Source organism: Stegodyphus dumicola, chromosome 1 (assembly GCF_044657685.1).
Source record: "Stegodyphus dumicola isolate Sdum_Otavi_A_Nest chromosome 1, ASM4465768v1".
Lineage (NCBI taxonomy): Eukaryota > Metazoa > Arthropoda > Arachnida > Araneae > Eresidae > Stegodyphus > Stegodyphus dumicola.
The window spans coordinates 263,258,246-264,411,678 of record NC_140768.1 but is presented as its reverse complement, the minus strand read 5'-3'; the positions used below and the strand labels follow the sequence as shown (position 1 = coordinate 264,411,678).

General features: G+C 33.5%; 6 protein-coding genes and 3 long non-coding RNA genes across 23 annotated transcripts; 5 read left to right on the top strand and 4 right to left on the bottom strand.

Annotated features, from left to right (window-relative positions):
- Positions 1-216,515: 216,515 nt before the first annotated feature.
- Positions 216,516-398,859, bottom strand: LOC118190273 (uncharacterized). Of its 7 annotated transcripts, none has more exons than XM_085827602.1 (47): positions 398,736-398,859; positions 392,525-394,948; positions 378,156-378,464; positions 375,225-375,527; positions 362,509-362,960; positions 357,876-357,990; positions 357,358-357,495; positions 352,774-352,839; positions 351,088-351,170; positions 350,844-350,961; positions 348,965-349,624; positions 347,405-347,532; positions 347,129-347,317; positions 346,335-346,389; positions 344,715-344,891; positions 344,409-344,570; positions 341,046-341,126; positions 340,707-340,863; positions 337,541-337,748; positions 329,694-329,770; positions 316,848-316,966; positions 316,545-316,709; positions 313,460-313,750; positions 309,108-309,373; positions 304,789-304,876; positions 293,371-293,482; positions 292,895-292,954; positions 291,712-291,883; positions 291,523-291,612; positions 280,628-280,728; positions 279,737-279,836; positions 274,840-274,976; positions 274,371-274,495; positions 270,139-270,212; positions 269,848-270,059; positions 261,923-262,130; positions 259,560-259,684; positions 249,584-250,533; positions 245,166-245,309; positions 238,927-239,259; positions 238,754-238,823; positions 233,846-234,594; positions 223,018-223,141; positions 220,119-220,303; positions 219,841-219,972; positions 219,267-219,371; positions 216,516-218,929 (listed from the first exon to the last, which is right to left on the bottom strand). In XM_085827602.1, the coding sequence occupies exons 2-47, from the start codon at positions 394,835-394,837 to the stop codon at positions 217,769-217,771; spliced, it is 12,189 nt and encodes a 4,062-aa protein (XP_085683728.1). In that variant the 5' UTR covers positions 394,838-394,948; positions 398,736-398,859; the 3' UTR covers positions 216,516-217,768. The 7 variants fall into 7 exon arrangements, with proteins under 7 accessions (XP_085683728.1, XP_085683744.1, XP_085683740.1 ...); XM_085827618.1 differs by having other exon boundaries at positions 245,166-245,291; XM_085827614.1 differs by having other exon boundaries at positions 269,848-270,044.
- An 82,572-nt stretch (positions 398,860-481,431) lies between these two features.
- Positions 481,432-560,013, top strand: LOC118203319 (retinoblastoma-like protein 1). Its single transcript, XM_085827590.1, has 24 exons — positions 481,432-481,831; positions 483,499-483,635; positions 497,244-497,444; positions 501,042-501,106; positions 501,403-501,528; positions 502,253-502,413; positions 503,233-503,297; positions 503,760-503,955; positions 508,528-508,697; positions 508,816-508,897; positions 509,066-509,203; positions 511,532-511,614; positions 512,113-512,233; positions 518,465-518,563; positions 526,958-527,063; positions 527,782-528,006; positions 532,137-532,357; positions 539,034-539,213; positions 539,415-539,486; positions 544,501-544,651; positions 545,750-545,907; positions 546,248-546,304; positions 547,541-547,711; positions 550,897-560,013. The coding sequence occupies exons 1-24, from the start codon at positions 481,694-481,696 to the stop codon at positions 551,077-551,079; spliced, it is 3,306 nt and encodes a 1,101-aa protein (XP_085683716.1). The 5' UTR covers positions 481,432-481,693; the 3' UTR covers positions 551,080-560,013.
- A 2,483-nt stretch (positions 560,014-562,496) lies between these two features.
- On the bottom strand, positions 562,497-719,606 carry p130CAS (Serine_rich_CAS and FAT-like_CAS_C domain-containing protein p130CAS). 2 transcript variants are annotated; one of them, XM_035355588.2, is made up of 5 exons: positions 719,479-719,606; positions 718,553-718,630; positions 586,299-586,577; positions 577,495-577,627; positions 562,497-572,301 (listed from the first exon to the last, which is right to left on the bottom strand). In XM_035355588.2, exons 2-5 carry the CDS (start codon positions 718,574-718,576, stop codon positions 570,269-570,271), a joined length of 2,469 nt encoding a protein of 822 aa, XP_035211479.1. In that variant the 5' UTR covers positions 718,577-718,630; positions 719,479-719,606; the 3' UTR covers positions 562,497-570,268. The 2 variants fall into 2 exon arrangements, with proteins under 2 accessions (XP_035211479.1, XP_035211478.1); XM_035355587.2 differs by lacking the exons at positions 718,553-718,630; positions 719,479-719,606 and adding an exon at positions 716,000-716,628.
- A 396-nt stretch (positions 719,607-720,002) lies between these two features.
- LOC118202617 (putative ATP-dependent RNA helicase DHX35) lies at positions 720,003-829,300 on the top strand. 6 transcript variants are annotated; one of them, XM_085827546.1, is made up of 19 exons: positions 720,003-720,238; positions 734,848-734,972; positions 740,941-741,033; positions 741,139-741,216; positions 751,541-751,645; positions 767,636-767,868; positions 771,354-771,554; positions 771,686-771,773; positions 783,523-783,619; positions 783,713-783,865; positions 787,937-788,061; positions 788,914-788,968; positions 789,109-789,204; positions 789,332-789,426; positions 791,609-791,686; positions 800,091-800,217; positions 821,617-821,770; positions 821,859-821,970; positions 829,244-829,300. In XM_085827546.1, exons 1-19 carry the CDS (start codon positions 720,208-720,210, stop codon positions 829,277-829,279), a joined length of 2,082 nt encoding a protein of 693 aa, XP_085683672.1. In that variant the 5' UTR covers positions 720,003-720,207; the 3' UTR covers positions 829,280-829,300. The 6 variants fall into 6 exon arrangements, with proteins under 6 accessions (XP_085683672.1, XP_085683678.1, XP_085683689.1 ...); XM_085827552.1 differs by lacking the exon at positions 740,941-741,033; XM_085827563.1 differs by lacking the exon at positions 751,541-751,645.
- Positions 829,301-829,310: 10 nt separating this feature from the next.
- LOC118202616 (uncharacterized) lies at positions 829,311-860,429 on the bottom strand. The gene is made up of 11 exons (XM_035374790.2): positions 860,183-860,429; positions 849,293-851,515; positions 849,126-849,216; positions 848,985-849,031; positions 848,728-848,892; positions 838,396-838,510; positions 837,666-837,830; positions 836,042-836,237; positions 834,102-834,208; positions 832,163-832,417; positions 829,311-829,512 (listed from the first exon to the last, which is right to left on the bottom strand). The coding sequence occupies exons 1-10, from the start codon at positions 860,250-860,252 to the stop codon at positions 832,171-832,173; spliced, it is 3,426 nt and encodes a 1,141-aa protein (XP_035230681.2). The 5' UTR covers positions 860,253-860,429; the 3' UTR covers positions 829,311-829,512; positions 832,163-832,170.
- Positions 860,430-879,289: 18,860 nt separating this feature from the next.
- On the top strand, positions 879,290-987,122 carry Wwox (WW domain-containing oxidoreductase). 3 transcript variants are annotated; one of them, XM_085827512.1, is made up of 10 exons: positions 879,291-879,583; positions 915,182-915,303; positions 924,808-924,872; positions 947,075-947,132; positions 951,525-951,703; positions 962,004-962,110; positions 963,419-963,507; positions 975,068-975,253; positions 976,505-976,769; positions 986,835-987,122. In XM_085827512.1, the coding sequence occupies exons 2-10, from the start codon at positions 915,254-915,256 to the stop codon at positions 987,039-987,041; spliced, it is 1,206 nt and encodes a 401-aa protein (XP_085683638.1). In that variant the 5' UTR covers positions 879,291-879,583; positions 915,182-915,253; the 3' UTR covers positions 987,042-987,122. The 3 variants fall into 3 exon arrangements, with proteins under 3 accessions (XP_085683646.1, XP_085683638.1, XP_085683634.1); XM_085827508.1 differs by lacking the exon at positions 915,182-915,303 and having other exon boundaries at positions 879,292-879,583; XM_085827520.1 differs by lacking the exons at positions 915,182-915,303; positions 975,068-975,253 and having other exon boundaries at positions 879,290-879,583.
- On the top strand, positions 924,879-934,645 carry LOC146999543 (uncharacterized). The gene is made up of 2 exons (XR_015044378.1): positions 924,879-929,016; positions 933,044-934,645. It is a non-coding gene; the product is annotated as an uncharacterized LOC146999543 (long non-coding RNA).
- LOC118204124 (uncharacterized) lies at positions 936,700-943,057 on the bottom strand. The gene is made up of 2 exons (XR_015044377.1): positions 942,332-943,057; positions 936,700-938,301 (listed from the first exon to the last, which is right to left on the bottom strand). It is a non-coding gene; the product is annotated as an uncharacterized LOC118204124 (long non-coding RNA).
- A 9,699-nt stretch (positions 987,123-996,821) lies between the features above and the next one.
- Positions 996,822-1,139,459, top strand: LOC146999542 (uncharacterized). The gene is made up of 3 exons (XR_015039805.1): positions 996,822-996,989; positions 1,031,530-1,031,646; positions 1,139,093-1,139,459. It is a non-coding gene; the product is annotated as an uncharacterized LOC146999542 (long non-coding RNA).
- The last annotated feature ends 13,974 nt before the right edge of the window (positions 1,139,460-1,153,433 follow it).

Here is a 1,153,433-nt window from a genome sequence, read left to right as displayed (position 1 = left end):
AGACCTTGCTTGCCTTCTGGGAATTTAAGGACTGGGGCATTGATTAGGGCATTCTTTAATTGTTCAAACGCAGTGTTCGCTTCGGCTGTCCAAGAAAATCTCTTTTTCTTTCTTTTTAGCACTATAAGAGGCTCAACTATTTTCGCGAAGTCTTTTATAAACATTCTATAATAGGAACATAAGCCTAAAAATGAAGACAATTTCTTATTTCTTAGCCGTATTTGGGGGAGGATAACTTTTAATTGACTTAATTTTTGAATCATCAGTCTCTATTCCCTTATTCGAGATTTTGTACCCGAGGTATCGTAATTCCTTCGCCGCAAACTTGCATTTTCTTGCATTTATTTTAAAACCGGCCTCGTTAAGTAAAGAAAAAACTTCTTCCAGATGTTTCAAATGTTCCTCTAATGTTTCGCTGGTAACTATGATATCGTCAAGATAAATTACTGTACTTTTACCTAAAACTGGCTTTAAAACTATGTCCATAGCTTTTTGGAACGTAGCTGGCGCTCCGCTCAAACCAAAGGGCATTCTTAAAAAGGCATAGACGCCTGACTTTGTTATAAACGCGGTCTTCTGGACATCCTCCGGCTTCACGGCTATTTGAAAGTAACCCGACGTGAGGTCTAGGGTTGTCATAAATTTAGTCGAGCGAATGTTTCTGATGATTTCATCAATTATTGGTAGGGGATATGTAGGATATTTTGTTATACTGTTTAACTTACGATAGTCAACTGCACACCTATACGCGTCCGGGTGTTCAGACGGTAGCCCGTTCTTTTTTCTACAAAGGACCACCGGACTTGCGTAAGGGCTCGTGCTTGGTACAATTATTTTATTCTTTAACATATTTTTTATATGGGTTTCCAAAATTTCTTCTTTTACTTTATCGTAACGGTAAGGTGTTGGCCGGACTGGAGGGGCATTCCCAGTGTCTATGGAATGACTAACTACCTGACAAAACCCAGGTTTTTCGTTAAACAAAGAATTAAATTTTCTTACCAATTCTTCAACCTTCTTTTTCTCTTCTAACTTCAAATGGTCCAGATTCAATTCCGGCATGGAACCTTCACCTTCTTGTACCGGGTCCATGTGCACCTGAAACGTAGAATTCTGAAAATTAAGATTTGCGCCGGATGCGCGCAAAAAATCGATCCCCAATATCACTGATGTGAGTAAATTTTTCACGACTAAAAAATTAATTTTTAGGACCTCGTTTTTAATCTGAACATGCAGTGCGGTTAAGGCAATTACTTTCTGTCCCGTGGCCTTTAAACAGTCTGTAACGACGAAAATGTTTTTTGAAAAAATTTTCCGATAGGAATGAACATTGTGCCCCTGTGTCCAGAAGTGCAGTGGTTGGTACATTATTTACCAAAATCTGTATCTCCGGCATAGCAAGATTTTGTACTACGACTGTATTTAGGCAAATTTCTGAGGGGTCTTCTGTCCTACTCGGTGACCGTTGCCCCTTCTCGATCACCGGTTTGCGTTTAAAGTCTGATTTCCTGCCGCCTCTTTTCGCTGATTTTTATATCCACCGCCCTTAGATTTATCTGTGCTCTTGCTATTAAACTTTTCACTTTTTCCCGTCTGCCGATATGCCTTGTATTGAACTTGTGGTTTCTTTTGGGGAGTAAATCTTGAGTACTGGACAAACGGACTTGCACGCGCTTTCTCTGCGTTTCTTCTACTTTGAAATTTCATTGCAAGCTGGAACAGAATTTCCAACGTTTGCGGATTACGCACTTCGAGAAAATCTTGCGCTGACGGTAGAGGACGCGGTAGAATTAGTTCGATAATTTCTTTATCGGGCCTTTTCCCGTATAATAAATTAAAAATATGTACTTTTCTTAAAATGAACTCTGTCAAATCCTCGAAACCGCCTTGGTATTTACTATACAGTTCTGATTCAAGCTTCGCACAATCTTTAACCATGCTTTTATTAATGCAGATTTGAAATTTTCCCAGTTATATGATTCAGATCCTGGGTCCCCCAACAAGAACTTTCCTATACTCTTCTGCCAGCTAAGGGCTTGACCTTTTAAGGCTGTCGTAGCGATGATCACTTTTTGTAGCTGATTCACAGGGTGTAAAGCAAAATGTAGGTCTAGTTGCTCCAAAAATGTCAGGACTGAGCCCTTGCCATCGAAAGTGGCTGTCGGTTTCATGGCTGTGTGCAGCGTTTCCACGAGGAATCCAAACCCTTCTACTGGATTCGTGGATGTTGTAGGGACCTGAAAGGTCGGAGGGGTCAATGTAAACTTCCCGGACTCTAACGACATGGTCCGTTTAGAATTCTTTTCGGGCGCCAATTGTAAGGTCCCTCACTTGAAATTCTAAGTTAATGTTGGAAGTGAGGAACCTAGGAACTGATAAGCGAATAATCGCTAGAGTTCGAAGACAGGAAACAACAAGAGAGAAGGGTAAATAACCCTTTATTATTTCTATAAGATTTCACAAAACTCCGCCTGGGAGTGAACAAATAAAGTCCGCACTTTGGACTTGAACTTAAAAGACTAAGAATTAAACTAAAACTAAGATTAACTAACTATGTATAGCCAAAGCTATCAAGGTACAATGAGAGTTGGCCCCTTAACCTATTTTACTACGAAGCTTAGCAAGGGCCTGAGTACGGCCGAGCGTATAACAGCTTTGAGAGAGAGAGCGGCCAAAAAGGTAGACGCGCGTAGTTCAGAAACTCTGTTTCTCTCTCTGTCTCGGTAAGTAACTTCGTGCTTTAAATACCGCTCTTTCTCATTAAATATTCAGCAAATTCCAAAACTACGTTCTGGCCGGAAGTAGTAAGTTGAAGTTAAGAATTTGACAGGAAAGGAACTTTAACTTAAAATTTAACTGTTAATAAAATTAACATGATCCTTACAGCGAAACTTTAAAAAGAAAAAAAAAAAAAAAAAAAGGAGCATTTGACAAAACGTCCAAATCATATTTTTACGGACACATTTTTTATATACACGATGCATTACTAGAACAGGAAGAAAAATTCAGGTGGACTAGTGATGATATTTCACGTTACACTGACATACGAGCTCTGTCATCTAAAAGCTACAATTTTTGGAAAGGAAATGTGGGGATTACTTTACTTAATACTAATACTTGAAAGTAATGGTATGCTATATTGCAATATAATATAGGAATTCAGACTGATATTCGTATTCTAATGAAGGAAACTTTTAAACATTTGTATTCCGAGGAAAAAATATGTGTTCTCACTTTTGACGGAATGCATATAGATTCAAAGCCATGCTATGATTCTCGACTGGACCAAATTCTCAGTTCTTTCCGAAAAGTGCAGTTTGTCCTAGTCAGAAACTTCATTTGTCAGTGGAAGAAAGCATTCGTTTTATTTTTTATTTATTTATTCTTATTTTAACACTTCATTGGTGATAAAACTTCTTTTTTCACTCATGAAACATATTCAAAAGCCACAGTATCACAGGATAAAAGGAAAGCCACAGTATCTGATTTAGTAAGATCAGGTATTTTGTGGATAGAGTTACAGATTTTAATTAATAGTTTCAAGTTTCCAAACTCTATCCTGAAAACGTAAAATATATGGTTTCCTGCAGATTTAGAGCGTTGTCTCAAATTACTGAGAAATCATTTTTTAGATAAAGGATTTGTTCCAGAAGATGAAATTTTTTAAATGTTAATATTATTAAAGATGTTCAGAATAGAGATACAGGCGAAATTAAGTTGTGCCACAAATTAAAACCGAAATTCTAAGGAAAATGAGAGACAAACTCCACCTTAGAAGGAATCAAAAAGCATCTGACTTCGAGTTAATTGACAACTTTTTCGATATTATAAACAGCAACAAGCTATACTCTCCCACAGGTAAAATACTTAAAGTAACATTTGAATTAAATGAGAATCATCAGAAACAAATTCAATTTTGACTTTGAAAAAAGTTAGTTGTCAGTTGCGAAAAATTTAACGTATTGCCTTTCCAAAAAGGTATAATAATTTAAATAAAATCCAATCTCTTTTTGGCTTATAAGATTATTTGAAATCATCATCTGATATCAAATATATTTTAACCTCCTAATTAACTCAGGATGCATTTTAAAGACATTTTAGTCAGATTCGATGGCTTGATAGGTTTAATGACAATCCATCATCAACTATTATACGCCGCTTAAAACAATTATAATAAGTTATCAAAATTATCGTCAAACGTGTGCATAAATAAACAAAGCCTAGATTCATATTTGACATCAGAATTACTTAAAAGGGCTTTGAAAACTGACGAAGAAGATGCTTTCCCATTAAATACTGCCGATGAGATGCATTTGGATTTCATGAAATAGCCTTCTCCAGTGGCATGGGAATTAGAATTTTCTCGGATAATTTTCGATCGCACGAAAAGAATTAACATATGTTGCGGGGTACATTGCCAACAGTGTGAGTGACAAAGACGCACCGTTTGGAAACAATATCTATAAACAGTGGGGATGAAAGAGTATCCCATTTAGAATGGATTAAATTATTGTCATCAGGATCATCAGGAGGCTTGACTGTACCTATTCATTCATGGATGAGCACAGTTCACGAGTTAAAAAAAAAAAAATTCTGCAATTCATGGTACAACCTATTATAAAGGGGAGGCTCTCTAATTATTAAACGAGAGAAAGAGGCAATTATTTTATTTTTCAAAATGCGAACATGAACATGAGGATATTTTTCTTAAACAGAAAGGCCGACCTTTTTCTCAAAGCAAAGCGATTCAAAAGGCAAAAAAAGTGGATTGCTTCGAATGCGATGGCTAACAAATGAATTTTCAGTAGCCTATAGTTGCAGTCCGACTATGCAGGTAAATATTTATATCATTCGCATTTAAATATAATATGTTTTTATTTGAAATATTTCTACATAATGTTTTAAAAGTTAATAGCGTAAAGCATGTTTCAAATGAAAATTAATTTTGTTAAGCATTTGTTAAAGTTATTCTGATTGTATTGTCTCTAGCTAATATATAATTCGATTGTGATAGTTGATGATTTTATATAATTTATTAATCGTGTAAAACCTCATGATGATTCGCTTGAAAAAAAGGAAAGCCACAGTATCTGTTCCTCCTTCGCCCAAACCTTAGATTAGCAGACATTTTGAATAAAGCTGCTATCAATTTCAAGGACAATCAAACGTAGTTTCTTCTTTAGCAGCAAGAAAAAAAGAATACATGTGCCATGCATGTTCAAAACTTCGCCAGTCTTTAAGGCTGCTTTTTGTATTTAAAAACAGTAGTTGAATTTTTTCATCAGTATGCAGATAAGGAAAATACTATAAATAAATTCGCAGGGTGGTAGAAAAACGAAAGAAAAGAAAATATCTGCAACTTTTAAGAAAATGAAACTTTATGTTTAAAAAGTAGCATATTTTATCTATTATTTTAAATTAACGAATAAGTATTATTAACCTTTTAAACACTTAATGTAAAATGCATACAACAACAGCAACGTCTCTTCCGAATTATAGCTATCTTTTACACACAGTCAATTTTAAATGGTGATTTTTCGAATTACGCCCACTAGCGGCCGAGTGGTAAAATCGCTGAACACTACTAGTTCGGTTCGAGGTTCGGCTCCCGGCGAACGGGCTGGCTGCATGGGTGTTTTCAAGCTTTTCTTCATGTGTAAGTGTATATGAGCCGGTTTCTTTTAGAAATTTCTCCACGAAGGATTCCTTCACCTTAGGCAGATAGCCCTAGAGGGCTTCGCTATAATCAAACAAACTAAAACAAACCACCTTCAAATTAAAAAATGCTAATTTCTATACTGCGAATTGCTTCTCCACGGCCAGCGTCAGTAATACTACGTCACAATCCTCACTTCCTGTTTCAGGGCGAAAATCGCTATGAATTAGGCCTTATGTCCTGCGTGCCACACATGGGTCCAATATCGTCGTTCGTTGCACCACTGCCTGTAGGCGCGCAGCTCAAGCAAAGTAGCGATAATGGTCATCATGCTGTCATCCTGAACACGAACCAAATTCCTGACTAAAGGTGCGTGACGTGGCTGTATGATCCCGCAAGGCCGAAATACCCACATGTCTGTACTCTCGGGCGTTAGTAGCCCGGGGTCTGTATAAGATCTTATATAATATTATATAAGATATTCGAAAATTAAGATCTTTTTTTTATTTCTATGTATCTGTGATTGCATGTAAAGTTAGCAGTGGCATTACGCAGTGTCACAACTGTCAAGATTTTAATCGTTTGTCGGAAACGTGTAGACTAAAGTATAGGAATGTCAAGTTAGCCGCACAAAACTGAAAGCCGCACAAAGCTGAAAGTTCTACAGGAAATCTATTAGATACAGTTAAATGTTGCAATTGCCTCCAATTAAGACATAACCGTCGAAATCAAAATCATGCGGCAAAATACCGAAATCAAAATCATGCGGCATCATCCGTAAATACTTTCTGAACTGTACTGTGTTCCGAACTGTACTTCAATATGCAACTCCCGGAGCAGGGTTTTACGCTCAGCATGAATTTCTCGTCGTTTGACCCAATTTCTGGTCCAAACGCATTTTCTTTTCTTTTCTTTTCTTTTTTTTTTTTTTTTTTTTTTTTTTGCCTCCTGTAGCAGTAGCGAAGTTCAAAATTGTAGCTGTAGCTGTAGCTATAGTAGCAATTTAAAGTAAAATAGTCATCTATTATTTTGACTATTTGACAACACCGTAAGCTTTGTTTACAAATCGTAGACAGTATGACGCTGTAGAGGGCGGGAACACTTCCTTTCACAGTGATTGACTGAGTGAATTTCTGTACTAACCAGAAAATCGTTTCGTATGGACAAACAAGCTATCTCAGATATTGTCGGCCAGCTAAGTCGGCCGAGGAAATCACTACGTGTAGACGGGCCTTTAGGCTTGGAAGACGACGCAGACTCATTTTCCTGGTGGCTATTATCTTTGGATAGTTCTGGGACTCCACTTTTATCAGGCTCTTTGAAAATCACGACCGCTGGAGGTGGACGTATGAACCCCTCATCTGTTATCTTCCATCACTCATCTGATCGATATGTCATCGCCACAGCTGATCATCTACATTTATAGCGTAATCAAGCTGTGGATCCTTGGATTGGACAGTTCCAAATCTCCATCGTCTGTCACCTTGGCGATAATTTCTTACTGGCAATTTAGCGCCAACTCTAAATCCTTGGTCTGCAAACTCGTAGTTTTCTTTTCGAACTCTATCTTCCACCCTCCTTTTGAGATCTGGTCTCAATAAATCTATTCTTGTTCGAATTTCCCTCTTCAGCATTAGCATTGCAGGGCTCTGTAGAGTCTTTAAATTTGGAGCTTTCCTATATTGCATCAAAAATATACTGAGTTTTTGTCTCAAAGTTCCCGGATAACTTTGCATGGTTCTTAAACATTGTTTTACTGTAAACACATATCGTTTAGTCTGTCCATTATTAGATGGTTTAAATGGTGTTGTAGTTTTGTGTTTTATTCCGTTACTCTGTAGAAATGTCTTAAACTAATGTGAAACGAATTGTGGCCAGCTATCACTCACTAACAATATTAGTAATCCGAATCGTGCAAAAAGGTCCCGTAAACATTCTATTGTTTTGAAAGTCGAGCTTCATTTCATTGGATAAACTTCTAGCCGTTTTGAGTGAGCATCGACGATTGTCAAAAACATATGCTCAAAAGTAGGTCCTGCATAATCGATGTGAATACGTTCCATTGGAGCTATGGCTTTCGTCTATGGATGTCATTTTTGGGTTGCTGCAGATAAAACGATGATAGCTTAGAAAATGATTTTTAACATTTTTATTTAACACTAGAAAAAGGTATGTATTTTAACACACGTTCACTGATACACAGTCACATTGATTACAGTTCGTTTAATGATAAGCATTTTTATAGTTAGCAAGTCCACGTAGGTGAAAAATCATGAAAGTGAAGCGGAAGAGAGGTGACCGCGTGCTTCACCGACGGCAGACAGGAACAGAGTAATCAGTACGAATTTTCCCCTAGTTGGAGAAGAGGGAGAAAGCTGGTAGCACCCTCTCTTGGGCCAGTGGACAAATAATAATAATAATAAAACGTTTTTCCACAGTATCCCCTCCCCTGCCGAGTACCAAAAGTACGATGAAAAAATCAGTTCACAAATATCTCGTGTTGAAGCGCACAAGTTTCCCGATCGTGTGATAACTGGAGGAGCACAGGAAGCGTAAAGTCGATCGAAGGAGCAACATCTAGAGAAACAGTTGGGTCCGGGGAAGCAGGAGGATCGCTGGTCACAGGAACCTGATTGTTTGAAGCTTCGAAGAAGGCAGGCTTCAGTCTGCCTATTCCCAGAACGGTTTCCTTGTCGCACACGAGAACGGTGAAATGTTTATTGTTATGTGCACAGACCTTGAAGGGTCCATCGTATGGAGGAGTGAGTGGTGGATTTACCGCGTCGTTTCGCCCAAACACTCACAATGAGAAAGTGCTCAGTGCATGGTGTACGAATTGGGTGGATTCGTTGTGGCATGATATAGGAGTCGGAGACAGCTTCTTCATCGCCTCTCGGAAAGTGTGAGAAAGGATGCTGGATCGACTGGAGCATAGGATGGTTGAAAGAACTCAGATGGTAATCGAAGGGTTGTGCCGTAGACAAGTTCAGCGGATGTACCTGCGAGGTCTTGCTTCAAGGAAGAACGTAAACCAAGAAGCACAAGAGGGAGTGATGTAGTCCAACGGGTGTCATTATGGAACTTTAGAGCTGCTTTTAGGTCGCTGTGGAAACGTTCCACTAAGCCGTTGGCGGAAGGATGGTATGGCGAAGTGCGAATTCGGCGTATTCCAAGCATAGATGTCAGAGAAGCGAAAAGGTGGGACAGGAATTGTCTACCTTGATCAGTAGTCACAATGGATGGTACACCAAATCGTGCAATCCAACCGGATGTGAATTGTCGAGCCACAGAGTCAGCAGAGATGTCCTGAATGGGAAAAGCTTCAGGCCAACGTGTAAATCTGTTAACGCAGGTGAGTAGATATTGATAACCGTCAGATGGTGGCAAAGGACCGACGATGTCTATGTTAACATGATCGATTCGTTCGGAGAGCATCACGATTTTTTCCAAAGGGCTATGTGTGTGCCGGGTAACTTTTGAACGTTGGCTCATGATGCAGGAACGAGTCCAATTGGCAATGTCCTTTAGCATGGATGGCCAAACGAATCTTTCTTGTATGAGCTTTTTGGAAGCTCGGATACCTGGGTGCGATAGGTTGTGGAAACAGTCAAAAACTTTTTTTCTGAAGTCAAGTGGTACATAAGTTCGAAGTCTGTTGTTAGAAGTACCGCACAATAGTTGGAGATCCCGAGTAAGTTGTAATGACTGGAATTTCAATGAGCAGTTCGAGTCTTCATTGCTCATTGACACTCTTCACTCAGACGTTTTAACTCTTCATCGGTGGCTTGCGAGTGGGCAATAAGTGTGAAATCCAGCGGTTCATTGGCATCGATGCCTTGAAGAGAGTATCTGCGACGACATTGCTGAAACATGATATATGCTAAATATCTGTGCTGAACTGAGCTATGTAATTTAAATGTCGAATTTGTCTCGGGGAAGCAGAATTTGATTTTGATGTGAATGTATAAGTTAGAGGTCGGTGATCAGTAAATATAGTGAAGTGTTGACCTTCGAAATTATGCCTGAAATATTTTATAGTTGCATAAATAGCTAATAACTCTCTGTCATATGTGCTGTGTTTTTGTTCGGTGGGGGATAGCTTACGTGAGAAAAATCCCACGGGCTGGTAGTTATTAGAGTGCTGAACGTATAAGACAGCTTCGATGGATATGTCAGAAGCGTCAACTATAATACTCAGCTTTTGGTTAGGAGAGTGGTAGGAGAGAGTTGCAGCATAAATAAAGTCGTGTTTACATCTTTCAAATACCTGATTCAGTTCATCGTTTCAAGGAACGGGGCGTTTATCATTTTTACGTGAATCTTTTAAGAGTTCATTCAGTGAAGCTTGGGTCTCAGCTGCCTTTGGTAAGTAGCGGCGATAGAAGTTTATCATGGCTAAGAAACGTCTGAGCTCGACAATAGTGGTAAGTTTTGTGAAGTCGGCAATTGCTTTTGTTTTTTCAGGCAAAGGTTTTACATCTGAAGCAGTAATGAGGCAACCTAAAAAGCAAACAGATGGTTTTCTGAGTACGCATTTGTTAGGGTTTAAGGTCAAACCGTGTTTTTCAAACGATCAAACACTTGACGAAGATGACGGATGTGCTCTTCTTCACTAGTCGATAAAATAATGATGTCGTCAAAATAATGGATGAAAAAATCCAATTCAAATAAAACTCCATGTATAAACGTTGGAAAGTTTGGCCTGAATTACGTAACCCAAACGGCATAGCCAAAAATTCAAAATGACCCAAAAGGGGTAGTGACGGCCGTTTTCGGAATATCTGCAGAGTTAACAGGGATGTGGTGTAGTGGCCGAAACCGCTATGCAAACCCTGGGTTGTGACATCAGGTTGAAAACAAAACACAGCATAAAAAAAGATTTATTGAATGCTAAATAAATGGCTACATACAATCCGACAAGAGAGAAAACTATCTTTTTTAAAAAATAAAATTCTATACGTCAATCGTGCGAGAGCCATACGTGGCTCTCGAGCCTGCGTTTTTAACATTGCCAGCAATTTAATATTATTTTAATAACAACTTTTTTACAACTTAATATTATTTTAATAACAATTAAATAATTATATCTAGTCCCGTGATTTCATAACGTATATTGCACTCTGAATTTGCAATTTGAAATCATTCGTCGTAGATTTATGCGACCTTATCACAACTCCTCCCCTCATAAAGAAATTTTTCTTGACAATGGAAGGAAAAATTCTAAATACTTTTCACTGCTTTCAAAACACAAGTGGTAACCATTTAAGTGATAATAGAGAAGCCAGCTACATTACCCTGCACTTATTTCTAGATAACATAGATGCAAAAATACAACAAAAAGATTTAAATTTTGAATCTACACAAAGTATCTTTTCAGTTTACAAAATGCTAATACTTAAACATAAAACATTTGATTCTAACCATTTTGAAAATGAAACACACGATGCAAAGAATTTTAAATCTGCAAAAATATAATTCCAAAACACTACAAAAATCATTTTTCAAATAAGAGTTTACAGAAGAAAAAGAAATGGCTCCTCCACATATTTCATATGCTAAAGTGCCTGCTGTCCATAGATCTGATCTCGAATAATCAATCACGGAGATAGGACACGCTTCAGCATTTACAACTTCTGGTGCCACCTTTCTCAGAATCATATGAATTGTAGACCACATAGAGGCCTGAATGACAGCACCCTAATTCAATTATAGCAAACCTAGGAGAGACTAAAACATTCAAAAGCTGAGTAAACAGTAGCAATGCTGTGTGACCAGAAACATCTATCATTTTCAAATATTCTTTTAAATTGCAATTGTATCTCTTCATAAGAAGAAATACAGTCATACTTCTACCACATCCATCACCCAGAAGACGGGCTTGTCGATAGTTAATGAAAGCACCAGGAAGCAGAGGTGTTTGATCAGCAAAATCAAAATATATTTCAACTATATTTGGATGAGGTCCCAATTTCTTTTTCTTGACTTTATGTTTTGTCAGTTCATCCAAAGAAAACTCGCCAATGGCTGGTAATGTCTCCTTATACGTAGCACGCCATATAGCATATGCATTTGATTCAGCATTATAATTGAACATCATTTTTACAGCAAGGTTATTTGGAAGCAATTTCTCAGAAGAAAATGCCTTGATAGAAGTGGGATTTTCGAATATCGAATTCTGCAGATCTTGTGTTCCTTCAGTATGCGATATAATAAATTTTGTTTGGTGTTGAACATTATCATGATTTTCTGTTGCTTGTGCTTCACAGCATTCAAGAGAACCGGTCGTTCACTAATTTCCTCAATCAACTGTGCAGTTTTATTCCCTAACAAATAGTACTCTTTATCTAACTCTACCGGAGTAACCGCTGCCTTTGTGGTGACCATACCAAAATCACCTTCAATGGTGACTTTCGCCAAAGGTAAACATTTACATTTTGTGTCCAAAGGCTGTTTCACCCATACAGTTTCCCTTAATAAATCACTAGTATTAATCCAAGTACTATTACACAGATCTATACCAGCTCCTGTATCTCTCAGATATTCTCTCTCTATCCCATTAATTACTGCTTTCTTGAAATATGGCTCAAAACATTTTCCTAAACTCTCCGTTCCTGGATTATTCACCAGATTAGTTTTATTCTTTTCCAGCGATGGACAGTTAGGTCGGATATGTCCGTCCTTTCCACATAGGTAACACCTTATTTTCCGCTGTTTCTCGAAACCTGCTTCATTAAAAACTTGCTTTTTTTTAGGAGCCTCCACTTTTCTATACTCCTCTGATTTAATTCTTTCATGACCACTACTTTTCTGATTATAACTACAGTTAGAATTTATATACCGTTCTCTACCTTTCTCAAATGGTTTCTTTAACCCCGCTCTCTGTTCTAACTTCCTCGTACCTCTTCGCAAAGCCGCATACTTGTCGCATTTCTCTGCTAAAATGGAAGCTGTTTTAAATTCTTCCCAATTGTCTAAGTAGTGCTCTCTTATTTGTAGAGGGACTCGCCGTTTAATTTGCTCAGTGAACACAAGTTCCTTAAGACTTTCAAAATCTTGAACTTCTATTGAATCCAACCAATTCTCTACATACACTCTCAATTCATACACTAAATCCACCCATAACATTCCGTTTTTTCTAGAATGTTCTTCAAATTTTGTTTTTAGTGTCCAAGAACTAAGCTTGAGCTTCTTTCTCAAATAGAATAAAGAATAATGAAATATCTATATTACTCAGTTCAAAACGCGCTACTAGATCTTTCAAATTAACCTTTTTTTCTCTAGATTGTTCAACTTTCGAAACCTGCTCCATTGAATGGAAACCTGCTTCATTGAATGGCTATTAGTCTGGGTGCTACTTTGATAGACGGTTGCACGGATTTTTGGCGATTTACGTTGGCGCAATTGTTGGCGCGATTTTTACAAACGTCAGCCATCTTGAAAAACGCTGTTTTCACTCATAGTAAAGTATTCGAAACTTAAAAAAAAATAAATATCGTTAGAAGTAATGGATTAATTTTTTGTTGAAAATGCCGTTTTTTAAGATAGCAGGCAAGTGTAAATAAATACATTTACTATGAGTATAAAATACTAAAGTAAGGTTATTATTACTTTCGGTTTTGGTTTGGTTATTACTTTCATATAGCAAAGAAGAGAATAAAAACACCGCTATAAAAACATTGTGCCAACGTTTAATTAGATTAAAATATTACTGAAATTGAATATCGAATTAAAAACCATCATCCAACATTTAAAAGAATTAGAATATTATTAAATTCAAATACTTTAAAATACGTTATCTAGAATATAATTAACATTAAAACATATGTGACAATAATTATCTCAGCAATTTTTAAAAATAGTGTATTATTTTTTTAACAAAAATTGAAGTATACAATTATAAAATAAAAGAAAAATATGTACTTACATTTTTTTTGAATCATTTAATCTGTTGTTTATTGATAAGTACCACAAAAAAAAATCGGAATCATAATTTAGATATCAATGAAAAAAATTTGAAAAATGTAATATCAAGGGCAAGAATAAAAAAATTTAAAAAAAAATATATATATAAATAGATAAAGCAATTTAGAGCCAAATTAATGGATCATGAAGATTAAAAATAACAAAAAAATTGAAAAAATATCCAATAATAGGTATTGTTTTTAAGATTTCGAAGATCCTTTAACCGCCTCTCCCTGAAGTACATGCCAATCATCCCAGTCTATGTCTCTAATAATTTCGAGAAATTTAACATATGGATGCTCATTCAATGCAGAGCAAATTTTCCTAAACAAATACCAGGCTATGTATCCTTCAAAATCTCCTCGACGATTGTAAACCGGCAAGGAATTTTTGAAGTCACGCCATTGTCTTTCAACTGTGTTAGTATGAGCTCCGGTTTCGGGATCTACGAAATGCAGCGAGTGGTTAACTTGCAAGTGATTAACACCTTCTTCGCTCAAACGGTCATAAGCTTTCCTGCAGTCCGAAATAATCTGGGTTCCCGGTTCGATCCAATCCTTAATTAAAGCGAGAAGAGTATCCGCTGTTCTGTCTGGCACAGCAACTAAAAAACAGCGACTTCAATCGCGCTCTATTACCCCAGAAACCCACTGCCCTTCAACGAATCGACCCTTGTTAAACTTTCGTTTCCCGATTTTGGACTCATCAATCTCCACGATTTTCCCTGTCCCTCCGATCTTCTCCGTTTTAGTTTCTACAAAATTAATTAAAACGTCGGTTACATACCTGCGCCAGTCGGCTACAGCTTCTGAAAAAATACCGAGCTCACATTGAATTCTATCGTACGAAGAACCCCTGAATATTTCGTACACTAGAGCTAAATTGACAGCAATTGGAAGTTTACTGCCGGTAATAAAGGAGGAATGTCTAATACTTTTTTTACCGTTACAGCGATTATTTCTTCCACCGTGACCACAATACCATATACGGCCATCCTCGGAATCGGCTCTTTTAATCATCTTCATCTGTGATCCACATTTCTCGCACTTCATTGAAGAAGCAATTAGCGAGGTTTCTTCCAAAAATTTACGATAAATTTCCTGTGACCCTTGTAACAATTTGTAAACAAATCTTTGATTAGGAAAGCCAGGCTGGCCAAAATAAGGTCTCAAAGGACAAATTTTTGATTCCGATACCAATAATTCTTGGTACTTACCAATAACAACATTCATCTTAGAGAGAGACATCTTTGAAGGAATTCCAAGATATGAATTAAATTTTAAAATGGCGCGGAAATGCACAATTTTTCAGTAACCAATCAGGGAGCTGATTACAGCTCGTGGTAAAATCCTAGTATACGGTGCAGCCTTGGCGCGACTTTGAAAATTATCGCCAACACCAAAAATGATCCAAAAAACGTCTATATATATACTATACACACATAGTACATGTATATACACACATAGTGTGTATTATATATATATATATATATATATATATATGTAATAATAAAATCACAAGAAAAAGCCGGGGCAGTGTCGATGCGTGATTAGACCCATATTGAAGAAGATTTTGATTGCGTAGTATGCTAGAATGCTAACTTGGTAATATCTAAAGAACTTGGCAGTCGAAGCAGTTTTAATTCCATTTTTATTTCCAATTGATATTTGTGGCCACAATCACTTGGCACTCTAGTCGTGCCTTTCCACAGAAGATTTACATTTTTGATATTTTTTTGATAGAAAGCAAGCCAGCGAAATTACATCTTAGCACAGTAGAGAGCAAAAGCTGAAGTGCGTAGTTATGAAGGATGGAAGCACGCGAAGAGGAAAGTTTTTGTTTGTTATTTGGTGATTGGTCAAGAGGCATCTGCATTAGCATGATTAATTTGAATGACGCAATGCAGAGAAGTTATTACGATTTTAGAATAAAGAGGAAGAAATTATGTTTATAATTTAATCTATAATTTTGATTCATATATTTTTATCTTACATATATACTATGTTTAACTGTATATTTTCTTTGAATGACCCGTTAACTACTCATCGTATATGTCCCGTTTTTACTGCTCATCATAAAGTCGCCAAATTCCGTGTGCACCGGATACTAGGATTAAACCCAGCTCGTTAATGCACAAATATTCTATAACCAATCCGAGAGCTTCTTACATCACGCCTAGAATTAAATTTGTTTAAAAATTCATACATAATAAAATCATTTTTAAAAAATGCAAAATTAAATTGTATTTTAATATTTAACAGCCATAAATAATGTTTAAAACATTAGATTAAATTTATACATATTAAAACCAATTACTTTTAAAGTAAGGTGACGTCATTGATTACATCATCCACAACATAAAATTTCATAGAATATGATAAACAAAAAAAATTTATTTCAAATAAAAATGCAAAATTAAATTGATTTTTAATATTTAGAAGCCATAAATAATATTTAAAACACGGAATTTATGCACAATAAAACACATTATTTTTTAAATAAAATGACAACAAAGTGTCGGTTACCATAAACAACTTATCCAGCAATGGGTTTACCATAAGTTGTATTAATTGCCAAAAGAAAAATCGCCAAAAAATCGCCAAAATCCGTGCAACCGTCTACCAAAGTAGCACCTTAGTCTGAACCACATTCATCAGTTTTAACCTTTCCAATTCAAAAATTCGCTCTCGCTCCCGTTCCGCTCTCTCTTGTTCCCGTTCTGCTCTCTCTTGTTCGGCTATTTCTTCTGCTTTTCTCTGCTCAGCCACAGTCCAAATTCTTGCCTCGTATTCTTTCGCAGCTTCTTCTTCATAGTCCTCGGCATTTAGAATAGCCTGCCTAATTTCTCTTACTCTATTTGCCTGAGACACATTTGTTTCAAACTCCTCCGCTAACTCCAATAGCAGAGCTTTAGTAAATTTGCTACTTTGGTAGACGGTTGCACGGATTTTGGCGATTTTTTTGACGATTTTCCTTTGGCGAGTAATACAACTTATGGTAAACCCATTGCTGGATAAGTTATTTATGGTAACCGATATTTTGTTGTCATTTTATTTTTAAAAAAATGCGTTTTATTGTGCATAAATTCCGTGTTTAAAATATTATTTATGGCTTTTAAATATTAAAAATCAATTTAATTTTGCATTTTTATTTGAAATAAAAATTTTATTGTTTATCATATTTTATGAAATTTTATGTTGTGGATGATGTAATCAATGACGTCACCTTACTTTAAAAGTAATTCGTTTTAATATATATCAATTTAATCTAATGTTTTAAACATTATTTATGGATCTTAAATATTAAAATACAATTTAATTTTGCATTTTTTTTAAAAATGATTTTATTATGTATGAATTTTTAAATAATTTTAATTCTAGGCGTGATGTAATAAGCTCTCTGATTGGTTATAGAATATTTGTGCATTAACGAGCTGTAATCAGCTCCCTGATTGGTTGGTGACAATTTGTGCATTTCCGCGTCGTTTTAAAATTTAATTCATATCTTCGAATTCCTTCAAAGATGTCTTCAAAGATGTTATCTAAATTATAATTTTGATTTTTTTGTGGTACTTATCAATAAACAACAGGTTAAATACTCAAAGAAATGTAAGTACATATTTTTCTTTTATTTTATAAATGTATACTTCAATTTTTGTTAAAAAAATAATACACTATTTTCAGAAATTGCTGAGATTGTTTATTATTGTCCATATGTTTTATTGTTAATTATATTCTATATAACGTATTTTAAAGTATTTGAATTTAATAATATTCTAATTCTTGTAAATGTTGGTATGTTGGTTTTTAATTCGATATTCAATTTCAGTAATATTTTAATCTAATTAAACGTTGGCACAATGTTTTTATAGCGGTGTTTTTATTCTCTTCTTTGCTATATGAAAGTAATAATAACCTTACTTTAGTATTTTATACTCATAGTAAATGTATTTATTTACACTTGCCTGCCATCTTAAAAAACGACATTTTCAACAAAAAATTAATCCATTACTTTTAACGATATTTATTTTTTTTTTAAGTTTCGAATACTTTGCTATGCGTAAAAACAGCGTTTTTTAAGATGGCTGATGTTTGTAAAAATCGTGCCAACAATTGCCCCAACGTAAATCGCCAAACATCCGTGCAACCGTCTACCAAAGTAGCACCAAATTTCCTCATAAACTCACCCATTATGGAAAATTAAAGAAAAATAACATACCCCGAAATACAATAACACAAAAACAACAACAGGTCTATCTCTCCAAAACTGAATAATTCCCTAACAGTTCTGAACACAAATTGCATTACAACACTTAATGATAATACCTATGCCTACAAACAAAGCATATATAAAAAAATGCTAATTAAGAGGCAACCTTTTCCTGCTCTATATCCAAAATAAGCCTAGTCTCGAATAACTGGCATAACTTCTCCAAAATCACAAAAATGGTACTCACCAATTTTGAAGACGCCTTCGATTGACTCTCCTGGCACTACTTCGATATTTTTCCGGGAAATTTCACTATTTTGCGGCACTAGATCACGCTTCCTCCGGCGTTCCCTTCTGACACACTGTCACTTGTCACTGAAGAGGCTTCACAAGGCGAACTGTCCTTGCACACAAAATTAGATCGTTCTTGAAGAGAAGAAAGTCTTGACTGTTCACATAAAACTCAAGTTCACAGGCGAGTTCAAGTCCGTTCCTAAATTTACTCTCAGGAACAATCCCTAAAAGCTTCCACCAACTTTTAATATTTACTGCTGTGGTGTAGTGGCCGAAACCGCTATGCAAACCCTGGGTTGTGACATCAGGTTGAAAGCAAAACACAGCATAAAAAAAGATTTATTGAATGCTAAATAAATGGCTACATACAATCCGACAAGAGAGAAAACTATCTTTTTTAAAAAATAAAATTCTATACGTCAATCGTGCGAGAGCCATACGTGGCTCTCGAGCCTGCGTTTTTAACATTGCCAGCAATTTAATATTATTTTAATAACAACTTTTTTACAACTTAATATTATTTTAATAACAATTAAATAATTATATTTAGTCCCGTGATTTCATCACGTATATTGCACTCTGAACTTGCAATTTGAAATCATTCGTCGTAGATTTATGAGACCTTATCACAGGGATTTGATGATAACACGGGCTAAATCAAGAGTTGAGAATATATTCTTTCCTGGAAACATTTGAGTGCAATCCTGAACATGGGGTACGGGATAACGATCCGGGTTGGTAACCGAGTTTAAGCGACGATAATGCCCGCATGGTCGCCATTTGCCTTACAAACCATATGCAGGGGGCTTGCCCAAGGACTTTTTGAAGGCTGAATGATGCCTTTTGATAGGAAAAATTGAAACTCTTGACGAGCAGCTTGAAGTAATTCTGAAGATAATCTTCTAGTTTTTGAGAAAATAGGGGTCCTTTAGTTTCAGTGTGATGGAAAATTGTTGACATTGGTGCCCTCTTAAAAGTTTGCGAAGGATTTGTCAAGCTGGGGTAATCGGCAAGAATTTTGTCAAATTTTGATTTACCCATCAAAATATGAATGCTAGTACTGAGTGGATTCATATTTTGAAGTCTACCACAATAATATAATTTTGTTGGTCCATCAATTAAACGGTTGTTTTGAACATCTATAAGTAAGTTGAACTTCGTGAGAATGTCAATACCTATGATGGGTTGATTGACGTCTGCCAGGACAAAGGCCAAGTAAATGAGCGACGTAAGTTTAAATTGATGGTCAAGAGTTTGGTGCCATACGTTGCTATTTTGGTGACGTTAGCAGCAAAGAGTACTCAGTCAGCTGGGTTTGTGACGTGCTGACTGTAACTCTTGGGAATGATAGATAAATCGGCTCCGGTGTCAATTAAAAAGGTGAGTTTTGACGATGAATCAGCCAAAAGAATTCGATTAATGTGGCGTCGCAATGTTGGCCGACAAGTGATCGCCGACCTAGTTTTCCGACTGCCGGAAATTGCATGGAGAAACACACTTCCGTGCATTGGAACCAAAATTAGTATGGTAGAAACAAATGTTGTTGCACGGTTCTTTATACTGGCGATAGCGTCCATTGGATCTATTACGCCTTCTGTTGCGTTGGGAATGATTGTCTCTTCGTTCACAGGAACGCTCACGGCTGTTTTTGGTTGCTAGCGAAAGTTCACTTACTTGTTTCGTCAGCTCTGCAACTTGCTATTCAATGGGAGAAGTAGATGCCGTAGCAGCACTATTTATGTTAGGGAGAGTTGTGAGATCTGTAATTTTATCAGCTACAACTGCAAATTTTGGGAGTTCATCACTTAAGCTCTGTGTATTTTGCGAGAGACGGGATATCCATAGAGATTTCAACAAGGGTTCTCCAACAGTCTCTCCAACGAGGTTTTGAATACGGCAAAGTAATTGGGAAGGGCGTTGATCGCCAAGTTCTAGCCCCTGAAGAAATGTACGGATCTTTGACTCCTCACTTTCAGAATGCAATTCAATTAAGCGTGTTTTTAGTGCATCGTATTTGCCAGTCACTGGTGAGTGCAAAACGATATCACAAACGCTATTGAGAATATCGGATTCGATTGCAGATATCACATGATTGAATTTCGTGGAGTCAACAGTGATTCCGGCGGTATCAAACTGGGCTTCCAGTTGTGCAAACTATAAAGTGGGATTGGCCTTCAAAAATGCGAGAGTCTTGACGGAAACACGTGAGCTATTAAGATCGTCTGCGACGGTTTGTGGTGGAGCCATGATTCACAAAAACATATATATATTGCCAAATGTGAGATAAATAAATACACAAAAATCAGTCATTAATAAGTTCACATACGATACTAGTGCAAAATAAATAAAGTTAATGCAAGCATTGAAGTGAGAAAAACACTTTTTGTAGGTGTGTTATCCGAATATAAGCATAAGTTTTAAAGTACAACTAATTAAGAATTTGCGTGGCTTTCCTCCGAAATACACGAGAAATTGTGTTATGCTGAATCTGCTCAGTCAGCGGCAGATTCAGCATAACACAATTCACTTATAGAAAAATATTCCAAAAAACTTATTTTGTGATATGTAACCACGTTGTAGAATATATATGTAAATCACTTCTAAGCACTTGACGTTTTGCATAAGTCACATTCACAAGCACATTGTTAAGGAGACACAACTGTTTTTCACACTATTTTGACGATAACACAAAAATAATGATGGCTTACGATATTCGTTTGCGTTAACAGATGACATTTTCACTTCACAGCACTTTATGAGCACAAAAATTGACGATACAAGCAGGTTCCAGGAGGCACGTGTTCACTAACTTGACGGGTCATCATTTATGGCTTTCGTCTATGGATGCCATTTTTGGGTTGCTGCAGATAAAACGATGATAGCATAGCTCGATGATTTTTAACATTTTTATTTAACACTAGAAAAAGGTATGTAGTTTAACACACGTTCACTAAATACAGTCACATTATTTTTTTTTCTTTGCTTATTACGTGCTCCGCCCTTAGGCACTACACGGAAATGGAGGGATGCCCCGTGGAGGTCTTTTTAAGGGAAATTGGCTCGTATCCACGTTACACATAAAAACCACGAAAACGCCCATGCAGCCAGCCCGTTCGCCGAGACTCGGACTCCGGATCGAACTACCAGTGTTCAACGGCTTTAACCGCTCGGCCACTGGTGAACAGTCACATTGATTACAGTTCGCACGATAAGCATTTTTATAGTTAGCAAGTCCACGTATGTGAAAAATCATGAAAGTGAAGCAGAAGAGAGGTGAGCGCGTGCTTCACCCGCGGCAGCCAGGAACAGAGTAACCAGTCCGAATTTCGCCCTAGTGGAGAAGAGGGAGAAAGCTGGCAGCGTCCTCTCTTCGGCCAGTGGACACGTAATAATAATAATAAAGAGTTCTCCACAGAGCGCTCGGATATTCCCAATGATGGACCGTTTTGGAATACAAACGCGTTGGCCATACATTATACAGCCATCTTGGAGACTATACTCCATCTCCCTTCCTTTTAATTCACCGCCACTTTGAAGTATTTGTAGCAAAGGACCAAACTCTGCATCAGTTTCAGTTTCTTTAGCCAAATCACTGGCAGTGATTAGAAAAGTTTCAATCTGTTGTAATTGAAAAACAGTTACATCATCCTGAACAGACAGTTGCTCTGAGTTCGTCGGTAATCGTGATAAAAAATCAGCATTACATGCTCGTTTGTTTTACGATAAATAATGTCGCATTGAAATGATTGTAAACCCAAAGCGTAATGAAGGAGTTTTGTTGCTGCCAAAACTAGCATGCCTTTCTTTGAGCCGAAAATTGCAACAAGAGGTTTATGATCTGTAATTAACGTAAATTTTCTACCTTTTAAGTACAGAAAAAAAAATTTTAGTTCCCGAAGTGATTGACAAAGCTTCTTTATCGGTTTGAGAATATTTTTTCTCCGTTTCAATCAGTGTTCTAGAAGCATATGCAATTGGCTTTTCTGTTCCATCAGGAAGTTTGTGAGAAAGTATCGCACCTAACCCCACTGGTGATGCATCGGTTGGCAATGTTAAGGGTAATTTTGGATCATAATGCATCAAAACTTTTTGTGAACACATTTTTTTTTTTAATTTTTAGAAAAGGCTCTTGACAATCTTTCGTCCAAACCCCTTTTCAGTTTTTCTTAGTTAGATGGTATAAGGGATTTGCAATTGTTGCTAATTTAGGGTAAAATTTTCCATAAAAATGATGATGGTTTTTTGGGAATATCCAATTCTAAAAAATTTTAAACTTCCTGGGCATTTCTGGGTCTTGGGGCCTTTGCAATCGCTGATATTTTTTCATCAGTTTTATGTAAGCCATCAGCATCAATTTTATGACCTAAAATTGTATTTCATCCTGAAAAAGTTTACTTCTCTCTAAATTTAATTTTAGCCCATGAGTTTTACATTTCTCTAAGAAATTTTTAGAGTATTTAAATGTGCCTCATCATCAGACCCTGTTATTCGCACATCATCCATGAAGACCTTACACCCTTCCATTCCTTGGAATAGTCCGTCAACATAACGTTGCCAGATTGCCGGCGCTGCATTTAGCCCGAACATTAACCTCTTATACTTGTATAATCCCTTCTGTGTGTTTATTGTTAGCTATTTTTTAGTCTCAGGGTGTACTTTCATTTGTAAATAAGCATGTTTAAAACCAATTTTTGAAAAATGCATGAAAATATTTCCTTAATGGTCGGAAAAGTGTGTTGATGAGTAACAATATTTGAGTTTACTGTCACCGAGTAGTCGGCACATAGTCGTATAGAGCCGTCTGGATTAACTACTGGTGCTACCGGAGTAGTCCATTCCGATGTTTCAACCTTTTCAATAATACCTTATTTTTCGAAGCGATATTTTTCTTCATCTATCCGGCAACGCAAACGGTGCTTGCCTAGCTCTACAAAATTTTGGTAAAACATTTGGTTTTAATTCAAGTTGAACCTCGTAATTTTTTATCTCTCCAAATTTTCCGTTAAAAATGTCTTTATATTGTTGGATTAATTTATTTAAACTCTTTTGAGAAACAGAAATTGAATTAATTGAGGTGCAATCTAAATTTATCTCTAAAAGCCATTTTCGACCAAATATTGTATCAAGGTTTTCTTTAACAATGTAAAGGTTTAAGTTTTTCCTTTGACCTTTATATTCTACCTTAACTGTTGTAAATCCTAAAGGTATCATACCAAACTTGTATTCTGAATTTTCATTTTTGAAATTTGTCGGAATTTTTTTTTACTCATTACCGATACTGCACCCCTTGTATCCACTTCCATAGCTACCGATTTTTCTTCTATGTTCACTTGGGCGGTTTCTTATTTTTCACCTCACTGGATTGTATGCTGTTTATAGGAACTATGCTTTCATTTCTTACATCTAATTGTTTTTGTTCGGCTTTCATTCTTTCAGCGTTTTTATCGTTGTAGCATGCTCTTTCAATGTGCCCGATTTTCTTACAAAATCTGCAGATACTTGTCTTAAATTTACAAGAATCTCTATCATGCTCAGTCCCTGTACATCGTGAACACATTTTGCCTTTAGCACTCTTAGCTGCGAAGTTTTGTTTTTCAAACTTTTGTTTTGGAGCGACTGACTTAGATTTACCTTTATTCCTGGCACTAAATTCCTTAATTTTCACTGGTTCCGCAATTATTTCGTTTGTACCTCTTAACGCTTTTTCCATTGCCAAAGCTATTTTTAAAGTGTCATCTAAATTGATATTATCCTGCTCAAAAATTCTTTCCAGTATAGCTTTATCTCTTAGCCCACTAACAAATACATCCTGCAACATCGTATTTAACATAGTCTGATCGTAAGCACACGATATGGCAAATGACCTTAACTCTGCCATATACGCACTGCTTGTTTACCCCTCGTGCTGCTTCCGATTTAAAAACACATGCCTGCTAGGAATTATAAGTGGCTTAGGATTTAAATGTTGTTTTTAACACATCATAATCTTTATCGGAAGGATTATCAGGAGCCAGCAAGTTTTTTTAAGAGACTGGAATTGGAAATTGGAAATCAGTACTTTTCCACGCTTGTCCTGTGAAACATTTTGTGTATCTAAATAACTTTCGAATCTCTCTAGAAACGAATCAAACTGTTCTTCGTGTGCATTATATTTTTCAAACTGAACCGAAAGTTTCGAATTGTCCATTTGTGGAGTAATAACTGAAGTAAGTCTCTCCATTAGAGCTCTATTCTGCTCTATTAACTCAGTTACAAGCTGCTCCATGTTGAATCCTACAAAAGAAAAATGATTATAAAAGCTTTACCTTGAGCAGTATTTGGGGAATCCCCTAATCCGAATTTATTCCGATAGCATAACCCATTTTTATTATTTCCAAAAATCCGACATCCATCGTCATCAGGTGTTGTGTACCTTTAGTGCGTAATTATTTCACAAGACACTGTATTAAATTACATGCTACTTAATCATACACAAAGCACATCATTCTCGCTTACACATGTACCCTACAACTACTCGCATTCCAGTCTTAGTTCTGGTTTACAATTACTTCCCGGGCTTGCGATACTTGCCACAGTGTCAGTTTTAAGTCCGATTATGATTATGTTCTCGATATACCACATTAACGCTGAACATATTCAGGTTATGAATTCCATATCCGGATGTGGTTTTCTTCAGTTCGAGGAGGAATATGGGTAGCTTTTCGAAATTATTTATCTTGCTTCTCTGGAACTGTTTCACTTTCAGAATTGAAAACTTCCGTCTTTCGAGATCTCCGAATATTTCATCTTCAGGTACGGTATCAGGAAAATTCTTCAACACCACTTATAACGGCTTTTCACTAGATATCTGGAACGTGTGGAACGGTATGCTTCTTTTTTGTAGGATTTTTGTAGCTTTTCTGTAATCCATTATATTTTTCACATTAACAAAGATAGATTTCGACTTCATTTGATTGGCACAGGCTTAATGTGGAAGTTTCTCGATTTTCAGGCAATCAAAGCGTTCTGCTGAAATATGGTTGGGGGCGTTTCCTCCCGAATAGCTCCTCCTTCTGTTAACTCCTGGTTCAAGTTTTCTAATGATTGAAATATATTTCCTTGCGCGATTTCCATTGGTTCAGAATTTGTAGATGATTTTGCTGCATTCTTGGGAGTAATCCAATTTCCATCATCGTTTTCTTCTACTATCTTCTTTGGCACCATTTTGATTTTCTTTTTGGCTTGTTTGTCTGTCGTTGGCTTTGCTGCTGCTTGCTTCGGCGGTGCTGCTAGGCCTCGTTTGCTAAAATTTGGCGATAACGTTATCCAATCCCATATCTTGGATTATACTTTTTAGGTAGTCATGTCTTTCCTTTTCATCTAGTTCCTGGCTTCTTGGCATCCGGGGAGTTGGTTTGTCTCGTCTCAGTATCAGAAGCTGCTTTCGAATTTTTTTTCTTTCCTTTCTTTGCAGGTAAAGTTCGTAAGAACACATTTCTTTTCGTAGGATTTGGTTGCGACGTCACACATCAGGCAGATCTTTCCGAATCTGCATATTTACTAAGTTCAACATCAGATCTAACGATAGGCGGCCTGAAGGACATTTTAGTGTAACTTGAAGGTATACACACCGGTTATTCAAGTACAGTCAGAACAATAAAGCACTCAGAGCTACGTACGACATGTGCATCCTCGGACCGATTCTTTACCTGTTTTATATCTCAGACTTTCCTCATCATGGACTTGACAACTACTCTCTTCTTGCATGCTACGCCGATGATACGGCGATAGCCATCAAGTCTATCAACGCTAATCATGCAATTGCTAAAATGCAAGATTTTCTTTCACTGTAGAGGACTGGTGCATCAATTGGAGAGTTAAAATTAACTCCAGTAAGTCTCAGCTTTTAATCCTTCGAAAAAAAAAAAAAAAAAAAAACGCATTAAGTTTAAAGAACTTTTCCTTTATCAAGAGCCTGTTTCCTTGGTTACAAAAGCCAAATACCTAGAAGTGATTCTTAACCATAATCTCATATGGACCAACCATATTAAGAATGTTAAAAATAAAGCAATTGGAATTATGTGCAGATTTCTTCCAGTAATTCGAAAATTTTCTAACCTTAGCCTAAGAACCAGAGACATATTTATATTACTTGTAGCCGACCTATTCTTTGTTATGCATCTCCAGCTTGGAATACTGCCTCTCCTAATCAATTGCATCAACTTCAAATAGTGCAGAAGAAATTTCTTCGTGATATCACTGATGCTGACTTTCTCATCCGAAATGAACTTCTTCATAGTGATCTTAAGCTTGAAACCATCACAGAATTTATTAAAGGAACAAATGGGAAATTCTTCTCTAAAGCTGTCCAATGCAACTATGTGAACTATTCCCAAGTCTTCAACTACGAAATACTCAATGAAGACCGCAACATAAGACCACTTGCTGCTCACACCTTTATGGGATGAGACTTCTGCTTCTTCTCTTGCTCCTAAATTGGAGGTGGTAATTTCTTTCCTTTTATCTGATAAAGATAGTGCTGTACTCTAAGTTGTTTGGATTGCTAGTGTGATGTTGTAATAGTCGTTGTGCCAATGCCAATGATTATAAGTTACGGAGTGCCTATGGTTCAAAACCATGTACCTCTACATCAGAAAAATATCTAAGTAGTGAGCAGAAATAGGAAAATTGCATAATCGGTTATCATGACGCACACTAGAGGGAGTTACATTAGATCGAGAAAGTTTAGGGATAGGAAAAATCAAGTTTTGATTTTTTTGGAAGTTTTATGATTTTAAACTTTTTTTGTATTTTTAAATTTTATGTATTTTTTTGGTATTTTTTTTATAATTTTATTACACATAAATACGTCACTAAAGCAAAAAGCGGAAAGGAAAGATTTTACAGATTAATAGGTTCATTGGCATATGGCACTAATCATAGCGAAGTAAAGATTACATTTTCGCGACGAAATATCCAGGGCAGCGGGCATGATGTGATTAAATAGTGAACAGATTGATAAGAATGCGGAGGTGGCCACTTAGTAATACTGGAGTAGGAGAATGGTAGAGCAATTACCTGGCTAAGTACGTCTTTCATGGGTTGGGCCCTGGAACTAAGAACAGAGGGGCATGACTACGGCCTTTTAGCTGGAGGATAGATGCCGTATTCGCATCCCATGATGGAGCGAGGTCTTTTCTGCGAGCTATTGATTTTCTGTTGTATGGATTGAATTTGTGTAGTTTTATAGTAGTATTGAACTTTTTTTGTTGTTGTATAGCATTTTGAACCCTGTTTTGCATTTGTCGTTCCTCTGAATTGTGAAGGATCCGTTTGGATTTTCTTCATCTTGTCAAGTTCCGTTCACTTGATTTGGCCTTTGTCCTTTTGGTACCCCTCTCACTTTTTCTTTCTCCGTTTTCTCATCCGAGATGTTTTCCATTTCCTGAATTCATTATGTCATGTGCCCTTGGGCTTAATTTAAGCAGCCGGCAACGTTGCACCTGCAATAGCTCGGTAATATAGAAATGTCTAAGTCTAAACGACATGTGCTATTGCTCAAATGTGAGTAATCAATTTGTAGCAAGTTTGAATTTAGTTATGCATAGAAAATCTTGCAGAAAGGAAGGGCCTACCTTCATATTTATTTTTTTCTTGCTATATACGAGACTGGACGTAATGCGAATAAATCTCTATGATACGGTCAATCGATGATACGGTCAATCGTTTCCATTATTCGAATTAATTAATCGTGAAACCTTTATAAAAGTTTTAATAAACAGAAACTGGCTCATATTACTGATATAATGATCAAAAGTATTGACATGCTTAGTTTAGTTATCTTGTTAATAAAAAACTACAATTATGCATGTAATGAGTCTCAAAAATAATGAAAATGAATATATGTCTGTAGTATGCATGATTACAAAACAGATATTAGAATTTAGTGATTGTATATGTACGATTTAAAATAAATTGCATATGGTAGAGCACACCAGGAAAAGAATAATTGAATTTATGTATTTGAAAATTTCGTAATCGATAAACAACGCCCACTTTCTTTTCAATGATACAAGTCTGTCTATCAATGGTAAGGGACAGTCTGTGACATCCGACAAAAAGGCGAACTAGTAGAGGGTAGTACAGGTGACAGGTGACGGAGGACGGGGACGCCTGGTGTTTAACGGAGGTAAACAGACATATGTCCCATGCCCTTCCCTATATAGATACAAGAACTCCCTGGGGTCCCACAAGGGCGCACCGGGAGTTACTGAGCCTTCATGAAAAAGTTTACATGGCCAAACAGGGGCTATTCCAGTTTGACATTGGTTCTGTACAGATTCTTATGTTAATGGTTGACCTGGGTGTTCATAGGCCATAATGCATACATGAAACAAAACATTACATACATGATATATGACATGACATTAAACTTATACATAGTACTTGCATGAATTAGTACATACATACTTTACACTTCACATGACATTAGACTACACATACATAATGCATGACATTAATCTACACTTATTAGAGTTATAACCTGACTGTATACTACGTTAAGCTAATTGTATTGCGAACTTGCTAAGTTACTTTATAACTGGATTACTTATAGTTTACATTATTGCTATTACTTCTTAAATGACATTATGCTATATAACAAGATAGGCACACATACTTTGCCTTATAATCATATATGCGTTACTTAAAATAATACACATGGGGCACGCGTTACACGCGCTAATGACTACATTACCGATTACGTTATGTTAAAAGTACACATAGTACGACGTATTACACTCATTGATTAAATTACTTACACTACACTATTACTTACATTACACAGTTACTTATACACTTACATATTTACAATTTTAGACATAACACCTGCTAAGTTACAATAGAGACATAGAATTATTGCGCTGTGTATGCTATTATTCCTATGTTGGTTGACAGACATCCTGCCCTAGGGCGCTCAGCTGCTGTATAATTTTACCTATATTTCTTATCGCAGGTGCGTGTTTGATGATGAACCTCTTGTAAGGTACTATATCCGTAGTGGGATATGGTAGGTGATGGCTCGTCGTGAGGCTACAGTTGAACACGTAGTGGTCGGGGGAGCCAATTTCCCCACACACACACGCTTCTGTCATGGAGATAGCACGCTTATAAAAGAAGGTGGGAAAAGAGCCATGCCCCGTGATATAGTTTACTAAAGGGGGTATGGCCTGTAAGCGTTCTTTATCTACTACAGGGTAGAATTCGAAAGTCCTTCTGCCGGTATCTCCATTCTCCCATTCGTGTTGCCATTGTTTATTCCCTATGTCTCTTAGTTGTCTTTTTAAAAATGACGGCGGGATTAGTGCTGAGACAGCCTGTGCATTATTGTTGATTGCTGCCTCATTGGCCAGTTGATCTGCCATCTCATTGCCTGCGATCCCAGAGTGGCCTCTTACCCATTTTAGCTTGATGTTAGATTGCTGGTTGCTATGCAATGTCTGTTGGATTTGCAGGATTATGGGAGATGTGTGATGATGATTCTTTAATGCCTGCAGCACTGACATGCTGTCTGTGCAGATTTCTGTTCGTGCAAGTTGTATGTCATGTGCGTACTGTATTGCCGCTTCAATTGCTATGGCCTCCGCTTGGAAGATACTACTGTCAGCTGCAAGATGACCTTTCCATTGACTGTGAAGTGTACCATGCTCATAATAAGCATAATTATGAGCATGGTACACTTAAAGCTATCAAGGTTCAATTAGAGTTGGTCCCTTAACTTATTTTACTACGAAGCTTAGCAAGGGCCTGAGTACGGCCGAGCGTAAAAACAGCTTTGAGAGGGAGAGCGGTCAAAAAGGCAGACGCGCGTAATTCAGAAACTCTGATTCTCTCCCACACAGTAAGTAACTTCGTGGTTTAAATACCGCTCCTCCTCATTAAATATTCAGCAAATTCCAAAACTTCGTTCTGGCTGGAAGTAGTAAGTTGAAGTTAAGAATTTGACAGGAAAGGAACTTTAACTTAAAATTTAACTGTTAATAAAATTAACATAATTCTTAAAACTGATTCTCAAAATACTTTCATCTGGAGAAAAATTAGGTCCCAGTGCCATTCCTCCAACAGGGAAAGCAACCACTGTGGGCATAAGTTTGGAAGGCGCACGCCTCTTGTGCTTCACACAGCTGCTCAATGTTATAGAGACATCATAGAGCCGTACTGCGATATTTCAAGAGCGCACTTGATTCTCAGCGTCCTTTTAGAGGAGACAACGCTTGTTTGCTTAGTGCTGAACTGGTTTACGAATATTTTCAGAGTGAATACACTCGCAGGTGGATTAGCTCTCCAGATTTGAATGTGACTGAGAGCTCCAGTTCTTAAACGATTAAAGACTGTTGAATACTGGTGCGTTTACTGGTCTGTCTTACGTTGAACCCAGGCGAATGAGCTGCTTGTATACTTGGTTTCGTCATCTGTAACGTGAATATGAGACAGTTTCCCTAAGAAAATTCTCTTAAAGGTATCTTTTTTCCTTAAAGTTATTTAAACGTGACAGAGCCCTCATGCTTTGTCATATTCAACTAACCAACCTGAACATGATTGAGCCTGGCCTTCCACATGGGAGAGAAACTGCAATTCACGAAGCGCTTCCGAGAATTATCCAGTAGCTAAAAATTGTTTTGCTGCAAGAATGAGTTACCTGTCATAGAGATTCAGCAACTGTCTCATTAACTGAATAATGAGCTGTGCTTTTACCTATTATAAGTATCATATCCTTTAAGAAGCAGAAGCTATTTTAACACAGACCGATGCAAAGCTTGAAAACGAGGAAAAAAGTTAAAGTAGATTATTAAACGGTGAATGTAAAAGCTTTAAATTCCATGTTTACATGCTGCTGATGTGATCAAAATAACCATATTCTAAACTGTTTTTCTTACAGGTGTCTGGAAGCAAGTGGCAGCCACGATAAACACTTCGGATGCAGAAACTTAATGATATCAGCAGTTTCAATTTATTGTACAAATAATGGCTTAAATTTATTTTAAAGCATCACCTTTAGGTTTAGAATGTGAAATTCTGTTAATTAAATCTCTTTTCAAAACTTAAAAGGTCATTAAGTCCTTTAAAAGCAATTGTGAGGTTTAGATTGATTAAGCTATTATTCTATTATTTGCATTATACTATCACTTCTACTTTTCGTCAGCTCCCACCAGGATGTAAATAAAATACGTATATGTAAAAACAGAGTCCAAAATTAGAAAGAAAGCTTATGTGTTTCTAACGGAATGTCGTACTACCCTCTAGGATACTTAACGAGAGTGGGGCTTGTTTTCCAGAGTGCTGTCCCCGGATCTAATTGAGTCAGCTAATTAATTCCAGCAGCATTGTCCCTGTCATTAAGAGGGGATTATGAGTATCTAAATTTGGAACTGATCGGACTGGTAGTTAAAGAGTTCTAAATTTCTAGCATATTTATTTTCCATTTCCAACTTAGTGCAAGTGTCAACATCGATCCCAGTGCTACGGTTCATGCTAATGACTAATTAGCGTAGTGTCTTAATTGTGCAATTGTGAAGTGCGTGTGCAGTGTTCAAGCTCTTGTGTTTCCGTAATCTCTGTGCAAATGTTTTACCAATGCTGAGTACAGAATAGCAGAGCCGAGCAAGAAGGTAGGCTCTCTAATTAACTTTCATAATTCAGCTTAATTATCAGGTTAGAAGTCACTAGATTATTTGAATTTGTATGCAGCACATTCTAAGTTGATTCATGTATTCGTTATGTATGTCCTGTCACGTTGCTTAGTAATTTGGTTGTTACATGGGAAGGTTTTAAATGTAATTAATTATAAGACAATTCATTGGTCCAACTGACCACTGTATACTGCTCATGAATAACGTGTGTTTCAGCATAAGATTATCTTATTTATCCTAACTGGCACGAGTAGTAAAGCAGCAATAACTGTCAATAACTGTTGGCTAATTACAGACAATGAATTGATGAATGCAGCTACTGATTAATTGATTTCTGAGATATTGATTACATAATGTGCCTTCATATGTGTTTTTCATCTGATTTTTCTCCCTAATTTGTCTAGCTGATCTTATAAGTTGCAACTACTTGTGTTTTGGTATTTTTAATTAGGTTAATTGCATATACTGACATTTAAAAATACCTTGTGTGTTTTCATATAAGTGTCTTGCAGCATTTGATAACTTTCATTCATACCAATCGGTATGAGCATCTCAATTGCAGTAACTGAATTTGTAAATTAATTAGATTAATTACAGATGCGATTCTTATTGAACACAGGTTCTGTTGTTATTGAATGCTTATATTTTATTGAATGTATAGTATGCTTACATTATGTTTTAATTTTTGTGGATTCCCTTGTATACTTACTCTGTATTTGCAATAATTTTTCATAGTGATACTTCTCAGTGTTAATGTGCTCTTGTTTGGTTCAACTACTCAGTGTATATCCATTATTCACGGTTCAGCACAATTATTTGTATTTTAAGTCTGTATTGTGTTATTGTGAGGTGCTAATAAGAGAAGTGCAATAAGTGTACGAGCAAATAATTCACAAATGAAGTGCAGTCAGTGAAGTGCAACAAGTGCTTACGTGATATAGTGAAGTGAAAGTTAATCGCGAAGTGTGCAATCTGCCTTTGTGAATTGCGCATAGTGAATAAGCCTTTAAGTGAATTGTACAAATTATGTTAAATGCAAATAGTGCATAAGTGATATAGTGAGTGCTACCAGTGCAAGTGATAAGTGCAACAAGCGCATAAGCGTTGTTGTGAAAGTTAAAATTAGTCGCGAAATGTGCAAATTTGCCTTTGTGAAGTGCACATAGTGATTGAGTTTTGAAGTGAATTATGCAATTATGTTAAAGGCCTTTTAAGCGATAGTGAAGTGAATTTCTAACATCTAAAGTGCTACTGTGCATAGTGGTTTCCGTGAACCACCATTTTTGTGTTTTGTGCATAGTGCCTTAATATTTCTACAGGTGCGTGCTACCGTGCATTGTGCTTCATATGTAAAACAGCATATTCTGTGTGTTCCCATGTATAGTGCATATTAATGCTAAGCGTATTAGTGCTGTGCATCAGTAACATAATCCAGTGCATCAGTGATAAGTGCAATTGAATGAACCAGTGTTTTTGTGTGTTCCGTGTATAGTGTATTTCAGTACTAAGTACTATATTATCACGTACTCAGTGTCTCTAAGTGGCAACAGAGATTACCTGAGAGACAACGCCAGTGAATACAGGCCAATTAAATGTATCATGCCACGTCAAGCTGTACTACCAATTGACGGGGACGTAACTCCCAGCTGCACAAATTTAACAGTGTTACTGACCTCTGACCTTACCTACGAGAGTAAAGTGGATACAGTTCACGAACATATCAAAAGCGGAGTGAGTGAGTGAGCGCCACCAAGGAAGACCACTGACCTGGCCTTAGCCTCACAGTGTGTTATCTTCCTGGCAGAAACCATCTACTCTCTACTCCATCCTGCTTCGGGAACGCAGCCGAATAGACGGCTAAGAGCCTCATATAGTCTACATATAAGCTTGGATGTTGTTGTACGGGGAAAGAGTATCCTGTTAGGAACTACTTAAAATTAAGCAAAGAAGCAATCAAAAGACTGTTAAGAATCGCTGTTAGAATAGACAGAAACTTGTGTTAGATAAAGTAAAGATAGAAGGACTTTGCCTGAAAAATTAACTGCTGTGGATTTTCTGGACTTGCTAAATGTCTACATGCGGGTGCTTATCGTGGCACAACCGTCATATCTTTATGGGGCTTCTGTGAAATCGTTGGTCCTGCATGGAGGAAAGTTGTAACCTATTAAATTATTGCACATAGTAAACTTTAAAAAAAATAAATAAAAAATAAAAAAATAATAAAGAGAGAGATTAAAAGATGATTAAAAAAATCCTAGCGCCCAAACATAATTTAACGCAGTTTACTTTCCATGTGCCTGACTCTTATGTAAGAACATTTAAAAGATTGTGTACCTGTTATCACTAAGATAACAAATTCCTGCATAATTTAGTTCTTTGCGCATACTTAAACTGTAGTTGTTTTACAAATTGAACCATTCACCTACATTTTCTTTCGTAGTACTTGCAGACAGGATAATACGTACATAAGTACAAAACTGAATATTAAAGTGAAAAACTAACATGATACTGAGTACAGAAATACAGAAAGCTGATCCCTAATGCCTGCATACATAACACTTAAAAATGCATACATAATACATGAAAACTAAAAATAAAACTGATAAGCATAATACATAAAACTAATCATTAAGTACTGATCAAAAGCGGAGTACTTACGTATAGAGGTGGTAAGTACTGTCTGCCCACCAATCTTAGAGAGGACTTACTACAGGCGTTAGAAGCTCTGCGAAAGTTAGCCCTTGAGGGTCCAACCCCTATAGTCAAGCCACCAACAACCGAAGCAAGTAAAAACACTTCAACAGTGCTGTGTTGTGATCTCGCCCACGGCAGCAGTCCGAGCACAGTGCAACAGGACAACAGCATACACGAGGAGTCGCAGCAACGGCACGTACAGCAGCAGAAAACCTACGAGGCAGTTACAGCGAAGATAAAAAGTCAACACCAAGTGGCAGCGCCAAGTCACACGCTACTAATATATCCGAAGGAGGCCACCTGCTCTACGAGCCACGAACTCAAAACTAAACTCAGCGAGGTGTTCCCACTGCCAAAGCTAGGAGTAAAGATCGCGGCTATAAGAAACATACAAAAAGGAGGACTGGCAGTTGACTGCCACTCAGAGAACGATCTTAATAAGCTGCAAAGCTCACTGACAAGTGATAAAGGCCAAGAGTTAGTGGACACAAAAGTTCCGGCCACACGCCTACCAAGAATTGCCATACACGGAGTCTCAGTTGATATACAGGAGACAGAATTGGAACGTACTTTAGCATCAGAATTCAATGCCACCAAAGCGACAGCCAGAATCCTCTACAAACTCCGGGACAGATGGAACACTGTCAAGTGGGTCATTGAGTGTCAACCATCTATCTTCAAACGCCTCCTGCAGACCCCAAGACTTTACATTGGCTGGCGAGTCTATAGAATCTCGGAGTTTTTTAACACCAAGTGGTGTTATAAGTGTCAGGAATTTGGCCACATCCAGAAAAACTGCAAAAATAGAAACTACTGCGCGTTCTGTACAGACGACCACGAAGTGCGAAACTGCCGTGCACAACGACCTGCTTGCATTAACTGCGCGGACTACAACTACAGGACCGGCAGAAGCATCTCTTGTAACCACCCTGCCTACGATGTCAACTGCCCGTCGTACGGCAGGTACGTCGCTACAATCAGAAGAGGCACAAAATATGACTGAGCCGCAACCGCCTGATCAACAACTGACAGCATCGCGTACCCCAGGAGACTCTATAAAATGTATTTAAATAAACCTGCAGAAGGCAGAAGCCGCAACGGCGCATCTTGCACAGCACGCAGTAACCCATAAGCCAGATATACTCTTAATACAGGAGCCGTACTGCAGAACTGGAGAGGTGGCATGCCTACCAATTGCCTGGGAGATTTACCAGTGCAAAGCCGCAGCAAATGAACCTGCACCAAGAACTGCAATAGTTTGCTGCAACACAGCCTGGTCGCCTCTTATTATAAAGCAACAGCGAGACCACGTAGCAATACTATTAAGTTTTGCAAGGATGCAGTTAATTATCTCTTCAATTTACAGCCCCCCTCCAGATGACATTCAAGAGACTATTTCAAGCATTGAGGACATTAGCTTTAAGTACCCATCGATCCCGCACTTACTCGGTGGTGATTTCAATGCCCATAGTACCATATGGGGGTATCCCACCACCACCCCTAAAGGGCAACTGCTAGAAGATTTCCTGAATTCTAACGGCCTTCAAATTATCAATGCACCTCATGCACAGCCAACGTTTGATAATACCTACCATCAGGGCTGACCGGATATCACTATCACTACCCAGGACATCGCCAACAATGTCCATGACTGGCAGGTGGCCGAAGACGAAAGTTGTTCGGACCACCGATATGTTTACTTCAATATAGAAGGTGATACGAGCATTAGCATACTCAGGAGATTTAAGTTACCAAAGAATAGAATACAGGCACTCACAAGGGCCTTTTCGCAGGCGCTTCAACAAAAGAAGCAAGCGTTGGATTTATGCAATAATCAGAATGACCTTAATGACCATACAGAACAACTTCTAGACACCATCCGATGCATATGTGATCAATACCTGCCCACCAGGACTGCAAAACGACTACAGGGTATTGCGTGGTGGACGAAAGAACTACGCCAACAACGGCAGAAGTGCAGGGCGTTAAGACGCCGTCTACGCTCTACGACAGACGAGGAAGCAAAGATTACAATCCTCGCAGCATTCAGAAAGGAAAGAACAGCGTACAAGATTAACCTCCTAAAGGCGAAGATCGCCAGCTGGCGAAAGTTCTGTACGGAGAACTCAAATCCATATGGAATACTGCCACAAACTAGCAACCTCCAAAGTCTTCAAGCCGGATCATCTGTACGCCGAGACCACAAATCCACCCTTCACCGGCAACATAGCAGAAGATACTGCTACCACATATCTGAATGCAGCCTTCAGGGAAGATAACCCAGAGGATGACACGCCACAACAAAGACTAACAAGAGACTGTCAAGACGTCCCAGATACCCCGGATGATATCTCTTTCGAAACGGAGGAGATTAAGCAAGTCTTCAAATATCTTCCGCTCAAGAAAGCGCCAGGCCCTGACGGACTGCACTATGCAATCATCAGGGTCGCATACACTGCCTGCCCAACATACTTCAAGGCCTTCTTTAATAAATTGCTAAGACAGCAGATATTTCCATCGGCCTTCAAAAAGGGCCAAGTCGTATTCTTTTTTAAAAAGAATAAATCACCAGAAGACCCCAGCTCCTACAGATCGATATGTTTATTGTCTGCGCTGGGGAAGGTTACGAGAAACTTCTGCTGAATAGGCTAAAGTACCACCTTCATCGTACCAAATTCCTTAGCAATAACCAATATGGGTTCAGAACTGGCCTCTCTACAGTACACGCTCTAGATAAGATCAGAAGCCACATTAACGATAATAGAGCCAATAACCGGCACACGGCATTTATATCACTAGATCTTCAGAGTGCCTTTCACTCCCTCTTGTGGCCTGCAATCAAGCAGGCCCTCAGGGAGGCAAAGTGCCCCAGGAATCTATATAACATCTTCAACGATTATCTGGACTCAAGAAGTCTCATAATCGCAAACAATAGTGGTGTCTATACAAAGAAGCAGGAGAAGGGCTGCCCACAAGGCTCTTGCGCGGGGCCCCTGCTTTGGATAATTACGTTCAATGCGCTACTGCAACTCAATTGGCCAGACCACACCAAAGTAGTGGCGTATGCCGATGATGCGGCACTGCTAGTTACTGGCCGTACGCGAGACGAACTGGAGAGGAACTGCTCCGCCACTTGCTCCAAATTCTATGACACGTGCCAAAAGCTGAAACTCGTTATCTCAGCCCAGAAATCTACGGCCATGGTCATACCGCGTCCAGGTACAAACCGCACGAGACGACCTTGGATTAAGCTAATGGGCAGAAACCTGAAAATCACCAAAACGTTGAAATACCTTGGAGTCACGTGGGACCAAGGCTTGACCTGGCTACCACATCTACAAGAAGTCAAAGTCAGAACAGTCAACATTGCAAAGAAAGCCAGGCAGTTTCGGGGACAAAACTGGGAGCAGAAACCTTACATTCAAAAACGGCTCTACTTGACGGTTGCAGAAAGGATTGTACTCTATGCCTCAGCTATTTGGGCACTACCAATGGTCAGCCGTAAAATAAAAGCCCTGTCAGCAATACAAAGACCTTTTGCTCTCAACATTAGCAAGGCATATAGAACAACCGCGACAAATGCAGCACTTGTGCTTACCGGGCTCACACCCCTTCACATCAGGGCCAAGTTAGAAGCAATATATGAGCGGGTAATAAGATTAAAGGAGAATGCTGCACTCGACAACACAGTCTTCAGCACGCTGCAGTACGAAACACCCAGCACATAAAAACTCGGGCATACACGTCAAAATAGCAAAGAGATCTACGCCGCGAATAGAGTATGTACCAGTCGCCTCGCAATTCTACACAGATGGCTCCAAACATGATAACGGAGTGGGTTGTGCTTATGCTTATTATGAGCATGGTACACTTCACAGTCAATGGAAAGGTCATCTTGCAGCTGACAATAGTATCTTCCAGGCGGAGACCATAGCAATTGAAGCGGCAATACAGTACGCACATGACATACAACTTGCACGAACAGAAATCTGCACAGACAGCATGTCAGTGCTGCAGGCATTAAAGAATCATCATCACACATCTCCCATAATCCTGCAAATCCAACAGACATTGCATAGCAACCAGCAATCTAACATCAAGCTAAAATGGGTAAGAGGCCACTCTGGGATCGCAGGCAATGAGATGGCAGATCAACTGGCCAATGAGGCAGCAATCAACAATAATGCACAGGCTGTCTCAGCACTAATCCCGCCGTCATTTTTAAAAAGACAACTAAGAGACATAGGGAATAAACAATGGCAACACGAATGGGAGAATGGAGATACCGGCAGAAGGACTTTCGAATTCTACCCTGTAGTAGATAAAGAACGCTTACAGGCCATACCCCCTTTAGTAAACTATATCACGGGGCATGGCTCTTTTCCCACCTTCTTTTATAAGCGTGCTATCTCCATGACAGAAGCTTGTGTGTGTGGGGAAATTGGCTCCCCCGACCACTACGTGTTCAACTGTAGCCTCACGACGAGCCATCACCTACCATATCCCACTACGGATATAGTACCTTACAAGAGGTTCATCATCAAACACGCACCTGCGATAAGAAATATAGGTAAAATTATACAGCAGCTGAGCGCCCTAGGGCAGGATGTCTGCCAACCAACATAGGAATAATAGCATACACAGCGCAATAATTCTATGTCTCTATTGTAACTTAGCAGGTGTTATGTCTAAAATTGTAAATATGTAAGTGTATAAGTAACTGTGTAATGTAAGTAATAGTGTAGTGTAAGTAATTTAATCAATGAGTGTAATACGTCGTACTATGTGTACTTTTAACATAACGTAATCGGTAATGTAGTCATTAGCGCGTGTAACGCGTGCCCCATGTGTATTATTTTAAGTAACGCATATATGATTATAAGGCAAAGTATGTGTGCCTATCTTGTTATATAGCATAATGTCATTTAAGAAGTAATAGCAATAATGTAAACTATAAGTAATCCAGTTATAAAGTAACTTAGCAAGTTCGCAATGCAATTAGCTTAACGTAGTATACAGTCAGGTTATAACTCTAATAAGTGTAGATTAATGTCATGCATTATGTATGTGTAGTCTAATGTCATGTGAAGTGTAAAGTATGTATGTACTAATTCATGCAAGTATTATGTATAAGTTTAATGTCATGTCATATATCATGTATGTAATGTTTTGTTTCATGTATGCATTATGGCCTATGAATACCCAGGTCAACCATTAACATAAGAATCTGTACAGAACCAATGTCAAACTGGAATAGCCCCTGTATGGCCATGTAAACTTTTTCATGAAGGCTCAGTAACTCCCAGTGCGCCCTTGTGGGACCACAGGGAGTTCTTGTATCTATATAGGGAAGGGCGTGGGACATATGTCTGTTTACCTCCGTTAAACACCAGGCGTCCCCGTCCTCCGTCACCTGTCACCTGTTCCCATTTTAGTTAATCTTAGTGTTAGTTTAATTCTTAGTCTTTTAAGTTCAAGTCCAAGTGCAGGTTTCGCTTGTACACTACCAGGCGGAGTTTTGTTAAATTCTATTAGAAAGTAAAGGGTTAGTTACCCTTCTATCTTGTTGTTTCTTGTCACCGAACTCATGCGATTATTCGCTTATCAGTTCTTAAATTCCTCACTTCCAACATTAACTTAGAATTCCAAAGTGAGGTACTCTACACAGTGTCTAGATCACCGCAGCGAACTTGAATCCAAGGCTGAAGTTCTCTATACCATGTCAAAAACGCTTTCTTGTGTGAGAGAATGAGCAGGACTCAAACAAAGGGTTTTCTGGCAAGGAAAAAAAAGTATACCTTTCTCATAACAGCCTACACTGGGTATTGTGAGTTTTAGCTTCGCATGCCTTCTATGGACACGGTTCCCTTGAATTTATTTCCACAAATTGCAAGTGACACTAAGAGTTACATCAAACTGCCTTACAGCTTGACCTTAGCATTGCTCTGCTTTCAGTCTATCAGCGATTCTCATTTTATATATCTTTATCGTATAAACATTATTGGTTATTCATTCGAGGCACTTATTTATGGAATATAACAAAACTTTGCAGCAAATGCTATGGTTAGTGCCAAGTGTATGGATGAAATAAGAATGAAACAACAAAAGATCACTTTTTGGATGCATTGCTATTGCAGGGCCATCTGCATGCTTGAGTACAGCTGTATTGGATACCAGCATTTTTGCATTATTATTTGTCAGTATACTTTCGAGTTTGTGTTCAGGGAATTCAGAAAAGCATGTTTGCTCTCTGAACCCGCGTACAAAACTTTCTGGAACACTTTTTTGAATCTATTTTATTTGTATATGTAACCATTTAATTGAATTTAATTATTTTAATTTTTATATCATTTATTTACTTTTTGCTTCAATGTATGAGGTTCAAGCTACTTAAATATTTTTCTCGTAGAACATCAGTATATCAAGCTCACGTAAGTGCGGCTACTCTTAAACACAGTCTCTCGGTCCTCAGCTTAAAAACGCAGAGCTGTTTTACAATAAAGTACAACAATATACTACACTGCTTCTAAAAAAATACGCAACAAAGGCAAAACACGTAACACAAAAACTATTTAATGGATATGCCTGAAATTTATCCAAGAAGCCAAGATGTTGATGTGGCATTACTAGACCATACAGCAAACAATAAAGAAAAGACATACAAAGACACATGTATTACGACCATCACATCGCGAAAGACCAAATGGGTCGGAAACATGTGCAATGCAAACATCCAGCAAATAACGGTTGAACCCTCTACTGAAATGCACGCTTAATAACGACGAAGCAAGCTGGCAATAGTGTCATTGATCGCTAGTTATGGCAGTAGCGCCCATTCCTGTAGTAATGCATGGCGGAACTCGTGAAGGGTACCTGGCGGCACATTGCGACATGTTATCCGAACATGCCCCAAACATGCTCTATCGGATTCAGGTCTAGCAGGCCACGGCAGATGTGAAGTGGTTTCACTCTCTAGATAACTTGGCACCACTCCAGCTATAGAGTTATCGTCCATAACTATAGCGTCGGTACCCACTGCATCGACAAAAGGATGCGCAAGAAGTGTGTTAAATTTCGTCACTATATCTGTGTTGTATTTTATATGTGTTGGGTACGTGCTCAGTGATGATTACAAGATGTACACAAACATCGTTTATTCTACATTACTCATTTACTATACAGTTATGGTTAAAGATAATAATAGATACAGTTACAGTTACATATATAACATCTCCCTTTTTTATAAAAAATAATAATAGTAGTAAAATTAAACATATTCTTTTAAATAATAAGGTTTCTTAACAGAGTGACGTAGTTATGTCAATTTGAAAAATTTGATGATACTGTACCTCTTTCACTATTTGGTGACACAACACTTCTGTTAGATTTTGAAGGACTTACAGGCACATCTAAATTTGTAGTGCTCCTACTATTTTCATGTATCTCGGGTTCATCTATAACTTCATTCTCATAGTTGTTTTGTATTGCAAACTCTTCCTGATTAGTTCCTTTAAGAAGGTCTCTTCTGTTCCTTTCTACAATTCTTCCATCTCTTCTTATAATCCTATATGAACGTGGTCTTTCTGCTTCTTCTATAATTTTCCCTCTTTCATTTAGTTTTTTCCTTTCTCTTTTATGTAAACATGATCTCCTGTTTTCAGTGGTTTTGGTCTTGCATTCCTATCATAATAACTTTTTTGTAGGGTTTGTCTCTTCAGTAAATGTTGTTTATGGTCTTCATATCGTTTAGCTTGGACAAAATTCTCTTTTATAGGCATCAATCCATTTACTTTTCTTCCAAACATCAATTCAGAAGGTGACTTAATTTCATCTGAAATAGGAGAGTTACGATATTCCAGTAAAACTAAATATGGATCTTTGTTGTCAACTACAGCTTTTTCTAACATTCGCTTGACAGTTTGAATATGTCTTTCAACCATTCCATTAGACTGTGGGTATTTAGGACTTGAAGTTCTGGTTTCAAAATTCCATCTTCTTGCAAAATCTTTATATTTCCTGCAATTATATTGTGGACCATTATCCGAATATACTATTTTCGGAATACCATGTCTTGCAAAAATTGATTTCAATTGCTTTATCACTGATACACTTGACAAATCTTCCAAATGTCCAATTTCAACATATTTGCTAAAATAATCTATAACTATTAGATAATCCCTTCCTTGAAAGTAAAAGAGGTCTGTTCCCAATACTTCCCATGGACCATTAGGTATTTCTTTAGATATCATTGGTTCTTTAGTATTAGCTTTTTGTAAACTTAAACATGTTTGACAATTCAGTACCAAATCTTCAATTTCTTTGGACATTCCTGTCCAATATAATATTTCTCTTGCTTTAATCTTGCATTTTACTACTCCTAAATGACCATAATGAATTCTGCTTAACATATCTTTTCGTAAACTTCTTGGTACAACAACACAGGAATTTTTAAATATTAATCCATTTGCTTCTGATAGTTCTTCTCTGAAGTTAAGATATGGTTTTGCCAGTTCTGGAACCATACATTTTTCATCTGGCCATCCAGTTTTAATTAATTTTCTTAAAACTTGTAGTTCTTCATCTTTTTCTGTTTCCAGTTGAAAAACTTCCATTTTACCATTAGACATTGGTATACATTCTAGAACCAGTGCCACATGAGCTTCTATATCTCCTTCAAAGAAATCAGATCCTTCATCAGTGAATGATCTTGATAATGCATCCGCTATAAAAAGTTCTTTTCCTGGTTTATATTTTATCTCAAACTGATATGGCTGTAATCTTATACGCATTCTTTGTAGTCTTACAGGACATTTATTTAATGGTTTTTTGAAAATTGATTCCAGTGGTTTATGATCACTTTCCACAGTAATATTTTTTCCAAATATATACTGGTGAAATTTCTCACACGCAAATACAATAGCTAAAGTTTCCTTTTCAATTTGAGCATAATTCTTCTGTGTATCTGTTAATGCCTTAGATGCATATGCCACTGGTAAATTATTCTGCAGTAAGACTGCTCCTAGTCCTTCTTGAGATGCATCTACGGATAAAACTACTGGCATGTTTATATCATAATACTGTAAAACTGGTTTATTTACCAAGACATCTTTTAGTCTTCTAAATGCTTTTCCATGTGTTGCATTCCAGTTCCAGATAACTTGTTTTTTCAACAAATCTCTTAAACATGATGTCAATTCTGATACATTAGGTATAAATCTAGAAACATATGTAATCATTCCTAGGAAAGTTTCTAATTCTTTCACATTTTTTGATGGTTTTATATCTAGAATAGCCTTAATTTTGTCTTCATCTGGTTTTAAACCATCTTTAGAAAATATATGTCCCATATATTTCACTTCATTCAGCCCAAATTTACATTTATTTAAATTAAATTTAACATTCTTTTCTCTGGCTCTGTCCAACAACTTCTTTAATCTTAAATCATGTTCTTTTTATCTTTACCCCAAACTAATAAGTCATCTATATATATTTGAACTCCTTCTAAATCACTAAAAATTTCAGAAAAACTTCTGTGGAAAACTTCTGGTGATGAACTCAGTCCATATGGCAACCTCAAAAAACAATATCTACCAAACGGAGTGTTAAATGTAGTAAATTCACAACTTGAATCTGACAGTTTAATTTGCCAAAATGCTTTGTTTGCATCTAAAATACTAAAGACCTTTGCATTTGTCATTTGAGATGAAATTTCTTCAAAGGTTGGTATGTGATAATGTTCTCTCAGTATATTTTGGTTAAGGTGCTGAGGATCTAAACACACTCTTAAATTTCCATCCTTTTTCCTTACTACCACTAATGAATTCACGAATTCTGTTGGTTGGTTAACTTTCTTTATAATACCATCTTTTTCCATTCTTGCTAATTCCTTTTTAATGGATTTAATAAGCTAAGTGGAATTTTCCTACAGGGTTCTATTTTACCAACAGCTCCTGGTTTTAATTTAATATGATATGTATATCCAATTAAATTCCCAGTTCCTTTAAACAAATCTTGATATCCTTTTAAAAGTTCTGGTAACTTTTCATTAGAATCAGGATTTACTGTACAAATCCTTTGTAAAAAAATTCTAATGAAAAGTTACCAGAACTTTTAAAAGGATATCAAGATTTGTTTAAAGGAACTGGGAATTTAACTGGATATACATATCATATTAAATTAAAACCAGGAGCTGTTGGTAAAATAGAACCCTGTAGGAAAATTCCACTTAGCTTATTAAATCCATTAAAAAAGGAATTAGCAAGGATGGAAAAAGATGGTATTATAAAGAAAGTTAACCAACCAACAGAATTCGTGAATTCATTAGTGGTAGTAAGGAAAAAGGATGGAAATTTAAGAGTGTGTTTAGATCCTCAGCACCTTAACCAAAATATACTGAGAGAACATTATCACATACCAGATAGGTTTAATTTTTGCAATGTAGGTAAACCTAAAATAGCTGGAACAGTTTTATCATATGCTTCGACTTGAAATTCTACTTCATCCTTGTCCCCTTTTGATGTTTCACATAATAATTTACATTTTCCAACTACATCAATTGCAGTACCATTGTAATTATTTAAAGTAACTTTTGATTTAGTCAAACATTTCTCTCTTAAATTTAATTGTTTAAATTTAGGCAATGGTAGCACATTACACTGAGCTCCAGTATCCAACTTAACAAATAAATATTTAGATATGTTTACTTTTAGTTTTTCAAACCATTCGGTTTTATTTTTAGAAAATGGATTTATATCTTCTACTGACCCTAAAATATATTCATTACCATTATTATGTAACTCATGCTCTAAATTATTCTGTACAACATTAACATTTTTATAAGTGCACATTTTAGAAAAGTGATTTATCTTTTTACAGTACAAACAAATCTTATTATAAGCAGGACAATCGTATAACTTATGAAAAGTTCCACATTTTCTAAATGGTTTCAGCTTATTGTACTTATTTCCTTGATAGTTTGAAGAAGATTTAGTACTTTGTTGCTTTTGTTTTACATGAAAGTCTTTCTTACAAGGCTGACTTTTTTCCTCTGAAGGTCGAAATTTATTACGTTTGATAGCTTCTATTTTATTTTCTTCAGTTAAAGTTTTCAGCTGAAGTTCTGCTAATTCAGAAGCTTTACACATTTTAATACATTTCTCCAATGTTAACTGATCTTCCCTTAATAATCTATCTTTGAGATTTTTATTTAGAATTCCACTTACTATTCTATCCCTTATTAAACTATCTTTTAATTCTGCAAATCCACAGTTGCTACTTAATTTCTTTAAATCGGTTAAGAAATCATCAAACGATTCACCTACATGTTGTGTTCGACAGAAAAATATATATCTATCAACACTTTCGTTTGCTTTCGGTATGCAAAAATTTTCGAAAGCTTCAATTACTTTGTCAACATCCTTCTTATCTTCTTCACTTAAATTAAAAGTATTAAATTTTTCAAGTGCTTCTTCACCAATTATATGCAATAAAATAACTACTTTAATTTCAGGTGATTTAGTAATACCACCAGACGCTAACATATAAATTTGGAATTTTTGTTTCCATTTCTTCCAATTTTCGCTTAAATTTCCTTCGAAACTTATTACTTGGTGGCTTTAATCCATCCATATTTAATTTAGGACTTTAAATATGTAGGGTTTATATTTATTTTAACTAACATTTATTTTAAGTTTAAACTATCTTTCCTGTCAAGCCTTACTTTCCCCTGGAACTGCCAATGCCAGAATATGTAAATTTGAGTAGAACGCGCAAGGATTCAAATTATCAGCGGAAGTATTCTGATTTAAGTAGAAGGAAACGAGTTCGGTGTGATATTCTTACTTAGCGAGCGCGGAGGTAGTTAGCGAGAATTGAAGAACCCCGCGTTGCGGCCTATGTGCTTGGCGGGAAGTAGTGTTAATCGTTCCAGTGAGCTTCAAGTCTGCTGAATTAGCAGCGGTATTGTAAAACGCGGTGAGTTAGTTATTTTAGAGAACTTCGTAGTTAGAATCTTGTCTTTAGTTTCTTTTCAGGTTATTATTTTTATTTGACTGCCGAGTTGGCACCGTCTGTAAGCGTCAAGAGAACGCAATTGTAATTTATTACGTTGAATAAAAAGGGACTTAAACCCTTCACAAGGCTCTATCTTTTATACAAGTTTTCACAGTCACCTCTTGGTTGCGTGCAAGTTGGAGGCGCGCAACGTTATATTGGCGCCCGAACAATTATCGAACTGAAATGGCCGAAAATTGGATGGAAGCCGCTGGACAACACCAAGAAATGACAACTCAGTTAGAAGGATTTGGATACCTGGTCCAGACTTTGAGAACATCAATCAAGCCAAACGTCCATTTCGACGGAAAAAATTCGGTGGCGGTATTTTTAGAAGGTCTAGAAAACCACTTTCAGCTCTACCCTGTGCCTGAAAGACAAAAAGTTGCCATCGCCACATCAGCACTAAGAGGACAGGCCGCGCTATGGTGGCAAAATATAGGCAAATTTCTTCTAGGTGAATTTGGAAGCCCGACGTATACATTTGAAAATTTCAAAAAATCGTTAGTAAAGGCCTTCCCCATAGTGAAAATCGCGCACGGCTGGAAGCCGAACTATATAGTTTCTATCAACGGGATACAGCACAATTGACGGACTTTATTTTACGAAAAATCAAGCTAACGGATATGCTGTATGGAAAAAAAACCCGATGCAGAGATAATTGAAATAATATTACCAAGATTGTTACCCGCTGTCCAAGACTACTCTGAAATTAGAAACCCAAGCACATTGCAGGAACTTTTCGAATTGGCGGTGAAGTTTCAAAATCGCAGAATAGCGGAAAGAGCGAGAGGGGAAACATATTCTCAAAGTATCCGAAGGAAGGAGGAAACCAGAAATGGAAATCGCTCGTATGGGGAAAAGAACTATCAAGCTAACGCATGGAAACTCGAAGGTCAAGGCCCAAAAAGAAAATTTGAAAATAAACATCCGCGTACCCAGAAGACACAGATTGAAAGGAAAGCTTTAAACGACTAGAGGGGCCTGTGAAAGGGAGGGTCCAGACCCCGGAAGCTTTAAAAAAACCCTCAAATAGACATTTAAACACGGTCATCGTAAAAAACTCACAGCTACCAATTATACAAGTCCTGGTTGGCGATGTACCAGTAGAAGCCCTCATCGATACAGGAGCAGAAGGAAATTTTAGGAGTGAAAAGTTCTTCAAAAAGAATTTTTATAGGATACGACTATTTAAAACCAGAAATACGGAAATTATAGCGGCGCAAGGAAAAACATGTCACTGCATCGGGAAATTATCATTAAACTTACAGGTAAAAGAGGAAAATCTCAAAGTATTAATTTTTGTGGTGAAAGACCTTCAACACTCTCTTATTTTAGGTATGGACTTTTTAAGGGCCGCGAGGGCCAAATTAAATTTTCAAGATAGTTCCGTGGTGTTGGAGATGGACCAGAGGGTGGTGGAACCTGTGGAGACACCTGAAGTGGACCTTAGCCATCTGAATGACCATGAAAGTAAAGCAATACAGCAAGTGGTGAGTAATTTTTCTCATTTGTTTTCAGAAAAACCAGGAAACTGCCAGATAGTAACTCACAAGATTCAATTAAATGCCGAAAAACCTTGTAGGACTAAACCGTATCGTTATGATAAACAAAAAGACCTAATCATCGAAGAACATATTCAGGAGATGTTAAAGAATAAAATAATAACGCCCATAAATAGTGAGTACGCGAGTCCAGTCGTACTATGTAGGAAAAAGAACGAGTTTCCTCCTTCGGATAAAAGGGCTTGGAGGTTTGCTATTGATTACAGAAAACTAAATAGTATTACTAAATTTCCAGTTTACCCTTTGCCGGTTATAGACGAGATCAAATCGACAAGATATATGTCTACTTTGGACTTAACGTCTAGCTACTATCAAATAGCTGTGAGACCCGAAGATATACACAAAACCGTGTTTATAACAAAATCGGGCACTTATGCATTTTTACGCATGCCCTTTGGGTTGTGTGGGGCCCCATCAACATTCCAGAGAGCTATGGACATTGTTCTAAAGCCTGTCCTAGGAAAATCAACTTTAATTTATCTAGATGATATAATTATAACGAGTAGTACGTTGGAACAACACATTAATGACCTCGAACAAGTTTTTAAATTATTAAAAGAGGCCGGTCTTACAATTAACGCCTCAAAATGCAAGTTCGCAACTAAAGAACTTAAATATCTCGGTTATAAAATTTCGCAAAAGGGTATAGAAACGCAAGATTCAAAAATAAAAGCTATTAAGAATTTCCCACCGCCCAACACCGCCAAGAAACTTTCATCTTTCCTTGGGTTATGTTCTTACTATCGATCTTTCATAAAAGATTTCGCTAATATTGTTGAACCACTCTTAGTAATCAAAAGAAAAAAGAGTAAATTTACGTGGACAGCGGAAGCTAACACAGCTTTTGAAAGATTAAAAGAAGCACTTATTAATGCCCCTGTTTTAAAATTCCCTGAGGGGGACGAAAACCTGGAAATTGCGGCAGATGCGTCAGACTATGCGGTGGGTGCGGTTCTTATGCAAAATAACCATCCGCTGGCATTTTTTAGTAAAACGTTGAATCAGACACAAAGGAATTATACAGCTACAGAAAGAGAAACATTAGCCGTATTAATGGCTGTACACAAATTTCGAGTTTATTTCGGCAAATCGCCAGTAACAGTCTTTTCGGATCATGCGGCTGTTCGTAGACTTTACTCGGGAAAAAACCTAACGCCCAGGTTAATAAGATGGGCTTTAAAACTCCAAGAATATAATATCACAATAAAATATAAACCGGGTAAGGAAAACAATGTAGCTGACGCACTTTCTCGTATAAAACTGGACGATGAAGGAAATGAACTTAAATGCGCTGTGTTGACTTCAAAAATTTTAGATTCTAGAGATACGGTTATTACTGAACTGAAAGCTGATCCTGAATTTGGAAATATCTATGCTTATTTGAAAGACCCCGAAAGCTTTGAGCATACAGATATCGATGCGATAAGAAATAGAGCAAAAAACTATGAAATAATAGATAATTTATTATTCTATACGAAAACAACAAACGAAAATCTTGAGTATAAACCAGTCATCCCAGCCTCGCTTCGATTAAGCATTTTGAAGGAGTTGCACGAAGAAAAAACAGCGGGCCACCTCGGGGTCAGAAAGACTATAAAAAGGGTACGCGAGGCGGTATATTTCCCGCAATTATACAAAATAGTAACGGCGTATGTCAGGTCCTGCAATCAATGTCAGTTAATAAATGATATTAATTACAGCCCGGCCGGGTACTTAAATAGCATTCGCGCTACATTTCCGAATGAAATTTTAGGCATAGATCTCCTTGGTCCCTTCCCCCAGAGCGAGTTAAATAAAAATCGTTTTCTTTTAGTAATAGTAGATCATTTTTCAAAATGGATAGAAATTGTTCCACTTAAACGCGCGTCAGCCAAAACAGTCGCAGATGCATTCTTACACAGATACATTTTAAAATACGGTGCACCGATAAAAGTCATTAGCGATAACGGAAAACAATTCATTAGTCAAATATTTGAAAACATATGCAATGGACTTGGCATACGCCATATCAAAATGGTTCCGTATAGACCACAGGCTAACATAGCAGAAAGAGTTAATAAAAACATAGTAAAAATAATTCGCAGTTACGTGAGCACACATCACAAGCGCTGGGATGGCTACATAAATGAATTAGCTTATGCTTTAAGAACGGCACATCATGATACTACGGGAAAAACTCCAGCAGAATTATTTTTAGGCAGAAAGTTAATTATGCCTTTAGATAAATTATTCTTTGTGCAACAAAGAGAGCAGGAGTTTAAACAAAAAGATGTGCAAAAGTTGATTGATCAGGCGCTTAAAACCTAGGATATGGCAAGAAATAGGCAGAAACTATATTACGATAGAAAACGCCGGGAAGCAGATTTTAAAGTTGGGGATAAAGTATTGAAGCGGAAATTTTCTTTATCAAGTGCCCCAGACAATTTTATGGCAAAGCTAGCTCCAAAGTTTGAAGGCCCCTATGTAATTCAGGAAATCAAAGGAGTAGTCTTATATCTTAAGAACGAGAGAGGGGAAATCTGTAAAGCAAGTCCCGACCAGGTGAAAAAATACTATAATCCAAATGATTTTGAAATCCTTAAAAGTTTCTTGCAGGACTCAAGTCTAAACGAAATAGAAGGGCCAGAGACTACAACAACTATTCCACCACCCAAGAAACAGAGAACTGAAGAGAGACCTAGCACTTCTACAACCCGGACGTCGGTATCAAAAAGAAAAAATAATTTTCAAACTCCAGCGTTTAAGAAAAACAAAAATACAGATGCACCGGGTAAAGAAACCGTGGTAAAGAGAAAAACACCACCTACAAAGGATAGCAGGAGAAATTACACATCAAGGAGAACGCGCACACGGTCACAGAGTTAGGTGCCAGCAAGGCCGCCGTTCCGGAAACTGAAACGCCAGCAGGAGGCACAAAAATACGAGGAACAGAAGAAATTCAAGAAGGACTCCAGACCGGAGGACGTCAAGACCAGCCGTCCCAGGCAGAAACGGAAAGGCCAACAACCAGACGATTACTCCGTCAAGAGGCCAGCATGTAGAGGACGCAAAAGAAAAAGCAACGTGGACGACACTCGGAGATCAATAAGGAGAAGATTGACATCCATGAAACCTCTAACTTGGGATCAATTTTGCCAAAAACGGATGACGGAGTTTCAAGCATCGAAAACTCAAAGATAAGTTAAAACCTTCTATAATTTTTTTTTCTCTTTTGTTCCGAAATGTTATGCATAAGTACGAAGTTCTATGTTTTGACGAAAGTCAATATGTCTCGGTTGAGACTTAGTTTTGTTTTACTTTATTTAGCTAAGGCAAAAGTATTATTTTCTTTAAGTGTAAAAGCTAAAAACAAGCATTTTCTGTTGGTCGAAAGACTAATTCTGTTATGTTAAAGCCAAAATTTGGCCGGAGATAAAAATAACTTTGTATTCTTGTATTAATAAGAATTTTACTTTCAGTGCCGCCAGCTTGGCGAAGAATGAGTAAAGTAAAAATTTATTTTCTCTTATTCATTTTATGGTAAATTGTAAAAAGCATATGTATTAAAAATTTGTAAATGTATGTAAATACTTGAAGGTTATGTAAAAGTAGAATTTAGTCTAGAAGCATAAAATTGTAGATGCTAAAAGTGAATGCTTAAAAGCAATGAAGTCAAAATTTAAGTATTAAACTGTAAAGTCATGCTTTAGAGCGAAAGCCTGCATGTTTAAAGATGAATGAGGGGGAAGTTAGAATGAATGTGTTTTGTAGGGTTCTCCACCTACATTTGAATTTTTAAGAATATTAAAGTAGCTCATTGAGTTGTAGAATGTCGAGTAAGGTGTGTCTATTTGGTTGTTGAATTCTAACAAATCATGGTGGTTAGGGGAAGTGTTGTAAGACTAAAACACGAATATTCCCGTTTGACACCACACACGGTGGAGAGCCAGGGTAAAGTTAAATTAATGCTTGAAAAATTGAATGAATGTGAAGTAAGCAATAACTAAGAAAAACGAATCGTTTAAAAACAAAAATTTATTGTGTCAAGAAAGTGTAAATTATAATGTATGTAGAAAGATACTGATACTTATTCCTTCCAGATGCTGGAAGGAAAGACCAAGATTGATTGATGAAGTCCAGGAAAAGTTGCTGTAAGAAGAAAGCTTTGTAACGATCAACAGAATTTTAGTATACAAATGGTTACATAAGATATTTTTTTGTGTAAACGAGGTTCTCGCCAATTAGTTCAGAATTAGAGAAACTTACAACAGGTCGTTTGTAAGACCTGCTTCTAAGTTTTCCAAATTCTGGCAGCGGCAAATGTAGGGTTTATATTTATTTTAACTAACATTTATTTTAAGTTTAAACTATCTTTCCTGTCAAGCCTTACTTTCCCCTGGAACTGCCAATGCCAGAATATGTAAATTTGAGTAGAACGCGCAAGGATTCAAATTATCAGCGGAAGTATTCTGATTTAAGTAGAAGGAAACGAGTTCGGTGTGATATTCTTACTTAGCGAGCGCGGAGGTAGTTAGCGAGAATTGAAGAACCCTGCGTTGCGGCCTATGTGCTTGGCGGGAAGTAGTGTTAATCGTTCCAGTGAGCTTCAAGTCTGCTGAATTAGCAGCGGTATTGTAAAACGCGGTGAGTTAGTTATTTTAGAGAACTTCGTAGTTAGAATCTTGTCTTTAGTTTCTTTTCAGGTTATTATTTTTATTTGACTGCCGAGTTGGCACCGTCTGTAAGCGTCAAGAGAACGCAATTGTAATTTATTACGTTGAATAAAAAGGGACTTAAACCCTTCACAAGGCTCTATCTTTTATACAAGTTTTCACAGTCACCTCTTGGTTGCGTGCAAGATGGAGGCGCGCAACGTTATAAATAGTTTATATATACGTATTTTTAGCCACTTCCAATAAAAATAAACAACGCACTTACCAGCGATATCAGTTTCGATTTCACTGTAAACAACTTCCCATGATGTTTTTGTTTAGAATATCTTTACCGAGGCTGCATGGTTCTTCAAAAAAGATTTTCTTTTTTAATCAATAACGGGCTGCGCCATGTGTTGTATTTTATATGTGTTGGGTACGTGCTCAGTGATGATTACAAGATGTACACAAACATCGTTTATTCTACATTACTCATTTACTATACAGTTATGGTTAAAGATAATAATAGATACAGTTACAGTTACATATATAACAATATCGAACGGCTGTGACGCAACCACCAGGAGTCATGTTGATGTCGATATGGCCGTTCTTTGGTGTCCCAGCCCAGATAAGTAAATCTCTTCCCCTGCAATAGTCTCTTTCGAGGATGCTTGGCGCTCAATAGCATGTTTCTGGGCTCTCGCAATAATCATTCTCGATGTTAAATTAAGACTCATCCGTAAAGAACTGCTGCTGGCCCTTCTGCTCTAGTGTCCAACTACGATTTCCACTGGACGAATTCAACCGCGCTCTGATATGAGATGGGGACAAAGAAACGCACACTGCGTCGTCGGGCGTACGACCCACTTTCATGCAGTTGACGCGACACAGTGTGGCGGAATATGGGCCGTTATTGCGTTCAATGTACCTGAATATTATTTCATTCAGTCGTTCTCGCCTTTAAATTAAATCTGACCCCATTCCATAACTCTTGAAAAGAAATATTTTAAATAAACAAGTACATTTTCTTGCTTTAGAAAGCCAAAACTTTATTTCTTACACAGCGCCTGCAAAATAGCTAAAGTCCCGTACCTCTCTTTTTTTAATTTTTGTATAGGAAAAGGAAGTTTTGAAGAAAGCATTTGTTAATTTTTTTTAACAGATTATCGAGAGTAGTTTATTTTCTTGCATTTCATATTTACAAATTTTTGTATAATTTTTTTTGCATCTATCTCTTGACTGATTTATATATTTCCTGCGATATATTTGACTGTAAATATGTCTTGACCAATTTTAATTTGGAGAATGATCTTTCGTTACTAAAATTATCGCAGTGAGTTTTCATTGCATCAAATATTTCATTTAATGATGTCCAAGCAATATCCAAAATTCTAAAAAAGGCATTTGCCGTAAACTTCTCTTTTGGAGATTGAGGGGATTCGTCAGCACGCTCGTAATCGAAAGGACATTTCTTTTTCCTTCGTCGAGCTTCATCAACAGTTTTCAACTGTGGCTAGCCATCCACTTCTTCACTAAGTTCTTTTACTTTCTCAAGAATACTTTTGTAATTGATGTCAAGTCTATATTCTTCAATGAATGTTTTTAAGTTACTTATTGCCTTTAAAGCTAGTGTAACACTCAAACCCTTTTCTTGCAGTTCTTTGCTGAAGGATTAATTCTGTTAAGCAAATCATGCCAAAGTATCAAGGAACAAGTAAATTTATAATCCTTCATTTTGGCACACAGACTTCGTGCTTCATATTACACTTCTTTCACCTTCGGATTTTTCAAAAAGAGTGTCATTGATTTCTCCTAGTTGATATCTTAAAGGTCAAATGGCTTTAATTTTGCTTTCCCACCGAGTGTTTGAGAGGGGCTTTAAGGTTAAACATAAAATGTTTTCTTAAAAGAACTGCCCATTGCTTAGGAGAAGAAAAAAAATAAACTGTATAACTTTTAAATTGTCGAAAAAAAAAAACTAACTGTATCTGCATTCAACTTTGCTGCATCGTTAATCATTATATTTAAACTATGAGCGGCACAAGGAACACAAATGCGCGAGTATTTATTTTTAAGATATTATGTTGAAGATCACTTTTCTTCCCCTTCATATTAGCGCCGTTGTCATATACCTGGTCTCTCATATCATCAAGGAGAATGTTCCACATTTTCAACATTTCTGTTACTATTTAGGTCGTTACCTGTAGAATCATCAACTTTAAAAAAGCCTAAGAATGCTCCTTGATTTCTGCCACTCCATCATTGCAGAGGACAAAACGTATGACAACATTCATTTGTTCAGTTTTGCTAATATCGGGAGCACAGTCTAAAATTATAGAATAATACTTGGCTTTTCGAAGAGATGAAAGATTTTCTCTCTTATACTACTGTCAATAATTTTCAGCATTTCATTTTAACTATCTTTGTTTAAATAATGACTTTGCTGCTTCTACCTTTAAGTCGTAATACTCTTTCTATGTGAAATTCCATAATTGGGTCGAACGTTACAAACAATTCCATTATTTAAGAAGTTTCCATTTTTTTTTTTTTTTTTTTTTAGTGCAGCCTTATCAGACGAGCCTCGAAAGGTTAAATTCTGGCTGCCAAGAAATTCTGTGATCTCAATCAGTCTTCCTAATACATTTGGCCAATGTTTTTGTTTCTTTTTTAAATATTTCTTGTATTTAGGAATCAATTTTTTTTTCAAAATTTTTCTCAAGCTCCTTCCATTTTAAGAAATATTTCATATGTGCTCTACTAGTCTTATGCCTATGCAACGCTTTAGATACATTTATCCAATCATTATAGTTTTTTACGAGGTTACTACTGTCAATCGGTGAAAATATCTTGCAACAGAAGTAAAAAACAGAATTTTTACTTATGGAATATAATAGCCGTGTACGAGAATATAATAGCCTTGAACTAATTCTCCGTTTTCCATTTTTCTGTTGTAATATGTATCACTAAATTTAAGTCCCTTATTACTTTTCGGATACATTAAACCTTTCTTTTAAATAGGCCACCATTTCAGACAAACTCGTTCTCACTTTGTCGCTAAGAGTTGGCCACTTTGCAGGATCAACAAAATCAATATGAAGAAAGGAATTTTCATTTATGCCAGTCTCATCTATCGAATTATCTGGATAATCTTTAACTTCCGATTAATTTAATTCCATGCTTGGATCATCATTCCCTTCCTTTGGAGTTCCATCACTCCTTTCAATAACTTCATCCAATGTAGCTGATGTTCTTTGGCCGGATGATGTCTGTTCTTTTGTAATCGATTCTGATGGTGATTCAATGTGAACATCATTTACGTCCGAAGTAGTCTTCATCTTCTTTATGAAATGAGACATTGCGTCTGCTTGCTTCTGAAGGGCAGTATCTTTCTCAGCTTTGCGTTCACGATTCTGCGCACGGGATGATTTATTCTTTGTTTCCATATTATCAAAATTTCACTCCGAAATTTAAATTTAAAAATTCAATTCTAAGTATCAAATATTTAATCTTTCTTTTAAAATAAACTATGACATCTGCTAAATATAGACATTAAGATGAAAAGTTTTTTAAAAAAATGAAGCTAATGAAAAGCTAAAAAAAATAACCTTTATCATAACTTTTTTGAGCAGCTGGTGAAGAACCATCATCTTTCTATCAAACGATACGGAAAAGTTTGACCGTGTAAAAAACTTAAATGCTTGTCAAAGGCTCCGTGTACAATGACCCCGAAACCTCTCTCCCCCCAAACACCAGCTAAGCCTTACCTCAATCCATTTGTACACACCACAGCAGCACCGAAAACAAAACAAACACATATGTAGTTGCGTGCAAATTTCTTTTTATAATAATTTAAAAAAGCAAAAGCAAGAATCAATTTTTTTATATATTCTTTGCAGCGCTCACTAACTCCTTACTGATTCAGGTATGACAACCTTAGAAACTAAACTTAAACTAAAGGGGAAGTGAAAGTAGTAGTTATTATCTCGTAGAAGTAGTTGTAGTTATTATGACCAATAATAATTGTTGCCTACATCACTCCCCTACCAGTAACAACGTTACTCTGAAAACATGGTGGGAGAGAAGATACAAATATCTATACAAATAGCACTGATACAAACATATAAATTGAAATTATATACACAAAGAAAAACATAATTATGTTTTAAATTAATATGAAAGAGTTAGAAGTTCAAGAAGAGTCAATAACGTCATTGAAACGAACTGGAAGTTTTACTTGTCTTCCACAGCGTGTTAATTTTTTAGGTTGTTCTAGTTGCTGACTTGGCACTGACGTTTGCTTACTTGGCACAGATGTATGATCACTTTTTGAAGTTGGAGACAAAAGTTCATTAGGTTGTAACACATAAGCTGGTTTTAACCTATCCACAGAGATACTAACTTGTTTATTTTTAATTGATAGAAGAAAATATTTCGGGGTTCTTTGCAGTACCAAAAAGGGTCCTTCATGTGGGGGCTCCAAAGGTTTTTTTACTCTGTCAACCCGCAGAAACACATGCGAGCATGTGTACAAATCTTTTGGGATGAAAATCTTTTGTTTACATTTGGATTTGGATTGATAGGGCTTTAAGAGGGCCATCTGACTTCGAAGATTACTTACAAAATTATCATTAGACATGGGCATGTTTGATTCTCCAAAAAATTCGCCAGGTAATCTAATAGTTTTGCCATAAACCATTTCAGCTATTGTATACTTACAGTCCTCATGTAGAGCAGCTCGCAAACCCATAAGAACTGTTGGTAATGTTTCTGTCCAATGAAGAGAATTATGATATCTAATAGCTGTTTTTAAAGTACAGTGTAGACGATCAATTTTTCCATTACTCTGAGAATGGTAAGAAGTTGTATGGTTTACTTTTACTCCACACAGCGAAGCCAAATTTCGAAACAGTTCTGAAATGAATGGAGTTCCTCTGTCAGTAAAAACACAAGAAGGTACACTAAATCGTGTTATCCAATGTTCATAAAAGACTTTTGCTATTTATGCTGTGATATTTGATAACTGTACCACTTCCATCCAAGAGATAAACCGATCAATACACGTCAAACAATAACTGTATCCATTTGAAGGTGAATAAGGCCCAATTAAATCGATGTGCACGACACTAAATCTTTCGTCTGATGCTTGATATTAAGAATATTCTGATTTTGTATGTTTAGTTACTTTATTTTTCTGACAATAGATACAAGTTTGGGCCCACTGTTTAACATCTTTTTTTATATCCGTCCAAACGAATCTTTTAGTAATCTCTTTTACAGTACAGCCGGTCACAAAAGTATTCGAACACCGGTACCCTATCAGAAAATGACAAGATGGCTTTTTTTTTTCTCTTTCTCTCTGTGTGTCGTGTTATTCCATCGTAGGTTTTCTTCTACCCCCCATCTTGGAAAAAACTGGAAAAAATTGGTCACGATCTCTTTTTGAATGGGGAGATGCCATTTTGAGAAAAGGCTGACGACCCTATCTTGGAGAATGAACATGACCGCTCTACACACCCTTTCTCTCTCTCTCTCTCTTTGAATTGGGAAGCCATTTTGGGAAAAATGCAGACGACCCTATCTTGGAGAATGGAAATGAATGTCTCTCCCTCTTTCTTTGAAATGGAAAGCCATTTTGGGACCCTCTATTCTTGGGGAGGGAGAAAAACTGAAGTCTGCACTTCGCTGTCTCTGAAAAGCGGACCCTCTTCTTCTGATCTTGAAGAACTGAAAATGAACGCTCTACACGATCTCTCTTTGAATTCAGAAGGTATTTTGGGACCTTCTAATGTTGAAAAACTGAAATGGACGCTCTACGCTTTCTCTCTCTCTCTCTCTCTCTCTCTCTTTGAGATGAGTAGCCATTTTGGAGGATTCTCCACCACCATCCTAACCTTCGAAAACTGAAATGAACGCTCTACACCTTCTCTCTCTCTCTTTCTCTGAAATGGGTAGTCGTTTGAAAACTCCCTAACTTTGGAAAAAAACAGAAATGAACGCTCTACACCATCTCTCTTTGAAAATGGGGGGGGGGTGTCATTTTGAGACCTCCCTCCCCTAAACTGGAAAAAAAACTGAAATGAACGCTCTACACTTTCTCTCTTTGGACATGGGTAACCCTTTGGGGACCCTCTCCTCTTGGTAGGAAAAAAAAAGAACTGAAGTGAAGGCTCTACACAATCTCTCTTGGAATGGGATCCATATTTCGGGAAACGTGGATCACCTCATGCTGGAAAACTGAAGTGAACCACCAAGATTGGACTCTATATAATATTTTTTTTTAATTGACATCATGACCCTCCTCCAATTTGTTATTAAAAAAGTTTTTTTTTTTGTTTTGGTTTTTATCCCATTTCCGATGTGATTTCAGAAATGCAATTCCATAACAGTTCAATTTCATTCGAGGTTAAATGATCTAAACAGTCTTTGACCCACCCATACGTATGATTATTTTCTTCTCCTTCCTGTTGCACCAAATTTTGTAAGTCCATATAATCATTCCATACAGGAAGGGCTGGATCCTCACAAGGCTGTCTTGAAACACTTCGAGTCTCTTTGGGATGAGTGGAGGGATCTAGGATGTCTGGACCCGGCTGCGATTCTTCCTCCATGATTTCTGGACCCGTTGAAACTTGTTTACCCGGCTGAAATTCTGCCTCTACGATTTCTGAACCCGTTGCAACTTGTGAACCCGGCTGTGATTCTGCCTCCATGATTTCTGGACCCGTTGGAACTTGTTTACCCGGCTGACATTCTACCTCTACGATGTCGGGACTTTTTGAAGCTTGTGGACCCGTCTGACAATTTACCTCTACCATGTCGGGACAGGTTGGAGGAGAAGAAGAAGAAGAAGAAGAGGATACTGGAAGAGGTTCTGTCTGTGAGGAGTCCGAAAGAGGTTGCCTGTTTGAACAAGTCGGGGAAGAAGAAGAAGAAGAAGAAGCTTCTGGGTTCTGAAGCGGATCTTGCACGCCAGGTAGGTTCCGGTAAGTCGACCGTTTTTAAGAGGTAATTTTTTTTCCTCCTCATCTTCAATTGTGATGACTTCAATTTCATTCCGTTGCCGGGTCGATTTTGTTTCGGGCCATGACGGTTTGGTCCAGCTCCTCTTATCATCTAAGGAAGGGATGGGTAAAGGTGGCGGGGGGTTTTCTTCTTCTTTTTCTTGAAACATCATCGGCGATTGGAAAGAAATCTCCTCTTTCAATTGTTTCCAAAGCGAGTACGAGCACCGATCGACGAAAAAGAGACTCTTCTGGGTTGTGACGATGAGATATTGCGTTTTCGGGGGAACGACATAGTTTTGAAAAGGTCTTAGAATATATTTCTTATATTTCATCCTGTCGCTGACTTTAAAACTTCTTTCCTTCAGATTGGGGGACGATGATTCGTAATAGGCGAGAGGAGCGGCTGTGGTTTGAACAATATGAACTTCGTCCTCAGCCGTCGTTCTCACTCCAAACGTAAAATATCGTTTCGTGAGAAAAATATTCTTCCACCGAAAACTCGTGCGCGGATCCGTATATCGCCGGTCTGTTTGAATGGGCCGTCTTAAAGCTCGATCCATCCGATTCCAAGAGAAGGGAGATTCCTCTTTCGTTTGTTGCGATTCAAATAAATTTCTGTATATATTCTGAACGAGCAGGTTGGAGGATTCGACATCTTGGTTGAAAGAAACGATCGCTTGATGAGGTGGTAAATGCGGAATAAATGTCGCACAATGACACGCCAAAAAATTTTCAAGTTGGAGATTTGCTTTAGCGTCTTCAAATCCTCCCCGTTCGAAATCCGTTGAGTTGGAAAAACGTCTAATAGCGACATGGCTCCCAATGGAAAAGAAATGATCTCGCCCAGTACTCTCGCCTTTTTGTATATATATAGACACACACAGACACACATAGAGGCTCTATGACGTCCGTTTTATTTGTTTCTTTGTTTCTCTCTCTCTTCTTTCCAGGAAATCTTATTTCCATGACGTCTTTTTCTTTTCTTAAAAAGATGAATGTGTGTGGGAATGAGGAAGTGAAAGTAATAATTTAATAAACAAAAAATTATCCAACCATGACCTTCTTTTTTTTTTTCACCCTTTCCAATCCAAGGACGTCCAGAGATAGAGGAAGCAGGGAGAGAGGAGGAGGAGGGAAGGCAAGGTCACACTCTCTTTCTCTCTATAAATAAAAGGGGAGATCCCCAAAGTCATATTTTTGTCCAAGTGGATCATGAGGAGGCATCCCCGGCTCACTACGTGTATTCCTTTCAAATATAAATATGTTGATCTTTCCTTTTATATCATCCAAGGAGTCGTTTACTTGAAAGCCTCCGATTTTTCAAAATGTGCGGGTTATCATACCGTGGGGAATTATCAAAAGATGCGGGACGAATTTTTATCCGACGAAAACGTGTTGATGGCTCGTGACATTCCACCTTTGGATGCACAAATTTTGTTAATGAAACGAGCCAAATATTTTTACACGTCCCACTTTCTAACCGTCTCGCAAATGAATAGGATTATGGATCGTCTTGAGAAGACAAAAGGGATTCTCGTTCATTTTAGTGAATGGTTGCACAAATGTCTGCACGAACCTCTCTCGATCGAGAAGACTGGGAAGAATACCTATTATATTCTTCTCGAGGACTCTCCTCCTTCGTCTCATCTTAAGGAGGCCACGACTTTTGAAAAAATCCTCGAGCAAGAAAAAATAGAATGGTGGAACAACTACCCCATCCCTCTCCCCGAGCATCAAGAGGAGCCTGTTCAGAAGAAAAAGAAAAAACCTTTCCAAAATCCTATCCTCATCCTCCTCGATAATGATGGGGATGAGGAGAAACCTGTTCAGATTCCTCTCCGTTTGTCAAAACCCGTCGAGGATGAAAAACCTCCCCCTTCCTCAAAACCCCTTGAGGAAGAGAGACCCCTCGAGAAGGAGAAATCTCTCCCATTGTCAAACCTCCTCGAAGATGAAAAACCTCTCCCTTTCTCAAGACCCCTCGAGAAGGAGGGACCTCTTCCTTTATCAAACCCCCTCGAAGATGAAAAACCTCTCCATTTATCAAGACCCCTCGAAAATGAGGGACCTCTCGATTTGTCAAAACCCCTCGAGGATAAGGGAACCAAAACTTCTCTCTCTTTCGAAGAGGAGGGACCTCTCAATTTGTCAAGACCCCACGAGAATAAGGGAACCAAAACTTCTCTCTCTTTCGAAGAGGAGGGACCTCTCAATTTGTCAAGACCCCTCAAGAATAAGGGAACCGAAAATACTCTCCCTTTCTCAAGACTTCTCGAGGAGGAGGAGGAGGAGGAGGAGAGACCGCTCCATGTCTCAAGACAGGACCCCCCTCCTATCTCTTGAGGATCCGAGGGAAACGATTCCTATTGAAAAACCATCTATCGACAATCCCCAGAAAAGGTCTTCGGAGGAGATTAGATTTCCATGTAGAAAACGAATCTGCCACAATCATCATCATCATCATAATAATAATATACCCCCTTCTCAACAACAGAATCCTATAACATTTGCAGATAAATGCATTCAAACCAATCCCTTTATAGTAACCCTTTTGATTGGAGAACCCGTGCATTAGCCTCGAAAAATAAAATGAGATTCTAGACTGTTTCTATGACCAGAATGTTAAGCCAATAGATAGGTCTAGCTCAGAATTTTTCTTTTTAAAAGAAAATAAATAAATAATCCAAAGACTATTCGTAAATATAAATGGTAAAGTCTCGAGTCGGCTGGAAAAAAATTTTCAGAGCTGAGAAAAATTCTCCAACTCAAAAAAAAAAAAAAAAAAAAAAAAAAAAACTTTTTGTTAATTTTTATCATGTCTTAGACATGATAAAAATTAACGACCCTCTTCCCTTTTCGTCTGGGAATGTTGTCTCACTCTTTTGAAAAACAAATCGTGATTCATTCATGGAATGATTGCCATTAGAGAAAGGATGAGTCATGGTCTATTTTTAGAAAGGGTGAGACATCCTTCCCAGACAAAAAGGGAGGGTCATTAATTTTTATCATGTCTAAAGACATGATAAAAATTAACCAAAAGTTTTTTTTTTTTTCATTAGAAAATTTTTATCTCACCTCTGAGAAATTTTTCTTCTCCCAGCCGATTCGAGACTTTACCATTTGTTTTTAAGAATGATTTCTCCCTGATCTATTATTTCAAAATTCCAAGTTTCGCTTCAGAACCATCTGTGCTGTTGAAGAAGTAACGTGATATATGTATTTTTTTAATGAGTTCTGTCAAGATTGAATTGTGCAGGATCGACCTTGCGAATTTCTTCTCTGTGTCTTTAAATAATAATGATACCGAACCGCTTTTTGTAGAGCGCAATGGAAAAAACCTTTTGTATGGTTAGGACAATTCATGTGTTCGATCCCATTGTATTTGAGAATCTCTTGCGTCGATCCCGAAATGCAATAAATGGATCTTTGCAACCATTTCTCTAAAAACTGCCGTTTCATTTCTCCTCGCACCCAAATCATGGAAAAGGGTTCCGTCAACATCGTTAACACCCATGGAAAATAACTGTACGGAATTTCTCCTTCGTACCACGACAAGCCGTGATAATAATCACTCGCCCACACAGCGGTTCGTTTTTGTTTCTCGCTGAGCATTAGCCATGGAAACGGGGGTTTAAAAACAAATACCCCTCGAGAAGTACCGTCCAATGTGACGTAAGCCAATTCTTTCACAATAAAGGCTCCTTGAGAATCGTAGAAACCTTCAAAGTCGAGCACGAGTTCCATGTTTTTTATTTCTTTTTCTTTCCAAGGTGACCTTTATTATTATGATGATGGATGTGTATTGAGATACGCACGATATTATTCAAAAAACAAATATATATACGAATGTGATCTTTCCCAGAATTCATACGACCTGTCACGTGCAACCTTCTCTCTCTCTCTCTCTATAAAAGAGGAGACGGCGAGAGAACGCTATCCATTTTTTCCTTCAGGACACACAGCGAGAGAGAGAGAGAGAATTTTGTTTTCTTTTTTTCCTCAATTGAAGAAGATGGACATTTTGAGTGCCAAACCTCTCAAAGATTCCTACATTGTTCTGGACATGGAATACTTTCACTGTTATGATCCAAAGACGGGAGATATATGTTTCATCTTGAAAGAACTGGGCTACATCACTTGCGATTTAACCTTATGCGGATCCATGATTTTTCTCCCTCCTGTCCATTACGATGACTTATCGTCCCGCAATCAAGCTGTGGTCAACCAGACTACAAATAATCGACACGGCCTGCAATGGACCGAGGGTCGTCTTTCCTACGAGCATCTTCCTACGATCCTGAAAATACTGACCGAAAATGTGGAGGTGATCTACGTCAATGGATACGATAAAGCCGAATTTTTCAGCAAGCTTTGCCACCGATCCGTTTACGAGTTTTACATCCCAGGGAAAACCGAGTGGCGGAACAAGTCGAAATGCACGCGACACCAATATTTCCAAAAGATGATTCATTGTGCCGAGAACAAGGTGAGAAATTTTCGATACCATTTGATGGAGGGTAGTTACGTTTTCCGGAAATTACATTGTTAACCCTCCGAAAGCAAAGCTGCGAAGACGAAGAGGAGGCGGAAGAATCTCCCCAGGAGAACTCGTGCGACGATGAGGAGGAGGAGGAGGAGGAGGATGAACTTTCTAATAATAATAATAATAAATGTCTAAGTTGGGATGCTTTAGAGACCCAAGAATATTGGTCTCAACCCTTATCTCACCTAGACCTGAAAGAGGATCCTCAAGTGTACTCTTTGTGGTCCTCTTCTAAAATTTGGTCTTGGAGAGAACCCTTGAATGTTCATGAATGAAATGGTATGTAAATTCCTAGAGAAAAAAAATAGAAAAAAAAAGTTCCTTTTTTTGTAATATGTTGATTTCTTTCCAATCCCATTTCTTTTCCATAACTCCACCCCAATCGACAAGAAGAAAAAGAATTTTCCAAGTTACACAAGACGAATCTTCCAAGTTACACAAGACGTAGAAAGATTTCACAAGGATTTATAAATCACACGCTCCCACAAGATATATGTATAGAGAGAAAAAGACCCTCTGTTCTCTAGCCAATACGTCAAGACTTCCCTAAACTAAGAGAGACCATGAGTACCGAGGAAACCTTAGCAGAGCAAGTGGAAAGACTTTCAAAGAGATTAGAAGAGTTAAGACGGGATAGATTTACAGTTCCGCCGACTAAAGAGGAAATTATCATCGATTTCAACAAACCGCTGTACTTTCATCCTCCACCCCAAAGAATGAGACGAGTGGAGTCGCCGTTGAACAGTTCCAATGAGAAACAAAATGTCACTTATTTGAATAGTCAATTTCAACACATGAATATTTCATAAGTATTTTTTTTGTTTTTTTTCCTAAAGCGTAGGGAGATCGGATCAGTAGTTTTTCCCTTTTCATCGTCGAAAAAGATTGGGAGGAAAAATCTTTCTCAGCTCTCTCAGAAAAATTTTTCAGCCTTACAAAAAAAAAAAAAAAAAAAAAAAACTTTTTGTTAATTTTTATCATGTCTTAGACATGATAAAAATTAACTCTACCCCCCTTTTGTCTGGGAATGTTGTCTCACACTTTCTAAAAATAGACCATCACTCCTCCTTTCCTAAAGAATAGAATTCCAAGAATGGGATCTGGTCTATTTTTAGAAACGGTGAGACCCTATTCCCAGACGAAAGGCGGGTAGAGTTAATTTTTATCATGTCTAAAGTTCAGGGTCCATCCATCTTCTTATGTGAAACGGTGACCCTGACGAGATCGAGATAAACAAGTCCTGTGAATTGTTTTGTAATCTTGACGCGATCCAAGAAAGAAATAGGCGGGGGGAGAGAGAAAATGTTCTCACGACCCTCAGATATCTTTTCATAAATATATTTTTTATCAAAGTGTTTCTTTCATTCCGATCCTTTTAAGAGGTTGGAATGACCCTGACACTTAGATGGGGTCGCGATCCCGACAGATGTCGCGCGAGTATAAAAATGTGTGTCCTCCGCGAGATTTCTTCAGAGAACAGAAGAAGACGTGAACTGAGCTGGTAAGTCCCTTTGGTCCTATGAATATGGTTATCTATAAACTCGATTTGATTCTTTGTTTTTTTTAATAATCATAATAATCATAACTTCATTTAAAAAGACTTTTGAAACTTCTTAACTCCTTGAAAAGAAAAATCTCTCTTTCAAGACGACGACTCTAAAACGTTTTATTGTTTTTCCCCCCCTTGTAGATCTTCCCTGTTATACATATATACCTTTTCGACTCTTTTTTTTTGCTCCTGTTTGTGGGAGACATCACCGTATTCATCGCCATGGCGTGTTCAGAAAACTTTATCGTGCTCGATCTAGAGGGTTTCCAGTCCTACAACCACAAGAAGGGTGAATTTACCTACGTTTTAAAAGAATTGGGCTATGCGACAAAAGATTTTTTGACCGTGGGATCGTTGACGTTTGCTCCTCCTCACCCCTTCCACCAACTGAATGAAAAAAACCAAAAGACGAATGCCTGGCTGACGAGGAACCGGCACGGACTTCGTTGGAACGAGGGTCATATTCCGTACAACCATTTAGGACGCATTCTCCAATCGCTCACTCACAGCTTCTCCACGATTTATGTGGTGGGATGTCAGAAAGCTAAATTCTTTGCTAAAGCCTTGGATTAACAAAAACCCGTGACGGAAATTTATGTGCCAGATGGAATCATTTGGAAGTATCGGGAAAAATGTGCCCGACATCATCAAAGGAGGAAATATTTCCATTGTGCCGAAAACAAAGTGCGCAACTATCGATGGCATATTACGGAAGGAGATTTTCATATCAATCACGTCTATCCAGACGGAACGGAGAAAGAGGAGAGGATTCAGGAGGAAGCAGACAATCCTCTGCAAGCTTTTGATAAGGCCTACGATTAGTTAGAGAAGGATCCGTCCCCAAAAGCGTACGATAACCTCATCCAGAAATGGGATAATCTGTCCTGTTTCCAAGTGATGGAACATCCGGATGAGCATACGCCTTTAAACTTGATGGGCTCTTCTTTGTCGTCAACTTCCTCCAATAACTCGAGGAAGACGGAGGGTTGGGGAGACATACCTGAAAATATTCCCCATTACGATCCAGCAGCCTGTTGGGACGAACCTTCCAAAGAATCTCATGAGACCCCCAAAATATCTTCAGAGGATCCAAAGACAAAATCCACTGAGTGTTGGGACGATGAACGGACAACTCATGCTCCAAAATCCACTAAGACTATGTCCACTGAGTGTTGGGACAATGAAAAGACGACTCATGCTCCAAAACCTACTGAGACTATGTCCACTGAATGTTGGCACACGAAACCGAAAAGACGACAGAGAATTGGGATGACCGTTCTCAAAAGTATTTGAATTGATATATACATAAACTCAGGAGAAAAAAAATAAAGAAAAGATTTTTAGAAATAAGTAGGGAAAGGTTCTCCGCTTTCCCTATATTTATGGAAATGGACTGAGAAGAGAGAGAGAGAGACGAATCAGGAGACCAAAAAAAATGGGTCTTGGAAGGAATGAGTGCAAATGCATTCGATTCCTTCCGAGACCCATTTTTTTTGGGTCCCTCTCTCATCCAATCTTGGAAAAGAACTTTGTCCTATTTTTCTAGGTCCATTCAAAAAGAAATGAATCTATCCATAAATTTTCTTAAAAGAAAAAAAAAAAAACAAAAAGATCCATTACCTCTTGACGGTCCAAAGTCGAGAATCTTGGAAAAAGTTATCCACTCTCCATCCAGTCAAGCTTCTCTGTAGAAAATCTAGTAGGTGCATCTGCATTCTTGAACACCCGGCAGTTATTATTGGACGCGAAACGTCGAATGCTGAAATAGTTAACAGTGATCCCATTCTTAAAGAAACAGGGATGTTTTATTCATCCAGTCGAGTGCGGAAAAATTTCTGAGAGCCGGAGAAAAATTTCTCTAGCTGAAAAAAAAAAAAAAAAAAAAAAAAAAAAAAAAAAAAAAACCCTTTTAGTCTGAAAATTGATGTCTTCAATTTTTCAAAAATTGAAGACATCAATTTTCAAATTTTCAGACTAAAAAGAGGGGTAATTTATTTTTCAGAAACTTTTCCCAGCCGACTCTATGTGAATAAAACTTTACTTTTTTTTTAAGAATGTTATTTAATGGATCGATTTCAACCTATCGAGTTTCGCTTGAGTTCCGGCCGTGCTGTGGGCCCACCTGGATACAAGTTTTCCCCTTTTGGAATAGAATAAAACTTTACTGTTTTTTAAGAATGTTATTTAATGGATCGATTTCATCCTATCGAGTTTCGCTTGAGTTCCGGCCGTGCTGTGGGCCCACCTGGATACAATATACTAAAAACGGGCGTTCGAACTGATTTCTAGGCTATTTCTATACAAATGGAGCTCGATCCAAGAAAGAAATGATGTTTTTTTTTTTATTTTGTGGACTGCCAATTTGTATTGGAATATACTGAAAACGGGTGTTTGAGTCGGTTTTCAGTATATTTCAATACAAATAGAGCTCGATCCAAGAAAGAAATGATGTCTTTTTTTTTATTTTGTGGACTGCCAATTTGTATTGGAATATACTGAAAACGGGTGTTTGAGTCGGTTTTCAGTATATTTCAATACAAATGGAGCTCGATCCAAGAAAGAAATGATGTCTTTTTTTTATTTTGTGGACTGCCAATTTGTATTGGAATATACTGAAAACGGGCGTTCACATCGGTTTTCAGTATATTCCAATACAAATGGAGCTCGATCCAAGAAAAAAATGAGGTCTTTTTTTTATTTTGTGGACAACCAATTTTGTATTGGAATATACTGAAAACGGGCGTTCGAGTCGGTTTTCAGTATATTTCAATACAAATGGAGCTCCATCCAAGAAAAAAATGATGTCTTTTTTTATGTTCTGGACAGTCAATTTTGTATTGGAGTATACTGAAAACGGGCGTTCGAGTCGGTTTTCAGTATATTCTAATACAAATGGAGCTCCATCCAAGAAAAAAATGATGTCTTTTTTTTATGTTGTGGACTGCCCTATTTTGTATTGGAATATACTGAAAACGGGCGTAAGAGTCGGTTTTCAGTATATTCTAATACAAATGGAGCTCCATCCAAGAAAAAAATGATGTCTTTTTTTTATGTTGTGGACTGCCCTATTTTGTATTGGAATGTACTGAAAACGGGCGTTCGAGGCGGTTTTCAGTATATTCCAATACAAATGGAGCTTTATCCAAGAAAAAAATGATGTCCTTTTTTATGTTGTGGACAATCAATTTTGTATTGGAATATACTGAAAACGGGTGTTTGAGTCGGTTTTCAGTATATTTCAATACAAATGGAAATTTTTCCTAGCCGATCCTATTTCGTTTTTCGACTTTCACTTTCAACTCTTCACTTTTCCTCTCCACTGTCGTTGGAATTGTGTTCACTGGAGGCTATTTCTTTTTTTGCAATCTCGCTTTTAGTTTTCTCTGAGATTCTTTAGAAATGGCTATACAAATTTCACCATCTATATAGAAATGATGTCCAAACAAAGTCGTCCGCGGACCATCTTGATGACCGAATATGTATAGAAATAGTCTGAAAATGGGCTTGAGGGCCGGTTTCTGGACGATTCCTCTATAAATTCGGCCGCATCCAGAAAAACAAAAATACATAGTTTCTTTTTGGGTAGACAGGAGATGATAAATTTCTTTTCTCTCTCTCTCTCCCAATATTGGAGGAGAGAGTGGCCCAAAAAAATGGGTCTCGGAAGGAATCGAATGCATTTTGAATTGCACTCATTCCTTCCAAGACCCATTTTTTTGGTCTCCTGATTCAACTCTCCAGTCTATGGAATAGGGAAAGCGGAGAACGTTTCCCCTTCTTTAAGCGACTGGAGACCATATCGCATCATCATCATCATCATCACCATCATCCTCTTTCTGATACTTTTCAACGAAGGCTTGATGTCTCTGGATGATTTTGGGGAGATGATGGATCCCGAATTGAGTGATGAAAAAGAGAGGACTCTTTTTCCTTTCTTGTTCGTCTTGCACAGTCTCTCGGAGGGTGATATACGTTTCCCCGTCCTCCTCAATTTTCGTCAGAGGTCTAATGAATATTTTACACATCCAAGGGAAGAGCGACTTGTTATGCAGGGATTTCGAAGCGACGAAGGCCGCTTCATTCGAAGTGAGGACAATCTGGTTCGGTTGACCCCATTCTTTGGAGTAGTTGTCCAAATCGCCTAGTCGAAGAAAATGGTGTCGATTAGGGAACAAGACTTGGAGAACACTCGTCGTATGCGAGACGTTCGTAGGCAAGAGAGTCAAGATATCTTTGGCATTCCAGTACAGGAATCCTAGATCCACATACGCGTGCACGTAATAGTCATCGTTATATTCCAGTTTGAGCAGCATGGCTTTTGTATTTTTTTTCCGTTCTCAAGGCGAAACACTCGTCTGATATGAACAAGAGCTCGCTGGCGATCCGTTTATATAGACTCCTCAGAGAGAGAGAGAGAGAGAGGGAGAGGGGAGGAGGAACAAGGTTGATGAATTCTAAAATAAAAAAAAATGATAACGAAATGAGTGTTTGTGAAGGTCATAGAGAGATGATTATAAAGTTGTTTTATTTTTTATTTTCTCAAAAGAAAAAACCAAAAGGTCCCATTCCATACGACATGGCCTTTGAGAAGGTGACGGGGTCATGTGTCTACAAAGTTGATAAACTCTAGAATAAAAAAAAAAGCTTTCATCACGTAGCTTTCGAGAAGAAAATGACAGGGGTCTAGGAGAAGGTCATAGGTAGTATACAAAGGATGGTTGTTTTTTTTTCTTTCGTTCCTCTCAATCCCATGACCTTTGAGAAGGTGACGGGGTGTCCTTTAGGAAAAAAATAGAAGGTCATAGAGAGAGAGAGATAGACAAAGTTGATTTTTTTTCTAGAAGTCAACCGTCACGTCGCCCATCACGTGGTCTTCTCGTATATATAGAGAGGCGAGTGGAAGACAGACTCTATTTCCCAGAGAGAGAGACTGCTGTGCGTATCCATATTTCTACTCAAGATGATGATCCGCGTCTTATATAATGAGTTTGTGAGCATTCGCTGTTATGTGGATGACGGAAGATTGTTTTGGAACGCTACGGACATTTTGCCTCTGATTCATACTTCCAGTAAAAGAACCTGGGACATTCTCTCCGTGTTTTTCGACGAACACCACGTCTTCAGGAAAATAAAAGATCTTGAGAGTCTCGGCAGTTCTCAAGAGGGATATGTCCTCTCCAGCGAAGAAATGTTACATCTGGCCGAAAATAATCCTAAAAATAATCAGCTTCTGGCCTGGGTGTATAGCATTCTAACTCAGCCGCTGGTTCGAGTTGTACCCAATCAACCCGTTTACCGACTGCTCTATCCGGGGGAGAAATTTCCCTTCATCACCCTCTTTAATCTGGAAGTGCGCTACATACCACCTCATCCAGGCATGACGGATTCTTCTACTTACCCTAAACAATATGCCAGCGCTTATTGCCAGACAGACCCCCGTCAAGAAAAGGTCGTCGAGACTCAAACGGATCCTCTGGTGGTCTCTTTAAATGTCACTAAAGTCATCACCTTCTAAAAAAAAACAACCACCACCACCCAAAAAAAATTTGCTCCTCCTCCAAATTTTTTTTATCTTCTCGAAAGAAAAAAAAAAGAAACTTTTCCATCTAGCCTCTTTCTTTCAATCCCTCTTAAGAGAGAGAGGGAGGAGAAAAGAAAGAGAGTTCTGAGGAGGCAAAAGAAATGGGTGTGGAAGGAAACGGGTGCACTGCGAGAAAAAGAGGGTCCTCTTTTCTTTTCTCGAAATGCACTCTTTTCCTTCCAGACCCATTTTTTTTTATCACTTCTTCAAGCCAATCTTGGAAAGGGGGGGCACAATAAATTGTGCGTAAAGTCCATTTCGATCAAGACTGGATTTTGTTTTTGAAAAGAAAACATAATGTTATATATAGATAGCTAAATCTTTATCGTGATATTCTTTAAGAATTTCTTACCCATTTGTCAAAGAAGGGGACTGTAATTGAAGAATTTATGAATTTGGGAACATGTCACCCATGGCAAATCTAAAATGTTGGAAGTGGATACTGGAAAGCCCCGCTCTGATTATAATTCTGAGTTCTAGCATGGGACATTTTTTAGATCAATAAGCTAAACTATTTTTCTAGTCTCTTATTCTCTCGTGACTAGGGTTTCAGATTTGGGTAGAGAGAGACACTGTTCTGAACAGAAACGTGGAATGCTTTTAGCTTTTATAGAAAAGTGAAGAGTTGAAAGTGAAAGTCGAAAAACGAAATGGTATCGACTAGGAAAAATTTCTCAGAGCTCAGAAAAAAATTCCGAAATGTAAAAAAAAAAAAAAAAAAAAAAAAAAAAAAAAAAAAAAAAAAACTTTTTGGTAATTTTTATCATGTCTTCTAGACATGATAAAAATTAACTCACCCCCTCTTTTGTCTGGGAATGTTGTCTCCCACTTTCTAAAAATAGACCATGACTCATCCTTTTAAAGAATAGAATTCCAAGAAAAGACTGGGTTCTGGTCTATTTTTAGAAACGGTGAGACAACATACCCAGACAAAAGGGGAATGAGTTAATTTTTATCATGTCTAGAAGACATGATAAAAATTAACAAAAAGTATTTTTTTTTTTTTTTACATCTCAGAATTTTTTTTAGCTCTGAAAATATTTTGCCAGCCGATCTCATTTCGTTATCATTTTTTTTATTTTAGAATTCATCAACCTTGTTCCTCCTCCCCTCTCCCTCTCTCTCTCTCTCTCTCTGAGGAGTCTATATAAACGGATCGCCAGCGAGCTCTTGTTCATATCAGACGAGTGTTTCGCCTTGAGAACGGAAAAAAAAATACAAAAGCCATGCTGCTCAAACTGGAATATAACGATGACTATTACGTGTACGCGTATGTGGATCTAGGATTCCTGTACTGGAATGCCAAAGATATCTTGACTCTCTTGCCTACGAACGTCTCGCATACGACGAGTGTTCTCCAAGTCTTTTTCCCTAATCGACACCATTTTCTTCGACTAGGCGATTTGGACAACTACTCCAAAGAATGGGGTCAACCGAACCAGATTGTCCTCACTTCGAATGAAGCGGCCTTCGTCGCTTCGAAATCCCTGCATAACAAGTCGCTCTTCCCTTGGATGTGTAAAATATTCATGAGACCTCTGACGAAAATTGAGGAGGACGGGGAAACGTATATCACCCTCCGAGAGACTGTGTAAGACGAACAAGAAAGGAAAAAGAGTCCTCTCTTTTTCATCACTCAATTCGGGATCCATCATCTCCCCAAAATCATCCAGAGACATCAAGCCTTCGTTGAAAAGTATCAGAAAGAGGATGATGGTGATGATGATGATGATGATGCGATATGGTCTCCAGTCGCTTAAAGAAGGGGAAACGTTCTCCGCTTTCCCTATTCCATAGACTGGAGAGTTGAATCAGGAGACCAAAAAAATGGGTCTTGGAAGGAATGAGTGCATTTCAAAATGCATTCGATTCCTTCCGAGACCCATTTTTTGGGCCACTCTCTCCTCCAATATTGGGAGAGAGAGAGAGAAAAGAAATTTATCATTTCCTGTCCACCCAAAAAGAAACTATGTATTTTTGTTTTTCTGGATGCGGCCGAATTTGTAGAGGAATCGTCCAGAAACCGGCCCTCAAGCCCATTTTCAGACTATTTCTATACATATTCGGTCATCAAGATGGTCCGGGGACGACTTTGTTTGGACATCATTTCTATATAGATGGTGAAATTTGTATAGCCATTTCTAAAGAATCTCAGAGAAAACTAAAAGCGAGATTGCAAAAAAAGAAATAGCCTCCAGTGAACACAATTCCAACGACAGTGGATAGGAAAAGTGAAGAGTTGAAAGTGAAAGTCGAAAAACGAAATAGGATCGGCTAGGAAAAATTTCTCAGAGCTCAGAAAAAAATTCTGAGATGTAAAAAAAAAAAAAAAAAAAAAAAAAAAAAAAAAAAAAAAAACTTTTTGTTAATTTTTATCATGTCTTCTAGACATGATAAAAATTAACTCACCCCCCCCTTTTGTCTGGGAATGTTGTCTCACACTTTCTAAAAATAGACCATCACTCCTCCTTTTAAAGAATAGAATTCAAAGAAAAGAGGGGACGACTTTGTCTGGAGACGACTCTGTCCGGGGACGACTCTGTTTGGACTCAACCATAACGTCATTTTAATATAGTGGAATGTGTGTAGAAATAGTCGGAAAATGACTCGAACGCCCGTTTTCAGTATATTCCAATACAAAATTGATTCTCCACAACATAAAAAAAGACATCATTTTTTTCTTGGATAGAGCTCCATTTGTATTGGAATATACTGAAAACCGACTCGAACGCCCGTTTTCATTATATTCCAATACAAAATAGGGCAGTCCACAACATAAAAAAAAGACATAATTTTTTTCTTGGATGGAGCTCCATTTGTATTAGAATATACTGAAAACCGACTCGAACGCCCGTTTTCAGTATATTCCAATACAAAATAGGGCAGTCCACAACATAAAAAAAAGACATCATTTTTTTCTTGGATGGAGCTCCATTTGTATTGAAATATACTGAAAACCGACTCGAACGACCGTTTTCAGTATATTCCAATACAAAATTGGTTGCCCACAAAATAAAAAAAAGACATCATTTTTTTCTTGGATCGAGCTCCATTTGTATTGGAATATATTGAAAACCGATGTGAACGCCCGTTTTCAGTATATTCCAATACAAAATTGGCAATCCACAAAATAAAAAAAAGACATCATTTTTTTCTTGGATCGAGCTCCATTTGTATTGGAATATACTGAAAACCGATGTGAACGCCCGTTTTCAGTATATTCCAATACATATAGGCCAATCCACAAAATAAAAAAAAGACATCATTTCTTTCTTGGATCGAGCTCCACTTGTATTGAAATATACTGAAAACCGACGTGAACACCCGTTTTCAGTATATTCCAATACAAAATTGGCTGTCCACAAAATAAAAAAAAGACATCATTTCTTTCTTGGATGGAGCTCCATTTGTATTGAAATATACTGAAAACCGACGTGAACGCCCGTTGTCAGTATATTCCAATACAAAATTGGCTGTCCACAACATAAAAAAAAGACATCATTTATTTCTTAGATCGAGCTCCACTTGTATTGGAATATACTGAAAACCGACTCAAACGCCCGTTTTCAGTATATTCCAATACAAATTGGCAGTCCAAAAAATAAAAAAAAAGACATCATTTCTTCCTTTGATCGAGCTCTATTTGTATTGAAATATACTGAAAAACGACTCAAACACCCGTTTTCAGTATATTCCAATACAAATTGGCAGTCCACAAAATAAAAAAAAAAGACATCATTTCTTTCTTGGATCGAGCTCTATTTGTATTGAAATAGCCTAGAAATCAGTTCGAACGCCCGTTTTCAGTATATTCCAATACAAATTGGCAGTCCACAAAATAAAAAAAAGACATCATTTCTTTCTTGGATCGAGCTCCATTTGTATTGAAATATACTGAAAACCGACACAAACACCCTTTTTCAGTATATTCCAATACAAATTGGCAGTCCACAAAATAAAAAAAAGACATCATTTCTTTCTTGGATCGAGCTCTATTTGTATTGAAATATACTGAAAACCGACTCAAACACCCGTTTTCAGTATATTCCAATACAAATTGGCAGTCCACAAAATAAAAAAAGACATCATTTCTTTCTTGGATCGAGCTCCATTTGTATAGAAATAGCCTAGAAATCAGTTCGAACGCCCGTTTTTAGTATATTGTAATACAAATGAAATGACATGAAAAATGCAAAAAGAGGAAAAGTAGCCTACCTTGACGGAAATTCTATTCCAAAAGGGGAAAACTTGTATCCAGGCGGGCCCACAGCACGGCCGGAACTCAAGCGAAACTCGATAGGTTGAAATCGATCCATTAAATAACATTCTTAAAAAACAGTAAAGTTTTATTCTATTCCAAAAGGGGAAAACTTGTATCCAGGTGGGCCCACAGCACGGCCGGAACTCAAGCGAAACTCGATAGGTTGAAATCGATCCATTAAATAACATTCTTAAAAAAAAAGTAAAGTTTTATTCACATCGAGTCGGCTGGGAAAAGTTTCTGAAAAATAAATTACCCCCCTTTTTAGTCTGAAAATTTGAAAATTGATGTCTTCAATTTTTGAAAAATTGAAGACATCAATTTTCAGACTAAAAGGTTTTTTTTTTTTTTTTTTTTTTTTTTTTTTTTTTTTTTCAGCTAGAGAAATTTTTCTCCGGCTCTCAGAAATTTTTCCGCACTCGACTGGATGAATAAAACATCCCCGTTTCTTTAAGAATGGGATCACTGTTAACTATTTCAGCATTCGACGTTTCGCGTCCAATAATAACTGCCGGGTGTTCAAGAATGCAGATGCACCTACTAGATTTTCTACAGAGAAGCTTGACTGGATGGAGAGTGGATAACTTTTTCCAAGATTCTCGACTTTGGACCGTCAAGAGGTAATGGATCTTTTTGTTTTTTTTTCTTTTAAGAAAATTTATGGATAGATTCATTTCTTTTTGAATGGACCTAGAAAAATAGGACAAAGTTCTTTTCCAAGATTGGATGAGAGAGGGACCCCAAAAAAATGGGTCTCGGAAGGAATCGAATGCATTTGCACTCATTCCTTCCAAGACCCATTTTTTTTGGTCTCCTGATTCGTCTCTCTCTCTCTCTTCTCAGTCCATTTCCATAAATATAGGGAAAGCGGAGAACCTTTCCCTACTTATTTCTAAAAATCTTTTCTTTATTTTTTTTCTCCTGAGTTTATGTATATATCAATTCAAATACTTTTGAGAACGGTCATCCCAATTCTCTGTCGTCTTTTCGGTTTCATCGTCCCAACACTCAGTAGACATAGTCTCAGCCGATTTTGGAGCATGGGTCGTCCGTTCATTGTCCCAACATTCAGTGGACATAGTCTCAGTAGATTTTGGAGCATGAGTCGTCTGTTCATTGTCTCAACACTCAGTGGACATAGTCTTAGTGGATTTTGGAGCATGAGTTGTCCGTTCATCGTCCCAACACTCAGTGGATTTTGTCTTTGGATCCTCTGAAGATATTTTGGGGGTCTCATGAGATTCTTTGGAAGGTTCGTCCCAACAGGCTGCTGGATCGTAATGGGGAATATTTTCAGGTATGTCTCCCCAACCCTCCGTCTTCCTCGAGTTATTGGAGGAAGTTGACGACAAAGAAGAGCCCATCAAGTTTAAAGGCGTATGCTCATCCGGATGTTCCATCACTTGGAAACAGGACAGATTATCCCATTTCTGGATGAGGTTATCGTACGCTTTTGGGGACGGATCGTTCTCTAACTGATCGTAGGCCTTATCAAAAGCTTGCAGAGGATTGTCTGCTTCCTCCTGAATCCTCTCCTCTTTCTCCGTTCCGTCTGGATAGACGTGATTGATATGAAAATCTCCTTCCGTAATATGCCATCGATAGTTGCGCACTTTGTTTTCGGCACAATGGAAATATTTCCTCCTTTGATGATGTCGGGCACATTTTTCCCGATACTTCCAAATGATTCCATCTGGCACATAAATTTCCGTCACGGGTTTTTGATAATCCAAGACTTTAGCAAAGAATTTAGCTTTCTGACATCCCACCACATAAATCGTGGAGAAGCTGTGAGTGAGCGATTGGAGAATGCGTCCTAAATGGTTGTAGGGAATATGACCCTCGTTCCAACGAAGTCCGTGCCGGTTTCTCGTCAGCCAGGCATTCGTCTTTTGGTTTTTTTCATTCAGTTGGTGGAAGGGGTGAGGAGGAGCAAACGTCAACGATCCCACGGTCAAAAAATCTTTTGTCGCATAGCCCAATTCTTTTAAAACGTAGGTAAATTCACCCTTCTTGTGGTTGTAGGACTGGAAACCCTCTAGATCGAGCACGATAAAGTTTTCTGAACACGCCATGGCGATGAATACGGTGATGTCTCCCACAAACAGGAGCAAAAAAAAGAGTCGAAAAGGTATATATGTATAACAGGGAAGATCTAGAAGGGGGGGGGAAAACAATAAAACGTTTTAGAGTCGTCGTCTTGAAAGAGACATTTTCTTTTCAAAGAGTTAAGAAGTTTCAAAAGTCTTTTTAAATGAAGTTATGATTATTATGATTATTAAAAAAAGCAAAGAATCAAATCGAGTTTATAGATAACCATATTCATAGGACCAAAGGGACTTACCAGCTCAGTTCACGTCTTCTTCTGTTCTCTGAAGAAATCTCGCGGAGGACACACCTTTTTATACTCGCGCGACATCTGTCGGGATCGCGACCCCATCTAAATGTCAGGGTCATTCCAACCTCTTAAAAGGATCGGAATGAAAGAAACACTTTGATAAAAAATATATTTATGAAAAGATATCTGAGGGTCGTGAGAACATTTTCTCTCTCCCCCCGCCTATTTCTTTCTTGGATCGCGTCAAGATTACAAAACAATTCACAGGACTTGTTTATCTCGATCTCGTCAGGGTCACCGTTTCACATAAGAAGATGGATGGACCCTGAACTTTAGACATGATAAAAATTAACTCTACCCGCCTTTCGTCTGGGAATAGGGTCTCACCGTTTCTAAAAATAGACCAGATCCCATTCTTGGAATTCTATTCTTTAGGAAAGGAGGAGTGATGGTCTATTTTTAGGAAGTGTGAGACAACATTCCCAGACAAAAGGGGGGTAGAGTTAATTTTTATCATGTCTAAGACATGATAAAAATTAACAAGAAGTTTTTTTTTTTTTTTTTGTAAGGCTGAAAAATTTTTCTGAGAGAGCTGAGAAAGATTTTTCCTCCCAATCTTTTTCGACGATGAAAAGGGAAAAACTACTGATCCGATCTCCCTACGCTTTAGGGAAAAAAACAAAAAAAATACTTATGAAATATTCATGTGTTGAAATTGACTATTCAAATAAGTGACATTTTGTTTCTCATTGGAACTGTTCAACGGCGACTCCACTCGTCTCATTCTTTGGGGTGGAGGATGAAAGTACAGCGGTTTGTTGAAATCGATGATAATTTCCTCTTTAGTCGGCGGAACTGTAAATCTATCCCGTCTTAACTCTTCTAATCTCTTTGAAAGTCTTTCCACTTGCTCTGCTAAGGTTTCCTCGGTACTCATGGTCTCTCTTAGTTTAGGGAAGTCTTGACGTATTGGCTAGAGAACAGAGGGTCTTTTTCTCTCTATACATATATCATGTGGGAGCGTGTGATTTATAAATCCTTGTGAAATCTTTCTACGTCTTGTGTAACTTGGAAGATTCGTCTTGTGTAACTTGGAAAATTCTTCTTCTTCTCGTCGATTGGAGTGGAGTAATGGAAAAGAAATGGGATTGGAAAGAAATCAACATATTACAAAAAAAAGGAACTTTTTTTTCTATTTTTTTTCTCTAGGAATTTACATACCATTTCATTCATGAACATTCAAGGGTTCTCTCCAAGACCAAATTTTAGAAGAGGACCACAAAGAGTACACTTGAGGATCCTCTTTCAGGTCTAGGTGAGATAAGGATTGAGACCAATATTCTTGGGTCTCTAAAGCATCCCAACTTAGACATTTATTATTATTATTAGAAAGTTCATCCTCCTCCTCCTCCTCCTCCTCATCGTCGCACGAGTTCTCCTGGGGAGATTCTTCCGCCTCCTCTTCGTCTTCGACAGCTTTGCTTTCGGAGGGGTAACAATGTAATTTCCGGAAAACGTAACTACCCTCCATCAAATGGTATCGAAAATTTCTCACCTTGTTCTCGGCACAATGAATCATCTTTTGGAAATATTGGTGTCGCGTGCATTTCGACTTGTTCCGCCACTCGGTTTTCCCTGGGATGTAAAACTCGTAAACGGATCGCTGGCAGAGCTTGCTGAAAAATTCGGCTTTATCGTATCCATTGACGTAGATCACCTCCACATTTTCGGTCAGTATTTTCAGGATCGTAGGAAGATGCTCGTAGGAAAGACGACCCTCGGTCCATTGCAGGCCGTGTCGATTATTTGTAGTCTGGTTGACAACAGCTTGATTGCGGGACGATAAGTCATCGTAATGGACAGGAGGGAGAAAAATCATGGATCCGCATAAGGTTAAATCGCAAGTGATGTAGCCCAGTTCTTTCAAGATGAAACGTATATCTCCCGTCTTTGGATCATAACAGTGAAAGTATTCCATGTCCAGAACAATGTAGGAATCTTTGAGAGGTTTGGCACTCAAAATGTCCATCTTCTTCAATTGAGGAAAAAAAGAAAACAAAATTCTCTCTCTCTCTCTCGCTGTGTGTCCTGAAGGAAAAAATGGATAGCGTTCTCTCGCCGTCTCCTCTTTTATAGAGAGAGAGAGAGAGAAGGTTGCACGTGACAGGTCGTATGAATTCTGGGAAAGGTCACATTCGTATATATATTTGTTTTTTGAATAATATCGTGCGTATCTCAATACACATCCATCATCATAATAATAAAGGTCACCTTGGAAAGAAAAAGAAATAAAAAACATGGAACTCGTGCTCGACTTTGAAGGTTTCTACGATTCTCAAGGAGCCTTTATTGTGAAAGAATTGGCTTACGTCACATTGGACGGTACTTCTCGAGGGGTATTTGTTTTTAAACCCCCGTTTCCATGGCAAATGCTCAGCGAGAAACAAAAACGAACCGCTGTGTGGGCGAGTGATTATTATCACGGCTTGTCGTGGTACGAAGGAGAAATTCCGTACAGTTATTTTCCATGGGTGTTAACGATGTTGACGGAACCCTTTTCCATGATTTGGGTGCGAGGAGAAATGAAACGGCAGTTTTTAGAGAAAGGGTTGCAAAGATCATTTTATTGCATTTCGGGATCGACGCAAGAGATTCTCAAATACAATGGGATCGAACACATGAATTGTCCTAACCATACAAAAGGTTTTTTCCATTGCGCTCTACAAAAAGCGGTTCGGTATCATTATTATTTAAAGACACAGAGAAGAAATTCGCAAGGTCGATGCTGCACAATTCAATCTTGACATAACTCATTAAAAAAAATACATATATCACGTTACTTCTTCAACAGCACAGATGGTTCTGAAGCGAAACTTGGAATTTTGAAATAATAGATCAGGGAGAAATCATTCTTAAAAACAAATGGTAAAGTCTCGAATCGGCTGGGAGAAAAAAAAATTTTCAGAGGTGAGATAAAAATTCTCTAAAACTTTTGGTAAAAAAGTTTTGGTTAAAAAAAAAAAAACTTTTGGTTAATTTTTATCATGTCTTTAGACATGATAAAAATTAATGACCCTCCCTTTTTGTCTGGGAAGGATGTCTCACCCTTTCTAAAAATAGACCATGACTCTATCAGGTTCAATGTTTCTTCTTACCTTCTTCGGAAACATACAATGACCTGACTAGAACAGAGAGCTTACTAAAGCTATGTTCACTAATTGTAGTAAGTAGACAGGATACAGACGAAGGGTATACAAAACCCTTTATTTTTTTCTTTATATACAATGACTTCCGTACTTCGGAATACAATGACCCTCCACTCGGGGTCTAACTTAAAAGATATCAAAATAAAACTAAACTCTAATTTAACTTTAGAATAAGATTGGCCTTATAATAACAGAAAGCGTATGTAGCACAGAGACTGTGAACACTACAATACGTTTAATTTATCAAGAGGATTAAAACCTCTGGCCTGGAAGGCAAAGTAGCAACTGCGTAACTTCTAAGGTAAGCGGCCTGCTTCGAACTCACGGCTTCCTCTCTCCTGCTTGGCAAAAAGGCCACACTTAAATACTTGGCGTTCGCCAGACAACTTTGCATAAACTCCTTCACGCTTATAATTCTGGCCGGAAGTAGAAAATAAGAAGTGATAGTAAAGATTTAAAATAAAATAAACGTTAGTAAAACTTAAGATCCTTACATACTTCCCGCCAGAGTTAATTAGTTTGAAACTGAGGTCTAAAACGACCTTGTTGAAAACTTTTAGCTCTAGAAACTAACGCGAGGCCAAACTTTTACAAACATAACTTAGCTAGAAACTAGAAAATTTTAAAAGAAAGAAATTTGTTACAATAGCAGCTCCCGGAATATACAACAATCTTTTTTCTTTTTCATCTGTACTGCATCAAAACAGGAGCTTTATTCAATTCTGGTTCCTTCCAGAGATCTGGAAGGAAAACTAGTTTAATGAAATGTTACAGAATGACATTGCAAATAACATATAGAATATACTTTTCTTAACATTCTTATTTCATTCATGACTATTTTAATTATCTCTCCCCGTGCTCTCTGACATGTGTTGTAAAAACACCAAACACGAATGTGTTTCTGTCTATGTGTTCAACACTTCCTCCTACAATCAAAACACTAACGTGTTAAAATTCAACATACGAGACCTCTTAACACACCCTAATTTCAACTCTAGACCCTGAGGTACTATTCTGAAAGTGGCTAACTCTAAAGTGTAGCGTCAGAGAGCCTAACTACATCATTCAACCTTTAACACATATTCACCATGATTTAATCTTTACAGTCACACGAATAACAAATTTTTTAACATTATTTTCACTTTTACCATATCACGGTATTTCTAAACATTCAAAATAACAGTTCACATGTATACAAGAACATATCAAGATGCCGTTAATTTTACACATTTGAAAACATACATTAGTAGTACATTGTTAACTTCTATTCTTTTCAAAGCAAGTGCCAATTCTTTCTACATTGAAATAATACTACATTTCAAAAAGTCTTTCAGACTAAAACTTCTTTCTTGTTAGAATGTTTTAAATAAAATTTATACAATAACTTTTTACAATATTTAAGTCTTTATACAACGCTATTATACATCAACTTTAGTTTTACGCGCGAGTAATTGAAAAACATAATAAGAAAATCGGTCACAACTCATTTCTCGCCCTTTTGGCGATAAAGGTAGACCTCGCATGAGGTAAAACTTCTTCAAATCTGCCACTTGCAGTAAGAATGAAAGATTAACTTAAGTTTGTAAAGTAACACAAAATTTTACTTATCTTTGTAATATTCAGACATCCTTTTCTGGGCCCAGTCTTTAAAGGTGCTGCAAACCGTAGCTTGGTTGATCCTCCTTCTTGTACGGGCTCGCCCTTCAGTGCTTTCCTCTGGAAGCTTCCGTTTTTCACCACTACGGCCACCCTTGAACATCTTCCTTCTGTCCTCTGCTTGTGGTCTTGGCCGTTTGAAGGCAGCTGGTCTTGGTGGAACCGGGAAACTTCTGTCGTGATCCTGCTTGGACCTCGTTGTTGGCCGTTCAAATTTTTCTTGTACTTTTTCCTCCGCCGCTGATGGCCCTTCCGCAGTTCGGCGACTTTTGCTGCGGAGAGTTCTGTCGGATGAGTCAATCTTCCGTTTCACAGCCGGGTTATAGTTGCCGTCCTTTCTCCCGGTCTTTTCCACATACGTCGTCCTTCTCCCTTCTTCATTCTGGGGGTGTTCGTGAACTCTGTTTTTTGGACGGTGGAACGGCTTCTTTTTCTTTGTACCTTCAATTTTTCCGCGGGGCAATTTTCTTTTCACTTGCTTCTGTCTCTCATTGGCTTGCCCTTGTACTTGTCGTTTTCCCACCTCTGGAACTTGTACCTGCGGTGTCTGCCGTACCGGATCCTGCAAAAGATCTGAAAAGATTTGCATTTTATTACGGTCATAGAATGGTTTTATCTGGTCAATGTTTGCGGAACAGGTTTCGCCATTTCTTGCCTTTAATACTACAACAGCGTGAGTTATTTTTTCTATAACATATGGTCCTTCAAAGCGTGGGAAAAATTTGGCAGTTTTATCTTCTGGTGCTGAAGAAAGTGAATGCTTAATTTTTAGTACTTCATCCCCTACTTTATAAGTTACTCCCCGTCGTTTCAAATCATAATAGAGCTTCTGTTTTCTTTGTGCTACTTCCGTATTCTTCTTTGCTTCCTTAATTAGTTTTTCTATATCACCCATTTTAAATTCTGGGGCTCTTTGTTGCACATAAAATAATTTATCTAACGGTGTTATAATCTTTCTGCCTAGAAATAACTCAGCAGGAGTTTTTCCCGTTGTATCATGTTTTGCGGTCCTAAGGGCGAAAGCAAATTCATTGACATAGTTATCCCAGCTTTTATGAAAATTTTTAACATAACTACGGATAATTTTCACTATATTTCTGTTGACCCGTTCCGCTATATTTGATTGCGGCCGATACGGGACCATTTTTAAATGACGTATGCCCAGTTTTTGGCACATGTCTTCAAATATATTACTTACAAATTGAGGACCATTATCCGATATAACTTTTAGGGGCGCCCCGTATTTTAAAATATATTTATTTAAAATAGAATCGGTAACTAATTTCGCGGAGGCTCGTTTTAAGGGAACAATTTCGGTCCATTTACTAAAATGATCAACTATAACAAGGAGATAGCGACTTTTGTTTAACTGACTTTTTGGGAAAGGGCCCAATAAATCGATACCGATTATTTCATTTGGAAATTCGGATTTAATACTATTTAGAAACCCGGCCGGGCGGAAATTAATATAATTAACGGCTTGACATGTTGGGCAGGACTGGACATACGCCCTTGTTAACTTTTGCAGTTCAGGAAAGTAGACTGCCTCGCGTACGCGTTGAGTAGTTTTTCGAATACCAGCATGAGAAGCTAAAGGGCTGTCATGGAGCTCTTGCAGGATATTTAATCTAAGACTAGCTGGGATAACAGGTCGAAATTCGTTGTTGGAATTCGTAGTTTTTGTATAAAATAATAGACCATCTATTAGTTCGTAATGGGCCGCCCTATTTCTTATCGCCACAATATCTTGGTGGCTAAAATTTTCAGGATCCTTCAAATACTCATAAATACTTCCAAACTCAGGATCCTTACCCAGTTCGGTTATTACAGTTTCTCGGGAATTTATTGTACACGCTGTCAGCATTGCAACTTTTACGGTATTACCCTGTTCGTCTAATTTAATTCGTGACAGGGCATCTGCTACGATATTTTCCTTTCCGGGGGTATGCTTGATTACCAGATTATATTCTTGCAGCTTGAGTGCCCATCTTATTAACCTTGGGGATAAATTTTTTCCAGAGTACAATCTAGTTACCGCCGCATGATCAGAATATACTGTTATCGGCGCCTTTCCAAAATAGACTCGGAACTTTTGCACTGCTAACAGAACTGCAAGTGCCTCTCTCTCGGTCGCGGAATAGTTTCTTTGTGTTTGATTTAAAGTTCGGCTAAAAAATGCTACTGGCTGCTGATTTTGCGAAAGTACCGCTCCTACCGCATAATCCGAAGCATCCGCTGAAATTTCTAAATTTTCATCCTTTTCAGGAAATTTCAACACAGGGGCTTGCGTTAATGCTTGTTTTAATTTTTCGAAAGCACTATTGGCTTCGGCCGTCCACGAGAATCTTGCCTTTTTCCTTTTTAATTTTAACAATGGCTCAGCGATAGCCGCAAAATCTTTTATAAAGGACCTATAATATGAACAAAGTCCTAGAAAAGAAGAGAGCTTCTTTGCCGTGTTTGGAGTCGGATACTTTTGTACCGCGATTATTTTTGATTCATCTGTCTCGATCCCTTTTTGCGATATTTTGTAACCTAAATATTTTAATTCAGGGGCTGCAAATTTGCATTTTTCGACATTAACTTTTAGACCGGCCTCATTTAATAAAGAAAACACCTGTCTTAAATCCTGTACATGTTGGTCTAGATTATCACTAGTAATAATGATATCGTCTAAATAGATAAATGTGGACTTTCCGAGAACAGGTCTTAACACAATGTCCATGCATCGCTGAAATGTTGCTGGGGCGCCTGAAAGGCCAAACGGCATTCGCAAAAATGCATAAGTGCCAGACTTGGTTATAAAAGCAGTCTTAGGCACGTCCTCAGGCCTGATCCCTATTTGAAAATAACCATTCGTTAAGTCTAAAGTTGTCATAAATTTGGTTGATTTTATGTTCCTTAAAATTTCTTCTATAATCGGTAACGGATATACCGGATATTTCGTTATGGAATTTAATTTACGGTAATCAATAGCGAATCTCCACCTTTTTGGATGCTCCAAAGGATAATCATTATTTTTCTTACATAAAACCACCGGACTAGCATAACTACTTGAGATAGGCGTTACGATCTTTTTACGTAGCATATCGGTAATATGCCATTCTATAATTTTTTCCTTATTCTTATCATACCGGTATGGTTTTTGACGAACCGGCAATGCATCTCCGGTGTCAATACTATGGTTAGTAACCTGGGTAAATCCTGGAATATCACTAAATAAGGAAGCAAATTCACTTACCACTTGTCGGATTCTATCTTGCTCGTCATTAGGCAGGTGGTCGAGATTTACCCTTGGCGGTTCAACCTTTTCTACACACACTGGTTGCATCGTCAGCTTAAGAGACGCTTCATTAAAATCCAGTGTAGCTTGTGCGTCTGAAAGAAAGTCTATTCCTAGTATTAAGTGTGCTTGCAAATTCTTTACTATAAAAAACATCACCTTTACTTGTTCGTCCTTGATACGGATGTACAAAGGTACTTTACCTACGCACTTACATTGTTCTCCTTGCGCCGCTAATACTGTTGTATTATCCGCATTATATATGCGGTATTTGCGAAAATACTTTCTAAAAAAGACTTCTGCCACACAGGAACACTGCGCGCCGGTATCCAGGAGTGCGGTGGCCGGGATATTATTTACCAAGACTTCAATCTTCGGAAGAGTTAAATTTTTCACCATTACTGTATTTAACTTGTAGGAAGAGGGGTTTTCGTGGCCTTCGGATTTCCGCACCCTCTCGTCAGCAGAAATCCGTTTTAGTTTAAATTATTTTTTCTTTCGGTGCTTTCCTTCTTTCTCCACTGGCCTTGAGACTTTTTTCCTGGGTTGCTATTGAACTGTCGACGTTCGCCGGCTGTTTTTGAATGCTCGGGTTTCCTTGCCCACTGATTCGCTTTTTCTCCGTAGCCATGTGCTTGAGTTTGCTGTAGTCTTGGCGTACCAAATTGGTTTCGCTGTTGATATTGGCGTCTTCTTTCGACGTCCGCCGTTCTTCTACTTTCAAACTGGATTGCTAGCTCAAATAATTTTTCCAGTGTAGTCGGATTTCTCAATTCAATAAAGTCTTGCACTTGGGGTAGTAACCTCGGCAAAATCACTTGAATTATTTCAGGATCCGGACGGTTTCCATACAAGAGCTTGAAAACGTGAATTTTTCTTAAAATAAACCTGGAGAGGTTTTCCATTCTTTGTTGATATATACTGAAAAGTTCTGTTTCTAATTTCGCACGATCCCTTACAACAGGGAAGGCTTTTAGTAGGGCAGTCTTGAAATTTTCGTAGGTATAGGTGGGACTTCCTGCTTGACCCAAGAGACTTCTGCCGATACATTTGAACCAGTTAAGCGCTTGGCCCCTCAAAGCGCTGGTAGCTAAGGTAACTTTTTGAAACTCGTGCACGGGGTAGAGCATGAAGTGGTCATCCAATTTTTCCAAAAAACTGGTTACCTGTGAGTTTCCATTAAACGTTGCTTCTGGTTTTATCGAAGCGCGCATGGTCTGGACAATATACCCAAATCCTTCCAGGGCGGCAGCTGGCATTTCTGGATTCTGAGCTGTTTCTGCAGGCAGCACAGGTTCTTCTTGAAACTCGGCCATGGTTATTCTTCGTCGGGCGCCACTATCAGGTTCAATGTTTCTTCTTACCTTCTTCGGAAACATACAATGACCTGACTAGAACAGAGAGCTTACTAAAGCTATGTTCACTAATTGTAGTAAGTAGACAGGATACAGACGAAGGGTATACAAAACCCTTTATTTTTTTCTTTATATACAATGACTTCCGTACTTCGGAATACAATGACCCTCCACTCGGGGTCTAACTTAAAAGATATCAAAATAAAACTAAACTCTAATTTAACTTTAGAATAAGATTGGCCTTATAATAACAGAAAGCGTATGTAGCACAGAGACTGTGAACACTACAATACGTTTAATTTATCAAGAGGATTAAAACCTCTGGCCTGGAAGGCAAAGTAGCAACTGCGTAACTTCTAAGGTAAGCGGCCTGCTTCGAACTCACGGCTTCCTCTCTCCTGCTTGGCAAAAAGGCCACACTTAAATACTTGGCGTTCGCCAGACAACTTTGCATAAACTCCTTCACGCTTATAATTCTGGCCGGAAGTAGAAAATAAGAAGTGATAGTAAAGATTTAAAATAAAATAAACGTTAGTAAAACTTAAGATCCTTACAACTCATCCTTTCTCTAATGGCAATCATTCCATGAATGAATCACGATTTGTTTTTCAAAAGAGTGAGACAACATTCCCAGACGAAAAGGGAAGAGGGTCGTTAATTTTTATCATGTCTAAGACATGATAAAAATTAACAAAAAGTTTTTTTTTTTTTTTTTTTTTTTTTGAGTTGGAGAATTTTTCTCAGCTCTGAAAATTTTTTTCCAGCCGACTCGAGACTTTACCATTTATATTTACGAATAGTCTTTGGATTATTTATTTATTTTCTTTTAAAAAGAAAAATTCTGAGCTAGACCTATCTATTGGCTTAACATTCTGGTCATAGAAACAGTCTAGAATCTCATTTTATTTTTCGAGGCTAATGCACGGGTTCTCCAATCAAAAGGGTTACTATAAAGGGATTGGTTTGAATGCATTTATCTGCAAATGTTATAGGATTCTGTTGTTGAGAAGGGGGTATATTATTATTATTATGATGATGATGATTGTGGCAGATTCGTTTTCTACATGGAAGTCTAATCTCCTCCGAAGACCTTTTCTGGGGATTGTCGATAGATGGTTTTTTTAATAGGAATCGTTTCCCTCGGATCCTCAAGAGATAGAGGGGGGTCCTGTCTTGAGACATGGAGCGGTCTCTCCTCCTCCTCCTCCTCCTCCTCGAGAAGTCTTGAGAAAGGGAGAGTATTTTCGGTTCCCTTATTCTTGAGGGGTCTTGACAAATTGAGAGGTCCCTCCTCTTCGAAAGAGAGAGAAGTTTTGGTTCCCTTATTCTCGTGGGGTCTTGACAAATTGAGAGGTCCCTCCTCTTCGAAAGAGAGAGAAGTTTTGGTTCCCTTATCCTCGAGGGGTTTTGACAAATCGAGAGGTCCCTCATTTTCGAGGGGTCTTGATAAATGGAGAGGTTTTTCATCTTCGAGGGGGTTTGATAAAGGAAGAGGTCCCTCCTTCTCGAGGGGTCTTGAGAAAGGGAGAGGTTTTTCATCTTCGAGGAGGTTTGATAATGGGAGAGATTTCTCCTTCTCGAGGGGTCTCTCTTCCTCAAGGGGTTTTGAGGAAGGGAGAGGTTTTTCATCCTCGACGGGTTTTGACAAACGGAGAGGAATCTGAACAGGTTTCTCCTCATCCCCATCATTATCGAGGAGGATGAGGATAGGCTTTTGGAAAGGTTTTTTCTTTTTCTTCTGAACAGGCTCCTCTTGATGCTCGGGGAGAGGGATGGGGTAGTTGTTCCACCATTCTATTTTTTCTTGCTCGAGGATTTTTTCAAAAGTCGTGGCCTCCTTAAGATGAGACGAAGGAGGAGAGTCCTCGAGAAGAATATAATAGGTATTCTTCCCAGTCTTCTCGATCGAGAGGGGTTCGTGCAGACATTTGTGCAACCATTCACTAAAATGAACGAGAATCCCTTTTGTCTTCTCAAGACGATCCATAATCCTATTCATTTGCGAGACGGTTAGAAAGTGGGACGTGTAAAAATATTTGGCTCGTTTCATTAACAAAATTTGTGCATCCAAAGGTGGAATGTCACGAGCCATCAACACGTTTTCGTCGGATAAAAATTCGTCCCGCATCTTTTGATAACTCCCCACGGTATGATAACTCGCACATTTTGAAAAATCGGAGGCTTTCAAGTAAACGACTCCTTGGATGATATAAAAGGAAAGATCAACATATTTATATTTGAAAGGAATACACGTAGTGAGCCGGGGATGCCTCCTCATGATCCACTTGGACAAAAATATGACTTTGGGGATCTCCCCTTTTATTTATAGAGAGAAAGAGAGTGTGACCTTGCCTTCCCTCCTCCTCCTCTCTCCCTGCTTCCTCTATCTCTGGACGTCCTTGGATTGGAAAGGGTGACTTTTAAAAAAAAGAAGGTCATGGTTGGATAATTTTTTGTTTATTAAATTATTACTTTCACTTCCTCATTCCCACACACATTCATCTTTTTAAGAAAAGAAAAAGAGGTCATGGAGATAAGATTTCTTGGAAAGAAGAGAGAGAGAAACAAAAAAAACAAATAAAACGGACGTCATAGAGCCTCTATGTGTGTCTGTGTGTGTCTATATATATACAAAAAGGCGAGAGTACTGGGCGAGATCATTTCTTTTCCATTGGGAGCCATGTCGCTATTAGACGTTTTTCCAACTCAACGGATTTTGAACGGGGAGGATTTGAAGACGCTAAAGCAAATCTCCAACTTGAAAATTTTTTGGCGTGTCATTGTGCGACATTTATTCCGCATTTACCACCTCATCAAGCGATCGTTTCTTTCAACCAAGATGTCGAATCCTCCAACCTGCTCGTTCAGAATATATACAGAAATTTATTTGAATCGCAACAAACGAAAGAGGAATCTCCCTTCTCTTGGAATCGGATGGATCGAGCTTTAAGACGGCCCATTCAAACAGACCGGCGATATACGGATCCGCGCACGAGTTTTCGGTGGAAGAATATTTTTCTCACGAAACGATATTTTACGTTTGGAGTGAGAACGACGGCTGAGGACGAAGTTAATATTGTTCAAACCACAGCCGCTCCTCTCGCCTATTACGAATCATCGTCCCCCAATCTGAAGGAAAGAAGTTTTAAAGTCAGCGACAGGATGAAATATAAGAAATATATTCTAAGACCTTTTCAAAACTATGTCGTTCCCCCGAAAACGCAATATCTCATCGTCACAACCCAGAAGAGTCTCTTTCACGTCGATCGGTGCTCGTACTCGCTTTGGAAACAATTGAAAGAGGAGATTTCTTTCCAATCGCCGATGATGTTTCAAGAAAAAGAAGAAGAAAACCCCCCGCCACCTTTACCCATCCTTTTCTTAGATGATAAGAGGAGCTGGACCAAACCGTCATGGCCCGAAACAAAATCGACCCGGCAACGGAATGAAATTGAAGTCATCACAATTGAAGATGAGGAGGAAGAAAAAAAATTACCTCTTAAAAAACGGTCGACTTACCGAAACCTACCTGGCGTGCAAGATCCGCTTCAGAACCCAGAAGCTTCTTCTTCTTCTTCTTCTTCCCCGACTTGTTCAAACAGGCAACCTCTTTCGGACTCCTCACAGACAGAACCTCTTCCAGTATCCTCTTCTTCTTCTTCTCTTCCAACCTGTACCGACATCGTAGAGGTAAATTGTCAGACGGGTCCACAAGCTTCAAAAAGTCCCGACATCGTAGAGGTAGAATGTCAGCCGGGTAAACAAGTTCCAACGGGTCCAGAAATTATGGAGGCAGAATCACAGCCGGGTTCACAAGTTCCAACGGGTTCAGAAATCGTAGAGGCAGAATTTCAGCCGGGTAAACAAGTTCCAACGGGTCCAGAAATCATGGAGGTAGAATCGCAGCCGGGTCCAGACATCCTAGATCCCTCCACTCATCCCAAAGAGACTCGAAGTGTTTCAAGACAGCCTTGTGAGGATCCAGCCCTTCCCGTATGGAATGATTATATGGACTTACAAAATTTGGTGCAACAGGAAGGAGAAGAAAATAATCATACGTATGGGTGGGTCAAAGACTGTTTAGATCATTTAACCTCGAATGAAATTGAACTGTTATGAAATTGCATTTCTGAAATCACATCGGAAATGGGATAAAAACCAAAACAAAAAAAAACTTTTTTAATAACAAATTGGAGGAGGGTCATGATGTCAATTAAAAAAAAATATTATATAGAGTCCAATCTTGGTGGTTCACTTCAGTTTTCCAGCATGAGGTGATCCACGTTTCCCGAAATATGGATCCCATTCCAAGAGAGATTGTGTAGAGCCTTCACTTCAGTTCTTTTTTTTTCCTACCAAGAGGAGAGGGTCCCCAAAGGGTTACCCATGTCCAAAGAGAGAAAGTGTAGAGCGTTCATTTCAGTTTTTTTTTCCAGTTTAGGGGAGGGAGGTCTCAAAATGACACCCCGCCATTTTCAAAGAGAGATGGTGTAGAGCGTTCATTTCTGTTTTTTTCCAAAGTTAGGGAGTTTTCAAATGACTACCCATTTCAGAGAAAGAGAGAGAGAGAAGGTGTAGAGCGTTCATTTCAGTTTTCGAAGGTTAGGATGGTGGTGGAGAATCCTCCAAAATGGCTACTCATCTCAAAGAGAGAGAGAGAGAGAGAGAGAAAGCGTAGAGCGTCCATTTCAGTTTTCCAACATTAGAAGGTCCCAAAATACCTTCTGAATTCAAAGAGAGATCGTGTAGAGCGTTCATTTTCAGTTCTTCAAGATCAGAAGAAGAGGGTCCGCTTTTCAGAGACAGCGAAGTGCAGACTTCAGTTTTTCTCCCTCCCGAAGAATAGAGGGTCCCAAAATGGCTTTCCATTTCAAAGAAAAAGGGAGAGGCGTTCATTTCCATTCTCCAAGATAGGGTCGTCTGCATTTTTCCCAAAATGGCTTCCCAATTCAAAGAGAGAGAGAGAGAGAAAGGGTGTGTAGAGCGGTCATGTTCATTCTCCAAGATAGGGTCGTCAGCCTTTTCTCAAAATGGCATCTCCCCATTCAAAAAGAGATCGTGACCAATTTTTTCCAGTTTTTTCCAAGATGGGGGGGGAGAAGAAAACCTAGGATGGAATAACACGACACACAGAGAGAAAGAGAAAAAAAAGCCATCTTGTCATTTTCTGATAGGGTACCGGTGTTCGAATACTTTTGTGACCGACTGTCTGATTAAACTGGGAGAACCATAAAATCGGAAAAGCGATGGGTTTCACAGTTAACGAGGCAATCGAAGACAGACTGGGAAAGAGAGATCCTTTTTTTTAGCTGAGAAGCAGATTACCCTGGAAATCCGTCATTATGACCATATAATTTCTCCATAGACTCTTTGAACGGTATTCAGGAGACATCCTCCATGAGGGAAAAAAAATCTCCCCTTCCCCTTCTAAATCGACTGGAAAGAGAATGAGGTGGAAGAGATCCATCCACGAGAGATCATACTCTTGAACGTCAGACAAATATGAAGTCGAATAGCTTAAACAAAAAATGCTTGAAAAGTCATCGAGTCTCGAAAATCTAGGCCTCTCTCTCTCTCTGAAGGAAATGAGAAAATGGGAATCTGCGTTTTTCTTCCTCAACAGCTGACATTCATCTGAAGTGACACTCAAAATGTTTAAATAGATAAACGAGAGTCCATTCTTAAAAAAATGACGCTATGTCGTCAATTGGAGAATCGAGTCGGCTGGGAAAATATTTTGAGAGCCAGGAAAAAAATTTTTCTAACTCAAAAAAAAAAAAAAAAAAAAAAAAAAAACTTTTTGTTAATTTTTATCATGTCTTTAGACATGATAAAAATTAACTACCTTCCCCTTTTGTCTGGCAATCTTGTCTCACCGTTTCTAAAAATAGACCATCACTCATCCTTTCTAAAAAGAATAAAATTCCAAGAATGGGTTCTGGTCTATTTTTAGAAACAGAGAGACAACATTCCCAGACAAAAGGAGGGTAGAGTTAATTTTTATCATGTCTATAAGACATGATAAAAATTAACCAAAAGTTTTTTTTTTTTTGAGTTAGAGAATTTTTTTTTCCCGGCTCTCAAAATTTTTTCCCAGCCGACTCGATTCTCCATTGACAAGACAGCGCCATTTTTTTTTAAGAATAAACTCTCGCTTATGTATTTAAGCATTCCCAGTTTGGCTTTAGATGAGTGTCAGCCGTTGAAGAAAAAGCATCCTGTCACTTGGGAGAGACATATTTTGAGGAGTCAACATGTTGTGTGGACCGTTGAGATCGATTTTTCTCTTCCCATTGTGTGGACATTGTTGAGCGTTTTGTGAAGCTTTGAAAGAATGGAGGGGTTTTGATGGAGAATATTTCTTTTTATTGAATTTTTAAAAAAAAGATTTAAGAGTCACATTTTATAACAGGTTTTAAATGGAAAGAAGGTTTTTCTTCTAGTTTGACGACTTCTTTTTCTTGGGAGATGTTTCTATTGGAAAGATGGAAGGAAAGACGATTCCCACATTGAAGAAGGTTCATGAGAAACTCGTACGGATCTTGGTTCTCTTCTCGAGCCGATATATCATACAGAATCCGGGACATGTTTTGCAATCGCTCCAGTTCTTCCTCGTATTTTTGCTTGCTCGCCAATTTCATGCGGGGACGAAACTGGTCCAGAATATACAATCCCTGGGGTTGAGTCACTCGAGAAAAAGCGACATATTGCTGAAATCGATTAAAAGGTCCGTGCATCTAAATTGCGATCGACGGAAAGGTGGCTCCTTGGGCTTTATGAGCCGTAATCGCTTCGGCTAACATCAAAGGAAACTGTTCGCGATAAAATGCGAGTGTTTTTGTCGAACAGGTGTCAATACGAATGGAGACGCGATCGATAGGAGCTAGACTATTCGAAAATTGCAGCCAGACACGCGTCACAACTCCGTCTTCGTCCTGGTCTATTTGGTGTAGTGTTCCAATCGCTCCATTCATCCATCCTTTGGATCTGTCGAGCGTTTTAGTCAATTGATATCGAGCTCCTCTTTGTAAATGGAGGACGGATTCGAGATTCGCCATCTGAGATCGATGTAAATGTCGACTCCGTTTCATCATCCTCTTCCGCAATTTTTCGCTCTCGGAATAAATCACGTCTCGAGCCAGACACGAACAGTACGTCCCTCGGGATTGGAGACGTTTCATATTATATTTCTCTGCATCCTTGCTCGAAAAACAGAGAATAATAGCTTCGCGAGGAATTTCGTCGAAACTGCGAACGCGGGACTGAAAAAATGCCACATCGTCCGGTTCTAAAATGTGATTTCTCGTTAAACGTTCGAGTCTCTCCTCGTAATCCAGAGAGAATCGCATACATTCGACTAGTTCATAGTAGAGCGTGGATTGAGGCGTCCACCACCCTTCAGAATAAAAAATGGGCGGGTCGCGAATCGGTTGGAGCTGCTGCAAATCTCCGAATTTAATCATATGCACATTCCCAAACGGCTTATCCGGCACATGACACAATTGTCGAAGTTGCTGGTCGAGGCGCGAAAATAAATTGGATCCGATCGTGGAAACGTCATCCAGAATCACCATCCGTAAAGGAGCATACAGGGGTCTGTAATAGTCTAAAGTCTCTTGGGTCAGAGGTCGAACAAAAGTCCCGTTCATTTGAAGACGCAGGGCATGATGCAAAGTATCTCCCGTAATGTAGACCGCTCCTTGAGTACTGAGTGCGAGTTTGAGAACCGAGCACGCTTCGCTAAAAAGAGGCGTTCGAATCAGAGTTTGGTATAAAGCTTGGATCAGGAAAGATTTACCCGTTCCGGCAGATCCTTGCACAATAATATCCAGAGGAGGGGGACGTTTCGATTCAGGTAACGCGTAATAGGTGTACAAACGGACGAGAACGTAGATCAGGAAATTGTATTGCTCTTTATTACATTGTCGAATACATTTTTGATAGGCTTCTTCGGACCACATATCCTTATACTGCAAATTCGTATAGCTTTCCCACTGCTTGGGAGGAAGATGTTTCTTTCGCGGTCGGGAGTTCTTTTTAAAAACAGCATAACGTTCCCTTTGAAGTATTCGTTCTCGCTCTCGATTAGCTGAATTGCTTCGCCAGCGTCGTTTCTGTTCACGCATTCTTTCCCTAAGACGTTCTCTACTGGATAGGCTCATCGTGACACCACTCAAAAAAGGTGAAGTGTGTGTATGAAAATCACTTCCTTTAATTTATATATATATACTTTTTGAGGAGGAGGGGGTGTGTGTGTGAAATGACCTCGTGTCGAAATGAACCAATAGCACTTCAAGAAGACTTGGAACGAGATAGGTTTCTTAGAGAGAGAGAGAGAGAGGGGGGGACACAAAAAATATATAAAAAGTCAGAATGATTTATCCGTCGACCTCTGGGCTAAAAGTAAACAAACAAAATTTGAAAAATTCAAGGTGAACTCACTGAATTCATCTTAGAAATCAGATAGGAAAAAAAAATGAGGGTACCCATGTTTCCTCTTCAACAACATAGACTCATCTAAAACGAAACTCGGAATGCTTACACAAATAAACAAGAATCCATTCTTAAATAAAAATGGGGACGTCTTGTCGATCGAGTCAACTGAAAAAAAAAAAAAAAAAAAAAAAAAAAAAAAAAACTTTTGGTTAATTTTTATCATGTCTTCTAGACATGATAAAAATTAATGAACCCCCTTTTTGTCTGGGAAGGATGTCTCACTCTTTCTAAAATTAGACCATCACTCACCCTTTCTAATAGCAACAATTCCAAGAATGAGTCATGGTTTGTTTTTTTTGAATGGGTGAGACATCCTTCCCAGACAAAAGGAGGGTAGAGTTAATTTTTATCATGTCTATAAGACATGATAAAAATTAACCAAAAGTTTTTTTTTTTTTAACTCAGAAATTTTTTTTCTAGTCGACTTGGCTGGACAAGACATCTCCGGATTCTTTCTGGAATTGACTCTATGATCTATTTAAACATTTCGAGTTCCGAGTTTCGCTTCAGTTGAGTGTGAGCCGTTCAAGAAGAAGAAACCATCCTGTGACTGGAGAGAGATAACTATTCCTTTTTCCATTCACCCGTTGTGTTGAACCGTTCAGATATTTGCTTTTATTAATATTTTTTTTTCTAACCCACCCGTCTTTAAACAATGGAATAGTTTGAAAGGGTCAACCCATTTTATAGATATCAACCTCATATCCTCATCTCAACGGGTCTCGAGTGGGAGGAAGGAAGGAGCAGGCGACGAGAACTAAGCATGTCTGTTTATCGAGTAGACGCATCGGGGAAAGAACGATACCCGACCGACCCCCAACATCCTCATTACGAATTATACGTTACGGATCCTGAAGGAAATCCTATCTTGGCTCGAGACAAAAACGGTCATGAGTATTACGCAGTAGATTTAAACGGAAACCAATACATATTAGCTCCTCGACGGTATGCCCGAACGGCTTTTGGACGAGAATACTACCCGAAATTTCAAAATGGGGACGAGTATTCGCTTTATACGTCTGTTTTATTCCCTTATGCCAAAGACGAATCGGGGCATGAAATGTATCCTAAAAAGGCGGATGGAGTCGAATATTGTTTAACGGCCGGCGATCGAATTCGTTATGCTCGCGATGCTTGGGGAAACGAATTTTATCCTCGAAGAGCGGATCAGCAAATGGAATACCTCTGTGAAGAAGTGGGGTATGCGAAAAGAGCCGACGGATCCGAAACGTATCCTAAATTTTATATCTACACTTCTGGTTAAGATCTCTCTCTCTCTCTCTCTATCGAAAGAGAAGAAAATAATAAAGAGTGTGTTACTGCAATGGAGTGAAACGGAACCTGTTTCATATTCCATTTGGTGTGTGAAATGCCGAGCCAAGACCGATACGGTCGACGTCCACTATCGCATGTCGAAAAATCGACGGCCGATGGTCACGGGAAAATGTCAGGCGTGTGGAACCAAGAAACAACAGTTTATTACAAATGCTTCCGTTCCACCTGCAATTCAGTTCCTGGATGAGGAGGAAGAAAAAGGAAAATGTTCCGAGTAAGAAGAAACAAGTATATTCAAATCAAAAATTGGAAAAAGATGGATCTTACTATTATCTCCTCTCCTAAAGCGGGTGGTTCACCTTTACAGTTTGGCATACAGACGGATTCGCATAATCCGGTTCCAAGACTCGTGAATTTTCCTCAACCGGCAACTCCACCCTTAGATACTTCTTCTTTGAATGAGTTTTCTAGCATTCTGAAAGAATATCTGAACGTCGTGAGAGAATTGATTCTTCCCCTGCATCGAAATGTTGAAGAAAAGAGCTCTGAATGTGGAAGCAAGGACACGGATCCAAAGCCAAATTCGGAGGGTTGAAAGGGATAGGTGAAAATCCATTATTAAAAAAAAAAAACAATGGTCATGTCATGTCTTGTCGATCGAGTCAGCTAGAAAAAATTCTCTAGATGAGATTGAAAAAAAAAAAAACTTTTGGTTAATTTTTATCATGTCTTACAGACATGATAAAAATTAACTCTCTCTTCTTTTTGTCTGGGAAGGATGTCTCACCCTTTCTAAAAATAGACCATCCCTCACCCTTTCTCAAGGCAATTATTCCAAGAATGAGTCATGATCTATTTTTAGAAATGGTGAGACAACCTTCCTAGACAAAAAGGACGGACAGTTAATTTTTATCATGTCTAGAAGACATGATAAAAATTAACCAAAATTTTTTTTTTCATCACTCAGAAAATATTTTCCAGAGCTCTGAGAATTTTTTTTACCAGTCGACTCGATGATCCAAACAACAAGACATCCAAAATTGTTTCTAGAAGAAACTCTCGCTTCTCTATTTAAACCCCTCGCGTTTCCGTGTGTGCTGTGCACTCAACCTAGAATTGCGCTTCTCCTCCCTCCTGGAAAGAGCCTTTTTTTCTGAGCTCTTAGCATTTTTTCTCAGCTTCATTTCCATTCTCCAGGTTTCTGTCTCCTCCTTTCCGTTAACACTGCAAAATTTCTAAATTTCTCATCACTCGGAGCTTGGAAATCTGTCATCAAAAAAACATGACATAGCTCTGCTTTCAAGGAGTCGGTTTAGATTCGTCAGGATCATGGCTGATTTTCCATGACGGCTCTCCAACCGCAATATTAGAGTTTGAAAGGAATAAGGTAAAAAAGTTCGTCCTAGATATCCAACGAAACGTAAAAAGAGCGAAAAAAAGCTACGAACCTTTCCAGAAGGGGGAGGGAGCAATGGATATTCAGGTGAGTCCACAGCATGAACTGCACGAAAATGAAACGGCTTCCGCAGATAACAGAATGTTCGAGATGTCTGTCGTCGATCAAGTCAGCTGGTAAAATTTTCTAAGAGCTCAGAAAAATGTTCGCATACCTTCACAGAATTTCTTTCCAGGAGGGAGAAGTGTGTATCCAGGTCGAATTCACAGCACAGACTGAACTAAAGTTGGAAACACGAGTGGTTTAAATAGAGAAGGGAGAGTTCCTTCTAGAAACAATATGGATCTGTCTTGTTTGGATCATCGAGTCGGCTGGGAAAAAATTCTCAGAGCTTTGGAAAAAATTTCTGAGTGATAAAAAAAAAAAAAAACTTTTGGTTAATTTTTATCATGTCTTCTAGACATGATAAAAATTAACTCTCTTTTCTTTTTGTCTGGGAAGGATGTCTCACCGTTTCGAAAAACAAACCGTGACTCATTCTTGGAATAATTGCCATGAGAAGGATGAGTTTTGGTTTCGTTTTCGAAACGGTGAGACATCCTTCCTTGACAAAAAGAGGGGACAGTTAATTTTTATCATGTCTATAAGACATGATAAAAATTAACAAAAAGTTTTTTTTTTATTTTTTTTTTATTACTCAGAAAATTTTTCCAGAGCTCTGAGAATTTTTTCTCCCCCCCTCCACCAACTCAATGGACTAGACGATGAGTTTTTAAGAATGGTCGTTTTGTTATTTATGCAGATATTCCGAGTTTCGCGTCAGGTAAATGCGCATTCACCTTAGATTGGATTCCCTTCAGACAGGTCTAGAGATTGGATAACCCATCAAGAATTCTTCGACAGGTTTTTGGAAAAAGAAATCGTCAAGAAGTGAGTATTGATTTTGATATTTTTCTTTTCAACCTTGGGTCAGTTTCTAGTACATTCCTATACTAATTCCATTGTATTTAAAAAAAATAATGTCAGCACGGACTGATCTGACCCGAAACGCTTGCCCATCCAGTTGGCTGCTGGAGGGAGGGAAAAAAAGAAATTTGTTGTGAAGGATATGTCAGTTTTTTTCTAAAAATAGATTTCTAAGAAAAGAATGAACCTTTGTTGGAAATCTACTTTTAGAAACATGTCCAGACAACATGTTGACAAGAAAAAAAATTCTTTTTTTTTTCCTGAGAGCGAAATGATTTTTTTCTTTCCACCCACTTTTCTTATTCTTTGGGAGGAAGGAAGAACTTTCCTTCACCCCGCCTTTTTTCCTCTAGTATTTATATAGATCCGAGTTTTTCTGCCTACAGGGTTCATTCTCGTTCTTCCTTCTCAACCGAGCAAAACTAAAATGTCGACCGATGCCGTTGCAGTTCTACCTACCCTGGTGGAAATCACGCCCGTCTGTCATCTCGAAGTAGCTGATCAATGGGAACCTCTCTCCCGTTTCGAAGAATGGTTTCGGGACCCGGAGCGTATGGAACAAATAGTCCAAGAAACCATGTGCTATTTATCCTGTTACGATGGAAAAATCCTGCATTATTTTTCGTCCATCGAAGTTTTCAAGCATTTTGCTTTCCAATCGATGATGGAGGCAGGAACCTTTCGCTTACACGCTTATCTGCGATGGGAAAATGTGATCGCCGTCGATGCTGGAACCTTTTTAAAACTGTTTTACGTTTCACCCGAGTGGGTTCATATTCTTCAAACCGGAGAAGCTTCTATCCGTCTTTATGGATGGGAAATGGAATCAGAAGCCGACGGGTATCGTATGATTCCCTATCGACTGCGAGCTCGCTCCGTGTACATTATTCACGGACCTCTTTACTACCAACTCCAATTTCATGACAAGACGGTGTTTGCCGTAGACGCCCTCTCCAGGAAGAAAATGGCGTCTTTACGAGCGTTGCATCCTGAACAGCATTTCCAATTCCCTGCTCGCGAGGAAGAGAGGAGAAGGAAAAGATCCAGAAGGAGGAGACACCTAAAGAGGTACTAAAAAGAAGTCGGAAGGTAGAAGCATATTTTTTTTTTCATTAACGGAAAAAAAAACTGTGGATCATTCTTTGTATATTTCTTGGAAAAAAAAGAAGAAAAGACTAATAGTCATAATAGAGGGAGTTAGGAGGGACCCTATCTATATATAACTCTCTATATAAATCGGAAGCGTCAACAGGACGGTCCACCGAAAACAATCTACCTTATCTTTCTCAGAGCAGAGTGGAAGAAAGGCCGAGATGCGTGGACTCATTGGAAGCAAAAATTCGAGTGGTTTAAATAGATAAGTGAGAAAAGATTTTGAGAGGTGTTGTTTTATGGATGGAGCTGGCTGGGGAAAAAATTGGCAAAGCTCAGAGAAAAATTTACTGAATTGAAAAAAAAAAAAAAAAAACTTTTTGTTAATTTTTATCATGTTTTATAGACATGATAAAAATTAACTCTCTCTTCTTTTTGTCTGGGAATGATGTCTCACCGTTTCGAAAAATAGACCATCACTCATCATCCTTTCTAAAATAATAGAATTTCAAGAATGGGATATGTTCTATTTTTCGAAACGGTGAGACATCATTCCCAGACAAAAAGAAGAGAGAGTTAATTTTTATCATGTCTATAAGACATGATAAAAATTAACCAAAAGTTCTTTTTTTTTTTTTTTTTTTTTTTTAACTCAAAATTTTTTTCCAGAGCGCTGAGAAATTTTTCCCAGTCGACTCACTCATCCAAACAAGACATCTAAAATTGTTTCTAGAAGGAGCTCTTATTTTTTTCTATTTAAGGAACTTGAGTTTCGGCTTCCCATCAGTCTGTACTGTGCATTCAACCTGGATACCCATTTTTTGGAGATAGGGGGAAACTTTCGCAGTTTTTTTTTTCTGAAACTCTCTATGGATCAGAGAATCTCACACATATCCTCCTCCGTGGATCGAAATGGACTGACCGCCACATCTGTTTTAGATAATAGTTTTGAATTTTCCACCTCCTCCCCAAGATTAGACTATCTCAATATTTTTTTTAAAGAAAAACAAAATTATTTTTTATGATTATTCTACAATTTTTAGTTTCTTCTCCCCCCCCACTTTTTAAGAAGAATAAAAACATAAAGCACATTGAAACAGTTCCGATAAATTTTGAAACTGAAAATCCATCACCTTGTTCTCCACGGGACTAAAATAAGTTTCCCCGGTCTGAGGATCTTCTTGGATTTGAAGAGGTTCTCTCATCACACTCTGAAACCAGGTCGAAAAGAGGAGAGCGTCTGGATCCAAATCGTTGAGCAGTCTTTCCAGGGAATCGAAGGTGATAAAAGGGGTATAGCGGAGAATCCGGCTGGGGCGGTCCGACGTATCGATCCAGAGATCCGTCGTTAAGGATCGGTAAGGGCGAAAAGGGGCTCGAGAGATCCATTGCTGAATAGTCCGTTGACTTTTCGGACTCATCCAAGTCCCTTGCTGGGAAAGGCAAGTCACGAGTTCCGATCCTCGAAAATAGAGCGTGCCCGACCCCAAGTAAAACGTGAGGGGAATCGTCTTGGCGAAACGGAAACGAATCGCGAGGGAAAAAGACTCTCGCCGTAACCACTCCATGGCATTTGGTTTTCTCTCTCTTGAGGACGAGATGGAAAAAAAAGAAAAGACAACTTTTCTCTCGGTTTCTTTTATATATAGGAAGAGAGAGGAGGAGGAGGGTTCTCGAAAAGACTCATGGGAAATTTCCTCTTCTTCTTCTTCTTCTTTTTGGGGTAGGTGGGAGGAACTCGTTTTTTTTTTGGTGGAGAGAATGCGTCGGATGACATCCCGAGACATTTAAAAAAAAGAATAGATAGGATGGATTCTTCAAGTGGGAAATGCGGGGTGGCTAAGGGATCTTATTCCATTTTTTTTACTTTTCTAAATAACAAATAGAATCGGGTGGATTCCATTTATCTCCTTCTAAAAATATAGCAACACTTGATCCTTCCCGTCCTTTTTCATTTCCTGTTGACGTGTTAGATACTTTAGAGCCTCTTCGATTTTAATTAAGTAACCCCGATAGACCATCCGATCATCAATACTCCCGATATTGCGTTCGAGAGCCATTCTATAAGCAGCTTGAGATTGGAAAGGAGAATAATTATCAAAGTAGGTATTACGGCGTAAATGTTTAGGATGTTCGACTATAAAAAAATATTGTGTATAAATGTATTGATCTAATCCCGTAAATTCTAGTTTGATTAAGGGATACTGAGCCACGTCCGAGGGTTGGTAGGCGAATCGGTAGCCGGACTCTTCTTCAAATTCCTGATACGCGACTCTGAACCATTTGAATCGAGGGTCGTCGTCTTTCTTGAAGCGTCTTTTATCCATTTGTCCATGCGGGAAATCCCATTCATCTTCATAAGCTAATTTAGCCTTGTACCGATCATAATCGTCTTGTAAATTGGGATGGAGAGTCGGATAAATATGGTTTTCAAATTCATCTTGAAGCACCGATATTTTTTCCAAATCGAAGGGTGGTTCGATACGTTTATTTTTTAAAAGCTGAATTAAATAATTTTGAAAACAGTATGGCATTTTTCGATGAATCATCACCACCTGTCCTGATGAGGTCTTTACCACTAAACCATATGAAGTAGAGTATTTGTTTCTCTGGATCATCTGAAAAAAGGAAAAAGAGAGAAAAATTCCTTGATTACCTATCCACTCAATGAATACATTTATGAACAGCAAATTTCACTAATTGTTGGAGCGCTAGCATGGCCATAAATCGATGACAAGATTTCGATCGACAAGATGGACATTGCTGTGGCTGACGATGTTGAGGTTTGTAAATAACAGTCCATAAAAACTTGAGATGTACCTTTTGATGAATTTTTTCTCGAGTGGGTTCATTCGCCACGTAGAGTTTTTCAATATGAAGTCGTTCCAGATCCGCATTCAATTGCTGAATAAATTCCTTCGTATGTGTTTTCAGGTCTCTGGCTATAAACCGGACGCAGTTCGTAAGAGTATATCCATCAGAGGTGACAGCCAACACACCAACAATTTTTTGGTGGAGCTTGGTCTGTGAGGACTTCTTCTTCTTTCTAGAGCACTGATGAGTGAATAACGAGGGAGGAGAAGACAGTATTTCCAAAGAATGCGTTGGAGAAGGAGAAGACTTTTTCGGTACTCTAAAAACGGGTGAAAATGGTCCATAAAAAGTGGGTTCCGTATCTGGAATATCCTCAAAGGGATCTTCTTCACATGAAATGACTAAGTTATCCGTTGCCATGTGTTCGCTATCTTTTTACGAAACAGAATGAACTCCGATTTCTTTTTCAACCATTTATATACTAAGAGAGGGAGAGGGAGGAAATAAAAGTAGGTAGAGGTATCGAGACATCGTAAATATTTTTGATTGAGAGCTGGGAAAAAAAATTCTTTAACCTTAAAAAAAAAAAAAAAAAAAAATTTTGTTAATTTTTATCATGTTTTTCAGACATGATAAAAATTAACTGTACCCTCCTTTTCGTTTTGAATGATGTCAATATGTTGTCTAGACATGTTTGTAAACAATAGACTTCAAGGAAAGTATGATTCATTCTTAGAAATCTATTTTTAGGAAAGGTGAGACATCATTCAAAACAAAAAGGAGGGTAGAGTTAATTTTTATCATGTCTAAAGACATGATAAAAATTAACAAAAAGTTTTTTTTTTTTTTTTTTTTTTTTTTTTTTTTTTTTTTTTTTAAGCTTTTACAATTTTTTTCACCTGATTCGATTGACAAGAAATCCCAGTTTCTTTTTAAGAATGGAATTTCTCTTCTATATATTTCAGCATTTCAATTTTTGATTCAGATCCCTCTGTGCTGTTGAAAAAGCCTGCACTTCAACTCTCCTGTAAACAGTTTAAGCCATGTCTTCTCTCAAGATTCTCTTTAGATCCAGCAAAGATGTGGATTGAGTCTCGTGAAAACAGTTCATTGTTCAAGAAATTCATAGAAGGATGGGGAGGTCTTTTTAAATGTACTATTTCTTTTTATTAACTCTTTTCTTATGTTTACGACCTTGACAACTTGTTGCTTTCTCAACTTCAGGTTCTTTGGTCGGCTGTCTAAAATCAGCTCTTACCTCAGTGGACGATGCATCAAATTCCATTGTACTGAATTCTCCATTTCCCGAAAAGACTTCTTTCAACATGTGGATGGCTTCTTTGGTCAATTCTAATGTTTTATCTATCGTTTTATTCTTTTCATTTTCTCTACGTTGGAGGATAGCGGGAGTTAAAAAAGGATTTTGACAACAGGGTTCAAATTCTTTCGTTTTGTCTTTGCGATCATGACGATGTATTTCTATAATCTTGTCATCCGTATCATCGGGGTTTATCCATATTTCCAAATCTAACTCTTTACCTTCAGAATTTTTGGGAGATAGATGAATAAGTACAGGATCCATCGCCATGGTTAAATTATTGCTTCTTCCTTTTTTATTCCTCTTCTCCCTCTTCATTTTTTTTCAAAGTTTTTTTTATATAATCCACTCTTCAAGTCCCATATTCAACGAATATATTTCTGACTTTCTTTAAAAGCTTGCAATAGCCACTGAAATCGGTATCGTATCAAGTAGGCCAGAGCTCCAAAGTAAAATAATAGAATTAAACAGACCACATAATAATGAATCTTCAATACGTTGCCCAGTAAAGCGAAAAGAATCGTAGGACCCGCCGTTACCAGTAGTAAATGAATGGCAAACGTTTGTCTCTTCGACCATCGTTCCTCTTTGGGGCTTTCGTCTTCCTTTTCAAACCGACTCAATTCTTGGTCCGTTTGAAAGTTTTTCTCGATTCGTTTGAAATGAGATGTCATTCTTGACCTCTCGAAATTTTAGGAACACTTGTTCCATGTACAATGACATAATCGTACGCTGTGTTGCCTCGCAAGACCCGTTTTGTGAACCGTAAAACCGACTGATTCTCTGGACAATAAATCGGTCGGAATTCAACAGATTGGTTGGTCATACATTCTCGTTTTCCCGTTAACCTATGCTTTTCGTCTATGTGTGTATATTCCAAAACACAGGGGGAAGATAGATCGCCCAGAACTCGATGCACGTAGGGTCCACATTCACAGACGTGTCGTTCGGCGTCCCATCCTAGTCCGGGCACGTTCCACAAATCTCGAACGCAGTAATCGACAGAACAGACCCACGGAGATGTTTGAATCATTCGATTACCTCGTCGATCTAAAGAATGGCATTGACATTGGTATCGGAACGATCCATCTTCTAACGTTTCGTAATAATCGGCTACTTCTTGAGCGGGTTGTTGGGTTTGACGATCTATTAAAACATTGAGAGAAGGATCACGGGCATCTGGATGTTGACAGGGATGGGTGAAAGAGGAATGAGGAGCACAGAGCCATCCCGAGGCCGAAAAAATTGGAATTTCCGAGGAAGAAAGACAAGCGGTCCGGATTCCTTGGGGAATACAATAAGTACCCGGTTCGAGATGATTCCATGTTTTATCAGAAAGAGTGAGTTTTTCGTAAAACGTGGGATTTGTTTCACAGAGCTGAGAACAATCGCAATGGCTATCGGGACACTGAAAGATTTGGAAAGGGCAATACGTCTCGGTTGAAATTTCTGGTAAGGCTAATGATGATGAGGGAGGAATAGAAGGCATCCGGAGATCGGGTTTATAAAAAAGATTCAAGAGAGTCACTAGAAATACAATGCATAGAATGATCGCGCTCGGGTGTATCATTTTTCTTTCTTTCCTCCTTTATAAATTAGAACCGGTTCCGATCCCTACAAGTTCTCATTATACTGTGATTCGACACTTTTCCAAGGACAAGTCGCTTCTGCAACTGTTTCCTCAAGACGTTTACGTGTTCGTCGATCAAGGTATTTGTACGAGAAAACCATCCGGAGATCGGGTTTATAAAAAAGATTCAAGAGAGTCACTAGAAATACAATGCATAGAATGATCGCGCTCGGGTGTATCATTTTTCTTTCTTTCCTCCTTTATAAATTAGAACCGGTTCCGATCCCTACAAGTTCTCATTATACTGTGATTCGACACTTTTCCAAGGACAAGTCGCTTCTGCAACTGTTTCCTCAAGACGTTTACGTGTTCGTCGATCAAGGTATTTGTTATTTGTACGAGAAAACCAACGAAGAAAAAACCTATATTTCAGCTATCCGGCTCGATACGCTGAGACGGCACGATCTTTTACATTATAAATACATGCTAAAATGGCCTCATACGATTGAAATCGTGTCGTATCCGAATCATCTCACCCATCCGATGGATATTTTAAATTACAGAGCTTAAGGTTCGGTTTTGATGAAAGGAGCCGTATTCTTCACGGCAATATCGTTTTTATTCTCCGTAGTATACCAATGAGCATCGACCTCCCAAATATTTTGAATAGCCTTGCGTTGTGTTTCATAGACGGGATCGTCGAGCGATTTGAGAGGTAATAACGCGTTCGGTTGTAACCGTTGTTCGGCATTCAAACCTTGGTGAACGATCCGTTTCAACATGAACGTAAGAAACAAGCGACGTTTTCCAAAGAAAACCAGCGACTCTTCTGTATGGGTATCCATAGCCGGATGAAAAAGTGTGAAATGGCGTCCTTTTTGGGGATCCATCACGTATTGGATGACGATATGATGATACCAATCGCGTTGCCGCATTTGCGAGAGGAAGTGAAGCCGTTGCAATTGACGAAAATAACGTCGGGTTAGACGATACGAATCCATTCTGACTTACTTTTTTATCGCGCCAAGATCTTTCTTTTTTGTTGACAGGATAAACATTCACGATACAGAGCCGGCATTTCATCCAACGCGCGATCTTGTTTTAAAAAATGTCGATAATTCGGTTTGGAACAACACGCTGCTGCGTCCTTTTTCGGAATTTTTTCCTCTTTCCATAATTGGCACATCTCGTTTATGAATAAAGGCTGGATGCTCGCCATACTTTTATTCGTTTTGTGTTTATACTCCTGCTACTTGTATTTCTATAATTTTTCGGTCCGTTTCCAATATCAGATCGAGACCTCAAACGACAACGAGGTTTCGTTTCACACCTCCACGGGAAAAACATGGACGTTTCCTCTCCCACTCGAATATTATTTCGCGGAAGGACGGATTTGGGAAAAAGATGAATGTTTTGGACAGCCCGATGATACTCAGCTCCCCGCAACGGGGAAAAACCTCTACCTGTTTTTATTACGATCGCAGAGTTTTGTACCCCGCGAAAAGTCCATGATGTATTATTATTATCGATGTCGGCACGGTCGTGTTCTAGACGTGCTCATGTGTCAAGAAGAACATTCTCCTTCTACCTGCATTTCCGTCAATCCCTGCATCGATCAGCATGACGGATCGGTTTTACCTGATCCAACCAATCGACGTTTTTATTACGAATGCCAGAACGAACAACCGATTCGAATCGCCTGTCCGCCCAAGACATTTTTCTACTACGACGCTTGCACTTCGCGAAAACATTTCGTATCTTACTGTGAAGACGGTCAACATTTTCTGATTGACGAGGTGACGTATATCGAGTGTCGTGGCCATCGACCGAAAATGATTCGATGTCCGCCCGGAGAAAAATATTCGACACATTATCGGCGATGTGTGTCTGATCTCTGCGACGGATTTCCGGATAATACGCAACGACCTCTCCCCATCGTCCAAAAAGGATCTTTTCTGTACTCTCCGGGTTACGCGATTTGTGAAAACGGAATGGTTCGAGACACTATATCCTGTCCTCTTTCCTGGGATACATGGACCGGCGATGCCTTATTCCATTTACCTATGGTGTACGACGAAACGTCCCAAACATGTCAACCGCCTCTTTTCTGTGAAAATGTTCAACCGAGCTCAAAAGAAATTGTCGTTCCCGCTCACGAGTATACGAAACATCTCCCGTCCTATCAATTTTCAACATCCTTGGATCGAGCTGTAGCTTACACGTGTGATCCAACCCGAAAACGTACGGTTCTAGAACCAGGCTATCGAGTGTCGGATCAATATACGGTTGAATGGGCTTGTGAGGATAAGTCGTCGTCGTCGAAACTCGTGATAGGCGATACGAGCGATCAATATTTTGATTGCGCTCGGAGGGAAATTCAAACGTGTCCTCCTCAAACATTTTTTGACGGAAATGAATGTCGACCGCGCATCCCCGGCGCGTTTCAGTATCGGCATCTCGATGTGTTTAAATTCGATCATTTATCGATCGTTGCGAATTGGATTCGGCCCTGGACGACTCTTGATCATGAACCTCGTACCTCTTGTGACGAAACCAACGAAGAAGTTTATATTCCCGGCTATAATATTTGTTCTCATCCCGACTGCACGCCGTACCCATTCCTCAAACAATTGAAAACAGCTATTTATTTACCCACTTCTCCTCACATGTGTCTTTTCGAAAAGGGAAAAATTCGAAAGAAACGCGTTCGACGGCAAGGTTTGAAATTTTGGTCGCAGCGATTCGTGAAACAGGCTTCGACTTATAGTGTTCCCGAAACGTGTCGTGAAGGCCATCGCATACGATCGGGACGATTTATTCCCGATTCCGTATTATACGCCACTTGTAATTGGCGTCAACCTTTTGTCTTTTGTCCTTCTTCCTCCACAGAAGGAATTCGAGCCACTCCGTACGGGTATCACGTATGCGTACCCAAAGAAGAAGCCTATGAAGGGATTTTACCGGCTGGATTAACCCTTCGACTTGAAGTTCAAGAGCTGAGTCGTATTATACCGGAACATGGAGCGCGATATAAAATAGATGGACGAGAAGCTGTTTTTGATGCGACGCAGCATCCCGAAGGTATCCCCCTCCTTACCTCAGTCTATGAAATTTGGACCGAGCGCGACATGAAATTGTTTTTTAGAATTCTCGTCACGCATCCTCGTTCAGCTTACTGGGAAGACCGAAAATTAAAAGCCCTCCCCAATCCTGACATGACGTTGTTGTACACAGGTGAAATGACCGAAAAGCCCGTCACGACCGATGACTATCCGGTCTCGGCCGACTCGTTGATTCAAATGGAATAAAGTAGAAAAAAAATGGATCGTTATTTAGGTCAAGGCATATTGTTTTACTCTACGGTTTATATCAGCATCATCCTAGTCGCAGTCACCCTCTTAACGAACCGGCTCATCTTTTTATTTTTATTAGTCCTCACGTTTGGTCTAGCCGCTTACATGGCTTATTTGACCGTTCATAATTCCGAACATCTCAAAACGACGGGCCAATCGATTGAAGACTGGATTCGAAAGATGTATCAAAAGATAACTGGATAATCGGAGGTGACTCATGTAAATATCAAGATCGGTAAAGGAAAAAAACATGGTTTCGGTTTACACCATAGATGAATTTGGAAAAGAACGATATCCAAAAGATCCTAAAAAACCTAAACAGGAGCTGTATTATTTCGATAATGACAATCGACCTATTTTTGCCAAAGACGAGCATGGAAATGAATATTACGCTGTGGAATATCGGGGTCATGAATATATAGCGCTTCCTCGTCGGTACGCCAAATCCAATTCCGGAGACGAATTTTATCCTAAATTAAACAATGGAGGAGAATACCCGTTAAATTCATTGGATGTAAATGTGAAAACGTATGCTGTCAATGCGAGGGGAGGAGAGATTTATCCTAAATCCACCATTGGAAAAGAATATTATATACAGGATAGAATTCGGGAAAAGCCAGAGACGAATTACATCCGATATGCACGAGACGAAAATGGAAATGAGTATTACCCGAAAGATCATAAAAACGAGGAATTTCTCTATATCTATCTAAGTTATGCTAAAAAAGCGAATGGTGATGAATTTTATCCGAGAAAGTGGTATTATTGAAAGATCTTCAGGAGAACAGTATCCGCAGCATGGACTCATCTGAAACGAAACTTGGAAAGCTTAAATAGATAAACGAGTCCATTATTAAAAAATGGCATCTTGTCCATCGAGTCGGCTGGAAAAAAATTTTTCACAGCTGAAAAAAAAAAAAAAAAAAAAAAAAAAAAAAAAACACTTTTGGTTAATTTTTATCATGTCTTATAGACATGATAAAAATTAACTGTCCCCTCTTTTTGTCTGGGAAGGATGCCTCACCCATTCGAAAAAACAAACCATGACTCATTCTTGGAATTCTATTCTTTAGAAAGGAGTGATGGTCTATTTTTAGAAAGTGTGAGACAACATTCCCAGACAAAAGGGGGAGGTAGTTAATTTTTATCATGTCTAAAGATATGATAAAAATTAACCAAAAGTTTTTTTTTTTTTTTTTTCATCTAGAAATTTTTTTCAGCTCTTACAGTTTTTTCCCAGCCGAGTTGATCCAGAAAACCAGACATGTTAAAATTGTTTCTGGAAGGAATTCTTGCTTATCTATTTAAACTCCAAATTTCACTTCAGATCACTCTGTGCTGTGAAAGAAGAAACATCTTATAATTTGTAAGTACTAACTGATTTTTTAGTTTATTCACTGGTTAGTTACTCCCCCTCCAAGTCATTCGTTTTTTTTTCTCTCCAAAAATCTTCAGCTTTCATTTAGAATGACAATAAAAATAAAACACAAATAGGGAAAAGATGGTCACGCATAAGTAATGCATGTAGGGTTGAAATAGGAAGGTGAATCCTGTTAACAAATAAACAATTATCGTGAAATAAATCCAATTTTTCGGGGTTCTTTCGTCTGTTCGTGATTTTTGGAGAAATGACATTCGCGTTTGGGGTCGATCGGTCATGGGTACTTTATGGATAGCATCTAAATATTCTTGCACTTTCTCGGCAAAGAAGAGGTATCGATCGCTCGCATCTTCTTCTAACACGTCCCATAGAAGATCGGGTGTGATTTCTAGAACATGGTCCGTTTCCGATTGATAAAACTGAACGTCTAATCGCCAGTCGATATCGTAAAGAGTTCGAGCGGTCAGCACTTTATTGAAATGAAACGGATCCAATATATCGAGTACGGCGGACAGAATACTTATACCCGTCAGCACATTGGAAGTAACCGAGAATCCTGTCGCGGCGATTCTGGAAAGTGTTGCGAGCGTACTTAATTGGGTCCGAACGACGGCTTGAAGGATGGCCGATTGAATGGGAAGAGACTGCATACTCAATTTGGTTAAGAGTTTAGGCATCCGTTTTTCAAGGATTTTTTGCGCGGCTTCTAATCCGATATCGATCCCTACATCAATCGCCAATTCATGAACCAAGGACCGTTTCACATGTTTCTTGGGCCAGTTTTGTACAAAGTCGGGAAGATGAGGAGGATATGGTGGTAACGTATAATTTTTTTGCAGAGTGGAAATAGATCGATAGATACTGCTTCCCAAGAACAATTCGCCAATATCTTGCCCCGTCGTCGTCACACAATCAGACCCGTTGAAAACAAGACCGTACGCTTCACAATAAGGCTGGTTGAGTCGTAAATGACCCTCGACGAGATTGAGGCCGGCATGATGACGAGGAAGAGAAGGATGATTCGATTGAAAGAAAACTTGTTCGGGCAAGAGAGCTAATAATTTCTTGGCGAGATTTACGGCTACACATTTTCCATTTCGATATTCCGTATCCATACTCTGCTGCGTGTTGGAATATAAACGATCGCAGGCGGGTTGGCAAGCTAAACTGAAACCCGTTCCGAGTCGAATCCATCGCGGTTCATCTTCCGGGAAACACGATTCTAAATTTTCTTGAAAAGGGAAGCAGGCAATCATGTCACATCCCGTTTGCGTAAAAACAAATTTTTCGACGACGTGACATTGTTCCGGATCGAGGGTTTTAGGTATGTAGTAATCCCGTTTGGAGTCGGCTTTTCTTATTTGGAAGGTGGTATGTTTAAAAATAAAAGCGTACCGACTTTGAAGAGCTTGTTCGTAAATATAGAGTTGAGTCGCTTCTTGAGCATACCGAATAGCGTGATCGAGATCGTAAGAAGTGACAGTATATTCATTTCTATTTTGAAACGAATCCCATTTCATCTTGAAGGAGGGCTTTGTTCCTATATATCGAAAAAAAGTTCGATGTTGTTGCTTTTTTAACAACAAAAATAAAAGGATTCTTTTTTTTATATAGTAACAAGTATAAAATGAGATTTAATTCAGTATTTACAGTTGCGTATGGAACATATACAAAAACCAGTTCCAAAAAAAAATTTTTTTAATTAAAAAATAAATTGTCTCAACTATAAAATCCTATAAATTTTAGTTTTTACAGTTGCGTATGGAATAGCGATAAAAACCAGTTCTCAAAAATTTTTTTAATGAACTATCTTATCTATAAAATCTTGTCAAAATCAGTTTTTACAGTTGAGGATGGAACCTGATGAAAAAATATTTTGGAAAGGATGCTATTCGAAAAACATTTTATCATGGTTAGTAGTTCTTCTTGTAAAGGACAAAAACAAGTTCATTTCGTCTAATATTTGTGCATCTAAAGTATTCAAATCTATTCCAAAACAAATATATATATATAGTCTCCCACATACCTTCAATGTATTATTGGACTGTCCACTCTTTATATTCCATTAAAGAGCCATGCAAAAAATGTTCCGAGTCTCTAGGGGTTCATTTTGCCTTGTTCACTACTTGTAGTTTCTACATTTTCGTCTTCACACTCTAGTCTTTCGAAGGAAGCTTCTACAGGATCTTCTCCTCCTCTTTCCGATGGAGGTGGACTCTCGGGAGAAATAGGATCTTCTTCCCCCTTTTCCGATGGAGGTGGACTCTTGGGAGAAGGATAACGAACAGGTTGTAAATCGACAATCGAAGGGTCGAAATAATCACTCGAAGCTAAAGTAAGGTCCGACATATTATTTCTGTTTTTCTTCTTGATTCTAGGATCCTCTCTCACATTCTTTCTCTTTTGAGAATTATTTTCTTGTTGATTCTTTTTCGCCTGGTATTGTTCCAATTCTTTCGTCTTCCAGACTTTAATTTCGTAAAATATATTTGAAAATAGATCCTCTCCAAGATACTTTAAATACAATGCACCCCATTCGCTTACTTCATCACTGGTAGAAGGTGTAGTGTTTATTATTTCTTCTATAGTACGTCGAATCACATCCACGTAGAGGAGAGATTCCGATCGTTTGGAAACTTCGTGATATAAACAACGGACGATTCGAGCATGAACTGCTTTAAAATCTAGAGCTTCTTGTTCGTTTAAAGGTGTTTTTTCATCTCCTCCGTACTGTAGATTAAAAACATACTTTTGCAGATCCTCGCCCAGCAATCCGTCTACGGCAAATAATTTATACACTTCTATCTTAGGTATTTCCTGTCGTTTGAATAAGATGTTGGAAAGTCTTATTAGATCGGTCGATCTAGAATAGTCTTTAGATAAAACTTTCTCGATCATATTCCATTCATCTGGCGTGGAGATGGTTTTATTTTGTACCAACTGCTGTTGCACATCCATCCATAAACGCCAAATGGTATTTAAACAGTATCGATGGACGGGTACAAGAGGTTTCAAATCTTGAATCAAGGTCCACGGAAACATCATCATATTAGCTATTCTTTTTAAAACTCTCAACTGAACGGTGGTTTTAGTCGTAAACAAATTAGATTGATTAAATTCTTCCAGCACGACTTCATCCAACACGTACTTGAGACGATCCTTCAAGGGTAATGTCAAAGGTTCCAGGGTTACAGTGTTTTCCTGATCCATCTTGTCCTCAGTATGAAATGAGAAAATTGTCTCAGCTCCAGCTGTTTATATACTGTGAAACGAAAGGGGGGGAGGTAGAAAGGAGAAGCAAAAGTTGGGTAGTAGGAAAAAATTTAGCTTAAAAAAAAAAAAAAAAAAAAAAAAAAAAAAAAAAAAAAAAACATTCTGTTAATTTTTATTATGTCTTTAGACATGATAAAAATTAACTCTCTCTTCTTTTTGTCTGGGAATGATGTCTCATCTTTTCGAACATATTTCTAAAAATAAATTTCCAAGAAAGAAATGAGTCATGTTCTATTTTTAGAAACATATCGAGACAAAAGATTAACATCATTTGAACAAAAGGGGGGATAGTTAATTTTAATCATGTCTGAAGACATGATTAAAATTAACAAAAAGTTTTTTTTTTTTTTTAATACAGCTCTGGAAATTTTTCCCAGTTGGTTCGATCGATAAAACCAGAAAAAGGATTTCCACTTAACTATTTAAATTACTCGAGTTTCGGTTTCAGATCAGTTTGTGCTTTGGATACCAGCCTCGAAAGATCTTCAGTTAAAGTCTATTATATACACATTTTGGTAAGTGAACTTTATTATTTTGTTGAATTGTTTTTTGGCTTTTGTGAATTGCTTGGATATTGTTTCTTTTTCAACTCGTTGTGTTTAAGCTCTTTTCTTTCTCAAAACAATACGAGCTTGTCGTGGCAATCGATCTCGAGCTGTTGGATGCCGTCGTGAGCAATGACTTAATAGATATCGACAAGCTTTATTGGGAATTTTCTTATTTCGTATGTGGGCCCCACCTTCGGTCACAAACGTAATGGAATGGTTACCATATTTATGAAGCAATCGATTAGGACCCACACGAACGGTTCGAGATCCAAGAACGTATCCTCGACGTTTTCTCATAGGTCTTCTACGAATGGGTCTTTGTGTTCCTCTACGATTGATATTGGAAGGAGAAGAAGAAGATGCAGACGATGAAAAGGAAGCCGAACGACTTCTTCTTACAGGACTTCTTCTTCTAGAATGACGTATTTCTAAACTACGACTACGATTTCTCTGACTTTTTCTTCTTCTTGGACTTGGACTTCTGCTCCTGCTTAGACTTGGACTTCTGCTCCTTCTTGGACTCGGACTGCGTTTTCTTGGACTTCTTCTTGAACTTGGACTCGAACTTCGAGAAGAAGGAGAAACGGACGGTCGAATAATGTAAGGGCTAGTGGTTACATCGGATTTGGCATACGTGTGGAGAGGAAATTGAAGTTCGAAATCGTCAGGAAGGTCGACTTGGTTTTGAATTTGTGAAGGTAGAATATCGTCATAATAAATAACTTCGGGTGTTCCAAGAGGTGGAATTTCCTTCGAAACATCATCCTCGTTAGGATCATTCATTCTGACTTTATTTCAATCGAAACACGGATCCGACGACAGGATCTAAGTTATATCGCATAGAAGCTCGATACGCATCTTGAACCGATGTGCAAAGAATATATTCCAAAGGTCCGAATCGTTTCTTTTCTAAAATAATGGGAAGATCGACCGTCCCTGCTCGATAAAAAGGCGTGAGGGAGAGAATTTCATTCAATTGTAACACGTTCCCGTGCTGGAATTCCCTACAACAGAGATAATCGATCCATTTCTGAACGAGTTTCTTATAAGCACGAGCTTCCGCGGACGTTTTAAAACACAATTGCCAGCCTTCAATGCGATCGATATGATTCAGCATGTAATCAAAAGCTGTCCAAAAATGAAATAACAGTGACGACGTATTCCGGAAGGACGTGAGATCGATTAAAATCCATGACATGTTTTCTAAGGGAGTCGGATCGGGATTCTCGGGACTGATCCATCGATCCAGGGTAGGACTAGGACCGATCGAAAGAGCTTTCTTGGACTCTTTAACTTCGGGTAGATCCGTTTTGTAAAGGAACGTCTGTTCCAAATCCATCAGCTGTTTGGTTTTTTCCATATACCTTTCTAAACTTCCCGGGAAATGAAAATAGGATAAATAGGAACACGTATGGTATCGATCGATAAAAATCATGTGGCTCGTTAAAATGACGAGGTGTTGAGCCGTTTTAATGTCGTGGTGTAAAACGGCATGCGGAAAAGGTTCAATGTAGAATAATAAATCGCACGTGTTTGTGCTCAATTCTTCCGGTTTAATCACACGCACATGAGGGGAAGACGGGTATGTATAAAAGGGACAAATGACAAAAATGGTGAGGTGGGATAAATGTTTGGAAATGTAATCGTTGATCACATAGGGTAATCGACTCAGGTTCCCAAACACAATCGTTTTCTTGTGTTGGAGAAGGTACTGAAACAATTCGTCTAAATGATTCATTCTTTGCTCTTCTTTTTCTTTTTCTGAAATAAATGAAAAAAAATATTTAAAAATAAGGAACCATGAATTCAGAAACGATTATGAAACAAACTGTAGCTTGCATTTCTTGGTTTTTGAATGAAACGTTCGGTCCCTCAATTGCCGATCGGTTCAACCAAGAAATTCAATGTTGGCCCGAGACGTGGAACCGGTTACGCGAATGCTTAGTTCACACGCCGATGCAGAATCCCAAAGACTGTATTTTATCGTTTGCTCAAACTCTGCCTCAGTACGAAACGTTCCAGGCCTCTTTAGAAAATTCGCTCGCTATTCACGAAGAATTTTGGAATAAAGTATTTACTAACTTGAGAGTTGCCCAGTCTCTTTTAGGATCCCCATGAATATTTTGAAGCTAGAACCGTTCGGTATCTTTGCTTTAGCGGGCGGATTACTCTATTCCATTTGCGTGTTGATTGTGCATGAGGAAGAAACTCACTTTAAATTTCATTTCACGGTCTTAACGCTCGTCATTTTTCTATCGCTCATGGCCATCACATCTTTCAAATATTTAAAATACCGCTATCAATGTGAGAGAATGGAAGATATAATGTCCGCTTTGAAAATTCAATAATAATAATAAGAAGAAAAAAGCACTTCCATCATGAATTTTGTCGAACAGTTATACGAAATGACGTTGGCCACTTATTTAAGTGAGAAAGATCCTATTTTCCGGAAATTGTTCACTGAATATGTGGAGTATGCCAATTTATTACCCGAAGAACAAACTCAAGCCGAAACGCTTTACCGACAATATTTTCCAGAATCGGAGGATACTCTCGACGCGTTTATTGACAATTGGCGACGGTTTAAATTACAGTATCGTCCCGACAATGGCCGACAGGTCGAAGAAGATGTCGAACCGGACGAGGTGGAAGTTCGTTCTCAAAAAGGTGGATCTTGTCCGGGTTTCGTCTTTGATCCGAAGGGGAAACGACTTTACAGTCCGAGAGTCCTGAAACCGTTCAAATCCGATCGCCGACCAAATGAATTTGATGTGTTCAAGTTTCTCATGGACAAAGAACGCAATCATGAAGTGTATCACCTAAATATTGAACCGAACGCCAATGAGCTGTATTTAGATATGTCTTATGAAGATAGACGCAACATGGACACACGAGCAGATCAAGCGCTACGGAAAATGGCGAAAATGGTGACCATCTTAAATCAAAATTGCCATTATAAAATATTGGATCTCTATATCGAAAGACGAATCACATAAACTAAACGCGAAAAGCCAAAGAAACAAAAAATATATTATTAACATACCTGAACAGAAGCTTGTATTCAAGCACAAACTGATTTGAAGTGAAACTGGGATGGTTTAAATAAATAAGTGAAAGTTCATTATTGTAAGAAAATGGTGATGTCTGGTCAATCGAGTTGGCTGGGGAAATTTCTGAGAGCTGAGAAAAATATTTTCTAGTAGTGAAAAAAAAAAAAAAAAAAACTTTTTGTTAATTTTTATCATGTCTTCTAGACATGATAAAAATTAACTCTACCCTCCTTTTCGTTTTGAATGATGTCAACATGTGTCTAAAAATAGATTTCCAAGAAAAGTATGATTCATTCTTAGAGATCTATTTTTAGAAACATGTTGACATCATTCAAAACGAAAAGGAGGGTAGAGTGAATTTTTATCATGTCTAGAAGACATGATAAAAATTAACAAAAAGTTTTTTTTTTTTTTTTTTTTTTTTTTTTTTCAGCTCTTAGGAAATTTTTCTAGCTGACTCTGATCATTCTTGTTCTTCCTTCTTGAGTGGGCAAGATGTCAATAAAAGCAGTTTTTGGTATATTTCTTCTTGGATTGAAGTTACGCCCGTCCATCACCTTGAACGTGTTTATGAATACGAGTGACTCATCGTTATCTATGAAAGTATTTCTCTGAAAGATTTTGGATTCATCTTGGGTAGGTCTTGTCATATTTTTTTAAATTAAATCATTACTTTTTCATAAAAATGCCTCCACCTAGCATCAGAGCAATAATATGTAGCATTATATTTCCGTAAAACATCCAGTTGCGTTGATTAAAATGTTCGGCTCCTGTTTTGGGTGTCGCATCACTGTAAATAGCTGTTGCCAGGTAGCCGAAATTGAGTAACGAGACAAATACAATTCCTAATAAGATAATTACCATGATAGCCTTTGTATCCATCGTGATGTATTTTTGAATCTAGTCTTTATTCTCTTTTCGGTTACACGTAAAGTAATAAACCGACCATTAGTATATTGATCACATTGACAACCGTTGGAGCAATGAGCAACATTTTATTGTTGGTCCAGAAATCGCTCGCTGTCGTTCCTTTGGTCGTGACTTTATTCGGATCAGCAGCTTCGTAAACGAAAGCCACACTGCCGTAGGAGAGACGATATACGATGAGGGCCATGATGACCAGTGTTGTCACCAGACATATTAAAATGGTTATGGCGAGAGTCGAACGAAGATTAAAACCAAACATTGTTTTATCCGCTAATGATTCCTTTATTATGTGATTTCTTGATGGACTTGTTGATACCATTGAAGAAGATTGAAATGAAAAGGGATCGATTGTCCCGAATAATAGACGAGTAAATTTCGGTACATGAAACATTGGAATAGGTAAAGAAGAAAAAAACAGAGTAGATGAAATAATATCATGATGGAAACGATTCTTGATCGTTCATCAGCTTGGATTCCTTATCAGGAAGAATTTCTAAGAAGTCAATTGTTATTGACGTATCCCAAAATTATTATTTTTACAGCTCAACTCTTAGACGCGCATTTACGATATGTAACGGAACATGTTTATCCCAATTACCCCTCGGCAGAAAAATTCAACGTGGATTCTTTAAATGAGGTGGATTGGGCTCATTCCGTGATTCTGGTGAATCAAGACAGACAATTATTAATCGCTACTGAACCGGTTAAACAGCTCGTCAACCTTGATCGGCGTTTACGATACCATGAAGCGGCCGAAACTATATTCCATGGTTTTCATTTCTTTCCTAAACTCTTCTATATATTTCAGTTTCGATGGATCGTGTTTCTGGTGTTGGTTGCGTGGTTTATCGAATGGAGAATAGACATTCAAAAAAGAAATTCTTTTAAGAATATGGACCCAAATAAGGTTTTTTCCTATGATGGAGTCATAGGAAAAAATCTGGAGTCAGTGCTTGGATCCAGGCCACAGCACTGACTGACGATTTAAATAGTTAAGTGAAAGTTTATTCTGGTTAAAAAAGGGTAACTTCTTGTCCACATCAAACTGGCCCAAAAAAAAAAAAAAAAAAAAAAAAAAAAAAAAAAAAAAAAACTTTTTGTTAATTTTTATCATGTCTTTAGACATGATAAAAATTAACTTTACTACCCCTCACCCCTTATTTTGGTTTGAATCAGGTGTCAACATGTTTCTAAAATAAATTTCCAAGAACGATATGACTTATTCTTTTGCTTAGAAATCTAGTTTTAGAAAGTGTGAGACATCATTCACAACAAAAAAGAAAAAGGGGGTAGAGTTAATTTTTATCGTGTCTAAAGACATGATAAAAATTAACAAAAAGTTTTTTTTTTTTTTTTTTTTTTTTTTTTTTAACTCTTAGAAAATTTTCCAACTGACATTGTCATGTTTTGTTACTAATGGACTTTCGTATTCCTAAGCTTTTTTTTTTCATTGGTTATTTTTCTCCTTTTCTAGGTGTTCCGATCATTTCCAAGTCAGGCGTAGATGCAGTTGCATGATTCGCTGCGATCGCCATTAATATACTTGTCACGTATTTACTGACGGCATACATTTGCTGCGTGAAACGATTATACAAAGGATTGGGGACTTTGAGAGGTTCCTTCTTTGACAATTCGTCTTGAATCAAAAACGAAACGCAATGGAGTTCCGTGGATACGTTCGTATCGTCTGCTTGCAGAGTTTCTTGGAATACGGCAAAAGCCCGATTCAAATCGTGATCGGTAACAAGTTTCGTTAAATATGGAGCGATATATTTATCGTGAATGACTTTCCCGATCACGCCATTCAACATGTCAAAGATGGAATTAAACGCCATCAATTTTTTTAACTGAATTTCTGAATGGACGCATGTTTTAGCGATACTGTACATTTTTAAAAATCCTTCGTAGCCTTCTGGAATTTCGGTCGTTGAGTCTAGAACATGTTTACTCATGGGCAGTTTTTCAATGACTTTCCGTAGATAAGAAACGAGATATTTTTCGCGAGCCGTTTCCAATTCTCGATTCATTTGCTGACCGGGATCTGTGTGTTTATTTTGAAGCTCTAATAATAGAGACACGTCCGACTGTTTAATTCGTTTATGGGTAGGTTCATCTTCCTCCTTCTCCCCCTCTTCATGGTCCATTTCCTTTTCGGATTCTTCATGAGCGCGTTTCATTTTTATTTTGATTATATGTCTCCCTTTCTTTTATTTTGATTTTCTCTCTCTTTCTCTTTAAAAGAAATGACCTTTTTCCAACGCTTTCGTGGGTTCTCCTTTAATATCGGGAAAGACGGCTGGATCTAACGTCGCCGCATATGTTTCTACATAAGGAGCTCGAGCAAACGTGACGTGCCACATGCCTTCCTCATTCGGTTTCATCTGAATACCGTTCGATCGAAGAAGATTTGGGAGGGCTTTCAACAGTAAATGGAAAGGATTGAGAACGACATGGCCTTGATAAATTTCGGGAACGCGTCGATCCTCCTCTGAAAAAAGACATACGGGATATCGATACAGGAGCGTGTAGGCGTTCGCGTGTTGACTTAATTTTCCATCCAGTTCTTGCTCGATCAACTGGCAACGCGTGAGCTGGTTTTGTCGAATAATGGTTTCGTAGCACGTTTGAACATGAAAAATAGGATCTTCGTGGCAGTGACGCGTATGCACCGTAAAGGGAAGGTACTTAAAAACATATTGCATGTAGTCAAAAGGCCACGTTTCTTCGATTTGTAGATGGTGTTTCTTGGATTGGACCACGTAATAATTGAAAGGATAGGATAATTGAGTCTGGTCTAAATTTTCAAATTCGATGAACGCGACCGGCGAATAATCAAACATGTAGAAATAGGCAAACAGTTTCACATGATGGATCGGGGAATCGGGTTCGCTTTTAAAAATATTCGCACAAGCATTATAGCCCTTATCGTTATTTTTCAAATAATAGGGATGATCGAGTCGTACCCCAATATTTCCATACCTCGGATCACACACACAACTTCCAAATTCTGCATGATAAAAAGTATGTTTTAAAGGCTGACCTGTAAAAGCATCGAAGGAACAGGGCTGCTGGAAGTAACCGGGTTTTTGGAAAGACGCGAGATACTTTTCGGAAAATACGGTCAAATCCCATACGTTGTTTTTTTCATCTTATTTCGAAAACGCTAATCGTTCGTGAGCGGTCATTTCTTCACACCCGAAACCTTGCAAAAGCGGTTTGTATCCAAAATCGCAAACACATTTACCTTCTTTCAAAGGATCTTTGTCTAAACTTTCTAATCGGCCGTGAGGTCCGCAAGCAATGTCTACGTCACAATTCCCCCCGCGTTCTTTTTGCGTGACGAGATGAGGGTATTTACAAAAACAGGTCGCGAATTTCAATCCTTTTTGATTCACCAGAACCCACTCTCCCGTAGCTGAAGAACAAGTAGCATGGGGAAGGAGTTTGGGAAGACATTCACCCCGAAAACATATTTGATCGTCGTCACAATCGGTTGCGTGAATGCAAGTCGAATAAAGCGTCGTCCGCTGAGGAGGGTGGTAAGAAATGGATTGCCAAGGAGGGGTTGTAGTCGTTTGGGACTCGTTTCGAAACAGGTAGATCATGATCAGGTAAAGATAAAAGACGAGAAAAAATATCCAAAGCGTCATCTTCTTTTTTTCAATAGAGGTTCACAACTTTTATTTTATCGCCTCGATCTTCATGCACCAGACCGGCATTATCTCGTTGAGCCCCTATTTGTTCAAAATATTGCAAAAATTTATATTTGGTTTGTAGATTCTGGATCGATAATAAATACTTTCGAACACTGTAGACCATATCGTTTCGTTGAACCTTCACCATTTTGACAGGGTCGTCCATTATTTTTTAAATTACTTGTTTACGCCAAACATTTGATTCAGTGCATCCTCCGGGGAGGTTCCTGGACCCCCCTTAATAACACTTACTTTCCTAGCGTTTGGATCCTCTATTGGGTCTTTAGGAAGTGCTCTTGTGTCCATCGGTAATTCTTTCTGTTCCGTTTTCACCTTTTCCGCGATCGAGGTGGCTATTAACTGAAGGAGGAGAGGTTGATTAAAATTGCGGCAAGGAACGATTTTGTTCAAATATTGACTGTACTGAGGATCAATATTATCTTTTCGGTGTATAATGCTGGAAAGCATATGATCGGTAATCACAAAACTGTTACTCAACAGCGATTCCGATAAACCTCGAGGAATAAACATATTATGAGGGGTGAGATAGGGAAGTTGATCCATTTCTTTTTGAGCCATCTTGGCAAAAAATCGGTAACGTCGTTTGGATAATAAATGTCGACGATGGATTTTCCATAATTCCATTTCTAAATGCTTTCTTCTTATTTAAAAATGAGTAACGGGTTTGAAGTAATTGGGAATGCCGATAATTTCGGGACACTTCTCTTCCCCTTCTTCCATCTCTTCGACTACAGGGAGGGAAAGAGGAGTTTCGATATCCAGATCGGTCGAGAACAGAACAGATTCTTTAAATAAGATAAATTCGCGAACTAAACCTCCTACCTTGTACGAATTTTCTCCGAACGTGTACCGGTTAGAAATTTGAAGGTTTAGAATACCTAGAAAAGAAGTCGTCGTACCAAACATATGTTCAATCGAACACTGAAAAGTATTTTTTAAACCCTCTCCATTAAGGATCCGACTCTTTCGTATACACCACATATTTCTATGAATTTGAAATTTATCTTGGGCTCCTTTACAAGCAGAGCAGAACGCGGGATCGCACCGGTCCATGAAAAAACGACAATTCTCCGCAAATTTGTGTTGCGGATTCTCTTTCATGCTTTCGCCAATTTTAGTTAAAGGAGCACACAGTCGAGTCATGAACGGAGTTCCTGTTTTATTATTCTCCCCCGGTTTCAAATACCAATAACCAGCCACGAGAACATTATAGCAATTTTGTAAACCAATAATGTTTCGGATGTGAACAGTATCTTTTCGAGTTCCTTTGGAAAATTGAACTTTTTGTTGACAATGTGTCTCGTACAGCGGATCGTGATTTAAAACATCTTCCCAGTCGGGACATATTAAGTTGAGAGCACCTTGACGTTCTTTTAATTCGTCGATAGCTTTCTCAAGGATGGGAGAAGAAAGAATATTCTTGATAATCAACGAATAATCCATTCTTACTCAATAGATTTCTTTTTTTCGAACAAAGTAGAATGTAGTATCTTGGTTATTAGACTACTGGCCTTAGGAGATGTTACCTCTTCAGCAGCAAAAACTGATTTGAAGCGAAAATGGGATGACTTAAATAGATAAGCGAGAATTCATTCTAGAAAGAATTTTGCAATGTCTTGTTTGGTTGATGAAGTCGAGTGGAAAATAAAATTTTGTGAGAGCTGGAAGAAAAATATCTGGAGAGTAAAAAAAAAAAAAAAAAAAAAAAAAAAAAAAAAAAAAAAAAAAAAAAAAAAACTTTTTGTTAATTTTTATCATGTCTTTAGACATGATAAAAATTAACACTACCACCCTTTTGTCTCTGAATGATGTCTTACCATTTCTAAAAATAAACTATGACTCATTCTTTTCTTGGAATTTTATTTTTAGAAATGGTGAGTCATGGTGTATTTTAGAAACATGGTGCTGAGACATCATTGAAAACAAAAAGGGGGGTCATTAATTTTTATCATGTCTAGAAGACATGATAAAAATTAACAAATTTTTTTTTTTTTTCCCAATAGTTGTAAATTTTCCTGACATATTTTTTTCCAGCCAGATTTTCAACCGACCTTTTCCCAATCATCATTTTTTAAAACTGGCTTACTATTGGTTTGTTTAAAATGACGTCATTGCTTCAAGAACTATATACACATAACTTTCTCGTACTCACTTCTCTATACGGAATGGGGTTCCCAGCTGACATAGCAAAAACCCTATCTCGCTTCATCTACAACTCTCGTTGATGATCTATACAAAATTGGGTAATTTTTTCCACGACTTTATACAGTTCTTGATCACGGGGATCTATCTGCTTGTACGGCTTCACGTGAATTCTTAAATCATAGCGCTCGTCCATATTTTCATTGACGTTATCATCGACCCCAATTAAAAGAATGTCGTAATCGTACAAGACTCTGATATGTTCCGAACATTTTGAAATATTGTACTTTCGGCACGACTTTTCACATTGCGTGCGGCCAAATATCCGATACGCATATCGTGCAATATCGTGCAATGAACTGTTGATCACTCGCTCGACATAATCATCCGAACCTTTACTCCACAAAATGATATCGATATTGCAAAGACGTAAAAACTGGATCAGGAAATTGGTTTTGGGTCGAATTTGAAATGTTTCTCCTTCAAAGTATCCAAGCGTCTCATCCATATCTAAGACACAGACCACCACCATCTTTCTTTTTTAAAGAAAGAAGAAGATGAGTCGATCATACTATTATTGAACTCATACTCATACTATTATTGAACACGTGAAAGAAATTATTTATTATGCTCCTTCCAAATGTCCTTGGCATTTTGATTATGCCTGTTTTCTCATTTTAAATAATTTCAATCAAAGACGATTCCACTGCCTGTTTACTTCCCACTCGATGCAGTGGAGATCTTACAGTGCCAGCAGCTCTTGTGACTTGCCCGAACATTTTTTCGATTTGATCCTTCTTCATCGACAATTGAGTTCGGAGTATGTGTTGCCTTTTGCAACGCATTTCCGAGAACGTTCGGGATATACAATAGGTCTCTTTGAAATGAATCCTGCACTTTATAGTGCTCGCATTCTTCAACCGAAATATTTAGCAGAAACGTTTTACACGTTCATTGTTTTCTTGTGTAGTATTTGTTATCGACTCGGAGGAACGGCTCCCGTTTTAAAATTATGTTCTTTTGTGTACACGGACCATCATCCCGTGCTCGTGGATATTGGAGCTCTGAATGTGGAAAAGAGAGAACGCATCGGTCATCGAGAATTTTTAAACGAGAAGAAATGGCATCGGTTCTTGAAACGACGAACGACTCGAGACATTATTCGGTACGTGAAACTCATGCATCCGGATTATTTTAAGAAGAAATGTCGTGGTCAATGCATTCTCTCCGAGAAAGTCGTCTTCAACGATGTAACGCATCAACTGATTTGTAAAAGTCGACAACGCAGTCTGGCCGAGGTTTTAGATACTTTTCAAGAACTCATGCCCCATGAGCCTATTCGTCAACTCATTCGAACGTGGCTTTCTACGAGATAAACAAGAAGATGGATTATAAACAACTCGTCCTCGATTTATTGAAACAGAAAAAATATCCCATTTTATTGGGTTATGTGGTCATGGATATTTATTACAAAGAGGTTTATAAATCAGACGGGAAAGTAAAACGATTTGACTCCCCATGTTTCGAGTTGAATCAAAGATATTTAGAAGAACCCAATCCATATAAACTGGAATTTATCACTTCGGACGAGAGTAGTAAATTGGTTATTCGACGACAAATCGATCCTAAAGATTTTAATATAAATCAATATCCGGAAAAATGTTTTCGTGTTAAACTGTCCAGTCACCATCTTGCTGAATTTGATATGTTTAAATACAAGATGTTCGAAGAACAAATTTATAATTTCATAATGTATCTGAATAGTAACATTCCTGCCATTCGAGAATTTTTGAACTTAACTCACGACGAAAGTACTCGATATTTACCCCAGTCCATACGACTATGGGTGTATAACTATAAAACGGCCAAGATCACTCATCAAATTATGGATCCCGAATATTTTGGACCTCGTTCATCTCTTTTACTGGAAACACGCATGATTCAAGGTTTATTGTCACCGTGCACTTCTAAATCAGTATTATTGTCCCTTCGAGATGATTATGCTTGGAAGAATCATACCGATAAAGCCATTTTACCGTCTTATGTATATGATTACGATCCTTATAATTTATATTATTCGGATCACTGGAAGGCTCTTGTCCCGCTGGCTTTTAATCCGTTAGAAAATCCCATCATTTGTTAATATTCCAGTTGCAGCACGTACTCATCGTCTTCACTCCCGTCACGAACAAAATTGATGTAACGTTTCGTTTGAGGATCCTTGTAGCGACAGACTTGGCGAATACCCCGACAAATAGATCCCGGCAAATTTAAATCTCGATCCATTCCTCGAGTCGGTTTTAGAATCAGACCCGATTCGTTTGTCTCGAGGGCTTTTATAAACTTTTGATCGTAGCCAACACGAGCTTTGAGTTTGGACTTTCTCTTTCTCCCTCTTTTTTTGGGTAGAGGAGCCAAGTAATGCCGAATGGGTATATCTATACTCGAAGAGCGACTTCGGGATCGATTTCGGACTCTTGTTGGACTTTGAGATCGTGTTCGGACTCTCGTTGGACTTTGAGATCGACTTCTCGATCGACTTCTAGAACGTTGACGTTGAGATCGACGCCGCATATTTGGATTTATTTCTACTTTATTACGGTTTAAGAAACGTTTTACATAGTCTTGGACACGAGGTTCTTCACTCATAGCGTCATACCAGTAATTTCCCGGAATGATTATAAATTTATCGTCTCGAAACTTTATAAACTCTTCTGGACTATAGCGGGGAAAAATTTTTTGTAAATGAGACAAGTCGAATAAAACGTGCCCCAACGAACATGTCCCTGTCAATTCAGAACGACGCACGTTTCGATTTAATTTCTCTTCTAACACTTTTTGAACATACTCAATAGGAACTTTGGAAGGATAAGACTTTTTTTTTTTGCTTTGTATTCCCCAAATGACTTGTCCATAGAAATATAATCGGAAGAAAACTGAATCTCGAACGTGCTGGTGTGTATCATAGTAAGCGTGATCGTATAAATCAAACACATCTAAATGAGCCAAGGCATGTAAAGTAAAAATGAATAATAATTGCCATGTCGTTTCATTACGATAAAATCGAGTTTGATCTACATTGACCTGATTAGCATAATAGGTGTTCATATTGATCGTGCCCCTGTTTTGATCTACTAGCATCTTGTTCGAAGTGGAATAGTTTAAGCAGTAATTGCGATGAATTTTAATAAACTCGAAAAGATTAAAAATAACGTAGACGGGAATTTTTCCTTCCTCGGTTTCGGTTTCATTAATATATAACTGAATAACCTCTTTGGGTCCTCCTGGCTCTTCACAATAATACATGGACATTTCGTAACGGTCCAATCGACGAATTGGATTTTCCAAGATACGATTGAGAATCGAGACCCATCGTTCAAATATGAAATGGAATTTTTTAAAATCGATCGTGGCCCAATCATCCATGATTTTAAAGCATGCCGTACAAGCATCTCGCCAAGTATTAATTTTAGACTGAAGAGCCGTTTGACGACAAGATCGACGTTCTTCGTGTTGATCAACTCGTCTTTCCATATCCTTATCCTTTGTTTTTTGTCCAAAGAAAAAAAAAAGATGGCTGAAATGTATATATTCTTGATGATGTTTGGTCTCTTTCTATTTTTCTTTCCTACTTCTGTCATAGAATCGGATTCCATCCCCATGAACGAATCTATACCGCTTAAAGATTGTCGACGAGAAAAAGTCTGGTGTGTGGATACATGTGATTTTCTTTGCACAAACGGGGAAGAAATGCAATGTGTTCGAGGACTCTGTATGCCCAAACTGAATCCTTACCCGTGTCAAACTGAAAAAGGGGGTATGATTATTCTTACCGAAAAAAATGGATTCTATCAGTGGTCGTGTTACTGTACGGATCCAGCTTTTTACAATGGACCGGATTGTGGAGAATTGGCGAAAGACGTTTGTCAAAATGGTACATTTATCTATAGGGGGTTCAATCAGCATGAATGCATGTGTCAATTTCCACAAGTAAAGGCTATGATTCAAGGAAAACCTCAGTGTGTACATAGGAATATAGCTCGGTTTTATCGGGATCCGTAATGAACTGGATCATTAAAAAATGTAAGGACCAAATCAATTGAGTAAGTTGAAGAAAAAAAAAAAAATGTCTCAAATTTTTTGAAAAAACAAACCGTGACTCTATCTTACATTGGGTGTAATTAGAAATTACCCCCCCCCCTTTTTGTCTGAAATTGATGTCTTCAATTTCGAAAAATTGAAGACATCAATTTCAGACGAAAAGGGGGATTTTTTTTAAGTTTACAGAAAATTTTTCCTACCAATTCGATCGACTTGATCCTTGTGGTTTTTTAATTATCCAGACTCTCACTTATCTATTTAAACAATCCGACATTCCCTACAGATCAGTCTGTACTGCTGAAGAGGTAACATCTTTCAACGCAGCTTCTACGTTACGACAAATGCTTCAATAAAGGTAAGAGATTTTTCCTTCTATATTATTTTTTGTTTTACTAGAAAGAAATTATTATCCTATTTTTTTGAACCTATCTAAGTGTTTTGAGTTCTACCATTTGGATCTTTTCGCCTTTCTCGAGATCTCAATCGATTTGCTTCTTTTACTTTTTCCTGTGACCAATACCATTTCATATACGCTTTTCTTTTCCTTTCAGACAAAATTGTAGATGCCTCAATATTCATCTTGATTCCCATTAGTTACACTGATTTCATCTCTTTTTTAGCTTCTTCTCGTATATATTTACGATATTTTGCAATTTTCATGGAACGTTTAATGATGGTATAGGAAGGATTAAAGGGTCGATACGGAAAATACTTTCGAAAGAATCGTTTTAATTTTCTTAAGCAACCATCTAATGATCGAGGGAAAAGTGGGCCGGCAATAACCCAAGCCAAAAATTCATATAAAAACCGATTACGTTGATCCCATATATTGGACGATGCCAATTTCTTTTCTGCATAATGTCGTCGAAGATCTGTTTCGTTCAGAAGTTTTAAAATTTCGTTTACTTTTAAGTCAGTTTCAAGAATGACAAGAATAAATAAAGCCATCTCTTCATATTCATAGCGATCTATAACTATTTTTCTAAGTTTTTTGAGATCATTTAATGTAAGAAGAGGACCTTGACATCTTTTAATATGAATTTGTTTCGAGCGCTCCCTTTTTTCACCGAGCAAACGGTATAAAAACACGATTTTATTTTTTATTTTATTATACGATTTCCTCTTTTCCTCAGTCAGATACTTTTCATATATCTCTAGTGCTCTTTTATAATGATATTTTATACCGTCACCATGTTTTTGATACCAATCATAGAATTCATTAAAATAAAATTCATACTTAGCTCGTGTTCCTTCCGAAATATTCATACGTTTAATAATATTTTGACATTCCTCCATCGACGGACATTGTTTGAATACTGTATTGTCAGGCTTATGTCTATGTTTAGGAAGAGCGTTATCCCAACATTTCCATCGTCTCATTCGTTGGTATTCTTTTTCTTTGAATCGAACGTTTGGATCTTTTCGCCTTTCTCGTTTTCTCCATCGATTTGCTTCTTTTACTCGTTCCAGTGACCAATAATGTTTCAAATATGCTTTTCTTTCTCTTTTCCTTTCAGATAAAGTTGTAGGTTCCTCAGTATCCATCTTGATTCCTACCCTTCATTATTAATTATTATCTATTATTTTTCACTTCGTCTTATATTTTTTAATCTAATCCTTTTTTGGTACCTAAAAAGTAAATTGATTAAAAAAAATATAAGGATTCCATAAAACTTTTAAATTTTCCTTGACCGTAAAATAACAAAGATCCTAAAATCCTTACATTTTAAATGTAGTGTGTCCCATAGGACAAACCGGTTTGTCCTATGGGACACACTAGATTTAAAAGGTAAGGATTTTAGGATCTTTTTTATTTTACTAAAAATTTGATAAAAAGGTTTATACTAGAAGGTTTCAAAATTTTATTAATGATATTAAATTATTATTAATGATTTTTTGAATGGGTGCCAGGATCTGACGCTATTGATAAAGAAATAACTTAATCCATAATATATATGTCTGAAAAACAAATACCATGAAGGGGGAACATAGTTTTCCTAATATTTATCTTGCTGTGTTTCATAAATCATGTAGATGGTCAGACAAATTACTAATGTAATGACAAATAAACAGTAAAGCTGAATAGTATGAATAAAAGGCATAAATGTCTTATAATTAGATCCAAAAACGGATCGGAGAAATGATTCATTACTCATTTTATCTTGTTCATTCCTTTCTCTCTATTTACATACAAGTTCTATCAATATCCTTAATGGATCCAAGATTCTACTTCAACTATAAAATTGACTCATCGTAAGATTTTTTACTTGCAGATACTCAAGGCAGTTTGGTCTGTTTATTAGAATTCCAAATACATTTCCCGCATCTGTTCTAACCAATGGATTCTGGATTTATAACGAGCGGTTTTTATCAGAAGCATAAAAGATTTTCCCCATCTATTCTCTAGCCATGGATTTTAGATTTTATTAGACCCCCTAGCGAATGTCAGTTCGGATACTACGCCAACTATAAAATCGGCTCATCGTAAGCTTTTCCACTTGCGGATACATTCTCAGATGTCTATTTTCTTCTTTTTTTAATCCGACCCTCTCAAAAACAAAGGATAATGAATATTCATAAATACGCTACACTTTACAGCCAATTTCATGGCTTGCATTTAGGAGGATTCAATGTGATTCAAGATACGATTTTTTTCCCTTAGCCCATATGCGGCTTCAACCTTCTGTGATTCGAAAACTCGCTCATTTCGATAAAGTCGTCCCGAGTCAGAAACCACTCGTTCTCGCCCTAGCCGCCTATTGTAAAATGTCGGACTTGTCGTGTACCGTTATTCTTCAACGCAATGCATCATGGATCCTTCTTTTAGAAAACGAACGGGTCATTTTCCCCACGATCCCGAATTCATCCGAATCCTCCCACAATCTTTTCAAACTTTTCGCCACACCATTTTTTGTGAAAGATCCTAAAACGATCGAACGGTATTTACAAAATCCCGTGCTCGAAAACGTGTACCGCTCCCAAAATAATCATACAATTCTATATTTAGACGAATGGGATATACCGTATCCAGGAGGACATTACTTTGATGATGATAACGGGCCCAGATTACATTTACCAGAAGATGACGGAGGGAAAAGGTATCGTCTTTGTTTTTTGTCCAACCAGGTCCATCACGAGAATGACCTCGTCCATAATTTCATCAACGAATGGAAAGATCGACCGGACGTTTATTACGATCCTCTGAAAACGCGAACGGCTTTTCCGTCTTCCTTTATTGAATTTTTACCGTCCGTGAATCCTGAGAAACCCATCCCGTTTCCCATTGAGTACAATAAGAGTACGGCGCTCATTCAAAAACAATGGACGTATCAGCACCATCCTCAATATATTGTCCAAGATATTTTGAATACGTACGATCAGAGAAATTCGCTTGAGAAGGTCGGACTCTTGATCGAATACCCGTTTCAAATCGGGTTCGAAAATGCTACTCGATCGAATCCTAACGGGAAATGCATTGGACTCGTCGTCAACGGTTCTGAACCGGAAACGATTTTATATGTTCGATCACCGTATCAGCGGTACATGGAATATCAAGCCATCCCCACGACCGTGCACTGGATTCCTATTCTTTACGAACCAGAAACCACGTATCCACTTCAACCGGTCGTACTCTGTTCGACGATCATCGAGTTTGAATACAAAAAGGCTTTCTTATGTTTAAGTTATGTCATGCTCGAATCTCATCCGAAACAACCTGCTAATAGAAACACAGCGTGTCTGTTCCATCCCGTCACAGATGTGAGCGAATTGACGTTTCTCGAGAGTTACGAATACGATTGTCAGCATGCGCTTCACCGAGTTCGATATGCTTCCATTCCTCATGATTTATGGTGTCTGACCAAAATCGAAGAAGAAAAACCAGTTCCACTTGCTAAACCCTATGCTCATCTACCTTACCTGGTTCAATCATGGCTGGAATTTTATCATCAGAATCGTTCTACGGATCCAGAAATCAGGTACGGCAATCTGAAACTCTTTCAATTGGCTCTAACTTTGGCTCGACATAAAATATGCTTTTCGGCCGAAACGGTCGAAACCGAAGAAGAAGAAGGTATCATTGTACCAAGAAATTCATCGTCCCCGATCGTCATTCGCCTAAGTCGGGAAGCTCGAAAATTTCTCGATATTGTCCGGTTAAGAATTGAATTTATGGAACGACCAGTTTCCTCTCCATGTGTTCTGTTGTAAAGAGAAAAAAAAACGAAACAAATATCTGTAGATTGAGAAATGGTGATTCCCTTAGCTCAGCTAGGAACTCAACTCACAAGAAGTGCGAAAGTTATCCACTGATATACACAATTCTTGAAACGATGACGTCATCTTGAAATGTCTTGTGAATCGAGTCGGCTGGAAAAAATTTCTGAGAGCTTTAAAAAAAAAAACTTTTTGTTAATTTTTATCATGTCTTTAAGACATGATAAAAATTAACTCTCTCTTCTTTTTGGCTGGGAAGGATGTCTCACCGTTTCGAAAAACAAACCGTGACTCATTCTTGCAATGATTGCCATGAGAAAGGATGAGTTATGGTTTGTTTTTCGAAACGGTGAGACATCCTTCCCAGCCAAAAAGAAGAGAGAGTTAATTTTTATCATGTCTTAAAGACATGATAAAAATTAACAAAAAGTTTTTTTTTTTTTTTTTTTTTTTTTTTTTTTCTACAGAAATTTTTCTGGGCTCTCAGAGATTTTTCCTAGCCGACTCGATTGGCAAGACATCTCAAAATTCTTTCTAGAATGGACTCTCGCTTATCTATTTAAACATTTCAAGTTTTACTTCAGATCGCTCAGGAGGGTTGAAGAAGAAGCATTTCGTAACTTGGAGATCATATTGTATTCTTTTCCATTTCGGAATTGGTCAACATTCGATTAGGAGCAGCAATCAAGTAATCATACATCTGATTACATCGTAGCAAATAATCGACCGTGATCCAATTGAGTTGAATATTCACAATCAACACTAAAAAATAGAGTATTTCAACGCGAGTTATTTCGTACGTCGTATCTCCCCGTTGAGCGAACTGGTCGGCTATCTGATCTATTTCCGTAATGATAGTAAAAAAGTTCAGTGGATCCACGACCAATTCTGTATTCCATTGAATTATAAATGGAAGTACGAGGTTTTGTTCACTCAAAAAATACAAATAGCCGTATTTCTCTTTTTCTCGAAACAGCGTTTGAATATAGTCTCGCACCGCTTCCCGTACTTCTGGATCGCGCACCAGTTCGAGCGTGACGAGGCTCGTGAAGGGCGGAAATTTATGAAATTTGATATATTGAGGTACCACGGTATTCAGTCGAGGACGATATTTATCATGAAGAAGGTGATCGATAGGAGTCTTTAAGGATTGAAGTGTAACGATATCCATCTTTTCTTATACGAATTTCCAAATAATAAGGCCGATGATGACAAGAACGATTCCCAACAAGATTGGTTTTAGGTACGGTATATTACCCAAAACATCTAAAATACCACTCGCGATGGAACCTGTCACGTCTTGACTGAAATGCGTTAAAGCTTCTCCGATCGTGGGTCGACGGCATTTCAATTCTTGCGTCGGTGTACAATCGTGATATTGACAATCACATAATCGACAACACGTATCCTCTTTCTCGTTGTTGTACCCTTCACACGCATTCCATTGCTGAATAGGAAATCCCGTGCACGATTCGATCCCGTGAACAGGTTCGGGTTGACAACAACTCAATTCTTTAAGTTTACAAACCATGTCCCCTCCGTTGTAGAGAAAACAGCCCGAATTGTCCCGAATGTATTGGTTTACATATTGAGAATCGAGCGCGACGGCCGTCACCCCTCCTGCGGTCAGAAGAGCTTTCTTACTAAACACTTTATCAAAAGCTTTTTGAAAGGGTTTATTCTTCGCGACGACTTTAGCGACCTCCCCTGCTCGTTTGACAGGAATGTCGAATTGTTTAAATTGTTTAGCGACTTTGCCTCCAGACTTGTTAAAAAATCGCATGTCTCTTGACCCTTGCCGGATTTTCAGAAACCAAGACAATGAACGAATTCAATTGTATTTTTAGTAATCGAAAAATTCCTTGTGGGTCGGACAATATTTCGGCGTTTCGGAATATTCTCTGCCTGAACCATCTTCGAAATCCTTATGGATTGCAAATTTATTATCATCGAATGGAATCGGAATCGCATACCAAGGTCGTTGGACCTTTCCTGATTGTGAAGGAAAATTTGTCGTTTCCGAAAAATACTGTCATTTTACCGACGCGCGAGTTCCTGGATAAACATTTCCGACCCGATTTACACGACGTCCAGTTGGACGATCTCACATTTAAACTCAACCCGTGCATCGAGCACTATATCAACCACCTGTATTCTCAAGACCCGACCGACTTGAAACGCAATAACGCCATGGATGTGTTTGATCGGCGTTTCCATTACGAACTGCTACGGAATTTAAGTGTTGGCAACACGAACGAAATTGGTTTAGGCGTGAACAATACCACGAAGATGCAAGAAGAAATGATGGTTCATTTCAAGAGCACGCTTCAGCAACGTCTTTGCGGTTTATACCACTATATTAATAATTCAAATGTAGCGACGCTCTTCGACAAGATAAAGATATGCGACATGGCGAATGGAGGTCTCTTTGTCGACCCTAAAACGGAATTCTCTCCTTTTTACAATTTCCCGCTGGCGCATTGTTTATTCGATTTTCATAAACTACCCAATTTAGACCTCGTTCCCGAAACCGTCATTTCGAATGTCGCGTACAAGAAAGGGTTTTATACGTTAGAAGATATTTGTCACCCTGAACCGATTGTTGTGATGGGAGAAGAAACAGGATCTTCGTATCTCTATCAATCCAAATGCATCACGTATCCCAAAGAAACGGCTTTAAATAAACAATTGACGAGAAAGGATTTGCCCGATAATCTCATTATGAAAAATGCCATGCAGTTTTCTGATACGCGGTTCCTAAATTGCTAAATGCGAAAAGGTTTGGAGAAAAAAATTGATTTGGTTGGGGGGGTTAAAAAGTCAGTACAGAAAAATTTGTATTATGTAAAAAGGAAAAAAAAAACAAAATGGTAATATACCTTGACACAGAATCTGTTTTAATTATGTAGAAACTTGTACACAGACCACAGCATTAAACGATCTGAAATGAAACTTGAATGGCTTAAATAGATAAGTGAGAACACATTCTTGAAAAAAAATGATGGTCTTGTTGATCGAGTCGGCTGGAAAAAATTTTTAAGATCTAAAAAAAAAAAAAAAAAAAAAAAAAAAAAAAAAAAAAAAAAAACTTTTTGTTAATTTTTATCATGTTTTTAGACATGATAAAAATTAACTACCCTTCCCTTTTTGTCTGGGAATGTTGTCTCACACTTTCTAAAAATAGACCATAACTCATCCTTTCTAATGGCAATCATTCCAAGAATGAGTCACGGTTTATTTTTCGAAAGAGTGAGACAACATTCCCAGACAAAAAGGGGAGGGTAGTTAATTTTTATCATGTCTAAAAACATGATAAAAATTAACAAAAAGTTTTTTTTTTTTTTTTTTTTAATTTCTAATCCAGATCATCCAGATCACGACGAGACCTGAGAGCGTACGGTGTATACGCAAATTTACTAAACTTGTTCTTCATAGAACTGGCAGAAACCTCACCTAAATAGACTGGATCCTCATTGCCTTTTACATCCTCAGCCTCCTTCTTAGGCTTCTCTTTCTTGAATGGTTTGCACAGATCTGGATTGATCTTGCTTTTGATGGGAACCTGGTCTGGATCCACCTTTTCAGTTTTGATTTTCTCTTTATCGAAGGTAGTGGAAATGGTTTCGTTAATAATATTTCTCGAAGAAGGTTCTAAAATATTTAACTGAAACACGGGTTTTTCAATCATATTCAGAGCATCTTCTTGAAAGAGAATCATATCTCTACAAATGCCTCCTACTCTACAATACAAAGCGTCCGTTTCGTAAAAGTACCGCGAATTAATTTTAATATTTAAAATACCAATAAACATATCGTTATTCACAAATTCTTGGTCCAGGGTTTCTTGAAACACGTTTAAAAGGGTCGTTCCATCAAGCACTTTGGTTTTGCGTAAACACCATTGATTTTGAGACATCTGAGAATTCAGATCATTTCGTTGACTCATTTGCCGACACGCTTTACAGAGAGAAGGTCTACATTTTTCAATGAAGAACCGACATTGTTCTGAAATCAGCATTTGGGAATGATCGGCGGCCACGGCTTTGGTAATGTCCACCAGAGGAGGACAGAGTTTACATATGAAAGAATGGGCATTCAGATTCCTCTTATAATTAGTAGCGCAGAGAACCCAATACCCCGCTACGAGAATATTATAATGATGATTGAAATCTTTAATATTTTCAATCTGAATATAACCTTTTTCTACGGGATGCTGGAACGGGATCGCTTTAGCTTGAAAATCTTGAAACTGAGGATTGTTGGCTAATATATTTTTCCATTCCCGGCTCACGAGGTTTAACGTTCTCGGGTTATTTTCAACGATTTCGTCAATCCCCGCTTTTAAAATCGGGTGCGCAAGAATACGATCGATTAACTCTGAATATTCCATAGTTCCCCTTTATTATTATTTTATGGACTTCTAAACATCTCGGTCTGTTTCCTCAATTCTTTCGCGTACCGGTCAATGATTTCAATCGTTTGATTCATGCAATAGGTTAAGAATTCATCTTTAATGTAGGCTGTATGCGACCCCTGCCAATCTAATCCTCCTGTCAGAGTTTGTACGTCCCATTTGATATATTGCAATAAAACATCGGTCCATTCTTTCACAGTCATATTGGATCGAATGCTTCGATCCACGAAATCCAATTTATTCAGCACGGATCTAATATATTCCTCCGACGAAAAAACGGTTTTTCCGTACACGACATCAAATCGTAATCGAAAATAGGACACGTATAATTGATAAAACAGGTCGCTGAGCATTTTGAAATCGGACGATACGGAGGGAGAAGGGGTTGGTTCGGTTTTAATGTGTTCCAATTCCTATTGCAAGTGGGCTTTTTCGTCCAGACATCGATCTAAAGCGTGTTTGGCCTCTTGTAAATCCAATGACAGACCTCTTACATAGTCTTCGTCGACCGTCGATACGTGCTTTCGTTTATATTTCGAAGTATCGGACATTTCTACATCCTGCGGAGCTACGAGAGCTTTAGCCAGTTGGTTTTCTAAAGTTTGGTTTCGAGACCGAGACACTTCCAGTTGGTTTTGTAAATCTTTCACTTCCCGCTGTAATTCCTCCACTTGATCCGTAGGATACGTAATGGCCGGTACAGTAGTGGGTTCTTTCACTTCGGTGATGTGAGGACGTTCCTCCAACTGCCGTCGGTATAGGTCTCGTTCCTGCTCGAAATATAAAATCACCGAATTCGCCAATTCTTCAATGGGATCCGGTATGTTCGGAAAGTGGGCTCGAAGCGTGACAATTTGTTTATAAACGAGATCTTGAAATTGTCGATGCTCGTGAATCACGTTTTGGAGTTGATGGACAACGGCTTGCGGCCAATCTTCCCTCTGATCACTAGGGTCATTCTGAAGGATCGTTTTTAGGAACGTGGTCAATTTCGTTTTGGCGTAGAGGAGGTACTCATTACATTTCGTATAGTTACTTTCGACTTGATCGAGTTTCTGTTTCAATTCGAAAAGTTGTTCTTTGGTTTTACGGAGCTCGACTTCACAATCGTTGTGATTCTCGACCTGTCGAGCCCATTCGATCATGCTCGACGCCAAATTATCGAATTGAACGACCGGTATTTCGGGAAAATGACCTTTCAGTTGCGCCAATTGCGTTTCGAGGGTCCTCTCTAGATTTTCTTTGAAATGGAATACTTTTTCGAGTTCCGCGAGAATCTGATCGTAATCCGTGGCCCCAAAATACGCATTCCATTTAGTCCGTATCAGAGTTACCAAATTCGTTTTCAGGACCTCCAGTTTCTTTTCCAAAGCGACGCGTTGCCGTTTTTCATGTTCTAGACTCTGCTGTTATTTTTTTTGTTCTTGCCTACGATCCCGATGGAGTTGAGCTTGGATTTGTTGTAGGACCTCCTTCGCTTCGTTCTGGTTCTCAATCGATTGTTGAAGATCGTGCAATCGTTGCAAGAGGGTCGTGTCTTCCATCATGCTTTTAGAGGAAGAAGGGAGACTGTGAAGAATGGTATGAGCTAAATTGTCGGGCGTTAGCGATTGATTTAAAGCATTCCCGAGAAGTGTTAATTGGTTCAAAAGCTGGGTTTGCCAATTTTGTAAATACTGGATATACGTTTGAATTTGCTGGAAGAAAAATGTTTTCCAATCTTGGTTCGCACCTAAAGGTTTCCAAAATGAGGGGGGAAGGATCGTCTGTAAAAACGTCATAAACTGCGTTTCGTGGAACTCCTTCATTTGTTTAGCCATTTCGTCTCGAAGAATCGTCTCGATATGAGGATTTTTCTTTTGCTGCGTGTCAAGAACGCGTTGAATACCTTCCTGGAAATGTGTTTCGGACTCGATTTTCCATTTTTGCAGGAGGTCGGTTCGTTCTTTCTGACCCTGCTCCAACTGCTTTTCCAATATCCGTTTTTCGTTTTGACAAAGGGTCAATTGTCCTTTCAGTTCCTCGTTCAATTGCTGGACGTGCTGTTTTTGTTCCGATTGATACGATGTTAAAAACTGGTCCAGGGTTTCTTGTAATTGCTCTAATTTAGATCGCAACGACTCGATCATGAGCTGCTGAGAAGCAGGCGATTCGAGCGGTAAAGTTTCAATGACCGTAGTTGTAGAAGAAGGAGGAAGTTTCAGTTGCTCGATCGTTTCTTGTAAAGCCATTTGCAAAGGGCGGATTAAACTTTCCGTTCGTTGCATCCATTCTTCAAGTCCTGTTTCGTAGCGTTGGTGGAGCATTTGCCATTCGTTCATCAAACGGTTTGGAAACTCGATATTATTATTATTATTCAATTGTTGTTGTTGTTGTTGTTCTACTATTTGCCTCTGCCATTGTATTTTTTCAGACTCGTGCGTTCGAATTTGTGTCTGTAAGGTTTCGTGATCTCGTTTCAATTGCTCCCACTGAGTTTGTAAGGTTTCGTGATTCCGTTTCAGCTGCTCCAACTCAGTCTGCAGGGTTTCTTTCTCCCATATAAGGCGTTCCAATTGTCGTTGCAAATCCACGACTGAATGCTCTTTTCCGAATCGAGCGGTATTCACATATTGTTCTTTTTCCGCTAGAAAATAACGCATTTCGTTCCTGTGCTCTTGTTGGAGCGTCTCGATTTGTTTCTCGAAAGCTTTCCGATCTGCCTCCAATTGAGTTTCCAAAGAAGCGATTTTGTTTTCCAGGTCCTGCGATTCCATCGGAACAATCTCTTCCAAATGCAAGCCCGAAATGCGAAACAAGAAATCGATGATGCTCGAACTCTTTTTATACAGTTGAGGATAGAGATGGAGTAAAGGTCGACTCAGGAGAAAAGCATCGATCACGTCGTCTCGAAGATTTTGTTTGAGACCATCGACAACATTTAAAGATATAAAAGTGGGGTCGGACTGGTATTGAATAAGACATCGAACCAGTTCTCGTAACATTCTTTTCTTTTTGCTTTTTTTAAATCATTAAAAGGTAGGCTACTTTGTTCAAATCGAGCAACATATATTGATATTTTTCTTCGGAGCGGGACGATAACCAAATCATGACTTCTTTCAAGTAGCGACGATTCTTTCTAAAGTGGGAAACGTATATTTTAAATCCTTCTCGGGTCCATAATTCATTATTTCGGTAAAACGGTAGCCAATAATTACATTGTTCACGATTCACGTCGAGGAACGTTTCATGATGGAATGACGCAATCATGGGCGAAACATACATCACTAAAGACATATTCAAAACGACAAACCAAACACCGGTTAATTTCGTGTCATCAAAAGTAATTTCACAAGTATAAAAGTCCGATGGAATAGAATCCGTATGCAGGTAAGGTGGAAGGGAGCGTTTCCACAATTTATGCAGTTTGGCAGCCAATTGAGCACTCGCAGCTTGTCCCGTTAAATGTATGAAGTGAAGGATGAGCATGGGATGTAAATAGTGATACCAGTTGGACCACGATTCCCAGACGTGCGTATTTCGTTTGAAAAATCGGAGGCGCATGCAATGCTCTAACTGGAAAGGTTCTCTTTTTATGTAGGTCATCGTCAGATCGCTTAAGGCGCGAAAAGCCATATTGCGAGGAAGTACTTTCCAGAACAAGGAAAACGGATTGATGGTCGAACAAACAAATAAGGTATTATTTTCATAGGAGACCTTGATAAAATCTCGAGAGGGAAATAAACTTTGTAAAAACTGATCGGTCGTATCTCTAGAGACGTTAATCCAACGAGGATCCTCTTTTGTTCCATGCACGCAAAAGACTAAAGACCCACGAGGAAACGGATAGCCTTTGTCTAAATTTTCTCCTTGGAAAATGAGTCGATTTTCACTGACCACGAGAATGCAAGGTGCTCGAACGAGACCCGGGCTAAAATGTTTCAAAGTATCGACATGGAAGATGGGTAGTTTGAAACGAACAGCTATAAAATAATATTGTCTATAGACATTTCCATACGCTTCCACATAATCCGAAACATTGTAATACTTTTCATTATCCATGACAGAGCTTACTTTATCTCGCCTTCTTCCTCGAAAGGAATAAGTCTACAGAGCCAACTTACACGCTTTATGTATACAGGAGAGATGACGTCATTCAAGGACATAAACAAGGACGTTTATGTCTAGAAAAGTAAAAGCTGGCTGGGAAAAATTTCTCAGATAATCTGAAATGTATATTAAAAAAAAAAAAAAAAAAAAAAAAAAAAACTTTTTGTTAATTTTTATCATGTCTTTTAGACATGATAAAAATTAACTGTCCCCTCTTTTTGTCAGGGAAGGATGTCTCATTCTCTAAAAAATATACCTTGACCCATTCTTTTATTGGAGTTCTATTTTTAGAAAGGATGAGTCATGTTCTATTTTCCGAAAGTGTGAGACAACATTCCCAGACAAAAGGGGAAGGTAGTTAATTTTTATCATGTCTAAAGACATGATAAAAATTAACAAAAGTTTTTTTTTTTTTTTTTTTTTTTTTTTTTTTTTTTTTTTTTTTTTTTTAATATCTACTTTAGAATTTTTTTCTGAGTTCTGGCTAGAAAGAACTCTGGTTTATCTATTTAAGACGTGCGAAACGAATTTCACTTTAAATCATTCTCTGAATTCAACAGTATATAGGAACAGACTTTATGAAGGTAAAAGTGCTCAGTTTATTTATTCTTTAGAGGAGCACGTGGAGATTTTATAGGATATTTACTTACAAAGCATTGCTTGTATTTTTTTAAGAAATATTAATCAAGTTAAAGATATATAATCATGTCGCAGAGCCTCCATTATTTAACAAGGATTAATTCGGTTGGAGATGCGCCCAACGATGCTTACATTTTCTACCAGATGTCGGGAGGAATCTTTTACTGTAACCGAAAAGACTACGCACAATTTTCTCGATTTTATACTCGAACGTCTGCCGAAAATCTTTTTTTAACGATGGATCTTTGCTCGACGACCCATCATTCCCTTATCCTAGATATTGATATTAAAACCGAATGCGATGCATCCCTTCCTTCATCTATGCTCTACGATTATGTAGATTCTGTTATTCTCTCAACCTTAAAATTTTACTTTTTATCCCTTAAGCATTTTACTTTTATTGTGGCTGTTCATGTCCATTTGCCGGAAATCTCGATCGCTCATGATGATTATATTCAATTCTGCAGTCAACTTCAACCCCGGTTCTATCACGAAACATCTGAATTTGTTTTCCAGTTGGACATTTTAGCGAATGCGACGCTTGTGAATTCGTCCAAGCCCTATACGAATAAATACGAACCCATGCTGATTATTTATGTAGACGAACAAACCACCTGACGTTTAGATTTGACCAATCCTAATGCTTTCAGCATGCGATTGTTAGGCATTCAATCAAAATTTAAACGTCGCAAGGATAATACCAATTCCTTTTTTCGTAAACTGCTCCACCTCCAGCCAATGGATATTCAAAAACAACTTTATGAATATATGATGCCTGTGGTGACACTGTACGATCCTTTGTATCGAGTATCGCATCCCACGCTTATTAGCAAAGATGAGGAAGCTGGACCCGACGATGAAAAAGTGGCTACATTTGTGTATAAACTAAAAACCCCGATGTATATTTACAAAGGGAAGGATTTTGGAACCGAAGGTCATCATTGGTTAAAAACGTTTTACTTTATCAAGTTTAACGGGTTTGTTATTTCAGACTTTGAATCGAATAACCGGGCTCTAAAACGATGGTACCGGGAAAGTCAAAATTCTATCGTCATCGAAAACGATGTATTCCAGACGGTGAATCAAGCTCTCAAGTTAGACAATCCTAGTTTGCATTCCGATCCCAATCCCCTTCGTACGATTATGCAGTACAATCAAGGTTACTATTTTTTACCTGTCTTTTGTGCCTTGTGTCAACATTTACGAATGTCCTCCCATACACTCGCATCCCATTTGCGTACGATATTAGAATCTCACGAACTCATAGATTCTGTGGAAAAAATCAACAGTAAAATTATAGATATCATTTCCCAAGATTTTACTCTCGACACGATCCTCTTTTGTGGTTCGAATCTCAATCCTAAAATTTACAAATTTAAAGATAAACTGGAAGCTATTATCAAAACCATGAAAGGCGTTATTTTATATTCGGTGTCTGGAGATCAGCTCGTGGAACAAATTCATCGAATTCAAGAGCGATATTTTCCGATTCTCGTCATTACCATGCACAATTCCTGTAAGAAACCTCAACGCTATATGTGGAATAATATCCACGAGTACTGGCAAGAAGTGCCCCACCAGATAGAAATTCTAAACCTGATGAATGCCATCTGGTCCTCCATTCAGGCCTATGCTCGGAATCAGTTTGCCGATAAAACTAAAAACATGTGTCCTTTCACAGACATTATGAAACAGGTCAACATTAATTATGTGGTCTCGTCCATTCTGAGTCGAACCAACATTGATCGTAAAATCATTCAAATGGATCGACATAAATGGCATATTCGAACCCACGATGGGGTTCTGAATCTCTTGACGGGTCATGTAGGAGGGACGGTTCCGGAATTTTACCTATCGGATCGACGTCTGGGCATCAATTTTAGTCGACACGAGTTGATACAATTTCGTCACGATCCGGATTTGATAGCCATCTATCGTTTATTAACCGACCGGAAATTTTTTCTACAATACCTGAAAAGCTGTTTTCTCGACCTCACGGACGATTTACTGGATACGCTGCGGGAAAAAGTGCGCGAGTTTCATGACAAACTAGAAACCAACCCGCTCATTCAAAGCATGCTTCATTTTTATGTGCACATGTGTAAATATACGTGTTTCGAATACGATTTGTTCATGTACCTTTTAGATGTCCTGGCCAGTCTTCTCATTGCGACCAATTACGGTCGCAAATTTTTTATTTTGAAAGGCAACACGCGCAATGGAAAAAGTAAATTCTTTCAAATGATCTCGAAGGTCTTTGGAGGCTATAGTCATGGTATTCGAGCCGTCAATTTACAAACGACGAGTGGTCAAGGACTATCAGCCCAACCCGAACTGGCCTCTTCGTTATTTTGTTGTCGGGTAGTGACTGTTGAAGAAATGTCGGGAAAATTAAACGAAAACCTCGTGAAAGAAATCACGGGTAATTCGACCACCAGTTTTCGGAATTTGTACGAGCAAAATGTAGGAGCGATTCCCAGTGCCAAACTCATGGCTTCTACCAATACGTTCCCAGTGTGTACGGCCACAGAGGCGTTTAATGATCGCGTGGTAGCAATTCCTTTTGACGCCGTGTTTACGAAAAATGCTCCATCCCTCACCTCAGAACAAGTGATGCAGGATCAATATTTACTCGAAACCAAAGATTCTATCGTCGAAGATTCCTATAAAGGTTTCTTTTTAATGATTTATCTGCATCTGGCCCACAATATTAACATGGAGGACGGCATGATCCGTTACCGTTCCGAACCTGAAATAGTAGTAGAATTCAAAAAAGAATTTTTATCTTCGACCGATATTTTTACACAATTCAAACAGTATGCCGATGTACAAATCATTCCCGGTTCTGTTACGACCTTTAACGAACTGAAATCGGCCATTCGACAATTTTTGAAAACGATGCGCGACACCTCCATCCACGAAACGGAACTCATTATGCGTTTCAATGATGAATTTGGACATTTGAAACGGACCGAAATGGATTTCAGTTCCTTTTCAGCCGAAAATAATATTTCCTCGTCTTTGGATATAGTAGAACCCCTTCAGTTTGAAAATGCCGAATTGAATTCGTCTCTCAAACGAAAGCATGACGACGAAGAGGGAGAACACTCAACCACGAAACATTTAAAAGTGGACGATGAACCCATTGATCTGCCTCAGCATAAAAGACAAGTTATTTATTACGATAATGTTATCATCAAAAATCTGAAAAAAGACAAGAATTACTAACCTTTTTACATATGCATGAGGTAGGTTCCCAACATTTCATTGTGTAATGACTTGGAAAAAACAAAAGTTGACTGAAGAAAGCCAGATTTCAAGATGTTTCTTCTTCAAAAACACAAAATCATGTGAAGTGAAACTCGCAATGCTGAAATATATAAGTGAGAGTCCATTCTTAAAAAAGGGTGATGTCCGGTGGATCGAGTCGGGTTGGAAAAATTTCTAACAGCTGAGAAAAAATTCTAAAGATTAAAAAAAAAAAAAAAAAAAAAAACCTCCTTTTAGTCTGAAAATTGATGTCTTCAATTTTTCGAAAATTGAAGACATCAATTTCGGAAGAAAAAGGGGATTTTTTTTTTTTTTTTTTTTTTTTAGAATTTTTTCTCAGCCAGCTTCGAGTCATTCTTTCTCTTCTCACTGACTATATATAAGAACGTTGTTCTTACAGTCCTGGTATTGACATTAACGTAGCTGCTAGAATAAAAGCCATTGTAGGTATTTCAGCTAAGCACAAACAGAGGCATGGAAACAACTTTTTAAGAATTTCTTCAACGGGTACCGTGGATTGATAAGCGCAGTTTCCTGCAGCATCGCATGTGCGTTTATAATGTTCTGAGAGAAGACACTTGTACTGTTCAAAATAATTCCAGGGAATGAGGACTTTTCCACTACATGTTTTAGCAAAGTAGATTTCACCTTGGGCATCTTTCAGGACGTAAGGTTCTTCATTTTTCACTAAATAATATTCGTTCCCTCTAAAATCCACCGGGTATCGTTCTTTTCCGTCCGCGTATTTGGCCAGAATGAATTCGTTTTGAATTTGAATAACGAGGGATTTTTTACGTTGTAGAGGATATTTTTCATTTCCTTTCCGATCTTTGGCATAATATGGAAGGCCGTCTCGGGTTTTAGCGAAAGGATCACCTTTGTCGGGATAGATTTCCCCCTTTTGGGAGTGAATGGCATACCTTTCATGACCATATTCACTTTTCACAAAGACTAGATCTTTTTTTCGATATTTGTAATATTCGTTACCATATCGATTCGGATAAAATTCCATTATATTGCTTTATCTTTTCAAAAATAAATTTCTCGTCTAATGATTTTATTTTTACTTTTCTTCGTGAGCATGTTTAGCTAATAAATATTGATGATATTTATTGCCGTGCATTAAATAATCCATTGTGATCCAAGTATATTTCGGATTCGCGAGTAGTGCGTAAAAATATAAGAGATAGATGCAAGTGATATGGTAATGAGCAGAATCTTTAGGAAAAAACTGACTGGCCATTTTGCGAATAGGGTCTAAGACTTCTTCATTCGATAAAATAAATTCTTCATCATTCCATTCCAGGGCATTAAACAGGGGCTGCTGATCGATTAAAAGATATAGGTGTCCATATTGCGACATATTATCTAACACGTGACGGATATGAGCAACGGCCTGTGATTGAAAATCTCGAACGAGTCGAGGCGTAATCTCAAAAAATAAATTCAGAAACCGGTACATCGCTTGATAGTTTTCAAGTTGAGGATTTTGCCCAATCACGAATCGGATGAGTCGATCAATCGGTAATTGAATAGTTTTCAAAACAGAAATATCGTAATACTCTGCCATGCTTGTTTAATCCTTCGAACCGAAGAAGAAAAAAAAATTAAATTAAATTGAAAAAAAAAATGAATCATTCAACCTTTCTTCCATGGCGAATCACCGAACGGTTCAATCGACAAATAGGTCCCTCCTTTCGATATATTGTTCTTATTTCCCATACTGCCACGTTTAATTTGGAAAGAGATTTAAAATCGACCTTGGGTCTTCAATCTTGGTCCTTAATACAATTTCTACAAAAGTTTCGTCAACATCGAGTGGGTATAGAATATATAACTCTGTTCACTCGCAAGGATAAGATACGTCTAGGACCTATTGCAGTACAAGTATCAGAGCGGATTTGTTTCCAACAATTAAAGAAAAAATATGGAACTGAATCCATCCACTTAGTTGGAGCCACCTATCTAAAAGGCAAATTGAGAGATTTTCATGTGATAACCGTAGAGGATTTTAGATTCAATGTTCTCCTGAAACAAGATGACCGATAAAATTAAACATGGAATCCTATATCGTTCTCAATTTCGAAGGTTTCGAATTGAATGGTGATCCTCTCGCCAAAGAACTCAATCTTTCTTATAATGATGACTTTTCCGACTATATTATTAAAGAAGTGGCTTATATCACCCATGATCGTTCCCAAGGCATTATCTACGTGGAACCACCCATACCGTGGTCTGAATTATCCTATTCCGCCAAACAAAGTATATCGAGTGTTCATTTACCGTTAGCGGATATAACGCATGGCTTTTCATGGAATGAGGGTCATTTGCCGTACGATCAATTAAAACCGTTTCTCGTAGCTCTAACGGCAGGATATAAAAACATTTACTGCCCTCATTATTGGAAAATTAATGTTTTGTACCAGATACTGGCCCGTCCTATTTATTTCAATTTCGTCTCCAAGAACAAGGAGGCGTTTCATACCGCGCCCATACCAATGAACTATGAATATTCATCGTTTTGTCCGAAACATATAGGTCGGACCAAATATTGTGCTTTCCAAGAAGCTTTGTTTTATTTTCATCGCCTTCAAGAGTACAAGAAAGAAACCTTTCCGTTTGTCATTCATAAATCTTTAGAAAAAAATGAAAAAGAAAGAGACTTACCTCCAACATAATCCAACACGTTATAGAATACTTTTTTTTTTCCTTCCCCATGAATGAGTCAACTAGGATCTAGGTGGGTCCCTCTTCAACAGCACGTACACATTTGAAGCGAAACTCGAAATGCTTAAATAGATAAGGAAGAGTTCATTCCTAAAAAAAATGGTGATGACTTGTGAATCCAGTCGGCTGGAAAAAATTTCTCAGAGCTATTAAAAAAAAAAAAAAAAAAAAAAAACACTTTTTGTTAATTTTTATCATGTCTTCTAGACATGATAAAAATTAACTAACCCCTTTTGTTTTCAATGATGTCTCACCATGTTTCTAAAAATACACCATGACTCATTTATTTCTTGGAATTTTATTTTTAGAAAGGGTGAGTCATGGTCTAATTTTCGAAAGGGTGAAACATCATTCCTAGACAAAAAGAGTAGATAGTTAATTTTTATCATGTCTAGAAGACATGATAAAAATTAACAAAAAGTTTTTTTTTTTTTTTTTTTTTTTTTTTTTTCCAGCTCTGAAAAATTTTTTCCAACCGACTGGATTGACAAGACATCCCAATCTTTTTAAGAATGGATTGTTTCAGATATTTTTCTTTCTCTCACGACTTTTTAAACAGTATATTAATGCAGATTAGGAACGCAAGTATGGCCAAGATACCTATCATAGAAAGAATGATTTTAGTCCAGTTGGTGGTGGATTGATGATTACTTTCGTCAGACTGTATCGGGTTGGCATATATTTTCTTCTTTCTTTTCTTCTTTTTCTCTTCCTCTTCCACTGGATCTTCTTGTCCTGGAAGACCGCTTTCCACTTTCTCGACTACTTTACCCTCCGAGTTATTATATATAACTTTATAGGGTTGGAACCCGTGTCGAGAAGCGCGTTTAGATCTCAAATTGGTCAAATAATCCATCGTTTCGAATGCGATCGGTACAAGTAGCCTATCAAATTTTCGGGTTCAATTCTAGGGTCTCGTATAAACGCAGGTGTCCAGGGCTTGTCATTTAAATTGGGAACAATGATGATTTGATCACACGTGATGGGGTATCCACTCGCAAAGATTTGTTCTTCACTCACTTTCTTGAACTGGACAATGTACTCGTTATTGTATCGATCGACCGGGTAGTAATATTCACCCAATTTATTTTGAGCGTACCGGTTTCCTAAAGGTTTTTGGGTAATGCGCTTATCGGCATGAATAATTTCCGGATAGATTTCATTATTCTCCGCATCTTTGGCGTATCGTTTCACGGCCGGATCTTTCATCAATTGATCGTACGATCCTTTGTCCGTCACTAAATATCGTTCGTTGCCGTGTTGATCGACCGGGTAAATAATGACCCCGTTCTTATCATGAGCATAAAAGAATTCTTTCAACCTCGTCATGGCGAATTGACCGCTATCCGGGTAAATTTCGCCTCCATCCGCTTTCCGCGCATACACTTGGTTCTGATCGGTATCTCTTCCAAAGATGACTTGCTGAGTGAAAGGGTGAAGGATTTGATAAAATTCATCGCCTATAGCATTTTTAGGATAGATGGGTTTACCCTGAGAATTCATAGGATAGAACGGAATACCGTTTTTATCGAGAGCGTAAGACATGTATTCGGGCTTGTGTTCCGTATCGTCGGCGAACAAGGGATATTTTTCATTTCCTGACTCATCTTTAGCATAATAATACCGCCCGTCGGCATCTCGAGCAATCATGTCGTTCCCAAACAAATCTTTGGGATACATCTCGGCCCCGGAATGCTCTTTGGCATAAATTTCTCGACCCTGGTACTTTAGAAAGACGGGCAAGTTATTGATTTTTCCATAATACTCCTCAAATTTTTTTTTTCTCCACCGATATATACGGGTTTTGTAGCATAATGGGGAACTTTATATTTGTCTAGGGCATACAGTAGACTGGGATCGTCAGTGGTAATATATGTTTCAAATTCCCTTCGATCCTTTCTATATCGCTGATTTCCAAGATTGTCGACTGCATAATACTCATCTTTTGCCATCGAAGATCCTTTGGTAATCGTTTTGCTTTATTCGTCATTGTCGTTGTGGTAAATTCTCGGATAATATTCGTCCAAGTTTTCATCTTTCGCATAAATGCCTCCTCCTAAAGCATCTAAGGCCGGTTCGTCCCTATTTCCAATTCGAATATACGTTTCGAGACCGTTGAGTTGCTTGGGATAGTATTCGTCCCCACTCGCTCTCTTAGCGTAATAAGGGGTTCCATCGATGTTCCTAGCCGGCATTTCATTGTGCAAACGATCTCGAGCGTAAATTTCATCGTTGAATTCGTTGACGGGATAATATTCGCCTAGCGTATTGTTTCGGAAATACATTTCGTCCTGATCCGGAGAGAGTTCAAACAGCGGTCGTTTTGTGACGAGATTAAACGGGTATTGGAATTTATTGTTCTCTAAGGGAATATAGATCCGTTGACCGTTGGAATCGAGAGGGGCATATTCGATATGGAATTGATTGACATCGAGTTTTCGAGCATAGTAAGGCTTTTGATGCTCGTCTTTGGCAAAATAGGGTCGATGGTGCTCGTCTAAAGCATAGATTTGTTCTTTGGTCTGAGGATTTTCCGGATACCATTCTTTTCCTCCGTAGAACAGATACACCATTTTTCCGTTTTCTATGGGAAACATGGGTTCCCCATCACTATCAAATCCATACACGGGGACGGTTTTGAGCGTCGACGGGTAAAATAGAACGGTTCAAATGATCGACGGCATAGACAGGGGTTATTTTACCGGTGATGGGAGAGATTTGTTTTGCAAACACAATATTTCCTTCGGGATCCAGCATATAAAATTCATCTCCTTGTCGATTCTTAGCATAAATCTCATTTCCGTCAGCCAATTTGGCATAGCGCTTATCTGATTTCATTCGATCGGGGTAGTATTCTTCGTAATTCAGGAGATCTCGCCTATGCCGACGAATTATTTCCTCATCCACGTCCATGGGAATATTGCCTACATTATCATTATTAGGAGGATTGTCATGGATTGGAGGAGGATGGTTAGATGGATTGCTTGGAGGGTGATTGTTAAGAGGGTTGTCAACGACTGGGTCTCCTACATGATTAGGAGGAGCTGCTTCCATTCGAAGCAATTTTCGTTCCGCTTTATCAGATTTGGATTTATCCCTTCGAACCATTTTTTTTAATTAATATGAGTTACTTTATTATTATCTCTTCTCTTCTGACTCAGAACAAAGAAAACAAAAATATGGTATCGATCCTCTTATGGATTTTATTATTTCTCTTTATCCACCATCCCGTTTATAATGCTTACCAGAATATTACGTATCGGATCCTTTATTACGAGACATTAGGTCAAGAATAGAGAAGAAGAAGAAAAAAAACAAATGGATTCCTTAACATTAGGAACGCTTTTAGTCGCTGGAGCGTATACGTCCTTCGTGATCCTGTTTTGTCTCATTTTAACACAAAGCTGGTTCTTTCTCCTTTTCCTCCTCATCAACGGACTCATTTTTCTCTTTCTGGCTTTTGGATACATTCGCAAGCTGACGATTTTTACAACTTTCGGCGAATTGCTCGGCAGTTTGGTGCAAAATAAAGACGTGGGAGATTGGTATTGCCGTTTTCGTCAATGGTGGTTTAAGTAAAGAGAATGGATGCTCAAACCTTTAAACGTTTAAAACGAACTTATTTAGAAGATGAACCGATCGTTTCGAACGAACTCCAAGAAAGCCAGGCTCGTGTTTCACCGTTCGTGGCTCATAAAATTCATGAACGTTTACACTTCAAAACCCCTTCTTCTCCACCTCCTCCTCCGGGTATTGACGTCACCCACTTTACGACCACTTTCCGAGAAGAAGAGCCCCAACAACGATTAGATGAAGTCGTCGTCACCTATTTATTATTCATGGCCAATTTAATGAACCAAGATAAATGGGGACGGACGTTTCTACGACCTGGAGCTTGGGTAGGCGAATACAGTTGGATTCAACTCTTTAAATTGACCACGTACTGCGTCTTAACGCTCCTGTACCGTATTCGATGGAAGAGCGAATACTTTTTCTTTTTAGACGAAGCGGTGATTGAATTACTCCAGGGGAAAAGTCAGGCGATTCGAGACTTGATGACCCGGATCGGCATTTCCGTATCCCCACAACCTTTTTCAGCCGAAGATTATTTTCATCACATCAATTACCACAACACGTTGGTCTTTGGTCCTTATTACTGGCGGCTTTTACATTGGATGGCCGAAGCGTTTTCAGTTCAGGACGAGGATATTCGTCTCGCGAAAACTCTTTGGAGAGACTTTGTGACAGAATCTTTATATCGAACTCTCCGATGCGGGATTTGTGTGTATCATTACTTATCCAAACTCAAAACGTATAAAGAATGGTTTTTAGGCGAACACTTTGCCCACGTCTGGTTTCAATTTCATAATGAAGTGAATGCCAGTCTTCAAAAGCCACCTTATCCTGAATCGGAATTCCAGAAAGATCAAGAATATATGCGAGCTGCGTTAAAAAAATAAAGAAGCATGGGATCTTTTCTGACTCGTCTCGGGAATCAAGTATGCGGAACAACCAGCATGGGTTCCATTCAAGATCTTTTCAAGAAATGTCAAGATGCACCCGTGACCGTTGTATTAGGTAATTTAGGAAGGCATCCTTCCCTCTTATCCTATCATTTGGAAACCCTTTTTGTTCGACATCATAAAACGGTTCATATTCTTCTCGACGATTCCAACGATTGGTTCGTCAGCGGGTTAGATCCGTCTTACGAATGCGACGGCACGCATTGCGATCTTCTCATCTGGATCGAACCGAATTTTGGAGACTCGGTGGTCAAACCAGCCTATGCCGATCGTCTCATTGTTTTCACGAGCCATCTTCATCTCAATTTATCTAATTGTCAGTTACTGAATTATCATTTAGGCGATCCCTACGACCTTCCTTCCAGTACCATGAAACCGTGGATCGAAGATGAGGCTGAAATATATCCACACAATGAAGTGCTGTACCCAAGGAAATATCAAACTGGGAGATGGTGGAAGCAAGTCGAGAATGAAATGGATGTTGTCTTTCATTTGAAACTGTGTCGGACAGCTCAAGAATGCTATCTCAGCATGTTAAACGCTCTCGAGATTGTTGGAAAGTGTCGTCCCAAAACCTGGCGATTCCTTCTTTCCGAATATATGAAAAAGTCATTGGCTTTAAATCTTCGGATGGGATTAAAGAAATGGGATGAATATCAGTCCCAATCCATTCCATCGGTTCGAGTCCAATCCCTACATCCGTCATCGGCTAATTTACTCAAACCCATCTATGGTCTCGATTCCTTTTTCCAGTCTCAATTAGTTTCCTCACTCTGGTTTTCTTCCTCAGGTTCGATTGATTCTGTTTCCTCCTCCTCTTCCTCCTCAGAAGTTTCCCAAGGTCCCAATAATTCATACATGAGTAAATCATCTAAATCAGCCTCATCGTCTGAAAACCTGATGCGGTTTTCATAATCGTAAATTACATCATATAAAAAAGAACGTCGCAAAGGGAGAAACATAGAAATTAATTTCTGCAGGGCATCTTCAAACGGTTCTCGGCAGACAGGACACGTCAATGCTTTTTCTCTCCAAATGTCAATACATTTCGTGTGGAACTGATGTTGGCACGTTAAAGTAGAAATGGTTTCTACATCTTCGGCAATGAGTTCGTCTAAGCAAATTGGACAACATTCGGCCATTTTGTTTCTACTGTTTCTTCTTCTTATTATAAATATTTTTTTTTGATTCAAAAACCTATTAAAAAAATTATAAATAAGTAAGAGTTCTTCATTATACCAAAAATAAAAGAAGCATCATGTCTCCCTCAAAAACTAGTAAATTAGTCTACTCTATCTATGAAAATCAATATGAAACTTGGTGTTTACAAATGCATAAAGATCTAAATCATACCGAAACACTTCAAGAATATCACCAATATCTTATCGATCAAAAACAACGTTCCGCGAAATATATTTCAAATGCTTTAAATGCTATTCGACGAAAATGGTTCTTACCTTCTGCAGATGAGGTGGTGGTCAAGAAACCTCGTCGTCGAAAACACCAACTTTTTACAGCAGAGCAGATGAATCAAATCCGTAATCACTGTCTCTCCAATTATGAAACAGATGAACTGTCGCTGATAGTCTTATTACTGTTAGAAACGGAATTGAGGATGATTCACATCTTGGGCTATCTAAACGATGATCCAGAGAAACGAAAAGCGTTTGCGTCTAAATCTTTAGAAGTCTATAAAGATCCAAATCAGATAAAGTTATTCCAGTTTCTTTTCAATGCTCCTCCATCCAAACTATTTGGAAAAAATCATTACCAGTATTTATTTAATCTAAAGCGACGATTGAAGAAACAGTATAACATCAAAGGGGCTTCCTTCGAAATGCTGAAGCGGTCTCGATATCTCGTGAAAGCAAAGGCGAAAACGAATGAATCAGAACCCAGTGAGTGAAACTTATATATCGACTTATATATCGTTATCAACATCTCCAAAAAAAGAAAGTAAAACCGACCGACTGGTGGAAAATATTTCTCAAAAAAAATCTAATGTGGTATTAAAAAAAAAAAAAAAAAAAAAAAAAAATTGTTAATTTTTATTATGTCTTAGACATGATAAAAATTAACTCTACCCTCCTTTTTGTTTGGAATGATGTCAACATGTTGTCTAGACATGTTTCTAAGTATAAATTTCCAAGAAAAGCATGATTCATTCTTAGAAATCTATTTTTAGAAAAGGTGACATCATTTAAAATAAAAAAGAAGGTACAGTTAATTTTTATCATGTCTAAAAGACATGATAAAAATTAACAAAAAGGTTTTTTTTTTTTTTTTGTTTTTTTTTTTTTTGTTTTTTTTTTTTTTTTACTATCAAATTTTTTTGAGAAATATTTTTCAACAGTCGGTCGGTTTTACTTTTCCATTTGGAAATAGATCTGTTGATATAACGATGTATAGGAGATGGATCTGTTGATAACGAAATATTATACACCAGTCGTGAGTCTTACTTTTCCATTTTTGCGTACTGTATTTATTTTTATTTTAAGAATCATCTAATTCCTTCTACTTCGTCTTTGTCGTCTCATTTCTCTCCAAAATGCATTCGGTCGACCAAAATATGGATTGACTTCCCGTTCTTCATCATCTGAGGTAGGTGAACTTTGTCTAGGTGTATCCATATAAGTATAATCTCCCACTAAATCTTCTCTTCTCTGTCTTCTGGGTCTCGTCTGACTGGTACTAGGCCCTGAAAAAATGAGACCATGGCCTCCCAGATCGACTAATTCTTTTTCGGGTCTTCGTCTTCGTCGTTGCCTTGGCGGTCCTTCCACCTCTAGTTCTTCCTCCTCCTCGTCTTCATCCGAATCTATTCTTAAATGTTCCATTTGCAATGTTCCGCTGGTAAAATAGAGCATATCATCCTGGCTGATACGAGTCCGACAGGTCGGGCATTTCTTTTTACCATACTCTCGAATCCATTTCTTTATACATTTAATATGAAAGGAATGCTCACAATCGAGATTGTAGACTTTATGGCGTTTCGTTTCTTTGAAGGCCTTCAGGCAAATTCCACAGATTTCTTCCTCTGCGTCTGCCATTTTCCCAATGATTTACTTGATTATGACATATCCATCTCTTCGCCATCTTCGTTTCTTCTTCCTCCTCCTCCTTGACATATTTCTTGACGAGAGGGAACTTGAGATTCCTTCGTCGCTACATTGAGTAACATTCTCAATTCTTTTTCCATATACCCGTCGGAACATAAGAACAGTTTCACCATTTCCATCGTCCAGAAAATTTCTTCGTCGGATTTTTCAAATTCGCGTATTTTCAAGGCCACTTTCTGTACAAGACGGTAAAATTTCTTACCCGTCGCGATCGAACCTTTCACTAATCCTTTACCTTTGAGCTTGGAAATAATAAACCCGGTCCCGAAAAGATATCCGAGGTACTCATCAATTTGGGTGGCTTTTTTCGTCATCTCTTCGTCTTCTTTCGGAACAAACAGGACGTAGGGGAAATTTTGTTTGAACGCAAACTGCTTTATTCGATCATCCGCTTTTCCTAGGAACACTTTCGCTAAAAGGGTTTCGATTCGACTCATTTTTTCAATAAATTCTAGTGATAAGGCATCGCACGTGCCGCCTTGTTGAATCTCTCGAAGGAGGTAGTAGAATTCTGTATTCCGATGGTACGTAATTTGAGAAGTGACCAGTTTTCGCAATTGCTGGGTCAAGAACGATTCTTTGAAGAAGAAGGGGCGACGACAAATGCGAACTCCAAACTCAAACACGAAATTCGCCACCACGTTGAGTTCGTTCCGGCAAAAATTGCAATAAATCATGACGTGCACAAGATCAAATAGGGTCGTGTAAGGAGAATAACGAGCCCGAATTTGATTCGAGGCTTTCATTTCCAAACATAATTGATAAGCGGGATCCTTTTCAACATCCTTGGAAGTAGGAGGTAGAAGGAACGAAGCATCGTCGCCGTCACATATTTTTACGTAGGGAGCTAGGACTTTGTGATAATAACTTAAGAAGTTGAAAGGTTGGTCCTCGTCTTGATGGACATTTTCCATGAGCGATTTCATGTTGGTGAAAAGAGCGTGCAGAGCCGCTTTATCGACTTGGGAGTGATTCTCTTCGTTGGCGATTTTTTCAATATGCTGGGCGTATTCGTCCATGTATTCGATCATGAACCGTTCGAGCGATTCATACGATTCAAAAGGTTCGGCCTGGGATCGAAAAGGGGCATTCACGCATTGTAATAATCGAATCCCGTTTAATAAAATACGTAACGTGACGGAAACATTACGGATCGGTAAAATACCAGGAATCCCTATGAGAGGAAATGTGCAGGGTACGTTCAAATCTCCCGTCCAATTCGCATATTCTCGAGCTAGACGAGCTGATAAGAACGGATCACTGTCATCAGGAAAGGACGCTTGTAAAATAAAAGCATACGCATCTTGAATTTGATCACATTCCGTGCACTGCAATTGACCATTGACACCTGCTACGATTTTATCGGGACCGTGACACGTTGAAATGAAATCAAGGAACATAGTAACCAAGATCCTACTTGTATTATTCTTATTCTTATCATGCCGTATACACCTATTGAAATAAGACGGGAAAGTCGTCGTTCGTATTATGAACGAGAGCAAACGGTTCGTCAAATTGCTCGACACTTGAATGTCGCTCCTTCCACAGTTCAATATTGGATCTCCCGCTCCTCGGAAAATGAGGAGAACTATCAAACCAAACACAAATCCGGCCGACCTCGAGCCACGACCCAAGAAATGGATCAACGTATTTTTGAAATGTCGACGGGTGATCCCTTTTTACCCGCGACGGATATTGGTCGTCGATTACAAGTGCCTTGCACCGCTCAAACGGTTCGTCGACGATTAAAAGAAAAAGGATTAGTGTCGCGCATCCCCGTCCGAAAAGATTATTTGCGGGAGATTCATCGTCAACGACGCTACGACTTTGCTTCTCAGCGTGCGGAATGGACGGTCGATGATTGGTCCCGGATTATATTTTCCGATGAGAAAGTGTTCAGTTCGATCGGGTACGGTCCTATTCGCGTATGGCGGCCTCGACAGGTCCTGCGTTATCAAGACGAACGTTATTTTTCTTCTGCGTTAGAAGGCCGTCAACGTTCCGGTCGTTTTAATCTCAGTGTCTGGATGTGCATGAGCGGAAAATTTCCCAACCAAATCCGTCGAATCGGGATCCAGCATTTAAATGCCGACTATTACCTCTCTAATATTTTAGAGCCGGTGCTTCTCGATCATAGTCAACCTCCCGATGTTTCTTTAAACCCTTTGATCACCGAACACCGTCTCTTGTTCATGCACGGTCTCTCTCCGATCCATACGAGTTTACGCGTCACACAATGGATTCGAGAACATGAAATTCCTATGGTCGAAGACTGGCCTCCTAAAGGAGCTGATTTGAATCCCGTCGAAAATGTTTGGGCGGAATTAGAACGTCGATTAGCGAATCGGGTAGCTCGAAACCGATTGGAATTATGGGACTTGGTCCGCGATGCTTTTTATAGTTTGGAAGAAACTTATTTTGAAACATTAATAGCGTCCATGCCTCGACGAATTGCATCTGTCATAGAACACAGAGGAGGTTGGACAAAATACTAATCATCATCTATAAAAAAAGACACTTCATTTGGTTCTTCAATGAATATATTTATTGACACCATATTTCACTATTTGTTGCAGGGCGATCATAGCCATAAATCGATGACAATATTTCGTTCCACAATACCCACATTGCTGTGGACGACGAGAAGGTTTATAGCTTACTGTCCATACAGATTCAACACGGAGCAATTGATAATTTTTTTTTCGACAATGTTCATTCGCGACATACAGTCTTTGAATATGAAGTTTTCGCAGATCCTCATTCAATTGCTGAATCCATTTGGTATGCGGTCGATACGTTTTCATGTCTCTAGAGGCAAACCGGACACTATTTGTCAGAGTGTATCCATCAGACGTGATGGCCAGCACACCTATGACACTCGGATGAATTTCAGTTCGATATTTCTTTTTTTTAGTAGAAGAAGTAGAATGAGATGAGGAGGGAAGATCTTCTTCGATTGTAGAACGCATGTGTGGTGGAGAGGATTGGTCCATTATTTCTGAATAATGAGAGGAAGGAGACGAAATGGGCGATAACGGCGGATTGAAATTCAGAGAAGGAGTATCACGAATTGGATTAGGTTTCTTCTTTTTGATCCTACGGCGGACAGGTGGAGGAGAAGGAGTTGGCGATATATCAGACCACGACGTGATATACTCATTCTCCGAAGAAACACATTCATATAAAGGCGAAGAAGGTTGCAAGTCCAAACAGGGTTCATTATCGTCTTCACACGTCATGATTAAGTCTCCCGTAGCCATCTGTTTTCGACCTATCTGCTCAAGAAAATGAGCCGCGATTCCTTCTGCAATCGTTTATATAGAGAAAGAGTGAGAGGGGGGAATGAAAGTAGGTAGGAGTAAAAAAGATAAGTCGTTGGGAAAAATATTTCTCTCAGAAAAATTTTTAACCTTAAAAAAAAAAAAAAAAAAAAAAAAAAACTTTTTGTTAATTTTTATCATGTCTTTAGACATGATAAAAATTAACTATACCCTCTTTTTCAAATGATGTTAACCTGTTGTCTCAATATGCTTCTAAAAATAGAACATGACTCATTTCTTTCTTGGAAATTTATTTTTAGAAACATATTCGAAAGGATGAGACATCATTCTCAGACAAAAAGAAGAGACAGTTAATTTTTATCATGTCTTAAGACATGATAAAAATTAACCAAAAGTTTTTTTTATTTTTTTTTTTATTTTTTTTTTATTTTTCAAGTTTAGAAATTTTTTTCTTGGCTTTCAGAAATTTTTCCCAGCGAACTCGATGGACAAAACTATCCAATTTTTTAAGAACGGACTATCGCTCATCTATTTAAGCATTCCCAGTTTCGCTTTAGTTCAATCCGTGTTTCCTTTTAGAATGAGTGTGTGCTCTCCAACATGGTTCTACCCTCTCTTCTCAAGAACCCCGTCCAGTGAAGAATTTAAGGATATCTCCTACCTATCTATCAAAGAAGCTACGCGTAAATTTAATAGAGTTGAATTCAATATGAGTTTTTCTAACAGTTTTCATCAATGGATATTCACAAAATTAATAATAAACGCGGAACCACCCGTTTTTTATGAACACAGATTAACGAAAAGAAATGCTTTACATTTCGCTATTTTGTTCTCAATGGATGATATCGTTCGGCAACTGATTCTTCTTGGATGCGACATGAACAAACATGATATTTTTGGTTTTACCCCTTTACACTATGCCTGTCAATTACGATGCAAACTCATCGTGGATATGTTGTTGCTTGCTGGTGCAAATGTCCGGTGTTGCGATCCCAAAACAGTTTTAGAACGCTGGCGAAAAAATGGAAAATTGGAAGAGGAAAATATGCGGTTACTCAATTATGCTGTTGAACCACGTATTCTTAGCCTGGAAAATTTATGTTACATAACTATTAGAAAACATATGAGGCATGTCAAAAGGAATGCTCATCATCTCGGATTACCTGACTTAATGGTAAGACGTCTCACCCTCGAAGAATGGTAATAATATTCTTTAAAATAAGATCCCTTAATTACCCCGCATTTCCCACTTGAAGAACCCATCCTATCTATTCTTTTTTTTAATGTCTCGGGATGTCATCCGACGCATTCTCTCCGTCAAAAAAAACGAGTTCCTCCCACCTACCCCAAAAAGAAGAAGAAGAGGAAATTTCCCATGAGTCTTTTCAAGAACCCTCCTCCCCCTCTCTCTTCCTATATATAAAAGAAGCCGAGAGAAAAGTTTTCTTTTCTTTTTTTCCATCTCGTCCTCAATAGAGAGAAAACCAAATGCCATGGAGTGGTTACGGCGAGAGTCTTTTTCCCTCGCGATTCGTTTCCGGTTCGCCAAGACAATTCCCCTCACGTTTTACTTGGGGTCGGGCACGCTCTATTTTCGAGGATCGGAACTCGTGACTTGCCTTTCCCAGCAAGGGACTTGGATGAGTCCGAAAGGTCAACGGACTATTCAGCAATGGATCTCTCGAGCCCCTTTTCGCCCTTACCGATCCTTAACGACGGATCTCTGGATCGATACGTCGGACCGCCCCAGCCGGATTCTCCGCTATACCCCTTTTATCACCTTCGATTCCCTGGAAAGACTGCTCAACGATTTGGGTCCAGACGCTCTCCTCTTTTCGACCTGGCTTCAGAGTGTGATGAGAGAACCTCTTCAAATCCAAGAAGATTCTCAGACCGGGGAAACTTATTTTAGTCCCGTGGAGAACAAGGTGATGGATTTTCAGTTTCAAAATTTATCGGAACTGTTTCAATGTGCTTTATGTTTTTATTCTTCTTAAAAAGTGGGGGGGAGAAGAAACTAAAAATTGTAGAATAATCATAAAAAATAATTTTGTTTTTCTTTAAAAAAAATATTGAGATACTCTAATCTTGGGGAGGAGGTGGAAAATTCAAAACTATTATCTAAAACAGATGTGGCAGTCAGTCCATTTCGATCCACGGAGGAGGATATGTGTGAGATTCTCTGATCCATAGAGGGTTTCAGGAAAAAAAACTATGAAAGTTTCCCCCCTATCTCCAAAAAATGGGTATCCAGGTTGAATGCACAGTACAGACTGATGGGAAGCCGAAACTCGAGTTCCTTAAATAGAAAAAAATAAGAGCTCCTTCTAGAAACAATTTTAGATGTCTTGTTTGGATGAGTGAGTCGACTGGGAAAAATTTCTCAGCGCTCTGGAAAAAAATTTGTGTTATGAAAAAAAAAAAAAAAAAAAAAAAAACTTTTGGTTAATTTTTATCATGTCTTATAGACATGATAAAAATTAACTCTCTCTTCTTTTTATCTGGGAATGATGTCTCACCGTTTCGAAAAATAGAACATATCCCATTCTTGAAATTGTATTATTTTAGAAAGGATGATGAGTGATGGTCTATTTTTCGAAACGGTGAGACATCATTCCCAGACAAAAAAAAGAGAGAGTTAATTTTTATCATGTCTACAAGACATGATAAAAATTAACAAAAAGATTTTTTTTTTTTTTTTTCAATTCAGAAATTTTTCTGTGAGCTTTGCCAATTTTTTTTCCCAGCCATCTCCATCCATAAAACAACACCTCTGAAAATCTTTTCTCACTTATCTATTTAAACCACTCGAATTTTTTTGCTTCCAATGAGTCCACGCATCTTGGCCTTTCTTCCACTCTGCTCTGAGAAAGATAGGATAGATTGTTTTCGGTGGACCGTCCTGTTGACGCTTCCGATTTATATAGAGAGCTATATATAGATAGGGTCCCTCCTAACTCCCTCTATTATGACTATTAGTCTTTTTCTTTTTTTCCCAAGAAATATACAAAGAATGATCCACAGTTTTTTTTCCGTTAATGAAAAAAAAAATATGCTTCTACCTTCCGACTTCTTTTTTAGTACCTCTTTAGGTGTCTCCTCCTTCTGGATCTTTTCCTTCTCCTCTCTTCCTCGCGAGCAGGGAATTGAAAATGCTGTTCAGGATGCAACGCTCGTAAAGACTCCACTTTCTTCCTGGAGAGGGCGTCTACGGCAAACACCGTCTTGTCATGAAATTGGAGTTGGTAGTAAAGAGGTCCGTGAATAATGTACACGGAGCGAGCTCGCAGTCGATAGGGAATCATACGATACCCGTCGGCTTCTGATTCCATTTCCCATCCATAAAGACGGATAGAAGCTTCTCCGGTTTGAAGAATATGAACCCACTCGGGTGAAACGTAAAACAGTTTTAAAAAGGTTCCAGCATCGACGGCGATCACATTTTCCCATCGCAGATAAGCGTGTAAGCGAAAGGTTCCTGCCTCCATCATCGATTGGAAAGCAAAATGCTTGAAAACTTCGATGGACGAAAAATAATGCAAGATTTTTCCATCGTAACAGGATAAATAGCACATGGTTTCTTGGACTATTTGTTCCATACGCTCCGGGTCCCGAAACCATTCTTCGAAACGGAAGAGAGGTTCCCATTGATCAGCTACTTCGAGATGACAGACGGGCGTGATTTCCACCAGGGTAGGTAGAACTGCAACGGCATCGGTCGACATTTTAGTTTTGCTCGGTTGAGAAGGAAGAACGAGAATGAACCCTGTAGGCAGAAAAACTCGGATCTATATAAATACTAGAGGAAAAAAGGCGGGGTGAAGGGAAGTTCTTCCTTCCTCCCAAAGAATAAGAAAAGTGGGTGGAAAGAAAAAAATCATTTCGCTCCCAGGAAAAAAAAAAGAATTTTTTTTCTTGTCAACATGCTGTCTAGACATGTTTCTAAAAGTAGATTTCCAACAAAGGTTCATTCTTTTCTTAGAAATCTATTTTTAGAAAAAAACTGACATATCCTTCACAACAAATTTCTTTTTTTTCCCTCCCTCCAGCAGCCAACTGGATGGCAAGCGTTTCGGGTCAGATCAGTCCGTGCTGACATTATTTTTTTTAAATACAATGGAATTAGTATAGGAATGTACTAGAAACTGACCCAAGGTTGAAAAGAAAAATATCAAAATCAATACTCACTTCTTGACGATTTCTTTTTCCAAAAACCTGTCGAAGAATTCTTGATGGGTTATCCAATCTCTAGACCTGTCTGAAGGGAATCCAATCTAAGGTGAATGCGCATTTACCTGACGCGAAACTCGGAATATCTGCATAAATAACAAAACGACCATTCCTAAAAACTCATCGTCTAGTCCATTGAGTTGGTTGGGGGGAGAAAAAATTCTCAGAGCTCTGGAAAAATTTTCTGAGTAATAAAAAAAAAAAAAAAAACTTTTTGTTAATTTTTATCATGTCTTATAGACATGATAAAAATTAACTGTCCCCTCTTTTTGTCAAGGAAGGATGTCTCACCGTTTCGAAAACGAAACCAAAACTCATCCTTCTCATGGCAATTATTCCAAGAATGAGTCACGGTTTGTTTTTCGAAACGGTGAGACATCCTTCCCAGACAAAAAGAAGAGAGAGTTAATTTTTATCATGTCTAGAAGACATGCTAAAAATAGAAGACATGATAAAAATTAACCAAAAGTTTTTTTTTTTTTTTTTTTTTTATCACTCAGAAATTTTTTCCAAAGCTCTGAGAATTTTTTCCCAGCCGACTCGATGATCCAAACAAGACAGATCCAAATTGTTTCTAGAAGGAACTCTCCCTTCTCTATTTAAACCACTCGTGTTTCCAACTTTAGTTCAGTCTGTGCTGTGAATTCGACCTGGATACACACTTCTCCCTCCTGGAAAGAATTTCTGCGAAGGTATGCGAACATTTTTCTCAGCTCTTAGAAAATTTTACCAGCTGACTTGATCGACGACAGACATCTCGAACATTCTGTTATCTGCGGAAGCCGTTTCATTTTCGTGCAGTTCATGCTGTGGACTCACCTGAATATCCATTGCTCCCTCCCCCTTCTGGAAAGGGTCGTAGCTTTTTTAGATCCTCGTCGCTCTTTTTACGTTTCGTTGGATATCTAGGACGAACTTTTTTACCTTATTCCTTTCAAACTCTAATATTGCGGTTGGAGAGCCGTCATGGAAAATCAGCCATGATCCTGACGAATCTAAACCGACTCCTTGAAAGCAGAGCTATGTCATGTTTTTTTGATGACAGATTTCCAAGCTCCGAGTGATGAGAAATTTAGAAATTTTGCAGTGTTAACGGAAAGGAGGAGACAGAAACCTGGAGAATGGAAATGAAGCTGAGAAAAAATGCTAAGAGCTCAGAAAAAAAAGGCTCTTTCCAGGAGGGAGGAGAAGCGCAATTCTAGGTTGAGTGCACAGCACACACGGATCTGAAGTTGGAAACGCGAGGGGTTTAAATAGAGAAGCGAGAGTTTCTTCTAGAAACAATTTTGGATGTCTTGTTGTTTGGATCATCGAGTCGACTCGGAAAAAAAAATTCTCAGAGCTCTGGAAAATATTTTCTGAGTGATGAAAAAAAAAAAACTTTTGGTTAATTTTTATCATGTCTTCTAGACATGATAAAAATTAACTGTCCCTCCTTTTTGTCTAGGAAGGTTGTCTCACCATTTCTAAAAATAGATCATGACTCATTCTTGGAATAATTGCCTTGAGAAAGGGTGAGGGATGGTCTATTTTTAGAAAGGGTGAGACATCCTTCCCAGACAAAAAGAAGAGAGAGTTAATTTTTATCATGTCTGTAAGACATGATAAAAATTAACCAAAAGTTTTTTTTTTTTTCAATCTCATCTAGAGAATTTTTTCTAGCTGACTCGATCGACAAGACATGACATCACCATTGTTTTTTTTAATAATGGATTTTCACCTATCCCTTTCAACCCCCCGAATTTGGCTTTGGATCCGTGTCCTTGCTTCCACATTCAGAGCTCTTTTCTTCAACATTTCGATGCAGGGGAAGAATCAATTCTCTCACGACGTTTAGATATTCTTTCAGAATGCTAGAAAACCCATTCAAAGAAGAAGTATCTAAGGGTGGAGTTGCCGGTTGAGGAAAATTCACGAGTCTTGGAACCGGATTATGCGAATCCGTCTGTATGCCAAACTGTAAAGGTGAACCACCCGCTTTAGGAGAGCAGATAATAGTAAGATCCATCTTTTTCCAATTTTTGATTTGAATATACTTGTTTCTTCTTACTCGGAACATTTTCCTTTTTCTTCCTCCTCATCCAGGAACTGAATTCCAGGTGGAACGGAAGCATTTGTAATAAACTGTTGTTTCTTGGTTCCACACGCCTGACATTTTCCCGTGACCATCGGCCGTCGATTTTTCGACATGCGATAGTGGACGTCGACCGTATCGCTCTTGGCTCGGCATTTCACACACCAAATGGAATATGAAACAGGTTCCGTTTCACTCCATTGCAGTAACACACTCTTTATTATTTTCTTCTCTTTCGATAGAGAGAGAGAGAGAGAGATCTTAACCAGAAGTGTAGATATAAAATTTAGGATACGTTTCGGATCCGTCGGCTCTTTTCGCATACCCCACTTCTTCACAGAGGTATTCCATTTGCTGATCCGCTCTTCGAGGATAAAACTCGTTTCCCCAAGCATCGCGAGCATAACGAATTCGATCGCCGGCCGTTAAACAATATTCGACTCCATCCGCCTTTTTAGGATACATTTCATGCCCCGATTCGTCTTTGGCATAAGGGAATAAAACAGACGTATAAAGCGAATACTCGTCCCCATTTTGAAATTTCGGGTAGTATTCTCGTCCAAAAGCCGTTCGGGCATACCGTCGAGGAGCTAAAATGTATTGGTTTCCGTTTAAATCTACTGCGTAATACTCATGACCGTTTTTGTCTCGAGCCAAGATAGGATTTCCTTCAGGATCCGTAACGTATAATTCGTAATGAGGATGTTGGGGGTCGGTCGGGTATCGTTCTTTCCCCGATGCGTCTACTCGATAAACAGACATGCTTAGTTCTCGTCGCCTGCTCCTTCCTTCCTCCCACTCGAGACCCGTTGAGATGAGGATATGAGGTTGATATCTATAAAATGGGTTGACCCTTTCAAACTATTCCATTGTTTAAAGACGGGTGGGTTAGAAAAAAAATATTAATAAAAGCAAATATCTGAACGGTTCAACACAACGGGTGAATGGGAAAAGGAATAGTTCTCTCTCTCTAGTCACAGGATGGTTTCTTCTTCTTGAACGGCTCACACTCAACTGAAGCGAAACTCGGAACTCGAAATGTTTAAATAGATCATAGAGTCCATTCCAGAAAGAATCCGGAGATGTCTTGTCCAGCCAAGTCGCCTAGAAAAAAAATTTCTGAGTTAAAAAAAAAAAAAACTTTTGGTTAATTTTTATCATGTCTTATAGACATGATAAAAATTAACTGTCCCCTCTTTTTGTCTGGGAAGGATGTCTCACCCATTCGAAAAAAACAAACCATGACTCATTCTTGGAATTGTTGCTATTAGAAAGGGTGAGTGTTGGTCTATTTTTAGAAAGAGTCAGACATCCTTCCCAGACAAAAAGGGGGTTCATTAATTTTTATCATGTCTAGAAGACATGATAAAAATTAACCAAAAGTTTTTTTTTTTTTCAGTTGACTCGATCGACAAGACGTCCCCATTTTTATTTAAGAATGGATTCTTGTTTATTTGTGTAAGCATTCCGAGTTTCGTTTTAGATGAGTCTATGTTGTTGAAGAGGAAACATGGGTACCCTCATTTTTTTTTCCTATCTGATTTCTAAGATGAATTCAGTGAGTTCACCTTGAATTTTTCAAATTTTGTTTGTTTACTTTTAGCCCAGAGGTCGACGGATAAATCATTCTGATTTTTTATATATTTTTTGTGTCCCTCTCTCTCTCTCTCTCTCTCTCTAAGAAACCTATCTCGTTCCAAGTCTTCTTGAAGTGCTATTGGTTCATTTCGAGACGAGGTCATTTCACACACACCCCCCTCCTCCTCAAAAAGTATATATATATAAATTAAAGGAAGTGATTTTCATACACACACTTCACCTTTTTTGAGTGGTGTCACGATGAGCCTATCCAGTAGAGAACGTCTTAAGGAAAGAATGCGTGAACAGAAACGACGCTGGCGAAGCAATTCAGCTAATCGAGAGCGAGAACGAATACTTGAAAGGGAACGTTATGCTGTTTTTAAAAAGAACTCCCGACCGCGAAAGAAACATCTTCCTCCCAAGCAGTGGGAAAGCTATACGAATTTGCAGTATAAGGATATGTGGTCCGAAGAAGCCTATCAAAAATGTATTCGACAATGTAATAAAGAGCAATACAATTTCCTGATCTACGTTCTCGTCCGTTTGTACACCTATTACGCGTTACCTGAATCGAAACGTCCCCCTCCTCTGGATATTATTGTGCAAGGATCTGCCGGAACGGGTAAATCTTTCCTGATCCAAGCTTTATACCAAACTCTGATTCGAACGCCTCTTTTTAGCGAAGCGTGCTCGGTTCTCAAACTCGCACTCAGTGCTCAAGGAGCGGTCTACATTACGGGAGATACTTTGCATCATGCCCTGCGTCTTCAAATGAACGGGACTTTTGTTCGACCTCTGACCCAAGAGACTTTAGACTATTACAGACCCCTGTATGCTCCTTTACGGATGGTGATTCTGGATGACGTTTCCACGATCGGATCCAATTTATTTTCGCGCCTCGACCAGCAACTTCGACAATTGTGTCATGTGCCAAATAAGCCGTTTGGGAATGTGCATATGATTAAATTCGGAGATTTGCAGCAGCTCCAACCGATTCGCGACACGCCCATTTTTTATTCTGAAGGGTGGTGGACGCCTCAATCCACGCTCTACTATGAACTAGTCGAATGTATGCGATTCTCTCTGGATTACGAGGAGAGACTCGAACGTTTAACGAGAAATCACATTTTAGAACCGGACGATGTGGCATTTTTTCAGTCCCGCGTTCGCAGTTTCGACGAAATTCCTCGCGAAGCTATTATTCTCTGTTTTTCGAGCAAGGATGCAGAGAAATATAATATGAAACGTCTCCAATCCCGAGGGACGTACTGTTCGTGTCTGGCTCGAGACGTGATTTATTCCGAGAGCGAAAAATTGCGGAAGAGGATGATGAAACGGAGTCGACATTTACATCGATCTCAGATGGCGAATCTCGAATCCGTCCTCCATTTACAAAGAGGAGCGTGATATCAATTGACTAAAACGCTCGACAGATCCAAAGGATGGATGAATGGAGCGATTGGAACACTACACCAAATAGACCAGGACGAAGACGGAGTTGTGACGCGTGTCTGGCTGCAATTTTCGAATAGTCTAGCTCCTATCGATCGCGTCTCCATTCGTATTGACACCTGTTCGACAAAAACACTCGCATTTTATCGCGAACAGTTTCCTTTGATGTTAGCCGAAGCGATTACGGCTCATAAAGCCCAAGGAGCCACCTTTCCGTCGATCGCAATTTACATGCACGGACCTTTTAATCGATTTCAGCAATATGTCGCTTTTTCTCGAGTGACTCAACCCCAGGGATTGTATATTCTGGACCAGTTTCGTCCCCGCATGAAATTGGCGAGCAAGCAAAAATACGAGGAAGAACTGGAGCGATTGCAAAACATGTCCCGGATTCTGTATGATATATCGGCTCGAGAAGAGAACCAAGATCCGTACGAGTTTCTCATGAACCTTCTTCAATGTGGGAATCGTCTTTCCTTCCATCTTTCCAATAGAAACATCTCCCAAGAAAAAGAAGTCGTCAAACTAGAAGAAAAACCTTCTTTCCATGTAAAACCTGTTATAAAATGTCACTCTTAAATCTTTTTTTTAAAAATTCAATAAAAAGAAATATTCTCCATCAAAACCCCTCCATTCTTTCAAAGCTTCACAAAACGCTCAACAATGTCCACACAATGGGAAGAGAAAAATCGATCTCAACGGTCCACACAACATGTTGACTCCTCAAAATATGTCTCTCCCAAGTGACAGGATGCTTTTTCTTCAACGGCTGACACTCATCTAAAGCCAAGCTGGGAATGCTTAAATACATAAGCGAGAGTTTATTCTTAAAAAAAATGGCGCTGTCTTGTCAATGGAGAATCGAGTCGGCTGGGAAAAAATTTTGAGAGCCGGGAAAAAAAAATTCTCTAACTCAAAAAAAAAAAAACTTTTGGTTAATTTTTATCATGTCTTATAGACATGATAAAAATTAACTCTACCCTCCTTTTGTCTGGGAATGTTGTCTCTCCGTTTCTAAAAATAGACCAGAACCCATTCTTGGAATTTTATTCTTTTTAGTAAGGATGAGTGATGGTCTATTTTTAGAAACGGTGAGACAACATTCCCAGACAAAAAGGGAAGGTAGTTAATTTTTATCATGTCTAAAGACATGATAAAAATTAACAAAAAGTTTTTTTTTTTTTTTTTTTTTGAGTTAGAAAAATTTTTTTCCTGGCTCTCAAAATATTTTCCCAGCCGACTCGATTCTCCAATTGACGACATAGCGTCATTTCTTTAAGAATGGACTCTCGTTTATCTATTTAAACATTTCGAGTGTCACTTCAGATGAATGTCAGCTGTTGAGGAAGAAAAACGCAGATTCTCATTTTCTCATTTCCTTCAGAGAGAGAGAGAGGCCTAGATTTTCGAGACTCGATGACTTTTCAAGCATTTTTTGTTTAAGCTATTCGACTTCATATTTGTCTGACGTTCAAGAGTATGATCTCTCGTGGATGGATCTCTTCCACCTCATTCTCTTTCCAGTCGATTTAGAAGGGGAAGGGGAGATTTTTTTTCCCTCATGGAGGATGTCTCCTGAATACCGTTCAAAGAGTCTATGGAGAAATTATATGGTCATAATCACGGATTTCCAGGGTAATCTGCTTCTCAGCTAAAAAAAAGGATCTCTCTTTCCCAGTCTGTCTTCGATTGCCTCGTTAACTGTGAAACCCATCGCTTTTCCGATTTTATGGTTCTCCCAGTTTAATCAGACAGTCGGTCACAAAAGTATTCGAACACCGGTACCCTATCAGAAAATGACAAGATGGCTTTTTTTTCTCTTTCTCTCTGTGTGTCGTGTTATTCCATCCTAGGTTTTCTTCTCCCCCCATCTTGGAAAAAACTGGAAAAAATTGGTCACGATCTCTTTTTGAATGGGGAGATGCCATTTTGAGAAAAGGCTGACGACCCTATCTTGGAGAATGAACATGACCGCTCTACACACCCTTTCTCTCTCTCTCTCTCTCTCTTTGAATTGGGAAGCCATTTTGGGAAAAATGCAGACGACCCTATCTTGGAGAATGGAAATGAACGCCTCTCCCTCTTTCTTTGAAATGGAAAGCCATTTTGGGACCCTCTATTCTTGGGGAGGGATAAAAACTGAAGTCTGCACTTCGCTGTCTCTGAAAAGCGGACCCTCTTCTTCTGATCTTGAAGAACTGAAAATGAACGCTCTACACGATCTCTCTTTGAATTCAGAAGGTATTTTGGGACCTTCTAATGTTGGAAAACTGAAATGGACGCTCTACGCTTTCTCTCTCTCTCTCTCTTTGAGATGAGTAGCCATTTTGGAGGATTCTCCACCACCATCCTAACCTTGGAAAACTGAAATGAACGCTCTACACCTTCTCTCTCTCTCTCTCTCTCTTTCTCTGAAATGGGTAGTCATTTGAAAACTCCCTAACTTTGGAAAAAACAGAAATGAACGCTCTACACCATCTCTCTTTGAAAATGGGGGTGTGTCATTTTGAGACCTCCCTCCCCTAAATTGGAAAAAAAACTGAAATGAACGCTCTACACTTTCTCTCTTTGGACATGGGTAACCCTTTGGGGACCCTCTCCTCTTGGTAGGAAAAAAAAAGAACTGAAGTGAAGGCTCTACACAATCTCTCTTGGAATGGGATCCATATTTCGGGAAACGTGGATCACCTCATGCTGGAAAACTGTAGTGAACCACCAAGATTGGACTCTATATAATATTTTTTTTTAATTGACATCATGACCCTCCTCCAATTTGTTATTTAAAAAGTTTGTTTTTTTTTGTTTTGGTTTTTATCCCATTTCCGATGTGATTTCAGAAATGCAATTCCATAACAGTTCAATTTCATTCGAGGTTAAATGATCTAAACAGTCTTTGACCCACCCATCCGTATGATTATTTTCTTCTCCTTCCTTTTGCACCAAATTTTGTAAGTCCATATAATCATTCCATACGTGAAGGGCTGGATCCTCACAAGGCTGTCTTGAAACACTTGGAGTCTCTTTGGGATGAGTGGAGGGATCTAGGATGTCTGGACCCGGCTGCGATTCTACCTCCATGATTTCTGGACCCGTTGGAACTCATTTACCCGGCTGACATTCTGCCTCTACGATTTCTGGACCCGTTGGAACTTGTGAACCCGGCTGTGATTCTGCCTCCATGATTTCTGGACCCGTTGGAACTTGTTTACCCGGCTGACATTCTACCTCTACGATGTCGGGACAGGTTGGAGGAGAAGAAGAAGAAGAAGAGGATACTGGAAGAGGTTCTGTCTGTGAGGAGTCCGAAAGAGGTTGCCTGTTTGAACAAGTCGGGGAAGAAGAAGAAGAAGAAGCTTCTGGGTTCTGAAGCGGATCTTGCACGCCAGGTAGGTTCCGTTAAGTCGACCGTTTTTTAAGAGGTAATTTTTTTTCTTCCTCCTCATCTTCAATTGTAATGACTTCAATTTCATTCCGTTGCCGGGTCGATTTTGTTTCGGGCCATGACGGTTTGGTCCAGCTCCTCTTATCATCTAAGGAAGGGATGGGTAAAGGTGGCGGGGGGTTTTCTTCTTCTTTTTCTTGAAACATCATCGGCGATTGGAAAGAAATCTCCTCTTTCAATTGTTTCCAAAGCGAGTACGAGCACCGATCGACGAGAAAGAGACTCTTCTGGGTTGTGACGATGAGATATTGCGTTTTCGGGGGAACGACATAGTTTTGAAAAGGTCTTAGAATATATTTCTTATATTTCATCCTGTCGCTGACTTTAAAACTTCTTTCCTTCAGATTGGGGGACGATGATTCGTAATAGGCGAGAGGAGCGGCTGTGGTTTGAACAATATGAACTTCGTCCTCAGCCGTCGTTCTCACTCCAAACGTAAAATATCGTTTCGTGAGAAAAATATTCTTCCACCGAAAACTCGTGCGCGGATCCGTATATCGCCGGTCTGTTTGAATGGGCCGTCTTAAAGCTCGATCCATCCGATTCCAAGAGAAGGGAGATTCCTCTTTCGTTTGTTGCGATTCAAATAAATTTCTGTATATATTCTGAACGAGCAGGTTGGAGGATTCGACATCTTGGTTGAAAGAAACGATCGCTTGATGAGGTGGTAAATGCGGAATAAATGTCGCACAATGACACGCCAAAAAAATTTTCAAGTTGGAGATTTGCTTTAGCGTCTTCAAATCCTCCCCGTTCAAAATCCGTTGAGTTGGAAAAACGTCTAATAGCGACATGGCTCCCAATGGAAAAGAAATGATCTCGCCCAGTACTCTCGCCTTTTTGTATATATATAGACACACACAGACACACATAGAGGCTCTATGACGTCCGTTTTATTTCTTTTTTTTTTGTTTCTCTCTCTCTTCTTTCCAAGAAATCTTATCTCCATGACCTCTTTTTCTTTTCTTAAAAAGATGAATGTGTGTGGGAATGAGGAAGTGAAAGTAATAATTTAATAAACAAAAAATTATCCAACCATGACCTTCTTTTTTTTTCAAAGTCACCCTTTCCAATCCAAGGACGTCCAGAGATAGAGGAAGCAGGGAGAGAGGAGGAGGAGGGAAGGCAAGGTCACACTCTCTTTCTCTCTATAAATAAAAGGGGAGAGCCCCAAGTCATATTTTTGTCCAAGTGGATCATGAGGAGGCATCCCCGGCTCACTACGTGTATTCCTTTCAAATATAAATATGTTGATCTTTCCTTTTATATCATCCAAGGAGTCGTTTACTTAAAAGCCTCCGATTTTTTCAAAATGTGCGGGTTATCGTACCGTCGGGAGTTATCAAAAGATGCGGGACGAATTTTTATCCGACGAAGACGTGTTGATTGCTCGTGACATTCCACCTTTGGATGCACAAATTTTGTTAATGAAACGAGCCAAATATTTTTACACGTCCCACTTTCTAACCGTCTCGCAAATGAATAGGATTATGGATCGTCTTGAGAAGACAAAAGGGATTCTCGTTCATTTTAGTGAATGGTTGCACAAATGTCTGCACGAACCTCTCTCGATCGAGAAGACTGGGAAGAATACCTATTATATTCTTCTCGAGGACTCTCCTCCTTCGTCTCATCTTAAGGAGGCCACGACTTTTGAAAAAATCCTCGAGCAAGAAAAAATAGAATGGTGGAACAACTACCCCATCCCTCTCCCCGAGCATCAAGAGGAGCCTGTTCAGAAGAAAAAGAAAAAACCTTTCCAAAGGCCTATCCTCATCCTCCTCGATAATGATGGGGATGAGGAGAAACCTGTTCAGATTCCTCTCCGTTTGTCAAAACCCGTCGAGGATGAAAAACCTCTCCCTTCCTCAAAACCCCTTGAGGAAGAGAGACCCCTCGAGAAGGAGAAATCTCTCCCATTGTCAAACCTCCTCGAAGATGAAAAACCCGTCCCTTTCTCAAGACCCCTCGAGAAGGAGGGACCTCTTCCTTTATCAAACCCCCTCGAAGATGAAAAACCTCTCCATTTATCAAGACCCCTCGAAAATGAGGGACCTCTCGATTTGTCAAAACCCCTCGAGGATAAGGGAACCAAAACTTCTCTCTCTTTCGAAGAGGAGGGACCTCTCAATTTGTCAAGACCCCTCGAGAATAAGGGAACCAAAACTTCTCTCTCTTTCGAAGAGAAGGGACCTCTCAATTTGTCAAGACCCCTCAAGAATAAGGGAACCGAAAATCCTCTCCCTTTCTCAAGACTTCTCGAGGAGGAGGAGGAGGAGGAGAGACCGCTCCATGTCTCAAGACAGGACCCCCTCTATCTCTTGAGGATCCGAGGGAAACGATTCCTATTGAAAAACCATCTATCGACAATCCCCAGAAAAGGTCTTCGGAGGAGATTAGACTTCCATGTAGAAAACGAATCTGCCACAATCATCATCATCATAATAATAATAATATACCCCCTTCTCAACAACAGAATCCTACAACATTTGCAGATAAATGCATTCAAACCAATCCCTTTATAGTAACCCTTTTGATTGGAGACCCCTGCATTAGCCTCGAAAAATAAAATGAGATTCTAGACTGTTTCTATGACCAGAATGTTAAGCCAATAGATAGGTCTAGCTCAGAATTTTTCTTTTTAAAAGAAAATAAATAAATAATCCAAAGACTATTCGTAAATATAAATGGTAAAGTCTCGAGTCGGCTGGAAAAAAATTTTCAGAGCTGAGAAAAATTCTCCAACTCAAAAAAAAAAAAAAATAAAAATAAAAAATAAAAAAAAAAAACTTTTTGTTAATTTTTATCATGTCTTAGACATGATAAAAATTAACGACCCTCTTCCCTTTTCGTCTGGGAATGTTGTCTCACTCTTTTGAAAAACAAATCGTGATTCATTCATGGAATGATTGCCATTAGAGAAAGGATGAGTCATGGTCTATTTTTAGAAAGGGTGAGACATCCTTCCCAGACAAAAAGGGAGGGTCATTAATTTTTATCATGTCTAAAGACATGATAAAAATTAACCAAAAGTTTTTTTTTTTTTTTTTCATTAGAGAATTTTTATCTCACCTCTGAGAAATTTTTTTTTCTCCCAGCCGATTCGAGACTTTACCATTTGTTTCTAAGAATGATTTCTCCCTGATCTATTATTTCAAAATTCCAAGTTTCGCTTCAGAACCATCTGTGCTGTTGAAGAAGTAACGTGATATATGTATTTTTTTAATGAGTTCTGTCAAGATTGAATTGTGCAGGATCGACCTTGCGAATTTCTTCTCTGTGTCTTTAAATAATAATGATACCGAACCGCTTTTTGTAAAGCGCAATGGAAAAAACCTTTTGTATGGTTAGGACAATTCATGTGTTCGATCCCATTGTATTTGAGAATCTCTTGCGTCGATCCCGAAATGCAATAAATGGATCTTTGCAACCATTTCTCTAAAAACTGCCGTTTCATTTCTCCTCGCACCCAAATCATGGAAAAGGGTTCTGTCAACATCGTTAACACCCATAGAAAATAACTGTACGGAATTTCTCCTTCGTACCACGACAAGCCGTGATAATAATCACTCGCCCACACAGCGGTTCGTTTTTCTTTCTCGGTGAGCATTTGCCATGGAAACGGGGGTTTAAAAACAAATACCCCTCGAGAAGTACCGTCCAATGTGACGTAAGCCAATTCTTTTACAATAAAGGCTCCTTGAGAATCGTAGAAACCTTCAAAGTCGAGCACGAGTTCCATGTTTTTTATTTCTTTTTCTTTCCAAGGTGACCTTTATTATTATGATGATGGATGTGTATTGAGATACGCACGATATTATTCAAAAAACAAATATATATACGAATGTGACCTTTCCCAGAATTCATACGACCTGTCACGTGCAACCTTCTCTCTCTCTCTCTCTATAAAAGAGGAGACGGCGAGAGAACGCTATCCATTTTTTCCTTCAGGACACACAGCGAGAGAGAGAGAGAGAATTTTGTTTTCTTTTTTTCCTCAATTGAAGAAGATGGACATTTTGAATGCCAAACCTCTCAAAGATTCCTACATTGTTCTGGACATGGAATACTTTCACTGTTATGATCCAAAGACGGGAGATATATGTTTCATCTTGAAAGAACTGGGCTACATCACTTGCGATTTAACCTTATGCGGATCCATGATTTTTCTCCCTCCTGTCCATTACGATGACTTATCGTCCCGCAATCAAGCTGTGGTCAACCAGACTACAAATAATCGACACGGCCTGCAATGGACCGAGGGTCGTCTTTCCTACGAGCATCTTCCTACGATCCTGAAAATACTGACCGAAAATGTGGAGGTGATCTACGTCAATGGATACGATAAAGCCGAATTTTTCAGCAAGCTCTGCCAGCAATCCGTTTACGAGTTTTACATCCCAGGGAAAACCGAGTGGCGGAACAAGTCGAAATGCACGCGACACCAATATTTCCAAAAGATGATTCATTGTGCCGAGAACAAGGTGAGAAATTTTCGATACCATTTGATGGAGGGTAGTTACGTTTTCCGGAAATTACATTGTTACCCCTCCGAAAGCAAAGCTGTCGAAGACGAAGAGGAGGCGGAAGAATCTCCCCGGGAGAACTCGTGCGACGATGAGGAGGAGGAGGATGAACTTTCTAATAATAATAATAAATTTCTAAGTTGGGATGCTTTAGAGACCCAAGAATATTGGTCTCAATCCTTATCTCACCTAGACCTGAAAGAGGATCCTCAAGTGTACTCTTTGTGGTCCTCTTCTAAAATTTGGTCTTGGAGAGAACCCTTGAATGTTCATGAATGAAATGGTATGTAAATTCCTAGAGAAAAAAAATAGAAAAAAAAGTTCCTTTTTTTTTGTAATATGTTGATTTCTTTCCAATCCCATTTCTTTTCCATAACTCCACCCCAATCGACGAGAAGAAGAAGAATTTTCCAAGTTACACAAGACGAATCTTCCAAGTTACACAAGACGTAGAAAGATTTCACAAGGATTTATAAATCACATACTCCCACATGATATATGTATAGAGAGAAAAAGACCCTGTGTTCTCTAGCCAATACGTCAAGACTTCCCTAAACTAAGAGAGACCATGAGTACAGAGGAAACCTTAGCAGAGCAAGTGGAAAGACTTTCAAAGAGATTAGAAGAGTTAAGACGGGATAGATTTACAGTTCCGCCGACTAAAGAGGAAATTATCATCGATTTCAACAAACCGCTGTACTTTCATCCTCTACCCCAAAAAAGAGACGAGTGGACTCGCCGTTGAACAGTTCCAATGAGAAACAAAATGTCACTTATTTGAATAGTCAATTTCAACACATGAATATTTCATAAGTATTTTTTTTTGTTTTTTTCCCTAAAGCGTAGGGAGATCGGATCAGTAGTTTTTCCCTTTTCATCGTCGAAAAAGATTGGGAGGAAAAATCTTTCTCAGCTCTCTCAGAAAAATTTTTCAGCCTTACAAAAAAAAAAAAAAAAAAACTTCTTGTTAATTTTTATCATGTCTTAGACATGATAAAAATTAACTCTACGCCCCTTTTGTCTGTGAATGTTGTCTCACACTTTCTAAAAATAGACCATCACTCCTCCTTTCCTAAAGAAGAGAATTCCAAGAATGGGATCTGGTCTATTTTTAGAAACGGTGAGACCCTATTCCCAGACGAAAGGCGGGTAGAGTTAATTTTTATCATGTCTAAAGTTCAGGGTCCATCCATCTTCTTATGTGAAACGGTGACCCTGACGAGATCGAGATAAACAAGTCCTGTGAATTGTTTTGTAATCTTGACGCGATCCAAGAAAGACTTTTTATTTTTTTTTTTTTTGAAATAGGCGGGGGGAGAGAGAGAAAGTGTTCTCACGACCCTCAGATATCTTTTCATAAATATATTTTTTATCAAAGTGTTTCTTTCATTCCGATCCTTTTAAGAGGTTGGAATGTCCCTGACATTTAGATGGGGTCGCGATCCCGACAGATGTCGCGCGAGTGTAAAAGTGTGTATCCTCCGCGAGATTTCTTCAGAGAACAGAAGAAGACGTGAACTGAGCTGGTAAGTCCCTTTGGTCCTATGAATATGGTTTAATCATAACTTCATTTAAAAAGACCTTTGAAACTTTGAAACTTCTTAACCCTTTGAAAAGAAAAATGTCTCTTTCAAGACGACGACTCTAAAACGTTTTATTGTTTTTTTTTTCCTTTCTAGATCTTCCCTGTTATACATATATACCTTTTCGATTCTTTTTTTGCTCCTGTTTGTGGAAGACATCACCGTATTCATCGCCATGGCGTGTTCAGAAAACTTTATCGTGCTCGATCTAGAGGGTTTCCAGTCCTACAACCACAAGAAGGGTGAATTTACCTACGTTTTAAAAGAATTGGGCTATGCGACAAAAGATTTTTTGACCGTGGGATCGTTGACGTTTGCTCCTCCTCACCCCTTCCACCAACTGAGTGAAAAAAACCAAAAGACGAATGCCTGGCTGACGAGAAACCGGCACGGACTTCGTTGGAACGAGGGTCATATTCCCTACAACCATTTAGGACGCATTCTCCAATCGCTCACTCACAGCTTCTCCACGATTTATGTGGTGGGATGCCAGAAAGCTAAATTCTTTGCTAAAGAATTGGATTATCAAAAACCCGTGACGGAAATTTATGTGCCAGATGGAATCATTTGGAAGTATCGGGGAAAATGTGCCCGAAATCATCAGAAGAGGAAATATTTTCATTGTGCCGAAAACAAAGTGCGCAACTATCGATGGCATATTACGGAAGGAGATTTTCATATCAATCACGTCTATCCAGACGGAACGGAGAAAGAGGAGAGGATTCAGGAGGAAGCAGACAATCCTCTGCAAGCTTTTGATAAGGCCTACGATCAGCTAGAGAACGATCCGTCCCCAAAAGCGTACGATAACCTCATCCAGAAATGGGATAATCTGTCCTGTTTCCAAGTGATGGAACATCCGGATGAGCATACGCCTTTAAACTTGATGGGCTCTTCTTTGTCGTCAACTTCCTCCAATAACTCGAGGAAGACGGAGGGTTGGGGAGACATACCTGAAAATATTCCCCATTACGATCCAGCAGCCTGTTGGGACGAACCTTCCAAAGAATCTCATGAGACCCCCAAAATATCTTCAGAGGATCCAAAGACAAAATCCACTGAGTGTTGGGACGATGAACGGACAACTCATGCTCCAAAATCCACTAAGACTATGTCCACTGAGTGTTGGGACAATGAACAGACGACCCATGCTCCAAAATCTACTGAGACTATGTCCACTGAATGTTGGGACAATAAACGGACGACCCATGCTCCAAAATCGACTGAGACTATGTCCACTGAGTGTTGGGACGATGAAACCGAAAAGACGACAGAGAATTGGGATGACCGTTCTCAAAAGTATTTGAATTGATATATACATAAACTCAGGAGAAAGAAAATAAACAAAAGATTTTTAGAAATAAGTAGGAAAAGCTTCTCCGCTTTCCCTATATTTATGGAAATGGACTGAGAAGAGAGAGAGAGAGACGAATCAGGAGACCAAAAAAAATGGGTCTTGGAAGGAATGAGTGCAAATGCATTCGATTCCTTCCGAGACCCATTTTTTTGGGTCCCTCTCTCATCCAATCTTGGAAAAGAACTTTGTCCTATTTTTCTAGGTCCATTCAAAAAGAAATGAATCTATCCATAAATTTTCTTAAAAGAAAAAAAAAAAAAGATCCATTACCTCTTGACGGTCCAAAGTCGAGAATCTTGGAAAACGTTATCCACTCTCCATCCAGTCAAGCTTCTCTGTAGAAAATCTAGTAGGTGCATCTGCATTCTTGAACACCCGGCAGTTATTATTGGACGCGAAACGGCGAATGCTGAAATAGTTAACAGTGATCCCATTCTTAAAGAAACGGGGATGTTTTATTCATCCAGTCGAGTGCGGAAAAATTTCTGAGAGCAGGAGAAAAATTTCTCTAGCTGAAAAAAAAAAAAAAAAAAAAAAAAAAAAAAACCCTCTTTTAGTCTGAAAATTGATGTCTTCAATTTTTCAAAAATTGAAGACATCAATTTTCAAATTTTCAGACTAAAAAGGGGGGTAATTTATTTTTCAGAAACTTTTCCCAGCCGACTCGATGTGAATAAAACTTTACTTTTTTTTTAAGAATGTTATTTAATGGATCGATTTCAACCTATCGAGTTTCGCTTGAGTTCCGGCCGTGCTGTGGGCCCACCTGGATACAAGTTTTCCCCTTTTGGAATAGAATAAAACTTTACTGTTTTTTAAGAATGTTATTTAATGGATCGATTTCAACCTATCGAGTTTCGCTTGAGTTCCGGCCGTGCTGTGGGCCCACCTGGATACAAGTTTTCCCCTTTTGGAATAGAATTTCCGTCAAGGTAGGCTACTTTTCCTCTTTCTGCATTTTTCATGTCATTTCATTTGTATTACAATATACTAAAAACGGGCGTTCGAACTGATTTCTAGGCTATTTCTATACAAATGGAGCTCGATCCAAGAAAGAAATGATGTCTTTTTTTATTTTGTGGACTGCCAATTTGTATTGGAATATACTGAAAACGGGTGTTTGAGTCGGTTTTCAGTATATTTCAATACAAATAGAGCTCGATCCAACAAAGAAATGATGTCTTTTTTTTATTTTGTGGACTGCCAATTTGTATTGGAATATACTGAAAACGGGTGTTTGAGTCGGTTTTCAGTATATTTCAATACAAATGGAGCTCGATCCAAGAAAGAAATGATGTCTTTTTTTTATTTTGTGGACTGCCAATTTGTATTGGAATATACTGAAAACGGGCGTTCGAACTAATTTCTAGGCTATTTCAATACAAATAGAGCTCGATCCAAGAAAGAAATGATGTTTTTTTTTTTTATTTTGTGGACTGCCAATTTGTATTGGAATATACTGAAAACGGGTGTTTGAGTCGGTTTTCAGTATATTTCAATACAAATAGAGCTCGATCCAAGAAAGAAATGATGTCTTTTTTTTTATTTTGTGGACTGCCAATTTGTATTGGAATATACTGAAAACGGGTGTTTGAGTCAGTTTTCAGTATATTTCAATACAAATGGAGCTCGATGCAAGAAAGAAATGATGTCTTTTTTTTATTTTGTGGACTGCCATTTTGTATTGGAATATACTGAAAACGGGCGTTCGAACTAATTTCTAGGCTATTTCAATACAAATAGACCTCGATCCAAGAAAGAAATGATTTTTTTTTTTTATTTTGTGGACTGCCAATTTGTATTGGAATATACTGAAAACGGGTGTTTGAGTCGGTTTTCAGTATATTTCAATACAAATAGAGCTCGATCCAAGAAAGAAATGATGTCTTTTTTTTTTTATTTTGTGGACTGCCAATTTGTATTGGAATATACTGAAAACGGGTGTTTGAGTCGCTTTTCAGTATATTCCAATACAAGTGGAGCTCGATCTAAGAAAAAAATGATGTCTTTTTTTTTATTTTGTGGATTGCCAATTTTGTATTGGAATATACTGAAAACGGGTGTTCCCGTTGGTTTTCAGTATATTACAATACAAGTGGAGCTCGATCCAAGAAAAAAATAATGTCTTTTTTTTATGTTGTGGACAGCCAATTTTGTATTGGAATATACTGAAAACGGGCGTTCACGTCGGTTTTCAGTATATTTCAATACAAATGGAGCTCGATCCAAGAAAGAAATGATGTCTTTTTTTTATTTTGTGGACAGCCAAATTTGTATTGGAATATACTGAAAACGGGCGTTCACGTTGGTTTTCAGTATATTTCAATACAAATGGAGCTCGATCCAAGAAAGAAATGATGTCTTTTTTTTATTTTGTGGACTGCCCTATTTGTATTGGAATATACTGAAAACGGGTGTTCACGTCGGTTTTCAGTATATTTCAATACAAGTGGAGCTCGATCCAAGAAAGAAATGATGTCTTTTTTTTATTTTGTGGATTGCCCTATTTGTATTGGAATATACTGGAAACGGGCGTTCACATCGGTTTTCAGCATATTCCAATACAAATGGAGCTCGATCCAAGAAAAAAATGATGTCTTTTTTTTATTTTGTGGATTGCCAATTTTGTATTGGAATATACTGAAAACGGGTGTTCACGTCGGTTTTCAGTATATTTCAATACAAGTGGAGCTCGATCCAAGAAAGAAATGATGTCTTTTTTTATTTTGTGGATTGCCCTATTTGTATTGGAATATACTGAAAACGGGCGTTCACATCGGTTTTCAGTATATTCCAATACAAATGGAGCTCGATCCAAGAAAAAAATGATGTCTTTTTTTTATTTTGTGGACAACCAATTTTGTATTGGAATATACTGAAAACGGGTGTTCGAGTCGATTTTCAGTATATTTCAATACAAATGGAGCTCCATCCAAGAAAAAAATGATGTCTTTTTTTTATGTTGTGGACAGCCAATTTTGTATTGGAGTATACTGAAAACGGGCGTTCGAGTCGGTTTTCAGTATATTCTAATACAAATGGAGCTCCATCCAAGAAAAAAATGATGTCTTTTTTTTATGTTGTGGACTGCCCTATTTTGTATTGGAATATACTGAAAACGGGCGTTCGAGTCGGTTTTCAGTATATTCTAATACAAATGGAGCTCCATCCAAGAAAAAAATGATGTCTTTTTTTTATGTCGTGGACTGCCCTATTTTGTATTGGAATATACTGAAAACGGGCGTTCGAGTCGGTTTTCAGTATATTCCAATACAAATGGAGCTCTATCCAAGAAAAATATGATGTCTTTTTTTATGTTTTGGACAATCAATTTTGTATTGGAATATACTGAAAACGGGCGTTCGAGTCCTTTTTCCGACTATTTCTACACACATTCCACTATATTAAAATGACGTTATGGTTGAGTCCAAACAGAGTCGTCCCCGGACAGAGTCGTCTCTGGACAAAATCGTCCCCTCTTTTCTTTGAATTCTATTCTTTAAAAGGATGAGTCATGGTCTATTTTTAGAAAGTAGGAGACAACATTCCCAGACAAAAGGGGGGGTGAGTTAATTTTTATCATGTCTAGAAGACATGATAAAAATTAACAAAAAGTTTTTTTTTTTTTTTTTACATCTCAGAATTTTTTTCTGAGCTCTGAGAAATTTTTCCTAGCCGATCCTATTTCGTTTTTCGACTTTCACTTTCAACTCTTCACTTTTCCTATCCACTGTCGTTGGAATTGTGTTCACTGGAGGCTATTTCTTTTTTTGCAATCTCGCTTTTAGTTTTCTCTGAGATTCTTTAGAAATGGCTATACAAATTTCACCATCTATATAGAAATGATGTCCAAATAAAGTCGTCCCCGGACCATCTTGATGACCGAATATGTATAGAAATAGTCTGAAAATGGGCTTGTGGGCCGGTTTCTGGACGATTCCTCTACAAATTCGGCCGCATCCAGAAAAACAAAAATACATAGTTTCTTTTTGGGTGGACAGGAGATGATAAATTTCTTTTCTCTCTCCCAATATTGGAGGAGAGAGTGGCCCAAAAAATGGGTCTCGGAAGGAATCGAATGCATTTTGAAATGCACTCATTCCTTCCAAGACCCATTTTTTTGGTCTCCTGATTCAACTCTCCAGTCTATGGAATAGGGAAAGCGGAGAACGTTTCCCCTTCTTTAAGCGACTGGAGACCATATCGCATCATCATCATCATCATCACCATCATCCTCTTTCTGATACTTTTCAACGAAGGCTTGATGTCTCTGGATGATTTTGGGGAGATGATGGATCCCGAATTGAGTGATGAAAAAGAGAGGACACTTTTTCCTTTCTTGTTCGTCTTGCACAGTCTCTCGGAGGGTGATATACGTTTCCCCGTCCTCCTCAATTTTCGTCAGAGGTCTCATGAATATTTTACACATCCAAGGGAAGAGCGACTTGTTATGCAGGGATTTCGAAGCGACGAAGGCCGCTTCATTCGAAGTGAGGACAATCTGGTTCGGTTGACCCCATTCTTTGGAGTAGTTGTCCAAATCGCCTAGTCGAAGAAAATGGTGTCGATTAGGGAAAAGACTTGGAGAACACTCGTCGTATGCGAGACGTTCGTAGGCAAGAGAGTCAAGATATCTTTGGCATTCCAGTACAGGAATCCTAGATCCACATACGCGTGCACGTAATAGTCATCGTTATATTCCAGTTTGAGCAGCATGGCTTTTGTATTTTTTTTCCGTTCTCAAGGCGAAACACTCGTCTGATATGAACAAGAGCTCGCTGGCGATCCGTTTATATAGACTCCTCAGAGAGAGAGAGAGAGGGAGAGGGGAGGAGGAACAAGGTTGATGAATTCTAAAATAAAAAAAAATGATAACGAAATGAGTGTTTGTGAAGGTCATAGAGAGATGATTATAAAGTTGTTTTATTTTTTATTTTCTCAAAAGAAAAAACCAAAAGGTCTCATTCCATACGACATGGCCTTTGAGAAGGTGACGGGGTCATGTGTCTACAAAGTTGATAAACTCTAGAATAAAAAAAAAGCTTTCATCACGTAGCTTTCGAGAAGAAAATGACAGGGGTCTCTAGGAGAAGGTCATAGGTAGTATACAAAGGATGGTTGTTTTTTTTTTCTTTCGTTCCTCTCAATCCCATGACCTTTGAGAAGGTGACGGGGTGTCCTTTAGGAAAAAAATAGAAGGTCATAGAGAGAGAGATAGACAAAGTTGATTTTTTTTCTAGAAGTCAACCGTCACGTCGCCCATCACGTGGTCTTCTCGTATATATAGAGAGGCGAGTGGAAGACAGACTCTATTTCCCAGAGAGAGAGACTGCTGTGCGTATCCATATTTCTACTCAAGATGATGATCCGCGTCTTATATAATGAGTTTGTGAGCATTCGCTGTTATGTGGATGACGGAAGTTTGTTTTGGAACGCTACGGACATTTTGCCTCTGATTCATACTTCCAGTAAAAGAACCTGGGACATTCTCTCCGTGTTTTTCGACGAACACCACGTCTTCAGGAAAATAAAAGATCTTGAGAGTCTTGGCAGTTCTCAAGAGGGATATGTCCTCTCCAGCGAAGAAATGTTACATCTGGCCGAAAATAATCCTAAAAATAATCAGCTTCTGGCCTGGGTGTATAGCATTTTAACTCAGCCGCTGGTTCGAGTTGTACCCAATCAACCCGTTTACCGACTGCTCTATCCGGGGGAGAAATTTCCCTTCATCACCCTCTTTAATCTGGGAGTGCGCTACATACCGCCTCATCCAGGCATGACGGATTCTTCTACTTACCCTAAACAATATGCCAGCGCTTATTGCCAGACAGACCCCCGTCAAGAAAAGGTCGTCGAGACTCAAACGGATCCTCTGGTGGTCTCTTTAAATGTCACTAAAGTCATCACCTTCTAAAAAAAAACAACCACCACCACCCAAAAAAAATTTGCTCCTCCTCCAAATTTTTTTTATCTTCTCGAAAGAAAAAAAAAGAAACTTTTCCATCTAGCCTCTTTCTTTCAATCCCTCTTAAGAGAGAGAGGGAGGAGAAAAGAAAGAGAGTTCTGAGGAAGCAAAAGAAATGGGTCTGGAAGGAAACGGGTGCATTGCGAGAAAAAGAGGGTCCTCTTTTCTTTTCTCGAAATGCACTCTTTTCCTTCCAGACCCATTTTTTTTATCACTTCTTCAAGCCAATCTTGGAAAGGGGGGGCACAATAAATTGTGCGTAAAGTCCATTTCGATCAAGACTGGATTTTGTTTTTGAAAAGAAAACATAATGTTATATATAGATAGCTAAATCTTTATCATGATATTCTTTAAGAATTTTTTAGCCATTTGTCAAAGAAGGGGACTGTAATTGAAGAATTTATGAATTTGGGAACATGTCACCCATGGCAAATCTAAAATCTTGGAAGTGGATACTGGAAAGCCCCGCTCTGATTATAATTCTGAGTTCTAGCATGGGACATTTTTATATCAATAAGCTAAACTATTTTTCTAGTCTCATATTCTCTCGTGACTAGGGTTTCAGATTTGGGTAGAGAGAGACACTTTTCTGAACAAAAACGTGGAATGCTTTTAGCTTTTATAGAAAAGTGAAGAGTTGAAAGTGAAAGTCGAAAAACGAAATGGGATCGACTAAAAAAAATTTCTCAGAGCTCAGAAAAAAATTCCGAGATGTAAAAAAAAAAAAAAGAAAAAAAAAGAAAAAAAAAACCTTTTTGTTAATTTTTATCATGTCTTCTAGACATGATAAAAATTAACTCACCCCCTCTTTTGTCTGGGAATGTTGTCTCCCACTTTCTAAAAATAGACCATGACTCATCCTTTTAAAGAATAGAATTCCAAGAAAAGACTGGGTTCTGGTCTATTTTTAGAAACGGTGAGACAACATACCCAGACAAAAGGGGGATGAGTTAATTTTTATCATGTCTAGAAGACATGATAAAAATTAACAAAAAGTTTTTTTTTTTTTTTTTACATCTCAGAATTTTTTTCTCAGCTCTGAAAATATTTTGCCAGCCGATCTCATTTCGATATCATTTTTTTTATTTTAGAATTCATCAACCTTGTTCCTCCTCCCCTCTCCCTCTCTCTCTCTCTCTCTCTCTCTGAGGAGTCTATATAAACGGATCGCCAGCGAGCTCTTGTTCATATCAGACGAGTGTTTCGCCTTGAGAACGGAAAAAAAAATACAAAAGCCATGCTGCTCAAACTGGAATATAACGATGACTATTACGTGTACGCGTATGTGGATCTAGGATTCCTGTACTGGAATGCCAAAGATATCTTGACTCTTGCCTACGAACGTCTCGCATACGACGAGTGTTCTCCAAGTCTTTTTCCCTAATCGACACCATTTTCTTCGACTAGGCGATTTGGACAACTACTCCAAAGAATGGGGTCAACCGAACCAGATTGTCCTCACTTCGAATGAAGCGGCCTTCGTCGCTTCGAAATCCCTGCATAACAAGTCGCTCTTCCCTTGGATGTGTAAAATATTCATGAGACCTCTGACGAAAATTGAGGAGGACGGGGAAACGTATATCACCCTCCGAGAGACTGTGCAAGACGAACAAGAAAGGAAAAAGAGTCCTCTCTTTTTCATCACTCAATTCGGGATCCATCATCTCCCCAAAATCATCCAGAGACATCAAGCCTTCGTTGAAAAGTATCAGAAAGAGGATGATGGTGATGATGATGATGATGATGCGATATGGTCTCCAGTCGCTTAAAGAAGGGGAAACGTTCTCCGCTTTCCCTATTCCATAGACTGGAGAGTTGAATCAGGAGACCAAAAAAATGGGTCTTGGAAGGAATGAGTGCATTTCAAAATGCATTCGATTCCTTCCGAGACCCATTTTTTTGGGCCACTCTCTCCTCCAATATTGGGAGAGAGAGAGAGAAAAGAAATTTATCATCTCCTGTCCACCCAAAAAGAAACTATGTATTTTTGTTTTTCTGGATGCGGCCGAATTTGTAGAGGAATCGTCCAGAAACCGGCCCTCAAGCCCATTTTCAGACTATTTCTATACATATTCGGTCATCAAGATGGTCCGGGGACGACTTTGTTTGGACATCATTTCTATATAGATGGTGAAATTTGTATAGCCATTTCTAAAGAATCTCAGAGAAAACTAAAAGCGAGATTGCAAAAAAAGAAATAGCCTCCAGTGAACACAATTCCAACGACAGTGGATAGGAAAAGTGAAGAGTTGAAAGTGAAAGTCGAAAAACGAAATAGGATCGGCTAGGAAAAATTTCTCAGAGCTCAGAAAAAAATTCTGAGATTAAAAAAAAAATAAAAAAAAAAAAAAAAAAAAAAAAACTTTTTGTTAATTTTTATCATGTCTTCTAGACATGATAAAAATTAACTCACCCCCCTTTTGTCTGGGAATGTTGGCTCCCACTTTCTAAAAATAGACCATGACTCATCCTTTTAAAGAATAGAATTCAAAGAAAAGAGGGGACGACTTTGTCCGGAGACGACTCTGTCCGGGGACGACTCTGTTTGGACTCAACCATAACGTCATTTTAATATAGTGGAATGTCTGTAGAAATAGTCGGAAAAAGGACTCGAACGCCCGTTTTCAGTATATTCCAATACAAAATTGATTGTCCACAACATAAAAAAAGACATCATTTTTTTCTTGGATAGAGCTCCATTTGTATTGGAATACACTGAAAATCGACTCGAACGCCCGTTTTCAGTATATTCCAATACAAAATAGGGCAGTCCACAACATAAAAAAAAGACATCATTTTTTTCTTGGATGGAGCTCCATTTGTATTAGAATATATTGAAAACCGACTCGAACGCCCGTTTTCAGTATACTCCAATACAAAATTGGTTGTCCACAAAATAAAAAAAAGACATCATTTTTTTCTTGGATCGAGCTCCATTTGTATTGGAATATACTGAAAACCGATGTGAACGCCCGTTTTCAGTATATTCCAATACAAAATTGGCAATCCACAAAATAAAAAAAAGACATCATTTTTTTCTTGGATCGAGCTCCATTTGTATTGGAATATGCTGAAAACCGATGTGAACGCCCGTTTTCAGTATATTCCAATACAAATAGGGCAATCCACAAAATAAAAAAAAGACATCATTTCTTTCTTGGATCGAGCTCCACTTGTATTGAAATATACTGAAAACCGACGTGAACACCCGTTTTCAGTATATTCCAATACAAATAGGGCAGTCCACAAAATAAAAAAAAGACATCATTTCTTTCTTGGATCGAGCTCCATTTGTATTGAAATATACTGAAAACCGACGTGAACGCCCGTTTTCAGTATATTCTAATACAAAATTGGCTGTCCACAACATAAAAAAAAGACATCATTTTTTTCTTGGATCGAGCTCCACTTGTATTGTAATATACTGAAAACCAACGTGAACACCCGTTTTCAGTATATTCCAATACAAAATTGGCAATCCACAAAATAAAAAAAAGACATCATTTTTTTCTTAGATCGAGCTCCACTTGTATTGGAATATACTGAAAACCGACTCAAACACCCGTTTTCAGTATATTCCAATACAAATTGGCTGTCCACAAAATAAAAAAAAAGACATCATTTCTTTCTTGGATCGAGCTCTATTTCTATTGAAATATACTGAAAACCGACTCAAACACCCGTTTTCAGTATATTCCAATACAAATTGGCAGTCCACAAAATAAAAAAAAAAGACATCATTTCTTTCTTGGATCGAGCTCTATTTGTATTGAAATAGCCTAGAAATCAGTTCGAACGCCCGTTTTCAGTATATTCCAATACAAATTGGCAGTCCACAAAATAAAAAAAAGACATCATTTCTTTCTTGGATCGAGCTCCATTTGTATTGAAATATACTGAAAACCGACTCAAACACCCGTTTTCAGGATATTCCAATACAAATTGGCAGTCCACAAAATAAAAAAAAGACATCATTTCTTTCTTGGATCGAGCTCTATTTGTATTGAAATATACTGAAAACCGACTCAAACACCCGTTTTCAGTATATTCCAATACAAATTGGCAGTCCACAAAATAAAAAAAAGACATCATTTCTTTCTTGGATCGAGCTCCATTTGTATAGAAATACCCTAGAAATCAGTTCGAACGCCCGTTTTTAGTATATTGTAATACAAATGAAATGACATGAAAAATGCAAAAAGAGGAAAAGTAGCCTACCTTGACGGAAATTCTATTCCAAAAGGGGAAAACTTGAATCCAGGTGGGCCCACAGCACGGCCGGAACTCAAGCGAAACTCGATAGGTTGAAATCGATCCATTAAATAACATTCTTAAAAAACAGTAAAGTTTTATTCTATTCCAAAAGGGGAAAACTTGTATCCAGGTGGGCCCACAGCACGGCCGGAACTCAAGCGAAACTCGATAGGTTGAAATCGATCCATTAAATAACATTCTTAAAAAAAAAGTAAAGTTTTATTCACATCGAGTCGGCTGGGAAAAGTTTCTGAAAAATAAATTACCCCCCTTTTTAGTCTGAAAATTTGAAAATTGATGTCTTCAATTTTTGAAAAATTGAAGACATCAATTTTCAGACTAAAAGGGGGGTATTTTTTTTTTGCAGCTAGAGAAATTTTTCTCCGGCTCTCAGAAATTTTTCCGCACTCGACTGGATGAATAAAACATCCCCGTTTCTTTAAGAATGGGATCACTGTTAACTATTTCAGCATTCGACGTTTCGCGTCCAATAATAACTGCCGGGTGTTCAAGAATGCAGATGCACCTACTAGATTTTCTACAGAGAAGCTTGACTGGATGGAGAGTGGATAACTTTTTCCAAGATTCTCGACTTTGGACCGTCAAGAGGTAATGGATCTTTTTTTTTTTTTTTTTTAAGAAAATTTATGGATAGATTCATTTCTTTTTGAGTGGACCTAGAAAAATAGGACAAAGTTCTTTTCCAAGATTGGATGAGAGAGGGACCCAAAAAAAAAATGGGTCTCGGAAGGAATCGAATGCATTTGCACTCATTCCTTCCAAGACCCATTTTTTTTTAGTCTCCTGATTCGTCTCTCTCTCTCTCTCTTCTCAGTCCATTTCCATAAATATAGGGAAAGCGGAGAACCTTTCCCTACTTATTTCTAAAAATCTTTTCTTTATTTTTTTTCTCCTGAGTTTATGTATATATCAATTCAAATACTTTTGAGAACGGTCATCCCAATTCTCTGTCGTCTTTTCGGTTTCATCGTCCCAACACTCAGTGGACATAGTCTCAGTCGATTTTGGAGCATGGGTCGTCCGTTTTTTGTCCCAACATTCAGTGGACATAGTCTCAGTAGATTTTGGAGCATGAGTCGTCTGTTCATTGTCCCAACACTCAGTGGACATAGTCTTAGTGGATTTTGGAGCATGAGTTGTCCGTTCATCGTCCCAACACTCAGTGGATTTTGTCTTTGGATCCTCTGAAGATATTTTGGGGGTCTCATGAGATTCTTTGGAAGGTTCGTCCCAACAGGCTGCTGGATCGTAATGGGGAATATTTTCAGGTATGTCTCCCCAACCCTCCGTCTTCCTCGAGTTATTGGAGGAAGTTGACGACAAAGAAGAGCCCATCAAGTTTAAAGGCGTATGCTCATCCGGATGTTCCATCACTTGGAAACAGGACAGATTATCCCATTTCTGGATGAGGTTATCGTACGCTTTTGGGGACGGATCCTTCTCTAACTAATCGTAGGCCTTATCAAAAGCTTGCAGAGGATTGTCTGCTTCCTCCTGAATCCTCTCCTCTTTCTCCGTTCCGTCTGGATAGACGTGATTGATATGAAAATCTCCTTCCGTAATATGCCATCGATAGTTGCGCACTTTGTTTTCGGCACAATGGAAATATTTCCTCCTTTGATGATGTCGGGCACATTTTTCCCGATACTTCCAAATGATTCCATCTGGCACATAAATTTCCGTCACGGGTTTTTCATAATCCAAGACTTTAGCAAAGAATTTAGCTTTCTGACATCCCACCACATAAATCGTGGAGAAGCTGTGAGTGAGCGATTGGAGAATGCGTCCTAAATGGTTGTAGGGAATATGACCCTCGTTCCAACGAAGTCCGTGCCGGTTTCTCGTCAGCCAGGCATTCGTCTTTTGGTTTTTTTCATTCAGTTGGTGGAAGGGGTGAGGAGGAGCAAACGTCAACGATCCCACGGTCAAAAAATCTTTTGTCGCATAGCCCAATTCTTTTAAAACGTAGGTAAATTCACCCTTCTTGTGGTTGTAGGACTGGAAACCCTCTAGATCGAGCACGATAAAGTTTTCTGAACACGCCATGGCGATGAATACGGTGATGTCTCCCACAAACAGGAGCAAAAAAAAGAGTCGAAAAGGTATATATGTATAACAAGGAAGATCTAGAAGGGGGGGAAAACAATAAAACGTTTTAGAGTCGTCGTCTTGAAAGAGACATTTTTCTTTTCAAAGAGGTAAGAAGTTTCAAATGTCTTTTTAAATGAAGTTATAATTATTATGATTATTAAAAAAAACAAAGAATCAAATCGAGTTTATAGATAACCATATTCATAGGACCAAAAGGACTTACCAGCTCAGTTCACGTCTTCTTCTGTTCTCTGAAGAAATCTCGCGGAGGACACACATTTTTATACTCGCGCGACATCTGTCGGGATCGCGACCCCATCTAAATGTCAGGGTCATTCCAACCTCTTAAAAGGATCGGAATGAAAGAAACACTTTGATAAAAAATATATTTATGAAAAGATATCTGAGGGTCGTGAGAACATTTTCTCTCTCCCCCCGCCTATTTCAAAAAAAAATAAAAAGTCTTTCTTGGATCGCGTCAAGATTACAAAACAATTCACAGGACTTGTTTATCTCGATCTCGTCAGGGTCACCGTTTCACATAAGAAGATGGATGGACCCTGAACTTTAGACATGATAAAAATTAACTCTACCCGCCTTTCGTCTGGGAATAGGGTCTCACCGTTTCTAAAAATAGACCAGATCCCATTCTTGGAATTCTCTTCTTTAGGAAAGGAGGAGTGATGGTCTATTTTTAGAAAGTGTGAGACAACATTCCCAGACAAAAGGGGGGTAGAGTTAATTTTTATCATGTCTAAGACATGATAAAAATTAACAAATTTTTTTTTTTTTTTTAAGGCTGAAAAATTTTTCTGAGAGAGCTGAGAAAGATTTTTCCTCCCAATCTTTTTCGACGATGAAAAGGGAAAAACTACTGATCCGATCTCCCTACGCTTTAGGGAAAAAAACAAAAAAAATACTTATGAAATATTCATGTGTTGAAATTGACTATTCAAATAAGTGACATTTTGTTTCTCATTGGAACTGTTCAACGGCGAGTCCACTCGTCTCTTTTTTGGGGTAGAGGATGAAAGTACAGCGGTTTGTTGAAATCGATGATAATTTCCTCTTTAGTCGGCGGAACTGTAAATCTATCCCGTCTTAACTCTTCTAATCTCTTTGAAAGTCTTTCCACTTGCTCTGCTAAGGTTTCCTCTGTACTCATGGTCTCTCTTAGTTTAGGGAAGTCTTGACGTATTGGCTAGAGAACACAGGGTCTTTTTCTCTCTATACATATATCATGTGGGAGTATGTGATTTATAAATCCTTGTGAAATCTTTCTACGTCTTGTGTAACTTGGAAGATTCGTCTTGTGTAACTTGGAAAATTCTTCTTCTTCTCGTCGATTGGGGTGGAGTTATGGAAAAGAAATGGGATTGGAAAGAAATCAACATATTACAAAAAAAAGGAACTTTTTTTTCTATTTTTTTTCTCTAGGAATTTACATACCATTTCATTCATGAGCATTCAAGGGTTCTCTCTAAGACCAAATTTTAGAAGAGGACCACAAAGAGTACACTTGAGGATCCTCTTTCAGGTCTAGGTGAGATAAGGGTTGAGACCAATATTCTTGGGTCTCTAAAGCATCCCAACTTAGAAATTTATTATTATTATTAGAAAGTTCATCCTCCTCCTCCTCATCGTCGCACGAGTTCTCCTGGGGAGATTCTTCCGCCTCCTCTTCGTCTTCGACAGCTTTGCTTTCGGAGGGGTAACAATGTAATTTCCGGAAAACTTAACTACCCTCCATCAAATGGTATCGAAAATTTCTCACCTTGTTCTCGGCACAATGAATCATCTTTTGGAAATATTGGTGTCGCGTGCATTTCGACTTGTTCCGCCACTCGGTTTTCCCTAGGATGTAAAACTCGTAAACGGATCGGTGGCAGAGCTTGCTGAAAAATTCGGCTTTATCGTATCCATTGACGTAGATCACCTCCACATTTTCGGGCAGTATTTTCAGGATCGTAGGAAGATGCTCGTAGGAAAGACGACCCTCGGTCCATTGCAGGCCGTGTCGATTATTTGTAGTCTGGTTGACCACAGCTTGATTGCGGGACGATAAGTCATCGTAATGGACAGGAGGGAGAAAAATCATGGATCCGCATAAGGTTAAATCGCAAGTGATGTAGCCCAGTTCTTTCAAGATGAAACATATATCTCCCGTCTTTGGATCATAACAGTGAAAGTATTCCATGTCCAGAACAATGTAGGAATCTTTGAGAGGTTTGGCACTCAAAATGTCCATCTTCTTCAATTGAGGAAAAAAAGAAAACAAAATTCTCTCTCTCTCTCTTGCTGTGTGTCCTGAAGGAAAAAATGGATAGCGTTCTCTCGCCGTCTCCTCTTTTATAGAGAGAGAGAGAGAGAAGGTTGCACGTGACAGGTCGTATGAATTCTGGGAAAGGTCACATTCGTATATATATTTGTTTTTTGAATAATATCGTGCGTATCTCAATACACATCCATCATCATAATAATAAAGGTCACCTTGGAAAGAAAAAGAAATAAAAAACATGGAACTCATGCTCGACTTTGAAGGTTTCTACGATTCTCAAGGAGCCTTTATTGTGAAAGAATTGGCTTACGTCACACTGGACGGTACTTCTCGAGGGGTATTTGTTTTTAAACCCCCGTTTCCATGGCAAATGCTCACCGAGAAAGAAAAACGAACCGCTGTGTGGGCGAGTGATTATTATCACGGCTTGTCGTGGTACGAAAGAGAAATTCCGTACAGTTATTTTCCATGGGTGTTAACGATGTTGACGGAACCCTTTTCCATGATTTGGGTGCGAGGAGAAATGAAACGGCAGTTTTTAGAGATGGTTGCAAAGATCCATTTATTGCATTTCGGGATCGACGCAAGAGATTCTCAAATACAATGGGATCGAACACATGAATTGTCCTAACCATACAAAAGGTTTTTTCCATTGCGCTCTACAAAAAGCGGTTCGGTATCATTATTATTTAAAGACACAGAGAAGAAATTCGCAAGGTCGATCCTGCACAATTCAATCTTGACAGAACTCATTAAAAAAAATACATATATCACGTTACTTCTTCAACAGCACAGATGGTTCTGAAGCGAAACTTGGAATTTTGAAATAATAGATCAGGGAGAAATCATTCTTAAAAACAAATGGTAAAGTCTCGAATCGGCTGGGAGAAAAAAAATTTCTCAGAGGTGAGATAAAAATTCTCTAATGAAAAAAAAAAAACTTTTGGTTAATTTTTGTCATGTCTTTATACATGATAAAAATTAATGACCCTCCCTTTTTGTCTGGGAAGGATGTCTCACCCTTTCTAAAAATAGACCATGACTCATCCTTTCTCTAATGGCAATCATTCCATGAATGAATCACGATTTGTTTTTCAAAAGAGTGAGACAACATTCCCAGACGAAAAGGGAAGAGGGTCGTTAATAAAAATTAACAAAAAGTTTTTTTTTTTTTTTTTTTTTTTTTTGAGTTGGAGAATTTTTCTCAGCTCTGAAAATTTTTTTCCAGCCGACTCGAGACTTTACCATTTATATTTACGAATAGTCTTTGGATTATTTATTTATTTTCTTTTAAAAAGAAAAATTCTGAGCTAGACCTATCTATTGGCTTAACATTCTGATCATAGAAACAGTCTAGAATCTCATTTTATTTTTCGACGCTAATGCACGGGTTCTCCAATCAAAAGGGTTACTATAAAGGGATTGGTTTGAATGCATTTATCTGCAAATGTTGTAGGATTCTGTTGTTGAGAAGGGGGTATATTATTATTATTATGATGATGATGATTGTGGCAGATTCGTTTTCTACATGGAAGTCTAATCTCCTCCGAAGACCTTTTCTGGGGATTGTCGATAGATGGTTTTTCAATAGGAATCGTTTCCCTCGGATCCTCAAGAGATAGAGGGGGGTCCTGTCTTGAGACATGGAGCGGTCTCTCCTCCTCCTCCTCCTCCTCGAGAAGTCTTGAGAAAGGGAGAGTATTTTCGGTTCCCTTATTCTTGAGGGGTCTTGACAAATTGAGAGGTCCCTCCTCTTCGAAAGAGAGAGAAGTTTTGGTTCCCTTATTCTCGTGGGGTCTTGACAAATTGAGAGGTCCCTCCTCTTCGAAAGAGAGAGAAGTTTTGGTTCCCTTATCCTCGAGGGGTTTTGACAAATCGAGAGGTCCCTCATTTTCGAGGGGCCTTGATAAATGGAGAGGTTTTTCATCTTCGAGGGGGTTTGATAAAGGAAGAGGTCCCTCCTTCTCGAGGGGTCTTGAGAAAGGGACAGGTTTTTTATCTTCGAGGAGGTTTGACAATGGGAGAGATTTCTCCTTCTCGAGGGGTCTCTCTTCCTCAAGGGGTTTTGAGGAAGGGAGAGGTTTTTCATCCTCGACGGGTTTTGACAAACGGAGAGGAATCTGAACAGGTTTCTCTTCATCCCCATCATTATCGAGGAGGATGAGGATAGGCTTTTGGAAAGGTTTTTTCTTTTTCTTCTGAACAGGCTCCTCTTGATGCTCGGGGAGAGGGATGGGGTAGTTGTTCCACCATTCTATTTTTTCTTGCTCGAGGATTTTTTCAAAAGTCGTGGCCTCCTTAAGATGAGACGAAGGAGGAGAGTCCTCGAGAAGAATATAATAGGTATTCTTCCCAGTCTTCTCGATCAAGAGAGGTTCGTGCAGACACATGTGCAACCATTCACTAAAATGAACGAGAATCCCTTTTGTCTTCTCAAGACGATCCATAATCCTATTCATTTGCGAGACGGTTAGAAAGTGGGACGTGTAAAAATATTTGGCTCGTTTCATTAACAAAATTTGTGCATCCAAAGGTGGAATGTCACGAGCCATCAACACGTTTTCGTCGGATAAAAATTCGTCCCGCATCTTTTGATAACTCCCCACGGTATGATAACCCGCACATTTTGAAAAATCGGAGGCTTTCAAGTAAACGACTCCTTGGATGATATAAAAGGAAAGATCAACATATTTATATTTGAAAGGAATACACGTAGTGAGCCGGGGATGCCTCCTCATGATCCACTTGGACAAAAATATGACTTTGGGGCTCTCCCCTTTTATTTATAGAGAGAAAGAGAGTGTGACCTTGCCTTCCCTCCTCCTCCTCTCTCCCTGCTTCCTCTATCTCTGGACGTCCTTGGATTGGAAAGGGTGACTTTGAAAAAAAAAGAAGGTCATGGTTGGATAATTTTTTGTTTATTAAATTATTACTTTCACTTCCTCATTCCCACACACATTCATCTTTTTAAGAAAAGAAAAAGAGGTCATGGAGATAAGATTTCTTGGAAAGAAGAGAGAGAGAAACAAAAAAAACAAATAAAACGGACGTCATAGAGCCTCTATGTGTGTCTGTGTGTGTCTATATATATACAAAAAGGCGAGAGTACTGGGCGAGATCATTTCTTTTCCATTGGGAGCCATGTCGCTATTAGACGTTTTTCCAACTCAACGGATTTTGAACGGGGAGGATTTGAAGACGCTAAAGCAAATCTCCAACTTGAAAATGTTTTGGCGTGTCATTGTGCGACATTTATTCCGCATTTACCACCTCATCAAGCGATCGTTTCTTTCAACCAAGATGTCGAATCCTCCAACCTGCTCGTTCAGAATATATACAGAAATTTATTTGAATCGCAACAAACGAAAGAGGAATCTCCCTTCTCTTGGAATCGGATGGATCGAGCTTTAAGACGGCCCATTCAAACAGACCGGCGATATACGGATCCGCGCACGAGTTTTCGGTGGAAGAATATTTTTCTCACGAAACGATATTTTACGTTTGGAGTGAGAACGACGGCTGAGGACGAAGTTCATATTGTTCAAACCACAGCCGCTCCTCTCGCCTATTACGAATCATCGTCCCCCAATCTGAAGGAAAGAAGTTTTAAAGTCAGCGACAGGATGAAATATAAGAAATATATTCTAAGACCTTTTCAAAACTATGTCGTTCCCCCGAAAACGCAATATCTCATCGTCACAACCCAGAAGAGTCTCTTTCTCGTCGATCGGTGCTCGTACTCGCTTTGGAAACAATTGAAAGAGGAGATTTCTTTCCAATCGCCGATGATGTTTCAAGAAAAAGAAGAACAAAACCCCCCGCCACCTTTACCCATCCCTTCCTTAGATGATAAGAGGAGCTGGACCAAACCGTCATGGCCCGAAACAAAATCGACCCGGCAACGGAATGAAATTGAAGTCATCACAATTGAAGATGAGGAGGAAGAAAAAAAATAACCTCTTAAAAAACGGTCGACTTACCGGAACCTACCTGGCGTGCAAGATCCGCTTCAGAACCCAGAAGCTTCTTCTTCTTCTTCTTCTTCCCCGACTTGTTCAAACAGGCAACCTCTTTCGGACTCCTCACAGACAGAACCTCTTCCAGTATCCTCTTCTTCTTCTTCTTCTTCTCCTCCAACCTGTCCCGACATCGTAGAGGTAGAATGTCAGCCGGGTAAACAAGTTCCAACGGGTCCAGAAATCATGGAGGCAGAATCACAGCCGGGTTCACAAGTTCCAACGGGTCCAGAAATCGTAGAGGCAGAATTTCAGCCGGGTAAACAAGTTCCAACGGGTCCAGAAATCATGGAGGTAGAATCGCAGCCGGGTCCAGACATCCTAGATCCCTCCACTCATCCCAAAGAGACTCCAAGTGTTTCAAGACAGCCTTGTGAGGATCCAGCCCTTCACGTATGGAATGATTATATGGACTTACAAAATTTGGTGCAACAGGAAGGAGAAGAAAATAATCATACGGATGGGTGGGTCAAAGACTGTTTAGATCATTTAACCTCGAATGAAATTGAACTGTTATGGAATTGCATTTCTGAAATCACATCGGAAATGGGATAAAAACCAAAACAAAAAAAAACTTTTTTAATAACAAATTGGAGGAGGGTCATGATGTCAATTAAAAAAAAATATTATATAGAGTCCAATCTTGGTGGTTCACTTCAGTTTTCCAGCATGAGGTGATCCACGTTTCCCGAAATATGGATCCCATTCCAAGAGAGATTGTGTAGAGCCTTCACTTCAGTTCTTTTTTTTCCTACCAAGAGGAGAGGTTCCCCAAAGGGTTACTCATGTCCAAAGAGAGAAAGTGTAGAGCGTTCATTTCAGTTTTTTTTTCCAGTTTAGGGGAGGGAGGTCTCAAAATGACACCCCCCCCCATTTTCAAAGAGAGATGGTGTAGAGCGTTCATTTCTGTTTTTTTTCAAAGTTAGGGAGTTTTCAAATGACTACCCATTTCAGAGAAAGAGAGAGAGAGAGAGAGAAGGTGTAGAGCGTTCATTTCAGTTTTCCAAGGTTAGGATGGTGGTGGAGAATCCTCCAAAATGGCTACTCATCTCAAAGAGAGAGAGAGAGAGAAAGCGTAGAGCGTCCATTTCAGTTTTCCAACATTAGAAGGTCCCAAAATACCTTCTGAATTCAAAGAGAGATCGTGTAGAGCGTTCATTTTCAGTTCTTCAAGATCAGAAGAAGAGGGTCCGCTTTTCAGAGACAGCGAAGTGCAGACTTCAGTTTTTCTCCCTCCCCAAGAATAGAGGGTCCCAAAATGGCTTTCCATTTCAAAGAAAGAGGGAGAGGCGTTCATTTCCATTCTCCAAGATAGGGTCGTCTGCATTTTCCCCAAAATGGCTTCCCAATTCAGAGAGAGAGAGAGAAAGGGTGTGTAGAGCGGTCATGTTCATTCTCCAAGATAGGGTCGTCAGCCTTTTCTCAAAATGGCATCTCCCCATTCAAAAAGAGATCGTGACCAATTTTTTCCAGTTTTTTCCAAGATGGGGGGGAGAAGAAAACCTAGGATGGAATAACACGACACAGAGAGAGAAAGAGAAAAAAAAGCCATCTTGTCATTTTCTGATAGGGTACCGGTGTTCGAATACTTTTGTGACCGACTATACTTCGGATTCCAGGGTGAGCTAAACCATGAATTGCATTAAATATTTTCATCCGAAAAGTTTTAGGTATGAATGGTCTGATATTAGAAGTAGAGGTATCGCAATATAAGAGTTTTCCCGATGGTAATTGGTGGTGTTTAATATGCAATGATTTGGAATGTAATTACAACTGTTTCAGTTCATCATCATTAATTTGTGCATCTGCTATCAAGTCAAAATCAACAACAGGTGAATCGATGTCATCAATTCTAGATAAGCTGTCTGCAACCACATTGTTTTGACCACTTATTTGGCGTAGGTTAGTAGAGAATTGTGAAATATATTGTAGCTGTCTGAGTTATCTGAGAGAGGCTTTGTTATTAATTTGCTTAAAAGCAAACGTTAAGGGCTTATGATCCGTATAAATAGTAAAATCGCGGCCTTCAAGTAAATGTTTAACGGATAAATATGTACCCAAAAGTTCGCGATCGTAAGCGCTATAATTTTTCTGGGCATCATTAAGCGTTTTTGAAAAAAATGCAATAGGCTTCCATCAACTTGGTTCTTTTTGTTGAATAACTGATCTAATAGCCAAATAGAATGCATCTGTGAGAAGTGCCAGAGGGTAATCCGAATTGGGGTAGGCCATCAACGCTACTTGAGCAATATCTTGTTTACATTTTTCAAAACTTTTCTTGGTTTCATTGGTTCATAGTATTTTACGTCGATCTTTTTTTGTAGATCCTTTCAAAAGTTCATGAAGAGGAGCTTGAGTTTCTGCGGCATTTTTTATGTAATTACGATAGAAATTGATCATTCCTAAGAAGGAACGAAGTTGGTGTATAGTTTCCGGCAATGGATATTCTATGATTGCTTTAATTTTTTGAGGTAGAGGTTTTGAACCTTCAGCAGATATTTGATAGCCCAAAAAGTCTATTACAGGTACTCCCAAAACTGATTTGCTAATATTAATTCGGAGACCATATTTATCTAAACGCTGGAAAACTGTTTTAAGATGTAAACGATGTTCTTCCTCGCAAGAAGAGGCAACCAACACATCATCCAAATATGGAAACACGAAGTCTAGGCCATAAAAAACTTCATTGATGAACCTTTGAAAGGTTGCGGGGGCATTTTTGAGACCAAAACTCATGACATTGAATTGGTAAAGACCAAAAGGCCAAAATAGCAGTTTTTTCTTTATCTTCGTCTGCTACTGGAATGTGAAGATACGCCTTAAAGAGATCAATTTTAGAAAATATAGTTTTATGAGTTAAAATATGTTGAAAATCTTGAATTCGAGGAATGGGATAACGATCAGGTACAGTTAAATCATTCATTCTTCTGTAATCCGCACATGGGCGGAAAGAACCGTCTTTCTTTGTCACTATGTGTAAGGGACTTGCCCATTCTAAACTGGACGGACTAATGATGTTATTGTCTAGCATATATTTGAATTCTCTTTTATCTATTTCCAACCGTTTAGAGTCTAATGGTCTTGCTTTAAAACTTACAGGTTGTCCTTTAGTTATAATATGATGTTTCACATTATGCTTTACAGTAGAAATAAGAAAACTTGGTTTTGTGATACTAGGATACATAGCAAATAAATCAGAATATTTATATAAGCTGCCCATTGTATGTGTTAGAACGCAGCCTCAGTTGTTATTTTTCTTTTCATAGTTTATCACTGTAAGAGTGGCAACCATCTGATCTTTGTTGTAGTTTCTTGTAGTTCCATGGATTTTGAAAATAAATAAGACGCTGTAGAATTATATATGTAATTTTATTTTAAGTTTATTAGGAGAAAGGAGAACGGTTAGTTCTTGCAAATCTCGAACAATTTTGGTGACGACGGAAGTGATCGGTAAAACAAGTCAAGGTAATTTTGTTGGTTTTATCGAATTTAATTCTATTTGACTTTATTGGATTTATTTTTATAGAAATGGAATCGTTAATTGAGAAACGAAAACCTGTCAGAGCGCCTTTTACAAGAACAATTAATGCAATTTTGCAAGAATTAGAAAAGGAAATTCCTGATGCAAAATCTGTAAAAACGAAACTTGTTACTTTAGAACGTTTATCTGTTGAACTTAATGCATTTGATACTCAAATATTAAATTCGGAATTTTCTGCAAATGATAAGTTTGAAAGTGAATGGGCGAAAATTCAAGAATACAAAGAAAAACTAGATTTAATACGAGTAGAAACGGAATTATTCTTCAATCGCCAAACGACACTATCCATAGGCAGTGTTCCGCCGAATTCGAACAAACGGAAACTGAAATTTCCTAAAATAGAGTTAAAACAATTCGGTAGCGAAATTAAAGATTGGTTACCGTTTTGGGGGCAATTTCGGCGAATACATGAAGATAAAGAAATTCAAAACAAGGATATGCATTATCTCGTTCAAGCGACCGTACCCGGTACGAGAACGGGATATTGTAAACAGCTTCCCTGCAACTGCCGAAAATTATATAGTATAGAAAGTATAGAAAGCTTAAAAAATAGGTTCGGCAGGGGAGAATTGTTGGTAGAATTATATATTCGGGAATTATTAGGTTTGATTATTAAAAATGTCACTGAACAAAAGGGAAAATGCAGTATATCAGAATTGTATGACATGTTAGAGTCGTATTTACGTTCGTTGGAGTCAATAGAAATGACAAGCGATAAATACGCTGCAATGCTGTTTCCGCTCGTGGAATCTTGCATTCCCGAGGAAATTTTACGAGTTTGGCTTAGAAATTATGCATCAATAATTACAGCAGAAAATTCTCACTCTGATAAATTGAAACAATTATTATTGTTTTGAAAGAATGAAGTGGAAGGAGAGCAGAGAATTTCTTTGGCAAAAGCTCGATTTAAATTAATTGATTCGGGTGCCAAGAGAGAAAGTAGAAGAGATAAAAGGTACTAGAGTGAACATTTCGTGCCTACAGCAAATGATTTATTCTCAGGCCATAATAAAGCAACTAATTATAGTGAGAAGAATTCTTGCATATTTTGTGAAAAATTTCATGAAAGTCGAGATTGCTTTGTTACTCAGAAGATGCCTCTGAGTCAAAAGAATGATGAAATTAAGAAAAAGAAGGGTTGCTTCTTCTGCCTCAAAATTGGACACAGGGCCAAGCAATGTAAGACTGTAAGACAAATGTACGATGTATGATATGCTCGAAAAGACATTGGGGTATCATGTGTCCGGATTTGCCCACCAATCAAAAGAGCAATGATGTTGAAAAGAATAAAGAAGAGGAAACACAAAACGTATCACTAATTTCCTAGATGAAGTGTTTCTTTAAACACTATTAATTAATATAGACGCAAACAAAAAACAGAAGACAGTAAGAGCACTTATCGATGCAGGATCGCAACGTTCATACATATTAAAGGAGACTGCTGTAGACATAGGTTGCCACGTATTTGGATCTGAATCTTTAATCCATGCACTTTTTGGAGGAGTAACAACAAAGAGAGAAATTCACAAACGCTATGAAGTGAACGTTAGAAGCCTAAGAGGTGATTTTTCTAGACGACTAATCTTATTAGAACAGTCGAAGATTTGGTGACCAGTAGTCAGTTTACAGCTTGGACCATGGATAGGAGAAGTAAGACAGAAGAATATCCATGCATCTGATGTAGGAAAAAAGGATTTGAAAATAGAAGTTCTTATTGGAGCTGACGTCGCAGGTGTTCTGTTAACCGGAAGAATTCAGAAATTAGAAAATGGGCTGACTGCTGTGGAATCACTACTTGGATGGACAATCATGGGAAAGATAAAAGATAACGTTGCAGAAAGAAACTCCTTGTCCATGTCTTCAACCATAACGTCGATGTTGACTCACAGCAGTGACATAGAAAACTTGTGGAAGCTAGAAGCACTGGGAATTACAGATGCCAAAGAAAGTAAAACTGACTCAGAGAAGAAGCAGCGTGGGATCACTTTCACAAGACTCTGAAGAGGGTGGATGATCGCTATGAAGTCAGTTTACCTTGGATCAACGATAAAGAAGCTTTACCAAGTAACAGAGAAGTTGCTGAAAAGCGATTGATTTCCACGACAAAGAAGCTCATGTTGAAAGATAAATTTGAAACATACAATGCAGTGTTCGAAGAAGATCTCGAATCTGGAGTAATAGAAGAAGTAACAGAAGAAGAGGAACGAGTTAACAATCATTATCTTCCCCAGAGACGGGTCTTCAAAGATAACTGTACAACAGCAGTAAGGCCTGTATTTGACGCTTCGTGCAAGCAAAAAGATTTCCTGTCACTTAATGACTGTTTAGCAAAAGGTCAAAATTTAATTGAATTAATACCTAGATTGCTTCTTGAATTTAGGCAAGGAAAAATAGGAATTATCTCAGATATTAAAAGAGCTTTTCTTCAAATATCTGTTCAAAGATCTGATCGTGATTTCCTAAGATTCTATGGTGGAAAAACTCGGAACAAAAGGAAATAAGAAAATTTCGCCATTGCAGAGACTAAAATGAAGTCCTTTTCTTTTAGGAGCAGTGATCAACTCTCATTTGGACCAATGTGAACCTTCTTTGAAGGAAGTGGCTACAAAATTGAAAAATTCCTTCTATGTTGACAACTGTGTCACTTCAGTGAATTCGAATGAAGAAACAGAATACTTTATTGCAAAATCAACTCAGTTAATGGCAAGTGCTAACTTTGACTTAAGAGGGTGGGAGCAAACAGAACTGAACAGTGAAAAATCTACAATGACCGAACCATTGAAAGTACTTGGTCTTCTGTGGGATAAATATGAAGATTCTTTGTTTTGTGACATCCCTAATATCAACTTAATTGATCTCTCAGTGACAAGACGAAACGTTCTATCGATTGTACCGAGAGTTTTTGACCCAATAGGTTTCACATGCCCTTTTACACTCCTTCCAAAGTTATACTTGCAAAAGAGCTGGGAAACTAAATTGAGCTGGGATGCAGAGCTACCTGAAGATATTAAAAGAAAATTCTTGAAGTGGGTCAAAGAATTGCCCTTGTTATCCTCTGTGAAGATTCCCAGACTACTTTCATTGACAGAAAGACAATCTTTTAGTTTGCATACGTTTGCCGATGCTTCACAGGGATCTTATGCAAGTGCAGTATATTTGAGAAGTCAAAATAAAGAAGTCAAAGTGACCCTAGTGCAAGCCAAAGCACGAGTGGCTCCCTTGAAAAAAAATAAGTATACCACGACTTGAATTGCTTGCTTGTCTTATTGGGGTGCGATTAGCATCATTTGTCAAGAACCTTAAGGTCGAAATTTCAAAGGAATATTACTGGACCGATTCGTCAACAGCACTGTTCTGGATAAAGAACGTAGAAGTTTGGAGCACTTTTGTGAATAACAGTTTCAGAAATTAGAATCCTATCGGATCGTGAAAATTGGCATCATGTACCAGGCGCGGAAAACCCAGCCGATATGCCATCAAGAGGATACTCTGTGAAGAAACTCATTGAATCAAGATGGTGGGAGGGCCCACCTTGGTTGGCACTGCCGGAAGAAGAATGGCCTCGTTCTATCCCAATCGATAATAAAGAAGAGGTTAATACTGAAAAACGTAAAGCAGTTATAGTTTCTTTGAGCAATGTTAGCGATATGTCTTCACAATTCTTTGGCTATTTTTCAAAGTATAAGAAAATACTTAGAATGATTGGGTGGATACACAGATTCATAGGAAATACCCGAAAGAGGAAAGAAGAAAGAGAATCAGGAGAGTTAAAAGTTTATGAATTGATAAGGGCTGAGAAATCTATCGTGAAGATTATTCAACATGATTCTTTTTCATCTGATGATATTAAGAAGCTGAAGTCAATAAATGTGTTCAAAGATGACGAAGGCATTTTACGTGTCAGGTCTAAGTTGACTGAAAAGAAAGACCATGAAAATTTTATTTATCCGATGTTACTTCCGAAGAATCATAAGATTGTGGAGAAATTGATAATTGATAAACATCTCTCTATGTCTCATGCAGGAATGAGACGTTTTGGATCCTGAAAAGTAGAGCTACGATTCGAAAGGCTTTATATGCATGTGTCAGGTGCAGGAGACATGGAGGTAAACGACTACAGACTGTGCCTGCTACTCTACCAAAAAACAGAGTTAGAGAGGCTCGTGGTTTCGAGATTGTCGGCGTTGATTTAGCTGGCCCATTAATTTTGAAGGATAAAAGAAAAGCTTGGATTTTACTTTTCACATGTGGTGTTTTCAGGGCAGTACATTTGGAACTGATTTTGTCCCTTTCAACTCAAGGATTTTTACTTGGTCTTAGAACATTTATTGCTCGTAGAGGGAGGCCATCGATAATTTATAGCGATAAGGGAAGAAATTTTGTCGGATCCAATAATCTCTTGAGATCGATTAATTGGAATACCATTGAGATAGAAGCCGCCACAAACAAGATCGATTGGAAGTTCAATCCACCCGCAGCACCATGTTGAGGTGGCTTTTGGGAACGACTTGTTCAAATGATTAAGAAGCTTTTGCGTTGAGTCATAGGCCAGTCATGTCTGAAATATGAAGAACTGATGAGTGTGCTGTGCGACTGCGAAGCAACTGTGAATGCCAAACCACTCGCTTATGTGTCAGAGGACTCAGATGATCTCATCCCTTTGACACCATCCTTGTTTTTAGGTGAAATTCCAGTCTTTGGAGTTCCTGACTTGGATCATCTTGATAAAATTGATTTCAACAAGAGACTGAGACATTTACAGAATTTACGAGAGCTCTTGAAAAAGAGATTTAGAAATGAATATCTCGGCCTGTTAGTGCAACGTCCATCTACAGTGCCGATTTCTCAACAGATAAAAATCGGGGATATAGTTCTTATTGAATGTGACGGCAAACGCAAGGTGTTATGGCCTCTAGCAAAAGTAATTGAACTATATCCCGGAAAAGACGGCAACATTCAAGTAGTTCGTGTCAAAACCATGTCTGGAGAATTAGTTAGACCAATCCAGAGAATATTCCCTCTCGAAATACCTTCATCTTTGGAGTCAGATGAGGCAAATGAAACTGAGACGCAGGGTGAAGACAGTTTAGTCTCAAAATTACCAAAGAATAATTCAGCTGCAGATTTATCAAAGGACATTAGAACTGTCGTGACTAGAAGTGGACGACACATTAAAATTCCATCTAGATTTCTAACCTGAAAACTACTTGAGTTATTTTAGAGTAGAAATTTAAAAAATTAATTTTTTTCTTTTGTTTACTATTTAGCCTTAATATTTGTATGGACAGTATTTTTTTTTATATTTTGTTTTGATTGATTAAGTATATGTCATCAATCAAAAGGTGGGAGTATTGTTAGAACCCAGCCTCAGTTGTTATTTTTCTTTTCATAGTTTATTACTGTAAGAGTGGCAAGCATCTGATCTTTGTTGTAGTTCCATGGATTTTGAAAATAAATATGACGCTGTAGAATTTTATATGTAAAGTTATTTTATTTTAAGTTTATTAGGAGAAAGGAGAACGGTTAGTTCTTGCAAATCTCGAACAGTATGTACAGTTTCATTAATAGAGATGGGTACGATGTCACCATAAACTGCAACGTTCGTCACACCATCAATTAGCCTTTTATGCTTTATATCAATCAATAAATTGAACTTATTTAAAAAAATCTGCACCTAATATGGGTTTACTAATTTTTGCTACGATAAATGGGAATTGAAATTCTCAGCGTAAACCAATATCAAGAATTAAAACTTCTGTACCAAAAGTATCGATTTCTGTATTATTTGCAGCATATAATTTATAGTCACTAATAAGTTTGTGTTTAGAAGTACGAGGAATAAGGCTTACCTCTGCTCCACTGTCAACCAGAAAATGTAAACCTGTTTTTTTCTCCGTTATAAATAAGCGGAATTTACAGCAGCAGAGTCTGCCGCTAATTCTACTACTGATTTTCGTTTTCCGGGGAGTTGTTTTTCCATGCACAGGGGGTTTTACATCTATCAGGAAAACACTTTTCTCGAAAACGAAAGTGGAAATAACAGTACTTCCGAGACTTACTTTGATCATTAGATGATCGACTGCTATTTCTTGAGCGAGGAAGAGAATTCCTTGTGACAGTTAGTTTTTCGAATTTATTATCCAAAGCTGCAATTTGTTGCCGTAATTCAGCAATAGCATCTGCTCCTGGAGAAACAATACTGCTAGCACAGTATAGTTCTTGTTTCGGTTGCATTTCGATGATACGATCGGCCATTAGAGCTAGTTTTTCGATATCTTCATCACTAACGATTAAAATAAAACGCACAGAATCTGGCATTTTCTACAGAAATAGAGTTTTAAGAACTTACCCGAAATGCCATCGGTAGCAAGATTTCGCATTTTTTGTAAAAGTTGACTAGGTTTACTGTCTCCCAAGTCTATGGCTGTTAGCAGTCTCTGTAAACGTTTATTTTCACTTTCTTTAAAAGTGTTTAAGAGACGTTCTTTAGCAGCAGTATATTTGGTTTTGCTATTGTTACTTATAATATCCCATAAACTTTCAACAAATTTTGCTTCCAATTGCGAAACTAAGTAGTTGAATTTAGTTTCCTCGGCAGTTATTCCACAAATAGAAAACTGTGCTTCCACTTCATAAAACCATATCTCTGGCTTTTCAAACCAAAAGGGAGGTATTTTAACACTTACCCGTGCTATTTCTTCTTTAATCGCCGATTCTTCACTTTCTGACATCTTTATCAAAAATTCCGAGGTCACCAAGAATGTAGTTGCTTGCAAAGTTCTTTTTATAATAATTTTAAAAGGCAAAAGCAAGAATCAATTTTTTTATACATAACATCTTTATTATTTTTTGCAGCGCTCACTAACTCCCTACTGATTCATGCATGACAACCTTAGAAACTAAAGGTGAAGTGAAAGTAGTAGTTATTATCTCGTAGTAGTTGTAGTTATTATGACCAATAATAATTGTTGCCTACAGATACCAGCTCACGGAGAACGTTAATAATGCCTCTGTAAATATCCTTCACCACATTCAAGAGCTTTACATGAAGTTGTCCTTCCCCTGCACATATCTTTCTTTTTGATGCCACACTGTACCTTTTATAATTGAACTACTGTGAAATTCTAATGGGATTTTTTTTATTACTATCCTCAATCTTGTAAGTGCTTCCAATGTTTTATTGTATTGTTGTTATTTGTTTTAATATATCACCTGTCAACAAAAGACAGATTTGTAAAAAGCATCCCAGACAAAACCGCTGATGTTTGGACATGTAATTCATAGACAATATCTAAAAATGGACTATCCACAATAAAGCTTCACTTCTCCAAAATTCTCATCAAGATGGAATCAACAGATGTTGTCGCTGAAGAGCGGCAACAAACGGTTCAATTTCTCCGATGGAGGAATACAACCTCTTAAATCTTAGCAACACACAGAACCACCCTCGTGTGTTATTTTTAAATTCTATGTAAATACTATTCGTACATTTTGAAAAAATAAACATTAAAAATACCCTAAAATTAAATTCAACATCTGAAATGCCTTCTAGTTGAGTGGATTCAGATTTTCTCCAGAGCACGAGAGGGGGGAACAATGCGTACCAAGCACGTAATTGGAAAATTTCAGAGGAGGAAAGTGCAAAATGTTTCGCTAATATACAAAAAATTTATTTTTACAACTCGAACTTCTTTACACTGTACTTAACGACTGACGGATGGGTAGCAAGATATTTGTGTGGGCTGGAGGAAAAAGGTGAGGGGTGCAAACACCCATGGCCCCTGTCCTCTGTAACATTCAAGGTACATTTATTTTTCTTCCCCGGTAAGTACGCATTCTTTTGCAATAAAAAAAGAGGAAAGGTTTCAGAATTTAAATTACGTCCAAATGGGCGGTTTTTTTAACGTTTTGTATGTTACCTTTATTTATTAAATATCATGTTCTTTGCACTTAAAATTAAGTTCAATAGCAATGTTGTAAAATAATTTTAAAATGAGCCTATCTTTAGAATTTCCGATATACAGCTCTGTGTGCTGGAGATAAAAAGGTCCCCTGCCCCGTAGTGTTGCCATTGCTCACTTTGGAATCAAAACATTATTCTAATCTTTCTTACTGTTGCCAAACTACAAAAACATAACTCCATCTAAAATAAAAGGAAAACAACGCAGCAGCAGAGAGATGCGACGCCAGAAGTCGTGCTGTTAGTGATGCACGGCGTCTTGCACATAGCAACAGGAAACGATCGCCTGTCGCTCTGTTAATTGTCCAGTATCAAGACCCACGTCTTCTACCAGGGATTTTAATCCTTATGGTATTGATGATACATTCAACTCTCTCCCAACAGCGGATTGTCTTGCACAGCTTTTAACATTCTGAGAGCCTTCCAATGCACTTCATTGTGCAAATGGCTCATGTTTTCTACTTTAGCTACCTCGAATTACACATAATTATCGCAGCATAGGTCCAGCATGCCTTTTTTAAGGTGTGGTGGTGTGACTGAGGGTTGTGTTTTATGTTAATTTTGTTTGTATATTCGTATTCGGCGATGCAACCTCCACCTTACATGTAAATTGTATGCTTTAGTTCCCCTTTTTACATTCGTACCTTTTGTTTATTTTTTTAACACGGGTGTTGAATACAGAATTCTAAAAAAATATCAGTTAATTAAAGTCTGATTATAAGCTGTTATATACTACACAACTTCATAAATATAAACATAGAATATGCACTGCTGACAGGAAAGGGGTTTCTTCATAACAGACAGTACTTCAATTTATTACTAAATAGTTACCTTTCACATCTAACATAAGCCAGAACAGCTTTCTAAATAATAAACGTGATTTTTAAATAATTAATATTTTGTTAAGGAAACACAGGAAGTTAAGGAAATTATTCTTTCCATGTTAAAATCAGCAATACTTGATTCATCTTTCGTAAACTTTTAATTAGCATAGTTAGTACTTTTTTAAATCATCACAAATTGTTTAGATAAGTAATTAACTAACCAACCCTTACTCCTCTCCCTGCTGATGTGAAAGAAAATATTTAAATACTCTGCAACATTTTCAAAGTTTGCCTTCTTTTCACTCACATATTCTTTGCTTACACCACATCCTTACAACCAATTTAAAATGGGCAAAATCTACAAATGAATGTGTTATCTTTTATCAATTAGACAACTTCAGAAGAGCTGTGGAAATAGGAGTATACTAAATAATTATACGCTAACCATACCTACATATCCCTTGGTAAAAGGTGCTAAAACTTATCCAACATTAATACACAGTTAAAATGGATCCTTTGGCATTTCTTGTCAATAATGGGTCATTTAACGGCTTTCCTATTTTGCATTATCATAAACATGTAGTTTACGAGTATCAAAAACGAAATCAACACTGACACTTAACAGTTCACACGATTTAGAGGATAAAAGGATGATGTTTCTGACTGTATAAATGTAGAAAACAGAGAACCAAACTTTCAAATTTTGAATGATGAAGAAATCATTTGCAGAATACCAGCAGTGACACTGCGGATTACAAAGAAACAAAAAATGTGAAAATTAGTCATGCTCAAGTGTTGCTATATATCAGAGCATGGCAAAGCATATGAAAGCTCTTTGTCTAAAGGAAAGGATGCCAATAAGCATAAAATTAATTATACACTGAAAGATAACCTGAACAATGAACTGAAGAAAACTTCAAAGCAAAATTTTTGTTGAAAAATTAATCTTAAAATTGCCAAACATGGCAACGTTCAACTATAGGCAAAGGGAGGAGCCATGCCTATATCCATGCATGCAAAAGAATTCACATTGTTAAAAAGAGCAAAATATGTTCTTAGTGCAATAAAGAGTACGAATTTATGGGTACTTTAAATGTCTACCAACAGTTCACGTTTTAAATACAAATCAGGACCATAGTCAAATTTTTAGTGCTTTTAAAAACAATTAATCGGACCACTAGTGCTGATCAATAATGTCCCTAAACAATGGCATACACTCAAAAATCAGGAGATTTTTCACAATGTTAAAAAGACTTTTTAAATGATGAAAATATAAGTTTTAATAATGAATTAACTTTAAATAGTAACTAATTCTTAAATGCAAGCAACACAAAAATACCTTACACATAAAAAACATTTTTATTACTTGCATCGATTAAGAAAAAAGAAAACCACTTTAATTAGTTTTCGTACAAATGTTATAAACAGTGGCAGATTTTGCTTTCTTTAAGAAACTTCATAATTTTGTTCGTAGTAATTGCCACGTAGGCCTGCTTTCGATAATAAAAGCTTTTCTACTGTGTCATCACTAATATTAGATCTAAATTTAGTCCTCGTTTTCGCAACAATACTGAAAATTTTCTCACACTCTGCATTATTATGGGGAACTGTCAAGATGGCCAACATAATTCTAGACAGCTCACTATATTTTAAAATTCCATCAGCAGACATTCTGCATTAGCAACTTTTTGGTCCTCTGTTTCTGAAGAAAAATGTTATTTTTCATTTTTTTCAACACAACTCATGTTGTCCTTGTGCTTTTGTGTACGCACATGTTTGAGAACATCCGCCCTTCCACCATGCGAAATCGAAAAATCGCAACGACAGGCAGTACACATCACAATTTTATTACATTTCCTTGAGGAAATAATGCAAAGAAAGTCAACTGTGTATGATTTTTGAAACGTACACGAGTAATTCACCTTTCTGGCAGACATAACAAAAGATGATAATTTCTAAAACTATTTCCCTAAGGCACGTATACTCAAACAACTCAGGACAAAATGACCAAAATAACTAAAGAACATCCAAATAACAGCTTGCTTTGTTCTGATTGGCTAATTAATATATGCCAGATGACACGTAGTGGAGCACGATGACCCCATTGGAGAACTGGAGAACGACGTTTCTGGATACGTATATGCTCTGCTCTCACTTACAAAGCAGAAGTTATCTAATTCGCAAGGTTATGTTTTAGATATAACCTAGAGAAAATTCAATTGCTTCCAGACTGCCAAAATCACTGTTTTTTTTTTTTTTTTTTTTTGTTTATATAACAAAGTATTAAGCCAAGTTCCATAAAAATCGTGAGAAATTTTAAGAATAAGAAAAAGTCGGGAGAAATATATTGTAAATCGGGTTGGCGGGAGAGTGGTCGAAAATCGGGAGTCTCCCGCCTAAATCAGGAGAGTTGGCAACTCTGCAATGGTAATTTGAATTCTGACAACCAGGCGTTTAACCATGTATAACGTGGATATACGGGCCACCTTCCTTTACAGTGCACTCCTTCCCTTAGACAGAGATATTTTGCGTGGCACAATCAAATGAACCAAATGAAGAAATTAATTTTACATGCAAAACCTTCAAACAAAGACATTTTTTAAAGTTGGCAGATATACATTTATAATGGGTCTATAAAACCTGCTACAATCAAATGATAAAAATTGGCTCAGTAGCCAATTACTGTTTTTACTTTATTGTGTACTTATCGGTTTTATCAGTTAACATATTCTTGGCGAATTTCTTACAGCCAGAAGTTTTTTGGCAACAAAACAACTACAGTAGAATTAACCTTTACCTACTGTTACATCGAATACTTTTTCCGACATTCTGTAAATATTATCGACTTGTCTGTCGTGTTATCTGTAATTACCTAAGTTCAAGTTTTTGCAATTCAAATTTCAGTCATTTTCAAATTAGTTGCTTGTACCCGGCAAATGCCACTGACAGTCTGGTTTTTCTGTTTTGTTCAACTACAGTGCAACTAGTTTTATGAGCTTATTCTGCTTTTCTGAATTATTTCCTTAGGTACTTCAGATGTTTAGTTATTTAGCACCAAAAATTTATCGCAAAGAGCATGTGACCCAGTGTAACCAATAAGTACACTTCATAGATCAAGTATTAGTTATTTAGCACCAAAAAATTATCGCAAAGAGCATGTGACCCAGTGTAACCAATAAGTACACTTCATAGATCAAGTATTCTCTAATCCCTGTTTCTTAATCTTATTTAAATCAACACCACTTCTGTGAACGTTTACAGCCTAATGAGAAGATAATCTAACCCTTCCCATAAAAGGCTTCTTTAATACGATAAGACAGACAAAAAATTACAATAAATAAAATGATCAAGATGACATATGCCACTCAGCTGAATGTCATCAAAAGAAATTACATGAAAGTACTTTGGTTTAATGAGAAATTTACAGATGTTCATCATCACATTCTGACAATAGAGTATATTTTTTTTCCTAAAAATGATGTCTTTCTATAAAATGAAATAAGAGATCGTTCATTTATGATTCAATAGTATCCACTCTGAAAAATGATAATTTTATTTATATGTAGGTAGATGATCCTAAATACTATCATGTGAATACATTCACTATAATTAACTCCAAGTTCCATTAACTAATAATTTTACTTAAGGCATCAGGTTTCAGTTTGCATGCAAATGTTCAAACAAAACAGAAAATGAGAAAAGCTGGGTACTTATGGCAAAAACCTGGATTTGGAAATCAACGATGACAGTAAACAACATTGTTGGAAAGGAATAAGAATTAAATTTTTCTGAAAATATCAAAATAATAATCAACAATGCTGCTGCCAATTAAGAGAAATTCCCTTTCAGAAAGCTGCAAATTTGCAGCTGCACTGAGAATCATACAGGGTCAAGCATGTACGGGAAGGTAATAAACAATTTCCAAGACGGGGTTATTTATATAGGTTAAAGTATTTCTAAAAGCACTAGCTACCAAAAAGTATCATTTTAAAGATTGAAAAATAACCTTTTCTTTAAATCTCTCAAAACCCTCCCTTTAATTCTTATTCTGCAGGCTGCCTTATATTTCAACAGATTTGAATAAATATTTTATTAATATGGCAATAAATTTCTATAAATGAAATTTTGATTTAACAAATATGCTTTTTGCACTTTTAACTTAAATATGCTTTTTGCAGATTTAAAACATCTGAAAGAAGAAAATAATTTTTTGATATATATCACAGTGTAATTACAATATAGCTTTGACAAACAGAAATTGATTATTCAAATGAATGGTTATTCAAACAATTTAAAAATTGGTGTTGAAGTATGTTTAATGAATATTGCAGGAAACACCTCAATATGAAATATAACTAGGTTCTGTGAAATTTTCTAAAAACATCTTATTGTTCTTCTCAGTATCCTAGAACACTTATTTCTTGAATATCTGATTTTGTTATTCTTTGCATTTACTTATATTCTACTATGCCTTCACCCTAGTCTCTTTTAGACTTTTCTTTTACTGTATTTTGAGACTCGGTAAAAATTACACTTAGTGAGTGTATTATTTCTAATAATGCCATCTAAATACAAAGATTATGCTTTCAATTAAAGATAAATTTATTCATCAGTTTTTTTTAAGAAAAAGGTAAATAATCATTAATTTTATAATGCGTGAAAGTTAGCAGCTAGAGATGCTATATTAAAACTTCTTTTCTGTAATGATGAAAACATTAAGTTCACCAAAATAATTTCGAGCTTGAAATAAATATAACAACTAATTACTTAACTCAGTCCCATTTACTTCGGATAATAAGAGTTTCCAGAGTTTAACTTTTTGAGAAAATATTTTCAACATATGCTAATAAAATATTAAAATAATTAATTTAAATTTATTGTACATTTTTTATATTTCTTTAAGTCTTGGGACAACATTTAATGCTCACTGAAAATCCCAATATTATTCATTCATTAATTAGATCTTATTCATAAAATATATATTATAGCCATAGTTATAAATAATAATAATAATAATAAAGGTTTAATTCACTGCTTTAGCAGATAATTTCAGTAACCACTTCTCAACTTTAAGAACATCTATCAATTCAGATACCTAGGTCCCATTTGGAAAAGATTTTGATTAATACTCAATAACAATGTCAAATCCTTTATGTTATATTTAAAAATTGACTTATATACAAAAATTATTTGGGAAACTAAACAAAAATTATTTAGGAAATTAATCATTTATGATGTTATTAATAAATTATTATAATGATAATTCTTACAACAAATTTTATCACAAAATAATAGAAAAGTGAATGATTCATGTATTTAAGGGGAAAACGAAAAGAATTTAAGTTCATATTAAAAGAAACACAACACATTTTTTGAAATTAAGTATTTAATACACTCGTACAAACATTGTGTAGTCAAGCAATGCAATGACACAGGCTGATTCCCTTAATAAATGGTTCTTTTATAACAAGTAGATATTGCTACAGGAGCGTTTTTATATGATGCTAGGAATATGACCAGCAATCTTGCAGCACAATCAGCAGAAGGCAGGTAAAGCATTTATTAGCCTTATCCCTCAAAGATACCCAACTACCTTCTGTGACAGCCACAAGTTTCTCATTTGTCTGCCATATGAAATTTTGCAAGTTTAACATCTTGGTTTGAAAAACTACCAAAATGATTCCTGACAGATTTGTCCCACTCAATGGTTTATATAACTCCCTTACATAAAAACAATGGAACATCTCTGCCATTAGAAATGTGTTCAAGGCACTGCTGAGGAGGAAGATCCTACTTTTTTTAAACCTTATTTTCAGATTTGAAAGAATGGAAGAACATTTAATTTCAGAACTAGAGTGTTTGTGGATTGGATTGCCAGAATAAGTTTATACATTACACCATCATCAACCCCTCCTGCAATGGAGAAATTAATCAATACTGTCTCCCCAGTTAAATTTAACATACTTTATTACTTAACTAATTTGATTTTAGATCTTTTTTATCACACTGAGTAATAAAATGCAAATTATGAATAGCAAATTAACTTAACTACTGAACATCAATTGAAACATATGGAAAATATTTGCAATATATTGTATTAAACTAAAATCAGTCCAATTAGCAAAGTTTTTTTTTTTTTTTTTTTTTAATTTTTGCATTTGTCAAAATTTTCATTAAACAATATCTTCTCTCTTTTTACAAACTTATTTTACACAATACAGCAGATTTGTTGTCTAGTAATGAGGCAACTAGGAAATTACTTAGTTCATGATATAAGAAATAATTTTCAAGCCATCAGATTTTTTTTTTTTTTTTTTTTTTTTTTACAAACCAAAAGACACAAAACATTAGGATGACACAAAACAACACATTACAAAAACTGCATTTGTTTAGGTGACAGCACATTCTAGATACAGACATGACAAATATGCATTTGGCTAGAAGCAGAAATGTCTCGTTAATATGACAGCTAAAACAAGTTTTGTATTTTTTTCTTTTTACATATATAAATTTCCATGTATTTTCTCAGAGAATAACTGCACTACATAAGAGTAACATTTTCTGTACTGTTGGTGTTTTATTTATTTATTTATTTTATGAAAACTACAGTAAACAGATGTTAATTTCAATCTAAGCATCTACAGACTTTGACTGTCACGGCCGGAGACAAATTGCCTGAGTTCATTTAATCTTTCCGAAAGTATGGAGATGATAATGATGTAATTCTTGGTCTACATCCTCCCTGTAATAAAATAAATAAGCTGCCTGTCTGAAAATAGTTGGTATGTACACAAGGATTGCATTACTAAAACTGCAAAACAGTAACATTACTGCTTTTAAGTTTCCTAAATTACCAGCCATAAATATTACACACTAATGACCTCTATAGTTTTAAGTACGGATGAATACCACATCATGTAGGAATGTTGAATCTACTGAAAGCAGCAATATAAGAAGTTTATAAACAGAAATAATCTGCTACAAAATATAATCAGATAACAGAAGTATGATTTGTAATGATAAAAATAGTATGTAATCCCCCCATTAAAAATCGTATGTAATAGATGTGAAAGCCACTGGTGTTAAAACATGAAATGAGGTGACAAAACATGACACAAATTAACAAACATAAAATTAAGAAAATGATTTAAGATTCATTTCGTCTTTCAAGAAAAGAGAAATGTTTTTAAATAAATAAAATTATATTTTTACAAGCTGCATTGCATGATACTTATCTCTGATTCACAATCTCATGTTTTTCATTCATTCCTACCACAATCATAATCACAATGGAAGGAAATGTTAAAAAAAAATTAAATAATATACAGCTGCATCACAGTGCCCACAGACAGTTTTAAGTTCTTCATACACTAAGAATGTTTACTTTCAGTGTCAGTACTATCTGAGGTAGGATCATCGTGCATTCCTCTAGATTTAGTTGGTAATTCTAAACTAGGATTTTCATTATTAGTTTTTGCTAAACACACACTTTCAGAGTCACTATTTGAATTTTTACTAGATATCTGTGCAGTAGCACTACTGGATGCAGGACTTCGCCCAGTAACGTCCCTGAATGTTTCTTTATCACTGTCGTCTTTGTCTGGATTGTCATAAATCTCCATTTTTCCATCATCTAAGTCGTCGTCGTCATCATCATGGTTTCCCATTAATGATTTTAGGCTTTCATCATCAGTTTCCTGGCCATCAGCAAAGTGGCTTTGGGTTGAAAGCAACTTGCTAGAAGAGGTATGAGCTTTAGAAACTGGAACTGATGATAAAATATTATGAGCAGCTGGTGATGTAACAGTTGCTGCAGTCATTGAAGAGCTTAGTGTTGTACTAAGAGAACTTGTGGTAAATAATGGATTATTCAAACCAAGTCCATTGACCAGACCACTTTGAGTAAACGAACCAAAAGAGGCTGGAAGATTTGGTGGCAGTGTAAAACCTCCTAAGCCTAATGGATTATACAGAAGTCCAGGAGGATATAAGAAAGGTAATGAGGATGAAGGCAAAGTTGTCGTCGAACTCATGCTACTTGAGGTAGCACAAGAAGATGCAGGTATATTTTTTCGAGATGAACTGCTAGAGTCTTTTTCATTTCTACTCTTATCAGAATCCTTATGATCCTTTGCAGGTAAATTGGTTCCTAATGGTGATGAACCTTGAAGTCCAGGAAAATTGAACCCAGGGAATCCAAATAATGGGTTAGTTAAACCCATACTTGCCAAACCACCAAAAGGCAAAAATATAGGAGGATTTGTTGAAGTGGTTGATGTAGCTGATGTTGTTGTTGTAGATGCTGTACTAGATTTAGGCGGATCCATGAAGAATTTCATATTTGGAAAACCACTGAGCATTCCAGTGTTAGCAAAACTTAAAGGATTTAAGCCAGCTGAGGGGAAAGACATGGTTGTGGCAGGGGGAGCTAAATTCTGATGAGCACTAGCCAACAATGAAGCTGCAGTTCGGCGTCCTCTCTTTTCTGAAGGAGTGACTATTCTTTTTGCCATATTATTAGGTAAGTTACCCTGCAATGAGAACAAAGGCTCATAAAATGCTCTTGCACTAGGTAATAATGTTTTAAATACATACACACAAACACACACATATATATATACTTTCTTTTTAAATATAAACTCCACAAAATGTTTTTAGAATTAAATACTTTTTTGGAATATTATTCATACATTGTTGTCCCATATAAGAGTTTTTGTAAATTAGTTTAAGGGAACACATACATAGCACGTTTAATTCCACACACATCTGTATTTTACAAGCATTATATATAATTAGTGAAGCAGTGACCGCAAACAAAGTACTCTAAATTAAAAGGGAAAAAAAGTTGCATGCAAAGCAAAAAAGCACCTTTTCGCGGACTAATGGTCCCCATTTCGGATCAACGTCGAACATAGGATTTTTGTCCAACCATTCTGCAAGGTACTTCAAGGGAGGAGCTTTGCTTCCAGTTATCTGCATCAGACGTTGGGGAAAAAATTAGCAAAAGGTGAAATCTGTCAGCATGATTTTTTTATAGCAAAAGGGAAAACAAAAGTCTTAAATCCATCTGAATATCTATGTGCAAGAAAAGAATCAATGCACCTTATCCATAAAAAGCGTGCTGCTAAGAATAAAAGGCAGGGATAAAAACAAATTTAGCAATGTTAAGATGTTAATAAAGCATTAATCATGGGGAAAAAAGAAAAACCATTTACCATTATTAAGAAAAATGGGAATAGTGCAGATCATTCCTTGCTAACTAAATCAGAGATTTTAATAATAAAAAATTATGCCATATTTAAATTTAAAAAAAAATTAAAAACTAAATAAACAAATAAATAAATTCTTCTAATTTATTATTACATTTTTATCATCTTAGATAATAATCAATTCCCTAAGAAATCATTATAATTTATAGACAGCAAAGATACTGATATCAAACCTTCTTATTAGTGACCCTATTTATTACTGAAACATTTTCCTCTCCGGTGATTTTGTCATAATCAAGTTTAGTTGGATCTAATCGAGGCCTACGGCCTCTTCTTCTACCTTCTGGTAATTCTAGCAGTTCAGTCTATGCAAAACAAAACAACAAAAAAATCAACTATGCTATCAGAAATATATTAAATAAAACAATCTTATTGCAAAATTTCTAAGTAACTTCATTTTTTTTAAGCAAGTAAAACATTAAAACATAAAAATACTAACATTTTCACTTACATGAGATGGAAATGATGACACAGGGCTGAAAGCCATGGCTGCAGCAGCAGCAGCGACTAAATTAGGATTAGCTGCTACTAATTCAGGATGATCATCTATCCACTTTTTAAAATCATGATGCATTAAGGCAGAATGGTCTAACATAGGGTTATTTCCAGCAGAATGTTCATCAGATTTATTAGAACCTGTTTTTAAAACAACATAAATGTGATTTAAATTTTTAAAAAATTGACAACTACTGAAAATACACTTCTCCTGCAACAGCAAGTATAGCATTACATATTCTAATATTTTTTCATAAAACCAAAAGTTTAATTCAGCATATACAAGCAGTGTAGCCAAATTGTGCGATTTTGCGCAAATTTGTGACTTTTGACAAACTTATGCTACTGAAATTTTAATATTTGCGATTTGCGAAATCCATCATTTTCTTCTGCTACTTTTTGTGACTTCAAAGATTTTTTTAATATATCATAAAATGCTTTTATTTTTAAATAATTTGTCAATTAAATATAATTTATATTAAAAAACAATTTGTTTAGGCTTAGATACAAGTTGACATCTGGCAATCTCATTTAGATGTGGGCTTTTCTTTTCAAGGCTGCACAGCCTGATGCCAGTATAATGAGAAAGAGGTAAGGGAAGTGAAAAAAAGGAAAAAGAAAGAGGGAAAAAATGCTTCGGGACCTCTCACACCCTCCCTCGTCCCCCGTGCATTTTGTTTTTAAGTCAGTCCCCCCCAGTTCCATGGTGATAATTAATCGAAACAAAGAACTTGCAGCTTGGGTGCCATATATTGGCTACCCTAACAGAGAAATAAATTAAATTCATACTCCTGATTATAATATTGCTAAGAACTAAGCAATGGACTAAGCAATTTGACTTGAAAATCAAAGCAATGCCATTTTTCTGAAACAGATCCACCACACAGAACGGAAAAGTTACTGAAAAGCATCCCACAATTAAGCAAAAAAACAATGAATTAAAAAAATTAATTGCCAACTAAAAAACTTTAATACAAAGCTTAATATAACAGTCTAAACGTGAGGGATCTCTTAAGAATGAATATCAGCAAATTCATTTAAAGATTGAAAGTAAATTAAATGAAAATTTATTAAAAAAGAAATGGGTTTTTAAACAATTGAAAATAAGCAATATCGTTTTAAAATTTTTTCATTAAAGCTAAGGTATGTAATCAAAAAGACTAAGAATTGAACACAGTCTGTAACTTACAGAACCAATACACGGTAAATTTGCGATGATGTCAGAGGTCATATGAGCCTGCGTAACTATGACATCACAAAAATTCACGTGATCTCTGATGTCATTTGCAATTTTTTGTGTCTTTTTGAATCTGCTTTTGCTATTTTAGTTGAAAATTTTCTGGCAAAATGGTAAACAAGAAGAATATTTTTACACGATATGCACATACAAACAGAAAATGTCTGAACTCTCTCGAGTATATAAATGATATAGAAAAGGAGAGAAAGAAAACTCAGAGAGAAAAAAAAAAAAAAAAGTGGGGGTTACATAGAGGAAGGGGGAGTGCTAATATAAGCAGCAAACATACTTCACAGAAATATGATGTCTATTCTTTGTAGCATGTTGAAATAGACAATAATTATAATACAGAAATTATTTTCATAATTATCCTTATTACATTACCATCATGAAATCATTTTTCATCAAAGAAAAATTTTTGACGACATAATAAAAATATCTAAAATGTTCCAAAACTATTTGCCAGTAACTAATCATTTAGAACCTTGATTATTGTCTAACATAGTAAATACAGTATTTTTTAAAGAGTACATGCTGAAAAGGTTTAGATCTAGAGCCATGTGTTTTCTGTTTCTAAAAAGAATTATTCTGTATTTAAAAACATCATAGGTATCACAGAATTCAGACTTCTAAATGCAAAATAAGAAATATTACTCATAATTAATGTAAAAACTATCAAGCATTCATTAAAAAAATAATAATTAAAAAAAAACACTCTTTGAATATCTCTGTTTTAATAGCACACATAATAAAGATTTGACATTAAAAAAGATAAAAAGGATAATGTTACCATTTGCTTAATAATGTGGCTACTGAAGAACCAAAAAACCATTTTATGGAGGATAAACTACTTAGTGACTTTTTAAGCACAGATTTATACAAATGACTACAAATAAAAAAGGTCAATGTAATACGATAACAGTGAAGAAAAGACCCATATGCTTTAATTTAAAGAATTGAAAGGAAATTTCACTATCCCCCCCCCCATAACTGATTTCTCATGCAACAGAGAATTAAAGTTCAGAAAGTTGAAAAATATGCTATAATTAACTCTCTGCATTAACAAAACACAATTTAAGGCCCTATACACAAAGAAAAAAAATCATACCCTTTACTTTCAGAGCAGTAAAAGTTTAGAGCTTCATCAATATAAAGACATAAAGCTACAAAGCATACATCCAAATCGATCGATACACTTCTTTAAAAAATTATAAGATACATATTAAAAATCTGTATCTTTTGTTAATATTCCTCTAAAGGAGTAGTAATTTCAAATTGCATGCAGCTAAATGCACTAACCAAAATCAGCTGAACGGACAATATTTTTTTATATATAAAACAGAAAGAGAATTTTTCAACAAAATAAAATGTTTCAACTAAATTTTAACATATTAAATATTTGACATACACAGCAATAATGATGAAAAGAAAAAATTCTAATTTATAGTACTTATTTTTTACCTGAAAATGTAATTCTTCTGAATAAAAATGTTATATTAAGCTCTATTCTATCAATTAATATATCCATCAGGAACTACTACACTTTCCTTTTAGATTATTATAACAATACATAATAAATGAAAAGAGCACAGAAATCAAAACATAACATGATTATTACCCAAATTCAATCTGCTTGAGCCTGAGGACATAGTAGGATTCAAGAATGAAGAATGAGCCGGTGCAGGTGTCATATCAAAACCTCTATTTAAAGCTTTTCTAACAGATTCCTCACTGTATTGCAACTAAAATAAATAAATAAATACACATGTATATAAAATGCAAGTTATACATCATTGCAAATGCCTAATACAGGATCATCTATGAGTAAACTTTTATTGTTATTTGGCAAAACAATAAGCAAAACAGTTTCAAAAAAAATCTTTTAGGAAATATGGAACATAATGTTTATACAGTTATTTCGAAGTAATAATATCATAAATATGAATCCATCCAATGTTAAATAACACAAATTAAACACAACTGTTTGGACAGCACTAATGCTATTACATAATGATCTATGAAATAACTTTTGATAATCAGAATGATTAAAATAGTAAATATTAAAATACAACAACTTAAATTCAACAATAAAACTATCCTTTTTAAAGAAAATATAGGGGAAAAAATAAATCAGTTAAACTGCCAGAGGTGGTTTAAGTACTGTAAATTCTTCCATAATAATTGTACTGCAAGTTTAAAATACATAACCCATGTAATTCTAAAATGATTCTAACTACTGATTATCATAATACAGTTTACATACATAATACAAAATGCAAAATAATATGCCAATATACTTCATTCTATAACATCTTTTCTTAATTAAACATACATATTTTTTTCTTCAGCACAGTTCACTAACAGAGGAAAAATAACTGAAAAATAAATTTTCTGAATTTATTTCCAGATGCAAAGAAAATGTTGGTACCCCTAAGACCCTTTAAATTTTTTAAAGGTCTGAGGGAGGATTTTTGACAACTTAACAACAAGATCTATGTAGGATTCTTAACAGCTACTAAATTTCAAACATTTAATCAAAATTTAGTTATAGTAATACTAGGCATCACTTAATGTGGTAATAATGTCCGTGGCTATTCTGACAACATTAAATGATTACAAAAATATCCCTCAAAATAGCAGAAACTAATTTAATATAATTAGAAACATATAAATAAGTACTTTTACAGCATTTTAATTATGAATTTGCATTAACTTGCTTTAGGAAAATGCAAGTTTATTTATGAACTGTTTGTAACATTTCGAAAAATTATTTGGCCAATGCTCTACCCTAATCTTAATACTTAAATGCCATTCCATTCCTTATATCAGTATTTACAGCAAATTCACTGATTTTATCTTGCCATTCTTCAGGAAGTTTATTACAAGACGTGCAGGGGTTTGTTTCAAAAAGCTTCTGCAATATATATATTCTTGCATCATTTGTCTAAACGAGAGAGACCTATCTGATTGTTCTTGAAATTAACAGCTACTAAAAATCTGTGCCAAAACTAAGAAAAGTTTGCTTATTTTGCCTAATTTTAAATAATTGTCTAAAATAAAAGTTAAGCACTTTGGTGACTTAATCTCATACTTGCTGACATTTGTCAATATTTAAACAATATGTGAATGATAACGTTAACCACTATCACATTAAGCAGTGTCTACTGTATTTGAATATCTAAATCATTTGGCTGATAGGGATATGAAAATTTATTCCTAAACCTGAAAATGCAGTATATGTTGGATGACTATCAGTTAAAGGGTTTGTAAATAGTGTAATTACTGCAGTAATTGTATACAATGTAAAAATCGTTGTTTCTGGCATTCTCTTTATTGCTGTCACTAAAAAAATGAACCTATTTCCATATTTCTAAGACTGCTTAGTATCTCGTACGCAGTGAAGATTACTAGCACTTTTTTCTTCTTTCCACTACGACAATAACCAGAAGTGAATTAATTTCTTTTGTGTGGTCAGCATAAAGTAAAAATTTCAATAGATGCCTTTTGCACTTGAAAGAGATTTCCACAACTGCTTCCCTCCAACATTCCAAAAATAGATTCTCAAAATCATCCACTGACATCACTATCTCTCCATCTCAATTCAAATTCCAAAATTCATTCTGGGTACGAAGACAGTTGTAGAAAAAAGAGATAGAGGTCACTGCGCCACCCGTATGTTTAGCTAATTACGAGTTTTCAGCAGAGAGGGTTGAGAGGTTGATGAGAGTGGTTGAGAGAGGTATAAACCAGTTATCCTGTAATCTGTATATAATATTTGTACATAGTCTTCTCTTCATTAAACAGATTTAGTTAAAGGAAAGATTTGGCCAATAGAACACAAGAACTACCGATAATAGAAGATTAAGTTAGTTATTACAACAGTAACAGATATGCCTTCATCCTAACAGTTACATGCACGTAAGTTATTTAATTCATCTTCTGGCTATTTATGTATATTATGTAAATTCCATTTAGTATATTTTAATGTACTTTGTTATCTGTAAATATTTTTCAACTTTTATATTTAATAATTTTTTGCAAAGATTGCATTCTCTTTATTATATTTATAAAGATTACTTTGAATTAATATTGAAAGTGAGGGTGTCGTTGGACACTTTACTCACGTGAGGAAATATTACTACTACTCACCCTAACAATAATATCTCAAGTTTTAAAAAATTTATAAACAAAAGAGAACTGCCAAATTCATAATGAATTCTATATACTACATTAACCTAAATTCATCTCACCTTAAATCTACCTACTTTTCTTAAATTCAGTTTACTAGTTTGGCATCATAATTCTAACTTGAGAAAAGATGAAACACCTTCACATTTATTAATTATTAATTGATTACAGGTTGGTTTGTTCCTCTTGAAAAATCAACCAATTTTTTATCAATGACGATAGTAACTCAGTTTATTGATTACTTTTTCATTTTTGAATGTTTCCATTTTTAATTTTTCACGATTCATATTTGATGTTTCTTTTAAAAAATTTTTCAAGATTCATTTTTAAATGCTTATAAATTACTTCATTCAACTAAAATTGCACTAACTTTCTCAAAGGAGATAATATACTCAACAATGCATTAGTAAATGAATTATTATTTTATTGCTTTGAATCTTTTGCACAAATATTAGGCAATTTATTAATATATTTACTTTAATCCAATCTTTGATATACAGGGTGCGGCAGGAAAACTTCTTTATTTGAAACACGAGCCATCTAGCGACATTTATTCCAAGAAGGGTGGGGTGGCGCTCATTGAAAGGAGCGGTATCTGAAGTTTTATATCATGTAGGTTTAGTACCGATCATGCAGTGGACGAGAGAGAAGCGTGCGTTCTCTGTGGAGTCGTACTTTTCAAGTACTGCATTTTCATCCATATAAATTGGCAGTGGTGCAAGAACTTAATACGCGAGATTTTCTTTCAAGAAAAAGTGCATGCAAAGCTGTTCTTACAATACGCCTCATGATGCCTTTGTGTTCTTTAGCAATGAGGCTCACTTTCATCTTTCTAGCTGCAGCATGCATTAAGCAAAACATGCGATAATGGAGTGGCACGAATCCCCGAGAATTTCATGAGCAGCTCCTCCATACAGAACATGTGACTGTTTGGTGTGTATTGTCCAGAATAGGCATCATTGGACCATGATTTTTTGGGGAATATTTCCTTGGACGCCTTGTCTCCTTACGAAGCGACTGTCAATGGAAAGCGTGCTCGCCTGATTTAGCCCCGTGTGATTTCTTTTTGTGGGGCTATGTGAAATCTCTAACGTCCAAAGACCCTGGCTCATCTGAAGAACAATATTCAAGCTGCTATCGACAACATACCTATTGATATCCTGATAAAAATGGAAAGAAACTTCAAAACTCGACAATCTCAATGCATTGACAAGAACGGAGGCCACCTTAGCGATATTATTTTTAAACCGTAATAATAATAAAAAACTTTGTCGCTCTTTAACTGATATTGCTTATACTATTTGTATTATTCATTTAAAAAATAAAGTGGTTTCTCTGCCGCACCCTATATATATATACATACATACATATACATAAGGTTAAGAAAAGCGAGGAAATAATTCAATCTTGCAACTCAGCTGCAAAGGATTGAATTTTTTAAAAATTATTATAAATAGTTTTAAGATTTTTTATTAAAAAGATTATCCATCCTAGGAAAAATTATTTAGGGCATTAATATTGCCTCAATTAATTGGTAGCATTGAAATATGAAATTATGAAATAAAATATTAAAGCTAGAAATTTTTTTTCTTAAAACAGCAAATGGGAATAGGTTATAAAAGTTTGTAAAAATATAAATGCGAGTAACAAACAAAGCTATTAATCACCAACTGAGGATATAGTAATACCCTAAAAATTTTTCATATGATGGAATAATTTTTTAATAAAATTAAACAATTTTTTATAGATATATATGTGTAATAAAAACTTGGAGAGATTGCTGCCATAATTTGAAAGATGACACTCGAAGGAGAGGGACTTGTAGACAGATGTAGCAGAACTGAACGTAATCTTTATTGCTGCACATGAACTAATTATCAAAAACGTATCTTTCATCACACATGATCATGGTTGCAATACACACACCACAGTTTTCACTTTTTAAATAATGGCGTAGTTAGCAGCACACCAATGCACAATAAAATGAAACAGCGTCCAAACAGCAACAAAGCTGCAAGCTAACTGTGCATTTATCCAATCTGGCACTCTGTTAAGAGAAAGGTTTTGGTTTAAGGTTTCAGTTCTTAGAGTTTAGGTTCCGAATAACTATGACATAGGCGTTAGGCAAACTTTGTGGCATAGATTAATCTAAACATGACATTAAACATCTAAACATGACATTAATCTAAACATCCAGGGGAGTTATTACAATTTTTAGAATAAAGAGGGAAAATTAGGGGTTGCTGTTAATTTAAATTATAATTTTGATTTACATATTTTTATCTTACATATATATATTTATATGTAATTTCAGAATACATTTTCGTGTGCGCGTTTAATGTATAACGGACGGTATAAGGTAAAATTATTTAATTATCTATTTCAGTTAATGTTGATGATTCCGTTGTTCCTTAATCTTCGAATTGGATCCGGCTTATTATTTTTTGCAGACTGTAAAAGCAATTTTATAACAGTAAGCTTGAACTTTCGATTATGTCAAATAGAATTTCCAATGCTGGAGCTCCCAAAGGATCTAGAAAACGAAAGTATGTTTCGATGTCCATCAAACAAAAAACGAATTGCTACAAAAAATGGATAAAGGCATATCCTTTGTTTATCTAACCGTTTCGAAATCTGTTTATCAATTTCCCACTGCCCTGTGTGTGTGGGGGAGGGATGTCGCGGCGGGCAATGAACTGGAAGTTGATCTGTCAGCACTATCGTTATCTTCAGGGCAGATGTTTTTATTTTATTCGGCTTATAATTCCTTACTAAATGTAGTATTTAATCTCAATGTACTCCGTCTTTGATATGATTTAAATCAAATTCCTCCTCATTATAAATATCACGAATACAAATCAAATAGTTTTCTGGTTGCAATTTTCTAATTTCGGCTATGCGTAAGGTATGCTTTACACATGTGCACGTTGAAAGAAATGTTTAATAAAGTAAACAAATAAATATTAAGCTTCTTTTTTGTAAATTTTGATACCCTTTAGATCATAATTGCTCATTATTTTATAAATTATGGTTTCATATTTTTAATTTTATAATTTCTGCATGCTATCTTACCAGATTTAACCCCTTCGAGCCGGGTAGCGAAAACGCGCGCTTATCGTGGAGGCCGGCAGTGTCTTCCACGAGCGTCTCTCCAGGGCCAGGGGCTTTTTTGCTACTAAGCCTAAATCCATGAAATTTCCGAAGTATCAACGCATTGTTTAATAATGCTCTATAGAGTATTTAAACAGCTTATGCTTTATAGATATTTTTATATATATACTTTAATTACCTTATTTCTTGTTTAAATGCATATTTTACACATTTTATTTTAATTACTCACCATTTTATGACTTTTAACATTATCCATCTGAAAACTAAATATATTACTTAAAATTCTCTTTTCGTATGAAAAATTTTAAAACAGGGATCTACACACAGTCCTACGTTACATTCCTTGAACTCGTAATAACTCATTTGCCGTTTTTGAGGATTTTCCCAGGAATGTGAACAAACAAAGCATCGTCGTCTCATTTTCTTATCAGTCTCTTCTGAACAAAGTTTTGGAAAATGTCTTTCAGTTAATCTTTCAGAATCAATATCAGAATATCAGAATTTCAGAATCAATATCTGAAATATTTTGCATCATTTCTGCTATTTCATGCTCTGTTAAACATTTTCGATGCTTCGACATTGAAACGGTAAAAACAGAAAGAATTCACGTCTAACAAGATCTAATTATTTTCTAAAAACTGAACTGTAAACGGAAATACTCAACGCTTTAGCGCATATAAAACTTCTACTTACAATAAACAACTACCACGTGCGAATAAAGTGGGATTTAAAGAGACGTCATAAATCACGCCATTCGGAAACATTTAGTTCGTTTGTTTATATAATCAAAAACACGTGTATGTGAGTCATGCTTCTCTCATTTCGAGTAGAAGGTCTAATGTACATGTATCTGAAACCATATGGACATACAGTGCCATCTTGTGGCAGAAATTATAGTTTGAAAAACATTCCAAAGTACTGGCACAAATACGTGACAGTCGGTAGAAAACACAACAATGCTCTGGCACGCCTGCGTGTCAGCCGGTAGATAAGTGTGTTCGTTGCTGGCCGTATACGTGACAGTCGGCGCGAAGGGGTTAAACTGATGATCTTATAATCTGGAATCGCCGAAGTCCCGATGAGTCCGGATTAAAGACTTTTGACTGTAATAAATTGCTCTAAACTGATTTCAAAATTAATTCATGCCATATTCTTGTATAATGGTAATAATACATATAATGGAATTTACATAATGATTCAGCCAATAATAATTTGAAATTAGTAACTTAAACAACAAGCATAAAGCTAAACTTAAATAAAATCTTTCTGCAGCAAACTTTCATTTCCACATGTTGCAGACTCTTTTTCACTTTTCTACTGCTACATGCTGCTGCCTGTTGCTCTTTCTTCAGACGCATTTGGGAAATCTAAAATATAACACTGAGTTCTTCAGGAACAAGAGTGTCAACTGTGCTAATTTATCTGTGTTTGTTTGAAAAATGTCTGCCAGCAAAAGTAAAGTAACAAAAAAAAAAAAAAAAAAAAAAAAAAAACATTATATTGGTCATGACTTGTAATTACTTCTTTATGCATCTAACATGCCTTAAACATCCAAATCATTTCGATACAGGATTTATGTGTGTGAGGAACCCTCAACACAATACCTACTACTGGTTCAGAATCAGAATTTATATTGCCTACTGGTTTAGGATCAGGAGTATTTTATAACCTTTCAAAACTTGTTCCTTTTACCCTTTTCTTATACAAAGAAAAGTTGAAAACTATAATTTTTAAGAATAACTGTAGTTCATTATTATTATTATTATTATTATTATTATGGGATACTGCAGAATAATGCTGCGTACTGCTCCATTTCCCGTCACATACCTAAAAATACTGATGTAGTTTTTTAAGAACAAGGGTGTTTACTGTGCCAGTTTATCTGTGTTTGCTAATAATATCTGACAATGGAAATAAAGGAATATTGAATCGGCCATCAACTGCTGCAATATTTAATAAATTGTAAATGGTAACATTTAGTATTTAGTAACTCGTGAATGACAACACTTTTAGACATACATAAAAACAGAACTTTGCTGGTATTACAGTTCTCTGTAATATATAATATTACATGATTATAAATAAATAGTTTAAAACCCTCTTTATTTTATATGGTGTCAGGAGTCGTCTGCTTTAAAAATGGAAAGTTTCAAACCTCAAAATTTTAGAACTTCAAAATGGAAAGTTTAGAGAATTGGTTGTAAAAATGCATGTATTAAAACTGTATGATGTTAATAGGGATATAACTTTTTCAGTAGATGCAAGTTTTGAATGAATAGATGCTGTTTTATTACAAGAAAGTCAACCAACTACTTATGCTTCCAGAGCTCTAATGAAAATTCAGAAAAATTATGCTCAGATAGAAAAAGAACTTTTAGGTATTACTTTTGGATGTTCTAAATTTCATCAGTATATATATGGCAAACATTACAGTTGAAACTGACTATCGACCTTTAAAAAGCATAACTAAGAAATCTCTTTTTAGAGCACCTGAGCTACTGCAAACAATGCTGTTAAATTTACAAAAACATGATCTAGAAATACAATACAAAAAGGGGAAAGACTTGCTAATATCAGACACTTTCAGTAGAGCATATCTGAATACAACAGAAGAAGATGACAATCAAGATACAGAAATTGGTATGTTCATTCCAGCAACTGAAAGTGAATGTGATGCTACACTACAGTGTTTAAAGGAATATATTCTGAGAGGCTGACCAGTCAAAGTATTTTGGGACTACAGAGATGAGTTGACAATGGAAAATGACTTATTTTTCAAAAGAGGAAGGGTAATTATTTTTTTATCTATGCAAAAAGAGATGCTAAATTTAACAAGTTGACTGCCATGCGCATTTTACGCGGTTTGCCCATGACGCCAACTTGAAATTTTTATTATGCGATGTATATTATGTAAAAATATTACCTACAGAAGATAATGCGATTTATATAATCGTGCTTAATGCATCTTTCGTGGTGGGGGGGGTCATCGGTGACCCAACAAGGCACTGCAGACCATTTTTGCGATTTATAATTTAAATTTTTACGATTTATTATTCTTCAAACCATTATAGTAACACTGGTACTATTTAAAAATTTATCAGTATCAATATTTACTCTAATTATGTATTTTATTACTGGTCGCGTTAGCAGTCAACGGTGGCACCCGCGGCGCTGTACCCAGGTCGAATGCCGGTCACCGGTGACCCCCACAGCACTCAACATGTTAATTCATGAGAGTCATTTTGGGATAAAAATACGTAAAAAAGAGCTAGAGATGTTTTGTGGCCACTTATGAACAAGAGCAGGTAGAAGATGAAATTTCAAATTGCCCAGTATGCAATGAATACCAGAACATAAAGGAGCCTATGATACCTCATGAAGTTCTCAATTTACCTTGGTATAAAATTGGAACAGATTTATTGGAGATTAACAAAGATGCATACTTATTAGTTGTAGATTACTATTCCAACTTTTTTTAAATCTTCAAATTACTGGATACTTGAAATCAGACAGTGATCAGTTATATGAAATCTCATTTTGCAAGATATGGCATACCACTCATAGTGATATCTGATAGTAGGCCTCAATTTGCAAGTAAATATTTTCCAGGATTTGCCAAGAAATACCAATTTACATATATAACGAACAGTCCATACCACCAGCAGTCAAATGGATTAGCAGAGCATTCAGTAAAAACAGCAAAGAAATTAAGACACAATAACACGCTGAATAAATACTAATTCAGAAGTCAAACAACAAAAATCAGTGTTATATTTTCAAAATTTTCACAGGTTTAGTTTCGATGGTTTTACCAAACCACCATCCTCAGCTGCAAAACCGCAAAATGCGCAAAATTTTGCATTTTGCAGCTGAGGATGGTGGTTTGGTAAAACCATCGAAACTAAACCTGTGAAAATTTTGAAAATATAACGCTGATTTTTGTTGTTTGACTTTTGAATTAGCAAAGAAATTGTTAAAAAAAGCTCAAGCAGATCATGCTTATTTAGAATTGTTAGCTCATAGGAACAGTCATACTAATCAGATGTTAGGATCACCAGTTCAACGACTAGAAGATCAAAAACAATTCTTCCTACATCCAAAGAATTATTAAAGCTTCCATGCTGTGAAAAACATAAAAGAAAAAATCAACCAAGAAAGAACTCAGCAGAAGTCATATTATGATCATCATTACCATCATTAAGCAAATGAGATTGTTTTAGGGTATATCAAGATAATCACCAGTTGTAGAAGAAGTATATAAGCTGCCTGGATCATATATACTGAGATCAGGAGAAGCCATATTTAGATGAAATAGAAAAGACATTAGAGACACTAAAGAAAATAATTCAGCTGCTGAAGAGAATATTAGAGGAATAGAACAAGGAGTTTATGTACAGAAAAACAGATGTAAAATAATATCATCCCAGATATTCTCAAAGTTTAGAAGACAAACTACCGAACTTTGTTAATTCAAAAAACAAAGGACGATGAGCAAAGAATTACAACTCGGACAGCAATTAGAAAGGCGGCTAGGTATTTGGACTGAATAGAAGAGAAACTAGTTTAAAAATAAATTTTCACTCACTCACTCCAACCCCTTCCCAAAGACTTTTTTCTTCAACAAATACTAAACATCTTTTTTTTACATTTATTTACTTCATGTAATCAAAATAAAATACTGCAAACAGTAAATATTAGCCTCATTGTCAATTTTCTAATCTTAATGTTTTCTCATAGGTAAAAGAATGCACTTAAATGTAATTTTCTTCAGATTGAAATATTCTACTGTTAAAATTATTATTCCTTACAAGAACCAAGTTGATATAATACAAAAATAATGAAACGACTCTTCAATATTTATAATTATTGAAATTTTTAGCCAATTAATTTACCATTTCATTACTTGTTATAAGTCAGTTTTTATCATGACCAAATTAATATTATTTTGGTTGTTTTTATACATGCAATATCAAGAAAATATTTAAGCTAATCCATTATTTCATCAAATAAAATTAAACATTTATGATATAATTAATAATACCCACAGAACAAGTTTTTAAAATGTTCAAGAATTATATAAACTTACTATACTCTTCACTTATAGGAGGCATGAGTATTAAAACAAAAGTAAGGGGGGGAATACTAACCCTTTTCTTCCTTAATTTTGCTTCTTCATCTTCAATATTCCGCCTATCTAAATGATGGTGATGAGAATGGTGACGAGAATGAGAAGGTGGTTCTTCAGTTTCACTATGCTCTTTACTTTTTTCAGTTGTTCTTTCAAGCAATGATCCAATATCAGCTAGAGGATGATGTTGCTCTTGCATCAACTGCTGCTGCTTTCTAGCCTGCAAATTCAAGGCTAAGGCATCAATACGACTACCACCACGAGCTCCTCTTTTTTCTTTGGTCTTTGGTTGACCTGAAGGTTTGGATGTATTTGTTTGATTAGAATTATTATGAGAAATATTTGTTTGATTAGAGGTGTTTGTGCCTGATGAAGATGCACTCAAGTCAATTGGTGATGTTGGAGATCCAGCAGTGCTTGCTGGAGATTCGACAGGAGTACTTTTATTTTTCTGAGGTAATGGTAGAGGAGTAAAAGGTGTTGGAGGAGTAATACTGGGTTTGACTCTAAGATCTAAAGAGCCTAAGGTAGTTGACAGTCGAGGAGAAGAATTCTGATGTGCAGGAGGTGGTATGTTAGAAGATGCAGCAGGTACAGATGGAGCAGGAGAAGGCACACTTGGAAGTTGAACTTTTTCTTCAACATGTTCATCCCATATTTTATTCCTAAGAGAGGAAGAAGCTAAAAACTGTTGCACATGTTGCAGCTGCTGCTGATGGTGATGCTGCTGTTGTTGCATATTATGAGATAAAAGTTGCCGCAATTTAGCTGGAAAAAAAAAAGGAACACATATAAGCCCTGCATTTCACAATTAAATTTTAAAAATTTAATTTAATGTATCATTTGATTTGTAAAGGTACATTTATTTACATGACAAAATTGATTCAAAATTACTAATTTAATACACAATCACATAATTTGTATTTACTAATTTAATACAAAAATCAAAAACCTATGTTACACAGCCCTTTTAAGAATACTATACACCAAATTTTACAAAAATATCAAAAAATAAAATTATACATATCTTGTTCTAATTTAACATCCTTTTCTACACAATTTTTTTTAATGAACTGTATGAAGTAACTTGTGGTATGAAACTTATTATTTAGATTCATGTCACATTATTATAGATAAGTAAGATAAATAATGAAGATACAGAGCCATTTTCTAAAATAAATTACTAATTTCAACTATAAGAAACTAAGAATATTTTAAGGATACTCTGAAACTAAGTGCTAATGTGCTGCCAGGAAAAACAAGAATACCCTTGCCCCCCCAAAAAAACACTCTTGCTAATTAAAGTAGACACTATACACTATTTCTCCATATAATTTCTACTACTGTTCAGGCATTAATCATAATGTAGCACTAGAATTTATCAAAACAGTACAATGATTTGCATACCTTCCAAATCTTCACTGTAGTACTGAAGCCAGCATCCAACAAACATAAAAGCTACCTGCGGAAAATCTAAATTGTACGGGAATGATCCAATTGTTCTCAGCTGAAGGTGGTGAAAAATTATGCAGTGGCAGACACTAAGAGTGAGCATTATTATGAATCAAAATAATGTCCTGATAAGCATATCACATTGTTTGTTCTGGATCAAACGATTCAACTTCTTAATGCCTGCATAATGCAGTTTCTTAATATATATCTCCATTGATGAGACCAGCAAAACTCTATTCCTGTTCACCAAAACTGTGTATATGATTTTTTAAGCCGAAACGACTCAGTTTTTTTTTCTTTTTCTTTCTTTTTTTTTAACTGATAAAATGCACCTCCATCCCAGGGATCGCTGTTTGAATTCAGGAGTTGTATAGGCAGGGATGGTCGTAAAGAAATTCCCCCAATATATGAATCTCTAACTGCTTATCTGCTCAACCTATCCAAACAAAATTTCAGATATTCTTATTTGAAGGTACGGGTTTGAAATTATGATGATTTAAAACAAGAGCTCTTATAGTTACAGTGAAAAACATTTCCAAAATTTTTGACTGAAAACACCCACTTTTTTCTTACACAAATTGATCAGCACATTGAAAAACCATAAATGGGTTGAAATGAACACATATATGACAAAAATTGCTGACATAAAACATTTCTTGTTGAAAACCTTTAATATGCAGTGTGGGAATACTGTTTCAGGCATTCAAACATGCTAACAAGAAGACAATTACAGGGAAATAATGAAGTGAATTGATAAACCACTTTCATCTGAATAGGGAAAATGCTGCCTAGATAGCAACAGAAATTGGTGAAATCACAAGATGGGGGCCCATGTTCCATACATTCCTGCTGAAGTTGTAGAGGAAGTGCATAGTACAAGAAATATTGCCTGCAGTTTTGTATGTACCAAAAACTAAAGTCCTCAGCTTCTATATTCTGCTCTGTGGATGTTTCCTCACTGATTTCAGCACATTCAGATGATGGAACCTAAAGATGAGCAACACCATGTCGACTTTGTGAATCTTTTTTTCCTCCTCAGATATGATGAGAGCTGGTGGCAAGGATATTATGGACGGACAAACTAGGAATGTAAACTCCAAGAACTGCGCTTATTGGGCTAATGAAGATCGTCACAATATGACACTAGCACCTTTACACGAAGCTGAAGTGACTGCGTGGAGCAGCATCACAAGCGCATTCATTCTTGGTCCATACTTCTTCAAAGAGGTCACTTTCACAGTATGAAAATGCACTCAATTGCAAGTGCTCAGTATATAACATTGTTGCAGAATTACATAATTCCAGAATTGCAGAAGTGAAATGCTGTTTATGACATTGCATAGATGCAAGATGGTGCTCTCCAACAAGTCGCCACATGTGTTTGGCATATACTGTAACAGTGCTTTGGAGATCCACGATCCCCAACTTTATGTCCAGGGTTATTTGAAATCTAAAGTGTACACATCAAATCCATGAGGTTGTCAGAATTGAAAGTTGTCACTAAACATGGAGTTTACAGATTTCTCCTGCAATGTTACGTATATCATTGCTGTCAACAATCTCCTGCATACATTGCATTATCATCTGTGAAGGTAAACTCACTGAAACTGTAATTTGAATAAAAAATTTTTCCTTCTCCTGTGTTGCTACAGGTCCTTCACAGTGCTCTTCTTCACATACAGTGGATGGACAAAAATATGGAAACACCATGTGAAATACATGTTTGAAAAGAAAGATTGATTTTAATGAAATATGTAGGTGGCGCTGGCGTTTTTGACTACTGACGCCACCTATACAACTTCGTAAATGTGCTAAACAGTTCATTTGTTGTCGGAGTACTGTTATGTGAGGTTGTCATTGAATTATGTCAGAGTTAACAGACTTCGAACGTCGGCAAATTGTTGGAGCACGTACGGTAGGTGCTTCCGTAAGCAAGGTAGCCGAGGTGTTTATTGTTTCAAGAGGTACTGTATCGAAGATTTATTCCGCATATTTGAAAAGCGGAAAAACATCATCTGCTAAATCACAGCGCGGACGAAAGTGTGTCCTGGGTGATCGTGACAGACGATCATTAAGGGCAATTGTGACGAAAAATAAGAAGACCACAGCTGCAAAAGTTACTGCTGAAATGAATGTTGTGTTACCGAACCCTGTGAGTACCAAAACAATTAGAAGGGAGCTTCATAAACAGGGAATTGCTGGCTGTGCTGCAATTGAGAAGCCACTCATCAGTGATGCTAATGCCCGTAACAGGAAAAGGTGGTGTTTAAGTCATAAAGCCTGGACTATAGAGCAGTGGTAGCGAGTAATATGGTCTGACGAGTCTTCTTTCACATTGTTTCCCACTTCTGGCCGCGTTTACGTCTGGAGAACGCCATCTCAAGCCTATAATACAGACTGCTTGTTGCCAAGAGTGAAACATGGCGGGGGTTCTGTTATGGTTTGGGCAGCCATATCGTCGTTCTCTGCTAGCCCCATGATAACTGTGTCAGGGCACATGACTACCAAGACTTATGCGAACATTTTGGCCGATCGAGTTCATCCCATGGTACAAACTTTGTTCCCCGATGGTGATGGTGTCTTCCAAGACGACAAAGCCCCTGTTCACACATTGTCCAGGACTGGTTTTCTGAGCACGAGGATGAGTTGTCCCATCTCCCCTGGCCACCACAGTCACCAGACCTGAATATTATCAAACCTTTGTGGTCTACATTGGAACGGAAAGTGCGTTCTCGTTATCCACCGCCAACATCGTTATCTGAACTTGCCACCGTTTTGCAGGAAGAATGGTATAATATTCCCTTGGCAAACATACAGGAACTGTATTTATCCATTCCGAGAAGACTGCAAGCTGTTTTGGATGCCAACGGGTTTCCTACACCATATTAAGCAAAGAAATATGTTTTTTTAAAGGTGTTTCCATATTTTTGTCCAACCCCTGTATGTTTTACGGCAGCAATTTTTGTCATGTGTATCATTCCAATACCATTTATGGTTTTTCAATGTACTTATGAGTTCACAGGAAATCAATCATAGGATTCAATCAATGAAAAAACACAGCTTTATTTTAAAATCAGAAGATACATCTTTAATTTTTTTATGATAATGCAATAGCAATTTAAATTTCAGGTATAATATTTATTCCCTCATCAGAACACACGGAGATGAGAGAAGCACAAAAATCAAAGCAATGCAAGAAAACTCAATTTTACAATTTCATCATATTTTTTAACATAAAATACCACAATTGTTTTATTGAAAAAATAATGACCTGTTTAAATTCTGATAAAAAATATCATTATTATTCTGTATACTGCTATTCTATATGGATAGCTTTTTTTATTTCAAAATATGATCTTCCATCATAATAAAGAAAACATTACAGGCAAATCAAATAATTATACAAAATATAGCGATTGAACATAATCATCTCATTTTTTGAACTAAAAAAAATGTGTAGTTAGAATACACATACCTCGCTCAGCTTCTATTTCAAATCTTCTGCGTCTTCTCCTTCTGCGATGTTTAGAGGATTCTGTGATCGGCTAAAAAAGAAATTATATATTTTTTAAAACTTGAAAAAAGAATTAGTGTAAATCAATGTGAAACACAATGAGAGGGAGATGTCTTAAAAATATTTGCACTTACAGGAGTAGGAATATGTTGAAGAGGACTTTTGCGAAGAATATTAAAATCTGTGGGATTTGGAGTAGATATTTCAGGCAACATAGGTTCTCTTTGGGGAGTGTGTTCAGGGGTTGCCTGAGGTGTAACTTCTCCACTGTGACCTTGACTTGAAACACTGGGAACAGGAGAAGCACGATGAGAAACAGGGCTTGCAATTACTGGAGGGTGTGGAATAGGAGTTGTTGATGAAGGCACATTAGGGAATGTGGGCAAGAAAGTGTGCCTTATAATTGGCCATTCATTTTTCTCTACAGCATGGACAATATGCTCTAAACGAATCTGAAGTACTTTATCCTAGAGAAAAGATAGAGAAAAAACTTTAAATATATGGAAAACACCTTTGATTTTATTGCACAATGCATTTAACATAATGAATATAGAAAACTATTTTTTTTTTAAGTCAGAAATACACATACTGATAAAAAATACAGCAGAATTAAGTAGAGCAATCCACAAATGCTTGTAATCTACACTCATTTTTAAATATAAGTACACTAAATTTGAGTTCTCAGAAAATTTAGCATGGCTGCAAATTAATTAATTTTATTTAATAATTTTTTAATTGTTGTCAAGTTCTCTATATTTTAAAATAAACGTGAATTATGAATATCAGTAAATTTATAAATTTAAGTGAGTCTCTAGTTTTGACAGTATATTTAATTTTGAATTTATGTGGCAAATATGAATTAAAGAATTTACTTTACTTAACACTTTGAAAAGAGGGGCCTACACAGTGGAAAACCTTTTTTTTAGTGAAACTAAACTTCCAAATACTGCTAGTAATAAAACAGCACATGCTCGTGTACAGAATATTCTGTTAGTAAGGTCTGCACCAAAAATAATACTATACTGCCATTAAGTTTTCTTTACAGCATAGGGATTCATTTTAGTGAAAAACATTACTGTCAGTGTATTTGTAAGCAGTAGAATTTACTCATTATTTTTGTTTTAATTTCAGAGAACAAAAATTACTTTGAAAACAATTTTGCTAATAGTTATAAAAGAATTTTATATATAAAATACTTTAATGCATTTTTATTAGAAGTGGGATAAATCCTAAATTTTCTTGAATCTGAATCCCAATTGGATCCTCTTTATGATGCGGGCAATGTTTTCATGAAGCACATTAGGACCCATAATCCCTATAGAACAATCCTTGACATCTGCACGCATGTGAACATCATTGCAGACCAGATTCACCCATTCATGGCAACAGTATTTCTGGCAGGGGATGGTATTTACCAACAGGATAATGCAAACGTCAGGGAGTGGTTCGAGGAATATTCCAGTGACTTTCAAATCATATCTTGGCCTCCAAATGCACCTGATATTAATCCAATAGAGCATTTGTGGTCGCACCTGAAAAACCAAATTTGTGCTGTCATGTTACTCCTTCACAATGTGCAGGAACTGCAGGACCAGTTGGTAAGCACTTGGGCGAGATACCTCAGACTATGTATCAGCACCTTGTGGAGTCAATACCACGTAAATTGCTGGTAGTCTTGAGGGCCAAAGGTGGTCCTACATGTTATTAACAGGGTGGTTATAAAGTAATAGCTCTTGGGTGTATAACAATATACTAAAAGATATTCTAAAGATATACTAAAAGATATGGATTCCTTTTCGTGGCGAAATAGACATTTTTACAGATGGTTCTGGAATTGATGGGGGAGTAGGTAGTGCTGTGGCAATTTATTTTCATGGAACAGAGATAGACAACATGAGAACAAAACTTAAAGCACTGAATTCATTTTATAAAGTTAAACAAGAAGATGAATATTATAAATAATGTTGATATAAATCAGGTAATGACTATTCATGGGCATTTCCCAGCTTATTTTAATCGGTTCCGCCTACAGAATAATGATAAATGCTTTGCTTGTGATAAGTTTGGGAACGCCAGGCACTTCAACAATGAATGCACGCTTACCCGGAGTTACACTTATCCGGAATTTTAAGGAAGATTTTGAAAGATTTTGAAGAGACAATAATGAAGATTATAAATACGAACAAAGATAGAATTGGAATTCGGCACTGAGACTCAGATTTTGGACTTTATATGCTTTTTCTTATACTTGTTTTTTTTCTGGCCAGTCCCATTTTTGATCATACGGCCAGCTTGTACCGGCTAAAGGGGTCGGGGCTGTGCCCTTATAATAATAAAAATAATATACTAAAAGATAAACAATTTATTGTAAAAGGTTTTTTTTAAATGGAACACAACATGCCCTTCTATATTCTAATTTACTGACAATATTTTTCCTTAAAAAAGTACTTATTTGTATAAAATTTTAGCATGCCCAAAGAGTAAAAACTTTTAATTGTTAACTCTGAAATTTTATTTTTAACAATTCCTTTCACACATAAATTTTATGTTTACTAGTATTTTGTATTTTTTAATAATAATACATTAAAACATTACTAGGAAATCTAATTCTTTCACACACAAATTTTATGTTCACTAGTATTTTGTATTTTTTTATAATACAGTCAAAAGTCGTTAATCCGGACTCGCCGGGACTTCGGCGATTCCGGATTATAGATCATCAGTTTAAATCTGGTAAGATGGCATGCAGAAGTTATAAAATTAAAAATATGAAATCGTAATTTATGAAATAAAGAACAATTATGATCTTCGTTTTATGTGATAATACTTTCTCTTTAATTCTATAAACAGACAAAATTTCTTCTTCAGTTACAAAGTTCCGCTGTTGAAGTCCTATAATTGCTGTGTCGAGAATATCGACTAATTTGTCAATCGAAATTTTTTCGTTTTCGATAACCTCTGTGTTACTTTCTTCACTATCAGAAGCGAATTTGATTTAAATCATATCAAAGTCGGAGTACATCGAGATGAAATACTACATTTAGTAAGGAATTATAAGCCAAATAAAATAAAAACATCTGCCCTGAAGATAAGGATAGTGCCGACAGATCAACTTCCAATTCATTGCGCGCCGCGGCGTCCCCCCCCCCGCTCACCGCAGAGGAGCATGAAATTGATAAACAGATTTCGGAATGGTTAAACAGAGGATTATGCCTTTATCCATTTTTTGCAGCAATTCCACTTTTTGTTTAATGGACTTATTATATCAGAATATATATATCAATCAATCAGTTATATATATCAGAAATTCTATTTGACATAATCGAAAGTTCAAGTTTACTTTTATAAAATTGCTGTAACAGTCTCCAAAAAATAATAAGCTGGATCCAATTCGACGATTAAGGAACAACGCAATCTGCAACATTAACTGAATTAGGTAATTTTAGCTTAGCTTATACCGTTCATTATACATTAAACACGCATGCGTAGACATATTTTGCGCATGCGCACACGCATATTCGCAGCCATAAAGCAGCCCTTCTGCGTATGCGTCAACGCGACGCATGCGCAGAAAGTTTGTAGCTTTGAGGCCCGGATTATAGATCATTCCAGATAATGGGTGTCCGATTTAACGACTTTTTACTGTAATACATTAAAACATTACTAGGAAATCTAACTATGGAATATACACTCACTTTCAAAAGTTAAGCACGAAGATGTAAAATGTAAAAAAATCAACAAATACAGCTTTGACTGACACAAAATTCGGCAGGAAATTAGCATATATATTTATGCATAAAACAAAATCAATAATTATATACAAAAATGAAAACAATATTAAATTTGTTTAAGTTATCAGATAATGGCATACTAGAGACTCAAACAGAATTATGTATAAAGTTAAAATAAATAGCATAAAATGAAAAAAAAAAAAAAAAAAAAAAAGAGGACATTAATAGGATATGTGATCCCACCTCATCTGTATACAAAGTTTACACCTTGTGACCATGCTTTCAATTAGGTGGTCAACCACCGCAGAATTAAGCAATCGCCACTCTTCTTGTAGAGCGGTTTCCAGCTTAATAAGAGTGGTTGGAGGTGGGAAACATGAAGATACAGCACGGCCGAGAGCATACCAAAGATTTTCAATGGGATTAAGGTCGGGCGAATATGCTGGCCACACCATACGCGCTATCCCTTCACTCTCCAGGTAGTCATCGACGATGTCAGCTCTATGGGAACGTGAGTTATTGTCCATTAGAACAAAAGTAGGGCCAACTGCTACAGCGTACAATCTCATGATGGGTTCTAGGACTTCATCTCGATACTGGACAGCTGTCAAAGAACCACGTTTAAAGATGTGCAGGTCGGTGCAGTATCCTAATAAAATCCCAGCCCACGCCATAATGCTTCTGCCTCAGAATGTGTGATGTTTGGTGATGTCTTGGGACTGATTTCGTGTTCGTTGTTCACACCATATCCTTATACGCTTGGGGTTCTGAAATATATTTACTAATATGCAAAGGATCTACAAAGCGAAAATATGTTTCGAAGTCTATTAAACAAAAAGTGGAATTGCTGCAAAAAATGGATAAAGGCATATCCTTTGTTTATCTAAACTTTGTGTATCTTTAACGCCCTGGTGCGCAATGAATTGGAAGTTGATCTGTCAGCACTATCCTTATCTTCAGGCCAGATGTTTTTATTTTATTTGGCTTATAATTCCTTACTAAATGTAGAATTTCATCTCGATGTACTCCGTCTTTGATATGATTTAAATCAAATTCCTCGTCATTATAATTCGCTTCTGATAGCAAATAAAGTGACAGAGGTTATTGAAAACGAAAAAATTTCGATTGACAAATTAGTCGGTATTCTCGACACAGCAATTATAGGACTTGAACAGTGGAACTTTGTAACTGAACAAGAAATTATGTCTGTTTATAGAATTAAAGAGAATGCATTATCAGATAAAAAATGAAACAACTTACATTGAAAGAAATGTTTAATAAAGTAAACAAATAAATATTAAGCTTTTTTTGTTTTTTTGTAAATTTTGATACTCTTTAGATCATAACTGTTCTTTATTTCATAAATTACGGTTTCATATTTTTAATTTTATAATTTCTGCATGCCATCTTACCAGATTTAAATTCATGATCTATAATCCAGAAAAATCGATAATCCGGAATCGCCGAAGTCTCGACGAGTCCGGATTAATGACTTTTGACTGTACAAATTAATATAATATTTGAATTTGAATCTGTGATTTTCAATTATATGCACGCATACCCTCATTTACATATGTATGCATATTACCATACACACAGGCATATTAGTATGGTTAGGTTATGTGAACATCGGAAAGCACACAGGAGGGAATGCCTTCATGGATTACATTCTAAGGCAAGCTGGTTCATAGGTTACAAGAGAGGAAACAAGAGAGGAAATTGAACAATTGTGCACCAGTGCTTGTGATTATTGATGATTCTAAATTATACCATGTTTAGTTTTAGTATTAATGTATTTATATGTATTTATTCATAATATATTCGATTTAAATAACTAAGTAATAATATGTAAGTTTTTTTTTTTTTTTTGTGTGTGTATGTGTGTGTGCTGTGTAATATGGGCACAGCTCCTTTGTGTCATAAGATGAGCTTCACTCGTCAGGCGGGCCGGACTGCGTCTTAAATAAATAAATACCTTAGAAGCTGCTTAACCTTTATAAGAACAGAATTACAACTTTTATTTATGATCAATTTTACAAAATCCTTCCCCCTTAAGAAAATTTGACTTATACCGTTTCCTTGCTATAAAAACTTTAAAATAATATCATTTGTTTTATGCAATGCTTGAAGGAAAAAATGATTTTAATGGTAAAACAACAAAGAATTTAAAGCAGTTTACATAAATCAGCACTTTTAACATCAGGCACTGCAGATGACAAACTCTGATTTTCAGCATTGAGGCAATTAGACAAACTACAGATATGATGACAAATGGGCCCAAATAATGAACACCTCTCCCCTACATTCTAATCTCCTGCTTATTTTATGATTAAAAATTCTGAGGACTTAAAGCATTATCTTCATTGCCATGACCTCTAGCTCTTTCAGAGAACTTCTCTTCTGAATTTCAGTCGGTAAACTTTATCATGTATGTTATACTTATTTGGGTTACCTATTTATTACATTGTTCTTATTTCTGGTTTTATTTAGCACAGAAATTGCTTTACAATATTTTCTGCGTAAATTAATAGCAAATGCTTTCAAGTCACACTTTTTCAGTTTATAAAATGTTCCAGAAGAATGTCCTATGAAAAACCTATATAACATTTAATTAAAAACATATGGAAGGAAAAAAAAATTACCTTCGGCCATCTTACAGCATTGCCATTAGTAAATGCCAGTAATTGAGCAACAGTTGGTTCACCCATTTCAGTGTCTAAATTAAAACTAGCCTGACTCATAACATCATCATTTTGTGATATGCATCCCTGTAAAATTGCAATCATCTTAAAAGGAAGAGAATAAATAAAATTAAAAAAATAGTTTTACAATACTATTTTATTACTAAAAAAATATTACAAATATATACACGTTACTTAAAAGATATACAGTTGATTTCCATTAACCTTTTCACATGGGGTATAGACACTAATTTTTCACATACTGAAGCCATTTAGTCCAACTGTTCAATCAGCAAGGCATAATCAGAAAAATAAATCATCAGGATCTGCCATTTTCTGCTCCACATTAAGCAGCAAATTTTAGATCTCAATAGTACACTATATTTTTTTCCCAGCTTTATTTAACATAGTGAATGTGTTGAACATATATGTCCAAAATCCCAAGAAAAGGTTAACAGATACTCCAAGGGCCTACAGATAGTTTCTGTATCCCACAAACCCTGAATCAGAAGGGTGATATATTTCAGTTTAGTGGATAAGCTCTGACAGCCAAAAAAAGACTTCATTTTAATGAACATCTGGTTCAACTTAATATTACGAATAGTTATATATTATGAATAGTCATATTTAAATATAAAAACCCATTTCTTAATAACTACTAGAATGAATTCTAGTGAGTTCATCACTTTGTCTTTCATACATTAAAATATACCAATATTAAAATTTAGCATAAAAAATCCATTTCATAATATCTACTACAACGAATTCTAGTGAGTTCATTACTTTGTTTTTCATACCTTAAAATACTATATCCTACTCATATAAGAATTAAGCAACCACATGAGAATATGAAAGTTATGAGGTGAAAATATAAGTTTTTACACAGATAAAGCTAATTTCATGGTGAATTCTGTTTACACAGAAAGATTTTAAAAAATGTTTAATATTACAAAAGCACAATTAAAAAAAAATTTCTACTACCTTCAACAATCTAAAAAATCCCACTTTAACAACACAAGCATATTTGAAATGACTTTTAAGAAAACAATTTTCAAAAAAATTTCATCTGAAATCAGTTTTCTCATAGTAATATAAACCATAAAATAGAGTTTAAAACAGCAGTTTAAAAAATAATGAGATTCAGAATTTATTTAAAGTTACTGATTTTATAAATGAAATATCTAAAATACATTATAAAAACTATGCAATAGAGCAAATATATTTATGTAAATGTAGCTAAAGCTCAATTCATCCAATTTAAACAGAATATAGTATTAAGAAATATTGCTGTTCGTTATCTTGGTTAAATTTCTCTTGATTTTAATTATCCCCCTTTCACCTTCACGTGAAATTTAAGATCAAGTATTGACATTTTAATGCTATAAAATATATTAGACACCCTGAATAAACAATGATGCTAAGCTAGAAGAATGGGACTTCCAGAAAGCATTTGAATTATACAAAAATGCTAGCACTGATTTACTGCAGCATGAAGATTAACAACAAAAAAAAGGGGGGTAGGGAGAGCTATTTCTTTCTTACGAATTTTATTCTTGGAAATTTGTCAGTAAAGTATATTGCCTATCATACTTGCTCAAAGAACAAAAAAATATCTGCTGTTGTTTCAAAAGACTCTGGCTGAGTCTGTACTTCATGTCTGATGATATTCCAAATATTTTCAATTCACAAATATAGGGATTTAGTAGAGCATGTTAACATGCTGGTACAGAAGTATTATTTCATATACCATTCTAATGGAATACAGTGTACATCAATCATGAAGGGAAGTCACAGTTTCTAAAATCCATGAAAGTTGGTCTCAAACATACCATCAAGTAAGCACTAAATAAGACTGGCTAGCATAGCTCATTTCATCACATCCTGTGTTCAAGCTTTGTGTCTTTTGATGTGTTTGAATGGATTATCTGTTCTTTTCATTTCTACTATTTATATATGTACCTATGCATACTCAAAGCTTAAGCAAAAGCATGAATGGTTACAATTCATCCCTTGATGCCATACTGCATTTAAATTTATTAAAAACTGGCACACATCCAAGCATGAGTGACAATGAAGTAGACAAGGTGCAATGCCATAGTAACATTTTAAATTACTCAAGCATGGCACCAATTCAAGTACAAGGAGCTACAGTAACTAGTGAAAAAGGCGACACATGGAACACTGCTTTTTAAAGAAAATGAAAATCATCTGCTGAGTGAAGACCAAGATATCAAACAACAGAAGAATGGCTATCAACGTAATTGTGATATGCAATTAAATGAGCAGCATACAATGAAATAATTAGATAATAAGTTTCTATTCTGCTGGACATGAACTGGTTGTATTGATATTTGTCTGTTTACATGGCCTTCTGTTTTAAGTGTTAGTGTTAATGTTGTTAGTTTAAGTTTTAGAGAGTGTTAGAAGGATATTTTGAATTTCCATTTTCAAATGGGAAGTTGATTTTAGGAAAAAGTTGGGTAGCAAACAGGCATTTTTCATTTATGTCAAGACCAACAGTTACGCCAGATGGTTTTATGCTGGTTTGTACAAAAATTAAGGCAGAGAAGGAATGTAGAACTCAAAAATCAATTTGGCATGGGCCATGATTTTCAAGGCAGAAGTTATGGAGTCTCTGAAATATTGTTCTTAACACATTGACGTGGTCAGAGGGACAAAAACTGGGGATACTCAGGAGGAGTATTTTTTTCCTTCAAATACAATTACAGATTTGAGGCAGTTTATAAAAGTAACTATTTTTGGATTATTACACGGCTGTCATTAGAAATAATACCTGATAGTGGAAACACATACAAGTAAATTTGAATAGGCGAAATATAATAAGGAACAAACAGTTGAAGAGGAATGGGCTTTTGGAGGGACTGAGAAGGAATCTGACAAGATGTTTTTTAAAGGTGTTCACAATAGAACAAGAGCACATTATTGGGCATTATTAAGGAATGGATTAAATTGGGAACTACAATTTTTTTGGATAGTTGGAAAAGCTATGACTGCCCAAACAGGGAGAGTATGGAACATTTAAAGATAAACTACAGCTTGAATTTTGCTGATACAGATACTATAAGGCATATAATCATAATAGCGAGTACTTAGATGCATCTAAAAAGCTCCTTGCTAACACAATCTGCAAACAGACTTTAAATTTTATCTCACTTTTTGTATTTTGATTAAATCTTGATGGCTTTAACATGCTTCTAAAAACTATGATGTAAACTGGGCTAAATTCGAAATTTCTTTGTAAATTTATCAAGGTTTAAAAAAATGTTTCTTAATTGCCAGCATTTTCCCTCTTAAATTTTTTTCTTTTTTAATAATTCATGATATAAAACTTGTATCTTCAATTTTACAGCTTAAAACGTGTACTCTAAACATGCATTTTCAATATTCCTCCTTACAACATGTATGTTAAATATGCATTCTTCAATTTTGCTGTAGAAAATATATTTTAACATTCTAACACCATTTGTACTTAACACAAGTATTAAAACATTCATTTAAACTGCTAGTTATTATTTTACATGTTACTAGTTAAATCTGCATTCTAACTTATATTTTCAACTTTACTACTTAAAGCGTTTCTTAATTTTGATGTTTTTCCACAACTTGGCAACATTTTTTTTATCACCAAGCCAGAAAAATTGCCAATGGTCAGATGAGAGAGCTGCTCAGAGGCAATTATGATTCGTGTATATCAGTTACACACAATTTGATACATTCAGTAAGTTGCATATAATGCTTGCAGCCAGTTAAGTTGTTAATAATCAACAGTTGTTAATAATCATTCAGTAAGTTGTTAACAGTTGTTAATAATCATTCAGTAATCATCAGTTGTTAATAATCATTCAGTAAGTTGTTAATAATGTTGTGTAGAATGCCTAGAATCAATCAATATTCTAGGCATTCTACACAACATTATTAACCTTTCAAAAAAAAAAAAAAAAAAAAAAAAAAAAAACTACAATTTAAGTTATAAAAGTGTTTTCTTTGATTGATATGCAAATATAATGATATACTTAACAGATTTTCCTTCATTTTAAATTACAATATGAGACTTTGATTATTTGCATACTTTAATCAAACATTTGTTTATGCAAATTTTCTACAATTATTTGTATATGCTGCAATTTCGAATTCACTCAGTATGCATAAACAGTCATCAACTGTTTAGATCTCTGTCTGAAGATCATAATTTTTGGTAACATTTTTTAAAGAACTTATTATCCTCGTATGTAAAATGAATATGGTTGCAATATGAAATTGTAACCAACAAAATAATCACGGAAAAATATAACATGCATGTAAGATTTACAACACATTACAGAAAAGCATAAAACTTTGAAATAAATTTTAAAACATACCTGTGAGTCATCCACATGTGAATGCAGAGTATCATCTTTAGATAACATTTTTGGGATATTATACTTATCTCTCAAATTATCATCCAGCAAAACTTCTTGTTTCACTTGTAATACTGATTTTACAGAGATGTCATCTTCTGATTTTTCTATTTTAAATGTCCTTTCCCTTTTAATAACAGAAGAATCTTCATCAGCAACTTGCATAGTTTCATAATTACATTTAGATTCAGTATCAGTATCACAATCATATTTTTGATCATCTTTTTCCTGCTCATCATGTGCTGGAGATAACACTTGTAGATTTTTTACCTTTGTAACAGGCAAATCAGCATTTCGCTCAAGTACTGGCATTTCATTTTGAACATCTTCCTCATCCTTACGCAGATCTGTTTCGATATCAGTTTCCTCATCTTCTAATTTAATCTCATCTTCCTGTTTCAAATCTCTCACTGAAACTCTCCGTTCTTCTACACTCAAATCTTCTTTTCCCTGTTTGCCATCAGTAGCACTTAAAAGCATAGCTTCATTTTCATTTTCATTTTCAAGTTTGATTTCAATTTTAGTAGAATTATTTTGAGGTTTTAAATCAGAATCTTTTGATTCTTCTACAGCAGCTTCATCAATGATAATTTCTTCATTTTTAGAAAACTCATTTATTTGCTTACTATTTTTTATCTGAAGATCATTTGCCAAAATACCAACAACTGAGTCATTCACTGAATATTTTGATTCTTTACAATTGGAAGCATCTTTAACTTTATCAGAATTTTCAAAATTTGCTTTCTCTGGTTCATATCCAGCATCACCATGAACTTGCTTTAAAATAGTTTCATCTCTTACAGAAAATTCATCAGAAGAAATAGGTAGCTCCTCTTTTAATTTACGAATACTTTCTTCTTTAAGCAACATATGATCATCTGTGTGATATATATTTAGTGGACTCGAACAACCTAAAAATGAAATATAAGAATTTCAGGTCGATTTTAGACTAAATGAAAATATATAAATAAATAAAAAAGCAGTTAATCATTTTCTTCCCTTCCATTTTTATATAAATGACTTTTAATCTTTAAAGTAAGACATTAACTTTCTTTCTTTAGCTTCTTTTTAAAATAAAAGACATGGATGTTACATTACTTAAGATAAAAAAACCGCTTAAAACTCTACAAGTAATTATGTAAGTAATTATAAAGCCATGAACTGATGAATTACATCCAAATAATGCATGGTAAATATGCAGAGTGTTTTAATCTTGATTTAAGATTGAAAGTGACATTTGATTCCTTACATATAAAACTCATAAAATAATAAAGAAAACATCTTACAACAAGATTTTTTTTTATTAGACAACTAGCAAATACCTGTATTTTCGGAAGGAAGTGTGTGTGTGTATTGAGAATACGGCAAAGCACACTAGGGCTATCTGCCTAAGGGGAGGGATGCCTTTCGTGGAGGACTTTCTAAGGGAAACCGGCTCGTATACACGTTACACATGGGGAAAACCACGAAAACGCCCATGCAGCCAGCCTGTTCACGGGATTCGAACCTCGGACCGAACTACCAGTGTTCAGCAATTTTACCGCTCGGCCGCTGGTGGGCCCTTTTCGAAAGGAAGAAAACTACTTTTACAAAGAAGGTACAGGATTCAGAAAAGGGTTTTAAAAATCTTCACACAAAAAAATATTGTTAATGAAAAAATAAAACATAAAAGTAGGAAAAGTCACTTTATACAGCACAGCAAAGTATGTGTCATGCCATCTTCACACTGAAGATGCAGGATGGGAAGGAGAGAAAGTCCCCCCCCCTCAGTCACTAGGTTATGCGAAATCATAATATGACATACTAAAGAGAAAAAACATATACAAATCAATAGACCTTTTATTTTTGTTTTATAAAAGGAAGAACACGTGTTTCATATTCATTGAGAAATGCAAGATGTTACATGCCACAGATTTTCTGAGTTTGGACTTAAAATATGATGAAAATATAAAGAGTAAAACCTGCAATCTATTTTTAAACAATTGCCAAAAAACAGTAATCATTCAAAATACATTTTGTTTGGAAAATCATTTACCGATCTATCCAGTGGTCCAAAAGACTGAAATTCTGCAATGACTACTTTGACTACGAATAATGACTGTGAAGAAACATGCAAAATATTGCTTCAAACATTGAATAAAAAAATTTGATGTGTACATCACATGACTTCCTTGTACAGAATATTAAATTATATGTATTTTTTCTTGCATTTCATTTAAACTTATTGGATTGAATTAAATCTACTTCGTCGATAACGCATAAACCACTATAGAATAAATGCACTCTTTAAAATTCACTATATTTGTTTACTATAGTAACACTCTGGTACTAGGTTCGCTTAACAACGTTACATTTCATTCATTTTAAAACTCAGAATGCACAAAATTTATATCATCTGAATTATCTAATCACTGTCACATGTTCTATTCAAATACTATAATAAATCTAAAATGATGTATAAAAGAAGTTAAACAAGCAAACAATCAATCAAACACACAAACAAACAAACAAACAAACAAAAACAAAAAAAAAAGTTCTCACTTCGCAACACGGCAAAAATACAGAAAAACTCAAAATATATAAACTAAAAATTACGAAGTAAATCTTAAACACTTATTTCCTCCAATAAATTCCAGAATGGATTAAGCATGATTTAATTCGCAGTAATAAAAGAAGGCATTACCTTTGTTATCGCCAAGCTTAATTTCTCTAGATTGGGCACAAATCCACTATTCTGTTAAGTTTCAAATGTAATCAAACATGGCCGCCATGTTAAAAATACTTACACTCAGCGGCACTTAAACAAGTTTTAAATTGTTGATAATTCTACAAATATTGCATGCAGATTTACTAAAGGCATTATACCTTAACCGGAAGACAAGAGCAACATAATTCAATCATTTTTAAACCAAAAAATGCACAATTTACAAACATATACGAATATAGAAACTAAGATCACTGAATCGAGTAACAAAGTAGATATATATAATATATACATATATTTATATACTTTTGGTGCGGCCGATTGCAACCAAAATATTAGGTGCATGTCTACATGTTATAGCAGTCCTACACACAAAATTTCAATGCTCTGAGGCTACTTGTTTTTGAATTATGCGAGATACGTGGGTACATATGTATGTACTCACGAATACCAAGAAAAATTCTCTTCAGAATATATTTTAAATCAGTTTTATAATTTTTTGGGGGGGAGAGAAAGAGTCCTTTATTCTATCTTATATGCAAATGTCACACAAAAACATCGTTAAATTGCATTCGATAGCCACCAAAATGGATATTTTCGTTGAAATATGATACCCAAAATTTTTCGCCATTACAATACTTCCTTTTTACTTCGTACAAGGAATTAAATGAAATTTTCCTTCATAATTTTATTAAAAAATATGAATTTAATATTCTTTTAAAAATTTTTATCTAATGAACATATGAACAAACTTAGAAATACATTCAAAATGCTATTATATGCACCTAATTTGTATTCAATGAGTGTAATAGGGGAAGGGGGAAAAGGCACTTACCAAAGAAAAAAGTGGGATGAATAATAATTGATTATGCTTTGTGAACATAATCACAATTTTCTTCTAACTGTATTCCTTCAATGAATATTTTTAATTGCTTAAGAAAAATACACACACAAAATCATATAAGCATGTAAATAATTTGATGGAATTATTTCTCTATCAGTAAACTGCAAATGAGAGTGGTACAGTACAAAGTCCGAGATCCAGACTTAGGCGATTCCGAATTTACAATTTTTCGGAATATTAGTTCATCAGTTTAATGCTTGCAAGAAGGCATGTAGAAATTATAAAATTAAAAATATGAAATCTTGATTTAAGAAATAATGAAGCATTTATGATCTAAAGGTTATCAAAATTTAAAAAAAGATTAATATTTATTTGTTTACTTTATTAAACATTTCTTTCAAAGCAAGTTGTTTAAGTTACTTTTGTGTATTAATATTTTCTCTTCCGTAGACAGACATAATAATATTTCTTATTCAGTTACAAAATTCCACTGTTATAATTGCTGTGTCAAGAATTCCAACTAACTTGTCAATCGAAATTTTTTCATTTTCAATAACTTCTGTGTCACTTTCTTCACTATCAGTAGTCGTATTTTTTAGATCTACACTAATTGATTTATAATTAAGGCAATGTCACTGCAATGAAAAACTTTCATTACATTACATTTATTAGATTCATTACATTTCATTTCATTCATATCATTTTCATTTATTACCGCTTCTCCGCATTTCTTTAAAAATTTCATTAATTGGAAAATTTAATCTTTGTTTCACAATATCCCAAAACTTTCACATTCGCGGCTATCATATTCATCAACCTCACCCTGAAATATGCTAGCTAGCCATACATTATGCCAAGCATTTTTTAAAATACCTGGAGATATATCCTTCCATGATCTTGCGATGCTCCACAAAGCAGATTTTATGCTAAAATATTTCAAACAGTGTTGCCATTATTCAAGAAATTTAACATGGATTTTAAAAATTCTACTTTATATTTGCATTTCAGCGCAAGCACTATTCCGATATCCATAAGCTGAATGATGCACTGACAATTTGAAGGAAAGAATAATGCATATACATTATCTTTCAATAAGTGAAGTATGAGCCAAATAGTTATCTACAACCAGGACAATTTTTGCATCATCAGGTAAACCAGCCAAATTCTGCCGAGCCTTGGGTATAAATTGCATACTTGCCAACCTATGACACTCAAAAATCAGGAGATTTTTTTTAAGAAATCGGGAGATTTTTCACAATGTTAAAAAGACTTTTTAAATAAGGAAAATATAGTTTTTAATAATGAATTAACTTTAAATAGTAACTAATTCTTAAATGCAAGCAACACAAAAATACCTTACACATAAAAAACATTTTTATTACTTGCATCGTTTAAGAAAACAAAAAAAAAAAAAAAACCCTTTAATCAGTTTTTGTACAAATGGTATAAACAGTGGCAGATTTTGCTTTCTTTAAGACAGAAACTTCATAATTTTGTTCATAGCAATTGCCACGTAGGCCTGCTTTCACTAATAAAAGTTTTCTAATGTGTCATCACTAATATTAGATCTAAATTTAGTCCTCATTTTCGCAACAACACTGAAAATCCTCTCACACTCTGCATTACTATGGGGAACTGTCAAGATGGCCAACATAATTCTAGACAGTTCTCTATATTTTAAAATTCCATCAGCATCTTTCAGTTTTCCAATTAAACTCCACTGGGTGCCAATCCTAGCTGATTTTATAACTTCATCCAAGTTTTCTAATTGTACACTGCTATTATGCAGCTGTTGGACCTGTTTTAATTTTTCCTCCTTTTTAGAACTCCTTTCAAGATTATAATAAATAAACAATGTGTTCACCCACATTTATTGGTAAAGAAGCTACTCCTTTTTCAGCTGCTAAATTTAAGAGGTGTGCACCTCATAATCTGCAAATCTGAATTTTTCTTTCTGAAGATGCCTGCAACACCAGTCTTCAAGCCTACCAATACTGGTGCATTATCGGCACCTAGTGCTAAGCAATTATCCAGAGGGACTGCATTTTCTTTTAAAGTTTTTATAATTAGCTGTGCTATATTAAAGCCTGTCAAATGTCCTTCCAAAGTGGGGACAGAAAGTAAACTGCACTAAATTTCTGAAGACTCTGGATTAAAAAAAGAAACAACAATTGGATACAGTTTTGAATCGGTATTATTGCTTCCATCCGTAGAGAGGCAGAACGGAGCTGTTTTAATGCGATCAATAACTGAAGATTTATTTTTCAAATCCATTTCTTTAACAATTGCACTTAAGTATTTCTTAGCGATTTCACTATCAGGAAACAATTTTCTAAATAAAGCTGCAGTGTGATCCGATGCATTCAGTGGCAGGTTGTGCTCCATTAAAAAGGCAGAGAACAGACATTCTGCATTAATAACTTTTTGGTTTTTTGTTTCTGAAGAAAAATTTAATTTTTCGTTTTTTTTTTTTTTTTTTCCAAAACAGCTCATGTTGCCCTTGTGTTTTTGTGGTGTACGCACATGTTTGAGACCACCCGCCCTTCCACCATGCGAAATCGAAAAATCGCAACGACAGGCGGTACACATCGCAAATTTATTACATTTCCTTGAGGAAATAATGGAAGGAAAGTCAACTGTGTACGATTTTTGAAACGTAAATGAGTATTTCACCTTTCTCGCAGACATAACAAAAGATGATAATTTCTAAAACTATTCCCCAAAGGCACGTGTACTCACACAACTCAGGACAAAATGACCAAAATAACTAAAGAACATCCAAATAACAGCTTGTTTTGTCCTCATTGGCTAATATATGCCAGATGACACGCAGTTGAGCACGATACCCATTGGAGAACTGGAGAAGGACGTTTCTGGATACGTATATGCTCTTACTCACAAAGAAGAAGTTATCTAATTCGCAAGGTTTTGTTTTAGATATAATCTAGAGAAAATTCATTTGCTTTGGACGTCCAAAATCACTTTTTTTGTTCATATAACAAAGTATTAAGCCAAGTTCCATAAAAATCGTGAGAAATTTTAAGAATAAGAAAAAGTCGGAAGAAATATATTGTAAATCGGGTTGGCGGGAGAGCGGTCGAAAATCGGGAGAGTTGGCAAGTCTGAAATTGATTTTCAAACCAAACATTCATTAACACTTGTGTCATCTGTGTTTTTTTTATTTGCAGGATATATAATGGGAAACTTTTTACTTCTTTACATACTCGAAGTCGTGCATTTTTTCCAATTAAGGAAAGGTTACATTTGTACCTTTCCTGCCGCATCTGCACATGCTAAAATTGCGAATCTCGCTTTGGAATCTTTGACTCGAGTTGGAACCTTTTCTGTAGAGGTTGCCAAGGTATTTTGCCGTATATATTGCCAGAAAAGACCAGTTTCATCAGCGTTGTAAATTGGTTCTGGAAAAAACGTTTTTAACTATTAATGAATTCAATAAATTCATCTGCAAAATAGTTCAGCACCTTGAGTATCAGCTGAAGCTTTTTTACCTGAAATTCTTAATTCACTTATACCATGGCGATTTTTAAACTTGGTTGACCAACCTGTCGGATATCTGCACTCAATATTTTCAAGTTCATTTCTTAGCAAAATATTTTAGCTTGTGCCATTAGCATTTGACCCATTAATGGGACATTTTCTTTGTGACGCTGTCTGACCCATTCAATTATTACTTTGTCATGATCTTCACTTTTAGCATAACGAATAATTTTTCTGTTATTCGTTGTAAGCAAGGTGCCAGAATCCACAAAAAATTCCGAAAGTTCCTTTTTCTGTTATCTTATGTCACATGCAGTTGACTTTCCAATGTCATACTCCTTGCATCATTTTGAGACGGATATATACATATCTTCATCCATTTTTTTGCAGCAATTCCACATTTTGCATAATGGACATTGAAATATGCTTTTTCTTTGTAGATCCTGTTGGAACTTCAGAATTAGAAACTCTTTTCGACATAATCGAAAGTTCAAGCTTTAGCTTTCATAAAATTGCTGTAAAAACAGCCTGCAAAAAATAATTAAGCTAGATCAAATCAGAAATTTAAGGAACAGTGCAATATTAGCAGAAATTCCTTGGAATCGGTAAAGTATAATTTTAGCCTAGCACACTATACATTAATGGCTATGTATCAAGAGATTGGGGACGAAAGGCAATTTATTCCATTAAATTTTGTCTTGCTTCTATTGCGCAATGATACAAGCCTGATTATATTAGTTTAGTTATTTATTATACTTAAGTCTATTTCTTAAGACTTTTTGAGGGCTGGTGCTAGATATCTTAACGCCTGATGCAAACTCTGCGGGTCCTAAATTCTGCTACCAAGTGCCTAAGTTCTAAATTTTGTATCACAGTACCTTTCCTGATTTCTAAAAATATTTTCATCCTTTAACTTTGTTGCTCGGTGCTTCTCTAAATTCAAAAAATCTTGTCTTCGGTGAATTCTGCAGCTCGGTGCGGCCATACGAGTCTGGCACTGGTTCTGGGTTTACGTGAAAAACAAATCAGTTCTTAATTCAAACAGCACTAAACATAATTTTTGGTCTATGAATATCATCGATAAAATCTATTTTTAGCATATGGAAAGAAACTGCTGCTAAATTTTTTTTATCAATATTTCTTAGCGCATTTAACTTAAATCTCTAATCATTGCCAAGCATAAGAATGTCAACATAAAAGGTTACCATACTCTTTGTACTAATATAAAAATTTACTAATATATATAAATATATATTATATATAAATGTTTGGGTATTGCTGCATGAGTGATTGTTCAAATTGTCATGTGTTGATAAACATGCATTTATGAAAGCAAACTATAATAACTAATGATTCGCCAGGAATATAAAATATAAATACATATACTATATTTATATAAATATGAAATACTAGTACTAGGAATATAAAATACTAGTAGGAGTAAAATTAACCATGTTTCTATATTAAATGTTTCTGTTTGAGATGGAAGCTACGGAACCAAATTATTGCTCACACAAATTTATGCTAATTAATTGTTTCTTCACATAATGAGATGTTTATTTAGTGCCGAAGGGAAATTAAGAATAAGGACTCTCTACATGTTTTATCTACCAGGTGTGTGTGTTAAATGTGCATGTGTAAAGCATTTATATATATATATGTTGTATGATCTTAAATTCATTTAGTGCGAAAACATGTTACTACTACTTGTGCAATTGCTGCAAAGTAAGTTAATAATAATTTATTTACTAAATAATATTGATTAATTGATTATATTATCTCCTAAGTTTAATTATAGTAGGATTATCTTAAAAGAGTGAATCCATACTAGTAAGTTATATTTTGAAAGATGTTTTGAAGTAACTTGAAAGTAAAATGTTAAAAATGTTTTAACGGGGACTGGAATTAAATCATGAATAACAAAATTTCAATTGTAAAAGGAATAAATTAAAGGCAAGAATTAAATTAAATGCATGTAATCATTGTCATTGATCGGAAATTAGTTGATTTTTCAAGGGGAACAAACCAACTCCCGTTCAATGAACAATAATTAATAAATAAATACGAAGGTGTTTCGTCTTTACTCGAGCAATAAGGCTAAGCCAAACCGGCATTTCAAGTCAGGCCAAATATTTCCTTGAATAGAAGGGATTATGAACCAATGCTGATATTCAAAGAACTTATTCCCATTAAGCATTTTAGGCAATTCAATTTTGAGTGAAAAACAATTTCTGCAGTAAATTTCGATAATGCTCGAGTAACCGTCCCCCGACACCCTCGTGTTTATGCATTTGAGTTCAATATTATTTGTAAAAATTAAACATTGGAAATTGTCCTTATGAAATAGAATTCAACGCAGTTGAAAAAAACATTAGGAAATTACAAAATATAAGATAAATAATGCAAACTTTGTAAAAATAAATCAAAAATAATATAAAAATAAAAAATATAATAAGAAAAGTGAATGTACATGAAGATATAAAGGCCAGAAAAAGTATTAATTAACTTACTTTCTTTCTAGTGGGGAGTGGGCAAAGTGTTCCTCTTCGCGTCTGACTCAGAAGTGTAGTGTTTCCGAAAATTCTTAGCGGCAGCGGGGGCTTTGAATTGGCGGTTAAATTTTAAAAAAATAATAATAATAATAATTATTGGCGGTTCTGAGGTTCGTATTTTAGATCATTCTGGATATTGGACGTCCAGATCTCAGACTTTGTACTGTATTTATTTTTGTAAGGTGGAGAATAAAGTTTAAACACAGTTTACTAATTGAAAGCAATAAAAATTACTGTGTGATAATGAATGAGTTAATAAAATATAATAATTCCATTCTGTATACTGAAGATTTTTAATAAAATTTAAAATACAGACTTCTTACAACAAAAACAACTTACCAAGTGGATTAGATAACATACTGCCTATCTGTATAGTTTTTGCATTTGGATAATTTTTTAATACATCCTTAAAGGAAAGATTAGGATCATGCAGTAAATGATAGTCCATTCTGCTTAACCCATGCCTAAAATGAATAAAATATGTACGTTTCAGTAAAAGCAGTATTTTTAACGCAGATAAAATCATGTAACAGCATATGAAACATGCTGGTTAATCTATTTTAAACACGGATGAGTATTTATTCAGCAGCAAATACATGAATATTTTGAAAACAATCTTTATTAACAACTACATTATCGTCACATTCTGAACTTGATCTATGAATTATAAATCACAAGAAAAACAACTCCCCCCTTGGGAAAAAAAGTTATGTAAGGTATATTAATTAGTGACCGAGTGAAATCTTATTTCCTGTTCTATACAAATAATTAACCTCCTGAGTTGCATGACCACCTTTATTTGGTCATGAGATTTTTTTTTTTTTTTTGGTGTGTGTGTGTGGGGGGGCTTATTTCGCATACTTTAGATCATAAATTAAACTTTCTATTACTTTCTTTAATAATGTAAATATCATCTTCATGAATGGAAGTTTATGAAATCTAAACTAAGCAATTATAAAAATTTAACTAAGAGAAGCTGTTTAAATGCAGAGCTTCATGAGCAGATCCAAAAAGCTGTTCCAGTAAACGGATCATTATGCACATACGGTTTCTTACTGAAATTTTTATGCTAATATGCAGGAATAAATCTTTCAATAAAGTTAAACAGGCTTCAAAAATACAGCTAATGCATTGCAAAGCACTGTGGAGACACTGACATTCATAATTTGTAATTTTAATATTTTTAATAGTGCTGAAGTTTTGTTTCAGGTATTAATATATTTTAATTTTAGATGCAGATTTATATTAATGTCATATTCTTCAATGTATAGTAAAAATCTTCTCTTTTTCATAAATTTCAATAAAAATGAACGAGAACATTTTAAAAGAAAGGTAGATATCTTCTCATAAAAAGAAAAAAATCATCCCCACACCTTCAAACTTGAAATTAAACTAATTATAATGTAGCAACTAACTAAATTAAATGTAGCAACAACTAACTAACTTAAAGCAGTTAAGCAACCCTTTCAAAACTTGAAATTAAACCAGATACTAAGAACCTAACAATAAAAGAACTTGAGCTAGAGCTTAATCACACTGAACATAAAAAAGGAAATTTTGTTACCGTAATCATACAAAATAAAGCTTTAAAACCTTAATTACCTGACTGCTAACAAAAAAATTTAATGAAGATATGAAAAAAATTTAATTTACATGAATTTACTCGCATGAAAACAGTTTTTCGTGACAGAGTTAAAAAATTTTGCCATATTTTTAGATACTAAATAAAAAATTTAAGAAACTGATTTTTAGGACTGCAGTAATAGTTTTATCTTTTACTACTGAGGTGCACATGTCTTTTCCCTTACATTTAACTTTAATCTTTTCTATTATTTATGATACTCGTGTAATGCAACTTCATTTAACATAAACTAATTATAATGTAGCAACTAATTATATTAAGGGAGATTTTTCTAGTATTCCCTTAAGAAAGTTAAATTTTTCAAGACCATGAATACAAATATTATAATATGAGCACAACGCTACAACTTCTATGATATATTTTTTAATGCAAAGAAGATATTACATCTAAAACTTTTATAATAAAAAAGGGGGTGGGAAAAGAAAAGCATTTACACCATTCGCAAAAATGAAATGGAAGAGAATTAATTCAAACGCATTTTTTATACCAAAACTTTAAATTGAATAAAAATAAAATAACACATTTGTCTATTAAAAATAAATCTAAAAGGTATAATTTAAAAGAGAGGGAAAAAAATAATAAAAATTTTATTAATATCAAGCTTACACTGAAATACTTACAGTTATTTATTACTTTTTACAAGGGAAATTAATACATTCTACATTCTCAATGCATTGCAATATGCAAAGATTGACTCTTAAAGCAGTTAAGCAATATAAATTTTAAAATAGTGTTTAATAAAAGTCTATTAAATAATAACAGCACAATGGTCTTCTTGAAGAACTCTTTGTTATTTTCAATTTACACTCACCCCAATCTTCCACAATTTTAACAATAATAATATAACCACTCATACTGGACAGGTAAATTACAATATAGGAGCATTTCTATTCATTAAACTGACCATTACTTGCTGCTTCCAATAGAACATAAACATACATTTGTATAAGTATGAGTGTGCATCCCTCCAAGCATTATGACGTACAACAAACATACTTAATATTAAAAAAATATTTAATCCATTAATGTGCCAGCAGTGATTTATAAACAACACACTTACTTGGCAGCACCAATTAAAAGATCCTTATCATGCTTCCCACAAATCCACCAATCAGGAAGATCCATCGATGGTTGGCATAATTTTAATCTTTCATCTAAGTCTGGATGACATAAAATTTCTTCCCGAATTTTATTGAGTAATTCAACCCTTTGTAAACATCTGCTGGCTCGTTCTTCAGATATAGGCTCTACATTCATTGAAAGTTGCTCTGTAAAAGGAAAAGAACTGCATAAATTTTTTACAAGGACAAAACAAAAATATACAATAAAATCTTAAATAAATAACACTTTTTATGTTGTTATAAACAACTTCAGATTTATGACCAGTTTATAAAACTTTTATTTGAGTCCTGCATATTTGCAAATTTCACATAAAAAAGCAAGCGTGTAAATACAAGGGTTGGAACTTTAATAGTGGCAACACAGCTGAAAACACGCTACGCAACAAAACCAAAGCATATCGCATATACCACACGTAAACTACATACCTACCTTACCTCTCAGCAAAAAGACTCGTCCTGCCTACGTCACACGCATGCGGAGTGACGCGAAGAATGGATCCTTGTATTAGCTCGCGGTCTAAAGTAAGTGTTGTCAGGATGTTTTCAAAACAAGAACAACGATGTTGGATAAAAATTGAATGTGCCAGAAGTCGTACAGCACGACAGTGTCATCAAGGGGCTTGCGGGGAATCTGCATTGCATTACAGAACCGTAGCAAGATGGGTGAAAGCATTCAATGAAGGACGCCAAAATGTGGCAGACATGCTGCGGTCAGGTCGTCCGAGTGTCAGCGATGCAGACGTGCAAGCTGTTGCCGCACTAATGGACAGTCATCGCGGCCAAACGATCCGTCAGCTGGCTGGACAAACAGGATTAGCGCATACGACTGTATACATTCTGAATGTACATTCTGAAGGAACGCCTGTCCATGAGAAAAATTGCTTCACGATGGGTTCCACATCAATTGACAGAAATGCAGAAATGGCTACGATACGATGCTGCCCTAATCCACCTGGAGCACGAAGGAGATGCTTTTTTACGCCATATCATTACGCCAATCAAACGAACGGCGTCATCACGGGTCACCACGACGTTCGAAATTTCGTCAGAACGCCAGCAATGTGAAAGTTATGGTGATTCTCATGTACGACTGTGATGGTGTCATCCTAACGCATACCGTTCGACCACAGCAAACAGCAAACCGTCACTGCGCAGTATTACTGCTCATTTTTGGAGCACAATCTCCGACCAGCTTTGAGAAAAAAACGGCGACACTTTCAGCAGAACGCTCCTCTCATTTTGCATGACAATACTCGGCCGCATGCAATGCAAGCTGTGACTGATTTGTTCAAGCGATGGGGCTGGGAAGTGCTTTACCATCCACCATACTCCCCAGATCTAAGCCCTTGTGACTATGACTTAATTCCTAAAATGAAGGAACAACTTCATGGCACTCGCTTCCAAACTGTTCCTGAGATTCTTGCGGCAGTAGACCAGTCCATTCAAACTATCAACAAAACAGGCGCTGCTACAGGTATTCTGTGACTTCCACATCGTTGGAAACGGGTTGTACACAATGCTGCCGACTATAGTGAAGGACTGTAAAACATGGTGACATGAATCACTTTTGTATTCCTTGTAAATAAATAGTTGCCACTATTAAAGTTCCAACCCTTGTACTATAGGATTAAATAAGTAAATGATTCAGAACACATGACCTAAGATGAAATAATGCTACATGAAGCATATGGAAATCCCACATCAAAATATCAATACAAAGACAATTATGACAACAATTAGAAGTTATGTGAGCCCCTACGGATTGTTAAGGAGCCTCAGCATGGGATCTGAGCATATACTAGTAACATAATAAGGTTCAATAGGAAAAGGTGGGAATATATGATAGATATTTAGACTACAATTTTGCAAGCTTATTGGTTTCAAAGACTGGATCGTATAACAGCTATGCTATAAATAAGCAAGAAATTGAAAACAGAAGCTTAGAACTAATGACTATCTCTCTCTTTATCATACACATACACAAAAGAGCAGGAATCCAATTTACTAAAACTGCACAACCTCAGAATTCACATTACCTGAAAAAATATTCACCTGGAATTCCTAGCTATAAACACTGTTATTTCTGATGGAAGTATCAGTTAAAGGCAGTGAAAAAAATTCAAAATGTGCAGCAGAAAATGAAGGAAATTATTAGCTTTACTTTAAAAAAAATAGACACATCATTTTCCACAAAAGAAAATAAATTGAAAATTTTAAATCAAGTAAAAGTCTGCTGCAGACAATTGTCAAGAAATGAGCAACAGAATAATTTAGAATTGTTCCCTTCCATGCAGTTCCCAGTACTGCCATTAAAAATGACCCAAACAACTGGAAGTGGAATTTAATGCCAATTTAAAATTGCAGTAAGGAATTGGAAGATAATGATTGCAAAAACACTGGAGACATAGTATTAAACTGAAAAGATAAGAGATCAATAAACGAGGGGGAAAAGTCTTGATGTCACTTTAAGATAGCGTAATATACTAGGTAATTTGAAAGCGCTTGAGGGCTTTCAAATTACCTATAAATAATAAATTTCAAATATTGAAGAACTGTGTAATGACTTATTGCAGAATTCTGTAAGAAAATGACAAGTACAAGGAAGGTTAAGTTATCCTTTATTTCAACTCAAAATAAATTAACAGATAGCCCCTTCTCAGGCTTACAATAAGCCACAACCTGGGCTTTAACTCAAGATAGAAAATAAGAACTAATCTAATACTAACTAAAATAAAACTAGCCAAAGCTGCATAGAATTAAATAACAGAGTTAGCCCTTATTTAAGATTACCCGCGAGTACTAGCAGGCACGTAACAATACGGCCTTAGACTGGCAGCATCAATGTAGCCAGAAGGCAGACATGCACTTCTAAGCTCTTCTAGTGAAGTGATTCAAACTTCAACACAAATACTTGTTTCTACCTCATTTACATAAAACATAATCTTAAAAACTCATTCCGGCAGGGAATCGTAGGGGGTAAAGAAGAAAGTAAAGGAAAGGAAAGACTTGTTAAAAAATAAAAATAACAATTAGAAAATTAAAATAAACTCCTAAAATACGAATGAATGATTCTGAAAAATGCTTGATTCTGTACATCACTAGGTATGATTATGTCCATTCATATTAAATACAATTTTTAACAATAACTCCTATGAAAAATGATAAAATAATCTTGACAGGTATGTGAATATATTTACATTAATTATGTGCTTAAAATGTAAAATAGTAGCCCTTTTTTAGTGTTAAAACTGAATTTTAGTATTACCAATATACAGGGAGTTTTTATGCATTTTTTTAACGATTTTGATTTTTTCCATGAATTTAAATATAAATTTTAAAACATAAGTGTGACCGTCATCAAATAGGAATAAGGTATAATTATCATTAAAAATTCATTATTCAGCATTAAAAATATTCCTTTCTTTAAAATGTTATTTAAAAATAAACAATAGATCGAAGACTATATTTTTGCACTGTCTGAAGAGAAATACTCTTATTCAATTATTTAAACAAAAAGATGTGAAAAGCATGGTTTTAATATTTCTACATGTAAAATACATGACATAATTTATATGAAAAGAAAGAAATGCCAAAGTTTACATCTGACGAGGAAAAAGGCAAAAAAGCAGCTCTTATTAAATCTTTTAGTCGCATCTCATGTTTTAAAGGAAAATTCAACCCCCCCCCCCAAAAAAAAGAGCTACTGCACAATCTTTTAAATATTTCTGTAAACTGTGAACAAAATTATTTACTCTCATTTAAAGCTAATAATAAAAAATAAATAAATAAATAAAAACACAACATTCATCGCCTGAAGGCGAAACATGTTTCTCAGCTTAAGACTATGCACAGATTGCTGTATGAAAATTATTTGGCAGGTGAAAAATGGAAATACATAGTAACAATTGATAAGGCTTGGATATATTTATTTGATTGTAATAGAAAAAGATCAATTTACTAACGAAAAAGAGGAGAAAAAGACTTAAAATGTTGGTTCAAAGAAAACAAAGAATGTTCTAAAGATTTTATAGTTATTACTGGATTCTCTCGTAACGGAAAACTTAAAATAAGGAAAGCAGAAAAAAATTTCAAAATTAAATCAGATTACTATAAGAAATATGTTTTAACACCTGTTTTTAAAGAAAAAATTCCACCTCTTTATCCAAACAATCTTCACTGCGATACGTTCTATCAAGATAAGGCTCCAAGCCATACTTCTATACACTATGGTGAGTTCGCTTTTTCCACTTTGTCTGTTCTAATAGAGCACCTAACTTGTAACTTTGTACATTACGTAAATAATTAAATATTTGTGTGGCCTAACTTAGCCAGTTTGATTTTGGAACCAGCGCCATTATCTCTCGTAATTCATCGCTCGTAGTTATTACCAAATATAAAATTGGTCAGCTTGCGGAGATTGTTTTGTTTTTGTTAATTAAGTTTGTATTAGTATAGAATGGCCACTATAGTTGCTTTTAATTGAAAGAAGGGTTCACTCAAAGCCTAGTTAACCAGAATAGAGACTGTCATAGTGGATAGTTCCAGCACATGCACTAAAATCAAAATAGATGCCAAGCTCAAGGTCTTGGAAATGATGTCTGTTGCATTGGATACACTTTGATCAGAATATTATATAGCTGTGCCTGAAAAGGATGATACTTTTGAAATTGAAGAGGAATTATTAGATCTAGAAGCAAGAATCGACGATCTAGAGGTAAGTTTCAATCAAATGTTAATTGATAATGTTGCTAGTATTAATAAAGTTCATATCATAAAGAGTAGTTGTAAAATAAAGTTACCTGAAATTCCACTTCCGCAATCTAGCTGAAAGTATGAAGAACGGAACATGTTTAAAATTGAATTTAATAATATTGTTACCTCAAATATTCAATTAACAGATGCAAGCTACATTATCTGCATGCTGCTCTTAAGGGAGAAGCAAAATTGTTGAAAACTCAGGAAGATACTTTTGAATCATTATTTAGAGCTTTAGAAAATCGCTTCGAAAACAAGAATTCTTGTTAATATTCACATTAAAGCTATATTAGAATTTGAAAACAATTATTCATAAATCATCCAAAGAATTAAGCCGTCTATTAAATGCTGTGAATAAAAACATTAGAGCTTTAAATAATTTGGGTTTCGAATGAAACAAATTCTCTGATACTTTAATGACTACTGTCATTTTAGAAAAAACAGACAAGGAAACTCGAAAGCAATTTGAATTATCTATAAACACTTCAGATAGTCCTAATTTTGAAAACTTGATGACGTTTTTTAAAAAACAACAATTATTCATAAATCATCCAAAGAATTAAGCCATCTAGTAAATGCTGTGAATAAAAACATTAGAACTTTAAATAATTTGGGTTTCGAATGAAACAAATTCTCTGATACTTTAATGACTACTGTCATTTTAGAAAAAACAGACAAGGAAACTCGAAAGCAATTTGAATTATCTATAAACACTTCAGATAGTCCTAATTTTGAAAACTTGATGACGTTTTTTAAAAAACGAAGTCAGGCTTTGAAAAATATCCCTCCCCCCAAAACAAACGAATGAAATAAAAACAAAAACAAAAAAAAAAAACTTCTTGTTCATGCAAATAATTCGGAAAGAAATTGCATTATATGTAATTCGCCACATTCTCTTTTTAAATGTAGTAAATTCTTTGATATGAATTTTGGTGAAAGATTTACACTAGTAAAGAGAAATAACTTGTGTTTGAACTGTTTGGGAAAAAAGCAGATTGTCTTGCAATGTAGACTGAATTATGTTTGCAATGCAGTCAAATACCGAAAACCAGCGAAATAATTTTGGAAATACCGAAAAAATTTTGGAACCAGCGTCATTATCTCTCATAATTCCTCGCTCGTAGTTATTACCAAACATAAAATTGTGGCATAGGCAGCAGGATTCAAAACTGTGCCGGGAACCCCAATGGATTTCGAATCCGGCCGACTACGCCACAATTTTATATTTGGTAATAACTACGAGCGAGGAATTATGAGAGATAATGGCACTGGTTCCAAAATAAAACTGACTAATATTTACACAAATATTTAATTATTTACATAATGTACAAAGTTTCAAGTTAGGTGCTTTATTAGCACAGACAAAGTGGAAAGAGCGAATGCACCATAGGTCCGCTGCATACATTCTACAACTACTAACTAACTAAATTTTTGTGTGGCCTAACTTAGTCAATTTTATGTTTGGTAACAACTACGAGCGATGAATTACAAGTAAAATAAAAATAAAAAATGTCCAGGTGTTAACGCATTAAAATCCATTGCATCTAGGTTGAAGAATGTACACAGTGGACCTAAGGTGCATTCGCTCGTTCCAATTTGTCTGTGCTAATACAGCACCTAGCTTGTAACTTTGTAAATTTGTGTCAATTTTATGTTTGGTAATAATTATGAGAGATAATGGCGCTGGTTCCAAAATAAAATTAAGTTAGGCCACACAAATATTTAATTATTTACATAATGTACAAAGTTACAAGTTAGGTGCTCTATTAGCACAGACAAAGTGGAAAGAGCGAATGCATCATAGGTCCGCTGCGTACATTTTACAGCTACTAACTAACTAAATTTGGCTCCTCTTGCAAGAGGGCGCTGATCTTGGAGGGTGCTATATTAAATCGAATAACATCTAAATCTACTGAATTTTAAAAAATGAGAAATGAAACTGGAATTGAAGCTATTCCCTTTAAATGCATCCAACCCAAGTGTCTCCTATGGATTACTGTGCATTTGGAGTTTTAAAGCAAACTCTTGATAAGAGACATCCTAAAACATTGGATAGAATCTGGAAGATTGTGAAAGAGGAGTGGAATAAAATCAGCATTGATGTTTTAAGAAAAGGACTTTTATCTTGGAAATCAATATGTATTGCACCATAACTCCTTTGGCAACTCTGCATCCCACTCCAAACCTCTCTCCCATATTTCCTGCATCAGTCTCTTAACTCGCACCACAAATGGAGAAATAAATCTGACTGGGTCAAACACCTTAACTGCTGTGCTTAACACCGATCTTTTACTATTTCTCAACGATTCTAAACTACTCAACAATGATGTAACGTCTACTCTCAAACCATCCTCTTCTAAGTTCCACACCAAGCCTAACACTTTCAACCAACTATCTCTCTTCTAAGTTCCACAGCATGTTATAGAATAATTATTTAAAGAAATGAAAATTTTAGGTTTATTCAAATATTACACATTTTTAGAGTGATATTTGTTCCTGTTAGTTCAACAAAAGGGCTATTAGGTTGAACATATTAAAATTCTAAGATTTGTTTATACATAAATCTTTGCAAAATTGTTACAAAAACACATGAACACTCTCTGTATATACACATCATTTCCACTGCAGCTGAAGAGAAAAGAAAATGGAAACAATTGAAAATGTTTTACCATTAAAAGAACACTTTATTCAAATTTGTTGCATATTTCATTGGTACACATAATTTGCCACTTTTAAAAAGTTATATTCTTTAAATCTTAAAAATCAAGCTTTGGATAATTGAGAAAATGCTTAATTCGAACAAAAATGTGAATAATTATTGCATGCACCAAGTAATCCAAATAGATCGATAGTTGGTCCGATAGACAATAGTATAGTTGATTTAATTTCTTGGAGCAACTTTTAGAAAACTCATTTTTATACAGTATTATATTCATTTTGATTTGAATTCCCCTTTTGCAAAGAAGCAAGTTTGGTTAAGAAATCAATATTTTAAAATGAACATAACACAAGAAATGTGATGTTTGTTTTATTGCTTCATGACAAATGTACTTGAAGACATTTTCTCAAAATACAATTTTTAAATTATTAAAAATTACACAATACATACCTTCTTCCTCAGTAAGTTCTCTCCCACAGACCCTTTTACACATAGCATAAAAGCATCTGTAATATTCAGCAAGTGTTTCATCAAATTTTCGTTCCAGTCGTGCAATGCCACGAAATCTAGCCCAATTATACTCTTTTTTCTCTTCATTGTATTCAACACCAAAAGATGAAATGGTGCGATAGAAATCAGCTTCTTCTCTACGAGACCATTTCCTAGACACCAATAAAAACAGTCACAATGATATATAATAAAAATCACATTTACAAAAACTAATACAAAATAATTTCATACCGCTGCTGCAATTCCCTTTTTTTCAATTCTCTTTCTCTTATTGCTGCTTCAAATTTCTCCCGTCTCTCAATTTTCTGCAAACATTAAAAAGGAAAACTGTTAAAAAAATAACCAGTCTTTCAAACTATGAGCTAAAGCAGAAATTCAAGCCTTGTACTTCAATAAAGATTCACACTTAACTCCGTATCATACTCCAGCAGCCCTTCAAAGCTGTAACAATTACTGTTAAGATGATTTTCATTTAAAGATCCTATGGTTAAATGCTATGGTGTGTTCAAGATAATAGCATAACAGAACAAATATTACGGTTTACTTGCTTTTGGCCTTTATGATTCCTTCATGCATTTTTGTAATATTTTCCAAAGAATGCAAGTAAAATTCTCCGTTAAAACTTTTCATCAGCTGATAATTCTCAAACATTTGTAAACTAATATGATGAGTTATGCTACAACATCATTGTCAGAAATTTGCTTACAATTCTCAAGGTTTTTATAAACTTAAATCAGAATTTGAAGTAAATTTTTAGCTTTTATGCAAGCAGTTTTAATACAAAACATACGCATAGTAGTATAAACTCTGATGTTGATAATCATAAAAAAAGCAATCACATTTATTCAATTACTTGATAGAAAAAAAAAAAAAAAAACCTATTGGCTAATTTGAGATTTCAAAATTTAGCTTTCATTATTTTGTAATATAACTTTAACTGACATGGAAATGAAATAATGAATGACACATAAAATAAAAAATCAAAATCACTTTGATGGTTCTCATACAAACTAATTAAACAGCATCAATTACTTTAAGTCAACTTCCTTTTAATTTGCTATATAAATAGCATTTTGAGTTATTAAATGCAAATTAACTTTAATTTAAGTGCTTAAAGTAACAGAAGTAAATCAAAAATTGTGAACAAAGACCTTAACAGATAAGCATGCCATGGACACATACTGCAGAAAACTACAACATTAATGCCTGATTTTTTCAGTTAGAAGATGACTACATGTCGAGAAACCTAAAATATTTATACATTTAACAGATTCTTTAGTGTAATAAATTCTGCATTCTTTTACTTAGCCTCAGCCTTTTTAACTGGTAACAGTACCAATCCTAGACCACTGGCCGCCCATGTGCAAATAAAACTGGCCGCCCTCTTTCACAGAAATACAATATGTCCGATAATCATTTTACTGACCTTAAATTTAAGTGCTTAGAGTAACAGAAGTAAATTAAAAATTGTGAACAAAGACCTTAACAGATAAGCATGCCATGGACACATACTGCAGAAAACTACAACATTAATGCCTGATTTTTTCAGTTAGAAGATGACTACATGTCGGGAAACCTAAAATATTTATACATTTAACCTTTTAACTGTCATGCCCGAGATAATCTTGGGCATAGCACTGATGTTCGAAAATGTCACGCCCGAGTATTACTCGGGGTAATTTGTTTTGAGTGTATCGTATTGTTATACCCGAATATAAATTGGGAGACATTTATTTCGGCTTCATCTCTCTGTCAAACCCGACTGTATCACAGAAAAAGTTAATGTGCGCTAAATTCAATAGATGACAGCACTTTACTGAAGATTTTAAAGGTTAGAGGTTATAAGTTCTTTGGTTCAAAGTGCACGGGATCTTTTTGTTGTAAAATGGCGTCCAGTTCTTTGAAAAGTTATATAGATGATTTATATTCTTCAATCGAAGATGAAGGATGTGTGTTTGATGAGCAGTATTCATGATACTTCCATGGTCAGCCTCTAAAATAAAAGAATGGAGGTATACTCAAGCCTAAGATTGTTTCTGACTACAGTCTAACTACGGTTGGTATAGATGGCTGTGATGAGGAAATATCCTTTCATCCAACAATCCGAAAACGTCAGAAAAAATATTATAAAAAGATATTTTTACATTTACTAGACAAGGTACTATGGAACTCATATTTGCTCTATAAAAATGTAGTTGGGAAACGTATTACATTTTTAGAATTTCGAATCCAAATTGTAGAAGAGCTTTTACATAAATATGATGATGCAGCTTCTGGAGAAAAGAATGTTGGCAGACCACCTGCAATAGGTAACCCTACCCGTCTTACATAACGACATTTTATATCCCATATTCCTCCTACTCCTGCGAAACGTGAGCCTACAAGACAGTGCAAAGTGTGTTGTTCGAAAAAGGATAAAAATGGAAAAAAGATAAGGAAGGAAACACGACTGGTGTAGTGATTGTGGAGTTGGTTTATGCTTGGAAAAGTTTTTCCAGTTGTACCACACAAGACTGAATTACTGAACTACTAATAGGTATTCACTTTTATTTATTTATTTTTTAGAAAATAATTAATTTTTTTCATTTTTAGAAAATAATGCTCCACTAGAAGCGAACTTTACAACTGCCATGTTGAGTGGCAGCCGCCTCAAGCAAATATGCAGTGGCTACCAAACTTTAAAAATTTTACCCATGTACTTCAAAATATCAATTTTTAACTACTTAAGTATATTTTATTTTGTACTAAACATTTGATTTTTGCAATAAAAAAATGTGACAATTTGTGTACCCAAATCATCAAAATAATTTGACAGTTAAAGGGTTAACAGATTTAGTGTAATAAATTCTGCATTCTTTTATTTAGCCTCAGCCTTTTTAACTGGTAACAGTACCAATCCTAGACCATTGGCCGCCCATGTGCAAAATAAAACTGGCCGCCCTCTTTCACAGAAACACAATATGTCTGATAATCATTTTACTGCCCTTAAATTGCACTATCCACATGCTGTGCACCCTCTTAACCCCCCTACAGGATCAGCTTTGATTGTAATATATATTTGAAAGAAAATTAACCAATAAAAATTCAAATTGTAGAAAAATAACCAATACGTATGAGCAAGATAAAAAACAAGAGCAATTTATAACTACGTAAAATTTCAGTATGTATCCCTACACACATATATAGGATTAAGAAACTTTCAATAAAAGAAACAAAATTGTCAAAATTTGCAATCCAGAAAACTGCAGTTTTAGAGCTCTATTTTTCAATTATCAAATGAGGAATATTAAAAAGTATAACATTTACCACTTTTATTTCTAAATGAATGTTACATAAATGCTCATTATGTTTATTAAATCAAGCAATAGCATAATCATTAAATAATGTGCACAAAAGCAAATTTTTTACTCACAGATAAAACTCGTGACAAAAATTATTAAAAACAACATAATATACAGGAATATGCCAAAAATTTTAAATGATATAAAAAAACTAAAAAATAATATAAAATACAACAGAATGACCAACATCCACACTATTCAGACTTTTTGGATCCAAGTTCTTATTCAGACCAGCACAATGTAATTTTAAGGGCCATTTGGAATATTTGGGGGGGGGGGGGTAAAAATACTTAATATTTTAATTGGCAAAGAAAATATATGAAACCCTGTTCCCCAAGAGAAGATTTTCTTTGTATGCAATTCTGCAAAATGTTTTTGGGCATAGAAAGCTTAACAGGATCTTCTGCTTCTTCTTCCTTTTTTTTTTTTTTTTTTTAAGCCCCAAGTATGTCACGGCTGTTCCTACATATTCAAACATGTCGGTTTTCAATAGGCCTTTATGTGTAACATAATACTAGACACATTTTCCCTGATTTTTTGTTCTTCCAAAACAGATGATATACCATCAGCACTTAAAATTTAACATACTCGATCATCAACTGAACTTTCAATCATCCATTCATTTTATTTTCATCATAATTTACATTTCTTCTAATGTCTCATAATTTAGATTTCTTCTAATGTCTTTCATATCAACTACTTTGTATGGCTCACTTTTATTATTTTCATTTCACCCTGTTTAATTAGTTGCTTTTCTTCCCTTAGTGTGTGAAAGCCATGTTTTGTGCAATAAAATGCAGCTTTCTCTGAAAAGAATACAATTTTCTAAATAGTTTAAATTCCTAGTTTGATCTTAAAACTGCAGTTTTCAGATAACAGAAATAATTTTATTGTACCAATATGATAACTTTAATGTACTAATAAAGTGTAAATTGAAACATAAAATTATAATTTTTTTCTACTTTGTTAAAATGGAAATGCAATTACTGCTAGTTAAAATACAAAATTACTCAAAATAACAAAACAAGATAGCAATAATTTCAATACATAAAAAACTAAATGGTATGTTTATAAACATTTTAACTTAAATATACTGCAGCTAAAAATTTATTTTAAAAATACCCGAGCCTTTTGCGCATTTCTAATTTCTAACTTCTTGTTGTTCCGCTGAAAGGCTGTAACTAGCCTTCGCACTCTGGTATTCACATCAGTTACTGAAGGAAACTGAATCACTCCCATTTCATATCCTACACATTTAAAAAAAAAAAAAAAAAAAAAAAAAAATTAAAATATTAATTACAAAGCAAACCTGGAATATCATTTCATTTACAAGAATCATCTATCTAAAAACTATTTGAAAATAAACAAAACTGCAGCATTAGAATATGTATTCTTTAATAGACAAATTTTATTTTAACGAGGGAAAAATACACTCTTATGAACGCATTAAATATTTAAAAATATACGAGAGACGAGAAAAACATTCAGGGATAGAATGATCACCCTATTCTATTACATTACAAAAATTAATATTTTAAACTATATAAGCAAGATTAGCTACTTAATATCATTTATATAACACATCACGTACCATGAGTTAAATAACTATTTGAATTGTTTGGAACAGTTTTTGGTGGATCATTTTCACTGCTAGGAGACAAAGGCTCCATATCTTCATCTTTGTCTTTTTGAGCAGTCTGATCTTCCATATCATCTTCATTACTTATCCTAAAACAAAATAATAATAATAAATTGTATTTATTGAAAAGTATCATGCTAAAAATAAACCTAGAAACAATGAAACATCAGTTGACAGCACTTAAAACTGTTAATTAAGAATTAAGTACAAATAAGAGTTTCATTATAGAGAGTACAGGATACAGACACTCAAAATTATTTTGATAAAATCAGGAAGTTAACTACAAGCTGTTTCAATACACAAAAGTGTGAAAAATGTTTTACTTCTGTAACAAGATAAACTTCATAAAAAGTATAAAATATGATACTTCAAAGTCACTATCTTAGCAATTTAAAATTATTCCATCACTCTTTCATTTGATTTTGTATTTCTTTTTAGCATTTAGAACGGTGCTGTCAAACTAGCAGCCCCTGAAGCAATTTTTCAAGCCCCATGTATACATTTCAGTTATGTATTTGTTAATATAGTCCTTATACACTATCCAACATAGAAAATGCAATGCCGAGAAGGAGTGGCCCCCAAAAAAGTTATGCAAATTTCAGGGCAGACGCATGCCACTGAGTTATGCGAATGATGTAAAATGTGCAGCTCTCCAGCACACGTTGAAGAAGATAAGGGAAGAAAGCTACAGAGTGTTAAATTTTTGTGCTGTTATTTCTGCTTCATCATAGAAAATTTGTTCTTGTCTCAGAGGATACGTGTAATAGCAGAGAATGCCAAGCCTTCATTAATAAGGCAGTTCCAACAGACAGACGATTTTATGAAGGGCATGGTGATCAGACTGAGAAGAGCAGGTCCATATGGCACACCTCAGCTCACAATGGAGAGCCATTCCTCAGGACACCATCTGTAATCTCATTAACTCTGTATCTAGACGTGTTGCTTTGTGTATCACCATCCAAGGTGATCTTACAACCTACTGAGTTGATGCAGTTTTCGCTCTGTATTGCACATATCATTTAGAAATAGAGATCGCTTATTGTCTCTCTCTTCTCACAGAATTTTTCTTCTGTTACAACCAGTAAATTTTGTCAATCAGCAATTAGTCGTGATTCAGTTGTCTGGTATTTCTGTTTTTTCCTGATGAGCTAGCACTTCTGATACATACTATATGCAGTTCACTATATACAGATGGAGACAAAGTAACATTTCTGGCACTGCTGAAACTTTTGAGACAGGATACTGTTCAAAGCCATTATCGTAGTTTTTATTATTATTATTATTATTATTATTATTATTTATTGACTTCATCTATATCACTGAATCGCTTTCCTTTCAGACTTCTCTTCAACCATGGGGGGGGGGAAGACGGAGCCAGATAGGGTGAGAAGGGTGGATGAGGGCCACACACCATGTTTTTGTTTGCGAAAAACTATCGGGCCATCAACGCTGTGTGGACTGGAGCTTTGTCATGGTAAAGCAACCAGTTCCCATTTCTCCATATTTCGGGCCATTTTCTTTGCACACTCTCTCATAATCTTCGTAACACATCCAGGTAAAAATGTTGGTTCACTGTTTGTCCTGGCAAACAAACCTGGACAATGCCATCACATCACATAAAAAATAAAGTTTAAAAAAAAAAAAACATTATTTTCACATTGAATCGCACTTGATGTGCTTCCTTTTCTTGTGAATTTGAACTTTTCCACAGGTTTGATACTTGCTTTGATTCTAGATTGTATCCGTAGCATCAAGACTGATCCCTAGTCACAATTCTTTTAAGCATTCCCTGAAGCAATTTTTCAAGCCCCATGTATACATTTCAGTTATGTATTTGTTAATCGTTCTGAACTTCACTCTTCAAGTCACGGCAAACATTCACGTGGCTTTCTCTTTGGTCGTCACTGAGCAAGCTAGGGCCAAATTTGGAGACACTCTCTCATGTGCAAACCTTCTGTTAAAATTCACTGAACCATTCTCCATGGCATGTTTGTTAAATCAGAAAGTTGGCCAGTGATCTTTTGTTAATCTTCATCAATTGATTTTTGCAAATGTTTTTGTCATTTCCTGATGAAGGACACTCAGGGTGTGGCATGTCTTTAGTTGATATGTTGCCAGATTTAAAATGGGAAAACCACTCATAAACCTGTGATAATCCCAAAGCATCATCATTAAAGCATCCCAACAGTCTCTGCTGCAGTTTTTCCAAACAGAAAAAAAAAAAAAATTTACATACACACTTTGTTCCTTGTAGTCGGCTATCTCGCTAATCACCAAAGGATTGAAACAGGGACATGAACAACAGAGCACCACAAACAGGCCAATGAATTCAGACTGATGCCAGCTCACTAACAATCGCGGGACACTGTCAACTAACACCACTTAACAGCACAACTCATAACTGCAACATGTGCGCGCGCAACAGGTCAAGTTCAGCTATTTTTGGGTCCCCCTCACACACACACACACACACACAATTATATATGTATGTATGTATATATATATATATATATATATATATATATATATATTTCAAAGCAAATTTTAATATATACAAGAAAGAGAATAAGTTGTTCTTATTTATTCTCAAGCTCTGTCAACCTTGGAAAGCTCTCACTGTACGTCGAAAATGGCCACCAAAGAAAAAGGAAAGGAGAGAAAAACCAGACAGTTCTGTTTTCAACAAATGTCACGTAGAGCAATTTTTTAAATTTTTTTTTATTGTTTTTTGGTTGTTGTTGTTGTTATGCTGAAATTATACATGATTTGAAACTGGGAACAAGAGTTTAGATTCTAAAAAAAGGGGGGGATGTTGGCTGCAATTCCTTTTCAATCGTCTTTATTGTGTAGGTATATTTTGTAACTGTGTTTTCCAAGCTCAACATGTAAGATTTATTTGGAATAAAAATGTCTCCTTGGAATATAAATTTTAAGCATAAATCGATGAAACTTTGACTAGGCAAAGCTTGGCTCACATTTAGAACCTCTGGAAGGAAAAATGAACCTTTTTTCTTAATTTAAAGTTTTGATGGAAAGACAAGCAAGAAATTTGCTGTTAGTTTCTTTCAGTTTTCAAAACTGAAAACTTGAAAAGCTTTCATGAGTTATTTTTAGTTTAAGCAAGTCATTCACTAGTTCATTCGGAATATTCAAATTATTTAAAATATAAGTCAGTCTGAATATTTAATGATTAGTTGCTGATACATTTAATTACAAAGTTTAATTAATCGATATCTCCTGTTAGTGTCAATCTTTAGATTTCAGATTAAAAAACTGAATTTTTTTCAATGCATAATTTTTATTGCTGTTCATGTGTGCTTTGATAAGTATTCAATGAGTGAAATTTAAAATTTTGTTAAAAAATTAAATATTGCTAAAAAAATCAAATCTGTCAGCTGTTTTCCGATCATGCATTCATATGCTACTTGAATTTAAGAATATTACAAATAATTTTGTAAATATACAAATGAATGTTATTTCAATTAGCATTAAACAATTAAACAAGTAATCAATTAAATTTTACTTTCCTTTTAATTTCTTCCACTCATCATTTTAATATTTGAAACTTACCACAACAATGTTGTTTTTCAGAGAAATTTTTAACTGCTACATAAGATTTTTCTTGCATGATCCAATTGTGAAAAATAAAAATTAATTTTTAATAATAATAATGGCTTTATAAGGTTTGATAAAACTAGTGTATTTGCAACCATTTTCCCTGAATATGTATGCATCTAATAATGATATCTTTTCAGCCAAGAAAAGCACATTCTGCCATATGAGAATGAAGCTGTGACCTGCATCAGAGAATTGTATTTTGATGAAAAGTTTTAAAAGCAATTTTTGTTCCAGTAACTGTTGTTAATTCTGCCCTATGACAATACCTTATGAGAATACTGTGATAATTATTTACTTAAAAGATGCAATATACCCCATTATAACTTTCATGGATGCAGAAATATTACAATATTGAAATAAGTATTCTAAATTCCTTGTCTCCAGCTCCTGTCTGTTTTCAGACTGAACCATTCATAAGGTTTGGTTACCTGATTAATGCAAAGCATGCTAGGGCTATCTATCTGTCTAATGGACAGGATGACTTTGCTGAGAACTTTCTAAAGAAAACTGGCTCATGCCCATATTACACATGGGGAAAATTCAAACAACCAATGATCAGTGACAATATTATTTAGATGGAAGCAACATATAAGCATAATCAGAAAGCAATTTATTTTAAATAACTTGGCAATAAATACCAGGTGAAACTGATTTCATGACTATATAAAAGTGGTTATGCTACTCAAAGTTCATTTAGAATATGTACATCATTTAAATATAATGATATAATTTAGGAAACGTCCCTCAATTCAAATGAGAATTATAGTAGAATTCTCTGCTTCCAAATTCTTTACTAAATTCCTACCAATTTATGACTAAAATTTAGAAAATTTTCGTTGACAGATGTTTTCTAGGCAACGAAATCCCCACTATTTTCTCCCCCAAATTCAGAAAAAAAAAGGTCTTAAAAACCTCAATAAATAAAATCTCATAATATAACAATCACATAAAGAAATCAACACAAATAAAATCACAGTGGAAAAATACTTTTCATTGTTATAATACGAATCACCCTGTGCACGAAATGAGTACAAAGAATACCTGGTTTCAGCATAAAATTTCAAGTTATTTTTAACAGAGCTTCTACTTTTTTTTTGTAGTTTAAAAAAAAGCAAAGAGAGATGATATGAAAGCGCAAGATAATAATTACATAAACCATTAGTAGAAACATCCCCAAAAAGATTCAATATGAAATTTAATAGACTGAGTCTTTGTGTAAACTAATACTTACACATTAAGTTCTGCTAATAAGGCTGCGCCATCAGGAGGACCACAACGTGACAAGAAACACAAAGTTGGATCTTGCCTCATGATATTGTATCTTTCAAAACCTGTAGACCGTGAAGAAAATTGGAAAACATTAACACAATGAGATCGTATTATTTCTAGCAAATTATATTACATTTAAAATTACAATCAAATATGAAACATGTTACAAGACAATTACAATAATATGTGCACAAGTACTTTCAAAGCATTCATTCTGCTTTTTACCCTGAAACCAAGTGACGAATATATGATTATTTAGACTTTCTATCAGAATTTTAAATGTATCTAAAATAAAAAATATGCTGTGTACATGATGAAAGAGCATACATTAAAAAAAAGGGGGGAAGAGATTTCAGAAGACTAAATAAAAATATTATACTTGAGTTTCCTAATGGATTCAATAACACACACCTTTTATGGCAATCTCTAGCTTAGGAAAGCATTCGAGAAATACAATTAAATCTAGACATAAAAAATCTTCCAGAACAATGATACAATTTATTAAATTATTATTAATTAATTTGGGAAATTTAAACAACATACAAGTTCATAACGATACAAAAATTACATACTCACATGAGCTCTCAAGTAAAAAGCATAAATGAAAGGTATTTTATACACAAAGTATAATGACAGAAATTAATAATTTATTTATTTTGCAAGATACATTATTGTTTAAAAACTTGGAAATATTTAACTGCTAATTTTTATTAGACAGTTTTAAAAATTAATCAGTTTGTATTATATTAAACTACAGAATTGGATCTTAAGTAATCAACATAAAATATGCAAACTAATCACATCATATTTAAGACAAATTTTATTAGGAAAATGCTGAAATTTTAAAACATACCATGCTTGTATATACCCAACAACAGACTCTTATCTAGTTCTTGATCCCACCATGGAGTTGGTGGCTCCCCATCAGCAGGAGGGACAAATAGAGGAATCTCACTATGGAAAATAGAAAAAGGTGTTTTCAACCATGATTCTAAAATTAATGAATCCGTATGAATAAAAATTTCTTTTCATGCTTCAGCTGACATAAAAAAAAATTTAAAAAAAAAAAGAAAGAAAGAAAGAAAGAAAAGGGGGTGTAGTTTATAACTCTTGAGAACTAATAGCTTTACCCTATTGATTGAACTAACAGAAATATTTTCTGCAAAATCTTGATATGCAGTTTAATACTAGTTAATAATGCTTAGAATACTTGGATGAAATTCTGCGCATCAAAAACTGTTTATATATTTGTTACTTTTTAAATATGCTACATATTATGCATCAACCTAAAATAAGTCTGAATAAATTTTAAAACAGTGATAATTACAAAAAGGAGGGGGAGAGGGACAGAGATTAATTCCTTGACTGTTCTTTCAAAAATTTTATAACATTATTTCCTACTTAAAATATCAACTTTTTCTTACTGCTGTACTGAATAATATCACAACTTCATTTCTCACATTCATCAAAGCAAAAACGTTTTAGATTTACTAAAATTTCTACTGTGTCTTATTCTCTCCAAAATTATCAAATGAAAATTCTTCTCAAGATATCCTCCTAAATTTACAGTTTCTAAAATTCAATAATTTAAAATTAAATGACTTATAGCAGTAAATAACAAGCATATATAATTTGAACATATATGTGTGATAAAATGCTAACAAAACATTTTGAAAACATTTTTTTATAACTATATGATAAACTGAATATTTAAAAAGATATATGTTAACCTAATTAGATTTTCCATTAAATTTCTTTTTCAATATTAACACATTGCAAACTCATCACCCTCCCTAACGAGACAGAGATGTCGGGAGTTGCTACGTGGAAATACAAGTTAAAAAGAATGGGCAATTCGTAAATTTATTCTCTAAACCATTTGAAAATCATTTAAATTTTAAATAAAAAATCTTCTATGACCCTATCACTGAATAGCACTGTTTCGACATTAATAAAAAATTTTGTTATACTTAAAAGATGTTAAGATAAAAGACACACAATTAATTAATAATCTATATAAAAAAATGCACATAAAAATGCATATAGAAAAGTGTCAAACTCAACCTTAAAAATTCAGACTAAATTATATATAAGTCTCATTTTTGCTCCAACAGAATCAATTTTCATATATTTTTAAGAATCGTTTCTGATATTTTCTTGCTATTTTTGCCCCCCTATCATCAGTAAAATCTGTCAGTTTAGCAAAGTTATTACATTTAATTACAATATTCAGTTTTGAAATAATTTCTAAAACAACAATGCAAGGGGAAAAAATTGTTTAAAAAAAATCATTCTTTCATCAAACACTTAAAAACTCTTATCAGTTCCTGACTACTGCAGATATACCCAACAGTAAACTAAAATTATTATGTTCTTTGATAAATACAATATCTTTCAATAATATCTTCCCCCCCCCAACATCAAAAATATAATGAAGCACTGTACAAAAAATTCAATTATTGCATGAATTAAGATATATTTATGCAAAAGAAAATGAAAATTAATAAAAAAGAATGCATAAATTTGATACTGTGTGTGTGAACAGGATGCATAAAATACATATTTTAAAGCAAAAAAATTTCATTCCTTTACTAAATACTATAAATTCTATGGCAAGAAAAGCAAACCATTTAAAAATGGAGCAAAATTTCATTTTACAGACAAAATTCTTTTATTAAAAAATGTAAGACAAAAAGTAAGTCAACAAACACGTTTGTAAGTTAATAATCCAAAATCTTATAATTACATAAAAAAAATAGAAATTCCTTTTCATTTGCTCTAATCACATATATTTGTAGCAATTATTGTCTCTAAATCAGCGGTTCTCAACCTTTTGACTTACGTGTACCAACTAAAACAAAAACTGTAAAAACTTCAATATCGCTATGATATTTTACAATCATTATTCTTCAATTTCTCAATAGAAATATTAAAAAATATATTGTAACCAATCCTTTAACATAAACTGTTGGAATAACTGTGACGACAAGTCTGCCCTCTGGTGAGTAGCCAGAGAAGTACTTCAGTAAAAGGCAAGGCTCCCACTTGATAGGTTGTCCCAGACTTTTGCTCTGTAATTTTTTCTTAAAGTTAAATGTAATGTCCGTGTGTAACTTAAACCTGTTAATAAATACTTGTTACACTATACAGGATTCTTCTATGACCCTATCTAAAACGACCCCTTTACAATATACATTTTGCATTTAAATAACCTATTAGCTATTTGTATTAAATATGTACACATAAAAAAATATTAGATTAAAAATCGGTTACCATTTCAGTTATCAAAATTTAAGTTACAATACTTTAATTATAAAATTTAATGCAAAATTTGGGCCTGTTTACAAGAGATCAACTTATTTGTCTGTTCTTATTTCACTTAGTTTTAACCTAAATTAGGATCCGCTCTTAATTTTGTTCTATATTTATTTTTCATACATAACATCTTGTTGACACAATGAGGTTGCAAAAAAAGGCAATAAAAACTTAATAGCTTTGTTTGAAATGCCTTTACATTCTTTTTTCGTTTAGCCAAAAGTTAAAAAGTGTGTTATTTTTGAAATCTTCAGTTAGAGTTCGATCACAGGAAATTTCTATCAGTTTATCCTCATGAGACAAAATTTCAGGTACATTAGAACAAGATTTCTAATCCAATTTTCTTTTTCATAATTTTCAGGAAAATACATGTTGATGCTAGTTATCAACGAAAAACAATGATTTTTAATGTTGGATGTTATTCTTCTGTTATTTTCAAATTATTTTTGGTTAGAAAACTTTCTAAAAGTAGTAAAAAGCTTAAAATATTATTATCCAATTCTTTGATTATTAGCTCGAGGGTTTTTTTTTTTTTTTTTCTTTCTTTTCTTTTTATCATTGCATTTATCTCCAATGTTAAACAAATTAAAACTTTGCCCTCGTAAACCTAAATTTAATTCATTGAACTTTTCAAAATTGGCTACTAAGGCTTCACAATGAACGGAAATGAGTAAATTTAGTTTCAGGTGTGACTTTCTTTATTTCAGAAATAACACCGGAATGTTTTCCTGTTAAAATGCAAGCTCAGTCATTGCATATGGCAATGCACTTATCCGAGGAATATCATTCTTAGACATAAAATTCTCAATTATTTGCAGTTGCTCTACCATGAACAGATTCACAAAATACTCTTTGCCAATTTGCTTATCTTCTTTAAAATGTACGTAAATAATAATGGAGCAAAGTGCATTATACCAGTACGTTCATCCAACTGCAATGTGATAATAATTGTATATCACATTGTGGTTGGATGATTTTTAATAAGTGTTTCTTTTATGGAATTTGCCATTTTATGAATTTCTCGACTTACTGTATCATTTGATAATGGACTATTATGATTTTCATTAGACATTTCTTCATTGAATAATGTTAAAATGATATCTTTAGCTGCTGGTAATATAAGGTTTTCTCCAATAGTGTCAGCATGTCCAGTCTTGGCAATTCTTACTAGGTTTCTGCTTAGTCAATTCTAGCCAATTTTCCATTTTTAAAATATAGGTTTATTTTATTATTTTTCAAAATATAGGCTTATTTTATTATTTTTCATAAATATTTAAATGCACAATATATTACACTGGTGTGCAAAACTTAAACAACAGCAGGGTTTTTTGCCATAACTCCACGAGAAATCAACTGAGAGACATGACATGCAGAAATTAAGGAGGGTATTATGTATGTAAAGGATGACGAAAGCATCGGAGCTGAAAAAGGAATGCAATGCATACTGTATGGAATCAAACAAAAACAAGCTTAATTGAACGCATAGTATCGTGACTCATGATTGTCTATCCAAGACGAAGAACAACAAGCAGATGTTCCTTAATATGGGATATGCCCTCCTCTCACTGCAATGGTTGCTTTGCACCGTCTCTGCATACTCAGAACCAGATGATGCAACATTTCTTGCGGTAGGAGTGCCCATTCCTCAATCAGCATCTGTTTGAGTTGTTGGGTGTTCTCCGGAGGATGTAAGTGCGCTGCAATGCGTCTCCCCAAAGCATCCCACAAATGTTCGATGGGATTTAAATCTGGGGAGCACACTGGCCAATCCATTTTCGAGTGATATCTTCACTTTCCAGTAGCTCCTCAACGGCAAGAGTCCGATGTGGCCGTGCATTGTCATCCATAAAAATGAAGTCTGGGCCAATGGCACCTCAGAACAGATGCACATGGGGAAGGAGTACCTCATCACAATAGCGATCCCCGTTACAGACCCTCTGTAAAAAACATGGAGCTCAGTTCGCCCGTTCAGCATAATGCCTCCTCACACAAGAACTCCAGGACCACCCTTACGGTGTCTTTCCTTGATGTTACTGGGATAAAACCGGGTCCCGACCTCTTTCCGTATCAAAACGCGTTGAGAATCATTTCTGGTACTGAACCGACTCTCATCTGTAAAGGGGACATGACTCTATTGATGAGTTGTCCAGTTTTTATGCTCTCTGCACCACTGTAAACGGTGGCGTCGGTGGCCAACTTTCAACGGGAGGCAGTGTTCAGGACAGCGGGCGAATAGGCCCCCTTTGTGAAAGTGTCTGGCCACAGTAAACCGCAACACTTGTCGCCCCGTTGCTGTACACAGTTGCCGAGCAATAGCGCTTTCTGACTGCTGTTGGCCTCTTTTCGCCTGCAGGACGATATATCGGTCATCCCCTGAAGTTGTCGTCCTCAGGTGGCCACCACCAACCTTTCTAACAGCTGTACCCATGGTTTGGAATGCTTTCCAAGTGCGCGAAACAACACTTTAATTTATTCCGAAATCTGCAGCTACACTGGTGACAGTACGCCCCTCCTCCAGCTGCTAAATTTTTACATTGTTGCTTAAGTTTTGCACACCAGTTTACGAGTTCTTCAAACACAAGCGAGGATATTCTTAAATTGCGGAGAAAAGTAAAGAATACAAAGAAACAAGACAAAACAGCTGCTGTCAGAGACATCAAATCGAGGTAAAAGAAATATTCTAAATGAAAATGAGCCCGGAATTGGTAGCAACATAATGCGCAGACATGCTAATAAATCGATCAATTCTAAAAGAATTAATATGATACTACTACCTTCTTATAGGAACTTATTTTTATTTCTTATTAAATACAAAATTCATTTCCATTACTCCTTTTAAATGTTGGGGTATTAATTTTTGAATTTAATAGTTTAAAAAAATTGTTACAAAGTTCAGATAAAACTTAACAGGAGTTGGGGTTTAATTTTTGAATTAAATAAATAAATAAATTGAAAAAAAAAGGGGGATTTTATATTATGCTCAAAAGTCCCCCCCCCCCATTTTGTGTGTTTCCTCTATTTATTAAATATTATGTACTTCGTTCTTTAAACATGAAATTCAATTCAACAGCAATATTGCAAAATAATTTAAAATGAGCATATCTTTAGAATTTCCGATACACAATCTCGCAAACTGGAGATAATTTTTTTTTTTTTTTTTTCTTTTTCTGTACAGCGTTGACCCTGCTCGCTTTGAATTCACAGAGTTTCTTAATAAAAAAAACTCATAAATGCTTTACAAAATATGAAACAGATAATAAAAGAAATTCCAAATTTAGGCTTTCAAATGACCATACTCGAGTGGAGACATATGTAATTCAAAATTTGATGGCTCTAGGTACCATTGTTTTATCATAATACAAGAAACATGCATACATTTATGCAGTTTCTTCATCATTTAATTTTTTTAATATAATACAGGGCGATAGTATTTGGTGGTAACAACATAAAAAGTGATTCAGACTTTAAAAATTTTCAAGGCAAAATGCCAAAGTGAAATTAATAGCCCTTCTGGGCTAAAAATACTTTGTTTCTTTGCATACCACCTATTTTACTCTAGCAAACCAGCAGTGGTTGAGACCACCGGTTGAGAATCGCTGCTCCAAATGAATAACCTCATTAATAAAACAAATTATATCACATTTAACTAATTAAAATTACTATGCTTAAATTACCACAATAACTTCATAAAAAAGAGGAAACACTATTCTTCATTTTATCAAGCTATTTATTAGTCTGAAATAACTAAACTGCTACACTGAAATATCAATATATATGCTACCCTGAAAGATTGAAATTGGAGAATGTCTGTGAATATACCAAATATTTGGTTATATTCTTATACATTCCCATCATTATCATGTATGTTGACAAACACAGATATACTCTGCAGAGGCCAACAGACAGGCATTGTAAATGCAAGGCATTGTGCAATTCAGAGTGTCATAATAATAACCTTTTCCCGTGGGCTATAGCGGTTGATTTCGAACGTATTATGGCCATTTAGTCACTTATTTTAAATGAAAGGAACAAAACAAATCTACAGGGTCTTGCACTTCCTTATCCATATTAAGGAGTAAATTTTAAATCTCCATAGTTTACTTAAATTTCTTGAGACACATTTAAAGTCGTGAAAGTGCGGGACATACATGTCCCGAGCCCCCTGGAAAAGTTGTTGTAATAAATTATGTTGTATAACATCAATCACATAATTAAGTTTATTATAGGTGCCCCCCCCATTTAGAATGTACTGTTCATTTTATGTGTAACAGCTTATTTACATGTGCTGTTACTTAAGCTTTCTCCTCTTTTGACGTATATTAAGCACAATTTAAAAACACAACAAAAAAATTTTTATTTAACATTTAACATCAGTGCATGGTGAATGTTGATATTTGCTGGTGTAAGTAAGAAATGAGGATATTTAGCAAATATTTCAGGCATATACATGAGATTATGTGAATGTTGACCATTCTCCAAATTTCTTTCTTTTATGATATTATAATATTGAAGACAGATGCTGAACAGTACCATAACTAAAGACCTGAGGGCCTCTGGACAACAAATAATAATAGGCTCCCCCATCTTTATTGTTTCTTCCAGACTTAACCATTTTTTTCCTAGTTATAATTGATCATTTTCTTAATAACTGAAGTAGCTTCATACACTTTAATCGAATAAAAGATTCTTTGATAAATGTCTCATTGATATGTGCAATTATATATGTTATTTGTCATCCCTTTTACTCCTCAATATTATACCCAAAGTTAAAGGAGTTCAAAAAGAATATTATACTCAAAGTTATTTGACGACATATATGGTGTAATACGAAACATATGCAAATTATTTAACAAAAAATGTTTACAATCAAATTATTCAATATATTTTATTTTTATTCTTGGATTAAAAAAAATCTCTATTTTCTAACTGTTACAGAAGCAAACCCATTAATTATTTTATCAAGTTTCATTTCTGAGCTTAGTCTCAATTGAGGATACAGCTAAATTTTAATCCATAAATTTTAATATCTATAATTTTAATATCCCCATGATTCAAAAATTATTATTTTAGCTTCAGTTCTGAGAATGATCTTTTGGTACAAACTACAATCATAGGAACTATTAGAATACACCAGAAGACTTGAAGAAAGTGAACTATGACTTGTTATCAGCAGTTCTGCTAATCCTACAATGACATTAAATTTTTAAATTACCAATTTAAACTAAAGATAACTGGGATGGAATTGATGATGATATATCTTCTGGAAACTGCTGCACAAAATCAACTGCTTTGTCATAAACTTCTTTTTCATTTGCTTTCATAAGAAATTCTGGTTAAATAATTTGGTAAGTATCAAGAACATTCTTTATACCTTAAAAATGATGGGCATACACTATTCATAATTGGGGAAAACACCATTACTCTAAAAATAAGATTTTGAATTGTTTAAGCACTCAACTTTGCATTATTTATCATCATATTTTTTGACTTTCCTAAACCCACTCTGTTGAAACTCTTCAACTATTCTCAAAGCTATCTAAAGGCATCTAACTCTAGACCAAATTTTCTTTGGGTTTCAGTCATTAAAAACAAGGCATTTTCCAGTAATCCATAAGCAGATAACAGATCTACGCTTACAGATTGCAAAGACCTTGAAACAGTACTTATGAATTCTAAAACTTTGCACTGTATAATTAAAAGTAGGAAGTTAAACATGAACTAATTTCTCAGCTTTAAAAGTGAAAATATAATATTGTTAGTGAAGTTTATTTTCCTTTTAAAATAAAATTTCCAGTATTAAAATGACAATCTCCCGGCCCCTTCTTATTTAGAGGCTCCTTATGCTAGTCAAGAGGAACTGCCTCTGTGGCCTTATGCTGAAACTTACTTGCAGTCATGTCTGAATTTTAATATTGCTTTTGTTTTTGGTTGATTCAACATAAATAAATTGGTGCAGTAAAAGCACATTTCAAGAGTTTTTATAATTTTGAAAAAAAGGGCCTTGGCAGGTCTAGTCAGCAACAGAAGCAAAACAGAAAAGGAAATAGGATGCGTTTAAGACAAAATCTTAGAAATGACTAATTTAGGGAAGTGTACCATAAACATTACTACTCTTAGAACAGAAGAGGGGAATACACAAATTAAAATAGAGTTAAGAGGCTAATGCAAATTAAAAGCTATAATTTTCCTTTATACATACATACGCACATATAATTAATATATATATATATATATATATATATGTTTATATGTAAGGGAAAAAATCACTAAAATAAAATCCTAACTTAAATTTGCAGCACATTATTAAGACTTATATTCAATTTGACTGTTTTCCTTTTTTATCCTCCCAAAAAAAAGGTATGCTTATAATAAATTTCTTCAAACAGTGTTTTTTTAATTAATCTTGGTATAAATTAATTGGCAAAATTAATTCTTATGTAATGCTAATGATGCAGGCATTTAACCAATACTTCAGCCAATAATATTATTAAAATTTTCAAACTAAAACTTCAATTAATTAACCAAAATCGAAATACCAAAAATAAAAAGGGGTTAAAAAAAACTGAATTATTCTATTCTTAATCTTTGACATACAACCCACTCATTTCCTTTTTGCTTGTCACCCATGAACAGCCGTTGCCCATCCTTCTTTAAATATAATACAAAAATGTAAAAATAACCAAAGTAACTAATCAAGAGCAGGTCATTTTTTGTATCAGTTAAGCTGTGTCTGTTTCAACAATGTTTTTATCAAGAATAAAAGAAGTGTTAATTGCAACTATCTCTTTATGAATCAGATTACACTGTTAAAATATCATCATTATTAAAACTAATTTCATTACATTTAATATAAATTTGTTTCTTTTTTTCAGTTTCTGATCTCAAATTTACCATGAGAAACATCTTTTCGAAGCATATTAATCAACTTTTATGAAGCTTTAATTCATTTTCACCTGATGAGTTCTGAAATGGAGTTTCAAAAAGGGAGATTAATTTTCATATTTTTTTCCCTTTTTGAATTTTTAGTTTACGAGTTTGTACTACTGTGATCATTTTTATTTTGAATTGTTTAGATTTTGTGTTTAACCCCTTTACAAGGATGCTATTATTAATACTGTTGAAGAATTGCCTTGCTTCTCCACATTTCTTTTAACTTTAGATGCTTTAAGTTTATATACTGCATTTATATTAAGATACTATGAATGAAACTTATGCAAAATATATCCATATACTGAATAATGGCACTGGCTGGATAATAAATAAAGGAATACTTCTTTACAGTACTTTGAAAACATTCAAGTTCACTTTTGGTTTTATGAATGATAAGCAAGTTATAAACAATGAAAGCTCTTCAAAAGCAATTTCGTGCAATATTAACCCTTTGCGGCTGTATGCCTACTCTCAGCCACCAAAGCCTTTTTACCGTTCCGGTCGTTTGTCTGCTCTCAGTCACCACAGCCTTTTTACCGTTACGATCATATGGCTGCTCTCAGCCACCACAGCAAGGAACTATACGAATCATATAGTGTATGCATTCATGTATCAGTTTACACTTTTCCTATACAAACCTCAATGCCTAAAAAACCTATTCACGAACCAATATGGTGCTCCATCAGTTGGAGATAATGTAATCTAATCTAAACAAAAGTTGTGACCCGGCGCTCGCCATGCAAGACTCAGTGGCGAGTCAGTCGTCTTTTGAACGTAATGTAATCGACAACGTTCGACGATACCTTGTAGAATTCCAAAGAATATTTAATAAATTGTATTTAACAGTAATTAGACATTCTCTTTTCTTAAAATATTACAAAATAATTCCCCAAAATGGCAAAAAGAAAGTTACCGCAAGAAGTGTTTGGTGAAACTGACAATAGCGATGAAGAGTTTTATTTTGGCCTCTTGAATACTGGCTCTGATAGACAAAGTGGTAACGATTGCAGTGACTCTGATAGTGATATAGTTCCCATGAAGCGACGAATAAGGCAATTAACAATATCCAGCGACAGTGAAACAGAAGAAAATGATGTAAATGAGAATAGTAATATAAATGAATTTACTACTTGGAGAGACGTACACGGATCGGCCATAATCAGAAACTAATTTTTCGATGGGATCGAAGAAAAATATCACATGAAGAAGAATTATAAAACATAATTTTTATACACGAGTGTATTGAATAAAGATATATTTAAAGTTCACAAAAGAATTACTAAATCTTGTTTATCCATCGTAAACTTGTGTGTTATGTATCCCTGCTCTATCGACGGAAATTAATTCCCACCGAATTTAAGTATGATACCCATCTCCAAATTTAATCCAACCGCAAAGGGTTAAACAAATGAATACCAAATACACACTAAAAAATGAAATCACTAATAATAATAAGCTAGTAATAATAATAAGCTAATACAAACATTAATTTACATTACATACCTAGCATTTATTCCAGAAAATACTTGATCATGAAGATCTCCAATAATTTCATGTCTTAAATAATACAGCAAACGTACTCGAAGCAAAACCCTTGAAAATAAAATAAAACATTTAACTGTAGTTCACAAGTTATGTCCCAAAGTATAACATAAATTCAAAAACTTAAAACTGCAAAATCAACTTCCGTACTTATTAGAATGCCTATTAAGGTGCCTCTTATAAATTTCATCATTCAGAAGAGAATCTGGATTATTAATTTCTTCTTTAGTCCACTCACATTCTTCAATAATTTGATCAACTGTTTTGGTTTCTTTTTTTATTTTTTTACCTTTACGCCCACGAGGAACTGGTGCTGATAGTCCTAAAAAGAGAAAGCCTTTTTCACATACATATAATATATTTTAATTATTATGTGCATGGATTATTGTACACACATAAATCAATTAAAGAATTTATATGTATATATATATATATATATACACACGCACACATACACAAAATAAATTCTGTAATTTATACATATATTAATTAAATTAATGAATTTATATATAATGCTTTAACTTATATAGATACCTAGAGAGAGAAAGACTAAAGAATTTATATATTCTGGCAAGATTTTCATGTTTTTTTATCTATGCAAAATTGAAATAGAATTTAAGCAAAAATACTTTTAAAAATGAAAGAATTAATAAAAAATTACACAATAATAAAACAGCTTCAGATTTCATAATAAACACACTTAATTTGATCAAAAAAAGAACATTTTTAAAACAATGCATGAATATAAAGAGAGCTTATTTACTTAAAACATTAATTTAAAATTACAATTGTACAATGCAAGCAAATAGCCAAATAAGCACAAAATTGTGTTATGATATAAACTTAACATTTAGTTAGGCTCCTATATCTCCTATCAGTATATTACGCAATTGATAACAAAATGCAGCTTAGTACCAGACGCAGTTATCGCATGACACTTTACAGCAAAAGACCACAGAGAAGAAAGATTAAAACTCTCTGAAAATTCAACACTCTAGCAAATCAAATCATTCCAATAAGGTACTGCAGCAAATTGCACACACACAGAAAAACATAACACCTGATTTAATAAAATAGATCTTAAAAAAAAAACACCACAGAACAAGACGTATTCAAACTGGGAAACATGCATTTAAGAGAAAGACAAACAATGAGCCAAAAATATTATAAAAGAATGTGAATGGTTGAGCAGCAAGCACAAGAAAATGCTAACACATTTCTAGCAAAAGCAAGTAGATGCATTAAGCTATAACATATTCTAGGAAGGGCTATTGCCAATGTCTGTATGGAAGAAATGATTTTGCTTTCACTTTTGTGTTTCTTTAATTCTTACCCTTATCATCAGCTGACAATCCATCAAACATTGCATCTTGTTCAAGAGTTGTTTCAGACTCTGGTTGCATGAAAAGATTGCAATTTTAAAATTTAAAATAATATTGCTTTTCAAACACTTATGCTTTTAAAATGAAATCTACACAAGTATTTTAATCCTAATTCCTAAATATTAAAGGAGGAGTACATAACAATACGTAGTTTAATTTTTTTTTAAATTTTTTCTCTTGAATGCAAAAATGCCCATCAACACCCCTTTATAAATTTAATATAAACTATAACTATTAAAAATATTAAAAAGGATTAAAAATTTTTCAACTTAATCTAAGTCTCAAATTGCATTCAGTCAATAGTAAACATTGGACAATTCAAATCTAGAAGATATTCAAGACCTAAATAACATGAATACAATGAATAAGAATCCATTAAAAATGTATATTAACAAAAGCTTAAAAATAAATTTAAATAAGTTCTTACCTGAATGATTTTTATGTATCCTTTGTTCCCCATCATAATTTGGACAAATAAGATCCCAAATAAAACTTTTAATTTTTTCATCACCTTTGTAGTGCAATAAACAATATAGTAACTAAAAAAATAATAATCATTTTAGTATTATTTTATTCAATACTAACAACCAACACTGATTATTAAGGACTAAGAATTAACTACGTAAAATCCTAAAAACTACCTTAGTTCACACACTCCTCACAATTCAACAAGCACTGTTCAGGTGTGACTCACAAATAGAAAAACATTGCTTCTCACAATTTTTCAATAATCATGAAATGGGTCACTTCAGAAAGGTACACTTAAAAATAACTTAATAACAGCAAAGATACAAAATAAATAAAGGTACTTCTCTGTTTCGCCAGCGCAAATCTCGCCAAGCAGACTTTATTGGCGACAACACACTGTATACACGTAAAAAATGTTAACAAATGTTAGTTCTAAGAATTTTTTATTTTGAAGGTATGAACATTTTAATGTTGTTTCAAATTTTGTATAAAAGCCAATAAATAAAGATAATAAATTTGTAAAAGACATTAATTTAAAAATTTACTATTCTTTCATGGTACAACATCCTGATTTGCCGGTTCATATGACGTGACCCCAAGTAATTTCATCTCCCGTAAACTACGCTACAAATATCTAATTCTCAGTAATTATCTACATTAATTTCAAGTTAAATCTTAATTTAGAATGCAAGTTTAAATGCAAGAATTATTTCAATTCATACGAATAGCTTACTCAGAAATTATGTAAAACCACAGTGCTATGCTTTGCTAGTGCATTCTTGTCTATTTTCATTCATTACATCTTTCTTCAGCGACTGATGGCGGCTAAGTGAAATATCCCATTCTACCATCTCGATTCTTCTTCTAATCCTTTTGTTGTTCCAGGCATTCTTTTATCTGATGCAGAGTAAAAGTACACTTTCGCGCACTACCACTCTCTTTCCATTCGACACAAGTCCTTGACTTTGCCTTTTTTATTTTGGACATCGGGTGAGCGGTGCAATTGCATCCTAATTGACGTAATTACCTTCCACGATTGGCCTTGGGGCATAAAATTGAACTATCTGGTAAAAATTCTATCTATCTGGTATGCCAGTGTTGAAAGAAACAATCAATCTGATAAGAAAGGGCTGCAGCTTGTTTTGAAAATGAGGAGTAAAAGGTTACCAGTGAGGATATTCCGTTTGGCATCGGCTGTACCATTATTGGCGACTTTATCATCTGTGCCGGCAAAACGGAAAAGTACCTAAGTAAATAATAATAAATAAAAAAATTCAATAAAAGTAAAGATTTCAGCAAATGACAAATCTTCTGAGTATTTATTTATTTTTTAAATGGCTGGGTGCTTCATTTACTAGCCATTAGCCTTGCACCACTACAAGGGCTGGAAGGACAGTTACAACCATGCCTTGTCCGGGATTCCTTGCCTTTGGTCCATTGCTACAGCAGTCAAGGTCACTAACCACTATACTGGCTGGGCCGCTCTGTGCATTTATTTGTCACATGGTTTATGTATTTGAAATCCAATGAACAGATAAATAGTAAAGACTATGACATACAATCTGCCTTTAATGCATATGAGTAATAAAAGTGTTTACTTTGCATTTTCAGATTAATTTTAAAAAATGAAATAATAAAAAGATGATTCCAAAATTATTTTTTATATGCTGTAAAGTCATGGCTCACATATTAGCAGGACCTTTTACAAAAAACTTTAATCAAACTATGATACTGTCTATCATGAGAAGTACCCTCGCCAGTATATCTAACTGTAGTAACAAACCCTATACATTTCAAGCAGGCATATCTTAATAATTAGTCAAGAGTTTTATTATTACAGTCAAAAGTCGTTAATTCGGACACCCATAATCCGGCCCTCAAAGCTAAAAACTTTCTGCGCATGCGCCGCGTTGGCACATGCGCACAGGCGTTTTACGCGTGCGTGTAAGACCTTGACTACTGCGCATATACGTGTGCGCAAGTGCAGAATACGTTTTCGCCTGCGCGTTTAATGTATAACGGACGGTGTAAGCTAAAATTAACTAATTATCTATTTCAGTTAATGTTAATGATTGCGTTGTTCCTTAATCTTCGAACTGGATCCCGCTTATTATATTTTGCAGACTGTAAGAGCAATTTAATAAAAGTAAAATTGAACTTTCGATTATGTCAAATAGAATTTCCGATGCTGGAACTTCCAAAGGATCTACAGAACGAAAGTATGTTTCGATGTCCAACAAACAAAAAGTGGAATTGCTGCAAAAAATGGATAAAGACATGAAGAATGTGACAGAGAGGTTAGTGAAAACGAAAAAATTTCGATTGACAAGTTAGTCGGTATTCTCGGCACAGCAATTAACGGGACTTGAACAGCGGAACTTTGTAACTGAACAAGAAATTATGTCTTTTTATAGAATTAAAGAGAAAGTATTATCACATAAAAGGAAGCAACTTAAACAACTTACATTGAGAGAAATGTTTAATAAAGTAAACAAATAATTATTAAGCTTTTTTTTTTTTTTTTTTTTGTAAATTTTGATACCCTTTAGATCATAATTGTTCTTTATTTCATAAATTACAGTTTCATATTTTTAATTTTAGAATTTCTGCATGCCATCTTACGAGATTTAAACTGATGATCTATAATCCGGAAAAATCGATAATCCGGAATCGCCGAAGTCCCGACGAGTCCGGATTAACGACTTTTGACTGTATTGTGTTTTCAGCAAATGTTGGCCATAGATATGGCAAAACTGTGTTATAACGAAAATTGTAATTACAGTGAAAATAAAAAAAGTCTGAATCTTCAGTTCATCATTAACAGTGCTAAGATGATGAATTTATATATACAGTTAAAAGTCTTTAATCTGGACTCGTCGGGACTTCGGCTATTCCGGATTATCGGTTTTTCCGGATTATAGATCATCAGTTTAAATCTGGTAAGATGGCATGCAGAAATTATAAAATTAAAAATATAAAACCGTAATTTATGAAATAAAGAGCAATTATGATCTAAAGAGTATCAAAATTTACAAAAAAAAAGCTGAATATTTGTTTACTTTATTAAACATTTCTTTCAACGCGCGCATGCGTAAAGCATACATTACGCATAGTCGAAATTAAAAAATTGCAACGAGAAAACTAGTTAATGTGTATTCGTGATATTTATAATGATGAGGAATTTGATTTAAATCATATCAAAGACGGAGTACATCGAGATGAAATACTACATTTAGTAAGGAATTATAAGCCGAATAAAATATAAACATCTGCCCTGAAGATAAGGATAGTGCTGACAGATGAACTTCCAGTTCATTGTGTGCCGTGATGCATTTGTGGATTTTCACACTGCATACTGACATGATTTTAAATTTTACATTCTTTAGCTAAGTACATTTCATAATTTTCTTACATTTTCATATTAAAGTAAAAACTCTAAATAGGGAAAAACTGTTTTAATTTATTACTTTATTATCACTTTTAATACGAAGAAAATAAAATTAATAATTAATTCACAAACTAGCATGAGTATAAACTGAGTTTATAACATTTGTTAAAGCAAAACAAAATAAAATTCAAACATTAACTGATTAAACATTGGTAGAATCTTAAAAAAAAAAAATAATTACTTAATCTTAAAAAGAAAATAATTCTACAAATTAGAAGTAGACAAAACTGCTTTTTTATGAGATCAGACCAGAATGTTCCCTCCCTGAATAGAATCTTTTTTTTTTTTTTTTTAAGACTTGCCACTTATAAAAATAACCTTGAAGAATGAGATAGGCAATGCAGTAAATCAAGAGCAGTATGTGTGAGGAGTGAAAATAACTGAACAAGGAACGTTCAAGAGAATATTTCTTCATTCGTTAGTTTGTTTTAAAAAAAGGAGAATTTATAAAACTCACTTTTAACACAAGAGAAGAAGCAGTCCTTCTACCATAAAAATGTTATTTGTTTTCAAAGGCAGTTCAACAGTTCTCAAAGGAACTACTGCTCAATTTTTGCAAATCACGATTTGCTCACTCAGTAAAATGAATTGGCTCTTTAAACTAGTTCACGAACGGCTAGAATCCTCACTACAAATGTCTGCACCATAGACAGTTCATAACAAATCAAATTCAATAGGAAAATATGTTGAAAAACACTTGGAACGGAGAAATGCAAGTTGCCCAAGTTAAATTTCATTAATTTAGTAAATTTTATTCATTGGTAGGAAAGATTTTCCTTAGTAAAGGCTGAAAATTAAAAACTGGAAGATTCAGTGACCTACTGAGGGCAGTGTCTCAAGGCAGACTACGTGTCTCCATGTAAAAACGGGAGAGTTGTCAGCTATGCATTCCCTTTTTACTTTCTTGTATGAAGTAAAGAAAGTATTGTAATCACGATAAATTCCAGGCATCATAGTTCAACAAAAATATATATTTTGACTGCTATTGAATGCAATTTAACAATGTTTTTGCATGACATCTGTACGTACGGAGAGAACAAAGGACTCTTTTTCCCAAACAGATTATAATGTAACGTCTGAACACCCGTGTTGGGTGCAAGAAAAGACAGGTTGTCTTTTAAAATATTTATTTTGAAAACTTAATAAGAAATTCTTGAATAAATATTAAATTAATTGAATCATTTTAACCATAATTCATATAAAAGGCCGCTGACGCGGCAACGACACTATAATGCGTCTGCTTTCACTTGTTTACAGCATTAAAAGCTTTTTACACAAAGCTCTCTCTTCATTTTGTTAAAAACCTGGAAAGATAATAATTAGTCTCTTATGACCGGAAACCACACTAGGGGGTTTCCGCTGCACCTTTCTTCAAAGTTCTGCCGTCCATTTTGTCTCAGAACAAAACAGGAAGTTCTCATTAAGCACCTGGAAGTCCGAGGGGTGCATATGTCTGAACGTCACAACTTTTACCCTCCTGGAAGGGGTTCAGAACTCCAATTCCTAGTACCTTACCACAGCAAATCTTAATAATAAAAATAACTAATAATTATTAGTACTAATACTTTTTTCCCCACAACGCTGGGCTAAGTACCAAGGATAAACATAACAAGAACTATATTGAGGCCAGTAAAAAAACATATCATCAACATAATACTGAGAAATAAACTTAATTATACATATACAAATAAAGAATGTATAATTTTCTGTGAAACGTAATATACAATATACATTCCTAAGTTTAATATTAATTATATTTCTAGCCAGGCTGAAAAGGGAAACCTTGAAGATTTTTAATTTTCCATTTGTGATAATCCCTCAATGGTAACCCAACACCTGAATAAGAATACTACATTTGACCTCAAAATATTCAGTATCAGGCACTAGTATAGATAAATGATGAAGTGGGGATTCTTCTACTTTCCTTGGTAAATTTACACTACTCGGTGACTTTGGTAATTCTCCTACGGAATTTTTAGGCATTTGCAAACCTTCCAAGTCTAGTTAGTATGAAAAATCATTTGTCATATCTACAGTTTCTTGTTCATGCCGAACCGAAAAGGAAATTCTTAACTTGTACACATTTCCCAAAGAGTTACGGTGATTGTCTAACGTGACTAAGTCAAAAGATGGTTTTACAATGTCACTTTTCTTTTGTAGGTCCATTACAAAAGAATATTTTATTGTAGGCACTGACAGTTCATTCACCTTCGTTTCAGACAGAGAGAAATTGGTTTTCTCCATCCTTTTTGTTTGAGACAAGACTTCACCCCTTTCTATAATGAGGGGAGAAAACTTCGCTTGAGGGTTCGAGTTCGCCACGTTCAGACTCCAGTGGACAAATTTTCCTGATTTCATTCTTTGATTGACTCGGAGCTTAAGTACCTGTTTTCACTTGAAAGAAAAGTTTATCGTGTTGATCTACTGCTAATTTTTCAGCAGTTCTGTTCCCTAACAAATAATTACAGGAATCCAATTCATTTCGAATGACCGCTGCTTTTGTTGTTACTTGGCCAAAAGTTCCTTCTATTTGCTAAGGGTAAACAAATTGGGGCCTTTTCAAACGGGTGTTTTACCCAAACAGTCTCGCCTGTCAGCATCGAAGGAGTGAGATATTTCTTGCATATTACATCAATGCATGATCCGGTATCTCTCAAAACTGGAAGATCAAAACCATTCACTTTAGCCATCGTTAGATACAGGGCTAAACAATCTTCTTCAATCTCCTGCTCTCTATTTACAATAAACGGAGTTTTGAGATCCCTTTTAACTTCTGGACATTGAGGCCTTAAGTGTTCGGTTGAACCACAAAAATAACACTTAAGTAGTCTTCTTATATCAAACTGACGCTCGTTCTGATTCCGGAGATGTTCCTTTCTGTCAGAGGCATATCTATCTTTCCCTCTAGACTGGTGATACTTTTGTGTGGATCTCTTGAATTTAAATGATTTTTATTTCCCCGTTGTGACTCAGAACTATGCACAGGAGATATATTCTTCCGGGTTTCACGTATGTTTTCATACTCTTCTAGCATTTCTGCTATTTTATTTGGAGTCGTTATCTTCAACCATTCGTCAATAAAATGCTGCCGCACTTCGACATTTACACGGCGCTTCATTTGCTCCATTATAATGAGATCCTTTAAAAGTTAAAAAACGGTAACTTCCAAACCTGCAATCCATTCTTCAAAATAATTCCTTAATTCAAAGGCAAAACCTCTCCAAGTGGTTTGAGTGTTTTTCTGGTATTCCAGAAAAACTGGGATTTCTGGGATTAAATTTGATGCGAAATTTTTCTGGACTAAGCTTAAACCTTTTAAGCAATATCCTCTTTACGTAATGGTAGTCATAAGCCTGCTGTTCTGGTTCTCACATAATCAGCTGAACTGTCCGTTGGCAAAATGGTCAATAAAACAGAAACCCATTTTGACTGGTGAAGATTCACACGCTTTGCTTGGCACTCAAACATAACTAGATACAAACTAATATCACTCTCTTCAGGATCAAATTATGGAATCATTTTTTTCAGATCCTAATGGCTTTTTTTAAGCCCATTTTCTTCATTCCCACTATTTCCAGAGTCATTTCCATTAGCGGCTGGTAATCTCAATTTCGATAATTCAAATTCCGTTTCTTTTCTCCTAATTCTATCTTGCCTTTCTTCTCACCTAATTCTATCCTGCCTCTCTTCTTCTCTCCTAATTCTTTCTTGCCACACTTTTTCTTCTCTCCTAATTCTTTCATGCCTCTCTGAAGTGATATTTTCTAACATGCCTTTCACTAGTTCCTCCTCATAGGATTCATTTCCCATAATCAGTTGTCTTAAATCCACTATCCCAAATTCAGGGCTAACCTTTCCCCCTAACTCTTCAGCCAAGGATTTAAGATCCTTTTTCTTAATTTTTGCCATGATATAAAACAAAATTATGATAACAACCTAACAATTTTAGCTCCCTCACGCTACATATATATAAAACTGATTTTAAGAAATATCATTTCACAAATAGAGAGTAAAATTGAACCCTTAAATTTTTTCACATTTTTTACAGATCAACAAAAACAAGACAGTTGACACTATAATATGCACATTATGCGTTCAAATAAAAATTTGTCTACTCGAGGACTTAGGATACTACACATAATACTACCTCTTAAAAGTTTTAAATTCAGTTGCGTTAAACTCAATTGCTTATGATAATACAATATACTTTCATCAAAATTCGAGGTATATTAAAATATGCGTTCAAAGGTTAATTATAAAAATCATATATCTACATGCTCATAACTAAACATTAATATGACAACCGTAAAAATGAAAAATACTGGAGATTTCTAGCATTCCCCTTTTATTCATTCAATAGAAAAACAAAAATTTTTTCCTCAGTTCTTACACAACTAATGTTTTACACACCTTAACTGAAAATTCTAATATTTATAATATTCAAGACGTCTTAGAAGTGAATGTCAGAATACCACCTATACTTAGAACCTTCAAAGATACAATAATTCCTTCTCCCTTACACATTCAATTATACACTACAAAGTCTGTAATCTGGACGTCCATAATCCAGAATGATTTATAATCCGGACCTCAAAGTTACAAACTTTATGTGCATGCGTGTTTAATGTATAACGGACGGTATAAGCTAGGCTAAAATTATCTAAGGCATTTCAGTTAATGTTGCAGATTGTGCTGTTCCTTAATCTTCTAATTGGATTCGGCTTATTATTTTTTGCAGGCTGTTAGAACATTTTTATAAAAATTAAGCTTGAACTTCAATTATGTCAAAAAGAGTTTCTAATTCTGGAGCTGCCAAAGGATCTACAAAGTGAAAGCATGTTTCGGTGTCCATTAAACAAAAAGTGGAATTGCTGCAAAAAAAAATGGATAAAGGCCTATCCGTCTCAAAATTACGCGAGAAGTAAGGCATTGGATGGTCCACTATATATGACACAAGAAAAAGGAACTTTTTGAATTTGAAAGAGGAAGCATCTTAAACAACTTACATTATAAGAAATTTTTAATAAAGTAAAACAAATAAATATTAAGTTTTCTTTTTTTTTTCTTTTCTTTTCTTTTCTTTTCTTTTTTTTTTTTTTTTTTTTTTTTTTTTTTTTTTTTTTTTGTAAATTTTGTTACCCTTTAGATCATAATTGTTCTTTATTTCATAAATTACGATTTTATATTTTTAATTGTATAATTTCTCCATGCCATCTTACCAGATTTAAATTGATGATCTATAAGCCGGAAAAATCCTTAATCTGGAATCGCCGAAGTCCCGATGAGTCCGGATTACGGACTTTGTACTGTATAAGCTTAGTTTCAGCACAACACATTAACCTTTCAAATATTAAAAAATCTATTAATACAGATTTAAATTCTAAAATTTATACTTCTTATTGTAACATAAAACCCAAACAGCATATTTTTTAAAGCTTTACAGAAAACAAAGTTAACTTAAAACAGTTATATGAACTTATATACTAAATTACAGAAATAAATTAAATTACTTTACTGCCTCAATATAAAAAATCCAAGGTACTTACCCATTTGGATTGTAGACACTTATATCAGGGACCTGAATTTGTAGACATATCATATTTGTAGACACTTATATAATATTGCAGACTATCACTACACTACATATTCACAATAATCTGATGATCTTCGGGCAAAGAACACACTGCATTGAACACCATACACTGCACTGCACTAATTTTCTCAGGTACAAAGATGATCGCACAACTACCCCTTTTTTTTTTCCTCACTACACTGCATCTTCCCAATGATCTTCGGACAGGGCTTGTCTGCACACTTCTGCCCTAATTTTTCTCGAACACACGATGATCGCACAATTTATGCTGCTGAAGATGAGCTGTATTCAGGAGACTGTCGTTGCTTTTTGTCTGGACAAGCGTCCATAAACTTTCTCGTGGATTCTATCTCACTGCTTCGAAGAGCTGTAAATCACTTTTCCGAACTGATTTTCGTAACTTTCCGTGCTGCACTTCAGAACGTGATGGTCTGTAATATCTGCAAAACACTGATGATGATCGGACAATGGCTGTCCTACAATCACGAGATGAATTTCAGAGCCTGGCGGTCTGCAATCTCTGCATGGATTTTCTTATTTCACAGCTTCGGAGAGCTGTAATCACTTTTCTGAACTGTTGTTCGTAACTTTTTGTGCTGCACTTCAGAACCTGACGGTCTGTAATATCTGCAAAACACTGATGATATCCAGACAATGACTGTCCCGCAATCTTGAGGTGAATTTTCAGAGCCTGACAGTCTGTAATTTCTGCATGGATTTTCTCATCTGAAATGCAGCTACCATTTTAATAAAGCTGTAATGTCAGAACACCCGTGTTGGGTGCAAGAAAAGACAAGTTGTCTTTTAAAATATTTATTTTTAAAACGTAATACGAAATTCTTGAATAAATATTAAATTAACTGAATCATTTTAACCATAATTTATGCTAAAGTGCGTCTGCTTTCACTCGTTTTCTTAAAAACCTGGAAAGAGAATAATTAGTCCCTTATGACCGGAAACCACACTAGGGGTTGAGTTTCCGCTGAACTTTTCTTCAAAGTTCTGCTGTCCATTTTGTCTCTGAACAAAACAGGAAGTTCTCATTAAGCACCTGGAAGTCCAAGGGGTGCATATGTCTGAACGTCACAATAAACTTGATTTAAAATGGATTCAGAAGAGTTTTTTTGATTTAAAATGGATTCAGAAGAGTATGCATCTCTCATAACTCAAAAATAAATAACCTCAGAACATTGAAATTTTGTACATAGGACTGCTAAAACAAGTAGTTGTTCACCTCCTGTTTTGGTTGCAATCGGCCACACCAAAAGTATAGCAATGGCGCGATGAATTAATTAAATTTGTATTTAAATTAAATTTATTTAAATTCAATTTATTCTTATGAAATATATATATATATATATATATCCACTCTGTTATTTGGCTCCATGAGCTCAATTTTTTAATTCTTATATATTGCTAAATTGTTCATTTTTTGCTTTAAAAATGATTGAATTCTGTTCTTCTTATCTTCTGGTTGATATTTTTATGCCTTTAGTTAATCTGCATGCAATAGTTGTATAATTATCAACAATTTAAAAGTAGTTTATGTGCGGCTAAGTAATTTTTCCTACCACAGCAGCCATATTTGTTTACATTTGAAACTTAGCAGAAAAGTGAACTCAGTTTCTGCACCTTCATTGCCTTTTTTCCCGTTCCAAAAAATCTGCCTTCTTGCCTGTTGGTGGAACTGCTTGCTTTTACGTAGAAATTCTAATTTTAATTGTAAAAATTTTTTTAATTGGTTTAACTGTATTTGGTGTTTTATGTTTTCTATATTTTTCAGTTTTTAATGAAGATATTTTAAGGTTTTAATGTATTTTTGCCTTGCCACGAAGTGAAAACAGATTTAATGGAATGAAAAATATATCTAGAATGAATTTTGAGGAAATAAGTTTAAATGAAACACAGCAAAAAATGCATACAATTTAATATTCCATACAAGTAAGTCACGTGGTGTCCGCATCATATTTTTTATAATGTAACAATGTTTTAAATTTTTACATAACATTTTAAAGTTAGAACGAAAAAAAAAAGTTTAAACATTCATGACGCTTTAACTCCCCCCCCCAAAAAAAAAAATTATAGAATTTTACACCAAAACTAAGAGATTAAAACCATTATACACAATTATTCTGAAACAAAAACTAAACTAGATTACTTTATAAAAGGACATGTGATGCACAGAAAAACTTTGGTAGCCTTTATGACAACCTCGACCCTCACATGCACATTGCAATCTTGATAATATAAAAGTTTTCCATAAATAGCAGCCAAACAAAAATTTACATAAAAAAGAAGCAGCAGCATTTGAGAGGATAATATAAAAGCCTGCTTACAATTGTACGAGAAATTTCTTCACAGTCTTTATGAGATAAACGTCTACGAAACTGTCCCAAAGCCATGCACTCATCCCAACGACCCCATCTGTAAAGGGAAAAAGATAAAATATAATTAGACATAGATTTTCCTCGCAAATGTACAAAAACTTCCTTTTAGACTCCCAGATACAGAAATAAATAATATTACAATTTTAAATACTAAATATATGCGCACAAGTATTAACATTTTTAACTGATTCTAGATAAAATTTACATCCTTCAATAAAACAAATTCATGCAAGATTTTATACTGTAACAAAAATATACATTAAAAAAAATGGAATAAGCAAATGCCATCAAAATTTACTCAATTTGAGAAATTTTGTCAAATTTCTTACATGTATTTTTATGAAACATTTTTTGTAAATGGTCTGCTATTCTTCCCCCCCCCCAAACAAAATGTCATTAACATTAAAAAGCTTTATTCAAACTTTCAGCACCTACCAGGGACCAAGTAGAAAAACCACTAGGTAATAACAGCTCAACCCAGGTTTTTAAAACTCAACAAATGGGCAGAGTGTAATGGAGATTTTGTGCTTTTTTCCCTGTGGAACATGATGACAGATAGTTTCCCTTAAAATGTCATTCATGAAAGCATTCCTCCCTTAATGCAAATAACTTTTGAATGCTCTACTGTCATCAAAATAAAATTAAAGTTTCAGCAGGGCTAACTTTTGCATTGTTTTCCATATCTATGCTGCAAATGATTTCTTTTTCACTCAAAACTTGAAAATATTGTTAGCTTTTTTTTTATGCATATCCATTCTAAAATGGCATCTTCATCCATTTAGCTTTTGAAATTTGTCTATCAATTCATTGTCAATCACTGTTACTTTTATTTTTAGTCTACGAACACCACATCTTTTAAAGCACTGCAATGGAAACATTTTTCTGACTATCCAGATAGGAAACACCAAAAAATTTATCACTGTTAAAAAAAGTTGCAAATGTTACCGATTTTTGTTCACCCTTTTTAACATTACTACAGTTTCTCAATGATCCTTTAAATCAGTTATCAGTTTGGTTAATACAGGGTTGCCACTCAAACAGGAGAATGAAATTCCCTGACTTTTCCAGGTTTTACAGGTGCGTTTCAAGAAAATTCCAGTCTATCCGCGTAATGTACGTTGGCTATGCTAAGAGGTAAATTATGGTATTACTTGTATTGTGTAGCAAATTCACTTAATTATTCAATAAATCCCAGAGGATATTTATTCTTAATTATTCTTGGTATACTTTGTTTGATAATTTTGTTTACTTTTACACTTAAGAAACTTAATAAAATTTAAGATATATATATTGGATAACAAATGTATGTTTTATTTAATTATTACTCATGATCATCACCAGTTCAACACGAGGCTAATCCGGTCCTTATAAATCACAACGCAATGCTAAATAGTTAGGTTAGATTTTAGGTAAATTTAATTTGTGTGAGGTATGTTCTTAAAAAGCACCTAACACTTGAAAACACAAATATAATTATAATAGTTCTTGTTTTCTCCATTGAAGATTGAGATTAGAATCTTCCCAATCTGGAATGAAATAAGGCTTTTTTTGCAGATATTCTGCAGCTAAACGAAACAAAGAAATCTATTTTAATAAATTGAGGTATTTTATATTTAGTTCGCAGCATACATAAGAAAAAAATATGTGCATTAAATTTCATGATGGTATGTCATCATACTACTAGAATTAATTTCAAGATTATGCCAGAGAAAATTTCCTGAAATTTAGAAATATTATTTACTAATAATTAATAAATTTAGAGGGAAGAAGCGTCATTAAATTATACGAATAACATAAAAATAAAGATAATTACTTAAAAATTGAATTAGAATAATCAACGATATTTTAGCGAATATAGTTATATTACATGGTTAGCCTAGATGACAGATTACTATTTTTTATTTTACTGCAAAATGGCAAGGTATTTATTAAAAAGAAAAGTTTAAAAAGATTTTGCGGTAAAATTCTAGTATACGGTAAGGCTTTGGCACGATTTTGAAAATTGTCGCCAAGACCAAAATGACCCGTTTACTGCGCATCATCATGTCGCCAAATCCATACATGGAGATTATTTTAACCAAAAAACGTCTATGCAAAGAATCTCTAATTCTTTGGTCTATGTAAAGAAGAAAATTTTCCATACAAGTAAAATGCTATTACGCCGCTAGAATGCGGAGGGAAAATTTGCCAAGGGATTTGGCGACGGAACCTGGCGGCCAGAATTTCCCTCTCTGCGATGTGTACCGGAAATTGAGAAACGTGTTAAGAAGAAACGTTCTTTGAGAAAAAGAAAGCTACGAAAATCCGTTTTTAAATTATTGCGAAAAATCCAAGAAGAAACGTTTTATCAAAGGACGATTCTTCTTGGATTTTTCGCAATAATTTTAAAAACGGATTTTCGTAGTTTCCCCCCCCCTGAAAATTACTAACCTATGAATTAATTTACTTGCGCCAAAAAATATTTTCTTTTAATTTAGAGTTTAACCACTTGCGCTAAGACTAAACTTCACGGTTGCGGTGCCGTGACAATATAGCAAGTGGTAAAGTGTCTCATTTACGCCGCTCCGCATCTGCGAGTGCAATCCAGAGCTGTAACTCGAGAAATAAATAATCTCGTTGTTAGGCGACGTGTGCACCATGTTATTTTCATTTTTGCGATAAATGCTTATCGACGTGGTGTTCACGTCGCTCGCAGTTTGAGACAAAAACATCTCGACGTGCGTGGCACGTCTTTTTAGCGCAAGTGGTTAAAGAAATTTTAAAGGATATTCATTTAATGAACTCTTGATAACGTGACCTTCGAACTTCGACACCGGTTTCCAGCTTTGGCGGCAGATATATCACGCATGCAGTTTCCCTCTATGATGGAACGGAGCCACGTCTGTTGCAGAGAGGTTTTCCTTCTTTACAATACATATTCTTTGATTCTAACCTCCATAGTACCGTATACTAAGATTAAACCCATTTTGTTTTATACGAGAACAGGTACTTTCTTTAGTTCATGCACTGCACATGCGATTCTCGAGAATACTGGAAACCAAAAGTTGCGGGAAACTTGCTTTGCCTTTCTAAAAGGCAATCAAATTGGAGCTGCGAAAATTGGCTCTATGCCAGCAGACACTCACGTGATAGGCAATTCGCCAAAAAAGTTATCTCTTCCGACGTCGGCGCAAAAATCGCTTTTTTTGGCGGGATCATTATATGAACTTCCCTGACTTTTCCAGATTTTGACAAAAATACTTAAATTCCCTGACTTTTCCCTGAATTTTTTGGTCAATTTTCGAATTCCCTGACTTTTCCCGGTTCTCCCGGTTTTCCAGGTAGCGTGGCAACCCTGTTAATAGACAAATTGGTTGACAGATTCTCAGATAATAAAGGTTCTACTGTATATATACATTTGGGGCAAAATAATTTTACTGTTACAGTAAAAGCTCAACTATCTCGAAAGCTCGGGAAATGCCGAATTCAGATTATATGAAAATTCCAAACACTTGTGCACATTAAAATTGGAATTCACGTTAGAAAAGCCAAAGAAGAGCGAAAAATTTATGCCCCAAAATTATAAAAACAATCACCTTATTTATTATCAACTTGAATATCAAAAGCCTACAGAAGATTTTGGAAGGGGCAGAAAAAGAACACATTTCAGTCTTATAAAAGATGATGTACTTTGTAGATCTCATCCGATCATGAAATTCCACCAAATATGAAAATGGCAAAGATGTCGCCAATTATTCCAGCACGAATTTTTATAAACATATCATTTTTCCTTAGAGATGATGAAGAGATACAAATTACAGATACATGATATAAAAAAACTTAAATTGTTTATTACAGTTTTTCACACCATTGTTTATGCACTTTTAAAGTCACATATCATGGCATTTTTTTATGTCCAGATAATAATTCGTGCAGTTCCAGATATTAATAATTTTTTTCAAGTGGAAGGAAAAATCGAATTTATATTCTTCTTCGCAAAAATTAAACTAGCTCATCAAGAATTAATCGAATTTACATTAAACCAAAACAAAGATCTTACGTTAAGTCACGCTTATCCATTACTGGTGTTAAAGCACGCTGTTCGGTAACAATGTATAAGTGTTAACAGTATTATGAGTTCTATAATGGCATTAAAAATCTCTCATTAATTAAATTTGGGGGGGGGGGAATTTTTTAAAAAATATTCTGGTTGTTTGAATATCGGGATCGTTAAGCTTTTACTGTATAAAATTTTAAACTCAAATTAATAAAAAAAATTTTCCAAGTACCCAAATGTAAGTAATCCTTTTTCCATCTTGTAGCATTCAGCACGTGTCCAATTCCCTGGAGGAACATCATCCATGAAATCATCATCTCTTTCTCTGCCTCTGTTTTTAGAACGATTTTTTGAACCTTTTCTTGATGCTCTAGTTCGTGCAGAAATAGATTCATCATCTTCATCACTGCTATCTAAATCTGATAAGTCTATTAAATCATCAGTACCAAATCTTCTTGTTTGTGTTCTTCGACGTGGTTCCTGGATTATTAGTTCATTCTACATAAATAGAAAAGTAAATGGTATTGCCAAAGGAAAAAAATTAAGCTATATAAAGCTCCATATACAGAGTGATCAAAATGTAACATAAAAAGTAAAAGTCCAATAATTAAAAAATTATATACAATAGCATGATACAGTTTTAACAGGAAATGCACTGAACATAGATTTTTTTTAATAGTAATAATTTTTTAATAATAGATAGTAGATTTTATTGCCAGAATAGTTATATTTTTCATTGACAGGTGGTGCTTGAATTGTGTTATTGACACAACACAATTTGCAACACTGTTAAGGTTACAAATATTCAATATGACTGTCATCATTCCAAAAAATGGCCATCAGATGTAGTACAACAATAACTGAAAAGTTTAGCTTCAATTCTTGTCACATGAAGGTATTTTTTTTTTTTTTTTTCCTCGATACTGCCAATACCACTGGCTGACCTCTGTAAACCTGTGACTTCAAGTAGCGTATTATCAAAAGTCACAAGTTTCAAATCTGGCAATCTTGATGGTCATTCATGTCCAAAACAGTAACTGCATACAATATCATTTTCAAATGATAATCACACTGCGGACTGAACAAGACCTGTGTAGATGTGCTTCATCCTGCATGAATGTTAGACTATAGAGTATCTGCCTTTCCTGCAAAGAAAGAATGATGCTGCCTTTTAAAAGCACTGCATAATACTTGACTGTGATTAAAAACTGTCTAAAATGCACATCTGTAAGTTTCCTTAACTAAAAAGGCATCTATAATGATTGAAATAGTGAACCCTGTCAAGCTTATGCAAGAGGTTTCCACAATCAAGTGTGGGTTCTTTCTCGTCTAGATAAGAGAGTTGTGTATATCTACAGCACCGTTAAGTGCACTTTATCAGTCCATAAAACGACTGAGAGTCAAACTTTGCAAATTCACAATGTCTCTGGAAAACAGTTGATTTTAGTTTCTGTGTGTGTTGGATGTTGTAAGCATATCACTCAGGATTATCTCGAGTGATCAACGAAGCCCTGTATGAAATGCCAGTTTCCCATGACCGCTACAGCACAACCTGTCAACAAAAGAATATAAATAGTCCGGTAATGAATTTTTTCATTATTAAAAATAAATTCATGCTGTATTTTTGTGAAAACCGCATCATGCTACTTTTTATACTTGTACTTTTAGCTTTACTTCTGGATCATTTGGTACTTCAATTATCCACCTAAAGGCTTATTTACTAATTAAAAAATAATAATAATAATTTTTTTCATTTTAGAATATTTTGAAAATGAAAACCTTCCTATTTACATATTAGTAAGACACTGCTATTTTAAACTGTTTAAAAAAAATAATTTAATCAGAACATATTCTAGCTTCTAGATCAGTATATGCTAAATCATCAGTTCACACATTTTTTCTCTCAATACAGATACGTATTTCTAATTTTACTCTCCAGTTCTTCCCCCCCCCCTTTTTTTTCTTTTTTTTTTTACAATTAATACTGTTATACACTAAAAAAAATTATAAATTCAATATGGCATAAGCATGATACTATCATACACATGTAAGCAATAAATGTTGATTACTTTTGTAAAAAAAAAAAAAAAAAAAAAAACATTTTTATTTGACTCTTACGTTTACTTGATTTAAGATTTATTGCATACAATAAATTTTATAAAAAGGGTTCCCATTCATGCACTGTTAAAAAAATTTAATTAAAACATAATTCACATATAGTAATTATAAAATTTGGATACATTTATTATAATTAAAATACTACACATTATAAACAAGTGAGTAACACACATAATACATTATAAACAAATTATTCTACAAAACGTATTGCAGTATGAATCAATGTTTCCTGTTAAGAATAACTGCTTGGATATGCAGATTTATCAACAACTGCAGAAGACCAGATTCGAAACAATCAGGAGAACTCATGGTCCCTGAAATAGAAACTGTAGAAAAGAAAATATGCAAGATAATACAAATAGAAGCATTTGGCAAAGAACTTAAAGTTAGCAACCTTTGTACCTTTTTTGACTCAGATGGCCTTATTCGGTTAAAAACCAAGATTACTAGAAGAGAGGAAGAAGAAAATTTTCTCTGTCCAATTGTATTGCCCTCAAATCATTACTTAGTTCATAGGTTAATTTTAGATTACCATTTGCGACTATCCCACGCTGGTGTGCAATCCGTACTAGCCAATATTCGACAGAAATTCTGGGTCCTGAGACGAAAAAAAAAAACAGTACATAAAGTTCTTATGAAGTGTGTTCGTTGTAGAAGATATAGCGCAAAGAATATAGAGACTGTTCCAGCACCTCTTCCTGAAGATCGAGTTCGAGATGCTCTGGTGTTTGAAGAGACCGGAGTCGATGTAGCCGGTCCTCTTTATTTAAGAAAAGGAAAAAAGGCATGGATCTTGCTTTTTACTTGCGCGGTCTATCGCGCGATACATCTTGAGCTGATAGAAAGTTTATCAACAAATGCGTCCATTTTGGGATTAAGGAGATTTATTGCCAGAAGAGGTTGTCCAAGTATTATTTACAGCGACAATGGCACTAATTTCGTTGAACTGAAAATCTGTTAAGATCGATAGATTGGAAAGAAATAAAATGTCATTCAACTAGTATGAAAATACAGTGGAAGTTTAATCCCCCAACTGCTTCATGGTGGGGCGGTTGGTGGGAGAGGTTGGTACAAACAATGAAGAAGATGTTGAGAAATGTTCTCGGAAAGTCCTGTGTCTCTTACGAGGAAATCTTGACTATACTTTGTGATATCGAATCAGTAATCAACTCAAGACCCCTTACGTACCTTTCAGAAGATCCAAATGATCTTACGGCACTAACTCCTTCAATGTTTCTACAAGATGTGCACGACGTCGGAGTGCCTGACTTAGACTACCTGGATACCATTAATCTGACAAAAAGATACAAGTTCTTGCAGAACTTAAGAGAACATTTTCGCAAAAGATTTCGTGATGAATATTTAGCTATCCTAGTGCAAAAACCATCTAAACGATCTACTCAGACTATCAACAAAAATGACTTGGTGTTTGTCGGCAGCGACAACAAGAAGAGAATAGATTTGCCAAAAGGTCGTGTTGTAGAACTATATCCTGGGAAAGACAACGAAGTACGTGTTGTCAAAGTGAAAACTGCAACGGGTGAACTCCTAAGACCTGTGAAACGTATTTATCCTCTCGAACTTGATAGACCTAACTTGTTTAGTGACTTCACCATGAACAGAAAAAACTCTGCCGATAAGTGTGACAGTGATATGAACTATCAAACTAGATATGGACGTAAAACTGTAAAACCTGTTACTTATTTTTAAATTGCTATACTAATTTTTGTTTCTTTTCAGTATTTTAGAAATTTAATTGTCCTAACAGTAGTCAATTGGAACATGTTATCTGGATATGGTATGAATGTAATGCAGAAAATGTTTAGATGTGTAATCCTTCTTTGTAAGTATTAATTTTAGAGCATTAGTTACTTTTCTTATTTGTGAAAGTTGTACTTGAATTTTTGTTTGATTATTGATAAATTTTGTTTTCGCATCTTATCGAGGTAAAATCAAAAGGTGGGAGGATGTCACATTCTTGCCACTAGGTGGCGGGCATCTCTTCCTTTACTTTTGCTGTAATTAAGTTCCGAGAACCAGAGGAGATTGGAACCGCTCTGAGGAGCGTAAAGACTCAGAATTAAAATGTACTGTCTTAAAATAATTATTACCTACTTTGTAAATAGTGTATATTAGTGTCTTATTTCAATAAATAATTAAAAGACAAGATGACCTGTTAATTATAATAGAAAGTCTTACTGGAAAATGTGATTATTAGAAGCCTGGCGTCGTGAACACTGAAAATGCAGCAGGTAAGGAATTTTACATTAATTTTATTGTAAATAGAAGAACCTGACGCAACATTTCCTTTTTTAATTTATTTCATTTTTTGAGGAGAAGAAATATAAATTTCAATGGTATCAGCTTCCATTCAATGGTATATAAATTTCAATTGCAATCAACTTGAAATATAGCAGATATAATTTCCCTTTATGAAATAAAAAAATTAACTAAACAATTAATTACCCTGTTTTTCAATTCATCAACATCTAAATTTGCTTTCTTAGCCCACTTTTCCCAAAAATTAGGATCATCAATTTCAATGTCTGATCTTGTGCTAGCTGATGTAAAAGTTGCTTTGGAGAAAGTAGAGCCTTTAGTTCCACTTTCAAGAGTAATAACTTGAGTTCTTCGTTGAAGAATCTGATCTATGTCCTCCTCACAGAATTTATCACCAGCATTGTCATCTTCCATGAGAGCACCATAAGCACCTTTACGTAGCAAATCCTCAATTTCTTTCTTTGACATCTGCTGATTCTGTAAAGATGTAACGAATAATACAAACATACCCAACTTCCTATTCTTTACATATCAATTTCAAACAGACAGTAGATCAATTTATTAATAATTGAATAGCTATAACATTTAAAACAAAATTACAAAATAACTCTTACTCAAAAAAAAAAAATTCATGTTATATTCATATTTAAAAAAATAACACTATATGACATTACAGCATATTTTATATAACCACATGATACTTTTAAGCACTGCTTAACAAATTTTAGCTGAGCTACAAATAAATTTTAAAATTTATTCTTACACATTAATGATTTTTTATATATATACTATATAGGTAAATTATTAACAACTTTTATTAAGCAGCTCAAGTAACTAAAATGATGATTCGTAATGAATGGTAGGACCAATATGATTGTTTTAACTATATGAAATTTTACAAATACAGTCAAAAGTCGTTAATTCGGACACCCATAATCTGGACCTCAAAGCTAATAACTTTCTGCGCATGCGCCGCGTTGACACTTGCGCACACTTGCATCTAATTATCTATTTCATTTAATGTTGATGTTTGCATTGTTCCTTAATCTTCGAGTTGGTCTGGCTCATTATTTTTTGAAGACTGTAAGAGCAATTTTATAAAAGTAAACTTGAACTTTTGATTATGTTAAATAGAATTTCCGATGCTGGAGCTCCCAAAGGATCTACAAAACGACAGTATGTTTCGATGTCCATCAAACAAAAAGCGGAATTGCTGCAAAAAATGGATAAAGACATGAAGAAGGTGACAGAGAGGTTAGTGAAAACGAAAAAATTTTGATTGACAAGTTAGTCGGTATTCTCGACACAGCAATTAACAGGACTTGAACAACTGAACTTTGTAACTCAACAAAAAATGATGTCTGTTTATAGAATTAAAGAGAAAGTATTATCACATAAAACGAAGCAACTTAAACAACTTACATTGAAAGAAATGTTTAATAAAGTAAACAAATAAATATTAAGCTTTTTTTTGTAAATTTTGATACCCTTTAGATCATAATTGTTCTTTATTTCATAAATTACGGTTTCATATTTTTAATTTTAGAATTTCTGCATGCCATCTTACGCGATTTAAACTGATGATCTATAATCCGGAAAAATCGATAATCCAGAATCACCGAAGTCCCGACGAGTCCGGATTAACGACTTTTGACTGTAGTCTAGAAATCAGTTAGATGCTGGTGGCACATAATTTTAGATCACTGAACAATTCAGACAAATTAAGTTTAATTTGAAATAAATTAAAAAATAATCTAGACTAACAAGTTACTCAATTATTTAACTAATAAAAAATTTAATTTACTGTAGTATAACAGAGTATGCCTTTAAAAAAAAATGAGTTAAAGCAAGGGTTTGCAGATTATAAAACATATATGAATTGTTGTATTTTCATAACTATATTATACACAGGGTCATCAAAAAAGAAGGATCTGATTTTAAATCATTATAAATTAATCTTGAATTTTATGCCAAATTAATTAGAAAATATCCAAGTTGTGCCAATAATGGGAAGAAGGCTGTGATGCTGAAACACAAAATTTTCCATCTAATTTTACTATCAGAAAATGCATTTGGAATTGGATTAACTCCTTAAAACTGTCATAAGAAAGAGCTGTCTTTTAGATTACAACATCTAAATGTGTTAGGCATTTTTTCTTTTACTACATTCTTTTAACTTGTTGGATATAATTTAGGATGCATAGACATAGTTACTTAAAAAAAAATATTCCAGAAAATATATACAACCTGGCCAGCTAGAGGGATACATGTTCATCTGAAAAAATAACTTTCCTATATTTACTATTAATAAAAATAAGTTTGCAGAAAAAGGCTTTACAAATTTCCCTTTAACAAGCCACAAGTTGCCAAATGTGCACCAAAATGTCTAATATGTCTAATACAGTACAAAGTCCAAAATCCAGACTTCCATTATCCGGAATTATCTAAAATCCGGACCTCAAAAACACCAGCAATGTTTTCTCATAGGCTTTACGCATGCACATTTGATTTTCCCTTCTGCACATAATAAAACATCTGGAGAGTCCTGACTCTTAATTTCGCTCCGACACAATAAAATACCTTGTTATTGAAGAAACAACCATTTTAGCATAAATTTGTACAATCAGTAATTTGGCTCCGTTGCCAAGTATCTGCTTGGCATGCATCTCAAACCGAAACATTCCACATAGATACATCATTGATCTGACGCCAACCTGGAGAGAATCATTATTTATTATACTTTCCTTTCATCATCACCTGTTTATCAAAACATGACAAATTGAGTAATGACTTATGTAGTGATGTCTAAACAATTGTTTTATGTTTAAAATTGAACAATAAAGGAGTGTGGTAACCTTTTCTATTGACATTACGCTTGGCGATGTTTGATTATGATGTATTTAATTATGGCAAAGCACACAAGGGATATCTGCATAAGGGGAGGGTTCCCTACGTGGAGGACTTTCTAAGGGAAACTGGCTCATATACACATTACAGATAGGCTTGGCGATGATTACAGACTTAAGTTAAATGCTCTAAAAAATGTTGACGAGGAAGAATTTACCAAAAATCGGATTATCGCCAAACAAAGGTAAAATTTTCCAATTAACAGAAATGTGGAGAAGCGGTAATACTAAATAAAGATGATATAAAAGAAGTTTTTCATTGTGATGACAATGCGGCTCAATCATCAATCAAGTAATAAATGGCAAAAACAATCAAAATATGTACATTTTCATTAATAAATTATATCTATTAATTGACTACTTACCATGCCTACATTCTCTTTCATTGTCATAGACTGTAAGACTGCTTTATCTAAACCCAGTTTCAGACTTGCTTTATCAAACATTTCTCTCTCATATGTATTTCGACAAATAAGTCGGTACACTTTCACCGCTTTTGACTGACCAATTCTGTGGCAACGGGCCTGAGCCTATATTGAATTAATAAATGGGGTTAATGAATAAATTTTAGCAATCATCAAAAATACTTAAGCGCGGTGGTTTAAAAAAAGTTTCATATGCTGGCTAAAGAATCATAAGTTAAAACTTTATACAGTAATATAACAAACCTGTAGATCATTTTGGGGATTCCAGTCAGAATCAAATATTATAACGGTATCAGCTGCTGTTAAATTGATACCTAACCCACCAGCACGTGTGCACAGCAGGAATACAAAACGATCAGAATCTAAAAGGTAAAAAGATTTCATTAGTATTAAAAACTCAATAGGAATGCTAGATATGTTTACGTATCTTTTCAGACCATGTCAACCCATTAACCACCAAAACTACAAGGAATGTTTCTTTTCTCATGAAAATAATAACAAATATTAAATTAAGCATTTATAACATGAATTTACATTGAAAATTTAAAAAAAAATGCTCTTACCTGTGGAAAACGCGAGTGTTGCGTTCACGCAACGTCAGCGGAATAAGACTACGGATGTTTAGTGAGTAGGATTGTACTCGTGTGATGTTTCTTTTGAGTAGAGCGCAGGATTACTTTTTAGCTGTATAACGTTTTATAAATCTACAAATCACTTTACTTGTAATTAATTTAATATTAAAATACACATTGTATTTCTTTTACAAATACAAATTATTTCAATTGAAAGATTCAAGCATGAAAAGCTTTATTACAATCATGATGTAAAGCTACATTACATACTTTGCATCTATAAACAGTCTGGCTATGGTACTCTTTACAACAAAGTCTTTTGTTATCAACGGACTTTACAATAAAATGTCTACCATCTCCATGCAATGGTTTTTGAATGCTGAATTTACTAGGTCTTCCTGTTGCTGATCTATTTCTGGCTGATTCTACACTCTCAATAGGAGTTTGCAAAAGGAATAATGCATTCTCACGTCTGAAATCTAAAAGAGACTTTATATTTCCAGTAGTAAAAAGTGGTGATATTTAGTAAGTTTAGATATGGTCTCACCTCATATAATTTATCAGTACCATCAATTTGACTATTGTCAAATGCAAATTCTGCTTCATATTCCTGTACTGCAAACGTGATATCGATTCTCGTACAACAGGAACAGAAATGTCCTTATCAAAAGACCAATAAAATTTTTCTTGAGGTAAAGAATGATATCCTGTAAGCAATAATATTCCAATAAATCTTCTCATATAGGCTTCAGATGCAATAAATTCTGGGCGCACTTCCCCCCCCCCTTTTCCCCATTGAGCGTATATATTTGTCTGTTCAACGAGAAGAAAGTAAATGTCTAAACCAAAACGAAAATCGAAAATCTGTGCACTAGTTTTACCTTGTATTTTGTCTTTTATAATTTCTTTTCTATCTCTTTCTTCATGTTCTTCCTGAGACATAACTAACAGATCCTTTTTTATCCACTTCAAGAATTCAGTCTTTTGCTTTTTAAACTTTTTAGTATGACTATAACTGCCTTTAGAAGGCTGAAACTTACTTCTTATGTGAATTTCAACTTCCCCGGCAGTATCGTTTGGTAAAATATCATTATCGTTATTTAAAACATTGCCATCCCTTTCTTCTTCGTCACTAGATTCTGCAATTTCTGGGGGAACAACAACAATATCAGTTTCATTCTGGTCATTATTAACATTATCATCATCTGTTTCTTCATCAAAAAATCTTTGAAGGGCTTCTTCTAATGTAAGATACCTCGTTCTAGGCATTTTTAAACAACCAGAACATGAACCAGAACATTGAAAGGAATGAGTGGAAAAGGAGATTGACTACCCGTTTCCTGCTGATGTTGCATCAGTGCAACACCTGTTTTCCCTTCCTTTCCAACACAAATATAAGCATCTGACTGATGTAATGTTCTGATAAACGGTGACCTTGACTAAACATAGATCACTCATAAAGACGGCGATTCTTTCGTTAAATATTTTCAGCAAAAATACCTGGTCGAAAATTTTGCTCAAAGTATGAGATTAATTATTATAAACAAAATGATTGTTGAAGGCAAATATTTTTTATAGAAATAATCTTCATAATATTCCCTGCACAAAATCATCTGCTGGTATAAAATATCTTAGGTAGTATATTTATATATGCATTTATTTTGACCGTTGCGTCAACGCAACACCAGCGGCTAATGGGTTAAAACTAAGATATAAATAAATAACAATTTTTATGATAATTATAAGCATACTGCTTTGACATAAATGAAATAATGTTTTACAACTATTTATGTTGCCAAGTAGAACATTTATATAATCATAATAGTTAATTATGCATAGATACTTAAGCACTGCCAAACAAGCAACAAAAGTTATTCTGTTTCATAGAGATTTTGGCTTCAAATTTTATTTCTAAATGTTGTGGACTCCTTGACAGAAAATGCTGATAAAATAGGGGTTAAGTGGTAAGTAGCAAGAATAGAAAATAATAAAACTGTAGAAAATATCTGCAATGCCTACAAATGAGGCACTGTTGCATCAGAATATGTAGTTCAATTAATAATTAAGTCTGGAGTTAACTAAAGAGGATTTTGTTGAAAGATGGGCTTTTGGTGGGAGGTCAGCTTTGGACTTGCTTCCAGGTGGATGAGAAGTTTAGCAAAAATGAGAAGGAAAAGAAAAGAAAAAAAAAAAAGAGAGAGAGAGAGAGAAATTACTGGAGATTGGTAGTAGAAGCGTTTGTCATTTTCAAGATAGTAATAGAATTTATGGCAGATGACTTGGATTTGTCTGATCAATAAGAACCCCTATCTGTGGTAATGAGATGAACTGTCTCTTATGTTTAAGATGGGATTTTTCTGGGTTACAGACCTAGAAGTGAAGATGAAAAGCAATGAAAACAAGTTCCAACAGATGTTTATGAGCAATAAAAGTTCTTGCAATAGACTGATGAAGTGCTCCAGTTTTTTCAACAATTAAGAAAAAACTGAGCGATAAAGATTCCTGCTATATATACTGATAAAGTGTTCCAGTATTCTGACGTTTACGAAAAGACTGGCAATAAAGGTGCCTGCCATATTCTGATGAAGTGTTCCAATTTATAGACATTTATGAAATTGACTCAGCATTACATTAATTGATTTGCAGCTGGATTCTCCATAGGTTATCCTTTAGTAATCTTCACCTCCTCTCAGTGGTAGAAATGATTATGTAAACTTGTATGTTTGAAATGTTAATATATTGTTACGAAATGTACAGGCGCGGTAAGATAGTATCCCCGCAGAGCAGTTTTAGAGTTGCCCTAAAATGGCAAGGGAAGGCAGGGTTGCTACATTTGGTGACAAAATTGGCGATATACCATGGAGAACCTTCTGGAACGAATTCTTACCGGTTTAGCCCAGAATGTTCCCGAACACAAGCCAAAAGCTATTGTGTCTCATCTAGCGAGTCAATTCCTGCGGAAGCGATCGCGTTGACAGCTGGCCCAGGGAGTGCCGAGTGGGTCGTCGAGTGCACCAAAAGAGTCTCATAGAGCATCGCGGTTAGTGCGTCGAGAGAAAACGACTGAACCGATAGTCAGGAGCTGTGCTCTGTGTGTCGTCGAGTGCATCGCGTGTTGTAGCGTGGAGAGTCTCGAGGGTACGTGGAGTTCCGAGAACGACCAAGCAGAGTCGGGAGCTGTACTCCGGAAAGCAGGGTCGGGTGCTCTGCAGGAAGCTGTCTCCACGATGATAGCCTGATAACCTGAAGGGTGTGTCGCTGATCATGTCAGCGTGTTTATAGTAGTTCATCGACGACCGTAAAACATGTTTTGGAGCTGTCCTGACAATATTGTCTAAATAAAGTGTGTTTCTATATTTCATAAAGTGTCGTTGTTATTCACTCCAAATCTACACAAACCCTGTACGAACGTGAAGGAAGAAAATAATGCAACAACTAGTGGCAGAAGAATGAAAAAAAAAAAAAAAAACGCAACAATATATTAGAGTTTTGTCTCTAGATTAGGTTAAAATAATGATGATGTAAACTAATGTGAATATTTATTTCAGAGATTAGTTCTCAGATCAGGATAATATTTTTATTTGTAAGTTATTTGTTAACGTAATATGTTAATGTGGTACTTAAGAACTTGTATTAAAAAATGAATATTTTTGCAGCTAGGATATGTGTTTATTTAGAATTATGTTTTGTCTACAACAGAGTACAGTTAAGGAATTGTATTATGTAAATTGAGCCTTGGGTTTATTTTTTGCAGTTGCACTTGAACTGATTGAAAAATGTTGTTTGGAGAAAGAAGAAAGGTTAAATATTGTGATTTTATTAATTTTTGGTGTTTAATTATTGCATCACCTTTATAAAAAATCTTCAACCCTTCAATTGTACATTGCATGTTAAATTTAACATCAAGTACAAATTTAAAGGAAGAGCAGGCAAGATTTTTTTTCTTTTTGTCTTTCTGCTAACAAATTTGAAAATATGTGAAAATGCACAACATAAAAACCATTATACACACAGATCATCATTTACAAGGGCAAAAATGATATGTTTCTCACAATTTCTCAAAATACTTTAAGGTAACACATTAAATATGGAATACTTTAGATACCTGAATACTTTAAATTAATTTCATTTATACATATTTTGTCTTGTTATGAAAAAAATTCATTTTTGCATTGTTATGGTGAACCAATCATTTTGCTCACAGGAAACTACTGAATGCTTCTTTAATTTTACCTTGAAATAAGTTTCAATAAGGCTGTTTGGATAAAACTTTCACAGACTGCCATTCCTCTCATGCAATTCATCTTTATGACCTTTGCATAATAAAATTTAAATCTACCAAAGAAATACTTCAAACAAAACTAAACCTCCAATATGAAGGTGTGCATGATGTTTACACACTAATATGAATATGTCCCTTATCCTCTAGAAACAAATTATTTCTGAATATACTTTTATCCTGCTAAAAAATGATGAAAAATGACAAAATCAGGTATATTTTTCACGGAATTAAATCATTTGAAATTAAATCATAAGAATCAACCTCAGAATAATTCAATTGATTCTGGAAACAGAACTGAAGTTTCCAAAACAAAGTATCAGATTGTAATATATACCTAACTGTATTTATTAAATGAACCTGTTTCAGATTAACATTCAGATTTCATATGTATTTAGTAACCCATTACATAAATAGTTGAATTCTCATTTTCAATTTGGATCTACCCACATTTTTCACTGATAGTCTAAATAAAAATATATAGTATAATCTCGATTAATCAAGGTAACTAAGACTATAACAATCTCTGATAACTTGAAAACTGTGTTAACAGAGAGTAAAATCCTGCCATTTTTTTCTTGTGACAAGGTTTCGGAAAGTTGTTTATTTGAAATTAAAAAAAAATGAGTACACAAATATCGCTACTGACGTTTTAAAAAAACTCTTTTAATAGTAAACGAAATCTGTTTTCTTCAGTTAAAAAATTAATCATACAAAATTTTATTTCATGATAAAAATATTCATTAAAAAATTGGAATTAACAAACTCCATCAAAATTTATGCAAATCATGAAATTTTGTCAAATTCCTTCATGTATTTTTATGAGAAGTCCCCTCCCAAAAAAAAATGTTATCAATTTTCATGATAGTCCTACAACTATCAGCCACTGTACAATCATGTTTACACTTTCCTAAGGATTTCTTCAAAGTGATTGCTGGTTCGGTTGATAGAGGTTCTATTTATAAAATCCATGACTAAATTATACATAAATGTTAAAAATACAACAGATTTCTAATTTATGGCTGATTTATTTGCAATTTCAAAATAAATTTCTTACTTAAAACAAAGTTTAAACATATTATTTAAAGTTTTCTTTACGATGTCCATCAAGTAGATTGCATGTGTTAAAATTGCATGTTCCAGATACATATAGGTATCCAAGTGTAATAGATAGTGATTTAAATAAGGAGTGTTCTACAGTAGCCACTAATATTAAACTCGTATATGTGTCACATACAATCCAGTTAAATAGATAGCAAATTAAGTATGATGTATATTACAATGTCCACCAACATTAAAATCACATATATTCCACATATAACTGAGCTTAGTAAATGGTAATTTAAATATGGCAGCCGTTTAAGCATGGATTACGATCTCAGCACCTAGTAAAATAATAACTGAGAATTAACCTATTAATAATAATCTAAGAGAATAATGAATCTTTGATGCTAATAAATAGGTAAATTAATTTTTAATTTTATATAATAAAACAGAATATAGTTATATAATAAATTATTATGCAATATAGATATAAATAAGTGTTTGAAGAAATTTTAAATGTTTTACAACCTTTATTAATCTGTATTTGTTTCATACTACCAACAATTTTTCAGTGATGTTTTATAATTTCATTAACCAGCTGGTAGCTTTCCTTTCAATTTTAAAGTTTCCTTAGAATGTGCAGTCTCTCTAGATTCAACTGAAACTGACATTTCAAAATCATTTTCCTAGTCACTTTTTAGCCTCTACACTTCCTATAACTTTCTCCAATGATCTCTTACGCCTTTCCAGACGGGTGTTTAATACATGCCACGATAACATTTGGTTCATCTATGGTGGGTGTGACATATGCATCTCAGAGGATTAGCGCCTTTAATGTAGTATATGTAATTCTAAATTGTAGTAATGTATGTGACAGTCACATGGAATGAAATGTAATATTTTTATTCTAACAGATGACACCCTGTGTCCACGGTACCAATATAAATGGGAATTATGATGCCTAAACTTTAACCCTGGATTGTTTCATTCGATTCTGAAGGGTACATATTAGGATTTAGTAATGTAAACATGTTTACTGAGCTTTTATGCACCTGCATTTTTGTTTATGTTACACTTGAGTGGCTTTCTGAAAGAAGAGTATTTTGCTTTAGTGTCGTTTCTACACTGGTGAAATAAATTAAGACAATTTGCATATTTTATTGAATTGCAGAAAAGAACTGAACTGAAGGGAAAAAACCACTGCATCTAGATCTTGTTCCAAATCTTGTACGACAAATACGTAAGCGTTTACATGTGCGTAGGCACAGCCAGCAGAAAAACAGGCATTATGAGCGTGTGGAGGGTAAAACGAATAGCGTTCGCTAGCACACCTTGATGAATTTCTTGATGTTATCTTGCAGCAATCTAAATTCACATCGGAACAGCAAAAATGAGTAACCACCAACGTTTAGATGATGGAATGAGGTGGCAAATTGTGCGGAGGCTAGAGGCAGGCCAAATGCAAGTCCAGATATGCAGAGAGTTTAATTTAACGCCCAGCGTCGTGTAACCTATGGAAACAGTTCCTGGATACTGAATCCATCATGAGAAAGCCTAGGCAAGGTTGTCCAAAAGCCACGATGGACAAAGATAGCTATTTGTCCATTTTAGCGAGGTAAATCAGAGGGACTACAACTTCTCAGCTCTCTTGGGACCTGTATGCAGTCACAGGAACCCGTGTAACAAGGGTGACTATTTCCAAAAGACTGAATGAGAAGGGGCTGTTTGCCAGAAGACCGGCTGTTTGCGTCCCGCTCACGTCTATGGACAGGAGAATCCAATTAGCATCAGGCAGCATAGTGATTGTAGTACGGAGCAATGGGAAACCATTCTGTTCACCGACGAGTCCCGTTTTAGCCTAACACTGATTTTCGCCGTACTTTCAAATGGAGAAAGCCAGGGACCCACTACCTACCCTCCAATGTCCGCGAAATCGACAATTATAGCAGTGGCGGTGTAATGGTCTGGGCAAGCATCATGATGGATGGCCGCACACCTCTCCACGTCTTTGACAGAGGCTCTGTGACTAGTTTGAGGTACAGGGATGAGGTCTTGGAGCCCTATGTTCGTATATTCCGGGGTGCAGTGGGCCCCGAGTTCATATTACAGGACAATAACACGAGGCCACATACAGCTCTTCTGGTTAAAGAATTTCTTGAGAGTGAGGATACTCATCGGAGGGAGTGGCCAGCTAGGTCTCCAGACCTTAACCCTATCTGGGGAGGGCAACTGCAACTCTCCACGTCTTTGACAGAAGTTCTGTAATTGGTGTGAGGTATAGGGATGAGGTCTTGGAGCCCTATGTTCGCCTTTTCCGGGTTGCAGTGGACCCCGAGTTCATCCTACAAAACGATAACCCAAGGCCACATAGAGCTCTTCTGGTCAACTATTTTTCACAAGAGTGAGGATATTCACCGGATGGATTGGCCAGCCAGGTCTCCAGACTTTAACCCCATAGAGCATGTCTGGAACGCTTTGGGGAGGGCAACTGCAACTCACAACCCCCCTCCAAGAACCATCCAGGAACTGAAAACAGTGCTGCTGAATGAGTGTGACCAATTGCCACAGGCACTAATAAACTGCCTTATTTCCAGTATGACATCATGCTGTAAGGCCATACTCCCTATTAGCCCATTTCTTTTGTGTCTTCGGCAACCGCTGTTTCAGACCTTCAGACTCTCATGAGTGTTACACATGAACATGTGTGTCTGTTATAGCTGTTGATTGTTTATTTTATTTTATTTTTTTTACATCAACCTATGTTCACACTTAATTTTATTAAAATCTGTCAAGTGGTTCTGGAGATCGTAGATCAAATATGAATATTCTCTTAATTTCTTTGTGAAGTATATTTAGTTTCTTCTTTTTATATGTAGAGTAGGTGGTCCTTTTTTTTTTTTTTTTTTTCGCTTCGTGTTTGGAAGCTGAGTATACAGCTTTATTACTAAAACATCTGAGTAGCAGCGATACCAGTAGCAGCGAATTATCAGATTCACATATTTCCATTTCAATTCTTTGTCACATAAAGAAATGAACTTTTCTTAAAGATTAGCTATGCTAATGGGTATAATAATTATATATATATATATAAACCCGTAAACCTAAAAACGTACTTAATCAGATAAGTGTCACTCCATTTTTTTAATAAAATGATGTCAAGAGATAAGATTTTTGAAGATACTACAATAGCTTCACTTTACACCAGTAGTGCTAAAAAAATTAGACAAACTGAAACCATTTACTGAGACAGTTGTATAAAAAATTAAAATTAAACCAAAACATGTCTGTTGATGAATCTTTCTTGGTGTGGAGTGCCAAGCTAAGTTTCTATAATACATTTTGTCGAAATAATCTGGATATGGTATAAAAATACATAAAATAAGCGAATCTGATACACGTTATGTTTGGAACATTTTAATATATACAGGCAAAGATACCAATCTTACAGCGAGAGGCAGCCTATATGGGAAAAACATAGTGAAAACTCTCATAAATGACCTTTGGGGAAAAGGATACAACTTACACCTGGATAGGGTTTTCACTTCATCATCAATTGCATTAGATTTATATGACATAAAAATGAATTAATATGACACAAATGTGAAAACGAGGAATGGTCTGCCAAAAACATTCCAATCACAATCAAGCAGACAAAATGATATAGATATGATGTATAGAAAAAATATGTATCTGGTTGCATTTAAAGATAAAAAGAAAGAAGTATTCCTTTTAACTATGATGCAAGGACACCAGCAAACTCCTATTTCATTTTGAAATATATGTGTTTTCTCTCAAAGCTTAGTAAAACACGGTTTTACTTGCATTATAAATTTGATGTAACTTATATTCCTTTAGTCACCTATGAAATCAGTCATGTATCCAATTATCAGCAAAATGATAACTTCATTTCTCAACTGGTAATATTTATCCAAAGAACAATTTATTTATGTATGTTACAAACATTCCTCAGTTAGGAAAAAATATCTTTCCTTAGTTGGGAAAAAATATCTTCTCTCCCAGGAATTTCACAGCCTCAGAGAAACAAGGCAATTTTTTAGTCTAACATATTGAAAGCATTTTAGAACAGCTTCAGATTCTCTCAATTCTCAATTTTGAACTTCCTACAGACATTTCCATTATTTATTAACTGTTGATCAGCTTTAGTCCATAGACTCCAACTACTACGGATTCTCCGTAGTTTCTACGGAAATTCATGAAAAACTACGAGCTACGAAAAGTATGGAAAAAACTTTGGCTGAATACTCGTGTTATCATATATCACGTGTTGAGTGCATTCCTAGTTTTGAAGAATTAGCCAATCGTAGATCAGTAACTCCAACCGTTAACGACTTATCAATAGTTCCACCCAATTGTCTGTCTCCCAGGTTCCTCGCTGATGCGTGTTTAGGCTGCATTCGGCTGCATTGTGTCGTTTACGGCAAGAGCTTAGCGTGTGTCTTGTGAACTGTGAATCAGGTGAAAGATTTTTAATCATAATGCTGCCTCGAACGAAGAAGGCAAAATTATCAATGCAGAAATTTAAACATTCATATTCTTCAGAATTTCCATGCATTAAAGCGTCCGAAATTTCTGTGAATCACGCACACTGCAGTGTATGCAACAAAGACTTCTCAGTTGCTCATGGCGGAAAAGATGACTGTAAACGGCATGTGTTTTCTCAAAAGCATATAGAACTTGGCACCGTAAAATCTAAAGAAATAACAAATTTCTTAATAAAAGATGATGAAACAGATCCTATAAAAGCCAAATGCTATTTTGTTTGTTTTTTAATTGAACATAATCTACCGCTTTCTGTTTCGGATCATTCCAAAGAGCTTTTCAAAGCAATGTTTCCGGATTCTGCCATAGCAAAAAAATTTAGCTGCGGTCATACCAAAACTGCTGCTATTGTGAAAACGCTTGCAGAAAATACTGTTGCTGATATTATAAAATCAGTGTGCAGTACATCATTTTCTCTAAGTACTGATGGAAGTAATGATAACAATGATAACAAACTGTACCCATTGGTTATAACATACCACAGTAAAGAAAAGGGAGTGATAATTACTTCATTGATTTCTATTTTAGAATGCACGAATAATACAGGAGAAGGTATTTTTAATTGTATAAATGAAAACTTTAAAAACAAAGGTTTAGAATGGAAAAATTGCTTATCATTTTCTTCAGATAATGCTAGTAATATGATTGGAAAGTTTAAAGGTGTAGCATCATTTATCAAAATGCATCAACCAAGTATAATCACCCGAGGTTGTCCGTGCCACCTCTTGCATATAGCTGCAAAAAAAGCTACTGAAAAATTAACTGGCTCAGAAATTGAAATGTTGATAATAGATATATATTTTTACTTGGAGAAAAGTTCGAAACGGAAGCATAGCTTCAAAGTTGCTCAACAAATTTTGGGACAGAATGCAAAATCTCATAAAATTTTGAAATATTGCAGTACGAGATGGTTATCTCTTTTAGAATCTATAACAAGGATTTTGGAACAGTGGGATGTGATAAATTTTTTTGGAGATAAACCAGATAACAGTGAGAATGAAGGAAAGAGATTGCAAAACATTAAAAAAATTTTACAGTCACCGACCACCAAATTGTACTTGTTATTTTTGAAAAATACTTTGCCTTTGTTTATAACAGTAAATATTAATTTGCAACAACAAGCTCCTTATATACATAAATTGAGAAGAGAACTTTTTGAACTTTTAATGAATTTTATTTGTTAGATTCGTAAAACCATCACTAATTTCTAAAGAAAATGAAGATGTTACTCTAACGTCTATTCCATTTCAGAAGTATAGTAAACAAAAAGAAAATGAAAATTTAGTGATTGGTGCGGAAACAAGACTATATTTAAAAAATGCCAAGTTGAATGAAAGTGAAGTGAAATCATTTTTCAATTCTGTGCGAGCTTTTTTTGTAACTGCATGTTCATATATAATTCATAAATTTCCACTGAGTGATCCATTTCTAAAACATGCTGAAGTTGCTGACATCAACTTGAGAACTGAAGTCTCATTTTCATCTGTTCTTTACTTGATGAATAGTTTTCCATCCATTATTGATGAAAAATGTCTTAATCAAGTAGAAATTGAATTTTCCATGTATCAAGTAGATGATTTGAAAGAAATTGTAGATTAGTGTATTGATATAGCATGGGGAGAAACTGCCAAATTAAAAAATATGAATGGGTGTATTAAATACAAAGTATTGCCTTCTGTAATGCTTGCTGTCTTAATAATACCTCATTCAAATGCAGCTTGCGAAAGAATTTTTTCTATTGTTAAAAAAAAATCAAACGGAATTTCGACCAAATTTAGGTCTTAAAACTCTTGAAGCAGTTTTGATTGAAAAAATAAATATGCAGGCAAATGAAGAACTGTGTTATAAAAAAAACATTCTCAAAATCAGAACTTAAGCTTGCTAAGCATGCTACATATAAATCTTTGCATTCATAAATTATGTGTATTTTGTTTAATACTTATATGTATCATTCTTGGTTATTTAAATTTTATTTCCCTGTAGAAATCATATCCAGAATAAAGATATGATTTATAGCTTCTGATTTTTTCTATGATTAGTAGTGATTTGAAGTACTTTTTATTAGTGAATGCTTGAGGAGTTAAAAGAAAATTTCTAATTAAATGTGCATATAATTTACAAGGTATATTTTTAATTATTCAGTTTTATATGTATATGGATTTTAAATGTAATAAAATTGATTACAATTAATTATTAATTTAAAATTAATGAATGGTTAATTACAACATACGCTACGCGCACATTTTCAAAGTTGTAAAAATGTCGTTCGCACGTTGACTACTGACAAGGTTTGCTGAAGGTTGGAGTCTATGTTAGTCCTTTAATATACTGCACAACGCAATCTGGAAAATTCAGAGTTTAAATATAAATCTATTAACCAATGTATACTTGTTTTGACTCCTAGAAATGTGAACATAATAAATAGCTGATTTTACTAACCAGAGAATTTAATAAGCAGTGTGTACTGTAAAACAAAATACTATATATGAATAATGATTTTTTACATAAAAATAAAAAAATTCATTTACTGAGCATTTATTCATAAATATTTACATGTACTGCAAAGAACTCACCACATGAAATAGGTAATTATTTAACATGATGCATAGACTTAAATACACAAAAGAAACTTACCAGGTTTACAAAAGCGATCAATAGCAGCTTGCCTGAGATTACCCCTCACACGTCCATCTATTCTTTCATATGGATACCTATTAAATTTTAAATGTGAATTTCATATACCTTTTATTTTAAATAATTCAAACATATATATGCATAATAATTTTTGTTTTTAAAACTCCTTGCGTTTTCTTATAATGGATGATTATTTTCTGTCCTGGAAATAACTACATGTTCATACTGCTGATTGTATGTCACTTTTATAATTGATTAGTTTTATATAAGTTACATGTATATTATTCCTGATGCATATAGAGTAGTTCCGTAAATTCAACACACAGTATAACAACGAGCGTCTTTTTTTTTAATGGTATCCTTCAAATAATGTGGTGGTTTATTAAAACTAGATTGCAGTAATTACTAACATTGCCAATATGTTGCAAATACCATACCTGTATTTAAATTACTATGCATTAATGTATAATTACAGTGCATATATACATTCAGTTATGTCTGTATATTTCTTATTCTGTCATAATATTATAATTTTACAATTTTCATCTCTTTCAATTTGTGATGCAATTTCTTGGAACCTGTAAAATGGATTTTGTGACAAGTTCTATTCTTTTTATGGAAATTCCTTCCTTCTCTCCATAACAAAATAGTGGCAATCAACAACAGATGATTACCATTCATATTCCTTCTTTCTTTTGCTAGCTGCTAGCAGGTTTGGTTGTACCCCATTATAAGGTAACCTTCAGTTTATTTCGGATAGAATGATATCCAGGTTTATAAGTGTTGTATTTTGTTGTCTATGCAAGTAAAAATGTCTTCAACAAGCAAAATAAATTAAACATGACAATGGAAATTAAGCTGGATGCCTTAACCCTTTCAACCCGACTTTTGCATAATTAAACTTCAACTACGAAAAGTACTTTAATTTAATGTTGATATACTAAAAGAAGGTAATACGAGTTTAAAATTTGTAACTTTTCCCGTTTCCTGGAAATATTCTAGGATTGATAATATGTCCCAATCATATTATCAACAGGGACTATTTGTTCCAATCATCTAGGATATTATCCTTTCTCAGAAAACAAAACTAAAATTTATGGTAATACAATCAAAAGTCTTTAATCCGGACTCGTCGAGACTTCGGCGATTCTGGATTATTGGTTTTTCCGGATTATAGATCATCAGTTTAAATCTGGTAAAATGGCATGCAAAAATTATAAAATTAAAAATATGAAACCGTAATTTTTGAAATAAAGAGCAATTATGATCTAAAGGGCACCAAAATTTACAAAGAGCTTCATATTTATTTGTTTACTTTATTAAACATTTCTTTTAACACGCGCATGCGTAAAGCATACATTACACATAGTCGAAATTAGAAAATTGCAACCAGAAAACTATTTGATGTGTATTCATGATATTTATAATGATGAGGAATTTGATTTAAATCACATCAAAGATGGAGTACATCGAGATGAAATACTACATTTAGTAAGGAATTATAAGCTGAATAAAATAAAAACATCTGCCCTGAAGATAAGGATAGTGCTGACAGATCAACTTCCAGTTCATGGCGCGCCGCTACGTCCCCACCCCCACCCCCTGCAGAGCAGCGTGAAACTGATAAAACATATTTCAGAATGATTAGAGAAACAAAGGAAAAGCCTTTATCCAATTTTTGCAGCAATTCCACTTTTTTTTTTTTTTTATGGACATCGGAACATGCTTTCGCTTTGTAGATCCTTTGGTAGCTCCAGAATCGGAAATTCTTTTTGACATAATCGAAAATTCAAGCTTACTTTTATTAAAATTGCTCTACCAGTCTGCAAAAAATAATAAGCCGGATCCAATTAGAAGATTAAGGAACAACGCAATCAGCAACATTAACTAAAATAGATAATTAGATAATTTTAGCTTAGCTTATACCATCCGTTATCCATTAAATGTGCATGTGTAAATGAATTATGTGCATGCGTAACTTTATTATGCGCATGTGAATGCGTTTACGAATGCGCAGAAAATTTGTAGTTTCGAGGTTCGGATTATGGACGTCATGATTAAAGACTTTTGACTGTATATATTGTGAATATTGCAAAACAAACTCTGTCACATGCAGTAATTCATACAGAACATAAATTTTCATATATGTTTCATAAATGCGAACATAATATATCAACATGTAGTAATTTGATCACTGGTGGGACATATTAACCCACTGTTAAATATGATTGGGACGATATATTCCACAAAAAGAATTTATTCAAAATTTCTTAAATCTGAATTGAAAATGAAAAATTACTACTTTATAAGAACTATTTCATGCTAAGCATGCCTTAAATATAATTGTACTTACTGTAAAATAAAAAATAAAAAGAAGAAGAAAAAGAAAAGACAAATTGAACCTTGAGTAATTAGCGTGCTCAAAAACATAAGTATGCCATCTGCAATCTAAAAGTGTTGCCAGGTTTCTTTAGTCATGTATCTGTTCCCTAATTCCTTAAAAAGACTGCAAATGTAAAAACCCATTTAAAAGTTGGTTTTATTTACTCAAATAGGGTATGCAATCTAATCTCTGGGATGTATGTGCCCCTTAGGACCGAAAGGGTTAAGACACAGGTCAACCAGCAGCCATGCAGTAAAATTGTTTAACACTGGTAGTTCTGACCTCGATTTGAATCCAGACAAATGGATTGGCTGTATGGGTGTTTTCATGGTTTTTCTTTTGTGCAATGTGCATACGAGCCAGTTTCCCTTAAGAAAGCTCTCCACAAGGGCATCCCTTCTCATAGGCAGATAGTTCTAGTGTGCTTTGCATAATAAACTAAATCAAACCCAAACCTTAAGAGACAGGAAGGTATGAATAAAATTCCCTTGGATTTAGACAGTTGACGAAATATTACGAGTTCTCAATACTCCGTTCCTTCTTCTGTAAAACTTGACATTATCGCCAACTCGACATCTTCACAGTCCACATTGAGTTTGTGTGACTTTACTTAAATCATCTATTCAATATAAAGTTTTAGTAATCAGTAACAATAAAATGATAATACATTCCGCTACTGAAAAATAAAGTAACTTTATCATTTGAAAGCCTACTGCGGTAACATCATTCTATCATTCTTCCCTTTATACTTCTCTAATTTTAAACATCATTCTTCCCTTTATACTTCTCTAATTTTGTAAGTCAAAACAAGATATTCAAATGATCTAAATTTTTAAGGTGATTGACCTCTTATCACTCTGTCTTGCTACTCTGCCAGTATCATGATCTAGCCCCTCCCTCGCCACAGACACACAAACACTATATGTACAAATTATTGAAAATTTGAAATAGTTATTATCAATGACTGTATATCTATTTAAAATCTAAAAATAGTTATTATAGGAAACAAATGTCGTTTCTTCTACAAAGTGCCTAATGAATTTGTCAGTACTACATGATTAAATATACATATCTCAGTATTTGTAAAACATTATCAACATCACATAATATAACACTGTATTTTATACACTGAGATGTAAAAGTAATGTAGAATACATTAATTACTACAGTACATTCCTCTCATATCTATGACAGCACAAAATTCCAAAATTTTACCTTATTCCATAAAAGTAAGAAATTTTTAAAAAAATTGCATTTCTTGAATTGTATAACATAATGTTTCAAAGGTTGATCAATAAAGATTAATATCAAAAAAGTAATGTTTCAAAGTTGGTATCAATAAAATTATAGAATCATTTCTTTTCCTAACATTAATAGGCAAGTACTTCACTTTTCTTATCTCTGGGACCCATACTGTGTTAAATTAAAGCTTAAAAAGAGTGAAAGCTGGAAGTAACAGTTAATACGCTGAGCGCGGCGCCGATCCTGGCAGTGAACTTTCCGTGTGGCCGGCGTCAGTCCCTAGAGACCAACACTGGAATTTTCGTTCGGCTAGCGTCAGTCCGCGGGACTGACAGTATTAAAGTTTAAAAATAAATATAGTCTCAATGAAATGTGATCAAATTTAGTTTTAATGAAATGTATTGAAACATTCTAAACAAAAATATGGCTTAGCTCGCTGTCGGCTGAATGGAAAGGACAGCAAATTCAGCGCCACGCTCAACGTGTTAAGCAAATTTAAACAGAATTATCAGCACAGGGATAAGGATATGTCAGATACGTTCAGACCACTGATTGCTGAGATTTTCTACCAATATATTTATGACAATCAAGTTGCAGTGTAAGATAAAAATTACTATAGCCTATACATGCAAGGTTCTCATAATGAAAATGCTGTTTCTAGCAATTACAAATTACATCAGTCCAAATTGAACATGCACATGTGTGGGAAGCACTTGAGTTGTTATGTTATAAACTATCACTTTTGTTGTCACTATGTTACAAACTATGACTTACATTTAGAAAAATTTGGGATTTCTTTCCCTCTGTCTCTTTGAACCATAAATAAGGAAACAAATGTGGAGATATAAAATGAATGAATATAAAAACCCAAACTTTGCTTGTTCTTTCAAAATGGTAGGAAATGTAAAATTTAATAAACATATAACAAAGTTGTTTAAATCATAATGAAATATCAAGTGTATTATAAAATAAGCCATATAAGTTTCTACAGATGTCCATCATGCACTGAAATTATTTACAAGGGGCATTGTTACGCACTCTAAATGAGATTACTTTTAGTTTTTTTTTTTTTTTTTCTTTTTTTTTTTTTTTTTTTTTTTCCACTTCAGTACAAAATCTACTAATTATTCACAAAATACTTCGAAAATTTTCTTTATTTGATGATATTTATACAGATATGGTGCTCTACTGATAAATTAAATACTTATTCTATTATGGCATCCTTATAACAGCTTTAAAGAATTTTTCCATCATTCTGTTTGGCAAAGCATAATTTTTTTAATCAAAGCTTTTCCATTCCTTCATCAATAAATAACATATTTAATTAAACTCAAAGTGTTCCCACAACTATTTAGGGATTTATCCCATTGGAACACTAATCTCAGAATGTGGCTGCTGTTTGAAACAGTTGTACACGTACTCCATCATTCATTTGAAACCGTTGTCCCTACGATGCTTTTTTTGAGCACAACGAAGATGTGAAAGTCACATGGGAATAGATCTGGACTACAGGGAGGGTGGATCAGATTCCAATTTAAATACTGAAGAAGTTGCTTTGCTGCCTTGGTTGTGTGTGGTCAGGTGCGGTGCAAAAGAATGACAAGACAAGAAAGTTTACTGGGATGTTTCAACATGATTGCTTTCCTCAGCTTTGCTAGCATTTGACAATATCACCGAGCACTGACGGTAACTCCATTCTCCAGGAATTTGACAAGTGACCAGTTACAATTGAAGAATGGAAACACTACCTTGCCAGCATTAGTGAGGATGGTCTTGAACTTTTTTTAGAAAGGAATCTGCACTTCCACTATAAATTTTGCTGTTTCTATTCAGGTGCAAGCTGGTGGCACCAACTTTCATCACCAGTAGTGACAAAAAGTTGTCCCCACTTTCATTGTAACATTGAAGCGATTCAGAGGCATGGTCTTGCGACAGGCCTCTTATTTGATATTAAATGTGTTATTGTTATTGGTCTCAAATGGTAATGGTCATAGGACCCTTACCATTTGACATTGGTAGAATCAGTGACCAGTTGCCCGCACACTCTAAGGAATTTCAACCTATGTGTCCATGATAATTGTGTGAACTGTACTATGAACCAGTCCCTACAGATGCAGAAATGTCGTCTACTGTTACATAACAGTCTTTCTTGATGAACTCATCCACTTTTGCAACATGGTCTGTGACATGCTACTGTGTTCCACTTTGCATGTCATCCTCAAGTGATTCACAAAAGCACTTGCTCTGCTCCTGTACCCTTGACAACAGTGCTCCCCATAAATCTTTGAAATCCATTTATTGATGGATTTCATGACTTCTGACACTGTCAAAAAGTGCACAATACTCTGTTGCTTCTCTTTGCATGCCTCTATTACAACATTGCTTTCAGAAATGGAATGAATAGACCTGACAGCTGCTCAGTTATCCTTTTCTCATTCCCTGCATCACATTACTGCCACCTAACGAGTGAAAAGTGCGCAAATTATTTTTGTCACAATAGCAAATACATTTCAGGCCCATCTCCATTTTCTCTATATACCAAATTTTGGTTTAATATCCTCAGCCACAGTACTTACTGACTGTACCCAATACTTTGAGCATGATAGCTTACATTATGAATATTGTAATATATAATTTGCATTTTGCATACATAAACAATGCCAACAGAATAGTTACTACAGTCAAAAGTCGTTAATATGGACTCGTAGGGACTTCGGCGATTCCGGATTATCGATTTTTCCGGATTATAGATCATCAGTTTAAATCTCGTAAGATGGCATGCAGAAATTCTAAAATTAAAAATATGAAACTGTAATTTAGGAAATAAAGAACAATTATGATCTAAAGGGTATCAAAATTTACAAAAAAAAAAAAGCTTAATATTTATTTGTTTACTTTATTATACATTTCTTTCAATGTAAGTTGCTTCGTTTTATGTGATAATATTTTCTCTTTAATTCTATAAACAGACATAATTTCTTGTTCAGTTACAAAGTTCCGCTGTTTAAGTCCTGTAATTGCTGCGCCGAGAATACCGACTAACTTGTCAATCGAAATTTTTTCATTTTCACTAACCTCTCTGTTACCTTCTTCATGTCTTTATCCATTTTTTGCAGCAATTCCACTTTTTGTTTGATGGACATCGAAACATACTTTCATTTTGTAGATCCTTTGGGAGCTTCAGCATCGGAAATTCTATTTGACATAATCGAAAGTTCATATTTACTTTTATAAAATTGCTTTTACAGTTTGCAAAAAATAATAAGTCAGATTCAATTTGAAGGTTAAGGAACAATGCAATCATCAACATTAACTGAAATAGATAATTAGATCATTTTAGCTTATACCGTCCGTTATACATAAAATGCGCACGCGAAAACATATTCTGCGCTTGCACACACGCATATGCGCAGTCTTAAAGGTCTTACGCGCACGCGTAAACGCATGTGTCAACGCGGCACATGCGCAGAAAGTTTTTAGCTTTGAGGTCCGGATTATAGATCATTCCAGATTTTGGGTGTCCGAATTAACGACTTTTGACTGTATATAAAAATCTTATCACAATTATACTGACCATATTGCTTAAAAATGTGAATCTTTGTAGATGGAGGAAAAAGCACAGCCAATATAAAATATCACTGCTCCTTTAACTAAAATTTTTTCATATAAGTGGAAACATAGGCCAAAAATTCATACCCCTCCAAGGGGGGAAAAATACATTCTTTTAAATTTTCTGGATTTTTGAGATTTATATTTTTAGTCTTCTGCTTCAAGAACTGTAATAGAAATATCAATTAGCTGGCATAAATCCATATAAATTTAACTCATTTTATGAGTTATTCTTAGTTATCTCCTCCTTTCCTTAACATTCAAAATCTTCCAAAAGTTTCCACTAGCTAAAACTTCTTGAACATAGCCCATTCTTAAACTGTTTAATCTGTTTCTATTTCTATAAGAAAGAAGTATTTGACCATTAGATTTTCAACAAAATTAACCAGCAAAAGACTTCTATCATGATAATGCTTTTACAGTATTGCACACAAACAGTTATGTTTCCATAATTAACAAATTAACTACAAATAATAAAGGGATTATGCGAACTTAAGTATTAAGAGTAGCTTATGCTTAGGGAAAACTGCTTGCTAACCAATATTTAACAAATTATTTTAGTGATTTTATATTTTATTTAATATGAATGAAGTTTTTAAGTATACTTTTTTACCTTTTCTGTACCAAATAATCTTCTAAAATATCCAAACATCGAACCATCTGAGAGAAAACTAAAACTCTGTGCCCATCACATCTAAGTCGAGGTAATAACTTATCCATCAGTACAAGTTTCCCTGAAGCTTGGATCATTGCATTTAAATTGTTATCTAGGCTTTCTTCATGCTGCATTTTGTAATCATTAATTATCTGTTCTTCAGCACCTGAAAATTTTAAAAGAAGTATATATTAATATCAATCTTCATGAAAATTTATATTATTATTGCTTTAAAACAATACTCTCCTTTTATTTCAAGTAATAAAAATGAATGCAATGATAAGAGGGATATATATTAAAAATTTAGTGCAATATAAAATAATTTCATAATCTTACATTTCTAAAATAAAAAACTTAAATGTTTTCATTTCTAACTTGTTTACTTTTTCATCATACAGACATTTGCATTCGAGAATTCGTAAGTATATATATAACAGTGGATGTGTGAAGCATCAGTTTACCCAGGGTTGCCACTCAAACAGGAGAACGAAATTCCTTGACTTTTCTAAGTTTTCCAGGTGTGTTTAAGAAAATTCCATCAATCTGCATAGTGCACGTTGGCTGTGCTGAGATGTAAATTATGATACCACTTGAAAACACAAAAATTTGCCAATTGAATTATGTATACATATATATATATAATCCCCAAAATAGGAATTGTTTTCTCCACAGAAGATTCAATCTGCCCAATCTGGATTAAAAAAAAAGTTTTTTTTCACAGACATTTCACAGCTAAACGAAAGAAAGAAATCTATTTAATGATATTTTAACATACATTCAGGTATTTTATATTTATTTAGCAACATATGTAAGGAAAAAAAATATATGCATTAAATCAAGTGATGGTATATCATCATACTGCTAGAATTAGTTTCAGGAGTATGCCCGAGAAAATCGTCTGAAATTATTATAAAAGTATTATTAACTAATAATAAATAATTTAGAAGGAAGAAGCCACATTAAATGATACAAATAACATTAAAATAATTAGTTAATTACTTAAAGATTAAAAATTGAATTATGATACTTTGGCAAATATAGTTATATTAAATAGCCAACATTACTGAATACTACTTTTTTATTTTACTACAAAATGACAAATAAGGGATTTATTAAAAAGAAAAAAAAGATTTAAAAGTTTTTGTGATGAAATCCTGGGACGATTTTGAAAATTGTCACCAACGCCAAAATGACCCACTTACTGCTCATCATAATGTTGCTAAATACCATATACTAGGATTAAAACAATTTTATTTTATATGAGAATGGGAAGGCATTTTCTTTTGTACAAAATGCACTGCACACGTGCATATGCCAGTCTCTTGATCTTTGAGTTTACTAGACACTTCTTTTGCCTTTTCTAAAAGAAAATCTGATTCGAGCTGTGAAGATTGGCTCTATGCCAGCTGCCCGAATTATGCTCACACAATAGATAATTTCCCAAAAAAGTGATCACTTCCAACATTGGCACAAAAATTGCGGGTGTTTTTTTTTTTTTTTTTTTTTCATTTATTTATTGCCATATGAGATTCCCTGACTTTTCCAGATTTTGACTTAACTATTTTAATTCCTAACTTTTTTGGTCAATTTTCAAATTCCCTGACTTTTCATGGTTTTCCAGGTACCCTAGCAAACCTGTTTGTAATTTATTTTACAAAAAAAAATTGTTAAGTCAAGAAAACATACAGAATATTATTTTGATATATACAAAATTCAATAAAACGCATGTTTTTATATATTTCTTTACAAAATGCATAGAACACAAAGAAAACCGAGTTCAAAATAATACTGTTAGCATAGCGAATTAAAATGTCATGGCATTAAAAGATGCAATTTTCTTTGACGTTTTGTTTTACATGAAACTTATTTCTTTTAAAGGGCTAACCTTTTCTCTTTGAAATCATAAGAACAACACTTTTCTAATGATAAATAAATATCTAGATTATATATAACAGTGGATTTATCTTAACAGAGTACAAAGTCCAAAATCCGGACTCGTCAGGACTTCGGCGATTCCGGACTTGGAATCTTTTCGGATATTAGATCATCAATTTAAATCTGGTAAAATGGCATGCAGAAATTATATAATTAAAAATATGAAATTGCAATTTATGAAATAAAAAGCAATTATGATCTAAAGGGTATAAAAATTTACAAAAAAAAGCTTCATATTTAATTGTTTACTTTATTGAACATTTCTTTCAATGTAAGTTGTTTAAGTTGCTCCGTTTTTTTGTGCTAATACTTTCTCTTTAATTCCATAAACAGACATAATTTTTTGTTCAGTTACAAAGTTCCTGTAATGGCCGTGTCCAGAATATGAAAAGTTTACATTATAAAAAACTTCTCCTCCCTTAATTTTGCCGCTTGGTGCTACCCCAAATTCGAAAAATTTTGTCTTCCCTAAATTCTGCCGTCCGGTGCTCCACCACTTCTGGGTTTATGGTGAATAACGTATCAGTTATTCTTAATTAAAATAGCACTAAATGTAAACTTTGGGCCTACGAGTTTCAATAACAAAATCTATTTTTAGCATATGAAAAAAAATTTTGTTCAATTTTTCTTTGTCAACATTTCTTAGAGCATTTAAAAATCTATAATCATCTCCAAGCGTAATGTTAGCATAAAAGGTTGCCATATTTTTGTTATTTAATTACTAATATAAAAAAAGTTTAGACATCATTGCATGAGTTATTACTGAAGCTGTCATGTATTGATAAACATGGGGTGATGAAAGCAAAATATAATAAATAATGACTTGCCAGATCGGAGTCAGGGGTATAAAATAGGTGAATGTTTCGGTTCGAGTTGTATGCCAAGCAGACACTCAGCTAGGGAACCAAATTATTAATCTCACAAATTTATGCTTACATGATTGTTTTTTTATAACGAGGTATTTTATTTAGTGCCTAATGAAATTATGAATTGGAATTTTTAAGTGAAAATCTCCACATGTTTTATTATGGAAGGAAAAATCAAATGCGCATGCGTAAAGCATACCAAAAAAAAAGTTTGGCTTTGAGATCCGGATTTTACATCATTCCGAATAATGGACGTCTGGATTTCAGACTTTGTACTGTATTAGCTTTTATTAAAAATTATATTCAATGAAGCCTTACAATACCATTAATGAGAAACGGATGAATACAACACTTCCGTAACTCCATCATAGTATTCATCAAATTTGGCATATTGGAATAACAATTTCCTTTAGTTAAAAAAGTAAAATTACGTTCGAGAATAGCTCGATAATATTTCTTCTGAATGTTTGTCAATTCCACCTGAAACAGTACAAAAATTTTCATTTCAATGATATATGTTTTAAGCACCAATTTCAATCACAAAAATCTTTTCTAAGAAAATCATAAAAACTTGTATGCTGGTTAACAAAATATAAAGGTTAAATGTTTTTAAAATTTAAAATGTTAAAAACAAACCCCTCACCAAAAAAAGTATACTTCACCTCTACAACAGTTTCCTCTTTTGGTGCCAAAGACTTTTCAACATCTTCTTTAAGTCTTCTAAGCATCATGGGTTTCAGAAGCTAAAATATTACATAAGAAATCTTACACAAATTGCCAAAATGACAGTTTTCGAAATAATAAACTATAATTTTTTTTAATTTATTAAGACAAAATTATTAGCTTTTTAAGAATGCATTTTCATATACAAAACATATAGTATTCTGTAATAATGCATCTTTAAAAAAAAAAAAAGCTCAGAATTATTATCTAACTTGAACTAAATAAATTAAGGACAGCAGAAATAATATATTTAGCTAAAAATCATCCTTAGATAGAACTACATATTATGCAATTTTCTCCATCAAAATACATATTTCACTTAAATTTAAATTTAAGCTATAAAATTGCTTATTTGTTTCAAAATTAATTTGTTCTTAAAATCAAAACTGAAAATTTAGACTGACAAACAAAATGCTTAGTACAAATGAATAACTCTTAATCATATCTGAAATTATTAAAAAAAACAGAAATATAATCTATTAATCTAGTAAATAAATATATAAGAATGCTCTAGATAAAAACTTGAATTATGACAAAATATTCTACAATCAATTAAATGCACAGTTGTTTGCTGATAAAATTATATTTGAGCCATGATTTAAATACTAATAATAAAAGCAATTTTTCAGTTAGTTTACCCAAAGCTATCTACAAAAATTATCATCAAATCACTGCACATGAATTAGTGGATAATCTCAAAATAAGTAAGAATTTTATATAGGCTGTTCCAAACAGCATAATAGTTAACAGACTCTCATAGTCAGTCAAAACAAATAAATATATTTGCTGGAGGTACTGATTTGACTCTTCTGTAAAGTTTAATTGTTTTCCCAATATCTTTCCCTTACTTGCTGATGCAATAGCACTTTCCATCTATAGTGTTATCCTTGGCAATATATTCAATGATAAGACAGTTAAATAAGCAAATGTAATATAAAATTCGTACTAATTCTGATGACTGAAAATATGTTCCCTATTAATTAGAAGCATGTAATCCTATATTTTCCTTTTTATAAAATTAGAACATTGTGAAATGCTAAAATTAAGTGATTCTTATTATCTTCATTTCAAATAACACAATAACTTATCCAATGCACAAGATGCACATCAACCTGAATTTTAAAAACCCCAAAAAACTCAATGACCATCAAACTAACAAAAAAAAAAAAAAAATGCTCACTGCTTTTTGATAGAGAAACTCACTATCTCATTATTTGGAGTGTGTGATTAGAACTCTTTTGTACGTGATTAGAACTATGAAGTGCACTTTTTATTTAAATTTTAAGGTAGGATTCATGGTTTAAAATCGTATGCTATTTTTTTACCCTGTTATATTATCACCAAATCTGTCATTTGGCTCCAATGTAAAAAAATGGAAACATTGGATAATATGATTAAAATTATGCATTATATAATGCTTCCTTTAAAGTAACATAAATATATCATATTTATATTCATTTTAAAGAAGGTAAGCATCAATTTAAGTATTTAATAAATAATTTTGACTGTATTTCATACATCATGTATTTCATATCATTTCCAACTCTTTCATTTAACTGCAATTCCTGTCAAATTTATTGCCAATGTATGATATATGTTTTAAAATGCTCTGCATACCTATTCACTCATTCTTAATTTAATTCAGTTTTCATATCAAAATTAAATTTATGAGACAATTGCTTTCTCAATGCATAATTAAAATAATTTAATAATATATGTTACTGTAGTTTGATACTTCTGATTTTATGGTTTTCAGAAATTTGCTAAATCAAGTTTATTTTTGTGTGACCTTGCATGAGAGACGCCAATAATACATCTGTTTTGGCATTCACTGCTAAAAGTTTAAATGAAAAACTTATTACTGCTATAAAAGAATGAAAAAATAATATTTACTTGGTAATAAGTGTCTTATGATATTGCAATAACTTAAAGGCTTTCTTACTGTTTCTTAAGTTGCATAATTTGTTTTCATAACTTCTTGTCATCGTTATGTTTTACTCTTCTGTGTTATCAAATAAATATGAAATGTACATTTCTAATCAAATATCCTTCCTTTCATAGCAGTGTTATGTACCATGATGTGATGTGTGTTGGCATTTATTATATAGTTATGAACATTATTCATTATAGAGCTTTATGTATTTATTATACATATTTGATTTGTATTATTATCCCTCTGAGTGAGACAGGATTTTAGATCTGTCATGAAGACCAGTATTTAAACAGCATTTATTAATTTTGTATAATTACTTATTTCAGTCTACATTTTCATAAACTTACATTCATTAAAATGATATTTACATAATTAAAGAAAGTAAGATATCTTAAATTATAAGCTAATATACACCAAACTTCTGATGACCTTACCCGGTCATAAAGCTCAGAGGGTTATGTATTATATAATTTTGCTTTTAGAATACATTACATTATATTTTTTAAGTTGTTAAAAGAGCTATAGTTTTTCTTTTCTTTTGCTTTAAAATAACTTTTGAATCACTTTTATTTTTTTCAGTATGCATACAAAACTTATTTGACCTATATTTTAATGTGTTAATGTGATTTGTGTGAATGGAATGTGTCTTTAAGGTTAGCTATTTTCATAAAGGAATTAAAATAAAATTATACCCTTTGAAGACGTTTCATAGATAAAACATTGAAGCAATAGTGCTGAAAAGACAAAGAGGGCACACCATAGCTGTATTGCAACCCTAAAGAACGGTTACGGCATGGCTGACGAGTCAGCCTACATATCTAGGAACTCTATCATTCAAAAGTGTTCACACTCGTTTTCAAAAGTGATCACTAATGCTGGATGTAATGATCGATATTTGAGTGATTGTTGGTGTTTCAATTGAATGAGGCCTAATATATTATTTTGAAGACAATTTTGCATGGAAATCAACAGTTTTCAAATTCAAAAATATCACCTCTATTTCAATAGCTATGAATGAAAGGAATGCTGTTAAAAATATGTATGTTAATAAATGTTAGACATTTGTACAACAAACTGTGAAGAAAACCTTGAATTTGAGATAAATCCTAAAATTGCATTAAATACTGTGCAAAAACCTACATATACAAGAAGACAGATTGCAAAAAAATACAGAATTTCACTACTAAGACTAATAAGCGCCACTTAAACTAAACTGATATGAATTCTATCTTGAAGAGTGAAGCATATAAGATGTTTAGATCTAATTATTCTGATAAAAGCTCTGATTCAATTTTTAGTAAGCAAAAAATTAAATAAATATTTAATTAATTAAATTACTAAATGTCTAATACATTCATATAACACTTACAGCTTTCAGTTTATCCACTTGAGATTCTGTTTTGAGATTTCCAAATTCCTCTAAAAATGCTTCAGTGGAAGCAAATCGATTCGGCTCCAGAAAATTTAAAAGACTGAAAAGTTCTTCCACGTTGTTCTGAAGAGGAGTACCAGTAAGCAAAACTCGATGTTCCTGCAATAATAATTATGATAATTATAAACGCACATATTTCCTCAAGTGCAATAAATATGTGCTATAGAAAAAGAGAAAATAAAATTAGATTACATAAATAAAACTAGTATCTTGTTTCTGATAAACAAAAATAACAAGGCTTACAGTATTCAGCATTCTCAAGCCTTCCAGAAGCTTGCAATTTCTGTTCTTCAGTCGATGAGCTTCATCTATAATCACACATCTCCATGGAATAGACTTTAATTCCATGCAATCCGTAAGGATAATCTCAAAAGTGGTTATCATGACTTGAAATTTATATACATCTTGTATCCGTTCTCCCTAACACATGAAACACAAATATTAAAATACTATTCAGTCTTCAAATACTATGTAGCGTATTCGGAAACTAAGTATCGCTTCATTCTAGCGCCATCGCAGCGCTGTGGTAGGCATCCCGCGCATGCGCACTAGTCTTTCTTGTTCACTGACTTGCAATTGTCGCCATTTTGGTAGCTCTATGTTGTGTTTTCAGTTTGCTGTGCACATTCAAAATGTTTAATACAATTAGTTCTCCCGCTGACTGTGAGATTCATGTCGTGATTAAATTTTTGAACACGAGGAATGTTAAACCGGCTGAAATTTATCGTCAAGTGACAGAAGTTTGCAGTGAATACGCGATAAGTGATGGAATGGTGAGAAAGTGGGTAAGAATGTTTAATGCAGGTCGAACAAATGTCCACGCCGAGGCTCAGACTGGTCGGGCTTCTGTTGTCACCGATGATTTGGTAAGGAAAGTTGTTGAAGCAATTCATGAGTACAGACGCTTCACAATGACAACTCTTTCAGAGGCATTTCCACAAATTTCACATACTGTTTTGTTCGAAATTGTGTCTGATCGCTTGAATTATGCAAACTGCGTTCCCGGTGGGTTCCAAAAATGCTCACTGATGTTCACAAAACAAAGCGACTTGGTAGTGCCCTGACATTTCTCACACGGTACAGTGATGAGGGAGAAAACTTTTTAAACCGAATTGTGACAGGTGATGAAACTTGGGTGTGTCATTTCACAGCAGAATCGAAACAACAATCAATGGAGTGGAGACACACTCATTCTCCAAAAAAACAAAAGTTCAAAGTGACAATGTCATCACAAAAAATCATGTGCACTGTCTTCTGGGATAGGAAAGGCGTTTTGCTTACTGAATTTCTTTCCAGAGGTGAAACCATTAATGCAGCACGATATTGTGAGACTTTAACAAAACTAAGGTGTGCCATTCAAAACAAACGAAGAGGAATACTCAGTAAAGGAATTGTGTTGCTCCATGATAATGCTCGGCCCCATACTGCTGGTTTCACTCAATCGTTAATTCGACAGTTTCATTGGGAGCAGTTCGATCACCCGCCGTACAGCCTGTACTTGGCGCCATCCGACTATCACTTGTTCCTGCACATGAAGTGCAAGCTTGGTGGCAAGTGCTTTGGATCTGACGATGATACGAAAAATGCCGTGGAGTCATGGTTATCGAAACTGGCGGGAAGTTTCTTTGATGATGGTATACAAAATCTGGTCACCCGCTATGACAGGTGTTTGATCATTGGCAGAAACTATGTTGAAAAATAGTTTAAGACATATATTTTCATTTAAAAATAAAATTGTATTCGAAAAATTGGTTTACTTTTTTTTTTTCCCCCAAAACGGTACTTAGTTTCCGAATACGCCTCGTGTATAAAAAAGGCACTCTGCTCATATACTTTCTTAATGAAAAAATTTTGAGAAGATACCTTTTCATCTTTCCAATACATTTCATACTCAAGAATCATATTGCGACTAGGTGAACTGCAAATAAAATTGCATCATAATTACAAATGTGATAATACTATTATGTTTTTTAAGTAACATAGTAACAAATAGCTATACATTTTTTTTTCCCTCATTCTACAGATTTACTGAAAATGATTGACACAATTTCAGATAAACAGAGCTCCAAATTTTCAGACATGCATATTTCATACGACTGACATATTAAGTTAACATACCTATTAACAATATATAGATTTACTATGCAACCTGCATCAAAGCCTCAAGACTAATATATTTACATAGATTACAGTATTCTCTTAAAGAAATACTCCTTCAAATATGAAACACTTCCATGACATTAGACCTTAAAATTTAAAATATGACTCAGTAAGTAATCTACTATTACCCCATGCAGTATTTTCTTTTGGAAATATATGAAATATATAGTGCAAACTTCTGACTCAATGCAATATCAAAAACTACATTATTTACTACTCTCAAGACTAACAAAACATATTCTAGAATGTGTAGAGCAGTTGATTATCTTCATATTATCAATTAACTAAGGGAAGTTACATAACACTCCGTAAGTACAATTTGGTGTTTTCCTTTCATTTCATGCATTAATTGTCACTATGTAGAATAAAATAATTACGCTGTTTAAAATTCAGTCATTCTGAATAATAATACAAATATCAAACCATTACAAAATATTTCTCAGAAATATAATTACACAATTTATCATATATAAATTGTGGATTAAAAAAAAACATACCTGCCATGATATGTGATAGCATTTAAATCAGTCCAGGTTTCAAACTCACGTTGCCAATTGCCAATAGTCGACAAAGGAGCAATTACTAAAAAGGGCCCAGGAATACCATATTTATCAATTTCATTGAGAAATGTTATTGACTGAATTGTTTTCCCTAAACCCATTTCATCTGCTAATATACAGTTTTGACTGGGGAAAGAAAAAAAAATCAATTGCAATAAACACCAAACATCATTCATTATTACGAAAAGATGCATCATCGAATTTAATTATTACCTATTATACCAACAAAATGTTAACCAATTGACACCTTCCAGCTGATATTCTCGAAGTGTATTACCTCCCTTATATACAGGTGATTCAGGAAGCTGATTCCATTCAGATGGCTTAGGACGCTTTTTAACCTATAAATAATACATCCAGTTTAAGTAAAATGAAACTTATTAATACAATGAAGCCTTTGATCATACATGCATGAATGGTGTTTCATGAAATTTATGCAAAACTGGTTAAGGCGCAAAAATTTCATGCTGACACATCATCCTGATAAAGCATTAATAAATTACAGCACAAGTATTTTCAATGACAATGTCATGTCTCACTTTAAAGACATTTTTAAATAGGGACATTAATGAATCACAATGGATACATTTTGAGTGAAACAAAGGCTCAGTCAGTCTCAAGAAACATCGAGTGGCATTTATAGACAAAATAAAGATAAAAGAAAAAGTATCCTAAAGATAAAGAAAAGATAAAAGAAATGGTGCCCTAAGTTATATGATGTTCTTAAGAAAGGAAATTTCACATCCAAACAATAACATCTTCCTCATTATTTTTCAATTAAGCTGTTCCCTCTGGTTTTCATAGATACTATAAAATTAAATTTTAATCTATTAAACTGTTTAATGTTGGGTTCATCTTTGTTTTACTTTTTAATGATTTTTATTGGTTTTGAGTTTGGAACTTGAACACAGAGTACTGCCACAAAGTTTAAATAGGCAATCTGCTACAGTCCAGGAACAAATTAATCCAGTTTACATTAATTCCTATGAGGGAAAACTGTTCCCATTTATAAACATATTGGTTGACACAGATTCAAATTTTTATCACTGATGGTAGGTAACTCATCTACTCTTCTAACTCAATAATTTATCTCATCAACTATATTCAAGAACTGAGCAACTTTACTATTGAAGAATTTTTAATATTAATTACTTCATCAATCAGATCTTCACTTTAAACGATTTGCTTTATTCATCACCTGGATCTGAAGTCACTTATGATCATTTCTTTTATTATTATGTGTACTTTGTTTAAAAACTTTAAGCTGATTATTATGCACTGCATTCTAATCATTTTATCATAAATTTATTTATTTACATTATTTTATAGGTATGTACATCTAAGGACATTTTTCTTCATGTGTTATAAATCTGTTCATATGTATTTCACATTTCACACTGGTTTAAACTTGCAAATGCTACTGTATTTATGCATATAATCCTACTGTTGTATTTCAAGCGATGAAATTCTAAAAAAAAAAAGTTATATATTCAAATCTCATTAACTAAAACAGTGACAGCTTCGAAATGAAAACAATAAAATTTAAGATATCATCTTGCAACAAGTAATCAATACTTCATGAAATATCACGAAATTTTACAACTATTTAATACTTTACAATATTTAGTTTGTAATTTCTTTGAAGAACAAAGGGAAATTCTTTCATTCTAGAATCTGCAATGTCCCAAAACTATAAATTGATTATGCCCTGATGTTAATACTCAGCACAACAATTAAATATCTTTCATCATATAAAGTAATAATTATACTTACTTTCCATTTCTCTTTAGGAGGTGGCTCTTTAAACCTGAGAAATTGTTCAATTTTGTCATTATCTACATCATCCTCCAGTTCCCATGTACTTTCTTCATATGTTAAACCTCTCCATTTTACTAAATAATGACGAGTTACTTTACAGTTTTCATTCTTTTCTTCTGCTACAGGAGGTTTCTCTTCCAAATTAGCTTCAGAGGGCTCCTTTTCACCATTCTCAACATTTACTTTCACTGAAGCTTCTTGAGAAGTATCATTTTCAGTACATAAGGTCTGAAGAACTTCCTTTGATTCATTTTCTATCACAGGTGGTTGGGAAGAACATGAAACAGTCTGCAAAGCAGTAGTTTCAACATCTCTCTGCTCAGAGTGGAGGACATTTTGAGAAGCAATATCTACAGAGCTTTTCTCAGCTTCAGGGATATCACTTTGCAAAGCACTAATTTCCACATTTATCTCCTCTGATTTAAGATCTTCTTCACCAGGAGTGAGATTTTGATCAGTTTTAACTTCTCCACCACCATCAGCATCATCTGCTGTTGGTTTGGAAGAAGGTTCAACTTTTGAATCATTCTCTGATGCCAAAGGTTCCCTGATCTCATTAACATCCAAAACCCTGTCAACTTCAATATAATCGGGGTTGAAAGGATCCTCTTCCAGCTAAAAATAAAATTTTAAAAAATTATTTATAATTGACAGATATTTCTCAAATAAAAACATTTAAAAATATCTTTTTAATGTACAAATAATTAAGTAATTTATTCCTTCTTCACAAGTTACTGAAAATGCTTTACATGCATTCTAACTGTTGTGCCATCTCTTGCACCACCTATGTAAGTGAATAATGTCAGTTTATACTTCGGAAATGAATAGCCACAACTTAATTTATCATGGAAGAAATATTGTGCACAATAATTTAAAAATCTTTAGAAAAGACACAAGCTTGTCATTAGCTGTTTTGAATGCCCAACGGTTTTCCTATACAGTCTTAGTAAATGCAATGTTTTTCCATACATTTGTTCAACCCTTGTATCACACCATGCAAACTTTTGTTTCCGAATAAAAATCCAGTTCTCCAGTTCTAGCAAAAGAATTTTTAAACCGTCCGTTCATCTGAATATTTTCATAAATTGTTACTCGGCATAAGTTTTTTTGGGGGGTTAAGTAATTAAAAGATGTCTGTAAATAAATGTTAATACCATTAAAAAAACTTCTTGCCCGTCAATTCATGCAAGCCATCTCATTTTGTGATAGAATAAGTATTTTCAGTTGAAGAAACCGACACTAATTTTAAATTTATATTTAAAAAATTTGCTGAAACCAATAATTACCTCCTCAATTAATACCTTAAAAAATAATACTTAAAAAAAAGCAATGATATGCTATACAAGCAGATATACTAACAAAGATTTTACCAATAAAGAAGAATATTGATTTATAGAAATTTCATGTATCTATATTCCCACAGCAACATACATTTATATGTTTCTACATACTTATTTATCTATAGACCTGCAGTGCTGTATATCTATATAATTATGCTATGAAGTTTGAACAATTACTATACAATTGTGTAAATAAATTTATTCTTTTAAGTTTTATATATTTGTACCCATTGATGCATCTGCTCAGAAAACACTCTTAAATATTAATAAATAAATATATATACGAATTATGAAAAAAAAAATCCATGTAGCTATGTACTATAGTTAGCAAATGAACACAGTGAAGGTATTCACCAATCAAAAGGTCATGATGGTTTTAACCATTTAAAAGGCTTTGTAATAAATAAAAATGCCTTTGCTTAACAGACATTTAAATCCAAGGAAAAAATGGATTCATATTTGTAACTTCATTATTGGAGATTTATGATACTTACAAAATCAAAAAAGTTAAAAGTCTCCTTTTTTTGTTTGAATCTTTTAACCTTCTGGATGAAACGCCTATCCCCCTTTTCTAATTCTTCCAATGTTTTCCATTCACAGTGAATATATGATCTATAAGAAATAAATACTCATTTTTATTAAAAAAAAGTCTTGCAACAAAAAATTTCAGTTTGTTGCTGCAAATAATAGTAAACATTAAAAAAAAAAGGGAATTAAGCATAAAGAAATTATACTCACAAATTTTTATATTTCACAAAATATTCTTCAACATCAATCATCTCAGGAGTACTATTCTCGACATCACTATTTGCATTTTCAACCTAAAAGAAAAAAATTAAACCATCAAATGCCAATTAACTGAATATTTTTTTACAAACTGATAACTTATTAAGTAACTTAACCACTTGAACCCAAGTGATCTTCAATAGAGCAATCACTTAGTATTTTACAATTATCAAGGTTTTAAGTCATTTGAAACTATGAAATAAGCTTCGGTATTCAAGTTACTTCACAGCTGACCTAGCTAGCTCATAAGTAATTTTTGAGAAATGATAATATTAAATAACTGATAAAATTTAAGCTCTGATGGAGATACGGTCTGAGGTTCGAATCCCACAAACGGGCTGGCTGCATGGGCGTTTTCGTGGTTTTCTCCACGTGTAATGTGTATACGAGCCAGTTTCCCTTAGAAAGTCCTCCACGAAGGCATTCCTTCCCTTAGGCAGATAGCCCTCGAGGCTTTGCCATAATCACACACATGCTGATGGAGACAATCGTAAGAGTTGGTACATAAATTTGAACATGCAATAAAGGCCAACTAACACAGATCTTTATTTTTAGCACAACATTCTTGATTCAAACGTACATAGCGAAATACACACCAATCAATAAATAGAAGCATACTTTTCAAATATTCACTGCATAATAACTATGCAATGAGTTGCATATTGACAAAATGAAGGAAAGTGCAAGAAGAGCAAGGTTACTGTCATGTACATACTCAATTTAAAAAAACTCCTAACCTAGCCCTGCTGGAGAGTTTGGCAAGGCCAGCCATCCCGATCCGAAAAGAAAGGAGAATCTGGCAATGAACGAGAGAAGATGCGCGGATAGGAGAGTGCACTATGCATGTGGTGATAAAGCGATAACTTTTTTTTTTAACTGAAATGCAGTCGAGATATTCGAGATTTTTTCTTGAGTGTGTTGTAAAAACAGAAATGCTGATATCATGTTAAAATAGTGGAAATGTTCCCCTATTTTACTAAAACAAAATAATTTCTGTTGTTACAGGTGACTGAAAATTTTTTATATTGTGTATGAAGTGTAAATGTATTTTTTTTTTTTTTTTTTTTTTTTTTGTTACTTCAGAATGAATGTGAAGTTCATTTTTCATGTCGAGAATTTATGTCAAATGTGGATGTGAGGAACTTATAGGTTTTATAGATGTGAAGAGATAACGAAAACATAACAGTTATATTACTAAATTAAGAAAGATGTAGTTAACTTACTTCCCAACACAGAGATGAGTATTCATTTCATTATGCATTAAAAATTTTAATGTGTTGGATAAAACAAATTAGTCTTGTGTTTGCCACTATGTAAGCACATATTACATGTTGTACTGGCAATAAGAATTATACATAACTGATAACTTTCCAAATGACAGACTTTAAAGATTTAACAAAGGAATTTTTTGAAAGGTGAAATAATCAGATTAAAAAGATTTTATGCATTATCACAAATTAAATCTACAGTTTAATCTCCTATAATCCTTATCTTATGCATGCATAAACATAGCACACACACTTCCTTCTGTGCTTTCAAAAGCAAATTTAAATCTCTTTCTCTCTCCAAAGATATACATAACTCTACTTCGAAAAGATTTTCATAGTTTAGTTGTTTTAAATAAGATGAATTTATTACCTGTTTCTTGACTGTTCTAATAGCTAAGATCTTTTCTACCACCATGTAATCATCAGCATGATTATCCTTCAAAAATAAATATAAATAATTTATTAATTCTTTGTTTTTATAGAAATTAGCAGGAATTTTAACTATTTATAAAAAGCAATCAATATCAAAACTTTCAAATTATATCAAAACTTTTAAATTACACTAAAAAGTTTGTAAAAACAATTCAAGAACTGCAAACCCAGCTGACATTTTACAAATGGCAATTTTCAATGAAAACCAATCTACACAGTTGCTAACAATAATTACTGAAGTACTATTCAAGCTTCCTCTTCACCATATTACACTGACTATCAAGCATGAAGATTTCATAAAGAGCACTAAAACAAAATAATAAATATTACCTCATAATAATTTTTTATGAAACCTGTACAGGAGTTTTTATGGTGATATATGTGTCTTGCATACTGCATTATCTCCATGCTCATACCAAACATTTTTATACAGAAACTTTTGATTTTTTTCAAATTTTGTTACAAAACTTTTCACATTCAATCCTAGATTTTGTTTTATAATTATCAAAGTTTTTTTTTTTTCATTCACTCAATAGTTAATGTGAATTTCTCCTAACCCTACATGTTATTACAGAAAATAGTCTTTTAATGAATGTCTTGTATCAAGGTATTTAAATATTGTATGTTGACAACATATTCTACGTTTAACCTGGAATCATTCATTTATTTTACAAAACATTTATACTCACTCATACGATATAAAAATATTTTCCCCATTCCAAACATTCAACTCACCACTGAGACATAAGATAAAATGATTGGTTCAGTTACCAAACATAAAAAAAAAATAATAATAAATAAAATAATAAATAAAATTTTTTTAAAAAAATCAGCCTTAATACTTTCACACCAAGTGACACATGTATGTGCCAGCAAGAAGCAAACTCAGGTACTTACGTATTATCGCAACCAGGTTGGCGCGCTTTGTAAGTTTGAGTAAAAAAGTATGAATAGAAAGAAAATGTACATTTATTAATTACAGATAATTTTTAATACAGTTTTTTATATTATTTTGTTTTAAAATATAAAATAGCAATTAAACCCTTTCGGTTTCGAATTTGAATAAGTTGCAGAATTATTTTTTCGGCGGAAATCTTTTGGCTATTGCTTTTAGCACTGATTGAAAACCGTCTTCGCCATTAACAGATTCCCTTTAGCATCAAAAATTGCCCTTCGTGATTTTTATGTTGATGATTTGCTTTCAGGGGCACAAAGTGAAGAGGAAGAGAATGTTCTAGTTCAGCAGTTGAATGAAATGATGAAAAGGGGTGGATTCCGCTTAAGGAAGTGGATTTCAAACAGTTCAGCTATTTTAGAGAATATTCCCGAGTGCTTACGAGAATCCAGTATTTCTCTTGAAATAACCAGTGACAAGAAAGTAAAGGTATTGGGAATTAATTGGAGCAACTCTAGTGATACATTTCATTTTTCGGTATGCATAAGTGATAAAGAGTTTACTAAGAGAACTATTTTATCAGAGGTGGCCAAAATTCTGGATACATTTCAGGAAGAGATGGAGCAGTGAGTATTTATCTAGGTTGCAGCAGAGACCCAAGTGGTGCAAATCACGACAAGATCTGAAGATTGGTGATATGGTTCTTATTAAGAACGAAAATCTACCTTCGCTACGTTGGAAATTGAGTAGAATTACTAAAGTGTATCCTGGTCTTGATGAGAAAGTTCGAGTGGTGAGTTTGCGCACTTCTAATGATGAAATAAAACGACCTATAGCAAAGCTTTAATTCCTGATTTAGAGACTTTAATTTTTATTTTCAGGTTTATGCAGTTCAACAGTTTAAATTTATTCTTTGAACCCCCTTGACTTTTGACCCTTTGACTTCAAGGCTGGGGGTATGTTCGATGTTATGCAAATTGTATTTCTTTCTTTGTACCGAGGAGCGGCGCAGACGCAAATTTGTTAGGCTTTTAAAGCTCGCGTTTAGAGCTTTGAGGTTGCTGTGAATTACTGGAGTTTCAATTAAGCAAAGGTTCTTCTGAGTTTGTGTGGTAAGCCGCTACCGAAGTCGGAGTTTGCAGTATGGTCTTCGCCATTCCTCAACCAACTTACTGTTTGAAAGCCAATAAAGAAGTTTCGGTCAACATTATGACTCTGAGGTTTCTTGGGTTCTATACTGAAGTAATATCAAGTCCATTTACAGTCCACTATTTTTAAACAACGGAACGTACATAGTCTATGAATTTGCCAAGACATCTGCTCATTCACCTCTCCTAACTATTTAATGATAATTTCAGTCTTATGGATTAGCTGAAACAAGAATGAGAATACAAGAAATTTAAAAAAAATAATAATAACAGAAGTTACAGTGACATAAAAATGAAGCTATAACTTATTAGATATTGTAACAATATATTACTAACAGGGCTATGGAGTTCGAGTCATGGAGTTGGGCAGATTTTGGGGTAAAAGGAGTCAGAGATGGAGTCGCTAAAAACGGGTCGGCTCTGACTCCAGCTTTTGTTGGACCGTTTGAATTTGAAATGAAATTAAACTGAATTGAAAATAATTAATGACAATCTGAGTTATTATTCATAAGTTAGTTAAGTTCATAATTGAATCACTGAATGTGAAATACAGTGCTTAGTCTTAAGTATTTACAAAGCAAAGATGGCTTGCCAAAGCTGAAGGTGTTAAATTAAATCCAACTTGCAGAATAATGATTGTCAGTCAGTGCTGCCCAAAGCTACTTGATTTTCAAAATTTGAGCTTATTTATACCGTAACTGACCTTAACTTAACTTATTTATACGTTAATTTTCATTCTGGTGGATGTTGACAGCAGAGTTGTGGAATCGGAATCATGGAGTCGGGCAGATTTTGGGGTAAAAGGAGTCGCTAAAAACAGGTCGACTCCGACTCCAGTTTTTCTGGGACCAGTTTTGTTGAATTTGAAATGAAATTAAACTGAATTGAAAAAAATTAATGACAATCTGAGTTATTATTTTTATTTATGAACTATATACATTAATAAATAGTTATTTTCTATTTTATTGACATATTAATAAATACATTTAAGGGAGAAGGATGGATGTGATATTTGCCATTAGTGATTAAACTGATTTATTTAGTTACAAATCTCACCGATAAATTTAGGTAAGCTGCAATAACAGAAAGAACTCTCAAAATTGATGCCATTCTTAGGAAGCGAGCAAGAAAAGGAGCAATTATTAACCAAGCAACATGATAAGGAAGTTCATATTTAATGATAAAGAGGTCATAAGAATTAAGAACTTTTTTAGAAGATGTAGATAACCCTAATGTTTCACTAACAGAAAAACTGTGGAATGACCTTGCAAAATTGGAAACTCTCCTTTCTACACCGTATATAGGCACAAAAAAGCTACAATCCGAAGAATTGACAGGAGGCGAGAATGGAAGAATGGGATGTTTGTTCTTTTTGAAATGAAGGGTTTATTGCAGAAGGAATCCTTTCCTCTGCAATAAATCTGTGGAAGAAAAGAAAAACTAGTTTGCTAGACAATGAGATCTTGCTTGGTTCAATATATGTACATCCGAAACACTGAATGTTCTTGGATGACAAACAAACTTGAAAGGCAAAGAAAGCCATCTATGAACTTTTATTAAGAATGAAATTATTCTCAGAACAATTGGAATTTGAATCAGAACAGTCAAACTGCAGACATTGCAACTGAGTCTCTATCATCCTCTTCCAGTGATGAATTAGATTTTGAGAAATATTTTTGGATAATATTGAAAAGGCTAAGGCAAAGCGAATGAAAATAAAGAACCAAGCCTTTAGATATAAAAATGAAAAATACAAACAAGATTTCTACATGGCCTTTGAGGAAACAGAGAAATATGATTGCGTATGCAAGACAGCTCTTTTAGAATTTCTATCCTGAAAAGTTAAAAGAAGTAGCCCTAACAGTAACAGCTCTTCCTCCTACTCAAGTTAGAAAGGAAAGACTCTTCTCAGCTCTGAAGTTTATTAAATATGATCTATGGCTCTCCAACAAAGAAGATCTTGCCGAAGCTATACTGTTTCTTAGAAATAACTAATGCCAGTTTTTCCATTTTATAATAAATGCTAATTATTATAAGTAATTTCCTATGCCATGAATGTTTTTTCTGTGGCATCTATTACTTCTTTTACATTAAAAAAATAAGCTGTAACCCATGTGTGTATGTTTACATACATATATATATGAGGGAGTCAGAGTTGGAGTCTTTAAAATTCCAGGAGCCGGAGTCAGAGTTGGTCATTTTCTCTACCGACTCCACAGCCCTGATTACTAAGTATGATTATTGGAATGAAAGTTTATTTTAATGAAATAATATTGTGATAGTCACCTGTAGTTTATACATGACTACTTTTCACTCGATATGTTTTTACTGTAAACGCATCCTTCGCAAATTAAATTACTCACATTTTAGTCTCTACATTTTAGTCTCTCGATTTTGGGACAATAAAATTACTATAAAAGGGAGGGGAAATATGTGATGAAATACAGTATATCTGATTATTTATCAGAATTGTGCATACCACAACAACTTGAACAATTTTTCCATCATGTCTGGAAGATTGCCCAAAATCCATTTCAATAGTTTCATCATCAGACAAGTGTAATTCAATGTCATCAGTATATTTCTTCCTCTCTGTATTTCTAGCTGACCGGCGTTTCTGAAATGAATAAAGTATACATTATTAATTCCTAAAATACTGCTCACTCTGAATAAGTCTTCTGGATTGATCACGATTAAAATGAATGTATTAATCAAAGATGTTATAAGTTATATGCTTATGCGAAAATTCAAAAATAACTTTTTCACAAAATGCAGTCCCAACAACTCTGTATTTAAAATAAATAAATAAATAAAACAACCTGAAAAGAAAATAATTGTGTCTGCTAATCTTTTGTATTGAATGGCTGTTTTAACATTTTTTAATATGACCTTGAATGCCGATAACATTTAATACAACAAACTATATGCAAATTACTGATAGAAATTATACTCAATTTATAGTTTGAAAAAAAATTTTTTTTTTTTTTAATTACTTACAGTAACACCATCATTTTCTGTTGGTGATGGAGGAGGAGTACGCTCAATATCAGAATTATCAGATACAGTAAGAGCTTTCTTTTTCTTTTTCTTACTAGTGAATTTTAGAGCTATCCTGTTTAAAACAAAAAATACATATACATATACATAAGGTTGTATATGTATAAGGTTGTACATATACATATCATCATCAGTTGCTACGTCATTTTATATTATACTATCAAAGCACATTTTATACATCAGAGCTACTTCATATTGTATTGCCAGCAAGATCAAAATCAGTAAAAATAAAATTTATTCATATAATGGCAATAAAACATTCACTTTACATTTAAAATTTTCATAAAATCCAAAATAATAATTTATTATGATAGAGGCCTACTGAGCATGCATGCATATATATATATTGTTGCATTTTATTTTTCTGACACCAGTTACGTTTTTTTTCTTCCTTTACGTTCGTACGGGGTTCGTATGGATTTGGAGTGAATAATGATGACACTATTTGATGAAATATCGAAACACACTTTATTTCGCCAATATTAATCAGAACAGCTACAAAACACTTTTACAGTCGTCGAAGATCTACCCTAAACACGCTAAACAATCAGCGACACAGCCATCAGGTTATCAGACTAAAAGGGTTCAGACAGCTTCACTAGAGTACAGCTCCCGTCTCTGCTCGGTCGTTCTCGGAACTCCACGTACTCTCGAGACTCTTCACACTACAACTCGCAATGCACTCGACGACACACAGAGCACAACTCCCAACTCTTTGGTTCAGTCATTCCTGGAGCTCAACACTCTCTCTCGATGATGCACTAACCACGATACACTAAGAGACTCTTTCGATGCACTCAATGACCCACTCGGCCCGGCTGTCAACTCAATCAACTCCACGCGGACTGACTAACTCGAGATCAACTATCTCGCACTCTCGACAAGGCACACACTAACTGACTGCGGGACAAGAAAGGTTTTATATAGCTTTCGGCTCGTGTTTGAGAACATTCTGGGTTAAGGTAAGTAACCAGTAAGTTTGTTCCAGAAGGTTCTCCATCTGTACACGGCATATCGCCAATTTTGTTGCCTAATGGGAGATTTTTTTGCCAAATGTGGCAACCCTGCCTTCGTTGCTATTTTATGGCAACCCTAAAACTGCTTTGTGGGGAAGCCATCTTACTGCGCCTGTACATTTCGTAACAATATTGTATATAATATATGCATATATATAAAACAAATATTCTTTACTCGTATAAAGCAAATATAAAATTTAATTAAGAAATTTTAACTGCAAAGAAATAAAAATTAAAAGGAAACTAAACTATTTAAACTAAGTTCCATTTGAAAAAAAATGAAAATGTGAAATCAAACAAGGTAATTAGCGCTAAAAGCTAGTAAGTACTACCAATTTGTTTCACAAGAAAAAAAGTAAAGTTACATTAAATTTAAATAATTCTCTTGCGCCACTGCTGCAAGATATATATATATATACAGTACAAAGTCCGAAATCCGGACTCATCGGGACTTTGGCGATTCCAGATTTGGGATTTTTTCCAGATAACAGATCATCAGTTTAAATCTAGTAAGATGGCATGTAGAAATTATAAAATTAAAAATATGAAATCGCGATTTATGAAATAATGAAGTATTTATGATCTAAAGAGTATCAAAATTTACAAAAAAAAAAAAAGCTTAATATTTATTTGTTTACCTTATTAAACATTTCTTTCAATGTAAGTTGTTTCAAGTTACTTCGTTTTTTGTGCTAATACTTTCTCTTTAATTCTGTAGACGGAGATAATCTTTTGTTTAGTTACATTGTTGAAGTCCTGTAACTGCTGTTTCGAGGATTGTGACTAACTTGTCAATCAAAATTTTCTCGTTTTCAGTAACTTCTCTGTCAGCTTCGTCATTATTGGTAGCGATATTTTCTGGATCTAGAACAATACTACAGATTTCTCCATTCATTCATTAATTGATTGATGATTGAGAAGCACTGTTATCACAATGAAAACTTCTTTTACATCATCTTCATTTATTACTGCTTCTCCACATTTCTTTACAAAATCCATTAAATGGAAAATTTCATTTGTGTTTTACAATATTAGAAAACCTTTAAAATTAGTGGCTGTCATCATCAAATTTAGCTATCCTTCACTATACGTATTTGGCTATGCATCATGAGCTTGGCGACTAACGACAAGTTGTTCTGTTAAATTTTAGCTTGCTTCGCGCACTGAGACAATTAAGCCTGAATTGTATCAGTTTAGTTATTTATTATACTTATGTCTATTTCTTGCACATGCTTAAGGCTTGAGTTCTGAATAATAAATTCCCACATATACTTAAGCTTTATTGAGGGCCAGCGCTAGATATCTTACCGCCTGATGCGGTCTCTGTGGGTCCTAAATTCTGCGACTCGGCACGGCCATAGGAGAACTGGCACTGGTTCTGGGTTTATGTGAATAACAAATCAGCTATTCTTAATTCAAATAGCCCTAAATGTAATCTTTGGGTCCATAAGTATCATCAATAAAATCTATTTTTAGCTCATGGAAAGAAATTTTTGGTAAATTTTTCCTCGTCAACATTTAACTGAAATCTGTAATCATTGCCACACTCCTTTATTATTCAAATGCTAACATAAAAAAAAATTGTTTAGGCATCGCTACATGAGTCATTACTCAAGTTTTCATCTTTTGATAAACATACGGTAATAAAAGGAAAAGTATACAAATAATGATTCGCCAGGTTGTTGTCAGATCAACAATGCATCTATGTGGAATGTTTCGGTTTGAGGATGTGTGCCAAGCAAATACGCAGCAATGGAGTCAAATTACTGCTCATACAAACTTAAGCTAAAATTATTGTTTCTTAAGTAACAAGGCATTTTATTTAGTGTTGAAGTGAAATTAAGAATCGGGACTCTCCAGATGTTTTATTATGCGTGGAAGGGGAAATTAAATGAGTATGCGTAAGCCTACGAGAAAACTTTTGTTGGTGGTTTTGAGGTCAGGATTTTAGATCATTCTCGATAATGGACATATGGATTTTGGACTTTGTACTGTATATAACATTTCCATGGCATGCTAAGCATCCTTTGAATTGACAAATGGAAAACATTGCATTGCGCATTATTTAATAACTACATTAATTTTAATAATAAGATCTTTCAGAAGGTGAGAGGTATTCCAATAGAAGTGAACAGTTCTACACAAATCTGTAATCGATTTTTTTGCTAATGAATATAAATTCCAAATTAATTCAGTTTTTAAAAATTTTTGGATTATTATATATTTTTTCATGTACTTAAATGGTTGCACTATTTTACTTAATGCTTTCTGAATTTGAATAATGTTGCAAATTAATTTGCAGTAATAATTAATCATTTTATTTGTTTGAATCGAATTTTCATAATTTAAAATTTTAATTAGCTTTATATGAACGAGATAATGATACTGTATTTGTTAAACTCAAATTTCATTCCTTGAAGCAATGGCATAAGAGAATTATTTAATTTTATTTAACTTTACTAATTACTTTATTATGAAACAATATTTATAGACACACATACGGATAGAAGGCGTTTACACGTTTTAGCACTTTAAACATTAATTAAACAGCCCCCAAAGTCATTCTAAAAATATGTAAACACCCCTATAGATTTTACAATCATATACATTTCATTCATGCATGTATAAAATAACACCACATATCAAACACAAAATAAATAAATTTTGAGCTGTATGGGGATTAAATATGAGGATAATGTATTATGATTAAAAATAGCAAACAGGAATTGGCATTCAAATGCAAAAATGTCATAAAACTGAAATGAACAAAAACAAATCAGAAGTTGTCGAGGATAAAGCAAAATGTGTTTTAAAGCTAACAGTTCACTACATAAATTATATCACTGAGTTATATATTATTATTACGCAGAATATGTGCCTGGTTCAGACAACCTTTCTTTTAGAGATGCTTTTAGATGTCAGTACATTATACACCATTTCACAACTATTCCAAGAAAGATGCAATAACAGAATATTAAAAGATGAATCAACAACTGTAACTGCTAATGAAACATGATTATTTTCTTTTTTAATTATTGAAGTATTTTATTTTATAATAGAAACAGTGATTCAAATTTCTTAACTGTTTCTTCAAATAAATGTGAACCCCCTCAATTAGAAAATTACACATCCCTAATTACTATGCATTTGTTTTCAGGAATGCCAGCAATCAGTATAATGAATACTAGCTTAAAACTGAAATTGCTAAACTAGACATGCCTACAATAATTAGTGGCAAATATGTAGTTTCTATGCACAGTATTACACTTGGGGGATTATTTTATCTTTAAACAATGTAATTATTCAACATAGAATACCTTTATTGGGCCACTTGTGTTACTCTAACAAAATATATATATACACACACGTTGGCATGCATGTAATTATATTTTTAAAAACAAAACTAAAAAAATAATAATAATAACTGTTCAAATATTTATAATATGCATCATTCAATCAGCTAATTTAAAATATTATTTTCTATTTCTATACACAGTCTTAACAAATGCAAATAAAGGAAACTAGGAAATGCTGTTCAAAAATAAAAAATTATATACTTGGGGAGTTTCTTTTTTGGAGTTGTCTTTTTTGGCTCTTTAGGTACACCATCTTTAGGTGTTTTTGATGATTTTGATTTAGCTGGCTTTTTATCCTTCACATCTTTTTCAACAGTTTCAATATTTTCTTTAGACTCATTTTCAACATTTGCATTTGGCACTGCATCACCTGCAGGCACAGATTCCCCTGGTTTATTTACATCACCTGTGGTTTCAATACTATTGTTATTTCCATCATTTGGAACAGCTTCACTAGGTGGTTCTTCTTTTGATTTCTTTGGTTGCTTCACAGGCTTTTTCCGGGGCTTTTTCGGTTTAGGTTCTTTTGGTTCTCCATCATTTTCTTTGGGTTTCCTTTTCCTTGCTCCTTTCTTTTGTTTAGATTCAGCAGCATCTCCAGTAGTCATTGGCATTTCACCACCAATAGGCAACTGAGCGCCTTCTGTTCCTTCCTAAAATGGAATAAAATATAAAATACATTCTCGCTGATTGAAATGCATTTTTTCTTAACAACTAAAAACAAATAGGGAAAAAAACCTACAGCACACTTTTCTCATGTTCCAAAATAAATTGTCATATATGCTTATACAATGTCCACACATTCTGTCCAAAAAATCTAAATGCAAATTAGCTATTACACGAGTCACTCAGTTCCTAAATTTCATAATCTGAACTTACTCCTCCATAGGAAGTTCAGGATAGCTCTTGAAGGAAGAGGAAAAAATAACAAATGAAAATACTAATAATTGAATGCTTTATACCGGCGTTTTGAAAACTTTTTTTTATTTTGCAATTTACACGCATAGTGACTCTGAAACATAAAGGAGAAAATAAATGGCATTTCTGATGTGATAATGAAATAATAGCAGATTACCATTTCACTATTAAACAATGAATAAATCATTATAAATAAGTATATTAATTACAAGTAAATACATATAATTATATGATTAAAAAAAGGTTAACACAGCCCAACAAAAACTCTAATGTAATCCACATTTTGGGACCCATTTTCTTTATTAACAAACTCTAAATTTTTATGTACATACCTACACAGCTCTGATTTATTTTATTTAAAATAGGCAAGGAAGCACATGCATTTAATAGTAGTTTTTTCAGATTACTTTTTAAACACATTACCTAAAACAAATTTACCATTTATATCATCACAAATGAGCACACAAGCACACACAAAGTGTATTTCTCATGCACCAACTGAAAAACAAAAAGGTTTATGCAGCGATTACAGATATCAACATTTTTTCAATGCATCCTTACTAAAAATCAATGTGCAGATATTACATAAGCAAACCTTATAGGTTTAATGTTCTCTGGAAACAATTTGCTAGCACTGCAGCCACTACGTAAAGAAACTAATAACGATAGTCAATGCTGCGATCTACTGATCCACAAGGGGAGGGGGAAAGAAATAAATATCTAATCACGTAATAGTTGCATAGTTCATAATCAACACAAATATGTTAGGATAAATGTGTAGCTTGTGATCGACAACTTGGCAACCCCATCTCTACATGATCTTAACCTTTTGTTGCATACAAATAATCTAGACGAAGTTAAACGCAAATGTTTGTATTTTTTCTACTTAAAATAGCAATAATAAAAAAATTAATTTTATTCAAATTTCGTTTTAAATAATTGCTACAGTTTGTTCACTACAGTGGACAGCATGCATATACGTACATTCATACAAATCCTTTTTCAACGATTTACAGTCATTGCATTTGAAATTATTTCCTGCCTTGTTTGCAGTGATCATTACCATCTTCTAAATGGTAAATATTGATTCTAAATGGTGAACCAGATTTTACATCGACTACTGCCAGTTGAACAAGGTCACAAAGAAAGAAGCTATCCTCTTCCTAGAACTGATGACATTCTGGACACTGTTTTTGGAAGCAAGTGGTTTTCTACACTTGATTCAAAGAGTGGATACTGGCAAGTAGAGATAAACCTTGATGACTAAGAAAGAAACAGCATTTACTACTGGACTAGGATTTAGGAGTTCAAGGTCATGTCATTTGGATTGTGCACTGCACTAGCAACATTCCAACACCTCACCGTCACCTTGGCAAAAAGGTTTTCTCGGCGAAGCCTTCCTGATGTATCTGGATGACATCATCACCATCAAGAAAAGATTTGAAGAGCATTTTGAAAACATTAAAAATGTGGTTCAGAAATTGAAAAGGGCCACTCTAAAGTCTTGCAAAATGTCAATTGTTCAGTGTGGACTGTTAAACTGTGAGCACGCATGTGTGCCGGTATCTCATACCCAGGGCCATATTCTTTGTTATTTATACCCAACCCCCTTTACTAGAAATGGACAAAGCCATTTATAGCCGAATTCAAGGTCATATTCTTGAAGCTGGAAAGTCCGCAAGGTGATTCTTGGAATAGTACCCTCGGGGTATGTGACATGCATATGCCTTCTCGCGTCCCTCAGATTTTCATCCTCACTCGCTTAGTCAGCATGGTGAGGCATCTGATTTATGATAAAGAAATAGAAAGACTGAAAAATACGTTAGAAACCATTCCAACGAAAGATTAATTGTTAAGCAAATAGGAATTATTACCTTGAATCGCAAATAGGAATTATTACCCTACAATAGGAATATTTACCTTGAATTAGACAGTAAACTAGAATATGAATCAAATGATGAAAATTATGTTGACAAAAATCTTCTGATGTGAAAGAAAAACACATTCCAAATGAATGTTAGGGCTAGTTTTAAAAACATTATCTTCAAAATTCCATGAAATACGAGTTATTCAAATGATGGATCAACACTGTTAGATTCTTTGGCTCTGCTCATCAACAAAGACATGATAGAAATGGTAGTTAAAAATATTTAAATTGCTTCTATTTAGGAGCGGTTTGTATGTCAGCACGATGCAGAGAAAACGAATGAATGTGAAATCAAAGCACTTTTGGAAATTCCGTACATACGTGGTGTTCATAAATCCTCTCACATCAATGTAAAAGATCTACAGGCAACAGAGGAACTGGAGTAGATATTTTCCACAAAACAATGCCCTGCAAGCAATTCCTTTTCCTACTAAAATGCCTTCAGTTTGAGATACCCGAGATTGTCCGAGTAGAAGAGATGTGGATAAATTGGGTTCCTAAGAAAGTTTTTCGAAGAATTCATTGAGAACTGTCTGAAAGCCTACACTGCAGGTGAATATGTGACAACTGATGAAAATTTAAAACCATTCAGGGGACAATGTGAATTTAACCAACACATGCCTGAAAAAACCTCTATGGTCCGTTACTATGGCCAAAGTGTATATTATATAAATAGTATACTAAGACCATGGTATTATGTGTATATACTAAATTTGCAAATTTATCTATTAATTTAGTATTTTATTAGTTCCATGTTATTTAATGAAATTATTACACTCATGTCCATAAATTAAGGATAATTCGGAGTCACGCGGAAATCAAACTCTAAAATAAATATATCACCTGTAAAATCACTACACACATCTTCAAGAATCATATGCAAATTTCAGGAAGTAACAAGATGACGCCGATGGTATGTCACAATGGCGAGAGTGTAAGAGAGTGATATACAGACAAAAGTCTTTAATCCGGACTCGTCGGGACTTCGGCGATTCCGGATTATCGATTTTTCCGGATTATAGATCATCAGTTTAAATCTGGTAAAATGGCATGCAGAAATTATAAAATTAAAAATATGAAACCGTAATTTATAAAATAATGAGCAATTATGATCTAACGGGTATCAAAATTTACAAAAAAAAAGCTTAATACAGTAAGACCCCGCTTAACGCTGTTTCGTTTAGCGCTGTTTCGGTTTAGCGCTCTTTTATTTCAACCCGGGGATTCCACGAAATCGCTCGCAGCATACGGGGATTCCCCGAAATATTATGCAGCGATAGGTTTCAAATACATATCCGAAAGAGTGTACTTGTATTTCTTGTTTGGTGCGGTATTGTACAGACATATTTTGAAGGGGTAAATGTGGAAGATGTCGAAGAAATAATTCAAGAAGCAGCGGCTAGTCTTTCTAATGATGAGCTCAAGGAATTAACTGAACAAGAAGAAAACAAAAATGTTGACAGCAGTGATTCAGAAGAAGAGCAAAAAGAACTTTCGATGGCGTTTGTAAAAAGGAGTTTGTCTACCATAACCGAAATAATGGATCAATTCATTGAAAATGATCCGTATTTTGACAGGAGCTCAAAAGTAAGGCGTGGTGTTAGAGATGCTCTATCCGTTTGTGAAGAACTTTTAAGAGAACAACGCAAAAGAAAAAGGCAAACAACATTAGATGCTTTTGTCACAAAAAGGCAGAACACTAAAAACGCAGAAGGCTAACTAAATATGACTGACTGAGAATTTTATTTGTTTTTTTTTAAGAATATTCGTTTTGTTATTTATATTTTGTTTTTATTTTTGCAAGAAATAATAATGTGGTATTAATTTGGGCTTTAAGAAATAAATGTTTGGTTTTATTTTTATTAAAAAAACATACTTTTTAAATTTAATACCTAACCAATTTCCTAACCATCTTCCCCTAACCCCAATATTTACATGTAAAGATAGCCTCGTTTAGTGCTGTTTCACATTACGCTCTACTTTGATGGAACGTATCACCCGCGTTAAGCGGGGTCTTACTGTATTTATTTATTTACTTTATTAAACATTTCTTCCCAACACGCGCATGCGTAAAGCATACATTATGCATAGCCGAAATTAGAAAATTGCAACCAGAAAACTATTTGATTTGTATTCGTGAAATTTATAATGACGAGGAATTTGATTTAAATCATATCAAAGACGGAGTACATTGAGATGAAATACTACATTTAGAAAGGAATTATAAGGCGAATAAAATAAAAACATCTGCCCTGAAGATAACGATAGTGCTGATGGATTAACTTCCAGTTCATTGCGCGCCGCGACGTTCCCCTCCCTCCCCCACGCGCAGAGCAGCGTGAAATTGATAAAAAGATTTCGGAATGGTTAGATAAACAAAGGATATGCCTTTATCCATTTTTTGCAGCAATTCCACTTTTTGTTTGATGGACATCGAAACATACTTTCGTTTTGTAGATCCTTTGGGAGCTCCAGCATCGGAAATTCTATTTGACATAATCGAAAGTTCAAGCTTACTTTTATTAAAATTGCTCTACCAGTCTGCAAAAAATAATAAGCCGGATCCAATTCATAGATTAAGGAACAACGAAATCATCAACATTAACTGAAATAGATAATTAGATAATTTTAGCTTATACCGTCCGTTATATATTAAACGTGCATGCGAAAACGTATTCTGCGCTTGCGCAGACGCATATGCGCAGTCATAAATGTCTTGCGCGCACGCGTAAAATGCCTATGAGCATGCGTCAACGTGGCGCATGCGCAGAAAGTTTTTAGTATTGAGGTCCGGATTATGGGTGTCCGAATTAACGACTTTTGACTGTATAAGGAATACAGGCAAAGAAGTAAAATTGTTCGCAGGCGCTTTATAAGCATTTCAGTGCAATAACCGAATAGTTATGACACAAAGGATGCATTTGGATGATTTTTTACGTGGTAGAATTGCAGCAGCAGTGCCAAACAGGCGATACGGACTTAAAAACTGTACAGAAAAGCGCCAATTGGCGAAACAGTAAACCCGTTTGGCAAACCTACAGGCTGACGGAGAGAGAAGATTTTTCCCCGGCAGTCAAGTGGAACTACTTCAACAAATGTGTGCGTCTCTGTTTTCGCCGAGATATGTAATCTTGTGTACTCGCATCTGTACTGTGCTCTGAATTTCTTAAGCCGTTATAATGTACCCGGCAACTGTTACTTTTCCTTATTAAATTTGATTATTAATTGTAACATGTCTACCTAACTAAGATTTCGGCTTTCCTAGTTAATGTTAGGGATATTTTCGTATGCACGTGTTACTCACACGTACATCATTGGTGACCCTGTCCCTCGCTCCTTCTGTTTCGATCCCTAATGACTATCTGTCTCAATCTTTGTTAAAAAACTAAAAATATGCCTTATTTTGATGCCAATGCTCTTCCTTATGACTGATAAAGGCTCTTCCCTATTTATTTCCTCCTCATTTTATCGTACGGATTACACGTGGTTTATCACACTTAAGGAGGATTTACAGGTATGTGGTCAAATTTTTTTAATTATCTGTGATTGGTCTTAATTATGTTTTTGTGATATGTTTTGCTCTAAAATTATAGTTTTAATTTAATTATTGATTGTTTAAAATTGATCTTTGGGTAATATTCGTGCTCACACTTTTATTGAGATATTATCAGATATCATTATTTTATTCTAAATTGATACTGTTTTGATAAGGTATAGTGCAAAACATTAAGTTTACGATTTACGATATATTTATAATTGGCAACCATGCCAGGATCGGAAGGCCAAACCAACGAGGAATCGAATATGGCGGTTCAGGAGCCACAAATCTCACACGTGGCAATTAAAATTCCCCCTTTATGGAAAAAAAATGTTAAACTTTGGTTTATTCAAGTTGAAAGTAACTTTGCTTTAGCGAAGATTAGTAGCGATAGTACAAAATACAACCACGTGGTTTCTTCGATAGACCCTGAAACTCTTTCCGCAGTATCAGATATTTTATTTAATCCCCCAGCGACGGCTAAATATGATGCCCTTAAAGCTAGGTTAATAGTAGAATTCTCAGATTCGGAAAGCGAGCAAATACGCAGACTTATTTCTGAATTGCATTTAGGGGACGACAAACCATCTCACTTATTGAGAAAAATGAAGGTGGAAACTGTATAACTGACGAATTTTTAAAATCATTATGGCTGCAAAGGTTACCTTCCGAGGTGCATGCCATTTTATCAATAAGTTCGGAATCCTTAGACAATTTAGCAAAAATGGCTGATAAGATAGCTGAAGTGCGCACGCCAACGAACAACAGCGTGTTCGCGGTCCAGGCAGCTTCGGCGAGTTCCCCCAGAAACCCTAACGATTCTGGTGCCCCCCTCGAGGAGCTTAAGGCCTTAAAGGAGTGAAATCTCTGCCCTAAGTAAACAAGTCGAGCGACTCTCCCGCCGAAAAACGAGGAATAATTTCCCCCGGGATCAACATAACAAAGCACGTAGTTTTTCGCGTGGGCATTCCCGAGAGCGTGTGAACAATTATTGTTATTTTCATTCGTGATTCGGTAATAATACACGAAAATGTCGAGCACCTTGTTCCTTTTCTCAGAACACTACGGCCCAGGAAAGCTAGCAGTAGCGGCTGTCGATCGAAATTCATCGGCAGTCGCGCATTCATGTCGTTTACATGTTTACGATAACAGATTAAATTTAAACTTTTTGATTGATTCGGGCTCGGATGTTTCATGTGTGACACCGACTTCTAAGTTTAAGAAAATGCATCCTGATTCGCTTCAATTATTTGCCGCGAATAATTCGAGAATTTCTACGTATGGAACAAAATTGTTAACTGTGAATTTAGGACTTAGACGAAACTTTTCTTGGAAGTTTTTAATCGCTGATGTACCAGTGCCTATAATAGGAGCCGACTTTTTAAGGCATTTTGATCTTTTAATCGATTTAAAACGAGGTAGGCTTATCGATAATACTACGAAATTAACTCGTATTGGTTCTCTTTCCGATTCTAAAAATTATTTTTCGGTAAAGTTAATATCTGGTGATTCACCATATCACAGAATCTTGAAAGACTTTCCGGAAGTACTGAAGTTAAAATCCGATTCGGGTAGAGTAAAGCATAGTACGGTTCATTACATCGAAACAAACGGTCCTCCTGTGCACAGTAAACCGCGTAGGTTAAGCCCTAAGAAGCATTAAAAAAAGAATTTCAATTTATGATAGATCAAGGTATTTGTAGACCATCAAAATCAGAATGGTCATCACCTCTTCATGTAGTTTCTAAAAGTTCGGGCGACATACGGCCAGTAGGAGACTACCGAAAACTAAACGCGTGCACCGAACCCGACAGATACCCTATCCCGCATTTACAAGACTTTAATAATACGCTTAGTGGAAAGACAATTTTTTCAAAAATTGATATCATTCGGGCATATCGTCATATACCAGTCCATCCAGATCATATACCGAAAACTGCACTTTGTACCCCATTTGGTCTTTTCGAATTTCCGTTTTTAAATTTCGGACTGTGCGGAGCAGCTCAAACCTTTCAAAGGTTTATGAACGAAATTCTTGGAGATCTAAAATTCGCCTACGTCTACTTAGATGATATTTTGATATTTAGTGATACGGAAGATGAGCATAAATCTCACCTACGTACTGTTTTTGAAAGATTAACTTCATATGGATTGACAATTAACGCTTCGAAATGTGTTTTCGGCATTCCGGAAATATCTTTTTTAGGCCATATAATCAATAAAGATGGTACCAAGCCTCTGACGAACAAAGTGGAACCGATACTTAACTACCCACTTCCTAAAACGGTAAAAGATTTGCAGAGATTTTTAGGATTTTTAAATTTTTACCGTCGATTTTTACCCAACGTAGCCCAGAATCAAATACATTTAACTTCGTATTTAAAAGGGGCTAAGAAAAATGATAAGACAATCCTGAATTTGTCTGAGGAAGCGCGGAGTGAATTTCAAAAGTGCAAACAGCTAATCGCTAATGCTGTTCTTTTGGCACACCCGAAGAAAGATGCCCAGTTGGTTTTACAGGTTGATGCGTCAGACTTCGCGATCGGTGGAACGCTATCACAAATAGTTGATAGAAATTTACAACCTCTCGCATTTTTCTCACGAAAGCTTTCGCAGGCGGAAAGGAACTATAGTGCGTATGATCGAGAGCTATTGGCAGCTTATGCTGCTATTAGGCATTTTAAGCATATGTTGGAAGCACGGAACTTTTCTTTAATCACCGATCACAAACCGCTCACGTATGCATTCCGACAGCGTTTGGATAAGTGTTCACCTCGTCAGGCTAGGCAGTTAGACTTTATCTCACAATTCACCACTGAAATTCGCCATATAAAAGGTTCGGAGAATATCACTGCCGACGTACTTTCGCGTATAGAAGCAATAAGCATGCCTAACCCTATCGACTATGAGGAAATCGCTAAAATGCAAGAAATCGACCCAGAATTACAAACATTGCTTAAAGAGTCAAAAGTTCTACATCTCAAAAAAGTTACCTTACCGAATTGTAGCTTACCGATATATTGCGATGTGTCAACAAGTAATGCCCGTCCTTACATTCCTCCGGCATTCCGTGAGAAAGTTTTTGCCACCTTGCACAATTTGTCTCACCCCGGCATTCGCGCATCAACAAAGTTAGTATGTTCACGGTTTGTTTGGTCTTCCATCCGCAAAGATTGCGCGAAATGGGCACGGCAGTGCATTCCGTGCCAGAAAGCAAAAGTAAGCAGGCATACTAGAACCCTGTTAATGAAGTTTCCAGACCAATCACAGAGGTTTGATCACGTCCACCTTGACCTTGTTGGTCCCCTACCTCCTTCTCAAAATAATTATTACTGTCTAACTATGATAGATAGATTTACTAGATGGCCCGAAGCAGTACCCATACCACACATAACAGCACGCACAGCAACACAGGCTTTCTATGACCACTGGATTACTCGATTTGGTTGTCCGACTGTTATTACTACCGACCAAGGGCGACAGTTTGAAAGCGGCTTATTTCGAGCCCTTTCCCAATTATTGGGAATCAAGAGGATCAGGACGTCTCCTTACCACCCACAAGCGAATGGACTGATCGAGGAATTCCACCGTCCTTTGAAAGCTGCCTTAAAAGCGCATGATACCAGTGACTGGGTGGCTGCCCTTCCAACACTGCTGATGGGTTTCCGCGCCGCTCTCAAAGAGGACATAGGAGCAACCACTTCTGAACTGGTGTATGGAAAGACTATCCGTCTCCCAGGAGAATTTTTCAATCCGACACCTCCGGATGCGTCCCCCAAACAGTTTGTGGAGGATTTAAAATCTCACTTTGCCAGTGTCCACCCGACCACGACTTCTAGCCACGGCCAGCGAACATGTTTCATTCATCCACGCCTTCACAAGTCTACATATGTGTTTGTTCGACACGACGGAGTTAGAAAACCACTTCAAACTCCTTATGATGGACCATTTAAGGTGCTAGAAAGACGAGATAAAACGTTTGATCTCGAAATAAAAGGGACTAAGCAAACGATCTCCATAGATAGACTGAAACCCGCTTTTGTAACCATGGACTCTTCTCAAGTTGCTTCCAAGAGTGTGAAAAAAACTTCGGACAATTGTATCACCCGTTCTGGACGATTAATCCGACCCCCGCATCGGTATGTCACATTTCGTTGACACTGCGGAGGGAGTATGCAGCGGCAGCGCCAAACAGGCGATACGGACTTAAAAACTGTACAGAAAAGCGCCAATTGGCGAAACAGTAAACCCGTTTGGCAAACCTACAGGCTGACGGAGAAAGATTTTTCCCCGGCAGTCAAGTGGAACTACTTCAACAAATGCGTGCGTCTCTGTTTTCGCCGAGATATGTAATCTTGTGTACTCGCATCTGTACTGTGCTCTGAATTTCTTAAGCCGTTATAATGTACCCGGCAACTGTTACTTTTCCTTATTAAATTTGATTATTAATTGTAACATATCTACCTAACTAAGATTTCGGCTTTCCTAGTTAATGTTAGGGATATTTTCGTATGCACGTTTTACTCACACGTACATCAGAATTATCGGCCGTCTGGAATGTGGGCGTACCCAACTGGAAGTACTAGACAAACTTGGAATTGCCCAGAGTGTCATCTCCAGGCTTTGGCAACGATTCCAAGATGATGGTAATGTGAGTAGTCGTTACAGCACAGGTCGCCCCAGAGTTACAACGCCGAATGAGGACTGGTATTTGGCAGTTACTGCCAAAAGGAACAGGCGGAGCACAGCCTCAGACCTGTCTCGACAGCTCTCTTCAGCCACTGGTACAACAATTTCAAGGCAGACCGTGTACAGATACTTAGGGAAGATTGGTCTATATGCTCGTATACCTGTCAGATGCGTTCCACTTACTGCAACTCACTGTCGCCTGTGGTTAGCCTGGAGTAGAGAGCATGCATTGTGGACACAGCAACAGCGGGCTTGTGTGATGTTTTCTGACGAGTCCAGGTTTAGCTTGCAGTCTGATTCTCCCCGGACTTTCATATGGAGAGCTCCAGGTACCCGTTACGATCAAGAAAACATCATTGAACGACACCGTTACGGTGGTGCAGGAGTGCTCGTTTCGGGTGGAATTATTCTGGGTTCCAGAACTGACCTGCATGTTCAAATTGGAACCATGACAAGCCAAATCTATCGGGACGTCATTCTGGAATAACATGTACGTTTGTTTCGGGGCGCCATGGGCGCACAATTTGTGTTTATGGATGACAACGCCCATCCTCACCGTGCAAACATCGTAAGCGAATACCTTCAATCGGAGGATATCACCCATATGGACTGGCCAGCGTTCTCACCAGACTTGAATCCAGTAGAGCACGTGTGGGACATGCTTGGTCGACGAGTTGCAGCCCATCAACCTCCTCCTACATGTCTACCGGAACTTTGAGCATTACTTTGAGTGGTGTAATATCCCCCAAGATCGATAATTTGATACTCAGCATGCCTAGGCGTTGTACGGACTGTATTGCATCGTCTAGAAGACATGCGATGTATTAACAATCATACCAACCATGTAATATTGGTTTTTTTGTAAAAAGGTTGTTTTTTTTGGGGGGGGGTAATTTGCTCCAGGGAGAAAAAATTACTAATTTTTTTAATAATATCAAACATATAGCATCTTTTTTTGCACTTTACCTTTTGTTTAATAAATAAGCTTTACAAACAAGCCAAATTTGTTTTGCTTCTAACTCTTCCTTTGCCTGATTTTGCATTATCCTTAATTTATGGACATGAGTGTATTTTAGTACTGCATTTACTCTTCATTTACTAATTTTCCATAGCTGTAAGTATGGCTTTCTGTCCATTGCCTGAGACATGCAGAGATGTCATAAATTTTGTATGCATGCAAATAATTTTAATGAAATTGTATGTAAAACTGTAGTATCTCTTATAATGTGACATGAAAGGCATCAGAATGCTAAGTATCATCAGAAAAATAGGGTTATAGAGGCTAAGTGCATATTGAGGTAAATGGTGAAAGAGCGACAAACTAACGATGGTTTTGGCAACTAAATTTTGTTGCCATTTTGTATTTTACAAAATGTTAATTATACAAATATTTTATTTTTTTATTTTTATCATCTTGTAAAATCTACCAAAGAATTGCAATTCCCTCATAATCATTTTTGCATGTTATTTAATATTTTTTTTAAGTAAGTATGTAACATTTAAAATTATTTTTGCTATTATGATAATAACTAAATGTATAAAATTGAAACCATGATTTTAAAATTAAATGCTCTTACCACCAAATGGTAAACATACATTAATGAAAGTGAGCATGATTAATTTTAATATTAATAGCAGGCTACAAAATAGTGCTATTCATGTATAACAAAACACTCTTTTCTTCTGGTATACATGCAGATGAATCTATTTACCAAGCAAAAATACACCAGATTTCATCATGAACCAATATACCACAAATTAAAAAATAAATAAATAAATAAATAAATCTTAAAATGTTTATTTGTTCAAAAAAAATTATCAGGAATATATGGAACTAAATATTACCGTAGAAGCATTTTCCAAAGGTCCCTCATGACTGCTGGGCACTGGTACTTCACCTGCATTTTTACTCTTTTTAGCCTTTTTTGGTTTTGGAGATTTCGGAGGTTTGGGTGATTTAGGGGGCTTTTTTGGCTTCGGCTCTTTAGGTGCACGTCTTTTCATTTTGGGTGGAGGTTCATCATTGAAAGTCATTTCATATGGATCTGGTGGCACATCTAATTTTTCAGGTAAGGATAAAGTAGGCATGCCTTCAGACACTGATGCAGAGTAATGATTAGGCATCATATTTTCTGCATCATGAGACCCCTACAATTCAGAGAAAACAAGAAACAATTTCACTAAAAGCACAGTAAGAAAATGAAACATTTTACTGCTATTAAATAACTAAATCAACATTTTTTTCAGAAAATCAGATAAAATGCACACAACCTAAAGACTATTTTCATATACAAAATTTTAAAATGTTTTTATAGATACAGATCTATTTTGTTTAATAAATGAGTCAGAAGTTTTAAGCTTAATTTTCGGTTATGAGCTTTGGAAATAGCTCTACCAGCTAAGGAGGAGAAACTCTATGGATAATATGTATTTCTTGTAATCGTTAGCATATTAAAAAAAAATTAAGAGATGAATATTTTCAAAAAAGTTTTAAACACATCAATGATATTTGCACCATCATTTTCTTGACACATATCACTTCACAAAAGGTCAGATATTGTTGTTATTAATTACATGACACCTTAATTTTCAAATGGGAATTTTCTTACAATAGTAACAACAATGCTGGTTTTTGATAAGTTATATAAATCATACAGGAATGATAAAAAATGCTAAAACTTATATGGAAGCACAAAATAATAAATGCTTAGGCTTTTATAAGTGACAAATTAAAAATGAGGTTAAATGGATTTCAATGTATGCTAGGATGCACATTTAAGTAAAAATATTTTCACACAGCCTAACTTGATAAATGTAAAAGAACTTCATGGAAATTGTCATCATTTATGAAAAGCTTCAGCTTAATTTTAGAACAAAAATTGAGAGAATAAACAAAATTATTAATTATTGAACATTATTTTTTTTTTTACTTTTCAGATCTAAAATTAAAAAAAAAAATTAAATAGATCTTTTTAAATGAAAACTTTCTTTGTTCAAATAATGTACACTAGATATCATAAATTAAGGGAAAATCACAAAAATAGCGATAACTCCCTCAAAAATAAGCCAAACCGTGTAAGATCTGAATATGTTGACAAGTAAGAGTAGCTAAGTAAAACTGTGATATGCAAATTACTGGCGCTGCTTTCGGAATATGTCACCTGCAAGGAGCGTAAAAGTCCATGTTTGAGAGAAAGCCCCCATATTTCACTGTGACAGTGACATCAGAAATCTGAGATAACCAATTCGTAACAATGACCTCCAGGCATCATTTGCCTGCAGAACTGCGATGGGGAGCCACTGGGAGACTAAAGGCAAGACAAAGTCAAACAGAAGTGGCCAGATGGCTAAATGTGAGTCCTTCTGTGGTTCATAGACTTTGAGGCAATTTCAAACCACAGATTCGGCACTCAGGAGGTTCAGCCAAGGAAGCCAACTCCTACGACGGGCACCGATGACCGATATTTGACATTATGTGCATGCAGGAATAGAACCGCTACTCCGACTCTTCTTAGATCCTCCCTTGCTGTAGCCAGCGGAAGGTTCGTGTCAACATCAACTGTGCGTAGAAGGCTTCACAAAGGTAGTCTGTATGCGAGCCGACCAGCCATTTGTGTGCTATTCACGTCACGCCATAGGAGGGACCGTTTTCAGTGGGCACGACAACATGTCCACTGGACGCCTGATCAATGGAGGGCGATTCTCTTTACGGATGAGTCCAGGTTTAGTTTAGAAAGCGATAGTAGGTGTTATTTGATATGGAGAAAACCTAGAACCCGTTATCATCCATCAAACATCCATGAAAGAGATTCATACGGAAGGGGCAGTATCTGTGTTTGGGGTGGCATCTCTTTGGGTGGACGCACAGACCTCCATGTCTTTCCAAGGGGAACCGTTAATGCTCAGATTTATAGAGATGACATCCTTGATGTTTATGTGCGCCCATATGCCGGGGCAATAGGTGATGCTTTTCTGTTACAGGATGACAACGCAAGACCACACAGGGCTTGCATCGTAGATGATCCTCTTCAACAGGAAACAATTATGCGCACGGAGTGGCCAGCTCGATCTCCGGACTTGAATCCTATCGAGCACGTTTGGGATGCTTTAGGGAGACGTCTAGCTGCTCTCAATCTGCCCTCTCAAACCCTTGTCACGCTTGCAACTGCTTTGCAAGAGCAATGGCTCTCACTTCCTAGGGAACTGATAGACCGCATAACTGAAAGTATCACACATCGCTGTATGTGCTGTATTGCTTCTAGAGGCGATCATATTCCATATTGAAGGTACTATTCTTATAGCAAACTGACACCTTCGATTTGTTCACTTTACACATGTGCTAATTTCTATACTACCATATTTGTCTGGTAATTTCTTTTTATGTTATTTGATACCTTACTATGTGTTGTATATTGTGGGTAAGTTTCATTAAATTCTACATGTAACATTTTTAGTAATCGTGATTTTTGTGATTTTTCCTTAATTTATGATAACCAGTGTATAACAAACCACACACAAATCATACATTCATTCTAATAATACCGGAATTAATGCAAATAAAGACTTATCTGTGAGGGTATTTAGACATTTATAATAGTATAAATTGCAAGCATTTCTTGCATATAAAATCTACATAATTTCAAATCATCTAAAATTTTTGAACAAAATAACTGGCACTATAAAAATTAGTTAACATGAAACTTTTATTTGTAAACGAGAAAATATGATTCTACTCCATTACTTAACATACAAAATGAAGAATTTAAATTGCTTTACCTGTTCAGTAACAGTCAAATTGTCAGATATTGCTGCATTAATATTATTAACACTTATGTTCTGCTGTGTGCTTGGCGTTGTAACATCTTGAGTTGCAGCAGGTTGCTGAGCTGGAGGATTATAATGCACTGTATGAGGCTGCATCACAGGCTGATGTACGTAAGAGGTTGTGTTCCCTGAGTTATATATAATTGGTCTAGGATAATGTGGCGACATTGAAGTAACATTATTACTTAATGCAGCTGCACTGGAAGTTGAATTATTTTGCTGTGTTTGTAAAAATCTTAACCTTTCTTGCAAAACTTTCATCTGAAAAATTAAAATAATGTTTTCAAAAAATGAAAGGGGTGTTTTAAAAATAATAATAATGTCACAAAATATACACATATAATGTACACTAAAACTATAAAATATTAGAACAATTATATGGCATTAAAGAATTTAATAAGAGCATAAAAAAGTTAATGAATATTACATAAAATCAAACTTCATTGCAAATATAAGATAGTTGCAATTAAATTTTAATTAATCAATGTCTTTTAAGCTTAACCAGAATGGCATCAAATTTTTTACTTATACTAAACAGACAGAAGAATTTCACACATTAAATAAAAAAAAAAAAAAAAAAAAAATTAAAAAAAAAAAGGTCAAGGAAGAAGGAAAAAGAAAAGGGAAAAAGGGAAGAAATAAACTTACAGAAGTAAAAAGAAATCCAAAGCCTACTTGAAAGTGGTAACACAGTGGTAAAAAGTAAATACAAGCTTTCCACTTTATTTTGCTGAAATGCTTATGGCTGAGGAAAATTATCCTATCACTGGCAATTAAGGAAGTCTTGTTATTTCAAAACTGATATTGTTCAAGCCTGTCTAATGCTTAAATGCAGCTGAAGAATTTGTTTTTCAGAGTGTTTTTTCTGTTACTTCATTTAAATTAGGCATTTTTGATATTCATATTTCTTTTCTCACTTGATCTAAATTCAGTGTAATACATGATTAAGGAGTTTCCTTTTAAATTCTAGTATTCTTTACTAAATTCAATGAGAATATTATTACTGTTTTACTGAGAATTACTCCATCAAATGAAGAATATTTGTTTTTAGCTTGTAAAATAACAGAAATTACACATAAATTAATATTTATATAGGGCAAACTCGGAGTAAAAATTTTATGAAGTAAAACACTGGAAAACTTTTATTATTTATGCAAACCACAATATATTTATTTCTGCTTTATAAGAGATTGTGGTTGATAAGAAAATGTGTTTCATTCACTTTTTTGAAATTCCATACTAGGCCTGCAACTTAATATTTACTTTTATTTAATTTATTTATTTTTACTATTTTAGCTTAGAATCAAATTATGATAATTTACATACTTTATATATACAAATGAAATTTGTGTACGTTGTATTTTATATATCCACACACATGTATATCTCTTACATACATACAAGTCAAAATATGTACATATGTGAGTCTGTAGAGTCCATCAGACAAGTAAGGATCACAACCATCAGATGAATAAAAATCTTCCGTCTTTGATCCATTTCCTCTTGAACCATCAGAGATACAAATTTAAAGCAATTGTATCTGACACAGGAGATTCTTTGGAAAAAAACTCAAAATTTCTGCACTTAAATTTTTGTTTTATAATCCTGTTGTCACAAAAGTAAGGGGGTTTCACCAATATCTGTGTTACATACAACTTTTAAGAAATCACTTACTGGACAAAATTATTGTTCTCGGAAAAGGTACTATTATAAATAGAGACACATACTCTGAACAGCCATTACATTATGACCACATTCCACCTATAAAAATAGGCTCGCCCAGGAACAAAACCACTGCAAGTGCACAGCTGAAGTTGAAGTATATAAAGGAACTATGCATTGTCTTTCTAAACATAGCTCGATTAGACCACATAATGGGAAAAGCAGCTGATTTATAAGACTTTAATAAAGGTCAAATCATGACGGCTCAGCGAGTATGAACATCAATAGCAGAAATGGCGCATTTAGTGGGGCCCTTCACGTGCAGTTGTTGTGAGCACATACCGAAAGTTTATGAAATGTGAATATTTGTTACATTGCTACGTATTGTTTGCCATGACCGAAGAGCTACAACATCCAAAATCACCACCAGCTACAACAATGATGATCCAGACAGTGTTTCTCACCATACTGGGCAGCATACATTGCTGCATATGGGCCTACACAGCCTGAGGCCGAAGAATGTCCCTGCATTGACAGCACGTCATCAGCAACTGAGTCTGCAGTGGGCAAAGAAGCATCGGAATCGAACATTAGAAAAATGGAAGAAAGTTATATAGTCCAATGAATAACGTTTTCTGGTCTATCACATTGATGGGTGTGTGCTAATATGACGATTTCCAAATAAAGCCCTGGCTCCCAGATGCACAGTTGGACGGAGACAAGCTGGTGGAGGGGGTATTATAGTGTGGGCAATGTTTTCGTGGAGCACATTAGAACCCATAATCGCCATAGAACAATACCTGACATCTGTGCACTACATGAACATCATTGCAGACCAGGTTCAACCATTTATGACAACAGTATTTCCGACGGGGGATGGTGTTTACCAACAGGATAATGCATCAATGTCATAAGGGTCGAAATGTCACGGAGAGGTTCGAGTAACATTCCAGTCACTTTCAAGCCATGTCTTGGCCTCCACATGCACCTAATGTTAATCCAACACAGCATTTATGGTCCCACCTGAAAAAGCAAATTCATGCTGCCACACTACCCCCCACCATGGGCGGGAACTGCAGGACTAATGATGTTGATGAGCGCATGATACCAGATACCTCAGACTACCTATCAGCACCTTATGGGGTAAATGCCATGGCGGATGCTGGCAGTTTTGAGGGCTAAATGTTATTAACACAGTAGTCATAATGTAATGGCCCTTCGGTGTATGAAATACTCAATAAAGATATTGAGGAAATTAAACTGTGTTACAGACTAAAAACTCAGTTCTTATCTATAAAAAGAAACAAATACTAGCACCAGCAAAAGTGTTATTTTCCTCCACAATACAAAAGCTATTAATGTTTTACTAGAACTGTTGAAGCAAGTAATTTATTATTATTATTATTATTATTATTATTATTATCGGGACAGAATTAAAAAATGTAGGTACTGTTCTGTTATTGGGACCAAATATATATACATGCATACATGAACACATACATACATGCATAAATACATATATTTCTGGATCCAATCCCCCTGATGGCAGAACACTACCGAAATGTATGTATGCATGCATATATGTGTTCATGTATACAAGTACATATATATGTATGTACTGTATGTATAGGCAACACACATATACACACATTTTTAATTTGGTCCCAATAACAGAAGAGTACCCTTTTTTTAATTATTGATGATTTGTTTGGCATTGTGAACAGTAATGTACCATTACCTCCCACCAATAAATGTTTAAAAGCTGCTTTCACCTTTAAAAGATTATCACCAAGATTAAAAAGAAAAATGCTATAAAGCAAAATTCTTTACTTCAGAATACATGGAAAGAGGACAATGCTGTTACAAAAAAACACCATCATATCAATAAATGTACTATTGGACAATGTAAAATCTGTAAATATTAAATACAATGTTTAATTATTCTAAAGCCCTAAAGTCCTCCCTCACGATTCACACAATTATTGGAGAGAGGTCAATGTAAAACACGAGCAAAGAAAATAGCATTTAACATCATTTGGCCTTTAAAACATACATTTTAAATTAATATGAATTTAGAAGAAATACAGCAATAGAAGATATGTAAAGTGCCTAAGATTTTTTTTTTTTTTTAATTTCAGTGATGATCAATGAAAGCAACAGTAAAAATATACGTAGATTTTATTTCTGCTAATTTACCTTTGCTTGCATTCTTATAGCTCCTTGGGTTGGTTTTGGTTTCTGTGATTATAAAGGGCTATCTGCCCAAAGCGAGAGACACCTTCGTGGATGGCTTTCTAAGGGAAACTGGCTAGTATACACATTACACATGGGGAAAACCATGAAAACACCCATGCAACCAGCCCGTTCACAGGATTCGAGCCTTGGACAAACTATCAGAGTTCAGTGACTTCACTGCTTGGCCGCTGGTGGGCCTATAGCTTCTTGAAAGGTATCTGGTAACACCCAAGGAGCTATAAGAATACTGGCAAAGAAATTTATAGCAGCTTATAATTTTGTATGAACGCAAGGCTGCATTACAGGAAAATAGCATTGTTCTTCCATTTCCAAAGTCCCTGCAAAGTAGATATGTCAATAGTGTTTCAATACACAATGGAAACCAATCCTTTTTATAAAAATAGTGGCATCCAAATCCAAGATGCCAACTCTACTGTAATAATGGGAAAATTTGGTTTTCTAAAAGTAGTCCATGTTGATGGCCACTCAGAGAACAAGTAACAAGGCTTTCATGATTGATTTCCTTAAAAAACAGAATGCTGACAAAAAAAGCTGCAATAAATGCATACCACACAGTGACCATGGAGAGTTAAAGAGGCACCTTATTTGAAAGTAGCAATATGAAACATGAGTAATTTTTCTAAGAAATAACATTTCATGGTGTGTTTCAAAATTTTTCTCAACATACTTAAGTATTTGTTGATAAACAAATGCTACAAGAGCTTTTAAATAAGAACTGTTATTCTGATAAAATACTATCAATAGCATGATCTTTTAATGATAAAGGCGCTGCAATACATTCATATGTTTCACAAGCAATGGAAAATACATTCCATGGTTAATCTTACACTGTCCATGTCAGTGATATGCATATGTCCACATGAAATAATCTTCATCTTCTGGTACCATTTGTTCAATATTTGTTAGTTTAATGTCACTGGTGAGGCTGAAAAGTACCAAACCAAAGCAGTGTTCTAAAATTTATACAGGTGCTTAAAATTTCAATTTTCAAGTGATTAGTGTTTCAACTTTGGTGAAGACTTTTGGTGGATAGAATACCAATGGCATGCATGGCAGATAATTACTTTTAGTCTGGGTATTGTATTTATGAAGATCTGAGTAAAATGAGTTTCAGTTAATATCACGAGTCTATGATTATTTATCAAAAAATCTCTGCTGTAGACAACAGCAAACAAATAGTACACTTTAGAGACGGACAAACAGGTACATATCCCAATGACACAATGAACAATTTTTAACTATACTTTTTACTTATTCCTTTCTAAAAGACTTAAAAGGGTGTCATAAAGTGCTAACTCGGTAAATGCAAAGAAAATAAGGATAAACATATATATGAATTAGTAAACCAACAATATCAACAGTCAAGTAAAGTTGTTCATGTAATTATGTAATACCTAAAACAAATGCAGAAGTTAGAATAGGAATCATTTGAGCAGCATTCAGTTCTCAGAAAAGAAGTGTCTGAGCTTGTTTCCCATCAACTGTCACTATGCCTTGTAAAATTTCTGCTCTGACAGAAATCAAGCTTTAATATACATAATCAATCATCCAGAATTTTACTGCTTGTTTTCTGAACATCTCTCAATTTTGCAATTTGCAGATTTTTAACAATGTCCAAAACTTCTTCCAAACTAACCATTTGAGATGACAGTTCATTCTTCCTCATTTACACATCCACTATATGCTCACTACATAAAAGTTCTTCTATAATTATATTTTCTGATGAAAGGCTTCTGCAAAATAATTCTTAACACTAATTTTACATCTTTTCATGATGAACACAGCATATAATGACACCAAATATAGAAGCCATAAACATCTGTAATTCCATTTGTAGAGATGTGAAAATTAATTTAATACAAATTTTTATCCAATAAATCATTTCTAAATCCAGAAGCTGAAGCATACTCACTAAATTAGGGGGTTAGTCAATTAACTGCCTATACACATGGAGAAAACTCAGAAAATTCTATATGACCAGTCAATTTGCTGATTCAGGAATACCTACCAGAGTTCTAACAAACTAGCAGGAAAATACTAGTTTTGCAATACTTGGCCATTGGAGCTAAAGATAATGAGCAGCACACTAATCCATGAATAAAAATTACTTGCTTTCTCTGCCCTTCCATTTTCCTGTCAAACTTTTTAAATGAATTGCAAGAAAATATCCAAAATCATTTGAGCTCTCTTCCAACTGCAATATTCACAAGGCAATTTTTTAGTTTTGAAACAATGTGAACTCTGATTTATTAATGATTAAAAGCATAATGTTTCAGTCACAAAAACTACAACAGGAGAGTATCTCTCCACTTTTTCCTCCACTGTGACAAATTTCACCTTTGAAAGTTAAAAATCTATTTAGAATCATTCTGAACAAAATAACAAGTTTAAACATAGGTGTAACTGTATGTCTTAACCACTTGCGCTACGACTAAACTTCACAGTTGCAATGCCGTGCGCTACAATATAACAAGCGGTAACGTGTCTTATTTACGCCGCTACGCGTCTGCGAGTGCAATCCAATCATCTGTAATTCGAGAAATAAACAATTTCATTGTTAGAAGACGTGTGCACCACGTTATTTTCATTTTTGCAATAAATGCCTATCAACGTGGTGTTCCCGTCGCTCGCGGTCTGAGAGTCACGTCTTTTTAGCACAAGTGGTTAAGGTTCGTAATCTTTCACAAAATACAAGAAACTATTCTATTAACATTTTTCAGCTTCTATATCCATGTAAATGAAGAGGAAAATTTTTCCATTCTGAAAGTCTGAGCTAAAGTTACAGATTTCTCTTTCGTTCACTCACAGTGACAGCAGGGCTTAATTTCTAAGATTAGAAGTGCCGGAGCCCTATGGAAGACTGTCAGCAGAGAGGAACAAGAGTAAATAAATAAATAAAATGACTATTAAACTCATTAATAATTTTAAAATTAAATAGTTAATTATATCAAATTAATTTATATTTAATTTAAGTTTATAAATTGTTATTTAATCAATAATTATTATATAATTAATTCATTATAATTTAATTGATAATTATTAGATAATCAATTATTATTTATTAAAATAATTAAGGATTGAAGAAATTAACTAATTAAAATTAAATAACATGTAAAGAGATAAATTGAAATTTAATATGCAATTTTTAATGTAATTTTATTGTTAAAATAAAATTTTTGAGATAAAATTTCTACTGAAATTGTCATTCAATTACATAAAAGAAGTGCCGCAGCCTTCTTATTCAGGGCTCCGATGCGTTCATGCGTTCTGGCTAGAATTATGATTTATTACAAAAACTAAGAAGCACCGGAGCCGAGATCCAGTGGGTTCCGGCCCAATTTAAGTTCTGATCGTAGGGGGGGGGAGAAGTTCTATTATCATCACAAAAATTAAATACAGTCAAAAGTCGTTAATTCGGACACCCATAATCCGGAATGATCTATAATCCGGACATCAAAGCTACAATCTTTCTGCGCATGCGTCACGTTAACGCATGCGCGTAAGACCTTTACCGCTGCGAATTTGCGTGTGCGCGTGCGCAAAATACGTTTACGAATGCGCGTTTAATGTGTAACGGACGGGATAAGCTAAGCTAAAATAATCTAATTATCTATTTCAGTTAATGTTGCAGATTGCGTTGTTCCTTAATCTTCGAATTGGATCCGGATTATTATTTTTTGCAGACTGTTAGAGCAATTTTATAAAAATAAGCTTGAACTTTCGATTATGTCAAATAGAATTTCCGATATATATTTACTAATATGTAAAGGATATACAAAGCGAAAGTATCTTTCGGAATCCATTAAACAAAAAAAAAATGGAATTGCTGCAAAAAATGGATAAAGGCATATTCTTTGTTTATATAAACTTTAACGTTTGTTTATCTAAACTTTGTTTATCTTTAACGCCGCAGCTGCGTGCAATGAATTGGAAGTTGATTTGTCAGCACTATCCTTATCTTAAGGGCAGATGTTTTTATTTTATTTGGCTTATAATTGATTACTCAATGTAGTATTTCATCTCGATGTACTCCGTCTTTGATATGATTTAAATCAAATGCCTCGTCATTATAATTCGCTTCGAAGAAAGTGACATAGGTTATTGAAAACAAAAAAATTTCGATTGACAAATTGGTCGGTATTCTCGACACAGCAATTATAGGACTTGAACAGCGGAACTTTGTAACTAAAGAAATTATGTCTGTTTAATAAAACTAAAGAGAAAATATTATCGCATAAAAAACGAAGCAACTGAAACAACTTACATTGAAGGAAATGTTTAATAAAGTAAACAAATAAATATTAAGCTTTTTTTTTTGTAAATTTTGATACCCTTTAGATCATAATTGTTCTTTATTTCGTAAATTACGGTTTCATATTTTTACTTTTATAATTTCTGCATGCCATTTTACCAGATTTAAACTGATGATCTATAATCCGGAAAAATCGATAATCCGGAATCGCCGAAGTCCCGACGAGTCCGGATTAACGACTTTTGACTGTATACTTAAAAGTATAGCTGATGAAAATTCCAGAGTGAAACAGAATGAGGTTATGAGTGGGTGGAAGCAAAAAAATGAGGGGAATCTTGGTGAGAGAGAGCGTTCTCTTTGACCGTGGCTCTCTGTTGATATAATTATAACCATCAGGCAGATGGGTGTCAGGGGTAAATGAGTCCTGAATCGGACTCCTGAATGTAAAGTTGCTGGTTAAACTCCCCCCCCCCCATTTGTGGATACTGTGGGAAGACGATGTATAAGACGTGCAAGAGCAGTTTATATCAGTATTTCACTCCTATTGTACTCGCTGTCACTTAACGCAGATTTAAGAACACAAATTTTGCTTCCCCCGAGGATAACTAACTGTAAGCTTCAATAACAATACACTAGATACAATGGCAAGGCGAGAAATTTAGGTGTTCCTAAATAAACTCCCCAAAATGTATTGCTTTTTTTAAAGGAAAAGGTTTCCACATGTAAATGTGGGAATTTGACTTGAACGTCTCATGAGTTAGTATATCTAGGGAAACAGAGTTTTACAAGGTCTGCTTATTGTTAAACTAAACCGTTAGGAATTCAAAATTTTTCCCCCTTTAAATTGTATAGGTAAGCATGAGTACAGGTGTGTGTGTGTATATGCATATATACACATGCGCATACACTCATGCATTTCTGAATCTGGTCCCGATAACAGAACAGTACTTTTTTATGTTTATCAACAGCGAGTAATAACCAAGGCTGTGGAGTCGGTAGGGAAAATGACCGACTCTCCTGGAATTTTAAACGCTCTGACTCCTCCCTTATATATATATATATACATATATATGTGTGTGTGTGTGTGTGTGTGTAAACATATACACATGGGTAACAGCTTGTTTTTTAATATAAAAGAAGTAATACATGCTACAGAAAAAACATTCATGGCATAGGAAATTACAGTCAAAAGTCGTTAATACGGACTCGTCGGAAATTCGGCGATTCCGGATTATCGATTTTTCCGGATTATAGATCATCAGTTTAAATCTGGTAAGATGGCATGCAGAAATTATAAAATTAAAAATATGAAACCGTAATTTATGAAATAAAGAACAATCATGATCTAAAGGGTATCAAAATTTACAAACAAACAAACAAAAAAAAAAAAAAGCTTAATATTTATTTGTTTACTTTATTAAACATTTCTTTCAATGTAAGTTGTTTTGTTTTTTATGTGATAATACATTCTCTTTAATTCTATAAGCAGACATAATTTCTTGTTCAGTTACAAAGTTCCGCTGTTCAAGTCCCAGTTCTGGATCTAGAGGGGGACAAGCCGGGGTCTGTGCCCTGGGCGGCAACTTCTGCGGGCAGCAAATTCAAGCGTGTTACTGAATCGTATTTGGAATGTTGTTTAATTTTTGATACAATATTAGTAATTTTAAAGACCACTTTTAAGAATATTTATAATTAATTACTAAGAAACATTTTAATGAAACAAACAGTTAAAAGAAAGCTAAGTACATCCGAATACGACTGTAAAGATAAAATCAGAGAGAGGACAATCGAGGAACTGCAGGCGTCAGGTCTGACAAGGTCAGATGGCCCTGTCTTCGAGGCTCGCGCCTCTGCCAACTCAACACAGCCTAAATATAATAGATCTAGGGGGGGGTGTTGACCAACCTCATTTGATTTTTCACTGCCGTTCACTTGCCTTCCCAAAAAGGGATTATTGCCCCTCTTATGCAAGCTCACTTCAAAATGTCTTGCCGATCGTATACCAACTTCGCAGAATTAATTGAAGCCCTCCTCAATTCTCTAAGGAGGTAAGAAAGGAAGTTATTTCCTACCTCCAATGCAATTCTCCTCGACAACTAACAATGGTCAACTTTTCAGTCCCTCACTTTAATGTACAAAGGGTGACACACAAAGAAGAAACTATGAATTACGAACGAATACTTTCTTTTATACTCATATTATATTTTTATAATAAAGAATGATGAGTCAGAACTTGTTTATGCTCCACAGGAATTTAAAAATTTTCAAGTTGCAAAATTTAGCTCCTATATGCTATTTTTGACAATTATTATATAAAGAAGAAATTTGGGACTTAAGTAGTTAAAATCTTGCAAAGCGATAGTTAATGTACTAAAATATAATCTCCCAATTCTTGAAATTAAAAGTGGTGAATTTATGTCAAAAACTAAATAGGAAAAAATTGAAATTAAACTGAGTTATCGTGTTTCTTAAAATTACCATCCATATTTACTGATGTAATTTTAAGAAGTGTAATAACCGAGTTGGTACAACTCTGATAAACGCTCTAATTTTACCAAATGTGGCGATATGTGTTTTGCGCTGGTTTTTGGCACGATTGCGTGTTGTATGGCAACCATGTCAACGTTGAAAAGTCTTTTGGTGGAGTAATTTAAATTGCTAGTTGGTTCGTGTCGCGTGCGTTTTTAAAATGGCCTATGTTGCAATGAAAGACGTGGTGGGAAGGTTTCAGTCGTGTATTTTAGATTGTGTGCAGAGTAAATTTAGTATGAAATGGTATGATGTTGGAGTTGTTAACGAGTCTTTTGTTCACGGATGTATTTATGGGTATCGTAGTGTATTTTTGGAATTTCTGTGGGAGTCGGGACTTTTAAAACGGAGTTTGACGTGTCCGAAATGCGGAGCTGATATGAGAACTCGGACGAAAAAAGGTGTTTCTGATAGACTTGTGTGGGTTTGCAGTAAAATTGTTGCTAATAAAGTATGTGGGTGTCAGCGGAGTTTAAGGTTTGGATTGTGATTTTCGTGTAGCAAGTTAACGTTGGAGGAAGTTTTTATTGTTACTTTCGAAATTTTGAATCGTAGGAAGGCATGTGATATAGCAAAATCGTGGAAGTTTTCTTCACAGACGTTGTGTGACTGACTAAATTTTATTAACGAATGTATTTTGGACTTTGTATGCTCTGTATCTGAGAAGATAGGGAGGAAAGATATTTCTGCTTTTAAAAGAAGCTTTCATTATGGTAAGTGCATTTTATTTTATTGTTTTTATTTTGTAGAATGTTATATTCATAGTTTTTTGTATGAATTTTATTGTTGTTTTTTGAATTGTCTGAAATTTATTTTAGTTTATTTTCTTGATTTGTTTTTAGTGTAGATTGTGCAATTCGTAGATGTTTTTTAAAGTTGAAACAGAACGCTGTGTACATGGTATTCTTTGAAATTTATTGTTGTTATGTTAATTTATTAAAGCGAGGTGTGCATAGTTCGTAGATTCGTTCGTTGCCTACAGTGTGCCATTTAAGTCAAAACAAGTCGCAGTGTACATGGATTCTTGTCAAATATTTTTGGTTAGAAACTTTACGTTTTTGCTATTTTTTTTTTTTTTTTTTTTAGCTTAAATCGTGTGTTCAAAACGTAGTTTTTGCATGTGCGAAAACCGTGTTTTCGGAGACATTTTAGGCTTAAACTTCGAAATGTAGACAAAAAATTTAGATAGTAATATGCAGCAAGAAATTTGGCGACTTGAGGGTGCATATCAGAGTAGTTCCAGAGTTTAATTTGAATTTTCTCCTATTTAGTTTTAACATTACTTGCACACTTTTAACTTCACTTTGGAGGTAATGTTTAATATATCAGTTTTGATGTATATAAACCAGATAAATTAATGAACCTACAAGAAATTGATATATATATTAAATCAACCTATCAAATATCGGATTTAAGAGAAGATACTACAGTACTAATATTAATTTGTATCGCAGTTTATTTTTTTTATTTTTTCTTAGATAAATATTTATGAATTTCCTTAGATCTTAACTTTCAAATTCAACATTTCAGGTAAATAGTTCTAATCTAATTTTAAAATTTTCATTGAATCCCCAAATTCGGCTTGTTAAACGGTTCTAAATTCATACAAATATTGTTATAATATATGTCATATTAAGCCGTTATTTACTTTTCCAATTTTTAATCACTGAACTTAAAGTTACTTAACTTTCTTACAGACATATTTTAAGAAACATAAGAAATGTTAAAAAATTTATTTTGTTTTCCAATATTTCTCTCACCGATATGCAATGAAACACATTTAATTTAATTAAACACATACACGTTTAATTAATCATTATGAACATATGAACCATGTTCATAATTATACAAAAAATTTCTAACTTCCTTCTATTCATCGCTTAAAATTTTTAATGTCCTGCTCACCCATTTCTTTTTAAACTTGCATTATATATTTGTTTTTGCTATACATTAGAATTTGTATATTGTTCTATTGTATTCATCCAATTTGTATTTAAATGATAATTTTTAGAAAGTTCTGCATCATAACTCTAGTTAACAGAAGATGTTTCTAACGTCTTCGTGTTGATGAATCGTTAGTATGCATCTTATATTTCAGTTTAGGTTTAGGTTTCAATAAAACTATTCTTAAAGAGAGATGACGCTGAGTTATGCTATTAATATCTCTAACTGTCGCTATTTATAATACAAGTTAACGTGATTAATAGTATAGCTCATTTACAATTTTTATAAAAATTTCCAGCCATACTGGAAATAATAGCAAATGCTCCTAATATTTTGATTACATTTTCCTCTTCCTTTATATTTTTGTGATATAATGTTTTATGATTGCAAAGAGATAAATGTAATTCATTTACCAGATATGTAAACTTATATTCAGTGCACTTTTGCATTTACTACTATTGTACCTTCTACCTTCTTTAATATATTGTTCAACACACAGCATCTCATAAGACTAATTTCAAGAGCTGTGCGTTCACCAGCGATCAAGCGGTAAAGTCATTAAACATTGGTAATTCGACCGAAGTTTCAAATTCAAGAGAATGATTTGGCTGCATGACAGTTTTCGTGGCTTTTCCTCATATGTAACATGAGTACAAGCCAGTTTATTTTGAAAATTTGCTCCTACTAGTGACCGAATTGAAAACCGCTGTACGCTAGGTTCGATCGCAGGCGAACAAGTTGGCTGAGGCAGATATCCTTCAGGTACTTTGCCATAACATACAAACCAAAAGCTCTTTCTTTTGTGTGAATATGTAAATATTTATACTGTTATCGGGTTGTATGAGGACGATAGTAGAGTTCTTGAGTAGTCTTCATAAAGGCATTATAGTGAAATGAAATTTTAAAGTGCTAGGTTAAAATCACTGTTAATTTCGAGAAATTGGTGTGTTAATTACTGAATCCATTGCATTCGTGATTTGTAACTTGTATATATTTGCTTCAGATATTAATTAGTAATGTGTCATTCCTATTTTTTGTACTATGCTGAATTGCTTTAGTATTTAGGACTTTTGCTGACAGTTCATTATTACATGACCCAATGTTTAATTTAACAGATTAAATTAATTTATTTGGTTTTTCTTCATTACTAGAGGCATACCAGCGGTTGAGCGGTAAATTCGCTGAACACTGGTAATTCAGTCCGAGGTTCGAATCCCGCGAACGGGCTGGCTGCATGAGCGTTTTCATGGTTTTCCCCATGTGTAACATGTATATGAGCCAGTTACCCTTAGAAAGTCCTCCACGAAGGCATCCCTCCCCTTAGGCTGATAGCCCTAGTACTCTTTGCTGTACTTATGTAATCCAAAAACCAAACCAATCTTCATTACTACAATGAACATTTGTAATTTAATGCAACATATTTTAAAGGTATATTTTAATTTAACATATTTAAAGCTAGAAGAGATATGACACCAGTACCAGAAAAACAATTTACTTAATAGCTACACAAAATACTATTTTCTGTGAATTCTGTACTAATTGTTTTATACTGACTTATTAATAGATGTTCACAATATGTAATGTATGATATTCCCATTACATACAATTAGTTACAATCAGTACATAATAAATATAAAAATAAGAGCCAAATAAAAAATAAAATCCTAAAAAAACATACTTTTTCATGAATTTCTGGACTTTGATGCATGCCATATAACTGCTGAAGTTCTTGTTGAATCTGCTGCATTTCATATGTAACAGATGATGAACTTCCTTGGTAGGGTGTCTTGCCAAGCATGTTGTATTGATGGGATGAGGCCATCATAGAATCAGATACAGAACTTGGAGCACAACTCATCTGACTCATGGCATCAGAGGTTGGCATAGATCCAACATTTGCAGGCATGGTTACTCTTGAAACATTTGCTTCGGTAGTATTTACAGTGGGGATACCCGAACTATTGTCTGAACCATAAGCTGCTGAAGAGTCTACAGGTGTATTTTCATCAGCAGGAAAACTAGAATTTGACAAGGTGGAAACAGATGGAACACTTGGTTGAAGAGGTTGAGAATTTGGCACATTGCTCACAGAAGAAGATGGCTGCTGAGCCACAGAATGTGGCTGGTTAAGGTAGGTATGGTGAGAATGTGCCTGAGATACATGAGAAAAGGCGGGGCTTTGTGGTTGAGGACGGGCTTCACCAACAGAGGGAAGATGCATATGATGTTGCTGAGTATGCTGAGCATTTGACAAATGGCTATAGTAATTGTTGCTGACACCAGAATTATGAGTTATACCAGTATTAGAACCACTTGGGCTTACAGCAGATGCTGTAGGAGTTGTCGAAGGACCTGTGCTCACACGAGGTAAAACCATCTGTTCCAAATGCTGCAAACTGGACGGAGCATTTGAATTCCCTGGAGAATGGCCCTGTCCTGGACTTGTTAAGTGAGTAGTACTAGGGCTATGGTAACTTCCCTGAGATTGAGGAGTAGACGACTGTAAACCTCGCTCTGGTGTAAGAGGTGGAGGCACAGAAACCTCAGCAGGAGGAGTAGGAGTTAAGTGCTGCGGAGAATGAGTCACTTGCGCAGGGAAAGGACTTCGATATTGTGGACTCATTGGTGCTTGCACATGTGGTTGAGAATTTGAATAATGTAAATGAGGTGGAGTAACAGATTCTGGATTTGCAGGTCTAGGAGAAGGTTGCGTAGCAGAGTACGTTTGATTAGGAGAAAATGGAGGGTGATACTGCTGTAGTCTTGCTGGACTACCAGGGGGAACTGCACTTGTATGCTGTTGACCTGAGTTAACACGCGAAGAAACAGGAGAATATCCCATTTGATGAACAGATGGCCTAACATTCATCATTTGTTGACCCATCACATGCTGTTGAGGTGAATGTCCAACAGTGCTACCAACAGCACCAGTAGTACTATAATGTGGCCTATTACCTGGTGTTTGAGATGTTCCATAATGTCCCTGAGGAAATGTCATAGCTTGTTCAGTTTGAGAAATAGAACTAAGATTTTGAGATAAACCAGACTGAGGTGTATTGTTCATCTGCCCCACCAGAGAACCATTCTGATTCACAGATGTAGAATTCATATTATAAACAGGAGGTCGTTGCATTGAAGTCTGCTGGGATGCAGCATGAGATGCTGCATATTCTTGATTACTCATGTACTGGCTTTGATTTGGAGTAGAAGGCCTTTGACCTTGTATAGTCATTGGAGAATGGTTTAAGGAAGTGGCTCCGTGTTGGCTAGGCACCATTTGATGTTGAGAATAACTCTGTGACGTAGGCATGCATGGACGTGTCATCTGAGAATGTGTCATTGAATTCTGCCACAAATCTGCATTCTGATTAACCTGCTGTACTGAATGTTGAGGCATAGAATGATGTTGAACAGAAGCATAATGACCTGGATACTGAGCTGCCCCCTGAGACATCTGTGCTGATGCTGCATTATTATGAGAAATTTGCTGACCATAATGACTACCTGTCATGGTTCGATTCTGGTACATTTGATTTGGAACAACAGTTCTTGGAGAGGACTGCTGAGGTTGATCAGGCATTGATGACATATGATCGCTAAGATGATGCAGTCTCGGTCCACCAGAAACATATTGCCCAGCCATGCCACCAGCTTGTAACTGACTACCATAAACAGAATACTGATGAAGTTTTTGAGGCACTTCACTTTGTGAATAACCATGCATTGCTCCTTGGTGATATGAAGTCATGCCCCCAGCTGATAATGGTGCTCCAGTCTGTGACTGCTGCATGGACACCATACCTTGCATCATCACATTTGGATTTTGCCCAGGTGTACCAGGAATGCTTTGTGACATCATACTTTGGCCTGCAGTGTTTACAGAACCAGAATGACTGTAACTGACAGCATTCACCAAATTTGCTGTTTCTTCCATGATATCACTTCCTCCCACACCAAACACTCCATCATTTAACATATGGTAGTCAGCCATTTCTAGCAAAATGACTTTAATCTACCACATTTTTCTCAACCCAGTGATGCAACAGATCACTGGTACACCTCTGTTTGCTTTGCTTCATCATTCTGGATAATCTTCACATACCTAAAAAAAAATTAATTTTATGTTAAACAATATAATATTTTGATGATAAAAATTCTATTTTATTTCTGATAAGAAATTTTAGCAGGAGAAAACTTAACAGCAAAATATTAAAACCTGAATATAACCTTTACATTTATATAAACTATGAAACTCACTGAATTTTAATTTCACTGAAATGAAAAAAATTTCTAAAAAATTACAATATTAACAAATATTAAAATATGCTGCAATCTGCAAAATTTCATTTCAAAAACATATGGTAATAACTTAGAAAGACTGTAATGAATTATTATAGTAATAAAGAAGTAAATACCTGAGATAAGTCAGCCATTCATTCCATAAGAGCTAGTTTGCTGACACTCATAATAATAAAATTTATCTTTAAGTCTTCCTTTACAGGACACACTTTTTCTAATTTGCATGCCTATAGCTTTCCTACATTGTTTACATTTATATCACAGTTTAGAAAATTGCAAAAAACTAAGATTTTCTTCACATATCTCTTACACCAGAAGTCTAGTTTCTAAGATTTTATTCACATATCTTTTATAATAAAAGTCTTTAAACTTTATAGGTTCTAAATAACAATCTTCAATGTTGCCTTTTCTTAAAATCACATTACGGTTATATATGAAGCAGAATTTAGAAAATTCTTTATTCCTTTAAAAGATTTATGTAACTTTTACTATAAATATGCCCTGATATCAATAAAACTAATTCACACATACTTCAGACTATTATTCAGCGTGTTCACAACACAAAGTACCATAACAATGTAAAAGAATATACGCAGGAAATCTATGTGTGTTTGAAGCAGCTAAATTATGCACTTTGGCAATACATAAAAGTAAACAAATATAATAATTTAATATATATGCAAATATAATACTTTAATATATACACAAATAATAATAATAATTTAATATATTATACTTAAAAATAATACATTTAGTAATATATAAAAGTAAACAATAACAAATGAAATATATCTGCATCTGAACGAAAACTAAGGTTCTATCAGAATACTCAAAACTATTTAACTTCTGAGTGATTATTCATTAAAAAATCTATGAACAATAATGGTACATATATCATAACTACATATATAAGATACATACTATATGCATAATTTAGGATATCACATATGAGGCATAATCTAAAACATAAATCATGAAAAAATACCTAGCTTCATTTTAAAATTTATGAAAATATCAATGATTTGGGGAAGTGCAGAATGGCCCACTGCTTGGCACATTTTTAAGAATTGCACATACTCGGTATCTTATGTACAAAAATGGCATTGCGCACTCGCTTTATCCATGTATATATCGACCGATTTTCATTTAAAAAATCAAAGAAAATTGACAAAAATCCAATTCTTCTTACTCTTGTAAAAAGTGCCAAACAAATGCCTATCAAATAAGTGGGCGATTCTGCACTTTAGCCAATGATTTTATATACAAGTTAAAGAATTAATTTTTTCTTTCTTTTATTTTTTTAAACAAGTTAGTAAATTATATGTTTTGCAAATCAGCATTGTGATATAGTTGTATACTGCCATTCTTAATTTTGCAATTATAAAACATAGGGGTGGGGAAAATAACTTTATCTAATTAATGCACCTTATGTAAACTCATCAGAAATATAAATAAATTCTTTACACAATAAGCAACTGGCATACAAGGCAAAAGTACCATAACAATGTAAAAGAATATACGCAGGAAATCTATGTGTGTTTGAAGCAGCTAAATTATGCACTTTGGCAATACATAAAAGTAAACAAATATAATAATTTAATATATATGCAAATATAATACTTTAATATATACACAAATAATAATAATAATTTAATATATTATACTTAAAAATAATACATTTAGTAATATATAAAAGTAAACAATAACAAATGAAATATATCTGCATCTGAACGAAAACTAAGGTTCTATCAGAATACTCAAAACTATTTAACTTCTGAGTGATTATTCATTAAAAAATCTATGAACAATAACGGTACATATATCATAACTACATATATAAGATACATACTATATGCATAATTTAGGATATCACATATGAGGCATAATCTAAAACATAAATCATGAAAAAATACCTAGCTTCATTTTAAAATTTATGAAAATATCAATGATTTGGGGAAGTGCAGAATGGCCCACTGCTTGGCACATTTTTAAGAATTGCACATACTCGGTATCTTATGTACAAAAATGGCATTGCGCACTCGCTTTATCCATGTATATATCGACCGATTTTCATTTAAAAAATCAAAGAAAATTGACAAAAATCCAATTCTTCTTACTCTTGTAAAAAGTGCCAAACAAATGCCTATCAAATAAGTGGGCGATTCTGCACTTTAGCCAATGATTTTATATACAAGTTAAAGAATTAATTTTTTCTTTCTTTTATTTTTTTAAACAAGTTAGTAAATTATATGTTTTGCAAATCAGCATTGTGATATAGTTGTATACTGCCATTCTTAATTCTGCAATTATAAAACATAGGGGTGGGGAAAATAACTTTATCTAATTAATGCACCTTATGTAAACTCATCAGAAATATAAATAAATTCTTTACACAATAAGCAACTGGCATACAAGGCAAAATGCATATAAATAGCTTGTAGGCTTATCCAACAGTCTATTGTTTACAATAAGCAGGAAAACAATAAGATTAGGAAAATAATATTAATAATAAAGATTAAATGCAAAAAAAAATCAACTGACAACTCTTGATCAGAAAATTTTTCAGAATAAATATCAAACTTTTTTATTCTTTCTTAAATAAAATAAAAATAATAACACATGAAACTATTTAGAAAATCTTTGATTATAAAAGTTAAATTTCTCATATATAGACTTAAACCACAACTGAAGTTATGTATCTAAGATATCAGTATCCAGGATAGTTAAAAAATACAAGAGATAAATATGATTGTATTCACTTGGATTTGTCTATTACAACAAATTTTAATTTTGATTAATAAAAAAAAGAGGAAAATTTTAATAGTTGCAACCTGAATTCAGTGCTAATGTTAAAGATCAATCAAGCATAACATAGTATAGGAAGCGAACAATAATAGTTTTAAATGGAAAATTATACATGCATTTTTCTTGCCAATACATACTTTAACAAATAAAATTCAGAAAAATTAGCCGTTTATGTATTCCGTTACTTTTCTAGATCATTCTACGAGAATGTAATAGGTACTCTATAATACAAATATAGGCCTATGTTTTTAATTATTAGTAAACAAACGAACTGTCAAACAAATATTTTAAATCGGATTGCTTAATATTTCACACTGATGATGCATAAAAAATAAACCAAATGCCACAGCTTATATAGATTCTCAGCTGCTATGGCAATTACCTTGTTTATTAATTGATGCCAATATTAGAACAATTAGTTCAAGTGAGTGATTAGTTAAATCCCAGGAAACAGAATCTTTAGATTGCGTAAGACACTCTTACACAAGTTCCCACGTGTAATTCATGTAAGAAAATTTGCTTATTTTCATACAGTATTTTCTTACCATATGAATGATCATACGCAAGCTAATCAACACAGACCGCACATCTGAACAATGATCACAGAAACACGGAACGCCATTTTCAGGGCATCTTTACATCCTCATTCTACGATCACTGCTGGCGTTCTGCCAGATGATCAGCGTCAGTCTCATCTCAAATCACATAAATAGCGAATAATCGTAACTGATATTTTCAAACCATATACATATAAGAAATGTCAATAAGCTTCATTTTGAACTTACCTTCCGTTTACTATAAATCAAATTTTCCTCCCAAACACGTTTTTCCGAAATTTTTCTAGATGTAATGGCTAACATGGAAACCGTGAATGAAAACCATGACCGAATAAAACGAGGAATCTGATTGGACAAATTTCTATCAATGTTTTCATTCCAAGCAGGTTTAATGTCCTGCCTGTATTTGTCAAAACCAAAAATTTTACACCTTATGAAATTCAATTATTTAAAGTAACTTGGATTAGATACAGAAATGTCAATTTAATAACATTTTTGTGTAACCAAATATCGTGTTATTAGACTCGAAACAAATATGAAAACAAATATTTAAAACTACAATTGATATGTTCGGTCAAAATAGCATTGATCAAATATTAAATAAAACTTCTCTTCCGTTTATTTAACAAATATGTGTGTAAGAGATTGTTTAATAAGATATGTCTATAAGGGAAAGAGTTAAACAGAAGCATTTCTGAGAAGAAAAAGCAAACAAAAATGTTTAAAGCTAGTCAATGAATGGCAGTCATAAAATTAAATATCATTAAGTGCCAGTAACACAGATTGAAAACCTCATTCAAAGGAAACAAATGTAAACATATTTTCATAATTATCATCATTTGTTCATTATAATTCATATTTCCAAAGATGTATGAAATTATATTATGGTGAAAATCAAATCTGTTGCATGCAGTGCTTAATAAATAAAACCTTAGGAGATATTTCTGAGTTCGCAAATAAAATTTAAACGGAAGATTTCACAGAAGATTTTTCATGGTAAATTAATTCCAAGTGATATTGTTATAAGGAAAATTACGAAACCCCACATGACTAACCCAGTCTCCCATTGCAAAAATTTCAACAAATGATTTCACAGAAAATTTTTCAAGACAAATTAATTTAAACGGAAAATTTTACACATGATTTTTCAAAGTAAATTACTTCCCAACGATATTGCTATTAGGAAAATTATGAAAGTCCACATAAGTTACCCAATATCCCATCGCAAAAGTTTAAACGGAAGATTTCACGGAAGATTTTTCAAGGTAAATTAATTCCAATCAGTCAATCAGTCACACCGGTATCGCAGAGATATCGCGCGGAGCGCGACCTGTCCTGCTCAATGATAGAACTAGCCGTATGGGCACATGACGGTAAAAACAGGACGGGCCAAGGAGGCATCGGAGGTAGGTGAGAGGAGGTAACCATGCGTCACAAGGGGAGAAATACCAAGGAGAAGCTGGTGTCGCGCAATCTGACAAGTGTCTGTTCGTGACATATACATGTATAAAACAATAAACAGAAAGTAAAAATAAAATAAAATTATTTACAGGGTACATAAATACACAAAAAAGGTACAAAATAAAATACAAATCCAATCAAAATCAATATTTACATATGTATAAAGTGTTCGTGCGCTATCATAATTAAGTAGGGAAATTTGCATTCCTCGTGATATGTGCAGCGTACGGTCTTATTTTGTAGTCCTCTTGCAGAGGTATATAATCAAACGTGTTGAATTGAGCAAGGTACGGGCAATTAACAGCTCTATCGAAGAAACTGCTGTTGGTGCTGTGAAGAAATTTGTCAACAGGCTCAATTTTTAGGTCTCTATGAAGCGTGTCACTAGAGACAATGTAGTGTGCGTTTGTCATTAAACGCAGGGCTTTGTTTTGGAGAATTTGCAGTTTATTTACATCTCTATGTGTGGCCGCCGCCCACGCCGGGGACGCGTATTAGAAAATGGGACGGATAACCGTCATATATAAATGTCTCTTTTTAGAAAGGTTTAACTTTGAGTTTTTGCCCATAAGGGAAGAAACACTAGTAAGTGCAGCCATGGCCTTTTCCACTTGTCAGGGAAATAATTATGCATTAAACAGGCATTCAGAATACTTGCATATTTAGAGCTGATATTCAAAGGCAAGTACTTAATAGCAACGTTCGTGATCGAATCATATCCGGGGGCTTTTCTATTTTTCAGCCGCTTAATGATTTCTTTAATTTCCTTGGGTGAGATGAAATTCGTGCAGTTGTGCGCCCCGGGGCCGCTGATCCAGTCTTTCATAAAATAGCGTACATCGTACGCAAAAGTAAGATCACAAGGATCAGAATTTGGCATAAACTGATCAGCCAAATGTTTAGCCATAAGAGAAGCATTATCCTTATTGGTAAGTGCTATGCAATTTCTGTTATAGATGGGTTTTTTGCACTGTGGCTTGCGTCGTAGGTTTCTGGCAAAAGTCCAAAAAGCATTATCCGGCTCATTAAAATTAAGCATTTTCTCATTCCACGCGTCTACGCGGTGAGTCTGAATATCCTTTTTGATTTCTCGATTTAACTTATTAAGCTCCTTTTTAACACGAGGGTCCCAGGAGATGTGATATCTTTTGCGCAGTCTGTTCCTATTTTTAATCTTATTACGGATAGTGCGCGGTAATAAATCCGGATGCTGATCAGCGGGAATTTTTCTCGTAGCAGAATTGTAAGCACTTACAATATTATTATTGTAAGTGCTTACAATTACGCGTATTAGTCAAGGCATCAATTGCATTATCAATATCCCTTGTATTTTTGAGACATGAAAAGATCGGGCTGCTATTTATCAAGCAATCATTATAAACATTCCAGTCTGTACGAAAATTGTACTTTTCATCCAAGCATTGATTAGTACCAAGCGTAGCAATAACTGGTAGATGGTCGGATGTTAACTCGACCTTAACATCAAGGTACATAGGTATTGAGGTAGTGGTAAGGACAATATCAAGAATGTCTCCTTTCCTCGGATTTTCGGGTGCATAGGTATACTCTGAGGGAGCATAGAAGTAGATCGAATGATTATTAATGAACTCCAAGAGAGTTTCTCCGTTACGGTTCGTTCTTCTGCAACCTCATTCAGTGTTTTTGGAATTTAAATCGCCCCCAGTATCACATTTTTATCGTTGGGGAGCAATTCGGTGAGGAAGCTCTCGTCAATTGCATTCTGAGGTGGGTTATATAAAACAGTGAAGTACACAGCACCGTACAATGGCAGTAAGATAGAAACAGTGAGCGCTTCTAGTCCATTAATGCGGTAATCTGCGATATGGCATGACTGTAATAAGTTTTTACATAAATGGCCACTCCTCCTCCGCGGTGGCTTAGCCGATCACAGCGGTAGCACCTGTAATTTGCAATCTTCAGACTAAAGCACAGAGTAGCAAAAGTCTATGTAACCATAGCAACGTCGATATCATACGTCAACAAGAAGTTATGTAACTCCATAATTTTATTAAGCAAGCTGTGTGCATTCCAATTCATGACTTTTATGGGGGCTCTTTTAATCTTATTTGGGCCCATTATCAATAGTATTTTTATTAGAAGCTTCTGGATTATTTTTATTTAATTCTTTAACTTGCTGGGTAAGTTGTAAGAAACCCGCGCTTTTAATTATGCTGACTAATTCTGCCAAGTCAGAGAAGACTTTTTTGGCGTCGTTGATAGCTTCGGAATAGATACCAGTCGATATCGCCTGAGCGTACGACTTACCCTCTATGATTCTGCTAGAGAACTTCTTTGGGTTTTCTGCTTTTTCAGATTTATTTTCGGGGTATTTTTCACACCCTTTAAAGCTTGATGTATGATTTCCATTGCAGTTGGCACAGCAAAGGGGTTTATCTGGGTTATTTCTATCAGGGCACTCCTTGATGTAATGTGGGCCGCTGCATCTGACGCATTTAGGTTTATAATTGCAATAATCTTGAGTATGGTTGCAACCCTGACAGCGAAAACACTATATTGGGCCCTGTCTTCCTTTGTATTCGACGATTTTAACAATTAAATCTCCTATATGTTTTTCGTGATTGTTCATTTTTGGGAAGCGTGACAAGAAACAGGGGGAGCTTTTGGACTTCTCCTCTCTACGTCTCGACATTTGCTTAATATCCATGATTTTATAACTCTGATTTTATTATACTTACTAGTTCTGATTTTATTTCCTCAATAGGGGTGGAAAGTAAGAGGCCATTAATGACCACTTTCAGATTTTTATCCTCAGGGAGGATGTAAGAATGGTGTTCTATTTTTAATTCCTTTAACATTTTCACTATTCTTCGATAACTATCGGGATTCGTGGTTATGACTTTGATTCCTTCGCGGATTCTGTTACCTACGAATTCAAATTGTTTTTGGCGAAACATCTTGGATAATTCAGACCAAACAAATCTATTTTCTTTTAATACAATGGGCGGTAGTCTAGAATTTTGTCTGATTTGTTGTGTCGCATCATGATTATTGCTGTTCTGCTGATCGTCAGCAGTATTTGTATCCATGTTTTCATTTTCAGTTGGATTATTATCCGTTTTTTCTTGACTGTTTTGTTCAGTGTTATTTGTATTCAGTGTTGTTTGTTCAGAAGTATCATTTACCTTATCCTGATTTGTCATAACAGCCGGAGAAATTATTTGAGTATAGGTGTTCAGTTTTATTTTCTTGAAACCTACACGGGAAAGTTTTGTGCGTACTGTCTGATCGCCACGACGGCGTGGTGGTTCATCTTCTTCGGAACTCGTGTCCTTATCCAAAGTTTTTTCCTCTGCACTATCTGTGTCTACGTTAATCAAATTAATAGGACTTCTAGCCCTTTCATTATCCTGTAAGCTAGTGTTTAGACATGTATTCTGACTCTTAACAACCTGCTTTGTGTTAATAGCATTAGCATTACTGGCATTCTCATTAATCAAAGCATTAATTATTTCCAATGAGCTGTGAAGAAAATTATAGAATTGACCTTCTATTTCTGACAATTCACCTTTCGATGCTTTAATTTGATCGAGTTCAACAAAGAAATACAGCGCCCAACTAGGTTGGAGTCCTACACTCCGAGTAGAGCCTGGCACGACGACCTACCTCTACAGGCGGATGTATAGTGGAAAGCACACAAGGCCCCTGACAAACGCCTAAGGCGTAAGCTTTGGGGTAACTATGTGCGCATGAAAATCCCAAATCCAAAATCAGAAAATTAATTTAAGTTAAAATTAAATTTAACGATAAATTAAATAATTTAAGCGCGCACGAACAAAATCAAGCTGATAATTAATTAACTAGCAATTAAGCTATGTGGCAAGACAACGTAATAATACAACTTACAAAATTTAAAATAAGTCGAAAATCCTAAAATAATTGAATGACTGCTTATTTACAGTGATCAGTACCAATCGTAAAGAGCATTGCACGTGGTCACCTCTTGTATAACGATTAGGCTTAGCAAGAAAAATCCCTAACAAATTCGCTCGCCGCATACTTTTAAAGAGCCAGACACGTTGAAACTGAGAAATACAATAACTATCTCTGACCGCCTACGGGACTAGGTCAGATATAGTAAACAAGTAAGAGCAAACCAAAGTACGTCCAACACGCTCGATAACTCCGAAGGGAAATTCCTAACGAAACCGTTATCATGAAAATTACAAAAGTCCACGTGACTAACCCATTTGCATCGCAAAATATTATAAGCAATATCCAAAAATTTAGCAATTCTATTTCTGGAAAAATACCTTTATTCTAATTTTTTAATATACAAACGAAGAGAAAATTTTTCACGAAGAGAAAATTTTGGTGTAGCACCAGGGTACCTGGGTTCAAGACTTTACCCCCATTTCGAAGAATAGTGTTGTTTACCGAATCGTACAGGAAAATAATTTGTACAGCTTACACATAATAAATTCAAGAAATATATATACAAACATATTTACATAACATACGTAATTTTTTTGGTTTTAATATATAATTTTTTGGAGTTAAGAGAGGCCAAAGGGGTTCAATAATTAAATTAATAATAAGGTAAGTCGTGTAAAGATCTCAGATGTTATGAAAAGTTACGAAGTTAGCCTTCGAGCTGGTGATAACCTGTGAAATGACATACATGTATATATATACAACTTATTAAGCAAGTGTGAACCAGAGGTACGATTTGAAAATAAATGAAGATAATACATATGCATGATATAAATACCAAAAAATCTTATATAGTATATGCGGCTTAAGTGTTTGTCGTCGATAGTTTATTGGTTGCTTGCGTAACTGTAAATTGTTTTATTCTCCGTGCAGTGCAACGCTTGACGAATATTATGAGAAAGCTAAGCCGGAAAAATTAAAAATACAAGAGCATGTGCATTTAACATTTAATGAATAAGTTTAACATCTATCTGTCGCCAATAGTTTATTGGTTGTTTGCGTAATTGTAAATTGTTTTCTTCCCCATGCAGTGCAGCGCGTGACGACTATTATAAGAAAGCTAAGCCGGAAAAATTAAAAATACAAGAGCACGTGCATTTAGCATTTAATAAATAAATTTAACATCTGTATATAAAAGAACTCGGAAATATGCAACCGGCAACGATGAAAAAACAAATAAAATGAAATAAATAAATATCTTTATCATATGCGGCTTAAGTGTCTGTTTGTCGCCGATAGTTTATTGTTTGCTTGCGTAACTGTAGTAGCCAATGGGGTGAAGTTGTCACGGCACAGGGTTGCCGTTTCAATTGAGACGTAGAGAATTTCCTGTAAAACTTGCCTTTGTATGACCATCAATAAGTCTCAGAGCCAAACGCTTAAGCTTGTTGGCATTTTTTTACCTGAGTCTGAATTTGGACACGGTCAACTTTATGTTGCCTGTTCAAGAATTCGTGAACGAACGGACGTAAAATTAAAAATAATGGATGGTCCTCTGCAAGCGAGCTTAAAAATGATGGAAAGATCTACACAAGAAATGTTGTGTACAAAGAGATCTTTGACATGTGAATTAACATTTTATTAGTTAAATCACCTTTATTAAAGTGATGGAAAGATATACACAAGAAATGTTGTGTACAAAGAGATCTTTGACGTGTGAATTAACATTTTATTAGTTAAATCACCTTTATTTATTGAGCTATCGGTGGCTCTTAAGAAATGTACCGTCAGTGGTTTTCTTCATTGCACTCTACTTTAAGCAATTAAGCAAGTAGAAGGGGGAAACCCCGGGGGGCAGTAAGCAAAGGGGCGTCCTCGCCGCCTGCCCTGGGTAATTCAGTTTGAATTATCAGACACCTTTGCTCAAATCATTTTAATTACAATTTATAATATCTAGAACAGTGGTCATATCGTCTGACCGCCGGGCTTTCTAGTAATAAATATGTGAGTGAAGATACTACATAAATACAAAGTACATGTCAATTAAACATACAGGTACATTAATCTGGTAAGTTGCCAAGTATGGCCATTGGTCTTTTACTGTACAAGTTGCTAAGTATGGGCATTGGTCGTTTACCTCATAATCATAATAAGATTATTGATTTAATAATAAGATTATTGATTTGTTTTTTTATCATTAAAGAACTTGCGTATACAAATGAAAAGTGTCAGCAATTTACAATGTTATATCACAGACCAAATTATCATATCAGGACTGTTAAAGCCAAGAAAATCTTCATTTCTGGACTAAATATCATACAAAAATTGTTTCCAATAATTATCAAAGACACATCATTATCATATAGTCCATCTCCCGCTTTCATGTGCAGCTCCTAGTAACTGGCTATCCCGAGAAGACAGCTCTCTGAAGAAAGGAAAGCAAATCCAATTTAAACAGACCTCTGGTCATCCAGAATATTTATATCATGTAATCTGGTTTTTATTGAATCATCTGTATTGAATCTATAGTTATTGCTTATTGTATATTTATGTATATTCTTGCATTTTATTGTCGTATTCCTATGAATTTTCTCCATGTGTCAACTTGTTCCCATTGCATCTTAATTCTTTTCTAGCAGCACTAAAACTTTTCGTACTTGCCAATGTGTTGACCACTTCTATTTCTGGCTCTTGCACCTACAGCTCGAACGGCACAGCTAAACAGTTTAAAGATATCAAAAACTTTAAAATAAAAATAATAAAAAAATATGAAAGGTTTTAGATTTTAAATTACGAACAAAGGGGCGTTTTTGTAACGTTTTATGTGTAACCTTTATTTATTAAATATCATGTTCTTTGCACTTAAACCATAAAATTCAGCTCAACTGCAATGTTGCAAAATAATTCTTAAATGAGCACATCTTTAGAATTTCCGATACACAGTTCCGCGCCCGCTGGAGATAAAAAAGTTTCCTTTTTCCCCTCCGTAGAGTGTTGCCATTGCTCGCTTTTAAATCGTCGAGTTTGTTAATCAAAAATTCGTTAAAGTTTTACAAAATATGAAATCAATAATAAAACAAATCCCAAATTTGGGCTTTCAACATGCATATATTCGCAGTAGGATTACGTCATTCAAATTTGAATGGCCCTAGGTACCGTTGTTTTATCACAATGCGAGAGACATACATACATTTATGCAGATTCTTCATTATTTAATTTCTTCAAGTATAATACAGGGCGACAGTATTTGGTGGCAACGATTTGAAAAGTGATACAGTTTTTAAAGTTTTCAACGCAAAATCGCAGCAATAGTCCTTCAAGGACAAAGCCCCTTTATGCTAAAAAAAATATATTAAATATTTAAATCATTATCGCCATGCTTTAATAATTATTATCACTTTATTGTCCAGTTAATTTGAAGTATCAAAGGAAACTTTTATAATTCGATTAGGGGTAGGGCCTCGTTGCCCAGTACCCAAGTGTTACACTGTTCAACAGAGAAGGGAAAAGAAGATACATTAGCCGGCTCGATTTTATGCTTTCAGAACAATAGCAGGAGCTCATGCTAAGGTCATGACATCCTACTTGATCAAAGCATTCTGAAGATAACAGGCGGCATTGACTTGACGCCAGCGTTGAAAAGAAGGGCTAGGTCATTCCTTTGAGTGACTCCTCGCCAACGCCATCGTTTTAGATTTATTACAGTATTTGGATAGAACATGTGGTAACGATTAGATAATTCTTGAAATGATATAAATTTTGTCCATTCTGAGTTATAAAATGTAGTACATCATAAATATTTGTGTCTCAACTGCCTCTCACAATAGGAATTCTCCAATTTAACTCACATGTGCTCATGATTTGACCTGAAATTCTCTCAGTTACAAATTTAATCATTCAAAGATTTATATCATTCCCATTATTACTGCTCAACGTACTGTATTGCATTTTATGTTCAACTCATATTATTTAATGGTGTATTTCAACTAGTAAGATATTAGTCACGATCGTTCTCCTCATGTAACTTAATTGTTTTTACTAAACCTTGACTTCCCTTTCCACGGCCGCAGTATCTTCGCCTTCGGGTCGGTGGGTCCGCACCTTGATTTATTTACATACGCAGTTGGCCTGAGTCATATGCAAAACGAGTTGTTAAAATCCTAATGTGATTGTGTACCAATATACCATGGACTGTTAGGGTTAGAATTAGTTATAAAATTAACGAAATGTAACGCTGTTAAGTGAACGTAGCGCCAGAATGTCGTTATGGTAAACAAATATAGTGAATTTTAAAGAGTGCATTTATTCTATTGTGGTTTAGGCGCTTCGACGAAGTAAATTTAATTCAACCCAATAAGTTTAAATGAAATGCAAGAAAAAATGCGTATAATTTAATATTCCGTACAAGGAAGTCATATGGTGTACATATCGGATTTTTTTTTCTAATTGCTGCCCGTCAGCTATTTTCAAATTGTGCATTGGCCTGTGTGCAGTGTAAGTTTGAGACCATTGTTGTAAAGTATCGTTTATGTAATATGTCTTCTTGGGCTGTAGCAGACAGTTTGCTTTTCGCGAAAAAAAAAATGAATACATGTGTTGAAGACAGGATTCTATTAATGTCAAGAACGCAAGAAATTGTAGCGATTATTTTCTATGCAGTGATTGCGAAGATGACATGACATGTAAAATAGTTTACTTGAATTGTCGCAAAAGAAAACGTTAAAATGTAATAGACTGCTAGGAAAGGAAATATAATGCACTTTTGAAAGAATATATGAATAAAATTGGAAGAGAATTCATTTGAGGTTGATTATTAAAATGATGATAAGAATATGAAACGAATGAATCAAATACGAATGATTTTAAAATAGAACTCGAAAATGATGGTGTAAATATTGCTGAATGCCCTAATTGTAAAAATAAACAATAACGCATTGATAAATTGTGAAAAACAAAGCTAGCTCAGTATTTTAGGTAATTTATAATCGTTAAAACGTTGAAGTAATTTCGCATAAAAAAGATCTTCCGCCTTTGCTCGTCTTTTGAAAGATTAAGTAATTCTCTTATTTAGATATTGTGAACAAAGTTGTTTTGTCAAACTTAAGACAACGACCTTGTATTTATTTAAATTTAATGTATATGTGTAATTGTGAATATAAGTTAGACAATTATTTTTAAAATATCAGTTATTATAGCGAATGAGGAAAAGTACGCCAATGTAAAATTTATCGAAAAAGCAGACTTAGATTAGATTATATTTAGAATAAAACTATTTATTTCAAGGACAGTCAAACATAAGTTTCTCTTCTTTATTTGCAGAAAAATTGACATATATATTCAAAACTACGACAAACTATAAGGTGTTTTTTTTATCATAACTTTAAAAACCTGTTATTATAGTTATCCGTGAAAGAATGATAGAATTCTATCAGTTAGTATGCAGGTAAAAAAAATATAATGAATGCCACATTTTTTTTTTCATGATTTAATAATAAATGCCCAGGAGGAAAAAAATCTGCAACTTTTAAGAAAACATAGAACATTTTACCTATTATTTTAAAATTAATAAATAAGTATTATTAACTTTTTAAACGTTATAAATGTTTACAGTAATAACATCTTTTTTAAATTAAGAGTATTTTTTCAAGTGCAGTTTTTAAGGCTGTTTTTTTAAATTTAAAACGTTTATTTCTTTGCTGAGAATTGAGCGATTTGCAGTCAGTGTCAACATGGCTGCGTCATCATTCCTCACCTCCTTTTACGGGGGGGGGGGGAGGAAGGGCAAAGCTCTATAAACTAGACCTTCTTTTCTAAATCCTGGAGGTTTCCTCTGCCTTCTCTCCCCCGAAACAGGGAGTGAGGAGTGACGACGTGGTCATGTTGACACTGACTGCAAAGACGCAATTCGCAGCAATGAAATAAACGTTTTAAATTTGAAAAAAAAAAAAAAAAAAAGGGAGGGGAAGCCTTTAAAAAAAAACTGTGCGTGAAAAAATAGCTTTAATTTAGAAGAGAAGATGTCATTACTGTAAGCATTTGTAACGTTTAAAAAGTTAATATTATTTATTTATTAATTAAAAAATAATAGATAAATTATGCTACACTTTCTTAAAGTTGTAGATTTTTTTCCCTCTGTGCATTTGTTATTAAATCATGAAGGGGGAAAATACTGTGGCATTCATTATCTTTTCTTCATCTGCATACTGAGAGAATTCTATTACTCTTTTTAAGATAACTGTAATAACAGCTTCTTAAAGTTAGACAAACAAAACAAAACAAAAAAAACAAAAAAAAAAAAAAAAAAAGGAAGCATAGTTTTGAATATATATGTCAACTCTTTTCTCTGGAGCTAAAGAAGAGAACTTATGTTTGACTGCTCTTGAAATCGATAGTTTTATTCAAAATTTAATCTAATCTAAGATTGCTTTTTTGACCTAATTATAAATTTTACCATTTGCGTGTTTCTCTTCCGATTTGATATAATAATAAGTATTGTAAAAATAACTGTCTAACTAACATTTATACACATATATTAAATTACATTTCCATAAATAAAAGATCGTTGTCTTAAATTTGACAAAACAACTTGCCGAATGGTGTGAAACAATAGTTTATGCTAGTAATCATTGAAGTTTTGGCATATTTGTATTGCATAATAGCTATATTTTTAATAATTGTTTTCATGTTAATCGTTACTTGATTTATGGTAGACACAATAAAACCGTCTGCGTTTGGCGGGATATCTTCGTGAAAGATTCAGTAAAAGTAACTGGCTCATATTCCTATCACACATAGTTAAAACCAAGAAAACTTCTTGTAACCAGTTCGAACGATAACTGACAACAGAAGTAGAACCAACGGCAAGTTTTCCGCGGCCTTAGGCAGCATGAATTCGCCATTAGTTCACTAAAAAGGTACTTGTCAAATTCAGTCAGTAAATATTGCGTGCAGATTTAAGATGCGCTCATATGAATTTGAAAAACTGCTCTTCAATTCTTTATCCATGTAGTTAAAGGTGAGGACATATTGAAGTAATAGAAAGGAAGATATATTAATGCCAAACGATATTCATAGAATCCATTTCTAATACCTAGTTATATGGAATCTGAGATCTGTTACATATGCACTTTTCCATAAAGAACTGGACATGAACTTCTCAAATTTACATGAATGCACACTCCATTAAAATTTCATGCTTAACGCTTTATTTACAGACTAAATCCTGGTTGATGTTTAACTAACAGAGACCACATCTGATTACCAAAAGTAACGAGCAGATGTCTTCGTCCATTCCCATCTATATATATATGTATAAAGAAATTTGCCATAGTCTACTAGATCGACGTCTTTCTTTTCTTCTTATTCAAATTGTTAACAGTGTATACTGGCTATTTAATTATTATTATTTAATTAATAATTAGTTTTAATGGTATTGTTGGATATTTAGTAACAATGTTAACAAACGTAACAGGTTTTATATGATTCTGTATTAGACAGGTAATCAAACGAAACACTGTGATTATTTTCAAGTTACTGGCATGATAACGCCTAATTGATACACTGCAGATAAGAAATAAAAATTTACCTTTTATTTCTTTCTCGAAAATTCGATTCTCGGAAAAGTTTGTTTTTAATAACCATGAAAATATCTCCTTTTCCCTCCTGGACTCCTGGAAAACCAAACAGACATAAAGAAATTGATCTCTCTTAAACAGGCCCAAATTTTACACTAAATTTTAGAATTAAATTATTAAAACTTAAATTTGGATAGTAAAAATGGTAATTTTTATATATGCAAATTTAATATAAATAGCCAATAGATTGTGCAAATGGAAAAATATTTTTTTTACTATTTCTATTGAGAAACTGACAAATAATAATTGCAAAATTAGTAGTGGTACTAAAGTTTTTCAATTTTTCTTCAGATCGTACGCGTTAGTGAAAAGGTTGAAAACCGCTGCTATAATACTATTTATATATGTACAAATGCAATTTTCTTTAATGTCCGCTTTTAGTTAAACAATATACAATTATAAGACTGTTATGAATTTTGTATTTAGTTAGATATTTTTAGTAGAATTATAATTAAAATTGTTTTATTTCCCAGTGCAATGCAGCACGAGACATATTTTTAAGAGAAAACTACGACGGAAAATTAAAAATACAAGAGCACCTGCATTTAACGTTGAATTTGAATAAATGTAATTGACTACTATATTAGTGTAACCATATATCGCATAGCATTAATTTCCAGAAATTGCTAGAACTAACTCGAGAGGCCGATTTAAAAAGCCAGAGGGTTATTCAATTATGGAAAAACAGACGAGGATTATCTGCCTAAAGGGAGGGATGCCTTCGTAGAGGACTTTCTAAGGGAAACTGGCTCGTATACACTTAAAAAGCCAGAGAGAAAACATATCAGGCTCCACATTTTTCATATAGAAGAGGCTCCAAATAGTTTTCAAAATTTTTCGGTCCCTCAAGGAGACTATACGACTCAAAGTTGCACCGAAATCCCTTTGGCAATTATTCAAATTTCAAATCATCCTGGCATTGATCACAGAAAGTTACTTTTAGCGTTCAAAAACGCTCTGTCTCAGCTACGAATGGCTCCCTCTGACGCTGATGCAGCCTACTATATTTTTGAGAGCTATGTAGCTCTCCAATTTTCTATCCCCCATTCACTAAAATTCAATACTTTGAAAAGCTTGAATTTTTTAAAATTATGCACCTGGAATGCCAACGGCATTATGCAGAAATTCCATGAGTTTCGTGACCATGTCAAAGAAAAGGGCTTTGAAATTATTTTTGTCCAAGATACTAAACTCCACCCAGGGAGAGTTACCAAGTTTGCAAATTTCAATTTTTATCGTAACGACAGACAAGCACCGGATTCTCGTGCTCTATATCATGGTGGTACATGTGTCTTTATAAAAATCATATTTCTCACCGAAGAATAGACACCCCTAATTTGAGCAAACTCGAGGCTACAATTATCTACATTTTTATTCAAAATTAACCCTTCTGAGTTTTGATCTCTGCCTATCTTCCACCACTAAATCGAAAAGGTGACAAATTCCCGGTCGAAGATTTTAATAAATTGCTCTATTTCGGACAGTATCATTATTGCTGGTGATTTGAATTGTCATCATCATTACTGGCGTTGCAGAAGATCCAACGCTACTGGTCGTGGTCTCCTGAATGCGCCAGTATTGGACTCTATTTCTAATCGCATGATCAAACGGTTACAGCCGAAAACATCGCGGCAAAAACATCGCGGACGAAAACTTCGCGGAGAAAACAACGCAAGGCGAAAACGTCGTGATACAAAACACCGTGGGAGAAAGCATCGCAAAGAGAAAACATCGCAGTTCTAAAACATCGTGATACAAAATATCGTCGTCCAAAATAAAGCGGTTCAAAAATTTCGCAGTTTAAAAACATCGTTGTTGAAAATATCGTGGTAAAAAATAAAGTATCTACAAATCATTGCATGACGAAAACATCGCAGACATGCTTTTTTCAGGCTTTAATAATTGTAAATGGATATTCCCATAATGATTTGTGATCACAAGATGGAAAGAAGGATAATCTTTACTTTCATATTTTTTATCAACTAATAAATTTTTGCTGAAAAAGTAAGAAGGAAATTTAAGCACAGAAAATTAAGGCAACTTATAGCACTTAATAGAATTTTAAATTGACACAGTTAACTAACAAAGGTCATTAATAAATCATTTTTTATAAAGTTTTTACTGGTAATTTTTCATTAAAAGTATAATCTAAAAATGTTTAAAAAAAGGAAGTATAATCTAAAATTAACTGCATGACCTTATCTATGACGTAACTGCATTACCTTATCTATGACGTAACTGCATTACCTTATCTATAAAAAATTGCTAATTATGAGATTATTTTCTTCACTTTTCTCAATCTAATACTCTTATAATGAAAATTATTTCTTGTTCTGCTTCAGTTGATTCTTAAGTATTAAGTTTCCTTCCTACTTTTTCAGCAAAAATTTATTAGTTAATAAAAATATGGAAGTATCTTTCTTTCCATCTCGCGCTCACAAATCATTATAGGAATATCCATTTACAATTATTAAAGGCCTGAAAAAAGCAGGTCTGCGATATTATCGTCCTGCGATGATTTGTCGATACTTTATTTTTTACCACGATATTTTCGACGATGACGTTTTTAAACTGCGAAGTTTTTGAACCGCTTTATTTTCGACGACGATATTTTGTACCACGATGTTTTAGAACTGCGATGTTTTGTCTTTGCGATGTTTTCTCCCACGATGTTTTGTAGCACGACGTTTTCGCCTTGCGTTGTTTTCTCCGCGACGTTTTCGCCCGCGATGATTTTACCGCGATGTTATCGGCGGACACCTGATCAAACACCTTTCCACCAGCTATATATTTTTCTTAGTAATTTTAATAAATTATATGTTATTGCATTGTACAACGTTATTGTATTTTAATAAACTATATGTTGTACAGAACGACCTCTACTGAGGTTGTTTGTATCCTGGCCGGTGTGCCCTCTCTCCCCAAACTATTTGTTTTTTATTTTGAAAATTTCGTTTAAGAACAGTAAATATTGATTTTAAATTACATGGAGATTCTATTGTAAAACGGTGTGCTTTTGAAAAAATTGATTTAAATTTGATTCACCCTGCTGAAAGAATTTTTATTCCGTATTATTTGGATGCTCCAAAAATAGGAGAAATTCACATTTATAAGGATGGGTCAGGTCCGGGAGACGCCATTGCTTTCGCATGTGTTATATATATTATTATGAAACAGAGATTGAGAATGATAAATTTAAACTCAATATTTATAACCCAGTTTATCAAGCGGAAGCTATGGCTATTTTTTATTCACTGAAATGAATCAAGAAGACTCTTAAAGGGAAATATGATATACATATTTATTCTGACAGTCTGACAGTTCTTCAAGCTCTCTCACGATCTGATCAAAACGACCCTTTAATGGTAGATATTAGAGAATTATATAAGGACTTGAGAGAAGATCAAAATATTGTGTTTAAATTTGGTGAAGGCACACGTTGGAAATTTTGGAAATGAAAGGGCGGACGCACTGGCCAAGGAGGCAATTACCGATGTTAATGCTCGTAATATTGATGTGCAGGGATCAACAGGGAAAGCTGTGACTATTATGAAAAATTATATTTATGATAAATGGAGGGAGGAGTGGGAAAGGTCTAATCGAAATAAAGGTTATATGAAATTTATTAAACTTAAAAAAGGTTTTATGTTATTCAGACATTGACGTTAACCAAATCATTACAGGTCATGGCCGTTTTCCCTTTCTATTTTAAAAGGTTTAAATTACAAGAGTCTGACCTCTGTGGTATCTATAAAGAACCGAGCACTGCGAAGCATTATGTGGAAACATGTAAATATTTTACTGATATCAGGAACAAGTTTAAGGAAAATGATGTTTTTTATATTGTAATATTGTGTGGTCCCAACTTGTCAGCAATTGTGGTAGTGACTGCTACGAAGTTTGAATTTACACAGACACGTAAGAAGGGGTTAAAGCCCTTTTTATTCAATTTTTAAAATAACAGCTGCGTCCACTTGACGCTCACAAACTACTCCGGTTTAACTGAAACAGAATGTAAAACTGAAAAATAATGACTAGATGAATAAATAACGAGATCACTATCCACGAGGCTCTGAGATCTTAAACTAACCTAGCCGCGTTCTTCAATACCGCTGAGATTCAGCGAGCTTACTAATTAAGCAGTTGAGAGACCCAACAAAATCTGCCGAGATAGGCACACAGGCCGACACGCGCGGTTCTTAAATTTCTACCTAGCAGCCTTCACGTTCGCGATTCAAGAAGCACACCTACAATCTCGTTTTCCTTGTATTTAAACTCAACTTACTTCCGCTAAATTTGAATATACTGCGCGCTCTACTACAATTTACATACTCTAGCATTGGCAATTCTAGGGGAAAGTAAGGGCTTGACAGGAAAGTTAACTTGAAATAAATGTTAGTTAAAATAAATATAAACCCTACACTATATATGATATGACAAATGATTTTAAAAGACAAAAAATTTTCCAGGAAAATGATGGAGAAGATTAATCGTGATAAGCTTGCAGTAAGGATTTTAATTTTAATTTTGTTTTTTAGTTATGTTCTTTATGTCTGTTTGTTTGAAGGTGTTGTTTCTAGCTTGCTCTGGCGCAGCCCGAAAAAAGGCCATAGGGCGACGTAAAGTCTGCTAGGAGGGTCGGGCTGCGTCCCTCATATCATATTATGTTGTTGCATTGGTATTTTCCTTAAAGCTGGAAGCGTGCACTTATTTCTCAAAATTACAGACCCATCAGCCTCCTGTCTTCGTTATCTAAGATATACGAATTTGTCTTACTTAAACGCCTGAATGATTTTCTCCGGAGTCAAAAAGTCTTTATTGACTGCAAGACGTACCAGCTTCCGAGGACAGTGGAGTTCATTCACGAAGGCTTACCGGTGTACTTTTTCTTGACATCGCCAAAGCATTTGATAGGACTTGGTATATGCTAATCATAATCGAGTTCATGCGACTTGATATTTCGGCTCAACTTATTCACATAATTAACTCGTATCTCAGTAATCGTTCTTTCTCAGTACAAGTTTATTCTATCATTTCAACGCCCCGCCCAGTTCTAAGTGGCGTCCCACAAGTTAGTCTTTTAGCGCCCTTTTGTTCAGCATTTTCATTAATAAATACCAAAATCACCCAGTGTCACTCTATCACTTTATGCAGATGACACGGCCATCCTCTCCAAGCACAAAAACAATTGGTTAAGCTGGTTCACAACATTCAGAGTTATCTCTCAAGCCTTGAGCACTGGCTCATTACCTTGAAGATCAAAATTAATGTTGCTAAATGTGCTGCCATGATATTCCCACGCTCCGGACTCCCGTACACTTCCATTAAGTTAAAATTCTTTGACGACTATATTCCCTTGTCAAACTCATATAAGTATCTAGAAGTGATACTTGATTCAAAAATACTCTGGCTGGCATCTTCACATTGAGAATACTCTCAATAAAGCGAAGAGTGTCAGATCCCAACTTTACCCCTGATTAGCCAGAAAGAACTATCTGTCTATCAGAAACAAAGCTCTTCTCTATACTTCCTTATTCGACCAATTTTTATGTACTCATGTACCATTTGTGGTACTGGTGCGAAGACTCACATAAAAAAATTACAAGCTTTTTAAAATAAAACCTTACGGTTAGTCCTTAGTGAAGCCTAGTACGTCTGTACTGATGTAATTCACTCGTATCTTAACATTAAACCAATCGATGTTGTTATTAAAAAACTCAGTCAAAATTTGTTCCTCAAAAGTTGAACAGACTGATAACCGAGCATTTTAATAGCTTCCCGTCTACGATCTTGTTATTCCAAGTTCACAAAAACGACCAAGAGCCAGAGTCGTAGCTAGGGTTTTCAGCGCCCAGAGACAACTGAAGATTTCGAGCCCCCTACTGCTTGCCAAGAATGGAAAACATTTAATTCTAAAATGTTGTAACATCAGTTTAGGGCCCCTTGGATTCTGCGCACGGGGACAGATGCCCCCCTTGCCCCCCCTGTAGCTACGCCCCTACCAAGAGCCATCATGGGCTGAGACTTACTGCATCTATCATCCTGCTAAAATGCGTAGACAAGATTCCGCCTCTTCAGTTCCAGCCCCTCTCGCCATGAAGGACAGACGTCTCTATCTTCCAAAATTGCTATTTCTCACTACTGATTATGCCAAATTGCTATCTTCTACTCAAGATCAACTGAAAAGTGGCCTTTTTCGCACTGTTATCAATCTGTTCGTTTAAAAATCACATCATACCCGCAGAATTAATTTCTGTCTTGGATATTTTCTCGCGTTTTCATAAACTTTACATTATTCTGATTTAGCGCCATATGCCAAAATGAGCCTCTTAATTTCTAAAATTGTTCCTCTCCGATTTTTACTTTTGTGTTTTATGTATGTCATAAAAATATAAAATACCAAAAAGATAAAAAAAAATTAAAATTAAAAATACAGGAAAAATATATATATATATATAAAAACTAAAAAAAAAAAAAAAATCAAAACTTTTGACTTAATGATTTTGTTCTATACCTAAACTATCTCGAGCTAATGTGGCTCCCTCAAGCTTGCATCAAACTATGTATGTAATTTTCCTACTTCTGCTGCCGAAGATATTTTTCTGATGTGGGGTACATTAGAATCATAGACACTCCAAAATGCTTAATCAGTGTCATTGGCCCAGGCTCAGTTGCTTAGTTACTGTTTTGCGATTTGTTGCGTAGTTGTCGTTGATTGTAGCGAATTCGCGGTGAGATCGGATTAGCTTTCTCTGCGCTTTGAATTGAGATCTATTTAACGTTTTAGTAGTTTAAAATATAACTACTGCCTGATATTGTGATATCGTACAAATATCACAATATCCAGCGTGATATTTGTACGTACAAATATTTGTACGTACAAATATCACAATTGAGGAAAAATCCAGCGTTTTGTTATATTTCTTGTGTTAAGAATAAATTTTATTAACCTTTTATTGGACTTGCGCATTCAATCTCTTACGCTGCAAGCAACATTTTTTGTTGTCAGAAGTGGGATTGAATGCCAATCACAAGAGCGATGGAAGAACAATTAAGACAGCTAGTTACTGCTTTTTCTGCATTCGAAGAAAAGACGGAAGCTGAGCAAGCATCCTTTAAAGGAGAGATTAAAGTGGGACAAGAATCCATTAAAGAGGAGATGAAAGCTAGCCAAGAATTCCGTTAAAGAGGAAATGAAAAGAGAAATTATCTGCGTAATAGAAAACAAATTTGAGGCTATGGAAGGCATACTAGACGCGGTGGAAAACAGAGTTGGACACACTGAAGAAAGAGTTGTTGCCTGTTCAAGAGTTCGTGAAAGAACGGACGTAAAATTAAAAATAATGGATGGTCCTCTGCAAGGCGAGCTTAAAAATGATGGAAAGATCTACATAAGAAATGTTGTGTACAAAGATATCTTTGACATGTGAATTAATATTTTATTATTTAAATCACCTTTATTTATTGAACTAGCGGTGGCTCTTAAAAATATACCGCCAGTGGTTTCCTTCATTGCACTCAACTTTAAGCAATTAAGCAAGTAGAAGGGGAAACCCCGTGGGGCAGTAAGCAAAGGGGCGTCCTCGCCGACTGCCATGGGTAATTCAGTTTGAATTAGCAGACACCTTTGCACAAATCATTTTAATTACAATTTATAATATCTAGAACAGCGGTCATTTCGTATGACCACCAGGCTTTCTAGTTCAATGATAGAAGAATTGAGTTCAGTGAAGGTTAATGAAGTTTGGATAGTTAGGACAGATAGTTGAGATAGTTTGGACGATTTATAGAAAAGAAAGTTATTAAAAGTCATTGGATATTCACAAAAAGGAGGAAACAGATTATTTACAAATTATTTATAAAGCAAGACTAGTAGCAACCGGATTTAACCAAAGAAACGGAATTGACTATGATGATGGATCTAGCCCAGTAATAAGCCTTGCAACCTTTAGATTTGCAACAGTTATCGATTGCAGTTTAGAAAAACTACAAAATACGATTTTATGTTGTAAAAACTACATGTTTAATGGACACTTAGAGGATAAACCAATTTACATGGATTTATCTCGGATTCCAAGAAAATGTACTTTGTAAGCAAAAGTATATATAGTACGTCTAAATCAGAGCCGTGTTTAGGTATATTTTCACCTGAAGAAAAGAGATAAATGCGTGTCTGCATTCATCCAATTAAACTAACTATACTTCCATACTTTTCTATTCAACAAATATGATTACTTTAAATCCTAATATCAGAATTCATACTGCTATAATCATATCATAATTTTTAATCATAGTTTTATATATTCAGAAAAATAATGCATATAATGATAAATGATTTAAAATAATAAAAAAATTAAAATAAATAAAATATGAAAGCTTTCATATTTTATATTACGCCCAAAGGGGCGTTTTTTTTACCGTTTTGTGTATTAACTTTATTTATCAAATGTCATGTTCTTCGCACTTAAACCACATAAAATTCAGTTCAACAGCAATATCACAAAATATTTAAAAACAGCGTATCTTTAGAATTTCGGATAGACAGTAGCGCGCTGCAGATAAAGATGTTTTTTCCGTATAGTGTTGCTATTGTTTGCTTTGACATCGTTGAGTATTTTTAATGAAAAATTCGTTAAAGTTTTACTAAATGTGAAATCTCTACATATAATAAAAGAAAGAGTCTGTGTGTCAGTGTATCTTTCGTTCGGGTTGCGCGTAAGCTAATGGACCCACTGCTACGAAATTTGGTACATAGGTGCATCTAGACAAAAGCCAGTGCACATCGAAGCGATTTTATCAAAATTCGAATTAGATCTTTATTTAATTTTATCTTTTCGATTTTATCTCATCGTTTTGAATAGTTTCATTCTTTCAGAAATGTGGTTTTGGCAACAGTTTTTCATTCAATTGTATACTGGACTGCTGACTGTTGAAAATCAGCATTGCTACCACTTGGAAAAATGAGGGTGATAATTCTGTGCAGTTTTTAAATTTAACGCTTCTCTTGGATACTTATTAGGATAATTGTATTTGTATTAAGGGATATTACTTATTTCATTGTAATTTTGTTATATGTAATATTTTTTTTTTTTTTTTTTTTTTTTTTTTTTTTTTTTAATTTGCGGGATTTTTTAGTCCAAAAGGGCCATGTCCCTGAAGGACTATTGTTTTCGTTTTGCGTTGAATCACTATAAATATTCGTTTAACTTTTAAAGCTGTTGCTACAAAATATTACAGCCCTGTATTATATTTAAAGAAATTGAATAATGAAAAATCTCCATAAATGTATGTATATTTTTCGCATTGTAATAAAACAACGGTACATAGAGCCATCGATTTTTGAATGATGTAATCCTCCTACGAATATGGGCATGTGGAAGACCAAATTTGAAATTTGGTATTTGTTTTATTACTATTTCCTATTTTGTAAAACTTTAACGAATATTTGAGTAACAAACTCAACGATTTAAAAACGAGCAATGGTACCACTCTGCGGAGGGGAAAAAGAAACCTTTTTATCTTCAGCGTGCGCGGAACTGTGTATTGAAAATTCTAAAGATATGCTCATTTTAGAATTATTTTGTGACATTGCTATTGAACTCAATTGATGGTTTAAGTGCAAAGAACATGATATTTAATAAAGTGAGGTAATATACAAAACGTTAAAAAAGCGCCCCTCTAGACATAATTTAAAATCTGAAACCTTTCAGGTTTTATTATTATTATTATTATTATTATTACTATTATTATTATTATTATTATTTCCCTTTTTTTTTATGAAGTTGTTTTGCAGAATAAAATTCTACGCAGTTTTTAAATTTAACGTTTGGTATTCCCTTCAGGCACTTTTCCGGTACATTTAAAAGCCATACGAAGGCTGGCAGCGTAGCTGCTAGTAGATAATAAAACAAACTCGAAATTCAAAATTCGCGCTTCCAAGGTGTCCATGTTGAGACGGTGGATTACGTTTTAAACATTCGGTTGGAGGTATACGTTACAAAATTTGATCTAGGTACCTTCGTTATTTCAGAGTGCGAGAAATATGCATACAGTCACGCAGATTCGCCATTATTTAATTTCTTTACATATAATTCAGGGCGACAATATTTGGTGGCAACAATTTGAAAAGAGAAATAACGCAAAATGCCGTTTTCGAAAATTGTAAACAATTAATGTAAAAAGTACTGGACTCATTTTCAACCATTTTTAAAAATTTGATTTTTTTAAAAATTTTCCGTCTTTTAACAAAGCAAAGTTGTCAACTCTCCACTCTCTGAATTCCAGCAAAGGAATAGCTGAATTTTTATGTTTCCCGTTTGAAAAATTTTAATTTCTCTACACTGCGATCTTAACAAAAGTAAATCATAAGGTTAAAAAAGTGTAATGAAATTTTCATGAGACTGAACTAAAAATTGTATTCATCAATTATCTTCAAAATCATACTTTAATATCAAGAATTATTAAAATTACATGGTTTTTAAAACTAAATATTTGAGATAAAATTTCTGAAGCATTTATAGGTTTGGATATTTATGCTAAAACGTTGCTTCTTTTAGATACCTAAATCCAATCCAAATTTTCACCAGTTAGAAACTATAAATAAGAAAATATCTCACATAATTTTTAATTTTTCAGATGTGAGATTAAAATATTATCACTCTTTTCATTTCTAAAATATTTTTCGGGAAAGTGAGTTCTTTTATCAATTTACTCTAGATTGTTTGATTTATTAAATTTTTACTATCCGTTCGTTTCATTTTGTAGAGATATTAGGTATTTTTTTCGGAAGCAGGAGTGATGAAAAATAAGCTACACTTTCGCCGGGAATCGAACTGCGGACCTCTGGAATACGCGCCCAGCGTGCAGACCACCGCACCATGAAGGTATGCCAAGAAGGTGGAAGAAATACCTTATAATTTATTTTCAAATTTTGTCGATATATTTATTTTTGAAGCTACAGTTTCTTTTTTCTCCATTTTTTGTAGAGAAAGAGAAAATCCTTGAATTACACTTGTTTGTTTAATTTAATATGGTTAAACATACAAGGCCTCCTGTGTAAGGGAATAGATGCTTTCGTGAGAATATTGTGAGTTGTAGATGGGAAAGGCTTCTGAAGCACACATGAGTACAGCTTTAGGTATAGTTTTGGTTTTTAATCTTCCCCTTTTTCTGATCATTCTGACCAGGAAAGATTATGGTAAAGAGATCTACAACCTGCATTTTGTGTCAAGTATTAAAATTCATATTGAATGATGAATGAAGGCTGTGCTGGACCCCTGCAGTGTTACTGCTTCCAGGGGTTTCGCCACTCCCAATCACATTGTCAACATGATTCCAGATGTGTTAAATGTGGAGAAACGCATCAATCAATCAGCGTATGAAAGATCCTGCCCCCCCCCTCACGGTGAGCTAACTGCCAACAATCAGGGCACCTAGCAAATTTCATAACCTGCGTGCAATTTCATCAACCTAAAACTCCTCCGCAACAAAAATCATTCAAAGATAGATTTATTAGAAACTAGCAGCTTCGCTGCCAGCCTTCGTCTGGCTTTTAAATGTACCAGAAATAGTTTTTTTTTTAAATTTATTTAGTTTATAAAATAGTTTTTATGCAGAACAACTTCATAAAAAAGTTATTACGTATAACAAAATTACAATGAAATAAGCAATATCCCTTAATACAAATATTAATTATCCTAATAAATAAATTAACGAACTTCCCTTTGCAAAATCTTAAGAACTCAAATGGTATAAAGAAGGTTAAGGAGGTTAAGGAGGTTAAGAAAAAAATTAACCAACTTTCCGTTGAAGAAAAAAATCATGCAAAACTTTTTCAGTATCTTACAAATAGTTAAATAAGCAAAAAATAAAATGAAAGAAACTCAAAACAAAAAATTCCGCGCAGAATTTTACTCTGCAGAGCAACTTTATCAAAAAAAAATCAATAAAAATATATTATATGTATTGTAATGTTGCGCCCTTCCAACCTGCACGCAACAATAGTGGTGACTGCTAAGAACTGGAAAGTAGACAAAGTCTTGAGAAGGGTTTAAATCCCTTTTTATTCAACTTAGAAATTACAGTTGCGTGTTCTTGACGCTCACAAACTACGCCGACCCGGCGGTAAAATGAAAATAAGAAACTAAGAAAAGAATAGTAACAAGTGACTAACTACGAGGCTCTCTAAACGTAACTAACCTCACCGCGTTCTAAAATACCGCTGATAATTCAGCAAACTTCTGAATATTACGTTGAAAGATTAACAAACTGCCGAGGCAAGCACACAGGCCGAAACGCGTGTTTCTTCCATTTCTAACTAGCCACCCCCACGCTCGTGAAGCAAGAAACCACCTTTTCGAACTCGTTTCCCTTCTATTTAACTCAGATTACTTCCGCTGACAATTTGAATCCTTGCGCGTTCTACTAAAATTTATATACTCTGGCATTGGCAATTCCAGGGGAAAGTAAGGCTTGACAGGAAAGATAGTTTAAACTTAAAATAAATGTTACTTAAAATAAATATAAACCCTACATTTGCCGCTGCCAGAATTTGGTAAACTTGGAAGCAGGTCCTAGAAACGACCTGTTAAAAAGTTTCCACAATTCTGAACTAAATTTTAAGAGCCTCGTTTACATAAAAAAATCTGTTATCTCACAAAAAGTAGAATAAATTTCTGTAGATACTTATTTAATTTTCTCTTCTTACAGCAACCTTTCCTGGACTTCAGCAATCAATCTGTTCTCTTCCTTCCAGCATCTGGAAGGAATAAGTATCAGTATCTTTCTAAATACATTATAATTTACACTTTCTTGACACTGAATAAGTTTTTGTTTTTGAACGATTTATTTTCCTTAGTTACTGCTTAATTAACATTCATTCAAGTATTCAAACATGAATTTAACTTTATCCTGGCTCTCCACCATGTGTGGTGTCAAACGGGAATATTCGTGTTTTAGTATTGCAACACTTCCCCTAACCACAATGATTTGTTAGAATTCAACGACCAAAATAGACACACCTTACTCGACATTCTACAACTCGAGGAGCTACTTTAACATTCTTAAAATTCAAGTGTAGGTGGAGAACCCTACAAAACATATTCATTCTAAATTCCCCCTCATTCATCTTTAGACATGCAGGCTTTCGCTCTAAAGCATGATTTTATCTACAGTTTAATACTTAAATTTGAATTCATTGCTTTTGAGCATTTACTTTTAGCATCTAAAATTTTATGCTTCTAGACTAAATTCTACTTTTACATAACTTTCAAGTATTTACGTATATTTACAAAATTCTAATACATATGATTTTTACAGTTTACCATAAAATGAATAAGAGAAAAATAAATTTTTACTTTACTCATTCTTCGCCAAGCTGGCAGCACTGAAACTAAAGTTCTTATTAATACAAGAATACGAAGTTATTTTTATCTTCGGCCAAATTTTGGCTTTAACATAACAGAATTAGTCTTTCGACCAACAGAAACTGCTTGTTCTTAGATTTTATACTTAAAGAAAATAATACTTTTGCCTTAGCTAAATAAAGTAAAACAAAACTAAGTCTCAACCGAGACACATTGACTTCCGTCAAAACATAGAACTTAACTTCGTATTTACGCATAACATTTCGGAACAAAAGAAAAAAAATTATAGAAGATTTTAACTTATCTTTGAGTTTTCGATGATTGGAACTCCGACATCCTCTTCTGGCAGAACTGCTCCCACGTTATAGGTTTCATCGACGTCAGTCTTCTCCTTAGTGTCCTTCGAGTGTCGTCCACGTTTCTTTTTCGCCCTCTGCATGCTGGCCTCTTGGAGTGGTAGTCATCGGGTTGCTGTCTTTTTCCCCTGGACGGCTGGTCTTGGCGTCCTCCGGTCTGGAACCATGCTTGAATTTCTTCTGTTGTTGGTGGTCTTTTCGTTCCTCCTGCTGTCTTTTCGTTCTCGGGAACGGCGGCCTTGTTTGCACCTGACTCTCTGGCCCTGGAAGCGTTCTCCTCGATGTAGAATTTCTACTGCGATACGTTGTAAGTGGTGTTTTCCTCTTTACCAAGGTTTCTTTACACGGCGGCTTTGCTTTCTTGTATTTCTTAAATGCTGGAGTCTGAAAGTTTTCATTTTTCTTTTCGGTACCGTCGCATGGGTTGTAGAAGGGCTAGGTCTCTCTTCAGTTCTCTGCTTCTTGGGTGGTGGAGCGGGTGACGTTACTTCTGGACCTTCTACTTCTTTTACGCTTGAGTCCTGCAAGAAACTTTTAAGGATTTCAAAATCATTTTGATTATAATATTTTTTCACCTGGTCGGGACTTGCTTTACAGATTTCCCCTCTCTCGTTCTTAAGGTACAATACGACTCCCTTGATTTCCTGAATTACATAGGGGCCTTCAAATTTTGGAGCTAACTTTGCAGTAAAATTGTCTGGGGCACTTGATAAAGAAAATTTCCGCTTCAACACTTTATCCCCAACTTTAAAATCTGCTTCACGGCGTTTTCTATCATAATATAACTTTTGTCTATTTCTTACCGTATCCTAGCTTTTAACCGCCTGGTCAATAAGTGTTTGTACATCTTTCTGTTTAAATTCTTGCTCTCTTTGTTGCACAAAGAATAATTTATCTAATGGCGTAATTAACTTCCGTCCTAAAAATAATTCTGCTGGGGTTTTTCCCGTAGTATCATGATTTGCCGTTCTTAAAGCATAAGCTAACTCATTTATGTAGCCATCCCAGCGCTTGTGATGTGTGCTAAAATAACTTCGAATTATTTTTACAATGTTTTTATTAATTCTTTCTGCTATGTTTGCCTGTGGTCTATACGGAACCATTTTGATATGGCGTATGCCAAGTCCAGTGCATATGTTTTCAAATATTTGACTAACGAATTGTTTACCGTTATCGCTAATGACTTTTATCGGTGCACCGTATTTTAAAATGTATCTGTGTAAGAATGCATCTGCGACTGTTTTGGCTGACGCGCGTTTAAGTGGAACAATTTCTATCCATTTTGAAAAATGATCTACAATTACTAAAAGAAAACGATTTTTATTTAACTCACTCTGGGGGAAAGGACCAAGAAGATCTATGCCTAAAATTTCATTCGGAAATGTAGCGCGAATGCTATTTAAGTACCCGGCCGGGCTGTAATTAATATCATTTATTAACTGACATTGATTGCAGGACCTGACATACGCCGTTACTATTTTGTATAATTGCGGGAAATATACCGCCTCGCGTACCCTTTTTATAGTCTTTCTGACCCCGAGGTGGCCCGCTGTTTTTTCTTCGTGCCACTCCTTCAAAATGCTTAATCGAAGCGAGGCTGGGATGACTGGCTTATACTCAAGATTTTCGTTTGTTGTTTTCGTATAGAATAATAAATTATCTATTATTTCATAGTTTTTTGCTCTATTTCTTATCGCATCGATATCTGTGTGCTCGAAGCTTTCGGGGTCTTTCAAATAAGCATAGATATTTCCAAATTCAGGATCAGCTTTCAGTTCAGTAATAACCGTATCTCTAGAATCTAAAATTTTTGAAGTCAACACAGCGCATTTAAGTTCATTTCCTTCATCGTCCAGTTTTATACGAGAAAGTGCGTCAGCTACATTGTTTTCCTTACCCGGTTTATATTTTATTGTGATATTATATTCTTGGAGTTTTAAAGCCCATCTTATTAACCTGGGCGTTAGGTTTTTCCCCGAGTAAAGTCTACCAACAGCCGCATGATCCGAAAAGACTGTTACTGGCGCTTTGCCGAAATAAACTCGAAATTTGTGTACAGCCATTAATACGGCTAATGTTTCTCTCTCTGTAGCTGTATAATTCCTTTGTGTTGGGTTCAACGTTTTACTAAAAAATGCCAAAGGATGGCCATTTTGCATAAGAACCGCATCCACAGCATAGTCCGACGCATCTGCTGCAATTTCCAGGTTTTCGTCCCCCTCCGGGAATTTCAAAACAGGGGCATTGATAAGTGCTTCTTTTAACCTTTCGAATGCGGTATTTGCTTCTGCTGTCCACGTGAATTTACTTTTCTTTCTTTTAATTACTAACAAGGGTTCAACAATATTAGCAAAATCTTTTATGAATGACCGATAATAAGAACATAACCCAAGGAAAGAAGAAAGTTTCTTGGCGGTGTTGGGAGGTGGGAAATTCTTGATTGCTTTTATTTTTGAATCTTGAGTTTCTATACCCTTTTGCGAAATTTTATAACCCAGATATTTCAGTTCTTTCGTTGCGAACTTGCATTTTGAGGCGTTAATTGTAAGACCGGCCTCTTTTAATAATTTAAAAACGTCTTCTAGATCTTTAATATGTTGTTCCAATATACTACTCGTTATAATTATATCATCTAGATAGGTTAAAGTCGATTTTCCTAGGACAGGCTTTAGAACAATGTCCATAGCTCTCTGGAATGTTGATGGGGCCCCACACAACCCAAAGGGCATGCGTAAAAATGCATAAGTGCCCGATTTTGTTATAAACGCGGTTTTATGTATGTCTTCGGGTCTCAAAGCTATTTGATAGTAGCCAGACGTTAAGTCCAAAAGTAGTCATGTATCTTGTAGATTTAATCTTTCTAATAATTTTCTCTATAACCGGCAAAGGGTAAACTGGGAATTTCGTAATACTATTCAGTTTTCTGTAATCGATAGCAAACCTCCAAGCCCTTTTATCCGAAGGAGGAAACTCGTTCTTTTTCCTACATAGTACGACTGGACTCGCGTACTCACTATTTATGGGCGTTATTATTTTGTTCTTTAACATTTCCTGAATATGTTCTTCTATGATTAGCTCTTTCTGTTTATCATAGCGATAAGGTTTAGTCCTACAGGGTTTGTTGGCAGTTAACTGTATCTCATGCGTAACTGTTTGACAGCTACCAGGCCGTTCTGAAAACAAGTTTGAAAAAGTACTCACCACTTGCTGGATGGCTTGACATTCATGGTCATTCAAATGGTTAAGGTCGACTTGCGGTTGTTCCATTGGTTCCACCACCCTCCGGTCCATTTCCAGCACAATGGAACTGTCCTGAAAATTCAGTTTGGCCTTCGCGGCTTTTAAAAACTCCATACCTAAAATAAGTGGACTTTGCAAATTTTTTACTACAAAAATTAATACTTTAAGGCTTTCATTCTGAACCTGTATCTTTAAAGATAGTTTTCCGATACATTGACAAGTTTGTCCTTGTGCTGCTATGATTTCTGTGTTTTTATTTTTAAATAATCGTAACCTATTAAAGTTCTTCTTAAAAAAAAATCACTCATAAAATTACCTTCTGCTCCTGTATCGATGAGGGCTTCTCTGGTACATCGCCAACCAGGACTTGTATGATTGGTAACTGTGAGTTCTTTACGATGACCGTATTTAAGTATCTTCTTGAGGGTTTTTTCAAAACTTCCGGGGTCTGGACCCTCGCTTTCAGAGGCCCCTCTACTCGTTTAGCTTTCCTTTCAACTTCTGCCTTCTAGGTACGCGGACGTTTGTTTTCAAATTTCCTTTTTGGACCTTGACCTTCGAGCTTCGATGAGTTAGCTTGGTAGCTCTTTACCCCATAAGAGCGGTTTGCATTTCAGGTCTGCTCATTTGAAGATTGCCTTCGGATACTTTGAGAATACGATGCCCCTCTAGCTTTTTCCTCCGCTATTCTGCGATTTTGGAACTTGACCGCCAATTCGAAGAGCTCCTGCAATGTGCTTGGGTTTCTAATTTCGAAGTAATCTTGAACAGCAGGTAACAATCTTGGTAAGATTATTTCAATAATCTCTGCGTCGGGTTTCTTCCCATACAGCATATCCGTCAGCTTAATTTTTCGCAGAATAAAGTCCGTCAACTCTTCTATATTCCGTTGATAAAAACTATATAGTTCGGCTTCTAGCCTTGCTCGATCTTTCACTATGGGGAAGGCCTTTAATAACGATTTTTTGAAATTTTCAAATGTATATGTCTGGCCTCCGAATTCCCCTAATAAAAATTTGCCTATATTCTTCCACCATAGCGCGGCCTGTTCTCTTAGTGCAGATGTGGCGATGGCAACGTTTTGTCTTTCAGCCACAGGGTAGAGCTGGAAGTGATTTTCTAGGTCTTCTAGAAATATCGCCACCGAAGTTTTTCCGTCGAAATTGACGTTTGGCTTAATTGACGCTCTCGTCGTCTGGACCAGGTATCCAAATCCTTCCAATTGGCTTGCCACTTCTTGTTGTTGTCCAGCAACTTCCATCCAATTTTTGGCCATTTCAGTTCGACAAGTGTTCGGGCGCCAATGTAATGTTGCGCGCTTCCAACCTGCACGCAACAATAGTGGTGACTGCTAAGAACTGGAAAGTAGACAAAGTCTTGAGAAGGGTTTAAATCCCTTTTTATTCAACTTAGAAATTACAGTTGCGTGTTCTTGACGCTCACAAACTACGCCGACGCGGCGGTAAAATAAAAATAAGAAACTAAGAAAAGAATAGTAACAAGTGACTAACTACGAGGCTCTCTAAACGTAGTAGACAAAGTCTTGAGAAGGGTTTAAATCCCTTTTTATTCAACTTAGAAATTACAGTTGCGTGTTCTTGACGCTCACAAACTACGCCGACGCGGCGGTAAAATAAAAATAAGAAACTAAGAAAAGAATAGTAACAAGTGACTAACTGCGGACTCTCTAAACGTAACTAACTTCACCGCGTTCTAAAACGCCGCTGATAATTCAGCAAACTTCTGAATATTACGTTGAAAGATTAACAAACTGCCGAGGGAAGCACACAGGCCGAAACGCGTGGTTCTTCAATTTCTAACTAGCCACCTCCACGCTCGTGAAGCAAGAAAGCACCCTTTCGAACTCGTTTCCCTTCTATTTAACTCAGATTACTTCCTCTGACGCGCCCACCAGCGGCCGAGCGGTAAAGTCGCTGAACACTGGTAGTTCGGTCCGAGGTTCGAATCCCGCGAACGGGCTAGCTGCATGGGTGTTTTCGTGGTTTTCCCCATGTGTAACGTGTATACGAGCCAGTTTCCCTTAGAAAGTCCTCCACGAAAGGCATCCCTCCCCTTTGGCAGATAGCCCTAGTGTGATTTGCCGTAATTAAATACACCACACCACCACTTCCTCTGACAATTTGAATCCTTGCGCGTTCTACTAAAATTTACGTACTCTGGCATTGGCAATTCCAGGGGAAAGTAAGGCTTGACAGGAAAGATAGTTTAAACTTAAAATAAATGTTAGTTAAAATAAATATAAACCCTACAGTATAAAAAAAATGACAATTCAATATGCCAATCTCTTAAAAACAGTGACATAAGAAATACGATGAAAAATTGTTGCCAAACCCATATTTCTAAAAGAATGAAACTATTCAAAATGATGCGATTTCATCAAAAATCTATCAACAACAACAAGAAAGGAAAATTTTTGCCAAAATCACATTTTTAAAGATGTGAGATGGTGAGAAGTGTACTCGGAAGCTTCATTTAATTTTTTTTTTAAATACAAAATATTGTCATTTTTCCAAAATTCTTTTTGTGAAAGCAGTCGCAAGGATGAAAGTTTAACGTGTCCAAAAATCAAAGAAAAATAAACTGTACATTTTTTAAAAATAAACTTTTTTAGAAAAAATCCCGTTGAAAAGGTTAAGCTTACTTTGTTAAATAAATTCGTATTTAATCGATTTATTGAAACAAGAAATTTATTTTAAGTTCGTAAAATAGCTAAGTGCTTATGTTTCATGACGATGTAAAAATGGAGTGTGTAGAGTAAAATCTCGCTTTCTTATAGCGCATTATGTCTCAAAATGACGCGATTTCGTCACAAAACATAAAATTAAAAGAAATTCGAATTCGAATTTCGAAAAAATCGCTTCGAGGTGCACTGGATCTTGTCTAGATGCACCTATGTACCAAATTTCGTAGCAGTGGGTCCATTAGCTTACGCGCAACCCGAACGAAAGACACACTGACACACAGACTCTTTCTTTTATTATATAGAGATAAATCGTACGCCTAAGCTCTGCCCAGAGGCCTTGGTTCTGAGATTCTGACTGAAGCAAAAAACGTTTTATCCGAACTGAAAATGTTCGTTTCTGTGAAAGAGGCTGGTCTCTCCATGTTATTCAAGCAACCAAGAGAAGATAAAAATTCTGCATTTTATGAAGCGCTCTGCTCCATCCCATAGATAAGTACATCAGAAAGTGCTCTACAATCCGTATCACTGTGTGGAAGACCGCGACGAAGGCCATTTCGCATGCATATCGCTGTGATAGACTCAGTCATTGCGACGAAAGTGTATTGATCTATGTAAAGAAAAACTTTCCATCTTGTCTCATTAGTGAAAACAGGAGTAACAATTGTGAGCAAGTCACTGTGTGTGTTACATTGCCGTCTTTCAAGAATATCTGTTTCAATGCTATTTATAATCCTTTATCGAATAGACTTAACGGCAGCATTTTACACTCTCTGCTTTCTCCTGATCTTTTTGCGATTGCGGTAGGAGATTTAAATGCAAAACATGCTGCCTGGAATTGTCGCAGGACTAATATTAACGGAAAAGTTTTGCATGATATAAATAATCATCCACTATTTATTCTTGCTTCATCACAGTGACTGTGTAGAGTTAAACTCTCTGATATACTTGATATTGTTTTATAAGCTACAATTATTTCCATGCATTTGGAGGTAAAACATGATATGAGTTCTAATCACCTTCCAGTGATATGCTTGGAATATCCAAAACATTTAATCTTGCTAATAAGACTCTCACGGACTGGCTCACTTTTAAAAATCTTTTAAAGGACAATCCTTCGAGTTTTCATAACTTAAAGACTGTGCAGGGTTTTGATACTGCTGTTTATGCCCTTACATAAACTATTAACAGTGATACCACGGAAGCTAGCGACGTTGTAAGAAATCTCTGCTGTCTTCTGCCTCCCTGCTAATATTCGCTACCTTATCAGGAAACGAAACAAGCTCAGGAAACTTAATCATCTTTATATGGGATCCTGCTCTTAAGAGCATTCATCAGTCATTTAAATAAGGAAATTAAAAATCGCATCAAGGAACACAAGGACGAAATGTGGCAGGATAAACATATTAATCTTGATGTAAAAGATGGATTCTTTTGGTCATAAATAAAAAATTTTAAATCATCTTATACTTCGAATAGGCCTCTCTGCTACAATGATAGTATTGTCATTTCAAATCAAGATAAAACTAACATGTTTGCTAATCACTTAAAACTATAGTTTAAACCTAATGATTGCCCGTCAGATTCAAATTCTGAAGTTAGGACACTCCTCCAGGTATGGCTGAACTCTCAAACTGCTAATAGTATCATCATCCTGACTAACCCTGCTGAAATTAAAGATGTTATTAAAAAAATTAAATAAGAAGAAAGTTCCTGGATTAGATAACATGGCCACTGAAACTTACCTAATAATGTGGTTTGCAAACTTACAAGCACCTACAATGCCTGCTTGATACCGTCTTACTTTCCAAAACTTTGGAAATCTGTTAAGATTATTCTCATCCAGAAGCCAGGTAATGATCACAATAAACCTAATGGATTCACCGGCAGTAAACTAACGGCTCGTTAGTTTACTGCCGGGACTTAGCAAAGTTTACAAATAAATTATGCTTAAAAAATGAAGCATTATAATTATTTGCTCCCGCCAAAACAATTTGGTTTTGAGGAATATCTTTCCACAACCAAATAGCTCATCCTAATTTCGGAATTCGTTAGTGCAGCGCTTCATTGTAAATTTAATGTTGGCATGCTCATGCTAGACATGGTGAAAGCCTTCGACCGCATCTGGCGTCATGGACTTATCTGTAAACTAATTAATCTGGACTTCACCAGACAACTTATTATGGTAATTCACTTTTTCATCTCAAATCGTACCTTTAATGTATCGATTGGTTATGCACTCTCCATTGAAAGAATTATTGAAGATGTCGTCCTACAAGGATCGGTTATCAAACCCGTTTTTTTATCTATTTTACGTTTCTGACTTTCCTAAGTTCGATTACTGCAATAATTCTATGCTTTCATGCTACGCAGACGATACTGCCTTAAAGGTAAAATCTGTTCTTTAATCATTCGATAAGGAAGCTGCAAGATAATATTCCCTCCATAGAAGACTGCTGTAAATACTAGAAAGTTTGTATAAACGCTCAGAAATCTCAACTATTACTCATTAGAAGGAAAAAAACGTAATGCTGCTTTCAAGACCAATCTGATCCTGTTCATTGGAGGTAAAATCTGTTCATCAGTCATTCGATAAGGAAGCTGCAAGATTCATTCCATAGAAGACTGCTGCAAATGCTAGAAAGTTTGTATAAACGCTCAGAAGTGTCAACTATTACTCATTAGAAGGAAAAAAACGTAATGCTGCTCTCAAGACCAATCTGATCCTGTTCAATGAACCTTTTCCTGTGATTAGAGAAGCCAAATATTTGGGAGTGATCTTTAATGTGGCTTTAGCATGGGCTACAGCAACTTATTCTGACTTGAAAAAACTGCGAATTATACAAAATAGATTCCGAAGAATTATCACAAACTCCCATTTTTATGTAAAAAATAAAATTCTACATGAAGACCTATAAGGATTGAACCTCTAAACAAATTTCTTCACAAAGTCAAAGTCTTGTTCTTCACTAAAGCACAGGACTGCGACCAACTGAATTCTTAAATATCTTATGAAATTTTAAACCAAGATAAATATCTCAGGCCTTATGCGGCTTATCTCCTACTAGAAAGCCCGGCAGTCATACGAAATGACCGCTGTTCTAGATAATGTAAATTGTAATTAAAATTATTTGTGCAATGGTGTCTGCTAATTCAAACTGAATTACCCAAGCAGGCGGCGAGGACGCCTCTTTGCTTACTTCCCCCACGCGGGGGGGGGGGTTTCCCCTTTCTACTTGCTTAATTTCTTAAAGTAGAATGCAATGAAGGAAACCACTGGCGGTACATTTCTTAAAAGCCACCGCTAGCTCAATAAGTAAAGGCGATTTAAGTAATAAAATCTTAATTAACATGTCAAAAATCTCTTTGTACACATTTCTTGTGTAGATCTTTCAATCATTTTTAAGCTCGCCTTGCAGAGGAAAATGAATTATTTATTTTTAATTTTACGTCCGTTCTTTCACGAACTCTTGAAGAGGCAATATAAAGTTGACCGCGTCCAAATGCATGCTCAGGTAAAAAAATGCCAACACGCTTAAGCTTTTGGCTCTGAGACTTATTGATGGTCATAGCAAAAACAAGTGTTACAGGAAATTCTCTACGTCTCAATTGAAACGGCAACCCTGTGCCGTGGCAACTTCACTCCATTGGCTACTACAGTTACGCAAGCAACCAATAAACTATCGGCGACAAACAGACACACGCATATAATAAAGATATTTATTTATTTCATTGTATTTATTTTCTCATCGTTGCCGGTTTTTTGCCGGTTGCATATTTCCGAATTCTATTATATATAGATGTTAAATAAATTTATTAAATATTAAACGCACGTGCTCTTGTATTTTTAATTTTTCCGGCTTAGCTTTTGCATAATATTCGTCACGCGCTGCACTGAACGAGGAATAAAACAATTTACAGTTAAGCAAGCAACCAATAAACTATCGGTGACAAACACTTAAGCCGCATATATATAAGAAATGCTAATTAGAATTTTGCAACCTAATCACCCTAAATTGTGTTGCTGATTGCTGCCTAATTTTACAAATAAGACGAACTTCCTTGGACTTGAATAACTTAAGCAGCAACTTTAAGAGCGATGACCTGGGTGAATGACGACACCACGGGAAATTTCCTTCATGTATTTTACCCCGTGCGATTACTGCAGAACTGTGTGTGATATATATATATATATATATATATATATATATATAATAAAAGTAGGTAGAAACATTGCAGCGATCTTGCTAAAAAGTTATCAGGAGCTGTAGCTCCACGAAATAGTTCAACGCTGTATTACTAAAATATTAACAAAGAAGAAATTAAAAAAAAATATATTAATCTGGAAAACAAACTGGAAAAACTGCTAACACGCGAAAAAACTGTTAAAATTAATGTTGGAAGACATGCGAATGCACGAAAAAACTAATCTGACCGTTATGATATGTGAAGAATTAATACACATAAAAATAGATTGACGGAAAAAATATTAAAACATAAAATGCTAAAATTATAATGAAAAACTTAAATTGCAAAATTACAAAAAATACAATAATTACACAGCGGAAAATGGTAAATTAACCCACTTGTACCCTCAACCAGGCTTTTCAAGGGAAAATGATTGAGTGTCGAACTAGGCTAAAAACCATTACTCGTTTCGCCGAAACAGACCATTGAAGCTCTCGTTTGATGAATAAAATTTTTTATAAAAAACGCGAATTGTCCCGAATAAATCTTTTTTGGAGCTTCAATTCTCTGTTCCTTTTTCCCGACGCGTCCGCAGAAAAACACATTAGGGTTTTAAAAAAGGTAAAAGCAAATCCGAGCAATGTAAATTTAAAATCAAAATAAAATAAATAGCGGTCTGCTATTAGTCAAAAATATAATAACGTACGGGCTGGTCCTGCATAGCTTAAAGAAGAAAAAACTTTTATAAAGATAATGGTACTGTAATCAAATTAATATGCAATTAAACTTGCAAGAAAACAAACGTCATTGGGTCTTATTAGGACCAAAAAAACACATAAAACAAAAGAAACGAAAAAATTGACCTGAGAGGTGCCGTCCTTTGCATCGCGTAAAAGATTTGAAAAGGGTGCAAATCCCCTCCGTGTCCTACCAACCTTCCTTCTCGTCGTGTGACGTAGGTGGGTGGAATAATCTAATCTGCATAGGCCAATGGGCTGAAATTGTAGTTTTGGCGGGAACTCTTGTCCCCCTTTTTTAGAGAGGGTGTGATACGAAAAGACACGGAAAGAACTCAAAATGGCGTCAGTCAAGTTGTTAGAAGAACAAAACTGCTTCAAAAAGTGAAAATTGCTAATTCAGCTAAAATTACTTATTTTTGGCCACAAAAGAAAGAGTAAATTGGAAAAAAATCATTTTTTAATAAAAGTCGTCATTCTTCAAGCTAGAGGGCGGTCAAGCTACTATGAAAAATGAAAAGGCCCGATTTGTTAATAATAGTAGAATTTGGCCATCTAAGTAATTCAAAACTATTAAAACAATAGTATTAAAGTATAGTGCCAAAATCTTTGGAGGAAAGAAAATGTAGTGACGAGAATAATCTGTACATTTATCCATTTTTTACATTAGATTATCTGAATCAGCCATCCACTTTATACCGTCCCATTGGGCTTTAAGCATAAAATTTCATTATCCAAAATAAATTATCTAAAAATTGGTCAGGCTAATGCCAGCTTTTTTAAAGGTATTTTTAATTATTTTATGAGGAAATTGGTTATTTTTCAAAATTGTGACGAAGTGCAGTATTTCTTCTTGTAAGTGTTCTGTAGTATTACATATTCTTTTTATTCTAGGTAGCTGTGAAAAAATTGTGTTAATGATGATTCTTTTGGAAATATTAGAATTCCAGTTGGTTAACTTTAGCGTAGAAAAAGTGAATTCTCTCCTCTTGTCGTAAACTTTAATAAAATTGTAATCAATAATATTTAGGTCAAGGTATACTACATTATTTTCCACCGTATTTGTATTATTTAGTTTTAAGCAAGTTGGGTAGATATTAGCAGCTTCTATTTTGTTATGGTTGTTAAAGGCTATGATATCATCAATGTAACGATATATGTGTTGGTAAAATTTATGTTCTTCTTTATTTAGTGAACGGACAAAGGTCAATTCTTTTGTGAAAAGGAATAATTCACACACAGCACTTGAAAAATTACCTCCCATTGGGATCCCTTGAATTATTTAAAGATGCTATTGTTAAAGAGAATAAAATTATTGAAAAGCACGCTCGAAAGAAAAAGTTGCCATTTTTCGGTATCAATTATTGTCGAAATCTGTGGAATTATATCTGGTAGAGCAAGTAAGCTGGTATAAATTTCTTCAAGTGGTAAGGTAGTATAAAGGTTCTCGAAATCGTAGCTTTGTATATGGTCTATCGTCTATCTTAAGTGAATTAATTGTCTTAATCACTAGCTCGTTACTTGAAATCATCTAGTTGCAATGCAGATCCTTAAAATCATAGTTATTAACCAAGTCACGTATTAAACGAAGTTTTTTTTGAAAAAAGATAATCTATTTCTTTAAGATAACTTTTGGTACTATTGGCTATGAACCTGAATTTAATAGGAGACTTTTGAAATTTTGGAAGCGCATAGGAGATTTGCAAATCTGTTATTTCCGGGGATGTATCTTAAGTCTTTTATGTAGTGCGTTAAATTTATTGATAAGAATTTTGGTGCTGGCAGTAATTTTTTGGTAAGTGTAATTACTATTTAGTTCTTTGTGCAGAAGGTCGAAGTAAAACTTTTTTCAAATAACACTAAAATTGTTGCTAGTTTTGTCAATTTTTGTAATGGTAAAATTATCTTGCTGTTTTTTTAATTAGATTATAGAGTTGCTTCTTATTGTGTAAAGAGTTGAAAGAAGGTGTCTTGAAAAGTAAATGTTGAAATTCTTTAATCAGTGCAGCTTTCCATTCAAGAAAAGTAGTAGTAGGTAAATTGGATTTATTACTAACTAAGATGATAAATTTATCAAGATCTTGATTGAATTTTTGAGACAAAAGTGTTTATTGATACTGAAAGTAGGACGACATTTGGTTCCAAGTTGTAAAAGGGTTCGCAATTCTAAGTCTTCAATGATGTTAAGTTTCCGGTTATAACATGTTGGTGGAAAGGATCGACATATTTTTGGTAAAGAGGTAGTTGGCAATTACATATGCTATTTTCTTGTACCTCGTGGTGGTTGATAACGAGTTGACTTAAGGTCTTTTCAAATTTAAAGCAGGGCTTAATTTGTAGTTGTTGGTCAGGAAGCAAGTGTTGATATTTTTTAAAAATGCTAGGTATTTTTAGTTGATCGTAAAAAGGGTGTTTGAATTGTACAGTACAAAACAGTTTTTTGTGAAAAAAATTGCTATTTTTTAGCTTAAAATTGCAAAAGTCAATAATTAAGTCTTTAACTATTTGTAAACATTCAAAATGTTGATCCATTACTTTAATCAGATTCCATAAAGTAGTATTCTTAAATGTATGTAGAAGTTTAATGGCATTCTTAGCAAATTCTTTATTTTCAAGGAAGGAATGAAGATTTTTAATTATTAATTTCAGATCTTGAGTAGAAAAATTTTTTTTGTGTTTGGAATCACCTCCTCTCGTTCCTCTGGTCGTTATATTGCTAAAAAATCTGAATTGTCCATATATTGAGACTTCTGTCTGTCTATTGGTGGTATGACTTAGATATGCATTCAGTCCATAAGGATAAAGTGACTTTTTTTTGAAGTATGTAGATGGATTCCTTAAACAGTCTATGTTTAGTGTTCGGTACAATATCAAGCACAGTAATTTCTATGTTATCAAAACTATGCATATTATAATGCTCTAGAATTGCGGTATGCTGACTATTTTTTGTGAGTTTATTGCTGTTATTTTAAAATTTTTTAATATGAGATCTATGGTTATTAATTCTGAGGTTGAGAGGGTTTTTTGCTTGACCTATATACGTGAGAGAACATTCTTTACAAGTCATTTGGTAGATACAATTGTGAGTCTTTCATAGTGATTGTGTCTTATTAGTTTTAGTAGGAAGTGGAGTAGCATTAGCCTTACAGGTTTTTCAAAGCATGTTGCTTCATTTAATTATCTCTATGTGATTGATCTGAGCCTGTGAATTGAAAGTAAAGAGGGAACTAGCCTGCTTTACAGTGTTTTTTGGAAGGAAGACTAACCTATCGTGAAAGTGGAACTGTAAACAGTATCCGGTAACTTAAAAGCTAAATCCGGTAACTTAAAAGCTAAACCGGTAACTTAAAAGCTAAAAAATGAAATAGAAATTCACCTAAACTTATTGAAACTTTTAGCGCTCGAGGCTGTTAAAAAGAAATATAATTGAAACAGAAATTGTAAAGCTAACAAGTAATGAGACGTAAGACCTATTTGGTCTTAAAAATTTTTTGCGCATAATGCTGCAAAAAGATATGAAATAAAAGTAGGTAGAAACATTGCAGCGATCTTGCTAAAAAGTTACCAGGAGCTGTAGCTCCACGAAATAGTTCAACGCTGTATTACTAAAATATTAACAAAGAAGAAATTTTTTAAAAAATATATTAATCTGGGAAAAAACTGGAAAAAAACTGCTAACACGCGAAAAAACTGTTAAAATTAATGTTGGAAGACATGCGAATGCACTAAAAAACTAATCTGACCGTTTTGATATGTCAAAAGTTAATACACATAAAATAGATTGACAGAAAAAAATATTAAAACATAAAATGCAAAAATTATAATGAAAAACTTAAATTGCAAAATTACAAAAAATACAATAATTACACAGCGGAAAATGGTAAATTAACCCACTCGTACCCTCAACCAGGCTTTTCAAGGAAAAAATGATATCTTTTTGCAGCATTATGCGCAAAAAATTTTAAGACCAAATAGGTCTTACGTCTCATTATTTGTTAGCTTTACAATTTCTGTTTCAATTATATATATATATATTGCACAAGTATTAGAATAACTTGTATTCGAACTAAGTGAATTTAAGATTATATATATATATATTGTATGATCTTAAATTCACTTAGTGCGAAAACAAGTTACTACTACTTGTGCAATTGCTGCAAAGTAAGTTAATAATAATTTATTTACTAAATAATATTGATTAATTGATTATATTATCTCTTAAGTTTAATTATAGTAGGATTATCTTAAAAGAGTGAATCCATACTAGTAAGTTATATTTTGAAAGATGTTTTGAAGTAACTTGAAAGTAAAATGTTAAAAATGTTTTAACGGGGACTGGAATTAAATCATGAATAACAAAATTTCAATTGTAAAAGGAATAAATTAAAGGCAAGAATTAAATTAAATGCATGTAATCATTGTCATTGATCGGAAATTAGTTGACTTTTCAAGGGGAACAAACCAACTCCCGTTCAATGAACAATAATTAATAAATAAATAAATACGAAGGTGTTTCGTCTTTACTCGAGCAATAAGGATAAGCCAAACCGGCAATTCAAGTCAGGCCAAATATTTCCTTGAATAGAAGGGTTTAAGAACCAATGCAGAGAATCAAAGAACTCATTCCGCTTTCATTTTAATTAGTGCAACTATTATTTCCACGAAGGCCTGCCTGAGTTTAACACAATTCTTAAGCAGCATTGGCTAGAGTTGCTACTTGGGTGGGGGACCTCCCATGTGACTCACGGGACCAACAATCTTGTATATATTGCACGCTTGTAGATTACCACTGAACTATGTGCTGTAAATATGTATATTCGAGATATACATATTTATTATTTCTTTCACTATATTTATTATTTCTGTCATTGATATGCCATATTAATTGTTTTAAAATTAATACGACTGCATATGCGTTTTATTCTTATTGCTAAGAGACTGCCTATATGCATCACGTAACTTCTCAAAATTTGTGACTTGTTTATCCTGTTTTCACTCGACTTTGAACACTGAATTCTCATTTTTACTCATGATGACTATATTTAATAAATGACTTTGTTTTACTTTATCTTTTATTTGTAGCAGTTTTGTAACTTTCAGCACAACTCTCCGAATATATTTGCTGCAATGTCGACACCTACACTCGTGACAAAGTGGTCATGACCCTCTACCATCCTCCATTCTGTCCTTCTGGACCTTTTGTTCGGTAATCATTTTACTTAAAGCACTATTCTAAGGCCCTAGAAGTTAAGACAGCCGGAACACAGCGCGCAATCTTCGTGCTAATCACAACATACAGAGAGAGTTGGAGCTGAAGAGTCTCAGTTCAGTTTCTAATTTATTGCCATACAGGGGCAGATGAGAGATACATTGGCTATTTATATTGTAAATCTGTAATACAATATAAATAGCCAATGTATCTCTCATCTGCCCCTGTATGGCAATGTAATAAATCTTTTAAGATATCAATAAACCCCCGGTAGATAGGGGAGGGCGCGGGACATATGCCTGTTTACCTCTGTTAAACACCAGGCGTCCCCGTCCTCCGTCACCTGTCACCTGTTGTTGCGATTTGTTTAGTTCTATATGAACAGAGATGTCTGATTTAGCTTTCTCTTTAGATAACGCTTTGCATTGCGTTGTAATTTAACATTAGTTTAAAGTATAACTACTGATTATACTGCGTGGTACTGTGAATACTTGTACGAATATCTCTGAGAAAAATTCAAGCGATCTCGTATACTTCGTTTGATAAGAATAAATTTTATTAATCTATTGTCGGATATTTGCATTGAATCTATTACGAACCCGTACGTACGCTGGTCAAACTGATTAAAAATCTGTGAAAGCAGAATTGAAAGCCGTTCACAAAAAGATTGAAGCAGGTCAAGAAGAAATGAAAAGAGAAATTTCCAGTATAATAAAAAAAAATTTGAGGCTATGGAAAACAGAATAGACGTGGTTGAAAATAAAGTTGGACAAATTGAAGAAAACGTTTTTTCTCTCAAAGAACAGATAGAAGAGAGAATTTCTGCCGTGGAACAACAAATTGATGGCAGGGTTTCTGCGGTCTCCAAAGAAGTTGAGATTTTAAAAAATTCGTAGCGACAGTAGGGAGCAATTCTGATGGTTTTAAAATTTTACTCATGCCTGCTCGTCCCTTCCTGAAGTTATTCATATATGATGGGAAGACTTTTTGGCAAGTCTATCAGACAGAATTTTCTACATGGATTAGATTCCCAAGCTAAGTTCTGTCATCTCGCCGCTTGTCTCAGAGCAGACGCAGAGGATATTCTTCAGACTCTTCCCGAAAACAACGGCTAGACTTCGAAGCTCTATTCGTCGGGTTGGAGCTGCGCTTTGAGGAGAAATGCATGAAAGCCTATAGCAAGCTTCAATTAAAATCCCATCAACAGGAGCCCACAGAAACACTCCAGGAGCTCGCCCCGGATGTTCAAAGGCTGTCTCACCTAGCCCTTTCGGAGTGTCCGACCAAAACAAGGGAAATCCCGCCCTGGAGTACTTCACCAATGGCATTCATATCCGGAAATACAGAAGGCTCTACGAAATGGCGGACGTCAAAAACTTGAAAAGCGCTGTGGTGTACGCCATGAAATTCGAGGCAGCCCAGCAAGCAACTTGCAGAGGCCGCCACCCAATCAAATCTCCTCATGGACATGAGCCAGTGAATCAAGTGATGGCTCGTTTAGATTATTTATCCGGAGACACCAAAGTCAATGCTTTGATACTGAACAGGCGTAATAACAAACTGACTCTGAAGTGTTGGAAGTGTGACATACGACGAAACTGCAGAACATCCCAGAGCACAGAAAATAAGACTGGCGATTTAAACAGACAACTCAGCGCCTTGAGACGGAACAAGAGTGACAAGAAACCGTCCATAAAGTACTAGAACTGTGGTGATGAAGGCCGCGTACGGAAGAACTGCATAACACACTAGGGCACGGAAAATAAGACCTTTTCCTAGCAACGACGCAGGAAACAAATTAGCGGCCATGTCACGGAGCGGAGTTTGAACGATTAGGGAAAATCTTATTTTAAAGCGCTCCAGATTTCTGCAGTGAGTGGGCCTCTTCAGTTAGGTATCACCTTAGGTCGGAAGCTCTCTCAGTGGTACAAAGTGATTGGTAACAGTAATGGACTATTCATCGATGGGCATATCGATGGAGTTTCTTGCAATATGACCATCGATACAGGAGCCAATGTTACCATCATTCGGAGAGATTTAGCTCAACAATTTAAACATAAACCCGTCTGGACGCCATCTTGCATTATCCTTCAGACTGTGTCTGGTGATAATACAGACACTGTATATTATTACAGATCCTTGCACTCTAAGGAAATACAATTTTCTCTTGGATTTCGAAACAAGAAACTGCTTTCAGCATCTGAGGACGTAACTATCCACCATCAGAGGGGATCCTGATCTGAAAACGCCGACGCCTTGTCTGGAAGACCCTGCTCAGAAAGCTGCCGATATCATACTAGGGTCGAAGAGAAATACGAGTTGCAAAGTCCGGTCTCACGGTAAATTACAGTATCAGCATCAGTTAATCGAGACCCATGGAGTGACAAAGAAGTCAGGAAAGACCAGCTGGAAGATGTCTACATTAAATCCATAATTGACCTAATGAAGTCTGCCCACCAGCGGCCGAGCGGTAAAGACGCTGAACACTGGTAGTTCGGTCTGAGGTTCGAATTCCGCGAACGGGCTGGCTGCATGGGCGTTTTCGTGGTTTTCCCCATGTGTAACGTGTATACGAGCCAGTTTCCTTTAGAAAGTCCTCCACGAAAGGCATCCCTTCCTTTAGGCAGATAGCCCTCGTGTGCTTTGCCATAACTGAATAATAAAAAAAATCCATCCTAATGAAGTCTACAAACATAAAAACCTTCGTGGCAGGACATTTCGACCTATAGTCCCACGACAAAACAATATTGGGCTCTTTGGGATTCACTCTACATTCGAAATGGAGTATTATTCCGAAATTCGAATCAAATGATGCAAAGGCTTTCCGATGGCAGCTGATACTTCCAAGATTCCGGATCACAGACGTCCTTAAAGAATTACACAGCAGTCCTACAAGAGGCCTATTCGGAATAATAAAGACTTCGAGAGTGCTTCTATTGGAGTAATGCGAAGGATGATCCGCAAAAGTAGTGCCAATCTTGCGATGCCTATGCACGTCGGAATGGACCGAAGAAACGCAGCCGAGGCAAGCTGCAAAGTTACAGTGTAGGAGCACCTTTTGAACGTATCGCGCCTGATATGCTGGGATCTCTGCCAAGAACTGCTGATGGCAGCAAATACATCCTCGTTTCCATTGCCTACTTACCCAAGTGGTCTGAAGCGTATCCTATTCCTGATCAAGACGTGGTCGCAGTAGCAGAAGTAATGATACAGACTGCATTTCGAGGTTCGGAGTGCCTCTTCAGTTACATTCCAATCAAGGAAGAAATTTTGCATCGGCTATAACTAAAGAACTCTGCAAGCTACTCGGCATTGACAAACACCTTTACATCCTCAGTCAGACGGCATGGTAGAGAGGTTTAATCGAACTACCCTTCATAACCTCTCATTGGTGGTTTCCAGAAAATAACAGGACTGGGACAAAAAGTTATGTCAATTTTTACTGGCTTTGCAGTGCAGTCCACCAGACTACCGGTTATTCCCCATCTCAGATGCCCATCGGTCGTGACCTTCGTCTGCCTTGTGATTTCTTGTTTGGTCGCCCTCTGGATGCACCTTCATTGCCTAAGGAATACATCCAAGATCTCCAGGCCTGGTTTGAAGTGATGCAGAATTTTGCACGAGAGCGAGTTAACTTGGTGGTGGAGAAGATGAAGACTCGGTATGACACGAGAGCTACAGGACACCGATTCAACGAAGGAGACAAGGTATGGTTATGGAATCTGATTCAACTCAAAGGACTCTGTCCTAAACTACAGTCACTGTTTATGTACGCACTAACGTACACTAATCGAATCATGAATGTCGCTGGCTACGCATCTAACTATCTAACGACATATCTAAATGCGACATCTAAATTTCTGCAAGCGGTGGTTCAGCTATAATTCTATGATCAAATACTCAATCTAGTTTTAAAAGGATTTATTAAAATACTAAAATTCATCTAATATAGAATCTAGAATCGAATCTAATGTTACATCTCAGGAGCAGCGTTCTAGCTGCGTCATAACAAATCGAAAGTCAAGTTCTCACTGTTGCCATTCTGAGACAGAGAAAAGTTTGTTTCTAATCAAACCGGAACATCGGCATAGTGAAAGTTTCTAGTAAAACCGGAACATCCCGGCCCTCGTTGGACGATTGTCCAACATCATTTGGAAATGGGAGTGGACTGATATTGGAGACGGCTCGGCGAAAGATTCCATCTGAAGTTCTGACGTCTACGACTCGTACTAGTCTAAGGCTCCTCTAAACCAGGCTGAATCACCAACTTTTCTCTCTTGGCGAGGGAGTGAACGCGCTGCCAATTTTGGCGCGTTTATCGCACACGCTGGCTGAATGTCTGCTGTTTTTTTAAAGATTTATTTTATAGACGCGCGGCATTCAGCGCATATAAACTTTTCGGATAATTTATTAATTCTCGAATAGTATATAGACGTTTTCACTTAAATAAAAATTTCGTGTATATTTTGTAAACATATTCAAAATAACTTATTCTTTAGATGTTTCAGTTTCGTTAGCAGACTAAAATTGAATAAAAACTTTCAATAGTGTCAAATGGGGAAATAGTTAAAGCGTAGAGTGTGCAAATAAATTTATCTAAATGACATTTTAACAAAAATTTCCTTAAAAACACTGTAAATTCATACTAAAAAAATAACTTAAGAATATGTTGTCATTTAAGTCTGAGGTATATGGAAATAATTGTGCAAGATTCTGAAGAAACACTTTCTTTTAAATGTGTGAAATATTTCATAACATATATGGAAGAAGAAAGTACAGCATTCTGTGTTTTGGATGCTTTTCATCAAATGTAATATAAATACGAACTAGAAACCGTAATAAAAAGTCCTTCCTCTTCAATCAGATCACCTTTGTGTTGCATTGTATTTGTAATACTTCTAAAAATCCAATTTTTACCTAAATTAAAAAACAGTTATTCCATAAAAGATAATAACTTTGAACATATATAGAATGAATTTTGTAATTTGAGTTATGTTACAAAATAATTCATAGTTTATATATTTTATACTAATAATTTAGATAAAACCTGTCCAATTTAAGAATGTGTGTTAACCACATTCTTAAATTGTAAAAGGACGACTTAACCACATGTAATTCATTTCAAAGCATAAAAGAAAGCTTATTTTTTATTTTACACAGCAACAGCATTTTCATGCAGTCAAGTTTTTTTAACTGCTAGTTATTATACATAATACTTAATTTTAAACCCATTCTTATTAGAAAGCATAACTAAGAAACTTCTTTTTAAAGCACCACAGTGATTGCAAAGAATGTCGTTAAATTTACAAAAGTATTGAAGATATATTGAACAGCATCATAACAAGAAAGTACTGTACAAAATATGTAAATTGCATAACTTCTTTTTTAGTATTTGCATAGTTTCCTCCAAATGAACCTTAATGGGAAGTTATCTTGCGAAAATTTAAAAGTATTAAAATGGCTTCTATTTAAGATGTAACTGCATTTATAATTATTTTGTAATTGCGAATAGATTATATTATTGCAATTAGATTATGCACTTACAACATAATTGCATAAAGTAATGAAATTAAGAGTTCACAGATACAATGTAATATAATTACAATGCAATTACCTAAATTGTAATTATAATCACTTATTTAATACCACAATATTATTACAATCACAATGTAATTTAAATTGGGTACTATATTTGCATACCCTCCACTCAAAAGGAGGTACTGATAAGCCTGGAAGTTATTATCAACAAAAAGCCTGTTCAGGACAGTTTGATGACAATTTCCACCGGGCGAAAAGTACATTCTTAAGCCCAGGCAAATCATGACAATAAAAATCATTTAGTCTTATGATTCACTATATTTTAAACCCTAAATTTGAATTCTGCACCAAATTATTTACCTATATTTTAACATACTTTATGAATTATTAGAAGCGATATGGCAAATATCTTCTAAAAATAACTGTAAAATATTTGTATCCATTAATTGATTCAGATACACACTTTTATTATTTAAGTATATCAAAATAACAGTTTCATGTTCCTGAAATACAAAAATTATGGAAAAAGTTAAAGTAATATTCTTAGAAGCATATGATATTAGTCACCAGATGCAAAATTATAGTTATTTTTTTTGACCTAAATACAATTTTATTACACAGTAGTCAAATGTGTAACTTAATAACATGTTATATAAAAAATTAATGATAATAAGTTTATCAGAAATGAATTAATTCTGCAAATAAACTTTCTGCACTTGAAAATTTTCTACACCTGAGGGGAGGGAGAGATCTAGTAAAATTAGATTTATTATAACTTCAGTTGGACCAAACACCTTCTCTCTCTATATATGCATCACTAAAGAAATAAATAAAATTATCATGCTTAAAAAACAGATACACCATACCAGTTTTTTTTTCCCTTGTTACCCTTTACATTGAGAAATAACAAACACTGAAAAATACTATCCTTGAAATTTTGTTTAAATGAAGAAACACACACCATCTTTTTATTTAAGCATTACACTTCAAAAACAGATACACATACCAATTTATTTTCACTAGCCTTTATACTGATAACATGCCATATAAAAATGAAAAGAATTATCCTTGAAATTTAGATAAAATGAAGTAACACAATGGGAAAATTTATGCACACGGACATCTTTTTTTCTATTGCATGTTGTCTGACATGATCCACAAGTGCCTAAAAATGTACCCAAAGAAACGCATTTCAATATTAACAAAAAATTGTTTACAGATTAAAATTCATTCATTTCATACCAGTATTATAAAGATCATGCATGAAACAAATCTGCTTTCCCATACTTTTAAGTAAAACTTTTATACTGGAAAATAGACTATATTTCTATATATTAGAAACAAGAAAATACTAATTTGAATGTTCTGCATTCATTCTAAATCTTTACTCCATTGCCAAATTGTATAATACTGTGATTATAAATAAACTTGCACAATCCTTGCAATTATTGAAGTCAGATTATATATATTTTATCTCACACTATTCAATTTATTCTCCTATTGACTTCAGATGTCAATGTCAAAATTCTGGAAGTTATTTTAACCAAGAAACAGTAGTGGGCACCGTGCATAAACAACTCATCTAACTTTTTAACAATATTGATTATAAAATAAAGAAAAAAATTATATATCATTCCAACGATATTGCAACTATAGTATAATGTTACATATATCTTTAGCAAACATTCAGATTTTATCTTGACTTTCCAAATTATTATTTATTTTTTAATAAATTTCAATATGCTTATGATTTTCATGTTACATTAGTATAAATTCCACAATTAGCACAGGAAAATAAAATCCGCGCTTTATATTAGAAGAGAAATTTCTTTTCCACATTCAAAACATCTACATTGGCGATGTTTGGCGACGGGTACATTAACCGTAGACTAATTTAATTATAGCTATTATTACAGAAATTAGCAGATACTCAGGTTATTGCACACAAGAATTTCACTTTACTTGCACATTATAAACATCAGAGAAGTTATAAACTCTAAATGAAGGCGTAATTAACATTATACTTACTAAGCAAAGTTCAGCGCCTGGACCAGGTTTCCAATTGTCTCTTCGGCAATTATTTACCCATATTTTTCTTCTATCTTCATTTTTAGGAAATTTTACCAATGTATGACCTTTCCGTGAATGATTTGAACAATTAATAGCTGTACATCCGCCCATTTTACACAAAAAAAAAAACACAAAAAATTGTTGCACCGTAACTACACAGCCGCCATTAAATCTCCCACTTGGGAGCGCGAATGCCTGATGATTCAGCCTGGTATATAGGAGCCTTATACTAGTCCATCTGGACCAGGAAAGGTTTCTTCGATGCGAGCTAGTGTCCACTTCATGGGTGTCTTGTTTTTATCCTTTAACAAGACTAGTTGTCCTGCCTTGAGATTGGATCTCACTTGATTCCATTTTGAGCGGTTCTGCAAATGATTAAGATATTCCACGCTCCAACGGTTCCAGAAATTAGCTCTAAGTTTTTGAATTAAAGTCCATCTAGAATACAAGGTCAAAGAATCTACAGAATCATTCGGTTCTGGTATCGACAAAAGTGGAGCTCCTATTAGGAAATGACCTGGAGTGAAAGGCTGAAGATCTGTTGGATCAGCCGAAATAGGTGATAGAGGTCGAGAGTTCAAGCAGGCTTCTAATTGTGTAATTAATGTATACAGCTCTTCAAAGTTTAAAATTGTCGTTTTCGCGACCTTTGTCAAAATTCTCTTCATTGATTTTATATTAGCCTCCCATAACCCGCCAAAATGCGGGGAAGAAGGAGGAATAAATCTCCATGTTATACCTTCTTCGGAACTAAAGCGCTGAATAGGATCCCATCTACAAATTCTAAAGAGTTTATCAAGAACATTCTTCGTTCCCTTGAAGTTCGTAGCGTTATCACTCCAAACAATGGATGGTTTAGATCGTCTGGCAATAAACCTTCTAAGACATGCTAGAAATGCTTCAGTAGACAAATCCGATACTACTTCTAGATGAATAGCCTTTGTACTAAAGCAAATAAATATCGCTATGTATGATTTTAACGTAACTCTAGATCTTTTCAAATTAGACTTAATGATAACTGGACCTGCAAAGTCCAGTCCTATTTTTTCGAATGGTCTAGTTATTACAACTCTAGCTCTAGATAAGTCTCCCATCATTTGGTTTATGGTTTGGTGCCTTGTTCGAAAGCACGTCATGCATTTATTTATAACGCGTCTAACTCTATCTTGTCCGGAATGTATCCAATATATTTGTCTAATAAGAGAAAGTGTTGTTTGAAAGCCCGAATGAAGAGATTTTTTGTGATAATAATCTATGAGTAATTCAGTGAAATGATGTCTTTTGGGTAAAAGAAGTTGATGTTTGTGGTCTTCTGAAAGATTGGAGTAACGTAGTCTCCCACCAACTCGTAAAAGTTCATCTTCATCAAGAAATGCATTAAAGGATAAAACCTATGCTATTACTTGGAACTGATCGTTTCGACTGAAGGCACTTAATTTCAGGTTGAAATTCAGAATGTTGTACACATTTGACTAGCACTTTTGTTGCATTCTGTAGTTCAGAAGCACTCAAAAAACTTTCTTTTCTTAATGATGAATTGGTTCTACAGTTGTTCGCAAACCTTAAACACCATGCAGTAGTTCTAATCAGTTTACTGAATGACGAATACCTTTTAATGAATTCGTTCTCAATGGAATTTTCCCCTGTGACTGTTGAGTTCACTACAGCTCCCCTTCGAAGTTCAAGCTCTTCATGTTCCTTGAAATCTCTTACTGATTTTGCAAGTTTAGGCCACGAATCGATGCTCTGTAATAGCCACTTAGGTCCATGCCACCACATGTCACTATTTCGTAGTTCAGACAACGTTATTCCTTTCGTGGAATTTGTCTTTGTTCCTCTAGTCAGCATATCAGCCGGATTTTCATCTCCAGGGCAATAATTCCAGGACTCAGGGGATGTTTTCTCTCGTATTTCCATTAACTCGATGTTGGATGAATGGCTTCCATTTATTTAAATCGCCCTTTATCCAATGTAACGTAACAGAAGAGTCTGACCAAAAATATACATTCATCTGGAGTCTTTTCTCTAACTGTTCTTTGACATTCGAGGCTAATCTTGCTCCGATGAGCGCCCCCATCACCTCTAATCTTGGAGGGGACAGCTTCTTCAGTGGAGCTACTCTGGTTTTGGAAATGACAAAGCTACTTCCTATTTCACTGTCCATCGTGACGTATCGCAGGTATATCACAGCTCCATATGCCTTCTGACTTGCGTCGGTAAAGCAATGCATTTGAATATCTCTCAATTCAGACTTGTTAGTCTTTCGGAAGTAATGTCGCGGAATGTTTACATCCTGAATCGCTGACAGTTCATTAATCCATTTTTTCATTCTGTTTTCAAAGTCCAATGGTAACGGATCATCTCAATCTACTCCAAGTTGCCAAATTTCCTGCATTAGTATTTTTGCCCTAATAGTGAATGGACTTATAAATCCAATGGGATCGTAAAGTTTTCCAATGGTTTTAAGAACTTCTCTTTTTGTCATTAACTTTGTTTCCCCTTGAGCTTGATTAGTTAGATTTTGTGATTCTATCTTCAGAAGGTCTTCCTTGTAATTCCATTTATATCCCAATACCTTCTGTTCCAGAACTTTTTGGATTTCACCATTTTCGTATTCGTCAAAAACTTCCTGCAGATTCCCACAATTTGTTTTCCATTCTCGCATGTTGAAACCAGCAGCCTTCAAAATATATCTAATATCTTCATATATGAGTTTAGCTTCATTTTCGTCTTCATCCTCACCTATTAAATCGTCTACGTATAAACATTCGTTCAATAGTTTAACTGCTTTCTGATTTGTTTCTTTAAAGGTATTTATGTGATGTTTGATAGTAGCGTCAAGCAAAAATGGGCTGGATATAGCTCCAAACAAAACGCGAGTCATCCTAAGTATTTTCGTGTTAGGTTTCCCATCCTTATCTGTAAGGTTATTTCCCCACAAAAATCTTACAGCATCCCTATCTTCAGGTGACAGAGAAATCTGAAGAAAGGCTTATTCAATGTCGGCAGTAAATGCTATGCTATGTGTACGAAATTGTATTAATATCTCAAACAATGGTGGATTTAAATTAGGACCGGAATAGAGACAATCATTTAAAGAGTATTCATTTTTCGAATGGCTGGATGCATCAAATACAACTCTCACGGGTTTGTCAGGTCGGATAACTGGCTGGTGAGGCATGTAATAAATTCTTCCTGTTTCTTCAGAACTTGAATCAATTTCCTCAGCTATACCCATTTTTAAATATTGTTCTATAACTGAGTGATACTGCTGATGAAGCAGTGGATCATTTCTTAACCTTTTAACCAGTTTATGAAAGCGAACTTCTGCGTTTACGTAATTCGTTTTTAATTCAGACGAATGTTCATTCCAAGGGAGTTAACCTCATATCGCTTTTCTTTAAATTTGATAGTTCTGTTAAAATTCTCTAAAATGTCATTATCTATTTTACTAATTTCCTTCCCTTGTTCTATTCCCAATGTTTCCAATTCCCAAAACTGCTTTAACTGTGTTGAGACCAATTTGTCGTCAACAATAATGTCCATGTTTAACAATTCACCCTTAGAATCAGTCTGGCCTTGAAGGCACCATCCAAATATTGTTTCGGAAGCTATAAGTTTATTTTTAAAACGTTTAAGTCTACCAGTTATTACTTCATGATAGTAATCTGCTCCGATCAAAACAGCAGTATTTTTGTCACTAAATTCACAAGAATCAGCTAATTGTAGTCCTATTATCTCTTTGTTAATTTTGGAAACTGGGATATCAGGGAAAGGCAAATTAGTTGCACATATTTGGTTAGTTTCTAAAGCTTCAATTTCTATATTTAGGGATGGTTTACTTCTGTTTTCTAGTTTGACTTTCCCAACATTGTAAGTTTGTTCTGTTGCCTGGTTAACCCCAAAGGCAAATACGGACAAAGTCTCCTTTCGAATAACAGGTAATTTACACTTTTCTGAAATGTCCCGAATTATAAAACTTCTCATCGATCCATTGTCTAATAGAATACGAACTAGTTCTAAATTATCCTTCTCAGAAAATAGACGTATCATCAAAGTACACGTTTGTAGCAATGCACTGCGGAAAGTTTCGGTTTTTAATTGACTAATTTGAACATCTTCTTTACTGGATGGAATTGTCGACACGACCTTGTTTTTCTTCGATTTGGTTTCGAGTTGGAAACAAATAGACCTATTGTGTTTTTTATTACATATTTCGCACATTTTTCTTTCCTTACACTGCTTAATTTTTTGCTGAGATTTTAGACACAAAAAACATCGGGCTTGAGTTTTTTAAAATATTTCTTTTCTCCTCCACGGTTTTAATTTCGCAGCGCTCCGAATCGTGTAGTTCGTCACAATATATGCATTTACTGCTAGCGACTGGAGCAACATATTCCTACGTTTTAGGCGAACTTCTTTCAAACTGTTTACTGCGCTTGTTGTTTACATTATCGTGAGCGGAGTGGAGACGATTGTTTGATTTATTCCTCCAGTTATGAATCATTTCCGCTCGGTGTTTTGTTTTTGTTTCTCTACTTTCATTTAACTGCGTAGCTCTTTCGCGGCTTTCTATTTCTTTACGAATAAATTCCATTAATTCGTTAACGTTCCATGTTTGGTCACTGTTTTTACTGCGACTGTATTCTAATGTTATCTCTGATGGAATTGATTTTAACAATATTGGGCAAAGTAAACTACCGTAAGTTTCTGATACGACGTTCAGTGACTTTAAGCATCTAATTTGAGTTTCACACTGATCATATAAATTCCTAAGATTTTCTATATCCCTTACATTTCTAACAGGGGAAAGATTTAACAGTTTATTCATGTGAGCATTTATTACCAAATCTTTTCTCCCAAACCTGTTAGTTAACAATTCTATAGCTGAATCGTAGTTCTCATTTGTAAGCTAGAGTCCGGAAACGGCATTATAAGCTACCCCACCTAGTAATGACTTTAAGTAACTGAATTTATTTACTTTCGATAATGAGTCATTGTTATGGATAGTTGCCTCGAATTGACTCCAAAATTCCTGCCAATTGCTAGAATTACCGAAAAATTTAGCGATAGTCAATTTTAGAAGGCGAATAATTTTATTATTTTCAAGTTTGGAATCTATAGCAGTTTCATTAGGAATGTTCATACTTTCCTTATCCGAATTTTCGAGTTTGTGTAATTCCCTCAATTTTTTTCTTGCTCTAAATTGCCACAGTTGGATTTTTTCTTCATATTCTAGAGCGGATGAAACTTCAAGTTCAAATTCATCCTCTGGGACCTTCAAATCCTGTTCTATTTGAGTGTTTAAATCACTCAGAGTTCTTGCCTTTTCGTTTAATATGTCTAAAGTTTCTTCTATTACATTTATACTAACGTCATCTTTGCTTAATTCTGTCTCAATTTTCTTTAGTACCTTGGACACTGCGGTCCTTAATACTTTGCGTTTCGATTTAAGCTTAGCGACAGGATCTTCCATAATAACTTTCAAATAGAAAATTTATCCTACCTGTTTGCAGGCTTCGCACACTTCACACCGTGCCAATCCATACTTGCGAATCCATATTTTCGAATATTAGCCGGCTTCCCGGCATGTAGCACCAAAAAAATGTTTATGTACGCACTAATGTACACTAATCGAATCACGAATGTCACTGGCTACGCATCTAACTATCTAACGACGTATCTAAATGCCACATCTAAATTTCTGCAAGCGGTGGTTCAGCTATAATTCTATGATCAAATACTCAATCTAGTTTTAAAAGGATTTATTAAAATACTAAATTTAATCTAATCTAGAATCTAGAATCGAATCTAATGTTACATCTCAGGAGCAGCGTTCTAGCTGCGTCATAGCAAATCGAAAGTCAAGTTCTCACTGTTGCCATTCTGAGGCAGAGAAAAGTTTGTTTCTAATCAAACCGGAACATCGGCATAGTGAAAGTTTCTAGTCAAACCGGAACAGTCACATTGGGATGGTTCTTACACAGTTCCAAACAGGCTGGACGACGTTGTAGTTCGGATCCGTAAGTCATCGAATTCTAAGCCTAAGACGTTTATTATGTCAGGCTAGCTCCTTGCTATGGTCATAGTACGTCGTGTATATAATGTAAATAGTAAAGAACATGATCATTTTTGTTTCTAAATTTGTAAATTTTTGCACTTATTTGTTGATTTAATTTTTTATTTGTTTTATATTGCTTATTGCAATTATTGTTTATGTTGTTTGTTAATTGTATTAATTTATTATTGCATTGATGCCTTAGTTGTAAGTATGGCTTCTTGTCCAGGCATTGTACTACCCGGGATATGCAGTTCTTGGGAAGTGGACAGTGTTAAAGATTTTGTATTTAGTTTGTAATTTTAGTAGAATTATAATTAAAATTGTTTTATTTCCCTGATCAAGGCAACGCGTGACCAGTTTTAAAAGAAAGCTACGCCGAAAAGATAAAAATACAGGAGCGCGTGCATTTAACATTGTGTAAATGGATATCTCGGTAATTTGTAATGAAATTGAATATATGTAGTTGACCATTATGTTAGTTGTAACAACGCCACCAAGAGTACAAAGACAGAAAGTTCCACTTATGAGTCATTCTAATTATGCTACCCAAGTTACGTTAGCGCAAAACAACTTACAATTCATTTCTTTTTTTACTATTGACGTTTCATTTTAATTTATTAATTACTTTCCTCTTTTCAAAGGCACTTTTGTTAAAAATGCATAAAATTGCTTCTTATAAGGTCACTACTATATATTTTTAAAATTCATTTTTTACGAATATTAAAACAATTTATTATTCTTTTTTGCCCAAACTAACATTAATAACAAATTAATGTAATAATAATTAGTTTATTATATATATCTTTATTGAATTCATTATTACTTAAAAACAAGCAATCTTAATTTTTAAATAAAAATTTTCATTTACCTCTTTTTAAAGAAAATACTTATCATTTAAAGTTGTATTTAAGCACAGCAAATGTTGAATTTTTTTAAAGTTATCATAATTATTATCAAAATTATATTATATATTTTTCACATACATTAACTATACTTTCACCTTATTTAAAATTATTTTAAACAATGTCCGACTTAAAACTTTTATATTGATAAAACAATCTAATTTTAACGTATTGTTGCGTGCGTACGGGTTCGTTATAAAATGAATGCACAAGTCCGATGAAAAATGAACAAAGATTTATTATTACCACAACAAAAATGCTTAAATTTTCTCAAATTATCATGCAGTATTACAATATCTCACAGTAGTTATCTATTAACTACTCAAATGTACAATAGAACGTAATTCAAAACAGCTAAAGAACGCTAATCCGCGAATTCACTACAATGAACAAGAGCAATTTTCTAAACAACAACAAACTAAGCAACAACTACTACCAACTGAGATGTTTTCCTCCTTTTATAAGATTTTAAAATCACACGCTAGAATTTTCCAGTACTTTCTCGAAATCAAAAAGAGATATTTATTTATTTAATGCACGCGCTCTTGTATTTTCAATTTTCCTGCTTAGCTTTCTTTTAATATTCGTCACGCGCTGCACTGCGCGAGAAATAAAACCATTTAATTTATAATTGAAATAACATTAGCTTTTTAAATAGCAAATTCGTAACACTGCCCCCTTCCCAAGGACTGCACGTCCCGGGCAGTACAATCCCTGGACAGGAAGCTCAACTTACAACTGTGACAAATGCAACTGAGGCATAAACATTACATTACAATATCAAACAACATGAACAATAAATGCAATAACTAACTTAAACAAATCAAATACTATCAAATACTAAATACAAAACAAATCAAATACACATTTAAAAAAGGACCATGGTCTGATACTATTTACAATTATTTACATTATGTACTATGGCCATAGTAATAAGCTAACCTGTCGTAAGAGTTCGAAGACTCACGGATCCGAACCACGACGTCATTCGTGTTCAGCACTGTATATGGACCATCCGAAGGTTACTGTAGATAAGGACTGAGTCCTTTTCGTTGAATCGGGTTCCACAACCTCACCTTGTCTCCTTCGTTGGATCTATGTCCAGTAGTTCTCGTGTTGTATCTGGTCTTCACTTTCTTCGTCGCCAAGTTCACTCGCTTTCGTGCGAAACGGGCATCACTTCAAAACGGGCCTGGACATCTTGGATGTGTTCCTCAGGCGATGAAGGCGCATCCGTACGGCGATCAAACAGGCGGTCACAAGGCAGACGAAGGTCTCGACCGAAGAGCATCTGGGCTGGAGAAGAGCTGGTAGTCTTGCGTTTCTTTTCGACCCTAGTATGATTTCGGCAGCTTCCCAAGCTGGATCTTTCAGACAAGGCGTCGGCATTTCCAGGCGAGGATCCTTTTTGAGGATGGATAGTCATGCCATCAGATGCTGAAAGCAGTTTGTTGTTTTTCAAGTCTAAGGAAAAATTGTATTTCCTTAAAAAGTCCAATCCGAGTATGCATGGATCTGTGATATCCGCCACATATGCCGTATGATGGTAGGCGGCACTTCCAAACGTGATGCTTACGTTTAACTTCCTAGTTATATCGATCTTATCACCAGACGCAGTCTGAAGGGTAACACAGGATGGCGTCCAAATAATCTTTAAACTGTTCATCTAAATCTTTCTTATCTTTAAACTGTTATCTTTAAACTGTTCATCTAAATCTTTCCTAATGATGGTAACATTAGCTCCTGTGTCAATGATCATATTGCAAGGAACTCCATCGATATTCCCATTAATGGACAGTCCGTTACTGTTGCCACTCACTGTATAAATTTTAAGCGCTTTAAAACAAGGTTTTTCATTATCTGGCAACCTCCGTTCCTCGATATGTTCCGTTCATTTTGTCCTCCGTTCAATTTGTTTACTGCGTCGTTGCTGGGAAATGGTCTTATTTTCCGTACCTCGGGGTGTTTTGCAGTTTCTTCGTATGTGGCCTTCAACTCCGCAGTTCCAGCACTTTAGAACTAGTTTCTTTTCACTTCTGTTCCGTCTCAAGCCACTGACTTGTCTAGTAAAATCATCTGCTTTATATTCCGTACCCTGGGGCGTTCTGCAATTCCGTCTTAGGTGACCTTCACTACCACATCTCCAACACCTTAGAGCTACTTTCTTCTCGCTCCTACTCCGTATCAAAGCGTCAACTTGTCTGGCTAAATCATCTAAACGAGCCATCAGTTGATCCACTGGCTCATGGACTCGCACAGCTCTAACTGGGTAGCGATCTCTACTAGTTGCTTGCTGGGCTGCCTCGAACTTCATGGCGTACAACAGAGCGCTTTTTATGTCCTTTACATCTGCCATTCGAAGAGCTTTCTGCATTCAGGATCCCGGATGCCGTCGATGAAATATTGCAGCGACAGGATTTCTCTTGTTTCTGTCGGGCACTCCGAAAAGGCGTGATGTGACAGCCTTTCAACATCCGTGGCGAGTTCCTGAAGTGTTTCGGTGGGCTTCTGTTGACGGGATTTTAATTGAAGCCTGCTGTAGTCCTTTAAACATTTCTCGCCAAAGCGCAGCTCCAATGCGCCGGATAGAGCTTCGAAGTCAAGTCTTTGGTTTTCGGGAAGCGTCTGAAGGATATCCGCTGCGTCGGCTCTTAAAGAAGCGGCGAGACGATAGGCCTTAGCTTGGGAATCCCATCCATTCGCATCCGCCACGATAGAAAATTGTGTCTTATACACCTGCCAGGAGGTCTTCCCATCATATGTGGATAGCTTCAGAGGTGGACGAGCAGGCATTGGTAAGAATTTAAAATCATCACTCCTGCTCCCTGCCGACGCTACGAATTTCTTTAAAGTATCCATTTCTTTGGCAACTGCAGAAACTCTCTCATCAATTTGTTGTTCGATTTGTTGTTTAACGGAACAAACTCTTCCTTCTATTTCTTCTTTGACTGAATCAACTTTGTAACCTATTTGTTGTTCCACGGCCGAAACTCTGTGTTCTATTTGCGCTTTCACAGAGGAAACGTTTTCTTCAATTTGTCCAACTTTAATTTCAACCGCGTCTATTCTGCCTTCCATAGCCTCAAATTTATTTTCTATTGCGTAGGTAATTTCTCTTTTCATTTCGTCCTGACCGGCTTTCATCTCGTCTTTAAGAAATTTCATTTCTTCCTTAACGGATATTTGACCAGCATCCATCTTTTCTTCTACAGCTTTTATATCTTCCTTAACGGAGTTGACGGCTCCTTCCATCTTTTCTTGGAAAGCAGCAAATGCAGTCATCATTTGCCTGAATTGTTCTTCCATCGCTCTTGTTATTGGCATTCAATACCCCACTCCTGACACCAAAAATTGTTGCGTGCGTACGGGTTCGTTATAAAATGAATGCACAAGTCCGATGAAAAATGAACAAAGATTTATTATTACCACAACAAAAATGCTTAAATTTTCTCAAATTATCATGCAGTATTACAATATCTCACAGTAGTTATCTATTAACTACTCAAATGTACAATAGAACGTAATTCAAAATAGCTAAAGAACGCTAATCCGCGAATTCACTACAATGAACAAGAGCAATTTTCTAAACAACAACAAACTAAGCAACAACTACTACCAACTGAGATGTTTTCCTCCTTTTATAAGATTTTAAAATCACGCGCTAGAATTTTCCAGTACTTTCTCGAAATCAAAAAGAGATATTTATTTATTTAATGCACGCGCTCTTGTATTTTCAATTTTCCTGCTTAGCTTTCTTTTAATATTCGTCACGCGCTGCACTGCGCGAGAAATAAAACCATTTAATTTATAATTGAAATAACATTAGCTTTTTAAATAGCAAATTCGTAACAGTATTTTTTAATGTAAAAATTCATTTCACTCAAACAGCTCCACTGATTTTTTTTATTATTCGCAAAAGCATAAATACAAACTACTACTCAGAACTACTACTAGAAGGATGAATTCAATTTGAAAAACATACAGTTAGTTTTAAGCAAAGGAACTGATCTAACAATCAACATTAGAAATGAGGAATTTATTGAAAATTATTCGATTTGTGGGATTTTATACACATTTTTCTATAGTAATCTCATAGAAAGTACAAAAGCTATAAAAACATTTAAATTATAATTCAAAACATAAAATATATTTGATAAAAATAGCTCATTTTGAAATAAAGATTTATTTAGATTCATTTACAAGAACTGGAACAAAATTTATCTATAAGGAGCTAACAAAATATATTGTCATGACGAGTCGAATGAATAGTATAGCATTTAGAGATTTGAACTGCTTAAATGGTTATAAAAATTATTCATTTAATCAGAATTAAGTAGTAGCAATGTCTCTCTTCATAAAACAGACTGTGACGAGATGCACACCTCTGACAAACATTTGCTTAATGAGAAGAACTTCCCGTTTGTCCAGCGACTAATTGTCACTTAGAACTTTGAGGAAAGGCGTTACGGAAATTCCCTGGTGCGATTTCCGGACACAAAGGATGTAGTAACTGACCCCATCCTAAGGCATTTCCGAAAAGATGTTTAACAAAAAGGAAAGAGAGGGTCTTTGTGTCAGATTTTATGCAGTGAAAGACTTGAGGGAAGACGCAACCAGCGTCGTAAGCCGCATCCAGGGACCATTGTTTTATATTATGGCTGTAATGTTTTGATTATTTTACTTAGGATTATTCAAGAAATTCTTATTAAGTTTTAAAATAAATATTTAAAAGACAACTGCTCTTTTCCTTTTATCCATCACGGGTGTTCAGACGTTACAAGACTAATGGTTGAAAGTGAATTATAAATTATGATTTAAAAAATTTTAAATTAAAAAAATCGCTTTTGAAGCTATTACAATATTGCAGACATGTTTTTAAACCTCAGGAAGTTAATACTAATTTTTTATCTACTATTTTTGCCTTTTGAGAATTATTATTAAAATAAGTTAGAAATCTTTTAGACTAACTGTAATCTACTTTTCCATTTATTTTATCAACAATTTCCTTTGTTGACAATTTCCTTTTGTTTACAAGCAGGTTTTTAATTTTTTTTTTTTTTTTTTTTTTTTTTTTTTTACAGTAGTTGTTTAACATCGTGTCTGTAAAAGATCTATTATGTTTTCAGCTATGGGATCAGAGGAAGGGCTTTTTACACATGGTTTCAATATCCAAATCCTCATTTGGCATCAAAGCATTCAGAGCTAAATTTCTTTCAGCAATGGGTGTTTTAAAAACTTACTCTCAAGCTCTTGAGATACAAGTTTTTGTACTATAATAAAATTATATAAAACAATATTTAACACATGAGGCATAGGATCCAAAGGCCACCTCTATCTACTTTTTTGATTAAATTAAAATCGGAAGGGACATTAAGTTCCCTATCAATAACACAATTTATTTTACAAAATTTGCATAGATATTTTTTAAAGGTAGAATAAAGGTTATATAAGTTAATACGGGAACACATGGCTGAGATTCTATAATGTCATTTTCAGTTACTACAAGAGAAAAAGTTTCTACAAGGGATAAATCAATGTTTTCCTCCTCACAATCATTCTTTTCATTTATTTCAATAGAAATATTTCCGAAAGTACTTAAATTAAGCTCTAAGGTAATAAGCTTTGCATTCGCAATTTTGATGCAGATTCGTAAACCTGTAGAAATACCGTACTGAGAAACAGAAAGTTGGCGATACTTGCCAAAATGATCTTCTAACAAATCCGTTTGTATTTTACCAGGTAAAAAATAATTCATGCCTAGCTTGATGAATATTTGCCCAATTCAGTGAACCATACGTTGTGTGCCTCAGAGTGAGTTTCTTTTGACAAGCAACCAGTAGTGCAATTTGCATCTTTCCATTTTGTCCAACCGATTTACAAAGTTGTTTAAATACTCAACATTTGAAAACGTTAATGGTTCTTGAAAAGAACATTTCAGTCGTTTGCTTTTAAGATGTGTTTTAGTATTTGATATGCACCACCATTTATAAATGATATTTATATAATTAGCTGTTGATTCCTATCCATCTAATTGTGTTTAATACCTAGTTTTGTTAAGGCTGTAATTACCCAGTTATTAAACACTTGTAAAACTAATTTAACATTCTGCCTTTCCGAATTTGAAGGCCGTAAAGTTTTAAGAGTTATACTATACCCATATTTAATTAAACTATCAAATTCAAGATCATGTAGTTTTCATAATGTATGAAATGAAGCTGCATTAAGTACTTAACTGCCAATAGCATTAAATTTAGGAAAATACATAAACACGCCATGACTTTTTTGGCCAGTCCAATTGTTGCGAATACATTTTAGCAAATGAACAGGATCAAGGACAAAAAAAAGGATCTGGGTATTTCATATGGATTTTGTAACATGATCTTAATTTCATGCTTCTCACTAAAGACATGGTTTTCCTGTTAATGCTATTATTATCACTATCTACACAAATTACCTTAAGACCAATCTTTTCAAGATCTGCAATTACATCTCTTAAAATTTCCAACAATTTTTCTGCATTAAATGATTTTATTGGCCGGATGCTAACAACATCTTTGTAAGATGACAATAAGTTTCTAATCCTAAATGTATATGCTGAAGAAGCAGCAAGTGCATTGTCATACACCGAACCAACAATATTGCCACCTTTAAAACCTTAAAAAGATTTTAGATGAATTTCATCCATCATTAATATTATATTATGCTCACATTCTTTTAAAGTTTTGAATTTTTGTTTAAGAAATTATAAAAGTCAAAGATGATGAAATGTTGCTTTAATATAATAAAAACTATTCCTTCAAATGAAGAAGAACGCAAGAATTTTCTTTAGTTTTAACTTGTATGCATATCACATGAAAAGAAAAAAACTTGATAATTCTTAAATTGTCAACATATATGGCTCCGATAATTTTTATTCATGTATCTCATAAAGCTGAACTTTGAGAATATTTTTTTTTTATTTGGATGTTAGCACTCATTCAGTAACTGAATTTAACTTATTATACTTATCACAACCAGATACAATTACAGTTTTAAACCCAGAGAAGCTATTTTTTCCCCCAAAGATATTTAATTTTTTTGCAAAGTATTAAGGTGATGAAATATTTATGAGTCCAAGAAATGAGTTTATAATGCATCACAATTTCTCCTTTCAGAAGAAAAACAACCCGCACCAAATTCAGAATCGAAGTATATTATAACACATTTTGTAAAGTCTGTATAAATAAAAATAAAATAAAGTACGAATCAGGATCGGGATCTCTTGGAAAGGAAAATACGTAGACACGAGGTCACCATTATAATTTCCTTCACATAGAGATACACTACATTTAAACACCATAGTAAAACAATATAACTGCCTTAAAACATAATAATACTATAAAAATAAGTGACGACGATTTTAAAAGCCGTGCAAAGTACAACGATTAGAGCTGAAGCAAACCGCATGTATTTTGTTATCGATTTACGGGTACATCGGTTGACTCGAAGTACCGAATCGGTACTCACAAATTCATTTCGTTACTCGCGTTTGACGTACGATGCGGTTTATTCGAATACAAATGATGCAGTTGCTATTCGAATACGAATGATGCGGTTGCTAACAATACTTGCGCGTTACAATGCGCGCATATTTTTTGATTCATAATTACAAATTTTTTGGTTTATAAGGTATATCTCCCACTTCTTGGCGTGCCTTCGTGGTGTAGTGGTTCTGCAGCTGGGCCGGTATTCCAGAGGTCCGAGGTTCGATTCCCGGCGAAGGCGTTGTTAATTTTTCATCTCTCCGGCTTTTCCAATTAACTTAATGTCTCTACAAGTTAATTCATCGTGTAAACTTTTGTTTACATTTATGTGCTTTAGTTGAAATATTATTTAGTTGTTGATATTTAAGAAGATGAGTTAATTTTGATAGCGTAAAGCATTATTTTGTATTTGCATTGGTTTACATTAAGATTTATAGAGCATATTATGATAGTAAACTGAAAATTCCGATAATTTAGATGATTATTGATCTTTCCTTGAGCATGCCAATAGTGAGATTTTATTGATTTGAAATATTTATATACTGCACTTAGGTATTGTTTATATAAGAGAATATGTGTAGGTTAATATAGGTGCTTTACTTCCTTGTACGAAGTAAAAAGGAAGTAAAGCACCTATATTAACCTTCCTTGTACGAAGTAAAAAGGAAGTAAATATTGTAATCGTGAAAAATATTGAATATCATATTTCAATGAAAATATTCGTTTTTAACCATTACCGAATCCATGTGGATTATTTTTTGGGTGACGTCTTGTACGTACGAACACAATGAAGGACTCTTTTTTTTTTTTTTTTTTTTTTTTTTTCCCCAAAACAATAGGTTGTTAAATGGACTTAAAGGGATTTTTTTCGTGACGTGTACGTACCTTTGGAAACAAATAAAATAATAATAAAAAAAGAAACAGAAAAATAATTTGAAAACTTTCAGATTTTACTTTATGCCCTAAAGGACGTTTTAAGCATATCTTTAGAATTTCCAATACAGAGTCTTGTGCGCTGAAGATTACATTGCAGTACAGTGTTTCCATTGCTTGTTTTGAAATCGTTGAGTTTGTTAATCAAAATTCCTTAAAGTTTTACAAAATATGAAATAAATAATAAAACAAATTCCAAATTTGGGATTCCAGATGCCCATATTCGGGTGGAAACGTACGTTAATCAAAATTTGATGGTTCTAGATACCGTGTAGAGACATTAGGTTATTTTTATGCGGGAGACTTGAAAAATTAGCAACGCGTTCGCCAGGAATCGAACCACAGACCTCTGAAATACCGGCTCGGCGTGCTGACCACTACACCACGACGGCATACTATAGACGCGGGAGAAATACCTTACAACCGTCGTTTTATCACAATGCGAGAAACATATATACATATATGCAGCTTCCTCGTTATTTAATGTCTTTAAATATAATACAGGGCTGCAGTATTTGGCGGCTACAGTTTGAAAAGTGAACCCACAATTAAAGTGTAACGCAAAATGCCAAAACGAAATTAATAGCCCTTCTGGGCTAACGCCCTTTGGGGTAATAAATAAATAAAATAACTGTTAAAATAATAAAATAATTAGCAACTAGAATATTAAATAATTATTATTAAAAATTCAATACAAATTTGATTAATTCTTAAATTAATGGTGAATAGCTAAGTAATAAAATAAAATACCAGACATCGTCCAGTTTGGGGGCTGTGGCTGAAATTGCAATTTCTTAGGAACTAAGTCGAGCATTAGCTAAATTTAGGACCTGGATGAGCAGATAATGTACTGTTTATCAAAGCATGGATAGAAAGTTGGTTATGTAGTCCAGTCTTCTAAAATGACGTTTCGTCCAATTTTTCTCCCTTCACCTATCACCTGCAGAAGAATGCTTTTACCCACTGTCCTCCTAATCTCAGAGGCTTAGTACCGTTTCATCACCAGCAAAAAAAAAAAAAAAAAAAAAAAAAAAAATTGCTGTTCCCCCACCAATTCCCTCTTTTTCGTTTCGGTTTCTGTTTATTCGGTTAAGGCAAAGCACACTAGGGCTATCAGCCTAAGGGAAGGGATACCTTCATGGAGGACTTTTTAAGAGATACTGGCTCATATGCCTCATATGCACGTTACACATGAGAAAACCACAAAAACGCCCGTGTATCCAGCCCGTTCGCCGGGATACCTCGGATTGAACTACCAGTGTTCAGAGACTTTACCTCTCGGCCGATGATTGGCCGACATACATACAAGAAAAAAGTGGATGATTTATGCTGAAAAAACTTTCTGAAAAAGGAACTGACATTTTTTTAATTCATTTACATCTGTTGTGTCGAAATAAAAAATGTAATCTAGGATAGTCTTTGTATTCGGACGAATTTTATTGTGTACACATGAATTATTATTTTAACAAAGTATGGAATGATGTAAGTTGAGAAAAGGTTTCAAAAACGAGAATTTTCATTTTTCATTTTTTTTTTTTTTTTTTTTTTTTTCTAAAAGAGACATCATATTCATTTACAAAATAATTTAAATCTGCTGTGCTGAAATAAAAATGTAATAGAGAATATTCTTTGTATTTTTTATTGTATATATACGATTTACTATTATTACGTGTGTGGCCTGTCTTAAAGCAAATATTTCATTTATATACAATAAAATATACAAGAAAACAATTAAGCTTACATAACAGCTAATTGCGAAAGAAAAATTAGAGTCATAAATCTCTCTTAATATAAAAAGCCATTTTTTAAATTGACATTAAATTGCATTAATTACATTATCTATTAGAAAATAATTACAGCGAATCATCTATTGGCGACATCTCTAAAAGGTCACTTTCTAAAAGAGACTTGTATTTTTGAGAACATGGACAGAAATTGGTAGTGAAAGTTACTTTTTTAAGACCTCCACATGTAAAATCCTCTAAAAGCATAAATGATTGCATTTGAATAGGACCCATTACTTTTAATAAAGAATGTAACATTAATCTTAATTATACAATTTTCTTATGTATGTGTGTCAAAATAGTGATACCGTTGCTTTAGAAATGTGTGAAATTAAAAAAAAAAAAAATTGATACCATATAACAAAAATGTTATTATATTCAGATACACACCTTTTGAACACATCTGAAATTCATTATTCTGCTCAGCATAATTTGTCTGCATAAAATATCAAGTAGTATTAGAAATAAAAGAAGTCAGAAACAGTCAATGTCCTCTAAACCATTTTAATTGAAGTAAACAGGCGTTCGCCTTATCATAAAGGAACACCTATTTTTCGAACAGCGGATGAAACGGGAAAAAGGGAATTGAGGGGGAAAGGCAGCGATATATGTATAAAATTATACAAATTTTAAATATATATATATACAAATTTTTATACTATACAAATTTTTATACACGTCCTGTGCTATAGCTGCAGAATTGAAGTAAAATAAACTTAAAGCATCTAAAGTTAAAAGTAAATTGGAGTCAAAGTAAGGCAATTCCTCAACAATATTAATAACTGCAACCGTGTATAAGAGGTTTAACAAACTATCTAAACAAATCAAATTTAAAATAAGAATTCATAGTAGTACAAACTAAAATAAAAATGCAAAAGAAAGAAAATGTTTCAAGATAATAAAAATATAAAAATTAATCTTTTTACTGAAACTCCAATTCAGAACTCATCAAGGGAAAAGGAATCAAAGTTCATAAAAGTCGATTAATATGTTTCGAAAACGTGTTTCGTTCTCCTGGTTGGTTGGAGATCAAAAACCGAATATATATATATACAAAGAAAAACAAAGTAATATACCAAAAACAAAATTTTAACCGATCCTGCGCTATAGCTGCAAGATGACTGAGGTAAATTAAACATAAAGCATCCAAAATTAAAAATAAAATTAAATTGGAAACAGGACAAGGCAATTTCCTATTAATATTAATAATTAAAACCGTGGAAAAAAGGTCTACATTTCAACTAAACATAATCAAAATTAATATGCCGTTTGGATAAACTTAGATTCATTCAACTACGAAATAGGGTCAAATCTCATACTAATTTACAGGCACAACTCGACTGGTCCAACTACCTGAACTCACTTTCCACTGATGGTAATTCACTGTGGAAAGCCATTTCTAGGTATAAAAAATGCTACAATAACATTCCGTCCATTAAAGGCCCCCCCCAAAGGATCCATTACCCTAAAAGTGAGAAAGCAGAGCTTTTAGCTCAGTATCTTAAACTCAGTTTTGTACTCATAATATGCATGACACAACAACAAATCTCTAGTTAATAAAATTCCCTCCAACTACACTCCAAGCCCACATGTAGACAACACCTTCTCAGTCATGCTATCGGAAGTCTATGACTACATCAAGAATTTGAAAAAGAAGGGTACGATAAAGTCAACAACCTAATGATTAAGAAAACTGCCTTCATGTTTGTAAAAATAATCAACATCATCTTAAAGTGGCAATATTTTCCTAAAGATTGGAAACTTGCAACCATCACTCCAATTCGGAAACCGAATAAAACCAGCGAAAGTTCCTGGGTCATATAGATCTATAAGCCTTCTCTTCTGCCTTAGTAAATTAGTGGAAGCAGTTGTCCTAAAAAGAATCAACTTTTATTTGGACGAAAAAGAATATCCTAATCCTATATTAATTTGGATTCCGGCGAAATATGTCTACAATCAACCACGTATACACGTATTCACTTATAGTCTCCACGAGTCGTGGAGACTATAAGTGAAGGTCTACAAAATAGAAGAATCACAGGTGGCATCTTCCTAGACATTACAAAGGCTTTCGATGGTGTATGGAAGCATTCATATACAAGTTATACAGTCTGGGTTTCCCAGATTACATCACGAACATAATTAAATCCTACCTGACAGATAGACACTTTGCCTTCCATGTTTCTGGCACACATTCCACTCGTCCTGCTAAATTAGCAGGCATCCCCCAAGAGTCCCTTTTGGGAGCCACATTATTTAACATTTACATAAACAGCATTCCCTCCACAACCAATACGACACTCGCAATGTATGCCGACGACACAGCCCTTCTGACTCAATGTGCATTTGTTGGATCTGTCACCCAACGGTTACAAGAACATATAAACATACTTGAGACTTAGCTAAAAAAGAAGAAAGTACCTGTCAACGTTGAAAAGACTCAAGCTATTCTCTTTATAAGAAAGACAATTAAAAGAGACCACTTTATGGTACCACAGTGTTATGGTCCTTCAATCCCCTTGACTAAGGTCTCTTATCTTGGGGTGATCCTCAGTAATACGCTAAAACGGACACACGCATTACATCTATAGTTTTGAGTTCTTAAAGCTAAACTCTACCCTTAATTGCTCAAAACAGTGTTCTTTCTATAGATAACAAGTCAATCATTTACAAATCCATCTTGCGTCCTATGCTATGTTATGCCTACCTGGTATACGCATATTCATGTAGAACGGTTATTAAAAAATTACAAACTGCACAGAAGTGTACTGAAGCAAATTACTGACTCACCTTTGTGTACATTAGACATAAAAGAATACATGAGGAACTGAAAATAGAGTAATTAAAGACTCACCATTATAAGTTAGCTGAAAGTTTCTATGAAAACGAAAAAAGTATTCAAAATCTTAAGTATTCAAAAAGTTTGTAATTATGACATTTCTGATGTTGAACGACCTATATCTGTTTTGAAGATGAGCGCATACTAACTATTAGCTAGTTATCTCGTCTAGTACTGAACATAATTAGGAACATTGTTTTTGTACACTGTCTTTAATATTGATATCATTACTGTAATATGTTGTTCAAATTTCTCGTATTGTTCTGTATTTTTGTGTACTAATTGCAATTTATTGTAACTCTGAACCGAGGGATTCATACTTGTTTTTAACTTGTACTAAGTATTAATTTCCAGAATCTGTTAGTAAACAGCTCGAGCGGCTTAATACTCAGATCGCCTTCTCATGCATCACGTTTTTCAAAATTTTACACATTTCACTTTCGATTTTGCACAACTTAAAAAATCTATCTTGTTTTTCGTATCGGCAAAATATACATATCCTTACATATAAATTTCTGTTAATATAGTATGGATTAAGAAAGTTTAAATTTGTTCGTTTAGGGGTAAGGTCTCTGACCTGGGAACTCTGGGGATATCAATCCTACTATGAGAAGACAGCATCGAAGGTGCAGTGGGGAGTGTGACCAGCTGTCACGTGAGCAGCAAAGACGCAAATTAAGTCAAAGCGTAACAAAGTAGAGGATTTAGTAAAGTCCATTAAAAAGTGGTCTCACTTAATCATAAATACAATTCTTTGGTCAAGTGATGAGCGGGCACAAAGTTGAAAATTTCTCCAACAGTCCTTCATGGAGAAATAATTGCGAGTTTAAAACACAAATATAAATAAGTAAGTAAGTAAGAACACACTGAGATATAGAATAAATAGAAAATAAATTCATCTGTACACAATGTGGAAATTAGCAAAATTTTTCATATTAACCCAAAAATGACAAAGTAGCAAGTCACGTAGGGTAGTCACCCATACATACACTATCGTTTAGAAATGCTGCTGCTTGATTCAGTTCAGCCGTTTAAAATCAGTTTGAAATGTTGCAAATGTGATTATCAAGCGAATGCATTAAGTTGGGAAATTTTGGTTATGGTGGAGAAAAATGCTGCATAAGATCGCAGATGTTTATCCTTACTGAGAATCTAATAATGAAATATATTAAAATATTTCAGGTGCTCACAATCGGTGGCAGAGTTAAAGAATTTCTCATTTGATCTACATGTTTAAGAACTTGTCTAAAGAATTAATTTTTAGATCATCGACGAATAGCTTGTTTCTCGCATAGAAATATGCATTTATTATCATGCGGAGGAATCGATTTTGCACCATCTGTAGTTTCTGAATATCATTTTTGGTGGCGGCGGCCCATGCTGGCGACGCGTACGTCATAATAGGACGTATCTTCGGGATGTAAATGCGTCTCTTTTTAGAGAGGTCCAATTTTGAATGCTTTCCTATCAAAGGGTAGCGGCATATCAAAGGGTAGGAACATTTCTCTCAATGACAAGCAACTGGTATTTTTGTGAATTAATGGCAATTTTCCAATTTGTGCACCACTCTTCGATTATCGGAACGTTTTCCTGCAGTTTCTATATTGCATGGTTTATGTTAGCAGATTTAACTGCCAAGGCAGTGTCGTCAACTAAAGATTCAAAACAGTCAGCTTAAATAAAGACAACGCTAATTTGCATTCTAGTGAAGAATTTCGGAAAGTAGAAATTGTAGTAAAGATTTAAATCATAATAACTGGTTAATTAACATAAGATACTTTACAAATCTACTAACCCAGTTCTTAATTTAAGCGGTTTCACTAGTAGCCGAGGGATTAAAGACTGTTGATAGTTTGTCCCGGAAACCAGTCCAGGAGAAAGAGCTGGTTGCATGATTTGCGTGATTTTTCCCATGTGCAACCTGAATGCTAGACACAAAGGTCCTCCATTCTTTTCCTTAGATACTTTCCATGTGCTTTGTCATATTTAAATAACCAACCAGCCTAATTTATGCACGACTTCTAGACCCAGATTTATAAACTAGAAACTCACTGGAGTCTAGTGAAATGATTAGAATTCAGGTCTTGACAAATCACAATTTGACTTTAAGAAACGATTTCATTCTAAATACTAGGCTTATATAAAAATATATTTTGCTTTGTAAAAAAAGGGACTTTGATGATAATTAGGAGAGTTTGTTTAAGAAATTTATTCTGCAGTAAGGGCCGTGAAATACTTTTGGACATAATACATCTCCAAAATCATTTCTATTTGTTGCCTTTGCTAAACCCAGAAAAAAAGGTATGAATCTTAGACTCTAGTAAATTTTGTCGCTGTATGTAGTAGAAGACAGACGACTATCAATGGAGCAGCCTCACGATCAATTACAACTTTCGACAATTGATGCTCCATCGATGGATACCATCTACTATCTGTTACATCAAGTCAAGGAGTTGGCTTGGTAGTCAGCAGGAGTTTACTGAGAATTTTTTACATAAATTTTTACATGAATAATGATTTACAGTTTTATATTAGAATGCGTACAAAGAAACATATAAAACATATGTACAATTATAACAGTAATACAATTTTGAGATGTGTACAAGTACAGTTGAAAAAATTTAAAGATAAATGTATATAAAAATGTAAGAATGTAGACATCAACAGAAAATTTTTAAATATACAAAAATAAAAATAAACCAATGAAATCAAGATGAAACTTAGAATTTTGACAAATATTGCGTATAATGTTTTTTGTTTACATTTTTGAAGTATTATTTGATGTATTAAGAAATACTGAATGCGTATATGATGCACAATTTGTAAACCAGCAAAATAAATTTCGTTGCATATAAAATGTTGCATATAAAAGTAAAATAGCAGACAGTAAAATGGAGATGGTAAAAATTTACTGTTATGAAAGCAAAAAGAAAGCCTTTAAACTTCTGATTAATATTCGTTATAATTTTTTAAAAATATTTTTATGTATTATTAATAAATATTTATTAGGCAATATAAATAAAACATTTAAATAAAGAAATTTCCATGAATGATCATCAATAATTTTGCACCACTCTTCGATCATCGGAACGTTTCCCTGTAGTTTCCAAATTGCATGGTTTATGTTAGCAGACTTAATTAAGTCTGCTAAAGAAAGTCGTCAACTAAAGATTCAAAACAGTCAGCTTAAATAAAGACAAATAAGGTAGAAGGCAAATTAAGCTAATTTGAATTCTAGTGAAGAATACGGAAAGTAGAAGTTATAGTAAAGATTTAAATCATTATAACTGGTTAATTAACATAAGATACTTTACAAATCTACTAACCCAGCTCTTAATTTAAGCAGTTCCACTAGTAGTTGAGGGATTAAAAACTGTTGATAGTTTGTACCGGAAACCAGTCCAAGCGAAAGAGCTGGCTGCATGGTTTGCGTGATTTTCCCCATGTGCAACCTTTTCCTTAGAAAATAATAATAAAATTCAATAAAATGTTTTTGAAATTTAAGCTTCAAAATAACTTGCAATTCATTGAAGATGATAACAAAGTGCGTAAACACATATTTGGCGTTATTAACGCTTATAACAAATATGAGAAATTTCAAAATGAGCCAATATATAAATTCATGTATGTCTTGGGAAACTTTGAATAAAAAATTCCATTTTTTTTTTTCAGGTACGCCTAGAAATATATTTACTTTAAGATAAGGGCAAAACTTAATAACTCAATTCAAAGTTGGGAGGCTAAAATTTTGAGACCTAATTTTTTAAAAAAATACCCAGGTGATTTTTATGAAAATTGGTACTTTAGCATAATATGAGACGTAGGAGCAAAATATGGAAGAAAAATGGTACGTCATTTAAAAAGAAGTCCAATTTTGAGTCAAATGCCTATGTTAGAACAGTGCTGTATATAAATCTAATAGATATCCTAAGTTGCGCTTTCGAGGCATGAAAAACGCAAATTGAGTTTCGTCACTCAACCCAGGAGAACAGGAGATATAAAACTGTCTCCTCCAACCTCATCAATTTGGGGGGGGGGGAGGCTGTGTTCATTTGGATAGCGCAAAAGAACAAGCATTATCCAAGATAAACAAAGATGGCAGAAAAAGTTTTACGACCTATAATACATTAATTTTGCTGTAATTACTCAGTAACTAGTCTTATTTGAAGGTTTATAAGATATTTTCATTCTCCTTTCAGCATGCCTTCGTGGTGTAATGGTTAGCGTGCTCGGCGTGTATTCAAGAGGTCCAGCGTTCGAGTCCTCGCAAGGGCATTGCACATTTTTCATGTCTACTGCTTCGAAATATCCTAATACCTCTACAGATTTAAATGTATTTTCTAGCTGGACTATGTTTCACCTGGACTGTATCACGAAATATTCCTTTAATAAAGTTACTTATTTTCAATTTTTTAATACCTTATTGTAAAACTTGTCATAGTCAATGACAGTTTTCGTTCATAATTAGTGTAATTCTTATAGTCTCAACAATGAAACTGATATTTTTTTTCTTTGACCATATATATTCCATGTAGGAAAATATTCTTCCAATGGATGCAGTACTTACTGGAAAACAGATAATGATCTCTTCCATACTGTGACAGTTCTGAAAGTCTAAGGACTTCAGAAAATTTCATTTTTATTTATCTATCCTATCATGAATATTCTGTGGTAATCATTGTAGATCCTATAGGATTCTAGTTGCCAATATTACATTAAATGTTCGCACTGTATTCATCAAGAACTTTCAGCAGACATATTACACAGTAAAAATTTATCCGGTCCAGTCTCTCTTCTCTCTCTGCGCTTCTACCTAGGGTTGCCGTATTTATATTCACACACGCGGGGGCGCAAAACGCGCCCCTTATCACTATCACCACAATTCTAACTAGAGAACTCCAAACGTTTTATCCTGCGAGCCCCACTGACTCCTCCATAAGTCCCAGGGGCCAACATCTAGCTAGCAAAGGGGTTAATTTGGGGGCTGAAGAGATCATTCCCTCCAGAAATTTAAGAAAAATTGCTCGTTTTTTACGATTTTAAGACAAGTATTTTTCAAGGCATTTTGATTGTTTTGTCTTTTTCTCTGGTAAAATATTGAAATTACGCCTCGGTTAGCGGCAAGTGTCAGGACATGTTATTGCGACTGCATGATCCTCTTGTCTGGACAGTTCCATTAAGCTGTGTTCACAGTGGGCCTTTGGCGCGAAAAGCGGAAACGCGGAAAAAAGGTTTTCCGCGTGCATCAATTCACACCAGCGCGAAAACTTTCGCTTTAAAAGTTTTGAGTCATAGACTGCGCACACTAGATGGCTCTTCATATCGGAAACTTGGGAAAAACGTGGAATTTTTTGTGATATTTTGACTTACGGTTATAGTTTTTAATTAGAAGGGATCTAATTTCTGCTAGATTAAAACTTATTTTACTTCTTGTATAAGAGGAGCAGAATACGGTGGTTCATGTTAGTATGCGAGAGATGGCTTCAGAAAGAAGAAGCAAACAATTTAACTGAAAGTGCTTAAAAGACATTGAAATTTCTTTTAATTACTTTCGCGTGATGCCTCATCATCAATTCGATGAATTTCTAGCCCTCAATGAGCCATTTATCCAAAAGCAGAACACTAATTTTTGTCGGAATATCGCAGAAAAGAATTATTTGGAAGAAAGGAATAGGATATCCCAGAAAAGGATTGTTGTATATATTTAATTAATTTTATTTATGAATTTACTTGGATAACAATTAAAAACTCGTAATTGCATATTTCGATTTTAGAGAAAGAAATTTCCATGGCGTAGAATACCATAAAATTTTTTCCATGATGTAGAGCTTTCCTTAGTTTAGTTTTTTTAATTAATGCAATAAAAATGTATATTTTGTTTAAATGTATGTAGGATTTATAGCATTATTATATTAAATATCAAAAGTTAAAAAAGGAAGCAGTTATTTTAAGTTAATACACAATAGAAATTTCAAAAAAAAAAGTATTTTAGTTTCTGCCTTATGTATATATTTTTTACCTTAAATGTAACTGTTATTACTTCAATTAGTAATTCATATATTAATAAAGAGCACTGTCTAAAGTTTTATTTTATAAAGTTACTTTTAGCCTAAATCCGACTGAAGTAACTGCATTTTATATAATATTTCTTTTACTATGTTAAAAATTGAATTCCACAACTAGTAAATTTGCTAATGCTCATGCAAGGGGTCTTTCAATTAATGAAAAATTAGCATCCTAATTAAACCTCTAAGTTCATGTAAAAGTTGTCCGAAAAGTGGCCATGCATGTTTAGAAAAACAAACATGAAGTCATCAGTAGAAGGATTCCATAAAATCAGCTACTGACAAGCTTCCTTTTTTATATCAATAAAATTTTCTTAATTTTTTTTAAACAGATGGTTTACTCGTCAGCACTAGTTTAAAATTAAGAACTCACTAATTTTTTTAATTACCTAAAACAGCGACTTTATACTGATACCAGTAGTCTCCGTCAGCTGAAACAGAATCAGATCATAGCAGTCGGATCATCTTATGAATTGCGCCAAAGGCTCGTTGTCAAAAGTAGGATAATGCACACAATGTCGCTGGAAGGCGAAAATTACGTTTATATAGCTAATGAAAAGTAAATGCAAGCTTCTTGTGCAGAAAAAAAATGTTAAGTTAGATAAAGAAAGTTGGTGTATTCACACCATCAAAGATAAGGAAAGCAAGGCCCGAACCCGCAGTATAATCAATCCCTAGTATCATCTGAATTTTATGTGTTACCTCCATCATAAGGTTTCTTGCGTAGGAAGCTGGTTTTCAGACTTCATTCCAGGAATCTGAATAAGTATTTGTGTGAAAGTAGCAATGAATTTTTCATTAAATATTTTTAAAAAAACACCGACTCAATTTCAGCATCCCCCTGGTGGCGCTTGAATCCACAATCTTTGGCTCCAGAAGACAATGTTTTATCCTTTAGTCAACAGGAGCAATCTGACATTGATGTAGATAGATTTTAAGAAAAATTCAAAATCTGGGATTTCGAAATCCATCTCTATTTTCTCGAAACTATTGCTTTAGATTATTCTGTAAACATTATCAACATATATAATTTTTGATTGATAATTAAGGTTTATTACTGCTAATAAATTTGAGAATTTTACTTTAAGTAATTTATCAAGATATCCTATTAATTTATACAGTTTTAAATATCATCTAAAATTTTTATTAAGATTAGTCCATTTTTTTTTTTTTAATTTTTTAGTAATCATTTAAAAACCGTGGTATAAACTAGACATTTGAAACGAGATGTCTGAAACTGACGCGACAAGTGGCGAATATTTAAAGGAAGACAACTTGCGCGGTCTCTGGTCGTCCAGAAAACACCGTCTCTGAGCTCGCTTCTGATCGGTCACCGATTTCCGCCTGGACGCGTGATCGCGTTGGTGTTAACTGTGCCTTACACTTTTGAATATTTTCGAATACGGTCCGAGGACGCGTGGTATAGCTACGGGAGACAACCAAGAATTGGACAGTTATACATTTTGAGTTCGCAACAACAAGGGCATTATTTTGATTTGAATTTACTTGCCTCTGGTGCGAATTTGTATACGAAAACTAGATAGTGAATACAGAACATTTAAAGAACAAGCGAGATATCAATATTTCATAATTGAGTCAAGTAACAAAGAAATATATATAATTTGCAGTGAAACAATATCAGCTCTCTAAGAATGCGATATAAAACGTCATTATGAGATCAAATTTCTCAGAATTACTCCAGATTTTACAGATAGCCTACGGTTAGCAATATTCGCTTTGAAACGCACGTGAAATCTGAGCAATTGTTTAAAAACGAAAAATGCTGACAAGAAACAGCAATTCGCGCCAGTTTCCGCGTGGTTCATTCAATGGGGAAGCATGAGAAGCCATTTACTGACGGCGCATTGATAAAGGATTCCATGACTCTGTGTTCATTTAAAAAACATCCGTTTGTCAGCAAACACTGTGACTCGAAGAGTAGACGATATTGCAGAAAATTACATTAACTCAATTGTTTGACAAAAATCGGCTTTGTCTCGCATCAAAGGCCGTAGGAAATGACGGTGGTTCTAAACCATTAACCGTACATTTGTATCCTTCATCAGGTCTTTGTGCGGAAAATACTTGGATTTGTCAGAAGTTTTAAAGCCAATCATGTCAGCTTTATTTGTGTTAAATCACATACGCTCAGTCTTTGTCAGCTCAGCGAGTTTATTGAAGCTCAGCGAGTTCTACTAATTAATCTGATTTAAACGCAAGAGAAACTTCATTTACCTTTTCTGATGCGTCGGAACTGGAATGGTGATATATCAGCTAGCAAGAAGAATCTTCTTTACAGAAAACACAATTCATTTTCTTCACACCACAATTTTATTTACATACAACATTCAAAATGAAAAAAAAAATCAATATTTAATTACTATTCCTTGTACAGCCTCTCCTTTTCACTCATGGCTGTATGAATAAATCATTCATCCAGGCACAGACTCGAAAACTGAACTGTCTATATTGCACAAAAAAGTAAAAGGAAAACAACAAGGCTTATATTTTCTCTCATTGGTGGAACCCGAGGCGTCATCTGGTGAGAAAACGAAACACTTTAACATGAATACCTAACATACTTCCACCTTTAATTTATGGTGGCAGCCTAGAATTAAATTTACATCATAACTCAAAAATAATATAATGAAATAAAAACTAATATCTATGAAAATTTCAAACAATAAAAAATTAAAGTTCTAAAATTGAGTTCTGAAAATTTTCATACAGTTCACCAATTTGATGACTAGATCATCATTCGTAGATATCTCCAAGTGGTAAAGTTTACGAATCCGTCGTACAAAAGTTCCTGAATAGGTTTTTACCTTTGCCAAACGTATACACCCGTCTCTGTTTGGAAACAATTTTGTGACTTTGCCAGTTAAGTCTCTTTCGGCTGTCTAATTCAATTAGTACTACATCACCCTTCTGGATAACTTTAGCCTCTTCTATTGCTTTTTGAACGAAATTTGCCAAATATTTTTTTCGTAGATCGTATTTTATTCTCGAGTGTCAAGATGTAGAAACATCTTTCTACCCGGCTTCTGATAAGCAATCAAGAGGAAAAAGAAAGAACAGTGTTGTGAGAGGGGTGAGAAGAGAATCTGGTCCGTGCCAGCGGCGGCGAAAGGGGGGCGATGTCAGTTATGTTACAAGATGAAGCAGCGGGTGAAACCGTAAAGTCAATTAAGCGTAAATGAGCCAATTTTGGTTCTATTTGTTATGTGGGTAGGATGTCACAGGGATAATGATGCTTTTACCTGTGGTGCGGGGTGTGTCTGAGAGTACTAATAAGGCTATTACTGTGGGATTGTACTGAGTGAAAGAAGGTGACAGCTAAGCGTTTAATATGGTCTTGTTTAATATAAATTCAATTTGTAGGTCTCTGTGAATATAAGTGTTTGGAATATACCAAGTAGTATTGATAATTTAACTTGTAGTACTTGTAATTGTTTAATATTGTTTTTAGCTGCATGTATCCAAATCGGAGCTGCATAAAGGAGGGCTGGACGAAGAATAGAGCGATATAAAATTAATTTGTTTGTTGAAGATAAGTTGCTTCTTCTACCAAGAAGAGGTTGCGTAATAGTTGAGGCGATTAAAAATTTTTGTGCTACAGAGCGGAAGTGGGTTCTGAAGGTAAGTTTTTGATCCAGGGTGACTCCAAGGTATTTGGTTTCCTTAATCCAGTCTATTTCTTCGTCAAATATTTCAGGGGGTGGAGGGTAATAGTTCCTGTTTTATGAATCATTATAGATGAATATTATTATATATTCGAATTATTATATATTCATATTAGATGAATCATTTAAATTGTCAGTTTTCAACTTCTTTATTAATAAAAAAGTCTTTTCTATAACGCCTGTCCATATGATAAAATTAGAGACGTTTTTGATATTTTCCATGCTTGTATCTAGTGAAAAGTAGAGAAAATAAATGGAAGATAAAAATGTTAAGAAAAAGATTCTAGTATCAGAATTAAAACATTCAACTACAGTCAAAAGTCTTTAATCCGGACTCGTCGGGACTTCCACGATTCTAGATTATCGGTTTTTCCGGATTATAGGTCATCATTTTAAATCTGGTAAGATGGCATGCAGAAATTATACAATTAAAAATATGAAACCGTAATTTATGAAATATAGGCAATTATAATCTAAAGGGTATCAAAATTTACAAAAAAAAAAAGCTTAATAAATATTTATTATTTTATTAGTAAACAAATATACAAGTTTATAGTTTATTTCTTTCTATATAGCTATATAAGTTGCTTCGTTTTTTGTGCTAATACTTTCTCTTTAATTCTATAAACAGACACAATTTCTTGTTCAGTTACAAAGTTCCACTGTTCAAGTCCTGTAATTGCTGTGTGGAGAATACCGACTAACTTGTCAATCGAAATTTTTTCGTTTTCAATAACATGTCTGTCAATTTCTTCACTATCGGAAGCACACATTAAACGCGCATGCGTAAACGCATTACACGCATGCGTAAAGCATACAAAATATTTGTGTTTTTACTTATTATTATATATTACTTATTATTATATATTCAAATATTTTCTATTCGGGGTGAAAATTATTTTAACTTCCCCAAGAAAAGTTCCCAAAACTGTTAATGACGCCATGTCATGGGTACTAGATGAAAATATTCAGAAACTGTGGCCGGACTTATTGAAAAAATTCAGAAAGCAAAATCTCCAGTCGAGAAATTAGGGGCCGATTTGAAGCAGCGCAGAGACTCATTGACTTCACCGAAAATGGGAGTTAATCAAGTGACGAAGTACATAACTTTTCCGACACCTTCTATCCGAGCGATCATAGCCCAGTGGTAAAGAGCAGAGCAACTTTCCTCCGCACATTGAGATCATGGTTTCGATCCCCCAACTTAATTTTGGACTTTTTGCGCCTTCAAGAACTTCTTAATTTCGTTTCTCGATCACTAAATTCGAACTGCATGACTTAAAGGTCACTTTTTATTTTTTCGCCTACGGGTATGGTGTTTATTGAATTTTAACGCCTTTTTATTTTTTGAATGGCCGTTAGCACGTTTCTACTAGTCAAAAGAAAGTCACAAGTTCGAAACTCAGTTTTGTGTTAATTGAGTTTTGCGAAAACAAATTACAGCCCAATTTAATACAATATTACTAAATTTTATTAGCTGATTAACTGAAAGATTAATATGATCATAGTTTTCAGACTGTGTTAGTTATTTAATTATGCTAATCTTAGTTTTTTAATGTTCAATAAATATACTACTTAAGACTTTGCACCTTTACGATATTTCTTATTTGAAATTTTTGCACTGAAATTACACTGTTGCTTTGTAATGTAGTAATCTTTATTCTTTATTACTACTTTTTACTCATACTGGTTTGATATTCATGACATTATTGTCTATTTATTCATTAATAAAGGTTTTGATTTAAAGCACAGTAGTTACTTATTTTTTCTGAAACATGGTTATTTTATTATTTCAAGATTTAAGTGCACAAATAGGAATGCCAGAAAATGAAATTTAAAAATAAATAAATAAATAAAATAAAAAATTAGTAATCTGTGTACTCAGCACACAAAGGAAAAGCATATATATTTTTTAAAGTTTTGCTGCAAACTAAATTTAGCAAAACATCAAAATCACGCGGCATCATCCGTAAATACTTTCCGAATTGTACCGTGTCTTCAATACGCAACTCCCGGAGCAGGGTATTACGAAGGCACCGTGAATTTCTCGTCATTTGACCCAATTTCTGGTCCAAACGTGTTTTCTCCCCCCCTTCCGTAGCTGTATCTATAGTAGCAATTTAAAGTAAAATAGTCATCCATTATTTTGACTATTTGACAACACTGTAAGCTTTGTTTACAAATCGTAGACAATGTGACGTTGTAGAGAGCGGGAACACTTCCTTTCACAGTGATTGGCTGAGTGAGTTCCTGTACTAACGAGAAAAATCGTTTCGTGTGGAGAGGCGAGCTATCTCAGATATTGTCGGCCAGCTAAGTCGCTAAGTCGGCCGAGAAAATCGCTACGTGTAGACGGGCCTTAAAGGATAATTTCTAATAGCTCTACCCTTATCTAAGGCACTTTTGGGTGTAAATATGAATATAAAGTCTCAAAATTCAATTTATTCAGGTACTTTATTGTAGACTACTATATGGAATTTTTAAGAAATACGAAAATCTATAGAGATATCAGACGAACTGGTAAATAACTCTTGCTTTTTTTATATGCGAATTTATTCTTTGTTCTCCCAGCATCTAGCAATATAAAAACCAAACAGCAACGAACCATTTAAATCAGGGGTCTGGCAACAAACGAAATAGGAAAGTAAGTTTTCCCGCGCTCTTACTAGTCCGAGGACGCGCTCATAGGAAATGTGTAAATAGTCCATTAGAACAATATTTGGAAAACGTAAATATAAATGAAAATTGTGTTCGAAACCGATTTTAATTTTTTAATTTTGCAATTAAAGGAAATGGAGAAATTTTAAAGGGCTCAAAGTGCCGAAGATTATATTAATAAAATTCAGAAACTTGCTCGCGGAATAATACAATATTTCGGTCAGCTGATAGATAAATTTTTCCCGCCAATCCTGCGTCCGTGACCGATGCAAGCTAAGATTTTTTAATAAGAATTAAATGGACATATAGGAAACATTTTGTGATTAAAATGAGTGTTCCAATTCCTAATGAGCAAGAAATACGCGAAAGATTTCAAGCATTATGCGCTGATTTGAATATGGATGGAAATGCGACTGACGAAGCGTGGCAATCTTTCCTAAGGATTAGTAATACTTATACATTAGAGGTATAGATTTATCTGTATAATTGTATTTTAATAAGTACATATGTGATAGATTTCAAACAGTTTGCATTTTTATGCTACTTTTATATTAGTTTCGTTTTCCCCTTTTTTTCTTTTGTATTTCAATTTTTATTAAATACATGCATGTTTAAAGGGAAGGGGCATGTACGCGATCTGTATGTATATTTTATTCATCCTATAGATCTAGAAATATTTTAGGGTTAGTTTGTTAATGTCCTGCATCATATACGAACATACATTAAAGCGTAGATGTCTGATATCATGTATTTATACAGCTCATTTATTTATATTATTGTTTAAAAGCCCCTTCCCTGAACTGGCATTGATTACTTTCACTTAATGTCGTATTTCTGCAACTAGAGATTATTTATAAAAATTGTAAAATATGATATTTTTTTAACTGTAACTTCTCATGTAGATTAGTGCACCAGAGTCATTTACTTGCAACGAACCATTTAAATCAGGAGTTTTTGTAATTTACGTGTTTATGTAATTTACGGCATTATTTTAAGTGACAACAATTATGTTTATAGAAGCGGTTTAAACAATTCACTTTTAGAGGAAATTTTGCTTTCTTTCTTGCCTATTGATTTTGTAAAGAAAAGATCTAGTGTGTGTATAAAAATTTAAAAAAAACGAAAGAAAATCTATGATGCTCTCAAATTAAAACAATTGATCTCTATTTAACTGATTATATAATAACAACTCTGAATGGAGATATCGTTTTACTTCTTTTTATTATTTTAATGTTTGTCATTGATTATGAATTAACAGGAAAGTTACAAATTATCTGAAAAATTATGTAACACAAGTTAAAAGGTGAATTACATCCAAGAAATTTTAATCCTTTTAGCTTCAGCCAATTACTTTTTTTGAGGGTGCAGGAGGGGCTAAAGATTTGCTTAATAGCAGCCACTGAAAGTAGTGTCATTCTTTTAGATCAGTAAACATCTACTAAAGTGCATTTGAACTCTATGAGAATCTGTAAGATCTGTTTCAGAATTACTGTAGCTTATAACTTGAGTAATAATTATATTACAGAAACGTATTTAATAAATCCCAGTCAAAGCTTGAATTGTTTGCTATAGTTTTAACTAGTAATTTATTAACTATTATATTAGCTTTCAGAAATTTGAATATGTAGTAGTACTCTTATAGACTTTTTAAAAATACCAGAAAGCAACAAGCTAAATATGTATATACATACACACACATATATATGTGTATGTATTTACGTATTCATTTAATTTATTGTGTCTTTTTTTCTATTGGGAGTGATTGATGTCACTGCAAACATTGTCGTCATGTCAGTTATGACCCAGTAAGAATAATGCTGGTAATATACTGAAGTAGAAGATGACTTTCATAGCAGAGTTTGCATACATTTTAACATAAATTGTGTCATTTAATCAAAATAAAAAACATTATTTTTTCATTGTAAAGCAAAAGGAAAACAGTAAAATGTAATAATATGAAAATAAAAAAAAAAAAGTAATGTTGACAGGTAAATTTAAATCAAAATTAATCAGCTGAAATGAAAAAATAAGCTTAATGCTTTTAAATGTTAAAAAAAAAAAATAATTACTGTATTATAATAATTTTTTTCCAAACTGAAGCTTAAATTATTTATAAAATATAATAATATTTAGGGTGATAGTTTACACTGGTTGGCCTGTGCCTTATATGTTGCTTGTCGAACATGTGCTGTCCCAACAGTCATAAAAGGAAGTTTTGTTGAAGGCAACTGCGTTTCTCTGACAAGATTGCTGAAGTCTTGCAAATTAAGGTAAGTGTTTTTTAATATGTTCTTATAATATTATAAAAACATTTAATATATTATTTGCATTAACATAAAAAAATTATAGATCCATTATTCATTTTTAATTTTATATATTTTGAAGAATTGCTTTGAGAAGTTTTAAAGCAAAATGTTATTTTTTTCTTATTTTAGGATTTGACTTAACTAAGTATAGCCACAGAGAAATTTAAGAGAGCAAAAATTCATTATTTTTCTTATTACTCGATAAAAATTTCTCACCACTTTAAAGCGACCACAGCATAAGTCTGTTTGTAAAGGAAATGCAAGATTTTCCATCTTCTAGCATATTTGCTTATAAAAAAGAATTTTTTTTTTTTTTTTCCTGCATGTAGATGTTGAAGAAATTTTCCAGTATTAAACATTTAAATATATTTATATTATTCAGTGAAACAGTTTACGTTCTTGATTCCTTGTGGAGTTTACTAGTTATGCTGTATTCTGTATTTCATAATCATATAGTGCTGTTAAATTTTATGATTTCTTCAGTAACATGACTGTTGTGTATAAATTACAAAAAGTAATTATTATTATTTATTTATTTTGTTTAAGAAGTTTTTAGAACATCAGTTGATTCTAAACATATGAGGAAAATAACAAAATATTATGTAAGATTTCATCAGAAATGAGGAAAGAATTGTGAGGAAATATTTACATTAGCAAAAAATGTTTCAGGTGGTTACATTAATATAGATTTTAAGGTCGGACTCTTTGTTTAACCCATTAATTTACTAGATTATTAGTCTTCTGCTATTTATTTTAAAAATTCATTTGAATTCAGAAATTCATTTGAAAATTCATTTGAATTTTGAAACCAAGATGTGCTTACTGTAGTCCCCTTTGTAATGCAAAAGAGTGTTTTGAATGCATTTGGAGCTGTATATATTATGATAAAAATTCTGTAGAAAAGGTTTATAGATCCTTTTAAAGTTGAAAAATGATGGGAGTAAGAATACCCAAAACAATATAATGGTTTTGAAGTTATATCACCTTTTGATATAACATCTGCAGGGTAAATTGCCTGTAAATACTGAATAATATGTGATGTATTTATAAAAAATTATTGTTATAAGATGTTTTAATAATGAGAGATCTTATGAAAAATAAATTCTAAGGATTTTTTTTTTTTTTTTAAATGTAGAACTGATTGAATATCTTTTATTGGCTGATGGATCTTTATTTGCTAGCATCAATTTGTAATGCAAGAAAATTTTTAGAATAAAATTCTATGATATCACTAATTAAAAATTAATTTTATTTAAATAGTTAAAAGGTGGATTCTTTTAAATTATCCTTTCTTAAATGTCATGAACTGATAAAAGTATAGATAATTATGTAAAATTGCTGTTATTTTTATTATGGAGAATACTTTGATGTATAAATTCATGCGACATTTAAATGAACGATAGGAAAACAGGGTAAAAATATAATTCAGGGTGCCCCTTGGCAAAAATTGGCAATTTTTGGCGATTGGCCAGTAAAGCACAATTTCAAGATAGCTGCTACACAAAACCAAAATAACAAGTCAAAGAATTGCACAAACTTAGTGTCCATGTACACATCAATTTATTTTCACTTAAAAATCAGAGAATTGCACAAACTCAACATTGCACACTCCCTTGACTTTGTCCATGTACACATTGATCTATTTTCACTTAAAAAAAAATAATAATAAGCAGAATGATGTAGTCATATAATGTTAAAAAAGTTACTCATCACTAAAATTGAACAAAATTTGTAGTCAATTGAAGCTCAATAAACTATATTTTAAGTCGTGCAATGAAATAACAAAAAAGGCAATATGTGTTATCGCATATATGCAAAAAGGAAATATCGACTTACCATATTTAGAAATTCTGTGTCTTCAGTCTGTGGCACACAAAATTCCTTAACAGCATTAGAAAACTTTCTAAAATTGTTAAATTTGAGTATGCATACTGCCGTCACTGCACAAATTCTCAAAAATAAGAATAAAAAATGTCCTCTGTAGTGCTGGACTGTCAGTGACATTTCTTGCATAACCCTTTCTTGCGACAAACCCATTCAAAGCCATCTGAATGATCTTTACGTTCGACCATATGCATTTCCTTTGTACAAAGAGACATTTACAATGACTACTAAGTAAAACTTCATTTGCACACCAATCAATTAATGCATTTTTTCCCCTTTCGTTTCCAAATCGTACAGAAACTTCATATTATTCTCATCATATACAGCCATTTTACAGTGTACAGCACAAAATAAGTAACGTACTTCCTAACTGGCATCTAATGCAGAAATAAGCCCTTACGAATATTATCCCATCAGTCAAATTCACTGCAATCACACAACCAATCACATCGTAATAGGGTTTCCGTAACATTCAACTACTCAGGTTATCATGAATGAAACAACAATTTGGCAATAAATGAAACAACAACTTGTCAATTATCCAAAGGGCACCCTAAAATATAGATTAACCAAAAAATGTATTTAAAACTGTCTAGAAATTATATACTGTACTGCCCAAAATACTGTCATTGAAATGTGATAAGAAATATTTGGTAGTATTCTGTTATCGAGAACGAATTAAAAAATGTGTAAATGTATGTACACTACACAATAAAAAGAGGGGGCAGGACAGATCTATATCTCTCGTTCTACGGGGCTGATTGATGAAATTCAAATTGCAATTTTTATGCCTCAAAAGCGCAACTTAGGATATGTATTATATTTATATATAGCATTGTTTTAATATAATATAGGTATTTGACACAAAATTGGACTTTTCCTGAAATAACATGCCAATTTTTTTCCATGTTTTGATTCTACGATTCAAATTATGCCAAACTGCCAAGTTATGTAAAAATCACACTAGTAGTTTTTAAAAAATTAGTTCTCAAAATTTTAGCACCTCAATGTTAATTCAGTTTTGTATGCATTTATTAATCTCTCATTTTTTAACACTTGATTCTTTCTTTCACAGTTTGAAATTTAGGTTCATTCTAAATAAAATTCACCCGTTTTATACGATTTATTTTTTAAATTTGTATTTTAAAATAATTTTTGGTTGATCTTTAGATTATGGTAACTTGGCTATAATTTGGCGACCAACTCTCCTACAGCAATACTCTATTTTTTTTTCCAGCTGCCATTTTGTCTTCACGAAGTAAAGACATGTTTCTTTTCTTTTTATCTACTGAACACTTCTTCCAACAATCTACTAGCCGAATTACACTTATGCTAGAAATTTTATCTAACAAAACTGCTTAATCATGACAAATATTCACTGCAAAATTGGGAAAAAGGGCACAATACCATACTCCTTACGCGTTTTTCAAAATAACACATACACATAAACCATGTACACGTCGACTTATTTTTACTTAAAAAAAACATCCCAGAATTACACAAAAATGGCATTGTGCACACTCTTCACTATATCCATGTACACTGCTTTTTTCTCATAAATTAGAAAAATTTCACGAAAATACGTGACAATTTTCTGAATCTTTAAACCCGGTAAAAAGAACATATATGAAATTACCTAATAACGAAAAAGTATACCCTTTCCAAATATGAACATTTCCACGTATAAAATAAATAAAATGTCCAAAAACTTTTACCTCTAAATTATCTATTATATTATAAACGTCACCAACGAATTCATACCGCAAACATTACAAATACTTAGTGTCAAATATTTAAATTATTTCCATGCACGTTTACTTCAACTAAAACATATACCAAATTCCTACAAACATAAAATTCACAAAATAACTATCATTTAAGACACAATAACATGCCGAATAAATACTAATTCAGAAGTCAAACAACAAAAATCAGCGTTATATTTACCAAATTTTCACAGGACCAGTTTCGATGGTTTTACCGAACCACCATCTTCAGCTGCAAAACCACAAATGAACCAGATAGGAAATAATGATTAGATAAGATAAGAAAGCCTGGACAAGAATAAGCAAGTGGCGCCATCTGTTGGTGAAACCAGAACTAAAACATAATTTCTTTAAAGGCCGAAGGCAAATTTGGATTGGAATTAGGATCGTTAACTAGAACAGAAATATTTTTATGAATGTGAAATGCCTCTAGAAAATCCAATTCTCCAATGGAAGATGTTTTTTGAATAATTTTGGCAGCAGAAAAACTGAAAGTGTGGTTTTCGGACCAACAATGTTGAGCAACAGAAGACTTCTGTGTTTCCTTTTTTCTAACATATGCCTCATGTTCCTTGACGCGAAATTTTAAGGCTCTCTTAGTTTGGCCAATGTAAATTAAACCACACTGGCAAGGAATCCTATAAATACCCCAGGAATTCATATCCGGAATGGGGTCCTTGAGTATGGAACTCGGAATTTTATTGATGGGAGAATAAACAACCCGAAAGTTAAATTTCTGCAAAATATGTGAAACTTTATAGCTAATTGTTGGAAAGAAGGGAATGACAACAGAATTTTTATAATCTCCTAAAACAAGAGTGTGCCTTTTAGTGTGTTGAGATGAGAATTTTTTAACTGCTTGATTAATAATGTTGGGTGGAAAGCCCCTGTCAATAGCTATTGCTTTTAAATAATTTAGTTCTTCATCAAGTGCTAGTTTGGAGGAGCAAACTTGAAGAGCACGGAAAACATAGGAATAAAATGAAGCTAACTTTTGTTTAGTCGGATGACATGATTTAAAGTGTGGTGGAAGGCAAACCGATGAAGGTTTACGGTAAACCGTAGTACTGAAGTTGGATGTGTTACGTGTGACCAGAATGTCGAGAAACGGAAGAGAATTGCAAGTCTCAAGTTCAAAAGTGAACTGAATAGCAGGATCAATAGAATTCATTGTTGAAAGAACTTTATTTAAATCATCTTTATTACCTTCAAACAGAGTAAAAGTATCGTCTACGTAGCGGAACCATGCCGGGAAGTTTAAAGTTTCAAACAATTTTGATTCATAATAATGCATGTAGATATCAGCCAGGATGGGACTGAGGGGGCTTCCCATGGCTAATCCCTCAGTTTGCTTGTAATATTTATTTTGGAAAACAAAATGTGTTTGTTTCAAACAGAGTTGAGTGAGAGAAATTAGCTCATCAATTTCGATGCAAGAGAAATGAAATTCGCGAAGTCTGGTTTCTAGACATCTTAATGCACCCTCCACTGGGACATTGGTGAATAACGATTTTACATCAAAAGAAACCATGAGTAAATTACTAGGAGAAATGTTTTTAACTTTTTTTACAAACTCTATTGAATTTTTTATGGTGTAAATGTTATTGTCTAATAGAGTTGAAAATCTAGAAACTAAATATTTATCTAATGGATACGAGGCAGTACCTAAATTTGATACAATAGGGCGGAAAGGAATACCACTTTTATGAATTTTGGGAAGAGCATATAATCTGGCACAATTCGCAACAGATGGGATAAGTGAATGTTTTAAGTTGCCTGAAATGATTTGCGAAGATTTGATCGCAGTTTTTATTTTTGACAAGTCCGAAGGTGAAGGATCCCTAGCGATCGGATTATATGGTCTTTCGTTTAAGAGTCTAGTGACACCATCAATGTAAGTGTTCCTATCCATGACGACTATCTGGCCACCTTTGTCGGCCTTTGAAATAATAATATCCGGGTTAGAATGAATTTCACGCAATGTAGCTCTTTCTCTCGCAGTTAGATTTGGTTTCAAAGGTTTATTATTGAATTACATTCTGGTCACATGTAACACGTCCAACTTCAGTACTTCGGTTTACCGTAAACCTTCATCGGTTTGCCTTCCACCACACTTTAAATCATGTCATCCGACTAAACAAAAGTTAGCTTCATTTTATTCCTATGTTTTCCGTGCTCTTCAAGTTTGCTCCTCCAAACTAGCCCTTGATGAAGAACTAAAGTATTTAAAAGCAATAGCTATTGACAGGGGCTTTCCACCCAACATTATTAATCAAGCAGTTAAAAAATTCTCATCTCAACACACTAAAAGGCACAATTTTGTTTTAGGAGATTATAAAAATTCTGTTGTCATTCCCTTCTTTCCATCAATTAGCTATAAAGTTTCACATATTTTGCAGAAATTTAACTTTCGGGTTGTTTATTCTCCCATCAATAAAATTCCGAGTTCCATACTCAAGGACCCCATTCCGGATATGAATTCCTGGGGTATTTATAGGATTCCTTGCCAGTGTGGTTTAATTTACATTGGCCAAACTAAGAGAGCCTTAAAATTTCGCATCAAGGAACATGAGGCATATGTTAGAAAAAAGGAAACACAGAAGTCTTCTGTTGCTCAACATTGTTGGTCCGAAAACCACACTTTCAGTTTTTCTGCTGCCAAAATTATTCAAAAAACATTTTCCATTGGAGAACTGGATTTTCTAGAGGCATTTCACATTCATAAAAATCTTTCTGTTCTAGTTAACGATCCTAATTCCAATCCAAATTTGCCTTCGGCCTTTAAAGAAATTATGTTTTAGTTCTGGTTTCACCAACAGATGGCGCCACTTGCTTATTCTTGTCCAGGCTTTCTTATCTTATCTAATCATTATTTCCTATCTGGTTCATTTGCGTTTTTGCAGCTGAAGATGGTGGTTCGGTAAAACCATCGAAACTGGTCCTGTGAAAATTTGGTAAATATAACGCTGATTTTTGTTGTTTGACTTGTGAATTAGTAACTATCATTTAATTAAAATATAATTAAATTCAAAAACACTACTTAAAATATAAATAAGCACATAAATTAAAGTAATAAAAATTAGCTTACAATCCTAATTACTTTAAACTAAATCATTGCTAATAACAATTTTCCCAATAATACCAAATTACTTTACTTCCACCTTACATTTAGAACAATGCATAAACATAATATCATCAAATAATTAAAAATACTAACTTACCTAATCTTCTTCAGAATCTTGATTACGTGTTCGATAAACTTTTCTTATTTTCTCCGCTAAATAAAAAGCAAGCGAATGTGCGCCTGTTTCAGGATCTTTAAAATCATACTTATAGTTCACAGCAAGGTACCAGGTAAAATAAATAACTTAATAAAACATCTTTACTTCTATCTCGCACAACCTTAAAGAAACACTTATTACTACCCCTTTCAATCCCACTGAATACCCATTTCGAATTCACTTTAGTTAGGGCCATGGGATCCAAAAATTAACGAACACTGTTTCACACAACACAGAATAAAGCCAAACACAAAATTTCTAGATTTTTTCCCGATTTCCCCCCTTTTCCGATTAAAGAACCGTAATTCGTCCATTAATATCACATGACATATCCCATGATCTCTCATTTCCCTCACACAGAATAATGCATAATTGGAACTGAGTACTACTCACATTATTACCAAAGTCCCAGGTAGTAACCTTTATCGCCTCCAAAATGTCGCCAAACTACCAGTTACCATATTCTAAAGATCAGCCTAATTTTTATAAATTTTTTGAAGAATAAAAATGTGAATTATTACCTGTAAAATTTTTAGCATCGTTTTAAAGTAGATGTATTTCTAAGCACACCTGCAAAAAATTTTAGCTTTTCATTCAAAATTTCCGAAGATATACGTGAATTTATATATTGGCGCATTTTGAAATTTGGCATGTTTATTGAAAGCAATAATAACATCTAATGTGGTTTATGCACTTTGTTAAAAGGGCTCACCAGCGGCCGAGCGGTAAAGTCGCTGAACATTGGTAGTTTGGTCCGAGGTTCGAATCCCGCGGGCTGGCTGCATGGGCGTTTTCGTGGTTTTTCCCTATGTGTAACGTGTATACGAGCCAGTTTCCCATAGAAATTCCTCCACGAAGGCATCCCTCCCATTAGGCAGATAGCCCTCGAGGCTTTGCCATAATCACACGCACACACACACGCACTTTGTTAAAATTATTTTAAAAGTAGGAACAATGTGATTTTCCCCCCTCTTATGCACAATGTAAAAAGGGAAAGGAAAACAGGTTGCCATAAATTAAGAATTTTGCCAAATTAATTATACCTGGCGCAAACTGAAAAAAAAATTTTTTTTTAAAAATTTCTCTGTAAATTTCGCACCATATTTTAAAAATTTAATATTTAAGCATAATTTGAGTCATAGAATTGAAATATGAAAAAGAATTGGCATGTTATTTCAGAGAAAGTCCAATTTTGTGTCAAAATACATAAATATAGCTATATAGAAATATAAAATATTTTAAGTCATACTTTCGAGATATGAAAAACGCAATTTGAATTTCGTCAATCAACCCAGTAAAACAGTATAGAACTGTCCACCTTTTTTTTTATTTTTTTAACGCAGTGTACATATATATTGTTACGAAATGTACAGGCGTGGTAAGATAGCTTCCCTGCAAAGCAGTTTTAGGTTTGCCACATTTGGCGAGAAATTGTCCATTTGGCGACAAAATTGGCAATATACCATGGACGGATGGAGAACCTTTTAGAACGAATTCTTACCAGTTTAGCCCAGATTGTCCTCAAACACAAGTCGAAAGCTATATAAACCCTGCTGGTACGTGAAAAGTCAGAGATAGCCAGCCTCGAGTTAGTCAGTCTGTGCGGAGTCGATCGAGTTGGCAGCGAGTGTTGAGTGGGTCGTCGAGCGCACCGAAAGAATCTCTCAGTGTATCGCAGTTAATGCATCGTCGAGAGAGCGTGTTGAGATTTGGGAACGACTGAACCGAAGAGTCGGGAGTTGTGCTCTGTGTGTCGTCGAGTGCATCGCGAGTTGTAGTGTGGAGAGTCTCGATAATACGTGGAGTTTCAAGAACGACCGAGCAGAGTTGAGAGCTGTACTCTGGTGCTTTTCAGGGAAGCTGTCTCCACCATTATTGCCTGACAGTGTGGAGGCTGTGTCGCTGATTGTTCCAGTGTGTTTATAGTAGATGTTCGATGACTGAAAAACATGACTTTGGGGCTGTCCTGACTAATACAGTAAAAAGTCGTTAATCCGGACTCGTCGGGACTTTGGCGAATCCGGATTATAGATCATCAGTTTAAATCTGGTAAGATGGCATGCAGAAATTATAAAATTAAAAATATGAAACCGTAATTTATGAAATAAAGAACAATTATGATCTAAAGGGTATCAAAATTTGCAAAAAAAAAAGAACTTAATATTTGTGTACTTTATTAAACATTTCTTTCAGTGTAAGTTGTTTAAGTTGCTTTGTTTTATGTGATAATACTTTCTTTTTAATTCTATAAACAGACATAATTTCTTGTTCAGTCACAAAGTTCCGCTGTTCAAGTCCTATAATTGCTGTGTCGAGAACACCGACTGATTTGTCAATCGAAATTTTTTCGTTTTCAATAACCTCTGTGTCACTTTCTTCACTATCGGAAGCGAATTATAATGACGAGGAACTTGATTTAAATCATATCAAAGAGGGAGTACATCGAGATGAAATACTACATTTAGTAAGAAATTATAAGCCGAATAAAATAAAAACATCTGCCCTGAAGATAAGAATAGTGCTGACAGATGAACTTCCAATTTATTGCCCGCCGCAGAGCAGCATGAAATTGATAAACAGATTTCGGAATGGTTAGAGAAACAAAGGTTGCCTTTATCCATTTTTTGCAGGAATTCCACTTTTTGTTTGATGGACATCAAAACATACTTTCTCTTTGTGGATCCTTTACATATTAGTAAATATATATCGGAAATTCTATTTGACATAATAATAAGTTCAAGCTTACTTTTATAAAATTGCTCTAACAGTCTGCAAAAAATAATAAGCCGGATCCAATTCGAAGATTAAGGAACAACGCTATCTGCAACATTAACTGAAATAGATAATTTTAGCTTATACCGTCCGTTATACATTAAACGCGCATGCGTAAACATATTATGCACATGCGCACACGCATATGCGCAGCCGCAAAGGTTTTACGCGCATGCGGAAACAACCATGCGCCAACGCGACACATGCGCAGAAAGTTTGTAGCTTTGAGGTCCGGATTATAAATCATTCCAGATTATAGGGTCCAAATTAACGACTTTTGACTGTATTGGCTAAATAAAGTGTTTTTCGATACCTTATTCACTCCGAATCCGTAACGAACGTACCAAAGGAAGAAAATAATGCAACAACTAGTGTCAGAAGTGGGATTTGCGAGTGAATGCCAGTGACTCGCTTTGATGGGCTTTTCTTAGCTGAGATCAGAGCTGGGTGAGAAGAGATGAAAGCCAAACTGAAAGAGTTAAAAGCCGGATGTGCTGAGAGAAAAGCCAGATATGATGAGATAAAAGGTGGATATGAAGAGATGACAGGTGATATGAAAGCTGGACAAGAAGAGATGAAAGCTGGGAGAGGAACTCCCACAGATGAAAGTGGAGCTTGCAGAAGAAACTGGAGCCATAAAAGAAGATGCGGAAATAATGGATGGGGCATCTGAAGAAACGGAGGATGAAGAAATGAAGGAAGTAGCTTGTGAAGTATCTGAGAAAGCTAAAGAAATAAAGGATGAAACATCTTACGAGATTAAAGAAAGAGAACAAAAAGATGAAGAAAAAGATGGGAAAGACACTTCTCATCCTCAGGTGTCGGAAGTTGAATTGGAAGTCAGTTATAATACTGTTTGTAAAGATGAAGTAATAAACGAAATGGCTTGTAAAGCTTCTGAAAGAGGTGAAGAAATAATTTATGTAAACAAAGTTCCTGATTTTCAAGTGCCTGAAGTGGAAGTGGAAGAAAGTGAAAATGTGACTATTAAGTTCGTCAAAAATGATAGTGAGGTTGCGAAGTTGCAGTTAGCGAGTATTGAACCATCTGAAAGTGCATGTGATGCAGAGGTGGAAGAAGCTGATATACAGTTTAGGCAGTGCGCTCCAATATTGCAAGAAAATTCACCCACTTTGCAAACCATGTGTGCGTGTCATAGTGCAGATTGTGTAGACAAGGACTTGATTCCAAGTCCGGATACTTCTGCTTGTAAAAGATCGGATTCTCTTCACGGCCCTGGTGCAAACATCAGAACTGGTTCCCAGAAAACGGAGCTAAATGGGCATGTACCAGCGGCTGAAAATACCGAGGTGAACTGTATACATGATGGGAATAAACTACAGAGTGGAGTCTGAACTGTTTTAGATTTTCCTGTGGATGAAAAGCTTGAAAGAACTGATTCTTCAGACTGTGATATGCATATTAGAAATGCATCTGAGAACTGCAGTAAAAGAGTATTTGACCCGGCTATAACTTAATGAAAAGAGTGAAATTAAAATTCATTCTGAACTTTAATTTGTATAATTTAAAATTGTTATGCGTGTAATTTGTTTATATAACTTGTACATAGTGTAAATATTAGTTTCTTTAGTTATTTGTATGTTTTAAAACAATTTGATTTTGATTGATTTGATTGTAAATTTTTTTGTATCGAATTTGGCTTCTGACCTAGGGTTGTACTGCTCGGAACGTGCAGTCCTTGGGAGGGGGCAGTGTTACGAAATGTACAGGCGCGGTAAGATAGCTTTCCCGCAAAGCAATTTTAGGGTTGCCATATTTGGCGAGAAATTGTCCATTTGGTGACAAAATTGGCGATATACCATGGACGGATGGAGAACCCTCTAGAACGAATTCTTACCGGTTTAGCCCAGAGTGTTCTCGAACACAAGTCGAAAGCTATATAAACCCTGCTGGTACGCGGAGAGTCAGAGCGAGATAGTTAGTCTCGAGTTAGTCAGTCTGTGCGGAGTTGATCGAGGTGTCATCTGGTCAGCGAGTGTTGAGTGGGTCGTCGAGTGAACCGAAAGAGTCTCTTAGTGTATCGCGTTTAGTGCATCGCGTCGAGAGAGCATGTTGAGCTCCAAGAACGACTGGACCGAAGAGTCGGGAGCTGTGCTCTGTGTGTCGTCGAGTGCATCGTGAGTTGTAGCTTCCAGAGTCTCGAGAGTACGTGGAGTACCAAGAATGACCGAGCAGAATCGGGAGCTGTACTCTGGTGCTTTGCAGGGAAGCTGTCTCCACCGTTATTGCATGACAGTGTGAAGGCTGTGTCACTGATTGTTGTCCCAGCGTGTTTATAGTAGATCTTTGACTACTGTAAAAGTGTTTTGTAGCTGTTCTGATTAATATTGGTAAATAAGGTGTGTTTCGATATTCCATCAAGTGCTGTCATCGTTATTCACTCCAAGTCCACATGAACCCCATACAAACGTGAAAGAAGAAAGTAACAACTGATGTCAGAAAATAACGTAACAATATGTATATGTATACATGCACATATATTCGTACTTGTATGTTTTTGCATGCGTACGGATTGTTGTAATACATTAAATGCACAGGTCCGATAAAAAGTTAATAAAATTTGTTCTTATCACAAGAAATATAACAAAACACTGGATTTTCCCCCCTCAAAGAATAAAATTTAGTCGTATCACAGGAAATATAAGAAAACACTGGATTTTTCCCCCTTCAAAGATATTCGTACAATATCACAATATCATGCAATATAATCAGTAGCTATATTTTAAACCATTGAAACATTAAGTAGAACACAATCCAAAGCGCAGAGAAAGCTAATCCCATCTCACCGTGAATTTGCTACAATCAGCAATAACAGTTGTCTAAACAGCTAAGCTGAGATGTTTCTCTCTGGCTTTTAAATTTTTTTAAATTGGCTGCACGATACAATTCTAGCAATTTCTGGAAAGCAAAAAGCGTAGAATTACGTTTACAGTTAACATAGTAGTCAATTACAGAGATAATCTTTTATTCAATGTTAAATCCACATGCTGTTGTATTTTTTTATTTTTTGCCGTAGCTTTCTCTTAAAACTTGTCATTGCATGAGAGAATAAAACAATTTAAATTATAATTCTACTAAAAATAGCTAACTAAATACAAAACCCGTAACAATATAGACATGCGTACATGAACAGATTCATCCATCCATACATCCATTTCTGAATCTGGTCTTGATATCAGAAAAGTACCATCAGATAGTTTTCAAAGTTTTAAAATATATATATATATACATAAATGAACCATTGCCTTTTAAAGTTTTGTTATATCTGTAGCTTTTCTAAAGAATATAAAATTTAATAATGTGCATTAAAAATTATTTTCATTTATCTGTAATATTTTACATAAAAATTCTGTATTCATCAGAAATTAATTTGAGTTGATTTCTTTCTAAGGGAAAAGGAGGGATCAACAGGAGTTTGAAATATGTAAATTTATGATATAGATCTGTTAAAAATTCTTTTCACAATATGCAGTATTTTCAAAGTTAAATGCAAATTTGTTTTGCTGATAATAAATATGAAGTTTAAACACATTTGCTAGTTTTGATGTAATTATTAAGTTATTTGCACGCCTTGATTTACTCAATCTCTGAGAAAGTATGGGAAATACTCATTGAAGTACAATATTATTTCATTTATAAATTTATTTGAGTAATTAGCAGAAGCACTGATTATTTCTTTTGAAAAAATTGCCTCATTAATGATGACAGTGCTGTCGGGATGCATATACTGTATTTAAATTTTCATACAACTTACTTCCCTATAATTTGCATGAGAGATATTTCATATTGCTGTGCAAGAAAGGGAAAAGAAAACTAAAACTAAACTTTTTTTTTTTTTTTTTTTTTAGCTTAGTTCATTTTTTTAGCAAAATGAAAAAATGGGCTGATATGGCTAACTTACCTAAAGAGATGCGTGATAAAGTTGATAGATTAGAAAGAAGCTTCAATGTTTCTACAGTTATATTCAAGAAATTTAAACCTATTTATCTTGACATCTTTAAAGATCCATTTAAAGACCCACCACGACCAACTAGAAGTAGAAAACAAAGGCAAGTTTTTTTTTTTTTTTTTTTTTTTTTTTTTTTTTGTATTTTAACTATATTAGTAGTTTGTATTTTAACTATATTATATATATCTTCAGTAAGATTAGTAAAAAGCATTTGACCAAAGTATTTTGAAGAATCTTTGGAATAAATGTGAGTATTTTACCAATAAGATCTCCCAGTTTAAAGGATTGGCCTTCTCTTTTAATGTTGCTGTTCATTTATACAAGAATGCTGATATAGTTTTCAGATGAATTTGAAAAAAACAAAATTCTCGACAATGAATGATTTGAACGATGCAGGTTTTACATCTCCCCTCGAAAGTTATATGTTTGACTGTAGCTGTAATTAAAACCATGTAATTAAATAAATAATAGTACTAATAAAAATGTTACTTTGATTTATTTTAAGATACAGTACAAAGTCCGTAATCCGGACACGTCGGGACTTCGGCAATTCCGAATTAGAGGTTTTTTCGGATTATAGATCATCAATTTAAATCTGGTAAGATGGCATGCAGAAATTATACAATTAAAAATATGAAACCGTAATTTATGAAATAAAGACAATTATGATCTAAAAGGTATCAAAATTTAAAAAAGAAAAAAAAGTTTTATATTATTTGTTTATTTTATTAGTAAACAAATATACAAGTTTATAGTTTATTTCTTTCTATATAGCTATATAAGTTGTTTAAGTTGCTTCATTTTTTTGTGCTAATACTTTCTCTTTAATTCTATAAACAGACACAATTTCTTGTTCAGTTACAAAGCTCCACTGTTCAAGTCCTGTAATTGCTGTGTGGAGAATACCGACTAACTTGTCAATCGAAATTTTTTCGTTTTCAATAATCTGTCTGTCACTTTCTTCACTATCGGAAGCGCACATTAAACGCGCATGCGTAAACGCATTACACGCATGTGTAAAGCATACCAAAAAAAAAGTTTGTGGCTTTGAGGTCCATATAGATCATTCCGGATAATGGACATCTGGATTATGGACTTTGTACTGTATACATAAATATCAAGAAACTATGATACATCAAATTAAATAAATAAATATGTGTGTGCGTGTGATGTACTGGTTTAAAGAAAATATTAACATTATAACATATTATATTATTATCGCCAGTTCTTAATACATATTTTACACAGTCAGTTGAATTATGTGGAACATGTTAAAATATTTCTATCAGAAATAAATAACATCATTTATGCATATATAAAGGAATAGAAACCTATTTTAAATCACATGTAAGTGTTATAATAATAAATTATGTAATAACTGCAGAATAAAATACTTCAGATAAAGAACATTACATGCTAAATTTAATCTCCATAAGTCTACTATCGTATAAATAATCCGAAATTATTTCAGTAACTAATTCTTAATGATTCTTAATCTTAATATTATTATTAATAATATTTCCGATGAATAATTTGAAGTCTGCAGTATATTAACAGCCTCTTTGTTTACAAGTCAGTTTGCATGTAGAATCATCTGAAGCTTTTTTTTCTCTGATTCATTATATCTGCCATTTTAATATCTAATAGCAATGTATTAATTAAAGTTAAAGCAAGAAAACTTTGAAGCAGACAGAAGAAGTCATTAAAGCAGACAATTAAAACTAATATTGAGTATATTTAAATATGCTTCTCCCCTCGAAAAAAAGTTTTATACTGTTGAGTAACTGTCCTCTCATTTGAAATAATTTGTTTTTGCTAGAAATGTTAATTAAAAACTAATTGAATATCTAATTTTAAGGTTGTTTGGCAGTAATGAAATTATTGTAGCTTAGCCTAAAAACAATTTTGAATTATCACTAGAAATAAATATTGTGACTTGGAAAAGATCCTTGTCTTATGAAGATTATACAGTTTTAATGTAGTTACAGTAACAAAAAATGCTTTTATATAAACCTGGGTACTGTTTTATTATCAGAACAGGGTTCAGAAATGTATGCATGTATATGTGTTTATGTAATCTTCTATATAAGTACTAGCAGCTTCGCTGCCAGCCTTCGTCTGGCTTTTAAATGTACCGGAAAAATGGCTGAAGGGAAAATGAAACGTTAAATTTAAAAACTGCGTAGAATTTTACTCTGCAGAACAACTTCATAAAAAAAAAGTTATTACATATAACAAAATTACAATGAAATAAGCAATATCCCTTAATACAAATATTAATTATCCTAATAAATAAATTAATCAACTTCCCTTTACAAAATCGTAAGAACTCAAATGGTATAAAGAAGGTTAAGAACTTTGTTTCCTAAAAAAATCACTCAAAACTTTTCAATATCTTAAAAACAGTGAAATGAGCAATAAATAACATAAAAGAATGCAAAAAACAAAAAATTCTGAAAAGCAAAGTATAATTAATGATATTTTGTCTTATATTTTCAAGAGAAAAAAATTACAATGAAATAAGCATATCCCTTAATACAAATATTAATTATCCTAATAAAAAAATTAACCAACTTTCTGTTGAAGGGAAAAAATCATGCAAAATTTTTCAATATCGTACAGTGAAATAAGCAAAAAATAACATGAAAGCAACTCAAAAAACATTAAATTCCGCGCAGAATTTTACTCTGCAGAACAACTTTAGCAGAAATATATATATATATATATAAATGACTATGAAATATGCCAATCTCTTAAAAACAGTTACATAAGAAATAGGATGCAAAATTGTTGCGAAACCCATATTTCTAAAAGAATGAAACTATTCAAAATGATGTGATTTCATCAAAAATCTATCAACGACAATAAGAGAGGAAAATTGTTGCCAAAATCACATTTTTAAAGATGTGAGAAATGTACTCGGAAGCTTCATTTAAAAAAATCTTTTAAAAATACAAAATATTATCATTTTTCCAAAATTCTTTTTGTAAAAGCAGTCATAAGGATAAAAGTTTAACGTGTCCAAAAATCAAAGAAAAAGAAACTGTACATCTTTTAAAATAAACTTTTTTTAGAAAAAATCTTGTTGAAAAGGTGTTAATGATGTGATTTCGTAACAAAACATAAAATAAAAAAAATTCAAATTCGAATTTCGAAAAAAATCGATTCGAGGTGCACTGGCTCTTGTCTAGATGTACCTATGTACCAAATTTCGTAGCCGTGGGTCTATTAGCTTATGCGAAGCGCGAGCGAAAGACACACACACACACAGACAGAATTTTATTATATGTAGAGATGAATGTATGTATGCGTGTGTATGCATATAACACGTATACATGCACATACATTGCAAACACACATTGCAAACACACATGTATGCATTGAATCTGGTCTCAATAACAGAACAGTACCTAAATCTGTTAATTTTCTAGATATGATTGCACTTTAGAGAAATTTGTACCATTTGCACTTCACTTCAGATTTTCTTTCAAGTATTTGTCTTTTCTCGCTGCTGAAGGTGTTTCCTGATATTTAAGTGGGTCCTTCCACTATGTTTATTTTGATTATTATTTATTTCTTACATATAAGTACATATTTTAAATGATTATGTTTATGTATTTTTAACAATTTCTTTAATAATAATTAATTTTAATACTGTTCCATTAAAATATCTGTAATGTTTTTTTAAACCTTATAGAAGACTTCCATGTACATCTTCAGAAGTATTTTCATTTTGTTGGACACTGTTTATCAGAGTTAAGGGTATGAATTTCTTTTTCCTGTTAAATTCTTTGTTAGAACTGTCAATCTGCCATTTTCATTAGCATTTGTGATTTCAAATGAAATTATGTCTATTAGTGCTGAACTGGAACATAATAGTTTTTAAGATGATACCGTTTGACTTGTAGGTGTATTAGCCAAGTTTTCGAGTTACATTTGCAGTGCAATTTTGTAAAATTTAAATTGTTGACTTTTTATTTCAATAAAAATTTTAGCACCTTTTCTAAAGTATGAAAGGAAGCATTTATTTTGTTAAATTGTATTGTATTTTTTTTTAGGCAACTTTCCAGCCATATCTGAAGACTTGGTGAATTCTTTTCATCTCCTACTTTGTTGTGTTGATCTTATGTATAGTAATGCCTTATTAGCAGAAAAAAAAGATATTTTAAATCCAAACTTCATAGGTAATTTTAATTGAGAGATATTTCAATTTTAATGCTCATATTGTTTCCCATATTGTAATATTCTACATAAAATTTTTGTTAAAAATTGATGAAAAATTGTTATGCATATTTATGATATGTAAAAGGGTTATATTATCTATTAATGAAAGATATTAATTCTGCTTCATAAGGAATGAAGCAGATATACACTTAGAAATTGAAATTTTATGTATTATTTAATTATTTTTTATTTAAAAAATTTTTCATTGCATTATAGGTGATTAAAGCTGATGAGATATTTTTTAATATATATATTGTATTAATACAATAATTTTAATGCAGTAAAATTACATCAAAATATATTGACACAAAAGAGGCATTTTTTGAAAAATTATATTTTTAGAAAAATGCATATTTTGTATTCTTTTTAAAAATTTTGATTTATGTTTATACAAGTTATCTATATTAATACTGTTAAGCTCTTTAGAACAGGTAAATAAATTATTTCGGATCTTTTAAGGAAAACCAGTGAATTTCTATTTTTGCTTTTTCTTTTCCTTCAATAAAACTTCATCTCTTCTAATTTTTTAAAATTAATTGGCAGTTATTTATGAAAAATATATTTATTATTAAAATCCAGTGTTAAAAATCCAATTAAAATCAGTGCTGAAATTTTTATAGTTGATCTATATTAACATTATATCTGTAAAATCTAATCTGTATTTTTTGTTTCAAATATACTTAGGATTACCTCCATCATTTGGTAGCAGAGACCCGTTAATACCTTTTGAGCCACCTTGCATTATTGAATTGCTATGTAATAAACATCAAGGTATTCCTGTTGAAGCCAAGGGTATCAAAGAACATTGGTGGAAACCATATATAAAAAAATTGATGGAAAAAAGGGTATTCTTTTCTTGTCATACTATTATTTATTATTGTTTGAATATATTTTACTTTTTTTTAAAGAGATGAACTTTGTGACTTTTGTGGAACTGTCTGATTTTTGTGAAAAGACAAAATGTAATTGTGAATTTTGTGAAAAGACATAATTTTCACATTGCCATATTACTGCATGCGAGTAAGATTCATTTGAGAATAAAGAAGACCTGTATTAATTTCTTTCAGAACATGTCATAAAAAATACTTGATACCTGAAGATAGATTATTTTTTAATCTTTTAAAATAAAATTATTCTATCTCTGCAATTAAACATGCAAAGTTTCCTGGATACAAATAGCCATAAAAATTAGGAACAGAAATTTTTTAACCTAGGATGAGAAGTAGTGTTTCTAATGATGTGGTGTTCATTATTTGACTGTATAATGTATCAAATTCAGATAATATCTAATTTGTATTACATTTTTTAAACTGTTATATTAAATTCTAATTCTAGAATTGCTTTTATCCTGATCCTTATAGCAGTGTTTTCTATTCTGATATGGACAGTTCAGAATGCATTTTAAAACTATCCTTCTTTAACAAAAACTTAAGTTATGAAAGCTGAAATTGAAGTATACTGCACCATGCGATCTAATTGGCTAAACTGTCTGAAATGTTAATCAAGATATAATTCCTCTTTTCACATGATTTGTTGACACATGGAACTTAATTTTTGTTTAAATAAGAATATTTTTAACCTTTAATGCAGTGTATTATGTTTAAAGCTTCTTGTTTGATTTAAAATATTTTACGAAACATTTTAATTTTATTTATTTATTTCAGATTCTGAAGGGGAGAATTGATACTTTAATGGGCTTATTGGATACACAAAATTTTGAACAAAATAGGTACATTTATAAATTAATTTCAATTTTTTCATATTAACAGTATCAATTTTTCGTATAATTGTATGTGTAGTAAAAAATATATTTTTTATGAACTATGCTTTAGTTAAATACACTATTTTATTTAATAATTGCATTTTTATCAATGATTTATATTTTATTTTAAATAGTAGTCTACTAATACTAATTATCCAGTTATTTAAGTGTAAAAACCAGGCTTTGTTGTTTAATGTTCATTTTGGTATACATATCATTAATACCAGTGTTTTTTAAATGTTAATTTGTTTTGAACATTGAAAAGAAATTTTTGGAACACGATGCAGACAAAAATAACGATTTTATATTTACATGAATACAAAATTATACATCAGTCATTTTTAATAAAAGAATAAATGATATTTAATTATGGCTGCTAGAATGTATGTAAGATCTTGTAATATTAGAAGTTTTTTTAAAATTTTATAGCAAAGCCATCAACAAAGAATATGAAGAGCATGTTCTAAATGTTGGAGATTTTGATGAACGAATATTTCTTGGTGAAAATGCCAATGAAGAAATTGGGACACCAGCCAAACAGAGTTATATGTGCTCTGGATTAACAGAACTTGCTCAAAGGATGAAAGAATTTAACAAAGGAAATTTACAGCAACATATGCAAGAGGTTGTTCTTAATTTTATAATACATTGGTTTTCAACAATTTCATTAAGATTTGCAGGAATATAGTTTGATCTTTTTAACTATCGATTAATTTTAAGCTGATTAAAAGAACAATGAAGCATTATTTCATGGTATTTAGTTATTAAAATTCATTTAATTTTCTATACCTCAATTCATTTATGCTGAAAAGAAATATTAAAATGTGGAGAAAAGCTTGCAAAAATAAATATACAGAGAATTTAAAGTGGCCTATAGAATTAAATTTCATGAAAATTTTACCTGTATTCCTCTTTGCATTTTTTTAAAATACTTCTTTACTGTATTATTAGTTTTTTTTTAAAGCAAGAATTCTTGTATCTGTAAAACTGGCTAAAAAACAATTCTGCCGTATGAAAGCTCGGCTGTGAAAGCAAGTTTTTGATATTGTTTCAAATCACTAAATTAATTATACTTGAAAATATCTGAAAGAAAATTCTAAGCACTGAATTTGTTTAATTTTCATAATTCATTTAAGTTTCTTTTCCTTTGACTGATTGAAGAGTTAATGAATTTGTTGATGAAAACATTTTAATTTTTGTTATTTTTTAATTCTGTTAAATTTGCTACCATTTATTTTATTATACTTAAGTTCTACTGTTAAACTGTTTCTTTCTTCATCTTATTATTCTTGTTTAATTATTAAAAGCTCTTTTCTTTCTGTTTCTTTATTGCATTTATCGGGTTTTAATGAAAGTTTCCCACCACCCAAAATATCATCTGTGCAAACAGTTCACGTTAGCGTGTTTAATCGTATTTTGTCAAACGTTTGTCATTTGAAAGAAAGAGACTTGGTTTAGAATACCATGTTGTGAAATTTGTAAAAAAGTATCCTTTATCATTAAGTACAATGTGTCTGAAATGGAACTATTGCACTACCAGATTATAACCATCACTAACTTCCAGTTCTGTTGCAAAAAGTCAGCCTGCAGAATGTTACCAAATCATGTATATAGCTTTAGGTACTGATGTTGCATCATGTGACACTGTGAAGGTTGATACCAAAAATTAAATTAAAAAACAAGGACTATGCGTTAAAGATTACTAAGTAGTTAGATGTTAGTGCCATGTCGATTAGTCCTGCTATGCAACCACATAAACTTGACGTACATGTTCAGTTGCTTGGTGCCGCATGAGCTGACTTAAGTTGTACAAGTACAAACATGTTCGCCTTATACTAATCTGTTCGAATATCAATGCAAAGACAAAATTCTGGACCAGATCGTCACTCATGATGAAAAATGGATTTACTTCAACACAGGCCGAAAAGGGGATAGCTCTGTGCATGGTGAGCCCATTGGCAGTGTCGCAAAGATAAAACAAAAACTAACAAAAATATCATGCTTTGCATCTGGTGGGATTGCTGTGGTATTATCCACAAAGAGTATCTGGAAGAAGGTAAAACCCTCGACAGTAAGGTGTACAGCAAGATGCTATCTGTTTGACTCTGCTATCAAGGTAAAATGTCGAACTGAGTTCTGGCACAAAAAAGTAATGTTCTATCAAGATTATGCAAGACCACGTGTATCTGCATGTCTCAGCTGGACTCTGTACGGACTCGAATGGGATCTTTTGCCCCCAGTACGCCTGAAATGCGGTTCATCTGTTCTTGAACTCGCAGCCACCACATTTCTGAACCAAAGACTACTAAAACTACTAAAACATTGGCTGAAAATCATAAATTACTATTACATTACTACCTGCATTAAAAGTACTGCTTTCATGCTTTTTTTAAAACGGGGTTCGTAGCGGTCCTTACAAGTGCTTATAAGTCCTTATAATTGAAAATAAAATATAAAGGCCCTTATAGGTGCTTACTTTTTCTTTAAAGCCCTTATTATTTTGTTTTTAGTGCTTATTTTTTGCTTTTAGTGCTTTTTTTAATGAACGTGCATTCCCCCCCCCACCCGGTACCAAAGCCGAAACTAAATAAACAACTTTTCTTCCTTATATGGAACGTCAGATGGTGAATCATACTCCCGGAAATAGCTTAACCTATGTTACGCGCCAGAGTAACAGACAGGTGCACGTCGTTCTATTGGTCAAAGAATTGTGAAAACCGTAGAAAAGTCTGGTACATTCGATATTCTTTTCCTCCCACCCAAATACTACACACGTTTGGATTTCTGTCAAGATTTTAATAATTTGCATTCTCGTTCCGCGTGGTCAGTTCATATTCGTGTTTAGTATGATCGTTATGCTTATATTATGAGCATATGTATGAATATTTATAATAATATAGTTGCAGTAGCTGCTGAAGTGTCGATAAACTTCCAAAAATGGTTGTACTTTTACACAGATTAGCTTTCTAAGAAATAATATTCGGAATGGCTTAAATAAAAGGAAAGTAATCGAATAGTTAATTTTTTTTTCCCAATACATATTACAGTACGGAGGTTGGGAGGTTCTACCTTTTCTCCGCAAAATCTCCAATATTGAAGTAGCGGACTTTTTTTTTTTTTTTTTTTGTCATTGTCCAATCTGGATTGAATAGGACTAAAAGTTTTGCGGTCTACCTAACCCAAGCGAGGAATGATTCTATTCCGGAAATTTAACGCAGTCTTTTCAAAATTAGAATCAAAAACACCCCCAGATTATTAAGTCTCTTTCTTTTCCTGTATTTAGTTCTTTATTCTCCGAAAACCGGCAGCTGTTGATTCCGATTGTGTAATATCACGTATGGAAGAATTACGCCACTCGTATTGTGCAATAACGTTTGCGGTATTTTGCAGAGATAATTAATTTTGATGTTCAGTCTGAGATTTATTTATGAACACTTAAGAGTTTTACTGTGCTTTCTAAGCAGAATATTTCTCAGTTCCGTTGGTCTATTTTTATATGATGCACATATCGAAATGTCAAAATCATTTATTTAGCCGAGAAATCTAAAGAACAGCTACAATCCCCCTCTCCTCTTTTTCCAGTACGCTCGACTATACGGAATATTCGGCAATTTCCGAGTATGCGAGTTAGTTAAGCTTTTACTGTTAAAGCATGACTGCATGAAGCAATTTCCTGTCTCCTGATTTCAGAAATATTCCTCTTTTTTACTTAAATTATTTTGCTTGGAATATATGTTAAGGGAAAATTGTTATGCAATGAAAATTTAGAAAATGTTCAGAATTTTGATTTAAGTTAAATTATTTAAATATTATTATGAGCGGAAAAATAAATTGTATTTATTATTAGGTACCAAGAGAATACAACTAACATAGCTTATTATTATTTATTTTCTATATTTTGAACTGAAATTTCATCATTAGATCTTGTAATATAGTTTAGTTCTGCATAGTTTTTTTCTCTCTCATTGTAAACTAATTCTGTAAATTGAACTGTCATTTAAAATTAAAAAAAAAAAAAAATAATAATAATTGTTTTCCATGGTTGAGGTATCAAGTTTAGAAAGGCATATTTTATTAAGCTCATTCTCTTAATAAATATTGCATTGCTCATATTTTAAATTGCAAGTCTAATTTTTCTTTTAAGGTTATGCAGTTGTGTATAATGACAGGTGCTTATTTTTTTCTTAAAATGTGCTTGAAAAGTGCTTATAGGTGCTTATTTTTTTTTAACTAAAATGTGGCTACGAACCCTGTAAAAACTTTATTAAGAACATTTTTTAATGGAAAACTTTCATTACAACCAGATATTATTTATTAATTCCATGTTTTGTCTAGGAATGGTCTTGATATTTGTTTTGTTTGATATGCCAATTTTTATGCATGAAATTTCAACATCTTTTAGCACATTTTTGTTAAACTATTGCTTAGCTTTATAGTAGTGTAAGTGCAATTTCATATCAAATTCTCATTTTAACATCATGAAAATTGTGAATATATGGATAACAAAGAGAAGTGAGAAAATGAAGATCTCATTAATAAATAACATTGAATGATCTCATTGAATTCTTTTTTCTGTATTTTGTTATAAAAGTTTCATATCAAGTTTAGAAAGGCATATTTTATTAAGCAAGAGCATTTCTGTGCATCAGAGGCACATTTTATTATTTATTTGCCGATAGAGTATTCAATTAATTATATGTTATCAATGGATGTTATTTACTAATGAGATCTTCATTTTCTCACTTCTCTTTGTTATCCATATATTCACAATTTTCATGATGTTAAAATGAGAATTTGATATGAAATTGCACTTACACTACTATGCTAAGCAATAGTTTAATCAAAAAGTGCATTAAGTGATATGAGTAATTTATAAATGATGTAACTTCAATATATCATATATATTATATATATATTGCTAAAGTGATTTAAAATATAGTGATTAAAATCATTTAAAAGAGGAATTTAGCATCTCAAATTAGAAGTTAAAATCAATTCAGAAGTCAAACAACAAAAATCAGCGTTATATTTTCAAATTACTGTGAAAATTTGAAAATATAACACTGATTTTTGACATTAACATTGAAATTTGAAAATATAACACTGTTTGACTTTTGAATTAGTATTTGTTCGGCGTGTTATTGTGTCTTAATGAGTTATTTATATTTTTAATGCCTTTTTATAAATATAATTTCAGACGAAAACATTGTTGCCTTCAACTCCTTTAACTGGTAGGAAGTATTTAAAAGATAAGGAAGCAGCTTACATTACACCAGTTAGTACTGCTACTCAGAGTGTAAGTCGTCTTCAGGGTTTGCTTGCTGGCAGAAAAGCATGCCCGAGTGAAACATTATTAGGAATATTTCGGTAAATTATACTTAAGCCTATTACTTCTTAAATAGTTTTCTTTTTACTTGTTTTTAGTGTTCATTTTGTGATATATTTGCACTGCAGTTTTTTAAATATATTATTTTCCATTTTTTAGGGAGTGTAGTACCAATCCTGAAAATAAAATTATAGAGAGAGTGAAAGAAATGGGAGAAACATTTTGTACATGTTATTCAATGGTAATAAATTTACATATCAAGTTATTTAACATTCAGTTCTAGAAATGTTTCTGCTTTTCCTTTTCGATATTTCTTTCTCACATTTAATTTTGTGCATCTTTTAAAATACTTAATGTAATTTTTGTATAATATTGTATATTTTGTATCTTTGTATATTTTTTCCTTCAGCCTTCAGAAGATCATCCTGGCTCACACATTGAATTTGCTAAGAAACGTTTATCATTAGGTGAAAATCTATATTACAAAGCATTAGAAGATATCATGATACTGGAGCAAAAAAGGCTGCCACCAAAGACAGATTTTTCTGTAAGTTTTTTTAGAAACATAACTTTTGTACTTCCTTGTACGAAGTAAAGGAAGTATTGTAATCACCAAAAATTCTGGGTGCTATATTTCAATGAAAATATCCATTTTGATGATCGCTATTGCATGCAATTTAATGATGTTTTTGCTTGACGCCTGTATGTAAGCACAGAATAAGGACTCTTTTTTTTTTTTTTTCCCCAAACATAATTATAAAACTGATTTAAAAGAGATTTTTTTGTGGTGTCTGTAGGTACGCACATATGTTTGTATCTTGCATAACTCAAAAACGAATAGCCTCAGAACGTTGAAATTTTGTATGTGGGACTGCTATAACATGTAGCACGTCTCTTTTTAGTTGCACCAAAAGTATATAAATATATGTATATAATTTATTTACTAATATATCCATTATATTACTCGGCTCAGTGAGCTCAGTTTCTGTATTCTTATATGTTTGTAAATTGTACATTTTTTGCTTTAGAAATGATTGTATTATGTTGTTCTTATCTTCCTGTTAAGGTTTGTATGCCTTTAGTTAACCTGCATATTATAGTTGTAGAATTATCAACAATTTAGAAGTAGTGTAAGTACAGCTAAGCCTAATCTTTTAAACATAGCAGCCATATTTGTTTATATTTGAAACTTCGCAGAATAGTGGATTTTTTGCCAATCTAGAGAAACTAAGCTTTGCAACAACAAAGTAACGTCTTCTTTTATTATTGCGAATTAAATTATGCTTAATCTATTCTGGAATTATCATTTAAGTTATTAAATTATCCCTTATATTGACTGAACATAGCGTTGACAACAAATTGAATCAGTTTCTACACCTTCAGTGTCTTTCTGCTGAGTGAGATAAAAACTAAACCTTCAGTTTTGTGCATTGAAAAATCTGTCTTCTTGCCCTCTGGCCAAATAGCTTGTTTTTGCATGGAAACTAATTTGAATTGTAAAAATTAAAAGAAAAAAAATTTTTTTTGAACTGTATTTGGTGTTTTATATTTTTCTATATCTTCAGATTTTTAATGAAGATATTTTATGTTTTTATTATTTTTGCCTTGCCCTGAAGTGAGAACTGAATTAGTTTAATGAGAAATAGATCTCTAACGAAATTCGAGGAAATAAGTGTTTAATATTAGCAGAAATACTCTCGCCAGTCTGTTTCAGACAAAGCAGAATGTTTACGAGTAGCGCATGCGCATTAGGTAAACAGCGCGGAATCGTCTGCAAAAAACTTAAAAAAAAAAATTTCTTTTATAAATATTATATAGTATTTGAAAGAACATATGGTAACAATTAGATAATTCTTCAGATGATAATTTTTTTTTTCATTCTGATGTATAAAATGAATGAAATTTAATGCTGTTAAGTGAACCTAGTGTTAGAGTATCGCTATGGTAAATAAATACAGTGAATTTTAAAAAGTGTATTTATTCTATTGTGGTTTATGCGCTATTGACGAAGTAAATTTAATTCATTTCAATAAGTTTAAATGAAATGCTGGGAAAAAATGCATATAATTTAATATTCTGTACAAGGAAGTCATGGTGTACACATCAGATTTTTTTTTTAATGTATAAATAAAATTTGTTTTTCAGATGCATAAAGTAATGATGAAAAATCGCTATATTTGGATTTTTATTTGTTTTCATTATGAAGTATTATTTATCATTAAAATAAAATGTGTGTAAAAAATTCTTAACTAATATAGTTTTTTTAATCAAGTACATTTAAAAGAAAGGAAAAAGAAGAAAAGCTGTTCTAATATTCTGTTCATTTATAACATAACATATGTGATATTTTTTCCTGCCTTAAATTTTGATAGTAATAACCTAGCAGTTGAACAAAGCAAAAAGTAACTAGCTTATTATTTTGGTTAAGCTTTTATATAATTATTAACGTAGTATCTCATGACACCTAAATACAGCAGAGTTGTACTTCTGTTGTAACATTAATTATAACAAAAAATAATAGCGTTATCTTATCATAATATTTGAAGACATAAGTAGTACGTATTATAAATTTTATTCTGAATTTCGTATCTGAACCAAAAAGAATTATATCATTATGATGATTATGGTTCTTGCATTTTAAAAGTTGTTAAAAATGCATTCTTCATTCATATTTATGAAATAGAAATATTAGTAATCTTTTAAAACATACACTAATATTGATTTTTTTTTGCTCTATTTTTAATTGCAATAAATATGTTTAGGCTTCTTATCAGAATTAGTATATTTTAATTGTAAACTGAAAAATTCTTTTTTCAAATTGGAATTGATATTTTCTTATTTGAATGTTCATGGTTTAATCTTTTTTCTTCTATAGAATATGTTAGATCTGGATGCCTTTCACCGTTCTCTATTCGCATGTTGCCTTGAGATTGTAATATTTTCATATAATTCCCAAAGGTAAGAGTTTTGTAGCTTATATTATTATTTTAGTACACTGGAAAGTATTTTTAAATAGTAATTTCTGGTTAACATGGCCACCAGTTAATTTTGTCATCTTTTTATTTGGAACAAAAAGTTTTCCTTAGATTTTTATTTTGTATTAAGAGAAATAGACTAAAGCAATCTGTGGACAATGTGTGTTTTCTAGAAAAACTTTTATTTTATTGGTACATAAAAGAAGAGTAGAATGCTTCAGCAGGAGAAAAAAATAATAATAAGTATGTACTTTATTATTTTAAAAATATTTTATGCATTCGTATATAGTTAGATTATTTTAATAATTGGTAATTTTGTAAAATATTGTTTGAGCTTTGTTTTCTTAAATTTTTAAATCAAACATCAAATAAATTAGGATATCCTGGTGTGTCCTTTGTTAACTGGAATTGACTATGTGTATGGCATTTTAACTAGAATTGGCTATGCGTATGGCAAGTTAATTTTTTAAATTTTTAATAGGTCTTTCCCATGGGTTCTTCAGATATTTAATCTACAACCTTACTATTTCTACAAAGTCATTGAGCTTTTAATAAGAGCAGAAGATGGATTATCTCGTGATGTTGTTAAACATTTAAATCATGTAAGAATTCTCCGTATATTATAATGTTGTATTTTCATGATTAAAATTATTATCAGCATATCAGAAAATTAATCTTCTCTTGAGTGATTGTTTTTAAAATCCAAATCATGCATTCTACAACCAATGGTTTAAAAAAAGCAGTAGTCATAGAGAAAGTTATAACTTGCAAATCAAATACATTTCTTCAAGCTTATAAAAATGTAGCTGTGAGAGATAAAGAGAAGTTAATTGATTCTTTTCTTGTCCATAATGAACTTATGGTTACAATACTGATATGTTCGCGTCGTGGCGCGCAATGAACTGGAAGTTGATCTGTCAGCACTATCCTCATCTTCAGGGCAGATGTTTTTATTTTATTCAGCTTATAATTCCTTACTAAATGAAGTGTTTCATCTCAATGTACTCCATCTTTGATATGATTTAAATCAAATTCCTTGTCATTATAAATATCATGAATACACATCAAATAGTTTTCTGTTTGCAATTTTCTAATTTCGACTATGCGTAATGTATGCTTTATGCATGCACGCTTTGTAAGAAATGTTTAATAAAGTAAGCAAATAAATATTAAGCTTTTTTTTGTTAATTTTGATACCCTTAGATCACAATTGCTCTTTATTTCATAAATTACGATTTCATATTTTTAATTGTATAATTTCTGCATGCCATCTTACCAGATTTAAACTGATGATCTATAATCCAGAAAAACCGATAATCCGGAATCGACGAAGTCCTGACGAGTCCGGATTAAAGACTTTTGACTGTAGTTGAATGTTTTAATTCTGATACTAGAATCTTTTTCCTAACATTTTTATCTTCCCTTTATTTTCTCTACTTTTCACTAGATACAAGCATGGAAAATATCAAAAATGCTTCTAATTTTATCATATGGACAGGCGTTATAGAAAAGACTTTTTTTTTTATTAATAAAGAAGTTGAAATCTGACAATTTAAATGATTCATCTAATATGTTTTAATACACAGGGATGGCGCTAGGCATTTTCCTACCTGATGCAATCTCTGTGGATCCTAAATTCTGCTGCCTGGTGCCTTTCTAAATTCTGCTTCCAATGCCTGTTCTAAATTCTAAAAGTTTTGACATTTCTAGATTTTGTTGCTCGATGTGTCACTAATTTCTAAAAATTCTGCTACACCAGCTCTATACCGGACCTTACCATATATATTTCATATTTCTTCTGAATATTTATATTACTAAAGAAATAAAATTAGCAGCTTTCTCTATACATTCTAAATGCATTTAGGGTTTTTAGAATAACAGAAATCTTTAATTAAATCCACAAATTCTAAAATGAAAAGAAAACGTGGAAGAAAGAAACAATACGTTAAGAGAAAGGGAAATTATTCTTCAAAGATATGTACAGATATTATTTTGTAAATTACCCAGTTGTTTACAATTTCAGCCTTTACTATAATTTCCCATTTCTATTTTCTCACCAGAATGCAAATCACTTAGACAGTTTTTAAACTGAGGTTTTTGGAGTGTAAGACAAGAGTGTGTTTTTGACCTCCACTTGTTCACTGCATTAGTTCCTGCCAACTCTGATAATTTGTAATTTGTCTTTACATTACCGCTGCCGACATTTGAATTTGTTATGCCGATAGAATTATTGAGCCAGCTTAAAATGAAATTAAATTGATCTTTGATCACTAGTCCATATTTTTAGTTTGAATGTTATTCTTGTTTAATTACATCACCACAAGCTGTAATTGATATTTTTAGCACAAGAACATGCCATTATATTTTAAGTTTTTTTTTTTTTTTTTTTTAATAAGAAGCTTATTTAAACCTTTCTCTGACTTTGTAGTTACTTTCAGACATAGCGATAATTTGCTTGACATCTGTCCGGAGGGTATTGGACTACTTAACTTTTACCAGATCAAGTAAACCCTCATAGGTACATTTTGAAGAGGTTGACAGGTTAGGAAATAAAACATGCAGAGACTGAGAACATTATCTTGCGTATTGAGACAAAGTTTTAACTGTTTGAAAAAAATGCTTAAAGAGAAGGAAATTGATATAAATTAGCCAAAATGTCTGGAACAGCTTCAAATTAAAAAGACACATAAATATTTTGTTGAGTGTTCTTGCTACAAAACATAACTATTTTGTAGCTTTTAATGTGTAATTATCCTAATATTGTTTAAGAATCAATGCCATAAATTACATGTATTTTAAACTGTGAAATTTTATTAGATTGTGATTATAATAGTGCTTTTTTAACAAATATTGTTAAATAACAAATATTGTTAAAAAAATAAAATTTAATAGTGCCCATGTAAATCCATAATGACAAAGGTTATCTAATACCTAATTTAATTACTTATAACTAACTGGTTACCTTTAAAAATTATCTCTGCATTTTAAGGCGAGTTATTGCCTTTCATTAACCCTTATCATGGTCACAAGATAAAACACAAAAATGTAAAAATTCATTTAAAACCTATTCTTCGCATCTAGTGAGACTTAAAATAATGCAAAACAACTTGTCACCTCTGGTGCTTTAGTGAATTATTAGGACCTTAGACTATATTAACTGAGTTGCAACCCCTGAAACTCTACAAGAAGCTATGGCACTAATTGCGTCAACAGAGCCCAGCTAACTTTCAAAACTTGCAAACTGTGCTTACGTTAGGCCTTTCAGGTTTGTTCTGATCAGTTGGTCTCTCTGTAGATAAGCAGGAGCGGCGACAACAGCCAGTCTTTTGTTTTGAATCATGCTGATTGTTATTTTACTTCTCACTTGAACCTATGCCGCTTGACATGAAATCTACTTACTATTTACTAAATTCCTAGACTAAGCAAGTATGTGACAAAATGAGACATTAAAAAAAATCAACATTAAGCTAACTGTTAGTAAAACCTAAATAAAATGTCACCTATCTTTCAAATATGTCCAATTATTATGAGTATAAAATATTTAATGCTTCTTATGCATTAAATATTTAATGCTATAAATTTCATAAAGTTTATTTTATTCTCAAACTTATTAATAATTATGTTAATTATGTTCAATAATAATGCATCCTACTTATGGATCTATTTTATTTTTAGGATGGTATTACAAAAGTGTAGTTCAACGTAGATGATATTTTAATTGAATTTATTCAGTTCCCATTTGCTTATAGGTCCTTAATTTTTTCATTAATGGTCTTTGAAAGTCCTTAAAAGTACTTAATTTCCGTGTGCAGAAATGTGTACGAACCCTGTTGAAGGAAATTCACAATGTGGTACTTAAATGATGAGAATATAGTTTTTATATATATATTATATTCCTTTTAAATCAGAAAATTGAGAACTTCATTGCACATAAAAAATTCATTTATTATGTGACACAGCAGATGATTTTTATTGTCAAGTTTTATATCATTCAAGGGAAAGCTGTTGCTTTAGATGCATTCTATTGCACAGTAGTGTATCTCTGCACCATTTGGTGTCTATAGAGCTAATTTTGATCTTAATGCAAGTGGTTTCAGCTGTATCCTTCTTATATTGTCCTATTTTTTTCTGTTTCTAAAAATTAAAGCTTCCTCATAAGGAAAAATTAGTTTGCGACACTGAAGACCAAAGAAATGAGACATCCATTATTCGAGCCATTTCATAAACAGAACCGTGCAAATCTTTACTTTCATTATGTGATCAAGTCATCGTTTGTATTAATGCAGGGATATATATTTTGATTTGGGGTAAGGTGTGCAGTTTGTTAATTTTTTAATGCTTTCTTATTATTTAACTTTATTGCTATGTGAACTATTCATAATTGTTCAAATATGTAACATTAAATGCAATATATTTTGGTAATTCAAAAACAGCATTCATTAAATAATATACAAAAGATCCAAGTGAATCAGTCCTTACAGCCTTTTTAATGGGTTTTATTTTAGCTTATGCAGCAAAAGTGTTTCTTCTACAAAGGCTGAATTTATATAGAAATTGTAAAAGAATTCTAAAAAAATATAAGTACAGTCAAAAGTCGTTAATCCGGACTCGTTGGGACTTCGGCGATTCCGGATTATCGATTTTTCCGGATTATAGATCATCAGTTTAAATCTGGTAAGATGGCATGCAGAAATTATAAAATTAAAAATATGAAACCATAATTTATGAAATAAAGAACAATTGTGATCTAAAGGGTATCAAAATTTACAAAAACAAAAAGCTTAATATTTATTTGTTTACTTTATTAAACATTTCTTTCAATGTAAGTTAAGTTGCTTCGTTTCACGTGATAATACTTTCTCTTTAATTCTATTAAACAGACATAATTTCTTGTTCAGTTATAAAGTTCCGCTGTTCAAGTCCTATAATTGCTGTGTCGAGAATACTGACTAATTTGTCAATTGAAATTTTTTCGTTTTCAATAACCTCTGTGTCACTTTCTTCACTATCGGAAGCGAATTATAATGACGAGGAATTTGATTTAAATCATATCAAAGACAGAGTACATCGAGATGAAATACTACATTTTTAGTAAGGAATTATAAGCCGAATAAAATAAAAACACCTGCCCTGAAGATAAGGATAGTGCTGACAGATCAACTTCCAATTTATTGCCCGCCGTAAAGCAGCGTGAAATTGATAAACAGATTTCGGAATAGTTAGATAAACAAAGGATTATGCCTTTATCAATTTTTTGTAGCAATTCCACTTTTTGTTTAATGGACTTCGAAACATACTTTCGCTTTGTAGATCCTTTACATATTAGTAAATATATATCGGAAATTCTATTTGACGTAATCGAAAGTTTAAGCTTACTTTTATAAAATTGCTCTAACAGTCTGCAAAAACTAATAAGCCAGATCGAATTCGAAGATTAAGGAACAATGCAATCTGCAACATTAACTGAATTAGATAATTTTAGCTTAGCTTATACCGTCCATTATACATTAAACGTGCATGCGTAAATGTATTATGCGCATACGCACACGCATATTCGCAGCCGTAAAGGTCTTACGCACATTCATCAACGCGATGCATGCGCAGAAAGTTTGTAGCTTTGATGTCCGGATTATAGATCATTCCGGGTTATGGGTGTCCGAATTAACGACTTTTGACTGTAAATAATTTATTTTTATCTGCTAATTATGCTTAATTGTTAATTCAGCCACAAATACCAAATATATAATTACTGAAAAACAGAAAATTGTTTATCTAATGGAAATTTTTATGCTATTTATGGCAGCTTTTTATCATATCCTTGAAATATTTTTCAGAAAATTTCAGTTAACTACAAGAAAGAAAACTGAATGAATAAATGAAAGGATTTTCACTTACTGCTTATTAGCAACAGAGGTTGCTTGTCTTTAGCACCAAGCTTCAAAATATTGCAGAATTATCAGTCTGTATGTGAAAATCACTAAAGGCCCCACAAACTGCTTAAATGGTTGTCACTGAACAATTGTAATTCGGCCCAAGTTCAAATCCCAGCAAATGGATTGGCTGCATAAGACATTTTTGGGTTTTCCCCACATGTAATGTGAATATGAGCCAGTTTCTAACACGGAATCCTTCATGAAGAGAAGGATAGATAGTTCATAGATAGAAGACATCCAATTAGGTAGATACTTCTAATATGTTTTTCTGTAATCAAACAAACCAATTTGAAATTCACCAATCAAATATTAAATAATTGTTACCAAGCAGACTGTTTGGTAAAATATTTGGATACATTTCTTGGGTGATCTTGCTAGTAAGAAGATAATCTTTTTTCTAAAAAATGCCATGCATTTTATTTCATATAAATTATTAATCATAAGTTACCTTTGAAAAACTAATCTGTAATGAAAACACTCAGCATTCAGAATTGCCGTGCTTGGGCATATTTTTTAGGACATGCACAATAGCCAAGCCACACATGTTGCTTACCATTCAAGTATTTGAATGCATGTGAATTTATGCACTTTTTATTTAACTGAATCATATTCACAATCTTTTAGTTTAAAAAAAGGCCATATAAACATATGGTTTTCCATAATGTTTTTATAAAATGCTTCTTTTTATTATTATTTATGATCAGAATAATACCCATGAACTGAAAGAAAGCCAAACAGATATTTTTCAATGATTCACAAAGTTGCCAATGAGTTGGTAAATTTTTATGGGGATCAGAAGTTTTCAGAATTTTTTTTCTTTTAAACTTTCGACTTGATGTATGTTTCTGCTAATTAGTTATAAATTTACCATTAAAATACATTGTTGCTACATATTTACAGATAGAAGAACAAATTTTGGAAAGCTTAGCATGGAAATCAGAATCTCCATTATGGAATGCAATAGAAATGTCTGGTCTTAATGTACCTTCGTGTGAGGATGTAAGTTAATAATTTGTTATAACTAATGTAATCTATGGAATGCATTCAGTGATGTTTCAGATATATTTATTTGATATATAGCACACTTGTATATATTTAATATGCATTATATATATAATATAAAAGAATTATAAAATTAATATAAAAGATTAATATAAAAGAAAATTTTTTTGAAAATATTATATTCATCAGAGTGCTTTATGTAAAAATAACGAAGAAACAAAACTTAAAATGTGTGTTGTATTATATTTGATTGAAAGCAAAATAAATTTAAACTTGAATTATGCCAAATCCAGTGGTATGTTTGTTTATGAATTTCATGAAGCTGTTAAAACAAAAATGCATAATACTTTTTATCCTTAGCTGTACTTGAAAAATCAGAAACAAATAACTTGAAAATATGTATATATATATGTGTAAGATATAACAAAATACGATAGCTGCTTTAAGAGTAATTGGTGACCTTAAAATTAGTGATTCTAGATTTTATGTTCTCTCCCCTAAATTCATCCTTTCTTCCAAATTCGAGATTTTTCCATGTTTTATAACACTGCTTGAAAAAGGTAACTAAAATTAACCAGTTATAGCTTGTCTCTACAATTTCATCTACTTCGGTATAAATACCGCACATAAGAAATTGCATCATTCTTTTCCTACCTTCCACCACTGCTAAAATATTCCTGCTGCTATGCCCACTTGCCTAAAATGACATCATATCCTTCTATCTGTGTATATAAGAATTATTGTAATTGCATATGATCTGGAAATATTTTAACTGCCAAGAAAATGATTTGATTATAAGGATGGATGATTTGTAAAAACCCAGTTTCATCATCGTCTGTATACATTCAACCCTCAGCCATGATGGATATTGAAAGCTGTTAAAAATTCCAATGTTTTCTTTTGCACATTAAATTATTATATATATATATATATGTCATAATTGTGTGTGGTCATCCACCCTTTTTATACAACTTTTGACACCCTACATCTGGCAACCCCTACAACAGTTAGACGATTCTTCAAGCTGAGTGAGGAAATTGAGATGCAGACAGTCAACGGCGTACCTCGAGTGAGTGTCAACGATTCTGAGACAAGGGACTGTGATTTTTTCATTGATGATGTGAATGCTACTTTGTTGTTATGATGCTATAGACTGAATCTTTCATCTTACTTCCTTCATTCTGTACATATTTTCTTCATGTTGACTGTTTCGTTATTAAAAGCCACATAATGCTTCTATCTGTGTATGAAGTTCTTCATAGTATGAGGTTGGGATTGATGACCTTCCTCATCATTAATCCCAACCTCATACTACATATATATGTAAAATATAAAAAAAATGTGATGGCTTTGCTCTGTGCAAACCAGCAACCTGTAATTAATTTTCTGCAATTCAGGATCTTCCCCTAAACCAGTACCTTCTAGAACATTCGCACCTATTACATAACCTCCTCATATAAATACTGCGTCATAAGTTTTTCTACATTTTTCTAGAAGCTACTCTGTTACATAACCTTTCATATAAATGCTGTGTCATAAGTTCTCCTACACAGATGCCTTCTCGCCTTTGTCCTGCTAATGCTTCCGTTATGCTCCTCTTTCTTTGTTAGAACCTTATGACGTATTAAAGTTTAAAGTCAGTCGTATCTAATAGTTCAATTACTGAATAAATTCTTTAACTTCATCTGGAAAAAGTCATCTGCTGTAAATTAAAATAAAGATATGCTTGCTGTTAAAAGTGAAAAGTCCTGAGTCTTCATTTTTCTCCGTACTTCAATCATCCCAGCTTCGTCAACCATCTGCCAGAACGTGTAATGGAATAGCCTCACCATTTGCCCACGATGTGTTGGAATAACTGAAAACATTACAGTTATTAATTAGCCGGTAGGATTTATCCTCTACGTGGAAAAAACGCTCCTGGATTTATTTGTAACATGCTTCTAAATTCAACAGTGGGTCAAGGACAGTGTGTGATCGTCTGATGTTTTTGCTTCTTTTCCGGTGATTCTTAAGTGCTTTCCCTTGTCTCCAAAGTTATGCGTTTTATCAAGTGCTTCTAAAGTGATTGATTTTAGTGTTCAAATTGATGTGTATGCGAACTCTTAAATTCAAGATTTTGTGATTGGAATGCTAACACGCTCAAAAAGGGCAAAAATGTCAACTGATAAGCAAGAATCCATAGCTATTGTGGATACAGTGAAATTTCAATTCCCTATTTTTGACGGCACAAGTACAAAGTTTTCAATAGACAAATATCTTCTATTGTTGAAAAGAAATGTGCCACAAAGAACATGCCAGAAAAGGAAAAGAAATTTGTTTTCTCAGAGTGTATTAGAGGAGAGGCTTTAGCCCTCTATTTACATGATTGTTTAGATAAAGACTGAAACAACATAAAGGATATTTTCGAGACATACTTCACAACATCGGAATCTGTTACTTTTAGTGATTTTGTGTCTTTAAAATACGAGAAATTTAATAATATTGATGTTTATTTTCGTAATAAGTTGAAATTAGGAGCCAGCTTGAAACTAACAGATTCCACAATGGTGGAAGCACTTGCGGAAGGACTTCCTGAGTCTCAAAGAATGCTGTTAACAGTGCAAAAAATAGATACACCGAAAGACTTGATTACTCTTGCTAGGAAACCGTTTCCGGTTCAGATGCCGTTGGATGGTCTAGGAAATAGTAATTACCAATTTGTTCCTCCAAGGCAAACTGTTCCGAGGTGCTATTATCCCAGACCAGTGCAAGCCACTCCTTATCAAAGTTTTCGTAGTGTGAGACCTTTTAATTATCAACAAGTGCAATACCGACCTCTACAGTATGCATATCGGCCAATTCGCTATCCACAATTACCTGCTATTAACTCTAACACTGTTCCTAAAAGAGAAGTTAAAAAATGATATTACTTTAAAGTGAATGTCCAAATTGGACAGGAAAAAATTCCCAGTATTATTGATACGGGATCGCAAATTAACGTTTTACCGTTAAAAATTTTTAACAAAATTGGTGATAAATTTAGAGAAATTTCAGTGAAATCCCATGATAAAATATTTTCAATATCTAGTCAAGTTCATATAGATAAAATAATCAAAGTAAAGTGTAAAGTAGGTAAAATAGAAAATAATGTGATATTTTATGTAGTAGATTCAAATTTGAATTATTTATTGCTTTCATCACCATGTGTTTCATTATTTAAATTACAATTGAATTTTCATAATTATGAAGTGTATCAGCTTGGAAAACAGGTAAGTAAAAATGTTAAAGTAGACAAGTTTTTCCAAAATAATTATGTATGTAAAAAGGATATCAGTGCTGAACAATCTAGTAAATATTTTGATAATAGCAAAAATTTTGTATGTAAAAATGATCTTAGTACTAAAAATTGTGGTAATTATTTTAAAATAGTAAAATTTCTGATAGTAAATTACAGAAATTGTTGAATGATTATAACCATATATTTTCAAAAAGTAAATATGATGTTGGTTGTATAAGGGTTGAACCTCCCAGAGTTATATTAACTTCTGAATTACCAATAGCCTATAGACCATATAGAGCACCTCCTAAAGATAATAGTGAAATTAAAAAACAATTAGATGAATTGTTAAAAGCTGGAATTATTAAACCTTCTTATAGTCCTTATGCTGCTCCTGTAACTTTAGCTTATAAGCGAGACGAGCAGTCCAGAAGCAGATTGTGTATTGATTTCAGGAAGCTTAACCAAATTACTAAAACTGATTCTGAACCTATTCCTAGAATTGATGCTGTTTTAGATCAATTAACAAATGCAAAAATCTTTCCTACATTGGATTTGGCATCAGGCTATTGGTATATAAAATTAAATGAAAAGGATACTGAAAAATTGGCATTCACTACAAATTTTGGACTGTATGAGTTTACTAGATTACCTTTTGGTTGGAAAAATTCCCCAGCTGTTTTCCAACGAGCTGTTAGACAAATTTTAAACAAATATCAGATTCAATTTGTTTTAAATTATTTTGATGATATAGTATTCTCTCGAAATTTTGATGAACATTTAAATCATCTTAAAATTGTATTTGATATATGTGAGAAAGAGAATATAAAATTAAAACAATCTAAATGTAACTTTGCTAAAGAAAAAATAAATTTTCTAGGATATGAAATTCAAGCAGGTAAATACCAGCCCAGTAATGCAAATATAGAGGTTATTAAGAAATTGCAACCTCCTAAAAATATCAAAGAATTACAAAGATTTTTAGGAAGTATTAATGTTTATCATAAATTTATTCAAAATTATGCTAAAATTAGAGCCCCATTAACTAATTTACTTAAGAAGAAAGATACTCCTTATAATTGGACTGATGAATGTCAAAAAGCTTTTCAAAAATTAAAAGATGCATTGATTTCTAGACCTATTTTAACTTTGTTTAATCCTAAATATCCCTGTCATGTATTTGTTGATGCGTCCAAAGAAGCTGTTGGTGCTGTTTTAAAACAAGAGCATCCTGATGGTAGTTTACATCCAATTGCTTTTCATTTTAGAAAATTAAGATCTTATGAACATAATTATGCCATTACTGAGCTGGAATGTTTATCTATTATTGATGCAATTGATAAATTTTATTATTATTCACATGGTAACCATTTTACTGTACATACTGATCATGCTGCTTTAGTTTGGCTTAAAAATATAAAACACCCTACAGGTCGTCTATTTAGGTGGTCTTTAAAATTATCTATGTATGATTTTGATATAAAATATAAAAAAGGATCTACTAATGTTGAAGCTGACATGCTCTCTAGAAATCCTATGTGTCAACATTTAAAATTACACATTAATTTGTTATCATTATTATTAGAAGAAATTATTAGAATATCATTATTATTAGAAGAAATAAAAGAATATCAAAATTTAGATAATGTTTGTAATACTAAGTATAGGAAAATGAATGATGTCTTAACTATTAAAAAACAGGGATTGTACAAAATTGTTATACCCATGTCTCTACGTACGAAATTACTTGAAAAGGCCCATATACAATTTGGTCATATTGGTGTATCATCTATGCTAAATTTGTTATCTCCACAATATTATTGGCCAGGAATTGTTCAAGATGTTAGAAATTATTGTAAATATTGTGAAGTATGCCAATTTAATAAGAAAAGTAAACAAAAGAAATTTGGTTTAATGCAAAATTTACCATCAGTTAGTGAACCTTTTGAAATATTATCTATTGATACTGTAGGTGGTTTAAATTATTATAATTCTACTAAAAAGTATATTCACATAATTATTGATCATGCAACTAGACATATCTGGACTTTTGCTTCCAAAAGTGTAACTACAGATACTTCTATAAATTGTCTAAAACAAATTTTCCAAATTCAGGTCCCTAAAAAGATTTTAAGTGATAGGAACACTGCTTTTTTACATCTTCAAAATTTAAGCACTTTTAAGGAATCATAATGTAAAACAATTGCTAACTACTGCAAATAGACCCCAAACTAATGGTAAAATTGAATGTGTTAATCAAACTATAACAAAAACTATCAAACTATAATAAAACTGTAACAAAATTCCCTCCATCATATTTAATGTATGGAAAATTACCTTATGATTCCTTAATTCAAAATCAAGAATTGTATCCGTCAATAGAAGAAGCTAGAAAAATAGCTCAAAAGAGATCTGATGATTATCATAATGTAAATAAAGAAAGATATGATATTCATTTTAAACCTAGTAATTTTAAAATTGGTGATTTAGTAATGTATGAAGAATTTCAATACCCTAATACACGTAAATTATCTCCTCCATTCTCAGGACCTTATAAAATTTTAAAACAATATTCTGAAGTTACTTATGAAATTGATAAACCTAATCCTTTAACTAAAAAGAAATCAGAAATTGTTCATTCAACTAGATTAAGACCTTTTAATCCAGCAAGTGAGTTTAAGTTAACTGTCAGAAATAGTAGAATTCCTATCTCTGTTCAAAATTAAAAATTAATTTTTTCAAAATTCTCTATTAAAAATCTTTCTGATTATGACTTTTAATACCTGATTTAGACTTAAACCCTAACTATGACAAGTTATTTTCCCGACTATGACAAATTATTCTCCCGATCTTGACTATTTATATTTTTCACATAATTTGAATATATTGTAGCAAAAATTTTCTTCTTATTGTGGGATAATATTCGTTTCTAATTTACAAAATTATAAAAAAGACTTTAACTTGATTATACAAGTTATCTGTCTTATAATTTTGATTTTATATGATCTTTAATTTTTCTAAAACCACTTTGAGGTAATGCACAATGCCAAAAACCAGTTACCTTGCATTAGGCAACGGAGGTTTTTCGATATATGTACCTAGCACCCCCAACCATCAGCAAGTAATCATGCTGATCTGGCGAGGACATGCCATAGTTTTAAAGTGAAAGTGTTCACGTTCTAGTGTATAATTGTATTATTTATATTGAATTGTTTTTTGAATAATTATAATATTTTGTATTGAAGTGTAAAATATGTCAATCTTTAATTGCCTATGATCAGAGGAAAAAATGCACATATTATTCATAAATTTTATCTGAAGGAAGAAAAATTTAACATATTTTCTAATCAAAGCTTATTATTATGAAAACATATTCAGCGCAAAAAAAATGCATCATATTTGTGAACTATCAACATGCATCATATTTGTGGACTATCTGGCATTTCGAGATTTTACCAAATATTTTCATTCTATTCGAACTCATTTTATGAAAAGGACTTTCAAAAAATAAAATGGACGTTTTTAACAAAATTGAGGACTTTTGTAATTATAACTTATTTATTTATCAGTATTCCATATTTATTATGTTATAGTTTTAAAATTATTCATATATTGTATATTTATTTATAACTCATAGTTTTAATGTTCAAAATTTCATATGCTATAAAGTCAAAATTTTATATGAGAAAGTCATGAACTATGATAGGCCATAGTTAAAGCTTGTATGCTATGTTCTGGATGTTTTCATGTCTTTCCTCATACTTTTGCTTCACTCCTGTACTAATGCTTTTCTCACCCCAGTCTCTCTTTGTGACGAGGGGGGGGGGAGATGTAAAATATAAAAAAAATATGATGGCTTTGCTCTTTGCAAACCAGCAACCTTTAATTAATTTTCTGCAATTCAGGATCTTCCCCTAAACCAGTACCTTCTAGAACATTCGTACCTATTACATAACCTCCTCATATAAATACTGCGTCATAAGTTTTTCTACATTTTTCTAGAAGCTACTCTGTTACATAACCTTTCATATAAATGCTGTGTCATAAGTTCTCCTACACAGATGCCTTCTCGCCTTTGTCCTGCTAATGCTTCCGTTATGCTCCTCTTTCTTTGTTAGAACCTTATGACGTATTAAAGTTTAAAGTCAGTCATATCTAATAGTTCAATTACTGAATAAGTTCTTTGATTAACTTCATCTGGAAAAAGTCATCTGCTGTAAATTAAAATAAAGATGTGCTTGCTGTTAAAAGTGAAAAGTCCTGAGTCGTCATTTTTCTCCGTACTTCAATCATCCCAGCTTCGTCAACCATCTGCCAGAGCGTGTAATGGAATAGCCTCACCATTCTCCCACGATGTGTTGGAGTAACTGAAAACATTACATATATATATATATATATACACATACCCATTTAGGTACTTATTAGCACAACCACCTTAGTAGAAGTAGGTAAATTTTTGGAACATGTCCAATTCTGGAAACCATGTACATAACCATTCTTCAGGCTATCCTATATAAAACAGTTCTTCTGATTTAACAAGTAACATCACTGTTTTCATACAAATTGTATTGTGTTATATTCCAGCTTCCACCAGTTTTTAAGCTGTGATATGTTTTTTCTTTAAACTTAATTTCAAAATATACATTTGTAGAATGTGCCTGCAGTGAAAATAATTGCAGTGAAATTTCTAATATTTTGCACCAAAATTGTTAAAGGGACCAATTGCTTTGACTTATAGGTATAGAGGTACTTATGTACCTATATTTATACATACAAATATAGGTACTTATGTATCATATACTATAATGCATAAGTACCTATATTTGTATGTTTAAGTATGTATTTATATGTTGATAAGGAAATCAGATAAACTATAGAAAAAATGATCTCTTATAGATTTGTAATTTTTAAGAAATTTAATTGATGTGTATAATAGCATTTTTTTTCTTTTGGTGTGTGTATGTGTGTGTGAGAATGAACAATAAACATTTATGAATAAATCAATAAGTTTAAACATCTACAAATTAAATACAGCATTAGATTAGTTTATAATCATTGTTGTTGTCTTAAAAAAGTATGCATATATGTTTAATTTTTCACAATGAATTTTTTGCAAATCAAAATTTTTGTCATAGGTTTCTTTACCAAGACCTCCAAATTCAACAACTACATGTTCTTCACAATTAGTATCATCTCCCCTTGCTCATCCAGCTGTTCGTCGTGTTACGAGTGAGAGGAAAAGTAAGTACATTTTATTGTTTTTACATTACTAATAGGATTTTATAATTGCAATCTTATTTATTTGTGCAGCAGTTGGTTGTTACTGAAAGTATATTTCAAGATCGTATATATATTTGAGATTTTATTAATCATGCTCCTGGAAAATGTGTAACTAGAAACAAGTAAATTTTTGTGTGTGTGAATATATATAAATACACACATACATACATATATTGAGCTGCACAGCTTTGTTACCTAATATTATATTATAAATAAGTCGGGGCTTTACAGAGTTAAATCACAAGTGATGAGTTAATTATTATATTCCAAGTAAAATTTTTCTGAAAATAATTCTAATAACTAGCACAGTAAATAATAATAATTTACTGTTGAAATTTTGAAAAATAGAAGAGCGGATAATATTAAAAAAATCAATAGCTGATTTTTCATTTTTTTATACAGGATTTTAAAAATAAAAACCGCTATATCAAAACTGTGAGAATTTAAAGTAAACTGAAAGCAAACTTAATAAACATACTTGAGAATTTTAGTACTTATATCAAGTCTTATGTTACTGTCTACGAAGAACAAATTCTACCAAGAAAGCTGTATTCATTATGAATTTGCAGTCTTAAGTATGAAGTTTCTGCTGACATATTAGAAGATATATAATCTGAGCAAACTTATGAAGAATTCTGGTATTAATATTCATAATTTGAGGCTTCTCTTTCCTTTGTAGATCCTCAGTCACCTATAGGACTCAGTGAAAGATTCCAGTCACCCACGCCTTCTGGTATGTCGAGTGCCAGACGGAGATTGTTTGCAACTACATCATCTACTTCATCGGGTCATGTAACTTTGACCACTCCTCAACCAGCTTCAAATAATGTTTCAGCTGCAGAAACTACAGTTATAAATAACCCAATTATGAGTCCTGGTCGAAATGTCACAATAATATTGCAACGTAAGTTCTAAATTTAAGCATTTTGAAGCGAAAACTTATGCGTATGAAAGTTATCTATTGAGAATTCTATTTGAAAAGTCTTGGTAAAAGAGAGATTTTAATTGCACATGTCCCTGTAGTCTGAAACGCTTGGAAATGTATGCGTGTGTAGAATGAGTCTTATATGTTCGTATGGAAGAGTTCAGGTTTTGAAATGCTTGGTCGTAGGAAACATAACATTAGAAATTAAATTCGGATTTGATGAAAGAATTCCTTGTTTACAAAAATGAAGCATAACAAATTAAATGAAGTCTAATTACTTTAAAGCTTGCCTTGCTCTTCCTAAAATATATAATAAACCTTATATAAGAAATTGTATGCTCTTTTGTACTTTGTTTCCCAAGTAAATGGCAATACAGTTGTTGCCCTAGTTTTATGCATTTTACTTTCTTTAAGCAAGGATTTTTTTTCAAAATGTTGTCACAGTACTAAATGATACTGCTTGTAAAAGAAGGACCTATGTCAGGTTGTAGAGACATTAGGTTATTTTTAAACAGGAAAGATGAGCAGCGCCTCCGCCGGGACTCAAATCACTGGCCTTTCAAATACACGCTGAATTTGCTGAACACTATACTACGAAGGCATGCTAAGAAGGCGGGAGAAATACCTTATATACTCCTCCTTTTAAAGGGCAGCTGGGGTTTTAGGGGACCCAATCACCAAATCCTGGTGGTGAAGAATCATCATTCACCACCTTTTTTAGTTCAGGCGCTACCGTAAAGTCATTTGGTTATTTCGAAACAGGAGAGGTGAAAAATTAGCAGCACCTTCACCGGGACTCAAACCACGGGCCTCTCGAATACGCGTCAGGTGTGCTGACCACTACAATTTGAAGGCGTGCTAAGAAGGTGGTAGTACCTTATAAGGTTATCATGAACTGCAAATACTTTTTTTTAATAGCCCAACTCCTGCTTGAGATTGAATTTTACAACAATTTAAAGTTCTGTTTTTCACCTTATAATTTTAGCAGTTGAATTTTACAACAGTTTAAAGTTCTGTTTTTCATCTTAGAATTTTAGCAGTGTAGTATTATGTTTCTTCAAGTTTTGCTGATGATTTTTTAAGATAGAGCTATTGTGTAAGATTCCAGGTTAAATTTTTCTGTTGTTACTTACCCTCCTGATCCTGGGATATTTGCTCATATTAGGTCTACAAATTAATCATGGCAAAGAGGAAGAAAATGTGTGTATTGATCCAGGCCTTAGGTAACTTATACCTTGGCTGTACAGCTTTTGTCAGTTCCATCCCAATTTTGATGGTCATCTTGAGAGTCAAATCCAAAGGTTTTCCCCTACCCCAAATTCTCAAGGAAACTCTCAAGGATAATATTTTAAAGACTGCCATGTAGTAAGGATATTTACAAACATTCACACTTTTTGTAGAATTTGAACCAGACCCCAATAAAGCAGAAACTGACGCCACTAACCATCATATTGATCAGGGCAGCTTAAATGTCTTTCTTATTGTCATTATTATTGCAAGGTTATGCAAGACATTTGACTGAAGTTATATTATCTTTGAACTTAGAAGAAATGCAATAAATAAGACAATTTGGATATGTGAAGTATTGTAACAGTGAATAACATTTTAGGGAAGGGCAGCCTGAGAAAAAGGATGCATTGAGAAATGAGTGGGGAAGAATGAATTCATATGCATACTTGCCACCCTACAACACTAAAAATTCAAGATATTTTTTAAGAAATCGGGATATTTTTACTCAATGACAAAAGATTTTTTAAATGATAAAAATATACTTTTTAATGATGAATTTATATAGTCACTTATTTGTAAATGCAAACAGTACACAAATACTTACATGTAAAGAAACATTTTTATTATTTGCATCTTTTAACAAAATAATAATATTAATAATAATAATTCTTAAAGCTTTCAGATTTTATATTATGCCCAAAGGGGCACTTTTTTTAAAAAAGTTTGTGTGTTACCTTTATTTATTAAATATCATGTTCTTCACACTTTAACCATAAAATTCAATTCAACAGTAGTATCACAAAATATTTAAAAGAGCATATCTTTAGAATTTCCAGTAAACAGTCACACACACTGGAGATAAAAATGTTTTCTTCTGATTTTCTATTTCACTATAAATCACACCATATATAGAATTACAAGACAGAGGTTGCTTGTACATGCTTTGATAAAATGTCTTTAAACAGATCATAAAGCATTGATTGCAAAATGTGCATTGAATGATGGCAAAATGAATTGTATAAAAAAGCAAAAAGCTTTGTTAAGTTTCGAAAGCAAAAATATAACTATTTGTTCTTCACAAGATAAATTTACAGTAGTTGGAAAATGTTTCCCTTGTTGAGTTTTTTTTTTTTTTTTTTTTTTTTTTTTTTTTTTTTTTGGGGGGGGGGGAGAGAAATTTGTATCAGCTAAGCTTATATTTTGTAGTATTATTTTGAGAACTGCCAATTAAATTGTTCACATGGGAAGAAATTATTTATTTTCTTCAAACCTATTTTTAACAGTGAAAGTAATAACCACATCTCCATCTACTTTAGGTATTTTATAACTTTCAAGAGAGTTTTTTGTATCTTAACTCTAGAAGCATTTACTTCTTTAAAAAATTCAAGATGTGGGTTCCATTGGTCGAAGATTCTAGATAAACATTTCTTTAAAGAGAGCCAGCATGTGCACATATGTTTCAACATTTTTCTTAACTCAGTATTACGCAGCTGTTGAAACTGTTTTAATTTTTTCCTTTCTTTGAGAACTTCTTTCAAGATTAATGTCTTCATCTACACTTTTCGGATACATGTGCTGTCGCTCGCAAAACAGAAGTATACCATAATTTCTCATTGATGAAATGATTTTGGTTTCTTTTTATATGTAATATAGAGAAAAACCAAGTGCTTTCAGATGCCAAAAATTTCTTCTTTTGGTGCAGATAATAAAGTATTAAGCCAAGCTATATAAAAATTGGGGGAAATTTTAAGACTAAGAGAAGGCCGGGTGAAATTTCTTGTAAAATCAGGTTGGTGGAAGAACGGTCGGAAATCGGGAGTCTCCTGCCTAAATTGGGAAAGTTGCCAACTCTGCATATGTTATGATGATATGAAATAGTGCATCACAGCTCTTCCCAAAAAAGATATTGTGGCAGAATTGTTTCGTAAAAAGGAATTTGTAATTTTTTGAATTTTAATATTTTGAATTTTTGCATTAAGAAGCTATAGACTCTTAAAGACGAATATGATATTTACATTATTAAATTTTTGCTTATTGTGAAAGGCATGTAAAAGAATGTGTATACAAAAAAATCATTTTTCTACATGAATTTTCTCAAAATAATAATAAATTTTATAACTTTTATCCATAAAAGCATTTAATAAGTTTCTTTACTTGTATATACAAATATTTTGCTATTTATTTAATTTATTTTTTAGTTCAAACTGAAGAAATGTTGTTAAAATTAAAATGGGAAAAATCCAGATATTTTGGAAATTTTTCTGAGTTAAGAAGTATTTAATATTGTAAAATGTTAGTATAAAATACATAGGAAAATATTTTATTATTCATGAAAATTATAAGGTCATTGATTTTCATTAAAGCAAGTAATTAGTTCTGTATTTGTATCTATATTTTCTCTCATATTAAAAAAAGCATTTTATTTCTTTATTAGCTTTTATTTATTAACTTATTTATTTAGTCTAAATTAAAATTTTTCTCAGAAAATGGTTTTATAAAATTTAAATGAATTGTAATTTTTCAGTGATATGAATAGTAATTGCTATATTGTGATCAATAAAATGATGTGAAATAATTTAAGTGTTCCCGAATTGTCTGAAAAAGACCTTTAAAATGCATTCTTCATTAAATTAACAAGACAAAATACAAAATATAAAATCTTTTAAATGGAAAATATTACTTCAAAGACATTTACATAGATTTTAATCTTTAAAATAAGCAGCACAATTATTTGTATATAGAATCTTTATAAGGATTCTGTATACGCTTGTGATTCTAATGGGAAGTAAGACATTACATTAAATATTTTTGTATTCTTGCAAAGTTCTATGTGTCATTATTTAGAGTGATTGTACTTTTATGAATTTCATTTTTTATAGAGGTTCAAAGTGATAATGGTGTTACTTATCTGCCAGCACATATTACAAGATCTCCTGTATCCCAAGCTAATCAATCTATCACATGCATGAAACCTTTAACAACAACTGTTGTTGGCACAAGTTCCCAGACAAGTGTTACAAGTACACAAGTAAAATTAGTTTCATCCGAAACTTCGAATAAACCTAAAAGAACAGGATCTTTGGGACTTTTCTTTCGAAAGGTAAATTTTAATATTAATTTTATTATACATATTTCTGCTATGTAAATTTTTTATCAATAGAATACAAGGTAAAGAATTTATATTCAATTATACAAGGAGGAAAATGAACATTAAGTATTTTTAAATCGACAAAATATGTAAAGAATGTCGCTTTTTGGAATACATTTTAACAAAAGGAAGATGAATAAAATTAAATTTTATGATCAAGGTACATCTATAAGCATATATTAACCTTTTGATGCACTTGATTTTTTTTAATGAATTTATATATATATATATATATATATATATATATATATATATATATAAAACCCTCTAGAAATCAAATGTTATGATTCTGGAGACAAATAATATAGGAATGAAAAAAGTCTATGCTTGCTGCCACATTCATATGTGGATGGTGGTTGCACTGTGAAACCAGCATGCATCTAGGACTTTGAAACTTACTGAGGTATTAGGAGGTGAAACTTATCTTGTTCCATACACATTTCCAGTAAATGAAAAAGTTAGCAAATTCAAAAGATAATTGGTATTTAAAAATTGCATTTTATGTAGGCTGTTTATTATGCTGTTATTGATCAAATGCAAGTTACCTAAAATACATATTTTTTTCTGCTGCCATTTGCTTTGCCACATAAGATTCATACAATATTGCATTACTTGATCAAAAATCCCAATAGCTTAGGACATTAGAATATGTATCTTGGAAAAAAGTCATCATATCTTGAAGAGTTGTAAGTGAAAAAAAGCTTACCCTTTTGAATTGCATATTAATTAGTTTTAAAAACTAATTTCTCTAAGAATGCAACAGTAATAAAGAGCATAAACATATCAGTGGGTTTTTTGGATCATCAATAGATGCAAGTTCTTCATTTAAGCCATAAGCCTCAGAAAATTCGTAAATTGATTTTACTGCGTTTTGCCTTTTATTCTGCGTTATTTCTGGAAGGACCTGGTAAATTTTTCTCATTTTCTCATTGGTAATTGCTTTCATAAGCAGGAGGGATGGGGGGATAAAAGAGGATTTCCCTCTGCTTCACTTTTATCCTCTGAGACTGCTGATTCTATATTTGATGGTTAGTTCTTCAATTAAAGTTTATGCCTCAGCTATTCCTAGCCCTATGCAAGGCATTTTAAATTTCAGCTGTAGAAAACAAGTGTTTATGAAGTATTTTAAATTTCAATAAAACTTTTACATGATTGCTGTTTTCAGTTATTAAAAAAATATATTTAATTCATGCAAAATAATATGTAAAATCCCAATGCTAGCATAGAAAGCAAGCATGTTGAGCAAAGAGAAAACTGTTTGGAAAGGAAAGACCTTTTTACAAGAAATAGCAAAACACATTTTCACCAAGTAGGTGCACATATTGTTTACTAATAAAATTACTATGTGACTTCGGTCTCCGTTTCTCTATATCCAGTAAAAAAAAAAATACTCCTATTTAAACAACAGCAAACATTACCTGTGTTTATTCCAGGAGTGCTGACATCTGCTGTTCACAGTGGTCAGTGCTGTAGTCCTCAGTGGTGGTGCAATGAAACCACAAAGGAAATGTCATAAATATACAAAAGTTGCTCACATATTATTGCTATATTTTTTATTGCTGATGATAAAAATGATGTGCAATGAATAATTTCTGAAATTTAGAGTTGTTTATGTTAACCCATTAACCGCCAAAACTGCAAGGAATGTTTCTTTTCTCGTGAACATAATAACAAATATTAAATTAAGCATTTATAACATAAATTTACATTGAAAATAAAAAAAAAATGCTCTTACCTGTGGGAAAACGCGAGTGTTGCGTTCGCGCAACGTCAGCGGAATAAGAGTACGGATGTTTAGTGAGTAGGATTGTACTTGTGTGATGCTTCTTTTGAGTGGAGCGCAGGATTACGTTTTAGCTGTATAACATTTTATAAATCTACAAATTACTTTACTTGTAATTAATTTAATATTATAATATACATTGTACAGTCAAAAGTCGTTAATTCGGACACCCATAATCCGGAATGATCTATAATCCGGACCTCAAAGCTACAAACTTTCTGCGCATGCGTCGCGATCACGCATGCGCACAGGCGTTTACGAGAGCGCGTAAGACCCTTACGGCTGCGAATATGTTTGTGCGCATGCGCGTTTAATGTGTAACGGAGTTATACGCTAAGCTAAAGTTATCTAATTCAGTTAATGTTGCAGATTGCGTTGTTCCTTAATCTTCGAAATGGATCAGGCTTATTATTTTTTGCAGACTGTTAGAGCAATTTTATAAAAGTAAGCTTGAACTTTCGATTATGTCAAATAGAATTTCCCATATATATTTACTACAAAGCGAAAGTATGTTTTGAAATCCGAAATCTGTTTATCAATTTCACGCTGCTGCTCTGCGGCAGAGGGGGGGGGGCAGAAATGTCATTATTAGATTATGATAGATTAGAAAGATTATGTCAAATAGAATTTCCGATATATATTTACTAATATGTAATTTGTATCTACAAAGCGAAAGTATGTTTTGAAATCCGAAATCTGTTTATCAACTTCACACTGCAGATTGAAAGTTGATCTGTCAGCACTATCCTTATCTTCAGGGCAGATATTTTTATTTTATTTGGTTTATAATTCCGTACTAAGTGTAGTATTTCATTTCAATGTACTCCGTCTTTGATATGATTTAAATCAAGTTCCTCATCATTATAATTCGCTTCGGATAGTGAAGAAAGTGACTCAGAGGTTATTGAAAACGAAAACATTTCGATTGACAAATTAGTCGGTATTCTCAATACAGCAATTATAGGACTTGAACAGCGGAACTTTGTAACTAAACAAGAAATTATGTCTGTTTAATAGAATTAAAGAGAAAGTATTATCACATGAAACGAAGCAACTTACATTGAAAGAAATGTTTAATAAAGTAAACAAATAAATATTAAGCTTTTTCTTTTTGTAAATTTTGATACCCTTTAGATCATAATTGTTCTTTATTTCATAAATTACGGTTTCATATTTTTAATTTTGTAATTTCTGCATGCCATCTTACCAGATTTAAAATGATGATCTATAATCCGGAAAAATCGATAATCCCTAATCGCCGAAGTCCCGATGAGTCCGGATTAACGACTTTTGACTGTATTTCTTTTACAAATACAGATTATTTCAGTTGAAAGATTCAAGCATGAAAAGGTTGATTACAATCATGATGTAAAGCTACATTACATACTTTGCATCTATAAACAGTCTGGCTATGGTACTCTTTAGAACAAAGTCTTTTGTTATCAACGGACTTTACGATAAAATGTCTACCATCTCCATGCAATGGTTTTTGAATGCTGAATTTACTAGGTCTTCCTGTTGCTGATCTATTTCTGGCTGATTCTACACTCTCAATAGGAGTTTGCAAAAGGAATAATGCATTCTCGCGTCTGAAATCTAAAAGAGACTTTATATTTCCAGTAGTAAAAAGTGGTGATATTTAGTAAGTTTAGATACGGTCTCACCTCATATAATTTATCAGTATTGTCAATTTGACTATTGTCAAATGCAAATTCTGCTTCATATTTCTGTACTGCAAACGTGATATCGATTCTCATACAACAGGAACAGAAATGTCCTTATCAAAAGACCAATACATTTTTTCTTGAGGTAAAGAATAATGTCCTGCAAGCAATAATATTCCAATAAATCTTCTCATATAGGCTTCAGATGCAAATTTTTTTTTTTTTTTTTTTTTTTTTTTTTTTTTTTTTTTTTTGCTGAGCGTATATATTTGTCTGTTCAGCAAGAAGAGAGTAAATGTCTAAACCAAATCAAAAATCTGTGCACTAGTTTTACCTTGTATTTTGTCTTTTATAATTTCTCTTCTATCACTTTCTTCATGTTCTTCCTGAAACATAACTAACAGTTCCTTTTTTATCCACTTCAAGATTTCAATCTTCTGCTTTTTAAACTTTTTAGTATGACTATAACTGCTTTTAGAAGGCTGAAACTTACTTCTTATGTGAATTTCAACTTCCCCAGCAGTATCATTTGGTAAAATATCATTATCATTATTTAAAACATTGCCGTTCCTTTCTTCTTCATCACTAGTTTCTGCAATTTCTGGGGGAATAACAACAATATCAGTTTCATTCTGGTCATTATTAACATTATCATCATCTGTTTCTTCATCAAAAAATCTTTGAAGGGCTTCTTCTAATGTAAGATACCTTGTTCTAGGCATTTTTGAACAACCAGAACATTGAAAGGAATGAGTGAAAAAGGAGATTGACTACCCGTTTCCCGCTGACATTGCATCAGCGCAACACCTGTTTTCCCTTGCTTCCCAACACAAATATAAACATCTGACTGATGTAATGTTCTGATAAACGGTGACCTTGACTAAAAATAGATCACTCATAAAGTTGGCGATTCTGTCATTAAATATTTTCAGCAAAAATACCTGGTCGAAAATTTTGCTTAAAGTATGAGATTAATTATTATAAACAAAATGATTGTTAAAGGCAAATATTTTTTACAGAAATAATATTCATAATATTCCCTACACAAAATCATCTGCTGGTATAAAATATCTTAGGTAGTTATATTTATATACGCATTTATTTTGACCGTTGCGTCAACGCAACACCAGCGGCTAATGGGTTTATAAAAGGAAGTTATTTTGTCTCATTGAAAATGAATTGTAAATGGCATACGATTTAAAGTACTATGATGTAAGAAATGCATGATTCTGCCATCTGTTGGTGTTATTTAGAGGTAAATAATAAGTAATCAGTTTTCACTTAAAAATTTCGGAAAGAAGGGGGTGGGAATTAAACAAAATTGGTAGTTTCAGGATGCAGCTATTACACATCAAGGGGTTAACAGCAGGATTGTGAAAATTATCAAAAGATACTGAAATATTTAAGGTGGGAAGGAAGAATTCATATTTGTTTGATTTAAGAATAGTGTAATGTTTAATCAGCAATGATTCTTTTCCTTCAGTTTTTTTTTTTTTTTTTTTTAAACAGTGATTTCTTATTAGTATGATGCTAACTTATTAGCACAATCACCTTAGTTTCGTTTGAAAGTTTTTTTTTAAACAGATGAAAAAGAATGATAATTTATTGCGGGAAAAAGTTATATCTTGAATATTTTACATTTTAGTTAGGTTTTTATTTTAAAACCCCAATCAATAAATCTACTCAAAAGTTTTTTTTTCTTTCTGTTATTCTGAAAACTTTGTGGCGATCCCTTGAGAATAAGTTATAGTCACTTGTTCTATTTAGCACTTTTGCAGCCAAATACAGTATTCCTGATTTTTTTTTTTTTTTTTTTTTTCTAATTGTTATATATTTGCTTAATGTTTGGCACATTAAAAAAATTTGGTGACTTTACTAAAGTGATTGTGCTAATACATCTTAGTTTATTAACAAGACAGAATAAGAAATATGGGTAATTTTTTCCAAACTCTAGCATGGGAATCGCATAATTACCGTATTTGACGGCATATAAGACGTACTGGCATATAAGACGCACCCTTATTTAGATGGCCACACACAAGGAAAAAAAGTTTCAATAGTGTGGTTTCTTTTAGTTCTCACATTTTGTAAAAGCCAAATAACCAATTATTGAATGCAATTATCTTCACGTATAAGACGCAGGTAACTTTTTTGAGACCAAATTTAGGAAAAAAGTGTGTCTTATATGCCGTCAAATACGATATCTATTATTATACCTAATGCTAGTTTACTTATGCCAGTAATGTTTCATGCTCTTTTAATTTACTGATAAAAAAGTAAAGCAAGCATTTATTCTTTCATATGCTATTTTTGATATATTTCTTTCATACAATTTTTGGAAAGCAGCCTTGTAGTGGCTGATTACTGTACTCTGGAATTTTATCATGAGTTCAGTTTCCAACTGTGTAGATTGTTTTTGTACTTTCCTCATATGTTACGAATGTAAAAACATTTTAGCCTAAAAAGTCCTCCATAAAGTCGTGAGCTTATGCAATTTCCAAAAAGTTTGTGAATTGCTATCTATAAGCAAATGTGTTTAATTTCAGTGCAATAATTAGGGAAGTCTAACATAACAATTAATTGTGGCATAATAAAATATTGTTTTCTTTATATTTATATGAAAAGAGTTGTGTTGCATTTTAATTTAGCTTTTAAAATTAATGTTTTAAATATTTTCATAAGGTCATGCTTTTCTAATAACACTATATCAGATATTATTATGCTAATATTTTAATTCTTTCATATGTATACAAATTTATTGTAATAATTTCATTCGTATTAAAATACAGTGAGATGTTATTTCTCTTTGGGAATTGATTTTAATATCTTCAGAATTGTTGAAGAATTGATTTTTTAACAGAATATGAATGAAAATTGAATAATTTTTGTACTATTATTGTAAAATTGCAAGATTGGATTTTTAAATGTTATAATTTATTTTAGAAAATATGGTTTGGTTTTTATCCCCACATGCACATTTATTCAAGTATACTTTAGTGTGATGCATATATTATATATTTAAGAAAACATGACAAAAAAATGTCAAAGGTACCAGAAGATTTTTTTCTCACATATTTGCTAACATGGTTGTTTGAAGTGTATAATACATAATTCTGCATTCTATTCTATCTTGCTAATTTTTAACGTGTATGAAAAAGTGTATCCTGTTTTTTACCTTTAGGTCTATCACCTTGCTGGAGTTAGATTGAAAGAGTTGTGTGATAAACTTGGTATCTTGGATGATGAATTACGACGCAAAATTTGGACTTGTTTCGAGTATTCTCTGATGCAGCATACAGATCTAATGTGTGATCGTCATTTAGATCAACTACTTATGTGTGCAGTATATGTCATATGCAAAGTATGCTATTTTGTTTTAATATTTTATTTATTATCACTTAAATGTTTTAGGTTTTTTAATATAAGCTTATATTGAAATATATTTATTAATAAAATTTTAATTATTATATACATATATTTTTTCCATTATATTCATTTTACTCGAACATTTAAAAAAATTTATATTAATTAAGAAAACCTTATATTTTCATTCATTTTTCAGGTAACTAAAGAAGACAGAAGTTTTCAAGAAATTATGAAATATTACAGATTACAACCTCAAGCTGCTAGTCATGTATGTATAACTTCCACTTAAATAACTGTTTCTGATTTTAGGTATCTTGAAAGTGTCTGACTTTAGTAATGTGCGTAAATACTAGACAAGATTATATTTTGTTTTTCAAAAATTTTTGGAATTATGTATACATATATATTTCTACAATAAAAATCTAAATAACTTATACGTAAAATACTAACTTAAATTATTCCAATAATTCATAGCATTAATAAAATTTACGTTCCTTGGAGTAAAAGCTTTTCTAAGAATAAATTCTGTATATGTATGATTTAATTTATGATGAAATACCATAGTATGTTTTTCATCTTGTCATTTTGGAGGGTTTGTACAGCCCTTAGGTTTTTTGGAATTGATTTTTGGTCCTTAAAAGTCCTTAATTTCGGCCAAAATCTTCAGAAGGTCCTTAATTTTAATTAATTGAAATTTCTGTTTTGATTTTACGACTGTTATTTTGAGTGTGAATTATCATTTTGGAGGAATATTTTGGCGATTCACTGACAAATCTGATTATCTTTTGAATGAGTGAATGTGTTCATGGGTTATAATTTATTCCTATATCTAATATAAAGGATGGGATACTGAAGTTCCTGAGCAAACATAAGCATTTCAAAATTATTTCATTTTTTTTTTCCTAATGAAGAGCTCTTAAACAACTTTTCGCTTTTGAGGATGTGAATTCTTTTATTAAACGGCTTGAAATTTGGCGATTTATCAACATTTCTTTGATTTTAAGATAAGTTTATATAGAAAATTTTTTATTCGGAAATCTAGGAATTTTCTGACAATTTTTTAAAAATATTAACCCATTGATAAATTTAACTAAAATAATGGTAATATATTGAAATTATACTTAAGAAATAACATTAAAGTAAAATATTTATACTTTTTTGTTGTCATATTATAAAGTGACATTACTTTCCGTTTTGGCAACTTATTATACAGGATTTTGAATCTGAAAAATAAGATAATAAATGCTATAAAACACAGTTTACAAAACAATTCATAGCGAAAGCAAAATAGCTATGTAATTAATTAAAAATTTCTTCTTTTTAATTTTTTTCATGGTAAGAATTTTTCCCATGTAATTATTTCAGAATTGTCAAAATAAACATCAGTTTTCCTTATAAAATTAATTTTACGTTTTTTTTCCCACTGATTTTATTAATTTTTTTTTTCCAAACTATTCCTGCCTTTTTTTCCTGTTACAGAATTGGCAGGGCTAATTTTTTAGGATTTTAGGCATTGCAACTTGGAAAATTTAAAAGGATTTGAAGGCAAGATTTACAGACTCGCAATTTTAGAAGGCTCCAGAAAAATGTGACAAAATGAAAAATGTCTTCATTATATTAACACATAATGGATGTATCTTAAAGAAATTTTGTTACAAATTTCTTACATTTTCGATAACTTTTGGAAGGATAATGAAAACATAATGTTTGAATGTTGTACTTCTGATACTAGAAGTCTTTTTCTTAACATGTGTATGTTCCCTTTATTTTCTCAACTTTTCACTAGACACAAGCATGGAAAATATCAAAAATGTTTCTAATCGTTTCACGTGGATAGGCATTTATAAAAAAGAATTTTATTATTATTATTTTTAAATTTTTAAAAAATAATATTTTTTATTAATAAAGAAATTGAAAACCGGCAATTTAAATGATTCACCTTATATATCTCAATGGATCATACACAGGGCTGGCACTAGGCATTTTCCCCACCTGATGCAATCTCTGTGGATCCTAAATTCTGCTGCCTAGTGCCTTCCTAAATTATGCTGCCTACTGCTCTTCTAAATTCTGCTCCCAGTTCCTGTCCTAAATTCTAAAAGTTTTGCCATTTCTAGATTTTGTTGCTCAGTATGTCACTAAATTCTAAAAATTCTGCCTGATTGGCTCTGAAACCAGCCCTTACCACATATCATTTCATATTTATTCTGAATGTTCATGTTACTAAAGAAATAAAAGTAGCAGTTTTTCCTTTACATTCTATTCAACAACATTTGGTTTTTTAGAATTATTGTATACAACATATGTTTTTTTAGAATAACAGAAATTTTTAATTAATTCCAAAAATTCTAAAGTGAAGAGGAAACATATTGAAGAAAGAAACTGAATACATAAAGAGGAAGAAAATTGTCCTTCAAAGATATGCACAGTTATTATATGCAAATTAACCAGTTGTTTTTAATTTTAGCATTTACTATAACTTCCCTTTTCCATTTCTTGACCATAATACAAACCAGATAGTTTTTAAACTGAGATTTTTGGATCGTAAGACAGCATGTTTTTGCCCTCCACTTGGATGTTGCCTTAGTTCTTGTCAGCTGTGATAATTTGTAATTATTCATCTTTACGTTATTGCTGCTAACATTCGAATTTGTTACTATGATAGAGTTACTGAGTCACCTTAGTTTAAATTTAAATTTTGTAATCTTTGATACAAAATTGTGACTAGTCCACACTTTTAGTTTGAATTTGATTGTTCGTGTTTAATTTCATCACCACAAGCTGTAATTGATTTTGTCAACATAAGAATGTGCCTGTATGTTCTAAATTCTTTTTAAATAAGAAGTGTATTTAAATCTTTATGTGACTTTGTAGTTACTTTTAGATATAGCAATAATTTGTTTCATGTCTATCAGAGGTTTTGGATTATTTAACTTTTACCATATCAAGTAAAACCTCATTAGGTACACTGTTGAGAGATTGCCAAGTTATAGGATAAAGCATGCAGAAACTAGTGGGAACATTGGTTTGTGTAATTGAAACATATTTCTAATATTTAGAAAAGATGTTTAAAGAGAAGGAAATTGATATAAATTATCCAGAATGTCTGGGAAGACTTCAAATTAAAAAGACACAAGTATTTTGTTTTATAGCTTTTAATGTGTAATTATCCGAATACCGTTTAAGAATCAATGTCATAAATTACGTGTATTTTAATCTGTGAAACATTATTAGATTGTAATTTTTAATATTGCTTTTTTAACAAATGTTTTTAAAAAATAAATAAAATTTAATAATGGTCATGTAAATTTATAACGACTAAAGATATTTAACTACCTAATTTAATTATTTATAACTAGCTACCCACCTTTAAAAGTTATCTTTGCATATTAAAGCAAGTTATTGCATTTCATTGATCATTACTATGGCCACAAGATACAGCACAAAAATGTAAAAAATATTGTAAAACTTATTCATTGTATCTAGTGAGACTTAAAATAATACAAAACAACTTATCTCCTCTGGTGCCATTAGTAGCTTATTGGAACCTTACAATATATTAACTGGGTTAGAATCCCAGAATATGAAGCTACAACACTAACTACATCAGTGTTATGAACTAACTATGTCAGTGTATATGAAGCTACAACACTAACTACGTCAGGCAGATGAAGCACAACTAACTTTAAAAACTTGCCAACCATGCCTACATCAGGCTTTCAGGTTTTTTCTGATCAACAGGTCTCTATATCAGCAAGCAGCAGCACTGGCAACAGCTAACCTTTTGTTACAAATCATGTTAATTATGATTTTATTTCTCATTTTAATCTATGCTATTTGACATAAAATCTGCCTGATATTTACTAAACTTCTAGACTGAGTAAGTACGTGGCAAAATGAGACATAAAAGAAAAAATCAACATAAAGCTAACTGTTAGTATAATCTTTTTTCAAATATGTCCAACTAATATATGCGTTAAATATTTAATGCTACTTAAAAATTTTTATAAAGTGTTTTTTATTCTCAAATTTGTTTTATAGTTATGTTTATTAAATTGTTTCATATAGATCTATTTTATTCTTAGAGTGTTATTACAAAAATGAAGTTCAGACATAAGTTGATTGATTGTAATTTATTCAGCTCCTATTTTTTGATAGGTCCTTAATTTTTTTCATTAATGGTTGTTAAAAATACTTAATTTCCATGTGCAGAAACGTGTACGAATCCTGCATTTGGGATTTCTGTTTTAAATATATAATCTTGTATTTTATATCTTAAGTTGATAGGGAATAAATTCCTAACTTTCAAACTCATTGTAATTAATTAGTTTAAATCTGTTTTAGGGGTTAACTAGATTCAGATTTGATTGTAATTTTTTAAAAGCTTATATTTTAAATTTCAAAATATATGTTTAATGAAATCTTTAATAGTAGACTCTTTGATATATTTAAGTTACATCTTTGGTAAAATAATATTATTCATTATTAAACAGTATTAGCATGAATGCACGTTAAATTTTGCCCATTAAACAAAAACAATAAATATCTAAAGGCTCTTGCAATCTTTTAACACTGGTTTGAATATATCAAGTGTTACATTAGTTAGTTGTGATAATATAGATGCATGTATCTTTAATATTCTGGTCTTGTTTGTTTTATCACTCAGGTGATCTAACTTTTTAATGTTATATTTTTTTAAAATATATATATATATATAAAATACCAATATTCCTAAATTTTTCTTGAAAAAATATTTTTCTTAGATTTTAGTGAATTCAATATTTCATTGTTCTTTTTAAACAGGGACAGAGATAGATATGTGCAGTAAGCACTTAATCGCAGTCAGTAATACTGTAAAATGTGTCTTGTATATGTGTTCTGTGCATATAGAGACAGCAAACTCTTAATTTTGATTTGTATGATATAGTCCTTCTGATGCAAAAGTATGATATTTAATTAGCATTAAATTCCTTTGTGATTTAATTAGCATTAAATATTTTATTCATGATATTTAATTTAAATATTTTATTCATGATAATTCATGATATTTAATTAGCATTAAATTCCTCTGTTAAAATTCCTTTGTTCCTTAGACTAATGAGTTTTAACTCCAAGAAGTTAGAAAATTTTTTTAATTAGACAAATTTTATTAGATTATGTTAGAAGAAAGCTAGCAGAACATTTTTTTATCATTATTATTAAATAAAATATTTTGGTAGGGGAACATTCAAGTTAAAATATAGTTTGATGTTTATTTTATTTTGTATGAACTGATCTTTCAGGTTTATCGAAGTGTTCTTTTAGTTAATAAAGGAAACAAAAAACGCAGAAATTCTGGAAACAGTGATAATAGTAAAGATGGATCTGGATCAAATTCTCCTGTTCCATCTGAAAATTCTAAAAGTGATGCAAACACTGATAAAGAAGAAAAAGGTATTTTTTAAAGTCTCTTGAATATTTCAATGAAATTGCATTAAAGTAATATTTTGTAACAAAAATTGAGTTAAAAATTTGGTGATTTAAAGCGTTAAAGAAGCATTTTGGTCTACTGTTATGACTGACCCAAGAAAAACATAGATGGTTTTGTATTTTTCTGTTATATTTTACTTATCTTAGAATCATGAACCATTCATAAGAAGTATGAATTAAAATTGTCTTATATCAGCTTTTATGTTTTGAAATTATTTATCTTTAAAATCACAATTTATCATCAGGGGGCTGAGATTTTTCGGTATTTTTGAATTTATGCATTATGAAGGTATGACATGAGAGGGATATATCTCTTCTGTGGTATTTGAGAATTAAGCTCTTCTCAAATTTTTCTTTCAGTATGATTTACCATAATATTTATGTTAATTTCCTTTTGTTATTGAAACTGCTATAGGTCAAGTGTTCTCTGTTCTATTTTATTTTTCCTTGATCATGCTTTGTATGCTGTTAATGTTTCTTAATTATATATATTATTTGATAGTGTAGTGCTGGTTATTAGATTTTAGTATAATTGCTATATCATACAAGTTGCTGTAGCTTTGTTTTATTGTTGTGTTTCAAAATTTTGTTGTTATACCTTCAGTTTACATTAATATTATGATATCTATATATAAATGATCACCCATTGATACCCCACATTTGTTGGTGCCTTCATGGAGGAAAGGAACATATTGTTGCATCACAAGTAATTATATGTGTTAGTTTTTGTTGCTCTATGATTAGAATTTGAAAAGCACAGTTTGCATTTGAAAGGCACAATTTAGGCATTTTCATTTGTAATTGAGCCAAAAAAAAAAAAAAAAAAAAAAGGGTCAAGTTTCATCAGTTATTTAATACCTGATTGAATCATACTGTAGGAATTCAGCATTAGTTTGTGAACTTAAACCTTGTGTTATTGCAATTTTCTAATTATTTATTTATTTATTTATTTTTTAATTTGTAATATTTCATGAGTAAAATTAATTACATTATTTGTTCTAAACATTCTTATCAATCATCAGATGGACAATTATTTCATCATAAAAAATTGTCTTTTTCTAGAATCAAAACGAACTGAACAGTTAAGTACCATTCGTTCATCAAGCACTTTGCCAGTACCCCTTCCTAGTAGTCAGCCTCCAACACCAACAAAACTAGCTGGAACTGGAAATCATTTTGAATTTGAAGAGCGAGGTGATCTTATCAATTTTTACAATAAGGTATAATTTATATTATTTTTCTCCCGTTCACGTTCTTGTATATTGTCCATTGTTTAACTTCTGTCAGTGAGTATTGTTAGGGTATGAGTGTCTATTTATTGTTCCATTATTTTGATATTAATGAGTTTTACAACTATAGATGGTCTGATTTCTGTTATACAAATTTACATGAGAGTGATCACACAAGTTCAATTCATTATTTATTATTATGTTTAAGTAATCTGAAATACACATTAATATTCTGCCTAAGTAATCCTATGTTTTGTAACAATTCAAAACATTAAAATACATTTTGAATATTTTTGTGTTAGAAATTTCATCTGCATTTCAATATTTTTAGGTTTATGTGCCAAAAATTCAGAGGTTTGCTTATAAATTCTCACAAACCAATAATGGGGTAAGTAGTTAATTTCTTTTATGAGTATTTCATTCTCTTTTTCTTATCAATGTAATCCACTGAATTTTATTGCAAAAATGCTAATGTTTGATATTATGCTATGTGTATCACAGATTAAAATCTAGCACCAACTCTTGACTAGCTATGCAGCAATTGTAATACTTCAACTGTTGTTGGATTCAAATGCTAAAGCAACATAACAGTCATTTCAAATACTAAAGCTACATAACAGTCAATTCAAATACTAAAGCGACATAACAGTCATTTCAAATACTAAAGCAACATAACAGTCAATTCAAATACTAAAGCAACATAACAGTCAATTATTTTCAGTATCTGTCCTCTTAAACTGCTGATTTAAAAACCAAAGTATTTTTTTCCAAAACAAAATTTTTCAAGTGGAATTGTCTTTGATATTATCTATCCGTTATCATGTGCATTGCCACTGATGCTTGCTTTCTGTAATCATTGTATTCTCTTCAGAAAAGTTAGTTTCCTATAATAATGCAACATTTATTTCTTGATTTAAAATTAGCAAAAAAGACTATTTTATTTTGGTATTGATTTTGAATAAAACCATAAGTTTCGAATTCAATCAGATGCAAATCCATCTCTAGAAGTAAACTAGTTGCTTGATGTGGTGGTAGGTGTCGAGGGTTATCAGATATAGGCCTGTCCTCTTCAAGAGGAGAGGGAAAAATTGTAAAAATGCTTCTTTATATTTTGTTTCCGGGCATTTGATATTTTGCCAAAAATAAACAAGTATTCCAGTTCTCATACAGTAAAACTGTACATGGCAAAAAATATATGATGAAAAAAATGCTGACAAATGCAGATAGAGTGTAAGAAAAAGAGATAAAAATTGGTTTGTATGAAGTTGTCTTCTTTTTTTAGCAGAGTTCATATGGAAGCAAGAGAAGCTGCAGAGAACATCAAAATGTTATGTAGTTGTCAAATAATAAAAAAAAAAGATTAAAAGTTTAACTGATCTTCTGTTATTAAAATTATATTTCAGTTCCAAAAGGTGCCAGTAAACTGTTAGCAGTGTAAGTGTCGTCTAATACTTAGACACCTTTCTTTATATATATACAGGTTCCTAAAACAGTTATTAGCCTCAAAACATTTTTATATACCATTTGATTTTTAAAAACTGATTTTTTGGAATATAATGAATGATGCATGCATATTGTCATAAAATAAATTTGTTTATATAATAAATTCAACTTTTATTTTTAGCTGGAATCTCCTCCATTGTCACCTCTTCCCAGACTGAATGCTAATCCCCTGTCACCCTGGAGAAGAGTTTCTAATAAACATTCAGTTTACATTGCACCCATGACAAATACAAATTTTCCTCCATCACCTGGAAAACCACTATCATGTTTCTTTAACAAGAGTCCAGGAAAGGTAAGTTTATTTATTTTTTATATATGTAGAGAGTATCTTACCTTGATATCTCAGCTTCAAAAAATGGCTGAAACTTTCTTAATTCTAGGGGTACATATGTACACTAGTGCAAATGACATTTTAACTTGAATATATAATGAAGAAGATCAACAAGGTTTACACATTATGAAAATTTATGACAGGAATGTGAATAGAAGAAGTTTGTCACAGTAAAGAAAAATAGCACCATCTGTCGGTCATGAAGGATAACATTTCTAACACATGCATATATATATATATGTAAAATAGTAGTAAAAAGAATTTAAAAATCGAATGACAAAGCTAGTCTAAAAACGCTCTTTTAGCTGCTGATTGTTCAAAATGAATTTAAAGAAGAAAGGAAGTTTGAAACCTAGTAAAAGTCATTAAAAACATTTGTAGTTTAAATTTGTAAGGAAATTGGAGTTTGATTAATACCATTTGAAGTATCAATGGATTTATCAGGCAAAAAACATGTTTGCATGATCTAGTTAATCAACTTGATTGGAGGCTTTAAGCACTTTCCCTTGACAAGTTCTGTTTAGAGCTTTGAACAGAGAAGATTAACAAAAACATCTTTTTGTACACATTTTTCATTTTTCTCTAATTTGGATAGGTTTTTTTTAAATATTTTAAAATTTACTTTATCACTCATATTACATAGTGTTTCTTGAGTTTTGATAGTATAATGTAAAAAATGCTGACAAATGCAGATATGTCATACAAATGTTTTTAACGACTCTTACCAGGTTTCAAGCTTCCCTTCTTCCTTATATATATGTGTGTAATTCCTTATATATATGTGATAATTATAGACTATGTGTGTGTAATTATAGACTGCCTGATAGTTTATACTATTTGTGTTTGGTTTTTATTTACTGTTTGTGCTTGTTTTACTGTTACAATTTATATTGTTTGCGCAAAAATTAAAGATGCTTTTTGATTAACTTCACTTCTGGTTTCAATATTTATTAAAATTACTGTGTTTTTGATGTTTTTTGAGCATACATGCAATAATAGCCAATATATGCATGCTTGCACCACGTGTATGTCTGTGCATATGTGAATTTGTGCATTTCCTGTTTAATCACCAGTTTGGTTAATAATACCCTTTGGATGTAAAGATGTAATATTGATCTTAGAAAATTTTGTTCTTATAAAATTTCTTGTTTCTTATAATTCTTATAATTCTCTTTTCTTTTTAATATTATTTGTGAAGAGAATAGTACAATACCTAAGAGCCATAAAGGTAGCCATGCCAGTGTTTTTCACCAGCTCACAAAGCCACCAACAGTAGGTCGAAAGATAAATTAACAGTTCTCATCCATGCCTTCTCCGGGACTCGAACCCGGATGCTTTGCTACGGCTATCAGAGTCACTAGCCATCCGAGCGGCATTTTATTCTGAATAAAAAGAGTAAAAATTGTACGAAAGAATTAGGAAAATAAGTTTTTAATTTACATGTATGGTATTCGTTTAATGTATGATACTGAAATATTATCTATTTTAAATTTATGTTTCTCATGTAGATGTCTGAAGAAAGGTTAAACGGTTATTTTGAAGACGGTTAATACAGTATTTTGTAAGTAAAGCCAAAGTGCCATGCTGCTCAGAGGGTCAAGAAAAAAGATCCATTCGTTAAATATTAAATATTATTTTTTGTTGCTGCTATTGTAATTCCATAAAGAAGCAACTAAAGATGCCATTACAATGATATGTTAATTTAAAGCCTGTAGAAGCTGTAAATTATATACATGCATAATGCAAAAATATATTATTTAATTTAGATTTCAGGAACTTAATAAATGTTCTTTATAATAATTGCACCTGTTCTAAAAAAAAATCTTGATTTTAAATTGTTATATCTTATGAAGCTATTATTCCAAAAAAATTTTCAGATGTACTGTTTTAATTGTATATCAAGTACAATTTAATTTTATTATACAGGGGTTGGATAAAAATATGAAAACACCAAAATAAAAACATATTGCTCTGATTAATACGGTGTAGGAAAACTGTTGGCATTCAAAACAGCTTGCAGTCTTCTCGGAATGGATAAATAGAGGTCTTCTATACTTTGCAAGGGAATCTTGTGCTACTCTTCCTGTAAAATGTTGGCATGTTCAGTGAAGGATTATGGCAGTGGATAGCACTCATGTGGATTTCTCTCCAAAATAACCCAGACAGGCTCAATAATATTGATATCTGGTGACTGTGGTGGCCATGGTAGATGTAAAAAAAGTTCACCCTCATGCTCAGAAAACCAATCCTGGATGATATGAGTTCAGTGAACAGGAGCTCTGTCATCTTAGAATAGGGCATCACTACTGGGGAACAAAATTTGTAGCATGGGATGAACGTGATCAGCCAAAATGGTCACATAATCCTTGGCAGTAATGTGACCTTGCATGGTAATTTGCCAGACATAAATATGACCTGAAGTCGGAAACAGTGCGAAGCAAGACTCGTCCAACCAAATGACTATCTTCCATTGCTTTACAGTCTAGGTTTTATGACTTTGGCACCACTTTTTTCTCTTGCAGGCGTTTTGATCACTGATGAGCGGCTTTTGAATTGCAGCATGCCCAAAATATCCTGCTTGTGGAGGTCTCTTCATATTGTTTTGGTGCTGACAAGGTTTGTGAGTGTGACATTTAGTTCAGCAATAACTTTTGTGGCTGTAGTCCTCTTATTTTTCATCACAGTCCTCTTTATTCATCATCTGTCATGATCACTCAACATACATTTTCATCTGCGCTGTGATTTAATGGATGTGATTTTTCTGGTTTTCCTGTATGAGTTAAAAATATTAAATACTGTGCCTCTTGAAATACCAAACACTTCAGCTACCTTGTATATGGAAGCACCCATCATACAAGCCCCAACTATTTTCCCGCATTCGAATTCATTTAGCTCCGATATGATGCACTCACAACTGCACAGAACATTGTCTCAATGACAAATGACATTTGCAACGTATTGAAGATGTTTTACAGATGGCATTAGTGAACAAACACATCAATGCCACAAACAGCTTTTGCAAGAAAAAAACATTTTATTTCAAACTTGCAGTTTATAAAGTGTGTATATTTTTGTCCAACCATTTGTATTGAATATTTTGAATAAATTATCATCAAATAATGCAGTGAAAAACTTTTGTTTTACAGGATTTACGAGCCATTAATAATTTTGTAAAAATGGGAGAGAAGAAAGCAGTGAAACGGTTGTTACAAGATGATAGTGATAATGAAGTTCCTCCCAAGCAGTTGAGTGAAGATCTGACTTTACGAAAGATTCAGAATGTAATTACTGAACGGCAAGCTGGAAACGATAATGGACTTCCAGAATAAATTATCAAATTATGAAGTGACAACTTTAACATTTTGTCTGTAAAGTTGTACTCTCTGAAACATTTTTTTTTTTTTTTTTTTTTTTTTTTTTCATTCAGGTACTGCCATCTCAATTTGCAAGTCATAAAAATAATGTAATTCGAAATGATGTTCATGGGCATCATTCGGATTTTTCTTATTGTGTAGTATTATATTCATGTATATTTCAGTTAAACTTTTATTTTACTTTTTGCTGTGTAAGAATGTCTTATGTGAAAAATACTGAAATGGTAGTATATTTTGTTTTATCAACAAAGTCAAACTGCGAAATAATATTTTAAAATACTTTAGATCAGAATCAGTCTAATTTTGATTGTTTAAATGTATGTCTTTTAATCTATGGTTGTTTTTTGTTATGCGTAAGCATTTTGTTATGTTTATCTGTTTCTTTTCTTAGATTTATATAAGTATTTTTGTACAATATTTTATGCAGTCCATGTAATTTTAAAATGGAAAAATGTATAAAACAGCAAAAAAATATTATACTTTTTCTATTTTGTGACTAAGAAACCAAATTTTCTTTTATGGAACTGATGCTGTGGGAGAAGGGAAAAAAAAAAAAAAAAAAAAATCTTCACACCATCGGTTCTGTAAGGAAAATTCTGAATTGTATGAAGCATAAACTTGATAGGCTTGTATAACAAAGCTTCATGTTTGTGTTTATTAACCCCTTAACTGCCGCGGGCGTATATATACGCCTTGCTCAGCCGATGCGTTAACTTTGCGAATAATTTTAGGTGTAGCAGCGCAAAGCAAATGATAGCAGTTTGGAAGGACGTATGCATACGCCTGGGGCAGTTAACGCATCGGCTGAGCAAGGCGTATATATACGCCCGAGGCAGTTAAGGGGTTAATGAAGTATTCTTATTAACTCTAATATTTCATATTTATTTATCACTATGAAGCTTATTAATAATGGTAATGTGGAAAAAGTATAGCATGCTAATATTTTTGATGAGAACAGTCACAGAATTTCTTTTTAATTCATCCCAGTACTTTTATTGTTCATATTTGCACATAACATAATCAAAAGAGGAATTCAATAATTACTGTATACATATTTCATATATATGCTTTTGTGAAACATTTTCTTTGGCTGAATATTAAATGAATTAATTGCATGGGTTATGAAATAATTTGTAACTGGAAAAAATCTAGGATATTTATTTACAATTTTTAAAGTTGACGTAACATAAAAATTCTTCAAATTTTAAAATAGCAATAAAATTTTCATTAATTATGTGTAATTTCTTCATTTGTCTGAATGCATTTAAAAGAAAATTTAGGTTTTATTATACATCCTTTTAGAATATCCATATGAAGTGTGTACAAAATATCGCAACAAGTTGGTATATAACTTGCATATATAAGTTTAGGGTTTAAAGTATTTGTGAGATTACTATTGTTAAATACTTGTAGCACTTGCTATGCAAAATTTTATTTACACTTAAGAGTATTCATATTTAAAATTACAATTAAAAATTTTGCAAAACTTTCAGTGCTGGTAAATATACTCAGATCACAACTAGAAGACGATTTCCCTAATTTTGTTACATTGCATTTTTCATAAATAGCTGACATAAAATAATACATTTACACTCAAATTTCATTATAAGTTGACCTTTACAAAACTGGATAAAGTAATTCTATAAATATTGATTTAATACATACAAGGAAGGAATTAAGATTGAGTATTTTTTACTTCCTTGTACGAAGAAAAAAGGAAGTATTGTAATCGCAAAATGTTTCAGGCAGCATATTTCAACGAAAATATCCATTTTGACCGCTATCGAATGCAATTTAACGATGTTTTTGCGTGATATCTGTACGTAAGGACAGAATAAAAGACTCTTTTCCTTCAAAAAAATTATAAAACTGCTTTAAAATTAATTCTGAAGAGAATTTTTCGTGGCGTCTGTACGAACGTATCTCGCATAACTCAAAAACGAGTAGCCTCAGAACGTTGAAATTTTGTATATAGGACTGCTATAACATGTAAATGTGCACTTCGTATTTTGGTTGCAATTGGCCGCACCAAACGTATATAAATATATTTATATATATATCCACTCTATTACCCGGCTCAGTGATCTCAGTTTCTTTACTCTTATATGTTTGTAAATTGTACATTTTTTTCTTTAAAAATGATTGAATTATATTGTTTTTATCTTCCGGTTAAGGATTTTATGCCTTTAGTAAATCTGTGTGCAATATTTTTAGAATTATCAACAATTTTAAAATTGTTTTAGCGCCGCTAAGCCTAATAATGTTTTTGATGGCGGCGATTGCTCTTGTTTACATTTGAAACAGCAGGATAGCGGATTTGTTGCCAATCTAGAGAAACTTAGCTTCGCAACAACAAAGATAACGCATTCATTTATTATTGCCAATTAAATCATGCTTAATTCTTTCTGGAATTTTTTCGAGGAAATAAGCGTTTGAGATTTACTTTGTAATTTTTAATATAGATATTTTGAGTTTTTATGTATTTTTGCCTTCTCGCGATATAAGAACTTAATTAATTAAATGAGAAATACTCAATCGTCTGCGAAAAACTGTTTCTTTTTTGTTTTATTTGCTTAATTTCTTTTATACATAGTTCTAGCTTTATTATAGTATTTGAATAGAACATGTGGCAACGATTAGATAATTCTTTAAATGATATTCATTTTGTGCATTCTGAGTTATAATATGAATGAAATATAATACTGTTAAGTAAACCTAGTGCCAGAGTGTCGCTATGGTAAACAAAGTGAATTTTAAAGAATGCATTTATTCTATTGTGGTTTATGTGGTGTTGGCGAAGTTGGTTTAATTCAATCTAATAAGTTTAAATGAAATGCAAGAAAAAATGCGTACAATTTAATATTCCGTACAAGGAAGTCATGTGGTGTACACATCAGATTTTTTTAATATGGCAAAGTTCGAGTGGGCTATCTCCTTAAGGGTGTGGATGCTTTCATGGAGGACGTTTTAAGGGAAACTTGTATTCACACGAGGAGAGAGGAATTAGAACAATGTAAATGTCAATTTACACAACAATGCAGAGAAGAAAAGCAAACATTTTGTAATAACTATTGACATTTAATTTATAATTTTCAAATTATTATAGCATTCCATTAATTTTTTTTTTTTTTTTTTTTTTTTTTTGTATAGCATAGAAATTTTAATTTAATTAAACAGTAATTGGAGAAATCAATAATATGCTATTATTTTTATAGTGATTTCAGAAGCTGAAGAGCACATTATGAATTTTTGAAATGTTTCTCAATAATATCAGATGTTGCAATTATGTCTAAAAATACACACATTAACATAAACATTAGTTTGAGATATTGTGCTGAAATTGTGATTTTTGCTATTAAATGAAAATTTGAAAATTTTATTAGCATTCATTGCCTGTGAATCTGTTTAAATTAGTGCTGTGAGAATTATGTGACTCACAAATCAAAATATAGTAATTTACACTAGCATATTATAATTTATCATGAATGTCAATGTCTCGATTTTAAAAATGATGAGTCAACAATAGGTATTTCGTTGTTTTTCTTTGAAGAATTAAATTAAATTGGAGAAGTCCATATTCTTACAACACATGTCGTGATTCAAGCCATTTACAAAGTCCACATTTTAACACTCATTTTAAAAAACCTTTGCTTTGATTGTACCGAGTCTGTGAATGAAGGGAGCAATGGCTAATCACAAACAAAGGGAATAATAAGTTAGGGGAACAGTTAGGAGTAAGATAATAATGGAAAATTTTCTAAGAATGCTGAAATTGTTAACCTAACAAATATCAACTCATAACAAATATCATCTTATCATAAACACAAATAAATAATAATAATATAAACTTTGGGTGATTGTATGAATGACATTGATATTTCAGATTGACATTGTGAGCAATGAACTCAAAAATTGGAATTGTACACATTTATTGAGCTTTTTAAAAATGTGTTACTACAAAGGATTATCCTTATAATGAAGTTTTAACTATATTTGAATACTATTAGCATACAATTGTATTTGTGTATTTTTAGGAATTTGTAATCTGAAATTGAATATTTTAATTAAAATTTGATAAAATGCAGAGGCACTGTCAAATAAACAGGTAGTGCCATTAAAATTTTTTAAAACTTTTGAAATGCCATTCATTTCAGGGTTAAAAAATAATTCATAGTCAAGAAGAGAGACATATTTAGACTGAAAATAAAAGTACTATAAGTTAGTATGAATGAATCTGCTCTTTAAATGAACACTAAGTATTTAGACAATTTTAGTTTGGTATGTCACGATGAAAGCTAGAAATGAAGTACTTTGTTGATATGCATTTGAAGTTTATATATTATTATCTCACAATAACAAAACTAAATCTTCAGACAAAATTTTGGTATAAATAACAAAGTAGCATATATGCTTTTTGCTCTGAAATTTATATGTGTACAGTTTTATATCTTCACACTAAAATATTTCGAAGTAACTTGTGTCTTTCTGATGCATGTTTCTTTTCACTAAAATGCCTTCTCTCATCTTAAAGGTACTTATTTTGGTATGAATCCTGTAATATCCACTGACACTGGATAAAATTCTGTATGCTATGATATCCAGTGACTATGTAATAATACCTAGCTGATTTAGTAGTTATGTTTAGTGAAGAAAGGATTATAAAAGCCAGCCTTGTATTATTTCATTCTTTGGTAGTTTTCTTATAGGTACTGAAAGGGTACAATTTTTTCAATGAAAATTAAAAATATATGGATGTCAAAATTACTTCTGCGGCTATATATATAGTGTAATTTTTTAATTCAGTTATTTAAACATCCACCTATTATAAAATTTAATTCTTAAATTCTTTTCTGTAGTTTTACAAATCTGGGAATTTCTTTGAAGTTTATCCTTTATTTAATTTTTTATGAATCGTTTTTATTTATAATTATTCTATGAAGTACATTAGATATTACTATAGATCTATAACTCTTTTCTATTCTATGAATAAATTAACCTTAGTATTCAATAACATTTTTGCTGAAATAATTTAAATTTGCTAATTAAACTGATTGATATATTTATTAAAAATATCAGTACATGCTGCATTTAACGGATGCTAAAAAATAGTAATCTACTAATTTTTTATTTTTTAATAAGCTTTCAATTAATTCATTTCAAATGACACATTCCTCATTTTCAGGCATTGAGAAAATAGATTCTAGACATGTAAAATGTTAAAGCACATTTGCTATGTTTAATTAAGGATGATCAATTTTACATATTTCATCTATAAGAGTCCTTACATGGCTTTTGTTTATGCAACTGTTGGTTATAGGCATATACTTCAGCTATAAAAATGTTTTAAATAACACAAAGATTCCTATCTTTGAATTTAAAAATTTGAAAAACAAAATATTTGATTCAAATAAGAAATTAAATTCTCCTGGTCTGTATACTCAATAGTTAAGAAAATGTTATAAAAAGTTTGACTACCACACAACAAAAATTAGATGAGACATTTAATTTCAAAATCTGCAGTTTTTGACATAATTTTCAACTTTCCTCAAAGGCAAATTAATAAATAAATTAGAATTAATCAAGTTTTTTCCTAGCATTAGAATTAATCAAGTGGCATTAGCCCAGGTCTATTAGTCTCGAAAGGGCATTTTGTGTTGTTTCACTACAAGTGTCCGTTTCACTTTTCAAACTGTTGCCACCAAATATTATCGCTCTGTATTATATTTAAAGAAATTAAATAATGAGAATCTGCATGAATGTAGGTATGTTTCTTGCACTGTGAAAAACAGCGGTGCCTAAAGCCATAAAATTTTTGAATAACATAGTCCTCCACCTGAATATAGAATTTTTTTTTTGTTTACTTCATATTTTGTAAAACTTTAATGAATTTTTTATTAACAAACTCAGAAATGGTAACACTGAACAGAATAAAAGATTTTTAACTACAGCAAGCGAAACTGTCTATTCGAAATTCTAGAGATATTAATTATATCTCTAGAATAAGTATTTTGTGATTTTGCTGTTGGATCAAATGTTATGTGGCAATAGTGCCAAGAATGTGATATTTTAAATAAAGTAAACAAAAAATAAATTTAATAATAAAAAGACAAAATTTTGTAAAGTCATCTTAGTAAGAAAACTGAACATTGATATGATGTACTGAGAAAAGACTTGGAGAAGACAAGAAAATATATGCCACCACTTATGCTGCATTGGGAATTCTAAACAATATGCTGCTTATATCACTTTAAAAATTTTTTAATTTTGCTGTTTAATTGTATATGGCGTGTGAAGAAAGTGATGCTTGATAATAAAGCTGAAAAGTAGTAGGAGTGAGTGTAACAGCAGACTGCAAGCTCAGTGAGAGCATACAAAAACTTAACAACCCCTTTGGGCAACTGTTAAAATCTGAAACCTTTTTTTTTTTGTGTATGTGTGTGTGTCCTTAAATGCAATTTATTAGCATATAATGTTCTTTATTTTATAATTACAATTATTATACTAAAAGAATATTCTCAAGAATAATTTATAAGTTTTCAAATGTTAGAAATAAGTTATTAATACTCTCATGGAGTTTTATTATATAATCTAAAAATTCATTAAATTAGAAATATTTTTAATTTATGCAAATACGTTGTTCTTCAGTTTGTGTATAGCCTCTGAATATGATGTTAAACTTTAAGGATCTCAGTCAAAATCAGTCGTATGTGAATCAATGTCTCATATTGTGCTTTTTATAATGAGTATAGATACTGGCAGCATGTTTAAAATGTTTAGTTTTGTAATTTATACAAAATTGATTTATTTAAAAAAAAGACTGAAACTGCCAAAACATTGTAATACTGACCGAAGAATATTTGCATCATTTAAAATATTTTTATAACTGTAAATATATGTCTATGATCAAGATTTCAGAAGCAAAGGCTGGATAAGGACTTTTGTGGACAAAGTGTTACTGATAGTAATATAGTCACAAATAATAGAACAGTATTGTCTACATTGACAGCATAAGAAACCCCATCATAAATGACATTACTTTTAATAATTCATTAATGTGTAGTTATTAATGAACACAAGAATAAAATAGCTTTAATCAAATATCAAATAAAAACTGAGCCAGTAGCTTTAGGTTTAAGTGGTTATTCCATACTGACCCATGATAATTAAGTTAATATATTGGAAGGTAAAGAGTTCGAATCCTGGCTATGACAACGCTCATTTTTCACATATCTTGCTCATAGAAATGTCTCTACAAGTGGTACCCAAACTAAAAAAAAAAAGGTTGTGGATAATCAAGTCACTATCAGGACTGGCAAATGGGTCCTGGCCTACTCAGTTGCCCTATTAGGGTACTGCATATTTCATGTCTCCTGATCTGAAATAAAATGCCTAATAGCCTCTACAATGTTACAGTTCTGTTGAAATAATATCAAACTGAACAAGAAACATGCCAATGCAAAATTTTAAATTGGGCAAAAAAGCAACTACAGCTTTTGAATAAAACTATTGATTTCAAGGGTGATCAGACAAATACTGCTGGTTTCTGGGTTAAAGGATCTGCTTTGCTTAGTATCTGTATATTGTTAGCATGAAAACTGTCTTTCTAGATGCAGCAGCGAAATCTTGAGAGAGCTCTCTAGGGCTTTGCATATTTAATACCGCATATCAATCCTCTGCAGGTGCCTTGTTTCTTAATTGCAATTCTGGTGAATGCATCCATACTTGGGAACTAGTGCCATAACCTCAACTTTAACCATTGAATGACCTTCACATGAGACTGACCACTCTCAAGATTACTGATGACTTTATCTCAATCCATTGTCTAAACCAGCACTTTTAAAACTTTCTTCATTTATGACTCCTTTTAATCACTGAAATTTTTCTGCTACTCCATTTATTAAATGTAAAATAAAGATATAGAAATAAATATTTTTTTATAAATAATTTATATCCTTGCTAAATAACAACATACATATGAAAAGAAGTAGTTTTAGGATTTGTTTCCCTATATACAAATGTTAAATGATAGACAATTGCGTTTTAATGAGTTGGATTCACTTGCCTTTCACTACATGGCAAATTATATCTCTCGGCACAATATTTGACATTGCTGGTCGTAAAGCAACTTCATCATTTTCCAGCACTGAAAGCTATTTGGATTTAAGAAGAGTTAAAGCTAAAAAAGGTTCATTTCATATAAGTATGTGGTGCTCAATGGCAGAAGAACAATTAATGCCATTTCAGAAGTTGTCGGAAATTTACTTATAATTCCGTTTCAGAATTTATTCAAGGGTTTTTGTGGAAACTTGAGTTTCAAGTTATAAATAAAATATCATAGCTCATAATAATTATTACAATTAATACTGATCTTAATCGAGTTAACAGCAAAATAGAGTTCGGTCAGTATTACAATTTTATAATTTCATGGTACAGAAAATGTAGTATGTTAAAGATAATGAAAAGACTACAACTTTTTTTTTTTTTTTTTTTTTTTTTAAATTCCTACACATGAATTAAATTTTTAGTGACAGTGACTTTTATGTTTTCTTTAAAATATATCCTATTGTAACAACCACTAGATCCTTACACTATATGTGCCAGTCTCTAAATTATATGATGTAATTAATAACATACTCATGGCAGCTATTTTGAATTATTGCAAAAAATGTGCTTGTAAAATTTGGACAATAGTGCATAAGATGATGCATATATTTTAACTGTATCAAAAGTATTAAAAATTCTAATAGACAATTACTTTTTTTAGAGTCATAATATGGACAATAAAGGCTAAAGTTGGCACTAAGTTGGCTAACATTAAAGTAATTTAATTTATAAAATTGTAGATTAAGAAACCTGGGTTATTTGGAGAAATAAAAGTCTGTGACATACTATTGTAAATTTATTTAATGGCAGAAATTTTTTAAATAATTTATAAAATTGTACACTGTTAAACTTGGATTATTTGTAGAAATAATGGTGTTAAAAACTATTGTAAATTTAGTTAATGCCCCCCCCCCAAATATACATATACACAGAAAACAATTTTAACTTCAATTTGAATGAAATTATTAATAATAATTAATTACTGATGATTCAAACAAGGCTTCATCAGGGGGTATAAGCCTTTTTTCAATAGACCTTTCAACAAATATATTTGTATATATGTATCTTAGAAAATTAATATTTTTTATTCAATTAAACAAAAATAAAAGTTAAAAAGTAGCTTTAAACGTTTGAAAATCTGGCAAATATAAGTAAATAATAAGGGTAAATGAGATATGGAATACAACTTTTTTAATAGATCAAAACATTACACATGAAAATTTAATATGCATACTTGATACAAGTCAATGAAATTTCCAATATATTTTTACATGGTTGACATCAGTTCTCATAAAGTTTATTCAAATATGGTACATACTTCTTACTTTTAATGTGAATGGCAAAATAAATAACTTTTAGATTTTTATTATTTAATGAAAGATTTTTATTTATTTTAGATTTTTATTATTCAATTTATATATTTACAAATAATTAACATTTTTCCTTCTTCGAAAAATAATACACAGATTCTTTTTTTATCAGTCTTCAAAAAACAAAGTGCCTAAATTGAGCTTTTATTTGTATTATTTAATGAAATAAGAATTAAAGATAATGAATTAGAATTTTTTATATGACTTTTATAATGAATAAAATTTACATTGAATCACATTATTTTGCATGGGCATTCATATATTTTGTAATTAAAAAAGCTGTGCATTTTTTATTAGCTGTATATTTTTTCTTGTTTTCACAGCTAAGTTATACTCCTATAGATTTTTTCTCTCTTTTGTTTAGATATTTTTTTAACTATAGAGAGGAGATTTTCATGTATAATTTATATTTTTTTCCCTTAAACCTGTATTTTATTACATATAGCCAATGATAAATTTTTACTTTATTTATCATCAGATGATAATAAACTACTTACAGATTTGTAAATAATAATTATCCTGATATTAAATTTACATATCACTCATTTTCTCACACAGAAAGTTTCTCATAAACATTTATGAGAAAGTTTCTTAATTTACATATTTTTAAGAATAAACAAATTTAATGCTTTTTGTCTAAATTAAAAAATTTCATTTTATGCATATGAATAAATTTAATGTTATATATGTTACAAGTAAATGTTAACCATTGGGTTTTTTTTTTTTTTTTTTTTTTTTTTTTTTTTTTGGGTTAACCACTAACATTTAATTTTTATACATTGAAACATTGAAAATATCACAGCAATACAGTTATTTCAATGAAATCTATCTTTAAAGATTTGACTTAAATAACTGTAATGCTATGATGTTTTCAGTTTCATTCTATAAAATTGAACGAATACGACCATTGAATAACAACAAATTTTGTGCAACGAAGAATATCCTGGCTGGTGACATGGGCATTCTGTTTGTTCATCCATATATAAAATTATAACACTTTTCCTCAGTAAGTTCTCTCTTGCAAAATTTCTCTTTTCAAGAATGTTAAAAAAAATTTCACATTTTACTGTAAGTTATCTTAGTGATTTCATTATTACTAGTGATTATAATTAAATTTATTATAGAGCTTTAACCAAATGTTCTTACTGACAATGGCTAGCTAGTACTAGTAATATTTCAAATGACAAATTGCACATAACATACGAAAATCTTGCCATTATAAGGTATAAATTCATTTTTCTCTTACAAACAACTTTAATTATATGGCTATGTGATGAGGAAAAAAGGCCTCCTTTCCTGGTATAATAATAATAATTTTTTGTATAATAAATTTAAGATGAAAAAAAATGTTACTTTGATTTAGTATTTGCATATTAGCCATATTTATCTTATATAGATGGATAGAACAAACCAATATGCTTAAAATCGAGAACATCATTGATTTCTCACATTTCAAATCAATATCAGTTTTATTATTGTAAAAGTATTTCAAATAAATTTATTCGTCTATCTCTTAGTATTAAAAATGCTTATTCATAGATAATTAAAGAAAAGTGCAAATTTAATAGCAAAACAAAATTTTATAATTTCATTAAGTTTTAAGAGTACCTTTGCATTTATCATGTGCTTATTTTAGCAATTATGTGTGCTGCTTTATGTATCATAAAGTCTTTTTACTTGGAGTCGAATCTCTTACTATGATCAAGAAGGAAAGTAATGAAATATTTTTATAACCATTTTAATTATTCATATTGTGAAAGATCAGCAATCTATGCAGATTAACCTTTATAATTTAAAACAGAGAAGAAATTGATTTAATTTCAATTTTAGAAACACAGAATTCACATTCTGTAGTCTTACCATATAGCTATTATCAGAAATAAAATGAGACAGTTAAAATCATGTATAAAAAATCTCATTTTATAAAATTTATATTTTAATCATAATATTATCAGCACAGCATAGTTTTTCACAACGTCATTTCAACAATTCATGGAAAAAAATATTTTTATTTAGAACAGGAAAACTCTATTTCTCATAAATGAATGCTTTATTAACCCTCTCAGCATTACAGGTGGAAAATTCCATACAGAATGATGACTTTCATAACGATTATACATGAAAATTTCTGCCAGCTTTTAATGTATCCGATTTCGGGTTGGATGTTGGAAGAAAAGGAATAAAAGTACAAAGTAAAAGAGTCATTTTTTTAATTATAATCATGAATATATAATTTTTTTCATGACATTTTGAGGAAATTTGAAATTTCAGAGCTAAACCCATAACGCTCAGAGGATTAACATGCTATTCAACAAAATTATGTTTGTTGATACTAAAATAATTTGTTTGGATGGTACTAAAATATGTATCACACATAAAATGCACATATATAAAAGAATTTTTTCAGAATTCTGTAGTATTAGTTAAATTATACTTTTTTTTATATCTTTTGAAATCAATTTGCAGAAAATTTTCACCTTTTTACTAAAGAAAAAAATGTGTAGAAAAGCAAATGGCATTCATTATAAATTTACAATTAATTCTTTATTGTTTTTCAGAATAATCAATTAAAAGAATTTGATTGTTGTTTCATAAAGAAAGCATATATTTTTTAAGGCAATCATGATTTTTTTCTGCTTTAGATGTTGGGATTCAGGTAACCAATTTATGAATTTCCACCTTATGATCCCCCTACCGAAAAGGGTATTGAAGAATGATTGTATCCTACAATTACAATATGATGATCCAGATTGCATATTACATCACAACTGATAATACTACTAATAATAATATAAAAAAAAAAAAAAATTTTAAATCCACATGTAATATCAGAAACCTGAAATTCATATAAATATGGAATAATTCAAAAGCATTCTCACATTTGCCAGTGAAGTAAAAGGAATTCTACAGATATCCAAACAACAGGTATCATCCAAAAACATAATGAATACATAATTTTTTAATTTATTATTAGTGGAAAAAATAATTAAAATGAACTATGACTGCTGCCAATATATTCTCTTCCTTTAAAAATTATTATAGCATATTAGCAGCAAAAAAGACAGTCTTATTACCTAGAAAAACAACTACAATATCTACAATACCTGTACAATTTCTATATACAAATGTTAAATACAAACAATCCAGACAGTTCAAGAAGTAACATTCACAAGAAATACACCCTGCTAATATTTTGTATAGCTTATGTTCTTATAGCAAATTATGCATAAGTATTACTTAAAACTCCCAAAATAAATATTATAGTATTGAAAGTGTATGCATAGTATCTTAGCAATTGCTTATGAAGCAAATATGAGTAAAGTTCTGAATAAAAAACATGTACTTAGCTTTTTTATAACCCACACTTATTTTAAATAATATCAAAATAGAAATTGTTATTAATGATATTCTAGCCTTATTAAAGTACAATTCTAAATTAAAATTAAATGAACATTTTTATAAGCAATTGAATTGCATTTATATTATACAAAGCCATATCTCAAAATATTCAGATAACAAAATTTATAAAGTATTTATTTTGAATTTATTAAAAAATGTGTAGGTAGCTTATTCAGAAACACATAAATCATTAACAGTCAAAGTTCCGATTCATATTTAAAAATGTTATCTCCAACAGTGACAAAAATGTTTTACATCTTTTCCAAGTAGTACATGAATACAAAAGGCTGTATAAAAATGAAAAAACTTGTAAATTGTGAAAAATGTTACACTGAAAAAAGGCTTGCATAAAACACAAATCTTAATTTTTATTTTACATATGATGATATAAAGTATTACAATAAAATAAAACAGTACAAATCTTTCATTTTCCATAAATGTGTTGTTCTAAAATCCACATATTTTTATGAATAAATCACTTGTCTCTTAATTCAAAATATGACGGATAAGTCACATCTTTTATTTATTAAGAAAAAGCAGTGTTGAAAATTAGTACATAAATAATACATACAATAAATTAACTTAAGACATACAGATACAGATCATTACCATAAATATGACTTGTCATTAAGTTTTAAAAAATTATACTTTTCCATTTGAGGAACGGAAGTATTTTTTATGTGTCTGTGTATACAAATATATTCTGTTAAAAAAAATTATATGATAAAAGTGAAAACAACATTGGTACTTTGAGTAAATATTTCCTTTTAACAATGACCAAAATGTTTCTAATATCATTTAACATTATGATTTAATATATTTACCATTTGTTCTTTTGAACATAATGGTGTAATATTAACATTGGTTATACCTACTATCAGTAAGCAATATGCTACAAAATCTATTCATGATTATAATGATCTTTGTATCATAAAAATCAGTTAATTATAATATAACTGCCGATTATAATGAGAAGACTTAGTCATCATTTACATACCTTTGATAAGAATATAACTAGTCATAGAATGTAAGAAACCATTTCGTTATACATTAGTTCTCCTCCCCAATTACATACCAGCCTATTCTATTAATTCAATTAGATAATTTTAAAAAGTTTAAACTGTCATATGTGAATTGTTTATTTATTTTTTATTTAGCAAATCAATATATATGTTTTTTAAATGTTGTTGCTATGGTAAAATTTCACAACATGTCTGCATGGTATGATAATATTTTTCACCTACAGTAGTATTTCTCAATGCATTTAAATACACTAGTCTTATAGAAGGAAAAAAAATATAATTAGCCTGACGTTATAACAATAAATTTACTTAAGATCTTTGAGGAAATTTTCACTGGTTCCTTAGGTAAAGTTCTCCTACAAGGATATATAGTTTTTTTTCACTATTTGAAACCAGATTATCACAAAGTTACCCATAAACAAAATGCCAACAATACTGAGTGGAAAAAATATTTATTGAAATTTTGTATATCACACTCAACTGAATTTTTTTAATGATTATTATTACTAACAATACTCAAAGCTTATACATACCTAAAGCAAGAAAAATAAAAATAAATACACTGAGCTGGAAGTAAATAAACAATTATAAAAGCTTAAGTCTGCGCTCAAACTTAAAAAAATATATATAAATATGTCGTGTTTAAATCAGGACAACAAAATGGCTCACAATAAATAGCATCTATCCTACAGAAAATGTGGAAACAACTTCGTGAATATTTGTCTCAGCAAGCATTAATATATAACAATATTTATTGCTTTGGGGATTTAAAATATATAACATATACTAAATAATAAATAACTGTATGATAAAAAATACACTTAGCTTCTCAAACACTATTTCAGCAGTTTTGGACTTACAGTAGTAAAAAAAAAAAAAAAAAACACTGTATTAAATATTGAAGTCTAGAGTAAAAGTATGAATGTATCATACAAAACAACTCTTTAAAAAATAACATTAAAAAAAAAGACACAATTTAAAAATACATTTACAATCTAAAAGTTTGAATTAACATATCAAGAGTTCAAAAGTGCCTCATTTGTATTAAAATACAAAATACACTATAAAAAGATGGCTATATTGAAAGCGATAAAACTACACAAAAAGATATATGGAATGTAAGATTTTTTTTAACAGATGTGGCATTCTGTTTGAATAAAACTGATCAGTATGAAACTGTATAATTTGCAACTTCAAAAGATATCATTTTAGTTAGAAAACATGCATCGTTAAAAACTGGAAATGGACGAGTTTCTGCTTAAAGAACACATTATTTTACTCATTCTCATTACAAAGAAATGAAAGAAAATTTTGAATACAACAATCCCTTTGTAAACATTCTATTTATGAAATCCCAGTTCCATAAATTTAAAGAATAAATAGAATTTTTTATTCAAAAAAATTTTCGTTACAGTACATTAGGCTACATGTTTAAAATTCTGAAGATTAAATTTTATTCAAGAATAAGCAATTGCTCCCAGTATTATGCTGATGAATTTAATGCAAATTCTTCATTTCAAAACAGTAAAATAGAGTCTAAATAATGTTTTACACAATACAAAAGCATACTAATTTTTTCATCACTTTTATCCCTACTATATTTATCTTCTACGTTCAGAAATAATGATGTTTCCAGACACTGATATTCTCTTAACAAAATATTATTAATAAAGCCCTATACTAGAACATCTGTTTCATTGTTATTTGCATAGTCAGGTAATAGTCTTAACTTTGGTCACTTATATGTAGTCATACAGGAATTAATCTTGTACAGGGAGATTTTTTAAGATGAATTAAATATGTTTCTGAACTGAATGATACTTGTATTTTATTGAATTTTTAACTTCTGCTCATCAATGATATGCCAATTCTTTTTCAAAATCAGTTAATTGCAATTAAATGAAATAACTAAATAATGCATTATTAATTGAATTTTTTTAACTAATCTAATAGAACATCAAATAGAAATATTTTAAATTGCTAAAACATGAGAAATTTATTATAATTTTTAGTGATAATTTATTCAAACATACTTTTACAGATATTACAACAATCTGATAATAAGATCAACAAATGTGAGAAAAATAAAAGTTACGATGATTTAAAAAACTCATAAAAATTTTCTTTTCTTTTTGACAAGATTTAATTTTAAATCCGTTCCTACAATTACATAAAATTATTCTTTTTGTTATTTTGATATTGAATGCTGTTGGATCAACTATTGGATATAAAACATAAAAGTATGATATTTCTCCACATTTTAATAATTTAAAATACTTTAATTTTAAATTCGGCATTTTTATAACAATCATTTTAAGCTGCAGCCTGAAAGCAACAGTATATGTTGCATATGGGAGGGGGGGGTAGCAAATGCTAATCATGCTCATATGTTTGTTTAAACATGCATACACATAAAATTTTTTCCCTAATTTAATGAGTTTACATATACAAATGTTTGAAACAGCTTGTACTAAATTCAAAGGCATCTGTATTATACAGCTGGACTATGTAGAAGCCACTGTTAAGATCTGACACACAGAGTTTAATACTATTTCATTCTAAGACAGCAATTTAAGCATACTATAAAAATCGCATTTAGGTATATTTTATCAAAGTGCTTATACAGAGTAAAGTTTATAATAAGAATGGGCAGCTAATAAAAGTTCTGTTTTAATCACAATTACTGTGATAAGTGGCAAAAAATCACAAGATTCTCATACATACTACACACTATAACACAACAAATATTTAACTATGTAATGTACTTGTTTTAGCTTTGACCATTTTGGTTTTATGAAGAGTTTAATCATTAACATTAAAACTATTAACTGAAGGATAACTTTTCAATATATTTAAATAAATTACTTCTAAATACTATATTATGCCTGAATGCCAAATACCAATAAGTATTTATTTTAATTTTAAGCTTCTGTCAAATTATTTCTGTCAATTTATCAGCTCCTAACATAAATGTCATTCCAGATTTGCTTAGTGTTATGTCAGTATTTTATATTATCAGATGACTGTTGGTTAGCAATGCATTAGCAGCTACTTTTGCTTATCAATCTACAATCTTTTTTAAAAAAGAAACAGAAATAAATAAAATTAAATCAAATTTAAGAAAGAATTCCCCTTCTTCTTAACTAGAATATGTCTAACATAAAAAAATTTAATCCTTTTCATTGATACAATATTAAAACATTATTAAATTGATAACATTAAAAACAAAGAGACTAGAATGTTTTCTAACTTCACAACAAAATAGATACTTCTAGAAACTTGTTCAATAGTTCATGCATTACAATAAATTACAAATATTTTGTTGTTAAGATAAAGTTACTAAAGTAATTTAAAAAAATAGAGCTCCCCCCCTCAAAAAAAAGTTGAGAGATTTCAGAACTCTGCAGTTTCCTTCAAGATTTCATTGAATGAACATTTTGAGGGGAAGAAATATTTTACATTAATATACTTAACAAAATCATTTAGATATAACACTAAAAGCCATGAAGAATATGAGTTAATGAAACTAACAGAATGAGCATACATAATGAAATTGAAAAAAATTAACAGATTTTTAAAAACATGCATTAAATGACATATACAAAGTCAAGAGAAGCACTAAAAAATTCATCTTTTTGATGCCTGTCTTTTAATTATTATTATTTTCTTGTGAGTCAATGATTTAAGTCTTACATGAAATTAAAGAATAGTTTTTAAATTAATTAATAATAAAATGATTTAAAAATATTTATAATAGCATCAAAGTCCATTATACTCATACTGTTGTTTATCAAGCAAGAATGTTACTTTAAATATATATTTTAAAATATTGCACTAAGGGATACTATTAAATTTCTTTTGTTACCATATTTCATATATATTGTTAAATAAACCTAAAATTTAATGTTTCTAGTTGGTGGGAAAATTAGGAATTATTCGCAGTGAAGACAAAAACATTACAGGAAACGAGAAAATAATAATACAGGATATATTTATTATTTTCGAGTTTTATGATAATTATATTATGTCATCACCATCATCAGTTCGCAATTAATATTAACTCTTAAAAAGTGCATAACTTTGCACAATTATTACAGACTTTTATCTACTTATTTTTGAAAATAATGAAGATTACTGCAGGAAATTAATTTCTATCCTGATATGGGAAGAGCAAAGTAGCTAATGACAATGAAATTTTGAACAGTTTATGTTACTCAAAGTGTACTTCAGGGAGCTTATAAATATGTATATAGGAAGCAGTTTTATTAGAAGAGTTCTTAGATTATCTCCTAGGAAAAGAAAGAAAATTATTAAGTACCAAAAATTACCCAATTTAACTAGTTCTTTATATATATATATGATTGCCAATGTTCTGAAAAACTATATTTAATATTATGAATTGATTACACGTGACTGTCAATATAACAATAGATAAGAAAAAGCCTATTCATCTTTCTCATTCAATGCAATAACTATTTGATATAGCATTCTTTCCTGCTGGGCCATAAAGGATCATTATAACATCAGTCAACTTTATGACAGAAATGGTGAGGCAATTTTCTTAGCAATGAATTCTTGAAAATTAATATAGCTGATGTTTGCTACAATAAGTGGTCATTATAGCAAATGTGAACTATATGAATGAATATATACACAGGCAGATGCAAATTGTCTTCATATAAAAATTAGCTAATAATAACTTTTAAAATTATAATAGTGAATGCACAGCCAAAACAACCTTGATGGAAAAAAAATCAAAATAGTTTTAGATAAACAAATAAAAACAAAAAATTCTTAACAAAATTAACAAACAAATTTAATATGAAAATACACGGCACAAATATTTCCTATGTGAAATAAATATAAATACTTTTTAAAGAAATTAACATATGGATGCACAGTGTCTCAACTTTGAATATATACAGAAGGATATCATTAAAAGAATTAATTCGTCTGGGAGAACCGGCTCACCTAGCAAGGCTAACTCATAGCACCTATCATACCATAAATTTTGTCTTATAATAAGATTAATAAGCTGCTGAATATAATGACATTTAGGAATACAACAGGTAAGAAACTAGCAGTTCCTTTTAACTATACAAAAAATTCAAAGATATTTTTAAAGCAAGATAAGTTAACTGTGCACTTCAAATGAAAGTGAAAAGCTTTACACTTTTTTCAATGATCAAATTACGTTGTTGGCCCCCCAAAATACAAAAATTTGCCACACTAAATTAATTCTGGTATTTTTTATGATTTTGATGCCTGTATTATTGACATTTTAAGGTCATTAGCCAAATGTGAAACATCAACAACACTATCAACCATTTCCTGTACAGCAATTACAGATGGAAACTCTGTGGCAGCTTTCTTCGTGTTATTTACTAAAGTCTTTAAAGAGTCACATAAGCTATTGGAATTATGCATGATCCGAGTTTTTAATTCAGGATTATTAAGATTTCGATGCACACTATCGCCAATGTACACTAATTTGTGAGCACCAATTACTATAAATTTACTATGTCCTACAAATACTTTGGGAGGTTGGTTGTTTTTTATAGTCATCAAAAAGGCATCAATGGCATTAGTTAAATGCATGATATGTGTTTCTATCTGCACACCATAAAACATAAGAAGCTGCACATCTTTTTGGTCTAAAGGTGAAACAGTTTTTTCCGGAGTTACAATCTCAGGAACATTTTCAGAATGACTAACAACAGGAATTTCTGACTGCTTCACAAGTTCATCAAAGGACTGGCACATGTCTTTAGGCAAGACAGCTTTTATTGATTCATTTTCTTTCTCTACTGTTTCTTTCGATTCCAGATTAACATAATCATATTCATTGAAATATTCACCACTACTGATCTGCGTTTTCAGTAAATTTGCTGGTGTAGGAGGCAATGGTCTCTCCTGCAATTTGGCAGCAGGTTTAGCAGAAGGCGATGGTTTTACTTTCAGAATAGGTTTGGGAGCAACAGGAGGTTTTGATTTTTCTGCCAAAGAAGTTTGATTCTTGAACAGAAGTGTGGAATTTCCTTGTATTAAGGAAGCCACTTGACGTACATCTTCTACAAGATTTCGAGCACATGCAACTAACATGTCAAGTTCATCAGGAGCATATGAATCATCTGAATGGGCAAGTTTTGCTGCAATCCATCCTTTCTCATCTAAAGCTTGAACACATTTTTTGACAGTGGCACAAGACTCCTTTATTGGCATCACTAGTTTATTTAACTTAAAACAAAGAGATTTGTCAGCAGCATGAGTAGAATTGGCTAAAGCTCCTTGTGCAAAATTATATAGTTCAATTAGTGAACTCTGTAGTTTATGACAGGTTGTCTTAATTTCACTTAATTTGGCATCCATACTTTCATATTTTCGCCAAGTTGTACTGACAAAACTGAACAATTTTGATATAGAACTTTGAACTTCATGTTGATATTTCATTAGAAGTTCAACAGCAGCTTCGCGGTCTAATAAAAGTTCTGAGCATTCAGGTAAAACATCTGCATTTTTACCATCAGGAAGGTCAGAGCTTGCTAGTGAAATTTGACTAAGTGAATCAACAATGTCTGTTCTAGGTACTGGGCTACTATCTCGCATTGCTTGAGGTGGTACATCATAAACACCATCAGCAACAATTTGAGCTTTGACTGGTTTAGTAGGAGTATCATAGAACTGCGTTGGCATATTGTTTGTAGGTATATCGTAAGTTTCTTGAGCTAAGCTGCTCTGGTAAGGCACATTGGTACCTGCAGTGCGTAGCTGATGTGCCAGTCGTGCGTCATTTATAGGCTGCGGTTCAGGTGGAATGTCATACAAATCACCAGGATGTTGTTCCAAGCTGGAACGGTTTGACCCACCAACACTAGACAAGGAAAGTGTCTCAATGCTGGAATGACTACCTGAAGGGGATCGAAAAGATGAACTGCCAGATGTATCTCCACTTGAACGGCTAAATGCTCTGCCATCATAAGTTGGAGGGCTGTTCTTATAAGCAGATGCAGGAACATCATAATTATCTGCAATAGTAATAATGTGGGAAATGCTATTCCCTATATCTTTTTCAGCAGAGCGTGGTACATCATATGTGCTTATTTGATCTGAATTAGGTATATCATAATCATGGACTAGCTGCCCATTTGTTGTAACAGGTGCATTAGATTTTGGAGAATCGTAAACTGAAAGAGCAGGAACAGGTGATCTGCAAGGATGTGATCTAGGTTCATCATAAGCTTCCACTCGAACTGGTTTTGAGCTTGGAGGAGTATCATAGCTTCCTACAAAAATTAAGAATGTATTAAAAAATTACGAAAAATCCACACTAACATGTGAAATATGAATACTGAATTTGTAACCAGAAAAATTTTATAAAAGAATGAAATTTTTCTGCATACTTTGATAAAATTTTCTCTCTTTTATACACTTGAAGAATAATTTCATTCTTATATTTTCTTACTTTTGTGTTTCCATCTCATGTCATATATTACAAATACTTGATAATAATTATGTACACATGTTTTAATATTTGTAAAATGATGTTACATCATACCTTATAAACTTTTATATACTGGTATTCAAACTAAAAATAAAACCATGCAAAAACTACAGGTATTTAAGACGTGCAAGATTCAAACAGCCTAAAGCCAACAAATATTTCGTATAACATATAATTATTAAAGCACACACAATGACTATTAATACAGTCTAAAGCCAACAAATATTTCGTATAACATATAATTATTAAAGCACACACAGTGACTATTAATATAATATGCGAGAATATACACACATGTACTAAGAAGCAAAAAGGTATTTGCTAAGGTAAGAAATAAAGTAGAATAACCAATTAAAAGGAATTTTTATCATTGCGTGATGCAAGATAAAATACTATTGATACTGGACCATCTATGAAATAAAAAAGTTTCTTAAAAGTAAATTTTAATATAAAGCAACAAATGAACAAACAACCAAAAAAAGATACAGCAAGTACTATTATTTACAATTAAATTCCAAAATTTTTACTACCCTGGTGACAGAAGCTCTTGCATTTTTTCCCAAAGAATGAATTGAATGCTTTTTTGAATACTTAATTTTGCACCATTTCTCATGCTGAAATTTGTATGAAGTTGTGAGTTGCCAAGATGATAAAAACCCTCCTCTTAGCTAGAAAATCTTCTTTTTTATCATTAATAATATACTTTATTTGTGATAACTGTTCACAAAAGAATTTTTAGAGATGGGACAATTTTTCACAAAATAAATTGTCATAGGTAATTCCTTCCACTTCCTAGCATTATCTTTGAATGAAGGAAATTTTCCTTCAAGTGTTATAGATGATACCTTGTCACTCTTTTTATAATTTATATCCTTGTAAAGGATTAACTTCTCCTTTTAAGTGGCTTAAGATTGAAAAATTGCCCTTCTAATTCTCTAAAGAGATAATAAGTGCAAATTTATTTTTGTTGTTTTAAATTTGTATCTGACAATTTGTGCAGAGCTCACAGACCCAACATAGCACAGAGCTTCTATAGCTTTTAAATACCAGTGGATCTTCAAATAAATCGATCAGGGCTGCTCAAATTATCTTTTGACATTAAACTAGGATACTGCTTTAATAATATATGTAAGAAAGAGACGCGTTATTTAAGGAATGGAAACAATAACACCTTAAGGAACATATTACGATTTACATTACGTGAATTTCACTTCTAGCAAAATATAAACTGTAACTATAAATGCATGTAGGATATACCTTTGCAAGGCTCATGTACCAGTCATCCAATGAAAAAACTCTAAATTATATCTCGAACACCCGCGGCAACAGGTCCGAGGGTCTCCTTCCCTCCCCCTACCACCAACCTCTTGAGAGAAATTTCGGCTTCCGCATATTTAAAGTACCTCCTTATCACACAGACACTATACATTTACAAACATTCAAGCTCCATTTTAATTTCAAGAACCGATTACATTGGCTCCTTCAACCTTTTCTTTAATATGTTGATCCCAAAAAAAGTTTACAAGCAGAAGCATTTGAAACATAATAATTGTGGAGCAAATATTTCCACCCAGGGTGGTTGACAAATGGCGCTAGTTGTCCTACAGCGATTCTACGAGTAAATAGCGTCAGTAATGGCATGACGTCTAGAAAAGTGGTCTCACATAGAGGTGTGAGTTGTAATTTGATTCTTATGGGCCAAGAATGTGGCTGCATCTGAAATTCACAGACAAATCGTTGAGGTATACGGGGACAAAGCAATGAGTAGGCAACAGGTAGCGAAATGGTGTCCTTCTTATCAAGCGGGCAGGGAGCATGTGGAAAACCGCAATATGGAAGCGAGCGGCCGTCCAAGTTCTTCAAGGACGGATATCAACACGGCACGTGTTGAGGAAATCATTCAAAGAGATCAATGAGTAACCATGCGTGAGATTTCCTCAGAGATGGACCTGAGTTATGGTAACGTTCAGCATATCGTAACCGATGAGTTGCGATATTCCAAAGTTTGTGCCCCCTGGGTTCCACATGTGTTGTCCGTGGAGCATAAGACCACTTGAATGATGTGCAGCCTCACATTTCTTCAGCAATACCATTCAGACGGCCAACACTTCATTGATCGCATCGTTACTGGTGATGAAACATGGCTTCATCCCTTCACCCCCACATCCAAAAGAGCCACGATGGAGTGGAAACACGCTGGATCACCGACGAGGAAGAAGTTTAAGGTCACACCCTCTGCCAGTAAAGTGATGGCAACCGTTTTCTGGGATACGACTGGTGTTATCCTAATCGAGTATTTGGAGCGTGGCCATACCATTAAGGCCAATCGTTATTGTGCCACCTTAACGAAATTGCGTAAAGCCATCTGACGCAAACGGCCTGGATTACTGAGCAAAGGCATCATTCTTCTGCATGACAATGCCAGGCCCCATACAGCTTACCAGACTCAGGAATTGTTGCAAAGGTTCAAGTGGGAGGTCTGGAATCACCCCCCATACAGCCCCAATTTGGCTCCAAGTGACTATTTCATTTTTCCGGTGTTGAAGCGATACTTATCCGGAACACGGTTCACCTCAGACGATGCAGTGAAAACAGCTGCCGAGAAATGGTTCAATGAGCAGGGTACTGATTACTACCAAAACGGGATAAACAAGTTGGTCGAAAGTTCTGACAAATGCCTAAACAGGTTTGGCGACTATGTGGAAAAGTGAAGGTCAGATGTGTCTCTTGATTCCCATTTGTATCTTGTTTCTTTTGTTAATAAATACTTTTTCATTTGCCTTGTAAACTTTTTTGGGATCACCCCTCGTATATAGTGAAATACAGTGCAAGTTAAACTTTTAAAATGTAATTTTATTTGAATTTCTTTACAACACTTTCTGAAGATTTTAACAATGAACACAAATATTATACATAAAGCACATTTTTAATACTTATAATAAGTTGATTGCAAAGGTCTATTATTTTGTGGACATCCAAAATAAAGTCTTACAGATAATATTAAATTTTATAATAATATACAGGTTTAAAGGAATCTACATATTTTCTTTATCAGGAGAGATTGCGAAACCATTTCAGAAATCCTGAAAACCATTGTGGAATAAAAATCTAGCATGATTTTGAATAATTCAGATTATTAATACACACATATAAAATTAATTATACATGCATATTTTCAAGCAATTTTATTAGTGAAGCCAAAAAAACTTTAAAAAACTCATTAATATTTTAGTGCATAATTTCACTCAGGTACCTACTGGTACTATTTTGGTTTAGCAACATTCTTGCAAATAATTGCCAAGTTTAGCTTGCTTGTGAGGAGGAACTGTGATTTAAAATTTTTCTCTGCTAAACATTTAAAGTTCAGCATCATCAGCAAGAGATTTTGATACATGCAGTGGTTTTTTCATTTAAAACTTTATGTATTAGATTAAAGTTTAAAGTATGCATATCAGCAGGTGTTTAGATAAGTACTGCTAAGAAAAAAACAGAACGGTTCAATGGAATGTAAAGAATTTTGGCTTGCTGATTAGTTAGTCAATTAGTTATCCCTAAAATCTTTATTAATCAGGTGTTTAGGTCTTAGGTCAGGTCAATCAGGATTTCCTCCCAAAAAACTTCACATTTATTTTTGAGTAATGAAAATAAATAATATTTTATAGTCTCTGTAGCCTGGCTATCAGTGTTAAAGTTGCTCTCTACACTGCATCATAATATCACCTATGTAATAAAAGGAGTTTTCAACAAAAGGTCAAAGGAAGCATGTTAAAACAGATTTAATCAGCTTTGCTCTGTTTTCCATCTGCCTTCAGCCCAAAAGTTTATACCATCAGTTTTTGTCCCCCCCCCCACTCTTTTAGTTTTAAAGGTATTTAGTGTTTATATAGTCTATGGACTTTCATTTCATGAAATCTCTGAATAATGTATCTAAACAAAATTTGAGAAAGATAATGGCTGAATATTTTACAAATCTGGAAATTCTGGTTTTAAGCTAAGCGGGAAAACCTGCAATTCTGGACAACAATCACCCTTGTTCTTTATTTTAATATTATTCCATTTATTTCATTTTACTTTCAAAAAAGAAATGTAGAAATAAATGTCGAAGAATATAAAAATGAACCTGCTTTTAAGCAGACTTTTATTTTTATTACACTTCAGAATACTCATTTCCCCCTATTTCAATGAAATGAAGTCAAATGGATAAACTGGATATGAATTATTAAGTCGTAAAATTAAAATACTAAGCTCTTTTAAATATGGTTGTTGCTGATTTTAACTGCACTTATTTCAAATTTTGCAACTTTGTGCTTTCAAAAATGATGCACTCAATTTGGAGGGTAAAGGTGAGATAAATAACTTGCTCAAAATAAGTTGAAATGATGCAAAATTATTTGTCAAGAACAAATATTCTAGCTATGTAAAACTTATGATTTAATGTTGCGTTAAACAAATAACACTAAAAAAAAAAAAAAAAAAAAAAAAAAATTAAATTGCAACACTGCAATTATCAGTAATGCACTTAATAATATAACTCAATCTTTATGCCATAATTTTATAAAAAAATTATTTTATGCATTTTACTTGTAGTATGTGTCGGAGTGGAGAGGAGAAGTGGAAAGGAAATGCTTGTTTGGAAAAGATAATGAACTAACTTTGATAATTAAAAAAAAGTTATTTATTTCATTTTAGGTTGTAATAAATTTCTCAGATCACAGAGAACTGGAACACAGTTTATTTTATTAGGCAAATTGTAATACTTAGGAAAAATAATTTCGCAATATTTCTTTTATATACATAAAATTACTGACTAGTATATGCAATAACATTGTGGTACAGAATATTGAGATAGAGCTCTTATTGCAACTAGGTCATACTATAAATATATTGCTAATTAACTGAGAATATTTTATTAGAAACCATTACTGAAATTCAAATTTAAAAGCTCCCTGACAGACAATACTTTAAATAAGCAAACCTGTTACGCATCCTTGCATAGGGTAGCGGGATACTGGTGATGAAGATTTAGACTGTTCATTTCTTTCACTTAATTTTGCACCAGATGGTATGTCATACAAATATACAGCTCCTATTTTCTGAGGTGTGACTACCTATAATATAGAATATAGAGCCATAATTAAAAATAATGCAATATTTTACCATAAAAATTAAGATTTTAAAGTTATTATAAGCAGGGCTGTGGAGTTGGTAGGGAAGATGACCGACTCCGACTCCTGGAATTTTAAAGACTCCGACTTGACTCCCTCATATATATGTAAACATATACACATGGGTTACAGTTTATTTTTTTAATATAAAAGAAGTAATAGTTGCTACAGGAAAAAACTGATGGCATAGCAAATTATTTATATAAATTAGCATTTATTATGAGACGGAAAAACTGGCATTAGTTATTTCTCAGAAACAGTATAGCTTCGGCAAGATCTTTGTTGGAGGGCCATAGATCTGATTTGATAAACTTCAGAGCTGAGAAGAGTCTTTCCACACTAACTTGAGTAGGAGGCTGTTACTGTTAGGGCTACTTCTTTTAACTTTTCAGGATAGATTTTTATAAGATCTAAAAGAGGTGAGCATAATCATATTTCTTCAAAGGCCATGTAGAAATCTTGTTTGTATTTTTTTATTTTTATATCTAAAGGATCTTGGTTCTTAATTTTCCTTCACTTTGTCTTAGCCTTTTATCTAGTTCATCACTGGAAGAGGATGGTAGAGACTCAATTACAATGTCTGCAGTTTGACTGTCCTGATTTGAATTCTTCAATTGTTCTGAGAATAATTTCATTCTTAATGAAAGTTCACAGATGGCTTTCTTTGCCTTTTAAATATGTTCATCATTCAAGAAAATTCAGTGTTTCGGATCTACATATATTGAACCCAGCAAGATCTCAATGGCTAGCAAACTATGAAGAAATAATTCTTTCTGCAATAAACCCTCCATTTCAGAAAGAACAAACATCACATTCTTCCATTCTCGCATTCTGTCAATTCTTCAGATTGCAGCTTTTTTGTGGTTATATACGGTGTAGAAAGAAGAGTTTCCAATTCTGCAAGATCATTCCACAGTCTTTCTGTTAGTGAAACATTAGGGTTATCTACATCATCTAAAAAAGCTCTTAATTCTAACAACCTCTCTATCATCAAATATGTACTTCTTTATCGTGTTGCTTGATCAATAATTGCTTCTTTTCTAGCTCACTTCCTAAGAATGGCATCAATTTTAGGAGTTCTTGCTGCTATTGCTGCTTACCTAAATTTACCAGTGAAATTTGTAACTAAATGAATCAATTTAATCACTAATGGCAAATATCACATCCATCCTCCTCCCTTATATTTATTTATTAATATGTCAATAAAATAGAAAATAACTATTTATTAATGTATATAGTCCATAAATAAAAATAATAAATCAGCTTTTCATTAATTTTTTTTTCAATTCATTTTAATTTCATCTCAAATTCAAACTGGAGTCGGAGTCGACCTGTTTTTAGCAACTCCAGCTCGAACTCCGACTCCCCAGCCCTAATTATAAACTACAAAATAAAAATCTTTAATTTAAAAACTGAAAGTTTTTAATGGTATACTGATTAATGTTCTTTCCTTCACACAAACATATCACATGAAATTGAATACAAATAGTGATTACTCTGAGAACCACTGCAAAAATTTGCTAGCAAATACTGGTTTCATAGGAAATGGTTCACTATCAAACTTATTTCCAAAATTTATATTGCTTTCAAAAGCCATTAAAGTTGCAATCTTTTACAGATGTTACAAATATATTAGCAAACATTTATATGAAAAATGGGTACTATTCTGTTAGAGCGGCATCAGTTAAAATGTGCGCTTTTTATTTGCCACCAATTGTTAGCCACGTATAAAATTATGAAATAAAATATGAGAGTTTAAAAGACTAAAAAGAAATTAGTTTTGTAAAAAGTAATTTTTTAAAAAAAAATTCTTAAAAAATGTAATTTTTTCTTTTTTATTGTTTAATCTAGAATACTCTACACCAGGGATGTCAAACTCATAGGTACACTTGGGCCAAACAAACAAGGTTTAACTTTAGGCGGGCCGCAAATAAAAAAATAAAAATAAAAAAAAAAATAAAAAAAAAATAAATATTCATAGAAACGTAGATTTATTTCGAATAATACAATAATAAACATATATATATATTTATATAGAAAAGAACAAGAAAAATTTAATGTTTACGTCCTGATACTTGACATCTCTTCTCTGCTATTATCTTTCTTATTTCGGGAGAAATTTTGTTTGCTGTGATAACTTTCAACGCTGACCCAAGGTGAGCATCATTAATACGGTTTCTAATAGGAGACTTATTACCTTTCATGACTGAAAATCAACTGCTCGCACCGACAAGTGCTACCAAACATGGAAATAATTTCATATGTGAATTTTTGAGTATTTTCAAACCTGGCTGGTAAATGTTTGTAAAATTCAGGCACGCCCACTTCAATGAATTTTGCTTTCAAATTTGAGTTGCATTGAATCTCGATCACCTCCATTTGCATATGGCTGGGTACTGAGTCAATACTTATTGAGAAAATCGAAGAAAACAAAAAAAATTTGTCTTCGAGGGAACTAAAATCATTAAACCTCGTACAAAGTCCGAAATCGGACTGGTCGGGACTTCGGCGATTCCGGATAATAGATCATCACGTTAAATCTGGTAAGATGGCATGCAGAAATTATACAATTAAAAACACGAAATCGTAATTTATAGAATAAAGAACAATTATGATCTAAAGGGTATCAAAATTTACAAAAAACAAAAACAAAACAAAAAAACCTTAATATTTATTTGTTTACTTTATTAAACATTTCTTCCAATGTAAGTTGTTTAAGATGCTTCCACAAAAAATTCAAAAAGTTCCTTCTTCTTGTGTCATACACAGTGGACTTTTCAATGCCATACTCCTATAATTTTGAGAGGGATCTGCCTTTCTGCTACATTAATTGAAATGCTTCAGAATCAGTAAAGATAATTTTTGCCTAGCTTAATAGCGTCCGTTATACATTATTGGCTGTGTATCACAAGATTGGCGACGAAAGCCAAGTTGGTTCGCTAAATTTTGTCTTGCTCCTATTGCGTACTGAATTAAGCCTGTATTAGTTTAGTTATTTACTATAACTACGTTTATTTCTTGCACATGCTTCAAAATTATCTGAGCCCATAATAAATAAACTCCCACATATACTTAAGGCTTTATCTAGGGCCGGCGCTAGATACCGCCTGGTGCAGTCTCTACGGGTCCTAAATTCTGCTACAAAGCGCTTTCCAAGTGCTAAAATTTTATAGTGCCATAACTTTGGATCCCAGTGCTTTTCCTAAATCATAAAAACTTCTCATCCCTTAATTTTGCCGCTAGGTGGCTTCTCCAAATTCCAAAAATTTCGTTTTCCCTAAATTATGCCGTCTGGTGCCAACATATCCTGCCGCCGTTTCTGGGTTTATGGTGAATTGCATATCAGTTATTCTTAATTCAAATAGCACTAAATGTAATCTTTTGGCCTATGAGTTTCATTAACAAAATCTATTTTTAGCGTATGAAAAGAAATTTTGTTGAATTTTTCCTGGTCAACATTTGTTAGAGCATTTAAAAATCTATAATCATCGCCAAGCGTAATATTAGCATAAAAGGTTGCCATATTTTTGTTATTCAATTACTAATATAAAAAAAAAAGTTTAGACATCACTGCATGAGTTATTACTGAAGCTGTCATGTATTGATAAACATGGGGGATGAAAGCAAAATATAATGACTTGCCAGATCGGCGTCAAGTATAAAATAGATGAATGTTTCGCGCCAAGTAGACACTCAGCTACGTAGCCAAATTATTAATCTCACAGATTTATACTTACATGATTGTTTTTCCATAACGAAGTATTTTATTTACTGCCTAAGTGAAATTAAGAATCGGAATTTTTAAGTGAAAATCTCCACATGTTTTATTTTAGAAGAAAAAATCAAATGCGCATGCGTAAAGGATTTAAAATAAATAAATAAATAAATAAAAAAGTTTGTGGCTTTGAGGTCCGGATTTTACATTATTTCGGATAATGGACGTCCGGATTTCGGACTTTGTACTGTATAAGGCATAATTACATATTTATTATAATATGCATTTTAAATAGTACAACTTGGCTCTGTCATCTTGTTCATAAAACATTAGCCAATAAAGCCAAGTTCTTTAGTGCTTTTACCTTTGATGTTCTTTATTTCATGACCCACCTTTTTTTTAACGAAGAATAGATATTTAACCACATTTTACGAACATTTAATACAAATATTTCCGATGCTAGTTCATCTATCAAACCATTAATAGTTACCCATTTGTATGTCCATAGTAAGATTTTAGATATAATGAAAATGAAATATCCGAAATGCAACCGAAAATATTAGTATTTTATTTAATAATTATAAATATGTTTAACAAGCAATTACAATTTCTATTACTAAAATTTTTACACACACTGCGTCAAAAATGCATTTAAAAAGAGCTTAGCTGCCTTTAACATAAAATGACTAGTGCAATAAACATATAACATTAGTCAAAATACGCGGTACTGTATAGATTATCTGAATCCTAAAAAATACTCTGCTCTAGGAGAGAATTAAATTTAATGACCTTTACAGTGGATACCAACAAAATTTTTTATGCCTAACTCTTAAATCTTTATAAAAATTTATTCAATGAGAATTTTGAAAAGATCTTGATTAAAAAAAGAAAGTACACAGATCTTTCAACGTTTTTCACAACTGTTTATTTGGACTTTAATTTGACATATATGTAGTACTTTCCCACGGCCTACTGTAAAGTAGTCAATCATAATAATCTTAAAGATTAAAAGGAATCTGTATCCAAATATCAACAATCAAGCTCTCATTAATGTATATCTCGAAGACGCCAGCGGCCGGAGACGAAAATAAAAAGTTCATTTAAAGAAGATAAATTTTTTCGTTGAAGTAGTTCAGTGTTACACTTCAGACATGGCGAATGGATAAACACACATTTTTGAAAGATGATGATGATTGGCGGTTGGCGCCAACTTCACATTCCTGAAGAAAGACGAGTGAATGCTCTTTTTGTTGTAAGAAAACAGACAAATGTTAGTAGTAACTTTTCCATAAGCGGCTGGCAGCATTCTGCGTTGCAGTGACGTAGAAATGGTCCAAAGGGCAGGCCAATAAAGCCACAGCTCTCGAAGTGAAACAGAAGTATGGTGTGGAAATCAATTTTTGACGCAACGGTGTATAAAAGGGTTACTTTTAATACAAGTAATCTGGATCGAAAAAATTGTTTAGACATCTGGCGCTTAGAATAATACATCGTGACATTTCAGAATCAAGGGAAGATCCTTTCAGTGGATGATGACGCACTAATACTAAATAAGGTGGAATGAACTTCAATGTTAAAAGTATATTTCTGGTTTGAGATCAAAATTAAAAACGCTCAGATAACCGAACTGAAGACCTTTTTCTCATTACAGAGATCATCTCCACAAATAAATACCCAAATTTTTCTGCTAAATGCTTTGTCTCTTTATTTAACAATGAAAATCCTCACAACTGCAATTGGTTACTTTTTCTTTTGACTGATAATCACATTTATGAATGCGTAAGCACTTAACTTTTCTAAGAGGGTAGTTAGTGTAAATCCTGATTTAGTAAATTAATAATGGGGACGACATCAACGGTTAACTCATAATTACTGTTAAATTGAAGGCAGATTGAATGTATGTATAATTAATTAATATACAAATACGATTAACAATTTACCTTGCATTTTCAAGCAGTTTAATCTGAAGAAAAAGTTCCTCTATTTATGTAAATTGAAGTAGCGCTCTAACCAAAAACGGCAATATTTTTGCGTGCATTACTTTTGTATTTAGTATGGAATCAATGTGGAACTGCAGACAACTATACTGTAGGAATTGGCTTCTTTTTTACACAAAGCCAAGTGGCCATACTGTAGGCCACTTGATTAATCGGGAGTTGACTGCATGAAAAATGGTGCGCATATCATAAAATTTACACAAGTTTAAGGCATAACACGGGAAATACAGTACAAAGTCCGAGATCAGGTCGTCCGAACTCCGTAATAATCTAAAAATCTAGACCTTAAAGCCACCAACAACCTTTTTCTTTTCTTTTCAATTTTTTTTTTTTTGGAATGTTTGAAGCATGCGCATTTGATTTTTTCCCTCAATAATAAAACACGTGGACAGTTTACCGATCTAAATTTCATTTCGGCACTAAATAAAATACCTTGTTATTGAAGAAACAATAATTTTAGCATAAATTTGTGCGACCAATAATTTAGCTCCCCAGCTGCGTATCTGCTTGGCATACATCTCAAACCGAAATATTCTAGCACATGTAGAAACATCGTTGATTTTACATCTACTAATACTTTATATCCCTGATGCCAACGTGGCGAATCATTATTTATTATATTTCGATTTTTAATGCCAAAAGGGGCCTTTTTTTAAACGTTTTGTGTGTTGCCTTTTTTTTTATTTATTAAATATCATGTTCTTCGCCCTTAAACCATAAAATTCAATTCATCAGCAATATCACAAAATAGTTTAGAAAGAGAATATTTTTAGAATTTCCGATACGCAGTCTCGCAAGCTGGAGATAAAAATGGCGTACAGTTTTGCCATTGCCCGCTTAAAATCGTTGAGTTTGTTAATCAAAAATTCGTTAAAGTGTTACAAAATGTGAAATCGATAATACAAATTCCAAATTAGGGCTCCAGATGCCCATATTCTGTAGAGGATTACGTTATTCAAAATTTGATGGCTCTAGGTATCCTTGTCATCACAATGCGAGAAACATACATTTATGCAGATTCTTCACTATTTAATTTCTTTAAATATAACCTAGAGCGACAGTATTTGGTGGCAACAATTTGAAAAGTAAAACGGATATTTAAAGTTTTCAACGAAAAATGCCAAAACGAAATTAATAGCCCTTCTGGGATAACGCCCTTTGGGCTAAAAACAAAAATGTTTAGTTGCAACAATAGTAAGATATGTAATAATCTTTCAATTGTAACAAGAGTTTAATTGGAATTGGGTGCAATTTAATATGTGTACCTAGCATGAACAAAACCTAATAATAAAAAAATATAAAAAACATTTAATATTTTTGTTAATGTCACTTAAACTAAAATAAATCCGCGTAACAAATGGTCCAAAACTATTTTTTTCGCATGTCACAGATCGGTGCCGCATATGAAATTCAGTACAGAATGAAAAACTTGTATCTTTGAAATAATGTTTAATATATATATTCACTGAAGAATCTCCGTTTTTAGAGAGGGATCAATAAAAAGGAATATGACCTTCTTTTTTATTGGAAAGATAATTTCATTTTATTCCAAGCAGTAGTTCGGCGAGTTTTTTAAATCTCTTCCCCCCCCCCCTTATTGGCGTGGTTCTGAATCTTTGATGGAATTCAGATTCCAAATTTCAGTCAAATATGCTGTCATTACAAACACAATCAATGGTTGAACTATAGAATTTTAACAAAGGTCCTGCACTTCATCTTATAAAAAAATAAAATTTTAATTAAATATTTTACTTTTCACAAAAACAGAAAGCACGACAATAATGTGCATAAATTTTTTTAAAAAATAATAACAATATAACCCCCCCCCCAAAAAAAAAAGCACAGAAATGACACATTCCTTTTTCCCTGCGTATTTATGAAATCTAGACTTACTTATATTAATAATTTTGATGTAAGATCCTCAATTCAATTTCTTCTGGACCTGTACCTCTGAAGGAAAGGTACAGCTTTACTGCTCGGCTTGGCATTCTTTTCCTCAAAATTTTACTTCGTCCATTACGATGTTTTCTAAATTCAAATTAACTTAATATACGCTGAACAATTATTAACGCAAATAATGATTTTCGGTCACATCATGAATGTTCTAGCAAAAATACTAAACAAATGCTGCCAACTTTAAGGATAAGTTGATGCTCAAAATTAATTCAGAAGCATCTTCGAAAGGAATTAAATATGATTTAATAATTTACGGAAAATACCGCGCTTACAGCGCATACATTAGTCGAGATGGAAGAAGCAGACATTTTCGAGACTTGCATAGCTTGGTACTAATTCTGATGACTAAGCAATTCGTTAACTAGATAGAGTGCAAAAATCAGCTTTACCGATAAGGAAATGATGCTTTGTTATCTGGCACTTGACGACTTGAAAACTACTAAACTTTCAAAAAGAAATTTGAGATAGCTCTACATTCATAAGATCGCATGCGATTTAAACTCTTCCGAACATTTCCGAATTATTTTACAGAAATGTTTCGAATAGAATTTTGCTTTGTTGATGTTACACTGACAGAAAATGATTGTCTCTACAAACTCTGTGGAACAGAAAACTAAAATTTCCCATATGCTCTGCATTATAGGATTTAATCAACAGTTTTAGAAACATGAGATAAGTCGTCGAGAAATGCTGAATATCCCCTTCCCTTTAAGAAGTTCAGATATAATATCAATCAATTTTACTTATGAAGAAATAAAAACACCTTGCATTACATAAAAAAGACTACACAGCAGCATTTGAAGGATGTGCAGCTTAAGCATACGGCAGTAATTAGGATCAGTGACTTACGAACACCAGTTGCATAATCAGAAAATAAACAACATGCAAGTTCACAGACATGCTACGGCGTTTACAAAAGTGAATTTTTAAAATAAATGAAAAGTACCTTGTTTGGGTTAGAGGCCCAACTTCTCCTCATTGCATGAGACGCATCTGTTATGCAGTTTGTCCCAGCATTGCCGAGACCTGTTGGATCATACATGCCGGGAAGCAGTCTCAGACGGTTCCCAGGCACGATACCTTGCCTGCCTCGCAAGGAACACAACCACCATCCTTCCAGACTGTTAGTATTCTGCTCCAAGACGGTCAGTATGTCACCTTTCCGAAAGGCCAATTCATCTGGAGCTTCGGCCACATTATCATATAAAGCCTTTGCCAAACAATTCTGCAACGAAAAATTAATATTCTGTTAAAATTGCTAAATTCAATGGTAATGACTGTTAAAAATTTGGTACTACTCTTATATGCGCCTTCAGGTCGCCCAAATGCGGCGATATTGGTTTCTATGGCAACCCTTTTTACGTGGAAACTTGGATTTTACTGCAGTGGTTTTAGTTGCTAGTTGGTTCGTGTGGTTTTAAATGATTTAAGATGCAATGAAAGACATGTTGGCCAACTTTTAGTCGCCTGTCTGGTACAACTATTTTTTTCGGGTAAATAGAAATTCTCACAAGTATTTAGGAGAAGAAGGTTTTGAACATTTATTTGTGAAAGATAGTATCAATTTTGTAGATAGTGAGTCTGGCTGTTATAATAATACGTTCGAGATTAAGTGGCGGCATGTTAAAGCTACGTTGCCCACTTATAATCGAAAATTCGATTTTGAGTTTTATTTGGTGGTTTATATATTTTTCCATCGTTGTTCTGAAACGGGAGAAGATGCTTTTAACAAATTTTTGGTGATGTTTGAAATTGGTATTTCTGCTGTTCGAAGAAGCATTCGTTTATGGTAAGGGCATTTTATTTTATTCTTGTTCTTATTTTGCAGAATGTTATGTTCATTGTTTTTTTAGTATCAATTTCTGTAGTTATTGTTTTTTTTAATTGTTTGAAATTTCTTTTAGTTCTTTTGGTTTATTTTGTTGATTAGTGCGCAATGCCTAGATTGTGCAACTCGTAGATGTTTTTTAAAGTTTAAACAGAACTCTGTGTATATGGTATTTCTGATTTTTAGCTTAAATTGTGTGTTCAAAACGTGGTTTTTGCACATGCGAAAACCGCGTTTTTGGAGACATTTTAGGCTTAAAGTTCGAAATGTAGACTAAAAATTTAGATAGTAATATGGCACCGTAGAGTTTCTCGCCAAGCGAGGGCGTATATGAGAGTAGTTTCAAAAATTTGTTCAGCGCCAACTGATGTAGGAAAAAATACTAGACTGGGAAAATAAATTAAATAATTAAATATTATTAAAAATTAGAACATAGCTAAACTGCAAGGCATGGCAAATTATACAGTTTATATTTAAATTTTATGAAACGTACAGTTCAATAACAACATTACAGCTAGCAAAATAACACATACTATTATAATGAAGATACAAAAATATAAATACTTCAGTATAGTAAAATTACATTTAATATACTAATTAGGGAATTTTGGATTTTACTGGTTTTGAATCTTATTTCTTTCGTGTCTTTGTGGATTAGTTCAAAATTTCTTATTCAGTTAATATATATATGCACTATATACCGGGAAAATACATAGGACATTCATGAAAATTAATTCAACTCCAGAGTATTTTAATTTATATGCAAAAAGTGCTTCATTTACAAGTAACGGTTTATAACATATTCAAGACTAATAAAGTAACACAAGAGTTTTTGAAATAAACCACTCAATTAAGTTGCTAATATAAAAGTGGCTTTTGATACTCAACAGTTTATTCTCAAGAAGTTTAAATTTTAAAATAGCATTAAACTTAAAAAAAAAAAAAAAAAAAAAGTTTACATTTCAATTTTTGAATTACAAGCTATTTTAAACATTTACCACTAAGTTAAGAGGAAAAAAATATCACCTGTTATACGGAACCTTAAATTTTAAAACGCGCATAAAATAAGATATCAAATCAAGCAACTTAAGAAAAGCATTAGACTCTTGATTAACCGGTTTCTACATAATCGGACCTAAAGCCGACTGACTACGCAGACGGCTAGTTAATCCCCAAAAGCATATGAAACACAATTTATAGGTTACCAACTCAAATTACAAAAAGACATATGTATGCTGAATAAGGGATTTACTTCTTTAATTGAAATAAGAAATTCCCTCTCTCTTTAGATTTTGAAGGAAATTCACGCACGACATAACAATCACTACTTGAAACGCACGGCTCGACAACTTTTGCTAACAATGCTTAATATCATTTTTTTACTTTCAGAACGAATAACACGTTAACTCTGAGGCCTATTAATGGTCAAGTAGATGAAACTGATGAACGCTAACATTTCGATTGAATTCAGATAAACTGCACGTGTTTACATGACTCTGTTTTTATTTCTAAGTCCGAAGTAAAGGAAATAATGTAATAGCGAAAAATTCAGGTATATTTCAACAGAAATATCCATTTTAAACGTTCCCGAACCCATCTGGACGGTTTTTTGCGTGACGTCAGAATACAGGATTGTTTTTCCAAAACGGATTGTAAAATGGATTTAAAGTGAATTCAAAAAGGATTTCTGAGTGACATCAGACTTTATGTACGTATGTATGTACATATGTATGTACGTACGTACGTATATAGCTTTTGTTACCATGTATGTATGCATGCATGTACGCATCTCGCATAACTAAAAAATGATTAGCCGTAGAACGTTGAAAGTTTGTATATGAGACTGCTATAACATCTAATTAAGCACCTCCCTCTTTTACTGCAAGCGGCAGATTTAAATGTATATATATACCGGGTGGCCATAATTAAACTGACAGTGCTCACAGTGTTCTGTAGCGCGATCTATTTGCGAGAATGACGCCACATTTTGTAGGAAGATTAAACAAGACGGGGGACGAAGGATTCAGCGAAAAAACAAATTAATTCCAAAAATCACCAATAGGGGAATATTTGGCGCTGTGTAATAGAAAATAGAGTGATAACAAATGCAAATTAATACGGAATAAAATTACCTTTTATTAAGCACATTTTCTGATTTAGTTCAAGTGCAATATGGCAACACTTTTAAAAAAGCGTAAAATCTACATAAACACCGATAAAGTCTCGTGATCTGCAATATCACGTACGCTGAGCAGAAGAAGAAGTTCTTTATTCAAATTTCACGTTACATCCATTCGCACAGTGCCAGCTGCTTGGGTTTTAAAAGGCAATGTGTTACGCTTCGAATCAATCGGATTGAAAGTTTATGTGCAATGTCTCCTTCTTTAGTCGAGCGTGCGTTATTGGTCAAATTCTTTTACCTCAACCAGTGCAACGCGTCAGTCGCTCTTCGTGCTTTTAAAACGCACGGGAAAAAAAAAAAAAAAAAAAAGAACGCAAAGGTAACGGTCCTGTTTCAGGACCTGTCCTGAATGGAACTGTGAATACCCAGAACTGCCGAATTTGGGATGACAAACCACCACATGCAGTCACAGCAATTCCCTTACATTCACCAAAGGTGAATTCACAGCGGAATTTATCGTAGGTTCATTCTTCTATGAGAACATTACCCCGACAGGACCGGAAACCTGTTCTGTTACCGGAAAGAAATATCGCCACATGTTGAACAGCTTTGTCATTCCGGCACTTGAGCAAAGACAATGCCTGGGGGAAATCATTTTCATGCAAGATGGAGCCCCTCCACACGTTGCTGTACGGGTGCAACAGATGCTAAGACAGAAATTCACAACAGAAAGAGTCATTAGACGCTATTTTGCAATTGCATGGCCACCTCGGTCGCCTGATCTTACCCCATGCGACTTCTGGCTATGGGGTTACCTTAAGTCCAAGGTCTATCAAGGAGTGGTCCAGGACTTGCTTACGTTGAAGAATAACATATCACGGACCGTACGGGAGATTCCTGCAGACATGTTTCTTTCTGCTGTTGTGCATACTGTGCACAGAATGCAATATGTGGTCTACAACAACGGCAGCCACATTGAACCTCATTTGAATGCAAAATAAAAGGTAATTTCCGTATTGATTTGCATTTGTTAACACTCTATTTTCTATTACACATCACCAAATATTCCCCTTGCGGTGACTTTTGGAAATTTGTTTTTCCGCGGAATCCTTCGTCCCCCGTCTTGTTTAATCTTCCTACAAAATGTGGCGTCGTTCTCGCAAATAGATCGCGCTACATAACACTGTGAGCGCTGTCAGTTTAATTATGGCCACACGGTATATATTTTAACAAACACGAAATAATAGTAGTAGGTAGAAACATTGCAGCGATCTTACTAAAAGGTTACCAGGAGCTGTAGCTCCACGAAATATTTAAACGCTGTATTACAAAAATATAAACTAAGAAGAAATTTGTCTGGAAAAACTGGAAAAAACTGTAAACACGCGAAAAAACTGCCAAAATTAATGCTGGAAGACATGCTAATGCACGAAAAAATTAATCTGACTGCTGTGATATGTGAAAAGTTAACTCACATGAAAAATAGATTGACGGAAAAAAATATATAAGAAAAGTAAATACATATAAAAAATATAGACTGAAAAATGCCAATACATAAAAAGTAAAAATTAAAAATAAAACATAAATTGCAGCAAAACAAAATACAATGATTACATAGCGGAAAATGGTAAATTAACCCACTCTTACTCTCAATTGGCTTTTCAAGGGAGAAAAACTGATTGTCGAACTAGGTTAAATACCATTACGCGTTTCGCCGAAACAGACCATTGAAGCTCTTGTTTAATGCGAAAAAATTTTATAAAAGAACATTAGTATTCCCGAATATATCTTTTTTGGAATAAATCCTTTTTTGGAGCTTCACTGCTCTGTTCCTTTTTCCCGACGCGTCCGCTGAAATACACATTAGGGTGTTAAAAGCAATTACAACTCCGAGCAATGTAAAATTAAAATCAAAATCAAAATAAAATAAATAGCGGTCTGCTATTAGTAAAAAAAAAAATTACAACAACGTACAGGCTGGTCCTTTAAAGCTTAAAGAAGCTAGAACTTTTATAAAGAGAATGGTGCTGTAATCAAATAAAAATGCAATTAAATTTGCAAGAAAACAAATGTCGCAGGGTCTTATTAGGAAAAAAAAAAAAATACACAAAAGAAACGAATAAACTGATCTGAGAGGTGCCGTCCTTTGCATCCGAAAAATCTTTTGGAAAAGGGTGCAAAACCAACCTTCCTTCTCGTCGAGTGACGTAGTTGGGCGAAACAATAAAATCCGCATAGGCCATTGGGCTGAGATTGCAGTTTGGCGGGAATTCTTGTCCCCCCCTTTTTTATAGAGGGTGTGACAGACGAGAAAAGACACGGAAAGAACTCAAAGGCGTCAGTCAAGTTGTAAGAAGAACAAAACTGCTAAAAAATAACAAAACTGCTAATATACATGTTTGTTAAACATGTATATATTTTTTTTTTTTTTTTTAAATACATGTTTAACAAACATGTATATACACTCACCCCCTTACTCGGCCTTCATTTTCACAACCGTTGGTCGTTGTCATATACTTCCAATTACTGAAGTATTTTAAATGATGAAAATATTAATGTTTTGGCAATGTCAGATTTAAAAGAAAAAATATTCTTCACAAGTAGCGAAACCTAATTTTTAATTCGGTCAACCGATTCCTACACTTATATTTGGGAAAGTTTCATATTCGTCATGAAAAAATAAAATTAGAAGAAGTCTGACTCTCGTATGACAAAAATTGAATGGGATATTTAACTTCAAAATTTGCAGCTTTTGGTGTAATTTTCGACTTGCCTTGAGAAATAGGTTAATTAAATTAGAATAATTCGAGAAAATACGTTTAAATGAAGTGCAGCAAAAAATGAGTATAATTTAATAGGACATATAAGGAAATCATATGGGGTCCACATCAGATTTTTTCTGCGTAAGATAATATTCGTTAGAAAATCATTCATGAAGACCTCCTTGGTCTTAGACAGATAGCCCTCGCGTGCTTTGTCATAATGAATTAAACAACCTAACTATAGATGTACAGCGTAGCAGTTTTCCCAAGAAATGGTTAAGAGAATTTTACTCATGGAAAAAGGAGTCTCAAAGAGCCGGTGGTTTAAGAAAAATCAGATGTGATGGAGTAGCGTAACATATGTATTAAACTCACGCAAATTGCTTTCTTTCAAGACTTCATAAAAAAATTTTTGAGAAATGTTTTTTTTTTCTCTTTTTTAATATTTGTGAAGATATGCAATACTTTTACCCTTGCTGACAATTTCATCGTTCTAATATCCAGTTTTATTAGGAAACAATAAATTATTTGCCTGGACCCATTTTTATGAAGTATGCACTATTTCATAAGGTGGCCGAATGACATGTCATTTTTGTACAATCACTCTCTATATTAAACAGAACTATTCAGCAATAACTTACGATAAGAATTTAATTTCATACTCAGAAAGAATGACAGAGAGGAAAACATATTTTCAGTTTTTAGATTCAAATATTATGTTTACAGACTATAGAGAGATCTTGAGAATTCTAAACAGGAAACTTGGTGCCCGAATTAGAAAAAAAATGCTTCTCGTGTTAAGCACTTGAAAACTGCAATTAATATAATTATATAATATTAAAAGATTACATTTGCTACAAAGCAAAGAAATTTTAATAATTAAAAATCAAATTTGCTCATAAATTCAAACACTGTTTGTTCTTAAAATATTCGAAAGGCCTTATTTATTGTCGCCTTATTTTCATGCACTTTGCATTGTATCTAAGCGAACACATTTAAAAATAAAGAATGATTTATTTAAAGATGTGAGGACTTGGCTAATAATAGCAGTAAAAAGACCCACAACACATCTATTTGTGGCTGTATATTTTGGACGCATCTTTTAAAATACATTTCTTCCGTTTAAAAACTATAAACTTTTGTTTAACTAATAAGCAACATCACCCCAATTTACAAGCAGGCTAAATTATTCCAGATTTTTTATATTTTTTTGCTTGACTTTATGTAAATTGTACTATAATTTAGACGATACTATAATTTAGAAAACTTTTACAGTGAAAATGCGAGTTCGAAACCAATTACAGAAGACCAATAAGCCGTGTTTGGCAACATTCAACGAACTCAACGAACTTGACATACCAAGAATTAAGGGTAATGTTTCCTAATTAGCTCAGACAAGTCTAGGAATAAAAACGAAACTTTCTGATGGTTATCAGTTTACGTCTATCGTATGGTGTTATGGGGAAAAAATAATATATAAATAAATAAAATATACAAGTAAAATATAAATTTAAAAAAAAACAAAAAGAGAGAGAGACAGATCTTGGAGCTATATCCGTAAATTTTTTTTTGGGGGGGGAGAAAGGGGTAAGACCACACGAAGGAAATTATTCAAGCAGGAAACTGCTTACTGCATGACTCGAAGCTCCATGTTACACGATATCCAGATAGTATATTTTATAAAAGCGCATTTGAAACAACATGCCTTTCAGCCAATAAGGAAATCAGTTGAAATTATACACAAACAGCCAAGTATAGATTAGATGTGATAAATAAGTCAGTACTACGACAGCATGCCCTTACTGAGGCAGAATGCATTCTTTGGGAGTTTTTTTTTTTTTTTTTTTTTTTTTTATGAAGGATTTTCACACTTTTTTAAACCCGGGTAAAATTATGCAAAAACGTAAACTAGTGAAAGAAAAATCTCTTAGAAATAGTGGTCTCTAACATCTGATTCCGGGAACTATGCGGGGCCCTGAATTGCAAAATATTAAATCCGCGGTGCGTTATCGATTTTTCTTTTATCCTACAGGCGCTTTAAGTGATCGTATATTAAATATGATGTCACCCTGCCGCTCTTAGTGGTCGTAATTAATATAACCCTTAAATATCGCCTGATCATTAATGATATTAGCCCACCAACGGCCGAGAGGTAAAGTCACTGAACACTGGTAGTTCGGTCCGAGGTTCGAATCCCGCGAACGAGCTGGTTGCATGAGCGTTTTCGTGGTTTTCCCCATGTGTAAGGTGTATACGAGACAGTTTTCCTTAGAAAGTCCTCCACGAAGGCATCCCTCCGCTTAGGCAGATAGCCCTCGAGGCTTTCATCAGAGACGTAGCTAGGGTTTTCAGCGCCTGGGTACAACTGAAGATTTTACGCCTCTTTCTATGTGCCAAGAATGAAAAACATTTCATTCTAAAATTTCATTGCATCAATTTGGAGCCCCCTGGATGCTGCACCCGGGGACAGATGTCTCCCTTGCCCCACCCTAGTTACGCCATCGTCAAGAATGTTTCTCATATATAGCACATTAAAAATGGAGTCAGCAATTCATTTTCTTCTAAGACAAGCTGCATTAAAACTTTCCATTTAATTTCTGAATAACAAGAAACAGAGAAAAACCTTTCTTTTTTTTTTTTTTTTTTTGGTTTGTTAAATCAGAGCAGGAAAAGCTATTACTGTTGATTAATTTGCTTGCCAAACCATTCTACCGTAGTAGTTGTGTTTTACCAAACTTTTTTATTTCTAGAGATTCGGGGATTTCCGAATTAACAACTAACTTATTTTTCAGAATTTCTTTTCGAAAATTCTAGAGAATGTCGAAAGTCTGACAGAAAATTGCTTATCTACGTATAAATACTTGTTTTAATAATAATAATGCAATTTGATATCCCTTCTTTCCATGAAATGGGATCGAGCCAGGACCGGCAATACGCATTTTTTTACTCCTCAGTGCAGTTTCTCTCTTGTAAATCTGTTTTTGAGATTCCCTTGTAAATCTTGAAAACTTCCCCGAAGAAATTATCAAACACAATGGCTATTTTGTCATAAAAGCAAAATTTAAAAAATTTACACACGACATTAATCACTTGACGGTTTACAAATAGTACATATAGGGCAGAATTAACAACAGGGCTCAAAAGATCCAGAGCCCCGGACTTTAGGGAGCCTAAAATCGTATCACACGTCTTCGTATTTTATTTATTTATTTAGTTTTTAAGTTTGTTACATTGATTAGCACACTTTTATAAAAAGGCGCAGTTATGAAAGAAAGTGTTCCCATAAGACTAAGGCTTTACAAACTCTATGGAAGAGTGGTATTCAAATTATAGGTCGCGAAATTGTTTTTTTTTTTTTGGGTCGTCTGCATTTCTATGGGGTTGCAATGACATAAAGTTTAAATACAACTGTTGTGAAACTCATCACGCACAAACTTAATAATAGTCACACAAGTGTAGTATAATACGAGGGTTGGAACTTTAATAGTGGCAACTATTTATTTACAAGGAATACAAAAGTGATTCATGTCACCATGTTTTACAATCCTTCAATATAGTCGCCAGCATTGTGTACAACCCGTTTCCAACGATGTGGAAGTCGCAGAATACCTGTAGCAGCGCCTGTTTTGTTGATAGTTTGAATGGACCGGTCTACTGCCGCAAGAATCTCAGGAACAGTTTGAAAGCGAGTGCCACGAAGTGGTTCCTTCATCTTAGGAATTAAGTCATAGTCACAAGGGCTTAGATCTGGGGAGTATGGTGGATGGTAAAGCACTTCCCAGCCCCATCGCTTGAACAAATCAGTCACAGCTTGCGCTGCATGCGGCCAAGCATTGTCATGCAAAATGAGAGGAGCGTTCTGCAGAAAGTGTCGCCGTTTTTTTCTCAAAGCTGGTCAGAGATTGTGCTCAAAAAATGAGCAGTAATACTGCGCAGTGACGGTATGCGTTAGGATGACACCATCACAGTCGTACGTACACGAGAATCACCATAACTTTCACATTGCTGGGGTTCTGACGAAATTTCGAACGTCGTGGTGATCAGTGATGACGCCATTCGTTTGATTGACGTTTCAGTTCTGGCTGGTACGATCGGGCCCAAGTCTCATCCAGTGTAATGATACGGCGTAAAAAAGCATCTCCTTCGCGCTCATAGCGCTTCAGGTGGGTTTGGGCAGCATCGTATCGTAGCCATTTCTGCATTTCCGTCAATTGATGTGGAACCCATCGTGAAGCAATTTTTCTCATGGACAGGCATTCCTTCAGAATGTGCAGCACAGTCACATGCGCTCGGACGACCTGGCCGCAGCATGTCTGCCACGTTTTGGCGTCCTTCATTGAATGCTTTCACCCATCTTGCTACGGTTCTGTAAGGCAATACAGATTCCCCGCAAGCCTCTTGAAGCCCCTTGATGACACTGTCGTGCTGTACAACCTCTGGCACATTCAATTTTTATCCAACATCGTTGTTCTTGTTTTGAAAACATCCTAACAACACTTACTTTAGACCGCGAGCTAATACAAGGATTCGTTTATCGCGTCACTCCGCATGCGCGTGACGTAGGCAGGACGAGTCTTTTTGCTGAGAGTTGTGTTGCCACTATTAAAGTTCCAACCCTCGTAATAGTAGTAAAAATAACTATATTTACTCTATATTAATGATACTCATAACTACTGCAATAAAAATAATAATTCAAAATCTAAACTGCAGTGTCATGAGATCAGTTAAGTATGTCAACCAGAAAAGGTTAAGATTCACTGACCCATGGCTTGGATCGGGCGCCTAGACTCTGCTTTGACTAAGAATCAAATTGCCTTTCGCTCCGTCATTTGATTAAGTACTATTTTGTAAATTATCCTTTTCAGTTATTACACAGGCCATTTTCTTCTCCTCAAACACCGAAAATTAAGTTCCACATAACAATTGAGTTTTATAGACATCAGAGATCAGAGTACATTCTTTTTCCTAACATCATCCAAGTTTTGAAAAAGCATACACTAGGAGATGGAATTTAAGGATCTGTTATCCCTACCAGCAGTCTCTCGAAAGTACATACGAATTGATTTATTTTTATATGATTTATTATTTCGCAAACATACTGCAGTCATAAATGCCAAGCGATACCCGAAATCTGAATCTAACTTTATTGACTATGTAACTAATGATCAAACCGATCGGGCACCTCATAAAAAACTGAGTGAAATGGAAACACAAGATTTTCATAAATCTACACTTCAGCACTTGAATTCCAAGCAACCAGTGAGCATAAATATTTAATTAATAAGTATACAATCAATTAATTGCACGCGTTTAGTTTTTTATTATTACAATAAAACAAACGCTATGCCACACAATTCATTAATTAACAACCTGTATTATATTATAAAACATATGGGTTTTAAAAAGACAGCATCTTACTCTCAATTATCACAAGCAGGCTGGTCATATCCATCATTTTATACTTTTGCAAGTAAAAGAACAAGGTGGTGAAACACATCGAATGAAGTTATACCAAAAGGAGTTATCTAATATCTTAAAAAATAAGCTTTGACCGAGGAAGAATTGAATTGCAGAATCGTTCTAATCTACTTAGTTACAGATTTCGAATCATCTTCGATGAAAAACTAAAAATCACAGTCAGGCAACAAATAGGAAAATTTCGCAAAAGACAATGAATATACGGTTCAGCATAAAAAAGACATTAGGCAATTTAAACAGCCAGAAAACTATCACAAAGAAAGGCACTGGTGAGACAGGAATAAACAATGACGGAAGTTGATGAACAAATTGAAAACACATCCTAAATGACGAATCACCTTGAAATAAGAAATCAAGATAAGCAAACCTGAAAAATCACATGAAATGTAAAATTCTGCAAAGAGTATTTCAGGTTAAGAACAGCATCGCTTTAATCATTTAATTAATTTTATTTAAAACACAAAAAATTACTTTTAAGTTTTTTTTAGAGCGGATATAATAAACTAATTACAATTTCTTAGAAAACATTATTTATTCCTGAAAAGACTGCTAAAGACAACAATTTATTTTTAATTGTCACTGGCTGATTGAGCGGAAGTAAGCAAGCTTGTAATTGATCAATCAAACAGAACTAAGGCAAATCTATTTATCCGAGAAAGGGGATGTGGTAATTATTTTTTTAAACGAAGTAATTGGCTGCAAAGCAAGGAGGGATTAAGCAGTTTTTTGCTCTTTTTTTTTTTTTCCAAACTTAATGATTTATTATAAATTCTTACCACAATTACAAATTCTTACATGTTTGTACCGCAAATGTCGCAGTAAAACGTACTTTTAAGATTGATTTAGTGAGTGAACAGCTTCTTCTTTTTTCCCTTTAAGTTGACTTTCTTAGTTACTCCTTTATTTCTAGTTGGTATGCAACAAGCGCAATAAAGGAGGGGATGCAGTTTTCTTACCCTGATATTCGAGCTAAAGAACATTATTATACGACCCAATTTCATCAATGACGGTAAAATGTTCCGATCAGAAGATGTGTCCACTCACTAGGCAAACTAAATTGTCCAAAGAATTAATTTATTCAAATCACTTAAATCAAAAATAATGAATATCATGTTTTACAAATTTCAGTTAACTGTTGCATTATATCAAATGAATTATTCTCACCAGCGCGGGCACTAAGTGTATGAGATGTAGGAAATCGCCTAAAGTGCCGATTTTTGGAGGACGCAATTTAAGTTGTTCTCACGCGCGATATTTAAATAAAAGTGGCTTCCCTTTGAATTTATTAATACTTAAATTCAAAATTTACTTAGAAGAGAACAGCCAAAAATGCTGAAGCTGGTCCCGACTGAGATCCACAACCCGCAAAAACAGTTTTTGGGCTGCGTTTCTTCTATTCGCCATCCTTCGGCTCCTGGATCATATGCAATTGAACTCGATTGCAGTCGGCATGAAACTACCGACTACAAATTTATAAACGGTCTTAATTTTTAATAATGCGTATTCGATAAAGAAACAGCTCATCACATATATATAAAATATAGATTATGTACCTTGAATGGCAAGTCGTAGATTTATAATTCCAATTTGAGAAATTAATCGCAATTTTAATGTAAAAACATTTAATTTTAAGCATAAATATGAATTCACATTTTTTATTTTGGCGAGATAAGCCAACGTAATACTACAAAATTAATTGAAGAAAATAAAAATATAGAAAATTGTATCAGTAAACTGAAGTAGCACCGAGAATAAAAACAGGAAAAAGAATGACATTTATTTTAAGAGCATTTATTGACATTTATTTTAATGCTGAACCCTCTACTGTAAAACTTCCCTGGTGTATTCCATATTATTGCGCTTCCATCATAAAGGCATATGCATAATGAAAACAGGACTTTTCCATTTTTTAATCATATTTTACTGAAAAATGTTATATATACGTATACAAGTACGTAAAACGTAAGTCTAATGTAAAACTTAAAATAAAACACGAATAATATAAGATATGAAAAGGAAAACAAAAATAATGATTAGAAATATTGCTAACTCATTTCCGACCAGAAATAATACCTATTAGAAGGAATTAGATGAAATTGTTTATTTTTTATAGTAAATAAATAAAATAAAAATACGATAAACCATTAACAAAAAGATTCTCCCTCTCCACACAGAACGACAACCAGTTAATTTCTAAATAAATTGAGTATTGTTGAGGATGAATACTTAATTATTTTAATCGATTAATAACAGATAAAAAATGCTCTAAAAAGCTTACTTAAATTTAAAGCATCACTACTTTACATGAATACACATAACAAAGGCAGATATACATCATTAACTTGCTCAATGCTTAAGCGTTTCCCATTAGAAGGTAAACAATAATAAAGGTTGGGTTTAATTAGAATACGCTAACATTGCAAAGAATAACTGGAAACTACCATTAAATAAAAGATCAGCTACTTTAAAAAATTTAAAACTAAACACATTAATCAGTCTGCACATTGCATGGCATGCAGATATGCTTCAGATTTAAAGAAGAAAATATCTAAATCTGATAGCAAATGAATCAAATAATTATCTCCGCTATTTAACAAACCAGACTTTAAAGTATTTTATAATAATTGCACGTGAATCTCTTTCTCCTGTCGAGAAAATTCAAATACGCTCAGCAAGACCAAAAATCTTTTCTTCTTTATGAAATTCTATGCAAGCCGGAAGCCTTTTCACGTATTCACGTGCTTAGCGCGCAGAATTAATTAAGCCACTTTTTTTCCCCTTAATCAAATATGAACTATTTTTAATAAGTATCCACTTCAAAAATTTTGTCAGGAAAGGACCTTTTGTTCCCTTCATTTATAATTGGCATAGAGAAAAGCTGACAGCTGCAGCCCGGAACCACGTAACTCAGTTTTTGACCGGAAATCCCTTAAAGGAGACAATTTATCAATTACTCTAAACTTCAAAGTGACTGACTAAAACGTAATGTCAATGAAAAAAACGATCTAAGACTGAAATAAAACTTCCTCTTTGTTTCTATTCTCCCCAAAACTATTCAGACAAAATGTAATCCTAATTTTCACTAATATAACATGTAGAAACAGGATTGAAAACACTTCTTTATTTTAGCATAACGCATTTACCTTTATATATATATATGTGTGTGTGTGTGTGTGTGTGTGTGTGTAATAAAAGAAACATTTCCAAAAACGACTGTGTCTTAAAATCGAATTACTTTTCAAATTTTTAATCGACACTATGAATAGCTTATAGTTTTGTTTTGCTCCTTAAAAAACGTTGCGTTAGTAACGCTTTCAAAGGCTCAGGAGATAATATATTAGAGAATAACAGACTTAAAAATAATTCAGAAGAGTCACATTCTGAATATAAAATCGGCACCTACTAATTGACTTAACGCTAATTGACTGCGAAGTTATCAAGGGCCTAAAGTACGGGCGAGCGTAATAATAGCTTACGAGAGAGTAGCCTGAAGGCGGACGCGTGCAGCCAGAATATCTAGTATCTCTCTCACCAAGAATTCCGCGGTTAACTACCGCTCTTCCTCATTAGCATTCAGACGTTAATTCTCAAAATACATTCTGGCCGGAAGTGGTAAGTTGAAATTAAGAATCGATGGGAAAGAAAGTTTAACTCAAAATTTAACTGTTGTTAAAATTATCATAATCCTTACAACCTACACTGAATTTATTGTCAGCGAGTGCGATTATCAGTCATTTATCAACACACTGAAGTGATGTTAATTATAGGGTTCGTACACATTTCTGCACAGAACTTAAGTACTTTTAAGGACCATCAATGGAAACAATTACGCACCTATCAGCAAATAGGAAATGAATAAATTAAAGCAATTATGCTTAATTGCTCCCGAACTTTATTCTCGTAATACAATTCTAAGAATAAAACATACCTATAAGCAGAATGCATTATCATTAAATATAATCTAATATTAAATATAATTATAAAACACACTCGAGAATAAAACCAAATTCGTAAAATTTATCAAGTAATTAGCATTAAGTTACAGAATTTGTTGAAACAGCTATATTTTACATTTATAATAATAATCCTATACATTTTAAAGAAAGTTAATAACACTTTGTACATTTTGATAAGTTAGCTTTATGTTGATACTTTTTTTTAATGTGTCGCTTCAAGAACTCGCTCAGTACAGGAGTTTACGCAGATTTGATGACAAGTGGCATAGATTAAAATAAGAAGCATAATCATAATAGAAGCAAGTCTGTTGTCACTGCTGCTGCTTTTCTAGAAAGACAGAAATCAGCCGACAACATTAGCGCGGTTAGTAAACATTGAAAGTTTTGCGCTTTGCCTGTCTGAGGCAGTTTATGCCATAGCTACTTGTGGAGTTGCTGGAGTTGTAACTAAATTAACGTAAAGTTACAATAAGCTTCAGAGGTGATAAATTGATTTGTATTACTTTGAGTATCATTAGCTGTCAAGAATAACGCTTTTCGTTAAATTTCATAATTTTGTGTTGTGCCTTAGGACTAAATATTACGGAAAGGCGATAACTTGCCTTAAAACATAGTTAACTTTTGAGGGTGAGCATTTAGTTGCAAATAATTAAGTTAGGTAGTTAACATTTATTGTTATAAATTTAAAATTACTACTAGTATTTTTTTAAGTATCAGTTTTTTATCTTTTGGTAAATCGTCCATTTTTTGCTTTAAAAGTGAATGAATTACATTGCTCTTATGTTTCGGTTAAGGTATTTACGCCTTTAAGTAATCTGCAAGTAATAGTAGCAGAATTATAAACAAAAAATGTTTAAGTAGTGCTAAACATAAAGAAGCCGCAATTTGTTTACATTTGATACTCTTAGTAGAACAGTGAATGAAGACAGTCTTTGTGCAACAACTTCTGTGTCTTTTTGCCTAGTGGGACCAAAAGTAAACTTTCAATTGCCCGCTGGCCGAACTGTTTAGTTTTGCCTAGAAACTCTTAATTTTTCATTGCAGAAATTATTATTTAAACTGTATTTGCTGTTTTATGTTTTTAATGAAGATGCTTGGAGATTTTTGGTATTTCTACCTAAAGACATGTCAAATAAATGCAGTGAACCTTTTCATTGCAACCGCCTCTGAAGTGATCAGCACTTCTGAAAGTATAATTCAGTAATGAGAGAAAAACGTCAAAGACAGTCACATTCTTTAAGGAATATATCTCCAATCGCCTAAAACTGCCCGTGGTCGTCTTAGGGAACGTTTGATTGCAATTAGAAAAAGATCCACAGTTTGTAACGAGAACTAGCATAATTGTAATACCATATTTATGTATACTACATGAATATGGATCCGCTCCTGCCTGTCATCTTATACAGGAATTACCCGAATTCAAGGCTGTTTATAAGTCTTTATAAGAACCACCATAGATTTTAGAATGTATTATATGCGCATACACAGCGTTATTGCTCTAAGCATATTACAGTATTTTATTTTTTACTTAATGATGAAATAAGACGGTAAATGTCTTACTATTAATAGAAATTTGAAAATGTCTACCAATATCAAGACTTTCAACACAAAAACTATTCCACAGACAATCCCACGCTTTTGTTAATGAACCATTTAATAGTTACATAAATAAAACAATACAAATTAAACAAATCAAATGCAACATTCAAAATAAAGGGAAAAGAAATTTCCCCGTCATCAATTACTCCGATACAGGAAGTTGTAACTTAAGGCTTAATGGAGGTTTCCGTAAGCGTCCATTTATGACGTCACGCAACGGTTGTAAGATTGAAATTAAGGAAGTTAATAACGATCCTTATCTGTTAAAAAAGAAACAAGGTATGTGTTAAATAATTTCAAGAAACTGATTACCCGACGACGTTTATTTGCAATACACAATAATATAATCACTTATGCAACACAGCATCTTTACACTAAAGAGGATTTTACTTACATAACGCCGTACACATTCCAAAAAAAAATTCTAAATATCTACTTCTTAGAATTAAAACATTTTCCATTTGTTGACATCAAAATTCAATTACTGATTAAAAAAAAAAAAAAAAAAAAAAAAAAAAAAAACCACCTACAAGGTTTGCTTAACAGCATAAAATTTTTTAACCAACGTTAAAGGTTTTTCAAGTATACTCAGATGACCGTTGATCCTTTAAACTTCTTTTACTCTGACACTGGAAAGCTTATACTCACGCTGCTGTGAAATAGACAGATCCGGCAACACAATAAGCTATTACCCAGTGGATAAACTGACCTGCCGGCGGCGCAAGTATGTAAAAGGTACAGTAAAAACAGAAATTTTTCTGTGTCTTTCATGTTTAGGTAACACGTGTTTGTGATCAAGTTTCTGCACGAAACATTCGAGCAATTTTGTATTAGACTTTAAACAATAATTTCAGTATTCTGAGACCCTACTTCTTTCCATTAATATACCCTTTTTTGGTGCATTATGAGCGTTTCTTATTATACGCAAATATAAATTTACAATTCTGATAGTAATGGTACTCTCACAAAAGGTGTTCCACGATACAAATGGGTTGTGCTTGTATATATATATATATTTATTTAAGGAATTCTATTCGATTTGTAAAACTGGAAAGAAAGAAGGAAAAGTTACCACAAATTATTCGCACACGATACGAACCCCCCCCCCAAAAAAAAGTACTCGATATAAAATCAAAAATACCTCTAGTAAACGAGGCATTTAGTTTCTTTCTTTCTTTTTTTTTTTTTTTTTTTTTTCCGGAACCCTCATTCCGCCATGAAATATCAATCAACGTCTCTCACCACCTCCCACAGCGCCATTATCACTCAAATCCAAAATGCAGCCAGCAGGGAACTCAGAAAAATCTATTCCGCCTATTTGGGTGACAAATTGTAGACTTCTTTGCTAATGCTGGAAGCATTAATTGAAAAGCAAGCACACACAACAGGAAATCGAGCTAAATAATAATAATAAATTTCTAGGTTCAAACATTAGAAGAGCAACCCCAAGGATCCGAAATCCCACGCTTCTCTGCAGCAATCGATTGCAAGGGTGGGCGCGTGGAAACCTGCTGTCACCCCTTCTTTCATCCAACAAGTACTAAAAAAACCCAAGCAAGCAGAGGACAACGCTCTCTTTCCACAGGACAGAAATTTAGTCTCACAAGTAGTCTTGTCTAGCGGTGTCTGACAAAGTAGGAATATCGGATTACAAAAGCTGGAACGGTACTTAAGAGATTTTTCTCTCAGCGAAGTTGTTATCGCAGTTCCGTATCTTGCTGAAACGACTATTTTCCATTCTGGGACGGTACTTAAAAGTTTGTAGACTAGTACCTGAAAAAGCACTCTTTATATAAAACACGTTGTATTTTAAGAGCTTTTTTGTAATCTGTTATCAAAAGAGGCTACTGCTGGAGGGGATTTTCAGGAAGAACACGACATTTGAGTTTCATCCTTTCAACAAGGATAGCTTTACAAAAACAAAAGAAAAGGGGATAAAGTTACGAAAAAACAACATGGTTTTATAATTTAGGACGGCTTGCGTCGTGTTTAATGAAAAAGCCACACCAAACAAAAACCCCCATTAAAAAGGTTTGACTTAAAATCTTCGATTATATTTTTCCTAACATAAATGCGATAGAAAACTGCTTCTTGGAATTTATTTAAGCCAGTGACTCTCAACCTCTTTTTCATTCACGGTACACTTTTAATAATTTAAAAATTTGGCAGCACGCGAAAAATATAAATTTAAAAGTATTGCACTTGTTTAATTGATTGGTGCATACCTATAAGATATTTTGCAATAATTAGCATATGATAATAATTATCAATGAAGTATGAGATAAAATTGCAATACAAAGTAAATAAAATGTTTATTTGGATGATTAATTACAAAAATAACAAAATACATTTAATTCGAAATTTGAGATTAGTGGGTTTTTTTCCACAACTTCATTTATATTTGGGCATAAAAGAATTACAATGCTACTCTAATTTCATAATTCAGATCTAACAGTCTGGATCCAGCGGCCGAAGCCGAAAACCCGATTTCAGCACAAATAAGATGTGGAATACATGCCACACAGCCGGTATAGTGGTTAGTGACCCTGACTGCCAAGGGGCCAAGGCTCGAATCCCGGAGTAGGGCATGGTGGTAACTGTCCGTCCCTTCAAAGGACGCAAAAGTGACCTCCTGTTAAGTGCTTCCATAAAGAAATGGCCACAACTTTCGGCCTTCGTAGTGGCGCAAAGATGTGGAATACTATAATAACACACGCAAAAGCTTTTTATGATATTCCCGGATGTATTTCAGATTAATCCAAATTACAAAATCATCTTTTTTGTATACATCCGTAAAATTTGAGGGCACACTATAAGAATCTCGTGGAACATCGAAGTGCCGCAGCACAGCGGTTGAGAATCACTGATTTAAGCCGATATGAATCTAATTCGTAAATTTTATCACTCTGGGGTAAGATAATTTATTTAAGTCATCGGGTATTCAGAAACTATTATGCACCTATCGTTCTTCCCAAAACGGAATAGAAATCAAAACAAAACGCTAAAAATTTCCTAAAAATTTTATTTCACATAACTGTGTATGTTGTAATAGGAAATCGCAAATAAATTTTTATTCCTTTTTAGTTGAAATTTAAACTAGGACAAATTAAATACGGAAAGTTCGTAATCCTTAATTTAATTAAAGTTATCATTAAATAATGAAGAGAAATGCAGGTACACGGCCTCCGAGAATGAATAGCAGATTTCATGAGGTTTCTGTGAAGAATATACAATGCGAAATGGACTGAAGTGCTTTTATTTAAATAAGTTACTCCAAAAGATTACGTGCATGTACTTCAGTAATACACGCAGCCCCAGGTGACACAAGAATACATTCGAGGTCAATATGTGAGTAACAAGATGCTGGCCCTTTTTTCTTCATTGAAATTAATATCAGCTACGTTATGTACTTGAAAAAACCACAGATTTTTTATCATGCAATCAAATTTTACTTCCTCCAAACCAATCAAATGGAAATGGAAGATTTTGAGATGGAGATCTTTTAACAACAAGAAGCAACGCCTCATTTTGCGAATTATAAGTACGAAACTGAAAAGTCTCTTTACTCCGTCCGTAAAAAATGCTATTGCTTATGCTATGAACTCATTAACAATTCTATTATACAGGGTAAGAACCCTTTAACAAGGCCTGCGGTCACCTAACAGCAGAATCGCCGATTTCCAGAAATGGACTAATTCCATGGCCTACATGATACCAAGGGATAGGCCCATTTCAATTTCATGGCTTTCTTGATCTCATTCTACTACACATCCTTTGCGACTTTGTCAAAAATGAATTTTATAATGAAAGAAAAACTCATAATCTTGACCATCTTAAGGGCGAATCACATAAACATTTCTTGCCGCAATACGGACAGAAACTGAATATCGCAATGACAGGTGGTGCCACTAATGGCGCACATACCGAAAATAATTAATTTTGTTCGTGATCTTTTGAATAATTGAATTCAACATTTCACATTTCACAAATACCTCGCATTAAACATAGGTACGAAAAAAATTACAATAAAAAGATGATGCTCATATTCCAATTTGCATTCAGTAATGAATTAGCATGGCGTTTCGGCTACATCTGATTTTGTTCTGATCATTTTTTCTAGCAGTCGTAAATTATACATTATATACACTTCATTAGAGGGAATGAGGAAGTAACTTTGCTAAATTTAACGCACTTTCTTGCTGCCACGTTACTCATTTCGCCTTTCCTACCACAGTCACATGGTATATCAGTTGCTCAAATTTAAACCATATGTGTGTCCAATTTTATATTATTTACTCAGAGTAGTTTTTTTTTTTTTTTTTTTTTTTTTTTTTAAATGTTTATGTTTATTCTATGTAAGAAGGTGACAAGATTTGCATTTTGTACCGTGTTAACTGATAAAGATTTATAAATAAAAAGTTTAACTTTTTTAATGTATATATATATATTATATATAATTATTTTCAAATTTTCTCTTCTACAGCAAATCCTATCAAAGTGAGTCTCGGTGTCAGCAGTCAAAAACACGTTTGAAGTTGATGAACCTTTAAAAATTCAGTATTAGGTTAGCCTTCTAAAATCATTCCGCCAGTGCAAAAATTTCACTTTACAGCTGTCACACTAAGGTAAATTTCGCACTTGTTACGTGACAGGTCCATACATTTTGCTTTCACTTGAGAGTTTTGGATTTTACGTGTAAGTGTATCCTCAGTGTCTAAACTTAATTGCCTATAAAATGCAGCAAGATGGTACGGGTGCGTAATAGATTGAATGTACACAGAACCGATCATAAATTGATAAAATTTATTTTATCCAAAGAAACACTTCACCATTCTGGAACTTTCCACAAAAATACTCGTGCAGCTCTTCATAGTATTACAGAGCACAATCAGTATACACACACTATTAGGAACGTTAAACACAACAGACTGCAAAGCGCATCGAAAAGATGATACCTCGATGATCGAAAGACGGATACCTCAATACTCTGAAATCGCTCTGAACTAACAACTATGCAAATTGATGCTCTCTCCTGTCTTATATAGTTCCCCCCCCCTGGCCGCCGAGAAATCTTCTCGAAATTACTAGAAGGCATAAAAGCAGTGGCGTAGCTACGGTGGGGAACGGGTGGGGCATCTGTATCCGGGCGCAGCATCCAAATTGATGCTACGAAATTTTTTAATGAACTGTTTTCAATTCTTGGCACACAGAAAGGGACGCAAATTCTTTAGTTGTCCCCGGGTGCTGGAAATTCTAGCTCCTGCATAAGAGAACCGTATACGGTTGCAGTTGCGTATATAGATTAATTACAGTTATTCAATTACAATACCAATTACAGAGGCCGGAACAAAAAGTCGCCAAATCCATTGCCAGCTTGGCACCATCTCACCAAATTAGCGAGATAGCCATTTATTCAATGTTAAATAGACTTGCCCCACAGTATTCTTATTTTTTTCCGACAGAGTATCGTCTCTTTCGATTTTCATGTTACATTATACAGAAGAACAACAATTTCACAAATATTATTTATAAATATACAAAATTCGTAACAGTATGTTTAAATTTACGCAAGAGTGCAGAATTTTTATATTATCATGGGTAAGTTCAGTATAAAATGTTTAAATATCACTGTAAAAATCTATGTCATATGATTATGAATGAACAAGACGTATGCCATCAGTTTAAATTAGATGTTTTGTATTAGTGTATTATTCTCAACGTCTAAAGCTGTGTGCGCATAAAACGTACCAAGGCAAATTACGTTTGCAAATGCACAACAATGAGGAAATAATACGTCTCAGTGCATAATTAGTACGAAATGTCTAAATATCAATGCAAAATTATAAAATATCAGTGTTCAGTACCAGTATAACAGCATTATTAGTTACAATATCAATGTAACAGCATCTTCCAACTGGTATGAAATAATTGTCTTATAACTTGCCCCTATACGGCCGTGTACAGGCAAAAGTTCCAATTAAACTCTCGACGTCGCGCTCCTATGGCACCAGGGAGTTCTTGCGTCGTGCAGTTGCGGATTCCAGACGATACCCGAATAGTCCTACCTATTATTCAGCTCCCGTGTTAAACGTGTAACTGTTCTCTTTCTTTACTAGTTAGCTAATACTAACTCTTATTTAATGTTTCTTCTTAATTATGATGTGGAAGTAATTACAATTACCTGGCAAAGCTACTCCGTATCCAAACGCCTTGGTCTTTGGTCTGAATAGTCCTTCGGTGAAACTTCACACTCGTTTTTACTCTATTCGGAATGCTCGAGTACAAATATTTCAAAGCTTGAATTTTGGAATGACCCCTGTAAGATGGGATTTATGAAAACAGAAAAAAATCGACATGTGGTCTAAGGAACAAAAAAGTTTGGCAACCTTTGGTATGGATGGTTGGTTAGAAGAAAGTCATTCAACGGAACGTTTCAAATGACTTTCTTTGACGTTTCAAATGAAATTTTAAACAACCAATTTTTTCATTACCGTTGGCAATTCTGGTAAGAAATGCATCTTTCGTTTAAGTCAGTCGATAACGGTATACAGACAGTTTTCTTGTCTATACTCGGCAAATGAGGTACAGCAGAAATGCTTTATGCACATACTTTTCCCATGAAGGTATTTTTGCACTGTTGAACAAATAATTCTAATGAAATAGAAGCTAATAGGCTAAGCAAAGTACCATTAAAGTTTTGACAACATATTTTTGATCCAAGTTTCAAAAATTTTCTTACCGCTTTTCATTATATGTTTGTATTAATGACATTTTTCTTAAAATTACATGTACACATATATAGAACAAAAAAGCACAATAACAGTATTATACTAAATAAACAGTAAAACACATTTATAATACCTATCGAACAATAAGCTTTAGTTCATGAAAGCGCATGCTGCAGTTGCTTCGGTAAGTGAATATCTATTTAAACATTAAAAAAAGGAAAAGCACGCTCATAACTTTTTTTCAATCCTTTTAAAAAGACGTTTTGATATCCAAATTAGATCATTTAACAAAACTGATAATCGGTGCTTACAGTCGGAAAGTAGTTATCATGTAGGATTATTAAACTCAAGGCAGATTATTATTTTGAGCACGTTTTGAATCTATGGTTCGCCAATTTATTGTTAATGTCATTGTTTCTTAATTCAATCAGCAATGATGCTGATAATTAGGGATATTCAAACCGCAAGAATTCAAATGTTAGGTAATGAAGAATTTTATCCGTAAATAAAAAAACAAGAACAATAATAACGGGGGGGGGAGGAAGCAGCGCTATTTTGCCGGCAACATAACATAACAGAGAAAGTCAGAATCAGTGATAAAAATTTTTAAATCTACTTAATGATTTCGATGAAATCAAGCATTAGGAATTAGCGGGTATATTATCTAACTTAACGATATTTTAATGAAATAATGAGGGTTAATGATCAACATTAAAGAGAGTAAAAATAAATCGCTTTTCTTACTTTTGCTTTCAGGCGTCCCCTTATGTTAGACGCTTGAATGACAAATATTTTAACTCCAAAAAACGATAATAATAATTGCTTACAGAAGACTTCATCCTTGAAAGTAAATTACACATGGTATCTTATCTGCTTTAGTTAAGTGTTGAACTATTTCAATTAGAAAAAGAAAGAGAAGGACTATTTTATTTCTCACGATATCAAATACTACTTTAAAAAGCTATTCCATTGCTTTTAGGTAAATGATATCCATCAAAACACAGCAAATAATTCCACGACAATAATAATAATAATAATAATAAACCAGAATTAGATAAAGTATTCCTCTTAGGTTTTGTCTTAGAGATACACAGATAGATATAAGAAAAACAGTTTTTGATTTTTCTAACAAACTTTTCTGGAAGCCCACGAGAAAATAATTACACGCAGCTCTAGAAATTACATATAAAAATGCATTTTTTCTAATACCTAAAACCCATTTCATATCAATTCGTGAGAAACAACCCCTGTTCCCCTCAAAAAGGGGGGGGGGAAACACTAAATATCTATTTAGAATGAGAAAGTTGCCTGATGAGTAAGAATGGTTATCATTCATTCTAATGGCATTTTGCCAAAGGAGGGATAACTACGTATAAAACCTCATTACCTTAAGTTCGTTTTTATTTTCATACGATTAATATTGCAAGAAAAATTACATAATAAATATGCAAATAAGTAAAACAGTAAAAATACACTAGAAATTATAAATGGATTTACTATTCCTTGAAGCTGTTCATTTCTTTCATTTTATTTAAATAAAGTAGCCACATTAAGTATCAGCTGAAGTTAGTAATTGCAAACTTTTGAATTCCATACAATCTCAGAATAGTAGATGGAAACGCTGCAAGCATAGACTTCACTCTGAGATCAATCTAGGGACTAGAATTAAGAATTCCAGGCAAAAATACTATTATGTCGTAAAACAGCATCAGAACGTCTTGCTATCACTGCAATCGTTAACTCGATTTCAAATCACCTTTGCATTCTTCAAATTTTTGTCTTCGCAAATTTTCATGCAACTATATGCTACAACTTTAAACTAGTACTATGTCAAATTTAAACGCTGAAGACAAGAATCTGCCTTTGGCTCACACTTTAAACAGTCATCTTTAGGCTGGAGTGGTAGAGCAATTAATAAACGTCTTAATTCAAATAGCAAAATCCAAACGAGTTGCGATGAGCAACAGGGGCAATGGCCTTTTCTCAAGTTAATACCTATAAAAGCATCAGCAATTACCAAACAAGATATATATTTATAAATTATAAAATTATATGATGAAATATGATAATTAAGCGAACTTTTATTGGGAATATAATAAAAATAATTGCATTTAAAAGAGCAATAATATCTGGCAAATAAACTAAAGGTACAAGGAGGCAATTGTTTTAATTAGATTTTTAAGAATGAACAAAACGATCTGAACTATTTTCAACTGCATCTGAATTGATGGTGTAAGAGATGAAAATATATTATGTAATGTTCTTCAAAACCCATGGTATCGGACTGTTGACAGCTAGAAAAACCCTAATGTAACAGGGGGAAAGGGAAAGGAGAGAATGTTTCATTTTATTCCACATAAATGTAAAATAATTCTGAAGTTTTTTAATTACAAGCCGAGGATTAATTGACCAGAACAAAGCACACAAAAACTATCCGCCTAATGGTTTTAATAAATTCTGAGACATTCAAAGTTATAAGAAACTTTTCCGAGAAACACGTTTCCTCCAGCATTAGTTTAAAATGGGAGGTTTAAGGATATGCTGTGCATGCGTTCCCGGAGCATTTTATGAGGTTGGTGAAAATGCTTCGTCTGCAGCTCTGTTTCGCTAGGTGAGGAAGGAGAGAATATATTTCTAGGAAGGTTTTCGCCTAGGTAACCAATCACATTTGTTGGAAGCGAAGATGCCCGGAAATGTTACTTTCGACGCGCAGTTGAAAATAGCTAGCAGACCTAATACGCGGTTTAAAGAACAGTTGCCTTAGTGGGAGATTTTATAAAAGAAGGAACTGCCATATATTTACTTTAAACTCGAGAAAAACAATAAAAACTCCATTCATACAGCCCTTTCGTTAGGATTTGGCCTCTGGCCTCTGGTAGACTCGCATACCAATAGACGGGGGGAAAAAAAAAAAAAAAACTAGAAAGTATCCGGCACTTTTGAACAAACTATATACATTTACACTTAATACCATATTACAGTCCGTGAAAGTGCACTGAATCTTCAAGTACACTTATATAAATAATAATAATAATAAATATTGAAAAAATATATATGACAGGCTGCTGTGAAGATTTCCATTCCCCTTAAATACTTGAGATTAAACATCCCATAATAATAACAATAACTTCCAGCAAAATATAACGAATTTACGATACATGCAAATTCTCAGAAGGCCGAGAGTACTTTTTTAAAAATAATACTTAGATTAGAATAAGGTTCCTGTGAAGACGGTCACTGACGTCTATGAGTCAGCAGATCTGTTACCAACCAAAAAGAAGAAAGTGATGCTATATTATTGACTAGAAGTATAACATTAACCTGAAAACAAATTCACTGCCAGTTTGTCAGCACATATGAGTTTCAGAAAGAAAACTCCTTGACTCATGTTTTGAATATTTATATTGAAGACTGGCACAACCAGAAACCCGAGTTATATTGCCTTTTGTATATTTTAACTCGGTGGGGTGGTCTTCAAACTGTGTTCTGAGAAACCCTGGAGTTCCATACAGCTTTTTTACGGGTTATCTTAAATTTAATATAGTTTCTGAATGTTGTTTAACATAGTTTCGTGAGGAATACTAAGTTGAGCATCTAAAATACATAATTATTTTGGTTTCATGTCATTGTAATTCAAAATATTATTAAGTAGGCCTGTTTTTTTTTATCCAAAATTATACTGAAATAACGATTTTCTTTTCATTTTCAATACAAAACGCACGTAACATTGAAACACTTCCAATGCTTTTCTAACATTTCTGAGAATATAAAGACTCCATTACAAAATACATATAGTTTCAGGAATCAATAAAGGTCAGTGCACCAGATTAACGATGCAGTAATATTAAAGCATGGAACATTTAAAGTTCTGAAACCATTTACGAACAAACTACCTAATGTCGGAAAACTTTTAATAAAACTTCATTGTTTCGACTACGATGTAAGTTAGTAGAAATGTAAAGTAATATGAACGGCACATAAAACAATTATAGTTTTCGCTCCATCTAGATAGAGAAATAACAGATGAAAGTTTCAGCGTGAATAATTTCAGCGTATGAGTAACACTTACTTACATTGCTACGGCGATGGAATGCAAGACACATTCCTTTAATTAATTTAATACAATCAGCAAACAGGACGAGCTAAAAAGTTGGCTAAACTGAATTTTTAACACTACACATGGCCAAACTTTGCACCCAAATCTCAACTGGTTTACAGAATAAATGTTCTAGAATCTATGTCTAATAATTATTTCAGAACTTTTGTGTTCAGGCTAGTTTGATTTTACATGTTAGATTTAGCAACTTGGGCAACTTAACGCGCAAAAATAAAGCGCTTCAGCATATTTTGAATATTATACACTAGATTATCATTCTAGTAAAACTGCACGTCCATATGCACTTTTTTGATTAATATTATTTACCAAAAATATACGAAAGAGTTCATCTCTTTCAAAGTATTTATATTCGATTAATATTACAACTAATAAAACACGAAGATTTCATACGCTTCCAAACATTATTTATTTTTGCGCCCAAATATAAATACGTCGTACGTAGTTTAAGAATACTGTTATCATATCTATGATCACCTATTAAAGCATTATGTTTTTTTAAGAGCATGTTTAAAGTATTTCTTAATGAAAATGTATTAAAATGATGAGAAGTCTCACATGTTATGAAATTTATTGTTTTGCAAGCACTTAGGCACTGACTTGATATTTCACTTTTTTTTTTTTTTAGATATTCAGAATTTTACTTTGATCAGGACTACAGAACTTAATAACCTACAGAGGCTGTTCACACATTTTTTAGACGACATATATTGTATTCACAAAACTAAATTACATAAAATTCTTGTGTTTTAAATGTTCTATTTGACATCCCTTATTCTGAACTATCTTACGACACTGCAATTTCCAGGATAATAATGCCTTTTGAAGACGCAAAAGAGATATTCCATCCCATTCCTCCCGAACAGCTTTCCAGAGTCCTATTAGGGTTTTGGGACAACGTTTGGATAATGCAGTTTTTAAAAGTCCGAAAGCACAAAAATCCATAGGTGACACATCGGGAGATTTAGTAGGAATATCAGTGAAGGGTATGGCCTTGATACCAGTTTTTTGTTCCATTTCTTTTAGGAAATTTACAGTGGATTTTGACGTGTGACTGCTAGCTCTGTCCTGATGGAGTCTCACAGATTAATGACACTATGGGTAAAGCGATGGTATTTCATTCAGAAAAATTGGCGATAAAATATGTTCCTGATAGTATTTGGAGTTAATCTTGACATTTTTTATGCACTTTCTTTATTTTTAACTAGCCATTATAAGAAAAACCAGCAACAATCATGAATCCCTTAGAAAAACTTTCTTTCGATTCTTTGAACCATGTACTTAAATTTTTTTTTTCTCCCCTTTTATGATAATAAATGGCTCTTTTTTTTTTTTTTTTTTGTTACAATCATTTAAATACACCCATGCTTTATCTATTGTGACAATTGTTTTCCCTTTTTCTTTGGATAAGTGTTTCTCATAGAGAATTCTGCAGCGTGTCCTGCGTTGAGCGATATGCTTTGAAAGAAGACGATGCACATTGCGTTTTTTCGCTTAAGATTTAAATCAACGTTTATCATTTTGTTTACAGTGGACACAAGCATTTTAATGATTTTGCAACTGTCCTTTGACTAGGGGATTTTTTTTTAACATTAAACAACGTACCTTTGCAATAGTCGAAGATGTCCGTTTTTCCCTTGGATACTTGTTTGGAATTTTTGTCCCACTTGAGGCTCCAATTTGACGTTTTTTTTCCTTTCTTGTTGATGATATTACCTATCGACGCTTTAGATATCACAAAACCATGACTCTCACATCGTTTTTGGATAACGGAGTATACATATTTCTCTTCGGAAAGAGCGTAAATGTGGCCTTCGAACCACTGCTTTGTTAAATTCGCCATTTTGAATAAAAACAAAACTTTCAAGCCACAGACGATAATTTTGACTTTTAAAAACATAGTATAATTGCAATGACTTCTTTTGCAGCAAACGATTTTTTATTACCACTTACCAAAATCGTCTAAAAAATGTGTGAATAGCCTCAGTACATTAACAAACAATTGAAATGGAGTCCGCGTTACTGTTTATTTTTATTAAAATAACCTGAAACCTTTAACAAAATATTAATACAGTTTAAAAAAATAAAACGCAACTGAAAAATTATGATACGCGGAAATAAAGTGAAATAAGAATATGAAGCATAAAATTTAAAATCACATGAAAGTGAGCTCATTAGTTATTACTTAATGCCTTTGAATCCCATGCCAGAGCGTGCAGTCTAAGAAATGACAAACAAAGAGCTAAACGTTTAAGCAATGACAATTTTACGAAACGAGTCTTCAGTTACGCAAATACTTCTACTTGCAAAATTTTGAGCATTTAATTTCACTGCAATTTCAAGAAACAATACCTAGTTATGCTAGACAGCTAGTTTTTCTTTTTCCAGTAAACATAGAAAGTAATTTTCACAGTAATGCTGAAAAAATGGCTTTAACTTAACAGCAAAATTCAATAAGAATGAATGAAGAAGCAAGAATTCAGATAAGGGGATTTCTTAAATCTCTATTTAAAAACAATATCGAGGTATGTGGAAATATAATTTTTTCGTTGCCCGAAAAATGAAGTTTCAAATACAAAATTTAAAAGACTTAAGACCCCCCCCCCCAAAAAAAAAAAAAAAAAAAAAAAAAAAACTTAACCCAAGCAGTACTGAAACGTTCACGGCACGTTAAGAGATTGTGTCGTTCGTTCTATGACGGTGTTACGTTCATTAAAACGTTCTACAAGGAGTGCTAAAGTGGCGTGTGTTACAATCGTGTTTCTTAGAACATGCAATAAAACATATAACACTGGTACTTTTAGAAATAGATGCTATAAAGCACAGCACATTTCACACAGCATGTTAAAGTGGTGCCTGTTACAATCGTGTTCTTAGAACGTACATTAAAACATTAAACACTGGTTCTTTTCGAAACGCTCCTAGTATGTGCTTTAAGGTACATTCTATACGACATATAAAGTGGTGAGTGTTGCAACCGTGTTCCAAAAACGTTTCGAAACGCTGTTAGTATGTACACTGTAAATACGTTCTAGATTACCAGTTAAAGTGGTGCGTGTCACAACTTTGTTTTTAGTACGTACATTAAAAAGTACAACAATGGTACTTTTCGAAACGTTCCAAGCATGTGCTATAAAATAAATAAATTAATAAAAAAAATTTCATGACATGTTTAAGTCGTGGGTGTTACAACTGTGTTCTAGGACGTACAACACTGCACGTTATAGAACATTGTAAAATATAGAAATGATCTGAAACGTTCTGGTAGAACGTTATATGAACGTTCTCTACACGTTCTACAAGAGTGACATTAGCACCAGAATTGCTCGTGCTACTGTCCGCTTTAAAACTGTAGCATATAATAGACGTCATTTAAAACTTTCTAGTAGAATGTTACTTGGGCGTTCTCCATACGTTACAGGAGAGTGCCATTAACACTTGTATTGGATGTGTTATTGTCCGTTTTAGAACTGCAACATGTAGACGTGATTCAGAACGTTTCGGCCTAATGCTCTCGAAACGCTCATGAATTGGCTGGCCCTGAACGTTATAGTGCTAACTGGAAAGATATGTTTCCCAAAGCCTCCCTTAAGAAAAAGGATGGAAATAAGAAACCTTAAAATAACTATGAACAATTATTCTAAGCAAGGAAATAATAAACAAATAAAATAAAAAATCCCTAATTATTATTAAAATTCAGAGAAAAGCACACTCCCTTATTGTCTAGTTCTCAGGACTTAAATGACATATTATTTAAAAAATATTAGTCGACCAAGAGTTAAAAGACATCGCCATACTCTTAATGAATAATATAAACGGCTTATTCATACATTTTCTTCCCCATTAAATTAAAACATGACGCATATTTATAACACTATAGGTAACATAAGGCAAATTAAAAGCAGGAAAGAAAAAAAATCTGCATCTCAAAATAGTTCTTACGCAACAACAGAATCTACCCTCGGCACGGCTAAAAAATCGACATGCTTTCTCTGTTTGTAAGACAAGAATCGAGATCAAAATCTCAGGCGATTCGGTAATTAACTTCGCTAGCCACGACATGAACACGAGCTGTATGATAAAAATCTACATCCACCGTTCTTTCCACGCAAGAACGACAATTATAATTACAAAATGCGATAACAGCCAATGATACTAAGTTCCAGAACGACGCCCATTTCTTGGGCTTGTCATTGTTTTTCTTACAACGGTTTCACACAGAAGAAAAAGCAATAACAAAGTCCCGCTATAAAAGAATAACGATGCTAATGCAAAAATCGATAATGACAGTTCTGGCAAAGATAATAACGGAATTCATGAATGCTGAAATGGAGAAATAAAACACATTTGGAAAAGATATATACAGCCTGAAAGCACGATGACTTGTAATCGATTATCATGTCAAGCGAGACGAGAAAAGTTCACCGTTTTACAGTTTGGAGCTGAGCCCAACCTGTGTCCTTTTGCATTTTTATGACCTTGTGTTATGGGAAATACCTTTGAAACTTTTTACAACGATAACACGGAAAAGAATGCATCAATTTTTAATTTAAGGAAAATAAATAAATAAAAGCATAACGACAAAATAGAATATCATAAGATCTGCAGTTATTCCATCTATTATTGTTTTCATACACGTGCTGCAAGCACAAGCACGATACACGGGAAAGAAAAGATTTAATCATACACGATAATTTAAAGAATCACTGAAAGAACAGTAATTTGTCTTCTATGCGTGGATGAAAGACTTTAGGCGATAATTAACAGTAATTATTAGGGTCAAGGACAAAAGTAACCTTTTAATTTAGTCGTAAACTACATTTTTTCGAAACGGCGGGGGAATCTTACATTTAGTTTCTTTAGTCTAGTTTTAGTTAAGTCTTATGATAGTTGACAATTTTGGTGTCAACTATCACAAGACAACTAATTATTTTAGTTAATGGACCCCTAAAGAAATGAGATGCTCGTTTTTGGTCTCTGGTTCGATTCTAGTGAACAAAGTGACGAATGAGGATTCTATGGTTTTCCTTTTCGCAACATAAATACAAGCCTTTTAGGCTAATTCAAAGAAATGTTTATTTAGTTCCGTGGCATGAAGTATCTTACAACAAAAAACAATGCTTATGAATGAACGCACAATCAAGGGTATTAATATACATCAAAAGCATAGATTTTCTAATGGAATTAATAGGTATATACGTTCTCAAAATTTTCTGCAGTCAAAGTGTTTATGTTGTTACTGGAATTAATATTTTAAGTAAATAATTAATATCTGCGAGATTTTATAAAATAACCAATGAGTTTTATCTAAACCTTATTCCCTTTTCCCTAGGCAAATTCCGATTCTGTTTGTTTTTCGTGACAATTCTCTAGTATAAGCTGACCCGAGAGCTTTTCTCAAAATACAGATATTTAATTTCTTTCACTTTCACGGCATTTTCTCGACGCTGTTCATACTCTTTCAATTGAAAGTGATTACAGATCATCCCTTTCTCTTTCACAAAAATAATCGCGATAAAGGAGCTTCATTTTTCTTATTACTTTATACGCCAACTATACCCGTCAGATTGCTTTGATTACAAGGCCTTAGCACCTTCTACCTAATATTTGAAATACAGATTTAATATTTCAAACACTGTAAAACTTTCTAAGTTGCTGATACTAAGCAATGCTAAATATGCATTTTAGCCAATTTCAGTTATTATTATTATTATTATTATTATTTTAAGTATTCACGTAATCGGTGAACTAACTGAACTGCAAAAAATCGGAAAAAATACTTTACACAGAAATGAAAGAAAATAATATATACATAAAACCCGGTTAAATAAAACTATAACACATGCGCTCACACACACACACACAAACAAACAAAAAAATTACTATGAAAAGAATACATATTTTTTTCTCAGTTTTACGCTTTTCTTACTGCATTTTTCTTAAAATTTTCTAATGATGTTTTTGAAACATTAGTTGTTCCACATCAGTTTAGGCTGATTGAGAACATAACTCATCATAATAATCTGTACTCTTGATCGAAATCAGCCCAACAGCGACACCACTGCAATCCAATATCTAAGAATTATGAAATAAGAATATGATTCAAAAAATTAGTTTTTTAATATTTCTAGATGCAATGTTCTAATATTTGACTAAACACCCTAAAATCAGTAAAAGCCCGTCTTTTGTTTTTATTCCTAAAACATCCCAACTCCGCTTACTTTTAAAAAAAAATCAAATTAGAGACAGGTAAAATTGAATCTTTGTTTTGCAATAGCATATACGCATATACATCCGCAAATATTGCTCCTAGAAAATGCTATTACTTACAACCCGATAATAAGGAAGAGTAAGCAGCATATTGCCGAACCAGATACACCCTTCAGTCATTCGAATACCAATATTTCAAATATTCGAATACCAATTAAAATTAACAGCGATGTTTTATACAATAAGGGCAAAACGCATGCCAGCACTAATTGCGCTTACTTCATTTCGCAGTACACGATGCGTAGCAATCCATTACTGTAATGATTTATTTTTCAAAACACGCACAAGAATATTTTAGCTTATCAGTTCCTCTCTTATGAATCATTAAACACAACACGCGCTCTAATTCGCTAAGAATAACAAAATAAATAAAAATCCATGAGCAAAATGAATAACATTTTTTTTAACCGCTATTTTTGCGGCACTTTCAATACAAGAATGCACGCTTACATCACTGAAGATGATTATAAAACGCACACATATATAACTGTATACTATAAACGTTAACACGGTGTCTAAACCTGAGACGGCTAACTAATGATTATATGATGGCCGCAAGAGATCCATTTTTGCTGCACGCAGCGAGCTTAACAAATTTTATTTTACTATTACTACTCATTTCGGACTTCCTGATGCGAGTTTTCTTAATTTTGGTCATATTAGGACTAAAAAAAAAAAAAAAAAAAAAGTGACATCAGTGAATAATTCATTGTTTCGCATAGGAGCCCATAAACTTCGATTAAATTTTAAATTTAAAAAACGTAATTAGTTTGCTCAAAGCATACTAAATGACTTAGGTTCAGCAGGTCACATATAACAGGCTCCAGGACGTAGTCCGATCCTGTGGTGTAACAGGCTCCAGGACGTAGTCCGATCCTGTGGTGTAACAGGTGAAGAAGCTGATAGAAATTATGGCTAGCATACTACATGACATTTCAACCTTCGTCATCTTTGCGATATCAATCGGCCTGTGGCACCAAACACCTGTTAAAATATAGCTCCGGAGTGCGCAAATGTTGGTAACCACAGGAGTAAACTATAACATGAATATTAAGTTTAAATAAGTATAATTAAAGAACTGTACACATCTATACATAATGAAGAGTAAAGACACATCCTCCAGGAAAAGTACAATGAATTTCTGTAAATGCTCAGTGGAAATGATCGATAATTCGGAAAACTCAGCGTAGCTTCCTACACATTAACTGTCTAAAAGCGGATCTAAATTAAGTAGTAAACCTGCGTGACAAGGCCAACGATCTACTGCTCAAACTGATTGACGTATAAACGAAAAAACATCCTACACTGTCTTGTAATCTACAGAGTAGTAATCTTAATCTTTAATCTCCCCTCGTAAAATTGCATGTAGTTTTCCAAACTTTTCTTTTCGCGGAATACTTTTTTAATTCTAAAAGGTTTAAGGAACATCAGAGTAAATTTGGGTTTTTAGTTATAATAAATGATAACACACACATATATTACATAAACAAAATAAATAAGTTATTTCAATTTTTATATCATTTTTAGAAAAAAAAAATTTAATTTTAATTAAAAAAAAGAGCATATAAAACTAATTATATAAAACGATACAAGAAAATTTTAAAAAATTCAGTTTTCAATGTTCTCGATGTGTTTGAATATGCCGGAATTAGTTGTCAAATCAATTCATTTTTCGAAATCAGCTGCGCTCATATCAATCGTCTTAAGTGTCGTCGCGAAAGAATTTCGAATCCAAAAATTGTCTTCGTGGCACAGTACGAAATATTGACATAGGATTTTAACTACAGATCATGCAAAGAAAAATGCTATCCATTACATTAAAAAAGGAAATGTTTCGCCCTTGTGATGATAATTTTTCGCGGAATACTTCGTCACTCTGCGGAACACAATTTGGGAAACGCTGATGTACACCGACACACTGAAGCTAGATAGCTGTTAGATTAGTTTTGAATTTTTTTTTAAATATAAGAGTTTTTTAATATAAGAGCAAAACTGTGTCTTTTAGATAAGTTGTAAGAAGTCTCCAGCTACTCGACTAGTACAGATCATAGCACTATTCAAGGTGCAGAAATGACGGATATATCATTCTAAACCTTTTTACTAGCTAATACCGCTCTAGGCAAATAATTCACGGCACTTTATTCAGTTAGGAATATTAAAAACAGACTCTAGTTTTATAATATCTATGTCTCAGTATTTTCAGGTTATATACCTGAATCAGTATTTTCAGGTTATATACCTGAAAATACTGAGACAACTAAAAATAAAAACTGCGTCTAAATAAGGCACGACGCTTGACATGATTCCAAAAACTTTCATAAAGGTTGAATTTTCAAAATATTTTGCACAACGGTAGATAAAAGCACAGCCTGAACCCATGTAAGTACACAGTCACAGGAAATTCTCCCAACCGCAGGAATTTCAGGGATTTCATTATTCAACAAGAACGAACACTTTCTCCAGAATTTCCGTCACCCTCCCCAACAACAGAGGATTCGAGTAAATCTGATGAGAAATAGAATACACGGATTTCCTTCGATCCAGAATCTCTCCATAAGCTGGAATTTAAGAGAGGGAAAGAAAAAAAAAGTAAGTAAATGCTAGAGGAAGAATGACACTAATAAAAAATAGTTCAAAAGCTTTTGAAAGAAAGAAAGAGAGGGTTGAGAAATAAGAGAAAAAAAGGAGGGGGTAGGAGTAGAGATGATAAATCGAGTTTTTTCCAATAAGTATTTTCAAACCCAGATATTTGAATAGCACATGAATTTTTCATTCGAAACGATGAATACTGACAGCTTTTCAGCTAGATAAAACTTCGCTTTTGAAGCAAACTGCGAGGAACTTGGTGTCAGCCAGTTAAATCAACTTTCCACTTCTAAAAATAATAGAAAGGTTACGAAAATAATAATTGCAACATTCTTTGAAATATCCATGGTAATGAAATTATGGATCATCTATTTTTAATGTATGAAAGATTTTTTTTTTTTTTTTTTTTTTTTGTCAAATAATATTGTTTTCACATTGTTCAGAACTTCCTAACACGAAAAAATCAAGTTCGGGGTCAACAAAAGTGGTCCACATGGTATAAAAGTTTTTTTTTTTTTTTTTTTTTTTTTTTTTTATAAATAAGTGTACAGTGAATCTCCGTTATTTAAAAATTTAATATTTTAAAATAAAAGTTATTAAGTTTATACCTTTAGCATAATTAATCAAAGACTTTTTAAGATTATAAATCTATACAATTTTACGCTAACTGTCTTACTTATTATCGTCTACATCAGAAATAAAATCTAATGGTGATTATACAATTTTATAGTAATTTCGAGAATGTAAATTTAACGTATTTTTCGCTTTTATGATTGATTTGTAGTCGCTGTTTTCCAAAATAATTCAGATGAAGTTAGGAAAAATGTCCACATTCTCTAGTTGCCATGAAATTTATTAAAATTGCAGCAGCATGATTTGACTTTAACGTTTAATTCTTATTGTGCGCAAACGATATTTTTATCAATGAATGTATTTTAAAATTTGACGAATGACATTATTAAAAAAACCGTATCAAATCTTAACAGTGGTTTGGAATTAATCTGACGAATAAGACTGCAAACCTCCTCGACTTTTGAATCAGAAAAAAAGCATTAAAAACATGACATTTTGCTTTTCTTTTCTACGAATAACTCTAGCACTATCTTATTTCTTATTTCAGCACTCTTTTTCTACAGGAATATTATTCTTATATTCATAGCTTAGAACTTTAATTACGTGTCTCTGCCAAAGCCTGCAGCACTGTTAATAGTACAATAACCTTCAGCAAGTATTTGCTTGGTGGAAAGGTCATTTATGGTAATTTGATTTTACTTCCATTAAGCTCACAAAACTGACATCCAATACATTGAAAATGATGGTACTGGTCTTAAGATATGTTACTCATTATTCCGAATCATAGAGGGAAGTAAGGAACAAAAAAGTATAAAAAGAAATATGTCATTTATTCTTAATTCTTATCACATTAACAGAAGGAAGAGTTGGGCAAATAGGGTTGCTTATTATCAAAGACTGTTGAATTGTTCCCCATACACAGGGATAAAAATCACTTCACATGCACAAAAGAGGGGGAATACAGTTACAGATTCTAGATAGATATTTGGGAAGGATGAGGGCATAAAAATTATAATAACATGCAGTAGGGCAAGCGAAAGATATTTTCTCGCCTCTGACAAATTGCGTTTTAATTGTAAAGCATTTTAATAAAAACAACAAAAGAGAAATTTCATACTTATTTTTATTTCGTTCTAGTCATCAAACAGAAAAATTAGGAGAAATAATGGGATAAAACCCAGCAAAATATTTTGAAAAATTGTCTTACACTTCGAATTTGTCGCCCACGAAGGACAAAGCCACCCATTTAACCTGTTTTTAGTTTCGCGCTCTTACTGATCTTAATGTTAATTTAGCATTCTAATATATGATTTGATTGGGGGAGGAACTTAGAGAATACCATAACCTACTAATCGCAAATAACACATACTTATGTATGTACTATGAAGAACTTATATCACATCGTAAATTATCTGCCAACATATTATCATGAAAAATTAAAAATTCTGCACAAATAAATTTAGATTAATATGAAATATTTTTATATGCATCTACCTAAAGCTATGGTAAGCAAACACAGAAAAGGGAAGAGGATAAAACTAGTTCTTTTATGAAAGTATTGGATAAATAATGTCTGGGAAAGAAAAAAAAAATTTTTTTTTGAAAATAACTTAAATTTCTTCATCAAAACGATTCACATTATTTGTTACTAAGAATACAATGTAATAGATAATGAACACAATTTTTGTATCTTTGTATCTCTCTCTTTTTTAAAAACATTTTTACTTTGTAGCAGAGTCATTAGGTCATCAAATGAGAATTAAATCTTGAAAAATAATCCAAAATCAGAGGACTGCTGAAGTTTAGCATCACAATAATTAGGTAGCAATAGTTCTTCTAAAGGTCCCATTATGTATTTTAAAATCAAACGTATTAACAATACGTAAACGTAATTAAGTAAAGAAAGCGGAAAAGAACTGATAATGACTAAGTAATCTAATGACTTACTAATGGATAAAAAATTAATCTACGATTATTCGATTTCTCACAGAACAAGGTACATTAATTCAAGTTGAAAGTACTCCTAAAAACTGCATCTTTAGAGACAACTAAACCCATCTTCAGCCTTCTATAATTAAATAAATTACATTCAATAAAATTACTATTGCATCCTTATAATTATTCTACTAATTACAACTGCTGAATCAGTAATTTACTATTTGCATTTTCATCTTAAGCATCAATATTGAACAGGCGATAGAAAAGGAGAAGAGAAAAATCCTTCCCCACCCCCCATTATCTTTGAGTGTGAAAGATTAAATTGCTCATGGGACACGAAATCGAAGAGCTAAGATTGTCAAGAGTCTAAAGAGCGGCAAACACGTATCTTAAGATAATATGACGGAGTTTAAAAAAAATGAAGATTCTTTAATGTAGAAATGTAAGACTGTAATCTTCCTTACACGTGGACTTATTGAGAGCTAAAAAAATCTCAAGTGTTAAAACAGGAAATGACAATTGGTCAAAGAAATTCGAACAAATGCCTTCAAGTTACATAAATTCAAAAACTATAAGCAGCATCTGAAACAGAGAAAAAATATTCTCAAACCGATAAAGAAGCTTTGTCAATCATTTGGGGAATTAAAAACTTTTTCTGTACTTAAAGGCAGGAAATTTTACGTTAATTACAGATCATAAACCTCTTGTTGCAATTTTCGGCTCAAAGAAAGGCATGCCAGGTGTGGCAGCAACAAGACTCCTGCATTACGCTTTGGTTTTACAGTCATTCCAATTCGATATCATTTACCGTAAAACAAACGAGCATGGTAATGCTAACTTTCTATCACGATTCGGGATGATGTAACTATTTTTCAGTTACAGCAAATTGAAACTCTTCCAATCACTGCCAGAGATTTGGCTAAAGAAACTGAAATTGATGTTAAACTCAGTCCTCACTACGAATACCTCAAAGCGCACAGTCTCCAAGATGGCTGTATAATGTATGGTCAACGCGTTTGTATTCCAAAAGGATACCGTAAGAATGTGTTGAAAGAGTTGCACCACGGACACTTAGGGACTGTAAAGATGAAAGCAACTGCTAGATCTTACGTATTTTGGAATGGTATAGATAAAGATATCGAAAATTCTTCCAAAAACTGTTCTGAATGTACAAAACATAAAATAGATCCTTCTAAGGTAAAAGTTCATCATTGGGAGTACCCGAACGCTCCAATGGAACATATTCACATCGATTACGCAGCACCTATTTTTCAACATATGTTTTTGATAATCGTCGATGATCACTCAAAGTAGCTAGAAGCCTATCCAATGAAATCAAGCTCGACTTTCAAAACAATAGAATGTTTACGGGACTTTTTTGCACGATTTGGATTACCACTATTGTTGGTGAGTGATAATAGACCACAATTCACTTCACATGAGTTTAAGATATTTCTACAGAGTAACGGAATCAAACACAAAACTACAGTACCGTTTAAACCATCTAGTAATGGGCAGGTTGAACGGTACGTGTTTACAGTAAAACAATCTTTAAGAACAATGTAAAATTATCCAGGAACTTTGAGACAAAAACTCAGTACATTTTTCATGCAATATAGGAAAGCTCCGAATTTAACTACTCTACAGAGCCCTACAATGCTAATGCTGAAGAGAGAAATTCGAACAAGAAAAGATTTATTGAGACCAGATCTCAAAAGGAGGGTGGAAGACAAAATTCGAAAAGGAACCTACGAGTTTGCAGACCGAGGATTTAGAGTACGAGATACAGTAGCAGAATTAAAGAAATTATCGCCAAGGTGATAGACGATGGAGATTTAGAACCGTCCAATCCAAGGATGGGCAGGTTCATTACACCACCGTTACAGATGAGGGGTTCATACGTCCACCTCCAGCTCTGGTGATTTCCAAAGAAGAGCCTGATAAGAGTGGAGTTCCAGAACCACCCAAAGATCGTAGCCACCAGGCGGATGAGTCTGTGTCGTCCTCCGAGCCCAAGGTTGTACCAGATGTTCCATCCACCGGACCTGCTGCTGATACAACCAGGTTACCAAAAAAAAAAAAAAAAAAAAATCAGCAGTGCCACAACCTTTGCGTCGGTTCAATAGAATTCGACGTCCCACAGATAGGCTGCAGTTATGATAAAGGGGGAGGGATGTGGTATATCATAGTCGGACTTAAAGCTGGCACAGCGCCAAGCATCGAAGCGCAATAATAAAAAACCAGAACTAAGATTGGAATGCGAGTAGCTGTAGTTATAAGTGTATATGCGAATGATGGTATATTTTGTACATTATAAAAGTAGCATGTAGTTTAAAAGAGTGTGTTTTGTGAAATAATTTCCCACCAAAGGATACACGGCATATATTTTGTACATAATAAAAGTAGCATGTAGTTTAAAAGAGTATGTCTTGTGAAATAATTTCCCACTAAAGGATACACGGCAGAAGCAATGCTACTTTAAAAACTAACCAACTCCCTCGTAAAAGGAATTTACTCTTAGCAAAGAATAACATATCCCACTAAAATAAGACGCCATATCTTATCCAGGCAAAATAAGATCGTCTTTCACTTATCGTCAAATTTAAAACCGCCGAACATTACTTGTTCAACCAGGGTGTTAATTCCGGCGGACAAGCTGACTGTTTGGATGTTTTCATGGTTTTTCCCATATGTAACATGAATATCGGTCGGTTTCCGTTAAAAAGTCCTCCATGAAGGCATGTTTAACCTTAATCAAACAGCCCTCGTGTGCTCAGACATAATCTAAATAATTTTTAATCAAATGCGCACTAGTATATTACTGATTAATGTTAAGAAATAAAACTAATTAATTTTAAAACAATATGTTAATTAAACAATATTTTGATACTTCCGACATTTTGATTTGACTTTTTATCTATTTCTACTGTCCTTTGTACATTTATTTTCAAGACAACAAACACTAAAAAATATATTTTCGTGTTTTACTTGATCAGGTACTACATTCGTGTGCAAAATTAAGATAATTTGCAAATTATGTCTGTTTTTTAAGAAAAGTATTAAATCAAAATGCCGCCGAAAAATTATGTCAATATTCTGAGTCAAACACGTGTCTGCGGAGCTGTGATTGCGTAAGGAATACCAGAGCAACAGGGATTTTCGGCGACTCGTACTCCTTCACAACATTCCCAGTGTTTCTCGCAAGAGTTGGGTAAATTCTATAAGGTATCAGGTAAAATGAGTAGCCACGAACGTGAAGGGATGAGATGGAAAATTGTCGGTAGATTCGAGGTAGGCCAATAAAAAGCGCATATGGGACTACAGAGCTCAATGTAACGCCCAGTGTCCTCTAATTTGTGGAAACACTTTCAAGACACTGGACCCATATCGAGAACACCTGGATAAAGTCGAGCGAGATCCACAACGATGAATAGAGATCGTTATTTGGTATTTTCAGCGTGGTCACACAGACTGTTACATTCACAGCTCTCATGTGAGCTGTATGCTGCCACTGGAACTTGAGTTTCACAGTTGCTTGAAGGCTTCATGAGATACGGCTATATGCTAGAAGACCCCTGATTTCGTCCCGCTCACTGCAGCATGCAAGACAACGCGTTTAGTATGGTGCAGACAACATGCGCATCGGAGAACATTTCAGTGGAGCACCGTACTTTCTACAAGTGAATCGAGATTCAGCCTATACACTGATTCTCGGCGTACCTATATCTGAAGAGAGCCTGGAACACGATACCATTATTTCCAGTTTTTTTAGCTACTTTGGATAACTGCGAAGAAAACTAAACTCTACACGTTACATTCATCTTTAATATTAAGTTCATCTGCTGGGACTTTTACTTCATGAGTCTTATCTATACATTTTATATTAAATTCTTCTGAGATTTTTTCTCATCAAGAGTATGCAGTATAAATTTATGAAGTTTCAGTATGCTCAAAATTCGCCTCCACGTATTTTCATTACAGCAGCAAAATCATTATCGTTGTCAGATATTGTTCAAATTCCTAATCTTCATGTTCTAAATTATAATCAGGCATTTCCTCTTTTTGCAAAATGCAGGGTAGAGATGACTATGTTGAAAGGAAGATGAACTTAACTAATTATGCAGCAGGCATTTTTTTTTTTTGTCCTATGTCGAGTTAAAGGGGTTCCTATATGTTCTAAAATATTTTAAATAGAATAACATTTTAAGGAAAATCGAGTTATCCGAGTACAGATAGAGAGGGTTCTCTTATACACTCTCATAAACGAAAGAGATCTAGTCTGCAAACACAGTTGCAATTATTATATATTTTAAGAAATTATTGCGAAAATCGACTATAGAACTTTTGAAAATTTACACAAATAATAATAAAAAAAAAAAAAAAAAAATCTGTTCAGGACATCATATGACTTCCTTCTATGGCCTGTTAAATTATACACATTCCTTGCTACATTTCATTTAAACTCTTTCTCAGAATTCAATTACCGATATATTTCTGATTCACTTAATTCAGTTCTCACTTAGCAGCAAAGCAAAATTACATAAAACACTCAAAACATCTTCATTTAAAAAAAATTGTAAAATACAGAAAAATATAAAACACCAAACACAGTTAAAACAGTTTAAAAAAAATTAAAATTAAAATTAAGAGTTTCTGCGCAAAATCAAGCAATTCGGCCAGTGGCAAGAAGACTGATTTATCGGTGCACAAAACTGAAAGTTTACTTTAGGTTCCACTCGGCAAAAAGGCACTGAAGGTGCAGATTCAAATATAAACAAATGGCGGTTAGTTAGGCTTAAGAAAATAAATCTTTTCTGAATCCTTTTTTTTTTTTTTTTTTTTTTTTTTTTTGCAAAAACAGTTCTTTATTCTATCCATACGTACAGATGTCATTTGATTAACATTTATTAGCACTTGCCAAAAAATAAATATCCTCAGTTACGAATTTTTGCAATAAGAATAATGGCTTTCTTTGGAAATACATTTACATGCGACCAGGTTTTTTTTTTTTTATTTGGAATTTAAAGTCTACGAAAAAACTTAGACTGCCGATGAGTATTTATAATTTGTGATGAAGATACTTTCAGGTAATTTTCCTCCAAAGTTACTCCACTTTATGACAATCGAAACGACATGAGGTGTTGCAGCTGAAGAGTGTAGAGGCAGTCATCATTTATTCTCAAATTTCGCCCATTTTGGGAAGTTTTTAGCATATTTCTTTTTAGTTTAAGTAAGTTAATTAGTAGTTATTTCACTATATTACAACTATTTAAATAGCTATTAATCTGAAAATTTTAATACTTCAATATGAATACGCTTGAATTATAAATTGTGACTAACAGAAATTTCTTGAAGACATAAAACGTTTTTAGTATTTCAAGCAGAAAAATAAGTAAAAATTAGAATTTTTTCGTTGCGTCATTTTTATATGTATGTTTTGACAAATATAAAACAAAAAAGTTTTAATTTAGTTTTCAGTTTTTGTAAACCCAAATAATGATAATAATATATACATATAAATATTTTTCCTTACTTGAAGCCAGGTACTTTCAGATCGTGCATTTGGCCCACGTGCAATGTCACTTAGAACACTGTTTAATTATATCATCACAACATATAAATCGTCCTTCATCATTTGCCGCCCACATATCTGTGTAATGGAGGGAAGGGAAGGAAGATACATTCTTCCAGCATCCCACATGTTGAACTAAAGCAAATTTTACGACACAAAATCAAAATATTTAAAATAAAAAATATTAAATAATTGTTTTACAAATGGGTAAACTGATCAGTCAGCCCTTAGCGCTGATTTATTATTAAAATACTTTTCTGCGTGTGTGGGGAGGGATTATCAAAATGCCCTTTTTTGTAATTACAGTAACTTAATTCATTTATTCAAAAGTTAATCCATAAAATTTCAGAACAAGGGTGGGAAAATATAGCTTCAACTTCCGCTTTCTGATTTGAAATCTTGAATTGCAACTATACAATTCTTTACTTCAGAAGTTACACTGCTTATCACCAAAAGGTACACACGATTTTCACCGATCTCCCCGAAATTAATTTGAGAACTTAGTAATAACTATATCTGTGTTGTGTAGTGGCTTATCTCACTTGTCTGACAGTAACATCAGAACAAGCCCTATTTAGGTGACAGTTCGACTTCGCTCAGTTCTGCCCCAAATTCTGATGGAGAGCACTCCAGGGAAGGGGACGGGTCTGAGGGTTTCTCACTTCCTCTTCCCCAACCACTAACCTCTCAAGGAGACTTTCGGGCTCGTCATATATTTAGAGTGTCCTATGTCGTAAAAACACTATGCATTCACAGACATTCATGCCTTCTCCGATTCGAATCCGGGCTTTTCGGTACCGCAGTAAGCTCACCTAGTCACTATATGTCCGGACGGTAATAAATATATCTACGAAAACTCCTTTTATAATAATAAATATAAGATATACGAAATATATTTACGGCAATAAATATATCTATGAAAGCTAAGAAAGGAGGACCCTTTTAATAACAAGCCATAAAATTAAATTTAACATACTAAATAATGCAGACATATTAGCACCATTTTTTTTTTTTTTTTTTCCCACAAAGAACCCACACTGGAAATAACATGGAGATTTGGAAAGTGCACCCAAAGGATTCCCACTTAAGGCTTCCTTCACGAGCTTAGTAATATAATGTTCCAACAGCAGTTTGGTTGAGTGCAATGGTTCCTTTTCAGAAATTACCAATAACGATCGTTATTCTATAGTCTAGATTCTGTAGTTAGTGAGACGTTTTAGCTTAATTACCAAAAGTAACGAGAAAATTAGAACCAGCTAAATATCCACACGTGAAAAAAAAACAATAACTATGTATTAGTTTCCTCTGATCGAATTTGCCCTCTCCCGGTAACATCGGTAAATATACGACCAATCCACACACAAACAAAGAATACCTAACTAAGTACACGACCCACTCAGCCTATGAACCAATCGCAGCCTTTAAATCGGCTACCCATAGATAAAGTACGGTAATTCCATCACCTTTCCGACACCAAAAGGAAACTTTTTAATTACCTCTTAAGGAATCAAAAGATTTGGATATTTCTCTTATTTCCCAAACAATCATGCTTTTGAAATAATATTTAATTCAGTTCTTTTAAGTGTCTTTTAGAAATATAATTTTCAATCTTCACAGATAATTAAATTATAATCGATTTGGAAAACATATTCAAGGGAAGAACAAATACAGTTTTTCATCACGATTAAAAAAAGGAGGAGGCCGGGCGAACTTCAAAAGAACCGCTGGAAGAAAATGATAAGCAGAGAAAAGGGAATTATTCTGGCTACCTAGGACATCAACAAAAACTAACCTCCAACAGTAAACATGCATATTTCAAAGCAATCACCTGAAGCGTGAAAATCATAACCGTAACGTAACAGAAAGGCCCACCAAACCTCTTGCATTTCATTCTTTCCCGGACAGGTACTTTGATATTTTTATTCTAAATTTTTTCTAAAATGCTTAACACACGGACGAATGCTTCAAATGAAAGTAGAACAACATAATTTTATTACATTTATTTATTTTTATTTTTTGTCCCACTAGTAATCAAAGTTCCGGAACTAGCACACATCGCAAAGTATTGTGACGAGAATGAAAAGTACGGTTCAGGTGCAGTAACATTTGATTACGACAAGGTAAATCATATGGGGCAGCTTTGCTTTATGAATAATGTGTGATTGCAAAGGTATACGCTGAGTTTAAAAAGAAGACTACATTTCTGGGGACAGCAGATCCAAGGACACGAAAACAGGAGAGACAATTTTATTTAACATTATACAACTCTGACAGACATAAATCAAGCAAAGTTGACCCCTTTTCAATTCATCTAATTCTCGAGTTGCCATTTATTGTTACTAACTCATTACAAATTTTTTTTCGAACTTTCTAAGTTTGTGATTGCCAAATACGATTAATTAAAAAAATTTTCTTTACAATAAATTATTTTAGAAAGTGCAGCTATTTTACAAAGTGCTGAAAAATAATACAACAGTGTATGTATCATATGAGTGTATGCTACGATGCATGCATGTAAATAAATGTATCCTATGATGCTATGTACGCTAGGAAAGACAGTGTTAAGCAAAATCCAATGAAAACACAAATAAAGTTGAATAAATAATAAGCGATTTTAACACTTTTTTGGGGGGGGGAGACAGCGAAATGATGAAACAAATCAAAGATTCAAGAGAGAGGATACTTTTTGTCCCATTTTGTTAACAGAATTGTACGTAAGATCGACATCAGATGATACACTCATTTTCCACAACATTTTAATGAAATTATTTTTCATAAAAAGTCATATTGCCGAAGACATTTGAAAAACTACGATCGATTTTCAAAGCAAATAAATTTTTTCATCACGCTATTTTCAAACTATGCTTCCGCTCATTATATAAACAGAAATAACATGTAAAAATTACAAAAATATTTTCATTCTCATCCCAGTCCGTAGCTATATTCTTTAGAAATGAATTATTTCATTACGGTAAAGCATATTCGGCCTATCTGCCTAAGCAGAGGATGCCTCTGAAGACTGTAAGAAAAATTAACTCGTATTTATGCTACCCGCATGAGAAAAACGATGAAAACTTCACAGTCAGCTCGTTCAACCATAGGAAATAGCGTAACAGTTTGGGGGATTAAAAATTATTATTATTATTCTATAGAAATTAAGCAAGATGTACCAGAAATAAAAACTGCTAAAAAGCGCACAAAATTTGCTTCCATTTAATACTTACTAATAACTGGAAGTTTCAGCTTAATGTTTTAACAGTAACAGTAACACACCCACGTGATGTTAAAAGAATCATTTTATGATGTAGATCTGTTCTTAAAACAGAGGGGGGGGGATCTGAAAGTTACAAAGCACCATTCTCTTACACACAAATCCACACGCGTAAACAACAAAAGACATCTGCATCACAGCAAACTGTTGAAACATAATAATTCAGATATTATCGCAAAGCACTGTGATTTTTCATGTGATTAATTTATTCGGAGATTTTCAATTCATATTTATGAGATTTTTATAGGTAATAACGATTCTTATTGCGTAATTTCATTAGTTACCCACAAATTCGACTTTTTTAGCAAGCCAAAAATTGAATGTTGGTTCGATGCTAGAGGTTGAGAAATTCGAATTTTACTTCCTTGTACAAAGCAAAGGAAATACTGTAATCGCAAAAATTTTCGGGTATCATATTTCAAGGAAAATATCCATTTTGACCGCTATCGAATGCAATTTAATGATGTTTTTGCGTGACATCTGTGCATAAGGACAGAATAAAGGCCTCTTTTTCCCAAAACGGATTGCAAAAAGGATTTAAAATGGATATAGAAGAGAATTTTTTTTCGTGACGTCTGTACGTACGTACGTACGTATGTATGTATCTCGAATAATTCAAAAAACAGTAGCCTCGGAACGTTGAAAATTTGCATATAGGACTGCTATAGCATGTAGCTGTGCATCTCCCTTTTTGGTTGTAATCGGCCGCACCAAAATTATATAAATATATCCACTCTGTTACTCGGCTATGTGAACTCAGTTTTTTTCTTATTATTATTCTTATATGTTGGTAAATTGTGTATTTTTTGCCTTAAAAATGATTGAATTATGTTGTTCTTATCTTCCGGTTAAGGTTTTTTTATGACTTTAGTTAATCTGCATGCAACAGTTGTAGAATTACCAACAATTTAAAACTTGTTCAAGCACCGCTAAGCCTAACTTTTTTTACCATAGCAGCTATATTTATTTACATTTGAAAGTTAGCAGAATAGTGATTTAAGTCAGTTTTTGCATTTTCAGTGTCTTTTTGTCGAGTGGGACCAAAAGCAAACTTTCAATTTTGTGCAGCGAAAAATCTGCCTTCTTGCCGCTGGACGAACTGATTGTTTTTCTGCTTAGAAAGTCTAATTTGAATTGCAAAAATTGTTTTTTTAATTGTTTTAACTGTATTTGGTGTTTTATATTTTTCTATATTTTTAAATTTTTAATAAAGATATTTTGAGGTTTTGTGTATTTTTGCCTTGCGCAAAGTGAATTAATTGAATGAGAAGTATATTTCTAATGAAATTCGAAGAAATGAGTTTATATAAAATGCAGGAAAAAATGCGTACAATTTAATACTCCGTACAAGAAAGTCATGTGGTGTACATATCAGTTTTTTTTCTTTTTAATATGAAAGGCATACGTCAAGAGAACGTATTCCACCTGCCTTCCTATTTCTTACCATTTTGACCCGTTGAAGTCACATCATCTCAGTCTTAACTTTTTGTTGTAGAAATTATTGCTGGAAAAGGAGCAACACTTACGTTGAACGTATTTACAATAATATAAACTAAAAAACTAAGATCTGGCACATTTACTGACGCTTCCAAGTCCTATTTTCGTATTTCTTTTATGCAGCCCCTTGGTTTGCTTTGGCTTTGTAATGCACACACATTCATATCAAAATCTAAAACTGATATTATAAAAGTCTTTTAAAAAGACTGCAATTTTTAAATAATATTTTGAAAGTGCCATTTTGGATTTTGCTTCAGCTCGCCGTCTGCCAGTCTGCATTAAATTTACTTCTGCTACCCCCCTTTTTTTTTTTGTTTGTTTCCTTAGCTTAATTATTGACCATAATTTTGACTTCGCACTACCGTCATATACAATTATAAAACAAAAACTGCAGAAATTTTAAAAGCAGCATAGCAATATAGGTTTAGAATTCCCGATTCGGTGTTAAGTTTTAACATAACAGCATAACATTTTCCACTCAATTCATCATATCAATATTCAGTTTTCTTCGTAAAAGGTTGCTTCAAAACTCTTTTCTTTTTTCTTTTCTTTTCTTTTCTTTTTTTTTTTTTTTTTTTTTTTGTCTTTTTATAATTAACATTCTGTGGGTTAAATTTATTAATTAAAAGTCACGTTCACTTATCCCACATACAACTGAATTCAACAGCAAGATAAAAAATTATTTAAAAACAACATATCTTTAGAATTTCCGATAGACAGCTTCTCGCGTTGGAGATAATTTTTTTTTTTCCCTCCCATACATTGTTGCCACAGGTTGCTTCCAAATCGTTGACTTTGTTAATCAGAAATTCATAATTCAGGTGCACATATTCGGTAGAGTACTACGTTATTCAAAATTAGATGGCTCTAGATACCGTCGTTTTTCCCCATTGTGTACTTCATTATTTAATTTGTTTAAAAATAATACAGGGCGATAATATTTGGCAGCAACAATTTGAAAAAAAATTCGCCGTTTATAGCGGAAGATGTAAAATTCCGTTTCGAGATTAATTGCCCAATTCGGGCATACGCCCTTTTGGGATTAAAAAATATATATATGTGTGTGTGTGTGTGTCTTTCACAATATGAGAAATTTTAAAAATTCTGAAGGCAGTGAAACATTTTACAATATTTAAATTATCAACAATCAGAACTTTGTACTGTAGCATATTTATGGAAAATTTTTATATATTTAATTGAATATTTTTCATAAACAGTTTTGGGTTAAATTTAATAAGATTCATTTCAAGCATGTGTTTATGTATGCTGTAATCCCCAGAAATAAATACTTGAACAATATTTTATAAAATTATCCCTTTTTATTATGCAAAATTCAGTTCTTACGTCTTAGCAAACAAGTTAAACGCGTCTTTTACGAAACACGGTAATCAACTGAAGCGATTCGTTCCTCTCTTACACATGACAACTTATTAAATCTTGAATAAATATTACCACATTTACCAAAACACAATAGTTATAAATTATGAAATGCAGAAAGATGCCTGGGAGAAAAATTTCTCTTATAAAAATTCTAAAAGAGCTTAAAAAATTGTAAACTAATATAATTCTGTAGTATCAGCGTTCCAAAGCAGATAATATCTGCCAATTTAATTTCTAAATTCAGAATCCTTGAGAAAAATAGACCAGTCACGAATTCATTACCCACGCTTATCACGAGCTTTTGATGGGTTCATCATATCTTCAAAATTAATTTCTTTAGAGAAAAGTGATAAAAAGGATACGGGAGGAGGCGAAAGTAATTTCCCGACTTGTTTACGTTCCTCTTTCGTTCATGGGCCATGGTCACGGAAATGAGGATGTGAAAGAAAAAGCAGACCCATCAAAACACTTTCGCCTCGATTAGCAAACAGGTGCGCAACAGCGGACTCTGCAAACACTCGAGTCTGGATAACACCTCTGCGCAGACATATCAAAAGTGATAAAATCAAGTACAGGTACACCTGCAGTTAGCACCCATAAATGTACAAGATAATAATACGTACAAAATGGCCATTTCGAATCAAGAAAAAAGGACATTGTGAGTATTCTCTCAGCTTCTCTAACAATAATGGACATATGGCATATAACACTTCAATAAATACTTTTCTTTAGAGTTTATAAGAGAAATTTGCTCAGAAATTTATTACAACCAGCTGGAATGCTAAATAAACAAACAAATTAAAAAAAAAAAAAAAAGAGTGGATATCACATGACTGCACTTAATTTACAAGTATTTCCTCGGATTATTCTAACGAATCCCTCAAAGCAAGTTGAAAATGGCATAAAAAATTACATATTTTAAAATTAAATATCGCGTTCAATTTTTGTCGTACGGTAGTCAAACTTCTTATACTTTTAATATTTCAAAATGAGTATAAACCTTTTCCAAATATATAAGTATAGAAACCGGGAGAGCGCATTAAAAGTTAGAATTCGCTATTTACCGAAAAGTAATTGTTTTTTTTTTTTTTTTTTTTTTTTTTTTAATTTGATACAGCCGAAACATGAATATTTTCAACTTTTAAAACACTTTTGTAATTAGAAGTAATTAGAAGTATATACGACTGCGAAAATAAAGGCCGAGTAATGACTTTCAAGCTGGGTAAAGGCGTGGGTATACTTTTTCTGATAATAAATTATATTGTAAGATCTGTCTCTGTTATTGAACATAAGCTGAATTAAATCCTACAACGAGCCTGGCGAATTCTCGCGCAAGCGTGAATAAATTACCAGTACAGAAGAAGGGTGAAAATAACCCTTTATTTAATTCAAATAATTAACAGAAAGGCTTCGTGGTTTCGTACGTTTAAAACTTCATGCTTTACAATTGCACCGTCAAACTGCGGTGAAACTGAATCTTAAATTATAAGTCAAAAATCTAAAGTAAAGTAGTGCTGGATTAGCAAGTTAAACCACGCCTAACAAGTTGACTCACAAAAACCATACAGGCGTGATGATAATACGAAATGGCCAACAGTTTCGCTGTTACTAGCGTTAACAGTGAAATAGCTATGAAACGTGCGCTGGCTAGCGAAAACACGCTCCGAATAGACTCAGAGATTCACCCGTTTTAATATCCAATTCACTCAACTTTAAATTCACATCTTGGCGAGAAAATGTGAGAGGAAGTTCAGTAAGGGAATAAAACTTAAATAAATTTGATATGCAAAATAAGGGAAACACTACAATATATATATAAAAGAAAGAAATTTAGCACTAATTTTTTACAAAGACCAAAGATTATAATTCATAATCAATAAATCCTTTAAATATAGAATAAGAATTCTAAAAATGTAAAAAGGAAAAGTAAACCATCACAAGAAAAACCAAAAATAAAAAGCAAAAAAGAACACGAAAGAAGAGGAATCCAATCAACTCCGATATAACGTAGTCAGGAGGAACATAGATCGGAATCAATTACAAATCCTCTTCCATTTCTACTAAGAATTATTACATAATTCTATATCTAATTTTTTGTGTTTGTGTTTCATGTATATGTGTGTGTGTGTGTGTGTGTTTGTACATACGTTTGGTACTGCCGATTGCAATAAAAAAGGGAGTTGCACAACTAGATGCTATAGCATTCTCGTTCTACGGCTAATCGTTTTTGACTTAAGCGAGATACATACATACATACATATATACATAAGTATGCACTTACAAGACGTCAGGGGAAAAATTCCTTTTGAATAAACATTAAATCCATTTTACATTTCGTTTTGGAAAAAACAGTCTTTTATTCTGTCGGTACATGTAGACGTCATACCCCCCAAAAGTCCAAATGGATTCGGGAACGATTAAAATGAATATTTCTGTTGAGATATGATACTCGAAATTTTTCACGATTACAATACTTCTTTTATTTCAGACAAGAAAGTAAAAATAGGATGAAAACTTAGTTAAATTAATCATTTCTAGTTAAGGGATATTATATTTCTCGCATTATATCAAAAGCCGCATATACCATGAACGTAATACATCGACAAAAATAAAAATCAAGATAAATTTTTCCCCTGTACATTTTAAAAGCAGCTTCCAATTTCATACATTCTGCGCAGATTATTTAAGTTTTTCAAATGTGATACGCTGTGTTGAGCAAGATTAAATATATATATCACCTAGTATTAAATACTGAAGTGTGGTTAATGTTACGAAACAAAGCTCTTTCCTTCGCTTCATTGTCTCACTTAGAGCTAATGCTTCTCGACCCAATGTTCTGCTTCTATACTGCCAATATACCACTATGAACTGTATGGTCTGTGATATTTCAGCAATCATAACCACGAAATATACTTATGGTGAATATTTTTAGAGAGCAATATTCCACAGTTGATTTTTCACAAGAGAAAGTGAGGTGAAGGAAGTTTACGACATGAGTTACGACCATAAATATTTAAAATAATTCATAAATATTTTATCACGACTTTATTCTTCTCAAGAAAAACCGTTTTTTCTCTTCATATCCTGTGCGATAAGAAAAGTTTAGAGATGTTGTTTTAAGCAAAGCACAGAAGAGAACTAACTAAAAAAATAGAATGTTTTCCGAATTGATCCTATTTTATTTATGAGCAACAAAGAATAGAACCATTTCCAGGGAATATTACTAATACTCAATATGCAGCCTATACATCAGTTTAACTGTAAACTGCTCTCTAGATGATTAAAAGTACTTCTAACCGAATTTTCTTTTAGATATCACTTAGATGAAGTAACATATTACCTTGATTTAAATCCATTACACTGAATCCATAATTGTTACTGATTATGTCAAAATCATAAAATGAACCTCTATAATCACTTATCACAACGATCTCATTCCTTCCTGTATCGTTGAAGTCATGCTGAATGATCTAGAAATAGGCAGGAACCATTAAGAGATCTTTTACGTCAAGTTCATCCGCCATTATACGCTTCATAAAAATTACCTGCAACACTATGCTTTTGAGAAAGTTCAAGATGCTTTCAGTCATCAATTCCGCAAAAATTTTTCAGGGAAATTCAGATGTTGCTCATGATGATGTAACGCTTCTTACTCATTACGCCCACTCAATATTTAGCTTAGATTCTCGAAAATGTTTAAGAAATAAAAGGGTGTCGTGTCCCCTTTTATTTCTTAAACATATTTTTATTCATATGTTTGAATTACCGTGTATTACTAAAAGGGAAAGCAGAAATCAATACAAAATTTTAAGAGGGTGTTAAAAAGACAAAGGGGGGGAGAGGAAAAACGAGAATGATTGTGCAAGTGGAAGAATGCTTTCGAAAGGATCACACTTCATTATTTTTTATATATAATCCCTATAAACCGGGAGTACTTTTCTCAAATATACTTAAAAGAGGAGGAGAAGTTACTCATTTTAATTTTTATTTCACTATTTTACTATATTTCATCTATTATTTTACTTTCTTGTATCAAGTAAAGGAAGTACTGTAATCGGGAAAAATTTCGGGTATCATATTTCAACGGAAATATCTATTTTGACCGCCTTTGAATCCATTTAGACGTTTTTTTTTTTTTTTTTTTTTTTTTTTTTTTGGGGGGGGGGTGAAATTTGTATACATGGTCCATTTTGGTAATAAAAGACTTACCAAAATGGATAGTAAAATGGTCTTAAAATGGATTCAGAACGGAATTTTTCGTGTTGTCTGTACGTATGTATGTATCTCATATATCTCAGAAACGATTAGCCGTAGAACTTTGAAATTTTGTATATGGGATTGCTATAACATCTAATTGTATACCTCCCTTTTTCGTTTCAATTGACCGCACCAAAACATATCACCCTCTTACCGGCTCGGCAAGCCCAGTACTGTTATTCTTATACGTTGGTAAACTGCGCATTTGTTGCTTCAAAAGTGATTTAATTATGTTGATCTTATGTTCCGGTTAAGGTTTTTATGCCTTTAATCTGCAGGCAAAAATTGTAGAATTATCATTAATTTAAAAAACTAGCGCTAGGCCTAACGAAGCCGCCATTTGTTTAAATTTGAAACTTTTAGTACAGTAATGAATTCAGTCGATTGGTGCACGAACTTCAGTGCCTTTTTCCTCAGTGGGACAAAAGTTAAATTTCAGTTTTGTGCACCGAAAATTTTGTCTCCCTTTTGCTGAGTTGTTTCTTTTGGGATATATACTCTTAATTTTAATTGTAAAAACTGTACTTTTTTTTTTTAAACTGTATTTGGTATTTTAAGTTTTTCTGTTTTTTATAATTTTTAACAGCGATATTTTTAATTTTTATGCATTTTTGCCTTGTCGCGAAGTGAGAATTGAATTGACTGAATGAGAAACATGTCTCTAATGAAATTCAAAGAAATAAAAAATGAGTTTCTTACTGAATTCAGCAAAAACTTGTAATTTATAGGCCATACGAGGAAGTCATGTAATCTCCACATCAGATTTTCATTTCTTATTTTTGTTTCAAACAAAGCGCTCACACTCGTTTTAAGATAAAACTGAGAATCTATGTAATAAATAAAAACAAATATGACCAGTGATGGGCAAACGTTTTTGGAAGCGGACAAAAAAAAAATAAATAAATAAATAAATAAATAAATAAATAAAAATAAAAATTAAAAAAAAATAATAAAAAAAAAATAAAAAAAAAAAAATAGAGGGCCAGTATAATTTATTCTAAAACTTTACAAAGATAAAACTTCAAAAGAACGAGACATCAATTGATTTTTTAAAGTTCCTAAGATTCAGCTTCGAACGGCGATGTACTAATTTTGAGAAGTGATGATAAATGCTCATCTGTCAATCTATTTCTAATAGAATTCTCCTAAAGGTTGATGGCAAGAAATACACATATATAAGATTAAGGAAACATAGCAATAATTTTCTGGGCGTGAGATGTTAAATTTGGGAAAAGTTTTCGATAACGATTTGTAAATTTCTAATTCTGGATCAGTGAGAAACAACTGCTTGAGATGACTGTTAGATTTTAATTCTTTTATTTCAAGCTGCAAATCCGGCTTTACTAATTCAAACATCCAAAAGGCATGGTGAAAATATTCAACTTTGTTCGAACAGCATTGAAATTTTGAAACCTGCGTTCAAACTAAGAATTCAGTTTTCAGAAGATCTTCATAACTCTTTATTGTCTTTATTTATTTAGGGTATTGAATTTAACTCAGGGAAATGAGACCAGTCCATCTTAGCTAGATGCCCAGCAAACAGACTAAGTTTTAATTTAAAACCCTTAAGATGGGCCCAGATATTGATGATAAGCAGATTTTTTTTCTCTTCATCTTGACATTTAAAATATTCATATGACAAAGAAAATGCGAAAATTTATATAAAAAATATATTGATTATTTTGCGGCGGGCTGTATAAATCTTTCAGGCAAGTCGATCTTTGTCCATTTCTGTCTTAAACGATAATGTTATTTAAAATTTCAAGCGAGAAATATTTCTTAAACACATAAATTCCATTGAAAATAAGCTGTCAAGTTTGCAAATGGGCCTAAAGTTTACCTTTCTGACACTGTTTGTTTCTCAACAACTTTAACTTTTCAGCATATACAATCATACATAGTATTACATTATTACTCGGTTTTATAGTATACAGAAACAAACATAATAAGGATAACATTTCAGCTATAATACTTAATAATATAAGACACAATAAACACGGCACAAAACCATGATTTAAATGCAATATTCTAGGACTACCACGTACTATCAACAAAATGACAGTGCACACAGTTTTAACTATGGTATAGTTACGAATTGTTATCCAGACTCTATGTGAAACTTGCTGACATAGTAATGACTAATAATGTATCACTTAATGTAACTAATAGTTAATAACCGACATCAAACACTGCATAAAAGATGACGTTTATTTCCTTTAAATGTAACTCATCCTATATTGAAAGTCTAACAGTTAAAAAATATACTAAGGTAATTTATTTTCTTTAATTTTTACACAAACGATTGGTTTGGTTCATTGAGATTACGGCAAAGCCTACCAGGGGTATCTGCTTAAGGGAAAGGATGACTTCGTGAAAGACTTTCTATGGGAAACTGGCTGGTATTATACGTTACATATGATGAAAACCACGAAAACGCCCACGCAGCCAGCCCGTTCGCCCTGTCTTCTGTCTTAAAGGCAGACAAATTATTGTTTGCCCCTCTCATAACATTTTGTAGATGTAAAGATAAATTTTACAGATGTAATAATTTGCCAATTACATTTTAAGGTCTAGTTATATAGCTAATATCAGAATAGACGCTAAGCCCTAAAATGCAACTTTGGACCTTCTAAGCGTATCAAAACAGCAATAGCCTTATGAAGTTACTAGCAGTCTACTTTAGAGAAAAGGGGGGGGAATCACGCTATTTTTAAAGTATGTTTATTTCTACTCGCGATAGTCATACAGTTTCCACTTTATACTTCGAAAAGCAGACTCTTCAAAAGTTCCTCCCGAAAGAAATTTCATCTAACGCAATCAGCAGTAAAATAAATAGGCAACAACAGCTCCTTTGTGTCTTATATTAACTTCGGCGAAGAAAAACTAATTCACAATTATTTCCCTACAGCCAAATAAAAACTAGGCCCGGCAGTCCGTTGAGATACGATGAAATGCTGCAACAGCTCTAAAGAAAATCTTAGTGTTGAATGGTAACAGATGTCTGTGGACCTTACGAGAATAACAACTTACGACTGTTGTCCAGAAGAGGAAGGATATTTCTTTTTTCATTAGTTATGAGAATTTTTATAACAACGGAAGAAGAATTCGAGAGAGTCAGCTTCTAACAACACTGATCATTCAGGGCTGGGGTACCACAACGTTTATTTAGCTTTCTATAAATATTACAATTCATAACAGGAAAGGGAAATAGCATGTCGTATTATCTCACTAAAAGATATTTACATGTTATAAAAGTATAAAACGTTAACAGACGCCCGTATCATTGATCCATCAGAGTTAATCTGAATAATTTGCATAAATACAAATGAAAATTGTGGAAAAACAACAGATACTTCTATCATATGAGATTGGGGGTAATTGTACGTTTTATTCCAAAGAAATTCGAAATGGAATCATTTAAATTTTTTTTTTTTTTTTTTTCATATCACCTTATTTCCGAATTAAATTATTACTGACTACTGGAAGAAGAAGGAGGAGGAGGAGGACAGAAAGAAAGTACGAACTACAAACTCCCTTCATTAATATTTATCAAGAAACTACATGCCTAAGTGTCAACAATAGTCAGCTTAAATCAAAACAGAGGTGTTAAACCCAGTTGCCAGGTTACGGTTTAAATTTATATAAAATACATAAAATAAAGCAAATATAATAGGAACCTAAGGATTCCTTCCTTTCACATAAATTAAATGCTGAATTTCCTAAATCAACATGTAGAGTCATAAGAATTTTGCGATGTCAGGAAAAGTGAAATATGTGCAATGCCCTCGCCGGGATTCGAACTCCGGCCTCCCGAATACGCATCGAGCGTGCTTCCAGTTACACCATGAAGGCATGCGGAAATGAGGAAGAAAATACATTATATACTTCCCCTTTTAAATTAGGGCAACAGGGAATTAGGGGCCCTACCCGCCAAATCCTGGTGGTGAGGAATTATCATCCACCACCTTTGAATTCGGGCGCCGAAGAGTCTTTTTAGAATTTTTTTATGTTAAGAAACTAAAAGAAATCCATAATTTGCCTCGCCGGGATTCGAATTCCGGACCTTCCAAATAAAACGAAGGCATGGGAAAGAAGGGATAAAATACCTTAAAAGCAATACCCTTAAAAAAAAAAAAAAAAAAAAAAAAAAAAAAAAAAAATTACTGGACTATCAGCAGTAATTTAAAATCGAGTTTTAATCAATTTATTTTGAGAATTTTCGGGTTTTATCAATCGAAAATGGGTTAAAATCAAAAATGAGAAATCGGGTTTTAATCAATTTAAAGAAGAATAAGATATTATTTTACAGCTAATTATTTATATATTTTTACATTCTTGTACATCTTATTGGTGTACCTTAAAATACTCCACAGCAGTATTACTTTCTTTCTACAGACAACTAAAATTCGATTCAGAAGGCGCCTAAACTGCATACGCAAATGGCAACAAAAGCTTAACATCGTTCGTCAGATTCCCCACTCCACGACCCTGTTTCCTCGGAAGAGAATAAATAACATTTAAATAAAATAGAAATAAATCTAAAATTTCTGCAGACGTGGGCTCATTTTCGGATAACATTTCCTTTCCTATCATCAGAAAAATAATTAGTTAATTAAATTCAACTCCGTTACGCGGCAAATTCCATTATCAGCGGCAAACAGCGATTCATCAAGTTCTCGAGGCGGAAAGCAAGGTAATTCTCGAACGGGACTTTAACGGACGATTAAATTATTCATACGAAGGTATTGCGATAACCTTCCATATCCTTTTCCTTATCTCTGCATAATCCCACGTAACGTATCTGTTACAGATTACCAGTACTAGTTAAGAGAAGTCTTGATTGGTTGCGTCATGGTTGAACCTTGAAGTAAATGTCATTCGGAATATTTCCGTCCGCTGCTTTAGGTAGCAGCATTTACTTGTGCCTCCCAACCACGCATTGCTTTAAAATGAAGATTACGTCGTAGTACACATAAACAAAAACTATATTTAAAAAAAAAAAATTCAGATTTTAAATCACATCTAAAGGGGCGTTTTTTTTAACGTTTTGTGTGTTACCTTTATTTATTAAATATCATGTTCTTTGCACTTAAAACCATAAAATTCAGTTCAGTAGCAATGTCGCAAAATAATTTTAAAATGATCATATCTTTTGAATTACCGATACACAGTTCCGCGCCCGCTGAATATAGAAAGGTTTCTTTTTCCCCTCCGTAGAGTGTTGCCATTACTCGCTTTTAAATCGTTGAGTTTGTTTCTGAAATATTCGTTAAAGATTTACAAAATAGGAAATCGATAATAAAACAAATTTCAAATTTGGTCTTCCACATGCCCATATTCGTAGGAGGATTACGTCATTCAAAATTCGATGGCTCTATGTACCCGTTGTTTTATCACAATGCGAAAAATGTACATACATTTATGCGGATTTTTCATTACTTAATTTCTTCAAAGATAATGCAGGACTCTAACATTTGGTGGCAACAGTTTGAAAAGTGAAACGGAGATTTACAGTGATTCAACGCAAAATCGCAAAACGAAAACAACAGTCCTTCAGGGACAAAGCCTCTTTGGACAAATAAAAATCTGAAAGCTTTCAGATTTTATATTACGCCCGAAGGGGCTTTTTTTAACGTTTTGTGCGTTACCTTTACTTATTAAATTTCACATTCTTCGCACTTAAACCATAAAATTCAATTTAACAGCTGTATCACAGAATAATTTTAAAAGAGTATATCTTTAACATTTTCTGATATACAGTCTCGAGCACTGGAGATAAAAAAAGATTTCCCCCCCCCCGTAACAGTGTTGTCATTGCTGGCTTTGAAATCGTTGCGTTTGTTAATCAAAAATTCGTTAAGTTTTACAAAATATGAAATAGATCCTAAAACAAATTCCGAATTTGGACTTCCAGATGCTCATATGCGAGTGGAGGATTATGTTATTAAAAATTTGATGTCTCTTGGTACCGTTGTTTTTTCACAGTGCGAGACACATACATACATTCATGCAGATTCTTTGTTATTTAATTTCTTTAATGCAGGGCTCTAATATTTGGTGGCAACAATGTGAAAAGTGAAAAGCCGTTTATAGGGAACCAACACAAAATGCCAAAACGAAATTGATAGCCCTTCAGGGCAAATTGCCACTTTGGGCTAATAATTATTTTTAAAAAAATTTAAGCTGAGTAGCCTTCCTTTTATTTTCTGACGCCATCATAACAATATTTAGCATATTAACAAAATTCAACAATTCACAGAATTTGTGTGATATATTTAATCCTTTAATATCAATGCCAGTAAATGAGTGTATATTTTATGCAACACTGGCAAAGTAAATGTAATCAGAGTGCACCTACTAAAATAATTATTCCATATTTTCCACATCATTATTCTAGAAAATACATATAAAAATGAACTAGATTATTTGCGAGAAGATTTATATTTAAAATTTCCAACAATTTTCCTGGGGCATAATGGTAATTAAATTATTTGTTACTCCCAGTGTTTATCTTATACGAGCAGTAAAATAAAAGAAATAAGATTTTAAATCAAGTCTCGCAAGTTTTAGTTTCGAATTTCCATAAGGCCATAAAATCTTTAATGGGTAGTTCTCAAGCATCGTATATCATGGGAGTAGAAATTAATTAATTTTATGATAAAGGTGTTTACCTTTCAGTAATTACTTATGCTAGATGCTCAAAATTAATTCTGCAGAAAGAAACCAAATATATAAAGAATGTTTGCATATAATTAATTCGATTCATACAAAATTATCAGTTCCTATTAGCAAATGTCTGAAGTAAAATGAATTCGATGTTTGAGGTCTATAAATAATTACACATAAATGAACGAGTTTTTTTTTAAATAAAAATTTGCAATCTGAAAACCAAATTACAGACTGTTATCTGGAATAAAAAAAAATATTAAAATACATCACACGATTAAAAAAAACTCGCAATTTAATATCGGTATGCATATTTCAATATAATGCCTGAAACACTTTTCACGTAAGCAGTAATGCGAAGCATACTAATCAAGAGTGAGTTTCTCCAAAATTAAAGCCACAGAAAATAAAACATAAAATCTTATAATCAAAATAAACTGTTTAAAATAGCAAAGTACAGAGGTATAAGAAAATATGGTATGGTATTATTTCATCGTAAATTAATGTCACATGGAAATAAGTGTACTTATTTAATAAAGAAAACACTTAATTATTCCATACACAGCGAAATATATATTTCACTGCATTGCTTGTGCGCAAGACTTGATACATACATTTTCCCCAAGTATATGCTAAATTCTATTTTGCCAGGACACGAAATCCCGAAATGAAAACAATACACAAACCTTAAAGAGGTTTCCTTTATATGTTAAAAAAAGTTTGAAGATGAAAATCACTTCCACCAAACAAGTCTTCTGCGAAGTTATTTTCAAACATGAAAAAAGTTGTTTTTATTTTCATTTCTTAATTTAGGTTAAAAATGAAACTTCAGTTACGAAATACTTGTCATCAATAATGATAACGCCTTTAGTCTGATATAAATCAATATACAATGATAAATATCGAGGCAAACAGCCTTAACAAGTGGTCTATTAAAAGAGTTTGAGAGTTCAAACCTGATTAAAAAATTAAGAAACATAATTTTGTTGCATAAACCTTTTCTATTATTTTTTGATTTAATATAAAAGAACAGTATCAATCTCATCATCAAAAACTGAGTATCTCATTAATTTCTGCAGAGCAGATTAATAAACTTCGAAGGAAAAAATTATCCTTTCTTCAAAACTAAACACGTTAATTGAAATCCACATGATCAAGTTATTAATTTTCATTGTTTTAATATTTTCAGCGTTATCTACCTCGGTAAGATTTAATTTGTTCTCACGATGAAAAAGAGGAAAAGAAGTTTTTTGTTTATACCAATGATAAGAACATTGCAAAATATCACAAATCAGTCTGTTATTAAGTTTTTCACTTTACTTTACACCGTATATAAAGTACTGTTACAATTTAAAAGGTAAATGAAAGAACGGATGTCGCTAAGATTGATAACTTAAATTTTTGCTTGGATTTAATCCTGGATCCCGGATGTAATCTGACCAGAACGATTGGATTGGATGCAATGTTTAGTTATAGGAAAGAAGACTTCGGGGAGAACTTTCTCATGAAAACACATCAACACTTAAATTACATTTGAGAAAAACCACAAAAACTTTTAAGCAATTGGGTCTGCTCAACCAACACCTCCTAGAACTAATCCAGGGGGTGCTGGCTCAACCGACTAGGGTAGAATTTGGGGCAAGCTAAAAGCAGGTAGCTTTAGCTAGCAGGTAGTTCACGCTTCAAGTAGACTTCTATTGACTGGAATAAGCTTAAATGAAAACAATGCTTGAGGAGATTTTAAAATAATACAACTAATAACTAATAACTAAAATAATTTTTGAATAACTGAAAAGAACCCCCCCCCTCCGAAAAAGAAAATACATTCACTAAGAGAAAATTTGCGTATTATTTCAATTAGCAAAAGAGTCCTTCCGGTTATTAAGTTAACGGAAGATTGACAAAAGATTTAGCAAGTAGCTTAAAAACAAATTTCCTGCTACATAACAAATTAAGTTATTTGATAAAAATTTTACAGTTACGTATAATAAATAAATAAATAAAATTATGAAATATTGAGCAGATACAATTTCTTATATACATATTTTTAGTGATAAATCTGGCAAACTTGTCGAAATAATCCAGTTAAGAACGGTCAAAACACATAAATTTGAAAGAATTTCGATTCGGAAACTCTAGAATAGAATTTAGAATAATCAACTCTAGAATGTTGGCCATTAATTACTGTAAATTTATATAATTCATTTTAATTAAAATTCATGAATTTTACATCCAGGCATCGAAACACAAATTAAAATTAGGATCATACACTGAATTTATTTTAAAAAAATAAATAGTAATAGAAATAAAATATTTTTCTAAGGGTGGACTTTAAAAATTAGTTTTTAAGTTTTTGTGTTTTCAACAAGAAATTTTATACATATACATATACATATCATAAGTTTATAAAATATATGTTCAAAATTTCAATATATTTTAAATTAAAAAATTTTAAAACAAATAATTAATAATTTTAATTAAAGATTAAAAATGCTCCTTGCGCTCTAAGTTTCAATATTTTTTCCTAATTTTCCTTTTAGTTATAAAGATTTAACAAAAGTTTTTGTTATCCGTTATTGAATATGAATCAAAAATTTTAAAAAGGATTTTTGTGAGCTTAAACCCAGTTTTCGGGAAAATATCATCTTTTGTTAAACATTATCACAAGTTTAAACTTCTTAATAATCTCATATCCAAAAATTCATACACAGTTCTACTGTAACATATAACAAGATAGTTTCTTCCAAATAGCATTCACTTTGAACTAAAAATAAGTCGCATGGAGCATTTTCAAGACATACGAACTGCGAAAAAATTTGTTTTGTGAAAACCGAATTTAAAGTTTTTCTTTAAACTTACTTTTAATACATGGTCATAAGAAACAGCAAATTTAAATATGAATTTATAAACACTAGATAGCATTTTCGTATCATTTAACTATTTTTAATCTCATAATATTAAATATGACAAATATATCGCAAATTGGTACGTGATTCGAAGTTATAAGGAGAAACAATTTATGCATTATATCCAATGAAACATTTAAAATTCACCTGCACCCTATGTTTTACCTTCATTTGTCACATTTACATTATCTTTTACTGCTTTACAATACTTTTTACTATTTCTGTTTTTTTTTTTTCCAAGCAGGTAAATTTTTCCTTTTGCTTTGGTTCAAGCGACATCGATCCTGCTTTTTTGCAACGAATAGGGAAAACGAGTTTCCCCATGCTCTACGAGTATAGGATTTACACAACTAAAGTTAAATTCATTAATAGTTGTCAATCCTGACATTTCTAGGCATTTTTTTTTTTAAATAAACAGTTCTTTTGGGCAAGTATATAAATAATAACTGTCGAATTACATTTTTTTTCTTTTACATTTTCTCCAAAATTTAAAGGGCAAAGTTTAGATTGTTTATACATTTTAAATGATTGTAACTTCTTTAAAAATTAGAATATTTGAATTCGGTTTTTTGCAGATGTAGTTACGTATATGGAATACTACGAGAGCGAAAAATCAAATTCAATATTTTGGTTGATTTTTAGCTATTTTAAAGTCCACCGTACCCTTAAATACATATAAAATGCGCACACTATTGTTCTACCATAACACGCAGCAAATCGATTTTCAAGCTATCTTCTGCTTCAGTTGAGAAGGCAGAAATCTTAAAAAAGCGACACGGAAATCCACGTTGACAGTGTGGAAGTGAAGGCGCTCAAATGAATAATTTAAAAACCGAGCTCCTAAATCGAATTAAGCAAACTGAAAAAAGGTCTAGTGTTTCAGAAGCATTCATCCAGCTCTATTTCGCGACACTCTAATAAATACCTCGGGGACGTAAAAGATTCAATTTCGTTTACGACAATCTAATCCACTAGCCACACCTGCGAAAGGAATTGAATAACCGAAAAATCCATTAAACGGCGGGATATCAAAACATATAACGTTATCTTTCTCTCACTTCTTAATTGCTGTTTCTGGTAGAGACAGATAATGGGCAAAAAATACCTCTGTGGCTTCTTGCTGTGAAATCACAGTTTCAAGCTGGCTCCAGGAACTTGCGCCGAAAGAGTTGTTGCCAGCTTCAAACACATCTTCAGCCATAATTAAAACTGATCTTTGCGGCCGTTGGCTGACGAGATTGAAGAACTTGTAATTTCTAAAGAATATAGTACTATCCTACGTTTTCTTTCTTATATTCGATTTATTTTCGTTGCAAATATCTTCAAGTACAAAAGACGAGATGAATGCATTCAGAGTTCCGAATACCAATGTCTTTACAACTTTCGCTTTAGTTTCTTGCAAAATTTAAATACGGAAGTATAATCAATAGAAAGGAACAATAGGAGCATTTATGCTTTCGGAATAATATATGAAGGTATTTATTCCTTTCATAATAACTGTTTCGATTTCTTTGCAAATCAGTGGTTTTATGAATGGCTCTCTCAAAAGAATTATTTTTCGTTAATATGGAAAGCAGCAATGTAATAACTTAAGCTTTCGGCTTATTTAATAGTAGCTAAATAGCTTTCTAAATGAAAAGCTTCAATTAAAAAATTCCCAAAGCTCCACCGCAAATAATGTTCTATGATCATAGAGTAGGAAATTCCATGGGAAAAATTCTGGTTCATTATTTAAAACTGAGATGATAAATGTGATGATAAAAATTAGTGTCCTGAATTATAACTGCATCGCTTCAACTTCATTTAACGCGCCCTTTTTCGTCCATTATTTTCCAGAAGTTTGCAAAAAAGCAGCAGAGCAATTCTATTACAAATATTAATGAATTTCTGGATGATGGAAAAGCGTATAAAAGAAGAAAATGCTGCCTTCCTTTTTTTTTTTTTTTTTTTAATCTAATGTCATTTAATTTGTGATGGTAAACTGAATAACGGATAAACTGAGCTGACTACCAATTCTGAAGTGCACTGGTAATAAAATTAAAGTGGTTGTTTCAATTTTCAAAAATCTTTAGCAGTAACATAGAAGAAACAGATAAAAAACTCGCAAAAGTCATTTTATCATCTGCTTTGTCTTCCAGAAAAAAATCGGTTGCATACAAAAATGAAATTTGAACCGAGGTTACGTTTAAAATACGCTCAATAAATTCCTATTTCTTATCACAGAAAACAAGAACACAAAAGAAAAATTATCTGAAGAACAAGAATACAAAGCAGGCTAAAAAATAATGAATACGGAAATAAGAAGCTTCTGAAAATGATTTCTTTGATCCTGTCAGCTTGTCTCATTATACTACAGAAAGACAAAACAAGAGTTCTCAATTAACATCGTCCTAATATAAAACAAACACCAATTAGGGGGAAAAAACAGAAAGGATGGATCCCTGGAAGATGATGTTAACAAACGTTCAAAATTCCACTGAAATCGGTATTTAGTAAATATTTTGTCATGTCTGAATTAATGGTGATGATTCTCAAAAAACATAATATAGCAGAAATACTTTCTCTCAAAATCTGCCTCAGATAAAGCCAAACTCATATTGTCAAAAAATAAATAAAATAAAATAAAAATTATCCGGTAGAACTCAATTGTCTGCAGTTTAGAGACAACTAGAATTCTCAATTTTCCGTATCGCTTCTTCTTTCCCCAAATAAATAAAAATTAAGTTAAAAAGCTTGTTATTAATCTATTTATGCGATTTTAAATTCTTTCTGTGATTTAAATAACGAAAAAAGATAACTACAGCACATACATTTCAGAGCCTATCGAATATATTTTGGTGAGTATGTTACGGTGTAAAAACTGGCTTCGATAATCATACAGTCTATAAACGTTAACAGAAAAGCAACTATATGACACACATAGATCTCGCCGTTGTTTATACCGCGAGTCTTTGCTAACTCACAATAATTAATCATTTTGCTAAAAACAGATTGAACTAACATCTGGTGTTATATCTCCATTATGGCTATCACAATATGAGTGTAACTATGGTCGGCTATTTTGTATGAGCATGTATGGTTGTTATTACTTAAATTAACAGTTATTTATAATTTCAGCCTTTACTACAACTTCTCTTTTCCGTTTCCTCGCCAAAATGCAAATTTAATTAAACAGTACTTAGACTGAGGTCTGCCTTTCCCGAGCACGTTACGTTAGTTCCTGCCAGCTCTGATGATACGTTCAAATTATTCGGCTTTGCGTTATTGCTGACGAGATTTGAATTTGATAATTCTGAGCCAGCATAGAATAAAATTTAAATGTGTAGTCGTTGACTACTATTCTACATCTTTTATTAAAATTTGACTCTTTAGTTGCATGACCACCCGTTGTGGTTGAAATTGTTATGCACTAATGTTCAAATTTCTATTTAATAAAAAGACTTATTTAAAACTTTTCCAAACCTCTCGTTTTCAGCGTAGCGATAATTCGCTTAACGTTTGTTAAGGTTTAGACTACTTAACTTTTACCAGATCAAGTAAAACCATATCAGCTTTCTGATGTACCATGCTCCCCTCTTTTTGCGATGACATGCATGTGCGATCTTTTATTCTTCAGGATAACATACTAGATGACGAAAATCTGCAAATTATCAATCAGGATAATTCTATAAATTGAAACTTAAGATTGCATTGGATGTAAAAGTGAGAATTCCAAATAATTCAGTTCCTTGTCGGGAATTATCAAAAATTCAATGTTGCTACTTAACATTTTAAAAAATTCCACGCCACTGAATGCATTGAATAGATCCTGGAACTCTATGTTGCCACTTTACATTTTCAAAGTCCAAATCACTTTAAAACATTTGACCAAAAAAGCAGCATTATGTTTGTATGCGAGTTCTAGGAATTCTTTCTTGAAAAGGAATATTTTTTCAAAATTCATAAAAGGTTTTTGAAAGAGGCGCCAATGAATCATATTAAATCAAAATAACGAGTTTCTCTCTATAATAAAACACTACACTCTCTATATTACATAAAAAACTGAAAAAGAGAGAGAGAAAACGGACGAACATGCATGGACATTCTCACAGGACATTAAGTACAAAGAAGAAACGATCGATCTTCTTCACTTACGAATAACTTCCACACAAGTTTAAATTCTGATAGTTGCTCCTTTAAAAAACAGAGCAGGTTCTCCAAACCGAAGGACTGATGATCAAACAGTCATATTTAGGCACTCACAAGAGTCACACTATTAAGGTACATGTCATTTTCAAAATTTTCGAAACTGAAACTGACAAGATAACTTATGATGAGGACGGAGAGGGCTACGTAAGGGCTACTTAAGGTCCATGAAGACTTACCGCAAACGTCACAAATAATTTATTTCTATTATTCGTTTCGCACAAGCCCAGATCGCGTTAGTGACCTTCAATAAGAATAAAGCAGACTATTAACTCTGTCATCCATAAACAGACGTATAAAAATATCAATAACCCCAAACATAAAAAGGAGATACCACTATTAAGGACTTCATATTTTTTTACAAAATACGTATATCAATCACATCTCGCTTCCAATATATGCAGTAATTTAATTTCTTTTAAGACAACTACAAAAATAATGGTATAAGTTTCCAAATCTTTGCTATTAGTTATGTTCAAGATGTTATTTCTAATGTAGTACTCATTTTTATTTTCATCCTACAATATTTTATCTTTTACAAGGAAATTTTGATATACACTGAAGAAATATTCTTAAATTTTTCTTTTCGAGTGGAATCTTTTGAAATAATGAACTCCTTTTTGAGTTCGAAATTGAAATATTTGTTCGAATGTTCAGGTCCTGATTCTTCTATAATACGGAAGAAACTTAGTGTCCCCTAATTCTTAAAATTTTTCTACTAACTCAGCCGTAAAGTTTCAATTTTCCGAAAAAATATTAAGATTTCAAGATTCCACCTAGATAAGATATAACAGCTAAATGAAACCAGATGCCAAACGGTAAGACTGTTAAACCCTAGTAGTTTGCGCTGGGTTCATATCTGGAGTAAGGGCAGGTTGCATAAGAGTTCTGTTGTTTTATGGATATGAGAAAGTTTTCCTTAATATGTCCTTCATGAAGGCATCTCTTCCTTTAGACCAGCGGTTCTTAACCAGGGGTGCCCGCACCCCTGGGGGTGCGGGAGAAGTCCCTACCTAACCATAAAAATTTTTAAATATCATTTATTAAATTTATTATAATAAAATATTTGAAATCTGCAATAGTGTCCCCAATACTGAAGCTCATAAAAATTGGTAGCATCTAGCTCACTTATCAGCAAAAGACACAGGAAAGAGCCGGTGCCGGTGGGCGTACACTACGCTACGAAAAGGCATGAAACGCTACAAACGAACGCGAACAGGCAGCTAGGTGACGAAGAAAAGAAAAAAAAAAACTTTGTGGGAATACAAGCGGAGAACGTTATCCCAGCTTGCGCATGCGCTGAGTTCAATATGTGCTACTCCAATGGAATCTACGAATTCACAGATTTGGGTACTTACGTATTAACCCAACCAGACCAAAATTCGCACGAATCGCCAAATTTGGCGACCCTACTAACAGCAACCTTACATGTGTGAAAATAGACGAAAGTTTATTTGTAAAAAGAAAAAATAACACTGGGCGTGTACTACCACAGCAATGGGTTTTCGGCGAAATTTGCCGAGAAAAGAAAGAGACTTTTTTGGTTACTGTACCTAACAGAAGCGCCGTTACCCTCATGGAAAAAATTTGCGAAAATATCAAGGAAGGAAGCATCATTTATTCGGATTGCTGCAAAAGATGCAATACAAATGAGTTCGAAAATGCTGGATTTCTGCATGGAACTGTTAATCACAAATATAACTTTGTGGATCCCAACACGGGCGTTCACACACAACATGTAGAGCGCATGTGGGGCTCAGCCAAATGGCGCAACAATTGATGGATGATAGTGATCTGAAAAAAGATCAACTTATTGAAATGCGAGCAAGTGGATATGTTCAAATGGAACTCGAACAATTAGAATTGCAGCAATTCTCGTGTTCACAGTTACAGCGTTATCCAGAGTTGGTGAACGAAGCACTGCAGTTACTCTTACCCTTTGCTACCACCTACTTGTGCGAAATGGGATTTTCATCGGTGGTGTGGTGTATTTAATTATGGCAAAGCACACTAGGGCTATCTATCTAAGGGGAGAGATGCCTTCTTGGAGGACTTTCTAAGGGAAACTGGCTCGTATACACGTTACACATGGGGAAAGCCACGAAAACGCCCATGCAGCCAGCCCGTTCGCGGGATTCGAACATCGGACCGAACTACCAGTGTTCAGCGACTTTACCGCTCGGCCGCTGGTGGGCCCCGAGATTTTCATCTCTTTTGCATATAAAAATCAAAGCGAGAAATCGCTTAAATGCGTATGTCTTTCAAAAAAGGAACCTCGCTTCGCCAGTATAATAATGAGCAAACAACAGACTAGTCATTAATAAAAATAATATTGTTTTATATTTATATAAAATGTACAATGTTTTTCAATAAACAATAAGTTTTGCATAAAATGTATTTTTCTAGACTAAAAAAATTAAAACACATTTTTCAATGGGGTGCGGAGATATATTTTCAGATTCAATAGGGTGCAACTCTCTAGAAAGGTTAAGAAACACTGCTTTAGACAAATATCTTTCACATGCATTGCCGTAAACCAAGTAATTCAATCCGTGTAACTACATAATTTTTATTCTTTCTCAGGGTACACTGAAGTTGAATTTTAGCCAGTTTTTATTTATGAAGCAGGCAATGTTTTTTTTTTTTTTTTTTTTTTTTTTTTTGGTGTGTGTGTGTGTGTGTGTGTGTTGTTGTTGTTGTTGTTTTTAACAGTTTTTGACCAATTTTCAGCTCGAAATGGGATTCTGCTTTGGTTCACTATAAACGGCTAATAACTTTTCAAATTGCTACCACCAAATATTACAGCCCTGTATTATTTTAAAATAGATTAAACAATGAAGAATCTGTAAATATACATATATGTATGTTCCACGCAATATAGGGGGGGAAGGGGGGAGGGCGGCATCTACAGCCATCAAATTTTGATTAATGTAGAGCAAGTGCAACTGGAAGTCAGAATTTTGAATGTGTTTTATTATTTCTTTCATATTTTGTAAAACTGAAAAGAATTTTCGATTAATAAACTCAACGATTTGAAAGCAAGCAGTAGCAACACTGTTGGAAATAAAACATTTTTATCTTCAGAGAGCAAGACTGTTGCCAAACCGAAAAACGAAAAATATTTATCTTTCAATTTTTAACAAACTTGGCCCTATGAAAGCAATGTGTTGCAGCAGCTGGGAATAAAATACTTTTATCTTCCACGTGCCAAAGTGTCGCCGTTCAGTAAAGCCTAAGATACTTTCAAATTTAATCTGGAAAGTTACTGAGTAATAAACTAAGCGACCTGAAAGCAATGAACACAGGTATTAAAAACACGTTTTACTACTTCTTAATGTAATTGATTTAAATAAACATGTATTAAAATCATGAGATGTCTATTTAGAAACACTCAATATTTTTATGAAATTACACAAGCTGAACTCATTAAAATCATTATATACTTTTTCACTTTTTATGTGGTCTATTTTAGGCAGCTGGCTGCGTGATCAACTAATATTTAAAGAAATAATATAGCGAATATGAAAATACGATTGGCAACCTTTAACATTTTATCGGTGATTCTAAAGATGTGCTAATTTTAAGTATTTTGTGATCTTGTTGTTGAACTGAATTTTATGCAGCATAAGAGCGCAGTACGTGATATTTAACAAATAAACTAAAACTAAACTAAGTGGCGTAGCAGCCCTAGTGAGCTAAAGCCAGCAGTGCCCCGAAATCTGCTTTCTTGACCGTTGCCTACCGTTGCGTAGGCATATGGCCTGAACAAGTGGTCAGCTTGTCGCAGGACCCTCAGTGTTTAGTCCCCAAGCGAACTTGGTACTCATTTTATCGACCCAAGGGATGGAAATCAAGGGATGAAAGGTTGAGTCGACCTTGCCCAGCCCGAGGATCGAACCCCGGATTTGTGGTGCTGCTGCGCAATGCGCTAGCCACTTCGCCACCGAGCCTTCATTTAAGCTTGGTAAATTAAAATCGTTGTACGCAAGAAACCAGGTTACCTTTTGCAAAGAAAAATTTTTCAACATCGAAGAAGTTGGTACAGTAGAGTACTAAAAAACTTTCTTTAATTGGGGGGACAAGGACTCGGAAAATGCAACTGTTCAAAGAAGTGTACTACGAAGATGTGTTTGTGCAAATCAGCTGATCTACTTTGTAATTCAAAATGGCATAACAGTCAAACTTGTTGTAACAGCTAGTAATAAGTATTAGATGTATTACAGAAAAACATACTACATTTTTCTTATTTTTAAATTTTATAATTTTTACTTATTTTTTCCCGGAGCTATGAATTTAATTTTTTTTAACTATAGCCAAAATTATTGAAATCTCTTCAGTAGTTATCCAGAGAATTGTGCATTAATTCAGCTTTTTCACATGGGATCTTACTTGTGAAATGGCACAAACATTGCATTTTTAAAATTTTTATTTCATGTAACTCTTTGAAAAATAACTGTAAGACATTTTCATCGACATAAACTTAAATCATACCATATTATGATCACTGTTACAATTTATATTATATTGTCAATTAAAAGTTAAAGTGTGTTTTAACTTTTTTTCGGGACACACTGTATATAGAATATATTTGCGAACGGAAAATCCTATCGTAAGTAATCCCTCGTTTGGGGTTTTTATCGGAAGGCATTGGTAACGCCTAGGTTTTTAACGCAAAGGCTTGGTAAAAGTCCGAAATGGAATCATATTAAAGCATACTTCGGACTTTTACCATGCCACTTAGGTAAAACTTTGGTTTTACTAAGCTAGGTTTTACCAGTAAAAACAAGGTTTTAGCAGACTTCGGGCTTTTACAGTCATACAGCAAATAATTTCTGATGTTAAGATAATTTAGATGTTACTTTCATGTTCTGTATACGCAAATGATGCATGATAAATCACACACCAAGCATTAAAAAATGACATTCAAATAAAATCGGAATTCTTAAAAGTCATCTGCTGACCAACACATTGTATACCACGCAGAAAACCTTTCTGCAGCGCCAGGTCAGTTTAACGTTTTTAGCAACAAAAACCCCGACCTCGTGCTCTCAATAAACATAATACCGACATAATTTTCATTCGGAACTAACTGAATGCGGTTCTAGCTTCTTAACGCCAGTAACACAAAGGGTTAGAAAGAAACAGAAAATGAATCTAAAGCCCAAATATGGGTCTGACCTCTCGCTGAAATGTTTCTGATGCGGAACGCTTTCGTTCGCCGGAGCAGACGCTCATTTCCCAATTTATGCTGGCATACTTTTTACGAGATGGGAGCAATCATGGAAATAATGAAGGGGAAGAAAAAGGCAAAGCGTTCAAGGTTTGATCTTATTTAAGTCGAAAGAAAAGAGAAAAAAAAAAAAAAATTACGTTTTACTAGATTATGCTATTTAATGAATTCAATATTATCCCGCTTCGCAACTTTGTTTTTCATTCAAACAGCATTTATACTACTATTAATAAACACTGCAAATTGAAAGTTTCTTTTGTTGAAGTTTTCAGTACATATTTCTAAATATGAAAGGTTAAATTCAGATTTCTTTGCCAGAATCAACACGTCGAGAAGCTTCGTACGCTTCAACAAATAAATTAAATACACAAACTTACTTCAGACTTTCCTTATTGAATACAGAAAATTAAATAATTAAATCAGCTCATCTAATGAAAAATAAAGCAGGGATATATGAATAACATACCATATCAGAACAGCTTGGGAAGAGGGAAGGAGAAATATACAAATAACAAAGGTCGAATGACAAAAACAGGCACAGGTACAAGTAGGAGGAAGAGAATTCCACCACTGCTCGTATAACTATAGTTCCATCACATTAACTATGCAGCTTCACCCTAATTTTGATGGAGACGGCCCGATATTCTCAAAAAAGCCTCTTTTACTTAACCAAGCGAGAGGGCTTTCGGCTCGCCAGCATTTTAGGTGCCCCCATACCGCACCGCTATAAACACTTACAAACATCTATTCCTTTTCAGGGATTCAAACCAGGGGTATACACCAGCCAGCATCCCTAACCATTATACGGATTAGGGTGGCAGCTCATTCCAGGTTCAGTTCTCGGAAACGCAGTGAACTGGCTGCATGGTATTCTATATACGCAATTAACCACTTGCGCTCAAAAGACGTGCCACGCACGTCGAAATGCTTTTGTCTCAAACCGCGTCAAAAATGAAAATAACGTGGTGCACACGTCGCCTAACAACGAGATTGTTTATTTCTCGAGTTAGAGCTCTGGATAGCACTCGCAGACGCGGAGCGGCGTAAATGTGACACTTTATAGCTTGTTATATTGTAGCGCACGGCACCGCAACCGTGAAGTTTAGTCGTAGCGCAAGTGGTTAAAATAACAGCCAGCAACTTTTTATGAAGGTGGCTCACTACAGAAAGGCTGAATATGACCACAAAATTGTGGTAATCCGAAACACCCGTTTGTTTTCGGCTGCTGAAAGGCGAGTTTTAAGAAGGGTTACATAAATTCATCCAAAAATGCAAAAATTCTTCAAGAAGGCATCATCCCTCGGAAAGATAGCTCTTAAGTGACTCGTCAGAACTAATAAACAAACCAACAAATCAAGAGATAAGAAACACCTCTATTGATGAATGATTCATTAAACAAAAGCAAATTACAGTATACATAAAAGACTACGCATGTTATTGTGGTATACAGTATTTGCAAATTTAACACTACAGCATAGATAATTAATTCTTACTGTATTATACCTTTGCATTTAGAACAACCGGAATGACAAGTCTCCTCTCCCCAAAATAAAACTACAATCTATTTTAGTTCTAACAATATAAATAAATTTTAAAAAAATACAACTACATAATAAAGAATATTACACAACTATTAACAGCGCGAAATGGACTAGCAGCCCATTTATAAAAAGAGGTAAGCTTAACACTTGCGTTTTTCGCTGCTGATATGTTGTTATGTTAAATCACAACAGGTTTACATTTGTAACCGCTCGCGAGCAATTATGCAAGTTTATCTTGAAAGACCAGGCCTTCACCTTTTTAGTTGCGAGTTTTCTTTAGCAACTTCTTACAAAACAGCTGGATTTCTTTCAAATTATCAGTTGGTGAAAATTTTCAGTTTCGGTGAAATCAGAAGTGTCTGCCCCTTAAAAAAATTCTTTTTTTTTTACTCCTGCCTGCACTCCCATCCCCCAAAACCCAATCTTTCTCTCTTGAATTAACATTAGGCTTATAAATGAAGACGACGCTGCCTGTTCCAACTCATAAACATCAGAAGATTATGCTTTCTTTCGTAATCACGTCCCCCCTTTTTTTTAATATTGATTATTGCTCATTGCACACTGCGCGTCTTTGAACTCTTGGGATTGTTCCTTTCTTTCAAATATTACTTCTCCGATAGAGATCTTCGAAAACGCCTGAAACTTGACATTTTTTCGTACTTTTTATACATTTATGTAGACTTACTCTTATTTAAGTTACACAGCCGACTAGCCAGAACGTAAAGATGACTCTAAGTATTTGAAGAAAGAAGTAATTAAATGTAAATGAGTCCAACAGATATCAGTTTGATACGTTAAAAGATTTCTCAAGAAAAGATAGTTAAATGGTTTAAAAATCGTACTTTGAGGTAAATACATTTTGAGCAAGGTAAATACATTGCTCAAATCAATTAGGGGATATTGTGAGTTCGGTATGAAATAACCATATAATCGACAACATTTTCGATAAAAATGAAACTGAAGAGGTTAAAAAGAAAAATTATAGCATTTACAAAGTTGGAAATATGCAAATTTTTCAGTTTGACGTCGAAAACTACGCGTTTTATATAAAAAGTAAAATGCGACTCGCAACATTCCTTCTGTAGGAGGAGATTAAAAACAACTGACACACGTTGAATGTTTTGCAAGAGTGAATATGATGTCTCATCAAGATGACGTAGCTGAATCGGTAGCCTGAAGAGCCATCGGTTGTTTAGAGGCGAGTCAACCAATCCGTTGTAGGGGAAACATTACCAATTTCTCAAAGCGTCATTTTCAGACTATGGAATCAGTTTTGGGAAACTAGAATATTCGGCGAAGATCGGGACAAGGTCGTACGGCTGCAACAACAGAAAATGAGGATCAGTATTTAACACTAACGGCCATAAGAAACCGCACTATAAACGGCACTTATTAACAGCACCTTCAGAGGGCTACTGGTACCGGTTTCGACTCAAACAATTCAAAACCGACTCCACGATGTGGGTTTGTATGCTCGCAGAATTATGGTTTGTGTTTCGTTGACACAGGATCACCATACTGCTCGCAGAAGTTGGGCAGAGAAGATCTCAGATGGAGAAGAGAAAAGTGGATCAACGAGCTCTTCACGGACGAGCCCCCCCCCCCCCCCCCACTTTAGCGTACAACCTAATATTAGGCAAATTCTCATCCAGAGAAAAACTTGTACACGGAATACTTCTGCACTTATACATGAAAGTGTCGGATTTGGCGGAGGCGAAGTGATAGTCTGGGCCAGTATTTCAAACAATGGCCGCAACCACCTGCACATTATCAGGAATGGAGCACTAACGGCTCAGCGATACTAAGATGAGAGCCTTAGGCCAATCCTTAGATTGTGAACCTATAGGCCGCTGATCAAAGTATGGCAAATATTATGGCTGCATGCTTGTGTGCCGTGTACCCAAGTGGGCATTATTAATTGTAAATTTAATTTTCATTCTAATAACGTAATAATAGTATCTAAACTTATGTATAACATACTTTATACAACTTTGAAACACCCCCTCATAGTTTGATACATTCTCTGTATACAATGAAGTCCAGAATATATATGTACGAATTATCCCTCCACTGTCGCGCCCAAACGTGTTCGTATTTAACTTAAAATATTCGTATTTAACTGAGAAAGCGAAAAAAAAGAAGAAAAGAAAAAAAAAAAGAAAAAAAAAGAAAGAAAGGGGAAAAAAAAAAAATTTTGTATACTGCTTTTTTTAAAACCGAAATTGAAAAGTGACTTATCTTACAATGTTCAATATTAGCGACATACATGCACACAAAATTACTAACAACAGAAGCCACTACAGAATATTACCAGCCTTATTCATAGAAACACAACAAAAAACGTTTAGCAACCAATTTCTTGTCGAGAAAGTTCTGTAGAAGTAAAAAGGAGGCTGATGAAAACGACCTGAATTCCTCGCATAAAAAGAAAAGGGTTAAGGAGTTCTAAAGGAACAATGGAATTTCAAAGCGCAAAAGAAGTTGCCCGGCCACTTCTCACACATGGCAAGAACGCAGACTGATCATTTTTCACGGACAGGTTGACAGATAATAATCATTCCACGAACTTTAATAATGATAATTAGCGACGGAACATCCATCACAGGGCAAGGTTTAATAGCGTGTAGCGCCATTCACAGGTTTTGATCGGTTGTCATATTGATCAGGAGCAGTGGCAATTCGCGGAATCTACATGACGCTGGAACATGAAGATTGGTTTGGTGCTCCGCAATCTTAATTAAGATATCAGATGAGTCACCACTACAACAGCCGCCATTAAGTGTAATTAAAAATATTTACATTTTTTAATTAAATTTAATGGCGGCTAGTGTGTTTTAAATAATACAGTGCTGTAAAAAGTGCAAGGTTGTAAAAGAGTAAAAAATGAGTAAAATAACAAGCAAAATAAAGTAAATAACAATGAATACTAAAGAATTTAGTGTAGGAATCTGTAATAAGAAATACTCCTCGACTTAAGATGGGGTTAGTTTTCGATAAATCCATTGTAAGTTAGAAAACAGCATGTGTCGAAACGGTAACTTAACCTATTGAGAATATCTTAGTTTAGCCCATCGTATCCTACATGTATTCTAAATACTCAGCTACCACTTCGCGTATTTATTTCATGTAACCCACTTGATAATAAAATTTAGAAAATATGCTGTGCACGTAATACTAGACTACAAAGGCAAAGATAGAAGAGAAAATATAAACTAATCACTGACTTCTGTAAACAAACACGGTTTAAAGAATGCTTGAAGTATTGAATTTAAATTAATTGCTGGATGATGATATTCTAACAATAAAGTCATTAATTTCTTTCTTTCCTATAAGGCTTGAAAATGGCTGAATGCTGAGCGTATAAGACCGCTAAACACTATTAGTTCGACTCTGGTTCAATCCCGAAGAATGGGCTGGCTGCACAGGCATTTTCATATTTTTCTCATGTGTAATATGAATATGGACCAGCTGACTTTAGAAAGTTCTCCACGAAGGCATTCCTCTATATAGCCCTAATGTGCTTTGCAATAATCTAATAAATTCAGACTTAATCCAGTATAGCTGGGGGAAAAAAAAAGGAAAATAGGCATTTTAAAAAAAAATTTTTAGTGATGTTTTAGAAAAACAATAATTTTTTATTGTTTTATATATATTTACAGGAAATAAAGCATACCATTTCCGATAATTTACATACTTTTATGCATGCGTAGTTATGTATCATTAAACCAGGAACTATCTAGAATTCGAACAATTATATCGAAGAGGAAAAGAAAGAGGAGCTAAGCCCATTACATACAATCCATGCCGTTAAAAGCCACTGCTTTATTTTTTAAATGCAATTCAGTTTCTTGAACATCACAACGAGAGTCTCTCTCTTTTTTTTTTTACAGTAATTTTTTTAACTACATTAGGCATACTAATTTTTAAACAATTTCAAAATTCACGTCGTTTAGTTACCGTTAAAATAATTATCACAGCACAAACAATTCCATTTTCATGACATGCAGCCACTGTGATGTAATACTGAGAATGGGTAGCAGCTTTCAGGATAAAAGGGAAAAATATATATATATATATATCGGCAATACGCTACGTTGATCTTGAACAAAATATCTTGAATCGTATCGAATTCGCAACGAATATAATTATAATTCGTACTATTAACTGGAGAACCTAAAAATAACTGATAATCAAGTTTACATCTAATGAATTAATTTCCTTTCTGAGAAACAGCTTTAGCAATATAAAAAGACAAGTAACTTTAATGTAACTTTGTGTTTTGTCTTGCGTTTGACTTTCTCAGTAGTTTGAAGTGGTAACTACTGATAAGTAAGTGGTAACTGTTCTAGAAATTACTGATTTTACGACATATGAAAATAGTAAAGTTCATTGTGAGATGATTATTTTATTAGCCAAGCAATCATAAAAGGACAAGAACTATATTTGAAAAAGTAACCTAATCCATTCCATGGGGCTATTTTCTTTGCTTCCCTTTTACTAACTTCTGAGGCCCACTTTAAAGGCATCTTCTCTCTGGTTGAAAAACAAATTCTGTCTTGTATCTTAATCATGTTTTCTCATGCAGTTCTATAATCAAAAGGATATTTCTTTTGATAAAAGGCGGGTAATACTAAATTATATAAGGTTATTTAAGAAATTTTATAAAAGCCAATGATGACAATCTGAGAAATTGTTAAGTGTTAAATATACAATAATAATAAATGAATTAAGAAAAACACCTTTTCAGACTTCCTGCTTTTGTCACTAATACCTTATCATAACGTCGCAGTTATTATTTAAAAATATATCTAATTACTTTAAACGATTTCATATTCGATCCGCCAGGAGGTTATTATAAAAATGCTCTACAAGTAAATAATAATAAATAACAGTTCTTTGTAACTGTAGCCTCTAAACGAAGAAATAACCACTGCAGCTAGAAGAGATGTACACAGGCCAAAGTTTTCGCGTGATGCACATGAAACACGCAGTTAACGGGGAAGAGGGAGAATTTAAAAAAAATCAATTTGAGTGAGTCACGGGATACTCCTCCTCCCATATGGCCATTTAAGAACCCAGACACATGCGGAAACAGAACTGAATATATTTACTGGATTGACGTTGTCGTACAAACGTGATCCTCTTTTCCCAGGAGGAATAACCGTTAAGCATTATGAAACTATATATTGATATATTTTTTAAAACAGAAACTTTAGTCTGTCTTCTAAAATTACAGAATAAAAAATGAAGGAAGAGGAAAATTTACTCATGTATTACTAATAAGGCATATATAGCAACGTGGTGAATTTATGGTTAGACGCAACTATTGGAAATATCATTTGAGATGACTTCCTTTCCAATAATTCAATAAAATAGACTTTTATCAGCTTCTTATTCGAACTTATTTTTCGTTGTCAAACAATGATTCTTCAGGATATTATTTAAAAAATATATAAAGACGATGTCCCAGGTTAATTCCGGCAACAGTTTTTCAGTACTATACAAACAGGAAAACAATATTAATAATTTACCTGTATTTTTAAGCAACTTAATTTGGAGAATAAGTTCATTCGGTTATGTAAATTAAATCAGAATTCAAAACAAGAACACATTTCAAAACAGAAAGAATAATGTTTTTGTTTATACTGCTCTTGTTATATTTCGATAGCAGTCAATCCGACACAGAAGATGTACACTTAAATTTATTTTTAGGATTTAGCAATTTATTTTTAATGAGTGATTTGTCAATGGTTAGAGATAAAAACAGTCATTAAATACTGTGACATTCTCAGTCGTAACTGCTCTTATCCCACGATTTTTTTTGGGGGGGGGGCTTTTTCTGCATTTTCCGTAGAAATTTTGCTTTTACTCTGTTGATTTGTGACAGTAGATATAATGCCATCAACATTAGATACATCGGCAACATTAGATACATCGGCAGCTTATTCAGAAATCTGAAGAGGGGAAGATTACTGGTGACAGGGAAAGATCTGCATTCAATTCACAGCAGACGTTTACTTGGGGCAAATTTTAGAAAACACATCAGAATTGATATAATGAGCAAATGTTTTTCTCACTTATTAGGTAAACTACGCTGTCTAATTAAGATACATGCTAACGCAAACTTCCGATCTTGGTATTTTGGCAAAATTAATTCTCAAAAAGGAGAGAAAAATTCAAAGTTTTGGGCACTAATTTCCAGAAAGCAATTCCTTTACCACTTCATTAGGATGTGGTAAGATATATATGAACTTGGATGACTTCAAAGAATGGCCATGGAATGTAATAACGAGTTAACACTTCATGCATGAAAGCAGTCCATTTCTTGCATTAGATGCTTGCATTGATTTTTTCCAACAATAATTGTACAGGGTACAGGGATGCAAGTAATAACAATATAAACTTTTGTATTGCAAAATTAAATGCTTCAATAAAAAATATCTTCTCAAAGTGTTACTGTTTTACGTGATTACTTTATAGGCAACAAACGCACATCTGAAAAGAATATTACTAGTATGTTCTGCACTGAAAAAGAAAGGAATATAGAAACAAAGAACATTTTATCACTTATTTTGTTTTATAATTATAGTTCGCTTTGTAATCTGCTGCACATACGGAGTGAACTATATATAAAGAGTGTCGAGAGACTAGGGAACTGAATTACTTCATACTTATTAAACAACACATAAAAATAGAAAAATAAACTTCTGAAAGTGGCAGAATTCGAAAAGTCTCACAACCTAGAAAACATTGATACTTCCGGCGGAAACACAGACCACCCACACTATCAGAGTAATCTATATTAGACGACCGCCCATCAGGATACGTAATAACTATAATCGATGACTACGTAAACGCCAAGCAAAAACAACATACCGCTCCTCCCCTTAAAGGCATAGCTCCGCTCACGTTCGGGCAATATTTGCCATGTTATTCTTCCCCCACTTCCTTATTTAATTCTTGTATCACGGCGCTGAAAAGATATGGCAAGTACGAGGGAAAAGAAAGTTCTGCACCTGCCTCGAAAGTGGTACAAATGCTTCACGATTTTCAACAGTGGGAAAACCGAGAAAGTCGCTTATGTCACGAAACAATGTCACGTACACGATGGAACTTCTGGATAAGCAGATTACCTCAACTTTGATACATCAGAAGAAATATGAATGCAATTGCTACTAGCAATACATGTAAAATTGAAAGCTGTTTGTTAGTCAAGCCCACTTAAACAACTGCACGCACTGATGAACGATTTTAGTAAGGAGTAAATTGGTATGTTTGATAGCAGCATTACTATGTATTATAGCGAAATACATATTTAGACTTAAACTAATTCACATATGAGTACAATTAGGCTAAAGCTAATTGTATTCATATCTGAATCAATAATCGGCGAAGTGACAGGTGTCTAACATATGGAGATGCTAACCAGGTCCAGACACCGTTCGGTGTGAAGCAGACACTTAGTAACTGAGAGCACCGCAGGCAACTTCCCCTCGAAATAGTAACATATGATACATATGCTACCGAAATTATAAAGGGTGTTTACACATTTTTAGAACGTTTTCGGGGCTGGTTAATTCAAGTTTAAGCTATAAAAAGTACTTGTTTAAATGTCCAAACTCATAGCACTTTTTCTTGACTATAAGACTGTTTCGTGATTTCCATGATAAACGTGCGTTTTCAGCTTTTTCAAAGAGATCAACGGCACAACAGTCCACATGTAAAATGTCAAGACACTTCGCAAGAATACGTTAAAAAGGTATTCATATGCAATACTTACATCAGTCTTAATTTTTTTTAAGGAATGCAGGGGGAATTTTCAAGGTATAACTATTTTGTATTGAAGAAGTTTCACTCTTTGAAAGTCAACGGGATAAAGAAATGGAATTTCTTCTGTCAATATCCTGATAGTACATTGAGTTGATTTTAACATTTTTTCGATGTTCTTATTTTTAATTTCCCATTTAACAGAATCATGTCACGATCATACACCCCCCTTACTGAAACTTTCTTTGCATTGATACGGAATTAGGCTTTTTTAAGTTGTCGAGCTTGAATTATTATTTCATTTATTTTTTCTACAAATTCTACAATTACAAAGTCTTTAAGTACAAATGTACTTAAAGACTTTGTAATTGTTTTCTGTGACGGCAGACTTTTTCTGCTTATGAAATATTTAACTTCAGAATCGTTAGAAACAGTACGCAACTTTTCGGATATTCGTTTGGAGTCATCTTTCCATGTCGAAATAATGACTGGCGAGTTGTCCCTTTCCGATTAATAATGTCGCTTATTTTGCACTTCGAAATTTTAATATAGGAGTATTTCTATTTGGAATGCGCAAAAACATATCCTTTAAACCCAAACTTGTTTACATGCGATATTAAATAATAATCGCTTACCTAGACATTTTTATTCCAAAACATTTGCATTTTTTTAAAATTCTCTATCGAAATTATTCTAAAAATGTGCACACACCTTGTAAGGTATATTTTAATTTTATAACAGTTATTTTAAGTTTATGCAACTTTCTTATCCTTCCTAGCTTCGGCTTGCAACATCCTATCAGAATGAGTTTTTAGAATCGCGTTAAATGCAAACGAGAAGTAGAAGAGTATTTAAGTCAAGTTCCACTGACTTCACCAGAGAGAGTTAGGATTCCTGAAAAGCGCGCGTTTGCCTTAGAGCTACATCTCTCGAAGCTGTTATTACGCTCGGTCGTATTACCTGCCTTTTGATATCTTCGCTCGCTAATTTAATATTACGAGCCAACTAGTTTTAAACTGTGTTAGCTTCGGCTAAATCGCTTTAGTTAGTCATTAGTTAGTTCTTATTTCTTACATTTTAAGCCTAAGTGGAGGCTTTGCTGTGCACCCTGAGAAGAAGCCGACTGTTAAATCTTTATTTTCAGCAAATAAAGGGTAATTAGATTCTCGAGATGACGTTCCTCTTCTTGGACTTAAGCGATTATTCGCTTAGCAGTTCACTAGGTTTCTCGACATTACATTTAACCAAGATAAAAGTAAGAAACTCTACAACCTTATGCATTTTCATTAAGAACTCAGACATGTATTTCATTTGCTTCATTGTTATCCTTTGATACGCAATAAATAACATACTTTAAATTTTTATATAGTTAATAATTTTGATTATCTTAAGAAAGATCTAATCTTCTTTGCTAGCATAAACTGCTACTAGACCTACTTGAAAGTCTGTTAGCGGCCTTTCGATAAGACTAGAACACGTATACAACAAGGGAAGGGTGTAAAAGACCCTTTTATTGAACTCAATTATTTACCGACGACACGATCATATGTGCTTACAATTTCACCATGCACTTGTGATGAGGAGCTTAGAAAAAATGATAACAAACTAATTTAAAGGTAAGCTAAGTTCAAGACTACACAAATTAATTTAATCTATCAGGTTGACTCGAAACCTAGGACGTAAGAGGGATGATGTCTATATTGGATTGTCTAGACAAATTTCTAAAGAAAACTAATTCGTATTTGTCTTTACGCTGGAAAAACCCTCAAAATACACATGCAGCCAACCCACTCCTTTTCCGGAAACCGAAACCAGAACATTTCTAACTATTGTCAGGTATCCAAAAAAATTCGTGCCGCTGGAACAAAAAGTGACGGCAGATGTGAACATCCCTGTCGCGATTACGTCAGATGTACCATCAGTCAGTGCAAAGTTGCGAGGCATGTCGGTCTTGTCGAAAGCGGTTCTGCAGAAACTATAATCCTGGAGTGAATATGCCAGTGTCAAAAGATGTTTTACGACCGTGTTTAGTTTATGAGTTCGAACTGGGCAGCAGTGCTGCAGAAAATGGTCGTTATCCCTATATTTCATTCACTTAACCCTATATTTCATTCACTTAACCCTATATTTCATTCACTTAAACATACATGAGTACACCTCCCCCCCCCACACACACACTAAAAATCGCCTATAGACTGCGGACAATGAAGCAAAACCTGCACCAGACTCGAATGACTTATTTATTTTACTCATCTCCTGAAATGAAAATAACTGACATATAGTAAAAGAACGAAAAAGGCATAAGATCTCGTCGAAAGTGGCCGAAAATGCACTCCGCATCTGGAAAGACATCAGTGAGCGCACAGCGAGAAAGTGGTTCAGTTGATTGCAACGGATGATGAGAGCCTCCAGGACAAGTCTCGAACTGGGAACTATCCATTACCGACGAAGCCCTGCTGAAGGAGGACATTGAGAGCAATCTACATCAAACACACAAAGAATTTGCACAAGGGATTTGGAGTATCGAAGGAAACTATTTGATTGCATTCGCGCAACCTTGCGAAGACCTGGAAGCTCAGTAAATGGATTTCTCACGTTTTCATTCAAGATTGGTTCGGTTTGGTTTATTTGGTTAGGGCAAAGCACTCAAGGGTTATCTGTATAAAGAGAAGGATGCCTTCGTGGAGGACTTTCTTAGGGGAACTGGCTCGTATGCATGTTAAGCATGCGAAAAACCACGAAAATCGGGATTCAAACCTTGGACTGAACTACCAGTGTTCATGAGTTTAACAACTCTGCCGCTGGTGGGCTTTTGACCGAGGAAACTAAAGTACAGCAGCTCACCATTTGCTCTCATTGCTATCATGCCACAAGAAAGCCCCATTATTCCTGGATCAGATAATTAATATGTGATGAGAATAATAATTAAATAATGTAAACTAATATAAACTAACAGTAGGAAAAAAGAACGAATTCCAATAAATAATGACTTTAAATAATTAATAACATACATTACACTATAAATATGAATCTAACAATTAGTAAGGAAATTTATTCGCCATGAGAAAAAGCATGCTGTCATTTAAGACCTTCAGTGAAAATGATTTTACCCAATTTTAAGAACTGATGCCAATAGGCACCTTGCCTCATGTCAATCAAACTCGGTAATTTCGGAAATAAAGAGCAAAATTAAATCGTCCAGTTATGACTGAGATAAATTAAAGAGAGGGCTTTAGTACATCGTTACAAGAAGCTGAACTAAAGACATAACTGAGCAACACTTGACAATAAAAATTTTAACCAAAGGCATGATTGAACAACTCTTAACAACAAGGATTTAAAGCAGTATCTTAATGCAAACAGATTAAAAACACAAACAAAAAAGAGAGAGAGGTCGAAACAAGGCATAGTATTAACTAAAACCAGTACAGGGCTGAAAACAGCTAAGATATGCAAAATAAAAGGCAAATTATTCTATCATCCCACAACTGTAGAAACAAAAGGATTAAAGAAAGACCAATCAGCATTAAAATTTTGAATAATTTATAACAACAGCAAGGCGTCTCTTTCATCGTAAACACAGTTACACCAAATTAAAAGACCAATCCTCTTTACAATTTATTCATATAACACAAAGCAATGCCAACATTAGAATTCCAACACATGAATGCTTCTGAGGAATAATAGATAGGATAAAAGATAGGCATTGTCTAACTTTACGTAAGTTAGTGCGAAATGTTTTCCTGGTATCATGAAAGGATACTCATTCAGACCACGGCCGGGTTCTTTCCGCCGTTGCATCGAGTATATTGACCGTCTTTTGACAAAACTAAGCCTGTTACGCCTCCCAAAAGGGCTAAGAGATAGAGGAACTTATTGATTTTTTTACACGAAGCGGCCTGGCACATAAAGTAGGCGTTGGCTGGCTGATGGGAGTATTTTGTAGCGGAGGAGGCACCATAAGGGGGACAGCGTGCCACATTAGATAATGTGGTAGAGGCTCACTAAATACTATGGGAAAGAAAAAAATATTCCAAACGCTCCCCATTCATGTCAAATCACCGTACTTTGGCAGGGTAGAATATCTTTTTGGATGCTGGATACTTTTTAGCCTTTCTCGCTTGAAACAAATATTTCTTTATTCCTATCTGAGAAATTAACTTCGAAATAAACAGAAACGAAACTTTACACCGAGGAGGTTTCAGTACCGATATATATAACAGAAGCAACAGATTTTCTTTTTATTTTCTTTAACCTTTTCACATGACAGTGCATGTAGATAATGCAAATATATGCGTAAAAGATTGGTTTTCCGTTTCTTAACTACTTTGACATGACTTTGATAATACAGATTAGGAATAATTGATTTCAAATGCGAGTTCTAAAAAGAAATCAGATATTCTGAGCTTTCCTAAAAGTTAAATTTTTTTAGGGAACAAGAACGCTATTTAAAACTGGAAGCCATCGAAATGCAAATCTAATTCTTTATTATTATTATATTAATATTAACATATTTATTATTATTATTATTATCCCATTTATTATATGCTTAAAATTAAATAACGCTTTTATATGTGACTCGCGAATAAATAAGTAAGGCCAAATAACATACTATGCACCAATGTTAATTCTTTAAGAATGTTTCAGTCCACGCGATATTTTATTTTATATCTAATTGAATGGGACAGAAAATAAATTTTTATGAATGAAGTAATAAATTAAACACAAATAATATTTTAAGCTAAATTTCAAAATTATAGTAATAAAAAAAGTTCATTATAAGAATTACAGAATTATAACTGTTCTCGTTAAATGCTGATGCATTTGCGCTCAGCTGAAATGTTTCCATCAACTTTTCTAGCATCTGATGTTCACCAGAAATAAGTGTAATTTTCATATATTCCATACATAAAAATCTCCATCATGTCTTTATCATGCAAATTATCAGCGTAGGGTTTTCCTGTTTGCGTATTCTATTACTCAATATAGATGAATGATATACGTAAAACACTGATATAATTAGAAAGTAAGAACGGTTTCAAAGTTTTCTTTTGATAAATAACATTACGTACAGCATAATATGCTTTGAAAACACTCATAAATATCAATAATAAAGTAAAGAAGCATTACTCAGTGCTCTAAATTAATATGAATGAAAGTACTGCTTATGGGGGGAAAATAATAATAATTTATTTCACAGGATAAAAAATAAACGACAAAGTAAAATTTTCTTTACAGATTTTTTATATACTGTAGAGTCATTAGATTGTTTTGAAGCAGGAGACATGAAAAATGAGCAGTGTCCTCGCCGGGACTCCAACCTGGGCCCGTCGAATACGCGCCGAATGTGCTACTGTTACACCACGAAGGCATTTTGGAAGGAAGGAGAAAATATACATTCGCTTAGAGGGCGATAGCGAAATAGGGGATCCAATCGCCAAATCCTGGTGGTGACGAATTATTGTCCACCACCTTTTAAATCCAGGCCCCACTATACAGTCATTAGGTTATTTTGGAAGAAGAACACATTATAGGACCCTGTTTAGTTTAACTAATAGTTATTTTAATTTTTGAGCCTTTCCTGAATTCTCTTATTTCCTCGCCAGGAATGCAAATTAAGTAGGTGAGCAAGAGTATTTAAATTGTTGAAACGAACGGGTTAGACGTCATTAGGCTAGTGAAAGCGAACGTTTGCTAGCTGCTCTCCAGCTATTAATCTTAGTAGCAGCTACGCATTCTTACCGTCTGGTTAGCATTTCGTCGGTGTAGCCTGTTAGATTAAATTGAATTGTATAGTCTAGCACTACATCTCTACCTTTTAAATTTAATGTTATCGTTTAAGTTCTCACCGCAAGTGGACCGAGTTTTAGTTGTATGCACGTAAGATTATATCATCTGTTACTTATTTGGGATACACCCTTTCCACGTTGTTTTCATCTTTAAGACCTGCGCGAGATGTGGCATAAGGCTAACATTCAAGTAGATCTAGTTACCCTTTCATGCTCCGAAAACACACTAAAAGATCTCACAGTACTATGAGTTAAATTAAACAAAATAGTAATTTATTAAAAAATAAAGCAGAATTGAATGTTAATTCACATATTACATTTATTAATCTGATAATAATTAGTATTGAGGGTGATTAAATAACATTAACCACAGACTTGTCTCTGTCTTGTCTTATAAGACAAATATATATACATTTTGATTATAAAAACCAAATTCCGGACCATCCAAATCAAGAAAACAAATTTCACATCAACAAAATTATGAATTACTACTAAATCAGTGAGTATATAACTTTCATGCGGTATTGTTTCTTGCTGTGGCGAAATTCGTACGGTTCGAATGATAAAGTTCGCCATCAGCCATTATAACAGCACCATGTCTAATACAATGCATGTGTTACCGGCAAAGTATGAAACGCCGGCATTCTATAGAATGCCTACGCATTGTATAGAATGCCGGACGATTTTAGGCAAAGTATGAAATAAGAGAATTATTACGTACTTTACTTAGACATTGTATATAATACCTAGGTATTCATTCTATAGAACGACAAATGCTCTTTTGGCAGAGTATGAGAAAAAAGGTTATGATAAGGCTATTATTTAAAAGACGTTCATTCCTCTAAAATACAAATATTATTTTGAAAAATTACTGAAAATGTGCCATTAAAACATGTTCTTCGAAATATGTAAAAAAAAAAAAAGATAATGAGGTGATCTTGATAGAGCGTAATACATTTGTATTTTCTACTGGCTGAGACTGGGAATCGGTAAGATCTACTTGACAACGGAAGTTAAATTCAGAAACAGTTATAAGTTTCACATCAGTGCCCTTTTTAATACCTTTTTTTTTTTTTTGGCAGGATTCACAAAGGTAGTTGTTACAGTTCAATATCATTACGAGTAACGCTTTTGTCATTGGTTGAAAGTTCTTTCGACATTCTGTCACGTCGTTCCTGTGCAGTACTCAAATGAGTTTTCATGAAATACGGAAAATAAGTCAGCGTCCGAGACGCAATACTGCATAGTACTGACGCTTTCTTTAACAGGATTAAGGAATGTACTTTTGTTTTCTACAAACATCACATCCTAGCGATTCACAGGTCAGTAGTCCCGTGGTTCCTTCTTAGTAGTCATTTTGGCCTTTTTACATCATTTATTAACTTCTGGTAACTAGCTCCGGTTTTTCGAAACGAATCGAAAATGTATTTTATACTTTGCCAGTTTGTCATTTGGTATTCTATAGAATGCCTAGGGAATGTGTGAAATAGGAATCGTTTCATACATTGCCGGCAAGTTTTAGGCATTATATACAATGTCTAGGCATTCTATAGAATGACGGATTTCATACTTTGCCGGTAACATATGGCGCACCCGAACACCGTTCCCCCCCCCCATTCAGAACGGTTTTCTTCTCAATGCCGGTAACATATGCACTAGATTCAATGAATGCATACTTCTCCTTGTGTTGCTAGCTCTGCGGTATGTTTCGCCGTAATCAAGTAACAGCGAATCAATTTGTCAAGAAAGATACATAGCATCAAAATTATGACTAAGTGTCGTTAAAGTATTAAAGAATGTCTCTAAACTAGCCATATCAGGTCAAATACTGCCACGTGAAATTTCAAGCCCGCACAGAATTTGCGATAAATGGACAAAAGTAATTACAATTTCTAGGCCAAGTTTGTACCATCCCTTGGTTTGTTATATCTAAGTTATTACACTAAGGATTTAGGAAAACTGCTTAAAAGCTACGATAAATTTATTGGGATGCCTTCCAAAAAGCGAGTTTCTTTCCCAGCTCGTGACGAAAATTATCAGGAAAACACAGTTTTAATTACACGCATGATACTAAGGAAACGCACGCGAGTTTAGGGCGCGCCCGAACACCGTTTTCCCCCATTCAGAACGGTTTTCTTCTCAATCCTTTTTCAATCCGGCGAAGTGGGAATGAACAGCAGTTTTGGATTTCTTGGGCGGAAAGATAAGTCTTACAAGTCACGGATGATGAGTTCCTGAGGCACTAAGTTTAAGATGGTTGGTTATGCGAAGAAGAAAAGGAGGAGAAGAAATGATGGATTTGACTCAGATGTAATGTAAGAGCGTGGACGAAAACTGACACACCGTTAGCTGGTATGCGTCAAAGTTACAGTGAAGCTATGAGACTTTGATACAAGGATGTAGAAAGATCGAAATTCTATTGCATCTTAAAGAACGCGTTCATATTCCGTGAAGGAGTTCGCATATTTAACCTTTCTCCTCGGCGGAAAAAAAAAAAAAAAAAGTTCCCTATATTTGTTAAAATGTGAATAATAATTTCAAAAAAGGTTGAATAGATACTGAAAATAAAAGCGGAAATGCTGAAGTAAAATAATCTGAATTTCACAGTATGATCTCAACAAAACTAAACTGTGTGGCTCTAAATTAAAACAAATCATTCTATAAAAAGACACGCAATATGGATAACGTTTGAAATATCTTTACAGTAATGCTGAAAATATTCCTAAAGTTACATCAGTGGATATATACTATAAATTAAATGTACCTAAAATTTATATCAATTTGATATATTGTTAAAAATAAAATAAAGATTTAAATTAGTAAAAAGTACGTTTATTACTTTGAAGTCCTTCGGCATATTAAGAGTTACAATAGTAATTTAAAAGTTAAATCAAAGTTCTTATACTCTTTTCCAGGCCAAGTTGCATGCATTAAATATCACGCAACTTCAACATTTGCTAATTCAGACGGTTCATTGACTGAACAATACCATAATTTTATAAAACGACTTATAAAGTTTGGAGATTCCATTAAACACTTTTTGTTACAAATAAAGTAAAATAGAATGAATTCATCTAAAACAGCACTTGCTAATTATGTTGACTATTAGACCTTAATATCCATATAATTGCAACCATCAATAAAAGCTAATATTTGGTCTTGTTTTCCTTAGTTTAGTCCAGGGTTTCTTAAATTTTTTCAGTCGCGACCCCTTTTTATCACTGAGATTTTCCCGCGATTGTCAGGACCCCATAATATTTACGAAAACTTTGTGGGACCCCATAGGCATTGCGCAAAATTCCGACACACGCGTGTGAAACTGTCAGTTTTTTCACTTGTACTGTAATATACTATTGCAGTTTTAGGTCATTAACTTTAATTGACTGTAATATACTATTGCAGTTTTAGGTCATTAACTTTAATTTCCAATTTTAAAGACATAGAACAATGTGAAAATTTTAAATAAGCAACAGACGAAATGACAGCGTCACGTGCCAAGCAAGTAAAATGGTTTGGTTTGGTTTATTTAATCATGGCAAAGTACACTAGGGCTATCTGCCTAGGGGAAGGGATGCCTTCGTGGAGGACTTTCTAAGTGAAACTGACACGTATACACGCTACACATAGGGAAAAACACGAAAACGCCCATGCAGCCAGCCCGTTCGCGGGATTCGAACCTCGGACCAAATTACCAGGGTTCAGTGACTTTACCGCTCGGCCGCTGGTAGGCCACAAGTAAAATAAACGTTTTTATTATAAAAAGAATGCGTCGAAACTTTTCCCTTTTTTTCTTTGCCTGTATTGCCTTATCTTTATCTATTTTCAGATACATTGTGTAAAAATATTTGGTAATTTTAAAATTATTATAATAAGAAATATAAAAACTGCTACATTTTTTGCTGCTGTAGGTTCCACTACCCCCCTGGGGGTCGCGACCCACAGTTTAAGAAACGCTGGTTTAGTCCAACTTATAGCAAGTGTTAGTGTCTTAAGTGTTACTAAACAGGCTGAAGACAAAATTTCTTATTTCTTTTTAATAAATGAAGGTAGAAGATAACGAAACATATCTTTGTATAGTTGATTAAATAAACTAGTACAGCTTTTTCTTCCTATTTTATATAAAAATAATTATAAATTCACTATCAGGTACGGAGAAATGTTGCAAATACATTTTTTAAAGCAATGAACTCTAGATATAGGACTACGAGAAGTTTTCAAAAACTAATGTGTATTGAACAATTTCCCTTAAAAAAAAAACTAATTTCTTGTTACGGCAGACGCAGTCTAATGTAAAAAAAAAAAAAAAAAAAAAAAAAAAAAAAAAACTTCCTTAATAATATGAATGAGTTAAAATATGCGAAAATAATTAGATTAAGGTGAGAAATTAGACCTTTTTCCCACTCATTAAAGAGAGAAGGTAATTGAGTTTGAATCGACAGTATTTAGATTGCAAAATAAAATGTAATTAATTATATTCTGATGGTAACTACTACTTGAAGAATTGCGTTACAACACAAACAATATAATTAGCAATTTCGGGTAAATCGATCATAACTACGAAAAATGGTGCAGTATGGAAAGAAAAAAGAAAACTCATAACCTTCACCTTGTTTTTTTTTTTTTAAATCTGCCAACGTTCGTTCCAGAAAATTTATCGCCAAATGACCGAAAAATCGAAGAGTTCAAGGCCTTCATTTATATGGATGAAAGTACTGCAGACCAGTTTCATTAAGACTAGATCTCTGGCTGAAGAGATTGTGAGAAGAAAAAAATAAAATCTTCCTCATCATATGCAGAAGGCGATCCAACTCTTCTAGGTATGTTAACGGAGGCGAAGAAAGGCATCCGCATACAAATCGATAGGGTTAAAGGACGCGTCAACTTTTGGAAGACCGGCCAAATCCCTAATAAAAAGGCCATGCCTGCGACTGCAGTACTATATTGGTCTTCCGGGGTAAAGTGAGTCACGGTATGGCTGGAAAGGGAATTGATGGATGGATTTCCACTGTCGAGATGACGTCATTCAAGGGTTATTCGGTTTCCAGATAATGAGATAAGCAGAAGAGTTGACAGAATCCATCAACAGAAGAAACGTTTCATTCACGCCTCAAAGAATATACAACTTTTACTACGAATTCCCAGATGGGCGGACATACGACACCCACTAAGAAACAAGCATAGTTTTAGCACACTCGTATGACAGGAGCATTGAAAAGTTATACACACGATGGGACGATTCAAAAACCAATATCAGGAGACAAAGATTTCTATTAAAGTGAGAAAGACAAATTTAAATTGCTAACTTATTTTTCGCGTTACTTCATCGACCAGCCACAAGTTGCAGCAAACTGATATTGTCACGCTTGCAGAACAAAATATTTATTTAATTATAATAGTGTAAAAAAAATTGACATATTTAAAAAATAATACAGCACTCATTAATTTTATCTCGGTTTACATTTCTAATAACTTATCAGTTTGATACAACTCATAAAAAGGTTAATTCGTTTTTTATTATCTCGCTTCACTAAATGCTTTGCTTTCGTAGAGAACTTCCAACAAAACACTGGCTTAAGCTATACATGAAGGAAACCGTGAAAAGAACCATGTTGCCTGCCCTTTGACAAAGATTCGAACCAGAGTGGAACTTCTAATATTCAGCGGTCACTAGTGGATCATATTTAATTCATAGTTTTTATAACCATCTGCACAATTATTGTAATTGAATAAAAGACGTTTCTAACGCTAGATATGCATTTGATAACACTAATAATTTTTCCGCTGCTGGGCAGAGAATTTGTTGAATTTTTAAAACATACGAGTATTTCCTATTGTGCAAACTCAAACCAATGGGTGTTCTATAAATGGATTTCTTTAGCGCACATTCGTATCGCAACTATGGGAGAGGCTTCTAAAATGGACCGGTGAGCTTAATAGCAAAATCATCTTATATGATGTCAAATACAATGCATGAAAAGTTTCCAATTACGCTTAACCCTTTCCGGCATGCTACCTTTTAAAGTTGGAGTTTTGATTGAAAAAAAAGGTAGGCAGTCTAATTATAATTAGGCCTAGAGGAGTACACAAGTAACATTTTGTGAAGATAGCACTTATCGTTTTAATTCTGTGGGTGTGCCCAAAGTGGGCACACTGATTGAATAGAGCTTCGAAAAGAGTGCTGAAACGAGCATTGTTGTCAATGGACTGACCGATGAAATAGGGAGAAACAAAGAATACAGATTCTCAGTTGTCCTAGATCATCGGTGAGCCCAGTCTGGGCACACGTAGGGTTCGCCGTTTGATTTTAAGCAAGATTTCAAGGTAAAAATTTAAAACTAATATAGAATAAGGAGATTAGCATACAGCCAAAAAAATAACATAGAAATTTCTTTTCAAAAAATTCATTTTATACCCTAAAAAAATCGGGAAGATTTCTTTGAAAAATGAGAGTCTTAAAACACTAAACATGGCTAAAATATATGGACTGTGTTGAGCTGCCATCTACTATAAACAAAAAAAGTTCACAGTAACCTATAGTAACCGATAAATCCTTTTTCATTCAATTTTTCTGTGCGTACAGAAGGCAATTTTTAGGTGTGTCCAGAACGGACACACAGCACCGCAAAGGGTTAATACACTATCAATCTAATACGTCTCTTATTTTATTGGTTTTATAGAGCTTAATAAATGCAAAGTTAGTTTCACCTAGTAATTTATTATAGATTCCTCCCCATGCCATTTTACTTTTATCGAAGAAATCATTGGATATAGAAAATACCCATTAGCAAAACTGCTCAGCTAAAATAAAATCTCTTTCTAGTGCAAGCTAATAATAATAATAAAAATTCTGATGAATTTATTCGTGAAAAGGAAAAACAAGAATTCACATTTTCTAAAGATCTTCGGAGTACCTAACACGTATTCATACTCTTTTTAAATTCAATGAATGAGATATCGAAATTTTCCTGCATATCATGCAATTTCAATTATTTCGCAACAGAATTTGACAGTTGACTCTTAAAGAGACAGTTGCTGTAAATCCAAGAACCTCCCATGGAAGACCCATGGAAGAACCCTCCATTAGAAGACCCTCCCATAGCTGCGACTGCGCACTTGGAAATTTGTGTCCGGTAGCGGGTCTCAAATGAAGTTATGTACAAAAGCATGTAAATAAAAATAAACTCGTAATGAAGTTTTATTACATTTATTTTATATTTCATTTTTATTAAAACATATTTCTATTATAATCTTATCTAACACCTTAAAAAAATCTTGTTACAAATAAGCCTCACACGTCTCATAATTTCCGTGAGGAAAAGATTACGCGACTTACTGATACTCAAAATTTCCTAAACGTAACTGCACCAGGAAGCTCAGAAACAGTATCATACACTTCTTTTCTGAACTAACGTTTTTCAGATAAATTACAGTACAGAGGTACAGCTTAAGAACCAGTATGAGACCCTGGCTCAAAAACTGGTTAAAAAATAAGTCTGCATAAGACGATGAAGCAGGAAGTGTTATAGTGTAAGTTTATTTGGCCTCCCTGAAATGTTTCTCGTATGCTTTGCCTATAAGTGATTAAACAAATAAACTTATTAAATTTCAAAATAGAGCCTCCTGCTGTTTCTGACTTCCGTGTTGAACGCATTCAACCGGATTATACCTGAGTAGGGGATGGGATTCAATTATTCCTCAAGGTATCTTAATGCAAGAAATCTGGTAGAAAATAAATAATATGTGGCTGACAGTCAAAGAACAAATAGCAGGATCTACATATAATTAACTAATATGTTTACAAATTACATGCTAATTTATATCTAAATTTGCTAATATTAACAAAGACATTACAATCTCACCCCCCCCCCAAAAAAAAATCCTACGGCTATAATACAAAGATGGATTTTTAGCTTTATTGACAAAAACACGATTAAAAACAAATTCTCCGAAATGCAATTAAACAGTGATCCAACCATTGAAGATGATTCTGCTATTTCTAGCGACTGTTGAGATACAATGGCAACTAAAAGGACACCGGCGGAATGCATCTTAATGAGGAAGTCGCTACTCGTAAATAATCACCAATTTAGTCTTTCTTTTAACTTATATAAGTTCTGCTGACTTGAAGAATTCAAAAGCAATGAACGAGATTTTAGCCACATGCTGCGCAGAGTCCATTCAACTTCGGCTCATTTTCATTCTACAAAATGTTAATTGCGGGTGGTTACCTGAAGTTACGTTCGGACCGGTTATGGGCCTTGAAGGGTCGTTATGGAGTTTTAACGTTTATGTTGCCATAAATACGCACTTGAGGTAAACACTTAGACAGAAATCTTATCATAAACATTGCAGGTTGGAATGCGCTTTAAGAATTTATTAACCACTACTTCAATATCAAACAAAAAATTTTGAAATAATTCGAGAGTTGATGGATGGAGTATAATTGCTATTGCGTGTTAACGATTGATAACAAATACATGGGTATAAATGCAAAAGGCTGCTCTCAATCGGATTCGGAGCATCGAAACAATGGGCATAAAAACTAAACACATACTGAAATTACCTGGGGGTATTACAAGTCTCCATCCTCATTCAACAGGAGGAAAACATTTTACGTGTTTTCTGAAGGATTAGTTTCTCAACCCCCAGATCCCCCCCTTATCAAGCGATGGAAAGGAGGTGAAGTCGAGGGGCAGTGGTCACGCAAGTATTCACTTGAGCTATTTAAAAGGTTGGATCGGAAGTAATCACAAGTTATTATTGTAACTATACTATGGTGAGGTCTGTTGCAATGATTTATCGCATCCATCAGGATACAGCATTTTCCAAGATTGAGCTTCGACGATTTCCAGATCCACCTATTCGCTCCACATGCTTCTTAACATAGGTGTTACATATCATATGCAGAATTCCGTGACTAGAATTTTTATAATGGCACAAAGTAGATCCTACATAAGATAGACTACTTACAACAATTTTTCACAAAATGAAGCATAGTGGGGCCATAGCAGTTATTTTAGCAATTCTACACTTTAAGTACCGCACAGATAGTTGAGGCAAATTCCTTTTGCATCATGACAAGATATGTGATATACACAGTCTTGCAATTTTATTAAGATAAGTATGCCATATAAATTGAAAATATCTTAGAGTGCTTCAGCTATATTGACTTTAGCCACTATGTTACTCCAGTGATGAAACTGGAAGCCACCTCCAAACAGCACTTTCTTAGAAATTAAATCATTGAAAGCCATCTCCAAACAACACCCTCTTAGAAATTAAATCATCTCCACATGAAATTATCTCTTAATGGTAATGCTACTCAGAGATTTCTACTTTCTTCACCAGAAGAAAATCTAATAATATGTAAATTCTAAAATTCAGTTTTAACTAATCTAAGCTCTTTACTATCAAAATATACAGTCGTAAATATGTTTTAAAAGTAAAGTTTAAACTTTGATGAGCACTTGTGTAATCCTTAAATTTTTCCTATTGATTTTCATAGTGATCTAAATCTGATGATGATTGTGCTTGAATGATTCCAAAATGTCAGTCTGAATTAGAAACATATAAAAATATATGATGTAACAAACCCCGTGAAATTCTTTCTTCTTTTGATCCTCAACAATATATATATTTTAATTTCAGGAAGAAACATTTTTAAAGCTATATAGATAGGTTGTACATTTTACGATGCTTTTTCCAATGTTCATTTCTTTTTAAAAAAATAAATAATTTTTGAAAAATCTGCCAAGACTATTCGTAAGATTTCAACCCCAGATCTCAAAACTGCCAACGGCACGACAGTTCGATCGCTACAGATGAATATGGATATGTCGCTCACATTGTAGACTTGATAAAATTAATACATATTTAATTAAACATTATTAAGTTAGGTAAGTGGTTAGTTATAGCGAAGAGTAAAAGAGCAATCTGCTTTGAAAAGGTAACATTTTCTGAAAAGGTTCCACGGAATACAGGCTCATATTTATATTATGTTTACGGGGAAATCAAAAAAGTGCTCACACTGTTAACCTTCTGTGAACTGGAATTGAGCAAAAGACGAAGTTCATTTAGTTTATATAAACAGTTAGTACGGCAATTTCACCACAGAGATCCTATATGCGAAATTTTGATATGTTTCTAATTCAGGTTCACATTCTGAAATCATACAGGCAGATTCATCCATCAGAAGATATAGATAAAATATAAAAACCGGTAAGCAAAAATTTAACGATCGCCCAAAATGCTCATCAAAGCTTAAGCTTGACTTCTAAAAACATTATTAACGACTGTATGTTTTGCAAGACATGGAAGCAATATTAGTTTAAACTGAATTTTAAAATTTTCATATTATCAGATTTCCTGCCGACGGAAGCAGAAATATTTCAGAGATAAAATTGTTTCTACAAGTGAATAATACAAAAGTCATGCCAGGCATAGGTACAAAGAGCGATAAAAGATAACGCTAATACAAAAACACATTTTTGGTTTAACTACAACAAATATTTAAAATCAGATGACGCACTTTTCCTTAGAAAGCAAATCAACTTTCCCCCCCCCCTCTTAAAAATAATTGAATTAATAATTTGTAACTTCCATCACTGCGTGAAGAACTGATATATTTCCGACAATACACACAGTAAAACTTTCCTACTAATAATATTAAATGATAATTTTAGAAAAAACGATTATTTCTCATAACGCGAAGTTTTATCATATATACCTATCATTACATACATATTTTTATCATTACATACCTTTTTAAGATAATTTTACGCAACTATTATTTTATTGGCTTGTAAATTTGTATTTAAAGCAGCTTAATTCAACTAAAAATAATGAGTCATTAAAAGTTCATGGGGCGGAATGAAAACAAATATCACATAATTTTAAATCCCTGCCTTTGAATATTACTTTCAACATGTTAAAACAACTCTTCTACCACCCAACAAATATTGTTATGTAATGCACCTAATTTAGTTCACAAAGAGTTCAGTAGTTTGTAATTCAGTTCATGATCATCTTAGCAAGAAAAATTAGAATTTGTATTGCTAAGATTAGGCAAGTGAGAACATTTCATTATCAACTAACAATTAACAACCACTTAAATAAATGATAGTTAACAGAAATCATTGCCACCAATTAATTTACGACAAAGGGGTACTAATAGTTGCACAGATGCAAAACCCTGCTGGTCCGCGTCGAGAAAGTGTGTTTCATCTAGTTAGTCCATGCGGAGACGATCAAGTTGACAGCCGGCCAGAGAGTGCCAAGTTGCACGTCGAGTGCACCGAAAGATGCTTAGTGTATCGCGGTTAGTGCATCGTCGAGAGAGCGTGTTGAGCTAAGGGAACGACTGAAGCGAAGAGTCGGGAGCTGTGCTCTGTGTGTCGTCGAGTGCATCGCGGGTTGTAGCGTGGAGATTCTCGAGAGTACGTGTAGTTCCGAGAACGACCAAGCAGAGTCGGGAGCTGTACTTTGGTGCTTTGCAGTAAAGCTGTCTGCACCTTTATAGCCTGATAGTGTGAAGGCTGTGTCGCTGATTGTGTCAGCGTGTTTATATAGCAGTTCTTCGACGACTGTAACGTGTTTTGGAGCTGTCCTGATTAATATTGGCTGCGTTTCGATACTTCACCAAGAAGTGTCGTTATTCACTCCAAATCTACGAATCCCGTACGAACGTGAAGGAAGAAAATAAAGCAACAATATATATATTTTGTTGGCACACAATAATGAAGTAAATGATCCACTGAAATCACATCAAAGAAACACAGTTCTAATCTAATAATTTCTCTTTTCAAATGGCTTATTACAATGCTAATCACATATCACTATATGCAGTTATGCGATAAATGAAACACTTGATTCTAGCTTTCACGAATTTTCTATTTTAAGTTAGACATACGCTGCAGGTATTAGTGAAATAATTCTATGGCATCAGTCGTTAAAAAATTACGTTCCGTTGACTTAATGCCAATTATTCCATATAGAAACACACAGCCTTAAAGAAGATAACCTTCTTTTGCCCATAACAGTGAAGATCGCAAAAGTGATATGCGCAAACAAAAACGAAGAAGGCTGGAAAAGAAGCGTGTGTGGGGGAGGGAGGAACTATATTTCTTATGCAAATAACTTTTCTTCTTAAAACTTATACGAATTATTAAGCTTAAATATAGTTTCTTCTTAATAAAGGAAAGCTGGCTAAGAGACAAATTTAATTAGGATAAATTTAATTATTATTCTTGAGTATCTCTACCCTATCTTCACACTGTGCAATAATGCTTTTAGGCCTAACTTGATTAAAGCATCTCAAGTAAGAAATCGGGAAGATCCATTGAATTACCGGCAAGAAAATACTGCCTTTTCTTTTTATTTTGTTCTGGGTTTGCATTAAAATTGATAGCTAGATATGAAAAACATCCTACTACTTTCTGCAACATGAATATAAAATTTTTTAAGAAAATGTTCCTTCAGACTCTAAGATCATTTCAATAATTCTGGCAAGCCATAAAAATTGTGAGAAGCTAGTTTAAAATATCTCTTGAATGAAATATTATCTTTAAATATGCAGTAATTAATTTAAAATTTTTAAATAAAGATTTTTTTCTTTAATCGCGGAAAAAATAAGTGGTGTCGAGAGAAACAGATTCAATTATATTTGTTCTAATGTGATGTGATTGGCAAAACACAATTGCACAATAATTCACAGATTTAACATTTAAAACAATACAGTTGCCCACGCCGTATCCGCAAGCTTATGAATCTAGCCCAAACATATAAAAATTATGAACTGTACAAAATAAAAATTCAGAAATAACAAAAATTCTGATTTCTGAAGTTGACAGTTACGTTGTCATTTTGGTGAGCACTACAGAAACTTATTACATATGCTCGTCAGCTCGTTTGCCTAGAATCGAAGCCAGCTCGGAACTACCACTATACAGTGATTTTACGGCTCGGCCGCTGGTGAGCGCCAATATATAGGTATACACACAATAGGCATACATACAACGCAATAGGTATACACACAATAGGCATACATACAGTGCAATAGGTATACAAACAATAATGATGACTTAAATGGTGACAAAAAAAATCCATCAAAACAGCAATGGAATTTAATTAATTTAATATAAATATAACTAGAAACATTTGAAAAGCACTTTTACAGCATCTTAATTACGAAAATGCAAAAGTTTGTTTATGAATGGTTCATAAAGTTTCTGGAAATTATTTCACTCATGCTGTACCACTAAGCTTAACACTCAGAGCGCATCCCTCATTGGAACATAACTTGCCAATGTAAAATTTTAAATTAAGCATAAAAGTACATAATTATAGTTCGACCGCCTCATTCACGACCATGAGCGCAAACACGCATGCGCCATTCGGACCGAATTATTCACAAAATAGGGTGGAAGGATGGGGACTTTCTTTCCCTCCAGCATAGCTCTTTCCGGAGAAGAGAAGACCTTTCACGTCGCAGCAAATAATACCGCCCCTTTTGGACGAGTGTATGTGTTTTGGCAGAATGCCAACCAGGGTTGTGTTGAGACGGTCGAACTATAGTTTGGCATAGTTATTTTCAGGGGACAAAAAGTCTGCAGTTTTTCTTGCTTGTGAAAAAGAGGGACTTGTGTCTGAGTCTCTCAAAATCGAGTTAGTAAAAATCTAGGTCAAATTACGGTTTTTTCTCTAATTTTAAATGATTAACTAAAATTGAAACCAAAATGTTTGGCGACTTAATCTCTTACTTGGCAAGTTTCATTAATACAATTTAAACTTATTTGGCGACTGTACTTCAGTTTAAAAAATTTGATCTATAATATTTTGACCATATTAACCGAACTATTTATTGATCACAGTAAGCTATGTAGTTTTCATACTTACTACTACTTTCATACTACTATGTAGTAGTACTTACTACTACTTTCATACTACTATGTAGTAGTACTTACTACTACTTTCATACTACTATGTAGTAGTACTTACTACTACGTTCATACTACTATGTAGTATACAAAAAGGCGGGACATCGGCTATTCGATAACAAAATCCAAACGATGACATTACCCGCGATCACATTAAATGGCGTATGCATTAATTACATATTCTTCATGAAAACAAGGAAAGCCATCTGTACACGATTTTGAAAAAGGTCTTTTCTCAGAGACAGAAGCTTACGAATTCTTAAACGATAGCTTAAACACGTAAACCTCACATTGTTTACCAACGACAGGAACAGAAAGAACTCGATCTTGCTTTGTGTTCACTGGTTCACCTATATTTTTTAACTCCCGCCTAGTTCACTGAAGAACGGGATTGATAGTACATGTGTCATAGCAACATTTGATGCTAACTTAAAGAGCTGGAACAGGACATGCTTCAGAAAAACATCTGCTCTAACAAGGATAGTGGTAGCACACCGTAAAGTTTCGTTGAAGAAACACCTTGACCCCCTCCCTTGCTTTCTCAGATAGTAACACACTGTAAAGTCTCGCTGAAGAAACACCTTCGCTCCCCATCCTTTCTCAGGTAATCTAGAGAAAAATCAAACAATTTCAGATGCCCAAAATCAAATTTTTTGTAGCAAACAACGACATTTAGCTACATAAAAGCCATGAGAAGTTTTAGGAATAAAAGAAAGCACGGAGTCAGTCAATTGCATTGGTGCAGTAAAGTCGAAAATCCGGAGAATCGGCACATCTTAATCAAGTGATGCACACAGATTTCAAATTTTGCGCCTCCTAAATATTTTTTCGTTTTCAGATTAATTTAGTTTAATTTTGTGCCCCTTTCACTTTTTACCTCAGGCAAAGTTTTATTTGATACTCTCGGTACGGCTCTGATCAACTATAATCTGTTAAGTTTCGTTCAGACGACAGTTTTGTTTTCATAAAACTTTGCAGGGTTTAAGCCATATCCAATCAGGGAAGAAAAATGTTGCGCATGCGTAAATGTGTAGCTGATGCGTAGATGGGAAACCGTCGATCGATATTTGGTTCGCTACGATTGGTGTTTCTCCCACCAATTTGGCATAAAGTCCAAAAGTTAAAACATTAAAGCTTCTTAGTTCAGACGATGGTTTTGTCATCATAAAAGTTCTGCAATTTAAGGCATAAAAGTCATTACCTATTCAAACTTGCACACTTGTTTAACATGATTTAGCATAACTAATCAGGGGAAGAAGAGTGGCATATCGTAAACGTGCAGCTGACATAGCGAAACCTTCAACCGATGTTTCCGTCGCTGTGACTGATAGTTTTTATACCAACCTGCCATAAAGTAGAAAACTCACAACTTTTACACAAAATCCTTAAACTAGTTTTTGTGCAGTAGCAAGATCTAGTTGCTTTTCGCTACAAAGCTCGATTTAATACTGTATTAATTTTAAAACCACCGTGGGAACGAAGCTTCAGGCAAAGTCCTTAGGCTACATTCAGAAGGCGGTGTAAAGGGCATAGAGGCATAGTCATAAGGATATATAAAATATGGGAATTCCGTTCACACTTGCTAGAACGGGGTATAAGCCGTGGCCAATGAGAGAAGCTAAATTTGCGCATGCGTGGATGTGTCTACCACTTTCATACGCTGTTTTCCTGCTCGATTCTTTTCCCGCGTTCGCTTGTTTTGTAACAGCGAAATCTTCTGTAGAACGCCGCTTCGTTTTAGCTTCGCTCTGATTGGTCGACGCTTCCAAACTCGGCGTAAAGTTGAAAACTTTGAACCCTATGCCACGAGCCCTAAACCAGATTTTGTGACGTAGCAGATTGGTTGCCTTTGCAACGGAGCTCGGCTTTAAGCACTTATGCCTTTTACGCCCCCGTCTGAGCGCAGCTTTTAAACCCTTTTTTTGTGACGTAGCAAGGTTTGGTTGCGTAACAATGAAGCTCGGCTTAAATCTGTTATGACTTTAAAACATTACTTTAAGCATTTGAAGGTCGTACAGAGGGGACTAGGGAATTTTAGCAAATCAGAGGACTCGACCTTTCACTGACAATAATAATAATAATATTAATAATAAAATATTAACTAATTTCATTTTTAATTTATGCAAATAATTTTATGAATCTGTTGTGGGCAATACTGAAGTCTCCTTATGTTTTCTAGAACTCAAATCCATTAAATTTTGGGAATTATATCTTCGTTTTTAAACGAACTATACTGATCAAAACCTTTCACTTCCAACTTTCCTCTGCATAGCTTACAAAACCTTCTTCTTTATTGATATTTCGTTTTTACTTGTGTACGAATGCATAACATTTTGTTCTTCAATTTTTATACAATCCCTCAACATAATCTCAAACTTTAAATATATATCGGTCAATTTTTGTCGTATGGGAGCCAAACTTTTGTATTTTATTTATTTTGAATAAACATAAATATTTACTAAATATAACTATAGGGACAGGGAGTAGCATAAAAGTTAACTTTCATAATTTTTAGAAAATTGATTTCACAAAATTGATTTTTTTTTTCAAAAATATGAGCATTTGCATCATTTAAAACATTTTTGTAATTAGAAATATACGTCTACAACCAACGGTTAAGAAAATAAAGGACGTATAAGGACTTTCGTTGAGAGGCATACATTACTTTTACTTCGAGGCCGCTTTTAATCATACAGCCAAGAGTAGGCCGTAGTAAACACAATGAAATTTAGCATTTTTTTTTTTTTTTTTTGGTGTGTGTGTGTGTGTGTAATATTCAAGAATTTAATATGAAGAATGAATGACTTTGCTAAAGTGGCACATCTGAAACTATACAAACTTCACACCATGAAGATGTCTACGGCAGCATTGAAGCAAACGAAAACAGCTGCTTGCACCGGATACGTAAGAAAGTTTACAACTCGTAAGAAAGGGGAAAAAATGGGGGAAAGGAATTCGTAACAATACGGAATATGCTTCTTGCAGTCGTCACTATAACCTTCAGAGTAATTTTTCAATCTCCTCCACAAAAAGCGAGTTGCCATAAATAACAATCGTTTCGTTATTTCAATCTCTTCCCTTTAAAAAGAAAAATCACTTCGAAAGTTACAATATATGGTAGACGGGCACAAATGCCGCCCAGGAACTCTGCAAACATAAATCTCCTGCTCATCTGTGTAATGCAAACGTTGCTGAGAGTTGAACGACTCGAAAAGCAAGTTCTTTCGAGTTTTTTTAACCGTCTATAAATTCGTCGACGCCTTTGAGATTCGCAAGCCAAATCTGAGCGTGCCAATACCAGAAAAACACACCCAATCCAAAACACCACTGTTTCGTGGTTTGAGAACGTGCGCACGCATCTAACCACAGTTATTTAGGTATTTAACCGCAAATGGGGGTTGTGGGAGGGTCCCGCAGGAAACACGAAGTACTTTTTATAATCATTTGAATAATGAAAAGGAATAAATGAAGCTCCTCGGAGTGGGTGATTAAGCACTCTCGAATAAAGATGGTTTTATTACGGTAATAAAAAGCAGCCCTGAAATGAATAATTTTAAGACATTTCAGAGCATATTTATGGGATTATTATTCATTCCAAACGTAATAGTTCATGGTTGCAGCTTTCGCACATCACAATAATTAACAAAGATTAAGAACACTTCTTTTTCTGTTCAAAAGAAATCAAAGCATTCTTCCAGCTAAATTTATTTCTGAGTAGAAACCTAAAGTTCAGTTTCGATATATTAATACAGTTAAGTACACTTAACAGAACTTCGCTGAACCGAAATTGTACTTAATAGAAATGGTGGTAAAAACATCAAGATTTGAGTTCGAAATTTAGACATTTCCAACTTTTTAAAGACGGTTTTCTTTATTATTTTATGTTTTAGAGATAAACACATATTTTAAAATGAAAAGAAAGGACAGCAGATATTTTATGCAACAACAGAGAACAAAAATAAATTTCTGTTCATGACTTGATTTTTAAGTACTTACGTTCAATAATGGATTACATCAACTAAAATTCACGTTACACGAAAAGGTTATATGGAAATTAATTTAGCTAAGTGAAAATATTATAGACTTCAATAAAATATAAAAGATTTCAGAATACCCAAGATAAGTTTCTGCCATTTTATGAGGAAATTCGTCAACGGCCCAACCATTCGTGTTGAAAATTCTCTAAAAAATTATGTCTAATGAAACGAGATTTATGTTTATTTCTCGCATGTAAATAATAAATAGTTGATCATGAAAGTGACTCCTCCCACAAAAAAAAAAAAAAAAAAAAAAAAAAAAAAAACCTAGTTCATTAATTTTATAGAAGGAGCCTCCACCTACAATGCCACCTTCAGAAAGTTCTCCACGAACACATCCATCTACTTAAACGGACAGCCTTCATCTGCTGTACCATATTCATACTAATAAATTAATTCTCAGCGCTGAAAATACTTTCACAAAGTTCTCTATTTATTTTGAGAAACTTTAGAATTAGGTATTTATGTTTAATGTCAATATTTAGAAAATAAGAATGCAATCATCTTTATTGAAAAGATAAAAATTTTGATAGTATGTTAAATATTTAAAAACTTCTTGACATAAAAATATGCAGACACTTGTTAATGGTACATATACTCAAGGGAAGAAGTTATGCGAAGTACACTTACTGCCTTATAGTTTCAGGCTATTATATCAGCATAAGACATCCAATGCAGAAAATGAATTTAACAAACATTCTCTATTCACAAAAAGCAAATTTAAAGTTAATTAAATTTTAAATGAAATTGAATTACAAATAAATTATTAATTATTACTGCGAACTAATCTACAATATCATTTAAATTCTGAGAGCATATGTAAATCAAGTGCAAGTATCAAAATCTATGAATAAATATTTCCAATAAATTTTTTAATCCTAAAAATTTATAAAAATGCATAAGTGAATAATTGTTGAGTAGGCAGGAGACAGACTTATCAAGGGAAGTTGCCTCCAAACTTAACTCTTCAATTATTCAATTCGTGTTTCGTCATCCATGTAGGCAAGAGTAAAAGGAAAATTCAAAACCAAATGTTGTGAATTACTAAAAAGAAATTTAAACAAGTGGAATTTAGAGAAATTAGCAAATAAAGACTAGAATTAAAATTAAAGTCAATTAAGAGTAGAAAACCAAATTTTTTAGAAAACCAAAATAATTTAGAAACTCTTGCCTACAGAAAACTTCTCGACATGAATTATGCAAATAAATAAAAAAGAAACTAGATACTATTTAAAAAAAATACTAAAAAGGTAAGTAAATAGTAAGTTTTAATTTAACTTACCAACTATATTTGTATTTGGAGATTGGATCAGCATGCCAAATTAAGTGACGTTAAGAAGTGTGTTTTTTCTAACTTTATAAATTGAGAGCGCTAATATAAGGTAAAGTTGAGTGTTAAGCTGCTATCTGTTAGATCTATTTTAAAAAACCTATTCTGTAAACTTTTAAGTAATGTAAAATGTGTGTACTGTTGCAAAAAATTTTTTTGCTAACTGCGAAGAATTGTAAAAACATGTAAAAATGCTAACTGTAAAGTAATGTGGGGAAAAAAAAAAAAAAGGTTACTTTTCTTTGCAATGCAGAAAATGATTACTTTTCTCTGACAGAATGAAATACTGCGTAATTGATAAATATATTTCGCCTGGTATACCTTTCGAAGCCATTCTTCAATTGCATTGTTATCATTTTTCTGATAAAATGGGCAAGAAAAATCTTTCCGAAATAAAAAACTCAAAAGTAAAAAGTTTTTTCCTCCCTGATTTAAATCTTTGCCCATACACTTTATTATTCATCTATCTTCTACTGCTGTAATTTTTAGGAAACCGAAATATACCAAACTATCCGATTTGAAACATTTTCATAATAAAAAATTTTATTCCAAATAATAGCAAAAATCCTGCCTTTTTTATTACATTTTTTTTTTTTTTTTTTTCTAAATTAGAACAGAAGTACACTATAAGTTATTTTACTTATAGAAGATTCTCCGGACAGCCCTCTTAAAATTTGTCCATGCATAGCCTCAGACATGATAGTCAGAAAGGCACCAATCATGACACTTCAGCAAGCAAGAGACCAGTTACACGCCTAAGTACCAGCGAAACCAATAAGATTTTGCACAACTAAATCTAATTTTGATTGAAAATGGGATTCGAGGATTTTTTAGCACCACCCTTTCCTGTACAACAAACTCTTAAGAAGACTTCTGGGTAAAGCCGCCATTGTGCACAAGCATTACAGTCAGGAAAAGAGCATCCTTGTTGAGCCCCAGCTCACTAACGCATTCCAGATTAGACTCCGTTAACCAACACCCCGACCAGGACGTCATCATCAAAATTAAAAAGTTCGTTAAACTGAAAAGAATTTCAGACGAAACAACGAGTAAATGTAAAAGAGTCTTACTTATGAAAATAATTCAGTGTTAAGCGGCAGTTTCAATTATATAGATTAAAGAAACAGGATTTTACAAAAAACTTGTATACAGCAAAACTTTAATAATCCAACTCAAATTCAGGCATAAAAAATTCAAGAAGGATTCAGGTGCACATGCATTTAAACACACAACGAATTCATTAGTTGAAAGAATTTATAACGTGTTTAACTTTACCTATTTTCTCGAGAGAATTCCACATCAATGGATTTGAACAGACGGTTTTTCCTTACTGTACAATTATCCAAAATTATATGCTACCACTGAGACTTCTAAAAAGGAAGCAATTACAGCCACTGCTATAAAATAACAGAAAACTGTGTATGAAAGAGCCCATAAAAATATTCAAAGACTATTGAAAATTTCAGGCAAGATAGGGTAGTAATTAGCTGGGATAAAGTGATGGCAGACAAATTGTTCTGTCTAACAAAGAGACGTTGGGATTTATTAACGCTATTGAAGTAGCAATCATCATTTCCTTCTTATACAGATTAAAGAATTCTAATAGTCATTAAAAATTCCCAGACAAAAACATTTACTAAAATGGGCCATTTTAAACATACCAGAAATCAATCTGACAGTTGTTTAAAGACTAAAAAAAAAAAAAAAAAAAAGGGTTATATATAAATTTTAAAAATACATAAGTTGCTGTTTTGATTAATTTCAGATTATAAATACTATTAACCATTAAAGAAAATTAATGCATTTACCATCTTCTAATAAATACGTAAATATTACAAAATTTAAAAAATATAAACAAAATTTTATACATGTTTGGAATTTCTCATGCGATTGATTAACTTCATATTTTGACATATTTTAAATATAATAATCTACAAATTAATGTACCATTACAATTATTATTTTTAGTTACTAGAGGTTTTAAATATCACCGCCAAGCCTTTCCACGTTTCAACGCACTTTGTAACAAGCGTAATTTATCGCTATCTACAGTCATAATTAAGCTAGATGTGAAGAGGGAGAGAAAAGAAATCGAAGAATACAAAAATGTGAAAAATGAATTAGTAATAAATACACATATTATCTCATAGTAAAATTCGATTACTCAGAAATTTAATTATCCGGATCGCTTACTTTTTTTTAGGAGGTAGAAGTACGTTTACGAATTAATTTTATTCAGGTGCTTTTAATTTACTCTGTTTAAAAATATAGAAAGCTAATAAAGCATAGTACGTATTTTTAAACTTCTAAGGTATTATTTTATAGCAAAGTACGTATTTTTTAATCTTCCTGAAATAAAACTTCAGAAGTAATAAGCTTTCCTAATTGATTCAAATTTATGAATGTGGGCAACAAACAGATGGCCCTACTATATTCAAAAAGTAATTATCCTATAACCACTAGCAGAACAACAATTATGCACAAGTTTTACAATTCTTTAATTATACAGGCTACATAATTAAAATATTTATTCCATTGTTTTATTTTAAATGAAAATATATGCGGTTAACACAAATGAAAATATTAATCGTATAATTTCATTTGGCTGGAATAACCGTGCTTCGTATATGCGGACAAGTTCGTAATGGACTGAATGAACGTTGAACTGGTGAATAGCTTGATAAAATTTATTTTCCCAAAAGAAACCTTAATAATTTTGGAACTTTTCACAAAAGTACTTAAACAGCTCTCCTCAATATGACAGAGATAATCAGTAGCTACTACTTTAAACTACTAAAATGTTAAACACAATGCAATGCAAAGCGCATCTAAAAAGTTACGCTATCACGGAGAACTCTCCATTCTCTGATGCACTCAAAGTGAGAACTCATAATCTTTCCAGGCTTATATAGTTTTCTTCAGATCGGAAACAAACTTAAAATAACTTCGATTTCTTAAAATTGCTGGAAGATACAATTACTGTTGTATATTGAACAGAGCGCAATTACACATAGGTTGAATTAATTATACTGTTACACAGGAATCGCCTCAAAATGATCGCCAAATTTAGCGACTTTTGGTGATTTTTCGCCAATTTCGGCGGCAAAAAAATTAGTCGCCATAACTATCGCAAGCTTGGCACTATATCACCAATATTTACCTCAATATTGAATGAATCTGCCCTGTAATCTTATTTTTTGGGCGCAGCTTCGCTTTTTCGAGGTATTTCGTTTACATATTTATAAAAGAGATACTACGATTTACATATAATGTCAATAAAATTATTTCTAATTTACAAAATTCACAACAGCATTAACACAAATGAAAAAAATAATCGCATCAATTAATTCGGCTGAAATAACTTCGGTATTTTCTTTTAAAAGGAAATAAAAACATTTTATTTATTTATTTATTTTTTGTAATTTTTGCTGAAATAAATTAAGACAAACGAATGAATAAAATTCCTTCACATGCATAACTGATAATATATACCACTTGTCATTCAACCAAATTACCCAAACTTTTATTAAATTTAAATAGACTGCGGTCCCAATTAGCTCCCAGTAATTGGAATTATACTATTAATTCTTTACCTGACTAATATGAATCTGGATTACCCAGATTAGACCAGAAGCATAGCAATCGGCCATTTTATGCAGATACACTGCTTACCTTGAAATTCTAATCAGCCAGATATGTTCTACAACTTTCAAAAATACTTTGCTTTACTCCGTCATCCACTATTTGCATCTTTCAGTTTTTGGCTTGTAATACCTCCATTTTATCACTTAAAATTTGAATTAACAGGAAATTGCCGATACCTGTACTTGTCATAGATTGCGCATGGTTTCTCTTTAGATGTTTTAATAAGGATTAAATACGTGTTAATAAATGTTCTAAGAACTCCCCCCCCAAAAAAATGAAATTAATGAGTAATAATATATAAGACAAAAGCAGGAACGAACACTACTTAAGGAAAATCATGCCAATGAATAAATAATACGGCTGACTAATTGTTTCTAACAGGCTCTGCGGACGTGCGGAAAATTTCATGTTTTTGCAAGGATTATGAGCGCTAACACATGCTATTGAATTGCCGTGTGCGTAAATGTGAGAACACCCGCTGTGATTTCTCCTTCAAAGATAATATGAGTCTTTGTCACGATTCACCAAAAGCTCTTGACCCTCGCTTGGCAGCAAACCGCTCATTAGAAATAAGCAATAAATGTTTAATGCAGACTTTTATTGGGGAAAGGGGAATGCCAATTTTAAAAAGCGATCATTTTCCCGATTTTCAAATTCATTTAAAAAATTTATGCTACTTCGAAGAAAATTTATTTTTGGACAAGATTTTTTTACTCCTCCTTCTTTTTGGGAGCATGCGTGTGTTACATTTTTATACTTAAAGTATATACTAAACAAAAAGGTTCTATTACTAAGATGACAAGACGTCCCGGTTTTTAACCATTTGTCCCGCGAGCGTATTTCACAAGTGCACATCAGCGTAGCCACTGAAGAAGGGGTTTCTAAAATGAACCAATGAGCTTTCCATTGTTCTTGTAACGCTAAACCAAAGAAAGTCAATACATATTCTTTGGCTAAATCTTCGTGCATGTGAGCGTACGTTGTTTACGTTTTATTTTGCATTTGTTTAGCAGCAATAAATATATGGTGTAATAGTAGAAAATCTCGCAGTGCTTTCGTTTTATGAGTTTAATTAATCGCTGACATTTTACTTTCGCGATTTTTATCACGCATTAATATTTGGATTGATGTTCACGGCATATAGAGTTCACGGCTTTACAGAGAGAAAATGACTCAAACTACAATTAGCCTCGAATATTATGCATTTACTAACACCTGTGGATTAAGAGAATTCAAGTGTATAGTTTTTTTTTTTTTTTTTTTTTTTTTTTTAAATTGAGCTGAGAAGGACTGGAAGTGTTACAATGAATCTAGTGTTTTCTTATTTCAGTGCTTGCATTCTTTTGATTTTTAAAGTGTAAGGTTCAGAATACATATTCTGAACTGATTATATCCATTGTTAACATTAAAAGTTATATATGAATAAACTGAATATATTCTTTGTGAATAAGATAAGTTCTTTCTTTTAGATGAGTTTTTCTTGTGTAGACAGTATATTTAAGAATGAACAGTTATTAAATGTGAAATTTAACACACTAAATGTATACGAATGCAAATTACTAAAGTTCACTTTAATAATTCTACATTGGCAATTATTATAGAACATCTTTTTCACACAGATTGCAATAAAAAGTGTTGACTTCTTTTTACATATATAACTGGTGTAAATATTTTTCTCATATGCATAGTTTTATGTAAAGATAGCATTTGGGCTCAGATGCTTATCACATATTTCTTTCTTCATCTTATTTACCCTTATTAAGTGATATTTCACACGGATATTTTTGCAGAGTGCCTAACATGTATTTGTATTTATTTCAAATTCTTTCAACCAGGTAATGAAATCTTCACAATTGCTTATATGTAATGTAACTAAAAAAAATCTTCAAAACTTTGGCTAGAGTTTGTACACAATCAAGCAGCTCTTTTTTAAAATGCTATAAAACTTATTGACCGTGACAAAATTTCGGTAATCGAAGTAGCAAATGAAGTTAATAATTTAAAATTTCAGTGCCAAGAGCAGTTAGAAAATAATTTTCTTCCGTTAACTATTTGTAATAGTATAAGCCAGCTAGAAAAACAAGGTGCAATAAATCGTGAAGATATCATGAATCATGTTAAAAAGTTCTATAGTAACTGCACACATTATTTAGAAGAATAGACAGTACATTACAATGATATTGAACATTTTCATTGCATTACATTAAAACAAGAACTTAAATTGGAATGATGTGCAAAAATCATTCGATCGCATTACTCAAAATTTCCCATATTTCCGAAAATGATCCTTTTTAATAAATTATCATTATTAAAAAAATATATTGATAAGGAAAAGGTTAAATCTTGGGCATCAGCAAAAATCACAATAGAGAACAAATGGTTAGAAATATTTCATCATTTTGAAACAAACCATGTTCCATACAATAATGCACTAAAAATCGTGGAATATGTGCTGTCCGTACCAGGAACTAATGCTGAGAGTGAACGTGTTTTCTCTACGGTAAATAAAGTGTGGATATCAGACAAATCACAATTAAGTGTTGAGACTTTGAAAGCCATTGTATGTGTGAAATGTAATTTAACAAATTCTTGTGAAAACTTTTATGACCTTTTAAACAACGATAGCAATTTACTAAAAAAAGTTCACTCAAATTAGAAATATGCAGAAAACTAAAATAATGATATATATAATTTTTTAATGTATAATATTTGTAAATTTTACTTATGTTGAAATTTAAAAAAAAACATATTGTAATACTATTATTGCGTTCTATGAATATTTTAGTTGGTTCCATATAGACAAAATTTTTATCACCCCCCCCCAGTCATTGGTGTCCCGCTTTACCAATGCTAAAATCTGGTCGTGTAAATACGCTATTTTGTTTTCTTTCCCCAGCTCCCAAATCATTTTTTAGAATAAAGTGTAAGTTTTATTAACTTCCTTTAAAAAACAGAGACCTTTTATTTTGCAGTTATCTGTAAAAACACTTCTTAAATTAGCTTTCTTTTTTAAATTTTGTGGTAAGTTACCGCCTTGTGGAGACTTGATCACACAACGTCCTCTTAGATGCATGGATACACAAGCAAATAGCGGAAAACACGGCATCCTCCTGAGTCACATCAATCAAATCTCGTCGACAGAGGGAAATGTTATCTTTTAAAAAGAGAAGAACATACATAAACAAAAGATAATCCCTAAATTAGGTGATGATATAGAGCGTAACCTTGTTGATGAAGAACCACGCATTCCTGTGTGAAACTGAAGTCTCTTTTTTAAAGCATGTCAGACGACGCTCAATAGATATTAACTTAAACGTCAACCATACGGAGTTCCTAGAAAAGAAAATCGTAGTCAATTGGTATAAAGACACAAGTATCTTATCCGGAGTGTCTGTCTCCCCGCGTATGAATCGGGCTAGAGCTTCTTTTCATAGGAGTAAAACTGAAGTAGCCCACGTTTGTAGGAATTTCCATTTAAGTTGTATGGAAAGGGCTATGCATAATGTTAATATTTCGTCTCCAACCGCTGTTTAGCATCATTTTCTTAGTTTTTATTCTTCATTTAAAGCTGCAACCATTACCAGCATATTTAATGAACAGCCAGTGATTTATGTACGTAAAAAAACCAAAAATTCGAATAGTTTGGAGAACAGAACGGTCAGAATATCTAGATTTTCCAGAATTTCATATATTAACCTAAAGATTCAGTTTTAGACTCAAAATGGTTTTCTTTTTCAACATGAAGCAGATCGCACCATTATTATAAATTAAATGGAATTAAGTTTATATAAATAAATGGTTAGAAAATAATATACTTTGTTTAGCGGTATCGCAGATCGATTGACTGATACGTTCCATCTGCGTTAATCAAAGTAGATGAAAAATAGAATTTGGAAGAAAGTATTTGCGTGATTTCAATCCACTGAATTTCTCACAAAGCGAAAAATAAGATAATAAAATTTATTATTTACAAAAATTCAGTTTCTTGCCAATTTCTAAAGCAAATTTCGGACTTTTGATGTACTCTCCTCCCGGAAACATATTTTCCATGCAGTGTAACCCATTTTCTGCTTACAACATCAGAGATTATCTTAATTTCTTAAACGAAGTATATTTGGCTGGAAAATTAAAACAGAGTTTGTGTTCGGTGCCTGAAGCTTCTTTCAGCTGAAACAAATCATAACCGATCAAAGAAAACTAAAAGGTTAGCTTTTTTCGAGGAATTTTATTGATGGTGAAAGACGTTTTCTGATGAAAGCAGAACCAACATTGCTACAACTGAATTACGTAAATGGAATTTAATAAATTTGAATCACTGTTCACAGATTTAAAGGGTTACTAGCAATACAAGACAAGATTCATATATATGCAAAAAAAACGTATCACAATACACATCACCTCTCTGACATACATTTTCTCAAATGAAAAAAATTAAACGAAACCTCCTCTTTAAGATCAACAAATCGTTCTGCTAGCAATGACCAGATCCCATCTGCAGCTACAAGTAATCCAAAAATACTAAAGTAAACACAGTTTCTGCAATTTTTATTTGCCGAAATTATATACTTATCAGTGACTCTATAACGACTGTAATTAAGAGAATTTAGAGCATTGAACATTTATATCCTTGTGGCAAGTTTCTCATACTTTTGTAGAGAGAACCAGTCAGTTTCAGACTGCCTAGAATTTTTCGAAGCACTGCTTTAGCTTCATGTGCGGGCGCATTTCTGCATTGTTTCCTCGTTTTCCAAAACGGAGGTGCATCTCATAATTAACAGTGTCTTAACAATTGAAATTTTTCCCCTGACTTGCACATGACTTCAAAGGCTTTGTTTTTAAGAGGAAACTCTGCCTCTCTTTCAAAGGAAGTCTGATCGCTCTACTTCCTTTGAAAAATAAGTGATGTGAGTAATCTCTCATTCTTTTGAAATGCTAAGTTAACTATTATTTTATTTCAGAAAAGGTATTTTATTGACAATTTAAATGTTTTGCTTATGTATTTTAAAATACATAAGTTGAGTTCCTATTTTTATTTCTTTTTACAAAATGTTTCCAAAGGAATACGCTAAGTCTCACTGAACAAAAAATTCTTGCGTATGGAGATGAAAAGGGGAACAGTTTTTCGATACGTAAAAATACGGATCTCAATTCCGCATTTTCATGCAAGCAACAACTACCGTATTTCTTTAAATAAAAAAAAATACTTCCACCCCCCAGAAAAATTTACTGAAAGAGAAGGTGCGTTTTATAACCGCAGGAACACAGTGTCATACACTTTTTAAATAAAAAGCCAGTTCCAATCATTTGTACACAAATACAGGAAACTATTAATTTATCACAATTTAACTACATCTAGAAAACCAAACAATTTCCATGAAAATAATAATTATTTAATGGAAGCCAGCCACTTTCTCTTCAACGCGAAAGAAAAAGGTAAATTTTTCACAGAAAGCGGGTCATATTCTACCACAAAGAAATCGACATTATTCGCCAGGATGTTACTGTTTTTCTTATCTTATTTCTAGACACTCTTCTTTTCCCAATCGCTCAAATTCAATAAACGAATAAAAACGTTAAAGCGGGTGGATAAAAAAAGTAACATATCCCTATTTTCCGCCAAAATAACTTCTTCAAGCACGTAGTACACATTTATTTCTAAATGATCACAAAATACCAATCATCTACAGAAGATATTCCAGTTTTTTCCACATTCCAGTACCAAAAGACTTATCACCATTTACTATCCAGATGTCCATGCGGCAGTATTTATTCGGAAATAACAAAAATGTATACAGAACTGGAGGAAAAAATGAAATTCAGAAGCCATGTATTTTTGCTGAAGGCAGTAACGTACTGCAGGAAAAATAAAATGATATCTTATATCTTATTAAGAATAACGGTCAAAACAACTGTTACATTTCTGGAAAATTTTTCTGGGGTCATTTTTGAATCTCAGTCCTTTGGTAACACTGGTGGCAACAACAAGGATGGAGATTCCCCTGTTGTAAAGGGGGAATCCCCGTCGTATATATATGTATTTCACAACAGTAAAGCTATTTTATTCATGTGAAATAGTGCAGTATCAATATTTTAGCAGCAAAGCTTACCTCATTTTCATCTACATATTTGAATGTTTACTGGTAAGTTTTCAACATTTATATTTTTGTGGCATTTTTATAATTTACGCGAATTTTTTAAGGTTTTATAATGCCAAAAGATTAGAAAAAAATCAAAGAAAAGTTATTTCTTTAGAAACAAAAAATATTAGATCGTCTACGGAAGAGATAATATTAAATTTTACTCCATGAAATGAAGCCACACTAAGGACAATTAGAAAAAATGAAGACTCTATTAGAAAAAGTGTAGCAGCTGGAACTTGCAGCAGTTAAAGCACAATTATATATGTAAGAGATGATGGAATGGAAAATATGGAAAAGACATTAGTGATATGGATAGAAGACCAAAATCAAAAACGAATTCCTATTGATACTAGGCAATTGTTAATTTAGGATTTCACTACAAAGTCTTGTCGATCTAAAATCTTCCCTAATTCATCAATCATTATCCAGAACGCTCAAGTGATGAAAGTGGCATCATACCAATCAAGAAGAAAAGACTAATTGTTCATGAAAGTGATGACAGTGATTAAACTTATATTTTTTGAATGATTATAATATTATATTTTAAAATGTCTTACTTTTGTTTTATGTAAATAAATAACTAAATTATGCACATTTAGTGTATTTTTCATTTTACACGGTTTTACATAGCAAAATCCAAGATTTCGATTTACACGGTTTTGTGCGGAACCTATCTTCCGTGTAAATCGAGGGATAGGTGTAGTTATAAAATAAATTTTTCAGCATTTGTGGTTATTGTTTGGCAGTTTACTTAAAATGACATCAGACTGATTGTTATTCTCTACAGCTTGTTCTGGCCTTCATATGAACTCTGATAAATAAGAAAACAAGTGATGACCAGCAATATCACATTGATGCTTATTTTTCCATTTTGCTAATCCCCAAAAGTGCTCCATTCTTAGCGCGTGGACGCCAATTCTAGGATCTAAACTGACAATAAGATGAAAAATTATGCTATTCTCCTTCCTATCAACAATCTCATCTTCACAGAAGAATTCGGAATCGCTTCTAGAACTATCGCAAGAATCAAAGTCACAGGTGGTATTTTTGCTGATTATCTCATATACACCAGCGTATGCGATAACGAACAAGTGACAATTTTTCAAATTAAACATTCAAACGCATTACAGTAGGTATTGCAAAAGACCATTTGGTGATGGAAAGATTATGAACGATTTATTATTTTCAAAATGTTTAATTTCAATGACATATTTACTTCGTTTAATATTTGAGGTTTTTCACTAATTTTTGAACCATTAAAAATTTTAACATTATATTTAAGTTAAAGGTTACAATAAAGTGACCCGATTTTCCTTGAAACCAATATAGAATAAAACAGTTTTTTTGGGGGGGGGGCAGGGAGATTTTATCTGAAGGAGAAGGGACTTTATTTGAAGCTTCTCAGACAATTAATAAGTGCAGTTGAGTTTCTTTCAGTTGCCACATATCATAATGAAATGATAATGAAACCACTCAAACAAACCACGTAGTTCCAAACGATTTCGGTCTTCTGTGAAGATGATGGCTTTAGAGAATATGACTATCGGTTTACTCAATACCAAGGTTTATTTATGCTCTCAAAAATCTGTCCTTTCTTAAAAGTGGTCATCATGAGACGTTTTGCTGAATTTGTTATCAAAGCAGGCCACTCTAGTCTATATAATGGTCAGCTACGCTGATTGCTATATCGTTGGGTGCAGTTTCGTATACAGAAGAAGGCCTGAATGTCTATAGTGTCTAAAATATATATTGTCTGTGCGGGATAACAGCACTTAAAATACAGGTGAAACGAAAGTCCTTGCAAGTGGTTTGGTAGTAGGGGGCAAGGATAGAGACCCTCCAGTGGTGTAGCTAGGGTGGGGCAACGAAAGACATCTGTTCCCGGGCGCAATATCCAGAGTGAGCCAAATTGAAACTTACGACTTTTAGAATGAAATGTTTTCCATACTTGGCACACAGAAAAGGGAGCAAAATCTTAGTTGTCTCCGGGCGCCGAAAGCCTTAGCTACGCCTCTAAGACCCTCGAATCAGTTACTCTCCTTCTCACGGATGTACTCAAAGCTTTGGTGTACTTCAGTCATCTTTCTGTGGTTCCACTCTTGGCAACGTTCTCGGTGATCTGATGTCTAAATTACTCATCAGTATTGACCATTCGCGACGGAAGCATATTAAGTTCCCAGTGTCTGACTTGTTTGGAACAACAACACTGTCAAAATAGATGCTGGGCTGTTTATACCCAGCATGAGAAATTCAGTTATTAACATTATATATTCTAGCTCAGTTTCAATTTTATATTTCGGGTAACAGTTAAATTCTTCAGATATTTTGCTATCAGATTATCATCTTTCGGAAGTTAAGCTTTCCTCCATGTATTTAGATTCTAAAATATTTTCAAACAATGGTCCATTTAAAAACCATCAGATAACTTTAAACCATCAGATCTCGCTATCCATTTTTCAAGTATGAAACGTTGCTGTAATAAAAATCCAGAAATTCTGTTACAAAATCATTTTGCGGCCCTTGCGAGTTCATTAAAAAGTACATCTATCTTTGTTTACTGAATATTTTCCGATCCCACAAAAACATTTTCATCGCAAGAAGTTGCACTCTATTTATATACGCTATATTTACAAATTTACAGCTACATTTTCAATATTACAATTCGGGAATATATTTGCAACACACAGAATGCAAAACATTTTTAGGGTTTTACTATAACTGGAAGACTGTATTTTAACCTTTTAACTGTCATGCCCGAGATCCGAGTATTTCTCGGGGTAATTTTTTTTTTTTTTTTTTTTTTTTTTTTTTTTGAGTGCATCGTATTGTTATACCCGAATATATATCGGGAAATATTTATTTCGGCTACATTTGGTTTCATCAAAATTTGGTTTCACCAAATCATCAAAATAACTTGACAGTTACAGGGTTAAGTCCTGCAGACCTTACTTGACTGCAAGCGAGTTACTGCTGAATCTGAAACAATCATAAAATCGGAAGGACGTTAAAATATTAAATCTTAAAGCGAAAAGAAAGGCACAACTTGTGCTGCAAACGAACGTGTGTTACCTTGAAGGTATTTAAATGAACATAACAGAAAATTAAATTTTAAATGCGGGTAACGTAGTCAGAGACTACATATAAGACAAATTACTTAAGCTGGCTCAGATATTTACCGGCGCGTATTTTAAAACGTCGGCTAGCAAGACGCTAAAAGTCGAAATACAAATTTCAGCACAGATGGTGACAGAAAGTAACAGCAAAACGTACATCTGCTAATACAGAGCAATTTGTTAAAAAAAAAATAAATAGCTCCATATTACAGCTACCACCTACTAATAAATCGTAGTAATATTCATTACAAAAGACAGAGGTTGTATAAATTTAATGAATTTATTTAATCTTTATTGCTATAAATTTAACAACTTGGTTTAAGTATTTGTCTTAAAATCAAGCTTGATTTTTTTTAAAAAAGAAGCATTTACAGTTTTGGATTCATCTGTTCGAAATGCTCAATTTTGATAAATATTAAATTTGTTTTAACTCGTAACTTGGATGTATAATTATGAATCTTTAGCATACAATAAGAAAAATTTAAAACCCGTTTGAATAGTTTTACATTAAAAAAATATCTGATGTGTACGCCACATGACTTCCTTGTACGGAATATTAAATTATACGCATTTTTTCTTGCATTTCATTTAAACTTATTAGATTGAATTAAACCTACTTCGCCGACACCGCATAAACCACAATAGAATAAATGCATTCTTTAAAATTCACTTTGTTTACCATAGCGACACTGGCGCTAGGTTCACTTAACAGTATTATATTTCGTTCATATTATAACTATGTCTATGTCTATGTCATAACACAATTAAGAGGCAATCGGCCTAGTGCAGCCTTTACCAATATATTATAAGTAGGGTGTCTTTAATGATGAGTTGAATCCAGTAAGAAGGAACGTACTTTTTGCACCTAGGTGCAGTCTCTAGAAGAGAAGTAAACGTGGCTCCACGATGTGAGGATTTGCAACTTGAAAATTTCTGCCGCTCGGCTATGCTTGTCTTGAGAGAAACTGCGAATTAATCTTTATCTGCAAAGTTCAGAATCATCTTAATGGCTTGAAAAGTTTCTGCATATTTGATTTAGCTGATTTAATTCTCTGAACTATTACGGTTATTGATTTCATGAGAAAAAGGGTTTTCTGATCTTTGAAAATGTTAATGATTTCTGCTAAATTTTCCTGCGGGTTTTTCTGCTTAACTTTGTTACTGTAAAGGTTTTTAGGCATTTCTTGAACTCAGAATGCACAAAATTTATATCATTTAAAGAATTATCTAATCGTTGCTACATGTTCTATTCAAATACTATAATAAAGCTACAACGATGTATAAAAGAAATTAAGCAAAGAAAACAAAAAAGAAACAGTTTTTCACAGACGATTGAGTATTTCTCATTCAATTAATTCAGTTTTCACTTCGCGACATGGCAAAAATACATAAAAACTCAAAATATCTGTATTAAAAATTACGAAGTAAATCTTAAACGCTTATTTCCTCGAAAAAATTCTAGAAAGGATTAAGCATAATTTAAATAATAAATGAAGACGTTATCTTTGTTGTTGCTAAGCTAAGTTTCTCTAGATTGGCAACAAATCCGCTATCCTGCTGTTTCAAATGTAAACAAGAGCAATCGCCGCCATCAAAAACATTATTAGGCTTAGCGGCGCTAAAACAATTTTAAAATTGTTGATAATTCTAAAAATATTGCATACTGATTTACTAAAGGCATAAAAACTGGAAGATAAGAACAACATAATTCAATCATTTTTAAAGCAAAAAATGTACAATTTACAAACATATAAGAGTAAAGAAACTGAGATCACTGAGCCGGGTAACAGTGTGGATATATATATATATATAAATATATTTATATACGTTTGGTGCGGCCGATTGCAACCAAAATACGAGGTGCACATCTACATGTTATAGCAATCCTATATACAAAATTTCAACGTTTTGAGGCTACTCGTTTTTGAGTTATGCGAGATACGTACGTACGTACATACGTTCGTACAGTCGACACGAAAAATTCTCTTCAGAATTCATTTTAAATCAGTTTTATAATTTTTTTGGAGGAAAAGTGTGTTTTATTCCGTCCTTGCCGTATATATCACAGAAATACATCGTTAAATTGCATTTGAAAGAAGTCAAAATGGGTAATTTTCGTTGAAATATGCCGCCTAAAACATTTCGTGGTGCTACTTTGGTAGACGGTTGCACGGATTTTGGCGATTTTTCTTTTGGCGAGTAATACAATTTATGGTAAACCCATTGCTGGATAAGTTATTTATGATAACCGATACTTTGTTGTCATTTTATTAAAAAAATAACGCGTTTTATTATGCATAACTTCCGTGTTTTAAATATTATTTATGGCTTCTAAATATTAAAAATCAATTTAATTTTATATTTTTATTTGAAATAAAAATTTTGTTGTTTATAATATTTTATGTTGTGGATGATGTAATCAATGACGTCATCTTACTTAAAAAGTAATTGGTTTTATTAATATCTATAAATTTAATCTAATTTAAACATTATTTTTGGCTGTTAAATATTAAAATACATTTTAATTTTGCATTTGTTTTAAAAATGATTTTATTATGAATGATTATTTAAATAATTTTAATTCTATGCGTGATGTAATCAGCTCCCTGATTGGTTACTGAATATTTGTGCATTACCGCGCCATTTTAAAATTTTATTATTCATCTCTTCGAATTCTTCAGATTTCAAATGGAATGGATATCTCCTTTTCGAAGATGAATGTTGTTATTGGTAATTACCAAGAATTATTATTATTGGAATAAAAAATTGCCCTTTGAGACCTTATTTTGGCCAACCTGTCTTTCCTAATCAAAGATTTATTTATAAATTGTTAATAGCGTCAGAGGAAATTTATTTTAAATTTTTGGAGAAAACCTCGCTAATTGCTTCTTCAATGAAGTGCGAGATATGTGGATAACAGATGAAGATGGTTAAAAGAGCGGATTCAATTACGATTTCGATTTTTTTGTGGTACTTATCAATAAACAAGAGGTTAAATTACTCAAAAAAAGTACATATTTTTCTTTTGTTTTATAATTGTATACTTCAATTTTTGTTAAAAAAATTAACACACTATTTTCAAAAATTGCTGAGATAATTATTGTCACATATGTTTTAATGTTAATTATATTTTATATAACGTATTTTAAAGTATTTGAATTTAATAATATTCTAATTCTTTTAAATGTTGGTAGGATGGTTTTTAATTCGATATTCAATTTCAGTAATATTTTAATCAAATTAAACGTTGGCACAATTTTTTTATAGCGGTGTTTTAATTCTCTTTTTTGCTATATGAAAGTAATAATAGCCTTACTTTAGTATTTTATACTCATAGTAAATGTATTTATTTACACTTGTCGGCCATCTTATAAAACGACATTTTCAACAGAAAATTAATCCATTACTTTTAACGATATTTTTTTTTTTTTTTTTTAAAGTTTCGAATACTTTACTATGCGTAAAAACAGCGTTTTTCAAGATGGCTGACGATTGTAAAAATCGCGCCAACAATTGCGCCAACGTAAATCGCGAAAAATCCGTGCAACCGTCTACCAAAGTAGCACCTTTTTCGCGATTACAATACTTCCTTTTTGCTTCGTACAAGGAAGTAAAAATGCATCACAAATAACAAAAATCTGATGTGTACACCACATGACTTCCTTGTACGGAATATTAAATTATACGCATTTTTTCTTGCATTTCATTTAAACTTATTGGATTGAATTAAATCTACTTCGCCGACAGCGCATAAACCACAATAGAATAAATGCATTCTTTAAAATTCACTCTAGTATTTGTTTACCATAGCGACACTCTGGCGCTAGATTCACTTAACAGTATTATATTTCGTTCATATTATAATTCATAATGCACAAAATTTATATCATTTAAAGAATAGCATTATCGGTACTTAAGTATTATCGCAACCAGGTTGGCGCTATTTGTAAGTTTGAGTAAAAAAGTATGAATAGAAAGAAAATGTACATTTATTAATTACAGATAATTTTTAGTACAGTTTTTTATATTATTTTGTTTTAAAATATAAAATAGCAATTAAACCTTTCTGGTTTCGAATTTGAATAAGTTGCAGAATTATTTTTTCGGCGGAAATCTTTTGACTATTACCTTTAGCACTGATTGAAAACCGTATTCGCCATAACCATGTACACGTCGACTTATTTTTACTTAAAAAAACATCCCAGAATTGCACAAAAATGGCATTGCGCACACTCTTGACTTTATCCATGTACACTGCTATTTTCTCATAAATTACAAAAATTTGCACGAAAATGCAGGAAAATTTTGTGAATCTCCACATACTCTTTTTACAAAACTACGTATAACACGTACGGTTGCCGTAAGTAGGGTCGCCAAATTTCACAATTTATGCGAATTTTGGCCTGGTTGCGTTAATACGTAAGTACCGAATTATCTAATCGTTGCCACATGTTCTATTCAAATACTATAATGAAGCCAGAATGATGTATAAAAGAAATTAAGCAAACAAAACAAAAAAGAAACAGTTTTTCACAGAGGATTGAGTATTTCTCATTCAATTAATTCAGTTCTCACTTCGCGAGAAGGCAAAAATACATAAAAACTCAAAATATCTATATTAAAAATTACGAAGTAAATCTTATTTCCTCGAAAAAATTCTAGAAAGGATTAAGCATAATTTAAATAATAAATGAAGACGTTATCTTTGTTGTTGCTAAGCTAAGTTTCTCTAGATTGGCAACAAATCCGCTATCCTGCTGTTTCAAATGTAAACAAGAGCAATCGCCGCCATCAAAAACATTATTAGGCTTAGCGGCGCTAAAACAATTTTAAAATTGTTGATAATTCTAAAAATATTGCATACTGATTTACTAAAGGCATAAAAACCTTAACCGGAAGATAAGAACAACATAATTCAATCATTTTTTAAAGCAAAAAATATACAATTTACAAACATATAAGAGTAAAGAAACTGAGATCACTGAGCCGGGCAACAGAGTGGATATATATATAAATATATTTATATACGTTTGGCGCGGCTGATTGAAACCAAAATACGAGGTGCACATCTACATGTTATAGTAGTCTTATATACAAAATTTCAACGTTCTGAGGCTACTCGTTTTTGAGTTATGCGAGATACGTACGTACGCACATACGTTCGTACAGAAGCCACGAAAAATTCTCTTCAGAATTCATTTTAAAGCAGTTTTTTAGTTTTTTTGGAGGAAAAGAGTCTTTTATTCTGTCCTTACGTACAGATATCACGCAAAAACATCGTTAAATTGCATTCGAAAGCGGTCAAAGTGGATATTTTCGTTGAAATATGCTGCCTGAAGCTTTTCGGGATTATAATACTTTCTTTTTACTTCGTACAAGGAAGTAAAAAGAAAAAGTATAGCGCAAACAGTATATAATAGGAAATTAAGAAGAACCTCTTGCCATCATAAAGCACATTTCGACATCAAAAATAATTGCATCAACACTGCCATACTCAATAACGAAACTGCCCGGATTTTCCACAAGTTCAATTTCGATGTCATGTCCTCATTTATTAGTAAAATTTGTAGATTACTTTAAAGATTTATAAAATTCTTGATCCCATTTTTGACTTTATTTCTTGCTGAATTTTGGCCTATCATGTCAGTTTGTTTTGACATACATCCCCAAACTGAAAGAGCGTTGAAATTTCCCATCAGGAAACATGAATCGTATGTTTGGAAGGAGAAATAAATAAATTTTCGACAGCTAATCACAATTGAAAACTTAACCATAATTTTGGTTTTCGATCTACGAAAATTATCTGTAGAGCTTTTTCAAATAATAAACTGGATTTCTTTTAACTCTTTCACACCAACAATATTTTTTTTAGTTAATGACAGTTAATGATATTAAATTTTTACTGCTTTCAAAAGTTTAATATCTTAGCTTTTTAGAGTTTCATTATTTTTTCCCTCGACAGATCACGTTACATTTCGTTTCGCTAGACTTTTCAACATAATATCGTTTCGCTCCTATGTCCGATTGTTATCGAAATTGATTTCAAAATCTTTGCCATAATAAGGTTACTTTTTATCTAGTTTTAGAATTTATGGTCTCTTTAGCATAAAGAAAAGACAAAAATGTAGCAGTTGTCCATAAACCTTCTCGTTGTATAACCCCGAAAACAGTCTTTTATCAGGCAAATATGAACAAATTTTACTAAAAATGATGTCGTATGTTTTTGGTTTACTTGAATGCGCCGTCAGCTAAACGTGCTGTCGGCTAAATGTGTTGTCTGTTTCAACGTGCTGTCGGCTAAATGTGTTGTCTGTTTCAACGTGCTGTCGGTTAAATGTGTTGTCTGTTTCAACGTGCTGTCGGTTAAATGTCCGTGCCGGCAAAATGTCCCTGTCGGCTAAATGTCCTTTCGGCTAAGTGGTTGTCGGCTTAGTGTCACGGACTGGCAAAAATGCATCACATTTTGATAATCATGACGTCACTAATCACTATATTACTTAGATACTTTCGCAAATTATTTTACTTTATTTAAAAAAAAAAAAACCATACCTCGTATGCAGTGAACGAAGTAAGTTTTGCACTACTGATGATTCTAAATAAAACAAGCACAGATGGCAATTAAAAGACTGTATACTCGTACTTATGAGTGATTGAATCTATATCCACTGTAGTTTTGGCTGCAGTTTTTCAGCAATCATATAGAACCCACATATTGGATATAAGGTACATACGAAATACAGATCACATACAAATCTTCATGGGGCACACACTAAGATCATTATGTCACATATACACGCAGATTTTACTACGAGTGAAGTAAACTTAGAACTTAGCCTCCGATTTAGCGACGGCCGCATTATAGCACCTTTCTTACCGTTCAATATTCTACGTTAATTTATACAACTCAAGAGATTCAGGACGAAAATTTTTCAAAAATTACCGGTTAAAAATTAAATTTTTTAATAGTTTTTTAACCATTAACTAAGACATGTTTATTTTGAATTAAAAAAAAATAACACAGAGAAAGTTTGCATTCATCTTTTTAAATGAAAATATGAAATTTCTGTAAAAATACTTTACAAATAAATTTAAAACATGAATAATCTATAAATGTTTCAATTATGAACGGGGAATGAAAATATACAGTTTAGAATGAAGAATCATCTATATATTAGTCACAGAATAAATAGTTGGCAAAACATGAGAAAGGCGAGTTCTGCTGATTACGAAATAACGATGTCGCAGTCTAAACAAGAGTAATAGTCATGCATCAATCATGAGTTAGTCATGTGGATTACAGTTCAGCGGTCTTTCTTCAGACTATTCCAGCTTATTGCTGATTTCTGGTAAATGTGAAATTTTTATCTGCACCGAAAAAAAGTGCAAGGCTTAACAAGATAAACTAGTATAACATTTGAAATCTCAAAAAATTACCGAATTTAAAAATACATAAGATGTAAAGTAATCTCTAATTGTGTTAAAAAAAATTCTTATTTATTACAGCAGAAAATAATATAAAAATTAAGTTTAATATGCAGCGCATGAACAGAACAGAAAATTTAAAAGCAAATAAATCATTTTTTTGTTCCGTTTTCCATAATAATATTAGTAGTATAATGCATAATGAACGAATAACGAATTCTGTTCGTTATTCGAACAAAGAGTTAACGAATAGGTTAACGAATTCTTTTTTAACCCAACATTAAAGCGTGCCATTACACTCGGCGCACATCAGCATAAGATAATTACCTTATTCGACTCTTTCACGATTCAAAATAATCAAATGAACTGCAAAATTGAGTTCTGACATATTGTTATTACAAATAGTTATCAATACAAATTATGGACATGGAAGAAAAAGTAAAGCTTAATTTTTTAAGCAGTTAGCTTCCTCTTTTTAAATGTCGGAGAGAGAAAATACTATATCAACTATTCGCTTACTCTGATTAAGAGATAAGGTATCAAGTTCCTTAAATTTTAAATTGAGCAAAATTCAGACATATTCTTTAAGAAATGCATATGAAAGCTCAGAGCTAACACTTTCGACAATAACAATTATAACAAATTTTATAAAACAAAAATTGCTGCAAGAAGGATGAGAGTAATTTTGTAAAAGCTCATTACAAAATGGTCTCGTTTATTCTTCAAAAGTGCGGTACGTAAATTACGAAACCACATATGAAAAAATTCCAGACGGAAATAACATCAGAAAATTTGAAGTAAAAATACGAAACAAATTTTTCCATGATCATAATCTATCTTTCACCAAGCTGTTACAGAAATAAATTACTGTTAATAGAAAAGCCTTCATTATACATTATATTACTTACAAAATCTGACATCTCAATTTATTTTCAGATCAAAACCACATCTCACAAAGGGGAAAAAAAAGAGAGAGAGAAGGGCAATATCATATTTAAAAAAGAATACTACCTTTTGTTCTTTTCTTGTCCTGGGTAATGTGAAGGCAAATGACATATTTTCCTTATTTTTTCAAGGACGATTGTTTTTCGATGATGAATGAGAGTATTTTCGATTACAAAATACATCCGAAAGAAATAAACATTCTCGCTCCGGGAGTTACTTGGCACCACGCCAAAAAAACCATCATCAAAGAACAGAGCTGCTAGATTGCCTCTCAAAGCACTATTTCCGTTAGTTGTCTATATCATTAATATTTCGCATAGTGGTATTGTAAAGGCTATGGTGATTTGCAAACCGAAACTCATTTTTACGTTATTAACACACCTGCCAGACAGATTTCATATGCAAATAAGTAAAACATGACACACTGAACATATCGAAAATATTTTATACTGGAAGAAATTCTGTCAGAGCAGCGGCGTGACTAGCACTCACTGATTACACGTCTGAGGATAAATACAAAGGAAACCAGGGAATGAATCACAAGTGAGCCGCCAAACCGCATAACTTTGGTACGAAAGACCTTTGAACTGCAAACTTGGCGACAGTTTTCAGCACGTGATATGATTACCAGCAGTCATTCAATAAACTTGAGTACCAACTTTACATTATTCAATTCTAGCCTGACATACAAAAACACTGTAAGTTCTCTCTTGCTCCAGGACGAATCACACCCTCTCCTCTCTTTTCCCTACCTACCCTTTTCTTAAATCCACAAAACCGGTTGGAGAATTAAAAAAAAAAAAAAAAATTGGAGACATGTCAGATAGGGAGGCTATGTTGAAAAAATTAGATGTGGATATCTAAGCTGCGTTTAGGTGGTAGAAAAGGGAGGAAGAGCAACAAAAATGGAAGATAAATTAAAAAAAAAAAAAAGATGGCAGGCGTGGTCAGGGCACGGACTGAACGAGACATAATTGCAGTATACTGCCTACATTATGATTTGCTTCTTGACATAAGCTTGCAATCCAGAAAATAATGCTAGCCGAAAGGCATGAGAAAATCTCTGGCAGTATTCTCTCTCATCACACTAAGTATGGTCTCACACAGATTCAGAAAGGCAAATAGCAATTAAATAAAACATAAAACATTTACCCTATTAGCAAATGCATAAAAAATAATTATAACATCAAATAAAAGCAAGAAATACTCAGAAAATGTGTTCTTGAGTATTTTTTCCAGTTTCCCTTTAAATTCACTACAATGCTTAATTTAATATTTTGAAAGAATTATAACATTATGTATTTACAAACAACATAAATAGATTTTTCATCGGCTAAATGATTAATTACTTTAATGGGAAATTAAGCTGCTTTCTAGTTATTTGTAAATAATACACACATAAAATAATTTTTGTTGAAGACCTATCTATAAAAAAATTAAATTTAGAATTCTACAAATATTTTAAAGTTTGTTATATGAAATGCCTAGAAATGTTATAAAATTTTTACTTTCAAATACATATCTCAAAGTACACAATTAGAAAATCAAATTAAAAGCAGATATTCAAATCAGTAGATGTATGCTTTAGGTATTTAAGATGTGTAATTTACATTATTTATTTTAACAACAGTTTAGTAGTCATAATAAGCAAACAATGTAATTACAAACTCAACAATAGTAGCACCTTAATTCTAGATATAATTCCCAGATAAATCACAAAATACTCATATATTTAAATATCAGAATTTACATAACTTATGCTCTGTTTCTTTTTTTACATTATTCAGATCATATAAACAAAAACAGATTAAAATTTTAAAAGTTATATCATAATTTATGTATCTTATAAAATGGAATCTCTACATTTAATAGCCAGAAATAATACTGAATCATATTAATATTTAAAATGTCAATCATCTGAATTATTATATCTATCATATTTTTAAGGTACTCTATCATCATGTTATCAGGAGCAGATTCAGAAATGTACGGATGGATGTGGGTATATGTGTATGTGTATACGCACACATACATTCATATGTATATATATATATGCATGCATGCATACATGAACCCATACATACATATATATATACTCACATTTCTGAATCTGCTCCTCACAACAGAACAGTACCGTTTTTAACATAATTAAATGAGTTATTTAAAAATCATGTTACATGTAAAACATATAAATATTTAAATAATAAACCTGGTCATATTATCTGTGTCATTTCAACATTTTTGAGTAGGTACTTTTCAGATATTTTGCAGTATTTATTCTTCTAGACTTGAAAAATAATTCGAATTTGCTTTACTTTTTATTTTAATAACCTACAGAACATATGTATAATTTCTAGATCATTAAAAAAGCCTAATATAATAAACCATTATGTAGAAGACGGTGACTTATAGCAAAAAGGAATCTTTTGGCTAATACAAACGATCATATCATGAAGACAAAAACTTCTAGCACAAAATTCATAATAAAATTATTCTGCATTCTTTAAAAACTTTCATAAAATTGTTTTTTAAAAGCTTTATTCCTTAAAAACTAAGAATCTGAATGAATGTTACTTTAAATCTAAATACAATAAAATTTATTAATTATAAGAAACTTACGCATGCATTAGTTTGACCTAACATTCTGAACTACAATTCAGGTTTCATGATTTCCAATGCAAAATTCAATGGCATGATCTGTAACGATATTTAACATTAATATACAAAACATACACATAAAAGCTTAAATAATTAAAATACAGAGCTTTTAAAATAAAAAATTAAACCATGTATAACATAAGGTAAAAATTATTAATATGTAAATACATATGAATATGTTTACATGAATAGCTCTTTCTTAGTGCGCCCACCAGCGGCCGAGCGGTAAAGTCGCTGAACACTGGTAGTTCGGTCCGAGGTTCGAATCCCGCGAACGGGCTGGTTGCATGGGTGTTTTCGTGGTTTTCCCCATGTGTAACGTGTATACGAGCCAGTTTCCCTTAGAAAGTCCTCCACGAAAGGCATCCCTCCTCTTAGGCAGATAGCCCTTGTGTGCTTTGCCATAATTAAATACACCACACCACCTTTCTTAGTGCAGAAAATTGACTAAGATAGGAATTTTTTTAAAAGCAATTTAAGAAAAACTTCTTTACTATCAAAATTGCAAATAAAAAAAAAAAAGGTTTGAAGGCAAACATATATATATATATATATACAAACATGATTAACACGTACGATATGGAAAATCATAAAGTTAAAAAAAATTGACATTTAACTGACTACGGCTTCTGTCTGAGCATTCTCCTCAATACAACATAAACAACATAGCTCATGTTTAATCAGATGAATCGGGCACTCGCTAAGGAATATTAATGACAAAAATACAACATCGTATGATAGTGATCGCTACATAATCACGATACATTCCCGCGACGGAGCGGCTCTAACGCAAAATGACATTCATAAAATGTTTACCAAGCTCGCAAAATAGAAATCTGATCTTAGAATTAAGGATTTATTTCAATTATGTAATTACAAGTACTCACCAGAAGTAGTACGGCCAAATATAGTCTACATTCACATTTGATTGGAATCATAAATTTCTAATACAATTTTGCACATAAACACATCTGACCACCCCTTACCGATCAAGAGGAGACTAGTCTGCTGAGATGAAAACATCCGACCCGCCATCTACAGGGCATTAATGATACTAATATTTTTTAATTTTATTTTCCCGCCAATTTTTTACTTCTTTTTTCATAAATAAACTTGTGGTACAAAAATTATCTATAAATGAAATGTAATTGTTATATTGAACAGCATGAAAATAGTTATCTCAATGAAGGTGAAATTAACTATGGCTGCTATTAATACTCAAAACATTTCTTCTGCATGTAACATAGAAAGTGCATAAGATTGAATGACATAAATACTGAAATAAGAAGTTAGCATTAAAAGGCTATTTTATTTATTATCATGGTAAATTTTCTCCATGCAATCAAGCTTAATATTTAATTTAAGAGAAAATATTAGCATTTAGCTGTAAAATATTGCAGCCAGCGCCCTCTGTAATTCGTGAGTAAACAAAAGAGCGTGTGTGGGGAACATGAATATGAGATGTATCGGAAAGTTTCAAATTCCCTTTAAAATCACAAAAATTAACATTCATCTGCAGACGAAACACTTTCACGTATAATTACACCTTTGCACTGTGTTGTGTAACGTAATTTTAAAAATTATGTAATTGCTGTTTCCGAATTTAAACGTACGTAATGAGTTTCCGCCCGAAATTTCTGAAACCAGGTAATGAATGGTTACATTTAGATGTATCTTCATTAACTAATATTGAAGTCTTTAAATTCAATCATTATATCTGTATTCTAGAGTGTTTTTGTGATGTTTCTTCGCGATAAGTTTTGTTGTGAGAATTTATCAATTAAAAATTAGTATGGTATGAAATTAGTACAGTAATTTCAGTCATACTTCCTTAAGATTTATATTCATCAGTTTTGCTAAAACATTTTTCAAATAAGTATATAACCTCTGTTTGGTAAAATTCGTTTCAGAATAGTTTTGATTTTTTAAACTGGTAGTATAATTAAACATGAAGTAATCAATGTATAGCAATCGTAACAGTTTCTTAATTTGATAACATGTTAAGTGCCTCCATGCTGCAAACACATCATGCACTGAAGACGTCCAGGTCTTGTCAAAGTTTGATTTTGGTCCAAACAATATGACAAACAGCAGTATTAACCATTGTACTGATAATGGTGGCTTATAATAATATTGAAACCTTTGTTCACAAACAGATTATCTGAACAACAAATGCCTCGAATGACGAATGATATCTTGAATTACAAATACTCGAGTGAACAACATATGATTTTCAAAGGTAACCTATGGCATTAACATTTGGAACAATAATTGACATCATTTTAATATTTTCCACTGCTCATTAACAAAGTCTGTTAGCAAGTAAATTAAAAGACCACAAATTCTGCCTGGAGGAAATTATAATCACATAGATTTGCAGTTGGAAACTTTGAACACTTTGACCCTTGAGATTGACACCATATTTTTTTTTATTATTATCTTTGATAGTGTATATGTAGGCAAAATAGTGGACTGGAATCTTAACAAGTGAAGCCATGAGAAATTACTGGAGAACTGGAAAAAGAATCTCAACATGAAAGGACTACTACTACTTCAGAAGTGGCAACAAAGGACCATTTTGAGAGGAAATATCTGCAGAAGAGAAAGAAAGAAAAACAACTCTGGTTCTCTAATGTATGAAATTTATGCTAAGTGGGAAAGATGTAGCATATTGCATGAAGATTTCACCATGATAAAGCAGTAGAAAGCTACGGCATAAGCATTTTCTGTGGTAGTTCCATGTCTCACTTTAGAAACATTTTGAAACATAGGGCAAAATTTGAGTGAAACTTAGGACCATTGATTCAAGCAGAATTGTGTAACACTTAGAGATAAAAAAATAATAAAAGATGCCCTAAGACAGTAGGAGGTAGGAAACGGAGGAAAGGTCCGAACTTTTTTTTTTTTACATTTATTCCCATGAAGCAATGAAACACCCCTCTTGTTGACCAAAATACTCAGTTACTTGCCATTGAGAATAGTAGGTTTTTGCATGGTCAGAGGAAAGCATTTTGTAATTACATAGTAAATGTATATATTTTCTTTCTCTACAATATTTCAGAGTCCTAAGTTTGTGAAAGAATATATTTCTTAGCAATATTTTATTCTTAATGGAATTAAATGCATGAAATGTTTTCACAAGTATCCATTAATTACATTAGAAAGAAATTTTAATTCAGTTTTATTCAATTAACAATTAAAAACATTAAAATCGAAGTTCATTGTATTATTCGGTAAAAGTATATTTATGGGTACCCCTTGGCGATTTTTGGTGTTACATGGATACCAAGTTTGTGCAGTTCTTCAACTTGTTATTTTGGCTTTGTGTAGTGGTGATTTTTGGTGGAAAAATCGCCGCTACACAAGCCAAAATAACAAGTCAAAGAACTGCACAAGCTCAGTATCCATGTACACATTGACCTATTTTCACTTAATAAAAATATCCCAGAAATACATAAACTTGCATTGTGCGCTCCCTTTATCCATGTATACTTTGACTTATTTTCACTTAACATCAGAGAATTGCACAAACTTAGCAATGTGCACACTCTTCAATTTGTCCATGTACACATTGCTATAGTTTTACTTAAAAAGTCAAAGGAGCACCCACTTCTACAGTAGAGACAAACAAAAAATACATAATCTCAAAAAACTACATTTTAAACCAAACAATAAAATAACATAAAAAAGGAAAAAAACCTCTTGTGCATTTAAGCACTACGCAAAGCAAATATCCACTTACTTTATTTAGAAATTTCTTCGTCATCAGTCTATGGCACACAAAATTCCTTAACAGCATCCAAAAACTTCCTAAAATTATCTAAACTCGAATCCGTATATCGGTGTTGTCACATAAATTAAAAAAAAATTAGAGTAAAAAATATCCTCCGTAGTTCCAGACTGTCCGGAAAATGGCTACTAAGTAAACCTTCATTTACACACCAGTCAGTTAATGCTCTTTTCCCCTTTTGTTCCAATTCGTACAGAAACTTCAAATTAATCTTACTACATCCATCCATTCTACCGTTTAAACAATAAAACAAGCAAAGTACTTCTTAACCAACACATACCACAAAAGCTTTTACAAAACATCCCATGATTCAAAATTTCCCAGAATAATGCAAACCACTTACATCATAATAGGGTTTCCATAACATTTAACTACTCAGGTTACCATAAATGAAACAACTTCACGATAATACAAGGAGTACCCTCAAGTCAACTCTAACCTATTTTTCATATTAACATGTTTTTTTTTTTTTTTTTTTTTTTTTTTTTCTATTTACAGAGCTTGTTTATGAAATACTTTCTCAAATATGAGATGATTTTCAGCTTCTGAGGCATTTTTTACAAAATTCATAGTCACTCTGTAATTAATGCTGTGTTTGGTTCATTTGTAAATTACTACACCTTTTATTTTAATAGTGAAATACGTTAAATATTGCTGCTGGTTTCTTATTTCCATGTACTAAACTTTGCATGACTACTAAGAATTCTGCTTTATTAATTCCTGAAGTATACATCTCGTAAACTGGTTTACAATAATTTGGCTAATCTTTGGAAAATGGTAACAGGTAGTGTGGCGACATTTTGGTAAGGAGATAAAGGTTACTAGCTAGGACTTTAGCAGTGTACATGGATAAAGTCGAGTGTGCGCAATGCCATTTTTGTGCAATTCTGGGATGTTTTTTTAAGTGAAAATAGGTCGACGTGTTCATGGATGACGTGTATGTGCAATTCTTAAAAACGCGGCAAGCAGTTTGCGGTTCTGATTTCTCGCAATTTTGCACCTAATCTTCGTCATGATTAAGCACTTTTGTTCCATAAAAGTTCTAGCATAAGCATAATTCGGCTAGCAGATTGTTGGAAAAAAATGTTGGCTAATCTTTGGAATATGGTAACAGGTAGTTTGGCGACATTTTGGTAGGCGATAAAGGTTACTACCTAGGACTTTGGGAATAATGTGAGAAGTACTCAGCTCCAATTACGCATTATTTTGTGTGAGGGAAATGAGAGATCATGAGATATGTCATGTGTCATTTATGGACGAATCACAGTTCTTTAATCGGAAAAGGGGGGAAATCTGGAAAAATATCTGCAGTACTTTATAGCATTTTGTATTTAGCTCCATTCTGTGTTGTGTGGAACAGTGTTAAATAATTTTTGAATCCCACGGTAAAGTGACTTCGAAATGGGTATTTAGTGGGATTGAAAGGGGTAGTAATAAGTGTTTTTTTAAGGTTGTGCGAGATAGAAGTAAAGATTGCTTATTAAGTTTTATTAAGCAGTATATTCTACCTGGTACAATAATCATATCTGATTGCTGGAAGTCATATGCATGTTTGGAGGATGAAGGTTTTCAACATCTTGCTGTGAACCAAAAGTATCATTTTAAAGATCCTGAAACAGGCACACATACGAATACAATAGAGGGCACGTGGAGTGCTATAAAAAGCGCCATTCCAAAGCATTATCGTAAAGAGAATTTTGCTTTTTATTTAGTGGAGGAAGTATGGCAGAAAATTTCGCAGAAAAAATCATTCAATAATTTTATTGAATCTATAAGAAAAGTTTATCCGCCACATAATCAAGATTCTGAAGAAGATTAGGTAAGTTAGTATTTTTAATTATTTGAGGATATTTTTTTTATGCATTGTTCTAAATGTAAGGAGTAAATAAATTAATATGGTATTATTGGAAAATTGTTATTAGCAATGATTTAGTTTAAAGTAATTAGGATTGTAAGCTAATTTTTATTAATTTAACATATGTGCTTATTTATATTTTAAGTAGTGTTTTTTTAATTTAATTATATTTTAATTTAATGATCTTGATTTTGCGAGTTATATGTTTGTAGTATTTTGGAATATGTTTGAGTAGAAGTAAATGTGCATGGAAATAATTTAAATATTTGACACTAAGTATTTGCAACCATTTTTAATGTTTGCGTTATAAATTCGTTGGTGACGTTTAGAATAGATAATTTAGAGGTAAAAGTTTTTGGATATTTTATACGTGGAAATGTTCATCCTTGGAAAAGGTATTTACTTTTTCGCGATCAGGTAATTTCATATACAGTCCAAAGTCGTTAATCCGGACTCGTTGGGACTTCGGCGATTCCGGATTATCGATTTTTCCGGATTATCGATCATCAGTTTAAATCGCGTAAGATGGCATGCAGAAATTCTAAAATTAAAAATATGAAACCATAATTTATGAAATGAAGAATAATTATGATCTAAAGGGTATCAAAATTTACCCAAAAAAAAAAAAAAAAAAAGCTTAATATTTATTTGTTTACTTTATTAAACATTTCTTTCAATGCAAGTTGTTTAAGTTGCTTCGTTTTATGTGATAATACTTTCTCTTTAATTCTATAAACAGACTATAAACAGACATAATTTCTTGTTCAGTTACAAAGTTCCGCTGTTCAAGTCCCGTTAATTGCTGTGCCGAGAATGCCGACTAACTTGTCAATTGAAATTTTTTCGTTTTCACTAACCTCTCTGTCACATTCTTCATGTCTTTATCCATTTTTTGCAGCAATTCCACTTTTTGTTTGTTGGACATCGAAACATAATTTTGTTTTGTAGATCCTTTGGAAGTTCCAGCATCGGAAATTCTATTTGACATAATCGAAAGTTCAAGTTTACTTTTATAAAATTGCTCTTACAGTCTGCAAAAAATAATAAGCGGGATCCAATTCAAAGGAACAACGCAATCATTAACATTAACTGAAATATATAATTAGATAATTTTAGCTTACACCATCCGTTATACATTAAACGCGCAGGCGAAAACGTGTTCTGCACTTGCGCACACGCATATGCGCAGTAGTCAAGGTCACGCGTAAAACGCCTGTGCGCATGTGCCAATGCGGCGCATGCACAGAAAGTTTTTAGCTTTGAGGTCCGGATTATGGGTGTCCGAATTAACGACTTTTGACTGTATGTCCTTTTTACCGAATTTAAAGATTCACAAAATTTTCATGCATTTTCGTGAAATTTTTCTAATTTATGAGAAAAAAGCAGTGTACATGGATATAGTGAAGAGTTTGCGCAATGTCATTTTTGTGCAATTCTGGGATTTTTTTTAAGTAAAAATAAGTCAACGTGTACATGGTTTAATTATATTTTAATTAAATAATAGTTATTTTGTGAATTATATGTTTGTAGCAATTTGGTATACGTTTCAGTGGAAGTAAACGTCATGGAAATAATTTAAATATTTGACACTAAGTATTTGCAATCATTTTTAATGTTTGCATTATAAATTCGTTGGTGACGTTTATAATAGATAATTTAGAGGTAAAAGTTTTTGGATATTTTATTTATTTTATACGTGGAAATGTTCATCCTTGGAAAGGGTATATACTTTTTCGCGATCAGGTAATTTCATATGTGTGCTTTTTACGGAATTTAAATATTCAGAAAATTTTCTTGCATTTTCGTGCAAATTTTTGTAATTTATGAGAAAATAGCAGTGTAGATGGATAAAGTCATGAGTGTGTGCAATGCCATTTTTGTGCAATTCTGGGATGTTTTTTTAAGTAAAAATAAGTCGACGTGTACATGGTTACTGTGTATGTGCGATTCTGAAAAACGCGTCAAGGTGTTTGCGATTCTGCACTTTTTTCCAATTTTGCAGTTAATATTTGTCATGATTAAGCAGTTTTGTTCCATAAAATTTTTAGCATAAGTGTAATTCGGCTAGCAGATTGTTGGAAAAAGTGTTGAGTAAATGAAAAGAAACATGTCTTTACTCCGTGAAGAAAAATGGCGGCGGAAACAAAATAAGAGGGTTGCTGTAGCAGAGTTGGTCGTCAAATTTTCGCCAAAAAATCACCAAGTTACCATAATCCAAAGATTAACCAAAATGTTGAGTTAAAAAAAAAAAAAAAGACTTTATTTCGTGAAAACAAAATGCCGTCCAAACAAAAACTAAAGTCCTCCACGAAGGCATCCCTCCCTTTAGCCAGATAGCCTTAGTGTGCTTTGCCGTAATTAAATAAACCAACCAACCAAACAAACAAACAAAAACTAGCAGGTTGCTATAGCAGGATTGGTCACCAAATTTTCGCCAAAAAATCGCCAAGTTACCATAATCCAAAGATTAACCAATATTTTTTTAAATAACTGTTTTCCATTACAAACAGTTCTTGCTTAAATAGTTTTATAAATACACTATTTTGTCAACAAAATTTCAGTTTATGTTTACAATTAAATGTTAAAGTTATTATATATTTAAATAATATATATAATCATTATAAAAGATGCCCAGATGGTATAGTAGTTAGGGGAGCCTACTATGGTACCGAAGGGCTCGAGATCCTGGGTAAGACATGGATGCTTGTAAATGTATGGTGTTGGTGCGGCATAGTGGCACTCTAAATATGCGGCGAGCTGAAAGTCTTCTCCTGTTCATTGGGGGGGGGGAGACCTCCAGATTCCATTCCAGGGTGCTCTTCCTCAAAATTTGAGGTGAAAAATAGAAGTTCAACTTCTTTTCGAGCAATTATTGATCCATGTAATATAGACAAGACAGCAACAACAATTATTATAAATTTAAATATATCTAATAACTAGATTTCTTCACAATAACATTCACTGGAGTTTATGAATGAATAAATCCTTCCCTTCCAAATACATTTATAAATAATTTCATAAATATTTATGTATTTTGTTAAAAGAAAGTGCATGCTTTTTGCAATAATATGGATAAATACACATCTCACACAGCACACTTATCTGCTGTAACATTACAGTGATGTCTCAATATTACATTTTCATCACATTACATTTGTGACTGTGGTATAATTTTACAGAGGGATGTGGATTTGAATGTTACACGGATGTCACATATATGTCACAGTAAATATTTAATGTGATCAAAATAAAATTCTGTCTTTCCCACCCTGACATTTTTCTTTTTTTTTACTTTGCTCATGCAATTCTTTAATGTGAGGTATTCCTACACTCTTACCTTGCTCCCCACCAATTCATTGTTAAATATTTCAATAAACCTTTTGTTATAAGTTATTTTTATGGATATAGCTTGCAATTTTAGTTATTTCTTTTTATTAAAAATATTGGTGGTTCATGACGTGTTTTTCTAAGTGTAATACTAAGAAATCATTGAATTATATGAATGCTTACACATTCTACAATATCTAATGTTATCAAGAGAGGCCGACTAAAGAGTATAGCATTTTTTGGTACTTTTCCGTTTCGCCGGCGCAAATCTCGCCAAGCAGACTTTATTGGCGACAACACACAGTATACACATAAAAAAATGTTGACAAATGTTAGTTCTAAGAATTTTTTGTTTTGAAAGGTATAAACATTTTATGTCGTTTAAAATTTTGTAAAAAGCCTATAAATAAAGACAATAAATTTGTAAAAAGACATTAATTCAAGAATTTACTATGCTTTCATGGTACAACATCCTGATTCGCCGGTTCATATCACGTGACCCAAAATGATCTCATCTCAAGTAAACTACGTTACAAAAATTTAAATTCTCTCAGTCATTATCTACATTAATTTCAAGTTAAATCTTAATCTGGAATACAAGTTTAAATGCAAGAATTATTTCAATTCGTACGAATAGCTTACTCAGAAATTATGTAAAACCGCAGTGCTTTACTTCGCTAGTGCATTCTCATTAGAGTTGACGAATTAAGTCTTGACTTTGAATTTTCTATATTTTCACCATCGGATGAGCCTTGTGATTGCATCCTAATTGACTTAATTACCGTCTGCGAATGGCCTTAGGGCAGAAAACTGAACTATCTAGGTAAAAAGTTTATGTAACAGTATTGAAAGAAACATTCGATCTGATAAAAATGGCTGCGACTTGTTTTGAAAATGAGGATTAAAAGGTTACTAGCGAGGATATTCCGTTGTACCATTATTGGCGACTTTATCGCCTGCGCCGGCAAAACGGAAAAGTACCCATTTTTTTCTATTGAGGATTTTTATGACCATTTATTGGTTGATCTTTACATTATGGTAACTTGGCGATTTTTTGGTGAAAATTTGGCGACCAACTCTCCTGCAACAACCCTCTATTTTTTTTCCCGCTGCCATTTTGTCTTCACGAAGTAAAGACATGTTTCTTTTCTTTTTTATCTACTGAACACTTCTTCCAACAATCTACTAGCCGAATTACACTTATGCTAGAAATTTTATGTAACAAAACTGCTTAATCATGACAAATATTCACTGCAAAATTGGGAAAAAGTGCACAATACCATACTCCTTACGCGTTTTTCAAAATAACACATACAAATAAACCATGTACACGTCGACTTATTTTTACTTAAAAAAACATCCCAGAATTACACAAAAATGGCATTGCGCACACTCTTCACTATATCCATGTACACTGCTTTTTTCTCATAAATTAGAAAAATTTCACGAAAATACATGACAATTTTCTGAATCTTTAAACCTGGTAAAAAGAACACATATGAAATTACCTGATCGCGGAAAAGTATATACCCTTTCCAAATATGAACATTTCCACATATAAAATAAATAAAATATCCAAAAACTTTTACCTCTAAATCATCTATTATATTATAAACGTCACCAACAAATTCATACCGCAAGCATTACAAATACTTAGTGTCAAATATTTAAATTATTTCCATGCACGTTTACTTCAACTAAAACGTATACCAAATTCCTACAAACATAAAATTCACAAAATAACTATCATTTAATTAAAATATCACTAAACCATGTATACGTCGACTTATTTTTACTTAAAAAGAAAATCCCAGAATTGCACAAAAATGGCATTGCGCACACTCTTCACCATATCCATGTACACTGCTTTTTTCTCATAAATTAGAAAAATTTCACGAAAATGCATGACAATTTTCTGAATCTTTAAACCCGTTAAAAAGAACATATATGAAATTACCTAATAACAAAAAAGTATATACCCTTTCCAAATATGAACATTTCCACGTATAAAATAAATAAAATATCCAAAAACTTTTACCTCTAAATTATCTATTATATTATAAACGTCACCAACGAATTCATACCTCAAACATTACAAATACTTAGTGTCAAATATTTAAATTATTTCCATGCACCTTTACTTCCACTGAAACGCATACCAAATTCCTACAAACATATAATTCACAAAATAACTATCATTTAATTAAAATATAATTAAATTCAAAAACACTACTTAAATATAAATAAGCACATACATTAAATTAATAAAAATTAGCTTACAATCCTAATTACTTTAAACTGAATCATTGCTAATAACAATTTTCCAATAATACCATAAAAATAATATCCTCAAATAATTAAAAATACTAACTTACCTAATCTTCTTCAGGATCTTGATTACGTGGCCGATAAACTTTTCTTATTTCTTCCGCTAAATAAAAAGCAAGCGTATGTGCGCCTGTTTCAGGATCTTTAAAATCATACTTATAGTTGTTCACAGCAAGGTACCAGGTAAAATAAATAACTTAATAAAACATCTTTACTTTTATATCACACAACCTTAAAAAAACGCTTATTACTACCCCTTTCAATCCCACTAAATACCCATTTCGAATTCACTTTAGTTAGGGCCATGGGATCCAAAAATTAACCAACACTGTTTCTAACAACACAGAATAAAGCTAAATACAAAATTTCCAGATTTCCCCCCTTTTCTGATTAAAGAACTGTAATTCGTCCATTAATATCACATGACATATCCCATGATCTCTCATTTCCCTCACACAAAATAATGCGTAATCGGAACTGAGTAGTGCTCACATTATTACCAAAGTCCCAGGTAGTAACCTTTATCGCCTCCAAAATGTCGCCAAACTACCAGTTATCATATTCTAAAGATCAGCCCATTTTTTTAGTAATATACTTTCTGTTAGCTGAACATCTCGTCACTACTAAATTTGCAGGTAAGCACTGTTTATTGTATATTAATGTGAATGATATCAAAAAAAATGTAATTTTAAAGCTATGAACAAAATGAAATTATGAATTGATCATCAGTTCAGTTTTATTTTCATTATCAAGTGTGCAGAAGCAAGACCGTGAGCAAATGTTTACTCTCATTTTTGACTCGCTGCTTAAAAATTTTAATTTAGAGTGTCAGTTTTATTTGTTAGATATAATTCAACTTTTGTTGCTTTTAAAAGATAATGTGAGAAAGAATTTTTTTTTTTTTTTTTCATTTATTGCAGTACTTTGCAACATGTTATGCTATTTTTCAAAATTAATTTCACAATTTAATTACTTCCATATCTTGTATCACATTACAAATAATGTACTTCCATAACAAGGTTATAGTTTTATATAATAAGTTTCTTAGTTATTATTAATTTACAAATGGCATATTACTTTTCAACACTGAAATTTTTCACATCTCTTTTATGTAAATTTTTGAGATTATTCCTAAAATTTATTACCTTAGTCCTTTCTTCCCATCATGTTTTTACGTGTAACACATTTGTGTTGTTCAAGTAACCCACTTTCTTTTTTAAGAGATTTAGTTAAAATATTTCTTACTTTAGATTAGAGTGAATATGCAAAGTACATAAGGACTACCTTTGCGGAGAACTTTTTAAGAGAAACTTGCTCGTATTTATATTATTATAAGGGTACACTTTTAGCTTTTAGAAACTATTTATTTACAATCTTAGAATGTATAATCACAGAGAACTGCAATACCAGCATAGTTCTATTTTTTATATCTGTATCCAAAGTGTTGCCAATTACAAGTTACTAAATATTAAATGTTACCATTTACAAATTATTAAATATTACATCTTCCATTTTTTTTAAAGAGTTCAAAAGTTTTAACAGTCTAAAATCAGTCCAAATACCTGGCCGGCTTTCTAATTACTCTCCCACTTCTAGTTCTTAGCTCACCGTTCCTTGTTTCTGAGTTAGCAGAGTTTGGTAGTTGATCTTCTAAACTTTGCCCTTGAGAATATCTGGAATCATATCCTTTTACATCTGTTTTCTGTGTATTAACTCCTTGTTCTGTTCCTCTGATATTCTCTTCAACAGCTGAACTGTTTTCTCTAATATCTTTTCTATTTCTTCTCAATACTGATCCACCTAAGTATATATGATCTAGGCGTCTTATGCACTTCTTCTACAACTGCTGGTTTCCAGCGATCATCTTGATATACCCGAACACAATCTCCTTTATTTAGCGATGGTAATGTTTTTGTATGACGATCATAATATGACTTCTGTTTAGTTCTTTCTTGGTTGATTTTTTTCTTTTACATTTTTCACAACTTGAGGTTTAAGTAATTCTTCAGATGTAGGAAGAATCGTTCTTGTTCTTCTACTCATAAGTCGTTGAGCTGGTGATCCTAGCATCTCATTAGTTGGAATGTTCCTATGAGCTAACAATGATAAATAAGGATCAGCATGATTTGCTTGAGCTTTCTTTAACAATTTCTTCGCCGTTTGTACTGAAGGCTCTGCTAATCCGTTTGACTGTGGATGGTATGGACTGCTTGTTATATGTTTAAATTGGTATTTCTTTGCAAATTCTTTACTTGCAAACTGAGGTCCATTATCAGATATCACTATCAATGGTATACCGTATCTTGCAAAATGAGATTTCATGTAACATATTACTGTCTGACTTCGAGTATCCGGTAGTTTGGAGATTTAAAAAAAGTTGGAATAGTAATCTACAATTAATAAATATACATCTTTGTTAATCTCAAATAAATCTATCGCAACTTTATACCAAGGTAAATTGGGAATATCATAGGCTCTCTTATTTACATATAGAACGTATTCATTACATATAGAACATTAGTAGTATTCATTACATATAGAACATTTTGAAATTTTATCTTCTATCTGCTTGTTCATAAGTGGCCAAAACAAAACATCTCTAGCTCTTTTCTTACATTTTTCTATACCAAAATGACCCTCATGAATTAAATTTAACATTTCCTTTTGCATAGATAAAGGAATAATTACCCTTCCTCCTTTGAGAAATAAGTCATTTTCCATTGTCAACTCATCTCTGTAGTCCCAAAATACTTTGACTTGAGGTTCTACCTGATGTTTTCTTTCTGGCCAGCCTCTCAGAATATATTTCTTTAAGCACTGTAGTGTAGCATCACATTCACTTTCTTTCTTCATTTCATAAATTTTGTCATCAGATGCTGGAATCAGTGTACAAATTTCTGTATCTTCATCATTATCTTCTTCTGTTGTATTCAAACATGCTCTACTCAAAGTGTCTGCTATTTACTGCTAAAGTCTTTCCCCTTTTTGTATCGTACATCTAGATCATATTTTTGTAAATTTAACAGCATTCTTTGCAATCGCTGTGGAGCTTTAAAAAGAGGTTTCTTAGTTATGCTTTCTAAGCAAAGTGTTATAAATTAAATTCAGCTCTTGAAATGTTTTCTCTCTAGTATTATTACACACAATGAAATATCTGAGGATGTCAATGAAGTAAAAAGCATTTTGAAAAGAAGGTGGAGTTATTTCTTCATCCCCCACTAATTAAATATTTGGTACTGTTCTGTCATCAGGATTGGATCCAAAAATGTATGTACGTATGGATGGATGTGTTCATGTTCATGTATGCAATAAGATGACTTGGTGGAAAGTTGCAATGGATTGTCGTTGGAGAGCCTTAAATGCGTAGTTAGAAAGATGACTCTTGAAGACAAACGTGGCCACTGATTTAGAAATATAACTTTATTTCTTGATAATGTACATCATCACTGTGGGTGCACTGTGCATCCCACAATTTTATACAGCTTACATCTTCTTAAACAATGGACAAAATTAGAAAAGTGAACTCTGTGTGTGATGCAGCAAAAAGAAGCAGACAAGAGGAGAGATGGAGTTGCAATGCAGTTACCTTTTATACCATTTCAAATCACATGACAGGTTATGTTCAGATGTTGGGTTCAGCTTTCATCAATAAGAACTGCAGGGAGTTAGAAAAATTATTGCTTTGTTATTTTTAGAATGAAGATGGAAGTTAAGGGGCTATTATTAAATTATTATTTGAAAGATAGATATTTTATATTTTACATATCCTCCTCTTTAAGAAGAAAATGGTTTGGTAAGAGAAAAGCTTTTTTAGAGGAAAAGTGCTAAAGCATTAGCAAATGAAGAGAAATAATTTGAAAAATACAAATCCTGAAAGTTTGACCAAGATAATTATTTACATAATTGCAAAATATAAACTTTGATAATATTTTAGAGTCCTTTTAAAATTTTCATTTCAAAAGTCTTTGTGCTTTACACACATAGATTTTTTTTTTTTTTTTTAGAGAAGGTTTTGCACACAATATCACTATTGAAAAAATTCTGGACACGCATTACTTATTTCGAATAATCAAAAAAATTTCAAAGCATAACTACTTTTCAATATTATAACTTATATTTTAACATCATAAATTTTATAATAGCATTACTAAAATTATGGTTTTTACTGTTACTGTTACATTTCTAATTTTCTTATGTTACACAAAACTAGAAGACCCACACCTTTCTGTAATAGAAACATTTCCATCTGTTAGGCAAATCCACTTAAAACTGACTGTTGTACATCCATCAGTGGTTTAGGGCTGCTTTGGTAGTTGCTGATAATGGCCTCTGTTCCTTGTTTAATGCACTGCTCGATACATTCCATTTATATTAACGAGCCAGTTTCCCTTAGAAAGTCCTCCACGAAAGGCATCCCTCCCCTTAGGCAGATAGCCCTAGTGTGCTTTGCCATAATTAAATACGCCACTCCATTTATATTAAAAAAATTATAAAATATTATATTTATTTATATAAAGATATAGAATAAAAAGATCAGCATACAGCCAAGTAAATAACATAGAAATTTCTTTTCAAATAATTCCTTTTATAGCCTAAAAAAAACTAGAATGTTTTTTTGAAGAATGAGAGTCCTTAAAAACTAAACATGGTTAAAACGTATGGTCTGTTTTTTATTGTGCTGCCATCTAGTATAAATAAAGAAGGTTAAACTTAACCTGCAAACAGAACTTTTCCATTAAGTTTTTCTGTGTGTACAGAGGAAATTTTTTGGGTACACTGTGCCGGAAAGGGTTAATATTGTATTTTGCTTTAAGCAAAATTGTATGATTTTTAAAAATTAAAAATTCATTTCATCTTTTCATCAATATTCATAACTGCTGAAAAGTATATCCATAAATTCATATTTCTTATTTCATGATGCATAACAATTTTATATCGGTACAAATGTGTTTTTAGCTGATGCTATTTCTGAGGTATTTGAAGAAAGAAAAGACATAAATGAACTTGAACAACCAGTTGTGTATAATCCGGATTCTCTTCTGTCATTTGAACAACAAAGACAGAAACTTCCAATTTTTAAGGTAACTTTTTGATTGTAAATTTATTTGCCTTCAGTTTCTTGGCAAGATAATGAATTTAAAATAATCTTAAGGTAATTTATATTTTTTACTATGTAAATGAGAGAGAAAAATAATTTTTTCAATTGTTGAAATTTAGATTTAATGTCTTAACCCTCTGAACAGTGCAAGATTTAAGACCTATATTTAAACTGCCTTTATTAGCTAAATTTGTATAATTAGTTATTTAATCTCTAGTTTCATAAACTTCCATTTATTAAGATGACATTTATATTATTAAAGAAAGTAAGAAAGCAAAATATCTTAAATTATAAGATTTTATATATATATATATATATCTACCAAAAGACAAAAACTAATGATTGGATAAAGCCAATCATGCTGCTCGGAGGGTTAATTTAATATCGCACATAATTATGCATTTAAAACTATGTATTTCAATGCAATTATCAAAATTTAATTATATGTATTTGTTTATCATACTTTGAGTTTCTTCAAATTTATTTTGTATTATTATTAAATTATTTAATTTGTTCCTGTGAATGTGATTAAGCAATTGCTTTTATTATATTCACAATGTAAATGATTTTTAAAGAATTATTCTCTTTGTATAAGAAATGTGAGACTTTTCTGTTAATGAAACATCAATTAGGGCCAATTATGTACTTTGGCATGAAATCTAACTAAATAGCGATAAGCTTAATGATATGTAAAGTTTCAGTAATGTACTACAGTACAAAGTCTGAGATCCGGACTCATCAGGACTTCGGCGATTCCGGATTTTTCCGTATATTAGATCATCAATTTAAATTGAGTAAAATGCCATATAGAAATTATACAATTAAGAATATAAAATCATAATTTATGAAATAAAGAGCGTTTATGATCTAAAGGGTATCAAAATTTACAAAAAAAAAAAAAAAAAAAAAAAAGCTTAATATTTATTTGTTTACTTTATTAAACATTTCTTTCTATGTAAGTTGTTTAAGTTGCTTCATTTCTTGTGCTAATACTTTCTCTTTAATTCTATAAAAACACATAATTTCTTGTTCAGTTACAAAGTTGAAGTCTTGTAATTGCTGTGTCGAGAATTCTGACTAACTTGTCAATCAAATTTTTTTTTGTTTTCAATAACCTCTCTGTCATTTTCTTCACTGTCAGTAGTGATATTTTCTAGATCTAGAACCATACTACAGATTTCGCCGTTCGTTAACTGATTGATAATTGGGGCATTATCATCGTAATGAAAAAACTTCTGTTATATCATCTTCATTTACTACTGCTTCACCACATTTCTTTACAAAATCCATTACTGGAAAACTTCACCTTTATTTTGCAATATACGAAAACCTTCAAATTCGCAGCTATCATCTTCACTATGAAATATGGTAGCTGGCCGTAAATATGCCAAACATTTTTTTGAGTATTTGGAAGCATTAAATCGGTAGTATTTTAAAGTATTCCCATGATCTTGCGATGCTCCACACAGCAGATTTTATGCTAAAATATTCGAAAAATTCTTGAATAGTCTTGCCATTGTTCAAGAAATTTAACATGGATTTTAAAAATGCTACTTTATATTTGCATTTAAGCACTCTGTGACGAATTTAAAAGGCAAGAGGTAGCGTAAATAAAATTTATTTGGGTTCTAGGCTATATGGAAAAAAAAATAAATAAATAAATAAATAAAAAAAAAAAAAAATAAGTAAACTTATAAAATATTGTTTTCACAGTAGAGGGAGGGGAAATATATATCAACAACTTGATGGTGTGGATAAGGTTTCTGTTTAGAATTGATTCAGGATCACTAAGATTATGTTTGGAAAGAGTTCAAGATGTTTGGAATAGTTCTTGCACAGTTCTGTTTAGAATTAGTCCACTCTTTTGCCCGGTGGTTGCCAGTCTGAGCTGGTTATGAGGAGGATGCTCTCCTGTAAGGTAGCAACGAACCCGGCCGCTAAATCTCTTGGCAGAGATACTAATATCGCTCTATGCAGAGTGAAACAAAATTTGCTCATGGCTGAGCTGGAAAAAGAAAGAAGGTTTGTCTCTCTACTTGCTGTAACTCACTATCACTCGCTGTCCTGCTTTCTGGAACTGCATTCCATGTTTTTGTTCAAGTTATCCTGGGTGTGTCAGAAAAATTTCCAGGATCCTCATTTGTCTGTAATTTTTAGAAACGCCTCTTAATTGGCAAGAACACCTTAATTTAAAACTGGATATTATAAACTAGATTAAAAACTGGATATACAGCCTGGGAAAAACTCTGTGAGAACTTTCCGGTTCCAGCTGGGGAATCAAACCGGGTGGTCTGAGACAGTGCACCTATAAACTGATGAAAGAGAATGGAACAATGTCTCCCTTCGAACAACTATAAGAGGAACAAAAACTTGAGCTTGTTTTGTGACTGCTGGTTACTTCATCTTTCTGAGAATTCATTAAGAAATACTCTGTTCATGGAAACATTCGAGATAACCATTCTTTTTCTCAGAACTTCGTGACAGTCAGTAAAATAGCTTAAAACGTTTACAGCACTCAACTATTCTTATATCCATAGGCTGAATGACAGACGTACAATTTGGAGGAAAGAGAACAGTTGTCTGCGATTAGACTATTTCTGAGTCATCAGGGAAACCAACTGAATTCGAATGTTGCCAAGTGTCAGGTATAAAAGGATTTTCAAACCAATCATTCATTAATGCTTGTGTCATCCCTGCTCTTTTATTTGCACAATATATAACTGGAAAAGTTGTTACTCCTTTAAATGCTCAAAGTCGTGTATGTTTTCCAATTATGAAAAGTTTGCACTTGTGCGTTCCTGCAGCATTCACACATGCTAAAATTGTTAATCGTGCTTTGGAATCTTTGATACCAGTAGAAGCGTTTTCTGCAGAGGTTGCCAAGGTATTTCGTGGTACATATTACCAAAAAAGACCAGTTTCATCAGCATTGTAAATTTGTTCTGGAGATAATTGTTCACTAGTAATAAGTTCAATGAATTCATCTGCAAATAGTTCAGCAGCTTCAGTACCAGCTGAAGCCTCTTTACCTGGAATTTTTAATTGCTTTATACCATGGTGATTTTTAAATTTAATTAACCAACCTGTCGAATATGTGCATTCAGTTTTTAAGTTCATTTCTTCATGAAATATTTTAGCTTGAGCCATTAGCATTAGACCCATCATTGGCACTCCCTCGCTGCGACACTCTCTGCCCCATTAAATGATCACTTTGTCATGATCGTCACTTTTAGCATAACGAGCAATTTTTCTGTTATTCATTGTGAACTGGGTGTCAGAATCCAAGAAAAATTCAAAATGTTCCTTTTTCTTTTTTTGTATGTCATATACAGTTGACGTTCCAATGCCATACTCCTTGTATAAGTTTTATCCACTTTTTGCAGGAATTCAACTTTTTGTTTAATAGACATTGAAACATTCATTTGCTGTGTAGATCCTTTGGCAGCTCCAGAATTAGGAATTCTTTCGGCATAGTCAAAAGTTCAAGGTTTAATTTTTATAAAATTGCTGTAATAATAACAGTCGGCCAAAAATAATAAGCTGGATCAAATTAGGAGATTAAGGAGCAACACAGTCTGCTACATTAACTGTAATGCCTTAGAATCAGTGAAAATAATTTTAGTGTCTGTTATACATTATTGGCTATGCATCATAAGACTGGCGTCAAACGGTAAGTTAGCCAAGTTGTTTCGCTAAATTTTGTCTTGCTTCTATTGTGTACTGAATTAAGCCTGAATTGTATTAGTTATTTATTATACCTACATCTATTTCTTGCACATGCTTAAGACTAATCCGAGTTCTGAATAAATAAACTCCCACATATACTTGAGGAGGCTCTGTCTAGGGCCGGTGCTAGATACCCCCTGGTGGCAATATTTGTGGGTCCTAAATTCTGCTACAAAGCACCTTCCGAAGTTCTAAATTTTCACTGCCCCTAAACTTTGGATCAGAGCTTTCACTAAATTATAAAAAAATTGTCATCCCTTAATTTTGACGCTCTGTGCTTTCCAAATTCCAAAAATTTGGCCTTTCCTAAATTCTGTCTAAATTCTGTTGTCCGTTGCGGCTATATTCTGCTGCTGCTTCTGGGTTTATGTGAATAATACAGTCAAAAGTCGTTAATTCGGACACCCATAATCCGGAATGATCTATAATCCGGAACTCAAAGCTAAAATCTTTCTGCGCATGCGCCGCGTTGACGCATGCTCATAGGCGTTTTACGCGTGCGCGCAAGACAGTTACGACGGTGCATATGCGTCTGCGCAAGCGCAGAATATGTTTTCGCATGCGCGTTTAATGTATAACGGACGGTATAAGCTAAATTTATCTAATTATCTATTTCAGTTAATGTTGATGATTGCGTTGTTCCTTAATCTTCGAATTGGATCCGGCTTATTATTTTTTGCAGACTGTAAGAGCAATTTTATAAAAGTAAGCTTGAACTTTCGATTATGTCAAATAGAATTTCCGATACTGGAGCTCCCAAAGGATCTAGAAAACGAAAGTATGATTCGATGTCCATCAAACAAAAAACGAATTGCTACAAAAAATGGATAAAGGTATATCCTTTGTTTATCTAACCGTTCCGAAATCTGTTTATCAATTTCACGCTGCTCCGCGCGGGGGGGGGGGACGTCGCGGCGCGCAATGAACTGGAAGTTGATCTGTCACCACTATCGTTATCTTCAGGGCAGGTGTTTTTATTTTATTCGGCTTATAATTCCTTACTAAACGTAGTAAGTATTTAATCTCGATGTACTCCGTCTTTGATATGATTTAAATCAAATTGCTCGTCATTATAAATATCACGAATACAAATCAAATAGTATTCTGGTTGCAATTTTCTAATTTCGGCTATGCGTAAGGTACGCATGCGTGCGTTGAAAGAAATGTTTAATAAAGTAAACAAATAAATATTAAGCTTCTTTTTTTGTAAATTTTGATACCCTTTAGATCATAATTGCTCATTATTTTATAAATTACGATTTCATATTTTTAATTTTATAATTTCTGCATGCCATCTTACCAGATTTAAACTGATGATCTATAATCCGGAAAAATCGATAATCCGGAATAGCCGAAGTCCCGACGAGTCCGGATTAAAGACTTTTGACTGTATATGAGTTGTTCTTAATTCAAATAGCACTAAATGTAATCCTTTGGCCTGTGAGTTCCATTAACAAAATCTATTTTTAGCATATGAAAAGAAATTTTTGTTAAATTTTTCCTCTTCAACATTTCTTAGAGCATTTAACTTAAATCTGTTCTTATCGCCAAGCGTAATATTAGCGTAAAAGGTTGCCATACCCTTGTTATTCAATTACTAATATAAAAAAGTATTTAGGCATCAGTGCATGAGCCATTACTGAAGCTGTCATTTATTGCTAAACATCCAGTGGTGAAAGCAAATTATATTAAATAATGATTCGCCAGGTTGGCGTTAGGGATATAAAATACTAGTAGGTGTAAAATCAATGTTGTTTCCATGTAGAATGTTTCGTTTTGAGACGTATGCCAAACAGTCACTCACCTATGGAGCCAAATTATTAATCTCACATATTTATTCTTACATGATTGTTTCTTCAGTAACGAGGTATTTTATTTAGTTCCTAAGTGAAATTAAGAGTTGGGACTCTTCACATGTTTTATTATGGAAGGAAAAATCAATTATGCATGCATAAATCATACAAAAAAAGTTTGTGGCTTTAAGGTCCGGATTTTAGATCATTCCGTATATTGGATGTCACAATCTCGGACTTTGTGAGAATTACACAAATTTGGCATTATGCACATTAATTATTGCACAGCTATTCATGATAAGATATAAACAGACTATCACATTTGGTACACATTTGACAAAATGTGCATTGTTAACAGAAAACTATGAGAAATGTTGACTGCTATTAGCTTCAAAAATACTGGTTTTTTATACTCTTTTATTTTGAATTTAGTATAGAAATCATATTCTATACCTCTTGGAAAAGTATCAGACTGTCATTGTGCTAGGTGAAACAGGTTCCGGAAAGAGCACTCAAATTCCTCAAGTATGTTTCAAAATGGCTAGTTAATATTTTAAATATTTTTTTATGATTTATTTAGTTTACTGTTTACTAACTTTTTTTTTTTTTTTTTTTTTTTCCCCCGTTAAGTATCTCTTAGAAGCTGGCTGGGCTGAAAATAATTCAGTTATTGGAATTACTCAACCTAGACGTGTTGCTGCTACTATGGTAAGAAGAGTTACCATATATTTTCGAATATAAGGCAATCCATGTATAAGCTGAGAGTGCATTTTTCCTTCAAAAATTTACCCCACATTTAAAATCTGTATATAAGCTGAAATTTAAAAAAAAAAATCTTTTAACATTCAGACATATAAGCTGAGAGTGCAATTTTTCTTCAAAAATTTACCTCATGCTCAAAATCTGTATATAAGCCAAAATTAAAAGAAAATTCTTGTAAACATGCCGCATGAGGTGAAAATGTTGCCAGGCTGGTAAAATGAGTAGATTATTTTCCAATCAAATGACTGTAAAGTAAAATTCCAGATGTCAACGATGGTTTTAATTCTGATAACCTTATCTGAAGCATTTATTCCTTTCATCTGTGGTATCTATGTTGGTCTTATTTTCTGTGCCAATTAATTTTTTTTCTGAAAAATGTGACGGAAAGAGAAATTACAGTCAAAAGTCGTTAATTCGGACACCCATAATCCGGAATGATCTATAATCCGGACCTCAAAGCTACAAACTTTCTCCGCATGCGTCGCTTTGATGCATGCGCGTAAGACCTTTACGGCTGCGAATATCCGTGTGCGCGCGCGCAAAATACGTTTACGAATGTGCGTTTAATGTATAACGGACGGTATAAGCTAAGATAAAATTATCTAATTCAGTTAATGTTGCAGACTGCACTGTTCTTTAATCTTCAAATTGGATTCGGCTTATGTTTTTTTGCAGACTGTTACAGCAATTTTATAAAAGTAAGCTTGAACTTTCGATTATGTCAAATAGAATTTCTGATATATATTTACTAATACGTAAAGGATCTACAAAGCAAAAGTATGTTTCGAAGTCCGTTAAACAAAAAGTGGAATTGATGCAAAAAATGGATAAAGGCATATCCTTTGTTTATCTAAACTTTAACGTTTGTTTATCTAAACTTTGTTTATCTTTAATGCCCCGGCCGCAATGAATTGGAAGTTGATGTGTCAGCACTATCCTTATCTTCAGAGCAGATGTTTTTATTTTATTTGGCTTATAATTCCTTACTAAATGCAGTATTTCATCTCGATGTACTCCATCTTTGATATGATTTAAATCAAATTCCTCGTCATTATAATTCACTTCCTATAGAAGTGATGTCTGTTTATAGAATTAAAGAGAATGTATTACCACATAAAAAACGAAGCAACTTAAAACAACTTACATTGAAAGAAATGTTTAATAAAGTAAACAAATAAATATTAAGCTTTTTTTTTTTTTTTTTTTTTTTTTTTTTGGTAAATTTTGATACCCTTTAGATCATAATTGTTCTTTATTTCATAAATTATGGTTTCATATTTTTAATTTTATAATTTCTGCATGCCATCTTATCAGATTTAAACTGATGATCTATAATATGGAAAAATCGATAATCCGGAATCGCCGAAGTCCCGACGAGTCCGGATTAACGACTTTTGACTGTATATGGCAAATTTCTAATAACAGTTTGGCTGCTAGGCAATTTTTCTTAATGGTGAAACAAGTTCTATAGTGGAGAAAGTTGGGCAGACATTTTGCCAACAGAACTTTCATTTTGGTGATTACACAACAAATAAATATTATAAATAATTTCCAAAATAAAACAACTTATTTTTGTAAAACAAATAATTTGCTTCATTTAAAATAAATTTTGGTAAAAGTATATTTTAAAAGTACCCCTTTGCGATTTTTGGTGATACATGGATACCGAGTTTGTGCAATTCTTTGACTTATTTTGGCCTGCGTAGCGGCGATTTTTGGCACAAAAATTGGCGCTACTCAAGCCAAAAGAACAAGTCAAAAAATTGCACAAACTCGGTATCTATGTACACATCGACCTATTTTCACTTTAAAAAAAAAATCCCCGAATTGCACAAAAATGGCATTGTGCACTCCCTTGACTTTATCCATGTACACATTGACCTATTTTCACTTAAAAAAATTGGACAATTGCACAAACTATGCTTTACACACTCCCTTATTTTGTCCATGTACATATCGATATATTTTCACGTAAAAAGTCAAAGGAGCACCCAATTTTACAGTAGAAGCAAACAAAAAAATACATAATCTCAATAAACTAAATTTTAAACCAAACAATAAAATAACACAAAAAGGAAAAACCTGTTATGTATTTTAGCTCTACACAAAGCAAATATCTCCTTACTTTATTTAGAAATCCATTCGTCTTCAGTCTGTGGCACACAAAATTCCTTAACAGCATCCAAGAACTTCTTAAAATTATCTGAGCTACAATCCATATATCGGCATCACCACAGAAATTCACAAAAATAGGAGTCAAAAATATACTATGTAGTTCCGGATTATGGCTACTAAGTAAACCTTCATTTACACACCAGTCAATTAATGCACTTTTCCCCTTTCATTTAAATCATACAGAAACTTCAAATTAATCCTACTACATTCAGCCATTGTACCGTCTAAGCAATGAAACAAGCAATGTACTTCCTAAGCAACACACACCAAAAAAGCCCTTGCAAAACTTCCCATAATTCAAAATTTTCCAGAATAATGCAAACGATTACATAATTATAGGGTTTCCATAGTATTCAACTACTCAGGTTATCATTAATGATACAACAAATTGGCGATAAGCGAAACAACAGGTTGGCGATAAGTGAAACAATAACTTCACGATAAATGAAACAACAACTTCACGATAATACAAGGGGTACCTTTAAAGTCAACTCTAGCCTAAATTTTTTCGATAAAATTAAGAAATATAAAACTAAAGAAATTTTTAAAAAAAAAAAAAAAAGTGTGATATTTAGTGATTTAACACTTATGCTCAGCTGACAGAAAAATACCTAAGTTTTTTACTAGAATAGTGGACCTGTATATAAGCCGACCCAAGTAATTTAGTTTTAGAAAAAGTTCCAGAAAATCCTTGGCTAATACTTGAAAATACATGGTAATTTTATTAAGTATTAATGTAACAAAGCATGTTATATAACTATTTTAATAAGTTTTCAGTGAGCCTGCATTTATCCCCAATTTCATTATTGTTATGATTCATTTCCTCAGCTACTAATTAAAATTAACCATTCAAAAAGATATAGATCAAAGTTGAAATTTTTCTAAGATTAATTAAAATTTGTATTACTAAAATTCAATGTGTTTATACATATGTCATTAGTATTGTTAATAATTACCTTTCAGCTCAACTGTCAACTTCATAAAGGAATGTATTCCTATTGCTCTATTAAATTGCAGATGCTCCAAAATTTTGACAGTTCTGTGACAAAATTCAAATTATATCTTCATCATGATAAGTTGAAAATATGCTTATCCATCATGCATTCATAAGAAGTGTATTTAGTACAGTTGCTGCAAGGTGTTTTCACAGTTATTGTTTGTGCTTGGTGTAATACATAATTTAAGTTTTTATTTATTTATTTTTTGAAAATTTCCTTTAAATTTGTTTTCAGTGGGGGAAAAAAAGAGCATTCATTAGTGGATGAGTAAATTTTGAAGTCATACTAATAACTGTCACTTTAAACATGACACCAAGCAATGGAAAATAACAGGAAAGAAATGTAATGTATCACAGTGAATTATTTAAAACCAAAAAAATTTCACTAATTAGTACAACATTTTGTTTTGCGATGTTTGAATATTTTTGAAGAAATACTATACTAGTGTTTGTAAATAATTCAGATTTAAATTTAGATAAATCTTCTCAACTGAAAATTTCTTAAAGAATTAAAATATATGCATTAATTACTTTCTGAACTGTAGAAGGTTGGTGTTAAAAGAATTGAATTTGATTTTAATTTGTAACTACTATTAAGAATTCATGGTACATGAGTATATAATGCTCATGATTAACTAGTTGAGGAAGACTAGTCTTAAAGTTTAATCCATAGTGATCTGGTCCTTGAGCAGAAGTCAGTATGCATCTGGAATCGGGAAGAACCTTTAGTCAACAGTAAAAATTGTGGCATTTATGTTTGAACTTAAATTGCAGTACTTCTGTACTTCTCAGTTTATGAGATAAATCACAATTCTAGTTGGAGCATGCCGGAACCCTAAATAAAAGGGCTGCAGTACTTCTTTATGTAAGAGAAGCACAGTTTCGGCAGACAAATTTTGATTTAAAGATAAATGTACCTCTAAAATTGATTATAACTTCCTAATTCATGCACGTCTTTGTTTGAGAAAGAAACATTTTGATGTGGGTTAAGAATTTTTTGAAAGAAAATCCCCATCCACGTATCAAAGGCTTATTTTCCAGATAGTGCTATAAATTTATGAATGCGGGTAAAATGTTTTGTTCCTGAAAGTATTATCAGTGATTATTTTGGTCTTCCATGTCCAGTGCTAGTGACCTCTCACTGCAGAGCTTCTGCAGACTTGAACTCTTATAACGAAATATGGGGGACAAATATTGTCACTTATGCAGACCTTGCATTTGTTCGTATGTTGTTATCAGATCGGATTCAGGGGGAAATTTTTTTGTCTGGTCACATTCTTCTTGATAGCTAGAATTATATTGGCAGGGCATCACTGTCAGAAAGCGTTAGACTCTTCTCTATTTTTGAAGCTACAATTCTGCATTGAAATGTCTTTCCATACTCTCATATTGTTTCTAGCATTCTGTCTATTTTCATTAGTAGCGTTTTAATCGTTTTACTTTTTTCCACTGGTGTGCTGGAAAAAGAAGGCTCCCCCCCTTGAAATTGTATGTTGTACTGTGTATTTAGGGTCCAAATTTCTAAACTCAGCCAGGGGACAAGCTGAGCTAATTCCTTTGTTTTTGTTTGAAATTTAAGTCCAGTTGGAGTTCCAAATAAAACAAGGTTCGATATTTTTCTTTTATTTAAATATTTAAAATTAATTTAATAATTTATTAATTTTTATTTGTATCTTTATATTTATTAGCCCTGAAGGACTATCAATTTCGTTTTGGCATTTTGCGTTGAAAACGTTAAATGTCCATTTCACTTTTCAAATTGTTACCTTCAAATATTATTGCCCTGTGTTATATTTAAAGAGATTAAATAATGAAGAATCTGTACAAATGTATGTATGTTTCTTGCATTCTGATTAAACACCGGTACCTGGAGCCATCAAATTGTGAATGACGTAATCCTCCACCGAATATGGGCATCTGGAAGCCCAAATTTGGAATTTGGTTTATTATCAGTGTCATAAACATTTCTTTCAATGTAAGTTGTTTAAGTTGCTTCATTTTTATGTGATAATACTTTCTCTTTAATTCTATAAACAGATATAATTTCTTGTTCAGTTACAAAATTTACCTGTTCAAGTCCTATAATTGCTGTGTCCAGAATACCGACTAATTTGTCAATCGAAATTTTTTCATTTTCAATAACCTCTGTGTCACTTTTTTGGCTATCGGAAGCGAATTATAATGACGAGGAATTTGATTTAAATCATATCAATGACGGAGTACATTGAGATGAAATGCTACATTTAGTAAGGAATTATAAGCCAATTAAAATAAAAACATCTGCCCTGAAGATAAGGATAGTGCTGACAGATCAACTTCCAGTTCATTGCACGCTGCAACGTCCCCCCCCCCGGCAGAGCAGCGTGAAATTGATAAACAGATTTCGGAATGGTTAAATAAACAAAGGATATGCCTTTATCCATTTTTTGCAGCAATTCCACTTTTTGTTTAATGGACTTCGATACATACTTTCGCTTGGTAGATCCTTTACATATTAGTAAATATATATCGGAAATTCTATTTGACATAATCGAAAGTTCAAGCTTACTTTTATAAAATTGCTCTAACAGTCTGAAAAAAATAATAAGCCGGATCCAATTCGAAGATTAAGGAACAACGCAATCTGCAACATTAACTGAATTAGATAATTTTAGCCTAGCTTATACCGTCCGTTATACACTAAACGCGCAAGCGTAAACGTATTATGCTATTATGCACATGCGCACACGCATATTCGCAGCCGTAAACATATTAGTTTAAGTATATTAGTTTAGTAAAAGTTATTTTCTAATTTTATATTAAAAATAAAATTAGAAAATAACTTTTATAAGAACTATTGCATAAAAAACGTTTAAGAAACCCTGGTTAAAGATATACTCACTTTTTCAGAAGTAAGGTAAAATATTTTTACTATTAAAAATATTTTACCTTACTTCTGAAAAAGTGAGTATTTCTTAAACGTTTTTCATTCGTGACCGCTCTTTATCACTGAGAGTTTTTTCCCGACCCCAGGACCCCCATAATATTTACGAAAATTTTGTAGGCACACCATAAGCAGTGCGCAAATCCGACACACTTGTGAGTTAAACTGTCAATTTTTTCACTTGTACTGTAATATATACTATTGAAGTTTTAGGTCATTAACTTTAATTTCTAATTTTAAGACATAGAACAATGTGAAAATTTTAAATAAGTAGCAGACGAAATGACAACGTCACATGCAAAGCAAGTAAAATAAATGTCAGTGAAAACTTATTAGATATGTATATTAATTTGCTTTAATTTTAAGATAATAAATAGTGTTCAGCAATTTACCAAATATATATACCAATATATAATTGGTATATTTCGCTTCGCTTGCAGTGTTACTTTTTTATAACATGTTGTTGGTGGTGTTGTTGACTAATGCCCAATTGTCTGACCTATAGTTAGCCCAAGCCCACGAAATTCCTGGTGGCATGGAGTGTAAGATACGCCTGTCGTCGGCAGGTGACAGTGCAATTTAGCTCAGTTTTGCCCCCAATTTTAATGGGGGATGGTTCTTAGCATCTCTCACCCATCTTTCCCTACCACCAAATTTTTTTAAGGACATTCGCCTCGCATATTTGGAGTGTCCCCATGCCACACGGAAACTATACATTTACAAAGATCCATGTCTTCTCCGGGATTTGAACCCAGGCCTTTCGGCATGGCAGTCGGCAACGCTAACCACTAAACACGTTGGGCGCCTTTTTATAACATAAATGTATGTATAATTCTTCAATACATATGTTTGAGTGTGGGTTTTAACAAAGCACAAAATGTTTGCATATTTAAACAAAAGATAAAGTCTAATTTTTTTTTGTTTGTTTTTCATATTATTATGTTATTATGTCAATAATGCTTTATGTTAAATGTTAACCATAAGCAATGCCCCTGTACTATCATCAGTACATAAAGGCGCTCGCTAGACATTTGCTTGACGGCGCCGATTAGGCTTGGCACGGGCCTGCCTGTTTCATTCTTGCACTTCGTAAAAATGCTTTCTCTGATGTCTACTATTTTGTTAGGCCTTCTGATTTTAATGGAATTTCTGCTTAGAATGCTTCAGTACAGACTTGCTAAGGTGATTGCTCCAATCTATTATTCTTTTATCAGCTATATTCAGCTGACCATAATCATGTCCATTAATACACATCCTTTTTAATGGTAGGATCCGATAACTATGAAAATAATCCACTGCTTACTTTTCTGTAAAAGGTAGGTCCAAATTTTAGTAATTTTTTTCAAAATGCAAGAAAAAATTAAGTAATAACATCTAATTTATATTGTTATTCACATAAATAAAACATGAGTATAAAGTATCAATTGGAGTTATTTCAAACGAAATATTCTATGAATGTGTTGTTATATCATACCTTTCTATAATTATATAATTCTTATATCCACTATTGGCACTAAATTGCACTACTTTGTGACAGTTTAACAGTCGATAAGACAATAGGTTACGTACCAATTTTCATTTGATCCAGTCAAATTAATAAATGTGAATTAGAATCACTGATTAATGTTAATTTCAAATATCTCAGTTGTTATACAAGATATCCAGTAACTTTCACAATGTAAAAATAAAATTTATGAAAATGAAAATGTTTAGAAGTACCAGCTCACTCTGATTCATATATTTGTGCTTTTAGACACTGCTAAAAACTATGTAAATATAAATCTATTGAATTTCTCACTCAATATTCTTGTTGAAAAGAATGGGTCTACTAAACAATGTGTTATGCAATCTTTACTAGAAATTTCATTAGGCATCTAATAAAATGTTTGTCAATGGCAGTGTTTGACAATGTTTTAGCCATTGCTTCCAAACTTTTATGCAGAAAAGACAATTTAATACTAAAAAATGAAATTTGCGTAATATGTTTAATTTTAAACAGCAATAAAAGCATAGTTGTTGAACTTATATCAAAATTTTATACAATTTATACAGTCAAAAGTCGTTAATTCGGACACCCATAATTCGGAATGATCTATAATCCGGACCTCAAAGCTAAAAACTTTCTGCGTGTGCGCAAGCGCAGAATACGTTTTCGCGTGCGCGTTTTATGTATAACGGACGGTGTAAGCTAAAATTATCTAATTATCTATTTCAGTTAATGTTGATGATTGCGTTGTTCCTTAATTTTCGAATTGGATCCGGCTTATTATTTTTTGCAGACTGTAAGAGCAATACTATAAAAGTAAACTTGAACTTTCGATTATGTCAAATAGAATTTTTGATTCTGGAGCTCCCAAAGGATCGTACAAAACGAAAGTATGTTTCGATGTCCATCAAACAAAACGTTGAATTGCTGCAAAAAATGGATAAAGACGTGAAGAATGTGACAGAGAGGTTAGTGAAAACGAAAAAATTTCGATTGACAAGTTAGTCGGTATTCTCGGCACAGCAATTAACGGGACTTGAACAGCGGAACTTTGTAAGTGAACAAAAATTATGTCTGTTTATAGAATTAAAAAGAAAGTATTATCACATAAAATGAAGCAACTTAAACAACTTACATTGAAAGAAATGTTTAATAAAGTAAACAAATAAATATTAAGCTTTTTTTTTTTGTAAATTTTGATACCCTTTAGATCATAATTGTTCTTTATTTCATAAATTACGGTTTCATATTTTTAATTTTAGAATTTCTGCATGCCATCTTACGCGATTTAAACTGATGATCTATAATCCGGAAAAATCGATAATCCGGAATCGCCGAAGTCCCGACGAGTCCGGATTAACGACTTTTGACTGTATTATTTTATGATGTTGCCACACTGGTTACATCAGAAAGCATTGCAGACGAAAACATCATGGAGAAAACAATGCAAAGCGAAAACATCATGGTACAAAACATCATAGGAGAAAGCAAGCAAAGAAGAAACATTGCAGTTCTAAAACATCATGGTACAAAATATCGTCATAAAAAATAAAGCGGTTCAAAAACTTCGCAATTTAAAATCATCATCATCAATAATATCATGGTAAAGCATAAAGCACCTACGAATCATCATGTGACAACAACATTGAACACATGCATTTTTCAGGTTTTAAAAATTGTAAACGCATATTTGCATAAAGGTTTGGAACTGCAAAAAATGTTAGCAACACTTTAAAAATAAATGGAAATAAAACAAGATATAATTTTCACCAAAACAATATAAGATTAATAAATGTGAAAGAAAGCAATATGATAATTAACTAAGCAATTTTTATAGAATTAACCTCATGCAGTTATTTTTCTTCCTTTTATTAAACATTTTTAAACTGTATTTTTAATAAAACATTATGAGTAAAACTTTATAAAAAAAGATTAATTTATTAATGACCTTTATTAATTCACTATGTAAATTTAAAATTCTATTAAGATCTATAAGTTGCATTAATTTTCTACTCATTTTCAATTTTTAAATGCTTAAGTCTCCTTATTTTTTCAGAAAAAATTTATTAGTTCATTCAAAAATATAAAACATCAATGTAAAAATATCGCTCTTCCCCTTTTTGCATTCTCAATTTTGTAGGTACAAAAATGCATTTACAGCTTTTAAAACCTGAAAAATGCATGTTCGCATTGTTATCATCATTTGATGATTTGTAGGTACTTAATTTTTTACCATGATATTTTCGACAACAATGTTTCTAACAGTGAAGTTTTTTAACAGCTTTATTTTCGATGATGATATTTTGTACCGCCATGTTTAAGAACTGCAATGCTTTCTCTTTGCTTTCTTTTCTCCCACAATATTTTGTATCACAACGTTTTCATCTTGCATTGTTTTCTCTGCAATGTTTTTGGCAAACATCTGCCGCACTAATAGCATTATTTTGGTTGGCCATAATTTTCTCTGCAGTGTTTTTGGCAAACGTCTGCCACACTAATAGCATTATTTTTGTTAGCCATGATTTTTATTATGCAATAAATGATAGCTTTTTGTTATCATTGGTTACATCATCATTTATATGTAAACACTTTTCATGTTGAAAGAAAAATTCTTTTATTTTCATGTCCAACCTTTTTACTTTTTTTTTTTCCCCCACACAAAATGATACTGTTTTACTTTTTTTTCCAGTTAGCATCCAGAGTTGCAGATGAGAAGGGAGCTCTTCTTGGTCATTTAGTCGGATACAGCATACGATTTGAAGATTGTTTTGATCCCAAGCAAACAAAAATTAAGGTTCATATCAAGTAGAATGTGAAATATATTTTTAAAAATACTTTCTTATGGTCTCTGTTTTGGATATTTCTAATTTAATAATTGCAATGAAGGCGGGCTTGTAAAAGGCTTTTTATTTTTGTAGCAAAAGGAAATAAATAGTAATAAATCCCACTAAATTTCTTCACTGTAGTATTATAATTGGTTTAATATAGGAGATTTTTTCTGCAAAATCTTTCGAGTTCAGCTAACATGTATTTCATTAATATGCCCATTTTGAGCAATTAGCCATCAGATCCATGAGGGCTTTCTGAGCCTCTGTTTACTGCAGAAGCATATGGACTACAGGGAAAATAAAGAGTAGTTCATGATGGTTTTGGTGTTGATTAGTGAGCAGACCACTATGATTTCGATGTGAAAATGATATTTGCATTCCCGCTTGTGAAGATTGTCTGTGCTGCTTCGGGAATTACTAGAACTGTAACAATGGTCATATGAAAGAAAACGAGAAGAAAAGGAGTTGAATTATAAAAAAGTATGGGGAGATAATAAAAGATGCTACCTCACCAAAAATTTCATCTATAAAGTAATGAATGTATATGTAGGTTTATATATAAAGTAAGGAATTATAAATTTAATTCAGTGTTTCTTTAATTTTACCAGACTTTGGGAGTCAACTAAGTTTCCTGTTAAGTTATTTGAGCTTGCAAAAGTAGCAATATTTACAAAAACTTAACAGCAATCCACATTTAAATATATATGTATAAATAACATAAATAAAGCATAAAGTACGTGATTATAATTAATTTCAAAGGCAAATTGCAATGTAAAACTCTGTGTTGTGGCCTAAGTCTGTCAAAAGGAAATCCTTAAAGCATAGCAAATCCTGAGGGAAAGTTGCTTTTGATGACTAAAAATGTTTTGCTTTGTTTGTTTTGCCTCAAGTATAGAGATTTAGCAGTTAATTTTAACTTAATAGCTTTATTTTTGTGTGTTTGGAATCAATTATATACAGTCAAAAGTCGTTAATTCGGACACCCATAATTCGGAATGATCTATAATCCGGACCTCAAAGCTAAAAACTTTCTGCGCATGCGCCGCGTTGACACATGCGCATAGGCGTTTACGCGTGCGCGTGAGACCTCTTACGACTGCGCATTTGCGTGTGCGCAAGCGCAGAATACGTTTTCGCGTGCGCGTTTTATGTATAACGGACGGTGTAAGCTAAAATTATCTAATTATCTATTTCAGTTAATGTTGATGATTGCATTGTTCCTTAATTTTCGAATTGGATCCGGCTTATTATTTTTTGCAGACTGTAAGAGCAATACTATAAAAGTAAACTTGAACTTTCGATTATGTCAAATAGAATTTTTGATTCTGGAGCTCCCAAAGGATCGTACAAAACGAAAGTATGTTTCGATGTCCATCAAACAAAACGTTGAATTGCTGCAAAAAATGGATAAAGACGTGAAGAATGTGACAGAGAGGTTAGTGAAAACGAAAAAATTTCGATTGACAAGTTAGTCAGTATTCTCGGCACAGCAATTAACGGGACTTGAACAGCGGAACTTTGTAAGTGAACAAAAAATTATGTCTGTTTATAGAATTAAAAAGAAAGTATTATCACATAAAATGAAGCAACTTAAACAACTTACATTGAAAGAAATGTTTAATAAAGTAAACAAATAAATATTAAGCTTTTTTTTTTGTAAATTTTGATACCCTTTAGATCATAATTGTTCTTTATTTCATAAATTACGGTTTCATATTTTTAATTTTAGAATTTCTGCATGCCATCTTACGCGATTTAAACTGATGATCTATAATCCGGAAAAATCGATAATCCGGAATCGCCGAAGTCCCGACGAGTCCGGATTAACGACTTTTGACTGTATTTTCTTCCTGCATCGGTTTTAAGTTCAAGTAAATGCAGATTGAGAAACTAAAAGTGCATTTCCAATGAAATATTGAAATAACACAGTATGCAAATAACTATAGATATTTTTACTCATTTCGAAATATGTAGCATAAAAAAGTAACATCCAAATCTAATAGGAAATTAAAGATGTTCAGTTTAACTATATTTGGTAATGCAGGGCTGTTTTGAAAAATTTACAAAAATTTAAAATTTTATCAGATTATCTGTGAAATATAAGCTTTTTTTTAAAGTATTACACATTTTTAAATGATTCATGCATAATTTCAAAAAAAAAAAAAAAAAAAACTCAGAATTTATGATTAAAGAGGTCACTTTTAGAGGTGATTGCAGTGAAAGGTTACTGTAGCTATTTGCTAATATAGAGCCCTGTTCACATGTGATGCTCTTTCACACAGCTACCGTTTGTATTAGGGAGAAATGGGGATATGAAACAGTTTCATTCTCAGGACCAGTTCAGATGTATATCTTCTTCCATCCCTTAACCCTTTGAGCGGCGGTATGTAAAATAATTTAAATTGTGGTAAAATTTTGAATGAATTGTATCTTATAGACCCTTAGGACACAAAATTGAGACTTCAAAAAGATCTAGAGTGAAATCCTGAATTTTGAGAGCTGGTATACATTTTATACCGGTGCTCCTGTACGACATTTTTTCCCAGGTAGCTGCCAATTGTTAATTTTTGTTTTCTTCATCTATTTCTGCAAACTTTTGATGTGCATCTATACAGATGGGTGCTTGAGTACAGTGTTGTAAGTCTGAAGGCATTAAATGTTTAAAATTTCACTAGAAATTTAAAATTAGAAAATAAATTTTATGTTTTTCGCACTTTGATGATGCCACTTAACTGAATATACTTATGTAAAATATGGGTATAAAGATTTTAAAAGTGATTTAAATTCAATATTATCATTTTAGGAAAAGTTTTAGCAAATTTGCATGCATTGCTGCATGCAGAAACCGTATCATGCTGTAATTGAGATAGTATAAATGTTACTCAGGCGAAAAATTTTTAAAAAAATTTTAAATGAAACACTATGTCTCAGCCGAAAAATTATGTTGCATTTTTGAAGTTATTATATTTTATGCTTTAGATAATATATAAAAAATATATCATTTTGTTCAAGAAGAAAAGCTGTTAAACGATTTTATTATGTGATACATCTCAAAGCTCTTATTTCAATCAAAACTTAAAAAACTCAAATATTTCCCGCTTTTTTTCCCCTTCCAAAGATAATTTGTTTTGCATCTAAAACTGGCCTTAGAAATATTTCCCTCAATTCACCAGCTGTGAAGACTAAACCAGGTACTTGTATCCTAATCCAAGGGGAAAATTATTCTTGTATTCTTTAGTATCTCATCTAAAATTAACAAAGACCTAAAGAATAAAAGCATGCTAATTCAGAAATCAAACAACAAAAATCAGCGTTATATTTACAAAGTTTTCACAGGACTAGTTTCGATGGTTTTACCGAACCACCATCTTCAGCTGCAAAACCGCAAATGAACAAGATAGGAAATAATGATTAGATAAGATAAGAAACCCTGGACAAGAATAAGCAAGTGGCGCCATCTGTTGGTAAAACCAGAACTAAAACATAATTTCTTTAAAGGCCGAAGGCAAATTTGGATTGGAATTAGGATCGTTAACTAGAACAGAAAGATTTTTATGAATGTGAAATGCCTCTAGAAAATCCAGTTCTCCAATGGAAGATGTTTTTTGAATAATTTTGGCAGCAGAAAAACTGAAAGTGTGGTTTTCGGACCAACAATGTTGAGCAACAGAAGACTTCTGTGTTTCCTTTTTTCTAACATATGCCTCATGTTCCTTGACGCGAAATTTTAAGGCTCTCTTAGTTTGGCCAATGTAAATTAAACCACACTGGCAAGGAATCCTATAAATACCCCAGGAATTCATATCCGGAATGGGGTCCTTGAGTATGGAACTCGGAATTTTATTAATGGGAGAATAAACAACCCGAAAGTTAAATTTCTGCAAAATATGTGCAACTTTATAGCTAATTGATGGAAAGAAGGGAATGATAACAGAATTTTTATAATCTCCTAAAACAAAATTGTGCCTTTTAGTGTGTTGAGATGAGAATTTTTTAACTGCTTGATTAATAATGTTGGGTGGAAAGCCCCTGTCAATAGCTATTGCTTTTAAATACTTTAGTTCTTCATCAAGGGCTAGTTTGGAGGAGCAAACTTGAAGAGCACGGAAAACATAGGAATAAAATGAAGCTAACTTTTGTTTAGTCGGATGACATGATTTAAAGTGTGGTGGAAGGCAAACCGATGAAGGTTTGCGGTAAACCGTAGTACTGAAGTTGGATGTGTTACGTGTGAAAGCATTAAAAGCATGCTTTCAAATCGTCATTTTTTCTATTGCACTAAGAATTGGACCTAAAGTGCATTTTGATTTCCCGTACTTTTAGAGCTTTCCCATTGTGTGACATTATCACAGTTCCTTTTTGGAGATAGCATGACCACTGCGTGACAGATTTGTTGTCCGTCATCTGTCATTTTTGCTGCATTCTGAGATTTTGGAAAACCTGAAACAACTGGTGTATTTGGGGGGCTAACAATGCCACATTTAACCTCTACAGTTGTGTTGCTTTTTTTGACGCCAGATGAGTCTTTCTTGTAGGAAAGGGCTGAAATTAAAATTTTAGCTAAACAGAGACGAATGAGAAACTCGAGTATTGTAAACAAGGAATGAAACAAAACTAATATGCTTGTATTGAGACCTAGGACAGGGTCAGTAGACTTCCCATACATCCATGAACATAATACTGGATCCTAATCAACTGGTAAATTAATCATAAGCAAAATATTGCATCATAAACTATTATAATGTAAAGAAATCCTGTACTCTCATAGAATAGAGAAGGAGAAGCCTGGTGCTACCATTTATTGGCAAGGTACCTTAGTAGGGGTGCCAATATATATTATATACCGGTATTAAAAACGTGTAGATAATCTTCTTTTAATTATCAATTTTGATTGAAATGCAGTAAATATAAAAGGTTCAGCATGTGTGCATCATATATTTGAAGATTGTGAATTTTTTCCTACCCAACAATGGAATTTATGAATATTCAAACAAGATACCTTTAGAAGAGGTATATTAATTTCATAACTGCAAAATATTGAGCATTCATAGGGTAGTGCTGCCATTTAGAATCAAAAGAAAACAGTAGAAACTTATGATTACAGCTTTTGGCGTAGAAAAATGAGCTATTTTTAGGCAGTTAAAAAATTGACAAACATCGAGTATATACTATTATATACCAGTGCCCTTCAAAGGGTTAACCCAGGAGCCACTGCGAGCAATGATGTCTCATACGTGAAAAGAACAAACGGATTGGCGGATTTGTAATGTTTGCATACATCTTTTTTTTTTTTTTTTAAATTGTTTACTATTGCTATAGAATGCCATTGGAGAGCCATTAACTCTTTAATTAATGAAAATACACCTAAATTAATTTAAAATGCAATTTATGTACAAGATCAAATGCTTAAAAGAAGAAAAGAAGTCACCTACGCTGCTGAACGGTTCTAAATAAAATGATTTGTGGCTGTTAAAATTTCAAACTTTGCTTTTTGAATAAATGAATAAAACGAAAAATTAATATTATTAATATTAATTATAAATTTTTAGTTATTGATTATAAATATTTTAAATATGTTATTATAATTAATTCATATATTAAAATTATTTTGAACCTGTTTTACAAAGATTTTAAATAAAAGCTTGTAGTTTATGTTAATATTAACCAGTTGAATAGCACTAAACTTTATTATATATATATATATTCGAGGGTTGGAACTTTAATAGTGGCAACTATTTATTTACAAGAAATACAAAAGTGATTCATGTCACCATGTTTTACAGTCCTTCAATGTAGTCGCCAGCATTGTGTACAACCTGTTTCCAACGATGTGGAAGTCGCAGAATACCTGTAGCAGCGCATGTTTTGTTGATAGTTTGAATGGACCGGTCTACTGCCGCAAGAATCTCAGGAACAGTTTGGAAGCGAGTGCCACGAAATGGTTCCTTCATCTTAGGAATTAAGTCATAATCACAAGGGCTTAGATCTGGGGAGTATGGTGGATGGTAAAGCACTTTCCAGCCTCATCGCTTGAACAAAACAGTCACAGCTTGCGTTGCATGCGGCCGAGCAGACAAAATGAAAGGAACGTTCTGCAGAAAGTGTCGCCGTTTTTTTCTCAAAGCTGGTCAGAGATTGTGCTCCAAAAATGAGCAGTAATACTGCGCAGTGACGGTCTGCTGTGGGGGAACGGTATGCGTTAGGATGACACCATCACAGTCGTACACGAGAATCACCATAACTTTCACATTGCTGGGGTTCTGACGAAATTTCGAACGTCGTGGTGATCAGTGATGACGCCATTCGTTTGATTGACGTTTCAGTTCTGGCTGGTACGATCGGGCCCAAGTCTCATCCAGTGTAATGATACGGCGTAATAAAGCATCTCCTTTGCGCTCATAGCACTCCAGGTGGGTTTGGGCAGCATTGTATCATAGCCATTTCTGCATTTCCGTCAATTGATGTGGAACCCATCGTGAAGCAATTTTTCTCATGGACAGGCATTCCTTCAGAATGTGCAGCACAGTCATATGCGCTAATCCTGTTTGTCCGGCCAGCTGGCGAATCGTTTGGCGGCGATCACTGTCCATTAGTGCGGCAACAGCTTGAACGTCTGCATCGCTGACACTCGGACGACCTGGCTGCAGCATGTCTGCCACGTTTTGTTGTCCTTCATTGAATGCTTTCACCCATCTTGCTATGGTTCTGTAAGGCAATGCAGATTTCCCGCTAGCCTCTTAAAGCCCTTGATGATACTGTCGTGCTGTATGACCTCTGGCACAATCAATTTTTATCCAACATAGCAACATCCAATTTGTTGCGTAGCGTTTTAGCCGCTGTGTTGCCACTATTAAAGTTCCAACCCTTGTATATATATATTGAAATTCAGTAATAAAATTTTTTTAAAAAATTTGAAATGATTTTATGACCATTTAGACAGTTTATATTCTTTAAACTGTGTTTTCTTAGTTTGCATTTTTTTCGATAAATCCTTTTACTTAATGTCCTAAAACTTATATTGATATGGACTAAATTATTTAATATTTTTACCGCTTATCTAAAATGCTTTATAGCTACAAGAATGGGTTTTTTAATACTGAAAAGAAAAATTATTTGAAGTGAAAATGCGATTCAGATCGTATTTGTTTCAAAGTTTTTACATAAAAACATGTTTTTAATTTTTCTCAAAAACTAATTCATTAATTTCAAAATCAATCCTTAAGGTTATTAAGAACACTATAATAAATACAATAAAAAATTGGAGGGAGAACATTGAAAATTGTAGTAGTCTTCTCCTACAATTTTATTTATTAAACATTTCTTCCAAAAATTTAAATTAAGAAAAAATACTGGCAAAAATTTTTTTCAGCTTTTTGTCTTACGAAACCATTTAATAATATTCATATGTTCTTAAATAATAATAAAAAAAGTCATCATCATGTTAAAGTCAATATGTGCATCTTTAATTTTAATTTGAATGGTATGTCTGGAATACCCAGCATCAGATAAACTTGTCTGAACTTGTTTACAAATTTCTGTATTTTGTACATTTTCATCTAATTTTTTTCAATGATACCGCATCCCCAGATATCTATCAAAGCAATTGTTTCGCTGACAGTCCAGCGAGCAGTCAGTTGCATGTCAGCCATGCTGTTTGCTAAAATCTGTATGCACGTTGTGAACGGTGCAATTGCACAATGCAGTATGGGAAATCTCTCCATTTGCCCTGCCCCAGAGAGGTAGATATATTCAACCAAGTTTTACCTCTAATTCTGAGAGGCAGTTAATGCTTGTTTGCCATGTGAATGGGACGCGTTGGAAAAATCGGTTTTCGCTGCTGGTCGAATCTGCTCTTGTGAACGGGGCTTAGAAGGCAGCCAGTCCTCACAGCTTCATACCAGAGGTTGTTCAGATTTTAGAATATTGTGGATTTCAAATCATAAAAGAAAATAATTAGACTAAGAAAGCAGAATTAAAAGGAGTAGAAAACAAGCAGTTTCTTTTTAACATTTTAATGGAGTAAAATGAGGTATATAACAAAGAAGGATAAAAAGCACTTTAAAAGATGTAAAATTAATTTTTGCATTTTCAAAATCTTTTTCATATTAATTTGTTTTAAAACGTAAGGGCATTATATTATAAGAACTCATCTATCTAATTATATGCAGTCATTAGCTTTCCGATCAACTAGCAACTGCATATAATAAGTGCACTGATCTGTTAACCAACATATCAAATGTTTTTTTCTCCTTGTACCACACCTTCAGCATATCGTATCTTAATAATCTCTGCTTCATCGTAATTAGGATCAAAGTTTTCTTGTGCTGGCTTTAAAAACAATGGTTTTCTCATCACTCACTTGATAATGGTTCTACACTGTTTACTTCTTGAAACGACTATTCCATTTTTTATTTTTTCTTTTGGATACCCTTAAAAAATCTTTAGTTTTAGCTCTTATTGATTCCTGATTAAAATTTACTAATATCCTACTTTGTTTCAATAAAAAGTATACAGTACAAAGTCCTAAATCCGGACATCCATTATCCAAAATGATCTAAAATCCGGACCTCAAAGCCACAAACATTTTTTAAAAAATTTTTTTAATGCTTTATGCATCCGCGTTTGATTTTTCCTTTCATAATAAAACATGTGGAGATTTTCACTTAAAAATTCCGATTCTTAATTTTTTTAGGCACTAAATAAAATAACTAGTTTTGCATACATCTCAAACCGAAACATTCACCAATTTTATGTCCCTGACACCGACCTGTCGAGTCATTATTTATTATATTTTGCTTTCATCACCGCATGTTTATCAATACATGACAGCTTCAGTAATAACTGATGCTCTTATGTCTAAACCTTTTTATATTAGTAATTGAATAACAAGAGTATGGCAACCTTTTATGCTAACATTACGCTTGGCGATGATTATAGATTTTTAAATGCTCTAAGAAATATTCACGAGGAAAACTTCAACAAAAATTTCTTTTCATATGCTAAAAATACATTTTTTAATGAAACTCATAGGCCAAAAGATTATATTTAGTGCTATTTTAATTAAGAATAACTGATATGTTATTCGCCATAAACCCAGAAGCAGCGGCAGAATATGTCGCCACTGGATGCCAGAATTTAGGGAAGACGGAATTTTTGGAATTTGGGGAAGCATTCAGCGGCAAAATGAAGGGATGAGAAGTTTTTATGAGTTAGGGAAAGCAATGGGATCCAAAGTTTAGGCAGGGTGAAAATTTAGAACTTGGGAAAGCGCTTTTTAGCAGAATCGAGCGCCGGCCCTAGATAAAGACTTAAGTATATGTGGGAGGTTATTTATTCAAGACTCGGATTAGTTTGAAGCATGTGCAAGAAATAAACGTAGGTATAGTAAATACCTAAACCAGTGGTCGGCAAACTTATTAGCCAAAGAGCCAAATATGAACATTACAACAATTTTTAAAAACATTGGGAGCCGAATATGCTTGTTTAGTAAACTTTTATCACACTAAATAAAACTAAATTTAATACTTAATAAATATTTATTAATGCGAACAATGTGCTTGCATCTCCTTGGAAAGTTTGAGTAAGTCAGGTTTGTGTGTTGTTGTTTTTAATTTTAGGCATGATTCCAAGTTCTCATCAATAAGACGACTTCTACATCCAAATTCTGATCAATAAGACATTCCAAGTTCTCATCAATAAGACGATTTCAATGGACGACTTTTGATAATGCTCATGCTTGAAAAAGATTGTTCGCATATAGATGTAGAGCTGAAAAGGGAAAGAACAGCAAATGCGAACTTTTTCAGCTGATCCTAAGAATCAAGAATACTATTCCAAGCATAGAAAATGATCATGTCTTCCTTCTCCAGGTCATTCAAAGCAGACCACTTGGGTTGTGAACTAAGATCACATTTTCTCTTCTCCAATATTTCCAATTCAACACAAAGACGTTCAAATTTAGAGCGCCATATCTCCTTGTTTTTTAAATCCAGCAATTGTATTTCAAAGCTACCAATGTCAATTTCAAAAGGAGAAAATTTCAGCTCTGTTATCGTAGCATTAAGAGGATTTTTGACAAATGCTAAAGTTGCTCTGCTGTTATTAAATTCCTGAAACCTGCTGATAAATGCTTCCCTCATATTTAAAATGATTGTTTTAAAATGGTGTTTATCAATAGAGGAATTATTTTCTTGGCAATGCTTCAGCAGGCTCGGAAAGTGAAACAATGTTTCCTTTTCAAAATCCTGTGCAAAAATGGATAATTTGTTTTCGAATCTTATTACTTCTTCTAACATCGAAAAAATTAAGTTTCCTTTCCCTTGTAGTTTACGATTAAGCTGATTTAGATGAGACGTAACGTCTTCTATGAAATAAAGGTTTGGGATTCACTGATCGTCTGTTAGTTCTGGATAGTGAACACCCTTCTCAGGGAGAAATGCTTTAATTTCCGGAAAAAGGGATGTGAAACGTTTTAAGAATTCCCTCTTGATAACCAACGTACCTCGTTATGACGCAGAAGATCAGCGTACTCACTCTCCATTTCAAATAAAAATTCTTTGAATTGGCAATGATTAAGAGCTTTAGCTAAAATGAAATTGATAATGGTAATCACTAATTCCATAACTTTGCAAATTTCTTTCGGAAATGTTTGCACACAAAGCGGCTCTTGGTGAATGATACAATGGTAAACAAGTGTCTCGTGATTAATTTTTTCTTCCAAAATAGCAACAAACCCTTTTCTTACGCCGGTCATACTTTTACCCATCTATGGAAATCGACACATTTTTATCGAGGGGAATATGATGTTTATCCATACACTCAATTACAGCATTGGAGATATTTTCTCCACGCGTCTGACCTTTGAGTGGCAATAATCCTAAAAGTTCTTCTTTAGCGCCTGAATGAGACATAAATCTTACACACTGTACTGTTCACACTGCAACTGCTGCTCTGTGATGCCAATTTGTACCTTCACTACTTTATAAAAAGCATGCACGCGAATGTCGGTATCTTGTACATGGTTTATGTTTACATTTACGAAAACTAATAAAATTAAACTCGATGTTCGTTACATATTTTTATAAAAATATAAAATTTTAATTACCTATCTATCTTTTTACTGAAACAAAAAATTATACATGTTATTGATTTATAGAAGAAATTTAATTTATCAAAATAAGATGTAATTTTTTTTTTAATGAAAATATTATTGCTCCTTCCGTGGATATTTGTACCAGAGTTGCACTTAAGGAGCCAAAGAGCCACATGCGGCTCTGGAGCCGCACATTGCCGACCACTGACCTAAACCAATACAATTCAGGCTTAATTCAGTATGCAATAGCAGCAAGACAAAATTTAGCGAAACAACTTGGCTAATGTAGCAGACTGTGCTGCTCCCTAATCTTCTAATTTGATCCAGCTTTTTTTTTTTTTTGCAGACTGTTATTATTACGTCAATTTTATAAAAACTAAGCTTGAACTTTCGATTATGTTGAAAAGAGTTTCCAATTCTGGAGTTGCAAAGGATCTACAAAGCGAAACCATGTTTTTATGTCCATTAAACAAAAAGTAATATTACTACAAAAAATGGATAAAGGTATATTAGTCTCAAAATTATGCGAGGAGTATGGCATTGGAAAGTCCACTGTATATGACACAAGAAAAAAGAAAAAGGAACTTTTTTAATTTTTTGTGGAAGCATCTTAAACAACTTATATTGGAAGAACTGTTTAATAAAGTAAAAAAATAAATATTAAGCTTTTTTTTTTTTTTTTTTTTTTTTTTTTTTTGTAAATTTTGATACCCTTTAGATCATAACTGTTCTTTATTTCATAAATTACGATTTTATGTTTTTAATTGTATAATTTCTGCATGCCATCTTACCAGATTTAAATTGATGATCTGTTATCCGAAAAAATTCCAAATCCAGAATCGCCGAAGTCCCAACCAGTCCAGATTTCGGACTTTGTACTGTATATGCCTGTAAGTTAGTCTCTACATTTATCGAGGTAGATTTGAAAACAATTGTTAGTTTTCCTTCTTAACTGTAAATTTCACAGCTAACACCTTAGAGATAGTGGGAATTTCAGATGCTGTTAAGTTTCACAGCTAATTTTCCATACTGTAAATTTCACAGCTAACATCTGAGAGATAGTGGAGATTTCAGATTCTGATGGGTGTTTGCTGTATTTCTATATAATAGATTTTAGGAGTCTTTAAATAGCACTTAAGAATAGTTACAATATTTTATGAGAAAACAAATTCAGAAAAGTAATTTTGTTTCCTGCTCATTGCATAGTCAGAAATTTTATAGATTTGGGAACTAAGATGTGAATATATTTTTATAATATAGAGTAAGGTTTTTGTAAGTTGTACTCCCTAAGAAAAAATAGCTATGTATCATATCTATGAAAAAAGTAAAAAATATGTGTGGCAATAATATCTTGTGTTATCATTGCTGATATTTACTACAATAAAATTCCATACAGTTTACTCTTTGTACTAAACTTAATGAATGTAATACGACTTAGATAACAGTATTCTAAGTCATACCACCTATAGTTTAAATTGTACAGCATTTAAAATTGGACAATTAATATAAAACTTTCTTTTTCTCTATTTATTTATACAATTAATTGCAACAATGATCACAAAGGTATTTTTTAATTTTCTTCTCAATTCCAACACTAAAGCCATGTACCCATCCTTTGTATTTTAGGCACTGAATCATATTCTTTTCACGATTTTCCTCACAAATATTACAGGGAGATGAACACAATGTGAAACATTATGCTTGACATGTTTTGCTGGTGTGAACACAATGTGAGAAATTATGAGGTAACTTGTTTTGCTGTAAGAGGCATAGTTGATGTGATGTTACGCCTAATATTTGAAAAGTACGGCTTAAGTGGTGGTAGGACTTGTGCAACCTTGCCCTTCTGTACTTTGGTAAACCTTACCCTACCAAAATATTCTAAATGTACTCTAACATTTCATAATGTATGCAATGAAACCAAAGATGACCATTCACAATTCTAAATTATTTAGTCTTCTGTGGTTATGTTAGGGAATGTGAGTATCAAAGACGTTCTCAGTATGGAAGTTTATTTATGTTCTCAGAAGTGTTGATCACTTTCAAAGTGGCTGCCATGAGAATGTATTACTTTTACGATGAAATTTAAATCTGACTGTTTGTATACCTAACAGTTATTCATTGAAATTATGTCCAGAGATTAGTGAGTTATTGCTTATTGCTACTTGTTACTAGTAATACACAAAATAAGTAAAAAATGCAGCATAAATGTTTATTAAACATGATTATCAGTAATACAGCTAAAAGTAGAATCGAACTAAACTGTTCAGCTTGTCATCAACTGAGAATAACAACGGCTTGCTAGTATGCTAAAATTAAGATGTGATTACAACAGCAAAGCCTACTTTGGACTGAAGCAAGAAGTTAGCTAACTTTCTAACAAGTATCAAGATCCATCAAACAATGGGTAGCTCTACCACTATTCTGGAAGCAGTTTCCATAGCAAGACAGCTGTATTCCAGAACAAGTTCCAATGAACTCATTATTAATGTTACATTTTAGTTTTTAATCCGCTGCATTACAGTATTTCAAGAGAATTGTAAATCTTCTTTAATTGCAGTAATAATTTCAGTCTTTTTCTTAAGTACATTAAAACGGTTATATAACATTTACAAGAAAGTTTCTTTAATAAATTCTCCATCAGAAAATGGTTTACATTTTTTTGCTAACAAATGGCTGATGTTGAATGACACAATAGACATTGCACATGATTTCAATATGGGCTTTTTAGAAACATTTTTTTTTTTCAAACTCATAATTGAGCCTTATGATTCCTAATTTTATTTTCCTGAAGTTAGTATTTTGAAAATAATCTAAGTTTTCACTGAAAGGGTTTTCTAAACTTCCTTCCCTCTTATTTTATTTCAAATGTAATAAATTAAAAATACAAAGCAAAATGTTTTTTGCATATTGTTTTGAATTAGGATATTTGCCTCTCTTTTTATATATATATATATATATATATATATATAATTTAGTGATAGCATAAGTTGCCAGTACAAAAGAATATTAATGCAAAAAGTAAATAATAATAACTTCTACACATATTACAGTCAAAAGTCGTTAATTCGGACACCCATAATCCGGAATGATCTATAATCCAGACCTCAAAACCACAAACTTTCTGCGCATGCATCACGTTGACGCATGCATGTAAGACCTTTACGGCTGCGAATTTGCGTGTGCGCGTGCGCAAAATACGTTTACGAATGCGCGTTTAATGTATAATGGACGGTATAAGCTAAGCTAAAATTATCTAATTATCTATTTCAGTTAATGTTGCAGATTGCGTTGTTCCTTAATCTTCGAATTGGATCCGGCTTATTATTTTTTGCAGACTGTTACAGCAATTTTATAAAAGTAAGCTTGAACTTTCGCTTATGTCAAATAGAATTTCCGATATATATTTACTAATACGTAAAGTATCTACAAAGCGAAAGTAATGTTCAGAGTCCATTAAACAAAAAGTGGAGTGGCTGCAAAAAAGGGATAAAGGCATATCCTTTGTTTATCTAATTCTTAACGTTTGTTTATCTAAACTTTGTTTATCTTTAACGCCGCAGCGCGCAATGAATTGGAAGTTGATCTGTCAGCTCTATCCTTATCTTCAGGGCAGATGTTTTTATTTTATTTGGCTTATAATTGCTTACTAAATGTAGTATTTCATCTCGATGTACTCCGTCTTTGATATGATTTAACTCAAATGCCTCGTCATTATAATTCGCTTCCGATAGTGAAGAAAGTGACAGAGGTTATTGAAAACGAAAAAATTTCGATTGACAAATTTGTCGGTATTCTCGACACAGCAATTATAGTACTTGAACAGCGGAACTTTGTAACTGAACAAGAAATTATGTCTGTTTATAGAATTAAAGAGAATGTATTATCACATAAAAAATGAAGCAACTTAAACAACTTACATTGAAAGAAATGTTTAATAAAGTAAACAAATAAATATTAAGCTTTTTTTTTGTAAATTTTGATACACTTTAGATCATAATTGTTCTTTATTTCGTAAATTACGGTTTCAAATTTTTAATTTTATAATTTCTGCATGCCATCTTACCAGATTTAAACTGATGATCTATAATCCGGAAAAATCGATAATCCGGAATCGCCGAAGTCCCGACGAGTCCGGATTAACGACTTTTGAGTGTATTAAACTCTGAAGATGAAGTATAATAAATTCTGAATTGTTTTGTTATATAAAAAATTAAGCTTTTATTTCATTAATATTTCAATGAGTTTTGTGCTTTATTCAATATAATTATAATCTTGCTGCATTAAAATGTACATTATGAATGAAAGTGTGTAAAATGATTCATTGCTTTTTTCTTAACAGTTTTTATGTACTGCTGTTTTAATATTCTGAAATGTAATTATTACATAATTTATTTAATATCTGGTATAGGAAGAGGTTCTTTCTTATTATTATGGCCCCTGTTTTTAAAATTTTTCCTAAAGCCGTTTTGGTAATGGACTGTACCAAAATGGCAATCATACTCAGAACTCTTTGTGACAAGTGAATTTTAAAGTGACTATGGTTAGGACCATAGTAAGACTCCTCACTGCTTGGCAAGGATTGCTTTAATACAGTTTATTAACAAGCAGTTGGCTTTGTTTATATGACAGAGATCATAATAACAAGAAAGTATGTAGAAAGATTTAACATTCACATATTTATCTTTAATTTATTTATGTAGGAAATTTATTAGAATTTTACTTTTAGAATATCATGGCACTTCTAGGGGGGAAAATTGCTGCTTTTTTATTAAACAGAAAATAAGAATTAATTGCTGGTACAATAATTTTTATTATATTGTTTATTATTTTTATTTTTGTTTCTTTTATTTTATTTTTACAGTATATGACAGAAGGTATGCTAATCAATGAAATGATGTCAGACCCGTTGTTAAAGTGCTATTCTGTGCTAATTCTAGATGAAATCCATGAAAGATCTCTGAATAGTGATATCATACTAGGGTTATTGAAAAAAATTATAAAGAAAAGGCCAGATTTAAAATTAGTCATATCATCAGCCACATTTGAAGCTGAAACAGTTTACAGATTTTTTAATAAAAATGAAAGTGATGACAAGTGAGTTTCTGTATTTTGTAACATATGTTTTAGTTTAGGTATAATTGATTTCTTTATATACACTCACTTCCAAAAGTTAAGCACGGAGAGGAAAATGCTAATTTCCAGAAGCCAATCAGAATTGAAAGGGATGCAATTCGCTGCAGATGTAGATGGAAGTGTGCAAATATGTTAGGTAACAGCCAGTCGCGCTTTCATTTCAAGAAATATGCAGAAAAGGCAGTCTTATAAGAAGCCAGCTTTATGAAGGGTTACAGAAGTTGATTGCAAGTGCTGATAGAAGGTGTTTAAAACTTTCATACAATTTGTTTTAGAGACATACGTGTTTCTATGACTTCCAGAAGACGAATGGAAGATTCTGAGCGCTGACGTGCTGTGGGGTGCATTGAAGCAGGACGGTCGATCACAGAAGTTGCTCTTTTCTTCGGTGTTCATCATTCTGTAATTTCATGTCTAGGAAAACAATTCCAAACCACACGGACAGTTGTCCGAAGACCCGTAGCCGGTCACACAAGGGTTACAACCCCAGCGGAAGATCGATATATTGCTATTGTAGCCAAGCGGAATCGCAGAGCGATCTCCACATGTGTGACATCTATGATTACAGCATCCATTGGTAAGGTGATATCTGCAGCTACTGTACGCCGAAGATTACATATGAGTGGACTGTACGCCCGGGTACCTCGAGTTTGTGTTCCTCTATACATCCAATCTAGAGGGACACGATTACAGTGGTGCCGGAAACATGTCAATTGGAATGTGTCTGACTGGGGCAATGTCATGTTTACTGATGAGTCAAGATTTGATCTGGAGCCAGATGACAATCGTATAAGGATATGGCATGAACAACGAACGCACAATCAGTCCTAAAACATCATCGAACATCACACATTCTGAGGCAGAAGTATTATGGTGTGGGCAGGGGTTTCATTAGGATACTGCACCGACCTGCACATCTTTAAACGGGGTTTATTGATGGCTTTTCGGTATCAAGATGAAGTCCTAGAACCCATTGTGAGATTGTATGCTGCAGCAGTTGGCCCTGCTTTTGTTTTAATGGACGATAACGCACATCTCCATAGAGCTGACATCGTCAATGACTACCTGGAGAGTGAAGAGATTGCGCATATGGCATGGCCAGCATATTCTCCCGACCTTAATCCCATTGAAAATCTTTGGAATGCTCTCGGCCATGCTGTATCTTCACGTTTCCCACTTCCAGCCACTCTTATTGAGCTGGAAACTGCTCTACAAGAAGAATGGCGATTGCCTAATTCTGCAGTGATTGACCACCTAATTGAAAGCATGGTCATAAGGTGTAAACTTTGTATACAGATGAGAGGGGGGATCACATACCCTATTAATGTCCTTTTTTTCCATTTTATGCTATTTATTTTCACTTTATACATAATTCTGTTTAAGTCTCCAGTATTTCATTATCTGATAACTTATAAAAATTTAATATTATTTTCATTTCTGTATATAATTATTGATTTTGTTTTATGCATAAATATATATGCTACTTTCTTGCCGAATTTTGTGTCAATTTTGTGTATTTGTTGAATTTTTTGCATTTTACATCTTCGTGCTTAATTTTTGGAAGTGAATGTATATAATTTTGTGTGTATATTTAAATTCTTTACTTTTTATTATTCCAGTAATTCCAGTACTCGGCATTTTCCTTATCTCTAAACTTAAATCTGAATAAATTTACATACTAGAAATATACATCAAACCTTTTTTTAAATTGTTTTATGAATACTGGAGAGTGATAAAAAATTTCTCACATCTGTCAATAAAACAAAATTGCCGATCGTGGTTTCTACCCCACACATTTGATGGTTTTAAAGTATAAAGTAATGTATATGTGTGGTATAAGTTAATGCTAATTTATGTATTCAAATGTTTTTATTATTTGGCCCTTTTAATGGCATGACCACTAATGTACAATTGCATGAACTGTCTGAATTTCGTAATATTGTTTCATATATATTTTTATATTTTCTTTAATAGTTTAAAAATTATTTTTCATTTTATTAGAATAAATGATAAACTCTTTTAGTACAATGTAATTAATTCTGTCACTAGATAACATTTCATGTATGGCCACTCAATCACTCTAAGATGTAAGGATTACGTGATTAAAGAAGTTATATTGCAATGAATGCATATTTCAGTTAGAACATACTTTCTAGAATTATGGGCAAAGAGCATTGTTTTATTCAAAATTTTCATGAAGTAAAACTTCCTCATCATGCTTAAAAAAACTTTTTATTTTCCCATTTCTGTTAAATTACTAAAGAGAAAAAGAACTATATAGAATATTAAGACTTAAAAAATTGTAGAAATTCTATAAAATTCCTCACTGTTATGTATGATTTAATTATGAGGAAAATTTACTCTAAGGAGTGTCAACAAAATAAAGTAATGATCCATCTTGTATATAAACATTTTCTTTTTTTTTAATACAAAGCAGTAATTTAAAAAATTATTTTAATTGCTGCTTATTGAGTAAAAATTTTATTCATTAGAATCGTAAAAAACTTGATAAGTTGAATAAAGTAATTAAATACCAGCTGAAAAATCTAATAATGTTCTTAACTTTATTCATCATAAATATTATTTTAAGTTTATATCAGAGTGAAGACCAAAAAAAATAAAGTTGAAATTAAAATGCATGAGAATGGCTGGCCGGTTTGAATGGAAATTTTAAAATATGGAGAAGGGCCCACAAGAATTGTGTTTTATTAGTAAAAAATATATCTTTTTATCACATGTATAATGTTGATAAGTGTAATCATTTATATTTGAATTTCTTACAATTGTTAGGTGTGATATCTAGCTTGACTTTTCATATTGACATGCTCTGTTATTTTTTTTAATTTAAATTTACTAATTCAACATATTGTTTACATATAGGTGTCCACTCATATGCTGTGAGATTGAAACACATCACCACTAAACACTCATATTCTCTTTCTCACATTGTTGCTACCGCTCAACTCCGTGTCTGTATGACCACTTTTATTCAATCATGAAATATTTTTGTTATTCGGTGTGTATTACCTAATAATTTAAAATATTTTTTTTAAAATTCTCTTTAATGATCTGAATATTATCTTAAAATGCAAGTTCATGAAAACAGAGACTAACTAATTATATAAGTTCAGCTAACAGATGCAGTTTAAATACAGTTCTTCATAAGCAGATTCAAAAAGCTATGCCACTTAGAATGTTAAGTTGTGCTATCTATTTATTGTCAAATTATAACACTGTCATAGTGCATGTTTTAGACCCGAACTTGTAAAGGCACGCTGATTTGTCCATTGTTGAATTTGATATAAACTAATACCTTATTTAAAATTAGACATAGGCATAGATTTTGAATAAAGCTCTTATCAGTTTCAAGGGCAATCTGACAATATATCGAACTGGACAAATAAAAACTAAATCAAATATTACTACTTTTTTTGCTTTTATTTTAGGTCCAAAGACACTGCCGTGATTATAAGTGTTGAAGGACGCAATTATCCTGTAGATATTCATTATACAATAGAACCATTTCCTAATTATATTAAAGCATCTGTTGAAACAGCTATTAAAATACACATCAATGAACAACCTGGCGATATTTTAATCTTTTTAACTGGACAAGATGAAGTAGAGCAAGCCACAGCAATGCTTATGTAAGTGTTTTATTCTTTTTTTTAAAAAGCATTTTACTTTGTTCATATAAAATGAGATGTGTTACTTATGAAAATGAGATGTGTTATACAGTTTCACTAACATTCTATTCCTTTCAAAAAATATATTCTAGAGATTATGCTCGGGACCTTAAGAACAAAAGTGATGTTAAGAAAATGTTTGTTGTTCCTTTATATGGAGCAATGCCAATAGGAGAACAAGTAAGAAAATAACATATTATTTAATCATTGCTTTTGAATTTTGTCTTTTTTTTATAAGAAGTTCTTGTAAAACATTTCATAAATAAAAAATAAAAAAATGCACTTAACTTTCTCCTTGCAATATACTTACATTGTTTATATCTTAATTCAGTCTTTAATAATTTGTTAAATTGTACATGTTATATGATAAGTATGCATGTGAAATACTTAAAAAAAGCCTAAATAAAGAGACAGAGAAAAAGTGTAATTTATATTGTACATTATTGAGGTTTTCTTAAAGCACTTGGTATCACTGTTTTCCTCTATAATCTGTTAATTATATTATTTATGCATCAAAATCACATTGCTTCTAAATAAAATATTCATTAATTATTTTTAAATATGGTTGCAGACAGATTGACTTGAAGGCTTATAATAATTCCAACGCATTTTTCAGGAGCAGAAAAAGCTATTTTATATTCAAATTATACCTTAGACTTATAATGTACTATAATGCAAAAGTAAAGTTTTACCTGAGCTTAATATTATTTAATAAATAGCATATTTCTTAGTTAGCACCCTTTCTCCATTCTAACACCTAATACTTTTAAATTCCTTCTGTTTAGAATCGGCTACAAATAAATAAATAAATTGCATAAAGCAGATACTTTCAAAATAGTTAAAATTCTCCAAATGGATGGTATTGTGATACAGCTTTCATATGATCTCAGTCTCTCAATACCCAATTTCAACCCCACACCTGCAGCTTATGCATGTCCATACCATATATAGGATTGAGTACACGTGGATTACACACTGTGCATTTACAGTCATTATTACACACAATCATCATTTTGCTAAACAGCTGTTAAAATGTAAACATAGCCATATAGATTTTTGCTTTTTATTATTATTATTATTTATTTATTTATTTATTTAACAGTTCTGTTCATAAATTTATTTATGAAGAGAACTGTACCTAGCTGTAAAGATAGCCAAACATACAGTTTCCACCTTGTCACAAAGTCACCATAAGAACTTTTTGTAGGGTTACAGATAATCAGAAGGTACCATTTTTATGTATGCACTTAAAAATATGAGTAATGTGTGATCTTATATACTGAAACTCTTTTTATGCATTTCAGTACAAATTAATTATAAGTTAAAAATCAGTGAATTAAATAAGTACATTATTTTTTTAACTAAAATTTCTTTCAACCAGTTTTTAAATTTTTTTTTTTTATTTATTTTATAACTTTAAAGGAAACAATATTAAATTTTGCCTCAATAATACACTTTTTTGGAAAAAAAAAAAAAAAAAAATTAAGCACCAAGAAGGACTTTTGCGATTGTGATGAAATTTGGTATTCAAACACATCTTGATCGAACATGCAAATGATCAAAGTTTCAAGGTAAATAAACAGGAATTTTGATCATAGCATGCATTTCTAGTGCGCAATTCACAAAGTATAAAACCAGTAACAGAGGTGGAAAATTTATCTTCTTTTGTTGCTGCCGTTGTAATTCCGTAAAGAAGCAACTAAAGATGCCATTACGACAGTATCGAAGACCTTACAGACAACTAAACGACTTCGAATGTGGTCACAATGTAGGGTTGCGTGAAGCTGGGTCGTCATACTGAGCAATAGGCGCCACCTGCAGCATGCAGATACTGCTGTGCAAAGAGGTTGGCAGCAATGGTTGCTACAAGGAAATTGCCGACAAACTGAAAGCTCTGCAAGGCCAAGGAGCACAAATGCAAGGCAAGGTAAGATGATTGTTCTCCAGGCCTGAACTGTCCCAATGGTATCATTGTCGACTATTCAACACACTACAGCCACGTCTGTACCTCCCGTGATACCATCCACCCTTTCACGGCGCTTGTCTGAGGCGGGGTTACACTCACAGAGACTTTTAAGACGTTTGCCTTCGACCCCACAACATTGGCAGAGTTGTCTGGAGTGGTGTCGCAGGATCATCATAGCTCCCATCAGAGTGACATCGTATAGTGTTCAGTGATGAATCCCGCTTCACTCTTGAAGCAGATGGCCACCATGTTCTTGTCTGGAGAGGAGGAGGCTAGTGGTCCCAATCAGCCTTTGTTTTACAAAGGCATACAGCCATAACCCTTGATGTGATGGTGTGGGGCGCTATTTCTTATGATAGCAGATCATCTTTAGTCATCCTCCGTACATCTTACGATCAACGATATGTTGATACCATGCTGCGGTCGGTTGCATTACCATTCATGGCACGTCATCCTGAAGCCATTTTCCAACGAGATAATGCCAGGCCACATACAGCTTGCATATCTCTTAACGGTTAACACTCTTTCTTGGCCAGCAAGGTCACCAGACCTTTCACCAATTGAGCATGTTAGGCCACCAGATTCGGGCACCACAAAATATCGCAGATATGGAACAACAACTGATGAATGCCTAGGATAATGTGTCGCAGGATGACATTAGGAACCTCTATCACTCCTTGCTTGTTGCTTGTGTCGAATGGAAAGAGAGTGACAGCGCGCTTTTACTCTGCATCAGATAAAAGAATGTCTGGAACAATGAAAGATTGATAAGAAGAACCAAGATGGTAGAATGGGATATTTCACTTAGCCGCCATCAGTCAGTGAAGAAAGATGTAATGAATGAAAATAGACAAGCGATGTGAAAAAAGTTGGATCAGTAAGGTAGTAAGTACTTCAAATAATTAACAAAATGTTAGGTAAGAATATCCGAAGGATATTTGTGTTTTTCTCTAGGAAAAGATGAGCATCGCAAAAAACTGATACAGCTGTTTGGATGTAATAGTACAGAAAGGGAAAAAAAAATGTTGCAAGTTTTTTTATGTAATTTTGTATAGTATCAGTTTGAAGATCTCTGTGAATATATGAATTTGGGATGAAACAGGGTGCATTAATAATTTCATGAAGAATTCTATTTTGAATAACTTGTATCTTTTTTATGTGGGTTTTAGCGGCGTGACCCCATACCGGACTGGCGTAAAGTAAAATAGGTCTAAGGATGGACTTGTGTAAAACAAGTTTATTGTTGATAATTGTAGTCAGATTGCTATGGCTGTTGAGGAGAGGACGCATAGTAGCTATTGAGATATTGAATTTCCTGGCAGTTTCGTGTTAATGTTGCCAAAAAGTGAGTTTTTTGTCAAGTGTGACTCCTAGACACTTCACTTGATCTGTCCACTGAATATCGTCGTCAAAGAAGATGGGATTAGGTGGAAGGAAGTTTGTTTGTTCTTTTCTGGAAATAATGGCTTTGGTTGACAGCAATTCTCCACAGTGTCATCCAGTTTTCAAGAAGCTCCAAATAGTTTTGTAGAAAAATTTGTACAGTATTGATAGTTGAAGCTTGAGTTAGGATAGCGGTATCGTTGGCAAATGAGGGAATAGTAATATGAGATTCTTTTAGAATGTCTTGAGTATAAATATTGTAAAGAAAAATATGGTCCAAGAAAATTGCGGCGGTAGGATATTTGTAATTGAATCCATCAGTAATGTAAGTGAAAATGCAGAGAAGCAGATAATTGGTGCTGTGCAGATGTCTGAATACAAATTGTTCATCAGGAGTATAAGAGCTAGGAGGCATGATTCGATTAATATAAAACAGAATAATTTTTTCAGCAATTTTAAAATTTGATTAAATAAACTGATAGGCCAATAATTTTGAAGAAAAGTAGAACTTTGATGAGGCTTAGGGAAAACAACAATAACTGCATGTTTCCATAAGAGAGTTTGATAATTCAGTTACCATAATTTCCGGAAGAAAAGCCGCATCAGCATAAATGCCGGAATAGATTAAATTGCGTGTGACATCGACGTGGGCCGTATAGATGCAAAATCTCAACCTAAGTCCTGATATGTGACATATCAGTTAAGAAAAATGCATGAAATGAAACTATAACTCAAAAATAAATTAAAGGTAAGAAATGTTGAAAATATATTTACGTTCACGTATATACTTATATTTACACACTAAAGAAGTCCATATTTGTAATACTCAGACTATATTATAAAAAATGTTGCAACAACGAAATGTTAAATTTGGATTACAAAAGGAAATTTTAAATTTTACTTACAAAAGGAATTACAGCAAACTATAAATCATATGAAGCCATCAAAATATGATTCTTCACTTTCTGAATTAAAAAGATTTAGTAAATCCTGATCTAAGTCCAAGTCTTCCAGATCGTCACATTCATCCTCTTGGCTTACAGTCTTTTTATCTAAGAATATAATTTCAGCTTCTTTGAACCCTGCTGTTGTTGACGATGTTTTTACTGATTTCCACGCACTTCCTACCCACTTTGCAACTTCTTCATAAGATGCTCTACGCATTTTACTGCTTTTGGTATACGAATGCAATTCTTCACTCATCCAATACTTCCACCACTTTTGGACTTCAACTTTGAAGGATTTATTACCTGACAAATCTAGTGGTTGTAAGATTTTTGTCAAACCACCAGGAATTATTGCTACGGTCGTAGACAATTTTTGACATCTGGTTTTCACTGACTCAAGTAAATGGGCACGCATGGAATCCATTATCAATAACCCTTTTGATTGGGAAAAAGATCCTTTACGACACTGCCAAACTGTTTGTAGTCACTCATGCATGATTGTCTGGCACATCCAGCCATTCTCGTTTGCACAAATAAATACGTCATTAGGAAAATCTCTCTTCAGAATAGTCTTTCGTTTAAAAATGATCATCAGCTTTAGCTTGTCACCGTTCGTGGCACAAGCTAACACACATGTAAAGGATGTTCTTTCATGCCCCGTCATAAGCACAGATACAGTTTTTGTACCAGTTTCATCAACAGTTCTGTTTGCAAAAGAGTCAAAAACTAACAGCGTTTCATCCATATTTATTATCTGTGACCGAAGAAGTTTTTTTTTTTTTTTGTCAATAATATCTGTCACATATTTTAAAAAAGATGCCTTTTTATCCTGCTAGTCCATTGGTAATTGTTGCCCGGCTGTTGTTCTAGTATGCACAGAAATATTTTTTCTTTTCATAAATCTGCTACACCAGCAAGGCCCTCCTTTGAAATCATTTATGTTCATTTGCTTTGCTATAAATTTTGCTTGTAAGTGAATTTTTACAGTCGAAATTGGCATTCTCTTTCCTTGTTGCTCCTTTATCCAGTTTGCAAGGTCGTCCTCTAGATTCGGTCACCTTACAGTACCACTTCTTTGGGCTCGTTTCTGTTGTGGCATATTTTTAAGAAGTTCTTTTTCAGTTCTCCAACGTTGAATACATCTCTCGTCCACTTCAAACTCTTGAGCTGCTGCCCTATTTCCAATTTGTTCAGCATAAGAAATTACATTAAGCTTAAAACTAGCAGTATAGCTTCTGTGCCATTTAGGTGCCATTTTCTAAAACTTTCCACTCCCTTCTTACTTAAAAACTATCCAACAAGTACTTGTACCCAAACTGAGGGGATCTGTATCTGGCAGAATGCCAAGAAAAATCAATTCATGCTGAAGGGGAAATACATCAGAGTTCGTTATTGCGAGGCAGGTGGAGTCGTGTCCACCTATGAAAAAAAATTGCAGAAAAGGCAGGGTTGGGGAGAGGATGGGTCTTGGAAGATTCATCGAATGGCAGAGGAGAGAGACTATTCAAACTGGTGAGAATGTTGATTTGAAAGGGGGAAGAAAGTTATTGTTCTGAGATTCTGTTTGAGGTGAATAAGGCATGTAGGACCGTTCAAGGGAAAGAATGTAAACAAAATAACGTTCGCAAAAAGCAACTGAGTGGTCTTTTGTGTGGGAACAGCACCAGTCTATGTACAATGACAAGGCCATCCAAACTATGTACAATGACCATCATAGGAAGTATTTTATTTTTACTGAACCAAATGCCGCACCTGGTGAAAATTTAAGTTTTAAACATATAAACGCTGCGGCGTTTCTTCCGGAAATTACGGTAATTTTTACAGTTGAAATTGGCATTCTCTTTCCTTGTTGCTTTTTAGTTAAGCACGTAATTGCATTAAAGCACATAATTGCATTAATTGGAAGATGCTTGAGTGCTTTGGAAGAAATGCCATCACATCCAGCAGCTTTATATGTTTTTAAAGAGCTATTAAAATCTACAATAATTCTTGGAGAAGCGAGAAAGGTGAAATTAAGTGGTTCAGGGTTATTAAGGAAAGAAGATACCATGCTATTGACTTTGGTGATATGATCATTATCATACGGGTAAGCATTGGGAGTAAAGGTATCTTCACAAATGTCAGCGAAAGTATTGGCTTTATCTTCATCAGAATAAACAAGTCCATTGCAACCATGAAGTGGAGGAATCTGCTTGAAAGGCTTTTTGAGTTTACGAGCAATGTCATAGAGGTAATTGTCTTCAGCAGCAAGAGTGTTTAAGAAGTTGCTCCACCGTTGAGATTTAAATTCTCTGATATCTTTTTTAATGATCCTTTAAAGAGCATTTAGGTGAGCATAATTTCTGTATGCAATTTTTTTATTTAATATTTTGCCTGATGTTATTCGGAAGAGGAAGAAAATGATGCTTACTGATGAATTTATTGGTAGCAGAACTTAAAGCTTGTTCAACACTGTTGGTAAAATTTTGAATTTCCGTGTTTAAGGCTTCTTTACTGCTAATGCAAAGATTTCCTGGTATGGTTTCAGTCAGAATTTGAGAATATTTATTCCAATTGGTAATTCCAATGCTGCGACCTAATGCAGGAAGGAAGCAGTTGATATTAACTTCAAGAAAGATAGGATTATGATCAGAAGATAAAGCAGGAATAATGGAAGTTTGACTATAGTAACTGAGGTTATTTGAAAGAAAAAAGTCAATGATGGAGGACCTATGGTAACCAAAATATGTTGGTTCATCAGAAGCATATATAACATAATTTTTTAATTTGGATCAAATTGAAAATTTCAGTACCTTTTCTATTGCTTGCACCAGGATTCCAACATTGATGTTTCGCATTAAAATCACCACCTAAAAGAGAGGAATAATTAGAGTCCAAAAGATTTCAGCCATAATTGGTTTATGATTCGGTGGAATATAAATATCGGAGATTATGAATTTTTTAAATTCAATTTCAATTTCAATAGAATTACTCTCAAAAGAAGTAGATTGGTTTTGTTTAAGTTGATGCTGTATACTCCTTTTAACGAAAGTAATAATTTCACCTCCTCGCCCTGTAGTTCTATCAAATCTGAAAGTAGCATAATTTGCATAAAGTACTTTGTTTGCAGGTTGTAAGTGAGTCTCTTGTATTAACAGAACATCTGGTTCTAATTCAAGAATAAGATCACCCAATTCATCCTTTTTGTTATTTAAGCCATTTGCATTCGAGGAAATAATTTTAAAGCTTCTCATATTGATGTTTTTTCATCGATGAATTCAAGCATGTGTTGCCGCCAGGGGCGGTTCGACCAACTACTACAAGGGCTGTAAATTAAGTAATGGCAACATAGGTATAAATCAGTTTTTAATAAACTTACAAGTAAAATTGCATTACAGTCCTTCTATGTAGTCACCAGCAAAGCTTATAACCTTTTGCCAAATGTCGGGAAGCAGTTGTAGACCAGTGGCAAGGTGTTGATTGTTGATGTGAACGACCAAGCGCCCTACTGCATGGAGTACAGATGAAACATCATGAAATCGACGACCTTGGAGGGATTCCTTCAACTTCGGAAACAGATCGAAGTCACAAGGACTCATGTCAGGTGAGTAGGGAGGGTGTTCTAGGATTTCCCACTGCAACGGTCGCAAAAGGAGAGTGACATTAGACTAGAAGAGAAACACGCTTATGTGACAATCAAAATCGTAAAAACAACCTTGTATTTAGCGTAAGTATAATGAAACACTCAATCGATTTCGAGGGCAGCTAAAGGTCCCTCCTCATCAAGAGAGAGAAATACCTAGAAAGAAGAAAATAAAGAAGAAGGAGTCTCAGAAACACATGGTCCTTATCAGCACTGCACGTGGTTATAACTGGATTTTTAATCAGAGTTGCATTGGCCGTCTACTTTTACTGAGCCAGGGGCTATCTGATCAAGCATAAAGGACAAGAAAATTAGCGAAGTTAAAATAGGGAGCGAGGGGCAAATGCACCTTCCCGCTCAAAATCTGAACTTCAAATAGCTACCCTCGAAATCGATTGAGTGTTTCATTATACTTACGCTAAATACAAGTTTGTTTTTACGGTTTTGATTGAGAGTGACATTGTTTGCGACATGGCAATGAGCATTGTCATGCAATACAATAGAGAGATTGTTGTGCAATAATAAACGTGGACGTTTGCGCCGCATAGCCGGACGCAGATGGTGCTGTAGAAATCAGCAATAGTAATCTGCGTTGACAGTTTGTCCTTCAGGTACAGCATGTGTAAGAATCACACCATCCCAGTCGTATGCCATAATCAGCATAACCTTCACCCGACTGGGTTCCTGTCGAAATTTTTGTAGACATGCCGAACCTTGGTGACACCATTAATTTGATTGATGCTTTAATTCAGGGTCATAGGCTCGTGCCCATGTCTCATCAATGGCGACAATACACTGCAGAAACGAGTCTCCTTCATGGCGGTATCTCTCCAAGTGGGTGCCAACCAGTGCATACCGGTGCCATTTCGGTTAGTCGATGTGGAACCCAGTGGGAAGCAATTATTACAAGCAAACTGAGGGATTAGCCATGGGAAGCCCCCTCAGTCCCATCCTGGCTGATATCTACATGCATTATTATGAATCAAAATTGTTTGAAACTTTAAACTTCCCGGCATGGTTCCGCTACGTAGACGATACTTTTACCCTGTTTAAAGGTAATAAAGATGATTTAAATAGAGTTCTTTCAATAATGAATTCTATTGATCCTGCTATTCAGTTCACTTTTGAACTTGAGACTTGCAATTCTCTTCCGTTTCTCGACATTCTGGTCACACGTAACACATCCAACTTCAGTACTACAGTTTACCGTAAACCTTCATCGGTTTGCCTTCCACCACACTTTAAATCATGTCATCCGACTAAACAAAAGTTAGCTTCATTTTATTCCTATGTTTTCCGTGCTCTTCAAGTTTGCTCCTCCAAACTAGCCCTTGATGAAGAACTAAATTATTTAAAAGCAATAGCTATTGACAGGGGCTTTTCACCCAACATTATTAATCAAGCAGTTAAAAAATTCTCATCTCAACACACTAAAAGCCACACTCTTATTTTAGGAGATTATAAAAAAATTCTGTTGTCATTCCCTTCTTTCCATCAATTAGCTATAAAGTTGCACATATTTTGCAGAAATTTAACTTTCGGGTTGTTTACTCTCCCATCAATAAAATTCCAACTTCTATACTCAAGGACCCCATTCCGGATATGAATTCCTGGGGTATTTATAGGATTCCTTGCCAGTGCGGTTTAATTTACATTGGCCAAACTAAGAGAGCCTTAAAATTTCGCGTCAAAGAACATGAGGCATATGTTAGAAAAAAGGAAACACAGAAGTCTTCTGTTGCTCAACATTGTTGGTCCGAAAATCACACTTTCAATTTTTCTGCTGCCAAAATTATTCAAAAAACATCTTCCATTGGAGAACTGGATTTTCTAGAGGCATTTCACATTCATAAAAATCTTTCTGTTCTAGTTAACGATCCTAATTCCAATCCAAATTTGCCTTCGGCTTTTAGAGAAATTATGTTTTAGTTCTGGTTTCGCCAACAGATGGCGCCACTTGCTTATTCTTGTCCAGGCTTTCTTATCTTATCTAAACATTATTTCCTATCTTGTTCATTTGCGGTTTTGCAGCTGAAGATGATGGTTCGGTAAAACCATCGAAACTAGTCCTGTGAAAATTTTGTGAATTAACGCTGATTTTTGTTGTTTGACTTCTGAATCAATTTTCCTCATGTTGAGAGATTTTCTTCATTATGCGCCACACTGTTTGACAACTCAAACCAACCTCTAAGGATAATTATCTGACAGTCCATCGGCAGTCTATGGTAAGGAGACCGTTCAGGATGTCAATCTGCTCTTAAGGAATGGAGGGCCGAACTGTGCGTTTCAAGTGCACAGTCTCATTCCGACCCGATAGAAATGCTTGAACTCATCGTGTTACTGTCCTATATGTTAAAGCATCTGTGCCACAGGCTTCCACTAATCCTCGATAGCATTCTTTGGCATTTTTGCCACAGGCAACCTCAATTTTAAGCCACGACCGCTGATCACCTTTTGAAAACATGCTTTAGAGCGATGGAAACGAAACTCCTCACTTTAACACCACACAACAACTACCCTTCTAAGCAGATCGACTGTTTTTTTGCACTCTACACATCGGCAACAGCGCGACCTCACTGCTCTCATATCCTATTTGCGTATGCCCGCCCTTCTGCGAGTTTCAAGTTTAAGTTGCCGCTATTTAATTTAAAATCCCCGTAATTTGAAAACTCAATGGGTGATTGTGAGATGTGAACAGGTACTATGACCTTGATTTTTTAATCATTTAATCATTTTCTGTGTAGGAGCTATACACGTATTCAATTTCAAGAAAAACAACCACTTCCTTCATGGTGTTTCGATTTTTTGAAAAAGAGTGTAAGTCTTTGTGTTGAAAATTGACTCGTCTTATTTATTTAAAAAGGTCTTAGTCTTATTTATTTGTCCACATTTATCAGGCTGTAGGCTATCATTTCACTGTGATGTGTGCAATCATCTAATGGTACTGTATCACCACATCATTATAAAGTATATAACTAAATATATTTAATATTATGTTTAAATAGTAATCTGCATTGACAGTTTGTCCTTCAGGTACAGCATGTGTAAGAATCACACCGTCCCAGTCATATGCCATAATCAGCATAACCTTCACCTGACTGGGTTCCTGTCGAAATTTCTGTGGACGTGGCGAACCTTGATGACACCATTCATTTGATTGATGCTTTAATTCAGGGTCATAGGCTCATGCCCATGTCTTTTAATTTCTTTTTAATTTCTTTTAAAGGATGCATGAAAAATTTCAATATATAATCAGATTCAGTTTCTTCATATTTTATTCACATGCAATTCAAATTTTCGTATGCATTTTTTAAGTTAGATTTGGTATTCTAATATTTTTATGTAAATAAAATTTCATGACACTACAAGTTCAAGAAATCTGAATTTATAAATTTTAACTGTGAGTCTGGAAGTAAGTGTGCAAGAACAGGATCTAATTAAGAAAGTCTTGGGTTGTAGGCAAAGAGCTCTTTCAGGGGCCTCTAATGCTCATTTTTGTAGGTTTTGTGGGATAGGATCATGAGACTCATAGGGTGATTAAAGGGCCTCTTAACACTTGGAAACAGATATTAGCCTAGGCTGTAATTAGGTTCTGCACAAAGTATGGAGTTCTTAGTCTTGCTCCATATTCTCTTTCATAGGAAATTAGGTGTAAGTAGTGAATTTGTTAGAAAATTTATTCTTATTTGTTTTTTTACTAATTTTCATTCCTCTATTTTTATTTACTTTATTAATATATTGTTTACCTGGGAGGATGGATCTTTAAATGCCACATCAGTATTAAATGAGAATAAAGTCATTAATTTCTAAAAAACTTGAATTTTTTCAGAAATATTTTATAATTATGCAGTTATATATAAATTATAAAATTACATAATTTTATTAAAATATTGAAATACATTTCAATTAAGTAGTTTTTTTTTTTTTTTTTTTTTTTTCAGTTTTAAAACAGCCATCTTTATAATCAGTTTTTTAATTCAAAAATAAAAAATATATCATTCATCTTTTCAGTTGAAAGCTTTTAAACCAGTACATCGGAATGTTAGGAAAATTGTTGTTTCTACAAATATTGCAGAAGCTTCACTCACTATTAATGGAATCACATATAGTAAGCAGTTTTTTCCCAACTATTGAAATTGTCTTTGTTATTCTGATGTTTGTATAGAATTATTTACTTTTTTAACACAAATAATGCTTTCAGTTGTAGATTGCTGTTTTGTTAAATTGAAGTACTTCAACCCACATTCCTGCACTGATTCATTAATAGTCGTGCCAGTATCCCAAGCATCTGCTGAGCAAAGATCTGGTCGAGCTGGCAGAGTGCGATCAGGAAAAGCATACAGACTTTGCACTGGTATTTAAATATTCTGCTTTAATATTATATTCTTCATACAGATTTCATATTTAATTAAACACGAAAAGTGAGATCCCATATATCTGATTGCTACACATATGTAATACAAGGTGTTTCATATTGAATGGACAAGAACAGCATACTACAAATTCTGTAATTGATTTATTAACCCAAAACAAATTAATTCTGAAATTTCAATTATACACATTTTATATGGCAAACGGCAAAAAATCTTCCTTTTATGAAAGGTATTTTTGGTAGAGGTAACTCTTAATCAAAATGGTGTCATCCATGCAAGAGAAAGCATACTGTTGTGGGTTACCGGCGGCAGGTACCGCTTCTGACTCCATATAATGATTAGTAGATTTGTGAGGTTATGTAATACTGCATTTTTGAACTGAAAAACATATTTATTACGATTACAAGAAGCTCTTTATATATGTATGTGATAAAATGTAATATGTGATAAAACGTGCAAGTAATGACTAGCAGAATTATTGATAGCATTGAAGTGTTGATTCATAATTAATAGGAAATTGGAGGCGAAGGCAGATTAAATCTTTATTTTTTATTTCAGCAAACATGTTGTGGCCACAAACAAGTTGGCACATTAATTGTGCCTCTTTCAAATAGCTTACATTTTAGATAAATTTGCAGTAAGAAAGAAGGAGCAGACAGATAGCAATCCAGCTAGGACAAAGCTTAGAAAGCAAATGTGTTATGTTCAGGGTGAACTCTTAATTCAGGAGTCATATGACATGGATTAATCTAGAAATCACACAGTGCAGAGAGAGAGGTTACTATTTTTTGACTTGAGAAAGGAAATTTAATTGCTAATTTAATCTTCTATATATTCTTTATTTTTCTTACATATATATACATAATTCATGGATAGTATAGAATAATTATTGTAGTGAAGTATAGTCCTGGTGACAAGAGGAATCTGCTAATGAGGGTCTCTCTAGTTGAAAGTTCAAGAGCGTTCTTGTGTGTTGTTCTGATAGAAAACATTTTCAGACTGAATTAGCTATGTCTCCTTAATCTTTCAGTAGTATTTTACATCCTCTGATTCATTATATCTGGAACAATATCAGAGGAAAAACAAGATCATTTATTTGTCAGCCCTCCTGAAATTGAGGGACTCTGATGATCGAGGGACACAGTACAGAATGTTAAAATCTCTTGACACTAATCGTGAAGTTATGTCTCTAGTATTGTTCACTGGAGAGAGTTATTGCATCCGCTATGTCAGACCATGTCGTATGACATCTCGCAAAAGCTTGAAAACAGTGACTTGTGCAGACCGCTCACACGGTTTTTCTCATTTCTATGTAGTCCGCTGCACTGTATTTTGGAATATGCCAAAATATCATCATTTATCATCATTCAAAGACGCTTTAATGCAAAATTTGGTACAGATTTACTGCATCATCATAGCCTTAGTAATTCAACTAAGTATGATAAAGTGCACAAAAAAAAAAAAAAAAAAAAAAAAAAACCTTCAATTAGCTCCTTAAAATGATGTTTATTTTAATTAGATGTAACTAGATATACTAATGTAAATATATTGTTTGTATGAAGTACAATGTACAATGAAAGTTTGTATGTATGTTCGAAGTAATTATGTTATTTCAATCTGCCATAATCCAACTTTTGTTAATAGGTTAATTTCTTTGCAATAATTGTATACTATGTAATTGTATATTCAATACGTAAGTCTAATATTAATGTAAAATTACTATGTAAATGTCTTGGTAGGCTAGCATCCGATGCGGGCCAACTAAAAGCCCAGCGGGGTACAGTAGTGCGGCGGAGCAACACCTGTAAAAGTCACTGACGAAGTTCTGGTGCTCCGTCCACTTTTCCCTGTCCCTATCCCTGCATCATCATAGCATTAAAAGGTGGGTGAAGCAGTTTCAGGACATGGTCTGCTAGTGTAAGAAAACCAGCCCAGAATGAATGGCAGGCAAAACCGAAGTGTTGGAAACATTTATGAAACATTTTTACAAAGTCCCACAAAATCAATATTCATGTGAGTTCTAAACTTAATAGGCCTCATGTAACAGTGTCATGTGTGTTATCGCATCATCTACAATTCTGGCCATACACCTTTCAGATGGTGTAGGCATTAAAACTTTCTGACAAATGACTGCATAAAGCTTTTTGTGAGAATTTGCAAGGAAAGCTGGAGTTAGATGGTTTCATGAACAGACTTGTGTGTATGAAGCCACTTTTCATGCTTCTGGTGAAGCTAATTACTATCATTTACTTTTGGAGCATGGAAAATCCGAAATCCACATGTTGTAATGGAACATCAGCATGGTTCTTCAAAGATGAACATTTTCTGTGCAATTTCCAACAGTTGTGTTTTTGGTCCCTTTTTCTTCGTTAATTGATTAATGGGTGCCTTTACCAAGATAAGGTATCAGAGTGGTTGTCCCCTCAGTTGATGGAAGTGGTTTCCAGCTTTGTTCTGTTGCAAGATGGTGCTTCACCACATTGTCATAAAACGTATGCCAGTACCTGAACAATAGTCTATTTCATTGCAGGATTGGCTTTGCTGGGTCAAACAATATGCCATTGCCTAGTTGGTCACTGAGATCTCCAGATCTGACCCTTGTGATTTCTTCCTATTTAGGATGTTTAAAAAACCATGTGCATAATAAAGACCATTATTATTAATATTGTGTTTTATTTGCTTATAAACTGTTATTTCTTATAATATACGTATAAAATAGTGTTATAAATCATATAATAGGAAAAAGATGAAAGTTTGTTTTAACAGATATATATTTAGTGTGCATCTTTCACATCCTAAGCCAATAAATGAAGTTTACAAGAAAGTAATTTTGGTTTGCACAAATAGTTATTGCTCATTATAGTTAATTGCTATTCTAATTCTGTCAGTCATGTAATTTGTTTTTGAGGTTTGGTCGCTGACACTTTTAGGTTTTTATAGAAACAAATGCTATTTATTTTTGCTTACAACTGTTAGTTTATAGTCAATTTTAACTAGGAATACAAAAATAAACATTTACATATTTTACTTTTTTATTTTCATAAGGGCAAGAAAGCGGCTGTGGCTCACAAAGAGATATGTGAAGTTTATGTTGTTGATTGCTTAATAGAAACACATATGTCAGAATTGGTTTGAAAAATTTTCTTCTGGAGATTTTTCACTTGAAGATGACTAATGTTGTGGCCATTCTTCTGGAATTGATGGTATCAAACTGACAGCCATAATTGAATCCATTCGTCATATAACTGTTCTAGAGATTGCTTTTGTGAGCACTTTATTTTGTTCTAATTCTATTTATATTCAGTTTATATCCCATTATTTTATAAAGTGGGCATAACATTATTATAAAATTAAATGTCAGATTGTATCCCATTAGTTTATGAATTTATAGCTCATTTTATAAAATGTGGATAACAGTGTAAAGCATGCATAAAATTAAATGTGATATGAAAATATTTATTTTTTATATTTTATAATAATTTAGTAGGTTTAACTGTATGGAAGGCATTGGTGCCTGTTTTTCCTTAACCGTAGGCCAAAAGAATGGAATTTAATGTTCCTGTGATGATGAACTTAGTTTATAATGTTCAAAGGGTTACTTTTTCTATGGGATATTGACTAAGTAAAACATATTCAAGAATCTTTAAAAAGAAAAATTTGAATTAATAATGTATCTGCAAAGCAGGAAAGATTTTTTTAAAGAGCCAGATGGATCACTTCTGTGTAAAATTCTATAGTGCTAGGCCATAAAATGTTGTCCTCTTCATCCCTTTAAGTAGCCAGTTTGATTTAGCTAATTTTGGAGTTCTTTGTAGTTAGCTTAGTCTCTATTTTTATTGTCTAAAAGACAGTCATTTTGTATGTCAGGCAGTTAAATGTAGAATAACATTTTATTATCAATTACAATGTAGAACAACAGATAACAAAAAAGCATCTTATTATATACTTTTCTTTCAGAAAGTATCATGAGCATGCTTATCTGTTAATTTTCTGTATATTTTTACATTTAAAATACTATGAAAATAATAACTTCATTTTATTACATTATCTAGAACAAGACTTTTTGAAACTTCCTCAGTTTACTGTTCCTGAAATGCAAAGAAGTAACTTAGCTCCAGTCATATTGCAACTGAAAGCACTCGGAATAGAAAACATATTACGGTTTAATTTTCCTTCTGTAAGTATAATTTTCATAAGCATTTTGACTATTATAAAATGATATCCATATGCCTTTTCTAAAACTTTGCATTCTTTAAAGTTGTATATAGTTGACTGCTGCTTCAAAGTCTTAAGATGTAAAGTTAATCAAGTTTGTCTTATAGCAGCAAATATATGCCAAATTTTGTATCTATTCAAATAATAAGAAATCCCTGATAATATTTTTGCTGATAAGAAAAATGAATTAATGAAATATTTGTTTTCGTAATTGAAAATCTTTGACACTATTAAATTTATGTATGATACTGCTTATATTTTAACAGCAACTATTGTTTTCCAAACTGTTATGCGCTGCATCTAATATTGTGTTTGTACCATCTTATATTTTAAGATAATGGTATTTTTTAGATTTTAAATTATAAAGTCAAAACATAAATATTAATTTAATTAAAAAATATTAATTTATTTTCATTTTTTGTTTACTAACATTCCTGTTGTTAATTTTTCATTTGTTGACTATGTCCCAATCAGTGTATTGGAAATGAAAATTAGAGCATTAAGTAAAAAGGATTAAAAATTGTGCTAAATATGATGAATAAAGGTAATGTTTTTTATCTGGTAACATAGTTTATAGATGTTAGAAACTTCAGTAGACTACATGAAAATGATTTTTTGATTACAGTGTAACTTCACATAAATTGAAACCAGAAATTCAATTATATACCCTTCAAAAGAGTCAACTATACATTATTTAGGAATGTAGTTAAAATATAGTTTTCAGATTCTTTTGTCAAAAGTAAACTAAAATGCATGCAGCATTTAATATTCAAGTAAATAGTTATATTTTTAATTGTTACATTATTTTTCACAGGCTCCACCATCAAAGCATGTTATCAGTGCAATAGAACTTTTATATGCTCTTGGTGGTAAGGGAAATGTTTATTTTTTAACTATTATTATAATAAAAATATGACTTATTTATCATGCAAATGTTAATTTTTTTAGTAATAGTAAGAAATACATTAATTTAATTGTATTTTTCATTCTATTATTTATGAAAATAAAGCATTGGATGAAAATGGTAGTTTAACAAATCCCCTTGGATTACAAATGGCTGAATTCCCTCTTCATCCTATGTTCTCAAAGATGTTACTTATTTCAGGTTAGATTATACCTGGTTTTGTATTTTATATTCTTTTAATAATGGTAATGTGATAAGCTATTAATCATCATAAAGCTAAATTAGTTATAAAAATAATTTGTTTCCCTTATCTTTGTTGAAAATATAGGTGAGTTTGAATGTACTGACGAAGTTCTGACTATTGCTGCTATGCTACAAGTTCAGAATGTATTTATGGTAGCACCAGGAAAAAAACTGGAAGCAGTAAGTGGGAAATAATATGGTACTTATTAGTTATCCTGCTGTATCATTTCTTGGTAACAAAATATCACCAGTGACAATTTAATAACCCTTCTATAGCTTCTGACTTCATCTGCAGCATGTTCTGTAAGCTATACTTCTTGTTATTATTAATTAAATGCTTTGCTGCTAAAGAGAAGAAAAAGCAAATCAAATTCATGTACTGAAATAATTAAGAAGAAAAAATGCAAATGATTATGCTAAAAATGTCTTTTTTATAACCTGTTCCCCCAGGGAAAAAAAAAAAAAAAAAAAAACAGTTCACCCTACTATTAAAACCATCATTTACTTCCAGTTCTGTTGCAAAAAGTTAGCTACAAAATGTCACCAAATCGTATGTGCAGCTTTAGGTGCTAATGTTGTATCATATAGCGCTGTGAAGGTTTGGTACCAAAAGTTCAAAAACAACGACTGTGACATTACAGAAGCAAAGTGCTCTGGCTGGCCTATTGCTGTTGATGAGAACTTGTGGAAGACAATCAGTATGCAACTACTCAAAAGGTTGCTAAGGAGTCAGACGTTAGTGCCATGTCTATTAGTAGCACTATGCATTGCATAAACATTATGTAAAAGTTCAATCACTGGGTGCCATGTAAGCTAACTCAAACAGATAAGGACAGATGTGTTTGGGTCTGCACTAATCTGCTTGAATATCAATGCAAGGACAAAATTTTGGACCCGATCGTCACTTGTGATAAAAAGTGGATTTACTTCAACAACATAGGCCAAAAAGAGGATTTCGGTCTGCACCCGATGAGCTCATCGGCAGCATCACAAAGCACAATTTGACTAACAAAACGATCATGCTTTGTATCTGGTGGGATTGCTATGGTGTTATCTACAAAGAGTATTTGGAAAAAGGTAAAACTCTCAACAGTAAGGTATACAGCAAAATGCTAGTCTGTGTTGATGCTGCTATCAAGGAAAAAAATGCCAGACTGAGTTCCAGTGCAAAAAGGTAATATTCCATCAAGATAATGCAAGACCACATGTGTCTGCATTTGGATTCTGTATGGACTTGAATGGGATCTTTTGCCACACCCACCATATAGCCGCGACATTGCGTCTACTTTTTTCACACCTGCAGCGACATCTTGCTGGCTTAATCTTCCATTCTGTACAGGACATCTGAAATAAGATTGATCAGTTTTTGGACTTGCAGTCACAAGGTTTCTTGGCTGAAGGCTTTGAAAAACTACCAAAACGTTGGCAGAAAATCATAGATTTGGGTGGTGATACTATCCACTTTAAAAATGTACTACTTTCATGTTTTTTCTTCCCTAACTTTATTAAGAACGTTTTTTGGCGGAAAACGTTCATTACAACTTACTTCTTCATTTACATTTACTTATGTGATCTTATATTTTTGCTTTTCATTTATAATTCCTGAAGTGAAAATGCTGTAGTAGTTAATTTCTCTTTAATTAATCATGTTATTAGTCCAAAGGGGCTTTGTCCCTGAAGGACTATTGTTTTCATTTTGCGATTTTGCATTGAATCACTATAAATGTCCTTTTCATTTTTCAGACTGTTTCCACCAAATATTCGAGTCCTGCATTATATTTGAAGAAATTAAATAATGAAAAATCTGCATAAATGTATGTTAATTTCTCGCATTGAGATAAAACAACGGTACATAGAGTCATCGAAATTTGAATGACGTAATTCTACTGCGAATATGGGCATGTGGAAGCCCAAATTTGAAATTTGGAATTTTATTATTGATTTCATATTTTGTAAAACTTTAACAAATTTTTTATTATCAAACTCAACGATTTGAAAGCAAGCAATGGCAGCAGTCTACAGGGGGGGGGAACTCCAACACGCAGAACTGTGTATCGGAAATTCTAAAGATAGGCTCATTTTAAAATTATTTTGCGACAGTGCTATTGAACTGAAATTTATGGCTTTTTAAGTGTGAAGAACATGATATTAAATAAATAAAGGTAACACACAAAGTGTTAACGTTAAAATGCCCCTTTAGACGTAATTTAAAATCCTTTCAGATTAAACCTTTACAAATCTTTACAAACAGATAAATCTTTCAGATTCAAAAAAAAATTTTTTTTTTTAATTATTGTCTTTTTTTACTTTTGTGTGTCATAAAACACTATCTTTAAAATAGTGTCTTTTTTTTCCCTTATAGAAGCGTGCAAAATGGAAATTTGCTGTGGAAGAAGGTGATTTTCTCACCTTCCTTAATGTGTATAATGCATTTATTAAGGTAAGTATGTAATTTTGCTCAGTATTGTAAAACTGTAATAATCATAGAAACACTTAAATATAAAATATTATTCCAATCAACTTTTTCAAGTTTATATTTTAAGCTATTTAATGCAACTTCACAGCATATTCTACAGAGGATGTTCACATATTTTAAAAAAGATTTTGGGGACATTAATTTAAAAAGATTTTTATATTTAAAATTTGAAGTATTTTTATAAATATTCGATCTGATAGCCTTTTCCTCCTGGACTATTAAGTCTGCATTATCAGTTCCATGATAGAAAGACTTTTCATAAAATTTCTGGGAGTGTACTGATTGCTATTCCTCCTCCACTGCTTTCCAGAGTCCATCTATTATGGCACGTTTGCATTTACAAAGAGATTTTTTTCAAGAAATCACAATTGTCCATAGGTAAGACATCAGGGGACTTTGCAGGAGTACATTGAAAAGTTATATATGCAATACCTGTATCAGTCTGCATTTTTTCAAGTAATGCAGTAGTACTTTTCAAAGTGTGACTTGTTGTTTTCGTTTCAGGAAGCTTCAAATGAGCATTTTTTCTTTGCATTGATAGAACCAGGTTTGTGCATTTTTTTCCTCTTCCTTTCAAATAATAAATAAATCTTTTTTGTTGAAGTCATTTAGATAAACCCATGCTTCATCACAGCATCACAGTGGCATTTATGTCCTGCTAAATTTTTTTCATACAGGGTTCCATAAATTATTTTGCACATCATAAAACATGTGGAGAGTTCCAATTCTTAATTTCACTTTACACTAAATAAAACACCTTGTTATTGAAGAAGCAACCATTTTAGCATTAATTTGTATGATCAATAACTTGGCTCTGCAGCTGCATATCTGCTTGGCATATTACATCTGAGACCAAAACATTCTGCATAGAAACATCCTTGATTTTACACCTACTGATATTTTATATCCCTGATGTTAACCTCTCTGGCGAATCATTATTTATTATATTTAGCTTTAATCACCGCATGTTTATCAACACATGACAACTTGAGTAATGACTCATGTAATGATGCCTAAACATTTCTTTATATTAGTAATTGAATAACAAAGAGTATGGTAACCTTTTATGTTGACATTATGCTTGGGGAAGATTACAAATTTAAGTTAAATGCGCTAAGAAATGTTGACAGGAAAATTTTAACAAACATATCTTTCCATATGCTAGAAAAAGGATTTTGTTAATGATACTTATAGGCCAAAAGAATACATTTCGTACTGTTTGAATTAAGAATAACTGATTTGTTATTTGCATAAACCCAGAACCAGTGCCAGAGCTGCAGCATCGAGCAGCAGAATTTAGGGAAGACAAAGGGAGGCGCTTGGTACCAGAATTTAGGACCCGTAGAGACTGCATCAGGCAGTGAGATTTTTAGTGCCTGCCCTCAATAAAACTTAAGTATATGTGAGAATTTATTTATTCAGCACTCAGATAAGCCTTAAGCATGTGCAAGGAATAGGCATAAGTATAATAAATAACTAAACTATTATAATTCAGGCTTAATTATCTCAGTGCACGATAGAGGCAAGATAAATTTAGCGGAACAACTTGTCCTTAGTCGCCAATCTCATGATACATAGCCAAATCGGTTTTCGGATATGTATGGTGAACAATAGCTAAATTTTATGATGATAGCCGCGAATCTGAAGGTTTTCGGATATCGCAAACCAAAGGTGAAATTTTCTAGTTAACGGATTTGTAAACAAATGTGGAGAAGCGGTAATAAATGAAGATGATGTAAAAGAAGTTTTTTATTGTGATGACAATGCTCTTCAATTATTCAATTAATGGATGGTGAAATCTGTAGTATGGTTTAAGATCCAGAAAATACCGCTACCGATAGTGAAGAAAGAGACAGAGAGGTTACTGAAAACAAAAACATTTCGATTGACAAGTTAGTTTGAATCCTAGACACAGCAATTACCGTGGAACTTTGTAACTGAACAAGAAATTATGTCTGTCTATAGAATTAAAGAGAAAGTATTAGCACAAAAAAAGAAGCAACTTAAACAACTTGAAAGAAATGTTTAATATAGTAGACAAATGATTATTAAGGTTTTTTTTCTAAATTTTGATACCCTTTAGATTATAAATGCTTCATTATTTCATAAATTACTATTTCATATTGTTAATTTTATTATTTCTATTTGTCATCTTACTAGATTTAAACTGATAATCTAGTACAGTCAAAAGTCTTTAATCCGGACTTGTCGGGACTTCGGCGATTCCGGATTATCGATTTTTCCGGATTATAGATCATCAGTTTAAATCTGGTAAGATGGCATGCAGAAATTATAAAATTAAAAATATGAAACCGTAATTTATAAAATAATGAGCAATTATGATCTAAAGGGTATCAAAATTTACAAAAAAAGAAGCTTAATATTTATTTGTTTACTTTATTAAACATTTCTTTCAACGCACGCATGCGTAAAGCATACATTACGCATAGCCGAAATTAGAAAATTGCAACCAGAAAACTATTTGATTTGTATTCGTGATATTTATAACGACGAGGAATTTGATTTAAATCATATCAAAGACGGAGTACATCGAGATAAAATACTACATTTAGTAAGGAATTATAAGCCGAATGAAATAAAAACATCTGCTCTGAAGATAACGATAGTGCTGACGGATCAACTTCCAGTTCATTGCGCTCCGCGACATCCCCCCCCCCCGTGCAGAGCAGTGTGAAATTGATAAACAGATTTTGGAACGGTTAGATAAACAAAGGATATGTCTTTATCCATTTTTTGTAGCAATTCCACTTTTTGTTTGATGGACATCAAAACATACTTTCGTTTTGTAGATCCTTTGGAAGCTCCAGCATCGGAAATTCTATTTGACATAATCGAAAGTTCAAGCTTACTTTTATAAAATTGCTCTTACAGTCTGCAAAAAATAATAAGCCGAATCCAATTCGAAGATTAAGGAACAACGCAATCATCAACATTAACTGAAATAGATAATTAGATAATTTTAGCTTATACCATCCGTTATACATTAAACGTGCACGCGAAAACGTATTCTGCGCTTGCGCAGACGCATATGCGCAGTTGTAAAGGTCTTGCACGCACGCGTAAACGCCTATGCGCATGCGTCAGCGCGGCGCATGCGCATAATGCTTTTAGCTTTGAGGTCCGAATTAACGACTTTTGACTGTATCTGGAAAAAATCCCAAATCCAGAATCACGCAAGTCCCGACAAGTCCAAATCTCGGACTTTGTACTGTATAGCATTGTTCTAATTTAGGTATTTTGACACATAATCAGACTTCTTCTGAAATGACATGCCAATTTTTTTCATATTTCGATTCTACAACTCAAATTATGCCAAACTAGCAATTTTTGTAAAAATCGCACAAGTAGTTTTTAAAAAATTTGCTCTCAAAATTTTAGCTCCTCAATGTTAATTGAAATTGATATATATTTATTAATATCCCTTTTTTTTATTAAACTTGATTCCTCAAAATTTAGGTTCATTCCAAATAAAATTTGTCTATTTTTTTATTTATTTTTAAAATTTGTATTTTAAAATAATTTTTATAAATTTTTTGAAAAAAATTGAATTATAGCCTGTAAAATGTTTACCGTCATCTGAAAGTAGATGTATTTCTAAGCATACCTGCAAAAAAAAAATTTTTTAGCCCAAAGGGTGTTAGCCAGAAGGCCTATTAATTTCGTTTTGGCATTTTGCATTGAAAACTTTAAATGTCATTTCACTTTTCAAACTGTTGCCACCAAATATTACAGCTCTGTATTATATTTAAAGAAATTAAATAATGAAGAATCTGCATAAATTTATGTATGTTTCTGGCATTGTGACAAAATGACATTACCTAGAGCCGTCAAATTTTGAATAACACATGTGTTCACCTGAATATGGGCATCCAGAAGCCCAAATTTGGAATTTGTTTTATTATCTATTTCATATTTTTTCATCTTTAACGTATTTTTGATTAACAAAGTCAACAATTTCAAACCGAGCAATGGCAGTACTGTACGAAAAAAATTTTTTATCTGCAGTGTGCGAGACTGTATCAGAAATTTTTAAGATATGCTCATTTTAAATTTATTTTGCGATATTGCTATTGAACTGAATTTTATGGTTTAAGGGCAAAGAATATGATATTTAATAAATAAAGGAACCCACAAAAAGTTTAAAAAATGCCCCTTTTGAGCATTTAAAATCTGAAAGCTTTCAGAATTTTTTTTATTACAAATTTCCTAGGATATATGTGAATTAACATATTGGCGTATTTTGAAATTTGGCATATTTATTATAAGCGATAATAATGCTAAATGTGGTTTACGTTCTTTGTTAAAATTATTTGAAATAGTGAATGATGACTTTTTTCCTGCTTGTTTACAATGAAAAAAAGGAAAGGAAAATAGGTTGCTACAACTTAAGAAGTTCACCAAGTGAATTATTCTTGGCACAAACTGAAAAAACTGCGGCAAGATAAATTTTTGAATTTCTTCCTAAATTTTGCACCAACTTTTACAAAAAATTTAATATTTAGGCATAATCTGAACCATACAGTTGAAATATGGAAAAAATTCGCATGTCATTTCAGAAGAAGTTAGATTTTGTGTCAAAATACCTATATTAGAACAATGCTATGTGTAATTTTAATACATATCCTAAGTCGTGCTTTCAAGGCATGGAAAACGCAATAGGCCCAGTAGAACGGAAGATATAGAACTGTCCCTTTTTTTTTTTTTTTTTTTTTTTTCTTTTTCTTTTTCTTTTTCTTTCTTTATGCCCTTTTATTTTGCACAGTGTACTTTTTCTGGTATTCGTTTGGAGTCTTCCTTCCATGTAGAACTAATGATTGGCAGTTTTTCCTTTCCAATAATGTTGCTTTTTTGCACGTAGAAGTTTTATGCATTTAACAGTATTTTTTAATTATGAAATAGGAAATTTCTCTTCAGAAAGCACTCAAACCCATCCTTCAATCCACAGCTTATTTACATGCAACATCTTAAAAGAAGAATAAATTTGAAAGTATTTCGCATTTCAAATAATAAGCTGTTGCCAGAAATTTATATTCCAAAACATTTGCTTTTTTTAATTTGTTACAGAAATCTTTTTAGAATGTGTAAACATCTTCTGTACACAAAATTTACAGATGTATCAGCAAATACAGAATTTAACTGATATATTAGTAAATACAGAATTTACTATTATATCAGTAAATTCTGTTTGTTATATTAAGTATGAAATAATTTCTGTTTTACATCCAAAACAAAATTAGTGATACTTGTCTCAGGTAACTGAATATTAAATGAAGATCGAATTTTATTTAATTATGGTTTACACAAAATTATTTTATTCAGTTCCAGTTTGAATCATAAGCATGCTGATTCTTAAACTTAACTGCTGCATACAAGAAGAAAAATATATTACTTATGAAATAAGAACTGATAAATACTGTTAATAATTTAGCTCAATAAGTTAAAACTGGAGGAAACAGAAAAAAATTTTGAATAATAAAAAATTTTAATTTATTGCTTCGAATTTAATTTTAAATCGACATTTAATTTGACTCATATAAAGTTCTGCTGTATTTCAGTTTTCACATGTTTCTTAATATGCATTAAATTTCTTAACTGATAGTGAAATTTCATGGAAAAATGATATATTTATTAATTTATCAATTATATTTACTGTTATACTGACATTTAAATTTAGCCTTTATCATGACTGTGCTTATTGCTGCATCTATTAACTAATGTATAGATTTACTGAACCTTATTTAATCTGAAATTTTAAATGGTTATAATATTACATTTTTCAGGTTATTAGATAGTTAAATAAGTATGAATTCTTTAAAATGATGAGAATTTGTCCATTAATACCTTGATGAATTTTTTTAATATTGCTAGTTTTATAATAGTTTTATGATTTGATATAGAATAAACTTGCTATGTGTAGTTTTTAATGTTTTTATCTTTAATATGAAAACATGAAATTGCTTATATATGTGTATTTGTAATGGCAAGACAATTTTTGATTGTGCATTTATTAAAAATTTTGGCCCACCAGTTATTTAATCCTTTAATCACTAAGAGTATTTCTCATGTGCACACATTGGACAATCTATATTACACTTACAAAGAAAAAGTTTAACACATAAGCTGTGCTTCACATAGAAATCAAACTTGTACTCTTTGTTTCAGGCTAGCAATAAGCCTTTGTACCTACCATACTGTCTAGCTCAGGGGTCGGCAAAATGCGGCTCTTTGGATGTGAAGCTGCGGCTCTTTAGTTCCATACGCAAATATTATTTATTTTATCAAAAAAAAAAAAAAGGGAGAACTGAAGAAAAGCATTGAGAATTCAGTCGGCATTGGATGCATTCGTTCGCTTTCATATGCAACTTAGATGGCCTTCCGACTTGTCTCATTTGCCTTGAAAAACTCGCACGCAATAAGAAATCAAATTTAGAGAGACACTTCACTAAAAACATACTCAGTTTGCTAGTAAATATCCAGCCAGCGAAGAACGAATAAAAGTTGTCGATGAGCTCCAAACACAAAAACAGCAATTAAGTTCCATGTTAAGTAACTCTATTATCGTCAGTTTAAAGAATTCTTAAGCAAAATGGAGACTCGGTATTCCGACCTCCTTCTTCACAATAAAGTGCGATGGCTTTCCAAATGAAAGGTGTTGAAACGTTCTGCTTTGTGCTTGAATGAAATAAATACATTCCTAAATGAAAAAGGGCATTAATCACCCTGAATTAGAGAACAACAAATGGTTGCAAAAATTTTACTTTATGGTGGATGTCACAGCGAAATTAAATGAGCTGCATCTAAAACTGCAAGGAAAGGGAAACCCAGCCTATGTTTTAGAAGAAGAATTGGTTTGTTTTGAAGAAAAATTAATTCTTTTTGCAGAAGATATTCAGAGTCTTAAATTACTTCATTTTTCAATTTCTAAAGCAATATCGCGATAAACCCAGTGCTACTGTTGATACGAATTACTTCAGCACAGTCACAAAAAAATTAAAGATGAATTTGCTGACAGATTTGAGCAATTCAAAAACAACAAAACCACTCTAGCATTCATAGTAAATCCTCTCAACACAAATAGTAACGAAATCCACATTGAGCCATTTGGAATTGATGCTAAATCTCTAGAAATGCAATTGATCGATTTAAAAAGTAAAGCTCTGTGGAGTGGAAAATTTACAGAGTCTAAAAGCAAGTTGGAAGAGTTGGAGGTCCAGAAATGAATGTACGTAATGCAACAAAAGTGGACAGTTTCAAAAGAAATGCCGCGAGTTGAGGCACTTATATTCGACGCATGAAATAGTCTTGCAGATTGCTACAGTGAGGTGAAGAAGTTGGCATTGGGAGTGCTAACTATCTTCGGATCTACATATTCGCACGAGCAAGCGTTCTCTTGCATGAATATAATTAAAAGTTCAGTAAGAAGTCAACTAACAAATAAAAATTTAGAGTCGTGTTTGAAACTTAAAAACAACCAGTTATGAGCCAAATTTATCCAAACTTTCTAAAACCATGCAAAGCCAATGCTCCCATTGAATTTTTTTGCTCAAATGTACGTTATTGTATGCAAAGCCATCGCTCCCATTGAATTTGTTTGCTCAATTTTTTTTTTTTTTTATTGAAGTTAGTGTTGTAAGTAAATGTAAGTGCTTTAATTTTTTACTTAAATAATAATTATCTAATAATGTCATACATATATTATCTAATTTGTTGTGAAAAACACTATTTATATATGAATAAATAGATATTTTTCTTATGAATAAACAGATATTTTTTTCTTATGAATAAATAGATTAGTTTTTGTTTATCAAAAAACTTTATGCGAGTACTATTTATTGTCGGCAAGAAAAAATTTGGTGGCTCTTTAAAAACTTTGAAATTTTGTAAATTGTAATTTTTGACTTCCGACTCAAAAGGTTGCCGACCCCTGGTCTAGCTGATTAAAAAAGCATTTAAGTCTAGCTGGTTAAAAAAATTATTTCATCAAAAATATGTCTTTTGATGTGGTAAAAAATACATTAGAATATCTCAAAAATGAATGTTGTTTTTATTAATTTCTTAAATTATGATAATTTAATGGGTGTCGTATGTCATAGATCTATCAGCAACTAAGAAATACATTTGAAAAGACCTACAAGAATGCATAAATGATTAATTAATATATGCAGCATACATTAAATAAATTCATAAAAACTGGCTATCTCCTAACTTATCTTTAAACTTGAAAAAAAAATTATGTAATGAAAGTACAAATATCTTAGACTTAAAATTTATTTTTATTAAGGTTATTGGGAAAACTTTACATTTTTGAAATCAATGTTTTGTTATTAATCTTTCCTCTTTGTTATAGAATATGAACAAGCACTGGTGTGAAGAAAATTGTTTGAATTATAAAGGACTTTTAAGAGCTAAGGAAATAAGATTACAGTTATTCAAACTTTTAAGAAAATTTAAAATGCCTACTGTTGTAAATAAAAGTGAGTTTTTAATACTTTTAGTTGTATTACCTTTGATAACAAATATTGTTTTTCGAGAAACAAAATGTTATTTATACTTTTAAAAAAGGCAAACTATGATATTAATACATAATGTAAATATGTGTTTTAGAATATAGTTTCTAATTTGATATTTAGAAAATCTCATATGCATGTATGTTTTTTATATTTGCCATAAAATTTTTACAAAAAACTGAAATTTTAAACTCTGAACATAAGAATATCCTATAAAAGAAGCAAATAGTTCAAATAGTAAACGTTTTTTGTTAAAAAATAAAAATTTGTTATTTTAATCTGAGACAGATATTTTTTATGGGTCATTCAATATTGTTATGTAATAAACATTTTATCTGAATATTTTCTCTATACTTTATATTGCTTTTATCAGATGAGTAAAAAATAAGTATTTCAGTGCAAGAGATGCTGATCAGTTGAGATTCTAGTAAATAGTGAAATTCGGTCTGAAAATTTAGTGTTACTTTCAGTTAAGGAAGAACAAACAAAGAAATATTTTAAAGGAAGAATATTAATCTTTCTTTATTGGAACCCGAAATATATTCTGCCTTTAGAAAGGAATGAAATCTTTTGATATAACTACACTCCTGTTTGTGAAAATTGCAACATTATGAAAAGAATGGTACAAATAAATTAAAACTTACAGGAAATACAAAGTGAAATGTGATGTATGAATGGTTAGAATTTGAGTGGTAGCTAATGCATGGGTTGAGCTGATATTTTAGCTATATAAAAAGAGAACTATATTGGAACATTGCCAGCAGTAAGAAAAAGACTTGCTCAGAAGTCCACAAAAATTATTCTTAGTGTGGACCCACAAAAATACACCTGTTATAAGTAAATTGGGTTGTTTGAATTAGTGTAAACAATTGGTCTGCAAGAAAGAGCACTTTGAATGGGACATAATGAATTGTCAGTAAGTGGTCACATAACTAACAGGGACATTAAGCTGATATGGGCATTTAGCTGACAAAGACGTGTAACTGATATGGACATATAGTGACATGAGCATTTAGCTTATAGGACATTTAGCCAACAAGACTTTTAGCTGACAATGCATACATGTAGATAAAAAAGTACAACAGTGCTTTAGTAAAATTTATCTGTAATTAGCTGACAAAAGGTTGTTCTCAGGATACACAGTGGGAAGGTTTATGGACAAACGCCAATTTTTTTTCTTTTCTTTCAGGCTTAAATCTTTCTGCTTGGCATTTTCAACATGTCACAAGTTAAGCCCACAACAAATTTTAAAAATGATTCTTTCAGTGGTTTTTTATCAAATTTCAAAACTTATATTTCTAGCTAGCAGAAAGATTGCCCTTTGTCAGTTTAGTGTATATGCCACTTCATGATTACATTTATGGTCAGTGCTTTCTTTGCTTTTGATCTGCTTTTAGTTACCAAATCCTTTTCATTCAAAGACTTAATGTACAGAAATGCTAAGAAGCATTTCATGAACTTTTTTTTATAACTTTCTGTTAACGTAGTGTATCTGTTACCAGCAAAGTTTTAAATCTGGTATTGTATATAATGCCTAAAACTAGCCAGCAATGTATGAAACATTTTATATTTCACATTGTGCGTACCGTTGTTTAAAAATAGTGGACTGTAAATTGACTTGATATTACTTCAGTATAGAACCCAAGAAACCTCAGAGTCATAATGTTGGCCGAAACTTCTTTATTAACTTTCAAACATTAAGTTGGTTGAGGAACGGCGAAGACCACACTGCAAACTCTGACTTCGGTAGCGGCTTACCACACAAACTCAGAAGAACCTCTGCTTAATTGAAACTCCAGTAATTCACAGCTACCTCAAAGCTCTAAATGCGAGCTTTAAAAACCTAATAAATTTGCGTCTGCGCCACTCCTCGGTACAAAGAAAGAAATACAATTTGCATAACATCGAACATACCCCCAGCCTTGAAGTCCCAAGGGGGTTCAAACAATAAATTTAAACTGAATAAACCTGAAAATAAAAATTAAAGTCTCTAAATCAGGAATTAAGTGGCAAAGTACATAGCTTTGCTATAGTTCATTTTATTTCACCATTGGACGTGCGTAAACTCACCACTCGAACTTTCTCATCAAGACCAGGATACACTTTAGTAATTCTACCTAATTTCCAACGTAGCGGAGGTAGATTTTCGTTCTTCATAAGAACCATATCACCAACCTTCAGATCTTGTTGTAACTTGCACCACTTGGGTCTCTGCTGCAACCTAGATAAATACTCACTGCTCCATCTCTTCCAGAAATGTTGAAATAACCTTTGCGCGTTCCTCCAACGATCACTGCAGCTCATGGTTTCTTGAATTTGGTTAGATTTTGGAATAGTGCTTAAAGCCGCTCCGGTTAAAAAGTGTCCTGGTGTTATCGCCTCCAAGTCACTACAATCACTTGAAGCTGGTACCAAAGGCATAGAATTAAGGCAGGATTCAATTTGGGTTATTAATGTCAAAAATTCCTCGTATGTTAAAATAAGTGTTCCTAAACATCTTTTTAAGTGATGTTTCATAGACTTGATACCTGCTTCCCAAAGCCCTCCAAAATGAGGGGCGGAGGGAGGATTAAATAACCATTTAATATTTTCTGAAGAAATATAACCCTGTAGTTGTTCATCACGTTGAACAGTAGAAAAGGCTTTCCTTAATTCTTTATTAGCTCCTATAAAATTCGTTGCACAATCACTGTGAATTTCACACGGTTTGCCTCTACAAGCTATAAACCGCTTAAGTGTCGCGAGGAATGATTTTGTTGAAAGATCTCCAACTAATTCTAAGTGTATTGCTCTTGTAGTAAAACAAATAAATAGACATACGTAACATTTAAAGATTTTGACTCCTCTACCAGGATGATATTTAATGTTAAATGGTCCTGCTAAATCAATCCCTACACGAGAAAAAGCTCTACTTTGAGTAACTCTTGAAGCGGGTAAATCTGCCATTAGCTGAGTTGCAGTTTGCGCTCTAACTCTATGGCAGATAACACATTGGTTTATACACTTTCTTATAATATCTCTAGCATTCACAATCCAAAATCTATGTCATATGACAGAAGTGAGTAGCTGCGTACCTGCATGAAGATACGTGTCATGGTAATGCTTAATAATTAAACGCATAATATTGTGATTCTCAGGTAAAATCATAGGATGTTTCTGATTATTTGAAACTGTAGAGTTTCTGAGCCTTCCGCCTACACGCATTACTCCCGCAGAATCCAAGAAAGGACTTAAAGACAGTAATTTACTTGATGTCTTCAAGGGTTTACCAGAGTCTAAACAGAATAATTCTTCTGGAAATTCAGCTCTTTGCACAATCCTAACAATCATAGAAGTAACTTCACAGAATTCTTCAGTAGATAAGTAACCCTTTATACGCTCTATAGGTAACTTACTACAATTATTTCTGAATCTTAAACACCACGCTAACACTCGACATAACTTTAACCATGATGAAAATCTTGAAAACACACTAGGCTCTTCAAATTTGGAAACATTTGAACTGAAACTCTTTTTCAATTCCTTCAACATAACCTCACCCTCTAATTCTACACTTGAATTTTGCTGTACATGAATTAGGGATTCGTTTAACCACTGCGGTCCCTTCATCCATAACTCACATTGTAAGAATTCTGATGGAATAAAACCTCTGGTCCCACAGTCTGCAGGATTTTGTTTCCCAGCAACATAATTCCATTGAATACCTGGAACAGCTTCCTGCATTTTTGCAACTCGATTTGCCACAAAAGGTAGCCAACGGCGAGGTTCGGACGAAACCCATGCCAATGTAACCCGCGAGTCAGTCCATGCGTAAATATTGTTAATAGTCAGTTCTATGCATGATAATACTGCATGTAAGAGGTTGGTTAAAAGTAACGCAGCACACAACTCTAGTCTCGGAAGAGACTGGGTTTTTAAAGGCGCTACTCTGGTTTTCGATGTCAGAAGGCTGACTTTGACTGACGAATCAAGGTTGATTGTTCGGAGATAGATGACTGCACAATAATCCTTTTCTGAAGCGTAGCAGAAAGCATGGATTTCTATAACTACTGCCTTCAGACTCAAGACATACCTCGGAAATTGTAAGCTTGAAAGTAAGGGCAATTCTAGATAGAAACGCTTCCATTTTCTACTTATTCTCTTATCAACGAGTTCATCCCAACCCAGCTGCAAGTTCCATAACTCTTGTAATAATATTTTTGCCTATATTATTGTTGGCGCTAACCATCCCATTGGATTAAAGATTTTGGCTACTTCTGATAAAATAGTCCTCTTGGTAAACTCTTTATCACTTATGCCTACCGAAAAATGAAATGTATCACAAGAGTTGTTCCAATTAATTCCCAATACCTTTACTTTCTTGTCACTGGTTATTTCAAGAGAAATACTGGATAATCGTAAGCACTCGGGAATATTCTCTAAAATAGCTGAACTGTTTGAAATCCACTTCCTTAAGCGGAATCCACCCCTTTTCATCATTTCATTCAACTGCTGAACTAGAACATTCGCTTCCTCTTCACATTGTGCCCCTGAAAGCAAATCATCAACATAAAAATCACGAAGGACAATTTTTGATGCTAAAGGGAATCTCATTTGTTCATCTAATGCAAGTTGTTTCATTACTCTAGTAGACAAATATGGCGCACAGGCAGTCCCATATGTAACTGTCACTAATCTAAATGTACTCAAGGGCTCACTAGGACTATCCCTTCAAAGCATTCGTTGCCAATTTGTATCTTCTGGGTGGACACGAATTTGTCTGAACATCTTCTCTACATCGGCACATACTGCAATTTTGTGAGTTCTAAACCGTAGAAGAATTGGAAACAGCTCTTGCTGAACTCTTGGCCCAACCATCAAAATATCATTCAATGAAAGACCCGATGTCGTTTTAGCTGAAGCATCGAAAACAACTCTCAGTTTAGTCGTAGTACTTGATTCCTTTAATACGGCATGATGAGGCACGTAATACGTAGAGTCAATAAGAATCTCTCCCTCAGCACTCCCCCCATATGTCTCAGCTCAAGGTATTCGCTCATGAAATCCTTATACTGTTCATATATCCGAGGCCTTTTTAGAAGTGAATTTTCTAAAGATTGGAATCTATGCATAGCTAATTGTCTCGAATCTTTAAGCTGAGAAGGTGGAGAGTGAAACGGTAATTTCACAGTATACCCCACTTTCCTCTCTCGTATATGTAGATTTGAAGTAATCTTCACATGCTCTCTCCGATTTAGTAAGCATGTCAAACGTAGGTACAGCATCCAATTTCCAAAAGTCAGACAGCATCTGATCAGTTTCCACTTGTATATTATTCACATAGATAGTAGGATTAATTTCTGTTGAATTATTCACATTACCTGAAATAATCCATCCTAGTTCAGAACAAGAAGCTACTGGTTTACCTTCTTCGCATTTAATTATTTCCCCCTTTAAAATAGGTAAGGCAATATCTACGCCTAAAAGTATATCAACAGGCCCACTCTTGTAAAATGTTGGATCTGCTAACATTAAATCATTATATTCCTCAACGTACTTCTTATCCAATGTAAAATGCGGTAAAGTTCCAATAATTCTATTGATGATAAATACTGGTGTTTTAAATGACACTTTTGCCGGAAAATGCGGAACGAAGTTTATTTCCGTAATTCTATTAGTTTTTGTATCCAAAGACCCTAAACATGAAATAAAAACTTTGGCATTTCTTCTTGCTAACCCTAGCCTTTGTACACAATCTTCTGAAATCAGGCTTGCTTGACTGCCAGGGTCAAGGAGGGCTCTACACAATTGGTATTCACCCGATGAATCTAACTAATAACAGCCGTACATAATAAAACTTCACGCTGAAAATTAAAGTCTGAAACACAAGATTTAATTACTGGACTAGAACTTGTGACATTCTCCACTGACCCAGCCGCTTGAGCACAAGGTTCTGGCTCAGGGAAAAATGGCTTAGCCGTCACTGATAATTCATTCGAACTGCTTGTAACTCCTTTACGTGCCCTTGGTTCATTTTGAACTCTTTCGAAATGCAGTAGCGTGTGTGATTTTTAAAGCACTTTTTACATTTATTTGTACTTCTACACTCGAAAGCTTAATGATTTGAAACCAAACAATTAAAACAAACATTATTTCTCTTGTCAAAATTAACGCATTCCTGAACATTCAGATTTAAAAACTGAATGACCGGCTTTACAATACATACACTGCGTGCGAATCTCTGAAGCCAATGAAGTTAATTTGTCTTTTGTAACTTGTTTTTTAACACCTTGCGTTTTACCTGCTTGCAAGGTTCTGGCATGAGATTTCAAGAACTCTAACAGCTCATCAAGTGTTGGTAGTTCCTCATTCTTAATGTTCTTTCCCACCATCCTCTCGTCGAAGAATCCAATTTAAACTGTACTATTAACATTAAAATAGTATCCGCGAATTGCTCCACTTTGAATCCTAGATTTTCAAACGAACATACACATTCTCTTACAGTGTCTACTAACGCTAATATCTGACTAGGAATTTCAGCTTTTAAATTTGATAAATACAAGATTTTCTTTAATAATGATGAAAGTAATTCTCTCTTATGTGAAAATCTTTGACACAATAAATGCCATGCTATTTCGAAATTCCTGTCACAAATAGTTAAAGCTTGAACAATCCGCAAAGCATCTCCTTTTAAAGAACCCTTTAAATATTGTAGCTTTTGTGCACCTGATAAACGGTCATTATCCACTATCGCTATTTTAAATAAATCAAAAAATGATAACCATTCTTCAGTACTGCCACTAAATACAGGAAGAGTTAGCTTAGGTAAGCGTATAACTCGCTATTTCACAAGATTTAGTTTCCACACTAATGTCTTTAACATTCTTAACTCTGGTTAGCATTAAAATTAGCTCATCAACAGTATCTTGTATGACCTGCTGTTCTTCTATAAAGACATCAATATATTTTTCTTCACACACTACAAATATGTTACTAGAAATATCCGAAAGCTCAGTCATTACATTATTTAATCTAGATTTAAAAAGTTCTAACTGATCAACATCAGCAGAATCGTAAGTCACTGTAATTTTCTCTTTCAGTTTACTCAACTTAGCTTTAGCTACATGCTTTTTAGTCTTAAGCGTTATAAATTCCATTATCTAATAAGAAAGATATAAAAACACACTGACTCACCAATTTTACTGCGACTCCGTAGCCGACGGACCAAAAACCATGTGCATACCGTTGTTTAAAAATAGTGGACTGTAAATTGACTTGATATTACTTCAGTATAGAACCCAAGAAACCTCAGAGTCATAAATTTGGCCGAAACAAGTTTATTAACTTTCAAACATTAAGTTGGTTGAGGAACGGCGAAGACCACACTGCAAACTCCAACTCCGTAGCAGCTTACTACACAAAGTCAGAAGAACCTCTGCTTAATTGAAACTCCAGTAATTCACAGCTAGCTCTAAACGCGAGCTTTAAAAACCTAACAAATTTGCGTCTGCGCCGCTCCTCAGTACAAAGAAAGAAATACAATTTGCATAACATCGAACACACACATTTCCTAGAAAACCAGCAAAGTATAAAATACATTTCCGATACAGAAGAGAAAAAGTAATAGAAAGTCTCCAAACAATGGAAGAAGGTGAAACTAATCAGATTATGCAAGAAAATGAGTCTGTTAAAAAAAAAGAAAAAGAAAAGAAAAGAAAAAAATGGATGAGATTGTAGTCAATAATGGATTAAACCAACATGATGAAGACATGCTTACCGAAGAGATTTTCATTTCTGATACCTGTTGCGTATGTTTATAGGAAATGAGTGATGCAGTTGCATGCAAAAGTGTTGTAGAAAAGTTTATAACTTCTGTGGCCCTGCTAGTAAAGATGATAAAATGGATATTTTGTGCACCCTTTGTTTCAAAACTGAAAATGCTGTTGAAGGTAATATAAATTGTAAAATTAATCTGGAAACATAAGCCAAAAAAGTGAAAATGAATTTGGAGAAAAAAATTTCCCACTTTGGGAACTACTGTGCGAGTTCCTATTCCTGACGTCAACAAGGGGTTAGGTAATTTGCGCAATATATTGGCAATTGTAATGATTATGACAGAGGATGGTGTCTACTGAGTTGGAACTTCTGAAGGAATTTTAAAACAAGTATATGCGAGATCACAATTCACTTTGTGCCCTAAGAACTTGCTTGGAATTGAAAATATTCCTGACCACGAAGTTCCTCTCCGGTTAGTTGCAATTGCTCAGTCCAGTGGAAGCAGCTAAAAATTTGTCAAATGTATGTGTAGAACAAAGTGCCAAAATATGAAATGTGTTTGTGTGAAAAATATAATGAAATGTAATTCAAAATGTCGTTCAGGCCTAGCATTTTGCAACATCTAGGTTAATTTTAATTAATTTTTTATATAATTTAATAAATTTTGTTTCCCTTAATAAGAAAGCATAAATTTTATTTTGTACAACTTTCATTTTTCTTTACATATTTTGAATAAATTTTTTAATGCCACTATCATTATTTTTTAGAATAACAACTGTATTTTTGAGGATTGCATGTCATTTATATAATAGCCTTATCAGGACCTTTTTCCATACTTTGCCTAAAAAGCATTTGTCATTTTGTAAAATGCCTAGGTATTATATACAATGCTTAGAGAAAGTATGTAATAATTCTCATATTTCATACTTTGCCTAAAAATATCCGGCATTATATACAGTACCTAGGCATTCTATAGAATGCCAATGTTTCATACTTTACCGGTAGCATATCTGTCACAAAGGGAAGATTTTAAATGTGGAAACTGTTTCTAGAGTTGCTCTTCTACCATTTATCATTTGATATTTGACAAGGAACCGTCACTCGTTCACAGTACCTCTGTTGTAGAGGATTATTTTTGTTAACTTTAAGGTAAGGGGATTTTTGCTTTTCTAAAAGCCAGTGCAGAAAAACTCCAAAAGCAGTGTCTCAAAGGTACAAGGAGTGGGGGATTAAAAAATTTCATTCAAATCCATTTTATCGAAGTATTACATACCTGAAGAATAAAACCAAGATTCACAATTCATACCTGCCAACTTTTACGAATTTTTCGTAATTTTTACGAAAATGCGTTTGTCTTTACGATTTTACGATTGTAATCCATTTTTTACGATTTTTTTTCTTTTTCAAGTGTTTTCAGTGATTTTTGTCGAAATTTTAGAATTTTTCGCCATTTCAGCGATTTTTGCCAATTGCATCGTGTTTTACAGCCAACTACCGACTACTTCGAATCCAGTAACCTGCGGTTTCTCTCAACTCGCCGCTTAACCAGCCAATCCAATGCGCTGAACTTGTTTCTCTCTCTCTTTCCTTTGTGGGCGCCAGATTATTTTTTTTTTGCGTTCGCTTCAGCAGCAAGGGAATTACTCAGCTCGGACTGAGTGAACGTGGATTGTCCCATTCTGTTTTTTTTTTTTTGTTGTTGTTTTGTTTTGTTTGAAGGCGCTACGAATTTTCTTAATACGTCATTGTTACGAAATGAGTTAAAAAAAAACGTATTCTCAATATTTTCGGTCAGCCTACAATTCCCAACAATTAAAGAATCCTTCAAAGGAAATAACTATGCATTTTGGAACGTGCGCGTGTGTGACTTCATAATAAGTCACGGTGAAAGAAGCGACATTGTGAAGCACGTTAAGTCTAAAAAGCATGAAGTTAATGCTTCGGCTTCAACAACATCAAAGAAGAAAGTGGATGATTTTTTTTTTTTTTTTTTTTCAAATTCGGCTACGAATTCGGATGCCGATGTCATTTTGGCAGAGTGTTTGTTTACTGCATTCCTCATCGAACACAACGTGCCGCTAAGCGCTGCCAATCACGCCGGTCAACTTTTCAGTCGGATACTAATTCAGAAGACAAACAACAAAAATCAGCGTTATATTTACAAAATTTCCACAGGACTAGTTTCGATGGTTTTACCAAACCACCATCCTCAGCTGCAAAACCGCAAATGAACAAGATAGGAAAAAATGATTAGATAAGAAAGCCTGGACAAGAATAAGCAAGTGGCGCCATCTGTTGGTGAAACCAGAACTAAAACATAATTTCTTTAAAGGCCGAAGGCAAATTTGGATTGGAATTAGGATCGTTAACTAGAACAGAAAGATTTTTATGAATGTGAAATGCCTCTAGAAAATCCAGTTCTCCAGTGGAAGATGTTTTTTGAATAATTTTGGCAGCAGAAAAATTGAAAGTGTGATTTTTGGACCAACAACGTTGCGCAACAGAAGACTTCTGTGTTTCCTTTTTTCTAACATATGCCTCATGTTCCTTGACGCGAAATTTTAAGGCTCTCTTAGTTTGGCCAATGTAAATTAAACCACACTGGCAAGGAATCCTATAAATAACCCAGGAATTCATATCTGGAATGGGGGTCCTTAAGTATGGAACTCGGAATTTTATTGATGGGAGAATAAACAACCCGAAAGTTAAATTTCTGCAAAATATGTGCAACTTTATAGCTAATTGATGGAAAGAAGGGAATGACAACAGAATTTTTATAATCTCCTAAAACAAGAGTGTGCCTTTTAGTGTGTTGAGATGAGAATTTCGCGTCAAGGAACATGAGGCATATGTTAGAAAAAAGGAAACACAGAAGTCTTCTGTTGCGCAACATTGTTGGTCCGAAAATCACACTTTCAATTTTTCTGCTGCCAAAATTATTCAAAAAACATCTTCCATTGGAGAACTGGATTTTCTAGAGGCATTTCACATTCATAAAAATCTTTCTGTTCTAGTTAACGATCCTAATTCCAATCCAAATTTGCCTTCGGCCTTTAAAGAAATTATGTTTTAGTTCTGGTTTTACCAACAGATGGTGCCACTTGCTTATTCTTGTCCAGGCTTTCTTATCTGATCTAATCATTTTTTCCTATCTTGTTCATTTGCGGTTTTGCAGCTGAGGATGGTGGTTCGGTAAAACCATCGAAACTAGTCCTGTGGAAATTTTGTAAATATAACGCTGATTTTTGTTGTTTGTCTTCTGAATTAGTATTTATTCGGCGTGTTATTGTGTCTTAATTTTCAGTCGGATGTTTCCCGACTCCAAGATTGGTCAGAAATATGCTTGTGCTCGCACGAAAACATCTTCTATTGTGAACGAAATTGCTTACGATGCACAAAGTAAAACGATAGCTGCACTCCAGAATTCAGCATTTTCGGTGTCAATCGATGGCAGCAACGACAGCGATTGGAAGCTTTACCCCATCATTGTCACATATTTCTGTGATGTTTCTGATGAAATGAAAACTCATCTTTTGTGTCTTCCATTGTTAAATGGAGACGCTACGGGGGAAAATATTGCCTCTTTGGTAATTAATGAGTTGAAACAACTTAACATCCCAATATCAAACTGCATTTCATTTGGTGCAGATAATGCTCATGTCATGGTGGGTGACAAAAAGGGTGTAGCCTCTTTCCTCAAAAAAGAACAAAATGAATTAACTGTTATTGGATGCCCATGCCACTTAATTAATTTGGCAGCAGAAAAAGCTTTTAAATGTTGAAGTGGCAAATTTGAAACTAATTGAAAATTCATCTTTTGAAAAGATTCGTTTTTTTATTGATAAATTTCCATTTTTGTTAACAATTAAAGAAAATGAATGCCATAATAATGCTTTAGATGAACTACAGAACCAATTTTCTGCTGCACAGTTTGAAGACTTTGCCAGTTCTGGAGAAGATAAAATTGATGTCCTTGTTGGTACCTTAAAAAGAATAAAAAGAGCTGATGTAACACCAAAATATGATAGACTAGCAAGAGTTTTATGTGCTATTCTCGTAATTCCACACAGTAATGCTGAGTGCGAGAGAGTCTTCAGTGTTGTGAAGAAACACAAAACTATGTTTCGATCTTCAAATTCACCAAAAACTCTAGAAAACATTTTAATTGCTAAATGTTATGAGGAAACTAATTGTTATGACAGGAAATTTTCCAAAGAATTTTTGGCTAAGGCCAAAAAATGCACTCTAAATTCATTGCAATAACTTTTTTGTGTAACATTAAGTTCTTGTTTTATGTTTCCTAATAAATTTTTTAGTTACTACTTAATTGAGATTTACTAATATAAGTACAATTTTCTTTTTTCTATTTCTATAAATTGTTATTTTTTAATATCAAAGCATGATATTAATTCTTCATGTTCTTCTGAATTTTGGAGAAATCTTCTGAATTTTTATCTTTAGAGATTGGCAGGTATGACAATTTGTTGAATAGATGAGCTACAAAAAGCTTTAATAGGTACAAGTAGGATATTTGGGCTCTGAAGAATTGGTCTTTCACCAATCTGAGTTTAATAAGCAATGAGTATATAATGACAGTTTTATTATTGATTAATATATATTTGACTTGGCTCCTGAAAATTTAAATGTAATAAACAGCCGAGTTTGTTAACCAGTGAGTTTAATAAGCAACAGGTACTTGGTGTACAGTCTTAGCAATTATAATGCTAAATTTTTAAAGTCCATTTAAGCTTTTTTGCTTACTTACTATATATATATTTGATAAAAAAAGTAGACAAGACATATCAATGTTGTTTGATATAAAATGTAGATCTATATTGATAGGAAAGAATTCTGGTTGCTTAGAATGCTAATCCATAATGAATAGGACACTTGGCAGTTGAGACAGATTAAATTTCATTTTTATTTAAATTCACATTTATGGCCACAATTCACTTGGCACTCTAAACGTGCCTTGTGATAGGTTCAAGTTTAGAGTGCCAAGTGAACATTTGTATTTTTGAATAGTATTGAGATAGGAAAACAGCACAGTGAAAATTGTGTCCAAACAGCAACAGAGATACAAGCAAAGTGCTCATTTATCCAATATGACAGCTTACTAAAGAGGAAGGTTTTGGTTTAGGTATAAGGGTTTCAGTTTTCTAAATTTTGATTTCAAGTTCCCAGTTAGCTACGTCATCAGCATTATGCAAACCCTGTGACATAGTTTTATCTAGAAATGACACATTCCAGAAATATTATTTAAAATTTTTTTAGAGTAAAGAAGAAATAACCAAATTAAAAAAGAGGAATTAAAATGCTATCGCTAAATTAAATTATAAAGCTGATTTACGTATTTTTTATCGTATGTAAATGAAGATTTAATTTCACAAAAACTTCATCTCATTCGAGATGTTATCAATAATTTTGATTTTAAAGATCAATATTGCAAATGGATGATATCAAGCAACGAGCAAATTCTTAAGACCTTAAATTCATTTAAAATAGAACATATACAATGCTATGATTTTGAGAACCTTTGTTGAAGAAATTCATAGTAGCTTGCTTACTCTCCCTAATTTATTATATATATGTGTGTGTGTGTGTGTGTGTGTATACTATAAACAGCGGTTGAAAAATTTTAAATTAAGGTTATATATATATTAGTAAAGTCGTGTAGAATGTTCCAGGTTTCCTTTCATAATTTAATTTTGATTTATTATTATTTGTTTATTAGCTAATCTTGCAACCTTTCATAATTTAATTTTGGTATGTTTATTTCCCATTCGAAAATCTTTTCATAATCTAATTTTGATTTATTATTCTCACGGGATTTTAAAGATATACATAATACAAAGTTCAAAATCCAGATCTCCAATATACAGAATGATCTAAAATCTGGACTTCCACCTGCAACCTATTTCTTCTTCTTTTTTTTTTTTATGCTTCATGTTTTTCCATTTGATATTTTTTATAATTAAATGTGTGGAGAGTTTTGATTCTTAATTTCACTTTGACACCAACCTAACAAGTCATTATTTGTTAGTTTTTTTGTATTCATCACTGCATATCTATCAATACTCTGCAGGAGAAATGACTCACGCAATGATGTTTAAACTTTTTTTTAAATATTAGTAACTGAATATCAAAGATCATGGTAACCTTTTCTGTTGACATAGCACTTGGCAATGATTGCAGACTTCAGTTACCTTCACTGCTAAGTATGAGTGTATTGACGAAAAATTGCTTTCCATATGCAAAAAGTAGATTTTGTAAATTATTTTCCTGGGCCAAAAGATTACATTTAGTGCTACTGAATTGAGAATAACTGATTTATTATTCAGATAAGTCCAGGACCGGTGCCAGAGCTGGTGCGGCTAACCGGTGAGTGGTGCAGCTAACCGGTGAGGCCGCACCAGCTCTGGCACCAGTTTTCAGAATTTAGGAGAGGCAAAATTTTTAGAATTTAGGGAAGCGCTGGGCAACAAAATTAAGGGATGAAAAAATGTTTAGAATTTACAAAAGGCACCGAGATGCAAAATTTAGGGGCAACAACATTTTTAGAATTTAGGAAGGTGCTTGGCAGCAGAATTTTGGACCTGTGGGAACCATATTGTCCTACAAAATGTGCAGCACTGACCCTAGATAAGCCTTAAGTAATGTGGGAGTTTATTTTTTTGGGATTCAGCTAAGTCTTAAGCATTTATGGAAAATATGTGTAAGTGTTATAAATGACTAATATAATTCAGCTTAACTTCATCAGTGTGCAATAGAAGCAAGAGAAAATTTAACGGAACAATATTCTGTCAAACTTTGTATATACATAATTTTAGTGAAATTATAGGGTGATTGTTTTTTTTCATTGTGTGTGTGTAGTGAGACATGCATGCCTAAAGAAGTACAGTTTGGGTAGAGAAGTAAGAATACAGGGGCAAATCTAACGTTGAGTAAATGGTTATCTCGCTAAATTGGGAAGATATGATGGTGATGGTTTTTGGCAACTAATTTCTGTTGCTAAATTTGGCATCAAAAATTGTCAAAAGTCTCCAAACTTGGCGACATTTTCGTCTGGTCCCCGTATAACTGTAATGGGTATTGTAACTGAATAACTGTAATTGATCCATTGTATAACTGTAACTGTATCCAGCTCTAATGTGCCTTCCAGTAAGTAGAGATTTCTCTGGCAGGGGGAAAACTAATAAGAACGATGACAGCATCAGTATCTCAGTTATTGTTTAGTTCAGATTGAGCTCCGAGTATTGAGATATCTCTATGCTAGCTTTGCTATTTAGATGCACTTTACATCGTGTTGTACAGTCAAAAGTCTTTATCCGGACTCGTTGGAACTTCAGCGATTCCGGATTATAGATCATCAGTTTAAATCTGGTAAGATGGCATGCAGAAATTATACAATTAAAAATATGAAATTGTAATGTATGAAATAAAGAGCAATTTTGATCTAAAGGGCATCAAAATTTACACAAAAAAAAAGCTTAATATTTATTTGTTTACTTTATTAAACATGTCTTTCAACACGCACATGCGTAAAGCATATATTACACATAGTGGAAATTAAAAAATTGCAACCAGAAAACTATTTTATGCGTATTCGTGATATTTATAATGACGAGGAAATTGATTTAAATCATATCGGAGTACATCGAGATGAAACACTGCATTTAGTAAGGAATTATAAGCCAAATAAAATAAAAACATCTGCCCTGAAGATAAGGATAGTGCTGACAGATCAACTTCCAATTCATTGCGCACCGCAGCATTCCCCCCCGCCGAAGTGCAGCGTGAAATTGATAAAGAGATTTCGGAATGATTAGATAAACAAAGGATATGCCTTTATCCATTTTTTGCAGCAATTCCACTTTTTGTTTAATGGACTTCGAAACATGCTTTCGCTTTGTAGATCCTTTGGCAGCTCCAGAATCGAAAATTCTATTTGACATAATCGAAAGTTCAAGCTTACTTCTATAAAATTGCTCTAACAGTCTGCAAAAAAATAATAAGCTAGATCCAATTCGAAGATTAAGGAACAACGCAATCTGCAACATTAACTGAAATAGATTTTTTTAGCTTAGCTTATACCGTCAGTTATACATTAAATGCACATGCGTAAACATATTAAAAGCATGCGTAAAGGTATTACACGCATGCGCAGAAAGTTTGTAGCTTTGAGGTCCGGATTATAGATCATTCCGTATTATGGACGTCCGGATTAAAGACTTTTGACTGTATTTAATATTCTTAGTAGTTTGACGTGTAACAGCTGATTGTGATACTGTAAAGAGCTGTACGAGTATTCTTGTGGAAAGTTCCAGAATTGTGAAGTGTTTATTTTGGTAAAAATAAATTTTAGAAAGTTATCATCAGTGCTATGTGCATTCAGTCCACTACGAACCTGTATGCACACAAGAATTTTTGGTGTCAGAAGTATGACTGAGTGCCAATGATGAGGGATCATTCCAAGAAACATGGAAGGGGCCGTCAACTCCATTAAGAAGAGATGAAACCGGTTAAAGAAAAGATGGACCCTGGCCAAGATTCCATTAAAAAAGAGATGAAGGCTGTTCAAGAAAAGATTGAAGCAGTTCAGGAGGGAATGAAAAAAGAAATTATCTGCATAATAGAAAACAAATTTGAGGCTATTGAATGTGGAATAGACACAGTTGAAAGTAAAGTTAGAGAAACTGAAGGAAGAGTTTCTACCAAACAACAAATTGGAGAAAGAGTTACCTCTGTCGAACAACAAATCGGAGAAAGAGTTACTTTTGTCAAATGACAAATCAGAGAAAGAATTTTTTCTCTCAACCAAAAGTTGAAGAGAGCATTTCTACTGTCGAACAACAAACCAAATTATAGAGTGTCTGCTGTTGGCAAAGAAGGTGACAGCTCAAAGAAATTCTAGCGACAGCAGGAAGCAATTCTGACAGTTTTAAATTTTTACCCATGCCTACTTATGATGGAAAGACCTCCTGCAAGAATACAAGACTTAGTTCTTTGTAACGGCAGACGAAAGTGGTGAGATTCCCAAGCTAAGAACTGCCGCTTCTCTGAAAGTACATGCAGTGGATATCTTTGTAATGCATAATTTAAATTATAAAACTATTTGTAACATATTTTTTATGTAAAATATAGGAAATTAAATTTTAAAATAAAAAAATGAATATTAAGTTATATTTTTGGCTAATTTTATTTCTGCAATTTGGTACAATTTTAAACTAATGCAAAACCAAGTCATAAAGAAAAACCTCTGCAAATATCTAATGGAATAAAGCAGCTTTATATGGAATAAAAATTATACTGAAAATTATGTGTGGCTTGGAATTTGTACAATTTTGCTTCACTAAGATATAACAACAATATTATCTTAGGTTTTTTAAGTCCAAAAGGGGGTAGTTTTCCCAGAAGGATTAATTTCGTTTTGGCATTTTGCATCGATTCACTATAGATATTCATTCACTTTTCAAACTGCTGCCACCAAATATTAGAGCACTGTATTATATTTTAAAAAATTAAATAATGAAGAATCTGCATAAATGTGTGCATGTTTCTTGCATTGTGATATAGCAACAGTACCTAGAGCCATCAAATTTTGAATAACGTAATCTTCCACCAAATATGAGCATCTGAAAGCCCTAATTTGGAATTTGTTTTATTATCGATTTCATAGTTTGTAACACTTTAACAAATTTTTAATTAACAAACTCAATGATTTCAAGGAGAGCAATGGTAACACTGTACAGGGGGTGAGAAAAAAATTTATCTCCAGCACAAATTTTTGATTACCAAACTCACCAATTTCAAGGAGAGCAATGGCAACACTGTACGGGGGTATCTCCAGCGCACAATTTTAAAGATATCCTGATTTTAAAATGATTTTGCAACATTGCTGTTGAACTGAATTTTATTTTTTAAGTGTGAAGAACATAATAGTTAATAAATAAAGGTAATACACAAAACGTTAAAAAAAAAAAAAAAAAAAAAAAAAGCTTCTTTAGGTAAATGTAAAATCGGAAAGCTTTTAGGCTTTTTTTTTTTTGGGGGGGGGGTCACTTTGACCAAGTGATCTAAAACTACATTTGAAAAAGATGATTTAAATTCAAATACAATTAAAACTGGAATATTTAGAGACTTACTCGAATATCAAGTCTATTGGTTTTATTGAGAGAATAGGCAACTCTAATAGATTTCATTTTTTGACTGCATCAGTTATTATGTTTAAATTTTTATCACTGACTTAATATTAAAAAAAAATCTGTTAAAACTATACAGATTTTTTAAATGTAAGATTCATGTCATGTAAACATAAAATTTGTTTCCTCAACAAATATTTGGAATTATGGAGTAGAAATTATAGCTTGTTGTTAAAAAATATCTAGGAATACAGTAACTTCAACACCTGTTAGTGAGGTATTTCATATTTAAAGGCATACTGCATTACAAAACCAAATATTTACATTCAGGCAGAAATTAACTTGTCTAAAATCACATCAGGTTTTAATGAAAGTTTCCTGCAACTGCAAAAATTGGTCTGTGTAAACAGTTCACGTTTGCATGTTTAATCATATTTTGTCCTACTATTTTTGACATTTGAAAGAAAGAAACTTTAAAGCACTGTGTTGTGAAATTTGTAAAAAAAAAAAAAAAAAAAAAAAAAAAAAAACCATTAAGGTGTCTAAAATGGAACTATCACACTACCAGATTAGAACCATTATTTTCTTCCAGTTCTTTTGCAAAACATCAGTTACAGAATGTCACCAAATCATGTGCACAGCTTTAAGTACTAATGTATCATATGACACTGTGAAGGTTTGATACCAAAAGTTTAAAAACATGGACTGACATACAAGAAGCAGAGGGCTCTGCTGATGTTGATGAAGCCCAAATAAGAGAACTTCTGAAGAAGATCAGTATGCAACCATTCAAAAGTTTACTAAGGACATAGACGTTATTGCAATGTCCATTAGTCTCGCTAAGCATCACATAAACTTGATGTGCAAGTTTAATTACTGGGTGCCGCATGAGCTGACTCAAGCAGATGAAGACAGACGTGTTCGGGTATGCAGTAATCTGCTCGAATATCAACACAAGAACAAAATTATGGACCAGATCACCACTTGTGATGAAAAGTGGATTACTTCAATAACACAGGCTGGGAAGGTGGTTTGTGTGTACCCGGTGTCGCAAAGTGCAATTTGCCTAACAAAGAGTACCAGCGCAAAAAGGTAATGTTCCATCAAAATAATGCAAGACAGCATGTGTCTGCATTCACCAGCTGAACATTGTATGGACTCGAATGGGATCTTTAGCCACACCCACCATATAGCCCCGACATCTCTCTCTCGGACTTCTACCCTTTTTTACATATGCAGCTCCATCTTGCTGGTGTTATCTTCCATTCGGTACAAGATGTCCAAAATGAGGTTGATCTGTTTTTGGACTCACTGCCACCAAGTTGGTACAGAAATGTTGGCAGAAAATCATAGATTTTAGTTATTACTACCCACACTAAAAGTACTGCTTTCTTGTTTTTTTCCCCTAACTTTATTAGAAACGTTTATTGGCAGAAAACTTTCATTACAGCCAGATATTTTTCTTTCTAAATAACAGATTGTGATTACACTTCAATCTTAATATCGGAAAAAAATCTTTGAAAAGAACAACTAAGAAAAATACTTTATTGTCTGAACTATTCATGAAATGTAATTTATAGAAGTATATAAAATGTTAAATTGCCCTTTCATGCAATTGAGGCCTTTTTAAAATTCTGATTACACTGTGATTTAACTATATGTGTTAAACGTATAATTTTCTATTTATTTCAAATCATGTTGTATTACATTAAATACACTTTAATAAACTTACATGCCTTGAACTGCACATTGAATTTTGTAATCTTCTTCATGAGATGGCCACTTTTATCCAATCGTGTATGACCTCTATGATTTCTTTTTGATATCAAGGAATTTGCCTAGCTCTGCCATAATTTTGAGGGAAAATCTATTGAGGAATGAGGCCAAGGCCCTCTTATCCTTCTTTCCCTATCGCCAACCTCTCAAGAGGACTTCTGACTCAGTTTCAAGAATTATTTAATAACTTCAGTTGATTCTCAAGAATTATCTGTTCTGCTAATCTAATTGGTAGGTATGGTGATTGATAAAAGCTAGTTCCCATGCTGATGGACTCAGGTTAAAATCTCAAATAAAGTATAGACACTTGCGATAGTAGTGTACATAAAATGGGGACACAAAATCTATCAATCTGGAAGTCCCTTTGAGAGACTGTTGGCAATTGAAGACAGCTGTTGGTATGCGAAGACATATTCCATCTTTTAGTTGATCAAAACTGAGGTAGAGTGTGGCCATATAACTGTGAGATGCTTAATCAAATAATTAAACTGAATTCAATAAATTCCCATTATAAAATAATATCTGTATGTAGACTTAAAAAAAAAAAAAAAAAGAAAAAGAAAGAAAGAAAGAAAAGAGACTCATTTTTGTATCTAACTTTGTATTTTAATGTGCTCTCTTCCTAAAGGAATCATAAAGTGTTAGATTTCATATTTGCAGTTCTCCCATGCATATTATCAAAATTCTTGTAAAATTCTTTACCTCAATTTGAGAAAATTTGCAGTTGTAAATATATACACATTCTTTCATTTTTCATCAGGCAACCCAAATCATCTTTTCTTCTGGAGGATGGGGAGTTTTTTCCCTCCATATCTACAATTAATATCACAAGAAAATTATAAAAAAAAAAAAAAAAAAAAAGGAATAGAAAGAAAGAAACTGTAGCCATCTTTTCGAGGTATTGGTTTATATACATATGTGGATAAAATTCTTAACACATGGATCTAATAATGCCTTAAATAAAGTGTGAAATTCCAATGTAAAAAAACTTTGCCATTTTTGTTCTTTGTGTGTACATTTATTACATACATATGCAGCAATTTTATGACTTTAAATCATAACTTGCCATTTTTTTGGGTCAGTACAATTTTAAAATTCCTCTTGCCTTTCAGTTTTATAATTAAAAGTATTAAAATCCTATTTCCATTAATGTGTATTTCTGTTTTTTTTTCTACCTGCTAGAATTTATATTTTAGTTTAAGAAAAATTACAGTTAAGTACTCATGAACTCTTAAGTCTTTGGTGCTTAACTCTCTGAGCAGTTTGGCAGCTTTTAACCTGTCTTGAGCTTTGCTGATCTAAAACACCTGCCATCAAATTTAGTATTTTCTGTATTGTACATTATTAACTGTAGTAACTGTAATGTATAACTATATATGTGTAAAATATTATACCAAATAATTTAATGCAATATCTTATATTAGAAAAGGCGAAAAAATTTTTTGGCATGAATGCATCCAGTAATTCGTTCAGTTTTAAATGCAATTATGGGATCAGACTGTCACAAATCTTTAATCTTTTGACTATTATCTGACTATCTAAGACTATCATGAAAAAACTTTAAATTCAACTTCAGAAATGATTTACAGAACATTATTCATTAAGAAATAATCCTCCTTATTACATTAAATGTAAGATAGGTATTATTATTATTATTATTTTTATTTTATTTTATTTTATTTTTTTTTTCCAGGGGATAGAGATTCTCTACGAAAATGTATTGTGTCTGCCTTTTTTGCAAATGCTGCTTTCTTACATTATACTGGTGTGTATAAAACTGTCAGAGGAGAACATACTCTCTACATTCATCCAGAATCAGTTACTTCTCTAACAACTCAACCCAAATGGTAAAAACAGGAGTTTCAGCTAATTCATTTCTCAAGAATTATCTGTTCTGTTAATCTTTTGCAATATACTAATCCATATTTATTTTAGGGTTGTTTTTAATGAAGTTTTACACACAACTAAGGAATATATGAGAGACGTAACAGTTATTGAACCATCATGGCTTTATGAATTAGCACCTCATTATTATCAATTTGGAACTGTAAGTATTTTCCCTCCTCTAAATTATTCATTTCACATATTTTTTATGAAAATATAAATTCTGTTCTATTCTGAAACTTAATGCAGAATGATTTAATATATTATAAGTAAAACTACATTTTACTTAAAATGTCTGTTTTACAGAGGCTGTTTGCACATTTTTTAGATGATTTTCATTGTAATTACAGAAATATTTTACCTAAAATTTTTATGTTTTAAACGTTCTATTTGATTACCCTTATTTTTCACTATCCTTATACACCATAATTTTCAAGAAAATAAAGCTTTTTGTAGTATCAGAAAAGGTATTTTATTCCATTGGTCTCAAACAGCTTTCCAAAGTGTAAGGAAGTTGTAGGTCAACATTTGAGCAATCCACTTTTTAAGAGGCCAAATGTGCAAAAATACATTGGTGACAAATGAAGATATTTAGCACAGACAGGAGAGAAGATTATGGCCTTAATACCTGTTTTTTTTTTATCCATTTTTTTCACAGGAAATAAACAGTGGATTTTGATGTGTCGCTACTTGCTTTGTCTTGATGCAGTTTTACTGATTGATCATGCTGTGTATAAAGAGAAAGTATTTCATATTTGAAAATTGGATATAAAATAGGTTTTTGATATATGGAGTTGATTTTAACATTTTTCTCCACTCTCTTTATTTTTAGTTTGGTGTTATATGAAAAAACGGTAACAATCATAAAAACTTTTAGATTCCTTGAACCATGTTTAAGATTTTTGTCTCCTCTTTGATGATAATAAATGGACCTCTTTTTATTTATTTTTAGTCATTTAAGTACACCCAAGATTCGTCTATTGTGACAATATTTCTCCATTTTTATCCAGATAAATGTTTCTCATAAAGAATTCTGCAGTGCGTTCTGCATTCAGCAATATGTCACGGAGGAAGACAATGCATATTATGTCTTTTCGCCTTTTAAAAATTCTCATCAGCATTGATCACTTTATTTAGTTGCTGATTTTGCAATTGTCCTTTGATTCGGAGGATTTTTTTAAAAGATCTTACTTTTGCAACATTCGAAACATTCCATTTTATCCTTGGATAGGTATTTGAAACAATTTTCCCACTTGAATCTAAACTTTGATGTTTTTTCCCCTCTGCTATTGAGAATATTACCTATCGTAGCTTTAGATATAAAAAAAAAGCATGACTTTCAGAACATTTTTTAATAACTAGATTTGAATAATTTTCTTCAGAAAGAAAACAAAAAGGCTTCCATCCATTGCTTCTTTAAAAGCGACATTTGCATGAAAACAAAACTTTCAAGTAGAAGACGATAATTTATACTTTCAAAAATATAGTTGTAGTTAAAAAAAATTTTCCAAGCAGAAGAATTTTTTACAGCAAAGCAAAATTGTCTAAAAAGTGTGCAGACAGCTTCTGTACAATTACATATGATTAGACATGAATTATTTCTAGACATAGTATTTTTTCCTTGTTACAATACAAAACAGCCAAACTAATAAGCAGCCTTGCTACAGCTAATCTATACAGAATAAGATATTTTTTATCTCACAAATTTTAAGAGCCTATTGCTTGCTAGTGTTACAATGTCATGTGCCTCTCTTAATAACAGTTTTAAACTTTTCAACAAGAACAAGTTGTATTCACATTTTTATCTATAATAACGAAACAGTCTGCCTATGCACACACTTCAAAATGCCAAGACAGGTAAAGAACTACAAAATTCGTACATGTATTGTCTAGATCAGGGGTTCCCAACCATGGGAGAAATTTCATAGTTTTAGAGGGGAATGTGGTCAGCCTTTTATTTAGCTGTTAAGTATTTTGTTTTGGGTTATGAATATGAACACTAATATTATTAAAATTTTGGCATTTACCAACATTTTCTATATTTTTTGTCGTTTAATTTATGAAACACATTACAAAATAATTTTAATCTAATGTACATAAATGTATACAGTACCCACCACTTATTAAATCACTAAAAAGGCAATTTCAATATTGCAAATTATGGTATCAACTTTGAACTTATTTAGTAAGATATTAACTAACAATCTAATAATGATCTAATAATTACATTTTTTAGTCTCTTTTCTGGTTGTACAAACGGTTTTTTAGTTTTAATTTGAACTGGGGATTTCAGTTTTCTTTTCAGCTCTTTCTTGCCATTAGACCTTCTATAACTGAGAGACGAAAATCTTTCATCGTTTTTACATCATGAACGGGTTCACGAACAAACTTAAAAAGAATAAATGCGTTTGCTATACTCGCATCTAAAAAGTAAAAAAAGATCCTGTGCCACTATTTCTTGCTTTTGCAGTCTATTTCATATAGTAATTTCAGTTGATCAAATAAGTCGACATATCCCATATTCTTATTATATGAAATAATGCTGTTTGGGCACAGTACTTTTTTTGTTTTTCCATCTCGTTCTTTTCTATTAATTTCTTTCATTTCAGTTGCCTTTTCCAAGCAAGACAGGATAGAAATGGATCTTTTATCCTTCCATATTATGCAATAAATTGAATTATCGATAACTGAAAAGTCTATATCTCCTCTCGACATAAATTTGTCTTCTTTTAAATTTTTGGGTAGATACTTCCGATTCATATTTACAGTGCCACATGCATAGATGCTCTGTGTCTTTAAAAAGCGAAACAAATTATAACTACTTCTCTTTCTTCTTCTTCTGCAATAACTTCAACCTCAGTTATTCTCTCCTGGATTTCAATTTCATCTAATCAGAACTGACATCTGAAGCATTTGAGTAGCAATCGGATGGCAATTCAGCAAAAAGATCCAAAGCTTCCTGTGTTGTTAATTTTTTCTAGACATTTTAGCACATCAGAGCATACAATGGATGTGAAAACGTGCGCAATCACGAAAAAAGTAGATGTAAAAAAGAAAAGAAAAAAATAATTGTGAGTGCTGCCATCTATTGAGCAGAAATTCAAGTGTGTGGTGGGACAAATTTTAACCCACTTATTTCAACTGTAAAATTAATGTTATAAAATATTGAATCCAATTAATATTTTTGAAAATAAAATACCTTTGAATATTAAAAAGAATCATACATATCCTAAATTGTATACCAAAAATTTTTAAATATTGAAAAATGCGAGTTACCTGGATATCCCTCTTGTGATCCTATTTTGAATATATTTTGCTTATAAACTTAAGCCCTGGTATAGTAGTGACATCTACTGAGAAAAATAATAACTAAAATCGATTACTTTTAAAAGATTAGAAAATTTCTAATGGAAATTGCTAACTGAGAAAATAAATATTAATTAGGTGGGACACATATTGACCCACCATGCCGCAAAGGGTTAATAAACCACAGTTTACCTATTGATTAATATATTCTTATTTTGGTTCCTGGAAATTTGAATGCAATAAGCAGCTGAGTTTATTACACAGCGAGTTTAATAAGCAGCAGGCACTGTATATGTAGGTTTCCAAGTTTTGGAATGGAAGGAGGGAAATGATCTTCTAGCAATGGCAGAAAGGGTGCATCAAGCAAAAATGGTTGAGGATCCCTGGTTCATATGCAGCTTGGAGATTTTTTTTAACTAAGATTTTTCTCTAATACTATTTTGAAATTTTTACAGTTATACTAATCCTCCTTCTCTTGCTGTTAAACAAAAACAATAAAAATATTAAGCAATTTTCCATCACTTCAGACTCAAGAAGTTTTGTTCCTTTATGAAGATGAACATGGAAACAGTTGTGACAGTCATATTTCTTTTTATCCTTGTCATACAGAATTATTTTCAAAGAAATTATGCTAAAAATTGTGGAAATACAATGCTCTTTGGTTTTCTTTATTTTATTATTATATACAGTGGTATCTCAGTATATGTCATTAATCTGTTTTAGATCCTTGGATGTATGCCAAATGAATTTTTCCAATAAAAAATAAAAGGAAAATAATTAATGCATTCTTGTTAAAAAATTCTAAACTCTGTTTACACTAAAATACAAATGAAATGGAAAAAAATTATATAGTGCTTATATATATTTCTGGTTTAGGATGTACAACAACAGAATTTAAGAAATGTTTGCTAAGAAATTTAATATTTAATGTTATTTTATCCACATTCTTAGCATTTTATATGAAGAGTTGATTTTCTTATTATTATATCTATAGTTATAATCTGTTACAGGGCAGTTATTACGTTTAATCCTATTTTTCTTGCAATATTTTTTACTTAATATCAACAGAATCTTAAGCATAGGAACAAAAATTTTCAAATGATTAATTACATATTTTGGCATGTTAGTCTTTTGCCACTTCAGTATGTGTATTTCTTTAAGATGTTGTGGAAATAGGGTTTTAAAATTTTCAATTAATTTAATATTGATATTAACATTAAATATAAGAATTTAAACAAACACTTTCAGGTTTATTTTATTTTTTAATGACAAAGATGCACAATAAAACAAAGTCTGCAATGCATTTTAAAAGAATCTACTGGCATATATAACATGATACCTCATCCTTTGCTACTTCATTTCCTTCGTGCTTTCATTTAGCTCGTTTCATTGTTTGCTAAGTTTTAACCCATTCGGGATGAATGCTGCAAATATGCACCAGCACTAGGTGGTGCCTTCAAAGTCTAATGCCGCATCCTCGTTTTACGGCAAATCTAACACAGCGGGACGACCGCCGCACGGTTGCGTCGTGCTTTTGGAACGAAATATTTACTAACAGATGGCATTACTAATCCATGTTCCATTCAAAAGATTGTGCTTGTACATTAGTATTTCTCTCTCTGAAGTCAAAATGGGGTTGTCAAGTGTCTGTGATTTATTGGATTTTCTTGACTGTAAACACGTGCTAGCGGGTAAAAAGGGAAACGCGTGGTCTTTTAGCTCATTTTGAAGTGTTTGTTTATAGTTTCGATTCTATTTTAGGATGGGATTTTATGGGAGATATTCTAGCATGGGTTTTACTTTTAGATTTCACTTGTGTAGCCATGGCTAAAAGACCTTGCTGTCTTTCTGAGGAGAAAATTTCTAAAGTTATAAATAATCCATCTATGGATCTTTCCGACGATGACAGTGAAAAAGCTATAAATTATTGGAGTTCTTCATAGTAGTTCTGACTTAGAAGATGATAATAGACATGCATGGTTGAAATTATGCATGATAATAATGCAATCTGTCTCTGCATTGATCCATGCTTTGAGATTTTTCATATTGCTTTGAAATATTAATTATTACAATATTCTTTAAGTATTTCATAATGTTAAGTGTAAATATTTTTTTTTATATTGTATCAACATTTAGTGTTTAATTTAGGTATTTTCAGTTATAGTAGAATACAATATATTCTTATTGTTAAATATCAATTATTTTAATAAAATTTTTTTGTTATGATTGAAATTGATATCTTTAATAACATATTTCAAAATGGTTTCATTTCTACATAAAGTGTACATTTTATCCATTATTGTGTAATAGATGAACACTGTTATGTAATGTGTACTTTCCGAAATTGCGTATTAGGCTTACCAGGAGAAAAATGCCCCAGCTTGTAAGCACAATCTGCGTGCAACAGCACCCGTCCTGAGGGAGTGCTTTCTTCCATTCTCGAGTGGGTTAAATGTAGAAATTACTTTTAACCGCATTTTACAATTCTTTTTGTAAATTTTAGGTACATACATATTTGATTACAATTCAATATAGGGATTTTATTCAAATTTCAGGACAGAATTTTCTTGTATATCCTTTCTTACCCCCCCCCAGAAAACGTACAAGATTCACTCCCTAGTGCCACCCCCTTTCCCCCCCACAGGCAAGCGTAGTTATGAGATGTGTTAGGGGGAAAGTAAATGCAAGTTTTGCTGTCTAAAACCTGTTTATTTTCACAAAATAAAGAATTAAATGAAAGTATAAAATTTAATGTTTAGAGTAAAAGTATAATAAAAAAGATGTAAGTACAATAAAAATGATGTTTGTATAATAAAAAAGATCCCGAAAAAATGGAGTTTCGATCAATTTATTTTTAAACCAGTAAAATGCAATATCAGGTTTCAGTGTTATACCTTGTAAAATCAGTCTACCTAAGTGGAAAGTGTGGAGGCAGCATAGGAAAGTTTTTCATACAAGTTGTATGCAACGCTGAGCATCTTTAGGAGAATAGTCGCAATATCATATTCCGAGGTGTCTGATCCCAAAGATGACATTATTCAAACAAAGGCATGACCAATAACTGGGCAGTCATTACTTTCACCATTTCAGAAACATCCTCTTCTCCATGTCTCCCCCCCCCTTTCCGAAATAGTATCCTCCTTTGCATAATCTGTCAAGGTCACTGTGGTGTTGCATTCCAAAGCTTTGTGAATAATTTTACTGGCAGCAGCGCAAAGCAAATGGTAGCATTCAGCTATTTCAGTTAACTGCCCTGGGTGTATATATACGCCCAGGGCAGTTAACGCATCAGCTGAGCAAGGCATATAAATGATAGTTAAGGGTAGTTAAGGGGTTAATGATCAAATTGATCATTTAAGAATTGCAATCAGTTAGGTTGAAATATAATCTTCGAAAAACCACTCAAAACACTAACTTGATTTATACCAAATTTTGGCATTTTTTAAGAAAGCATTCAATTTTTTTAATCCATCCTGCAACTGCTAACAATGAAGGACCTTCCAAACAAAAGATTTAATCTTTCATTGTTAGCAGTTCCATTTAAGTGATGATGAGATTAGATTTCCTACTCAAACATAAGTTTAAATGAACTGAATGTAATTCTGCACCACTGGATAAATTGAAAGACCTTCACCACAAAGGAACATTTATATCTTTTTAGAGCAACAAAATCTTTAAAATCTAGAAGTTCAAAAATGGGGAGAAAAATTTATTTCTCAAAGCAAACAAAAATTGTTTTTCAAATGAATATTGGAAATGTTTAACAAATTAGCAAATAAAATACACTAGCAGGAATATCGTTTGTTTGTTGTTACAATATATTTACAATGGAGGAAGGAATAAAAAGAAATACCTTCCTCCTTTACCATGGTTGATGCAATGCTGTCAAGCTTTGGAAAGTCTAAAGGGTGTGGCGCTTTTGTTTACATTCAGAGCACTTAACCCTGATAAGTTATTTTGAAAAATCGCAAATCAGAAGAACTTTATTTGTTCTTGATTTTTAAACTTCAGTAAAGAAATTTTAGTAACCTATTTCTCAAAATCACTTAATATCTTTTTATATCTATTTTATTAGTTTATATTTTGCATTATATATATTAACCTTTTCAACAAAATGTGTTTCTTTTCAGGAACGTGAAATCTCTATGAAAGAAATCAAGCAATAAAATTTATCTTTCTATTGAAAATACTTTTATTTATAAAACCAATATACATTTATACATATACATTCACATATAAAATAAATACTACTGGAACAATTTGCAGTATTTTAAAAATACAAACATGTAAAAAGATAAATATATATGTCTGTGATTTTAAAATCTTTTCTTACCCAAACAATGGTTTAAATCTTCTAAAATTTGGCATGATGGTGGTCCAGACTAGTTTTCCATATAGCCTATAGTTTTGAATTTAAAATTATATACAAACTTTTATTGTACACAGTACTTTGTATACTCCTATTAATGATTAAACATGATTTTTAATATTCACATATTTTGCACCCTATGAAAATCTGCTTACACTGCAGAGAGTGATTTAATTTTACAACTCGATTATGCAGCTGAAAATTTTCTCAGTAGTTGAGTATAAAAATTTAACTAAAATTAAAAAAAGTATCAAAGTTAGTCTAAATCAAATATTAATTTTTATTAGTAATATTTTATCTGTAAATGAGCCAAATCATTGAATTATACTTTACATTTTATTATAAAACTTTCAAGCTAATGTATTTCTTTCTATTTGTAAAATGTGCTACAAATTTATCTGTTAAAGAAGGCAGAATTTACAAATGAAAACATTCTAAATATTTTTATTTAAGCTTGAAATTCTTTATATCCATAAAAAGTCTAACATTAACAGCATGCTTAATGGGTCTTCTAAAACCGAAATAATCAAAAGTGTTTTTATATAAAAAATACACAAAACAATTTCTAAAATACATAATATTTTCATTTTATGTATTTTTTTATTTCTTGAATAGTATGGAATGTAAATAGCCATCTTGATAAATTTTTTCATGCATTACATCTGATAATGTTAATTTTCTGATTGGTGTCATATTTTTCAATATCTTAGCACAGCATATCATCATTATCAGTTTTACATATATTTTGGAATAGCAGATTTGCAATTTACAATCTTATTTCACTAAAATAAAGATTCAGTTTCAAATTTCTTTTTGAATACATTTTGTGGATACATTCCAAAATTCATTCAAAATGGAAATTTTTCTTGGCCTAATATACCTTTGTCAAATAACTCATGTTTAAAGTAAACGTATTGTGTTAAAATTTGAGCATAAGAGAAATTTTAATCAATATGAATTTTGTACTGTTTACATCTAATCAGAAAATACTCATACCTTTTCTATATCTGATGAAACTCTGCACTACTCACTAAACTGAGGAAAATTTATCTCAATTGCAGGATCTTTAGCTCACTATTTTAGCATCAGTTAATAAATCAACTGTTGACAAAATATTTAGTGAAATATTCACTCAGGAATGACAAACAAATTTCTCCAGAACAGCCATATTATTAATTTCCGTTCAAAATTGAAATCTTATCATTTGAACTATCGAATCACCTATTGATATATTAAATGATACAATAATGAGAAAAATCTTTAAAATCATCCTGATTTTGGTGTTTGCTGCCCAGACGGTATAGTGGTTAGAGGAGCCTATTGCAGTACCGAAGGGCCTGGGCTCGAATCTCTGAGAAGGCATGGATGTTGTACTTGTAGAATGGAGACACTCTAAATATATGGTAAGCCCAAAGTCCTGTTGTGTGGTTTGGTGGTAGGGGAGAGGGATGGGAGACCCTCGGACCATCTCTCAGGGGGCTCTTAAAATTGGGGTGGAAGTAGAAGTCCAACCTCCATGAGGCTCTGGCAACCATTCTTCCATGAAACACAAAGACAAAATAACTATTGCCATTTATTTTAAACTAAGAGAACTTATACGAATGAAAATACTTAGAATATGTTAATTACAGGCAATAAATTACTTGGGCAGTACTTACACTTGTTATACGAGTTACTGATCTGGCTTGAGTTGGTTGCATCACTATGCAGAAATGCCTAGCACATATTTCATGTGTAAGACAGCAAACATAAATGGAACAGCCATACTATAATTGTAAACAAATGTCTAATCGTTAAATGCTTCAGTGTTTGCATCAGAGATAATATGAAAATGGATCATTCTTAGAAAATAAAGAATTGTGGTTGGAAAAAAAAAAAAAAAAGGATTCACATACCTGCATTGAAAGAAGCAACTGTATGTAAAATTGAATACTATTCACAAACTATGTCCAAAATATAAAAAGTATAATATAAGGAATGCTTACATTTCTTTTGACATACTATCGGATCCAATCACTGATGGCAGCTAGTTACAGCCAATGTATACAACCTGCACAATAAATTCTGCACCAAGGTGAAGTACAGCTTGATACCTTAAGAACTGCATTAAATATGACAGTAACCTCATATTACTGAGGAACTTAATTATACCCAAAACAGACTTGCATTTTTCACAAATTTATCAATTTAAGCATCAGCATTGTGAGATATGCATCACTGCTTGTGAAAGAAACTTCCTCTTAAAAAATTGTATACATATTCCTTGTTGCACATATTGCCAATAAATAAGTTGTAATACCTTCTTTATTTCTCCTTATTCATCTACTTCTAGCATCCATTTTCAAACATATGTTCCTATACAAATATAATTTGTACACCACACCAAGCTTTAAATTTCATATAGAAAATTTTGAAATATCTTATATAAGCTTGAGATTGTAACACCTACATAGCTAGCTATAACGTGTAACTATATTCAATACTAACATCATTACAATATTTTAATGGAAACTGAAAAAGATTAAAAATATATAATAAAAGAACACTGTTTAAGATTTGTAATTTAAGGAGATTATTGACTGAGAGTATGAAAAAAGTATTTTTTTATGTGACTCATAAATATTTTAAATAACAAACCAATATATTACAAAAAAACGGGGAAAAAAATATAAATGTATACCTCTATAATCAAGATCCTTCTTCAACACTTGTAAATGAAGGCAATTCAGTAACATTTCCTGAATATGTTGCAACAGGTGTACTAGATAAGGGTATGAAAGATGGTTGCTTGGGAAAACTTTGCATCCTCGGCATAACTACATTGTCACAACTTTCATTGACAGAAATATTTCTGCTAGTGCAGGGTAGAAAATATCTTAACAGGAGTTCCTCTGGTTCTTTTTCATTTTGTTTTTTGTTTGTATTATCTTTCAAGCTAGAAAGAAAAAAGAAAATTAGAACATTTCACTTTTTCTGCAATAAGTAAGGTCAATGCTAGAGAAGCAGAGATGAGGCAGACATATTTGGAATATGTAAGATCTTGCAACTAAAGGCTATTTTGATTGCATTGGTACACCTTTCTAGCACCATGTGATTTTCATGTCTTAAAATCTGTAAAAAGCACTTTGCAAGACTACTGATATGAAAGTGACGTGCAAGCACAGGAAGCAGTTCATTCATGGCTGAAGAAACTCAAAATTTTCTTCTTTTTAAGAGGTCAACAAATTTGGGGAACTGATCAAAATTTGTATTCAATAACAAAGAGACTGTAAAAGTTATTTTTGTTCTCCCTCACACATTTTAATTTTTTATATAATATATATTCTTTTAGTAGTCATTTTGAAGCATGCTTCTTAAAAGTTAAATATGGATATTAATTTTTGCAAGAGGAGGGAAATAAAATGTTAAACATAAAAATAGTATGAATTTCAATATGACAACTTTATGAGGTAGATTATATAACAAATCTGGAATTCTTGTAATATGACTGAAAATTAAGCTTATGAATGTAATGCATAAAATATAAAAAATATTTCATTATTTTGGATTTATAAATGCATCAATATAAGGGAGAGGGGAAAGGGAAAGAAATAATCATTCCCTTGATTATGCATTTGATTATCTTGCATATGGAAAGGGTTAAACCAAAGTTTAAAACTTTGTTCCAAATATTGCTTACAAAATGAAAATGGGACTTGTTTGAAACTTAAACGATTTCATTTTTATAAACTGGAATCATGCTTCAACCACCTTCTCTGTCTCCCCCCCCCCACCCATAATAATTTAGACAAAAACTAACGAAAGAATTAAGAATTTCATTATTTTGCATAAACTATTCATTAGTTTCCTCAAATAGTTTGCAACTGCCATATGAATACATTAGAGTTCTTTATCAGTATTTTTTACTTCAGTTAATGAATAATTATTTCAATAAGAAAACACTATTCAGTAGTTTAAAAAGCCTATATTTAAAAAATTCTGTAGGGCATGGCAGATAATATCAAAATGAGTACTAAAACAATTGTTTCTGATTATGCTCCTTCAAATGCTTGTTTACAAAACAATTGCTTGATGACTGGGGAGAAGAACATTTTACGCAAAATACAAGATGAATCTACAATGTTACACTAAATACCATTGGTTTGAAATATGTTAATATACTGCTGTTGCATAATATCATCTCTAGAATGTTGGCACCTAATTAAATTCATTATCTGTATTATTAACACTCCAACGGTTGCATCTCCTGTATTCACAACCATGTGTTTTAACTCACAGATGATACTAAAAATTCAATTTATTACATTATGAAAGAGGAAATACATTACATTTTATGCAGTTTTAGCAAAATATTTATTTGAAAATTTAAAAAACTAAACAAAAAATAAACTTACAAAAACAAAAGGAAAATAGAGAATGAGCACTTAAGTATGACCAACAAGGAGTATCAAAGACCTCTTAGCTGAAGTATGACCAACAAAGTATTAAAGAGCTTGTAATTTCTAGGGTTAAAATAGCCCTGTTCTATTTTTATAAGACTTGACTACAAATATGAGAAATTTAAAGAATCCTTGCATTATGTAAGAAAGTTAGGTTACAATAAAATTAAAATAACATACTTATTTTTCTTTATTTTTGGAGGAGGATGAGGAAAAGCGCAAGCATCTCCCTTCTCGCAAATACCTTGTACATACTGAGGACACACCAATATATGTGCTTTTTTACACTAAATGGGGAAGAAAAAAAAAATATGAAAATATAAAGCTTCTTTATATATTTCTGTTATGTATGTAATTATATTTTTCTGAATTAAATAGTTATATAGAATAAATTCTCTCAAATGCTTAAAAAAATTTACAAAATATTTAACTTAACCAACTCAGTTTTATACGCTATGGAGTATGACTATGATCAGTCCAGATGGAGTATGACTATGACTTTGATCAATCCAGATTCACTTTAATCTGGTTTGAAAATTTCAAAACAAGCTAAATTTTAATTTAGCAAAGTAAAAAAGAAGTGAATTAACTTTTAATGTGTAAATCATTGGTATTTTTCCTCAACACAGTCAAACCTCTTCTTGTGCATTTTTAAATTCTGCAATACAATATATATTTCAATTTTTTCTTTGTTTTCTCCATTGTATGTACCTAGATTCTGTTTATTCTTGAACTATGACAGTATGTGTAGATTATACAGAATGTGCAGTGAACTTTAATGTTGGATTAACTTTTGTCTATTATTTTTCAATACAGAAATCTAAAGTAAAGTCTATTTGTTGTAATTAAATTTTAATACTTGTTAAAAATAATAATGATAAGTACAAAAGGAAAATGTGAAAAATATTCAGTCAAGATCAATATTACAAATTTTACAGAATAAAAAATGAATTATAAAAGACATTCATTTAAAACAATTTCTGATAAAGACATGTGAATTCATTAATCATGTTTTATTTATTCAAAAATAGAAAAAAAAAATGGAAGTAATTTTCTTTTCGTATATGTCATTCCTCAATTAGTCTGGTTTCAAGCAGTCAGGAATATTGGCAAAACTGAATAGGCAGACTATGCAAGATATTGCTGTATATGCCATGAGGAAGACTAATTTATAAAAAAACTTATCACTTTTGAGTATGAAATACACAGTGGAAAAATAGAAATTTAAATATTCATAAATTTACAAAGTATATTATGTAACCAAAAATTCATCAGATTACTACTGTTGATCTTGGAATGGCGTAATGCTATTAATGCAAAGTTGAATATCATATTGTTCTAAACCCATCCACATCCCAGTTTTAAACACACTATTAACTTGATTAATCATCGACATTCAATTTAATAACATATCTTTTGATATTTATTTTAAATTCTATTAAAAAAATCACACATATAATAAACAAAATTTTAAAACTGGGGATGGTTAGAAAGATCTAAACAACAATGAAAAATGTCAACTTGCCTGCAATGTCTTAAAAGCTCCATACACTGTATCACATTTGACAAAAAAAGAGACATACATATATTATGATAGCAGACACTGCCACAACTGATCAATGATTTCAAATCTGCAGCATAACTATGAGATCTTATGACCAACTTCTGTTTCCTAGTACAATAATCAGAAGACTATTTCTTAGTTCAGAAAAAATATTGACTTCCTAACTCTAAACTATCAGACTGTCTAACTACTTGATTGCATCTTAATGGGTTTTTTTTTTTTTTTTTTTTTTTTTAAATTTTGTTATAATGCTACTCATTTTAGACAATGATGGAAACATATTTGCACAGAATGAATGAACTTCTGAGCTACAACTAACAATGTCCTTAAATGAAATCAAAGCTTTCTCATCAGGACTAAAAAGCACTTTCAGAGTATTTAATACATATAATGTCTTCATTTTTATACATATCAGTGAACTAAGGATGTCTAGCGACTTCATGTTACACAGTACAGAAAATTTCACGTGAAAATATAAAGACTGTACAAGGAAGATTAAAATCATATTTTCAACTTTTAGTATACACATTTGAATTATTTTAGAATTTTCACAAACCTCCTTTCCTTCTGAACAGTACCCTTGAACAAAAGCTTTACACAATTCTGCATCTGGATTTAAATTTTCATGTCTATATGGACAGTTAATTTTACTGCATGTTCCCAAAAGATAAAATGAACAGATTGCCATTTTTCCAGGACAAATTTCATGAGAAAAGGGACAGCCATCAATCTTGCAGGTGCCACGCAAAAACCTTGGATAATAAAATATTTTTTAACAGTTTAATTAATATGAAATTTATTTTTTAACCTAATTTAAATAAAACTTTATGCAATCAGTACAGATGCATTAACATATCATAAAAATACACAATTTTTTTTAAACATAAATAAGTTTTATATTTCTGTAATTGTTCATATTTTATATAGCTCAAAATCAGTGACTGCAATACTGAACTAGAAATACATTACCAGTTTGGTACATTTTTAAATGTTGTACTGGGATACCAATATTAGGAATTTTTCAAAAAAGATACAAAATCACAGTTGTTTGTTTGCCATATTCATTAGTTTTATATAAAAAGTGCACAAACTATAAAAATATAATAATAATAATTTATTATATTAGAAACAGAAAATGTAAAAAATAAATCTTTACCGCAATACAACAGAACTAAAGGAACAAAACCTATAGTATTACTACTAAGAAAAAATATCATATAAAAATCTTGTTGTCTAGTATATATAATATTTATTAAAAAAAAGCTAATTTATTAACTGCACATTTTTTAAATGTGATCATAAAAAAAAGTAATTCATCTATTGAAGTGGAACTCATTAAGCCTAGAATATATTTTTGTGCACAAAATTACATGTAGTTGAAAATGCTCTTTCGGCATGCATGCTGGTTGGTGGTACTGTTAGAAATGAACAATATGTTTTCTCTAAATGTTTGCCTTGAAGTCTTTCATCTTCCAGCAACTTGGTCTCAACTCTCATGGTTTTGGATAAATCTGTTTTTTAATTACTTTTGCATTATTATTTGCAGTAATTCTTTCATTTATAGCTAATTGTAACTTCTTGTGACAATTATTTTCTATTATTAATATCATCTTCAATGAATTCCTCTGATTATGTCTGTGTTTGCTTTTCAAAAATGTTTTTGGAGAAATGTTTTGAAATTCTTCGTGCAGCAATAGCTATGAGGTGTTAGGGAAGAAATCGAGGTCTGAATACTCTAATGAAAACTGGTTGGCAGTTGAGTCATGTGATGTATGCTTAGGTTTCATACACGCTTCATACTTGACCTCAACATTACACAACCAAACATAGGAGATCGGAATGGAACAGCAAATGATTGATGCTAGTACTGCCACATTGATTTTTAAAAAAAAATAAAACATTAAAATAAGCATTTCAAATAACAGTAGATACCTAATAAGTTAGATATAAACCTTTAATAATAAAAAATTATTGCTTATAGCTAATACCGCAAACACGGTATTTTATCTTAGAAAATACCGGTTTCATGAAATTGCAAAATGGCAAAAATTATTAGTATTGCAATTAATACTCAAATTATTAAGCCGCATAAAATATGATGCTGCATGGCTTGCAAAACTTCCATTATTAAAAATGTCACATTCACAATACACTAAAAGTACATATTTTTAAATTCATACCGTGTGCAAACTGCAATTTTGCTGGGGTCATGGATGTAAGGACACTTAATACCTTTATTGCACCTTCCAAATCGATTATAAAACATACAATATGTGTTGATTTTAATTGCCTTTTTCCTAACTGATGCAGTAAGAGCTCTATTAATGCTGCGATTCAAAGCACGGCTGAAAATAAAATTTCAAACAATAAGAATTCTTTGAAAATAAAAGGTAGAAGAATTGCTTTTGTACTGTTATATGGAAAACATCTGAAATTAAATAAACAAATTTTATTCAGCCATTACATAATTTTAAATTAAAAACATTCTGTTATCAATGCTTAACTGCACTAAACTAAAAAAAAATTATGATACCTGCATATAAGCAAGTTAATAGATTTTCAAATTGTCCCCTACATGTTACAAAAAAAAAAAAAAAAAAAAAAAAAAAAAACCCTGCAAAGTAAATACAAACAAGAATTTTAAAATTAACATTATTAAATGCATAACATTTTTTAAGAAATTGTATATTATATTATAAAACTGCTTTCCAAATGTATAAAAATCTCTGCCAGAACAAGGGGAAAAAAAAAAAAAAAAAAAAAAAAAAAAACCTCTTAAAAGAATAAATGATAACAATATGTATCAATTTTATTTATTTTTTACAATACTTAAAAATTTTTTACTTTAATTAAGACAAAATTTAGTTAAAAAAACTAATAAAATTATCATTACATTATATTTTCTTATACCTAGCTAATGTCTTTGAAATGGGCGAAGAAGCTTTCATTGTATCAGAAGTACTCCTTATAAATGTTTTTCCACCTATAAAAATTCTTTTGGGCACTTGCGGGGATTGTACAGAACCTATTAAGTAATCAACATGATATACAAACTACTCAAGTATCATATATAATACAGATATTGATAACATAACACAGTAAATGGAATAAACGTATAAATGAATACAGTCAAAACATCTGTAAAGGCCCGTCTACACGTAGTGATTTCCTCGGCCGACAATATCTGAGATAGCTCGCCTGTCCACACAGAACAATATTCTCATTAGTACAGGAATTCACTCAGACAATCACTGTGAAAGGAAGTGTTCCTGCCTTCTACAGCATCACACTGTCTACAATTTGTAAACAAAGCTTACGGTGTTGTCAAATAGTCAAAATAATGGATGACTATTTTACTTTAAATTGCTACTATAGATACAGCTACGGAAGCAGGGGGAGAAAACACGTTTAGACCAGAAATTGGGTTGAATAACGAGAAATTCATGGTGCCTTCGTAATACCCTGCTCCAGGAGTTGCGTATTGAAGACACGGTACAATTTGGAAAGTATTTACGCATGATGCCGCGTGATTTTGATGTTTTGCTAAATTTAGTTTGCAGCAAAACTTTAAAAAAATATATATGCTTTTCCTTTGTGTACAGAGTGCACAGATTACTCCTCTTTTATTTTATTTATTTATTTTTTTTTTATTTCATTTTCTGGCACTCCTATTTGTGCGCTTAAATCTTGAAATAATAAAATAAGTAACTATTGTGCTTTAAATCAAAACCTTTATTAATGAATAAATAGAGAATAATGTCATGAAAATCAAATCAGTATAAGTAAAAAGTAGTAATAAAGAATAAAGATTACTACATTACAAAGCAACAGTGTAATTTCAGTGCAAAAATTTCAAATAAGAAATATCATAAAGGTGCAAAGTCTTAAGTAGTGTATTTATTAAACACTAAAAAAATAATATCAGCATAATTAAATAACTAATACAGTCTGAAAGCTATGATCATATGACTATCAGTTAATCAGCTAATAAAATTTAGCAATATTTGTATTAAATTGGGTTGTAATTTGTTTTTGCAAAACTTGATTAACACAAAACTGAGTTTGTGACTTGCGACTTCTTTTGAGCTGGTACGCAACTACTAAAGTTTTCACCAGTAGATCTAAAACACGTGCCAATGGCCATTCGTAAAATAAAAAGGCATTAAAATTCAATAAACACCACACCATAAAATAAAAAGGGACTTTTAAGTCATGCAGTTCGAATTTAGTGATGGAGAAACAAAATTAAAAAGTCCTTGCAGGTGCAGAAAGTCCAAAATTAAGGTGGGGGATCGAACTCACGATCTCGATATACGGTGAAAACCTGCTCTACGCTTTACCACTGGGGTATGATCGCTCATTTTCGTTCAGCAAAGCCAACGAGTGTCTGCGCTGCTTTACATCAGCCGTAATTTCTCAACTGGAGATTTTGTTTTCTGAATTTTTCAATAAGTGCGACCACAGTTTCAAGTAGTTCCTGAATATTTACATATCGTACCCGTGATATGGCACCATTAATAGTTTTTGGAACTTTTCTTGGAGAAGTTAAAATAATTTTCACCCCGAATAGAAAATATTTGAATATATAAAGTAATGGGAAAGACAAAGCTTACCAAAATAGGAGAATCCCTTAATTTTTTATTTTTAAAATTTGCATTACTCGTATCCCACAACACAACATTTTCTCTATAGAAATCTATTAGTTGAAAAATTTGAGTTTCGCTCCAACGAAATGCAGCCATGTTTATTATTCAAATGTGGAGAAAAGCACGTGATCACTCAAAGCAATCTTATTGGCTAGAGACTCCAATTTTATCGTACGCTAGTGAGCAGTGAACAAAAGTTCCAAAATCGAGGCAGAGAACATGACCAATTTTTTGCGCATGTGCAGATCCTTAAAATTGTTGCTCTACGAGAAAGTCGGCTGAAAAAAATCGCTTCATATAGACAGACCTTTAAAGTTAACATATGCAAGCAGAGAGCAGTGCGAGAAAATAGTTCTGATTTTCGATGGATGGCGTGGCATTACATATTAAGACTCACATGATTTTTCACCACCCAGACTCTCATCATAATCCTTTTTCTAGATAGTTTAGATTTCATTTGAATAGAAATAGTTATTTTCCTTCAGATCAATTATTGATATGACTGTTTAGATGTTCAGTTATTTTGATTTAAATCTGAAATCACATGATAAATGTAATTAAAAGATTTAATTATATAAATAAAAATTCTTATTAGTGATGCGACTTATAATTCTTATTAGTGTTGATTTGATCTTCATAATTCTAAGCATACCAGATGCAGCATATAAATACAAAATAATACTGCTATGAATTTTGTATGTAACTCGAGTGAAATTGTAGGTTTTTTTTTTTTTTTTTTTTTTTTTTTTTTTGTATAATGTAACATGAAATGCTTTAAAGAGATGATGCTCTGATGAGAAAATAATATTACAAGGGGCAAATCTATTTAACATTGAGTAAATGGCCATCTCCCTAAATTGCTGAGATATCACCACGCTGGCGAAGGTTCTGGCGACTAAATTTTGTTGCCAAACTTGGCAACATTTTGGTTCGGCCCCTGTGTAACTGTAATCGGTATAGTGTCTGAATAAATCCAATTGATCCCTATATAACTGTAACCATATCCAGCCCTCATATGACTTTCAGTAATTTTGTGAAGGAGAAAGTACTAGAGATTTCTTAGTGGCCCGGGGGAAAACTATACAAGACCGGACACAGCATCAGTTTTTCTCAGTTGTTAGCTGAGATCTGACAGTTGAAATGGTCAAATTCAGAGATGAATTTGGTGTACTGAGATATGAGTGAGAGCTTAGATGAGCTCTGCACTTCATTGTGCTTAACATTCTTAGTAGTTTGAAGTGTAACTACTGATTGTACCCTGTGATACTGAAAAGAGCTGTAAGAGTGTTTTTGTGGAAAGTTCCAGAACTGTAAAGTTTTTTTTTTTTAATTGTAAAATAATTTGTATCAATCAAGCTATCATCGATTCTGTGTGCATTCCATCCATTATGAACATACACGCATACAATAATTTTTGGTGTCGGGAGTGGAGTTGAATGCCATTCATAAGAGCACTGCAGAAGCAAATAAGACAGCTGGTGCCTTTGCTGCATTCGGATAAGAAATGAAAGTGGACTAAGAATTCATTAAAGAAAAGCTAAAAGTGGTCCAAGAATCTATTAGAGAAGAGAAGAAAGTAGGCCAAGAAAAGATGGAATACCATTAAAGTAGAGATGAAAGTCGTCAATGAAACTCCATTAAAGTACAGATGAAAGCTGTCAATGAAACTCCAGTAAGTAGAGATGAAAGCCGTTAATGAAAAGATTGAAATAAGTCAAGAGAAAATAAAAACAGAAATTTCTGCCATAAAAGAAAATAAATTTGAAGCTATGGAAGGTACAATAGACACAGTTGAAGATACAGTTAGAGAAATTCAATTTGCCTTTAAATTTAAAGTTGTCTGAACCTTCAGTAAAGCTATCCACATATGATAACTTCTTAGCAAGTGTACAAAGATGCACTTTTCTATAGTGGCAAACACAAATGAATAGGATTCCAAAGCTAAAGCCTGCGATCTCCATTCTCCAAGAGCAGATGCAGTAGAACAGACATAACAGATATGTTTCAAATTCTTCCTGAAAACCATATTTCAAAGCTGTATCTGGCGTGTTAGTGCTGCAGTTTGGCAAGAAGTGTTTAAAAGACTATAGCAGGCTTCTGTTAAAATCTTGTTGACAGAAGACCATGGAAACATTACAGGAGCTCGCAACAGATGTTGAAAAGCTTTCTCATATTGCCTTTTTGAACTGCCCATCAGAAACAAGGGAAATCCTGTCCTTGCAATACACTTCATAAATGGCATCTACAGCATGTCCACTAATCGGCCCTCGATTTTAAAATTAAATTACTCCTAAACAAAGAATTAGATACAGAGACTCCAGGAATATGACTTCAGTACCTGTCATCCGATGATATGCTGTCTAGAAGACCCTACCCAGAAAAATGTTGATATTATTTCAGAGTAGAAGAGAGACATGAGCTGCTTAATCCAATCGAATGTCAAGTTATGAATTCAATATCATCTGACCCAGATCCATGGAATGACGAAGAAGTCTGGAAAGACCAGTTGGAAGACGGCAACATTAAATCAATAATTTGTTAATGAAATCTTCAAACAGGAAACCTAACCGGCAAAACATTTCGATCCTACAACAAAACAATATTCGGCTCTCTGGGGCTAAGTATTTGAAATTAGTGTCTTGTACCAGAAGTAGAATCAGATGATCAAAAAGAATTCCGATGGCTGCAGATACTTCCAGATTTTCAATCCCAGATGTCCTTAACCCTTTGAGGACCAGCACGTGAAGAACAAAGCGCAGCCACGGGACCGAACCTCCTGAAATGCAACGTCGCCAATGGCCCATGTATTTTCAGCAGTTAAACGTACTTAAAAAAAAAAAAAGAAAAAAAAAAAAAAAAAAAAGAACTGCTCTTATATGCGCCCTCAGGTCACTAAATTTCTCGCCAAACATTGCCGAGAAACTCCACGGTCCTATATTACTACCTAAATTTTTTGTCTACATTTCGAATTTTAAGCCTGAAATTTCTCCAAAAGCTCAGTTTTTGCCTATGCAAAAACCACGTTTTGAAGGCACAATTTAAAATCCGAAACAAAAACAAAAAATTTAGATAGCAAAAGCATAAAGTTTCTAACCAAAAATATTCGACAAGAATCCATGTACACAGGGATATGTTTTAACTTAAAAAAAAAGTCTACGAATTGCACATTCTAGGCAGTGAAGGAATCTACAAACTATGTACACCTCGCTTCAATAAATCAACATAAGAACAATAAATTTCAAAGAATACCATGTACACAGCATTCTGTTTAAAGTTAAAAAAACATCTACGAATTGCACAAGCTAGGCACTACGCACAAATCAACCAAATAAACTAAATTACAAACAATTAAGAAAAACAACAATAACAGAAATTCATAGTAAAAAACAATGAACATAATATTCTACAAAATAAAAACAGTAAAATAAAATGCACTTACCATAATACATTCCTGAATAAAATTTCGCTAGTCACACAATGTCTCTGAACAAAAGTGTCACGATTTTGCTATATCGCATGTCTTTCCGAGATTCAAAATTTCAAAGGTAACGATGAAAACTTCCTCCAAAGTTAACATACTACACGAAAATCACAATCCAAATCTCAAAATCTGCTGATATCCACATACTTTACCAGCAACCATTTGACTGCAAATCCACACAAGAACTATCAGAAACGCCCTTCTTCGTCCGAGTTCTCATAGCAACTTCGCATTTCGGACTCTGTTAAAAAGTCCCACAGAAATTCCAAAAATACACTTCAATCCTCATAAACACACCTGTGAACAAAAGATTCGTTAACAACTCCAGCATTGTAACTTTTAATACTAAATTTACTTTCCACACAATCTAAAATACGTGACTGAAGTCTTGCCATCACATCTATCATTGCAATATAGGCCATTTCAAAACATGCACGACACGAACCAACGAGCAATTAAACCACTCCAGCAAAAGATTTTTCAACGTCAACAGGGTTGCCATACAACACGCAATCGTGCCAAAAACCTGCACAGAACACATATCGTCACATTTGATGTTATTAAAGTGCATATAAGAGTACAGCCAAAAAAATTCATAAAATCAGCATTTTAATATAATGACCTCAATTTTTGTTACATACTTAATATACTAATTATTAATATGTATTGTATAAAGAATATCGCATTAATCGAGATAAACATGCAAAATACTAAAATTATAACTATACGCATGAAAACAACTACTATACACATGAGAAAATATTACAAATATGAAACATAAATGAAAATTAAGCAATAATTATCCATAGATAAGGAAATTCCAATTTAATAATTCTGCTGTGTGTGGAATAATTCAAAACGAGAATCAACACACAGGACAATAACAGCTTTTTTGCCAAGCAAGTAAGATGCATCATGGACCAGGAAAGCTAATAGCTTTCCCCTTTTGTAATAATGCTGTAATAATCAGTTACTTTCAATTCAATGCTTTTGTAATAATAAGTTACTTTTCAATTAACCAAGAAAGTCTATGTTAATTTTTTAAATAAATATAAAAAAAGGACAACTGGTCCAAGTTTTTCCATCACGGAAGTTCGCCGACGTTACACCCGCTATAGTCAGTCAGATGCATTTAAAAAAAATCACCCTGTTTTCAAGTTACGTATACATGACGCTGGGCTGAAGAGATTGATCGAAGCTCTTCGCGTATATGCGACGCTGGGCTGGTAAAAGTGGAATCAATGTGTCGCAAATACGTGCCACTGGCCCTGAACGGGTTAAAGGAGCACAACAGATGGCCACTTCGGAATAATAAAGACTTTGGATAGTGTTTGAGAGCGCTTCTAATGGATTAATGTGATGGCTGATGAGCAAAAGTGGTGTCAATCATGTGATGCTTGTGGGAGCCAGAAAGAGGACGAAAGAAATGCAGCATGAGAAGCTGCAACGTTACACAAACTGCTGATAACAACAAATACATGCCTATTGTCATTACTTCCCAAAATGACCTGAAGCACATCCTATCCCTGAACAAGTGGCTGTAATGGTAGCAGAGCTAACGATAAAGCACTGCATTTCCAGGTTCAGTGTACCTTTTCAGTTACATTCCTATCAAGGAAAAAATTTTACCTCAGCTGTAATTAAGGACCCTGCAAGCTACTAAGCATCGACAAAACCCAAACGACACCTTTTACATTCGCAGTCAGATGGCATGGTAATAAGGTTTAATCGAATCATCCTTCATAACCTCTCGCTAGGAGTTTCTAGAAACTAACAGGTCTGGGATAAGAAGTCATCTCTCTTTTGCTGCCCTATCACACTGTTGTCCACGAGACTACCGGTTACCTCCCATACCAAATGCTCGACAGTCGTGACCTTTATCTGCCTTGTGATACCTTGTTTGGTCATCCTCCAGATGCACCTTCATCTCCAGGCATAGTTTGGAGTGATGCACAGATTTGCAGGAAAGTGAGTCAACTTAGCAATGGAGTGGATGAAGACCTGATACAAGATGACAGCTACAGAACATTGATTCAACGAAGGTAATAAGGTGTGGTTGTGGAGACAGAAAGGACTATATCCTAAACTACAGTCACCTTGAGATGGTCCTTACACAGTCCTATACAGGCTGAATGACTTTATCATTCAGATTCATAAGTCATCAAATTTTGTGCCTAAAATTGTTTGTTATGACAAAGGTCAGTTCCCTACTATGGCCACAGTACATAGTTCCCATTGTGTATATAATGTAAATAGTATACTAAGACCACAGTCCTGTGTATATATATTTATAAATGTATGCATTTTTTTAATTGCTTTGTTTTATGTTATTCACTGAAATTATTATTTCAGTATTATATTGATTTTCCTTTTGTTGTAACTGCAGCTTCCTATCCAGGGATTGTACTGCACAGATCATGAAGTTCTTGGGAAGGGGCAATATCATGGATTATTAAATATATATATATATATATATATATATATATATATATATATAAGATAAAAATATATGAATCAGAATTATAATATAACTATAAACATAAATTCTTCCTCTCTATTCTAAAATCGTAATAACTTCTCTGCATTGCGTCACTTCTAGATCACTCTATGATCGGTGCAGCTCTGATGACGTAATCATTGGGAACTGAAACTGTCCTTGTAAACCAAAACTTTTCTCTTCGCGTGCCTTCATCTTGCATAACTATGCACTTCAGCTTTTGCTCTCTACTGTGCTAAGATGTAATTTTGCTGGCTTGCTTTCTATCTCAACAACATCAAAAATGTAAATCTTCTGTGGAAAGGCACAACTAGAGTGCCAAGTGATTGTGGCCACAAATATCAGTTGGAAATAAAAATGGAATTAAAATCGCTTCTACTGCCAAGTTTTATTTACGAAGTCAACACATTAGCTTACGACGCAATCAGATTACTTCCTCTTCAATATAGGATAACTACGCATCTACAGTGTTCTGTCTTTTCCTTTCCTTGTGCTTTTAATATTACATATATATATATATATATATACAGTCAAAAGTCGTTAATTCGGACACCCATAATTCGGAATGATCTATAATCCGGACATCAAAACTAAAAACTTTCTGCGCATGCGCCACGTTGACACATGCGCAGAGGCGTTCACGCGTGCACGTAAGACCTTTTACGACTGCGCATATGAGTGTGCGCAAGTGCAGAACACGTTTTCGCGTGCGCATTTTATGTGTAATGGACGTATAAGCTAAAATTATCTAATTATCTATTTCAGTTAATGTTGATGATTGCGTTGTTCCTTAATTTTCGAATTGCATCCGGCTTATTATTTTTTGCAGACTGTAAGAGCAATTTTATAAAAGTAAGCTTAAACTTTCGATTATATCAAATAGAATTTCCGATATATATTTGTTAATATGTAAAGGATCTAAAGCGAAAGTATGTTTTGAAATCCGAAATCTGTTTATCAATTTCACTTTATTTGGCTTATAATTCCTTACCAAATGTAGTATTTCATCTCGATATGCTCCGTCTTTGATATGATTTAAAACAAGTTCCTCGTCATTATAATTCGCTTCCGATAGCGAAGAAAAGTGACAGAGGTTATTGAAAACAAAAAAAAATTCGATTGACAAATTAGTCTTGACACAGCAATTATAGGACTTGAACGGCGGAACTTTGTAACTGAACAAGAAATTATGTCTGTTTAATAGAATTAAATAGAAAGTATTATCACATGAAACGAAGCAAAACTTAAACAACTTACATTGAAAGAAATGTTTAATAAAGTAAACAAATAAATATTAAGCTTTTTCTTTTTGCAAATTTTGATACCTTTAGATCATAATTGTTCTTTATTTCATAAATTACGGTTTCACATTTTTAATTTTAGAATTTCTGCATGACATCTTACGAGATTTAAACTGATGATCTATAATCCGGAAAAATCGATAATCCGGAATCGCCGAAGTCCCGACGAGTCCGGATTAACGACTTTTGACTGTATATGATGTTTTGAAAGTTGAGATTATTACAATTGTACTTCCATTTTGTCAAGAATTCTATAATTTAAGTTCACAAAATACGTTTCTATTAGATTAAAACAATAAAATATAAAATGTAATTACATAATACATATGCTATGCATGTGTATGATCTAATAAGTGACTAATATATATCAAATGACATTTTGATTTCTGATCAGTATAATTGGCAGTTCGGACAGATAATAAACACTCAAATACATATAAACAGTTTTAAAATACAGATATCTTACAATGGAATAACAAGCTTTCTGAGTGATAAAATATACAATGCACCCGGAAAATATGTAAAGGCCAATAAAAGAAATAAAAAAAGCAGATTTTGTAATGGAAGGTGTGCGTGTGAAAATGGCACACTGAGAGGGAAATAAAAGTATTTAGTATAAATTGTTACTGCCTATGTATATTTCGAACTATATGTATTGCTACACGAATGCAAAGCTTGTTGATATATATTCTATTTATGGGTATGTGGCTAAAATGGTGCAGTTATTAAAAAGAGGCATATGAATGATTCCCAAGCATCTCCTTTAAGCACTTGCCTATTTTCATCTGTAATGATACAGATAAAATACATGTCAGTGAGCTTTGCTTTTGGGTATTGATGGTTATCATTATTTGCATAGGGAATGACAATTCACTCCATCAGAACACTTTTTATCTCCCACTCAATAGCACCCTATAATCAACTTAACATACAATCTGGAGTCACACATTCTATTACAAAACCTGTCTCTTTTACGTTTCTGCCAGATATTTTCTATGCACTCTATATGTACAACATGACATGTATATTTAAATATATAAGTTAGAAAAGTTAATAAATGCAACATATTTTGAAATATAGAGATTAGATCGCTTACACATTCTCTACATTTTTATTATAATTTATAATAGAAATACATTGTGATCAAATCTTAGTATCACTTTGCAACAGAAATACAAACAATGATTACCAGAAAAACCATCTGGTGCATCACTTTTTTGTGTTTTCCTAAGGAAATGCTATTAATGTTAAACATTGTTATCAGTAAACGTAAATTTTTACACAGACATTTTTAAGAAATCTAAAAACTAAGCTTACTTTTAGGTGATAATCTCTTCAGTGTTTTACCAGAGGATCCTATGGCAAATCTCTGACCTCTAATTACAAGCACTGGTTTCTTAGAAGACAATCTTTTTAAGGTTTTACCAGATGCTCCTATAGCAAATTTCTGACCACGAATAGTAAGCACTGGATTCTGAGAATCTATATTAATATTTATATGAAAAATTTTAAATTATAGAAGCCACAAAAGAATTTAGAAATGACATGTATTTAATAATTAAATATCAACTTACTAAAGAATCTTTTCTTATTTTTGAATACACTCATATTGCATCTCGATCTACAAAAATATGAAATAAAAAATTCAATGTCAGTACCATGTTTTTGCAATTTTCAATTCCACACTAATGAATTCAGAATATATAAAACCTTACTTGGCAGATTTAATAGAAGATCCAGCAAAATATTTCTTTGAAAATCTTCTTTCTTTATGTAAGTAATGATGTTTATTATACTGAGTACGGCCTGCAAATAATGACCAAATTTTAAAAACAATAAGATATTTCAAACTCGTGTATTATATAAAAGATATCATTATTACCTTTTAAACATCTGTCTTTTTGAAATTCTTTAGGATATGCTGAATACCTATGTGAAGAAAATCGCCTGTTGAGCATGAAATACTTTGTTTTTATCATCCTAGCTGTTTGACTTATTGGAGATTTATTTTTATTTATGATGGTGCTTCTACTCTTATAAATTCTTTTCAGGAGTAAATTTTGTTGGTGTGAACTAGGATAAAAATTGCCATTTGCTTCACCTGAATCCTTGTTGGTCTTTCTATACAAATTCATCGATTTACTTTTGTTGTAAATTTCAGATCTTTTTAAAATATCACTCTCCATGCAAGCCTTGTTAATAAATTTATACTGTGAATTCAGTGTACAAGACTTTTTAGAGAAGGTGATTACAGTCTCTTTTTTTGTTTTGAGAGTCTTATTTTTAACTTGGTGAAAACTTTTCTTTACAGAATTGTTAATTTTATGAAGTGAATTAAGTGATTTCGTCATTTTTACACTAGATTTTCTAGATGCAGATGTTAACCTGAAAGGAGACAAATGTTTCTGTCTTGCAATATCAGCAGGCATTTTCATATTGACCAATTTATAAACCGAGTTTTTTCTTTTCGCTAATTTTACAGATTTTAATTTTTTGATTCCAGGGTTAGAGAAACTACTATTTTTATGCATATTATTAACAACTTTATATTTTGAATTCAACAATTTTTTGCGTTGAGCAGTAAATGGCTTTTCCTGTACATTTGATAAGTTATCAGGTACTGAATTAGAAACTACTTTTTGGTGAGGGCATATCTTATCATCACAGGAATTTTTGTAAAAATGATCATTATTAGGTGGTACCACCCTTTCATTTATTATTTTATATTTAGAAGCAAGTGGTTTTCTTTTAACAGTCTTTTTCTTGCTGTTACAAGAAAGCTTTCTTGCTGTAGGACTGGATACTGGTGTAGCAAATTTCATTGCTTTTCGAAATTTGTCATCAGAACACAACTTTATATAACAGTCATTTTTATTAAGTGGTAATTTTTCATTTATTATTTTATATTTAGATGAATGCAGTTTTTTTTTGGAAATTAATTTTTTCTTATTACTATTACAGAGCTTCCTTGGCCTGAAGGCACTTGATTTAGGTGTTGTATATTTTATTTCTGTCTTCAATGAGTTTAAACAACTTTTTATATTTATATCTGAATTCACATCTTTATTCAGATTTTCCTTCAAACTTAACAGTACATTTTCAGCTGGTGATGTACCTAAAGAAGAGGCAGAGATGATTTCATTACTATTCTTTGCGGAAAAATTTTCATATGATTCGTTCAAACATTCCTTTTCAGGCACTGTTATGTTTTTAAAACTAGGGAATATAGTAGGCACAGCATTCATTTCATATTCAGTTTCATAACTTTTTACACCAACAGTTGATAAATTTGATGGCTTTAAACTACATTCTGCTACTTTTGATAAAATTTTATCCTTGTTTTGTATTGAATTTTCTTTGGAAGGTTCTTCAATAGAGAACTTCCCACTAGAACTCAGCAATTTACCCTTTAGAATATTATCTTTTGTCCTGAATTTATTTAAGGCATCGCAGTGTAGCTTATTACTAGAAACAGAACATTTGTTTAAGTTCTCTGATTTCTTCTTCAGTTGTTCAGTTAAAGCCTTAATTTCCTTTACCAGTTCTTTTGAGGTTGTTTTAATAGATTTATGTGAATTTACTGAAGGATCTTTTGTAATGACTGTTCTTTTATTTTCTTTTACATTTGTTGTACTCTTACAATTTAAATTGCTATTGCAGATAACTGTTCTGTTGCGTGTATTTGTATTTAAAGGTATCACAAATCCTTTTTCATTTATGAGAGGCATTTTTATTATTGACGTAGAAATGCATTTTCTCAACTCAGATGAACCTGATGATCTTGAAGCATTTTGAAACTGATTGTTTAAAACTTTGTTTCCGTTTTCCGAAATAAAATTAATACTTCTACTTAAATTCTGGACAGTTCTTGAAGAACCTGGAAAACAGCTTGCAGTAGTCTTTGAACTATAGTAAGAATGTTTTGATTTAACATTCCCATTTATTGACTGATTTCTAACCACCTTGTACATATTTTGAACAGGCTTTTTCAACTGTGAAGAATGATAAATATGTTTTTTAGGCAGAGAAAGCTTCAAAAAGACATCACTATTATTAGATACATCATTATCACTTTCTTTTATGCTGTTATACTTCTCCATCAATCCTGCAAGAGAAAATTAATTATTTTAATGTCCACATACTGATAGTTAATAAGTTTAACATAAGACATATTTAAAACACTTTTGAAAAGCTATGTTAGACTTTGAACATCTGAGTTCACCAATTAAAAATCTCCTTGATTATTTACAGTGTGAATTTATATACAAGGTGTGTTCGAAAAGTTCGGTGGTTGGTCTCATAATTAAAAAACCGTGCCAGTTAGGATCTTGCACTCACGCAGACGCAGTGAGAGAATTGTCAATTAGAGCCATCTAACGGCCATTTTACGACAGATAAGAGGAAGCGTACACTATGAGCAGTTTAACACAGTCAGTGTGACATAGAGCAACGCATAAACATAAAGTTTTGCTTCATGTTAGGCAAAACGGTGACAGAGACACATGACATGTTAGTGACAGTTTACGGTCAGGAAGCAGTGAGTAAAAAGTGCGTTTATGAGTGGTTTAAACGCTTTACAGATGGAAAGGAGGATGTCAAAGATCAGCCGCAGTCGGGGCGCCCTACAACAAGCACAACTCCATACAATGTGGAACGAGTTCGACATATGCTTGTGGCAGATCAACGACTATCTTTAAGAATGATAGCTGGCGAATTGCATATAAGCCTAGACAGTCTGAGCACCATTGTGCACAAACATTTGCATAAACGTAAGATATGCGCCCGGTTTGTACCGCACTCGCTGTCAGACGAGCAAAAGCAATACTGGATGGAAACCTCTGGAGATTTTATCGACATGTGTGACCAGAATCTGCAATTCTTGGAAACAATAATTACAGGGGCAAAAGCAATACTGGATGGAAACCTCTGGAGATTTTATCGACATGTGTGACCAGAATCTGCAATTCTTGGAAACAATAATTACAGGGGATGAGTCATGGTGCTATCAATACGATCCGGAGACCAAGCGGCAATCCATGGCATGGTGTTCAACATCGTTACTCCCTCCTAAAAAAAGTCGTTTGACACAATCCAGGATCAAGACATTGCTGATAGTCTTTTTCGACAGTAAGGGTTTGATCCATCATTTGTACCCGTGGCTACAACCGTCAATGCGGAATACTACGAGGGGGTTTTGAAACGGCTGCTGCTACGCATACGCCAGATTCGGCCACAGTACCGGAATGGACAGTGGAATCCGCTCCATGATAATGCCTTCTGCACACTGCGATCCGTGTAACCCAACTTCTCAACAGGCACCAGGTTCCAGTTTTGGATCACCCTCCATATTCTCCAGATCTGGCTCCTGCAGACTTCTTCCTGTTTCCCCACCTCAAAGAAGTTCTGAAAGGGCAACACTTTTCCTACATTACCGAGATCCAACAACGTGTGACAACGGTGCTTCGAGCCATACCAAAAGAAGCGTTTGCAGACAGTTTCCAACAATTGTACACCCGATGTCAAAAGTGTATTGTTGCTAATGGTGAATACTTTGAAGGCCAGTAAAGCTATTTTGCTTGCTTATCTTGTTTCCTTTTTTTATGGTAAAATTCATCAAATTTTTCAAACACACCTTGTAAAATAAAAAAGAACCTAAAAATATTCTAGATAAAAATATAAACTAATAAAGTGGTTCCCAAACTTCTTTGACTTACAGTGCCTTTTTTCAATTAAAATTTTTCCATGGCACTGTAACCTAAGTAAAAGTATGACTAACCATAAATAAGATATAAAAATAAATAAAACTCATGTACCTTTATTATTTAACTTTTTTTTTTTTACTTTACTAACATAAAATTAATTATTAATGTGATTGATGAGCCTGCAAATCGCTGAGAGTCTTCTCAAAAATGGAATTAAACTGAACACGGCCACCCTCATTTCTTTTCCTATGTTGATTTTTGCTCTATACTTGCTTTTTATTACAGCAAATGCCCAAACAGCAGCTTCACAGAAATACAGCATCGAAAATGGAATTAATCAGTTTTAAATGGTTTCAGAATCCACGCAAACCTATCAAAATTTTCATTTTGAAAGTATTTCTGAAATCAGATAATTAATTGTGATAAGTGCCCTTCAAACATAGTTTTTATATCTTGAGAAAGATCAAATTCATTTGACGTCAAATTTGCTACGATATTAAAAAACAAGCTTTTCTGCATTTTCATTCAATTTTCCTCTCCATACTTTGAGTTTTTTTTTTTTTTTAAAATAAAAGTTGATATTTTTTCTATTGACTTCAAGAGGTGAAAATTTTTTTTCTGCAGAGAGAGATTAAGCAAATTTAGTTTTTCAAAATTATCACATAAATATGCCAGTTTCATTTAACAAATCAGCCTCATCAAAATCTTCTGCATCTTTGTATCCTTCCTTTTTAAGGAAAATAAAAGTTTTTTTCCTGAAATTAGGAGGTACATGATAAAACATCATAACAAAGCCATAGTGCACTGTTGTCATACAACCAAGGTGAGATTCGGCTCCTATATAATCACCTGGCTTTCAATGGATGAGATTTTATAAAGTTGACCACAGTCACCACACAATTTAACACCTTATTCAGAGCAGGACTGAGATGCTTTGATGCAAGCACTTCTATATAAATAATGCAATGGGTACAGAGTGCATTTAGTGAATAATTACCTGTAATCCTCAGGGCAGCCAGACATGGAGTGAGCTCCATCAATACAAACACCAACGCAGCCAATTCAAATTATTTTCAGACATACATGTATCAAGAATAATCTGGAACAGGTCACTGATATCTTCCAACATATGTTGTATTATGTTATTGAACAAAAGTACTTTTAAAAGCCACTTCCGAGCAGACTCACCAACCACGATGTTCACCACACCTATAACAGATGGTAGAAAAAGTTCTTCTGTGATGGTATGAGGCTTCTTACATTTCACGATTCTGTAAGCCACCTTGCAAGATATTAGATCACAAAACTATTTATCAGAGACAACTAGAATTAATATAACAATTATATTATATAGACTTATTTATCTGAAGCGCTGAGTTTAATTTCACCAAGATTAAAAAACTTAATAGAGCTGGCAACACTTGCTTATATGTTTCCTGCAAGATCTTGCAGAACAGTTCAAATCTGGCACGAAAGATCTACACATTATGGATGTGTCTAAAGTACCAGACAACTTAAGTTGAGGACACTGGATATAGTAAAAAATATATGCATCTGCTGTAGAATATAGTTTTAACATTTCAAGATGCATATTGTATTAATATTACACTATAAAACACACCAGTTTCCAAAAATTGAGAAAAAAATCACAAAAATAGTGATAACTCATCCAAAAATAAGCCAATCCGTGTAAAATTTGAACATGTTGTCAAATAAAGAATTGTTGAGTAAAACTGCAGTACGCAAATTAGTGCTGCTGCAGTCGGAATGTGCCACCTACAAAAAGCATAAATAATAAACTGCAGTACGCAAATTAATGCTCTGCATGTTTGAGAAAAAGCCTATAAATTTCACTGCGATGCTAAGATAAGAAGTCTGGGACAGCAGAATTTCTAACCACAGATTCAGGTATCCAAGAAGTTCAGACAAGGACTGTCAACAGCTAAGACGAGCACCAATGACCGATATTTTTACCACGCTACACATTTCAAGAACTATCAGATAGATTAAATATTCTAAAAAATACAGTATATGATTATCTGAAGAAGACTGGATACATAAGATGTACGAGTAGCCCATACTTTAGTATAGCAAAATATGCTTGTTAGAGTTTTGGGATGCGATTCTTTGTTAAAGCTCTTTTTCTTTAAAATGGCTAATCACTGGAGATGAAAAATGAATACTATACCTGCCATGATGAAACTTTTGAGCTTGACGTGTGAAAAAATTAGAAAAACTCTAGCTTTATTCTGGTGCCTGTCACATACAGAATCATCTGTCTGCCATCTGCCTACCCAGAATGCACTTGAGCACACCCAAGGTAAGCACACCATATATTTACAATGACAAGGCCATTGCAAGAGACATATATTTGCACTAACAGGGTTCATACACATTTCTGCACATGGAAATTAAGGACTTTTAAGGACCATTAATGAAAAATATTAAGGACCCATCAACAAATAGAAAATGAATAAATTCAATGAAAGATATTAGCTATGCCTGAATTTCACTTTTGTGATATTATCCTAAGAATAAAATAATTCCACAAGTAGAATGTATTATTATTAAACATAATTATAAAAACAAATTTGAGAGTAAAATCTACTTTATAAAATTTATTAGGTGGCATTAGATATTTTACCTTTATAATAGTTGGGCATATTTGAAAGAAGACTAGTGACATTTTATTTACGTTTTATTAAGTTGATTTTTTCTTTTATGTCTCATTTTGTCACGTACTTGCTCAGTTTAGAGGTTTGGTAAACAGCACGTAAATTTTATGTCAACGACATAGGTTAAAATGAGAAGTAAAATCATAATCCGCATGATTCGTTACAGAAGCATGGCTGTTGCCACCGCTGCTCTTGCCTAGAGAGAGGCTTGCTGATCAGAACAAACCTGAAAGCCTGATGTAGCCTGCGACTTGTTTTGAAAATGAGGCGTAAAACGATACCAGATAGGATGTCCCGTTTGGCTTTGGTTGTACTACTATTGGCGACTTTTATCGTCTGCACTCGCAAAATGGAAAAGTATCAAATTCTGTGAATGGCCTAGAGTTAACTGCTTTGGAGACAGCCAAACAGCACCTTGATAACTTTTTTATGAATAAGCCTAATGACTTTAAAAAAAGTAATTACATACCTGCCAGAAAAAGAACAAAAATTCATTGAACAAAATAGTACCTATGAAATTCAATGAAATTTCTTTTGTTTTTACACTGCTTCAGTTATATTTATCATCAAACAACAGTATAACTTTCCAGATGATGCAAGAGGAATCACCTGATGTGATAGTAAAAATTATCACCTTTGTAACTGTTATGAAATACATTACCATGAGTTACCAACCCCACTCCCAAATGAATATTATCCATAACTACAGTTCTTTCAAACATAAAATGCCTATTTTAATGAATGAAAAATTCTTTAAAATAGGCACTCCTTTAAGTTTTCCAACCTTCCTCCATTTGCAAATGCAACATGTGTCATCATCTTCGCACAGCACTTACTATCGCCACATCATTTGAGACTGTAGTTCAGGTCAGTCTTCATGTGTGCATGTTTGAAACAAAGAAACATGCTAACTGAAAATGATATCAGGAGGGGGGGGAAACAAGAAAACCCAAACATGTGCCACAGCTTTTGATATTGAGGTCATAAGGCAAGCTGGGCAGAGGAAAATGGGGTAAAAGTATATTTTAGGATACCCCTTGGTGATTTTTGGCAGTACATGGATACCGAGTTTGTGCAATTCTTTGACTTGCATAACGGCTACACAAATCCAAAATAACAAGACAACGAATTGCACAAACTCGGTATCCATGTATACATCGACCTATTTTCACTTAAAAAAAATCCCCGAATTGCACAAAAATGGCACTGCGCACTCCCTTGACTTTATCCATGTACACGTTGACCTATTTTCACTTTTAAAAAATCCAAGAATTGCACAAACTTGCATTGTGCACTCCCTTCGCTTTGTCCATGTACACATCGATATATTTTCACTTAAAAAATCAAATCCAAGGTTAATCTTCGGATTATGATAACTTGGCGATTTTTTGGCGAAAATTTGGCAACCAACATTGCTACAGCAACCTGCTAGTTTTTTTTTTTTTTTTGGACGCCATTTTGTTGTCCCGAAGTAAAGGCTTTTTTTTTTTTTTTAACTCAACATTTTTTTCCAACAATCTGCTAACCGAATTACGCTTATGCTGGAACTTTTATGGAACAAAAGTGCTTAATCATGACGAAGATTAGGTGCGAAATTGGGAGAAAGTGCAGAATCGCCCACTGCTTGCCGCGTGTTTAGAATTGCACATACATAGTATCATCCATGTACACGTCGACCTATTTTCACTTAAAAAAACATCCCAGAATTGCACAAAAATGGCATTGCGCACACTCTTGACTTTATCCATGTACACTGCTAAAGTCCTAGATATTAACTTTTATCGCCTTACCAAAATATCGCCAAACTACCTGTTACCATATTCCAAAGATTAGCCAAACCCAATTCTACAATACAGGCAAAGAAAAATAAATAATCTCAATAAACTACATTTTAAACCAAACAATAAAATAACACAAAAAAGGAAAAACATGTTAATACATTTAAGCACTACAAAATGCAAATATCCACAGTACAACTCTGATATATGCCCTAATTTCACCAAATGTGGCGATGTGTGTTCTGCGCTGGTTTTTGGCGCGATTGCGTGTTGTATGGCAACCCTGTTGATGTCGAAAAATCTTTCACTGGAGTTAGTTGGTTCGCGTCAAGCTCTGTGTCTGAGAAGCTAGGGATGGAAAGATAAAATGGTGGAAGTTGTTGAATTGAAGTTTGGCAAAAGGAAATATCGTCGTGGCCATCCTGTTGAGGGGCAGTGGGTATTTGGAGGTGTGGAAAGAGGGTCTGGGAGATTATTTTTAGTGGCTGTGCATGATAGAAGTAGGGATTTGTGATTATTTGTTATTTTATTTCTTTGTGAACCATAGTATGAATTTTCTAGATAGTGTGTCTGGCTGTCATATAAAATACGATAGTGATTACGTGGCGACATGTTAAAGGCGGTATGAAATTGGTTTTTCTGCTGTTCGAAAAAGCATTAATTCATGGTAAGTGCATTTTATTTTATTCTTGTTCTTATTTTGTAGAATGTTATGTTCATTGTTTTTTTAGTATGAATTTCTGTCGTTACTGTTGTTTTTTTGAATTGCTTGAAATTTATTTTAGTTATTTTGTTGATTAGTGCGTACTGTCTAAATAGTGCAATTCGTAGATGTTTTTTCAAGTTGAAACAGAACGCTGTATACATGGTATTCTTTGAAATTTGTTGTTATGTTAATTTATTAAAGTGAGGTGTGCGTAGTTTAAAGATTCGTTTGTTGCCTAAATTTTGCAATTTGTAGATTTTTTTTTAAAGTTTAAACAGGAAGCTGTGTACATGGTATTCTTTGAAATTTATTGTTATATTAATTTATTAAAGCGAGGTGTGCATAGTTCGTATATTCGTTCGTTGCCTAGATTGTGCCATTCGTAGATGTTTTTTTAAGTTAAAACATATCGCTGTGTACATGGACTCTTGTCAAATAATTTTAGTTAGAAACTTCACGGTTTTGCTATCTAAATTTTTTGTTTTTGTTTTGGATTTTTAGCTTAAATTGTGTGTTCAAAACATGGTTTTTGCATTTGCGAAAAACGTGTTTTTGGAGACATTTTAGGCTTAAAGTTCGAAATGTAGACAAAAAATTTAGATAGCAATATGGCAGCGTGGAGTATATCAGAATAGTTCCACATCCACTTACGCTATTTAGAAGTTTCTTTGTCTTTAGTATGTGGCACACAAAATTCCTTAACAGCATCCAAAAACATTTTAAAATTATCTGAACTCGAATCCGTATTATCGGCGTCGCCACATCTGAACCTTTCTTCCTACAAACCCAATCAAATCCATCTAAATGGTTTTTACATTCGACTAGACACATATCCTTCCTACATACAGGACACTTATAATGGCTACTAAGTAAACCTTCATTTACACACCAGTCAATTAACGCTCCTTTCCCCGTTCGTTCCAAATCGTACAGAAACTTCAAATTAATCTTATTACATTCAGCCATTCTACCGTCTAAACAATAAAACCAACTCACACCACAAAAGTGCTTACAAAACATCCCATGAATAAAATTTCCCAGAATCATGCACCCGATTACGTAACAATAGGGTTTCCATAACATTCAACCACCCAGGCTACCATAAATGAAACAACAACTTGGCAATAAATGAAACAACTTGGCAATAAATGAAACAAAAACTTCGCCATAATACAAGGAGTACCTTAACGTCTACTCTAACCAAAAATGGAACCCTATTCTAAAATCACAGACTATAGTATAAACTATTTTAAAACAAAAATATGATGAAACTGTCCAATACAATAATTCACCTGGTTGCCCATAGCAAATCAAAATTTGCCAGTGCCAAGCAAAAAAATTAAGTTTTCAGTTCATTTAATGCACCATATTCCTCCAATAACAATAATGCAATTATTGTTACCAGCGCAAAACTAGTTTATTTTAAAAGCAGCTACTAAAGAATTTCAAATAATTATTATTTTTCATTCACAACTGGATTATTTATAATTTAAAAACTTTTTCGAAACAGTTCTGAGAAGCTTCAAGTCCATTCCTAGTTCCCTGCCTATGTGCCTGACCGTGTTTGGTATTCTGTCCTGATACTTTTCAGTCATCTCCATATGTTTAGTAGTCTCAATAAGATAAATAATTTGCAAATTATTCTAAAAATAGCAGACGTAATCAAACAAAACAAATATAAATAAAATACTTCATATCCTAAGAATCATATTTCAATCTCTTTCAAACAGCCCTGAAATTGTAGCCTTGACTCTAATAACACCCATATGAAAACTGATTTATACCATATTATTATTTATAAGTACTTTACACGGAGCTTTTCTTTCAATATTAAATTAAATAAATAATCTTAGAGTATGCAACTAATAACGTTAGCAGTAAACAATACATACAACTTCATATAAAACTTACTTGTGTAATAGTCCAGTTCTCTCTCAAGAGCCTTGGTTTGAGGATCATCGAAACTTTCGAAATCAGACATTTTTCTCCAGACGTCCCTTTATTCAAAATTATTTCTTTCAATGAGTGGTAATTTAAAAATTACATTAACTTTCCGGAAATGAAAAAATCTTAGTAAAACATCTTGAAATTCGGTCTCGACTCCATTCTACAAATCCTAACGAAAGCACAACAAGCGTCTAAGTCTAGCAGGTCACGATGCGGCGAGCATGCGCATTATGAGACTCGACCGTCAATCTCGGAACGCCTGCTGTTGTTAGCTGGGCGAGTTCAATATACGCAGGTGAGAGGAATAGAAAGGAAAGGTTCCGGAATGGTTTCCAACGGAAATAATTAATTAGATCGTGGAATGGCTTTCAGGGAAAAAAGATACTAGGGATACTAGAGAAAAAAGGGATATGCTCGCTGACTTATTCCCGAACCGTGGAAAGAGTTTCACTGCTTGTTTTTATGCTCTGCTTTATTGAACATTTTGTTTAAGGACAGATTAATTTTTATCAATTTATGAAACAAAAAAAAAAAAAAAAAATATTTCGTAGAGAAATACGTATTTGCAATGTAAAATTGTATGCTTATTTAAAATTTGCTTAAAGGCATAACATTTTGGCGAAATTACATAATTTTGTTTATTCCAACGAAATTTAATATTTATTAGAACTCTTATTACGGTAAAGTAACCGAGTATTACATGAAGTTACAATACGTAACTGTAAAGATTTTATTTACTTAAGGTATTGTAGAAAATTGTAACTGTAAATTTTTTATATTTATAACATTTACCTCTAATATGATAGCAACAAAACATAATTACTTAACTTTTCTTTTATCTGGTACACAAAATAAGTAATGTGTTTTAGTATGATGTATTTTGATGGAGCTTTAAAAGACATTTCTTTATACGAAAAGAGTTTTATATTCACTTGTGAAAGAACAAATTCTGTTTACACAGAATAAATTTGTTTCCTGGAATAAAATCCAGTTAGAAAGTTAACAGTACTTTGTTATACTTAATTAACCAAAATTATTTAACATCAATCCTGTGCACTGCTTTCAGTTGTTGATTTAGATATGTTACAAATTTAGAGTTTACACATTCTGAAAATTAACTGTAAGAGGTCTTTTAATGAGTTAGACCATTCAGCCATTGGTAATCAAAAGGTCTTTCAAATTTGATTTTTCAAATGCATTGATTCTAAATACTGGGCTATAAATGATTAACTTAATGAATTTGCATTATTACAGAAGTGTCAAACAAAATTTATATTATGAAATAATCAGAATTAATAAAAATTTTCATAATAAATATTTCTTAATTAGTGTTTTATAAGAAAAACTAAAAAAGTGTAAATTTACAAATAATTTTCAAAATTAAACAAAAAGGGCAGACAATCAATAAAAATAATAAATAATACACTTACTAACGAAACGCTAGCTACCCTAACAAAGCAGGAGCCCGTTCATAGTAGGCGCTCAATCCCGGAACGATTGAAATTCCCTATACTCAAAATCCCTTTTCCTTTCTCCTCTTAGCTCATCCCTACTTTTACGTACCATACCTACAAATCTTGAACTCTTCCAGTAAACAATAGCATTCGTTCCGGGATTGAGCGCCTAATCATTATGAGCCGCCGCTTCTATGACCGCCGTCTGCCCCTGCTACTGGAATTATTCCAGACTGGCGACGGGGCTGGCGCTGCGATCACGAAAGCTGGAGGCAGTGTCTGAACATAGCTCCGAAATTTTTTAAATAACTGTTTCAGTAAATATTTTCAACTCTCTAAAAAAGTTTAATGCACCTTTCCTATGCAATGTCTCATTCATCAAATTGAAAAAGGAAACTTCGCTTCATCGAAACTTCAGGTGTTTTGTTAGCTGTTTACTATCAACACGAGAAATCCAAAAGAGGCCCTGACACGGAATATTCAGATAAGTAACATTCTGTTCTCTATACAATATATGTTTCTCTATCACTAGAGTGCAATTAAATTTTTTTATTTATTATTTTTCATAAGATTCTAGCATTATACAATAGTTAGTAATAGTAGCAAGTCATGTGGTTCTTTTCTTCGTAACTATTCCGTAGAGACGCCACATTCCTTATCAGTAGTCCGTTCTTATCAGCAATTCACACCCTTCGAAGGCCCCCCTCTTCGTGCTTAGGAATTTCTTGAGAGGGACAAAATGGGGATCTCTTGACCATCGATGAGTATAGATTGTGATTTTTGTAACTAAGATCCCGACTTTTTTTTTTTCAGGTCTCAAACTTAGAATTATGAGCAAATAAAAATACAGTGTGACGGAATTTGTTAAGGTTGTACTATAATAAATTACAACGGTTAAATTAATAAATTAATTTTATATTTAACTAATATTTAAGAAAAATAAACTGTGTAATTTATTTTTGCTGAAATGCTCTCACACTGTGTATGGATTTATGATTTTGTCAATTACTGTTTTTATGAAATATACATGAATTTTTTGGGAACGGTAATATTTAATGTTACTTTAGTTAAAATATTATGTACATCTCTGTGATGATATATGTCTTTTCTTGTTAGGTCTCAAGATAACGGCATACACATTACCATGTAGGAATTCATTCATTCATTCTTTTTTTTCTTTTTTTTTTTAATTAGCTAAAGTTTGCTTCTTAAAGACACGAATTTTTGCAGATGAACTCCTTAACTACACTCATGGACACAATCGTATTTTAGGGTATTTTCTACTTCTTTTCCTTTTCTTTCTATAGGCCCTTTTTTTCCACTCTATTATTTTTGGGCCATTTAATTTAAATTTTATTTTGTCCCATCTTTTCTTTCTGGCCTTTTGAACTCGTACAAAATGTACGAAGTTCCTTTTTACTCTCCTCAAATACAAAATTGCCCCTCTTTCTATATACCTTTCCTTCGCACCTATGCTTGATTTTTCGCCCATCGGTGCAGAAAGACTTAGCGGGTGCAAAACAAGACATCTGTCTACTTTGTCTGTCTGTCTGTCAGACTGGCGACGTTTCTCCCAATTTGGCATTGTGCTGGTGGATTTTAGTTAGGAAGTCATCCGACTGAAAGTGGAACTGTGAATTAGCATGTTTAATTTATAATAGTTATGAGTGACTCTTTGTCGTCCAAAAATCTGCCGATTCTAAACCAAATCGTATTTCGAATATTGCTATTGAAAAAAGAAAACCATTCGAAAGACAAAATGCACCTTTGTATCTGGTACATTTATGCATCATAAGTGAAAGATATTGAATTTGTATAAATAAAAAAAGATTTAATAAGATATAATATTAATAACGTGACATAGGGAGTAATGGCCAAAATCAGAAATATAATCAGATAAAAACAAAATAAATATGCTCTGCCTTAAAAGTTTGTGGAGAAAAACTTGGTGTTATAATAAATTAAAACATGGGATTGTAACTAGGGAATTTTTATTTCGAATGAATGTATAAATTAGTTTTTCAAGGTCTTTGCCACAAAAAATTACATCATGGTATCAAAATGCATACCCTGTTTATTTCAGTTAACAATTTAATGTTAAAAATGACCCCACAAGATGCCGATTCAACTTCAAAATTGTAGTGTTACTCATAGAACCCTTATGAATGATAACAATATAATACATTTAATGCAAAACATACTTAATGCAATTTCATTATGGAACATTATTAATTTTCATGGATATCCATTACAAAGAGAAAACTGAGGAACTTATTATACAGTTAACGTAATTATATAAATTGGGGAAAACCTCACATTACACTTCAAACTTTTACATTTAACGATTTAGAAATTAAGAAATACTCATGTTCAGAGCTGCTGTAAAGCTTTTTAATGTACTGCCACGTAAAACAAAATTTTGTCACAACGTATTCCACCTATATGAAGTAACTGTTGTTATTGCTAATTAGCAATGGAACTTTCAGCAACAACAGAAAACTGCAGTAAAATTGGGCTGAATTTCTTTATTTGGTTAAAATCATTCTGAATAAATCTCACAATAATTTTATGTTCACATATAGTTTATTTAACTGTATTTTCTGAATAAGAACAAAAAATTCTGTTTAAACTGGTGTTAGCATATGAACTGTAATTTACAGTTTGTCATCTTATGGGTGATCCAAGAAAGTCTCATAACTTACTGAAGATGCTGTATCATTTTTCACATATGGCATTCATTTACATTAATAAAACGTGCTGTGTATAAGAGTACGTAAGATTTGAAATTGGAGCCTACCAGAACTCGGTACCTCTCAGTTTTAAGTGAAGGGAAAATTCCAGTTAGTGTTCATCCCTCTTGTATTCTTCTGTTATCGGGGCTGGATTCAGAAAAAATGTATGTATGTAGTATTGTAAGGATCTTAAGTTTTACTAACGTTTATTTTATTTCAAATCTTTACTATCACTTCTTATTTTCTACTTCCGGCCAGAATTATAAGCGTTAAAGTATTTATGCAAAGTTTGTCTGGCGAACGCCAAGTATTTAAGTTGTGGCTTTTTGCCAAGCGAGAGGGAGGAAGCAGTTAGTCGAAGCAGGCCGCTGGTTGCCGTCCAGGCCAGAGGTTTTAATCCTCTTGATAATTTTTAAACGTATTGTAGTGTTCACAGTTCTCTGTACTACATACGCTTCATGTTAATATAAGGCCAATCTTCCACGTTTATTGTTTTAAAGTTAAATTAGAGTTTAGTTTTATTTTTTATATTCTTACGTTTAGACCACAAGTGGTGGGTCATTGTATTCCGAAGTACGGAAGTTATTGTAAATAGAGAAAAATAAAGGGTTTTGTATACCCTTCTTGTGTATCCTGTCTGCTTCCCACAGTTTTGAACATAGCTTTAGTAAGCTCTCTGTTCCGAGTCAGGTCCTTGCATGTTCCCGAAGAAGGTTAGACGGAACATTGAATATGATAGTGGCGCCCAACGAAGAAGAATAACCATGGCCGAGTTTCAAGAAGAACCTGTGCAGCCTGCAGAAGCGGCTCAGAATCCAGAAATGCCAGCTGCCGCCCTGGAAGGATTTGGTTCCATCGTCTAGACCATGCGCGCTTCGATGAAACCAGAAGCAACATTTAATGGAAACTCACCGGTAACCAGTTTTTTGGAAAAATTGGATGACCACTTCATGCTCTACCCCGTGCACGAATTTCAAAAAGTTACCTTAGCTACCAGCGCTTTGAGGGGCCAAGCGCGTAACTGGTTCAAATGTATAGGCAGAAGTCTCTTGGGTCAAGCAGGAAGTCCCACCTATACTTACGAAAATTTCAAGACTGCCCTACTAAAAGCCTTCCCTGTTGTAAGGGATCGTGCGAAATTAGAAACGGAACTTTTCAGTATATATCAACAAAGAATCGAAAACCTCTCAACCTTTATTTTAAGAAAAATTCACGTCTTCAAACTCTTGTATGGAAACCGTCCGGATCCTGAAATAATTCAAGTGATTTTGCCGAGGTTACTGCCCCAAGTGCAAGACTTTATTGAATTAAGAAATCCGACTACACTGGAAAAGTTATTTGAGCTAGCAATCCAGTTTGAAAGTAGAAGAACGGCGGACGTCGAAAGAAGACGCCAATATCAACAGCGAAACCAATTTGGTACGCCAAGACTACAGCAAACTCAAGCACACGGCTACGGAGTCAAAGCGAATCAGTGGGCAAGGAAACCCGAGCATTCAAAAACAGCCGGCGAACGTCGACAGTTCAATAGCAATCCAGGAAAAAAGTCTCAAGGCCAGTGGAAAAAGAAGGAAAGCACGGAAATGAAAAATAATTTAAACTAAAACGGATTTCTGCTGACGAGAGGGTGCGGAAATCCGAAGGCCAAGAAAACCCCTCTTCCTTCAAGTTAAATACAGTAATGGTGAAAATTTTGACTCTTCCGAAGATTGAAGTGTTGGTGAATAATATCCCAGCCACCGCACTCCTGGATACAGGCGCGCAGTGTTCCTGTGTGGCAGAAGATTTTTTTAGGAAGTATTTTCGGAAATACCGCATATATAATTCGGATAATACGACAGTGTTAGCGGCGCAAGGAGAACTATGTAAGTGTATAGGTAAAGTACCGCTATATGTCCGTATCAAGGACGAACAAGTAAAGTTGATGTTTTTTATAGTAAAGAATCTGCAAGCACATATAATTTTAGGAATAGATTTTCTTTCAGAAGCACAAGCAACGCTGGATTTTAATGAAGCGTCCCTTAAGCTGACAATGAAACCAGTTCGTGCAGAAAAGGCTGAACCGCCGATGTTAAATCTTGACCACCTGCCTAATGACGAGCAAGGAAGAATCCGACAAGTGGTAAGTGAATTTGCTTCGTTATTTAGTGATATTCCAGGATTTACTCAGGTTACTAACCATAGTATTGACACCGGAGATTCAATGCCAGTTCGCTACAAAGCATACCGGTATGATAAGAATAAGGAAAAAATTATAGAATGGCATATCACCGATATGCTACGTAAAAAGATCATAACGCCCATCTCAAGTAGTTATGCTAGCCCGGTGGTTTTATGTAAGAAAAATAATGACTATCCTTTGACACATCCAAAAAGGTGGAGATTCGCAATCGATTACCGTAAATTAAACTCCATAGCTAAATATCCGGTATATCCGTTACCTATAATTGAAGAAATTCTAAGGAACATAACATCCACCAAATATATGACGACTTTAGACTTAACGACTGGTTATTTTCAAATAGGGGTTAGGCCTGAGGACGTGCCTAAGACTGCTTTTATAACCAAGTCTGGCACTTATGCATTTTTGCGTATGCCGTTCGGCCTTTCAGGAGCCCCGGCAACATTTCAGCGATGTATGGACATTGTGTTAAGACCTGTTCTTGGAAAGTCCACATTTATCTATTTCGACGATATCATTATTACTAGTTATAATCTCGACCAACATGTACAGGATTTAAGACAGGTGTTTTCTTTATTAAATGAGGCCGGTCTAAAAGTTAATGTCGAAAAGTGCAAATTTGCAGCCCCTGAATTAAAATATTTAGGTTACAAGATATCTCAGAAAGGAATAGAGACAGACGAATCAAAAATAATCGCTGTACAAAAGTATCCGACTCCAAACACGGCAAAGAAGCTCTCTTCTTTTCTAGGACTTTGTTCATATTATATGTCCTTTATAAAAGATTTTGCAGCTATCGCTGAACCATTGTTAAAATAAAAAAGGAAAAAGGCAAGATTCTCGTGGACGGCCGAAGCCAATAGTGCTTTCGAAAAATTAAAACAAGCATTAACGCAAGCCCCTGTGTTGAAATTTCTTGAAAAGGATGAGAATTTAGAAATTTCAGCGGATGCTTCGGATTATGCGGTAGGAGCGGTACTTTCGCAAAATCAGCAGCCCGTGGCATTTTTTAGCCGAACTTTAAATCAAACACAAAGAAACTATTCCGCGACCGAGAGAAAGGCACTTGCAGTTCTGTTAGCAGTGCAAAAGTTCCGAGTCTATTTTGGAAAGGCGCCGATAACAGTATACTCTGATCATGCGGCGGTAACTAGATTGTACTCAGGGAAAAATTTATCCCCAAGGTTAATAAGATGGGCACTCAAGCTGCAAGAATATAATCTGGTAATCAAGCATACCCCCGGAAAGGAAAATATCGTAGCAGATGCCCTATCAAGAATTAAAATAGATGAACAAGGTAATACTGTAAAGGTGGCAATGCTCACAGCATGTACATTAAATTCCCGAGAAACTGTAATAACCGAACTGGGTAAGGATCCTGAGTTTGGAAGCATTTATGAGTATTTAAAGGATCCTGAAAATTTTAGCCACCAAGATATTGTGGCGATAAGAAATAGGACGGCCCATTACGAACTAATAGATGGTCTATTATTCTATACAAAAACTACGAATTCCAACAACGAATTTCGACCTGTTATCCCAGCTAGTCTTAGATTAAATATCCTGCAGGAGCTCCATGACAGCCCTTTAGCTTCTCATGCTGGTATTCGAAAAACTATTCAACGCGTACGCGAGGCAGTCTATTTTCCTGAACTGCAAAAGTTAACAAGGGCGTATGTCCAGTCCTGCCCAACATGTCAAGCAGTTAATTATATTAATTTCCGCCCGGCTGGGTTTCTAAATAGTATTAAATCCGAATTTCCAAATGAAATAATTGGCATCGATTTATTGGGCCCTTTCCCAAAAAGTCAGTTAAATAAAAGTTACTATCTCCTTGTTATGGTTGATCATTTTAGTAAATGGACCGAAATTGTTTCCTTAAAACGAGCCTCCGCGAAATTGGTTACTGATTCTATTTTAAATAAATATATTTTAAAATACGGGGCGCCCCTAAAAGTTATATCGGATAATGGTCCTCAATTTGTAAGTATTATATTTGAAGACATGTGCCAAAAACTGGGCATACGTCATTTAAAAATGGTCCCGTATCGGCCGCAATCAAATATAGCGGAACGGGTCAACAAAAATATAGTGAAAATTATCCGTAGTTATGTTAAAAATTTTCATAAAAGCTGGGATAACTATGTCAATGAATTTGCTTTCGCCCTTAGGACCGCAAAACATGATACAACGGGCAAAACTCCTGCTGAGTTATTTTTAGGCAGAAAGATTATAACGCCGTTAGATAAATTATTTTATGTGCAACAAAGAGCCCCAGAATTTAAAATGGGTGATATAGAAAAACTAATTAAGGAAGCAAAGAAGAATACTGAAGTAGCACAGAGAAAACAAAAATTGTATTATGACTTGAAACGACGGGGAGTAACTTATAAAGTAGGGGATGAAGTTTTAAAAATTAAGCATTCACTTTCTTCAGCACCAGAAGATAAAACTGCCAAATTTTTTCCACGATTTGAAGAACCATATGTTATAGAGAAAATAACTCACGCTGTAGTAGTGTTAAAAGCTAGAAATGGTGAAACCTGCTCCGCAAACATTGATCAAATCAAACCCTACTATGATCGTAATAAAATGAAAATTTTTAAAGATCTTTTGCAGGATCCGGCACGGCAGACACCGCAGGCACAAGCTCCAGAGGTGGAAAAACGACAAGTACAAGGGCAAGCCATTAAGAGGCAGGAGCAAGTGAAAAGAAAGTTTCCCTGCGGAAAAATTGAAGGTAGCAAGAAAAAGAAGCCGTTCCACCGTCCAGAAAAGAGAGTTCACGAACACCCCCAGAATGAAGAAGGGAGAAGGACGACGTATGCAGAGAGAACCAGGAGAAATGACGGCAACTATAACCCGGCTCTAAAACGGAAGGTCTACTCATCCAACAGGACTCTCCGCAGCAAATGTCGCCGAACTGCGGAAGGGCCATCAGCGACGGAGGAAAAGTTACAAGGAAAATTTGAACGGCCAGCAACGAGGTCCAAGCAGGAACACGAAAGAAGTTTCCCGGTTCCGCCAAGACCAGCTGCCATCAAACGGCCAAGACCACAAGCAGAGGCGAAAAAGAAGGTATTCAAGGGTGGCCGTACTGGTGAAAAAAGGAAGCTTCCAGAGGAAAGCACTGAAGGGCGAGCCCGTACAAGAAGGAGGATAAATCAAACAACTATCTGCACTACCTTTAAGAACTGGGCCCAGAAAAGAATGTCCGAATATCACAAAGATAAGTAAAATTTTATGTTACTTTGCAAACATTAAGTTAATCTTTCATTCTTACTGCAAGTGGCAGATTTCAAGAAGTTTTACCTTATGCGAGGTCTACCTTTATCGCCAAAAGGGCGAGAAATGTGTTGTTACCGATTTTGGTATTATGTTTTTCAATTACTCGCGCGTAAAACTAAAGTTGATGTATAATAGCGTTGTGTAAAGACTTAAATATTGTAAAAAGTTATTGTATAAATATTATTTAAAACATTCTGGCAAGAAAGAAGTTTTAGTCTGAAAGACTTTTTGAAATGTATTATTTCAATGTAGAAAGAATTGGCACTTGCTTTGAAAAGAATAGAAGTTAACAATGTACTACTAATGTATGTTTTCAAATGTATAAAATTAACGGCATGTTAATATGTTCTTATATACAATGTGAACTGTTATTTTAAATGTTAAGAAATACCGTGATATGGTAAAAGTGAAAGTAATGTTAAAATTTTTTTTTATTCGTGTGACTGTAAAAAGACTAAATCATGGTGAATATGTGTTAAAGGTTGAATGATGTAGTTAGGCTCTCTGACGCTACACTTCAGAGTTAGCCACTTTCAGAATAGTACCTCAGGGTGTAGAGTTGAAATTAGGGTGTGTTACGAGGTCTTGGTATGTTGAATTTTAACACGTTAGTGTAGTGTTTTGATTGTAGGAGGAAGTGTTGAACACATAGACATAAACACATTCGTGTTTGGTGTTCTTTTACAACACATGTCAGAGAGCACGGGGGGAGATAATTAAAATAGTCATGAATGAAATAAGAATGTTAAGAGAAATATAATTATACATGTTACTTGCCATTTCATTTTGTAACATTTCATTAAACTAGTTTTCCTTCCAGATCTCTGGAAGGAACCAGATTTGAATAAAAGCTCCTGTTTAGATGCAGTACAGATGAAAAAATTGTGTATCCTGGGAGCTGCTATTGTAAAAACAAATTTCTTTCTTTTAAATTTCTAGTTTCTAGCGAAAAATGTTTGTAAAAGATTGGCCTCGCGTTAGATTCTAGAGCTAAAAGTTTTCAACAAGGTCATTTTAGACCTCAGTTTCAAACTAATTAACTCTGGCGGGAAGTATGTAAGGATCTTAAGTTTTACTAACGTTTATTTTATTTTAAATCTTTACTATCACTTCTTATTTTCTAATTCCGGCCAGAATTATAAGCGTTAAAGTATTCATGCAAAGTTTGTCTGGTGAACGCCAAGTATTTAAGTTGTGGCTTTTTGCAGAGCGAGAGGGAGGAAGCAGTTAGTCGAAGCAGGCCGCTTACTTTAGAAGTTTACTCAGTTGCTGGTTGCCGTCCAGGCCAGAGGTTTTAATCCTCTTGATAATTTTTAAACGTATTGTAGTGTTCACAGTTCTCTGTACTACATACGCTTCCTGTTAATATAAGGCCAATCTTCCACGTTTATTATTATAAAGTTAAATTAGAGTTTAGTTTTATTTTTTATATTCTTACGTTTAGACCACAAGTGGTGGGTCATTGTATTCCGAAGTACGGAAGTTATTGTAAATAGAGAAAAATAAAGGGTTTTGTATACCCTTCTTGTGTATCCTGTCTGCTTCCCACAGTTTTGAACATAGCTTTAGTAAGCTCTCTGTTCCGAGTCAGGTCCTTGCATGTTCCCGAAGAAGGTTAGACGGAACATTGAACCTGATAGTATGTATGGATATATGTGCTTGCGTATGAATGTATATATATATGTGTATATATATATATATATATATATATGTACTTATGTATGTATATGCAGACACGCACATAGATACTCCAGTTCATACATGCATTAAATTTGTTAATCTGGTTTTCATAAATTTGTTAATTCTTCTGTTATCGGGGCTGGATTCAGAAAAATGCATGTATGTAGTATGTATGGATATATGTGCTTGCGTATGAATGTATATATATATGTGTGTGTGTGTACTTATGTATGTATATGCAGACACGCACATAGATACTCCAGTTCATACATGCATAATTTTGTTAATCTGGTTCCGATAACAGAAGAATACCAATATTTTTTAAATGCATAAATGAATGATGATATTCGTAAAAATTTCGTTATGAATGCAACATGTTACAGTAAAATTTGTTTTTATAGTAGCCCGTATGCATGCATCAATTTCCTTTAAAAAACCAAAATATATGGCAAACACTTGAACAGCTGAAGATGAAAAAATCCATATCCAAACTGGATCCAGTCACAAAAAATAATTTTTAGAAGTACCCATCTAGTTAATAAAGTGCCCATGATGTCAAGATGACGTTTGTTATAGCAGAAACCAAAATTAAGATGCAGTTTTAGCTGAACACAATGTTGTTGAAAATAGTTACCTCTTTTTTTTTGCGTTCAGTAATCTATTTTGTTACTAATAATTCTTCACTATTCATTTGAGTTTTATAATATTTTATTAATTTATTCTTCATTCCTTTTATCATTTAAATTTTATGTTGCCTAAATCATGATTTCTTAGTGATTTACTTTGAATTTTTTGTTCTTTTATTTAATTTTTATATTTTAGTTTATTATTTACCTATTTAGTATTAATTTAGAAGCACTTATCTCTTTGCATTGCATTGTTTTTCTGTCACTTGAAGATATCTGATTGTCTTGATTTAGGTGAACAGCATTTTTGTGCTTTCCTTATTCAAATAATCCAATCTTACTTCTTAAAGGAATATAACTTTTAAAATTATCACATAATCTGCGCACAATCATGTAAAAAAATTTGTAATTAAAAAATAGGAATGAAACAAATCAGCTTATTGAAGCTACACAAATCTTTTTAAATTAGAGTGAAGGAAGGAAACTTTATCACTTTTCTTTTAAGAAAAACTTTCATTATATAAATGTCTATTACAATAATAGTAAAAAAAAGCTAAAACTATGTGATCAACAAAATATAATTATTAATATTTTAAACATCATTGATGTGTAGATAATTAATAAGTGAGGACTATATTTAAAATGTATACAGTCAAAAGTCGTTAATTCGGACACCCATAGTCAGGAATGATCTATAATCCGGACCTCAATACTAAAAACTTTCCGCGCATGCGCCGCGTTGACGCATGCTCATAGGCATTTTACGCGTGCGCACAAGACATTTATGACTGCGCATATGCGTCTGCGCAAGCGCAGAATACGTTTTCGCATGCACGTTTAATATATAACGGACGGTATAAGCTAAAATTATCTAATTATCTATTTCAGTTAATGTTGATGATTTCGTTGTTCCTTAATCTACGAATTGGATCCGGCTTATTATTTTTTGCAGACTGTAAGAGCAATTTTATAAAAGTAAGCTTGAACTTTCGATTATGTCAAATAGAATTTCCGATGCTGGAGCTCCCAAAGGATCTACAAAACGAAAGTATGTTTCAATGTCCATCAAACAAAAAGTGGAATTGCTGCAAAAATGGATAAAGGCATATCCTTTGTTTATCTAACCGTTCGGAAATCTTTTTATCAATTTCACGCTGCTCTGCGCGTGGGGGAGGGAAGGGAACGTCGAGGCGCGCAGTGAACTGGAAGTTGATCCGTCAGCACTATCGTTATCTTCAGGGCAGATATTTTTATTTTATTCGCCTTATAATTCCTTTCTAAATGTAGTATTTCATCTCAATGTACTCCGTCTTTGATATGATTTAAATCAAATTCCTCGTCATTATAAATATCACGAATACAAATCAAATAGTTTTCTGGTTGCAATTTTCTAATTTCGGCTATGCGTAATGTATGCTTTACGCATGCGCACGTTGAAAGAAATGTTTAATAAAGTAAATAAATAAATACAGTAAGACCCCGCTTAACGCGGGGGATACGTTCCATCAAAGTAGAGCGTAATGCGAAACAGCGCTAAACGAGGCTATCTTTACATGTAAATATTGGGGTTAGGGGATGATGGCTAGGAAATTGGTTAGGTATTAAATTTAAAAAGTATGTTTTTTTAATAAAAATAAAACCAAACATTTATTTCTTAAAGCCCAAATTAATACCACATTATTATTTCTTGCAAAAATAAAAACAAAATATAAATAACAAAACGAATATTCTTAAAAAAAAACAAATAAAATTCTCAGTCAGTCATATTTAGTTAGCCTTCCGCGTTTTCAGTGTTCTGCCTTTTTATGACAAAGCATTTAATGTTGTTTGCCTTTTTCTTTTGCGTTGTTCTCTTAAAAGTTCTTCATAAACGGATAGAGCATCTCTAACACCACGCCTTACTTTTGAGCTCCTGTCAAAATTCGGATTATTTTCAATGAATTGATCCATTATTTCAGTTATGGTAGACAAACTCCTTTTTACAAACGCCATCGAAAGTTCTTTTTGCTCTTCTTCTGAATCACTGCTGTCAACATTTTTGTTTTCTTCTTGTTCAGTTAATTCCTTGAGCTCATCATTAGAAAGACTAGCCGCTGCTTCTTTAATTATTTCTTCGACATCTTCCACATTTACCCCTTCAAAATATGTCTGTACAATACCGCACCAAACAAGAAATACAAGTACACTCTTTCGGATATGTATTTGAAACCTATCGCTGCATAATATTTCGGGGAATCCCCGTATGCTGCGAGCGATTTCGTGGAATCCCCGGGTTGAAATAAAAGAGCGCTAAACCGAAACAGCGCTAAACGAAACAGCGTTAAGCGGGGTCTTACTGTATTAAGCTTTTTTTGTAAATTTTGTTACCCGTTAGATCATATTTGCTCATTATTTTATAAATTACGGTTTCATATTTTTAATTTTATAATTTCTGCATGCCATTTTACCAAATTTAAACTGATGATCTATAATCCGGAAAAATCGATAATCCGGAATCGCCGAAGTCCCGACGAGTCCGGATTAAAGACTTTTGACTGTATAACATGTGGTACATAATGAGTTTTTATATTCAACCCATACCAATGTAGCTTTAGCACACTTAAGGATTTTTTTCCTCGTGTGATTTTACATTTTTATAAATGATTCACATACAATTACATATTCTATTTATAATTATGATTTACATGTTTAAGTGTGGGAAACAGTAAATAATTCAAAATGATTTTAAGAAATATGTAACTGTAATACACATTATTTTCACTCATATATGTGCAATTCATAACGATCAAATCTGATACAGCTTCCTGTGTATTATCACAAAGGTCTTGAGAAATCTTTTGTATCAGAAGATTTCTGTACTACTGTTATCTCAAATACAAAACCGCTTTATCTCAAATACAAAACCATTCATAATTGTTTATCTGTTAATAATATTTACTATTTTCAACAGGATTTGTTTCATTTTAAATTGCTTTTATACACATCAAAAGAGAAAAACTCAAATTTTCCCACCCTCTCCAAATCACATATGTAAAGAGGTTTATGATGTTTGCAGAATATAACTCCTAAAATTAGATCATAATATAAATATTAAGCAATGTAAAGAATGCTATTAATTAAGAGCAGGAAAATATGAAATAAAACAGATTAGAGAAGAAATTATGCATGAAGCAGCAGCTGAAAATAAATCTTTTTAATTAAGAAAGGAGAAAGGCAACTCTTGTGCTACTTTTCTTATAAAATAACACAATATTTTTATTTTATTTATTTACTTTTTTTTTCAAAAATGAAATCCAAAGAAATCAAATTACGAGAAAGAAAAATTTATATTAATATCAGAAAAATTGACAGATAGTTGATGACAAGACAAAAATTGTCCTGATGAGTTTTGAATTGGAGTTTCAATAAAAGAAAGATTAATTTTTATATTATTATTATCTTGTATATATTTTCACTTTTTTCATTTTTAGTTTTCGAATTTGTGTTACTATGATCATTTTTTGTTTTGAATTGTTTAGATTTTATGTTTAACCCCTTTGCAAGGATCCAATTTTTAATATTGTTGAGGAATAGTCTTGCTCTGACTCCAGTTTACTTTTAACTTCAGGTGTTTTAAGTTCATTCTTTTGCTATGATATACGCGAAATTTACCGCCAATATACCGCTTTGTGACTTCTGTGGAGATGAACAAAATCATCGCCAAAGTGGTACAACCCTCATATTGGTCACAGATCATATTGCGCATGCGCGCCGCGCTGTGACCCTGCTGTACCTAGACGCTAGTAAAGTACACGACCAACGCTGAAAGTGATGTCCTAAGCTCCGCCCCTTAATTTGCATCACTTCAATCTGAACCAATGAACCACGGAATATAAAGTTATACTCCATGCAATGAACTTTAACGGGTCGGAGCTTCAAGCCAGACAGACAGACAAAGACAGACAAGTAGACAGATGTCTTTTGTTGCACCCGCTTTCTGCACCGATGGGCGAAAAATCAAGCATAGGTGCGTGTGTGTGTGTGATTATGGCAAAGCCTCGAGGGCTATCTGCCTAAGGGGAGGGATGCCTTCGTGGAGGACTTTCTAAGGGAAACTGGCTCGTATACACGTTACACATGGGGAAAACCACGAAAACGCCCATGCAGCCAGCCCGTTCGCGGGATTCGAACCTTGGACCGAACTACCAGTGTTCAGCGACTTTACCGCTCGGCCGCTGGTGGGCCCCACAAGCATAGGTGCGAATCAAGGAGGTTAGAATATTCTAACCTCCTTGGTGCGAATGAAAGGTATATAGAACGGGGGACAATTTCGTATTTCAGAGGAGAGTAAAAAGGAACTTCGAGTTCAAAAACTTATACGAGTTCGAAAGGCCAGGAAGAAAAGATGAGACAAAATAAAGTAAAAAATAAATGGCCCAAAAATAATGGAGAGGAAAAAAACATTATATTTATAATTTTTAAAAAAAGGGCCTATAGAAAGAAAAGGAAAGGAAGTAAGAGAATTTTGTTAAAAAAAAAAACCACGATTGTGTCCATGAGTGTAGTCAAAGGAAGTTGTTATCATTTGTATTAAATAGAGTCTTCCAGGTGTGTGTAATGAGTGTGTTTTGTAAAGCTGAATAGATGTGAAGATGGGTAAAAATTAATAATAAAATATAAATATTGGGGGTCGGTCCAGTCACATAACAGTCTAGTTTAGAAGCTAACTTTTGCTATAACAGGGAAACTAAAATTTAAAAATTTTTAAATTAATCTTTTATTTTTTAACATGGGAAACAATATGTTAGCCTCTACCTTGAGACACAGTAACAGAAGACACATAAGATCAAGATGCATATAATATCATGCAAAATTATACATTAACTTAAGTAACAGCCACTTTGGCGATGATTTGTTCATCAATTGCGGTTTCCAAAGCATTCATATACTCAGAAAACATCATCAGATAAAATCATAAATCTAAAACAAGGCGAGAACACACCAGCAAAAATAAATAAGTAAATAAATTACAGAGTTTTTTTAATTTTAATATTAATTAATTTAAAAAAATAAGCATTTTATTTATTTATTAAGTTAATGGTCATAATTTATTATATGTGTACTATTTTATCAATTTGAGGCACACTGTATTAATATATGCTTTTAATTTAAATAGATAGGAAATATAGATTAAAGGAGCAAAAACTACAAATCTATACATTCATTGAAGCCCAAGATCGTGTTTTTTGCCTCTCGAGAAATTCCTCAAAGGGGCCCCAATGGGTAGCGCTAACAGACTACACTACTGATAAGGGCTACTGATAAGGATAGCGTCCCTACGAGATGGTAACCAAAAAACAAAACAAAACAAAAAAAAAAAAAAAAAGAAACCACATAATTTAAAGCAATTATTAAGTATTTAATGCCAGAACATAATAAAATGAGCGTAATAATAATGATCATAATAAATAAATGAATTTAAAGGTACTTTAGTGACAGATATTTGATTTAGCTTAGAGAAAAGAAGTTCTACTTATCTGAATGTTCCGTCTTGGTGTCGTAAAAGATTGCAAGGAAGATAAGACCTTCAGGAGAACTTTCGGTTTTGAGAACGAGACAATGTAGAGGATATTCGCGAAAATTTTTCTTAAATAAAAGGATATTTTCTGAAAAACATCTTTGAAAATTTTCTAGCTTCAAGCCAAAGAATTACAAATTCTTTGCTCTAACCAAGGTTACCTCTAACCCTTTAAAGAAGCCGAACATCACCGCAGCGAATTATGCCACTGCAAATAAAACGGAAAGAGTAAAAATAAATGTTTTACAGAACAAAATTCTAATATCAATAGCGAACGCCCCGTGGATTGTGTGTAACTCCATTAAAAATGAGAAATTAAAAAGAAATCCTATCCGACATGTCTTTAAATATATTGTTCTTGAGGAGGACTCTAATTTTAGACCGCTCGTGGCCCACCTTCACCTTCCCTCAAATTTTCTCACTTAATTCTTTTCTCTTTTCATGTAATATTATTTTTTTCTTTACTTATCTTATATTGTAAACTTGTATTGTAAACCTGTATTTCAATTTGGCGAACTCATTTGTAAATTTGTATTTTATTTAGCATACTGTGTCATTATTGTATATAACTTTGTATTTTGATGTGTTACTTTTCTCATTTGTAATTTAAATTGTGTTATTGTATTACTTATCATGACTTGTCTCTGTTTACTCTATTTATCAACACAGACATGCACCATAGTTTTCCTCACTGCTCCTGTGTTTAGTTTTTCTCATATTCTGGCTTTTGTTAGGCCCTGTGATGTATGGTCGTCCCCTTTTTACTACCTTAATGATTTTACTAACTCGTCATGTAATAGTTATGGTCATGTGCCCATTGAGCTTTGTTTCACGAGCGGGACACATCGCGCAATGCGCAATATTCCGGCAATACTGTCACGGATAAGGATAAGGAAATCCTAACCATGACATTTTGATGGGAGGGAGGTTACTTTCCTTAAGAATGTTAACCTCCATCAAAATGTTTGTTCCTCAAAGAAAGACAAGCATGAAGTTGAAGATTATAATCCATTTTAGAGGTATATTTATTTTAAAAATAAAATTTGTCTGCAGAAAGTGTACATAACAGAAGTATTGGAGCTATTTTATTTAGGGCTTTGGTATTTCCGCCTAGAATTACGATCTATCTCAGAAACCGAGAAGTACCGGAGCCAGGCTCCTGTGGGCTTCAGGCAGAATTTAAGCTCTCTGCCCATCAATATTAAAAATGAAATCAAAATCTTCAATGCGAAAGTTATCAACTCATGTTTAATCAGTGTCATTTACCAACATGCAACATTAATGGTACTTTGTAATTTGTGATGTATCAACTTTCTCATGAATGTTTTCGAATAAATTTGCAAAGTAGAGAGTAGCGACAAATAATGACAAGTAATGAATCCTAAATGAGAGCATCTTAAACAACTCACGTGAAACTGTAGGATTTTAGTGAGGTATTAATTATACAGACCTCATTCTATAAATTCTTTTCAGTTGTCTGTTGGACTTTTAAAAGATTACAGTTTTTATGTTGAACTGCGGTGCTTAACCACCAGGGTGCCTGGGCGCCATAGCCCTAATAGCACTTTAAACTCTTGCTCATTTAAAAGATTAAGGATTTGGCCTTTATTATCAAAATAACTACTCCTACTTCGACTTTTATTTATTTACCCTTAAAGCCGAGAAAAGCAGAATGACAGAATTGTGTTTAAACGATTGGCAAATTTGCGGATTTACTGGAGTTAACATAATAAAATAAAAATATTTGAAGTATGGCTGCATATTTACCTGACACAGACAGTGAAGATGAATTGCCGCCTGGTTGGGAAGAACGAGCAACATTGGATGGAAAAGTTTATTATGCTAAGTGAGTAGAATTTTAAAATTTCCTTGTGAAATCTTTGTATTGATTATGATTATGTTTAGAACTGTGTTCAAGCTAGGGGAGTGAGGCATTTACCTCAGTTAAAAAATTAGACAGGTCACTAAGCGTAAATTCATTATATTACGCTCAACATCAGTGTAATATAATGAATGTAGCATAATCGTTTGGTTATCATAATCGCTATGAGCATCATTTACAAAATCTAAGGGTTTTCATCCGCAGAGAACCCGTTGGCTCTTCGGGAAAGAACCCTTTGGCGCCGTTGCATTTTTACTCGCCACGAGCCGTAAACGTGATATTTTGTAAACGTGACTTTTAGTGCATGTAAGTTGAAATTAGCAGGCAAAGCAATATATTAAGTATATGGTAGTAAAAATTCACAGATAATAAGCATGTAGATGTAAAACTAACCGGTTAAACGTGATATACGAAAATAAATTTGTATTAAATTCAAGTTAGCACAGAAAAGAATATATTAAACATAAGACAATATATAAGCATTTATAGCGGAAATAAAAATTCATTTAAAAAATATAAATTAGTATTAATATACTGAAATTAACCGGTTAAATGTGATAAACGAAAAAAAAAATTGTCTTAAATTCCAGTTAACACAGAAAACAATAACAATTTTGATGCATCAAACTATTCTGTCATCTTAGATAATCAATATTTTTTATTTCAATTTAATCAACTATTTACATCACAGCTGCCATCCTCTGAAAGGTTATTGTTAGAAAAGCATTAACAATATATTATCTTGTTAAAATTTTAAGCCATAAAAATTGATTTATGCTTATAATTTTAGATGACAATGACCAATAATAAAAATAAAAGCATTACTTAATTATTTAAAATGCACATGCACATGTTTGCGGCCTATGGAGACAAATTATTTTAGCGGTTGGAAACCTCATGGTTATTAGCGCTGTTAATAATTAAGAACACAACGTGAACAGCCGTGTTACAAATGCGCATTCACCCCTCCCGCCGTATTTTCTTCCTTTCATCCCGAACTGAGAACCGGCATCTGTCTACGAAAATATTTCTATCTATTCGTTGTTAAAAAATTCAGAAAAAATAATAATAAAGAACAGAAGAATAATATAAATCTGCAAATGCGAACAACGATAGTAATAATTCAACAAAATAAACACAAGAGGAATGGTTGCAAACTTCGAACAAGCGAAACTGGGTTACCAGGTTTGAACTATTATCGCCAAAGTTGGTGATGTGTACATTTACCGGGTTCTCTGAAGTGCTTCCAAATCTAATTTTTGAAGTTGGAAAGAAGTTTGTATTAAATTTCTCCATGTCAGCACACTCAACACTTCACAGTGCAGTTAGCTAAAGTTTGTAAATATGGCCAAGCTTAACATTAGCATAAAAGCCTGCCAAGCTTTTTGATATTCAGTTAATATTTAAAAGAAATTTTTTAGACATCACTGCATGAGTCATTTCTCAAGCTGTCATCTTCTGATAGTTAGCGGTGAGGAAAGCAAAAAGTAAATAAATAAATAAAAGAGGTCCCACTAGGATATCATCAGATGGATATAAATTGTTCAATATGTGTAAAATTAATTATTTTTCAATGTAGAATGCTTCGGTTTAAGATACATGCCAAGCAAAAACGTGTCTACAGAGCCAAATTATTGATCATACAGATTTATGCTTGAAGGTTTTTTTTATGTAGCGGCTAAGTGAAATTAAGAATTGGAACTCTCCACAGTTTATTATGAAAAAATATCAAATGCATATGAATGAAATACACATACAAAAAGAAAAGGGGTTGAGTAGACTTTAAGGTACCCCTTGTACTATGGCGAAGTTGTTGTTTGATTTATCGCCAAGTTGTTGTTTCATTTATGGTAACCTAATTAGTTGAGTGTTATGGAAACCCTATTGTGACGTAATCGGGTGCATGCTTCTGGGAAATTTTGAATCATGGGATGTTGTGTAAGCATTTTTGTGGTGTGTGTTAAAACCGTTTAGATGGATTTGAATGGGTTGTATGAAGAAAGGTTCAGATGTTCACTATGTGAAGCGTTCGATCAGAAAGAGTACCTGGTTTGAAAAAAGTCATTTGAGTATGATTGATATTTTGATGTTTACGTGGCTCTGGGTGTATGAAGCGAACTCGAAAATCATGGTAAGTGAATATTTGCTTTTGGTAGTGCTTAAATGTATAACATGTTTTTCCTTTTTTATGTTATTTTATTGTTTGGTTTAAAATGTATTTTATTGAGATTATGTATTTTTTGTTTGCCTATATTGTAGACTTTGGTGCTCCTTTGACCTTTTAAGTGAAAATATATCGATGTGTACATGGACAAAGTAAAGGGAGTGCGTAATGTTGTGCGATTCTGGGATTTTTTTTTAAGTGAAAATAGGTCAACATGTACATGGATAAAGTTAAAAGAGTGCGCAATGCCATTTTTGTGCAATTTGGGGATTTTTTTTTAAGTGAAAATAGGTTGACGTGGACATGGATAAAGTCAAAGGAGTGCACAATACCATTTTTGTGCAATTCGGGTTTTTTTTTTTTCTTTTAAGTGAAAATAAGTCGATGTGTACATGGATACCAAGTTTGTGCAATTGTTTGTCTTGTTATTTTGGCTTTTTGTAGCGGCAATTTTTACGCAAGCCAAAATAACGAGTCAAAGAATTGCAGAAAATCGGTATCCATGTACCGCCAAAAATCGCCAAGTTTCGCCAAGGGGTACCCTAAACTATACCTTTACCAAGAAAAGATTTCTAAAAAAAGAAAAGGTTTGCTGGAGGTGTTGATTTTAGATTATTCTGGATGGACACCCAAATTTCAGACTTTGTAATGTATAATGAGCCTTAAATTTGATCATTATTATGCAGATAATTTAAATCTGTGTTTGATCTTTGGATTATGGTAACTTGGCAGTTTTTTGGCGACTAACTCTGCTACAGCAACCCTCTATTTTTTTTTCGCCGCCATTTTGTCTTCACAAAGTAAAGACATGTTTCTTTTCTTTTTATTTACTGAACATGGTACTTTTCCGTTTCGCCGGCGCAAATCTCGCCAATCAGACTTTATTGGCGACAACATACAGTATACACATAAAAAATGCTAACAAATGTTAGTTCTAAGAATTTTGTATTATGAAGGCATAAACAGTTTAGTATCGTTTAAAATTTTGTAAAAAGCCAATAAATAAAGACAATAAATTTGTAAAAAGTCATTAATTTAAGAATTTACTATGCTTTCACGGTTCAATATCCTGATTCACGTGATTCCAAGTGATCTCATCTCACATAAACTACGCTACAAAAATCTAATTTTCTCAGTAATTATCTATATTAATTTTAAGTTTAATCTTAATTTGGAATACAAGTTTAAATGCAAGAATTATTTCAATTCGTACGAATAGCTTACTCAGAAATTATGTAGAACCGCAGTGCTTTACTTCGCTAGTGCATTCTCATTAGAGCTGATGACCCTTGACTTGCCTTTTCTATATTTTTGCCTTCGGGTGAGCCATGTGATTGCATCCTAGTTGATTTAATTACCGCGAATGGGCTTAGGGCATAAAATTGAACTATCTGGTAAAAATTCTATGTAATTGTATGCCAGTATTGAAAGAAACAATCAATCTGATAAGAAATGGCTGCGACTTATTTTGAAAATGAGGCGTAAAAGGTTACCAGCGAGGTTATTCTGTTTGGCATCAGTTGTAGCACTATTGGTGACTTTATCGTCTGCGCCGGCAAAACGGAAAAGTGCCCTTTTTCCAACAATCTACTAGCCAAATTACACTTATGCTAGAAATTTTATGTAACAAAACTGCTTAATCATGACAAATATTAACTGCAAAATTGGGAAAAAGTGCACAATCGCAAACTCCTTGCACGTTTCTCAGAATAGCACATACACATAAACCATTTACACGTCGACTTATTTTTACTTAAAAAAACATCCCAGAATTGCACAAAAATGGCACTGCACACACTCTTAACTTTATCCATCTACACTGCTATTTCTCATAAATTACAAAAATTTGCACGAAAATGCAAAAAAATTCTGTGAATCTTTAAACTCAGTAAAAAGCACATATATGAAATTACCTGATCGCGAAAAAGTATATACCCTTTCCAAGGATGAACATTTCCACGTATAAAATAAATAAAATATCCAAAAACTTTTACCTCTAAATTATCTATTATACAGTCAAATGTCGTTAATTTGGACACCCATAATCCGGAATGATCTATAATCCGGACCTCAAAGCTAAAATCTTTCTGCGCATGCACCACGTTGACGCATGCTCATAGGCATTTTACGCGTGCGCGCAAGACATTTATGACTGTGCATATGCGTCTGCGCAAGCGCAGAATACGTTTTCGCATGCACGTTTAATATATAACGAATGGTATAAGCTAAAATTATCTAATTATCTATTTCAGTTAATGTTGATGATTGCCTTGTTCCTTAATCTTCGAATTGGATCCGGCTTATTATTTTTTGAAGACTGTAAGAGCAATTTTATAAAAGTAAGCTTGAACTTTCGATTATGTCAAATAGAATTTCCGATGCTGGAGCTCCCAAAGGATCTAGAAAACGAAAGTATGTTTCGATGTCCATAAAACAAAAAACGAATTGCTACAAAAAATGGATAAAGGTATATCCTTTGTTTATCTAACCGTTCCGAAATCTGTTTATCAATTTCACGCTGCTCTGCGCGGGGGAGGGGGACGTCGCGGCGCGCAATGAACTGGAAGTTGATCTGTCAGCACTATCGTTATCTTCAGGGCAGGTGTTTTTATTTTATTCGGCTTATAATTCCTTACTAAATGTAGTATTTTATCTCGATGTACTCCGTCTTTGATATAATTTAAATCAAATTCCTCGTCATTATAAATATCACGAATACAAATCAAATAGTTTTCTGGTTGCAATTTTCTAATTTCGGCTATGCGTAAGGTACGCATGCGCGCGTTGAAAGAAATGTTTAATGAAGTAAACAAATAAATATTAAGCTTCTTTTTTTGTAAATTTTGATACCCTTTAGATCATAATTGCTCATTATTTTATAAATTACGGTTTCATATTTTTAATTTTATAATTTCTGCATGCCATCTTACCAGATTTAAACTGATGATCTATAAGCCGGAATCGCCGAAGTCCCAATGAGTCCGTATTAAAGACTTTTGACTGTATTATAAACGTCACCAACAAATTCATAGCGCAAACATTACAAATGGTTACAAATACTTAGTGTCAAATATTTAAATTATTTCCATACACGTTTACTTCAACTGAAACGTATACCAAATTCCTACAAACATAAAATTCACAAAATAACTATAATTTAATTAAAATATCACTAAACCATGTACACATCGACTTATTTTTACTTAAAAAAACATCCCAGAATTGCACAAAAATGGCATTGCGCACACTCTTCACTATATCCATGTACACTGCTTTTTTCTCATAAATTAGAAAAATTTCACGAAAATGAAATACTCAACGTATTCTACTGCATGAAAATACTCAACGTATTCTACTCAAATGTATTCCAAAATACTACAAACATATAACTCACAAAATCACGATCATTAAATTAAAATATAATTAAATTAAAAAACACTACTTAAAATATAAATAAGCACATACATTAAATTAATAAAAATTAGGCTACAATCCTAATTACTTTAAACTAAATCATTGCTAATAACAATTTTCCAATAATACGATATTAATTTATTTACTCCTTACATTTAGAACAATGCATAAAAATAATATCCTCAAATGATTAAAAATACTAACTTACCTAATCTTCAGAATCTTCATTACATGGCACGCACACTTCCACTATTTCACACAACACACAATGAAGCTTAATACAAAATAATATAGTACTAAAGTTTTCCAAATTCCCCCCCTTTTCCGATTAAAGAACTGTAATTCGTCCATTAATGTCACATGACGTATCTCATGATATCTAATTTCCCTCACACAAAATAATGCGTAATCGGAACTGAGTACTTCTCACATTATTACCAAAGTCCTAGGTAGTAACCTTTATCGCCTCCAAAATGTCGCCAAATTACCAGTTACCATATTCCAAAGATCAGCCAAATTTGTCATTCAGTATGTATTTTTTGTCATGTAAAATGTGTATATGACTTGAATGTCATGTACTTGTCTTGAATTAAGATTACAATGATGTAATTCATAAGTATGTAATTTCAATCAAAAGACTCAAAATTTATACATAAGTGATAAAAATATATGATTGAAATTTCTCTTTAGGAATATGGTGCATATATTTTAGCTGGAGAGTTTTAGTGCTATCTTTGTGTTATTGTTGCCACATAAATCTGATTTTATCATCCGGCATTTAGTTTTTGTTTCTTTTTGTTTTAAAAAACATTAAATTGTATGATTTCAAGCTGCAAAATATTTAATATGACAATAGTGATACAGTCAAAAGTCGTTAATTCGGACACCCATAATTCGGAATGATCTATAATCCGGACATCAAAACTAAAAACTTTCTGCGCATGCGCCACGTTGACACATGCGCAGAGGCGTTCACGCGTGCGCGTAAGACCTTTTACGACTGCGCATATGAGTGTGCGCAAGTGCAGAATACGTTTTCGCGTGCGCATTTTATGTGTAATGGACGTATAAGCTAAAATTATCTAATTATCTATTTCAGTTAATGTTGATGATTGCGTTGTTCCTTAATTTTCGAATTGCATCCGGCTTATTATTTTTTGCAGACTGTAAGAGCAATTTTATAAAAGTAAGCTTAAACTTTCGATTATATCAAATAGAATTTCCGATAGATATTTGTTAATATGTAAAGAATCTAAAGCGAAAGTATGTTTTGAAATCCGAAATTTGTTTATCAGTTTCACGCTGCTCGGCGGCGGGCGCCTAATGAATTGGAAGTTGATTTGTCAGCACTATCCTTATCTTCAGCGCAGATGTTTTTATTTTATTTGGTTTATAATTCCTTACCAAATGTAGTATTTCATCTCGATATGCTCCGTCTTTGATATGATTTAAAACAAGTTCCTCGTCATTATAATTCGCTTCCGATAGCGAAGAAAAGTGACAGAGGTTATTGAAAACAAAAAAATTTCGATTGACAAATTAGTCGGTGTTCTTGACACAGCAATTATAGGACTTGAACGGCGGAACTTTGTAACTGAACAAGAAATTATGTCTGTTTAATAGAATTAAAGAGAAAGTATTATCACATGAAACGAAGCAAAACTTAAACAACTTACATTGAAAGAAATGTTTAATAAAGTAAACAAATAAATATTAAGCTTTTTCTTTTTGCAAATTTTGATACCCTTTAGATCATAATTGTTCTTTATTTCATAAATTACGGTTTCATATTTTTAATTTTAGAATTTCTGCATGCCATCTTACGAGATTTAAACTGATGATCTATAATCCGGAATCGCCGAAGTCCCGACGAGTCCGAATTAACGACTTTTGACTGTATCTATGTATCATAATAATATATATGATACATAGATATCACTGAATATAGATATATTTTAATTTTTCTTGAAAAAGAAATCTATCATCTGAAGTGTTGTTTGATTTTGAGCCTGGTGTAAAAGCACAGAGAATGCAAAGTACAAACTACAATACAGTTCAAGTACTATTTTGTAACTTAAAGCAGCTAAGCGGTAAAGTCACTAAACACTGGTGTTTTGTCCATGGTTCAAATCCCAGTGAATGAACTGGCTGCATGGGTGTTTTTATGGTTTTCCCCATGTGGTGTACAAGACACTTTCCTTCAAAAAGACCCCCATAAAAGCTTCCTTAGGCAGATAGCTCTCAAGTGCTTTGCCTTAATCATATATAGAACCTTTTATGAGCAAATTATCACATCAACAGAATGCATTGTATAATTCTGACACTTTCTGTTCATCTGCACCCAGTTTGAAAAATCCCATGCAGATCAATACACTACTTCCAAATCCTACTGAAAGAAAGAAATGATAGTACTTTCTGATTATCCATACCTCCTAGCAAAAGGTTAGGAGAAAGTATGAGGCAAGGCATTATGTAACCTAAACAGTTATGTGGCAAGCACTTTTTCACCAAAAAATATTTATGTAGGAACCTAGGTTTGCATATGTTACATATTTATTTTGACTGGTGTACAGTGTCAAAGTGTACAGAAGAAACATTAATATTTAAATTATTAATGTTAATAAAGCACTAATTCTGCTTTTTAAAAAAATACACTTAAAAGTTTTAAAAAACTTTTTTTGAGAAATCTTTTTTTCTTATTGTTGCTCTTCCCAGGTACACAGAGATCTGTTTCTGCTTAAAAAAGCATCAGAGAAATGCACAAACTCGTTACTGTGAAATTCTAAAGAAAGTGGTCATTCGTATTTGGTGCTAAATCACACTACTTGGCTGGTTGATGGGATAGTACATAAGTACTTAGGCAGGCTCTACGTGCATACCTAAGTTACCACATAAATACGTTTTGGCAACATCATGGGTTGCCACATAGCTACTTGTGGAAACATGCTAGTTTGGCTCATAAATACATTTTAGAGGGTGTACAGATAATCAGAAAGTACCATATTTTTTTTTTGATACTGTATTGCTGAATTAATTCTACTCGTGGTGTACCAAAATTATTGAAACATTTAAAATTTTTTATGCAGTGTTATACAATTGTAAGTAGTATTATTTCAAATGTAAAATTTTAATTTTATTCATTTGAAAGTATTCAAAATGAGTTACTTTGCTCATTCATCTGGGATAATCTTTGGAATATGGTAACAGGTAGTTTGGCGACATTTTGGTAAGGCGATAAAGGTTACTAGCTAGGACTTTAGTAGTGTACATGGATAAAGTCAAGAGTGTGCGCAATGCTATTTTTGTGCCATTCTGGGATGTTTTTTTAAGTGAAAATAGGTCGACGTGTACATGGTTACCGTGTATGTGCAATTCTTAAAAATGTGGCAAGCAGTTTCCATCAAGAGTCGGAGTTCTGTTACGTAATTTGTGAATGAATTTTGAAGAAACAGCTAACACTGTATGGAATAAAGTTACTTCCATATTTTCCTGCTGATGATTTTTGACAGTACCAAATTAGACTTAAAATATTATGTAATGGAAATTTTTTTGAAGTTATAGTTCAAAATTCGGCTAATCTTTTGAATATGGTAACAGGTAGTGATGCTAAAGCAAAGTTTAAAGTTTAAAGAAATTATACATTTAGCAGTAGTAGCAATAAAAGCTCCCTGAGATATCATGTTGTGCAGACATTGAAGACAATAAAAGGTTTTGAACTTAACCAATTTATTAACAATGTAATAAAGAATAAAAACACAAAATAAATTTCAACAATATCAGAGTCTTCGGAAAAATATAATATAACCATCATTCATCAAATAATATTTTTACCTGGTCTCCAAAACACTGGCATTCAATACAAACAAAAATGTCCTAAACATTAATTATGCGGCTAAAAATGAAGTTGGCTACACATTCAATAAGTCCATGATGAATAATTGAGAAAACACCTGAAAAATTTAATTGAAGTTCTTGAAAGCACTTAAAACCGGCCTCACTCCGTTTGCACGAGAAATCGCCGCTCACGTATTTTAAATGCCGCCTTCATTGAAGAACATGGATGCCGCCCACGGCAGTCACTCACATGGTAGCCTCTGAAACCAAGGAACTTTATTCTGGAACAACCATCTTATGGACAGGAACCAAGGAACTCATTCCGAAACAATCATCCCGCGGACAGGCACCAAGGAACTTTATTCAGGAACAGCCATCCCGCAAACCGGAACCAAGGCACTTTATTCACCGGACTACATGCATCCTTCTGAAGGGGCTGGAAACCGCTCACTCAAGTGCCAGGAAAGCAGGAACTAGAAGATGGAGAACTAGAAGGGGGAGAACTGGAAAGGTTGAGCTTAGATACTTAGATACTTAATTTGTTTGATACTGGGCTTCTACTGCACTGGGGCAGTACTTCCCAGTAGCATGAAAGAGATCCCGAGGGAACCTGGCATTGATGGGAAATCATGTACATCCTGAAGCAGGAAGTCTTGAGAGGATGCTAGGGAGAGAAAAAGTGATGTGGATTTCAGCATGTGCCGCCATCTGGTGGCGGTGAATGTGGTGACAGAGTATTCTGCACGAGATGTAAATAGTTTATTTTGTTGCATTTATTGCAGTTGAATGTTTAATTAATGGCATAAAAAATATTTTTATTTTATGCGGGTCCTTATAATGTGCTTCCAAGGGTTTTGCGTAAGTTTCGCAAAACATTTTACGGCTGGGTATCGAACTGCGGATCTCCTAGTCAGTAGCTGCGTGCTTTACCACAGGGCTATGCGTTCTGCATGTAAAACAGGTGGGAAATGGAATATTTTCGTGGTTGACGGGGTGATTTCCTGTGAATAAGAGTGGGGTTAGATGTCTGCATTGGTCATGTTAATGATGTGTGCAGCATATGGTCGAGTGAAATAATCATCTTCGAATATTTCATAGTCGAGGATGTTTGAAAAGTTTGCATGGGTATTTGCCATAGCTTTTCTGAAGAAGTTTGCATTTAGCTTGTTGATGTAATCCTGTATGTATGCGATGTGTAGATCGTGGTGAAGGTTTTTGTTTCTTATGAAAAAGGGAGCTCCGGTAATTAAACGGAGAAACTTATTTTGGACGATTTGAAGTTTATCTATTTCCGAACTTTTTGCGTTCGCCCATACTGGCGAAGCGTACGTGAGCATGGGACGGATTATTGAAATGTAGATTTTCTTTTTTCTTGCGAGAGTGAGACCTGAAGAATTTGATAGGAGACAGTTGAGTTTTCTGATGATGCCGAAGGTTTTCCTTTTGATTTCATTTATGTGATTTGACCAAGTGAAGGTTATATTGAAGATAATGCCAAGGTATTTAGCCTTATTTACGATGGGGATTTGTTGGCCGAAAAGGGAAACAGAGCTGGTGATTCTGTCTTTATGTTTATATTTTCTAATCAGTAAGATTTCAGATTTTTCAGGGTTAATGTTGATTCTCCATTTGGTGCACCATGTTTCAACTGCAGACATTTTTTCTTGAAGTTTGATGATGGCCTGATTTGCGCGGCGTGATCTTTGGATCAGTGCCGTGTCGTCCGCATAACAGGCAAGGAGGAAATTGTGATCTGTGTTGAAGTTCGGGAAATCATGTGCATAAATTAAGTAAAGAATTGGTCCAAGGATGCTGCCTTGTGCTATTTCTCCTCTGATGGAGTAGGAGCCCGAGGTGTAATCACCTTGCTTGACCGAGAAGGTTCTATGATCAAGGAAAGATTTTAAGATGAGAACTAGCTCTCGAGGAATCTGTTGCTGTATGAGTTTGTAAATAAGTCCCTCATGCCAGACGCGGTCAAAAGGGAAAGGTTGAGCCTGAGCGACGCGAGATACTTATAGCAGAAGTGTGAATGACGTCATCTCACGGCAACCAATCAGCTATCGGCACGAATCGGCTTTTCAGATGACGTAACATCACGTTTCGTTTTTGCATCTCAATTAGGTTGAAACAGTCCGTTCTCAATGCAAACAGTGGCAGCAAGAAAAGGAAGTAAAAGTAACTACTATATTACTTTAAAATAAGAACTAAACTAAATAAACATTTCAAGGAGGAGAGATGATGCAGTAAAAGGTTTACAATAAGTTATATTTTCCAACAAATGCCACCCACATCATCATCTCCGACCTGAAATAAAAACTGAATGCCAGTATCTTTACTAAATTCAAAACAAGGAATAAATACACATCACAGTTTCATTCAGAAATTTTTAAGAAAATTTTCCTTTGGGAACATCTTATCCCATTATCCAAAAATTTACCATAGCAAAAAGTCCAACATGTTACAAAACAATACAAAGACATATGTATGATCATACACTCAATACATTTACGCAGGGCCCTGGTCACTCATACAACATTCTACAGTATACAGTTTTACATTTACCTAATATCCATCATAATATGACTTATAACATATTAGTTTCAAATAAACAAAACTCTTAATTTAAATACACACAAAAACAAATTTCATAAGAAAATCACAAATCTTAAATTTCACAAAATCTTATCACGTTATGCTTAGTCAGCGATTTTGTCATGGGATCAGCCAGATTATCTTTACTTGGGACATATTTTAAATCAAAAATTTCCCTGTTCAATAGATCACGAATGAAAAATAGTTTCACATCTATATGTTTTGACCTCGAGTTTTCAATGGGTGATTTTGTAAAACATATAGCAGCCATATTATCAGCAAACAATATTGGCCTCGAAACATAGTTACTTGCAATCTTAAACTGAGTGCATTCATCCAAGATATTTCTAAACCAAACTAATTCTTTTGCTGATTCAGTCATGGAGATTCAGCCTCCATAGTAGACAAACTCACTCCCCTTTCTTTAAATGTACGTCAAGATACAGGTGATTCTCCCAACAAAGCTATTTGTCCACCAATAGACACCATATCATCCCTGCTTGAAGCAAAATCCGAATCTGAATATATATTGAGCTTCAGTTCCTTGCATACCAGTTTAAGTTTGTGCTGTCTGGTATTGGAAACGTACCCTAAAAGTTTAAGTAATCCTTCCGAGTGAAACTTACCAGGATTGCTTTGGAACTGAGAAAATATATTAACAGCATAAGCTATATCCGGACGAGTACGATTGCAAAGAAATGAGAGACATCGCAAAACATTTCTATAAGGATAATTCATTATTTCAGTCGTTTCTTCTTGTGTACTGGGACTTTGAGATTTTGAGTATTTCACACCTTTAACTATTGGAAGGGAAGTAATTTGTATTTTAAAAGACTTGAATCGATCAACTATGTCTTCTATATATAATTGCTGATGAATTAAAACACTATTATTCTCATATTCAAATTCCACACCCAGAAGCTTTCTTGTTTTACCCAAAATTTTCAAATCGAAATGTGAACTCAGGACTTTTAATATCCTTCTGGCCTGAACTTTATTTTCCCCAAACACAACTATATCATCAACATAAACCAACAGAATGACAAAATCTTTAAAACGATAGACACAATTACACCACTCAAACTTGATAAACCCTAGGTTACATAGTGTTCTATCCAAATCGTAGTACCATAATCGCCCACTCTGATGCAAACCATACAAGGCTCTATCTAAACGACACACAAAAGTTTCTTTATCTCGCTCTACAAAACCCTGAGGTTGGGACATGTAAATTTCCTCTGATAAAGGAGCGTAGAGATAGGCACTTTTTACGTCGCATTGTATATTTGCCCATCCAAGGTGTGCAACTAAAAGGGAGAAAAAGAGCCTTATTACTGAAAAGTTGACTACAGAAGAGTAGGATTCATCATAGGTATCGTATTTAATTTGCCGATAACCCTGAGCTACTAAACGAGCTTTAAAACGAACAATGTTTCCAAATTCGTCACGTTTAATGTTGAAAATCCACCTGCAACCTAGTGGAGTCTTGTCTTTAGGAAGTGGAACAAGATGCCATACCTTATGCTTTCGCATGTTGGCCATTTCCTCTTCCATTGCCTCTATCCATTTAAGCTTTTCTGTGGATTTCATTGCCTGGTTATAAGTATTTGGAATTGAAACATCTAGTCAGCTATCTCGGGTATATGACGTTGAAGGAGTACCAGTTGGGTCGATTTCACCACTATAAGTACTGCTTCCCTTGAAATCAAACAAGGTAGGATCATACTGAATATTATGTTCAGTGCAATACCTTTCTACATCATTTGGCGATCGTAGTCTTTGATTAGACCCCCTCTCAAAATAATACACATCCGTACGAGTGCCGTCTGGCCTTGGAACAGGTTTACGAAGCCAAGTTACTTGTCTCAATGTAGATTGAGTGTCAGTGCCAATTGTAGAAGAAGGTAAATTGGTATCGGTTCTTTCCTCTATTTCAGGAAAATAGCCAACTGGAGTATCAGTAGATTGGAACTCTACCTTTTCTTCAGATTCCAAATCAGGAAGGGTGCCCAGTACAGCTCCACTGCCACTTTTCTGCATTCCAATTGATTCTTTAAACGTAGCATTTAGGGTTTCTACTACCTTTTGCTTATTTTCCAACCAAATCTTGTACCCTTTTGTTCGTACACTGTACCCAATCAATCGGCCCTTCGTTGCCTTTGGATCAAGCTTAGAATTTCTTTTAGCCTTTGGAATTCCCACATAGGCAATCGTTCCAAATGCCTTAAGGTGACGTACTGATGGTTTCCGCTTAGTGTATAATTCGAATGGGGTTCTATTTTGGCCCTTATGACAGATTCTATTAAATGAATATGCAAAATACATTACTGCATCTGACCAAAATTCGGAACTCATTCCACTATCATATAAGATTGCACGTACATTGTTGAGAGCTGTCTGATTAAATCTCTCACAAACTCCATTCTGTTCTGGAGTATATACATCTGTAAATTCGTGCTTTACACCATTTTTATTACAATATGACCTGAATTGATCATTATCATATTCTCGCCCATTGTCAGTCCTAAAGTATTTCAATCTAAGGTTCAAAGATCTTTCCGCACGTGCTATATGCCTTTCAAATACTTCAAACACCAGACTTTTCTCCACAATGGGGTATACTACCACGTAACGAGAATATTCGTCAATAAAGGAAACGAAATAACGTTCACTATTCCTACCTGGAATGTTAATAGGTCCCCATACATAAGAAAAAACCCTTTCAAGCGGCCTCTTTACTTGAATACCTTCTAAGGGTCTATAGGAGATTCGTCTTTGCTTGTTGATTTGCCAATGTTCACAAAACAAATTAGGTGAGTGCTTTAACACAGGAAGACCTCGAACTGAATGTCTCTTACTAGTCCTGACAATAATTTATATGACCAAACCACCATAATTTATATGACCAAACCGACCATGCCATAATTCACTATTATTATGCTGAACTGTGGATGCCTCATATTTTACAGATTTGCCCGCCCCTTTTCACTATTTTCGGGAACACATGATAGTTACTTCCTATCAGCTTAGCTTTGTCCAAAGTTTCATTTTCATCATCAGTAACTTTAATTTGCCCATTTTTACCATAAAATCTTGCTCCATTGATATCCACCCTAGGTCCAGATATTAAATTTCGTCTCAGTTCAGGTGAGTATAACACATCTTTAAGCAAAATAACCGTATCCCCAAATTTCATTTTAACAGTACCCTTCCCATGAATTGGAAAAGTTACCCCATCAATAGCTACTAGCATATTCTCATTTTTCACAGGAGAAAAAGTATCAAACAATTCACGACTTTTACAAAAATGATGAGATGCTGCAGTATCAAAAATCTAACTATCATCGTTTTCCTCCAAATTGTTAACATTAGCTTGAGCTATAAAATGGGACTGAGCATGGGAATTATTTTTACCTTTACTCAACTTGGGTTTATTCTTACACTTAGGAGATGTTTTATTACTACTAGATACAACTGAGGAAACAGAAGAAGCAGGCGAGGGTGATCTGGAAAAATTACCTTTCATTCTACAGTATTTTTGAATATGACCTGGTCGGCCACATTTATAACACTTGAGCCCTTTAATCTGCTTAAATTTGGGTTCACAGTGAGCACTTTGAACTTCTATAGTCTTATTGGAATTTTCCCCATCTATCTCTCTTAAATTAAGACGCGTTTCCTCTGCTAGTATTTCAAGTTCAACATTTTTAAAAACGAACTTTTCATCTGGCCACCTCAAAACATTCTGAACTACTTGATCAAATTTATCTGGAAGGAACCTAAGAAACTGGAAACATATATATAAGTCTCTTACAGCCTGATTAATATCAGCTAATTGTTCAGTTACGCGTTTTAATCTAGAAGAAAAGAAACTAATACTTTCATTTGGCTTAATTTTACAATTTAAGAACTCTGAAAACAGGGACATATGTCTTGACCGATAATCTGGCTGGAAGTATTTGGCAAGTGTATTCCATGCCACTACTGGGTCATCAAGTTTCTATATTCAAGGCTTACATTCATATAAATTAACGATAATGCCAATCGACTTCTATTTTGATAGTCGGCTACAATTTCTTTTGTAATACCTTTAACATCATTTAAATCAGGACATTTTTCAATACCTTTAACGAAAAGCCATGCATTTTTTTCATTCAAGACAAACTTCATATCTTTGGACCATGTAAAATAATTACATGCATCAAGTTTAGCAATATTATGCATGACACTAACAGTAGCCATATTTGAATTTTAACAAAAACCGCCCCCCCAATCTCTTAAGTCCTAAATTAACTTTAAACTTCAAAAGTCTGCACTAAAAATAACTCAGGGGCTGGGCCCATAACCAAAATAATGCTAAAGCAAAGTTTAAAGTTTAAAGAAATTAAACATTTAGCAGTAGTAGCAATAAAAGCTCCCTGAGATATCATGTTGTGCAGACATTGAAGACAATAAAAGGTTTTGAACTTAACCAATTTATTAACAATATAATAAAGAATAAAAACACAAAATAAATTTCAACAATATCAGAGTCTTAGGAAAAATATAATATAACCATCATTCATCAAATAATATTTTTACCTGGTCTCCAAAACACTGGCATTCAATACAAACAAAAATGTCCTAAAAATTAATTATGCGGCCTAAAAATGAAGTTGGCTACACATTCAATAAGTCCATAATGAATGGTTGAGAAAACACCTGAAAAATTTAAATGAAGTTCTTGAAAGCACTTAAAACCGGCCTCACTCCGTTTGCATGAGGAATCGCCGCTCACGTATTTTAAATGCCGCCTTCATTGAAGAACATGGATGCCGCCCACGGCAGTCACTCACATGGTAGCCTCTGGAACCAAGGAACTTTATTCTGGAACAACCATCTTATGGATATGAACCAAGGAACTCATTCCGAAACAATCATCCCGCGGACAGGCACCAAGGAACTTTATTCAGGAACAGCCATCCCGCAAACCGGAACCAAGGCACTTTATTCACCGGACTACATGCATCCTTCTGAAGGGGCTGGAAACCGCTCATTCAAGTGCCAGGAAAGCAGGAACTACAGGGGTTGGACAAAAATATGGAAACACCTTTAAAAAAACATGTTTCTTTGCTTAATATGGTGTAAGAAACCCGTTGGCATCCAAAACAGCTTGCAGTCTTCTCGAAATGGATAAATACAGTTCCTGTATGTTTGCCAAGGGAATATTATACCATTCTTCCTGCAAAACGGTGGCAAGTTCAGATAACGATGTTGGCGGTGGATAACGAGAACGCACTTTCCGTTCCAATGTAGACCACAAAGGTTCGATAATATTCAGGTCTGATGACTGTGGTGGCCAGGGGAGATGGGATAACTCATCCTCGTGCTCAGAAAACCAGTCCTGGACAATGTGAGCTGTGTGAACAGGGGCTTTGTCGTCTTGGAAGACACCATCACCATCGGGGAACAAAGTTTGTACCATGGGATGAACTTGATCGGCCAAAATGTTCACATAAATCTTGGCAGTCATGTGCCCTGACACAGTTATCATGGGGCTAGCAGAGAACTACGGTATGGCTGCCCAAACCATAACAGAACCCGCGCCATGTTTCACTCTTGGCAACAAGCAGTCTGTATTATAGCTTGAGATGGCGTTCTCCAGACTTAAACTCGGCCAGAAGAGGGAAACAATGTGAAAGAAGACTCGTCAGACCATATTACTCGCTTCCACTGCTCTATAGTCCAGGCTTTATGACTTAAACACCACCTTTTCCTGTTACGGGCATTAGCATCACTGATGAGTGGCTTCTCAATTGCAGCACGGCCAGCAATTCCCTGTTTATGAAGCTCCCTTCTAATTGTTTTGGTATCACAGGGTTCGGTAACACAACATTCATTTCAGCAGTAACTTTTGCAGCTGTGGTCTTCTTATTTTTCGTCACAATTGCCCTTAATGATCATCTGTCACGATCACTCAGGACACACTTTCGTCCGCGCTGTGATTTAGCAGATGATGTTTTTCCACTTTTCAAATATGCGGAATAAATCTTCGATACAGTACCTCTTGAAACACTAAACACCTTGCTTACGGAAGCACCTACCATACGTGCTCCAACAATTTGCCCACGTTCGAAGTCTGTTAACTCTGACATAATGACAACCTCACATAACAGTACTCCGACAACAACTGAACTGTTTAGCACATTTACGAAGTTGTATAGGTGGCGTCAGTAATCAAAAACGCCAGCGCCACCTACATATTTCATTAAAATCAATCTTTCTTTTCAAACATGCATTTCACAAGGTGTTTCCATATTTTTGTCCATCCACTGTAGAAGAAGGAGAACTAGAAGGGGGAGAACTGGAAAGGTTGAGCCAGAGCGACGCGAGATGCTTATAGCAGAAGTACATCAATAGACTTTAAGATCAAGACCTTATAAGAAATAGACTAACCCAAACGGGTTTTCTCCCTCGTCTGAGGCTTTGCCGGCTGTCACCATGATCACGTCCGGAGGAGTAGGGACGACTTGCAGAAATTTAACATTGCTTGCCTATTGCAGCGTGTATAATTGTCAAGAAAAAGCTGGTTGTAGCGCGTCATTTCACAAATTAGAATTTCTACATATTTTTATTTTTGAAATTGAGATTGATTTTTAAAAATTTAGCATATTTATCAAGCATAATTAACTTTCCAAATAATTATAAAGCTATTGCATGCTTTCAGGGCTGGATATTTTTTTAGCTTTTCCTATGCTATAAGGAAATTTGTAACTACTTCTTTTAGAAGATCATATTTTAAATCTGAACTAATAGAAAATTTCAAACAAGCGTTTTTCTCTTGCAATTTTTATGCCTTTTATTGGTGTAAATAAGTAAAAAAATACTAAAATATTTAAAAACAAATTTTTGAAAATTTTGTTTAAAATTCTAAAATTGTGCTGCTTTTTTAAAATTATATATGAGTATTACAGCACAATTTCTATAAAGGAATTTTATTTCAATTATATTTCATAATACATCATAGTGATAAACACTTTTGATAATTTATTAGCCCAAAGGAGCAGTATCCTAGAAAGACTGTTAGTTTCGAAGCGGCATTTTGCGCTGTTTTACTATAAATGTCCGTGTCTCCTTGCAAATTGTTGTTACCAAATATTATCGCCTTGTATTATATTTAAAGAAATTAAATAATGAAGAATATGCGTGAATACATGTATGTTTCTCGCACTGTGACAAAAACGGCAGTATCTAGAGCCATCAAATTTTGAACAATGTAATCCTCCCCCGAACATAGGCATCTGAACGGCCGAATTTTGACTATTTCATATTTTGTAAAGCTTTAACGAATTTTTGATTAACAAATTCAACGAGTTCAGAGCGAGCATAGTACAGAAAATAACAGTTTTATCTCCAGTGTGGAAATTCTAAAGATATGCTGTTTTCAAATGTATGTGGTTTACGGGCGAAGAACATGATATTCAATAAATATAGGTAATACACAAAACTTTTAAAAAAGGTTCCTTTTGGTCGTAATATAAAATGTGAGTGCTTTTATATTATATTTTATCTTTTTTCACCCCGTCATTACGCTCAGAAAATTTTATGTTCCGAATTTTATGAATTATTAAAATAACTAATCCACTTTAATGTTAATAATTTAATGATCATATAATCAAATAAATATGATCGTTTTGTAATGTTATTATAGCTTGGAAAATCACTGCCTTAAAATGTTCATTAAATTAAAAAAGAATTATCAGATCTTGTTTAATTTTACCTTATTTATTTCAAAGCATTGCGTACTATCAATATTATTTAATTTTACTTAATTTTTACGCAAAATTAAGTTTAAAAATTTTGTGCTTAGAGTTTTTACCGTTTTACCAAAGTAAAGATGTTTGTACAAGAATTACGCGTGAAAAAATGCGCGAAAGTAAAAAGTGCTTTAATGAGATATATTAAATCCTATTTGGAAAAAACTGTGGCTTTCATAATCTCATCACTATACAACGTATCACATTTAATAATTAAAACAGTTATGTGATACAAAAGCCATAGGTTTCAGTGTTAAAGTAAACCAGATCGTCTCTACTCTTTGTTGCCGACATGTTGGTGACGGGGCGCACTGGGTTAGTCTATCTCTTATAAGGTCCATGCAGAAGTATGAATGACGTCATCTCACGGCAACCAATCAGCCATCGGCACGAATCGGCTTTTCAGATGACGTAACATCACGTTTCGTTTTTGCATCTCAATTAGGTTGAAACAGTCCGTTCTCAATGCAAACAGTGGCAGCAAGAAAAAGAAGTAGAAGTAACTACTATATTACTTTAAAATAAGAACTAAACTAAGTAAACATTTCAAGGAGGAGAGATGATGCAGTAAAAGGTTTACAATAAGTTATATTTTCCAACAGGTAGTTTGGCGACATTTTGGTAGCTAGGGCTTTAGCAGTGTACATGGATATAGTCAAGAGTGTGCGCAATGCCCTTTTTGTGCAATTCTGAGATGTTTTTTTAAGTGAAAAATAGGTCGACGTGTACATGGATGATACCGTGTATGTGCTGTTCGTAAAAACGCGGTAAGCAGTGGGCGATTCTGCACTTTGTCCCAATTTCGCACCTAATCTTCGTCATGATTAAGCACTTTTGTTCATAAAAGTTCTAGCACAAGCGTAATTCGGCTAGCAGATTGTTGGAAAAAAATTTTGAGTAAAAAAAAAAAAACATGCCTTTACTACGTGAAAATAAAATGGCGTCCAAACAAAAACTAGCAGGTTGCTGTAGCAGGGTTGGTCGCCAAATTTTCGCCAAAAAATCGCCAAGTTACCATAATCCAAAGATTAACCCAAAATTCTTTTTCATGTCTGCAAAATTGCCAAATTATGCCAGTGTGGTTATGTTGCTACATAATTGCTTAAATTTTGAATCTGAAATACATTTGGATTTAGATACATATAAAGAAAAGATATTTCATGCAGAACAGTTTCTTATAATTTTTGTATGCATATTTTTCGAATTCTATTCATATGTTGCAAAAATAGTCAACGTGTGCATTATGGTGAATCAAACAAGTCTTGAAGCCCATGTCAATACTCAATACATGTCAATACTGAATATTTTGTTACGTATACACATTGTTACATTGTACATATTGTTACAAAATGTCTAGCTGCGGCAAGATAGCTTCTCCACAAAGCAGGTTTAAGGTTGCCAAAAATGGAAGGTAGGGTTGCCATATGTGGTGAGAAATCGTCCATTTGGTGATATTTAGCGACAAAATTGATGAAATGGCGTAGATGGATAGAGAACCATCTCGAACGATTCTTACTGGTTTGGTCCAGAATGTCTCGAACACAAGCCAAAAGCTATATAAACCCTGCTGGTGTACGGAGAGTGCCTAGTCTAGTCAGTTAATAGTTAATGAGCGAGTGTCTCGTAATGTAGTGCCGAGTTGGTCGTCAAGTGCATTGAGAGAGTCTCCTAGTATATCCCGAGTTAGCGAATCGTCGAGTTTCATGTTAGAGTGTACTGAGCTCTGACAATAACTGAACTAAGTTGGGAGCTGTACTGTAGTGTATTATCAAGTGCATCACGAGTTGTAACGCGGAGAGTCTTGAGAATACATTGAGTTCCGAGAACGACCAAGCAGAGACGGGAGCTGTACTCTGGTGCTTTGCCGTGAAGCTGTCTTCACCGATATAGCCTGATAGCCTAAAGACTGTGTCACTGATTGTTTCAGTGTGCTTATGATAATTCTTCAATAACTGTAAACATGATTTTGGAGCTGTCCTAAGAATACTGGCTAATAAATTGTGTTTCAATACTTGATGAAGTATTGTCATCGTGAACCCATACGTAAAGAAAAAATATAACAATATGTTACATATTTGTTACATTCACTTGCAGTGATTGCAGAATTTGGAATATTTAGTGTGTTGTGTCATTAGTGGAAACAAAATTTTAAAGATACTAAAATGGTCAAAACATTGACATAATTAAAGGCCAGGCACTGTATTTATTTGGAAATTAACTTTTTTTTTTATGGAAATTAGCAGCTCATGGCTAAATTTCGAAAGAAAAGTCATTTTAACCCTCTGCTGTTGATTTAGCCTGCAGTATTATAATATGACACAATTTAAATCATAAAGTAGGCCTGGGTTCATTCTTCTAGTCCAGTGGGATATGTGTTATGAACAGTCTTTAGCAATTTACCTAATTTTAAGTTCTCATATATGAAATCATTTTGCTAACAGTCCATCTTTTCTTGCTATTTTTGAAAAAACTCTGCTAGAAGGTTAACAACATACATAATTTGGACTGTTCCCATTCATAACTATGAATGGTACTTATGTGTTTTTCCATTCATATTTCAAAAACGTCTTGCTAGATGCATGAATAATCATGATGTCACGGTGCACTCAGATGTTTGCTTTGTTTGTATGTAATCGTGATTAATGCTCGATAAGCAAACATGGAAGTATTCTACTTTCTTATTTTTTTTCCTAGAATAATTATGTATTCTTAGAAGATCTATGAAAGAAATGAAAAATGAATTGTATGATGCAGAATTTGAATGTTTTAAATTAATTACCAATGTAATTTTGTAGATCTTGCCTCTGGTACACATTTTCAAAACATTAAAAGATTCTGTAATTAAAAAAAAAAAAAAAAAAAAAAAAAAAAAAAAAAAAAAAAAAAGGCATTTAATTACTTGATTCCACTTATATTCGTATTTAAGTAGATTTCTAGTGCTGAGCTCACAAATAAGGTGGCCTGTTTTGTTGCTGTTTTAAATGTGATTAGGGCTTTTTGATAACTGGAATGTTTCGCAGAAATGTTAGTGAATTGGTTTGTCAGATAATCTCAAAGCAGCTCATATGCATTTAAGTTTTTTTAGTATGTTATATTTGTGATTTGTATGTGTTGATTATATAATTAAATAAAGTGTGAACTGTTCCTTCAAACTTCCAATGGTTGGTGCAGGTTTGGAGGAATTTCTGCCAGCTTTCACTATCGACCAAAAAATGTACAAGTGTCAGAATAAGTAACATTTAAATTTCATACATAAAAAATGGTACTTTTCCATTTCACAGGCGCAAATCTTGTCTATTTAGACTTTATTGGCGACAACACACAGTATATACATTTAAAAAAAAAAAAAAAAAAAAAAAAGTTTGTTTTAAGAAATGTTTACTTTGGAGGCATAAACATATTAATATGGTTTAAATTTTTTTCAAATGGGTCTTTCATTTTCCTTCTCTACATAAATTTTGTTAGATATATTTCCAGATGATGACATGCCATTCTTGTGTGTTTCTTATTTTGCAATGTGTTGTTACCTCACAGTCTTTCTATATTTTTTGCATGTGCATTCAAGTTCCCGGCTCGAAAAAATTTTATTTATGGTTCACTTTGAAATTTTTGAAACTTTCTTCTTCCAGTTTTTCTGCAGTATTATTTTCACAAATCAAGATATATTATAGTTCCTTTTCTGATATTTTCCTTAATTGCTTCTAATACGTATAATGCTGATGGATCGGTTTGGCACCTTCACTAGGAAACATCCGTTTGTTTTACGGCAAACTCTGCCGTAAAACAATATGGTTTAAAGATCCACTGTTGTGGTAGAATCTGCCTCGCATTCTTAACTGAAGGTAATTCTTTGCTCCAACCATAAATAAGCCTCACACATGTCAAGAAACTCAATTTCGATGACTCAAACCATGTACCTTTCCTGATACTTTTACTGCGACAAGTTGAAATGTTGTGGCGCTACTGAATTTCATTTTCGAAATACGATTTCATTTCATGATTGTTAACACAAGTTGCAATTTTAGGCAAAATGCCTTTTGCTTGAAAGAATCTGACAGATTCTTCCTCTGCTCTGGACGAATCCCAAACTTTCATTGGTTTTTCATCTGTTTTTGACATATTAGGAAAAAGACATGACTGATAAGAAAGGGCTGCTAGTTATTTTGAAAATGTGGTGGTAAAAGGCTATTTAAAAGGTAAAGGAGGGATATTCCATTTGGCGTAGGTTGTATCATTTTTGGCAAATTATCGCCTGCTGCCGAAATGGAAAAATACGAGTCGACCAAAAAATATATAAGTATCAGAATAAGTAACATTTAAATTTCGTGCATAAAAACGGTAGGGTACGAACTGCGCCGAATTTGTTCGAAAATCCCCGTCCCCCTCTTTTCTAATGCACGAACTGCGCGACGTTTCCTGTCCCCTCTTTCTTTATCAAGAAGATTGGGTGCTACAAAAAGTCGTTTATCGCCATTAATGGGGCATTCTGTTGAGACTGCAAGCCTTTATTTTCGTTTATCAATATTGTAAAAACTGTGCATGTAAAACAAATATTAATTTAAAGTCTGGCGTGTGCTAAAAAATAAATTTCTTTTACACTCATTTTAAAGTTTTATGATGCTTAAAGGAATGATGAGCCAGATCTTTTTTATTCTCTGTAAGAATTAAAAACTTTCCAAGTTGTAGATTTTAGTCGCTGATATCAGTTTTGAATAGTAAAATTGATAGATTAATGACATACACAAAACTGATACATAATTAACGTATCAAATATCGGATTTGTAGCTCACCTTAAATAAGTTTCTTGTCTAGATAAATATTAACAAATCTTCTTAGATAGCAGAATGGTTTTAACTTTCAAATTTACCATTTTAGGTAAACAGTTCTAGTTTAATTATAAAAATTCTTTATTAAATCTAAAAATTGGACTTCTTAAGTCGTTCTAAATTCACACTAATATTATTGCAATATATTCTCGTATTAAACTTTCCATTTTTAATTATTGAAGTTATTTTAAGGTTATTTAACTTTGTTACAAATTCCATATTTTAATACTAGAAACGTTTAAATATTTATTCTGTTTTCTACCTGGCATACATTTAATTTCTAATACACAATTAATTAATAAATTAATAATTATGAGCGTCAGCAGAATTTTCATAATTAACAAAAAAAATTTAAAAATAAAATCCCTTATATTCATATCCTGGGATTTTCAGTTCCCTTTTAATCCATTCCTTTTTCACATATTGTTGCACTGTACTCAAGTTTTCATGCATGTAGAATTTATATACTTTGTATTGTATTTATGCCAATTTATATTTAAATGATAATTTTTACAAATTCTTGCATCACAACTCTAGTTAATAGAAGATATTTCTAACACCTTGGCAAAGCTTAATCTTCAGCATGTAGCTTATTTTCCAACCTAGTTTCAGGCTGAATTATTTGTAAAATTAATTACTTGAAATTATTTGTTAACAAAGATGGCCGCTAAATCAGGCTAATAATATTTCTAACTGTTGTAATTTATAATGCAACGAGTTCATGTGATTTATAATGTAATTCATTTACAATTTTTTCAGCAGTATTGAAATTAATAGCAGATACTCATAATAATATACATTTAGATTACAATGATTTAGATTGCCATTGCCTTCTTCACTCATGCTTTTATGCTACATTCCTAAAATTTCATAATGGCATACAGGTAAGTTTAACTCATTCACCAAACATGTAAATCTCTAATTCAGCCCACTTTTGTAAATACGAGGATATTTAATCTTACGTGTGCTGTATCTTCTATTTTCTTTGATATATTGTTTAGCCTAATTTCAAAAGGTCTTGTGGAAAAGTCACTAAACATTGGTAGTTCGACCCGAGTTTCTAGTCCCAGTGATCCCCCAGCTCTTTCTTCTTTTGTACTTATTTACTGTATAAAAATGTAGCGTAAAGATTTCAGTTCATGAAGTAAAAATATTTTTTTAATTTATTCTTTAAAAGTATTGCAAAAATTTTTACCTTTACCTTAGCATATTTTTTTACAAATCCCTCTAATAAGAAAAAATAATGAAAGAAATTAACTCAGTTTCGGTGATTGATACCTCGGTGCAAATTATATGTAACATTTTTCCAAAAGCATAGAGTTTATATGAATATCAATAAATTAAGGATTATTTCTTCATCTAATTTTCTTAACATGTTTATTCCAGAATTTTCTTTTCATACTGTAGCGCTTAACTTTATGAGTTTTCTATAATCATTCAATTTCTCTAGCCATGGCAACTTTGCATACCTTCTGACAAGTTGTTATATTTTTAACCACTGTATTTTAATTCCTGTTGGCTATCAGTACATTATTCACTTGTTTCACAAGTGCTACTTTTATTTTATACGCAAATCTACGTAAAATAGCATTAAAACTTCAGTTATGTGGAGCTCCTGATCGATTGCTTGTTTTAGATTGAATGAAATTAAGTTTAATGTTACTGTTAATTAGCTTGTTATTAATTTAATTGTATGTTTCGAACTAATTATATGTTCAGATATTTCCAAGTATATTACACAAACTTTTGCATCCTAATTTTTAGTTTTTGGTTAAAAAAATAAGCTTTTATTTATTGAGAGGCCTGATTGGTTATATTAATTTGCGGTACTGTTTATCTAATTCTTTCTTCTAGATAAATTTTAGAAAAACTTCTTAGCATAATAATTTAAATTTATTTACAATTTATACGTCAGTGATCCAAACGCATAGTAATGTTGTTATAATAGATTTCACGCTAAGCTTTTTTTTTTTAATTTAACTATTAATTTCTGCAAACATTTACATGATTGCTTTAATTAACGAAAAATATTTCTAGCACACTTTAACACACTTTGATATGGAATAATTTTTTGCACTCTATTAAATTTTCCAGTCTAGTTCAGACATCTTGACTATTATATTATTGATGTAATTTATTAAAAATATAATTTGTATGCTTTATAATTATTTAAATTATATTATTATCATAAATGAAAGGTGTTTGTAATGATAATATGTATGTTTACCAATAGCTTTTATTTTCTTTGTTAGCTCTAGCATTTATTACTCTTATTCAAGTAATTAGCCTGCTTGTTAGATATTTTTTACTTGTTCTTGTGATATGTAATTCTATTTATTTACTTTTATTTTCCTCTTGGCTACAATTGGCACGAAAAGTTAAATTGTAACCCTGTAGGCAGCAGGGGGGGGGAGAAATTGTGATAGGCGCAGTTGGACTATAGCTCGACCCGGGGGGGATTTTCATTAGCGCAGTTGGGGTACACCCATAAAAACAATAGAAAAAAAAGAGCCATTTTGTGATATCGCAATAAAAAATATATTGTATATTCCAGCGTATAATGCACACTTTCAATACAAAAAGTAAGGTCAAAATTTATGGGTGCGCGTTATACGCCAGGTATAAAAACGATCAATTTAAAAATAAGGAGAAGGCATAAAAAATTTATATCTCGGTAATGTATCTATATGCTGTTTATTTAAAAGAAATTACATACCTTGTGAGCTTTTATTGTATTATACTATTTTCATTATTTTTTTATTATTGCGTAACATGAAAATTTCATCATCTTCGTCTTTCATTATATCCTCAGGCAAATTGTCGAATTCTGTTTCATCTTTACCATCATTGTTACTATGATTCATCATCATCTGTTCCATTTTTTATCAAATCCAAACAACCTTGTTGCAGGACAAGTTCCATATTCTTTCGCAAAATTAATGTCTTTGCATTTGAGACTGGCACTGTGTTTGTTTCTTTTTGCAGGAGCCATATTTACTAATAAAAAGAACTGTATTTCAACTAAAACAAATGCAATTTACTAAAGCATCAATTTTCACTTCAAAATCCTTGTTTCAAATGACTGCAGGGAGAGACATCTAACTCCTAATTCCACGAATCCATTCAGGTTGGAAGTGCATCCTTAGTCCAAATTGTGTCCCCCTTTTCTCGAAACCATACAATAGCATTGTTTTGGACATTTGCATTGAACACAATCCACCCTCTTTGCAGGAATATTTACTCCCTCAAGCATTTAACAAACATGTTGCTCCCCTTATAGCTTGCCAATTCGGTATACCATTGTTTGAAAGGCTAGGACAAATCTTTCAATAAGTGACCTTAAAAAATAAGACCACATATATCTTTTAAGTTTCTTTTTGAAAAATTGGGTGCACATTATATGGGGAATATACATAAAAATAAAAAAAATGCGTCATGTAATTATAGACGCGCATTATACACTGGAAAATGCTTCACATGTACTGCTACACTTAGCATCAATAAAACATATTCACTCAGTAATTTTCAATGCAGTTAATATTTGATAAATGCATTATATTTTGTTTCTTAGAACTCGCATGTACATTTTTTTGCTATACAATTTATTTTCCTTAAGACAGAGGATAAGAATTTTTTTTTTATCTTTTGTATACTGTATTTTGTGGGGTATAATGTAAACCAGTGCATAACGCACATGTATAATTTCAAGCTAAATTAAAAAAATTTTAGGTATATTTGCCATATAATGCACATCCAATTCTTCATAAAGAAATCTTAAAGATACATGTGCATTGTTCTTATCTTTAGAGGCCATTTAGATTAGCTAGGACAAAGATTTGTCCTAGCCTTTCAAACGATGGTATTCCGAATTGACAATCAATAAGGGGAACAATATGTGTGTGCATTAAATGGTTGAGTAATTAAATATTCCTGCAAAGAAGGATATGATTCTCTGCAAAAAGAAACAAACAATGTGCTGGTTTCAATTCCAAAGCCATTCATTTTGGGAAAAAAAGGGAAATGGTACTGCAACAAGGATTGGAGAAATTTGTGTTGGAGAAAGTTTCATATGTGAGTGGAAGAAAAATGAAATCACAATAATTAATATGCCAAAGATTAAATGTGAACTGTGTAAAGAAGTAACGAAATGGCCTATCCTAGAAGAAATTGTTGCGAACTGGGTCCTAGAAAAGCGCTAGATTCATGGAGGTAGGAAGTAAGAAGGAGTCGCCCTAAACAAGTTTCTCCGTACCCTGCTCTGAAGCACCGGCGATCCCTACGTGGTGACCAAAACATTGGGTCATTTACCATTGAGTTCTATGGGATTTGACGCGTTCGGGTGTAAATATTTTGTAATTACGTCGCAAATATACATATAAATGTATATATTTCCTTTTTTTACAACTCTTAAGTATGTGAAAACAACATATTTTTAAACAACAGTTCATTCTGAACGGAATTAAATGCTATACTTTTCACAGGACAGTTTTCTCAGAATGGTTTAATTTGAATGAAATATTTTCACAAGTTTTCGTTAATTACATTAGAAAAAAAAAATTAAGGTAATTCGGTTTTATTCGGTTAAGGTACAAAAATTAAGATCAAAGTTTATTGTATTATTAATATTAAAATTATGCATTATTTCTTTTCTATTTATAGAGCTTCTTCCTAAAATACTTTCTTAAATATGACATGATTTTTTGGCTTCTTTTAAATCGAAAAATGTAAGTCAATTTATAATTAATGCTCTATTCGGTTCATTTTAAATTAGAGAATTATTAGGAATTAAATAGTATTTGACTTTCTCTGAACATTTCTGAAAGGGAATAAAATAAGTTTTTTTTTTTTTTTTAAGTATTATTTAAAACTTGTAACTGAGTCATTATAAAATGTAAAGTGAATAATTCTTTTAATTATACTTATCAGATTTTCTTTTTTTACCCTTCATTTCAACAATACATATTCCAAAACTCTTTATTGCGTTCTTAAGTGCGCATCTCATAGCATTTGCTTTACAATACCTTTTAACAGATTGCTTTCCAATACGAACAATTCTTGCTTAAATAGTTTTATAACGTATTTGGCAACAGGATTTCAATTTATGTTTACAATTTAATATTAAGGTTATTATATATTTAGATAACATTTATAATCATTATAAATTAGATACATTTAATCATTAGATTTCTTCACAGTACTTTCACAGTTGTTTATAAGTGAATAAATTCTTCATTTCAAATACATTTATAAATAATTTAATGAATATTTAAGTATTTTGTCAAAGGCAGATACATGCTTTTTGCAAGCACATGCATAAATACCCATACATATTTCCTATTTATCATTTCCGGCATGTGCAAATCTTTAATTTCTGTGCATTCACTATATTTTTCGTGTAAAGTAATTTACACTAATTTAGCATAGACCCGAAAGTTTTACATAAAAAATATATATGAATATAATTTGAGTGAAAATTATAAGTATTATTTTTAATACCCACTCAAAGGTCAGTTTTTCTTCAAAATTCCTCCACAATGGCATCTCTCTCTTTAGGCAGATAGCCCTTGCATGCGTTACTCTATTTAATAAAAACTTAATCTGACCTATGTGCCTAATTACAAATATTTTAACATACATAATTTTATATTTACATTTAGCCATCAAGTTTCAAACTTTTCAAATCTTCTAGAAAATAAATTTTGGCAGATCTCTTTTAGTAATTTTCTTAAAATCTATATTTTTGTAGTGCAACAGCTTAAAATTTTATAAAACAAATTCATAATCAAAATCGCTGTTGTTAGTTATCGAAAAATAACCAAGATGTGATTTTTGCGTAAATGTCAGTAAACTATACAAATTGCTACACTATGAATGTTTCTTTCATGCGAGAGTGTCCCTTTTTCGATTTCTATGGAACTGTCGTGTGTCGAAATACTATCAGAATCTTGTCAAGCGAGCTTCTGAATGTAAACAAACAACACCCCGTCTGGTGACCCAAGCTTCAAAGCAGTGCTTCACTTCTAGCGCGGAATGGCCCCTCCTCCCTTTCTTACCTCCATGGCTAGATTAGATTAATTGGAACAAGAAACAGTAAATGTTTATTTGCCTTAAAAAGGAAGAAAAATAATGCAAATGAAAGTGAAAACATTAAAGCAACTTTGAGTGGATGTAGTAGATTTATGGCACGGAATAATTTAGTTCTATGAGGGGGGAAAAAGAGTTTCCAGACAATTTGGATAATAAACTAATTAGTTTCCAGAAGTTATGTTATTGACCTACGCAGGAAAAAGAAGTATTTACTGTCACATACTGGAAATGTGAATAAAACTCCAGTAATGTTTGATATGATGGGAAATAAAATGATATATTTAAGGGTGCCCCTTGGATTAACGCTAAGTTGTTTCATTTATTGCCAAATTGTTGTTTCATTTATGGTAAATTGAGTACTTGAATCTTATGGAAACCCTATTTCGATGTAATTGGTTGCTTGATTGCAGTGTATTTGAATGATGGGAAAAGATTTGTAAAGTCTTGTTTGTGTTGGATGTTGGTTAGAAAGTACATTGTTATTTTGTGGTTTACACGGAAAAATGGCTGAATGTGGTAAGATTAATTTGAACTTTCTGTACGATTTGGAATGAAAGGGATAAAAGCATTAATTGAATGGTGTGTAAATGAATGTTTGCTGAATAGCCATTATAAGTGTCCTGTCTGCATGAAGAAAATGTGTATGGTAGAACGTCGGAGGATACCAGCACTACAGAGGATATTTTTTACTCTTATTTTTGTGAATTTATGTGGTGATGCCAGTAGACAGATTCTAGTTCAGATGATTTTAGGAAGTTTTTAGATGCTGTCAAGAAATTTTGCTTGACTGAAGACACTGAAATTTCTAAATATGGTAAGTGGATATTTCCTTTGTGTAGTGCTAAGATGAATTTCCTTTTTTATGTTATTTCATTGTTTGATTTAAAATGTGGTTTATTGAGATTATATATTTTTTGTTACTGCTCCTTTGACTTTTTAACAGAAAATAGATCAATGTGTACATCAGGGATGTCAAACTCATAGGTACACTTGGGTCAAACTAACAAGGTTTAACTTTAGGCGGGCCGGGAAAAAAAAAAAAAAAAAAAATCAATATTCATAGAAACGTAGATTTATCTCGAATGATACAATAATAAACATATATATATATATATATTCATATAGAAAAGAACAAGAAAAATTTAATGTTTACGTTTTGATACTTGACATCTCTTCTCTGCTATTATCTTTCCTATTTCGGAAGAAATTTTGTTTGCAGTGTTAACTTTCAATGCTGACCCAAGGTGAGCATCATTAATACTGTTTCTAATAGGAGACTTATTACCTTTCATGACTGAAAATAACTGCTTCCACCGATAAGTGCTACCAAACATGGAAATAATTTCATATGCGAATTTTCGAGTATTTTCAAACCTGGCTGGTAAATATTTGTAAAATTCAGGCACGTCCTCTTCAATGAATTTTGCTTTCAAATTTGAGTTGCATTGAATCTCGATCACCTCCATTTGCATATGGCTGGGTACTGAGTCAATACTTATTGAGAAAAATCGAAGAAAACAAAACAAAACAAAAAAAAAAAAAAAAAAAAAATTGTCTTCGAGGGAACTAAAATCATTAAACCTCGTTTCAAATTCAGTTGTTAAATTTGCAATTTTTTCTGCGTATTTTTGATACGAACAAGTATCATCTAAACTTGATTTATTCATGCTGCACGTCGGGAAGTGGGTCAAATCTTCATTTTTAAGTTGTTTTTCCCAAAGAACTAGTTGACATTTGAATGCTTTAATTATGTCAAACATATTCGTAATGATATCCGTCAAACATGTCAAACATGTTCGTAATGATCTTTTCCTTGTAACGATAAATTTAAATCGGTTAAATGTTTGGTTATATCAACCAAGAAAGATAAATCTTGTATCCATATTGGATCGTAAAACAAACTTACGTGTTGATTTTTCGTTTTTTAAAACTGACATATTTCTTCTTTCAAATCCCACAATTGTTTGAGAATCTTGGAGCAAGATAACCAATGTACCTCGGTATAATAAGACAAACCCGAATATTCACTATCTAACTCACTTAAGAAAGCAGTGAATTGACGCTGATTTAAACCTCGAGATCTTATAAAATTTATAACTTTTTTTACATATGACAAAACATTCTCCATATTTATTACTTTCGTGCATAGAACTTCTTGATGTATAATACAATGCATATGATGAATGTTTGAACCGTGAATTTCACTAAGTTTTTTTTCTTAGTAATGCTACGAAGCCCTTGTTTTTCCCGGTCATTGATGGAGTGCCATCTGTAGCTACAGAATTTAATTTTGCCAAAGGTAGATTGTATTTCTGCAGAAGTCCAAAAACACAAGTAAATATATCTTCTCCTGTGGTAGTACCAGGCATCGGTATTAGTTCCAGTAATTCCTAAAAAATGTTAAAATTCTTGTCACAAGAACGAAGAAACACTGCTAATTGAGCTTTGCCACTAATGTCCGTGCTCTCGTCACAGGCAATGGAGAAACTTTCGAAATTAGATGACTTTGCTTTGATCTGATCACTTAAATTCGCGGCTAAATCAATAACTCTTTCCGCAACTGTATTTCGAGACAATGAAATTGATTGAAAAGCCTTCACATTTCCAGGACAAACAATTTCTCCAGCTTTCATTAGGCATTCCTTGATGAAATCACAGTCAGTAAAAGGCTTCGAATGTTTAGCTATCAACTCAGACAAGACGTAAGCTTGCATGTACCGCCGCTTCACTTTCTTGCAATACTTTACTAAACATGGACTGTTGCTTTTTCACTCCTAACTTGAGCTCTTTCAACTTTTCTTCTCTCATTAATCCTTCGTAATTGTTATATTTCGATTTGTGTTGTTCGTAATGACGTTTAATATTATATAACTTTGATACATTAATAGTATTATAACATATCAAGCAGATTATTATATTAGCAAAAATATTCTAATTCCCATTTTACTTGGAATATTCTATGTTCGTCAGCGATTTTTCGTTTAATTTTACTACCACTTGTTTTTGATATAGACATACTGAATACAAAGGGCTGGAATAAACACGGTTAACGTTAAAAAGTTAACAAAAATCTATTCTTTCCACAAGAGATAAATCAAAATGCTGAAATATTTCTTCAAAAATATTCTAACAATATCACAAAATGTCAAACGTTTAGCAAAAATCAATTCAAAACAGAGAAACTAATTCTATCTCACAGCGAAATCGCTACAAATCAATCACAGCATTAGGTAAACAAACAGTTCGCTAGAACTACAGCTACTACTGAGATTAGTTGTTTTTTCTCGGCTTTTATAAGCTTTATAATTAATTTCTCGAATATACTGGAAACATCTATAAATATCTGGATTTTTGTGGATGGCAACAGCAATTACGAGATATTTATTTATTAGGTATTAAATGCACGCGCTGTTCTATTTTTAACCTGCCAACACAGCTGTCTTTTCAAAAATCGTCTGCGTTGCTAAGGCAACATGAAGCAAATCTAATTACAATTCTAAATAAAAAAAAACTAACTAAATAAATAACTATGAAATCCGTAACAATATGAATTAAGTAATAATTAATAATAAAGCAAAGTGCATGCACCAATATATCGTACAAAACTACGATTGGAAAACTGAGACCATGAGTTCGGCCACATTCGGCTATCGGGGGATGTGTACAAGTTCTGAGTGTCCCCCAAAATCGAAGGTAGCTGAACGCAAGCTACTCACACGCATTTGTAATTTAAGTAGTGTGTGTGTCAGCTCGCTGTGAGTAATCTAACAACACTGAATGAATTTACGTTAATTACTTAGCAGTAAACATTTCATTTTTTTCTTCGTCGATATGTTATTTTATTATTATATATTATTATTTACCGATATATTGGCTGGGCCGCAAAAATATTTGTTGTGGGCCGCGAGTTTGACATCCTTGGTGTACATGGACAAAGTCAAGGGAATGTGCAATGCCAAGTTTGTGCAATTCTCTGATTTTTTTAAGTGAAAATAGGTTGATGTGTATATAGATACCAAGTTCGTGCAATTCTTTGACTTGTTTTTTTTTTTTTTTTTTTTTTTTTTTTTATGGGCTTTATGCAGCGACGATTTTTGTGCCAAAAATACACAAAGCCACACAAAGCCAAAATAACAGGTAAAAAAATTGCACAAACTCGGTGCACATGTACTGCCAATATCGCCAGTTTTTGCCAAGGGCACACGCAAATATATTTTTACCAATAAAATATTTGATGTGAAAGAAACAAAAATGGTTCACATAAAATCAACAGGTCACGGAAGGTCTTACTTCACTGTAGTGCTTTCCTGCTTAGCAGTTGATTCAAAATTAAACCCGTGGTCATTTCTAAATGGAAGATTATGCCAACATGTAACTTCCCAGATGGTGTTTTCATTCATGTTCACGAGAAAAGATGGATGGATGGACAAAAACGGTGTGAAATTGTTGATAAGAAATGTTTGGCAAAAGCATCTTTAGATAATCCCAAAAGTTTTAATCTGGAGCATGTTCAGATCTTGTCTAACGGATAATACAAAGAAATTATTGAAAGAGTGTAATATAGACATGGTAGTTATTCTAGGTGGATTACGTCATTACTTCAGCCTTCAGATATGTGTATCAATAAACTATTCAAAGAAAATTTAAAATGACGGTAGAATACTTGGATGCTAGAAGGTGAAAAAATGTTTACAAAAGAAGGCCAAATATAATAATGTTTAAATACTGTGCAAGTGGATAGTAAAAGCATGGAATGAAATTGAACTCTACATAATTCAAAAGTCCTTTAAAAAGTGAAGTATATCTAACAATCTAGATGGAATGAAAGATGATTATCTATTTACAGATCAGAGTAGCAGTGACTGGGAACATGAAACAGAATTCAATAACATGTTTGAAGATATAACAGAAGAGGAATATGATGAACTTTTCATGTTATCTTATAATGAAAATTTCTAAGTTCATACGGTATGTCATTTTTTTTTTAAATGAACAGCATTAGGTATACTTAGAAATCTAATTTTTTTTTAATACTCATTCCTTATTTCTAAATCTGTCATTTTTATACCCAGCATACAATGTGCACCTGTAAATTTCAATTTTATTTTTTTGCATTAAAAGTGAGCGTTATATACTGAAATATACAGTAATTATCTTTAATTGTGCTTTTGTTGTAAATAAAGGCCATTTTCCAAGACATTCCATTATTAATTGGAGATTAGCACTCATTAAATTTTACAGTTTGTCATTAATTATTCATCACATTAAATTGTAATTTTTTGCTGAGGGGACTAGAAGTTGCAGAATCTGTAAACCTTTGCTAGAAGTATTTCAAAGAAAATTTTAAATATGTTCCTTAATTTTCATATTGATGTTCATTTTTTCCTTTTTCATTTTATTTAATAATTTTTGACCTAAATTATCAAGAATTTCAAATAATTCTTTTAACCTATATTTGGTTTAGGTGAAATTACTAGAATCTTTTCTTTTTTTAATATGATTATAAATTAAATTATTCGAGGCATTCCAGTTTCGGTCTAACTTGATATCTAGTCTAAAACTATGGAAATAAGGGAAAAGACACCTGTCATTTCGTAAATCATGACTGAATACAAAGATTACCAAAAGGCTTATTGACTTTCAACTCTCTTATTTCGATGTGAAAAATCCCAATTTAGCTAACATCCAATATTTAATACTTGAGTGTGTATCAATCATTTAACGAGGGCTTTGGAAAAAGAGTAGCAAGCCTTCTATGAAGCAAACTATATTCTGTAGCAGTACACAGTAATGATTCATTTGTAAATGCTAACAATAATTTCTTGTGGTTGGTCATTGTTATCTCAGAAATATGATGCCAACTGCTCCAGGATGTCACAGTAACTGGAGCATTCACTGTCACTTTTCTGATAAGAAAATAAGCTTGCAGCTTATTCAGTTAAGGTGATGTTACCTTAAGAAAATTACTTTTTTCAAACTTAATGCACCTAAACCAAACTTGTTTTCGTGGCATAGCATTTTGTAAACTTTTAACAAGTAGACTGTTTCCATGGGTAAGGTTCATTTTAGACACAGACACTTTATCATTCTTCACAATTTAACCCTCAGTCATGTTTTTGTTAACATAGCCACAATAATTTATTTCAAGTTTATATTTCATCCCACTCCACTTATGCATATTATATGATTAAAAAAATGCAGTATAAAGCAGTTTTGTGATTTATTGTATAATTAATATTATGATTTTAGGATTTAAACATCTGGTTGTAATGGAAAGTTTTCCACCAAAAAATTTTCTCAGTATAGTTAGGAAAAAAAAAAAAAAAAAAAAAAAAAGCAGTGCCTTTAGTGCTGGTAGTAATTACCACCCAAATCTATTATTTTCTGCTAATGTTTTGGTTGTTTTTCAAAGCCTTCAGCCCAGAAACTTAGTGTGGCCACGAGTCCCAAAACAAATCAACCTCATTTTGGACATCCTGTGCCAGTGGCGGCTCGTAGCTAATATTAGTGGGGGTGCTGTTCCAAAAAAATTTAACCTTTGTTTTAGGAAATAAGCATGTATAAAAAGAAAATTTATTTTGAAACTTCATGAAATCTTACAAGAACAAAATTAAACATTTCTTAATTAGACTAGAAGAGAAACACGCTAATGTGACAATCAAAATCGTAAAAACAACCTTGTATTTAGCGTAGGTATAATGAAACACTCAATCGATTTCGAGGGCAGCTAAAGGTCTCTCCTCATCAGGAGAAAGAAATACCTAGAAAGAAGAAAATAAAGGAGAAGGAGTCTCAGAAACACATGGTCCTTATAAGCACTGCACGTGATTATAACTGGATTTTTAATCAGAGTTGCACTGGCCGCCTACTTTTACTGAGCCAGTGAATTTCTTAATTACTTTAACCTAAATTGTTACAGTTCAATCTTTGTCTATTCATTTAAAAATGAAATCCATTCTTCTTGTTTTAATTTGCGCGAAAAGATCAATTATTTTCTCCTTGATCTCTGGATGACAACTGAGGAGATTTTTCTTTATTGAAAAAATGCAATCGCATTTAGTCTTTCCGAATTCCTAGTGCTTCTTAGAAAAGTTTTCATTCTTTTAAATGTTGAAAAGCAGCATTCTGCCTCTGATGTAGTCATGGGAACTCTCAAGAGAAATTTTATCTGTTTCGTAATTTCACTAAGAACATCATCTAGATTATTTTCGAAGATGAATTTCAGTAGCTCAATTAATTCGAAGTATTGATGGATATCAGAGCTACAATAGAATACTTTTAGTTTAGTTTCAAGCTTTTGTCAATCATTAAATATGCTTCAGTGGTCAGTACTATTTCTTCTGTAGAATATTCATTCCTAAAACTAGCGAAGCATTTCTTGTTTAACAATTTAGCAACTGCTAAGTGTTTAGTGGAAGAATATTTGTGCATTATACATACATAGTATAAAATCACATATTTCCTTAGCTTCTGCCATCAATGTTTTTGAAAAATTCTTACAGTACTTTGAGTTTCTTAATTCTAAAATAGCAATTTTGAAATTTGTTATATATTCGTTAACTTTAAACAACACACTAATTTCTCTAGATTGCATTTAGTTGTACATTATTTCAACATGAGGCATCTGATAAAAAAACTCTAACCAAAACTTGAAATTATCATCATATAGGTTTTTTTAAAATTCCTGTGGCTTTTGCAATAGTTTGATCTGCATTTAATGTTGATTGAATTTCAGTAAGGCAATTTTTTAAAGGTTGCAAATTTTCATGAACTCTGTTTATGGTTCGTATGATGAAGTTCCACCTTGTGGAGGAATACCATATGCGTGGAGTAAAAAAAAATCATGTTTCTAACAACATGCCAGAATTCCGGCACTGCAAGAGCGACAGTGCTCTTCTCGCTACCCGGCTTGCATGCTGTTTTCTGTGCGAGGATGCGCAGAACAGCCAAACACCACGTCGCAGGAACTGTGAAGTGCACAGTTCCAAACAAAGAATTTCATACTTTTTTCACAAAGTAGAGGATGGCAACTGACATTAAGCTTAAGGATTATGTATTGTAAAAGTATAAAGAAAGAATTAAAGACTGAAGGGCACACTGTATTAAATATTAAAAATAATAATAAGTGGAAATAGGGGGTGCTGCAGTTCCACAGTGCTTATTACAAGCCGCCACTGTCCTGTGCAGAATGGAAGACAGCACCAGCAAAATGTAGCTGCAGGTGTGAAAAAAGGTAGAAGTGCAAAGGAGCGATGTCGGTGCTATATGGTAGGTGTGGCAAAAGATCCCATTTGAGTCTGTACAGAGTCCAACCGATGAATGTAGACACATGTGGTCTTACATGACCTTGATGGAACATTACCTTTTTGCACCTGAACTCATTTCGACGTTCTTCCTTGATAGCAGTATCAACGTGGACAGCTCCTTACTGTCACCTTTCTCCCGATATTCTTTGTGGATAATGTTGAAGGTATTCGTGGTTCATTTTTGTTTACTGTTACAACTTCGCTAAATCGAGACGAGCAGATGAACAAAACAGAATTAAAGTTCGTACCTTAATAAAGTGTAATCCAAGCTGCGGAGGTAAGGAACACGATCATTGTATTAGCAAACACAAAATAACATATTTATTAGGTATATGAAGAAAAAAATATAGCGATGATTACAAGCGTTGTTTACTGTCCATTGCATAACGCGAGAAGTGAGTCATACAAGGAGAGAATGTTTCTCCTTGTTTTTTGGATCAAGTCCAATCACAGTTAGCGGGGGTGAGGGGGGGGGGTTGTACAGCGTCATCGCTGTCGTTATGAATTGCTCCACAATCTCCCACTCGATGAGCTGTTTTGTTCGAAGTAAGCCCGATTCCTTTCAATAGAAATTCCAGCTGTTGTCTGGGCAAAGGTTTTGTGAACATGTCTGCATACATCATTCTACTGTTGCATTAATTAATTTTACTGTTGCATTAATACTGTTGTATTAATTCAACAATCCCTTGATTTTGTAGATTACATACGTAATGATATTTCACATCGATGTGTTTGGTGTAACTGCTTCCTTTCTCTTTTCGGGAAAGATTTATGCATGATATATTATCCTCGAATACGATGTTAGCTTCCTGTTGAGCGAAACCTAAATCTCCCATCAGTTGTCTAATCCATTGTAGCTCCTGCAATGTTAAGGCTAGAGCGATGTATTCGGCTTCTGTCGAAGATAGGGCGACACAATTTTGTTTCTTGCTTCCCCATGATACTGTACTGTTTGCTATTTGAAATATATATCCGGATGTGGATTTTCTGTCAGAGGTATCTCCTGCCCAATCAGCGTCACTATAAGCTTTGATGACTGGTGCACCATTGGATTTTAGATGTAATTTGTAATTAATTGTAGCTCTCAAATACCGTATGATTTTAATGATACCGGTCCAGTCCGATGTTGATGGATTTTCTACTTTTCTGCTATAATAAGTATTCCAACAGAATTTGCTATGTCAGGTCTTGATACTGTTGCTAAATATAAAAGTGCTCCCACTGCTTCCCTTATTGCGAAAGGTGGTTCTAATTCTAAATGAAGTGAAATACTTCAACAATCTACAAAAATAATCATTTTATTTACAAAGCAACTTGGATTGCCTCGAAGGTTCACTGCTAACTAACTACGTCGCAAACTAAAAACTAACATTCCTTTTCAGAAGCGAAGCGCCCTCTAACGGCGATACATAAATCATTTGGGGGATTTTTCCACATCCCTATACTTCTGATTATCGGGAAAAATGTCATCCTGGTTGTTTTGGTTCTTCCTAAAATTCGTAGTCATGGGTGTATAGCTTAGTTTCTTTGGTCACTCTCCGTCGAATTTTTCGATCATACTATTAATCTTGTTAGCTTGATGAAGTTTAAAGCTTCCGTCTTTTTCTCTTTCGATTTCAATTCCTAGATATCTAAACACTTCTCCAAGATTGCGAATGTCGAAATATTCTTTGAGAATTCGTTCAACTTCTTGAATTGATTCACACTTGTCGCTCGCGACTAATATGTCATCAACGTAAACCATTATGTAAGTTCTTGCGTTTTTCTCGATTAGTGTGAAGGAACATGGATCAGCCTTTCCTTGAACGTATCCTTGTTTGCGCAGGATTTCATCTATCTTGTGATTCCAGTTTCTGGCTGCCTGTTTTAGTCCGTAGATACTTTTATTCAGTTTACAGACTTACTTATTTGCTTCTGAAGCAGAGATATAGCCTTCTGGTTGCTTCATATATATATCTTCTTTCAGATCTCCATATAGAAAAGCTGTTTTTACATCGAAGTGATTTACGTGCATTTTCTTTTGAGCTGCTATTGCCAAAATAGTCCTTATTGTTGTATACTTTACGACTGGTGCGAATGTTTCGTCGTAGTCGTGCCCAAATTTTTGGCAATATCCTTTAGCTACTAAACGAGCTTTATATCTGATAATATTTCCTGAAGCGTCGGATTTTGTTTTAAATGTCCATTTGTTTCCAATTGCTTTCTTTCCTTTTGGAAGATCGACTAGTTCCCATGTTTTGTTCCTCTTCAGAGCTTCCATTTCTTCTTTCGTAGCTTTTAACCACAGTTCCTTTTCTTTGGTAGGAAAAGTTTGAAGTTCTTCCCAGTCTTTAGGAACTTTGATTTCTTCATTCTTAGCCATGTATGAGAATCTGTTTGGTGGGATTCCTTTAGTCGTTCTGTGGGATCTTCTCGGTAATGGGGGAATTTCTTCTGTTTCAATTACTTCCTCAGTAATAGCATTTGGACATGGTTCTGTCAATTTATTTTCTTTAAAAGGCCATTCTATTTCCTCATGCGGATCATTTAATTGATGAGGCATTTCTTCTTTTTTGTTTTCATCGAATATTATGCTTCTTCTGATCACGACGTTGTTTGCATGTGGCATGTAAATTCTGTATCCTTTAGTACGGTCACTATATCCAACAAGAACTCCTTTTTCTGCTCTTTCGTCTAGTTTGCTTCTTTTCTGCTTTGGAACTCGACAATAAGCTGTGCTGACGAAAACTCTGATATGGCTTAGGTTCGGCTTCTTATTATTCCATAGTTCATACGGTGTTTTTTCAACTGATCTTGATGGTAGCCTGTTTTGTAGATAGGTGGCTGTCATTACGGCTTCTCCCCAAAATTCTCTTTTGAGTCCTGAATCGAGTAGCAGGCATCTTGTCATTTCCATTAAGTATCGATTTTTTCTTTTTGCTCTACCGTTCTGTTGCGGTGAATATGCTACGGAGGTTTGATGTTCGATTCCCTCTTCTTTTAGATAGTCTTTAATCTCTTTGCTTGTATATTCTCCTCCATTGTCTGTTCTTAAGACTTTTGGCTTCTTTCCAAATTTGTTCTTTGTCATGGTTACAAATTGTTTTAACTTGGAAATAGCTTCATCTTTTGTAGCTAGCAGATAGATCGTTGTGTATCTCGAATGATCGTCGATAAATGTTATGAAGTATTTCTTTCCTCCTAGTGATGTTGTACCGATTGGTCCACAGATATCTGAATGTATCAAGTCTAGAACTGATTTTGCTCTATAGTTGTTTAGCTTGGGATACGGCAATTCAGTCATTTTTCCTCTGATACAGCATTCGCATTCTTTTTCCTTTTTGGCTTCTCCGTCAATTCTTATTTCGGTTGCCAGGTCATCATTCTTTAGCCTCTTGATTGCTTCATAATTTCTATGTCCTAGCCTTCTATGCCATAGATCTATACTATTTTCTCTTCTTTCTGCAGTTGCAAATTTGGCTTTTCTTCTTTGCGATTCAACTATGGTGTATAAATTTCCTTCTGCTTCAGCAATTCCTATGGTTTTATTTTTCTTCTTTATTCTGCAAATATCTTCTTCAAATTCAACTCTAAATCCTTTCTTTGTAATTTTTCGTACGGATATCAATCCTCCTTCTAGGTCAAGAACGTACAGAACATCCACGAGTCTCACTTCTATTTCGTTATCTTCGTCGTCTGTACAGTATAAGTATCCTTCTCCTATACCTTCGGACTTCATCTGCGTGCCGTTAGCAATTGTTATCTGCTCAGTTTTGCTTCTATCCAATTTGGTGAAAAAGTTTATATTATCGGTCATATGACAAGTAGCACCTGAGTCGACTGACCAGTTTGAGTTTTGAGATTTTCTTTCTCTGGTGACTTCGAACGTGTAATTCTCAGTCTTCTCATGATTCTTATTTTCGTTTTCATCTTCATGTATATCCTCGTTTACAGCAACTTTCGTTTTCTGTTTATTTCCATAATTTCCTTTATTCGTTTGCTTTTCATTCTTGAAAAATGAGTTACTTTCGTTTTTATCTTTTTCTTTGTGGTTACTTAAGAATCTGCACTCTTTTTCTAAGTGTCCTATTTTTTTTGCAATAATTGCATCTTCGTTGATTTAAATGCTTGAATTTCGTGTTAAAATTCGTTTTGAAGGCAGTCGTTTCTTCTGTTCGCGTTACTTCTTTTCTTCTCAGGCATTCGTCGATGAGTTTCGTTTTTACATATTCCAGCGTTAGTTCTTCTTCTGGGCGTGCTTCTAAAGCTGTAATGAGATTTTCGTAGCTCTTTGGTAAGCCGCTTAGTAAGAGCGCTGCAATGTGACTGTCCTTTATTTCTTCACCGATTCCTCGCAGTTCGTCTACGATTTCGAGCATTTTGTTGACATGTTCTTCGAGTTTGTATTCGTCTTCTGCTTTTAACGTATACAACTTTCTCAGAAGGTAAAGTTTACTGGAAAGATTCTTTCTTTCATGTATTTTCTTTAATTCATTCCATATTTCTTTGGCTGTCGTTTTATTTCTTATGGGTACGATTTGATTGTCTTCTACGAGTAAACTAATGGTAGCTTGTGCTTGTTCATCTCGTTTTCTCCATTCGTCGTTTATTTCTTTTGGTGTGTCATCTGCTATTAGATCCCATAAATTTTCCTTTTTCAGGATCATTTCAAGTTTGTATTTCCATACTTGATAGTTGTTATTGTTTAGTTTCATGATCGAATATTTATTTTCGCAGCTAGTAGCCATTTCTGCTTCTGTATTTCGAATGCGCAGTACGCAACTATGCAGTTTTGTTTCGCTTTTGAAGACAGGCTTGGCTTTTCCTTTTTCGATTATCCAGCGATAATTTATGGTAAAGTATCTTTTCTGTTTTTTATTCTTAATGGCTTATCTCGATGTATTTTATGCGTTTAATTGAAGTAAACATATTTTCAGTCTCATAATCTTTTGTTGAAGGTATTCGTGGTTCATTTTTGTTTACTGTTACAACTTCGCTAAATCGAGACGAGCAGATGAACAAAACAGAATTAAAGTTCTTACCTTAATAAAGTGTAATCCAAGCTGCGGAGGTAAGGAACACGATCATTGTATTAGCAAACACAAAATAACATATTTATTAGGTATATGAAGAAAAAAATATAGCGATGATTACAAGCGTTGTTTACTGTCCATTGCATAACGCGAGAAGTGAGTCATACAAGGAGAAAATGTTTCTCCTTGTTTTTTGGATCAAGTCCAATCACAGTTAGCGGGGTTGAGGGGGGGGGTTGTACAGCCTCATCGCTGTCGTTATGAATTGCTCCACAGATAATACCACAGCAATCCCACCAGATACAAAGCATGGTCTTATTGTTAGTCAAATTGCACTTTGTAATGCTTACTAGGTTCTTTGTAATGCCCTTTTTGGGCCTGCGTTATTGAAGCAAATCCACTTACTTTTCGTCACAAGTGACAGTCCATAATTTTGTTTTTGTGTTTATATTTGAGCAGATTAGTGCAGGCCCGAACAATGTCTGTTCTTATGTACTTGAATCAGCTCATGCATCACCCTGCAATGAAACTTGTATGTAAAGTTTATGTGATGCATACCATGACTAATGGACATGGCCCTAATGTCTAACTCCTTAGCAAGCTCTCGAATGGTTGCACGCTGATCTTCTTCCACAAGTTCTTGCATGTGGGCCTCATCAACGTCAGTAGGCTGGCCAAAGCGCTGTACTTCTTGAATGTCGTAGTCCTTGTTTTTGAACTTTTGGTATCAAACCTTCACAATGTCATATGATACACCATTAGTACCTAAAGCTGTACACAACATTTGGTGACATTCTGTATCTGACTTCTGCAATAGAACTGAGAGTCAGTAATGGTTCTAATCTGTTAGCATGATAGTTCCATTTCAGGCACTTTGTACTTAATGTTAACAGTGTTTTTTGACAAATTTCACAACACACTGTTCCGAAGCAAGTCTCTTTGTTTCAAATGCCAAAAATCATTTGAAAAAATATGATTAAACACACCAATGTGAACTGTTTGCGCAGGCGATATTTGCGGTGGTGGGAAACTTTTGTTGAAATCCAATATTTTACTTATATATTTGGCTCTTTTTCATGAAGTAATGCATGAATTTTTAGTTAAAATATTTCATTTGCCTATGTTATATTTGTGTTGATGATTTATTTTTTCAGCCACGTGACAAAAAGCACTCAGTGGTCTCATCCAAGGACAGGGAAAAAGAAGAAAGTAGCTGGAGGTAAGAAAGTAGAAAACTTTGATTATTAAATACTCATCCATATGTGCATGTTTATAAAAGCTAAAGATGTGTGTATAAGTATTCTGATCTGCTAATATACAGAGTCAATCAAAATGTTCACAGATTAGGTGCTTAAAAGCAAAAGAAAATCTTGCTTGATTTAAATTTAGTCTCCTTGTGCAGCACTGTACCTTTTCCTGTGTTTCTACCATTATTTCGAAATTTTTTTTCTCTAATGCAGTGGTTCTCAGCTTTTTGCCTCAAACACCCCATTCACCATTGCTAGAAGATTCTTCTTCCCTAACTTAAAAAAAAAAAAAAAAAAAAAAAAAATGCATTGGTATTCTAATGTGTTTTTTAAATAAAACAACAAAAGATATACATAGAAAATGTTGGTAACTATCAAAACTTGAATAAAAGTAGTTTTTTATATTCATAAACTAACAATAAATACTTAACACCTAAATGAAAGGTTGACTGCATTCCCCCCTGAAACATGAAATCCTCCTAGGGGCTAATTCTCCCCTGTTGAGAACCCCTGCTCTAATGTGCTGAGGAACCATCATCTTCAGTTTATACTGAAATTCATCAATGATATTAAAACATTGACTCTTTGGTTTGAAGTTAAATTTGAGAAGGATAAAAAGTCACAGAATCAAAGTCAGGTGTGAAAACAGGGTGACGAACAACAATAATACTGCTGCGATGCATACTATGTATTAGATCCAATGCTGTACATGTAGGCACTTTAAGATCATGATGGTGTACCCAGTTTTTCTGCTCATTGCAATTCAAGTTATTTACACCAAGTGTCTGTTTTAAGATGCCTTTTGAATGTTACATTAAAATCCAATATGAATGCTCTGAGCCTGTGGAATGAATTTACAGTATGCAACCTTACAAATATCTTTTTAAAAAATCTTGATTTACCTTGCCTTTGAGAATGTATATTGGTATAATGTGATGCATATTTAAATCAGAGGAGGGCACTTGAAATGTTTCAAAAAACATGTTGATAATGTTAGTTGCTTCCTTAATGGTGATTCAGCAATGCACAGTTTGCTCCAACATTTTACATTGTTGTCATAGAGGATGACTTGATCTCTTGACATATCATACATATGATATTATGTATTCAAACTTCGCTGTTGCTGTTTTCCATGTTCAAATTGTGGAATTCAAAGGATCTGCTTCCTGTTGCGATTTGAGATTTCTGTGAACATGAGCTAATCCACATGGTAGCAAAAACATATTTAAAGTAAATGTTAATGCAGATATCACAATACTAGTTTGCATACCAATTAAACTGCATAACTGCTCACAGCTGTGTACAATTTTATTGTTAGTTGGTATGGCATAAGAAAATTTTTAATGTAACTTTCATGTTATATGCTATTTTATTAAATGTAAAAATTTACTTTGTTGCTTTGTATGTACATATGCAAAAATTGCATTGCATTAGAAATGCAGAAAATTTCACTTAAATCGTAGTTTTCATGTATAAAGTTAGAGCTTTAGTTATCCCATTTGGTACTATGGTTCTATTTAGTAGTACCAAATGTGACCAGATTGCCTACATTTTAATTGATCTTGAAATTAAGTCAGTATATAAATGCTGTTAGGTTTGTGATTTGTTGGATTCTCCCCTTTTCTTTTACTTAAAAAGTAAATAGTGAATTCAAAATATGGTACTGTGATAAATACCTTTTCTGCTCTTCCTTCTATAATGATTAATCTCAATGCAAGTACTATCTGACATTGGTTTAACCATATTAAGTGATGTTTACTTAGTGTTAGTAAAAGAAGTTAAAAGTAATAAACTATGCTAACAGTGCCCCTCCCCCCAAAAAAAGCATTAAAAGTTAAAAAATAGATAACTGAAATTACAGAAATATATACCGTATTTGACGGCATATAAGAAGCACTTTTTTTCCTAAATTTGGTCTCAAAAAAGTTACCTGCGTCTTATACGTGAAGGACACAGTCTTATACGTGAAGGTAATTGCATTCAATAATTGTTTATTTGGTTTTACGAAACGTGAGAACTAAAAGAAACCATGCTATTGAAACTTTTTTTACTTGTGTGTGGCCGTCTAAATAAGGGTGCGTCTTACATGCCGTCAAATACGGTATATATCAAGGCTGTGGAGTCGGTAGGGAAAATGACAGATTCCAACTCCTGGAATTTTAAAGACTCCAACTCCCTTATAATATATATATATGTAAACATACACACATGGGTTACAGCTTATTTTTTTAATATAAAAGAAGTAGTATATGCTACAGAAAAAAATTAATGGCATAGCAAATTATTTATATTAATCAGCATTTATTATGAAATAGAAAAACTGGCGTTAGTTATTTCTAAGAAACAGTATTGCTTCGGCAAGATCTTCTTTGTTGAAGGACCATAGATCCGATTTGATAAACTTCAGAGCTGAGAAGTCTTTCCACACTGATTTGAGTAGGAGGAAGAGCTGTTACTGTTAGAGCTACTTCTTTTAATTTTTCAGGATAGATTTTTATAAGTTCTAAAAGAGGTGTCTTGCAAGAGCAATCATATTTCTCTATTTCTTTAAAGGCTGTGTAGAAATCTTGTTTGCATTTTTTCATTTTTATATCTAAAGTCTCTTGATTCTTTATTTTCATTTGCTTTGCCTTAGCCTTTTCAATATTATCCAAAAATATTTCTCAAAACTTAATTTATTACTGAAAAAGGATGATAGAGACTCAGATTCAGTGTCTTCAGTTTGACTGTCCTGACTTGAATACTCCAATTGTTCTGAAAATAATTGCAATCTTATTGAAAGTTCATAGATGGCTTTCTTTGCCTTCTCAATTTGTTCATCATTTGGATCTACATATATTGAACCCAGCAAGATCTCATTGTCTAGCAAACAAGTTTCTCTTTTCTTTATAGAAGAAATGATTCCTTTTGCAAAAGAACAAACATCACATTCTTCCATTCTTTCCTCCTGTTAATTCTTCAGATTGTAGCTTTTATGTGGCTATATACAATGTAGAAAGAAGAATTTCTAATTCTGTAAGATCATTCCACAGTCTATCTGTTAATGAAACAGTAGGGTTATCTACATCTTCTAAAAAAGTTCTTAATTCTAACAATCTCTATATCATCAAGTAAGTACTTCCTCATTGCGTTGCTTGATCAATATTTGCTCCTTTTCCTGCTCGCTTCTCAAGAATGGCATCAATTTTGGTAGTTCTCGCTGCTATTGCTGCTTGTCTAAATTTAGCAGTGAGATTTGTAACTAAATGAATCAGTTTAATCACTAATGACAAATATCACATCCATCCTCCTCCCTTATATTTATTTATTAATATGTCAATAAAATAGAAAATAACTATTCATTATCAAACTGTCCAATGAAAACTGGAGTCAGAGTCGACCTGTTTTTAGCGACTCCAGTTCTGACAATTTTACCCCAAAATCTGCCCAACAACTCTGATTCTGACTCCACAGCCCTGATATACGTAACGTATTCGGAAACTAAGTACCGTTTCATTCTAGCGCCGTCGCAGCGCTGTCGTAGGCATCCCACGCATGCACATTAGTCTTTCTTGTTCACTGACTTTCAATTGTCGCCATTTTGGTTGCTCTATGTTAGTAGTTAGGATTTGAGTATCCCTGCACCCCGGAAGTGCAGTCGACCTTCAAAAGTACTTGGATGTAGTAGTAGGCGGTAATGTAGGCGAGACTGTTTGTCATATACCATGTTTTTCTAAAATAGCGCGTTAAATGAAGGATGAGAGGCTTGTAAAAAAAAAAAAAAGGGAAATGATTTAATTAAAATTCACGAGTCGAATGTAATATGCGCATTTGAAAGGGTTGGCTTCAGTTGAGTGGGCTGGGATAATATTCTGCATTGCTAAATTAGGAACGAGATGGTCGCTTTTCCTTGAGAGAGGTTAGATCAAGGTTAAGATTTTGAGGGGGAGGTGAAAGTAGTATTTGATGAAATACGTGTTTTGAAAGCGTAAACATCCTGTAAGCGCACAAGGCTTACTTACTGTAAGCGCAAAGACTTGTGAAACTTTCACTTGATCATTACATTTCGAAGCGGTGAGGTTGGTGCTATCATCCTCCATAAGGATTACAATGGAAGCTCGTAATGGTGAGTGAAACGTAAGGTTTTTTTTTTTTTTTGTGTGTGTTATTGTTCTTTTATTGTTAAATACTTTCTGCGATAAATGTTAAGCATAAAATTATAATTAAAATTAGTTTATTTTAGAACGCAAACGTAGATGTGTTGACACGTTGGGGGATGTGCAGCCGTCGGAAGATCTTATTTTAAACCTTGCTCCCGAGGAAGGCAAAACCTCCCGCAAAAAACTCAAAAAAATTAAAATATACATTGGAAAAAATGTTTCAATAGAAACTAGTGACTTCAAAAATGTCAATTATGTTTCATTTGTAAGGGTGTATCCCGAAACCGCCGCCACCCCCAAAAGATTTAATATAAATATGAATTGTATTGATCGTATAATCGAAGCTTTGGGGGTGATTAAGAGTCACTGTATGTAAAATTTAAAAAAAAAAAGATATCAAAATGCTGATTTTGCTGGAAAGCGGTAGTGGAAGTTAGTAAATTAATATGAATTTTATATAATATTGTAAACAAAAAAGTTCCATTATTTATTTATTATTTTTTTCAAATGATGAATTTTATTCAGTTAGCGCAAGCCCACCGAGGCTATTTGCGCACTTTAAGAACAACATTCGATGCTTCTCAGAAAGATCCGTATGAGATATTCAGAACGGCACGCCCTGCCATATACAACATTTTAAATACTAGATCGAGTTTAAGACTCAGGATTTTAATATGTTTGAAAATATGTTTTGAGAAACTGGGGAAAGATGAAAAAGAAATTAATCAGTGTTTTTATTTTTGTTCTCATTGCGAAAGGATTTTATCCTCTAACCAAATCTACGAAAGCATTGACAGATGCTTTAAAAAGATTTTAAATTTGATAGATAATTTTGTCCGTAATGGAAGCGGGTGGAAAATAAAAAAGTTAGAGTACCTTGACTTACACGTTGGAAACTATCGGGAAATTCGCGGTGGTTGTAAAAACATCACTTTACCGACGGGATTAAAAAATAGAAAAGCGTTGTTAAATATCAAATGTGGTGACGACAATTGTTTTTTATATTCTGTTGCCGCAAGTGTTTTTCCGAAATCCACTAGAAATCCTCAGAAGGCTTACTTGTATAAAAAGGATATATCACGTTTTAAATTAGGATCCCTCAAATAACCTGAACGATGTATCCATAAACGTGTATGGATATGAGGAAAATGAAATATTACCTTTGCAATTAAGTGAAAAGCGAAATGCGACAAAAACAGTAGATTTGCTATATTTTCAAAAACATTTCTTTTGTATTCGAAATTTTAATCGTCTATTACACGCAAACGAAAAACGAGTAAATTTTTTTTGTAAAACTTGTTTAAGTGGGTTTCAGAGAAGGGAAACGTTAGAGTATCACAAAACTCTTTGCAATGAAAACAAACCGCAGAAAGTTAGCATTCCTAAAAACACACTTCTTAAATTTACAAATTTAATGAAAATGCATTATCATCCTTTTTGTGTCTTTACCGATTTTGAATGCCTCACGCGCAAGATTCAAACTGCGTTTCCTTCTCCGCAACAGAGTCATACTACCCCAATTGAACAGCATATTCCTATTAGTTATACCCTAATAGTTACTGACGTGGAAGACAAGATTATTTTTCATGAATATTTTTGCGGAGAGAATGTAATGGAACATTTTTTCACAACGTTGAGCGAAATCAAATCTAAAATTTTGCAAAAGATGAAAGAGTGTTTACCGATGCAGGAGACGTCGGAAAAAAGTTACGATTCAAATATATGTCATATATGTTTGAATCCTTTCTTAGAAGGCGATGTTCGGGTCAGAGATCACTGCCACTGGAGTGATGGGCATGTGAGAGGTCTTGCACATCGCTCCTGTAATTTGAATTTTAAAGTGTCAAACTACATTCCGGTGGTAATTCATAATTTCAGGAATTATGATAGTCACCTGTTACTAAAACACATGCCGAAAATGTATGCAAATAAAGTTAACATTATTCCGGTGAATTTGGAAAAATTCACCATGTTTACACTAGATGAAATGAAATTTATTGATTCGTTTCAATTTTTAGATGCGTCTTTGGACACTTTGGTGTCGAATTTGAAAACGTCACAACATGAATTTAAATTGTTTAATGCATTTTTTGAGAAAAATCCCCAACGAGAATTGTTATTGCGGAAAGGCGTATTTCCTTACTCATATTTTGCGTCAACATCGGTGTTGGATGAAATTTCGCTTCCACCGCAGAGCGCGTTTAATAATGTATTACAAGGAGAAGCAGTTTCCGACGAAGATTATGTACATGCCACACACGTGTTTCATTCGTTTGGATGTAACACTTTTGCCGATTACTTAGAGTTATATCAAAATACAGATGTTATTTTGCTAGCCGAAGTATTTTTATCCTTCAGACGCACCGCTCTAAAATATTACCAGTTGGATCCTGTACATTTTATAACGGCTGCCGAATTAACGTGGAATGCCGGACTGAAAGCGTCTAAAATTGAATTAGAGCTTCTAGGAGATGTGAATCAATACATTTGGTTTGAAAACCAAATGCGAGGAGGTATTTGTTTTCTGGGTAGACGTTATGCTCTTGCAAATAATCCTTATATCCCCGAGAGTTATAAACCCGATTTACCACACACCTATATCTTGGCCTTAGACGCAAATAATCTATACGGGTGTGTAATGAGCCAGCACCTGCCATTGGGAGGTTTTTACTGGTTAAAGGAAAATGAGGTGGAGGCGTTTGATATTTTGTCTTGTGTTGAAGACGGTGATGTGGGGTATATTATCGAATCCGATCTGTTATATCCCTCCAATCTGCATGACCAACACAATGATTTACCGCTAGCACCGGAACATTTTGAACTCACTTTTGACATGCTATCGCCTTATGCCAAAACCCTGAGCAAAAAATTTCAGTTAGAGACGACACTTCCATGCAAAAAATTATTACCCAATTTTTTTGAAAAAAAAAATTACATCGCTCATTATTTAAATCTAAAGTTTTACGTAGAACAGGGTTTAATAATTAAGAAAATTCATAGAATTTTAGCTTTCAAACAACGAGCGTGGCTTAAAGAATACATTGCTTTCAATAATATGAAAAGACAAAATGCGTCTAGCGAATTTGAAAAATCTTTCTTTAAAAAGATGAATAACGCTTTCTATGGAAAAACCTGTCAAAATGTTAGGAAACGTATTCGCGTACAGGGCGTTTTTAGTGAGGAACAATGCCAAAAAAAATTAAACAGTCCTCTGCTGGAATATTTTGAAATAATTAATGAAAATTTTTCAGTTTTCAAAATGAAAAATCCAAATTTGTGTCTAGATAAACCGATTTATATAGGTTTCAGCGTTTTAGAATTAGCGAAGTTGCACATGTATAAATTATTCTATTCCCATTTTAAACACTTTTACAAAGAAAAATGCGAGTTGTTATACACAGATACAGATTCTTTGTATCTCTATATAACAACTGAAGATGTATATAGTGATTTAAAAACGAATTTTTTAAATATTTTGGATTGCAGTAATTTCGAACCCAATCATATAATGTTTAATGAAGAGAACCGTGGAAAACTGGGATTTCTAAAAAGTGAGACACTCACCCCCATATCGGAATTTGTGGGTTTGAAATGCAAAATGTACGCATTTCGTTTCGGTGATACTGTTAAAAAGACCGCGAAAGGAATCAAAAGGAGCGCGCTCAAAAACATTGGATTTGAAACGTATAAAAACGTTTTCGAAAATGCTTCCCTGATTAGGAATTCTCAATATTCAATCATTTCAAAAAAGCACGAACTGCAAACGATTTTTCAAAATAAAGCTAGCCTTTCGGGATATTATGACAAAAAATATTTGTTAGATGATGGAATTCAATCATTGTCTTATGGTCACTATAACACGCGTGAAGAAGACATGAATTAAAAAAAAAATGATGGAACTTTTTTGTAACATTTTATTGTAGAGTGTGACATTGTATTTTTGCAACTTATATTTTTTTATGCTAATGATCGACAAAAAACAAAAATGTGTTTCCCTCCCATAGAATACCCAGAAGATATGGCTTTATTTCAACCAATTTCTTTGCAAGATATGTGTATTCAAACTATTTTATCTTCGATATTATGTATAGCTGAACTGTATAATGTAGAACTGAATATTCCTCGTATGATTTTAAGAGATATAATAGAGAAAGGTCGATTCTGGATTGATTTTGAAAGTAGTTTCTCCTTAGAGAACAGAGATGTATTTTGGGATGAAAGTTTAACTCTCTATGAAAGAATTCGATTTAATAAGTAATTTTCTAAACAATTTATTGCCTGGTTTTTCTTTGATGATGATGTTATATTTCTTTTACACCTAAAGATTGCACATATCACATTTGTAAAACATGTAATTGTTCAAAATAATGATCTAATATTTATTTGAAAAGCTGCAACAAATGTTTAGAATTGTGGTTACGATGTCAAACAGACACTACCAGAACGAAATGTAAAATTTTCAGAAAATTCAATCATTTCTTATGTTATAATGAAAGGGATACCCTTTCTTATATGCGAAATGAAGATAACTGGTGTGAGATATGTAAGCAAAGTCCTCTGTATTTCATTTGCGACGAGAATTCATGTTGCATTTCTTTTGGAAACTTGATACACGAATGTCCCCGAATTAACCATGATCACTGTTATAATAATTGCTATGGAGGTTATGTAGAAAACTTTTCTTTTAACTGTCGAATATGAACAAAAATACTGATACATTATGGCAATATTCTGATTAATCATTTTTATTTTATAAACACCCTGAAATTTTTGTTGATATGTAATGATTCCATTTATGTTTGTAACAATGTGAAATGTACTTTTTGTTTTATTTGATTACTTATTGTATTATCAATATAACATCTCACATGGTGTAATGAAGATAATGGGTTAGTTTCTATATAAATTTACAACGAAAAATCGTTTTGATTTCTTTAAATGTTCATTTTAATTTCTGATACTTATATGCGAAATGAAGATAATTGGTGTGAGATATGTAAGCAAAGTTCTCTGTATTTCATTTGCGACAGGAATTTATGTTGCATTTCTTTTGTAAACTTGATACACGAATGTCTCGCGAATTAACCATGATGACTGTTATAATAATTGTTATGGAGGTTATGTAGAAAACTTTTCTTTTAACTGTCGAATATGAATAAATATACTGACACATTAAGGCAATATTTTGATTTATCATTTTTATTTTATAAACACCCCCTCCATGTATGTTTCGACGAAAAAGAGGGGGGGCGAGGGAAAGAAATTTTTGTTGATATTTAATGATTCCATTTATGTTTGTAATAATGTGAAATGTACTTTTTGTTTCATTTGATTACTTATTGTATTATCAATATAACATCTCACATGGTATAATGAAAATAATGGGTTAGTTCCCATATTGGATTTACATCGAAAAATCGTTTTGATTTTTTTTAAATGTTCATTTTAATTTTTGATACCTTTATATATTTTACAACAGTAATATGTTTTTTGTTTCATTTGATTTTTTCATTGTATCATGCATACAAGAATGATTATTTTGTATTAAGCTTCTGTAATCCTTTAGAAAAAAAATAAAAAAATGGACCTTATCCAAGAGGTCCGGTTTTAGTATCTTCTTGGAGGAATTTACATTTTATTAATTTCTTCAAGGCAGATGCTTTTACCGGAAAACAAAACAGTGGAATAGAAAAAGGCAGCTCATAAATAAGTGTAAAAATGTATTATTTATCTATATATCTGATATTTGTTTTCAGAGACAAAAAAAAATTGCATTTAGGTTTCGTCACAAGTGAATTATTCTTATAGAGCCCTTTTGGAAAGTTTGTTGTTCTATTCCAAATCAGGTCAAGATAATCTACTGAGTGCTGGCTTATTTGCAAAAGATACTGCATCTAAGCATGATGTTGTGGGAGACGAAAACGAAGGTTATACAACGCGTGCAAATCGTTGCAAGCTTAGCCAAAGCCTCGACCTCGTGGGACCATTGCACTTCGATTTGGCCACTCAACCGAAATTGTTAGTCAACGGGGTTAATGTACGCATTAAACTGGAAAGGCATAAAGATGTTTTCACTTTGATGTCGGCAAACGACAATTATAAAATTAGAATTCAGCTAGCAAAACTATACGTGAGAAAAGTCAGCGTGGCTCCCTCCATCCTAATAGCACACGAAAAGGCTTTAGAAAAAGGAGTTATTAAGATGCCCATGCGAACCTGCGCATTGCAATCTTTCTCGCTTTTGCCGAAAAAATTATTGAAATTTTCCCATCAAAGAAACATCAAGTGTACGAAGAAGTGTTTAAAAGCATATACAGAAATATTCATTTCGAACAAAGGCGGTAATGGATACTTTAACTCTGTGTCAATATGCCTGTGGCGACAGTCGAATCAAAAAACATTTGGAGGTGTATATCCTTCCGATTTCATACCCTTACGAAAGAGACATTACTCCTCATTTATAGTGAATTCGGATCCGCATACTTTACCTGGGAGCCACTGGATTTCGATATATTTTAAGAAAAACAGCACGGCATATTACTTCAGTTATGGTCTTGCTCCATCTAACAAAAATATTTTAAACTTTTTAATGACCAACGCTAACAAAACATTTTATAATAAAATATGCTTTCAAGATGATACCAGTACATCCTGCGGAAAATTTGCTCTTTATTTTTTATTTTGTATGGTAAGAGGGTACTCTTTGAAGGACCTCTGCACGAAAGATAAGAAAAAAAATAAAATTTTTATTAGGGAATTTTTTTAAAAAAAAATTCAAACGTCGCCGCTGTTGTCATGCTTTTCATGCCAAGAAACAAAATTGTGTGTCTTTGATAAATATGCGTGTTATTCCTGCAAAACATCACTAACGCTTCAGAAGTCGACGATGGAACGTTACGGCTATTTGCACACTGGAAACTCCGAAAACAGTCCTGTTGAAGAAGTACACGTTGAAAAAATTAATCATTTTTTCTTTAAAAACCTAAGCGACTGCATTCGTAATGCTCTTTACGATGAAAACACTAGCGGGAAAGGAAATCGTCATCAATCCTACGAATGGGCATCTTAATAACTCCTTTTTCTAAAGCCTTTTCGTGTGCTATTAGGATGGAGGGAGCCACGCTGACTTTTCTCACGTATAGTTTTGCTAGCTGAATTCTAATTTTATAATTGTCGTTTGCCGACATCAAAGTGAAAACATCTTTATGCCTTTCCAGTTTAATGCGTACATTAACCCCGTTGACTAACAATTTCGGTTGAGTGGCCAAATCGAAGTGCAATGGTCCCACGAGGTCGAGGCTTTGGCTAAGCTTGCAACGATTTGCACGCGTTGTATAACCTTCGTTTTCGTCTCCCACAACATCATGCTTAGATGCAGTATCTTTTGCAAATAAGCCAGCACTCAGTAGATTATCTTGACCTGATTTGGAATAGAACAACAAACTTTCCAAAAGGGCTCTATAAGAATAATTCACTTGTGACGAAACCTAAATGCAATTTTTTTTTGTCTCTGAAAACAAATATCAGATATATAGATAAATAATACATTTTTTCACTTATTTATGAGCTGCCTTTTTCTATTCCACTGTTTTGTTTTCCGGTAAAAGCATCTGCCTTGAAGAAATTAATAAAATGTAAATTCCTCCAAGAAGATACTAAAACCGGACCTCTTGGATAAGGTCCATTTTTTTATTTTTTTTCTAAAGGATTACAGAAGCTTAATACAAAATAATCATTCTTGTATGCATGATACAATGAAAAAATCAAATGAAACAAAAAACATATTACTGTTGTAAAATATATAAAGGTATCAAAAATTAAAATGAACATTTAAAAAAAATCAAAACGATTTTTCGATGTAAATCCAATATGGGAACTAACCCATTATTTTCATTATACCATGTGAGATGTTATATTGATAATACAATAAGTAATCAAATGAAACAAAAAGTACATTTCACATTATTACAAACATAAATGGAATCATTAAATATCAACAAAAATTTCTTTCCCTCGCCCCCCCTCTTTTTCGTCGAAACATACATGGAGGGGGTGTTTATAAAATAAAAATGATAAATCAGAATATTGCCTTAATGTGTCAGTATTTTTATTCATATTCGACAGTTAAAAGAAAAGTTTTCTACATAACCTCCATAACAATTATTATAACAGTCATCATGGTTAATTCGCGAGACATTCGTGTATCAAGTTTACAAAAGAAATGCAACATAAATTCCTGTCGCAAATGAAATACAGAGAACTTTGCTTACATATCTCACACCAATTATCTTCATTTCGCATATAAGTATCAGAAATTAAAATGAACATTTAAAGAAATCAAAACGATTTTTCGTTGTAAATTTATATAGAAACTAACCCATTATCTTCATTACACCATGTGAGATGTTATATTGATAATACAATAAGTAATCAAATAAAACAAAAAGTACATTTCACATTGTTACAAACATAAATGGAATCATTACATATCAACAAAAATTTCAGGGTGTTTATAAAATAAAAATGATTAATCAGAATATTGCCATAATGTATCAGTATTTTTGTTCATATTCGACAGTTAAAAGAAAAGTTTTCTACATAACCTCCATAGCAATTATTATAACAGTGATCATGGTTAATTCGGGGACATTCGTGTATCAAGTTTCCAAAAGAAATGCAACATGAATTCTCGTCGCAAATGAAATACAGAGGACTTTGCTTACATATCTCACACCAGTTATCTTCATTTCGCATATAAGAAAGGGTATCCCTTTCATTATAACATAAGAAATGATTGAATTTTCTGAAAATTTTACATTTCGTTCTGGTAGTGTCTGTTTGACATCGTAACCACAATTCTAAACATTTGTTGCAGCTTTTCAAATAAATATTAGATCATTATTTTGAACAATTACATGTTTTACAAATGTGATATGTGCAATCTTTAGGTGTAAAAGAAATATAACATCATCATCAAAGAAAAACCAGGCAATAAATTGTTTAGAAAATTACTTATTAAATCGAATTCTTTCATAGAGAGTTAAACTTTCATCCCAAAATACATCTCTGTTCTCTAAGGAGAAACTACTTTCAAAATCAATCCAGAATCGACCTTTCTCTATTATATCTCTTAAAATCATACGAGGAATATTCAGTTCTACATTATACAGTTCAGCTATACATAATATCGAAGATAAAATAGTTTGAATACACATATCTTGCAAAGAAATTGGTTGAAATAAAGCCATATCTTCTGGGTATTCTATGGGAGGGAAACACATTTTTGTTTTTTGTCGATCATTAGCATAAAAAAATATAAGTTGCAAAAATACAATGTCACACTCTACAATAAAATGTTACAAAAAAGTTCCATCATTTTTTTTTTAATTCATGTCTTCTTCACGCGTGTTATAGTGACCATAAGACAATGATTGAATTCCATCATCTAACAAATATTTTTTGTCATAATATCCCGAAAGGCTAGCTTTATTTTGAAAAATCGTTTGCAGTTCGTGCTTTTTTGAAATGATTGAATATTGAGAATTCCTAATCAGGGAAGCATTTTCGAAAACGTTTTTATACGTTTCAAATCCAATGTTTTTGAGCGCGCTCCTTTTGATTCCTTTCGCGGTCTTTTTAACAGTATCACCGAAACGAAATGCGTACATTTTGCATTTCAAACCCACAAATTCCGATATGGGGGTGAGTGTCTCACTTTTTAGAAATCCCAGTTTTCCACGGTTCTCTTCATTAAACATTATATGATTGGGTTCGAAATTACTGCAATCCAAAATATTTAAAAAATTCGTTTTTAAATCACTATATACATCTTCAGTTGTTATATAGAGATACAAAGAATCTGTATCTGTGTATAACAACTCGCATTTTTCTTTGTAAAAGTGTTTAAAATGGGAATAGAATAATTTATACATGTGCAACTTCGCTAATTCTAAAACGCTGAAACCTATATAAATCGGTTTATCTAGACACAAATTTGGATTTTTCATTTTGAAAACTGAAAAATTTTCATTAATTATTTCAAAATATTCCAGCAGAGGACTGTTTAATTTTTTTTGGCATTGTTCCTCACTAAAAACGCCCTGTACGCGAATACGTTTCCTAACATTTTGACAGGTTTTTCCATAGAAAGCGTTATTCATCTTTTTAAAGAAAGATTTTTCAAATTCGCTAGACGCATTTTGTCTTTTCATATTATTGAAAGCAATGTATTCTTTAAGCCACGCTCGTTGTTTGAAAGCTAAAATTCTATGAATTTTCTTAATTATTAAACCCTGTTCTACGTAAAACTTTAGATTTAAATAATGAGCGATGTAATTTTTTTTTTCAAAAAAATTGGGTAATAATTTTTTGCATGGAAGTGTCGTCTCTAACTGAAATTTTTTGCTCAGGGTTTTGGCATAAGGCGATAGCATGTCAAAAGTGAGTTCAAAATGTTCCGGTGCTAGCGGTAAATCATTGTGTTGGTCATGCAGATGGGAGGGATATAACAGATCGGATTCGATAATATACCCCACATCACCGTCTTCAACACAAGACAAAATATCAAACGCCTCCACCTCATTTTCCTTTAACCAGTAAAAACCTCCCAATGGCAGGTGCTGGCTCATTACACACCCGTATAGATTATTTGCGTCTAAGGCCAAGATATAGGTGTGTGGTAAATCGGGTTTATAACTCTCGGGGATATAAGGATTATTTGCAAGAGCATAACGTCTACCCAGAAAACAAATACCTCCTCGCATTTGGTTTTCAAACCAAATGTATTGATTCACATCTCCTAGAAGCTCTAATTCAATTTTAGACGCTTTCAGTCCGGCATTCCACGTTAATTCGGCAGCCGTTATAAAATGTACAGGATCCAACTGGTAATATTTTAGAGCGGTGCGTCTGAAGGATAAAAATACTTCGGCTAGCAAAATAACATCTGTATTTTGATATAACTCTAAGTAATCGGCAAAAGTGTTACATCCAAACGAATGAAACACGTGTGTGGCATGTACATAATCTTCGTCGGAAACTGCTTCTCCTTGTAATACATTATTAAACGCGCTCTGCGGTGGAAGCGAAATTTCATCCAACACCGATGTTGACGCAAAATATGAGTAAGGAAATACGCCTTTCCGCAATAACAATTCTCGTTGGGGATTTTTCTCAAAAAATGCATTAAACAATTTAAATTCATGTTGTGACGTTTTCAAATTCGACACCAAAGTGTCCAAAGACGCATCTAAAAATTGAAACGAATCAATAAATTTCATTTCATCTAGTGTAAACATGGTGAATTTTTCCAAATTCACCGGAATAATGTTAACTTTATTTGCATACATTTTCGGCATGTGTTTTAGTAACAGGTGACTATCATAATTCCTGAAATTATGAATTACCACCGGAATGTAGTTTGACACTTTAAAATTCAAATTACAGGAGCGATGTGCAAGACCTCTCACATGCCCATCACTCCAGTGGCAGTGATCTCTGACCCGAACATCGCCTTCTAAGAAAGGATTCAAACATATATGACATATATTTGAATCGTAACTTTTTTCCGACGTCTCCTGCATCGGTAAACACTCTTTCATCTTTTGCAAAATTTTAGATTTGATTTCGCTCAACGTTGTGAAAAAATGTTCCATTACATTCTCTCCGCAAAAATATTCATGAAAAATAATCTTGTCTTCCACGTCAGTAACTATTAGGGTATAACTAATAGGAATATGCTGTTCAATTGGGGTAGTATGACTCTGTTGCGGAGAAGGAAACGCAGTTTGAATCTTGCGCGTGAGGCATTCAAAATCGGTAAAGACACAAAAAGGATGATAATGCATTTTCATTAAATTTGTAAATTTAAGAAGTGTGTTTTTAGGAATGCTAACTTTCTGCGGTTTGTTTTCATTGCAAAGAGTTTTGTGATACTCTAACGTTTCCCTTCTCTGAAACCCACTTAAACAAGTTTTACAAAAAAAATTTACTCGTTTTTCGTTTGCGTGTAATAGACGATTAAAATTTCGAATACAAAAGAAATGTTTTTGAAAATATAGCAAATCTACTGTTTTTGTCGCATTTCGCTTTTCACTTAATTGCAAAGGTAATATTTCATTTTCCTCATATCCATACACGTTTATGGATACATCGTTCAGGTTATTTGAGGGATCCTAATTTAAAACGTGATATATCCTTTTTATACAAGTAAGCCTTCTGAGGATTTCTAGTGGATTTCGGAAAAACACTTGCGGCAACAGAATATAAAAAACAATTGTCGTCACCACATTTGATATTTAACAACGCTTTTCTATTTTTTAATCCCGTCGGTAAAGTGATGTTTTTACAACCACCGCGAATTTCCCGATAGTTTCCAACGTGTAAGTCAAGGTACTCTAACTTTTTTATTTTCCACCCGCTTCCATTACGGACAAAATTATCTATCAAATTTAAAATCTTTTTAAAGCATCTGTCAATGCTTTCGTAGATTTGGTTAGAGGATAAAATCCTTTCGCAATGAGAACAAAAATAAAAACACTGATTAATTTCTTTTTCATCTTTCCCCAGTTTCTCAAAACATATTTTCAAACATATTAAAATCCTGAGTCTTAAACTCGATCTAGTATTTAAAATGTTGTATATGGCAGGGCGTGCCGTTCTGAATATCTCATACGGATCTTTCTGAGAAGCATCGAATGTTGTTCTTAAAGTGCGCAAATAGCCTCGGTGGGCTTGCGCTAACTGAATAAAATTCATCATTTGAAAAAAATAATAAATAAATAATGGAACTTTTTTGTTTACAATATTATATAAAATTCATATTAATTTACTAACTTCCACTACCGCTTTCCAGCAAAATCAGCATTTTGATATCTTTTTTTTTTTAAATTTTACATACAGTGACTCTTAATCACCCCCAAAGCTTCGATTATACGATCAATACAATTCATATTTATATTAAATCTTTTGGGGGTGGCGGCGGTTTCGGGATACACCCTTACAAATGAAACATAATTGACATTTTTGAAGTCACTAGTTTCTATTGAAACATTTTTTCCAATGTATATTTTAATTTTTTTGAGTTTTTTGCGGGAGGTTTTGCCTTCCTCGGGAGCAAGGTTTAAAATAAGATCTTCCGACGGCTGCACATCCCCCAACGTGTCAACACATCTACGTTTGCGTTCTAAAATAAACTAATTTTAATTATAATTTTATGCTTAACATTTATCGCAGAAAGTATTTAACAATAAAAGAACAATAACACACAAAAAAAAAAAAAAAAAAAACCTTACGTTTCACTCACCATTACGAGCTTCCATTGTAATCCTTATGGAGGATGATAGCACCAACCTCACCGCTTCGAAATGTAATGATCAAGTGAAAGTTTCACAAGTCTTTGCGCTTACAGTAAGTAAGCCTTGTGCGCTTACAGGATGTTTACGCTTTCAAAACACGTATTTCATCAAATACTACTTTCACCTCCCCCTCAAAATCTTAACCTTGATCTAACCTCTCTCAAGGAAAAGCGACCATCTCGTTCCTAATTTAGCAATGCAGAATATTATCCCAGCCCACTCAACTGAAGCCAACCCTTTCAAATGCGCATATTACATTCGACTCGTGAATTTTAATTAAATCATTTCCCCCTTTTTTTTTTTACAAGCCTCTCATCCTTCATTTAACGCGCTATTTTAGAAAAACATGGTATATGACAAACAGTCTCGCCTACATTACCGCCTACTACTACATCCAAGTACTTTTGAAGGTCGACTGCACTTCCGGGGTGCAGGGATACTCAAATCCTAACTACTTATGTTGTATTTTCAGTTTGCTGTGCACATTCAAAATGTTTAAGACAATTAGTTTTCCTGCTGACTATGAGATTCGTGCCGTGATTAAAGTTTTGAACTCGAGGAATGTTAAACCGGCCGAAATTTATCGTCAAGTGACAGAAGTTTACGGTGAATACACGATAAGTGATGGAATGGTGAGAAAGTGGGTAAGAATGTTTAATGCAGGTCGAACAAATGTCCACGCCGAGGCTCGGAGCGGTTGGCCTTCTGTTGTCACTGATGATTTGGTAAGGAAAGTTCATGAAGCAATTCCTGAGAACAGACGCTTCACAATGACAACTCTTTCAGAGGCATTTCCACAAATTTCACGTACTGTTTTGTTCGAAATTGTGTCTGACTGCTTGAATTATCGCAAACTGTGTTCCCGATGGGTTCCAAAAATGCTCACTGATGTTCACAAAACAAAGCGACTTGGTAGTGCCCTGACATTTCTCATGCGGTACAGTGATGAGGGAGAAAACGTTTTAAACCAAATTGTGACAGGCGATGAAACTTGGGTGTGTCATTTCACACCTGAATCGAAACAACAATCAATGGAGTGGAGACATACTCATTCTCCGAAAAAACAAAAGTTCAAAGTGACAATGTCATCACAAAAAATCATGTGCACTGTCTTCTGGGATAGGAAAGGCGTTTTGCTTACTGAATTTCTTCCCAGAGGTGAAACCATTAATGCGGCACGATATTGTGAGACTAAAAAAAAAACTAAGGCGTGCCATTCAAAACAAACGAAGAGGAATGCTCAGTAAAGGAATTGTGTTGCTCCATGACAATGCTCGGCCCCATACTGCTGGTGTCACTCAATCGTTAATTCGACAGTTTCATTGGGAGAAGTTCGATCACCCGCTGTACAGCCCGGACTTGGCGCCGTCCGTAGTAGAAGATGTTCACTATTACTTGTTCCTGCACATGAAGTGCGAGCTTGGTGGCAAGCGCTTCGGATCTGACGATGACACGAAAAATGCTGTGGAGTCGTGGTTATCGAAACTGGCGGGAAGTTTCTTTGACAGTGGTATACAAAAACTGGTCACCCGCTATGACAAGCGTTTGATCATTGGCGGAAACTATGTTGAAAAATAGTTTAAGACATGTATTTTCATGTAAAAATAAAATTGGATTCGAAAAAATTGTTTTACTATTTTTTTTTTTTTCCAAAACGGTACTTAGTTTCCGAATACGCCTCGTATATATATAATGTTGTATGATCTTAAATTCACTTTCGGAATTAAACTTCCTACCTATGGGTTCACTCTTTTTAGATACTTCTACTAAAAATAATATATGGAGATAATATAATCAATATTTCTTAAGTAAATAAATTATTATATATATATATTACAAATATCACAACATAAGAATCATCTCTACTTTTGTTGTTCATATTTTGAGCTTTTCTTTTTTGTTCATGTCTTTTAAAATGTGCCATGCTAGTAAAACATACCCAGAAATGTGCTGGATTTAATTTACATAATAAAATAGTTTTTGAAAGTATTGACAAATGCTTTTATATCATTATAATAACAACTTAATGTTTTGATTTAAGGATACCAAATTTGGTTTGTGTGACTTGTCCCATGATTGGGTTAGTAACCATGTTTTTGCAAGTTCCTTTATCAGTATTATTGCAGCTTAATTTACTTGGAGTGCTATGCAAAGGAACAAAATTTGATTGCAGAACAGATGGTGTTATGCAGAGACTTTTAGGAAACTTCGTGCAATACTTGGGTACAAATTTGCACCTATTTGACACCAAATACTAAAATGTCTCTCTAAATCTGGCTGAACTGTGAAGAAACTGCTTTTTTGCCTGACAGTTTGCTGAGAGTCCAAAAAATTGCATTTGGCATTGTTTGCAATAGTTTGGATTTTTTCATAGATTTGCGCCTGCATGATTTTAAAATTAACAAACCCAGGAACTGAAACTGAATAATCACTTGCAATGGAGATAGCTCATTAAATGAGTTTTGAGGATGCAACTAATAAATAAAGATTTTGTGCACAAGGTAGCATTCACTTATAAAATACATCTTCATATAAATGAACTTGTTGCATTTGGGCAACACATAATCCTTGAGAAATCTGTGAGACAGCATCGCATTTGCAACAAATAATCATGTGGTTTGGATTTTGGACTGGTGTGATAAGTCTATACTGTTTTTGAGGTATGGATGGAAATGCCATAGCCATTAATGGAAAACAATATTACAACCTGGTTAGGAGATTTTTGTGCCTGCATTTGAATGGAATGGATTTTTAATGCATGTAATTTTAGTGTCATTTCCAATTTGAATCGTCTATCAAAATGATGACCAGAAACTGGTTGCCTCCATCATACCTAAGTTTTACTGTTTGTTCCTTAGAGAATTTCTGAAATCTGAGATCTATACAGATTGACTCAAATTGTGCAAGAACTTGAAAGTGAATGTGTTTGTAAACCACAATAATGAGCAAATAGGCGAAAAACTGATCATGAATTTTATTGAGAGAGAGTCTCACATTTATTGAGAGAGTCTCACATTCATTATATTTATTGAGAGAGAACATTGGCTATTTCCTTATGACTTGCGATGCATAATAAGGAAATAGCCAGATCTTATTTTTCATTTTGAGATTGGAATATTTACCTATTAAAATAATGGAAAAGTATTTGCCATATTAAAAACTACCATTACTCTTTTGATGCTCATCAATGAGCTGAGCTTACATTCCAATTACATGCCACAGTGAGTGCAAACAAACACAGCTCACATTACAAATTTATGACCGACGCATTTGGGTAGAAATAATTTTCTCCAAAAACCAACCACCATAGAATTAAACAAGTTTTAGATGCATTTATCAGAAGAATATCTGAACGTATTAAAATGAGCTTCTAATATTTTACTTCCTTTTGTGGAAACGTATTTGTACAAGACTGGCTTTTCATGTAATACTGCAACAAAATCCAAACGTAAAAACCGACTTGACGGAACATCTGATATAAGAATTTAGATTTCTAACATTGTTCTTGGCATTGAAAGAATTTGCAATTTGAAGATTCAGACATTTCAGACATGAAGTCGTTGAAAACTAAATATTTAATTTTTAAAATATTTTTAATTCCATTTAATTAGTTTTATGCATAATTTTTTATATAATTAAAAATTGAAAAGCATTTCTTTTATAGCTGTGACATAAAAATTGGAGTAGTGAATATATTTTTTTGTTTATATGATATATTTGCATTATCATTTATTATAATTAAAAACTCAAATTTACTTTAGCGTTCCTTAAAAATGTTAGAATATTTAAGTGCTCCTGTATTAAGAAAGTTTGGAAAACACTGATATAATAGAATGTATTGAATGAGAAAAGACTTGATAAGTATAGATACTTCAGTGTTCATGATTTGAATACTATTTTAAATTTATTTGATATTAATAATTAAGGGTGTGTTAGTTTTTCCTTTTCTTTTTAAGTGGAAAAAAAAGATACAAAGTAGAAACTACTTGAGTTACTAATATAGAGAATAATTTGATTTCTAATATTATAGAAAGTAAACATTCTAATAAGTGTGGACTTTTCAAATGTCTAATTCAGTTTGTTTTATTTTTTTGCATATTGTTTATTGAAAATTCGGTACTTACGTATTATCGCAACCAGGTTGGCGCTATTTGTAAGTTTCAGTAAAAAAGTATGAATAAAAAGGAAATGTACATTTATTAATTACAGATAATTTTTAATACAGTTTTTATATTATTTTGTTTTAAAATATAAAATAGCAACCCTTCCGGTTTCGAATTTGAATAAGTTGCAGAATTATTTTTTCGGCGGAAATCTTTTGGCTATTGCTTTTAGCATTGATTGAAAACCGTATTCGGCATAACCATGTACACGTTGACTTATTTTTACTTAAAAAAACATCCCAGAATTGCACAAAAATGGCATTGCGCACACTCTTGACTTTATCCATGTACTCTGCTATTTTCTCATAAATTACAAAAATTTGCACGAAAATGCAGGAAAATTTTGTGAATCTCCACATACTCTTTTTACAAAACTACGTATAACACGTAGGGTTGCCGTAAGTAGGGTTGCCAAATTTGGCAATTTATGCGAATTTTGGCCTGGTTGCAATAATACGTAAGTACCGAAAATTCATTGTTTAATATGTTTTATAATTGTTAAAATTTGATATTTTAGAACTACCTCATGGCTGGGAAAGAATGGTTGGTGAAGATGGACTCGTTTATTTTGTTGAGTAAGCTTACAGTTTTCTGTAATTTGAAGTTATTTTGTAGTAATATTTTGGAAAGCTTTCCAATATATCTTTTGCATCGTTTTTAATTCTTCCATTTAATTGTAGTTGCACTATATTTGTTAATCTGATGTAATAAAACTAATTTAATTCTTCTGCTATCCTTATTTTTTTATATTATATCTAGACTATTGATTAACCTTTTGATGCTCGTCAAAAAGCTTTGCCCTCATTCCTAGTTATGTACCCCAGTGGGCATAAACAATACTGTTGGCATTACAGATCTGTGACTGACAGATATTGCATGTATTTGGCAAGAAAGAATTGCTTCATTTTGCCACTGCAAAAGGATTAAAGTTAATTTATGTCATTTAATTTCACATACTCTTAATAGAGAGTGCCATGTATATTTTTAATTTTAAGAAAAAGGTCTTTATTCTTACTCTTACTTATTTTAAAAGTCCTTTCTCTCTTCCAAAAAATAGAAATGGTTTTCTATGCCAAGAATTAATAACAGTTTTAATTTTTGCAATTAAAATTTTACTTCCATGTTAGTACATGAGAAATTTTTTTAAATAATAACAATTGTTTTTCCTTAATAATCATTACTATCATCTATGCTATATCATATTTTATTGATTTCAGTACAGTAACAAAAAGCACTCTTGATGTTTGCAATCATTGGGAATAGTTGTGGTTGATTTAAAATTATTCTGACCATCCCTTGGCTGTTTATTTTTATCCTTTCACATATCAAATGATTTTCTCATTGCTGTGTTCTTAATTAAAATATTATTGTGCTATTAATCTTTTCAGAAAAGCTCAAGACAATTTTAGAAAACATGCCAAGTACTATTTTAAAAGATGCCTATATTTTGTAGTGTTATAATTAATTTCCTTCATTTGTGAGATAGGATGAGGAACACCTACATTTATCTAAGCAATTAAGTTAGGTCAGTATTGAATTAATCATTTTTCTAGGCTTTCAAAACCAGTTCAGAAAGATCTAGAAGAGAAATAGGTATTACAAAATATCTTCTGTCTTATTATTATAAGGGAACTTTTTAATAAGCTGCTTGTATAATTTGTCTGTGTTCTCCTCTTGTCTAGCTTTTTACCATAGACTTACCATAGAAAAATTCGGCAATAAGGGATGACATTTATTTTGCTTGTGAACAAGACATTCAGAAGCAAAGGACCATGTTTCCAATAAATTTATTTTGCTTGTGAACAAGACATTCACAAGCAAAATAAATTTATTGGAACAGGTTCCTTTGATCTAAACACTCATCATCTGCCATCAGTACTCAAGAACTATGTCTCTTAACTTGTAACAATGCTATTGCTATTTATTTGAAAATTGATTAGGAAAGATGAAAATAATATAACAGTACCGTAAATTCTTCCAATTTTGTCACGAGACTCATTTTTCATAATATCTCCCAGCCTTCCCATAGATCACCAAATTTCCCATTGTTTAATTTTTAGCTTTACTAAGGAAAATGTTTCCCAGCAGTAAATGAAATTTATTGAATTAAGGGAACTTAAATTAGGCCAACTTTATTCTCCTCTACTCTAATGATTTTCAAATATTTTCTTTTTAATAAATTTTATTTTATTTGAATTGTATTTTTTCCCTTATTACACTTTATTGATCTTTGTTTTATAAAATTTTTTCATTAAATTTCATTTGATCAGTTGTCTTAATGTATGATATTTGTAGATTTTTATCTGAAAATTCAAGCAGTGTTTAATCAGTTAATGTTTGTAATTAATTTAATTTTGTTGCTTATGGTACATTACTAAGTGTATCCATGCAAATACTGTGTGCATCGATTATTAATTTTATTTTCATTTTATTTAAAAGTACCTTGATATATAAAACCTTTCCTGCAGTATACAAGATTTTCTTAGTGCATAAGTATAAGAAAATTTTAAAAATGACCCAAAGAACACAAAATTTAGAATATCCAATTAAATATTAATATATTGTTACAAATTTTGTACGTATGTAACTAATTTTAGTGAAATTATAGTGGAATTTTTTCGTATGATTTAAAATGAAATGCTTGAAAGAGGAGATGCTCTGCCAGAAACATAAGAACAAAAGGGCAAGTCTATTTAACATAGAGTAAATGACTATATTGCTAAATTGGCGTCTCGCTAATTGGCCACTAATTTTTATCGCCAGATTTGGTGAAAAATCACTAAAATTTGCCAAACTTTGCGACGATTTGGCAACATTGACATTGACATTTTGCGACCATTTGACATTTTGGTTCAGTCCCTATATGTAATGCGCATTGTGATTTAATAATTGTAATTGATCCTATATCTAACTATAACCATATCTGGCCCTCATATGCCTTCTAGTAATTTTGTAAGTGGAAGGTACTAGAGATTTCTCAGCAGCTGGGAGAAAACTACATAAGACTGGGAAGAACATCAGTTTTTCAGTAGTAGTTGTTGGTTCAGAGCTGAATTCGGAGTATTGAGATATCCATGAAAGCATCACATTTTAGATACACTTTGCATTGCTATATGTAACTGTAACCATTTCTGGCCCTCATATGCCTTCCAATAATTTCGAGAAGTGGAAGGTATTAGAAATTTCTCAGCAGCCAGTTGAAGACTATACGAGATTGGGGAGAACATCAGTTTCTCAGTAGCTGTTGTTAGTTTAGAGCTGAATTCGGGGCACTGAGATATCCAGGAGATCTTCGCCTTTTAGATGGACTTTTTATTGCATTTTGTTTAACAATCTTAGTAGTCTGAAGTGTAACCACTGATTGTGTTGTGTGATACTAAGAAGAATGAGGATTTGCTGTGTAAAGTTCCAGAGTACTGTAAAGTGTTTCTTTCAGTAAAATAAATTTTATTAAATTATCATCAGTTCTCTGTGTATTCAATCCATTACAAATCCGTATGCATGCAACAATATTTTGCATCAGAATTAAATTACAAATAGGCCATATAACGTGAACTGCAGTCAGTTTTAATTCGTTTCACATGCTATTGCTGCATAACATGAAAATCTCACAGTTTCTATTGGTTTTTAAGATTTCAAGGTTGGCGGCTATGCTGAAACCATGACTTGTCAATGAAATAATGTCTTTGGAGCAGAACATGGATTGTAGTGGAATAAGGAGGACATTCAAGAACTGTTGGAGAAAATGGCTAGACTGATCACTAATGAGCTGATGGATCTACATCACAAAAAAGTGCATTTGCATCACAAGGTTATAGAGGAGATTTCATCTGAAGAGGAAAAGAAAAAAAAAGGGGGGGAAATGAGATGTGTAAAACTGGGAAAGTGTGTAAAATTCTGTAAAAACAATCATTGGAATAAGGCCATAGCTTTGTGAGCAATAAATCTGTTTGATGGTAATGCAATGTAACATTCTCAAAGAATCTTCAAGAGTCAAAAACAACTGTCATTGGATAAGTTTCTTTGCTTGAACTCTAAAGTTATATTGATTACAATTATTATAGCCAATGATAAATTTTATATAGTTAAATTCTTGAAATAAGTTGCTCCGTTTTCCCAAACTTCTTCCATCTCTGGATAAAATTTTGAAGATTTAAACCTATATGAGTGTATAAGTAAGTAAGATAAAAAAAAATGGGTAAAATAAAATTATTACTTAAATTAGCAATAACCTATAATTCTTCATTTTAATTTGTGTATCTCTCTTTCCTGTTCTCAAAGTACATATAGTATACTGTTTATTGTTTAATTATTTATTGTTATTTGATTATGTAATCTTTCAGTGCAAATAGCTCTTATCCAGTCATCTATACTGTCTGCTGTTCATTGTCTGAAAATGTAATCTGTGGAAAATTGTGGGGTGCATTTCGTAACCAAAAGGATGTATGAATGAGAACATGTATTAAGAACTAGTTGTCCGACAATGAATTATGTCTTGTTTTTAGCCATGTCTATTTGCTAGTTGTCTTTCCATATGCATTATTTAAATTTGCTGCTATCACCCAATCATCAAGATATCGCAAAATTCATTACATATTATATGCATATATTTGTATAATTTTACTACAATTTATGTATATTAAAATTCCAATCTTCTTTACTATTATTAATTTATTATATTGCCATTTGTAATTTTGATGGGCACGATATTTGCAGTGTGTTTATTTCTTGATAAAACCTTATAAAATTTAATTTCCCTAAAAGTTACACATCAAGTAAAGCAATGTTAAATTTGTTTAAAAAGTGTTGTTTCTGATTATTTCTGTAAAGTGCAATATGTCTGTGTAAAGTTGTCACTTACTAACTGCATATTTATCATTATCTAATGTGCATCAATTTTTCTCTGTGTTTTAAGTACTTAAATAATTTTCGTACTATCTTCTATATCACTTACTGTACCTTTTCAGTCATATAAATCAGAAAACGACATATACTGATCCAAGATTAGCATTTGCAGTTGAAGAAAAGGAATCACCAACTGATATAAGACAAAGATTTGATGCTAGTACTGTTGCTTTGCAAATACTACATGGGAGAGATTTAGGAGGGAAAGTAGCAATAATAACTGGTGCAAATTGTGGAATAGGTCTGTATTTATATATGTACATTCAATTATATAATTACATTTTATTAACATTTTTACTGAAGGCAGTGCTGAAAATTTAGTGTTGGAAATTTGTAGATACAGGTATTCATTGCTTTTTAAAAGCATATTTCCTACCATTTCACTTGTATGGAAAAAAATTATTTTAAGTTACTATTATCATTAACCAAATTTGATTTTTACAAAAATGTCATTTAACATTTGTTTTATGCATTAAATACTATTAGGGTATTAAAAAAGATTAGCAATTTGTTTTCATTTGTATTTTATAATCTACACACCATAAACTTGACATATTCACCATGTGAAGTAAGGCATGTGTCATATTTTGGCACTAATTGTAACATATCCACTTCGTAGAATGCGGCCACCTGCAACCTGAACCAGCTCTGGACCTTTACCTCAATCTCATTATCACTTGCAAAGTGCTGGCCGGCAAGGAAATTTCTTGAGATGAGAAAACAAATAGAAGTCAGATGGTGTGCTGCAATTTATGATCTTTTTTCTTATTCTTATTTTTTGCATTTTACAACATTTGATAAATGATCTTTTGCTTACCTTTCTTGATAAATATCCACAGGAACACTTGAAAGTCTTTTCCATTTGTATCACACAAAAGCTTTATTTGCAGCTATGTACAACAATTGTATGCTTACAGAAGAACGTTCATCATGTTTCTCTGGTTGCCATTACATCTATACATCAAAATCCACAATGCAGTAAGAAAAATATAACAAGCTAAAAGTAAAAATGCTGCGCCCTCTCGTGGCTGCCAGCTACATAAATTGTAACATCCTCCCCCTCGATGAACTCTTGGTTCATCAAAGGATTGGATTCTGAAGTTACCTTAAACACCAAATTTTTTTAATGTTCTACAAGTTTAAATGTTCATATACGCAGTGTTCACAATTTAAATTCACTGTAATCAGTTCAAAGAGTTAAAGTCGTTTCTAACCGGTACAATAACAACACAGGACGACAAAGATTAGTTCCATTAGCTAAACGGATAGTGCAAGCCCTTATTTTTCCATCTCATTCTGGATGACACTCCTGTACGACTCTCATTTTCCATAATAATCTTGGTAATTTTTCTTCATGTACTAGAACTACAGATCCCTTCAAAAGATCTGTTACAGCATTACTTCTCTGAATTTGTTTTACATTTCTAATTTCAAGTAAGTATTCCCTTTTCCATCTTTTTCAAAATCCTTCTAATAACCTTAGCTGGTATTTATATTGGCTTGTTAAATTTTCTTTAGTTGAATCGGGTTCAAGAATTTTGTCAGATGGTAAAGATGTCAGTCTTCGTCCAACTAGAAAATGAGCTGGTGTCAGCGGTTCTGGTTCTCTGACTTCACTGTAAACATAAGTCAGCGGACGTGAATTCAGTATTGCCCCAATTTCAATTAAAACTGTTTCTAGCTCTTCAAACTTAAGTGAATCCTTCATGAGTATTTTCTTCAAACATGACTTGATAGATCTAACAAGCCTTTCCCAGAAACTGCTCCACTAAGCCTCTTTCTCCATTGAATTTCTACTCAATACCTGTATTACCGAAATAATTTTGAACTTCTGTGTCCTTGATGGTATTCCATAGTTTTTGTAAATCCTTGTCTGTTCTTTTGAAGTTTTTTGCATTGTCTGAATATATTATTTGACATGCTCTTCTTCTTGAAATAAATCTTCTAAAGGACAGAAGAAAATTGTTTGCTGTTTGGCTAGACACTAGTTCCAGATGCACTGCTCTGGTTACCGCACATGTATACAGAGCAATATAAGCCTTCCCAGTTTCTTCCTTTGTACTCATAGGACCAGCGAAGTCAACTCCTACAACTTTGAAGGGATTTGCCTCTGTTATTCTTTCGGTTGGTAAAGGAGCGATATCCTGATTTAGCTTTAAATCTGTGTCACATCATGCACTTGTTAATATTACTCTTTACATGCTGTCGATCCTTTAGTATCCAAAGTTTTCCTCTAACTTGAGTTAAAGTTTCAGCTACACCAGCGTGTCCTTGTGTTTCGTGACAATCTTTAATGATATGATCTGTCAAACGAGACTTCTTGGGTAATATTGCTGGTTATGTTTGATTATAGCTTAACCCAGCATTTTGAAGCCTTCCACCTACTCTGAGTATTCCATTTGAGTCTACAAATGGAATTAATGTAAATATTTTCGAACTATGTATGCTTTGTTTCATCATTAATTTCTTTATTTCTTCTCTAAAATTTTCTTCTTGAGTTTTCTTGATCCAGAAATTCTCTGCTACAGCCATCTCTTCAGGCTTGAAAGGTCCAATTCTTCTTAATTTTGGGTTTTTCATATTATTGAGAAATCTGAAAACGTAAGATGTTATTCTATATATTTTTTTTATGTCACTGAAGTTCTGGATAGGAAGGATAGGTTTTGAATGTATCTGTTTTTAACAATACAGTTTGCTGTTAAGATTTATTTCTTGCTTCTTTCCTTTTCCTTTCTCAGAATTTGTTATTTTATCATCTTCATTAAACTTTCTCAAAGATCTGGGCCAAACCTTGTTATCTTGAACAAGCCAAGGTGGTCCATACCACCACAATTAATTTTTTGAAAGGGTTTCTACCTTCTGCCCTCTCGTCGATAAGTCCAACAGATTCTCATGGCTTGGGCAATAATTCCACCAATCTGGATCAGTTTGCTCTTGGATTTCTAGACACCTATTTTGTACAAATTGTTTCCATTTTGTCGAATCAGCCTTGGCCCAGTGTAGTACAATTTCTGAATCTGTCCACATGTAAATCTTCATTTCTATGTTTTTCAACGAATGTCGAATGTATGTGATGATTTGAGCTCGTACTGCTCCTAAAAGTTCCAGTTGAGGTAACGTAACCTTTTTTATGGGAGCAACTCTTGCTTTTAACATAACAAAAGATGTTTTTGTTAGCTCATTTTCATTGTTCCTCAAATATGCAATGGCATCATATCCCTTTTGGCTACTATCTATAAAACAGTGCAACTGAATATTCGATATATTATTTTTTGATAGACTGTTAAAATAATTCTTGGAATTTCAACATTTTTTAATTTAGGAATATCATTATACCAGGTTTTAAATTGGTTCTGCAATTCTTGATCAAGTGGTGCATCCCATTGGTATCCTCTTTGCCAACATTCTTGCATCATCATTTTAGCTGCAACAACAAAGGGAGATATGAAACCGATAGGATCGTATAGTTTGCCTGCAACTTGAAGAATCTTCCATTTTGTTATTTCCTTAGCTGGATCCTTGAATAATTCATCTTTGATTCGAAATTTCAGTTTTTCTGCTTTATAATGCCTAATATATCGTAACAAAGTGCTTTTCATTCCGTCTCCATTAAACTTCGTATTTTCAGCTGCATTCCAAATCGTATGCAATTGGGCGTTATTGCTCCTCCACTTTCTCATATTGAAACTAGCAAGCATCATAATACTTTTCACTTCTTCATAAATTTCTGCAGCTTCTTCTTCATCATCTGTACCATGAATCAAATCATCTACATAAAAATTTCTTCAAGAAGCTGATAGATCTTCGAATATTTTGCTTTCAACTTTCTTGCGTGATGCTTTATAGTTGCTGCTAGTAAAAAGGGGCTACAGGTTGCTCCGAATATTACACGTGTCATTCTTAAAATCATTGGTTGCTCCTTTTCCTTTGTAGTCTAAAGAAATCTTACTGCATTTCTGTCCTCAGGCGTCAACAGAATTTGTAGAAAAGCAACTTCGATATCTGCAGGAAATGCTATTTTGTGTTGGCGAAATTTAATTAGCAAATCTAATAATTCAGGCTTTGAATTTGGTCCTGAATGTAAGCAATCCTTTAAAGGTTAAGTACGAAATTAAGGGTCATGAGTATGACCCTTAATACGACCCTTAATTTCGTACAATCGTGATCTTCTCTGATTAAACAATGGTGTGGCAAATAATAGATGTTTTCCGTAGAATTCTTCGGAGCCTTTTTAGCTATTCCTGTATTTAGATAATCTTCAGTTACACTTGAATACTTGTCATAAATTCATAAATTTCAGGATTTTTCTTAAATCTTCTAAGTACTGTAATTTCCGAAAGAAAGGCCGCATCAGCGTAAACGCTGCACTCGAGAAAAAATGGCGGGAAAAAAATTAAAATTGCACAGAAACACCGCAGTAGATTTAATTGCGTATGACATCTTCGTGGGCCGTATAGATGCAAAATCTCAACCTATGTCTTGATATATGACATATAAGTTAAGAAAAATGCATGAAATGAAATCATAACTTAAAAATAAAGGTAAGAAATGTTGAAAATATATTTACGTTCACAAATATATATACCCACTAAAGAAGTCCATATTTGTAATACTCAGACTATATTATAAAAAATGTTGCAACAACGAACTATTAAATTTGGATTACAAAAGGAAATTTTAAATTTTACTTACGAAAGGAATTACAGCAAACTATACATCATATGAAGCCATCAAAATCTGATTCTTCACTTTCTGAATTAAAAAGATTTAGTAAATCCTGATCTGAGTCGAAGTCTTCCAGATCATCACATTCATCCTCTTGGTTTACAGTCTCTTTATCTAAAGATATAATTTCAGCTTCTTTGAATCCTGCTATTATTGACGATGTTTTTACCGATTTCCACACACTTCCTACCCACTTTGCAACTTGTTCATAAGATGCTCTAAGCATTTTGCCGCTTTTGGTATATGTATGCAATCCTTCACTCATCCAACACTCCCACTGCTTTCGGACTTCAGCTTTGAAAGATTTATTACCTGACAAATCTAATGGTTGTAAGATTTTTGTCAAACCACCAGGAATTATTGCTACGGTCGTAGACAATTTTTGACATCTGGTTTTCACTGACTGAAGTAAATGAGCACGCATGGAATGCATTATCAATAACCCTTTTGGTTGGAAAAAAGATCCTTTACGATACTGCCAAACGTTTTGTAGCCACCATAGCATGATTGTTTCGCACATCCAGCCGTTCTCGTTTCCACAAATAATTACGTCATTAGGAAAATCTCCCTTCGGAATAGTTTTCCGTTTAAAAATGATCATCGGCTTTAGCTTGTCACCGTTTGCGGCACAAGCTAATACACATGTAAATGACATTCTTTCATGCCTTGTCGTAAGCACAGATACAATTTTTGCACCAGTTTCATCAACAGTTCTGTTTGCAGGAGAGACGAAAGCTAACGGCGTTTCATCCATATTTATTAACTGTGACCAAAGAAGTTTCCTTTTGTCAATAATATCTGTCACATATTTTAGAAAAGATGCCTTTTTATCCCGCCAGTCCATTGGCAATCCCGACTGTTGTTCTAGTACGCAGAGAAATATTTTTTCTTTTCATAAATCTGCTACACCAGCAAGGCCCTCCTTTGAAATCATTTATGTTCATTTGCTTTGCTATAAATTTTGCTTGTAAGTGAATTTTTGCAGTCGAAGTTGCCATTCCTTTTTTTTGTTGCTCCTTATATAGTTTGCAAGGTCTTCCTCTAGATTCGGCTACCTTACAGTACCACTTCTTTTGGCTCGTTTCTGTTGTGGCATATTTTTAAGTTCTTCTTTTTCAGTTCTCCAATGTCGAATGCATCTCTCGTCCACTTCAAACTCTCGAGCTGCTGCTCTATTTCCAATTTGTTCAGCACGTGAAATTATATTAAGCTTAAAACCAGCAGTATAGCTTCTTTGCCATTTAGGTGCCATTTTAAAAAATTTTCTGCTCTTAAAAACTATCCAACAAGTACTTGTACTTAAAGTTAAAAACTGTCCAACAAGTTAAGTTAAAAACTATTCAACAAGTACTTGTACCCAAACTGATGGGGTCTGTATTTGGCAGAATGCCAAGAAAAATCGATTCATGTTGAAGGGGAAATACGTCAGAGTTCGTTATTGCGAGGCAGGTGGAGTCGTGTCCGCCTTTGAAAAAAATTGCAGAAAAGGCAGGGGTGGAGAGAGGATGGTTCCTGGAAGATTTATCGAATAGCAGAGGAGAGAGACTATTCAAAATGATGAGAATGCTCATTTCAAAGGGGGAAGAATGTTATTGTTCTGAGATCCCGTTTAGGGTGAATAAGGCATGTAGGTCTGTTCAAATGAAAGAATGTAAACAAAATAACGTTCGCAAAAAGCAACTGAGTGGTCTTTTGTGTTGGAACAACTGAGTGGTCTTTTATGTTGGAACAACTGAGTGGTCTATGTACAATGACAACGCTATCCAAACTATGTACAATGACAAAGTTATTCAAACTATGCACAATGACCATCAAAGGAAATATTTTATTTTTAGTGCACCTAAACGCCGCACCCGCTGAAAATTTAAGTTTTAAACATGTAAATGCCGCAGCGTTTCTTCTGGAAATTACGGTAAACAGCTCCATCTATTTAAGCCGATGTTACAATTACTGCCCATTTTGTTGACATTGTCCTTTCAAGGTAATGAAACTTCATAACGATTGGTTTTATATTCAATAGTTTCTTCAAATCTCTGCATAACTTCAGCATCATTTTCATTTGTTGAATAGTCATGTATTCCAATTGCATCTAAATCCCATAGCCTTTTTAGAGCTGCATTAATTTTCAAATCATGTGCATGCGAACTATTCTCAACAACATTCATTACCATAATTCCGGAATGAAGTATACAAACATTACTCGATGCTTCATTTCCATTTTTTAGTGTAACCAAATAAGGTTTCAGAGGCAACAAGACTCTTTGATAATCTTTTAACCTTCCTAGTGACTATTTTCTAGTAATAATCATTACCAATTAATACTGATATTTGAGAGTTATGGACACCTATATCTGTAGCATCAGCAAGTCTTATCGAATTTTCCTTACAATAATTAAGTATTTCCTTTCCTGGCATGCCAATAACAGCTTGGTTAATTTCTGGAGTTTCAAGAGCTTCAATTATTATTTTCCCAGGTCCACATATATCTTTAAGAATAACCTGTTTTGATATTTTTGTCAGGATGAAAGATTTATGAGAGGCAGAATCAAAAATGAGTCTTACATTTTTTTCTTCTATTTTGACCTAAAGCTATTGCATTTGCAGTTTGTAAATAAGCCCTATTTTTGTTATCTCTCTCCGAAATTGATGCCACCACTGTGTCTGTTTTAAGCTCACCTTTATTTTCCCGTTTATTTTCAAATTTATTATCATGTAAAATAGTATTAAGCCTTAATGAACATAAATCACAGCGTATATCCGAGCTGCAATGGGCTGACGTATGAGCCTTATGAAAACATAAATAGCACCTGCCACTATTCTTAATTTCTTTTCTCTTCAATTGGAATTATGCAATTTTAAGTAGAATGTTTCAAAGATTCACTTTCTTTCTATCTTCCGACAAAATATACAATCGGCTGTTGACGTATTCGTATTCAACGACGCTACTGCTGGAACAAAATGTTTGTTTTTGAAGGCAGTATGATATTTTTCACTTTTAATAAGGTCTCACGATTGATGTTTATGTTGTTCGGCTCTGATGTTAAACTCGGACTAAGTTGGCGATGTTTGGAAAAATGTATGCTCTCTGCTTTCAACTTCTTTCTTGAGAAATTCCAAAATGTTAGCCACTGTAGTTTCTGTGTCAGGGGTTAATGATCGATTAAACTCTAAAACTAATTCTCTAGGAAGTATTCTTATTAACAGTGGGCATAACAAATAGCTGTAAGAATTCGAAGTAACATTAAGAGAATCAAGGCTTCTAATTTCAATTTCCAAACTATCATATAAGTTGTGTAATGTTTTAATATCATCCATTTTTTCCCCCTGGCTTTTAATTCAGAAGACAATTCATATGTGTGTTTATTAAAATTTTCTTTCTACCAAACCTTTCTTCCAGAATATTTATTGCCTTAGCATAATTTTCAGCAACTAACGGTGATCCCTTTATTGACATTAAAGCTGTATCCATTAGTAAAGATTTGAGGTAATTAAAGCAGAGTTATTATGTATAGCAGATTCATATTGAGCCCAAAAACTTTGAAATTCACATATATCGCCTTTAAATTTATTTACGGTTAGTTTCAAAAGTTTAGCGCCATTCGTATTTGTGTTCTCTACCATATCTATAGTAGAAGAATTAGATAGCATCTCATTTAATTTAATACATTTTCTATTTCTAAATATTCTACTGATCTTCGATTTGCACAAGATAATTTTATTTTTATATTCCAAGCTATCCTGTATTTCAATTTTGTACTCTTTTTTATCTTTTATGATAGATTTGATTTCAGTGTTCAGTATAAGTATATCATTTTAATTTTCATTTAAGATGGATAAATCATCTTCTAATAAATCAAATTTAATATTATCTGTTTCTACTTCCTTTTTCATTTTAGCTGTTAGTCTTGTTACTGATGCTCTTAGCATTCCTCGCTTCTTTTTTAGTGCTTTTAACTTATCCATCTTAATAATCAATATTCAATCACTAATTGAACAATAATACTTAAATCATAATATATCTAAAGATCACTATTATCTCGGAATTTCAGCACCATGTTGCAATTTATGATCCTTTCTCTTATTTGTATTTTCTTATTCTTATTTTTTACATTTAACAACATTTGATAAATGATCTTTTGCTTACCTTTCTTGATGCATATCCTCAAGAATGTTTGGAATTCTTTTCCATTTTTATCACACAGAAGCTTTGTTTACAGCTATGTACAACAATTGTATGCTTGCAGTAAGAAAAATATAACAAGCTAAAAGTAAAAAAGCTGCACCCTCTCGTGGCCAGCTAAATAAACTGTAACATGGCGGTAGGTCTGGACCATAAGGAGGATGATGAAATTGTTCCTCGTGAAATGATCAAGCAGCAACATTGTTACCTGTGAAGTATGCAGTTGCATGTTGTTATGCACAAACTCAATACCAGAAGTCAATAGTCCACACCTTTTGTTCTGTATCACGTGCTGTAACTTTTTCAGCTTCACAGTAAGCTGTAATGTTGATTGTGCCTCATTCCATCCAGTTCACTAACAATATTCCTTGACATTCCCAAAACATGGTGCATATAATTTTTCTTGAAGAAAGATGTGACTTTGCCTTCTTAGGTTTCAGGAGACTAGTATGCCATTATCCAAGTGATTGTTGTATCATTTCAGGTGTCTCTTAACAAATCATATTTTGTCACCTGTGACAATCCCTCCCCCCCACAGTTTTTTTTTTTTCTTCTGTCACATAGTGCTGAAAAACAAGTCTACTGTCATGCAATTCCATTTTCAAATGTCCAATTGTGTTTTTGGTACTCATAGCAAACACAGCTTTTTGTAGTGCAAATGTTCCATCACAATTTCACGTAATAAAGATCAGGAAATATTTTGAAAATTCATTGACAAATCAGAAATCGTGAATCAGCTATCGGTACAAACTTTTTTGTCAATGCAGCACCGGTTCATCAGTGATCAGTGACGAGCATCCATTATGCTCATTGTTATGGACATTTTCCCTTCTTTCATTAAATATCCTAATCTACTTTCATGCCATACCTATTATTAATTTATTATATTGTCATTTGTAATTTTGATGGGCATGTCTATTTATTTTTTGATAAAAGCTTATAAAATTTAATTGCCCTAAAAGTTACACATAAAGTAAATTAAATTTGTTTAAAAAATGCTGTTTCTGATTATTTCTGTAAATTGCAATATGTCTGTGTAAAATTATCACTTATTAACTGTATATTTATCATTATCTAATGTGCATCAATTTTTCTCTGTGTTTTAAGTATTTAACTAATTTTCTTAGTATCTTCTATATCAAGAATAAAATCATATACTGTACCTTTTCAGTCATGTAAATCAGAAACTACATATAGTGATCCAAAGTTAGCATCTGTAATTGAAGAAAAGAAATCACCAACCTTTACTCATCACGTTCTCTGCATAAGTTTCACTTATCTTGATGATAAATTTCACAAGGTCGAACATTTCTCATATTCAGAAACTTGATAATAGCTCTTATTTCACAGCTGGTGGGCCAATAAATTGTTTTAAACATGATTTCCAACAAACAATGACTTCAAAGATTAATATAAACAAAGAAAATGTCTTGGCTAATTTATTCTTCAGTTGAACAATGTAAATATGCATGCAAGACCTTTGTTCTGTCAGATGCACAAGAGATATGTGCAAATGATACTTACTTTCTGGATCAGCTTAGTAATTAAAGTTTAAATATTTATGGCAAATTCTCCTGAAATGTTATTCATGTTATTCATAATTCAGTGCAAATATAAGTACATCTTTTATATTTAGGATTTGAAACAGCCAGAGCACTGGCATATCATGGATGTGAAGTATATTTTGCATGTCGAGATAGAGAAAAAGCAAGAGATGCTATGGATATAATTTGCAAGGAAAGAGTAAGGAGAAGTTTTGCCCATCATTTGAATATATTAAAATTGATTCATCATGTTAAATTTTCCCAAGAAATATCTTGGTAATTATGTAATTCATTCATAAAGTGTATATTTGTATTTCGGAAAAGCAAGATCATCTTCTGTATTTTCCTGCACTTGAGATGAGATATGATGCATTAAAAATTATTGCACTCATTTTAAGTGGAATATATTGGTTATTGTAATTAAGTGGAATATATTGGTTATTGTAATTATTTTTATCCTTGCCGTAATTTTTCTCATGGAAACTACCTACCTTAAAGACCATCTCTGAAAATGATCAGTATTTCTAATAATATAAACACCAGTATTAAATCTGACCTTTCTAAGAACACCACCTCTTAAGAAGATCAAATTAGTCTGACAATCTGAATTGTCAAATCAGAGAGTTTCTCTCACTTTATTTATCTATTTATTTATCTATCCATAAATGATTTTTTTGAAAAAAGCTGTTTAATTATAGTTTCTTAATGCAAGCAAATATAATTTAATATAATGACTATTTCGAGTCATCAGTGTTCAAATTGTCAATCATTCAGAACAGCTAAATTGGATCTTGATTGTATAATTATTGGCTTGTTACATAAGTAGTTTTGTATTTTCATATATTTGTAGTATATGTATGCTAATTTCCTTTAGAATTATAATTTTCCTGAGAGTCTGAATAGAGAACATATAGTTTCATACATTTTCAGTAATAAATTATGTATCCTTATTTTTATGATAAAATGTAGTTTATAAAGGTAGAATTTATTCTGCATAAAGCAAATCTGCTTAACGAAAACCTTTTTTTTATGCAATGTAAAAAATTGTGTATCAAATTCAGTGAATAGAAATTTTAATGTTTTCTCTCTGTGTGCAAATGAGTTGTTTGGTTACAAAATATTAATTTCTATACCTTTGCTGTTGTAGTGAAAATATGACTGATTAATTTTTTGACAGATTATTAAACCTAATAAATATGATTTATACTTTTGTTATTTAGTTACTATCAAAATGATGTAAAGAAATTCATAGTATAGTTCTATAATTTTGTTTGAAACAGCTGAGAAATCAAATAAATAAATAAAATTCTATGAAGATTTATGCAAATCTTATGGAAACTTATTTCTGTGACTATCAAGCTCAACTAATTTTTACACACAAATCTTAATATTAGGTCATCAGAATTTAATACATAATACTGTATTATTTTGTAATATGATAAGGTAAATAAAATTCATGACTAATTTATTATGCATGCTTTTTTAATTTCAACATTATTATTTTCAGCCAAATTCAAACTTACATTTTTTACCTCTGGACTTAGCTAAATTGAAAAGTGTTTCAGAATTCTGCAAAAAATTTGAAAGAGAAAAAAAGTAAGTTTTTTGTTAAAACAAAGGGTTATAAAATTCAAATTGTTTGTTATGTAGTAATAATTTCTTTATATAGAAAACATTAAATACAGTTGGAATTTGGATATTATTGATTTAATTATGATATAGTTTAAAAACATAAAAATGTCAACACCCTTTTGACTTTTGTAAAGGTCACATATATCCTCTGTGACACAGAAAGGGTGCCCTTTAATATTAAAAATGAATTGAAACTTGGTGGTACATTTAGGAGCATTGAAATAGGTCTGCACCCTAATTACAAAACATATTTAGTGTTCAAACTAAATAATATAAGGAAACCAAAATACTTTAATTATTATATCTAGGTTTCAATTTATATCCTGAAAAATATGGACCAGTTTGTGTTAACAAGTTCTTCATTTTATTAAAGTCACTGACTGGCATTAGAGTTACGGGAAAAGTAGGTAGTTCTAGTATGCTGTACCATAATTCAGATAATTTCTCTTTAAAGAGCATTTTTCTTATTTCATATTGCTATAATTAAGACAGCATTTAAAATTTAGAAGTTTTTGAAATTTATCAATCATGGGCTTTGACGAAATTTTTCCAAATTGACCATTTTTCAAAGCTTCTGGTATTTCTACTGATTTAATCCAAGGTCTCAAATTTTCTTATTTTTTCTCAATTATCATTACACTACATAAAAAAACTACAGCAAAAGGTTGCAATTCATTTTTCTATCCTATATGAGTTCCATCAGTTATAGAGTTTGGTATTCTTTGAACACAAATTGGTATCCAAACTCCTAATTGACTTAAAGCAAATTATCGCTGTGTCTCAAGGTAACAGCAAAGATTTGAGAAGATTAAAAAATAAGACTTCTAATCAGAACTTGGAATAAAAATGCTAAACACAATCAGCTAGCCACTTGTGGTAATATAACATAAGGTAACAATCAATTTCCAATTTTAAAATAAATCTAGTAGCCAAAAGCTACACAATTGATTTCATGCAAAGTTGACTCAAAACTTCTCACAGGTGTAACAATTTAAATTTTGGTAATTATAATGTAGGTTGAAGAGTACAATCTTATTTGAGTTAGCAAAACCTAATAACATGGCCTCGAGATGCAGAAACATGCTCCATTGTACAATCCAACAAACTTGACTTAAATAACCGGATTTGCATTCTGGTAAGGAAATGGAAGGGAGAAGTGACAGTAATGATCTAAATCATAATAATTGGTTAGATTAATATAATTTAATATTACCGTGTTTCTCACCAGAATTTAAGTAATTGCATTAAAGGTCTTTAATGACCTTGGTATGATTTTAAATTTAAATAAGAGCCAACATTTTGCAAATGAGAAATTTCTAAATTGAAACTAAAACTAAGTTTAAAGACGATAAAATCACTGTACAATTCTTGAGGCCATCACAGATATGTTTATTCTTTTCTAGTCATATCTCATCTCTTTCCAGGCATCTGGAAAGAAAAACACTTTAACAACAACATCTAACGCATTTCATATATTTTTCCTTTTCCTTTCAACTTTGTCGGAATCTTTTGTATGTTTTGCAGCTATGCTACAATTTTATTTCTCCTCCCTATTATATAGCTGTAAACTGAAATGTAGGAGCACGTACCATTGTACAAGTATTTTCAACTTCTACCTTGTGACTGAAATCCTACATATTAATATCTTAGACACGCTAGACTTCAACAAACACTATAAAATCAAACTAATCCTAATGTGCCAAGATTAAAATTTTTATTAAACTTTAGTGCTGATTGGAGAGCCTAATTTTAACTACAGAGACATAGTTAACATAAAACTTCTATGTTTACTAAAATAATTAAGCAAACATACTTCATTACAAATAATTTATATTCAGAAGATTTCCCAATTTGCACTTTATATCAGTGTGTATAGAAGTTACTTATATCTGTTCTACAAATATGCCAACTTTCTCAAAGCAGTCTCTTGGACTAAAGGCAAAATTTCATTTTTACATTAAAAAACCATTCTAATACTACACAATTAAATTAAAAAGCTTCTTGATGTGTAAACATCTAAAATGTTCTCACTTGAGGAAAAACTCAAAATCAGCAACTTCTGAACTCAGATTTAAAACCAAAACCGAATACTTAAAAGAAAATTAATTTCGCTTATCTTTTGCGTCAATGATGCTCTTGCATTCTTTTCTGCAAAATCCATTCCATGAAGGGATACGTGACCATATGTTGAATTGATAATTTTTGGTACAGCCGCTGCTCAGCTTCTGGGGGCACTGTAGTTTTCCACTTCAGAGCTTTTTTGCAGATCCTGGTAGACTTTCTTTCCAGCCAGAGAAATTCTGCCAATGCCAGCTACTTTGTTGCTTCTGGCCTCGCTGTAGGCAGCCTCCGTTGATTTTCATGGGACTTCATGGGCTGAGCTTCCTATCGCTGTGTCATCGCAAGCTTTCTTTGAAACGTTCTCCATTGCAGCAGTGTTCATCATCCACAAGTGTTTTCCATTTTAATTCTGCTATAGGTAACTTACTTTTCTCTGTCACTCCAAACTTCTGTCATCACCTGATTCCTCGTAAATTGGTGTCCTCCTGGTCATTGTTAATTACTTGAATGCTCCTTGGATCCATGCAACTTTCCTGTCTGCCTAGAAACGTTTTTTTTTATTTTTTTTTTTATTTTTTTTTTTATTTTTATTTTTTTTTTTAAATTCAGTTGTATGGATCCCTGTTTCTCTGGCAGACTGGTTTCTTTTGGCTCTCGTACTTGGGTCTTTTCTTTTCTCTTTTACCTTTTCCAGCCTCCAGCTGGCTCTTCATTTTTGATACCAAGTGCTGCTTGCAAAATATCTTTTAAAAGAGGCATATTTGTGTGCTTGTAATCGCACTTAATTTGATCCGCATTTGCTTTTAATGATTCTCCAGTTGGAGTTTTCAAGTAAACCCTCACTTTCATTCAATCAAGAATGGTCCTTCACATTTGTTGCAAAATTCCTCACTTTATCTTGAGGGACACATGAAAGAGAATGTTTAATTTTCAAAACTTTATTTCCCACCTTAAAATCAAATTTCTGCCTTTTTTTTTATCATAATAAAATTTTTGCTTCACTCAAGCCTCATCACATTTTGTGGTTACCTTAGCCATCAAGTCCTGGATGTCTGCCATCTTAAATTCCTCAGCTGCCTTTTGAACAAAAAAATAGTTTATTAAAATTAGTAATTAACTTTTTGCCAAGAAACATAATTCAGTTGCTGTCCTTCTGGTAGTATCATGCTTAATTGTCCTCAAGGCAAATGTGAATTCACTGGCATAGCTATCCCATAAGCATTTATGATAGTTTTTTATGTAGCTGCAAATGATTTTAACAATATTGCTAGTCACCTGTTCTGCAATATTTGATTGTGGGCAGTAAAGAAACATCTTAAAGTGCCGAACAAGTCCTGAACATAAATTCTCAAATATTTGATTAACAACCTGCTTTCCATTATCTGAAATTACCTTTTGGGGAGCATCATATTTTTATTTAAATTTATTTAAAAAAAAGAATTTGAAACAGTTTTAGCAGAAGCTCTTTTGAGGAAAGCTGTTTTTACCCACTTTCAAAAATGATCTGTGATAATGAGTAAATATCTATTTTTGTTAACCTCACTATGTGGGTATGAACCTAAAAAGCAAATTCCTATTAATTCATTATCGGATGTTGCTTTTATGCTATTTAGATACCCAACCAGGCTTAACACCATTAACTAATTTTCAGATGTTACAAGACTTGTTGTACTGACTAACAAATTTTTGTAGCTGTGGAAAACAGATGTGCTCAAATGTGCTGCACCATTTTTCTTATCCCGAGATGGCCTGAAATTGGCACATCATGTAATTCCAGCTAAATCTCAAACTTACTGGGATAACTGGTCTTAATTCATCATTTTTTTGTTGTTACTTTGGAATAATACAAAGCATTGTATATAATTTCATAATTTGCAGCTCTGTTTCTGATAACCAATATATCCTGGTGTTCAAAATGATCAGGATCCAAGTAAGCATAAATATTTTTTAATTCTGGGTCTCTTTATAACTCAGATTGCTTCCCAAGAATCTAAAATTTTTTAAGTTAACATAGCAGATTTGAGGTCATTCCCTTTTCATCTAATTTAAATACTGACCAAACATTTATCAGTACATTTTCTTCCCTGGAAGTATTTTTACATATTAAATTGTATTCTTGAATGTTAAGGCCCATCTGATTAGTCTTGGTAATAAATTCTTCCTGGTGTACGAATGAACCAAGGCATCATAATCTGTTTAAATATTTACTGCTGATTTCCCAAAATAAACTCCAAATTTCTAAATCACCACAAGAAAAGCTAATGTTTCTTTTTCTGTAGTCATATAATTTCTTTGAGCTGTATTAAGTGTGTTACTAAAATGTGCCACTGGCGGTCCATCTTGCATTAGCATGGCTTCTACCACGAAATCTGATACATCTGCAACGATTTCTAATGCCCCATTGGCATCAAAGAATTTTAATACTGGTGCTTGATTCAATGCAGCTTTTAATCTTTGGAATGCTGTGTTTACTTAGGTTTATGAGGTAAACCTGGATTTCTTTCTTTTTAAGTTTTAACAATGGTTCAGTTCTATGGGCAAAATCTTTGTTTTTATTGAAACTATTTTGGAATTTCCGTCTTGATTTTTTCTGAGATATCGTATGTAAGTTTTTGCCACAAATTTGCATTTGGACACATTTATTTCAAACCCTGTTTCTTTTAGAAACAAAAACACTTCATGTAAATCTTGAATATGTTCGTCTAGAGCAGTGTTTCCCACCCTTTTTTGTGCCATGCCCCACCTAAGCCCTTCTAAAATTCTTATGCCCCCTATGTAACATATACATAATTTTTAATATTAAAAAATTGAATTGTTCAATTAAGAAACTTAAATGATAGGTTTTAGGAAGAAATCACTGGGAAATTATTAACGAAACACAGTAAGTAAATTTTCAAAACATATAATAAAAAACTAAAATTCAAATTCGAAATCATTTTAATAAATATTTTTCTATAAGAATTTAATATTTTAATTTAGTGAGATCATTGCGCTTGATGCTTGCTGCACAGAGATTTTAAGTTAGGTTCCAGTTTGGTTAGCTTCAGTCTCAAGTCTTCCCGTTCTGTTATATCCAGATAATTTTTTTTTTTTTTTTTTTTTTTTTTTTACCAGTAAATCATTTACAGCACTAAATCCACATTCAGCTAAATAAGAAGATGGAAACGGTAACAATAGTTTTCTTGCACATTTGGTTAAATTTGGGTATTTGATATCTGTTTCCTCACAAAGGCATGCCATCGCTCCTTTTATATTAAATAAAGTTTTAACTTACTCATCATTTTGCATTTCTGCGAGTTCTTGATACTGCATATTTGATATATCAGATACATTCAATAACATTGGCTGCATCATCCATGCTGGAAAATCAATTTGTTTTAAATCAGAAAATCTTTCTTTTAAGACAGCCGATGGAATTTTCAGATGATCAACAATAACAAGTAAAGTGGTATCAGTTACTTCACATTTTTGGAGCCAATGAAACTGTTCAAAGTTTTTGTTGTTAATATATTTCTGACATAACTCAATAGGTAATGAAACCAAATATCTTTGCTTTTGCATCAACAAGAGTTTTATTTGTTCCTCTAAGTTGCTTATTTAATATATTTAGTTTTTCAAAGATATCGGCTAAATAAGTCACAAATGCTTTACTATCAACTGTTAACAGATACTTTATTTCAGGTTTGTCACTTAAAAAATCACTAAGAGTATCAAACAGTTCCATAAATCTTTTCAAGCAGTTCCCTTTACAGAGCCATCTTACTTCAGTGTCAAGTAAAAGTCTCACATGGTCTGCATTTTGTTCTTCACAAAATAGCTTGAAGAGATGCTCACATTTGGCATTAGCTTTAATAGCATTGATACACTTTATTACTGAATGTAGTACTTCATTTAGAACAGGCGAGATGTTTTTAGCTACCAAGTTTTCGCTATGAATAACACAATGCACAAGAATCATTTCTGGATTCTCATCTTTTATAGCCATTTTTCTTGCCCATCATATTAGGTGCACCATCTGCAGCACAAGATGTCATATTTTTCATTGGTATATTATTGACATCTAAGTAGTTTTTTAGCTTATTATATAGATCTTTGGAGGTAATGGTGCTTTCTAATCTTTTACAGAACAACATTTCCTCATGAAAATGCCCTTTATCAATTTATCTTACGTAAGTTAGATACTTTGAGAGGTTTTGAGGTCTTACATAAGTTAGATACTTTTTAATACTCTTACGTAAGTTAGATAACTTTGAGAGGCATGCCTCACTGCCTCTCAAAGTTGATTCATCTATTTGCACTGAGAATTTTCTTGTTTTCAACTTTTCAACAAATTGTTTTTCAATATCTTCACTTATTTCGTCTATTCTTCTACTAACAGTATTGTTACTGAGTGGCATAGCTTTTACATCTTTGTCATCTTTTTCAAGAATCATTTTAAGAAATGCTGATATTGATGGTTTTATTAAATTCCCTCCTATAGTATGATTTTTTCCAGATTTAGCGATAAATAAAGAAATTTGATAACTAGCCTTAAGAATACGATTATGAGTTGAAGTGTGAGCAGTAAATAGAGACTTTACTGTTGTCCTCTTTTCAAAATTTTTCTCTAAAATTTGAAAGTAATTCAAATGTGAATTAATATGAGCATTATGCTTTGCCTTCAAATGCACCTCAAGATGACCTGGTTTCATTGATTCGTTGGTCAAGCATTGCTGGCATAAAAGACAAAAAGGAAACCGCTCATCGTGGACTGCAGGTATGAACCCAAATTTTAAATATTCCTTCCAATATTGACGAACGTTTTTCTTGTTTGCACCACTCATTTTACTATTGGCTGAAAGAAATATATATAAAATCAATTTAAAACTATGTGTTAAAATTAATTTAATGTGACATAGAGTAAACGTATATTAAAAAAAAATATTTATTTAAATGTATATAACACATTTACCACACTGCCACCGGAAAATAATATTTTTTCCATTTGACAAATTTGATGCAGGTAAAGTTTCATATAATAATTTGTTTTACTTTTCATAGAATTTTTGCAAAGATTGAATTTAAAGATAGCAATAGTATAAGTACTAATTAAAGGCGTAAATATCAAGTAAAAATTCAAAGCAGTTTAAGAAAAAAGTATTTAAAATTAACAAAATATTTCAATAAGAAAATAAATTCAAGTATATATTTGTTTATTTTTGACTAGTTTTATCAACTTCTAATTAGACTGAAAACATAAACATCATAACAATTTCAAACTTATGTATGAAATGTAATGCAAAAATAAATAACTTAAATGAAAAAATACAAAAAAAATTTTAAATTTGCATTTATTAATACAAAACTGTAATTTAAAGAAATAAATCAGAATAGTATTTAAAATTAATATTTTATAATTTAAGAATCAATAAAAGATATGATTTGAGTTATGAAAAATTTATGCATGAAACACGATATTCATTATCTCATCTCAAATGTTAGCTATGTTCACGAACAGTTAATGAATGATAAGTAGAAAAAAATAAAGAGATTTTTACGAATTAAATATTCAGAAGTAAATGAATTTGGCTGTTATATCAGAAAATGTTAGAGTAAACAATAGCATAATATAACTTAAATTAAAAGCAGAATCTTCCTTTACCCCTTCAACTCCATAAAAAATGATAACATTAATTTTAAAAAAAGCCTAAATTAATACGAAATCTACGACTAAATACACACGTGGCTGTGAAGAAAAGAAATGCTTCTCAGACTCAGTTGGCATCGTCAGCTGACCCATGACCTTTGCGACTGATCTTGGCTTATAGCGCCACTTTTTTGACTCAACTGCTTCCGAGTCGGGTACACACGGAGCCTTCCGTCTGTCGCAGGGAGGTTAACTCGACAATGCCAAAAACACAGTTGATATTTTGGTCTCATGAAATGAATTTATAATATTTATTGGCTGCAATTATTTAAGAATTTGCTTTTTTCTTTCAATTTTGGCACCGAAATTTAGCATTGCATTTAAATGGCCCAGAGCAAAAGGGTTAAACTTGTGTCGAGTCCATTTTTGAATTGTGCCACTTTACAATCAAATCGCCCCCCTTTGGGGCGTGGACCCACGTTGGGAAATGCGGGTCTAGAGTCTCACTGGTTACAATTATATCATCTAGGTAAATAAACATAGATTTTCTAAGTACAGGTCTATGGCCTATATAATGTCTGTGGTACTTTGAAACATGGTGAGTTCTGTATGTAAGCCAATTGGAAGGCCTAAACATCTGTTTTTTGGCACATCCTGTGGTTTTACACATATTTGAAAATACCCTAGGTTCCATGCTAGATCTTACTTAGTGTAAATCCTGTGGTAATATCTAGCATGGTAATTTATTTCGTTGACTTAATTTTTATAATTATTTCTTCAGTTATGGGCAATAGATAAACTGGATATTTAGGTATACTATTTAATTTTTGATAGTCGATTGCAAAACACCATGCTTTATGATTGTCGGTGGGAGATTATTCTTCTTTTTGCATTGTACAACAGAGCTAGTGTAAGGACTACTTATGGGGATAATAATTTTATTTTTTAATATCTCTTGGATGTGTTTTTAATTATTTGTTCTTTAACTTGTCATAGAAATAGGGCTTTACTTGACAGGACTAGCTGTTTCCTATGTGTCTGATGTGGTTTATGACTTACTTTAACCTTGGCACATCATCAGATAAAGTAGCAAAGTCTACCAACTAGACCACCTTCAGTTTTTCTGATGCCTTCAGTTCTTTGAAGTCTATGCCCAGAGGCTGGATATTTTTCTTTTCCTCTTTATTCTTGTCCACTTGCATCATCACTTCCTAAAAATTAATTTTTGCCCACCCCCCACTTTTAAAAAATCCATTCACAAAATAACATGTGCCTGAAGTTTTTCACATCAAAGAAAAAATTTTTCCTGTACATTTAATGTAACCTTTCCTATATGTTGACATTGTTTTCTCTGGGCAGCAGTAATCCAGTTCCTTCAATATCAAATACTCTATACCTTTTAAAATTCTTTCTAAAAATGTTCTGACAAAAAACTACTTTGCACCCTTGTATCCAATAATGCATCTACTAGTGCATAGTTTAATAGAATTCGAATAACTGGCTGTGCCAGATTTTATATTGTCATCATATTTAAATGAATCCAAGAGGGATTTTTCTCCATCAAGAATACCTCTACCCTCTGCATTTCAGCACCCTTATTAGTTTAAATTTTTTCTGTCTCTCCCATGTTTTGTCTTTTGTGATTTATCTTAGCGATCACCATACACAGATGAAAATTTCTTTCTATTCTCAAAAATTTTACTACAATCAAACCATGGGCTTTCTTGCTCTATAGGCCTGTGAAAATATCCGCTCGATATCCAGTCACATCCTGATGTACACATACTTTCTGCTATCCTTCTACTTTCAAACTTCACTGCAAGCTCAAAAAAATTTTTTTTTCCTAATATGCTCAGATTTTGCAATTCCACAAAATTCTGAATATACAGCAGTAGACTAAGCAACATTATTTGTACGACCTCTGCATCAGGCATTTTCCATACATCAAGTTTACCAGTTGTATTTTTCTCAGTATAAACACAGTCAGTTCTATGACTTTAATCTGGTGTCTGTTAAGTAGTTCTGCCTCTTATTTCACCCTATCTATGACAATGGAAAATGCTTTTCCAAGGGTGGCTTTGAATATGTTGAACATAAAATTCTCACTGACTGGTTCACCCAACAAAAACTTACCAATGCCTTTGTACCAGCTCAGTGCCTGCCTTCAGAGTGTGACGATTTATGGTGAACTTTTATACCTTTTCGGCTGGTAAAGCAGAAAATGAGTATCTAGTTGTTCAAAAAAGCTCATTATAAAACTTCTACCATTAAAATTATCTGTGGGTTTCACTAGCGCTCACATCATATACATGATGAACCCAAAACCTTACGGATTTACTGGTGCCAGTGGAATCTATGATCTCGGTATCAGACTAAAATTTGGTTTATCTTCATCCATTGTTTGTGTTTTTCTTTTGATGTCAATGTAGAGTATGATTTTCTTTGGTAACATAAACTGGTATCCAAACTTCTAACAGATTTGGAGCAAATTATTGCTGTGCCTGAAGATAATTAGGAAAACTTGAGAAGATTACAAAGTAACCTTTTTATAAATCAGAACTTTGACCAAAAAATGCTTGTCTCATGCTTAATAGGATCAGTGATCCAGATATGGTAATATAACTTTACAGTCAGCTCCCATTTTAAAACTTAGTAGCCAAAGGTTACAAAATTGATTTAATGCAAAGTTGATTCAAAACTTGGCATTCTTACAGGTGTAACAATTTAAATATCCACAACTGTAATGCAAATTGAAGACTATAATCTTTTCCGAGTTTGTAAAGATCTAAATCATCATCACTGGTTAGATTAACTTAATGTAATTCTATGCAATTTTTACTGAGAGATTTTTAAAGAGTATAGATATATTTTCAGCAAATATTTACAAATACCTTTGATCTCAAAGCTCTTTCATTTTCCTTTTTTTGTTGTGAGTTTTTTTTTGAGGGGGGGGGCGATGTTAGAGCATATGACTTGCTTGAATTTATTATTTATGTTAAATTATAATATGTGGATAAGGCTTGAAAAGAAAATATTTTTACAGCTGTTTGGGCCATTTAGAAAAAATTTGATCCCTAAAACTCAGTAATGTATTTTATTTTCTTGTTATTGTGTGTTCTGAAGAAAATAAAAGCTAAGCAGGGCTTAGATATATTACGATGTTTAAAAATTATTTATAATCATTAACGAAAATTTTAATAATTTTCTTTTAAACTTTAATCATTATAACCTTTACAACAATGTTATTTGCTTTCTTCAATAGTTCTGTAAGTGATTTATTTTTTTATATCTGAAACAATTTGAGTCAAAAAACTAAAGTGGCAAAAATTAAATATTTTATAATTTTGAAAAATAAAAATTTGTATCTTTATTTCAAAGCTAAAAACTCAACTTTTGTTTTATAAGGAACTGTAATAAGTGTAAACTGAAATGAATATATGATTGTTTTAGAATTTTTTTGGCAAGAACAAAAAACATATACAAAAAAGATTTTCAGTTTTATTCTGTTTGGTATTTCTATCTTTCCTTCTTTTATTCTTTACTCTCCTTTTTGTTCCATCTTTAATTCAGTTTGCGATTCTTAGGTGTATATATGAAAATAGATTTTCTTCTCTTTTATGCTAGAAGTGAAATATTGTCGTGTTTTGAAAAAAGATTTGCATCCTAATTATAAACCATTATATTTACTACTCAAACAAAGTAATATGTTAAAACCAGAATGCTCTAATTATCATATTCATGCCTATGACAAAGGTTGATTTATATACATTATGTTCCTTTTTAAATATGTTAGTTATTAACGTACAAATTTTAACTTTTCTGTTTCGTTCATTTTAGGCCTATTCATATGCTAATATTAAATGCTGGTGTTTTTGGTCTTCCGTACTCTATAACAGAAGATGGTTTTGAAACAACATTCCAAGTGAATCATTTAGGACATTTTTATTTGGTAAAATTATTAACACCAATACTGATCAAATCAGCCCCATGCAGAGTAGTAGTTGTTTCTTCTGAAAGTCACCGGTATAATTTTTCTTTTCATTTAAAATTTTTGTTGTTCAATTTCCAAAGAATTACAGAATCTTTAATTTATACTGATTTAACTTTTCCCTCCTCTATGTATGAGTTTGTATTCTTTGGGTATTTTCATGAAATAATTACATTAAATCTAAATTCTTTTAAACTATTTTATTGTAGTTAATGCATAAAATTTTTTGAAACTGTTTTATTATATTTAATGCATAACTGGATATTCTAAATTTTACTGTTCTGCAATGCATTGTAAATTTTATCCTTCAGTTTCAACTGCAGATTTTTTATGTTTTTTATTAAAACCTTATAATTATGGAAAAGTAAAACTGTTTCATATCAATCATAGGCACGTAGCTATCATATGTATGTTTTAATTATATATCTTATTTGCCATATGACTTATTAATGAAGATGATTTTCTTTTGGTGAATGTGTTCAACTGTATGTGTATCTCATGTTTAATTCCTTTTCTATTTCATTGTGGAATGAACAAAGATTTTGAATTTCTTTTTCTCACTTGGATTTGCTAAGTTTCACACTTATTAAAAAAGAGAGAGATGGCAGCTCAATTCGAAGAATTAAAAAAAAAAAAAAATGAAGTGTATCTATTATTCAATGTATTGTTATTGTAATATAAAAATAATTATTAAATATTTATATTACAGTGCCAATTTTTATCTCTGAAAGGGAAACTGGGAATGTTAAATATGTAAATTTCGCTTTGTATGATTGACTATGTTTTCAATTCTGTTTCCATTATATGTCTATATTACTTTTCCATTTTTCTTCATAGAAACCAAATTAAAAAATTCATTTCTATGTCACATGCATATCAGAATTTCCTAGCTTATAAACATATTTATAAAACATATTTTTTTTTACTGTATAGCATTTAGAACTGCCTATTTATATTACTGTGTAATATAAATATTTTTTTGAAAGTATATTTTATGTTCTTTCAGGTATTTTATTTACCTTAAAAGAAATGAAAATAATTATTTTAGTACCCAGAAAATTTTTAAAAAGTGTTTATTACTGAGCTGCTAATATTTTTTCTAGTAATTATTTTCAAGATAGTGTTTTTTTTAGGAGGCTGTGTCATTAATGTTTATTCATTTTTTTTTACATAAAGAATAGCTGCCCAAAATAGTTTGAGTAAAGTGTATTCTTGTATTTTTATTATTATGAATATTTATTTTGTAATGCACTTATAAAAATATTTATAAAAACTTTTATTTATAGATTTTCATATATTAATAAAGAAAATATTTCTGAAGATCGTTTGTCTCCCAAAACAACAGCTAAAGGCTTTATATCAATTGTTACATACAATGATTCAAAACTTTGCAATCTTTTATTTTCTAATGAACTGAACAGACGTTTATCTGGAAAAAATGTGTTTTCAAATGCAGTGCATCCAGGTAATGTTGTTAGCAGTTATCTATCACGTAGCTGGTGGTTGTACAGACTGCTTTTTGCTATTGTTCGGCCTTTTACAAAATCTTTGGTAAGTATAGAATGGCTTTATTTTTTTTAAGCTGTATAAAATCTCTGATTTTATATCATTTTCTATAAAAGTTTGTTAAAAATCTAAGTTACTTCAGAAATTTGAAATTTAACCCGCGAAGACGCGCGCTACTTTTAGTGTGCATCGGGCTCCGTAGGCCCGAAGCGTTTCTCTTAACAAAACAAAAATAAAATTGCTTGTGTAATTGAAGAAAAACAGTTAAATAATAAAAAAAGAGTGTATAAATATAAAAATATACTTTTAAGTTAATAAGTCTAATAAAATTGTATTTTAAAACAATTTTAAGATTGAAATTAATTATCATTAACAACAAAAATTAAACTGATTTCTTTTTGAGCGCAAATGAAATTTATTACTAATTTATGCAATATTAGATTTTTACAGCAATAATTTCAAAATAAAACTTACATTTCACATTTTTTTGCAAATACTCGTGCTATGTTTACCACAAACATTTTTCACGTACATAGCGCAGCAAATTTGTGATTTTCGGTCCGTTATGTAACTTTTTTGCAATTTTCAATGAACGTTTCAAAGACATATCTTATCTGAGCCAGTTTATTTATTTCCCTTCTCGAAAAGCGATCTCTTATGTCATGAAATCTCAAACATCTTATTAGAAATAAAAAACGTTTGTTAGACATTGTTTGATGAAAAATGTCAAGCACCATTCCGCCAGTCACCCAAAGGTAGACAACATTTACATGAGAAGCCTTGTGGTGTCCTCCAAAATAAAGAAGACCGATAAATGTTCTGATTTCTGTAATATTTGTGTATCTCTCTCTATCTTACAAATCATTCATCTCTATCGAGCTTCTCTCTGTATCTTCCAAATCTGATGGCAATGGATTCAATATAAATGTTTGCACAATCTACTAGGATTTTTACTATTATTTTATCCATAAGCAGCTGCCAAGAATTTATAGGGGATGACACAAATTTTGCTTCACAAACATTTCCGAGCAATTTTCTCACAATCTTGTGAGCAAGAGTTCTCACAGCAAGTTCTTTTTTATTCCATTTTGTCACATTATATTTGCAAAGATAACAATTCGCTGACGGACACAAAATTACTTAATTCATTACTAGATTCAGCGCTTGAGTCTAATGCCTCTTCATAATTCGATTGGTGATCACTAAACTGTTCTTCACCAACTATTTCTTCGTCCTCTTCATTAATTGTATCTTCATCAGTCAACACTTCGGCTAATAGTTTCTGTAGTCTTTTCATTTCATCGTCATAACTCAAATAGCAATTGCCTGATTTCTTTCACAATTTTAAATGACAATGAAAGCGCGCGCCTCGGGGCTGGGAAGCCCGGTTACTCAGTTTCTTAGAAAAGATGAAGGGTTAAATTTCGGAAATGCTTGTGAGTGACAAGTACATGACCTTAAATGCTACTGAGAAGGTCGAAAAATTTCACCCAAGAGAGAAATTTTTGTATTACGTTTTTGTAACGACCGGGCCTCGCAGGCCCGACGTGCATTCTCGCGGGTTAAAAAAATTGTGAAAATTTCTTCTGAAATCTAAATTTTTCAGCGATTTTAGTGGTTATATTTTTAAACTTGCTATGTGTCTTTTGTATTTGTTATATTCACATGTATTAATTAAATGCATTGCAGTGTTAATATAATGTTCTGCATTTTGAAACTTGTGTTATAAGAATATATAATCAGAGAGTTAAAAATCTCTTTTGTGCTTACCTTTGAACTTCAAGTACATGTTTGTCTTGATCGTGAAAGTATAAAGTTTGCCACACACATTTGTAGTTACAAGTATTGCAAAGAAATCTTATTCTCAAATAAAACACTAGTTAGGACAGATGGTGCCATGACTGCCAGCTCCTGCATGCATTCCCCTGCATGCATGCATAATTTGAGTCGTAGAATTGAAATATGGAAAAAATTGGTATGTTATTTCAGAAAAAGTCCTATTTTGTGTCAAAATAACTATGTTAGAACAATGCTATATATAAATCTAATATATATCCTAAACCTTTCGAGACATGGAAAACAAAAGTAAAATTTTGACAATCGGTCCAGTAGAACGGGAGATATAGAACTGTTCCTTTTTTTCCTGCAAGGTGTACATACATCTTTTATTTCTTTACTAATCAATCTTAGTTACAATGTATATCTAAGCTGCGAGCATAGAGCATAACTTCGCTTTAGCATAGAGCATAACTTTTTAACTTCGCGCTTTCGATACATGAAAAACGCAATTTGAATTTTGTCAATCGGCCCAGTAGAACGGGAGATATAGAACAGTCCTCAACCCTTTTCTTTGTGCAGTGTACATTCATTAATATAAGTTAATTTCGTTTTCATTAACGGCTCTCACAACCCTTCCTCTTATTTATGACCTCTCTGTAAGTCTCCCCCCTGGAAACTAAGCTTTTGATGGCTCTCAGATTGAGAGTTAGCACCCTCGGTACATCTTGTTGGTTGGCGTCACCCATACATTACAATGACTGTAAACTTTCGTAAGTAATATAAATAATTCACAGAATATTTGTTATCTTTTTCTATTAAATATTTCATTCTTTACATAGCTGAATTTTGAGTCGTATTATATGAACTTGCAGTATAATGATTTCTTTGCATTGCAGAGCCTCTGAAATATTTAGGAAATTTCAGAATTTCAATTTTTTTTTTTACAATCTCTCTTTATTACATAATATTTTATATATATAATTATATTATCTTATATAAATTTACTATATGTACTTATTATTTTTATTAACACAACCTCTAAAATTCGAACATATCCTTTAAATTTTCTTTTAAATATTACGTTAATTGTGTTTTTATATCATATTCTGTATATTTTTTCTAAATGAATAAATAATTAATGACAGAAACAACATCTAATGATTGGTAGTGTTCCACTAGGCTCTTTTCGCTTATATCTACTATATGGGAGATAGCATGAGTAATAAGATTATTTTATTTTGTTTATCATTTTAATATTATGTGTGCCATTTACTCTCCAGAAATTTTTTCAATTCCGTAATCAAAGTAAATATCGGTAGTTGAAAAATTCCTGCATTTCCAACTGAAGCAAGGAATTTTTTTATAGTGACAAGAATAGAACTTTTTGAGTAATAGCTTACATGCCTATATTGCACTAAGTTACAGCATATTTTGCTACAAATTAGAAAGCAGTATAGTGAAAATTCAAAATCTGCTAATACAGTGAAAAAGAATTGTAAAAGAATGCCAGTGTCATCAATAGCTGAGTAATCAGAATATTCAACAAGATTCCTCTGTTGCTGTCCTATCCTAGAATATTTATTTTGTATAAAATGCATTATTTTATTACTTAAATGATGTGATTTATGTATGAATTATTAATATTTAAATTATTGTTATTTATAAACTTACGTCTCTTGTTCCATTATAAGAAATGATGAAATTTGTTTTAAAATAAGTAAATTTCCATTTATCATATACAGTCAAAAGTCATTAATTCGGACACCCATAATCCAGAATGATCTATAATCCGGACCCTGCGCGTAAGACCTCTTACGACTGCGCATTAGCGTGTGCGCAAGCGCAGAATACGTTTTCGCATGCGCGTTTTATGTATAACGGACGGTATAATCTAAAATGATCTAATTATCTATTTCAGTTAATGTTGATGATTGCGTTGTTCCTTAATCTTCGAATTGGATCCGGCTTATTATTTTTTTGCAGACTGTAAGAGCAATTTTATAAAAGTAAACTTGAACTTTCGATTATATCAAATAGAATTTCCGAATCTGGAGCTCTCAAAGGATCGTACAAAATATGTACAAAAATCGTACAAGTATGTTTCGATGTCCATCAAACAAAAAGTGAAATTGCTGCAAAAACTGGATAAAGACATGAAGAAGGTGACAGAGAGGTTAGTGAAAACGAAAAAATTTCGATTGACAATTTAGTCGGTATTCTCGGCACAGCAATTAACGGGACTTGAACAGCGGAACTTTGTAAATGAACAAAAAATTATGTCTGTTTATAGAATTAAAGAGAAAGTATTATCACATAAAACGAAGCAACTTAAACAACTTACATTGAAAGAAATATTTAATAAAGTAAACAAATAAATATTAAGCTCTTTTTTTTTTTTTTTTTTTTTTTTTTTGTAAATTTTGATACCTTTTAGATCATAATTGTTCTTTATTTCATAAATTACGGTTTCATATTTTTAATTTTAGAATTTCTGCATGCCATCTTACGCGATTTAAACTGATGATCTATAATCCGGAAAAATCGATAATCCGGAATCGCCGAAGTCCCGACGAGTCCGGATTAACGACTTTTGACTGTACTTACAAATTATTAATATCTAGATTACAGTCATTCAGAAAATTACTTCTGTTTCATTTTAATAAATTAAAGCATTCCTAGAAATCCGTTTTAAAATAAATTTCAATTTCATTTCCTTTTGTCTAATTGCTAACTGCAGCTTTTTTAATATAATGTTGATGGAAATCTCTATCTAATCTGATATTATATCATGCATTATAGCTTGGACATTTTAACTCCAGTAACACAAACTGCAAGCATTTATTTCTTAAAATTTCTTGTTATATTTTTGTAAACTATTTGATAGTATTTTCAGCTACCTGTATGTTGTATGCTATGTCATGCTCATTTGAAATAAATTATTATTTCATGAATGTGTTATTAAATGATGAATGTAGACCATGCCACTAATAGTTTGGTTTGGTTTTTTGAGATTACGGCAAAGCACACTAGGGCTATCTGCCTAAGGGGAGGGATGCCTTCGTGGAGGACTTTCTAAGGGAAACTGGCTCGTATAAACATTACACATGGGGAAAACCTTGAAAACGCCCATGCAGCCAGCTCGTTTATGGGATTCGAACCTCGGACCAAACTACCAGTGTTCAGCGACTTTACCGCTCGGCTGCTGGTGAGCCCCTGCCACTGATAAAGTTTGCATGCTAGCTTGTTTTAATCTATGGAATTTTAAAAAAAAGACAGAAAGAATAAAATGGAAAACTTTAAACTTTAAGCAGATGCACATGATAATACACAGCTGGCCATTAAAATTGTAACACCAGGAAGGAATGATCTGATGAATGTCAAAATCACTTAAAAGGAAAAAGAAGTTGGGATACGCAAATGTTTAGTGTTTCAGCGCATTTATATGAGACAGGTGAGAGGAACTATATCTGAAGCACTGCATAAAATAAAAGCTTTGTATTATATTTCTCATTTGGAAAGTGGTTTGTAAGGTCAGAGTTTGCTCAGAATATCGTGTTATGCCTCAAATAATAATAAGAAATGCCTACAGCAAGTGTCAGAATTCCGTAGAGGCAGGATCATTGCCTATCAAAAGTGTGGATTATCATTCCATGATATCACCAATCGCACTGGTTGACATCCAATCACTGACATGCAAATATGGAATCAATGGATTGTTGATGGTCATATTGAATGGCATGCAGGATCTCAACGCCCTCCCATGACTATTGCCCTAGAGAACAGACAATTTGTGAGGTTAGCCCTGCAAAAACGTACAACAACACCACAGACCATTAGTCGGGAAATGGGCATGTTGGCACCATGCCCAATATCCACTCGTATGGTGCGTCGACGTTTGCAGCAGCGTGGACTATCAGCACGGCAACCATGACTTTGGCTTCCCTTGACAATACAGCATAGAGAGAGAGACGGTAACTCTGGCGTGCCGAATGACAAAGCTGGCTACAGGAGTGGCACAATGTCGTCTTTTCAGATGAGTCCTAATTCTACTTACAGTATTCTGATATCTGTATATGGGTCTGGAGGATCTGAGGAATTAGTAGACCATGCCACTGGAATTAGTAGACCATTCAATATCATCATAGAGGCTCTGCACCTGATGTGATGGTTTGGGCAGCCATTGGGTACAGGACATGCACATGTCTATTTCAGATCGATGGTAATTTGAATGCAGATCGATACATTTCTGGCATCCAGTGGTTGTATCCTTTCTTCGAGGCCTGCTAAACACCATGTTCCGACAAGATAATGCAACACCACATGTTGCACGTCGTATTCTGACATTCCTCGACACACAGGGGATTCGATTGCTGCCCTGGTCTGCACGGTCTCCAGATCAGTTACCCATTTAAAACATCTGGTTATGGGTTGTTGAGAGACTGGCCTGGCATCCCTTAGTCAATAATGGTTGATAATGGTCCATTAGTCAATAATGGTTGATAAAGTGTTGCATAGACTTGAAGCAGCATAGAATGAGTTGCCCGTTTCTGTCATCCAAGCCCAGTTCAACTTCATGCATAACTCAAGAAAGACTGTTTTAGCTGTCAGAGGTGGCAGCTGTTTCTACTAATTTCACACCCCTGTAAACCCCAAACTGCTTACAAGTTTAATAATTGTGTCTTCATACCACACTGTTTATGTACAATAAAATATCTTTTTACTTTCTTGTACGAAGTAAAAAGGAAGTATTGTAATTGCGAAAAGTTTCAGGCATCATATTTCAACAAAAATATCCATTTTCACCGCAATTTAACAGCATTCTTGCATGGCAGAATAAAGAACTCTTTTCCACCTAAAAAATTATAAAACTTATTTAAAATGAATTCTGAAGAGAATTTTTTGTGGCATCTGTGCATATGTACGTATCTTGCATAACTCAAAAACAAGTAGCCTCAGAATGTTAAAATTTTGTATATAGGGCTGATATAACATGTAGATGCGCACCTCATAGTTTGTTACAATTGGTCCCACCAAAAGTGTATAAATATATATCCACTTTGTTACTCGGCTCAGTGATCTCAGTTTTTTTATTCTTATATGTTTGTAAATTGTGCATTTTTTGCTTAAAAAATAATTGAATTATGTTGTTCTTATCTTCCGATTAAGGTTTTTATGCTTTTAGTAAATCTGCATGCAATATTTGTAGAATTATCAACAATTTAAAAGCTGTTTAAGTGCAGTTAATTATTTTTGCCATAGCGGCCATGTTTGTTTACATTTGAAACTTGGCAGAATAGTGAATTTGTTGCCAATCTAGAGAAACTAATCTTCGCAACAACAAAGATGAGACCTTCTTTTATTATAGCGAATTAAATCATGCTTAATACATTATGGAATTTATTCGAGGAAATTAGTGCTTCGTAATTTGCTTCGTAATTTTCAATATAGATATTTTGAGTTTTTATGTATGTTAGCCTTGTAGCGAAATGAGGACTGAATTTAATTGAATGAGAAATACTGAATCGTCTGTGAAAAACTGTTTCTTTTCTTTTACTTTTTTTTTTTTTTTTAAATTTCTTTTATGTATCATTTTAGATTTATTACAATATTTGAATAGAACATGTGGCAATGATTAGATAATTCTTCAGATGATATAAATTTTGTGCATTCTTAGTTCTAAAATGAATGAAATGTAACGCTGTTAAGGGAGCTTAGCGCCAGAGTGTCTCTGTGGTAAACAACTATATTGAATTTTAAAGAGCGCATTTATTCTATGTTGCTTTCTATGAAGTAGATTTAATTCAATCCAATAAGTTTAAATGAAATGTAAGAAAAATATGTATGATTTAGTATTCTGTACAAGGAAGTCATGTGGTGTACACATCAGATTTTTTATATTTGCTTTCCTTCATGGTGTTGCAATTTTAATGGCCTGCAGTGTACATTAAAATGTAGCTCTGGAAGTGCCAGGATATGTTTTGATCCTGCTTCAGACTTAGAGAAAAATCATAGGTTTGGTCCCCAAAATGCATCCAAATTTAAAAAAAAAAAAAAAAAAAAAAAAAAAAAAAAAAAAATCAAAATGTTGCAACTTTTGTGTGATTTCATTAATAATTTACCCTAATGAACACTGTGAGATTATATTATTAACAGCTGTGTTGTGATAACATTTATTATTAAGCCTTCGCAAATGATAACTAGCGGTATTTCACATTAAATTCAAATTGCAATGGTTATTTATACAATATTTAACATGTTAGCATATAATTAGCTAATTTAACTTCTAAATGTGCAATTATTATATACAAGTTAAAATTGAAGATAAATACAAAAGAAACATTTATAGAATTGCAACAAAAGAACGTACAAAACAAAAACTGAATTAGAAATAATTAAGATCATATTATTTTATTAATTTTTATATACAACAGTGTAAAACAAGTAAAAAAACATGTACAATTTACAAAAAAATATTTACAAAATATCATAATATACTTGACATTAGTATAAATTTTTCTGAGGATTTTAGCAGCAGTGGTGGAAGGAGTTCATATGTATGCTTTGTTTCAGCTGATTAGTGGAAATTCCATGATATACAGTCACAAGTCATTAATCCAAAATGATATATAATCCGGACGTCAAAACTACAAACTTTCTGCACATGCGTAAGCGTTGACGCATGCGCATATGCATTTATGCTTGCGCGTAATACCTTTACGCATGCGCGTTTAATGTATAACGGACGGTATAAGCTAAGCTAAAATTATCTATTTCAGTAAATGTTGCAGATTGCGTTGTTCCTTAATCTTCGAATTGGATCCGGCTTATTATTTTTTGTGCAGACTGTTAGAGCAATTTTATAAAAGTAAGCTTGAACTTTCGATTATGTCAAAAAGAATTTCCGATTTTGTAGCTGCCAAAGGATCTACAAAACGAAACATGTTTCGATGTCCATCAAACGAAAATTGGAATTGCTGCAAAAAATGGATAAAGGCATATCCTCTGTTTTTCTAACCATTCTGAAATCTGTTTATCAATTTTACGCTGCTCTGCGGGGGTGGGGGGAAACGTCGCGGCGCGCAATGAACTGGAAGTTGATCTGTCAGCACTATCCTTATCTTCAGGGCAGATGTTTTTATTTTATTCGACTTATAATTCCTTACTAAATGTATCATTTCATCCCGATATACTTCGTCTTTGATAGGATTTAAATCAAATTCCTCGTCATTATAAATATCACAAATACACATCAAATAGTTTTCTGGTTGCAATTTTCTAATTTCGACTATGCGTAATGTATGCTTTACGCATGCGCGCATTGAAAGAAATGTTTAATAAAGTAAACAAATAAGTATTAAGCTTTTTTTTCGTAAATTTTGATACCCTTTAGATCATAATTGCTCTTTATTTCATAAATTACGGTTTCATATTTTTAATTTTATAATTTCTGCATGCCATCTTGCCAGATTTAAACTGATTATCCGGAATCGCCGAAGTCCCGACGAGTCCGGATTAAACTGTAGTATTTTGACTGTAGTATGAAAATAGAGGGAGGGAAAAAACTATCTTTTTCTGACGTATCTATCTTATGTAGTCATTTGGTTTCATAAATGTTTAAAAGAGTCTATGAGTATTTTGTTTTTAATAAATACCATATTTTTTAGATAAAATGCATCTTTTTTAATAGTTTAAAAGAGTCTATGAGTATTTTGTTTTTAATAAATACCATATTTTTTAGATTATAAAATGCATCTTTTTTACATAGGAAAATCAACTGAAAACTTGGGTGTGTCTTTTAATCCAAGGATGGAAGCTACATATAATAAAAAGCTTTTTACTGAAAATACTTTTCATTAATTTAGAATTTTCATTCTAATGTGCCTGATCATCTAAAAGATATACTATAAAGTTTCAAGTTATAGAATATAAATATTATTTGATTGAATTGATGACTTAGTTTTAATTTTTAGTGATATTGAAGTGTTATTTAAAGTTCATTTTTATAACCTCAATTCGATTATTGGTCTAATCACTTTGATCTTTTGGGAAAAAAATTCAAAAAAAGTAGTTCTTTTATTTATTGATTCTTGACAGTTTTATTTATTAATCTTTCTTTTTCACTTTTCTTCATGTTCTGTTGATATATTCATTTTTATTCTTCATGTTCTGCTGATATATTCATTTTATTTATTATATATTTTTCTAAATGTTACATTTTCTTTCACATTTGTTTCATATTCACATTCTATTTTGTATTTATATTTTTTAGTTGAAATGTACATAGAAATTTTTGAACTATATTTTATTGAAGTTTAATGAAATGTTTCACAGGCACAAGCAGCTTCTACCTCAGTGTATTGTGCTGCAGCCCATGAGCTTGAGGGCTGTGGAGGTATGTATTTCAACAACTGCTGTCGTTGTAGGCCTTCGGCAGCTAGTGAGGATGAAGATTTAGCTAAGCTTCTTTGGAATATCAGTGAAAATATGATTGCTCGAGCTACTGAACCTAAAATTGCTGTGACTGATGTTGAAGAATAATTTTTTCTTCAGTTTGTTTTTTTATTATACATGAAGCAATCTAAAATATGTTATATTTCAATAAAAAATTCTCAAAAGACATATTGCTCATTTTCTTTTTTCTAAATTGCTTAATCTAACAAGCAGTTTCTCATAAATGTGTTGTATTTCATAAAGTTTAAGAAATAATCAGTTTTCATTAGCTTTTCTTCAAATTCACTAGCTAAGATGCATGGTAAAAATAAAATTCTCCCCCCCCAAACGTTTTAAATTCACATGAGCGTTTTTTTTTTAGAACGGTCCTCAAACATTGTTATTCAATTGTTGGTCATGCTGCCCGCTACCATATTTAAAGGAATCTTATGTATTATTCTGAACTAAATATTTTTTATCTGTAAAAATATTTGAAGTGGATGAACATACGGTATGATCCCAGTCTAGCATCATGTACCATTTTACGAATTATGTATACTCCACTTTCCTATAACACACTATCCAGGCAACGCTTCAGCTCTACTAACGCATGTTATATGTCAGTAAAATCAGTGAGGATGTAAATGTGATGAATTCTCTGTTTGCTTGGTGTAAAACAAGATTTTTAAATGACTCCGTCAGAGTTTTAGTATTTTTTCACTTCAGTCGAAACGCTAAATTAACTTCTGTATACATAATAAAATTAACTATATCTGTATTTTACATTCAACAAAAGTAACTATATTTTAAATTACGCCTTAAATCTTATATTTTTTAATCATAACTATATACAAGATGGTTATAATTAAAGTTCCACTTTGAAATGGTCGTAAAAGAAGAACTACCAGACTAAATGTTATCAAACTTCGAACTTGGTAATCGTGTAAAGGAGGTCATGGGAATTTATTTCCCGCGAAAAAAAAAAAGAAGTTCAAAAATTCATCACCGGGGGGAAAAGGCGCTGTATGCAATATTATTAAACGAAAAAAGGGTCGGAATCTAACTTTTGTTACACGGGTTTAACATGTTGTATACCCTTAAGAAACATTGACCTTGTAAGATTCTCACTAGTGTATTTCTCAGTTACTGTAGAAAGTGACGAATCTTAAGAACTAGTTAGCGAATAATCGCTTAAGTTCGTGTAACAAGAAACAACAAGAAGGAAGGGTAACTAACCCTTTATTATTTCAATAATATTTAACAAAACTCCGTCTCGGAGTGTACAATAAAAGCCGACATTTGGGCTTGAACTTAAAAGACTAAGAAATAAACTAAATCTAAGATTAACTAAAGAAATATAACCGAAGCTTTCAAGATTCTAATCGAGTTGGCCCCTTAACTCTGTTTGACTACGAAGCTTATCAAGGGCCTGAGTACGGCCGAGCACAATAACAGCTTTGAGAGAGAGAGTAGCCGAAAGGCAGACGCGCGCAAATCAGAAACTTGATTCTCCAAGTAGACTTCGCGGTTTAAATACCCCTCCTCCTCATTAAGTATTCAGAATGATTTCAAAACTACGTTCTGGCCGGAAGTAGTTGAAGTTAAGAATTTGACAGGAAAGGAACTTAAAATTTAACTGTTAATAAAATTAACATAATCCTTACAACCTAAGCAAAATTACCATTTAAAGGCGATAAAGTCGAGTGCGCCATCCGTGTAACGGAGAAATTCTTTCTTGAAAACCACAAATTAGCGATTAGAAAATGTGAGATAGCAAATCACTCGCAAAAGGTGCATTCCGGAAATCGTTTTCTTACAGATTGTTAATTTGTGATTTTTTTAATTCGGCCCCAAAACATGAAGATTTCGGTTTAAAACGTCTTTAATTTTTTTCTAAAACGAAACTGTTTGTGGAGTGAGGCAAAACCGCAGTGGTTTGAAATTGCCATACGGCAGGAAGAAGCAACTGATTTATGCAAATAATCTAAACAATGTGGCGTAATTGAAAGATGCGATGCACCGGCATGTCCGTAACATTCCTGCTGATATGCTAAGAGCAGCTGTTGAGAATGTAGTAATACGATTTAATTTGTTTTCGGAAACCACATTGAACATGTTTTGTAACACGTTTCAGAAACGATTAAACACATTTTAAACCGATGTCTTTATGCCTTATTTCGTTTAACAATATTGCATACGGCCCCATTTCTCCCCTGGTACCTGGTGGTGAGATTTTCAACTCCCCCCCCCCCGTGGAAAATAAATTCCCATGACCTCCTTTTCAACGATTACCACGATTGATAACATTTGTCCAGTAGTTTTCCTTTATGACCATTTCAAAGTGGAACTTTTATAAATACAGATAGTATTTTATATTGTTTTTTATTAATGTAAATTTTGAAAAGTGCAGTTCGATTTTTAATTATGTTTTTCAAAGCTAAATAAAAGTGATATGGAGCATATTTAGCATATATTTGCTTTGTCAGTCCAATTAAATAATATGGATTGGGATATTAATGCAGTATATGGGAATTAGACAATAATCCTAAGCATCCAGAGATTCTGATCTAGCAGCTACACCTAGAATAGAGCTTGTAAGGACACCCTGCAAACCCTGGTAAAACAAAATCCCAATATAACTTTTAAGAGGATGAAGGAGAGTATGTTTTAGATTTTTTAAAAAAATGTTTATTTTAATTTTGAAATATAAGAAAGCCGTATTTATGATTTTTGTGATTACCCAATTTATGATTTGGATATTTCAGTTAGGAGCTTCTCCTTTTAAAATACCTAATACACTTTAATGCTTTACCAGTTAGAAACTGGAAATCAGACGCTGTTTCTTTGAGTTTTTCATGTCTCTATTTTATTTGTGAGATTAAAATATCTATCCTTGCTTTCATTTCCGCTGTTGGGAAAACAAAATTTCTGGAAAAGCAGTAGTTCTTTTATCAGTTGATTCTTGAGAATTTGATTTATTAATCTTTCTTTTTCACTTTTTCATATTTTGTTGATATCTTCGTTTTTAAATTTAACTTTTCAGATTTCTCAAGAATATTTTCGCTTCAGGGCGACAAAGCATACCAGGTTATTTATTTAAGAAGAGAGGTGTCTTCTTGGAGAACTTTCAGAGGGCTGAATTGTATTTGGAAATTATCTGAAATTCAATATTATGTTAATGCCTCTATTAAGCGTGTATCTTTATATATAATTAAGCTTTTTTTATTGCAAATATTTATTTACATTTGTTGTTCCTTACAATTTTTAATTCAATAAAGTTTTTAATTGATTTGCTTAGAGCTATTAGTTTCAAACCATTGCATAGATTTATAATTTGATGCCTTATATAAATTTGTGAGATTTATATAAATGTAATGCGATCATGATGCGCTGAAAATTGTCCAAATATAGGATAATGATTTTCCTGCCCCACTTTTCATATTAAATTATTAATAATTAGTCTCTTGGTTTGGTTAACTGATTGAAGGCAAAGAATGTAAATGCTGAAGAATGTAGTGCCCTCGTTATCGCTTTAAATGTAATATTTCAAACGGTACTTCTTCAAAATTGAAAGTTAACAATCATGATTATTTTTAATGTATTTTTTTTAAATTTCACAGCTAATTTGGCACTCTTCATAGCCGTTCACTTGAGGCAGGTGCCTCACCCTTTTCCTCGCGCAGTACTCCATAATCAAAAAGTATGTAAGATTCCAAATTTTGAATGTACCACAATGTGTCTGGAACGTTGAGAACTGATAAGCTAATAATCGCTTAGTTCAGAGAGATAGAAACGTAAACGTACGAAGGGTTAATTACCCTTTATTATTCAAAATAAATTTAACAGACGACTCCTTCTTGGAGTTACAATAAAGCCTCCACTTGGGTTTGAACTCAGGAATAATAATCAATAAAACTTAACTAAAAAGATATAGCCGAATCTATCAAAATTATAACAGAGCTGGCCCCTTACGGCCGAGCGTAATAATAGCTTCTGAGAGAGTATCGCCAAAAGGCTAACGCTCGCTGATCAGAATCTCAGGCTCTCTAACGAAGTCAGCAGAACTTCACAGTTAAATACTTTTTCTCCTCATTTGCATTCAAACGCAATTCTGAAAATACGTTCTGGCCGGAAGTTGTAAGCTGAAATTAAGGCAAGGTAGGAAAGTAACTTTAACTTCAAGTTAACTGTTAGATAAATTAAGATAAACCTTAGTAAACGGTACCGGGCGTGGATTCCATGGAGAACGTTCTATACTGCTTTGATGACCTGTAGCTTAGGTACTGACCGGTCCCACCAATAAGCCAAGTGAAAAAGACTATTGATGGTTTGATGCAAGTTTAAATCTCGCCGAATGGTCTGATAAAGGGATGTTTTCGTGGTTTCTGTCATATGTAATGGGAATACGAGCCAGTTTAATTTGAAAGCTTTCCATGAAGATATACCTCTCTTAGCCATAACGTATTTGCTTATAATCGATTAAAGAAATTAGATTCACTAAATGTTTGACTTATAAGGCACTACATATATGTTATATCTGGTTGCAACGAAAGTTTTCCGCCAAAAACATTCTTAACGAAGTATGGGAAAAAAAAAAAAAAATGAAAGCAGTATCTTTAGTTACGGGTATAGTAATCACTACCCAAATCTATGATTTTATGCCAACGTTTTGGTAGTTTTTCAAAACCTTCGGCCCAGAAACTTTGTGATCGTGAATCCAAAAATGGGTCAACCTCATTTCGGACATCCTGTGCAGAATGCAAGATAGCACCACAAGATGTAGCTGCAGGTGTGAAAAAGGTAAAAGTCCGAATTAGCAATGTCGGGTCTATATAGTGGGTGTGGCAAAAGATCCCATTCGAGTCCAGCCGGTGAATGCAGACGCATGTGGTCTTGCATTATCTTGATGGAACATTACCTTTTTGCGCCGGAATTCAGTTCGAACGTTTTTCATTGATAGCAGCGTTAACATGGACTAGGATCTCGTTGTACATCTTACTGTCGAGGGTTTTACCTTTTCAGATACTCTTCGTGTTAAGTACCACCGCAGCTCCGCCAGGTACAAAGCATGATCTTTTTGCTAGTCAAATTGCGATTCGCGAGCCTGTGTTGTGTTGAAGTAAATCCACTTTTTATCACAAGTGACGATCCGATCCAGAATTTTGTCTTGATCCAGAACGTTGATATTCGAGCAGATTAGTTCAGGCCCGAACACGTTTGTCCTTACCTGCTTGAGTCAGCTCATGCGGCACCCAGCGATTGAACTTGTGCGTAAAGTTTATGCGATGCATAGCGCGGCTAATGGACATGGCACTAACGTCTAACGCCTTAGCAAGCTCTCGAGTGGTTGCATACTGATCTTCTTCCACAAGTTTTCGCAGGCGGACCTTATCAACATCAGTAGTCTGGTCAGAGCGCTCTGCTTCTTGAATGTCATAGTCCTTGTTTTTAAACTTTCGGTACCAAACCTTCACAGTGTCATATACAAAATTAGTACTTAAAGCTGAACGCATCATTTGGTTACATTCTGTAGCTGACGTTTTGCAACAGAACTGGAAGTGGATGATGGCTCTAATATAGTAGCGTGATAATTCCATTTCAGATACCTTGTACTTAATGATAAGTATATTTTTACCAAATTTCACAATATAGTGTTCTAAAAAATCGTTTGACAAAATGTGATTAAACACACCAACGTGAACTGTTTGAGCAGACGATATTTGCGGTGGCCGGAAACTTTCGTTAAAACCCGGTTTCTTCTTGTTCTTTATGAGTCCACTAAGAAAATGAAGCTATACTAAACTTGCTAGTTTCCCAAACGTAAGTTTTTAGAAATTACTGCAAGGAGTTTTCTATACCGTAAAATCCCTCCTTCCCGGTGTAGAAACTTAGTCAGCATTATATACTTATTTTTGCGGTACTTAAAAATGGATTTAGGACAATAGAATTGAAAAATATACAATCTGATGGAAAAATCAACAGAATTTTATATTGGGTAGCGTTGCTTAGCTATTGTCTGAGAATATGTATTGCGACCATCAGCATAAAAAATACATATGTGATCTGGATCAATTTGTTTGCGGAATAAAATTAGTTAGATGTCAAATGCATTATTAAATTCTGCCAAGCATCAAACTTCTTGATTTGATAGTTGTTACCAAGATAGTCGCATCGAGGCTAAGAGACATTATCACAGATGATGCATTGTATTAGCATACAAACTATGAGTCCCCAACCACTATTTATAGCTTCCCCAGTTTATCTTAAGTATTACAATTTTGTAAACAATCTATAGCAGGAATATTGTAATGAAGTTTTCAGGTCAAGAAACAGAAGCGTACTCCCAAGACTGGAATGGTCTGAGAAACTTAGTGCATAGCAGATCTAGTAGCATAACTTCGTCTTATTTGATTAATTACGATTTCGTTTAGGCAAAAATTGTGATTATATATGTGCCCACCTCCGACGGTGCGATAGATGCCCAGATGATTTTATTTATTATTACCACAGAAACAAGGAACATTCTTGTGTGGAGGTGCAATTGTATTAGCAAATCATCTCTTTCAACAGTTCAAGGCTAGTGCTTTTTATTCAAGGACATTTTACAACGACTCGTCTCTTTGAAATAAAGCTCCAGCGGAACAGTGGCACTCCTCATATTGCGACAGAATCGCAAGGATGTCCCATAAACAAATGTATGAGATATCAGTGTTCAGCGGCATAATCCACTCGAGCAGTGGTATTCACTGTGCCTAGTGAAAGCAAATGTATAAGTGGTTGCACGATTAAGCACTCAACAAACATATAGCAACTAGTCAAAAGGGTGGAAAACCTGTTTTTCATATTATTCAGAGTTGATTAGAATTATTTAAATGATGGAAAAATAACAATTGTGTGCTATTTCAAATGCACATTATGAGAAAAAAAATAGTAAAACTGTGCAATTAAATTAATGGAACTCTTTCTAACTAAATCTTCGTTGCGCAGAAGTTAAATTCGACAACAACACGTGTTTCGCTTCCCATACGGTACAATGAGAATGAAATATTATTATTCAGTTTTTATTGTGTTTATTGCATTGTCTTTTTGCTATTCACACTAATTTGCGCCAACCACTCTCCGTTTGTACTCGATCCTTCATTTAGTCGTCGCAGCTATTTGTCCTCATAAATTTCAGCTTTTATGAAATGTTCCCCTCTCTGGAGGAAGGATTTAAAAAAGCATGCGTTTGATGTAGACACGCTGACGTAGCTCACTGTGCACCTGTTTTTTGGAGTGACTGACACTGGTGATGTGAATAAGGGACCATTTCCACAGCGCGTAACGGAAGAAATCTAAAGTTTTCTTGATGATACAGGAATTGTTCATGTATTCTTTTAATGGTCAGCCATTCAAATTTCTTGTTGCTATTAATACTAAAGGTAATTGAAATTACGGCAGGAAATCAGAGAGACGTACTAATAATCTATTCAAACTTGAAAACTACATAAGGAATCTTGAATCTAGTACAAGATTGATTCTTAGTTGATAGACGGGGGTCTGGATATTTTTCAATTTTTGAGCCATCAGTCTCGATCGAAGTTACATAATATTGTTTATTTGAGTTCTATTATTATGGTGGTTGGTTCTTAAAAAGCATTTACTATGATGTCTCCGCAATAATTCTGATATTTTTTCCGCATAAAATACGCATCGTTCTTTTTTAGCAAAATATAAAATGTCAGAAAAGAACATGGGAAGTTCATATAAATAAAATGCAGTTAAAAACACATATTTATTGCGTTTGACAAGGTGCGTATTATGAATTAAATTATAGAAGATCATGATTTATGTGCAGTTTATGGAAAATGCGTTTACAGTGAGGGTACTTTTCTTTCAGAATCAAGAAGACAGCGAACACTCTATAAGGTTCAGAAATGGTATTAATGGTGTGTGAGGCTGAGTCATCGAAGGTAGTGAAAAATACAAGAGACAAATGTATGATAATATCGTATATTAAATGTATGATATTATAATGTATGATATCGGATTATTTAACTTATCAGAAAACCCATGCCGGTTATCTGTCTAACGAGAAGGATGCTTTTATGGGAAACTAAGTCGTTTTCACATTGCACACGGTTAAAACCACGAAAATTTCTATAAAGCCATCCCGTTAGTCTGGTTATCAAGCTGAGAAATGGGATGGAAATACCATTGTTAGCGGTTTTACCGCTTGGCCGTTTGTAATCGAGTATGCGAGAGAGGAAGAAAACGATTTGAATCCGTCAAAGTACTTAAATCCCTACTACGTACAATAATCTGTATTTGTCTTTCGGGAGTCTTCCATTTACAACGTTTATTAGAACGTTATTTTTGGTGGGTGGGTAGTGCTCATATACTTGAAGAAACCATTGAGCTCCAATAATCCTTTTCAAATTCTTGTAAAACAATTGAATTTAATTTAAATTTTCTAAACTATAAACGATTTACAAATCTCAGTACTTAATTTCTAAAATAGTGTAATATTCATGCACCTTATTAAAACAATATATTAAACATAGTTTTAAAAATCATTCGTATTTTTCAGTACTTCCAAAAGTATTAATAATCTGTATTAGTGCACATTAATGAATTATTTTGTATCTTCATGAAAATGCGTATACGTGTATTCGAAAAATATTTGCAGTTGAGATATAACTTAATAATATTCTTCCCAAACAGAATATTTCCACATGTAGAAAAAAAGAGTTTGAAAAACATATATCTGGATCGCATATCCATATGGTTGCTTTTTACTGTAGCGAGCATGCATTTAGCTGCTTTGAAAAGAAAAGGAAGAAAAGAGTCCTAGAAGAAAACTATGTAATAATAAAATAACAATAACCAAATGTGCAGAGTTATTAACAATTGATTAAAATTGTAAATAAATGTATATAATTACACGGCAAAACCAAATGGAGAATAAAATCTTTCGAGTTCCATCAAAAAGTGTTGTTTATCTACAAGTGCGAGCCCACCAGTGCCCGAACGGTAAAAGTTGCTGAACATTGGAAGTTAGATCTGGACTCGATTCCAGCCGAATGAACTGGCTGCATGGGCGTTTTCGTTTGTTCTTCCCAAGTTTTACTTTAATACGAGTCAGTTTTCTCTAGAATGTCCTCATGAAACCATGAACTTTGAATAGCGGACTGTTCTAATTTTACCATAATCATTTATATTTCCGTCAGGATCCCTGAAGGGTTATAGTCTGCTACCATTCATGCTTAAAGTAGCTTTGCCGAATCTTTTACATTTAGGTAACATATTATGTTGCTATAAATATTTCTAATAAATCATTCGTTTAATTTGTTACGAGATAAAAAAAAATATTTTGGTTTTTTGAAACCTCCCGCCAACCTATATGCATAGGTAAGCCAAATAATTTTTTTGATACGGTAGTTCTATTGTGAGCTTTCAGTGAATAAGCATGAATTAGGATCCACTTACAATGGTGTCTGTGCGTCTGTCTGTATGTATGTGTATGACAATTTTTTCGTTTACTGTAACTCTTATATAAAACTTCCAAACAGTTTTGTTTTCAATATTTAAGTTTTCTGCATTTATATAAAGTGTTGATAAGATTTGGGGTAAAACTGGTCAACCGTAAGTAAAACTTTCCTTGTAGCCCATAGCAGTTTTTAATGAAAAACCGGAAGAGAGACTTAACATGAAGGTATAACTGTTTTGCAAGAATTGGCGTGACAAATTCTAAGAGAAAGATACGCCGGAAAAGTAAAAATACTAGAGCACGTGCATTGAACATTGAATAAAAGTTTATCTCTGTAATTGATATTTAATTTGAATAAATGTAATTGACTACTATGTTAGCTGTAGCCGTAATTTTACTCTTTTTACTTTCCAGAAATTTTTAGAACTGTTTCGCGCGACCGATTTAAAGCTATAAAAAGCCACTCTCTGTTCCCAAGTCTTCAACTACGAAATACTCAATGAAGACCGCAACATAAGACCACTTGCTGCTCAGACCTTCATGGGATAAGACTTCTGCTTCTTCTATTTCTCCTCCAATTGAAGGCGGTAATTTCTTTCATTTTATCTGATAAAGACAGTGCTGTACTCTAAGTTGTTTGGATTGCTAGTGTGATGTTGTAATAGTCGTTGTGTATTGATTTTCTGTTGTATGGGTTGAATTTGTGTAGTTTTATAGTAGTATTGAACTTTTGTTGTTGTTGTATAGCATTTTGAACCATGTTTTGCATTTGTCATTTCTCTGAATTGTGAAGGATCCGTTCGGATTTTCTTCATCTTGTCTTTCCGTTCACCTGCTAGATGCCTTTGGCCTTTTTCCTTTTAGTACCCCTCTCACTTTTCCTTTCTCCGTTTTCTCATTCGAGGTGTTTTCCATTTCCTGAATTCATTATGTCATGTGCCCTTGGGCTTAATTTAAGGAACCGGCAACGTTGCACCTGCAATAGCTCGGTAATATAGAACTGTCTAAGTCTCAGCTCAGTTGTTTACTTAGCTGCTGTTAATTATTATTGATCAGATTAGCCTTCTTTTCTGGATGGCGTTCTATTTAACGTTTAGTAATTTAAAGTATAGTTACTGATTGCTTATTATTGTGATATTGTACGAATATCTCTGAGGAAAAATCCAGCGTTCTGTTATATTTCTTTTAATAAGAATAAATTTTATTAACCTTTTATTGGACTTGCGCAATCAATCTATTACGATCCCGTGCGCATGCAACACTTTTTTGTGCCAGAATTGGGATTGAATGCTAAAAGCAAGAGCGATGGAGGAACACTTAAGACAGTTGGTAGCAGCCTTTGCTGTATTTAAAAGAGAAATGAAAGAGCGCCAAAAAGAGATGAAATCTGTTAAAAAGGAATGAATGCTGTTCAAGACAAGATTGAAGCAGGTCAAGAGGAAATGAAAAAAGAAATTACCTGAGTAACAGAAAACAAATTCGAGTCTATGGAAGGCAGAATTGACGCTGATGAAAATAAAATTGGACACATTGAAGAAAGAGTTTCATCGATAGAAGATTTCATTCAAATAGAAGAAAGAGTTTCTTCTGTAACAGAACAAATAGAAGAGAGAGTTTCTGCAGTGGAACAACAAATCGATGACGGGGTAACTGCGATCGCCAAAGAAATTGATACCTTGAAAAAACTTTGGTTAGACGGTTGCACGGATTTTGGCTTTTTTTTTTTTTTTTTTTTGGCAAGTTATTTATGGTAACTGATACATTGTTGTCATTTTATTTAAAAACTTTTGCGTTTTATTATGCATAAATTCCATGTTTTAAATATTATTTATGGCTTCTAAATATTAAAAATCAATTTAATTTTGCATTTTTATTTGAAATAAAATGTTTATTGTTTATGATATTTTATATAATTTTATGTTGTGGATGATGTAATCAATGCCGTCACCTTACTTTAAAAGTACTTTAAAAGTTTTAATATCTATAAATTTAATCTAATGTTTTAAACATTATTTATGGCTGTTAAATATTAAAATACAATTTAATTTTGTATTTTTTAAAAAATGATTTTATTATGTATGATTATTTAAATAATTTTAATTCTATGTGTGACGTAATCAGCTCCTTGATTGGTTACTGAATATTTGTGCATTCCCGCGCCATTTTAAAATTTTATTATTCATCTCTTCGAATTCCTTAAATTTCAAAACGAATGGATATGCCCGTTTCGAAGATGAATATTGTTATTGGTATCGGAATAAAAAAATTGTCCTTTGAGACCTTATTTTGGCCAACCTGGCTTTCCTAATCAAAAATTTATTTATAAATTGTTACAAGGGTCAGAGGAAATTCATTTAAAATTTTTGGAGGAAACCTCGCTAATTGCTTCTTCAATGAAGTGCGAGAGATGTGGATCACAGATGAAGATCGTTAAAAGAGCCGATTCTGAGGACAGCCGTATATGGTATTGTGGCCACGGTGGAAGAAATAACCGCTGTAACGGTAAAAAAAAGTATTAGACATTCCTCCTTTTTTACGGGCAAATTTTTTTCATTGATATCTAAATTATGATTCTGATTTTTTGTGGTACTTATCAATATACGACAGGTAAAAAAACTAAAAAAAATGTAAGTACATATTTTTCTTTTACTTTATAATTGTATACTTCAATTTTTATTAAAAAATTAATATACTGTTTTAAAAAATTGCCGAGATATTTATTGTCACATATTTTTCAATGTTAAATAATTATATCCTATAAAACTTAAGTTCATTTAAGTAATATTTTAATTCTTTTAAACGTTGAAATTCTTTTAAACATTGGTATGATGTTTTTAATTCGATATTCAATTTAAGTAATATTTTAATCCAATTAAACGTCGGCGCAGTGTTTTTATAGCGGTGTTTTTATTCTATTTCTTTGCTATCTGAAAGTAATAATTTAACCTTACTTTAGTATTTTATACTCGTAGTAAATGTATTTATTTACATTTGCCAGCCATCTTAAAAAACAACGTTTTCAACAAAAACTTAATCCATTATTTTTAACGATATTTATTTTTTTTTTTTTTTAAAGTTTCGAATACTTTACTATGCGTAAAATACGTAAAAACAGCGTTTTTCCAGATGGCTGACGGTTGTAAAAACCTCGCCAACAATTGCGCCAATGTAAATCGCCGCAAATCCGTGCAACCGTCTACCAAAGTAGCACCTTAAATTTTTACTCATGCCTGCTCGTCCCTATCTCAAGTTACCCACATATGATGGGAAGACCTCTTGGCAAGTATATAAGACACAATTTTTTATAATGGTGGAAGCGATTGGATGGGATTCCCAGGCTAGGGATTGTCATATTGTCGCTTCTCTGAAAGCAGACGCAGTGGATATCCTTCAGACTCGAAAACAAAAGGCTAGATTTCGAAGCTCTGTCCAGCGCGTTGGAGCTGCGCTTTGGGGAGAAAAGTGTTTTAAAGACTACAGCAAGCTTGAATTAAAATCCCATCAACAGAAGCCCACTCTGTTGATGGGAGAGGAAATGAAACTCTCCGGAAACTTTTACGGATGTTGAAAGGCTGTCTCATCTCAATCTTTTCAGAATGCCCGACAGAAACAAGGGAAATCCTGTTCCAGTAGTACACTTTATCGACGGCATCCGGGATCCTGAAATGCAGAAATCTCTACGAATGGCAGATGTCAACGATTTAAAAAGCGCTCTAGTGTACGCCAGGAAATTCGAGGCAGCCCAGCAAGAAGCTCGTAGAGAACGCCGCCCACTCAGAGCTGCTGAAGTCCAGGAACCAGTGAATCAAGTCACTGTTCGTCTAAAGGATTAACCAGACAACTTAATTCCTTGAGATCGAATATTAGTGACAAAAATCCGACGCTAAAGTGCTGGAACTGCGATGCTGAAGGTCGCATACGAAGAAACAGCACAACACCCAGGGCACGAATGTTAAGACTGCTCCTAGCAAGAAGGAGGGAAACTAATTAGTGGCTATCTCGCGGGGTACAGGTTGCTAGATAATGAGAAGCTCCATTTTAAAGCGCTTCAGATTTCTGCAATGAGTGGTGGCACTAATGGACCTTTCATCATGGGACATATCAATAGAGTTCCCTGCAATATGACGATAGATGTAAGAGAGAACGTTACCATCATCCGAAAAGATTTGGCTCAACAAATGGAAAGTAAACTTATCTGGACGACACCTTGCGTTGCCCTCCAGTTTGTGTCCGGCAAGAAGATCGACATCGAGGGAAAATTAAACGTTAACATCACGTTTGGAAGTGCTTACCATCACACAGCATATGTGGCAGATATTACAGATTCTTGCATACTCGGATTGGACTTTCTGAGGATATACAATTTTTTCTTGGACTTTAAAAATAACGAATTGCATTCTACCTCTGAGGACATAGCCCTGTTCGGAATTAATGATGGAGTTAAATCTGTCCACAAAATCATAACTCAAAATTATATCACAATATCAGGCTAAAGAGAATTTTTACTTCCTGGATCCATAGCCGAAAATAGAAATTTCCGCTACTGCATCATAGAATATCTCAAGAACTGTAACAGCCCGAAAGGAGCACTAGTAGCCTAAGCACTCGTCGACCTATTGAGGATCGTAATCCCGGTGAGAGTTGCCAATGTAACTGAGAAGGCAGGACTGAATTTATTGAATGAGAAGTATATCGCTAATGAAATTCGGGGAAATAATTTTAAATGAAATGCAGGAAAAAATACGTATAATTTAATATTCCGTACAAGGACATCAGATTTTTTATACCTTATAAAACCCATACTCACTTTTAAATGATGAGGAACGGGAAAAAAATATTAAAAATTTGAAATGTCTGGCTTTGGGCTTTGCTGATTATCCGTTTGATTAAACAGGAATTTAGTTAAGCAAAGTTCGGTTAAGAGAAGGGTTTCGTTGTATACGGTGAGAGTAATAAATTATAATGTATTAAAATTTTATTATCATTGGTGTCATAAGTATATAAATACATATTTTGCACATGCAGAAAAAAATTTAGGAAAAAAAAAGCAGACTATGTGAAATGCAAATGTGCATTACTTTACATAATAACTAAATGCATTCGCTGACGATTTCTAGGTATACTAATGGTCTAGTGCACACTTTAGATCACCTTTTAATGTTTTACTCTCCCGGCATGTCAGAATTGAACTGAACTAGGAATATATTATATTTCTTTGATTTCATCAATCAATCCAGTTCAGTATTGTTAGTTTAAAAATATTCTTGCGATCAACGGGTTCATGGGTTTGAAGTAATTGATAATAACACTTAATGAAGAATAAAAACCCAATTTAATCGTCAGTATTGAACAGGATAGTTCCGAAGATAATTTTAATGCTGTTATAAAAGTACGATAAACACGCTGTATCAATCAGCAACACAGCCTTCAGGCCATAAAGGTAAGACAGCTTCACGGCAAAAGACTAAAGTACAGCTCCCGACTCGGTTCATCGCTTTCAAGCTAGTCTCTGAACTCAAAATACTACTACTATACACTCAAGATACTTCTATTCCGCGTACAGGCAGGATATATATATATATATATATATATATATATATTAACCATTTACTGCTCCTTAATTTTTAATATTTATTTTTTCTTTTTTACCTAGATCAATTGATTAGTATTTTACTGTGTTTTAATCTACTTTATTCGTTTAGCATATAGCTTGCTAATTTTATTTTACCTCGTTCAATTGATTTGTTTTTTTACTGTGCTAAAAATTACTTAATTCGTTTAGCATATGGCTTACTTTTTATTAATTTTACTTGTAAATATTCAAATATTGTATTTTTCTCCTCTTTCACACATTTCATAGCAACTAAATATGCTTATGTTGAAGTTTTCACGGAGCCACAGTTTTTGGTAACTTTATAGCGTGCGTACTAAAATTTATCTTCTAATTTCCTTAATTTTGCAGCACAATGCGCAAAATTTTGACCACATAGGTCTTTTTTCGTTTGTTCTTACAACTTAACTTTAAATTATATATATATATATATATATATATATATATATATAGCTTTAACCTGCCTTCAAGAATATTCTCAGGAAAACCGCTAAGAATTCTTTCTGGAATGGTCAGGCTCCGTCTATGGCACATCGCCAATTTTGTCGCCAAAAATTCGATTTCACGCCAAAACTTTTAACCCTCCCTTTCCCTGCCACTTTCTGATAACCCTAACCCGGTTTGCGGGAAAACTATCTAACCGCAGCTGGGCGTTTCAAAACATTATTGAATCACTAAGAATTCGGTTCTTTGCGTTCATTTTGTGCATCAGGTTAAAATATTCAAATGTGTTCGTATTTTTTTAATCTACCCCAGGAGTCTAGGTTCGTCTCGTTTAAATGAAAAAAATTAATATATTGTAGTTAATTTTAAGATCTGATAATCGAGTTATAGTATAGTCTGATAGAGCTATCTCTTTGAGAAATTTATTTTTGGAAGTCTGGCCCATTATTTGCTAATAGATGAAGAAATAATTGAATTTTTATGTAGCCAGGAAACAGAACTCGAGGGTGAATTTCAAATGTTCTTTGGAACTTACTAACCTGCTCAACAATTTGATTTAAGAGAACAGACAATTAAGGGAGTTTTGGGCAAAAATAAACATAAAAATTTAATATTACTGATTTTGCTGTTCGTTATGTAACTATCTTGAATTTGTTTTTTTAAGAAAGTGGATAAGTAACATTATTTTAATATTTAGAATAAAAGTTTTCCTTTACTACTGCTGATTTGTTCTTGGATTCTTCAGAAGGGTTTGCGTTTTGGATAGGCTTCATTTTCTTTGCTATACTCCTGAAAGGCTCTAAAGGACTGTCTATTTTCCTTTGATGAAGCCATTATTTAGTATATGCTAGTAAATAAGTCCGATATAAATCTTACCGTAAGCTGTGATCCTAAAGCAAAATATTGCCTAGAGAAGACCTGCAAATCAAAGAAAAACGGCAAAATGCTTGTTTAAGCGTATGTTCATGTTTAAGCCTTAAAAAACTTTAAAATGTAGTCTAATTAATGTGAAGTATGCGCAAAATGGTCCCTTCTTCAAAGAACTGCTTACTCAGATATTCATAATTCATCAAAAAATATGCCTCATTTTAGTAAAAATGTACGGATATTAATTTAGAAATTGATTGCTAACATTAAATTTCGGGAAGAAGAGAAAAGAAAAAAAGTCTTTATGTTGTATAATAGAATTTGGATTTTAGAATTTTTTAGAAATATTTATTCTGAAAATGTAAACAATTTCAGTTTTTTTATTTTGATCAGTAGTTATATATAAATTAAAAATAATAATAAATTAAAAATAGTAATGCGTGAATCTGAAGCAGTAATAATACAAAACTGATGTAAATAATAAAGGGCGTTTATACATTCTCTTCAGAATTGGACTTGAATGCCATTTAAATTACACAAATACTTATGAAGAGTAGTTTTTCAGATTGAAAAAAAGTTTAACGTTCGGTATACATGTCACGAAATACGTGGTACTATTAAAATAATTTGTCAAAAATTTCATACCAGAGCACGAAATAAGATCTATTGGCATGTAAAAGCAAAGTCATAAAGGCTCGATTACTTTTCAATTTTGTCGCCTGCTGAAAATAACATTTTCAAGTCATATTATTCACACGCGTCCATATTATTTTATAAAGTAGCAAAGGAGCATTTAACTTTATATAAGAACTACTGTGAAAATTCATTAGTATGTGTTATGTCAATGTATATCTCCTTTTTTACTTTAATTACCTGATTAATTAATTTGGTATTACTGTCTAAAATATTACGTTATATATATATATATATGTCTGTGTTTACTGCCAACGCCAACGGCTACCTACAAAATTACAAAACAATCTTTTCTGGAGAACCAAGTTTCTTGTTTGTATTCTAAAGCTACCTAAAGCTTAGAGGCGAGTTCCTGTTCAGATTAGACAGTTTCTAGCGACCTCCCACGTGCAACTCTGTCTTCCAAGATGCGTATGGACCCTTGCCAACCTTGTCTCACGCTCTAGCGAAATAAAAAAATAACAATAAAGCAGTCCCATCTAACCTTAAAGGTTTTTTTGTTCTGCCTGTGTGAAACGAAACCGAAAAAATATGAGTCCGTTAGGGATTCATGAGAACGTACTCTGTTTGAGGCTCTTTTCCTCATCCCCGAGCAATCCGCCCATTTCTTCGCCAGGCGTGAATTGGAGGTGGCATTGATATACTTCTTGCTTTTAATTTAACCTGACAGTAAACGACTTATTGTTTGCGATGCTTAAAAGTGTCGTGCAAGAATAGTTTTAAAATACGTATGAATACCGAAAGTAATTAAGATGAGTTATCTCTTTGTGTATGTAAGATTACGCGATAAGTGAAAACTGTAGTGGCATTGGTTGTTAATGAAGGTTTTGCCTTCTTGGATCGCCCTTCAGTAACAGTATTAATTAATTTAATTATTTAATGAACCAATCTGTTAATGTGATGGGCAAAACTGGGCATGAGAGTGATGTATCACCTTTTCGATTTAGATTTATCTTAAATATTTTTTGCATTATTTATAAGGCTGACAATGGATAGATATTAGATAACGACGAATGTCTACAGTAATGGATGACGAATAATGACTTATAATGACACATGAGTGAAATGAAAAAATAATATCTTATGGCAATAAGTTTTGCCCTCTTTGTAAGGTTGTAATTTATTTAACTAATTAAGTTATTCTTTCCTTTCATCCTTAATTTCAGCTCAGTAATATGCAGATGTAAATTAGTCAAGTACTTAGATAAAGCGCACTCAAAAGCATTGAAAAACGTTAATTGGTTAACTAGTTGCGGCAAGCGACGCGAGGCCTAGTTACCTTATGAAGGATAACTTTGTGATGTATTTTGTAAGGCAGACTGTGGATTGTATTCACATTGAAAATAATTCGAATGGTACGGGAGAAAAATGGAGCGAGGTTATATTAGATAGAAGATGCCATCCGAATTAATTGTCTTTGCGTAACGTGATACACTGCGGTTTATCCAGATTTAAAGCTGAAAGTTCTTGTATTCGATAAGTCTTTAAGCAACTACTTATAAAAGATTTGAGTTTGGTATGAGCTTTAGAAGAGTAGCCCTTTGATTTAACTATTCGAGTTGACAATTATCATTTTTCTGTAATCTTGTAAGAACTGAATATTTTAGTTTGAATTTTGTTATGATACTTATATAGACCTCCAAAATTTATAGAGTAGACTTTTTTAAGCATCTAAAAAAAAAAAAAAACCGCCAAAAATATTTTAACACTATTTAGGAAATGCTGATAATTTAAATCTAAATTCTTATTAAATGCTGATGCTTAAAATCTAAATCTTGGGGTTTAAAAAGTATAACAATATGTTCATGTATGTAAACAGATTGGTTTGGGAAGCACATTTGCGTTTGTTGAAACATTTTCTGTGAAATTTTGTAAATATTGACTCAGAAAAATCGTCTGTGGATTTCGCTAAGACAGTCAGTTGCTTGAAGGGAAAGGACCTAGCACAGACTAAAGTGGCAAGAAGGCAAATCAGTTTTTCAATAAAAATACGATGTCAAAATGACCATTTTTAACTCATGTCTCGTAACAATTCCTTCTGAAGACACTTTCTGTGTCTTTCGGAAAGAAAGAGCATAATGCTGCATCATATAGCTGCTGACAATTTTGTGACTAAAATAATATTAATATCTGCTTCTTTTGGGAAAAAAGCCTCAAAACTCATGTGTGTGCTCAAACTCAAACTGTTTGCTAGAAGACCATCTATTTGTATTCCTTTCACTCCTTCGTATAGAGATTAGACGGGCAAGAGTTTGCGTTACGTGAAGCAAACTCTTGCCCGTCTAATCTTTATACGAAAATATTGTTAAACGGGGCACTTACCTGGGCGAAAATAACATTGTGGGGACAGGAATTTGTTTAGAATGTCACATTTTGCTTCCTGTGTATGATGTCCGCCGAAAACATGGCGGCATAAACATCGCGGATGAAAATGTCGCGGAGAAAACAAAGCAAGGCGAAAACATCGTGGCGAAAAACATCGAGGGAGAAAATAAAGCAAAGAGAAAACATCGCAGTTCTAAAACATCGTGGTACAAAATATCGTCATCGAAAATAAAGCGGTTCAAAAACTTTGCAATTTAAGAACATCGTCGTCGAAAATATCGTGGTAAAAAAGCTACAAATCATCGCATGACGTTAACATCGCATACATGCGTTTTTCAGGCTTTAATAATTGTAAAAAGGTACTCGCATGATGATTTGTAACCGCGAGATGGAAAGAGAAGAATAATTTTTACTTTCATATTTTTATTAACTAATAAATATTTGCTGAAAATGTAAAATGGGAATTTAAGCATAGAAAATTAATGTAACTTATAGCATTTAATAGAATTTTAAACTGGCATAGTTAACTAACAAAAGTCATTAATAAATTATTGTTTTATAAAGTTTTGCTGGTAAAGTTTCATGAAACGTATAATCTAAATAAGATTAGAAAAAGGAAGATAAGTAACTGCATGCCCTTACCTATAAAAAATGCTAAGTTAATAATGAGATTATTTTCTTCACTTTTGTTAATCTGATACACTTATAGTGAAAATTATTTCCTTTCTGTTTTGTTTTTATAAATTTATTAATTAATAAAAAATATCAAAGTAAAAATTATCCTTCTTTCCATCTTGCGCTCACAAATCAGTATGCGAATATCCAATTTCAGTTATTAAAGCCTGAAATCCGTATGTGTGCGATGTTATCGTCATGTGATGATTTTGTAATTTTGTAAGTACTTTAATTTTTAAGTATTTTTTACCACGATATTTTTGACAATGATGTTTTTAAACTGCGAATTTTTTGAACCACTTTATTTTTTCCCACGATGTTTTGTACCACGATGTTTTCGGCTTCCGTTGTTTTTGTTTTCTCCGCGACGTTTTCGTCCGCGATGTTTTCGGCTGTAACCGTGTGTATCCTGCAAGATCCGTCACAGCTTCTATTATAGGAATTACATCTTTGATCGTTATGTAAGACGATATCCTACCTAACGGTTGCAAATTCACCAAACGTTTCGAATTTAATGGTAATTCGATAGAATTGCGAATTAAAAGCAGTTCATCGATTTCTTGCAGGTATGTTTTCTTTCGAATAAATTCAGGAAAATATAAGAGTAAAGAATACAAAATAGATAAACCAAATCAAAATTTATCAGATGTTACAGAAAATGTATAAAATATAATCTTACATTCTGGAAATAAGAAATAATATGCTGTAGTATATATTAGTTTATTAGTTCAAATTAATTTGTGATATAGCAAATTATTTGCATATAAGTACATAGGTTTAACATCAAAAATCTAATTTCTGTATAAAATTAGGCAGCCGCTGAGAAAGCTCTCTTAAATTGCTCTCACGATAGCAATTTTCAGCAGGTAATCTATTTTATAAAAATTTCAACTGTATTGGAAGTGGAACTGTATTTGAATTTCATTCATTCAAAAAAAATATTCGAGTTAGAAAGTTCCAAAATTTTTTAATTTACTACTTAGCACTGAAATAAGGTACCGAGCATAAATTTTTAGTACTACAAACTTACGAGGTAAATCAGTTTTCAAATTTATCAATTCTTCTAAAAATTTAAACTCAGCTAAAACTAAGTTTTAGAAAAGTACTTTAATTTTAGTTTCTTTATCTTTTTAAGTTGCACTAAGGACTTTTAATGCAAAAAAAGTTTTAAAAAAATGGAAACACGCTGCTCAGGCATCTGAATTTTTCAATTTACGAGAAAGATTGAAATCTGCTACGAAATTACGTCTTAAAATTCTGTGCATTTTAAATGCGCGTAACAATAATCTTGCAAAGATAAAAAGCCATAATTAAAAAAACTGCAATGACATGAGTGGCTTGAATGTTAATAATAAAGTTTATTTCAGCCAAAAATCTCAAATACATTCCGAAGGATAAACTGCTTCAAGTAGCATACTTGAAGAAACACTCTCTCTTTTTGAAGTAAATTTCTTTTATAAAACACAAATACAAACTCTTTAAGCACCTAAAGAATGATTTTTACTCCTGCTGAAGTGGAAATTTAGTCATTGTCAGTCGAATGATTTGCTGAAGTTATTTGAAATAAAAAGCTTATTTTGAAAATATTAATATAGAATTAATAATCTAGAGTAACACAATGTAAAATTCTGCACATTTTCATGGAGATATTGAAAAAACAATTAGCATATGTATGTATATATATATATATATATTATCGTCATTTTTTAAAATATAAAAGAGCAGAAACGTCATCACACGTATCTTCAGATTGCATTCTTCTTTCGACAAAAATCGTTGTGAAATGAAGTGAAGAAATCGAAATCGTTGTAACCCTTCTGTGAGGATTTCAATCGACATCGGAAAACGAGCGATGGATTTAAGGATAAATCTTTTTACATCGTTTGCGAAGCTTTGGCTCTGTCGTCAGCTCGAAATTTAAAAGACTTTGCTCTGAAGCTACCACTTTTAGGTGTTTGTGGAATAATGGAAAGGCACAGGAAGAAGTCAGTTGTTTTTTGTCGCCACCTGAGGTTGACAATTGTTTTTCTTTGTAACAATTCGCTTTTAGCCATTGCTTCATGTGACTGATCAACTTATCTAATCTTAAGTTTTCTTAAATATATAAAAACCATTAATGAAGTAGAATGGAGAGAACAGGAGTAAAAACTCTTAGTAAATTGTTTTCAGATTGTAATAAATGTTATACTTTTAAGTTAATTTGCTTATTACGGAGATGTTTTCATACCTTAATTAAATAAATAAATGCTTTTCACCACCATTGACATTATTGTTGCTCCAAACAATGTTAGTCTTTTAAAACATGCTATGATTCACTCAGCACTAAAGTTTAAAAGAAACGCAAGATAATTACATACTAACTCATAGAGCATAGATTGAAATCAAAAAGGATTTGAACATAATACTAATTTTGAACTAAATTCCAGAATTTAATTTCGAATTAGCAGCCGGCTTCAACTCTCTGGCTTAAATTTACTCGAGGAATATTCAGAACATTGAGGTCGTATCACACATTAAAAAAATTTAGGAAGAACAAGTACTTAGTGCAATATTTTTGTTTTGTCACATGATATACAACAGCTGATGGTTACGGATCACTTTGGGGTTACCATGTAAAGAAAAAATTAGTTCTCCATTACAAACACAGGGGCGAACAAAAAGCTTTCACTTAAATTCTATAGTTCGATGCTGATTGTATGAAAATATATCATTCACACGTTTTGCGGAAGGGAGTAAAAATAATTGTTCATCTTTCTTGTAATGCAAAAGCCAGTAGAAGAATTGTTTGCAGCAGTTGTTCTCGCGAAACCGACAGATATGTGACATCTCCTTTACATGCAAATGGTTCCTGCCTCTGCTTTAAAATGTTGCTAATAGCTTCAGAATACTGTATGTACTCTCATCAGAAATTGCAGTTATATTGCTTTACTGATCTTATGATAACTGAACCATATCCTGTTCTTCATTTAAGTTCTTAACATTTCAAAATTAAAGTGTAAAAATATTATGGAAACAATTCGTGTAATCTGTATAATTAGGACTCACCAGCGACCGAGCGGTGCCTGAACACTGGTAGTTCAGTCCGAGCTTCGAATTCCGAGAATGGTCTGGCTTATGGGCGCTTTCGTGGTTTTTCCCATGTGTAACTCCATACGAGCCAGTATTCCTTAGAAAGTACCCCGAGAAGGCATCCCTCCCTTCTGTGTAGTGCCCTAGTGCGGAACACATAAATAATAATAATCTGTATAACTAATCAAAATTTGGCCAATATCCGAACCAAATAAATCACACATTTTATTGTAAAGAAAAAAGTCAATTAAAAGTGTAGTTTTAGCAAATGAAAATAAAGTAAAAATTATTCTGGAAGTTTAATATCAACTGAGTTAGTATTCAGAAAAATAATTGTTTAATCTGCACCATTAAGCATTATATATTGTTCCGTGTGGACGGGTTCGCAACAGATTGAATGCACACAGTTCCGATGATAGCTTGATAAAATTTATTTTATCAAACGAAATACCTCAGAGTTCCGAAACTTTCCACAGAAATACTCGAATAGGTTTTCACGGTACCACAGAGGACAATTAGTAGTTACACTTCAAACTGCTAATAATGTTTAACGCAACGCAATACGATTCGCATCTAAAGAGGAAGCTAACCCGAAGATATCTCAGCACTCCGAACTCAGACTGAAGTAACAACTCGCAACAACAACTACTGAAGGTAGATGATCTCTCCGGCCTTATGTAATTTTCATTCGGCCGCAGAGATATTTCTAGTATTTTCTTCTTCTCGGAATTACTGGAAGGCATATCAGAGCCGAATTACGGTTACAACTGCACAGAATACCAACTACAGTAATTCAGTTACTATGCCTGGCGTGGTGATACAGGGACCGGACCAAATGTTGCCAAGTTTCGCGAGTTTTAGGAATTTATCGCCACATTTGGCGACAAAAAATAGTCGTTAAAATTGTTGCCAGCTTGGCGATATCTCGCCAAATTAGCTAGATTCTTACTTTTCTGGCAGCCCCAAGATTTTCATTTCGTGTTACATTGTACAGAAAAATACAACGATTTCACATATAATTTCACTAAAATTATTCGTATATGTACAGTTATTCGTATATGTATGCATATGTATGTATAATTCGTGATAATATTAAATAATTTCATATCGTAATATTACAAAAGCTTCGATTCCTTTCTACCTAGACATATATAATGGATAAGCATTTATCATTTATTTTAACAGCTTTCATATGCTAAAACGTACCCTCGTAAGTATGTCTACTGAACAAATTTTAGTGGAAAAAATTATTGTTCAAATAAATTTACTGAGCACATATGGACATTTAATTAAGTTTCACTAAAAAAGCCGTGACATTTACTCAGACGAAGTCAACTGAAGAACTCATTACCACTAATTAAGTTAATTCTGACGATATATAAACAGACGCAAAGCAGTGATTTAAAAACAGAGCATTTGCAAATATACCATACATAAGACTTTTTTCACCTACACTCAATGTCACTTTCAATTCAGTTAATAAAGATAAGTAGAAAATTAAAGTATATATACTTTAAAACATTTAAAAGAAATAGAATATAATATTATGCAATTATTAGCATTGTTGTCATTTTGTTAAAAAGAACTTGAAAGAATTAAGACACAATAACACGCCGAATAAGTACTAATTCAGAAGTCAAACAACAAAAATCATTTTTGAAAATTAACGCTGATTTTTGTTGTTTGACTTCTGAATTAGAACTTGAAAGAAGTTCTAATATACGACCTTCTCATAACAGAAAATTTGTCAAGATTTTTAACTTCCGAACATGTGATAATGAAATTTGCCTTTCACAACTTAATAAATTATAAATTTCAAAATATAAATTAATAGGTTACTGTATATTTTTAATTAATTGTAAGAAGATCTATCATCTGGAATTAAACAGTTAAATGAAGTTAACCGTCCTTTTTCCCATATCAGCAAGAGCAACAATGTATAAAGGTCTAATATTAAAATAAATTAAATCCAAAAGCATTATGAAGCATTAACGGTCAGATTAAAAACGGTATTTTAAAAAATTTAATTGCATTCCGGAAACTTCAGATTAGAATCTTGAAAAGTTTACTATTAAGCTATAAAAAAGTTAAAATGTATATTTAAATATTTCAGATTATAAAAATTATAAGATTAAGAAAATTAAGAAGGAAGTATAATTCGATTTTCACAGGCAGATTTCATTTTAACGCTTAAAACAATTTTAAGCTGAGATATTACGATATGATTTTATGGTTTAAAAATTACCCTTCTCCCCGCATTTAAGACATAGATTATAAAAAAATTGTTTATTTAAAATGGTAGAAAAAAAAGAAGAAATATAATAGTGTTCAAATTTTAATGGTCATCCAAAAGTTTCTTTAAAAGTTTAGTGTTGTTATCGATAGAGGTGATCCAGGAGGAATAATGAAACATTTTATAGGATCAAAAAAAAAAAAAAAAAAAAAAAAAAAACGCAATAACAACCTTGTTTTTTGCGTACATATATTGATTTTATAGGGTACTAGATGAATATTTATTTATACTAATATAGGAACATTATACATCTGTATATTTGAAAAGTAAAATTATATATATTACGCAATTCTATATAAATATTTAATGTTTTTAATTAGATATATCATGAATTAAATGCATTTTTATTTAAATCAATCCGATTTTAAAGTAAAAAAACATATTCTTCTGAAATTCTTAGAAATTATTCTTTTATTGTTTTTAAATAGATTACTTTGTTAATTAATAACAGACGTTAAATTCATTTGTAAATAAATTTAATGTTTGAAAGAGAAATACATTACATTTTCCCGAATGGCAACTGACTCGAATGTTAAGTGGAACAACGCATTTCCAGAAGATGACATTTAAAGTGAATTAATGCAAAATCCTGTTTACAGACTAATAGCTCTTTGGGGCTTAAAAAAAGTAAAAAAGAAAAAGCTATCAATCAGTTCAGTTTAGTTGATGATAAATGAGGATATTTGATCTTAACAGGTAGTATTCTACGTGCATCTTTAACTTGATGTACGTTAACTTAATAATAATAAAATTATTTATATTTTATTATTACTCATTTATTTATATTCTCAATAAAAAAAATCTGAAAGGTTTCAGATTTTAAATTACGTCCAAATAATCTTTTTTTAACGTTTTGTTTGTTATCTTTATTTATTAAATAACATGTTCAACGTACTCAAACAATAAAATTCAGTTCAACAGCAATATCGCAAACTATTTTTAAATGAGCATATCTTTAGAATTTCCGATACAGAGTCTCGAGCGCTGGAGATAAAAATGTTATTTTTTTTCCCGTACAATCTTGCGATTGCTCGCTTTGAAATCGTTTAGTTTTTTAATCAAAAATTCGTTGAAGTGTTACAAAATCTGAAATCGTTAATAAAACAAATTTCAAATTCAAATTAGGGCTTCCACATGTCTATATTCTATGGAAAATTATGTTATTCAATTTTTGATGGATTTAGGTACCGTTGTTTTATCGCAATGTGAGAAACATGCATACATTTATGCAAATTCTTCATTATTTAATTTCTTTAAATATAAGACAGGGCGATAATATATAATGGCAATGATTTGAAAAGTGATACAGCCTTTTTCGACGCAAAAGGCCAAAACGAAATTACTAGTTCTTCAGGGCGAATTGCCTCTTTGGACTAATAATAATCAAATTATTCATATTTCAATAATAATAATAAAATTATTTATATTTCACAATATTTAAATGTATGAATTTTGGAATATACTTACAAGAAAAAGAATGAAAAATTAAAATTAAAATAAAATGCATTTGCATTAAAAAAATTATAAAATCCATAAAGTTCGATCAGTCATTCATAAAATCAATCATACAAAATATCATAATGCCTTAATTAAGCCTATACACTTTACACTGATATAATTACTGTGGATAAGCTTATGAATAAAATACTGAAATTTTAGAAGAAGTACATATTATTACTTCTACATTCATATTATTAAGCGGACGGTTAATATCTTATCTTTTCCGAATGCCGAAAGTAGATTCAAATTTTAAGAACAAGATTTCTTTGCTTAATAAGGAACCTTTTGAAAGAAATGACATTAACTGTAAGAAATTTAATGTAACATTTGTCGTTAAGAGGCATTTCATTAAAATGATCTGCAGATCTTACGTTCTCATAGACACAATGGTAACTTCGTGTTTATAATAAAATATCACGAAGGGAACATGTCCAGTTATATATCTTGTTAATCGTGGAACCTAAATTTTGCGATTTAGATCACATGTTATTAGCTGCATCTGCTTGCAGACAAATATTCCAAAGTTCTTGCCTATTTAGTGAGATTATTAAGAGAGATTTTGTACGTTGAATTTCGCTTGATACTAGTTGTGATTCACTAATAATGTTTATGAAATTGGCGTGACGATAAAGTACACATTTTACGTACCAAAAAACTTATGCATGCAGATAAGTTAATCCTCAGATCCACCAGCACAATTTCCATTTTATTACATTCTCATGATGCAGATAAATTGCTTATAAATAAGAGGAAGAAAATCGTTATCGAAATTAAGATGTTTTCCAATATTCAATTAAATAAATTACACCAGGTTACACTAGCAAAATGTGCTACATGCGTGTATGCAAGTATGCTAGCTTCAACATATTCATAATAATTTAGTGAAACCTTTCATGGCGACGATTTTCAGTTACATGCATTGACTAATAATCGCAACGGCATTATCTAGATAAAAAAATCTGATGTGGATACCATGTAACTTATACGGTCTATTAAATTATACACATTTCTTGCTTCATTAAAGCTTGTTTCGTCGAAGTAATCTAATTTAATTAACCGATCTCTCAAGGCAAATTGAAAATGACATCAAAAATTGCAGATTTTGAAATTAAATATCCCGGTCAGTTTTTGTCGTACAGGAGTCAAACTTCTCGTAATCGTAATAGAAAGTATCTTAACACAAGTATAAAAAATTCACAAATATAAGTAAAGGAACAGGGAGACCGCATTTTAAACTTATATTTCGTTTATTTATTCAAAATTAATTTTTTTTTTTTTTTAAATATGACACTGCCAATTTTCGTCATTTCAACATTTCTGCATTTTTGCTGCACTTCGTTTTAAACTCGTTTTCTTTAATTTTTGTTACTTAATAAACCGATGCCTCAAGCAAGTTGAAAATGACATCAAAATTACTAATTTTGAAATTAAATATACCGGTCAATTTTGTCACTTCAAACACTTCTGTAATTGGAAGTATACGTCTACGACCAACGACTGAGAAAATAAAAGTCGGGTACTTTGTTGCTGAATTCTATACAGCGCTTTTACTTCAATTCGTCTCACTTAAGCTCTACTTATTTGAATTCAACTCATCTTACTAAAAAACATTTTTGGCATAATAATTCTTACTTGAGAAAAAGACGAAACACCTTCGCATTTATTAATAATTTTTAATTGATCAGAAGTTGGTTTGTTCCCCTTGACTGAGTCAACTAATTTATGGTCAATGAGGATAATTACTTGGTTTATTGATTACATTTTCAATTTTAATCCTACCTTTTAAAAGTTTCCATTTTCAGTTTATTCAAGATTCATTTTTAATGTTTCCATTTAAAAATTTTGTCAAGCTTTAGTTTTTAAATATGCTTATAAGTTACTTCATTTCAATAGAATCCTAACCACCTTTCAAAGGAGATAATATACTAAATAATCCGTTAGTAAATAAATTATTATTTAGTATATACATGACGAAAACTTGGAGTAAGCTTCAACTTATTGACGATGGTTCTCTGCATCATAACTTTTATAAAATAAAAGTTATAAAGACTATAGTATAGTTTAATAATATAGACTTTATTATATTATTAGAAAGATGACACTCAAAGAAGAGACTTGCAGACAGACGTAGCTGAACTGAACATAATCTTTATTCCTGGACAGCAGCAGCACGACAATGCACAGCAAAATGAAACAGCAACAGAGCTGCAAGATAACTACGCATTCACCCAATATGAGAGTCTGTTAAGCGAAAGATTTTGGTTTAAGTTGAAAAGGTTTCAGTTCTCAGAGTTTCGCAGGCCATGCAAGATGAATAGATCTAGAAATCCAGAGAAGTTATTACGATTTTTAGAATAGAGAGGGAGAATTAAAGGTTTACCATTAGTTTAAATTATAATTTTGATTTACATAATTTTTATCTTACACACAGACGTATATTGTCGATTACAATAAAAAAAGGGAGGTGCACAACTATATACTACAGCAGTCCCGTATGCAAAATTTCACTGTTCTACGACTAATAGTTTTTGGTTTATGCAAGATACATACATAAGTACGTGCGTACGTACAGACGTCACGAAAAAAAATCTTTTTGAAATCCATTTTAAATTCATTTAACAATCCGCTCTGGAAGAGAGTCCTTGATTAAAAAAATCGTCCAAATGGGTTTAAGATCGGTCAAGATGGATGTTTCTGTTGAAGTATGATACCCAAAATTTTTTCAATTACAATACTTCCCTTTTATTTCATACAAGGCAGTAAAAATGATTTTTAGAAGTATGCAAGAATTTTAGTAATTAGAAGAGAGCCCTAAATACCAGAACTAACTGGCACTACATCTCATGTGAATATTCGAAAAATCCAGATGACTGAATTGCAATTTTTATGCTGATTAAATATTAATTTATTCTAACTGAAATAAGAGCATTTTCTTTTTAGTTTATTATATTTTATTTCAGCGACGATTTTACAAATAAAAAACATTATACGTAGTCAAGAATATAAAATCACGCGCAAAATTCAACGTGGTATAGGGAAAAAAAAATCAGAAAATACCTAACTGCAGTTGCAATGTGTATTGCAAGGGGAAAGTCTTTACGTGAAGACAAAATTTACAAACGTCATCAGCTTTGTTTAATCTATTTTTAGAAAAGATTATTTGTTACGGTTATGCAATGATTTGCGGAGCAAGCAAAGTACAATGAATCTATAGACAACACTTTTTATTTTCTGCTAATGTTTACAAACTATATATCCCCTGAACGATGTAGGCTAATTTCATATCATATACATTCACTTTGTAAAATTTAAAGCTTCTTAAAAATATGTACTACGCTATATTATCTTTTTATGCTATTAACGAAAAAATTCAAACTATATTAATAAACGAACTATAAGCTTAATCTTATTTAGCCTAGATAGAACAACATTCGAATCAGTAACTGAACAACATTCGAATCAGTAACTGTACAACATTCGAATGAACAAACATTCGTAACTGGAGTTCTGGGTATCTTAAGTTCGGATAGCTGACGTTTTATTATAATATTAATAACAAATGATAATACGATAAAAAAGATTTAGAAAGCAAGGAACCGTTCAACCGTGATTCAGCAGGAAACTTCATTCTTAAAGAAACTGCATGAGAATGCAATCAACATTAGAATTATGTATCTAGTTTCAAAAGGCTTTCTTAAAAGAAAACAGCAATTAATTTTAATACGAAAACAATCTAGAAGGAGTGTGTTTTATTTATTGAAAATACACAGTGCTTTTGAGATATAGATGGCCACCCACAAATCATTCGCCCAGAATTCATTTTTTCACACAGGGTTACTCTGAAAGGATACTATAACAACAATACAACAACAAGGGGAAGAATGTTAAGAGCGCGTGCGATCATGTGCCAGCAGTATTCTGCCTGTCAAAACGCCAACCCATTACAAAGCTTTTCAGTCGTTTCGGATTTCAACTTTCTTTGGGACGATTTACAGGGGTCTGCAACTTCTCTCATTCCAGCATATTCTTTCTTTTTATTATTTTACTTTTTGTCATCGATTAAGAGACATGGAAAGCCTTTATAATAGCAGCTCGTAAATTAACACTTCCTCCCAGAGGATGTAGGGACTATTTCGGGTCGAAGGAACACATGGTGCTTTGCCGGAAAGGAAATCTATTCGGATTTCGTAAATTATTTTATCTACTCGTAGGTGTTGCTATGACAAAAGGTACGCATCACAGTGGTTAAAAGCTTTAACATTTTTAAAGGCTAACAAAAACAAAAGGATTTAAAAAGAAGATCTTCAAGAAATATGACACAGATTGTCATTCCTGCCCCCCTCTTTTGAAAAATATAAAGTAAAAGATATGCATGTTAAAACTGGGTTCTTGAACTGATATATTAATTTAGTATATTATTTATATCATTTTATCAGTATTCCACTATCTTTAATGTTTATTATTATCATAATAGTTTAAAGTTATTTTTTTCACTACTGACTATGAAAGTAATATATGAAATAAAGAAAAAATGTGAATAGATATTACCTTTTGCTTATTCAGTATCACTAGAGGACTTCATCACTAGAGAGGAGGGGAGGAAGAAGAAACGATCTAAAAACCCAGGAATTCTAACTTTCTTCGTATAATTTCAAAAAAGATTATATAATGATTCGAAAGACAAAATTCAAAGTCTTTCATATCCAGAATATACCAATGTTTATGTTGATGTTAATCACTGATTCTCGCATAGTAAATGTTCACGTGAAAATACGAAGTTTCGAATTGTTTTTAAATATATAACCACAAAAGAAAGAAAGTAAAATTATAAAATGTTTTTAAGGAAGGCAACTATTTTCTCATTCTTTCAATCTAATTCTGAGCATTAAAATTTGCTAAGTTTATATTATACTTTATCCTTACATTATGAATTTGTAAAATTTATGTTTTGCAATTTTAATATAGAAAGAAATCTTAGTATATTTAAATTATTAATTATCTTAATTTTACGCGTATTTGTTTAAATGAAAGCATAAAATAAGAAAATAGTTTATGATATATTGTAAAATAACATGCGAGTAGATAGTAGAAGATGGAAATTAAAAGAGAAACGCCAAATTTAAAGGAAAATGTTTTGCCCTGTGTCTCTATAACGGTACCAATCTCTCATATGAATATCTAAATTTATTTAGAAATTGTAAGATCTAATCAAGAGCGGATCGGGGTGGTCTGACCGGGGGATAACTCATTTGGTGCACTTAACATTTTCAAAAGATGGTAATTAAAATTTTCTTTTTACAAGAGCATTCAAATAGATGTATACATTTTATTTTGTTATACTCTTCCAATATAAAGAGAAATTTGAATACAAATATAATAAAAATGTAAAATAAGTAATTAACTAATGAAATAAAGAAAATATCGCATATGAAGGAACTAAGAAAAGATCAAATTTTTCTTGTTTAAATACAGGATAAATAAGGAATGTAAAAAATATGTAAGTGATGTTATAAAAAATTACATTTACGACTTCGATTGAAATAAAATCCTTTTCAAATTTTCAAATGGCAGGTAAAAATGATTTTATGAATATAGAGCATATCTCAGTCATTTATCGCAAAAACAACAAAAATGAAACCATTCTGAAACTTTTTAAAGGTATTAAGTACGAAAAATTGTACAAAGGCTGTTAAAAAATAAAAATACTATTTCTTTGATATAATACTTATTTTTAAATGTTCATTTACTCTTGAATTCTTAATTTTACGACCATGTTCCATTTGGTATAATAAATCTGTTTCATAATTCATCAACAAAATAACTCTAAACAAGACCAAGATCTTACAACCTAATCGAGAATCACATATTTAACATTTATGGCATACAAATGGGAAAAACGTTATAGTAAAATTAATGGAATATTTTGTAAATAAAATTTTTCTCAAAACTACAGCTTTTAAATTAATTTGCAGTTTAAATATTATTATATACGTAAAATCAAGTATTGTTATATAGATTACACGAGCTTGCTTAAGACCAAGTCGCAGATATACATTGCTGACCATCGAAAATACAACACCAGGAAGAACAACAGGTATCAAAGCTAAATTTAAACTGGACGAATAATATTAAGTACAAGGATGAATTGATTAAAATTGTAATCCCATTCGAACTGCAGAAAACAAAGGTATAGTATTTTGGGTAGCCGCCATTGCTGGAAATAGCTGGCTGCAACGCGCCTCGGCAAAATTTGTATTTATGTTTCGAGCATGCAAGTCCATATTCTTTCTTAAAGCTCATTTGGCATTGTTAAAGTCATTTGGCTTAGTTGATGTACAATGGACTATTCATTTGCCAAGCATCTGATAAATATGTTTTGAGTGACATATCTGTGTAACGGGCCGGCTAAGGTAATATTGCGATCTAGTAGATAATGAAAAATGATTTAAACGTTGTGCGCTACGTAAGATCGCACATTGTCCTGCTTGAAAATTGGCTAAAAGCAGAGCCTGAAGTTGGACTATACTTGAAAACTTGAAAGATATACTGATGGCTGCTGTGCATACCAGCAGTAAGCAGTGCGGAAGTAAAATTTAATGGGAGAGCAAACCATAAATCCAGGTGATGGACCGGCATGGCACAGCATAATCCAAAATGTCATGATGTCTGTTAATATAAATACAAAATTAGACTAAATTAATGTAAATGTAGTTATGTTAATTCGTTTCTTACTTGCCTAGTTTTGTATACATATTGTTTAAAATTCAAGAAAATTTCCCCATTTGGCCGATTACTTCACTTTCCAAAAAATCCTCTCTGGGAAGGAGAGTTGACTGCCGCTCTAAAAATGCGAACACAAGGTTCCAAATCTCTTTCTCTACCTTGCAGCAATCACAAAGATTTTATCAAAGACAGGAAGGTCTGTGCGCCCGTCCAAGAAGATGCCTGCTCAGACCATCAAACTTCCCTGCCATACTAGTCCCTTTCATCAATATCACAGAACAGGTAACAGATTTCTCTAAATGAAGGTACATCTAGAATCAGTGGTTAGGAGGAATTGGAGTTGTGAAGAGAATGGTCCTCCTCTGATGCCTGGATCAAAACCAATGTTCTCCGCACCTAATTAAACGGAATTTTTTATAAACAGAAGTTAATGGGGAACAAATACCAGCTCTTCTTGCAAACAGATAAGATCTTAGAGCTCTATAACTGCCTTTTCAGTTGTTCAGTTTGTAGAGACATTAGGGCTTTTTGGAAGCAGAAGATGTAAAAAATGAGCAATGCCCTCGCCGGGATTCGAACCATGGACCTCTAGAACACGCATCGAGCATGCTGACCATTACATCACGAAGGCATGCTAAGAAGGCGGGAGAAATACCTCATATACTCCCCCTTTTAAAGGGCGACTGGGGTTTAGAAGACCCAATCGCCAAATCCTGGTGGTGAAGAATCATTATTCAACCACCTTTTAGTTCGGGCGCCACTATAGAGCCATTAGATTATTTTAAAGCATGAGATATGCAGTGCCCTCGCCGGGACGCAAACCACGGACCTCTCGAATACGCGTCGAGCGTTCTCACTACACCACGAAGGCATGCTAAAAAGGAGGGGGGGATACCTTATGAGTTGATAAATGATTTTGTAAAAAGTGAGGATATTAACCGGATGGATTGGCCGCCCAGATCTCCAGACCTAATCCCAATAGAACAGAGATTCCCAACCCTTTTCTTGAACTGATCCCTTTTAAAGGAATGGTTTCCTTCATCGATCCTCACATATTTCCCTTTATAATATTTAGCATACAACATAATCATAGTACAAATAATAGTTTAAGTTATAATAGACTAAGAATAGGAGCAAAAGCTTTCAAGAAAATAATTTATTATATCCATGTTATATTATTTTCTTTATCACTATTATTTTTAATTTTACAAGTATAATAAGTATTTTGATTGCTAAAAAGTTCGATTTTAATTAATGCGTTGGCTTGCATTCCAGCATTTTACTTTTTAATATTGCATTTATTTCATAAAAAAATTATATTTAAAAATATTAGAGTTTTAAAATGTATCAAATATTTTTATGTATTTTCCTCCTTATAATTATTTTATATGGTTTTTTTCTTATAACTGATGTAGCTTTGCATCCATAAATAATTAATTTTCAATTTTATTAATAACCTTTTGTAATCAATGGGATTTTTACTACGTCGATCAACTTCAGTTGCATATTCGGCTGTCGACCCCATGATCAACAGTGATCCCCTTTATAATATCATAGTCTCCCAAGGACAGAATATGTTGACCCTAATACGCCCCGCTATGAACATGTTTGAGACACTCCTGGGAGAGCAAATGCAACTCGTCTTTCTTCTACCAGATCCTTCCAGGACAAGAACATTGCTAGAGGAGTGGGACCGACTGTCAACAGGGTTAGGTAAATTCTACAGAAATCAGGTTGCGAAAATCAAAATAATTGGAAAGCACACCAAACTATTTCCGCTCGTATTTTCATACAAACTGGCTGATTAAATGCGGTAGATTTGATCAGCCATTTCGCATGCAGATATGTCCAATAGTGAAAACAAAATTGTGTGAGGTACTCAGAATTTAAATTTATTGTAACTGTTCAACTTAATTTTCGGACAAATAATGGGACTACTGCAAAATCTATCGTTTATTGCCTTCGCTACAATCAACCCTACATGATCGAGAGTACACGCTGAAGAAAATACACTTTTTGATATATTTAAGAAGACCAACAGAACTCATACTGAAATTTAACAATTGCATTATAAAAAAAATTGAAATTTCATGTTTATTTTTTAGTTTAAATTTTTAAGCTACTTCAGATACTTTTTCTAAAAAGATGTTAAAACTTAGATCCATCTTTTTTATAGGATCCTTTATATACAGTCTGATGAATTTGGCTTCTTTTCAAAGGCGATCATTTAATAACTATCTTCTCCTCTCTAATATTTAAAATTTGTGGCCGCCTTTCGACGAAAATATAAAATGAAAACTCGAAGATTATGGACGATACTTCTGTTGCAGCCAGAAAATAAGCACAAAGAAAGAAACTAAAGCTACAGCTTCGGATGATAAAATGCGTATATGTTGCCAACATGCAAATACTTACTTTCTTGTCGATTTTGATCAAAGCATTCGATAATATGGTTCACATTTTCATCCAAACTACGACTGAGAAATTTTGAACCTATTATGTAAAAAATCATACATAACCTATTATGTATGATTTTTTGACCTATTATGTAAACGAGACAAAATTAAAAATTATTCAAAAAGGACTTGACGCAATACGGCAGTAAAATAGTATTTTCTGTTTAATAATGGCCTTTAAGATTAGCCTTTCATGAAGCAGTATTGTTCCACAGAATTTTACAATTTTTATTAATAATTAATATGCAGCATAGTGGTAAGTATGTGGACTTTGAACTTGATTCTTAAAAATATAATGCTGAAAAAACGATAACAGATTCAAAACATAAAGGATAACAGTAGCAAATCAGAGGATTTCAAATTCCATGTGTTAGTATTCTTAAATGCAAATCGTTTGTACGGTTGCTATTATTTCAATAAACCGGTTATTATGATTCAGACCTTTATTATAGCTTCTCCTTTTCCATTTCCTCACCAGAATACAAATCAGTTAGAAGTATTTAAGTCGATGGTTTCAGATTGTAAGACAAAGCGTGTTTCTGCCTTTCGGGGCCACAATACTAGATTTTGCCAGCTCTGATTAGATTGTAATTCTTCGACTTGCTTTACTGCTGCCGACATTTAATTGTTACGCCGGTGAGAAGTTCTGAGCAAACTTATAGTTAAAATCAGTTGTGTAGTCTTTGATTAGTAGATTTAATTTTAAATTTGGCTGTAACTTTAAGTTATATCGCCACAAATTGTGCGTTTTTGTTCAATTCCTAATTTAATAAAGAAGTTATTCCTTCTGAAGTCTCTGTTGTTAGCTTAAGACATAGCATTAATTCGCTCTCCGTTTGTTGTTGTTCTGACGTCTGTTGTTGCTCAATTATTCGCTCTACATCTCTTGTTTTCTGAGTCTGATACTAGTTTATGCTACTAAAGAAAGTGAAAATCTATTTGTTTAAATATGGAAATTAGTAAATCCACCTGTTTTCACCATTCACTCTTTTTTTTTTCTTTTTTGTTTTTTGTTTAAACACGAAAGAAAGAAATTAGAACGTATGAATATTTTCTGCTTTATTTCTTTCAGAACCCTTCCTGTTTAAGATCAAAATTTACTTTTCATTTTCCCAAATTGAAAAACATTGCTTTTAATACAATGAAATCCTCCTTCCTCCCCTTTTAAAGGATTCTGTTATCCAACCTAACCTTCATAAATTGTGTTCTAATCATACTTCTGTTTTCCGCTCTGTGTCTTTTCCTTATAAACTCTCACGGCTGTCGAGAGTAAATTCTTTGGCGGAATAACACGATTACGGTTTCAGCAAGTGTGTCCGAGCTTCGAATTTTTATACGGCACTTAACACAGTTAAGGTTTTTGTCTTTTGCCGTGAGCTTCTCTTTCGAAAAAACGATCTGAGCGCCCTCGTAGTTGTTCCACAAATAGGCTTAGTGAAATGCCAATAAAAACTTAAGTCAATAATCACGGCGGTACATACTTTCCAGAGTTTCTGTACGTCCATCCTTGCTCGGATAAGTTTAACTCTCTGGTTTATTAGCTACTTTATAGACCCAACTCTTAAACGAAAAGAAGAGAAAATTTTTTGTTCTTTCATTTCTCTTTCGCGTCGAAGCTTTGCGAAACCCTCCTTAGACAGAGCCGCACCTTTGGCGATAGAACCAAATCGGGTTTATGAGGCGTATAAATAACAAGATGCTGTATTTCCAGTGCGAGAAATGTTCAGGATACCGTCTTCTCACGATATATATCCGATGAATTATGAAGTTCTCTGCTGGTGTACCATTTTTTCGGTTTACCAGCTGATCCAATACAGGGTGAGGAGCAGGAGAAAGTAAATTAGGTGCTTATCACTAGATAGTACTGAATGTTGTGGCTGAAGGAATCACTGAATGAACTTCGTTGAATTTAGTTTATGAAATTTTACAATGGTTTCATTTCATTATGACTGTTTATTCGAGCAAGTTTGTTTTTTGCTAAGCGAAACAAGAAGTATTTTTCGTTTCATATCAAGAATAAACTTCTAAAAGAGTAATGTTAAATTTTGGATTAAAAACACATAAGTATTGCTTTTAGTTTAATGAGTTATTTTTTAAGATATAGATGAAAACATTTATATCTTTAATTATACAACACTCCTAATCTCAATTTCCAGTATCTCAACATAATATATTTTATATTAAAATAGGTTTTTATTTTAAATTTTTGGCTGCTGATGCATTTTAGGCAATTATAATTTAAATTACAAAATTATAAAATTGTGAAACCGTACACATTTGATTAAATAAAATATTTTTTATATAGGCAAAATATTTTTTAAATAGATCCGCAATGAAAAGGATAGCTGATTTATGACTGTATTATTTATAACAATCAGAGAGAGTAAAATTTAAGGATGACAAATTAAAACAAACAAACAAAATAATCACAAAATTTGTAATTTTACAGTGTAGAATGATTTAAGTTGTACTTTTAAAATTGGAACCACAAATAAAAATAAAAAGGAAGACAAAACCTGGTTTTCAGATTATAATAAATTTAGAACTTATTATTTATTTTTCTTTTCGAGTATTTGAATAAAAGGAAGTCAGACGGTCTCAAATGCAACAGATATGAAACATGAATCGTAGATTCAACATTACTACCTACAACCTTTAAATTTTAACAGTTTTTTTGCAAAATCTTTAAAATAGTATAATTTTTCTTAAATAATTGCATTCCATATCACAGGTAATTTAAATTTTATCCCTTGTTGCCTACGCTAGTCAATAGACAAAAGTAAGAAAATTAAAGGATCGAAAAAAATTAGAAATTTTTTCATTCCGGAATTTTTTAAATGTCCTTCTTGACTTTTCTTGAGAGCAAGCAATATTTACAGAAAAATTATGAAGAATTATTGCCTTTTCTCAGGTGTACTCTAATAGTGTAATTAGTAGCACAGCAGTCTGGAATCAGAAAATTAATGGATCGAGTCCTAGCGAAGAAGAGTTTTCACATTTCCTTCCTTGGGACAAACACCTTAATAGGCTCTACAGTAGCATCAGACTAAAATGTAGTAAATAATAGTTCATTAGCAACTACATTTGGCCGACTAAGTCTCATTTCTCTTTCCTCAATCTACCTTTAGACAGTTAATAGAAAAGAAAATATCTCGTAAATTTTGATTTAAGGAAGTTGATTGATCTTTTATAAAAATGGTTTTATCTATTTATTTTGTATACGCATTAAATTTCAAAAAGATGTTTTAATTTTTTTACGATCATAATATTTTTTCTAAATCCCCCCAAAATGTCCGAAACCGTACGATAGGGGAAGTTGTAACAAAATCTCGGATGCCTCAATTTTGATTCATATAGTTAGACTTTCTTTTCTAAATTTTAACATGCAAATTACTTTATTCTAGTTTTCGTGCTCCCAAATAGAAAAATCGATTTTTCACCCTAAAAATAAGACCTCTCTCTAAGGCTTCACCACGGAAGCAGTCTGACAGAAGCTGACGAAAAAATTAACCCTGTCATTCTAACTTACATACCCGAAAGGAAGTACTGGGAAAAGAATATGAAAGCATTTTTAAAGAGAAACACGCAAAGAAAAGTATATAGAAGGAAAGGGACATGTTAAAAAAAATTCCAAAAAGAAATAGAAGAGTTCAAATGGGTGAAGAAAAGAATTTTGAAGAAGAACGGGTACGATGTTTAATTTGATAAATGTGGGTACACGCTAAATGTGTGAGTGAAAAAATCTATCATTTATTTGTGACTGCACTCCTGATGAAAACTGATATTTATGTTAATTGGTTTAAATTTTTTTATTTATTTTACTGTAAACCGCTTGATTTCATTCATTATTATTATACCAAGTAATCTAATAACCAAATTACTATACCTAATATTTGTTAATAAGTAATAAATTGTTACTATACATAACAACCAAATGTTTTTAAATATTGACATTTCCATTGCTACGGTTTGTCTTAGTTCTGTTACAAGTTACTTCAAATCCAAGGAACCGTAAGAGACGAATAGTTTTGGAAAAAAAAAAATATTTAGTTAAAATGAACAAAATTGCCGTATGTTTGTTTTGTGGACATGACAAATGAATAATTCTACTACAAAAAACAGCAATTATTATCAAGAACGAACAAAATTGCCGAATGATTGTTTTGTGGACATGACAAATAAATATTAATTAAGCTACAAAAAACAGCAGTTATTATCAAGAATCGTAAATATATTTAAACATATAAACACTTTTCCAAAAATTTTTACAACTAGCTTCCTTACATATATTCGAGTTCATTTCTAATATCACAAAGTAAAAATTACAAAACGTTTTAAATTTTAAAAAGAAAATAAACTAACAATTTTCAGCACTAATAGCACAGAAATGTGACTTTCCACAAAGAAGTGCTTTAATGTGATATTCGTGCAAAGTTACGTAAAACTGAAATAACTAGTTACTGCAAAACTCATTGCCTCACGGCGTTTCAGTTTGCCGGACGTAACGTAATTTGTTCTTTTTGAGAAGAAAAAACCTCTTGACTTTTAACGATCGAACTCAAAACAAAGTCAGGAGAATAAAAGCATACACATTCAATTGGTAGAGAATGAGAAGTCTCCGCACCGTCTTCTTTGATCTGTCCCTTTTACAAATGAGACCACTTACAAGTAGCGTTGTTTTCTACTTTTATTGACCACGTCATGGTAAGTCTTCCTGAAGTGGGAGCAGTGTAGAGCAGGTTGATATTTTGCCTTCAAAGGAAAGAAATAGGCAGTTTTTTTTTTATCGGACTTAGCATTTCGAATTCTATCTACAAGAGATGGCATATTCTCTTAAGAACTTACCTAAAGGAACTTACCTAAAGGTACCTTAGCTGAAGGTTTCCCTATGCTGTTTTTACAAAATTAAAAAACCCCTATCCGAATTTTACGCTTATTTGTAGTAGGTCGCACGAAACATTAGTATTATAAGAATGGTATCCTGAACTGATTAAAGGTGTTGCCAAAATCTATATTTTTACGCTTAATATCAACGAGCTTCTTTTTTTTATAATTGTGTTAAAAATTGACTTACAAATGGGTTTTCAGTTATGTTTACGTTATCCTTGCTGTTTTTGCTTCTTTTCTTCTATAATTTTAGGCTTATAGAAAAAATGCGTAATAGCAGAAGAAAATATTTTATTTAAGAATATACTGAGTTATACTTAAGTCTAACAGTTTCCAATTCCTACATTTTGAGATTAATATGCGAAGTAAAAATAATTTTGAGCAAAATTTCGGAAATAACGAAATAAAACTGGTAACAACACAATGCATATTATCTCTGCGACGCTTTTTGATCGTAACACTGATTATCATAACACCGTGGCATAGCTAGAGGCAGGCGGGCAGCGTGATCAATCTTGGGTAGCGTATTTTGGGATGACACATTGAATCCCGGAAAGCTCACTGCGATTATCTGTTTAAAGAAAGAATGCCTCCTTAGAAGGTAAAAGTTTCCACAAAAAGAAGTACGTAAAAAGTAGGAACTAGCTCATATTCAGGCTGCGGAAGGAGCACAGGCTCGTATTTACATTACATGTAGAGTAAATCACGAAACTGCTTATGCAGTCAACCCGTTCCTTGGTACTGGAGCTCAAGACGATAGACGAACTTTTTGTTGTCTTATCCTTTCGGTCATCGGTAAGATAAAGAATCACAAGTTAATGAATTATCTTAGAGTAGATGCTGAATTAGGGGGAGATTTATTTTTACACGAGATAAAGTATTTTAAAAAATCACAATTAGATTTCTATAGCTCTTTCTATAGGTCTTGCTGTGCCTATTTCATCAAAAGGCTTAATGAAAATATTTATGTTAATCAAATTATAATTGAGATGGCATAAATAAAGAAGAATTCTGCACTTGAGACAGAAACAATGCCGAGTTTTTTTTTGTGCTACTGCTTGGGAAGGCAAAATAGCGTGGTTCTAGGACGGTGGCTTTGAATTTTTGCAGTTATTCCAAAATATAGATTCAAGATCGCGATGCTAAGTATTGTAAAACCTCTGCAAGGTTTCCCCACAATTTTCTGCATGTGGTACTTGATGTGAGATTCGTTTTCTAAATGTAAATATCTAAAAAAGCATTTAAGACCTAAAAATGAGTACTTTCCGATTAAGAATTGTTTCTGTAATATCTATATAACAGAAACTAAATGAAACTCTGTAATTTCATCAAAGATTTTTTTAATATAAAAATTAGCAAAATAGAACCTGAGAATATTAGGATTAAAATTTTATTTAAAAAAGAAACCCATAGCTTTTATTTAATTCCGTATATATCATTGTGACATTATTTTATAGCATTTTTGTTTAAGGAGAGGGGCAGAAAAAGCTGTGATTTTGTCACAGTCCTTCGATAACAGCCAATTGATCATCGCCAGATTTCAATCATAGGCTGTGTGTGTGTAGGGGGGGGGAACCTCCCATAAGAAATTATTTTCTCGGTATTTAAAGAATTCATAGAACAGGTTAATTTTAATAATATCATTGCAGTTAACATTTTGCTATTCCAACTTGTATATAGCTTTTTAATTATCTGGAGTTTGAATGCTAAATTGTACAAATATACATTTTCGATACTTTTCGGTAAAATTGAAATAAACAGAAACTCAACAAAATCTCACCAATTTCTTCTGTAACAGAATTATTAAAATAAGACCAAAAAGCCTTCTAATATTATAAAAGCAACAAATTAGTTATTCATAAAAAACTAATTATAGATGTTAATCATATATTTGAAAGAAACAGATGAGAGAAGTTCATATTCATATTTAAAGAAGATGTAACGATAAGAACATTACTTTAGAACCTGCGAGAAGTAAATTGCTTATCCTAAAATGTAGGAAACAGTATATCAGCGAGTCTTTAAAGCATAAGTTTGTAATTAAATTGTGGTATTTTAAAAACCAGTCAAATTGAAGAAAATATATAAAAATGGTACTTTTAATAACTGAAGAAAATACGAATGACTAAGCACTATACCTTTGTAGAGTCATTAGGGGTTTTTAAAGCAGGAAACGTGAAAACGGGCAATGGACACGAATGCCTCTCGAAGACGCGCGAGTGCTACCGTCACATCACGAAGGCATGCTGGAATCAGATAGAAAATATATTATAAATTTCTAAATATATTTAGAAATGTATTTCGACTAAAGAATATTTATATGTTAAGAGCCGAAGTTTCTTTTTAATTAAACGTTAGTTAATTTTTAAGTGGAATATTTTTATGAGAAAAGAATATGAAATTTAAAAAACATATCAAAGGAAGAGTAATGTAAAATTTACAAAAGATATTAATGGAGGTAATGTAAAACTAAAACGTGCTTCACCGAAAATTTATATTTTCCAGCAGTTGAAAGAACACCTTGTTTACGGAAACTGTTCACTTAATTACGTATTGTACGTCTTTCTAACAAATGGACTAAAGGTAAAGTTGACTGAGAATAATAGATTAATTGTTGCTCCAAATTTAGACTAAAGCGAGGTTCTAAATCCAATGAGAGATCTTCGAATTCTTTCAACATTTCTTCTTCTGAAGGGTGTAAGTGTTCCATTTCTATTCGTAACTTGGGACGTGTTGCCAAACAGACATGACTAAATCAGCGTCCAGGATGCGTTTGAAAAACGGTTGGCGACACTGGAGAACACAAGCGATATCTGCAGAGTTAGCGTTGAAGTCACCACAGTTCCATAAATCAACGCATAGTTTTATGCTTTTGTGTTTAGTTAGATCCTGATGTGAATATAAATAATGAACGTGATGTCAGAGTACAAGCACTCACGGATCTTCATTGGAGCAGAGAAATTGACAGCCTGCTCAGTAAAACTACTGCTCAGTAAAACTTTGTGTGTCACTGTATGCTTGCGACAGTTAGGCAGTGTGATGTATGAACATAAGGCAGGAGTCGTTTTTATATCTAATTACATAGCAATTATATAGTTGAAAAAATAATGAAAGCTTAAAACCGGTACTCAGTTATATGCTGTCATCAGTATTGGTTGAGTTATTTTCTAAAAATAATCCTATTTTCTTTTCTAAATGCAAAGTAAAGTTTATGTTAGCTTTAATAAAGTTTAGGTATGGATTTATATTTTGAAGAGTAAAATATTTTTTTTGCATGAATTTGTTTTGTATTTAGAAGATAAAAGCAGAATTGAATTGATGCTGTCGCATTGTTTGCGTAAATATATCAAAGGACGTAGATGCTACTCTCTTTTTAAGTTTTTCAGTTAAAATATTTGATCAAACTGATAAAAATAGTTGAGTCACAGTTAGTAAAATAACTAATCTCCCTTACTCCGGTGTAGATATAATTTGTACCATTCTGATTGATTATTGCTGTTATAACCTATGCAATGAATGTTATACAAAGAATAAATTTAATTATTACTTCTGCACTGCATTTATTTTATCCTTTTTTGAATTAGAAATGCCTCTGTTTTGGCCTTTATGACACTATCATAGCATGAGACACCATCTAAGACGATTGCTCAAACTGCAAAGGAAACTCTTTTGAAGAAAAGCACATAAATATGCAGATATAGGTAAGGTACTAGTTATATAAACTAATCTATATATACCTTAATGTGAATAATTCAGTTATTTCATAGAATATCTAGCTATTTCAGAAAATATCTGATCAAATTTGTAACATGCATAATAGTTTAATCTTTCTACATTTTGGCTGGCTATTCCATAGAATAACTAGTTATTCTACAAATTAACTAACTAGTTATTATACAAATTAACTAGTTCTACAAAATAACTATTTAACAAATTAATTAACGATAGCCAGTTAAAATGTAAAAATAAGCAATTTAACTAAATTACACTGCATACAAAATGTTATTAATACATAAAAAGACAATAAAATTGCTTGTTACAGAGGGCATTTACACATTTTAGAACGATTTCGATATAGAATTAAAAAAAGCAAATATTTTGGAATAAAAATTTCTGGTAACTGCTTATTATTTGAAGTGATAAAAATCGTTTGCTTCTTCTAAATTTCTTCTTCTTTCAAAACGTGGCATATGAACAAGCTGTGGAGTAAAGTATATGATTTGGCGCTTTCCGAAGAGAAATATTCCTATTCCATAATTCAAAAACGTTGAGAAATACATGAAGTTAAAATTTCGGAGTGCAAAATAAGCATTATTATTAATCGGAAAATGAAAAACCAATAGCATTACTTCCACATGGAAAGAAGACCCCAAATAAATAACCGAAAAGGGTACATGCATAATGTTTCACTGTTTCTAAAGTTAAATCACTGGTAACAAGAGAAAAATCCACTAACATAGACATAAATTACACTTTAAATACATCTGTAATAACAGTAAATAAAATAAGATTTAAAACTTAAAAAAAGCTAAAAAGCATAATGTTCACTAACTTTTGTCGTTGCATGTGGCCTATATCAGAACACATTGTAGAATTCTTTAGCAGAAGAGAATTAGAAATACATTCTGATGCTTGATGAAGCAATGGATTTACATAAAGGATGCTTCATAAAAAGATTTATTTATTATCGGAAACGAAGAGAAAAAATTCTGATATGGACACCACATGACTTCCTTGTAAGGCCTATTAAATTATGCGCATTTTTTGCTGCATTTTATTTAAACTTTTTTTCCTTCGAAAAGGTTTAAGTTTATTAACCGATTCCTCATGCAAGTTGAAAATGACATCACAAATTGCAAATTTTTTAAAATTAAATATGCCGGTTAATTTTTGTCGTAGGGGAGTCAAACTTCTCAGAATTTTACTTTTTCATAAGGAGTGTAAATTCTTCCCAAATATTAGCCCAAGATATAAAGATAGAAACCGGGATACCGAATTGAAAGTTAAATGCTGTTATTTGTCAAAAATTAGATTTTATTTTAAATTGTTGTTTACCCTAAATTCATCATTTAAAACACTTCTGTAATTGGAAATATATGACTACGATGAACGGTTGCGAAAATAAAGGTCGATTAAACACTTCTAAACCATGTAAGGAGCGTGGGTATATATATATATGTATATATATATATATATATGTAAGATAAAAATATATGAATCAGAATTATAATATAACTATAAACATTAATTCTTCCTCTCTATTCTAAAATCGTAATAACTTATCTGCATTGCGTCATTTAAATTAATCATGCGATCTTACGTAACCGTTAATACCATATGCCTCTTGACGACCAATCACCGAATTGTAAACCAAAACTTTTCTAATTCAGAGGTCAAACAACAGGAATCAGCGTTCTACGCCTTTTTCTTTTTGAAGGGGGGAATATGTAAGATAAAAATATATGAATCAGAATTATAATATAACTATAAACATTAATTCTTCCTCTCTATTCTAAAATCGTAATAACTTATCTGCATTGCGTCATTCAAATTAATCATGCGATCTTACGTAACCGTTAATACCATATGCCTCTTGACGACCAATCACCGAATTGTAAACCAAAACTTTTCTAATTCAGAGGTCAAACAACAGGAATCAGCGTTATATTTACAAAGTTTTCACAGGACTAGTTTCGATGGTTTTACCGAACCACCATCTTCAGCTGCAAAACCGCACGCTGATTTTTGTTGTTTGATTTCTGAATTAGTATTTATTCGGCGTGTTATTGTGTCTTCAAAACTTTTCTCTTCGCGTGCTTCCATCTTTCATAACTACGCACTTCAGCTTTTGCTCTGTACTGTGCTAAGATGTAATTTCGCTGGCTTGCTTTCTATCTTAACAATATCAAAAATGTAAATCTTCTGTGGAAAGGCACGACTAGAGTGCCAAGTGATTGTGGCCACAAATATCAATTGGAAATAAAAATGGAATTAAAACTGCCTCGACTGCCAAGTTCTTTAAATACTACGCAATCAAAATTCTTCTTCATCAATATGAATCTAAGCACGCATCGACACTGCTCCGTCTTTTTTCATTTTCCTTGTGTTTTTAATATTACATATATATATACACGTCATTGCCGATTGCACAATTACAGATGTTATAGCAGTCCTATATACAAAATTTCAACATTGAAATATGGTACCCGAAATTCTTCGCGATTATAGTACTTCATACAAGGAAATAGAAATGTACAAACCTAGTTCCGTGAATGAAAAGAAAGTTTCAGTAAAGGATTTATGACTGTCTCAGGATCCTTTTACAATGGGAAATTAAAAATAAGAAGAGTCGAAAAAATATACTCAAACGTATTATATGTACGCAGATGTACTAGACAAAGCAAGAAATCATTCTTCGAAGAGTGCTATTGCATTCCTTTGAAAAAATGAAGACTCTTACAGGTATTGCATATGTATCGTTTTAACACATTCCAGCGAATTTCCCTGATGTTTCATCAATGGACAATTGTGCATTTGGTCTCTTGTAAAGAGTTGCTTCTAAGCGTTAACTCACCACGATAGAAAGACTTGAAAAATAGTGGAAAAGAAATGGAATTCAATACCTCTGTCATTGAAGAAGTACAAGAAGTGCAAATACAAGAAGCCCTTCTATCATGGAAATCACAAAGAGGATTTATAGTTCAAGAAAATAGTAAATTGAATCGAACATTTTAAAAATACTCTTTACATTTTAAACATTAATTAAACAGCCCCGAAATCGTTCTATAAACATATAAACACCCTCTGTACAACGGGGCTTACTAAAATAGTCCTTAAAATTGCATCGAATATTATTTTTAAAGCAAATACAATGTTTTGATGATACACTGCATTTTACATGAATATTTTTAAGTCCCTGAGCAGAACTTAAACTTTGAGCTCTATAGCTGCCGACCTGAGCGATTTCTCAATACTCGTCACTTCTTCGGTGATAGTGAATTTTGTTTAGAGATGTTGAGGTATTATTTTCCGATGCTGATCGTAAATAAAGCTGTTTCATGAGGTCTGATTCTTTTTCTCAACTAAAAAAATCTGTCTTCGGTTATTTTTATGTTAACAGCTGAATGTCTCTGAGTAACCTTTTCCTCTGTCATCTTCACGTACTGGGATATAGAATATAAGTTCAACATAGGTTTCCGAATGAGATTAACGGACATTAATTTCATCTTTTTAGCTTGCATTTCCAGTATTCTTTAGATGGTTTTTTCCCCGTAATCATTCATTTCATTAAAATATAATTTCCAGATCTTCTTTACATCTTTGGCTTCCAAAATTCTAAACATTATATGTCAAAAGACTAATTACGTTTCGAACAAAATATATTTTCACTTCACGTTTTTGAGCAAATTATGCCTCGTAAAGGCCTTACTTAACCTTGTGTTTTCATCTAGCACCTCATTACGAGGTTGAAACGAAGTAATAAAATCACGAATCAGTAGAAAGGATAAATAAATGTGTTTCTCTTTGATTTTTTGCGTCTGGCAAAAAAGAATGTTCGGCTAATAGTCTTAGAAGTCTATTTCCCACTTACAGCTCCCTACTGGAATGAGTTTTTAGTACCGCGTTACGTGTAAATGAGGTAAAAGGAGTATTTAAGGAAGGTTTATAGAGCCTCCGTGTTCTTTTTGGTAGCATATACAACATAGTAGAAGACGAAGTAGCGAATACTTGCTATGTCTTTGAAGAATAAATACTGCAGAAGCAGGTTTTAAATAACCTTTTAATTTAAACTAAATTAACAGATGTACGCACTCTGTGCTTACAATTCACCACCACTTGTGGCTAACTAAATTTAGAGAAAAATAAAAATGTAAAATGCACATTAAATTAATGGAGCTAACGACTGGTTCTTTAGCTTAACTAAACGCTGAACGGCTGCACTCAGCAAAGCCGAGGTTAGGAATATCAGTAGAAACTAAAACGTGTCTAACACCGAGTAAAGAGCTAATTTCAAACACACAGCTTAAACTTGGAACTAACTCCGCTACTACTCACGAACTCTTGAAACGCAGCTTAAATTCTGCTTCTGAAACACGCTTAGATTAACACAATATATCATTTAAAACTTACATTCTAGCAGGAATCTGAAATAAGGAGGGAAAGCAAAGTAAAACTAAAAATAATTTGTTAGAATAAAATAAAGTCCTTACAGGTTCAGCTTACTTCAGTAGGAGGGCTTAGTAGTCTTTAGTGGCGCGTGTTTTCCGTCAGGTTATTTTATTACTAAGCCAACTATGTTCGGCTGTATTGCACGCGCCTGTTGATAATCGCCGGCTAATTTAATTAAGGGCCAACTACGTTAGGTAAATTGTGCCTAGCTTTGGCTCAGTATTAGATTAGTTTCTTATTTTCATTTTCTTATCTTGATTTAAAAGCACAAGTAGAGACCTGTAAGCCAGAGAAGGGGCTATCTGTATAATTCCTTTGAATGAATAAAATGATATTTTAACCCTTCTCTGGATTTTGTCGTTAAATACTTGAACTCGCAATAAGTCGCTATACAGTTCAATATGTTCCTCTACATTCAGCATAGATGAAGGAGTTAGGAACATTATTAGTTCAACATGTAAAATATTAATTTAAAAATTTTGATATGCAAATAAAAGTAATACTTTCCATATTATTAAACGAAGCATGAAACTTAATGTCACAGCACTTTGTAACTTATAGTGTGTTGAAAATGGTTTGCTATTTCTAACCAGTGGTTCTCATTTTACAACCTTTGAATTCGGAACTTAATTTAAAATAAATCATTCTGTGAATCGCAATACTATGGCTAATATTAAAAAAGGAAGAAGGAATCATGTCGGATATTTTAACTTTGACGAGGCAAAGTTCTTTATTCTATGAGACTAGTTAAATAATAGCTAGTTAAATTGTGGATTTTAATTTATTATACCCGCTAACTGATTGATCAGTTATTTCATGAAATAACTAGATATTCTGTGAAATATCGTGAAACTGCGAGATTTAGGGAAAGTCTGCAAATAATCTTTAATCATAAGATCTTAAATGCAAAGCAATTTGGTATTTTCTGCTGTATTTTACTATCAATTCGTTGAGAATATTATTCAGTACTCTCTCTCAACCAAACAAAGCTTTAAACTCCAAGGCATAAAAAACAAATCTACCAACTTTACCGTTTACAAAATCATCCCCAATGCCGAACATTGTATCTGGAAACCACTTCGGTTCTGCCAATAAGTGTCTGCCGCAGACAACGTCACGGGAACTTTACGAGGGTGGCTTGTCATCGTGATCACACTTTGCGTTGGACCTTTATGGACACTCTAATCGTCGGGGTGTCCGACATAAAACCCAGCGAATGACTTTCTCCCCAAAGTCCGATATGGACCCTGAATGGACTATTGACCCTAAATCAGCTTCTTGTTTTCTTTGTTGCTTGTTTTGTTTATTTCACGCTTCGGATTTGTCTTGTAGAAATCGGTTAGCTGCACTCGCCTAATTGTGATAAGGAAATTGACTAGGATTATCTTCAAAGAAGCTTCTTTCTATATTACAGACTCCTTCAGAATTTGTTCAAAAAAGTGTCCAAGGTAGTTTTTCGTGATATATTGTTCATTTCTATTGGGCTATAATAATACTCGTTAATCCTTACTTATATGCTTCGGTCTTAATTTTCATGGCGAAAGGGTTAAGGAGGAATATGTAGGAACAGCATTTCTTCCCATCTAAGCCTGTGAGACATCTAAGCCTGTGAGTGATAGACATAAATATTAGTCAGCGGAAAGCAGTAACTTTTAACATAAATGTACGATACTCCATAATCCAGATGTATCGACTGACTACAGATTACGGAGTATGTATCAACAAATAAAAGAAGTAAGCGTATATTGTTTCTTATTCCTGTCTCTAACGGTACGATAAAAACGATTTCAAGAGACAGAAACTTTTCATTTAAAGTTAATTATGTACAGTTCCAAAAAGTTTTAATAACATTTCTCTTTTTGTACTACATTTAAAAGAAAGTGTTTAAAAGCCAGACTGTTGTATTTTACAACAAAGGTATAAACAAATGTATGATTATTTAGAAAAGTAGAAATTGTGGTGTTTGATTCTTAACGTTAAATACATTATATAGTCTTAATATGATTACCTTTACATTTATTCCTTTTTAAATAATAATTGATACTGAGTCAAAATAAAATAAAATCACAATTATATGTAAAATATCATGTTCCTTGAAATGGTGAATTTCAATAAATAAGAACGTTTCGAAACAAGCTGTGGGAGGGACTAGAGAATATACAAATGATAATTAATATATAATTAGTAGAAATAGACAAAAAATAGCTTACAAATTAAAAACAAAACATTAAAAAACAAAATCAGATTAAAAAACAAAACATTTAAATTTCTTAGGTCATTGAGAGCCAAATGTTAAAGTTGCTATAGAAATAAGAATCAGTGTAAATTGCGTAAATTTGCAGAACTACTTTCTAAGGTTAAATAGAACCATCCTTTCAGCTGCAGGAGTAAAAATGGAGAAGCGGAAGCGTGTGTTCACGTGGAAATAAATACGGTACTTTGGAATTTTTCATCTGTTTAATCTTGTGCTTGTGAGTGCTGTCTTACGTTAGTATCCGTGTCTTTCTTTCTGCAAAGATAATTTGATTTAAATGATACTAGGAGCTTGAAATAAACGGTTTTTTTCCTTCAAGCGGCTGTTCCTAATTAGTTGCTAATTGCAACATATTCGCCAATGCACAAATGTTGACAAATGTGGCTAAGCAACGTGACCGGGACTGTAAAGCTGTCTTTTCTGGTTATCATTGCGTCAAAACGTAAAACAGAATATACAGGTTTTCACAACAGAACAGATATATACCCTTACGCAGAGCAAATGGAGCAAGAGTTAATAATACAGTAGACTCCCGATTATCCGCGGGCGCCGCGCCTGCCGCACAAAGTTTTTTTTTTTTTTTTTTTTTTACAAACGTAAAGCAAAGAAAATAAAATGTTCACAAAACTGAGTGAAACGTTAAATTTGCTAACATCGTGCTTATTTATGGCAAAAATATCCCAGGCCTTCTCGGAACCTTCCCCCCTGATGAGTAAGTGATTTCTTACTCACCCTTGCAGTGCCCGCTCCACCACCCTCTCTCGTCTTAATCTTACTGACACGTCCACTTCGCGAACCCTCATAAAATTATGGAGAAAACTCCTGCCTAAAGTTGAAGCCAACAACAACCTAACCCATTTGAGTTGTGAAAAAGAGAATGTAGACACGCCCAAGGCGACTTTTGCCGATATGGTGAAAACAGTTCCGGGTGGTGAGAACGTTGATGCTGAAAACATTAACGAGTGGTTGGAGTGTGACGTCAACGAACCTGGCTTCGAACGCTTGACAGATGATGAAATTGTGAAGAAAGCAAGGGGAGAGACCGAGAATGAAGGACAGCGAAGTGAAGGCGAAGAAGAGCCCACTGTGCAGATCCGGAAGACTCACGAAGCGGCTTTGCAACAAATCGATGGACTGCTGAGCTATTTGGAAGAACAAGAAGATGCGGAGTTGGCCGAGAAACTTATGCTACGAAAAATGCAAGATCGGATCAAGAGAAAATGCTTCCAAAGTAAGAAGCAAACACAAATGACTAATTTCTTCAAAAAAGTGTAGTTTTACAGCTATGCTTTTGTAATTACATAATACATTACAGTATTAAAACAGTACATAGTATGTATTAATTTTTCTGTGTATCCTGGACGCCTCTCGTAAGTACAAAGCACTTTTGTGTTTTCATTAACAAAATGCATTTTAGGTTATTTTTGAGTGATATACTAAAATATTAAGCGTTAATTAAACATTTCCTGCTGTTTACTTTACGTTTTCTTGTACATGAAACGATTTTTCAAAGTTGGAATGACTGTTTTCTCTTTTGCTATACCCGTTTTTAGCTTTTTTCGGATTATCCGCGATTTTTGTTATCCGTGGCGGGCGCGCCACCCAATCCGCGGATAATCGGGAGTGTACTGTACTAATAATGGTAATAATAATAATAATAATAATGATAATGATATACAGAAAGCTGATGGATATTTAAAAAATGTCTTATATTGCAATTATGGAGGAAAAGTAATTTTCAAAATTTAAAAATACGTGCTTTAGAGAAAAGTACTTTCCGATATGTTAAATTTGTGAGAAATATAAGCACTGAAAACAGATGAAATCTTAAAAGGATGCTTATTCAAATCTATGGCAAAAGAAAGTCTGGAGATTTTAATGAAAGTTTTGATTAAAATTGATAAAGTGATAAAGTTTTGATTCCTATTATTATATATAAATATCTCTTAAATGTTGTGCTAGACTGGTTAGCGGGCTGAATAATTTTGATTGACTGGTTAAAGGACTAAAGAATTTTGAATAATTTTCATTGATGTAATTATTGTCTTTTTACCACGAAGCAAAACTTTCTGATGCTATTGGATTTTTTTCAAATATATACGTGTTCTTCTAAGCAATAATTTACGTTAGATTGATCATAATAACCGTTTACAGCAGCATTAATTTATAATTTGAAATATAAATTACACAAAAATTAACCTTCAGTTTTTTTAATACTTCATCTTAAGACGGAAGAAAAAGTGCGTCGTGTATATCTTTTAAAAATACGTTGCACTAGTTTATTGAGTTAATTATTTTTGCTGTAGTCTATTTAATACTTACATTCTCTTAGTTCAATTAATTATTTCTACTATAATTTATATCCTTAAAATTAAGGTAATTGAATATCTTCAAAGCTACAGTCTCTTGGCTAAAGTTAGAGTGTACTCTGTGTTTAAATTAAACTGTATAATCATAAATAAACATTTTGTAGAGAATAAAACAAAGAAATGGGAGCAGCCAGACAAATAAGATTTCGAAGATAGAAATAAAAGTGTAGATAAGATTGCTTCCTTCTGAGTAATTAATTCTTGCGCCTCTTCACTTGGAAATACCAACTTTTAGTATAAAGAAATTAAGCCAGACAACATTCTTCAGTACGGGAATCGTGCGGTGGCTTCAAAGGCGAATGATAACAAAAACAATGTTGAAAGTCTACAGAGATAAAGAAAGCACTACGAAAGAAAGGTAGGAGAAAACTATGTTAATGATGTGCTATTAAGTGAATGAAGTCTTTAATGATTAGATCTTACATTATGATTTCACACACAAACGTCTTTCATGACCTTAATCTAGAATTTTCTCAACTTTTATGCTCTTTTAAAACACGAGGGAAGAAAAGAATACGTTTTCGAAAACCAAGACTACAACTTGCTTACTAATTATAAAGCACGATTACAGCTTATAGATTATATTTGCTTCGTGTGGTTGAAGTTCATGTTGTGATTGGTTTTTTAACTTTGATAATGTATTACGCTCGATACCCTATATAATGAACCTCAAGAAATCGAAAAATTAGTTCGAAATATCCAGTGGTTCACTATATCCAATCTAATAAGAGAAAATGTATTGTATTGCAAAACAAAGTAAAAACTGATTTATGAATCACACAAAAGGAGTGATTACCATTGTTACATCTCACAAAAGAAGTCAATGATACTTCTAATTGAAAAACTTATATTAAGGATTAATTATTTTTATTACGTAACATTATTTAATTTCATTTTGTTGTTTTTTGTGTTGTACTATGCACTAATAATTTTGCACCATGCAAGCAAACCCATAAGGATTAAAGATTTCTATTTCCTAAAAGGAAAATCTCCTGTATAGCCTCGAGCTCATAAGAGTAAAGTTTCATAAATGTTTAAAATTTTTCATCCTAGTACCAACTTTCAACAGTACATTGCCTGAGAACTCAATAAAAGAACTTGAATAGAATCAAAGGATCGATTCAAATTCTTTGAATCAGTTGATCAAAGGCTTTTGGTTGACTGCGTGACACGACAGGATCTCCTAAGTTATTATTATTGTCTAGCTTGATTTTCCACACTGTAAAAAAAAACCTCGAAGTTTACAGACAAAAGTCTTGTATAGTTACAGAAATGCGAACAATTACGAAGGAAATACCTGTAAGGAACACAGAACCAAACGAAACTGTAAACTCTACAGGAATTTTTCAAGAAGTTTTGCTTGGATTTTGTCCGTAGCGTGTGATCACGTGGCTTAAAACGGCTGAGAGAGAAGAACCAATCAGGAAGAAGGTGGAAAAACAGCGTCTTAGCGGGAGAGTTCAACGATAGTCGCAATGTTAGCCATTATTTTTGCTATGGTCGAGGTAAGTTCGAAATAGTGTTTGACGTGTATTTTACTAATTTTATGTAATGTATTTGTTATGTTCTTTAGGCTATCTATAATTAAATTCCTTTAATGTTTAGCTTATAATTCTAATGCTCCTAAATAAACCTGTGTTGAATTATTGTTAGAGTTCAAATCACAGAGCTTGTGTTCCATTTATTAAAATAACAACTTTTATTCGTTACATCTGCAGGTGTCTGCAGTTAAACTGCTCATATTTATAAACAGAAAGAAATTTGTTAATATGTTAGTTTAAAAACAAATAAGCTTAATATTAATGTTCTATCTATAGTCTAATAATTTCTCATGTTAAATATTTATATATCTTTTAAAACATATCGCGTTAGAATATTCATATTTTTCATTTTGTTGACAGATGTAACATTATTATTCCATACATGTTATCATTAATCCCAGCGTGAACTGCTTTAGAATATTTTTCAGAGCATTATTACACTATGTATGTTATTATTAATCTCAACGAAAAAGAAAAAATAAATGTAATATATTTAAAAAATTCGACAAAATAACTTAACATACATTAAAAATGGAATATTATTTCATTAATACATGCGATAAGTTCGCCTTAAAAGATTATATAGTCAGATAGCAATTACATATTTGTAAAAGTATTCAATGTATATTATTTTTTGTGTTAAAGATAGTTTTAATCCAGGACAGTCTTTACCAACTTATAAAGCATCTATTAAGTTACATTATAACCAACATTTACAAAAGGCAATAATCGAAATGCCATGACTTGGACATATTTTTAACTATGATGAAACATACTAGGAACATTAAAGAAAAAAAATTCTATTTTTTTCCTTTATGCTTGTTGAAAAGTAAAATATTAATAAAATGGTACAACATTCATTCTAGTACTTACAATGTAAACTTACATATAAATTTACTATAAATTTTCTATAAATTTTGGTGCAAAGTTCATTATAAAATGCATTTGCTAATATTTAATAGTTATAGCATTCAATATCAAATCATGGAAATTTAAGTAATGATACGTCAGTTGCATATATTAATTTCAATACTCAGCTCAATGCCAAATTTCTTCTATATCTGAGATAACATGTATTTTTTTGAGAATAATTCTTTTGTCTCATCTTTTCATTTAAAAATCTCTTTGAGATATATTTTAATGTGAATTATTTTCAAAATTATCCTCATTAGAATGAATGTTGTTCTCTTTATTATGTTTGAAACTGCCGTTACGCTAAAAATATATTCAGAAAACTATTTATTGCTCAATGTTTAAAATAAGTTCTACTGCTCCTTTTTGACAAAGAGTATCCATTTGAATTGCAGTTGGTTTTAATTAATCGTTGGTTGTATTTTTAAGAACTACTTGATAAAATTCAACAAATTAGTTCAATCTATGAGTTCATCTGAAAAACCTAAAATTTTTATTCCAATTCTGTCATGTGTATATATTTCAAGAATGAAAAAGAATTACAAATTCACTATCCAACAATACTGAGTAATATAAGTTGTTGATATAGCCAAACTTAAAATGACCCATTTTAAAACCAGATTAAATAAATCATCGCGTATTTTCGGTCATCGAATTTCTGTGGCGTTAAAAGTGTCAGAGATTTAGTAAATCCAAGGGTCAAGGTAAGCTCAGATATTTTTTTTCATAGTTCATATTTGCTAAGTTATAAATTTTGCTGATGCAAAAGTTATGTAACTTATGCAAACATATGCTTAGAGTATTTGAACTAGTGTTGAAAAATCACTGGAATTTAAAATGTAATTGACAGTATGCCTTAAAGCTTGTTTTGGTAAAAGCATATTGATATCCCTTGATTCCCTTGATATCCCTTGATAATACAGGGAGCACCCTTCAATATACTCTAACTGCTGTTTTTCATAAATTAAAACATTTTAGACATTTAAGATATCTTCCTGTAAGTTACAACTAAATGAATGACTCTTAAGCATAAAAATATCAAATTTTTATGCTTAAGAGTAGAAGGAGTTACACACTTTTTAAATAACAGTGTCAGAAAACTATACTTTTTAAAATATGTAAACCATTGTTTGAAGTACAGAAAAACCTTCCTTAGCAACTATACCTCTTTAAGTGACTATGTCAAGTATTCTGGTGATACAAACATTGATATTAATTATCACTGAGAATCATGCTTTGTGAAGTAACCACCTCCATTAAATATCAAAATTGTACAAAATTATGGAAGGTTATAGAGAGGTTTTACTGTATACTTAAAGTATATCATATCACTGTTAGATATTGATGATGTAAAAGATATTATCTAATCATAAATATTTCAAGCATTAAATAGCTTAGTGTAAGTCAATAAGTTTTCAGATTCTGACTTTGTACCCTGTCTTTCACTATGTAATATTTTTCTAGCAACTGTGTTAAGTACCAATAAGTAAGTTTCTGTCTTAAATACCACTTAATGTAATCAGGTATCATCTGTTCTGTCTGTAAAACTTAATCGTAATAAGTGAACAAATGAATATCTGTAAAACTAAAGATGACACTCTATGTAAAAAATACAAGTATTAAAATGTCTATGAGAGGAACATTTAAAATATTAAATCCACGATCAATTTTTGTGACATCTAAGATAGAAAATACCCAAACTGACTAGTTAATTCAGAGGATGAATACATGTAACATCATTGTTCATGTGTTTGTTAATTGTGTAAGTTTTGAAGTTCATGCATTCATTGTTGATAACTATATTATTGGCCTTATATATATACTTGCATTTCAAAATTTTGTATATTTTGCCAGTGAGCTAAGTATTAAATGCTGTTACGTATAAGTTCATATGATGTGGAAAAGTAGTTTTTGATCTAACACTTTCTGAGAATTTTTTAATGTTGATCATCAAGCTTAAAGCATACGGCTGAAATTACCAGTATTAACCATAATTTAATTATTCTCCTGTTTCAGCGTTTCTCAAACTTTTTTCGAATAGAGATTATGTGAATTATCATAATTTGTGAATCACCTTGCTGCTGTTCCCTTTGAAAGCAATTTTTTAGCATATATTACTACCAGTACACTAATATTTTTGATATATAATTAAAATCCGTTATATTTTATAATTAAGTCCATTGAAGAATATTTCTAATATTTCAAGATTATTAATGAGAAGGATGATTTGTAATTCTTGCATGGCTCTTCTATATTTGGATATATGATGGTAACACCACAGTCTTAGTGGATATATGATAGTATATTTGGATGTATGGTGGTAAGTACCACAGTTATAGTGGTTTAAATCCATCTTTTACTGCTAAGACTGAGTGGGAAGTCTGTAAGTAGAGTAACCAATAATAAATTTCATAAAATGTCAATCTTACGAAAAAAGGTGATAGATGATTGTCATATGTAACTTTTTAAACTCTGAGATTTTTCAACTAAATTTTTTTGTCTCCTTTGGAAACTTCGGAGGACCACGAGGGCAAGCTGTATGACCCACAGATTGAGAAGTGCTACCTTAATACATTTCAATTTCTAGAGAAATTAATCTTAAAAAAAATCTGATCATTATTAAAACTACTTTACAGATTTATTTTATATTACAAATAAATGTAGTAAATATCTAATAAACCTCAAATTATTTTCTGCAAAATGAATTATTTAAATTTGTACTGCTTTTGCTTCAAAAATGGATGATACATGCAATTTATGATTTCATGAAAGGACCAAAAGAAATCTTGTTTGCAATTTAATTATTTAATTTAAAAAAAGATTTAAATCATTTGGAATATGTGCAAGTGCATGCAATTATTATGAAGAGATTCTGAATTAAAATGTCACATAACAAATTTAGAATATGTTATTTACTTCTAACGAATGTGATTTTTTCTTTGTTTAGGAGCCATGCTATGAATCCTAAGAAGAAGAGGACTGCACCTACACAACTATGATTAATTAAAAATAACAATAATATAAATTTTTCCTATTTTTTTATTTTATTTTCCTTTTGGATAGTTTTCAAATAAAAATAAACCTATTTTTGTTTCTATATTCTGTGTATTGGAATAAAGAGCCCCCCCCCCAGTGTTCACTGATATGCATGTAAAAGAATTGTGTGCAAAATTAAATCAATTTTTGTTTGTCACATTCATTTTTCACAGTATGTACAATTTTCAAGATCTACAATAGAAGATTCATTGTAGCATAAGTCATTTTTTTTTCTGTGTATTTTAAATATAAGATCTGTTTTTGTATATATCAACATTTTCCATACCTTTTTCTTATTTAATTTATAAAAACGTTAAAATATAATAAAATCAAAATAAGTGTATATCTATTTTTCAAGTTGGGTAAGGAGGAGAGGCATGATCTAGCAAAGGTAATATGGTATTAAAAGTATTTTCATTTCTGCATTAAATTGCTGGAACCAAATAGATCTTTTATATTATCTTTAATAGTTTTTGTCAACTAAATCTAATCTTGCAAGATGTAGTTATGCATAACTAAATTCATTATTATGAATTATATTGACTGTTAATTATAGATCTTCACGCTAGCTGTATATGTTAGGAGTGAAATGCATTGCAATATCCAATATTTTCAAAATATGATATTTTTTGAAATAAAATATATGATTATGGAATATTACATTAAAATGAAATGGTTCCTTATGTAACCTGTATGTTACACTAAAAGGCTTTATCGAATACTTGTAAAGTAATGAGCAAATACTAAGTTAATATCTTGTGTGAATGAATATTATCTTACAGAATTTTTTATTCCATAAAAATCTATCTAAAAATATAATTTTGTTGAATGAAGATTTAAACATTTTTCCCGAAGATTTAAAAAGTCGTTTGAAATAATAACAAAAACATTAATCTGAAGTATTTAATAAATGAATAGAAAATTTTGAGAACAATTAAATCATCCACAGGAATTTTGAAATAATCATCGTATTTTTGACATCAGTTAAAGAAAATCTGAGTCATTTTGATTATAGTGATAAATTAGTTCCATTAATAGTAGGATAGGAAATTAAAATTTTAAGGAGCCATTATGCATTATCAATTTTTCATTAAAAATTTTTAGTTTATTACTACTATCATATCAATTATTAATGCTGAATTCTTTATCTTCAGTTTTTACATTCTTAAGTCTACTTTTCTTGGCATAGCAGAGAAAAATATAATTATAGGATCAAGGCATTTCCAAATACGTTATATTTTCTTCCTTAAATTTTTAAGATCATTCTATATTCATCATGTATTATAGACACAGCATCAGGGGATTCTGTTCAATTTTTCAGTTAGAATTTGGGACGAAGTTGTGAAGTCATACCTACATTAAATGCTTGAATTGATTATTTGAAATATGACAAAGCAAGAGAGGGCCATCTGTCCAAGGAAAGGAATATTTTAAGGAAAACTTCATGTTACACAAACATTTACACAGGCAGCCCATTCTTTAGGATTTAAATCTAGAGCCAAATGCTAGTGTTCAGCTTACTGTCTGGCTGCCTGTAGGCAATAAATGTTTTAGTAGAAGGAATACTTGAAAAATTAAATTTAGGACTAACTAATTCTTCAATTTTGTATTCAATGAGAAGAATGTAATTTATTAATAAAGTTTTAAATATGGGAAAATCCCTGTACAACTGTCCGATTAATTAATCTATTATTTCAATTAATGGTCAGTTGCAGAAGAGATTAAAAAGCATTTATGCCTAAAAGAATTATATGTTGTAATTAAAATGAATAATGCAATTAAGCATGAAAATAATTTTGGATAACTTGTGATAACTGAATTTAAGTTCATTGTTGAGTTACATAAGTAATTTTTTTTAGAATTTGAAAAAATATTTAGAATTGTTTATTGAAACAATTTCATTAAAATATTTTTTTACTGTAATCATATCCAATTGCAGTCTCTTTAGATTACACTGTTGGGTATAAGGAGAATGATTTGGTTTAGTTTACTTAAGTATGGCAAAGCACACTAGAACTATCTGCCTAAGCGGAGAAATGCCTTTGTGGAGGACTTTCGAAGGGAAACTGACTTATATACATGTTACACATGGAGAAAACCATGAAAATACCCATACAACCAGCCCATTCGCGGGATTTGAACCTCGGACCGAACTACCAGTGTTCAGCGGAGGAATTCTAGACCATTACTAATTTATTGCCAAAAAACCATTAAGTTTAATACACAAGTTTTTTTTCCAGCTATTTCATGATGCATATGTAACTTTGAGATGTCTTAAAATTCAATAAAGGAAAGTAATGCAGATGTAAGAAAAACATAAAATTTGAGCTTCTTTTTAACATTGGAAATATTTTGAAAGAAAATGTTGTATATCTTTTAGAAAATCTAAGGTATTTTTCCTTAAAAAAAACTTAATAATATTTAAAGTTACATAATTTCCCTTTCCCCGCAAATAAATAAATGCAGCATATTTTGTTACAAGAAGTAGCTGTAGACATTTCACATAAAACATATGTTCTACATGGGTAATTATTTATAGTAATATTACAATCAAAATATTTAATATTTGAGAATACATCATTTTTGTATTTTGTATAAGACAAATATGTTCTATATGCATAATTATTTGGAAGAACTTTTAAGTAAATTATCTGCAATACATATATATCCTTTAAAATTTCACATGAAAATACATGTTCTTACATAATCACTTGCAATAACCTTACAAAATTCTACAAATATTCCCTTTAGTAATTCACATTCAAAAATTACGATCTATTTACACTATTATTTCCTGTAATCTTTACAGATGTTTACATTGGTAAATCACATATGAAAAACATGTTATACTTACACGATAATTTCCTGTAACATTACAGATCTTTGATCTAACCTTTACAGACATATGCTTCGGTAATCAACATACAAAAACTTTGTTATGCCTACAGAATAACTTCCTGTAACATTACATGTCAAACATCTGTAACCATTACAGGTATAATCTCTGTAAAGTTACTAAGAATATTCCTGTTTTGATTACTCAAATAATCCATGGCATCCCAGTTTCCACGACTTTTCTTAGTAACTTTACAGATTTTTTTTTACAGTGCAAGAACTGAGAGCTACACCTGCGCGTATGGCCTGTCTCTAGATTTGGTCGGAATACCTTTGAAAGAACAGTAGCGTAAAGGCAGTTTTAGTCATCTTAATAGCCTAAATATGAGTGAAGTTAAAGTTAGTAATTATCTAATTGAAAATTGCAGAAATTTTGAATAAATGTTTCAAATTAGAAGCAAATAATTTCTGCCGAAGATATCCACAGAGTTAACTATATCCGATTTTTTTTAATTTAGAGATTTGCTATAGTCCTATAAAATAACTTTATACTCATATATTATCGGACGAGGTCAAAACGTTCGTTCGTTGTATCCGAAGGTTCGATATAAATCGGATTCGCTATAGCAAGGTTTGATTGTAAATGTCATTTCTAGAAAATATAGCCGTTCTTCGCAGAAAGGGAAACTGTTTCCATGCGACGCATAAGTGTAGAAAAATTAAAAGAAATAAAAACATAATGAAAACAGAAGAAATGTGAAAAAGCTTCAGATTATAACGGTCGCCTTAGAAGGGTTTGTTAAGGTTTTTACCCTCTCGCTGAGCTCGTAGTCTATCAGTCTGCTGCTGCACTCTCTCCTACTAACCCATTTTTTAAAATCTTTTTAGCTTTATTATTAAACACCATTTTCTTCGCACTTACTCCATATACAATTCACCATCAAAATTACACAAATTTTAAAAACAACATAGCAATATATGTTTAGAATTCCGCATACGTTTTTCTGTTTCTTTTTCGGTCTTTTCTCAGTTCAATCTTCAGTTTTCTTACTAAGATGGCTTTACAGAACCTTTTTTTTTGTCATTTTATTATCAATGTTTTGTGTGTTTATTTTATTTATTAAGTATCACGTTCATGGCGCTTACGCCACATCAAATTCGTTTCAACAGCAAAATCACAAGATGTTTAAAAACAACATATCTTAAAAATTTCCGATAGACGGTCTTACTCGCTGAAGATAGAATCCCCCCCCTTTCGTACAGTTTTGCCGCTGCTCGCTTTGCAATCTGAGTATGTTAATAAAAAATTCGTTAAAGCTTTACAAAATGTGAAATAGATAATAATACAAATTCGAAATTCAAAATTTGGGCTTACAGGTGCCCATGTTCGGATAGAAGACTACCTTATTCAAAATTTGTTCTAAGGTACCCTTGTTTTTTCACAAAGTGAGAAACGTGCATACATTCATGCAGATTCTTCATTACAAAATTACTTTAAAAATACAATGCAGGGCGATATGATTTGGTGGGAACAATTTGAAACAGTGATTCTCCATTTACAGTGATTCAGTACAAAATCCCGTTTCGAGACTAATATCCTATTCGGGACTAACGTTTCTTTTGGGCTAAAAATGACTGATTGCAATAACGAAGTAGGTATTTCATGTAATTTTAAAGCAAAGTCATGACCTCCGAAGAAATATAATCTATCATTAAGTCTAACTGAGCATGTGATTTGAATACGTGATAAATTGAAAATATCGCAGACAATCGTTTAGTTAATATTTTTTATTACTATTGTTTTAAAAGATGGAAAATTTTAGTCTTATTAATTATTATTATTTTCACTCGTATAGCTGAAGAGGAATGTTCTGTACAACATTCGAAACAACAGTGCTGGAAATTTATGAGCTTTTCTCTGATATTTTTATTAACTACTAATATCTTTAATACCTTTTTTTGGCATTTTATTCTTGTTATAATTAGAGAAGGAAGTTTTATGTATTGGCACTTGTTATGAATATTGTCAGAAAACAAAGAGGCTGCGAGAATTTAGCCGCCTTAAAAATTACTTTTTCGATTTCCTAGAAGTCAGCCAAAGATTTATCCCCCCTTATGCCCGAAAGGATAAAATTATGGAACCCTGATATTTCAAGACTGTTTCGAATCTTGAATAACATACTACCTAAATTTTTTCGATGTTTTCCCATATGTAATATAAATACAGGGCCAATTTTCTTGAAGTTCTAAACAAAGCTATCTCCCGCAATAGGCAGAAACTCTCACATACTTTTCCACACATCTGATTAAACAAGTGTGGAGCCATTTGAATTTTTCGATGTCAAGAAATTGAAGGAATCCTCAATGCCTTCGCCGGGATTCGAACTTCGGACCTTCGGAATACGCGTCGAGTGTGCTTCCAGTTACACCACGAATACGTGTGGAAAGGAGGGAGAAAATATCTTATACGATAAAGCAAGCCAACTTTCGTGAGTCGTGGACTAAGTATCTAAACTGAATTCTTGATAGATAATTCAAGGTTCAAATTTCAGTTTAAAGTTGAGAGTAGGTGACTCAGATAAATTTATCTCACATAAATCCTAATAAAGACAGCAATCCTGCCGTTATCGCAAATAAAATTTGAAAGTAATGAGAAAATATGTGAAATTCGCATATTTATTTAATATTGGCAATCAGAAAATCCTTTAAAAAATCTCGAAACAAGTTGCAAAATGTTTGCTTTTCCAGTTAATTTCACGCTCTTCTTATTATTGTTCTGCCTGAGACAACTGCTTTAGTTACTTCATCCTTGTTCTGGCTCTGACTGGAAATAAATGATGGGAAAAAGACTGGAAATTTAACATGCATTTATAAGATGTCCAGTAAATGCATGTTAATTATAGATAGAGCTAAATTTACTAGATATATTATTTCAAGAGAAACACATACAATAATTCTTAGATTGTTTTAAAATACCTCGAAACATCTTCGAAAGTTTATTATTTATATTTCTCGGGTTTCTTTTCTTAGCAAAATAGAAAGTATTACTACTTAAGAGAATTATTTGTTGCAAATCTCGGGTGCTAGAGATATGAGGAAATAAATACACAGCTACGACTTTAATAATAATTTTTTTGAAAAATGTTATATTCTTTAGCTTAAATTTCTGAAGGACTAATTATTGAGTTAACAAATGTATTGTAAGTTAGCTTAAAACTATTTCAAGAATTAAACTGAAATCGGTATAACAAGATTGGATTGCAGTTTTTCTTAATCTTATGATTTTTATACTTTTTAAATAATTTTTAAATACTTTTTGAAATTTTACTTGTAAATTCTTTGAAGTGTAAATTAAAATACACAATTTTTATATTGCAATTGGTTTGTTAAACATCATTCAAAATTCGAATGAGGCTTTAAATTCTCTTAGTTCTACTTTAAATCAAGCAGAAAGCTCTATTTTAATCACAAAGTTATTTATGTGTTTTGCTGTTATGATGTTAAAGTTTTGCTGTTTTTGCAGAGAAGTTGTTACTGTCAATTTCAAGCAGCCTTTATTACTACTTGATTTTTCTATGGCATTTCAAGCTTACATATGGAAAAAAACATTTTATCTCATTAAAATTTACTAAAGAAAGAAAAACAAAGAATTTTACAGCAAAATGTTATAAAGTGTCAGATACCTAAAAATAATTTAAAAAAGCTGCTTCCTTTAGGAAATCAGTCTTTCTGATATAGGTGACATTCAAGCGATAACCACACCAAATATACATCCAAACACGCACGAAAACTTTCTTTTGAAATTAGAATCATTAAATTATTAATTATGAAGCTAACAGTCTTATTTAGTTCTTATTTCTAATTTTATAGCATTTCCAACAATATTAAAGAAAATCTATAACGATAGGTGTTCTTGTCGCTATTTTGAAATCCAGAGTTGTTTTGGGAAAACCGACTCATACACATAACGCAAGATTTTAAATTACCCCAGTTTAGTGATTTGGCTACAGAAAAAGGGGGAAAAAAGGAGGAGGGCTGATAAATTAAAAAAAATGCGGTGCTGAAAATACTACGATCCCAGAGGCAGAATTGATTTTTATTCTTCCCAAATCCTTTTTAATTCTGTGAAAAGTTTTAATTCAGTTAAAACTGTGTCGCTTTTATAACGTGATATTTACCATTTTTTTAAAAGAACGCTATCATGTTTAGTAGAATGAATAATTTCACTCTCAACGCATATGTAAATGATATGATGATTTATTTTTAATTCAAATGATGCAAATCACTAAAAGAACACTTCCTAAGTTAAGAGGCGACGTGATGAATACATTTGGCTGCAGAAAACAAGTCAGATTTCCAGCACTTGAAGATCAAGGACTGAAAAGTAACAAAAATAAAACTCATAGTGAAGAACTTCCTTCCGAGTCTTGTACAACGACTTCTTTTTTCCTCAGCCAAGGTGAGAAGAAGTCTCGTAGTAGTAACCCTTATCAAATAAGTGCGTGTGGTCCTCATCAGGCGGAATTCCGATTCATCAAATTGAGCATAAAACGTGGGCACCCAACGATATATTTAGAGGCATTTACCCTTTTAATTTTAGATTCTTCCGTTTCGAGTGCAGATGCGTAGAATATAGGTAAGAAATTTTAAGATTACTCACCGCGAGATGGCATCATCGCAAATCTTTTTGCTTTAGTGGTTTAGAAAAAGTTTTATCATTCTTTTCATTAACTTTTTCAGAAAGAAGAGAAACATGCTAATTTAAAATTAAGAGCAATCCCCTCATAGACTTATACGGATTTTACCGATGAATTGTGGGAGAAGGAATATGTGGAAATCTTACTTCTTCAAGGATGGAAGATATTTTGTGCTGTGTAATATGTGAAAATATTTCATAAGTATATCATTTAAATAGATAAATTATATGTAAGTGGAAGAGAAACACTCTAATATAAAACTAGGCAAAAAGACTACGTTACATTTATTTATGCTTTGTTCCGCTCCTTGATTACAGTATACATATGTTAGTTGTTCCTCCCAATTTTGCAACATTTATTTGCTCCTGAAGAACAGAGACAATTGTTCTATCACTTTCGAAATCAATAGAGTTTTATTCAAAATTTGAGCTAATCAAAGGTTAGCATTATGCCTAATTTTGGATAAAATGTAATAAATAATAATAATAAAAGTAATAATCATAGGACCATTTGTAAAGCAAAATACTAAATCAAAAGTTTAAACTACTACGACGAAGCGTTTTAATACTGTAGGCAAAACTTAGTCATATTTGAAATTTTAATCAAAGTTGATATATTTTTATGAATATGATAACTTCAAGGCCAAACCTTAAGAAATATTTTGAATAAATTTAACAAAATTAAATTTAGAAGAATGGCTGACAATATATGGAAAATTTATTAATTTAGCTCTTCCTTACTTAAGGTTCATATTCTTTTCTTTCAGGAGTTAAAATATGAAACGGGAAATTTTAACAAATAATTTTATGATTAGGAGAGAAAAAACGTGGAATTAAAGCTTATAAATTATAAGAGCAGTTCTCTAATTAACCGAAACAAATGAGAAGGTAACATTTTTTATAACTGTATTTTGTATTGAACTATATCTGTTTGTTCTGTTTATTATTCTGAAAAATAAAAACTAATTTATGATCTTGAGAAAATACATAATAAAATAATGTTTCAAAGATAGTAATCCTATGTAGAATTCCTTTCATGAGAACCGAGATTTCATCTGCCCAGTTTCTCGAATTTTTTGTTGGTATTTTATTTCCAAAAATAAAAGATTTTTATAAATTTGCAGTGAACATTTAATCTTTTTTCCCTATTTAATGAATTGCAAAAGAAGGACGGGATAAATTAATCGCATTTTTTTTGCTGCCATATGAAACAAAACGTGATTAATTTCTTTTGGTTTTTAAACAACTTACAGTGCAGACTGAAAATGTAAACGATTTTAGGTACTCAAAATTTTATAAGTAGTCATTTTTGACATTAGGAATGCCTGTAGCCTAATTTTCCATTTTTGTGATCACTTTGCTTAATGTTTCATTACAACCTCTTTATTCATTCGCACGGTATAAGAAATCGCTCTTTTGCAGAATTGCTGTCTTTCAGCTAAGAATACGCTGATCATCGGGGTTTGGCAATTACTGGTTTTGAGAATCGTTACCAAATTTTTTAACCATTAATTTAATTTATTGTATACAGTGGAACTCTAACTCGTATACAAGGAAGTTAGAATGTATCTAAAATGCAAAGAGGGGTTCGAATCTGCAGACATTTTTAATAGAATGGTTGCCCGGAAATGGTGATATAAGGCATTTTTTAGTAGTAGATAAAATTTTCTGCTGGCGTAAATCGTCAATACCCGTTTGAGTTTCCTGCATGCACCACTACACTAACGCAGAATTCGCAGGCATACATTTTATGCATGGGGTTATAGACGGAAATGGAACAGCTGGTACCCAGGAATCGTTCCCTAAACCTCCTTTGAGGAAGAACATAGAATAATTCCTGAGTACTTCCTTTTATACAATACAAGGTACAGAGAGCTTTTCAGATTGACAAGGTCACAATTCAAACATTAATACAGAGAACAATTCAGACTGAGCTTCATAGATAAAATGCATTTCGATGAATTTCACGTTCCTGTAGCGATGCATGTCACTCAAAAGTCTCACGGAGAATGATGATATACGCTAACAGAGTGTTTTTACCTACCTCTCAATAACGTCATGTACTACCCCAAAGCGTCAGTCCACACATTCCATGAACAAATCTTATTATTTGGATCCTTTCTACCTATCTACATATTTTTGCCAAATAGTTTTGAATCACCCTGTATTACGGACAGAATAATATTTTATTTATGTACATATGTATCTAAGTCTTAATATATGTGTACATATTTATGAGAAGCAAGTTATTTTTATATGCCTATATAATGTGTATTAGTTTTCTGTTTCTCAAGATATTTATGTTTTGTAATATATTTAAGTAGTGCGTTTACTAGGAATACTAGGTATGAGGTTGCGTTTCTCCTTTCACTGCAATTTTTACGTGATTAATAATATTAAATTCAAAATTCAAATTCATTTATTTGTTTGAAATTCTGCTTTAGAAAGAGAGTTTTTCTAAACAATTATAGTGTGATATGCATTAAACATAATTTTTTTTTGGTACCAAAGCAATCATCTGGACATTTAAATAGACACTTAAATTTGAAGCACTAAATGGATAAGATGACCGTGTCTAGACACCCGAGTATGGAAGATGGAGACGATAGCCCGAATAAGTGAAAACCGCTGATAACAGTGAAGTTTACAGGAGAAGAAACTATAGCGTGTAAATTATAGGCCTCTAACTGATGAAAGTCTTCTTCTTTTTGCAATACTAGTACTTAAATAAATATTATGCACCGTGTTCACAAATTCCTTATGAGATTTTATTTTCGTAACTGTTAAATATAGAAATACATTTCCAAAAATTAAAACTTTGTATATAAAACAAATATTCATTTTAAAATTTAAAAAATTAATTTCGTAAATATTCGAAACAATAAAACACTAAATGTTTGACGAAATGTACAACAAAAATCGATCGATATATTTAATTTCAAAATTTGGGATTTTTGACTTCATTTTCAACTTGTCTTTTGGGACTAGTTAACAATATATTAGAAAAATCCGAGGTTAATTTCTTCCTTTTAATGTCATTCACTGATGTTCTTTTGTAATTTGTTAGAGCGTAACACTCTTTAGTTTATAATTTCATTACATATTACGCTGAACGAATTTTCACAAAAGTATCAGGTTTTCAAATGTTAATACGTGTTATTCAAATTCTTGGCCAGTTTTATTGTTGCAGAAAAGTAATTTAATAATCATATAAAAACCATAAACTATGAATTTTTTTCATTTTTATTTTATGCAAATAATATTTCAAAGGGCTGAGATCCAGTTCATGAAACCTAGATGGCGACGAGCTATTTTCAACTATATTTTTGGTTACAGCTCCAATGCAGAGACTATTAGCTTTTGCAGAGGTAAACGTAAAAAGATAGGTGTGCTCTTTTAGGTATCCTCGAATCACGGGTCTTCCAATAGTTAGTTTCATGTGTTAACTACTACACTATGAGAGCATGTACAGAGGAATACGATAATTCCTTACAGAGCTTATATTAAGTTATAAGCATTGCAAAAGTTACAAATCTTTAAAATCTCTGTTACAAAGGAGAATACGTTTTAAGATTTGCGAAACTCTTGGTTCTGAGAAAAAAATCAAATTCACATCTGCATGATACAAAAGCTGTTTTCACATTTTTTAGACGACTTCGCTTTGCTATAAAACTCGTCTGCTTAGATAACACTTTTTTAACTACAACTACATTTTTGAAAGTCTATATTATCGTCTTCTATTTGATAGCTTTTATTTTCATGCGGAATGGCGCTTTTCTGAAAGCAATGGATGCAAGGCTATGTTTATACCCCTCTCGAAGAAAATTATTCATATTTATTTATTAAAAAATGCTGTGAAAGCCATGATGTTTTGGAATCTAAAACAACGATAGATAATATTCTTAATAAGAAAGGGGGGAAAACGTGAAAATTTAGCTCTGAGGAGAAAAATTGTTATATACAAGGAAAGAACGGAATGTTTCGTATGTTACAAAAGTAAAAATTTTAATGTTGAAAGAAAAATCTTCGAAGTCAAAGCACAGTTGCATAATCATTAAAATGCTCAGTGCCAAATGTAAGCAAAAAGATTAATGCTGACTAGAATCTTAAAAAGGCGAAGAAATATAATGTGCATCGTCTTTCTCCACGACATATTGCCGAATGCAGAACGCGTTGCAGAATTCTCTATGAGAAAGAATTATTCTGATAAAAATGGAAAAATGTTGGCAGAGTAGATGAATCTTGGTTATATTTAAATGACCGAAATGAAAGAAGATTCGTTTATTATCATCAAAGATAAGGAAAAAAAACTTAAAATATGGTTTAAAGAATTTAAAGAAAGTTTTCCAAAGGGATTTATGATTGTTGCTAATTTTTGGTATAACGACAAATAAAAATTAATGAGAGTGCAGAAGACCGTTAAGGTCAATTCCACATATTATCAGGAACATATTTTATACCCGAATTTCAAATATGAAATACCTCTTTACCCGCAGTGTCCTCAATCAGTACAATGGCATCAAGATAAAGCAAGCAGCCGAACGTCAAAATTCACTGCTAATTTCCTGAAAAAAATGAAACGAAAAACGTGTATCAAGGCCATACCCTTCACTCCACATCCCTACTAAGTTTCTTGATGCACGGATTTTTGTGCTTTTGGACTTACTTGTCTTTGTGCTTTTGGACGTTTGGAAGAGGATTGTCCAGATGTCGATCTATATCCTTCCTTGGCCTTTGGAAATTTGTTCAACAGGAATGTGACAAAATACCTCTTCCGCTACTAAAAAAAAGCTTTATTGTCTTGGAAATTACAATGTAGAAAGATAGTGAAGAATAAGGGTTATCAAATGGAACATTTGAAACACAAAGAATTTAGGTAAAATATTTCTGTAAATACAATAATGATCTAAAAGGTGTGTGAACAGACTTAGTAATTAACATATATTTGTCTAAAAGAATGTATATTTCTTAATGAAGTGTAAACATTGAAAGGTTATGTAGAAACTACAAATGAAAACAGCGAAAATTATAGATCTGAGCTTTTCTGAGAGAAATAGGACCAGTTAATATATTAAAAGTAAGCACTACATTAGCTTAGATAAGAATGTATTTTCGATGTAAACATAATTTTATTAAGTTTGTAAAGTGTTTATTTAAATTAAACAATTATTTTATGTTTACTATCACTTCTGCCTTTCTGGTTTTCTGCCAGAATGCAAATTTTAGTTCGAACGTCCTTAAATGATATAGAAAGAGATAGTATTTGAAGGGAGCTTTTAGCTTGTTTACTCAGAGCATATTGTTTACTGTCGTTTACTGAAGTCCACATTAGTAGTTGAATTTCTGCGATAGCACTCTGTCTTAGAAATTTGTTTATTCTTTCAAATAGTGCTTGTCTGTTTTGTTTTCTAGACATAGCGATAATCCAATTACGTCTATTTAAGAATCTTGACTTGGTGTATGCTACCTAAAAGAGTGAGACTGTACAAGACAATAAGACACATATTAAGTTTTACGTTGACTGTGCATTTTGACATTTGAATAAAAGTATGTGAGCTAAAAAATGCAAAACAAATAAAATCATTTTTAAAGCTATTTGAAGTTTAGTTTTAGACTAACGCTAGATTGTGAAAAGTTCTGTTGGAATACTTTTGCCCCATGGATAAAAAGCCGTTTAATTCACCTTCCAAATGCATATGACTTTTCAACAAATATATTAATAACCTAAGACTGAATGTCTTAATATGTCAATCTTAATTTTACAAACCAAACTGTGTTTCTCGCTTATACATTTAAATATATTTGCTCTTTTTTATTTTTAAATAATTTTAAATTGCACTTTTTATATAAAATATTAAGAAATGACTACACATTCTCTCTGAATGGTGAAATAAGAAATCTCTAGTGGTTTCCGAATGGTTTTTATTCTGAACTCTACAGAACTCTCGAACTAAAATAGAAATATATATCAGAATCTTTTCAAAGACCAAATTATGAACATTTATATAATGTAAGACTTTACAAAGCCAAAATCTGTGAAGACTTTGAAGATATTGGTTTTGTACAGACTTGCATTACATAACTGTTTTCAATCTCCAAATCACATGTCAATTTGCCATACTCCAAATTAGTAATTAAAAGCTTATAAAAATCAAATGTTATATAGCCTTCTTATTAGAAATAAAAAAATAAGAACCTTAATTGAAAAATTAATTTAATTTTTCTAAAACAATATTTGCGAAGTCTGCAGTACGTTCCTGTAAAAGTTTACCTTAATTCTTTTAAGGTTTTGCTACATTATATAAGCTAATATTTTTCCTTGAAAGAAGAACTTTTATCGAACGATAAGTATGAAACTTTAGTATTAACTGAAGATGAGCGTCTAGAATTTTATAAATAATAATACACAAAAACTGCTTAAAAACAAAACATTCTTCCCATCTTCAACTAAAAGGAATTGAAGCTTCTTTTCACGTTACATTACATTCGTTGCAATCTATCAAGAATATTAAACCGAATTTTATTTCAGAAAATATGAATTTCGAGATAGTCTTCAAATACGTGGACAAAAATATCGTATTGTGAGTGAAAATTTAATCACTTTAGCTACACCATCGGAACTAAATAAAAAAAGAAAAGTCCATTCATCAAAAGTTGACCTTCTGACCCCCATGAAAACAAATGTGAAGATTCTCATCCATTTTCAAATAGTTACGAACCGTCTTTAAGAAACTTGATAATAACAGTATAATATTATTCACCTCCCGAAATGGTTTTTATCTGCAGAGAAGGCGAAATATTGCAATATATTACGTACTGTGATTTCTAACTCATTTTCTGATTTCATACAAAAGATTCCAGAAAAGAAAAAAAAGAAAGAAAAAAAAGAGAGATGAACAGTTTATCTCTTAAAAATAATCGATGTAGCAAATATTCTGTTAGGAAAAATCTTACGTTTACTCACATGCAGATGTGCTTGTTGAATGCTGCTCAGATTAACATGAACTGTCCACTGAAATAATATTTGTTTTTTATTTCACACTTATCGCATCAATTGGAGTTGAATTTAGTGTTCAACTGTTATGAAACATCAGCTCATTATAAATATGTAAAAAGAAATTAAATTTATGTTTTGTAAATGTATAAAGTTTCCTAACAAAACGCTTTCAATTCGCAGCCTCATTCTTTATATTTGAGCTAAACGCTTCATATTGCAAACAAAAGCTCCTAATAATAGCCTTACAAGCGTTTACCCCGTTAACTATTAACGGGACATATATGTCCCTCTAAAAGTTTAAAAAATACTGCTTCGTTAAAAAGTACTTAGAATCTCCTGAATGTTGAGAACATCTTCCAATAGTTGGAAGATCAAAACGCTGCTATGCTCGTTCTACACGAATGAACATAGAGAAAAGAACAAATATGAGTTGCCCAATGTGTAATGTTGGGTTATGCAAAGAATACATTACCCTGTACCATACGACGTAAAATCTATTTCACATAATAAAGTTTTCCAGAATAATAGGTGTGCTTATAGTAAGTCGATCGCTACGCGTGGGAAATATGTATCCCGCCATTAACTACGGCTGGGACATATGTATCTGCCTTTGGCCTTGAAAACCGTATAAGATATTTCTCCCGTCTTCTTAGCATGCCTTCGTAGTGTAGTGCTCAGCACACTCGACGCGTATTCGAGAGGCCCGTGGTTCGAGTCCCGGCGAAGGCATTGCTTATTTTTCATCTCTCCTGCTTCGAAGCAACCTAATGTCTCTACAATCGTTTGTCAAAAATATTCCAAATGCTAAATTTGCTTTATTTATGCATATTTTGTTCACTTGGATAGAAGACGGAGTAATCCGCAACTCCGCTTTTTTTTTATTTATTATTTTTTTTTGTAATAACGAATATTTCTTCTGCATACATATTAATATGCGAGCTAAAATTTGAAATTTAATTCTTTTAAAACTAAACAAGAATGGTAAATTTTTTTTTAAATTTTTAATTGTGCTGAAAAACAAACGTGCAGGGCGTTTCCATATAAATCATTTTTTCTTTTCAAACTAAAATAATACTCTCTTTTGGGACGCAATTAAATTAAACCTAAATAAATAAATTTAAATAAAATTAAATACAATAAAATGAGATACACTTACATAAAATAAACAAAGATGGGCAAAATCTTAAAGCTTTCATATTTTATATTACTCCCAAAGGGGCATTTTTTAAGGTTTTGTGTGTTACCTTTATTTATTAAATATAATGTTCTTCGCACTTAAACCATAAAAAATTCAATTTAATAGGAATATCACAAATATTTAAAAACAGCATATCTTTAGAATTTCCGGTAGACAGTCTCTCGCGCTGGAGGAAAAAAAAAATTTGTTTCGTACAGTGTTGCCATTGATCGCTTTGAAATCATTGAGTTTGTTAATCAAAAATTCGTTAAAGGTTTACAAAATGTGAAATAAATAATAAAACAAATTAGAAATTAAATATTCGAGCTTCTAAGTGCCCATGTTCGGGTAGAGGATTGCGTTATTCAAAATTTGATGGCTCTAGGTACCGTCGTTTTTTCACTATGCAAGAAACACAAATATATTCAAGCACATTTTCCTTTATTTAATTTCTTTTCAAATAATACAGGGCGATAATATTTAGTGGCAACAATTTGAAAGGTAATTCAGCTTTTTACACTGATTCAACACAAAATCCCGTTTTGAAACTAATAGCCCTTCTGACTTAACGCTCGTTTGGGCTAAAAAGAAACAAAGGAAAGATTTAAAACACAGCAAATAGAAATGCTACTTCAAAAGTTTATTATTTTCATTAAGTTTTATTTTTGATGCCGTTAAAAGTGTGTAGATACTAGAAGTTGAAATAAAGTTCGTACATATGCTGCGCAAGATTAAACATAGCTACATTAAAAAATGCTAAAATATTATAAGAAATGGCATTACTTTTTTAAGTGGCTTATTTATTGCCTTTCAAATTGCATTGAGTAGTTTCACAGAATAGAATATTCTATACTCATAGAAGCGCTAATTAAATTAATGGCTTAACTGATCATTTTAAAATGCCATGAAATTTAGTTATAATAATTTCCATAATGCAATATATTCCTTGGGCAGAAAATTATTTTGAAGGGCTATTGTCCCAGGTAAGAGAATTAAAATAAGCTGCATTAACAGCCATGACTTCGCAGGATAATGCAAAGAAAAGTTAAAAATTAAAAACCTTTCTAAATTTTTACTCAAAAATTTAAACGTATTCTAAATTCCAAGAATATTATTTAATGGAACTGTTCTCACAAAAAGAGCCTAGTGTGTGAAACACAGATTCTAAACTTCATAATTTCCTTCTTTGGTGTCTAATTATCTTTACTGTTGCAGAAGACGTTCTGATTTTAAACGTCACATTTTTCGGAAAACTTAAACATATCTCGGAGCTAAAAACAAAATAAGAAGTTTTCATCCCAGAAATGGCCAATCACTCGTCTCCTAGGCACTTTTTTTTAAGAAAATGTAGTCTTTACAGTGTCTGACAAAATTGGAAAACGAATGTTTAGATTTTATGAGAACTTTTAGCGTCTTTTTTATGGTCCTTTCTGCTTATTTATATTCTTTGAAGTAACAGCGGCTTTCATCACGTGATGCTACCGTGCGAGGACGCTATTTTTGCCATGGACACCGCGCCATTTTATTTTCAGTCATCATTTCATCTTTCTTTCAAGCTTTGTCGCGGTGTACCGCGTAAAAGCACTCATGTATTTTGGAAGGCTGAACATCTTCTTTGTTTCAACTAGACTTCATCGCCCCCGCCCTCATCCCTCAGTAAATGTTTATATATCGTGTATGACACAATAATTTTTCTCTCGAAAAATCAAAGGAAAGGATGGCTTTATACGTCAGTACTCTGTAAGATATACTTCATCATTTCCTTTCTATGCCATTTAAGTTTACCTCTTGTTTTCACTTTCAGCAAATCGCTCTGTTCAATAAATTACTCAAGTTGAGAAAGTAAGGCTGTTCACACATTTTTTAGACGAATTGTAATTACGGAAACATTCTACTTGAGATTTTTATGTTTGAAATGGTCTATTTGATAACCCGTATTCTTCATTATTTTTATACACCATAATTTCCAAGACAATAAAGCCTTTTATAGTATCGGAATATGTATTTTCCCCCATTGCTCTGTAATAGCTTTCCAAAGTCCAAGGAAGTTGTAGGTCAACGTTTGGACAGCCCGCTTTTTGTATTCAGCTTTAAAACTCAATACGAAAAGTTCGCTAAATATTAAAAAATTTTATTAAATACTGGACGCCTGGAATTAAGTTTGATGTCGCAGTAATGTTTTATTTATTTCTTATATGAAATATTATGTATTTCCCAGTTTCGCTAACAGTGCAGTCTTTTAAGGCTTTAGTAGTCCTTAAAAGCTAGAATACTTATGAGCTGTGTAGCGAAGTATCGCAGTGTCCAAAGAAGGGTTAAATTACCCTTTATTCCAACTCAAGAAGATTCACAGATGGCCCCTTTTCGGGCTTACAGTAACCACCTCCACTTGGGCTTTAACTTAAGAGAGCAAATAAAAAACTAATTTAATGATAACTAAACTAAAACCAGCCGAAGCTGCAGAGGAATAACTAATAGGTCGGTCCTTATTAAAGATCACCTGCGAATCCTAGCAGGCACGTAACAGTACGGCCGAAAAATCTTAAGATTAACCTTAAAACAATGACGTGGACAAAAGGCAGAAGACGCTGTACTAGAAACTTCTAAGTTTTTCTACTGAAATGACCGAGACTTCAAATTAAATACTAGTTTCTACCTCATTTACATAATACGCGATCCTGAAAACTCATCCTGATAGGGAATCATACGTGGGAAACAAGAGAGAAAAGGAAAGGCTTGTTCCGAAATAAAAATAACTATAAGGAAATTAAAGTAGACCACTACAAACGTTTTAAGTGACGTAATTCTACAAGCGAATGTAATACAGCCGCTTTAATTTTAGAATTATTTACTTAACAGTGATTCCGTTGATTTATTTTACCTGACTCGGAAATTTCGAGCCCGCATATCTACGAACCTTCACTTACTTAAAAAAATTTTAGATATCATAAACTTTAACATTTTTTAAGTGGTAATTCTGATTTTTATTCTAAATTTAAACTGAAATTAAAGCCCTTGTAGTGTTTACCGTTTTTGATGATAACTAACTACATTCTGATGTACTTTAAATGCCGATTTTTCCGCTTCAGCTTTTATTAAAAGATATTTTTTCGAAAGGTCGTTTTGAAGTATGTATCACAAAGAAAATTTCGACATGAAGAATAAGGTTATACATTAAAGTTCAAAATTTGCAAGACTGATATGGTTTCTGTGTTAAAGCCAGTCAAGTTCCAAACTACTAAAAATATCTTTCCTTCGCAAATAATATAGTATCAGTCTCTTGCGAAATTTCTTTAGTAAAATTTATAACACCTATTGCTTTGATAAAAAAATATCGAGAATGATTCATTAAAAATTTGCATATGAAAGAAATCACTTGGAAGGTTTTTCAGAAATTACTATGGCTTTCATGCCGATGATAATAATCCATATTGCAATTTTTTTATTTTGAAAACAAATTCCTTTTCGATGAATATCTCCCCAAAAGGACAAAGGTAATTGAAGAAAAAAACACATATTAAATTCTGTTGCTGTAGTTGAATATTTTTGCTACCAAAAATATTTGAAATGTTTCAGAAAACCTTTGAGGACAACAAATAAACAAGAATTTTTAAGAGGTATAAGATGTTTAAAGCAGGCAGAGAACGCATCGAATTTGAACTATATTCTGGTAAACCATCCACGTCGGCTAATAAACGTCTAAATGGTGATTAAGTGAGAGATTTATTGGGTACGTTTCTGTTATACACGTGCCACGAAAACAAATATAAGATATTTTTTAGTATAACAATATTAATTAATTTAAATACATTATAAATGAAGTACAATTTAAATTTGATCAGAGGACATGAATTTAGAGACGACTTGCGACACTTTGGCAAAAAAATGCATTTTTGTTTAGATAATCGTCGCCACATAAGCTCTAATAAGTATGATTCAAGATGGTGGCGCGAGGTGCCTCGTTGGCGTTTATTACGCTACTTTACACAGCCCCATATTCTTTCAACTGTTTACGTATGACATCCAGTGTTTGAGTCTACGAAATTGTATTTGTGATTAACTGTGAGATGATCCTGTTTCTTTCAAATCTTCTGTTTTGCATGCTTTCCTGTAATCAGAAAAAAAAAAAAAATTGTGCTGAAGTCTGCGACAATTTTTTCACTCTCACCAAGTATAGTTTTAGTTGGGAGATCTGAAACGGCTACAAGAGAACATTCTATTGTTTCTCTGTTTATGCCTCCAAAACCCACTGTGGGGGAAAAGCATGTCTAACGTGACTCTTTCTTCTCGCAAAAGGACATTCGTCAACCTCTACTATTCTGTTATTTCCACCAATTTCAAGTCTAGACAACACGTTTCCAGTCTAAACAACAAGGCAGAAGTCCAAACCTCCCGCATACAATTTTTCCAATAAACGACTGTATTGTGGTTCATTTTTAATTGCATATTACAAAACTCAACTGAGGTCAGTTCAGGGCACCAACAGAGAATAAATTTTACAGTTGTAAGGAAATTTAGGCACTATCCTTCAAACCAAGTGTGAATCTGGCACCTAACTTTTCTCGGCAAGATCTAACGTTGCAACTGCACTTTATCCTGTAGTTAATTCCACAACTTTTCATGTTTAGGTAAATGCCAGATTGTGAAACCCATTTTCTTGTTTTTTTCTGTAAAAATTGCTTTTAGTCAAATAATGTATACGAAGAAAGTTATCTATCAAATTATGTTTCGTGCAGTTCTAAAAAAAGGCTGCAAATCATAACATCTGAATATTTGACTCAATTTCACTCATATAACAGATTTAGCTGGTCATATTGTTGCTATCTTTGCCACAATAGGACACATTTTAACAATGTTTTTTCAAGACGCCCTTATAACGGAAAAGTAACGTTTATTATTTAGTGAACGTCGTTTAACAATTAGGTATATTATTGTGTAAGTTTCTACATTATTTGGATAATATCAAGGAATTTCGATAAATCATTTGGGCTTGCACCGCTTTTCAATTTGTTCTAAAAATGTTGAATTCTTTCCCAAATACACCAATATAGTTAAGTGGTTGTGGAATTATTTTATCAGGTAAAATACTTTATGAAACTCATTATTACTGGTGATGAAGTTTGGATCTATACTTTTGATACAAAAACAATTGGCTAAGAGAATGACACTTGAAAAATGAAGAAAGACCGAAAAGACCAGGGCAGAGTTGATAAAAAACAAGGTTGAGTTGACTGTGTTTTTCTATCGTTATGGTGTTGTGCATCATGAATCTATAATAACTAGCAAATTGTTAACAATGAATATTATATGAGTATTTTGCGGTGCTAAAAAGGACTTGAACTCTGACAAGATAACTTATGGATTTTGTACCATGATAATGCGCCTGGTTACGATGTTCTTACTGTTCGCGAATTTTTGGACAAAATTTCAACAAATGTGGATCCGCAAGCTCCGTGTTCTTAAAATATATAGCACCTTGCGGTTTTCCTTACACAGTTAACCCTTTGCAGCACAGTGTGTCCGGTCTGGACATACCTAAAAATTTCCTTCTGTACGCACAGAAAAATTGAATGAAAAAGAATTTATAGGTTAATATAGGTTACTCTGAACCTTCTTTATTTATAGTAGATGGCAGCTCAACACAAACCAGTTCATATATTTTAGCCATGTTTAGTTTTTTAAGACCCTCATTTTTCAAAGAAATCGTCCAGATTTTTTTAGGGTATAAAAGGAATTGTTTGAAAAGAAATTTCTATGTTTTTTTTGGCTGTATGCTAATCTCCTTATTCTATATTAGTTTTAAATTTTTACTTTGAAATCTTGCCTAAAATCAAATGGCGAACCCTAGGTGTGCCCAGACCGGGCTCACCGATAATCTAGCACAACTGAGAGTCTGTATTCTTTGTTTCTCCGCATCTCATCGGTCAGTTCATTGACAACAATGCTCGTTTCAGCACTCGTTTCGAAGCTCTATTCAATCAGTGTGCCCACTTTGGGCACACCCACTGAATTAAAGGATAAATGATATCTTCACAAAATTTTATTTGTGTACTCCTCTAGGCTTAATTAGACTGCCTACCTTTTTTTTAATCAAAACTCCAAATTTAAAAGGTAGCATGCCGGAAAGGGTTAAAACTGCTGATTTGACAGAGCTGCTCACTGCTTTGCTGCTGCTCACAACTTTAACGCCATTAATGCAATAAAAGAAAATTCGTTGCGAGTTTTTAAAAAAGGATTCTCGCGAATGACTTTAAAATGTGTGTCAATGCTTGAAAAAAAGTGTTGGCATAAGTATATAGCAGTCGGAAGGGATAGCTTTGACAGAAAGTGTGACAAATATTAACCAATAAATTAAAATATTGTATTTTATGGGATCGACACTTTTGAACAAAGTGATATTTATCACATTGACGTTCATATAAGCAGTTCTATCTGTATTCTGAGAGATATTTTACAAAAATAACACATATTTTTATTATTTATTGCTTGGATGCACAATAATAGTAGCAAAATATTCATTTTGTAGTGAATTATATATTAAATGCGTTAAAATCTTTCATGGAATCTTCGTAGGGCTTGCAAAAGATAAATATACATGTAGTATACAAATGTTTCTAATAGTTTTTGTTAAACTCAGGCAAATATTATACAGTACTGCTAAGCTGATCCAGGAAACTGATGTTAGCGTATATTAATTGCAATAGAAAGCTCACTTTGCTAGCATATTCTGCATTTTGTACGTAAATTTGCATTTTTTTCAATATAAATTGAAATGACAATAATTTAAAATTTAATTTAATTTATAATCTCAAAATTAATCACAAATTAAAATAATTATAATACATAAATATTTTAATTACTATTCTATATGCATATTGTACTTTTCATGCCTATATTCAGAAAATACAGAATCATGTTTTAGCTTTCAGCATCAACAAAAATTACATATTAACTGCAATTTGAAGATGAGGTTTCATTTATCACTTTATGAGTCTTTATTGTCTTATGTCTAAAGTATTAAGAGTTACTTTGCTCCCAAAATAAGCGTTTATTTCTATTTTTATATATTGAACTCGACTCTACTTTGAGAATTATAGATTGTCTTTATGGAATATTTATACTTAATAGGCAAAATGGGTGAAAAACATGTAAAATCACTGGTTTATTAATTTAAAAAGTGAAGTCCTATTACTATTCAGAGAAGAAAGCAGCTCGACTTGGGGATGATGAAAATAAATCGTGTGTATTAGTATTAGTATTATGTATTATGTGTGTATAAAAGTACTTTGCTCCAGTTTTCAATCAAAAGTCTCTTTTATCAAAAATCTGTTTAACTATTTACCGGAGAGCTTTCGGAATAGTTCAATGATACTGAAGTCCAGTGATTTAAGACACCAAAGTATCTCTTTGATTTCATTTTACTGTCCCATCAACCATAATGGGAGGATATGGGCGGCATGTCCTGATGTATTATTCCCCTTAGGATCGAACTCCTTAGGAAATATTGCCTCTACCACAGGAAGAAAGTGGTTTCATAGAAATACCCAAACGCGTCTTAGGAATTCTGAATTTCTAGATTATTTAATTACCGTATAGTCCAGCGTATAACGCGTACCTGTAATTTCAAACTATATTTTTTAATTTTTAGATATATTTGCCATGTAACACGCTCCCTTTTTCGTTATGACGAAACCTGAGAGATACTGCTCTCGATGTGCTATGCTGATATCTTTTGAAGTAGTTAATTCGAAGATTTTTCCCAGCCTTTCGAACAATGGTATGCTGAACTGAAAAGCGATAAGGGGAACAATATATATGTGAGGCAACTGTCTGAGGAAGTGAATAATTCTGCAAAGAAGGTGAGTTGTACCGCGGCCGTGCCCAAGAGTGTCATTCTAGGATTTCGAAAAAAGGTGGAAATAATATGGGATAAAAATGTATTTCAGATTCGAATGAATTCTCGGAATTAGGAGTCAGATGTTTTCTCTTTCGGCAGTCATTTGAAGCCGTGATTTGAAGCCATAATTTGCATTTGCTTTATATGAAATACAGTTGATGTAGTGTTTCTTTTAGTAGTAAATGTAGCTCCTAAACGAAACAAACATAGTGCTGCTTTGAAATGCAAAGTCATTTTCAGTTTGCCAAAGGAAATTAAAATCGTGCTACAGTAAAGATGTTTGGTATTGGTGAAAGCTCTATTCGTAAGTGGAAGAAAAATGATATCACAATATTTAATATGCCAAAGAATGAATGTGCTTTGCGGAAAGGAGTAACGAAATGGCCCATCCTAGAAGAATCTATTGCGAACTGGTTCCTAGAAAATAGCCATTAGCTACATGTACAAATCAAAGTTTTGTATGCTCTTCTTTTCCTTATTTCTAAAGTTATCATTTTCATATCAGGCATATAACAGGCACCCGTAAATTTTGATATCATTTTTCGTATTAAAAGTGCGCGTTATAAGCTGGAATATACGATATATGGTAGTATTGCGCAATTTAAACTGATAACTGATCTTTTAAATAGCAGACTACTAAAAGAATGGAAACTTAGAAATGTCTCTAATCTTTATACAGCTCAAAACCACTTCCATGAGAGTATCGTAAACTCAAATTGCATGCGGGCCAAATGCGCGATCTCAGAACAGCTAACAGGCCAAATATTGTTCCACAAAATAAAATTGTTAACTCAAATTCACTTCATATATTTATTTCAAAATATATTTACCCAAACATGCAAATGTATTTATCAAAACGTACTTAAATGTTAGTAAGAATGACACAAAGGAAAAAAATCAATTTATATTTGTTTTCTGTATGAAATCTAAAGGTTTGCAAGACATTTCTGTTACACTTTGCAATTTAGAGATATTAACAGCTAAATATTAAGTATAAAATTTCAGACTGCCATTCATTTCCACTAGTTCTAATATGTTGAATGAATTGCTAAATAAATTATTTAAACTAAAACTAAACAAAGTACGGAACTTTCTAAGTAAAACCAAACTTGAGAATAAGTAATGACAACCTATCTTTCTTTCATTTATTAATTTGTTTCGACGCGTACAGAAAAAATACGTATACTTGTACGTAAATAATTATAAACGTCTTTAATTCTTACTGAAAATTTCAGTTACAGTATCTCATGGCATTTAGATTTTCTGAGGAAAACTGACTAGAGATTATCTTTAGTACGAATTATAGATGCTCGTATGTCAGCATGATTCTTTTTTAGACTTACTAATTTTATTGGTAAAAATGTTTTTCTCATATAAATGTATTCCAAAACAAAGTAATTATTCTTATTGTTGAGTAATTATTCTTATTGTTCATAAATAAGAGTATTTATCTTCGAAAAATACGGAAAAAGGTCAATCAAATCTGTATCTTCAAATATTTTAATTATCTTCAATTTTTTTAAATAAAATTAATTAGCTCCATTTGTAGACTTTCTGGAACTTTACTCACGCTCGTTTTTAATGGTAATGAAAATAACATAAAATTCGGCTCAGAGTCATTAAAATCTTAAACTTTTTTTCAAATTTTTGCCTTGATAAATGATATTATAATAATGTTAATTATTTTAAAGGAAATGTATAAATGGGTCACATAAAACTGTTCAGAAGCGACGTCTGACCCGCCAGTTTAATGCTCTATTATACTTATTTTAGAGGATATTCATATTGATTTGAATACATATTGCATTAGTTTCCCATAACCATTGTTTTAAATTTTTTAGCTTAATAAATATTATAACAATATAAGAAAGAACTGCATTCCCCATGCGTGCTGCAATGGTGTAAATGGTTAGCACGTCCAACTAGCAGCAAGATGATACGCGATTTGAACTCCAGTGACTTCACAATTGATAACTGTTATTTCTTGTTTAAAAAAACCAAAGAATTTCTAAAACATTGATTTCGAAACTTGTTCTTGATCCCATCCGAGATTTGGCGTAAAATCCGGCAAATTATAGCTTCTTCTTCTTTATAATCACAGCACATACTTTTATATCTACAAATAATTTTATCTTATTAAGGCAAGAAGTTTATTAACTGTACCCTAACTTTAGGAATTACATCATATTCATTTGACGAAACTGAGATAAAGATTATCTTACTTTTATCAAACGTAATGCAGCATAAGTAATAGTGGATTCAAAATGTTCAGCACTTTTCTGAGTGAAAGCAATTCAAAAATAAAATAAATTTTAAGTATTTTTATTTAACTTTCATGATAAATTAGTACTACCTATATTTTGACTCCCTTTTAATTTTATTTTGAAAAATTTCTGTCGACTTTATTTGTAATAAGCATATTATTAATTTGCTTATTATACTCTTACTTGTTTATCTTTTGCTTGTTTAGGTTTAATTTTAACTGAATCCATATTTGCAAATTATATCTTAACAGTATTATGCGCAGAAAATGTTTTAAAATTATTATTACACATTTTTTCCAGTTTAAGTATATATATAAATGCAAAATAAGTTAAAAATAATACTTGTAAAATTCATTCCATATTCAATTTGGAATAAAGATATGCAAAAATCTGAAAACCCAAAATCCAGAACACAGTGGCAAACTGCAAAAAAAAGGTGGAAAATATGCCAGAACCAAAAATGAAGTAAGAAATTTACATCTTTTGCTGCATTCTCCTCAGAGGCCTGGTGCAAGGAAAGAAGTAGTTAAATCAGCTTGTTTCTAAACCAAATCAAACTAACCCAAATCTAACCCAAATCAAAGTTTAAAACTTAAAGTAATCTTAGAAAAACAATCAAGGTAGTCTATATATGTGTCTATTTTAGTCCAATCCCTACAAGGCAAAGTAAGAAGTGCTAATAGTTGCAAAATTATAGCATCAAAAAACAAAAACAAATTTAAAACAAAATTATTATTCTCTGCAGACTGAGTCTAAAAGCAAAACTTGTAAATACAAACAATCCAACACATGCAAAAACAAAAATATATGTAAATTTTGAAACTACACAGGCCGTAAACTACACGCTTTTTTAAGAAAAATTATATTTTCAGCATCATAAATAAGCAAAAAAACTTTAAAATCTATTAAGAAATTTCAATATATATATACTAGAAAGCCTGGCGGTCATGCGAAATGACCACTGTTCTAGATATTATAAATTGTAATTAAAAGGATTTGTGCAAAGGTGTCTTCTAGTTCAAACTGAATTACCCAGGGCAGACGGCGAGGACGCCTCTTTGCTTACTGGCCCACGGGTTTCCCCCTTCTACTTGCTTAATTGCTTAGAGTGCAATGAAGGAAACCACTGGCGGAACATTTCTTAAGAGCCCACCGCTAGCTCAATAAATAAAGGTTATTTAAATAATAAAATGTTAATTCACATGCCAAAAATCTCTTTGTACACAACATTTCTTGTGTAGATCTTTCCATCATTTTTAAGCTCGCCTTGAAGAGGACCATCCATTATTTTTAATTTTACGTCCGTTCTTTCACGAACTCTTGAACAGGCAACATAAAGTTGACTGTGTCGAAATGCAGGCTCAGGTAAAAAAATGCCATCACACTTAAGCGTTTGGCCCTAAGACTTATTGATGGTCATAACAAAGACAAGTTTTACAGGAAATTGTCTACGTTTCAATTGAAACGGCAACCCTGTGCCGTGGCAACTTCACCCCATTGGCTAGTACAGTTACCCAAGCAACCAATAAACTATTGGGGACAAACAGACACTTAAGCGCATATATATATATATAGGGTAAAGTAACATTATCTCCTCCGAAACGGCTGGCTCCCGGGCTTAGCGAAGCACACTGTTGGATTCCGCAGGTCCGTGGCACGCCATTTTGACCATTTGCATCTTCTTGGGACTTTAATTAGCCGAGATATTAATTAAAAACTAAGTTTTCCCTACATTTTCCACTTTCTGTCTTGGGTTTTCCCTATTAGAGGGATTTGGCTACGTGCCAAATTCTTTTTTTCTCGAATATCTACGGAATGGCACCGAGTTCAAATTCGAGACGCATATCCTCGGATTCCAAAACATTCTCCGAATTCATCGTTACCGTTCTCATCTTCATACGACTTTAATCGGCCGAGATATTAATTAAAAACTGCGGAAACGTTAATTTGCGCGCTCATTTTTCTGAGTGGCAACAATAAACTATCGGCGACACACACTTTAGCCGCTTATATATATAAAAGATATATATATATATAGAGAGAGAGAGTTGTAGAAATTTTGATAATGTAGATGTTGATCCATAATGAATAGCGAACTCGGCAGAAAACGAGGCAGATAAAATATTCATTTTTATTTTAATTGAGATTTGTGGCTACAATTCACTTCACACTCTATTCATGTCTGTTTCAAAACACTTACATTTTTTATAGCTTTATAAAGCGGTATAAAGAGAAACAGCAAGCAGCACTCTAACCAGCCCGTGGCGCAGAAAACAAGTGTTGCAGTTATCCAGTATGGAAACTCATAAAGAGAAAGGTTTCAGTTCTGGAAATTTTAACGTTCCGAATTAGCTACGTCCCCATTGTTATGTAAAAGCTGGAAAGCGGAAATGTCCAAACATCCAAATTAAAATAAGGTGTTGGTGTTGGTTGGTGTATTTAATTATGGCAAAGCACACTAGGGCTATCTGCCTAAGGGGAGGGATGCCTTCGTGGAGGACTTTCTAAGAGAAACTGGATCGTACACACGTTACACATGGGGAAAACCACGAAAACACCCATGCAGCCAGCCCGTTCGCGGGATTCGAACCTCGGACCGAACTACCAGTGTTCAGCGACTTTACCGCTCGGCCGCTGGTGGGCAATTAAAATAAGGAATAAAAGGGCTATTAAAAATTAAAATTTAGTAGTTTTCTTTCATGTTTTATATCTTGCACACTTGTGTGTAGTTTGCGTGTGTGCGTCAGATATAAAATATGAAAGAAAATTACTAACTTAGTTAGCAACAGGCCTTTTGATTTCTGATTTTATTTGTCTCCGTCCTTTTAAAAAAATCTGCACTTTATCACTTACGTCATTAGTTTCGTCTGCAGTATTTCGCAATGATGTGAGCTTTTATCCAGTCACCTGTCTAAAAATGTAATTTGTTTTATGTAATGTTGTGGGATGCAATTGCGCATATTATGCTGTGCCAGTCAAGGCTATGAAATTAGTCTTCCAGGAATAAAATGATGTTCTAACTGTCAATCTATATACAATCTATATTATTTCAGGTATCTTCTAACTTCATAGTATCTACGACTACAAAATAATTGGTGCCTTCCCTTAGTCAATTCCCTTATCGTACCACCAAAACATCTTTCCCCTTGCGCGCGCGAAATAACTTTACGAAGTAACAATGTAAATAGCGTGTTATACCTCAGTGTAACTGAGAAACATGATGTTGCTATGAAAAAGACAAGTAAAAGGGAACAAAACTTTGCCGTAAGCAGTTGGAAACAAATCGACGAACATTGTATACGTTTAAACTAGTTTTATTTAAATTAGCACTAATCGTTTAGCCCAAATGACGAACTATCGTCGACTGCAATATGAGACTGCTAATGTATGAACAGAATTAAAAGCAGATAAAGTACTTCATAAAAAATGCCTTCAAACATTAAGAACAAATCTAAAGCTAACGAACGCAAATGGTCTTCTGTATCTCGCGGGAGTAATAACCAACATGGAATTCAAATTATTTACAGTTCTCAAATGTAAATTCTATTCTAGCACATTGTTCGGTAACTGGCACGGACTGTTGCTTAATATTTAACAGGAAAAAGGAAAATTCATCAACTCGAAAAAAATACTTCCACGGCGGATAAAAGCATAGAATTGCTTTATGGCTGATTAGCGTTGCCAATTCTTCTTCTCTTAACTTAGTTTTTTTTTTCTGCTATTTAAAATGCCTCTAATTTACATATTCTGATGGGCTATTAATAATGCCCTCTGCTTTTCTAAATTTCACAGAAATTTTTTTCTTTCAAATATATATTTAAAAACAATTTTTATTACTTTATTGATATCTCGTAAATTTTTATTTGTTATTTCACATTATTAAAGATAGGAAGTTAATAAGAAAAAAAAATTGGTTTGGTGTTGATTTTAAATAAATCGATATGTTCTGATAAGCATTTTTATAAGCTTTCTTGCATTTAGAGGAAGTTATTCTATTGACGCTGAAGGAAGCTATGTAAAATGATCTCTTCAAATGATTAACACATTTAATTTAAAATAAAATCTAAAATAATCTTGAGTTCTTCTATTTTTATAGTAAAGTTTCATAATCTTATATCAATATCATAATTCTCCTTACATAAACATAGAGATAATTAAGATTAATACATGTGTTTGTTATACATTTAATATGTAACAACTAACAATTGATATTATATGACAATAGTTTATGAACATATTGACATGTGAATAATTTAGATCTGTTTCTTCTAGTTGGCGCTGTATTTTGCCTTTCCTTCGCTGCTTACGAGTTTCGTCTTTGAAACGAGCTAAGTTTTTCTGCGCCTTCTCGATAGATGGCGCTGTCCAATTCGTTGCTCATAAGTCGGCGTAAACCTAGTTTAGGAAAGAGAAAGTTTCTGATCTCCCTTCATCTCTCTCTGTCTCCATCCAGTCAGCTGCAAAGGTCGTAAAGCGAGTCGCAATAAAGTAGTAAGTACCTGTCGCTACGCCCCAGGAACACTTTTGTCACACTTCAAATATTTCGCACATGAAGAATCCCAAAAACTGAGGCCGGAGACTTCGTGACAAATATGCATACGCATGATCGGAGCAGTTTATAGACGTCGCAACGAAAGGCTGTTATATTTGGCGACATTATCGCCGTTATTGGCAGTTCTTAATTTGTTATTGTTCGTTAATAATCCCTCAGTTACAACCAAAACTCAGTAAGGGGTATTTCAAAGAAAATAGTGAAATTATAATAGTATTTGGTAGTTTCCCAGCACCGTTTGGTATCATTCGTCGAACACGGTACGAAATTACTGTAATTAATAAATTTTAAAAATGCCATTAAGATTGGACTGGATTGGATTATTGCAAAGCACATAAGGGTTATCTGTATAACGAAAGGGATGTCTTCACGGAGGACGTTTTTAAGAGAAAATATTTCGTATTTATATTAAGTAAGGGGAGAAAACAAGAAAACCGTCGTTCAGCCAAGATATAAACTATATCTACCAGTTTTCAACGTTGCCCACCAACACCTTAAAATCGAACCCTAGTAAATCGTAGTTGCGTAGGAGTTTTCATAGGTTTTCCGTGTTTAGTGTGAATACGAGCCATCACTTAAAATGTCCTCCACGAATCCCTCACCTTTAGGTAAAGAGTCTTTGAATGTTTTGCCATAATTTAATGTAATCTATATAATCCCAGAGTTTAGTGAATTTTGCTGGGCCGATGGTGATAGAATGGAGTACCCTTATTTATACACATTATACACATATTATTATAGTTCATATATAAAGCGATCATTAATAATATAAATCTATAATAGTGTCGTATGACTTTGGACTTTGGAATGTGTTTGCTAATGTGTATTTATACATTGCACAATATAAAGTCTTAGACTGAGTTTACAAAAAATTTATTAAGATTAAAGCCTTATCACGTGTTTAGCAGACAGGCTTTTCTGATTTCTGAAATGTATTTGAAATTCAGCTCCATAAAATGAGATTTCATGTCAAGAACCAGAAAGTATATGTATTTTGCATAACATAACCTCAAGAGTAAGCTGCAGTCATTTTTAAAAATCTTATGAAATATTGGTTGAACATTTTTAACTCTATATTTGAAATCAGGAATTATATGTATAATTAGAGGCATCGTTTCTCAATGAGTTATAGTCATGATCTTTTGAAAATGAAGTGCCTGAGCATCATCATTTAAGCAATTGCCTAATGATTCATCAAGTGGCTCTCGGAGACTAACTTTTAATAATTTTAAGTTTACTACTCGAGTGAAATCAGTTAACATGTTAATTTTTAACATCAGCATTCTCGAATTATCTGTATACCTTTGCGGCAGACAGGCATTTAAAATTTTTTTATCATTGTTACTCAACGTTATTTTGTCAGTAATTCCCCTCCTACCCAACAGTCAGTGATAAAAAAAATCAGTATTATTAAATCATAAATTTTACCAGTGCAATCTGTGCATGGGATGTAACGCTATTAAAATCAAACGTTAAGTTATTAATTTTACTTTTTAAGAATTACACCACATTTGCTGTGTTACGTTAATAACCAATGTTCGCAATCTTGAAATCTCCTCCACTTAGCTAATACATACTATTATCAACAGGTATATAATACCGGTGTTATCTTTAATTCGAGCAAAAAGAACCGACTAACGAGTGACAGTAAGATCGTATGGCACATATTGTATGAGTTGGAAACTCTGCAGAATGCACATTCGCATATGTGAAATACTTACATTCGGGATAGCTATGAGTCAGGTAATTAGGATGCCAAGATAATTGGAGAATTGATCAAGGGTGTGAAAAGCCTTGATTAAAATAGTCTCTGTCAGATACTCAGTGGGTGTTGCGGCGAACAGTGAGATCAGCAGAGCTGTTGGCAAGACAGGTGAAAGATACCATTTGGTTCGAACAGAACAGCACTGCAAAAAGTGTAAGTATGATTGTTCTACGACACTACTCCATAGGACATGTTGAAACGTGCCATAGAAGCCTTCCCAATGCTCAAACAGGACATCAAATAGCATTTTAGACCCCTCAACTTAGGAACGTTAAAATAAATCTATAAATTATCTATAAATTAGATTTTTACTTTTTTTTTCTCGTTATTTCACACTATCAGGGTAAATGTATACAGTCATTACGTTTTCCAGGGCAGGAGACGAGAAAAACGTGTAATGTCCTCGTCGGGATTCAGACTCGAAACCTCCCGAAAACGCATGGAACGTGCTTCCAGTTGCACCACGGAGGCATGGGGGAAAGGAGGGAGAAAATATCTTACATACTTCCTTCTTTTAAAGCGCGACTGGGATTAGGGGATCTAGTCACCAAATCCTGGTTGCGACGGCTTATCGTCCACCACCTTTTAGTTCAGGCGCTACTTGTAGAGTCCTCTAAAATTTTTTTCGACGTCAGAAAACTGAAGAAATCCGCAATGCCCTCGCCGAGATTCAAACTGCGTATCTCTCGAATTCGTGCTTCCAGTTACATCAAGACGCCTTAACATATGCCGCCTCAAGGCACCTTATCAGGCTTATGAATTTCATTATTCCACGAGGCATAATATCGTTCATTTACTGTACATCCTCCTGACTAATGAAAGTTCTCAATGATATTACTATTCAGTACTCCATAAGATCTTTAATTTGTTTTTTAAATTAAAACAACGCATTGCTTAGTTAGAAGAGTAATTAAAAAACATTGTTCTTGTTTTTAATAATTTTAAACTTTATTTTTAAGCGTTATTTCTAATTGATATCAATTATAACTCATAATTTGTATGGTTTATTATACAAGTAAATCATATAAACTTTCTCACTATTATTAGCAAATTATGTTTTATGTTCTGTAACGTTACATGCCTTGTCGTATGCATCTGCTAGTATCCTAACACCTAACCGTTTAAAAAAAGTACTTTCATTAGTCATTCATTGGCTTTTATCACTTCATTTTCCCCATTTTATTAATTTTAAAAGAAGCAAACAAAAGTGTTAGCGTCGTTACATACAATTAAAGAATACAATTTTTTCGTTTTTCAGGGCGGAATAATAAAATACGATTCAGATCAATGAATAGCTTCCGATGAACACTGAACTGGAACCCCTCCGAATCGTCTTAATCTATAAAGCTTCATTAAAAATACTGTTGAGCCTGAGAATTTGGTTAAATTTGAAAGGTTTTATGCGTTTCTTTTACAGGAATAATGCACCCATATTTTCCATACATGCGATGTCTGATGATTTGTGTAATGCATAATGGGCACAGTTTTGTAGTATTGAAGGTAGTATTGAACTGAAGATATTTAAGCACTCGCTTTTATTATTACCATTATAAAAGAGCTTGACAAAAATCAGCAGACACATTTATTTTTGTAATGTTCAGTAGCTCAGTTTACTCGCTCTAATCAGTAGCTCAGTTTACTCACAATATATTGAAACAATTTAGAGTGAGTAAACGGAGCTACTGATTCAACATTGCCTAACTATATAGGCACTTTTTTGAAACTCAGAATTTTGCATAACTATTAATTCCTTTAATACCAAAAACTATCTCTTTGTACATGCATGCAGAGTTCTAACTAAAGTCATTAACTAATTTAAATTTGAAAGATTATTAATCCACAAGGCTCATCAATATGTTTCGTGATAAAATTATTGACAAAGCTTAAAGACTGATTTAAACAAAACGTATTGGCTTTTAATTAATTGAAAACAAATTATCATAGGAAAATCTATGACTTTACTGCATCCAAATAGCCAAAATGATTAATCGTATAGGATCCTTAACAAGATACAGTATTAACGAGTCTTTGTTGACTAAGTCCTTGGGTTGAACACTTTGCTAGTCGTTGATATTTTAACTTATGTTGGAGTCTTCCCCAGTTTATGCAGAAACAACTTTAGTTTAGAACGGAACTGGACATTATAACAATCTTAATTAACTTGGAATAGGAACCGCTTGCGTTCCTATGGGAACCATAAGATATAGAAACACCGGTTACTTCTCAAGAGAAATCCTGACTTACGGCATCGAAGAACGTCGACAAGAGGGTACAAATCTACAGAATGCTAACAAGTAGAACGTAGATCTGCTGTCTCATCGGTATAGTATTTAGAGTTGCTGGCTGCCGTACCATTGAGACAGATTCGAATCCCAGAGTATGGAGGCACCTAAAATTTATCGCGAACTGAAAGTCCTCTAGAGTGGTTTAGTGATAGGAGAAGAGGAATGAAAGCTTTGACCAGTTCTGCACGGTTTCTTCTTTAAAACTGAGACGAAACTCGGCAGAGTCGTACCATAACCTGCAAGATTTCCAAAGCCTATGCCAACAACAGAGTGAATCCTTCGCTCCTCACCACGACCAAATTCGTAATGTTATTATGTTAGAAAAATGAGCTGTCACAACAACAACAAAAACAGAACGTAGGTCGTTTCCTTGATATGTCTCGCGTTAATAACGCTGCTTGCGTTTATAAAGTAGATCATATTTCAACTTCGAAGCAAACAGGAATGGGTAAAAATTTTCAACAAGAAAGTAATATAACTTAAAAATTAAATATGATTATGAACGAAATGAAAGGGAATAGAAAAAATACGCAACAGCAATGGGATAATAAACCCCTTAATACTGATATAAAAACTGAGACCGCAAACTTAAAATTATTTCGCAAGAAAGAATAGTTTACAAAACAAGCTCGTGCGCAAATGTTAAATTTTCCAATGCAAATCTACTACTTTAGGAAAATAATTATTGAGGAAGAAGTCTGAAAATGTAGAAGTTTTCTTTGTCAAAGCTTTGAAATTTTGTTAACAGTGAACTGGATATGTTTTATGTTTTTATTAATGTTTAATCGTCAATATTTTCTAGTTGTTGAAGTTAATTATTTTAGTACGAACTTTTAATAGATAAGTAATTGCAAGAAAAATGCCAGACGAAACAGTCATCTCTACATTCAAAGAACTTTGTTTTATTCGAAGTGACTTATATTGATAAAGACTTTTAAAAACCGTCTCAAGTCTTACAGAAATTATAGTCTTTGGGCTGTCATTACCAGCACTATTATCATCTTAGACATGTTAGCCAAATTATCGTTAAAGCAACTGAAAACTGTGTTATATATTCCGATTTGAAAAGACATTTTTCTCTCCCTCTGAATGACAACGTGTAAGTAAAGCCGTATAAGCGCATTAATTTAGAAAACGATGTTAAATTCTCTAGATTAGATTAGTTTGTGATATTCGAATAAATTCGTTTCTAAAGCTAGTTTGGGTGTTGATTTAGGTGGAAGTACCACTGAGCCACTATAAATAGAAATTTAGATGCGGCCGATAGATTTATCGTAGAACTTTGTATTCAGATTATTCTTTTATTTTTATGCTTCATAAATACTAGATGTTTACACGCAGTTAAAGCTTTCAATGACTAAGGATTATATTAAAGAAAAGGTCTACGATTTATGAAGGTTGAAAGTTAGGAACTGAATTTTCAAGGTGCGCAGAATAACTTTCATTTATCTTTTAGGCGAAAACTGCTTTCTTACGCGTGAACTAGCTTTAGAAACGAATTTATTCGAATATCTCAAACTAATCTAATCTAGAGAATTTAACATCGTTTTCTAAATTAATGCGCTTATACGACTTTACTTACGCGTTGCCATTCAGAGGGAGAGAAAAATGTCTTTTCAAATCGGAATATATAACACAGTTTTCAGTTGCTTTAACGATAATTTGGCTAACATGTCTAAGATGATAATAGTGCTGGTAATGACAGCCCAAAGACTTTTATAATTTCTGTAAGACTTGAGAAGGTTTTTAAAAGTCTTTATCAATATAAGTCACGATTACGCGATTAGTTTCGTAATTTTTCATTGGTGTTTTTTATAATTGAAAAAAAATAGAAAGCATGTTTTGATTAATTGCTTCGATTACTTAGATTTACTTCTCAAATAACAGGACGGAATACTTTTAAAACCTCTATACTATTTCTGTAAAGGCACTATTTTGAAATATTAAATATCGTGTGTAAAGGCTTATTTATTTTCAGTTAATTTCCTTGCTTAGCAAAGTTTCACGTCAGAGAAAAGATCTGAATAGCACTGTATTTTTTAACATTTCTGTTGCTCAGTAAATTTTTAGAAGTGCTCCAGTCAGAAATTACGTAGTCATGACTATTATCCCTTTCACAGTCATCCATTTCCAACACGAAAACGTCGAGCATATAACTAAATTATAACTATAAATTATTTAAATATAATTTGTATTTAATTTTAAATTAATAAAACATTCAGCGAAATCATAAACGTAATATAAAAAATATCCAGACGCAATCGTGTATTTCATACGAAGAGAATAGGAAAAACAATTCATTCTATTCTATCTATGAATTTATTAACGTCATCTGTGAATCATAAAGCAAGTCATACTAAATAAAATGTGAAATCTTTTCAGGAACTGTTGACAGATGACATCAATGTAAAAATAAATAAATATACTTACTCGTTAATTTTATACACAATTTTTTCTTAGCCGATATTTCAGTGTCACCGAAAATTCGTACAACAATCTTGCAAATTATTACTTATTTTTACTTCCTTGTACGAAGTAAAAAGGAAGTATTGTAATCGCGAAAAGTTTCAGGCAGCACATTTCAACGAAAATATCCCATTTTGATCTCTTTCAAATGCAATTTAATGATGTATTTCCGTGATATATGTACGTAAGGACAGAATAAAACACTGTTTTCCTCCGAAAAATTATAAAACTGCTTTAAAATGAATTCTGAAGAGAATTTTTCGTGGCGTCTGTACGAACGTATGTACGTACGTGCGTACTAACGTATCTCGCATAACTCGAAAACGAGTAGCCTCAGAACGTTGAAAGTTTGTATATAGGAATAGGACTGCTATAACATGTAGATGTGCACCTCGTATTTTGGTTGCAATCGGCCGCACCAAACGTATATAAATACTATATTTATATATATATATCCACTTTGTTACTCGGCACAGTGATCTCAGTTGCTTTATTCTTATATGTTTGTAAATTGTACATTTTTTGCTTTAAAAATGATTGAATTATGTTGTTCTTATTTTCCGGTTAAAGTTTTTATGCCTTTAGTAAATCTGTATGCAATATTTTTAGAATTATCAAGAATTTTAAAGTTGTTTAAGTGCCGCTAAGCCTTTTTTTATGGCGGCCATTGATTGTTTACATTTGAAACAGCAGACTAGTGGGTTTGTTGCCAATCTAGAGAAACTTAGCTTCGCAACAACAAAGGTGACGCCTTCATTTATTATTGCCAATTAAATCGTGCTTAATTCTTTCTGGAAATTTTTCGAGGAAATATGTGTTTAAGATTTACTTCGTAATTTTTAATATAGATATTTTGAGTTTTTATGTATTTTTGCCTTCTCGCGAAGTGAGAACTGAATTAATTGAATGAGAAATACTCAATCGTTTGTGAAAAACTGTTTCTTTTTTGTTTTGTTTGCTTAATTTTTTTATACATCATTCTAGCTTTATTATAGTATTTAAATAAAACATGTGGCCACGATTAGATAATTCTTTAAATGATATAAATTTTGTGTATTCTGAGTTATAATATGAACGAAATGTAATACTGTTAAGTGAACCTAGCGCCAGAATGTCGCTATGATAAACAAATAGAATGAATTTTAAAGAATGCATTTATTCTATTGTGGTTTATACGGTGTCGGCGAAGTAGGTTTAATTTAATCTAATAAGTTTAAATGAAATGCAAGAAAAAATGCGTATAATTTAATATTCCATACAAGGAAATCATGTGGTGTACACATCAGATTATTTATTATATTTATTTTTGGTGCAAATTAAAATTCTAATTTTTGCAGTTTTTCAATAATAAAATCTACTGTTAACAACCGTCTATTAAGAAACATCTAATATTATTTGTTTATTCGTTTGAAACTGAAGCATATAGAAAATAAATTAAAAATTACCGTGGCTTACGTTTGACTTTCAATTACATAACTATGAAGAAACAGAACGGATGATCTTAAATGTACAAGCTGCATCGAAAGTTCTGCACTGAGTAAATAAAATGACAGTACATATCAGAATATTATATATTGGTTTCTAGTCTGTCACTGGCCAGTAGATAACACCACTGAACACTTTTAAAACTGCCTGGTTTTGAAACCCAACAAAAGCGCTTATTACTCGGATCTGTCTCTTCTCTATGTACATAACTGCAAATGCGAGCCGATTTTCCTAAAAGGCCTTCTGCAAAAACTCTTCTGCGCTTTACCTTAACTGTTTAAGTATGAAAAAATGGCTTTGGGCTCAATGTTCAGGGCGAAAAAAGTGTCCGAAAAGAACAGAAAATTGGTCATTCCAGATTTCTTATTGTTCTAAAGTTAGTTTTTTACCAACGTAGAGGAGACTGAAACACAAAGAGGAAGGCCTTTCTAAGAAATAATATATGACAGAAAAGAAAATTAGGGCTAATTGCCCTAATTCAATAATTTTTAATTAATTAATTAATTGCGCAAATGCCTTGCAATTTGAATAGACTGATTTCAATAGCTTTCGTAGTGTTGTATAAAACGTTTTATAATACTGACTGCAATACGTTTAAGTATTCATGACGGAAATTACGTTTTGCTCTTCATGGGATATTTATTTATGCATATAACATGTGTTTTAATTTGTGCATTAGAGTGTTCGAAGTATGAGTACTTTCTAATGCATTTTCTCTAAACATTAGAAGGATGATAAATTTAAAATGAGTAATTTACTTTAAGCATTGAAAACTCTACACGAACTGGAAACCGGGGCCCCGAAAATTAAATTTCAGTGATTGAAATTGCTTTTCAGAGTAGAAATTTCTCACAAATAAGAACGGACATTTCAAAAGAATTCGATTGATATATCGATAGAAGAATTGCCAATACGATTTTATAACATGGAAGAATTATATAGATTTTTCCACTGTTGCCAGACAAAAGAAATCATCGTTTCCCAAGTCAGGAAGAAAGGAATTTCAAGTGGCATTCACTGGCTGTTTGAGGCAATATATATAATAATACAAATCTGAAAAGTTTAAAATTAAAGAAAAAAAGCGTTCACCTAATAACTAAGAATATTATTGACTCTGTTCGTTCTGCGAAACAATTTATTATCTTTTCTTAAAAGAAGAAGAAAAAAAAAATTATGCCTAGTAAGTTTTAGCCTCAGTCCAACAAAGTAGGTGGCTATATAGTATATAATCATACATAATAAGATAAAATTCTAACTTTATTTTGTAATATCTTTTAAAGTATGCATTTTAATTTGATTATTTCATATTTCTTTAAAAATATCTTAAAATGGTTGCAAAAATCTTTCTGAAATACGTCATTTAAAAATCATTGCCTGTAATATGATTTTTTAAAGTAACTACGCATTCACTCACATCTATGGAACTAAAATTGAACCAAATCTTTTATTATTATAAATATATTATAAACTATTAATCCAAAATCTGTATAAAAAATCTTAGTCTTCTGACGCCTGTTTTTGCCTTCCTTTGACATCACACACGACATCATTCCTTACCGTCAATTTTATTGCTGTCGGTATGAGAAAATTACATATACTATAATTACTGAAGGTACCCGTTTTTATTTAACTATATGCGTTTATAAAGAATTACCGCATTCTTCCATGATTAAGTAATTAGCATCTCAGGGTGTAAGTAGTTAAGAGATACGCGCTTCAAATTCCGGTGTGGTCTCTCGTGATCTCTCACGTTTTTATTATCTCCTAAATCCTAATCGTTTTCACAATAGCGTCTGAACAAAAATGTGGAAGACGATAACTCGTCATCGTCTGTATTTGATCTTAGTCTTGTGCCTTTTTCTAGTCATCCTTCAAGCAGGAAAAATAAAAGGAATTATTGAATTTACCTGTAAGTGTTCTTGTGGTGCAAATGGTCATCTCGTCTAACTAACAAATGGAAGGTCCATGCTTAGTTGATTTTTTTTTTTTTTTTTTTTTTTTTTGCATTTCCTGCTTACACAGCTTAATAATCTGGGCAGCAATGCTTGAACTAAAATGCGATTATCGATGAATCGTTATCACTCCAATGTTGTCGATAGGATGTTGTACCTCTTCCCAGTCGCTCTTAAAGTATAGGAGAATGTAAGGAATTATTGCTTTTCTCCGCGCGTACTCCGTGTAAGTGTTTAGTATGTATAGCTAACAGTTGTAAGATCCGAGGACGTGGTAAGAACATAGGGGATTTTTCATGTTTAATAGTGTCTCCGAATTCAGCAATGCTATGCCAAAAATTAAAGAACTCTTCCAACCGGGCATAACTGCATCATTTTTGTATAATTCTAACCAACTCTTCATTACCATATTAACGTTAGATCGAAAAATGTTACCATAACAATCTGGCAGGTTGCAAATCCATGTAAAGAAACCACGTGGAAAAAGATGATAAAGATAAGCTGGAATGGGTTATACGGCGAAGATATGCAATAATGGTCATTTTATATAATTCTTTAGCATAGCACTATTGTCAGGAAAATATATTCTGCGAGCTAATTTTTCCGTTCAATTTCTTCATTGTAAAATTGTTCCAAGTTGTTTTCCCAGCTAATTCGGTTAAAGTTTTACAAAATATGAAACAGACAATAAAACAAGAGGTAGGGTCTAGGTATTTTTAAAAATTTGATGACTCTAGGTACCGTTGTTTTTTCACAATGCAAGAACATACATACGTTCATGTAAATTCTTCATTATTTAGTTTCTTTAAATATAATACAGGACGGTAATATTTAGTGGCAACAATCTGAAAAATGATTCGGTACAAAATGCTGTTTTGAGACTAATAGCTCCCTTCTAAGCTAACGCCCATTTAGGCTAAAAAAAGAAACAAACAAATTTTCATAGCGCTTCATTTCATGTATTCGTAGCTATTTATGAAATTCCAACTTTTCTTAATTTTCTTACAAACTATTAGTTAACTGGCCAGACGTCGCTTTCGGCAACTAGAAACTAGTATCCACAAAAAATAAAGTTTTAAACCAAAACCGAAACTTTTAATTTAAGAATGCCCTGAAAGAAAGAAAAGAAAGTAACAATTAAAGGAGGAAATAATGAAAGCCAAAGGAAATGGTTAGTTAAAAGTAATAACTGTCATCGGTTCGGGTTTCTTAATACATTAATTGCCGCACTGATAAATAGCTATAACAACAAAAAAGTTATTAGGTATTATAATAGCCAACATTTAAAATCTGCTATTGAAACCTTTTTATGTCCTGTCCATAAAAAATAATAATTGTTAAAAGTATGTCAGTCGCAGGCAGCCGATGCGGCTCAGTATCAAATATGATTGACATTGGCAACTAATGATTAGAGTAATCGACACAAATACAACACTAAACGGAATGTACACGAGAAAAGTAACCGACAACGAAATACAATAGTGGATGAAGAAAGAAACCGACATAAATGTATTTAAAACCAAAATGTGAATGTTAGCCTCATATGACTTACGGCTCGTATCATTTTAAAATGCACACTATTGTCACAGCTGACGGGGAGACTTCGAGTACGAACCAATGTTTTTCTACTGCTCCTGTGACCTTCCATATCTGAAAGATGTTTACATTTAATTTCATAGTTTCTAGTATGTTTTTGTATTCCTTTCAATTTTTTTCAAATAGAAAGTAAAATCGCAATAATTACTTATATTTGATCTCATTTCGCGTTAGAAATTTCCCCAAGTAATCTACGATGTTTATATTGTTTTGTAAAGGAAAGGTGTGGCAATATATCTTTAACCGTCTTACATTAAATTACAGTAAAGTCATGTGGCACAACAGAAAATACTACTGTAAGCCCTTATAGAAATCCATTCCTAGGCTGCGACGCCGGCGTGCACTTAAGAATTATGCCAACGGCTCAGCAAAGTGTCGGTCCCATGCGTATAACAAGGCATTATCATATCTTAACAAGAAAATTTTATGTTTTACATTTACTGCCTCTTTTTAAATGCGCGATAAATTAACATTTTCTGCTTAGAACTAAGTTACCGATAATTAAATTAAAACCTTAACATACAAGAGGGATTACACATATTTTAGAACGATATCGATAAAGATGTTTTTTTAAACAACAAATGTTTTGGAATAAAATACTCTCAATAGCTTATTGTTGGAAATGAGAAATACCATTTTCTTCTTTTAAATTCATTCGTCTTTCAAAATATCGCATCTAAATAAGCTGTGGATTGAAGGACTTGTTTTTGCGCAGAAACTCTAATTTTAATTGCAAAAATTATTTTTTAAATTGTTTTAACTGTATTTGGTTTTCTATATTTCTCTATATCTTTCAATTTTTAATGAAGATATTTTGATTTTTTATGTATTTCTGCCTTGCCGCGAAGGGAGAACTGAATTAATTGAATAAGAAACATATCTTTAACAAAATTCGAGGAAATAAGTGTTTCGTATTAGCAGCAAATATTGTCGCCAGTCTGATTCGGACAGAGGAGAATGTTAACGAGTAGTGTATGCTCAATTAGGTACGCGGCGCTGAATCGTCTGTGAAAAACTCTTTCATTTTATTCGTTTAATTCCTTTCATACATCGTTTTAGATTTATTATAGTATTTGAATAGAGCATGTAGCAACGATTAGATAATTCTTCAGGTGATATAATTTTTGTGCCTTCTGAGTTGTAAAGTGAATGAAATGTAACGCTGTTAAGTGAACCTAGCGCCAGAATGTCGCTATGGTAAATAAATATCGTGGATTTTAAAGAGTGCATTTATTCTGTTGTGGTGTATGCGCTATCGACGAAGTGGAATTCAATAAGTTTAAAGCAAATGCAGGAAAAAATGCGTATAATTTAATATTCCGTACAAGGAAGTTATGTGATGTACACATCAGAAAGGTTTTAGCTGCGTAACCATAAATGAAATAAATTACGATAAATGAAAAACTGAATTTTCCTCATTTACGACGTAGAAAATTATTTGGACGTTATTTGGACTAAAAATTAATAAAATATTTGAATTTTTCAGTTAAAATGATGGGTTGAATCCAAATCAGTTCGTATGTTTGGAATTGCAATGTGCACATGCAAGACTATATACACTAATTTAGTTAAAAGGTAGGTGGAGGTCCATACAATTTAAGAGATAAATTTTTAATTCCCGTATTCTGGATAATGAAGGTTTATTTCCATCTAGAAATATAGAGATAATCACTTAGATACCTGTTTCAATAATTATTAAGATTAATTATTAAGATATAAATAATCACTTAGATACCTGTTTCAAGTTTGAGTGTTGTAAGTATCGAATGAAAGCGTCAAAATACAATAAAAAAGTTATTATATTCATTACTCATTATCTTCAAATATACTCTCCCGCGCAATAATTTCTTGATAAATTGAACTATTCATAACCCGATTCATTTTATGATAATTCTGTTGTGCCAAATATAGCTTTGGATTTGATGTACAAAGTTTCAAATTACCTCAGTTGATTTACCATAATATCTAATAAAAGGATCTTTGCGCTGCAGAAGAATCTTTTTTCCATTAGTAAAGAAGGATAAAAACTAATCTTTACTTGTGAGAAATGGTATATTTAGTTTCAATATGTTATATATAACCAAGATGAAGTTAATATGTAACTTAGTAGAGCCTGGGAAGTCCCAGTTGTTTTATTAACATTTCTCTACCGAATCAAGAATTTTTATTCCATAGACAAAGCAGAAAACTATTTAATTCCGATTTAATTTCTACGAACAAAAAGAGAAAATCATTTAATAATTTTGAGTTTGAGAATCGGAATAAAAATGGCACATTTAATTTTTAAACATTTGCTTTTCCGTAAAATAGAGAAACATTTATTTTGCCATAAAACTCATTTGCTCAGAAAACGTAACTTATACGTCAGATACAAAACTGAAAATTTTGCTTTTTGGTCTCCTAGTTTAATTAAAATTTTGTGCATGTCTTTTTGTAAAAAAGGCTTATTTTACAAGTTTTGAGAAACGGATTTGTTGCTGCTCCTTGTCCTGACCTACCCGATGGAGCGCCGCATGGAAATTGCACGTGATCCTTGAGTACCGCTTGAAAGAGTTACACTGCGTAAAAAAAACCTGAAAGGTTTCAGATTTTAAATCACGTCTAAAGAGGCGTTTCTTTAACATTTTGAGTGTTAACTTTATTTATTAAATATCATGTTCTACGTACTCAAACCATAAAATTCAATCTAACAGCAATATCGCAAAATAATTTTAAAATTAGCATATCTTTAGAATTTCCGATACATAGTTCTGCGCGTTGGAGATAAAACTGTTTTTATTTTCGTGCAGTGTTACCATTGATCACTTTGAAATCGTTTAGTTTTTTAATCGAAAATTCGTTGAAGTGCTGCAAAATATGAAATCGATAATAAAACAAATTTCAAATTCCAAATTAGGGCTTCAACACGGCCAAATTTTATGGAAGATTACGTTATTCAAATTTTGATGGCTCTAGGTACCTTTGTTTTATCGCAATGCGAGAAACATACATACATTCATGCAGATTCTTCATTATTTAATTTCTTTAATACAGGGAGATAATATTTGGTGGCAACAATTTGAAAAGTAATTCGCCGTTTACAGTTTTCAACGCAAAATGCCAAAACAAAATCAATAGTCCTTTAGGGCAATTTGTTCTTTTGGACTAAAAAAAGGGACAGTTCTATATGTGCCGTTCTACTGGGATGATTGACAAAATTCAAACTGCCTTCATGTCTCGAAAGCGCGGCGTAGGATATATACAGTGTATCAAAAAAGTGATGGGACACTTGTGCTTTACAAAAGAAAACTGCAATAAAATAAATTAAAAAAACATGTAAAATTTTTTGTGGGTGAGTTTCATACTTAAATTTAGTAACAATTATTACATAACATATATTTTCTCAAACTATTAAAATATTAATTTAATAAAAATACAATTGTTTAGAACGGAGCAGAAAATGGCTCACTTAAGTGATGGGACACTTACTTTTCCATCAAATATTTATCCAAAAATTTTACTTTTTAAAAGGTTTTAATATTTTGTTGGATTTCCTTTTACTTTTAAAACATGATTTAATCTTCTTAGGATGGATTCGACTAATTTTTTTTGTGATTTCTGGAGTGATTTTACCCCATTCTTCTTGAAGCACCGATTTTAATTGTTGTTTTGAAGAAATGGTGTGTTTGCGAATTCTTGATTCCAATTCTTGCCAAATATTCTCTATGGGATTTAATTGTGGAGATTGTGGGGGTGTTTTTATTATTTCAGAACAGTTATACAGCAGCCAGAGTCTAACGTTCAAAGCACTGTGCTTGGGGTCATTGTCCTGGTAGAATTTAAAATCGTTATGAAGGTTCAATTTTCGTGCTGAAGATTTCAAATTTTGATTTAAAATATTAATATACTTGTACTGATCCATTATACTGTCAATAAAAACAAGATTACCAACTCCAGCGGACGACATACACCCCCATACCATAACTCCTCCTCCACCATGCTTTACTGTTGGCACCAAGTTCTGTTTGCGAAATTCTTCCCTGGGTTTTCTCCACACCAAGATTCTACCGCCAGAACCAAATATATTAAATTTACTCTCATCAGCAAATATAACTTCATTCCAGTAATCAGAATTCTTATTTATGTTGGATTTTGCGAAAGCCAGTCTGAGTTTTCTATTCTTTTCACTTACGAAAAATTTTTTCCTGGCTGGTCTACCGTGATATCCAGTAGATCGAATTACTCTTCTAATAGTCTCAGAATTAACAATTACTCCATATAATGCTTGTAAATGAGCAGCAACTTTAGGAGTACTCATTCTTGGATTTTTTAAAAATATTTCGAAGGATAATTCGCTTTATTCCATTGGATAGCTTTGATGGTCGGCCAGGTCTTCTTTTATCCTGAATCATATGATTCTTTTTATATCGTTTAATGATATTGGAAACTGTTGAATGACTGAAGTTAACTGTTTCAGGAGTTTCTCTAATAGATTTTCCACGTTCAATATGCAAATTAATAACTAATTTTCGAATTCCAGGCAAAGTTTCTTTTCGTTTAGCATTCATGGCTTGCACACAGCTATAAAACACAAAAATTCCAAAACAAACTGGAGAGAAATACTGCAGACGATTTTATAAATTATTGGCAATTGCTTTTGAGTAAAAATAAATACCCCAAAAGATATTTTTATTGCTTACTTTAGACGATTTTTGTTGCATAGTACGTAGTGTCCCATCACTTAAGTGAGCCATTTTCTGCTCCGTTCTAAACAATTGTATTTTTATTAAATTAATATTTTAATATTTTGAGAAAATATATGTTATGTAATAATTGTTACTAAATTTAAGTATGAAACACACCCACAAAAAATTTTACATGTTTTTAAATTTATTTTATTGCAGTTTCCTTTTGTAAAGCACAAGTGTCCCATCACTTTTTTGAGACACTGTATTAGACAGGCGCGGTTGTAGGATATTGTTCTAATATAGGTAGTTTGACGCAAAATCGAACTTTTTCTGAAATGATACGCCAATTTTTTTCTATGTTTTGATTCTGCGCCTCAAATCATGTCTAAATATTAAATTTTGTAAATTGTGGTGAGAAATTTACGGAGAAATTCAAAAATTTACCTTAGCGTACTTTGTTCAGCGTTTGTTTGCGCCAAGAATAATTTAATTGGCGAACTTCTTACAACAACCTATTTTCCTTTTTCATTGTATGAAGCGGACTAAAGGTCATCTTTCATACTTTCAAGTAATTTTAACACAGTGCATAAACTACATTTGGAGCTATTATGGCTGATAACGAATATGCCAAAATTCGACACTCCACAAATTGTAAATTCACGTATATCTTAGGAAATTTTAAATAAAAAACTATTTTTTGCAGATATGCTTAAAATACATTTACTTTAAAATGATGGTAAAACTTTTATAGGTTATAATTTGAAATTTTTTAAACTTTAAAAATACAAATTTAAAAAATAAAATGATAAAAAAGGACGAATTTTATTAAGAATGAACCTAAATTTTGAAATGTGAAAGGAAGAATCAAAGAAGTTTAATAGAAAAAAGATATTAATAAATGTATACCAAATTCAATAAACATTGAGCAGCTAAAATTTTGAGAGCTAATTCTTTAGAAACTACTCGTGCGGTTTTAAAAATTTGGCAGTTTGGCATAATTTGTGTCGTAGAATCTAAATATGGAAAAACACTGGCATTTCATTTTAGAAAAAGTTCGATTTTGTGTCAAGATACTTATATTAGAACAATGCTATACATAAATCTAATATATATCCTAAGTCGCACTTTGGAGACATGAAAAACGCAATTTGAATTTCGTCAATCAGCCCAATAGAACGGTAGATATAGAACTGTCCAATTTATTTTCGCAGTGTACCAACATTTTTCTCTTTGCAACAAATTCTAGGCTGTGTAGCGAAGTTGCTTGCTGTTATTACCCATGCTATTATGGCTGTGTTACTACTGTTTCAGGAAGCCCAATACTGGCTTTATTGTAGGTCACACGGAAGTGAGGACTGTCTCTCCTGTTGTTTCTTTTGTCTTACTTTACGTTAATTTATGTTAAATTTCATAAATGTTGTATTTGTTTTATAAAGTTTAGTTCCCTGGATTTTCTTATTTCTAGGTTCAATCATACAAACATTCCCTTTAAAGTTTCTCCAAGAAATTTTGAACTACCATATATACACTGTTGCTCAATGAAATTTTAACCCCGAGAAATAGTTACTGTATCAATGAAATACTGTTACGCAAACGGTTTGTTTACAATCAGAAATGTCTAATGGTTATATTCTCAGCTCTATATGTAAATGGAATGCACGTGCGATATCGGTTTAAAGCAAAACAGATGGATACAAAAGAGGGTTGTAAAAAGGAAAGCTAGAAGAGTGCTTAGTTTATTTGACAAGTACTGCTTTTTTATAAATATGCAGAAATATATTTAGAAGTAAAGCGGGACTCGCTGATCAACTAACAGACTTTAGAAAGGAAAAAAATTAACAGATTAAGAAAAAGTTGCTTCTTGTACAAGGTTGGGTTCGCCAACGCCAGTACATTAAGAATAAGGTTCAATGCATCGACGGTAAGGGTTTGAATTAGCCAGAACGGGAAGATAGGCAGTTGGTAACGCGTGATAGGAGCAGACTGTAGAGCAACATCCACAACTCTACCGAAAAGTGATATATTAGATTATATCTATCAACGCTGCTTTCTGGTGATTGCCGAAACGAAGGGATATAGCTCAATGTCCGTTACTGCCACTTCTTTTACAGTCTGCCAAAGACATCAAAATCTTTATTGGTATGAAAAGGAGATTTTTTCCAATGGCAGATCGTGAACAATTACATATGTAACCCAGTCCATTAATCTATACAAGGCCGGATGTGGTGGCGTCTTTATTATGCATGATTTATCCTGATGGGTGGGCCACCATCGCCTTTCCTATGAAGGAACGGACAGTTACAACCATGCCTTCTCCGGGATTCGAACCCAGGCCCTTCGGCATCGCAGTCAGCTTCCCTGACCACTATACCGACTGAGCGGCATGAAAAGGAGATTGGAAGGCTGAATTGGTGAAAATCATCTTTCGCAACATTTCTCAGCACAATTTCTGTTGCTTCCATTTGCTATGCTATCGTGGTGAACGGAATTTGAATAAGGGACTATTGTTATTTTGGGAGATATGAGTTCTGTTCATCGCTGCAGTGAAGAAAATTTTTGGAAGCCTACACTGTAAAGTACCACAGTATTAGAGTCATAACTTTGAGTAGTTTCACACTTCATTCATGCTCTAGCCTTCCATAAATCGCAGACGCTATCAACAGTCACCGATATATTGGGAGCTTTTAGAACCAGAAGTTATATTTTGGTGAGGAAATTTAACCTCTGGTATGAAAAAAGTTTTAAACGAACATTGCTACCACCCGTGTCGAATGTTATATACAGCATTTTGTCTGTGGTCAGCATGTACCAATTCTTCCTTGGCCTACGCACTAGCCCAAAATTTTCGTTCTTCAATTAAGCACGTATGGGATGTGATTGATGAAAAATTGGCCTATATGTCAGTAATAGCAGCTACTGTTGAACTGTGGATGATTATTTAATTTGCATGGTCAGTAATGCTATTCTACAGAAAGTTAATACAAGATCATTATCGGTTATTTACAATTCGTCTTAACAGCTGAAGATCGCCACAAAGAGTAATACATTCATTTTCCGTTTGACATACATGTTTTCTATTTCATTCATTTGTACCTTGTCTCATATGTCATATAATTCCTAAATATTTATGCTGTAACTAATATCTTGCTTGGTTTTGCTGTATTACTTAATAGCACATGTAAAATATTTATGTCCTTTTTCTATTTAAAAATGTTTAATAAACATCATTTTGCGGAGATATCTTTGTAACATCTTTAGCTGAAGGTCGTATAATGTAAAATTAATTTCAATGGAAAGTTTTTTTAAATTACCCAAGCAAAAAAATATGGAGTTTAGTGAGGAAGTATATAGTGAAATGATTAGCAGAATTTCTATTGTTAGAACGCCAAGAATTCGAAACGTGACATATCAGGATCACTTGGTTTTCTTTATAGCTAAACTTTCTTCATAAATGAAATTAAATTTAGTTAATTTATTTATGCATTTGAAAACTTCTTGGGTTAAAATAATGCAATAATATTATGCTAGAGTACCCTTTTTTAAATAATTTTTATTGACTTAATTTATATAAGGAAATGACATAGTAGATTGGTTTACAATATTAGGCAATTATGTAGAAAATAAATATTAATTGAAAAGCAGTTAAGTACCTTAATATATTTACTAGTATTTTTTATGCAAGTAACTTCTATGTTTAATTTTAGTACAGTGAAACTTTTACTATCATAATTTTCCAAACAGCGTGGTACTTGCCGATTAAGCCAGAATTATGACGAAATCATCGGTCATTTAAAGGAAGGATTATTTCATCACCGACGGTGTTTCAAAACAAGCACCATAGGAGACAATCATTATTTGTCTCCACAAAAGAAAAAGATAAGGAAAGCGGCAAACAAATAGTTGAACATTAAAAAATCAGAATTCAAAACCGCGCATTTAGCTTGAGATTTGTAATCAGCATCAGATGGTGGCCATATCAACTCAACTATATCCATTATCCCGGCTAACCAGTATATCGTTCTTCGCAGTGCAATAGGTGGTGGTGAGAAGGGGATAAGATTACAAGTTCTAGCTTTGAAGCCCACCTGGAGAAAATAATTTTTGTTTTATTAATTAGTTCTACTTTTTTATTAATTTATTGTTTAAATGGAAGTGGCAAATAGAAAATATAATTTAAAGAAATGCAAAAAAATCCCATTGTTTAATTTTATGAAAAAGTATGCTTCTCATTTGGTTTTATGAAAATAAAATATTTCTTTTTTTAACTTTATAATTTTCGTTAAAATAAACTGTAAAACAAAATTCCTTCATTTTTTTTGCAGTAAATGAGTATTTGGCTTCCCCCAGAAAATAAATAAATTGTTCAGATACTATTTTGAATAGGCAGATGATGTTAGTCCGTATATGCCTATTCAATGTCCGTATATGCCGATGATGTTAGTCCTATTCTTCTGTATTTATTTCAACAGTTGCGTGCTTAATGTAGCCATATTTGTTAAAATGCTAAATGAAACGGAGAATAAAATTAGGAAAAGTGTGTACATCATTACTAGGATTAGTATTTTCAGAAATTTTTTCATATATTAACATTTTAATGAGTTTTTCACTTTTTAGAGAACTTAGATATGAAAGTATAAAAATCCTTCACTTAATGTGGTTAATTAATCTCTGTGAGATATCTTGTGAAATGAAACTGTGTTAATCGAATGCATGAATACATGTAAAATACAACACTATCTATAACTTAACACGTTTTCAACAATATTTTCTGTGTATTTCTGTTTAAATAGTTATACAAAATTAACATGAAATAAAATGCAACACACACAAAAAATGCTGTAGATTATTTATTATACAAGAGAAATAAGCTTTTTTTTTTTATAAAAGTATTAATTAAAAATAATTTGAACTCTTTTTTTTCTTCATACGTTTCTTTACAACAGAGCAGTGCATTGTCAATCATACTTGAAGATGATTAATTCTTTTTCAGATTTTGTTTTTAATGTTCACAATTTGTGCGTTTAACTAACTCTTTCACAGTAAGAAGCATATTCTACAACTGCCCTAAGCTCATTTCACTCGTGGAAGAATGTGCTTCCTGAATAAATTCGACATCTTCAAACTCATATGCTCAATGTTGATAGCTTTTACTGAGATCGCTATTGCTCAACACTTCACGATCAAAACTCAGCCTTTCTTGTCCATTTGTCGAGTCTGCTGCATGGAAACAAATCCATGTCATTCATAGCTGTAATTAGCTGCTCACTCACCTATTATAACCAAGTGCATAGCTTTATATTGATTTGGCTTGGTTGATTTTACTGTTGCGTTTTTTTTTTCTGACACCAGTTGTTACGTTATTTTCTTCCTTCACGTTCGTACGGCGTTTGTGTGGATTTGGAGCGAATAACGAGAACAGAACTTAATGGAATATCGAAACACACTTTATTCACCAATATTCTCAGGAGAGCTCCAAAATCACGTTTACAGTCGTCGAAGATCTATAAACATGCTGAAACTCAGCGACACAGCCTCCAAGTTGTCAGGCTATAACGGTTGAGACAGCTTCACTGCAAAGCACCTGAGTACAGCTCCCGACTCTGCTTGGTCGTTCCCGGAAATCCTCGTACTCTCGAGACTCTCCGCACTGCAACTCGTTGTTCACTCGACGACACACAGAGCACAGCTCCCGACTCTTCGTTTCAGTCGTTCCCGGAGCTTAACAGACTCTCTCAACGATGCACTAACCGCAGTAAACTACGAGACTCTTTTCGGTGCACTCGACGACCCACTCGGCATTCACTGTCCGGTTGTCAACTCGATCGACACCGCACGGACTGACGAGATATTAACTCGCACTCTCGAGGTACACTCACTCTCTGACTGCGAGCCAGCAGGGTTTACATAGCTTTCGGCTTGTGTTCGAGAACATTCTGGTCTAAACCGGTAAGAATTCGTTCCAGAAAGTTCTCCGTCCGTCCATGGCATATTGCCAATTTTGTCGCCAAATGCCGCCAAATGGACAATTTCTCCCCAAATGTGGCAACCCTGCCTTTCCTTGCGTTTTATGGCAACCCTAAAACTGCTTTGCGCGGAAGCTATCTTACCGCGCCTGGACATTTCGTAACATTATTATGAAAAATCACTCATGTTGGGTGTATATTTATTATTTGCATTTCTTTTTTTCTTTGCCTTATTTATTTTCTCACTGTTTAATTGTATGTTGTGATTTTTACAATAATCTTGTTACTGGCAACATGCTTTATTTTACTATTGAGTTTGTGTGAATGGCAATAGTTGTTCATGTTTATGTTTCAGTAGAATAGCGTTCTTAGCCGCACTGTACTGCAGGCATTCTCTTAAATATTTCATGTTTTAGAATATCAATAAAGTTTTTATACAAAGCTGATGCTTTTTAGTTCAAGGCAACTAACTCGATTATCTTCCTAAACAGAGGGCTGCCATCGTGGAGGACTATCTGAGAGAATCTGTCTCGCATGTATGTTATACTTGGGAAAAACCACTAAAACGCTCACGCAGCCAGCCCCTTTGCCGAGATTCGAACTCTGGATTGACCGGAGCGTTCAGCGACTCTGCCGCTCGAGCGTTGGTGGACAGGATAACTTTTGAAGAAAGCTTCCTTCTATAGAGCTCTCATATTCATTTAATGTCCCTCGCCTCCACATCTATAAATATTTTGAATTGCGTTTTTATGTTCAGTTTCTTCTAGAACTAGACTATTCAAATTGGATTTATCCTTCGTAATATACTGGTGGACAAAATTAAGAGATGAAAATTATTTTCCCACATTTGTCCCAAAATACAACACGAAACCTGGACAGTTGGTTGCCATATAATGTCACTGAGATAAGCTTATATATTTTTGTTTGCGTCTCTACGCCAGCAGGAGGTACGAAAGTCCGCGTCCAGCTGGCTCAGCTCAATTCGCTCTGCAACACAGTAATAATTTTTAATGTCTTTTCTTGAATAATCTTGTTGGTTTTCGCAGTTTTTAGGTGAAATGAGTACACACCATCGCTTACACGAAGGTATGAGATGAAGAACTGTGGGTAGGCTTGTGATAGTGCAGTCTCAAGCTCAGGTTGCAAGAAAATTTGATGTAAACACCAAGTGTCATCACTAATTTGTGGAATCAGTTTAAAAATAGCGGGACAGTGCCCAGAAGACTAGGACAAAGTCATCCGAGAGCCACAACGACTAGTTATGACCGGTATTTGCGGTATTTGGTACTTTCAGCCAAGCGCCAGAGGACGTCTACAGCCATGCAACTGTTTTGTGACCTCATTACTGCCACAGGAACATCAATTTCGAAGAAGACAGTTCCCAGAAAGCTCCATGAGACAGGACTGTATGCCAGAAATCTTGCTATTTGGATCTACCATAAAACCTACCATAAACCATCTACCCTACCATAAAAGAGAGCGTTTACAATGTTGCATACACCAGCACTGGACACAACTTCAATGGGCTAATATTCTCTTCACGGATGAGTCCAGATTCAATCTATCGGTCATTATTGATATGGAGCAACCTGAGACCCGATATCATTCCAGAAACATCATGGAATCATGGAGTCCTATATGGTTCTGGAGGAGTGATGGTCTGTGATGAGATTATGCAAAATGCCCGCAAACCGCTCCATGTTTCTGACACAGCTTCCATGAATGAGCAGAGGCACAGGCAGGAGATCCTAGTGTCCTATGTGCGACTTTTCAGGAGTGTTGCTGGCCCCGAGTTCATTTTAATGGAAAATAATGCGCGACGACATTAATAATGCGCACCTGGTTGAAGACTATTTGGAAAGTGAGGATATTCTCCAAATGGATTGGGCAGGCAAATAACCTAACCTTAATCTTACTGAACATGCTTAACTTAAGCCCTTGGGATGGGAACAAGTTAAGCCCTTGGGATGGCCAATTCAATACGCTAACCCCCAACCTTCTGAATAATTCAGGAATTAAAAACTACTCTGGTGGAGGAGTGGATGCAACATCCACAGGGACTCCTGAACTCACAGCATATGGCTACTCATTCTGCATTCTGTCTGTCGGGCACAGGCGACCACACACCATACTAGACTCATTCTCATTGCCATCTTTCAACGCAACGTTTGGACCACATTAGACTCTTGACCATAACTCATGCTAATGAATGGCATTTTCATTGTTGTTTTGTACACATTATTTCCATATAGTAAACTATATCCATACCTAATTTAATTTATTTCTATCCAGTATTTCTTGATCTATTTGGGAAAAAGTGTTCCAACTCTTAGTTTAGTCCACCAGCCTATTTTACATTTGTTTTTCAAAAGTGAGCTTTAGATAGCTTTAGATAATTGGTCTTAAAGGTTGCCGAGATCTCAGGGTATAAGATATCTTGTACCGTCTGATATGTACTATTTGACGAAACTATTAAACTTTAATACGATTAATATGTTCTCTGCGATGGTATTGTGTACTCTGGCTCGATCAGAATGTGTTTTAGTTTAACGTAAAATTTGTTGTTGAATGTGTTTTTTAGATGAACAGACTTGTTTTAACGTAAAATTTGAAGATTAACGGATAAAAGATTAAAAGATTTTGTTTTTGATCGCTATTAATTTTTTAAACAACGTATTGTAAATGTTTCCGGTACTTACGTATTAATGCAACCACCTTGGCGCAATATTGCGATTTTTTACAGATGGAAAGATAAAAGCTATTTATCTGATGCAAGTTTGTTGTTTTCGCGCTTTTCTTAGAAAGATTTCCAAGCTATCAATATTTATCATAAGTCGGTAAACATTATCAGCATATGAAAATGAAACATACCTCAGAAATTTGCAATTCATGTTTTTGCTTTGGGGGGGGGGAAAGAGAGATCAGAGCACTGCAAAGATTTGGCTTTGCGCAATCATCGGCAAAAGCGGCTATCGAGGAAACGCATTTCCTCGTAGTTCCTTTAAGAAAATTCTCAACAAAATTCTCTATTCTTGCTGAAATTTTGTCGCAGTTTCTTCCATTGCTGGCAAATTACACAAGCTCATATTTTAAAATTAAGTTTAAGGCAAAAAATCTATCTCGATTTGTCAATAAAATCTGTTGGAGCTTGGAATACAACAAAAAAGAACGCATTCGAAAATGGCGGCGTTGCTTGACTGTAGGACCGTTATGCGGATGGTTGCCGGAAGAATTTTTATGCGGATAGTTGCTTGAGTTTGACACATTCTGAAAATTTGGCGACTTCTACTAAGGTGGTTGAGTTAATAAATAAGTACTATGTTCTCTAATGTCATGAAATATATTTGTAAAATATGATATTAAATTTACATTTGTTTTCCGACCATAATTAGTTTGCACTCATATGAATACATAAAGTCCACGTGGGAAAATTTCTATTTGTCCCCGTGTCTATTCTGTCTGCCAAAGTTTCATGTTCCACTACTTTGTTCAATTATATAACATAGGATTTGTTTCCTTTAGACTACACGCGGCCGAATATGCATGCATGCCCCAGTACCAAAACTAATACAAATGACCTGTTAGCCTAACATATGTTGTGTGTATTTGTGTACAAATGGCGCTTATGTGTTAATATAATTTTACAAACGTTAGGTTGCGTTTTTTTGATGGATATGTTTTCCACAAGAGACGAAAACATAGCCTTACATTCGAGACAATACAGCATTGGTTTCATTAAAAATTTCTTGTTATTTTTGTTTACAAATATTCTTCAAATAATCATATTTGGTTTTCCCTTAAACCTGTTATCAAACTCTCAGTTGCAAAGACCGAATGCCGGACTTCTATTCATGGAGCATTTATAAAATTGCTTATGATTGCAACTTTGCGAATATATATTAGGCTAAGTAAGATTATTTGAATACGGCAAGACAAGATGGCTATCTGCCGAAGAGGAGGGAAGCTTTTCATGGAAGACTTTCTAAATCAGGCTGTATCATAGTCATGTTACGCATCGCGTGGGGAAAGCTAAATAAAACCACACACGCAGCCAGTCCATTTATCCGAATTCCAGCATGGGGCGGAGAACCAGTATTCAACGGTTTTAACTGATCAGCAATTACTAAATCTTTGTGTATATAGGAGAACCACACAGATTCTTATTATTGAAGGTAAAGGAATGTAAATGTCAAAAAAGAAAGAGGTGAAAGAAATCTTCAATAGCATTTCAATTAAGAATCATAAATCGTCAACATTATTCCTCATACTAATTCGTATTTTAAGCTAGCTTTCTTGGAAGCTTCCTAAAGTTTCAGTTTCCAAACTCACCTGTCGTCTTTCGTTGAAGTACTGCAAATGCACGTGAGCTCAACAGCTTTCGCTATAGTAACAATGCTTTATTATATTCGACTGAGATTCAACGAAATTGCAATCAGCGTTTTTTGAAAATAAATATTTTGCTTTTTTGGGCTAATTCTTATTTGGAGCTTCTTCAATTGTTCCAGTTCATCTCTTCATTTCATTAATTCATGTTGTTAAATAATTTCAGAGATTCTTAAGCATTTTGTAATTTAACTATGACTGAAATTTTTTATTTACTTGCTCCTAATGTGAGTTTAATTTATTGCTAATATGAAATTTCTAAAAAATATCTTTCGCTTAAAATTTTAATTTAGCTTGATTTTTATTCATTAGAATCCAAATTCACAAAGCATATTTTAAAGGAAGCATAATTTTAAATTATTTTTGAAAATATTTTTCTGTTTTGTTACAAAATTTGAACGTTTTTTAGAAAATTTCCAAATGTCTACTTCTTCTGTGATGGTTTTCCCTAAAATTTAGATGTTACTGAATTTTTTTCCGTTTTAGAAACCCGAGCCGTTGGCGATATTTTTGGCGATTGTCTCGAGCTGAAAAGCGATTGAAATGCAAACAGTGATATATTAGGTTTCCGACGCTTTATCCTGAATGCTAACAGCAGACTCATTGCACTCCGCTGACGTATTGATCGCAGTAAATCCCGCCGACTCCTGACTTGCCGACAGATTGGGCAGGACGGAGAAATATTGACACGCACATCCTCCTGAGAATATTGTATATAGACGTGCATGTATATATTGAAAAGAGAGATCTCGAAGAAGAAAGGATCAAGATTTTTGGAAGTTTAATTTCTTGGAACAATGACTTCCCGTTTGGCCTCGTAGAGAGTCGTTACGTTGTCTTTAAAGATAGATCTTCAAGAATGTGATAGCAAATGTAGGCAGTCTTATGTATTTCTAAAACAGAAAAGCGTGTCTAAAATAATATCCGTTAAAGATATTTCTAAGTAATAATTAACACATTATTTACCAATGAATATCATTGTGACTGCTCAACATTTGAAGGAAAAATTCATGTGGGTAAACATTGGGTAACCACTAGGTAAATTCTAATCATGATTAGGATAATAAAGGTATGACAATGCTTGTCTTATTAGAGTAATAATCATTTAAAAGTTTACCTGATTAAGATATGACAGAGATTCTCTGGTTAGAGAGGTAATCTTTTAAATGATTATTACTCTAATCAGACAAGCTAAGTTATATCATTAATACGCTAATCCCTCAAGATTTGTTTTTAATCATACCTCTGTAATTAGGTGAGTATTGTTACAGAATTATTGCCCTAAACAGGTGAGATTTACTATATCAATACTAACTGATTTATTTAATATCTTCCAGCTATTCCAGCTAAGTTTATTCATTATACTCATAAGCATGCGAAAATTCTGCACCATTTTGCCATCTAACTATTGTCCTTAGTATATAGACATTTTATGTTACGACTTTGCTAGGCCTCTTTAATTTCAGTTGCGTTCTTTTCACCACAATGCTTTTGCGTTTTAAAATCCCTAAAACGTATCCATTATTTAAGTTACACTGTTCATCACCAGCACCGCCTCCAATGTTGTATCTCACGCACTATATGCACTTTTGGAAAAAAATATCCCCATGGAAAAAGTGACTATTTTTATTGAAATTAAATATGCGTAAAGTTCATATACAGGTAATGAAATGATTAAAAAATCAAGATCATAGGGACCATTAAGAGGCTATTAATTGCAAGTGTTTAAATCGGTAATTGGTGAACTTCCTTTGGTGGCGATGCACATGCTAAAGATTCCCTAATCTCATCCTGCGACACATTCTGTCAAGCATTTCTTAAAATTATTGTTCAAGATAAGCGATATTTGGGGGTGCTCGAAACTGGCTGCCTACCATATCCCATACATTTTCGATTGGAGAAAGGTCTGGTGACCTTGGAAGAATTTTGGATTTCGGATAAGCTGAAAGATATGCAAGCCGCATGGATAGCATTATCCTGTTGGAAAGTGGTGCTGGGGTGCCATGCAGTGAGGGGTAACATAAAGGGCCGCAGGATGTCCTCAAGATATCGTTCAGCTGTTATATGTAGGATAACTGGTCGACCTGCTGTCGTAAGAGGTAGCACATCACACTATCACACTAGGGGGAATAGCTGTGCGGCTCTGTAATACGAGTATAAAGGCTGATCAGGACCGCTGGTTCTGGTTCCTCCTCACACGGACTCGATGGTCATCTGCTCCAAGACCGAAGCGGGATTCGTCGCTGACTACTATGCGTGCTATTCGGTAGCAGCCATGATGACCAGCTGATTTTTTAAGAGGTTAATTTATTAAGAGAAGAAATACACGAATAAATGTATTTTATGTGATATAAATCAAAATATGATATTTTTGAAACGCTAATGCTCTAAATTGAGTTCTAAAAGCAGATTTAATCAATTATTTATTTACTTTTTTTTTCTTAATTTGAAGATGTACGCAGTTGAATAATTTCATTTTGTAATAACTTTAATTTAATTCTTTCCAACATTTTTTCTTACTTATTCAAATTCCTTTTTTCTGAAAAAAAGTTTGCTTTTATTCGTCACTTTCACATATTTAAGCAAGAAAAATGAAATTCTTTATTAGTCTAAGGCAGAATTTCAGCAAAATTATTTAAAATCCTCTTTCAGGAATAAACTGGAATGGCTAAATTGATAGAAATGTGAAGAACGTAGTATATCTGCGCTTTTATCTGAGGGATGAAGCTGCATGTTCTTCGTGCATAAGGTACGATTCCCAGAATAGACTTTGAGACTGTTTCCTTAAAACCTTCTCTATGAAGCTATGAAGATATCCTTCTTCTTAAATAACAGATTCTTCTAAAGCTTTCGCCTGAGGTTATAAGGTTTTTCTCCATTCTTAACGTTCCTTCGTGGTGTATCTGGAAAGCACATTCATCTGGCAGTTGGAAGCTACACAATTCGAATTCAGAGCGAGGGTAATGCACATTTCGCCCGTTTCTGTATGACTTTGTGGTGTAAATGTTAGCCCATTCGGCGCGTATTCCAGAGGTCCATGTTCGAGTCCCGACGAAAGCATTGATCAATTTTCATGTCTCTTGCTTATAGTGATAAGCCAATGACTTTACAGTGGCGCCCGAAATAAAAGGTGGTGTTTGCTGATTCTTCACCACCAGGATTTGGCGTGGATCCCCTAATACCCAGTCGCCTTTTAAAAAGGGGAGCATATAAGGAATTTTCTCCCTCCTTTCTGCATGCCTGCTTAGTGTAACGGTAACTCTCTCAGCGTGTATTCGAGAGATCCATGCTGGAGTCCTGGGGAGGGCATTGCTCATTTTTCATGCCTTGTGCTTCGAAATAAGATAATGACTGTACAGCTTGTTTGTTCAGTATTTATTCAAAATGGATAATTTTTGGCTTTTTGCAGAATTTATTGTTCGGGTAGCTTTAACATATCAGCTATTTAAGAAAGCAGCATTTCATTTATGTTTTCTGAAGAAATTTGGCTGAGCATATTTCATTAGACTTACCTCAGAGCAATTTATATAACATTTATAATAGTTCATATGCACCATGTTCACATCATATCCTGTGATGCATCAAGGTATGTTAAAAAGTATCTCATAACTTCAAATTTACTTTAATCGTCAGAAAGTAATTGTATATGTCAGAAACTATTGAATCGTCAGAAAGTACTGAAAAAATCGTCAGTAATCGTCATTAAAAAATCGTCAGAATTTTATCGTCATGAAAAAATCATCAGTAATTGTCAGAAAGCATTGAAAAAATATGGAAATAGGCATTTCCATCAATTGCAGTTATTTTTGAAAAATATCCCATTTTATATATATTTATTAAAAGGCATTTGTATTAGAAAATTTGTCTACTAGGCAAATGTTATGTGGCACTTTATTTTTATAAGATGAAAATAGAAATAAATTTTGTCAGATTAAATAATTATTACATGACATTATTCGTAACAAGCGATATCTAATCGTGGTTTATGGTATTGTGAAACATTTCTGTGAAAAAGCTATTAGATAATTCTATACAGAGTTAGATAATCTTGAAAACAACATTAGATAAACCTATGAGCAAATTTAAATATGATATTTGTAGTCTTCTTGCAAAAATCGTAGGTTTGCTTGGTATCATGATCAATCAAATCTTCTAATGTAATATGTGTGTGTGTTCCATCCTTTGTTAAGATGCGCATTCCACAATAAGCAAGACATTTCACTTTGAGTTAAAACTATAGCAACACGATGATTTATGCTTATTTTATATTTTCTTTTTCTAAACGTTCGAAGGTGTTTGATGATTCTTGGTATCTGAGAGTCCTAAGAATATGAAGTTTATTTCTCGTTTCGAGTTTCTAGAGACGTAATGGCAAAATCACAAAAGCACGCACTGTTTTTTATGACTCAAGCCATTCCTCTGAAGCAGGTGAGTGACATAACAACAGACGCATTTACTGTAGTCTTAAGATGTCTGATGTCAAGACGCGGCGAGTGCTCTGACATCACCCTGATAATGGCTCTCATTTTGCAGGTGCCAACAATAAAATGAAACAACTGCGTTTTCAGTTCAATACAAAGCAGTACAAAAAGATAGTTAACGAATCTCTGCCAAGGAAGCTGGAAAATAGAATTTTATTCTTTCTAGTCTTTTGACATTTGCTGGCACAAAAATATTGAATTAAATGTACAAAAGTATAAAATATGCTATTGAGCAAAACATACCTTTTGTTGCCATTATAGAGGATTCCGCTCGCTCATATAACTGCTTGGCCCGTACTTAAAACTGTCAGACAACTTATCATCCCATCTGCGGAAATACGTTAGTGACTCAACTGAGGTTTAACAAACCTTTTTACTTCCTTGTATGAAGTAAAGGATGTATTGTAATCACGAAAAATTCCGGGTATCACATGTCAATGAAAATATCCATTTTTACCGCTATCCAATGCAATTTAACGATGTTTTGGCGTGACGTCTCTACGTAAGGACATAATAAAGGACTCTTTTTCCCCCAAACTAATTATAAAACTGATTTAAAATGGATTCAGAAGAGATTTTTCGTGCCGTCTGTATGTAAGTATGTATGTATCTCGCGTAACTGAAAAACGAGTTGCCTCAGAAATTTGAAATTTTGTATATAGAACTGCTACAATGTGTAGCTGTGTAAGGATCCTAAGTTTTACTAACGTTTATTTTATTTTAAATCTTTACTATCACTTCTTGTTTTCTACTTCCGGCCAGAATTAAAAGCTTTAATTTATTTATGCAAATTTGTCTTGCTAACGCCAAGTACTTAAGTTGTTGTTTTTTGTCAAGCAAGAGAGAGGAAGGAGTTATTGGAAGCAAGCCGCTTGCCATAGTAGTTTTACTCGGTTGCTGGTTGCCTTCAAGACCAGAGGTTTAGTCCTCTTGATAATTTCAAACGTATCGTAGTTTTAGCAGCTCTCTGTACTACATACCGACTTTGCTAAATAACGGCCAATCTTATTGCTAGGCACTTGTATACTAATTCAAAGTTAGTTTTAGTTAGAGTTTTAGTTAGTAGTTTTATATTCTTACGTTCAGACCACAAGTGGTTGGTCTCTGTATTCCGAAGTTCCGGAAATACCTGTAAAGATAGAAAAATAAAGGGTTTCGTATACCCTTCCTGTGTGTATTGTCTACTTCACAATTTATTGAACATAGCTTGAGTAAGCTCCCTGTTCCGAATCAGGACAGTTCATGTTTCCAAAGCAAGTCAAGAGGAATACAAGTCCTGATAGCTGTGCACCTCCCTTTTTGGTTGCAATCGGCAGCACCAAAAGTATATAAATGTACATATGTATATACTCTGTTACTCGGCTCAGTAAGCTCCATTTTTTTAATTCTTATATGCCGATAAATTGCGCATTTTTTGCTTTAAAAATGATTGAATTAGGTTCTTTTTAACTCTTTCGGTTAAGGTGCCTTTAGCTAACCTGCACGCAATGGTTGTAGAATAATCAACAATTTAAAAGTTGTTTAAGTGCGGCTAAGCCTAATTTTTGTTTACTATAGCAGCTATATTTGTTTACATTTGAAACTTAGCAGAATAGTGAATTCAGTTTTTGAACTTGCAATGTCTTTTTGCCGAGTGGGACCAAAATTATTTTTGTGCCAAAATGTATTTGTGACCAAAATTACTTTTATTTTTGTGCACCGAAAAATCTGCCTTTTTGCCTACTGGCCGAACTGCTTGTTTTTACGCGGAAATTTTTTTTTTTTTTTAATTATTATTATTGTTTTAACTGCATTTGGTGTTTTATTTTTTCTTATAGAAACGATATTTTAAGGTTTTTTGAAGTTTTATGTATTAAAATGTTATATATTATTCTTTAAGATATTTTGAGGTTTTATGTATTCTTGCCTTGCCGCGAATAAAGAACTGAATTAATTGAATAAGAAATATATCCTTAATGAAATTCGAGGGAATAAGTGTTTCCTATTAGCGGCAAATATTATCGCCAGTCTGTCTAGGACAGAGGAGAATGGTTACGAGAAGCGCATGCACATTTGATAAGCGGCGCTGAATCGTCTGTGAAAAACTGTTTCTTTTTTATGTTTAATTTCTTTTACACATCGTTTTGGATTTATTATAGTGTTTGAATAGAACACGTGGCAACGATTAGATAATTCTTCAGATAAGTTATAAAATGAATGAGATGCTTCGCTGTTAAGTGAACCTAGTGCCTGAGTGCCACTATATTAAATAAATATAGTGGATTTTAAAGAGTTCATTTATTCTGTTGTGAATTATGCGCTATCGAAGAAGTAGATTTAATTCAATTCAATAAGTTTGAATGAAATGCAGGGAAAAATATGATTTAATATTTCGTACAAGGAAGTCATGTGGTGTACATATCAGATTTTTTTAAAAAACTTAAGAAATGCAAGGCGTGTGCTCGCAACTTAATTTCAGCAGCTTGCGGGAGTTTAAAAAACATAAAAAGTGAATTAAAATTAAATTATTTTTAGAGAATAAATTTAGAGATTCACAAGGTCTTAGCAAGAGTAAGCTCAACTGAACCAAATTTTCGCGAGCAATGCGGTCAGAGAAAGGCTGACGCTGGATAAAATAATTCTCATAGCTGAGAAAGGATATAGCAAGACGGTTAGTATCTCTGGCAAAAGGTTCTCATTTACATCCTGGTGAGAGCTGACGAAATGCAGAAGTGATAGCATAGTTCATATAATAAGGTAATCAACGCAAACCTTACAATAATAACATAAGCAATTTTAAAAGAAAATGAAGTAATTTATTTCCTAAGAGATCTGTCTGTTTAATCTCTAGAGACTCCAGCAACCTTGATGAACTAGTATCAATTGGAATTTCACAACATTCCGCCTAAACCATTGTTAAGATGATTTATTCTGAATAATAACAAACAGCCTTTCTGTTTCATTTTTATTCTCAAGAAAGCTCTAATGCATTTAAAGAAAATGCTCCTGGAATGTCTAAAAGAATTTTACAGTGAAACAGATTAAAACCTTTTCCCTAAAATATAAAATGTATCGAACTTGTACTGATCTCAAAAGAAAGTCTCCTGTCAGTAGATTGGGACAAGAAGCATGTTTTAGGAATTTATCAGGATTTGTCTGTCAAATAATTATGCGACTACTAGATTTGCTCATGTACAGTTATAGATACGGAAAGTTTTATATAATCAGTTATGATCAGGACGAACCAATCAATCAGGAGTGATTTTACTTTGCTTGATGAGGTATATGCAATAGCTTTATTGTTAGTTAATATTCTTTCTACATTTTACTTTCTGTGTTTGAGTATAGGATTTTACTTTTCTTTTATTTTATATTGTTAGCAGTTTTGCGGGAAAAAAAAAACTGTATGTAAAATGCTCTTCTTTCATTTTTAATGAAATATTGCATGCGGAGCTCATGCGCGATGTGTGAGTACTTATGTACTGTCGATGGATAAAAGAAACCCCAAACCCTAAATTGTTTTAAAAATTTTTAATTAAAAAAATATGAAATGTTTAAGATTTTAACGGTCGCCCAAAAGGGTTTGCTAACGTTTTTACACTCTCGCTGAGCTGGCAATCTACCAGTCTGCTCTTACACACATTCATTTCCTTTTGTATTTTGTCATTTGAGCTTTAATATTAAGCATATTTTTTTTCGCTTTCGCCACATACAATTCAACAGCAAAATTACAAAGATTTTAAAAGCAGCGTAGCAGTATATGTTTAGAATTACCTATACAGCGTTAAGTGCCGGCATTTATTTCTCTGTCTTTTTTTTTCAGTTCATCATATCAACGTTCATTTTTCTAACTAAGATGGCTTTTCAAAACTTTTTTTGTCTTTTTAATATATTAATGTTATGTATGTTTACTTTATTTATTAAATACCACGTTCTTTGCGCTTACCCTATATAAAATTCTATTCAACAGAAAAATCACAAAATATTTAAAAATAGCATATCTTTAGAATTTACGATAGAAAGTCTCGCACGCTGGAGATAATAATGTTTTATTACGTACAGTGTTGCCACTGCTCGCTTTGAAATCATTGAGTTTGTTAATAAATTTCGGTAATGTTTTATGAAATATGAAACAAATAATAAAACAAACTTGAAATTCAAAATTCGGAGTTTCAGTGCCCATGTTCGGGTGGAGGACTACGTTATTCAAATTTTGATGGCGCTAGATACCGTTGTTTTTTTCACAGTGCTAAAAAGACACATATATTTAAGCAGATTCTTCATTATTAAATTTATTTAAATGTAATAGAGGGATAGAATTTAGTGGCAACAATTTGAAAAGTGATACAATGCATTTAAGAGTTTGGGACGCAAAATACAGTTTCGAGACTAACATCTACTATCCCATGTGGGACTAAAGTTCCTTTTAGGCTTTAAAAAACACCTCATATGTAAATTATCATTATGTACAAATGTGTTATGTATTATGTAAAAATACATATAAATGCCACAGGGTAAGATATGGGAAAATGACAATTTCTGTTGCTCTGAGTAGATTGGATCATTATCCAGAGGACACATTCAAATTATGTATTTTAATGCGTAATTTGCACTAAGAAGGTTCTAAAGCCCATTGTATTCCCTTGGGAACAGGCATTATTGGTATTATATTATTTTATTGCTCTTCTATAAATATTGCGCTTACAATATATCATCAAACTAGCTTTTATAAGGAACCTGATTTCAAAGAGTACATTAGCATCAGATGCTAAAAATGAGATGCTAAAGATGATAAAAATGAGGGTTGGACTGACATATATTGTAACTAATTAAAAAGACAAAGTGGTAAAGTTAATCAATCGGTTAAAATCATCACTATTTTGTAAATTAAAAAAAAAAAAAAAAAAAAAAAAAAAAAACAGCAAAATCAAACATTTATATATCATAACGACCTAAGTAACCACTGATGTTCGGTAATTACCAGTTAAGAATCGATGCAAAGTCGTAAACCAGTTAAAAAAAACAAAAGTGAACATTTACGACAAGAATATTTAAAGTAGATGCGCGCGAAAGATGTGTTAATCCAACTATACAGACAGCGATAACGCGACAAAAAATGCAAATAATAAAAGCTGTATCGGTACCAGACGGCGCACAATCTGTCTGGGTTTGGTATCTATGTATGCGGAAGAGCTTCGGTTTACATGATTGCCCTTTGGTTACTCGATAATAATGAAAAGAATCATCTCACTTTCATTTGGTGAGAAGCCTTGCTCTCTAATCGCCCCACAATTTTCATTCTTTTGAAGCTGGTCGTTCAAGGTCAGCACCGCGTGCCGTATTATCGTTTGCAAAACAGAGCTTGCAGTGTGTCGAAATTTTCATGTAAATAGCGTCAGATGCGTTATAGAATGCGCACAGAACTTAAAATGAGGAAGTTTTGTGCCTGATTTTTAAATACTTGCATGTAGGATGAATGCATGAAGAAAAATAGAATTATAAATTTATAAATGGAGAAAACCGCAACCCTCCTTTAAATGAGTAAAAAAAATTTCTTACGCGGGCACTATATGACTTTCGTGTACGGAATATTAAATTTTACGCATTTTTTACTGCATTTCATTTAAATTTATTTCCTTGAATTTCACTAGAGATAGATTTCTTATTTAATTAATTCAGTCTTCATTCCGCGGTAAAGCAAAGATGCATAAAACCTGAAAAAAATTAAAACACCAAATACAGTTAAAAAAAACAATTTTTACAATTAGAATTAGAGATTCTACGTAAAAACAAGCAATTCATCCTGCAGGCAACAAGGTAGATTCGTAGCACATTCGGCGCTCATTCGAAAGGTCCAGGGTTTGAGTCCCCGCTAGGGCACTGTACACTTCCCGACATCAAATATATATATATATATATATATATATATATATATATAAATGACTCTGCACTAAAACGCCTGAACTAAAACGTGATGGACAGTAATTCGTCACCATCTTAGATCCCCTAATCCCCAGTTGCCTTTTAAAAGAGGGAGTATTTTCTCTCTTCTTCCAGCATGCCATCGTACTGTAACGGTAGCACACTCCGCGAGTTTTCGAGAGGTCTATGTTCGCGTCCCGGCGAGGGTCTATGTTCGCGTCCCGGCACATTTATCCTATGTGCAATGCCCTCGCCGATCTTTTCTATGATCGCCGATCTTTCAATGCAATTAAAACTGGCCTGGCCTGTTAAATGTTCTTATTTATTTGATGGAAAGTAGTATATTTGGCTATTTAAATTAAATGAAAAGTACTAGATCTAGTACGGAAGTACGTGTTAATCTCTAAAAACGAAACAATTTAATAAAGTTGATTTAAAAGAATTAGAAATGGCTAATTTTTAATTTACTCATTGAATGTTATAATTTCACCGTTTTGGCTGAGTGAAGCTCTCTTAGGTAGGATTTCATGCATACCTTTTCACAAGTTTATAACTGTAAGTAATATTTCAGTTTAAAAAAAAAACTGTCATTAATTTTAATTCTTTTAGCATAAATGCTTGCTTTGTCATCACTCACAATCACTGATGTATTAATGATAAAATGTCGATAATATTTATCTACTTGCTTTTGTTTCATTGCAGTTATTTAGTCCGTAAAGCAAAAATGCTTCGCATTTCATCCAGTAACGTACATAATTAGTGATTTGTAATTGGAATATTAAGCAAAACATTATAGGTTACTCTCCTTGTCTGTACTAATCTGCACAATATGCAATGTTCACACAGTTTCAAATAATACCTATTTTAAGTGCATATTTTAATAATCAGCTTTTTATTAGACTTCTGCATTAAATTTTTAATAATGCAAAAACGTTATGAGGCTGAGTAATTTTATTAATTTATAAGAGTTTCCAAATGCATTTCTAAAATGAGTATTGTGTTACTGTTTCATGAAAGTCTTAATGCAATGGTGTCATAAGCAAAGATGGCTTGTAGACGTAAAAAAGATAAGAAAGTTGTAGTAAAAAATTACTGCACAGTTACCTGCTCGCATTCGGGAGAGAGTTTTAGTTTTGTTTTGCTGCAATACTTTACTTTTGTTTTGCGAAAGTGTGTGTGTATGTGTGTGTGTGCAATTAGGGCAAAGCCTCGAGGGCTATCTGCCTAATAGGAGGGATGCCTTCGTGGAGGACTTTCTAAGGGAAACTGGCTCGTATACACGTTACACATGGGGAAAACCACGAAAACGCCCATGCAGCCAGCCCGTTCGCGGGATTCGAACCTCGGACCGAACTACCAGTGTTCAGCGACTTTACCGCTCGGCCGCTGGTGGGCCTGTTTTGCGAAAGAAAATATAAACAACGCAGCTGTATATATAAAGTATGCAAGAAATATAAATTATGTATCAATTATAAAATATGTAAAGAGTATAAAATATAAAGCATGCATAAAGTATGCAGTATGTGTAAAGTATAAAATATAAAGTATGCGTAAAGTATAAAGCAAGTATAAAGTATATACAGTAGAACTCCAGTTATCCGAATCAACTGGGACCGGAGCCTTTCGGATAATAAAAATTTGGATAATTGGATTTTTTACGAAGAAAAGGTCTGCGTACACTTTAATTAATTATTGTATGTTGAAAATGGAAGAAAAAAAACTATTTTTAAAGAAAAAGAGGTTTTAATTAATTAAAATGAAAAGGCAACACTTTTACGTGTATGTTATATAGCGTACTGTACAGTACTTACAAGTGCTGAAAGTTATTGCTTGCTGAACGTCTCGGTCAGAGTAGGCTGTTTGACTGTCTCCATCCAATTTCGGGCAGCCAAGTCGGGCGTTCGCTTGACAATGAGGAGTTACGTGTGGTCACACCCGGGCTGACGCTCCCCCCACTTCAGCGCAGTTTCAAGGCCGGCAAACGCTCACTAGCTGATGGTCCCGTGTCTGCTTTCAACTTCCAACATTAAGGTCATCTGCTTCCTCGACACTTTCTCCTCTCACACTTTCAGTAAGTTCATCATTTAGAATTGGAAACCCAGGGTCTGACGAATCAGACACCATCCATTCTGCTGTATCCTCAGCATGAGCTTCTGAACATCGAGGAATTTGCAAAAGAATATTTTTAATTACTCAAGTGACAAGTCATCCTCATCTTCTCCTGTCTCTTCCCTTACCTTTTCTCAAACTTCTTTTTCCTTTTTCTCCTTTTCCTTCTCTTCTTCAGTTGATTCTGAAATTCTGAAAGCGATTCGGATAGTTGGAGTTCGGATAATTGGAGTTCTACTGTACAAAATTTCAATAGTGAGAAATCATTCCAAAGAACTTTGTTTTCATAAATAAATCAATATTTTTGTGTACTACCACATGCAGAAGTTTTCAATATAAAATTTGGACACTTGAGAGCGGAGCTTATGATGAATTTGAGATAGTGCATCAGATAAGTCAATTATGATCTTTTAAAATTTAAAGCTGAAAACAGCAGAAACCTAGTAAGAAACGTAAGTGTAGATATCGTAACGAGTGTTGCCTGTTCTACTTACAGATAATAATTCATGCAAGCTATATGCTTTTGCGCTTATAATAACATATGCGTTGAAATTCAATAATTACATGGAAGTTGTTTCCTCAGTAGCATACACCAGGGATGCAGAATCAATAATTATTTATAGGGTCTTTTTCAAATGAAAGATTTTCCGTTTATTACAACTCCTTTATTTGCAATTTTAGCCTTTTAAAATTTATATGTGTGTGACTATTTCAAGATATGAAATGTCATATCCGTTATTATTAACTCTGTTTTCTTCATTGCGATTTTTTTAAATGAACCATGTAATCTTTCTATCTGAAATAACAAAAGATACATTTTTCATATTTTGAATTTCCATTCCTTCCAGCTTTCAAACTTTCGTTGACAAAAATTGGAAAATGAAGAATAAAAACTGAAACTCGTGAGAAAATTAGCAATAAAATAAATTAATTAAAAGCCAATTAATACAAATTAACGAGCAATTATATCAGATGGCTAAGTATGTAACATATGTTTCCTTTCCTTGCGCTTCCCCTTGATGATGATAGTAAAAACATTTGCCAATTTTGTGAATTTTATTATTGTTTTATTAAAAAAATATTAACTCTTCCCTTGATGGCTTTTTGACACTCCTTTCTATGTATGTATATATGCAATATAAAAAAGACTTAAACCAAAGTTTTGACTTTAAATTGTCAATAACTCCTTAACTTTTCATTTTATTTTGCGTATTTCTCTTGTCTGTTCTAAAAATAGTCATTGCTATTGCTTATAATTTACGTCTTTGGACTGAGTCATTTCAAAATTAATAGCCGACATCACATGACGTTTTACATAAAGCTGATAATATACACTGCGAAAAAAAAGGACAGTTCTTTATCTCCCGTTCGACTGGGCAGATTGACGAAATTCAACTTGCGTTTTTCATGTCTCGAAAGCGTGACTTAGGATATGTATTAGATTTATATACAGCATTGTTCTAATATAGGTATTTTAACACAAAATCGGAAGAACAGAGGGTGGAGTTTTTAATCTTTCTCCTTTTCTTGTGACAATAGAACGAAATGAATCAAGTATGGACATCTTCTAGGAAAAATTTATTCTTGGTACGAAAATAACCATGGAAAGATACAAAGGACGAACGGTACCCTTGCAGTGTTATTGAGTTCCATCACGCCCAGACTCAATGTCACCACGAGTCGCGATGCGGCTTTTTCCATCTGCAGCACTCTTGTTTTCCCACTTACTGTGTGTGACAGTCCAGAGACTGGACTCGGGAGGGTGGCCTCTCACCTGGGGGACTATCCACAACTTATCCTTGCATTCCTGTATTACCATGCTTTTGGAATCATAACTTACCACCCGCAGTTTATGGAAAAATCATGTATGTGTGCCTGAAATTGTATATATTTTTGTTATTACCATGTTTGTACAGCATTTCTACTGTTATCTCCTCGCCTCATCAGATGTCTTGAACGCACAACGTGACTAGGTGTCACGCTCCTCTTCACTTTTCATCCTGTCTCAGACTTACCACGACAATCCTCTCTCTGCATCGCTCTTTGCAGTATTAACTGATGACAGCCGGCAAAAAAATCTCAAAATAGGCTGGTTAGGGCCGGCATACAGTGTAACCTAGAACTCAGTTCAGTTGATAACAAAGTTGTTTATTAGTGAATGATAATTTGTTTATTAGTTGTTGTTTACTTAGCTGCTGTAATTTTGTTGATCGGATTAGCTTTCTCTGCGCTGTAGATTGCGTTGTATTCTAACGTTTTTAAAAGTTTAAAGGGTAGCTACTGATTATATTGCGCGATATTGTGATATTGTACGAATATCTCTGAGGAAAAATTTCAGCATTTTGTTTTATTTCTTGTGATAAGAATAAATGTTATTAACGTTTCATAAGACTTGTGCATTCAATCTATTGCGAACCCGTACGCACGCTACAGTATTAATAGTATTAATATTCATAGTTATTGAACGTCATGTAACGTAAAATCGTAATTTGTAATAAGTTTCTAATAGAATTATCATATTTTGTCGGGCATTCTGTAGTTGTGTAAGCGGTTATTACATTCAGGTAGCAAGTGGAAGGTCCGTAGTTTGATTCCTGGTGAGTGCATGGTTAATTTTTGATGCTTTCTAACTTTAAAAAATCTAACAGTCTCTACAGTGGTGCCCGAACTAAAACGTAGTGAATGATAATTTGTCACCATTTCCATCTGGTCGACTGGGTCTCGTGCCTCTCTTGAGTTGGTGTTAAATTAGGAAACTATGCCCAGAATTACCATATATTCCATATGTAGGCTCTGGTAGTGTTAGTACTAGGCACACCCATCTAACAAGAGGAAGACCTGTAGTTTGCATCTCGATGAGAGCCACCGATGCTTATCGCGCTTTCTGGTCTAAGAACTTAAATCTTTAGAAGTTAAAGTTTTAAAAACTCTAATTACGAAAACATTTATCTTATAAATATATATGTATTTTTCATGATAGTATAATTTATAAAGCAGCAGCTCTGAAAAATTTCGGTGTATTGTAGAATTAATTATGCTACTTTAATTTTAGTGTAAAGATGCAATGCTCAGATTATGCTTATAATTGATTATATATTTTCCGAAATACTTTAAAATATACGCATGAAGCAACTTTCGACTAAATTTAGGCAATGAATAACTTTTCTCATTTGGCTCATGACTTCTTAAGGGAGTTGCAAGGGCTCATTTCTCAAGATGCGAACGAGTCTGAGCCCTGAGAGTATAATATTTCTATCAGATGATTCTCCACAGTTTCTGGGTAACTTCCAGCAAAAGATTTGGGTTTTATTTTTGAGGCGAAACGTTTCGCTTTCAGGTTTTATAATTAGCATAGTCTGTTGATGGGCGGCGCTCGAGTCTTTAACTGGATCCACCACTTGCTAGAATGACAGACAGATGTGACACTAGATTGACAGACACTTGCTAGATGACTGACTAAAATTTGAATGATTGTCAGGCTATACGTTGTTTTGTTTTGTTAATTATGAAGATCCTGCATAATTTGAAATGAATAACGTTTGAATTTGTCTTAGCGTAGTCTTATTAGTTGTAATTTTGTAAGAAAGTGCTTACAGATTAAAATTTATGAATCTTTGTAATAAAATATTCAATAAAAATTCAGATTTGTTATTACGTGCGCAGCGTAAATTGTAATGCAGTGTAGTTATTTGTAGAAGCCTAGTTATACATATACCTGCATACAGCCCAATTATCTGGCTCATTGGTTTTATTTTATTTTTATTTTAATAAATAAACTAAAAGCTAAGTTTTAGTAAAATTTAGTTTCCTAAATTATAAATAAAACCCTCATTGCTAATTTTAAATTTATTTATATTATTATGCTGAAGGGAAATTAAATTCTTACACCAAGAAGTTGACTGAAATTCTAACAGTGTATTTGTATGTCTGATTTATTGAACTCATTGAAGTTAGAAGGTGCTACTCATATTATGCGTGCGCTATGACATGTTAAATTTGAATTTTCTTTACACTAGTGGTTATCACGAAGCTGAATGCAAGCGTGTGCAAATATGCATGCATACAAACGCAAAGTGTCTCATATAGGGTAGAATCCCAAACTTGGAGAGTTAAATCTGGAAAGATTGTAGCTTATTATGCATGAATATGGTGCTGATGTTCAGTCATCCATATATGTTTGATGCTGAGAGGTAGATGGATTTGCTGGCCATGGCAACATGTTAATAGTATTTTAAATGAAATGCAGTTGTAATAGGATGAAGATCATTGTTTTGTTGAAGTTAGTCCGTTTTATGAATTGTGCTTCGGAGTCACTTACTGTTCTGATTTAAATGATTACTACTATGTTGTTTGTGACAATAACAAGGAGGTCTAAGAAGCCTCCTCGTCCAGAAAAAGGTGGCAATAACAAATAAATAAAGGTGGCAATAGCCGGTAGACACCGACAGATGCAGCTTTGTAGCAGGTGTTTACTGAGTTTACTGATCTATGTATTTTGTCACTAGTATCTATACGAAAATAACTTGAATGAACATCACTAATATACATTCCGTCCTCGAATGGGCTCTAATTTGATTTGGAGCTAACGCAATACGTATACGCTGATGATTTGGAGCTAACGCAAAACATACCGAAGGAAATCTGGGGCGAATATACTTTCTAAGACGCGAATCAACTCTGTTCGTGTAGCAATACCGACTCTCATGGCAGCTACACTCTCTGATGAAGATGCTGTACGATTCACAGGGACTATTCTACAAATGTACCGATTTTTCTTTCTCCGAGTCATCGGGTTAGGTTGGTTACGAGTCTTCTTATAACAGTGCTGTTCCAGAATTACTGTAACTGCTGTTTACTCTAGAGATGTCGAGCTCTTTTCTTTCCGAAATCTGCTCAGTAAGAAAATGAGCTTTCTTGAAAACCTTTTACAAGGCTTTATTCGAACTCAAACAGGTAGTTGAAGCGACACTGCCGTCGCCTTAGAAACATTCTTCATTCCGAGCAAGCTTAAACACTGATTCCTGAAATAAGCGAAAATTTTTTCCATCAGCGTCATCTGGTGAAACTTGAAGGGAAAAACACGAATTCTAGACAGTCACTCTTCTTTCAAAGAATGCAGTTACATAACTACCAAATAATAGTAAAATAATATTTTTAAAAAATAAAATTTAAGTAATATGTAAATTAAATTACTTTCGAAAGTCCATACAGGCAGTAATGGTAGAAGAATACTAGAAAAAGGATTTTCCCCAAAATATCTGAGACCTGAACATTTTGCCTGAATAGCTGGCCGCTGATTCTAATGTACTAGAACTGCATTTTATTTAGAACACGTATACTAGAAATAACGTTAATTGAAACTTTTTATTATATTAAAATACATTCTTAAATCACTCCATTTCTGACTGAGATGAGCAATGCACTGTTTTTGAAGATAAAGAAAGCATCTTATGCTTTGTTAATCAGCAATAATCTGCTCTTGTGTTTTTGATCTTTATTTTCAACAGGAACAGGACTTTATCTATAACTGAAAGCAGGACTTGATAAAGCAGGACTTTATCTATAACTGAAAACAGTAGAAATCTTTTCAAAATTTTAAAACAACAAATAAATTGAAAAAAAAGTATAAAATATAAAATCTGAAATTCAGATTACGCCCATAAGGGGCAAAGGGGCGTTTTTTAAGGTTTTCTAGGTTACCTTTATTTATTAAATATAATGTTCTTCGCACTTGAACCAAAAAATCAAATTCAACAACAATATCACAAAATAATTTAAAAAGAGCATATCCTTAGAATTTCCGATACACAATCTCGCGCACTTAAATGTTGATAAAAATGTTTTTTACCCTTACAGTGTTGCCATTGTTACATTTGAACATTTGAAACTGTTGAATTTGTTAATAAAAATTTTGTTAGTTTTACACAATATGAAATACAGTGTCTCACAAAACTATTCGCAAACTTTAAGAATATGCAGAAAAAGTGCTGTAACACGGAATTGAATTAGAATATAAAGCCCAATATGTTTTCACGTCATCTCCATGTAACTTTGAATAAAACCAAGCGTTTTAAGTTTTAATACTGACTTATTTTCTTTTCCTAAAATTCAAAATGAAAGGAGGCATAACACACAATAAAAGTGATCGTACACCGAAACATTTTCGTAAACGTTCATAAATAATATTATCGTCTACAACTTTTTTTTTTATTTTTGCATTTTAGTGATGTTTAAAAAATGTTTGGCTTCATTTTTTGCTTGCTTACTTCGTTATATTTTATTTAATGTTTAAGTTGGCTCGTAGTCGTAAGGAAACAATGGACACAATTTGAAATTCATCATTTTTTATCATAAGAATCGAAATTCAATTCGGGTATTGTTAAATTAGTAAATTTATCTTATTTACGGTGCAGATAGTATGTGGTAAAATGCTTTAAAGAAGAAAATTGGATACAAAAGAAAAAGCGGTTGTCCGACAAAGAGGACTCTACGTGACTCAACGGGATTAGAGATTAACAATTAGAAAAATCTGTGAAAATCCATTGAGTGTTTTCAAGATTTTGACAGAATTTAGTGAAACATTTTCTGCTTCAGATTTACTTCAAACTGTTCGCAGAGTACTCAGATCAACTGGATTACGTAGGCGCTCTGCTTGAAGAAAAATTTTTTGAAGTGCAAAAGAATAGGAAGCTTAGGCCTTTCTTCTCAAAATCAATGGTAAATAAGCCCGAAGCGTATTAGAATCATTTTTATTTGCAGATGAAAGCAAATTTAACCTTTTTGCTTCCGATGGGTGCATAATTGCATGGAGAAAAAAGATGAGAAGCTTAATCCCCAGACCTTGGTTGGTACAGTAAAGTATGGCGGTGGTATGTTTCTTGTGTGATGTGCATGTCAGCACCAGGATTAAATAATTCAGTATTTATTAATGACTCAATGAACCATTCTCTTTATTTAAATATTTTAAAAGATAATTTAAAATTATCCGTCCAAATTTTGGATACTGGAAACAACTTTAGCTTTTATCAGGATAACGAATCTAAGCACATTTCCCTCAACGTTCGCCTTTTGGGTGTCTATAATTGTTCACAAGTTCTGAAAACACCACCGCAGTCACTATAAACCCAACAGAATACATATGGAGAGAATAAGAGTACGAAGACACAGCATTAAAAGATAAACCGAATTAGAAACAGTAATGATGGAAGAATGTAGGAATATTGATTCAAATATTACAAAACAAACTTGTGAACTCTATGCCCAGACGTTTGAAAGCTGTCTTAAATACTGCAGGACATACAATAAAATACTATCCGACAGAAACTAATATGTGCAGATTTCTTCAAAGCGTACGAAGATTTTAGAGAAGTAACTTTTCTGTTACCTTTTTACTATTCATTTTCCAAAAAACGTTTTAATATGCTAAGAGATATTTATAGGTTATTATTAAAATTTTTCATTCTAAAATATTAACTTTTATTAATGAATAAAGCAATATTTCACTAAAACTCGTAAATGTACGAACACTTTTGTGAGCCAGTGTAGATAATAAAACAAATTCTAAATTCTATATTTGAGCTTCTAGATGCCCATATTCGAGTGAAGACATTGTTCAAAATTTAATGTGTCTAGGTACCGTTGATTTTTCACAGCGCATGACACATACATGCAATCATGCAGATGCTTCATTATTTAATTTTTTTTAACTATAATGCAGGGCTCTGTTATTTGGTGGCAACAGTTTGAAAAGTGAAATGTCGTTTATTGTGAACAAACGAAAAATGCCGAAACGAAATTAATAGCCTTTCTGGACATATTGTCCCTTTGGAATAAAAAAACCTGTTTAGTATATTTTGTACCTGAAAAATATATTTGTAGTAAATATTCAATTTGTTAATTAAAATACAGTCGGATAAAATATCAGAACTGAATTCATTTCCTTTTTAGAACATTTTTCTAATTTTTTTTTTTATTAACGGTGCATGTATAACTTAATAAAAAGTCGTTTATTAGTTGATATTTTTAAAGTCTTGCATAGCTTACCTCAGTTTGCTACTATTTTAAAATGCAAAATTAAATAATTATTTCACATATAAGTAAAAAGTCGCTTAGGTTAATAACAGAGATAAGATAATAATAAGCAATTACAGATTAAAATATAAAGCAGGAAGTTTAGTTGCCTGAACTTGGAGAGTTAAATTAAAAATAAAGTGCTATCGAAACCTGAAAACAAAGTGTGGTCATAACACAGCAACAAACTGATAAAAATATAAATTTATCAGTTGCATAACCCATTTTTTAAATTTAATTTAAATAAGATTCGTAAGATTAATTTACAAGCATGGTTTTCAATAAATCTACTAGAAAGAAATTTATTAGGGAATGACAAAAAATTAGAAAAATCTTAATATTTTACTCTATGTTTATTCGCTATACACTCGAAATAAAATTTCAGGCCAACAAAATTAAATGATTATTCCTATGTTTTACTGCTTAGCTTATCGAATCATAATTGTGTCATTCTGCTAATGGTTTTCCCTCCTAGCTTTTCCTGAAAGCCTTAAAAGTTTGCATTTAAGCAAATATACATTTTATCATTTTTGGAAAAAAAAACTGGGGAATAACAACCTTTATCCAAGTAAAGATGTAAAGGTTACTGTAATTTGCATCTGACAAAAACTAAAGAAACATAAATAACCTTACTTCGTACTGAAATTCTTTAATAAAAATATTTTAAACAAGGTCGTTCGTTTGAATACATAAAGTTTACTTTACATGCCGCCCAATCGGTATAGTGGTCAGGGAAGCTGACTGCGGTGCCGAAGGGCATGGGTTCGAATTCCGGAGAAGGCATGGTTCTAACTGTGCGTCCCTTCATAGGAAAGGCGATGGTGGCCTACCTATCAGGTAAATAAAGAGACCTACCTCCATAATAAAAGACCACCACATCTGGCCTTGTATAGATTAATTGACTGGGTTATATTTGTAATTGTTCATAATCTGCGATTGGGAAGGAAAAAAAAGCTTTCCATTTCTGAAAGATGCACCTATTAGATTAAGTAACTGAAATCACTTAAGTGATATTGTCAAGGTCGAGTCGTTCTAGTCTTAACTTTAAATTAAAAATTATATGAAGTTTTCTGGCGGCTTCAGTAGCTTAGAGAGTACAAAAAAATTCCTTTTGTGTGGACAGATCTCTTAATTTCAAACTTGTCGAAACAATAGCATTGCTGTAATATATAAAAAAGAGGAGAAAAGGAATATTGATTTGGAAGTTGGTATTGCCAGCCCTCTTATGGGCACTGTCTTCTTTCGTTGCCTCTAAAAGTTATCACTATTTCCTGAAACATAAATGGACATCGGTACTGAACATCATTCTACAGAGTGACTATTTCTAGAGAAGAATAAAATTCACTTGACACATGGGTGATCGTCATAGCACGAATAAAACGTATTTTAATAATCACCATGATTGATAAGTTGAAACACAAGTGAAGACTAATTTTCCACTCCATAAATGATATTAATAAATATTAAAAAGGCACAAATATTAATTTTCTTGAATCCTTAAAAAGGCTCAGATCTTTCGAGTCCTTTATATACAAATAACAATGAAGAGTAGGGGAGGGGGAGAAAAAAGAAGGTAAATAAAATTGTTAAAAGTTTTTAATTTTAAAATCTGCAGTTCATGAAACAAATTTGAGAATTTATATATATTTTAAATACGCCTATATTTAGTTATTAAGAAGTACACAATTAAATGAAATGTAATAGTAAATGAAGTACATAATTAAAATTATTGTTATGAATTTTGTGCATAGATTAATGATTTTAGTGAAATTGTTGCATTTTTCTGTGTTATGTAAGCTGAGAGAAAGGATGAAAAGCTGATAGAAGGATGCTCTAGCGGGAAAATGAGAATACAGAAGGCAAGCGTATTTAATATTGAGTAAATAGCTATCACTCTTATTCAACGAAATATTGCCAAGTTGGCAACAGTTTTGTCAATTAATTTTTGACGCCAAATTTGGGGAAAAATCGCGAAACGTCGCCAAACTTGGCGACTATTTGGCGTCAGTTTGGTCCGGTCCCTGTATTATCGTAACTAGGTAATGTAACTAAATGATTGTAATTGATGTTTTGTGTAACTGTAACTGTATCCGGCCATCATATACCTTCCAGTAAATTCGAGAAGCAGAAAGTACTAGAAAAATCTCGGCAGCCGGGTGAAAACTAAGTACGACCGGAGAGAGAGCATCAGTCTTTCAGTTGTTGTTAGCTATTACTTCAGCTTGGGTTCGGAGTACTGATAGTTGTCTTCGCTCTCCAGATGCGCTTTGCATCACACTGTGTTTAACTTAGTAGTTTGAAGTATAACTATTGATTGTACACTATGATACTCTGACAACTTGTACGAGTATTTCTATGGAAAGTTTGATAAAATAAATTTTATTAACTTATCATCGGAAGGAACCGTGTGCATACAGTCTGTTTTGAACCCGTACGCACGCAACATTATTAAAGCTTGCGATTTCTTTTCTTAGTATAATTTGTCACAAAAATATTTGAATAAGAATTCAGTTCCTCCCCCCCAATTGTTTAAAACCATTGTCAGTGTAGAAGAGGGGTGGTATTTCAACGGTGAACATAAAGACATTGAATACATTAATGTCTTTATGTTCACCGTTAACAGTAACTCATGGTCATTAGTTTTCTGGAATGAGTTAAATTCATTCCAGAAAACTAACAGTATGACACTCATGGACCTATGGTGATCTATATCAGCTAAAATTAAATGCATTATTTAGATTATAGCTAAGCACTTCAGGGATATATGCCTAAAAGAAGGAACGGCTTCGTAGAGAGATTGTCATAGAAAAGTAGATATTCATATATTGTATATTATTAGAAAGGTGGAGAGGACAATTCCCACGTTGCAGCATCGGTTTAACTTAATTACTCTACAATATATATCCATCCCTTTGCACGGCCTTTATTTTCTCAGTCGTTGGTGGTAGTCATATACTTCCAGTTACAGAAGCGTTTTGAACGACAAAAATATTCATGTTTCGACTATGTCAGATTAAAAAAAGTTTTTTCAACAAATAAAGAAATCTGAATTTTAATGCTGTGTCCCCGGTCCCCGGTTTCTGTACCTATATTTGGGAAAGTCTTATACTCGTTATGAAAAAACAATATATTGTAAGAAGTGTGACTTTCGTGCTACAAAAATTAAAGGGAATATTTAATTTAAAAATTTGCAATTTTTGGTGTCATTTTCAACTTGCCTTGAGAGATCGTTATTCAAGTTCAAATAATTTGAGAAAATAATTTTAAATGAAGTGCATCAAAATGTGTATAATTTAATAGGCCGTATAAATAAGATTTTTTAGTTATATGACTAAGATAATATCAGCTTCAGGGCAAACTAATGGTACAGATGGAAGAACTTCAATTTCATGTTGGTTTTATTTTTATATTTACAAATTTTGCCTTGCATAAAAGCAGTTGTCAGTCGTATAAGGAACTATTACTACAAGAAGCTAGTGAGTTATGTAAAGTGTAAGAATATAATTTATAGCTATCTTTCCACAGATCTAATTCTATTTTTCACAGAGGGCAAAAAACTTCACGAGAAATGTATAATTATTTTCCGTTAAATGCTTGGCTTAAGCGAAAATAAGAATTAGTATTCTAAAAAAAGTTTTGATAAAACTGCTGTCATTCCTGATTTCTTGTACAGTCATTGACGATCTTTTGTTAGAAACCGTGTGAGAAATTTAAAGTCCTTATAACTGGATTATTTTATTTTCTGGAGGCTTGTTTTCTGAATATTCCTTATTATCCCAGTTGAGATTGGAATAGAAATGTAATCTCAAAGCATGTAATAACAAAGTTTTTATAAATTTACACGAAAGTGAAATGGCTTATCATTGTCAACTTCGCGGTTCCTTTATTTTTAATATGTGTTACTATTATCGGCTGAGAACAGAATAAAATATCAAAAAAAGTAGAGTGCTTACTCAGTGGTAACTTTTTTAGGAACCAGCTATTAAAACTAAAACCTTGCCTTCATAAAAATGCATGTTTGTAAATTTTTGAACAATGTGTAATTATTTCGTAACCTGATAACACAAAAAAAAAATTCTCTGGTTTATCTTTCGTATTTGCATTGTGCAACAGAAACGAATAACGAAAGAAATAAAATATACAATTTTAAAACTCGACTACCCGAGAAAGGGTGGATGGTGTTACATCAGATGTATGAAAACCCGGACAAAGCAAAGAACCGTAGTTGCTATTTGCTATTAGAAACTGTGGATGTAAAAAATATCCTTACATTTCCGAATATAAGTCGAAACGCGTATAAGCCAAGAGGACGAGTTTGCTGATACAAATTTCAGCCAGCACCACCACAAGGGTGTATTAGCTTTAGAGCATAGGTCTTCACTGGAAGAAGACGAGATATTTTGGACCATACAAACATGGAAGCATTTTTACATGGATATTTACATGCATTTTTACATGCAAACCATACATGGAAGCATTTTTAATAATGAATCAATGATTTACTTGATTCATATGGAGAATAGCCATGGCCTGACTGGCTGATGAGCAGAGAAAAAAAAATAAAAGTATATTTAAGTAATTTAAACTTTATTAATTTATGATTTTTTTCTTCCTTGTATGAAGTATAGGAAGTACTGTAATCCGTACGCAGGAAGAAAATAAAGAATAAATTTTTCCCAAAACAGATTGTAGAATGGATTTAAAATGGCTTCAGATGGAATTTTTTTCGTTACATTTGTACGTATGTATGGATCTCGCATAACTAAAAAATGATTAGCAGTAGAACGTTCAAATTTTGCGTAGGTAGCTGTGCAGCACCTACTGTTTTTGTTGCAATCGGTGGCATCGAACTTATATATATATATGTAATATTAAAAGCACAAGGAAAAGCCGGAGTAGTGTCGGTGCGTGCTTAGTTCCGTATCGAAGAAGAATTTTGATTGCGTAGTATGCTAATAATGTTAACTTGGTAATATCTACAGAACTTGGCAATCGAGGCGATTTTAATTCGTGGCCACAATCACATCTGCATTAAGGGTTACGTAAGATCACATGATTAATTTGAATGACGCAGTTTAGACTTGCTATTTTTAGGACAGAAAGATGAAGTTCCCGAATGAAATAGAAAATAAAAGAGGTTATAGTGAATTAAAATTTAGAAGTTTGCTTATATATTTTTTATCTTACATATACATATATATATAAACTCACCATCTTACCCGTTCTGTGAGCTCTGTGTTTTTATTCTGATATGTTTGTAAATTGTACATTTTTTGATTTAAATGTTATTGACTTATATTGTTCTTATGTTCCGGTTAGGGTTTTTATGCCTTTAGTTAATCTGCACGCAACAGTTGTAGAATTACCACCAGTTTAAAAGTTCAAGTGGCGCTAGGCATAACAAGGCCGGCATTTGTTTACATTTGAAACTCACAGTAAACTGTGAATTAAATCAGCTGAAGCACTAACTTCAGAGACTTTTCACCCAGTGGGAATAAAAGTTAACTTTCAGTTTTATACACCGAATTTTTGTCTTCTTGTCCGCAGTCCGAATTCCTTGTTTTTGCACACAAATTCTAATTTAGTTGTAAAATTTGTTTTTATCTATATTTGGTGTCTTAGGATATTTTGTAGTTTAGAATTTTTAATCAAGATGTTTTGAGTTTTTATGAATTTTTGGCTTGCCTTGAAGTGAGAATTGAATTTGTTGAATGAGGAATATATCTGTAACGAAATTCAAGGGAAGAACTTTAAGTGAAGTGCAGCAAAAAATGTGTATAATTTAATAGGCCTACAAAGAAGCCATGTGATGTTAGCTTCAACTATTTTCAATATAATGACAGCAGCACAGAATAATTTTGAAATTGTATTTGGAAATTTTATGAATAAAACTCCGTTATAAATTTTCATTATACATTTTATTTAAAATTACAGAGATAACAAGAAATCATAAAATCAATGTGATATTTGGCTTTTAGAATTTGAGAAAACTAATACATCAGTATCTGGTTCGACTGAAGTGGTTGAAATACTCATGGAGTTCTCGAGGTGTTCGTCCGATTTTCTGGCTCTAAATGTGCTCTTAGTGGTTTTCACGTTTGAAAATAATTTTTCACAAATGCACGTCCTGCCAAATAATGATAACGCAACGAGACATATGGATTGGTATGATTTATAAAATTCCAAAAGAGAGGCGTGATCAAGTTTTTCCCTCAGAACCCTATGCATTCTATTTGAAAATTTGTTGGTAGCGTATCTTTATCGGCTGTAGGTGGAATCGCAAAACTACAAAGTGCTAGTACTTGTGGTAGTGGATATTTTGGTTTTATAATATGAAATGTTATATGTGCCAGACACATGTTAAATGTTTCCAAGTACAAATTTTAAAAGAGATAAACTATATATAAAACTCAAAAGAATTCAGATGTGAAACAAGAATAAAAAAATAATAATATAAAAGTGAGCTACATTAAACTACACAGAACTAAAGTACCAAAATTAAATAGATCAAATTAAATAATGAAGAGCTGCCTGTTTTAGGTAATGAAATAAACTGGCATTAACCTCTTTTCCGATTATTCGGTGAAGAGGCAGTCATAGTTTCTAAAATGCTTCAATCGAAGTCGATTAAGATCTTGACACCAATTAAAAGTGGCGAACTGAAAAAAACAGCATTGCAATTAAGACAAATAGATTCACTCTAGGCTTTTAAAATATGATTATGGGCAGCTCAACATTGACAGTTCTAAGACGAGTATAAGTTTCTGTTTTCCAGTAGATTAACTATTTTAAGCATTGTGAACTATTACAGCCAACTGAACTTAGAGCGGATTTATTTTATTAGCTGACAAATTGGAATATACTAACTGTAATGAAAAATTGGTTGCAGTATTTGAAACATGTGCATTTATATAGTATCATGGATTGATAACTATACTAACTGTAATGAAAAATTAGTTGCAGCATTTGAAACATGTGCATTTATATGGTATAATTGATTGGTATATAATATGTACTGAAAAATTTTTGGTATTTCATGTTTGTTACAATTGGGAATTGGTTCCTGTTTTTCTGTAGATGTTTTTAATTATTTGAAGAAATAGGGCACTAATATAGCCATTTTACAAGAATGATTAGCTATATTTGAATATGTGTTCTTATGTTGTCGGAATACCTGTCAATTTGAATAGATTGAAATTGTTTATTTGTGCTATTTATAATTGTATAATAGAAATTTATTATTTTAACTGCCATGAAATAATTAGTTGCAGGTTTTTTTCTTTTTAAACATGTACATTTGTAGTATGTTTGATTGGTAAATATTCTAACTGTAATAAAAAATTAGTTGCAGCATTTAAAACATGTGTATTTTTATGGTATGATGATTGGTATATAATATGTGCTGAATAATTATGTATTTTATGTCTATTTTAATTGGGAATTAGTTCCTGTTTTCCATTAGACGTTTTATTTTAGAATATGTGCTTTATATTGTTGGAATACCAATCAATTTGTATTGACTGGAACTATTTAACAAATCTGTAGTTTTGCACAATTTAGAATTGTATTGAAAAATTTAAGAATTAGTTTTCTTCTTTTTTTATCATCTGGGAGCCAAGTTATTATTTACAAAACATTTGCTTCTCTGGATAATAGTAAAATAGTGTACATATTACAATGAACTTCCCAAGTGCAATTTCGTGATTGCCTTGTGGATAATTGCGACACAGTGTGCAAATTGCTCTGGACACACATAATGAGGTGTGCAAACTGTTAAGGACACGAAGTTATGATGTATCGAAGTGGACAAGTAGTATTTACTTGAACAATGAACTTAACAAAAGTGTACTTTGAATTTATCAAAAGTTAACTTAGAATTCAGTTTATATGAACATAGAATAGCCTACACAACATCATATACTTTGGGCTATGGAACTATCAACTGCCTGAACTGATGTGACTGGCTTACTCTGTGGATAACTGCAAAAATAATACGGACACACATCATTAGGTGTGTAACTGATAAGAATATAAAGTTATGAAGTATTGAAGAAGACATAGGTTTAAAACTGGTTAATATATAAGTTCCACTTTCCACAACATAGATCCTATCCATGACAATGTAATTATTAATTGATCGTATATTTATTTTTCATACGGATTATTACGTAACAATTATTGTATAGATGACATTGTCAATTTAGCATTGTAATATTACTATCATTGATTCAGTGAATGCCGCTGGCGGTAGATGGTAGATTCTTTTCCGTCGCATGGACATATAACTCTGATTGGTGTAGAACCTTAGGTCGGAGGTCCATGCGACTGCGTATCAGTTCTAAGACGAGTTAAAATTACATCCTTCCTCCAATTTCTTAGTAGCCCCCCCCCCAAATTCTATTTTATGTTTGATGTTTCGCAACTTATTATTTAGCTGAACATCCCACAGCTGCTGCCACTTGTTCAAGACAGTTTTGCTTGATGACATTTATGATATCAGTATAAGCATAAAAGTGTTAATTTTTTTAAAATTCCTACTATTAGCTCACACTCTCCCTATATCTTGTTCAAATTTTCAATCGTTAAATAAAATACTTTTTAGTCATCCACTCAAGTTCAAATACATTTTTTGAACTTGTAATGGATGGTACTTGGTGTTAATTTTTTTTTTGTATTTAAAAAATTTTTCTTTCTTGACCTAAGTAGGAATTCACTTTACATTTTTTTTTATATTACTTGTTTTCCCTGAAAATCTTGAAATCTATTTTCAAATAACCCGCCTGCCCATATTGAAAATCAGCTTCGAACCTCTATCACAAATGTGAAATACTATATCATCGGGATGGGGGCAATGATCATTCTTTTCCGCTTCGCGCCCGCTTCTTAGGCCGCATTGATGTTTGCTTTAAGTGATATGCGGCCACGGTTTGGACACCCCTGCTTTTAAAACAAGTTAGTGGTACAACATATGTAAAAACATCTTTATGCTTCATAATCTCGTCATGCAAAAAAATCGTCTGAAAGTTTTATAAAGAATTATTATTACTAGAAACTAATGAAATATATAAAGTGTTAGAATATAATTTAAAGAATTCAGATCTTTCCATAATCCAATTCTATTCGTCACGAAAAATAACTTCCCAGGAATTATTTTACGTTATTAAATTATTTTATGTTAACTATATGGATAAATGAAAATAAAATTTAGTGATCTAAAGCAGCTTTGATAAATCTGCTTTTATTCCTGACATCTTGTAGAATCCTTAACGAACATTTCATTATCATTCAATTTTTTCAAAACATACATGAAATAAAATTATATTTTTCTTTTTCAAACGTCAGAGAAGGTTGGCATTTCCAGTAGTTACAGCTGATCAGCTTATAAATTATCAATAATTCTGCGCACTGCTTAAACATTTCATATCATCTTCAGCAACTAATTTTCATTATGAATATTGTTCTAGGGGTTACATTTTATTTCTGGAGGTCAATTTTCTGAAGATTCTTTATTACATCAATTAGGATTGGAATATGTATATGCTTCTTAACGTTAAACTCTATCCCACTCTACGTTCTTACTAACTAAGTGGTTTTCTATTGCCGTTAAAAGATTTCTCACAAATAATTTAGATAGCATCAAATCAAAGGTTAATAGAACTTGATGAATGCTTGATCATATCATCCTCGTAATAATAGCACTTCTGAATGTCTTTAAAAACTACATTCTCGAGACCTTGGGCTGACTGTTACGTTATGCTTACGCTGTCGTAGAAATACTTCTAAGCGACTAGAAAAACGAGTAAAATATTTATGAAAGGAAAGGTCGCCGAGCGATTTTTATGAATGAAAGCGTCCCATTTTTAGACGGGTCTGGAAAAAGGGCAACTGGCGCCATTCATAGCATCACTCGAGTAATCACCTGGCACTTCCGTCAACTTTATAGTTATGCACCGGAGAACACTTGAAGTGCCAGATCTTGTGACGTCTTTTGGTGCTCAGAACAAAAGCACTTGTGGATCTCCGCCGCAATGACTGGAGAACATTATTTTCTCAGCACACTTGGACAAGTCCAGAACCTTGACAGGAAATAGATTTGGAATCTAGAAGGGTTAGTAACCCCTAGAATAATATTCATAATGAAAATAAGTTGCGGACGATGATACGAAATACTTAAGCAGTACGCAGAATTATTGATAATTTATAAGCTGATCAACTTTAACTGCTGGAAATGCCAACCTTATCTGGCGTTTGAAAAAAGAAAAATATAATTTTATTTCATGTATGTTTTGAAAAACATTGAATGATAATGAAATTATGAAGTAATATTAAATTTCAAAGGTTTGGATGAAAACAAATAATTTTTTTTTTTTTTGCCTTTACTTGTTAAAATAACTATATTTGCTTTCATGTGCATCAACAAATAAAACGTTATCTCTTCGTAGTTAATATATAAATGTAGTTAATATATAAGTATCATTGAAAATTCATCAGATCAATACATGATATATATATTTCCCCATGTATAAAGTAAATACGAGACAGTTTCCTTCAAAAACTTTCCACGAAAGCATCCTTTCTATTAAGTAGATATCCCTCGCACGCTTTACCGTGACCTAATTAATACAATTCAATCCAATGCAGACATTAGATTTTGAATAACATAGTGATAATGAAGATGAAAGGATTATGAAAATAACATAAAAGTAAAAAATACCTTTATTGATCAACAAATTTACAATGTGTACAATCTAAATATAACTTATATGTTTATTCACTAAATAATCATAAAATTCAAGATAGTTTTTTTTTTTTTTTTTTTTTTTTTTTTTTTTTTTTTTTTTTTTGTGTTATTTATTTTTTTTCCGGTGCAGTAGAACTGAACTCTCAATATCTCAAATAATATAGTTGTAATCACAATGTTTTTTATGTCTTCAAGAAAATGCAATGACTCACTGATATCAACTCTGCGGTTTCTTTATTTTCAAAATTATGTTATTATTACTGGTTGAAAACAAGATAAAGTATCAAATATAGTATACAAATCGTACTCAACGATAACATTTCTAGAAACCAGCTGTTAAAATTAAAACCTTATCTTCAATAAAAAATGCAAATTCGTACGTTTCTGAACAATGTGTAACTATTACCTAATCTGATAACATAAAAAATTCTCTGGTTTCCTTGTTTTCGTATTTTTATTGCCCAATAGAAATAAAATAAAATAAAATACACACTTTTAAAGACTTAGTAAAAGAAATTTGACTGGTCCGAGAGAGTGTGACTTCTGTTATTTCCGATAACTGAAAATCTGGGCAAAGCAGAAAACTGTAGCTACAATTTCCTTAAACCATGAATAAGAATATCCTTACATTTTAGAACATAAGTCGAACCGCATACAAGCCGAGAGGACGCGTTTGCTGAAACATTTCAGAAAAAATTGAAAAGCCATATTTATAATAACTAAGTTATGTACATCGCCAAATCAGAGAATAATTGATTATCTAAATTGGTTAGACGTATCAAACGAGCTGAAAGTAAATGCTAGTCCAATTTCAGCTTCCGTTCGAAAAATCAAGGTGACAGTATTGAGGAATATCAAGAGAAAGTTTGGAGTCAACTGTTTCTCAGTTCTCCCAATCTTTGCGCATGCGCATCATTTGACGCTTTGGCATCAGCATCAGTGCGGTGAATTTTATTTTGGTTTTCATTTGTAGTAGCTATTCTCAATAAGTCTCAAGACTACTTTTATCAGATGCGCTTTACTTTTACGAGTAAAATATAGTTCTTTATATCATTTACATTCAAAGATGGGAGACAAAAATAAATAAGCAAAAATTAAAATGTTCCGCGTTTTTATTTTAAAGTTAACACTTTTACTGAGCAATGTTATGCATGGAATTGAAGACAGTATTATCTACAAGGCGAATAGCAATGATAGTAATGGTGATACGAAAGGCAGTAACATTCATCCAGACTTTTCTGTAGCAGAAAGTGATTTTCGAGAACTGCTGTTATAAAGTTCTGAGCGAGATACCGATGTTAAGATATTTGGTCAATGTGCCTAAAACATCATATATATATATATATATATATACATGTATTGATTTAGAGGGTACGATGAGAGAATTTAGTGGAGAAGAAACCAATTCGCTAATCACATCAGAGATAACTTTGCAGGTGATAGCTGTAATGGACTGGCAATGGTAGTATAAATTTAAAAACTTGGACATGTTGACTGCGTAGATGGAATGATGGGCTTGCAGACAGACGTAGTTGAATACAAAATAATTTTATAATAGGATAAAGCAATTATAGATACATAATGTTTACTTCACACATTATTATGGATGCACTGGGCTGCAGCAGTTTTGTATGCGCATTTATATTTTAGAACATTAAATAAATGCGGTTAAAGCGAAGAGATGCCATTTAGCAAGCGAATATAGGCAGCGAAAGAGACTGCGCGATGATACGTTGACACAGGCTACTGCAAGGTCGATGAAGTAATGCCAAGAAATGGCGCATAATTAGTGCAGGTTCATGATAAGTAAAAATAGAAACAGGGACAAGCATGGTGCAGACTATAACGAGTGAGGTGAAATTCATAAAAGTGCAGCAATTGCAATACAAGATTGAAAAAAATACAGCATGAAAAGATGAAATTACAGATAATACAGTATCTAGAAACGTAATAAGGAAGATACAGGTGCAGCGACAGCATGTAAAAAACAAAATTTTTGATTAAATAAAAGACACAACAGAAACAAAATCTATGCAAACGAAAGAAAAATTAAAAAACCAGAATTATGCAAGAGACTGTGCAGGTCTCAGCTGAAGTATTTATACCTCGGAAATTCTTTATTTGAGTTCTATTTATTCGCAAGATTAATGTAAGTTTCTTCAATGGTGCGGTAAATTGTGAACATCTTATGAACTTTAACTTGTTTCACTACGAGATACTTGCTGAAGATAGGTTTCTCAGGCCTTATGCTGCTTACCTGATTAAGGAAAATCAAGACTTTCCCACTTAATTAGTGTCTATTAAATAATGATCACGATAGTATCTACTTTCAGTGACACCAAACTCAAGCAGCAAGCGTCTGAGCCTCAGCTTGGGTGGGTGACCACTCATGTGACTTACGGGCTCTTCTTCCCGTGCCTTGTGTTTATCTCCTGACGAGCTTGGACTAGTACGCATATGTAAATAATTTAGAAGACTGATTTTTGAAATTAATTTCACTATTTCTACTTTCATATATGTTTTGTACTTTCTCAGAAGAATCGTAACCAATGATAAGTCAGCTTGCAGCCCACGTGACAACTGGTCACGCCCCTTCGCCATTAGCTCCTGCCCTTCTGGACTCACACTTCGAACTTATTCTCTTTTCAGCGCCCAAAGAGCAAACATCTGATGACAGCCGGAACACATCAAGCAGCATGCTTGATATTCTCGGCATAAGTGTAACTTGGAACTTGGATTTGAGTTCTGGATAGCGATTGGGAAAGAGGTTTCGCAGTGCGAAATACTACAGGCGTTAGTGCTGATGCGAAGGGGGTTGTATTTCTATTTTAAATCAGAAATTTAAAAGTCTATTGTCAAAATGTTGTTAGTGATTGTCTTTCACGTTTTATATTTTACATATATATGCAAGATATGAAAGCAAAATACTTACATTAATTTTGAAATATCCTTTTTTTTCCTCATTTTAATTTGAGTACTTTCCCTTTCTGTCTTAAAAGTAGTAATTTTTATACTATAGCGTTCTAAATCGCGTCACTTTACGATTCCTCATAATGTTATCTAACGTAGCGCGCAATATAGATATCCTTTATACAGTCAGAGATCAGGATTTTTATTAAAGAGCTTTAGTTTAAAAGAAATCTTTCTCTCTTGATAAACTATGCACTGTTCTGCTTTGCTTTCAAGCTGATACATTAAAATGAAATCTTATCTGTCAACATTCATGTGCACAGACTAATTTATTATCATTAAAAGGAATTGAAGACAGTCAAAATTTAGATAATGTTTGCAATCCTAAAGATAGAAAATTAATAATATTTTAACTGTAAAGAAACAAGGGTTGTTTAAAATTTTAATACCAATATCTCTTCGCTCTGAATTACTAAAATCTCATATTGAATTTATTTATATTAGTGTATCCTCAATCCTAAATTTGTTATCTCCTCAATATTATTGGGCAGGTATAGTACAAGATATTATAAATTATTGTAAACGTTGAGAAGTACGTCAGTTTAGTAAGAAAAGCAAAGGAAAGAAATTTGGTGTAATACAAACACTATCATCTGCAAGGGAACCTTTTGAACTCTTATTTGTTGATGTTGCTGGATGTTTCAATTATTCTAACTCTTCTAAAACGTATATTCATGTTATTATTGATCATATTATTCGTTATACATGGGCATTTTCTTAAGTGTAACTACTCAGAAAAATTGTTTAAAATAAAGTTTTCAGATTCAGGTTCCAAAGAAAATTATAAGTGATAGAAATGCTGCATTTGCTTCATCAAAATTTAAGCAGCTTTTGAAAAAACATAATTTTACACAATTTGCAGCTAATGCTGATAGATCAAACACTAATAGCAAAGTAGAGAGGATTCATCAAATTATTATATATAGATTAAAATGTAAATTAAATTCTTATCAAGGTAATACAGCTTGGATAAAATTGTTGCCTCAAATTACTTAAGAATATAATATTCTTAAGTAATCCACATTCTGTAATAAAATTTCCACAATTAAAGTATGAAGGATTACCATATGATTCATTAATCGGAAATCAAAATCTATTTCAACCAGTTCATGAAACTAGAAAAAAATTGTTCAGAAAAGATCTAATGATTACCATGATGCAAACAAGGAAAGATACGACACCCATTTTAAAACAAGTAGTTTTAAGCCTGGCGATTTAGTAATGTATGAGGAATTTCAATATCTAACACTAGAAAACTTTCTTTTCTTTATTCGTGCCGTTATAAAATTTTGAAACAATAGTCTGAAGTTACTTTTGAAATGAAACCAAATTCTCGTTCTAAAAAGAATTCCGAAATTGTGCATTTTGCTAAGCTCAGACCTTTTAATCCAGCAAACGAATTTAAATTAACTGTTAGAAATAGTAAAACGCCAAATAAATTTTTATTTTTCAAATTAGTCATTGAAATTTCTTTAAACCTTAAAAAGTATTTACAACTCGGATATGAGATTGTAACCCGATGAAGACTCTAGCCTTAATTGTGAGAAATTATTTTCGAATTTGATTCTCTCTCAATCTAGTTTCTTTCCTATATTTCTCTTTCTTCTTTTTCAGTGTTTTTCCTGTTTGACATTTGTTGCGTACGTTCCCCAAAGCCCGGAGACAAGGAGAGGAAAATCTCTTAACCAAGTTTACAACCTGGCCAGGACACCAGATATTTAGTTAAAAGTTTTTTTACCGTAATCGATCCGGAGATTCACATTATGTATATTACTCCTTGCATTTTCTCTTTAAGGGAGGATACAAGCAGTGGCAGAACACCGGTATTTCCCGTATATGGAGAGTCAGCTATGGCTATGAACTTGCTCGGTGCTTCACCAGCTACATTTCTTTAGTTTAGCACAAAGTATTACCTTCTCACATACTACACATATATAGAGTTTTTTATATTATTATCATAAAATAAAGGAAATTTTTATGCAATAAATTTGTAAGAGTAACTTTAATATATGTACAAACTATTAGTCTTAATTTGAACTTGAATTATCGTATGTTTATGTCTATATTTGAAGTATATAATATAGAAGAATATTTATGGCCATCATTTTTAATTAATGACCTAGATAAACTTATACAATGCCATAAGATAATTACTTTTAATAAGGAACGTAAATATTTATTTGCTATTTCATTTAAGCTTATTTTTGTAAAGTGTATTTGTAATACCTATTGTAAGTGTAAGTTCTGCTGTAAAGTAATTTTAGTATCTGAAATAATGTAATGATTATATAAATTAAGTAATTATTTCCTGAGCCACAACGGTTACAATATCTTACAATGTTATTTAATGTATCTCCTAATGCTAGATATGCGAGGATGAGAGACAATACCACCTAACATCTTGGTAGATTGTTGTTGTCTTCGTCTCCCATCAATTGTCAACAGTAAAATAACTTGAGTATCTAGAATAATCTAATAATTAGGTAAATTATGTAATTATATTCTGATCCACAACGGCAAAATATCTTAAAATGTTATTTTATGTATCTTCTAATACTAGATATACGGGGACAAGAGAAAATACCACTTAATCTCTTGGTAGAATGTTGGTGTCTCCGTCTCCCATGAACTGTAAAATAACTTGACTATCTAAAATAATGTAATAATTAAGTAAATTACGTAATTATATTCTGAGCCACAACGACAAATATCTTAAAATGTTATTTGATGTATCTTCTAATACTAGATATACGGGGACAAGAGACAATACCACTTAATCTCTTGGAAGAATGATGGTGTCTCCGTCTCCGTCTCCCATCAACTTTCAACTGTTCTGTTTAAGCGGCCCACAGCCATCAGCAAGTAGTTACGCTGATTCGCTTGTAGAGGACCTACCAGTTTCAATCAAAGTTTATTTTGTTATTGCACTGTATTTTTCTATGTTTATTAGTTTACGATAAGAAATATGGACCCTTTTATAATGACTAAACAACTATTTTTAATAGAATTTCATGGATATGCAAGAGAAATTCTTTGGTTTTGTACAACAGTTTACCAAGACTTTCAAGAAAGGGACTATAAAAACTGCATTATGATATTCAAATAAGGATTTTGAAAAATTTTGAACTTTTATCTTTTGGAAAATTTAGGAATCCAAATGTAGGTCAGTTTTTACGATATTTGGAGAGAAAATTTTGAGAGAAGCACAAACTCGTAAATTTTTAAACTTGACATATTATATTTTATGTAATATTACGCTTTTGTATAACTTTTAAGTTAATTTTTAAATGTCTATTTCGTAGAGAGAGAGTTAACGAACAAAATCACGAGGCATGGTGAAACCTAAGGCTAAGTCCTTAATGAAAATAATTTCTATTCATCTTTCAGTATTTGCATTCTATATATTCTTCACATGTTTATCCGTTAATGCTTTAATATTCTTTCCTAAAAGGATTTTCTTCCACAACGATCCACAACGGATCCTAAAAGGATTTTCTGTCTCCAAGCCTTTTCGTTTTGAAGGGGGGATATGTAGTATATAACACATCAAAGCAAATTGCTAAATTTAATTTTGCAATTGCCCCTTTATTATTCATCTTAATTTGGGTACTTCCCCTTTTTGTCCTAAAAATAGCAACTTTTCTAACACATCAATTCAAACTGCGTCATTTCGGAATTAGTCTGCACCATGCCATCTTACGTAATACGCAATGTAGATATCTTTTATCCAGCCACAGAATCAAGCTTTCTATTAAATAACCGAAGCAGTAAACCTTTCCAATCTATTACAGCTATTTCTCTATCTAATCTATTACATGCTTATATTATTAAGTATGTATATACAAAGTAAAAAGCAGTTCAAAACAATCCATTTGTTCAAAATATCCAACAAGTGGTGGTAATTATGCAAAATAAATTAAAAAATAACACGTTTAAAAGTCATCCTATATTCAGTTCGCAATAAATATATGTAAAAATCGAAAGCCAAAAACCAGCAGCACAGTGAGAAACTTCAAGAAAAAAAGGGGAAACATGCCAAAACAAAAAATTAAATAAGAAATTTACATTTTTCGCTGCATCGGCATCAGAAGGTACGTGTATATTTATATATATACACGTATATGTAATATTTTGGCAGGCGGGCACAGGAATGACAAAGCTTGACGATATAACTACATCAGAGTCCAGACGTTGTTGTGGCTGAGTAGAAGGCTGCAAAATGACGACAAAGAAGGATTTAGCTTTTTACGAGTAGATTACACATCTTTATTCAATTCTCAAGGCAGATCATTTTTTTAGATGAAATTCTCCAAATTACATATTCAATAGTGATTTAAACTAAGTAAGATTAAATTTAGACTATCTATATCATAAGTGTTCTAATAAAGAAAATGTGGTATGAGCAGCAGCAAGGACTTGTAGCAGCGATAGAAGAAAGCAGTTTGATGAAAAATGGCTCGCACTCGATATTTATACAACATATTTATTTATATAACATGCCAGAATGTTCTCGAAAGTACTGGTCTAGGAAAAAGATCCTGCAATTGCAGAAAGTTAATTGTAAATTGCCTGTTCGCGCAGAGCAAAGCCATCGTATTTTTTATATTTTACATATATATTGTACATTTCTATGTTGTGTGTGAGAGAGAGAGAGATGTTGTTTTTGCGGAAGATGAAACTAACGCATTCTTTAGTCATGGCTGAGAAGACTGTTGCTTAAATGCCGTCTGGTTCGAAAATGACACCTGGACTGATGATTAAAACATTATTTTTATTTTACACAGGAACAATTATTCATAAATACACTTGCGTTTAAAACTCGTACAACACTAAAGGTGCTGAACGCACTCAACGATTTTCGTATATGAAGCTCACATATGGAATGGAGAAGGAAGGCGAAGCGAGTGATGTGGTTTATTTAAGCAGCAGCAGGCTATAAAAAGTAATGCGCACTAAATTCGATTGTGTTTATGCTGCAGTGACGGAAAATGGTGCAAAGCATATTTTGAAAGCGGGTGTTTTATCAAAATTTATGAATTTTAAGGTCTGTTTCCAATTGGTTCCATAAGTTTAATATTTTGTTTCGTATTTTATATTTTACATGCTATATACATATATATGTGTATATTTGTAAAAAGTATCAATATTAATTATCGTATAAAATAAAATAATATTTATTTTACCTTGCCCACATCTATTTAATGCTTCATACATATCTAGTAAAATTGTAGAACATCGACTGTCTGGTAGGTTCTATAATTGCTTTCATTATGTTCCACGTAACACGCATAATTATAGATGCAACAGTTTGTTTAGAACTTACTTGGGCAATAATCTCGGTAGTTTATTTATGTTTAGTCCAGGGGTGGCGAACCTTTCTGGATCAATGTGCCATTTTTTCTAAAGAAATGTTTAATGCGACCATAGACGTACCGTCAAATAATTTTGACTTAGTGATTATTGGGAAAATAATAAGACTAAATGCTAGCAATTCAAAACTCTTTATTTGCTAACAAAAAATACAGTTATATGTGTAATTCAAATTAAAGTAACATTAGTGTGACTTTTATTGTTACAGATTAGATGACAAATAACTTATATTAGGGTTGTAAGATGTTACTTTTAGCAGAATGCATGCTTATCTGGAATCACCTTCCAAACGCTTTCTAAGCGAGTTTTTAATGTTATTCATCTCTGAAAATAATGACTCGCAGGCATATGTACATGAAAATATGATTAAAATAGCATGAGTCAGCTTCTTCAAACAATTAAATGTGTCTGGAATCGAAATCCACGTTGCCAAAATTTCGGTACTGGCAATTTTACTTATAATGTTTGTTAATCTTTCTGTTTCAATCAATTCCAACTTTTTTCTTGTTACAATAAATTTTTGAATCCATATTGAACTAGACTGGAAATGAATCAGCCGCATTTCAAAGTCTTCAATTTCCAACCAATCGAATTGGGACAAGTTCAGTTTATCAAATGAAATCATATCAAGGTACATAATAAAATTGAGCTCTTTTGCCATAATTTTTTGAACTGAGAAAATCTCGCTGAAAATTCCTTGATTGAAGAATAAATTGCTGAAATAAATTCTTCAATAACGTTTTCTTCGTCTAGTTTCTCATGTACATCTAAATCTTTGATATTGTTTTCAAGTTTGGGAAATATTTGTAGTTTTTTTTAATAATATCGTTCCTGAAAATATGCAGCGCGTCAAAAGCGCGAATGAGATCCATCATGACGATAATTATTTTATTTGTGCTTTGAAGCTTTATCTTCAATTCATTTAAATGTTGGCATATGTCTGTAAAAGGCATCAATTTTGAAAGCCACATAACATGCAACAACTGTGGGTATTGATAAATTTTTGCCTCATTTTGCAGAAACAGTCTGATTTCTTCCAAGCAGTCAACAAATCTTTGAAGTATGTTCCCGCGGCTCAACCAACGAACATTATTATACATAACTGATGAAGTCAACTCGGTGTATAATGGCATACAGTATGCCATTATACACCGAGTTGACTTCATTCAACAAAAGCATCTAATTTTCGCTTATGTAAAGCCATCTATCTAACTTTCGCTTATGTATGATATGAGGTTGATTATTTTCGGGACAAACGCCATTACATCATCAAGAGGTGTTAGACCATTCTTAGCACATAAGACTTGTTGGTGAATGATGCAATGGAATTCATGAATCGAATGTCCTGCGCCTGTTTGAAATAAGCTAATGAAACCATTATTTTTGCCCGCCATACTTACTGCACTATTGGTTACTGAAACAGTTTTTTTTTCAAGTCAGTTTCTTTCTCAGCAACCGAATTTTTAACAGCCGTATAAATATCTGAGCCCTTTGCAGTTGTTAACAACGATATTATCGCAATTAATAATTCCTTACTGACGTTTCCTACGTAATAGCGAGTATGCCGAGCAATGACATTTGCAGTCGAGTTACTTACCGCGCTTGTATGACAAGTTTTGCCAAAATATTTAATCATAGACTTTGACTGTTTATCTCTGTCTTTTATTGCACTTGCAATTAATTCCTTTTGCTCTGGTTCTCCTTTTTGACAAATGGATTTGTGATTTGTTTCAAAATGCCTTTTTACAGACGATGTTCTACATACCCCTGTTTCAGAACATAAAACACACACCGCTTTGTCGCCTTTACTAATCATGCCATATTTCTCGGTCCACCAAGTTTGAAATTCTGTTACACGTGATAACTTGCACCTTTTTTTTTACTGAACTAGCCATGATAAATAACAGTTAAAAATCGTAAATATAACACAAATAAACTAGCTAAACTTTTAAAGTTACGAGACGAGATGTAGTATGCGTAAACAAACTATGCGTCATTAACAACGGTAGTCCACGACGCAACTAAGGCAAGACAATAACAAATGAGCGCGCTTTTTAACAAATGAGCGCGCGCCCGTGCACCGCGCCCGATCATTCCTAAGTGCAGACTCACACGCCCTTAATCGTAATCCTTCATAGTGAATTTATTTTTAATTAAAATGCAAACCGTACCCAAAATATTGTGTCGCTTGCCATTGCTTTGCCACCCCTGCTTTAGTCTAATACTGAAACTTTAGTCCGATAAGCCTAACAGACATAAATGAAGTTGTTTCTATGTCTAATATCGTACTACAAAAAGACTTAGGAAAATTTTGAAACCACATTTTTACCTCCTTGTACGAAGTATAAAAGGAAGTATTGTAATCGCGAAAAGTTTGAGGCAGCACATTTCAACGCAAATATCCATTTTCACAGCTATCGATTGCAATTTAACGATGTTTTTGCGTGACATCTGCACGTAAGAACGAGATAAAGGATCCTCCCCCCCAAAGGTTGTAAAACTAATTTAAACTGAATTCTGAAGAGAATTTTCCGTGGTGTCTGTGCGTAGGTACGTACGTACGTATCTCGCATAACTCAAAAACGAGTAGCCTCAGAACGTTGAAATTTTGTATGTAGGACTGATATAACATGCAGATGTGCACTTTTATATGTTTGTAAATTGTGTATTTTTTGCTTTAAAAAATGATTGAATTATGTTGTTTCAATCTTCCGGTTAAGGTTTTTATGCCTTTAGTGAATCTGTATGCAATATTTTTAGAATTATCAACAATTTAAAAGTTGTTTAAGTGCCGCTAAACCTAATAATTTTTTCCAGGGCGGTCATTGCTTGTTTACAAAGTAAGCTTCGCAATAACAAAGATAACTTCTTTTATTATTGCGCATAAAATCATGCTTAAACCATTCTGGAATTTATTCGAGGAAATAAGTGTTTAAGATTTACTTCATAATTTTCAATACAGACATCTTGAGTTTTAATGTATTTTTGCCTTGTCGCGAAGTGAGAAGAGCTGAATTAATTGAATTAGAAGTACTGAATCGTCTGTGAAAAACTGTTTCTTTTCTTTTCTTTTTTGTTGTTGTTGTTGTTCTTTGCTTAATTTGTTTTATACATCGTTTTAGATTTATTATAGTATTTGAATAGAGCATGTGGCAACGATTAGATAATTCTTAAGATGATATAAGTTTTGTCCATTCTGAGTTAAAAAATGAATGAAATGTAACGCTGTTAAGTGAACCTATGGCCAGAGTGTCGCTATGGTAAACATATATAGTGAAGTTTAAAGAGTGCATTTATTCTATTGTGATTTATGCGCTATCGACGAAGTAGATTTAATTCAATCCAATAAGTTTAACTGAAATGCAAGAAAAAATGGGTATAATTTAATAATCTGTACAAGGAAGTCATGTGTTGCACATATCAGATTTTTATTTAAACGTTTAACAAAACAAGACACGGCTCATGCTACATCTTGTGGCAATAACAATTAAATAAGAACAAACAGCCAATTAAAATTAAACATTGATCCGTAGTCTAAAACTGCAGAATTAAATACTAAGCTATAAGCTGACTGAATAATTTAATAGCGCATAAGTTTAAAGTATAAGCGACGATAGAGTGCAAAGCCGAGATAGTTGCATTTAGTTAGAGACTCTAGCCTCGCACTGCGCATGGCAGAAACACACTCTCTTTCAAGATCCATAAATTTCAAAACAACCAATTAATTCGCATTCTGGTGAGGAATACAGAAAGAAGAAGTTAAAGATCCAAATCCTAAGAACTGGTTAGTTTAAAATAAGAACCTTGCAAGTTATCCATCACTGAATTAATTTCATTTTTTCTTACTGATGAAGATTTGGTTGGAAACATAGAGCTCTAACAAAAGTAGAGTCATTGCAGTAGCATCTAATTAAAATACTAACATTAACACTGCCAGAAACAACCACCAACCTTAGAATTTGGTCAATCTCACAATATTTAGCTATTGTTTCGGCAAAGAAAATGTCATCTGCTGTTTGCAAAATTCAGCCAAGGGTTAGGTCTACAATCAGATGGCAATTACAATCTGAATACTCAAAAACATTCTTTTCATACTCTCTTTTTGTTAAATTACACGAATTACAAAATAATGCTACGACTGGTACAAGAGTTATTCCTGAAGTGAAAACAAAAGTTGTTGATTTCAGAGTTCAAACACATTAAAGTTAACAATCTTGTAAAAAGAAGTCCTGAAGGTTCCTGTTGCTTGAAACTGTTCCGTGAAGTCTCTGTAAAAAGTCGGTCAGACGGTTGAAATACAAACATGCAAATTATGATTTACTAAATAAAATTGCAAGAATAATTAAAATACAGGTATAAGAATTTTTCTAGCTATACTTGTATACAGTATGAGACTAGAGCTGTGTAAGTTTAGATCTCATTACTGTAGTACAGAAAGATAGGATCAATAAATTCGTACAGAAAGAGGTACAATACAATATTAGCTAATATTAAAATACTTGGAGCAAGGACCCACTTATCATAGTTTCATACTACCGGTTTTGTTCCCATGGAATCTTTTCGCGGACGCATCTGGTCAAGACAAATATTCAAGCATAAGGTTGCACTGCAAATATTAGAATTAGACTGGAAACTCAGAACCATCGCCCAAAGCAGAAAGAGGACCATCAGTTGGACTAGAAGCTGTACACCGTCCACAAAGAAGTCTCGAGTTCAAGAGCAGGTCGAAGCCAGAAGGCCTGGCAAAACTATCTCTTCCTTGCTTCTGAATGCTGAGTATTCATGATCCAGTTAAATGAAGCATTTCAATTTGGATTATTCAGTTTATTGAGTTTCAGAATTTTGTTTCTTCTCGTTATTTGGATTTGGTAAATTTTTTAGTAGTTTTTGTAATTTAGTTAATTAACTAAAGAAAATTTTTCTATTCTAATGTCCAGAAATCACAGTTAAATTTTTAAGTCTTTTCCTGAAGTCGCATGCTATTTTTATATTTACTGCAATGACTGCATTAATTTTCTTTTTAAATTTTAACGTAAGTTTCTCAATCAATTAATTAAACTATTATAGTCAGTTACATTAATTTACTGTTAATCCTTTTACCATTAAATGGTCCCTAAGTCTTTTTTTAAATAAATAACTAAATAAATGGTTACTGTTAATTTTTACTGTTGAAATTAAAAAAATTTTTAAAATAGACAAAGAAGCAAATTTAGATTGAATGTATGTTGAGTGTTATATTGCCTGTTTCGAGAGTTATCACACCTAAGTCTCTGCTCTTCAGGAAAAGTTCCTGAAGATGAGAAATATGCGTCAATCTAAAGTTAATTTAAAAATATGCGTCAATCTAAAGTTAATTTTTAATTTAATTTTAAATTCAACATCGGTGTGTTTTATTTCAAATTAGGTGCTCTCTAACCTTGTTTCTATTTTTAAACTTCATTTTAAAGGCAAACTCTCATATTTATATTTAATTACATGAATTAATAACTATTGTTCATTATGTGTGGGCATTTATGTCTTGAGTATTGTAATGCTGTAAGTTGGTACTTAATTTATATTAGTTGTTATAGCAATATTGTGCCCCTTATTGAAATGTAATTGCCTTCTGAAAAATTAAATTTCAAATCATTATCGGAAGACAAGAATTAAATTTTAGTTTCCAATTTATTACTAGCGTTATAACAGTTGGTAGTTAAAATTTATAGAGAAACAGGTGATGAGAGTCAGTTACCAAAATAGCTTTCTGATAACTGCGGCACAAAACTAGACACTGAACGAGAGCCATTTGGATCGAATCTCAGCACGTGCGGGGATATTTGACTTCGCAATATGAAACAAACATCCACCATGTCTAGCCAACATTCGACCTCAGATTGCCTACATCAGCTATTTTTACACTTCAGATAAGTAAATTACACAGGGGAGTCACACTTGTTACTGAGGTTTTCAGCCAAAACACATCCATTCCTACTGGAAAATATTTATTTTTACCTGTTAAAGAAAAATATCTCTATGTTAATCGTTTCTAATTGAATTGTTTCGAAAGTCTAATTGAATTGTTTGAATTGTTTCTAATACCTAATTGAATAGTTTCTAATTGCTTCTATTGAATAATATCCAGATTTCCTTACAATTCGAAGCTGTTTTTGTTTGAAAGGTCATGACATTTTTCACAAGAATTTGTTAAATTATATTTCACAGATAAAATGGCTTTCAATGTCTCAATACTTAATTGTGATTTTTCTGATGTTCGCTCTTTATTTAAGGTAGAAAAAAAGCGCTGTCACAGCATTAGTTCCTAAGGTATTCCAAAGTTTTGAATGCATTATTGTATGGAACATGGTTTGTTTCAAAATGATGAAATATTTCTAACTATTTTTTCTCTATTATGATTTTCGCTGATGTTCAAGATTTAATTTTTCCCTTATCAATATATTTTTTAACAATGATGTCTAATTAAAAAGATCATTTTTTGAAATATTACTAAATGGGAAAATTTGAGTAATATGATCGAATGATTTTTGCACATTCCAATTAAGTTCTTGCTTTAGTATATTCCGTAGCTTGCCGTGCATTCTTTATAAAAACCGGGACTTTTTAAAAAAGCCGCGGAAGCGGAACAAATTGTTAAAAATCGAGACTGTCCGCCAAAAGCGGGACGTCTGGTCACCTTAATTTAATTGCTCATTTGTAAGCTTTTTTTGGCACCATTTCGATCAAAGTCTTGTTCGGTTTGTTTGAAAATGCAACCATGATTTCCCTCAGTCGAGCGTTTTTTAGTTTAAATATGCAAATATTTTCGAGTTTAGAAGGCAGGGATAAAGGTTTACTGGGAGTCATTAAGTGTATATATTATTAAAGACTTTTACAATAGTACAGTGAAACCTCGGTTTAGAATTTAATTTGTTGCTGAAGGCAGTTATTTAACCAAAATGTTCATAAACCGGAACAACTTTTCCACAGGTAATAATGTAAAATGAATTAGTTCGTTGCTGGATTACAAATGAATTTAAGCTATACAACAGTACTTTATGCAAAAGTTCATAAAGCAAAATATAAAACAAAACAAAACAACAAAAATGATATTAAACAATAAATTGAACAGAAACCGGATTTAATTTTGCTGTACGTTTTATGTGTACGAAGAATAGTGGATGGCATAAGTGGCAAATGATGAGGAAGACGCGTTCGCTTTAATAAAAGCCATTACGTAACTGTCTTCAGAATGCAGTTTCTTTTATCATTTATTTTTTTCTAAGCGCCAATTCTCACTGTCTGAGACTCACCGGATTTCTGTTTAATGTAAATTTTCTTAAATGTGATTTGTTTTTTACCTGTGTTTTAAAAAGTTTCTGATGTGACATATGGCATTGTCACTGAAAGTGCACATGCTGTAGCTTGCTAATGCTTTATCAGGATGATACTGTTGCAAGGAAACTTTGCATTTTACCCTTATTTTAATGTTCTGTGCATGCTTTTGGCAAACATAATGGTGCTAGTAGCAATGTCCTGACTCGAACAGTGATCTGAATGCAGCTATGTTCTTAAAAGTGCTAGAAGAATTACAACGTAAGAAGGGTGTAAAAGACCCTTTTATTGAAATCACTATTTGCAGCAACTCCCAACTCGGGAGTGATAACAGAAAAGATAATAATCGCGCTTGGGTCTTGAGCAATCAAGCAATTTAAAAGTAAAACTTCAGTAGACATTTAAATAGTTGCTGTCACAGAGCTTAAACGCGAGATTGGCCTATTTATGGTGCGTAGCAAGCCTTTGCTAAGTACTAACGCACTTAAATCAGTTCCATCAGCATTTGAGGAATAGCACTAACGCGTAAGAATTTCAATACGAACTATTCTGGCGAACGTCCACCGAGCCGACGTGGTCTGAGACTAAAAGCTCTCTCACACTTGAGAAGTTTCTCACTAACCTTAAATACAAAACTTGGCTCCAAAACAAATTAGCATAAAGCTGAACCGTGCGATCATTCTTAAGGGAAATTGAAATAAGAGTTTACAGGAAAGGGTAACTTAAAATAAAAAGAAACTTGGTTAGTTTAACTTAAAACCTTACAATTTTGCACAAATTTCATGGAACATAGAACTACGATTTGTTTTCCTTCCTCATATGAAGACATTTCTTCCAGTAGCCTTTTGTTCCTACTTCTGAAGTAGTTGTACTTCCTTCTTATTGAACTAATTTTTATGGTCCTGAAATAACTTCTCTACGTCTTCATTATTAACCTCATAATTCTTTTAAGCCGAATCCTTGATTCTGTAAGTTACTTGCTTCTTGACTTTATTAATGAGAGTTAAGCAATAGAAAATACTTACTGATGTTTGCAGAAGTCCGAGAGTACAAATTATGTGACACTGCTTAGCTAATCATATGCTATGGACCTGTTGATAACTCTAGACACCTTTCGTACTCTGAGACTTTTTTTGATCAGATAATTTGTTCGTGACCAAACAGTTCGTGAAGTGAAGCGTTCGCGAATCGAGGTTAGGCTGTATTTCATTTAATGGCTGGAGATAACGCAAGATTAGATTCATTTTTCAGCATCATATATTTTACAGCTCCTGCAAACGACAGCGTAAAATCTTTTTTAGTGATTGAACTTACTTTAACCGAAACACTGATCTGTCCAAAAAGTAAAAAATAGCATTGAGTTGGTGAGTCTCAAAATCAACAATTTCTAATTTTTAATGTCTTGTTTAATTTTTTTCCTCTTTGTATATATGATTTAGCCCAACTGAAAATCCCAGCAATTGCAACAGTCATTCGTCATTCTGCAATACGCCCGACTAACTGCAAAATTTTAGTCCTTTCTTATCAAGTTGATATTTTTTGACTTACTGTAATAAATTTATTTCATGCTAATTAGAAAATGTGTCATCATACGCTCAAACAGCTTGGTTTCATCCAGCCTTATTGCACTAACCTTTTCTTATTGAAATCAATGGCATAGCTAAGTCATCAAAAACTTGTCAAAATTTTCTCAACAGCAGACGATGAACGGTCAGCAGCACAACAGACCGCAGGACGTACTATCATTTTGGGTATGTAGACCCGATGCGGTTAGTCACCAACCCACAGCTGGTCAGGTGCATTACCGGACACTGCCCATTTCCAGAGTACTTCCACAGATTCGGAATCAGTGCAACAGATAGGTGCACATGGGAAGAAGTAATCACTCCGGAGGACTGCCTTACCAGCAGCCCACTCATCACTGCAACACACGTCATATTCCCTATCACAAATCAGCACCCCTTCCGAAAGTTTCTAGTGAAAGAACGACATCTAACAATTAAGATCAGTAAGATGATGGAAAAACTGTCTGAAATGGATAAGGACCTTTGCCAAGTCGTATAGTATTTTAAAACATAAGAGTACTGGTTCTGTCAGTTCTAATGAATCATGTATAATGTGTCTTATAATACTACGTTTGTATCCAGTGAGTGTGAATTCATCATATATGAAAATAACGTATGTTTATATACAGATGTAATGTACTCAAAGTATAGTGTAATGTACTCAAAGATGTAACGCAACCAAGTATAATTCACCGTATATGTGAATATTTCAACGCATATTTATACACTGCTGGCCACCGTAAATGCAACACCCTGAAGGAAGCATGCAAATAACATGAAATTTACAATATGCATTAGCGGAGGTGAGATATGCAAATGATTAGAATTTTAGCGTAGACGCACATCACATGTGCCTGTGGCGCCACTTGAAAGCGCTACTTAAGGCTTGGAGTTTTCGACGATTTCAAGTTCGGGAATTGTGTTTTTCTTGTGCTTATTAAAAAAAAAATCGTAGTAACCAGCGATCATCAAGTATCCGAGTTCGACAGAGGAAGGATAGTGGCTTACCGATAGTATGGATTATCTTTCAGGGAAATCGGTAGTCGTGTTGAACAGAACAAAACAACTGTATTGCGGATATATGACCACTGGATGCAGGAGGGTATGACGGACCGACGTGTTCGATCGCATTCACCTCAGTGCACCACTTCACGTGATGACAGGAATATTGGGCGCATGGCAATGACGGATCGATCAGTCACATCACGAACCATAGCACAGCACATTCAGTCTGTAATACATCATCCAGTGTCTGTGCATACCATTTGACACCGTTTATAGCAGAGTGGTCTGTCCGCAAGACGTTCATTGCTTCGTCTACCCTTGACGCAGAACCACAGACGTCTCCGCCGCCAATGGTGCGATGAAAGAAGGATGTGGACGGCAGAATGGAATGAAAATGTCTTTACTGACGAGTCACGCTTCTGTCTGCAACACCACGATGGTCGTATTCGAGTCTGGAGACACCGTGGAGAGAGGATGCAGAACAGCTGCGTTATGCACCGCCACACTGGTTCTGAACCGGGTATTATGGTATGGGGCGGTATTGGATATCACTCTCGCACTCCTCTAATACGCATTGCCGGTACTTTAAACAGCCAGCGTTACATCTCCGAGGTGTTGGAGCCAGTTGTCCTTCCTTACCTTCAGGGCTTGCCCACAGCCATATTTCAACAGGATAATGCGCGATCACACGTGGCACACATTGTCCA

What these genes read in the sequence shown, in the direction of transcription:
- LOC118202617 (XM_085827546.1), top strand. Translation starts at nt 720,208, where the DNA reads ATGAGTTTCCGCCCGAAATTTCTGAAACCAG. An exon ending in CCCGAAATTTCTGAAACCAG is followed by an intron (nt 720,239 to 734,847) that starts GTAATGAATGGT and finishes ATGTGTTTTTAG; the next exon opens with CTGATGCTATTTCTGAGGTA. An exon ending in AGAAACTTCCAATTTTTAAG is followed by an intron (nt 734,973 to 740,940) that starts GTAACTTTTTGA and finishes TTTTGAATTTAG; the next exon opens with TATAGAAATCATATTCTATA.
- p130CAS (XM_035355587.2), bottom strand. Translation starts at nt 716,044, where the DNA reads ATGTCATTTGCCTTCACATTACCCAGGACAAGAAAAGAACAAAAG. An exon ending in GGGCCTCTAACCCAAACAAG is followed by an intron (nt 577,628 to 586,298) that starts GTACTTTTCATT and finishes TCTATATTATAG; the next exon opens with GTAGTCACACCTCAGAAAAT. An exon ending in TATGCAAGGATGCGTAACAG is followed by an intron (nt 572,302 to 577,494) that starts GTTTGCTTATTT and finishes TAATTTTTGTAG; the next exon opens with GAAGCTATGATACTCCTCCA.
- LOC118190273 (XM_085827602.1), bottom strand. Translation starts at nt 394,837, where the DNA reads ATGGCTGACTACCATATGTTAAATGATGGAGTGTTTGGTGTGGGAGGA. An exon ending in GTCCAGAAATTCATGAAAAA is followed by an intron (nt 378,465 to 392,524) that starts GTATGTTTTTTT and finishes TTAATTTTTCAG; the next exon opens with ATGAAAGTTTTGCAAGAAAG. An exon ending in CTTTTAACTTTTTTGATTTT is followed by an intron (nt 349,625 to 350,843) that starts GTAAGTATCATA and finishes TTTTATTTTTAG; the next exon opens with CTGGAAGAGGATCCTTTCAA.
- LOC118203319 (XM_085827590.1), top strand. Translation starts at nt 481,694, where the DNA reads ATGAGTGTTCCAATTCCTAATGAGCAAGAAATACGCGAAAGATTTCAA. An exon ending in TTGTTAAACATTTAAATCAT is followed by an intron (nt 512,234 to 518,464) that starts GTAAGAATTCTC and finishes ACATATTTACAG; the next exon opens with ATAGAAGAACAAATTTTGGA. An exon ending in CACTGATAAAGAAGAAAAAG is followed by an intron (nt 544,652 to 545,749) that starts GTATTTTTTAAA and finishes GTCTTTTTCTAG; the next exon opens with AATCAAAACGAACTGAACAG.
- LOC118202616 (XM_035374790.2), bottom strand. Translation starts at nt 860,252, where the DNA reads ATGTCTGATTTCGAAAGTTTCGATGATCCTCAAACCAAGGCTCTTGAG. An exon ending in AAATAAGAAAAGATTCTTTA is followed by an intron (nt 848,893 to 848,984) that starts GTAAGTTGATAT and finishes ATATTAATATAG; the next exon opens with ATTCTCAGAATCCAGTGCTT. An exon ending in GAAGAGATTATCACCTAAAA is followed by an intron (nt 838,511 to 848,727) that starts GTAAGCTTAGTT and finishes ATTACTTAATAG; the next exon opens with GTTCTGTACAATCCCCGCAA.
- Wwox (XM_085827508.1), top strand. Translation starts at nt 879,489, where the DNA reads ATGGCTGCATATTTACCTGACACAGACAGTGAAGATGAATTGCCGCCT. An exon ending in GGAAAAGTTTATTATGCTAA is followed by an intron (nt 879,584 to 924,807) that starts GTGAGTAGAATT and finishes TTATTTTTTCAG; the next exon opens with CCACGTGACAAAAAGCACTC. An exon ending in GGCCTTTTACAAAATCTTTG is followed by an intron (nt 976,770 to 986,834) that starts GTAAGTATAGAA and finishes AATGTTTCACAG; the next exon opens with GCACAAGCAGCTTCTACCTC.